The sequence below is a fragment of the Psittacula echo genome (assembly GCF_963264785.1).
Source record: "Psittacula echo genome assembly, chromosome: 6".
Classification (NCBI taxonomy): domain Eukaryota; kingdom Metazoa; phylum Chordata; class Aves; order Psittaciformes; family Psittacidae; genus Psittacula; species Psittacula echo.
Window position 1 is genome coordinate 35,853,885 of NC_137743.1, and position 1,153,433 is coordinate 37,007,317.

Consider the following 1,153,433-nt stretch of genomic DNA (forward strand, 5'->3'; position numbering starts at 1 on the left):
ATAAATAGAAAACAGAAGGTAGCAGCAGTGAAAGAATTCAATCACTCACATTGCTCAATCACATTTTTCTAATGTTTAGTCTCATTGGGAAATGCGCTGTTGCTACCACGTGGGTCCTTTGTGCTACTTCCAGTAGGTGTGAACATTGTTTATTGTCTGACAATGCATATTGCCAGCTTAATGCACAAGATGGAGAATTTGCTATTAAATCATATGCTATAGTCTGATATTCATGGCATTTTATTTGGAAATTATTGTATCCCCACTGACTGTTCAGTGTTTTCCATAGCTGCCAGCACTTCTTTTCTTTGACTTGTCAAGTTTGATTATTTTGTGTTTGCTTGTTTAAGTGAGGATATTGTGAATAATCTGATAACGGTGTAATACACAAGGCTGTAAACATTCCATGCAAATCACTGTGAGGAATATTTCATCTCAAAGCATAAACAAAGCCATTAAAAGTATTTTGCAGTACAGCCAAGGAGTTTCAAATGTTGTTCATTTGGCATAACTACATCCCTTGAGGAGTTATACCACTGGATTCCTTGAGGAACATTTAGGTTATTTAAGAAGAAACTTCTGAAACTTTTTTCTTGATTTTGATTTTGGGTTTTGATGTTGTAAAATCACTTCTTTTAGTAGTCTCATTAGATTAGCTGTTTCACAGGCCTGACTTGTAGCCCTTTGAGAGTCTCTGGGAGTCTTTCCATTGATTTTACTGATGTTTAGATTATATTCTTTCAAAATCATTAAGACTCAAAGCCCAGTATTTCTGATATATTTTTTTTCCTAAGAGATCTCCATCCGTTTCTTGAGTACAAATGTATGACAAATGACAAAATTCCAGTTTATTTTAAACAGGACACAATTTCTGCCTTTGCATGGCTTTCTCAGTTAATGCTTGAATTTATTTGTGGCAGTATCTACACACTGATAGGGGCTTAGTCTTCTTTGACTCTTGAGTTTTAGCCTAAAAGGCGTAGTTTTAATGTTTAACGTAAAGAAGACTGAAATCTGCTGTGGCAGATCTTTACCAAAATATTGGCAACCAAAGCCAATATATAATATAGCAAGAGAACTTTCCACAAACAATCCAGCTTTGTTGGTCTTTTGGATACTGAAAGCGTAAGTAACCAGGCAAAAATATGTAAGTGGAAAGTGTTTAGGGCAACAGGAGAATAGGGACAATTTTGTAGATTTGCTTATCCCCTTACCTATTGCCTCTCTAAGAAGGTTGTAATCAGTGGAAGCTTTTGAAGGTGGTTACTGCTGGTAAAGATAAAATGAAGCTTCCTATTGTTAGCGTCGGGACATACACATAACCATCAGAATGGTTATATGAGGTGCTTTATTAAGGCGCCGAGAACCAGGGGTACGCACCCAAATCTGGTTCTAACCCCGTCACATCACGTTCGCAATTTATACACTAAAAGTTTCGTAATTAATGCATATTCAACATTGATTGCTTCATTAGTTAATACATATGTATCAGGGATTGCTTCATCAGTCCATTACGACATCAGCCTCTTCTGCGCTTGCGCAGCCACCTCTGGTGGTCGTCCTGATGAAGTAAGGAGTCTTCCTCAGATGAAGTAAAAAGTTTTCCTCACTCTGTCCTTTTCACCTTTCTGTTCTTTGGACAAATCCCAGCCATTATGTGGACGCAGCATTCTCTTATCTTCACTTGGCTGCCTCTGGTATGCTTTGGTTCTACTTGGGTAGAGCTCCACAGTACATTCTTTCCTCTACTCCCTTTGCCATACATGGTCATGTTAGTTTCTACTACTAAGGCTACCATTGTGATGTTCTGTTATAGAGTAACTAGGATATAACCTAACACAATTGCAACATTGAATATATGAAACTTTCATATTGACTTATGATTTCTAAACACAATTGCCTATTGAAACAGCTATAGAGTAACTGAAATACAAAACTACAAAGTTAGTTATAAAGTAAGTAAAACACAAAATAACAAAATTACAAATTTTGATATAAGTATAAAGGTATAAGGCTTTCTATTGATTGACAAACTTTTAAATAAAATCACTTCTATCACTCTTATATGATTATGACAAACAAAATTTCACCATTCTCTAACACTATCACCTCAGCCAAAGAGTTTCCGTGGGCTGCAAATGGCTCCCTTCATATTGAGAGGACAAACAGATCCAGGTCAGAGAACAAGGTGCAAATATTCTCCATTTCTTGATATTCCCCCAGCCTAAGGCAAGACCTTACTGATGTCAGAAAAACAGTGAACAATACCTTCTCCCTCCAAACATTAATCTAAAAAATCATGAGAAATTAAACCCATGTAGAACCTGCATAAAAATGCTGGAAAATACTCTCACAGTTTTCACACCATTAACCTCAGTATAAGGAGAACCTGACACTCCCTCAAAATTCAATGTAGTCAAGTGTGGCTAGTGAACACTTTAAACAATTAGCTTCACTGTACAAAAAGACAACACAGCACTGAAGGCCTGACACCAGTCCATCTTGTATTAAATTAATTTTCAATGGTAGGGATGGATATGGTGGGCCAAAATAAGTCAAAAGGCAACAGCTGGAAGTTGGCAGCAGCATTTCAGACTTGGCAAAAAATTGTCTAATGGATATGCGTGTTAGGTGTTCAGAGCTCTTCAATTTATAAGAAACAGTGTTTGCCTGAAATATCCTTCTTGGCAAATTGGTGCTGCAATGCTGGGGATGAGCTGCAGAAGCTGTGCTGACTTGGGGCGAAGAATAATGGGCAACCCAGAGGGAAGTAAGCAGGTGTAGGAGGAAGGCTGTAAGAAGAGTATTAACAATAACAATCTTTGCTTTTTACTTCAGATGCAGAACCAAACCTCAGGATGAGACTGTGTGATAACATGATGATGAAAATGCAAGTACCTTGAAGGCCTCCAAAGGCTTGACTTTTTGACATTTTGTTCCAAGTATGAAATGCTCAGGCTTCTGAGTCAGTGTGGGTGGTTTAAAAGTTGCATGCAGAAGTCCTGGGATATAGTGAAGTTTTGAGGGATGAATCCATTACTCAGGTATCTTCTAAAGGTAATGTGGAAGTGTCCATCTACCTCAATGTCCCCAGGAAGGAGAAAGGATGGACAGGGGCAGAGCAGTTGACATCATCTACCTAGATTAGTGCAAAGCGTTCGACACTGTCCCACACGACATCCTTGTCTCTAAATTGGAGAGACATCAATTTGATGGGTGGACCACTAAGTGGATAAAGAACTGGCTGGATGGCCGCACGCAAATAGTGGTGGTCCATGGCTCGATGTCCGGCTGGAAACTGGTAATGAGTGGTGGCCATCAGGGATTGGTGTTGGGACCGGTCTTGTTCAACATCTTTGTCGGTGACATGGACAGTGGGATTGAGTGCACCCTCAGGAAAGTTTGCCGATGACACCAAGCTGTGTGGTTCGGTTGATACGCTGGAGGGAAGGGATGACATCCAGAGGGACCTCGAAACGCTTGTGAGGTGGGCTGATGCCAACCTTATGAAGTTTAACCATGCCAAGTGCAAGGTCGTACCCCTGGGTCGGAGCAATCCCAGGCACAGCTACAGGTTGGGCAGAGAAGAGATTCAGAGCAGTCCTGCGGAGGAGGACTTGGGGGTGTTGGTCGATGAGAAAATGAACATGAGCTGGCTTCAGTGTGTGCTCGCAGCCCAGAAAGCCAACCGTATCCTGGGCTGCATCAAAAGGAGAGTGACCAGCAGGTCGAAGGAGGTGATCCTGCCCCTCTACTCTGTTCTTGTAAGACCTCACATGGAGTATTGTGTGCAGTTCTGGTGTCCTCAACATAACAAGGACATGGAACTGTTGGAACAAGTCCAGAGGAGGGCCACCAGGATGATCAGGGGACTGGAGCACCTCCTGTATGGAGACAGGCTGAGAAAGTTGGGGCTGTTCAGCCTGAAGAACAGAAGGCTGCGTGGAGACCTCCTAGCAGCCTTCCAGTATCTGAAGGGGGACTATAGTGATGCTGGGGATGGACTATTCATCAGGGACTGTAGTGACAGGACAAGGGGTAACGGGTTCAAACTTAAAGAGGGGAAGTTTAGATTGGATATAAGGAAGAAATTCTTTAGTGTGAGGGTGGTGAGGCACTGGAATGGGTTGCCCAGGGAGGTTGTGAATGCTCCATCCGTGGCGGTGTTCAAGGCCAGGTTGGATGAGGCCTTGGGTGACAAAGTTTAGTGTGAGGTGTCCCTTTCCATGGCAGGGGGGTTGGAACTAGATGATCTTAAGGTCCTTTCCAACCCTAACTATTCTATGATTCTATGATTCTATGTTCCTCTTCTTTCCTTTTGCATTTGAGCCAGCAAGAAGTTGTACAATCCTTTCAAGCTCTGACACACTCATTAGAAACTGATCTAAAAATGACAGTCCAGGTTTATTTCCTTCTGCTTCCTCTGAGGAATATCCTTGATATGAAGTTGTCCCTTGGAGTGGCTTTCTAAATAGAGAAGAGATTTATTATTCACGGGTGACATGGAGAGCATGACCCTGCCTGTACACACATTTTCCTAGTAGTACAGAGTCCTTCAGAGGGAAAAGAGGTCTTCACTAAATAATATAAAATTTTAAGTGTCTGAGTTTACACATTTACATGTGCCAAAACCCTCCTCTGTGCTTTTTTTTTTTTCCCTTGTTTTATCTGATCGAAAATAACTTGCCAAGTCCAGTGACAAGGAATAAACGTGCCGTGCTTCCAGGGCAATCCCTTCTCTGCTGATATGGAGTAGTTGTGTCCACATCTAACAATACTTTCTGCAGATTCCGAGAAGGTGGGAAGGTTGGTATAATGGATTTTAGCTGAGTCCAAGGCATCTCACATGAGGATTTTCTTAAAAGGGTTGAGAAGGAGTTCAGGCCTGGGATTCTTTCTCTTGGCTGTTGGCTTGTATTTTTTTAAAGTCATCTCTGTCCACATATTTTAGAGACATGCCAAACACACTTACTATAATCAAAGTGTGTTTATATTCATACACTTTGTTAGCCCAAACAACTACTCTATTTTACAACTCTCATTTCAAGACTACTCAGGTGAGTGACATTAAATGGGAAGAACTTCATCTCAGTTTATGCCTAGTTTGGGGAAATAAACAGTGATCACATGGTTATTAGAGTTTGTTTTTTTCCTCTGTTTTTGTCTTCTAGTGTACAGAACACAGCATTTCTGTTTCTTCTTAAAATAATATGAGAAGTACACATGCCTGCAGGGCTATGAACTTATTGGCATCATGGAGACATGGTGGGATGGCTCCTGTGACTGGAGTGATGGAACGCAAGGATACATGCTCTTCAGGAAGGACAGGCAAGGAAGACAAAGAGGGAGTGTGTCTCTCTATGTCAGTGACCATCTAGAGTGCATGGAGCTTTACCTGGGGATGGATGAGGAACCGACTGAGAGCTTATGAGTCTACTACAGTGTCACCTGTCCCTGCCCTCCCTTTAATCCTGACTCATTTCATATACAAAAGCATAGTCACCCCAGCTCTGAGAGAAAGGAGAGTGATTTGTACATCCAATCATTCGGTGTGTTTATTTTTCAGGTTTTAATTCCTTTGTGGGAGAACTGTGATGGCTTTCAGTGTATCAGCTCTCATTAACCAGTGAGCCTAACAACAGGCTTTCAAACTCTGAAGCAGAGATTAAGTGAAGAAACCTATTCATTATCTCCAGGTTTTTTAAGGGTATACAGTGCTTTGCTCTGAGACAGTCTTGGTGAACCTACTAGTGAAATTAGATCAGTTCCTTGTAATTATGCTGTCCTTGGTATAGCTCAAAGCTGGATGTGACCCCAGACATGATGTGGTGCACCCACATCTCTGGGTGCGCAGGGGAATGAATGTTTGTTTTGCTCTCCTGACTGTTTTGCCGTGTGTGTTGCCCTGCCCATCTGAACTTTAGCTGTGTGCAGCGTGCCTTACTAAATTTGCAGCATGCACCATCTGTGCCGTTCTCAGGTGGAAACCTCTGTCAAGGTAGGTGAGCTATACGTGAGCCAAGCACCCTGTGATACTCATGTGTGCTGGTGCACGGTCATGACGGACGTGTACATTCTTCATAAAAGTTCCTTTCTTTACTGGAAAACAGCAAACTATTGCAGAGATGTCGATATAAATCACATCTGTAATTCACTTCTTCTCCAGAGTGCCCCAAGACATATTTAAAAGAATGGTTGTCATTGCTCAGCAGCTCAACCCCCAAAATTACTTTTCTATGTGAAAAGAGTGGCAATTAGCAAACACTAATAAAAAGATGACACCTATGTCCGAACAGTGTATACTGGAACTGGCTGGGGATTTCTCATCAGAATCCATTTTTAGAAAAGTGTGATTTCCACAAAATCAGCAGGAAGGAGATAAATTTTTTAGAAATCTTTTTTGTGCATTCTGAGGTCATGGTTCTGTGTTTCACAAGAAACTGCTTCAGCTTCTCTGAACATACTTTATTGTACAACCTGGGTGAAATGGACTACTTGATTTTAAAAAAAGCCTTGCATTTTGACTGTTCTTCTGCAAAATTAATATTAGTAAATATGAAAATATCAAAATGCTCTAACGAAGTGGAAAGTGTCAAAACAGTTTCACATTGGTGCATTAGTCCAATAACAGAGGATAGGGAAAAGGGAATGGACTTTTTCTGAAAAACTTCTTTGCTTGTTCTCCCTAAGTCTTGACTTATCTTGACTGGATAGTAAAAGGAAAGAATAAGAAATCATAGCCTTGACTTTGGACACATAACACCAATATAAAAATCACTATTGCTAAGAAAAAATGCAGACTGAATTTTTTCATTGAGTGAACTTTCTATTTAGGAAGCAATTTCCTTTGAAATGACAGCAAAAAGGTATTTCACAGGAGTATTAGGAGTGGAAAGGCAAGGAGTGGAAAGGCAAGAAGTGGAAAGGTGTTGCTCCTACTTTGAATCATTCATTCAGTGTTTTTCAGGAACTTTTCTTTTTGAAGAAATGAAAATTGTAAAGGGCAATCAGTGCAATGTCAATTCTTGCCCTGATCTTCCAGTCAGCAGTAATAATAAAAATCAAAACAAAGCCACCAAGTTTAGTGACAAAAGGTGAGAATTTGGCTTGGATTAAAAACAGTGTACAACCAGCATTAAAACTGACTATCCATGTGTCTGACATTTCTTCTTTCAGCCTCCTTCTCCTTCTTGTCCATTACAATTTGATCTTGCAAGAAAGTCTATGTGAGCAGGTATTGTGGTCAAAGAAAGCTGTATTACTGCAAGTGGCCTAGGCAGGGCACTCTTGAATGAACCTCATAGCTGCTTCTATTTCTTTAACACAGATATAGCCTCTTCAAGGCTTTTGGGTTGCTGAACAAGCAAGGGATGCTAGAAGTAAATAAAAAAAACATAATAGCTGTACCAAAAATCTGATATAAATGGTATCAAAATGTAAAATATGGCTAAATAGTGAATGAACTAAAATAAGTGGGAGACAAACGTGAGTGATACAGCATAGGTCACTCCCTTAATTTGATTCACTTGCCTTTCTGCATTCATTCAAGAAAGAACAATATTACAAATATTATTTCTTTTCAGAGACAATAGGTTAATCTAAGATTAATGCGGCATTTATAACTGTCAGATTAACTCTAAAGATCAGTCTTAAGAGACAGACATTCCTGCAGATTTAATAAGGACAGTTAGATTGCTCCATAGGATGCTCCCCATAGTATATAATTTTAGGGTCTCTATAAATTCCCTGGAGAAACCTCACTGCATCACTGTAAAGGAATTCAAGGCAAAAAAAACCTTTTCTTTTTCTTTTTAATTTTAAAATTTCGCCTTTCCTTTCAGCCATCAGTCTCATACACAAATAGGAAACGAGTTTTAACAGTTTTGTTAAAATATTTGCAATGGATCAAATAAGAATTTTATTTCAAGTTCCCAGTAACATATGTTTCACTCTATAACCTTATCACAGAGTAGGTTGCTTTGAAGCAGACAGAGATTTATTCTGAAACATTTTTCTTTCATCTCTTTACAGTTCTGTTGATGATTTTAAATGTTTGTGCTATTGGTACTTACATACAGTAAATGATAAACGATATATTACAACAACACCACCATGAAGCTGAATTGCTTCTTTTAGTGAATTTAGAGAATTTACTGCCTTGAAAGGTAACAGATTGATAGTACTAGTGAATTAAATCCTCTTTATCCCCAGAACAAGTATAATATGGGCGTAGCAAGTATTTTCCAGACCTATAAATCAGCCATGGCACCTCAACTATCATCCACAGGGACCTGCTGTTCCCTATGTTTCTCTTTTGCTTTTTTATTTTTCCCTAAAATTATTCCTCTAGGGATACAGATTACATAAATTTCAAGAACAGAAGAGTAGTGGTACATCACATGAGCTTCTCTTTTCTGTATTAAACAATAATTATCACTTATTTTTACTAGAAAATGCATGCGGAAATATCATGTGTTGGTGGTTAGTGGTACCTTGGACAGTAGAACAGGAGCTGCTGAAATACAGGTCATAAACAGTGAGCTTCCAGCCATGGATGGGACGCTTTACCTCTAAGAGAAACTCTTTTTTCAAAATCTCAGCTTTTTTACTGCTAATATTGTCATAAACCCTCTAAGTGCCTGCTGGCTTTAGCCCACCATAAAAATAACTGAAACTAGAGAAATGTTGGAAATACGGAGCTGGATTATCTCAGATATATTTACTCACTTCTCTCAGTGGATTTATACACATCACCCTGTGGGAAAAGCAAGTTTCCAGGAGAGCTCAGAAAGACCTCATAGGAGGTACAGGCTAATTTATAGCCAGTCCAGTAATTTATTTTCCACAAGGCTTTCTCCATTCAGTATTCTCAACCAGACATTTTGCAAATTCTAGGTTTTCATCTTCTGAGATGGGTAAAAATCAAGTAATTACTGAATTTTTCTGAAGAACAATAGAGGAAAAAGCAGGTGTGAAATAAAACCAGAAGCATTTCAAACACATTATTTCAGCTCTTATAAATAACAGTTGTCTCATAAATTCATCCCTTGTGAAAAGATCTCATGGAATACTAGCCTTTGAAAACCTACTAATATAAAATTAATAGAATACTACTTATTGCTACAGACCAGTAACATTTTAGAAGTAGTGAAGGTTCTAGAATAGGTATTATTTTGTGCAGGGTTTTTTTTTCACATAAACTGGAATCATAACTCTGCAAGCCTGTTTAGCTTTCTGGGAAGTAGGTAGTGGGATGCTCCTTTATATCCATAATCTATAAATAAACTTCTCAGGCTATTTTTTTAATGCTTCTTTTCTTTTGGCCCAACTTTTCTGTTGTCATCCATTTCAAGAAGCATGGACATTTTTAAGACCTTACTTTGGATTAGTTGTTCTTAGACACTTTTTAAAGGGACATTTCACCTTGAGTAGAACAGCCCTTGACTTCTGATATTCATAAAATTCAGATCTTGCCTGCAGTCAGTTATTCTCATTGTTCCCTTCTACTGTTGCTTTTTTATCCTTTCAATTTTGCTGGCAACCTGAGATCTGCTGTTAAACACCCAACAATTCTGCAATCACTGCTTCTTCAGGTTTTTGAAAACAATACAAGTGCAGCAGAGAAAATATTTCGTTTTTTAGGGTTTTTTTTAACTTGACACAAACTGATGCAATGCAGGTATTCTAAATAACAGCAAATCTCATACAAGCGTTATTATATCTATTTATATAAACCCCAGAAAAACATGTTTGCTTTGTTAGGGACTTTAATCACATTTACCTGTTTGGGTTTTAGAGCATCAGTGTCACATGATAGGTTTTACACAGCTGACTGCCTATTAATTGAATACTCTAATGCAACCTCTAATTCTACCTTTTAATGGTTGAAAGCCCATTAAAGCTGTTATTTCTCTAATAGCTGTGTAGAAAAGGTGATGTTGTTTCATCCTGAATAATTCTTCTTCTCATCCTCTGACTAATCAGCCTGATGGTCTTGCCAGGCTCTTTCAGTTTGAGTTCAGTGCCAGAGCAGCACAAAGCTTTTTTTCAGAAGTATGCTTGCAATGAAAGTAAGACAGATTTGCTCTGTGTACATTATCCACAATAAAACCCTCCTCTGTTTTCTGTTAGCATATACAATTAGCCTAATACTATTAATTAGCCTAAATAATAGGCTACAAGTCTCTCATCAACATTCAATATACTTTCAGAAAATTTGTGCCAAACCTTTTGCCTACCCATGTGGGCAGACTGGATGAAGCTAAATGAGTTTGCACAGGAGCAAAGAAAGATTTTTTTTTCTCCCCATCATGCAGATAGCTTTGTAAAACTCTTGTCCAAGTTGAAACACACTAGGTTACAGGATGCTTTTCTTCTTCAGCTATAAAAAAAGAAGCAGGCATTTGCACCTGCCAAATTTGCTTTCGACTTCCATGCTGTGAACCTGTAGTCACTGCAGGAAATGGCATTTTAGTGAAGAGTTAACTCAGTGAGTAGCATTAAGGGACATGTTGCTTATGATTAATTTTGTTATGCACATAGTAGAACTGAATAAATATCAGTGGCTAAATTATGACCAAATACCAGTGGCTAAGTTTTCAAGGTACCTGATTTTATAACTCTATCTAAATGTTCTTTGCTCTATTTCAGGCTCTCTAGCATATTAGAAATTGTCCATTTTTAAAAATTATTCAGTAATATGTCAGCTTACATTGTTGCTTGGCTTAAAGTCAAATGCAACAAATGCTTTGTTAAACAGTTATCTAAGACTAGAGAACAAAGTCATCCGTCGTCAAGTAGCAGGTTTTGTTTGTTTCCAAAATTGTTTGCCCTAGTTCTGTCTAGGATAGAGTTAGTTTTCTTCTGAGTAGCTGGTACAGCGCTGTGTTTTGGGTTTAGTATGAGGATAATGTTGATAACACACCAGTGTTTTTAGTTGTTGCTAAGCAATGCTTATTCTGATCAAGGACTTTTCAGTCTCTCCTGCTCTGCCAGTGAGGAGGGGCACAAGAAACCAGGAGGGAGCAGAGACAGGACACCTGACCCAAACTAGCCAAAGGGGTATTCTATAACACAGAATGTCGTGCTCAGTATAGAAAATGGGGGGGAGTTGGCTGGGAGCTGCCTGTTGCTGCTTGGGGATGGGCTGGGCATTAGCAGATGGTGAGCAATTGTATTGTGCATCACCTGGGACTCTTGTGTTTTATTCCTATCTCTCTTCTTCATTTATTATTATTATTTCAATTATGAAATTGTTATTTTAACCTTCATGTTTTACCTTTTTTAATTCTCCTCTCTGTCCCACCAGGAGGGGTAGGGGAGCAAGGGAGCAGCTCCATGGTATTTAGTTGCTGGCTGGGGTTAAATCACAACATTGGTCCAGTGCAATTTCCTTTGGTGATACATTTTAAATCTGTGGACATTCAATAGCATTACACAGCGCTAAATCTACTATATGTGTTTAAATGTAGACTAAATACCTGTATGAAAACCAAGATCTTATACAGACCTTTTACAGCATTTTTAAGTGTATAATGGACATAAATTATTTAAGACATAAGCCAACTGCTGTTCAGTTGAAGAAACTTCTGTTATTCCCTCAGTGCTCATTATCAAGTTTGCTGAACTTTCCTCAGGAGCAGCTGGTGCTGGGCAGTGCTCGACAAAATGAGTAACAATCTGGCTTGTTGCATTGCAAGTAAATCTCTCAAGTTTAGAGTGGGTCAAAGAGGAGAAATTGGTTGTTTCATGGTGTAGGAACTGTTGCATTAGCCGTATTTTCAGCCTTTGGATAAAAAAAACCACAAAACCCATTACTGCCCCTGACTAAGGATCCTGGCCCTAAAGAGCTGTGCACTAGGTGCTGGGGGTGAACAAATGAGGAATAAGGCAAATCAGTGATATAAAGAAAATTCAGCAGCCGTTTTGGAATGGCACAGCCCATTTTGTAGCATGACTCAGTAAATCTACAAATCCAATTCCCGTTATATTACCCTTAAAAAAAAAAAAAAAAAGAAAAAAGAAAAAAAAATAATTACTTAATTTTTTTGGAAGGTGAATTGATTTGTAGAGGGTTCAGTTTCACAAGCTGACAGACACATGAGAGTCCCTGTGGTTCAATAAATTAAACAAAAAAATGGAAATACCTTCTGGTATGTTCTGGGTTTCTCTACATTTTAAGATTGAGGTGAGTCAAATGGTACCAAAGACACTGAAATTTTGCAGGTTTTTTTGTCAAAATTCTTGAGAATTTTCCAGATTCTATAAGCTTTTTCAGGTGAAATATGAAGACCATTTTAAAACAATTTTTTTTCTGAGACTGCTTTGTCAAAACTGAGTCCAGGTATAACTGGGAAAATACTTCAGATTTTGTCCTTAAAGAGCAGTATGGATCCATGTTCTCTTGCCCAAATCCCACTAACAGTGCTACCAGGATGTGATAAAGCAGAGATATGACTCCAGAGAAATACATGACTGTCAGCTCCATGGATGTGTGTACAGATAGCTTCAAGTCTTTCATGAGATTTACTAGTATTTCGTAAGGTGAAGACAAGATATACATGACATCTGATACAGTAACAGAAAATCCAACAGCATGTCAAGAGCAGTGAGTAAAGCCATTGGCCACTCAAAAAACTCATCAGGAATTTCTGGAACACCAGCTGCTTTTCAGCAATGCTTACAAATCACAAATGTCACATTGTGATAGACTTCAAATAATTAAAAATGGCTAAATATGCTGCTTGTAAATGGGCTTGTTGAAAACTTTGATCACAGACAGAAAGGAATTCTTTTAAAAACCTACTGTTAACAGTAGGTAAAAAGTTAATGAGAAACATGTAAATAATTAATTCTTCCTCTAGAGCCAGGAAAGATTTGTTGTTGCTGCTAATGGACTCACAATATAGGTTGTGTTGTCTTTTCTGAAGTAAGCAGAAAATAATTTATTGCACCAGTAACTTTATTAGTGTTTGTATTCCCAGTAAAGAGTATTTCCTGGGTTAACTAAAGCATCTTACCTTGATGATATACACAGGATGGCAGGGCTAAATTGACACTTCAAAATAAACAGCATACTTCAGATCAAAAAAACACTGAAGGAAAATATTCAGAAAAAGTCTGGCACTTTGTATTTGCAAGAAAGCAACTGCAAAGCACACAGAACTAGTTGAGATGATCCAATTGTAATACTGCATTAAAGCATGTCGCCTTCATCCATGTGATGTGCTTTGAAGCAGTATCGTCAGGAGAAGTAATACCCTTCCTTTACTTACACATGTAGCGTATGCAGAGTCATCACAGCTTGATGTCACTCAGGTCAAAAATACTTGCATGATCCCAGGTGTTCAGACATGTTTATTTCACAGCTGAACTGAAAATATACTCTCCCTGTATTATTTGATAAATATTTTGGCAACATTACAATAATCTCTCATTTGACATTATGATAGCAAGTAATGTGATAGCTCTCAGCTGTCCTATTGAAAATAATTCCTACTTAGTTCTGCTGAACTTACAAATTTTTTTCAAGTTTGCTGAATACATTCTCTGCGTAGTATTAGAAGCTGTACTGTCTCAGGGACAATAAACCAGCAGATAGCTTGGGGATAGGTAACTAGTTTAAAAAATGTGTAAAAATCATCTTCCCAGTTCTTTCCATATAAGATAGACAATCAGTTCTTGGCATGGCTTCATTCAAGTGTGACAGACACTGATAATATTTAATTATAATTAATGCACAATTTCTATTGTTGCTTCTGCTACTGATAGAGAAAATGCACCATGGCTATCTGACGCTATTAATTTGTAAATATAAGTGAATGAATATATTAGAAGGAAGGATTTTTTTTTTTTTTTTTTTTTTTTTTTGAGGGGTAAAGTTGGTTTCTGAGGCAGGGATTTACCACCATTCAGCTGTAAAAATATACATTAACATTAAACAGAATCTAATCTAAAAGCCACCCAGAAAAAATCCCTTAAGTGAAAAAATCCCCAGTGAGTCTTTTCAGCTGTGCTTGCACTGATCTTTACAGATCTGGCCTCTGGCAAAGCCCCAGCAGGGATGCTGCAGCCACACCTATGCCCATGATGCTATAGGACCTGACCTAACCTTGCACCTATCCTCAGCCTTGCATTAATGAGCTTTCCCCCAGTCTTCATATATCCTGTACCAAAATGGCAAAGTTCTTCATTCAAACTCACGATCCCCATCCAGCAGCATGTTGCTGTGTGTGGCACTGTCCAGGCAAATCTTTGCTGCTCAGGTAACAGATTGCATCTGTTCTGGATATTTCTTCCTGAAGCATTTTAAAATTCAGTAGCACCCAGCAGGAGCACGTGAAGCTGAATGACTCCATCCTTTTCTATTTTTGACCCCGTAGAGTTCTGAAATAGCTACAGGCATTGATAGTTTTTATAACTTCATAAAAACTCAAGGGGATGATGGAGTTGAGGGGGTCTTGAATAGCTCCAGCAAGTCTTTCTCTGCAGAAGAAGGAAATCTCACAGTGTTTCATGTGAGGGCTGTTCCTCTTCTTCATTTAAGGGACAGTAACATATTGTCTCCCCACATCAATGGATGCATGTTTAGCCTTGTTTCTGACTCCTTTGAAAGCTATTCTCTACTGATCCGATTGTTAGCAAGTCTGGTCATTTGAAGGGTGGAGGGCAGCAAAAATGCTCCATGCAATACCAGCCATATCATCCTTATTTGTGCCTTAGGCCACAGAAAACAATGTGCCTTAACCGTGTTTAGCTGAGTTGATCGGCTTGCGGCTTTTCAGCTCCTTTTTTTGCAGAATACCATCTATGTATCACAGATACATTGTTACTGGAAATGATTTGTATCAGAAATAAGCATGGAAGGAGGCTACAATAAGTCTAATACACCCAACAGCAAGAAATTCTGCAGCATTTATACTTCCTGCAAGAAAAATTTCTGCTTTTTTGTCACATACTGTTTCCCACATCTGGCCATGGCATGCATCTCAACTTGTCAGTGGACGTTGCTATTTCTAGGTTTCTGCTTTGCAGGCTTGATGTGGAACTGCGTGTGACCTTGCAACAGATCTGTAAGAGCAAATAATATCAATCCTGATGAGAATAAAATTAATACATCCTTTACAGGGCACAGCTGCTATACTTGTGCTGCTCCCTGCACAGAAGTGTTATGAAAAATGTTCCCTTTTTCCCTATTCATGCCACGCAAGGCAGTAATTTTTTATTATGTATCTATCTATCTATCTATTACATAGAAAGCAGCCTGGAAAAGCATCAGTCAACATTAATAATAAAAATAATGAACAATTACGTGGTGAGGGCTTACCAAGCATGTTCTAGTATGCACAAAAGAAGCTGTAGCTGGGAGTCACACCTGCTTTCGTCTGTGCAACCTCTGTGATCACTGTATTAAACAACTGCCCAGTAGATGGTGGTGTTATTTCAACTACTTTGCTCTGCACTCTGGGAAAGCAGTCAGACTGCACAAAACAGCTGTGGGAAAAGCTGCTTCAGGATTTTGCAGCTCCTAGGATGGCACTTACAGGTTGTTTCCTGCAGCTTCCCGATATTCCTTCTTGTAGAAATAAATGTTACTGATATCTATACTAAATTAAATGTTCTTATTATAGGTTTGATGAAGATGCCAGTGACAGGAGGAAGGGTGCCATCTCACAAACAGGAAGAAATATTTTTTTGAAGAATCTCTTTTCCAGAAATTTCAGTCTGCTACAAGCTGCACTCCAGCCCTGCTCTGGTAGTGTAATTACCTCCTTTTGGGATTTCCAGTCTTCTCCAGAGCTTATGTGGGATAACTTAATTATTCATGCTCCTTTCCAGCAATACCCTGTCCTTTCTTTCTCAGTTCTTGTAACATTTTTATTCTTTGCTCCTGTCCCCTCCTGAGCAGATACTTCATTAGATTTTGTCACTTTTGTGTCCCTTTTTGCAGTCTATACTGTGTCCTTTTCCTTGTCTAGCTGCTGGCCACATATAGATACATAATACTTCAGCTCCCGGTTGTTTGGCTGTCATGGAATAAGATCTCATGAAAGAGCAGTAAATCCCATCACAGATTTGATGGTGTTTCCCCTTTGGATGGGAGCCTGAGGGCTGAAATAGCATTTTAGGGTGGAGTCTCTCTCTACAAGCACTAGATCAAGTTGTATTAATCTTTTTGCTTACTTTAAAAACTCTCATAGCTGTTTGCAGCATGACAAGGTCAGTCATCAGCTGGAAGTGATCATCCAAAGGCAGTTTGGTATATTTGTGTGCTCAGTGGATGATATTCAGTCAATTGCAGTCTGACACAATATCTGGAGACTAGCTTGTATTTGCGGTTTGGCATAACTCATGCATTCAGTGCATACTTTTTGAGTTGTTCTGTGTGTTTAGCTAGCTGGCGTGCATCTTCATGAATAGTTGATATGAGCTCAAAGTCTGAAACATGATGCAAGTAATTTTCTGATACCAGCACGAGTGTATATTTTTAATACTTGTTTAGGTCTCAGTGTTTCCATATTGTAATGCCAAAAAAAGCAATAACTGATTGCAAATATTATATACTATCTAGAAAACTCAGGACCAAACCTGATTCTTGGATATGGCAACACTTTTAGGAAGACCTAGGAATCCAAGCAACTTTTGACACTAGTGCCTTTAATGACCTACAGTAAAATAGAGTTCAAAAAACCATATATCTATGTCAACATACTTTTGCTCAAACTCTTTAATCATGAATTGAGCTGCTGCACTTCTTACACCAGCACTAGCCCAGGCAGACCTGTGGCTGGGTGCAAGGGGAGGCTGGCAAAGGTTGTCTGCCCTCCAGCCAGCTGGTCTGCTGCTGCTGCTGTATCCTGCATCTCCTGGGAACTGCGGAGACATGCTGCACACCAGGCTGTTTGTATGACAGACCAGCATCTCCTCAGTGTCACATACCGCAAACAGCAGCTGATCTCTCCAACATAGCATGGCTGTTGCTGTGTGGCTACAAACCTGTCCACCATTGGGCTGTTTCCTCCGAACGGTGCCAAAGGCAGGAGTCAGCATCCTCTCATCATCCTTTAGGGTCTGACAGCTTCCATGGAGGAGTGCTCCTCCAGTTGCACTGCCTCATAGAGCTTCCACAAGCCTTTATTCCCATTCCCTGCCCCTTCCCAGGGAGTGAAGAGATGGCTCCAAGTCAGCAGCTCACTTGCAGCGTGCTTTGCCTAAGGCTGAATTTGTTCCCTTCAGCCAGGTTGCATGGAGATGGCAGTGGTCTTGCCGCCTCTGGCCCCTCTGGCCCTAGTGGGAGCTCTTAGAAATCTCAGAGTTTTGGGGCGCCTGCAGTGCGGACACAGCTTAAATCTGTGGGCAGGACCCCAACTTCTGTTTCCAGTGTGTTTCCTCAACCCCCACAGCCCACACACAGTCAATGGGCAGTTGTTAGTGTAGTGCTGTAGCCTGGGTTGCAGTTATCCCAAGGAGATAGCCATTCACATCCACTTATCCATGCAGAGTAAGGTATAAAGATGTAGAACACATGAGAATGAGACTGCTTGAGAAGAATAGAATATATATATATTTTATTATAAGGTATTTTATATGTAAAGTATTGGTAATAAAAAAAAGCCTTAAATACAATATTCAAATTTTAGCAATAAAAATCCTGTATCTGACAATGATAAATCAGAGCATTAAAAACATGTCAGTCAGAGAGCAGATGGTTTTTGCAGGGGAAACACTTTCTGTAATGTGGAGTTAAAATAGTGGTGACATCAACAGGATCAGTCATGTACAGCTGGTAGGTGTCCCCAGCAGTGCCAGGATGGGAGCTGTGGAGGTGCAGAAATATTTCACGCTGCAGTGTGTTGCTATGGACACAAAGACTTCACCAGGGCTGCCAGGATTGTGTGTTTACAGGTTCGGATGCCGTACTGCCCTTAAAATTATGGGAGCTACTTGTTGGTCAAGTGGTAAATTCTATTGAATTGACTCTAATAGGAATATTCTAAGTATTTCTTTCTTTTTTGTGTTCCCAGACCCAAATTACTCCATTTCCAAATAGTCTAAAATAATTCATAAACTAAAGAAGTCTTACGTAATTACCTCAATGTACCCCCATATGGAAATAGCCTTTGGATCACATGTGTCCCTGGTCTTCTGGATGGCCTTCTACTGCACTTGATTTCTACATGTAGCTTTTCATGTAACCCGAGGAAAAAGAAATGAAGGAGATCTCAAGTGAAATGAAGGAGATCTCAACATAAGCAGTTCCAATGCTTGTAGAAAAAGTACCCAAAAAAATCACTAAAGAGAGTGGAATCAGTGTATACCGTACAGCCACAATCTCAACCTGAAATGAACTTTTGACAGCTGTATAGGAATTGGGAAATTTCACTCATATAATGCAAAGAGCAGGGTCAGAAGCTAAATTTCATGGGAATTAGACTTTTAAGTATTTTAAGTTATGCTTGCTTAGAACACTGAGCTAAAATGCAAAAGGTTTTGTAGTTTTGTGGGGTTTGGTTTTTTTCTTTCTATATTTAGTTAAGTCTATTTCTAAAGCAGTGATTTGGAGGGTTTAGATGCTGGAAACCAGCTATGCCATCAAGCAGCCTCAGACACAGAAGACTTAAACATGTAATACACTGTGCAATTTAACAGGATTATCAGAAAGTAATAATTAAGGTTTTGTTCTACTAAATGTTCACCCATCCTTTGTCAAGTATTTCTAATTACCAGGATTTTAATGGTAATGTTTAACAGCCCCAGAACTCCAGGGTCTTTTAATATCTGCCACAACAGAGTTTTCAATTATCATAATTCTGTCCTTAAATTCTGTCATCATAATTATCTTAAATCTGACTCATCAAAGCAAATTTTTAACTTTATTCGCTCGACTTGCAGCTCAAACTGGGATTTAACCTCCTAAACAGTCATTTCACCCTATAGTTTCAATGAATGAAAACCTCCTACTTCCCTGGTTTATCACACATGAATGAGAATTGCTGTATCAGTATAAGAGACACACTCTGCTTTTTGTCAAAACTAAGAGTCAAAGGTCGAGCATTTATACAATTCTTATAATAATAACAGTAACAGTACAGGATAGAAATCACTAATACTTGAAACAGTCACTCATACCACAGCATGGCTGACCTTCAGAAAACCTAACATGTTACAAAAAAGGTATTTGTAGAAGATAACAGCCATCTCTCTGGTAATTCACCTGTGTTAGAAGAGCAATCCATTTGATATGCTATTAATTACATATAAAATACTGGAATACCAATAAGCTACAGATCTTAATTTATTTAAATTGCTTATATGCAATTAACTTTCAAAGTGCCTCAACATTTGCACTTGAAAAATGTGATCAGCCTACAAAAAATGTTTCCAGTGTCAGATGTTCTAGCCTCCACTGGCTCTGACTGACCTTAGTTTGATGGCAAGCCAAGATAGAGTCTGTCTTCCTCAAAAAATTGCTTTCAAACCCACTGAAGTAGGATCACTGTAACCAGCAGTGCACTGCTGTATTGAGTTATACCCTACCTCATCCTGGAATTACTGAAGTCAATTTTATTGCTGGTTTTGTGGGAACAAACTCCAGACCTCTGTGTCTTTGCCAGTGTGGTTCCATAGTCCCTTCTGCAGTGCTTTATCCAAATCAAGAATCCAATTTAACACTTTTAGTCCAGGAAGACTACAAACTGAAACAAGCAGGTCATGGTAAAGGGTTACCTACATTATATTGCTTCAAGTACTTGTATGGTATTTCCTCTCTTAAGTCTGTGCAGCAGCCTCAGCATAGGAAGTGTGTAAATTAAAATTAGAATATAAGAAATACTACATCATGAGGCTTTAAAATAACTGGCAATCTCACTGTCATCTTCTGTCACTGCCCTGTGGGAGGATGTGTGGTGTAAGGAGATTGTGTGGCATAATAGTTGAAGCAAGCCCTGGTAGTCAACCGAGACTTGGAGTGGCTATATAATTTCAGACAAGTCCCTTGACCTTCTTTTGCTTCACTCAAGCCAGCTGAAGAATTGGAGGTAACATAGAGCCAGAGTGAAAACTGGGCATTGCTTATAGCAATGAAAAGTAAATTGAAAAAACATAATTTCATAACAATATTTTTTTCAGTTCTGTTGTGTCTGTAGTACATGCAACCAATTCTATATATGCAATAGAACTGTATATAGTGTATATATAGAGTGCAATAGAAATTTATGAGGTTTATAAATGCATGCCCTCAGATTTTAGCTATGTGTTATATACTAAAGAGATTTTGCAACTGCCTAAAATCTACAGATAATAAAAAAGTAGTCCATACTCAATTGCTAATTAATCTAAGACCTTCTCTTTAAATTTTTATTAATTTTAATGTAGTTGGTTAATGGGCAAAAGACATGATTTATATAAATGCTGCAGGTAGCTCATTGCAAGAGGCTGTCAGCTATAACATAACAGCAAAAGAGGCTTGGAAACCTATCATCTGTATGCTTGCTCTCATTAATCCAGTGTCAACTGCACAGTCATGCCAGGAGGGGACAGTTATTCCTGTTTGACTACAGGTAATATACTGGTCAGGCTCTGTTGAGAGATCCTGACTGGAAGGTGTAAAACATTTTAGCCTGAAGTGAGCATTAAAGCCATTTCTTCATGCTTTGCTGACAAACCTGAAGCTGTTTGGCCACTTTGTGCATGTTCTCATGTTATTGTGGCTGATGGCCTCCAGTACCCACCTCTGTCTATCTCCTCTGAGGAAGTTCATCCACCTTCCTCTGCAGCAGAAGTGGGCTGCAGCTCCTCTTGCAGAGATTTTCCAATATTTTACCTTGGCTGATCTGGTCTGGTTTAAATGATCACCCTACTTCAAGCAGGCTGGAGTAGACAACCTCTAGATGTTCCTTCAGCTGGCGTGTCTAGGCTCCCCTGGTCCTGGCTGCTCAGTGATATAAAATCAGCTTAGGCACAATGGCATCTTCTATAAGCATGGGCAACAGCTGAGCCTTAGGTTCCTCATTAACCAATTTAAGAGGCTGTCTTGGAAATCCTCAAGAATTCACATTGATTTGCATTTTCCCGTGAATTCTTCTGGGTGTGCAAGCCTGGATTACTCGTAGTTCCTCTCAAATCATCAAATTGCCTTTGATCCAAAGTCTCCAACTGATGTAAACGGCAGATGGTAGATCATGTTTCTAAAAAGAATCGTGGATAATATAAAATGTATTGTCAATCTAAGAAGATAGCTGAGTTATAATAAACTTTTCTGTCTCAGATAATTGTTCCTAAGCAGCTGCTAATGCAAGAGTAGCAGCCTGAGAGTAGTTCTGTTCTTCCTTTTCAGTAAAACTCTTTCAGTTGTCACAATTGAAGGTGTAGGATAATATTAGCCCTTAGATCTACATTTATCAGAACAATATGATTTGATTTAAAGTCTATATGTAGATACTCCATTCATAACTATATAAATATATATTTTTTAAAACCAAGTATAGTAAAGAAATATGGCTGGCAATAACTAAAATAATATATGAAGATACCAGTAATACCACATGTATGCGTATGACAAAAGAAGGAAGTAATTACAAGGCATGGCTTATATAGTATTACTGTACTGGGAAATTAGAGCCCTTTTATTATATTGCAAAGCAAAGATGAGTACCTTTATTTCCTGATGGCATTTTGAGGACCACCCACCATACAATCTAGTGACCCTTAATATTGTTAATTACCATCAAGACTAATATAAATTTATGCACATGAAAGGATAAGCAAATATATGAGCTTGAATTTACATGGTTGTTTTCATTCAGTTCAAATTTAACTGCTTTTTGTGTCCATAATGTTAAGCAAGATCATGACTGACTGTTGCCCATTTAAAATCTTCAGAAACTATTAGCTACTTAGATGATGAGACAAAGAAATGTCATTTACATCTAGCTGGTCTTCGGACCCTGGTCTTTGGACCAGTTTTGTGCTGGAATTCTTGCAGTGTAGTGGAATGTATAATGAAAAATAATCTTATTAATGCTTTGAAAATATTTACTGAAAATATTTTTACTCACACGATGTTACCTATTACTTTTCAACTTGGATTGCTAGTGGTAACATGCTGAAATTCAGTGATGGTCAAGACAAGCAGCAGAAAACAGTGTCCCAAGTGCAAGTAAATTTATAAACAAGTTACATCTGTCCTTGATGAATTATCAACCCTTGCAAGGCATTGAACACACAATTCTGGGTATGGACCACCTACCATTTAGCATGTTCTACCCAATATCTTCTATATGATGAAAGCAAAAAAAAAATGCCAATCTTTGCTTAGCCTCTACTGAAACACAGTCAATGGCTCATAAAAGCTTACAACCCTGTTTGGGGAAGGAATCTGAACAGACACTTGGAGTCATCTGTGTTGGAAAATAGTTGCATTTTAGAGGTCTTTCACAGCTGGAATTTCTATTTCGTCTAGTGGAGCTGAATCAGTTCATTTCATCTGAGCAGTAATTCAAGCCCCCAGGTGAGCCAGGCAGGCACATTCCACCAGAGAATTGAAATTTGGCTGTGCAAAAAAGTTGACTTTGTCTGGGCTTGAGTTACCTTTACAAATAAAAGTGCATATTTCAAACTCTGCAAGCACATATGGAATTGGTTGGCAATTAGGCATCCTGTGACAAGGTTATTTGTCTTCAGAGTCAACAATCACAGTATGATTAACCTTTGTCTAGGTAAAGAACAAATATAGTAAATTTTCTTATTTAAAGTTATTTACTTTGTTTATCATTTACAGAAATCCAATCATGCCATCATTTCATCTAATAAAATAATATTGAAAAACTCGTGGCAGGTAGGTAAGAAGTAACAGCAAAAGCTCAACAAGATATTTTCTGTGTGCTTTGATTACAGTAACTTACTGGCCTGACATAAAAAACATTAAAGACTATGTAAAACATTCATCCTGTTCATTTTTATATTAGCACAACACTGCTCTGCCTTTTGTTTCCTCGGTGTCTTATCATAGAATCACAGAATCATAGAATCATAGAATAGATTGGGTTGGAAGGGACCTTCAAAGGTCATCTAGTCCAACCTCCCCTGCCTTAAGCAGGGACATCTTCAACTAGATCAGGTTGCCCAGAACCACATTCAGCCTGGCCTTGAATGTCTCTTGGAGTGACACATCAATCACCTCTTTAGGTAGCCTGTGCCAGTATTTCACTATTCTCATTGTAATTTTTTTTTTCCTCACATCTAGCCTGAATCTCTCATCTTTTAGTTTAAACCCATTAGCCCTCATCCTATCACAGCAAGCCCTGCTAAAGTCCAGTGTACTCTAGTCCCGAGTGCTTCTGACTAGGATAATTCTGAAACAATTTAGCTCCTACTAATAAAATCTCTTTGCTATGAATTGATATTTGCCAGGCATTTCATTCACTAACAAGAAGCAATAAACATAAAGCTTAACCACACCCTACTTCTCAAGGCATTTTTTTATTAAATACAATGAAAACACAAATGTATTTTAAAGTCATACTAAAGTTAGGATTTTGTTATGATAATGATTGATGATATTTAACTATTTGCATTTGCAACCTTTGAGCCAACACAAAGAGGAAGCCTACAGAGGGTGGAAGCAAAGACACGCAGCCTTGGAGGAATGCAAAGAAATTTTCTGAGCAGCCAGGTAATGCATTAGGAAAGCTAAATCCCTGATAGAATGGCCAGGATTTAAAGCTGGCCAGGAACATCAGGAGCACTTAGGAAAGCTTCTATAGGTATGTCAGTGATAGAAGGAAGACTAGGGAAAATGTGGTTCCTCTCTGGAAGGAAACGGGAGACCTTGATGATCTTACAGATCTTTTCCAGCCTAAGTGATTCTATGCTATGAGAGCTGGTAGATTTAAAACCAATGTTTTCAGTTGCTGGTCAGAATGTTTACTCTGACCAACGACTTTGCGAGTCTCATGCTCTGCCAGGGAGGAGGGGAAGCTGGGAGGAAGCAGTGACAGGACACCTGACCCAAACTAGCCACAGAGGTATTCCATACCACAGCACGTCATGCCATGCATCATGGATGTAACTGGGAGTTACCCGGAAGGGCTAGATCACTGCTCTGTTGGGCTCGTTTTCGGTGGGTGGTATTGTATTCTCTTTTGTTATTTCTCTTATCATTATTATTATTGGTCGTAGCAGCAGTGGTGTGTTATACCTTAGTTATTAAACTGTTCTTATCTCAACCCGTGGGAGTTACATTCTTTCGATTCTCCTCCCCATCCCTCCGGGGGAGTAGAAACTGCGTGGCTGACTCGCCGACTGGCTTAAACCACAACACCTATAATGTTAGCCATCAAATCTGTTATTCATAAGCATGTTTTCATGCTTATGAATGAAGCTGTAATAAACATTTTCAATGGCACTTTCTTTAACAAAATATTAATTGCATTTGTGCAAATTAAATAATGCATAAAGAAAATAATGTTAAAGGCAAATATGTCAAGTCACAGGCCAGCCAGTCTTGCCCTTGACTGGCTGAGGGAAAACTTTCTGCTTTGGTAAATATTAAGAGTAGAATTTGAAAAACACTAATTAGTGTGCACAGCCCCTATTGACTCTCAGAAAGACATGACTTTCAAGGTCACTTAGCTATTTTTAATTATTTCATCCTTAGCCTTAAACAGGAGACTCACATCACCATGGTATTCAAGAAAGAGAAAAAAAAAAAAAGATGTGCCATATCTTGGAAACTACTCTAATGACTGAAAAATCTAAATTCATTTTATTTAACTATTTAAAACCTCTCATTAGAAGAGATTTGTCTGGCATTTGGGCGGGGGATCCAAATATTCCTTGAATGCTCAAGTGTATAGTTCCCTCTGATAGCGAATGCAAAACAGCTAATCTTCCTCTGACAATGAAATACCTTTGCCTGGGCACAAGTGAGCTGTCATCAGGAAAAATATCATAAATAAAATATAATTTAACTATACACAGAAGATAACATATATAACATATATAATTTAGTAGCAGCATCAGACTGAATGACCGCTTGTAGAAAAGAAGTACTGTTGTTACGATCAGCATCAGAGTAAATATGGGTGTCCCAAAATGGGTTCCTTTTTGGCTTGTTATTGGATGTTAAAAACCACTACCTGTCCTTATCCAGGAATCAGTAGATTGTTTGTTTTTAACAGAAAAAGCCAAACGGCAATAAAGAGGAATCATACAGTCTGCCAGCAGTGCAAACAATGAAAGCTGGACATGTACATTGCATAATGCTTTGTAAGCTGACAGCTGATAATGGTAAATATCATCAGACCATACCTCTGTCCTCTCTCTCACTGCTCATCTTAATCTTGCCTTAAAAACATGGGAGTCTAGTTATAAGAACACAGAGATTCCTTTCCTTATAGAGTGGAGAGTCAGTGGTAGAGGGAAATTCTGAGCTAAAAGTAGGATTTCATGAAAAAGAATTTTTTTTATTATAATTGCCTAAAAAGAGAAACTTATGTGAGTATCAGTAGGGTTTTTTTAAGTGGAAACAATGAAATTCCAATTCATCCGTATGATGGAGCCTTATAAAATCTAATGTGGAAACACCTGTTTAAACTAACTGCCCTGTGTCTTGCTTTATAATCTAAACCAAAGGTCTATTTCAGCTTTGCGACTAGCACCACTGTGACTCGGGATGGGCCACACACCTCTCCTGTGTTTGTCTCCAGCTGTGAAAAATGGGTTAATAATGCCTATCTCACAGGAAAGTTGTGAGCTTGCATTTTTAAGCTAGGCTGGGGATGGTGAGAAAGCATGTTGAGGTAATTGACACTTGCAAAGTGTTTTGAATGCAAATATCAAGTAGGTTTCATTCAGGTTTTCTTATCTTTACTTTCCCATTTACAAACCAGTGCACATATGGCAAGATTCTCAGCTACAAAAGACATTTTTTTAAGAAAGCTTACAAGCCATAGTGTGTCAGAAGGTCTGAACAAGGTGGTTTTGTTTTGCTTCTTTCAGATTTACTGTTTACAGCTTTTACCATTGAAGTCTGAAAAGTACAAGAAAAGAATTCCAAATGCCTATTTGGCTTTAAAAGCATTTGGAAGACTATAGCATGACTGTTTTCTTTACACACTAAAGAACCTGGTCTCTTTTGGAGACTTTAGCTCTTTCTATTTCTGTCTTAATCTTGTGCTTTTGCTGATTTTAGTTTTCACCTTTTTTTGATTTCTTCCCTTGTAAGCACACACACCATTCATCTCGAACTTCCCTGTTTCCTCTCGAGGTATGAAATGCACTGTGACTGTCCAGTGCAACAGTTCTTATGTTGGCCAAGGTCAAAGTCTTGCAGTTCCCGTGACTTGCGTGTGTTTTATAATTCCTCTTGTGTCCCTGAAAATGCTAATGCTGCTGCTGCACTGGGGGGCCGTGAGCTGTGGGTGTGAAAGCTTCTGATGACCACAAAAGTGTCCCAGGTACCCCCAGAAAGAGGGCACAGGGTTGGACCCAGCAAAATCCACCAGCACCAACAACAGCTGTTACCCCACAGAAATTCTCCTAGGGAGCATCTGGTCTTCCTCGTTGATTTTCAGAGGTGGGAGCCTCCTCTACCTCCTCCCTTCCCCAAGAGACTGAGCTATCACCACTGCCCCAGTTCATACAGATCAATCTATGGATTTTGTAAAACAGAATGACCTGGCAGATCTGGCCTTTGGAGAGTTGAAATGACCACGGGCAAGTGTACTGAGGATCTTATGTGAACCCCATTAGCAGCAGCCTGCAGCCAGCACTGGAGGGAGCAACCCTGAAGTTCACAATGACTTTTATTTTAATTTGTTTTCTAATCTGCTAAACAGTTTTCAATATGACCTGGGTGATGCTCCTGAACTCTTGCAGCCATTTTTGTTATTAAAACAACTACAGGAATTATTGTACTGATTAGTCAAATATTGATTCACATGCTGTTCCTTGTGGATAAACATCGTACAGTCATAATTATATTTACAGAACAGGAGCAGAACATGTGGATCAAGTCCATTTCCATTCTACAGGCTGCTGTGTTTTCTGAAGGATATAATATTCTGTTTGGATGATCTAGGAAAAACTTTTAGGGGTTTAAACAAGAGGCCTTTATAGGTCTAGTAGTATAAAAGACCCTTTTAAATACCATACTTTTTTGTGGGCCTGATTAAAACTTGCAAGTAAAAACCTATCAGCTGTAATAACAGGCCTCACCATGCTGAGTCTTCATCAAAGCTCATAATTTCTACTGTATTTGCAAGCTCCTGAAATCTGAAATTCTGTCACTAGTTCCACAAATATTTAGCCTTTGATTTAAAATTGTGATGTTGCTTTTGCTAAATGGAAGTTGTTTTCAGACAATTGTGTTCCTACCTCAATAACCTCTGCAGTTGCTTGTTTCCACTGAACAACTTTCTCTGTGCTGGAGTGATTGAAATTTCTTCGAGTTCAGGAGCACTGATAGAGGTAGAGACTGGTTAAAACTAGATCTGACATGCATGAAATCCTGATTCTTTTTTTCTGTGTGTCACTAATCATCTTATTTGGTCTTTAAAACAAAGGTTCATTATGCAACATAGTTCCAGAAGGCTTCAAAGTCATTGATCAAGAAATATGAATCCATCACAGTGTGTAATTGGGTGTGAACTTTAATCATCCCACAACAGGCACTTTAGAAACATCAGAAAGGATGCACTTTTACTTAAATAGTCATAGCAGGATCTTGTCTCTTGGTAATACAGCTTTTACTAACTGAGAATGCAGAAGATAATTTTACATAGCTGCTGAAAAAAAGTTAGAAACAACCTTTGAGTGTATTTCACAGGCTCTCATGATACTGTAAGTCTTCTCCATTATTAATACAGATGAATACATGGTTGTAGTGTTGAATAGCCAAGTACTCGCCAAATCAAAATCACTGCAGAACAGTAACCAGAGCTGTCAGACTGTTTTCAGAAGGGTCTCAGTGAAGTCTCATCACAGTAGGTAAACAAGTATTTGAGCTGACCAGCTTCTGGGAGGACGAGAGCTGCTGTGACAGGGATATTAGGTGGGAATTTGAACTTGTTCCTTGAGAGAGGATTCTTCCTGGTTTTCTGCGAAATCCTGAAACACTGTCCTTTCTGCTATATATATTTTAATTCATGGTTTGACCTTCTTAGGTACACACTAAAAGTCAGATGCTTTCCCACACTGAACTCCCTCTTATGGGCTCTATTCTGCTGTGTTGTGTACAGTGAATGAAGGCAACCGATACGTAAACTCATATTATTCCTTCTTTATATTCCCTCTCTTTATCCTTCTTTGCCTATGAGATTTGCAGCTGAGAGAATGTATTTCTGAAGTGTTCAGAAACCATCACACTTGTAGGTAATGCTACTGAAAATTAAATAGAGTAAAAATGGAACAGAGATTATTTTCAAAACCAGCTTGGTATACTTTATTGGCTCCCAGCAATCAATAGGATGTTCATGAAGAAATCATGTGTGTACGTTATGCATACAGATGACATCAGAAATGGGAACATATAATTGCCTTCTAAACCAAAAGTGCATATAACTATTTGAAATTATAGTCAGCTAGCCTGTATCTTTTTAAATGTACCTCGAATTCTTTTGTAATGTGAGTCGGGTCAAATAAGCATAGAGACAACTACGTTCTCTGTTTTTATCATTATTTTCTGAACAAAGTATTACCAAAAAAGCTACGGCAATGCATGGCAAGCTTTATATAGTAGAGATTTACAATAGATTTTCTGATGGGCTCTTAGTGCAGCAGTAGCCAACAGAGCTATGATAAAGAGCTCTGTCTGGGATTAAAGCTTCCGGAATTACTCATTAATTGGATTAATGAACTGTAATTCATCATGCATGTCAATCCTCTTTAGTCTAACTACTTTTTCCACATGTAACATTCATCCAAGGAAGACCTCTGTTCTGGAAAAGTTCAAGAACAATATTGAGACTTCTGTGATTTCACATTCATTTTAAATCCTTAATGTGATCAAAATTCTTGTTATTCTTTCATTCTGTAGCACCTCTGTAATTTTTCTTGATATAATACTTAAAGTATTTTTTAAAAACCCTAATTTCAGAGCTCAGGTGTAAATGGATGGTTTTTTAGATATTTTTAGATTTCAAGGCCACAGAAATGTCTTCACTGATCTTTTTCTTCTTTTATTCTTTTCTGGAAATTAAAACTTTAATTAATTAAAATTAACTTTGATTGGGGTTTTTTGATTGAAATGCAGTACATTTTATTAAAACATTTACTTAAGTAGATTCAAAAGAGATACAGCTTAAAAATTCCAGTAGTTTGTGGTTAAAAGTTTTCTTCTTAAAATATGGTCTAGGTTTTATTTCCTCCCATTTTTTTTCCCATGTGCTGATAAATGATCTAAAATATTCAAATGGGTTTTTAGCTTTTTGCCTCAGATAAGGTATTCCATTTGCACTTTCAAATGGCACTTCTTCATTGAATATACAGAATATCGGTACTCAAGTGATGGCACTCTGAAACAGTAACATTTAGCCCTGCCTAGCTGTCAAAAGCTGAAAAAACAGATTTTACAGATACCACTCCTCTGGAATTGTTAATAAATTGCCTCAGAGTCTTGTTACAGAAGAATATATGCATGGCAGGAAGTCAGAATTTGATATGAAAATGTTTCTGAAGTTTGGAAGTTACCTAATCGCACGTCTTCCCGTTTGCTCTGTGTGTGTCAAAACCCCTTGGCTTGAAACTCAAAAGGGTGAGGAGTTCTCTTTTTTCATATCTTGGTGGAACAAAAGAGCTGTTTCATGTGCATATCTCAGCAATTCTCAGTTTTCTGCAGACAGAAGTTCCTGAGGGAAAGGAGCTATCTACTCCATTTATTTGTAGAGCGGAAGTCATAGTCACAGAGATGGTTTAATGCACATACACCTTCTATACAGAGCATTTGCAGTGAAACAGCAGGACTCACTCTGCCTAAAAGAAGTGCAGAATAGACTGAGGAGAGGAGCAAAAAGACCTTTTGCTATTTTATATCAAGGACCTTTCTCTCTGCTCCTAGCCCCTCTGTGTTGGTGGGAGGATGCTTTAATGGGAAGTGGTGAAAGCCTGCATCTCACTGAGATGCATTGTAAAGCCTTTCTGCAGGAGGGAATGGCAGAGATGAGCCAATGCCGGCAAGATCTCACCAGCTCCACCACTGAATATGAATCATGTCATTAGAGCTGGGTTAAGGTGCCTCAAGAGAGGGCCAGGCTCAGCAAATGGACTGGAAGATAGGTCAGGCTGGTTGCACACAAACTCTAATATTATAATATTCCCTGGCACCAAAGGAAGGACATAGCTTAGGCAAGGAAAAAGAGGGGGAAGTGATATCCAAAGTGACATTTTCCCACTTGCTTTTCACTTGGTCTGGGAGAATTGAGTTAATGAAATATTGACAATGTTTCTGTGAGTGAATGCATTACTTAACATTAAGAGAAATAACTTCTATGAGGAAAGGTAATGTCCCTTATTAAACCAACTAATTAGAAAACAGATAGACTTTCAAGCCAGAGTCCCTTTGTCAGTCTGACAAGAAGATCAAAATTCAAGCTAATGTAGGTCAGACACAGTAACTCATAATTCAATCTAATTGTGTTAATCACTTTGTGGCAGAGAACGGAGCTGGCATCTCAGAGCAGCAAGGGCTCTTAACAGGGGACAGGGACCATCACCGTAGTTTGGGGGAAATATGAAGGTGCTCAGTGTTGTGGAAAGGAAGATTGTAATGTAAAACAAGAGCTCTTACAGATTTGTATTAACCAGTTGGCTTCTAAACTTTTAGTTCCTGGCTTGTCTTCCTAAGGTATTTTCCTGGGTCTCGTGTGTCAGCTCTGAGATGGCTCAAGGATCTGTTCAGAGGAAATGCTCTTCCACTGGAAAATAGGAATCGTGATTCATATGGCATAGTTGTCTTCCTAATAGGTTTGTTCGCTCTTTTTTATTCCTAAGTTTCCCTTGTTCTGTACACAGACTCACCACTGAAATTTAGCTGCCTTGTATATGAGATAGCCATCACCCAGTTAAGGCAAAAACACTCCTTCAGGGAAAATTTCATGTAATTTGCCTTCAGGGAAGGCTGATACTGAATTAACTTAAAGCATTTGACAGAAAACATTGGCAATTCAATAGCTGTCACGTCATCTATAGCATCCTACAAAGGGGCAACGGCTCGTGGAAGCCCTAGCTGGGGGTGGAAACCATGGAGGTTATCCAGCCTAAATTATTATGGATAATTCAGATATATTTTACGATGGGTTGGATCAGCCTTTACAGGTAGTGAAACAGAGGGTATCAAGGTAGCTTTAACCAGCTGCCTTATCTGTGTAGCCATCCCAAGTTTAGAGCAATTATTTCACTGTTTGTAAGTAGGGCTTAGCAAATTACTATTAATCCAAGAAATTAACAGAGGCTGCTCAAGACAGAAGTAGTTTAGTTTTCTTTTAAAGATATTAGCTTGTTATTTGAATCTGGTCTTTGCTGCTAACAATAGGATTTGAAAGAGTAACTACAAAGTCAAGAAGACACGGAAAATATTTGCAATAAAAATTATGGTTTAGTTCTAGCTATTTGGTTTTGGTTTGCTTTTTGTTTTAGTTTTGGTGTTTTGTTTGTTTGTTTGTTTGTTTTTTAATTACAAGGATAAAAGCTAGTTGGGCTGTGTCCAGTTGAACCATCTTCTTTAAGGCAACATGGGAAACTTACCATTGCTCTGAAGTTTCTTGACGTGTGTAGAAGGCAGAAATGAGCACAGTGAACCAACAGGATCCATTAAATATAAAAGATTGTGCTTTCAGTATCAATTAAAGATATTTTGTCATGTTTTCTTCATCGCAGATGTAAACTGGGTTAGTGAGAGATAGACATTCCCATGTCACAGACAATAAAGGAGAGAGCCCAGGGCTCCTGGGAAAATCAGCCTCTTGTAATGCAGGTTTCATAGCCTTGCAAAGCAGGTTACAAGGTCTTGCAGTGAAGCACAAGAATGACTGCACTAAACCTAAGCACCTGCTGTCTGAGGCTTAGCTGCAACCAAACTTGGTCTCATGGCTAGCCTGTGCAGTTTAGGTCCCACAGATTGCCTAAATGTCCAAATTGAAAACAGTGAGTTTTTAGAGCTGCTACTAAAATCTTGATTTCCCTGTTTGTGAAGCAGAACACTGCAGTCAATAGATGTGTGGTTTGTTCTTATATATCCAGTACACAGGGTATTAGATATACAGATTTATGCCACTGGTTATGCCAACATCTTCATGTCAAGAGCCAACATTGATTTCATGCTAAGGTGAAGAAGCATTGTGTGGGCTGCAGTCAGAATATACGTCTGAGCTACTGAAGGCCCACAGAGATTAAAAGCTGTCTACAGTTACTGATAACAGTATCAGACATCCTCATTTACGAGCTGCCTGTTGGAATCTGCAGGCTCTAGGGTCTGTCTCTGATACCATACATGCCAGCAGTGACTTAGTATGTGTCCTTGAAGCAGCTGACTCAAAGTTAATGTCATCCAAGGCAAAACTGTCTACATCAACCTCAAAATGTGAGCAATTTATATGAAGTTTAACACACACCATTTAGCCTGTGAGTGTGACAATAAGCAAGCATTGCATGGAAACACTGCTGCGTATATTAATATGCCAGGAAAGCATTACACTGAATTGAAATTGTATTTCTGGCTATAATCACCTTAGGTGAAAATCAGGGTTGCACACCTCATGGGTCGACCCACAGTGCTAGCACATATCCATCCCGCTTATCAGTGTCCTCTCTTCTGAAAACCCCATACAGGCTAAGTAATTCTATGTTGAGATAAATCTCTGTAGCTTGTCTTTATTTGAAGCAGATTTGGGGGGCTTTTTAATAGCACAATATACAAGCAATATACTCTACATCTATTGCAATTGATCTCAGTGGCTTTGCTCTCCAAACCAAGTAAGCATTGATCTCATCCTGCTCCTGGATCGCCTCTCCTCTTAGTTCTGTTCTGTGCTTCAGAGAGCCCTAAATCTCCATCCTAGGCATTACTCCAGTCAAATGATAACACTTCAGTTTACTTGTATTTTAGGATGTAGTTTGAGGGCTAAGATTACTTCTCTGAAAAATCCCACCTCTTCCACCTTTGTGGAGATTTTCTTCAACATTGCTGGCACCAATTCAAATAGAATATTTTTAGATGACTACCACAAAAAACGTCAAACCCTTCTGTTGAGTGCAAAAGTCAATGTCTGAAGCCCAGGAAAAACTACTCAAATTGTCATTTAAAATGTCAGCACTGGCTATAATGAAAACTGAATTTTCATCTACTCCAAGAAGCACACTTACAAAGGGATTTTTCTAGAGTTTTGATAACTGTGATATATGAGGCAGGAATTATCATTATATATATAAAAATTAATTTCCAGAAGTACAGATTGTACTACGTTATTATTTTCTTAACACTTAATGACAACTGTGCTACCAGGAAGATGAGTTACTGCACCTTTGCAAAAAACATGTGAGCCTAGCATGTAAAATCTGGTTTTCTAATACTGCACAAGATAAATCACGATATGTAGTTTTACAGACTGGTGAATGCCACAATATTAAAGAAAAAGTTTATCACAGATAATTGCTTGCTCTGTTTATGCTGTTCCTGTAGAACTTGGATAAGCAATTTAAGTTATAGAGATTTATAACTGTTTTCATGAAGATGTATGAAACTAAAAAATTTGCAAGCCTTTTTAATCCACCTATAAATCATTTTATACATTTAATTTCTTCTTATAAATTTTATGGGTTCATATATAAAATAGAAGTTAAAATTGCTACATGCTTTCAGATGAACCAGCTTTTGCATTTATTTTCACCTTTTTATTATTACCTTATGTGCTCTCTTCAAGTAGAATACATTAAAATTCCCACAGGTTACTTAATATTAAATATTTAATGGCCGTTATAATTCTGCATTTAAAAATATTTTTGTAGGAATGTCAGTGGTGGGTACTTGCATATCTTTCATCTTAATATTACTAGTAATGTGTTCATTAGTTTGGAAACCAGAGTAATGATGAGTGAGCCCTTTTTGAAAACTAGCCAAGGCTGCTACAAAGTAATTGCTAAAGCAGGAAGAACCCAGTCCAGGAACAAGCAAGCCCCAGCAGCTCTGAGCCCCTGTGCTCTGGGGTCAGGCTAGTCTTCTACATTTCCCCTGGCTGACCCCTGACCTCGAGGCAAGTCCTGGGGAGGTGCCACTGAAAGATTTTCTTTTTTCAATCTCTCTTGGGAAGATACAGAAAAATTCCTCTTTTTCTAGCAAAGCTCAATGGATTTTGTGGCTCAGCACTGTGCACTTTCAGCCCAGAAAGCCAACCGTGTCCTGGGCTGCATCAAAAGGCGCGTGGCCAGCAGGTCAAGGGAGGTGATTCTCACCCTCTACTCCACTCTTGTGAGACCCCCTCCTGGACCTTCATCCAGCTCTGAGGCCCCCTCCTTCTCACGAACATGGACCTATTGGAGTGAGTCCAGAGAAGGACCACTAGGGTGCCCAGAGGGCTGGAGCACCTCTCCTATGAAGACAGGCTGAGAGAGGGAGTTGTTCATCCTGGAGAAGAGAAGACTACAGGGAGACCTTAGAGCAGCTTCCAGTGCCTAAAGGGGCCAACAAGAAATCTGGAGAGTGACTTTTTATAAGGGCATGTAGTGACAGGACAGGGAGAAATGGCTTTAAATTGAAAAAGGGTAGATTTAGATTAAATATTAAGAAGAAGTTCTTTACTATGAGGGTGGTGAGGCATTGGAACAAGTTGCCCAGAGAAGCTGTGGGTGCCCCATCCCTAGAAGTGTTCAAGGCCAGGCTGGAGGGGGCTTTGGTCAAGCTGGTCTAGTGGAAGGTGTCCCTGCATATGGAACTTCAAGGTCGCTTGCAATCCAAACCATTCTATGATTCTATGGTGTAATTGAAAGCAGGTGGCAGGCACCAAGGCTCTTTCTCCTCCCTGCCCTTGGTAGTTCACACTGTTTCTTGAGCTCCTCCCTTCTACTTGTCATACCCACTCTGCAGCTGGCATGAGGCCAGACCTGTTTCTGCAAAATTTATGGAGATTTTGCTGTAATTTCAGTGGAAACAGGACCTTAAATTGTGAAATCCCCTAAAGAGTTTTCTATTAGTCTGCAGCATGACCATATCACTTCTATGGCAACAACATGACATTGTTCACTCCTAATTGTTTTGATTGCTTATTCATATGAGTGGATTATTATGCACATTTGTGCTGTGTGAGAACTGTTTTCTGAAAAAGTACCATAGAGGAAAGTAGATTTAAAATGTCCATTTAGCATAACATTCTACAGATAGGCCAAACACATACAGAAAACTTTAAATTATGTTCTTTATGTGCATTTTATTTAACAATAACAGAAAAATTCTGACTCCAGAAATGGGGAGATCTGATCATCAAGGTTCCTTTTAAAGCATAATTAAAATTTTTTAAAGAATTAGGGACACAGTGGAGATAAAATGTCCATTTCCCACAAATGTTCTGTAGATGATATCCAAAGAACAAATTTCAGATAAGCAAATCTAGCACAATTTCTAAGTGTGAAAACAGTTGGGACATCCTTTTTATTATTTGTACAGAACTCTTGTTTTCACTAAAGAAGGGTACAAATTGATCTTGCTGTGGAAAACCCTAGTACTGTGACTACAGCCATGGTATCGAGGCAAACAGCACAATTTGTCTTTTACCACTTGACATCCAGCTGAAGTTCTATGAAGTGTCTGAGCATCTCCTTCACATTATACCTTCTCTTACAGTTGTCTCCTGATTATGTTACCTGATCTTTCCCCTTGCTCCTTTTGTAATTTTCCTTATTTTTTAATTGTGTGTATGCATGTGGTTTTGGTGGTGGTGGTGTGCATGCAGTATACAAACCAAATAAGGCAAGGTGTTCTTTATTTCTGTGAAGGAGCCCTCCAGTTCTCCCATTTGCTCTAGCACTTCATATTCCAGCTGGTCCACCACCAGTTTCCATTTTATTCTACCCTCCAGTGAACTCAGAGTCCTTATAGGTCATTTAATGATTTTTCAAATGACTTAGCAAGGTTATTGCCACTAATATGGCAGAGAACTGAGAAAAAGAAATATGCAATATAAGCCACAGAAGTGTACAAATTTTTTTGAGAAGAATTGTCCATGAATTTTGGCATCTGGAACATGTATCTTGATGATAGGCAACAATTATCTATGTGCTGCTACATATATTTCAAATATGATAGGATTTTAGTTATAAATTACTTGTTTCTGTATTGTTTTGCATGGCAGTTAAGAAGTTCAAAGTAATTTCATTACTACTGCAAAATTTATCTGTGGGGACATTAGAATAAAAAGTACTTATTTGCTTTGTGATTTGAATTGCATCATTGCGGGATATCAGCTTGCATTTTAAAGCTGTAAATTCGTAAAATTACATTATGTTTATAGTTGCATCAAAATATAAAAAAGAATATTAATCTTCTGAAATTTAATTTTGCCTGAATTTTAATTCCATTGCTTATTACCAGAGGGATTTATAGGCTTTTTTTTCTTAATATCTCTGACTTCACAAAGTTTATGTTTGAAAAAAATTATATGGTACAGTACTAAAGTAATTTTCTAATTTATAGCTTTAGTATTGCCCTCTTATTCTCTAATAATTTACATACAAGTATTACATTACTCCATTTTTGTCCCAGTTCAATAGAGATCTTATGCCTGCAATATTTCAGCCCTCAGCTGAAACGCAGTGCTTGGAACGTGGTCGGAATTTCCCAGGTTCTGCATCAACTGCTCACAGCTCTGCTCAGATTAAAGGTGAAACCAGACATCCTACTGACAAAAGATGCTCTGATACTTATTTTAACTGTCAAGTTGTTTTTTCTTTTTATCATTAGATTAAGGTTCCTTTTCCAGCAAACTTTACCTTTCTGGTATTAAGTCCTGTCCAGCATGGTCTGGGTGTTGCTGAGGTTTCATACATCCATATGTGATCATCCCTCTCAGTTACACAAATTAAATGAAAGAACAGAATGACCGAGTACACATCCTCCTTTGGAAAACCAACATTGTTCTGTATTGATGCAGTTCAGATTAAATATAATTTGTCAATACCATGTTAATACTTATCCTCTATGAGAAAAACTGGGAGATTATTTTTCCTTCATTTCTTTTCATAGGCAAATATTTTATTGAGCAGATGGGACTCTTGTACTCCAGTATCAGACAAAATATGTAAAATATAATATCCCTGGTTGCCTTGTTCGTGCTGATATGACGGGAGCTCATTTTGTCCCACAGTTTTGTGTGTCTTACATGAGATGTAAGATGGGAAAGGTGTGTAACATAGCAGATGAACATTTATTTGTCTCATGACTAGATGTGGGAAGAGTAGCTGAAGTAGTAAGAAGATGCTACAGGAAGATGCTTCAACAGTTTAAGCTTGTTCTAGTTTTAGGTTTCTTAATAAATAAAATAAACCAAGAAATTGAGAGAAATTACTTGCACTGCTCATTGTTTGCTGCATCACTGAGGAAAACTCCATAAGATACATTCCTTCTGGGGAGTCTGCCTCTATTTTCTGTGATTTCTGGGGTTGATCATTCTTTGCTGCTAGGCATCATGGCAAAGAGGTCAACAGTTGCTGGACTTCCCATTTGTGGCAAATTTCTGATACTGGAAATTACTACCATCATCTAAGTTCAGGAAAAAAAAAAAATTCTTTTACCTCTATTGAGAGAAAAGCAGCTCCTATATTATGAAACATTTCCACACAGGGAAGCTTAGCCCTTCGTGTATTTCCTTGTGGATTTTGCTTTTTCCGTTTTGCTCTACAAAATCAGGCAGCAGACCCAGTTTCCAAAAAGCATGGTTCCAATGTTTGCTAACGTGCTTTGAGACAGTCTTTTTGGAAGACAATGAATTACTTGCAGATATTAAAATCTCAAAAATTAGACTGAGATGTTAATTTAGTAAAAGTCAGAATTTATAAATATTCCATGTGCCTGGGATTGTATATTGAATTTCTGCAGTTTTCATACTGTTATTATTTATTTTTATTATGAGCTTTATTCTATCATCAGCTCTGATAAATTCATTATCTTATTTAACCTTATTTAAGAAAACAAATCCAAAAAGGTTTTCATTGTAGACAAAGTTAGTGGATTTTTAGACTGTCCATCATTCTTATTTCTAGTTGGGATTTATTGCCTGTTTGTCACTTGTAGTACACAGATTATACTTATCAGTAAACAAAGACCTATCTTTTATTATAGTTTGTGTATGTCAAGAATAATTTTTTACTTAGCTTCAACATCAGATAAGCCAATTTCTGAACATCCTGCACCTTTGGTTTGTCAGTTCATGGGATGACATGACACCCCTGTTGTCATGGTTGAGAGTCTAGCTGTATTAATTATTATAAGTTAGTATCTAATTCATGAATCTGTGATTGAAGGTATAAAAGTGAACAAATTGTGATGGGTGGCTTGGTTATCAGAGGTTCCTTAGGATTAATATGGCTTGGGGTTCAATTTAAACTCAAAATTAAGAAAAAAAGTGGTTGATTTCAGTTTCAAGAGTTCTTTTTCTATGATCAGTGTACAAGACTATGTGTTAGGGAGGGAAGCTAAACAGGGAGATAATTCAGCTGTCTAATAAAAAAACAACCCAGAATCTCTCTACTTACCTACCTACACTGGTTAGAGCAGTTACCCTCTGAGGAGGAGGCATTTGCATAGTGCCACATCCTTCATATGTGTTTCAGTCATATCAAATAAATAATACATCCATTACTAATGTCTAAGCAGGATGATCTTTCACTCTTTTGCTCTAGTCTTCGGGGAGCCATTGTAGTTACAGTTAAAGTCATGCTCTTCTAATTTTTGAAAAGGTTAACACAGTTTTATCTTTAATAGCTGCTTGATCACTGCAGAAGCTAACAAGTCATGTTGGAAACATTAGTCAGGGAGACAAGGGAATATATCTGGATATCTTACACAATTATACAGAGAGTTATTCTCTTGCTATTTTCACTACATTACCATGGCTGGTATTGAAATTGCATATTTATTAGGGAAGGGTATATGAGGTTCAAGAAGCTTTGGGTGCCAGCCAGCAGTGGAGTGTTTGACTCTCTCCTCCATCTGGTCATCTGCTTGTCCAAAACATCTTGTGAAAATAGTCAGTCTATTGTTGCTTCTTTTATGTTCAAGGATCCCACGTTAGCACTTCATTTAAAGGGTATCACCATGTTCACTGCCATAGTGATTTGATTAAATGGCAAGGCACTGTTAAGTAGATAGCCAAATGAAACATCTTTTTTTTTTTTTTTTTTTTTTTTAAAGAATGCACCTAACTAAGCATATGCACCTCTGTGTAAATTTTCTTTGATAAATGAATTCAAATTTTTTGTTAATTTTAAAAAAGTAATCTTGACATTTTTCCCATGCATTCTCTCTGACCATATCTAGGAAAGCTCTCTCTTTAGGAGGAACAAATAAAATCCCTCCATCTCTTGCTTTGGTTTTCATCTTCTCTAGATGGTCCGGTCAGTCGGGACCCATGCAATGACTTGGAAAATCAGAAGCTGTCATTTCTTTCCTGCTTCCCCAGCTCAGCATTCAAGGGCAGCTAACTAAATTTTAGCTGAATATAGGGTAGTATTGCAGCATCTTTGTTAACAATTTTCACTAAAAGTAGTATTTTAGTGGCAATATTTGTAGATAATTTCACATAAAACTACTATCATATTGTATTTAAAGTGTTTTAGTGGCTTAGCATTACTACTGGACAATGCTAGTTAACCACGGTAATTGCCTGAAGATTCCGTATTACATTTAAATGGGGAAAAAAGAGACTAATGAAGTTATAAAATTGGAGTAAACATAGATAATGGTTAAATAAGGATGTGAATTGCATCTATGGAGCTGTTCTGGGTTCTGTGATGCCCTGGATTTAATGACACTTAGCTGAATCTTAAGAGCAGAAGCTTAAGAGAAAGTAAATGTTCCCCATCTAGAACTGATGACCTGAGAATGTGCAAGAGCTTAAAAAGATTAAAATTCTAGCTGAAAGCCCAGCCTACATTTATTATAATACAGTTATTGCAATAACATTTTGATTTTTACTGTATTATCTGAAATGTAATTAGGAAAAATCTATAGAAAAAGTAAAAGAGGCAGAAACAAAATTCTTTAGCTTGCACAATTTCAGGAGAGGTTTCTGACCTGACCTGGGGATATGCAGCTGAAGCAAACCCGAAGATTCTGTCTTGTGCGCACCTCCTGGTATGCAGGGTGAGAACCTGGCAATCCCAAGCAGATCTACAGCATGGAAGGTGCCTGAAACATTGACAACATCTCAAAGATGTTAGAAGTATCTTCACTAAAACTTCCGAGGTCAATACCACTATCTGAGAGAGAAATGCTTTAGCTTGAGGTATCTAGAGGCAAGGCTATAATGATTCTGGGCAGTCTTTGCAGCAAAACTAATGGCCAAACCAGAGTCCTGAGGAAAGAAGGTACAAGTGATATTTTTGAACAAAAACAAAACAAACAAAAAGTGAGAACAAAATATGAAATTTTGAGTTAAGCTTAAATTTATGGAAGATACTATTTTTTTCTAGCAAAAGCACTCTCTTAATTTTGTTTATATAGACTGTTTGCACTCTCATATTTTGCAACGTTGCAATGCTGTTTAATGTAAACATGGGGCAATGTCTTGGTTATTTTATCAAGAGTGTCAGAGTAAAAATGAATGTGTCAACATGAATAAACCTAGAAGAAATCAAAATAATTGGACAAGTAGCTTCTATTGCAGTTTCCAGTTGACTGAACTACTAGTAAATGAGAATGCCATGATGGAAATATTTAGACGTACAATGCAGAAAACACATAAAAAGCTAAATGATTACTAGGTTTTTTAATTATGGGACTTGAAGGAGGTACAGCAAGCATTGCTTCTCACACAGGCTTGTGGGCCTTCATAGCAGACCTGTAAAAAATGTTTTTCCAGCTTTCAGAAGGCCCACTGAGGAGCCGCATGCTGGAGGTGGGTTTGTATCCCATGTACTTTTGGTACTGCCTTTTCAGAGAAGGCTCAGCTAGCACTCAGTTACTTTGATTTGGTTTTGAAAGGAGAACACACCCTCCAGCAGGATTATTTTTTTTTTTTTTATCTTCTCTAGGATGTTTTACCCATCACTGTAATGCTCAAGGACTTCAAAACACAAAAACTTCAAGCACCTTTTATGCTTTTTTACACTGATAATAATGCGACATTCTGGCAGATAATAATATATACAGAATTGATTGTATCAATGATCTTTAACTACAGTGTCTGTAACATCCATGGTATCCATGATCTTGTCATCATCGGTGAAGAATCAATGAAAATTTGACACCAAATTACAAAAATGGAACAAAACCCAGACCCAAAAGAAGGAAAATGGAATAATGCCAACTAAAACTGCCGCTGTAACTTGTGATAGGCTTTGGCCATAATACGCCACCTAAATCCGTATGTGTGTCCACTGAGTTTAACCCCAGTGTGGTAAGATACAAAGCCCAGCCTGCAGAGTCCAAAAGAACAACTAAGGAAGATTAAATAAGTGGCTGCTTCTGCCTTTCTCACCAGGGCTGCTGGTACAAAAGCTCTGGAGCCACCTGAAACTTCTACCAGAGAACAGAAACAGTGCTGAGCAGCTCACAGCCTGAGAAGAGAATCTCAAAAACTGTCTGCAGCTACCAAGACTGTCACTAAAATGACTCTTTCAACCTGTCAAGTTAAAAAAAAAAAAAGAAATAGGAACAAACTTCCAACAGATGTAGCTGTCATTTAAGATTAAAGCAAAAGCTGTTGATGCAAAACCTTCCGATGTGTGCAATCATGCTTGTTTCTACCAAAGCAAAAGTAGCAACATCTCTTAAAATATTTCAGTTAAAAATACAAGAACAAAGTGCACCAACAGTAAATATATCAAGACACTGGGTAGAAAAGCTCCACAATATGTCCACACATGCATCCTATAAGCACCTCAAAGCCCTGTCCTCAAGGACCAATAATCCCTCCAAGAAATCATCTGCTTTCCTTTTTACAAAGCATGCTGAAACATGAAGTCAAATTTTCCTTCTGACAAGAGGAAAACATACCTGCTGTAAAAGTGTGAAAAATATGGAACAGGAATGGTTAAAAAAACCCACATCATGAAGCGTCAAGTCTGGGCAGAGGAAAGCTGCCAGAGTCCTTGGCCCAGGATCAAGTGTTTAGAGAAGAAGCAGAGAAGACAGTTGTTTTAGAAAATAGCCCCAATTTCAAACCAAGCAGCCATCCTAACACAGATTAGTAGCGTTTCCAAAAACAAGCCTCCTGCTAACCTGGAAATAAAGTAATCTTCCTATATTATCTGTACTGTGTCCAAACACTCCACGTGTCCTCACAGCCAAATGTGTAAATGGTACAGATAGAGCCTCATGTCGCCAGGGCCTTTTTCATCTTCTCAGGACCAGGGCAAATTGAAGGAATATGCAATTGCATACACTAAATGGGGATAATTGCTTCCAGGTGAAAGAAGCTTACAGTCATATCCAAAATCCACTTCTACTCAAGTAGAGCCAAACTGTCTCTCTTTCTCTATTTATATGGGGATCGGGTGGAAGGGATTGGGGGATGCCAGGTGGGAGAAAGGTTTCATGGAAATGTGTCTAAACTCTTACGTATTTTCCTTAACTAATAAAGAAAAACCCCATAACTTTTTGCTCAGATTTATATTTCAGAAATATCTTTCCTCTTTCATGTGGCTTTGAGGTATCCTTCTTTAGAGAATTCTTCTATGCTGCTTCTGCCACACACATTAGAATTCCTTCCCAAGTAAGTGAAATATTAATTGTGAAGAGCCTATCTAATTATTTATATTTTAAAAATCATCTTGGCTAATCACTGACAACTGGACAGTTGAGTCCATATTTTTTAAAAGTACTATATAATCAAGCCATTTAACCAAGCATTTTATATGTCTCAGGACAAAACAAACCTCTGTCAATAAAATTACAAGGCATATCACAATCTACAACAGATGTTTTATTGAATTCTTTAAATATATTACTCCATTAGCATCAGTTCATGTCACTGTTACACTTCAGGTGAAATCTTCTTAAATGAATATCAGATAAAGGATGGACCTGTTGCAGCAATAGATTTACAGTTATGGATTTAAGAGGTCTCCACTGTATTCACATTACTTTATTATCATTTAGCACATTCTAATTAAAAATAAAAAAAATTTCTTCCCTTTGCTTTCTTCCCTTGTGCATTTTGAAGTGATTTAATTCTAAAGAGAAAGAGCAAATGACAGATCAAAAGAAAATGTTAGACTATAAATTACCTGCTTCCCTGGACATATGGACTATTCATTAAGTACAAGGTTGAATGCTACTTAAATTCCTTGCCTATCAGATATGCTAATTCACCCAAGCCACTTTACACATCGTGTAAGATATTCCCATGGTGTGATTTAGGGAATTGCTTCTCAAATGGAAGTTCCCAGAGACTCTCCAGCCACATTTATGCAGCTACAGCAAAGGCTGGCACAAGCCACTTGGAGGGGCCACTCCCACGTTTAACTTTTAAGAATGGAAAAAAAGTCTTTGTCCAGGAGCCCAGTGCCCAGATACGGCTGTATCACTCTGCCTTTCCAGCACAGCCCCACAGACCTGCAATGCAAGCACCACCTTACTGTTTTCGGGACAGTAAAGACAGTAAGACATCCTTCCAATGAAGGTTCTTGTAGAATGGCTCAAAGGAAGAGAGGTGCAACTGAGGGATCAAAAACACATCTGCCTAGGCTACAGCTGGGAGCCAGGGAAGCTGGCTGAGTCCAGACCCCCTAGGTGTGTGTGCAGATCAGGAAGGTAAGCCCAGGTAAGTGTCTGCTCTACCATTACCATTAAAAATCTCAAATTAACTTAATGAGCATTGCGTCACATCCCAAGAAGGTAAGTAATCTCAGCAGGAAAGACAACAAAAAATTCACTAGGAATAGAAATGAGAGGTGCATGGAATTGTCTTTCTCTTGGAAAGACTTGAGTCTACCTATATGGAAGTGGCACCAGTCAAATACGGGGCTCCCACATCTCTGAAAGTGTCCAAATATTTAAAGACAGCCTTTGTCCAGCAGTGCTCCTGTTTTCTACAGTTAGTTAAGGTAGGAAAATTGCATTCAAATAGAAATGGTATTGCAGAAAAACTGCTTTGCTGATAACCTAAATGCATATTAATGGGAGAGTGTGTAACCCATACCTTCTGGTTATTGGGAATGGTTTGTAGTTAAAAAAAAGCACATAACCTTGATGTACATACAAAGCTGTAAAGTATCTACATCAACATACATTTTATTATTTAATTTTTAAAAAGCCTATAGAATTTACAATATTTATGCAAAATTTGCAGTTTGGCAAAGTTGCATCTATTCATGGGTGAAAGTCCTGAATGCTCATAGTTTTATTCTGTTTTAAAATGTTGATGACTCTTAACATTCACAAAAATAAGAATCCAGTTTGCACTGGATAGATCCTAGCAAAACCCTGCCAGAATCAACATAGCCTTCTCAGCAGAGCAGAGTGAATGCAATTTAGAGTTCTTCAGCAATCCTTAGCACTTCCCAGGCTTCTTTTCATCACAGACTTGACAAAGTATTTTGAACCATTTGCTTTTTTCTGACTTAGATAAACATCTTGTAGGAAATTAGCTTAATACTAGTTCACAATGGCAAACCCCTATGATCCTGTTTTATTATTACTGCTCAGATCATCATTCACATCATAAATAAAGATATGGAGCATTGCTCCTGAAAATGCAGTATGCTGCTAAAAGATTGTGTTGTTCAAAGCTAGCTTTGTTTTGCTGGAAAGAAAGGAGTGGTGTTGAGGCAGCATGTCTCAAAAAGCTTTCTCTGTTACTAAAGTGAGACACAACAGTGAACTTCCAGAAAGGCGCATGACCTGGTGCTGGTGTCCAGCTTGCACTGATGGATCAGGTCCAGTGATGTCCTGTGCTTTGCTGGTGTTGAGCTCACTTTGGCAGGGCGTGCTTCACTCATCATGAAGTAGAGGATGAATAAATGTAACTAAAGGATATAAGAACAGGGACAAAGGCAGTCTCACTCCTCACCCTCTCTCCAGAAGTGCCAGCACTAAATGGCATAGTCTAAGGAACAGGAGATATTGCTTTAGACTAGATTTTTTTCTTTAAGGTCTTTAATAGCATACCAGACTCAGGTTAAATTTCTTCCTAGTCATTAGACAGAGACAGATTAACATTGTACTTCAACACATTTTTTGATGGGTGTGTTTCCAAACTGAAGAGCGAACTGTTAAAATTTATTTGGGTTGTTTTCCTACATAGCAAGTTTACCAAAAGGAAGCTCAGTTCTGTGACAGAAGAGAAATGTCTGTTAGAATTTTTCGCTTTAGTCATTTTAGTCATAATGAAAAATAAGTTATCCAGCTTCAACTGGATAGGCATATCAGAGAGTAGATTTTAACTATTAAGCAAGAATTTGGTTATAGAATTCAGTGTTCTCACTGTAATTTTTGTGAAAGACACCACTGATTAACCATGTTGTGTCAGGAGTCACCAGGCAATTTTGTTAACAACAGTCTTAAAATTTGCTGTTTTGGTTTTTTTTGTGGTGTTTTTGTGGTTTTTTTTGTTTGTTTGTTTGTTTTGTTGTTTTTTTGTTTGTTTGTTTGTTTTGTTTTTTTGGTTTGTTTTTTTTTTCTGAGAGAAGGTAAAGCAGAATTTTTGTCTGGAAAAAAACACAGTATTGTTGTTTGTTCTCCTAAAGAGCAGTCCTCCGAGAGAAATTGTCAGATAGTTGAGACAATTGTTTTTTCTCCATCTTTCAAGATTTTATTCTCCATCTTTCAAGTCAGCTCCCAGGGCAGAATAGCTTTCTTGGTACTGAGCCATGGTACATGAGTTAAAGTTTTCAAAAGAATAGATTGTGGATTGCCTGCATATGACTTTTCCTTATTATGACATTGTTGTGTATATATACAAAGTAAGTTAAACTCAGACTAGAGCCATACTCTGCTTCACTGATTTCTCCTCCCTGATTGCTATTCTCAGAGCCTCTAAGATCAATTCCAGCCCTCAAATATACACGGTTTATTAGAATGACATTGAAAGTCTGGCCAATTAGTGACAGAATAAATCTGAATTAAAATGTCCAGTTATGAGGATTTTTGGTTACTGACACTATTTGCAATCACTTTTGTTTTATCACACCTCAAGAAGGAAATCATGCGGTGGGTTTGCATGGCTTTATTTGTATATAATTGATATTGTGTCTTGTTGGCAGTGGGCACAGAAGATTTACAGTAGTTGGAAAGATAAGGGGAGGAGCCAGCAATTCACACTTCAGTAGTCAGAGCTGCTAAACTTAAAATTCAAGCTACATTCCCATTAAAATGAAATATAAGGATAAGGAAGGGATTTAAATTTATGAATAGGGAATTACGTTCTACCTCTCTAAACTCTCTTGTCATTTGCTGTAGCTAACGATGGAATGGTTTGCAAATTTACTTTGTGACTAAAATACAGATTTAACAAATTCTGAGCTTTTAGAATATCAGAGTTGGATGGCAATCACAATAAGATGTTATTGTCAATTATCACAATATATCCATAAAGACAAAGTCATTAAGCAGCAGTGAAACTGCAGATGGTTTGAAAGGTATCTAAATATTTCTAAATTTAGCCCAATTAAAATGAAAGACCAGTGCAAAAAATAGTGTTTTAAGGAGTCTGGGGGAGGGGAAAAAAGAGACTAGTGATCTAGTAGTCTGTGCTCTGTATAAATAAAGCTCTAAAGATTCAGAGACAAGAGACCTTAATTGAAGTCCATTAAAATCAATAAAGGAATAAAAACTAGACAGAAATAGAACAGGAAGGAAAACATGCCAAGGGAGTTTCAAAGTGCTGATTGTATCAAGTGAGTTTCAAAATACTGAGTTCCCACCTATAATTTCTACTGAATTAACAAGGGCTTTTCATGATCAAGAACTCAGGAAATCTGTCTGCTCTTGAATTTTGGCATTAAGTTATTCTCTAAGGATGGTGTTCCTCTGACCTCACTTGGGCTTTGATTTCACTCCTGCCCCTCCATTTTTCTTTTTTACAAGGTGTGGACTATAAATAAGTCTTCATGCTGAACCACACTCTTTCTGTACTGCAAAATTCACTGATCTGCTGCATTTGCTTCATCTGAAAGGGCAGAGAAAAATACTTGTGTCTGTCCCTAGGCTTGTAACTGGGTAACCAGTGAGCACCCAATATCTCTAAAAATGTAGCTGTCTTTCAGAGAATACTTGTTTCCACCCTGTCCTCCTGTTCCTTGTGGCTATGAGGATCCTGAAGACTCTTGACAAGGAATATATAACAGCAGTGCTAATCTTCATGATCTGAATTCATGAGTCAGGCTCCAGCAGCAAAAGATTTTAGTTTTATTTATGTTTTCCATCTGTTTATTCAGCTCGAAGTATCATTTACAAGAGTTTCTTCCCATCTATGAAGAATGCCACTTTTCCCATTCAGGGAGATCCATTTTTAAAGAATGGGATTCTAAGTGTTGAAGCTTTAAGAAAACGTTAACGAGCACGGGATTTATAAGATATAATTAAATGAGATTTTATTCATATACCTTAGGGGAAATCAACACTGATTTGCCTAACTCTTCTTTCTATTTAAATAACAAAAAAAACCCAACAAAAAAAAAAAAAAAAAAAACCCACCAAAACAAAACCAAAAACAAACAAACAAACAAAAAAAAAAAACCACAAAAAAAAACCCCAAAACCCATCAAACCAAACCAAACCAAAAAATCTGCAGCATGAGCATATAGTCTTCATCTGAATTTACAGTGCTTTGGTACCTAGATGACCCATTACTGATTACTGCTGCAGTCATAGAATCATAGAATCATAGAATATTGGGTTGGAAAAGGACCTTAAGATCATCTAGTTCCAACCCCCTTGTCATAGGCAAGGACACATCACATTAAACCATGTCACCCAAGGCCTCATCCAACCTGGCCTTGAACTCTGCCAAGGATGGAGCACTCACAACCTCCCTGGGCAACCTATTCCAGTGCCTCACCACCCTCTCAGTAAAGAATTTCTTCCTTATATCCAATCTAAACTTCCCCTCTTTAAGTTTTAAGCTGTTACCCCTTGTCCTGTCACTACAGTCCCTGATGAATAGTCCATCCCCAGCATCCTTGTAGGCCCCCTTCAGATACTGGAAGGCTGCTAGGAGGTCTCCACGCAGCCTTCTCTTCTCCAGGCTGAACAGCCCCAACTTTCTCAGCCTGTCTTCATACGGGAGGTGCTCCAGTCCCCTGATCATCCTCGTGGCTCTCCTCTGGACTTGTTCCAACAGTTCCATGTCCTTGTTATGTTGAGGACACCAGAACTGCACACAATACTCCAAGCGAGGTCTCACGAGAGCAGAGTAGAGGAGCAGGATCACCTCCTTCGACCTGCTGGTCACGCTCTTTTTGATGCAGCCCAGGATACAATTGGCTTTCTGGGCTGCGAACGCACACTGCCAGCTCATGTTAAGTTTCTCATTAACCAACAACCCCAAGCCCTTCTCTGCAGGGCTGCTCTGAATCTCTTCTTTACCCAACTGTAGCTGTGCTTGGGATTGCTCCAACCCAGGGGTACAACCTTGCACTTGGCATGGTTAAACTTCATAAGGTTGGCATCAGCCCACCTCACAAGCGTTTCGAGGTCCCTCTGGATGGCATCCCTTCCCTCCGGCGTATCAACCGAACCACACAGCTTGGTGTCATCGGCAAACTTGCTGAGGGCGCACTCAATCCCACTGTCCATGTCACCAACCAAGATGTTGAACAAGACTGGTCCCAACACCGATCCCTGAGGGACACCACTCGTTACTGGTCTCCAGCCAGACATCGAGCCATTGATCACAACTCTGCGTGCAGCCATTCAGCCAGTTCTTTATCCACTGAGTGGTCCACCTATCAAATTGATGTCTCTCCAATTTAGAGACAAGGACGTCATGCGGGACAGTGACGAACGCTTTTCACAAGTCCAGGTAGATGATGTTAACTGCTCTGCCCCTGTCCATCAGTTCCATACCCCATCATAGAAGGCCACCAAATTGGTCAGGCAGGATTTCCCCTTAGTGAAGCCATGCTGGCTGTCACCAAGCACCTCCTTGTTTTTCATGTGCCTTAGCATGCCTTCCAGGAGAATCTGCTCCAAGAGTTTGCCAGGCGCAGAGGTGAGACTGACTGGTCTGTAATTTCCTGGGTCATCCATTTTCCCCTTCTTGAAAATGGGGGTTATATTTCCCTTTTTCCAGTCATCGGGAACTTCACCTGACTGCCATGATTTTTCAAATATGATGGCCAGTGGCTTAGCAACTTCATTCGCCAGCTCCTTCAGGACTCGCGGATGGATTTCATCAGGTCCCATGGACTTGTGTACGTTCAGGTTCTTAAAATGGTCTCGAACCAGATCCTCTCCTACAGTGGGCCCAAGGTCTTCATTCTCACAGTCCCTGTGTCTGCCTTCCAAGACTTGGGTGGTGTGGTCAGAGCATTTGCCAGTGAAGATTGAGGCAAAGAAGTCATTAAGAACCTCAGCCTTCTTCAAATCCAGGGTAGCCAGTTCTCGCGATAGCTTCTGGAGGGGGCCCGCACTGTCCCTAGTCTTTCTTTTATTTGCAATGTACCTATAGAATCCCTTTCTGTTATCCTTAACAACCCTAGCCAAGTTTAATTCTAACTGGGCCTTAGCTTTCCTAACCTGGTCCTTAGCTTCCTGGACAACATCCCTGTATTCTTCCCAGGCTGCCTGTCCTTGCTCCCAACTTTTATAAGCCTCTTTTTTCCTTCGGATTTTCCTCAGCAGCTCTTTATCCATCCAAGGAGGTCTCCTGGCCCTCTTGCTGCACTTCCTTCTACTTGGGATGCAACACTCCTGAGCTTGTAGTAGGTGACCCTTGAATATCAACCAACAGTCTTGAACTCCCCTTGCCCTTAAGGGCTGTATCCCATGGAACCTTACTAAGCAGGCTCCCAAGGAGGCCAAAGTCTGCTCTCTTAGAGTCCAGGGCAGTGAGCTTGCTGCACGCTCTTCTCACTGTCCTGAGGATCTCGAATTCAACCATCTCATGATCGCTGTATCCAAGGCTGCCCTGGAGTGTCACATTTCCAACCAGCCCTTCCCTGTTGGTGAGCACGAGGTCAAGCATGGCACCTCTCCTTGTCAGTTCCTCTATTACTTGTAGAAGGAAGTTGTCTTCTGCACAATTGAGGAACCTCCTGGATTGCTTGTCACGGGCTGTACCATCGCTCCAACAGATATCAGGGTAATTGAAGTCCTCCATGAGAACAAGGGCCTGCAAGCATGAGGCTGTTCCTATCTGTCTATAGTGTGCCTCATCCACAGAGTTCTCTTGATCAGGTGGTCTGTAACAGATCCCCACAGTAATGTCTCCCATCGCTGTTCTCCCTTTAACCCTGACCCACAAACTCTCTATTGACTGTCCCCAGACAGAGTTCCATACTCTCCAGCCTATCCCTAACATAAATATCAACTCCCCCTCCCCATCTGCCAGGCCTGTCTTTTCTAAAGAGCCTGTAACCTTCCATTCCAACACTCCAGTCACAGGAGCCATCCCACCATGTTTCTGTGATGCCTATTATACCATACCCCTGTAGACGTGCACACATCTCTAATTCCTCTTGTCTGTTCCCCATGCTAGGGGTGTTTGTATAGAGGCATCCTAGCCGAGCTTCAAATGAAGTCGGCTCATTGGCTGGAGCAGCTGGAATACCTCTGAGCATTTATTATAGGTGCTGGCAACTGACTGGGTGTGTTGGGATGGAATGATGCCCCCTTCCCCCAACACATCTAGTTTAAAACATCCTTGACCAGCCTGGCAAGCCTCCTACCAAAACCTCTCTTCCCCTTCTTTATCAGACCAGCTCCACCAGCCCCCAGTAGACCTGGCCTACAAACTTGGGTCCCGTGTTCAAGCCACCCAAACCCCTGATTATGGCACCGCCCTTCTAAACATTTATTAACCTGGGCAATCCTCCTAGCCTTTTTACGGTCCTTCACTGTATCCTGGAGAATTGACAAAAAGACAATCTGAGCTCCAGAGCCCCTAACCACCTCTCCCAGGGCTCTGTATTCCTTCTTTATATTTTCAAGGCTACTGCTATCTATATCACTAGCACCCACATGGATCACTAGAAGTGGGTAATAGTCCATGGGACTCACTAGAGCAGGCAGCCTCTCTGCAACATCCCTGATCCGTGACCCAGGTAGGCAACACACCTCCCTTGAGACTGGGTCAGGCCGACAGATGGGTGCTTCTGTCTCTTTCAAAGTAGAGTCTCCAACTACCATGACCCACCGCTTTTTCCTGGCAGCAGCAGTAGAGATCTTTACCAGTGCATCAGCCAGTTGTTTCTGTTGCGAGTGTGTTTCCTCATCAGCTCCTTGAAGGATAGCAAAGCAGTTTAGAAGCCTAAGCCCCATGCTTTTAATTGTCCTCTTCCTCCTTTTTTGCTGGTTTTTTTTGTTACTGCTTTGCAGCTTCCTGGGTTGACAGCCTCCTTCTTTCCTCCATGAGCTACAGGGGACGCTTGAGGCCCCTGCACAGTTTGGGCCTTAAGCAAGCAGTCCTGCTTCCTTTCAGCTTCCCTGAAATCTTGCAGCCTATAAATAGCATCCCGCAGGACATCCACCTGCTGCAGGAAGACCTGCACCAGGGAGCACTGGGTGCAGCCATGCCCATTGTGCACCCTCCCCTCACAAGACCAGTGCAGGCACACTCTACACTCCAGCTCTGCACTTCAGCCTCCCCTCTCAACGTCTCTGTCTGGGTGCCTCCGCTGGCCACCGCCTGGGAAGCCAGAGCAGAGCTCCCAGACCAGGCTCTGGTCGTACGGCGAGCACTCACCATCCCACCCGAACTGCCGCGAAAACTGCCTCAACCCTCCCTGTTCTCCAAGCTCCTGGTGCTCCTGCTCTCTGGGGCAGGTTTTTAACCAGTCAGGGCTGCTGCCGCTCCTTCTGGCTCCGCCCCCTGTGAGTCAGCTGCTCGTGTCAGCTGAGCTGTTGGCTCCTGTGGAAGTCCTGTTGAGGACTTGAGGCTCCCTCGGTGGCTCTGACCGCTTTGAGTTGAGGCTCCTGGAAGCTGAGCTTCCCCCCACTCCTGTGTTCAAGGTGTCCTCTCTCAAGCTACTCACCTCAGCAATCAGCAACAACTGAAAACATCGGTGTTATCAGCGTTGTTCTCAGGCTGAAAGTCAAAAACACAGCACTGCACCAGCTACTAAGAAGGAGAAAAACTGACTGCTACTGCTGAACCCAGGACAGTATCCACCCCTTATTCCATATAATTCACGTCATGCTCAGATCCCACATTTTCAATATACCTTCACTCTTATCTCATATATATACACATCCACACATACACGAAGAGAGATATCATTCCTTAGTGCATGGACCAATCCCTATAAAGCTGCTGAGTTCATCCGGTCCCTGATGTCAGGCTCCATCTCTTGTAAAAGTCTTTCAGGGCAGGAGAGAGAGTGTGATGTAGTCAGTCTGCCAGGCCTCCCCATATTTGTACTTCAGCCATCGTCCTCCATATCAGAGAGGCTTTAACTGCTTGGCTTGCTTAACTGCAGCACGTTTCACACTCATGAATAACCTGGGCAATAGCATCCATTGTTAAGTCCACCCCTCGATCACGGGCCCATCTGTATGTTGCATCTCTGCCCTGATGACCTAAAGTGTCATGGGCCCACTGGGCCAAAATTAACCCACCTTTATGTTGCCAATCTGAGTCCATCTGAGCCACTTCAATCTTAGCAGCTTTATCCAATTGTTGGTTGTTCTGGTGTTCCTCAGTGGCCCGACTCTTGGGTACACCAGCATCTACATGGTGTACCTTCACCCCCAGGTTCTGCACCCGGGCAGCGATATCTTGCCACAGTGCAGCAGCCCAGATGGGTTTACCTCTGCATTGCCAGTTGCTCTGCTTCCATTGCTGCAACCACCCCCACAGGGCATTTGCTACCATCCATGAGTCAGTATAGAGACAAAGTACTGGCCACTTTTCTTGTTCAGCAATGTCCAGGGCCAGCTGAATGGCTTTCACCTCGGCAAACTGACTCGATTCACCCTCCCCTTCAGCAGTTTCTGCAACTTGTCGTTGAGGACTCCATACAGCTGCCTTCCATCTCTGATGCTTCCAAACCACTGGAGGGGCCCAGTGCACTAGATACTTGCCCATACTGTCCCCCACACCCTGCCACTCATGACTGTCCAGCCGTGGGGAAAATCTCTTGGTCCTCCTATATCGTCATCATATAGACAAGACCCAAACATGACTTTTCTTAACTTTCGTGATCAGACGAAATGGTTGTGGATAAAACACACTCTGTATGTGTGCCAACATGCTCATCGCCATCACAATCAGTAGGCAGGTCTCAGGTGTACCCAAAGGCCATTCAAAACCTTCAGGACTCTCAAATGATGCTGCTGTACTTGTCACTGGGGCTGGTGTAGCTGCTGTGCTTGGAGCTGGAGTAGCTGTGCTGTCTGCTGTGCTTGGAGCTGGAGTAGCTGCGCTGTCTGTTGCAATTGGAGTGTGAGTAGCTGCAGTACTTGTCGCTGTGGTTGGTGTAGCTGCTGTGCTTGGAGTTGGAGTAGCCACACTGTCTGCTGCGGTCAGAGTTTGAGTAGCTGCTGTACTTGTCACTAGGGTGTGTGGGAATGTCTCCCTCATAGGCTGACCACCCGAGGAGGGGAAAAAAGATGTGTAATTGTGAAACACTTCTATTATATACCTCCCAAAGTATAGAGGTGGTGACCACGCTGAGAATGCAAGTCAGATCAGTTTCATGATTGTAGGGATTGGTGCATGGACGGGAGGTTGCCAGGAGGGACAGGAACCAGCTGACCCTGGGGAGGTGCTTAGGCAGCAAATATAAGGAATTCTAACTGCGCAATAAATCGTTGATGACCCGCATTCCGTGAATGCTCTATGTCTCAGCCCTAGTTCGGAGGGAACTAGTGCTTCCGTCCCTCACCACACGAGTAGCGAGAAACTACAAGTGGTGACCCCGACGTGATAGCGATGGATGTGAGCCACGTGGTACAGGTACTGGAGGCCCTCGTGCAGCAAGCTGGGTTGCCGAAGGCGATAAACTCGGAGCCAGCGGGCCACTGCATCCAATGGTTGCGAGGCCGGGGGGCGGTGGAGGCCCTCGTGGACTTATTAGATACCTCCCGATGGGGACGGATCTGCCAAGAGCTTTTGGAAGCGGTCTTGGCTGGGGAAAAGAAAGCAGGAGATCTAGGGGAGACGTGGGGTGCCATCGAGAAAAGTTGTCTCCAGGAGAGGAGCTGCTGGAGCGGCTGCGGGACACGGAGGCGCTGCGAGTGGAGGAGCCGCGGGTGCAAGCGCGGCAGCTGTGGAGGAAGGTGCCGCGGGAGGCGCGGCCGGAGACCCCGGGCCGCGCAGCCTAGCGGGCAGCGCCGGAGCTGCAGCGCGACTGCCAGAAACCACGGCCGCGGCAACGGCAACAACGGCAGCAGCAAAAAACCGTGAAGTGGAGCGTTGTGAGCCCTGTCAACACTCCCCTTTGTGCGACAGGGCAGGGGACAGGGGGGTTCCCCACAACGAGCGACAGCAACCCTCAAAGTCTACCCTGGGGAAATCCTCCCTACTAACGACATTGTCTTTATCCTTGGCTACCAGGCCGGAGTGTTCAGTTTGGTCTTGATTTTCTAGAGAAAAAAAAAAAAAAAAAAAAAAAAAAAAAGGTACCCTTACAGCCTTTTGAACACGGTGTGTGAGTGCTGCGGTGGGCTGTGGACTTGAAACCCCATATACAACTCGTTTGATAGTCTCTCTGTGATCCACATGTACTAGAAGTTGGCAAATATATATCCATGTATACTCATGTTTCTATTAGCCCTTGGAGACTTTTTAAGGATATTGCTGACCACTTCTTCCCATGTAGGCTGGCCACCTGCATCGGAATGAGTGTGCATTTTCGTCAGTGTAAAAGCCCAAGGCTCATGCGATGTGGGGGAGGCAGATCCTCTGCGGGGACGCCCACTGAAGTTGAGCCTGCCACCTCACACTGCGATGATGCTGCTTGGAGCTGATTTTTGATTGTCTTCACAGGGTCCTTATGCTATGTTCTGTATGAGGGACTGTGTAGTGGGAATAATGATTGTCTAGGTTTTGTGTTTCAAATATTGTAATTGTATGGAATGTGCTTGTGGGATCCCATGCATGCATGTGTGTGTGTGTTGAGGGCTGACAGTGTTCTGTGTATTTTTTGTTGTTGGGTTTGTGTAAAATTTTTAATGGGTAGCAGATTAACATTTTGGACAAGAAAGGGTTAATGCAAAGTGCCGTTGCTGGCAGGTATTTACTGCTGCTGATAAGCAGGCAGGCAGCTGTAGCTTCACATTTCTTTCCCATCAGAATGCCTTTGAATCACTTTAACCGGCCTCCTTCTCAAGAGCTGATAACGTGGGAGAGGGGGTATGTTTGTGTTCTCCTACCTACAGGTCCATGGCAGCTGCCTGCAAAGTTTGCAAAGCCTTGCCATGAGCTGGACAGACAAGTGGAGGAACTCGATGCCTCAGCTACAGGAGCTGACAGTGAATACCCCGAGCAGAATGAGATAGAGGAGGAGAAAAATAAACGATTACAGGACATCACTTGGGGGCAACTGAAAAGTAACAACTTGAATATGTGTGATTGTAACGTAGCTATTATTAGAGGCTGTGATTTTGTGTATAAAAACACTTGTATTTACTAGCCAGTTGCTAATGAGAAACTGTACCCTGTGTTGTGTGGATTTGTTACTTGTAAAAGATGTTAGAGCATGCAAATTTGCAGCAGCTGCTAGAAAATGCTAAGACAAAAGCTAGAAAGATTCTAATACGATGGTAGTGTTATAAAGCAGGTAATGGAACAAATTAAGAGGGTGGGAGAACTCCACAGGTAAGAAAATTCTTTGGCTGGTTTCTCACTGCCATCAGCATTTTCAACATGCTGTTGTAACCTGTAATAGTTACTCTGGTAATGTAAATCTGTGTGTGCTTTGCCACAGTAGCAACTTGTTACTGGATGAAGCAGGTGAAACTCTGCATTGACAACGAGGTACAAGAACTGAGGTTGACCAAATGCCTGCTACCACAGTCAAGGGCAAGACTGGGTTGGCCTCTGTGTTTGCCACCAAGAAGAAGCTTTAGCTCCGCTGTTGGCTGCAACCCAGCAGGCGTGGAGCGATGGGGACACATGCCATGCCAGACCTTGATGTGAGGGGATGGCCGCCCCTGTTATCAGAGAGACATCCAGGAGAAAAAGGGCAGACCCAGCAGCCTGTGACTGACCTATGTTGAAGTAATATGGAAACATGCTAAGATCTTACACATAGTGTATGAGGATGGGCAAGCCTTTTGGCTGGACAATTTGTTAGGTGAATGGGGACTGACAGGTTGGCTGGTTGCTCTAGTGGAAGGTGAACTAATGGTGTTTATTGTCATCTTAACAATTTTGATTTTGTTGCTGTGTATCTTTAATGTATCCAAAGAATGATTATGAGTGCTACAAAGCATGTTTGGCTTGTATAAAAAGAAAAAGGCGGAGATGTGGATGACTTTCTGGCAAAGAACAGCCAGTACCCAGATCAGCAAGTGCCTACGTGGAGTCGGACATGAACCGAGGGACAACAAAAGCTGAAGGAATCACAGCAAGATAAGAAGGAAGTGACAAATGCTACTATGCTTGCACTAAGTGGGCTCTTGACTGATGTTGATAGTGTTCATCATGCCACCTTACAAATAGGGCAGCAATCGACTTTTTGTTGTTGGCGCAGGGGCATGGTTGTGCTGAATTTGAGGGGATGTGCTGCATGAATTTGTCAGATCATTTGGAATCAATTTATAAGAGTATACAACAATTCAAAGAGGGGGTTAAATGGCTAACAAAAGATGATGGATGGAGTAACTATGTTATGTGTGTTAGTTTTATTTGTATTAGTAGCAAGTTATATGTTGCGGTGTGTGATATATATGGTTAAGAAAAATGTAACATCCGTCTGGTTTGCTCAAAAACAAAAAGAGGGAATTGTGGAGTGGCTGAGGGACGGTGGACGTTTCGTAACCAACCCAGACATCTTAGCCTTAGTAGATGGTGAAACTGCAAGTTATGTGAGAAAGGTAGTGAATGGATAATTCTAGCTAGCTTGTTATCTGCTTCAAAAATGTGTGGACTGCACTTCTGAGCCAATCACAATCTATATTGGTTACATCTAGCCAATAGCAGTTCAATTTCGGGAAGCATATACTGTAGCTACTGTGCTACGACAGTGGTCTGCAGACCCCATTGGCCATTGAGGCTACGATGGAGTATGCGCAAGTCCTTTTTCAGGCTTTGTCTGAGCGAGCTGCTGAAATTTGCCCAAATCACTGTAATAGTCATTCGCACATCCCTGGACTCCTAACTGAAGGTAACAATAGTGCAGACCATGTTGCACAAGGTCTGCCAGTCCCTGACTGTTGCGCTCCAGTTTTTATGCGCTATTTACATGTCATGATTGATACCTGTAGCAGTGTCATCTTGGCTACGGCACAATGCAAGCAAGACGCTAAGGTGGCCATTTTGCATTGGCGCGATGTCATGGCGATTTTGGGAGTCCCTAGCCAGATCACGACCGACAACGGCCCAGCATATTCAAGTCAACTGGTGGCTTTGGTTTTACAACAGTGGGGCATTGAGCATAAGACTGGTTGTCCTCATAACAGCACTGGCCAAGCTATCGTCGAACGCACGCACCAGACTCTGAAAGCTCGCCTCGTGTGTCTTGAAGCGGGGGAGACCGTACCCAGAGGAGCTCCTGCAGTCTGTGTGCGCTGACTTTTACTTTCTGCTCTGACTAGTTTAAATCAATTCTCGCGTGGATCAAGTGCACAATCCCCGATGAGCTCACACTTTGCTCCACCTCTAGACAAACCCTCGTATCCACAAGTACGGGTGAAAGATCTGGAAAAGGGTAAGATAGGTCCATTTGCCCTACGTGCTCACGGGCGAGGCTATGCCTGTGTGGAGGGGGAGACTGGGCTATGCTGGGTACCGGCAAAATGGTTATTACCGTATTTGTAGTTGAGTCTGTAAGTTTGTATTTGAGCTATATTTCACAGGTGGTGATTGGCGCTCGTCTATATCTGGGAGAGAGTGATGGAAAGAGGTGTGAAATGACATCCATGGTCCTTGTGTGTCCAGATGACTTCACTCACGGATCCAGTCACGACGTGCCTTACGAACTTTGTAGCCAGCTGTTGAATACGACATCTCTCAGGCCGGAAACACCTGCGCCTAGGTCCCTTTAGGCTGACGCTCTGTGTTTATTAGTATTAGGATGTTTGTTTCCTTCTTGTTTGATTATGTAATACGCACTGTGTGTGAATACTTAGTGGCACAAACCTTTCTTACTTGGTTAATAAGAGTTATAAGTTGTTATCTGGAATAGCTGTTAAAACCCTGAGTTTTCTAGTCTTGAGGCGGGGGAGATGTAGGGATTGGTGCATGGACGGGAGGTTGCCAGGAGGGACAGGAACCAGCTGACCCTGGGGAGGTGCTTAGGCAGCAAATATAAGGAATTCTACCTGCGCAATAAATCGTTGATGACCCGCATTCCGTGAATGCTCTATGTCTCAGCCCTAGTTCGGAGGGAACTAGTGCTTCCGTCCCTCACCACCCGAGTAGCAAGAAACTACAATGATCAATGAGTGTAATGTATTACAAGTCATTACCACGAAGTACAGTGAAAAAACAAACTCAGCTGAGGCCTCACAGCCAATAAACACAAAAACAGCAAATGCCAGCTGTAAGTAAGGTATGACATGCTGAAACTCTGAGATCAAGAGCAATGACTTTGAGATCCAATAAATCAGCATTGTGACGAGTGGCTATTAATCTGAAACAATGAATGCTTATCACAGATACGGTTAGAAACACTTCAGTCAGATCTGCTTCCAGTCTCTGCTTCCTTCCGGCTTCCCCTCCTCCCTGGCAAAGCATGAGACTCAGAAAGTCCTTGGTCAGAGTAAACATTACTGAGCAGCAAATAAAAACATTGGTGTTATCAGTGCTGTTCTCAGGCTGAAAGTCAAAATCACACCACTGCATCAGCTACTAAGAAGGAGAAAAATGACTGCTACTGCTGAACCCAGGACAACCACAATAAGGCAATATGCTTTGTCATCTGCTAAACTATATTTTGTAGACACAAGTGTGTCTCACAGAGAGCCTAGGTACCAAAGTGATTTGCCACCAAAGCTCTGGCAACAAGGTAAAATAGGAAATTATGTAGGTGAAAAAATGGTTATATGTTAGCTGGGCTCTATTTGCTGGGACTGCGGACTCTGAAATGGAGCCTACATTTGTATCACCCTCATCAGGAATGGCATGCTGATGAGGAGTTGTCTAATAATATAAATAAGACCATATTTAACTACTTGCCAACGATTACAACCAAGCATTTCAATATTACCTGTACAGCATATAGCCCTACAATGAAAAGTCTGTGAAGCTTTAAGTCATTATTCATTAGAGTGTTTTAGTTTGTCATACTCTGCTTGACATTATATCTCTTCCTTTTTTTTTTTTTAAGGTACATATTTTTTCATTATAAAGAATTGAGAATGAAAACGCCTCATTAGAAAAAAACCCAAACAAATAAGGCAGAAATTGTTGGGGTTTTTATTGTCAGAACTTACCAAAACACCAAAATCACAAAAATACAAGAAACTTTAAAATCTCTTACCACTGCCCAATTCAGTTAAACAAAGCACAAACATAAGAAAACTGTGGATGGAAGCGGAAAAACTGCTGTTTTACAATTTAAAATGTAAAGAAACACATGCACATCTTTTTTTTTCTAAATGAATCATTAAATCATAGAATAATCCAGCTTGAATCTCCCCTCTTTTAGTTAAAAACCAGTACCCCTCGTCCTACCACTACAGGCCCTGCTAAAAAGTCTCCCCCCATCTTTCTCATAGGCTCCTTTTAAGAACTGAAAGGACTCAATAAGGTCCCTCGGAGCCTTCTCCAAGCTAAACAACCTCACTCTCTCAGCCTTTGCTTTGTGAAACAGCACATCTTGCTAGACATATTTTTATGTCATGTTACCCACAAAATTTTCTATAGAACACAGCCTAGACTGCTGCAACATTTTTACATTAAAATAGTTTCTGTTTCTCTGCTATTATCAGGGCAGATGAGCTTTTTGATACACACACTAGTTTCTAACATTGTTGATCTGGGTAACACTATAAGTAACTGTGAGGAAATATGAAGCCTCAAAAATTATTAATGCCCGCTGCATAATTTCCCTTTCAAGTGAAATCTGAGAAGTATTTTATAAAGCTGATACACTGAGCTTTTAAAAAGGCACTGCTGAAGACTAATTGTACTCTATCTTTCTCTTGTCTGTAGCTTCTAAGTCTTCCAAACTGTTCATTTTCATCAAGATATACATTAGAGAGAAAATGAAATTTTTTAGATTGAGTATAAAGATTGTCAGATTACAAATAATAAACCAAATGTGAGTGCCTGAATACACTAAATTATTGGGCTTTTTAGGCTCACCTACATAAGCATTCTTTTATTTCTTACCACTTCTAGTAATTGAAGATTTAACCAGAAGGAACATAAATCCGTTCCTTGAAAAAAACTCTTGTAAAACTATTTTTTAAATAAAACTTATATGTTTGTTTTTCAGCAAGATGCTTGGTATAACACATTTTTACTACAGAGTTGTCAGCCTGTATCTTCCTCCTTTGGGAAAAGACTTAAAAAAAATAATTATATTGCTTTAGTCTTTTCTCAGGCCGTAGGAAGCATCTTCATTTCCATTTCTTTTATGACATCTGAAGTCCCCAAAAGATAATCACTTATGACAGAAAAGGAGAAGAAAATTGGAAGATGTTTTCTTTTAGCTTCTGTGAGCTACACCTTAAGTAAGAGTTGCCTTCATTTTTCAACCAGGAATCATTTTCACTCTGTTATCAATACGGACAATTTCACTTATTTAGGAAAGACATGATTGGTTTTGACAGGTCATTGCAGAGGGTGCACCAAATTGTGTACAGCTTCCAAGCTCTCTGTCCTAATTCCCATCCCAGAACATTAAATTTCTGTTTTTCTAGCCAGTCTGATGCTTTCGTCTTCTCCTGAAGAGATCAATTTCCTCGATGCCAGTAAATGAATGAATGAAGACAGTGATGTGTCAAAAATCATTGTTGAATACTGGTAAGTCACACCAACAAGAGGAAAGAAGCCAGTGGGTGATTCCTACAGTTAACCTTCACACATACATGTATGGGCCTGAGCAAAGGAAAATGTCACATAGACCTAAGCTGTAAAAGCTTATCAGAAAGACAAACGTTCCTGATGGAAAACAACCTTTCACCTCCAGGCCATTGGTTCAAATCTATTAAAAAACTGTAAGAATAACAAAGGTTAAAGGATTGAAGTTACTGAAAGACAGAGGTTTAAAAGCATTTCCCTGTCTTTTCTGTGCATTTAAAAAGAAAAGACAAATAAACAGTAATACTTAAGAGTACCTAGTAAAAACTTCAATGAAACATGAAGAATGTCCTTTTAAAACTACAGAAAAACTAAAGTTAATACATCTCTTAAATGCTCAGGTAGCCTACTTCTAATGATAAACACGGCCACATTATCACAGGAAATAAGGGAGACAGATAGACAGATAAAATTTGAGTTAGAAAATGTACACTCCTTATAGTAACAATGTATGTTAACAAAGTAGTGTATAGAAAGTAGTGATAATATTAAGTAAAAGTAAGTCGTGATATTGATGTATGCTTCAGAAGATAATCCGAAAAGTGAACAGATAGAGAAGTGGTAGATGTAAATAAAATAAATATTCATGATATAAAACTAGTATATGCTGCAAGATCACCCAGCCAGCATATCAATTGCACCTTACACTTGAGCACACACTTGCCAAAACATTCAAATCCCATTGACGCTTAGACTGGAATAGAAAAAACTACTAGAGATTGTTTATGAAAAATATTAGTCTAAGAAATATGAACACCTTTAGATATGCCACTGAGAATACATATGAAAAAAACCTGCATGGGTATCCACTTAAAATGCTTTCTTTACAGGAAATTCCAGGAAGTTAAAATGAGGTGCTTTTTCAGGCTGTTTCTCTTCTACTCATTCAATGCTTACTATCCACAACATTCAAAATATCTTTAGTTATAGACTTAGTTATAATCTTGTCTTTTCAAAAGACTGGGATTGCTACATTTTCTGTACTTTTATGTCTGTCTTTTAGTAAGATTATTTCTGAAGCATCTGTACTAGAGAAATTTTCAGAATGTCCTAGACACGCTTAACCTGGGTAACACCTACAAACTGCGTCAATTTGGGTGGCACAGGTCATGGTATATATCTTAAAAAGGAAATAAGTTGTCTAATTGTAGTTACATATTTGAGTCTACATCACTGGGAAGCAGAAATCTCTACTTTTGTTTTGGTGCCTTTGGAGATTCTGAACTTTATGGCATTTTTAAATATTGCCAATTAATTTTTTTTTTGAAAACAAATGAGAAAGAATAAGCTTCCCATGTCAGATGTTAGTAAACTGATTAAGGTACTTCTGTAACACATGCAGTTGGTAGGAAATTAAGCCCATCCAGGGACCTTTGCATAACAATACTTCTTAAGCTCTTTTCCTAATGTTCAATAATATGTGCTGTCTGCACGCAATGATCTATTCCACTATTCACCATGTTGAAAAGTTATTAATTTATATATCTTTTTTTCAATTAGCATGAGGTTTTAATGTTGAATCCTGAGTTTTGATGCATGGCTTATTGGATAGATGACAAAACTCAGCATGGTAATTAGCAAAGACAAGTATAAGGGGGCAGAATTAAGCTTTCTTGGCAGCTCAATGAGTGCTATGCCCTGATGGATGCATTTTCTCTTTTGCTTGCAAAAAACAACTGTACTTTTTCCTCAGTTGAGCCCCAGTTAGAATTCAGGAGCAAATGTGAGGAAGCCATTGACAAGTTTCTTCCAGCACAGGAAGTTAATTTAATTTGCTAGTAGACTGGTTTTCATGCAACAGCACCATGACATCTGACACGATATGCTTTCTTCTGTGGCTTAAATTGTTTTCATGAATTCTTACACAACGGTTTGCTTCATTCTCCTTAATAGTTCAGTTACCTAGTGAGATAAAGGACTCTCATATCCCTTTAAAATATCCAGGAATAATTAACCTTGAAAATAAACTTTTGCCTTACTTTTGGAGGAATCATTAAACGTAAATAATAGATTTTTAAATTAAAATTAACTGGGGAGGCAATTCTGATATCTGCTGAGTTCATAGGATGCCTTGATAGCATTTCCTAGTTTTGCTGGCATTTTACTATTCTTTCTCCCTGACCCTCACTGAACTTTAGCTTTATTTTGGGAGTCGTGATGTTGACAAAGATGTTCCCAGCAAACTGAATTTTCCTCTCACTTGCAGATGTTTTCTGGCTGCTGGTGTCACCTTGTGCACTCCAAGCACTTGTTGCTTGGTGCCTTTATCTCAAAGTGGTGGATCAGGGAGCAGGGTGGGAAACATCCATCCTTTATTTTTTTCTTTGGTCATTGGCTCTCTGCTGTTATTTTCTCATGGACCTGACTTCTACAGGAGCAAGCCAGATTTCAGAAGGTATTTCCACTCTGTTTCAAAGGGATGATCCCTTGAAATTTGAACCACCATTACTGACCACCTTACTCTCTGTTCATGGAGTGACCGGTACAAAATAATGCTTTGATGGAACCAGCCTATAAAGGATCTGCTGGGGAAAGGACCAGTAGAAGAAACACCAACCCAGCAACTCTAGATTTTGTTTCCTTTTGAATAGTCTGTTCAAGAGCACAGAAAAAGCAGATCGATAGCGAAAAGTGGACCAAAGAGATAGAGCAGTAAATTAAGATGTCGGAAGCAGTGAAACATGATGGGTTTATGAAGTCTGTGTTAGACAAGTGTAATGCTTGAAATGTAGGAAAAAAAGGTGATACAGAAGGACACATACTAAAAGACTGGTCAGAGCTAGGCCTGTATTTAGAGCTTAGTGAGGGTCATAAAGTGTTCATAAGTTTTCGATATCTCAAAGAGGGAAAACTGAGTTTCAGGAGCTGAAACAGGAGAGCTCACACATACTCCCTAAAGGGAAAATAAAGAGGACTTCTCTTCCATAGTGCATTTCAGTGCAACAAAAAACCAAATATTCTGACAAACCATGTCATGTCCAACCATTTGCAAAGGCACAACAATGAAGGCACTAATAAAAGTAAGTATCTGTTAGTAGCATAGCTCTCCTGAAAATGCTACTGCTGATTTTTTGAAGTCTTGGATACGCGAGACCAGAGGCAAAGTCAGAAACAAGGGATACAGCTCAGGCATTGTGAAACAATAAGGCCTTCTTCCTCAGTCCAATAAAAGAGTAAAAAAAGACCACATAAACTCCATATGGGGAAATTCCAACCTGGGTTAGAAGATATGTTAAGATATCAATGGTAGAAGTATAAAAGGGAATGACTAAAAACTGTATTATGACATAATTATGAAAAGTGAGGTATGTATAATCTATAATTGTCTGGATATGCAGAAAACCTTGTCTGCAAAAATATCCAAATGAAACATTACTGTATTATGAAAACTACTTTCATAAAATCAATGCATATTTTAGCTGTCATACTTTTTTTTGTGGTCATCCAAAAATTTCAGTTTCAGCTTGTCCTTTGTACCTGTTGTGGTTTAAGCCCAGGCCGTAAATCAGAACCACGCAGTCTACTTCCCCCCGCCCCCTTTCTTCCCTCCTCTTCTGGAGGGACGGGGAGGAGAATCGAAAGAATGCAACTCCCATGGGTTGAGATAAGAACAGTTTAATAACAAAGGTATAACACAAATCACTATTGCTACCACCAACATTACTGATAAAGGAAATAACAAGGGAAGAGAATACAACCGCTCACCGAGCAGTACCTCGCCCCCACCCCACCATGATCCAGCCCTTCCAGGAACTCTCCGTTCTACATCCTGGGCATGACGTGCTGTGGTATGGAATACCTCTTTGGCTAGTTTGGGTCAGGTGTCCTGTCTCTGCTTCATCCCGGCTTCTCCTCCTCCTTGGCAGAGCATGAGACTCACGAAGTCCTTGGTCAGGGTAAACATTCTGACCAGCAATTGAAAACATCGGCTTTATCAGTATTATTCCCAGGCCAAAAGTCAAAACCACAGCGCTGCACCAGCTACTAAGAAGGAGAAAAAATGACTGCTGCTGCTGAACCCAGGACAGCACCTACAGTAATAATTAAAAATAAACTTGTGTTATTCTCTTTTACCATCTGCTTAAAGAGTGACATTCAGTTCTGATATAATAAATACAAAATATATAAATAATATGTTTGGGATTTTAATTTCACTTAAGAAAAAATATTTTGTTACTTGAAAATTGCAGTTTTCAAGCACCAGGGCCTTAAATCTCTGATCAGGTGATTTTAATGGGAATCACATTGGACTACTGCCTTGCATTATAGGAAAAATATTCTCCTAAGTGTCTTTATTAAAATTACAAAAAACCTGCAGTTCAGCTAAATCTAAAAAACTTAACCGTACGTAACCTTGCCATGACTTTTCATTATGGCATACTAGTTTAAAGCACATATTGAACCCAGGCCAAATCAATACTTGATTTAAAAAAGAAAAATAGTGAGTTGTGTGAAACTCTAGAGGTGTCAGGATGTGTACATGTCTTTTTTCCAAGAACCACCTGTTGCAATAATGGAATTTCTACCCTCAGCTATGTCATTGAGAAAACATTTGATTGGCATTTTCTACAGTCAGAAAAACAAGCCCATAAAGAATGCCTTAACATAAAGTCTGTTAACCCAGCTGAGAACCACAACTGTATTAATGTCATTTGAATAGCAGAATAAACAGGTGACCATTTTCTGACTGACCTGTTAATTTCTCAAGTCACATGATTTGATAAGGGATGAGTTTTCCCTTTCAAACCTTCCATCATCAAAACTGTGCCTTACAGAGACTGATCTAATCTTCCCAGGTGTGAATTTGCATTGAGTTCAGCAAAATGTTTTCTATTTTCGTCTTTTGTTTATAATATGAGCTTTTAGAATGGATTTCTAAGAATACAGCAGAAGTTTTTGCATTATGTGTTTTTGTAGCTTATTCTAACATCTCAAATATTTTATTTTAAAACTTTATTTTTATGTCTTTTCCAGTAACATTAATAAATATTATGTTAAGTAAAATATTAACATTAAATAAATGTTAAATATCTGGATGATTTCTAGTCTGAACTACACCTGCAGCCATCAGCACTATTGTCATGTAACAGCTATCAATACTTGGGAATTCTTGGAATAAAGTTCAATTTTTCTTCCTAATTTCTCCTTTACACATTTTTTACTCTCAGACTCACTCTGTGGCCCTTTGGGGGAACATTTTCCTTTCTGGACATACATGTTACAGTGCTGTGTCCATGGAAACTGTAGTCCCAAACGGGCAAGAAAAACAGAACAGCAGTTTTTGTCTCCTCCAAGACCCACCACTTCACCCCAAATAATCTTCTGCACTTTCCTTATCTTCCAGATAATTGTTTGGTTTAAACTACCTTTTTTTTTTTTTTTTTTTTTTCCCTGAAACGGTTTATTTTTTATCTTAGTTTTCAACTATTTTTAAAGGTATAAAGATTGATTACATTCTTCCTATTTCTTTTTTAGCTGCCATTTGTCACTGTTGTAAAAACATCAAAATGAAGGCTACTTCTATTAAATGGAAAACACTGTAATTCCCATGCAATTTGTCTTTGTATAAGAGAAAAGGAAGAAATAGCCTTTCCTCCGTGGCTAGATTTGATTTCCCCACATAAATCCACACCTTCACACACCCCACCCACACATCATTTCGTACTTGCTGCAAGGTTAGTGAAATGCCGCAGACTGCAAGCAAATATTTCAGAAACAATTGCATTTATCTTGTGAATGGCACCCTCTGATTAGCTTTCTCACAATCAATCAACATTGATATCTGATTCACAAAAGCTCAATTATGCCTCTGTACAAGAAATTAGATGGAGACCTTAAAAGAACAGATTAAAATGTTGAATACTTGGAGAGAGTAATTTAAAATTATTAAAAGGAAATTACATTTTAATATCATGTATTCATCTATTTGTAAGTTAATGAAATTAATGAGGCAAGATATGAAATGGAAATTCCACAACTTTGCATTTCCATAGTTAGCTTGTTTGCCAGCAGCAATCCCAGAAAAGCTATATTTACTACCAGTCTATTGCTAAAAGTGATAGTCTAATTGCAAGAGTATTTCTATTACACATTGTGCCTTTTTTCTCTCATATAATCTACAAATATCCCAAATGTCTCCCTGAAGGAATCTCGGCTGGCCAGCATGATGCTGGAACTCTACCGTAAAAGTTCGTAAAGTGACCCTGGAAAAATTGTGCATTGCTAGATTGTTTTTTTCCCTTCTGCAAACAATATCTGTTCAGCTTTCCGTGTCAACATAGCTTTGAAATGTATCATTTGAAGAACTGAAATATGTGGCCTAAGAACTGTGAAAAAAACCCAACCCTGTTTTCATAAGGTATCTGTGTACTTGAAGTGTTTTGGTTTTTTTCCTACTGCTACAGATGGGGAAAGATTTGTTCTTGTCTTTCATCTTAGCTTGGAAAAATCACTACAATCAAAATAAATATAAGAAATGGGCTGAAAATCAACCTGCAGTTCCGTTATAATCATTGAACATCTGTAAATTTTGATCAAGTACCCAAGCTAAGAATGAGTTCCAGTGACTGATTATACCAGGTATTCTAGTGAGATATCTGGCAGCATCCCCCGTTGCTGACATTTTCTTGATCCTTTTCAGTCTGTGGATGGTTCTTAGTAAGCTGTCATCCTCAACCCTTTTCCTTAAAGAAAAATTGTAATTCCCAATCCCAGATATGGGAAACACTAATACATACAAGAAATTAATATTTACAGTCTTAGAGACATAGGTTTGGTTATGTTGCTTATAGCTAGTTTTGCTGTAAGCAGGACCACTTATCTGAGTTAGGGTGGGCTATGCTAGAGCATAGGAGGCTTCAAACAGGCAGTACCAAAAAGTTTTTGCTTCTTTAGGTCTTAAAAACCATTGGCAGTGAGTGCAGACACAGATTGAGGGGATAAAAACTGACAGCACTGAAGTGAAGCAGAAATGGTAACCACTGCTCTTGAAAATTCTCCTCATAAATGTTAGGAAGGTTATTAAATAAAACCTTATTCAAATAGGTATTAATATTTGATTAAGATCTGAACCTCAAGATCTGATTTGGGGTGAATGGAATTAAGAAACTTGGGGTTTTGATAAGCAAAATATTACAATTCCTTTAACACCTCACATGTATCAGAGAACTACAAAGGCTGGCTGGGCAGAAATCATAGAATCATAGAATCATAGAATAGTTAGAGTTGGAAAGGACCTTGAGATCATCTAGTTCCAACCCCCCTGCCATGGGCAGGGACACCTCGCACTAAACCATGTCATCCAAGGCTCTGTCCAACCTGGCCTTGAACACCGCCAGGGATGGAACATTCATAGAATCATAGAATACCAGGTTGGAAGGGACTTCAAGAATCAATTTGGACTTTCTGCCTATGTCCTTAACCTCTAAACATGCCTCTAAAAACCTGGTCAGAGCCCTGGTGACTGTTAATGTCATTAATATTGAATGTATATGTTAGCAATTGTAGAATGTAATTTAGAAGTAAAGAAAGACTGGAATTTTCAAAATTCTTCAAGCTTCCAAGCTCATTTCCTGAAGAATTTGAAAGAAAAGCAAGTCTGATGCTACTGCTCATGAAACTTACGGGAATCACTTGATTGAATCCTAAGCTCCTTTGGGAACATCCTTAGAAGGAACAGGAAGGGGAATGTGCAAAGCATCAAAATCTGAATTATTATATCTAAAGTAAAAGGGATCCAGTACAATTTTTCAAAGAAAGTGACATCAGCAGCCTTTAGCACTTGTGACGAACAAAGTGAGATGAAAGTTTTGAGAAAAGTAGGAAAAAATACATCATCAGTGCTGGTGTCCCAAACTAATATAACACTAACTCAGAACGCATGGTGAAAAACATGAAATGTTTAATTAAAAAGATCCTGCTGTCAAGAAGTATTTTTGTTAGCTATATCTCATCACAAGCAATTACTGTAGTATTAAATGTATAACATAACTGTCCTGGGTTCAGCAGCAGCAGTAAGTTTTTCTTCTTCTTAGTAGCTGGTGCAGCGCTGTGGTTTTGACTTTTGGCCTGGGAATAATACTGAGAAAGCCGATGTTTTCAGTTGCTGGTCAGAATGTTTACCCTGACCAAGGACTTCGTGAGTCTCATGCTCTGCCAGGGAGGAGGAGAAGCTGGGATGAAGCAGAGACAGGACACCTGACCCAAACTAGCCAAAGAGGTATTCCATACCACAGCATGTCATGCCCAGGATGTAGAACGGAGAGTTCCTGGAAGGGCTGGAATGCTGCAGGGTGGGGGGGAGGTACTGCTCGGTGAGCGGTTGTATTCTCTTCCTTGTTATTTCCTTTATCATTATTATTATGGTGGTAGCAGTAGTGATTTGTGTTATACCTTAGTTATTAAACTGTTCTTATCTCAACCCATGGGAGTTGCATTCTTTTGATTCTCCTCCCCGTCCCTCCAGGAGCAGAGGGAAGAAAGGTGGGGGTGGGGAAGTAGACTGCGTGGTTCTGATTTACGGCCTGGGCTTAAACCACGACAATAACAAATATGTCATTTATTGTTATGAGAATCTAAGTAGTTTAAAGCTCTATTTAATAATACCAAAATGGTGATAATAACAATAATGAATAAGCACCAGCAGGAAGCTTGTGAGACCATTCTCCCTCTTGTCCTGCCTAGAAGAAATCCATCTGGCAATTCTGGATCTCAAAAGGCACCGCTAAGGCTCAGCCAGATAGACAGTCACTAAGTTGCATCAGTTGGGTCTCACCCCATCAAATATGAATGTTTTAAAGCTTCTCTGTATCAAAGTGGGGTGTGTGAGCAGCTCCTGCTGAACACTTGCTGTGAGTCCTCATCCCTGGAATCCAGGATGCAACATGGGCTGTTGAGCAGCTTGCTATAAAAGCATCTCTTCCAGGACCAGGTTTCTTCTCTGTTTTTAACAGCTTACGTAGTTGAAAAAAGGCTGTCCATGGTTAAAATAGCCCTTCTTTTTTCTCCTCCAATTTAAAGCTCTTTTTTTTTTTTTAAATGCCTCACATTTAAAAAAATGATTCTTATAAAAGGATCTTTCTTTTTATAATTTCAAGACCAATTTAAAAATAACACCAAAATCACTTCCAGCAGAGGAGTTAATTTTGCCTCAAAGCAGCATGGCTATGTTTCAGGTCTGATGGTTGTCTATGTGCTTGAATTGTCACCAAGCATTAACAACTTTCTATTATTTCTAGACAAAATTACACCAGTGGCAGACTGCATGGACTGTATATACCAAAGCATCTAATTAAGGGTCAATTTTAGACCTCTATCCAGAATTCATAAATTCTGCATAAACAGATTCCCTGGCCCATCACTGCTAATTCAGCTGTGAGTGTATGTGGGTAAGTGTAAGTGCTTATGTAAGTAAAATAAACAAATAAAGTAGCAGATGACATTATATCTTTATTAATACTAAAATAAACCTTCAAAATAAAATATGAATTCACTACATATTTATCTGTAGACAGAATTTGGCCTAAGATGTTAAAATAACTTTAAGCATATTGATAATGCACAGCAGTAAAATACTTAATTTTCCTATTTGCAGCAGCCCACTAGCCGGACCTGAAATTTCAGGCTCTGCTCTGCAATTAACTTGAATTTGAGAGGGTTTTGGAGCTTACTGGAGTCAGTTGCAAGATAAAAATATGCTACCAAAAGAAGTCTATTACGTATATTTTATTTTAGATTTGAAGGACATATCCTTTAAAAGTTTAAATTTAGACAAATTTTATACTTCCTTTATGATAATACTTTATATTATATTTATTAATTATATATTTATTAAATATATTTATAGGAAGTGATTTTGATGTCAGTGTCTTTAAACCGACACAGTATCTTGATTTATTCACCTACCCAAAATGCTATACATAAAGTCATGCAGTCTCCTTTGATGCTTTCTCATTGAAATTGGCATCAGTGATATATTTTATTGGCATCTACATGACTTAGGTGCCTTTGTGCGTCCTGAGGTATTTATTAGTTTTGTATTTGTTATTGCTATCTTGTGTTTTTCTTGGCAGCAGCTTTCCACCTTTGCTGACACCATTGTCTAATAAAATTAATCAACAGGAAATGCTGGTCTGTACAGTCACTGATATAAAAGCTCTGTCATTGCACCCTGACAATATCAAAATACTTATATAAGAATGTATTTCTATTAATCATGCAGTTACTTCTGTGGAACAACAAATACATCTTTTCTTCATGGGTAAAAAGGAAAAAAAGGACCTTTTTGGTAGAGTTTTATTTCCAGAGAAAGAATTCACTGCATCTCTCCAATTTTGCTTGTTCTTCATTTGCTTCATGGATAATTATATTCAGAATATGGATATTGTAATGAATGAGTCTTTATTTCAAACACAGTTTGAGATAGAACTATCTTGATCTGCTCAACAGAAAATAAATTCACAGTAAATAACAAATTACCTTTGTCTAACAAATTAAAATAAATAATTCAAAATTTATTGAATGCTTTCAAAATGTTAATTTTGAAAATTGGATCCTTACATTTATTTCATGCATTTCAGGCTGATCTGCAATTGGAATCAGTTGTTAACCAAAGCAGGACAGAGAAGTAATAAATTTGCAGAAATAGAGTAAACCTAAGCAACCCCCCCCATATTACTCTCTCAAAAAGTATTTAGTAATAATGGGAGGAATCCATCTCCATTTCCGCTTTTCTGTTTTCCACTACATTGTCATCTTTCCCAATGTGATCTCAACTGCACTGAAGTCCACAGTAAAAAACCAGAACTGGAGTAAAATCTAGCACTTTGTGAAAAAGGTGGCACTCTCAAAATTAAGACCTTGAAAACTGAAAACACTTTTTCCTTTGTCCTATTTTCTTATTATAGATCAGATATCTCGACAAATGCAAAAATGTCCCTGTTCCATCCAGGTCTCAAAGACATTTTCTCTGCATCTTTTTGCTTTACCTCTGAAGCTGGCAGATCCGACAAGTGTAAGACTACATCTCTGGTTTTTCTGTTTTCTGAAACTTTCTCTGTCCCAGAGTGCGTGTTCACAAATCTACAGTCTGATCCCATAAAATACTCTCCATCCTTAGCTTGTGGAAATCAAATATATGCATGTCTTAAAACCGTATTCCTTTCTTGATCACCTCAAGATGGTCCAGTTGAGGTTGCTGCCATGAACTCAGACTATTCTCGGATTATTCACCCTGACAATAGAGAAATTAAGCTTCATATCTAGGCTTACTATCATTGACTACAGCTAGGTTTTAAGACTGAGCTTTTCTTAATGCTTATATCAATGAATCATAATTACTCTTCTGAGACAAGCTGGGTTTTGCTATTCAGATCTTTCAATTGCAAAATCAGCTGGTTGCCCTTGACAGTCACATTTTCAAAAAGTTTGATAGATTTGCTTCATATATTTGTTAAATATTACCTTGATTCATATGTGACAGAGCAGAGTCCAGTATCGAACACAGGGCAATGTTACAGTTCACTTTTCTTTGCAAAGTGGTAATTTAGTTAATTATTGTCCTTAACTTCTGGAGTTTATTCCTGTTTTGACCTTGGCACAGTGTTTTCTCGCAAGAAAGTTATTTCCTACCCACATGAGATAAACGACTACAGAAGAAAGTTTCATTCAATCTTTTATTGCATATTGGCAGAAAAATCTGTCAGTCATAGTGCTCCTCACTAAGTTTTAATTACTCTTTCAGATATATGGGCTTAAGTTTTCCTGACTACCTTGAAAGGAAACTCTAAAGTTTTGAATTTATTTTTGTTTGCTTTTCACTGCAAAAATTTTCAGTAAGGGTGGACACATCTGAATTGTAGAGGAATCCTTGCACACCTGAGAATTTAATCATTTGTGCAGAAAATAATGGAATATTTTCTGAGTGCAAAAGCACTGCACATTTTTATCTTACTTGTTCAGGGGAATATAAATGAGTGGGTCAGATAGGAATCTTTATTCGTTCTTTTTAAATATCTACTATTAGAGCAATTGTCAGAAAGCTGATTCATAATGTAAATGTGTTTCTGACCAAGGGTCTGACTATTCCAGCACACTTCAGAGTATCCAAAGAAGTACATATAATCTGTATCCACTTCAGTTATTCAGCAGGCTCCTGTAATTCTCTCCAGAGCACTGTTGGAAAGAAAGAAGCAAATGGAGTTGGAGCAAATTTTGACCTAACTGAACTGAAGCTATTGCTTTTATTAAAGGAAGAAAGATTTTTACAGAGGCCAAAAAGCAAATACAGTAAAATATACTATAGTTTATTTTTGACATCAGAAAGATAACTAATGAGTATTTATTTTCAGCATAACAACTGACTTCTAAAAGGATACTTCAGTCTATCCTTCTTGATATACTGGAGAGGGAAAAGAGACACCAAAGGAGAGGTAAAAAATGAAGGAGAAAAGAGTGATATTAGTACAAAGGAGAACCAGGGCATTTGGATCAGATAGTTTAATAAGAACTAACACAATCAGAGCTGCAAATTATATTTGAAATTATTAATACAAAGAGAAATCATGCAAGACATATGGCAAGAAGATTTAGCATTACTCAGTTAAGTAGAAAATATGTCAAGAACTACAACGTCCATTCACCTAGAGAGTATGTATCATTAATAATTGTTACTCAAATTTAAAGGATTCCATATACTTTTCCATATACACTTTTTCTAGATGGGTGGATGAAAGAAGGTCAGAGGTCTAATAAGTACATAAGAGAACAGTTAGCAAACAGAAGGGACAGTTAGCAAACAAAAGGAGGAGATAGTGATGTTAAGATGTTAAACTAGTAAAAAGAGAGACTAGGATACTGAGTTGCTTTTCTCACCAATACAGAAATAGCTTGAAAAGAAGTTGAAGACCTTACATAAAAGCTTTTTTCAGAAGAAATGTATATTCACAATTTGATCAAATCCTGAAATCAATCTGTACTTTCCTGTAGGTCTACACTACTTTTAACAATTTCAAAAGGTATTAAAAAAAAAATCCTCAATATCTATTTCTTTAATGTTAACTGTTGTCAAAATCTCTGAACTGTTTGCATATTTATATGCAGACTCTCTGCTGGAAAGGAGCTGAAGCAGAAGGAAGATCTTTTCTAGACCAGACTGCTAGGACACAAGTGTTTGGCTGTGCAAACAAGCAGGCTTTGATTCTCAAGTAAGTATGTGCATGTGCTTGCACAGTGTTTCAAATATTTTTAGCTTTGGATTGCCACCAGCCTGTAAACTTTAATTAATGTGCACATTAATTCTTTTTCTTATTGTAAACTTGCTCACCTTTGGGCAAAAGAATGGCTTGATATTATATTAGAAGAGTAAACACAGTTAGCCCTAGGTTTAGGTCAAACATTGACTCAAAGAAACAATAATTGTGTCAGTAGATTATTTCTGGCATAATATCTGTCATCTGTTCCAAATAAGTTGAAGGCAAACATGCCCATTCCTCAGCTTAAACAAATCTGGCCTCCATGCTGCTGAGCTGGCAAGAGATAGTTACATTTCCTTTCTTCTTCTTTTTTTTTTTTTTTTTTCCCGTTTTAATCAAATTTTAAAAGATCCTTGTTGCCAGGTTTCAAAAGCAGCCATTTTAAGCCCCAATTTTGTTTGCTTGTTTTTTTTTTTTCCTGCCAAATTCTGGTTTCTCCTTTGTTTTCTGAGGTAGGAATTTGAGGGCTCTGAAGGTAATTGGACAGTCACTTCTCTTGTGCGCATAGCTGCCCTTCTGCTGGAAAGCAAATGTCTGGGAAGGACTTAGTACTTAGGGAATCTATAGTGACTAACAGTCAAAGTACTCAATACGAGTATTTGTGTAAACATTAGGAAATGAAAATCCTACATGTTACTAATACTGTTCTATAGGACAATTTTAATATTGAACAGATGTACCTTCACATCTGTTCTGGAGAGCTCACCTTAAAAACGTAGTTCAGGACTCAGTGAACGCAGTGACTTCTGTTGGTGCTTGTATTAGTTTGAAGCTTAACTGCAGTGTTATTATTATTAATTTTTCAGTTTGCTTCTTACTTTTCCATTTCTGAAGTTTTCTAGATCTTGTTATTTTCCAAACTAAATGAAGACAACCAGATGGACAAGATGGGTCACAGACAGCCTTGAAATTATGCTGTATTCCCCAAGGAAGAGATACAGTCCTGCAGTTTTATCATTTACAAGTGGCTGTTTACTTTTACTACTTCATAACTAGACCTTTGGATTTATTAATGAACAAAAATCAAAGAACCTATAGGAAGCATTTATATAAACCTTAGTGAGTAAGAAAAGAATCATATGCATCTTTCATATTATGGTGTAGGAGAATAATAATATCAAATAACCCAGAGTATGCTGCAATGTAAATATATCAGCTGCAAGTCTGCATAAAAATAAAAAGATGCATAAAACTTTTTAACCAATGTCTTTTTAATATTCTAAATTACCACATAAGTGTCAAAAATTACTTTGTCTATGCCTTGCTAGCCGAAGAGACCAGAGGTCTAATGTGTTATCTTATAAATTTGTTTTAAGAAATAAAAGAAACTGTCTTTGAAAAGTATACCGATGCAAAAATAATGATTACATGCAAAGCCCTTAGCATAAAATTAAATTAGAGAAGAAATAAGGGAAATGATACAATCCTATTTGAATGATTAAATCAATTTAGGCTGGAGTCATGCTGCATTAAGAAGAGACATTATATAGGCAGGGCTATATTTTCCCTTCCTTTAGAGAGGATTGAAGTTCATTTGGCTCCCACACCTTAGTAATACATGTAACACAGGGGAATGTTATTTTTCACTGCCATTTTAGTAGGAAATTAAAGCTGTTCTTCTTGAATGCAAACTTGCCACTATGACCCATGTATTCTTGAGTTTGGATTATTTTAAAGAGCTATACCACTAGTCACCTTAGTAAATGAAATTATCAAGGGCAATCGTATCTCACCCATTCAATGTTTTAGCAGAAACAAGTCTAATTTTGTGAACAAGCTTTCCTCATCTGCTGATCCACTACCCCTTCCCTGTACCTATTCCAGTCTGGATTCACCTTATCTGAAGATAGACAACAGGCAATGTGCGCAGCAACTCACTCCAGAGTCTTATTCAGTGTCGTGGCTTAAGCCCCGGCTGTAAATTAAAACCACACAGTCTACTTCCCCCTCCACCCCCCCCAGAGGGATGGGGAGGAGAATGGAAAGAATGTAACTCCCACGGGTTGAGATAAGAACAGTCCAGTAACTAAGGTATAACACAAATCACTACTGCTGCCACCAATAATAATAATGATAAGAGAAATAACAAGGGAAGAGAATACGATACCGCCCGCTGGAAAAGAGCCCGACAGAAAAGAGGACGTGCCCTTCCGGGTAGCTCCCAGTTACATCCCCCGGCATGACGTGCTGTGATATGGAATACCTCTTTGGCTAGTTTGGGTCAGGTGACCTGTCCCTGCTTCCTCCCGGCTTCTCCTCCTCCCTGGCACAGCATGAGTCTCACAAAGTCCTTGGTCAGTCTAAACATCGGTGTTATCAGCTCTGTTCCCAGGCCAAAAGTCAAAAACACAGTGCTGCAACAGTTACTAAGAAGGAAAAAAACTGACTGCTACTGCTGAACCCAGGACAGTATCCACCCCTTATTCCATACCATTCACGTCATGCTCAGATCCCACATTTTCCATATACCCTCATTCTCATCTCAGTGCACTGTTATCTTAGTGCACGGACCAATTCCTATAAAGCTACTGAGTCCATTTGGTCCATGATGTTGGGCTCCATCTCTTGTAACAGTCTTTCAGAGCAGGAGAGGCTGTGTGCAGTGTTGGATCGTTGCCTGCTGATGCTGATCGTTCCTTTACTGTAGAACTCGTCCGGTTCTATCAAAGTTCATTCTCTGTTGGGATGATGGTTAGAGGGAAGTCAGGGCCAGTCGCTGGTGCCCTGCAGACTTCTAGCTGATGGGCTATAGCAGGCAACAGCATACAATTGAGTTCATTGTCTGTTTTCCCCTAAAATCAAATCCCCTTGAGGTACGCATCGGACTTCCCCATCTTCCCGCATTACCCACCAAGTATATCCAGGTCCCTGAGCAAAAGCAATCCCACGAGTGGGTTTGCCTTTACCTGAAGCAGGAATAACCCAGACTGTCTTCCCCAGCAAATTCTTCATGTGCACCACAGGAACTTTGTCCCCCTCTACAATATGTAAAAGTTCCGACTGGGCTGGGCCAGCCCTGTTGGCAGATCCTCTGGTGTTGACCAACCAGGTGGCCTTTGGTAAGTGTGTATCCCAATGCTTGAAAGTTCCCCCACTCATTGCTCTCAATGTAGTTTTTAACAGCCCATTGTACCGTTCGATTTTCCCAGAGGCTGGTGCATGGTAGGGGATGTGATATACCCACTCAATGCCATGCTCTTTGGCCCAAGTGTCTATAAGGTTATTCCGGAAATGAGTCCCATTGTCTGATTCAATTCTTTCTGGGGTGCCATGTCGCCACAAAATCTGGTTCTGAAGGCCCAGGATAGTGTTCCGGGCAGTGGCGTGGGGCACAGCGTATGTTTCCAGCCATCCGGTGGTTGCTTCCACCATGGTAAGCACATGGCGCCTGCCTTGGCGGGTTGGTGGGAGTGTGATATAATCAATCTGCCAGGCCTCCCCATATTTATACTTCAGCCATCGTCCTCCATACCAAAGAGGCTTTAACCGTTTGGCTTGTTTAATTGCAGCACATGTTTCACACTCATGAATAACCTGGGCAATAGCATCCATTGTTAAGTCCAACCCTTGATCACGGGCCCATCTGTATGTTGCATCTCTGCCCTGATGACCTGAAGTGTCATGGGCCCATCGGGCCAAAAATAATTCACCTTTATGTTGCCAATCTAAGTCCATCTGAGCCACTTCAATCTTAGCAGCTTTATCCAATTGTTGGTTGTTCTGGTGTTCCTCAGTGGCCCGACTCTTGGGTACATGGGCGTCTACATGGCGTACCTTTACCCCCAGGTTCTGCACCCGGGCAGCGATATCTTGCCACAGTGCAGCAGCCCAGATGGGTTTACCTCTGCATTGCCAGTTGCTCTGCTTCCATTGCTGTAACCACCCCCACAGGGCACTTGCCACCATCCATGAGTCAGTATAGAGATAAAGTACTGGCCACTTTTCTTGTTCAGCAATGTCCAGGGCCAGCTGAATGGCTTTCACCTCGGCAAACTGACTCGATTCACCCTCTCCTCCAGCAGTTTCTGCAACTTGTCGTTGAGGACTCCATACAGCTGCCTTCCATCTCCGATGCTTTCCCACAATACGGCAGGACCCATCAGTAAACAAGGCATACTGCTTTTCACTTTCTGATAGTTTATTATATGGTGGGGCCTCTTCAGCACGCATCACCTCCTCCTCTGGTGACATTCCAAAATCTTTGCCCTCTGGCCAGTCCATGATGACTTCTAGAATGCCTGGATGACTGGGATTTCCTATTCGAGCTCGTTGTGTAATTAGTGCAGCCCATTTACTCCATGTCGCATCGGTTGCATGATGTGTAGAGGAGACCCTGCCTTTGAACATCCAGCCCAGAACGGGCAACCGGGGTGCCAGGAGGAGCTGTGCTTCAGTGCCAATCACCTCCGAAGCAGCTCGAACCCCTTCATAGGCTGCCAGTATCTCTTTCTCAGTTAGGGTATAGCTGGCCTCAGATCCTTTGTATCCCAGACTCCAAAAGCCGAGGGGTCGACCTCGAGTCTCCCCTGGAGCTTTCTGCCAGAGGCTCCAGGTAGGACCATTCTCCCCAGCTGCGGTGTACAGTACATTTTTTACATCTGGCCCAGTCTGGACTGGTCCAAGGGCTACTGCATGAACTATCTCACGTTTAATTTGCTCAAAGGCTTGTTGTTGCTCAGGGCCCCATTTAAAATCGTTCTTCTTCCGGGTCACATGATAGAAAGGGCTTACAATCAAGCTGTAATTTGGGATGTGCATTCTCCAGAACCCCACAGCACCCAAGAAAGCTTGTGTTTCTTTCTTATTAGTTGGTGGAGACATTGCTATTATTTTGTTGATCACATCTGTAGGGATCTGGCGACGTCCATCTTGCCATTTTATTCCCAAAAATTGAATCTCCTGTGCAGGTCCCTTGACCTTACTCTGGTTTATGGCAAAACCAGCTTTCAGCAGGATTTGGATTATTTCCCTCCCTTTCTCAAAGACTTCTTCAGCTGTATCACCCCACACAATAATGTCATCAATGTATTGCAGGTGTTCTGGAGGTTGCCCCTGTTCCAGTGCATTCTGGATCAGTCCATGGCAGATGGTAGGGCTGTGTTTCCACCCCTGGGGCAGTCGGTTCCAAGTGTACTGGACGCCCCTCCAAGTAAAAGCAAACTGTGGTCTGCATTCTGCTGCCAAAGGAATTGAGAAGAATGCATTGGCAATATCAGTCGTGGCATACCACTTGGCTGCCTTTGACTCCAGTTCATACTGAAGTTCTAGCATGTCCGGTATGGCAGCACTCAATGGTGGTGTGACTTCATTCAGGCCACAATAGTCTACTGTTAGTCTCCACTCTCCGTTAGACTTTCACACTGGCCATATATGGCTATTAAAGGGTGAGCGAGTCCTGCTGATCACCCCCTGACTCTCCAGACTACGGATCAGTTTATGGATGGGAATCAGGGAGTCTCGGTTGGTGCGATACTGCCGCTGGTGCACTGTTGTTGTCGCGATTGGCATTTGTTGTTCTTCGACCTTCAGCAACCCCACAACAGAAGGATCCTCTGAGAGACCAGGCAAGGTGGACAGCTGCTCATTTTCCTCAGTCTCCAAAGCAGCAATACCAAAAGCCCATCGGTACCCTTTTGGGTCTTTAAAGTACCCTCTCCTGAGGTAATCTATGCCGAGGATGCATGGAGCCTCTGGACCAGTCACAATGGGGTGCTTTTGCCATTTCCTTCCAGTCAGGCTAATCTCAGCCTCCAGTACAGTCAACTCTTGGGATCCTCCTGTCACTTCAGAGATATAGATGGGTTCCACCCCTTGACAGCTTGACGGCATCAGGGTACACTGTGCACCGGTATCTACGAGAGCTTTATACTTCTGTGGGACTGATGTGCCAGGCCATCTGACCCACACAGTCCAGTAAATCCGATTATCCCCTACCTCCACCTGGCTGGAGGCAGGGCCCCTCTAACAGTCATCATAACGTTGGACACCTAAGTCATGTTGAAAGGGATTATTCTTCGTTATCACAGGAGCTGGAGTAAAATCAGCTCTTCCGCTCCATCTGGGAACCTGCTCACCAGAGACTGAAGCCGCAGCTCTCATGGGATGATTAGTCTTGACCCTTGTTCCTATTTTCAATTCATGCACCCGTTCCTCCAAAGCTGAAGTAGGTTTTCCATCCCACTTCGTCATGTCTTCTCCATGATCCCACAGGTAAAACCATAGGGTGGCCCGTGGTGTTTGCCTTCTATATCTTCTGTCTCGAACAATAGGACGTCTTTTGTTAACAGCTGAGACGTGTGTTGGTACACGTGAGGAGCTGGACAAATCAGATAGATCGTCCCTCAATTGTTTGACATCCTGGGACAGTTTTTCCACAGCTGAGATGATGGAAGGGGTGAGATTGTCTTCGAACTCTCGGAGTTTATGAATCATTTCATCCACTGTTGGTGTTACTATGTCACCCCAGGTTACTGTTGCCAATGAATGGGCATATGATGACGGTGCATTCCGTGTAAGTTTTCGCCACATGGGTCGTGTACATTCGACTTCATCTGGGTCTATGGGTATATCTCCGTTATTCGGTTTGATGTGATAGATCATCTCTACGATGGCTGATTCCCTCAGAGACTGGATGCCTTTGTCTAAAGTAGTCCACTTGGCCGAACGACTCATAACATCGTCCTTGTATGGAAACCTTTCTTTCACAGCTGCCAAGAGCCGCCTCCAAAGACTGAGAGACTTTTTCTCTCTTGCAATTGCTTTGTCAATTCCCCCTTCTCTAGCAAGTGATCCCAGCTGCTTGGCTTCCGTACCTCCTAGTTCGTGACCATCAGCCCCATTGTCCCAGCATCAGAGCAACCAGGTGATGATGTGCTCCCCTGGTTGACGGGTAAAATCTTTTCGCATATTCCGTAGCTCGGTTGAGGTCCGAGGTCGAGAAGTCACCTCTTCTTCTTCTTCGTCATGTGATGATGACTCCTGATCAGATGGTGGCCCGGGTGGTGAATACATTGTTTCTTCATCTTGCTTCACCCTTCTTGCCTCTTTTTTGCTTTTTCTCTTGCGTACAGGGGCAATCGATATTGGTACGAATTGGTCCTCTGGTTTAGCTGCAGTCATTATCACTGTGGTTTGAGTAGTGACAGTACTTGTCGCTGGGGGTGGTGTAGCTGCTGTACTTGTCGCTGGGGTAGCTGCACTGTCTGTTGCTTCGCCCTCAGATCCAGGGACATTTTTTTCCTTTTGAAGGTGCTGGATAGTGTTGAACAAGGCCCGGTAAGCATAGGCCAAGCCCCAGCACGTTGACATGATTTGTCCCTCTCTGGTATGACCAGGATGACAACACACCTCATTTAAGTGTTTTACTAATTCGTCTGGATTTTGCACTTGTTCGGTGGTGAAATTCCAAAACACTGGAGGGGCTCACTGACCTAGATACTTGCCCATACTATCCCACACACCCTGCCACTCATGGCTGTCCAGCCTCGGGGAAAATGTCTCGGTCCCCCTATATTGTCGTCTAACCCCAGACAAGACCCAAACCCGACTCTGCTTAACTCTTGAGATCAGACGTAATGGTTGTGGACAAAACACACTCTGTATGCGTGCCAACACGGTGATCCCCATCACAATCAGCAAACAGGTCTCAACAATATTAAAAGGCCATTCAAAAACTTTAAAACTCTCAAACGATGCTGTAAATGGTCTGGGAGGGGCACTGGGAGGGTAAAAGAATGTCTCCTTCATAGGTTGACCACCCAGGAAGGAGAAAAAAGATGTATAGTTGCTAAGCACTTGTATTATATACTTCCCAAAGTATAAAGGTGGTGACCACACTGGGAACATAAGCCAGATCAGTTTCATGATCAATTTTTCTATTGTATTACAAGTCATTACCATAAAATACAATGAGACAATAACCTTAGCCCAAGCCCCACACTTGAAAAACACTAACACAACAAATACCGGCTCTAAGTAAGCTACGGCATATTGAGACTGTGAGATCAAAACCAACAACTTTGAGAGCCAATAAATCAGCATTGTGACGAGTGACTATTAATCCAAAACACTGAATGCTTATCACAAATACGATTAGACACAGTCCCGTCAGATCTGTCGTTATCTCAACCCTTCGTGCCCCACGTTGGGCGCCAAAAAAGAACTGTCGTGGTTTAAGCCCTGGCTGTAAATTAGAACCACGCAGTCTACTTCCCCCCCCACCCCCCCCAGAGGGATGGGGAGGAGAATGGAAAGAATGTAACTCCCACGGGTTGAGATAAGAACAGTCCAGTAACTAAGGTATAACACAAATCACTACTGCTGCCACCAATAATAATAATGATAAGAGAAATAACAAGGGAAGAGAATACGATACCGCCCGCTGGAAAAGAGCCCGACAGAAAAGAGGACGTGCCCTTCCGGGTAGCTCCCAGTTACATCCCCCGGCATGACGTGCTGTGGTATGGAATACCTCTTTGGCTAGTTTGGGTCAGGTGACCTGTCCCTGCTTCCTCCCGGCTAATCCTCCTCCCTGGCAGAGCATGAGTCTCACAAAGTCCTTGGTCAGTCTAAACATCGGTGTTATCAGCTCTGTTCCCAGGCCGAAAGTCAAAAACACAGTGCTGCAACAGTTACTAAGAAGGAGAAAAACTGACTGCTACTGCTGAATCCAGGACACTCAGTAATCTAAATATTTCATTATCCTCACTAGAGAGATGCTTCAGTGGCAGACTCATAGAGCAGCTTATATGCAGAATGCAGCTAAATATTGTACGTTATACTTTTATATGTGCCAAACTGTTGACTTCATCTCTATTTGAACTAAAAAATTTCCCTCTTGTACCAAACAAGATCTTTTGCTGAAAACTAAACCACAAGATATCCATTAACTTTTGCTTTTACTTTTTCAAAAATATATAATGTCTACAAATTCGTGTAGATTTAGGTATAGTAAATTCATAGAGCATTCTACTCAATTTCCTTATATTGATTTTTTCATTCCAAACGCAGATGGAGGTGAGCCTAGAAGAAATATGGCAGTGGTTTCACATTTTGCTTCAACCCTTTTTTTCTCCAGGCCTCCTTCTAGGAGTTGAAAAGTCTACATCAAAATGTCTAGACAATACTTGTGTGAAGTTGCATGTCAATAGATAACAATTTAAGAATTTAACTTATTGTTTTGTTACATGGCTGGCATCACTTTAACATGAAAAATGCAAACTAAAATTAGGCTAATGAAAGGACTGCATTTTAGACCATGCGTATACAATTTGTTGAACTCACTGCTGTCAAATATTATACAATTCAAATGAAGGATTCAAATGAATGATTAGCTGTTGCTACCAATGGAGTTAACGTTGACTGAACATCAAATAAGGACACAATGAAGGGCTATAAGCATTAGTGCTTTAGGCCATAACAGTTAATTGCAGTGTTTAGGAGGAAAATACTGGCATGACTGGGTCTTTCCATCACCAACAGGATTATCGTACTTTCTTCTGAAATATCAAGCAATGCCTAAAGGAGCAAAGGATGCTGCAGTAGATGAACTGTAGGACAGTTGTATTATAAGAAACAAACCCAGAAAAACAAAACTCATCATTTTAAACCTCTTAATCTATTCTATCATTTATTCTGCCTATTCTGCTTGTAAATTCCATTAAAGTGCATTAACAAACTATAATACTGAAGGCAGACAAGAAATCTAATTATCTTTTGTCGCAAAGCACCATGTGCTTCTTTTAACTTCAAATAATAGACTGAAGAATAGCCTGTATTTTAGGTGAATCTTCGATGAACGTGAACAAGAGAGATGACAAAAATAAGTAAACCAATATATTCCAAATACATTGTTTTTTACTAGATGGGTTTACCTTTTCACATACTTATTTTGCAGCATACCAATGGGTAAATGAAAACAGGTAAGATGGTTAGTCATTTTTATATCAGACATCATTTTGCTTCCAGCTGTGGCGCCTTGGAAGTTTTTGTTCAGGGTTTTTTTTATTATTATTTTTGGCATTCTCATCTAGTTGCAAAAGCACCAGATGTCTTCATTGACTTTTTGAATAAACAAGCAAACTAGAAAATACTTATAATTTTAAACCCTTCATAAATTGCACATATAAAGGACAGTCCTGTTCTTTGGGATTAATTTTTTACTCCAAAATGTTATCCGCAAAAAAATATAAAACAGACAGCATCCCAATCCATAAAATCAAAACAACCCCTCAAATCAGTACCTTCTTTTGGCTGAAGACAAGTGTGGACCCACTGAACTGAATATTAGTTATTTAAAAGTAGTTAAGCCAATGCATCCCCTCTCCACCCTGCTGGATCTCTGTGCGCGACAAGGAAATTTGGGCCATGTGGGTGCAAAGTGGGGCCATCAGCGCACCCTAAGCCAGGGTTCAGCCAGGCTCAGCCAGGAACTCACACGCTGAATTTTTGCTGTTGACAACATACAAGGGATTTCTCTAGCCCATATTTCAGAAGGAGACACATTGCCCAAAGAGCCTGAACAGAGGCACACAGAGATGCACAGAGCTCACCTTACTTTAATCCTTTTTCCTGTGGGAAGGTGAGTCTTGTCAAACGCACTGCCCATTTCCCCAGGAATGTCTGTAAGGAAGTGAATCTTGTTTTCAAATGGCAACCCTTCTGGTGATAAGAAGAACAGTATGGAAAAATAGTTGTTTAAAAATGTTCCTAATACCCATCTCTGAAATTCTCCTTTTCATCTTCCTTCTGTGTTCTCATGTTTTATATGAGAGTTTCTGAGGTAACCAATGGAGCTGCGTAGCTCTTTCTATAATTGACAGCTACCAAAAGTTTTTTTAAATGCATGACTCTTTCATTGAGTCCCCCATAATTAAACTTGAAAGATAAATAAATGTTTTTTCACAGTATTGAAGTCAGAAGAAAAAAAAAAACAACCCAGCTATTTTTGATACTTATCAAGACTAATGTACTTTGTTTCCAGCTAGAAAGCAAACAGAAACTATTTGGTATGCCTGCAAGGATAATGAAAGCATACACATAAAGCAGCACTGCTTCATGAACAAGTTGCATGCTCTTCCAGGTCATTAATATACGCATGAAAATTTAACAGTGCATTTGAAAGGAAAGTAAAAAAATTGTTTGGATATTTTGATGCCAGCCTTCTCTCCATTTCTCTATAGTTCCCAAAACATTGCTCAGTTTAAACTCATTTTATAACCCTTAGTTATGTGCTCTGAAATTACACTCCCATTTAGGAAAGTGGAGATTTGGTAGAAATTTCAGTGGGCTCATAGTTGCTCGGTTTTTACCCCTCTGCCTGTTTTTCACCAGAGTTAGAAGCCATGTGTCTTGCAGGATCTAAATTTTTTATATTTTAAACATATATTTCATCTTTATGTTAGTGCTGTGACATGATGTGTCTTTGCCTTGATGTACAACACAATCTACCTTTATACTTGAAATTTAGGGCAAAGAAGAAAATGGCTTTCATACATGCACAGACATTCTCTCTGTTTTGCTTTTTTTTTAAAGAATTACTCACATTCTTTCCAAAAGAAGTCAGCAATACTTTTTCTCAGAAAGGAAATTAATTGTAACAGCAATTTCTGCTTCCCTCAAATATATTAACACTTTAATATTTGATATTGGGTTAAGACCTGAAAAAAGAAATAAAAGCTGTTAAATCTTTAACACATCACTTCAATTTCCTCAGAAAGTCTGGGAAAGCAATTCCATCTATTCTATTTGTTACATAAAGCAAAAGAAGATTATTTTAAATGTGTTCAGAGACCTTAACTATGCAATATCCTGGTGGAATTCACATGTGATAAGTATTTTTGACCAAATTCTGTTTTCAGATAAAGCCATGCTGCAGGATGTATTTGACTGAAAGCAGAGATCTTGACCACAACCTGTTCTGTCAGGTTTTTGGGCAATATCTCCTTCCCTGCTCAGAGAACTGTTCATTTTGGTCAATTCTGCTCTGAATGGAGGCTCAGGTACTACCAGTCATCTGCAATATGGTCTCATTCTGACTGCAGAGTGAAGGAATTTGGAAACTAGATAAATAAATGTAATATTGGCTAGCTAAATAATTTTAATCAAAGCAATAATCCATAAATTAAAATGTTTTTAAACAGTCTTATGAATGCCCTCTTTCAGTTTCACCTACAGAAAAAGAGGCGCAGCTGGCTAATATAATTTCCAGACTGAAAAGAAATATTTCTAGTGAAGCATTTCATTTGGATCCTGACCATTCATTCAAATCCTTTGGGTTTTCATCTTTCCATTTCAAGTATATTATTCCAGATAATAGCTACAGTATTTACCACTTTTAGCTCCTCCTTTCTGTGGTTCTATAGAAGTGCTATTTGCATATATTGGTCTAAAGTGTTTCTTGCCGGGGTTTTGAGTGCACTGAGGGGCACTCCAGCCAGCTGTGGCTGGAAGTGGGTGCTTAAGACAGCTTTTTGCTACTGTTTTTTTTGTTGCATTTGTTGTTTTTTATTTGTTTGTTTATTTGCAGGGTTTTTTACCCTGTTATCAACTGCACTTTCATATACTAACCTTAAAATTAGTCCATCAATACTAGTCTTGATTGCACTTCTTTATAGGCTCTCTCCTTCATTCCCTATTTGGTGATTCCTTTGCAGCTGGCCTTGTTTTTTTGGGCTGCAGTTTCAATTTTCCTGGGATAATTAATCTTATATTAATTCGGAAATGAGGGATAGTGACTTCATCCTCAGCAAAAGCTGCTGAGAAAGACATGAATTTCATGCAACTTCTGGCTGAGAAGGTCTTTCAAATCTGTCTGAAGGCTACTAGTCTAATCTCAGCCTGCTACTAAAAAGCGCAAAACTACCCCTCTTCTAAAAGTTCTGTTCCACATTTATCCAGAGATGCTGTTCTTAAGTAAGTAAGCCTTCATCAGTTCCCCAAAAGAGAGTACATAGATACTTCTTTTCATTCAGTACTGTCAAGTGAGATACACATGGGTAACATCTCACATCTGAAGTCTCCAGTGAGAAACCTGTGCTGCAGTGGGGACAGCACGTAAGGGATTTTCCTCTTTTTATGTCTTCCACTTACTTATTTTAAGTGGATATCTCCTTAACTGTAAGGATGTGAATCCTGATAGTTGAGGATGTCTCCTCATTTCACACTTCTTGCTTCCTAGATCCCAGATAATTTAGAGAGAGAGTAGGATGCAAGTAACTGAAATCTACTTTTATTGCTATTATTATTTTCATTTTTTCTTTCAGTTGATGATCGTTGTAATGTCCCTTCCAACTGAAAATACTCTGTTCTCTTGTCCTGGGTTCAGCAGTAGCATTTTTCTCCTTCTTAATAGTTGGAGCATTGCTGTGGTTTTGACTTTCAGCCTGGGAACAGCGCTGATAAAACTGATGATTTTTAGTTGCTGCTCAGTAATGTTTACTCTGACCAAGGACTTTCTGAGTCTCATTCTCTGCCAGGGAGGAGGGGAAGCTGGGAGGAAGCAGAGACAGGACACCTGACCCAAACTAACCAAAGGGGTATTCCATACCACAGCACATCATGCCCACTATATAAACTGGGGGCAGTTACCCGGAAGGGCTAGATCACTGCTCGGGTCAGGTTGGGTGTTGGTCAGTGGGTGGTGAGAGCTTGTATTCTCTTCCCTTGTTATTTCCCTTATCATTATTACTATTGGTGGTAGCAGCAGTGGTTTGTGTTATACCTTAGTTACTGGACTGTTCTTATCTCAACCCGTGGGAGTTACATTCTTTCGATTCTCCTCCCCATCCCTCCAGGAGCAAGGGGAGGAAGAGGGGGGGAGGGAGTGAGCGAGCAGCTGCATGGTTCTGAGTTACCGGCTGGGCTTAAACCACGACATCTCTATTCTGTTCTTTTTAATGGTTTATCTTAAGCAACATTTACACTAGTATCTCCCCATCCTGTCTTCAGGCAACAGCTTTTCTAAGTTTCCTGTCTTCACTGCAGAGTGATTCTCTGGTCACCAGGAAAGAAAAGACAAATGGACAGTTTCTCCTGAGCCACCATAAATATTTCCTGCCAGGACCCTCATAATAAGACAGAACTAGTAATTTCCTTTTGCAGCTGCACCACAGATGGGAAAAAGTAATCATACGGTGTTACAACTTATAGAGCTCATAAAGCCCTAGCAAGACCTTTGTCACCACATGCCCACACTAAAGAACAGATATGATAAAGTTTGGATATCATCCAAACTCTGCTTTCTGTCTCCAGTTTACTGTTTTCAGCAGCCGAGCTTTTAAAATTTATACTAGAATAATGTGACCTCAGGAGATCTTTATTTAAACAAATAGAATTAGGTTGTATAGCTATGCTGCTAATGACAGTTCCCGAAACACACTGAACAGCAATTTGGTGTTGTTATTATTATGGCTAAGTAGTTTTCATAAGGCCACAGTTAAATATTTCTCCACTAACTCAAGACAAAGAGTTGACCTCAGCTTTCTCTCAGAGTGCATCAATACAGCTCCTTGGGAAGCAGAGGAGCCATTTAAATCAAAAACAAATCCAAGAACTTCCATCTCCTCCTCTTCCATATCAACTAAATACACTGAGCCTGCAGGGCTGCCCATCCCATGATGGCTCTCAAGAGCCATTTTTGTTCTACTTTTAATGGTAATATTCTTCACAAAGGGGAGCTGCTTGCTGGGTTCCTGATGGATTTAAGATTGTGATATTCAGATTATGGTAGAAGTAGCTACAAAGGAAGGAAAATACATTCTAGTCTTTTGCTGTTGTGTTCAAGAGAAGTCTAATCACATTATCAAATTTTTAAAAATTAGCATTATTTGTGTTTAGCCTTCATTATCACACTTTAGATTAAGCAGTCAGTTACGGTAAACCCTACACAAACTGGGACATGCTTTTTTTAAATGCAACGCCATAAAAATCTCTTAAGCATCTCTACAACAGGGGCCTAAGGGTTACGTATTTAAAGAGATGCATGAAAAGGATTAGAAAGGAAAAAACACACATGCTTTTTTGTGAATTTAATTTATATGAATAAGATGAAGCTATTAGCTGGAAGGAAAAAGATTCTGCCTACAAGGGAGAGTTGTTGCACTTTGTCAGCATAATGGAAACCTTTTGTTACTTGATATTTTCTTCAGAATGTGCATATTGCAAAGCTCACCACTCCTGACATTGCCTTAGAGTCTGGGCTCAGTGCCTCTCATATTCAGAGGCATATGTTCCTTACTGCTTTGTGCTCCTTTCAGTGTGGTGACCTTGGAAGAGCTCATTTGCCTGCCTTTCCTGCGAAGAAGAAGCTGAGAAAGGACACCAGAAACACAGAAAAATATTTCCTTCAAAGCACAGCTACAAGAGACCTGTATGAATTTTTGAGGATGTCATATATATTATTTGATGCTTGATGTCTCTGGTCTTAAAAAGCTCTCCCGAGCCTAGGGAAAGGTCTGGGCTGCCAGGTCCTCTGGTATCTCAGAGGTAGCCAACAAGTTCTAAGAAAGGTTTCTGGGTTACCTGAGGTTTGTATACTGCCAAGAAAAGTCCTTCTACCATGTGTCCTGCTGGCAGTAGCACTGCTGTTCACGTCAGCCTGGTAATGTGCCCTGTTATCCTGGATGTCCTTGTGTATGCGTTCTACTTGCCCTCTATACTTTTAAGCCTGAACTAATGTGAATGTACATTCCCCAGAATGTCAAGGCTCATTTCCTTCAATCTTCATGTGCATTAACTCCTAAACAGCATGGGATACATACGGTTTCCTGACTGGCACTCAGCTCTCTCTTCCAATTCCAGATAAAACTAACAGAGTGAGCTGTTCTTCCCTTTGTTCAAGGACAGACTTTTGCACCAAGCCCTTGCAGTCTGGAGATTAAAAAGCCATCAGATGCTTCTGGATGCAGTGCCTGGATGCTGGTGGTCCAACGACCTTGTCAAAGTCTGCCACAACCTCTTAAGCATATGGCAATGTATCAATAAGCAGAGCTGATGCAACAGCAGGATGAGTTAACCCAGCAGGACACTGGTGTGGGAATTTCCAGTTGCTCTCCATTGTCTAAAGAAATAACTACAGAAAAATAAAATACTTTAAAATTGATGGAGATATGCTTGAAACTGCTCTATGGAGAATTTGAAAGCAACCAAAGGATGATACCATGGCAGGGGGTTGGAACTAGAAGGTACTTTCCAACCCTAATCATTCTATGATTCTATACTGTGAGTTTATAAGCAGGTCACTGTGTACTGCCTAAGACTGAGTCCTTACAGCATCCACTGCAACCATGTACATATGTTGAAAAGTGAATAAGCAACATAATGTTTTTCCCTATTGGGGAAAAACTCTAAAAGTACTTTTTCCTCTTTAATATATTAAGTAAGTGGTATAAAAAATTTCATGCTACCTTCAGATGTCAGCATCAGATTAAGATGTGATGACAGAGGATATAAGGTATTGCTGGACAGTAAAATGCCTCTGGCCCAAAGGAACTCTGTCCTTGTTAATTTTATCTCAACCCTATCTCTCTGATTTGTCACTGGCTCTGAATTCTTCAATTCCTTCTCTCCATAAAAATGTCTAGCTGTCTCTTAAATTCATTTATGTCATTGCGTTTTATGACCTTACTTGATAACTTACCCTTTGTGTTTTCCATCCTGAGTAAAAAAACCCTGCATGAGCTAATTCCCTCATTGGCCTTAATTTTCTAATTTTTAGGTTGTGTGTGTGGATGTCCACTCTGGTTATTCAATTCCTCACCATTATGAGCACTATATTTATGGGTGTTTATTTTGTCTTACTAGCTAAAAATATTGTTTTGATTTGGTCCATTTTTAAATGACAGTTTATTTAGTAAAATACCTGTGGGCTTTTTTCACATTTTTATGCTAGCTGTAAGTTTGAAAAAAGTTTTAAGGAACCTTACTTTTACACTATACAAACATGTATTACAAATATAACAAGGACTCATTACCAGGGCTGGGTGTGGGCCAGATAAATACAGTCCTCAGTCAAGTTGCTAGCTTTGGCATATTTCTTTCCAACATACTAGTCTTTTCCCATTTCTGTAGGTTTTATATTTTAAACCATCCTCTCCTATTATGTTAACCATCAAAGAAATATGAGAACACAGCTTCTACAAAATCATTCCCCCAGGCTGTCTTAATAAATTTTTGCAATGCTTAGAATATTAATAAAATTTAAGAAACAGTATTAAGAATACTAATTTCACATGTATATCTTTACTCTTCACGCCTTAGCCTGCGTTATCTGTAAAACTCTCTTCTATGCATTTTCTATTTCGAGACTTTGTGCTCCAGTCCATCTCAGAAGGCACTAGTAAGACTTTTCCCATTTTATTTCTGTGCAGATTTCATTGTCTGTCATGGTCAATATATCTTCCCTTAATTTTGACAGAGTCCAGCCAGGTAGGTCATGACCGGATTCTTCTATAATCTTTTTATATATTTAGACACTGTAATGAGATCATCATCCAGCCTGCTTTTTCTTTCAGGCTAAATATGCTACGCTTTTTGAGTCTTTTTCTCATCGATGGCATAAATTTATCTCCTTAACTTTACCACACTGCTCTAAAGACTGACTAGTGTCAAAGCTGTAGGTGGTATTTCAATCTTTGTACTTTTGAGATAATAGATGATTTTTAAAATATGATGGGTCCAGTTTCGTTACAGTTCTTACATCTTTCTTAAGCATCTTTCTTAAGATCTGCTTCCATGACACTGCTGAATATTACAGAAACTGCTATTAAGAGCATTAGGAAAAATAAAAAAAAGTGGTTATCTTTTCTAGCATTCAGCCCACCTGAGAAAGGGAAGGATAAAGGCTCAAGGCATTCTTGTTCCTTTATCATAATCCATGCAGATGACAGAGATTTAGTAGGAAATGAAGTAAATCCTCAGCAACACAACACAAGGTCTGGTCTGGAACATATATAATACTCTCTTACAATAGCATTTTTTTGTTACAGGCGTATTAATGAGATGAAACTGTGAAACACTGAACCCACGGATTCAGTGCAGCATTAAATAATTATCTGTTATTCTAGTATTATAATGAAATGACTATGTCCTTCGTCTCAGTGTTTAGCAATATTAATTCTTATGTCCCTGAGTTATGTGGAAAGCATAAGTAGACAACTCAGAGGAAATGCTGCATTTATTTTTCAGCACTGTCTACAGGCTGGCATGGTTTGTACCAAGGAAAGATAATAGTTTGTTCTACTTTCAAGGAAGTAAAAAAAAAAATAATGAAGGAAGGAGGGTATTTACTGTAGTTGCAAAATCAGAATATTTTGGTGTTGATTTTGGAGGTAGATGTGATAGGAATTGTCAGATACATAAAAGAGTGCTGGAGCTGATGCTCAGTAGCTAGGACAGGCAACAGCTGCATGAAGGACAAGGTCACAGAAGCACAAGAAAGATAGTGGGATAATGTTTGTAATGCTATCATTTGCTGCAAGGCTAGCACAATAGACACACACTGTGTAGCACTTTAAAATATTTGTTTCTAGCTGTAATTTCATGTATGAGCTGCAGCTGCTTTGCTTGGCTGCTGTATGTCCTTCTTTGGTGCTTTTATAAAAATGGGAAAATTTTCTCAGCAGAAAAAGAGTATAGAATACATAAAGACCCACGAGAAAAATTTTTAATATTGGCCAAATTGAGCTATTCAAAGATGATAGTTATGAGGAAAAAAATGCTGTCATTGTCTTGATTTGCTCAAGTCTGGCTGCTCGTATATGTATAGAGCTACTCTTTCTCACATCCTCCAAAGAATTCCTGAGATCTCTTCCTGAAATTTCATCCAAGTGCTATTCAGTAACAGTTTTACCATGCATATTTATTTTGCACTGCAAATGATAATGTGTGAACAACACATTATGGAGGTGCAAGTAGCAGCTCTGTAGTTATGAGCAAGTTTATGTTTTCATTCAAAGCCACACAGCATTTTCTGCTCCAAAGATTTGTCTGCATGATGTGTTTGAGTAAAATAGCAGACAGAAAAATTGGTTCAGGAAATTTAAATCTGGATTAAAATAATTTCTATGCTAATTAATAAAACTTCATTTAAGTATCATCTTCTGCTGTGCTTTTAATACAGGCCTCCCACATTCAAGAAAATAGCCAAGGCAGAGGTAGACTTTAAGCCTTATCTGTCTCTACTCCAGGAGTCAAATGGCAAGAGATGTAATGTAAGCAGCTCCCCCTGGAGATGGCATAGCTGGCCAGATTTACTGAGATGATGTGTGTTCTGTCTTTGCATGCCTTACTTGAACAAAACTTTGGCACAAACCACTGTGCCAGGATTTGTATCAATAAGTATGGAAAGCCTTCGGGCCTCCATACAGCTGCCTTTTTTTTTTTTTTTTGCACCACATGCAATAACACTGATCTATCAGTTGAACTCCCTGGGTTTAGTAGCTCACAACTGCATGAAGAAAGGTGTGATTTTTTGAAGGAAATAAAAGCTATGCCCAGGGAAAGAAGACTATAATGGCTCTGAGACTAATATGAGAATATGAAGAGGCAGGAAAATGTTAATATCTTACCCTAAGATGGGTCTGAAACCCATTTTTAAGGAAGCAAAGATAACCAAAGAAAGTTACAATGCAGTTTTATGTAGCTAGCTATTTGTGTGAAAAAGGAGGCTGCTTATGTATTTGTTACACATTAAAAAGATGTACGCGCCTTGGGCATGCACAGGCTCCCTCAGTAATACAGCAGGAGCTGAGCTGTCCTGCCTTGAGACAAGAGCTGGTTGGTGTCACCCAGCCTTGAGGACTGATGGCACAAAGAAAGAAGAAGGCAGTGTCAGTACTAGCCACATTTGGGAATTTTTTTTGACAAAAGGAATTGCCATCAGTGAGAGAATAATTTATCATGGATGAACCTTTTTTTGGTAGAAAAAACTGGCTGAGCAAACCCTTTTGTCAGAAAATACTTTTTTAGCTGCAAGTTCTGCTCAGGATGAGAAATGCCTCTCCTGAAGTAACCAGCAAACTAACAACTATGACAACAGAGATGCACAAGATGAGATGCCCTTTTCTGGTGAATACACTTGTGAGGCTCAAAAAAAGAGACAAAAAGCCCCCTTTCTGTACAATGATCAATAATCCCATGGTGAGGGCTTGCTCTTGAGTTGGAGGAATAGTAGTGTAAGGACATCAGTGTGTGTTCTAAGCCTCTGAACACCAGATGTCAGATTTCCCTGGGAGAATTATTTGTATTTCTATATACCCTAGGAAGGGCAAATTCTTCCCATGAGGGAAATACTTCTTTTTAGGAAAGAAGTGCTTGTTCCTTCATGCTTTCTTAGCATTGCATTGCCACCTTTCAGCAGAACTTCTCAGGAGCCATTGAATACGATCACTTTTTTCTTGTACCATGTGCATTTGCAGACTTTCCTCACTCTAAAGATAATCCATGGTGTCTTAGAAACCCTAGGCACTGAGAAAAAGAATTCCAGGGGTTTGGTTTTTTTTTTTTAGATTTAGGAAATACTGCATTTTTCCTAATGATATAATAAATGAAGCACCTATTTAAACAAAAGGACAGCTTTCATTTTCTGTTTCTTCTCTCCAGCATGTTACAGCTCATTTTCAGACAGCAGGAATTAGCTGAAACCAAATGAATCAACTATCCACGATCACTGCAAACTTTGTGACAACTAGGCAAGAAATAGCTTCCTTGTCTCAACAGATTTTTTTGTCTTGGATGTTTGTGGCTGCCAGGTGTGGGTGATGAGACAAGGTCTCTCTCCCTGTTATAAGAGGGCTCTGAGGCTTGAGGGAGTTCTTGTGGTTCCAGTCAAAATTCTTATTTTCTCAGTTTCATCTCTGTTTTGATCTTCTAAAGTTTACTCTTCAATAAGGGGTAACAAAGTATGAAAACAGAACTCATTTCCAGCCTTCAGAAAGCAACAATGTTGGTTTAGAAAAATGTTGCAATGAAACACTCTAATCGCATGCATGCCTACCTCTCTGAAGAGTTCTATATCAGTGTCTTTGTGGAAACAAACATTTTCCTGATTTCAGCAGGCCAGTGTTTCTCCTTAAAATACCTTTCAAGGTTCTTTATAATTCAGACTATTGCACAGACCCCGACTCCTAGAAAACCTTCTTTAGGCTTTTCAAACCCTCCTGAGACAAAGCTATGATTTTCTGTTCAATTTTCTGAAATAGAAAGACCTATGAAAAGTTGTAATTGTTTAACACTCACTGGACTTTTGCAGCAAGTCCCAGACACAACAGTTTCTTCTCAGGTTATCCAAAACCCTACACTTTATTTTTTGGGGTCCAGAAGAGAACCAGAGACATTTCCTCAGTGTCCCCATCTGGCACTAGTAATGAGCACAGGCAAAAAGCTCCATGCAATTGGAATCATACTCTAAAAACCAATCACTTTTGTGCGAAACTGAACATGCATCATTCAAGCTTCACCAACAGAAGGAAGGCAGCTTATCCGTGAGCCAGCAGCTTCCTCATTTCACTCGCAGTGTATTCCTAAGAAGCCCAGTAGGTAACAGAATTTATTAGGTACTTTATTAGCACCCTTCTATGTATGGTTTAATACATTCACTACAGCCTTTTAGCAAGATGCCAAGAGCTCCCCTGCTCAAGTAATAGACTATAATATCTCTGACATTCACAAGGAATCAACAGAATACAATTAAAACCAGAACATGTAATATTCAGTGAAATAAAACAGATTTCCAATCAATTAAAGCAGACTCTCCTTCCAATAGCACTGGAAAAATAATAAATTTAAAAAACTAATCAGTTCTACACAAGCTCAGCTAATGAGTGTCATTTGGGTCACATCCTCAAATTGCAAATAAATGTTATCATTTATCAACCTAACACATTACTCAATAAATCTTCTGCACCATTGTTCATACTTATCAGCTGTGTCATTTAATATTCCTTTCTGGTTTAGAAAACTATTTCCTCTGGTGCCTGACCCCTTGTAATGGAAAACTACTGAAAACAGACAGTAGCTAGTTCAAGAATTGTACAATTTAGAGCTAAACAGAGCTGTGGACAATGTTGAAATGCTCTAAGATTCATTTTTTCAGTGAGTCTCCTCCCACCTTGAAAATATTACAGGCTGTTGAGATGAAAGCTTCCTTTAAATAAGGTCAGATTGCATGCAATGCAATAAAAGCTTTCATGGTGTGTAAAATCATGAAAATGATTACACTCTGCCCAGACAAGGAGATCTGTTTCCTCATTTATGCAACAGAGAAATGTGGACACTCCCAATTACAGATTTAAACCCTCCCCATCTCAGCCATCTATCTGGTGCTCTGCGCACTACCTTGAGTGTACACCAGTGATTTTGGTGATTTCTGCATTTCCCATTTCAAGATGAGAATGAGAAAGGAGGGAGCTCCCAAACATTACCTGCTCACCAATATCTCTCCTCTCCCGCTGAAAACCAGAAGCAAATAGGCCCCACAATTGATGCCTGGTGGGTCCTTTTCTTCATCCCAGACTGCTTCCCCATCAGTGGCATCCTTTCAAGGCTCAATACAGGCTTCTCTGTAGCACAAAGAAAGACCTTTTTCTGACATATCCATTCCAGAGCTGAATTACCCAGATTCATCTTCTTCATTGCAGGCACATAAAAGCAAAAGCATACAGCCACTGGGACACATCTAAGAGGGACATCTTGTGACTGACCTTCTTCAGAAGTTTGTTTCTGTGTCTCAAGAGCGTGTTTAGATTGACTGTTAAACAATAAACGAGTTATGAACTGCAGTGTCCTCTGTGCACTTGTTTTACAATGCACCACGCAGCTGTACACAGTATATAGGTGCAGGACTATGTTGTACCAGAAGGGCCCTTACTAGCAGTGAATTTTATTGTCAGCTTGAGCCTTGTTGTGACAGAAACCCCAAAACGCAAAAAGATATGACTGCTCCCACAGCTGGAGACATAACATGAGCAGGCTGAGTTACCCCTCAGTAGAAGAGGTGGGAGCATGGGCTGTGCATGCCAAATACAAAGCTTTGCAGCAACGTTTTGCCAAGCTGGGGCACACTGAGGTTTGCAAAGGTTTTCTTTTTGAGGAAGTCTGTATTAGAAAATCAGCAAAAAACACCTCTGATACAAGAGAATTCTGCCAAATAGCATGTTCTCATGGGTACAGCAGAAGAAATACAAAATACTCAGGCTTAAATTATGTAGCTAAAAGCAATCATAAGGGTGGAGACAGTAATAAGCAACTGAGGTTGATTGATTATGGGAACTGTTAGGAAACCTTAACTTAAACATTTATATATAATAAACATAAATATTTCTTCTAGATATGGATCCCATACTATTTATGATGAAGTCTAGATCTAATGAAATATTCCAACATAAACTATTTTGTAATCCACATGAACTGGACATAGCATATTAAGATCCATTTTATCTGATTTCACTGAGAATATATGACAACAAGCAAATTTGCCATTTCTGGTTTCCATACCAACAGAATTCAGACAAACACACCAACACTTCAACTGCTCATTAGACTTGTAGGTTTGATCTTATTGCTTTCAGTGAGTCTTCAACACTTAACAACACTGGAATATTCAAGCTGGTCTTTGCTGTGCAGATCTAAGACGGAACTTTACACTTGACTGTTACACTTACTTTAGTGTTTGTTTTTGTAATTTAAGAAACACAGAAGTACTATAGATGGAATCTAGCAATGTGTAAATACCTCAGAAATAGTATGCATAACATAGTCATAACACATCAACCACTATTAAAGAAACATTTACTTGAATTTTAGGGTTGCACTTGAGATGCAAAATGTCTTAGATATGTTTATCCAGCCATTTCTAATGTAACATGCAACATTAAAGTTAAAGTAAATGCATTTGCAGTGCCTGTTACCACTTTAACCAGTTTAATAAACCATTCATAGCAAGATACATATACAGAAGTGTTACATAAGTATTGGATAAATCATAATTATCAAGATGCTAAGCCCTCCAACTAAAATAAATGTTTTTGAATGATAATATGCTGAAATGCATCTGAGTTATAAAGTCTCTGCACTTTGAGCAAATATTTTGCTCTGTGAGCCTCGTCTGTGAGTCTTGTGTGTGTTTGAACATTTCAGATTAATATTTTCTGGCAGTATTCGCATTCCTATATGCACATCACCTGTAATGATAATTAACAGTTGTTAAGCATCTTGCAGAACTTCGTCTTTGCTCTGAATTTCCTCATGCACATAGACTGCTGCTTCCCTAACTAACTGTGTTTCAGCATTTAGAACGAACTCCAGGTTTCTAACCTGGAAATATTTTTATTCTGTCACATTATCTACTTCAGGCAGCTTTTAGTTAGTCTCACATAAGGTGAACACACAGGCTATTCCATGACAGTGTCTCTTTTCAAAAACATAGAGGCCACATCTGAAAGCATTCGCAAACCACATTTCTAGTATTTGCTATTGCACTCTAGTGCATATTTTTACATAGAAGTAGCAAGTAGATGTCCACAGGTGTGAACTTCACACAAATCCACTGCCTGTTTATTCCTTGAAGATATGTAATACATCTTTATTCTTTTGCTAAAACATTCTTCGTTTAATGACCTCTTTTTGCTACGCATTCATTACACCCATGCACAAGCAATATTCTCTTTGTGCTTTCCGTTTGTTCTTCTCCTATTCAGTAGAGTTCAGAGCCCCAGTGATTTTCTGTGCATATCAGTTCTCTTCCTACTGCAGTTTGAGTAAAACCTGGCTTGCAGGCTGAGGAAGAGCCAGTTTCAGAAAAAAAAAAAAAAAAAGAAAAAAAAAGAAAATTACCACCTATTTAACAAGACTTTGAGCACCAGTCATCTGGATTTACTCTGTGGGTGTTTAAACTGGTATTGATCTCGAAAAATAACTCTAAAATAGTAGGTTCTGGGCAAATAAATAAGAATAGCAGAGAGGTTTTTGTAACCCAAGCTTCCAAGTATCTAATGCTTCATTATGAAATTCACCCTGGTTATAATTCTTCTCCTATCCTAACTTCTTTCTACTGCTTGCTATTTTCAGTAAAACCTAATAAATAGTTTCTATAAGGTTTTGTTTTCAAAGAAACAGAATAATGGTTGTAACTTCCCTCAGGTGCCTGTTCACCAGGGTTATCACGTCATGTTTCTGAGAGCTTTGGACCACAAAGATGTGGGCTGAAGGAGTGAGCCCCTGTGAAGACAGGGAAGCAGATTGTGGTCACCTAAGGCAGCAAAATAAATTAGAAGGTATTTACCACTGTATAAGTGGTGACAATGATTATTTATTTTTAAAAAATATATGATACTGTAAGTTTTTATAAACCCCACCCTTGGAAAGCCAGTGATATTAACACAGATAGGTATGTAATATGTTTCATCCTACAGTTGGTGGTAGTTATTGTAAAACTTTTGAACATTTTCCCCCCAGATTTCAAAATTTTAACTCTGAGCTCTGCCATTTCTTAACTTTGTCTTTCTTAAACAATATTTATTAGATTTTAAAAAGACTTGCCCATTGCACTAAAAAGATATCATAGGATGGAGAGTGAACTTTAAATGTTGCATGCAAATTAGAGAGAAAAGAATGCATCAATATGCTACTGTTCTGAGAAATGACTGAAGTCTATTCTATCACCAGTTTTATGGTTGTAGAAGTCTGGCTTGTATGAAGGTACTATAGATTTATTTAATTATACCATAAAGCAGGATGTGCTTTATATAGTGTAGTGCCTGCTGGCTGAGTTTAAAAGATTAGTAAGTATTCTCTAAAGATAAGATTCTGAAAAACATCACCTCATCAGTGTGCTCTCTTGCTATGGATTTTATTACACATGCTAGTTGGCATTAGCAGTCTGTTTTACTTCAGGCTCTGAAACATTTGGACATCTTTTGAAGTAATTTCAATAAAGTTTTGGTAGAGAGCTCTGGGTGTTAAGCACATGTTTACCACTAACAATGTTGGGAGTCATACACATACTGCTGTCAGGACTATGCTAATTGCCTCCAAGGCTTTATATTCTAAACCAAATACATTAAATGCAGCATTTTCCAGAATGCCCTTGAGTTTCTTCCATTTATACCTCTGTCTCCAGACAGACCAAATATTCTGATCATGCCACTCTTTGATGTTAAACTGGATACAAATGTACTCAGATGATTAATCACACTCAGTACTTATTGTGCATCTTTTTTATTACTATGCAAGCAGATTTTACACAGCATGTAGTTTGTGATAAGTTTGCATGAAAACAGCTGATTACCTTTCCTCTCATATAATTATATTAACAGCAAAGCCAGTTTCCTATCTCCGTATATCTGTGACCATGGGAAATATTTCAGGAAAGGGTAATCAGGAAAAATAGAACAAGTGCAGTGAACCTGCAAAAGTTAAAAAAAAAAAAAAAAAAAAAAAATTGTTTGTGACCCTCCTTTGGGAATGTGTGTTCTTCTTCCAGCCACCTCACAGCTCCCTCCGTCCGTTTGGTGTTCCCACCCTTGCCTAGCCCCATGTGTTCTCTGAATAAGACGTAAATATTTATTTCTGGAGAATCTAAAATAGAGGTGGGCCTCATTTGGACTTACATGCTTGAGGTACAGCCACAGTTCAGCCTTTTAATGATGGGTAAATAGCCAAATAGCTTCACATAAATTTATTCTGCTGATGTATATTTTTCTAAATGAATTAGAAGTGTTACCTGGAGACTATTATTTTAATTTCATCTTGACAGAATGTGTAATTTTTTTTGTCTTATTAGATTGCATGAAAGTGAACATATAAGGTTTTAGCTTTCTTTTTGAGCTCCCATAGTAGATATTTTACTTTGTATTGAATCTTCATTGTATTATTAATAATTACCCTTTTTATCTGATAGATTCCAGGAAAAGGAAGAAGAGTGGCTTAAATTCTATAAAGAAATTAAGAGCTTTGCTGGCAAAAGATTAACACTGTATTGACCCATTTTACTGTTCTTTTCAAGACTAACATTAAAGGAGAATTAATCATCTAGCAATATTGAGCATTAGCCTGTCTCAGATATAGAAAAATATTGCTACTTTTCTTGAAAGTAATGGTAAACATAAACCAGAGAAAACTTTGTTCAAGATGTTCTAATTGGCTTGATCCATTGAAAATAAACATAAAACTGCTTTATCCAGAACAGCAGATAAAATCGCAATTCTTCTTGTGCAGCTTTTCTGACTTGTATGTACGGCTGATCAGGTGGATTTCATTCACTCAATATTTTGCTGGAAGGACTGCCAATCAAACATTCATTCCCAGGAGTTGATTAAATCTATGCTAGTAAGAGTTACTCAAAGGGTATGGTTTCTTCTAAGTCTTTATAAGAATCATAGTATGACAGAATGGTTTGGGTTGGAAGGGATCTTAAATATCATCTAGTTTCAAATCCTCTGCCATAGGCAGGGACACTTTCCACTAGACCAGGCTGCTCAAAGCCCTGTCCAGCCTGGCCTAGAACACTTCCAGGGATTTGGTATTAACAGCTTCTTTGGTCAACTTGTTCCAGTGTCTCACCACCCTCACAGTGAAAAGCTTCTTTCTACTATCTAATCTCAATCTACCTTCTCCCAGTATAAAGCCACTACCCCTTGTCCTGTCGTTACATGCCCTTGTAAAAAGTCCCTCTCCAGCTTTGCTGTCAGTCTCTTTAGGTACTGGAAGGTTGCTATAAGGTCTCCCCAAAGCCTTTTCTTCTCCAGGCTCAACAACCCCAGCTCTCTCAGCCTGTTTTCATAGCAGAGATGCTCCATACCTCTCATCATCTTGGTGGCCCTTCTCTGGACTTGCTTGAGCAGGTCCACATCCTTTTTATGTTGGGGGTCCAAAAGCTGAACACGGTACTCCAGGTACTCATGAGAGCAGAGTAGAGGGGGAGAATCATCTCCCTTGATCTGCTGGCCATGCTCCTTTTGATGCAGCCCAGCATATGGTTGGCTTCTGGGCTGCAGGTGCACATTGTTGGCTCATGTTGACCTTCTCCTCAACCAACACCCCCAAGTCCTTCTTCTCAGGACTACTCTCAATCCATCCTTCAGCCTGACTGTGTTTGTGCTTAGGATTGCCCCAGTCAATGTGCAGAACCTTGCGCTTAGTCTTGTTGAGCTTCATGAGGTTGGCATTGGCCCAACTCTTAATCCTATCAAGGTTCCTCTGGGTGGCATTCCTTCCCTCCAGCATCTCGACTGCACCACACAGCTTGGTGTCATCAGCAGATTTGCTGAGGGTGCACTCAATCCCACTGTCCATGTCACTAACAAAGACGTTAAACAGCACCAGTCCCAAAACAGACCCCTGAGAAACTCCACTTGTCACTGATCTTCATCAAGCCTTTGAGGGCAACCATTCAACCAATTCCTTATCCACTAAGTGATCCACCCTTCAAATCAATGCCTCTCTAGTTGTCCTGGGTTCAGCAGTAGCAGTAATTTTTTCTCCTCCTTAGTAGCAGGTGCAGTGCTGTGTTTTTGTCTTTCAGCCTGGGAATAGCACTGATAAACCAATGTTTTTAGTTACTGCTCAAATGTTTAGTCTGACCAAGGACTTGGCGAGTCCCATGCTCTGCCAGGGAGGAGGAGAAGCCGGGAGGAAGCAGACAGGACACCTGACCCAAACTAACCAAAGAGGTATTCCATACCACAGCACGTCATGCCCGGAATGTAACTGAGAGTTACCCAGAAGGGTTAGCTCACTGCAGGGTTGGACTAGGTATCAGTCAGTGCTCAGTCGGGCTGAGTATTATCGGTCGGTGGGTGGTATTATATTCTCTTCCCTTGTTATTTCCCTTATCATTATTATTATTGGTGCTAGCAGTAGTGGTTTGTGTTATACCTTAGTTATTAAACTGTTCTTATCTCAACCCGTGGGAGTTACATTCTTTTGATTCTCCTTCCCATCTCTCAGCCGCTGCTGCCATCTTGTGGGGTGCCTGTTGCCATCCGCCGCCATCTGCCGGCCCCACCACCACCCGCCCACAAGGACTGAGCGCGGCACCTCCGCCCTGCCATGAGAGCCAAGTGGTGCAAGAAGTGCATGTGCAGGCTGAAGCGCAAGAGGAGGAAGATGAGGCAGAAATCCAAGTAACGGGCGCCACCACTGGGGCTGTGGAGGAGGGCCTGGGCCTGTGGGGGGCGGGAGCTTGGTGCACTGGGTGCGTTTGGGGCCGTGTGGCTGCCATTGTGCTGTGAATAAAGCTGGTGGTGACAAATGTATTTATTTATTTATTTATTATGTTCCATCCTTGGCGGTGTTCAAGGCCAGGTTGGATGAGGCCTTGGGTGACATGGTTTAGTGTGGGGTGTCCCTGTCCATGGCAAGGGGGTTGGAACTAGATGATCTTAAGGTCCTTTCCAACCCTAACTATTCTATGATTCTAAGGGGGGGACTGAGCGAGTGAGACTGCATGGCTGACAGAGTTTAAACTGCGACACCAGTTTAGAGAAGGATGTCATGTGGGACAGTGTCACATGCTTTGCTCAAGTTCTGGTTGATGGTATCGGTTGCTCTTCCCTTATCCAGCAATGCTGTAGCCCCATCATAGAAGGCCACCAAAGTTTCCGGCACAGTTTGCTCTTAGTGAGTCCATGCTGGCTGTCACCAATCACCTCCTTATTTTCCATGTGTCTTAGCATATTTTCCAGAAGGATCTGCTCCCTGAACTCACCAGGCACTGAGATGAGACTGACTGCCCTTTAGTTCAGAGTTTTCTTTCATTTTCCTTTTTAGAAATGGGGGTTATATTTACCCTTTTGCAATCAGTGGGAACTTTACTGAACAGACACTATTTCTGAAATATGAATGATAGTGGCTTAACCACTTCATCTGCCAGTTCCCTCAGGACCTGTGAATGCACCTCATTGAGTTGCATGGACTTTTACACCTTCACATTCCTTAGATAGTCTTGTACCTGATGTTCTCCCACAGTGGGCAGTTCTTCACCTCCCAGTCCCTCCCTTTGTCTTCTGTGACTTGGGCAGTACGGCTGAAGCACTTGTCGGTGAAGAATAAGGTAAAAAAACAGTGTGTACCTTTGCATTCTCCGTATCCCAGGTGACCAGGTCTCCCGTTTTGTTCTGTAGAGGGCTCATGTTTTACCTAGTCTTCCTGTTATTTCTGAACAGCTTCTTCAATTCAGTTCTGTCCCACAGTACATTTATAAATTCTTGTTTCTTACCAGCCATCTTCTTTTGTTTGAAAAACAGAATGCTTGAGCAGCTAATATGCTTATTTGCATGTGGGCATTTTACAGCACACACAAACAACCCTGTTTCCTTATGTAATTATATCAGTTCAGCTTTTTCCTAAGGCTTTCTTGCTCTCATTATGCCTTCACCAGCACTAAACTTCCCTATGTATGCCTCTGTATTTTATCTTGGCCCAATCAATGTTTAGAGCCTTAATCAAAGTGAATTCAGACTCCGCACCCTTTCTCATTAGTTTGGTTACACTTAAGAAACTGCAGAGACAAATAACGTTCATTTCTATTATGTTTTAAATTGCTTCTGGGGTCAAATTATCTTTCACACCTGGATGAAGCTGTTGACTTCACTGGGATTGCATATGCAGATATGAAAATAGAATATGAGATCAGTAGATGCTTAATAAAATAACACTTTCAGAAAATTAGCTGCCCTTTCTGCTGAGATAAAGCAGTGGCATGAAATCAGCCATAAACACATATTTACAACTCAAATGCCTCACACATTTTCCAAAAAGGTTATCTTTATTTGTCTGTAAATTTACTGTAAGTGTAATTCCCTCTAGCAGCTCTTAGGAAAATTTTATAAACCTTTTATTTTCTTATTAATGACTTCCCTCTTAAATTAAAAAAAAACAATAAGTGAAGGTATGTCATGAATTTTGAACTACTTTGGTATGTCATATGTATGTTTAAATACTTCCTGCTTACACATATGTATTTCACCACTTGCAGCAAACAGGGAAGCAAAACTTTCAATTAGCTTCCACAGTACCAGGTTTTCTCACATCACTGCCTTTAGACTTCTGTGAGGAAAAGAAATTGGTCTTCACTGTTAATTTCACACATTAAGCAGGATAGCCTTTGAAATGTCTACATGATTTTTGTACATATTTGCTATGAACATGAATGTGTGTCATATTTTCACTGTTTAAATGTTGGAAGTTTTTCAGATGGCAAATTGACCACAGATTTACCCTTGCAAACAAGAGCATCATTGTTTTCTTTTCTTTTTTTTTTTTTTTTTTTTAAATTAGTATATGAAAAGAACTGAAATTTATGCCCTCAGATAATTACTCAAGTAAACTATTTTCATCTTATATCAAAAGCAAACCAATAACTATGTTGCAAGAAAAGACATAACCTAACATAAATAACAGGGTTTTTAATTACTCCTATGATTATATGAGATGAAGGTAAAACTACAGCTTCTGTTCTCTGATGGGCAGGAGTTATACCTTGTCTTCTACTTCTTGTTTGTGGAAATCCAGGATGTTTTCTGTTATGGTATTTTGGGTTATTATTTTAAATTTCAACCTTTACCTTTCTTTACCAGCTCCTATTTTACTAACAGCCAGAATTTATTTCTTTAGAAGCCCAGCTTAGAGCCGCTTACTCTATATATGTGTTTATACTTTGGGCCACTTCGAAAATATGAGATGAAATACTATTGTTCACTTCCAATACTTTCTGGGACACAACATTCTCTGACAAATACCTTTTCAAGCTCAAATTATGGTATTTGGATTAGCAGAGCTTGCTGCATCCCAGGAGAAAAAGTCAATCCGAAGGTATCGCAGACATGCCCTCCTCTTCTTGCTGTGTCAGAAGTAAAACCTGGATCAAACAGCCTCGAAACCAAACAAACACCCTTGTGATGGAAGAACAGATGGACATCTACAATTTAAAATCTCTCTGTAATTCCTCTGGAATACTTAGCAGTTTTTCTTCTGTTGTTGTTTTTGTTTTATTAAACAGAACTAGATTAAAAAGTATCATCTTACCGAAGAAACTGAAAATTGTAGTGAGTTTTGTGGACAGGCAGTAACTATATTAACTTTCACTAAAACTGGATACATTTAAACTCTCCTCTAATTACGTTTTCAAAATGAAGCAGAGGAGAGAAAGGTCATAGTATTATAGCCAACATATTTTGTTTTCCTCTGGAAATAGTACAAGAATAGTTTCAATGGAAACAGTTTGAGATTATGCTTGATAATTTGTAATTAAATCTCCAGGGTGCTGTGAGGCCTAATTAATTACTTATTGGAAAGCATTTGTAGATCTTTGGATGAAAGTTGCTATAGTAATGCCAAGAATTGTTGTTACTGTTATCTTTAGGTATTTTCCATCCCCAAATGCAGTTAGGTGGAAAATGTACCTTATTACCTTATAATATCTTACAACCAAGACTAAACTGATGAAAAGCAGTATTTAAAGTCTGACAATAATTCTTTCTGCAGGGGGAAGCTAAAGATGCTTAGTCTAAATTTGTGAATATATATATGAATAAGCCAGATAGTTAAATTGCCTTCACAAGTTCCACAGTAATAACACACTTTATATTCTCCATCTGCAGATAAGCAGGTGCATCTATTTGTAGAATTTGTCTTATGTTATGAAACTGTCTTCAGTGCTATGTAACTACTGTATCACAAACGCCTTCGTGTGCTTAGCATCCACTATTGGTTCTCAGTTCTATCTACAGGAATATGTCGCCCATGCAATTAACCCAAATAAATACAATAAAGAAGGGTCATGAAGATATTAGGACTTCTATTCAATTCAGGATGACAGTTTGGTGGAAAGCATTGAGAAACCAATCCGTTCTAATTTATTTTTTAAAGCACTCAGGTTTGCAGAGCAGAAGAGCCTGACATGTAAAAAAGAAGACAGGTGTTAACTCTTCACTCAGAACTTGCAGGAGGCTTGACTGGAGGAAGGAGCTTTTGCTTCTGCATTATAGACTCTGCTGTTCAGCTGAGCTCTGAGCTGCAGAAGAGGGAAACTGTGAGCAACAGAATGGAAGTTATGCCCAAGGAACTAAGAGCCTTTTTTCTCCAGACAGAACTCAAAAATTGTTCAGTCTTTGTGTAGAAACTGAGAAAGCTATAGAAAATTTTCTCAAAATTGCATAGAGACTTTCTTCTTACTCCCCCCTTCTTCCCCAGGTCTTGTTGTTTTATGGTAGCTAAATCTAAATAAATTGTTCAATTATGCTCTGTAACCCCCAACAATATCTATCAACCCCCCTTGAAAATACCTGCAGTTGTGAAAAATGATTTATTTGTGTTACACCAATGTCCTGGGTTCAGCAGCAGCAGTCACTTTTCCTCCTTCTTAGTAGCTGGCACAGCACTGTGGTTTTGACTTTCAGCCTGGGAATAATGCTGATAAAGCCGATGTTTTCAGTTGCTGGTCAGAATGTTTACCCTGACCAAGGACTTTGTGAGTCTCATGCTCTGCCAGGGAAGAGGGGAAGCTAGGGGGAAGCTAGGAGGAAGCAGACACAGGACACCTGACCCAAACTAGCCAAAGAGGTATTCCATACCACAGCATGTCATGCCCAGGAGGTAGAACTGAGAGTTGCCCGGAAGGGCTAGATCACTGCTGGGTGGGGGTGAGTTATTGGTCAACGGGTCGTGAGGTGTTGTATTCTCTTCCCTTTGTTATTTCCTTTATCATTATTATTATGGTGGTAGTAGTAGTGATTTGTGTTATACTTTAGTTACTAAACTGTTCTTACCTCAACCTGTGGGAGTTGCATTCTTTCGATTCTCCTCCCTGTCTCTCCAGGAGCAGAGGGAAGAAAGGGTGGGAGGGAAGTAGACTGCGTGGTTCTAATTTACGGCCTGGGCTTAAACCATGACAACCAAGGAGTCCAAGGGTTAAGAAATATTCATGAGGTTTCCTCACCGTGAAGAGCTAACAACTGGAGAGTCTAAGGTAAGATGCTTTGTTATACACTATTTAGGCAAAGAAAAGCTGAAGTTTGAAGCTAGTGTGTGTCTTCCAAATACAGACCTATCCTGGAGGAGCCCTGCTGTAAAAATGTGGGTAAAAATAGACAGATACGCATGCTGCCTTTGGCACACATAACTATCTACAGAAATACAGTTTACTGATAGCAACTCTTCAGACTTTCTTCAGAAGAAGATTTCAGAATTTATTGCTTTTAATATTTTCCCCAAGTTGTAATATATTTCTGAATAAATCTCAATGTGGGCACATGATAAATATATAAAACTATTTTTTATGGTTTTGAACTCGTGGTTCCCTCAAGCATTAGCTCTCTCTAACGAGCAGGTTGTGGTGGCTCTCCGTTTACCTTGTCAGCAGTATTCATTTCTGTTATCACTCTTCCTGAAGAACAAAGGTTCTAGCTGTGCCTCAGAGGTTAACATAATTAGGCTCTTTACACTGTTAATCCTACAGGGATCATAAAATATCACTTAGAACAATGTTTACAATCATCAATGAGGCAAAAATCAGTCTGTACATACCAGAAAGGCAGAAAACAATACTACGTGACTAATTTCAAAAGGGACTGTGTTGAATAAACATCCCTCGAATCACATATGATCTGGGAGCTGGATAGATTAGTAGCCTGAAGAGTCCAGTAATTACTCTGCCCATCAAATCCAAATTTCTCTAAAGTGTTTTCTTTTCACCAGGGTCCTGCAGATGATGTGACTTACCTATTTCTAACTTTGTTCTCAAAGTGACAAAATAAGCCAAATGAAGAATGTCTTAATGCACCAAATGCATCCTTCCTCAATGGCAAACTTTTCTTTTTTTTTTCTAGGGTCAACAGCAACATTGACTGAAGCTCATAGAAGAATTTCCTTTACCTTCAGTATCGTTTCTATCAGAAGATTGCAGTAGGGCTCACAAAACACAGTGCGGTAGAAATCCCACTGCAGTGGGATTCACACCGACGAAGCATGACTACTTGTCCTGCCCCCACCCTGTGAGCTGCCTTCCTCTGTGTGCATGTGTGCATTGAAAACAAAGCTACAGCAACACTTTTTAAAGTTACTTCTGTAAAATGTACAAGAAATACTGATTTAAGACAGCATAGCAAGAAAAATTTGTGCATTGCTCATAGATGACAACTCAGAAGCAGCTGGGTTTTAGCACAGAAATGGGTATTTTCCTTATTTCTTGATTGCTAATCACCAGTCAGTCTGTTCCATTCAACATAAAGTAACTGTGATGTGATCTTATATTCACAGTGCTCCTATTGTAATATTAAGCTTTTCTTTGCTGACACTTTACATTCATCATTTGGCAACTTGGTAGTCAAATATCCTTGCTGTTTGCTGGAGGAAGAGGACAGGAAAGATATCAGCTCCATCGCACATTCATGAGAACGTCAGCGACAGAAGTTCAAACTAATCAGCTAACACCATCAAGTATGAGTCATAACAACCCATAAGCTATCATTTTGGAGAGAAGAAAAATAGCAAAAGAACTACAGCATATGAAAAGCATCACGGATACAGCAAACCCAATTTTTGTGGGAATCACTGGACCTTGTCAACACAGCACCGTGTTTATGGAGGCAATTATGCTGCTATAAACATACTGCTTATATAAAAGTGCAGCTTTAGAAGCTAACCGCATGGAGAACACACCTTTATCCTGCTTAACCTGAACAGCATAAGGGTCTGGGGAGCACTATGGGACAGTTGTACCATGTTCTGGCCCAACATGGGCACTTGTTGGTCCCACTGAAACTGCAGCATCATACCATGGGGCTGGGGCTGAGGTGGGCAGAGCCCACGTACCAGATTGCCAGTACAAGGACTCTGAGGCACTATAGCTACATCTTGAGTACATAAACCATGCATTGGAAATTACTGTCCAGAAACCAAAAAGAATTTTGAGGGGTTTGCAGTCATTTACTTTTTTTTTTTTTTTTTTTTTTTTCAATCTGTCTATGGGAACTGGTGAAGTCATGGAACACATAACCATGCATGACACCAAGGTCAAGGTTTCCACTAAGCTGTGAAGCTTATTTTTAGTGCAGCACTTCCAGCTGCAAAACACGGGCCAAATTCAGGGTTACTGCTGTCACACATATTTAGGAGGTGATAATCACGAAAGAAAGGGCGCAAGAGTCCACCAGAGGTACAATACATACATTATCAATTTCACAACCCATCTGTTAAATCCTGGTCTCTTTGGACCTATTTTCAGCTTGACAAAATAAAGCTCTAAGAAGACAGAGGCATCTTCTAATCACTCAGAAGACTGAAATAAAACATTTCCACAATATGGTTTGCAGTAACTTTTTTGCCATTTATATGGCACGTTGCAGTTTCAGTTACTCTTTGATTTCTGCACTCACTCTATTTGAACTCAGACTGGAGCCAGTACCGGCTGCCTTTCTCTTTGCAGTTTCAAACTAAAGACTTGTCAGGTCTCAAATACTTCCATGTTGAATCTGTGTTCATATTTAATACAAACAGGTACTTTTGGTGTTCTTTTCTTTCCAGAACACTAGTCATATTATTCTTGCAAACGAGGAAATATTTAGGAGCCTGCATTATCTCTAAAGTATTGACAAAATTTCTGAATTTGTTGGTATATATGAATTTTTTAATTATTTATTATTTCATCTTAAGATCTAAATGGTCCAAGTTCAATAGTTAGTCACAGATAAGTCATCTCACTGATTGTGATGGACTTCCTTCTGCATCTCTTAGTAAGAGTGGATAAATGCTTCAAATTAATTATGTAATTAGCTATCCTCAATATCATTATATAGCTAGATTATAATTTTTTTTTGACATCCATATTAGTGTGATTTAGCAATTAAGATCCACAGATTGAAAACAACAACAGAAAAGGAAAGGAAAGAGAGGAACTGCACACAAACTTTCAGACACATGAAGAAAACATGGCTGGAAGCTGGGGGTAGCACAGACAGAAAGCTTCAGCCTGGTGCTTTCAGGTGTCCAATATGACTTGCCCCTTTCACTGGAGACTCTTACTGATTGGAATGACCCCTTTGTTATGGCCCTGACTGCCCCTCGAGCAGAGCCAGCAGTGCTGATTAACCTTCAAGACAAAATGAGCAGGAGCAATCAGCAGCTCTGCTCAAGTTTGTGGGGAGGCTTGTACATGGATCATGTCTGAGTGCCATGCTGATGTGAAGGGTCATGTCAACCCTGACATATGCTCATCCCAACAAGGTCATCACCTGAGATAACACCCTAATGGTACCTGTTTGAATGGCTTGTCCCCCAAAATGAAACAAAATACCTCATACATGCAGGTGTTTATAAACATGTGCCTTTTCAATCCCTGGATAATATTTCCATGTTAGTCATCTCTTAGTCATCTCTAAATCACCCCACACTTGTTTTCTCTGGTTTCCTTCTTCTCCGCCTTCGAAATGTTACCAAAATAATTGCACCCTTCTCATTGATTGTGTTTCCGCCTCTTTTTGCACACACCACTATTCCCTAATGACTCCTTTCTTTTTTTTTTTTTCTTTCTTTGAGACCAGAAGGGACTTTAGATCGATGGATCTGACCTTCCATAACCTGTATCGAACACCTGTCTTCCAGAAAGGCACTCATCCTTGATATAAACACATTAAAATGAAATTTGTCATATCCATTGCTGTTTTAGATTCTATCTTACTTTCCTGAGTAACACCCTAAATTTCTTTACTGCAATTGTATTTTAATTTGTATATTGATAAATTCATGCACAGTTTCTTAGGTGGACCAGGAAGACTAGAATATATTCAAGAAATCTGTTTCTAGGAAGCTCTAAATTACATTAGCAATATATTTTAGTAATAACAATCAAGCCTGGCTCATTTTCTTGGGATAAATGACTAGCTGGGAGGGCTGATGGCCCCAAGTACTAGTCATTATTTTATTAGAGATATATTTTTTTTGTTTTTAATTAGGCAAAGATCAGAAAAAAATCCTTTCTTCTCTGTGTGTAAGAGGAATGAGAGTATCACAGTAGAAAAAGTACAATCACTCAGAGGGAAAAGGTCTCTATAAAATGTTTGATAACATTTGGTAAGATCTCCAGGTTAATACTTTAACTCACCAGTATTTTCTGTGGGTTTCATCTGATCTCTTAGTGTTTGCATTTCTCTGCTCCCAGAGGGCTTTTTATTGATGTTTTGAAAAACAAAGCGTGTAGATTTTGAAGAATATTTGTAAATATATTGTGAACTTTTAGAAAATGTTTTACAACATAATATTTAATGATGTATAGCTCTGCCTGACTTCGAGTCTGTCACCTGGAATGCATAGAAAATAGGAGAGGAAAAGGAAGACTGGAAATGTCAAAGACCTTTAAAGCATAAATAACCCGAAATCCAAGGAAACAAACAAACAAACAAAAACCCCACAAAACCATAAAACAACAAAAGAAGAGCCAGAGGTTTACAAAATCAATTTAACCTCTTTTACCAGAAAAATATTGTAATAATTGAATTAACTAATTGCAAACACCCAGAAGACAGCAGGGAAGTAGTTAGCAGACAAGACAAGTTCATCAAGAACTGTGACACTGTTGTGACAAGATCCTTCATTGAGAATGTTGTCAACTATTTTCTTCTACCACACTGCAAGATGTTTGTGAGACTTCCATAAAATCTTCTTATGCTAACATGGCTTAGATGAGCTTGCTAGGGTATACAGTCAGAAACTGTCAGCAAATCCATACTGAAAAGGAAAGCAAGAGGGGCCTGAATATTAGAAGGTGAGGACCTGGCAAACAGCTACTGAGAATGCTGCTGCATCCTCAGCTTCCTGCAAATATGTCATGGTTTAACTCCAACTGGCAGCTAAGTACTATGTAGCTGCTTGTTCATTCTCCCCATTCTGTGTGTTAGGGGGGAGAATTGGGAAAATGGGGTAAAACTCATGGCTTGAGATAATAACAGTTTAATCATTGAAATAAAACAAAATATTATAATAAAAATAATAATGAAAGGTAAGAGAGAGAGAAATAAACCCCAAGAAACCCAAGCGATGCACAGTACAGTTGCTCACCACCTGCTAACCAATACCCAGCCCAACCCAAGCAGTGATCAGCCCCTCGAGGCCAATTCCCCCTGGTCTCTATCCTGAACATGACATTTTGTGGTATGGAATAGCCCTTTGGCTAATTTGGGTCAGCTGTCCTGGCTGTGCTCTCTCCCAGCTTCTTGTACCTCTCCTCTCTGGCACAGATGGGACACTGGAATGTCCTCAATCAGCGTAAACACTGCTTAGCAACAACTGAAACATTGGTGTGTTACTGGCATTATTCTCAGACTAAAGCCAAACAACAGCACTGTACCAACTACTAGGAAGAAAATTATCCCAGCTGAAACCAGGGCAAAATCCATATTTCACCAGTGAAGGTCAGAGCACAGACTTATAAAATTTACACTTAACATGAAGCAGAAGGGAACTGCAAGCACTCTAGAACATGAAAATACATTAAAAAAATAATCAAACTAGTCTTAATGAATTATATAGCTGATCTGGAAATAAAAATATAAGTGCTATTCAGTAGCAACAAATTTCAAGTTTAAACAGGAATAATCAGCTGCACAAATACAGGATGGTGAAAAGCACTTAGTTACAGGTGATGTTCAGAAGATATGGAGCTTAACCAACAGGGGCTGACAAGAGCAGAAAATGTGACCAGAGGTTACAAAAATGGACAGCTTATATAGGCATATACATGCATTTACCATCTTTGATTTGGGGGAAAGAAGAGGCATGGTACTAAATGACAAGGGGATACAGACAGTGATTCATAGGTAAAGACAAGAGTAAAAGTGTTTGGGATCATACTGATTCTGAGGACCAGTTTTTCTAACCATACCTGTCCAGGTTGCTCCTGGGTTTCTTTGCAGACTTTGCACTTATCAAAAAAAGTTTTCAAGAAAAGGGAAACAGAATAAGCCTTCTCAGTGCGTCTGATAAGCAAGAAATGCATATCTTGAATAAGAGAAACTTAACACACCATACAAAAATAAGTGTGTATATTTTGATCCTCATTTTCAAAACAGCTTATAAATTACCATCATCTTGTGGGTTGTCTCTCTCTTTAAATGTTGTAGCTAAAGAGAATTAGTGCCCACAACAATGTTGCTTTCAGTTCAAGTAGACTCGTGATGACTTCATCTTTGTTAACTTATTTGTCTTTGCTTTGTGAAATTAACTGCTGTTTACTCATCATGTTCTGTAAATCCTCTGCAGTAATAACTACATGCAACAGCCCTTCTGTCTAATCAGTTGAGATTTGACAGCCTCTGTTTGCTACACGTATCACGTCACTGAGACTTTGGAACACACTTTTCCTCTCTCTACATTCTCATTATCTAGCTAAGGTCCTCTTAACATATGGTCCTATTTTCCTAATTGCATTCACTGTTATACGTCAAATCAAGCTAATCTTACAAACCGTCAGGCTAATCAGTACAAAATGCATGGCCACCGTTTGCACACATGCTGGTAACAAGAGGGGAACAGGACCTACACAAATCAGAAAATGCCACTGAGCCCCAACTGGTTTATTCCTCCTTCATTTTCTAAGATTATCTGAAATGCTTCTACTTTCACATTTACATTTTCAAAGTAGTTTTCTTAACAGAGAGCTATTAGCACTGATGAGTGATGCCTTACCCATGCAGACCTTCACTATAAAGTTTGACTTTGGCTAGTAATTCCCATGGAATGGATCTTAAGGTGAAGAACCAGTATTTTATAGTATGTTCTTATTATTCACAAGAAAATGCAGCATATAATTTAACCACCTTCAAGGCAGCATAACTGTAGAGATAGTGTGGTAATTACCACTGAGTTGTAGGTTTCTTATTTGGTAAAAATAAAAGGTAACTTGCAGCCTGTAATCTCTGATAGAATCACACCAACCTGATCATTCCCCTAAAGCTGGTTAGCTGGGAACATACAGAGAGAGGTTAGGGGAGATATTGGTTTGTACATTTAAACATACAGCTGTAGATTATAAGAAACAAAGCCAAATAAAAGCTCTATGCTTGCATTTTAAAAACATTTTTGGTATCTGGGCCAACTGATACATCATAGACAATTCCATCAAAGCTGTATGAATTCAGTAGACCTGACCTAGCTTCTAAAGCATCTTCATTAAATGACTGAATTTTCTTTGATCTTGAATAAATGCATCAGAAACCTTAAGCCTGAGCCATCAGCACTCTCTTAAAAAACCTACATTAGCTAGATGCTTTGATTTAACCAAGAAAATTCCAACAGCTAAAAGCAGAATACGCACACACAGAAGAAAGGAATACTCATTGGGCCAATTAGCAATTTTCTGTTTACAAGCAATTTTTCCTAATTCACCTTTAAAAATCTTACAAGTTGCCCAATCCAGTAGCCCAGTGGAGGTGAGGCTGCTGCAATTCCTTGGGCTGAGTTCCAGCTGCCAGTGAGGCTGAGCATGTGTTCTCAACAGACACACCACAAACGCACATATACAGGTGAGCACAGTAACACTCATGTTAACTCAGGTGGTACCAATGGCCTCGTCCCATTTACCTCTCTGGCTGATCTGGATAATGGTCCATTTGTGAGAAGTATATACACACAAGCAGCGTGAATCCGTCCACCAGCTGGACTTAGACACATAGTCTACCCAGTAGCTAGCTCTAGATGATCTTATCTCATGCTACCCTTGCACACAGACACACACACATGCATACAAACAGGTCTTGCAGTCAGCCTCCAGACCTTATGATCTTCCCTGTGGCCAGTGTGAATCCCTGTCTCTTCAATAGCCGTCTCACAAATCTGCTGGTCCCCACAGCCAGACCTGAGATGACTTTCCACAACTTTGGTTCCATCCCTCAACATCGCACAATACATCTTATGCTCTGGGCCCCTTCAAGTGTGCATGGGGCTGAGCCTTTAACCACACACCCTAACAAAACCCATCAATTTTTTAAGTTCAGTCTGCAAGCACTGCATTCATGCTGCGAACAGCATTTGTCATGGTGTTGCTCCGCTGGGCTTACATACATGCCAGAGGAGCACCCTGAAAACATCTTCTCAGTGGGCTGCGTAAGAGATACAACCTACTTTAAATTAACATTTGGGTGCCAGGGGATGAATGGTTTATAAAATCAGATTATGAACAATCTTAAAGTGTAAGTACATATTTCAAATATAATTTGCATAAATCCTCAGAAGCCTTCTTTGAAAATTAGTACCTGTAAAAGCAATTTAGGAGGCACTCCCCCTTCCCACTCCATGGACAATCCTATAACTTGCTTCTAGTTACACAGATATGGAGTTAGGTGCTCTTGCAACAGCAAGGCATGTTGCCCAATCCATAATAATGAGCAGTGAACAACGGAAAGGATTGTATCTTCTCATATAAAGGAACAAATACAGAATTCAAGGGTCCTGCTCTCATACCTTGCATGTCTCAGACTTACTTGAAACAGGAGCTGTGGAACTGTCTTCTGTAAAAGAAACCAGAGTACTGCTCCATGGAAATGTATGTATTCACACTGGGTCCCTATTTAGTGCTTTAGTTTGATCTCTAGTCTAAAGTTATATCTGAAGTAACATCAAAGCCTGATTTTAGAACAGTTTTTCTTACATGTATTACATAGAGTTGACTTTATACAATTCAACTGACACAGCTCAGACTAGAAACCAAGTAGGCAGTTATTTAATGTGACACATGGTAGTGCTAGGAAAAGCATATAGAAGAAAGCTAAAGACTGTTAGATATAGGGAACAGACTCCATATGGGGAGAGATTAAATAAATTTGTATGTAATCTGTTTGGTAAAAAGGTGGCTGAGGTGGGATCTCACAGGGGAAAGTTATGAACAACATAGGAAAAGTTAATAGGGAGCAATTATTTGCTATTTCTTACAACAGAATAGTTTGGGATGGTGCACTGAATTAATTTATGCAATTTAAGGACAGGCAAAGGTCAGCTTTTTTTCATGCATTCACAATTAAACTGTGGAACTGATTATTATAGGGTGCTACAGATGTTAAATTATAAAAAGGTTCAATAGCAATTAAACTAATACAGGGAAGAAATGCACTTCTGGGACTAATCTACAGAAGAAGCTGATAAACCATCATTTCAAACCCCACAAAGCTACGAGGGTGAAAGCAGAAGTGCTAAACCGCAGGTGTACTCTTATTCCTTAGCATTTGCTAATAGTCACTGCCTGAGACGAAACACTGAACTGGATGGCTTTATAACCTAGTCCAGGAAAGCCGGTTTTATGTTTTACATTCTGAAATTTCCCTGTACACAGAAGCCTGTCAGTGAGCAGCTCTGACCCTGGCCTCTACAGAACCCCTGGGAGGAGAAGGCAGTCATGTCCCGCTAGCAAAAACCCCAGGGTTCAGTGCTGCACAGGCAGCAACCATCTAGCAATAATTAATACTGGTCAAGTAAACTATAAAATTACTTGCTTCTAAACACATTACTAAAGTTCAGTTAATGGCTGAGAGAAAGCAAACTGTAATTAAGAAAATTATGTACTTTTCTGTATTTTTGAGGCTCTCTGAAGATGAGGAGGAAAAGGACACTTAGGAGCTTGGATTTCCAGATTCAGATAGTGAAGTTCTGCATTAGAGGCTGATTAAAATATGTTGCCCAAGAGACCAGACAGAATGTAAAATGGCTGGGTACAAAACTCTCAAAGATAGAACAAAGCTGCAAGGCCCAAATGACCTTTTATTATTCCTGAATGTCTTATGATGTTTGAAAATGATGATTGTGAAACTGAGCTGTTAACAAGTTTAGGAAACTAGAAGACATATGCTCTGAAGAGCTTTAGGAAAAAGTCTGCAGTTTGTATGAAATGCTGTGGGTCAGTTAAGGTTTGTTATTAAAAGCCAGAAGATATAAAATCGTAGTTCCAAATCAGCTGCAACTCTTGTTCATCCAGATGATACTCCTCTACTGGCTCTGGTGGAACAGAACAGAACAGGCTGTGTATGTCTCAGAGCAAGGGAACTAAAGCTGGCAGGTGCATACTGGAGCTAACTGCAACGCCCTATGCCTAAATAAGTGAAATCAATCAAATTAATAAAAAATCTATGGATATTGTACCAGCAGTCAATCACTTCTTAAGAAAAAAGCACTAGAATTTCAGACTTCTCTTTGAAAACTGGGTGCCTATGCTCAGTGCAACCTTTGATGCATAGCTTCTATGAAGAAAATTCAGCAAAGTTTATCTCCTTCCTGTAGAGTACTAGAATGTGTTTAATTTCAGCTATTTACTACTCACTGGAAAACACAGCTTTCAGTATGAAAACTGATCTTAGACCCTTTTAATTTCATTCCAGACACCTGGATGAGCAATTTCCTACCTCTTGGAGCACAGTAGCTTGCTGCACAGAGGATTGCCCGAGTCGTTGATGTTACCCACTGCTGTTACAACGTGTCCTCTCTGGCAGTGCATTTATCTTTCTGAGCAACGCAGTTATCATGAGATCTGTGTCACTACAAAACTCACAGTTGCCCATTGTACTTGCATTTATGAGGAATTTGAGGAAACTGCTTACTTTTCAGGCTGGTCTAGCCCTGCAAAATGCATTTCTGGACAATACCACACAAAGTGGTAGCTTGCTTTCATGAGATGAAGCCACATACCTTATTGGCCTTCAATATACTGAGATGATCTTTTATTTTTTAATGTTAGCATTTGATTTTCTTGACTTTCTATGAGCCATTAGTGGCAATTTTATTAAGTACAAGATCGAGGGGATCAGGGATGGTAAATTATAAAGAGGCTGCTTTCACAGCCACTGAGGAGGAGGAAAACAGCATTCAGGATTGGTAACCAAGCCCCTTTGTGCAGTTAGGTTTATCTGCTACTAATCTCTTATTCAGTTGTTTGGTTTTTTTTTTTCAAACTTACCATTTCACTGGATTTTTTTTCCCCTGGCAAAGGTTCGTTTGGTTTAAACCGCTCAGCTTGTTTTCTGTGGTTGGAGAAAAACCCCCCAAAGGTTGAAGTAGTTTAAGGTCCCAGAAAAGTCTGGGTGAATGCTACTTTCATGTGTCTTAGGTATTGAACAGTCTGTGTCTCAACAAACTGCACCTGACAGAAAGGTTAGACAAACTTTCCATTACATTTCATACTCACCATACACAAAATATAAAGGTTAATAATTTATTAACATTTGTCATTAATATTGCAAAGTCAAGTATTCATAAACCAGGTTGTCTGGGCAATATAAATTTTTGTTTTTTCATGCACTATGGTGATGTAATCTGTAATTACACTGTGACATCCTATTATTTCCATGGAACCTCTGACTCATTTGGAGCATGGATCAACCAGGACTCCTTTAATGAGTACAGCTAGTCAATATATTATTTCAACCTCACTGTTAATCGTACAGATGTAACATTTTTAAGCACTGCTTAAGCATTGTGCAGAGGACAGATCTGCTAAACCCCTCACTGACTGTCAAACCACATTCATTATTTCCCAAGTTTTCTGTGGAGTGACCATTTGATCTTCCCATCCACATTACAATCACAGAATCACAGAATGGTTAGGGTTGGAAAGGACTTTGGGATCATCTACTTCCAACCCCCTGCCATGAGCAGAGATAGCTTCCACTAGACCAGGATGCTCAAGGCGCTGTCCAACCTGGCCTTGAACACTGCCAGGGGTGCAGCATTCACAGCTTCCCTGCGCAACCTGTTCCAGTGCCTCACCACCCTCACAGTAAAGAATTTCTTCCTTACATCAAAATTAAATCTTTCCTGTTCAAGTTGTAATCCATTCCCCCTTGTCCTATTTCTACAGTCCCTGACGAAAAGTCCCTCCCCAGCATCCTTGTAGGCCCCCTTCAGATACTGGAAGGCTGCTATGAGGTCTCCACGCAACCTTCTCTTCTCCAGGCTGAACAGCCCCAACTTTCTCAGCCTGTCTTCATACGGGAGGTGCTGCAGTCCCCTGATCATCCTCTTGGCCCTCCTCTGGACTTGTTCCAACAGTTCCATGTCCTTTTTCTGTTGAGGACACCAGAACTGCACACAATACTCCAAGTGAGGTCTCACAAGAGCAGAGTAGAGGAGCAGGATCACCTCCTTCAACCTGCTGGTCACGGTCCTTTTGATGCAGCCCAGAATACTGTTGGCTTTCTGGATTGTGAGTGCACACTGCCAGCTCATGTTCAATGAGTTTATAATGCTAATTTTATTGTAAGAAATCAAAGTACAGACGGATGAAGGTCAGAATAGTTTGCTTATTTTGGATGCCTAGTCTGGGACCTCTGGGATCTGAATTTTTAGAGTGCTCAGCATTATGTGATGTTATATATGTGCAGTGCACCCCTGTCCTGGGTTCAGCTTAAACTGCAACAACCCCTCCCATTGCCATCAGGTGTGTCTGCAAGTGCCCAACTTTTCTACATCTACAGATCACACAAGAGAGTGTTGAGCTGCATACCCAGAAAACATTGCTACTGAGTAGGGCCAGCAACTATAATGTCTTATGAATATTTTTGACTCATTTTCTACCTTTTTCTGGCAAAAAGACAGAAGAGCTACTTGAATTGTTTTCTCAGAGTCATAGAGTTTGGGGCAGAAGTGCCCTCAAATTTTCACTCAAGTTTGATTAGCTGGGATTTTTATTTTTTTTTAACCTAGTGGAGTATTTTAGAACTATTTAATTTCAATATTTCAAAAAGAAAAGGATTCTTTTGGACAAGACCCTGGTTTTCTTTCCAATCTAAAATGCAACCAAAAAAGTAAAAAATCATAACTTGAAAATGCTACAAGACTTACCACATTAGGTTGAATTAAACAATTCTGATTGCCCAAATTATGTTGTGTTCCATCTTGTTACTCTTTTGTGCTACTCAGACTTTCTTTCTCATCCTCTCATTGCTGGATCACCACAGAAAGCCAGAAATCTCACCTACTTCTGAAATTATCATCACTCGTGTTCAGGTTGGGTCAGGCTTGTCTGTTACAGGAGGATAAAATTCTGAGCACCTAAATGAAAGAAAGAAGAAAGGAAAAAAAAAAAATCAAACTCTTAGTGCACTAGTAAGTTTTGTTTTGTTTGTTTGGTGGGGTTTTCGTGTTTTGTTTGTTTGTTTTTCCAGTGTAAAACCACTCAGTACTCCAAGGCTTCTGGCCAAGCAGGAGCATGGCTGCAGCTCACAGGAGGTAGCTGGCAGTTTCTGCATCTCTTACTCCAACACAGTCCCATGCAATTATATCCTGATATTCCTTTCATAAAAATATACAGCAAACCTTTCAATGCTTTTAACAGAGCCAAGGTTGGCCTGAAAAGAGCAATATCTAATGCTTTGTTCAATTTGGTAAATAATCTTATGATACTGAAAACAGGGATGAACTGATCCATACAGTGACCTGTGTCCTTCTCCTTCTCTCATTCCCCTACCTTCTGCCATGCAACCAGGTTCAGAAAGGACAGTAAATAGTGTATTCTCTTCCAAATCCAAAATAATCTACCATTGTTGCAGAACACCACCAAGAGTCACTTTAATCTTTCCTTTCTTGAGGTATTTCTATAAATTCCATCCTGCCTCAGCTGAACAGCGTCCATTCCCATTGCATTTGAAAAATCCTTAGATGAGGGTTTTAGTAATTTGGTTTTTATGAGTAATTGTGCTCATTTTCAGCCGGAAGACCGTTAACCTTTTGAGACAGTCAATTTCCCTCCCTATGTACCTATCGCTGTTCTTACAGGTAGTGTAAGACTAAAGCTTAATAACCTAGAAAAGACGAAACATTAACTTTTCTCTGACAAAAGCTCATTCTGAGTTTTAAGAAATTTTCAAGGGAACCTGAAGGACTTGGTTCTCAGAGAACTATAGTTTGTAGAGTTGGCAACCTGAATATTTCCATACTTATTAAATCACAGTCTGAATGCCTCAGAATACATCCACAGTACTTTTTTTACATTTGATTGCAATAACTACTTCAGTTCTAAAAATATTACTGAAAGATATCATAAAATATAGGGAATGCATGGATGTCTATATCCCTTTTATCAGTTAGAAAATCTTGATTTGCTTTAGAGAAAGAATCCTATGTACTTAAATTAAATGATAGCAATCTTTAACAGACACACAAGGAGACTGTGATTATCTATAAGCATATTTAACTGTACACATCTTTGTAAAAATTCCATTAAAAGAATCATTATATGCATTACATGTGCAAAACAAATGTTGCAACATTACACTCTTAGAATACTACAATTGATAGTAACTTAATAAACTCCAAGTCATAAAAGACTGTGCAAACACAGCAAAGCCATATATTTTTAATAGTTTATATGCAAAACTCTATTCAGCTTTCTGGAAAGGCTCACAATTATCCAGAAAAAGCTCAAGGTTATATTTAAAGATGAGAGCTGTAAAAATAAAGGGAGGGGATAGGCTCTTTACCTAAGTTTTGTATTGTGAAATGGGCTTTAAGCACCTACATTTCCTTCTGTTTTCTCTCCTCTTTACCTTGGAGGACCAACAGCTGTGCAGACACCTGGGACAGAAAGAGACAGGAAGAGATCAGAGTGTGATTCAAGCCATCCAGCATTAGTGATGACAAGAGGGACAGGAGAGAACAAGAAAGATGTGAAAAGACCAAAGCCTGGCCTAGACAGTTACCTTGTGTTGGTCTTGGACTTCTAATACAGCATGAGCATAGTCAGAAATTCCAGGAGGCGGTTTTCAGGTGGAAGAGGTGGGAGAAAATGATGCTGTCTGTGAGATCTGGCAGGAGACACACTGGTAGAGTTCTCTGTCTGAAAGTAAAAGAGATAAAAATAATTAGTTTTGGTTTTGGGAACTGTGTTTTGCTTTTATTTCTGCCTGCTGTATGAAGAGGGCTCATGGCATTTCCTTTGGGTTTGGATGCAAAATGGTTCTATAAAATCATTCTTCACTTGACAGACTTGGTCTTCTGGGTGAGAATGATGAAAGCTTTAAGAGACGGTTTGCAAAAAATTCTTCACCCCGACCCCCCCCAAAAAAAAACCAACAAACCGAACACCAAAACCAAAACAATCTACAAAAACCCACACAAATCACAAGCAAAAGCTGCTTAAGATCTTGTTGAGTGTAAAATCTAAATAGCGCCATGTGAGGTGTGCTGAGATTCCACCCCTGGCCAAGTATGCTAATGATGATGTTGCTGTCTGAGAGAAGAGCAGGTGTAAGCTGCGTAGTGAGGTGATTCTGATTAACATACTTCATTATTCCACTGTGCATCATGAAAAAATCTGACACTAGGAGTATTATCTATGCCGTACAAAGCAGATGCCATCTTGCAGTTCCTCAGCTACTCTGGTCTTATCTCTGTGTCTTCTCACCCCCCATGGCATGGCCACCAAGCAGCCTGCGGCATGGACCTTGATTCCCTTCTTACTCCAACAGCAAGAGAACTGGTGTTTCCATGGCTCTTTCCTCATCTCCATTGGCAGGAAAAGATCTCATTTCTAGAAGAACTTTGTATGAGTTTGAACAATCAGAAATAAAACTAATCCTTTTTTATAGGCATTATAAAATCTTTATTCCTCATATGTTTAGTACATTTACTGCTGAGAAGTGTTTTGTAGAAAAAGTTTCTCACTTGAAATCCATCTGCCTGCTTAAAGGTGAAAAATTACATATATCTCTTAACAGCCCCAAAATGGATTGTTCTTCTGACAAGCCTATTTTCAGATGTTTTGTGTTTTGCTGCAATCAAAATTAGAAAACTTTAAAAAGTGGTAGCTCTGAAAGTTTTATTTTTGTGTCATTTTGTTCTTCCTTCAGCTGACTGCAGAGTCAAAAAGCTAAAACCCATTAATATTCTTTAAGCAGTCATTATCTGGAAATTTTTAAGCAATTTCCTTGCCAAAACTAGAAAGAAATATCCCTACAAAGGTACGTAAAAAGAGACAATACCTGCTTTGGTGATCCCTCCATTCACAGCCTTTGTGAGAACTGAATTTAAGAAGACATGCTTAAAGCTGAAAGTCTTTCTTTGTTCAAATAAGAGTGAGCTGACCTGAAAGAGCATTTTGGCTCTTTTTCAAACCCTCAGACAGTTAATGGTGTAGCTCAAGAAATGTGTTGTATGAAAAAATAAAATGGAAACTTCTACAATATTCAGTACTTTCTGCCGAAACACAGGACTTCAAGCTCGGTAAAAATTATAACCCACCTGCACATGTTGGAGCATATAAATTAGTCATGACCTGATCTCGCTGGCATAGCAATTCTGTGGAAACACTGAGTAAATGACAAAAATAAAAGGAAGAAGGATTTTTATCAGCCAGTGCCTTGCAGACGTAGTGTCTCATGCTGTGTGGTATGTGGCAGTGTCAGGTGAGTGCAAGGCCCTGTGGATAAGGGAGGAATACAGTCGTTCCCTCCCAGCCCTGGCTCCTGAGCAGCAGCGATACCAGGACACAGCCTTGCCCGAACTTCCCTGCTGTTTCAGCTGCTTTTTTTTCTGGATTGGAAGAGGTTGAGTGGACCCAAGCTCTGTCAAACAGTTACATGCTAATGTGTCTTGTAATGTTTTTATGGAAGTATTAGAGAATGATGTAAGATAAAATATCGTCAGCTTATCTACCATACACTTCTCCTGTCCACTTGAGGTAGGATTACACAACCAGAAAGGAGCTGGCAGTTAATCTTGATAAATGTTAACAAACATTATTTTGCTATTTGCAATTGAAAATTTAAAATTTCAACCTATTTGGCTGTTCTAAAACACTGCCTCCAAGAACTCTTGAATAATTGTTTTAATTATTTGATTCCATGAGAATTAGTTGATTATTTAACTTCGACCAATTCTAAAATTGTTTACTTAAAATGGTTTACTATATCAATAACAGTTCCTGCATCTTTACATGAAACTATTCTATACCTTTATAACCAGCTTCAGTTTTCTCTGTAACATCAGGGCAAGACACTCTGCAGCATAAGCCATTTTGGCCTTGTGTCTCCAAAGACATGTGCCCGGTCAAGCGCAGTGCACAGAAATTTGCAAACTTTGTCAAAATCTGTGCACTAAGATTCTTACAAAAGAGGTGGTAACTGATGCAATGTCTGCTCTGCTTCTTTTTTCTTCCCTATTGAAATAAAGATATGACTACATGGATTATGCTAAGGTGGATCAAAGAAACACAAGTGACCAAGGCACATTCCTGAACTTTAGATAAAGTGAGCATTAGGATGAAATCTACCACACTACTTGTGCATATAGTGACATGACCATTCTCATGAGTTGACCAAAGTAACGAAAAGGCTATGGTTATAATTTCATAATTCATATAGAAACCACTGGAAACATCTCAGGCTTTTCAGTGTTGGTCTGCATGAGGGAATTTGGCTTAGCTGGGAACATGCCTCGTAGCCACAGAAAAGGTTGTGTGGAGTACATCTGCTTTGAATGTCCATTGGATGAGCTCACAGATACAGCTGGGCACTGAGCTCGGTGCAAGCCAGGGTCTTTTCTTGGTCCAGGGTACAAGAAGTTGCTTGGAATGTAACAGCAGTGAAACTCAGTGCAAACAATCTGCACACAAACATTAGTTACACACTCTAAAATGAACAGAGATCAAGGTACCCTTTGCACACATACTTTGGCACAGCTGTGCAGAGGGTGTTCTTCAGCTCTGAGGACATGTGAAAGGAAAGTTGTAGGGGCTGTGTTCTCCTGTGCTTTCACAACCTGGGCATGTATGTCTTCTTGATGCTTTCATGTTTCAAATGTGGCAAATTTATTTTCCATTCAGCACATCATCACTCTTTGAAAACCAGTAAAAACACATATATGATTTCTTTATAATCAATAACTTGCTCTCTGCTTTCTTAGATACTAAGAGACTATGGCTTTCTATAGTGTCCTTGTGTTACGAGTCTCCAGTGTACTCACATTTTTTATCATTATCTGTTGGGGTTTTTCAGCTACTCCTCCTGACCCTGGAAATTGTCATTGCTCGACCACTCTCCATCATCTTTACCAAGTCTTGGGAAACGGGAGAGGTGCCTGAGGACTGGAGGAAAGCAAATGTCACTCCAGTCTTCAAAAAGGGCAAGAAGGAGGACCTGGGTAACTATAGACCGGTCAGCCTCACTTCCATCCCTGGGAAAGTGATGGAGCACCTTATCCTTGATGCCATCTTAAGGCATGTCAAGGATAAGAGGGTTATGAGAGGCAGTCAACATGGCTTTACCAAGGGCAAGTCATGCTTGACCAACCTCATAGCCTTTTATGAGGAAATAACACGGTGGATGGATGATGACAGAGCGGTGGATGTGGTCTACCTTGACTTCAGCAGGGCATTTGACACAGTCTCCCACAGCATCCTCATAGCTAAACTGAGGAAATGTGGTCTGGACGATCAGATAGTGAGGTGGACTGCAAACTGGCTGAAGGAGAGAAGCCAGAGAGTTGTAGTCTATGGGGCGGAGTCTAGTTGGAGGCCTGTGTCTAGTGGAGTGCCTCAAGGGTCAGTATTGGGACCAGTATTATTTAATATATTCATCAATGATTTAGATGAGGAAATTGAGTGTACTGTCAGCAAGTTTGCTGATGACACTAAGCTGGGAGGAGTGGCTGACACGCCAGAAGGCTGTGCTGCCATCCAGCGGGACCTGGACAGGCTGGAGAGTTGGGCAGGGAGTAACTTGATGAAATGTAACAAGGAAAAGTGTAGAGTCCTGCATCTGGGCAGGAACAACCCCAGGTTCCAGTATAGGTTGGGGAACGACCTGTTAGAGAGTAGTGTAGGGGAGAGGGACCTGGGGGTCCTAGTGGACAGCAGGATGACCATGAGCCAACACTGTGCCCTTGTGGCCAAGAAGGCCAATGGCATCCTTGGGTGTATTAGAAGGGGGGTGGTCAGTAGGTTGAGAGAGGTCCTCCTTCCCCTCTACTCTGCCCTGGTGAGACCGCATCTGGAATATTGTGTCCAGTTCTGGGCCCCTCAGTTCAAGAAGGACAGGGACCTGCTGGAGAGAGTCCAGCGCAGGGCAACTAAGATGATTAAGGGAGTGGAGCATCTCCCTTATGAGGAAAGGCTGAGGGAGCTGGGTCTCTATAGTTTGGAGAAGAGGAGACTGCGGGGTGACCTTATTAGTGTATATAAATATATAAAGGGGGAGTGTCACGAGGATGGAGCCAGGCTCTTCTCAGTGGCAAACAATGATAGGACAAGGGGTAATGGGTACAAACTGGAACACAAGAGGTTCCACTTAAACTTGAGAAGAAACTTCTTCTCAGTGAGGGTGACGGAACACTGGAACAGGCTGCCCAGGGAGGTTGTGGAGTCTCTCTCTCTGGAGACATTCAAAACCCGCCTGGACACATTCCTGTGTAACCTTATATAGGTGTTCCTGCTCCGGCAGGGGGATTGGACTAGATGATCTTTTGAGGTCCCTTCCAATCTCTAACATACTGTGATACTGTGAAATCCCTGCCTGGAAATTCAAGAAACATGAACATGCTTGATTCTCCTAAGATGCTTCAAATACTTTCCCAGATTCCCAGCAAACCAAGCAACAATTATTAGAAAATTTTCAAAAATTTTAGAATATTCCAGAAAATCTTCCTTTCTTAATATAGTCATGATCCAAGAGAACGTTATCACTGCCAAGCCTTATTTTAGGGCTGCAGCTTTAATGGACTGAGAGCACTGTGATTTTATTAATAATCAATAAAAGAAGCAATAGAAGCCTCCCCTTTAAGCAGCCTAGTCACTGTGAAGGAATCTTCTAGTTTAAGGAATAAATGTAATGCAGATGGATGATGACAACATAATTGGAAAAATCTACAAGCATTTACGTATTTTTCTGATTCCAAAACCCATTAGAGAAGTCAGGCATATTTTGCACTCACTTTTGAGCACTGTGAACACGATGAATTTAATAAGGAGAGTTCCAAGTCACTGCTAGTGTAGTGTTAAATGCAACCTGTATTTCTCATAGTTTTTTTTCCTAAGTGACAATCTCAGCAAGTCTAGACAGACTTTTTCTTCCACATGCTAACTGAATTCCTCCCATTTTACTACTGAAAATTTCCAGCAGCCACTGCAGTGAAACAATGCAGCCAAAACCAAACATATAACTGTGCTATAAACCTGGATAGTTGTAGGGAAATAGCTTTTTCTACAAAAATTGTATTTATAACTTGAGCATCTTGCTTTTCTATATTTAAGCAAAAATAAACTTATTCCCTGATGGTATCAGGCAATAGCTTGCAGCTGAATAGATACTGCTAACATTTTCCTGCTAAGACTATGATACTAGCATTGTAGTAGCTGTGATGGTCATACAGTATAAGATAGACAAGGTTTTCAATGGGAGAGGTAACACCTTTTATTAAACCAGTTGACATAGCTGGAAGAATGATGACTCTGTGCCCCTGGTAAAAGTTTTATGTCTGAAAATACATGTTGGGTTTTTGTTTAATTTTTTCTTTTTTTCTTCCACTGCAATTGGTCTTCTTCCTACACGTTACAATTCACACCAGCTGTGTGAGGGATTCCTCTAACCCTTGCCATCTCTAGCGCTGCCACAGATGGACAATAAAAATCTGACTATAAAGCAATACACAGAGCTTCTCCACAGCTTTTAGGGTGAAAATTGTCCAAAAAGATGAGGAGGAAAACAGGAATGCAGTTTTGTGTCCTAGCTTACCTACTTATGGAGGTAGGTGACACATAAAGAGAAATAAACCCAGACATAGGAGATGATAAAAAAAAAAAAAAAAAAAAAAAACCAAACCAAAACAAAACAAGAAAGACAATGCACTGTGCAATTTACATGTCAATGTGTAGACCTAGGTTGAGTGAAGAAGCAGTCATGGTTTTTCATAGAGGAATCACTGACATCTCCGGGTCCCTTGCATCAGCTATGTCCACAGCAAAGAGCAAGAAGCAGGCTCGGCATGGGGCTGTGAGCTGGGGAGCCAGCTCCTGAAAAAACAAAGCAAGGAGAAAGAGAGGATAACCCCACTTAAACCAGCAAAGCTTTCCGTAAAGGAGAGGTTAATATAAAAAAGACCAAGGAATTGGTTTAGTTGTCAAAAATGCCATCTTTTAATGAAAATGGCAAGCACAAAGTCACTTATTTTTCACGTATTATGTGGCAACACTTGTTTTGAAATCAGGTATCACAGACATGCTTTCAGCACTGGTGTTTTAATGAGGTGTTTGATCCTTATGTAAAATTGGCACCACAGCCCTTATCCAGCACAAACTAACAAGGAACTATAAACGTCCCAATTACCAGACTGAATTGTCATTCACACATTTGTTATCTCCCACACCAATAAGGAAAAATAATACAGAGAAGCAGTAGCTGAAGGCAAATTGCAATTACTGTCGATTGAACTAGAACTTGTGAAGTTCTTCATGTTATTCAAAGCTTTAAAATTTAATGTGAACTATATTTAGTTTCAAACATCAATTGGGCTCATTGATATCTTGTTTTAGGTTTGCCAAAAGTCACAATATCCTTATTAATAATATCAGCAGCTCTAAGTGTTACTTACATTTGTTACTTACATTTGTTACTTACATTACAATGATACTACATTGAGTTCTTAACTCTTTAGAGAAGTTATTTTGGGAACAGCAGCAACTGGGAGGGAAGATTTCTGTGATATGTGGTCCTGGATCTCAGATGCTCTTCCCCCAGATCACCAGCATTTCAGTGTAAGGCATGATACTTGAAGAAGATTTTGTGTGTCTGTATTCTAACTGAATTTTTTATCTCAAACCTTAATCATTCTGTTCCTAAATCATATGCTAGTAATCTTGGAAAAACAGATGCTAAGCCCATCTAATTTTTACATTTATATTAGCACTACTGCAATACTGAAGCACCAAAATAAAACCACTTTCCGAAAAAAAAAAGGCTTGCTCATAATATCATCATCTTTAATATTATAATAGCATTATAGTAATGTCAGCAAATAGTGAGAGTGCCATGATCATGGCATGACAACACTCAGTTCCTCTCAACTTTGCCCATTTCTCAGGCACATCGGCTGATCCAAGAACCTTGAAATAAAACTTCACTACTTATAACTAGCACAGGCAATTCCCAGTGAGTAGGCAGAATATAAACCCCTTGCCACTTTCAGAAAAATGTTTTTTTCTCTTTTCTTTTCTGTGAACTGCATTATTACTGTTAGATACCTGGATAGATATCAACAGGAGATGATGTGATCTACTATAAAACAATTTGGATGTAAAGATGAAACAAAGCTATGCAGCAGTGCACATGTTTAGATACCAGCACTGTCAAATTTAGAAAGCCTGCTAAGAGAAAGAGTGCTTTTATTCTTCCTGTTACCACAAAATGTAACAAATTTACTGTCAGCAGATTTTCTAATTGGGGCTGCAAAATTTCTCATTGCTGGTGTTATCTGAAAAGCAAACAAGAGATAACGATAAGGACAGGAGCGGATCAGGTGTTGAAATGGAGGATGCTGTTATGTGATTCACTCGACCCTAGACAGATCTTATACAGGTGTAAATCAAATGTTTGCAATATATTTCTATTGATATCCAGCCAAGAAATATCAAGCAGATCTCAACACATGTGCTTAAATCTGCTTGCAAGAGCATGCTTGCATTGCACTTTATATAAAGACTAATTATGGTAATATGTGTTGCTGAATGCAGAGAGCTATAAGCATTGAAAAGAATAAACATGTCATCTTCTCGCCCTTATGCGTGAAAAGACTTCAGGACTTAATAGTGAATAAACATTTTTAACCTTTGGTATAGCTTGTTCATTCACTGGATTTCACTGAATATTGATATACAGCATTTTTTGGTAAATCTCACTTTACCACCCATCTTCCAGAAAATGCTGAATTCTTTTATAGACAGATCATGTTATGGACTCTTTTGACTCCACAATGCATTATTTGCAAATTAAAATTTGGGGAGTGAGGGGGAAACCAAACCAAAAAACCTGGTTTCCATCAAGACCATACATAGCATGAGAATTTTTTCATGAGAATATTGCAATAAAATATAAGTAACTTTTATAATGCGATATAAAAAAATGCTCCTGAAATTTTGTTAATTTTGTTATTTTTGCTATTGTTCACAAGGAGCCACTTACTGCCATCTAGTAGGTCTTTCCTTTTTATCTTATGTTTTTACTTTTGTTCTGTTTTATTTTGGTGGTTGTTTTCTTGAGGCTTTTCAGGTTGGGGGGGATGTTGCCAGGGTTTGGGTTTTTTTTGTGTTGCAACTATTACAATGGAAGATCAAGATAAATTACATTTTCTACCCATCATTTTTCTCCTGGAGTATCCTTTGCATCAGCACTTCCATCAAACTAAACTCATGCTTTGCTAGTTTTTTAAGCACAACAAGCAATCTTGGAGTTGCCATCTCATAGCAGAGTCAATCCAGCTCACAGGAAAGGATATTGCATTATGATTTCTACCCTGCACACATCACTCTTTTGAAGTATATGCTCTTTTCTGCTGTTTAGGAAGCGAAGCTTTGGCCTTTGGATCAAATGCCACTTGCAATATCCGTTGGAATAGTAGTTTGTTTATTATGGATTTGCTACAAAATCCACTATATTATGGAAATTTTTCTTAGGAACACAGTGGTCAGTGGTTCCAGAAAAAAAGCAATAAACCAAAGACAAGCACATAGCAACCACTGGAGTGGACAAAGATACTTAATCTTATTGCATTTTTAATATCACCTGAATGAAGGTGCCTGGATTTGGCTTGGAGCAGCTGAACACTGTGATCAAGCCAGACTCAGCAGCTTCTTTCCTCTGTCATGTAATGTACTGGCAATGGAAAACTATAGCCAAACACTAATCCTGGCAGCACATGTTGCATGAACATCTGCTGTAAGTAGCTGCTATAATTTACTCTTCTGATTCATCATATAGTCAGGGCAGCAAGCCACCCCTCTCCTCCACTCCTCCTTCCCATGAAGCAAAGAAATAGGGTTGTCCAGCTTCCAAGGCTGTAAGTACGGCACAAAAAGAAGTTCCTTCTCTCCTCTGTTTTGGGGGTTTGATGGGTTTTTTATAATAAAAAAGTTTTGCCCATTGTCTAGCTTAGTTATAAACAAATGAGTAACAGTGTTTAAAATGCATCTCTACTGAACTCAAATGAGAACTTAATTGCTTTACAGAAGTGGTCCCTACATTATAGCTTTACTGGTACTACAGGACAAGAATTTTCAAAGGGAGTAGATAAATCTATGGATATTCAAGGCTGCAAAGAAGCTGGAAGGAAATTTAAACATTTATGTTTCAGATATTAGTAGGCTGGATTGTATTTTGTATCTTAGCATCCTGAGTTTAGGGGAAGAGCTTTGTTATTTTTTTTCAGGCATCTCACTGCCGACAGAGACAGATTACTGAAATATATGGTCCTCATTCAGTTCCTAATCACCGGATCCTGTGATGCAGTCAGCTAACATTTTTCTCTCCAAGCACATTACAATTTGTAAGCAAACTCAGTAACTTGTTTAATATTTCTAGTGTGGTTGTCAGCTGGCTTATAAAATGTTTACAGTGTTTTGCGTGTTCCTCTTGGTGAGTTTATTCTTTGGAAATTAAACCTATCCATGATCCTGTGCAAAGATAATGCCATTGCTGCTGACCAAAAAGAGTACTGAGTTTCTTGAGGCCACTTTATAATTGCATTTTGGAATACAAATACATTTACTGCCTGAAGAAGATATTTTATTTGAATTCTTCCCAACTTAATTCCTTTTTTAGATTTCATGATCCAGTGTTTGTGCAGTCTATCCACAAATTAAATAGTATTTTGTGACTGCTTAAAGTAGCTCTGGTGTGGAATTCTACCACAGAATTCTGACCCTGCTTTAGAATCTGCTCTCTGTGAAGATGAAGGCCAAATGAGGCAAAGTGGACACAACCCAAAGCCTGTGTCACATGCAAAGTTAAGTTGTGCATCACTCTGCAATGATACCAAAATTGCAAATTCAGAGTCCCTGACTTGCACAGCTGTGTGCCAAATAAAATGAAATAGGCAGCAAATTTCAAGCGGATACTGCCTCAGATCTCCCAGAGTCCCTCTGATGAAGTAATGCTGGAGTACTACTGTCGAGTTGTGACAGTTACTATTAAAGCTGCCCCACTGTGGGGATTTGCATCAAAAATCTCTAGAAATGCCAGACTGTTCCCTATTTTGTATTATTCTTTCATGATTCTGAAAGGCCTGAATGATAATCCCAACAGTTCAGAAGGGAGACTTCCACAGCCCAATATATGCCCTGCCAAAAAAAAAAAAAATATTGCCACAAATAAATGGTGATTCTCTCCTTCTTGTATTCATAAATTTTCTGTTGCTTTTTTGGTGATATTTTCCCCTCTGTAACTACTGAAACAGACACTTATGCATGTCACAAGAGCTCCTTTGGTCTTTCCCCCCAGCACTGTGGTATCCTGATCATGTCCAACTGGCGACCGTAATCATCTGAAGAGGCGTTTTCTACTTTTTCCCCACAAAAGCTGTGTCAGCACTTCATTATAGTTTTAACACACTGAATTCTTCCATTATCCATGTTTATATCCTTTAAAAATTTCTAATCATTATATTCCAGTCAGTCTAGACATTGATAGTTTACTTTATCTCTCTGCACAGCTCATGCTTTGCTGACCCGATAGCCATTTTTATAGCTTTTCTCTAAACTCTCTCCAAATTAGTCAACATCTTTCTGTTAATGATGCATTTGGAGTTAACATAAAGGTGAAAAAGCATCACTAAATGAGCTCCTTTCTACATTAGCAGTGGCTTACATGAAAGCAAGTTCAAGTGAAAAAGCTGACTTTAATGGTACTAGCAGTTGAGTAGAAGTCTGCTTAGACTTGAAGCCACTAGGCAGATGGACGGTTACATTAGTTTTAACAGATCAATATGCTAAGGTGGAGATGCCAATAAACAGAACCATTCAGATGAATATTTAATGGATTCAAGAAAGCTTCATGAGGATTTCATTAAAGAGGTCTTGGAAATTAGAGAAAGACAGAACTGTATTAAGAGTTTTAAACATGTATTCAGGAGAGTGTGTATAGGGAATATTTTCTTATGCATTTTGCATAAGAATGCATAAGCATTCTTTGAAAGACAGAGGTGGCTAACTCTAGCACCATACGTTTGTGGAAGCATTACTGCAGTCAATTATTTTATAGGAGAATCAGGAGGTGCTCTTGAAAGATACTTTTCCAAGCTGTACTGTACCTGATGCATGAAGTAAATTCAGGCGGTTGTAGCACTTGAGTACATCACCTTATTTCTGGAGAAGGGAAGGCTCCAAGGAGACCTTAGAGCAGCCTTCCAGTACCTAAAGGGTCTGACAAGAAATCTAGAGAGGAACTTTTTGCAAGGGCAAGTAGGGATAGGACAAGAGGGAATGGCTTTAAACTGAAAGAGGGTAGATTTAGATTAGATATTAGGAAGAAATTCTTCACTGTGAGGGTGATGAGGCCCTGCCACAGGTTGCCTAGAGAAGCTTTCTGCCCCATCCCTGGCAGTGTTGAAGGCCAGGTTGGACAGGGCTTTGAGCAGCCTGCTCTAGTGGAAGGTATCTCTGCCTGTAGGAGGGGGGTTGCAGAATAATCATCTTAAAGGTCCTTTCCAACCCAAACAATCCTGTGATTCTTTGTTGTCTTCATGCTGCTTAAAGGGAATTGTGGTGTGTTTTTTCAATCCAACAATACAAAATTTTTTAAGACAAGGAACAGTGAGTAAGCAGTCTCTGTACCTATAGAGGGCTTAAGAGAAACACTGAAATACTGATTCTGACTGCAGCAGAAGGGACATTTGAAGCAGGGGGCTTGAGGTAGAGAAGGAAGTTTTCCAAAATACTAGCAGGGAAAAAGAAGCATTGTGATGCGTGATAGCTACACGCTATTCCTCTGCATCCATAGATGACCATGCAACTTCTTTGGTGTTACAAGTGAGCAGCAACATGGAATTATATTGATTTGCTCAGGTTATTCTTGGTTGTGTAGACAGATTGGTTTTAAAGTTAAAATTGTAAATAGTTCTGTACATGCCTTGCACATAGCACAGTGCAGAAATATAAGAAATTAACTATCCAGTTCTTAAAACAGTCTGGTCAAGAAAAACAATAAATAGAATGATAAGCATTAGAAAATATTCCGTGCCAGAGTCTAGATCCACAATTGCTAAAGTAAATTTTGTACCTTAGTTACATGACTATTAATTAAATTACAAAGCATCTCTGGCTGAGCTAAAACAAAAATATGAGTAAAGCAACTTAGATTCAGTATCAAACCATGAGAAAACTCTGGATGCTTCCTGCAGCTGAGGTTTGAGCTCAAAACATTTATGGACATTCGTAAGAAAATATAACTTCTAATGAAAAGGAAAAGGATCTTTGTAAATTTTTAATATGAAATATACAGACAATTACATTAATAAGATTTAATTATACTATGAAATATTTAGTGTTTTTCTCTATGTTAAATATTATTGTGGACATAGTTCTAGAAAGATTTGGAAGTTTAATAGATACCTGGAAACAAACCAGGAACAAGCATTTAAAAAATAATTTTGACAATGTATTGACAGTATAGAGCAGTGTCTGTCTTTCCTTGGAAAAATTTAAATATTTTGGTCATCTATTGCCTTTTGTTCTTTTTATGAATAGAGGCATAACATAATAAATACTTTGTGCAATATGTTTAATTAAGAGAAAAACAGGTGACGTATTATAGATTTCATTTTAACAACTATATCACATCATCTACAATTAACAGAAAAGTTTTGGCAGAAATGCATAACTATTTATTAATGTCTACATTTACTTTGCATTACGCCAAAACTAACCAGCCATATGTTTGCTATCATGCACATTGTGACTAGCTAATTAATCCACTTGTGAAATGCTATTTCCTAAACTGTATGCTACTGCTATCTTTTTATATGGCTCTTTGGTCTAACATTACTTCATAATTAACAGATGTCAAGTTTCCTGCAGGAAATACACTGGTTTCTCTTCATTCTAGTCCTCAGCACTGATCCTGTTTTAGTATAGGCTACATTCACACTGACCCACTGGCTGGGGCCCTGTTCCCACCAGAACGCCTGCCTTGGTTGCCCAAACGCCTGCCTGTGGGTGCTGGGACTTAAAGCTGTAATTTAAGCTCCACCAAAAGCAATAGATACCCCTAGAACCAGCTGTAATTGGATAAGCAGGTGGTTATTCTTTAAAATGAACATTTCTAATGCCATGACAGTCTCCCCTGAAGTATCTGAAGCACTGTACAACACATTTTTGTCTCATGCCCACTGATTTCACTGAGATTCATCAGAATAAGGTGTTAGAACACCATCAGGTAAGGTTTTTCACATTAGCATGAGCAAAATACTTCGTGTATCCAATATAGCCAATGTTCAATACCCAGAAAGAAGGGATTCTGATGGTTTACCTGGCTTCCAGGTGAGCATTGGGCAGGCAGAGCTTCCAGGGCAGTGCGCTGGAGGGCTGCCATCTCATCCTTGGGAATGAGTGTTGTGGAGCAGACCCTGAAAGAAATAGGCATTTTTTTTTTTTGAAAATGGGAGTTCTGCCTTTACATTTAATACTGTTAATCCATGTACTGGATCATATCTGTACAAATTTTTAATATGCATATGCATAGCATATATAATTGCATATGCACACATATCTCTCTCTATATGTGTGCACACACACAATCTGTACAGAAGCAAAGCCTCCAGTCTCTGCTCCCCCACACCCTCCAATTCAGAAATACAGATTATTCTTATTCCTGTAGGGAATGATCACAATTTGTGGAGTAAAGAGGAGAGGATTTTGCACCACTGATTGGCACAGAAGGTGTCAGTGCAAAGATGATCTCTGCTCTACACAGGCGTCTCCACCTCAAGGGCACTGTGATTTAACGGAAGTGTTTTCAGCCTGCTCCCCTGCACCGATGAGGGTTTGACATATGGAAGCAGGAAGTGGTACTCAGCCCCAGCAGTTCTTAATGTTTTATTTAATAATTTGTCACAGGATGAGGTGATACTGTTAATTTTCAATACAAAATGCACGTGCCTTTTCACTGCACAAAGCTCTTTAAAAGTTCTGCTCATAGCACACACAAGCTGTGATTTCCCACTTATCACAACCTGCCTGCCTATCTGGTCTCACAACAGCTGGGTCACCACAAATTCTTCAAAACTTGCTTTTCTATTCTGTTTTATGGATTTTCTTTGTACTTTTCCACCACTTTCTCATGCCTCCCCTTTTTTCTTTTTTTTTTTTTTTTTTTTTTTTTTAATTCTCTCATTTTTATCTTTTTCCTTTTGCCCACAACACCTCATTAGCTTTAATTATCTGAATGTCCTTCTGATGGGCTGCAGTTTTGATTTGTTTCTTTTCCATTTTATTTGGAGGCCAATGAAAGAGGGAGTAGAGCAAGCGGACCCACATGCAGAGAGGGAGCACAAGGGCTGACACATTTGAGCCGCCTGCCTCACACGCCTCGTGGTGGAGAGGCAGGAAAGAGAAAAATTACAGACAAGGAGCCTGTAGCTCAAGGAGAGAAGCAGCATTGAAGCACAGGGAGCCAACAGCCTGGCCTAGGAGGAAATCAGCAAATAAACCTGCCCACAGATGAGAGAGGTGACTGCACAGTTTGATGCAGCTCAGAAACTCTGAAGTAACCAAAACAAATCCCACAAGCCAGCATGAACCTGCAAATGCATGGCAGGGAAGCGAGGAGATGCTCAGAAACCCTTTTTTTGCTGTTGTTCTGTCTCAGCTCAGTTCTTTGAGGGTTTTTTGTTTTGTTTAGAAGGTAACTTGGTGAATTTGAACTTCGGGGAAAAAAGATTTTTTGTGGGTTTTTGGGGTTTTGTTTTGGTTTTTTGGTTTTTTTGTGTGTTTTTTTTTTTTTTTTTTTTTTTTTTTTTTCAATTTTGAGCACTCTGCTCTTTCTTGGAAACTCACAAACAGGAAGAGGCAAGTGCAGATCCCTCTCAGACTGAGCTGCTTTGGGATACCTGGGAGACAGAGACAAGTATGTGCAGAGCTGGTTCCCTGGACAGTGCACAGGACAGTGGAAGACATCCAATTTTGTCAGATCAGAAAATAAGTGAAAACCTCTCTATAAGAGAATATAACCCTATGAGGGTTATGCTATAAATTCCTCAAACTTTCACATACTCAGGCAGCTTGTGGGGCACTGTGTCACACCTTATATTTAGTGAAAGCTATGGCTTAGCTTTAAAATACACTCCCCACTTCTATTTCCAGTCTTCCAAGCAGTAAACCAAGCACAGTAGACCTCACCTTTTCTTTATAACTTGTGACACAATCTTCCATGCATCTCTCCCCACTGTCATGCAGCAAAGTTGTCCCCTTTGGACGAGCAGTCTGTGGAAAGAAAATTGGTCACCTGCTGTTTGCCATAGTCTCCGTCAGGCTTTGCAACAAATTTCACAATATTTGGCATGCCTAAAGCTTGAATCTTCGCACCTCAGACATCACCACGCACATGCAAGCCTTTTCTAGAATGCTAACTCCTGATATAAATAAATCGAGTAGATGTGTCTGTGTAACTTTTCTGTTCCTTAAAGGAGCTTCCATGGCACTAAATATCCCTCACATTTTGGGAGATTATTCTCATTGCAAACCTACCTAATCCTTAAAATGGGAACTGTTCTCTCTCAGTGCCTGGACAGCCATTTTATGGTGACCTAAGCTTCCAAGTGCTGTCTCCAAATACTAATACACATGGTTGTGTTTCTATTTATTTCACATTCTATCCTTAAAAGCCATCATCACTGCATTACAGGCTGATGTTTCTCCATCTCAGTCAGAAAAGATAATCCTATAGCTATGCCTCAGCTACATCTTCTCTGGCTGCTCTTAGTTGCATGGGGATTTTTACATGTAAAAAAATTAAGCAAAACAAAGCTGCAGCAGAGAAAAGCAAAGAGAAAACAGAGTAGCCTGCTGACAGCTTAGAGTGTATCCACCCAGAAGGCCATGATAGTCTACAATTTGCTGGGTTCTAACAGCAGCTAGATAATTTTTGTCATTAATAAAAACATTTGTAGCCACACCATGGAAACAAAGATAATAAAGGCAATGCAAACCCATGCTCCAGACAGCGCAGAAAGCTATGGGTGCCTCCCACCCACCCATGGATCTCTGCCAGGGAGGACACCTGGAAGGCGTGGGAGGCTCTGTGGAAGGCCAGGGTCTGACCAAGCACAGCACATTTTGTGTTCTGAAAATAGAGGAAAATGAAAGTCAGTCAAGTGCAAGAAGAATTAAAACCAGGATAATTTTGCAACTATCAGAGGATAAACAAAAATAAGATATGGCTAGAGATCAGCTTTAACTCTGAGGCAAATCCATCAAGCGCTAGCAATAGCATTTAGCTATTATCCCTAGAGTGACAGAGAAAAACATCAAAATAGATCATTTCCTTTGTGTCTGAAATAGGCTTTTGTCCTAGTTCCACACACGTACAACCTGGACTGGATAATACAAGCACCCTTATCATAGCACTGATGCTCTGAAAAGGAGCTTTGTGGGTAAAGCAAAGGAAGGTTTATCACCGCAGACTTCGTTATTTGTCCTAAGAATACTTTCCATTTTTGTCTGGTCATTAAGATGGATTCACTCTGAAATTTTTCCTTAATACCAGGCTAAAAATATGTTGATGTTTTCCCTTCACCCACACCATTTCTGTTCTTTGCATACACTTTTCAATAGCATACAAAATAGTTTTGATGCACAAACATATATACAAAATGGCATTTTCACACACAAAAATTAAAGAAATCTTGGTTCTTTACAGCAACACCTGAGAAGCCCAAGATAAATATGCTGCTTGAATTTAAAATTATTTTTGCCATAATAAAAAATTTCCAGGGACAGACACTCAGATAAATCAGCACAGCTCCACTGAACTGAGCCATGACTGTGTGTACTCCAGCTACAGATTTTGTCCATAGCAGATACCTCTGCAGACTGATCCTGATCCCAGCAAAGTCAGCCATCAAATCCCATATATTTTCAGCAGGGCAAGATTGGTCCCAGTGTATAAATACAGTTGAGTTGCCAAAAAGTTGAAGGAAAAAGAAGAGATCTTAAAGTTCCTCGTTTGCTCAGCAGATGGGAGAAAGAAGGCAAATCATAGCATAAAGCATCATTTCACTGAAAGAAGTGTGAGTGCTGGAAGAGCTCGCAACAGAGCGGATTTTGCTTTGCAATGTGTAGTCTCTGGGAAACAAAAGTAAGGGCGTGGCTGAAATGAAGACAGGCAGAGTGCAATGTTTTCCTTTGATGTGTAAACAGATTTAATGCAACAAAAATCAATGAGGAAACTCTCCAAAGGAGAGTATTTTAATGTGTTATCATATTTCACAAAGATTTCATAAAAATTCAATTTCAATTATAGCACAGTTTACAAACAGAGGAAAGCGCTGTGCCTCCCTGGAAAACATATGGCCATCAAAACTTCAAACAAAATACTGCCAAATTTGCTCATAAAAATAAATAGCCATAAGCCAGCGTGTTGTTGTCCTTTTAATGTTTGTTGAATGCCTATAATTCTTCTTGTGTCCGCCTCAGCTGTCAGATTTCTGACACTCAGGTCTCCCATTTGTACACTTCCCCTTGAAGATGTCTTGGAGCAGGAGCTATATTATGAGCAGTGCTTAATTATTTTGGATATTATCTTACGTCTCCAGCTGCGTTGCTGCAGAAAAAGAAATCAAATAACCACACACAGCCCCAAAATAGTGGCGTAACAGCAGCAGGGAGAGGCTGAGCGGAGACACGGGCCAGCGCAGCAGCAGATGCTGGAAAAGGAGAAACAGGCTCTACCCTAGACAGCAGCAAATGGTTTTCTGAGAACTTTGGACTCCATCCACCAGCTCCTGCTCTGAGAAATTAATAACCTGCTCCACGGGTTGTTTTGCCCTAGTCAGGTGAGGAGGCTTGGTGTGGAGCACCTCATCTCCAGCTCTGCTGCAAGAGGCAGGACAGAGCTGGGCTTTGGCCCTGTGCAAGATCAAAGAAAGCATTATGCACACAGGTAGGGACCTATTTTTTCACTTTTCTCAAAGGAGTAGATCAAAGGCAATTTTTAGCTTTTGCAGTGCTTGGTGCTGCTTAACACTAATTTTGAGCTTTTGCAGTGCTCAGTTGCTGCGTTGTGCAACAAAAGGACATTTACATCTTACACAGAAGTTGTTGAAAATAGACCAAAATGTTCAGCATTGTCCTCACAGCTGGCTCTTTCACTTGACGGCAGCACAACCTGTACTGTGATGCTCACTGCTCAGACATGTGTGTGACAAACCCCTTCTCATGCAACTGGGATATAGGTACAATTTTATGGAAAAGAAGCAACCCTTTTTTTCTCACCTTTAACTTGAAGAAGAAGTCGCTGCTTTTCTGTGCACTTCCCAACTGAGCTTCTTCCATTAACAAATCCTGCCCTTTTCTCAACAGAGATAGTTTCTCTTTTGTTCTGTAGGAGCTTCTTGCTGTTGGATGGAGACCAGTATGGACAAGTGAAAGGACACCAAGGCTGCAGGAGAAGGTGCCCCATCCCTCACTGAGCTTTTATGCCTGCACAGTTCCTACAGAGGGTGCAAGGGAGGGCTAGGGGGAAGCAGGACGAAGGCAGCATTCAGGGAAGAGCCACCCTCCAGGGCAACACAAACTATCACCCTTAGGTCCAAGATGCATTTGGGAATGTGGTGGGGAGCTGCTGCTTATAAAGGTTTTGCAGTGTGCTGGGGCCAGAGAAGGAAACTCAGGGTGAAGGGAGGTGAATATAGAGCGCATGCTGATAAAGTACCAGAAATGCAGCAGAAGAAATGAAAGAAAAAAAAAAAAGTAACATATGGAAGAGGCAGGGCATTATTGATAGCATTAGTAAAGTGTAAGCATGGGAGAAGAAAACATGATGTATGCTGGCAATGGAGGAAGAGCTCCCAAAACCAATGTATTCTAGCTGTGACAGAGAGGACAGTGTTCAGAGCTATTACTTTTCCTCAGTACACACCTGTCTAGCGAAGACTGTGTGATGTGATGGCAGGCAGCAGTGCCAGCTGCACTTCTGCAAGGATGTTACAGCTGGTACCCACAAATTTTGCTCTGCTTTCACTGGAACAGAGAACAGACATTCTACATAAGTATAAAGAAGAAGAAAATAATTTCTCCTTGTCAGGAAGAGAAGGGTTTGGGTCTGTGTGCCACACAATACAACATGTATTGATCTAGTGCGTATACAGGAAATATATACATATACAACATACAATGATCTAGTGCACATACAGGAAATCATCTGGCTGGTATGTAAGTGCTCTTAAGTATTTAACTAAGAGTTGTGAAGAGGAAATTTGTCACCTTGTCAACCTATAAGCAGCCAGGCTGTGTTAGCTAACAAATAACAGTGAGTGTCTAAAATGCTAACAGGAAGGGAAAAATAAAGAAAAACAAACATGGACGTAATGGAGGCATGAAAGCATCTTTGTTAGAAGATAAATCAGTGGCCTTGTTTTGTGTGGGAGGTGGGACTGGAGCACTCCAAGGGACTGTACCATGAGCTGTGAAGAGCAATGGTGTTTAGAGGGCTCCTCAGAGAGCACTGCCTGTCCTCAGGACAAGGCTGGGGGATAGCAGCTCAGATATGTCACCTCCAGTTTTCTAGCTGCTTCTGTCTAAAGCAACAGAGAAATATATCCTTTTTCCTTCCAAAAACTCTCCAAGGATCCACAACAGTAAAATTAGAAAGCTCTAACCTCACATTTATAAAGAGGAATACAAAATACTCTGCTGGTGGGTAAGCAGCTGGATAAATCAGGCTGAAAAGCCAGAAAAATTACATCCCGTGTGACGAAGCACAGCCAGGAGGTCATACCAGTGGGTGAAAAGAGTGTAAAGCCCCAGAGTGGTGTGGAGGGAAAACCCACTGGTCACCTGGAATGCTCTGGCAGCCTGCATGCTTGAACAATACACCTGTGCCTTGAATATGCAAGGAGGGAAGAGAAAAAGGAGCAGAGGACGCAGCTGTGGACCTCCAGGCAAGGCAAGGTGGAAAGAGCGGCTTTGCAAGACCAAGACAAACTTGAAAGAACCTGCAAGCTCTCAGGCACGCCCAGGGTTGACATTGCACTACCCTCATGGGAATTACTGGGGTTGTCTCCCTGGCATGAGACAGCTTTCAGGGAGCTGCAGTAACATCAGAAGAAGGCATGATCCCCAGGAGTGGAGCAAACAAGTCTGGGCCAGAGCTTTCCCACCTCAGCTGAGGAGGTGGGAGAAATCACCATCTAAGAAAGCTCTGATGGACTTTGGTGAGGCTGCCTAGGAGCAAATGTGAAACAAATAAAAGACAGTTGATGGAAACAAATTATTACTTAAAAGACTTCAGTACAGATGTGTTTAAGACACAGTTATGAAAGATGGGATTTAACATCTATTCCAAAAAAACCTGTATCGAATGACAACCAAGCCCAACACAGTTAATTGAAGCGTGGTGTTGAGACACTCATGTATAGAAAGCAATAGAGAGGTTCTGCAGTTGATTAAACTGCAAAAAAGGCAAAGACTGGGGTTTTTAAATTAGCACAGGAGATATCTGCTGTAGGTACACCTCAAAGTCACAGGTATTACTGCTCCAAACAGGAAGGTTTGTTCAGCTTACCTTCCCCAAACCAGCAGCAGCAATTGTGTGGGCACAGGCAAATAAATTATCATCTCACTGAGGCCTTGGTGAGGGTTGCAATAGTCATAACAAGTTTGGGAAGTGTTGATGCATGGAGAAGAGAAGAACTGGGCCTCTAAAAGCTGCTAGAAGTCTTTGAAAACAAGCACTTGTTTCACTGCAGTTGTTCGACTTTCCCTTTTTCATTTCACAAATGCTCCTGTTGTTTTTTAGACAGAGAAAAACTGTGCCAGATCTGAAAATTACTTTGGGATCACAGAGGCTCATTCTTAGAGTGCCTGGCTTCCATAGCTCATAACTTTCACCCACTGCCGTCAGCAACAGCCAGTTGTGCTGTATGATAGTCAGGCTACCCATATACAATAGCAAAGTGCCTTACCTCAACTTATTTTTACATTAAAAAAAGGAAAAAAAGAAAAGCAAGAGGAGCTTTATACGCATTTCACAATGCCATTAACAACAACCTCCTACAGCCTTTAATCCTCAGCAAATAGTTTTACTGAAAAATTTACTGGGGCCACAGAGAACTGAAATGGGGAACGGGTGAACCTTACGGGGTTCACTAAGCATAATTAATCCTGTACACGAGAGTGCCACCAGCTGTGCCTTTACACTGCTCTATCATCTGTGTTGCCACCGGTAGCCCAAGATTTGTGAGCATAGCTCATATTACTCATTGAGAGTCCCACACTTACAGAATATACACATGGATAGGATATAGACATCCCAGACGAAAAACGGTAAGGTGATAACGTAAAATTTCTGTTATGCATTTTCTTCCTTTGTCAAGTGACAACGCCACATTTCCAATGGAATAGAACAGAACAGAACAGAAGAAAACAGAATAGAATAAATATAATGCAATGATGCAGTGCAGCGAAATGCAGTGCAATGCAATGATGCATATTGTTTTGACAGCAAAGGCAAAAGAAGGTGCTGGATACAGGGCTCACCAACAAGCTAATGATTCCTCATGAATGGATCTACCTATAAAACATTATTATTTGTATAGGATCTGGATTGCTGAAGGAGGAGAAAAGCCATCTGGTTATGTCAGGAGAAGGGAAGGGCAGGGTGGGTGCAAAAGAAGGACACAGTTTTAATGACCTTGTGATGCTTTCAGCTAACAGCTCAAGTCGTCCAGGCTTGCGAACCAAACAGGACTCCCTGTCAAATCTCTACTGAACTTCAAAGCAGCAGAGAAAAGCAGCAACTCAAAATCAGTTTTAGTAATGAAGCTGCACTTTACTTTTCATAACAATGGATATTTTAAAAGGTATGTCAAAGATACTTGAATTTGCACCCATGAATACAGCAGTAAACAATGCAACTCAAGTTAATTAAATTCTCTATCCCAAAACCTACATTTTTCCTTCTTCTAGCAGCTATACTGTGTATATTGTAGTTTTAGTTAAATCTAAGCATCCACTTCCAATGTCCAAAAGGGGCCTACAGGGTTTCTGGAGAAGGACTCTAGCAAAGACTACGGTGATAGGACAAGGGGTAATGGGTTTAAACTTGAACAGGGGAAGTTTAGGTTAGATATAAGGGAGAAGTTCTTTACTGGGGGTGGCGAGGAACTGGAACAGGTTGCCCAAGGAAGTTGTGAATGCTTCATCCCTGGCAGTGTTCAAGGCAGGGGGTTTGAAACTAGATGATCTTAAGGTTCTTTCCAACACTAACCATTCTATGATTCTATGATCCTATGATTAACATGTTTTTCTAGTGAAAATATTCTGAATATGCTTTGAATATTTAAATATTCTCATGAGCAAACGCTCCTGAGAATTAAGATGATGGGAAAGCAGATACCATGTGAATCACTTTAAATTCTTTTCTGTTAAATTTTGGCCTATGTATTGGAGTGCTCCTTGCCAAGACCAGCCTGTCTTGGTTGTGTCCCAGGAGGTAGGGTATTGCCAGTCTCTCCCCTTTGGGCAATACTAATTATGAGACAGCAAAAAGCTCCAGCAATGCACACAAGTGTCCATGGGACCAGTAAAAAGCCAAACTCTTACTTGTAGCTTTAAATCACAGAGAGTTTTGAAGTGTATATGGGATAAATAAGATTTTCTCCAGGCTTTGTATAGAAGATGGTGCCGCTCTGACAAGCAGCTCTCTTTTTTGGCCTATGGCCTGTGAGTATCACTTCACATCCAGATGCCCATCAGCAGTGTTCAAACAATGTTCATTACAGTGACATTATTATTATTGTTGTTGAAAAATGAAAGTAAACAAGATGCATGTGTGTATCAGCAAACCACAGGGCAACAGGGGTTTACAAGCACTTTAAAATACATAATGTTTCTTTTTTTTCACTTGAGTACTCTCAATAGCAATATTGTATGTATGTTCTTACAAGGGTTTCAGATGGCAGATTTATGCTTTAGTGCAAACTGCACTGCTACCTTCGGCAGTAAACTTGGTTCAGGAAAAAGAAATCTCACATGCCCCAACTGCACAGTAAACCTAAAAAAAACCAAAACAAAACAACCCAAACAAAAAAACCCAAAACAAATAAACAAAAAAAATTATAACATTAGGACCAGGTTTGCTACACGGAAATCTGATCAGTCTTTGATTTGTGCTGTGCGCTCTCACACACACTGAATGGTGAACTCCAAGCTCATACATGAAACATCCAGAGACAGGATTTTAAATCCTAGAGCACAAAGAAGCTGATTTAATCAGCTGAAAGCATGTTGATAAAATAGTTAAGTAGGTTAGATGAAAATTTCACAGTTGCAATGTTTCACAAGTAAAGCTGTTTAGTCCTACAGGTGTCATTTTTCTTTGCCACAGTATGAGTGAAGCACCATAACTGCAAGGCTGCTATAGGTTAGGTCAGATAGCATTTTCACTGGAAAAAAACAATTTCTATAAAGTCATAGCAATGAAAACTAAAATGCAAGATGCCTTGATTTTCTTTAACTTCTATGTATTCTATGTAACCCTACGTATTCTTTAGAAACTTCTCAGAAATTCTACTGCCTTATAAGTTTATCATGATCTCCTGATCATCTTTGAGCAAATATGTATGTATATTCGCACAAAAAGCATGGGCAGTCTGTTCCTCATAAAGGAAGTGAGCCAGACAAGCCAGCCATCCTTTGTAGCTTGTAGGTCTGATCCCTGGAGGAGGTCAGCATGAAGTGGAGTTGAGAGTGAGCGCAAGAGACATCAGGAGGAAACATGGCAGAATTTAAATTCCTTGGGGCCAGGAAACGGGCAAGAGTCAGGGTGAGGGTGAAGAAAGAAGAGGGAACTGGAGTGTAACTTAAGGGCTGCCAGAACTAGCTGAAGAGAAACAGACCTAATGCTTTATACAACAACAGCATTCACACAGACGCATTTTTCTCCCCTTCATGAAGGAAATGTGTGGTTGAGCCCTTCCTGGGGTTGCGCTGTATACTGGCATTAACTTCTCTTGCCTTTTCTGATCTCTGAAATCCTCTTTTTAGCAGTGAGTGACAGGGTGGGTGAGGGGAACGTCTCCGAAAACCAACAAAAAACCCCACTTCACTAGAAGACCTAGGAAAATGACAAGACACCAGCTATTTGAACCATCATCCTAGAGAAAGCCTCTGTTTTATTCCAGCTACGTTATGGCCTGACTTTTTGAACCAAATGAAAAATTGGGTCATTAGCAGTTATATAGGAAGAGTAATACAAATGGTTTCTGTTTGGGTTTTTTTTTTTCTTTTTTTCTGGGTACTTTTTATTTTTCTTGAAGGTTAACATTATTCAACCAATTCCTAAACATCTCCCCTCTCCTCCCCCCTCTCCAAGCACAGTTCAGTGGTGCACCAAACTCCTGGTATATTTGCTGATTTTCCACTGCCAGCAGCCCAGTATGCTCAGTAAATATCACAGGTTGCTCTCCCTTAGCCTTCTTTTCTGCAGACGGAGGAATTGAAGTTTTACTTCTCACAGTCAGTTGTTAGTGCTAAACTGTTAATGGACTCCCTCATCCCAGGAACTACAAATGGAGCACATCATTGCTTTCTTGCTGATGCTGTGAGTATCATCAGACAACTTAATCACACATGTACGTGTGGCTCTGCATTTAAAATTTAGTTGAATACTGTGCCCATTAAGTGCAGCCTGCTACATGGGTAAAATATGTGACTTGTAGCTAATCACCATAACTTTTATGCTAGAAAATGAAATGGTACTGGTTTAAAACGAAACATGAAAATGAATATTACTGGTGTTTGGTGAGTGGGTTTTGTGGTGAATTTTGCACATCTCCAGAGATTTTCAACTGCTTAGGAACTGCTTTTGTAATGAGCCCACAGAACGATAGTCCCTGTGGCCTGAACATCATGAACATTTAGATTGACTCCTTGAATAACGTAAGAACCACTTGAATTAAATCTTGGCTGAATTACAGCCTTATCTGCTTAGAAAAACATTTAGTTTTTATTTCAAGAATTGCAGTGGTGGGGATTACAACAATGAACATTTGCAATTTGATTGTGTGATAAACATCCTCACTGATAGAAAACAAAATGTCAGAACTAAACAAAACCACACTTCTACACCAAACATCGTCAAATTTCACTCATCAGATTCTAAATTAATCCCATCTAAACTCCTCTATCCTGACTCATAGAGGGCTCTGTAGACTCTGATTAAATGACCCATTAAGCTGTTCCTGGTGGTAAAAAGTTTGCAAAGCCGTGGGTATTTTTTTAATCAATCACCCATTCCAGTCCCACAATTAGATATGCCCTTCCTTCAACAACCCTGTTCAAGATAATTTCATAGAGTTAGTATTTCAGTTTATTACACTTAGATGTTTGGTTGCACTATTGGCTTTCCTAGTTCATTATCTGCATTACTGACCTAGTAGATACAGCCTGCTGCTGCGAAATAAGGCAGCGCGGGCCAGTCAGCAAAGAACTTCCTTCTAGCTAATGAAGCTCAGCAGTTTCTCTGGCAGACATGATTAGGAATTCTTCATAGGACCAGGTCTTGTTCTTATAGGTATAGACCTAATGAAACTAGATACATTGTCAGATACATTAGATACTGTCTGAGTGATTCTCTATTCAGAGCTTTTCAGAGAAATTATCTCTTGCTTTTTCTAGAAATGAATATATCCTTGGGTTTGTTTTTTTTTCTGCTGAAATATGAAGATATTTTCTTGCTGTGCCACTTCAGTTTGAGGATTGCTTTCTTACAGATTCTGCCTGGCAGACTTTAGATAAACATAGACACTCTCTAAAATACCTGAAAACAAGAATAATCTGATTCTTTTAATACATATAACATATAATGTGATTTACTGGCTAGATTCCATTTCTTGTTTAAATAGTCCAAGAAACTTGAAACAGAATACCCAGTTAGCCAAAATTGCTCAGTAAATAGGCAAGCACTGCATGGAGTGCCTGGTTGTTATCTTGTTCCTTGACCTCCCTCTAAGCTAACAGAAAATCTGAACAGAAGTATTTTTTCATAACACCAGCATTCAAAATAGACCACATAGTTACAAACAAACCCAAAAATCATAGTCTCATTGTTTCTTCTACATTGTAAATTTTAGTTAGCTTGCATGTAGCATTCCACACACCTCCTGGAGTCTCCATCTTCCTGCATACCTCTGAAGTGGCATCTTTGGAGACAGTCCCTTCCAGCACACAACACTTGCTCGTGTATTTCTCAAGTTCCCCAAAGGCTCATCCCAGATTTAAAAATCTGAAACTTGCTATTATAAGACAGTGTATGTAGGTGGTGTTCTTAATTAAGAAGCACATCGTTTCACTTCCTCTGAGACACAACTGTTACTTTATTAGGTCAAGAGCCATCTCCTTTCCCAGTGGACTAATAAAGTGCTCCTTGTCCCAGTGACTGGTAATGCTTCCTACACTCTCCCCTTTGGAGAATTACTGAGCACATCTCATAATGAAGTGTCCTTTCCAGTGAACTTTCCTATTTTACATCACACTGTACGAATAAACACACTTGTTGCAGCATCTAAGTGGAGTTTCAGTGTTCAAGGGTTATTGCTTGTTCCTGGCTGCCGTGGCAGCAATTAACCACAATGGAGTGACAATGAGTGACCTCAACATTCTTCTCTTTGGTGGACTGTAACTATTGTTCATAAAAAATAGGACCTGGTACAGTGATACGTTACAAGATTCAGGCTGTCATACTGTATTTATTTGATATGACTATTTAAACAGACAATATAATTGCTGCTTTTTGATAACATTTTCATTATGGTTAATGTTTTGCTCTTTCATTAAGTGTTAATGTACTTGTTAACATATATTGTTTTAGTCCTTCGTTAAAATATTAATTTTTCAAATAATATATATTTAAAAGCGTGTTTTATGAGGTATGAGAGAAGAGGATTCTAAGTTATTTTCAATTATTGAAATTCTTGAATATATTCAATTATTCAATTTTAAAATACTTACAGATAAAATACTTACAGATAAAATACTTAAAAATGCTAATGGATGTAAGAACTTCTTAGTACAAAAAAAATGGGTTTGCCTTACTGTTTCTTTAGATATTACAATCATAGAATCATAGAATAGTTAGGGTTGGAATGGACCTTAAGACCATCAAGTTCCAACCCCCCTGCTACGAGCAGGGACACCTCACACTAAACCATGTCACCCAAGGCTCTGTCCAACCTGGTCTTGAACACCACCAGAGATGGAGCATTCACAGCTTCCTTGGGCAACCCATTCCAAACTTGCTGAGGGTGCACTCAATCCCACTGTCCATGTCACCAACAAAGATGTTGAACAAGACCGGTCCCAACAGCGATCCCTGAGGGACACCACTCGTTACTGGTCTCCAGCTGGACACTGAGCCATTGACCACAACTCTTTGTGTGCAGCCATCCATCCAGTTCTTTATCCACCGAGTGGTCCACCCATCAAATTGATGTCTCTCCAATTTAGAGACAAGGATGTCATGCGGGACAGTGTCGAACACTTTACACAAGTCCAGGTAGATGATGTTAACTGCTCTGCCCCTGTCCATCAGTTCCATACCCCATCATAGAAGGCCACCAAATTGGTCAGGCAGGATTTCCCCTTAGTGAAGCCATGCTGGCTGTCACCAAGCACCTCCTTGTTTTTCATGTGCCTTAGCATGCCTTCCAGGAGAATCTGCTCCAAGAGTTTGCCAGGCACAGAGGTGAGACTGACTGGTCTGTAATTTCCTGGGTCATCCATTTTCCCCTTCTTGAAAATGGGGGTTATATTTCCCTTTTTCCAGTCATCGGGAACTTCACCTGACTGCCATGATTTTTCAAATATGATGGCCAGTGGCTTAGCAACTTCATTCGCCAGCTCCTTCAGGACTCGCGGATGGATTTCATCAGGTCCCATGGACTTGTGTACGTTCAGGTTCTTAAAATGGTCTCGAACCAGATCCTCTCCTACAGTGGGCCCAAGGTCTTCATTCTCACAGTCCCTGTGTCTGCCTTCCAAGACTTGGGTGGTGTGGTCAGAGCATTTGCCAGTGAAGATTGAGGCAAAGAAGTCATTAAGAACCTCAGCCTTCTCCAAATCCAGGGTAGCCAGTTCTCGCGATAGCTTCTGGAGGGGGCCCGCGCTGTCCCTAGTCTTTCTTTTATTTGCAATGTACCTATAGAATCCCTTTCTGTTATCCTTAACAACCCTAGCCAAGTTTAATTCTAACTGGGCCTTAGCTTTCCTAACCTGGTCCTTAGCTTCCTGGACAACATCCCTGTATTCTTCCCAGGCCACCTGTCCTTGCTCCGAACTTTTATAAGCCTCTTTTTTCCTTCGGATTTTCCTCAGCAGCTCTTTATCCATCCAAGGAGGTCTCCTGGCCCTCCTGCTGCACTTCCTTCTACTTGGGATGCAACACTCCTGAGCATGTAGTAGGTGACCCTTGAATATCAACCTACAGTCTTGGGCCCCCCTACCCTCTAGGGCTATATCCCATGGAACCTTACTAAGCAGGCTCCCGAGGAGGCCAAAGTCTGCTCCCTTAAAGTCCAGGGCAGTGAGCTTGCTGCACGCTCTTCTCACTGTCCCAAGGATCTCGAATTCGACCATCTCGTGGTCGCTGCATCCAAGGCTGCCCTGGAGTGTCACATTTCCAACCAGCCCTTCCCTGTTGGTGAGCACGAGGTCAAGCATGGCACCTCTCCTTGTCAGTTCCTCTATTACTTGTAGAAGGAGGTTGTGTTCTGCACAATCGAGGAACCTCCTGGATTGCTTGTCCCGGGCTGTACCGTCCCTCCAACAGATATCAGGGTAGTTGAAGTCCTCCATGAGAACAAGGGCCTGCAAGCGTGAGGCTGTTCCTATCTGTCTATAGCGTGCTTCATCCACAGAGTCCCTCTTGATCAGGTGGTCTGTAACAGATCCCCACAGTAATGTCCTCCATCGCTGTTCTCCCTTTAACCCTGACCCACAAACTCTCTATTGACTGCTCACCCATCCCCAGACAGAGTTCCATACTCTCCAGCCTATCCCTAACATAAATAGCAACTCCCCCTCCCCGCCTGCTGGACCTGTCTTTTCTAAACAGCCTGTAACCTTCCATTCCAACACTCCAGTCATAGGAGCCATCCCACCATGTTTCTGTGATGACTATTATACCATACCCCTGTAGACGTGCACACATCTCTAATTCCTCTTGTCTGTTCCCCATGCTAGGGGTGTTTGTATAGAGGCATCCTAGCCAAGCTCCAAATGAAGCTGGCTCATTGGCTGGAGCAGCTGGAATATCTCTACATTGCTCCGAGCATTTATTATAGGTGCTGGCAACTGACTGGGTGTGTTGGGATGGAATGATGCCCCCCTCCCCCAACACATCTAGTTTAAAGCTTCCCCGACCAGCCTGGCAAGCCTCCTACCAAAACCGCTCTTCCCCTTCATTGTCAGATCAGCTCCACCAGCCCCCAGTAGACCTGGCCTATTAACTTGGGTCCCATGTTCTAGATACCGAAACCCCTTTGTTCTAGATACCCCATATAGATATCTAAACCCCATGTTCTAGATACCGAAACTGTTTTCTTAAGAAGTATATTGATACTCCTTAACAAAGGGCACTGTTGTCCAATCAGATGTCACTAATTAGGACTTTTCAGTGACAAGTGATGCTGCTCAATCCTTTAATATTTATTAATTTTATATCAAAATGTGTGACAAGAGCAGTCATATAGTTTGACAGATATTCTTAAAACTGCATAGACAAATATTTTGTTTAGGTCTATGGACAACTATAACTGTCCAGTGTGATTCAGTTTTGCAAATAACAAATTAAGCATTTTGCTGGTCCATAGAAGTAGGATCAAAACAACTGGTGTTAATGGTGTTGCTTCCTATCAGTCCTTCCCTTAGCACAGTGGGACGTGATGACGGAATCCGTATTTCTTGCACAGTCCTTTTGTGCATGATATTACTTTTTAACTGTTGCCACAGTACTAGGGGATTACTTTCAGCTCTTCCACTTGCTGTGTCCCACTGACCTTGCATATTTAATCATAATTGGAAGTCAAGTGACTTTTACGAGACATGAATGTTTATTAGTTTTCAAATTGTTGGAGAGGGTACTTTGTCTGGAGTTCCTCTGATTGTGATAATTAATTAGTTTTGCGAGGTCAGCCTCCTGTCTTGCACAGTTCATTGAACAGCATCTTTTCAAATATTTATAAAGATGTTCTAGTACCTATCACTGAAAGCTACATTAATGTTTCAATTTTAAGCAGAAAAAAGGACAACCTTATACTCTCAGACACGACTTTGGTAGTATAGGTGAGAGCAATCTCAAATTAGCCATTTTATTATGTTTTATTTTATTCATGTCCATTAAGAATAGGTGAATAAGATTTCTGATTCTGCAAAATAGAGAACAAACTGAAAAAAAATAATTAAAGCAACAATTGTAGAATAATTTATATTAAAATACTGTGCAGGGCAATGAACTATTGGGACTTCAGCAATTTCAAGATTATTAAAATAACTAACTATATTCAGAAAATCATCATGCATCTTTCACAATGGCTTAACATCTTCTGAAAAAGGTCAGGTAAGACACATCAGAACAGTACAATGTTTGAACCCAATCACACACTCACACAGACAAAACCTGAAGAAGGTCAATGTCTTATTAAAATGGACCTATTTTGAGACTGCTTATTGAACTACAAAACCCACCAGGGTAAATATGATTTTTTTGAACAACATTAGCTCATTACAGACAGTTGAAATGCCAGCAAAAGACCATGGGATCTCCAGCCTGGGGAAGAACAGGCTGCACACTAGCCATGGGGAGCTCACATGAAGCATGGCTTTTACTGAACAGCTACTCTGATTAATGCTGTACAAAATATCCTGGTATAGTGTTATTAGATAAAAGAAGTTCAAATTACTATCAAGGATCTATAACTGGAATATTGTGACTCCTGTGGTAAAGACAGTGGTGCAGCTTTCCATACTTTCATATCTTAATGATATTTCAACAAATGATCAGTGGAGGGATGCACTGGTCACCTTAAAACTACTCAGATGCTACAATCTTCCAATGAAAAGCGGCAAGTATGATCAGGCTTTTAAAGTAGAGCATTTATAAGCATACATGCTTACAGGTGCAGGATATGAACACATTATGGTTTTTAGGTGGTGTAGGAGGAGAAGAAAGATGTTAGGGTCTACAGACATGCCTGGAGAAGGGCAACCTTAACTTGATACTCAAGACAGACCTCCCATCCTACCTCATTCGCATGAGTCTATTCTTCCTTAAGGACAGCTCTTCCAACATGTTGTTATAAAATGTTGCAGACCCCCTCGCTGTAACTGGGAATGTTACTTGAGCATTGCCTCCTTTGCCTTTTAAAAATAAAATTGGTTAAGGACCTCTATCAGCTCAAAATAATAACATCATTCTAGCTACAACACTTACACTTCTGGAAGCTCAGGGTTCCTGATTTACAAAATACTTATTTTCATATAATATTTCACCAAATGTGCAGAATTTCTGTTGGGCAACTCTCAAACTGACATCGAGCTTCTCTCTTCAACTATTTTCAAGGCTTCCAGGATATTTATCAATTTCTTGTAGCCTATGGGAGCTAGCTCCCACAGGAGATGAGGTTTGCTAACTACGTGGCAGCAAGTTCTGAACAAGGGTATCAGCTACACAACTCACACCAAAACTCTTAACAAGATCTGGCCTTCAGAATCAACAGACCAAAATCTTTTTTTTTTTTTTTTTTTTTCTCTCTATTTTAAGCTCACAGTGGCAGTAATTCCAGCAAAGGTCTATTTGCCAACATCAAGAACTACCATTTGAAATTCAGGACTCATGTGAGTCACCAGGAATGATGTATCTCAGTAAAAAGGGCCACCTACAACCTCTGCAATGCCACTTGCTGACCTTAGAGGACACCTAAACTGTGTTATCAGCATGCTGCTGTCAGACACTGTGCAAGAGTCATCACTGTGGTATCTCAGTGAAAACTCTCTCCATTAAATTATCACGATCCCCTCAGATACACAGGCAGAAAACCATTTTAGAGACTTTCTCCAGCAAAACACAGTGGGAAACAGACTTATTTCATCTAACAAAAACATAATTTCCTGCTGGAAAGGTCACTTACCTGGCACTGCTCCTCTTCAAGATGTTTTGCCTGTATGTATACTCACACTGGAAGCATATCTATATACAAACACTGCAGGCACAGTATTCATAAGGTCATGTCTAAGCCTTCACTGCATTTATTTTTAAGATTTCATGAAAAGAAAAGGGGAGCAAACCTTCTCTTTTACTCTCAAATGAAGTCACAATGTTTTCTGTATCCTGTTTCTTGGCAGTGAAAAATAGAAGGACGGGTCTGTGAACTACGTACAGATAACACGGTCCAGATGAAAACCAGAGAGTTTATCCATACCAGTTTCTCAGGGAATGGTGCAGGCTGCTTACCTAAATAAAGGGCAAGAGCAGCCTCCTGGTTGAAGTAAGACCTGAAATAAGTGTGAATGGTGCTCCAAACAGCTGCTCTAGCCATCATGGGAGCTGACGTATTTGAGTCTGACATGCCAGGCCAGATACAGTCAGTTACCCACAGAAACGGTCTCTGAGCTGACAGTGCACCCCCCAACCCCTCAGTTGTAGGTACGGATGCTTAGTTATACTTTCTGAACAACATGAAAGAAAGGCACTGCATAGTAATGTCCATCAGTAGGGCATGATGTCTGGGACAGAATACAGAAAGCTGTCTAGAATCACAGAATCTAACAGGTTGTGAAAGATGTTAAAGATCATCACACATGCTCTCTGCTATGACTTTCTTATCAGTTCTGACTGCTCTCACACCCAGCAATGATGTACTCTTGGATAGTTAATTCCTGTCATTCTAATAGACCAGGACTCCACCACCCTTAGACTGGGATATCCTATTAACCATATGGGTGATGCCCAGACCTTACAGTCATCAATGGAATTAAAACTTTGTATCTTCACATTGTCTCCTGCTCTTTGGACAGAGCAAGGATTCTGGCCCGATTTAGATGGTGGCCCGTTACACAGCTCAGTGGACAGCACAAACATGGGTCACCAGATTTAGACATCAGCACACCCAGGCACATTGGTGCTGCTGGAAACCCATTCCCTGAGGCTCAAGGGTGATCCCTTCACAACCTCATGAGCTATTCAAGTGGCTGAACACTGATCTGTTGAGTATATCATCACTTCAGCTAGAGCTGTCATGAATCTACACATGCTTATGTTATTCTGTTTATCTCTAATGAATCATCAAACGCCTACTTCTGTGACACAATATCACTGCTTGTGCATTACTGACATGAAACAAAAGTGAGAGACTGTTTGACTAGACAGCTTTTTTTCTGAAATCTTTTGAGATGCCAACTTTGGTAACGTTCAAAGTTGTTTGCTTAATATTCAGAAAAATGCAGTGACCAGCTTGTATAGTCCTTTTTTTATCCCCTCCAAGTTGAACACTCACTTTTAAAAAACTAAACAATAATAGTAAATTAATATAATCCCTTGTATTTCAATGTCAATTTCAGACTTTCTTTTCTACTCACCTCTGAAAATGGAGTTTTTACTCAGAGTATTCATATACTGAGTTATTCTCAAGACTATAATTATGAATCCCACACATCACTTTGATACTATATGTATTTTGTATATGTACATACCTTGATATTTAAAAATAACCTTTTTTTTTTTTTTTTTTTTTTTTTGACAAAATTGGCTTATTATTACGTGTAATAGAAGTAGTGGACGTGGTAGTATCATTATCTGCTTTCCAGGAAAAACTCATTCAATATGCTCTTGAGGCCAGCAGACAGTTTCTTCTATTCAAGTTCTGCTTTGAAGACCACTGTCAGTGGTCATGGGAGTCACAATATGTACTAAGTGATGTGCAGCTAGCATAGGGAAGCAAAAATATTTTTTTCAATATTTTCGTAGCGATGCCCCAGGCTAGACAGACAAGATTCACTGTTGATCTCCTTGTTCTACATGAAAAATGTCTTTATTTTTATGGCTTGAGGACTTTTTCTTAACACTGACATTTCCTTCCTTTCTCATCTTCTCATCCTCCAAAGACAGGGATACAGGAGAAGATACTTGGTTTTATTCTGATATATTATGCACTGAAACAAATTTTCTGAAAAGTTTTTACACAAAATTTTATTAGATATGTGGCTACTCTGATTCTGTTCACTAAGAGCTTGATAAAAATATTATATTATATTAATTATATATTATATTATTATATTATTCTGTTATTGATAATAAACGTGGGTAGAAGATTTAAAGGCATTCTAGAACTTTCCTTCTAGAAACATCAAATGCCATGACTGTCTTGGAAATGAAAGACCAATTAAAAAATGCACATCAAAAGAAATATTCTCAAATGCACTTCCTACTGTGTTTATCAACAGGATTGTTTTCACATTGTCAATCTATCTTAGTTGTGCAAAATGACTAACCAAAGTAGCAAAAGCATCAATCAGAATGACAAATCAAAGTAGCAAAACCATTATCCATCTCAATCTGCTGTTTTGAGCTTCTGTTGTCATAATTTAGAGTTTATGCAAACTCTGGCATAGAACAAGAGGCCTACCGCAAGGCAGAGACTCCAACGCACTGTTGTTATGTGTGAATAGTATAACCTCTGAGGAAGAAAAAAAATTAATTAGACACAATTACATAAAGTTTGACACAAATGCGTTTTTTCGTATGTTATGCATAAAGATTCTCCATTCAGCAAAGAATTTAGTAACCTAGTTTGTGGCAGAGCACATCATGTCACCCTTCAAGGTTACACGTTTTTGGCTTTTTTTAATATAAGTATGGGCAATGAAAATAAGAGACATAGAGCTGTATGGTGGCCATTCATGAACGTGGAAATATTCCTTAGCCTGAAAGTAAAAAGTAAATGAACAGTGTATTTGAGGGTTAGATTTATTGGAAGTTCTATTTTCCTGAATAATTTTAATACCTGATATTTATGGAACCCACAAACTGCTTCACACTGCTAAGAAAAAATATTAGTACTGTGGAAGAAAAATTTTACCCTGATGAATTCAGTGAAATAGTACACTACCGGCATTTCACACGAAAAACCATTAGTATCTTCAAGAAAGCAACCAGAAAAAGCCTTGCAACTATACCCTAAGAGACAGATGTTTTAATCAGTGATACAGGCACATTTATCCATTTTTTTTTCTTCTAAGCTTATGTCAACTTAAGCCACACATGAATCATTGGCATTAGTATCAACAAGAAGGCAGTGAAAAGTTAAAAATTTTAGTTGCTCCTTGCAAAAGTTTATGAAATTCCTGCCCAAAATTATTTTACTGAGCTTATGAGGATGCACGTATAGGTTGGTGATCAGGTTCTCAGTCCTTCCCCCTGCCAGATCCTTGTGTGCACAGCTACAGAGCCTGAGGATTCTAAGGCTGATGAAGAAACAGTTCCTGCAGAGACCCTTGGTAAAGTAAAAACCAACCAACCAAACAATTCCATTGGGGATTATTACACCAATGTGTGATTTAAAGATCTTTAAGGCATGGCAGTGGTAGAGCTCAATATTAAAACTCTGCCTATAAAAAGACTAGGTTCTGATCTAATATCCAGTATCTGATAGTTCTACTGATATCAACTGTGTATTTGTAAGAAAATAAATTAATTTCCTGTTTTAAAAAGTAATTTAAACTTAAGCAAGTGTGAAGTAAATAAAAATGTCTCACTGAAAGGGAACATGAGACATCACAATAAATAAATTCCATTTGGTCAGTATAAGAGCTCATGATTCAAACTCAGGTTACTTGTATAGCCACCAATTAAAGTTTATATATCAATACCTGAGTATTAAAAGTATGAGATTCTCTGCCACAAAACAAACTGTAATATTTCTGAAAAGCTGAACGACTTACACTTCATAAAACCTGGAATTATGCAAAAATTGAAGGCCAAATCCATCTCTGATGGTCAGCAGAATAAAGGCAGATCCTGTGGAATCATACCTGCATGGTATGAAACTATTTAATACAGTATTTTTATAAAAAATGAAATTGTTTTAAAATTCGATTTACATAATATACAGCCATATAGCTAAGTTACCCAAATATGCAGAACTGCAAAACCATTTAAATAGAAGTTGTATAAAAGGCAAAAATTGTCATTAAAAAAAAAAAAAAGAAATTTAGGCATTTGTACAAAGTAATGTCCTTTCTCTTCAATCTGCTTTTCTTTAGTTTTCGTTTTATAAGTCAAATTTAAAAATTAGTCAACACACTGAATTAAGTATGTAGATCTTCATTTAAATAAATCAGTCAACAATTTTTTTATAAAGTATTTAACACTTCATTGTAGAAACATAGGCAAAATTACTATTATAACCAAAATGAAAAATACTGTTCAATTTAAAAAATGTACTTAAACAAGAACCTGAAAAAGTTTATGATATGCATAACATTGTTCAAGAAGAATTGCACTAGTATTACATAAATCAAGAGTTTTATAAAGGCCCCAATATGGCAAAGTTTAGAAATAGGTAGTATGCATGCACAATAGTACAACAAAAATCTTTTATAAAACAGAAGTTATTTTTTGTAATGTTTGTACAAAGGGAATAAAGAGCAACCACAAACATATTTAATCTGTTAGATTAATATATTATGATAGCTAAAAGTCAGTCATGTCTAGCAGAGGAAAGGAAGAGTCCTCCACTGTATATACGTGAATACGTCTTTTGTGCCTTTAAAGTTATGTATAAAATATTTTGATTAGGTTCAAACCCGAAAGAAATTGTATTCTTTATTTCCATTAAAATTAAAAACGGTGAATCAGATTTTTTTTCTTAGCAATAACAGAAAGCAGACCAGGTCAGAGCAAGTGCTGGGAATTGTTACCGATGCTTTTCACTTTTGATAATTGGATTTTAATATTTAACCCAGAATATTGAAACTTGGTCTTAGGTAAGGTTTCCCTAATATGCAATTTAGTTATGTTTTACCTCTGCAGTATCACAGTTTATCTTCATTTAAAGAAACTGCTGTGTTTTTTTATTCTTTAATATCGCGAGTATGACTTTTTTGTGATTGTCAAAACTGAATGCTGTGATCATCTGTGTGTGCTTAATATTTGGGGTTTGGTTTGTTCCCTACTGCTTGGTATGTGTTGGTGAATTATTAATCCATAAGTAATGAGTATGATTAAGTGAATAAACATATAATACATGTGTAGGCAATGCCCTCTTGTGCTCTAAGGTGTCTACTGTCCTACAGGACTGTTGGTGTTCATATGCTTTGTCCCACAGCAAGTAAGGTTTCAGCTTCCAAGATATACCGTTACTATGTTCTATAAGGTTTTAATAAATACAAAGCTTGTTTACATGGTATATATGTTTAGTATATCATGTACAGTCACTGAATTTCTGAAACATAATCATTGTGTTCATGCAGATCATTAGATGTTTCATTTCTATAGTCGTGCTTACTTCTTGGCAACCTAAACCTAATTTAAAAGCAAGTTATGTTTGTTTGTGAAAAGTTATCTAGCTTTACCAGGATCTGAAGAGAAATTCTAACGGGCACAAAGAAGAGAGTAGACTATTCAATCATTCTTTCACCATTTAAAGTAAACAAAATTACACACTGTACTACAGTTTCCAGACTACATAATGAAAAAGTGCAGATATCATCTTCATCAATTAAGTAGAACCAAAAAAGTTCATAGAAAATAGATTGCTCATTTTCACGCTACAAACAAATATGTTGTTTGCAATTTTAACAAATTCAAAGGTGTGTTATTTCAGCAGCATTGTTGTAAATTGTACCGTAGTGCAGTTTCTTTTTCATAAAAATACCTTACAAATGGTCAGTCAAAAGTCATCAGCAAAAGAAAAACCCAGAAAACAATCAACCAAACAAAAAACAGAGGTAATGCTGATGCTGAAACAATTATAATACTGTTGGTACATAGAAAAGTAATCCTTACATTTTATACATTTATACAGAGTATAAAAGGTAACAGCAGATTATGCCACAGTCTCCCTTATCCCAATATCTATTTTCTTTGGAAGGAGTTCTCTTCTTTCATCAACACTTGCTAAGGAGTTTCGACAGTTTTGTCCATCCATATATAACTTTGCATATACTGGATTGGCATAATTTGGTGGCTGCAGGGAAATTAAGCATAAATTAGAGCAGTCAGATTAAACCAAAATAAAAATTTATGGAAATGGAAATGGGTTTGTTAAAGCAAGACCAAGTACATGTAAAATATAATTGACCATATTTAATAGATACCTGGACTGCTGAAAACCTGATGAGTTAATTATTTAGTTAAAAACTAAATTCAGGATGAGACATGCTATTAAAAGAATCAATGACATGACATGCAGAATATTATGATATTCAAACCATAAAAAACAATGACGAAAATTAAGACAAAAACCTTGAAAAATGTCTCTGATGTTGACTTGTCCACCTTATTACACGGGAAGATTTCAGAATAGGTATGAAGAAGTTTATAGAGAAGGTGCACTGTGAGACTATGTGAAAAGTTTAACAGCAGAAAACTGCAAATGACAGTTTCCATATATTACCTGTTCTAAGACATCAGCATCCCATCAATAGCTGACCATGTTTTCGAATTCTGTGGCCCAAATATACAACATGATTTGACCAAAAATTAAATACTTCCATAATGTAAATTTAACTTTAATAATAAACCAGCATAATTGTTAATATATCATAGTAGTTACAGATTGAGAAATATTTTCTCAACCATTTTGGTAGTTTGGACTTTTACAAAAAAATCTATTGAAATTAACGTAACTTCAGTACAGGACAAGTCCATTTTTAATTCTGCAAAGTACTTCAGTATATGAGAAATCTCCTGAGTATGACAGCACAGAAGGATGTATATAACATGAATGAAATCTTACTCTCCTGTCACTCATGCTAATTTCTTCATCCTTTGTGCCTTTATAGTCTCCTAGAAGACGTTTGCTATCCAACTAGATGTTCAGCTTTTTACTTATAATAACTGGAAAAGACATCCTGTATTCAAAATCTTCCTTTCTTCCAACTAACAAAACAGCACAGCTTTGTTCACACACATACTGAGTGGAACACAAGCTACAAAGTGGGTAAATTAGTTTGGTGTACATAAGAAGTGGCTAAACTTTAAAGTACCCAAACCAAAAATGGGTAGGTTTTCTTGACTTGCAAATATTCTCAGTACATCCTGGGCAACAAGGAATGAATGATGTCTAGAATCTAGTTCTTCCTTTCTCTGTTGATCAATAATGTTTCTGGGCCCAGGATTCAGATATTCCTTAGGTTTGCTACCTACAGCAGCTACTCAGTTAGTTACAAGTTAGTTTCATACCTCCCTGGAATGGAGGCAGGAAAAAAGGAAAAGATGAGTCACATTTAAAAAAATAATCTTTTGTATTAATGAAACATTAAATATTCAATCAACTGCTGTAGTAATTTATGAGAGCAAACACTCAGTGATACCTGTCTGTCCCAACTGAATTAGAGATCGTTAGATTTGTTGTAATGATTATAATCAGAAATTCAGGAAAACAGAAATTTAGTTTTATTTCAATTGATAGGACTTCTTATTTCATTGACAATCATTATTAAGGATAATAACCACAACAGAAGAGAGACACTTGGCATCTATATAGTGCCTTATAGAGTTATTAAAATTATATGTAATAGTAGGCTCTGTCTCATGATACCTCTTTCAGTGGGTAATAACAGTATATTGCAGGAGCTACAGAAAGTAACTTAAGTGACTTCTAATAACAGAAAGAGTTAATGCTAGAAATGGGCATATATTCTAACTTTCATACCCTATACAAATTGTTAAACTTTCAAATACAGCATATTTCAACCATGCAAGAATGCAAATGGCACAAAAGATGAATATATATATATTGAAGCACATGAAAAGAAATGTCATATTGATGCCCCTTTTTAATACTTTAAATTTCAATGTTTGCAAACATCTGTGATCATGCTAAATTGTAGTCAAAATGTGATGTTTTAAAGTAAATAATAAAAATTGATTGAAGACTCAACAATCAAAAAAATGCACTGCAAATATTAAAGGAAATTGTTCATTTTAGTTTGTATCAAGTTTCTTTAAAATAAAAGCACTTGCTTTCATTTATTTGGGAATTTCTTCCACTTTGACAAACTTTACTAAATGCCTGTAATTACATATAAATTACAAATGTATCAATATACATGGCCGTGAATGTTATGGTAAACTTAAATAATGCCATGGAAAAGCACCACATTGGTTACAGATTTTGCATTCATTTGCAGCGACTAATTTGCAGCTTTAGATCATGCTACAATCATGATTACAGGTGAAATTCTGGATGCAGAGAGGAACCCTTTATTTCAAAGAGAAAGAGTATTAATGACTGTCATTCTTCTCTCCATTAAAAGAAGAAAACCAAAACTAAAACCACACAGAAAATGCCTCTTATTTAAAAAACTAAAGACAAACTTTCTTTAGAAAGGGGCTGTGGTGGAATGAAATGGATTTGATTCATCATTTCTCACCCCTGTTGACAGTGGTCCTTTCAAGTCAGAGTTTAAGTAGATTGATGGAGCTGTGTGGGGAAGCTTGAATGCAGTGGGCCCTCCCCCTATGTATCTGGCCTGTATAAACAGAAAATTTTAGTTTCTGTGCTGATAAAGCATTTTTCCTGTGTACTTATCAACACTGTTAAACAAACAGTGCATTGATTAAAAACCTTATTTTAGAGTGATCAAGAATTAAAAAAAAAAAAAAAAAAGATCTAGTTACAGGTATTTTTCAGCATGAAAAATTCTTACATTTAATAGAAGAATAAATTTCAGCATTTTAAAATCATTTTCCAGTAAGGATTAGAGCCAGACTTCACAATAAGCATTGGTTCAGTTACTCTTCCTCCATTGAGTAACTCCATTTTCAGCTTACTTCTTGTATTCAGCACACTGACTGTGTGATTCAGCAATGCTATTCCTAGTGCTATCAGTAATCCGCTTATTGCTTTGTCAGAAATGCTACAGAATGATGGCTGCCCTTTGGTGTATGTCTGATTACAGAGCTCTAGGAAAGATATCGCAGCATTACTCTGTTCATCCCATGTCACATCACTCAGGGAGTTCAATCACTGAAGAGTGGTGCTGCAGAAGTGACAGCATCTTTTACAAGAAAATGATAATACTTACTAGCTTTGAGTAAACATTTAATTTATCTATCTATCCAGTCAGGACTCTGAATTCTTTATGCCTTTAGAAGTTTTCATATATGAAATAAGTTAGCCTCATACGTATGCATACACCCCTTCACACTTCAAACGGTAGACTGTACAATAACATATTTCCATTCAGTATTTGCAACTAGACTAAAACAATAGGTTGTAGTTTGGCAATTTAAGTCATTGTGCCTATGACAAAAACCACATTTCACCATTTAGCTCTAACTCTACTTTGGAAAAATACAGACACTGGGAAAAATGTCCATCAGGATGCATCAGACTGCAAAACAGCTGTTGATATACACGACATTTACTCTAATGAAATCTAACCCACCTTTATATTCATTAACTAAATCTAAATGTCTTTATTTTATGTTTCTACTAATTACATTAAAAAATGTCAAAACCTTTGCAAGACATAAAATAAGTAATGGTTTTGCGACCAGAAAAAGAAAAAAAAATTACCTTTTCAGCATTTAGAGTAAAATCTGAGGCTAAAAGACCACCTTCACTGTGATCATGGCCCACTTCATACATGTTGTATGATGGATTGCCAATTTCTACATTGATTCCTCCATTTATAATGGGTTGTCTTCTTATAGTTTTTGTCCTATAATGCATAAACACACACACACACAAAAGAAGCCAGTGACTTTTCAAGTTATTTCTTTGATTCTGATTCCAATGAAATACATTAATTCTGTTTACTAAGTTCACTAAGTCTCTGTTTAAAATTATTAACACTTATATAGCCTTGACAAGTTTGAACAAACTGGATAAGAACAAAACTACATTTTCTTATCTAGTGTATGTGGAATACAGGTATAAATAATAGACACAAAACATTACTAAGTCACTGCATCCACAAACAAGTTTGGGGCTGTTTGTTGCAATGTTTTTCAAAAATCTCTCCTCAACATACATGAAGTGAACTTTTTATAGTGAAAAGATGCACATACTTTAAAGATTTACTTTTTTAGTTCATATATCAATATAAAACTACTTACCTTCGTTTCCTTTTGCAAAGAAATAATCCAATTACCAGAGTAGTGATCAAAGTCACCAGTAAAACAAGAGGAACAATGATTGCAATGCTTCCTAAACCAGGAAAAAGAAATATCATTGAATACTCATGGCTATATGTAATAATTTCTTCACATGTGTAAAACGGTTAAATTATTATTAAAAAAAAAAATCCCCTTACCAACAAGTGCAATTTCATGTGATGAGCTTCACTGATTTGAAATTTTAATGTTTATGAATAGTAAAAAAGAAATCATTATAGATAATGGTGTACACACCAGTATTTTTATCAACAAATCAGGATCTTTCTCCTTCTGGATACCAATATACTTTGGACTAATAATAAAATAAGTAACATGCTGCTATCATTTGCAGTGATACCATACGAAGGTATGTGGAATTGCTGAGAAATCAGGAGTGGCATGGCCACTGACTTTAACTATCACCATCATCTTCAGTAATATATTTAAGTCACAGAACTATTAATTTAAAATATTCAGTAGGCATACCTGTGATTAAAGAATTCCATTATTAGCATTTATATGTATTTATCACTTTTATTTGTGGGAAAATGAAAAGTAATAAGCAATATACATTTCTAGATGGTTGGTGCATTCCTGCATTTTAGTGCATTGCACTCAGGAGCCAATAATTTTGTTATGATGATATAGGCAATCAAGGAAACTACAATAATGCTTAATGTAGCAGAAATACTGCACAGATCAGACAGTGATGCTAAAGGAGAAGAGGGAACAGGGAAGAAGAAAACAGGCTTAACATTTTGGCAGATAACTTCTGAAATTACACTACCTGCAAAAATAAGGTCAGCAATTGTACCCCTCTAAGAGTTTCTCAGCTTTAATGTAAGCATCTGGCAATAAAGAAATAAATGTAACAAATAATTTTATATTATAAAAAAAATGGCACTTATAAACTGCAGGTCTTCAGTATAAAGTCAATATGAAATGACCTGCCTTTCCTTAGATATCACAATCCTTCACTGGTGGTTTTCCACTATTTTTCACAGTTACTGACTTGTTAAAAAAATAAGCTGTTGGCAGTCTCTGTCCTACATTAAACACAGTCTAAATAAAGGATTGAAAAAGATGCCTTGAATTCTGCCTGAAGGCTTCTTGAAAGCCAAGTCAGGTTGTCGGTGGCCTGAAACAAAGTACTACTAAATAAAAACTTGAAGCATTACAAGTTCACTCCAGCTTATGAAGATTCAGTACGTAAATGACATTACAGCAATGCTATTTTAAGATAACATTTGGTAAATGAGTAGATGAAGTTCTAACTTAAAAGACAACCCTCCCTCCAAGGAAAAAAAAAAACAAAACAAAACCCAAAACCAAACCAACAAACCAAAACACCAAAAGAACACCAGTTCATTTTGTCTTGGCAGGTAAACATTCAAGAAAAAAAATGACCAACAGCCCATCATAGATTAATTGCCATCTAGTGCCCATGGTGTAGGCCGGTCCTGTAGGAGCAGGCACAAGATGAACACCTATTTCCCAAATCGTAGGAACGTAGGAGATATTCCCACAACATGAAATACTGACTAGGTTCTGGCTGCTTTTTTGCCCATCTCCAGCTTGTGTTCTTTCACTTATCTGGATCACTAGGAAAATTTCATCTAAGCATCAAGCTGGCCTGAATAGAAGGTGATTCATTTTATTGCTCCAGTTGGGTTAAATGCGACCAAGAGACATATAGGGTACCACCAGCATACTCTATGCACCACAGGAAACCTTGTCCACTTTAAACTGCCAATAGTGTAACAATACCATCCTTTAATGCTTACAGACATGTTTAAAAGAAAAATATGACTGAAGCTATTCTTACTTTCTGGATGATTTTCACAGTAGGTAAAATCCAAACCTTTGCAGACAGCCAATACAAAAGTTATGAACTACTTACAATTCTATTTTTGATGCTTTCAGTAGGACTAAAATGGTCAGAAATCCCATGCTAGGTCTCTGCACAGCAGTAATATCACCAAGCACTTGCCGCTTGATACACTTTCTTTAAGAAAAGTGCAGGTTATCCCTTGAACCAGTGAGTGTATAGTTTATGGCTTGCATCCAAACCACCTCATGAAACACTGAATGCCAATCAAAAAGTTGAGACACCCCTGCATTTACAGTTGTGGGGGGTTTGTGTTTGTTTTGGTTTTTTTTCTTTTTTTTTTTTTTTTAATAAATACAGGCAAACCAGCACATTTCATGACACAAACTCACATTCTAAACTATTATCAGATTGAAATTTCTAAACCAAGCCAAATTTGACAAGCAACTGCAGTTATTTGAAGTACTTACTTGTATTGATATTGTCAGACTTGCTGCTTTTGGGAGCTGGCCTCTCACACTGTGTGCCTGACCAGTTGGCTGAACATCTAGAAGGATCCAATAGAAGTCAGCTATTAACACGCTAAACTATTAAAAAGACCATCAGCATCTTCGCAAGGGCTATGAGAATGACAACAGTGATTCTACCAAATAAACAATAAGCTTCATGGAAGGAGTCAGCAGTACTCTGCCATGGCACTTACAACATTCTGAGTACATTTTTAGTTTGAAAGTACAGCTTTGTACAGTCACATCCATATCCACAAAGCATACCTGACTGGACATAAACTACTGCATGCATCTAGTAAACTGCAGCATCCATGCCAAATGGCTCCTTCCAAAGTTCTGCTGTCCCTCATTGCTCTGAATAAGGCTATAATTCCCCTTTGCTTTCAGATTAAAACACTTTCCTGAAAATTCTACATTTTGATGGCTTTATCTTTTTCAATTCTGAACTATATAACTAGGCTTGTATTTGAAAAAATACATATGTGTGTGTAAGTAGGTGAGAGAGTTAAAGCATAAAGAGCTGTCCTGAAGGGACAGGAGTATCTACTGGCTTCAGAGTGCCCTGAATACTGTTTATATTCTGAATGTACACTTCATGAACCAGATGCCTGGATGGGTACACAGTTATTCTGCTATAATTTCCTTGTAGGAATATCAATATTGGAATGTTTCTTCAATTGGGATTCAGAATGCTCTCCATGAATACAAGCAAACACAAGGAGTCCAAGTATGCAGACTCAGCAAATCTGTCAAAAAATGGAAACAAATATCTCAATGAAAATCAATCACTTATTCATCTTGCTGTAAATATGATTAAGTTTACCATAGAACCTCAAATTCTCCTTTTTGGAGCAGCAGGAAGTAGTCACTTTTCATCTCTCCTGTTGCATATTGTGCAATGAATCATATTTTTCTAAGTGTTTTTGAATTATTTATGAATTTCAACATGGGTTATCTTTAGGAAAATGAAATAGAGCAGCATACTGCATTGCAGCTCTAAGAACTACAGTTTCCTGATGCCTTTCTAAAGCTTTAACAAATTGCAGAGGTGGACATGCTTAACAACTGACATTGTTCCATAATACCAAAAGTTTTGGAAAGATGCAAAATATTCCAGACAAAATTGTGGAATTCCTACAGGAGAGCCCTATCCAACTTTGCTGGTGATGCTTTGGACTCTCTCTTGTCTTTGCAGATCACTGCAGAAGAATGGTTAGTTTCTCTTTTTGCTCCTAATCCTATGCCAGCACAATCCAATACTCTAATGGAAGGTGTCCCTGTCCATGGCAGGAGGGTTTGAGCTAGATGATCTTTAAGATCCCTTCCAACCCAAGCTATTCTATGATTCTATAATGATTCAGATAAAATTCTTTACTGGGTTTCATATTAAGTTTTAATTTTTCTGGGGGGGACTGATTTTATTTTTTGGTAAGTTATGTTATAAAGGTCATCAAAGTGAGACAGAGGTAGAGCACAGATGGTCTTTAAAAACATGTTAATTAATTGACAGTTAATTCATTATTTTTCATGCAATAGATAAGTTGTAGTATAACAGGCTCTTCATGTTTATTAAAATAAATTTGTTTACTTAAACATGGTAAATACACACTTAAATTTTCTCACTGCAAAGAAAACTACTTACTAGTTTCACACACTGATTGTATCTATATGATTTTATGTATTTCAAAACTGAATCCAATTGACATTTCCACTCCTGCTTTAGAAGATGCATCTGTTCCATTTTTTTTACAATCTCTTTTTAACAATTATATCAAATGAAAATGATTACACTGACAGCATACTTCACTGAGATACTCTTCAAGGAACTTATTTTTTCAAAGACCATTATTCAGCATATGGCTGCAAAATAAATATCTCCATTCTTATAGAGAAACACCATAGATCTTTATACTTAGAATATTCTACAGGGATCCAAACTCTTGGCATGTGGCAACCATGAAATAAAGTCTTTATATTTCTTTCTGGAAGTTCTGCGTGATTGCTGTGGGGATTCAGCTCATATGATTAAAGCTTGCTATGAGAGGCAATTTTCATCTAATACTACAGTATTGAAAGGGAAAGATTTCTTTGACTGCTACACATACCTTAGCTTTGTACCCAAATCCTTATATTGAAGGTTTCAAACACTTCTGCTGTGTAAGAGTACCATTACTATAAATCTGTCTTAAAACAGTTTAAAGAATATAGGATAGCATGACCAGCAAAAGAATCACTATGAAGCATGCAAACATAAGCTTATGAGAAAATTGTGTAAAATGTACAATTATGCTCTGCTAAATCTTACGGCAGATAATGACACCATAACAGCTGGTGAAGAAAGAAATCCTAGAGCTATACATGTAGTAAACGGAGGAGCAGATTAAGGTAAGAATATTCTAAGTTTTTTACCTATTTTGGCATTTTAAGTGTAAAAGTCAGCAATATTGAAAAACTTCAGAGGCATAAGTCTCAAAAATGTGATAGCTAGTTGCCACTTCATTTTTTCCAAATGCCTGCTGTCTCATATAAACACATGAGGGACTGAAGCTGACAGGATGGCAGTCATTTCCTTCTGTCCTTAAAGGTAAAATGATTGCCCTTTGATGGTTCAGCATGCTGGTAAAGATGTGTCTTGGGAAGACAGAACAGAACAAGAAATAAAGCCCAGGGGAAAGGTATGCTGTCTGCAAGGGAATTTGACACAGAAAATTAGCCATGAGCAGGCATATGAATGAGAGGCTTGGGACATGGACAACTAACTGTTCAAGAAGGAACACTGGAAATGAGCAAGACTTAACCAGTTTCAATTGTCTTCAGATACTGTAGACATAAAATCTTCTTAGTAATAACAGTACCTATCACGGGAATTGACTTTTGGTTCAATCTGATGCACAGCATTTTGTACCTTTCCAAATCATTTGGTAGCAGGAACTTTCATTCTGTACCTTTGCCAATAGTTGCATGGTCAGATACAAGAAATTTGCAGTACAAGCAAACAAATATGTGTTACTGAAGCAGAACCACAAAAAGACACTGGTTTTATTGAGGACATTCACACTGTCAAGAACTGTGAACAAGAAGAACCGTGATAATGCCTACTCTGAGCTACACATAAACAAATACAGATGGAAACAGATAGGGAGATTGACAGTGAAGGACAGGTTGGAGTCAGCTGAATGGTGCAAGGCACTACAGCAAACATGGTGAAAATCTCCAGTTCTCCAACAGGAACTGGTGAACAGATCAAAGAGCAACAATATCACAGAAAATGCCAAAAAAAAACCTGAAAATGAATGTAATAAATAAAGGTTGTATATTGTCTGCTGCCAAGGTCATTAATAAAACTATGCTACAGCTTTCTCTATTACAGTTTAGTTCCACATTTAGAAAGACATTGCTAGGGAAACATGTTCTGAGACGCCGAATGCCAGTGTGACAGGAATTATTTATTTGAGGAAACAATATTAAAAAGAGAGACATTTAAAATATTTGAAATCAAAATGAGAAAGGTGTCCCACTTGTAATGAGGAATACTTAGAATGAAGATGTTTACATTCCAGAGACTGATCATGCTGTTGTTACAGAACTTATTCATGAGAGAAAATGTCTCTCTCCTTTATTTTTGTACAACCCTTACATATCAGTGTACTGAAACACTCGAAACTCAATTACCTGGGCACTTGAACAAAAGGAACCAGTTGACTATGAAATGTCTGAACAAACAGAAAAAATAGTGAAGAAGCAGTGTGTAATTTTTTGATTTTTTAATTTTTTTTTCCTTTTTTCCTACATGCATTGTCATAAAAATATCATATAGGAGGCACAATAAGGAGTTAAAAGTGCTTTTGCAGACAACTCAATACACCAGTATGTATAAAAAAAATGACAGAAGGCAGCATTGCAAGATTAGTCTAGAAGTATAACAGAATCTGTGAAACAGCCGTTAGAAAATAGAGGTGGAAGGGGAATTGAAAATGTTTCTTACCTACAAATGATATTTCTTCATTATACAAAGTAATTTCCTAACTTTGCTTTTCTTTTTAGTCACAGCACAGACAGTAATACATAGAAAAACATCTTAATGAAAATATCCAGCCTCACTATTTTATGAACACTTACACCAAAATCTCACTGGAACACATCATTACCATTACAACTATTTGTAAGACAGGAGAAAAGAACATCTGGATTATAGTTATTTAGTATCTGTACTAATTTGCACTGAAAGACAGAAATCAACATAATCCCCTTTTCCTCAAAAAAATCTGTAGGATGACACAGAACGACAAAATCTTTGCGCTAAACCAAATCACTAAAATACTCCTTATATTAAATTTAGCAGTACTTTTGGAAACATGCTTTCTTCCTACAGGGAGCTGATATTATACAGTTATACCCACGGTAAAACTTCAAATATACAAAGAACTTTCATAACAATGGAAGTCCAAAAAAAACACCCTAACTTTGATCAATAGCACATCTAGTATCTTCTCCTACATGGTAGGGCCTATTTATTTTCAAATAATAACAATAACTTTTCCACAATTATTTTATACATAAACAGACCACATTTTAGTATTTTTTTCTAATGAGCATCACTTGCTATCTTTATAAGGAAAATGAAGTGAAAAAATTTGATTGAAACTTTACAACATTCCTTAAAAAAGAAATACAGATAACCTTGCAATCAACAAATAAAGAATAGGAAAACAGCATAATTCAAAACCAGGCAAAATGAAAATTACTTTTAAGGAACCCAAACAACCTTAAATTTAGTTACAACATAAATGAAAAAATAAAATGTGACTATAAACATGATTTTTAATTTTAGCATTACATTACTATATACAAGTCATCATCCACAACTCAATCTCTATTATCCCAAGGTGAGAAAAAGAAGTAATTGAGGGTCATTATACACCATGCTATCAGCAATATGTGTACAGTACATATGCTATACAAGTATTAATATTAACATAGAGTAAATATATATAAAATGAAACATGTCTGGATGACTGCTACTGTAGCTGAAAATACAGACAGCAACAAAGCAAAAGGAAAAGAAGAGACTGAAATGGTAAAAAAAAAAAAAAAGAGACATGGCTGGATCAATAGGTATATGACAAACTGCTTTTCTCTCCTTCTCAGAGGCAAAGTAAGCAGTGATGTACAATCGCAGCTAGTATGCAAGTTTTATCAAAACAATTTTAAACTCTTGATCAAAGGATATCTGCATTACAGCCTAGCTGGTAAATATTCAATGAAAAATTTTTATACTCCTCTTTTGTAGGGTTTTCTCATCTCTTTCTTTGACAAACATTCTTCAAAAGTATGTGCATTTAATTCTTGAACTATTCCTAGTTTGAGATACAAACTGAATGAGAGATCTTTATAATATAAAGTTAAAACCTGCTGACTATGTTCAAATTCAAGACATTTATAACAAAGGTATTTCTAGTTGAAAAAGAAAGCTCTCATAGAACTAACATAATATTGTGACACTCCTGTTGTAATAAAACTTGGGGAGCTCATTAAATACACCAGGAAATCATATGGAAAACATTTATGGCAAGATATATTGCCTGTCATGGTTACAATTGCCTTCTAGACAGTCTTCTCAATGCTCCAATTGCTCTATGCTGCAGTGGGTTTTTCTAATCAACCTTCAGCAAGTGCCAGTCAGGGGATTGCATGGTAAAATCTCTTTCTTGTTCACAGCTGTACCATGGATATACGTATATATATATATATATATATAAAACCTATGGAGGTTTGCTATGAGTTTTACATCCACTTATGAACTTGCATGTACTTACAGCATCTGTACAAGTCATACATGTACTTACATAGAAACTGTTCATATTTGAAGATATTCTCAACACAAAAGGAATGTCATGAGTAAGGTATAGCCTCACAGGAATATGAGCTGCAGGGAAGTTCCTCCATCAAGAAGAACATACTCTTTTCCTTAAAAAATCCCATGACAAACACGCACACATGCGTACATGCTTGTGTACCACACAGACACTGGAAATGAAGCTGGCAAGAAAATCTCTCTTACTTATTTCACTCCTGCAGGAATTATTGTTCCTAATTTATTCATGCCTCCACTTGCAAGTTAAAGATTCTTCTTACCACTTTTAGAGCAGTTCCATGACTTGTTCTCTCCCCATTTGTTCCCTACTGTCTTTAATCCTTATTACTCCACCAAAATTCTCAGTTTAGAAATGAAATAATTTATTTTTTCTGTATCCTTCACTTTTCAGTTTCCTCTGTTACCAAACTTACACTTTCTTTCAAGCTATTGTATTATGAGCCTTTTAATTAATCTGCAAGACCACTGATATCTGTCTAATCTGCTTTTGAAGTCATGCATCTGTTTACTGTGAGCAATTAACTATGCAGGATGACGTATTCTTCATTATAGAAGAACTGATGTAGAAATACAACACACACAACTTGAAGTCCTCTGAACAGTCAACACAGCTAGTCTCAGGCAACTAATTTAACACTGTACATTGTCCTCTGAATTTCTCTTTCTGGGGACACCTAGGAAACAGAGGCTCTGAACTGTAGACACACTGCACTGCACACAGCTCTATGCAGAAAATAACCTAAGAAGGAATAAATTACTATCCTCTTAATTAGCCATCACAATATAACCTTGTCTCACCTTAAAGTTCTCAGCCATAGTCATGCAGCATTGCTCAAAAGCTCACTGGAACATTTAAAAGCTCTCTATAAATTTAGTTGGCTTTAGATAAGATCAATATGATTTATATTTTCTACTGGTTTTGACTGTAAATTTGTAACAGAACTATTCTTCATTGTATTTCTAAAATGCCTAGTGTAAGGAGGTTATGACTTGATCACATTTATTTGCAGGTGCTGCTAATAATAATACACTAGACCACATCTATGAGCACATGCAAATAATCACAGGAATACAAATAAAAAGATGGAATTATGACAACCTGTACTTATGGTGAAGATATAAAAGAAGCAAAGGTGAGAAAGGGCGATATTTTGTAGTGAAGAAATTGATACAGCACTGCATATGTAACAATCAGTGACAATCTTGTGTACTTGAAGGTTTAAATTTTTTCCAACTTTCTTCATTGGTATCAAACAAGGTATAATCTATCCCTAAACCCTGGTTCTCTGGCATGAATGTATATGCAGTTAAGTAGTAAGTGAGAAGGAAACAGAGAGGCAAATGTAATTATTAAAGCAAATGACAGACTGATAGAATAGATGGAACTGACAGTTTGTGAAACAAAAAGCACTCAGATTATTTCCCATCTGAATCTGCTATCCTGTTCACTTTGTTTTCAATGGATTTGTTAAGTTACTGGAGCAATTCAGACATCTCTCATATGCTTCTAGTCTTATACACATCGCCCCCAGACCATTAGTGAGTAGTACTGAATATATCCTTAAAAAACTTTGTATGTGAATGCTTAAAAGACAGTAACTATCTGTAAAACAATATTTCTTTAAAAGATATGTTCAGTTGTACATTTTTCAGAAAAGGTCAGTACCTCAAATACTAACGTTCTGATATTAAATTGTCCCACAGCCTTTCTTACTGAGCAAGAAGGACAATAATGACGAGGGGGAGGAATGTTCTTTATATTACTAAAAATAATGCTAAGAATTAATAATCTATATTGTGTAGGACCTTATCTCCAAAGATGAATCACAGTATATTCTGTATCACAGTATATTCTGTATCTTTTAAAACCTGACAAAGCGTTCTTTGAAACTAGAGACCAACTTCACAAAACCTTCCTTTTTAGATGGCTTATAGACATAGAAAGACTGCAATTCATTCCTAAACTGGCTAGCTGAAAGGCACAAGTTCTATTTCTAATGTGCACCTAATATTTAGCACATTCAAGTTTAGAAAAAGTTCAAAATAAAACCCTTGAGATAGGAAGATAAAATAGAAGTGGAACCTAACAGTACAGGTTGATAAAAGGAGAGCATGTTCTTACAGGCTTATAGTTCCTCTGTGTAATTATGGCTTTAGGATTGCCCTTTAGAACAGATAAACCTTATTCTCTATTGTCTTTACTGAATAATAATAAGGACTTGATTATGTAAAAAGTTAGCATTCTCAACTGATTTGACTGTGAGAGAGACAGGAGCTCCTGCTGAATGACAATAAACTCAGCCATTTCCTATTTCTTCTAAAAATCAGCCACTGATGAATTAGAGACTGGTTAAAATATATGTTAGCCTTTACGTATGTGCCTCTTAGGGACTAAAGACAGACCTCATACATAGCATGGCCACATATGCAGGCTGGAAGGATAAAGCCTTTTTCCTAACACAGGAGCAGAACTTTTAGAAAAAAACCTTGAGTTTCCTGTTCCCTGACACGAGTCTCATGGAGAATGGGATTATTTCACTCCTTCCTGATGTCTTCTATTTACCAGTATCAGGTTGATAAAAATTATAAAATTATAAACAAGCTCCAGTTAAGAACTAATTTGGCACCAGAAAACCACAAGATATAGGGAACAACTGGACCTTGAACTGAGACTGGCAAGGAAAACTGAGACATACAGAGTTACACTTCTTCCTCTCTATCACTGTAACTGTCTTCAAATGCATCAAACAACTATTTGCTTCTCTTTCCTTTTCTCTAAGCCACCTTTGCTTTGTAAAGAAACAGTTTGGAAGATTCTCTTAACAAAAAGTGGTGGCCGTAATAACCTAACAATCAGCCTAAAGAGACAACAGAAACACTAGTTCTACCTGTGCTTATATTCTGCATGTGAAGAAATTAATTTTCTACTAAAGTTTCACTTCAACTTCTGTTCTCATTTTACCCCAAATGCTTCCTCACACTGAAGAGAAATTTGAATTTAATTTTTCTTTACCACCTTTTCTTCTGTTTCTTTTCCACCTTACAATAGATTTAATTAAAAAAATAAATAGAATCCCAAACTACATTCAAATAACTCTGCAAGATGAAAGCAAAAGGAAGATTCATTTCTGCTGAAAGGCATTATATTACTGATGTGCTTTGCTGCTTTTCTTTTTACTTGAGCTTGGACTATTCACTCTACTGTTTAGCACAAGTGTAATAAAAGCAGTATGGGGGATACTGTCAAAGTAACAACAAACAAGTAAATAAATAAGTTAATCACTATGTTCAAAATGTTGCAATTCCTTGTTCATCTTTTCTGTGGAAGACAACCTTCTCACAGGGAGGAACTACAGCTATCATCAACAAATAGTCTCCTTTGGGTATCAGCATTTCACTTTTTGAAAGGAAGAAATGGAGACTAATACTACTCCTGCACAAGGCCATCTTTTCCTTTTTGTTCTGTCTTCTTCAAGCCCTTTTCTTTCTTTTTCATTTTTGTGTAATTCTATCTTTCAGACAGAAAGGAAGAGTCTCACTTTGTCCTAGAAAGCTAATACACTTCCTTAGATTTTGGAAGCCTGTTTCATTACTTTCTACAGACGAGCCCAAACTTTGACCAATGCATGTCCTGGGCAGTGGCTTGAAATATGTCTGAAGGAAAAACATAACTTCATCTATCTGGAAGAAATGTTTAGCAGCACAGCCTTTCAGCACAGTTCCTATTCTAACAATCCACCTCCATGCTTCATTCAATTATGCAGTTAGAAAAGTAGGAAGAAAGGATCACTGGGCCTGGAAAACCTATGAATTCTTGCCATTGTTGGCATCTGGCCTCACACAGAAACTCTGAGGTTAAAATTCATGTCATCAATTCAAAGACTAAGTAAGAGATTCAAATAAGATTTTAAATCCTTCAGTTTAATACTTGTTTCATTTTGACAGTAAATATAGTTAATCCAGATCAAAAGATCACATGAGGACAGGCAATGCCACAAATCCAAATATCAATGCTACTGAGAAAATTCCTAATTCAATTCTGTGCTGAAATCTTACTGTCAGTATATGTCAGTCTTGGCTCCAGGTGAAACAGAAATTAAGCCTTATTGGCTAAAAATTTCTTATTGAGAAAAACCTCCACACAATTATTTTTATGTATTTTTATGTAAAAATCCATAAATATTAAAAAAATGTTTAAATGGTTAACACATACTTAGGAATTGTGCAAGTAAATTCAGAAGTGATTCTCTATGCTGTAGTTTTAGACTATTTTACCTATTAGAATGTATCACAAGAAATTCTGCACTCTTACCTTCTAGAGATCATGTTAGATAAAAAGGAGGAAAGTCACTTGCAATACATGACCTTATACGAAGCAACAAGTTGTTCGTTTCATTATTCTGAAAATCCCTGTATGATACACAGAGATAGACATTGTTCCAAACAACCATGTCCCATACAAACCCACTTCATACTCTTCAAAGTTTAAAAAGTAGTAGTCAGAACACTTATCTCGTTTCCAATGGATTTATAATAGCTCAAGTCATTGTTTCATTGCTTGAGAACGCTGACAAAGGAATTGTGATAACCTTTTTTTAAAAAATAGATGATTATTCACCATGCCTAGTCACTGCCATTGCTACCAACCAGACAACCACATCACACACACAGAGCATTTCATATTTTCATAAACCACACATTTAGATAAGATTAAAGCTCTTCAAGTTTTTTACCCCAAGTCTAGGTCCTTGGATCTTGATTCCACTTCTGACTTTTACATCACAATTGTTGAGTAAAGCTATGTTCATCAGACTGCTATTTCACATCTCTCATTTTCAAAGACTACACTTATTTCTTTCCCTGATGGGGATAAAATTTTCTCTTTAGGAAATAAGCCTAAAATCCTTTAGAGAAATATAGCCTACAAATAGATCTATTTCATACCATATTTTTATCAGAGAAGAAGTCAAAGTTATGGTGTAGCTCGCATTTTTTGTTAACAATTTCTATTTTACAGCATTATTTCTATAAAGATAACGAGACTTATGAATATAAGCTTAACTCCTGAAGTGGTACCTAAGTAGCTCTTCTGTTCCTTTTCCAGTACAGATAAGAAATAGGAAGTCAGGTTTGGACTACCAAACATGTTGCTAAACTCTATGCTATGTAGGATTAACTTGGTAAAATATCTTAAAATGTGAACAATAAAAACCAAGCGGCATTTTCAGTTTTTTCAATTCACTTATTAAAAGTAAAGCTCTTTATTTCTTCCTCCAATGATGCCAATACTCCAAAAGTATGTTTAAATATACTCATCAATGCAACTATCAAAGGGTAAGTGTGTATTATAGAAATGAGCCCCCAGATTAAGGATATATTGCGAAATGTATGCAAATGTGCATGACTTGAACCAATGAACTGTGGCCTGAAATGATGTCACAGAGTGTGCGGCATTAAGTGGAAGGTTAAACCTACTTGCATCTCGGTTCATTAAACGCGGTTAAAGTGCAAATTCCCTCATTCTGACAGTAGTAATCACAAGGGTTCACTTTCTGGTCACAGCGCTGATTTTTAAACCCCAAAGAGCATCTGCAGAATTTCAGTAAAATAGACCTATATAAATATTCTGCCTTTTGCTGAACATATTTTAAATGCATTATATATAATGGCAAGACACACACACATACACAGGCACACACCCACAGATAACAAAATTAACACTCTTTTTTACAGAAGGTTCAATCTGACTATACTGAAAAGTTCGCTCATCATTCATAAAACAATGTGCCTATACTAACTGAGGATTCAGGAATCTAATGTTCTTAATGAAGCATTATTGGTTAAATGTACTATACATTTGTATTGATTGATCCAGATTGCAAAAGACTTAAATATGTTCATGACCTTTTTCTTAGCATTGTTAAGAGTGTTTGTGTATGCTGCAACATTTATGTATTGTAAACCCACAAATTAAGGTATTAAACTTTTTTTTTACCTTGAGATCTATGGTGTTCCATATGACTTTGAAAAAGAATATGGCAGTTTTATAAAGAAAAAGGAAAAATCACAAGCTTCCAAAACAGCCATTCTAGATGTTTAAACAAATGAATCACCAGGCTTAGTCATCATCTTTGCACTTCATATATTATATCTGTGACATTCTCCTTTTGCTGAGATTTTTAAGTCCCTCTAGTCATCAACTAAAGACATTTAAGGAGATTCAAAGAACAGGTAAAAAGGGCTGGATCAAAATAATAATGAAAAAGAGACATAGGCGATGAAAGCATTTTCAGCTGTATAAGGACTACCATGCAGAACTGCATTCAACTGTCTCTAACCTCAAAGCTGCAAACATCTATTGACAACTTCTTTACAGTAGTATAGCTCCTACAGTTTTGCCCCTTTGCACATTCAGAAGTGCTTCAGCTCTCACAGGGAGGAAAAGTTGGTCCGACCTTACAGTGGTCATACTTTAAAATCTGTGCATTTCTCTAACTTCCCTAAGAGTGTGAATGCAACAAGCACTCTCTTTCAAAATCACCTACCTCATACACACCAACAAAATGAGGGATGGCTGTATCTGTATTTACAAAGTTGTAATGCCAGATCCCTTTGGACAATAACTTACTTATGTGACCCTGGAAATGAGACACTCGAGTCTAACTCTCTCTTCCAACACGTCAAGTCTTCCTGGAGGATGTTCTGATCTCCAGGTTTTTCTGAGAAGTGGAAGACTATTCAACAATGAAGCTTTTCAGCAGTGCAGAAAAGATCATAATGTTTATTAGGCAAAAGTAAAAAAAAACAAAAAAAACCAAAACAACAAGGATTATGACTAGGTAGCTCAGTGTAACTGAGAGCAGGAAAGAAATTAATTTCTTGCTACAATGGCTACTTCTGCATTTTATATTTAGCAGCTGGAAAAGAAGACACACCATAGCTCTCAAGAAAGGACTAGAATGTACACTTTTCTACCTCTTAAAATGGTATTTCAGTGTGTGTAGACTACAGAATCACATTTCCTTTGGTATTTGATGTCTGGGTTTAAGAAAAGCATCCTGAAATATTCTTTCAACCATGTTGCAAAAAGAGAGCAATCTTACTCCGGATCAGCCAAGCTACTGTGAGCAGTGTGAAGGTTAGGGCAGAAACACGAGATATGTAAGCATATCCTCAGACCCATAATGGAAATTAACACGGACATTATTCTTCCTATTTCCTAGCCATCAGGAGTGTATTGCCCCCTTCTCTGACCATCTTTATAGGAGAAAAGACAGGGAGGTTGTGAAAGCTCCATCCTTGGCGGTGTTCAATGCCAGGATGGATGAGGCCTTGGGTGGCATGCTTTAGCGTGACATGCCCCTGCCCATGGCAGGGGGGTTGGAACTAGATGATCTTAAAGTCCTTTCCAACCCTAACTATTCTATGATTCTATGAAAAGCAAGGCAATAAGCCATCCTGCACCTCCATATTCTATTCTGGAACAAATGCCTATATAGGCTTTAGATCTGGCCTGAAATTACGATAAGTCTTAAAAGATGTATCTTTGCATCTATATGCATCAAAATACATACCTTAGTTATATCTTTCAGTATACAACATATTGCAAAAAAGGTAAACGAATTATAGGTCATAGAACTATCTAGAAAAAATATAGTAAGTTATGACTACAATCAGCCCATTATACATCCTGGAGAGATAAAAAATACAGGCACATGCCTAATAATTTTGTTATTTTTTGGCACACAAATACTTTAACGATCAATTCAGGATACTCACAGACAGACAGGTATATTTGTCTCTGGATCCAGTTGACATGTACCGCCATTGTAACAGTAGCCATCACACAACTGACAGGTAGAAGCAATCTTTCCATTAGTGCAACTGCGATGGTTAAAAAACCCCAAACAAATAACAATCAGTATTTTATTAATCTGGTGAATTCCTTTATAATTATCTATATACTAAAACAGTGATTTTGTGATGTGTGTAAGATCTACTGATTGCAAGAATTCTAGGCTTCCACTTTGAAAAGCCAGCACAGACAACAAGCGTATTACAAAAAATATTTTTTCTCCTTCCTTTTATGAAAATGAATTATACAAAATAATCACTCAGCAATATAGAAGTACATCTTACTACACGTTTTCATTGTCATAAAATCTATCTCAATCACTATCATAGGCAATACAGAATGAATGAATTTCGAGAGTCTGGTAAAACTTGGCTGTTAACTTAAAAGATTTCAGTTTTTCCAAGTGAAGACCCATTCAGTACCTTGCTACATTATGCTTCCCCTAGTGAAAAGTGCTTCAAAAGTTGGTTCAAAACAGTAGGAACCAGAGGGTTTTGCATGGGGAGTCACCAAGAAAAGGAACTGTTCTGATGTGACCAGTTCAGGAGCTAGCCACTGTGTAAGAGATTGAAAGGATAATGCAATATAATTGCTATTAAATGTATGATTTTGAACACAATCACACACACACACCCTGACTTACTTGCATACTATGTCATTACTGTCCTTGTTTATTATGCAGTGTCCCCCATGACATCTGATACACTTATCCACTTCACATTTTGGACCTTCAAATCGTACTGGACAGACACATTCTACACTTCCATCATCAGAAATGGTACATGATTCAGAATTCACACAATAATGGTGGCAAACGTCTGCAAGCAACATGAAACCTAATTACTAAAAGACATTAAGGATTATCATAAAAAACCCCTCACTTTTCTGTTTTAAAAGGCACTTTAATAAAACCAAAATGATAAATTAAGCTGGTGGCTCACTGGCAACTACAATAATCGAGAATACTACATAAACAGACACATAATATATTAAATGATGTAGTCCTGTGAAGTTAAACAGAAGGATAAACTCATAAGAGATTTTTTTTTTCCTTCTAGATGTCTAACCATTTATGGCATCATCCCACATATTATAAAGACTACTGACAAGAAAAGCAGAGCAATGTTAACATATCTAAAGGGACACGGCTGAATAAGAACCTTCTGATTCATTCACATTACCATTAGCAGCACTATGCTAAACTGAAATGGAAACAGTATTTTGAAACAATTTTTGTATTAATTTATCCACATATTAAAATTTCATTAAGTTCTATTAATACATAAAAAAATAACCCATAATGTTTACAAAACCTACCCCCCTCCAAATTTAAATTTAAATTAATTTTTCAAATAAATAAATAAATAAAATTTTTGCAGGAGCATTCAAGTAGGAACAATTTTTTTGTTTGTTTTGGATAATCCTCAAGTAAATATTTTTTCTTAATCTGTGTGCCTCTGCATGATTTACGTACTATACTGTTTTCAAATGCCCAGTTGAGTCTGCAGACAGTTATTTGTGGATCTATGCAGTTTGTTTAATACCAAAAGAATCACAATTATGAGAGAATCATAATTATGGGTGGTTTTCCATTCAAAGGTGTCAATATATTTCACAGTCTCCCAACCTATACATTCAGTTTACTTCACTACAAATCCTATTTAAGATACACTAACCCTTTCCTTGTTTGACAGACAGACCACAAAACTAAATACTTTTTGCATCTTGTAGATAATTCTAAACCAGATATTTATATTAGCTGATTTTGTTTCTATTTTGCTAAAATCTAGCCTTCTTCATCATATTCACTGAATTACGTACAAAAGAGATGATGGCTTTTACATTTACTATTCTATTCTATAACAAGCAGCATGACAGAGTGTTATAGTCAAAGCAAAAACAGGAATAGCAAAAATAAGATTAAAATACAATTATGATCTCAGAAAAATATTCAGGTTTAGGTTAGGGTTGTGTCCTAGGTTCAGCAGTAGCAGTCATTTTTCTCCTTCTTAGTAGCTGGTGCAGTGCTGTGGTTTTGACTTTCAGCCTGGGAACAACACTGATAATACCAGTGTTTTTAGTTGTTGCTCAGTAATGTTTACTCCAACCAAGGGCTTTGTGAGTCTCAGGCTCTGCCAGGGAGGAGGGGAAGCCGGGAGGAAGCAGAGACAGGGCACCTGACACAAACTAGCCAAAGAGGCATTCCATACCACAGCACGTCATGCCCAGGATGTAGAACTGGGGGCAGTTAGCTGGAAGGGTTAGATTGCTGCTCAGGTCAGGCTGGGTATCGGTCAGCAGGTGGTGAGCGGTTGTATTCTCTTCCCTTGTTATTTCCCTTATCATTATTATTATTGGTGGTAGGAGTAGTGGTTTGTGTTACACCTTAGTTACTGGGCTGTTCTTATCTCAGCCTGTGGGAGTTAAATTCTTTCGATCTCCTCCCCATCCCTCTGAGAGTGGGGGAAGGAAGATTGGGGGGGGGGGGCAGGTAGCAAGCAGCTGTGTGGTTGCTAGTGAATCATCATATTGAAGAGATATGAGGAAGACAAACTGTAATTTTTAAATCAGTGGCCAAAAGAAGAAACTCAGGATTATGTTCAAACGTCTTGAATTACTGAAAAAAAATAATAGTGATCGACATGAAGAGAAAGCATGGAGAGAAAAGAAAGGTAAATGGCGTAAGAACAGAAGGCCTATTGGTTGATAATCTTCTTTTTCTCCTTCTCTGTAAAAGAAGTAAAAAATTAAAGAAAATTCTAAAAAGTGAGAAGAACTTTTCTGAAGGCATGGAAACTTTTGAATAACTATCTCAGTGAGAAGAGTGATGGGTCATTGTAATGAAGAACTAGGAGAACTTCAGCTGCAGAGGATAGAATCTTGAGAATGAAAGAAGAATACTACTAAGAAATCCTGACTTTCATTATCAGGATGGGGCAGAAACCATACTCAAGGTGATCACTGATGGAACAGGATGAAGAAATATAGAGGTGTGAAATTCAAAGTAGTTGTCAATATACTGCTTACTGGGGTTAGAAATAGAAGTGAAAGTAATAGACGTGTTGGTCTGCAAAGATAAGGGGTACTAGAGAAATTCTTTAACCAACTACATCAATTCACTATGTTTAGGTATTTCACCAACATAACAAATATGTTGAAGTAGAAAATTTTAACACAATTGTCTCATTTTTACTGACAAAGTCAGCTTTCTTGTACAGCTCCATTGTACACATGAAAATAATGAATAACTCCTAAAAATGCTCCTTCTTCACCTACACATGTAGATGGATATTGCAGAAATATATTCAAAGATCAGATTACACTCCTTTGTCAGTATGAATAATTTTGGAGCTAAGTTTAGCAATGTATGCCAAAAAAAAAAAAAAAAAGAAATTTAAAAAATCATTCTACTCATGTTGAACTTCCATTTTTTTAGAACTTTCATAAAAAAATCCAGATTTAATAGTTTGTGGAGATTACTTACAATACTGACATCTGTCTCCTGTGTACTCAGGCAAGCAGTTGCAAAGGGGTTGGTTCCCTGCAGTGACACTGCAGGTCCCTCCGTTTTGGCAAAAATGCTCACAGACCGTCTGATTGCAGTTTGGTCCTGTAAAACCCAGCGCGCAATTGCAGGTAGGCCTCCCTATTCAAAACAAAGAAAACCATTTTATGACAAAAAATCAATAAACATAACCCAAATAATCACTTTTTAAATGCTAACTTTTAAAGATATGGACACCTCTAAAACTGCATTTATGCATATTACACTTGTGCATGTATTGTCATTTACTCTATTTGGAAATTATTTTAAAAGACAGTCTTAAGTATCAAATTAAGATATGACTAAGTTCTTTATATCCTCCTGCCAGGTTGGGTTCCTCCAGTTGCAGGGGATAAGTGTTTGTGTAATCAACATTGATACTCTTCAGAATACATTCTGTTATTCTCAAACCTACAACCCTTTATATATCATCACATGAATATACAAATATTTACTAATGAGCCAGTTTTACATAACAGTTTTTACTAAAATGCAAATATCTGTGCCTGTTTTGCTATCCTATTCCCTCATCTAACACTTTAACACAAAAATTGCTGTCTTGCATAAAACCAAAATGCCTGTAACTTCAATATTGAATGTCTGAAAAGTGCTGAACGCTTAGGGATGGCCATTTGCACACAATGAACTCCTATCTTTTGCTTCTTTCCAAAGGGTTTTCAAAAAGTGTTTAAAACCTGATGCATTTTCCTATGATTATTGCCTGTTGTAATTTTCCTTTCTTTTTTTTTTTCCCCATGTCTAAAGGATTTATAGCTTTGTTACAATTCCACTGTTTATTAAACTCTTCCACTTTGCCCTGACCTTTTTCTTAACAGTTACATAGTCAAATGAATTAACATTTAAGAGTTACTTTTACATAAAAAATCTCTCTCATCTTCACACTGATTACCAGGAAATCCTAACCACTGCCTGATGTACTGATGGAATATGATTAGGTCATTCCTTGCTGTATTTTGTCTCATTGTTTCCTCATTTTAATACAATGTCTGGTGTAGGCATCCACAACCACATTCACATTTGCCTCCTGATGTCTGTTACCACAGCTGCATCTAAAACTCTGAAATGTGTAACCCCTCTGACCTATTTTTTTAATTACTTCTCTATTTAGTTGGCTGCCTCATTAAATTAATGTAGATGATACGAAATATTCCATAAACCCCACAAATTAATTTTCTTCTGGTCTGGTTTCTCTTCTTTGTTTTCATACAATACAATCATTTAATGTAAGAGAAGCACCTCAATTTTTCCTACTCTTTCCAATTCATGCTGAATGATTTATTCTTTTCCCTTCATTACTTCTTACTTGTCTTATATGAAACTCTTTACGTAATTCTTTTCCAGATTTTCTATTTTAAGCTATGCTAATTTAAAGTGTTTTGCAAATCATTCTAAAGGCCATGAGATCAGTTAGTCTCTTCCTCTAATGAGTACAGCAGGAACAAAACCATTGACTTAAAAATAGTTCCAACTAGTTTAATATGCATCAGCCTGGTTATTCATATCTGCCCCTTGTGATCTAAACATTAAATCAAAGATGTTGAACTCAGATGTTAGCTCAGATTCTTTTTGTTTTTCCCCATGTATACACTTATATTTAAATTTCTGCCTCCAAGCCATGGGGTTTCATATAATCCTTCATCTGAATCAGTGTTTCAATAAAGAAGATAAAATAAAACAGTGATAGAACATAGATCTGGAGGTCTAAAATCACTTTTTATTATTAATACTGCTCTATTTTTTAAAATGATGGGGAAATAATATTTTCCTCATTTGCAGAAAAGATTATTCTATTCTTTGCTAATGTAGGCTTATAAATATGCCAAAGTTATGACCGTTATATGAAAATTTAATACAGTACAGCCTAAACCTCATTTTTGTCACTCAAGTTAACATGACTTTTAGTAATGTTAGTAGTTCATTGCCTATTTATACACAGGCTGTTGGCATCTAAAAAAATTCTGTTACTGACATTTTAATCTGCCTTATTCTCATAAATTATTTTCGATACAAAATGGTCCCAGGAACAGTTTAATAAAACTGCAGTATTAAACAATGAGAAACAATGCCATGAGGTTTTGTATCATTAAATCAGAATGTAGATTTATGTTTGCAAAGGGAATAGTGATGTTAACCAAGATGTCGCATATCCTATCTAACTACTATTTGTAGTCTCAAGCACAACACCTTTCCTATGAAGAAAGGTTGAGAGAATTTGGCTTGTCTACCCTGGAGAAGAGATGACTCCAGGGAAACCTTAGACTAAGCCTTCCAGACTTCTCTAAAGGGGGCCTACAAGAAAACTACAAGAAGGACTTTTTACAAGGGCATGCAGGGATAGGACAAGGGGGAATGGCTTTAAATGTAAAGAGGGTAGATTTAGATTAGATATTAGGAAGAAGTTCTACACTGTGAGGGTGATGAGGCACTGGAACATGTTGCCTGGATGTGTGGATGCACTAGAAGCTGTGGATGTCCTATTTCTGGAAGTGTTCAAAGCTAGGTTGGATGGAGCTTTGAGCAACCTGGTCTAGCGGAAGGTGTCCCTGCCCATAGTAGGGGTTTGGAACTAGATGATCTTTAAGGTCCCTTCCAAACTCAAACATTGTATGATTCTATGATTTACACTGGTCATGAAGTTTGGGGATTAAAGCTATATAGGCACAGAAGTAAAATTGCCTAATTCCTGACCTTGACCACCAGAAAATGTTCACAACACATTACATTATAGAAAAATATTAATAAGGAAAGCAGTTTATGGAAAGCTAAAATGCTCCAAATTCAGCTGATCATCTTTTGGTGTACTTTATGCAAAAATAATTTTCTGCAAGAAAATACACCAAAAAATTCCAATTGAGCCCTTCCTTCTTAAGTGCAATCCTCAGCTGGATTTATGGTACAGTCTTGTTTTTCTCTGCCTATTATAGATTAGCATCCTACCTTTCACCTATCCTCCTCATTAGTTTCTTCCCTAATATAATAATCCCAATGAAAAAACTCTTGTTTTCATTACCTATGTTGAAAAATGTCGATTGCCAAAGCATCCAGGAGGACATGGTGCAGCACATTCTCAGCATCTCATGTGTAAATGTTCCATTTCAAAACCACAGTAATAATATCTAGACAGGAAGCAGCACACCTTTTTTTTCTGTTCAGGATTTCTCCACTTATTCATTTACAATGAATGTTCATGCATTTAGCTGTTTACTATCTCTAAGCCAATTCTCAGATACACTGAGTTTCTCACATTACATATATATGCAAGTGGAAATATAATGCATGTTGTCCCTTTATTGATGTCCCTATATTGAGTGGTTTGTATTTAAAAAAATTCTAAATAACAACTCTAAGAAGTGGCTTGCAGAGAATACATTAAAGGGTTCCTGATAAGACATATAAAACAAGTAGTAAAAATAATAATGAAAATTCTGCAGGGAAACTATGTACTTGAAAGTCACTATTATCTGATGATTTTCTGTGTAACCTCTCTCTTAAAAAAGTTAAAATTTAATCTTAATTCTAGAGCTGATACAAATTGAAAAAAAATTACAAGATTCACACATGTTTTCAAATGTTTTGCACAGAATTTAGTAAATTAAAGGCGAATACTTTATGGTGACCCTTCTGTGAAGTTATTTTGGCAATAGGCCATGAACAAAGTAAGTTTTTGGCATGAAGATGAAATGTAGTTCCCCCCTTTCTTACAAAACAAAATCATCCATAAGAAGATGACTGCATATGGTATTTTGCAATTAAAACAAAAAATAATAGGGAAAAAAGCACTATTTTTGTCAGCTTTCTGAAAGTTTTGAAAAGCAACATCATCCAGATGAATGCACCAAGACACAGATTACTTATTCTGGTCAATGGTAAATTAACTACCAGCAATGCGTGTGTTTAAGTTTTTGTGTGTGAATATACACATGTAACCAGCATATTTCCCTTGGTGTCACTGTTAAAGAAAATAGTGCGGCAGAGTAACAGCCTGCTATATGTAATATCATGTCTTCTGGAGTAGTTATCAGCAGCTTGTAGGAATCAGAATAATTAGTTTCTGTGAATCATAATTAGCTTTACCAAACCAACAATATCAAAGAAACATCATCATGGAATAGTTTGGGTTAGAAGGGACCTTAATTTCATCTAGTTGCAACTTCTCTGCCATGGACAGGGACACCTTCCACTAGACCAGGATGCTCAAGGCCCTGTCCAACCTGGCTTTGAACACTTCCAGGGATGGGACATCCACAGCTTCTTTGGGCAACCTGTGCCAGTGCCTCACCACCCTCACCTTCAGAAGTACAGAACTTCTTCCTAATATCTAATCTAAATCTTCCCTCTGTCAGTTTAAAGGCATTCCCCCTTGTCCTATCCCTACACGCTCTTGTAAAATGTCCCTCCCCAGCTTTCTTGTAGTCCCTCTTTAGGTACTGAAAGGCTGTTCCAAGGTCTCCCTGAAGCCTCTTCTCCAGGTTGAACAAGCTCAACTCTCTCAGACTTTTTTTACAGGTGAAGTGCTCCAACCATCTGATCATCATGGCCTCCTCTGGACTTGATCCATTAAGTGGAGAGAACCTGTATTACTGTACATAATTAGAAAGTGATCTGATTGAGATCAATCTCAATAGATATACATTGTCTCCATGTTGTGAAAAAAGTGAGAAAAGAACAATCTCTAAGTATACTAGAATAGTCTCAAAGGCCCCTCTTAGCAAGGCTGGTTGTGGTGGTTCTGTGGGTACCCTGAGATCAACTGTGCACTGGCCAGAGAGACCAGCCATCCTTCACAGCTGGCTAAATACCAGCTCTTGCCCCTCCCCACAGTCCCTGTCCTGGTAAGAAAATAATGTAGCATTCCCCTTTGAGACTACTGGGAATGATAAGACATTAGCAAAGCAGCAGTTCTTCACTGCCAGTGTCTTCATTATGCACCATCATGTCCCAAAATCAACTTGTTTTGCTTATAAAATATAATAGATATTAATATATAAAAACAAATATATATAAATTTTTTATATATAATATAAAATAATATCTACTTTACCTAGAATATTTTTTGAACATTTTATCAATTTTCATTTAGTAGAAAGAATGTTTTACTCATTTTGATACAAACATCACCAATTCGATACTGTTATACTCTTCATACTGTAACTATAGTACAAATATGTATTAATCTAATTTTGTAAACCAGTTAGATCTTGTTACTGTTTTCAAGACATTTTGCAAACTATTGCTCCAACATTTTTACTTTAGACCATAAGGAGAAAGTAAGTGCATTTTTATGGTAACATTTAATTTTTTTTCCAAATTCCCATAAATTTGGACTACTGGAAAGTGTTCATTATTATACCCCAAACTTTTAATTACATGTCTCAGATATGTACTTTTAATTAACTGATGACATTTTTCTCTGTCCAATTATTGTATTTCAATACAACTGTCACAAACTTACAAATTTTAATTAAAGTCGCCCCAATCTCTAGCTATATAATGTTCACATAGGAATTTGCCAAAAGGCTTAGCAGTGAATAAACCAACAGTGAATAATCCCTGAATTGCCAGTGAGATTTGTTTAACAAATTAACATTTATGTGCAGATAATGAGGTTCTGCAACTTAACACATCCAGTGAAGATTTAGCAGAATCCTGTTTTAAAAAATGAGTGATACTCTGCAATTTACTTAATTAGTTATCACACTACTATTATGTATTAGGCAGTGAAAGAGAACAGGATTTACACATTGACTAGAACACACACTCACTAGAAGAGTATTTCATACGGTGGATCATTTTATTGACATCAGAATATGATGAAAAGTTTGTTGTCAGGATATATCCTCCTTGGTTTTTAAGCCAGAAGCCAAGAGTAAGGCTTCTGACTCCTAGGAAAGCCTCCCAGGAGTGGAGACTCTCAGAAGCTCATCTCCTTAAATGCACTGGCAGTCCCCAAGCTTTCTGAAGGGCATATGTGTAGAATGACACTATGAATATATGAATATATGAATATGAATAGATGAATAACATATAGAATTAATGAGGGCAATCAGAGCTTCTAAGAAAGAGTCAAGCAAGCTGAAATTATCACATTTGTATCTTGCAGACAGGATTTGGATTGGCACTTGCACATATATAGCTTCTGCAACTTCAACAAAGAAAAACTCCATCATTTTGAACAAAAATGAATTAAAAAAAAAAAGAAAAAAGAGAAAGATATAAAATTTGGAAAACAGGTGCAACCTGATTGCACAGTTTAGCAGGACAGTTTGATGAGCCTACTGTATGATAGATCAAAAGTACAACTGCTGCTTTTTGAGGCTCTGGTTGCGAGCACCGTAGTACAGAAAGCGGTATGTGCTGATAGCGTTCTACAACCATTAAGGAAAAACCGAGCAATTGCTGGCAATAGAGAAACTTTTTATTCCCACATGTAGTGATGTGGATGAATAAAGTAGCATACATTAATGACTCTCATATGAACCTGACAAAGCAGAGCAACTATGCCTTGAAGGCTGAGACAACGAGAAGGATGTGAGTGAATGAGTTCTGCTCTGCTCCAGATTTCACACCCTCAGTCCAAACTGCGAAAGATTTGCACAGCTGCTGCAGCTAAACATGTACTCACTGAATGCAGTAAGTGAATGACATGCTTTGCACAGTGCTGTATTTGACTGGAAAGAGGAAACAGTTGTGGCAAAAACACTAGAGAAATTCAGCTTTGTTGACCTAATTACAGCTTCCAATGCTTTTGGGGAGTCCAGTTTAGCCTTCTTCTGTAAGATTTATAATGGCCTTAGTACATAATGGATTAGATGAAACTAGGATAAGGGGACATCTCACTGACATGCTAGTTTGCTTCAGTAACACATGATTTATGGCCTGATATAGATAAGAAACACAGTCTAATAAGAAATACAGATTTCTTCTTATTAGAATATTTATAGGGTCCAAGAGCTAGCCATGCAAGGAAGATGAGATGTGGATCAATTTGAAAATTTTATCTGGAATGCTGGATGGATTCACTTTGATTTAGAAAGATACACAGTCATTTTCCACAGCTCCAGCACATGAAAGTTACGGCAAAAGCTTCAAGGCATGGCTGCCTTCATGAGTTGGAAATGGCAGATAGGAAATCCGGTTATTTTGAAATAGGAGTTTTAAAAATTTGATGAAACTGCGAAAGAGAGCACAGCAGAAACATATTCCTATCTCCAGGTATGCGTAAGAGTCATCAGAACGAGTTCTGTGTTAGTCTTGGTTCATAATGGCTTGGCACACTTTGCCTATGTGTGGTACAGTAAACTTAGTTGCAGTTAAAGGTTTGTATTCCCCAAAATCAGACAATTGAACAATGAAACGTGCACTGTGGAGATATCCATACTGGCTCTCCTGCTGTGTTTTTGGTGCAGGCACCTTATCCTGCCTAAGACCAGTAAGGCTAATGGCTGCATCTCCAGACCCTCCGTAGCAGCTAGGCCATTATTAACTATTTAGAAGGAATAGTGAAAAAAAATTAGTACATTACTTATTTCAGCAAGGCTGAGAGATTTCAGAGCCTGGACTTAGCAGCATAAATAAAAAATAAAAATATCCAGGTGATAGCACAGCTGTGTAAGCAAGGCAAGTGCTAGCTGCCTGGTAAAGAAAAAAATGAGCTGCTGGAAGTGAGTGAACCCTATGGCTACTGCCAGAAGAAAAGGATTAAATAAACCCTTGGGGTCTCCGCAGGATTCAGACCGGAGCTAAGTTGTAGGAGTTAAGTTATTAATTTTATGAAGCCTTTTAACCCCACAAAAGAATCAATTAAGTGCCAGACATGTAAAGATGTGGGAGTAAACATCCTCTCTTCAGATGACAAGGAAGCAAGGAAGCTCTGCAAGTCATTTAAATCATCCAGGACTTACTTTCATACAATTGCATGTCTTCACTACGTGTGCATTGATTTCACTTACTGACAAAAATCTCTGCTCATCATTTGTGTCAATAGTTCCATCAGCTGCTAGAATCACTTTCAAGTATAATTAATGAACTTCAATACACGTAATTTTCATTTTCTAATATTGAGTTACTGTTACTGATGCTAACTATGAACATTATTAACCCTCAAATACTCAGAACTGAAAAATACTTTTTGGCATACAACAGGTTACTAGATTTGCATTCACTTAGATTTTTGCCACCGCATCTCAATAAATTAGAGGAGGTTCCAGAGAAGGCAGCAAGTGAAGCAAAATTACTAAATTACATAAGCTAAAGTTAATTAGTAAGCAGTGATGAGGAAAACATTTAAGATCTAAGCTCCCTCTGTCACAGAGACTAAGAAATATAACTCTTCCTTACAGGGAGCTCTCTCTGTGCTAAATAGTCACAAATTCCTCTTTTAAAAGTCAGGCGCTTGTACTTTTCTTTCAGAGATCAGTGTTGATCACTTCATCGCCCAGGACAAAAATGATTCACACCATATTCAGCAGCTGACAGGCTTCTGAGAAGATACTAGGCAGCAACCTCTGATTCAGCTCTTCTAATTTGAATCAATATTTAAATATTCCTTGCAACAGAAAACAGAATTCATCTCCTCCTTTCTCACAGAATTACTAAATTTTAGAGTACTTCTTATCACACTTTCCCTCTCTAGCCCGAACACTGATTGCATTATACATGCTACAACAGCTTATGTATTAGGGACAAAGATCAACTGTCAAATACCCACTTTTTGACAGCTAGGATAATCTCCCTGAAGATAAGAGATGTAATTTTAAATTCCTTCAGGAAAACAAAGGATCTGAGTTCTGATCAACCAAATCTCCCTGAGAATTAGATGAGTAAAATGCCTATTCCACGAATTCCAGTAAAACGAAGGTAAAAGACTGAGGTCACGCAACTCTGTAATTTAAGGAAATATCTCTGTGTACACACAAAACAGTTTAGAGAGAGAATTGAGATAAAGAGAAAACAAGATGTGTGGGATTGTTCCATACATAGTTTGACTGGATCTTATGCTTTACAATTCCATTACTACACCTCAAGGTTTGCATCTTTATACTGAATACTTACTTATATGCTCACTTTCTGGAATTCAGCTTTATTCTTCTAAAACACCGAAACACATGAATGAAAAGTACTAATGATTATAAAGTACATATACGGTCTATACTGCTATTTCGCACATGGTTTAAGTACAAGCAAATAAGTTACAGAGAGAAAAAATATCACAAACAAGGCACAAATTGAAACATTTTCATTAAGGCAAGTATAATAGTAAGATACAGTTGCTCAGAAATATTTACCTAGGAGAGAGGCTCCACAGGTTCCTCCATTCTGGCAGTAATTGTAGCAATGATTAGTTTCACACTTTTCACCAGAGTAACTTGGCCAGCAGTGACATCGGGGATCCCCCTTCTCATTTATAATGCACTTTCCTCCATTTTCACAGGTTAATTTACAGCTATCATCTGCAGTAAGAACACATACATAGTGGTGTTTTCAACAATCCAATTTCATGTAACGGACAAAACAGAACCTTGCATCTTAAATGATCTCTACCAATGGAGCTGGGGGAATCACTTTTCAAAATGGAGAAAGTAAACTATCACTTCTGTTTCTACTATGCTAGAAAAAAATTATACACTTAGGAGACCATAAGCACTGGAAAGGCTTTCAAGAGCTACAGGCAGTGGGGGCTGTGCTACCTTGTACAGCAGGGCTGGGAGCTTGCACCCTACCAAAGTGGGGGCCTCTGCATGGTAGTTATGCTTCACAGAATCGTGGAATGGTTTGGGTTGAAGGAACCTTAAAGATTCCAACCCCCCTGCCATGGGCAGGGACACCTTCCACTAGACCACGTTGCTCAAAGCCCTATCCAACCTGGCCTTCATCCAAATGATGCCCCAGAACCTTAGAATGTAAGTCATAGAATCACAGAATCATAGAATAGCCAGGGTTGGAAAGGACCTTAAGATCATCTAGTTCCAACCTCCCTGCCATGGGCAGGGACAAGTCAGTAATGACTGTATGAATTCTGGTTTGAAATTGTCATTCTTAGTTAAAGAAATGAAAAAATGAATCTCCCAACTAATTTTCTGGTGACCTCAACCTTTTTCTATTTTATTTTTTTGATCCCTCTTCCAGTGTCTCTATTAAGTAACACCCTTCCTAACTAAATCCTAACCAAAATAGTTTTTAAAAAATTATTCAGCCTTTAAACCCTCCTCAAAAAATATAGTTCCTAACTTGTTGCTTCTAAATTATATTTTCTGATTTATTTTTCTCATTTGCTCAGCCTGCAAAATCACTGAGATGCTGCCTGCTGCTCTGCATTCACCGAGTGTTTATGACAGCAGTGCCACTGTCTTAGCTGTGAGGTATGAGGTGACACAAATTCTGATTAGGCCAGATTCAATCTTTCTATGAAACTATTTTGCAGTTAGAATTGTGCCTGTCTTGGAAACACTTTGAAAAATAAGTCTCTACTCATTTCAGTGAACAAGATATAAAATTATTCAATGACACCAACAAGAAATTAATTATAGACTAGCACACGCACAATGCTCAAACATCCAAATAACTGTAATCCTAAGGAAAAGTCAAGCATCTTTCAAGCCCAAAACATATTTTTGGCAATAAGACCTTTCATTTATCACACAGCAAAACAAATCCTGCAAAGCCAGACTGCTTCCTAACTAATTCAGCATTTGAGCATACATGGCTTTCAACAAAAGGGATATCACAAACACTAAACTCTTCAGTAATATATCCACCAGTGGCAGATGTTTTGCTAAATTACCCTGTTTTAGTTAAACGGCTAATTGAAAAGAGCCAGCATTCCCATTTGTCCCATACTTGTTGAGCTCTAACATTGACTGGCACAGGCACACCAACTCCTTGATCTTTAAAGAAATACATTGAATTGTAAATGCAAAATTTAGGAACATCAGATATAGTTTCTCTTTCCTGCCTGTGTAATATCCCTTGTTGTCGGAGTCTGGCTGCCTCCATTCACAGCCAGCTCCGAGATGCAGACATGTAACCTGGGATCAAACCTATTTAAACAAAACCTCTGGGAAGTGGTCATCATCTTTCAGCTAATTGCACCTCTCTTAAATTAAGCTGAAAGTAAAAAAGAAATCTAAAATTTCTTGGAGGGGACTGACTGGCACATGACTATTTCAAGTGTTTTACAATGAAAAAATGAAATACTGTATGTGTTTAATTTTTTGATATCCACCCTGCATATATATACTTGTGCTGTAACAAAGCTACTTTGTATTCGGGAGTTTGCCTCCATGTTTTATTTATTTGGGTGGTTCATTAAATCCTTTGATGTTCCATGAACCATTCTTCAGTTACTCATTATAGAAGTTGTTTAAATAGATAATGTAGCACATCTTATTGGAGAGAAGGTTTATTTTTGTTTTACTTATCTGTTTTACTTTTAGTCATGAGTTTATAGAGCGGAACCTGGTAAAGATGGGATAAATAATACTGAAGTATTGACAAGTGCTCATTTTTATGAATTTTTATGAACCTTTCTGATAGCACATCAGAAATGTGGTATTTCTTCTCTAGATCAATTCTGCAGACTTAAGAGATGAAATTAAAAAGAAGAAATTATGAAATTATGACAGACTCTGAATTCAAGAGAAAAACAGAGTAATCAAAAAGCATATTTAGAACTATAAAACACGAACTACAAACTTGAAAGTTACCCTAACCACACCAAGAAATATATGATTTCATATTTTCAGGAAAATATACTGAGGCAAAAAAATGGCCCACAGTAGCAATTTGCTAATCAAATTGGCTTTCAAAGATTGGGACACTCATGTCACACTTTTAAAATGCAATATATGTTACAACTTAACATAATGGTCAACTGAGAAGGTTCCTGAAAAAAACATAAATGTTTGTAATATTTTCTGTCATAATAAGATTATTAAAAATTGTCTTTGATTTTGTTCTCTGTAAAACATATTAAATTCAAGAGTTTCAACACAAATCTAATGTGAAACAGAGAAAAGTTACCACAACAATTTTGGACTCTAAATAAGCTAAGAAGTAGGATTGAAAGATTTAATAGACAAGCCATTTTTAAAATACTATGGTAAACTTTTAACAATATAGGGGTTTTAATGCTGCTGCTTTGTTGTCTGAAAGTAAATACAATCTTGCTGATTCACATCAACTAAGTACAAAAAAGGATCAGACGCTTTTTTATGGGAGACACGAGCAGAATGGTTCCATAGGAAGAAGGAGAAAACCACAGAAGAATTGTTACAAAAAGATGAATACTCTTAATGTGAATTACTGAATAAAGTCCTCTCCAAGAAGAGCTCAGAACAGCTCTAGTAAGTACCCAATCTTGGAACAAAGTTTAAAAATAAATAAATTGAGAGTTTCAATCTGGACTCAATTCAATACTGCTTTGAGCTTGCTGGAACTTGGACTCAAAGACCCCTCAGCTACTCTTTATTTCTGAAATTACAGCAGTAAATCACTTCACTTGTTATCCCACTCCTAGTCTATTGGATCTAGACTCCTAGTCTACTCCTAGCTACTCGATAGCGTTAACATGAAAGGAAAAATAGGGCATAGGTCATGTATTCTCTCCTACCCTGGCTATGTAGTCTTCAGCTGCCTTGATTTGCCTATTTTGATCTTAATATATCTTCAGTAAAGAATCAAATAGCTTTGATTTGCAGTTTTTCTTCTTGATATGACTGTTCGACACAATCATTAATGGACTTCTGCTCGACCTCTGACTCCTTCCTTTAACTGAAAGTACAGGGAAATCTTACACAGAAGAATGCTTTGTAAGCTCTACTGTGTTTTTTTTTCTTCACTCATTCAATTTTTTGATATTCCATCCCTATCCCTCCAGTCATACAAACACACATCTTTTATTGGCATTTCTGTAACAACCCTTTCTTTCTTGAGAAAAATGAATCTTACTTTTTGATACTTTTTTCGCTTTGAAATATCCACTGATTTCTGGACTATGCAGTTAAATAGAGATGACATTATAGAGCATGAGGATCATGAAGTACATTCTTTGGGACAAGAACAGTTTCCCTTCCAACAGTGGAAAATACTCAACTCATGGGGCATAAAGACATTTGTTCTTGCCTATGCTTCAGACTAGGGTGTAGGTCATCCTTCCAAATGCAGAGCTCTAATGTTACATTAAGGTTGCATAAACATTCTGGTCCCTCCAGATGAGGGTCTTACTATCTGCCAGTTTTCCATATGCTGAGAATTATTAGAACAAGGTGTAATCCCAAATATTGCCTGAAAGCTGCAAGATCATCTTCTTTGTTCTCCCTTCACATCTGTTTTCTTTTAAAAATGTTTGCTTTACAAAGTCAGATAGAAGAGAAGGGCTAAGTAAAGGATGCACAGTGAGAAAAACTAACCAACACCTGCTGCAATGTAACCCATTTTCTTCTGTTCTGGGAAATATCAGTCCCAATGGTAACCCTTTTGTAAATACAGAAGATACTACTGTAAAAAAAAGTTTTTTTCCAACCCAGAAGCAGATTTTTGTGTGAAGCCTGTTCTATTTGATGTCTAAAAAGACTGAAAGCAGGACAAAACCCAAGAAGATGGCTTCGATTGAACTGCCATAGCTTCTGCTAGTACAGCTCCCCGAGGCAGACTTTGTGGGTGAAAAAGAAGGTATACAAGGATTGATCTCTACATCCCCAGCTAAAGCACCTGGTCTGCCATCTAAGTGTGCAGTGGGAAAGTCGCCATAGAAATGTGCTGTAGGAAACACCATGATAAATTAAATGTTTCTTCTCTTTTCATAAGCAACATCAGATCTGAGTCTTTGGAATTTTTCTCAGGCTTTTCATTCAGCCAAGAGAGCACAAATATTCCCTCTTAAAATGAAAGTGATAAACATGCAGCTCTGGAATATGGAACTCTTCAAAGTGTTCATTATTTTTGCTCACTCAGCTGTGGCACACAGTGTCTTCCTCCAGTACATGTCTATTTTCATCCTCTTGGTACATCTTGAACTTCACTGTGCTACAGACAATTAGATGCAATAACCCTATCGGATGCAAATCCAGTGGTCTCTCTTAGGAAAATGAAGTGGTACTCTACCCATTTGAAAGCTAAAAGGCATCTTCTAAACTGAGAAAGTCAGGGCTGCTGTAGTCAATAAATAAAACACAAATGAACTATGCTTTGTCAATCATAATCATCTAAGGAGAAATGAGATGTAAGTTTATATAAGAACACACAGGAACTTGCTTTAATTTTATTATAAAAACATTCTGAATGATACAACAGGCATGTTGTGATAAGTTTTGCTGGAAAAATCCAAATCAAACCAAAAAGCTGTTTCTCAGCAGTTGAGTGAGGTGCTGGTGAAACAGCTGTTCAGAGCAATCTGAATTGAGTCTTACAGAAAGCCCCTGAGGAGTCAATATTTAGAATTCCTCATCTAGGACTTACGAAGAAAAATCAGCTCAATGGATCAAGCCAGTAGTACTATTTTATGCAGAATTTCAAGACTTGGCTCAGTATTCTTTCTTTAACTGCCATCTTACCCCGACCTCCCCCACAGTCCAATGAACAAGACTGAGTAATTTTGTGGGATACAGTCTAAAGAAAAAGAGCAAGACTGGGATTACCTCCCCGTCACCAACCTTAAGGTAAACAGAGTAATAAAAAACTGTACGAAGCGTGCAAGGTGTCTTTACAATAGTCACGCCAAAACCTACCAAAACGAAGAATGTCGTGATTATGTTGAAAATAATCATTACTTGTTTGAAGGCATTTTTCAAAAGGATAGAGACATATGCATTGTCAAAAGAGAATCTTCAAACATAGACTCTCCTGGGGGCACTACTGAAGATGAATGGGAAGTGGAGATGGATGGATGTCCCATTTTGACTCTGTCAAGTCATGGAAATCTACTACTAGCTTCCTTACTACATTTTAAGACCCAAACCATTTAAAAGACGCTAAAAAGTATTACAAATGTTCAATATACTATTGTTGACTATTGTAACTTGAATTATATATCATTCAGAAAGTACAATTTAGTCACACTAGTTCTTGATATCCACAATTATTACTCAAGAACTGGCTGGATGGCCGCACGCCAAGAGTTGTGGTCAACGGCTCAATGTCTGGCTGGAGAGCGGTAATGAGTAGTGTCCCTCAGGGACTGGTGTTGGGACCAGTCTTGTTCAACATCTTGGTCGGTGACATGGACAGTGGGATTGAGTGCGCCCTCAGCAAGTTTGCCGATGACACCAAGCTGTGTGGTTTGGTTGATATGCCGGAGGAAAGGTATGCCATCCAGAGGGACCTTGACACGCTTGCAAGGTGGGCTGATGTCAACCTTATGAAGTTTAACCATGCCAAGTGCAAGGTCTTACACCTGGGTTGGAGCAATCCCAGGCACAGCTACAGGTTGGGCTACAGGTTCAGAGCAGCCCTGCGGAGAAGGACTTGGGGGTGTTAGTCGATGAAGAAAATGAACATGAGCTGGCAGTGTGTGCTCGCAGCCCAGAAAGCCAACCGTATCCTGGGCTGCATCAAAAGGAGCGTGACCAGCAGGTTGAAGGAGGTGATCCTGCCCCTCTACTCTGCTCTTGTGAGACCTCGCTTGGAGTATTGTGTGCAGTTCTGGTGTCCTCAACATAAAAAGGACATGGAACTGTTGGAACAAGTCCAGAGGAGGGCCACGAGGATGATCAGGGGACTGGAGCACCTCCCATATGAAGACAGGCTGAGAAAGTTGGGGCTGTTCAGCCTGGAGAAGAGAAGGCTGTGTGGAGACCTCCTAGCAGCCTTCCAGTATCCGAAGGGGGCCTACAAGGATGCTGGGGATGGATCATTCATCAGGGACTGTAGTGACAGGACAAGGGGTAATGGGTTCAAACTTAAATAGGGGAAGTTTAGATTGGATATAAGGAAGAAATTCTTTACTGTGAGGGTGGTGAGGCACTGGAATGGGTTGCCCAGGGAGGTTGTGAATGCTCCATCCTTGGCGGTGTTCAAGGTCAGGTTGGATGAGGCCTTGGGTGACATGGTTTAGTGGGAGGTGTCCCTGCCCACGGCAGGGGGGTTGTAACTAGATGATCTTAAGGTCCTTTCCAACCCTAACTATTCTATGATTCTATGATCTAGGCACTTTCTGTCTATCCATAAAAATTTATAACCCTCTGTGAAAATAATTTAAAAGCTTCTTCAGATATTTAATGGAAACATAATTTCCTCAAAACTATACAATGACATAATCCTTTGCCTCACTAGTAAAACTGTAGCATGACTGAAATAATGGGTTCAAATCACTACCAATCACCAGTGAAAAACAATATCCTTCTATTTGTGCTTTCTTCAACATCAAAGTAGTACCTATGGGCCATCTGAAATATTTTTTAAGTGGTACTGTATCCACAGAAAATCTTGACAAGAATTCATCTCAGATGAACCAAGAGTTGACACATGGGAGGGCTGGGAGGCGGGTTGTTCTTTGAAGACAGAAAGCATTGAGACTGATTTGTCTCATTAGAAACCTTGTTAGAAATGCATACTAATGTTTTCTATTACGTCTACTTCAGCGGCATCGCTTCCACCCTAACAGTGGAAATTGTTGTAAACCAGCTGTAAACTACTTTATATACTTGTATAACTATTATATATATGTGCATTGATAGGTATTCAGTGAAGGATGCACAGTAATAAAGATTTATTTCCTCTATTTTGACAGAGCATGGTGTAGTACATATAAAAGTTGGGTTAGTACTATAAATACATTCCATACAATGTACTCCTACATAAGCAAAAACCATGAGTGGGTTTGTTATCTAATACAAGTTTTCTAGTATCGCATTACTCTCTAAAATATTCTTAAATTTCTTGGGAAGAAGGAATGCTGCTGGACAGGATAGTTTTATTTCATTAATACTACATCATAAACCACTAAACCAGAGTTGAGTTAATTAAAGACTTAAAGAGTAGGCAGTATAAATAGGTGAGATTTTCTCCAAAGAATAATGACATTTCAAGTAAATTAAATTAATCACTAAATTGAGCATTTTTAAGACTGAGGAGCTCATAAAAAAATGTATTACTTATACTTCTGAGCCTGAAATTAAATATTAGAAAAACATGCTACTACATTCTGACTTCTCATACACTTAAGAAGTCCTACTGTATGATTTCTAGAACCTTTTAAAATTCAAGCTCACTAAGAATCCTTTCCAGCAGTCTGAATACCTTAGGTTTGGCCTCAATTAGAGTGGAATAGTTTTAGACTATTTAATAATCTCCTTGGAAAAGAAGATTCCTCCTCACCCCCTCTGTGTGCCCTCAAATTTAACAAGAACTTAATACCTTTTTTACAATGAAGTCTGCTTTCATGTGTCTTGATATTAGTCATTATAAATGCTATTGAAAGATACAATTTTAGATAAAAATATTTCAGTTGTTTTTTTCTTTTTTTGCCAGTTACATAAAAGTCGTCATTATTTGCTATGTTCCTGTTACTGCCTTTTGACTATTGCTGCAGTCTAAGCAGAGGTGTTTCTTGATGGTCTTTAAGGTTATTCTTTTCTTCTGAATGGCTAAAGTGTAGTTTGGAATCCAAAACACTTCAGAGTTTTATAAATTTCTTTTGATCCATATATAATCATATTCACTTTAAATTTCATCTTGTATCAGATAACTCTTGACTTGCTGACAGCCTAGTCTTTTGCAGTGAGAATAAATGACCATTTGTTTATTTTTTGGTTCTCACACAGTTTCCAGTACCTACCTAAGAGGCTCTGAGCAATGCATGTTCCATTCACCAGTGATTTTCCTTCTGGACAAGCACATGTTGCACCAGAAGGGTTGAGTAAACAAATGAATTCACATGTAAGGTCCAAGCATGGATTTGGCACTGTTTAAAAACACAAAATATTAAAAATACTTAATTTTCTTTTAGAATTACACTGTGTTCTAAAAGTAGGAAAAAATAAATAATCAGATTCAGACATTCTGATACACTTCTAGTTACCAGGATATCAAGAGCCTGAAGTAAGTGAGCACATTCATTTAACTGGCAGCACAAGACTCATACCAGGATAGAAGTTATTCCAGTAACAAAAAATGTATTGGTAATAAGTAACTAAAAAACCTCATCTGATTGTGGCTAGAAGTACCTCTATTCTGCAAACATTTGTCCAATGTCCTTTCAAATGAGAGAAAATGCATCAAAAAATCTAAATCAAATTTATATAAAGAAATATGACTAAATCTATTTCCACTTTGTACAATGAAGTTCTGTTTCATATTTATACAACTTGGCTACTTCCTGCCGCTCCCACCTCCCAAAGGTGAACTTGTTCAATATTGAGTTTAAATTATGTTTACTCACAGTCCATTTGTTTGTAGCGGTGAAAAATCAAGGCACTTTTTGCTTTGTCAACATCCACACTTAGATATTCTACAAGGCTCCTGCCAAATTTGTGTACTCTAAATGCACCATTTTTAGGACCTGCTCCATATATGTAATCCTCAAAAATGTCAATTCTATGTGGATGCAGTAAACCTTAAATAAAAATTAATAATAAATACAAATATATATTCAAATTATAAACAACTTGGGTTTAATAATAACAGCTTCAATTGCATTACTGCAATTACCACCCAAAAGACATCATTATTCAGACAACTTGTTTTGTACCCACAGAGATTGCCTTTAAAAAAACAATCTGCTTAAAAGAAACACTTCCCATACTACAAGCAAAATCTAAAGCTTTGTATCAGCTTTCCACACAATTCAGCCTCAGAAACCAGTTGATTATTGAAAAGCAGGGAAAATCCACAGTAAAAACTAGCTAATGAGAATGTACACTTGAACTAGAAGTACGTGTGGAAGAAACATTATTTTGCTGTACATAAAGAAACTATTCTGATAAAACATTTCTTAAGCTGCTTCTTACTATATTTCAAAGGTTAGCTTTCATGCTATGCCTATTTTAATCATAATGATTGTAAATTAATGCAAAATAAAATGTTAAGACTCTACCAGTTCCTCATTTTTGAGAGCTACAAGCTACAAGACTACATAGTTGGATTTGCCATGCACAACTGGCAGCGGAAATTCACACGTTTACCCACATAGCAAGGCAATGGCTTCTGACTAAAATGTCTTTGCCAGAGACATATCTTTTCTTGATTTGAAGCTATAAAGTAACAGAATCTATCATTCCCTGTAATACTTTGTTTCTACTATTATCCCCATTTACTGTAAAAATGGTTTTATATTTCACTTGTATTTATTCAGTTTCAATTATCAGCCTTTATTTGTTCCTATTGTTTTCCACTTATCAATACTTGTACTCAATGAGAAAATATTTATGAATTCTAGTTCATTATTTTATGCTTGTTTAATCAAATGGGTTGCAGTGTTTAGTCTCATTGCTAAGCAAGGTCTAAACTCCCCAATTTTGCTTTTGTCCTGTTTCTCTATTTTTTCCATAGTTACTACAAATGTCAACAGGAGACTTTGCTTTAGTTATCCTGTATTTCAGTATTAAATACTAGGTATGGAAGCAACAAAGTCTCTACATTCCATTTTCCCTTTTATAAACCCCAAATTTGCTGTGTTTGGCAGCCCTTCATGCTAAAAAAATGAAAAAAACCCCAACAAAACAACAAAATTCCTTCATGCTATAAAATATTTTGAAAGTCATCAACTTAAATGCCTTCTATTCTGTAGCACTGCTGCGTGGTTGGGTTTTTTTTTCTCTCTTGAAGAATAACCTCCCACTTATTCTTAAAATAAAAATAACTACTGAAACACATTAAAACACAATCTAGGATACTCTGTCATTCTTTGTACCAGCCACAAACAGTGAACACGAGTATGAAATGTGTGTTTTGTGTGTCCTGGGTTCAGCAGCAGCAGTCACTTTCTCTTCTTCTTAGTAGCTGGTGCAGCGCTGTGGTTTTGACTTTCGGCCTTGGGATAGTACTGATAAAACCAATGTTTTCAGTTGCTGGTCAGAATGTTTACTCTGACCAAGGGCTTTGTGAGTCTCATGCTCTGCCAGGGAGGAGGAGAAGCTGGGAGGAAGCAGGGACAGGATACCTGACCCAAACTAGCCAAAGAGGTATTCCATACCACAGCACGTCATGCGCAGGGATGTAACTGGGAGTTACCCGGAAGGGCACGCTCTGCTCAGTCGGACTAATTTTCGGTGAGTGGTATCGTATTCTCTTCCTTTGTTATTTCCCTTATCATTATTATTGGTGGTAGCAGCAGTGATTTGTGTTATACCTTAGTTACTGGACTGTTTTTATCTCAACCTGTGGGAGTTACATCTTTCGATTCTCCTCCCCATCCCTGCGGGGGGGGGGGGGGGGGGGTAGGAGTAGAAACTGTGTGGCTGACTTGCCGACTGGCTTAAACCACGACATGTGACAGATTACAGTCAAGCCACAATGAAATACTAGAACCAAAGGAAGTGCAAGAAAAGTTATGAGGAGGAGTTATTCTCTTCTACAATCTCTTGTCAGTCATCTGTAAAGAATGGTTCAGTGTTACAGGAGGTTTTAGTCCAATCCCTGCACCCAGAGTGATCTTCTTGAGATGACTACTTCCATGTATATTGATTCAAGTTGTGAAATAAAATGGCATTAAACTGGAGTAAGATGATTTGAATCTCGTCCTGCTCAGTTTGGATTATGGCAGATTTTTTCCTAGTATCTTCCAGACCCCCCTGGTGAATTCCAGATGATTAGTTAACAGACTCAGTAGCACTAAATGTAATATCATCCTGATTAAACTCCGTACCAACTGCCCACAAAGCAATCCTCATAAAAAAAGTCTGCTTTTAAATTTATTTTTTTAATATTTCCTCTCTTTTCATCTCAAATTTCATAAATTATTATATATATATTATCAAATAGTTGAAAAGTCAACATGCAATTCTATAAAAGACAAAGTTCGCTTAACCAGAATCTCTTTTCTTATGAAAAGAACTTTCCTCATTCACATTCTGTTAGCAGAATTCTGTGATTACTTACTGACCTGAAAGCCAAACCCATTATTTTTCCCAGAACTTATTCAGGTCCACTTTCTATAAACTATACAAGTCCTGCACAATGCAGACAGCTCTAATTTCTAACTAGTCAAAGTGCTCCTGTCGCTATATAAGTCCAAGTGAGGCCAAGTTTAAATATTAATCACAATGTTATTTGATAATACATAAAATATCAGATTAGATAACAAACTTTTCACTTATTACTGAATCTTTGTTCCTCTAAAGGAAATTTGTCAGATTATTTTAAAGCTAAAATTATCCTACCTTACATATCTATTTGATTAGATAATATCTGAAGTATTATCTAACAAAAGCAATGAATATTACTTAATCACTGCTTTTTGTTTATAGTTCCTCCGAATAGTGAAATTTCATCAAAATAAAATAAAGTAGAAACCATGTTATATAAAAGCTATCCATACCTTGTTTAGTGGTCACAGACACAACTGAATCAGAACCATCAAAAAGAACGCTGCCAATAACAGATAATTCAAAATCAGCCCAGAACAAACGCTGACTGAACTGATCAACTACAAGACCTACAAAGAAAAAAAGTTCAAATCAGTATATAAAACCTGAAAAGCAAATAATATTTTTATATAACTGTACATTTTTATGCTGTTCATATTCTTATGAACACAAAATACGGTGACAATGAAAAGACATTACTGGAAAATAAGAGCAACAAAATTTTACACCTGCTTCTTTAACCTTCCAAGGTCAGTACCTTTTCAGACCCATCATCCTCATGCGGTAGAGATATATACCAGGTGAAAAGGAAACATAGACTCTAATCTGGTGATTTGCTCTACCAACAACAAAAAAATCTATTACGACAATAGAGTGCTAAGCAGTAGCACCATTTTGACCAAGTAGTAGCACCAGTTTGACTGTGTGTTAAAAGCAAGTCATTCAGATTTCATAGAGCCTTCCTAACCTATCCTGTTTCCACAAGTATATAATTGTGGGGTTTCTAATAATCAATACTTCACAAGCAGTAATTAGTATGGAATTAAAAATCAAACTATTTTAATTACATTAATACTTCAAGACTTAAACAGCAGTGTTGACAGATGTATATATTCACATATATATGAGAAGAAAGCACAAAGGTGACAGAGCTGAAATGAAAATAGCAGATAATATGACTACTCAGCCTCCAGACAGTAACTAAATAGTTAAATCAAGCAGTCTGTGTTTCATAGCAGATGATTACAAGATTAATATGCCATTTTAGGTCATCTCAAAAGTTTCAGCCTGAAAAAACATTGACTCCATAAAATAATTTAATTCTGAGCTTTTGAAGTCATAGTGTATTTTTAATAAGAATGGGAAAAAGGATCTTCTTTCTATTTATGTAAGTAGGTAAGTCAGAAAAACTACATCAAAAGAAATTATACATAATAGCAAAAATATTCCTCTTAAGGTCATAAATTAATCAGTCACAGAGAGATGACGTACAGACCAGTGAAATATGCTTACATTTGCAACTCCAGTAAAAACCAACCAACCAACCAACCAACCAACCAAACATCCTCTTTAAAAGAGACACTGGTATTCAGGCATATAGCTAAAGAGAATAATTTCTGGTAAAAGATAATCACAAGGTATCAACTCTGTGTGATACATGGTACCAATAAAGGAGAGTATTTTAGAAGCAGTCCCTACTCTCCAGGTTTGAATTATTCTTTTCATTTCAATAAGAATAGTTAGATCTTAAATAACAAATAAGTAACATTCTCAATGCATCTTTCACAGGATCAGAGACAACATAATGTAAAAAAGTAGCTATATTTTGGTTTTTATGTATAGCAGTCCTATCATAGCTGTTATAATGTAAATCCTGTGAAATCAAGCCCAAATGCTCAAACTCTCACCCTCCCTTACTTGAAATAGGAAAGACATATTTAGTAATATATTCAAAAGCAGCGGAACACTGGTTAGTAAAATCTTAAACTTCATCTAAACAACAGTAGTAAAGTCTCATTTGGGAGGAAATATTAAAGGCTTGGGCTCTTTCTTTGCATTCAGTTTACAAAGAAATGGACCTGTGTGAAATATAAGAAAAAAACCCAACAACTCCATAAATGTCTGCTTTCTACCATGAGGAAACAGAAGAAAAACACAGAATTATGCCACAATTGTGTTTTCAGGCAGAAGGCACAGGAAAACCCAATACTGTGGCAAGGTGTTTCTGAAATTCCCTCTTTGCAAAGCCTGCTCACTTTTGGTAACTCTGTTAATTTTCTAAATCTTCATTTTGTTCATCCTTGTAAAGAGGCAGAGGTCTGGCTAAATGCTTATATGAAACTTTGCTATGTAAAATATATGAAAGAAAATTCTATGAAGAAAAGCTTTTCATTTCTGCTTCTGGTAAGATAAGAAGTAAATACCTGCATTTTCAGCTAAGGTTGATACCATTATTACCTACAAAATTCAGTAAATTCACTAACTCAATACTGATAGCCAAAAAAAAAAAAAAAAAAAGGTGGGGGAAAATGTTTAAATGTCCTTTTATGTTCAAGAAAGTGATGGCTGGCTCTGTAGGACATAACCTTGGCAATAAACTATACTAAGAGACAAAAAAAACCCAAAAAACAATCCCACCAATTAGAACCAAATCTCATGATTTGTATATCTGATATGTTCAGAATGTTTTATATAAAAACTTCAGCAAAAAATATGTAACAACTCTGGTCAACATAAATTTCTGTTGCCTTTCAATTTGAATAATCAGAAGTGTCTAACTGAATTTACTATTATGTATTTTTTATTATTATTACTATTGTGCTTCTTACTTACCTAAGGAGCATAAGTTTCCTATCCTCAGAGCTTTCTTTATCACATATGTAATTTCTTAAATTCCTATATTTCAATCTAATCCTGTCAATAATCCTCTTTAAGGGATGAGGATAAATTTACATACACAACACCTTAAGCCCACTGTACCATGGAACTTGACCGATGTTAAAATATTATACTTGTTGCTGTGACAGTGGCAGTTTCTGAGACACTGAGATATTCAGTCAGCATCCTCCTGAAAGAAGCCTATGTTTCAACAAATATGCGTACCGAAGTTGGACAACCTCTAATTTGCAATGCAGTAACAAATTATCATTGTTAGCCTGAAGAGCCATCAAATACTGCATGAGAAAACGGGTCAGGACCAAATCAGTCGCAGTTTCAAGGCAGGATGCTGCTATTTAAAAGAGAGGCATTTCATTCTCAATTTATCATTTCCTTTGTCATATAAATTACTTTTATCCTGCCAATGAAGTCTTAGTGGTAATTTACGAGATCTTAACATGCATTGTCAAGCTTCAAAATAGTTTGGTAAAACACGGAGATAACTGAGTTGTTGCTTCTGTGAATACCTAAACCTTGTTTTATACCATTTTTCAGTGTATTCAGGAAAGTAACTAGAATAGGCTGTGAGATTTCAAATAAAATCTTAAAAAATGTGTCTCACCACTAACTGGTGTTCCTTTAATTGATTTCGCTTGTTCAGTGTTTTTGAGCAAATCATATTTTAACTGATTACATGTAGTCCTTTGGTATCACTTTGTAAAATCATCACATTAAACTTTGTATGAAAGTTCAAGTCATATTAACGTGTATCATTTGAAAACAGAGGTAAGAATTTGATTAGTAACTGCCTCTGAATAACCAGAATACATATTTTTAAAAGTTTTTGGTTTTTGTGTTTTATTTTTTTTGTTTTTTTTTTTTTTTGCAAATGGAGACACTGGAATTCAGCCAACAAATCCACACGAGTTAGGAAGTGCCATGTAATTAGGAAAAATGGATAAGCTGTATACCTGTAGGTCTTTGTAAATTCTTTTGAACCAATATCCTTCTCAGAGTACCATCCATGGATGATTCCTCTATGTGAGAGCGATCTCCAATAACTGTCCAGTACATCATCCTGAAAGTATTAAACATAAAAAATAAGCAGGATGTCTATGGAGAACCTCAAAACACTTCACTGATAGTAAATTATCATGAGCCTTTAAACCTACCCGAAAGATGGCAGAGAACTGATCCTGATTTACATACAGGTAAATTGAGCAGAAAAGTTAAGTAAATGACTTGAAAAAGTTTAGACATTTGTTGACATAATTTTATTTGTCTTACTCTGCATTTTTGTTTGAATTGCCAAAAGAGATTAATGTTGACACATACATACCCCTTTTTAGGATTTACAGCAATTGCATATGGTTCTCCTGCCATGCTTGTAAGGAGTCTTGTACAGTTTGGTCCATTCAATTGACCTACGTTGATGGAGTATCTCAGACTAGTCCAATGAGTTGTATAATAGCTGAACCAATGCATTCTGGAATGATCAGTCCAGTAAATATTTCCAGCAATCCAGTCAACAGCAATACCCCTGGGTCTTTTGAATTCTGGACACTAAAAGGAAGAGATGTGTAAGCTAGATTTATGGAAATGATCTTTCACAGCAGCTGCAAAGTTACACATTTATGTAACTTTTTACAGTTAAGTAACTTTTACCTTTAGTGTGATGAAATATCTTAAAATGCTGCATCGGAAATACATATATTCTATCTGTAGGAGATAAGCTCTAAGTGATCTGCTGACAGTTCCATTCAATGCAGAAAAAGAAGTTACTGTTTTAAAACAGTTTCCTTGAGTCTAAGGCTACCTACATTAAGAAAAAGGCACTTAGGCATGAACTATTTGAACTACTGATAATGAAGCAAATAAATGTTACATACTGTAGCTCAAAAGGAAAATCAAGAATTAAGGTTCTACAGCTATTATACTCCAAGCAGAACGATGCTATAATGTCCCATCCCAAAGCCTTAAGTAAAAATGATGCTTGAGATCATCCTGAGGTACAGCTGCTCAGTGTGCCAAGGATAAATAAAACTACTGCATTTAGAAAACTGCAGTGAAGTACCTCTGTATTCTGACCAATACTAGTATGCAATTATAAGGACTTTTTTACTTGTTTCTCTTCCCTTGCTGCTAACTGTTCCCGTGTTCCACCACTGATTGAATCTAGTTAGTGTAATATTCTGCTTCACATGTAAAAGAGGCTTCACTGATTGTAACTTCAAAATTATAAACTGTGGTATCTCTGTCTTTATCCCCAAAAAATGTTCCTATGGATAGAAGTTCATATTGCAAATAGGAAATATATATAAACAGGTTTCTCAAGTCTAGCAGAATTCCTGCAGAGGAGTAAATTCCGTAAAATAGGACTACCCAACTATTTCTAACATGAATGCAGAATAACAAAAAATTCAAGACCTGCATGAACTAAATACATATGCAATTGTTTGCCTGTTTACCTAGAATGACATCAAGTTAAATTATGAACAAAAATGTCTATTACTTGGCAAATGCAGTAATGTAATGCTACTAAGTTATGTTACTAAAAATCAGGGAAGAAATCCTAAAATAACTTGTTTTCCTCAGGTGCCAGAGTTCCCTAATACTGCAAGATATTTGTACACTATTTTAATCATAATATAAAGGTCACTTCATTCTCTAGGTGAAATAATAGAACTGCAAAGGGGAATTTAGATACGCTGTTGTTCATAAACCTTTACTCTGCAAAAATGTCACAGAATGCATACTCTAAAGACATACAGAACCCTGACTTTCTGTTTAGATGAGTATTAAAGAACCAAAATCAATCACTGCATTTACAAAACAGTGGGGTTTTTTATAAACATAGTCACTTTTTAATCAAAATAACATATCGTAATTCTTTGTTATGATATTTGCAGTATATGGTATATGGCACAGATGCCACAAACATTTATTTTTTTTTTTACATAATCCAAGCAACATTCATGTAAAGGACAAGATATCGAAAAATGTGGGTATTTGCAGATAAGCAGAATTGTATTTTTAATCCAAACTCCTTTTAATTCTGGGTAATATTCAGGCACTTGTGTCAAGAAGACTCTCATACCTGGAGACTAAAAAGGTAAATGACACTGGCCTACAAGGAGAAATCAAACATTATTCTAAAAGGAAAGCAGCTATCATGGATAGCATAGTCCCTTGTCTTTCTGTGGACTGTTAAAGAACCACTGTTGACAGTGCAACTACATTTTCTGGTATCGGACAGATGGGAGTTACCATACAGAGTGAGAGACAGTTCCCCAAAAGCTGGTCTACAAACAAATAAGACAAAGGAATGTCCTAAAAAGAATCCAGAACAAGGTTGGGTTGCTTATTAACACTGAGCCTTTTTCATTCTTCTCAACAATACAGAAGCGAAATTCCAGTAATGCTGTGGTGCATATTAAAGATCAAATGAACAAGGATATAACCAGAACAACTGTAAAGGAGCCATCTGGTGTAAGACATAAAAAAAAGAGAATAAAAACTACTAGCTGATGCTATGGCTGTGTAATTCTCAGTTGTGTTCATTAAATTTCAGCCTAGCTACATCATATTTCTGATGTGTTATGCATCTTCTCATACTGTCTAGGAAAATTACTTACTGTAAATGAGATTTTACCTAATGGCTTATTTGGATTATGCTAATTTTGAAGAATGAATTTGCATACGGAATAAGGATGAAAATACATTAACAAAATGACATTATTATTTTCTACAGTTATTTTAGCCCACTTTGATGCTGGATAAAATGCACTATAACTTACCAGAAAAATAAGGGTTTGAAGCCTAATTGCCTTTTACAGTATGGCATATTATAGTCTAACTACAGACTGTGTCAGCCTGATGACTTTTGATCAGAATTGCTACCTATTGTAAAACCTGTTTTAAAGATAAAGAATTTTTTTTTTTTTTTTTTAAAAAGGATTATTATAATTGAAAAAAAGAGGAAATTTAAAAAAAAAACCCAACAAAAAGCTTGAAACTGGGAACCATGCAGATGTAACAGTAGATTACAAAAATATTTTCAACCCCAAAAGTTGAGTTTGAATGAAGAAAATATTCACACATGCAGCAGGAACCCATCATCTTGATGCTTAGCATTTTAACACAGTAAGATTAAATTACAAATCTAATTTATGCCATAAGCAGGTGCTAAGCAACATTTTGTCTATTTACATTATTAATATTTTTGGTATGGCATTGCATATGCCATTTGGTATAGCATTAGTAAACTAATGATTTTTTGTTGCTTAAAATACCCTCATTAAAAAATTGAATTATCTAATGACATATTATTAGAACAATAAAAAAAAAAAGAGAAACAATAATACTAGAAAACTTAGAGGCTTTTACTTGCTGAAACAGAAAATTTTCCTCAAGAGATGAGGAGCCCAGTGGATGCAATGGTTCATCAAACCATCATTTTTATTACATTATTAGGATCATTTTAAAATCCCAAGCAGCTGATTCTAGAAAGAGATGGTTTCCTAAGTACATAAAATCAATCCATACAGAGCTATAGCTTTAAAATAAATCTTTAGTGATATTTAGAGAAAGCAGTCTAGAAATTGTTTCCATTCACAGTGATGCACTGAATTTCACTGGGCCCTGGGACAAATGTGAATATACTTATGAATATATCACAGGACTGGTTAAGGGTCCTTGTTAAGCTCTCAGAATACTGGGACTGGAGGAAGCTGCTAACACATTGACTGGATACATTACAAAACCTATGTTTTTCTTCCTATTATATGATACAATTATTTTAAAGTTCAGCTTTATGTCCTCTTCCACGAAAAACAGCACTTGAGTTCAAGTAGCAAGTCACTCTGTTTTGAATATTCACCTCAGGTAATTTATATATCTCCTCCAAGGATTATTCCAGCAAACAACTTCACCAGTTATCAGCAATTTATTTCTACCGTCTTAAATAGAATGCATTCCTCTTCTGTCTCTGTCAATAAACTCTGAAGAGTTCATATTTACTATTTCCTTTAATACTTCAATTTATACCAAAGCTAAAACCCTTTTTTGCAGAAAAATACAAGAGATACTTAAAGCTATTCTTTGAGGAAGGCTCTTGATATGCTAATTCCATGGAGCAATTTCAGTTGAGATGGATTTTTGCATTAATGTAATTACCTGAAAATGCAGGTGACTTTGCTCAAGTTTGCTGTTCTGATTTACATATCAAAGTCTAGATATAAAAGTTATAATGTAATCTTTGAAAACTTATCCATTAAAAAACTTGGGTTAAAACTAAGGAATTCTTAAGCTTTTCAAAACCAAATCTAAGTGACTGTATTAAAGCAACACTATAAAACCAATTAACCCACTGATCGGTTATATATATAAGGTAATAATATTTGAGTATGAATAACAGAATGCTGAGAAAATACCCTGAATAGTTTAACACAATGAGAAATAAATACTTCACAAATATAAATCTATCAAAGACATATTCGGATACAGTCTGTGCATTTTCCACACACAGATTTGTAAAAAAGGTTTGTATGGCTTGGATCAAGAATCTTCATGAGCAACTACCTGCATTGATAAAATAAAAATAGTTTATAAAGAAAACCATTATTTTTCCAATAATTTTGAATTAAGAGGAAGTGACTAGAAAGTATTCTTGCATAATACTGAAACAAGGATACAAAAAGCAGAAAGTATTTCAGTACTTCAGAAAAATAACAGTAATTCAAAGAACATTTTATTAGTTTAAACAGGGAGACATTGTCACATCCTTATCCTTGCATAAGACATCTGCATATTAACCAAAAAGAAATGAAATAAATAATAACCCCCCCCAAAAAAGTTTAATTTCACAAGACTTTACAAGTTCATTACTTTCTAATAATGAACTTGACAGAGATGTGTCTATCAGGATTTCCTAGGCGCAGGTACATTTCAGTGAGAAAGGTCACAGTAAACTTCAATACATACTAAAGAATCCTTCCCCAAAACTCAAATTACATACCTGACCTACCAGACATGCTAGGAACAATTTTCTTAGAATCGTAGAATAGTTAGGGTTGGAAAGGACCTTAAGATCATCTAGTTCCAACCCCCCTGCCATGGGCAGGGACACCTCACACCAAACCATGTCCTCAACGCTCTGTCCAACCCGGCCTTGAACACCGTCAGGGATGGAGCATTCACACCTTCCTTGGGCAATCCATTCCAGTGTCTCACTTTGTACTTTAGATTTACTTCCATACACTTTCTACCACGAAAACCTGGACCATCTTGTGCTGGGCAGGTGGAAGTGCTGGTTTTTAACCTGTCTTCCCATACATATGCCATCACAGACACAAGATATCTTCACTCCATTGCTGTCTACATCCTCAGGGTTTTTGCCGTGCTGCCATTGAAGGTCAGGAATGTCAGCTGTTTGTAAAGGAAATATCTCTGGATGAAAGGTACTTAGAAGTGGCTTCAGGTGTGTAAGAGCTGAATGACAGATGAAAGATTAGTCTACTGTTGCTACTGCTGTTTATTCTGCTGGGTATATAAAAGTATTCATGTGATATAAGGTCATCACTGCTACCTCACTGCTACCTCTCCTAAATTTAAGGAAACAACCAGAAAGGTGTTATTTCTAACCTGATTTATTACTGGCCAAGAAAAACTTAAAAACTCTCCTACGCCACCACATCTAAGTAAAAAAACCCAAACCTGAATTTACAGCATTATAGAAACATGAATTTAAAGAATGATCATATGGTTATCTTCACTACACACATTAACACTTTCTTGAGAGCTTTGTAGAAATATATTAGACAAAATGACTATCAGCCTGCATCTATTTTCAAGTAAAGTCCACTTAAAAATACCCTAGGTTATAAAAACCCTAATTTCTGTTGTAAAGTGCAAAATTACATCTATGTTTATTGAAAAGAAGATACTATACAGTTCAACATATAAAGGAATAAATACATATTGTTATAATTTTTATATGTTTGTCAGAGCTTTGTTAATATTATTGTTTATATCGTCACTATAGAAACCAAGCTTGCCTTTGGCCTATCTACATTTTCTGTCTTCCAAGCATTTTGCAACTCATGCCTTTCTTTAAACCATGTGTTGCTTACATACATCTATAATAGCATCTCTTGATGGTATAACCTTTTCAAGCTTCTCACATACGAGCTATTTATCTGTAGAAAACTTTTTTAAATACTACAGTTGTGTTCTCTCAGAGACTCAACCAAGCCAGTCAGTCTTGAAAGGAAATGCCTTAGAAGACATATACACCATTTGAATAAAACTGTTCTCAGGTAGACATTTTAATAAGCACATGTTATAGACAATTAGAAAAGAAAAATATAATAAATTTGTATTATGTAATCTTTGATTTTGACTTACTATCAAGCCGCTGTTACTTTGCCTTCTCTCCCGGTCATGAAGTTTTCTGTAGAAAATCCCTCCTGGATTAAACTGAGTACTCCAAACAATCATGTCCCCTTGAAAATATGCATCTATTCCAGTTATCCTTGAATTATGTTCAATATGTGATATTTGCTGACGAACATCACTGTAGTTGAATGGATATGCAAAACCCACGATGTCAGTGTCATTAGCAACATAGAGAACTTGATCTTCAGAGCCTAGGGATTATTGTAATGAAACAAAAATAACGTAAATATCAAGCAATGCAAAAATCAGTCGTTTTCACTCCAGTAGCTATTTGGTGTTTATCTTATATAATTTCTGTTATAATTTCTTATGTTGAAATTATTTTCTGATTGTTGAAGACAGCAAAACCACTCACACTCTGGACAATAAATACAACTCTTCATACTATGTGTATTACTTCAGTGCTCTGCAAGTTCACACTGTGACACTTAAGACTATGTTTTAAGGAATATATAATAATTTGATCACCTTAAGCAGTATATAAAAATTGGGGATGTTATGCATTAAGCCCAATATGAATAGCTATATATTTTTATATGCATGTTGTGTCTAGAGGGTCCAAAATACATATCTATTAAGAAAACACAAAGTTGCCAATGAGCATTGTTTGAAATTGCTTAATTGGAAATCAGAATTTGAATGATCCTGTATTTAGTGAAGGCAGTGAAATTTTGAAATTGACTGCAATATCAGCAAACTGGATGAAAGTTGCTACAGAACACACACAGTTGTGTCTTACATCTCCTTATATTGCAGATTGTGAACATTTATGGATACATGTGAATGGGTGGTACTAGTGGATAACTAGCTACCATCTTCATTCAGATGTTGTAAAGTATGTTATTAAGAAAAAAATTCTATCCAGTAACTATTCATTAAGTTTTGAGAAAGTTTCAAATCTGATGTAACCGTTAAAATGCACTTGCAATTTTGTAATTTTCCAATTTATATCACATTTATCTATAGATAATCAACTTATAGTAATGTCTGTCCAACACATTTCCTCCTTAGGAGTATGAAATATCAAAAATAATTTGTTCCCTCACTCCTGCTAAATACAAGAAAAAAAAGGAGTTCATTAAAGCAAATATCAACAAGGGAAAGAGGGAAACATTAGCTGTATTGCAATGGAAATGAAGTTGTGAAAAATTCAGATGTAGGATAATTATTCCCAGATTTTTAAATTATAACCCCTCAGAATAATGTCTGTATTTCTATAATAACAAGCCACTATCTACAAAGCTTGTTTGTTCCCATGTCATAATCTGACTGCTTTTGCGGCAATACGCAATGATGCTAAATCCTGATAAAGTCCACATTATATAGAAGAAATTACTAATGATCCACTGATATAATCTTCCCATGGTAAGTTTGATTCAAGAGAATGTAAACAATTCATGTTAGAAACCTGTCACCATCTAACTACCCAGCATGGCCATACCTACATTACTGACTGGTGTGCTAAAAGAAGGAAGAACTGGATTTAACATGATACAATCTATTATGGTTCTAGGATGCATGTCCACAATATGTGCTTACTGACCATAAGGTTCAGATCCTGTATTGCTCATGGTGGTGCACCAGTTATGCACAGAGACATATGAGGAGCCACACCTTCTAACTTCAACACTCGTTCTGCACTGAAGACTTCAAGTGTAGGTATAAGTCAAATTCACACCAAAATCTCGCTCAATTACAGGTGAGACATTATGATCATATTTACAGTCATTCAGATACAGATCCATAAAGATTATTTTAACTTTACTCAGGCAGCTGGATTATTGCTTGTTTCATTATGATTAGCAAGTTACCTAATACCCAGTCTTAATACCTCTAATATCTCTTAATACCAGTCTTAATACCTCTACTTAATGCAATACCTCTGTTTTATGAAAGGCAGAAGTAACTTCCATGTGTGTCTACTGCTTTACCTTCACTAGACTGTGATCTAGGCAGCTGATTTATATGAGGAGTATATTCTTAGGTGACTGTACTTAGAAAAACTCTACTTAAATGACTTCTATATGATTTCTCAACAAGACAAAGCAAAATATATTAACTCCAAATACTACTTATTTCTAAAGTCCTAAAACATTTCTATGAAAGAGTTAATTCTTCTTCTCAAGCTTCTGAAACTTCACCAAAATGCTTACATGCTTGCCCATATAAAATCTCTGTTTTTCTTATCTGTGTTTATCTTTTTGTAAATAGAGATGTAGTAGAGATGGAGTTGGAAATGGACTTTCATATTACATATGCTCATTTACATGGAAGCGGTAAGAACTTACTGCTTACCGAAATGAAAGGTAAATCTGAGTGGTTTTGGGAATTATTTCTGTGCACTATTCAATAAATATTTATATAAAAATAAACTATATATGCAACACATCAGTGTTACCAACCATGTTCATAACAATTATTTAGAACTATCTCTCCATTTTGATTTCTATAGCCTTACCTTTTGCTATGCAACTGTTATTCCTCTCCTTATAATTTTTCTCACATGCACATTTGTATGACCCCTTAATATTATTGCAGTGTTGGGAGCAGGCACCAAATACCATACACTCATTGATATCTATGAGGAAAAGAATAAAAATTTTACACCTATAGTTTAATAAACTATTATTTAACATGTTCTGAAAAATCACGGAACAAAGCAGATGAACAAAAGGAATCTCATAAGCATTGGTGTTATCTTGCAACAGTATGAACAAGCCTTCTGCAATTATTACTAATGTTACTTCCACTGCAATCAAAGTATCTCAAAGATTTTTTATATTATTTCTCCATCTTTCCTACATCAACCTATTATCATCAGACCTTGAAATCAACTTTGAGAATGAAAATATCTGCCACAATTATCTCCAACATAGCTATCTCTGGTACTGTCAAAGCTACATTATTAGCCCTTACTGGAAAAAGCCCCAGTGTATACCCTTTTGCTTAAGAGCCAAAGATGGAAATTTTTGTCTGCAAGTATACGTTCACTTTGATAGTCCCACTAAAGTGATCTCAACATTTTTTGCAAGTTGTTGCTCACCAGTAAAGAAAATAAATTCACAACCCATTCTTTGGGAGAGTAGATTTATCTTACTTTTCTGAAAAACTCTTTCATTATAACAACTGTGCCTCTTTTTCCTGCCCAGTGTGCCATCATATATATTAAGACCACATTTTCTAAGGAATTTTACTTTCAATATGTTTATTTTTATTTCAGTTTTCGTTTATGCATCTTCATTATTTTAAACATCTCAAAATAGTCTCATATACCAATTTAAACATCCCAATTTCTCAGTTAAATAATCCACTAGATTTTAAACCACCCATTAACCCCTTAAATCATAAAATCACTTTATAGTCTACCAAACACCTTTAGACATTCTCAACCAATGTTAATATTTGATAACCTTTCATGATAAAATGAGTAAATCTACGTCCTGTAAATCCTTTCTGCTTCTTTTCTTAATGGGATTTCTTAATCCCATAGCTATGAGTTTTTACTCTATACAGAAAAACTATGTGATATGTATCCCTTTCTCCAGCATAGAAAATTGACAATGCAGATGATTTTTAATACTGTACAGCAGGGGATGATGGAAAAGACCTGTACCTTCACACTGTCTGTTCCTCTTGTTTCTCTGAAATCCAGGTTTACACTGACACAGAAGGGATGTTTTTGTTTGATTACAGTATGCATCATCTCCACAAGGGTTCACATTATCTTCACATGTATATTCAGCGACACCTAAGCATAAACAAAATGTCTAAAAAACTGCTACACATTTGTTTAAACTGGTAAAAATGAGACCTAAGATAACAATGACAAATAACAAATTTAACTATCTATTAAAAGAGTATCAGGTAAATTTTACATAAATCTATGACGTTACAGTATATACCTACATATGTACATAAACTGACTGTATTTAATTGAGATACTTCATTTCTCATCAAGAATTCACTACTAAAATTGATCTTGTTTCTAATATGAAATAAAATGCCATCAACTTACAGCTAAGATATTTCAAAAATGCAAGAACTACTTTAAAAACTACTACAACCTAAATTGCTATAAAATTTGCCCTCCTCTTGTGGCAGGTCAAATAGAATGAACTCTTTCTTTAACTAAAACCCCCACAACTTTAACTGCTGTGTTGAGTAAATTTTGCATGGATGAAAGTATCAGTTAATTATTTATTTTCTGCTACAATCACAAAAACATATCTTGTCAAACTCACTTATTTTGCAGTCTTGCTCATCTGAACCGTCTCCACAGTCATCAAACCAATCGCACTGTAACTCCATTGGAATACATTTCTTATCATTACAAGCAAACTCATCTTTTTTACATGGTCTTGCTTTATATGTGATTTTATCTATATAATTGCAAATTAATGAGAGAAAAATAATCAATATTTAAAATTCTTAGATTACTTTAGACACGTACAAATGGGAATGACCATGAAGCATTAAGGAACTGAAAATTATTTCAAGCTTAATTTCTTTCGATTTCAAATTCTGATCTACTAACCTCCAGTTAAACTTTACTGAAGGACAAGCAGATCTCTGTAACACAGTTTGCCTTCAAGTTGTTTTCTTTGATCTGAATGCCTTGAAAGGTAATGTCACCTACCGCAGTGATCTTCATCCGAGTTATCACCACAGTCATCAACCTCATTGCAAATCTGCTCAGGTCGTAGACAAACCCTGTTGTTTCTACATCTGTATGGCCTTGTTGGAGGACATGGAAACTTTACTGTACATTAAAAAAAAAGAATCAGCTATTAAAAAGCTAGCATTCTTGACACTTTTATAATGTCTCCTTATCAAAGCAATATGTAGATACGGGAACACGGCTGTACATGGCATATGAATGGTACTTGATTTTAACTTCTAGTACCTGATGTAATAACACTTTAACAATGTTTACAGTATAAGTTCTTCATTTAGGAAATGAAATTATTTTGTGTGATAAGCCTAATTACACTTCTTTTTGAAAATCAGTAGTATGACAGAAATAAAACAAAGGAAGTAGGAAGCTTAATGATGTTCAGTATTTCAATGTAGAAGCAACTTTTTCTCATCTGTGCACTTTCTACAAAAAGATTAATTTCTCACAAAATACCTTATGTGAAATTACTTGAACTGCAACAACAGAAAGCTATATCTCACATTTCAAGCTAATCTTCTAAAAGAAAACAAACTTAGACACTGATGTCCTTATACATTTATGTACATTGAATGTAATTTCTTGCTTAACCACATAAAAACACTGAAAAACATAATGTCATACCACACATTTCAGCAACTTCATCAGAGTTATCTCCACAGTCATCCTCGCCATCACAAACCCAAAAATGTAGTTTGCAGAGGGAATTGTTGCACAAAAATTCATCAGCTCTACATATATTTCCCCCTGGGAGGATGAAAAAACAGAAAAAAAAAATTAAAAAAAAAAACAACCAAAACCAAGAGAACAACCAAACAAAAATAAAACCAGAAAAATGAAAGACAAAAGAAAGAATGTTAATTCTTGATAAAACCAGTACAATCACTTATCATATACTATCTGCAGAGAATGACACACATTTAGCACAACTAAATGTACAAATATCAAACGAAAGGGTTTGAAAGGCAGAGAGAAGTTTTAATTTAAAAATCTCTTTCTTGACCATACATTTCTTTCGCTTTCTTTTCATGACTATCAGCTAGGAATTACTATTTGGCATGACTACAAAAAGCAGTTATCAAAGAAAAACACTCAAAACTCAGTTACAAAAAACAAAACAAAACAAAACAAACCCCACCCAAAAATGCCATTAATTTGTGCTATTAAACAATGGTACAAATCAGAAGACATAATGTTGTGGTTTAAGACCAGCCGGTAACTCAGAACCACACAGCCACTTGCTCGCTCCCCCCACTTCTTCCTTCTCCGCTCCTGGAGGGATGGGGAGGAGATCGAAAGAATTTAACTCCCACAGGCTGAGATAAGAACAGCCCAGTAAGTAAGGTGTAACACAAACCACTACTCCTACCACCAATAATAATAATGATAAGGGAAATAACAAGGGAAGAGAATACAACTGCTCACCACCTGCTGACCGATACCCAGCCTGACCTGAGCAGCAATCTAGCCCTTCCAGCTAACTGCCCCCAGTTCTACATCCTGGGCATGACGTGCTGTGGTATGGAATGCCTCTTTGGCTAGTTTGTGTCAGGTGCCCTGTCTCTGCTTCCTCCCGGCTTCCCCTCCTCCCTGGCAGAGCATGAGACTCACAAAGCCCTTGGTTGGAGTAAACATTACTGAGCAACAACTAAAAACACTGGTATTATCAGTGTTGTTCCCAGGCTGAAAGTCAAAACCACAGCACTGCACCAGCTACTAAGAAGGAGAAAAATGACTGCTATAGTTGAACTCAGGGCACAGAAATATGGTTAATCTTGTGAAAGGCCACTTCAGTCCAGGTTTGTTTCATATGAATGTCTGATCTTCCAACTCCACCTCTCTAAGCAACACATTGTGCTCAGAAGAGATGAAGTGATTGCAGTCCCTTAGACATGGGGTAGCATCTTTTTCTTCTGAGGAGTAATAGGGTTGGTCAGGCTTATAACACCCCCATCAACTATAAATTCTGCAATTAGGGAAGATCTAGCCATATACGTACAGAACAGATAAAAACTAGGTGACCTCTAACATTCTCTTTCTTTTTGTAACTTCTGAAATTTCTCATTAGGATATTTACTTAACAGAGATTGATTTAATCATCTAACAAAATGAAACAGAGGGTGAGAGAAAATATTTTAAGCTGGAGTGCTCAAGCTTTAAAAATTGGTTCAAGATGGATTCAGTTTTAATACGTGAAGCAGTAAGAAGGCATTTTGTTTCAAAATTATGACTAAATTTTACCATTACCAATCAACAAAGTTATGGAAACTTCTTGAAATAGATTTTCTGTATTACATATTTTCATGGTAACTGAATTCTCAGTTTCCTGAGACTAGTGTAAAAAAAAAAAAAAAAAAAAAAAAAGCTGTGTACCTGCAGAGGAGGAAACAATGAAATTTTATGAGATAACACCAAACCTCTAGTTGTGGCTTACCTCAGTGTATTACATCCACCCCAATATTTACATCAGGCTCCAGTGGCTTTTTACTTATTCATTCAGTGCCCTGTTCACACCCCATTAAAATCAAAAAAGTCACTTGTTTTGCTATACAGAGTTCAGAATGTTTTAAATTCCACACCCCCTCCGAATACTGATTTGCATAAAATACCCGCTGTGTAAGAGAATGTTGGGAACTCTCACTCTGTGTTACCAAATATAATTAACTCCCATTGCAAATACAACTTAGGAACATTAACAGAAATATTCTTCATTATTATCCAAGAAAAATATATAAAATTCAAGTATTCTTCATTATGAAAGACGTGAATACAAATAACTGTATGTGTGTAATGACAATATAACCATAATTCTAGTTGTATGATAAGATTGAAAAGAGCTAAGTTTATAAATATGAACATTGGGCTACAGATAAATATCATGGAGATTGTTTTAGAATGCTGTAGAATGAAACTACATTTGTGTTTGCTGTATTTCCAAAGAGGAAAAAATTAGTTATCAGTGAGATAAACTGGCATTTGTTTCTTGTGATTGCTCTGCCTGTCATAATTCCTTTAGAAAACAGATTTCTGTACCAGAAATCATAATTGTGACATAAATACAAAGTATTACAGCAATAACCAACTAGGCAAAAGACTTCTTATTGCATTATGAGCAATTTGCAGTTCAAGAAACTCCATTATGCAAGCCAAAGAATAATGTGGGCTTCAGATAAAATGAGCACTTTCCTATTTACTTACACTTCATTGTTTTTTAAAGAAATACAGTCCAGATATTTTTAAAGCAGTTTTAAACTCCAGGATAACTTTTTTAAAAACTTTATCTCAGTCTTCTTAAAATAATTAATTCTTAAACACTTCAACACATGATTTCTCTTTGCATCTAAACATATCTGGAATATTCTTCCTATTTTCTTCATTTTCTGATCTGTTTCAAAATTAATCATCCCATATAACTTCTTTTTTTCCTAGTGGTAAGTGTTGCTTAACAAACTTACAACAAAATAAGCAAAGGAAATTTTACTTGGTAATTGTTGCTTCATCTCTGATTATTATTCTTACTCATTATTGCACTGTGCAATGCTTATGAAGTTACATACATATGTGACTGTAGGTGACTAACAGAGAGAACTACTCACTCACTTAAAAGAAAAGGAAATGAAAAATCTGGAAAAAACTAAGCAGCTGACAAAACACTGAGTCAAATTTTGCTTTTAAAAAAATCTGACTAAGAATTTCTGTTTGTCACAATTATCGAACTACGAAAATTAGATCAAGAGATGTATTTCTCAAACACATATTTGGAATCTTAATCACAAGCACAAAGGTTTGAGCATAGTGTTTAATGTCCTATGAACGAACTTATTGTTGTCTCTAAAGAGAGTGAGAATTCAAAATGCAGTTTAATAGGTTATTATTAGTTGCACCCTTTCATCTCCATAGAGAAACAAAATAATACCCTAATGTCTGCTGGGGGGACAACACAGCAGGGCATAAACAAGCCAGAAGGTTCCTGGAATGTGTTGGTACCACCATCTTTCTCCAAGTGACAGAAGAGCCAAAAAGCAAAGGTGCCATGCTAGACCTTGTTCTCAGCAACAGGGAGGAGCTGGTGAGAGATGTGGAACTCAAGGGCAGCCTTGGCTGAAGTGACCATGAAATGATGGAGCTCAAGATCCATAGGGAAGCAAGGAGGTTGAAGAGCAAGCCCACTACCCTGGACTTCGGAAGAGCAGACTTTGGCACTTTCAGGCACCTGCTTGGTGAGTATCATGGGATAAAGCCCTGGAGGAAAGAGGAACCCAAGAAAGCTTGTTAATATTCAAGGATTCCCTCTTGCGAGCTCAGAAGCGATGCATCCCAACACAAAAGAAGTCAGGCAAAAAGGCCAAGAGGCCTGCATGAATGAACAATTTGCTCCTGGACAAAATCAAACACAAAAAGGAAGCCTACAGAGGGTGGAAGCAAGAAAAGGCAGCCTGTGAGGAATACAGAGAAATCGTCTGAGCAGCCAGGGATGAGGTCAGCAAAGCTAAAGCCCTCATAGAATTAAGTCTGGCTGGGGACATCAAGGGCAACAAGAAAAGCTTCTATGGGTATGTCAGTGATAGAAGGAAAACCAGGGAAAACATGGGCCCTCTCCAGAAGGAAACAGGTAACCTGGTTACCTGGGACATGGAGGAACCTGAGATACTCAGCATTCTTTTTCTGCTTTGGTCTTCACTGGCAAGTGCGCCAGCCACACTGCCCAAGTCACACAAGGCAACAGCAGGGACTAGGAGAATGGAGAACTGCCCTCAGTGGGAGAACATCTAAGGAACCTGAAGGTGCAGCAGACCACAGGACCTGAACAGATGCATCTGTGGGTCCTGAGGGAACTGGGAGAAGTGAGTAAGCCACTTTCCATTCTATTTGACAAATGGCAGTCCAGTGAAGTTCCCACTGACTGGAAAAATGGAAACATAATCCCCGTTATTTTAAAAGGGAAACAATGGAAAAAAGGAAGACCTGGGAAACTACAGGCCAGTCAGCCTCATCTCAGCATTTAGCAAGATAATGGAGCATTTCCTTCTGGAAACTATGCTAAGGCACATAGAAAATAAGAAGGTGGTTGGCAACAGCCAACATGGCTTCACAAAAGGAAAACCGTGCCTGGCAAATTTGGTGCCCTTCTATGACAGGGTTACAGTACTGGTGGACAATACTGGAAAAAAAGTGATGTCATCTACCTGGACTTATGCAAAGCATCTGACACTATCCCACATGACATCCTTGTCTCTAAACTGGAGATACATGGATTTCACAGAAGAACCATTTGGTGGGTAAGCAATTGCCTGGATGGTCACACTCAAAGAGCTGCAGTCAACAGTCTGATATCCAAGCAGAGACTGGTGACAAACACTGCTCCTCAGGGATTGGTACTGGGACCAGCACTGTTTAACATCTTTGTCAGTGACATGGATGGTAAGATTGGGTGCACTCTCAGCAAGTTTGCTGAGGATATTAAATGGTTGACACGCTGGACGGAAGGGATGTCATCCAGAGGAACCTTGACTTCAGAAGTTGGCCCATGCAAATATCATGAAGTCCAGCAAGTCCAAGTGAAAGGTCCTGCATGTGGGTTGGCACAATCCCAAGCACAAATACAAGAAGGGCAGAGAATGGCTTGAGAGCAACCCTGAGGAGAAGGATTTGGGGGTGTTCGCTGATAAGCTCAACATGACCCAGCAATGTGCGCCTGCAGCTCAGAAAGCCAACTGTGTCCTGGGCTCCATCAAAAGAAGCATGACCAGCAGGTTGAGAGATGTGATTCTTCCCCTCTACTCTTCTCTCTTGATACCCCACTTCGAGTACTTCGTGCAGCTCTGGGGCCCCCAAAATCACAAGAATGAGGTCAAAATAGGTCACAGAGCTTTCATTTCATCACCCAGAATGGCCAAGGCACCACTAAATTACAACGTGTGTTAATAAAAAAACCGACAAAGTAAGCCCTTTAAAGAAAAGTATCTCTTGCCTTGGTCACAATTTTCTTCATCACTGCCATCCACACAGTCATGGATCCCATCACAAAGCCATCTTACAGGTATACAGTAAGCCTTATTTTTGCATCGAAACTTATCTTCTTTACATTCTGTTACACAATCCATCTGTGTGAATACAGATACGAATGACGTATTAATGAACAAGAGCTGCAACATACTTAAGACAAACTGAACAAAATTTACCAATGCTGGCTTTTATTGCATTGTGTACTTAATACAATAAAGTTGTCCCTGACAATACAATGTACAATTTAAATAGTTACTGAAGTCACACCTTATATGTGTTCTGGTATTCTTTACCTTGCTTTATATTAGCAATGGGAACAATGGCTACATTTACAGTTCTGAAGTCAACTGTCCTACAAGAAATGATCCTTTATACTCTAACTGGCACCTTTATGGTTCTGAGAAATAACAGAACTGGTATTTTTTCCTGGAGTTGTTCATGAAAGTGATAATTTTTAAAAACATATCAACAGTGCAACAGTAGGAAGAGCATGGCATGAAGGCCCATGCAGTCTGAGGTGCCAGCTAGGACTGTATGAAAAGAATCTAGAGAACAGAGGGAGGCAATTGTGACACAAGCGTCTCCACGCTGCCAGTACAAAGCATTCCCTGAAGTAAACCCCCCAAGAACCATGCTCAGGTTTTGACCTAAGAGACACAATTTTCTTTATTATAACAAACATAATGCAGTGTAACTACCAAGGAGCAAAAATCATGGGACTGTTATCTGACAGTGTTCAATGGATGCAAAAAACCACCCCAAAACATTTGCCGTTTTAATTATTTTCAGATCTAAAACTGTTAACAAATTCCATGTCAGAGAGTAGGTGAGGATAAAAAAAAATCAACAGAAATTTGTCACCTACCTCATCAGATCCATCAGTACAGTCATACTCTCCATTGCATTTCAAAGATGCTGAAATACAGCCTCCACTTGCACACATGTACTCACTTGAAGAGCATGTTGGAGATGCTGATTACAAACACATATTTTAGCATTAAGAAAAAGACAATTTATAAATAAGTTGGCTTATAATCTGTTTTCATCTGGTTAACATACTGAGTAAACATATATTTGTAGATGACCAGAGCCTTCCTAAACTACTTCGTAAACCACTACATATTTGACAAAACTGGACTGTTGCATCATAAGTGAATTATATAATGATAGTGAAAGGATATTTGCATTTTATCACTAAGAATTGTTTTTGCACTCCTTGCTACTTCTAGTGCCTAAGAAACTTTGATTTGTTGATTTATTTTATCCTTATTTAATTCTGATTTAGTCCTTACTTAATTTTATTTCTCAGCATTATTGAAAACAATACCTGGTTCACAATTTTTCTCATCCTCCCCAAGTTTGCAGTCTTCATGACCATCACATTTCCACTTTGCAGATATGCACTGACCATTGGAACACTGGAACTGATCTCTAGAACAGCTTGTTTCACAATACCTCTGGTACAATTAAAAAAAAAGGTATATACAATATAAGGAGTTTAATATAAACATGGGTAAATATACAGTTTATCACAGAAGTTACAGTCAATATTCCTCCACACTATGAAATACAGTCAGCCTTATAAAAAAATATGTATTTGTAGATACGATTTATGAAAGGTAGCTTGCACCCTCTAAGTACATGTGAAGCAGCTGAGCAAGAAAGAAGGGACAAAAGTGACATGAATGAACAGAAAAATAGCAAAGTCTTATCTAGTGAGTTTATGCTAAACAACAGTCTACATTGTTTTCTCAAAAAAACCAAAACAAACCCCAAACAAATCACAAACCAAACCAAAACACTGCTATGTGTAGAAAGAACAGCTCCCCAGCCAGGACACAAAATATTCCCAGGATGGGAAGAGGTCCAAATTATTGCTAGGATAAAAAGATGTAGACTATTGTTAAATGACTTGATTTTATTTGTACGCTCTCTTTTTAGGATAACTATTTCAATAGGTTTAGGTTTAATAAATTAAAGATATTTGTATATATGGATCATGTAGAATCATCATTGCTGCTTTTTAAAATATTTATGTGTGGGAATCCATTCTCCAAAAATATAAACCTACATATATCCTAAAGAAGTATTTTTCCTGGAAGAAGCCTACCTCATCTGAGCCATCTGCACAGTCATAGTCCCCATCACACCAGAATCTTGCTGAAACACAGTCTCCATTTGCACAAAGAAAGTCTTTCAAAGTGCAGGTTTGAGGCTCTGAATAAAGAGAAGTAACAACCCTAGGTTTATTAGCATTTCTATAAAATATTTTACACATAAACCCCCGAATTACTTAATGAATGACTACGTCAAAGTCAAAACTTGCAAACTGTGAGGGTTTTTGGTTGTTTTTTTTTTTTTTTTTCCTGTAGGATGGAGTTTCAAATAAGAATCTGTTTTCCAGAAATCAAGTATGGGAGGAAGCATGACAATATTCTCCTGACTTAAATACTGACAAAATTGTTAGAGAGATTTAACAGAATGAGAATTTGTAAAAGTCAGTGGATAGTATAAAAGAAACCACTGCTGTCAATTTGTCAGAAAAAAGAAAAGGAGGAAAAGAAAAGAAAAAAGGTAAGGATAAGGATGGAATTTTCAAATAATTTTAGGGAAACAGAAGGCAGATGTTAGATTGAAAACAAACAAACAAACAAACAACACAAAACAACAAAAAAACCCCAACAAAACCAAAAACAAACCCAAAAAACCCACCAAAAAACCCCACAACAACAACAAAAAACACACCAAAAAAACCAACCAACCAAACCAACAAAATAAAAAAAAACCAAAACACTAAGGAGTTTACAGATGGATAGGAGACAGTAAAGATTGGAAGGTACATAGGATATTTTGTAATAAGTGGGTATGTTGTTCTACTCCCTAGGAAGAAACAAAACACAGGGAGGTCTGAAGTCATTATAAAAGGCAGATGCAATAAATGGGAAGAGTAGGCACAAAATTAATTCAAGATACAGACAAAGAAAACAGGAGAAGCAGGCTGCAGGGAGTAATCCTGAGAAGGTGAGATTGTCTGTTTCAGCCTATTTACTTCACTGCACACACTGCACTGCACAGCTGTGCAATTTTGGTACTTCTGCCATAAAAACACTGGCAAAGGGACCAGTGTGGAAGATTCCCCAGCCGAATAATATGTGCTTTCCTCCTGAAAATTAGGACAGCTACTGAAGACACTGGAAAAAATTAAGTTGATGTCTGGACTTTGGACCATTAGATTAAACAAAGGCAGAGAAGTAGTGCTGACTGAGGAGAACTTATAGAAGTCTCTGCATGCAATTCAAACTTTGCCAGTCACAGACCTTTGAGAAAGCAGGACTGAAAAAGCAAACAAGGATTATTTGTGGTATTATTTCCATTACAGTAAATCTTGCATTATGTAAATAATGTATGTCCTGAGTTCAGCAGTAGCAGTCATTTTTTCTCCTTCTTAGTAGCTGGTGCAGCACTGTGTTTTTGACTTTTGGCCTGGGAACAGAGCTGATAACACCGATGTTTAGACTGACCAAGGACTTTGTGAGTCTCATGCTCTGCCAGGGAGCAGGAGAAGCCGGGAGGAAGCAGGGACAGGACACCTGACCCAAACTAGCCAAAGAGGTATTCCATACCACAGCACGTCATGCCCAGGATGTAGAACTGAGAGTTCCCGGCAGGGCTGGATCACTGCGGGGTGGGGGTGAGGTACCGGTTGGTGAGTGGTTGTATTCTCTTCCTTGTTATTTCCTTTATCATTATTATTATTGGTGATAGCAGTAGTGGTTTATGTTATACCTTAGTTACTAAACTGTTCTTATCTCAACCCGTGGGAGTTGCATTCTTTCGATTCTCCTCCCCGTCCCTCCAGGAGCGGGGGGAAGAAAGGTGGGGGGGAAGTAGACTGTGTGGTTCTAATTTACGGCCTGGGCTTAAACCACGACAATGTAAAATCAAAAATAAGGATTATTTAGTAAGACCTTTTCAACAGAGAGATGGGAAAAGAGTCAGGCATATGGCAAATGGCAGTGACTAAATCAGTGGAGCAAGGGTGAAAAACAAAGAGCAAATACTTGAAAGGAGACAGTACCAATGAACAGTAATGGACTAGGCAATGCTAAAGGGTCCTATAGCTTTATGGATGGTGTAAGCATGAATGCTTTTGAAAAACGTACCATTAGTGATCAAGGAAAGCAAACATAACATTAAAAGCTTCCAGTTGAGATTTAAGTACCAGTATGAGAATATACTAGACATGAGTTGCACAGATCTAAAGTAAAGTTGAACTTAGTGTTTTTCCTGCATTTACAAAAAACAAAAACTGTTTCTAGAAAGGAACCATTTTAAAGAACCTTTCAGTCATTTTTCTTTTCTCTTGAAAAACGTCAAAATGACCCTGTTTGAAAGTTATTGGGAGAAATTTCATTTTTTTTGGGTAGGAACAACTTTTCATGTTGAAGCTGTAGGAAAGTCATAATAAAGCAGATCTATAGCAATTGCATCAGTTCACCAGCAATATCATATTTAAGCAAATCAAAGGCTGCCATTTATACAGATTCCTAGATTATACACATACTACTTCAAATTATTTTCAAAGCAAAAGCTAATTGTATAAACATTAGCAAATCACTGACATTTGATTCTTTTTTTTTTGTCAACAGGCCAGGAAGAGAAAGTTCACAATATGATGTATTATGTAAAAGAAATAATTTGTGGGGAAAGTAATTCACATGCAAATACATTTGTTATGTTTCTATACTGATTTGCAAAATATAAGCAAACACATTTTCTACACTGCTCATGAATTATTTATAAACAGATCTGATTCTGGAAGAATGTACACAATGAGCTAACTTCTCAATTCTTTGTTTGCAAGAAGTATTTCTCTGTGGCTGAAATACTTCTCTGTGATTTACATATGAACACAGAAGAGCACTTTCCCATCATTGCTCAAACTGAAAGGAATGAGTATTAATAGACTTCTGTATAACCGATGAAGGACAGCATCATTCAGCTTTTGCTTTATAAAAACACTGAATCTCCCTCCTGAAAAAAAACATTTTTTGAATTATTAGAAAGAATTTCATTTGAAACACAGCACATAAGATGATCGACTTCTTTCACATTGTAAAGTCTGAAAATAATCTGCAGCCAATAGACATTTCTCATAAACTTAAATGGCAGCAAGAAAAGGATCTCATGGGAAACATTCAAAATTATTTCGTATTTGGGGTTCAGTTTCCCATTTAATAGACATAGATACTGCACAAAGTCATGAACTGAAAGCAGTTTTTAGGAGACTGATGTACTGATATACAAGTCTAATGGGAAAAAAACATAACTTTTTTTCTTAAAACATGAAGTTTGAAGTTATAGTGTAATTTTTACCTACATTTGTACAGGATAAATATGTTTGCTTCTTGTGAGAATTCTATGTCTTGTAACAGCAAACTTTTAGAGAAATAATTTGTATAATAGGAAAGGTACATAGAAAAAGTAACAGCAATACAAACATGGGATATAAGCACCTCAAACAAAATGTACATTGTACATTGACCTCCTGATTAATCCTTGCATTTGGCAGGAGATCACAATCATTTATAGAAATTGGGGGACATACATATGCCGCACTTTCTTGCAATGAATGAGCATTCATCAGATTTACTACTAGATAGTTGTGCTGGCTTTGAAACCTTTCAGTAAACTAAGCCAGAGTATCCAATATGATAAACATAACAGCAAAACGGTAATATCATGAGTTAAGCCTACAGGGCAGCTAAGCCACATACAGCTACTCAGAAGGGTAAAGGTTTGAAAACTTGTGAGATGAGATAGTTTAATAGGTAAAGCAAAAGTTGTGTGCACAAGCAAAGCAAAATAGTCATTCATTCACTACTTCCCATCAGCAAGCTGGTGTTTATCTGCTTCCAGAAAAGCAGGGCTTCATCATGTATTATGGCTGGGAAGATGAATGACATCATTCATCATAGTTCTGAACATCTCCCCTTCTTCCTTCTGTTCCCCAGCTTTTCATTGCCGAGTGTGACATCCTCTGACATGAAATATCCCTTTGGTCTGTTGGGGTCAGTTGTCCTGGCTGTGTCCCTTCCAACTTCTTGTGCACTCCCAGCCTACTCACTGGTGGGGTGGGGTGAGGAGCAGAAAAGGCCCTGACTGTATAATAAGTGCTGCTCAGCAATAACTAAAACATCAGTTTGTCACCAACACTGCTTTGGTTACAAATACAAAACAGAGCACCACACAAGATACTATGAAGAAAATTAAAACTATCCCAGCCAAAACTAGTACATATGACAAAATAGTAGAGGAGGAAAAAATAAACCCACTCTTCCTTACTGGAATTACAAATCCAATAGTCTATTACAATACTGCTAAGAACTCTAACATGGACAATCCTGCAACATGAATGCCTGTAAAGACAATTAAAGTGGTCATAGAGGTTTTTTTCCCCACACACTTAATGTGGCATTCAGTAAAGATTTTCTTTACTTCTTTTAAGTAACTTGTATTTAGCATTGTATTTCACCAAAACAAAGACAACACTTGTTCTTTGTTAATCTAGACATTAGACTGGTAGGTGTAGATAAAAGAAAAAACCTTTGGTACACATCACTTTATGATGTGAAAGTGACACATTTGCTTTTGGCAAGGTGACCTTATGAAACATTCCAAGTTAGTTTCTTTCAATATGCTGGTTTAAAACATTTTCTATTAAACATTAAATAATTGCTAGTTTTCATTGCATTTTGGGATACAAACTTATTCCAGGACAAAATTAACTAATTTGTTTTCCTGAGAACTTGTAGGAGCAACACAACAATGTTGAGAAGATTCTAGAGCAACAGTAATATTTATACAATGATTGAATTAATGTCTGTCTACAGCATTATTACATTTGCTTTGCTTCAAGGTTTACAGTATTAAATTTTCTTTAATTATGTTCAATAAAATATTACTGCTGCTTTCTTTTCAGCAGCAATAAGATAGTCATTACTATGGAATTTTCCTTTTTTCAGGTTCCCTGAATGCTATTTTTGCTCTTATTTTATATCAAAAAATCCAAATAAACTCTGAAAGCAAATTTCCCCTCCAAAAAGATACTACCTCAGAAGAGTTAAAAATTCATCTACTTTGCTTAGCACTAACTCAGTATGGACCTATAGCTTCTCTTACTTATTTGGGAGGGTCCAAATAGAGTTAAAGAACAACATACTGTAAGACAACTACACTTAAATAACAAAGTCATAACAGGCACAACTATTTGCATTACATCACTAATATTTTTTCGTACCTATACGTGATATTTTTTAACATGCATTCTGTTTCATTTCTGATAACATCACCAGGAATCTGTGTGTGCATATAAAGAAACTGTGTAGAGAAATATAAATACTTGCACTGAATTTCTGTAATTCAATGAATTCAGTCTGCGTTATTGAGAAACGACTCATTTTCTGATACAGTTGCCTGACAACCTTTGTATATTCATGTATGCTATGAACAACTTACCATAATGCACAACATATTTTGTCAAATGCTTTTGAAATTCTAATTTTGTTTCATTACACTTTATTATATAAGTGGCTTGACAGCCTATAAAGAATTTTATACATCTATTTCAAACAACTGAACAGTATTATGTATTTTCACAATCCTTCCAAGATTTTAGATTTTACAGTTGCGTCAATAAACACCTCCTGTATTTACTCTAAACAGCAGAATATCGAATATTAACAAAAGTTAAGTGAATCATGCATTTGACAAGCAAAAGAAAATAAAGTAAAAGTAAAATTAAAAAATAATTCTGGAGTTCACCACTCTGGCCTTTAGTTTGATGCACCAGCTGTGTCTGCGTACTCTCAACTCACTAATTCCATCCATTGTAATTAACTACAGATGTCTTTATCTCGAAGTCTAGAGAACAGCCAAGAACTGAATATATAACTTAATTATTGATGTGAATAAAAAGATGGCAAGCTTAATATTTTTTTTAAAAAAGGAAACCAGTCAGACGATTGCTCCTTTATTATCTTTTTTTTTTTTTTTTAATTCACTTTCTACTATGATAATCTGAACTTTAAGGAAGAAAATCATTAACACTGGGTGATAAATAAATCCCATGTCACATATGACAAATTTCAAATAAGATGTGTGACACTTGTCCCTGCCTAGGGGGTTAGAACTAGATGATCTTAAGGTCCTTCTCAACCCTAACTATTCTATGATTCTATGATTCTATAAGTTGCATTTTGGTATGACTTTTTTCTTCAAATTTTCAAAACATTTTCTAGTCATGTACATTAACACAGCTGCAGCTAAATAATATGTCTATTTTACTTTTATGCAAGAATAAAAGAATATGAAATAATTTCTCAGTATTTTAATATATATGAAAATTGAAAGAATACCACTAGCAAAAATAACAAATTCTTAAGCAAAATCTCTCACAAAGTTAAGAAATCTTTTGTGTGCCGACCCTACCCCTGGGTGTATAACCATAAAAGGTTCTGAGTGATTACTGAATCAGATGACATTTTCCCCTTTAGATGACTTGTATGTGAAAACTACAGCACTATTGCTTGCAGTAACTCACAACATTTTCAAATGTAAATAGTAATTAAAAGTGTCATGGTTTAAGTGAGTCAGTAACTCAGAATCATGCAGCCACTTGCTCACCTCCCCTCCTTCTCCACTTCTGGGCGGGATGGGGAAGAGAATCGAAAGAATGTAAACACCAGGGGTTGAGGTAAGAGCAGTCCAATAACTAAAACATAATATAAAACTACTACTGCTACTAAATAAGGGAAATAACAAGGGGAGAGAATATAAAACTGATAGGGGTAAGGAGAAAAAAGAACAACAACAAACGCAGGTGATGCACAATACAATTGCTCACCACTCACTGACCAATGCCCATCCTGACCTGAGCGGCGATCTGCCCCTTCTGGGTAACTTCCCCCACCTTACATACTGGGCATGATGTGCTGTGGTATGGAATACCCCTTTGGCTAGTTTGGGTCAGGAGTCCTGTCTCTGCTTCTTCACGACTTCCTGTGCCCCTTCTCACTGGCAGAGCATGAGACTTAAAAGTCCTTGACTGGAGTAAGCATTACTTTAGCAACAACTAAAAACACTGGTGTGTTATCAGCATTGTTCTCAGACTAAAGTTGAAAACACAGCACTGCCCTAGCTACTAAGAAGGAGAAAAATAACTGTTGCAGCTGAACCCAGGACATGTCTTTTCCTCACTGGAAGGGCATAAGAGACTGATCAGGGTAAGGGCTGTATAAGCAACAACTAAAACATCGGTATTTTATCAGCACTGTTCGCAGACTAAAGCCAGAACTCAACCCTACACCAGCTACTAGGAAGGAAAAATAACTGTTACAGCTGAAACTAGGAGAAAAAGGCAGACAAATCCTCTTTAACATTTCAAGCAGAACAAGATAGTCTTCAGACATCTTGTATTTATAGATACTGGATCTCAAATTGGAGAAAGGGACAGACAGCACATACTCAGCATTAGAATGCCTAATTATTAAGATTTCTAGGTCATTACCTTCGAGACACTAAATACACATTCATGATATACAATCAGGAATATACATTCAAGATTATCTACACAAGAAGATATTAATTTATTGTATTTCTAAGTACAAAAGTAATAAAGAAAAGAAATGATCAACTGAAGACACTTGAGAAGTATTTTTAAAATTTCTCTCTTGAAATATTTTATAAAGGCAACAATAATGAGATAAAACCATGAAGAATCTGCCATTTCTTCCTGAGAAGCAGATCTAAATTAAATCACTGAAAGTGGTATTATAGAGATTTATTAGGCATTCAGGTTCTCCATTGTCAGGAGAGGACTAGGCTAACAGAGGTACACTGAATAACAACTATTTCTTAATGTAATTAAGTATTATAGAAATGAACGTCTCATGATACAAAACAAGGCAAACCATCTAGGAATATCATGAATGTAGGCCAAGGGGTAATGGCTTTAAACTGAAAGACAGTAGATTTAAATTAGATACGAGGACGGAATTCTTCACTGTGAGAGTGGTGAGGCACTGGCAGATTGCCCAGAGAAGCTCTGGCTGCCTAACCCCTAGAAGCGTTCAAAGCTAGGTTGGATGGGGCTTTGAGCATCCTGGTCTAGTGGAAGGTGTCCCTGTCTGTGGCAGGGGTGTTGGAAGTAAATGATTGTTAAGGTCCCTTCCAATCCAAACCATCCTATGAATCTATGAATGTAAAGGGCAAACAGAGTTTGATAAAACTTCATGGTTAACAAACGTTTATCACTTTATCACTGAGCAGTTTTTTATGATTCTTATCCAGAGATCAGAAATGTGGCACATAACTTACTGACAAAAGTAAACTACTTGTAATACTTACTTTGAATTCATTAGATTATTGAGAAATCATAGGTCAGGTGTTTTTCACAGCTAATACAGAATAACAGCCCTTTATAAGAATGAATAAAATTGGAGAATTTCAGCAATGGACATTTTCTATTCTGGTCAACTGATTTTCAACAGATGACATATGAACAGATACAAGTGTGGTTTAGCAAAATTGAAAAGCTCCCTCTTACACGTTGCTAAACAGACTCCACTCCTTATAACATGCACTTTGGTAAAAGGTACTTACTACAGTTTTCTTCATCAGAATTATCACCACAATCATTTTGGCTGTCACATCTCCAATGATCTGGAATACAGTTGTTATTTTTGCACTGGAATTCATGAGGCCCACAAGTTTTTTTATCTGCAATTAAGATTAATATTATTTACATTCCTGAGGACAAAGAATCAAATTGGAAAGACTGCTACTAAAGTGTGACATGACAATATTGCTAAACACACTTAAGGAGCAACCGTTATCCTTTAAATGTTACTTGCAGAAATAATTTACTTCTCATACCACATTCTTTAAGATTCTATTTATTTATTCATACCAAAAGAGGCAAAATTTGATGATAAAATTAAAATATAGACTGTATATACACTGTCATTTTAAGTAAAAAAATTAAGAAGTGATTTCAAATTATTTTGGAGAGGGTATTATTTCATTGAAACGTAAAAATTGCATTGACTTTTCCTTGGATTTATCTGTAAGACTGTTTTACAAAGGATCAGATCACATTAAACCACAAGAATATTTATTGCAATACACACAAAATATATATTTCTAAAATGTTATGTTTAATCATACCTGACAGTATTTGATTTACATTTTCACCTTCTGATGTCTCGGACTGTAAGTCTATTTATACAAAGTAAAACATTATAAAGCATATAATGCTGAACAGATTAATTTTCGCAATGCAGTCAATTTTCAATTAGCTTTCCTGTTTATAGAGTAGCATTGTAGCAAAGCCTCTTGGAGATACATGAACATCCTGAACTCCTCCAGTAGGAGGAGTGTGGTGCCTCTGCGTTTTATTTACATTATGTCTTGAGTAATTCATTCAGGTTCTAAGGACTGAGATGAAATTAAGTAAATTAAAAAGTTATCAGTGGCATTTCCTTTGAAGAAAAAAAGAAAGCTTGCTTTGTAAAAGCCTCAATGGCATATTTAAAATTATGTGTCACTGTGATGAAATTTCAATAGAAATTTTTTAAATTTCTGTTAGGCTATCTCACAACATGTCATTTCAGATTTCATACTGTTATCATGAGAACTCAATGACTTCTAATGACTGACAGAATGAAGGAGGAATGAAACACTAACTTCAATCAGCCTGCATTTTCAGCCTGTGAAATGGAAAGGACCACAAACTACAGGTATTAGATTTGATACTATGGCCCAAACTGCTGCTTACTGCGCTTTGTTCTAGGTTTGGTTCTAAAACTAGAGTGTTAAAACTACATTTGAATATCAAGAAGATGGAAGTAAATGGTGTTGCAGCTCAGCTGTGTGCACTCAAAGATTTGGTCATTATAATGTTTTTTGCATTTATTCCTTATTCTCTGCCAATACTGTGAGTGTAAGTAGTTTTCACTCATAGTACTTTTTCCTATGATGTTTCTCAAGATGACAGCCTAACATTTCAATCATGACATTGCAACTACTTACATTGGCAAGAACTTATAAAAATATCTAACGTTACAAACCATGAAAAAAGAAAAGACACTGGTAGTTTTTTTCTGTAGCTTTGTAAAAGATCAAGTTTCAAACCAGAAATCCATCCTACAGTGATTAAAGTACTTCTAGTAAAGTCTACAATCTCCCATAAACATATCTGCCCACAAAATGAATTCTACAGACTAATGGCAGATTATATTCTTTTTATTTTTTTATACATTCAATGGAAATACCAACACCTAATCAGTAATATACAGAAGCCAGTGATGGCTTCTTTTGAATGAAGGATCCCTTTATTTCAACTACCTGCTAGGATGAAGAGAACATGAAGTATATGTTTTCTTATTCTTCATGAAGTATTATCTCAAGGATGCATTTTCGAGCATTGCATTTTTACACTTATGAAGGAAGGCTGAATTTTACTTATTTATCTTTTAGTTTATCCAAGTGCAGTCTAAACTTATGATTACCACTTTAGCATTCATCTTTCTTTTTTTTTTTACTCTATTTTTATTAAACACCAAGAAATATTTACTTTTTTTCTATACAAAATATTTTGCATGTTTGCAAGGCTCTCTCTTCATTTTACAAATCTGAAAGCTTCTTTTGGGTTGACTGATTTCTCATAGCAGCTTACACTTGACAATGCCTTATGAACCAGATTTGCTTGTCTTTTATTTCCTTCTTTATGTTAATGAGAGCCAAGGAAAAAACTAGAATGCTGGAACTAAGATATAACAAAGCTGAAGATTTGGGAACTTGTGTAACAAATATCTAGTCTTTGAGAAAGACCAATTTACTCATCTCAAAGGAACTAGAGTAAAAATTTTATTTCTTTTTTTTTTTTTTTATTGTGGAACCCTGAAAAGCATGCACAGGCCCACACACATTTTCATTGCTGTCTTCAATACAAAACTGCTTTCCATTTTTCTTAAAATGAGACCACCTTAAAACATGAAAGTTCAGATAAGAATGTTACAAAGGCAAAGAATTTAAGTACTGATAACTCAATTTTCATATTTCTGTCCCCAAACTGTTATTAAGAGATTCATTGATCTATTGGAATAGACAAAGGCCCCTTCTCAGGAATTTGTATGACTGCCTGAGGCAGCTGTTGAGTGATTGGTGTTTGTCTTTCCTGCATACTGAACTGGGATTGTACTTTAGATAGTACAATCAAGATTCTGACTGAGCATGAAGAAAATGGGATGAAGGCTTAAAATGGAAAACAAAACAAACCGCCAAAATTATATATGCATCCTGAAAGCATTTTGGTTCAAACATCAATAGCTATGAATTAAAATATTATTTTGTCATTAATTGCACTGCATTGCTGTTTGGGAGTTTTGATTCCATACACATGCACGCTTGTGCATTTGTCTGTGTGTGTGCCTGAGAAGGATAAAATCCAAAATGAGAAGAAACTCGTTTTTGATCAAGGATCAGCTAGCTATTCTAGAGCTTGGCAGATTGTCACTGATGGCTGATACAGGAAATTATAGGTCTGCTGAAGAAAGTTTAAGTTTATATAGCATCCTCCATCACCAGAAAAAAAACCTGCTTTGGCTCTTTAGGTTACAAGTAAAATTATTTTTTAAAAAGTAACGAAGCAGGATGCAGTCATACTAATGTTGAAAATTATGCTAATAAAGACCTGAAATACACGTAACTTTTAAAGCAGATTATAATCACTTTCTATGACCACACACAGCTTTTTTCAGCTGCTGACTCAAACAGCCTTTTCTGATGTAAAGTATTAAAAGTTGTGAGTGAAGAATACCATAATATAAGGGTTTCTCTTAATTACCTAGACAGAAATCATGAATTAACTCTACCTACTATTTTTTGAAAACCATCATACACTAATTAATAAACATACATTTCCTAATTCTATTACAGTTGTCTGAGTTGGAAAGTAACCATGGAATACTGAATAAGTTCAGACTACTTCTAACAAATTTACTCAACATAGTATCTCCAATAATATACAGCAGCAGATGTTGACTAAGCAAAGTACATGTGACTATGTAGCACTAAAGCATGAAAGATTATCCTTTATACAAGTTTTGCATTGTAAGCATTTTAGAAATTAACTAGAGATGATGGCTAGTACTACATCAACATATGCAGATCTTTATTATGCTCAGCTTGCAGCTTCAGAATTTAATTCGATCAAAATTGTTCATAAAAATAGCCATCTGAAAAAAAAACCCAAAACAATGCTGAAGTCCAAACAGTGCTGAAACTACTGCTATAAGCAGGTCATTTAAATAAATGCTAAAATTATGGGAAACTTTAAAATGTGATTAAACCCATCCTGTTCTTGTGAAGATATGTGCATGTAATTGTGTGAGGCAAAGAGATTGTGAATATGGATAAATTGTTCTGTCTCCTATCAACACAAAAACTAAAAGCATTATATGCAGCTAGCAGATTCAAAATAAAAATTAAGGTGTTTTTTCAGGGAGGTGTGTAATTAAGGTGCAGAACTCCTTGTTGAAGCATGCTGTAAAACTTTACAAAGGTTAAGAGAGACTAAAATCCATAAGGGTAGTTGCATACAGGGCCATATTTAACTCACACTATCCAGATTCTCAGATTGTTAGAGGGTGGAATAGTATCTCAGAGAAGTTTAAGTAAAAGCCTGCATGGCTCGCATATTCTTCCCTAGATACTAGCTTTCAGTCACTGCTAGAGACAGAACAAAAGGCAAGACAAGCCTTAGATATGAACCAGCAAAACTAGTTGCATATATTGCGATTGAAAAAGTCTGTTTAACTTGAGATTGCATGTATTGCACCTCTATACCATTTTACTGTTTGAGTAGTTTGGAAGTTATTCTTCATGTTGGCTGAAATGATGAATAACAGTGAACTATTACAAATACATTTTTTCCTCTTCAGCATTACCTTTGTTTTTCTAATTCTTTGCTTTTAAACTTTGTGTCTTGATGATATTATTGGCTGAATTATTTTAAGACCCTTTGTGCTATATCAGTTGGGCTTGCATGGGTTACTCAAAATACTAGTTCACAGTTTGGAAGATTGGAATGCTGTCCAAATTAGAAGAAAAAATACGCTGGGCATCAAGGTGATGAGAGACAGTGCAGGAGAAAGCACCTATGAAGTAGATCAGAAGGTGAACAGTGCAAGGCTGGTTCTATAATAGCCAAGAAGAGGATATCAAGTGTATCTACGGCAAAGGTTCATCTCTCTTTCACACACTGTTTTCTCAAGCCAAATGATTTCCTGGATTATAACTTCTCTCCAGTTGATATGATTAACTAGTTTCCCCTTCTTGACAATTCAAATGATGGTCTTCTGATTTTCAGTGTTGTGGAAGAGTTCAGTTTCCTAGGAATATTTACCAGCTCCAACATTTTCATATATGTGCTTGTGTCAATTGCTTGAAACATATCCATCGAAATTTGGCGCTATCAGCACTTTATTCATGAACACAGCCTGCCCATCTCAGAACATTTTCTTCACCTTTTTCCTTGTGTCCTGAATTTCCACAAATTTTTCTGCACTTGGTGGTATGTGTCTTGCACTGACATCCATATTCAGTGATTTTTCCAACAACACTGATCCACTTACTCCAACTGATTATCTGTAATCCATTCCCCAGGTGGATATTTATATTTATTATTTTATTTACTGCAAAAGTTGACTCAGTACTTTCCAACAACACAAGCAATGAATGACAGAACAGCTACTGCTACTATACAGTGTAATACTTCTTTTTTTTCCAAGTGATGATAAATAGCATACTAGGTGCATACAATAAAATATCATGTACAACTTTGTGAGTAGTCTTAGTAATTTTAGTTGTTTCTGCAGAAATATAATCAACTCACCTGTTTTGTCAATGAGAAACATACTAAAAGCTGTAGAGTTGTATTTGTGATCCAACAATGAACCTTCAAAAAAGCAATGAAGGAAATTCTTGTATTCAAAGCCAGTACTTATGTTCTAAAAAATCTGTGCCAGTGGGGTAGAACACTGTGGTTCTGGATATTGTGCAAAATCTGACTGACATTAGGGCTTGGTTTGGTAATGGTGCAATTCTGTCCTTGATCTTCTCTGTAGAGAATCTGCCTCCTTAAACTATCAAATTTAAGTACAGAAGTTTCATACCAGTTTCATCAGCGGATCTTGGAGAATCCCTATGGGCATGCTAAGTTTGTGTGGTGCTGTGTTAGGGCATGTAACCACCTAGAGCTCACAGAGAAAAGCAGAAGTTGGTCATGTCAAGTTGTAATCTGCTCTGGACCCTTCTGTACAGCTAGTCTTAAATAACATCGTTTGCAAATTACGACATTTTTCACTATTTATGAACTCCAGCAGCAACAAATTATGCAGAATAAATTGACAGTAGCTGAGTAATACTGTGAGAAAAATCAAGAATGTCATCATATTCCAAATGAGATACTAATTTACAGCTCCTGCCAATAACATAATAGTATAATATGAAGTTTGACGAGACTATATGAGACTACTTTTATAAAGTTTCCCATTCAATAAGAACTGCATGAGCCAGACAGAGCTATCACATCAGATAGGTATTACCATACATTGAAAGAGGACATATTGAGGGAGTTGATTATATCCTTTAGTTACTTTTTGTCAAAAATGCCAAGCTACAGCAATACATTCTAAACAACTGGCATACTCACCACAATTAGCTTCATCTGATCCATCAGCACAGTCTGGGTCTTCATCACATACCCACAGTTTAGAAATGCAGTGTTTCGTTGTTTTGCACTGGAAATGGTCTGGAGAACAACTGTTTTCAGCTTTAAATAAAAGCATCCCAAATTAAAAATAGAAATTTCTGCTAATAGAAAAAAATATTTGTTTTAAAGAAAAAACTATTAAGGATTCAAAATTCAGGTAGCGTCACTTAGGTAACATCTGTGAGAAAACAGCATTCAGGTTTATATTGTTTATAATTTTCTCTTTTTTTAATGTATTATAATATATATTACAGTAAGGTCAAATGAATCTCATAAGCAAAGTGTCTGTTGTGATTTTTTTTTTTCAACAAGCTACTTTAGTAAAAAGCAGCCAGACTTTTTTTTTTTTTTTTTTTCCCTAACTTCCTAAAACACTAGTTATCAATTCTGAAAGTCAGTTTAGCAGAAAAATGTTGTGGATAAATCCTAGAGCAAGTTAAAGATGCAAAGATGCAGCTAACATTCATCCTATTCTTTCAGGATGCTCTAAGTTCAAGCTTTAACTGCATTAATTTTAGAAACAGCCACTTGGCAACAAAAAAGATCCTCAGTTCTCTAGATTGTCTCCCTCACAAGATTATATGTGGGATCTTACTATTTCTTCAACTCTCACAACTGAAAATATAGAGGCAAAATGAATACTGGACTAGACTTTGAGCAAGCTATTTGTGATCAAATGCATAGAGATATGCATAGGTACTAAAAACTTGAAATTTTTCTAAGCTGAATTGTACCTATGTGGAAAACATTATGATCTATTCTCTGATAATGTTTTCCCACATGAACGCTTGTCCCACTTTTACCAAAGGAACTCCATGAAGTTTTTAAGGAATTTTTCTATCCCTTTTGAAGTGATTGCTTCTTGGTACTATCACTCTTGTTTCTTGTGTTTGGCAAGATGAAAAAGTCATTGTATTATTTCATTACGCGTCACATTTCCATACATAAATTTACAGTGCTGGAATTAAACAGCATTTAGACTTGGCGATGCTGCTGACTACACTTATTAAAAAGTAATACTGACTCTCAGCTAGGACACCTCACAAGGGGATTTCAAAGTGCTTTACAGGGAAGACCAGCATAATTACCTCAATTTCACATATGGAAAGCCTTAAGTATGAAATGTAACTTTTTCAAGGTCACTTGATACATAAAATCATTGGTAGGGCTGAAAAAAAAAAGGTCTGTATCTTATGAATCCTAATCCAGTGAAATTAGAATAAAATAGATAATCTCCTCTGTTATCTGTCTTGTGACAGGAGCACAAGTCAATATGAACTTTCTGGCAGACTTACTTAAAACCTCTCCTTTTCATAATCTCCTCAAAGGCATCTGAAGAGTTTTCAGAAGCCACAAGTGAGGTTATATTAAAATATAAACTAGCATACTTAACTTTCTTAGAAGAGAAGCTAATAAAGTCTAGGTAAAACAGAACAGAAACAAAAAATTAACCTCCACCACTCCCCACCGTGTCTTTGCAGGTGGGCTGATGGCTGAGTTTCAGACAATTATGTCTGAATGTTTCAGACAATTATGTCCTTTATGTCACAGCAGACTCTCCTATCCCCAGTAATCCCTAGGAAGTTTTCAACTCCATCACCACTGATCCTGACCCCATTCCCCCATCATAGTCCCTAAGTACTGCTGTGCTGTAGACTCTACTACTCTGATTTTTCATTTGTCAGCTACACCTCAAGCTTTTGGGAACCTTCCACATCATGTGCAGTTCTTTATAACGAAAAAGGCAGTCTCCTTTATCTTTCACAGGAGTTTCTTAGACCCCACTTAAAGTACTTAGAGAAACATTACATGCAAACCAGCATTTGATACTATCTAAGGCTACAGTTCTGCCAAGATGTTTAGAAGATGGCCATTAAACATAACCATCAACAAAGCTTTTGTGTCCTCAGCAATCCCTTGAAGAAGACCATGTTCTTTGCAGAAATGCAGCATATACAAACCTTGAGAAAGCTAATTCAGGAAACAGGGATAACCACATTAGATTAGCAGATCTGAATAACTGAGCGAATGACAGAGATGTAATTCAAGACAACACCATCATTCTAATTACAAAATTATCAAAGCCACAAGCAACTCAATACATTTCCTTCTTAATCTGAAAATATTTTCTCTACTTATATCTAAGAAATAAGCAGTGAAAATGAATTTATGAGAAGATGTATTAACAGCTAAGTAAATGGAAATCAAGCTATATTGGCAAATTAATGTAGAAGTCCCCAGAAGAGAGGGAATAGAAAAGGTGGAAAATTCCATCAAAGGATATAAAAGCAGCTATGGATCTACATCTTTTCCAAAAAAAGACACACAAAAATATCTTCCATTCAAATATGTTGCTGCAAGGCATGGCAGATGAAAGCCTCAAGAAGATGAGTCATTTGTGAGTTGGTTAAGAGTAAAATGGATGTTTCAGCCTAAGTCAGAAACCCAATTAAACGCTTGAAATTAACTGTTTACACACCTCTCTTTTTTGCAGTGATTTTAAAAAGTGAAGTTAATACATGACATTTTAGTTTGTTCTGTTCTATATGAAGCACTGTACATCAATCCATATTACTTACGACAGTCTCTTTCATCTTCTTCATCACCACAGTCATTCTGTCCATTGCATCTCAGATTTATTGGAATACACTTCTGATTCTTTGTGCACTTGAATTGACCTGACAGACACACATGTGTCTCTAAAAGTTAAAAGAATAAGAGTTAAAAAAAGTTAAAGGTTAAAAGATTAAAAAATTAAAAAGTAAAAAAAATATAATACAGTTTCTTGACAGAATTTAAAGGGTGGTATTTCAATCTGTTCACTGTTTTTCTGAAGTCTACAATATCTATAATGGCCTACCACAGTTCAGTTCATCAGAATTGTCCCCACAATCATTCTCTCCATCGCAGATGAAGGCTGGAAGAGCACAAAGCCCAGTGCCGCACTGAAAACGTCCTGGCTGACATCTGAATTCAGCTAAGAAAAACAAAAACATGAACACTACCAGAGGAATGGTTAAGGTATCAATAGTGTTGTTCTTCCTCTATGGACTAATCAAAAGAATTTATAAACTTTTGTATCTGATTCTATAATCTCAATCTAAGTAGATAATAGTAACTGAATGTACATGTGCTATTGCAAAATTCATTTAAAATTCTGAGATGTTAAATTTGCATAACTATAGTTACACCTTACTAATGATACAGAGTACAACCCTCTCCAGGTTGAGGCTTACTATTAGCGCAACAGAGACTTGCAACTTAGGATCTAAACACTCGAGTTCAAGTCTGCCTTTAAGAAACCCACTATCCCACTCTATTTTCCATGAAAAATCTAACACTGTTTCTTCTCACAGCCACTGCTATTTGAGTGAATGAGCAGTTATACACCTCTATGCTAATATAATATATAAACATAGTGTAGCTTAAAATATAATTTTATGTAGAGTGATTACATATGTTAAAGCTTTCTTCAAAGACCTCTGCAGCAGAAAAAGAGAACTAATTATTAAATTGTAAAAATACAGATGAGAGATTTCAAAGCAAAAAAAAAATCAAATTAACTGTTACTTAACTGGAAGACTGTACAACACATAGTAGAGCATCTTATGTGTATCAGCTTAAGGGAAGAAGGGAAGAATCTTTTATGTAATTAATATAATAGTATTAAAGTAGTCAGGGACTGGGACTGAAAATTAGCATCATCAACAGATATTACCATTACATTAGAAAGGTACTTTTCTAAGTAAACCTGCAGTCAGTTGCCATTACAGCAACTATCCTTTAGGATGCTAAAAATGCAATTATAACTGACTTCCAATTGTCTACAATTCAATGGGGAAATACTACAGTAACCTAACTATTTGGACTACGTGTGGGTCTCGACAAATATGCTGTATCTGCACCACCCTCAGGTTAGTGTGTCAAAGTTACATAGGATGCACAAAAAATGTTCATCACATAAAACTGTTCATACTGGAGGGGTGTGATTAAACTCTCCAAACTTTTCTTTGTCAATATTTATAAAAATAAAATATTTATATAAAACATACTGTGCAAAACACAAAAACGCTTAGTAGGAACCATATGGAAAACACTGCTGTTTAGAAAACTGCACTAAATAAGAATGTGTAGCTAAACTTGTATAATTGCAATGAAAGGTAAGCAAGTGAGATTAGAATTCCACATTCCTATTATATACAAAAATAAACCTGGCAGAATTTTGTATTTATATATATAAAATAAGCAACCTCAGAACAGAGCTTTGAAATAAAGATCTTTAGCAAAAACATAAATGGGATAAAGTACAGGTTAAAAACATGAAAAAAATGTTCTTATGATTTTCCAAAGACCTTAAAAGACCCTTAGTAGACATGAGTTAATGAAAATCTTTTACAGGCTGAAAAACAACAGCCTGTACCCTTGGTAAATTTGATGGAGATCAAGAACAGAAAACAGCACTGCAAATAAAAGCATCAAAAAAATTCATCTTCCTAACATCTATAAAGCATTATATTTTAGACTTTGACCATACTGACAAAATTGGGTTCCGAATTCTGAATGAACTTACGGCATTCCTCTGGCTCATCAGAGCCATCTCCACAGTCATCCACAGTGTCACATTTCCACCAAAATGGAATGCATTTGTCAGTTTTGCAACGGAACTGTAAAAGGAAGGAAAGAAGGAAGAAAAGCTTTGATGTGAATATTTATTTATTTATAGTTAAACAGAAAGTTTATGAAAGAGAAGACTGACTGCTTAAGTCATTGTTCCGTTAATCAACTCTGGATGTTAACATTATAAAACTTTTTTTAAAAACTTTTTTTTTTTTTTTTTTTTTTTTTTTTTGGAGATATTTAGCACTGAGAATTCCATGGATACAAATTATTGTCATTTCACTAACATTGTTATACTGACTTACAGTGCCCCTGATATGAACCACTTATTGGATTTTGCTGCATTCCATGATTTGATTCTTTACGATATTATTCAAAACAACCACTTCAATTCTTAAACAGTCTTTGTAGGATCTTGAAGCAGATTTGATATAATTTTCCAGATACACCAAAAAGCCCACACTTACAGAAAATGGCCTTAATGTGCAGTGTTGTATACAGTATCACTTATATTTTTTGAATTAAATGAGAAAAACAGAAGCTAGGCCTTCCAATGTTTCAAAAGAAAAACCCTTTGTAAGACCTTGGCAGTTCCTTTACTCTGAACTCAGGCAACACTGTACCTTCGTTCTGACTGAAAGAGGAATGCAAATCAGAAAAGGAGTAGAAATTACTTGATACAATCTTTTATGGCTAAACCTAAAAACAGAGTTCAATATGTTGCTAATGCAAGGGAGAAAAATGCTGGATAGATTATTAGAACCTTTTAAGAAATGTTGTATTCTCCTACCTGGTAGGAATACGAGCCCAGAAAGAAAAAAAAAAAACAACAAGTTTCAAAGTGCAAGACATTTTATTTTCTGGGACAAGGCCTAATTTTTTTATTCTTCACATTTTTAAAATCATAGATTATTCAATAAAGCTGTATTTGAAAGCTAAATTAAATTTGGTGCAGTAGGTCAATTTTATCTTTTCTGCCAAGAAAATTTAGGGTTTCACGGCCATTTATTTAGCAAGACCTATAGTTGGAGCTATGTTCTTCTACCATGGTGAGGGACAGGCTGCGTTTGGAAGGCAGCTGTTCTAAACTGTTCCACAAAAGTATGCACAACAGAGTAGCTCAGCAGAAGGCCTCCAAACATAGGAGGCAAACAAACTCAGACAATTCCCATTCTTGGTATTTTCTACTTGCTAGTAAAGCCTTCCTGCTGCTTAATTGTTTTAAGGTACCAGCCTCACTCTGCTCACCACAAGGGACTTGATGCTGTTAAAATCACATTATGAGTTTAGTTACAGGAAATGGATACTAACTTTTAGATGCTATTATGCTCTGCATGAAATGCATTCCCTTCTAAACTGGGGAGCCAGATATTTTGCAAAACCAGGGGTCAGAGTTATATGAGTGTGCCTGGGATGGCCTAAGTTTTTGGTGTTCTACAGTCTCTTGTCTCATACTAAACAATTTCTTACATCAGATTGGCCATCAAGGACACCTGAAAAGTCTGTAGATATGCAACACCAGCATATCAGCCATCCAACTCGTTTTCCTCAGAAATAGCTAACAGTGTGTATGTCAAGACTACATCACAGAAACAGCTCTGATTTTACAGCATTATCTGAAAATCTCCAGAAACAAAGTATGTTTTTGCCACTGATCTCTGCATCTGATGCCATCAGACTGATGAATTCTTAAACAGTAAACAGATCTCAAAATTGGAAGAAAATTACTAAGAACCAATGTCAACTTGTAACTGTCTGAAGCAGCTTCTTCTATTTAACTCTACTTTCCCTCATATGAAATCCACAACTGATAAAATATTGCTCCTTGAGGATCCAAGATATAATGCTACCCTTCAATTCAGACTAACAGTAAATTATTTAGAAAAGAATAGAGTCATTTAGTCAACCGGTAGCATATAAATTCATTGTGGAATAAGTTTCCAATGCCATTTAAAGAAAAAAAACCAAAATCACAAAATAAACAACAAAAGAAAACAAAATAATAAAAAAACCCCAACAAAACCAAGTGTTTCTTTTTTTTTTTTTTTTTTTTAACCAAACAATTTTGAGAAGCTAGATATGGGAGGAAAACAAGTAAGACATGCATTTTGCAAGTGTTTTACGCTTTCTTTGTGTTCATCACTTAAGGGGAAGTAGCAAACAGACAATCTAAACAGAAAATAGACAATGAATACAATAAAATCACACCAAAAACTACCGTAAGGGATCAGAAGAAGAAACTGGGAAAGTTTCTTAAGTAACAATATTACTTGAATGAAACTGTACATAATTTATTAATATGATCACTGTTCTCTAAAAATTAAGAATAAAACCGTCTCCTTGATGAGTACAGACATCATGATGTAGAATTTTGTAAGAGGTAATAAGCATCATATAATAAAAGTGAACTACTAGTAAAGCATAAATATTCCCAAATCATTGTTATATATACTTTATATTTTTATATTTCGTATTTCATACAGATGCTTTTTCCAAAGCAATTTTTATGGATTTAGTAGCAGTATTTGTTCTAGTGACTAGCAGAAACATCCACATTTGAAAGGGAACAAGTTCTGCATTCTCTGCAAAAAAGGCATTTGTAAGCCTATTTTCAACTTACAGCCTTGAAGACAAAATGCTTTAAAGGCACCCATGAGTTACCTAGTCTTCAGCTCCTTTAACTGATGCTTCCACATTCTGTAAACACCAGCATTCCCTATTTAAAAGCAGGTGGGAACACAGTAAAATACTATCTCCACTCCCACTTCCCCCATATCTATGCACTTACCTGACTGGCAGTGCAGTTTGATAAGCATGTCTTGTTGTCCGCAGCAAGGTAAAAGTTTGTGGGACAGGCACATGTATACATCTTGTCAGGGGCTAGAAGGCATAAATGACTGCAACCACCATTGTTTAGTGTACACAGATGTTTAGACACTGTGGACAGAATAGGAAAAGTATATCAGAGCCCATTATTTCAGTATATTTCAGGGTATCTGCTTTATAGAGGAACAAAATGTATTACCCATACTGTTTTTACAATGAAACATCTCAAATAAAAACCCATAAGAGGCAATCTTTTCCTTTTGACTTTTAGCTATTCTCTGTTGCATGCAAAATTATTACTATGAATATTTTTTCTTTTTTTTTTTATTTTTCGTAACATGCTGTTCCTACCTTGAATGGTAACTTTTACTCTAATGCAGTCAGATCTGCACCTCCAGTCAGTATTTGGGTTAATTTTTAAGCACCAAAACTGGTATCAAGCCACTGAACAAGATATATCACATTTATTTAACCAGCTATACTTAGACCTTCAATCATAGATTAGGTTTAAATATGGTAATTAGAAAACTTACAAAATTGGAAACAGAACAGAAATAAAAATAAATCACTGAAGATAAATGAACTTCCATTAAGTCAGCAACTGGCTACTAAGTGAAATACATGAACGTGCTCTATGGAAAGCATAGACAGAATAATTACCATCAGGTTGCCTATAAGAGTGATACACCTGGATGTCTGTTATGGTATGCCATGAGTTTATCAGTGATAGTCTGTCTGATCCAGAGGTTTTGTGGGCACGGCTGAGTGATTTGGTTTTCCCATCTGTCCAGTAGATGTAGTCTTCAAACAATGTTAGTGCAATCACCCCTGGAATATCTTGATTAGGTACTGTAAGAAGAGATGCTAAGATTAATGCTTACTCTTGGAAGACTGCCAGTTAAAATATTCCATACTGCACGGGTTGACAGATAGAACTACTATATAATGTCTTGAGAATAATTGTCATGACAATATGTCAAGCCTAGATGGTTCTTTATTACCAGTTATGATAAAGATGGATGGGCTACGAGCTCTGCTTGCTTAGAATTAGTTGGGCCAATCAATGTTAAGTAAATGAAAGAATTTCAGTTAACAAAAATCACCTATTCTATTAAACTAATGATGTGTTAAGCTTTAAAGCAGTATGCAACATAGATATAACTTAACCTGCTGTTTATGGAAGGCCAATATTCATTTGACAGTTTAGGGGAATAAAAGTTACTAGAAAATATCCGAAACATACGCATCTCCAGATGCAGTGTGTTTAACACCCTTTAAGACAACAGTATTTTATTTCAGCAAAATATACTGACAAGAGAGATGGGCGGAGGGGGGAGCTTTGCATTAAAATAAACATAGCAACAAAAGGGCTTACTGCTTATTCTTAGCATAACTAACAATGTAATTTAAAAATATAAACAAAGTGACAATGATAACTCATTGTTACAATATCACAAAACTAGGAACCAACATAATTTTAAAAAGGATGGAAGGACAAAAGGAAGAAAAAGCTTTGGAACGTTCTCTGTCTTACTCTATACTCTTTAACCTAGAACTATTTGTTCTTGGTAAAAGTAAACTGAACTCTTTTTTCTTCTTTTAACATATATAGCTGTTATAAAAAATGTCACAGGAGAATATCTGACTACAGTGATCAATTTGTATGTGCTAATTGTCACTGAATCACTCTAATTACTCAGAAAGCTGAAAAGGCAGATCAGAGCAGCTGACTGTGCATTTTTAACCAGGAGATCCTTTACATCTTTACCTTGTTTTCTTACACGAAAATAGCTTCATCTTTTCACCTGGAATGTGTTTAAGTAGAGTAGGAAAATCTCAGATTCCAGTTGGAACATTTCGTAGTTCACTAACAACTGATGACTGATACTGAGTATATGGAATGACAACTTAGCAAATTCTATTTTGTATACAATAGCCTAGCCTTGTGACGCTTAATTTCAGTGGATGGTAAGCTGCCATCTGGTCAAGAAAACCTTGCATCTCAGACCTGAAATTTTCCCTTCTTGTATGTTAACATATACCATAGCCCATCATACTGAAATAACAGTATGATATTGTTTTAAAAAGCGTCATAACATTCCCAAGAAATTAGTCAAAGTGCAAAGAAATCATAATTTCGGGACTTACTACATAGGCAGCTTTTGCATGGCTCCTTACATAGTATAGTACCCCCAAGAAGAGCTTTTATAATTTCCCTTATTTGTAGAATCACATTATGAAAAGAAGACCTACAAACTACAAGGGAATCACATCCCATGGCAATTGTTTCTATCCTGTTCATCTGAGCAAGGAAGAGAAGTACTATTTTAAATTTGCTGCCAAACTAACATATCAAGTACAACAAAATAAGAATACAGAAACTATAAGTACAGTTATTTCCATTATATTGGCTTTTTTAACTACCTTTTTTCTTTATTTTCTCACCACCAGATTTATCAGAATAAATTGCAAGAAAAACTTCCTAGATTAAGGAAAACACCCAAAGGTTAGAGCAGGATTAATTGCTCTCCTTTTCTTTGGCAAGCAGTATAAAAATGGACTACTTTCTGTAAATTCAAAGTGAAGCCAGGTTAGTCATAACTGATAAGTACCTCTGCTTCTCCCATGTTACCTGTTTGAAAACATTTAATCAAGATGTGTACTTGACAAAAATTACATCATACCAACAGAAGGGTCAGATCTCGATCAGCAAATTCATGGAGAATTTAAATAGTCCTATTTTAACACAGAGCCATGAGAATTGCACTTAGTATTAATTTCTTTCTAGAATTATCTATGTATTCATTAGATTTATTCCCTTCTTAAGGTTTCTCATAACAGTGTCACCCTATGGCCTCTATGAAAGCTTCCAAAGTTGGGTTAAGTAAGCTGAAGCACTATTGGTATTTCAAAACACTCAGTAAAAATAACTACAAGAACACCTCACCTGCAGACCAAAAACCTACTGGATACAGCTCTAGCAGTTTCTAAATGTTCTGGTAGACCAATAGCTACTACAAGTGCTTTTCTCCTCTCATTGTTACATCAAATCCTCAAACAATCCCTTGTAACCCATGCATATTACTTTCCTTTCATATGGAAAAATCTCAACAAATACAGCTGCAGTGCAGTTCAATCAGAAAAGGAATAACTGTCCAGCTGCCACAGGACCCAGGGACAGGCACACTGGATAGCTTAAAGGAAGAGGTGGGAAGTGCCTTCAGCCTCTTTCATAAGTCCTTTCCTGAGCCATGTTAATCAGCTGGCTGCTTCTACTGAGTTCCAAATAGCTATGTCAGTGACTCAAGTTTCTTACAGCTTAGACATAGTAGATCTCAGAACATAGCTTTCATATACTGCAACATAGACTATGTATTACACAAGTAAAAAAATGCTGTACTTTGTGCCAGCAACAGAATTGTATTGATTCAAACTGATACTTCCTTTGATTTTCAAGACTCATTTGCGTAATAAAATGCATTATGGGAGTATATTCAACAAGTTACTTAACAGTTCTGAAGGACAAAATCCATGGAATGCAAAATCACTACCCTAAGCAATTTCTGAAGAACAACTGAATCTGAAATTTGCTTTCATGAGTCTTCTTCCTACCAAAGATAAGTGAATCCCTTGAAATCCCTCCTTTTCTAATAGGCCTTCTACTGCTACCTCTAGTTTTCTACCAGTGTTTCATTTTATACATAAACCATGGGTTCTCTCACATTGAACGCTAATCCCAAACAGGGATTGACCAAACAATAAGACGACAGATGTGATGGGAAAGAGAAGGTAGAAAAGAGAAGGAATGCACAGGCCTATCAGAAAGCCTATCGTAAAGGAGGAATAAATACAGGTAGGTGGTGAAAGGGAAAAAAGAGAAGGCTTGCAACAGATCAGAAGGAGTGGAAAATAAAAATTATTAGATACTTTAACAATAATAAAATGACAATAGACAACATAATTTAGGAAGATAAAGTGCTGCAAAACTTAAGGGAAGAGCCACACATCTCCATAAGAGGGAACACCATTATGCAGACATATGAGAAACATGCAGAGATTTAAGATGTACATCCATCTCTCTCTTGCACTTTGTACTTGTTTGGATCTCATATGCTGTAAGTCATATCTGCCAACTTTTCTCTTGTGTGAACTTTTTTTCCGTTATATTTTCTGAGTACATCTACTTAAGCATAAAAAAAAAAAAGTTCATTTTTATTTTCAGGGGTGAAAATCCTGCCATCTAGGATTTCTTAACTACAAAATATCTTCAGAAGCCATACAGAAGTGAAGCCCAGTCTCACTTGGCTCTTACTGAAACACAAGTATTTCTAAAAGTAAAATCAAATAGTCTAACTAATATTAAGAAAAAAATGAAAAAGTCTCATTGTCAGCTGGTAAAATTCATGTGCCAATAAGTACTCTTAAAAAATCCCAAATGCTAACATCTTCTAACCAATAAACACTACAAAAATATCCATGCTGTATCATGTCCATGAAGGTTAGATCTTATTTGGTTTTCAGCTCCTGTTCAAGCTGAAGCTGACTGATCACTTCTGAGCTAGAAAGACACCTGCCCCTTTCCAAAATGAAGGGACTACAATCTTGCTATGCCCTTGTGCAAAGTCTACAAGAAGAGAAGGGGTGGAAAGATTCCTGTCATGCTCTTCCCAAAAATACATTCACAAAGCCAGAGTTCCAGTCCTGGCAAGTAACTGCTAAAGGTAATTAATGGTTGCTAAGCATCATTTCAAATGGCCACCTTTCCCCTCTCTGGCAGTAGAGCAGTTTTTGTTTAAGAATTATGGCACCCAAGGACAGAAAATTTACATTGGTGATCAAACCTTAAAAACCAGGCTACATTATTTTGCATTCCACTCTCTGAAACTCTAAATTGTCTGAACTGCAATACAATAAAAACATAAAGCCTATTGACATCATGACCCAAATGGAGCCCGTGATAAGCTCTTTCTTAACAATTAAGTACCCCTCCAACAACAAACAGCATCAAGGAAGCAAAACACTTAAAATAGTCGTTATACCTACAAAACCAAATGAACTTGGAAATTGCTCATCTTCTCTTGTGTGGCAATTACTTGCCCACACTGTCCTCTTTCCATTTGAATTCCCTTGTAATAATTTTTATCCATTTCACATTCAGCTTGTAATCTCTTTGAGATACAGTCAATCCCCTCTCTGCAGGGCTACTCTGAATCTCCGCCCAACCTGTATCTCTGCCTGGGATTGCCCTGGCCCGGGTGTCGGACCTTGCACTTGGCACGGTTGAACATCATGAGGTTGGAACTGGCCCACTTCTCAAGTGTGTCCACGTCCCTCTGGACCCCATCCCTGCCCTCCAACGTATCAACCAAAACACGTAACTTAATGTCGTTGGCAAACTTGCTGAGGGCACATCAATCCCACAGTCCATGTCACCGACAAAGATGTTGAACAGGATCTGTTCCAACACTGAGCCCTGAGGGACACCACTCATTACTGGTCTCTGCCATCGACCACAACTCTTTGTGTGTGGCCATCCAGCCAGTTCTTTAAACACTGAGTGGTCCATCCGTCGAATTGATGTCTCTCCAATTTAGAGACAAGGAAATCATGCAGGACAGTATCAAACGCTTTGCACAGTCCAGGTAGATGACGTTAACTGCTCTACCCCTATCCATCATTCTGTAGCCCCACCACAGAAGGCCACCAAATTGGTAAGACAGGACTTCCCCTTAGTGAAGTCATGCTGGCTGTCAGCAACCACCTCCTTGTTTTTCATGTGCCTTAGCTTGATTTCCAGGAGAATCTGCTCCAAGATTTTGCCAGGCACAGAGGTGAGACTGACTGGCCTGTAGTTCCCCAGGTCTTCCATTTCCCCCTTCTTGAAAATGGGGCTTATATTTCCTTTTTTCCAGTCATTGGGAACATACCTGACTGCCATGATTTTTCAAATATGATGGACAGTGGCATTAATATGTATTTCTTTCTGCAAAGGTAATATATACATCACACATTCATATGATAAGTATGGACAATACAAGTCCTAGCACTGAAGTGGCAGGACATGTTACAAATCAAAGAATGCAACTGAAATAGCAAAAAACTGAAAATATTTCAGTATAATGAAACCACACAGAAATTGTTATATATCCCAAAACTATTATTACAAAAGAAGTAGGAAATTTAGACTTAATTCTAAACATTTTAAGGTACAAATGTATCTGTGGAATTAAAGCTATTACATATGACTTATAATGATACCCCAAGAAGAAGTGGATAAAGTTTAAAAAATCTACCTTTAAAATCAGCTGATCAAACCTAGGACTGAAATATTTTACTATCCCACTTTAAAATGCTATATTGACTTTTGAATTTCAGTGTGAGCAGTTGTTTATATGCCAGTTACTCTGGGGCTGTAGACAGCAGCATGCTCTCACACAAGCAATTACTCTCAAATATATACAAATCATCATTTGAGTAGAATGACTCAACAGTTTGCTAATGAGTTTCAAAGATGCTTTAATCATTTTTCAGACTTACAGATACCATTTACCTGCCCATCAGCCCCTACACCTTGGACTCATGTCCTGCTGCTAGTTTCAGTATTCATTCACCCTCAGTCTGTCCTGAAGCAATTGCTTCCTTCATCTTTGCCTCTCCATGCTCCTGCCTGTATTGTTGCCTGCCATCATCCAGCTATGAGCACATGAACTGCTAAGCCCCTTTGGTTTATCTCATTTATCATCTACTTCAGTCACAGGAGCTGTTCAATACTATGCAACTTTCTTCATCAAAAACCTCCTGGTTTTGACTGTGTTGATATAAACCAGGGGAGACCTTGTGACATAAGAAACACTGTATTGTATGTTCTCTTTTCTGATTACTTTCTGACAGGAACAACTGCATGGAAAGTAATGCCCATCCTTTAAAATTTTTGATGGCACATGTCCAGCTCATATGGAAATATGCATGAATGTCAGCTAAGTTTTTCATGAGTATGTAGAAAAATTATTTTCAGAAGTTTATAATCTAATCAAATTTGGGCATATTATCACAAGAATAGCGGAAGACACAAAAACCAACCTGTTGGAAATCTTCATAAACTGGGCTCCATAAACTGGAGACTGTGGAAGCTTAGAGTAATGTAACTGTGTGAATAGCCTTTAATATAGGTATTTTTCCTGAATATTATCCTTTAAAAGAGATAGAATACAATAAAATAAAATAATCAGATTTAGGAAGACATATGAATTGGAGAATTTTATCTGAACAATTATAAAAACTGAATCTAGAAAGCAATAGTGGAATGAAGCAATTATCTGTTTGTGTTATCAGATGTAGCTACAATGAGTAATTCTATAGACTCCTCAAAAGTTGGGAAAAAATGTTTCAATATCGGAACTACTGTTTATTCCTCATCTGCTGTGAGAAATCTTCTTTTCAGGTTTCTCTAATTTTTGAGCTGTGAAAAACACAGTATAAATCTGGAAGGAACTGGTTTCCGTAATCTCTTATATTTAGGATGATTCCATTAATAATTGTATTTACTCTTTTATAAAACTCTGGTGGCAAAGTTCAGAATTAGACACAAATACCCACTTTTCACCTACAAAACCCATATGAATAGAAATTTTTGAAAAAAGATCATAATCTCCAAAAATCTTATACTCAATACTTTCAAACTTGCATATACGTACACCAATTCTTAGGTTTGTAAAGACTCTGGCAGAAGCCAGTTATGAAGAAAAGTGTTTTTCAAATTGAGATGCTATAGGGAAGTTTCTCTCTGCTAACCATATTACAACTAAAGAAGTAATTTATGAATACTTAATTAATTAATGGTACAACACCTTTTCATTGCTTAATTTTCCCACAGCAGTAAAATGAAGCAACAAAGTTCTCAACTTTTGTTCTTACAGTATAAACATCAAAGAACTCGGCATAGTTAAGGACTAAGGTCAGAGAACCTTCTTTATTTCTTAAACTGGACTATCAGAATGCACTTTTATGGTTTAATTGTACTTCAATTCTCATCTTCAAAGAGTGAAATGGGAAAGTGGCAGGCACCTCTGGGTTTTAAGATCTCTGAAGGATAGAAAAACATGCATGATCCAATCAGATACCTAGGGAACTGTGAAACTTACATCTCCTCTGGGCACTGGGAACCAAAACTAGCTGTAAAGTTTGATAAACACTTAAATGTTGGGTTGGTTTGGGTTTTTTTTGAACACTCACAGAAGCAAACCAGCTTAGTGCTTAACCAGATTAGTGCTTCAATGCTTGCTCAATCATTTACTGTGCATAACATTTGTGAATGCTGCAGTGCTAAACTGGCTAAGCTCTTAAAAGAGTTTACATAATCAAGAATTAAACTTCAAATAGATAAGCAAGGTCTTGATGTTGCCCCTAGCATCAAGAAGAGCTCCCAAATACTGTAAGATTTCTGGCTTAGTTAGCATGTTAACAAAGTTCTTACTAGGACTCTCTTGATAAAAAAGCCCATTTCTCTACTGAAATGCAGAAACTTTACAAGAGAAAAGCAGCAGATCTTCTCTTTTCCTGAAAAATTCTGTAAGTTTTATAAGGAAAAAAAAAAAACAAACAAACAAAAAACCCCCAAAACCAGAAAAAAACCACCTTGTTGCAAAAAGTGTTAATGCTAAGATCTGAATACATGTAAACTCTCATTGCATGGAAAAAGTGGTCCTTGGTTTAACATACAGGATGGCAATAATTAGCACAAATTTGTTCTGTTTGTCCTCAAGAATTATTTAGTGCAGAGAACAGCACACTGTAGTCTCAGACAACAATATCTCTTTATGATATGAGATCAACCCATTCTGACAAGATAAGTTATTTGATGGGTCTTGTGACATCTCTGTGACATTCTCAGATACATTCCGTAGCAGATAACTTAAGATCACAGAAGCATGTTCTCAGAAAAATTTGCCTTACCCTCAAAGGTCATAGAAACAGATGGAAAATACTTCACTGACAATAACTAGCAATTCAGATTGCATCACTCACATGATTACCATTTATACTTTTTTTTTCTGCTCTGTATGTATTTTATGGTCAGCATATCTGTGCCTTTATGCTTCTCCATTTGAAAACACAAAGGACAGAATAAACTCAACCATCCTTTAGTTAACCTTGACAATAGAGTGTATCTCAAAATGGGCCATGAAATCCACGTGAACAATGTCTTCAAGAAACACATTTATCACAACATATAAACCTGATCTTTCTCATTTAACAGCTTATCAACATGAATTACAATTTCTTGTATCAGAAACCTAAAAGGGACCACAGTTTCACCTCCTGTAAACCCCAAGCACTGCTGAACTTCCCTAAGTTTCCCTTATTAAGGCAATTAGTTTGCAATGGCTAAATTGCATCTTCCAGAAATATTTCGAGTCTTGTGTAGAAACATGAAGACATGCAAAATTCATTTGGTAACTTGCTCCAGGAGAAGCAAGGAAAAATTCTGATTAAAGACAAACTGATATAGGAACTTTGCAAAATTTGCAAAGCAGCCTTTGGAGCACCTACAGGCATGTTCCATCCATTTCAGACACCAAGAATACTACTGCTTTTACTGTAGAAACTTTTATAAAACTTGATTTTCTTTTTGATAACTACATTTTGGGTGCAGATCCTGACAACAGAAAGTGACAAACAGTATTAGCTAAGGAGAAAATCTTCCTCCTACGTCATTAAAATACTTCAGGATCTCTCCCTCAAAGAGCATTTCTTATTGCTTGAATATTCACAGATCATATTTACTCAAAAGTAGTATGATAGCAGGCTTACACAAAGTCACCGTCACTTTTGGAGCTTGCCTGAGATATTTAACTGGTACCAAATATTAATAAATTTTCATTCACAAGTGGAAATGGTAAAACTATCAGGTGTCAAAGCCTACAGAACTTCCAGTAATACCTGACTTTTAACACTTTGAGTGTAATACCTGGAGAGTTAGACATGCTCTTTAAACAGTCATGAATGCAGTCAGCTGTCTAAAACTAGCAGTAGTGCTCCTATCCTGAAGGAGAAAGAGAATTTGTTGTATGAAACATTGCTCTTCACTGGTACCAGCTGTGGCTTTGTGACAAATATTCTTCTTCTCTAGGTTCACATATCCTCAGGGGGAGACACTAACTCCATGAATATAGAAGAATTTTAAGCTAATTTTACCACCTCAGGCAAAAGAAATCCATAGGCTGGAGATACAGGCAATGGACACCAAAGACAACATGACTGGAATTCTACAGATATCTTCTGAAATTTAGTGATAGGAGAACATTTTCTGAGAAAGAAAAAATCTGAAACTTTGAGGTTGAAAGAGGAAAACCGAGAAAGGTTTGACCACTGTGGTCCGGTTGGGGCTAAGAGAGACACAGTGGCTATTCTTTCCTAAAAAAGATCCAGAAAGAAGAGTAAGAGGATAATTGCATGAGAACAAGATAGCAGGATAGCAGCAGTGTGAATAACATGAAGAGAAGTACAGAGCTTTGCTTCATCTGTCAGAAAAATAGACAGTCAGGAGGAATCCAGCTGACACTTGGGGGTATGTCTGGGCAAGTACTGCTTAGGTGAGCAGGTTACAACTGTCCTGTGTTCGTTTAAAAACCATGGAAGTTAATTTTGAGATAAACGGGAATGTTTACAGCACTCATAGCTATTGCTGGAGTATCTCCAATCTACCATCTCAAATAACTGTCCTTGAACTGTTCATTATGTATTTATAACTTACTATTCAAGAATAAAAGGGCTAGAACTTTTTTTCCCCTTTATTTCACAGAGAAGCTTCAATCTGAAAATAAAGTAGTTATTTCATGGACTCTGGTTTTGAGAAAACCTGGAGGCAGCCAGCAGGAAAAAAAAAAGCCTAAAATAAAGCCCAAAAGTAAGTTTTACCAGGACAGCCACAGCCCTGATGTGTTGGTAAAGATTGTAGAAGGGAGTTCCAGTAAGAGTTCCATTGCAAAGAAAAAAAGCACAAACAAAACAAAAAACCCACAAAATGAGCACACTGATATCGAGTATTTCATATATTTAAATTAAAGATCTTTTATTATACCGTTTGGAATATGAGAGCTATTCATCATAGTGTAAAACTTTTTTTAAACACTTTATAGATAAAATATACCAGCTTTTTAATTATCTGTCACGTGAGAAGCAGAAAACAGGGATAAAGATTACTTCACTACGTAAGTATTTCAAAAGTTATTATTTTTCCATCTAAAACCCCCAAAAGGAAAGCCCCAAATTACATTTGCAATACTGATCTCCTTATTGACTCGTGCTGAGCAGACTAATGGGCATTTCCAGGCCTTCTCAGGCTGGACAAAAGGTTATTATTAGCCACATTCTGGCATAACGTACACAGGGTTTACCCCTTCCCTTTTAACAGCCAGGTTTCACTGGCTTTGTAACTTGGTTGAGAACATGTGTTGTGAATATACACTAGAGTACAGAACTGACAGGTAGCCTCCGACTGCTCAGTCTGTTCCTAGAGTTTCTATTTTCATTTGACAATTTTTCCATAGGCATGTATTACTGCATGTTTAAAAATTATCCATAGTCATAACAGAGAAGGAATAGGAAGAGCAACTTTTAAAATATTAATAAAAAAGAAACTGTATCAAGCCTGCAAAACTATTGTAAAGTATCTGTTTCATAATTACACTTAACCTGCACATCATCTTCAATTTAAATATTATGAAAAATAAACGTAAATAAAAAAGCTGTTGACTAACCTTTATGTCTGTGAGATCCATCCATGTCAGAAAACTCAATATGATTTTCATCAGCCCAATACAGTCTGTGGTTGACATAATCTATTGTAAGAGCCATAGGTTTAGATATCTGTGTTTCTATGACAACTGTTTGACCAGAGCCATCCATACCAACACGGCCAATGTGAGGATACTCACAGCAATCAATCCAGTATAAATATCTATAAACCAAAACACAACCGGTATTTTGTTGACAGATGCAAAAATAATAGCAATACAAAAATCAACTAAGTAAATTAATCTCAAGAACAAATCAGTAATTATTCTATAATGTTTTCATCTTCCATATAGATTTTGTGATTTTTCTAGACCCATGTTTAAGCATATGTGCTAAACAAGAAGGATTTGAATAGGAGTGTCTTTACACTAGATACAATTTCATCAAATTAATTATGAACTAGTACAAAGTACATTTAAATTGCTTAGTCTCGATACCTTAGAATGTGAAGTACAGCCAGACTGAATTTCACAAATCTCATATCCTGCAAAAATGGCATCAGTACTAAACTTATTACAAATACTGTATTTCAGTTACTATTTTTTATACATATTACAAACCCTCATTTTGTCATTAACAGTAATATAATGCAAATTGTATTACTTCAAGAAGTACTAGTTCCAAAACATTAGAACCGTTTCTCACATAAAGGGCTTAAAAATGGACAAATCGCTGAGAAATAGCAATTTCTCCTCTATGCTATTTAGCCACAATACAGAGCATGTTTTTCATAAGGAAGAGAAAGTCCTATTATATGGTATACAGATGCATGTTGCTATTGTTGTATACATCATTACACTAGAACCCCAGGACAGATCTTTCCAGCTGGGAAGCTGATATGCATATGCTTCTACTCTACAGGTTTTGGACAGGCTATCAAAAACCCCGATGCAGCTTATAGTCTTAACAGCCACCTGGAATACTGTTTATGTGAAGGAGAAAATAGTGGCCCTAAGAACAGATACAGGTATCCTACAAAATGCAGGTGCAACATGTTGGCACTTAGCCTGCTTCACATAAGCAGTAGAGAAAGGGAACCTCTCCCAATGACTCCAACAGAAAACTTTTTATTTGAAACATATCATTACTATTGAATGGCATCAGCAGAAGAGTTGATTTAGCATTTCTCATTTGCAAAGAGATAAAAAAAAAAAAGAGACAATATTATTCCAAATGGCTGGAGCAGCAGGTGCACTTAACTGTGCTCTGTGTGTGTGTCTGGGTGCTGAGAACTTCTGGGGACTAATTATAAACCTGAGATTATTTAGAAACCCGTAAGCTATATCAACATTTTGCAGGCATGATTTACTCACTGTGTTGCTGCTATTGATACTCAATGTATAGTTCACTGATTTCCAATTAGTTATCTTGCATTAATAAATCAACAACCTCCTTTGATCCTGATTTGGTTTAAACTGCATGAACAAAGCAGGTTTTCCCTACAACAGCCTACTGTTGCAAAGTGCTCCTTTCAAAACACCAGGTAGTTTACAGAAGTAAAAAACAAACGGAGTTTGCTAGGAGAGTTGTGCTTGTTCCTTTCTTTCTTCAAGGATCCAGAAGTCCATGCTGGCAAGTGGTGTGGCACAGTAAGAAACAGTAGACTGAAATAGCAAGTAATGAGAACCCACTATCCACACTAGATGTATTTCAGGATTTTACTTCATAGAATGATAGAATGGTTTTGGTTTCAAGGGACCTTCAAGATCAGCTAGTTCCAACCCCTGCCACGGTAAAGGGATACCTTCCATGAGATCAGGTTGTTCAAAGTCTTATCCAACCTGGTCTTGCGGCAGGGACAGCTACCTCTTCTCTGGGTAACTTTTGCCAGTATCTCACTATCCTCATAGTAAAGAATTTCTTCCTTATATTTAATTTAAATCTCTCATCTTTCATTTTAAAGCCATTCCCCCTTGTCCTATCACTACATGCCCTTGCAAAAAGTTTCTCTCCAGATTTCCTCTAGGCCGCCTTTAGGTATGAGAAGGCTGCTCTAAGGTGTCCCTTGAGCCTTGTCTCTTCCATGGTCAACAACTCCAGGGGTTTAACTGTCACATAACCAGGAAATACCTCATATTTTCATTCATTGTCTGTTTTAAGAATATAAAATCTTTCTTCTTCTATCAATTATATGAGATGCTGGCATGAAATGGTTAGATGGTTTATTTGAGTCTCTCTAATGCTGATATGGTTTTACTCAAATAGAAATAACTAAACCAGTTCTGCTAGAAGAAAGCCAACACAAACAAAAAACCACCAACCACCACAAAAAAAACCCAAACCTCAGAACCAAAACCAAACCATATAAATAAATAATAATAATAATAATAAAAAACCTAACAGGAAAAAGTTAAAAGAGCTTATATCTCTTGGGTTGAACAAGATGACCTTTAGTGGTCTATTACAACCTCAAACATTCTGTGATTCTGTGAAAATCAAATATTAATTAAGTCCATTAATGGAAAGATAACTTATTTTTTTTCTTTTAAAACATATAGTATTAGGTTAAATTACTCATGCACATAAATTTTATTGGGAAAATTATAATCTTTTAAAATTATAATATAAATGTGGAAAAAGTGGTTCCTATAGCTCCCACGCCAGTTAAGAAATCAAAAATAGCGGTGGTGCCCAAAACTGCAGTCAGAATAACTGCACAGACTTATATTAAAAAATAAATAAATTATAAGTCATGCAATAATTAACAAAATTAGCAATTAAAAGTATTAGTTAAACTAATTAAACAAACTACCTAGGCATTTCTCACTTCTTATCACTGTGGTTGCAATAGATTTGTTCAAACATATTGATCATTTCATATTTCTGGAAACTAAAGTTATAAATTAAGTCTCCTAAAAAAAAAACAACAACCTTGTATTATAATAATTAATCAGTCCAGTTGTTAGATCTGTGTAAAACCCAAAACTTTGATTTTATAGACTAAAAAAGGTAAAAGCTATCTTCAAATTACATGGGACAAAACATTTTCACTCTGATTATGATGAAAAATTATCAAAGTTTTCAAGTATGTGGTAGTTTAATGGCCTAAATTATTCTGGAAATCAGTAAACACAGAGAAGAGTACTAACAAGATAATTCACTTCAGTGAACAAACAAAGCAAGACGTAAGAATTGTCTTCCATGTAACATGAATTTTTTTATATTTACTAACACATTTATTAAAACAGATCGGGATATATTTTTAAATATCTGCTTTCCTCCGACCAAAATAAAACATTTGCAGAGTAGTAAATATAACAAAATGTGGTTTAGTACCTGCATTCATCTTTCTATTACACCAATTTTATATCTAATGATGAGATAGTAAGCATCAGTAATGCATTTTAGACTACTGACATCCAGTGTAGCTGAAAGTTAGATAATAAAAAACTAATTAGTATTTCCTATCTTCTGGTTTTAAATATAAAATTAGGATTAAATATGAATTAGTGCAAAATGGCTGCTTCATACCCAGCTTGAGGATCTAAGGACAGATCTCTAGGAAACTTCACTCTTTTGCTCACAAGGACGGTAGGGTACAAGCCACTGAGTTTAGACACCTCAATTATTCTCTTCTCAGTATCAGACCAATAGAGATTCTTTCCAATCCAATCAACAGCCAGCGCATTAGGAACAGCTGTATTGTGGACAACCTAAGAAAACAAAATTTATATAAATTATTGATCTAAATACTGGGAAAAGGAAAAACAATTCAGGAGTTACTAATACCAGAATATTGAGATGTTGGATATATGATACAGTGACATACAACATAAAAAAAAAAAGAAAAAGGTATTATTTCCTGATAAACAATGATACTTCCAAAGTAATGACAATTCTTGTGTGACTGAGACAATGTGACACTTTGCTTATAGTAAAGGAGAATGGAGAATACTGTGATGTAGTAAATACCAACTTTTGAAATTCCCTGCATTATGCTCTATCTTTCATTTTATATCTAAAAAGAAAAAAAAAACACAAAACTTTTTTGTTTACTATTCTGTTTCTTTTTCTAAGAACCAAATGGACACAAGGCTTCTCTCGTCATAGCATGCTCTTGAACACATGTGTTTATTATTAGCTTACCATTTCTCTCATGAGTCCACATCAGCAATATCCTTCATTTTAATATCATAGTAGTGCCATGTCATCATGACAGATATTAGGGGCTGTAGTGACAGGACAAGGGGTAACGGGTTCAAACTTAAACAGGGGAAGTTTAGATGGGATATAAGGAAGAAATTCTTTACTGTGAGGGTGGTGAGGCACTGGAATGGGTTGCCCAGGGAGGTTGTGAATGCTCCATCTTTGGCGGTGTTCAAGGCCAGGTTGGATGAGGCCTTGGGTGGCATGGTTTAGTGGGAGGTGCCCCTGCTCATGGCAGGGGGGTTGGAAGTAGATGATCTTAAGGTCCTTTCCAACCTTAACTATTCTATGATTCTATGATTCTATACCATAAGGGCACTCAACTCAGGCAAACAGAAAAAAGATTACCTAGTTGGAAAGTAAATACTACACTCTTATTTCCAGCATTCATGTGGCAGAAGAAAGATGAACTTTCTAAGAATTAGTTAGGTTTCAAAAGGACCACAATATTAAGGAGCGAACTATGATACAGAAGCAATTTAGTGACCTACTGGAAAGCTTGTGCTGTACTGACAAGGATGTGTTAATCTCAAGGTTTTTGATGACTTCAGTAACTCTGACACTTAAACACCTCTAGATATACATGATTACAAATCTCATCATGATTGTATGACTCAGTCTTGCTTGGCTGGGAGTATTTCATGTTAAGTGTTGAGTAACATTTGAATATTCTAAATCATCAGAATCTTAAGTATTAATAATGGATTCATTACTGTAGTGTACATTCTAATTTATTGTCATTAATATATTATTAATTAATCATAATTAAATAATCATTAATAGCATGTGCAATAAAGTATAAACTTTACTGGTAAACCTGATTATGTACAACTGTGCTATTTCTAATTTTATTTACCATATGAAGATACTGAAAAGCCTTCAAGATAAGAAGGGATACTGTGAGATACTTTAAATCAATTTTATAGTTATGAATATGTAAAAGTACCCTTTCAGGTTATTACATTATTTATCACCTTATAAAATCTTTTAAAAAATCCAGGCACACACCAACTTCTTAATATGAATAAAGCACTTTATTTTCTAATACTTCAGCACTACCAGCTTCACTGTTTTACAAACTTGTAATTACAGTAAACATTGCACTGTAATATGGGATGTTTCATGTAGAAATGGACAGCTCTCCAAACTTAGTGGTTTAGCTACATGACCTAGAAGCATCAACCAAAGTAATCAGTCTCTGATGGCTTTTCCTTTGAAGAGTCACTTCAAACTTATGCCAGTAACTGAGATCACTAGTGTGACATTTAATGTACACAATCCAGCTTACTACAGCATTTTCCAATAACAGATTTTAACTGAATACAATACTATACACGAAACATTGTGCTAATATTTGAACACATTATATGAACACATTAAGTGGAAAAGTTGTTGCTTCAATGGTGTAAATATCTCCTACATGATCAGATACAGAAGAAAAATGAGATGCTGTCAGGTTTCCCAGAGCAAGAAATCTTGGGCTGGTATGCAAAAAAGATGTTATCTCCTAAAAGGGAATTCCTAGGTAATATATCAAATATTATAATTTAAGCAGGTTTGCTGGGAAACTAATTATTTGAAACACTGATTATTAAATATGTGCCCATTAAAATTTCAGAGAGATGTAAAGTTATTTGGCACCAAATAAAAGATTACTGACAATATATCAGATAACTACAATATATATAATTCTTGATAAATTTTTGCACTTATTTTTAGCTTTCAGAAGCTAAACCTGAAACAAGCTTTTCAGTGAAACAAACCAAATATTCATATGAAAATTATATGCATTCCCCCCCCCAAACTTTTGCTTTGAATTTGGCATCTTATTTGAATAAAATCTCCATCAACATGACACTAGTTTTGTAAATTGCAAAATATTAATGAAGGAAAAAAGAAATACCTGCTATGCCCCCCAATCTAAATTTCTTCTAATGTTTGTTCATGAAAAAATAGATTAATATTATTACATCATTACAAAGCAATACCTGGCAATTGCAACTTTCTGACTGGGAAAACCATTCAAGGATTTAATGGATTATGGATTTTGAACCTCACGCTTGCCTCTCTTCTATTTTTTTAGGCTTTAGTTTTACCTCAGTGGAATCAGAGTGCCATAAGTTATGCTCGTCACATGTTTTTAAAGCTGAGAACAATTACTTCCATGTGAAGGACGTAAGCAAGGTTCACTGATGGCAGTCAATTTCAAACCTAAACCCTTAAAAAGACTGAAGTTGGTGTGCACTGAGTATGTGCCAGCTCATGCACTAAACTGCAAACAAAAAATAGAAATCTTTTCTCTCTCTGCAGAATTTGCTGGTGTACAACGAGGGTACAAAACTCCCAGGTTACGTTTCTGCTTATTTGTTCCATGTTTAAGAAGGTCAGGCATAAGTGAATAAACAAAGAAGAATTCCTTACTGCTTCTCACAAATTCAGAGAAGATGTTTTGTGAACCTATTCCACTACAAAAAAAAAAAAAAAAAAAAAAAAAAAAACCCAAACAAAAAAACCCCCACACAAACAAACAAACAAAAAAGCAAACAAAACAACAAACCAGGCTGTGCAGAAATGGGAGCACAAATTTGCTCTGGATTATTCACAGCAAAGACATTGAGTTATTTTCATTATCAGCCTAGTGGAGATGAGACAAACTGAAGACCATGGAAAATTGTATACAAAGAAATAATACATATTTAGACAGCTTATACCTAATTATACCTCTTTTTTCTTTGGCATCTGGTAAACCACGCTGAACTGCCAATTCACTCAACTGTCATGTCATAAGGAATTTAGCTTATAAATACAGTCCTCTTAATCCTTATCTGTACTTCAAATAAGATACAAATGCGATTAAATTAACTTTTACTAGTACTTGCTAGCTTATGCTGTGTTTGTATGTATATACAAAACTTTATAATCTGAGTTAAAAGCATGAAGGAGCATTTCCTCAAATTTGTAAAAAAAAATCATTTTAGTGGTGACATTATTAATCCCCATTTACCTTGATCTCACTTCCATTTAAACACATTCTGTTTATGCGACTGCCATTTGGTCTGCTGGAATCAATCCAATAGATGAACTCTTCTCTATAGTCAAAATCTATTGAAATCACATTGTTCAGCCCCTAAAACCAGAAAAAAGAAAGAAAAGACCATTTATTCAAATGTTTGAATACCAACTGTTGGATAGCATTCAGAATACAAGATACATTGCATATAATATTCAAAATGCTTTATTTTACTGACTGCCTATATTTGAAGTACGTCTCCCATTTTTCCATATGTTACCTGTAAACAATCAGAATATGATAAAAATGTGTAACAGAAATATGGTGATGAAGAACTATCTCACTTCAAAAATGCAGATGACACGAAACTAAAGAAGCTTCTCCATTTTTCCTTCTTATTATTAAATTGAACTTCAGCAGTAAATGCTTTAACTTTTGCAGCATTACTGTTAATTACTACTTTGGTATTACTTTGGCATTACTTTGGCAAACTAGGAAATATTCATATTATAACAAGAAACTTGGAAATTTATGAACTTTGCCTAATGACATTTAATTGTTAATATAAATTAATCAGGAATTCCAAACCGTGATGTTCAAAAAAAAAAAAAAAAAGATTTTTATTCCTTATTTTAAATTTAGTCTCAAATTTTTAGATGCTATATTACAGGTACTGTGTACATATATATGCGTATATACACACACAGAGGTAGCATATACATAAAGCGTGAAAGTTAAGAGATCCAGGCATCTCAAAGTCTCCTATGGCTCCAGTTACTAAGCCAATTCATTGCATAAAAGAGCAGTGATCATATTTGAGGTATTCCTACAGGTCAGAAAAAGCAGTCATATAATAATGGGTTTTTTCATCCCAAATGGCAGATAAGAAAGGAAGGGATTGAATTCAGTCAATGGTTCTTACTTCCTTATCTGAAAATAGGAAAGCCTTGCTCCACAATCTGCTTAACATTCTGTTATGTAGTGAAATCTACATTTAATGTAAAAAGATGTGGTTATCAATGAAAGATGGAGCAACAGTGGTAAAAAGAAGTGATACAGTTTGCACTCCTATTAAAACAGCAAACTCAGTTAATCAATACCCTTATCAACTCAATGACATTCTACTCGTGCATTCTACTCCCTTGTTAATGCAATTCATAGCTGTACGGGGGACTGTAGAGTACTGGACTAGCCAACTCTAAAATAAACAACTAAGAACAACAACATTTAATTGTACAGAAAGTGATACACGGCTTATCTGCTGACTACTACAGTGTAATAATGTATATCTATCTTTTGATCAAAATACAGAGGAAAAAGAGTGATTAGGATGCATAAATTATTATTAAAGAAAGGCTGAAACAATACAGTGTTGAAGGACCACTCTCATTTTCAAAACTCACATAGGATCATAGAATGGTTATGGTTGGAAAGGACTTCAAGATCATCCACTTCCAACTCCCCTGCCATGGGCACAGATGCCTCGCACTAGACCAGGTTGCTCAAGGCCCTGCGCAACCTGGCCTTGAACATTGCCAGGTGCAGTATTCAAGGTGCGAATGGAGCATTCACAACTTCCTTGGGCAGCCTGTCCCAGTGCCTCAGAACTCTGACAGTAAAGAACTTCTTCCTTATATCTAACCTAAATCTCTCCTTTTTAAATTTGAACCCATTGCCCTTTGTCTTATCACTATAGTCCATGGTAAGAGTCCGTCTCTGGCATCCTTGCATACCATGTTTTAACAAAATCAACTGCAGCTCTGTCAGTCAAAACTGTGCTCCAAAATACTTTTTCTGTCTCTTTTTCTATTGTTAGCATAAATACGCCTACAGATATACCCTAACCCCAAATTCTTAACAAAGGAGACAACAGGGGAATGAATAGAGAAGACTATAACAAATTTATAACATACTAGAAAACAAAGTCAGTAATTTGTGAAAAATTAGCTTTATATCTATATACAACACTGTAAAAGTTTTTTAAATATTGATACTTAAGAAAGAGAACTGACTGCCTGCAAGTCTTTCAAGTATTTTATTTTAGTTCATTTTTGTTCCAATATTTATCAGGACATCAACTGTGGGTAAAATTATTTCTGTATATCTGCAATTGAGCTCTTTGTCCAGCCATCTCTTTGTGACCTACATGACACTTTTAAGTCCTCCTAGTATAAGTGTCATTTCTCATGTAATATCCTTGTTTTCAAACATCATCAGCTGCATTATTCTCTCATCTTAAACCTGTGGTTTTATTTCTGTTACAAATGGCATATGGTATCCCAAGCCACAATTTGTGTTGCCCTGGTGCCCCAATTAAAAAATGGAGGTAAAAATACAGCTAATGAGGATGAAGATTCTATCCATCTATTCTGTGGAAATCCTAAGGATTTTGATAATTAGGAGTGAAGGAAATGGAAAGCAAAGAACACACATGGGGCACAACTCAAACACTTGTACTGTTCATGTATATTTGGAAGAAAAAAAAAAAAAAAAAAAAAAAAAAAAAACCAAAATGAAAAGGCTGGCACATAACAACTCAGCAACGCCTGAATGTTCATTTCTTTTCAGCTCCTATACTCTGAGTTTATATACACAACTGCTAGAATGGCAAAGCACAGATCAAATACACAGAGAAGGGTGGGTCTACTCCTTTGTCAGAGCAGCTCTGTTATTTGCCTCATTTGTTTGACTTCTAAAAAAGAGCTGATCCATCACAACATTACAAGGACAAAAAGATGTCCTTATGACGAAGACAGCCCACCTGTTCTGCTGGTATAGCTCCCTCTTTTGCTTTCAAATCTGGATGCTTTCAAAAATGCCATAGCAGGATCAAAGGCCAGTAGGTTCAATAGCAGAGGTATTTATTAGACTCATGAATAAATATGATATGGAAAACACAGATTTTCTTCCATGGCTGGAGCTACATGGCCTCTAACATACTGAAGAGGAGTCCATTAAATTCAAGACTAATGAAGCTCTGAGTCAATCTGTCAGCACCAATCATAAAGAAAAATTATTTTTGCTCCCCTCTTTTCACAGGCTTCTATCAATAGATATACCAGCAAAAGAGGAGAGGCAGTGAGGTGTAAAAATGAGAGGTAGTCAGAAGGATTTCAGAAGAACAAACAGACTTTACCATAATGCTTGCTATGCTTAAATAAAGTCAATGTTTAATGCAAGATGGTTAATTTTGTAATTATTGTTGTGGAGACCTAAGCGTCTTTATTGTGACATTAAGATGCACAACTTACTGACACAAAAGTCACAAAAAGCCTAACGATATTCATTGGCAATAACTGATTTTTCTAGTATTTCTACAATTGATTAATTAGTACTCAAGGAAATAGATGCTTTTATTAAACATATTTTGGAACTTTTATCTATGGTAAGTAACTACACTTAGGTGAAGCATAGAAGCAGAGCAGAAACTGCTAAAATGACAGCTCTGTATTTACTGGATGACCTTGTAATTTTTGTCAGTTTTTTTCACATTGTTTTTCCTGTCATAATAATTTAGAGTAATGATTGAAAAATAACCAAAACATTAAGATACAAATTCAAGTATTGCAATACTGTAAATCTTGTTATTGTCTATCTAAATAAAAAAAATAGATTTGAATTATGACAGTAAGTAGCCCAAATACAAGGCCGAATAGGGGGTTTTCTGGCCTTTTTTTTTTTTTTTTTAAATGAAATACACAAATTCCACAAAACATATTGTGACAGAAGAGTATCACAAATAATGTAAGGTTTTTAGTACATCAGAATGACTGATTAAACAACTGCCTGAGCTTTCACCACATCAAATTCAGATAAAATATTACAAAAACTCTGAAGATACTGCAGTTGTTCTGTCGTGCATACAAAGCCAATTATAGGATGATGTTTCTGTCAGCTGCATACTTTAGAAAAGAATAAAAGTACTGAGTTAAACTTAGAGCATGGTACTATGATTATACCTGTTTCAACAAAGTGTAGTTGGATCCATCAGTGCTAATTTTTCTGATTTCATGATGATCAGCCAGAATTAAGAAAGGTTCCTCATCTAAACCCCGGGAGAAAGAATACATTAGACTAGCTTTCACGTTAATTTATGGAAAATCAGGAATACAATGCTGAAATACAGATGGTTTGAAAAATAAATGTTACATGCTCTGATCAATGTTATGGATGAAAAGAATATTTAAAACATTCAAATGTTCCAAGAAAGATCAATGATGCAGTATAAAAATGAACAAAGCAATCAATTAGTATATCTTTCAATGTAAGGTTGTTTTTTTTTTTTTTTCTTTGTAAGATGGGAACCATACTGTATTTTATCCTAACTTGATGTCAGAGATTGAATTTGAAATATATTTCATATCACTTGTTTTAATTTCAACATTTACTTTCAAATTTCCACTAAGGCTATTATTTATATTTATTTATATTTATATTTATATTTATTTATATTTATATTTATATTATTTATAGTTTTTTTTTTTTTTTTTTTTTTAAATTTCAATACCCTAAAAACATAGGCAGAAGGAAACAACTGTTTGGACAAACCTTGATTCTCTAATTCTGAACTGAAGCCAGATCCGGCTTTTTTTACCCCTAGTTTTCTAGCTTAAAAAAATATTTCTTTGGATTCTTATTCATGCCATCAGTTACTTTGAAACAGCTTTGACACTGATATATGTAATAGTAAAAAGAATAAAAAAAGCTGTCTTTATTTGAGCTCTATTAACAGAGACCTCAGCTAAAATTAATTAAAAAAAATACCAGTAATAATTAAAAATGAGTTAAAGGTTTGTACCTACTGCTCATACATCCAGCAATGTAATGTGTTGTCCAGCCTACTCTGCTCTTATACTGAATACATTGTACTACCTTGCTTGCATTTTATGTGCAACTCTTAAGACATCCAGTTCTTAAAAGATCCGAGACATCATCCTCAGCACTGACTTAGTGTTTTGCAGAGGATGGCTATAACACTGTGCTGTGTTGTAAGGAGTTCAAAGCAATTTATGGCAGAAATCAGCATCAGGCCAAAGACCCACATGTTGGCATCTCCTTGCAGCATAACCACAGCATGGACTACTTTGTCACGGTCATTTCTGAAATCTACTATATTACAACTCCAATAAACTCTACTATGATGTGTTTCAGCTCCCCTTCACGTTTGAGTGATCTATGGCTTCTAAACATATAAGTGGCTTACAAGGCATGACACAGGAGCAAAGCAAAAACCAGACACTATATTTCTGTCCTCTCCTGTGTTTCCTCTGGTTACATGGGGAAGCACCTGAGATAGAAATATAAGGTGGACAGAGGTTCCAGTTTTGTCATTTAGAAAGAAAATATAAGGGGTTTTATATTTAAAAAAAACACCAAACAACTTTGTGCAAGGCTAGAATAAGTAGGAGTCTTCTCAAGCCAAAGATTGCCTGCAATATGAAGGAAATCCAGCAGAACACAGATATGGGGTTTTTGTTACTTTCCTGTTGACATTTTGCTCTTCCTTTCACTGATCTAGCAAATCTCACTCCCTGAAGCACATAAAAATAACATCAGTGGTATAGACAGAGGGGTGAAGAAGTAACCAACATTCTTACGTATCTTGAACTTCACTGTGTATTATATGTCAGTCTAGAGGATTTAATATGCTGTAGGAATAACAGATTTTTCAATTTCTATTATTTTTTCCTGTTTCTCCTTTTCATACTAGGAAGTCTGAAAGTACAGTCTAATTTCTAAAGTTGATGAAATAAAACAGCACAAGTATTTTAAACACTTATCATAAACATACTATAATCATGTGACCCATTTAGTGATGTATTTTAACTTTCCTAATACTTTTTCCTAATCAAGTTACTTAGACTTTCACAATACACTGTAACCATCCACTGCAAGTGATTTGAGCAGAATATGTACTAAAAGCAGAACTTATTACTACATTCAGCCGTTGAATCACATTCCTATTGTTTACTGAAGTAGTGTGCTTCAAAGTAGCCTTTTATCCTGCATAAAAGGGTTACACAGACCGTGGGGCTATAGTATTTCACAAATACCTGAAAGGGACTTGCAGCCATTTAGGTTATCAGGTTGTATTTCATACCCATCTGCACACAAGCATTTGTAGGTTCCATATGTATTGATGCATTGCTGGCTGCAGGGAAATCCAGATGAACATTCATCAATATCTACACATGTTCTGCCATCATCCTTCAGCAGAAATCCAGGCCAGCATTTGCACTGGGAAAGAAAACCAAATACATACAATTTTAATTAATCATTGATTCTATTTGTTATCTTACGTACTTTCTTCTGAATATGCTACAATCATAAACTTTTTCATCTAATCTCAGTTTTTCAAGTGTCATCTTAATTACTTTGCTGTTTACACTGTTTACAGGCAGACTCAGTAATTAAGAATTAAGAATTTGCATTATATTACACCACACTTTTTAATTATTCACCTTGTATCCAACAGGAAGATCCTGACAGTCTTGAGAACAGCCGCTAACTTTCTTACTGAGGCATTCATTAATGTGGCAGCTTTTCTCATCAGATCCATCACTACAATCTTCTTTGTTATCACAAACGTCACTTTGAGGAATACATTTACCATTTTTGCACATGAAAAAAGAACTGTTACATGAGTGCTCTGGAAAACAAAAAAGACAACACAACTTGGTGTGGTCTATTACTATTTGAAATAAATTTTCTCCTGGAACAGCTGCAATGTGTGCATGTGAGATGAAACAACTGTGTAAATTATATTATTATAATACCATTTTACTTTGCAGTATCTTTAAAGGTTATCTCCCTCCTAGAGAATGTGTGAGCACGTCCAACTTATTACACCCTCCTGCACATTTGTTCTCATATAATCGAGATTCCTCTACCTTATCTCTGCACAAAATATAATTCTACAGTTTACAAAACTTAAAAAGCATGACTTCTGGCCCCTGTGGATACTGAGGGGTTCAGTGACATGTCTGAGGACCACGCATACATGTTTTTTTCCCTGTTTGGCAAAACTTGAATGTGTCATTTCAGCTACATTCAGGTTCTTCAAATTAGAATTAGAATCCTTAAATATAAGGCAGGCATGTTATTTTTCCTCAAAGCAAATGAGTGTTTTCCATCAAAATTAGTGTAAAGGACTGGGTTACTGTCCTTTATCCTTCTTGTCATAAGATTTAGAGAAACATCTAAATCTTTTGTAATAGTAGGTCTTTCAAAAGCTACAGAATAGAGTATTATTTACCTCTCAAAAACCAGTCAGACCGCAGCAAACTTATTCATGTCATTAGCAAATACCAATAAAACCAATCATGTTTGGCCAGTAATTCACTAATAAAAATAAACCAGTGTTTATCATTTATAGGAAGAACAACTTCATGCCCCCTTTTATACGATCTCCTTTTGTCTGATGAGTATATCAAATATAGAAAACATTCCCAGGGCAAGCTAGAAACTCTGGCAATTATTACACTAATATCATCGTATTTTAGTACTAACAAAATTAATGCATTAAGGAAACAGCAGTCATCTTACGCCACAGGAAATGGTGGCTTGACCTTTGTGAACTGAGGTTTTGGATGCTCTAGGTCTAACAACACACTCTTGTTGCAAGACATAAGGAATATCACCATGAAAGCACTGGAGAGTTAAGATACAAGGTTTTACACATGCTTGTCTACAATTCTAAACCACAGTTTTTCAAAAAATTATTCAAAAAATTAAATACAAACCTGAACTTCTGCATTTTATGTTTATAGGTCCTTCATCGGAATGGTCTGGACAGTCGAAATCACCATCACACTGCCACTGAGAATTCAGGAGGCATCTTCCATCAGCACACGTGAACTCTCCAGGACGACAGTGACGATACCCTAGAAATACAGCAATCCACAACTTCATGCTTTGCTTCATACTTTCGACATGAAGTTTTGCACATACTAGGCAATATAAGTAAAAGTATCTTTTGTCCCATAAAGAGATACATATATGCTTATATATGTCTTTCGGGGAGAGAAATCAAGTGTCTCATGCAGCACAGCATAGTCATGAAGCAATACCCACATACATAAAATGTGTTCATGATGCTGTCAATCATACATACATTTTCTTTTAGGTGTAATTTAACTTTCTGCTGTTACTAAGACATTCTAAATTATTACAGCAAACATTTGCCAGTATAATTTACTATATGATTTCCCTTCAAAACATGCAGAACCTTAGTAACTTTAACCACGCTATACATGAATTTTCCAAGATGGTCACAAAATCGGTATATATAAAATGCATACATTTTAAAAATTAAAGTGGATTTTTAACAGAAAATCATAATATATAATGAAATACAGAAATCACAGAGAAGTATTTGCTTCTTAGAACACAACTGTGTAGCCTAAAGTTAAAAAACAAAGCAGTAGAAAAATTTAGAAAAGATAGCACAGGTTTTTTTGTGGGGTTTGGTTTTTTTTTTTTTTTTTTTTTTTAATTCAGTTTTGAAACATGAAAGTTGAAAAATTCCCAGAGGGAAAATCACCTTCTATTTGTAAAATATTTACTTGTAAAATTCATTACACTAGACCAACTACTAAAAAAACTATGTTCCTGTTTGGGAAAGAAAAGTATAGCTTTTCCTGTATTCCACGTATACAAATCCTGCTTCAAAAAAACCTGTAGTCCTTTAGACAATTCTTGAAAGGAAACCTTGATTTAGTTTAAAACTCAAGATAATATCTCTTGTAGCTCAGTATTCTGTCTCTGACAGCAGCAAGGGGGATGAAATTTATGGATAACGTATTTTGCTCTCATGTTCACCCTAGCTTGAATAATTGCTTTTTTTTTTTGTTTTTTGTTTACATGTAATTATTAAGATTTCATTTAAAAGATAGGATTATACAATAGAAGCAAAACTTGTATCAAAGAAATTTTGGAGGATTAGAATGATTGTGAACTTTAAAAATCTGTTTAGCTACAAATTCTGATAAAAGTAAAAATATTACTCTAATCACCAGTCCCAATTTTATATTATATCTGAATAATATAATAATAATATAACTTTAATGATATAAATTGAAACAAACAAACAAACTAGATTTGAAAATTAATTCCCTTAATTCAGCTTTTAGGAATGTATTTCAAACCAAATTTCATCCCATTCAATAAACTGGCTGCTGAAGGGTATCTTTTTTTTTTTTTTTGGATATCAAGATGCAAAGGTCTAGCTCTAGAATCTCACAGAGCTATGATCAGTTTGCATAGTTTGCAGTCAAATCAGAAATCACAAGTTTAAAATCTTGGTGATTTTATTCTTGTTTGGTTTTACATCCTGACACCTTGAAAAGTGTATTTTGGAATTTGATTCCTACTCTTTACAAGTAGTTCCCTTTCCCATAAAAATGTATGACGAGTTTACCACACTAGTCACACACTAAGCTGTGTATTTGATTACCAGCTAACAGAAAATTGCATTGGAGCCATGCAACACGTAACAAATGTTGCTGTAGATTTCAGTTTGCTCAGTGGAAATTAAATAGAGCCAGTGCCTGAAGACAGGTCTATACCACAATTTGATCAGAGATTTGTACATCCTCTGCTTCTGTTTCTGTTTCCCCCTTTTGTCTCTTTTCAGAAGTATGTCAAACTATCACTATTTATTTGTCAGTATTTTAAGGGACCATGCATGTATATGATGCTGCAGTAAACAAATGAAATATACCCATCAAGAAACTGAAAAAAAAACCCAACCAAAAAAATTATCTATATAAAGATTGTGACTGTTTCACTTAAATACTTATTTAAGAATTACAGCCTGCTTCCGAGAAAAATCTCATCAGAAAGGTTCTCCTACTCCCCCACCACTCAACGGGATCACATTGTACTAAACAGATGAACAAACCCATAACGAGTCACTTTCTGAAAAGGGTTCTGGCTCGTATAAACTATCACTAATGGAGGAAATAGTTTACAGTTTCATTATTCTGTGGATCCACACTCAGATCTTACTTTTGGCAAAAGGGCCTGGAGAACCACATCTGTTAACATAGCAAAGTATAACAACATGTGCCTTGAACCTGTCAGGATGTGTACCTCGAGTTGCCTATATAAGCTCATGGAGAGCTACAGCCTTCTGAGGATTAGTGGGCACACGTGCTAGGAATCCTGTGTCCTGGGCTGGGGCAGCAGGTGCACTTAACTGTGCTCTGTGTGTGTGTCTGGGTGCTGAGAACTTCTGGGGACTAATTATAAACCTGAGATTATTTAGAAACCCGTAAGCTATATCAACATTTTGCAGGCATGATTTACTCACTGTGTTGCTGCTATTGATACTCAATGTATAGTTCACTGATTTCCAATTAGTTATCTTGCATTAATAAATCAACAACCTCCTTTGATCCTGATTTGGTTTAAACTGCATGAACAAAGCAGGTTTTCCCTACAACAGCCTACTGTTGCAAAGTGCTCCTTTCAAAACACCAGGTAGTTTACAGAAGTAAAAAACAAACGGAGTTTGCTAGGAGAGTTGTGCTTGTTCCTTTCTTTCTTCAAGGATCCAGAAGTCCATGCTGGCAAGTGGTGTGGCACAGTAAGAAACAGTAGACTGAAATAGCAAGTAATGAGAACCCACTATCCACACTAGATGTATTTCAGGATTTTACTTCATAGAATGATAGAATGGTTTTGGTTTCAAGGGACCTTCAAGATCAGCTAGATCCAACCTCTTGCGTCAAGAAGGGACACCTTCCACGAGATCAGGTTTTTCAAAGTCTCATTTAACCTGGCCTTGAATATCTCCAGGGTTAGGACAGCTACATCTTCTCTGGGTAACTTTTGCCAGTGTCTCAGCATCCTCACAGTAAAGAATTTCTTCCTTGTATCTAATCTAAATCTCTCATCTTTCATTTTAAAGCCATTCCCCCTTGTCCTGTCACTACATGCTATTGTAAAAAGTCCCTCTCCAGATTTCCTGTATACCCATTTAGGAGGAAGGTTGCTCTAAGATCTCCCTAAGCCTTCTGTTCTTCTCTAGGCTCAACAACCCATGCTCTCTCAGCCTGTACTGATAAGAGATCACCTTTGCGGCCCTCCCCTGGACTTGCTCCAAAAGGTCCACATCTTTCTTATGCTGGGTGCCTCAGAGCTGAATGCAGTTCTGTGGGGTCTCACGAGAACAGAGTAGAGGGGGAGAGTCACCTCCCTCGACCTGCTGGACACGCTCCTTTTGAGGAAGCCCAGCATACAGTTGGCTTCCTGGGCTGCAAGTGCACACTTGCTGGCTCGTGTTGAGCTTCTCATCAACCAACACCTTCTTCAACAACCCCAAGTACTTCTCCTCAGGCCTGCTCTCAATCAGTTCTGCACCTTGCCTGTATCTGTGCTTTGGATTGCCCCAAACCATGTTCACATCAGGCTTCCTCTATTCTTGTGGATTTGCTGCCCACTACTGGCTGAAGTGTTTTAATTGGCTCAGCTTCAGAGGTTTTTCGAGGTTTGCGGGGTATTTTTTCCACAGCAGTTCACTTGGCTTGACACTGCTTATTATTAGAATCAACCATAAGTCATAACTATAGCAAATAATTTGTCACTGTTAGCTCTAGCTCTGTGTTAATACCATAATGAATTCGGTAATGCATAATTTAAAGTTGACTTTAAAACAATTTTAAAAAGCAAAGAGCCTTCTTTTTCAGTAGCAGAAGGTCTCACAGTTAACAGTCTGAGATTTGTTGATTTACTCTACTTTTGTTATACTTGCCACATTCCAGAGATTCATCTGATCCATCTCCACAGTCATCATCATGGTCACATACAAACTGTTTGGGAATGCAGACTTTGTTATGGCACATGAAAGCATTCTCGTCACAAGTGTTATTAGGAGCTAAGGAAAATACAGTACATAAAGATAAATGAAATTGAGAAAAGTAAGATACACTCATTTTCTTACAGAAAGCTGAAATGAGAAGTAATTAGTCTGAGTGGATTCAATGGAAATAAACGTAACTTTTGATTCATACAAAGAGCACCACAGAATTGAATAGCAGACAAATCTACTCATCGCCACAAAGATAGCTAAAAAGTAAGATCTCATGTAATGCAAGACAGAGGTGTCAGAAGTTTATGCTGTCCATAAATAACCTAAAGTCTGCCTTCGAAGAAAATAACACTTGGGAATTACAGATGTCCTTACTATGTTCCTCTGCTCCTGAAAAAAAGCTCTTTAAAATCCATAAATACTCAAAATATAACTCAGCCTAGAAATGCTAAGTGATAGAATATGCATTCAGTGGTGAGAACATATTTCAGTATTTTTAACCTATACCATTTTTATACACATTAATAAAATAAATCCCTAATGAAACTATTACTGAACTCCAGACGCTTTAAATAGGAACATATCTCAGAAGACTGGAAGTAATAGCTTATAGGGCAAGAGATGTCAAGTTTCTAACAATTAGCCAGAGTAAATTGGAGACAGAACTGTGTCTCCCTTTTTGATGCACAACCCCCCTGACATGCAGCAGCATTTTCATCGAGAAAAGCAATATAACTGCATGGTCAATAATGAGCTAACTTCCATTAGTAACCATGTTGTATAATGTCTGTGTTGTGGCATACATACTGATCTTCAGATGATGTGCCTCAGTATATATTAGCAAAATGAGAAGTTAGGTTGATTAAAATATTGAAGAATCACGGTATGCATGCCCACATGTGGTCCATCAGTCTTTACTAACAGTCTTAACAGTATAAGAGTAAGATGGCACAAACACAAACAGTATCTGGCTATTCAGAAGTACCAAGAAAATAAATACCAAAACTTTTTAACATGCATACCACAGCCTGCTGTTGACAGCTCATCGCTTCCATTAGGACAGTCTCTTTCACCGTCACAAAGCCAGTGTTGGGGAACACAGGCATGCGAGCCCAAGCAACTGAATGTATCTGCTGCACAGGTCACTGAACCTGAAAAAGCATTACATGTGAGTCTTGAACAGGTTCTGATTATTTTTTTTTTTAAGGTAATGAGCAATGCCTAAAGTTTTTTTATTTTAAAATAAAACTGAAAGAAGATTTTGTTCTGCACAGTATGATAAACATACTGTCTGAGAATGTATGTTATAGTAAAATTTTGGCAATCTGCTATTTTTTCCATTCTTTTCATTTATTCAGTCTCTTAAATTTCTGCAAGGAAAATGTATTTACCATACTTCATGGAAACTATCCAGCTGTGTAACTTTTCAAAACAACTTTGGCCTTTACATTTGACTGCATGTTTGAACCGACTGAAGGAAGTAACTATCCTTTAAATCAAGTAACCCTCGCACCACTGTACTATGCCAGGACCTGAGAGGTATCCAAAACCCACATAAGTCAGCCTCGTAGCAAGTACAATAGTAGTTGGAGTAAGAAAATATCTGACAGTTCTAATGCAAGTAACTCAATGTACTGTTTGTTTAGCTATTTTTTTTTTTTTAATAGGCTTTTCTGCAGATAAGAAAATTATGTCCTAGGATTAGTTTTAGTTTGAAGTAAATTTTTGTGAAATCAGTCATTTAATGTATTCTCTTAGATAAGTTACATATACTTCACTGGAAAGGAAACAGTGTATTTTTTACCAATTTTAACTAGAAATTAATAAAATAATAAAGCAAATTAAAAATTGATTTTTTGTGCTATTCATGCAAGAGGGACAATTTTTGCTTGCTTATACTCATTTGCCTTTTTTTGACACTTCTGAAGTTAAACTTTACGTTAAATAAATACTGATTTTTTAGGACTGAAAAAATCTGAAGTCATCTTGATCTCTTTTTTCTTCTTGAAATTCAGATTTGCCCCTGTTCCTAAGGAGAGATAGAGCCTTAACTCTCCCCTCCTCACAACTGGTGTGGAGTTTTCCCTCTTTGAGAGATAGACTACAGTTTCATTGGTGGGCTTTCTTCTTATAAGAGATCTTCAGTGTATTGCAAGACAAGATAACAAAAGCAGTAATTCCGAACAACCTTAGAAAAAATAAATTATTGTGTTGTATTGACACTTTGCAATTTGGTTGTCTTGATTTTCCTCTCCCTTTTTCTATTTCTTGCTCTAAGATTAAGCTTTGGGCCTTAATGTTTCTTAGGGCTTCAGGTTGTTATAGAACAACATGAACAACAGTCACAGATGACGTGCATGTCTTCTCAATTCACACCTTCTTATTTTCCTAGGGGACAGAGGCAGAGAAAAAAATCTTCCTTTTCAAACAGATACTGCCTCCAATACCCCAGTCATCAGCATGACTTCAATATCATGAAAAAAATTGCACAAAAGTATTGTAGATGGATGTCAACTTGAAGTTAACTTAGTAATCAATTCATACTTTGCAATATTAGAACAATGTAATTTCCAGGCTCATCCTTTTCTTGTGCTGACATTTCTACATCTGTGTTTGATTAAGAAACTACTTTAACAAACCACAGTTCTGAACATAAGCTAAAGAGATTTCTTCTCTATCTACTCAACACTTCTAGTAAAGCTATCAACAATATTTTTATTGTGGTATCACATATGAAATATGGAATAAAATACTCTTTGTGGGATGAACTTTAAGTAAGAGGTTTTTTGAAAAGAAAAAGCATTTAAAAGTGAAAAGTTGTCATTTTACAAAGAAAATCCTAAAATACAATATAAATAAGGATGGAAACAATATTGAAACTATCATGAAATTGACAGTGTGACTTGACACAATGTGATTTTCTTTTGAAAAGAATTCATTAACACTTTTCCAGTCAGCTGAGCCCCAAAATGAAAGTAAAATCTTAAATTCGTTATGCAATTTGAAGTTTTGGGGAATTTGAGATGAATATTATGCTATAATATGCTTATGGCTCAATGTACAAAAAAATTAAATGGAATAAGAGAAAGAACTGGAGAAAATAAGTAACTTTAGAGTCTTCAAGCACATACTACTGAAATGCAAAACTCAAATAGTGATACAGGGGTTTTGCCTCAAGGATGGGAATTGAACAAAAGTTTGGTTCTTTTGCCCATGCTGATGTGCCATTCGTACCTTCACTGACAGACTACACAGAAATCATATAGTCCCCATAAAAAGGTATCTTTAAAGTATGTGCTCTTTAGAGATATTTTACTTTCCACAACCCTTTTGGATCACTTGATCTCTTTCAGAATGTATGATCGGACAATATAGAACTAAAATTCTTCTACTTACCACAAATTGCATCACTTTCATCTAAACCATCTCCACAGTCATCCTCACCGTCACAAGTCCACTGCTTGGAAATGCATTTGTTTGCAGAGCAAGCAAACTGATTCCATGAACAAGACGAATCTAGGAATAACACCAGCCACTACATTTGTTAGTTTCACAAAAGTACTGCATTACATGTATTTTCTAGCATAGTTTAGGAATCTCCAAACTGTTCCTATCTGTCCTCCAAATTTTAGTGTATGAAAACACTCAAACACAGTATAATCCTATTTAGGATTTACCAGTTTGTCTAAGAGTTTGCATTCACATTTATAAAAATAAATACGTAAATATCAAAACATTCAAAACACATTCACCTATTTATAAACATTTTGCTAATGGGATGGGGATATTTTAAAAGCAGAAGTCAGGTTTGTATATTTCACATGGATACTGTAACTATAGTGGCTTATTGTGGCTGCTTTATTTTGGTAGTAGGTCCAAATTTTCAAACACAGCCTTCCTCTTGGTATTGCAGCATTTAACTCCATCTTTAAAAGATGTTGTTTTCTCTCACAAGAAAAATTACTGTGTGTTTGCATCTCTCCCATAAAAACTGGCTAATGGGTTTTACAATACTGCACATAAGTATACATATGTTATTAAACCTGGAAACATAAACACTGAGTTACACTTGCATCATACACTGCATGCAACGTACACTTTTGTATACATTGAAAATAATGGCATGCTTCTGCATTTCAAAAGCAGTCTGCACAACTGTTTTAAATAAATGCTATTATTATGACCTTTACTGAAAACTTCAAATTGTCCACTTCTTCAAGATTTTCTTTGAGAATAAAATTTATTTATTTTTAACTGATGTTAACAATTTTATATATTAAAAATAAAAAGAATTTTAGTTAATGCAATCTGAATTTATGAGTATTGTAACAACTGCGTTAAAATGGGTAAGAGCAATAAATAGGCAAAAACTGATTAAACTCGCTTCCCTTTCTCCCACAAAAATTGGCTAATAGGTTTCATAGAAATATGCATGTGTAATAGAACTTGGAAACATGCCAAGTTACAATTGATGAATGCTGTCAACAGAAAACCTTCTGATTTTCCTAGTGTACAGTTGCTAATTTTGAAGTTAAGATATATATACACAATGTAAACTGCAAACTAAATGTGTAAGCATGTTAGTAGAAAACTCGGTCATGAAGAGAGTGCCACGTAACTTCCAGTCATGTTAAGCAGTGAAGCATGGGAAAAAAAAAAAAAAAGAAAAATAAAAGAATAGACAAGTTTAGGATTTTATTTTCAGGTTTGATTTAAATAGGGAATCGGAAGACTGGATACTGCTTTTTGCTGTTCTGATAAAATTTAATTATAGCAATAATCCATTCAGTTAATCCATACAAATTTAAAAGACTAGCTCTCCCTATGAGCAAAACCGCAAAACCAACCAGCACTGCTCCTCAGTTGGGTGGAGTTCAAGAATCTTGAAATTCCCTTGACCCTTAATATAGTTCACAGAGTTTATGCTGTATTTTATTCACATCACTTTTGTTATTTTAACTATACCTGTATGGCCCCTGATGCAAAGAAATACCTATTTTCATGTCATAAAAGTATATTCTGGTTATTTCCTGTTGAGGTTAAGATACTGATACAAACTGATTATATCTACATAACTGTCCTCATGAGGAGTTATAAAGAATTAGTGAAATTGTTAAATATTAAAACAATAGCAAAGTCTGCATACAAACAAATCTTTAGGAGAAAAAAAGAAAGAGCTTTTATTCTGGCATGAAATAGGGTTTAAGATATTGGCAGCATTAAGCATTAGAGAGCTGAATCTGAAAATAAAGTATTAAAGCCTGTTTTATATAGCTCTATATTCAATCTATGAGATATAAACACACCTTTCTCTTTTCAAAGTGCATTACTAATTACAGAAATACAAATAAGATAAAATGCTCACCACAGTGCAATTCATCTACTCCATCGTCACAGTCTTTCTGTCCATCACAAAGCCAGGTGGTCAGAATACATCTTCCACTAGGACAACCAAAATAATTTTCTTCACATGTGGGTTTGTTTTGAACTGTGATAAAATAAAGAATGTAATGTAAAATGGTCTCTACTAGTATGATTAGGAGCCTAATACATTTCTGCTAAATTGCTGAATACTAATGGACAACAAAGTATTTGTGTCTAAAAATGAAAACAAAAAAACCCACAACTATTTATATTATTTGTATTTATACAAATTAGAAAATTGTGATAGCTAAGTAGTTTAGGGAACTATGAGAGTTCATTTATTCAGATAAGAATCAAAGAACAGCTTCAAGCTAAATTAAAAGGACCTATAGGGAAAAGTAGTTCAGTTTACAGGTTTTGAGCTCAGGTAGAACAACATTGTTGGTTTACACCAGCTTAAGAAATTGTCCTTCTGGTCTATCTGCCATCATCTACAAGATAAACTAATTGTGGTAGCATTTTTGTCACATTCACTGTGATGAGCTACATATCTGATGCACATACTGACTAACTGAAGCCATACCACTGATGTTGGAGACAGAGATTTAGGCTTCATCACAAATTCAAAAGAAGTTTTTCCTTGCCTTTTTACTTTGTAAAGCGTGAAAGTCATTAAAGATTGTACTTCTGTGAATGCTTAGAAAACAGATGTGAGGAAAATAAATATACCATATATTAGTTTCATAACAGAAGCACAAATATTAGTCTAATGAGTGACACAGGTTATTTTCAAAACCTTCAGCAAAGCATTTGCCTGGGAATACCCAGACAATATACTCCATAAAGTAGCGCTGGAGATCATTGAAGCTCTCTGCCAAGGTTTCTATTATTCCTTTAATGCACAGGGCTACTGACACTGGTTTTTTCCCCTTCTCTCCCTCTCATTCTTAAAAAGAAAGTAAGTTATATTTACAGCTTTTAGAGCTCTATGAATAGAAAAAAAAAAAAAAATAGGGAAAGAAGTGGAATGTCTATGATGACTGGGTAGATATTCGAGGTTGTCTGAGTATAGCTACCATTAAATAAGTATTTTGCCTTAATTTTCTGTAAGAACAATGACACTGAACAAAGACTGTTAATGGGAATTATATTCACAATAGAAACACAACTCCAAAACTTAATGTGCCAAAGTTGGTCAGTTTTGAATGAAATGGCAAAGGAAATTACATGTAGGTTGAATGGGAACGGTATTGCTTCAAAGTAAAGGGAGGAATGATCCAGGCAATTAGTTACACATTAAAACGATGGAACATTTTGGCACACATTTGAAAGACAGAATAAAGTAATACAAATAAATGAACGATGGAATAAAATGCAACATTAATTTACTTATGTAACATTAGCTTACTGAAGCAATAGCACACTGCCCTCAAGAAATCCGAGAGGTTTGGGGTTTTTTTGGTCTATAGATAAAGGAAATACAGTAAATCTAAGCTATTCTGAGCTCAATGAAACATTATATACAGCTAATTCAAAAGAATTAATAGATAATCTGGAGAATATGGAGATTAGAATGGGAATCATAATTTAATATGCATCTGCCCTATCGGACAGATGGAAGTTCTCAATATCAGGTTCATTGACGTTAGAGCTGAAGTCCTAGGTTCCTTCTGGATCTTGGTAATATTTTCACCAATAAAGTTGCCACAAAATATATGAGAATAGTAATAGAAGGTCCTGGTGACGCAATGGGATTATCACACAATAAAACCAGGATACTAAATGGGAATAATCATAGAATCATAGAATGGTTAGGGTTGGAATTAGATGGTATTAGTTACTTGGCAAAAATTGGATGGTATTCAAGAACATAAAAAGGAAAGTTTTATTTTACAAATTAGTAACATTTATTAATTAGTAAATATTTATTTTTACAAATACTAATCCTTAGAAAAAAGAGACGTACTGGTCACAGGAGGACACTTAGAAACTAGCATGAGTCAATTTAGCGTGAAGTGTCCCTGCCCATGGAGGGGCATTGGAACTAGATGATCTTAAAGTCCTTTCCAACCCTAACTATTCTATGATAATTACAAAAAAAAAAAAAACATAAAAAAATAAAATGTATTTGCACAGACAGAAAGCAAAAATAAGACTTCATCTGCTATACTGGGTACTAGTCTGGATATTCAAGAGAGATGCACATTGACATGATTAAGATGATGCAGACTGATAGCCCTATATTGAAAGCAGGAATTCTAAAATGCTTTGGCTTATTTGCCAATGCAAATAAAGATTATGGATATGATTACTGAAGGACTACAAGATCCTCCTCAGCCTAAGAACAGGTATAATCCAGGAGATATGTAGACTAGAAATTAATGAAGGAGGTTCTGGAAGATGATAGTAACAGGAATATTCTGAACAAAAATTAATACCGATTTATTTTACAAATTTTTCTTTAAAAGTTCAAGGTGCAGTAGAGGAGGTACAGGCTTGATGTCCCCAGAGTTTCTTTATTAGTGCACTGTCTTCAGTTTGATGAGAATTTACTAGGATGGGCCTAATCCTACAAATATATATCAAGAAACCTGTGTTCATTAAATTATTCTCACTCTAAATACAATTTATTGTTTATTTTTTAATAGGTATGTTTACATACTGCATTTAACATTCTCAAATGAGAGGTTCTGGATAATAAAGGAGCAATCCTATGCCATCCTTCACTGCTTAATATGAAATACAACATAAATCACCTTACTGCTGGGAATGGGACTCAAATGTATCACAATTGCTTTGTACTGGCTGAAGACAAGAACAAGCACAAAAGCAATAACCCTGGATTCTACCCTGGCAGCCTATCCCAAGTACCTCAACAAATTAAAAGAGAAAGTACAAAGGTAAGCAAGAAAGCTACTGAAGCAGCAGCTAATAAAAGTTCTTGAGTGATTGTGCTGATGCTTGATGAGCTTGATATTATAATGACTAATGTTTTATTTAAATAAAAATGGTTAATGACAGACCTAACCTGGATGAAATAGAAAGCTAGACATAGCTTGCCTCAGAGAAATGCAGTAGTAATTTGTACTGATTTGCATAATCGAATGAAATGAAAAATAAAGATTGGTCAAAAAAAACCTGCATTCAGCATTATACTGATCTCTGTATTAAGTAAAACAGTATTGACTTAATAAACATTGTGCACCAGAATTATAAAAAAAACCCCAGAAATATAGCAATATATTAAAAAAAAACCCAAAACGTAAATTCATTTTTTCTTATTTTTTTTTTTCACAATTACCTGGGCATTTTAGTTCATCTGTATAATCTCCACAGTCATTAGATCCATCACATATCCATTCTGGGAGTATACAAAGTGATGTTGAATTACAGCTAATAAATCCTGAAGATCTTATTCCAAGTTTATAGAAGTAAGCACAGCTTGTATTATCTGGAAAGAGAAGTAAATTACTTTATCACATGTAATACAGATCGAGAGCGTCATAGTTTGGTTTTCAGGTTTAACCTAAGTTTGTGCAAAACATGACGCTGCTGGTACCCAACTAGTAATGACTGAATTAGCTGCTCTATAACAAGGAATAATCAAGAACCAGATGCTCTGATGAAGCTCAAACACAAACTTACTACAGTTCTTTTCATCTGAAGCATCTGCACAGTCAATGATCTGGTTGCACTGTGCTGATTTTCCAATGCAAACCCCATCTGCACAACGGAATTCTGTTGAAGCACACGTTGAATCTGCAACATATGGTTAGAAAAGATGTAAATTTGTGTACTAAACATGTATCACAGTATCACAGTATCACAGTATGTTAGAGATTGGAAGGGACCTCAAAAGATCATCTAGTCCAATCCCCCTGCCAGAGCAGGAACACCTAGATAAGGTTACACAGGAATGTGTTCAGGCGGGTTTTGAATGTCTCCAGAGAAGGAGACTCCACAACCTCCCTGGGCAGCCTGTTCCAGTGTTCCGTCACCCTCACTGAGAAGAAGTTTCTTCTCAAGTTTAAGTGGAACCTCTTGTGTTCCAGTTTGTGCCCATTACCCCTTGTCCTATCATTGTTTGCCACTGAGAAGAGCCTGGCTCCATCCTCATGACACTCCCCCTTTATATATTTATATACACTAATAAGGTCCCCCCGCAGTCTCCTCTTCTCCAAACTATAGAGACCCAGCTCCCTCAGCCTTTCCTCATAAGGGAGATGCTCCACTCCCTTAATCATCTTAGTCGCCCTGCGCTGGACTCTCTCCAGCAGGTCCCTGTCCTTCTTGAACTGAGGGGCCCAGAACTGGACACAATATTCCAGATGCGGTCTCACCAGGGCAGAGTAGAGGGGAAGGAGGACCTCTCTCGACCTACTGACCACCCCCCTTCTAATACACCCTAGGATGCCATTGGCCTTCTTGGCCACAAGGGCACAGTGTTGGCTCATGGTCATCCTGCCATCCACTAGGACCCCCAGGTCCCTCTCCCCTACACTGCTCTCTAACAGGTCGTTCCCCAACCTATATTGGAACCTGGGGTTGTTCCTGCCCAGATGCAGGACTCTACACTTTCCCTTGTTATATTTCATCAAGTTTCTCCCTGCCCAACTCTCCAGCCTGTCCAGGTCTCGCTGGATGGCAGCACAGCCTTCTGGCGTGTCAGCCACTCCTCCCAGCTTAGTGTCATCAGCGAACTTGCTGACAGTACACTCAATTCCCTCATCTAAATCATTGATGAATATATTAAATAATACTGGTCCCAGTACTGACCCTTGAGGCACTCCACTAGATACAGGCCTCCAACTAGACTCCGCCCCATAGACTACAACTCTCTGGCTTCTCTCCTTCAGCCAGGTCGCAGTCCACCTCACTACCTGATCATCCAGACCACACTTCCTCAATTTAGCTATGAGGATGCTGTGGGAGACTGTGTCAAATGCTATGCTAAAGTCAAGGTAGACCACATCCACCGCTCTGCCATCATCCATCCACAATGTTATTTCCTCATAAAAGGCTATGAGGTTGGTCAAGCATGACTTCCCCTTGGTAAAGCCATGTTGACTGCCCCTCATAACCCTCTTATCCTTGACATGCCTTAAGATGGCATCAAGGATAAGGTGCTCCATCACTTTCCCAGGGATGGAGGTGAGGCTGACCGGTCTATAGTTACCCGGGTCCTCCTTCTTGCCCTTTTTGAAGACTGGAGTGACATTTGCTTTCTTCCAGTCCTCAGGCACCTCTCCCGTTTCCCAAGACTTGGTAAAGATGATGGAGAGTGGTCTAGCAATGACTTCCGCCAGTTCCCTCAGCACCCGCGGGTGCATCCCATCTGGACCCATGGATTTATGGATGTCCAGATTGCTCAACTGGTCCCTAACCCATTCCTCGTTGACTAAGGCAAACTGCTCCGTTGACCTGACTTCATCTGAGGTCTCAGGAGTACAGGGCTCTTCAGGACTGCCTCCGGCAGAGTAGACTGAGACAAAGAAGGCACTCAATAACTCTGCCATCTCTGTATCTTCTGTCACCAGGGCACCCACCCCATTCACCAGTGGGCCAACCTTGCCTCTGGTGTTAGTTTTATCAGCTATGTATTTGAAAAAGCTCTTTCTGTTGTCCTTGACCCCTCTGGCCAGATTTAATTCTAAGAAGGCCTTAGCCATCCTAGCTGCCTTCCTACATCCTCTAGCAGCAGCCTTATATTCCTCCCGAGTGGCCAGCCCCTCCTTCCATGACCTATGAACTCTCCTCTTCCACTTGAGCATACCCAGCAGTTCCTTATTTAGCCACGCAGGTCTCCTGGCCCTCTTCCTTGACTTCCTACGTGTCGGGATGCTCTGCTCTTGAGCTCGGAATAAGCAATTCTTGAATGTCAACCAACTATCTTGGGCCCCTTTACCTTCAAGCAGCCTTGCCCATGGGATTTCCCCTAGCAATTGCTTGAAAAGGCCAAAGTTTGCCCTGCTAAAGTCCAGGGTTGCAATTCTACTTGCTATTCTACTGGTCCTACCACACAAGATCCTGAATTCCACCATCTCGTGGTCGCTGCAACCAAGGCAGCCCTCAAACTTTACTGCTTCAACCAGACCCTCCTTGTTAGTGAGGATGAGATCCAGCAGCGCTCCTCTCCTGGTTGGCTCATCCACCATTTGGATGAGGAAGTTATCATCCATACACTGGAGGAACCTCCTGGACTGTGGCTGGGTTGCTGAGTAGTCCTTCCAGCAAACATCAGGGAAGTTAAAATCCCCCACGACGACCACGTCCTGTGACTGTGAGGCCGCTCTCAGCTGCCTGTAGAAGGCCTCGTCAACTTCCTCACCCTGATCTGGTGGCCTGTAACAGACACCCACAACAGTATCGCCCCTGCCAGCCTGCCCCTTAATTCTCACCCACAGACTCTCAACTCGCTCGTCCCCTGTCCCTGGACAGAACTCAGTACATTGCAGCTGCTCTCGCACATAAAGAGCAACCCCACCACCCCGCCTGGCTGGCCTGTCTTTCCTGAAAAGGACATAGCCCACCATGAGTATATTCCAGTCATGTGAGCTGTCCCACCACGTCTCTGTAATTGCCACCAGATCATAATCTCCTGACTTAACACAGGTCTCCAACTCCTCCTGCTTATTTCCCAATGTACCTCAGATGCGTAGTATCTGTACTATTTTTAAACTTTCTACCTTTGCATGAGGAATTCAGAATACACTGTACGTGCCGTAGCTAAAAAATCAGCAGTAATATAAGGTCTAATAAACTTGAAAGCATAAGTTTCTGACCTTTTTTATTGTTTTCATTCTTTCTTTTTTTTTTTTTTTTCACCTAAATGTCTTTCTTTTGTGTCCTGGGTTCAGCAGTAGCAGTCAGTTTTTCTCCTTTTTAGTAGCTGTTGCAGCACTGTGTTTTTGACTTTCAGCCTCGGAACAAAGCTGATAACAGTGATGTTTAGACTGACCAAAGACTTTGTGAGTCTCATGCTCTGCCAGGGAGGAGGAGGGGCCGGGAGGAAGCAGGGACAGGACGCCTGACCCAAACTAGCCAAAGAGGTATTCCATACCACAGCACGTCATGCCCGGGGATGTAACTGGGAGCTACCCGGAAGGGCACGTCCTCTTTTTGGTTGGGCTCTTTTCCGGCGAGCGGTATCATATTTTCTTCCCTTGTTATTTCTCTTATCATTATTATTATTGGTGGCAGCAGTAGTGATTTGTGTTATACCTTAGTTACTGGACTGTTCTTATCTCAACCCGTGGGAGTTACATTCTTTCGATTCTCCTCCCCATCCCTCTGGGGAGTGGGGGGGGGGAAGTAGACTGCGTGGTTCTAATTTACGGCCTGGGCTTAAACCACGACAGTTCTTTTTGGCGCCCAACGTGGGGCCCGAACCCACGAAGGGTTGAGATAACGATCTATCTGATTTATCCAGCTCCTCACGTGTACCAACACACGTCTCAGCTGTTAACAAAAGACGTCCTATTGTTCGAGACAGAAGATATAGAAGGCAAACACCACGGGCCACCCTATGGTTTTACCTGCGGGATCATGGAGAAGACATGACGAAGTGGGATGGAAAACCTACTTCAGCTTTGGAGGAACGGGTGCATGAATTGAAAATAGGAACAAGGGTCAAGACTAATCATCCCATGAGAGCTGCGGCTTCAGTCTCTGGTGAGCAGGTTCCCAGATGGAGCGGAAGAGCTGATTTTACTCCAGCTCCTATGATAACGAAGAATAATCCCTTTCAATACGACTTAGGTGTCCAACGTTGTGATGACTGTTAGAGGGACCCTGCCTCCAGCCAGGTGGAGGTAGGGGATAATCGGATTTACTGGACTGTGTGGGTCAGATGGCCTGGCACATCAGTCCCACAGAAGTATAAAGCTCTCGTAGATACCGGTGCACAGTGTACCCTGATGCCGTCAAGCTGTCAAGGGGTGGAACCCATCTATATCTCTGGAGTGACAGGAGGTTCCCAAGAGTTGACTGTACTGGAGGCTGAGATCAGCCTGACTGGAAGGAAATGGCAAAAGCACCCCATTGTGACTGGTCCAGAGGCTCCATGCATCCTCGGCATAGATTACCTCAGGAGAGGGTACTTCAAAGACCCAAAAGGGTACCGATGGGCTTTTGGTATTGCTGCTTTGGAGACTGAGGAAAATGAGCAGCTGTCCACCTTGCCTGGTCTCTCAGAGGATCCTTCTGTTGTGGGGTTGCTGAAGGTCGAAGAACAACAAGTGCCAATCGCGACCACAACAGTGCACCGGCGGCAATATCGCACCAATCGAGACTCCCTGATTCCCATCCATAAGCTGATCCGCAGTCTGGAGAGTCAGGGGGTGATCAGCAGGACCCGCTCACCCTTTAATAGCCCCATATGGCCAGTGCGAAAGTCTAACGGAGAGTGGAGACTAACAGTAGACTATCGTGGCCTGAATGAAGTCACACCACCATTGAGTGCTGCTGTACCGGACATGCTAGACCTTCAGTATGAACTGGAGTCAAAGGCAGCCAAGTGGTATGCCACGATTGATATTGCCAATGCATTCTTCTCAATTCCTTTGGCAGCAGAGTGTAGGCCACAGTTTGCTTTTACTTGGAGGGGCGTCCAGTACACTTGGAACCGACTGCCCCAGGGGTGGAAACACAGCCCTACCATTTGCCATGGACTGATCCAGAATGCACTGGAACAGGGGCAAGCTCCAGAACACCTGCAATACATTGATGACATTATTGTGTGGGGTGATACAGCGGAAGAAGTCTTTGAGAAAGGGAGGGAAATAATCCAAATCCTGCTGAAAGCTGGTTTTGCCATAAAACGGAGTAAGGTCAAGGGACCTGCACAGGAGATTCAGTTTTTGGGAATAAAATGGCAAGATGGACGTCGCCAGATCCCTACAGATGTGATCAACAAAATAACAGCAATGTCTCCACCAACTAATAAGAAAGAAACACAAGCTTTCTTGGGTGCTGTGGGGTTCTGGAGAATGCACATCCCAAATTACAGTTCGATTGTAAGCCCTCTCTATCATGTGACCCGGAAGAAGAACGATTTTAAATGGGGCCCTGAGCAACAACAAGCCTTTGAGCAAATTAAACGTGAGATAGTTCATGCAGTAGCCCTTGGACCAGTCCGGAACGGGCCAGATGTAAAAAATGTACTCTACACCGCAGCCGGGGAGAATGGTCCTACCTGGAGTCTCTGGCAGAAAGCTCCAGGGGAGACTCGAGGTCGACCCCTCGGCTTTTGGAGTCGGGGATACAAAGGATCTGAGGCCAGCTATACCCCAACTGAGAAAGAGATACTGGTAGCCTATGAAGGGGTTCGAGCTGCTTCGGAGGTGATTGGCACTGAAGCACAGCTCCTCCTGGCACCCCGGTTGCCCGTTCTGGGCTGGATGTTCAAAGGCAGGGTCTCCTCTACACATCATGCAACCGATGCGACATGGAGTAAATGGGCTGCACTAATTACACAACGAGCTCGAATAGGAAATCCCAGTCGTCCAGGCATTCTAGAAGTCATCATGGACTGGCCAGAGGGCAAAGATTTTGGAATGTCACCAGAGGAGGAGGTGATGCGTGCTGAAGAGGCCCCACCATATAATAAACTGTCAGAAAGTGAAAAGCAGTATGCCTTGTTTACTGATGGGTCCTGCCGTATTGTGGGAAAACATCGGAGATGGAAGGCAGCTGTATGGAGTCCTCAACGACAAGTTGCAGAAACTGCTGAAGGGGAGGGTGAATCGAGTCAGTTTGCCGAGGTGAAAGCCATCCAGCTGGCCTTGGACATTGCTGAACGAGAAAAGTGGCCAGTACTTTATCTCTATACTGACTCATGGATGGTGGCAAATGCCCTGTGGGGGTGGTTGCAGCAATGGAAGCAGAGCAACTGGCAACGCAGAGGTAAACCCATCTGGGCTGCTGCACTGCGGCAAGATATCGCTGCCCGGGTGCAGAACCTGGTGGTGAAGGTACGCCATGTAGACGCCCATGTACCCAAGAGTCGGGCCACTGAGGAACACCAGAACAACCAACAAGTGGATAAAGCTGCTAAGATTGAAGTGGCTCAGATGGACTTAGATTGGCAACATAAAGGTGAATTATTTTTGGCTCGGTGGGCCCATGACACTTCAGGCCATCAGGGCAGAGATGCAACATACAGATGGGCCCGTGATCGAGGGGTGGACTTAACAATGGACACTATTGCCCAGGTTATTCATGAGTGTGAAACATGTGCTGCAATTAAACAAGCCAAACGGTTAAAGCCTCTTTGGTATGGAGGACGATGGCTGAAGTACAAATATGGGGAGGCCTGGCAGATTGATTATATCACACTCCCACCAACCCGCCACGGCAAGCGCCATGTGCTTACCATGGTGGAAGCAACCACCGGATGGCTGGAAACATACGCTGTGCCCCATGCCACTGCCCGGAACACTATCCTGGGCCTTGAGAACCAGATTTTGTGGCGACATGGCACCCCAGAAAGAATTGAATCAGACAATGGGACTCATTTCCGGAATAACCTTATAGACACTTGGGCCAAAGAGCATGGCACTGAGTGGGTATATCACATCCCCTACCATGCACCAGCCTCTGGGAAAATCGAACGGTATAATGGGCTGTTAAAAACTACACTGAGAGCAATGGGTGGGGGAACTTTCAAGCATTGGGATACACACTTACCAAAGGCCACCTGGTTGGTCAACACCAGAGGATCTGCCAACAGGGCTGGCCCAGCCCAGTCGGAACTTTTACATATTGTAGAGGGGGACAAAGTTCCTGTGGTGCACGTGAAGAATTTGCTGGGGAAGACAGTCTGGGTTATTCCTGCTTCAGGTAAAGGCAAACCCACTCGTGGGATTGCTTTTGCTCAGGGACCTGGATATACTTGGTGGGTAATGCAGGAAGATGGGGAAGTCCGATGCGTACCTCAAGGGGATTTGATTTTAGGGGAAAACAGACAATGAACTCAATTGTACGCTGTTGCCTGCTATAGCCATCAACTAGAAGTCTGCAGGGCACCAGCGACTGGCCCTGACTTCCCTCCAACCATCATCCCAACAGAGAATGAACTTTGATAGAACCGGATGAGTTCTACAGTGAAGGAACGATCAGCATCAGCAGACAACGATCCAACACTGCACACAGCCTCTCCTGCCCTGAAAGACTGTTACAAGAGATGGAGCCCAACATCATGAACCGAACGGACTCAGTAGCTTTATAGGAATTGGTCCGTGCACTAAGATAACAGTGCACTGAAATGAGAGTGAGGGTATATGGAAAATGTGGGATCTGAGCATGACGTGAATGGTATGGAATAAGGGGTGGATACTGTCCTGGGTTCAGCAGTAGCAGTCAGTTTTTCTCCTTTTTAGTAGCTGTTGCAGCACTGTGTTTTTGACTTTCAGCCTCGGAACAAAGCTGATAACAACTGATGTTTAGACTGACCAAAGACTTTGTGAGTCTCATGCTCTGCCAGGGAGGAGGAGGGGCCGGGAGGAAGCAGGAACAGGACGCCTGACCCAAACTAGCCAAAGAGGTATTCCATACCACAGCACGTCATGCCCGGGGATGTAACTGGGAGCTACCCAGAAGGGCACGTCCTCTTTTCGGTCGGGCTCTTTTCCGGCGAGCGGTATCATATTTTCTTCCCTTGTTATTTCTCTTATCATTATTATTATTGGTGGCAGCAGTAGTGATTTGTGTTATACCTTAGTTACTGGACTGTTCTTATCTCAACCCGTGGGAGTTACATTCTTTCGATTCTCCTCCCCATCCCTCTGGGGAGTGGGGGGGGGGAAGTAGACTGCGTGGTTCTAATTTACGGCCTGGGCTTAAACCACGACAGTTCTTTTTGGCGCCCAACGTGGGGCCCGAACCCACGAAGGGTTGAGATAACGATCTATCTGATTTATCCAGCTCCTCACGTGTACCAACACACGTCTCAGCTGTTAACAAAAGACGTCCTATTGTTCGAGACAGAAGATATAGAAGGCAAACACCACGGGCCACCCTATGGTTTTACCTGCGGGATCATGGAGAAGACATGACGAAGTGGGATGGAAAACCTACTTCAGCTTTGGAGGAACGGGTGCATGAATTGAAAATAGGAACAAGGGTCAAGACTAATCATCCCATGAGAGCTGCGGCTTCAGTCTCTGGTGAGCAGGTTCCCAGATGGAGCGGAAGAGCTGATTTTACTCCAGCTCCTATGATAACGAAGAATAATCCCTTTCAATACGACTTAGGTGTCCAACGTTGTGATGACTGTTAGAGGGACCCTGCCTCCAGCCAGGTGGAGGTAGGGGATAATCGGATTTACTGGACTGTGTGGGTCAGATGGCCTGGCACATCAGTCCCACAGAAGTATAAAGCTCTCGTAGATACCGGTGCACAGTGTACCCTGATGCCGTCAAGCTGTCAAGGGGTGGAACCCATCTATATCTCTGGAGTGACAGGAGGTTCCCAAGAGTTGACTGTACTGGAGGCTGAGATCAGCCTGACTGGAAGGAAATGGCAAAAGCACCCCATTGTGACTGGTCCAGAGGCTCCATGCATCCTCGGCATAGATTACCTCAGGAGAGGGTACTTCAAAGACCCAAAAGGGTACCGATGGGCTTTTGGTATTGCTGCTTTGGAGACTGAGGAAAATGAGCAGCTGTCCACCTTGCCTGGTCTCTCAGAGGATCCTTCTGTTGTGGGGTTGCTGAAGGTCGAAGAACAACAAGTGCCAATCGCGACCACAACAGTGCACCGGCGGCAATATCGCACCAATCGAGACTCCCTGATTCCCATCCATAAGCTGATCCGCAGTCTGGAGAGTCAGGGGGTGATCAGCAGGACCCGCTCACCCTTTAATAGCCCCATATGGCCAGTGCGAAAGTCTAACGGAGAGTGGAGACTAACAGTAGACTATCGTGGCCTGAATGAAGTCACACCACCATTGAGTGCTGCTGTACCGGACATGCTAGACCTTCAGTATGAACTGGAGTCAAAGGCAGCCAAGTGGTATGCCACGATTGATATTGCCAATGCATTCTTCTCAATTCCTTTGGCAGCAGAGTGTAGGCCACAGTTTGCTTTTACTTGGAGGGGCGTCCAGTACACTTGGAACCGACTGCCCCAGGGGTGGAAACACAGCCCTACCATTTGCCATGGACTGATCCAGAATGCACTGGAACAGGGGCAAGCTCCAGAACACCTGCAATACATTGATGACATTATTGTGTGGGGTGATACAGCGGAAGAAGTCTTTGAGAAAGGGAGGGAAATAATCCAAATCCTGCTGAAAGCTGGTTTTGCCATAAAACGGAGTAAGGTCAAGGGACCTGCACAGGAGATTCAGTTTTTGGGAATAAAATGGCAAGATGGACGTCGCCAGATCCCTACAGATGTGATCAACAAAATAACAGCAATGTCTCCACCAACTAATAAGAAAGAAACACAAGCTTTCTTGGGTGCTGTGGGGTTCTGGAGAATGCACATCCCAAATTACAGTTCGATTGTAAGCCCTCTCTATCATGTGACCCGGAAGAAGAACGATTTTAAATGGGGCCCTGAGCAACAACAAGCCTTTGAGCAAATTAAACGTGAGATAGTTCATGCAGTAGCCCTTGGACCAGTCCGGAACGGGCCAGATGTAAAAAATGTACTCTACACCGCAGCCGGGGAGAATGGTCCTACCTGGAGTCTCTGGCAGAAAGCTCCAGGGGAGACTCGAGGTCGACCCCTCGGCTTTTGGAGTCGGGGATACAAAGGATCTGAGGCCAGCTATACCCCAACTGAGAAAGAGATACTGGTAGCCTATGAAGGGGTTCAAGCTGCTTCGGAGGTGATTGGCACTGAAGCACAGCTCCTCCTGGCACCCCGGTTGCCCGTTCTGGGCTGGATGTTCAAAGGCAGGGTCTCCTCTACACATCATGCAACCGATGCGACATGGAGTAAATGGGCTGCACTAATTACACAACGAGCTCGAATAGGAAATCCCAGTCGTCCAGGCATTCTAGAAGTCATCATGGACTGGCCAGAGGGCAAAGATTTTGGAATGTCACCAGAGGAGGAGGTGATGCGTGCTGAAGAGGCCCCACCATATAATAAACTGTCAGAAAGTGAAAAGCAGTATGCCTTGTTTACTGATGGGTCCTGCCGTATTGTGGGAAAACATCGGAGATGGAAGGCAGCTGTATGGAGTCCTCAACGACAAGTTGCAGAAACTGCTGAAGGGGAGGGTGAATCGAGTCAGTTTGCCGAGGTGAAAGCCATCCAGCTGGCCTTGGACATTGCTGAACGAGAAAAGTGGCCAGTACTTTATCTCTATACTGACTCATGGATGGTGGCAAATGCCCTGTGGGGGTGGTTGCAGCAATGGAAGCAGAGCAACTGGCAACGCAGAGGTAAACCCATCTGGGCTGCTGCACTGCGGCAAGATATCGCTGCCCGGGTGCAGAACCTGGTGGTGAAGGTACGCCATGTAGACGCCCATGTACCCAAGAGTCGGGCCACTGAGGAACACCAGAACAACCAACAAGTGGATAAAGCTGCTAAGATTGAAGTGGCTCAGATGGACTTAGATTGGCAACATAAAGGTGAATTATTTTTGGCTCGGTGGGCCCATGACACTTCAGGCCATCAGGGCAGAGATGCAACATACAGATGGGCCCGTGATCGAGGGGTGGACTTAACAATGGACACTATTGCCCAGGTTATTCATGAGTGTGAAACATGTGCTGCAATTAAACAAGCCAAACGGTTAAAGCCTCTTTGGTATGGAGGACGATGGCTGAAGTACAAATATGGGGAGGCCTGGCAGATTGATTATATCACACTCCCACCAACCCGCCACGGCAAGCGCCATGTGCTTACCATGGTGGAAGCAACCACCGGATGGCTGGAAACATACGCTGTGCCCCATGCCACTGCCCGGAACACTATCCTGGGCCTTGAGAACCAGATTTTGTGGCGACATGGCACCCCAGAAAGAATTGAATCAGACAATGGGACTCATTTCCGGAATAACCTTATAGACACTTGGGCCAAAGAGCATGGCACTGAGTGGGTATATCACATCCCCTACCATGCACCAGCCTCTGGGAAAATCGAACGGTATAATGGGCTGTTAAAAACTACACTGAGAGCAATGGGTGGGGGAACTTTCAAGCATTGGGATACACACTTACCAAAGGCCACCTGGTTGGTCAACACCAGAGGATCTGCCAACAGGGCTGGCCCAGCCCAGTCGGAACTTTTACATATTGTAGAGGGGGACAAAGTTCCTGTGGTGCACGTGAAGAATTTGCTGGGGAAGACAGTCTGGGTTATTCCTGCTTCAGGTAAAGGCAAACCCACTCGTGGGATTGCTTTTGCTCAGGGACCTGGATATACTTGGTGGGTAATGCAGGAAGATGGGGAAGTCCGATGCGTACCTCAAGGGGATTTGATTTTAGGGGAAAACAGACAATGAACTCAATTGTACGCTGTTGCCTGCTATAGCCATCAACTAGAAGTCTGCAGGGCACCAGCGACTGGCCCTGACTTCCCTCCAACCATCATCCCAACAGAGAATGAACTTTGATAGAACCGGATGAGTTCTACAGTGAAGGAACGATCAGCATCAGCAGACAACGATCCAACACTGCACACAGCCTCTCCTGCCCTGAAAGACTGTTACAAGAGATGGAGCCCAACATCATGAACCGAACGGACTCAGTAGCTTTATAGGAATTGGTCCGTGCACTAAGATAACAGTGCACTGAAATGAGAGTGAGGGTATATGGAAAATGTGGGATCTGAGCATGACGTGAATGGTATGGAATAAGGGGTGGATACTGTCCTGGGTTCAGCAGTAGCAGTCAGTTTTTCTCCTTTTTAGTAGCTGTTGCAGCACTGTGTTTTTGACTTTCAGCCTCGGAACAAAGCTGATAACAACTGATGTTTAGACTGACCAAAGACTTTGTGAGTCTCATGCTCTGCCAGGGAGGAGGAGGGGCCGGGAGGAAGCAGGAACAGGACGCCTGACCCAAACTAGCCAAAGAGGTATTCCATACCACAGCACGTCATGCCCGGGGATGTAACTGGGAGCTACCCAGAAGGGCACGTCCTCTTTTCGGTCGGGCTCTTTTCCGGCGAGCGGTATCATATTTTCTTCCCTTGTTATTTCTCTTATCATTATTATTATTGGTGGCAGCAGTAGTGATTTGTGTTATACCTTAGTTACTGGACTGTTCTTATCTCAACCCGTGGGAGTTACATTCTTTCGATTCTCCTCCCCATCCCTCTGGGGAGTGGGGGGGGGGAAGTAGACTGCGTGGTTCTAATTTACGGCCTGGGCTTAAACCATGACATTTTGATATTTCAAATCAATTTGAGATAGTCCTCATGTTAGGAAGAAGCACTATCAGGACCATCTATGAATTAGATCTCTTTCATGTAACATCAGGTTGAAGTTTTTGCCTGTACGCTTTTCCCTCTACTCATATTCAGCTAAATGATTAAAATCCATGAGGTGCTTTCAAAAAAATGCTAGTTACTACAGCTACATAGGTTTCATCTATATATTGTGGAACACTTTCCCCTCCAATCCTTCTGAACTGTAACTAAGGGTTTGTATTGTCTGCTAGCTAGCTTTTATTCATTGGCTGATGAACAGATACGCTCATGTTTTAAGACATAAAAAGCAAAAACAATTCTGATATAAAATGAGAAACAATTCTAGTAAGTTTTGCAAAGGACACAGATGTTGTCACATATCTGAGAAGCAAAGAAATAGAACACTGGTTACTTTAAAGAAACAATGCAGTAGACAGAGAAGAAATCACCCATCTTTCAATTCTTCTGTCTGTAGTAAAGATATTCTTCTCATTTATTACTTCATAAAACAAGCAGCAACTCTATTTCCATAGCCAAATCTACTCTTTTTCTGGAAGACTGCAGGCGTAAACCAAAATCAATCTTCCTATCAATCCCAACATAAGCTTTTCCAAACATAATAGTGTGCACCTGCTTGTTTCTGAATTATAACAAAACAAATCCCTGTAATATCAACGAAGTTCTATGCATTTTCTATCTACTTCCATTTACATATTAAGTATTTACAGAACAATATTCTGAAATCACTTTGGAAGTTAACTGTCATTTACCTTTACAGTCAAATTCATCAGAATTGTCACCACAATCATTTACACCATCACATACTTTGTTACTTGATACACAGCGACGATTAGAACATGGCTTGAAACCCTTCCGACAGCCTCTATTTTCTGTTAAATACAAGCACATAATTTCATTTAGATACTTGACCTCTAATAAAAATAGCCTTACATTACAACCAGACAAACATTCCAGAAAACATTTTATATGAAAATGCATTTGAAGATACAGGAAAAACCCCAGATATTGTTCACTTACTGTCCAGCAGAATTTGAATGATAAACAGATAAAGAATAATAAATAAAAGCACAAAAATGACAATAAAAAGGGAAGCCTAATTCTCAGTTTTCATCATCTTGTGGTATAAAAAGTCCATGTGCTTTAAATACATTTGTTTTGACATACTTTCATCAGGCATGTGACAATGCTTGAATATAGCACCAGCAATACTATCACATACGATGAAACATAGCAAATTTGCCCAAATTAGGAATAAATGGAGAGTAAAATAACAAAATATTAGCAGAAAAGTTTCTGGGTTTCTGAATACCAACACTGCAAGCTATCTGCTCAAGTAGGGACACTACTGAGGAATATTGAATGTTACAAATACAGATATGCTGAAAATTTAGGAGTGATTTACTAAACCTCTAACGATTGTAGAAATGATGTCACAATAATGAATAAATAATGTTCACTGAACTAGTTAATAATGAGTCCACCATCCTGTACTTTATCAGATTCAGAAAAAGAGGCACTGTATATGACCTAGTGCATGACAGAACCATAGCTCTTTCTACTTTTGGAGGTTTGGAACTAGATGATCTTTAAGGTTCCTTCCAATCCAAACCATTCTATGATTCTATGAAAATGTACACTGTCACTCTACAAATTAATATAAAGTCCTTCATAAACTTATGTGGCAAATCCACAGAAAAACAAATGCTGGATCTCATGTTTTTCCATATTGTAGAATAAGGCATAAAAAAGTTATATTTAGCTCAGTTAACCTCTGACTACTGACATATAAGACAGCTTCTCCAGAATGACAAAAAAAGAGTATTGTGAGATTCCTCGTCAGCTAGAACTTTCTTATTTGTTCCTAGGTGACTTTCTCTCTATTCCTTCAAACTACTCCCTCCTAACAAAATAAACGAAACTATATGAAACCTTAATCCTTTTTCCGTTGACTGTGAATGAAATAAATAACTAAAATTAGAGACAAAGAGGCTTAAGCCATATAAAAAAATAACTGATTGATCTTTTTGCTGGCGTTGGTTTTTGTGTGGGTTTTTTTTTGATGTGCATGCTTGGATTCTTTTTAATCACTTCTTATGTCTAAGAAATATGCATACATAAATACAAATACATCAACACATCCTTAGTAAGAAAACCTTATAAGGAATTCACAGACCTAAGTCATTTACTTTTCAGTGTTTTGAAGCTGTCACTTGCAATTCAAGGGCCACCTCCCTACCAAGTTAACTAGCAATGTTTTGTATTATCCAGATTCTTATTTCCTTGTCTGGTTTTTTTTTTTCAGATTCAAACAAACAAATCTCCTTAGTTTCCTACATGTAGATGATCTGATGGAATGCTAGTTAGTTTTATATGACACGATCAAAGCAATTATTACAAAGAAGTCTGACATAGGACACAGGTCATAGTATCAGCTGCTATGCTCAAATTGGTGGTGTTTCTTTTTTTTTAAGGGGAAAAAATACCCAAAATAAGCAAAACAAAGAAGAAAGCTATTCTGCTTCTTTTTCCACTACCAACCTCCTACTAAAATGTCAGAGGTGATGTTCAGGAATTAAAGCAGATATTTTCATAAAACTACAGAGGTGTCAGGTATAAACATATTGGGTGGGTTTGAAATTATATGAAATTGTTCATATGGGAAACAGAAGAGATAGGAAAATTATTAGGAAAATTATTTCAACAGTAGTGTTTTAAACCCTGAGACAGGCAAAATCAGTTGGACACAAAAAAGCCTGGAAGTGATTAGTATGAAATAAAGAACCCCGAAACCAGATGAGGACATGAGTCCTTGTGAAATTTACGAAAATAATGAGAAAGACAAACTTGTGTCAAACTTGTTGCAAGATGCAAACTGATTGGTATAAGGAATAATGATACTATAAACTTAAACAGAAAATTGGTTGGAAGATTACACAGGTATTTTTTGTATTTACAATACTTTTATTTTAGTGCTTTCAATTCCCAGAGAAAATTTCTTTAAATACAGAAAAATTATTTGAAGATGCTATATTAAAATTGAAAATACTCTCATTTTCATCCTTGAAGAAGCAGATAGCTGTGTTTTTCCTTATTTTTGGTTTTAGAGACAGAAATATGAGGACATTTTAGATGCTTTTTACTCAATGTAAGTCATCTAGTGCATGAAGTCTGCAAGAAAACTATGTTCAGATATAAGTAATTCTAGCCATATAACATGAAGGGTTTTCTTAATGTGCGAGCTGGCATTTTCTTCTTGTGAATCTTGGTGAGCAGTAGGCATGAATAAGAAGATAAGTCACAGAGTAACTAATGTAAGCATGTGTAACAAAATAAGAATGCGAAGGTGAAACATCTGGAAATACTTACCACAGTAGAAAAGTTTCTCATCAGACTTGTCCTTACAATGAGCAATGCCATCACAAGTCAACTGATAATCAATGCATTCACCATTTCCACATTCAAACTCTGAATAAATGTTGCATGTAGAATTTTTTGCTAAAAATAAAACACAGTAAAATGCAATTTTTAGTAGCTTTTACACTTAGTGAAAACAAGAAAAAATGTTGGCTACAGTTAAAATATCTCCTACAAAGTTTTTGATAACCTAAGTACAAAAAAACCCCACCATGGCATCAGAACTTAAACGCATCTACACAGTGGTGGTCTGCAAGACTGCTATACTTCTCTGTAAATTGATCGATATTATATAGGATTGAGGATAGATATGTAAGTAGGAAACTGCTTTCAGAAATTTTATGTTGGAGTGAATTCCAAATCAAGGTAAGAGAGAGTCTTAGAGACTTAGAAACAAACCAAGGTAAGAGAGAGTAAAAGAAAAATACATAGTCAAATATCCATGAAGGAACATGTAGTAAAGCAACTTGAAGGCACTGATTCCGATAAGATGACTTTCATAGAACCATAGAATGGTTTGGGTTTGAAGCGACGTTCTAGATCATATATACATACAACCCCCCTGCCATCAGCAGGGACAGCTTCCACTAGACCAAGCTGCTCAAAGCCCCGTCCAACCCAGCCTTGAACACTTCTAGGGATGGGGCAGCCACAGTTTCTCTGGGCAACCTGTGCCAGTGTCTCACCACCCTCACAGTGAAGAATTCCTTCCATCTAATCTAAATCGACTCTCTTTCAGTTTAAAGCCATTACCCCTTGTCCTATCCCTACCTGCCCTTGTAAAAAATCCCTCTCCAGCTTTCTTGTAAGCCCCTTTAGGTGCTGGATGTTTGCTCTAAGTTATCTCTGCAGCTTTCTCTTCTCCAGGCGGAATGAATGACTTTGTAACTACTGTGCTCAGCTACCCTCTGCCCACACATGCTTCTCCACAACCCCAGCTTCTATGCAACTGTCTCTTAACAGGTGTCTAAAAATAATCTCTTCAACCAGCACATCCAAAAGGAAGAACCAAACACCATTACATAGCAGTTAATTTGAACTCTCAACTTTGCTCTGTGGCACTGTGCAGATACTCCATATGTACACACCTACTGGCATTACTGTAGTACATCCAATGTTGAAGATACAGCCTAATACCCAATGAAGAAAACCTGCTGTTTCTACTTTATTTATTTCCTTATACATAAAAAAAAAAAAAAAAAAAAACAAAAAAAACCAAATTGAATTGGTAATTTTTGTGTTCTCTCCTTCTCGGGCTTAATGTTATACCTATTATTTTAGAAGAGAATAAGATGTACATTTAAAAATTTTAACTTCTGCTTTTTCTTGCATGTGGATTTTCTTTTAGTTCAGTTAGAAACTAGAAAAGTATCACAAAATTGACACATAATAGTAGGGACATTTGTTTCATGTGTATGGTTCTAAACAAAATATCAAACTTGAGAGAAAGGACAAGTATATGTAAGTCAAGAGAAAGAATAGGGAAATGATATGTAATAATTATGCTTTTTTTCTTGTTTCCATTATAATTACTTCAGCACAAATTCAGGAAGAACCAATGTCCACTATATGCAACAAGCCAATATAAACTGAAAACACTTCTCAATTTGATGAAGTAAAATATAAAGGAAGTGCTGAAAGTATAGATTCTGGACAAGGTGAGGTCTGATCTTGTATACGATTTATACAGCCCTTTAAATTTTAATCTAGTTTATCACAGCAATAACTCTTTCCCCCCATTTTTTATGCATTTTAAGAACTTAGATCTTGGGAAAAGTCATTCTCAATTACTGTTTTAGTTTATCTAGCTCAGCATCTTAGATTGCAATCTTTAGAGTAAGCTGGGAGGAAAAAAAAAAGTATGTATAGTATAATCTTTCCTCAGTTAAAGTCTAACTGGAAACCATTGTAAGATTGCTTCAAATCCCAACTTTCAATGTAAAAAAAAAAAAAGGTGAGATAAAGCTCTTTAATTGAGGTTCCATTTCAGTCACTCATCTGATATAGCCCTAACCAGACTCGATGAATGCATGTAGATACTTTTATCTATCTCAGTAGTAATTATGATAGATATGCAGAGATTGTAACTGTCACTAAGAAAGCAGTATCCTGCTATCATAATAGCAGTTATGTTTTCAATCTTGGCTGTTTTTTCAAACTCTTTTGGGATGCCAGCAGCCATCTTTCCCACCTTCAAACAAACCAGGACATGGCATTCATGAAACAATTTTAAATCATTGCATGAAATTGACAATGTCCATTACATTTAATGAAGGTAAAATGAGGATCAGTGAAAGATTTGTCTTCTTACTACTCCAGATATTAAGAATTCTAACTCTTCTTTTTATTTCTCCAATTCTAATTAATCTAGGGAACTGAAATTTCCATGATGCAAATACCTGAATCAAGCACCGAAAAACTTTTAACCTGCTACAATTTGATCTCTTCTTTATCAGCAAATGAGGTTTCTGCCCTCCTGTGAGGCAGTAAAAAAACACCAAAACGATTAAGCTCTTGCCACCATAGCAATGAAGGAAAACTTCCTTGCCAGATTCAGAGAAGTTGGCAGCAGCTACTTTAAGTCTTTAGCAATCCCTGTACTTTATCATACTAAATCTCACAGGTAAAGGGATGGGAGAATGCTAGCTGATCCCACAGGATCAAGTGCAAACTGGTAGGCAATGGAACTTAAGAAATTATCTAGCTCCATCTGAATGATCAAAATCAATAAAACTTAGCAATATGGCAGGTGAAATAAGGTGATTATATAATTCCATCTGCAGGAAGCAGAAACATTTGGCTCTAGATGAAAATATCTTTTTGAGATGTTGTGAAGTCTTAATTATCTTTAAACCATTAACAATCAGATTCCTGTCCATACAAGCTCAATTGATCACTGGATTCTGTTACTAGACTAAAAGTCTGCTACTCTGAAAGTGCTGTAGTTTAAATTGAAATCTTTATCACTGCAAATAATTTTTAAAATTCATTGTGTCTCAATTAGACAACGAGATAAAGCAGTTGCTGAATAAGAGCTGTAAATGTAATACAGGTTAGTTATACATTACTACTGCGTCTTGAGTCTAGATCACCTGCATATTCCCTGGTCCTGAAGGATAAGAGTTTTAACTCTCATACTTCCATATATTCAATTACAGAACGAGGTCTGAAATCTCAGTGGCCTTATAATGCACTATGTAAATACTTAACAAATAAGAACAACATGTATGGGTGAGTCAAAGGTAAAGTTGGAGGGGGAACTCTGAAGTGTGTGAAATCATAGAATAGAACCTTGGCAATTCACATATTTGTTTAGGACATGTTGGTAGCTTCTGCATGATTACACTGATTATGCATATGAATGTGATACATATGCATATATGATATGATATATGAAATACATTATGAATATGCATAATTAATGTATGCATCTAGTTTCACTTAATATCAATATTTTAGGAAACTGAGTAAAAGACAAAGCTATTGATCAAAATAAACATGGCAAAGAAATTTTAGGATTATAATCTTATACACGATAACCAAGCAATTAGCCTGGTACAGTATAAAACTAATTACAGGCTCCTCAGAGCTGCATAGCTGAGATGCCAAGCCTAAGAATCAGATTCTGAAGGACTGGGGTCCAGTCCTAAGGATGCCTAGAGCCAATTTAAAATAATGACAGTACTTAAGGTGTATTTCTGCCCTTTACCTCATCGCAGTCTTCTCATTAGTTCTCTGTAACTGGCTCTACTGATCTTAGAATCATAGAATCATAGAATAGTTAGAGTTGGAAAGGGCCTTAAGATCATCTAGTTCCAACCCCTCTGCCATGGGCAGGGACACCTCACACTAAAGCATGCCACCCAAGGCTCTGTCCAACCTGGCCTTGAACACCTCCAGGGATGGACGATTCACAACTTCCCTGGGCAAAATCTTGCAGCATCAAGTTGAATAAGCTCTGCTCACTGATCCAACCAAAACTGGGTCTAAAGGCCCCCAAAATCTAATTCCCAGTCAAAAAAATCTGTAATGTCATCTTTCAGTTGCACAACTGCTACTGCTGATAAAAGGCATATGATGGGAGGAAGAATAAGACAGAAGCACATTTCTTGCTCTTCTTCAACTGATCATTAAACAACAGTATTTTGTCCTGTTATGAAAATACTGATATGAAAATACTATTGACTCAGATATACCAGGAAATCCTAATAACATTCTAGCACAAAAAATATCAGTGGCATGATCAAAATAAAATCCATTACAAAGAAGCAGACTAGCAAAATAACCAGCATGTCAATGAAGAAATACATCTCTTCATATCCCACATCAACACAGGTCTGCATACACAGACCAGAGTTTTAAAAGCAGCTCTGTACTGGTAGAAGAGAAGCCACTTGTTAGGCTGTGCAGGAGCAACAGACTGCCACAGAAGAGTCTGAAGCAGGTAAACTGTCTACGCTTCCTGCTAAATCATATCCAAAACTTAAATGTAATTTTTGTCGAATAGTATAGTGTCTCTCTACTGTTATGACAAAAATATTGATTTAGAGAAAGCAGGTGAATCAAAGCTATGAAAATGAAGCAGCAGAACAGGCATACTTGGCAAATAAATACTGAAGTTGAAAACTTGATCCAAGAGTTTGGATTTCTGCCTCACAGAGTGTCCTGGGTTCAGCAGTAGCAGTCATTTTTTCTACTGGTGCAGTGCTGTGTTTTGACTTTCAACCTGGGAATAATACTGATAAAGCCGATGTTTTCAGTTGCTGGTCAGAATGTTTACTCTGACCAAGGACTTTGTGGGTCTCATGCTCTGCCAGGGAGGAGGAGAAGCCAGGAGGAGGCAGGGACAGGACACCTGACCCAAACTAGCCAAAGAGGTATTCCACACCATAGCACGTCATGCCCAGGATGTAGAACTGAGAGTTCCCGGAAGGGCTGGATCATGGCAGGGTGGGGGTGAGGTACCGGTTGGTGAGCGGTTGTATTCTCTTCCTTGTTATTTCCCTTATCATTATTATTATTATTGGTGATAGCAGTAGTGATTTGTGTTATACCTTAGTTATTAAACTGTTCTTATCTCAACCCGTGGGAGTTGCATTCTTTTGATTCTCCTCCCCGTCCCTCCAGAAGCGGAGGGAAGAAAGGTGGGGGGAGGGAAGTGGACTGCGTGGTTCTGATTTACGGCCTGGGCTTAAACCACGACACAGAGGTAAAGGTCCAATTAACCCCTGGAATTTGGAAGGGGTCTCTAACTTTGACAGAAGAGCTATAACACAGTGACATTAACCAAGACATAAGGAACCATGTTTCCTTCCCCCTCCCCCCCCCCAAGCTTTTTCTTCATTACAAATCCAGCCAGCTACACTTTTTGAGGGGAGAAGCACAGTCATATTCCACGACATGAATGTGGGTTACGTGTGGGGAAACTGCACAAAGCTTTCCAATGAATTGATCCCTGCTAAGGCACAGCATTAGCATAGTGACAGAGACTTTTTCCAAACTATTAGAGAAGCTGGAAGAGTGCAGCGTGTGTACATATATTGCACCCTTCCAAATTATTAGCACACACTTCGTGTTCATAAACTTCAGTTCTGCACAAAGACAGTGTGATCTAAGGAAGCTGAAATGGATGACCACGTATTCTTATTTTCTTCATCAGGTACTAAGACACTGGTTCAGAAGAAGCCTGGGAAGACGTGAGGAGAACTTGAAACAGTGTAATACAGAACATTCTCCAACACCAGTCTCAAGGAGTCTGCTAACTTAAAGTGATACATTTCCCAATTACTAACTCACAATTCTACATGATTAAATACAACAGCTGGTTAATAAGTTAAAATACTTTCACATGTCTAAGGACAAGAAATGAAAATAATTGTACTCAACAGAAACAAACTGCAAAAAGGAAATGGTGAGCAGAACACAACTACCCAAACTAGAATTTCAAATTATTAACATATTTACCCTCAAATAAGAATTTATAATAAGTAGATAAGTGTTACTGTATTTTTACTTTCAAAGTAAATTTAAGTATTAATGCTTTTTACCCCAAAAGCCTTGTAAGACATAAAACAGTAAAAAGCCTTGTACATGCTGAATTGCCAGATCAATTTTTACAGTACATAGCTCAAAAAAAATAATGGCTTGGGCCAACTGTCTTTGCTTATGATAGCCGACTGTACCACACCATAGAAAAACATTGTGTCAGCTAGTATTACTTACTCACACATCTGTTATCATCTATCAGTATTCTATCCCCTCTACATGAGCAGTTTACTCGTCTATCAGGAGTCAGAAGGCATAAATCATGACATCCTCCATTCATTAGTGCACAAGGAGATAACTCACCTGAAAAACAAATGATAAAAGATGAAGTCTGTTTTATTAAATTTCCTTCAGTGGCCAATGTCTTTGAGAAAGCAAAGATAGACATAGCTCAAGTTCATGGGCAACTGATTCAAGTTTTATCAGTCAGACGAAAATGCTTGATACTAGCATACTAAAGATAGACAATGGAGTTACTTTAATCTAATAATTTAAACCCCCCAAAACATTCAAAACTGCTGATATTTGACATGAAATGATTTGACTCCTATCAAATGAGAGCAATGTCCACAGCAGAAAATGGTCATTCAATAACATTTACTTGGGAAAGAGGTTATAGCCAATCTTTTGTTAACAGTTCCTACAACAAAAAGAATTTATGAAACACCATGAAATGTGTTAATTTCCTTAAAATTAAGTAAAATTCTTGAAACAAATTACACTGGAATTAACAAAATAACATCTTGCTTTGTAACTTACAACTGTTAGTATCATTGGCAACAGCAATAATGCCCATTGGCTGATGTGGGATATCAGAACGAAGAACTTTTGTATCTCCTCCTGTATATTTACTGGAACGGAGAATAGCTCTCCTCACTCCATCTGACCAGAAGATATAATCATCATATACAGCCAGGCTGAGAAAGGTCCCTGGTCCAGATTTAACAATTACCTAAAATACATAAGTACAGAAGAGAAACATGAGAAGGAACGTTGTTGCTGAGTAAGAAGTTTTAAAAATGCAAACTGACTCAAATAATTTCATAGTTCTAGACAAAACACTTAATTCTTCTGTACTTACAGCACCTGAAAAAATGAAATAGGTGCACTTAAAGAGCGTCAAAAGGATGCTACAAGAGTCCAAATATCAGAAATCCAGGTAGCTGTCTCTTAAATAAAAAAAAAAAAAAAATCACAGTTTATCTAAATGTGCCTGTAAAAAATACCCACTCAACACACTACCTGCTGTCGTGGTTTAAGCCCAGCCGGCAACTCAGAACCACGCAGCCGCTCGCTCGCTCACTCACCCCACTTCTTCTTCCCCCTGCTCCTGGAGGGACAGGAAGGAGAATCGAAAGAATGTAACTCCCATGGGTTGAGAAAAGAACAGTCCAGTAACTAAGGTATAACACAAAACCACTGCTGCTACCACCAATAATAATAATGACAAGGGAAATAACAAGAGAAGAGAATACAACTGCTCACCATCTGCCAACCGATACCCAGCCCGATCTGAGCAGAAATCTGGCCCTTCCAGGCTATTCCCTCCTAAAATCAAATCCCCTTGAGGTACACATCGGACTACCCCATCTTCCTGCATTACCCACATCCGGGTCCCTGAGCAAAAGCAATACCAAGAGTGGATTTGCCTTTACCTGAAGCAGGAATAACCCAGACTGTCTTCCCCAGCAAAATCTTTATGTTCACCACAGGAACTTTACCCCGTTCTACAGTATGCAGAAGTTCAGATTGGGCTGAGCCAGCCCAGTTGGCAGATCCTCTGGTGTTGACCAATCAGGTGACTTTGGTGTGTATTCCAGTGCTTGAAAGTTCCCCCACCCATTGCTCTCAGTGTAGTTTTTAACAGCCCATTGTACCATTCAATTTTCCCAGAGGCTGGTGCATGGTAGGGGATGTGATATACCCACTCAATGCCATGCTCTTTGGCCCAAATGTCTATAAGGTTGTTTCAGAAATGAGTCCCATTGTCTGAATCATTTCTCTCTGGGGTGCTGTGTTGCCACAAAATCTGTTTCTCAAGGCCCAGGATAGTGTTCTGGGCAGTGGCATGGGGCACAGCGTATGTTTCCAGCCATCCGGTGGTTGCTTCCACCATGATAAGCACATGGCGCTTGCCTTGGCGGGTTGGTGGGAGTGTGATATAATCAGTCTGCCAGGCCTCCCCATATTTGTACTTCAGCCATCGTCCTCCATATCAGAGAGGCTTTAACTGTTTGGCTTGCTTAACTGCAGCACATGTTCACAGTCATGAATAACCTGGGCAATAGCGTCCATTGTTAAGTCCAACCCTCCATCACGAGCCCATCTGTATGTTGCATCTCTGCCCTGATAGCCTGAAGTGTCATGGGCCCACCAGGCCAAAAATAATTCACCTTTATGTTGCCAATCTAAGTCCATCTGAGCCACTTCAATCTTAGCAGCTTTATCCACTTGTTGGTTGTTCTGGTGTTCCTCAGTGGCCCAACTCTTGGGTACATGGGCGTCTACATGGCGTACCTTCACCACCAGGTTCTGCACCCGGGCAGCGATATCTTGCCGCAGTGCAGCAGCCCAGATGGGTTTACCTCTGCGTTGCCAGTTGCTCTGCTTCCATTGCTGCAACCACACACACAGGATTGCACCATCCATGAGTCAGTATAGAGATAAAGTACTGGCCACTTTTCTTGTTCAGCAATGTCCAGGGCCACCTGGATGGCTTTCACCTCGGCAAACTGACTCGATTCACCCTCTCCTCCAGCAGTTTCTGCAACTTGTCGCTGGGGACTCCATACAGCTGCCTTCCATCTCTGACACTTCCAAAGCACTGGAGGGGCTCACTGGACTAGATACTTGCCCATACTGTCCCATGCAACCTGCCACTCATGACTGTCCAGCCTTGGGGAAAACCTATTGGTGGTCCTCCTATATCGTTGTCTAAACCTAGGCAAGACCCAAACCTCAATTTGCTTAACTTTTGAGATAAGACCATTCCCAGGGTGGTATGGCCATGGGTAAATACACTCTGTATGTGTGCCAACATGCTGATCCCCATCACAATCAGCAGGCAGGTCTCAAGGGTATTCAAAGGCCATCCAAAACCTTCAGAACTCTCAAATGCTGCTGTAAATAGTCTGGTGGGGGGGGCTGGGAATGTAAGGGAATGTCTCCTTCATAGGTTTTATGTCTCCTTCTGTAATTTTTAACCCGTTACCTCTTGTCCTATCACTACAGTCCCTAATGAGTAGTCCATCCCCAGCATCCCTATAGCCCCCCTTCAGATACTGGAAGGCTGCTATGAGGTCTCGCTAAGGACCTTTATAACAACGTGAGTTACTTGAAATATAAAGGATAATTATCTGCATATACACTGAACATCTGATGAATCTGAGCTATTGATGCTGTCTGCACACATGCACGTAGGTTGCACTGCGCATGCAGAGCGAACTGGTACACTGTTTAGCCTACCTGCAAGTGGATGCTGTGTACTATTTTTTTTAAATGAAGAAATGAAAAAGAAGGAGTAACGGTCAATCCTATATTTAATAAATAAATAAGGGGGGGTGGGGGGAAGACTTTCTCTTCATATAAATAATTCACCTAATACATAGGACACCCAAGTTCAATTTTGTGGAATAACGTCCCTCCCCCTGCTTCTTTTTCCCTTATAACTATGCTTTGGAGATATAGATGCCTTAACTCTTCAGTATTCAATAGCAAGTAATGCATCAGTGGGAGTTTGTTCACACCTATGCCAATTCACTGCCCAGGGTATTTCAACAATGCTAACATAAAAAATTGTAGTCCAGTGCATGGGAGTGTTTCTGGCCATGTTTAAATTCACTTATACAGCTAAAACGTCAAAATTACTTATATTAATCAGATAATTATAACAAATTATGTATGACTATACATAATATATATTTTTGCATATATGAAAAAAGGTCTGACCAGCATATTCCTTTTTTCAGCAAAGACTTTTTCCACTGATAAATGTACCAAGAGGACATTTTCTCTAACCAACCTTTTTCCAAAATTAAAAGTATTAAAAGATTAATGAGAATGTATCAATAACAAAAAGGTCTTTTCCATAACTGTGCACATTTACTGTAAGACACTTCCTGTACTAAACTTTAAAGCCTACGCTATTCACATTCAGACACATTTCTGGGGGAAAAGGAATAAAGATGATCATAGAATCATAGAATAGTTAGGGTTGGAAAGGACCTTAAGATCATCTAGTTACAACCCCCCTGCCGTGGGTAGGGACACCTCACACTAAACCATGCCACCCAAGGCCTCATCCAACCTGCCCTTCAACACCGCCAAAGATGGAGCATTTACAACCTCCCTGGGCAACCCATTCCAGTGCCTCACCACCCTCACAGTAAAGAATTTCTTCCTTATATCCAATCTAAACTTCCCCTGTTTAAATTTTAACCCATTACCCCTTGTCCTGTCACTACAGTCCCTGATGAATGATCCATCCCCAGCATCCTTGTAGGCCTCCTTCGGATACTGGAAGGCTGCTATGAGGTCTCCACGCAGCCTTCTCTTCTCCAGTCTGAACAGCCCCAACTTTCTCAGCCTGTCTTCATATGGGAGGTGCTCCACTCCCCTGACCATCCTGGTGGCCTTCCTCTGGACTTGTTCCAACACTTCCATGTCCTTTTTCTGTTGAGGACACCAGAACTGCACACAATACTCCAAGCGAGGTCTCACAAGAGCAAAGCACAGGGGCAGGATCACCTCCTTCGACCTGCTGGTCACGCTCCTTTTGATGCAGCCCAGGATACGGTTGGCTTTGTGGGCTGCGAGTGCTCACTGCTGGCTCATGTTCATTTTCTCATTGACCAACTCTCCTAAGTCCTTCTCTGCAGGGCTGCTCTGAATCTCTTCTTTGCCCAACCTGTAGCTGTGCCTGGGATTGCTCCGACCCAGGTGTAGGACTTTGCACTTGGCATGGTTAAACTTCATAAGGTTGGCATCAGCCCACCTTACAAGCATGTCAAGGTCTCTCTGGATGGCATCCCTTCCCTCCAGCATATCAACCGAACCACACAGCTTGGTGTCATTGGCAAACTTGCTGAGGGCACACTCAATCCCACTGTCCATGTCACTGACAAAGATGTCGAACAAGACCGGTCCCAACATCAGTCTCTGAGGGACACCACTTGTTACTGGTCTCCAGCCAGACATCGAGCCATTGACTTCACCTCTTTGCGGGTGGCCATCCAGCTGAGTGGTCCACACATCAAATTGATGTCTCTCCAATTTAGAGACTAGGATGTCATGTGGGACAGTGTCAAAGGCTTTGCACAAGTCCAGGTAGATGATGTCAACTGCTCTACCCCTGTCCATCAGTTCCGTAGCCCCATCATAGAAGGCCACCAAATTGGTCAGGCAGGATTTCCCCTTAGTGAAGCCATGCTGGCTGTCACCAGCCACCTCCTTGTTTTTCATGTGCCTTAGCATGCTTTCCAGGAGAATCTGCTCCAAGATTTTGCCAGGCACAGAGGTGAGACTGACTGGTCTGTAATTCCCTGGGTCATCCATTTTCCCCTTCTTGAAAATGGGGGTTATATTATCCTTTTTCCAGTCATCATCTATGATTCTGAAAGCTCTGTAGAAAATCTGGCCATGAAGATTAGGCAACCCCACGTTTTTTTTCTCCATGATAGTGTGAAATTGCACCAGTTTGAAGGACTTCGTTGTCACAGCCGATGCTAAAGATATCACTATGTTCAGCTTTCTGTGTTCTGTAGCAATGTCGTATTTTTTCCTCCAGAAATTCCTTGTTAAAAGAATTTTTTGTTAAAAGAATGTAAATTCATTACAGAACTATCATTATTTAACCTTGGGAGATTTGAGATCCAAGTAAAGGGTCACAAAAGCTAACATCCAGGAACATTTGTTCACTAGTGCTTCATTCACTGAAGTCTCCTCAATTAAGTTACAGATTAACGTCACTGGCTTTATTCAAGCTTCCAAAAGAACGTGTTCCTTTTTCTACTAGCTTTTGGTCACGTTTACAGCCCTTTTCACTTTCTAGATTTTTTGTTTGTTTGTTTTTGGGGTTTTTTTAAATCTTGATGGTACAACTTGATGAGCAGAATTAACTGAAACTGAAAGACGATTTCTTTGAAAATCTGTTCATCCTTCAGTTACCTGCCAAATCATGTGGAAGTCCCAAGGATTCAGTGTCAACCAAATTTGCTATGTATCAGACCTGTTCGAAGTCATCTATGTTTCTAAATTTTGCAGTCTGTACAGTGTGCATGTCCATTTTCCCAGCAGTGTCTGCAGCTCTGTTCAGAGGTAACTGTAGATTCACCAGCAGTATCAAGTAACAAAAATTCAGGTTCTTACACTGTGACCCTACTGAAATCCTCCCTGGGTGACATCATCTGGCTGGCCCAGGATGGGTATGAAGCACAGAAGTTGCATTAAATTATCAGTAAGAATTAGGTTCATGACAATTCTTACCATGACAATGTCTAACTTATAAAAAGACATTTTTTAAAGATGAGTTTATAAAGTTAATGCACCAGCTTAAAATATAAAGTTGCTGCTCTGGTTTCAGCTGAGAGTTAACTGTCTTCTTAGTAGCTGGTACAGTGCTCTGTTTTGGCTTTAGTCTGAGAACAATGCTGGTAACACAACGATGTTTTAGTCATTGCTAAGTAGCACTTATGCTGATCAAGGACTTTTCAGTCTCTCATGTTCTGCAGTGACGAGGGGCACGAGAAGCTGGGAAGAAGCAGAGACAGGACATCTGACCCAAACTAGCCAAAGGGGTATTCCAGACCACAGCACGTCATGCTCAGTATATAAACTGGGGGAAGTTACCTGGAAGGAACTGATCACAGCTCGGGTCAGGCTGGGTGTCAGTTAGCGGGTGGTGAGAAATTGTATGTGCATCACTTGTGTTTATGGGTTTTTTCCTTTCCCCTTTTAGTTCATATTCTCTCCCCTTGTTATTTCCCTTATCTCTATTATTATTATATAGTATGGTATTAGTATTATATTGCATTTTAGTTATTAAGCAGTTCTTATCTCAACCCACAGGTTTTACACTCCTTTGATTCTTCTCACTATCCCACCCATGGAGGTGAAATTGGGGGTTAAGCAAGCGTTTGTGTGGTACTGAGTTACTTGCTGGGTTTAAACTGCAAAAGTTGCTTCTCATTAATTTAGCTCTAACAAATGGCTTATTGATAACACTTCTCTTTCAAAATGCTTAATAAATGGGCAGTGGCATCTAATAAAGCTTTTAAATGTTTTTAAAGGGTTCAAATACAAGCAGGTGTCTGCAAAAGAATGACAAATCTAGTATAGAAAACTATACTTAAAAAAGGTTTAAATTAATGGCAATCTAAAGCGAATTCCATAATAAATTATACAAGTATAAAGCAATACCAGTAATCTAAAAATAACATTTCGGATGAAAATCAGAAATTTTAGTCTGATAGAACCTTCTTATACACAACACCACATTAATCAAAATTAGCTAATGGATTTTATTGCTTCAAATAGAAGACACAGAATAGCATAACATTTATTATTCAGTTATGAATACTGTTTTTAAAAGATTATAGACAAAGCAACTATTAAAAAAAAAAAAAAAAAAAAAAAAAAAAGAAACTGTGATACATGGAATCAGCTGCATAGCCGGGAAAAAAAAAAAATCAAATAACCTAAGTTGTAACTTTTATGTATTCGATTTACCCGCCTAAAGAAATACACTTAAATCACACTCCATGTTTTGCCTTTTATTGATGTTATTTCTTTAATAAAAAGCAAAAATGCTATCTCTTCCTAGATAAACAAATCTATCAGCCTTGATCTGGAGTACTCAAATTCTGATCTTCCAACACTGTGAAGTTATTAGGAAAAAAATGTTATGTTAACCAGAGGAAAAAAAAAAAAAAGTTTTCCAGTGCCTAAAGGAGTTGACAAGAAAGCTGGAAAGCGACTTTTTACAAGGGCATGTAGGGACAGGAAGGGGAAATGGCTTTAAACTGAAAGAGAGAAGATTTAGATTATGTATTAGGAAGAAATATGTCACCGTGAGGGTGATAAGACACTGGAACAGATTGCCCAGAGACGCTGTGGCTGCCCCATCCCTGGCAGTGTTCAAGGCTGGTTGGAAGTGGCTGTGAGCAACCTGATCTAGTGGAAGGTGTCCCTGTCCATGGCAGGGGGTTGGAACTGGATGATTGTGAGGGTCCCTTCCAACCCAAACCATTCTGTGATTTTATGAATAAAATAAATATTTGGGGTGGTGGGTGTGGGTGGGAATTGGAAAGGGAGGTTATAGACGGATCTGAGGCCAGCTATACCCCAACTGAGAAAGAGATACTTGCAGCCTATGAAGGGGTTTGAGCTGCTTCAGAAGTGATTGGCACTGAAGCACAGCTCCTCCTGGCACCCCGGTTGCCCATGCTGGGCTGGATGTTCAAAGGCAGGGTCTCCTCTACACATCATGCAACCGATGCTACATGGAGTAAATGAGCTGCACTAATTACACAACGAGCTCGAATAGGAAATCCCAGTCGTCCAGGCATTCTAGAAGTCACCGTGGACTGGCCAGAGGGCAAAGATTTTGGAATGTCACCAGAGGAGGAGGTGATGCGTGCTGAAGAGGCCCCACCATATAATAAACTGTCAGAAAGTGAAAAGCAGTATGCCTTGTTTACTGATGGGTCCTGCCGTATTGTGGGGTTGCTGAAGGTCAAAGAATAAGTGCCAATTGCGACCACAACAGTGCACCAGCTGCAATATCCACCAACCGAGACTCCCTGATTCCCATCCATAAGCTGATCCGTAGACTGGAGAGTCAGGGAGTGATCAGCAGGACCCGCTCACCCTTTAATAGCCCCATATGGTCAGTGCAAAAGTCTAACGGAGAGTGGAGACTAACAGTAGATTATCGTGGCCTGAATGAAGTCACACCACCATTGAGTGCTGCCGTACCGGACATGCTAGAACTAGATGGAAGAAGAAATTGTAATTGGTGAACTTGTGAGTTTACCAATTACCCATTCCTTTTGCCACAAAAGAAATTAGAATTTATAGTCAACATTTGTGTTTCGGATTTTGTGGCAGAACAGTGCCAACATCCTATTAAAAATAATCATGCTTTTTCTTGATTGGTCTGAATAAAGACTGTATTTTCATCATTATCATACCTTTGATGAACGGATTTTCATTTATTATCTCTTTCAAAAATACGTAATTGGATTTGCAATCACATAGCAATGGATACAAGGGACATACCACATTTACCAAGAATGGTAAAATCCTGTTTCAAGGGAAATGTCCAAGTGCAATGTAACAAAATCAGAAGTGCTTCCTCTTCAACAATTTTTTTTTGTTTCTCCCTGCTAGAAACGAATTCTATATTTCTAATTGTTAATATTTTGCATTACTTATCTCTGTTCTGGCTACTTTTGCTGATGCCTTGGTGAGTTATTCAGCCACTTCTCAAGGTCACCATGAATACTTTCCAAGAAGTGACCAAAATTACTCTTCTGATCTCAATCATACATGTACTAAAAATAAATATAATGCTAGGTCTGAAAAGTAATTTTAGATGTCAATCACAAAGTCATGTTTTTCGTAAATGCACAGCCAAACCTTTAACTTGCATTTCTGAAGAGCAGATCTGATAAAATGCTACTGAAGATAACAGAAGTTGAAAATCAAGTTTTGAATTTGTTTAATTGCTTAAATATAGAATTCCAACAAAATAAAACCATATATTCTAGAAATTGAAAGTTATAATTACTGGAAGGTTGCAATTACACAAAGGTTATAATTATTGGAGACACCTCCAAAACCATATTGATTTTTAAAATCACACCTGCAGGTCCACAAAACCATAACTGAGACCAAAACATTTCAGCCTGAATGTTAGAAAATAACCAGACTTCTATTTGTAGGTTCTCAGTACACAAAATGTTACAGAATACTCAACACTGAAGAAGAAAAAAATCCAAGCCAAAACAAAAACAAAACTAAAAAACCCAAACAAAAAAAAAAAAAGACGCAAACCAACAAGACACAAAAGAAAAAAAACAAGCAACCCAAAACCAAACCACCAAAAAAACAACATAGAAAACAAAACAAAAAAAACCAAACCCAAACAAAATAGGTTATGATTTATTGGAAAAATAAGTCCAAACATTAAATCGGGTTTATCTGCTGTTGACTCACTCTGTGTTCAGGAACAAAATGTTATAGTTAAAGCATTAAGCAGCTAAAACCAAGTGTGGCCACAATATTAAGTCCAACTAAGTGCAGGAGAAAAACTGAAAGAAAAAGGGAAGGGACTGTGAAAAAAATAATTACCACTTGTGTTTTTTAAACAGCAAGATCTGACAGAGGAGAACAAGAAACACAAAACCAAAACTTCAAAATCAAACAACAACAAAACTGTCTATCTTCTAAGTAATAAAAAAGAACACAACCCCAAAAAATTCTTTCAAACTTGAAAGATTACTCCAGCAACCAAATATCAGTATTAAAATACCAGCTTAACACAAAATCAATAAAATCTTACAATCTACTTAAAAAAGTCAATTCAATACTGCTGAATTATTTTCTACCCATTCAATGTACTAGATTATTGTGGTGAATGAAACGAAGGAAGAAGCTGCTACCTGGAAGAAAATTCATTACATTACCATTAGCATTTCATGTTCTACTATACAATTTCTACCTTTGTTAACCTAACTGAAACTAGAAGCAATAAAGCAGATACAGTGAGGAAAAGATTAATCTGTTTAAACTGTTTTTGAGGGGTGTTTGATGGCAGGACCTTGCTGAAACACCCTAAAGAATCTCAGCTCACCAAAACAGTAGAATGACTGTTGCTTGTATTCTCCTAATGTATCTTGTCAATCTGGACAGCATATGAATGAAGAAAAACAACTGCCATGGAAATATTATTTCACTAGATCAAGAATACAATTTCCTGGTTGGATTCTAGCATTTTTGTATTAGTAAGCATGCATCTCCACGGTGATGAGCAACACTGCTGAAGACCTGCTAGTACAGCCAGTACAGTTTCAGTACAAATTTGAATAAAACAGCTTGATGGGTTTTTTTCCTGGTATGACAATCCCCATCTAACTAATGCAGAAAAAGTGTCTTCAAAACCGAGAAAGTGCACACAACTCTGTTTTAAAGCTCATAGCACGTGATAACTCAGATCAGTATTTTTGACTTCTCCCAAAATATAAGTTGGTGTAAGACAACCAACCATAGTACAGCTAAAGCTCCTCAAAAGCCTTCAGAAGATCATGCTGTACTAAGCTTACTGCTTTCAGGAACGCCTTTGTTACTGTAATGGGGAAGAAATAGTAGCAACAGAGAAATAACTTTGTAGGTACTGACGGTAATGTAGGTAATGTATTTCAGAAAAGAAAATCACTGGAATAAAACTGCATGTATGTAATAATTTACGTTCAAGCTCAAGCTCCAGGACATAAGAGTGTCTGAACTTGCTTTTAACTTGCAGGCAAACACAACGAAGTACCAGCCCAAGATCCTACTTGTAAAGAAATAAAAGTTGCATATGTCTTTAATATAGGCATTTCTAATTGACCAATGGACCTTAAATCAATACAGCGGATTGTCGTTTGCAATTATAATAATAAAGATGAATACATCAAGTGATGAAATTTAAAAAAAAAAAATAAAAAATCCTCTAATATACTGTCAATCTTCAAAAATGACAATAAAATAGAAGACAAAGGACAGAAAATCAAGAGAATGATGCCATTATATATTAGAACTTTCAAATTGTGATCAAAATCCTATAAAGGCAATAGTTAAGAAAGCTGACAAGTATGAGAAAAACAGATAATTTCCTCTTCCCAAATCTCCTGTACTCATATTTTAAGATGGCGACAAGCCTCTCAAGAGTCCACTTGAAAAATACTTTAATGTGGTAGACAGAAAACCAAGGCACTTTCCAGACACATGATTATTCAAATCAGTCACGAATAAACACACATAAGACACATAAGAGAACTGATGAATGAAGCAGGATGTAGAAAAATTTCAAATGGCAGAAATTTAAGTTTTTCATTTGAATTAACTATATCCTTTTGTAATTTAATTAGGAACTCCAACTTCATTGCATGCGATCCAGTTAAAACTTTTGATCATTTTATTTAGTAACATAAGAGACAATTCTGCAAACACTGTTGAGCTGTTATATGGTTCAATATGGCTCCGTCACATGTACATCTAGAACACCATGTGCTGTTATGTTACATTTTCTAACAAAAAAAATGCAACAGTAACTGAATGACATACAGATCTAAATGGTATGAATCATCTGTGAAAGTATGACCTGAATTTAATACTAGTAAATACAGATTTTGTACAGCATTTCAAATCAAGATATAATTAACAGATAAAAAAAAAGGGAATTTATGAAAGAAGCAAAAGTAGTTTTTCTGTCGTCCAACTGACAAAACAAAACCCCAAAGAAAACCATCAAAGGGCCTTCTGTATGTTATTCTCAGATACACAGGTGGATTTACTGAGCAAAAATCTCAGAAAATTTATCAATTTTGACAGTGTATATAGCCAGAAATTGTATACGTTAGAATCCATATAGGTGTGGTTTGCTCAGTTTCTGATACAGTTACTGCATCTAAAAACACTGGTGAGCTGTGGTTAATTTATACAAAAGAAAACAAAAGGCCAAAGAAATGACGCAAACTATATGCATTGTCATGCTGGTTTTACTTCTGCTGTTCTGTTGTTACAAGCTTGGCTCTCTTATTTTGTTCTGATAAGGAAATTTTGCCTAAACAAAGTACGTGGAACTTCTCATGGATAATGCCATTTTCATTTCAGATGCAAATATAAAGTGTATGAAGTATTTATTAAAAATTAATAGATGTGAAAGTGAGCTGATATACCAGATATTACCTTGTAGACCTGGGAATTGAAAATATGACCCAGAACATGCCCTTCATTCTTTTTATCATGGACTTTGGGAGGTACAAAATCCCTAAAAGACTTCATGAGATATGAGAAAAGCAGAGCTAAACATGCAACAGAACCATGAGCAAAGATCATCTGCCTTCAGCATGTTCCAAGCAAAAGGTCGACTTGAGCTAAAACTAATAGAGCACTTAAGTATTTTGTACTCAAGTAGAGTACAAAAACGTATTATAAGGAAAGATCAATGGAGTTGAATTTATCTAAACGGCTGAATACATCTGAAAATGTACAGTTAGAAAAGAAAAAAACTTGTAGAGTAACACAGAAGCATTACACAAAAGAAATTCCAGTTTATTCAGATGAGTTGGGCACTGGAAGGAAAATTATATTCCTCCCATGTAAAGCTGAATATTTCTCTATCAAGACTCATAGAATAGTTAGGGTTGGAAAGGACCTTAAGATCATCTAGTTACAACCCCCCTGCCATGGGCAGGGACACCTCACACTAAACTATGCCACCCAAGGCCTCATCCAACTTGGCCTTGAACACCGCCAAGGATGGAGCATTCACAACCCCCCTGGGCAACCTGTTCCAGTGCCTCACCACCCTCACAGTAAAAAATTTCTTCCTTATATCCAATCTAAACTTCCCCTGTTTAAATTTTAACCCATTACCCCTTGTCCTGTCACTACAGTCCCTGATGAAGAGTCCATCCCCAGCATCCTTGTAGGCCTCCTTCAGATACTGGAAGGCTGCTATGAGGTCTCCACGCAGTCTTCTCTTCTCCAGTCTGAACAGCCCCAACTTTCTCAGCCTATCTTCATATGGGAGGTGCTCCACTCCCCTGACCATCCTCGTGGCCCTCCTCTGGACTTGTTCCAACAGTTCCATGTCCTTTTTATGTTGAGGACACCAGAACTGCACACAATACTCCAAGCGAGGTCTCACGAGAGCAGAGTAGAGGGGCAGGATCACCTCCCTCAACCTGCTGGTCACGCTCCTTTTGATGCAGCCCAGGATACGGTTGGCTTTCTGGGCTGCGAGCGCTCACTGCTGGCTCATGTTCATTTTCTCATTGACCAACTCTCCTAAGTCCTTCTCTGCAGGGCTGCTCTGAATCTCTTCTTTGCCCAACCTGTAGCTGTGCCTGGGATTGCTCCGACCGAGGGGTACGACCTTGCACTTGGCATGGTTAAACTTCATAAGGTTGGCATCGGCCCACCTTACAAGCATGTCAAGGTCTCTCTGGATGGCATCCCTTCCCTCCAGCATATCAACCGAACCACACAGCTTGGTGTCATCAGCGAACTTGCTGAGGGCACACTCAATCCCACTGTCCATGTCACCGACAAAGATGTAGAACAAGACCGGTCCCAACACCAATCCCTGAGGGACACCACTCGTTACCGGTCTCCAGCCAGACATCGAGCCATTGACTTCACCTCTTTGCGTGCAGCCATCCACTTTGCGTGCGTACCTCTTCCACTGAAGTTAGCTCTATATTTTTTCCAGCTGATATTATTGAACATTTAGGACAGTGATGCTTCAGGAGCAATACTAATGCAAACAGATTTCACAATAAGGGTCTGCATCTCCAGAAGGTCATACAGAATCTGGAGTGTGTTGAGCATTACTTGTACTTCAGAAGTGTTTCAGTTTTAAATCTCATATAGAACTAATAGTATGAGAAACTTAGCAACTAATAATCTTTCTGTAACATTTTCAGTTTAAAGATGCTAAAAAAAGCAAACAGATTTACTATGAATATGTTCAGGATTTTTGTTTTACTTACATATCTTTGTGATCCATCATATTCACACCTCTCAATTTTTCCCAAGCTGCCATCTGAAAAGTAAAGTTTCTCCGCCCTATGATCAATGGTAAGTCCATTTGGTGTCAGAATATCTGTACTAATGATAACCTGTGCATTTTTGCCTGAGAGTGTAGATCTCATGACGCTTGGAAGCTGCTCATTCCAGTTGGTCCAAAACATCAAGCTGTATTAAAATCAAAACAACAAACAAAAACATGAGATACATTTTATTATTTAATTCTCTACGAAATGAGCAACAAAAAAACCCCACATGCCTTTACGGACAATTATAAATGGCACCTATAAGTAATTGTGATAATCAATGACGAAAATGTAATAGCCCAACATCCTAGAAATTATAGCTGTTTACATTAACTTGTATACAAGTACACTTTTTTTTTTTTTTCTCTTCACAGGTCTGTTCAATTATGATCATACCACTAGAGAGAGATACAAACTGTGTAATGATATAAACTTAATTGTGGTAATGTGTATATTAGTAATTTCTAACAGTGAAATTAATCTGCAGCTTGTCCTGTATTAGAAATGTGATATAGACCAAAGGACTGGCAATGCAGAAGGTTGGTAATGGGGAATCAAATCACCTTAATATGCTTTACAGGAGGCTAAATTGGCCCCTCGCTACTGTTAAATAATAGTGGACAAAATGTTACAGAATGAGCTGTGGCTGACATTTATAAACTAATCAGAACCTGCCCATTCTCTCACTGCAATCTCCATCAGTATTGACTTGATTTATTTATGATACCTAGATAAATATATTTTACAATAGAGCATAACCTCTTAACTTACATGAACTGCACATGAAGTCACACGTGGAAATAACCTACTTGACTACTACAACATTGTACGTTCAACAGTCACATCTTGAAAATAGAGCTTCTAAGTCAGAAATGCAGACTAGCCTCCCCAAATGTGGAGAGCTATAAGAAGCAGAAAAATCAGTTTGCCTTGCCTTTTTTCCAGAACTAATAGAGAAGATTAAAGTAACTCAGATTTGTAAGGCACTTATTAGCAAGAGGCTGAAGTAAAAATATAAGCCCTTCTATTATCTTACTAGGAAACAGTTTGATTGAGAGTGACAGGAAGGGTACTAAATAAGACTTCTTTCCAGGATGTTGTTTACAAGCACTGTAAGTGGAGATCTTGCTATATAATTTTATACAACACTGATATTTGTGGTAAACACCAGGACCTATCAATTTGCCACACAAGAAACTCAAGATTCCTTTTAGTAAATGCTTAAATTAATTTTGTTTTTATTTAAGCAGTAAATAGCATGTCTGACAAAAGAAATTAGTAAAATGATCACTTGATAGCTTGCATTTAGCTCACTTTTCTCAAAACCAGCTTGGTTTTTTTAACATTACATGAAAATCAAGTGATTATTTCATCTGAAATGTAAGAAAAACATATAAGATGATGTATCTTAATTCTGCAATTGCTTTAAAAACATTAATACTAAGATTTGTCTTCTAAATATTAAGAAATATGCTTAACCCTTGTAGGGTCCAGCAGTATTACTTGACTGAAATAAAGAAGTGCTGCTGTATCCTTGACATTAGGCAAAAATTAGAATCTGATAAGAAAGATGCAACACATACTTTTGACATTCGTCTAGAGCTAGCACATGTGGATGATCATCTTCAGACATCGTTATCACTGCTTCCCGGTTAAATGCTCCGTGATGTCTCTGGTCAACAGAGTGTCTTGTGATTGAGGATGTGGTTGAACTGGTCCAATAGAGAGCATCCCAAGCTCTGTGATAAGCAAGTCCCTCCACTGACCCAACATCTGGAAGACATGGTTACAGAGCAATTAAAACTCCTTTTAACAAGATGTCTGTTTTTCTTTTTCCTCAAAGTTGATCCTGCAGAATCACAGAGTTCAGCTATTTCAGCCTGTTGACTCTGCCAATTATTTTCTTGTTTCACTTGTTTATTATTTTTATTGGAATCAGTGTCTTATTATTTTTTAATAAATTTAAACAACAAAAAAAGAGATCACTATTAATATCCCTGTACTATATTTGTCAATTCTAACACTCATTAAGATAATATTTTTACTACAGGGTCCCCAGATAATACATTAGAAATAATAAGCTTTTATTCAAAACAACAATAATTTAATCAACTTCAAACATAATTTAAGCCAAGTCTTGGGCATTTTTTCACTAATTGCTTGTATTACATAGCATTATCTTTCAATGCACTTTCTAACACAAATACACATTACATTAATAGGGATCAAAGTGTTCAGTTATTATTAACAGAATAGGCTTCTTCAAACACCTGAAAAATACTGAAAAAAAAACCCCAAACTCTGAAGGTCTCTGCATCAATACATCACTTTAATAAGCCAAAACCCACACTCTTTCATTCTACATAAAACATTGTGAGCCAGAAACCAAAGCAAATATTAATAAGAAGCTAAAGCATATACTTAACATCCAGAAAAGATAAATTGTTTCTGATTCTAATATATAAAAGTGACAGGGTGAGAAATAGGAGTAATTATTTCCTAACATTATTTTTGAATTACTACAGAAATGTACGTTGATTTCTTCACTTATTATTTTGTTAGAAACAAATAATTTTAGACCAGAAGGTTCACGCAGCTTATTAATGAGCTACAGAAAAAAAAAAATCTAGAAATATAGTAAGGATTACATTACCCTGGTTATTGTAATTTATATTCAGCTTGCTGGAATTTTACCATGCAATTCATATACACAGAACAGAAAGTCCCAAAATAAGTTTGATCACATTGAAAGTGCTAATAGTAAATCAAAACTATGAGGCAAATAAATCAAAATTATGAGACAAGTGATTATTTATCAGGTTTTTATATTTCTAAAGCATTTGGATATCTTCTGACTACATTTTCATGGCATATATGTAAAGACAACTCAATGACTTGTCCTAAAGAAGAAGGAATACAAATAATGAGATGACACTTCCTAAAGGGAGCTAAATATACATAGAAGGGATTTTCCTGCTTATGAAGGAGAATTTATGCAAAAAAGATATCTTTACCACACTTACAAGTAACTCAAAAAAGCAACTAAATTTAACTTCAAAAATGGCATTGAAGGCAACTTGAAAATTTTAAAAACTTCTGAGAATTGCAAAGATAACTCTTTTGATAGGATTTTTTTTTTTTCCCCCAAAAGATTAATGGATTACATATATTCTCTCTTCAAACACAATATTTTGTTGCCTTTTACTTTACTCTGAATTTCAAGCATCAAAACCATACTGAGATATGGTGAAGGTTTTAAAGGAAACTTGGACTGCACAAATCATCTTAGGGGCACCAGGCCAAGCACTGCATATATGAACCACACTGCTTCTGGCCCAGGCATTGCTCCTAGGGGCAGAAGTCTGTACAGTTTAGATATAGGCTCTGATACACTTCTTAGTTACTTCTTGCAAATCTCATACTAAATGTGAAATTAAAAGAAATCTTAGTAAGTGTGATACATGATAAAGAGCAAAAATACAATTTTAACTTAATCTACTAAATTCCATTAAAACTATATACTGAATCCCAATTCACCACAGCTTATAATTCTCTAATCTAAAATCAGTGCTCTCAGATGTAATTTGAAATATGCTCTTAGACACATGGTTTAACTCTCAGGTCTCCCTGCGTGGAGTCAGGAGTTGGCCTCAATGATCCTTATGGGTTCCTCCCAAGTCAGAATATTCTGTGACTTATGACAGAAGAAAATGTCTGACCAATTCTGCACTTTATTTACAAGAAACAAAACATCAGAACATTTTTACTGTCTAGTTTACTGTCCAGAACATTAGTACTGATTTTGCCTTTCATATCCGTGAATATTGAATGTTTCTTCATCTTTTTTAGGGAAGTTTTCAGGAAAATTTAATCAAGTCTTTGCTTTGTGGTTAAAGACATAACCCTTAGGAGGTGAGGATATAACTAAGATTTGTTGCAAATCATGCCCTTCATTTGAAAGACAACAATCAGCAAAAAAAAAGCCACATCCCTCATGTAACCTCTTGAATATATATCAATTTCAGCTTTCTTTCTTTTGTTTCTTGTCTGAATCTGTCAAGGTATTTGAAAGCAAATTGTTTATACAACATAGCCCCAAACTCTTCTGTAGTAGACAAAAGATAATATTTTTAAAATTATAAAGATTATTATAAAAATAGTTAATTATTATTAAAAAAGCAATATTGCTGTTAACAATATTAATGGGAATTTCAGTGAGTAAGATTGTGACTGAAAAGAAAAAAAAATCTGAAAATCACACTGCAACAGAATCAGGCTGTGAAAGCTGCCTGAAATGAAATAACAGATATACAATTCAGGAAATGTTTTATTACAAGTAAAACTTCAGGAATTGCTTGATGTATGCATGCTTTTTAAATAAGAGAGGGTTTCTTATAATATGAGCAAATTAAATCTGATAGCATCAAAAGGTTCAGGGAACAAGCATGTGGATGACAATGGTTTCATAAAGACCACAAACACAAAAATTCAGAGCAAAAAAAAATACGCTTTTCATTTAAAAATAAAAATCAGTGTAATTCAATTGCCTTGATGTTAGAAAAGAACAACAACAACAAAAAAAAAAACACCCCAAAACAAAAAACCAAACCACAACGCAATCACTAATTAAATAGAAAACTGTCTGCTGCAAACACATGCCAAGTGCACTTGCTTAGCTCCATCAAAAGTATAAATCCTGGAGTATTTATACCGAGCACACTCTTTTATTTTCCAAGAAACTTTTAGCTTTATCATATTACTTACTTATGGAGTTGAGAACTCCACCAACACAGACAAGACTCATTTAATACTGGTAGAAATCTAAGTAATATGGTTTTAAAATCAATAGTGTTAAGACTTGGAGAGTAGGTGTTGGAGTGATCCAACATTTAGATAAATTCTTACAACAGAAAATACAACTAACTTTCTTCTTATTAGCTTTAGTTATCAGTGCTAATAGGTTTTGTTAGTTTATGTCGTTTCTAAGTTAAAATAAACTTTTTGTTCCAGAGGATAGTAAAGAATCACAAAATTCATATAAGCCCTTTTATCAATGATAAAATAGGTGCCAACTGAGGACAGAAATGGTCCCAGAATGACCGTCTAGCCACTTGCAGGTGATTCTTAAAAGCAAAATCTTCAAGCAACTTCATATTGTCAAAGACAGGACACTGGAGAAGATTCCAAAGCAACTGCATTCTACTGTTATATCATTACCAGTTTGCATTGATATTTTATATTTTCTTATTTCATACCTCCTTATGAAATACTGTAAAGAGCTTTTTTTTTTTTTTTTTTTAATTAATTTATCATTAGCTATTCAGTTACTTTAAAAAATATCAGAAATATGTACTCATCCTCTCTGGTGTTATAATTGGGGGATTCAGTCCCAGAGTCTACTGACAGGATAAAACTTAGCAATTTGTCTACTCTCAGCTTCATATTTTCACAGCATCATAGGATATTTTGAATTAGTAAAGCATAAAGAAACTGGAAATGGAAAGAAACACATTTGTTTCACTGACATATTGAATTAAAACACTGATGGCATTAGATGCCTACAGCACTGATTAAATTTATTCTAGCCATGAAGAAACAGTTTATGATTTTCACAAGAATAGCATACTTAAATGAAAGGAACATTAATACAATAAGATATTAATATACAAATACTCACATTATTCACCTGCCACTGACATTCTGAATTAAATCAGTAATGGGGTGTATAACTGATTAAATATCTACACAAGAGAACGCAACAGCTTATGATTTACAAAGGCAATGGTAGAGTGATCACATCATTATGTTGCCAAATGCTATCTCACTTTTACTGAACTTAACGAAGATGGATTGCATTCCACAGATGAGATGCAGCCTATAAATATTGTCATGCTGATCTTCATCTGACTTTCCCAGGGAACAGACAAGCAACAAATCAATAACTGAAGAACTAAGATTAGAGCTCCCTCATTACTGCAAACAGAAAATAAAAATCCTACAGGACATAAAAGTTTAAATTACCTAATAGCTGTAGCCACTGAGTTTTGGTGATGTATATACTATTTCTGTTTCCTACTTTTTTATCTCCTCTTCCATCAAAACTATTCCAGTTGCACCAGTTAAATTACAATTTTTCTTTAATTTAATGTTTTTTTTTCCAACTTCTTTTCTTTAGCAAAGTTGTAAAGCAAGAACTGTCAATATAATTTTTTTTTTTTAATACTGAAAAGCCATCAAATTAATACATTTACCATAAACAGCACTTCGATATAAGAATTTTGAAGACTTTGATGTTCAGTACTTAACATTAGACACCTGTTTGATCTTTGTTCATTCTCTCCATCAGTTTTCACAGTTTACCTTTCAGGATACAAGCCTGGCAATTGTTATACAAGACTGGTCACAAGAGATGATACTGCTTTCTGTCAATCTGGTTTTGTAAGATTATGGTGATAGATAACAGGTGGTCACCATTACATCTGAGGTGAAAAGAATTCCTCGCAAGTAATAAAGCACCAGAAAAAAAGGGTTTATGTCTACAAATCTGACTGCACAATTACAACTTTAAATTATCATTTACCCTTCTACTTTGCTCCACAAGCACTATAAAGCAGCAAGCCACTTGCCAAACAAAAATTTTAAGACAATAACAAGTTGTAATTAAAAGGAAAAAAAAAAAAGATGAGTTCCATTTGTCTCAAAAATTAGGAGATTTAATTTTTTTTAATTGCTTCTGTCACTCACATGTTAAAAAAAAAAGCTACCATATATTCTACCATAACAGAAATCTTAACTATCAAGTATGGCATAAACAACTCTGAACTGTAATAACCATTTATTTCATTGACCTATTTAGACTATTATTTTATTTCATAGTACATGTAAAGTTTGCTAAAGTGGGCAGATTTTTGCATAATTTTTCTTCCTCTTCAAAATATAAACCCATGCTGTGCACTATTACAAATTAAATATCATTAATAAGATAGTATAAACAAAGACTTTGGGTTCTTCTAGGCAATAACTGACTTAACTTCAAGATACTGCGAACATCTCATGTATGTAATCTTTTTATTCCTTCAAACTTTCTTTAGCCACCACTGGAAAGAATAAACATTTGTTGAGAATAGTCTAAATAGAAGTAAAATAATTTTAGAAAAGCAAAGATCCAAAAATATGTTTTTAGAATCCAGAAAAAAATAACCCTTTTTTTCTTAGAAAGTATTTCACATCTCACAAAATGTATGGTTTCTTCCTAATGACAATTAAAAAATCAGTCTGCATGCAAATAAAAATGAAAATAGAAATACTGAATAATTGCTCAAGAAATACTTCTAGCACATTCAGAAAATACGAGGCAAATAGCTCTCTGGCTTTATAACATTACTTTAGTCCACACCAATGAAGATACATAAAATATTGCACATAATTTCTGCATTTGTGAAACAAGTACAGTGTTGAAGACAGACAGGTGCCTAAGTAGCAGGATATTTATAGTCCAACAGTGAACTTATGAAAGTCTATACAAAACACCTGATGAATTGTATTATATTGCAGAACGGCTCAAGTTAGAACGGACCTTACAGGAAAGGCTAATTTGCAGTTCTCTCCAAATACAAAAGCTTGAGTTCATATCATAGAATGGTTTGGGTTGGAAGGGAGCATAAAGACCATCTAGTTCCAACCCCTCTGCCATGGGCAGGGACACCTTCCACTAGACCAGATTGCTCAAAGCCCCATCCACTTGAACACTTCCAGGGATGAGGCATCCACAGCTTCTCCAGGCAACTTGTTCCAGTGTCTTACCTCCCTCAAGGGAAATAACTTCTTCCCAATATTGAATCTAAATCTTTCTTCTTCCAGTTTTAAAGACATTATCCCTTGTACTATCACCACTTGCTCTTAGCACGAAAAAGAGTATAAACCTAACCTGCAGTTGATGACTTTAATGAAACATGAACTAACCAACCAAGTGAATAGTATGGAAAAGACGGATGGTATTTCTCTGCAATGAGGTGCATTAGATATTGATTCAACATACCTGTGGTACAAGAGTGGTGATGCCCAGTTTTGAGCTAGACAAGATAGGCCTACATTTCTGGGCAAATCTGGATCTTTGAAAGCAGGTGACCTATCAATGCTTTGTGAATACCCACATGCTCACTACGTTGGGGTTATAATTTAGGGAGTCCTGGTGATGCAAATAGAAGAGAGATACCAGAAGGAAAAGTTGATCCTGAAAGGATCAATCAGCAGGTCATTTAGTGTTTCTGGAAAACTTAATTTGTAATTTCATTTTTGAGACTCACAGAAATACATTATTCACTCTTACAACTTCACAGATATTCAGGCAGAGACCTGAACAAGGTGCACACCAAGAAATTGATAATTCATAGCAGGATTTTGATTTTAGACTACCTGAATTTAATTTTTTTTTGTCCCCTACCAGCACTGGTGGTTTTTCTACATTTTGCTATACAATTTAACTTACTTCTGGATCAAACAGATGAGCTCAGAAACTCATGAGAGAACAGAAAATATGCCACTGCTTTTTTGGTCATTTTTACCTGAACATACTCTTTAAAATATGGAAAATAGTGACTTTGGAAAGGCCTGTTGCAGATCTATGTCTATTTAAGCATAAATGCTGGGTTTCTTTTTAGCTTCCAAGTAACAGCATTCAAAAACCACATTAGTTAAGTCACAGTAGATAGTATCATCTTAATTTGCCTTGATAATCAGCTTTTAAAAATCAAGTCGTGTTTCTGTTGCTAAATATAATTATGCATTTAAGTCTATTGTCTTCATTCTTGTGGACTATAATATATTCCTTCAAAGAATGATTTATCCCTTTTTAGCATGGGGGAAAAAAATAACCAACAGCTTTTTATGTGGAAATCTTTACCTACCTCAAATTACTTTTTTTCCCAACAAAGGATATAACCCTTCTGTAGCTGTTGCCTGACAGCTTGTTGAAGAAAACCACAGAAATGTAAACTTGCAATATACTGTCCTCTGTTACCTTAAATAGAGCTTACTCTCTGATTACTTTTAGGGTCAGTGTGGAATAATGTGGCAAAGGAATAATGATACATCATATATTTCAGGAAATACAGGGAACTCAACAACTTAGAAAAAGACTAGTATTTTGGATAAATATAACCTGTAACCCTCTCAGTATAGTTCAGAGTATCATTACCAGTTAACAAGTGTTATAATACCATAACTTCAATACATTTAAAATATCCATGCACAAGAGACTTTTAAAGCAGAAAGCCTTTTAGAATGAATAGCTAACATACAGAAACGGAAGTGTTTTACTAGATTTTTTTAAATATCAACAATTTCCATGGAAGATTTTTTTTCTAATTACAGGAGCCCACATTATCTTTTTATCTACTACACGTAGACTAAAATAAAGAGTCTAACCCTAACCCTTACCAGCTTTAAAATTTTGCCATTTGAATGACTACCCTGACTACCCTAAGATGAATAAGCTTTCTAACAAATACATATAATCACACTTTTTTCTGTTACTGTTGAAGTACAATCAAACACTCTAGAGATATTAGAAGCATTAATGGCAGACTACCTTCATAAACTAATAATATTTGCTGGAACACATTATTCTTCATAATAATAAAAATGTAAAATACATTAAGTCAAGAGATGCTCTTCTGTATAGCTTTGAGAATTCACCAAATATAGTTTAGCATTTCATGCAACTAAGCCACGGCTGCTGATGTAAAAATTTTCAGTAGCAAATACTTACATCAATAAAAATTTAGGGGCAACATGTAAAGTTGAAGCTGTCACAAACAGTATTAATTCTTCATGTAAAATCTTAAGTTTAGAAGGGAGACGCACCTTTCCTTAATACTGATGTTGGGAATGCTCAGGAAATACTGAATGGAAATGTAAGTGCAAGTCAGCTCTCATCAGGAGCACATTTCACGGTTTCAAACCCAGGAACAGCTAAACAAAGCATGAAATATTCTAGAAATATGTATTTCTGCAAAATAATTGCTTAATAAAGTTAGCAAACTTTATCCATATACAGCAACAGCTCATAAATTTTATCCTGTAATCATAATATGCAGCCACATTGAGAAAAAATATAGTGATAAACTAGATACTTTGCTTTTCACTAACAAAGCTGCACTTGTAATAAATTTTAGTTTTTACTTCTTAAATGTCCTAGGGCTTAACCATAGCCTTTCACTTTCTCTCCTTTGAAAAGTGAAAAATCACTGGATCTATATTCCTATATATAGAATTATAATGAATCCAATTCATTTATGAAATGAAAAGCACCAATATTATTTATTTTTAACAGACTAAAAATTTCTTTCTTGGAGGAGAAAGCTCCAAAACTAAGAGGGTTTCATACAATGTACCAAATTTAATGCTCTGTAAGAGAAATGGGAACATAAATGCCTTTTTGACAGTAAAATTGGATCCATTTAGTTAGAAAGAATAGTAAGCACACATTGGAACACCTTTGAAAGATTCAGATTTACAATACATCACAGGATGTGATATTTGAAGTTAGCAGTAAAAAGATTTTTACCTTCTATAGACATGAATGCCTAAGCTTCAAAACAGAAGAGGCATTTTCTCATGCAACACCCTCCTTTTGTGTTGTGAAAGACCTTACACTGGCAGAATGTCAGTGCCATTATTTACAGACAGAGAAAAAAAAACAGCTCATTGAAACTATCTCATGTTAGTACTTTTTCCTCCCTTGCATTTGCATTCATTTGGCTTTCCTCTCCCTTTTTTTCTCCTCTCATTTCTTTAGTTTCTAACTCCCTCATTGGTCTTCTGTCTAATGTTGTGCCACTACATTAAACTTACTTCAGCGCTGCACTGTTTTTTCTGCAGATGCACCGTGGCAGGCTTTGGCTAATGAAAAAATTACCTCAAACTTTTACCTATGATAAAAGAAAGAGAGAAAAAAAAAAGGAGACTGCACTATTAGCTTAGAAACTGAGGCTTATTAAAAAAAAAAAAAAAAAAAAAATCCTTGTATAAACATAAGTTTTGACACAACTTTGGACAACAAAAAGCAGTCTCCAGAAATTAAATGCTATGAGGCAACTTCTTGTTACCCACTGCAAATTAGCTATCCACTAGCACGTCATCCACTGTCTAAAGCTACTCTTAATTTACATTTTTACTGGGATCGGAGATAGCTCACAAAGATGGTTTATCGCAGAGATGGCTTAAGATGGTATTTTCTCCATTCTCAGCCAATAGAAATTTTAGACTTTTTCAGAGCTGCTGATACACAATGTCATGTTCACCAGGGAAGGAAGAATGAAAGCAATACTTCTCTGGCCCTCTGCTTCTAGTCAGGCAGAGAAGGAAGGATACCAAAATAAAGAAGAGAAGTTTGTCAAGTGATTTGCAAATTAGGCCTCAATCTTGGGTACTGGAAAAGAAAAAATGTATACTTTTATCCCATCAAATGTACTGCATTTTTTAGCTTAATGGGTAAAGCCACAGTGGTAATCATCTTATGTGTAACATGAAACGAGAAATTTAGCATACTGGTCTTCATGACAATAATTTAATGAAGGCTCTCATTAGTTCTTTGCTCCATCAAAATCACAATGAATCTACTATTTGAACAACATATTATTTTTTACAGACTTTCTCTGAGACAATTTGAAACCTCTAATCCCAGGTGGAAGAAATCTCTGTTCAGATCATCACAACATTAAAAATAAAGTTAACTTGTCATTTACCAGTTGACATAACAAATAACAGTCAGTGGGAGATGCAATATGAGAGGGTATAAGCATATAATACCAAAAAATCTCATATATCAAATAGATGCTGGCTTCTGTTGAAACATTTTCATTTTCAGGTGTTTCAACCTCCTTTAAAATTACTTACAGAGGGAAGATAGGTCTATTTAGAGCTATAAAGTTTTTTAAAGTACATCACATGTGCTTATCACAGTGCCTCTGAAATGGTTTCCAGTTTAAATATTATACAAACTGGTTCAGAAGTTTGAAGTAAGTGTTGGTCTGGCTAAAAGTGACTAAAAGTAAACGACAAAGGAAACAAGAGCAAAATTCTCCCCGGATTCCCTTTCAGAGAAGAATAGACCCTATTGTTCCAAATGAAACTGATAACCTGTAGCAAGTTTGAAGAAGTCAGATTTCAAAATAGCTCCTTACATAACTCTGTGCCTTTAACTGCTACTGATTTCTGTTCTTTCTTTCTGTATACTGATCCATTACCTCTCTTTAGCCTAGGTTTTCAGTAAAAAATTCTCCCAGAGAGCCTGGGAACAGTTAGATGGTCTAGTCCTGGTAAGGCTGCACAGAAATTGTAAAGCTTATTCAGAGATGGCCACCCCGACATATTGATTTAAGCTCAGTGTCACTTCCATGTAAATTTGTTACCTTGTGTACCTCTTTTCGTATTTAATGCCTTCTTTCAATTTTCAACAAAACTTACAGTCCACTGGGGGCTACAGTTAAATATAAAACAAGTTCCAAAGTACATGCAATCTTCCCAGATCTCCTGTAGACTACCAAATAAATTAGGATTTGATTTGTTGGCTCTCACTATCAAAAGTTCCGGAAAGCTTATGTGAAATAAAAAAAAAAAAAAAACAACCTAAAACCCAACCCCTTTTTGCAGTTTGAATCCTGCACGATTCCTAAAACTGGAAGAAAAAAGGATGTATATATATATATATATATATATATATATAATGAATTTTCCAACTATAATCACTGTGACTGTGTTCTATTTTACAAAGGGCTGCCATTGACAATGAAAAATAGAAACGTCATGAAGGTTCTTGCACGTTTTGCCTTAGCTTCATGAAGCTTTTGCAACACAAGAGGACACAACAGCACACATATAGCTAGCTTAGGTTATAGGTTAGAAGCAGAAGCTGTCTAGTCTGTGTAAAGAGTGTTTGTATAGATGCAAAATGAAATAGCAGAAGGTTACAAAGAAATTAGTGGGTGTGGACTCCACAGTAAGTACCTCATTCCTTCAGTCTAGTATTCCTCAAAGCATGTACTTAAAGCAAGAAAGGTGATAAAATGTAACCTCTCACACTCTTTTTGGAAGGAAAGACTGAAAGACTGTGACCATACATGGTAGTCATGTCACAACATATTTAAATAGGTTGCTCCATCAGTATGATGCACGGGTAGGCTCCACAACTTGTTAAAGTTGTAAAGTAGGTATGCTTTATTCAGTGCTGAGGTGTATGGGGGATCGCTCCTCCAAAGGCATGCGCACCTCCGCGTTGTTCTCCTCTACATTTATCCTCTAGACTATTACATAAGCAGTAGATCACAATTAGATCACACAACACACTTATATGTATTCATGACCTATCCTCTCTCGTATTATGATGAGGTAAGAGGTCCTTGCTTGCGTAGTGTCTCCCAGTGGTCGTGGGCGAGGGTCTCAAGATGAAGTAAAGAGTCTTCCTTGAACTTTTCACCTCTGGTCGTCACGCATGTTCCCTGGTGATTTAGTCACTGTCCAAACTGCAATGCTGATTTCAGCTGGTTTAGGGGTCCGGAGAACAGGAACCGAGTTACTGTTCCTTCCTCTTATCAATAGCCTTGGTCCTCCCACCCTGTTCCAGCAAGCACGGTAAGTGTTGAGCACGCATTTGTCGAATAAGCATGAGTAAACAGTAACATGTTAAGCAAGCAGCTTAACGTTACCCCCCCTGTACATTGGTTAACCCTTCACATCAAGTAAGTTAATTTTAAAAATGTCTACAGACTGGATTAAGCTGTATATGCTGCTACAGTAATGAAATGGTAAGTGATACTGAATTCACCACCCAAAAAGCTATTTGTGGGAAATCAAACAAGAACAAGGTGATTTTTTTTTTTTTTTTAAATTGGCAATCACAAAAGATTGACCCTATGAAGTTACCTGTAAGAAAGAAGACCCTACTGACCAAAGGAAATAATGCTCATTTTAACAGCAGAGTTCAGAGATAAAAAAAGAATCCACTCCAAAAAACCTACTCTGCACAAAAAATAAATGTGTTAGGGTATGGCATACTATGCACATGCTACGTGCTGTTGTTGTTTTTCCTTCCTGCTCAAGAAAGAACCCTATCAGGTACTGGGTTCTGAAGTTTGAATCTGATTTCAGTGAACTGGAACAAGTTAGATAAAGTTGTTGATATGCTGTAAATCTACTTTCTCTAAGCCTAAAATGAGCTAGCTAATAGGTTGTTTATGAGTTGCAAATCTGTTCAGTGAGGTGAAAATTTGTCAGATAATGGGTTGTTTATGAATTCTAAATCAATATTCAGTGAGTCGGAACTATGTTAGAAAATAGCTTGGGTATGGGTTGTAAATCTGTTTTCAGCAAACTGGAAACATGTTAGATAATGGGTTGTTTCTTAGTAGTAAATCTGTTCTCAGTGAGCTAAAAACATGTTAGATAATGGTTTGCTTGTGAGTTGTAAATCTGTTTTTAGTGTACTGGAAACGTTTAACAAAGGGCTCTATATATCAACTGTTTTTAGAGTGCAGAAAAGTTCACAAATGTGTTAGATTTGAGTGGGCTATATCTGATCTCAGTGAAATCAGCTGATGGATTTTTACATGCAGATCTACATTCAGAGAAGTAAAAATCTGGGATAACTATCTTGTATACAATGTGCTCTATTTTCTCTGAGTCAAATAACGAGTAAAGGTTTGCATGATTTCTAGACTTCAACTTAATGAGGTAGGAAGTGAGTGTAAAATTGCTAGAACCACACTAAATACTTGCAATGTGGTTTTGAACCTCTTCCCAATAAAGTAAAACTTTATACAGATGCATACTAATAAGTTTGAGGGAAAAAAAAAACAGCAAAATGAACACTGAAGATGTTATTTTTTAATCTCTCAGCTGGATTTCATTTAGTTTCTATGTAACACATATAGTTAAGATGGAAATCAGAAAATTTTATGTATTCTGATGAATGGAATCACTGGTGTTAACCAGTCTTATCACTGCTTTTTCCTTTAGGTATCACTGTTGGTCAAATATTTCTACTATATCAAGCAGTCTCAAGCTGCCTCCTATTTACAGTGAGAAAAAATCATGTGCAGACTGTGGAAAGGAACAATATGTAGTACAAAAATACCAGTTTAAAATTAATGACTCAACATAAAGAAAAGGGATTTAAAACACATGAAGGAGAACAATAAGCTAACATATACTGGGATGTGTTATCCCTTGCAATTTACAGTGAAAAACAACTGAACCATTTCTAGAAAACAAAGACCATAGTTCACAAATACATCCCAAGAATCTATACAGCAAATTTTTTAAAGGATTCAAAATTTCATCTGACATTCAATTATTCAGAGTGCCGGGTCTGCTAATGAAAAATGAAATCAGGCATATTAAGATTATAAGTAGAAACAACTTCCTAACAGTTTCTTAAAATTCTAATTCTCAACTACGTGTTATGGAATGTCTTCAGCTCTTGTACAACCACCTATTATACAGTAACGAGGAACACTTTATTGTTCTTTTAAAAAACAATTTGTATCTGCATTGGTGCTTCTCCAGTACCTTCTTTCTTCTCTTTGCCTACTTCCAATGGCTTTTCATGTAATACTTTCAATCTCTTCCTACTACACAAGGATTAAGAATAATTGTTGTACATTAGCACTGCACATTTGTGAGCTGTTAGTGTCTTTTGCACAGCTAACCACAAGTCTGAATCCCTAGGTTTTGATGCTTCCCTGGGAGTAATGAGAACATTTTGACAACATTGTTTAGTTTCTTTTTACCATATCTTAATAGAGAGAACATTAATGCCTCTAAAATATGCACAAAAACTCAAAGTAAAAAAAAAGGATCTTTTATCATATCTGAAAAATGCTTTTCTGTTCATTACTGTCAACAGTTTTTCATGACCACGAATACCTTCCCAGAACCACAGTGCTGAGCTACATAATGATATAATTATCCAGTGTCAGTGGCAGAATAATATTTTGTCAGTTTGCAGCTGTTTAACTTCTTTCTTTTCTAAAAATATTTTATTAACATGCAACAGCAAAGGGTGGTATGTTCCACATCAAATGTAACTTCCATTATTCCTAATCACTTTGTTTAGCCTTGTTATTATACTGTTTGACCCAAATAAATAGCTAAATGTAGCAATGCCATAGGCAACGTATGACATTAGAAATTCAGATGAGAACCATCCACACACATAACGAGCAAAAACTAGACAACACTTCTATTTTGGAAAACAGTTACTGAAATTAACTCCAGCCTCCAAAAAACACACACAGCAGTCAAAAATTACGTGGAAAAGAAGAAACACAGTAAATACATGCATCTGATAACTTACTACAGATGAATGAGGTTTACTGCATGTTTTACAACAATTAAATTGGAACAGAAATAAGAGACAACAGAAGTTTTTAGAACTTAGATATCTGTAGCACAGATTTTTGAATGTTTAGCATTAAGGATACATTTCTTACACATCCACATTTTCCTTGAATTCTAATCTTATGAAGATTAACCATGATAACTATTACTTACACCTTGTATTAAAGTTACATTAGACTTTGTTGATTAAGATTTCAGTGCCAGATCCTCAGAAGATTTTACTGAGGCCTCAGCTGCAAAATCATTTGTGTCTTGTCCTCAAGACTTGGGTCAAGTTTCATAGAACTCCTCCTACTAGTCTGGTGAATTAAGGCATATTAAATATGCAAAACTACTGTAAGCCTCTACTGAAGACTTTGTCTCTAATTATCAATGCGCACAAGTGACTTTTCTTGGGCTCACTATGAGAAGGGTGAGTCAACTGGACAACTGACCAAGGTCCTAACATTTTATACTGAGGAATGGTTATGTCAGCAGAGGTATCTTACAGTACTTCACCCTGCTAACTTGAAAAATAAACAACCAATTAGTTCATGGAGTAAGGGGACTTTTTCATGTCCAAGCATTGCAGATTGAAGTTTTGTTTCAACAGTAAAGCTCCTTAAAAATCACAGTAATATAAATTAAGATTGTCATTATCACTTCTGTTTTCCAGTAACAGGCATCATGTATCACAAAATTATTACAAAATAGTTTTGAAGTTGTAATTTTAAAAATAAAGTTTAACTGTATCTTATAGAGATAAGACACAATAATTGTGTTATACACTTAGGTAAGATAAAATTTTATTGACTTTTTTACTCTACAAAATCAAGGGATTATCAACACTTAATAAAGTTTATTGAAATAAAATATATATCTGGGTGAATATTTTCTTTACTTACTTTCAATAAGCACTTTTCTGCCAGTCCAGTTGTCTTTAATGACTTGTATATTTCCAAAGTGTGCATCACTGAAGAATATGCGATTTGTACCTCTTCCTTTCAGACTGTAGTCAAAAGCAAGAGCTATCACATTTTTGAAGTACTCTGGATTTTCATATGGTCTCACTGGTGAATTTAAGTTGTTTTCATCTGAAATATGTATACTTTTTAATATTGTCCTTCCTGAGTACAACAGGTACCCTTCATGTCTCAGGCAAGTAATTCCATCTTCTGCAAGATAGCCATGTGCACAAGCACACGTTCTCCCCGCATTTCCCCGATAAAGGCAAAGTTGATGACATCCACCATTATTCTTGGAACAAATATTAGTACCTGTAAATCAAAATAAAATTAAAAGAAAAATCTTTTATGATATTACACTTAGCTAACTTGAATCAAAACCTAATTTTATGTATTCTGAGAATTCTCATAAAATCGTTCCTATTAAATATTCAGAAGTAAAACAATGTAAATAGTAAATAATGTAAAATAGCAAAGAATGCAACTTTAACCACAATGTAAAGACAATTTTAAATACAGTTAATGTGCAAAAATAATTAATGTCTTTTCCAATTCATAAGAGTATGCATTTTATGAGTAGAAAATAATAAAATGGGTTAGTCCTTAATAATGAGCTTAAAGTTTAGAGACTGTTTCAAGTGCTTTGAAAGATTTAGTTTTTTTTAAAACACCTGTTACTGGCAAAATATCAAATTTAGATAACATCAGAATATAGCACTGGGTTTAGACAATTTCTAGCAAAATGAAAACATACATACTGACAGGTACAAAATTGTGTCAGTTCAGTTCCCAGTTTCTGATAAAGACATTTCCTAACATTTTGTTCTAATTTCCTTAAACCACGTCTTTAAAAACTTACTCCCTGACAAATGCATACCATTAAGAAATCATTGTCAAATTAATAACTTCAATGACTTAAACTACACTTCTTGCAAGCAATATTTAAAATTACAGTAATTGTCAATAATTAGGAGCTATTTTCCTATTTCTGTTTTGGACTATGTATGAAGTATTATCATAGTTAGTTTAAATAATTTAGTTTCTGTTCCTGACAGCACTTTCTGTACAATTCAGCTCTTTCAATGTGGTAATTTTCCCATTTCTGAAAGTTTTTCACATTGTGAAGAAGAATAAAACATTTTAAATAGACTGTTTTCAGCTAGAAAACCGAAATACTTTAGAGAATATGTAGTGTCTGAAAGTACTGTTGATTGTTTTTCCTAACTGCTACATTTGAAACTAAAGAACCTTTTAAGAAAAAAATAATGGAGGATGAGAGATAACTTGCTCTTAAAATTAAATGTGTTTTCTGTTCCTAGGCAACATTACATGAGACATTCCTCTACAGTTATGCAAAAAAATTTGGAGATTTCACTGTATACATTTTTACATTTGCTTTGTTTTATTTTTTTTAAAGTTTTATTAGGCTAGAAACGTTAATATCTGTTTGGAAGGATGAGATATTGAGAAGAGAAAGGAAAATATGTGAAAAAGATCCTCAAGCTTTTAAAATCGACCTTTGAAGACTTCAATGCTTCCACAGTTCACCAGTTGTAAATATCTTTGAAAATGGCCAATTCCAAAACCAGTATAGTTAGGGCATGTCCATGTGCACATAGAAAATAGCACTGAAGGATAGGAATCTGCTTGGGAATAGCACTGCAGGACTGGCTCATCAGGAAGGGTAAAACATATGTTTGAAAAAAAAAAGCATTACTTACAATCAGCAAAAGTTGTTTGGTTTCTGGGGATCTTTTAGGGGGAGGTTGTGTTTGTCTGATGGTTTGTTTAGGGTTTTTTTTTTTTGTTAATAATAATAGAAGTTCAGGAAGCTAGCTAATTACATTTTCTTTTAAAACAGCATTAACTACTAGTTCAATGAACTTAAAAAAAAATAAGTATGTATATATATATAAAAAATAGTGTAATATAGAAAAACATTCCAAAAAAACATTTTTTCACCTGTTTTTTTCCCTTTTGTCCTTCTGGCTCACTGACATCCCCTCCCAAAGACATTAACCATTTGTACCCTAGTAAAATTTGAAAAACGTATTAAAAAATCATTCAGTTATGTTTTTCAAACTAACATAGAAAGATTTTTAGCCTCAGTAACTGCTTCTCCTACTCCTAATGCAATAAAGTCTTTAAAGCTATCAATAAAAATAATTACATGTAAAGAAGCACTGTTTTAACTCACTGGTCTGTTTTCTTAATTCTAGAATATAAAGCCTTTCCAAGAAAGCAGACATTAACTATTTCTAGCCTAGTTGAAAAAAACAGTACATTTTTGAGTAGATTTTATTTTTATCCACAAAATACGATGCCCACAGTACTCTGAAATTGCATGCAGAAATTCTTAGTAAAATCAATACGCATATGTTTTTAAAGCTTTGGGGTTTTTTGTTTTTTTTTTTTTTAAGCATTTAATTAAAAAACTTTAATAAAAAATGAAGATAGGTTTTTTTACTGATCGTTACATATGTTTTCTTTAAAAAGCGTATTTATTTTATATGTCATTTAATGCTGCTATTTAGGAAAGATGTACAAAAGAAGCAGAATCGTTTGGTATGTAATGCTGTGATGAAATCAACTTTTGACCACTACCAAGACGAGAGATGTATTTATGTTAAAAAGCTAATTTTGTGTTACGGTAACATTTTTTTCCCCTCTCCTTTTGAATGTATTTATAGAAAATCTGTCTGTATGGCCTGGTAACAGTTTGTTCTGAGGAAATCATCATCATTTTTGGTATACTTTTATCAACCTTTGCTCACTGAAACAAGTTTTTTAAGGTCTTTTCAAAACCAGAATTTTAAGAGGAAAAAGAGTTAAAAGCAAGATTATTCTTAGTAAGGTAGCAGAGAATAAAATTTTACCATTAATATCATAAATCACAGAGAGTATATGCTAACTTTTGTCTTTTGAATTTGCTAAATAAATAGAATATAAAGGAAATCTGATAATTTACAATGTCTTTCCCACACAAAAAAAAATTGAACTCAAACCCAAGTAATCTCAGGAAACAAATATTCGAGACAGAGGCCAAGAATTCCTAGCTGTGTGAAAAAAAAAAAAAACAAAACAAAACTGGTTTGCTTTCAAATAGAAAGAAACACAAACCTGAGATTACTGCTTTTTAAAACATAGTTCAAGGCCCTTCTGAAACCTAAGACTGTTTTTTGCTTCCCTTTCCCCCTTTTAATTTTCTTAAAAAAAATCCAAAACTCACCAAACCTGGAATAATACGAAGTGGTTTTGTTTTCTATTTTCTCCTTAAAACACTCAGAATAAATATTACTAAAATTCTTCCATGTGTTTTCTTTAGTACACTAATTTTAGCTAAGAAAAATACTTCAGGAGTAAAAAATGTAGACAAAATCAGTGATTACTTAACTTCTGGTATGATTTAACATATATAAGAAAGTAGCAGATGATATCAAAACAATTAATAGCATCCTTAAGAACAGCCAACCTTTCTCTCGTGCTCTATTAAAGACTTTCACTTCCTTCAGGTTTATTCCAAGGCCAGTCCTCATGGTCACAGCATCCGTGGCCTCATTCTTGTGGCCTCTTCTAATAGAGCCATTTGCATGTGCTCTGCCAAAAAAGTTGAAGATGTCTCATCAACAATCCTCAACTAATTCACACCAAATAAATGACTGAAGGGCAGTGGAGAGTTCACCAAACAGAAGGTGAAGAAACCTGTTCTCATCTATGACACTGAAACACTTCAGCTTTCAGCATCAGAAATGCCCTTTCTTTGGACATTGCATAGGTTTCTGTGATCCATTCTGTGACCTTGCTAAGGAATGGCTAATCCTACAAAGGTGAAGCACTTGGCACTGAGGTAACATTTTGAGACTCAAATACTTATGAAAAATAAATTACCTGTCAGACCAGTAGATGTAAGCTCCAAACACCGCAACTGAAAACATATCCACATTGCTCCCTGACAGCACAATCTCCCGATTCCCTCCACTCTCAAGGTCAATTCTTTCTATCTTGTCGGTACGAGCATCACACCAATATAATTTATTTTCCTAAAGATTAATTTTAAAGAAAACGTCAACAGTCTTGTCTAAGTATTTAATTAAGAGCTGTCAAGATTATATCAAAGTGGAAGTCCAGCTGGCTTAAATGAAACATAACAAATACTACACACGTCAACATATACTGGAAGACAGAGGAACGAACCTCATAATCAATGGAAATCCCATTAGGCCACGCAATCCCCAGGCTCACAAGCACAACCTTCTCAGATCCATCTAAGTGTGCCTTGCCTATGCAAGGAGTCTGTCCCCACTCTGTCCAAAATAAATACCTAAAATGTTGTAGAAATTACCAATTAAAATATAGCATCAAAGTAAGAACTGAAAATATGTAATACTGTTCTCCAATTGCAAACAAAACACATCATAACCATTACATAGGTATTTAGAAAACAAGGTAAGGCTCATGTATCTAAATTAATCTTAAAAGATTAAACGTATAATAATGCTTGTCTCATAGAAACTTTGTTGAGAGATGCATTGCAAATGATATATATGCAGTAATTCTTAAAACAGTATTTGATCAATAAATAAGCAATTCTATTTCTTAAAGAATTAAGCTTTGAGTTTGGAAACATAAAAGCAAATTACAAAAAAAAACCCCCAACAAACCTGGAACAGAAGCTCCAGCAACTAATAAATAACAAATGTAGGCTAATACAAGAGACGCATGTCTAAATTAAAAACAATTTAAATATGAAGCAGTGAAGAGCACTGCAGGAAATGGTAGAGCAAAGGGATTTTATTTGTGAAGAAAATATTTTTCCAATTCTCCTGAATGCTTATGGAAAGAATCTGCATCTTATCGAATTTTATGTCACTGCATACTTGCTAGGACAGTAACATCACTAACTATTTCAGGATAAGGTGCTAGGTCAAACTTCTGCTTTGAGCAAAATCAGGCCAGTCAATCTACACAGAGCACTTCCTTTACTGAACAGTAACCTACAAATAGCATAAGTAAATGTGTATGTGTCTACAAATCTATATATGTATGTATATTTGTATTAAAATATATTATAAACACACTCATAAACGCATATATTCTGAGCAAGAAATCTTTAAGATAATTGAGGTCTAGCATGTTACTGATTTCCTGAAGAGAATTATTTTCATTGTAGATATTCATAAGAACACACTAAAAACCAGTTTACTAATACACTGTACACAAAGTGAACAGAACATACAAAACAGTTGTCCATTGTTTTTTTTTTTTGGAATGCACATATTGGTCTGTATTTAAGCAGTACCAGTCTTCCGTACGTTACTAAACAGTTCTACCCTTAAGACTGGTGATGGTGATATACTCATCTATTTTTAAATAGCTATATTTGATTGGATTACTGCAAATACATGAAATTAGGCTTTCTGGCTTTAATAAAAACTAATCTGTTCTCACACTTCTTGACATAAACTATAAAACTTGTACTACATTAGGAAATTGAACTGCTACATTAGATAAATGAAAAATATATCTTAGAAACTTTAAAATAGACAATATTAATCAGCTGGATATCAACAATCACTGCTTAAGTTTAATACAACTTTAACCAGATAACTAACAGCGGCTCTAAACAAAACTGAACTTGCTTTCAGACACCTAGTCAGATACACGTTGTTAACATCGGACACCAACTAAATCTTGACTACAGAAATGTAAGCATTCAATATACTTGAATTAAACATTCTGTGCTCTTTCTTTGGACTAGTTACTCAGAGGAAAAAAAGAAAAAGAAAAATCAAAACCATTACTAGCAGTTTAAATGAATCTAGAACCCTCCAGGGAAAATCCTGAAGAGCTGACAAAATGCAAAGTTATTTAATACTGTCCTAAAGCATTACTGATTATAAGTATTTTGATATATAAACTCACATAAACTACTAATATAGAAAAACTTGGTCTTCCTGTATCTTCTCAAAAGATCTGCGAAGCACCATCTAAAATACTTGTTTCCTGGACCTTTGTAGGTAGCAATATGCTACCAAAACATTTGCTGCATGTACTGAAATAATAGCATAACTATGACTCAACTTATTTTGGAGCTATGCCATATAGAATTTATGTATCTGAAATGGAGATGCAAATGGTGCAAATTTGATGCTGGCTTAGAATCTTTAAAAAACCTTCTTTGGAAAAAATTAAACTGGAGTTTAAGCTTGCAGCCCGCTGCTCCCCCCTTAAACACAGATTAAATTTCTGAAATGTTTTTGAAGAAGGTATCTTCAAAGCCTAAGAATTATTTCAGTATGAGCTTAACCCCATATTTCAATCACATTTAATTGGGGGCAGCAGTGGGGGGAATCAGCCAACTGTATGTTAACGTGAACAAGCATACCCGATGAGGGACAAAGATACTCCTTTATAGTACTGCACATTCTTAACTTTTTCCTATTTAACAATAAATGATGTTACAAGCCAGCTGAATGCTGGCTGCTCCACAAATTGGTATAACTGGCAGATTCAATGAGATCTAATAACTGCTATTTTTCTCTCTATTTTTCTGTCTGTCAACCCAAGCTTCAGAAGAAATAAAGACTGTGAAGTGAGGGCAAGGGGAGGGAAGAATACCTTTGAAAGTTTTACCTCGTAAAGGGAAAGAGATATGACAATAACACAGAGGGTAAAAAGGCCATAATCTTCCCAAAGAAAGGTATACTTGCACTTCCCTAGCAAGCCATTCCTTCTCCTAAAGAAACTTGGAGACATCTCATGACATAATTTCGTGGCACAGTATATAAAAAAAAGATCAAGCTTAACTACCTTCAGAGGTAGGTGATACACTGTTCTACAAGACATAAAACAATTATTTATCTGTGATCCTCTCATCCCTCTATGTTTTCTTAAGTATTTCGAACACACCCAAAACCTATAAACCTCCACATAATCAAAACATCTAAGGAATGTTGCACTACCAAATTCAGTTCTACATTTGACATTTCTTCTCTTTACTGTTCAGTTGTAGCTCTGCCAGTGATAGTTTTGGAGCTGGAATGGGACAGAACATTCTCGAGTTCTGTTAATGCTGCAGTGTAATCTCTACTTTCAAACAGCTGGATGAATACAGGTGCAATTTCTGACAACCCTTACTCTCTTACCCACATGCTTCATCTCACATTATTTTCAGCTACCCTGGGCAATCTCCTTGGTTGTTTATTATAAATTCTAGTATCATGATTATACATGATACTAGAATTTATAACTACCAAGGATTATAGTGTTCTACAATTTCATTATGACATCGAGGTCACCATTAGCTAACGTGACTTCCCTGGATTTGCTGGAAACTTGAGAACAGATTCAAGTACACTTCCAAGCAATGTCTAAACTTCAGCTGAAATGGCTGCCTTAGAAAATGAAAACTGTTTTGCAAATAAAGTATAGTATGCCATGCATACAGAGACCAATGAAAAAAAATCAGCTTATGGTAAGAATAGCATTTCCTTCCACCTGAGCTTAGTTACAACATAATAGTTTCCAACACAATCCTTTCGGATTTCATTAAATGCTTATCTGTTATAACAAATCCCTTGATTTTCTTACGCAAAATCTTCAGTGCTAGCATGCAAACTTTATAAGAAATGCAAGTAGCCATAGTCATGTTACCCTTTTTCTGGGTGTACCGCAATAGATCTTGGCTGGTCCAAACCCTGGGATAGAATTACATATCGGAATGAGCCATTGAGCCGGGCAACTTCAATTAAGTTGAAGCCATGATCCGTCCAATATATGTTGCCTAGGAAAAATACCTTCAAGTTACTGGAAAAAGAAAAGACTACATGAAAAGTGTTAAAATCTTCAGTGTGACAGTTAGGATCATAAACTAATGGCTGTATTTTAACTTATATGTATCTTTTACTTGCAATTTCTAGTCACGGTCAGCCTTCTGTTTTAAAGAATAAGCTTGTATTAATGGTTGTCACTTGTTAACTAATGCTTGAGACTGGTTATCTAAGAAATAGTGTCCAAGATATTTAAATAATTTTTCTATCTGTAATAAAACTGCAAAAACAGTGGTGGTATCTTCAAAGAGAATTTATAGACATTTGGAATAATAGAAATTAGAGCAGAAAGCAAAGCAAGTTATTTAGTCTTGAGCTGAAGATGCAAGAACGTACTGTCAGAAATCATGACAAGTCTTGAAGCAGGTTAAGACCTACCTGCTATCCAGTCCACTGCAATGCCTTCAACTCTTCCCAAACCATTTGTAACAATGTCTTCTTTCCATGTTTGGTCTCGTTTAGATCTGCAAATTTTGTTGAAACCCATGTCTGTCCAATAGATTGTATCATTTCCTAAAAAATACATGGCAACATTTCTTAAATTAATTCAGTTACTCCAAGTTTCTACATCAGTAAATGTAAAACCTGACAATTATAACTTTACCAGTACGTCTCAGAGTAAAGAATGGTATCAAAACCATCATCTTTAATCTCTCATTCATTTTCCTTTTATTTATTTAAAGTAATTAAATTAGAATTCTAGGTTTTCTTCTGGTTATTTAGTACTGCACATATTACACAATAGGGTCATGTCAACGTATGGAAGCTACTACCCTTGCTAAAATGACAATAACTGTTGTCTTCGTTTTTTAAATGGGATGTTTGAAAAACATTGTTTTGTTTATTAATCACCATTCCAAAATATCTACTAGTCTGAAACACTACCTTTTGAAACTACAGTCTTTTTCTTCAGTAATGGACTGAAGAAACTGGACTAGCACTATTAATATTATAATTACAAGAACCTACCTATTTTATTTTCACAGTTGGATTCTTCACTAGGGACTGTAGTGGTAGGACAAGTGGTAATGGGTTCAAACTTAAACAGGGGAAGTTTAGACTGGATATAAGGAGGAAGTTCTTTACTGTGAGGGTGGGGAGGCACTGGAATGGGTTGCCCAAATAAGTAAGTTGTGAATGCTCCATCCCTGGCGGTGTTCAAGGCTGGGCTGGACAGAGCCTTGGGTGACATGGTTTAGTGCAAGGTATCCCTGCCCATGGCAGGGAGGTTGGAACTAGATGATCTTAAGGTCCTTTTCAACCCCAATAATTCTATGATTCTAATAATTCAGATTGAATTTTGGCAGTATAGAAAAATTTAGAAAAAAAAAAGTGTGACATTTGAGAGTGATATACTGATAAAAGCATAGAAAATTGACTCTATCCACAATTCATCTTTCATTTTGAATGTCCTGTCAAGCTTTCACTAAGAGTCTTTTTGGGGGTTTTAAGGGATTTCAGCTGTCTTCTCTGTCAGTCTGCTGCTGCTGCCTCTCCAAAGGTGGAAGAGAGGGACCACTATGTTGTCTGACAGTATAAACTTATTTTCACTGATCATTTAAAGTCTTAAGCCAGGCTGAGTATCTGGAAAGGCAGAAGCACAGATATGCACTCCCCTCTGTTGCCACAAAGTCCCCTTGGTAAGGAGATGGGGCAAAAAAAGGATGATGTCCCTCTAACAGAGTTCTGAGTTAACACAGATATGCAGCAACCCACATTCTAGTTTCAAACTCATGCACTGTGGACATCCCAAGTGAGATATTTTGTTTGGGAAAAACACTGCTCACAGATTAGTATCTGTTCCTTCTTTATTTTTTCATACTTTAGATACATATCTACTTTTAATTCCATAAAAGATAGTATGTGCATATGTATTTCTATAATACATATATTTCTACATGTATAGAAATATTACAGATAGTATATATATTTATATGTCTACACACATATATGTGTGCATGTGTAAATATATACATATATATATGTGAGAGAAAACAAAACTTACACAGATAATTGCGAATTCCAATAAAAAAAAATCTATTATGTTTACCATCTGGATAAGACATTCTACAAGTGACTTTTTTGTATTTCATACTCCAGTTTAATTCATCTCCATAAAAATAAACCACTCTGTAGTCATACTATGACTATTTAAGGCAGCCATGTGTGCAAGAATCCACACAACGGCTTAGAAACTGTTTTAAGAATGCAGAGCTCTCAGTGGATTCACTTCCATGTAATCTTACTGTATATAGCACAACTAGCTTTGTAGTACTGTTTTCTTAAAATACTGATTTTCAGTAATTAAAAAATTCAAACAACTGAACTACCTGGATTTGCTTCCACATAAACACGTTAAAGAAATAAAGCCAATCTAAAAAAAATAATATTGCTCTTTAAAATATATTATCATACACAGCCACCATTAAAAGTCTACGTAAATTACTAATTTACTCTCTGTAAAATGCAATGGTTTATGACACAGTTTTGTTTTAGCAATGATCAAAACTTTTCCTTAATACACAATATACATGACCCAAATATGAACATGTAGGAAGCAACTGATGGTTATGTACATGTACAAAAAAAGATGTTGATAGTATACAAAATCATGGACATGTGCTGCTGTAACTTCAGAGATACAAAGATACTTCCCAATAATAAAGGAAAACACATTTTCAAGATAAATATTACAGGGAATACTATTTTAACATCAGTCAAATTGAATTATTTAGATGGTAGTGTTCCTGTAAAATTACCAGAGTTTTTAAGCAGAATGTTTCTGTTCTACAAACAACAAAAAAAAAATGTAAGTAGTTTTGGGACTGTAACTAGTCAGGGAAACTGAAGCAATATTTACTGTGTTGGAGGAAGTTCACAAAGCACATGGAGTCCACTGCTTCTAGAAAGTATCCTCAAAAGTAAATGATAACAGCTTGCGTACGTAGAGATAAAAATTATCCAACTGTACATTGATACTAAACCTCAGCTAACACATCATTTTCTTAAAATTCTCATATTCTTTTACAACCCAATGCCTTACTTGTCTATATTTTGTATCCTGAAATAAATATTTATTAAGCCTAACTATAAAATGCATGGATTATGACATTTAGAGATAATTATTCAAAGATGCTTTTTTTTTTTTTTTTTTTTTTTTATTTGAAGTACTGGTAAAAGTTATTTAATCAATTTATTCACAGCAATACAAAAATTTTCAGTAACTATGTTCTATACATTACATTGGAGAATGTTTTTTGATTTTCTAGGTACTTCATACTAGTAAGAAAAGAAAAAAGCCTATCCTCTTTTGCTGTACGGTGTGAAAATACCTAAGTAAGTAGTTGACACCAAACTAATAAAGATCTCTGTCAGTTTCAAATACAGATAATAGTACAGCATTTGATCCATTTCAGTTTGCACTTGGATACAGATGGTATGATCCAAATGACAGACCTCTCTCATTTTATAGACACAGCAATCATTATGGATTCCTGTTTGTTAATAATCAAAGTCCTCCATATCTCAATAAAATATTTAGTAACATTCTCACAGTAGGGCTCAACCATTGTAGATCCATGCCATGCAGAACAAGCTGATAGGAATTCAGATTAAGCAATTAGGTTTTAATCTGTTGAAGCTGTTAACTTTGAAAAGTGGACACTCTTTTCACAGATCTGTGCGTCAAGGCTGTCTCTGTCAGGTAGCACTATTAATATTATTATTACACAAACCTGTTTTATTTTCCAAATTACTCTGAAAATTAGAGACATGGAGATTAAAACTCCCCTTAGCATCTAGTTCTTGAAGACAGTTCTGGCTTCAGGCAGACGAAAAGAAGGCCTATATTCAATTTGGAGCCTTCAGTATTTTTTTACTTATTCTACTGTTAGAATCTGAAGAAAAGAGAATTACTATTTGGAAATTATAGTTGCCACAAAATGGGGAAATAACAGTCTAACTTTGTACAGCTCCTGCAAGCATTTTGCTAAGTGGTAAGCATTAGTAACCATGGCTTCACATTGACTCTTACAGTACACAGGGTGTTTATCAGCAAACACTGCAAATTAATTCCATTTAATGCATTAGTATTTTGCCAATAAAATCCTGTAAATCAAAACTCCACATGCAAAGTATTTGCTGAACATTACCCCTTCTGTCAGCCTCTGTCAGCTTAGTCTGTAAATGTTCAAAACACCTATTTCTACAAAGAAAGTAAAATCTATTCTCTTCCCACCTATACACGCCTGCATGTATACCACAGATAAAAATGCCTGAAGGCACAATGATAGCATGAGTAACAGGGTGAGAGAAAATGGAGACAGAAGTATGGAAAAATATGTCATAGAACACCCCTGGATTCCCAGCTCCCACTAAGTTCAGCAAAAATCAGTGAGGGACTGGGAAGACTTCACTTTTCACAAAGGGAAAATCCTAAATTGTTTCTGAGATTAATTACTGCAGAAGTGAAAGGGGCTCAGCAATAACATTGTATGATTTCAGATCTACCAACAAATCTATTACTCCACCTTTATGAAGGCTTTCTGACACATATGCAAACATTCATGTAACTGCACTTCATTTTTGTAATTTAAATAAGAAAAGAAATGCTACTAATCATTAAGTAGCTTGTGCCCTCTAAGTCAGTAAGACTTAACAGATAGCATCTCCTGATGAACAGGATCACTTTTTCTTGGACACATAGCTCTACCCATCAATTTGATGCAAATAATCACAATGAAACACAATGTTCTTGTTTCTTCAATACTTAGAATGCCCTAGATGCCCTCAGTAGTGTTTCTTTGCCATGCAGATTCTCCTCCAACCACACCAAGCTTAAACAGATTACCTCCCAATGTGTGAAACAATTATTTCAACAAATGCAAACCACATACTAATTTAAAAAGTATGGTGAGCCTCCTGGGACAATGTTGAGAGGAAAACAACAATGGGCAATTGCCTGAGATACTGTGAAGAAGTCTGCAGCAGCAGGAAAGAATCAACACCATTGTTCTTAACAAAACAGAAATGAAAGGCTACTAGGATGACACCCAATTTTATAAACCTATGTCTTAAACAACACTGGTAACCCCTCTTCCCACCGACCTCTAAAAGAAGTCCAAAGGTCAAAACTACTCTTGTAGTTCTTTAATGAGAATACAGCTATATGGCGTGGAAGGGAAAAGGTGCATTTATCTTCTAGCATGTCTGCAAAAAATCTTGTTGTCTTTTAGCTGCTATTCACTAGCATATGTTAATGTATTTTAACCACTTTGCATACTTAAACATTACTGCAAGTAGTTAAGAATTAGGGAATGTTACACGATTAAGAATGAAATGCAAGCAATAGTCATTTTATTTAAAAAAACCCCAAAACCAACAGCCAACAAAAAACAACCAAAAAACAAACCCAAAATAAAACAAACAAACAAACAAACAAAACCAACAAGATGAAATCTGAAAGTACCTCCACTTGTCTTCTCAATCAGATTTGATGAACAAAGGTTTTAGGAATGAATTAATAAAATTCAAGGTACCAAAATGAGAAAAATAATTGCTTTTTAAGCTGAAATACAGTTGAAACCTGTACTGTAACTTTTTATAACACAGTATCCTCTTGTGATTTCACTGCTGCAGAAAATTTACATTCATATTTAGCAATGCATTTGCCACTGTCAAACATATTCACGTTCCCAGTGCTGTAACTGATCATCGCACAACTTGGCGAACCCTACTGAATTTCATCCTTCCTCAATTCTCATTTTTAAAAGTTAAACGTAAGTACCTGCATCTTATTCTCAAAAACCACTTATTTGATATTTTCTACTGGCGTCCAAAGCTCTGTAAAGTAGGAGCTATCATGTAAGTAAGCCATGCCAAAACCAAAGCAAACCAAACAAAAAAAAAAAAAAATCCCAAACCCAAAGAAAATAAAAGATGCAAAATCCCCAGTACAATCCTAGTATCAGTATTTGAGAACTAAAGGTCAAATTTCAGACTTCTGTATTGCATATCATAATCCTATAAAGCTTGCAAGACTTGAGTTCAAACACAGTATTTTTTAAGTATACTATAATAAAAACTACAATCCCTGGAAAACCCCATTACATAGTCTTGGTACTTTGTCATGAATATGTGTACCTACCACTTCTCTATCATCCTATGGCTTTCAAGGAATAGATGAAATCAGCTGCATCATAGTTTTTCCCATCTAAGATATGTGTATAAAGCACTGGCTTTTAAGTAATTTTTAAGTCTCAGTAGACCGTGACTGAACTTTGCCTGTGATATAACAAAAACTCTGAACATTAGCTGTTACTGATTTTGAAAGCAAAATATACCAGTTTGAGGGCATTGTAAAATGTTGGGTGAATTTGGAATTTTACTAGGCAGAGTAGAGGTACAAGAGTGTCACTGTAAAAGGCAAGCCAAAAAAAAAAAAAAAGACTTTAATGAATTTAACTCCTGACCTGTTAATAAAAGTTTATAGAGATATTTGTGCAATCAAGTAGTCAAACAGAACAAACAGGAAAAGGTCTGCTTTTAATATGAAGCCATATGTTAACCTATAGTTAAGCAAAAAAACATAGGATCTCTTGGTGCTGAATTCCCAGGCAGAACTTATTTCAAAATTAAATACAATGGAGTATGACAAAATAATCACACATTTCAGTAAGTCAATGTCCTTATGTATTTAACATAGGTAACTTACAATTTTATGTCTAAACTACTAGCTTGTAAACTCTATGGGCAAAAAAACCCCCAAAACAGCTCATGTAAGAATCAGCTTAGAAGGAAGGCCAGTCAAAGAGCTAATGGCTCAAAAATAAGGAGATACAAGGTGTTTTCAGGTCACTACTTGGTCACAATTTCTTACTTTCTGTAAGCTAACCAAAAATTCCTGATGTTTTTGAAGTTATTCAGGCGCACTTTAGTTCCAGCGGGAGATGTATCAAATCATTTTTCAGGACATGAAGCTTAATTTTTTCCACCTTCTTTCACATGCATGCAAGACAAAAACCTAATTTCATAGGACATTTGTGGAGGCTATGTGAACTAAAATCTGTTTCCTATTTATACACTACAGTGGAAAAGTAAGTAGTGTACTTGAGATAGACATGCCTGTTCTTCAGGCTGTTAGAGCTCCCACTTTTGAAGGGAAGAAACAGATACAAAATTGGCTTGTACACTGCAGCGAAGAGGCTGAGCTTTACTGGACAGAAAGAAAACTATGCCACTCAGCTGTCAAATCCACCTGTTAGGTTAGAAAATTCTGGGGAAAAAATGTCATGACAGAAACAAGCTTTTTTCTATAAGAAAGGAACTAATAAAACCTGTTTTTCTACAGATTTGAGCACTTTCTGTAATATCACGTTTCCTATTCAAGTTCTTAGTGATGTCTCCATTGAAAAACAGCAGTTAGTGCTGCTAATGCAGTCTACATATACATAACAAGTTTTTCTATTTACTGTAACTAATAAATAGCTACAGGTTAACACTGTAGCGCACAACTTCCAATTCCCTTAAATATAGTTGCAGTTACTTAGAAGGTTTGATAACCTTCATTTCATTTGATAACCTTATTTCATTTAAAAGAAAAGTATACAATATTTACCATACATACAATAAACTATACATGACATTTACCTGCATGGAAGTCTATGCCCACAGCAAATGAAGCTCCAGATATAGGCATTAAAGCATCCATTTTATCATTTGGATCAAGAGGAATTCCTCTAATTCCTTCATGAACAGAATACATAAGAAATGATTCAATACCTATGGGAAAAATAAAATAGCTGATGGGAGCAAAGTGAAGACTTTCCCAATTAAAAAGACCTGAGGAAGTAACAAGTACTAGACACAGTTTTCCAGTAAGGCTTCATAGTTTTCCAAAATGATAAAGCCATCCCTTTGAAAAAATAATCGTGAATTTATATGGTGTAGTTCTAATTAAATGATAAATGCAGTCTCATAAAGAAAAGGGAATAGCTGCCCATTTCAAGCATCACCTTCCAATTAAGTAATGAGCAGTAATGGAAATTAGAACTTAAGAAATTGGGTTTGAATTATGAGAAATTTAAGAATATGTTCAGTGCACATCTGCACTTCCTGTATATATTTAGCAAGTGACAATTTTAAAGAAGTTGTGGAAAGCAGGACTCAAGACTGAAAATAGCCTTTTGAGGCACAGGATTCATCTCACCTCATTTAGTCATGCACACTTCCTTTATAGACAATAGAAAGAAATACACAGTTTTAGTGAACAATGCAGTTGATGTATTTGAAATGCCTACTTTTGTGTTAGATTAATCATATTCCAGGTGCATTCTATTTCTATTAAGTAGGAAGAATTTCTATTTCTATTAAGTAGGAAGAAACTCTGTGTAGAGGTCTTATTTTATCATTGCCAGTTGAGATGAATCACACCTAATTGTTCACAACCAAGATTAGAACAAATACTTTGTTGCCCTAATCTGTTCATATATTAGAAAACCTTTAAGAGAAATTATGCAGGGCAACAATACCTAACTCATTATTGAAGAATTTTAACTACCATACACAAAAAGTCATATATTTTAAATACAGGAGTAATATATTTTAAATACACACTGTACACCAATTTTACCTTAATTAACAACTGAAAGTTATAAACATCCAAAGAAATAAATGTAAAAGTAAAAATTACTATTTTAAAAAAGAAATAAAAAATGTTAAGAACATGCTATTGTCACATATGAAAAACACTGAAAAAATAGGAAAGCCACATTTATGTTGTATTAAAGAAAGTTTATATACCCATTACAGCAATAAAATTTAAGTTAGTGAAAATAAATACTGAACATCATTTTACCTTTGCATGACATGCGGTTTTTTTGAAGGTTGTAGCCTACTGTACACACACATGTCCTGGTGGTTTCTGATGTTGGTAAACAAAGCTGGGAGCATCCACCATTGTTTAACTGACAAGAATTGCTACCTATGACATGATGGGAGAAGAGACAAGAAAAAACCAAAATTTGAACAGTGCAATCCTAACTAAAAATGAGTGCTGGCATCAATTTATTATTATTATCAAATCTAAATTTTGTTCAGCTAACATCTTTAAAAAATTTAGATATGCATGTAACATTTCAGGTTTTGCTACTTTTCAATGCTTCTCTTGCAGCATTTATCCGTGCACTTAGAATATTTTTTTTTCCTTAGATTTTTTTTAATACCTCAATTTTCTGAAGATGAATCTGCCTATTTTCAAGTAAAAGTATATGATAAAACTGAAAATACCACACTGTTTTGAGTAGCAATGATGAAATCTCACTGACATTAGTCTAGAAGGTATTTTATTCTAAACAATGAGGAAGTCATGCATTGATCATACTGTATTCATTCATCAAATGTTATACCAACCTCATTATCTTCATGAACCAGCATTTGTTTAGTATATCTAAGATACACTTCAATGTGACCTCACAGATCCATACACCTGTATCTCAACTAGAACAATATTTACTTTTAAGTAACAGATAAACACTTTTTAGGAAGATTTATATGTGTAAATCTACTAAAACATTTGAAGAATTATTGATTACAAGTTACCAAGCCCATATGAATCAGAGCACTACATATCACATTTAGTTTTGCATTCCTAATTTTGAAGTAGAAAGCATTTCTTAATCTAAAATTATAGACATTTTTTAAATGATACAACCATACAAATGGAAAAGGCAGTTGAGCTTTCTAAGTCTCAAGTATCCTTAGAAAATTAGAGAAATTGTAAGGTAAAAATTAATCTAGAATGCCAAATTTGTATACAGAGAAATCTGTAAGTGCCCTCATCTTATACTTGCTGTCATATCACTTTGATTTATAAAAATGCAAGATGCAAATGAAATATGCAAAGATTCTTCAAAAAAAGGTGTAAATCCAATCTCTAGTGTTTGACTTCTATAACCAAAACCCTGACATCGCTCTCTGTCAAAATATAGATCAGCAAAGTGACATTTCACTATAGTGAAATCACAGTTAAAGTTCAGTAGGACAAAAACCTGTTAATTTTCTTCACTTTTGTACAATGGAAGACACATCTTAAAGCTACAGACACCAGATACTGTTAATATTTGGGCACTCATGAGGTTATCTGTATACCTCCATGATAGGAAGTTCAAACATTTTAAAATGACAGACACATGAGTGAATGCCTGAATTATTATTACTTGCTGCTCCATCACATTTAAAAGTAAGGGCCAGGCTGGCAAAGCATCTCCAGTGTTTCCTAGATTATGTAAAATGGCAAGTTTTCCCTAGAGCAGTTACTATAGAACTAAATTAATGTACTCCATATACAGACTTTTTGCTACTGTTTTATTGTGGTAAAACATCCTGTGTTCTTTGGGAAGCTTCTCCGCAAAATGAAATAATTTGATTCACTTGGTACAGTAGCTGGAATCAGAAATAATATCTTTCTAAAGAATCACCCAAATGTTTTTATCTCTGATCTCCAAATTCATAAAACTGTGAGCATGATCCCAAATTACACTTTTTCATGTTATCTTAGTTCCACTTTGCCAACTAAACTTTGGCAGCATGTTTTTGCTTTTTTGTACTTTTGATTTTTACTACTGTCACTTCTCTCAATTTAGATGAATTAAACTGTTATAAAACACATATATAGTGAAGAATCTTAATGAACTCCTTTATAATACTTCTCTTAAGATTTAAATAATTTGAGATGAGATCACACACTCATTTTTTTTTTCTAAAAACTTTAAATTCAATTAAAATACATTGGGCATATATGGTAAAGCAATTATTCTGTTACATTCAATAATAAAAAAGTTTATTGTAGTATATCACTGAATTACAATGAAATACATATTGTTCTATTCACATTTGGAGAATAATATGGGAAAAAGATATTACATACTCTTGAAGTTGGTTAAACATGCCTACAGTTTAACATACCTTGCTGTGCTGCTTTATCATACACTTTCATATGTACAACACCTGAAGTTTTATTTCTCAGGACAGTTGGGTTTCTTCCATCTCTTTTGTTACAGGTGCCAATCTGAGCTAAGTTCTGGTCTGCCCACCAAAGCTTTTTATCTGTAAAATTTTAAAGTTTTAAAAATTAAGAAGATCACTATCAAGTTACATATGTTTGAAACCTAAGGTGGGAAAAGCATTTGAGGTTAATTCTCAGATTGATTTAAAGGAAAATTGCTCAAACATAAATAAATTAGGTTCGATTTTAATTCTAAACCCACAAAATTTAGGTTTATAAATTTACTTTCTTTTCTTTAGGTGACAGGCTTACATACATTTTTAAGTGGAAAAACTGTATTATGCACAACTCATAACTAAAAGTTAGAAAACCTTATTCACAGATCATGTACTACAACATAAGGTTTGCTCTTGAACTTTGCTATATCCATTCATTATGTATGTAGAGATGACAGGAACTCTGGCTCCAGGTTTTCATTACTTGAGTGTTCAAATTAAGCAGCATGACAATTACCATAAAAATAATTAAGAATTTTTCTACTGTCTTCAAGAAATTTGTGAAATTCCCAACTTACATTGAAAGTAACTTTTAATCATAATTTACACAAGATTTTAAAATAACAGAAAAAGTGAGCCATGCTATGCACACACAAGCATAACATTTCAAACCATCCTTGTCAATTCATGCATGCAGAGTACTTGAATCATAGTATGAAGGACTTGCCAAAAAGTTGAGAAAAATAATTCTCACTTGATACGCAATTCCAGTATATGCAACATTATTTTGCTGCAGCTAGATTTCAGGTGACTTTAGTCATAAATATTTCACTTAAATCCAGATGGGAGTCTAAGTGCTATGAGGACAGAAACACTAAGTTTGATCATATTGCTATGACTGTATTGGTTACTGTGGAACGTAAATGTTCATTAAAAAGAAATTAAGATACAAATGTCAGTATTAATGTAAAGATAATCTTCATGACAATTTAAACAACCGTATATGAAGATAAAGAAACCTAATTTAATGATTTCAAGAAGCTGAAAGAAGGTGTATGTGACTCGTATATTCTCTACTTCATTTCACTTGCATCACTTCAGGAAAAAGTTATTTTTTAAGCCCCACTAACGATTTGAATATCAACAATAGGGATCACTTTAATTTTATTCAGAAATATACAACACTTATTAGCGTTATCAGTTTGTCATTTTCAGACTTTGATTCATTACCTGCTGAAATTAATGAAAAAGCTTCTTCAGTTAAAGTATTTGCTACTCTCTCATTCATGAAATGAAAGATAACAAAATGCCTAGGTGTCAGTGGATTATGATTTCTTTAAGGTAATAATCTTTACTACTTTTCCTCAAATCAGTATTTCTACCAAGTTTTGCATATTCCATGTTTCATCACTTGATATTGTACAAATGGACTACAAAGTAAGTCGTAATAACTGCAAGACAAAAAAGAAAAAAGATGACTTATCTGGAAACACAACAAGAGGAAATAATGCAAACAGAATAAAAGAGTATGAAATATACACTCTTAAAATCCTTCTCAGCAGCCTTCATGGAAAATTTTTATTCCTTATTGCTAAAGCTTGGATGGCAGAATAGAGTAAAATAAGAGGTAAGCATATAATAATATGGTAAAATAAGAGGGAAGCAATAACAGCATCAGAAGAACGCTGGAAATGCCCCTTACTCTCTTGTTATTTCATATACCCCTACACATATAAAAGAACATTGTAATTGTCTTTACTGTAGCTCTGAAGGATGATATCAAGATCATAGGGCTGCTTTCTACAACAGCTACACCCTGTTCCAATGAAGATGCTGTGGTGGCAGTGGAAAAGCTCTGTAGTATGGCACTGCTACTTGTAATGCCCATACTGCCAGGTACCACAGCCAAGTGTCATCAATCGGGGGCACCCAATGACTGTTCACCCTTATGTCTCACCTGAGACTGTCAAGACTTGAGAATTGGGTCCTGCCATGACATGATTTTGTGACTTGATGTGTGCCAGATTTCACACATACAAGCACCAACATTGCACGCTCAAGGTGGAATCATTTGTTTAATGACAACTAATGTATTCTACATAAACATATTCCATGAGAACACGGTGATGGTTCAGTTTAGAGGAAGCTAAAGAATACAATGAAACTGCAAAAGTGTATTTCTGAAAGGCAAGCAAACTTTTGTCAGATCCAAAATAATAAACATAGTAATGATGCTTACTGCCTAATTCTAACAGACTGAACACTTGAGAATTTAAACTTGCTTCTGAAACAAGGACTAGGCTAACTCACAGTGACTGAATGTTCACAGTGAAGAGCTCCTTACCTAACCAATGTCAAGCCCTTCAGCTGTTTCCCTTATACATAATCTTTTCATATTTATCATAATTAATGTCAGCCAGCTTGTTCCCCTTATTCATCAATCTAAATGGTTGCTGGAAGCAAAGCAAATCAGTCCTTTCCTGTCTGCGTGAGACTGAAACACAGACCATACCAAACATACAGAAAACAGCCAATGCTAATTCTTACTGTTATCCTTCAGATAAAGCATAAAAGCATTAATTCAGTGAAGAACTTCCTGATGTTTCTAGCCGTAGATAAACAAATCCAACACAAAGCACTGCCAGCTATTTCTATTAAGTGTAACGGGAACAACATCCTGCCGTATTCTACTTTTCACAGTAAAGTCATAAGATACTTCTGTTACCATAGGAAAAATCAACACACAGAGCTAACACTAACTTTGTCTAAAGATTTCTTTTTGAAGTGTAACTAAGAACATGCATATGCCATACATCCTTGACAAACTCAAAAGCCAACCCATACAAAATCTCATCTGACTGAGCCTCAGTAATTCTGGAAAAGAGCAGCATGATGGGCTGTCTGAATTCTTCCCTTTGTCGGTAGCCAGCTGGCCACACAACATGCCCTAGCCAGCATATTGCTTCATGTGTAGCTCCAGAGTGGCAACAGCCTCTGCTTTGTTTTGACACGAAGATGGGGAATGGAGTGGAGAGAAAAAAAGTGGACAAATTTAAGGAATATGTAAGGAAAATGGGATATTGTGCTAGTAAATTGTAGAATTGTGAATACAACAAAGCTCTAAAAGTGCTTGCAGTTGAGACATCTGTTGTGAAGAGCAGGAGAGAAACTGCACTGAGATCTCAGGATTAAGGATGTAGGGTATTGCACTGGAGATATTATGGACAGAAAGTTATAGAACAAAGATGAAGATACTGTGTTATTAAGATTCAGGAGACATAAAAGCAGTCTGTACCAATTCCACTTTTTCTGAAACAACCGCTGGTTTGAGGCTACTTCCATAGAAAATCCTAAATTAAAATGCCTACTTATAGACAGAAATTCAACGGACTTTAATTAGAAAGAAATTAATTTTCACAAGTGAACAAAATTGTTTGCAATGCTAAATATTAAAACCAAACTATAATCAAGAACTAAGAAATCATGAGAAGAAAAGGAGGGGATGGGAGAGGAAGCAAAGCAGGCTCTACCTCAAATGCATCAGATTGGATTTCAAACTCAAACTGCAGTAAACTAATAACCAAACACTGACATAGAAACCACAGTCATCTGATTTCAAGTCCTTAACATGTCAGTCCACATTGTCTCTAGAGCACACACGGATGAATAATGAATGTGATGGCCTCAATGTCCCAGGTAGACAAGTTCCATAGTCCATAATACGTTTCACAGTGTCCGTTTCTTTCTTCCTTGAATGCCAGAACACCAAAGTTCTTACTCCCTTCACAAGACTTAAGCAGTATGAAATCTCCTTCCAACTCATTGTGGCTTATCAGTTTTTCTTGGCTTAGTCAATAACCAAATGGATCAAATCAATCAATCAAATGAAATATAGTTCTGGTACTAGCCTTGCAGGAAGTCTCAGTAAAGAAACAAGGTTTCAATAGCCCATCTCTGTTGTAGTCTCCAAGTTAACAAAATTGTATAAAAACAAGCACAAGCGACTCCCTTCTGCTCTCAGCCTTTTGGAAAAGTAATTATTTTAAACAAACTGAACTAGCTAACGTTTCAACACCATATCATCTCAGATTTCACCAACAGTCTCAAAGGCAACACAATGTAAGCTTTGGGTGAATGTTAAAGTTAACCATGAAAAGGAAAGCAATAGAAAAAAGGAAAAGAAATTATAGCAGCAATTTCAATTCAACTTTATCTTCAGTTTGTCACATGTATTTTTAAACTGGAACAATGTAAATGGCAATATATGGACAATAAAAAAAGCTTTGCAGTGAGTTAAAATTTCACTCATGACTACATTAAAAGTATTAATTACTGTGAAATACAATCTCGCAGCCGTGTTCTACATGAGAAAAAAGTATGAACCTCTCTCTTTTTTTATCCACTTACATATCTTTTAATTATCTTAAATGAAATAACTAAATGGTGCAAGTCTATATAATTGTAGTTTAACATCATTAGCATTTTCATTTCAGACAGAAAACTGTAGATGAACCAAAAATAAAACCCCAGAATGAAAAAAATTAAAAATCCTTGTTGAGCATAACATGTGGATAAACATTTAATTAAAACTGTAAGTTATAAAATCTTACTGAAGTCATATTTATTATTCATTTACATCGAGGCTTTATATTCTGTTTTAGAAAGCTATATGGGTAGAGTATGGAGAGTTAAACAACAAAGCCCATGCAAATCCTGACATTTCAGGTATATTAAAAAAGACAACAAACAATCAAAGCCAAAACCCAATTAAAAAAAAAAAAAAAAAAAAACAAAAACAAACACAACAAAACAAAACAAAAACCCAAAACCCCAACAACAACAGCAAAAACCAAAAAAGCCCCAAAACCCCACAACAAACAAAACCAAAAAACCCCACAGAAAAACCCCAAACCAACAAACCTAGCAAAAACCTCCACCACAACCAAAACCAAACCAACCTGAAACAACTCACAAATTCTGAAGTACAGACATCTTAAGCTGGCCAGTTACGACTTAAGACCTAAAGAATACAACTTTTAATTGTTCAGAAACTGCTGGGTGGCCTCTATATGCCACAACACAGTCCCATACCAAAGCAACTCAAATGTATTACACAGCTATTTTTGACAATAATTCTAAGCAGAGTCTTGGACTATTTCTCTGTGTTATTAACATATTCCTCTCAGTAGATAAGTCACCTATGACTTATAGTATCAGGACGAATCAATCTACTTTAATATTAATTTTAAAATATTACAGATTATTAAAAAAAAACAGTTGACTTTAGAATAAAGACAATTTGCTTTCATGAACTAGGGAAGAAATAATGCTATTTAAAACCTTTAAATATCAAACTGAAGTTAAATTATTTATTTGCTTTATTATGCTAAGAAGAGTTGTTTGATCAGTAATTACAGTTTTGTTGCTGAAACTAGGTCATAACATATATTAAAACTGTTGCATTTATCCATTTGTTGTGCAATTAGCACTAAGCACAGCAACATATAGGGAAACAGCAATTTGAAATGCCAAAAATTGCTACACTAGCATTGTGGACAGTCCTTTGGAGGTTTTAAGCAGTACTCTGAATGCAAATTTTGATGGGCCATTAGTTTTCATTAATGGTGGCTTGAGTATTTATGAAAGCCAACTATGTACTATACTTAGAACTGGGCAAATTGCCTAAATATATTTCATATATTAATGCTAGCGTAATGAATGGTGTTATAGCAATTAGAAGACTGATGACTTGGAAAATTAAGGTGCATGTATGTGAAGCTTTCTGATCTAAGCAACCCCTTTCACTTTGCAATTACATCCAGCAAAGTCACAGCTCCCACCATCTGAATTACTAGAAATGCATTCTGCTGTTACTTTTGGAACTTTATTTCAAAATTTGTTTTAAAACATTTAACTGCATGATGAAAATAAATGGCAGCATGAATATATTTTATTAACACGAATTCATGTTTTCTGTCTAAAATGAAATACTATCAATGTTACTGTCTGTTTAGATTGTTTGATAATACACCTTGATGGCTGTATTATATACAGTTTGTGCTCAAAAAACATTGCTCTAATATCTGCACTCCCATTGAAAAGCTATCGTATACATCTGAGTTCATTGTTATTGCTGACTGAATTTTTTTATATTAATTTCAACAGAAATAGCACTTACACATAGAATTATTCACTACATGACGTTAACTCTATTTTATACTAGTAAAAAACAACTAGAAAAAGTCTACTTCTTAGTATCATGGAATACTTCCTTTGAGGTTTCTACCACAAGTATTTAAAAAAAATAATCACCAATGCACAACTAATTACAAACCTATTATACAACCTACACAATCTACATCATATTGCTATTTTGTATTTGACCTGATACAAAATCCAATCAAATACCTCCACCAAAACTGCTGACAGAAGACTTCAATATCTGTTTTAATTCTCAGCTACAAACTTACAGTAACTAATCAATACTTTTCTAACAATGCTGTTTATGATTCATAGCCATATATCATTCAAGAAAATATACCAGTTTGGAAATGCAACAGATATTGCTGCAAGTCCCTTTGTAATTCAAATCTTATAATATAATGACTCTTCATCAAACCAGTAATACATATAGTTCCCAACAAAAATGTAAATTTCCAACTAGTTTCAGTTACAGTCAAATCATTTTCATTAAGTAACTTGGAAGATAGGAAATGAGACTTCATGCAAAATGCCTAAAACATAGATATAATTTGATCACACTCAGACACCGGCAAACAGGAAAATGGCTAAAATCAGATACTGAATATGATACATTAAACTCAAACCTTAACACAATATAGGAAGGATTTTCTTAATGTTGAAAAGAGTATCACTGTACTGTATAAGAAAATCAGGGATTCTTTCCCATGGAACATCCTGAGTTTCCAAAACAGTGGATATATTTGTTATGAACTTGTGTGAAATGGTGCCAGTAGAAGATGTCAAAAATTATGCAAGGCGTAGCATGCCATGAAATAGGCAAGTTTCTGAAAGACTAGGAGAAACTTCAGAGGTTTTTGAACAAAATGGAAAGTTAATATAATAGCAGAAGAAAGTTACTGTTGACCAAATGCAAGACAACAAACAATGGCCGGTAATAAACAAATTCACATTTTTGAATGGTAAGTGAACTAAGAATGGCTGATGTTGCGTACACTGACACTTTACACAGTGAATGTGGATATAAAAGTAAGAAAATGTTAAACAGAGCCTGGAAAGGACTAAACAACGATAAACATCTGAAACTATAGTGGTAACTTCCAGTTTACAAAGGCTAAACTGCAACAATAAAATAGAGGCATAGAAAGCAATGATGTACAGTGAAGAAACTGAGGAATAGGACTAAATTGCCTGATGAAGCTCTGAATTACTCCAGAAAATGTATTACAAAGCAAAACAAAACTTTACTGGCTTTGTAGCATTGTTTATTGAGTTCATACTACAGTTGATAGCCATGGAGTGCCAACTGCTTCTCATGCCTTTTCTCTTTTTGAAATTAACAGAAACAAAGATCAAGGTAATACAGAGATATTAGAACAGCAGAGAGATTACTAAAGCAAGAAAGAAGTCAGTCTTGGGCCTAGCTTCTGTCAGCCATTAGTTATTTAAAGTTTTGAAAAATATTCTGGAACCTAGACTATAAGATATAGCAAAACCCACTGGAAACCGCTAGAAGATCTGTTAGTTTTCTGTGCAAAGACTGTCCAGATAAAGGACAAAAGACACTAGCTCTTCACGCACACTACTGGACTATCCTTGGGTGTCTCCACTTGCAAGAGACAAGCTTGTGCTTTGCGACAAGGAGACGCCGATGGCTGCTTCCTCCCTGCTTCCCGTGCACCTCCTCACTGGCAAAGCATGAGACTTTGAAAAGTCCTTGATCAGAGTAAACATTACTTAGCAACAACTAAAAATATCATTGTGTTATCACCATTAATCCCACGCTAAAGCTGAAAACACAGCATTGCACCAGCTACTAAGAAGGAGAAAAATGACTGCTATTGCTGAACCCAGGACACACAAAGACCTAAAAAAACCCCTCAGAAGCAAGAACAACTGAGGTCTAAAAGAGATCACTGGTGTAGTAAATTTATTAGAAATTCAGCAATTTTTCAGAGAATCCTTTCTACCCCAACGCCCCTAACCGTGGCAGGGGAAAGGGTGCATGGGAACCAGGGCTATCCCAGATCATATAATCTCATCCCTTCAATCCATGGAGGTTGCCGTCACTGCTTCCTTGGTTTTGCTCTCCAGTCCAATAAATGTTCTGATGATCGACAACAACAGCCCAGTGTATGACCCGGTGAGACTACAGTACAAAGGCAGTCTCGAAACACCACACTCTATCTCTTCTTTCTGCTTCAGTGGGAACATAACCAAACCAACAATATGATAAAATCATATACTAAAAAAAAAAAAAAAAAAAAAAAAAGAAACAAAAAAAAAATAAGCTAAAACATTGCTTTCACCTGGGGAGACACTTACTGCAAAAGATGCAAAAACGCAAAAGACAGCAGAAGCCTAAAGGACTGCGGCACTGAGATGAATCTAAATGCCACAAACCAGGTATGTGTTTGGGCACAGATATCATGTCTGGGTTTTTTCCAGTCACTGATGAATTCAAATGGTAAAAATGTTAGCTTAGCATATACACAGCGAAGAAACATTCCAGCTCATGTTAGGTTTTATGTGTTTACTGTGGTTTTAGATAAAAACAGTCCAGAAAATTTATGATATGGACTAAAAATTATGCAGTAAACATTGTAATTACTGTGATTCACCTGCTAAAACTTCCTGTTAAACTTGTAGGCACACAGATCAATAGAGGTACTAAGTTTTCATATATTATCATGTTAAATCTTACATTAGAACAAATTATTCATTGTTCTTTATCTATGTATTATTAGCTATGATCATTCATCAATTACAAATCTCTTATCTTGCTTCATATCACACTGGATTTTCTGTTCTGATCCATTTTACGTGCACGAAAGCCTGACTACAAATACATGAGCATTTCAGGAAATCAGATAGCACTTATGTTGCCCCAGGATGTTGCACAATATAAAAATATACACAAAAATGAATCCAGAAATTTCTCATGTTTTCAATCAGCACATGCAGAGCTGTTAATAAAACTGTATTTGTTTGGACTTTTCTCCAACAGATTTATATACAGAATTATACTGCAATGCCATACTGCAGTTTATCACAACTATTGCTCCAAAACAAAGACAAACCCCAAAAGAAAAACCCAAACACATTGTAAGTCCTGTTTATTAATTCTGAATAGGAAGAGTTGCTATCACCTATAAAACCAAAGCATTCCAAAATTAGGAGTATTAGACGTATAGATGTTTAAAAATTATACAGCAGAAATTCTCACATCTCCACACCTGAAAAAATTCAACTACTTTCATGCAAAGAAGCACGAAACACTCTTCCATTAAATGATAGCTATAAATCCATCATTCAATATCCCAGATGGATCATCACAGTTGTAGCTTCTGTGAATCACAGATGAAGACTTGACACAACAGAAATCACAGTGACAGTATGAACAAATACTCTTTACAACATCTGATATTAAAAACTTAAAATAGCTCCCTAAAGTAAAGGTCATCTATTCATCCTATTTCTAGTCACAATGAAATCAGCAAAAGACAATTTGACTATACTACTATTCATGACTCCTTTGGGCACAAAACGTGCTTTTGATGAATGCATATGTAAAAGCATTCCCTCTCCAACAAACCTGGACAGCAATTTAGAGTTCAAAACTGGTCAAATATGTGTATAATAAAACTATTTTAGCAGCTATCACTTCAAAATATGACTTAATTTACACCATGTGCATGAAGTCTGTGGAGTTCATTTAGCATAACTTCCACAAGCACACCATTATCTGTATATTTTATCAGACAAATTACTTTAAAAAAAAGTACACAAGTCCATGGGACCTGAAGAAATCCACCTGCGGGTCCTGAAGGAGCTGGCAAATGAAGTTGCTAAGCCACTAGCTATCATATTTGAGAAATCATGGCAGTCAGGTGAAGTTCTCGATGACTGGAAAAAGAGAAATATAACCCCCACTTTCAAGAAGGGGAAAATGGATGACCCAGGGAATTACAGACCAGTCAGTCTCACCTCTGTGCCTGGCAAAATCTTGGAGCAGATTCTCCTGGAAGGCAAGCTAAGGCACATGAAAAACAAGGAGGTGGCTGGTGACAGCCAGCATGGCTTCACTAAGGGGAAATCCTGCCTGGCCAATTTGGTGGCCTTCTATGATGGGGCTACAGAACTGATGGACAGGGGCAGAGCAGTTGACATCATCTACCTAGATTTGTGCAAAGCCTTCAACACTGTCCCACATGACATCTTTGTCTCTAAATTGGAGAGACATCAATTTGATGAGCGGACCACTCGGTGGATAAAGAACTGGCCGGATGGCCGCACGCAAAGAGTTGTGGTCAATGGCTCGATGTCCGGCTGGAGACCAGTAACGAGTGGTGTCCCTCAGGGATTGGTGTTGGGACTGGTCTTCTTCAACATCTTTGTCGGTGACATGGACAGTGGGATTGAGTGCGCCCTCAGCAAGTTTGCCGATGACACCAAGCTGTGTGGTTCAGTTGATATGCTGGAGGGAAGGAATGCCATCCAGAGGGACCTCGACACGCTTGTGAGGTGGGCTGATGCCAACTTATGAAGTTTAACCATGCCAAGTGCAAGGTCTTACACCTGGGTTGGAGCAATCCCAGGCACAGCTACAGGTTGGGCAAAGAAGAGATTCAGAGCAGCCTTGTGGAGCAGGGCTTGGGGCTGTTGGTCGATGAGAAAATGAACATGAGGTGGCTTCAGTGTGCGCTCGCAGCCCAGAAAGCCAACCGCATCCTGGGCTGCATCAAAAGGAGCGTGACCAGCAGGTCAAAGGTGATCTTACTCTGCTCTTGTGAGACCTCACTTGGAGTATTGTGTGCAGTTCTGGTGTCCTCAACATAAAAAGGACATGGAACTGTTTGAACAAGTCTAGAAGAGGGCCATGAGGATGATCAGGGGACTGGAGCACCTCCCGTATGAAGACAGGCTGAGAAAGTTGGGGCTGTTCAGACTGGAGAAGAGAAGGCTGTGTGGAGACCTCATAGCAGCCTTCCAGTATGTCCTGGTTTAAGCCCAGGCCGTAAATTAGAACCACGCAGTCTACTTCCCTCCCACCTTTCTTCCCTCCACTCCTGGAGGGACAGGGAAGGGAATTGAAAGAATTCAACTCCCACGGGTTAAGATAAGAACAGTTTAGTAACTAAGGTATAACACAAATCACTACTGCTACCACCAATAATAATAATGATAAAGGAAATAACAAGGGAAGAGAATACAATACCACTCACTAACCGGTAACTCACCCCCACCCCGCAGTGATCTAGCCCTTCTGGGGACTCTCAGTTACATCCTGGGCATAACCTGCTGTGGTATGGAATACCTCTTTGGCTAGTTTGGGTCAGGTGTCCTGTCCCTGCTTCCTCCCACCTTCTCCTCCTCCCTGGCACGGCATGAGACTCACAAAGTCCTTGGTCAGGCTAAACATTCTGACCAGCAACTGAAAACATCGGCTTTATCAGTATTATCCCCAGGCCGAAAGTCAAAACCACAGCGCTGCACCAGCTACTAAGAATAGAAAAACTGACTGCTGCTGCTGAACCCAGGACACAGTATCAGAAGGGGCCTACAAGGATGCTCGGGAGGGACTATTCACCAGGGACTGTAGTGACAGGAAAAGGGGTAATGGGTTAAAACTCAAACAGGGGAAGTTTAGATTGGATATAAGGAAGAAATTCTTTACTGTGAGGGTGGTGAGGCACTGGAACAGGTTGCCCAAGGAGGCTGTGAATGCTCCATCCCTGATGGTGTTCAAGGCCAGGCTGGATGAGGCCTTGGGTGGCATGGTTTAGTGTGAGGTGTCCCTGCCCATGGCAGGGGGGTTGTAACTAGATGATCTTAAGGTCCTTTCTGACCCTAACTATTTTATGATTCTATGATTCTAAGATTCTGGCAGTTGATGAGTCAACTATCACAACAAAACTCTACTTATCAATTGAACTGCTTTTTTGTAACATCCAAGGTAAACATAAATAATGTTTAATTGAACCAGAACCAAGGTCAGCAAAGTACTGGGGGGAAATATGGAAAGCTATGAAGTCATCTCTAGAATAATATAAATACCAATTCTGAGACAGACTGGAATTTCTTCAACACACTCTATCCTAGCTCCAGCAAGGGCCAAGAGCTGAAGATGCATACAAGAAAATGAGAATTCAAACCAGTATTTTCATAATATTCAGCAATCTGCAACTTAAAGACTTCTTGATTTTTTTATTTTTTTCTTATCTTACTTTTATAATTCATAAGTTTTTGAACATTCTAAAGATTTCTAACATGCAAAGTATAACAAATAACTTATTTCTTCAACCAATTTAATGCACAGAATATTAGCAGACATCTGAAAATCCAAATAATTTATTTATCCAAATCATCCACCAGCAATTCATAACCAAAAGAAGTCTTCACAAAGTGCAAGCCAATCCAACAAACTCAGGCTATTCTGAATGAAGATAATAGAAGTGAGCAGCGGAAGAAAAGTCATAGATAATTCTGTGTAATGAAGAGTATAGCATATCTCCTTCCAATATGCTTTACAAATAACTATAGTCATCAGTCTGTTACCTTAGTACTGTGTATATGCATGTCAAACTGTATTTTGAAACATATAATTGTAATAGAGATTTTAAACTGTTCAATAAAAGATAAAAAACATTTTTCCACAAACAAAAAAGTACCACTAGTGAACGTACTCTATATATTATCTACACAAAAACAATAGCACCTCCCAGCTTTTGATATTTCATTATCAATTAGCTTCCAATCATATAAAATCTATGTTATTACCACTGGACTTACCCATAATGGTTAAAGCTGTGGCTTTTGTTAAGTCTTCTTTCATTGATTCAATTATTTCCAAATTTCCACCGTCCAGGTTGCATCTACTTATTGTTCCATTTCCTGAACTGATCCAGTAAAGTTTGCTCTCTCCATAATCTATTGATAAACCTGTAATTAATACACACAACTTTAACAACTTTGGCTTGAATGGACAATATTTAACATCACACTGTTTTCATAATATATGCACATTTAAAAATATAGACACACACAATGTGCTTTAAGTTAAGCTTTACAAAACAAACAAACAATTAAAACCAAACTTGGCCATTAACAGTAAAACCCCTATGATTTTCAAAAGATTCCTGCCTTTTATTTCTTCCAACATCTACAGAAATCAATTGGTGACTAACTGATAAAAGAGCATTATCTGGCAAAGAACAAGTACTTGAGTGAACTGAGGTCCTTAGCAAAGTCACTGATAAATGCAAACCAGAAGCCATAATTTATATTCTAACATTAAGAATACATAAAGACTTAGAAAACAAGCTAATTTTTGTGATTCAAAACTAGGAAAAGTCTGTTCTTTCCCTATATACACAGCCCTCTGCTTAGAATGCTGAAATACCAAAACCTAATACTAATTCTCAATAAATTCATAGTATTCATTTTCATTTTGCTTCATAGTGAGCTGACCTCATGATCAGTTCTTTGGAGTTACAAGCAAAAGAACCGTAGAAATAAAAATACTTGCAAAATAACCTACTAAATGAACATAGCATACAATTTTCTGGAATTAAGAACAAAGAACTAAGCGATCATGTATTTCAGACTTGTACAATCTTAAAAATGTTCAAGTAATTGTAGCAGGAGATTTTCCACAGTAAATATTAGCTGGCGAATGAAGTTACTAAGCCACTGCTCATTATACTTGAAAAATCATGGCAGTCAGGTCAAGCTTGTGACAACTGGAAAAAGGGTAAGATAATCCCCATTTTCAAGAAGGAGAAAATGGATGACCCAGGGAATTACAGACCAGTCAGTCTCACCTCTGTGCCTGGCAAAATCTTGGAGCAGATTCTCCTGGAAGGCATGCTAGGGCACATGAAAAACAAGGAGGTGGCTGGTGACAGCCAGCATGGCTTCACTAAGGGGAAATCCTGCCTGGCCAATTTGGTGGCCTTCTATGATGGGGTAGAGCAGGTGACGTCACCTACCTGGACTTGTGCAAAGCCTTCGACACTGTCCCACATGACATCTTTGTCTCTAAATTGGAGGGACATCAATTTGATGAGCGGACCACTCGGTGGATAAAGAACTGGCTGGATGGCCACACTCAAAGAGTGGTGGTCAATGGCTCGATGTCCGGCTGGAGACCGGTAACAAGTGGTGTCCCTCAGGGATCGCTGTTGGGACCGGTCTTGTTTAACATCTTTGTCAGTGACATGGACAGTGGGATTGAGTGCGCCCTCAGCAAGTTTGCCGATGACACCAAGCTGTGTGGTTCGGTTGATACGCCGGAGGGAAGGGATGCCATCCAGAGGGACCTTGACACCCTTGTAAGGTGGGCTGATGCCAACCTCATGAAGTTTAACCATGCCAAGTGCAAGGTCTTACACCTGGGTTGGAGCAATCCCAGGCACAGCTACAGGTTGGGCAAAGAAGAGATTCAGAGCAGCCTTGTGGAGCAGGGCTTGGGGCTGTTGGTCGATGAGAAAATGAACATGAGGTGGCTTCAGTGTGCGCTCGCAGCCCAGAAAGCCAACCATATCCTGGGCTGCATCAAAAGAAGCGTGACCAGCAGGTCGAAGGAGGTGATCCTGCCCCTGTGCTTTGCTCTCGTGAGACCTCACTTGGAGTATTGTGTGCAGTTCTGGTGTCCTCAACAGAAAAAGGACATGGAATTGTTGGAACAAGTCCAGAGAAGGGCCACCAGGATGATCAGGTGACTGGAGCACCTCCCGTATGAAGATAGGCTGAGAAAGTTGGGGCTGTTTAGACTGGAGAAGAGAAGGCTGCATGGAGACCTCATAGCAGCCTTCCAGTATCTGAAGGGGGCCTACAAGGATGCTGGGGATGGACTCTTCATCAGGGACCATAGTGACAGGACAAGGGGTAACGGGTTCAAACTTAAACAGGGAAAGTTTAGATTGGATATAAAGAAGAAATTCTTTACTGTGAGGGTGGTGAGGCACTGGAATGGGTTGCCCATGGAGGTTGTGAATGCTCCATCCTTGGCAGTGTTCAAGGCCAGGTTGGACAAAGCCTTGGGTGGCATGGTTTAGTGTAAGGTGTCCCTGCCCATGGCAGGGGGGTTGTAACTAGATGATCTTAATGTCCTTTCCAACCCTAACTATTCTATGATTCTATGATTCTAAGGTATACAGCAACAAGTTGCCAAAAAATACTGTTTCACTCTATAGGTCAACCTCTAGATATTACACAGTATTCTTCTTCCATCCTGTAAACTGCTTCTCTGTGAAAAGCTTGACATATTTTCAATATCCTGACAGGAGAAAGCGGTGCCATAGGCTGCAGAACTTAAAGATGCCGTCATGCCACCACGACTTTAAGCACATTTGTCATATTAGGCCAAAAGCTATCTGCTTTCTAAGCTTTTGGGAAACAGCTTTCCAGTTCCTTTAGTTACTGATATTTTCTCCCTTTCTGCAAGTGTATCACCCAGAAGAATGCAACACATACTTGCAGTGCTTATGCCTAGAAAAGGAAACTTTCCTGAGAATATGGATGAACCTTGCCATGGGTTACAGAGGTAATATGCAAGTATAAAAGTTTCCTTACTCTGAGATGAATAGCATTTGCTGTTCTCTAACTCCTGACTGCTACCAGTCAGCTGCTCACTTATTTCACCTAGACAAATCTATTCATGGGGTTGCTGTGAATGCAATCTACACAGCAATTGCAATGTAATCTTGTCAGGTTTTCTACTTCTTCAGATATTAAACTGGTGTTTCTACCTGCGGATATTCCAATTACACAGCAGCACCTGACAAGAAATAACACTCCTATTTCCTTCTACCCAAGTCCACCATATTTTTCTTCCCGAAGGATTTTCCCATTGTGTTATGCTACCTTTACCAACCTTTGTAAAAACATACTATTTCTAACATAGGCAGAGCATGTTCATTTAGATTTTTCCAGGAATTGTCCTATTTTTGCTAGTAAAAATAGATGACTTATTAGCCATAAGCATCACAGATACTCATGATGCATTCCAGCAGGCGTGACTGGCATTCCAGCATGCGTGACTGACGTTATGTCCTAGCTGCCGAAGTCAACCTGAACATGTGGATTGTAAAATAATAGTCTTGGAGAAGTCTGTTGTGTTTTAAAAGCATTATTACCATGATTTAGGCTATCACTGTTTTCACATGCATTTTCCAATTCCTTTACCCAATTTTCCAGAAATATGCTACAATTTAAACAGTATATCACAAAGGTTATTCCAGCAATTCATACACTGAGGTTCCAATATTGAAGTTACAAATGCAATGAGATTTTAGCTTTCACTACCAGATAATTGAGTTTGATATTTTAATCTGGTGCATCTCTGAAATTCAGGGAAATTACTTTTGATAGCATTTTTTGTATACTTATTGATTAAATGATGTATGTTCCTCTAACTTTATTTTTACCTGTGAAAATGTTCTATAAAAAGCAGTGGAAGCTTAAGGAAACAGTATGTTCCCAGAACATTAAAGATGGAATTCATTCTTACTACCTAAATCAATTAAATGTTGGACACTGCTATTACAGCTCAGATGAGTTATAGGAATAATATGTTGAAATTTTTTTCACGTTTCCTACCTTAGTGACTTAAGAAAGGGATTTTTAAGTGGTTATGGCTAATTACATTTCAAGCTTGTTAAGAAGAAAGGATTGAACTCTGTATTTTTTTAAAAAACAGGGGCAAACAAATAAAAAAACAACCCCCCAAAAAAAACCCCAACAAATCCAAAGAACACCATCCCTAACTATAATTATGGAGTCCTCTGAATGTAGCTGAGACAGTAATTCACTATGTTTTTAAAAGTTATTTATCTAAGCTATTTCAAAACCTACTATAGCCATTTCCTTAAAAAGAAAAAAAAGAAAAAAAGAACAAAAACAAAAAACAAACCAACCAAACAAACAAAAAACCACCTAAGTATGCAGCTTAATGGAACTACAGTGACTAGTTTCTTTTTTACGCGATCTATATGTGTTGGTATTTGAGCCTTTTAGAACACTTCTACAAAATTCTTTGAATTTTGCATCTAAAATGCACGCTGCGTTCCTGTTCTGTCAGATTTATTGAATTAAGTCACTTTTGCTTCTGCTTGCTTAACACATTCAGTTATGAAATCCTGTAAATACTTTGAAATGTAATCGCTTTATTGATGGGATATTAATAAGGCAGGAACAATTGACGTAGCCACTTTAACCCTCTAAAAAATGAAATTACAAAGAGACCTGAACCAAAAATAAATAAACAGTATATAAGTACATACAGAGCTGTTCTGGTTTTGTGTTTTCTTTTTCCCCAGAAAGTGCCATGATTTATCATCTATTCCCAAGTATACTAAAACTGAGGCTAAGTTATCATACATTTCAACTACTGCTTTTTTCTGTATGTGAAAAGTTAAGAGCCAAACTACCTTTGATCATGCAGCTGGGATCCTGGTGAGGAAGGCTCTACATTTCCAGTCAAAGTATTCTCTCACACATACTCAGAACTTATTAAACCCTCTACATTATTTTACCCATGATCTAAAGATTGAGAAATACAGACAGGTTCTCCTTCACTTTCAGTCTACTGTAATCCTAGAAGTTAATGATGTTAGACTTAACCCACTACAGTAGATAAGAATAAGAATGGGCAAAAGATATCTTAAATTTTGAAACTGAAATGTACATTAAGTGTTTTTCATGTCTTTATGCCTGTTCTTCTCACTGTTGTATAGTATGCGAAAAACATCATAATATACTTAAGTAGCATTGCAAGATAATGACCATAATAAAGCACTATCAAATAAAAAAACAACAGCAAAAAAGGTATTTACCGACAGGATCTTTTTGGTTCTGAAAAAGTATTTTGCTGTTGCTGCCATCCATGTTTGCCATGTTAATTGTGTTACCATCTGTCCAGTATAGTTTCCTGAAGAAGAAAATGAACATATTTAAGATGTTGCTCTGTGTACAGTTTTTTTAATGCATCAGTAGTGAAAACATTTGTAAGTTTAGAAGTAGGCAAAATATTCAACTAATTATTACATGATTTAATCAACAGTAACGTTTGGTAGGGAAAGGACTTAGGAACTTCTCAGAAAAATCTTCCAAACACATGCATTTACTTTAAGTTTGAAAGAAAAAAGAATGGGCAAACTCAAAATCTGAAAAGAAATCTTCTAATGAGCTTTAGTGTAGTTTATTTATTAAAACCGCAATTATCTTACCCTTTTACTGGGTGAACTGCAAGACACTGGGGTTTATCGATCCCATGGATGATTGAAGTTTTCAAGGAACCATCTAAATGTGCCACATTAATTTGTGTTTCATCAAATTCTGAGCTAATCCAATATAAATTACGTGATATCCAATCCACTGCAAGACCTCTGATATTCTGAATATCTGCAAAAAATGAAAGCAGTTCTTTTGATTTTCTTACTGGATTATTCCCAATTTTCAGGAAAAAAAGTAAAGAATTTATTTTACAGTTTGTAACAATATTGCATAATATTCTGCTTAGATGTGCTTATAAACTGGTTGTCAAGATTAATAATAATTCTTTTTCTCTTGGGGCTGATACTCTTGAAATAAGAACATAAAAACTTCACTGAAGATTCAGAAAATCATCCATAAATACTTTGTTAAAAATTAGAATAAAACCTATTTCCAAAAAATAACAATCAGACACCGACTGCAGTGTATTTTTATACTTTGGAAAGAATTTGTTACTCAGTGCACTATTAAAAAGTGTGGTTTGTGGTGTTTTAAGGGTTGATAACGAATTTGCTACCTGAAATAGCAAAACATGAGTAAGGTATGATTAATTTGGTAGCTTCACAGGTGTCTTCATATGTGATAGCCTTCCTTAGCAAGATATTGATTAAAAAATGTTAATGTATATTAATATCTGCCTTAATCCTGGGTATAAAGTCACTGCTCAAGATCTATATACCAACACGCCACTCTGCCTTGGTGTAGCTGTGGTTCATATTGGCCAGCATCTTTGTAGACAAGGAAACAGGCCAAGGGTATTTAATGATTTCATTCTAGTTCATATTTTTTACACTGTCACTTTGTCAACTTAATGTGGCTACTTTGACAAAATTATTGTCATTGACAAGCTATCATGGAAGTAGCTAAGGCCTGACTTGCACATACATAAGGTCAAATGGTGACTGGGCATTAGGAAGTTAGGATGTCAACTTTAGAGAATGCAACAAAGGACACTGAATACACACCCTTGACCCACTTTAAACCAATACCCTGCTTTTGGGGGGATTTTGGTTGCAGTAACTAGAAAACAAGAATTTCACACTCATAAAAAGATTACAGGATGACTGGCATCTTTATGACACTGGCATAAGACTTCATACAAGGAGAATCCTGCTAATACATACTTTCAAAGCTTCTTATGTTCTTATAAAGAAGTATAAAAATATAACTAAGCAAATGAGATAATTTATGCATAAGTAGTCTTTATAATGTTTTGATGTGCCAGAAGATCATAATTTTGCAAATTTTATATTTAGTAAGTTACAACTGGCACAAACTTCCCCACCAAACCTCCACAACTGTAGCTACCATAATAAAATGAATATGAATGCTGATAAACAGAAACAGCCACACATAGTATGTTTGTTCATGCTTCATTAAGTTTCTTGACAAGTTTTATGATTTTACACCCCATATTTTATATAGCAAAAAAAGCTTTTATACTCTTACCATTCTAAAACCCAACAACTTTTTCTCTTTAGGGCATCTTGATGTAAAGAGATTGTTTAAGAGGAACTCTAGACCTTTGTTGTAGTTTAAGTGCACTCAGTAACTCAGAACCACGTAGCCACTCACTCACTCCCTCCCCTTCCTCCCCCCACACACCCGGAGGGATGAGGAGGAGAATAGAAAGAATGTAACTCCCATGGGTTGAGATAAGAACAGTCCAGTAACTGAGGTATAGCACAAACCACTACTGCTGCCACCAATAATAATAATGATAAGGAAAATAACAAGGGAAGAGAATTTAACCACTCACCACTCACCGACCGATACCCAGCCCGACCGAGCAGTGACCTAACCCTTCCAGGTAACTGCCCCCAGTTTATATGGTGGGCATAACGCGCTGTGGTATGGAATACCTCTTTGGTTAGTTTGGGTCATGTGTCCTGTCTCTGCTTCCTCGCGGCTTTCCCTCCTCCCTGGCAGAGCATGAGACTCAGAAAGTCCTTGGTCAGAGTAAACATTACTGAGCAGCAACTAAAAACATCGGTGTTATCAGTGCTGCTCCCAGGCCAAAAGTCAAAACCACAGTACTGCACCAGCTACTTAGAAGGAGAAAAAATGACTGCTACTGCTGAACCCACGACAACCTTGTTCTTGTTACTGGTATTAAAAAATGTTTCCAATTCTTAATAAAGTTGTCTCTGAGTTAGCAGGCAAAAAGATAAAAAAAGATACCCAAAGAAATAAATTCATCAATCTACATAGCCATGTGGGGATACTGGCCATATTTGTCCAATGATTTCCCAAAGTATGCTGATACAGAACAAATTCTTCTAAAGCAGCAGCAGGGGCAGAGCTTCAATAATTTTCTGAAGTTCCCAAATAATCAACTACAGAAGTATTTTTTTTTTAATTTGTCCCCAAATTCAGAAAAGGTCCGATCTTACAGAACTGAATTATTTTTTTTCTCCTCTTTCCATTAAAATATACATTTAGCAGTTGAGGAACCAGCATTTGCAAACCCTGCTTCTCTATAGTCCCTGTCAGACAGGACTTTTCCTATTTTCAAGCAGGTAAGTATATCGCAAAATAGAAGAACATCATGTTCCGCCAGGAGAGGAACTGTCAGAGGCTGGAAACAAACAAGAATTCACCAGTAGCAAGGACAAGAAAGGGTTTCACTTTTAATATGTGACATAGGGCTGAAGTAATCAGGTATAGACTTTGCAATCCATTCAGTTTCAGTAGTCAAAGTATGGAGCAAAAGTGTTGGAACAATGAATATGTTAACTGCAAAAATATTTTAAGTTATTGCAATATTTTAATAATAAAACCTTAATATTTCAAATCCCTTTTATTGCTCTATACCTACCTATAATAAAAAAGCTCAGCAAAAAAGCAAAACCTGAATTATTGTATTACGAGTAATTAAAGCAACAATGTCGAACGCATTCATGGTTCAAAGACAACAGATTCAAAAGGCTGAACTTCCTCATGGGACTCAAGTACTGCAAACAGTTTGTACATGACACATATTGCAAGAAGAAAACAGGTAAATTCATAACACCAGTATCACCAAAATGATAAAACTACCATATTGTGTTTCACCAATGGTGACAAAGCCAAAAGATCTACAAGGACTGGAGAAAAATAACTCTAATGGAGCTCATTTCTTTGCTATGTCAGCACAGATAGCCAAAGGGTGTAAGAAATCCATATGAAATTCTTCAGTGCAAAGCTACATCAGGATATTGTTATTTTTCTGGTTTTAATCTTTTTTTGTTTCTACCTACCCCAGAAGACATTATTTTCATTGTTTACTACATATCTCAATGTTGCATAAAAACAACGTTACAATTACCTCCAAATGTATTTAAATAAAAATGGATTATGAATCAATAAGAGGAACTAGAATCTTCAGTAAAGTCGTGCTTTCTTATTGTTTAGATCAATTATGCAATACCAGTGAAAGGTACACCTAACAAGAACTTACATGCTCATATTTTAGCATGCTTATAAACACACATTTACCTATAATGGATGATTTTTATTTAAATGTTAAGCTACTTACCTCTTGAAATAACGGTTTGTAAGCCAGTCCCATTAATGAAGGCACGTTTGATGGTCTGTGTTTTCACATCAGTCCAATATAAGCGTTCCTCAAAAGCATCAAAATCTATGACTGTCACATCATCAATGTCAGGAACAGTGAAGGCTGTGATGAAGTTGAAGTATGGGTTTTCTATGTCGACCCCTCTTATTTCTGAATGCCTTGCATAGAGAAGAAATTTCTTCCTTTCTGTTAGAAAAAGGTAAACATCACTCCTCATCCTCTTCACAACACTGCTAACAGAAGTCTAAGTTATTAATTAGAAATCACTTGACAAATGCGTAAATAAATTTTATATAAATGATTTAACATTTCTGGAAAACCTAAAGCTTTGTGACACTTGAGAAATAAAGTATGATACAGAGCATAAAAATCACAGGAAAATACATTTATTCTGGATGCTGGGCATGTTACTATACCACTTAATCCATATGGTCTTGTGAACGCGTACAGAAAAGTGTAAAAAGTTGTATTCTAAAAATTTTACCCCACTTATCTCAATCAAAAAAAAATTACTGTTTAACTTGCACATCATAACGGATATTAATATATGGTATCTCAGGGGAACAAAGTATCACTAGAACACAGAAGTTTTGCAAACAACAAAAATGAGGAGAAATGTCCTAACATATGTGTAAGCAGTGAAATGCACACGGGCTGGAAGGAAAAGAACACACTGTTTGTCCTGATTTAGACATCCCCTAATGTTTTGGGTTGGAAGGGATCATAAAGATCACCTAGTCCCAACTCTCTGCCATGGGCAGGGACACTTTACACTAGACCAGGCTGCTTAAAGCCCCATCTGTGATACATTGAAGACAAAACAGAATACCTTTTTTTTATTTATTTTTATTTTCGAAAGCCTGAACTATTGGAGCAAATGTCTTTGAGCGAACAGGAGAGAACTTTTTTCCCTACAATAGCCTTGATACAGCTTTTTTTTTTTTTTTTTTTTTTTTTTTTTTATTTCCTAAACATTATTAATCAACATTGAAAAGAGTTATGTAGTACAAGGTTTTATAGATAACAGACCATTATTTGACAGTTCAAGGGCTTTTATAACTTAAAAACTGTTTATTGAAATTTTTCATAAAACTCCCTTGCAAGGCTGCATGTCTAATATTTACTCTTTATTTCATTTTCTTAATCCTTGAAAATGAAACTAAGACAACTTTAGAAGAATAGGTAGAGATCTAAGCTAGTAAGTACCTTATTGTTATTCATCTTACCTGACTTATCATTGTCTGATGACGTACTTTAAAGTATAAATCTTTCTGTTTTACAGAGATAAGTTTTACTAACATATCATACACATAAACAAGAGAAAGAAATGGTTGCAGTAATAAATACCAAAGTCCACACACCTCATATTACAGTAAGTTATCAATTCTCAAGTGGATGTCCCTCTAAAATATATCATTAAAATACACTGTATAGATTGTTTTTAAGATTATGTATTTTAATTTGTCCAGTTCAAAATTCTAAAATCAATACAATTGTCAGGCTTTAGGAGAAAAACTTACCGTAACAGGTTTTCTTGTCTAAAGATAGTTTCATCAGATGTGGACAGGCACATGCAGCACTTCTGTTGTAATTGATTAGACACATGTGAGAACATGGACCTCTGCCCTCATTAGCAGCACATGGATTGGAAGCTAAAATTGAATAACAAAACACACAAAATATAAAAACACCTTTCTGAAACTAGGGTTTGTCAAACTAGCATACACTACATGGGTGAGAAAGGAGTGAAAATTCTGTTTGACAAATCCAACCTTACTGATTAATTGAGCTCGTGCTCTATAATCACTTTCTCTAGGCTAATATTCAACTGTTGTCCAAGTATTTTCTGTTATTCTTTTTTTTGGTTAGGATGGCCACAAAATGTATCATTGTAACTTCCTGAAGCCTCTAGATAAAATTTCCCAGCACGATATTAATTTTGAAGTATTTTTATAACATTTAAATGTAAAGAACTGTACACACCTAACCAGGACACGGGGAAAAATGTTAATATGGAACATTTCTAATTTTTGCAAAAAAAAAATTCTAAGTGTAGCTTTGTTCACGTAGCTTCCCGTAGTTCACTGATTGAACAGTATGTGCTAAAACTGCTTTAAAGAGCAGAAAGCAAGCTGACCAGAGAAGACTTTTTAGTCTTACAAAACCTAGAAACCATTATCATTTTTCATTATACACACAGTTCCGGAGAATGCTGAAGAGACATTCCGGGCATAAACAGAAAGTAATGTTGATTTTTCCATTTAGTAAAAGAAAACTTAGGAAATTAACAGTGATGAAAAGGGAAGTGGGAATGACTGACTCATAAAGAGAAACTTATAATCAACAAAATCAATTAGTTTAGAATATATTCCTCCAACACTGTGCTAGCCTGAAATATAAGTAATTAGATAACTAGAGAAATCCAATGTATGAATGTGTTTGCCAAATAAATTTAGCTCAAACTCAAGCATTAAAATATTAAGACAAAATCAGGGTTTGCCTTATTGAACCATTTCTTTTTCATCAATGCATGTCTCCTTAAATTTATCCAACAACTCCTGAATCACAGAATCCCAAGGTTTGGAAGGGACCTCACAAGATCATCTATTCCAACTCCCCTGCAAGAGCAGGGTAACCTAAAGAACATAACACAGAAACTTGTCCAGCCGGGCCTTGAATATCTCCAACGTAGGAGACTCCACAACCCCCCTGGGCAACCTGTTCCAGTGCTCTGTCACTCTCACAGTAAAGTTTTTCCTGATGTTCACATAGAACCTCTTATGCTCCAGTTTACACCCATTACCCCTTGTCCTATCACTGGACATCACTGAGAAAAACCTAGCTCCATCATCCTGACACTCACCCTTTACATATTTGCAAACATTGATGAGGTCACCCCTCAGTCTCCTCTTCTCCAAGCTAAAGAGACCCAGCTCCCTCAGCCTCTCCTCATAAGAGAGATGTTCCACTCCCTTAATCATCTTTGTGGCTCTGCGCTGGACTCTTTCAAGCAATTCCCTGTCCTTCTTGAACTGAGGGGCCCAGAACTGGACACAATATTCCAGATGTGACCTCACCAAGGCAGAGTAGAGGGGGAGGAGAACCTCTCTTGACCTACTAACCACACCCTTTTTAATGCACCCTAGGATGCCACTGGCCTTTTTGGCCACAAGGGCACATTGCTGGCTCATGGTCATCCTCCTATCCAGCAGGACCCCCAGGTCCCTTTCCCCTTCACTCCTTTCCAGCAGGTCAACCCCCAACCTGTACTGGTACATGGGGTTCTTCCCCAGATGCAAAACTCTACACTTGCCCTTGTTGAATTTCATCAAGTTTCTCCCCGCCAACTCTCCAGCCTATCCAGGTCTCGTTGAATGGCAACACAGCCTTCTGGTGTGTCAGCCGCTCCTCCCAGTTTAGTGTCATCAGCGAACTTGCTGAGGGTACACTGAGTTCCCTCATCCAGGTCGCTGATGAAAATATTAAACAGCACTGGTCCCAGCACCGACCCCTGAGGGACTCCACTAGTCACTGACCTCCAGCTAGATTCTGCCCCACTGACCACAACTCTCTGCCTTCTTCCTTTCAACCAGTTCTTGATCCACTTCACTACCTGATCATCAAGCCCACACTTCCTTAGCTTATCTATGAGGATGATGTGGGAGACAGTATCAAATGCCTTACTGAAATCAAGAAAAACCACATCTACCGATCTACCGTCATCGATCCACCTAGTTACTTCCTCATAGAAGGCTATAAGGTTGGTCAAACATGACTTCCCCTTGGTAAAGACATGTTGGCTACTCTTAATGACCCCCTCATCCTTGATATGTCTAGAGATGGTGTCAAGAATAAGTTGTTCCATCACCTTTCCAGGGATGGAGGTAAGGCTGACCGGTTTATAATTACCCAGGTCCTCCTTCTTGCCCTTCTTATAGACTGGTGTGACATTTGCCATCCTCCAGTCCTCAGGCACCTCTCCTGTTTCCCACGACTTACCAAAGATGATGGAGAGTGGCCTAGCAATGACCTCCGCCAGCTCCCTCAGCACCCGTGGGTGTATTCCATCCGGACCCATCAATTTATAGATGTCCAGATTGCTTAACTGATCCCTAACCCAATCCTCATCTACCAAAGCAAACTCCTCCTTCATCCTGACTCCTTCTGGGGCTATAGGAATCTGGGGCCCCCGGGGAGAGTCTGCAGGAGTAAAGACAGAGGCAAAGAAGGCATTCAGCACCTCTGCCTTCTTTATATCCTCTGTCTCCAGGGCACCCACCTCGTTCAGCAGTGGGCCTGTATTGCCTCTTGTCCTTTAACTACTTCCTGGTCTGACCGGTGCAACAGGAATAATGAAACTTTCAAAACCTTGGATAAACAGATTAATGAAATTCTATCCAGCATCTTCCATCATTCTATCAAAAATTCAAAGTCTTTTACAGATTTTTGTAAATTCATCCCATTTGTCCCTTTCAAACACTTGCAGCACTGGAGGCCATGCTACACTCTTGCAGCCTTTGCGGTCTCTCCTGTTATTCAAACATTTATTACAAAGAAGCATCCCATACCCTCTCTGTCAGCTCTTCTAAACCTCTGACAAAAAAAAAAAAAAAAAAGAAAATCAGCTGGGCCAAGAAGCTTAGAAATATTTATTCTTGGTTAATGACTCAGCAACTTTTTTGACTGCTCATGGACTGTGAGTACCTTTATTATTCTTATGTGATGCCTATATTTGATTTTGTCTTTCCCAAAATTTACAATAGAGAAATACTTCCTGAACATCATCACTTTTCTTGTATATGTAGTAACAATGTGGAAAAAATCTGGGGTGATATCTTTTAATATGTTCACAACTATCCCTATGAACTACACATAAAAAAGGAACATAATTTAGGGTTTTAACAATATTGTGAAGGGGATCATAGAATCATTTAGGTTGTAAGGGATCTTAGATCATCTAGTGATTCAACCTCCTGCATTATTCAGCATTCTCAACACTGGTGTCAAGCGATTTAAAATTTAGTCATACATTTTGTGAAACTGCATTTCCTTCAATTTATTTACCAATACAAAACAGTAATTTCAGTGGAACCTCAACCTTTTTATATGCATTCAACCATCTGTGGCAAGGATCTACTTAGGGCCTGTCGTGGTTTAAGCCCCGGCTGTAAATTAGAACCACACAGTCTACTTCCCCCCCCCCCCCACTCCCCAGAGGGATGGGGAGGAGAATTGAAAGAATGTAACTCCCACGGGTTGAGATAAGAACAGCCCAGTAACTAAGGTATAACACAAATCACTACTGCTGCCACCAATAATAATAATGATAAGAGAAATAACAAGGGAAGAGAATATGATACGGCTCGCCGGAAAAGAGAGCCCGACCGAAAAGAGGACGTGCCCTTCCGGGTAGCTCCCAGTTACATCCCCGGGCATGACGTGCTGTGGTATGGAATACCTCTTTGGCTAGTTTGGGTCAGGTGTCCTGTCCCTGCTTCCTCCCGGCCCCTCCTCCTCCCTGGCAGAGCATGAGACTCACAAAGTCCTTGGTCAGTCTAAACATCGGTGTTATCAGCTCCGTTCCCAGGCCGAAAGTCAAAAACACAGTGCTGCAACAGCTACTAAGAAGGAGAAAAACTGACTGCTACTGCTGAACCCAGGACAGGGCCTAAGAATAATAATCCCCTGTCTTCCTGTGCTAAGACTGCATAATGTTCTTCTCTACAGAAGCTGCTATTTCAAATAGCATTCAAATAGAAGTACAAACAGAAAAAATGCTGGTTAATGATCGTGTCAAAGAAAGAGTTGTGGTTAAAGCTTGCTACAAGCATCATCAAGAGGAGACAGTAAAATATGTCTATTCTCTGTTCACATCACGATTCCTTTCATATATCACAGAATACAAAACTAGTGGAAAAAAAAGTGTTATAAATCAGATGCATTTGTTTCCACACACATGCACAATTTGAGAAGTAAACTATTATAATCTAAAAATTACTTATACCAGCACGTATGTATATTCATATATTCCATATTCATACCGCTTTCACTGAGTAACAGCTAAGCCCATCCTTTACTTTCTAATAAAAATCCTCTTGAAAGAAAATAGATATGTCATTGCTTTGACTCTCAAAAAAATCAGCTATTTTTCCTTGTGCAAGATCTCACAGTTCCTTCTATTTCTATTGTGAATAACCACATAACCATTCCTTATTCACCTTCTCCATGCCATTTGTGATTTCACAGACTGCCATCATAGAGAAGCCTGTCTATAAGCTGTATTTCAAGAAGCATCAGCTTACCTGTCCTCATACAAAAACCTTTCCCATACTCTTGATCAGCCTGTCAAGCTTTTTCAGTATCTTTTATATGATCTGTATACAGCACTCAAGATATGAGAGCAATACAGATTTTTACAGCACCACAGTTCACTATCTGTGGTTCTCTACTCCTTTCTTAATAATTTCCACTAATCTATGTTCCTTTTGATCATGGGAACCCACAGAACTGGCATTTTTACCAACTGGCTAGCCTTTTGCATTATTTATTTTTTTTTCCACTGCTGATTGCTTTTCAATTCATTTCTCTTACAATACCATGCACAGATAGGCATATGACACTCTTTGTCATCGTGTCTCCTCATGACTGTTCTCTGAAGGATTATCTAAACAAAATGTTTATTTTTCTTGACCATTAACCCTTTGTCGTGGTTTAAGTGCAGTCAGTAACTCAGAACCACAAAGCCCGTTTGCTCACTCCCCCTTTTCCTCCCCCCCGTGGCTCCCAGAGGGATGGGGAGGAGAATCGAAAGGATGTAACTCCCATGGGTTGAGATAAGAACAGTCCAGTAAATAAGGTATAACACAAATCACTACTGCTGCCACCAATAATAATAATGGAAATAACAAAGGAAAAGAATACAATCGCTCACCATCCGCAGACCAATACCCAGCCCGGTCGAGCAGTGATCTAGCCCTTCCAGGTAACTGTCCCCAGTTTATGCACTGGGCATGACGTGCTGTGGTATGGAATGCCTCTGGCTAGTTTGGGTCAGGTGTCCTGTCTCTGCTTCCTCGCGGCTTTCCCTCCTCCCTGGCAGAGCATGAGACTCAGAAAGTCCTTGGTCAGAGTAAACATTACTGAGCAGCAACTAAAAACATCGGTGTTATCAGTGCTGCTCCCAGGCCAAAAGTCAAAACCACAGTACTGCACCAGCTACTTAGAAGGAGAAAAAATGACTGCTACTGCTGAACCCACGACAGTATTCACTCCTTACTCCATACCATTCACATCATGCTCAGATCCCACATTTTCAATATACCATCACTCTTATCTCAGTGCACTCTTAGTGCATGGACCAATCCTTAAAAAGCTGCTGAGTCCATCCGGTCCATGATGTTGGCCTCCATCTTTCAGAGCAGGAGAGGCTGTGTGTAGTGTTCACACTCATGAATAACCTGGGCAATAGTGTCCATTACTAAGTCCACTCCTCGATCATGAGTCCATCTCTGTGTTGCGTCTCTCCCCTGATGGCCTGAAGTGTCATGAGCCCATCAGGCTCAAAATAATTCACCCTCCCCTTCAGCAGTTTCTGCAACTTGTCGTTCGGGACTTCATACAACTGCTTTCCATCTCCGATGCTTCCAAAGCACTGGAGGGCCCAGTGCACTAGATACTCACCCATACTGTCCCACACACCCTGCCACTCACGACTGTCCAGCCTTGGAGAAAACCTCTTGGTCCTCCTATATCGTCATCTAACCCTAGACAAGATCCAAACCTGACTCCGCTTAACTTTCGAGATCAGACAAAATGGTGGTGGGTAAAACACACTCTGTGTGCCAATATGGTGATTCCCATCACAATCAGCATGCAGGTCTCAAGGGTACCCAAAGGCCATTCAAAACCTCCAGAACTTTCAAATGATGCTGCTGTACTTGTCATCGGGGCTGGTGAAGCTGCTGTGTTTGGAGCTGGAGTAGCTGCATTATCTGTTGCAGTCAGAGTTTGAGTAGCTTCTGTACTTGCAGCTGGGGTGTGTGGGAATGTCTCCATCGTAGGCTGACCACCCGAGGAGGGGGAAAAAGATGTGTAATTGCCATACACTTCTATTATATATCTCCCAAAGTATAGAGGTGGTGACCACACTGAGAATGCAAGCCAGATCAGTTCCATGATCAATGAGTATACTGAATTACAAGTCATTACCATAAAGTACAATGAAACAAGAACCTTAGCCCAAGGCACCCAGCCAATAAACACTAACACAGGAAATACTGGCTGTAAGTTAGGTACAACATGCTGAAACTCCAAGATCAAGAGCAACAACTTTAAGAGCCAATAAATCAGCATTGTGACGAGTGACTACTAACCCGAAACAATGAATGCTTATCACAAATACGATAAGACACACTCCAGTCAGATCTGTTGGTATCCCAACCTTTCGGGCCCCACGTTGGGTGCCAAAAAAAACCTGTTGTGGTTTAAGCCCAGCCGTAAATCAGAACCACACAGTCTCTGTCTCACTCCCCGCCTTCCCTCCACCACCACCCCCCCCGCTCCCAGAGGGATGGGGAGGAGAATCACAAGAATGTAACTCCCATGGGTTGAGATAAGAACAGTCCAGTAACTAAGGTATAACACAAACCACTACTGCTACCACCAATAATAATAATTGTAAGGGAAATAACAAGGGAAGAGAATACACCCGCTCACCACCTGCCGACTGATACCCAGCCTGACCCGAGCAGTGATCTAGCCCTTCTGGGTAACTGCTCCCAGTTTATGCACTGGGCATGGCGTGCTCTGGTATGGAATACCTGTTTGGCTAGTTTGGGTCAGGTGTCCTGTCTCTGCTTCCTCACGGCTTTCCCTCCTCCCTGGCAGAGCATGAGACTCAGAAAGTCCTTGGTCAGAGTAAACATTACTCCAGCAACTAGAAACATTGGTGTTATCAGCGCTGTTCCCAGGCCAAGAGTCAAACACACAGCACAGCACCAGCTACTAAGAAGGAGAAAAAATGACTGCTACTGCTGTACCCAGGGCACCCTTAAAAAACCTCTACAGACATTCTATCACCAGTTAAATGAACAGATATTCTGAGAACCTCTGAATATGCATCCACTGTGAACCATTTCATCCTCCGTATTAACACTGAACCTGTCTCTTCTTGGCATCAGATTTTAGCTAGGCAATTTTTTAATCTTACACTGTAGTGGTGCACAACATGATTAAATTCAGCCTACACCTTCAAATATATGCACTACAGCTACATCAATATAATACTTTTAAGTTGTTGACAATCTATTCCTACTCATATTTAAAACCAGTTACAGATCTTATCCTCTGCTCCCTGTCAACACTTTTACAGGGCAAAAGATCCTTCTGCTGTACTCACTCAAAATCTTTATATGACCTGATTACATCTGATTATTTTAGCATCAGTCTTTGGAATCTGCAAGTTAGGTCTGATCAGAGAACACATTAGTTCTACAATACATATTTATTTCCTATATTCATTATTTCTATTTCATTTCTTAACCATTCACTTGAAGAATTAGTGAGTCTACCATCTAACAAAAAATTACATATTCAGCATGACCCAAAATAAACAAGAATATTGTTCGGTCAAAGTGAGCACAATTCTTCACGATACTCTATTGTATATATGATGGCTTTATGGTAATTCTGATGCTCTTGATAATGAATCTCTCAGTTTCCCACCCATCCCCAGTGTACAGTTTGAGCTACTGCAAAAAACAAACAGAAAAAGGTAATTAATCACATAAGTTACAAAATAAGACAGGACTGCCCGGAGTGGCTGACCTAAAAAAATCATATTGGCATACTAGGCAGATAAGAAAGGCAGATGTAAAAGAACAAGTGCTGTAATGCTACGATATTCCCATAGGGAAAGGCCAAATGCAATGGTACTTTTAGGAGCAGGTATTATGCTTTATAGAAAGCTTTCAAAAAAATCAGAAATTCACCAGTCAAGTAAGCAAAAAAAAAAAAAAGTGAGTAACAAAGGATTAAATTAAATCCAAGTGTGAAAAGCTATGCAAGAGTTAAATGACAGTGACCGAGAAATAAAACATCTGATAAAATTCAATACATGTATAAAATACACAAGGGAAAAAAAACAAACAAAAACCCCCAAAAAACCAACACCAAAACCAATCTCAAGTTACACACATGTGAATGAGCACTGAAATAGCATCCATACCTACAAGATCCTTTTCTGAAGCAACGGATTAATTTATATTTATGAAACTGCTGTCCAATACCCTTCTTATTACAAGAGGTAGAACACACTGAAAAGAATTATCAGCGTTATGGTTAAAACAAGAAAGACTAGGTCCTCTCTCACATAGTGCAGCTACCCACCAAAGCCACCTGCCCAAAAAGTTACAGACATCAAGAGTTTGTGTAAATTCAAAAGTCAACCAGAAAAGTTCATGCAAGAAGAATCAGTCAAAGGCTTTAAAGCACATAGATATCACTTTAGGTTTAAAAATTACTGAGCTTGAGGTTACTGTAAGCTGGCAAGGAGGACATGGGAGGAACATGGCTGTTACCTTTCAGAGGTCCATACTTCTGTAGGTGCTAATAAGCCCTCATCAAAGACAGAATGCTGAGTTAAGACAAAGGTATTAAAGAATGCTCTTAAAATTTCTAAAACAAAAATGGAACTTTCAAAAGCCACAAAGGAATCTAATTTAAAGTTCAGAAAATTTACATATATTTTGCATGACCTATAATACATATACCAAGCTTGCTGCTAGCTTTGAAATAAAAATAGTATATACAAGTAAGCTGTGATAAAATCTGAAAGCAATAATTTTTTTAAATACACCCCTTCCCCCCCAAAAAAAACCCAGCCAACACTTTGCTCATGTGCATCTTAAACTATCTTTCTGTAAACAAGTTATTTTAAACAGCTGGCAATTCATGCCTCAAGAGAATATGGTAACAAAACAGTGCTATCACATTAGATGCTTTTCATGTTTTAATTACTTTTTTTTTCATGTTTTAAATTACTCCAATTTAATTAATTGGAGCCCAATGGCACCAATACACTTTATATTCAGCAGTTATTGTACTACTTGTCCTGATTTTTAGACTATAAAAATCGATCTGCAAAAAGAAAAATAATGCCATGGCCATGGCTGATTTTGTAGAATCCTGCCAATTTACTCCTCTCATCACTATCCCCAGTAGTACAACTCTTGGTACAACTCCTAGTGCCTGAAATAGAAGACCTTGTTCTTTGCAGCAGGTATTTTTTTAAAAATACAATGTTAGCTGGGAAAATACTCTTCCCAGAAAACTTGTGTTTGCTATGTTAATAGTATTCCTGATACAGATCTTTGATTCTGTGAAGATGAGTAGATCTCAAACTCATATTTCTGAGATGTGACACCATTCTGCATTAGGTCACAAAGCCTTCCACAATCCCCTGTGGTTTACTGACAGAGGAACCTATCATCCATGCAAATATCTCACTATAACTTCATTACCTTAAATTAGCATCTGTGATAGAATAAGTGAAATAACATTGCTTTAAGCTACAGGAATTTATTTAGTGCTGCTCTATTTTATTTTGATCAAGCTAAGCTGAATATTATATTTTAAAAGCTAATAATCTTTCATGTACAAAGGTGACCTAGATATATACCTATGGAGTTGAGAGTACAAAATGTCTTTCAGTGCTATATTCATATTGACATTTTGCAATGTAAATCTACTGTTAATTTTATTTTGGAATTATAAACTGAATGCTATCTTATTTCATTTATTGCAAAATTGCTACAGATTTGGAAGAAAAAGTAAGAGCTAATCACACAGTATCACCATTTTTCCCTAGTTCCAACAAAGCTAGGTACTGGGAATTTATAGAAATAAATTGCTTCCATTGAAAGACAATAATTTAGAGCCCAAAAGGCCAACATAAATTGGAATCAGATGTTGTCTACATCATAAAATAAAAGCTGCAATTACACAACTTGATATTTGATCTTCTTGATTCTGGCAAATAAGAGCTGAAAACTCTTCTACAGATTATACCTTGCCTTGAGGCCAAGGTATCTGTGACTATGGAATACTGACTCATCCCAGGCTGTAGTTTCTCCCTGAAGACATTGCCTGGCCCCAGTCCAAATAGAAAATAGTTGGTTGCTTGCTTTTTTTCCGACAGCAAAAAATGGCTAATGGGAACTCTACTGCAACTGTGAAAACACTAACTACGGAAAACAGCTTCCTCAAATCCCAAAGCTGAGGAAGGGATTAATTATAAAAATAGCAAAAATCATTGCTTGAAGGGGGCGTGCAGAGATGCGTATTTACTCCACCCATATTTTAAGACCCTGGGCCTATACACTCTTTTATCCAGAAGTGAGACAGCTTTGTTAGGATGGTGCCCTAGCCTAAAAAGTAAATTCTCCTAAGAGGAGAAGCAATAAAGCCCAAGAACTTGACATCCACTGAAAAACTTCAACATTCTTCTTTGATGTAAGTTCATTATTATTTTAAAATAAAACCATCTCAAAAGGTAACCTGACATCACATATTGCAAGGTAGATTAGTTGTTCACTGAGAGTCCTTATTACAGTAGTTGGTGAGTCTAAGCATGATGACAAACAGTGAGTTGCATTCATTGCTCTCTTTTTTCCTGATGCATGCTATCAGAGAGCACTCTTCAAATCTTTTGATTACAAATGTGCAGGGAGAATTTTACTTGCTGGTAGCCATTTACATTAGAGCTATATCCATTTTTGTATGTATAAATAGTGCAGAACTTGGTTCTAAGACATTTACGAAACCAAACAAAACAGTCAGGATTTAATGTTTTCAAATTAAGATTGCCCAGAACTGACTAACAAAACAGTCTGAATAGCTTACTGAAACTACAAACCCTGAGTGACAAGAAAAACAATACGTGATACAAATTTTAAAGTAGTTTCTCTTACCATGATCTCTTATCCAGAAATCACAGAACATTCTGTAACTAACTGGTGGTCATCCTCCAGTAGCATTTTTTCCTTTCCTATATTTACATACAAATTAAGTCACTGTCTTTTCTTATATATCAAAATAAGAACATTCAGTTTTTTCACCATCTGTATTTTGTAGGGCACGTCTCAAGACCTTCTATATCTCAAAGCTATATCTTTATAGCTAGATATGGCCCTGATGTGTCCTTGTCCTGGTTTCAGCTGGGATAATTTTCTTCCTCGTAGCTGGTACAGTGCACTGTGCAAACTTCTGTCACATGAGTCGTGGACATCTGACTCCATCTGGATCTTTGCATAACTGCCGAGGCCATCAAAAACCACCTCCAGCATATCTAATTCCCTCAGGTATTGGATACCTTTGTCCATGGCCGTCCACTTGCCTGGGTGACATTAACATCATTCCCTTCTATAGCGTGTAAAAGTCTGATTGAGTAGGGCCAGCTTGACTGGATCTTTAAGGAGTTGAGGCTTTCTCCAATAGGACTGCTGTTGTTTAACCTGGCAGGCAGCTAAACACTATTATAGAATCATAGAATAGTTAAGGTTGGAAAGGACCTTAAGATCATCTAGTTACAACCCCCCTGCCATGGGCAGGAACACCTCACACTAAACCATGCCACCCAAGGCCTCATCCAACCTGCCCTTCAACACCGCCAAAGATGGAGCATTTACAACCTCCCTGGGCAACCTGTTCCAGTGCCTCACCACCCTCACAGAAAAGAATTTCTTCCTTATATCCAATCTAAACTTCCCCTGTTTAAGTTTGAACCCGTTACCCCTTGTCCTGTCACTATGGTCCCTGATGAAGAGTCCATCCCCAGCATCCTTGTAGGCCCCCTTCAGATACTGGAAGGCTGCTATGAGGTCTCCATGCAGCCTTCTCTTCTCCAGGCTGAACAGCCCCAACTTTCTCAGCCTGTCTCCATACGGGAGGTGCTCCAGTCCCCTGATCATCCTGGTGGCCCTCCTCTGGACTTGTTCCAACAGTTCCATGTCCTTTTTCTGTTGAGGACACCAGAACTGCACACAATACTCCAAGCGAGGTCTCACGAGAGCAGAGCAGGGGGGCAGGATCACCTCCTTCGACCTGCTGGTCACACTCCTCTTGATGCAGCCCAGGATGCGGTTGGCTTTCTGGGCTGCGAGCGCACACTGAAGCCGCCTCATGTTCATTTTCTCATCGACCAACAGCCCCAAGCCCTGCTCCACAAGGCTGCTCTGAATCTCTTCTTTGCCCAACCTGTAGCTGTGCCTGGGATTGCTCCAACCCAGGTGTAAGACCTTGCACTTGGCATGGTTAAACTTCATAAGTTGGCATCAGCCCACCTTACAAGAGTGTCAAGGTCCCTCTGGATGGCATCCCTTCCCTCCAGCAAATCAACCGAACCACACAGCTTGGTGTCATCAGCAAACTTGCTGAGGGCGCACTCAATCCCACTGTCCATGTCACCGACAAAGATGTTGAACAAGACCGGTCCCAACACCAGTCCCTGAGGGACAGCACTCGTTACTGGTCTCCAGCCAGACATTGAGCCATTGACCACAACTCTTTGCGTGTGGCCGTCTGGCCAGTTCTTTTTCCACCGAGTGGTCCACCTATCAAATTGATGTCTCTCCAATTTAGAGACAAGGATGTCATGTGGGACAGTGACGAACGCTTTGCACAAATCTAGGTAGATGACATCAACTGCTCTGCCCCTGTCCATCAGTTTCGTAGCCCCATCATTGAAGGCCAACAAACTGGTCAGGCAGGATTTCCCCTTAGTGAAGCCATGCTGGCTGTCACCAACCACCTCCTTGTTTTTCATGTGCCTTAGCATGCTTTCCAGGAGAATCTGCTCCAAGAGTTTGCCAGGCACAGAAGTGAGACTGACTGACCTGTAATTCCCCGGGTCATCCATTTTCTCCTTCTAGAAAATGGGGGTTATATTTCCCTTCTTCCAGTCGTCGGGAACTTCACCTGACTGCCATGATTTTTCAAATATGATGGCCAGTGGCTTAGCAACTTCATTTGCCAGCTCCTTCAGGACCCGCGGATGGATTTCATCAGGTCCCATGGACTTGTGTACGTTTAGGTTTTTAAGATGGTCTCGAACCAGATCCTCTCCTACAGTGGGCCTAGGGTCTTCATTCTCACAGTCCCTGCCTTCGCCTTCCAAGACTTGGGTGGTGCGGTCAGAGACTTTGCCAGTGAAGACTGAGGCAAAGAAGTCATTAAGAACCTCAGCCTTCTCCAAATCCAGGGTAGTCAGTTCTCCCCATATCTTCCGAAGGGGGCTTACGTTGTCCCTAGTCTGTCTTTTACTCTCAATGTACCTATAGAATCCCTTCCTGTTATCCTTAATATCCCTAGCCAAGTTCAATTCTAGCTGGGCCTTAACCTTCCTGACCTGGTCCCTAGCTTCCCGGACACTGTTGGTGGTATATATATGGTATATAACCAATAGGAGGGCAACTCACCTCATTCACTAATCATTACATGTTCTGTTTTGGATGATCTGTTTTCTTGTTTACAGATAACCTATGAGTTATTGATATAAAAATACAAAACGCCTGCAGAGACCTAATTCTTCCCTCCAATGGCTGATACAAGTAATTAAATATTTGCTACATGTGTACAGAAAAGCTATATTGAAGAACTGGACTATCTTGAAAAAACTGGCGTTTCAGCCATGGTTGAGATCAATAATCTAAAGCATGCATTTCAAAGAATGGGTTTTGAAATTGTCACCAATCTCATGGTAATGTCACCCTGTGCTATACTTGGTTTTGTAATTTTAAATTTATTTTCAACATCAGTGTAGCTATAGTCTTATCAAAAAATGTCACTTCATTCAGTTCTTCATTTTACATGGGGATCCACTGCGAGAACTGATCTCCAAGTATCCTTCCAACAAAATCAGAAGTATAATCAGGACCATTTTCTTCTACTCAGCATCCTACCTTACTCTGTCGTTATTACTTAAACAACAACCTCATTCTCATTATTTCACATTGAATAAAATAAAAAATCTGACTCAGAAGCTCAAGGATGCCTAGTAAATGACTATGTACCAATGCTTTCCAGCTATTTCCCTTAACCTTTACGATTCCCAAGCCAGGGGTACAGGGACTTTGAAGGGGTCAACGTTTAAGAAGTCAGAAAATAAGGAACTATAAAGCCCTATATATTAAAAGTCTATAAATTAAAAGTCTCTTTTTTATGATAGTAGAAGTGGAGATAACTGCAAGGAAGAATAATATTGCCAGTTGTCTGCATTATATAAGTATCTTGAACTCATCTCTCCTCAACTGGACAGCAGTTGGGGAAAAAAGGAAGCATGATGGGAGGTAGGAAGATGTGTTTGGACCAGTAGCAGTGGGTACTACCAGCAGGTAGGTATCAGAATGAAATCACAGAAAATTTGCCAAGTCCCTCTAGAATTCCTTTGGATTTAATTATTACTTATGGTATTAGCAACATGCTTAGATACAGTCTATATATTGCCATAACAAGACAGAAAATATAGAGTGGAAAATAATTTTACATCAGTTAAAGAAAATCTCTGTATTTGCAATCCTCATAATCCTCAGAGAAGTAACAAATACAGTTATACTCTAGAAAAATACTAGATGTGCAACTAACTGGATACTCTGATTTCTTTCTTGGTCCTTATGAATCTGCACACATAGGATTACTTAAATCAGTAACTTTCTTGACCAAATATTTACTATCTGAATGAGCGACTCACTGTTCAGTGACAAAAATCATATAAAGCTTCAGCTGAAGTTATAACAAAATCATTAGTCTTTTTACTTATGTGACAGACACTGTAAATCTGTCTCAAGGAGCTAAGCTTTATCAAGTTCCTGCATTTTTCATTAAGAATTAAATAGAATATTTTATTAAATCAGATAGATAAAATCTAGTCAGTTTTCAAGATTGATATGGTTTTATCTTAAATTATAGTAGATGAAGATGACTAAATACACAACCACTGTTGTACTATCTGCCTAATGACAAAGCCTATTGGGTTTTTGTATTGCTGTACAACTTACCATAGTTGTACAGCAGTACTCTGGTACAAACAGATGTTACGCTATAAAAGCTGGAAAAAAATTGAAATTGAAATATATACACGTTAAGAGGTAAGCTTTACACAGATGAAAATGTGATATTAAAAGTTACAAAATAACGCAACAAGAAATAATTACAGAATTTCCTATTACTCAATCAATGTATATACTGTGAACTTCCTTTCAGTTTTGACTGTTACCCACTCCAAAAATAAGTTTTGATGCTTCTTGAAATTTTAAGCTCCAAACTCATGCCTCCAGCAGACCTAGTTCATTCTCCATGAAAGACATACTGTGTTAATTTGAAATTGAAAATCGGAAATGTTATTTAAGATAAAAGTTGTTAAGGGAATAGGATATGCTTTGTAAAAGTGTCAGTTTATGGACAACACCCAGTTGGGGCTATTTAGGTAGAAAAGTAGATTCTGCCACTGCGATCAGCTAAGCTATGCAGTCCTAAGAGTGAACAAGAAGACTGAAAAGCAAATAGTCAAGTGAATGAAAAAATTAAGGCATATTATAGCACAGAGTTAATATTTACAACTAAAAATTGTATCCACAGTTTATTCCACAGAAAAGTTGTCATCCTCTGCAGAGAAGCAAGAGAGAGTGAACACTGCATTTTTCCTTCTGTTAGACTAGTTACTAGTTTATTTTTTTAAAGTTAAAAAAATAAGTTGGACCTTTTAAATAAATGTGGTTCTGCACTAGCTTTGTAGTAGATTAAGATCAAGAGACCAAATGGGCAATATTCACAGGCACTGATCCGGTAAAGCTTCTGGTTTGAATATTCTATTATCACACATTGAACAGTAGTGCTGAACAAAACAATTAAGAATTGACAGTTCAAGGCAAATTCATATACAGATATTTGTATATTAAATTAATATACTAAATTCCCTCCCCTCCACATAATAATTAATTATTCTACAAATAGTTACCTTGTGGTTGACGACTTGGATGATATATCTGAAGATCAAATGGCTGAGCACTTGTCTTTTGTATTACAGTGACATTTTGGCCAGTCCATTTATTGGCTTTTGCAAGTGTATTGGTCCGCCAATCTGTCCAATAAACTTCACTCCCATACAAAGAAACGGCAAACGGGTGAGAAAGGTATTCATGACCCCGTATAATCTCTATCATGCTGGTTCCATCATATAATGCAGAATAAATGGCATCTGACCTGCAAGATAATCCCAGATTTCAGATTACGTAAAAATTAAATGAAAATCAACACAACCCTTATGTTATTACGCAAAATGCATAAAAACCTTACTCTTACATACTGATAAGACCAAAGAATGATTAAAGTGCAATCATTAACTTCAGAGATGATTTAGTTCACCTTATTTAACTGGGAATATGAAATACTGGTTTGCTTGTATACTGTTTTTAAACTCAAATTTGCCTCCATGTTGTGAAAATACAGCAGAAAAATAAGTTTCCATTCAAATGAACTTAGAGAAAAAACAGTGAAATAGCTTGGGTCTTCCACATGTGTCAGAGAAGACACATGTACAAATGCTCTCTAAGGCCAGGAGCCATGGACGATACTGCAGCTTGCAGGGCAGAAGCTTCGCTGTTGAGGGGCACATCCCACTGACCCTGGGCAAGGTGAGCAGAGCAAGCCACAGCAGTGGCAGCGTGGTTCAACCAATAGTCAAAATCACCAGAAAAGTTTATGATGACAAGACAGGACTGGACCAGGAAGGCTCATTGCCACCCAGCGCTGTGGCCAGGCAGGAGACCGGTGGTGTCACCTGGACAGGGGATGAGGTCCAGGGATGAGCTGAAATGGTCTCTTGAGACCACAGGCTGGATGTGCAGTGGAAGGTGCCTGAGAAGCCTGCTCAGGGCCATAAAAGTCTGCTGGTACAGACTATGAAGAAATTATGCATACTAGTAACACAATTAAAGAAATGTACATACTGTATATTTGCTCACCAGACTCTTTACATATATACTGTATATTCCACTTCCATACATAATAACTTACATTCCTACACTGTAAGCATACATTTACAGTGTAGGTCACATTTCTGTACGTAAAAATAAGGATATATAAACAGATAACAAGAATACTGTTATCACTTTACCTGGCATCTGTCCACACTATTCTTTTTTCAAAGTGATCTACAGTAAGGCCATTAGGCCAGGCTCCAGTATCCATATCTTTGTATATGATCTTTCTTTCTGCTCCACTCATGGAAGCAGATTCAATGCGAGGAAAATTTGCATCCCAGTCTGTCCAAAACAGGATTCTAGTGAGAGCAAAATGAAAATGAAAAGAGATACAAGAAAATACTAAAGCACGAAGAATAAATTGAAATTATTATTTAAGACAAAGAAAAAAGTTTCAGTCAAACATTTCAAATGAAAGGAATAAATAGATTAATCTGGGCAACTATATAAATTCCTTGAAGTAACAGGGTAACATGGAGGTAGTATTTCTTATTAGTGTCAGAACAATCGTTAAGTTTCAAAAAGTTTTTTAAAAACTTGATGTTTAATTGTGTTCCATTTTCATGACCATTCATACACATAACAGCTTTTCTTGTCTTCTATAATTAGAAACCCATTTCATTAAAAAAACAATAAAAAATGACAGCAATCCACAGATGCAGAGGGGAGAAAGGAAGAAAAGTGTTTTGAGGTAGCAGGGATTAAACAACAGGCCAACTAGAGATTTCCACTTAGTCTTAAGAGTGTTTCAGTCAAGACCACAAGATTTTGGTATGTAACTAGCAGATTTTATACAGATTAGTCTTGCTAAGAAAACTGAAAAGATATGCTGTACAGTAGCCTAAGTTGTGTACTATCTGCAACTTTTTTTCCAGTAAGGTAAGCTTTCACTAGTACAGCCAAAGAAGTTACTTAAGTAACAGAAGCAGCGTCACCAAAAGGCCCAAAATACACTCTTAACTGTTCTTACCTTATTAAATTTTACATATTATTTATTTTATTTTTTGAAGGAAAAGAATGCCTTTGATATGAAAACTTTTGATTAGTTGTAAAGAGTTAACTGCAGAGTCAGACTGCAACAAAACTTTTGACAAGCAACATTGGCCAGAATTAGTCCTTAACATATATTATATAATAAGGACTCTCCATTTAGTGCCTATGAACAGTAGCACAATCTATATTTAAATAATAAGGGATAAGGGTATAAAAAGGCCTATCTTTCTATCAAATTCAATTTCTCTCTCCCTGGGTGAGGATCTCTTCTCTGTGTGCACGCTGTGTGAACAGACAGCTATGTGCCAGCAGCTGGAGCCAGACAACAGGTCACAGCACAGGGTGGGAGTGACCTGTGATGACAGATCACACATTTGGGCGCATGAAAACAGAGCAACTGAGACTGCGCACATCAGCATGTGATCACTGTCAAAGGGGAAAGCTAGACTTAATTGGTGTGTTAAGTGGCTTGGCAGCCAGATGTATGCATGCATCTCTGTAAGCAAGGCACATGGGAGCGTTGGATACCAGAGGGACCAAGGGGGCAGGCAAACTGGCGCAGAGACTGTGAGGTCTGGGGCCTGAGGCACCCATTTGTATGTGTGTGTGTTGTATGTAAATCTTTGTGGAAGGCAGCTGGGAACAGCAAGGATCGAGGGCTAGCTACTGGATAGACTGGGTGCCTATGCCCAGCTACAGCAGAATGTGTAATGGATCATTAACAGCTAGTGCGGGGCAGAAGCACTGTGAGCTCGTACATGCAGCTGGGCAGCCCAGCCATATGAACGCCAGCCACTGGCTACAATGATTGCCTAAACTCAGTTACTGGAGGAAACCACATTACACATATATATTTCCCATTAAAAGACCTTCATCCTTAACAGCCAGAGCGGATCGCAGGATGGTATCATTGGCGCTGCTGCTCGTTTGTGTTGAGAGTTTCATAGAATCATAGAATAGTTAGGGTTGGAAAGAACCTTAAGATCATCTAGTTACAACCCCCCTGCCATGGGCAGGAACACCTCACACTAAACCATGCCACCCAAGGCCTCATCCAACCTGCCCTTCAACACCGCCAAAGATGGAGCATTTACAACCTCCCTGGGCAACCCATTCCAGTGCCTCACCACCCTCAGTAAAGAATTTCTTCCTTATATCCAATCTAAACTTCCCCTGTTTAAGTTTGAACCCGTTACCCCTTGTCCTGTCACTATGGTCCCTGATGAAGAGTGTCCCAACACCAGTCCCTGAGGGACAGCACTCGTTACTGGTCTCCAGCCGGACATCAAGCCACTGACCACCACTCTTTGCATGCGGCCATCCAGCCAGTTCTTTTTCCACCGAATGGTCCACCTATCAAATTGATGTCTCTCCAACTTAGAGACAAGGATGTCATGTGGGACAGTGTCGAACACTTTGCATATGTCCAGGTAGATGATATCAAGTGCTCTACCGCTCTCCATCAGTTCTGTAGCCCCATCATAGAAGGCCACCAAATTGGTGAGGCAGGATTTCCCCTTAGTGAAGCCATGCTGGCTGTCACCAACCACCTCCTTGTTTTTCATGTGCCTTAGCATGCCTTCCAGGAGAATCTGCCCCAAGATTTTGCCAGGCACAGAGGTGAGACTGACTGACCTGTAATTCCCCGGGTCATCCATTTTCTCCTTCTAGAAAATGGGGGTTGTATTTCCCTTCTTCCAGTCGTCGGGAACTTCACCTGACTGCCATGATTTTTCAAATATGATGGCCAGTGGCTTAGCAACTTCATTTGCCAGCTCCTTCAGGACCCGCGGATGGATTTCATCAGGTCCCATGGACTTGTGTACGTTTAGGTTTTTAAGATGGTCTCGAACTAGATCCTCTCCTACAGTGGGCCTAAGGTCTTCATTCTCAGTCTCTGTGTCTGCCTTCCAAGACTTGGGTGGTGCAGTCAGAGACTTTGCCAGTGAAGACTGAGGCAAAGAAGTCATTAAGAACCTCAGCCTTCTCCAAATCCTGGGTAGCCAGTTCTCCCCCTATCTTCCGAAGGGGGCCTGCGCTGTCCCTAGTCTGTCTTTTACTTGCAACGTACCTATAGAATCCCTTCCTGTTATCCTTAATATCCCTAGCCAAGTCCAATTCTAACTGGGCCTTAGCCTTCCTAACCTGGTCCCTAGCTTCACAGACAACATCTCTGTATTCTTGCCAGGCCGCCTGTCCTTGCTTCCACCTTCTATAAGCCTCTTTTTCCCTTTGAATTTTCCTTAGCAGCTCCTTATCCATCCAAGGAGGTCTCCTGGCCCTCCTGCTGCACTTTCTTCTAGTTGGGATGCAACACTCCTGAGCTTGTAGCAGGTGATCCTTGAATAACATCCAACCTGCGTAGACCTATGTGGCCACATGTATTTACATTTATGTTTATTTATACTTACGTCTGTGTGTGTGTGAACTGAGAATACATGCTCGGGCTCACTGCAGGTTGGAATGCAGCTTCAGCAGCTGTGCCTCCATTAAGACTGCACAAATCTGTTATCTCAAACCAACCATCCACTCTGAATCATCAGTGTTTGTTCATGTTTATTTGTGAGATGATTGAGGAGCTGTTCCCATCTGCATTCAAAGATTTTATTCTTCTCTCACTTCTAACAAAATGTAGCATGCAATTGCTTCTAGCTTTTCAGAAGGCAGATTAAGATTTCAGTTTCAGGAAGAGTGGTGATTTGATTTTTTTTCCCCTTCCCAACCATTTAATTTGAGCAACTTATCTGCCATGCCTTCTGCCAACAAGATGCCTCTTTTTAAAGATCCCTACAGATAAGTAATGCACTCTGTAAGTAAGCTTCCTAGCATCTGAATTGAGAGGCCAGCATACTTACTTGCTAAAGCACATAGCTCATAATTCAGAATTTAGGTCCAGGAAGGACCTCAGGTTCCAGAATCTGGGGCCTTTATCCACTTTTATTTTTATGTCTAAAGCTGTGTTTCTGAAATAAGTATTCAAGGATGTCGTGGTTTAAGCCCAGGCCGTAAATCAGAACCACGCAGTCCACTTCTCCCCCCCCACCTTAGTCAATCTGGTGTGCCCCAGCTCCCCGAGGCTCAAAAGGAAGACAGATAATAGATCATAGCAGGTTCTTGAGCAAAGCTAAATATCATAACTGCTCTTTGTAATTTATATTATTGATGGCAATTTTTTTTTTTCCCCTCTCAAAGAACCATAATTGTAAGAAGAGGATGTAGCTCCTGACCAATACCTTCTAGCCCCCCTAAGAGGATCCACCTATACACAATATTGTATAATGAGCTTTCTGTAATGAGTTTGCAATTTCATATAGCCTCAAAACACTGCTCTAACTCTAAGAATCATAACATTTTTGCAGTGGTAAACTGAATTTCAATGCAGAATCAGAACTGAAACCTGGCTCCATGAACAACCGGGTTCCAAGAACAGTTTCACTTCTATACCAGAACTTAAGTCAATTGACTTAAATTTGAATATAAATGGTTTATATGGCTCATTTTTGCCCTGTCAAAATATGAGGCTAATTTTACAAGAAAGAAAAAATACTCTAAGCAAAGTTTTAATGTTGGTGCTTTGTTTTACTGTGAAGATTTTCAAATGGAATTGTGAAATACTTTCACACATTTGATGACTGTTAAAATTATTCTTTATGCTAACACAATAAAAAATGTTTTCCTGTATTATCAAAATCAGACAATATTTTAGTTCAAGCATACTTTTCTGAAACACCCAATTTTGACCTGTTTTAATTAATATCTTGTTTGATATTATGAAAATATTCTAATTTTTATTAGAAACATTTAATTATGGCAACACTAGATAAAATACATATTTATAGTAGTAGGCCGAATCTACTACACTCAGTTGCTTATGATGAAAAATATTGTAGTTTATAGACTATCCCTTATGAATAGGTAGAAAAAAATACTGACAGAAGTTGGCAAGTACTGTCTTCGCTTTAAAGATGGAAAACCAAACACAAAAGGTGGGATTTACCTCACTCAACTTTTAGTGTTCCATTAACCTCTACACTATACTTTTATAACCCCACCAAAAACAAAACCCAGTCTCAATCTTTAAATGAGATGAATCACCTTGGCAATACCTAAATCTGTCCATTAATTGCACAGGAAGGTTAGACCTAGTTACTATCATCCACATCATGATATAGAGCCTTACTATCATCCAAGGCTCCAGTTACATCCACAGTAAAAAATTAAACAATCACATAGCAAGAGAAGTAATCTGCCAACAAACAGATCCCTGTATTCCGCAACTTAGCTTTTCTTGACCCTTTTCATTGGTGCAAAACACAGTAGCAATGCATTGTATTTCATTCAAAATATTCTTTCAAGAGCCATTAAAAGTAAGTTAAGAACTATAACTCACAGTAAAAAAAAGAAAAAGAAATAAAACCATCTCATATTTAAACCTCTATCTTTAAAATACTTTGCAACACAAAAAACCACAATCTTTTATAATTACCCATATCTGGGATCCAAAGCAATAGCCCTTGGATGCTCCATAGCTCCTGCTATTAATGTTGTTCTTAAAGTGCCATCTAGTTTCGCTACTTCAATTTGGTCCAAATTACTGTCTATCCAGTATATGTTTCCCGCAATCCAATCTACAGTGAGACCTTCAGGTGTGGCCAGGCCATGTTGAACTACCACCTCGATGGCACTAACACCTTAAAAAAAAAAAAAAAACAACAAAGATGGTGGCGGGTAAGTCCTAAAGAACTAATGTAGAATCTGATACAGTGAACATGGACATACAAGTCTATCACACGCTCTTGGAGAGAACTGCTGATTAATTTGATGGATGGTAGTATTTGTTCCATGTGACTTTTTTTTTTTTTTACAAATGTGTAAAGTACAATTTCAGTAGTGTACAAATAAACATCCACAGTAATCAAATGTTTGTTCGATGCTTTAATAAGTAAAGTTCTTAAACTTTCAATAAAGGTCAGAGATCACACACATAGTAACACAGGAAGATGTACATTTGCCTTATTACCAGTGACCTCTTTTGCAGCAACTGGAAAGTACGTGCTCATGCTTCACTTCCCAGTGACCAATTAGACAGAACTCCTTCAGCTCTATTTCAGTTTTTTCTCAATCAGAAAAAGTGAAAACCTACAGATTGTGATGAAAATATAAATCACAGGGAGAACCCTGTTTGGACTACATATTGTGAAACACTCAAACAAATAGCCTTGCTTAGTCACTATCTACTAACAGCTCTTCCCTACCAATACTGTCTCTGGAGGCTTTCAAAATTTTTCACATAAAGGGCAAGTACAGAAGCACTCTAGCAGCCCTCAGGACCTTCAGGAAGGCACAGTGCTTCTTGCAGATGCAACTCTTGACAGTTCTTGACAGCCGCAAGACTGAGGGAGTAAATTTTATTTTATTTTTTTAATACAGCACAGAAATTACTTGGGTTCTGGTACAGTGTGATTATGTTACAGCGTGACAGTAACACATAAACACCACAGCCATTAAAGAAAAGTAGCAAGTCTTCAGCTGTCTTTATATACTTAATATTGTAGGATATTTCTTTCTTGGGCTGGATCTGGATCTAATACCATCTATTAAGGAGAAGAAAAACCCAGAAAAAAAACCCTAATGGTACTGGAGAACATATGCATAAATGAACACATGAACTTTTCCAGAAGCTGGTTAAACATGCTTATCCTGTTAGTTCATGCAGGAATGAAAACACCTGAATATACACTTCAACAAAGAACATTTTCTAGAAACACTTTGTAAATATTATGAGATTATTTCAAGTTATAGGCCATAATTATGTCACCAGGGCAAAGAACAAGTCTATCTGAATGCTATAAAATTATGAAACAAAATCTTTCACCTACTAAGAGCAGATAAATTATCAGACATCTGGTAAACTCTAAAACATTTTTAAGAAGGTGAAGGTAAATTACAAAAAAAAAAAAAAAAGTAAAAAAAAAAAATCAATATTGCACTCATTAGAAAAGGAAGAAGTATCAGCCCTTTGCATTTGCCATTTTCTGTTCTCTATACACTATTCCAAGAGGAAACTTTTATACCTTTATAATGTTTATAGAGCTATTTTCTAGCTCTAAATTCAAGCAGAATTTAGATATACACCTTTTTAAAGGCAGAATGTCATCACAAAATCTGTTTCTGTGAATGGTAGCTCAGTTACGAATTATCAGGTCTAACACCCTGCACTTGCAGTTGTTCTTACTATTGAGAAATTAAAGATTAAATTCATACCTCCAGAGAGTTTGCCTCTGTAAATTTTGTCCTCTACCACATCTGTCCAGTACAGTAAACTCTGACTGAAATGAAAATCAAGTGCTATTGTGTTTCTTAAACCAGGAACTAAGAGGCTGTAGTCACGTTTGTGAAGATCAATTTTTCTGATCTCATGTCGAATAGAAAAAATTATGAAAGCTTCAAATGGATCTGGAAGCAGAAGATTATACATTTCAAATGAATAATAAGAAAATATATAGTTACATATTGATATAGATGACAACTGGAATAAGAACAAAACCAGGATACTTTGTCAGGACAAACAGATGATTAAACCAATCATCTTTTGATAACGATTCTTTCAAATATATTGTCAGTCCCACAGACTTCTCACTTCTCCCTTTTAGTTGGGATCAAAGATAATGCTAAAGATGTTAAACATTAAATTCAGCAATATTGAACTCAACTATTGACCCATGCGTTGTAGCTCTACCACGAGTCCATAATTAGAGCCTTAAAAAGTCACGTTACCAAAAAAATCAAAATGTTTTCTTAAAAGTTTCAGAAAAAACAATCCATTAAATTGTACATAGTTTCAAATGCCTGTTAATTGAAACAATTTACTAAATATAAATAATTTACCTTTTAAATATAATATACCTTGTGTTTCCAATTGAAGTGCTTAAAAAAAAGTCACCCCAAACTACCAAGCAAGGAAATGAATATTTTATACACTTATTGATACACCCCATCACAAATACAACTACCACTAAAGTTCTCCTTCGTTACGCAATTAATGCTAGACTATTTGTACCTGTGAGTTTATATAAAATAATATCTGTGAACATTCTCTTCACAGGCCAACCATACTATAAAATTGCCTTTTTATTATAGTTCTTACATATTTTAGATTAGGAAAAGTTTTTCAAATCAGTAGCTGCAATAATAATAAAAAGAAAAATTCGATTCTGCAAACTGTGGAATCAAATAATTAACTTGGTACATCCAGTTTAATAAACAAAGTTTTTCACACAATCCTTCTATGTGGGAAAGTACCTTTCTTTCCTTCCCTCCCCGCCTCCAGTTCCCCACTCTCTCAAACACTCCCTCCCCCCCTTCTTTCTCCTACAGTGAAACACAAATTACACTGGAGTTTATGTTTTTCCATAGAATAAAACTTCCATTTTATACCAAAGACAGATTATTGGCAGTTTATAGCAACAGTCAATAATGCATTGTTCTAAAATATTAAAATAAAGAGTTGCACAAAAGGACGCATATATACCTCTTTTCAGAAGGATTAATTTCCTGTTCTTCTCTTGATAACCACTGCACACACAGATTAAATTATCTATGATGTTTTAAATTAATCAGGTACCTCAGCAGAGCTATATTTCTACTCTTGACATACTTGTTCACATTCTGGCTTGGACTTTCCAAATGATACCCCTATTTGTTAAAGCAAAGAATGACTTTCTGTAAAGCCAATTTTTCAAAGCTCTGCAGTAGTTAAATAACTTAATGATGAACAGGATTACTGATACCAGTAGCTATTTCACAAGTACCAGTTATCTGAACCTGAGAAACACTTTAATAGCACTTTCCAATTTCTGATAAATTGGCAGCTGTTAAGCAGGAGATCACAGGCTACTGACATACATTGGCAATCCCAATGTATAAGAACACACAGGATGGACATTACCAGTAGTTTCTTTTATGTTTCTCTGTAATTAACAACACAACGGAAAAAAGAAACCCAATAAATCTGTGCTATGTTGGATGGGTTTTTTCCATTTAAGGTAGAGGAAGTCTTATTTAAGCTCTACATCAAGTAGATGTACCTACAGTGCAAATTATTAAGTATACCAATGAAAAGAACTAGAGTTCAATTGGATCTTGACAAATTTAAGGTAAAATACTTAAGAATGTAAACCAATGATAAGAAATGGGTAAGAAAATGTGTAGGCCAACTAACACTTTGTAAACATTTTGTTTATTTGGACATTTTGGTTTAATAAGAAGGTCATATGGTGCTTTTTTCACTTTCTTTCCCTTCCCATAACAATGCAAATATTCAGATTCTTGGTTATTGTGTCTGATATACAGTGATGTCATAGATGTGATACCACATAAAAGAATAACTGATAAACAAAAGACACTGCATTGCAGTGCAAAATTTCTCTGGAAAGAATTCAGAAAGACAACAGAAACCAGTTTATATAGGTTCCTCTATGATAAAGCTATTTAAATGTAGCCACATGGATAGCAGCAATTATTGCCTAGCTGGTAAGCTGTGATCCAGAGTTCAGCCACCACTTTGTGTTACATACTGTAGCAATCAATCACCACAGTCTGGCCAACTGGAGCTTAGAATTTTCACTTATTACTGCCCAACTCTCCCTATTCTTGCATGTGTAATAAGTATCACATGTCAAGTGTAATAAGCTGCATAAAATTGAGTATATAACTAATGGGAGACCAGATCTGTAGGAAAGAATTTAGAAAATTAGATCAACAATGGCATGGCACTGTAAATAAGGTCAATTAAAGGTTTGCACCTGAAACAAATATGACATAATCCCTCTACTCCTTTCCCCTAAACTTTGGTAGAGATAGTCTACAATAATGTCCTCTGTCCTGAGTATGGCTCAAAGAAGAATGTGAATCAACTACAGGGATGCAAGAGGATATCAGCAAGTGTTGTAAGAGGTCTAGAAAGCATGGCCTGTAAGGAAAGAATGAATAATTTGGAATTATTTAATCTAAAAAACAATGAAATAAGATGATGAGTGCAAGCACACAAAATTCTCCAAAGACATACAAGGCTGATGAATTGAAAACAGGAAAATCTTGTTTTCTATATAAATAACAAGTAAGCCAAGGATTAAAGGCTTAAACTGGAGCAGGAAGACTCAGACTAGTGGGGAACAGAGAGGGGAATCTTTAGGAGTGTGAAGTACTACAACATCTCACCCCTGAGAAACTTGGAGCTCACCACTGAAAGTGTCTTGAAGATCTTTGAAAGCAGATAAACAACAGCAGTATTAGCCTTTGATCTTCCTTCCACCTTATCATTCAACGACTCTATAAAATGAGCTATATTAAAGTGATTTAGAATTTTCAGACTGAATTGAAACAGTTTTATTCAACATTACGCTTCAATCACCCTATAAAAGAAAATAAAGTATCAAATGGGCATAAGAAAAACTAAGAAACTGTAGTCTCACTTTTCTTACTTTCCAGCACATATGAATGTCACTGTGGGTTGATTTTTTTTTCCCTCTTAGATTCCAAATACTGGTCATCTCTATTTGCTTCAACTTAAAGTTTGTTTCAACTTTGTTTCCTCCACGAAGTTACTAACTCCATCTTAAACACTTTTAATTCTTTCATCTCTGTAACCCAGTAAGAATGCACTTTTTGAATTACTGTAGATGTCCATAAGAAAACAAATCAGACCGGTCCATAAGAAAACAGACTGGTCAAAAGTCACTAAGAGTAAGAAAAAAGCAATGTCATAAAATAAGAACTTTAACAGCAATGAATTAAAGTTCAGATATACAGAACTGCAGCAATATACCAGTAAAGGACGATTTGAGAGTCTACTATCTACAGGGCTCCGTAATGTCTGAACAACATATGTTCCTGATCTCATACTGTATTAGTAACTATTTACATATGATAGTAACAATTATGGAGACACAAAGACTCAATTTAGAGATCATTCTGGAAATTACAACAACAGTCATTCCAGCCTGATGAATGTAAATCACATTCTTAATGAATTAAAAAATAGCTCTAAGGCATAACTTGTAATTCAGGAGCATTTGCTAAAAAGCTCTTTAAAAGAAAAAGAACATCCATGATATAAACATAAATTTTAATTACTGATATTTTTGCAGAAGAGAAATATTTTTCTTGCATCCAATACGTATTTTGGCCATAAGTAATTTACAGCCTTCATTACTACTGTAATGAAGTTCTAAAATGTTTTATAAAATAGCTCATTGTCAAAGCAGATTGATTAGAATTTGCCTTTTCTGAAATAAGGATCATTAAGTTGGTTGTGAACTACTAAATTTCAGGTGACTACCAACAGGAAACTTGGGAGTTTATTTCTAGCTTTCATAGAATCATAGAATTATAGAATAGTTAGGGTTGGAAAGGACCTTAAGATCACCTAGTTCCAACCCCGCTGCCACGAGCAGGGACACCTCACACTAAACCATGTCACCCAAGGCTCTGTCCAACCTGGCCTTGAAAGACTTAGCCTTACAGACTCAGATTTTTTTCATGTAAATCATCTGAGGAAATGCTGAGTATCTGGAATAAATCAAGATGATCTTATTTGTGGTATCTACTGAACTATGAACAATCAGAATAAGTGACAGACAGTTTGGGAGACATTTCTACTCCGAATTGATGAGATACTTATCAAAGAATAAAATTAATAAAGAATAAGAATATAAAAAACCCCCTTAACTAAAATTTTGAAAATTTAGAGAGCAAAATCAATGCTATTTGTAACTGCCTACAAGGAGGTAAAGATATGGTGGCAGTTTATATTGCACATACATGTTTGTATTTTATAAACAACACTGCACTTGAAAAATACACCCCTAACATAGTTTCTAAATAATTTCGGAATCATTCACAGCAGTGAAAAATGAGGGGAATGCATTCCCCTCTCCTGTTTTGGTTTATGTTGGTTTCCTTCTTGATTAGTGAGCTGAAAGGCCTTACTGATGTCCAAAAACAAGAACCAGAATGTCACAGGTGAAAAACCAGGTTAAACTCCGAATGCTAACAGGAAGCGGATAATTGACTATATGTGTGTGCATGAATGTTTAAAATTAAACTTCTGAACCCTCAAGTAACACTGATCAATACCATGATGTCACAGGCTGATCCACTTCTTCAAAATACATAGTAAATCCACCATATTATACACACACACATTACACACACACAGTACACACACTTATGTATACATATCCCCTGTAAATTAAATATACATGAAAAACTATAAAACTCAAACAACTTAGGAATTATGTGATATTAACATTCTTAGAAAGGCTTATATTACAATACCCCTTCATCCCGCATCAAGAATAGGGACAGCTTTATTGAGTTCTTCATATTGCTGTCAGCCATGCATTTGGGCAATCCAAGCCTATATTTCTTTCAAAATTGAAATAGCCTCTCACTAAAGGGACATAACAGCTATTAACATCTGGAATATTAAAAAATACATTAAATTTTAACTCACCAGTACTAACACAGTTTTCTCCATCCTTACTGAGCTTCCAGCCTTCATAACAGGAGCACTTGACAGTATTTTTATGCTGTTCGCATACTTGACTACACTTAAGGTGCCTGGTACAGTAATCCATGATCTCACAAGTTTTGTTGTCTATACTAAGACTGAATCCTGCAGGGCAGGAGCACACAATTCTTCCTCCAGGAATCACAGAACATTGATGGCTACATCCCCCATTGTTAAGTGAACATTCATCTGAAATAACATGGAAAAAATTTCCCAAACATTAAAGGCTGCAGGGCTGACAGGCATCTAAGTAGCAGAAAACTAATTTTACATTTGTTAAACAGCTTTCTGGATTTAGTTTTTTTATATTATCTAATTTATAAGTATTTGGCATGGTAGCTTTACTGCAACCTTCCAAGCTTGTAGCATGGTGGATGTACAATGTACATACATTTTCAAGCTTGCATGCATATTATTTTATTCATTAATAATTAAAAAGTGTCCACACAGAGTCAGTTCAAAGACCATTACAGCTCAATCATCTTCAACGCTGATCAAAACCTGATGCCCAGGGAAACAAGTGTACTTTCACAAATACATCCCTACCTCCAGCCACTTGAGCTTTCAGGGAGAAGGCTCCAACTCTTAGTCCTACACACCCATATCACAAGCAACTTGTCAAAGAAATATGCACAAATTAGAAGTAAAAATCAGGATTTCTTTCTCCTCATTTTCCAGTAAGATCAACTACATAATACTACTGCTTCAATCTCTGTGCCAGCACTCTCACGCTATATTCTGCAGGTATTTGATGATTTACAAAGCTCTGCTAAGCAAATTGAAGTTGATTTAGGAAACCTTTAAAACACCTGAATTAAAAGCATGAAAATTGGGCCTGTAAGAAAGTCTGGGACCTTTGAAGCAAAGCAAACAAAAAAAACACCAAAAAAAACCCAACCAACCTATAGAACTATTCCTTACCTCATGGTACTACTGGTGTCCAGGGTATCAATGGGAAGACCAAACTGACCTACTGTCGCTGGAAACTAGGCTTTTTTTTTGTTTGTTTGTTTGTTTTTTTTTGCATCTTTTAGTTATTTTGTTAGATTCTAACAAGCTCCTGAAAGCCTTGCTCACTTATGGCAAGATGTTTAGTGTGGGGTGTCCCTGCCCATGGCAGGGGGGTTGGAACTAGATGATCTTAAGGTCCTTTCCAACCCTAACTATTCTATGATTCTATGTATAAAATCCAGCAGATTTCTACAGAAGAAATATTTCCTTACCATCTAAAAAAACCCACAAAAACCAACAAAACAAACAAACAAACCAAACCAAAATAAAAAATAAACCAATAAGAATAATAAACCCCTTCTTCTAACAGTCCTTTGTTCAGATTTCAAGTTTGGTCTTTTGTAGCTTTTTTTATCATAAAGGATTCAAGTTCCTTTATATGACTAATGGCAAATGTGTTGTCCAACATCCCATATTTGTCCTTCAGTTTAGGGTTAGGTATGTTTTAAAGCTAGCTAATTAAAAACCACTGAAATACCTGCTGACTAATAACACACCATCTAAAAGTTGAAACAACTATTAAAATCCAAGCTTGGCCCTACATAGTAGCCAGTAGGATAAAGGTGTCATAATGGGCTGCTACTAGTAGGAAGATAATTGTCCAATCACAGAAATAGCACAGAAATAATATAAATTATCTTACACTGTAATTTTTTTCACCTGGAGTCTAGACAGCATGAGATTCATATGTAGCTCTCAGAGGATTTAGGTCTACAACATAACATATTCCAGAGGAGCACCGAATTTCAGGTCCTCTCCTGCAGCACCGTCTGCAAGACTGACCAGCAGAACAGGACAGTGTGAAGATCTCTCTGACATACCCTGCAGCTGCTGTTGCCCAGCCAGTGAACTCTGCCTCCTGTGCTAAGCAACTGTGCTTAGTCCAGTGCAGGATCACCTACAAATGACAGATCCTACAAGGTAAAAATGCTTGTAAATATCTCCAAATGCTTTGCAATGGAATGCTGGAGCTTGGAAAACATCTTATGCAAAGCAAGGTCAGTGGCAAGAGGCAAACTGTTGATATAATAATAAAAAAATAATTATAAAATCACCAAATTTTTTCCTAAAGCTGGGTAATGTTCAAGGATCACCTCCTCAAAGCTCAGGAGTGGTGCATCCCAACATAGACGAAGTCAGGCAAAAAGACCAGGTGGCTTGCATGGATGAAGAAGAAGCTCCTGGACAAATGCAGACACAAAAAGGAAGCCTAAAGAGGGTGGAAGCAAGGACAGGCAGCCTGGGAGGAATACAGAGAAATTGTTCAAGCAGCCAGGGATCAGGTCAGCAAAGCTAAAGCCCTCATAGAATTAAAGCTGACCAGAGATGTCAAGGGCAATAAGAAAAGCTTCCATAGGTATATCAGTGATGGAAGGAAAACTAGGGAAAATATGGGCCCCCTCCTGAAGGAAATGGGAGACCTGGTTACCTGGGACATGGAGAATGCTAAGGTATTCAATGACTTTTTTGCCTCAGTCTTCACTGCCAAGAGCTCCAACCACACTCCTCAAGCCATAGAAGGCAAAATCAGGGACTAGGAGAATGAAGAACTGCTCACTGTAGGTGAAGATCAAATTCAAAACCATCTAAGGAAGCTGAAAGTACACAAGTCCATGTGACCTGATGAGATGCATCTGTGGGATGAGAGAACTGGCAGATGAAGGGGCTAAGCCACTGCCTATCATATTCGAGAGGTTGTGGCAGTCTGATGAAGTTCCCACTAACTGGAAAAGGGGAAAAATAAACCCCATTTTTAAAAAGGGGAAAAAGGAAGACCAAAGAAACTATCAGCTGATCAGTCTCACCTCAGTGCCCAGCAAGATCATAGAGCAGATCCTCCTGGACACTATGCTAAGGCACATGGAAAATAAGGAGGCAATAGGTGGCAGCCAACACAGCTTCACTAAGGGTGAATTGTGCTTGACAAATGTGGTGACCTTCTATGCCAGGTTACAGCACTGACATCCACCAAACCACAGCACTGGTGGATCAGGAAAGAGCAACTGATGTCATCTACCTGGACTTGTGCAAAATATTTGACACTGTCCAGCATCACATCCTTGTCTAAAAAGGAGAAGCATGGATTTGATGGATGGACCACTCAGTGGATAAGGAATTGCCTGGATGGTTGTGCTGAACAGTTGTGGTCAACAGCTTGATGTTCAAGTGAAGACCTGAGACGAGTGGCATTCCTCAGGGGTCAGTACTGGGATTAGCGTCATTTAACATCTTTGTCAGCGACATGGACAGTGGGACTCGGTGGACCCTCAGCAAGCTTTCTGATGGTACCAGTTTGTGTGGTGCATTTGACACACTGGAGAGAAGGGATGCCATCCAGAGGGACCTTGACATGGTTGAGAATTGGGCCTGTGCAAACCTCAGGAAGCTCAACAAGAGCCTTTTAAATTATTTTTCTCCAGGAGTATTTTAAGGGGTTAGGAAATAAAGGAATTACCTAAGAATTATGTTTTCCCTTATTTGAAGAAAACTAATACTTCAAGCACAAACCCAGTATGATTGAAGTAAAAAATCATCCTATTAAGCTACTATAATAAAATTTCAGTAAGATAAACATGAGATCTGTTTTTTAGGTAAAAAGTATTATGACAAACAATAATAACAATAAAACAAGTATAATCAGGAAAATGTGTCTAAAAGAAGTACCACAAAGGTCGCCTTCATCAGATCCATCAGGACAATCTCTTCTCCCATTGCAAAGCTTCTCAGGCTGTAGGCAGATGGAGGTATCATTAGCACAAGGGTATTTTGGTGGTCCACACATATAGCCCTCGCAATTATCCTCATCAGACTGATCCTCACAATCAATATCGCCATCACATAGCCACGCTTTGCTAATGCATCTCCCTTGGAGAAAAGAGACAATAAACACAGGAAATTAGACTGGAAGCAAACTTTAGAAAAAAACTTCAGTAGCATTACATAGATATTTGGTTTTATTATGCTTGCTATTAATAGTACTTTCCTCTTAGATGAAGAGAAGTCAACTTTTACGTATACTCTGAAGCATCATCCAGATCAATGTTGACAGTAATTTTCCAAGCAACATCAATCCTAGCTATTCTATGCTGAACATAACAGGCAGGACACAGCCTCATAATCTGTTAAATATTACAATTATAATAAAAAGCTTTACATTTTGTTTCTTTTTAATTCTGCTTTTCTTCATCTCTCTTCCTTTATTTTCTAGTCCTGCCATAGGAGCTACGTTTCAATGTAAGTCTATTAGCATAGGTTTCAGAAACAAAATCTTTCCAGGAAGTATACACAATACATTCCCAGATTATGACAGGTGAATGATCATCTTTTAGACAAATTAACTACAGCAGATGAAACTTCCTATATGATTTCAGTTTTATCAAATCAAGGTTCAGATCCTTTCTTTCACTCCTCCAGAGGTAGGGGGAGGGAGAACTTTTCTGCTGACCATCAATGTCTAGAGGCAGCTTCTTGATTAGGTATTAGATTAGCATCACCCAAACCAGGGATTTTATTAGGTGCAAAATAACTGAGATTAAGAATGCTACCACTTCCAGGTGTGCATCTGTGAGTGCTCTCGTTCCAAACTGGTTTTCAGTTCTCAAGCATAAACTTGTTACTTACTAGCTACAACCAGTATGGGCTAGCTGTAAATTTTGATAACACCTAGACTTGAAGTGGAATGTACTTTATTCTTTAAGCAATAAAGAGACAACAGGAAGAACCACAGGTTAGGAAGCCTGGGCTGTGCTTCTGCCTATAAACTATTTAGGTAGAGAAAAATCAGTCTGGAATGGGAAAGAAGATCCTGGAAATGTCTAGATCCATTGACGACAATGCTGGTGGATGCCCAAGAGTGGTAACTGCAAACTGTTGCACAGCATGAAATGACACAGCTTTTGGCCCCTTCTTCCCAGTTTAGCAACAATCCTCCAAATAGGAAGCTGAGATTGATCATGACTTTGTGGGAGGAGCAAGCAAGTCATTATGTGAAATAATCAATTGGAACAAAACACTGTTTGCCCTTTAATGTACCTCAGTGTCACATCTGCTACAGGCAGCCTTTTACTTCTGTACTGACTATGACACAGTTCAACATAAAGCTACCTCAAAAGGGATTCTTTATTGCTGTCCACACAGTGTAGCAACTGTCCCTAACTGTAACTCTACTATCTGCCATAATACAGTAGCAGATTTCAGTTTTCTTTAAAGGAAATATTTGCTTGAGAGTAACAAAGATTTTCATTTTATATTTTAGTCATCTTTTAGTGGGGAGGGTGCTAATATCCTCAAAGAGTGACAACAGGGCAAACTATAGCAAAACAAGAACAATGAAAAATTTGTTTCTGCGCACTCACAAAGCATATGTGAGACTGTTTTCACTTTTGATGAAGAAAAGCAAGAAGTGAAACTTTAGGATCAAACTACAATGAGTGTGGTTTCAAGCAACAGAACATCATTTTGCCAGTGCAATCACCTGGAAAACTGAAAAAGTGTCAATGAGAATGAAAATAAAAGGTGTCAATTAGAATGAAAAGCTTTCACAGTTTTTTTATAATGGCCAAAGTCCCAAATATCCTACAATGAAAAAAACAGAATTGCACAGACACAAGAAAACAAAGTTGCATGCATGATATGTTTGTGGTTTATCATTACATGGAATCACAAGTGTTTAAAAAAAAGTGCCTATATTCTTTATTATTTTGAGATGATCATTGATTTTTATATATTATTATAACACAGCAGTAGAATGAAAGCTAATGGAAAATACCATCATCAAGCAAACTAACCAGATCCCAAAGTAAACTGACATTGCTTCCAGTAGAGCTCCAAATCTGTTTTTTAATCTTTTACACATACAAATGTTTACAGAGCAAATCAGTTTTACTGCCTTCCTCTGACTTTAATGAAGATATGTTTTATAATGAAAGATTAATCTTCCACTACAATAGCTATGACATGTTCTTAAGTAGAATATATATTCAAGGAAATAATCTTTGCCAAAATTCTAAAGAGATGGACTTAATGAAGTATTATGACCGTCTTGAAATAATTCCTTAATACTCGCTGAAGTATTTTTACTTTACTGACTGTTCTTGAAATTTACATTTTTGGTTTCCAGGAATATTTTAGTAAAATTCCATCATATATTAACCGTCTCAATGGACCTATCTGTTCTTTCCATGGCTTTTTTGTGTAACACAAAAATATACATAAAGTAATGAATCAAAATTCCTGAAGCAAATAGTATGTGGGAAAGCCAGATCAAAATGCTTTCCCAACATTTTTTATTTCCTACAAATATTAGCAAGTATGACAATTAACTTTTTATATACTGTTCAGTCTTTGTTGGGATACTGAGCCCAGCAAGTTTTTTAACTGATTATATATTTTACTGTAGGAAAACTACTTTGATGGAGCGTTATTGCATTCAGCTTCATCGTACTGTTAATTCTTGCTGCCTACAGCTGTAATGCCTTCCTAACTTATAGAATGGACTCAAGCTCATTTCCATCAAAATGAAAGAATGTTCTGACACATTTAACTAAATGTTGTGATGATAAATTGACGATCTTGCTTGTCCTGCAGAACACACCTGAGACTTAGACTGAACTACATTCTTTCAAGAAATAATTAATTTCTGTAATTGGTAATTTCTGTGTTTCAAAAGCTATTAGTAGACAGCAGATGTTTATGCATGTCTCCTGGATGAGACGGAAGAAAAAAACTCAAGGCCTAAACAAAACAGCTGTTGCCACAGAAAACAAAGGAACTATGAACTGAGAATAAAACCAGTACTGGAGCAACATGTACAATTTTGTTTACTTGCTATGGTGTTTTCTTTTAATTTTTTAATGTCAACTAAATCCACCGCTCAAGTTAGAAATTTCATCATTTTGAACAAGCATTATGTTCAAAAGGGTTATTAAAGTATTTGTTCAAGATATACAGCTGTAAGGATCTAATGGTGAGAGAGGAGGCAGAGCAGGCAGGGAACAAGTGGAAGCAACACAACGGGGTAAACACACCTTATGAGCAATACTCTTTCCTCTCTTTGAACTCCTTCATGCATCCCGTTCTGATGTTCTTACTTAATCTTCTCTTCCTTAAAAACTCCTCTCATGCCATATCTCTCCACAGTAACCTTTTCCTCCTCATGAGCCCCGACAATATGTAGCGCAGCCCTACCAATTTCTTTATCAGTTTCGTTTCAGTATCGACTTCTTCCCATTCTTCTCTACTTGTCACATACTTGTATCTTGACTCTTACACTTCCATCCATCCAGTACAATTGCTATTTCTCTCCTCTTCCAGTATCAATGTGATGACCACCCACCCCTTGACTTCCTCTCTATGTACTTCCCTTATGTTCCACACCAAAGAAATCTTACTTCTTCCCTCATCTTCCCTGCTCCCCACTCCAGTATGTTATTAACATATGAGAACACGTGAGGAAAAGAAGGGTAAAATAATAGCCCACAGGGTAGCAATAAAAATGCTAAGATACAAAATTAACTGTTTCTTGAAATAAATACAAAAAGCAGCAAGTATGACAAATACACATTACAGTTCAGATCAACTGCTTACTAAACTAAAGTATATCTGGCTCTTGCATTCATCTTAAAAAAGTACTTGATTATGATCATTAGAGTAATTAGATAACTTTCTAACTGAGACTGCACAGATTCTGCTCCTGGTCCAGTAATGCAAACTTTAAAATAGTGAGATGGAAAAAAAATTATGGATTTATGTAGTACATAAAACTGAGCCTATAATTTCTGGAGGACAGAATCAGAATTTAAAATAGGAAGTTAGCTCTTGGTCTAATCTAATAATATCTAGTCTAATGCAAAAGAATACTAATCTAATTTAAAAGTAGAAAATAACTGGCTAGAAGCAGCCCAACAGTAGTCAATCTCAATCAGGTATTTATTGCATCTCATATCCTCATATCTCATCTCATATCCTACTGCTGTGCAAACTCTAGTATATTTTTCATCACACTTCATCATAACCAACCATGTAATGTTCCTGAAAAAATTAGAAACGTCACTCTGAAATCTGTTCACTCAAGTGCCCTGCAGCATTTTGGTTGACTTTGGACATCACAGTTCAAGAGCTGCACAGGTCAGAAAGTTCCAGTGAGACCAACAAAAGTACTAAAGGTTTAAAAAAAATAAAGTAAAACCAGAAGATATGCAAGGGGGAAAAAAGTATTTGTTTATTCAGTAAATAATGTGGTTAAGGAGACACATGACACATATTCAAAAGATTTTTATACCGGTGAAAAAATGAAGACAATGAACTAGCAGTAAAGATTCAGATGACTTATTAGGAAAAAATGTTCAACTATTAGAGGCAAGTTACAAGAAGGCTATCTATATAAGTTATAAAATATCCACTGTTGGATATTCTTAATCATGTATCAGAAAAAGGGCTAGATATGATGGGTTCTCAAAGCAATCATTAATCTAAAGCAGATAAATCTTCAGCTGAAGGCTGACAAATGCTGAAATTGCAATATGACACTCACGTCTGTGGCATTGTGACAGATTAACCACAGCCAACAAAAACTACAGTAAGAAAAGAACCTGTAGCTACTATTTACAGCCATAAACCTAAAAAGAAGTAAGCAAAAAAGTAGGCAGTAACATTTCACTATTGCTGTTCTCACCAACTGTCACTGCCCTCAAAATGTACTAGATCTTCTCCCTCCCCACCCATACACACGTTCCTACCCAGACCCATAATATTCTTTATTAGGAAACCAGATGACACTACCAAGCAGTCTCTAATCGAAGAATTAGCCAATTTCTCCTCGTGTGAGCAATTCTCTTAAGTGTGGAAGACAGACAGCATTATTTCTTTAAATAATCCACAGAGAAAATTATGTGTATTCTAAAACCTGACAGAATCATGACAGAAACTGTTTCTCAGAAACCCATTACTCCTTTAATCTACTATATGGATACTACTGAAAAGTGGCTAAACAAGAATTTGCTTTTGCTGTTTTCTCTTCCAATGCATTACTAACATGCCTGCTCCAGAAGAGTGATTTTGCTCCTTCCCTGACTGATGGAAGAAAAATAGTGAGAGGGAAAAAAAAAAAAAAGGATTAAACTATTACAACTGATTTCTAAAGTGATGCTTTCACACAACCAATAAGCTTAATTTCATCTTCCTCTCAATCAAAGCCAAATACCCTTGAATTTAGCAAATGCTTGATGACAATTTTTTTGCTGTTTTTATATGTGGCAGCTAGAGAAGTCACATTTCATGCCTCTTCCTGTAAAACAACTGAGGTATTGCTGTCCTTGTGCACAACTAAACATAGGTAGGTGCATAATGAAGCAATGCAAGTTTGAGACCTTTTCCCCATTTAAGCACCAGGAAAGAGATAGTACCAAGGAAAAAGTGTATTTCCCCTGTGTCAGGGTTCCTATTAGCCTATTTCAGGAAAACAGACCTATTAAAAGTGAATAAACTTTTTACTTATTGAAGCTGCTCCATTTAACAGCTTCTTGTTGCATTCATCTTTATGGAAACTGTAAGAACACAAAAGGAAGTGTTTTCTTTAGACAAGATTCAGTATTCCATATTTATTTACCCCTACATTATGATTTCTAGAATTTAAAAATCCAAGTAGCACCAAACCTCCAAGCATTTCTAAGACTTCCCAAAATAATTCACATATTAAAAATTAATTCTGTTCACACTGTAGATCTGAATAAAGCATCTTACATCCACACATATTCACACACACATCCAAATACTTTTGGACAGAGCTCACATAACCAGCCTGCAACATCTATCATGCTTAGCTGTAATACAGGCATTAGAATGGGTTCTTCTCTCCTGTAATAATTATAGTTGCCTAATGGCAACAATAAGTACTGCTTATTATATTTTGAATTAAATTTTGCTTTGAAAGTTATTTTACCCCTAATACTTCATTAAGCTGTGAAATAAATTATTAAAAGATTAATACATTGCTGACATGCATTAATTTCTTCCTAACTGGACTGCCCCTTCAGAAAATGTTCCATCAAAGCATTACTTTGCAAAATATCTTCATGTAAAGATTGTCACATCCTTTTCACAACTTTTAATGCAGCACACTTATCAAAATTTTATTTTAAACATACACTGTGTATTTTTCTTTCAACATGAAAGTTCTAATTTCCAGTGCTGCAGTTCTAATTCTTTGAAGTCTTCTAGTTAATTACTTTATACCATTTAAATCAACTTATTTCTAGGGCCAAAGTTGTAAAATAGAAGAAAATACCTGGACTTTTAAGTACCGGTAAATGCTATATTTAAATATTTGGCTTGATGTATTATCATACAGAACAGTTTCAGCTTTAAGTAATCTCAAACTCCATCCATTTTATATCGCAAATCATTAAACAGGTTAGGAGAAGTATGTTAATGGTATTTTTCTGGTATGACTGCAATAAGTAACATCACCTTACTAGTATTAAGCAGTATTCAAATAGTATTCACACAGACAATGCATACAGAGTGAATGACTGCAAAACATACATCCAAGCTCATACCTGTACTCCTGCAAGAAAACTTTGTTTTTTCATCACACAGTCGTATAGTTCCATTACAGCCTTTTTCATCACTACCATCTTCACAGTCCTTTTCTCCATCACACCGCCACAACTCAGGAACACAGCTCCCATCAGGACTGCACTGAAACTCCTTCCCACTGCATCTTCCAGTAGAGGGAGTTTCTTAGAAAAATAAGAAATTACATTGAAGAATTTGCTCATATAAGTTTCTTCCATGCCAAGCCTACAATAACTTAGAATCCCCCTTCCTAACCAAAGCCAAAATCAAAAGTACCCAAGCATAATCCTCAAAACTCACTATTCCTTCTTAACTCATTACTCCAACACAAGCTTCCAGATGAGCTCTTATTCTTATTCTGCTCATTCTCTTCACTGCCATTCCACCACAGATTCAAGGTAAACACCAATTTGTTTTTTTTTGCACTGCTGTCAGACAAGAATGAATTTAGAGATGTAAGGAGGACCAAGGCTGATAAAAGTTTTCCTGGTGCTTTGTAAGCCCATCCTCACACCACATTCCCTCCTCCTTCATTCTACTCTTTCCCAAGAAGGTCTATGTCCTAGTGGACCAATAAAATTATGTGCAATTATTTTCCTGTGGAAAAAATCACTATGAGAAAAATAAGAGAAAAATATTCCTCCATTCTTATCTGATTATTTCTTATGCTTTGCTACAAGCATCCTCCCCTTCTCTCCCCATCAAAATGAATACAGTGCATGGCACTGAAATGGAACTGCAGTCTTGTTACAACATTTTTATGCTTCAGTAAGACCATTGGAAAAACAAAACAACAAAACCACCTCACACACAACAGAAAAATACAGATCAACAATAAGAGTGTTACTGCATAAAAGCCCCAGAAAATATAAACAGTAACTTCAGGAATGCTGCTTACTCTCTCTTTGCCTAGGCAGTACGCATCTCTGACAAGACAAACATCATGTTTAGCACAATTCAGTGAAGTAAAACTACAAAACTTCTCAGTACAATACCAAGTCCGCTTTCAAATGTATTCTTCTTCTATGATACACTTCTGTATTACCACTTACACTTGACATATTTTCCATACCAACCTTTACCAAGGCTAAAAGCATTTTCTCTTTTTCATTGACTGAAGATGGGTCCTTTGTATTTATAATAAAGTATTCTCTGTGCTTGTATGTATTAAAATGTAAGAAGAGAAAAAGCAACTAACCTTCCTTGCTGCAGTTTGTTTTGGTTTCATCACTGAAATCTCCACAGTCATTGTCACCATCACATGCCCAATGACTTGGAATACATCTACCATTATAACATCTGAACTGATCAGCAGAACATGAGTGAACACAGCCTAGTTCATCACTTCCATCACCACAGTCATCATCTGAAAATATTATTATTTTAAATACAACAATGCTAAAAAGACAAAGATTCTCAATAAAAGATACGAGGAGAAAGAAATATTTCCAAGAAGGCAAGACAAAAAATAACATACAGTAAATAATGTACATGCTTACTGCCTGCAGGGATAGGGTAAAATCATTTCTAACGCAAGCAATTCTTTAATTTACAGACAGTATTTCACTCTGCCACTTTGGATAATTTAAAATCTTACTTACTCACAGTTATTCAGTTACAGACACTAGCAAGCACGAAAAGGCTGTGGATTTTCTTAATTTCTTTACTTGTGTTTAACTACCCAGGCTTCCAAACAGTATTCTCAGTGATTCATTAAGTTAACTTGGACAGTTAAGCACACTCAAAAAGAACTTCAAATAAACCAAAGTGAAAATATGATGTCAGAACTTCTTTTCAATAGTATTACAAATGTTATTTCCATGTACTTGGAAGAGTGCAAGGTGTAGAGAGATGGCAGCATATAGATAATGCTGGAATGTAGTTTCCAATTACTCTATGTTTTAGCTATTACAAAAATCTTAAAGAAAATTCCCACAATTTGATTGTGATTGCCAAGACAGGGAAAGACAAATATGTCAGGTAAATGCTAGAGGATCTCCTTGCAGAGAATTTGAGCAAGCACACTGTGATAATTTGGAGAATCTGTCCCTTTACAACTATGAATTCCTGTCAGTCATATAAAATCTTAATAATAAGAAATGCTATGGTGGATGAAGAACCAACCCAATGTTATCAGGACTGGCATGACATCACTCCCCCATCACAAGCTCTGAGAGAAGGTTCATTTTAAGGTTCATTTTAACAGCTGTCATTCAAATACGTAATCTTTCAGACAAAAGAACTACATTTTCTTAGCCACCCCTCTCGAGCTATAGTATTTATTAAATTGAACTCACAACAGAAAACCTCAGATACTTCCATGATTGGAACTATTTTGTTTTCTAAAACTAGAAAATACTTTCATAAGCAACAGCTTTCTTTTTTTTTTTTTAACCAATCAAAGTTTAAATCACACTTTATGCTACAGAACATACTGTTTGTAACTATTACCGTATCATCCACTGCATCATTCTTTCTGTGAAGCTTCAATATTGCTGCTTTCTAGGTCAGGTCAGTAATTTAAAAATACTGTATTTATTCTCTGACCACTTACAAAACAAACTAGCAATATCAGCCTCAAAAGAAGAGAGGGTATCAAAGCAATATTTAAGCAGGATCTACCATATCCATTGCAGATGTACTTGATAACTTGCCTGAATCACAGAGCCATTTGCTGCTAATGCATCTTCCATTTTTGCATATAAATTGACTCAGCAGCTCACATGTTGGGAATTCTGTGGAAGTGTTAAAAAAGAAATAAAAACTATTAAATGTAGATTCTGCTTAATAATATTCTTCCACCTTCCTACATGCATAAATTACACAAGCATATTGTACGAAATATTTTCACCTGACAAATATATATCTAGAGAGGAGAAAAGTGTGTAACAGATTGGATAAAAAGGTTTTTAACTGTAAATGCTAGTCCAAATGCTATCCTTTTTCAACACAGACCACTGAAATGCATTATTCTTTGTCATATAATATGGTCCTACATTCCCATCAGACCAGGGCTGTCTTTGCCACTAAGCGTGCTAATATTTATGAATAATGACTATAGCTTGATGACTGGTACAGACTGTACTTTCAATGTATGTATTTACATAAAAAAGTTCTCCAACTGCAATAGTACTGCCATTATAAGATGGAAAATGGAAGACTATAAAATGAGAAAGTTAAGTTCCAAGCAAAAGAACATTCAAGAAAAAGTTATTGTACACAGACATTAAAAAATTCTAAAATTATGGTGTCAGCATTTACAATTATTTCCTCCAAGGATTCCAGTAAAAGTAGTAGAAAACTGAGATAATATAATTCATAGGGACTCATAAAAACACATCTCTGTGTAACACAGATATGTATTTAATATGCTTCTGCATAGAACAAAATTTTTTCAGCTTCTTTTTCTTCTAAGACCTATCATACAGCTCATACAATTAACATGTTAAAGAGTGCTTGCATTCATTCAGTTTGGAAAACACACCAGCTTTACAAAACCTGGCAATTTGTAAGAAACAATCTGAAAGTCTAACTGATTCATAAGGAATAAGGAGGAGCCTAAATTCTCTATAATGACCATCAGAACAGTCAGACACCTCTCAGCAACTGACACTAATGCAAACCAAAGATGACAACATGGACAATCTGCCTGAACTGCTACTTCAAGGCAACTTTGTCCTTCACTGAAGGATTTCAGGTTGGAAGTTCTTACACAATATAATCGAAATGCAACGGAAATGTCCAAAATGGTGCACAGTCCTGTCAGCCGCACCAAAACTGCCCAAGCTGAGAACAAATCTCCAAGTGTATTCCTCAGTAGGTTGCTCTAGCTACACTGGGTTGTTCTAGTATTGCTACAACTGAAACAACAAAGATTTTGAGAATTATGCCATGTAATTAGCACTCAAGGTTTTCTAAACTTTTAAACCATGCTACATAAATGTAAAGCTTTCTTAGGACAAGAAATGAATTAGTCTCCAAAGTTAATAAATTCCTGTTTGCTGTCTTTGGTGCAGAAAATGTTTTAAAGTTAACTGAAAAGATGGCTTGGTTTTGTTTTTCGTTGTGGTTTGTTTTTTTTTTTTTTTTCTTTTTTTTTTTTAAAGTCCAGAGGGAGTTCTGGCTTACATTCATGCCTGAAGTACCAAACCAAATCAGCTGTATCAAATAGTAAAATTTAGAGATCACCAAAACCATTGAAAGACTGAAGTGATTAGTCTGCTTCAACACAGAAAAGGGTGAGAAGTTGATAGTGATGACAATTACACTCTGTCAATTACTCCCGGAAAGTTTTATAGGGTTTTTTGGGGGAAAAAAAAAAAAAAAAAACCAACCCAAAAACCAAACCAAACAAATAAAACCAAAAAACACCATTTTTTGCTGTCTTGGGGGACAACAAAAATCTGTTCTGAGACAAAAAAGGGAAATGTGCAATTACGATGGTACTTAGCTACAATATGTGCTTTATGTGGTTCAAGCAAAGCTTGCAGCCATTTTTAATTTCACCTTTTAGCTGTTGAATAATATTTCCAGAAATTTAACTCATACATTAAATGTAGTATTCCTGTCTGCCATACATGAATGCCTTCATGAATGACTACATGAATGACTTTCGGTTCATCTGTCTAACCAAGACCTGTACAAAAGAGACAGAAACTAATTCAAATTAATTGTAACTATCCTGGACACCACCCATGTCAGGATTCTCAGCCCATCACAATCTTTCTAAGGAAGTTCTGCAGTATCTCCAGTGTTTGCTTCTCACCGCCCCAGCCTCCACCATCATCTGCAGCTTTATCTCATACTCTAGAGAACCAGCACAATAATTTTCTCTTGTTGTCCCTATGGTCTCCTCAGTACTCTTTTTCTTTTCAATGTTACAGAAAAGAGATGCACATTTTGTAGCTGATTTACAGCCATCTCTGTGCCAACTGTCCAGAAAACAGAGAAAGCAAGAAAGGAGCCTCTTAAGCTCACAGAATACCCTCTCCACAGTGTAGGAATCAATCTCATTTCTCTCTGCTATCCAGCTGTATTGTAAAAGCTCAGGTTTTTGGTACTTCTTTCACCCTTCTATTACTGAGTGCAAATGTTATAATAATGAACTGATAAACATATGGACAGAAAAAATGACCATGTCTTGTTTCCTTTAGGAAAGCAATAATAAAATAAGGAGGGTCTCTTCAAACTTTCTTCAGGAATGCCATGCTTCTTCACAAATCTGGCTGTATCTTTAGAAAAAGTTTATGCATTTCATCTTTGCAGTCCTGCTCACCCCAGCTATATGCCAATATAAGCACACTTAACTTATTGAATCAATAGGAGCCTAAAGTTTACATAGTTAAAGACTTGTGCAGTTAAAAATCAACACTTTGCAATGGTAATAAAAAGCAAACCATTATTTTACTTTTAATATCAAAACTTGTGAATACAAGAGTTTTAAACTGTTTCATAGAAGAAAATAGGTATCACTAAATAAAATAGCTAAATAAATGCCATTAGCAGGCCCATTAGCCATCAAATCAAAAGGGAGAAGGAAAAATGAAGTATATGACACATTTGCACAGTCACAGTATTTGAAGAAAAAGAGACAAGATTCTAAAACATGAAACATATGCAAACTTTGGCCAAACTGAAAAACAGCAGCCCTGAGAAAAAAGGTTTGCACATGTTGGTTGATGAGAAGCTCAACATGACCAGGCAATCATAGAACAGTTAGGGTTGGAAAGGACATTAAGATCATCTAGTTCCAACCCCCCTGCCATGGGCAGGAACACCTCACACTAAACCCTGCCACCCAAGGCTTTGTCCAACCTGGCCTTGAACACCGACAGGGATGGAGCATTCACAACTTCCCTGGGCAACCCGTTCCAGTGCCTCACCACCCTCACAGTAAAGAATTTCTTCCTTATATCCAATCTAAACTTCCCCTGTTTAAGTTTGAGCCCGTTACCCCTTGTCCTGTCACTACAGTCCCTGATGAAGAGTCCATCCCCAGCATCCTTGTAGGCTCCCTTCAGATACTGGAAGGCTGCTATGAGGTCTCCACGCAGCCTTCTCTTCTCCAGGCTGAACAGCCCCAACTTTCTCAGCCTGTCTTCATATGGAAGGTGCTCCAGTCCCCTGATCATCCTCGTGGCCCTTCTCTAGACTTATTCCAACACTTCCATGTCCTTTTTATGTTGAGGACACCAGAACTGCACACAATACTCCAAGCGAGGTCTCACGAGAGCAGAGTAGAGGGGCAGGATCACCTCCCTCAACCTGCTGGTCACGCTCCTTTTGATGCAGCCCAGGATATGGTTGGCTTTCTGGGCTGCGAGCGCACACTGAAGCCGCCTCATGTTAAGTTTCTCATTGACCAACACCCACAAGTCCTTCTCCGCAGGGGTCCTCTGAATCTCTTCTTTGCCTAACCTGTAGCTGTGCCTGGGATTGCTCCAACCCAAGTGTAGGACCTTGCACTTGGCATGGTTAAACTTCATAAGGTTGGCATCAGCCCACCTCACAAGCGTGTCGAGATCCCTCTGGATGGCATCCCTTCCCTCCGGCGTATCAACTGAACCACACAGCTTGGTGTCATCGCAAACTTGCTGAGGGCGCACTCAATCCCACTGTCCATGTCACCAACAAAGATGTTGAAGAAGACCGGTTCTAACACCGATCCCTGAGGGATACCACTCGTTACTGGTCTCCAGCCGGACACTGAGCCATCGACCACAGCTCTTTGCATGCAGCCATCCAGCCAGTTCTTTATCCACCGAGTGGTCCACCCATCAAATTGATGTCTCTCCAATTTATAGACAAGGCAATGTGCACTCACAGCTCAGAAATCCAAAGGTATCCCGGGCTTCATCAAAAATAGCATGACCAGCAGGTCAAGGGAGGTGATTCTCCCCATCTACTCTGCTCTCAGGAGACCACACCTGCAGTACTGCAGCTCTGAGGCCCCCAGCACTAGAGGGACGTGAACCTGCTTGAGTGAGTCCAGAGTACAACCAGAAAGATGCTCGGAGGGCTGGAGCACCTCCCCTAAGAGGACAGGCTGAGAGAGTTGGGGTTGTTCAGCCTGAAGAAGAGAAGGCTGCGTGGAGACTTTAGAGCAGCTTTCAGTACCTAAAGGGGCTGACAAGAAAGCTGGAGAGGAGCTTTTAGAAGGGTGGGTAGGGACAGGACAAGGGGGAATGGCATTAAACTGAAAGAGGGTAGATTTAGATTACATATAAGGAAGAAGTTCTTTATTGTGTGGATGGTGAGACACTGGAACAGGTTGCTCTGGGAAGCTGCGGCTGCCCCATCTCTGGAAATATTCAAGCCCAGGTTGGATGGGCTTTGAGCAACCTGGTCTAGCGGAATGTGTCCCTGCCTGTAGAAGGGAAGTTTTAACTAGATGATCTTTAAGGTTCAACTAAACTGGTTTTTGATTCTATGAAGCAACTACTGATTAAATGATCTGAAGAAATATTCTGTATCAGCTGACAGAATGCCAAACAAAACACATAGGAGAAATTACAAAGACGAAATTAACATCTTTGTACTAATAAGACGCCTGAGAACAAGGGGTAAAGCTAATCAGATAAACTATTATAGTACCCACTGCTGCAATGTACCATTGCATAGAATGCTATAATTTTAGAGATTGCAAAATACATGTTCACTGGGATCACTTATTCTACTTCTGTACATAACAGAACTTACTTGATTTAAAACATGGCAATTACACGTCTACCTTAATAATATCATCACTGTTACTATCTTAATAATTTTATTTTTATTTAGATTTTATCAAATATGTAATCTATTTTGAAGTAACTGATCAGACACCTGTTACTGTCAATATAAAATTAGTTTGCTTTTTTCTGGTTATATCACTACTAAGGAAAAGGAGGTCAGTAATAAAAAATAAGCCAAGAGAAAGCAGGCAAATGTTCCAGGAAACATAACTTTTTAAATGTAAAAATTCTGAAAAATCCTGAATGCAATTAGACAAGAAGGAGATGCAGAGTATTACTCATATGGAGATAAAAAGTAACAATTTAAACTCAACTAAAAAGTATCAGCTGGTTGCCAGTCATGAATAATTGGTAATTAAACGGATTTAAGGGATTATGGATGTACAGAATTTATTGATTGGATCCTACATGTTGCCTTCCATAGATTCTCAGGTAACTGAGGTACTGGAGATTTATATTTATGGAACACAGGGCATCATGGAATCAGCCTATGACTTTCATCTATGCATTTAGTTTGTATTTTTTTCTTGCTCTTCACTGCCAGTGATTCATAGGTATTGAGATTTTTGAAGAAAAATTGTTACTAGTAATAGAACTCTAGTAACTCTACTGAAAAGGTTTACAGCAGTAAGAAGCTTCAAAAAAGCGAAGTAAGACCATGCTTTTCCAACTACACTGCTTTCATAATTTCTCCCTGATTAAGAAACAGCCTCTTGTTATATCTGAGTAAAATACAAATTTAACTACTAAGCATCCTAAGAAGTACACTTTAGATTTTTCTGTGCACAACCTGTCACTTCACTTCTACAGGACTGGTGCTACTAAAATAATCAGTCTGTATTCTTTCTTGAAAACTCTCGAAAATTCATTTCAAACCACATCCTACTGTATTGTGACGCACTTACTAATTCATATTAGTAAGTGCAGGAATATCACAAATATTACCTCATAAACAGGGAACACACCATGATACAGTATTTTGCAGACAGCTCATTGACCCTTTTGCTCTCAGACTCACAGCACTTACCTGTGCTGCCAAACAGATGAAGGCAGTCATGCTGACTTACAAAAACCTGAATTGTTTGGAAGCAGCTGACTAGAGAGAATCAACCTCTTCTTGCAATATCTCAGTAAAGCAGTAATTAGCAGAGCTGCTGATACTCACGTTATAAAAAATAAAAGACTATTTTTTTCTGCAAAATACATCAAAATAGCCTTCTGATCAGACTTCAAAAAGTCTGACTTTATTGACATCTAGAATATGTTTAGGGGCCCATATGAAGTGGCATGTGGCTGACATACAGATAATTTTTTGAGGCTACAGTATTTGATAGGTGCTGTAAATTAGAAGAGTGTTAAGTTGATCGCTCTGCATATTTGGCATTGTAGTTAAAAACTTATTAATATAAAATGCAGCCTTTGGTTTGGGTTTATTTATTAGTCAAATAAACTGTATTTGTCACTTCAGAAAAAAATATTATCAGTTCATCTAAAACCAAAAAGGCTCCTTGTATTTTTTCTACCTGGCAATTCATGTGAGAGATCCTTAGATGTTTAATTTTTTAATAGAATAATTTTACTTTTTTCCCTGAAAAAAAATACCAAACAAAAAAACAACCACAAAACACTCACCACAGGATGTCATTTCATCAGTTTCATCTCCACAGTCATCCTCTCTGTCACACAGCCACGACACTGGAATACAGCGCCCATTCCCACAAGAAAATTGGTCAACCTGACACGTTCTTGCTGTCAAGAAAAAACACTCCAAAAATACAAGGGAAATGGACTCAATCTGTTAGGGCTCTGTATGTAGAAGTTATGTGACTAGATAAGGAAGTTGCAAGTCTGGAGGACATCTCTTGGCCTACTGCATGTTTTACCTGATCTGACTACACATAATTAATCTCCTTTGAGAAAATTGAGGTCATCTGCAGGACTGCATTCTACCTATGTTAGGTAGATTTCTTAGTGGTTTCTCCAACATATGAGAACATGAATTTTTATACATAATTATACAAAACTAAGCGGTAGAAGAGCACCAATGTTTGCTAAAATATAATTAGTTGTAAAGTTGAAGTAAACAACAACCGGCATACAGAAGTCCAGCAATTGAAATATTAATAAACTGTATTTCCTAAATAATGATAGTAAAATTATTATTTACACAGAAAAAACGTAATATACAAAAAGTGTGTGATGTGCCTGGCCTCACCGTTCTTATAATCATAGAATCATAATCTTTGCCTTTGCAAATATGCAACTGTAATGATCCACTAAACAAAATTAGGTATGTCTTTCTTCTGAAGAAATAAAGATTGCTAAAAGAAACCATGCTATGTAACTACATAAATTACTTTGAAGGCTAATGAACAGTAAAACTTCAATAAAAATAACATATAAAGCTGACATTACTTGTAATTCATCTTCAAAATGTGAACCCATAACTATAATGTCAGTGACAGCAACACAGATTTGGATTCCAAATTTAAGCTTTTAAAGTTCATCTATATGTGGTTCCACACTTTGAAGAAAAAAAAAAAAAAAAAGAAAAAAAGAAGACTGACACATCAGAAACCGCAATAGCCAACAGAATATATCTTCATTTGTTATTAACATTTATCAGTTTCATTTTTCTTTACAGAAGTAGCACAAAATACAATAGAAGAATGTAAGTTTCAAGTATTTTAAAGAAGTATTTTTTAAAACATGAATAGCGTTTGCCACTGCTGGAACAAAAGGGAAAAACAACAATACAAAATTCAAACCATAGCCAACTAAAACTGGGATAAAAAGTATGGTCTTAAATCCAACTCTTACCTTATAAGAAAACAGTTGAATATCAAAGGATATCAAGATGTATGACAATCCACAATAATACCATAGAGGTGATATGGACACTCTAGGTCTGCGATTTTGCTAGTGTGCTTTTACCTAAATTGCACAACTAACAACTAGACTGGTTTTTATATGCATGAAAATTTAAATCAAGGAGAATGAGTTCACAGAATATTTTAAAACACAACGTATGCTGTCTACCACTGCATTTCAGTTTAAAATAGTCATCAGCTTATTGATGCATATTTTGTGTAGCAGATATTTAATGATTTTTTAGTGTACTCTACCAACAAGCACTAAACATCACTTCCATACAAGAAATGGACTGATTTGGAGCTCCATGATTTACTGCAGTGGAATCCATAAGCAATCTTCATCTTGGCATTTCCTTAAACATCCACTAAACAGTTAATAACTTAGAAATTAAAACAATTTCAAGGTAACAAGGGAAACTTAACAACTAATTATGCTTTTGTCAGCATAAAATTAAATTTACTAGTGACATGGCACTCATCATAGCATATTAACAAAAAAAATTCTAACTGCCAAAAAAGGACTGAGCAGGGAAAATTTTGTACCTAAGCAGTGCTTTGACAGTCAACCCATATGGACAGACTAAGTGCTGAATTACTTTGGAAAGCACAGTCAAGAATAAAGATTAAGAAAATACAATTTAATTTCCAGCCTTAGTGGTATAAAAATTTGAATTAATTTAAAATGCCAATAATCAGATTACTAGTAGCAGACTGAGGTGTTTATAGAACTGGAGTTTGAGAACTTGTTTACACAAGTAAAATTTTTACCTGCACAGGTTTTATTGGTTTCATCTTCATTATTACCACAATCATTAGCTCCATCACAAAGCCACCTCTTGGGAATGCAGCGATTATTTTGGCACTTAAAATGATCATCAGGACAACTATGATTGGCTGGGAAGAAAAAAAAAAAAAAATATTTCCTCCTAAAAGAATGATTAGAGAAAAAACTGCTGAAAATAATACATTAAAGGGTATTCCCTGGTGATGCGGTTAGTATGGTTACCCTGTATATACAGTCGCTATGATATACAGATTGTTGCAAACCAGTCAATTAAAAAATACTGTAGTATTTCAATCAAAATTAAACAATATATAGTAAAGATTCTCCTATCATACTAGCATCAATATGGAGATTCTCTTCTGCTAGCTACTAAGTGATAAAAGGTAGCAGCATTTTACAGTGTTGCTATTTATTTAAAGAAAAATGTCCTCAATACCATTTTATCAATGTGATGAGGTTGGCAAACTGACGTGCATATAAAAAAAAAACAACACACTGAAGGAACAGGTGCAAGTTCTGTGCACATCCAAAATATTATACTACAGTGAGCAGGGATTTAGACAGGTTATAAAAAGCTTCTAAAATGATGCACATTACTGTCAATGGCCACATAGAGATCTGTTATTTACTTACCACGAAATTAGTGTCAGAAAGGGAAATATGCAACACAGTTTAAAACTGCTGAAAAATCTGGTATTCAGGAGTGAGCAAGCATCTCACAAACATGTTTTTGCTAGTCCAGCATCACGGTAAGGATGAAGACCGAGTGCATGGAAATTATCTAAATAGTACTGGCCTCTTCTTGCAGCTGTAGTAAGTATACATGTTCTGCTTCTTTTAGGCCAATAACAAGATCTATTATTAGTGGATCTTGCTAATTTTGATCTACACAAGAACAGTAAACTATACACTTTCAAATGCTGGGTTGAAAATAATCTTGAACTATTTTCCACCTACTGGGCCATCCAGTCTCTTTTTTAAAATTTAAGATGTATCTGAAAACACACAGTATTTAAAATGAAAGGATGTCTTGCAGGTTTATCCTTGATATTTCAGTAGCTTTTATCTTTGACCTTTCTACCCATTCTTCATACTGAAAACAGCACAGAGCAAATGTGGTATCAACAGCACACGAACCCTTCATGAGTATTTTCTGTGGAGGGTGCAAGAACATTGGAAGCAAAGATTTAATAATCTGAGCAGAAAGGTGTTCCAAGTCTTTAATACTTATGAAGCAACCTAGCTGGCAATGTGACTGGAGAATAAAACTTATCCATGTAATAAAATTATAAATTTCAGACTTCTTCACATCTGACTTTAATACCAGACATAGATATTGTTTTAAATGGTACTTTTGCTTACATACATTTATTAACATGTGTGTATTCTAGTCATAATTGCAAATATTTCCAACTAAAAAAAGAACTATTGAAGTTACTATAGCAACTGCTGAAAAGAGATTAATGTTATCATACTGGCCACCTAAACTATATATCACACAGATTTGGGACCAGATTATGATTTAATTTATATTTATACAAATTCTCTGAGAATTACAAGCTTTGATCAATGAATTAGTCCACATTACATTAATTCACATAAGAATCAAGTCAACTCTGCCAAAAGATTTTCTTGTCAGTGTCATTATTAGTTAAGCTCCTTATTTAAGTGTAACAACCCCGATACTAAAATAAAAATGTTAGTAAATACTACATTTCAGAATTGAGCAAATGTTTTGAAAAAAATTAGAACTGAAATCAGTAAAGACTACTACACAGAGTTATAAAAATACATAAATGCAAAGAAAAATTCCCACATTGGCCATGTAACAGCCATACAGAAAAAGACCTAGGTATTACAGAGAATCATCAGCTCAGTATTTATCAGCAACATCAGGCCAGTGTGAAGAAGGGAAGATTCACCCATGGATGTCTAAAAAGGACTATCAAAGCACACAGACACATTCTCTCCACCTAAGCAGCTTCACAAAAGCCTCAGCAGAAATAAATACGTCCAGTTTTGGACATCCAACCCCTAGGATCACTTAGCAAAGTTCAGAAAAGAGCAATGACTGGGGAAAAAAAAAACAACCAACAAACAAACAAACAAAAACCCAAACCAAACCCCAAAACCAAACCAAACCAACATAATCTACTGGGGGGGGGGGGGAACGAAAAAAGATTAGAGTTGCTTTGCCTCAAAGAGGCAAGTCTGAGGAAATAGAGAAGTTTTCAGACACATAGAACAATGCTGCACAGTAGAAGAGCATATCAGTTCATGTCTACAATTGATAGGGAAATAATGTATTTTCATTTCAGTAAAGCAGATGTGGTTTAGAGAAATGATTTAATGTTGGAAATAGGAAGCATTGTTGCAAACAAAGCAAGGAAAGGAATTTTGACTGCTGCAATTCTGATTTTATAGCAGGCTATCTAAGTATCTTCCAGGAGTGACAGAGATACATAACTGATGTATTTTCTATTATTTTTAATTTCAACAGCAAGAAACAATTATAGCAGGTTCCCCAGGACCATGTCCATGTAAGTTTTGAGTATCTCTATAGACAGAAACTCTACAACCCCTCTGGGCAATCTATTCCAGTGTTTGACTATGCTCATCATAAAAAAAAAAAGTGTCTTCTTATGCTCAGATAAAATCTCATGCTTTTCAGATTGTGTTCATTACCTCTTGTTCTGCAAGTGGGCACTACTAAGAGCCTGATTCCCTGTTCTTCAGCTCCTCCCATCAGGTACTTATACACATTGGTAAGATCTCTCCTGAGCATTCCCTGTCCCCAGGCTGAACAATCCCAGCTCTTCCAACTTCTGGGACAAATGCACCAATCCATCATCTTAGCAGTTTTTTCCTGGACTTGGTCCATAAGTCCCTGCCTTTCTCCTATTGGGGAGCTCAGAACTAGGCAGCTCTCCAGGGGTGACCTAAATCCATTTCACTGTCCACATACTTAACTCATTCTTTGTCAGCTTGTTTTTTGGATGTTAAAGAAGTGTCAAAAGCCATGCTAAAGTTAAGGTAAACAATATCTGCTGCTTTCCCATCATCCACCAAGCTAGTCATAGCATTGGCAAAAGCTATGAGGTTGGGCAAGTGCAATTTTTCCATCATAAACCCATGCTGACTACTCCAAATCACTTTCTTGTCCTTGACGTCTTCGGAAATGGTTGCCAAGACTAATTGAAACTTCACCTTCCTACAGGGTGAGGTGAGGCTGGCTTTGCTTTGTAAATGTTGGACTTGAAATATTCCGAGACCCCTTCCAACCCGAGTTATCCTGTGACTCATATGAAAAAGTGCAAAAAATGCAAACATCTAAAGAATCGTTCATGACAATGTCAAACCCAAAAGATGAATGCTCTTTTAGTATGCTATGAAATGAGTACACCAGTGCCATTTGAAAGAAGTACTATTACTACATGCAGGAAAAGAAGAAAATGAAAAATTTACATTAAGTACTCCAGAATTATCACTTTGGTTTGACTCCCATCAGATTTACATTTTGTTTCCAACTGCCAAAATAAAGTAGGAATTTTGGGGTAAAACATAAAAGCATACATACAGCAAATTTCAGAATGCTCATCACTGCCATCCAGACAGTCATCATCTCCATCACAGCGCCAGTGATCCTGGATACAACGTCTATTGTTACACTGAAACTGTTCAGCTTTGCATAACTGTGGTAGCACTTCTCCATGCTTAACTAGGAAAAATATTCAAGAAGTACATCAATTTTATCAGCTTGATACATACAGAATGCAATACTACCCTCACATAAATAGATATAGATTCCTGTTAGTACTTTTCAGAGCAGGGTTTTTTTTAGTAAACTTCCCATATTTGAGGAAATTCCCTATGAAGCCTGTAGCAGCACACATATCTGAGTGTACGGTTGAGGTAATACACTTGTAATAAGTAGAACTTTGAACGGAATGGCACTCAAACTAGGTTTGTTTTTTTTTTTAAATTGATACTTAGATAATAGCATAAAAATACCAGTTTAAAATATTGCAATGCCTCATCAACAGTCAAAGGAAAATATTCTTACAGACACAGAACAAACTCTGGCGCATGTTAAAGGGCTAGCAAGTGATTATTGAAAAGCTGATTCTTGTTTCCAAGCAACAACTCAAACACTTGCATTAGGCACTGGTACAGACTCAGCAAAGAAGAGAGGATAAAATTCTGCCGAGGTAGAATTAAGTAGCAAGCTACAAGCTTATTGATAAAGCCAGACAGATGAATTTCTCAACATAAGGTTTAGAATGCTTAATGTGTAAATACCACACATCACTCCAGGACCCTATAAGGAACACCGAAGTCCTTGGAAAGATCTGGGCAATGACGTGTGTTGGGGAAAAAGCAGGAATCCTGCTTCCTTCAGATCTGGAAGTGTCTAACGTCTCTTCCTAATGCTTACATTTCATTTTACCAGTGAGAAGCCCACTTCCCAGTATTTTCTGCTAAAAGAAAAATAGTTTTCTTTAGCAACAGTGATGGCTCTGCAGCCATGCATATGGGTCAAATTCAAGGTAATTGCAAGCTCAATACTGTTCATCCTGTTATGAAATAATCCTTATACTTTACTTATCTCTATGAGGCTTATTGCTGGAGACCTGTACACAGTTGTACATAATGCACTTGAAGAAATAGATCAATGAAGAAACAGGAGAATTTTGAGTAACTTACAAATATCAGGTCTAAACATTTTAAAAATACCTGCATTATCTGAGTTATTAATTTTAATTAAAAAAAATCCACATTTTAGTAACAACATTTTTTTTTGTATGTTGTCATGAAGATATCCAAGGGAGATATGCAAAAAAAACACCACCCCCCCAAAAGAAAAAAAAACAACCCAAAAAAACAAACCCAGAAACCCCCCACAAACCCACCAAACAAGACTGCAAAATTTACATAGTCTGTGTTAGGACCTATCATGCAAAAATATATCTGCTTGACATTTTATTAACAGTTCCAGCATGAATATTTTTAATGCCATGTTTCAACATAAGATACTTAGTCAATATTATAATCCAAAACCAGTTTATATGGATTTAATATAATTATATAGATTAATTTCTGGTATTTCGGATATTCTTTAAAACAGGATGGTAAAATATTCAGTGCTTTATCATATCAGCCATTCTGAAATATTTTCCAATGCGTAGGATAAATCATAAAATACTGTGTAGTTAATATTTTGTCTTCTTTGAAAAATCTTTAGTAAACTGTTTTAAATTAGAATCTTTATTCAAGGAATATTCCTTTGTCTTACAGAACTGCAACAAGCCTTTAGGAAACTACAGTTTCTTGGTTTATTTTTAGATTCGACTTGATCCCTTAAGAGTAGTATCAACTCAGATATTCTTTAAAAATAATCTTACTCTTGCAGGTTGTATTGTTTTCTTCCAAAAGCTGATTATCAGCACAGGCACAAACTCTGCCTCCAGGAACAGCTAAACAAAGAGTGCTGCAGCCTCCGTTATTAACACGACATGCATTATCACCTGTGAAAATGAAAAAAAAGCAACTTGAACAGCTGTGCTAGAACTAGAAGATTTTTTTATTTTGTTTTTAGAACCTAAGCACATGAAGAATTTTTTACGATTATTTTCCTCGCATTTTAGGGAAACTTTATACTCATAGTTTGGTTATTACAGCTGATAATATTCAAACTATTTTAGTTACAGTTTGCAATAATCTATAAGAAGAAAAAAACAACTATACCATAAGCTCACAATATTCCATATTCCTTTTTATTAGGAGAATAAATAATCCAAAATATTTAATATGACACAGCTACATCCACATAGTAGTTTTAAGAAATTACACAGCATATAAAGGAATGTTCTGAAGTACAATGGCATCTGCACATGTTAAAACAATGTGACTACAAACACAGACCAAGAAAAAGAAAGGAAACAGAAATTAAAAATACAATGAGACCGACAATAGACAGTACAAGGCAGATATATTCCACTACTCTTTTCTGAACACATTTGCTATTTCTCTGCGTCCTTTTTCTGTGTTATTGTTTCTTCATAAAGGCTGTACGCTGTTCACATAAAGATATTGACAGCTGTCAGGTTGTTTTAATTATCTGCCAAGGACTGCTTCATCCTTACTACCTCATTCTTTAGTCAAGGAGACTTGAAACCAAAGCCCTCTAAAGCAAATGCTACTAATTCTGTTTGTGTCACTTTGGTGACCTAATTGCTTAGATAAGCACTGCTGAGGACATTCAACTTTTCATGATCAAAGCCCTGTTAATTTCAAGTGCTGGTGATAACTGACTATGAACAGGCAAGCTATAAAACTTCACATGAAATGTGAGGGCTGGATCATGATTTTAAGATGGAGCAGTTTCAAAATATTTTGTTGGATCTTGCTTTCATGTTTCTAACTATGACGTAAAACACTGAACAAAAATAGACTCCTTTATTACATCTATGCTCACCAAAACCCAATCAGTATGAACAAAACACCAGAAGAGTAAGCGATATATTTACATCTAAGTCTTGGGAAACCTAAGGTACACCACCACCTCAGAAAAAGTAGCCTCGAAACTCTCTGCATCTTTACAGGGCCACCTATTATACAAACCAAAGAATGTCAGTAACACAAAGATTAAGAAGGTATTAGAAGCTGCCAAAACAAACCAATCTAAATATGATCTTCAAAAGTAAATCCAAAATTATAGAGCACAAGCCAAGTTAACTAAGGAATATAAATTAGTTCATCAGATCACTAAAAAATACCTTTTATTCTATAGCTTTATTCTTTAAGACAAATACAGAAAGCACTTTGAAAACACACGATGAATCTAAAAGCCCAATGGAAACTTAGAATAAAATCATAATTAAAACACTAGATCAAAGTCAAATGGTCCACCTTGAAGATTAAAAGTTCCTACTTAGCCTCAGAATTGAAATGACAAACTACAGCACAGTAGGTTACTTGCTAAGTAAGAGATAAAAGAGAGGATGACGACAAGGAAAATACAAGTACCAAGAGTTAAGCAACAAGATCCTAGATAAAAAGGTTTATAAAGTGAGCTTTAAGGAAGTTTTCGACCTGAAGGTGCAATGAGACCTTCAGCCCCATCAGTGTCACTGAAGACATTCCTAGGCTAAAATGTCTCCTAAAATTCAGTGCAAAGAAACACGTTAAATCTCTTTATTGAGCTGTGGAACTCATTTAGCTACCAAGTATTTATAAAATTAAATTTCCTCAACTGCTGCTCCTAACAGCTATTTTATATGGGTGTTCTTAAAACATTCTCAAAATTTTAAAACTCCTTTCAAATCTATTACCATATTTTTCATATTTTACCAGCTTTTAAAACAGTTGCTGTCCTGCCACTGCATACATTTCAATCAGGCTATTTACTGCATCTCAGAAATCATTTTCAGAAAAAATAAAAACCTTTGGCAAGCATATACATTTGTTTAATCTTCTCATTTAAAAGACACACTGAAGTATTTATTGCTGCTTAGCAGTCATCATACTTCTATGCTTTCATGAGTATTCATATACACTCACAGCTTCCCATAATCTAACCTCAAGTATTGCTAAAGTTGTCTAAGCCTACTTTTAGGATATGAAAGACAGCAGCCTGGGGCTCAAACAGCTCTTCTTTGCAATCTGAGTTAAAATATCAATTTCAAAAGAGGCTATTTTAACCACTGTAAATGGACTTAGATAGGAACTACCTACATATGAATAGCAATCTGCCCCTTCATGGCAATAAAAACACCCACAGGCCTTGGCAGGTTCATATACTGGCAGTAAATCCAACTCTTAGGATAATTATGCTCCCCACCACCTCCCCATTTTTTAACATATTCCTGACACAGAGACCCAAAGACTAAGCCTAAGAAAGTAAAATGAATTCTAATCTCCGAAAGCAAGAAAAAAAGTATTCCTCTGCAAGAGGATCATGTCTCATGAGATACAAAGGCAGTGAAAAACACCTCTGCTTAAGAAGACACCAAAAGCAGCTTAATGTTACTACCAGAAGCACGAAGCAAAGCAGGATTGGCACAGTCCACTATCCTGTGAAGACCTCCTGATGAAAATACCAGTCTCAATTCAACCATTCCAAATTGAATTGACACGGTTTCTGCTTGTGTAGACAGTGACAATAATAGCAGCATCAAATAGGAACTTCAACATACCAGAACCAAATGTTTCTAAAGTACGTGCACATAAACTATAAAATATAACTCATACCATAAAATGAACTACCATGGTTTTCTCTATGCCAGATAATTCAACTTTGATCTTGCTCTTTTATAAGAAAACCACATAAATTAGCTTCACTTTAAAATAAATGTTTCAGCTCCTTTAGTAATAATGTAAGGTCAACCTCACTGAGCATGACGGAAAGGGAAGCTCCTAACGGCTGCAGTTAGGCTTACAAAATTCCAATATAAATTTCAAACAAAGAATGCATTAATGAGCCAAATTCTCTTTCTTAAGATTTCAAAATTTACACTCGTTCAGCTAAAAGTGTCTAAAGAAGTAGTATTTTAGTCTTCTATCTCTGGTGTTAGCTTATTTGGAAAATAACAGCAATCTCATTAATTTTTAAATTAATGAAATTTTACCAACTGATCAACTTTTGGGTTTTGGGGCAGATTTTGCCTAGAAAAAGAAAAATAAACAAACCTGCATCATTACATTGACATAGCACAGTACTGCACATACTGCAGTTTGACTTAGATACTGAACATTTAGATGTTACAAAATCAGAAAGGCAAAGCTTTCAGCACTGCCTCCATACTCATAACACCAATTACAAGTTGGTTGTCTGCACCTCAGCATTCAATACTTAAGTATTACTCTCAATGGCTTTCACTGAGAAAGTCTAGCTGGACATATAAAACTGCTATTCAGCAGGAAACGGAAAATTTCATATCAACCTGTTGTAAAGAAAATCACTAAGCTTTTGAGTAGGGCCACAAATGGTTAAGTCAGACGTTATAAAAAGCGTGTTTCCCAAGGAAAACTAAACTTGAAGACCTATTTTTAGACAGAAAAGTAGTCTTTCCCAAAGAATATTAACTACATATCTGAATCTCTGAATACAGTAAATTTTAAAATAAAGCAAACTTAAACAACACTATACGTGCAGATACTACATGCCAATTAAGTGCCTATACACATATTCACTTCACATTTTATACTTAAGTATAATTTTGAAAACTAAACTTTCTTTCCTTTGTAATTCACCAGTTGCTAGATTAAAAAAAAAAAAAAAAGAAAGGAAAAAAAAAAGGCAATTCTAGACAGAAGAAAAAATTTTAAAAAATTAGTATGTATATGACACTTCTGAACTGTTGAACTGTAACTGTTCTACATGTCCAAAGTCATGATCTATAGAGATTAATGAGCTCTAGATAGACATTAATATTTAATATGGTCATTTTAAAAAAGTATTTTATTTATACTAACTCCTGAAGTTCAGTGTTCTGTTTAGTAGCATGCATTAACCAGAAATTAATTTTCATTAAAGAGAGCAAATATTCCACAACTCATCGGAACACTACATGGGGTAAATGGATTTCAAAGTTTTATTCAGTAAAATACATTTGGAAATTTTCCTGCAGAGTAGCAATTGCATTTACTACCACGCAAACCCTATGGCCTTTATCTCACTTTTCTACTGATGTAAGTAGCAACAATTTTGGATATTTCCACTGCTCTCAATTCTGATTACTCTGATTCTGTGTAACAGCACCAAATACTTTCAGGAGATTAAGTTGGATGGTGCTAATATAGACCAAGATGGAGGAGAAAATCACAAAAGGGAAAAGACAGGTTCTATGATCTTATTTAAGAAAAGTTAAATGCAATAACACATTTTATGCCCATGAGCCAATGTGTATGTTACCCATTCTATTTTGTACTTTCACAGTATTTCTTTGACACACACGAAAAATGGCAATAAATGGCAATAAATACACAGATCAAAATTTACACAGGAATAATACCATTATTTGTTCTTTAGTAAGTATGAGATGGATCAATTTCAACATTAGTGGACTGAAACACTGTAAAGTATGTTATGCCAGAAGTCATATTCTTTTTTTATATTGTTGTTTATCTAGTCACCTCAAAACACTAAAGAGACTGTAAGGGAAGATACCCTTTTATAACAGACCTTTGGAGAAATCGTGTTATACATACCTTGCTGTTTACGTGGATCATAAATCTGGAGTCCAAACAAAGGTGGTCTCTCACTTCTTAACAGCGTCACATTCCTTGTAACCAAATCCAACTGGAAAATTGACCCATTCATATAATCTGTCCAGTAAATATAATTTCCATGATGTGACAGTCCAAAAGGATGATTCAAATCTTTTCCATTGTAGACTACCTGCAAGTAATTAGTAGAAAGTGAGTACTGGCAAGGTTAAAACAATTTTTTTTAGCAAACACTGGAAAGAACATAAAACAGGAAACAGTAAAACTGAGATAAGTAGTGTGCCCAAACATAACCATTTCAGGCAGTAAAACCAAATAAAGAGTGTAAAGCCATTCTATGCATTTAGCATTCATTATCTAACTTTAAAACTTCGTAGAAATTCACTGTAAGTGTCCCATGTCAGGTAACACAGAGGTATTGTATGTGAACATGTAATCATTATATCCAGTAAATACCCACCTCCTTCCCTAGCAAGGAAGCATGGCTCTTACAGCTTCGAGTATTTGTCAATATCTGAGAAATCTGACAAATATCTGCTTCTTTTAAAGCAAAGAATAGCGTGTATCAGTAGCTAATTTTGTTTCAGTGTAAAGAAATTGCAGAGATTGCTTATTTGTTTCTGTGAACTTCCTCCCCAGTTTGGGTTGTGAGAACTTAAGAAAAGCACATCACGGTTTGTTCCCAAAGTAAGACAAGCTTTCTTGAATGCACCTTCTACTTCTCATTTCTTAACTCATATATAAAGCTAAATTACATCCCAAATCTTGTCTTTGTTTTATTAGCTGTAAAATGTTCTAAAACCCACGTCACTTGCGACACCTCCAGTCTCAGACTCCTTCACAAGAACTGCAACTACCTCTACACGAGCTGTCTAATAAAAATTTTAAAAATGTTAAATCCCTGTAGAATGAAAACATTTTAAAAAAAGTCTAAAGTCACCATCAAGTAAATTACAAGAATTAGAATTATTTACTTCACAAAGACACAGAAGACTGCAGAACTCTAAAACATCTACTTTTGGGATCCCAGCATCACAGCAGCTGCAGTTTGGAATGACTGAATTCCAGTTGTCTTCTGCTGGCTGGGGCCCTTGCTTAAGCTAACACCCAACACTGCATTTCTGCCTTGTCTCTAGAAAAAAGGAAACAGTTCATCAGATGCCCAACCTTGTGCCTATTTAGAGACGTGAACCCAAAAGAACAAGGAGATAAAGCCACCCAAAATACAACTACTTTGAGGTGACGAACATCATCCTCTTTTGCTCTTCAAATTTTCTCTTTGGGCTTGGAATTCTTTTGGTCAAAACTCCTCATTCTCAATAAGCTGCTTCTGATCAAAATTCATCTATCATTCAATTACCCACCCGACTACTGGTGGAATTCCTGTAGGGACTTTCCCACTCCCCAAAATCTTCCCTGCACTGACACAGAATTAAAGATGCTACTGACCCAGTTATATTTTGACCAAAATATCCTAAGATTAGCAACAAATGATTCAGGATCAAAAGTATCTTCTACTTATTTTTGGCTATATGCATTTTATTAAAGTAGTTCTGCATTTTATTAAAATCACAGGATTATGGAAAAACACTTTAAAAAAAACACCAGAACCATTCCATGTCACATTTCAAAATAACACCCGTAAAGATAGGTGCTTATTATTTACTAGTTCTAGTAAGAAGCAAAACAAGCAAACCCAGCATTTTTCACTAGTAATCCACATGTAATCCATATCAGCTGCATTTAACCTTCCTTGACCTGTTCTGTCTCCACGAAGCCTAGCACTGTTAGTTGACAAGGATCTCTAATTAAAAACTGTCTTTCTGCCAATGAGCTTAGCCCCATCCCCGCTCCATTACAGGAGCATAATGGATGTGGAGCAAAAGTAGAAGCACCAAATGTAAATCCTAACCCAGCCATTATGACAACTGAAACACTACAGCATTAGTACAGGCTTAACAACAGATCACTCAATATAAAGGATTTTAAAAGTAATATTAAAGCAATATAAGCTTGTACAAGAATGAGCTCCAGGAAGCACTCTGTCTACAGTTACTACTTTGAGTACTAGAAATCTGCATATTGTCCTATTAAGGCCATCATGCAGAGAGAATCATGAGTTGAGGATAAATGAAAAGTCACTAGACATACACATTTCGTGACAAAATCCCGTCACAGAACTTAATGCCTGCCATTCTCAGTTAACAGTAACTTTTCAGTTGTCAGGGTACTAATTTTCTGGAGCAGATGGCAAACCCTCCCAAATTATCAGACTCCAGTCTAAGCATTAACTGTTTTCCAGATGTCTGTTCTGTGCTTGTTACTTCTACAAAGCAAGACAGAACTTCTACAGAGACTTGCATCTAGCTAGCACAGCCATCAGTAACAACTAAAACAATCTCTCTCTGCCTCTGACTGAACTGTTGAGTGCTTCCACTCCCTATATTACCAGAAATGCTCAACTGGGACATTGAGATTCACTGAAAACGGCTTATCCAGTGAAGTTAAATAAAAGCCTTTTGGTTCTGCCTGAGAGTGAAGGTTTATTTCTACTGAAAAGCTCTTTGTAGATTTGTGGCTCAAACAAAATTTAGCTCATTGACATATGAGAAAAATAGATTAAAAAGAAATAAATAAACTTTTGTGTCACTTTCCAAAAATTAAAATTTTAAGCTGCATGATAGTCTTCTACAGGAGTCTGCCAACATTGCTTGTTTCAGAGATGACACTGGACATGTCACAGGGTTATGCAGACTTTGAAAAGCTTGAAAAGTATTTTTAATGTAACATAATAAAATCCAGAGAAATAGAATGCCTGTGGCAAAACAGCAGTATTTTTCTTTTACCTTTCTGTCAGTTCCATTCAAAAATATCCTTTCAATGTGATCATAATAGGCATCACACCAGTATAACACATTGGCATGATAGTCCAGAGTTAAACCATTTGGCCATAGCATCTTTGATGTCACAAAAATCTGCCGACTGTAGCCATCCATCCATGCCTTCTCAATTCTTCCCACGTTGTCATCTATTTCATCTTCTTCCCAGTCTGTCCAATACATCCAGCTATGAAATTATAAAAATGAGCATTCAGATACCACTTAGTCATGTGAATTAGCAGACTTTCAGCAGCAGTTTGCAACAGCAGATCCACAAGATAAAGCCATTTTGACTTTCGCATGTTTCTTTCCACAACTGTATTTACTTTCCCTGTGTACTGGATGCTCCTGAAATGACACATTGTTTTGCCCTTACTGTAATGAATTACATGAATACCAAATGGGCTGACAAGAAAAGTGAAAGAATTGTTTAAGACCTTATTTAATCACACAAGAATGCTGATTTGATTTTTTTTTTTTAACCAGCAATTTTATTGACTTTCACAGAATCACAGAATCCTGAGGGTTGGAAGGGACCTCAAAAGATCATCTAGTCCAATCCCCCTGCAAGAGCAGGGTAACCTAGAGTACATCACACAGGAACTTGTCCAGCCGGGCCTTGAATATCTCCAACGTAGGAGACTCCACAACCCCCCTGGGCAACCTGTTCCAGTGCTCTGTCACTCTCACAGTAAAGAAGTTTTTCCTGATGTTCACATGGAACCTGTTATGCTCCAGTTTACACCCATTACCCCTTGTCCTATCACTGGACATCATTGAGAAAAACCTAGCTGTGGGTTTTTTTTTTTTGTCCAAGTCCAATTTGCCTTTATGATGCAAATCTGATTCTTATTATGGTTAATACTATCACAAAAGCTGCAATACATGAATTAATTGTACTCTGACTTAATAGCTAAGGATAACCTTGACATTCTGTGAACTTCAGATCCCACCTGAAAGCAGACAAATTAGTCAAAAAACATAGTACGAGCACTCTGTCCCTCACAAAAAATGTTTAGAAAGATTGGCTATAAAAATTATTTGAAAAATAGCCAGAAGGTAATTTTAGCATGGCTTTATGGTTTATAGTGTAGCAATGCAGATAAGAAGCACCTCTGAAAAATGCTATTTGGAAAGGTTAAGCAAACACTGTAGTAAGTCATCTAAAAGTATTAGCTCAGATGAGTTCTCAAGAGTTTTTCTCTACTGGACACTACATGCCACAGGGTTTTCTTCAGTTGCCTTTTTTTCCTTCTTGAATTAATCTGGTTATCATATTTTATTACAGAATTTGCTTGTGACAACTTTAATTTCAACTATTTAAAATACACACCTTAAATTTCAGCAAAAGCAGAGGGTAGAAAATACGCTAAGAAAAAAAACATTTTTCTTACTTTTTTCCCCCACAAAGCAAAAACAGATTGATGATAAGAAACACAGAGAGTCTTGTATTTAACCTATGAAGCAACTAAAAAGCATTTCTGCTTATATGATACACAGCGATACCAATATGCTGAAACCATTTACTAGCAAGTAAATGCTTACTTTTAGGATTTCAATTATTAAGCATTAACTAGAGGCAAAAAAATCTCATACCGATCTTAAATAGATACTACTTCTTGAAGATGTCATGATTTAATTGATATTTATGTGCCTTGGCCTTTGATTTTACCGGGTTTATGTTTCTGAAATAACTTGTATGATCCTAACCTACTCAACCTGTCAGTACTTTGAAGAATAAAGCCCTGGAATTTAAATTCTTAATTTTCAAAAGAATGAAACATTGAAGTGAAAAATAGTTTTGTTATCAGATCTGTGTAAATCATGCCAAATCTACTGGTTAAAAAAAATATATATATATCAAATACACTTACATGTATAAGCATAATTTGATCCACTTTGATTTTATGTAAGAAAATGGAAAAGATACAGAAAAAATGCATCATTATTACACAGGTTTGCACATATGTATATGTATCATCTTTGTTTCTTTTCTCTCTCCTCCAAGTCACTCACTAGAAAGTAGTTTTGGGTTATTATTTTTGTAAATATATGTTAAGAACATCAACCAATTTTTGATCCAGGAGGCTCACACACTTCAGTTCATGTTTGACTAAAACAGTAGGTTTAATCACGGAATTATAAAACCTGCGTATGCCCTACAGCTCAGGCAAACAGGTGCGTACGGTATTTATTTTATTGGAAGATAAAAATATGTTTCACAAATACTTACATGACTGCTCAACAGCAATAACTGAGCTTTTCTCCATTAACTTTTTGTCTGTACTTATTATAGTTATCATGTCATAAGCTAAAACATGCTTACAGTAACAGACATTTATATTAATGTGCTTTAATTGTATCTCAAAACACAGCTAATGCTTCCACAGTGGTTAAATCAAGACTAATATTTTCTAAACATAATTAAAATGCCATAATAAATGTTATCCCTCATGAAAAGCTCCCATGAGAAGTATGATCATGAAGGGCACACTTTTATTAGAAAAGTGTTTTATATAATAGCCCTTTTCAGACAATACATCTTCATATGCTATTTCCTGTGGCATGCATTTACCGAGCTGGAAAATTTAACAAAGTAATTGTAGGTATGGTTATGGTTTGTGGTCTGATTTTACGTCCTTACTATGTGACCTCAATTAATTGTAGCCTTTCCACAGTTACTTCCATTCCTCAAAGAACAAGCTCAGAAGTGAGAACCTGGTAGCGTAAATACATTCTAGCACCAGGAAAACAGCAATCAATCCAGCCACACTAGAATTACCCACTACATCATTCTCCAGTGACAATTCCCTGAATAAATGTAACAGGGAATTTTTAGGTAAACCACAACTACACCACACTAATATAATGTTCTTTTTATTATGCAGCCTATCACAATTAATTATGCTATTAAGTAATGAAAAATACCTTTCTCATTTAATTTTGCAAACCAATCTGTACAAGCACATGCTTATAATTATCTTCAGAAATTGAAACTTACAAAGAGAAAAATAAAGGAGAGCATTATAAAGTTCACTTAGTATTAAAAATACATACAGTTTGATACACTCAATTTGAGAAAAAGGTGAGCCATATCCAGATTAACTGGACATAGATTCAGCAGTGTCTGGGCATTCTGCTGAAGGCTTCAGGCAAGAATGCTGGAAAGGATTTACAGATATTATAGACCACTGTAGAATTACAGACTACTATATGACTCTATGAACCCCATCCTAAGCGAAATTCAGTCCCATATTTATACTAAAAGACAAGCGTTAAACCACATAAATTAGTCTACTTCATACCCATTGACAGGATCAACCACAATTCCTCTGGGGTGGGACATGTCTCCCTCCAACAAAGTTCTTCTGCTCTGAGCAGCTTTTTCCAGCCTGGCTACAGCAATCGTTTTCCTGTGGCCATCATTTGTCCAATAAAGATTATTTCCAATCCAGTCCACTGCTATGCCTTCTACATTATCAAGGTCTGTGGAGAGAAAAAGGTAGTGAGAAATTAATAGGTTATGTTTACGTTCTAATATTATCCATTAGTACAAACAATGAAGAATATATGGTCCATATAGCTAAATTATACTATTTCCTTGAATCTGAGTAACATTTACTGTGCCATTCAGAATTAGTTTCTGCTGAAAGCACCCCATAAAAGACAAAGGCTGGTCATAAAACTTGGTTATTAAACATAAGCTTTCATATGTTAACCATAGCTGGCCCTGAGCAAATCACTATTTAACAAAACCCTACATAATTTAAAACCAAAATAGAAATATTATTCAAGTCAAAAGCTTCTAGGATCAGTTCTAGTACCCTAAATCATCTTGCTTTTACCCAAATCACAAGATCCACTCTTATTAAAAATAAACAAAATGGACCTTTATTTCATTGTCCTTTGGCCTTACAAAACATACAAGAAAAACATCACAAAAGTCCAAGTTACTCTCCATGGCTAAGCAAATATACGAGCAAACTACTCACCAAAAGGGTGGTGAGGCACTGGCACATGTTACCCATAGAAGCTTTGGCTGCCCCATCCCTGGCAGTGTTCAAGGACAGGTTGGATGGGGCTTTGAGCAACCTGGTCTAGTGGAAGATGTCCCTGCTCATGGCAGGTGGCTGGAACTAGATGGTCTTTAAGGGCCCTTCCAATCCAAACCATTCTATGATTCCATGAAACTACTGACACTGTAGAGCAATCATAGAATCACAGACCAGTTACTGTTGCAAAGGACCTAAAGATCATCTAGTTCCAACCCCCCTGCAATGGTACCACTGGAGGTACCAGTAAGCTCAGGAGTCTGACAGGATCAGAGCTCTATCCAGAACTGAAATGAGTCAACAATGTTTGCTGCACTCAGCATGGAGGTTTTGCCATTTGAGAAGCAGTAAAACAATTCTCCAAGCAGCAACTTCTGCATCAAGCTTCCCCAACACCCTGTAACAATAACTGAGCTCTGCCTCCTCCCACATGATCCCAATTCCTTAGCTGACAATGTAAGATCCTTAAACAGTTTCTCTTTAAACATCTCTCTTCCATCAAACCCTTTTTTTTTTTTTTTTTCCTCCTTTCAAGAAGAGCTCAAATTCCAAGCATGTGGGTTGAAACACAGAGAATTTCCAGTCATTTTCTCTTGGCCTTTGTAACATTGTGAGTATTGAGGCAATCCAAGTTCAGGTATCACCCCTTGTCACGCAGCTGATCTTACACCAGCCCTCTGGCACAGGTGTATTCACTCTTCATGAGACGAGCATCCTACCTTTTGCCAGGTGACACAAAATGGTAGGATTACCAGAGGTGCTGTAACAACAAGGGGAGCAATGGAGCTTGAGCTGTAGCATGAGTGGCCACAACCTTCTTTACTCCTTCTCCCTCACCTTTAAACAGGCTCCAGAAGCACAAACGCCAGGCACTTGCTCCATCCTTTTCCTCAGTCCCTCCATGGTATATTTCGCTGGGCTGGACAGAGCCGCTGCTCCATGCGCTCCTCCACCAGCCAGAACCAAAGCCCTCCTGAGCTCAGCTGGGTTGTGCTCACAACCAGCACAACCCAACCCCCCCACCGGCAGCAGCTCGGCCCGCAGCCTGTTACAGGCCCAGCTCCAACCTCGAAGGGAGAGCTCAGAGCACTAACAGCCCTATCCGCAGGGCAGCTCAGCCCGGCGGCTCCAGCCCCTCCCGAACAGCTCAATTCGGCGCACACAGCGCGACGACACCCCACTTCGCTTCCCATGCACCCCTCGTCCTCTTGGCGCCCATTCAAAAGCCCTGTCAGAAGCACCGGCCCCTTCACCATTCTCTTCCTCAGAAGCGGCTGGGAGTCAGTGCACAGTGCTCAAGAGAGAGCCGGGAATGGGGGGGCGCTACCGGCTGCTGCCTCCCGGCGCCTTCCGGAGGCTGAGGGAACCGCATTGGCTCGCTTTGGTATCCTTCTTGAGGGCAAACTGGGGATGGAACCGCTCCTTTCACTGTTACCTTGTCTGATATCTTGTCACTTGGATTAAAAACCGATAATGGGGTAACAGCTGTGACTGCAGTGCTTCCACCGAGCCTGAGAGTTCACAGCACCGAATGGATGCAAAAATGAAGGTCGATATGGCTGGAGAGGTAAAAAGGAAAGAACCCCAAAACCAGCCAAACAAAAAAATGCATTAGGGAAAAAAAAATAAATCAAAAAACCTTTACTAGGATGCTTCTTGACAATATGGATGTTATTACTTATTTGTCATACTCAGACATACAATCCTACAGTACAACTTCCATGATAGAAATCATCAAGACGTGAAAAAAAGGAATGTAAATTGCTTTTTCTGTTCACATCTATGCCAGTAATATCACTTAGACACAAGCTTTCATCAGTTTCATTCTTCTTCCCCAGCGCTGATGTCACTTGCTGATCAACACTGGAGGTTTTTTTTTTAATTATTTTTTAAAGATTTTCTCAGAACAAGTACAATGCAGAGATTTTCACTGTAATATACAAAAAGAAAAAAAAAAAGTATTACAATTTCTTAGGAAATGCTGATGTGACAAAAGTCACTGCTCATACTTAAATCCTCCTTGTACCAGATAGGCGTGTGAAAATCTGCTAAATTGAAGACAACTTTGTAGCGTTTGAACTGCGCTGCCAGACCTTTGTAACTTAACTGTCAGCTTCCCAGACAACAACTCCATGTGAACTCCTGAAGTGCCGGTTTGGGACATCAAGTTGTTACCAGCCATTTTAACTGCAGCAGATTTGTGCAGTGGTGCCGTGTTGCCATCATTTAAACCTTCCTTCCCTCAGATTTCTCCACCAAAATGCCTCCCCATAATACAATCAGTAAGTACTAATGGAAAGGTCTTACTAACATTCCTAACTTCAACAAACCTACAAATTTTCTTTTGCAACGTCAGACATATTTTCCTTGGTACAAGCTCTTCACCAGTAATATTTTATAGACCCCAAACACCTTTACTGACTATCCCTCAAATAAACTATCTCATTCTCTACAAGAAGTCAGTAAAATTCTTAGTGGTGGGGGGGAATGCAAAGCTCTCACTGAGTCACAGTCCACATAACTTATTTAGTGCAGTACAGAAAAGTTTCTGCTTACTGTAACCCACAGATAACATATGGTAGGTCATCAACAATACACTAAGAAAAAAAATGAGGGAGTTTTACCAAAAAAATGAAATATTGGGCTCTTTATACCTTTTGATGCAATAATAACATCTATAAAAGGCGCTGTTAAAATCTCAGTAGCATTGGAACATGATAAATTACTTCACAGTGTATTTCTTGAACAATGATTTTAGGGATTGTAATACCATCATATTCCCTATCAAGTTGGCAGAGCTATACTGTTTTCAAGTACCTTGTCATTGCAAAATGTTTCATGTTTTGTTAGTTTTATAACTATTTCTTTTTAAAAAAGCAGAATGCATTTCAATGTTGAAGTGTATGATGATATAAATTTGCACTGTATACTAAAATTTAAAAATAACAAGGATACTTCAGTCAGTATGCTTTCAATGTTTAAAAATAGTATATTAAAAGAATGTAATAGCTACTGAAATTCATACATGACATCCATGCAATATTTTTTAAACTGCTTTTTCCCTCAGTATCCTCTGTCTGTGCACAAGGGCAATGAACAATCAGGAAAGATGAATAATGCAAATGAGATAAATGTTTTAAACATATCAGGAAGGAAATTCTTGACAATAACACAGAAAGTAATCAAGAAATGAGTTTACTTGTCTTGAAGAAATCAACAAGGTCTAGAGTAGTTCAGGATTCTTTCTAACTTTAATGCTGTCTACAATTCCAAGTGTGTAATCATCCTATTGCATGCATATTGCTTATGTTAAATTAAACACTCATGGAGACATATGTATATATGTATGTATATGAAACTGTGATGAATTTTACACTTGCTAGGTTTTCTTTGGGTTGGTTTTTTTTGGGGGTTTTTTTCTTTTTTTTTTTTTTAACACTTTAACTGCAAACTATAATCTACCACCTGCACTGAACAGTAACATAACATATCCAGCTGCCATTTTTAAATGTATAGCTCTTTGAACATGGGAGGAATTGAAGTCTGACTACTTATATATTCACATGTTTCTTTGGTTTTTGACTACTTAGCTGAAGAACAGTGATTTTTTTTTTCTTCCATTGTAATTCCATTTCACAATTTCTGTGTTTACATTGCTATGCCCAGCTACAGAAAACAATAAAATAAGAGTGAACTTGCAAATCATCAGTCCTTGATATCTCCTCTCCCTATTTTTACAAAATTACAAGATTTCAATTATAGTTGGACCTCTGCCCTATATATCAAATTAACTTGAAATCATTCTGCAGGTCTCAAAGATACTACAGAGAGACAAAGGTGCCATCTTAAGTATCAACTAAACTCTGTTCACATAAGAAACTAGACCTAAATTAAATAAATCAGTCATGGGTGTAAAGATGACACTACATGCTGTGAGACACAATATGAGAAAGTTAGGGGAAAAAAGTGTCATCTGCTGAGGGGTTTTCCAAAACGTGGTTAACATTTTTATTCGTATTTCTGATACAGCTAAGCAGCACTATATTTTGGGGAACTATTTTTCCTTGTGATCTAAGAAGCTTGAAGGAAACAATGGTGTCAAAATTCACTTTCCAGGTGGAGGATATGAAACAACAATACAAGACATACCTAACCCAGCAACCACCCAGTCTGACAAGATTCAGCCGTTCAAGTATAAAACAACTGTGGATTAGCCAGAGTGGGTGAGATCGGTGCCAGCAGCACATCTAGGTTTCCCAGGCTGATGGACTGTCAGTTTTATTTGATGTCTCTCAATCTGAGTACCTTTGCTACATTCTTTTAAAAAGGCAGTGCCAGAGTCAGCTGGAACTTGCTGAAAGTAGGTCTTGGAGTGATCAAGTATGTTGAGAAGAGAGAAGTTCAAAGTATGGTAGAAGGGAAGAGGGCATCTCACCAAGGACCTGGGAGCCCAAGGCTCGCAGAGAAAGTCTGCTGAACAGAACAGACAACCAAGACAAGCTTCAGGAGGAAAGAAAAGTCCTTTAGGGATCAGAGGGGTTTCAGCAGATTCTATTCAACTGAAGAAAACACTGACATGACTGAAATCAAGCTTTAGAACAACGAGTGATTTTTTCAAAGCCCGTTTTATTTCTACCCTGCCGACCTAGACATTTTGGGTTAAATTAAGTTTTTATACTAATAAGTTCAGCTTTTTAATGAAAATGTTTTGTTGGTTTTTTTTTTCTTCTTTGGGACACAAAGCAGTCCAAATATGTATCAACAGCAAAGCTAAGTATTAAATTAGAATGCTAGATACCACCTAAAATTTACAAGCATATTATCATAGAATCATAGAATAGTTAGGGTTGGAAAGGACCTTAAGATCATCTAATTCCAACCCCCCTGCCAGGGGCAGGAATACCTCACACTAAACCATGTCACTCAAGGCTCTGTCCAGTCCAGCCTTGACCACCACCAGGGATAGAGCATTCACAACCTCCCTGGGCAACCCATTCCAGTGCCTCACCACCCTCTCAGTAAAGAATTTCTTCCTTATATCCAATCTAAACTTCCCTTGTTTAAGTTTGAACCCGTTACCCCTTGTCCTATCACTATAGTCCATCCCCAGCATCCTTGTAGGCCCCCTTCAGATACTGGAAGGCTGCTATGAGGTCCCCACGTGGCCTTCTCTTCTCCAGGCTGAACAGCCCCAACTTTCTCCAAATTTCCTCCAATATTGCTCCAAGTTTATCCAGTTTCATAAAATAGCTACTGTATGTCACCTACTATGCTTTCTGTGGGAATTTTGGAGGATCTGTTTCTAAGCCAAATACAATCTAAATCAAAAAACTTCATGGTAATTAGATAGTAAATATATGATAAAGTTTTAAAATAAAGGAAAATTCTACAGCACAATCCTATAGAGACAATTTACATTCTTTTTGTGAAGTTATGGTTTAAAGTTCACTTTAACTATCTAAAAACTTGAACTACATTCCTTACTTTTTGGGTGGGTTTCATACCAAGTAAAAGAAACAAAATAATAGCCATTCTGATTAAAGAGAGCTGATTTTACTACAGCCAGACTTTCTACATTTAAGCCCTTTCAACATGAAAAGTATGAGGTGAATAAAATATCATTTTTATCATTTTTCACTTGATGATTGAAAAAGTAAGATTTGTAATTCTGGAAATACTACTGGAATTTTATAATCAACAGTATGATGTGGGCTCCAAACCCTCATATTTCTAGAGGCAAAAAATTGCCACATTGCTTTTAAATATGCAAGAGTGTGTAATTTGGTACAGAATGGCCTAGCTCATCAATGTCAGTTAGATCATGTAGACTAATAGTGCCTAATATACTACATTAACATGAAAAGCAGCGAAAAAAATATTTCTTCTATACACCAACCAGCTAAACAGCTTCCAAAGATCTTTACAGACTTACTTTGACCTTTTTTAAGCAAAAAAGTTAGCCCTTGATCATCTTTGCTAATATTTACAAATTAATAATATAATACCTTAAGTCTCACAGCAACCCAAAATAGACAAAAAGAAAAAAATCCCAGTAGAGTTTGTGTTTATGTTACTTCAACTGAACAATATTTAAATTCCTTTAAAAATGTCTGGTTTGTTCCACTGTTTGGTTTTTAAAAAAAAAAATAAATTTACACGCAAGTTTGAAAGATTAATTATGATAATTTCTGTTGCTGGAAAAAGTACACTACAATCGCAGTTGTGCCACCAACTCTAGGATAGGCAGTGCTGTGGGCTGTCAAATAGTTATCAATATTACACAGCAGTTTGTTTCCTGAAGTGAAGAATAAGAAATCACAGCTAAACTATATGGGAAATCAAACTCCAGCAGTGTTAGGTGCGCAGCATTCTCAATTCCCAGTCAACAGCTTGTAGGATGAGGCTCTCATGTAGGCAAACTGTAATTGTCAGAGTTACAGTGTTGTTTGAGCTAGCATATCTGTTCTTGCAAAACCTGATAGTCACAAAAACCGACAACTTCTAATCTAAGAAGTGACACCTACCACAGATGTGAGTTCCTTAGCAGCATGCTGTTCAGAGCGAATATTAAGCCACCTCCTGACACACCTGATTTTCTCTAGTAGCCTTCCACCAAGGAATGATTTAATCTATCCCTGCTGAGTTCTTGAGAGCTGACAAGAATAAAAGCTGAGGTGGTATGACTGGAGGACATATTAATTTTTTAAATCATGAAAAATACATTAACAAGTGTTCTCTAAACATACTTCAAAGTTATGAAACTACACCAAGTTCTAACAAACAATGTAAGCTCCCAGGGAAGGAGTGGGTGGGGAAGGAGTGACAGTGACATTTTTTGATCTTTGTAAATATTAGGACTACCAATCAGGTAGTCCATAATTCTTTTGGTATGGCACTGGTATTTTTGCTATATTGCACTTAGAGCAGAAAGTCCAATTAAACATTGTTTAAAAGAGTCTCTTCAATTCACTGGTTTGGTATACAAAGTTCATTCATGTCTGCATGTTTGATTAGACTAACCCAAACCTCTCTGACACCTTTCAGCAGGGATACTCCTTGGTGCTACCTTAAAATATTTAAACTGACATCCTTGTCTGCTCCTTCCTCTAATTACTTTGTTGTAAAATGCAATGTGTGTTGTTTAGTAAGAGGAAGTCAGCAATGGAAGTTCTGTGATGTATATTATCCATTTCCATGTTTGCAGTGAAATGAAGATTTGTGAGATTGACAGCTGAGTATTTATTATTTGCTCAGACAGCTGACTTCTATTAAGCAACCACCAACAGAGGGTAAAAAGCCATCTATTCCTTGTAACTACTGCTGAAGTGATTTTTGTGCGGACTCTGAGAAACCTCATTCCAAACCACCACCATATCACTGCAAACTGGAGATAACTTCTCTGAGACAGGTGGATTAAAACATAGGTTATGAATGCCAGGGAATGAAAATCCCTGTGATATAGCAATAGTATTTTAGTTAAAAGTCAAGATTAATATTCATCCTGCTTATTTTCTTGAGTATTAGAAAATAATTACTGTAGAATGGATTTCAACTGAGGCACTTGTTATTTCCTACTGAAGCAGTCTTTCATAAAAAGAGTCCATAAAAGAAAAAGAAATATGTGTTGACAAACTGGAGGTTTTATCACTGAAACAGAATTTTGTATGAGATATGATTTAGACCAAGGAGATTCTGGGAAGTGTGGTGGGAGAGGAGCAAACTAGAGAACTGCTGCTATTTTCTCTCATTGCTATAATAAATAGTACAAATATCTTAATTAAACTTCTGAAAAATGTTTCCGTCTTCCTGTTGCTTCCACATATACAATGGAAAACACATCAGGAAAGACAAAGCTGCTTTTTCAAATGAGTTTGCAAGAACTACAGGAAGTCTCACTCTGCCAAACTACTGGCACAAGCTCCAGAATCAACACTGTGACACAATGAAGTCATAACATCCAGAAGGGTATGGGATGGATCAGAGAATGATTAAAAAGAATTGCATTATGGATCCATTGTATCTTCCTACTGAAAGAATGCAGTGAAAATGCAGGAGTTACTCACTGGTGGGTATAAGCTTAAATGGACAAAGTAAGAATTCACAACAGAGCAACTTAACTTTAATTTCTGCACTCAGGAAGAATAAACAGCAAGTTATAAAGGAACAGAAGTATCTCCAACTCTGTTCGAGGCCTAGTTTGGGTCTGGTTTCCTTGGGAGAATTAAATAAAGCCTTAAATTATCTATAAATGTCAGTTCAACTTCTCCTTAGTGAGATTCTGTGAATGTCACTATCAGCATTGCTCACCATCTTTGAGGATTGTTTCTCGCTCTGTGCCATCAATTTTCTGTCGTCCAATTAGGAAACTGGTAGTATCGGCAAAGTAAATGTAACTGGTTTCAGCATGGAAGTCCAGAGCACGAGGATTGACCAAGTCTTCTATAGGGATCATGTATTCATCAGATACTTTGGTATTCAGGTCCATTCCCCGTATTATTCCTGGACGTCCCTTCCCATAAAAAAGAAACAATTCATTCTTTGGTCCTGCAAAAGAAAGATTACAAACATAAACCGATGCTGCCTAATCTTTTTGCAGTGCATAATGTCACTGTTTAATTAACCAGCACAATTAGTGGGGGAGCAGGAGTATTATTCAATTCCAAAAATTTAACTTTAATTTATTTTATTTCATTTCTGCCCTGGATTCAGAGAAGGCTGAGGTTCTTAATGACTTCTTTGCCTCAGTCTTCACTGGCAAAGTCTCTGACCGCACCACCCAAGTCTTGGAAGGCAGACACAGAGACTGAGAATGAAGACCTTAGGCCCACTGTAGGAGAGGATCTAGTTCGAGACCATCTTAAGAACCTGAATGTACACAAGTCCATGGGACCTGATGAAATCCATCCGCGGGTCCTGAAGGAGCTGGCAAATGAAGTTGCTAAGCCACTGGCCATCATATTTGAAAAATCATGGCAGTCAGGTGAAGTTCCCGATGACTGGAAAAAGGGAAATACAACCCCCATTTTCTAGAAGGGGAAAATGGATGACCCAGGGAATTACAGACCAGTCAGTCTCACCTCTGTGCCTGGCAAAATCTTGGGGCAGATTCTCCTGGAAGGCATGCTAAGGCACATGAAAAACAAGGAGGTGGTTGGTGACAGCCAGCATGGCTTCACTAAGGGGAAATCCTGCCTCACCAATTTGGTGGCCTTCTATGATGGGGCTACGGAACTGATGGACAGCGGTAGAGCACTTGATGTCATCTACCTGGACATATGCAAAGCGTTCGACACTGTCCCACATGACATCCTTGTCTCTAAATTGGAGAGACATCAATTTGATAGGTGGACCACTCAGTGGATAAAGAACTGGCTGGATGGCCACACTCAAAGAGTGGTGATCAATGGCTCAGTGTCCAGCCGGAGACCAGTAATGAGTGGTGTCCCTCAGGGATCGCTGTTGGGATCGATCTTGTTCAACATCTTTGTCGGTGACATGGACAGTGGGATTGAGTGCACCCTCAGAAGTTTGCCGATGACACCAAGCTGTGTCGTTCGGCTGATACGCCGGAGGGAAGGGATGCCATCCAGAGGGAACTTGACAAGCTTGTGAGGTGGGCTGATGCCAGCCTGATGAAGTTTAACCATGCCAAGTGCAAGGTCTTACACCTGGGTTGGAGCAATCCCAGGCACAGCTACAGGTTGGGCAGAGAAGAGATTCAAAGCAGCCCTGCGGAGAAGGACTTGGGGCTGTTGGTCAATGAGAAACTTAACATGAGCTGGCTTCAGTGTGTGCACTCGCAGCCCAGAAAGCCAACCGTATCCTGGGCTGCATCAAAAGCAGCGTGACAAGCTGGTCGAAGGAGGTGATCCTGCCCCTCTACTCTGATCTCGTGAGACCTCACTTGGAGTGTTGTGTGCAGTTCTGGTGTCCTCAACATAAAAAGGACATGGAACTGTTGGAGCAAGTCCAGAGGAGGCCACAAGGATGATCACGGGACTGGAGCACCTCTCGTAGCAGCCTTCCAGTATCTGAAGGGGTCCTATAAGGATGCTGGGGAGGGACTCTTCTTTAGGGACTATAGTGACAGGACAAGGAGTAACGGGTTAAAACTTAAACAAGGGAAGTTTAGATTGGATATAAGTAGGAAGTTCTTTACTGTTAGGGTGGTGAGGCACTGGAATGGGTTGCCCAGGGAGGTTGTGAATGCTCTATCCCTGGTGGTGTTCAAGGCTGGATTGGACAGAGCCTTGGGTGGCATGGTTTAGTGTGAGGTGTCCCTGCCCATGGCAGTGGGGTTGGAACTTTATGATCTTAAGGTCCTTTCCAACCCTAACTATTCTATGATTCTGTGATTCATTCTGAAGGTATCTAAACTAAAAAAATCTAGCTAATTATATTACCTTAATTAAAATGCAGATTACTTCAGTGAGCTGCATATATCTAATTTTTTTTTTTCTGTAAAAGTTCAACTGAAAAGCAATTCTAGGTCATAGAATAACTTTGCATCTACTGTGAAATGGACATATACAGCTTTATAGATTTTTAATTTTACAATTCATTAAGATCTATCCGGGTAATGTATACCATGACTGAAGCAATCATTATATCTAACAAGATCATAAACTCCAGCAAACACAAAATACCTTTTTTTTTCACTTAAAGTTTCTCAGACACAAACAAGACAAAAGATTACAGTAAATATTTTTCAAATGGAAGGGAATTCTACAAATCAATACATGCTGTTCTTTCATACTGAGATACGAAACATGGATACCAATATTTCCTATTTCTCAGGAGATTTTTACTATTCAGTTACATAAGTTAATTACAAATAATTGAAGCTTAGTAAATTTCTTTCCTTAGAGGTACTTAGAAATATCCTTAGATGCTTAATACTATCAATATACCTATTAAAAATCTCCAAAATATATACTTCTTTTTTAATTGTTTGGGTTTTTTTGTTGGAATGGTGAGTGAAAACCATATGAGGTTTGACTGAGATCAATTATCTATCTACCATCTATCCATCAAAGTTATCTAATTGCATGCCTTTCATCTGAACTAGATCAATGCAATTTGATCAAGAAACCAGACAAAACTAGGTGCTCCTCATGACTTTCATGATTGTCCTTTTGGCTGTAGGTTATTGCGTATACTTAACATTAGGTATGACTATAGTTACACAACTCAAGCTTGCTATCACAAAGCATTATGAGAAAAGCCTTGCTTGACTTATTCACATGAATGATCAGCCTCTGAGTTACAAGTTGATTGTATGGGTAAATACTGGATGTGACAAACTATTTAGAAGCTTTTCAGTACCTATATGCTGTGAGAATGCATAGTATATATAAAGAAAGACTAAGACTGACTAACATAAAACATGATAATTTTTAGAATTCTTTAACCAGCATTCCAGGTTTAATTTGTCACTTCTATGAACTAAGCCAAATCAAATCATTTTGAGGGAATGAAGGGATATATGAACAAGGTGTCAGGTACACATTTTACTTAAAAGCAGCCTGAGTGATTTCTACTGTTATTGATAAACATGTTAAATAAAACCCAGAACTATACCCAGGAATATTTGCGGCTGGCAGGCTATTTGAGTTAAATAACATACTTTTGCATGACCTGCCATCACTCCCCGAGATGAAGCCAGTCTTGCAGCGACAAGTTCGTGCCTTGTAGTTGCTGCTGAGCAGACAGATGTGCGAACATCCTCCCGGCATTCCATATGGGTCCACTTCACATGCATGGCTTCTGACTATGGCAAGTGAGAAACAGCACAATTCAGATCCATTTAAAGCAAGATAATTATATGCATCAGCATGTAGAAAGTTTAGACACCAAAAAAGGGAATTTGTGTCATAATAAATCTTTCCTTAGAATGCAGCTATAAAGTTTCTTGCAGCTATATGTTTTTTAAAGATGATATCCAAACCAGACAAGTAATCCAAAGGGCCGTATTGTGGCTCTCAGGCTATACCTATCAGTGTGTGTGATCAACCTTTTTGAATAAGTTTCTGCACAGCATTTATCAGGAAGCACTCCCTTGGGGTAGCTGACACTTTTCCCCTTTTTTATTTATTGCTTTGGTTCATTTATTTGGTTGGGTTTTTTTTTTGAGAATAGAGTGAATCCCATGCCAATGCAGTTTGCTATTTATTCAACACCATTAGATAGCAACATTCTGGGGCAGATACCTGGGCAAAAACTAAAGAATAGAACAAACCTTGTAGCGTTTTTCCATATGTGTACAGCTAGGATATAAATCCAGCAGAAGAAGCCAAATAATTCCTTTCTCTGGATTTCATATTTTCAAATTCAAAGTTCTAAATTAGCAGACCAATATATCAAATCCATTTTTTAAACACTTTAAGGTAAATCCGATGAAAAAAAAAATATCAACCTTGCTATGTTATATTTACCAAACTGGCTTACAATAGGGCAACAGTACCAACAGTATTTTAGCTCAAAAAATGTTTGTATCTTCTTTCTCCTTTACCTCAAACTTCTTAATTGTTTAAAAAAAAAATATCAAGTGGTTTAAGATCGATATTGTTCAAGGCGTACAGAAACTCTACTAAGCTGAGACAGCCTTTACAGCAAATCCTGACAAGCAACAAACATGCCCATTCAAAACAAAAGAAGTAGCAGAGTGAACAAAGGGCAAGAGGAACAGAGTAATCAAAGGATGTAATAAAAGATTACACTGTGCTCATGCCTGTCCTCTACTCAACCTCTCTGACTCCCCCAGGGGTACAAGATAGAGGGCCTACAGCAAGGGAAGAGTCTTTGCAGCCTCCTCCAGACACTGATATCTGCAAATCAATGCTCTCAGCTAGAGGATGAAATTTAGTTTGTTCACTCTATGCAAATTTAGAGTTTGTTCCCACTTCAGAAATGGCTCTAACAGCAGTCAGTCTGTTTAATAACAACAGAATTGATGCATTAGCTTTTCTGGCTAAGCAGTCAGGACAATGATTTATTGTTATCAGTCATACAAAAAAGAATCTCATAAAATACCTCTGTAAACATTTTGGATCTTGCTATCTTTGCACAGAGTTCCCACAAATCACAGTGCTGTTGCAAATGTAGAGAGTATGCATCAGAGCCATGATTAGAGCCATAGGACTATGTACAGGACTATGGACCTCAGAAATTGCTATTTTACCAAAAATTCTGAGATTATAGGAAGCTTTTCATTCTAGACAAAAATGAAGATTTTTTTCTACAGAAGGCAAAGATGATATTTATACAATCCAAGGAAAACTTATCAGCAATTTCCTATTTTACCAGTTGCTGTGCTGGCAGTTAGGCAGGTTAGCTGCCTATGTCTCTGCTTTTTTGGCAGCCCTGAAGATGGAGGCTCACTCGAGGTTTGTAGTCTGTTTGAAAAGCAGGCCCAGAGAAACCAGGGATCTCTGAGGTCTGAGACCCAAGTGTATGGATGGTACTGGACATCTAACAGTTTTGAAGGTGTTAAATTCTGAAAGCGGTAAGTGTGTGGAGCCAGAAAACTTGCAGACCAGGGCTCTCTGGCCGATCTCCAAGATGAATGCTTAGGAAGCCAAGCTTAAACATGCAAGAAAACTAGCAGTAAGCACAAAGAAAACTGGGCAGATGAAGAAGCAACAGTTTTGTCACAGTGAGAAATTTTCACTGCATATTCTGATAGGTTTTTCTGGAAGAACCTTTTTAACACACCCACCTACCACCTGTGTTAACGTTTTCTAAGAATGAATGTTGATCTTACCTGCTGTTTGAGATCTTTTCTGGTACACATGGATCTCTTTAGCATTGTCAAGTCTGGCAAGAGACTGAATATCGGTGCCATTATATCTGTTTATTTGTAAAATGCTGAGGTTATCTAAATCAACTGTATATAAATAGTTTTCAAATACTGCCAAGCCACAGAGATGCCTAATCTGGAAAAGGAAAAAAAAAAAAATCATCATTATTTTAGCTGACTGTGTTAGGTTAATCTATGATTTCTAAACATTAAACATTACTGTGAATTGTACAAAAGGATTTCTGAATATATCCATAAATATTTGTAAATAATAAACACAAGCTATGCCATAAGTATAGTTCACATTCTTGTAGTCTGAAGCTTATAATTAGAAAAGCTTTGTACAAGAAAGGCAGAAAATTCAAAATATTTAACAATCCAAATTAATTTATCCTCTAAATTTCCCAGTTTCTCTCTCGTTTAAATTAAAATGTTCTGCATATGTTTTGTGCAACTTATTTTAGTCTTAAATAATATTAATTAAACAATTATTATAAAGATTGATTAACTTCTACTAACTAGCATTAACTAATAAATACAGCGAATATAGATATTTAAAAGTATTCATGGGATGAATTGATGTATTTTTTTTATAATGTTATAATCATAGCAAGGAAAATAGGGCAATATGCGCCTACCAGATATTTTCTTAAGTAAATAAATGATTAAATAAACAACTTCCCTTAGCTATGCTTGTATTCCTTTTTTGTCAGTATCTCTGAATTTGGTTGTGTCCACACAGTACTGCTTGTTTCTCAAAAAGTGAATTCTAAAGTTGTAATAGTCCATGATGTGTCTAAGTACATTAAAACCTACCTAACGTTAGTTACTCAGCCAGCCAATCACAGCTCAAACATGAGGTGTTCAATAATCTAGTGGTTGTGCTTGATTTATAGATTCAGGAAATGTAAAATATTTCATTTGCAGTTTTGAAAGCTGAACAAATTTGTTGGCAGATGTTCAGATATTCATGGACTGAATATCTTACTAGTTTAATCAATAAATTGCTCACTGCAAAGCATTTACTCATCTCATTTATCACAAATTCAGACATGTGTCACCAAAACCAACCAACCAACCAAACAACCCCCCCTGTTCTCCATCAAATATTTCAGTCCTTTCTGGAAATTACCCCCCAGTTGGCCAAATCTTGCCATTGTATTCAGCCTTTTCCCAGAAAAATAATAATTAAAAAAAAAATAAAATCAATGGAAGTGTTTGATTAAGACCCAATAGAAATTCAATCCAATTACTGTAAGATGGAAAAGAAAACAGCCTTGAAAATAATGATGTATCTGTACATGGTATCATGTACATGATTGTCTGATGTATCCGCAATTTGGTATCTGTACCAAATTGTTGCATTAATCCTTTCTGCCCTATTTCCATTTGCACTCAGTTTAAATCTTTATTATTTAACTTCCAAGAGAGCTTTTCTGTATTTACACTATGAAAACTATATGTGAGTCTTTTTACAATGAATTTTATAAAGACTTTTTTTTTTTTATTTAATTTATGCATTTGTTTGTTTGTATATTTCATGAAGCTTGCCAGCTATCTTATGCATGAATGGAAATGTTCCTTGCTACAAAGAATAGTTGTTTGAAAGCCTATCAACCTAAAAAGCCCGTATCATTTGGAAAGCATGTCCTTTGATATGCTTGTACTTATGAAATAGACTTTAATCCCTAAGATTTCTTGAGAATAGTTTTCTGGTTTGCTATTACCTTAGACTAATGAGAAGTAACTTGGAGTTGCAGTCATTCTAAATCCTGACAAATGCAGACACAGAACCTAGTGAAATTACCAATTTTTCATCTGAGTGGAAAGACAACCAATATGCTTCTCCTTTTGCAGTAACAATGACTAACTGAGAGGCCAAACTTTTTAACACCGTTCATTCATATTGAAAAAAACAGGTATCTTTCTAATTTCTTACCTAGAGAAGAACATTATAAATAATAAACTCTTTTGCATGAAAGTTTAAGAAAGAAGAAACAAGCATCTCTCCTATGACACTAATACAACCCAGTTACAAGTCTGTAAAATCATTTGTTAGTTGCTTCTGAAAATGGCTTTCTTTTTTTAGGTATCTATGAAAAAATGTTACCTGAAGTTGTTTACAAGACCTGTTATTCCAGAACAAGTGACTAAAGACTGGCAGGAATTTGGTAAAAAGTAGGAAGGTATTTGCCCTTTATCCAGGTGACCTAGATTGTTTTTTGTCACATCTTCTGCCTATTTTAAAATGGCAGTTATGCTAGCCAGTTGTCTCTTACTAAAAAGTGATTACCTGGAAGCAAAGCAAAGAATGACAGCAGAACAGGTAAAGTGTTTATTCTGTCTGCACATTTTTACACACTCTGTTTAACGTCAAGCAGAAGCAGATGTAAACACGGTACCCACAAAAGATCTGGCAGTTCAAGTAGCAACAAGAAATAGTTTGGTCTTTGCTAATTTTCCCTCTTTTTACACAATCTTCACAACTGCCGGGGAACCCTTCCTTTCCCTCCATTTTACCTCACTCTCCAAGCTGAAGCAACAATAACAGATTGATATTCTCCAGCTCAAAGACTCAGTCTCTGCATTTGTATTTATGACTCCAGACATCCGGATCAACTGGGAAAAGCATCACTGCCATCAACAAAATATGATTTAAAGGAATCTAGATGAGTCTGAACAGGTGAATAGTTCTAGCTATTCTGTTTCTTTCACATTGTTGTGCCTGTTAGTCTCTCCTTCCTGAACTGGCAAGGACATCTTCTTGTCATTAATAATTTATCCCGTAGTGTCTGTCTATCACCCCATATTTTCCCTCCTGAAGTCTTTTACAATAGGGAGTGTAACTCACATGGTGTATAGTTAATGAGACACTGAATGGAAGCTTGTTCATATGTTGCAAAATGGGCTAAATTGCAAATATAACAAAACATGCAGATGGATCTTTTAACTTCTAACACATTTGAACTAAAAAGAGAAAACAATCTGAAATCACCGCAAATGTTAGCATTATGTATGTTCATATATTTATAGCATTACTTTTAACTAATGCTCGAAGAAATACCTACTTGTCTGCCTTTAATTATCGTGTGTCTCTTTCTCCCTTGATAGTCAACAACTTCCACACTATCCAGATATATGTCAACCCAGTACACATATTTATTGATGAGGTCTAGTGCAAGAGCAGTTGGCTGTTCAATTTTAGAGTCTACTATCCACGTCCTGTTCATTCCATCCATGTCACATCTCTCAACCTTGGCAGTATTCCCGTAGTCTGTAAAGAAAAGCTTTCTGTTGAAAGAAAATAAGACGTAAGTTTTAAAGGGTGTGAGCAGAGTGCAAAGCTCCTTGTGGCTCTGTACAAAGTAAGTTTCTGTTCTTCATCATGTCAGAGGGTTTATCCACCAATAACCCATATAGCCCATATTGATCATCATATAATTACAAAAAATTCACCATATTGTCTAACAAATTCACAATTACACAGAATTTTCTTTCAAATGACACACGCAGAAGTTCTAAATGCATATGCTTACACTACAGATGCACCATATACTAGTTGCCTTTTAAATGGATGATATTCTTACGCAGAGACTACAATTGTAAATATCTCTTTAACCGTTGCCTATAAAAACAGCAAGATAGTTATAAGCAACAAAGTTTGGGAAGACCACAAGAGACTTACATGGTCTGGAGAACAATTCATTGTATGTAAGGTATAACAAATACAGTGATCCAAACTGTCAGGTTTTGAAAATACATTTCTAAAGAAGATGCTTTAGTCTGTAGTGCATTTGCATCCTGCCTTGGAAAGATGTTCAGGTTTTAATATGTTTCTGCAAATCCAATGAGTCATTCCATCATGAATAATGGGAAACTATCAAAGACTTAAAATTACTACAAAAGCTTCCTAACCCGATACTTGATTAGCAGTCACTGGGTTTAGTACACACAAATCAATTTTGATTAACCTGACAATATTTTAACAAGTTCACCTATTTGCAAGACTAAATTACACTTGAAAGATGACAACCACTTTGTCATGACTTTAACATGCAACAAAGAGTAATCTGATGTGAATGTTACTATCAGAATGACTGTTACTAAAATGACTTTGAGAATCAGGATTCCATTTTCCAAATGAAGTTAGTTATCTGCAAGTTATTACCACTAATGGGAATAACACTGGATCAACAGCTAATAAACCTTGAGTTATCCTTATGTTAAAAAGTAGTAACTTACAGCCTTGTAATTTCTCAGAGAAATTCAGCATTACAGGTTGTTTTAGGCTGGAAAGAATATGTTTGCCAAACAGCCAAATGAGACCCATATCCTTTATTATGACCATCTTCTGATAGACAAGATTACATTTTAAAAGTAGTTAAAGTGTTTCAAGTGCAAAATATGGGAATTAAAAGAAAAAGCATTAAAAGTATTAAAGGTAGTAGAATTACCTACAGTATATTTACAGCACCTGTCAAATGCAGAAATGAATTGATCACAGAATCATAAAACAGGGCTTGAGGAGAATATGAAAGGTCATGTAGTCCATCATCAGGCCATAAGGCAGAATAAACTTTATCTATAACATTCCTGAGAGGTAACTCCATTCCTGACAGGGTTTTCTATTTATCAGAATAATTTTGAATTCCTGTCTTGTTCTTCATAGCAATTCTGTATCCCAGCTGTACTTTAAGAACATTTTAAAAAACACATACTTAACATTCAGGTCCATATAAATCAAAATGTGCATACTACAGAATATGTGCAAAGTAAAAAATATGTCTGCAAAGCATATATTTAAACTGGAACAAAAACTAAGTACTGTGTGTATACAGCTGTATATATACATATACATATATATATGTAGGTAATTCATCAGTAATAACAAGGCCAACACCTATTAAATTTAAAGTCAGTTGTTAAAACATTACATGTATTCTAGTCTATAATCTGTCCTGGGGATTTGATTTAGGTTACTTACTGGAACTTTGTGTTTCAAGATTCAATAATTCAAACAAAGCTCCTTTTGCAATCATAGAACCAAATGGGTTTGCTGCGATCAGGCACATGTGCACATACATCCATGTGTGCATATAAATACCTATACATATACATAGCAACTCCAAAGGCCTGGAGCTTGACGTCAGACTGAGTCTTTACTTCATTCCTTAGTGCACAGCATTCTTATACAAGACTTAGCATTTCTATGTGGTATCACAAAACAGGCTAAAATACAAGACAGAGATAATAATTATTTGTTTTTTACAAGTATATTCTCTTTTCAGGTCAGATAAGAAATAAAATATTTGACAATAACAAATAGATAAAGAGTATCTAATTTAGGATGCTTCTCCAGCTTTCAGGGATGGAGCCTCATTTCTGTTTTCTAAATATCTCTTTTATATTAACATCATCTGTGCTAAGGAAGGTAGCGTGACTCCACATGTAAATGACATTATTTTCATTTTAAAAATCATTACTTTTCTGGAGACTGGCAATATTTATCTTTTAATGTAAAGGAAAAAGACAGAGCAAGAAAGTAGTTGCCTAACTGATGCTGTATGATCAAAGCATTCTGAAAATTAAATTAAGAAAATGAAATGCTTTACCATGTAATCTTGAAGTGCAATTCTCTATTTAAAGACTAGTGCAGAATTTTTAAAATGTGGAATTGCAATTGTACATATGAAGCTGACCTGCAATTACACTGTACTTCTTTTGCCTTGGGTGTTCTCAAGAACACACTGTAGCATTATTTATATCAGCTCAAGTCTAATTTTTCTGCTCACAAACAGTGCTGGATTTGCCTATCGATTTTCAGCAGAGGGCGGTGAAATCTTTTATCAATTCAGAGCAATTTCAAGCAGGAATACTGACCACATGCATTTATTTCTTTGTACAGCCCAAGCACTGTACATTAGTACTGACCTTGAAGGACCAGCTCTGACAGGGACAGGGGGAGAGCTGGGTTTGTTATAGCCTTTTTTCCTGAGACTGCCAGTGAGGATGCTAATTGAGGTTGCTATGAAACAGTACAGATTTTGACACTAAATTGAAACGTGAATTTTCTTCCTAGTAGCTGGTGCAGTGCTGTGTTTTGGCTTTAGTCTGAGAACAATGCTGATAAGACACCGATGTTTCAATTGTTGCTAAGTAGCACTTATCCTGATCAAGGACTTTTAAGTCTCTCATGCTCTGCCAGTGAGGAGGGGCATGGGAAGCTGGGAAGAAGCAGAGACAGGACACCTGGCCCAAACTAACCAAAGAGGTATTCCATACCACAGCACGTCATGCCCAGTATATAAACTGAGGGGAGTTACCCGGAAGAGACTGATAGCTGTTTGGGTCAGGTTAAGCATTGATTAGTGCGTGGTAAGCAATTGTACTGTGCATCACTTGGGTTTCTTGGGTTTGATTCCTCTCCCTCTTTTTGTTGTCTCCCTTTTCCTTACAAGTATATTATTATTATATTTTTTTATTTGAGTTATTAAATTGTTCTTAACCTACAAGTTTTACCTTTTTGCTGATCCTCCCCACATTCCCACTGGGTAGGGAGGTGAGCAAGCAGCTGTGTGGTACTTAGTTGCTGTATGGGGTTAAAATATGACAGAAAGCCATAAGACTTCTTCACGCATAGAAATTCTGAATATTCCTAACTCTATGAAACTGTACAAACCCGATGTACTGCCTATTGTGAATCAAGAACAAAAAAGGCTATCTTCTTCAACAAGTCCAGGTGCTTTGCAGACATTCTGTACCAGTCTTTTTCAAACTTCTTAAACTCATAAAAGTGCTTAGTTGTTTTGACCCAATGTTCTATTCAGATGTTCTTCCAGGATGTTTTCATTGTTGTTCCAACAGTTAGGAATCTAAATCTAATAACTAATGATGATATCTTCAAGGCTAACTTGATTTCTACTGATTTCTGCAGCCCACTTATGTGGCTGAAACAGTTCTTTTCACCTGTCTTGCCCTCCAAATGTATTTCTAGATAGCAATCAAATCCTTTCATTCTCTACCCAGCAGCTAGAGATAACCAGAGAAAGTCAGTCTTTCTCATCTCCTAAGACAGGCTCTTCACGCTGGTCTTCTGTGCAGTTATCCCAATTTCAGGTCATGTAATCAAACAAGTATGGTCAGCACTGATGCGCTATTCCAGAGAGTTCACCGGTGTCTGTGCAATGGCACTGTAACTTCCCTACATCAGCTGGAGATTCAGCCATTACTGGGTGAAATTCACTATCTTCACACCTCTATTAACATTGCTGATTTACAGGCATCCTCTCACCAGCTACTACATATATCCTCCTCCTTCTGCTGATTTCCCAGGGTTTAGCTGACTTTCTCCAGTCCATGAAATACAACCTGTTTCATAACTTAACAACTTAGTCTTAAGAAATTATGGTTGGAATATTTCCAACAAGAGTTTGGTTTCAACTAGGAAAACACAGAGAATATTCCCTCCACATATGACCAATGAAATCTCTATATAACATTTTAAATACCCTCACTGACAAACCCACTGACTACAAATAGCCATCAAGTCATATTCGCAAATGAAACTAATTCCAGAGGAGAAGAATGCCATCAGAAGATAAAAGTGAACTTGCCAGTCCCTGTTCTCGTACCAGTGGTCAAAGATTCATCTTTCCTTCACTATCAGGCACTGAAAACATGTAAGCAGGACCCCAAAAGTCCTGCTGTTCTTCTGACAAGCATCTGTCCTCAACAGAAACTTTCTTTCAGACCTGAATAGCTACTGTGTTAGTCACATGCCTCCCTTATCACCGTTGCTTTTGTCCAGCAACTTCTCTCTTGTCACTTCCTTTTGTTTTCCAAGATTTCAGTCATTTCATTCGTAATCCACCTATTTAATTAGTCAAGAAACAAACATGTTTTCCTTGTAAAGCTACATTTAGGCATTTGGATGACTGAAAGCTCTTAATTTCTAATGCATCTAAGATGCCAAATACTGTATATACCACAATCAGATGTTTGGGGCAAAATTTCACCATTCTGCAACTCTTTGGCAAAAATCCCACCACCCATGTATGGAACAATATTACTAAGTTATCATTAAGTAGGTTTTGATTTTTTTCCCTGACACATACAACTGTGCTTCACAGTTGAGTGCATTCATATTATTATTTTTTATTCTTTATTTCCCTCCTCCATCTCTCAGTAATCTCTGTAATAGTGAAGAAGTACACTTGTCACCATGTTCAGAAGCCCAGCTATTCAGCTGCCAGGCCTCATTCTCTAAACTGTTCCCTGCGTAACTCACAAACCAACCTATTCCTGGTTCTTATTGCTCCTTTAATTCCAGGCTGGCTTTTAAACCTCAAGTGCTCCTTCAGTGGACCTATGAAAGAGCAATATGCTATTGCACACTATCCTCAATCCCTTATGAGAAGCAAAACATAATTTAAGGCAGGACAGAGGTACAGAAAATAAGCCAACATACACCTGGTAGCATGGTGTGGATTGAGAGCAAATACAAGAGTGGAAGCTAAATGGACTCAGGTAGCAAAACACTTTAATCACAGACTTATCCAAATTACACACCCTTCCCAGTCTGCAGGAGGGAAGATGTGGTAGCCTATAGAGTTACCTAAAGCTAATATGTTAGCACTACTGTCAAGGTGACCCAACCTGTGCCAGCTGTCACGTAGCAGTTGAATGGCAGTGCTAGGGAAAATACCATTTTTATCTTTCCAGCACTACTTGGTAGGAAAAGGATAAAGATTACAGATAACACACATATTTAATGGGTAGCACCTACTTAAGCTGAAGAACCAGAAATTGTGTTCTTCTGAATTACAGGTCCACTAACTTAATCTGAAGAAGGTGAGAATTGCTGAGGTGGATTTTGAAGGGAAGAATGACAGACAGCTTGGCAGTTCACAGGGTCAGAGTCAACAGCAATGCACTATTATTATAAATATAATATAAATAGAAATAATAATATAGCTTCCTATAGAAAGAAGGCAATTAGACAATGTTACTGCCGTGGACCAGACCTATCTAAAGTGAAATAGTTGATGGCGTACCTCAAAAGGAGCTAAAAGTAGAAAGAGAAGTATTTAATTTTCAGAAATTACACTGAAAGGATCATTACTAAGGAAGCCACTAAAGACATTCTGTTGATCTTGGGAAAATGAATGTAAACAAGTTTGAGGCTTTCTTTTTAATTGGATACAACTTAATCTGTTTAAAACCTATTGAGAAGACTGTTGGCATTGAGTGGCACAAGCCACATATACTGTAAGACAAATTATAAACACAGAAAGATATACTGTAGGATAACTAAAACTATGGGAACTTTGGTGAATAGGGAACCTTCTTCAGAGCATGTGATCAAAACACCTAATTAAAAGGACTGTGTGAAAACATCTGTGGGATTCTCCACTTGTAAATTAAAGTTTATGGTATCAGGTGATCTACTTTATGGATTCTCAGAAGGGGACTGCCATGCAGTCCTGTATCTGATTTCTACTGCACTTAATCAAAATTTTTGATTTAATTTACATTGCATTTAATTAATAGTATGCTTTATATAGATGTATGTTCCTGGGCCATATATACCTACATGGCCCAGGAGTATTTTCCCCTTTCTTGATGTTAGGGTTGATATCTGGGTTCGGTAGTTTTCTTTATCCTCTAAAGCAAAAGAAAACAGCCACACTCAGATTTAGCCCGTATTTGGTAGTAAATGAGCCATCGCTCATTGTACCAAACAAATCTTAGGTACTCAGGAGTAATCAAGGTACTCAGGGTAATCAAAAGTACTAGTTGCTAAAACACCCATATTTAAAGCAATTGCCAGGTTTAGGACAAAGGCAATTTTTTCCCCAGGGCAGGAATGTAAAAGCCATTGCATTTGGGCATTTGGGTTCCTCCCACCACCTTTCTTTCTAGGGCAATGAAACATCTATCATCTTGAGGAGAATTTCCTCTTGCATATCTACGCTATTTTCAGGGGGCTTAGAAACTACCAGGCTCTCCAGCAACATGCCTTAGTTTTCGTAACTGATTTTGGAAGGAAACACTGGGTGGATGTTTTCTGTGCTACATAGAAGTGAAATTCTATTAAAGCTCCTCTGTGATTTCTGCAACACGAGGAAGGATGTATGTTCCAAATGTTCCTTTTATTTTGGAATCCTATCATTGAGTGCCTAAGAGTAAAATAATAATGGTTTCTTCTCAGAGACAGCTGTAGATTTAGTGCCATGTAGCACAGAGCCGAGCTGCAGATAAAAGTAAAACCCAGTTAGACAGCTCATTCTCACTGCAAAAAGCCAAGTTCCAGTCACTTTTTGTGAATATACAGAATATAGGCAAAATCAGCAAAATTTCAACTAGCTGCCTTGGCGGGGGGTGGATACTTGTAATTAAATACCTTTCTCTTTCCTGGAAATCACCAGTTCAAACAAAGGCTTGTAAATGCAGTAACAGAGATAGCAGTCTGAGCAGCAAATGGTGAGTAGCTGTGGGTTTGGGAACAGGTTAAAAAAATAGCGAGTATGGTTCACTTGCCAAAGTAGCTACACATTGCATAATCTGTGGAGTTCATACTGCATACAGCGGTGCAAGATGGAGGAAAAGAGAAAAATCCTGCAAATATTTTTCTTTTCCCCTTTCCTTGCTATGAGACATACTCTTTAGAATGCATCTTTAGAATATATCAATTTTATACTTGCTTAATCTGCTTTATGTATAAATACAATTCAATATCCTTTCATTAGACCCATGTAATTACTGTGAGTAACTTTGTGCACCAGTGGTGCGTTTTCAGTGTATTCCTCTTTCTTCTGAACAAAAGGATGTTTTCTGAGTCAATCAAATTTTACCTTTTATGTCATTTCTTTCATAAATATATGCGAAGTTTTAGTAACTGTCATTTTTAACTGAAAGACACATTGCAGATGTAATTATGGATTCATTAGGGGCCCTGAACATTAATATTTATTTTGTCAAGTTACTGCTATTCATCTGAAAATGTATGGATTTCGATTTAAATTAGATGCAGAAATCTGGAAATAGATGTAATGTGTAGAGTTTGTTCATCAAAAGGTTTAAAGGAGGATATTGTTTGTTACATTTTGGGCAGCTCTCTGTGACTGTCACTTTGTGTAGAAACATGTTTTCTTTTGTTTTGTAGCCGTTGTATTTCTGCATTACGACTTCTGTATTGGGAGGGAGAAGTCAGTTGTGTTACTGCAGGGGATTGTGAGAGGGAAAAAGGGGAGGGTTGAGTAGTTTGAGGTAGTGTCTTGTTACAGCATATGGGGGATGGAGGTTGCTATGACAACTGAGCTGGGGGCGGGAGCTCCTTGAAACTTCCAGCAGACTTCTCGAAACTTCTGGGAGCTTCGCGAGGCTTCTGGAAACATCTCGAAGTTTCTCGACGGTGAGACCCCAGCGGTGGGGAGAACCAGTGGAAAAGAGCCACGTCAGGATGTCCGGGTGGGGGGGACCACAGGATTGGCTGAAGTCCCGAGCCGAAAAGGTATAAGGGACAGCCTCCAAAAAGACCCGGTGTGCGTTTTGAGGGGGGCGGAGCAGAGCCTCCCGGCACACCCAGCGCTGTTTTTTATCTGCTATCGCTTGCTCAAATTAATAAATTTATATTTTAAAACGAGATTGGCTTACTCGTCAATAACATAGAGACCTTTCAGATTGTATGTGTACTTCTCCAGGTGCTACTACAAGCTCATCAATTAGAATAAGAATGAAAAAACATTGATTAGTCTCAGTTTATCACAAACCAGCTGTGCCAAATTGCTGTGTTGATCCACTGAGAAAATTATTTTTTTAAACACACTCAAATTGTCATGTAACACAGTTTTATATTGTCACTTAAGTAGACTTTTAATGGCAGCCAAATAGTACTAAAACCTCTTCATAATATTTTAAATATAGTATATATAAACCAAAACCTATTTCACAAACATATATAGTTATAAAAGGTGGTTTTACATCCAAATCATACACACACTACAATGAAATATACTTAAATCTGTATCTCTGAGTCTGGAGAGAAGTTGCAGCCTGATGAAACTCTGGCTAACGGGAAAGCTGTCTGGAACTTGGTAGATTTAAGTTTTCTCCTAGAGCTAAGTTCAGCTATGGAGCAAATCAGGACAGCATTAGCAGTAACTCCCTTTTTAAAAATGACTGTCTAGACACAGAAGGCTATTATTTCCTAAACACAATGCCACTTCCGCAGTGGCTTTTCTTTCCCAGAATTTCAGACACAGTTCTTTCAACCCAGTTTGAGAAATGATAACTATATGGACCGTTCTGCACTATGAAATGCAAAAAAAAAAATGGACCCATTCAGTTTGTCAGAAAATTGAAATCATGTTTTCTGCATCATCTCCATCTATCACAATATCTTTTTTAAAATAAAAATGCTTTGTCTTCAGGTATGTGTTTTCTGTCAACCAACTTTTTCTATTCGGTTACAGAGAATGAAAAAGCATTTTTACAATATTAATTTATTTAAAATTCATTATTAATGTGAAAATATATTGAAACTGTTCTTCCACCTTGGTATTTTATGACCTATACCAGATTAAATGTCAGTAATAGCTGGCATTTGAGAACCTGTCCCATCCATCTTACTCAGAAAATGCTACAATAATTATCATTACATTGGATTATATTATATTAATAAAAAATCCACAGTTTGCATGCTTTAGGACTCTCAGGGCTCCTCATTCACCAACAGACCTGAAGAAAGGCTAGGATTATATTTAGAGGTGTACTTTTTAAATCTCAAATGCTTCAGATCCCAGTTTTGAAAACTGATTATTTAAGGTCATGATGAAGTAGCAGTCAACAGCAAGGATTGGGAGTTCTGCAACACATTCATGGAAGAAGAAGGTATCAGTCGCTATTAAATGCAATGATGTTCCTAACTTTGAAAATCACAGTAGTGTACAAGGCTGGAAGATGACAGGTTTCCTATGGGAACTATTCCTGTATGCTTGTTTTATACTTTTTCATCTAAGCATTTAATTCTGCTGTGGTTAAGAAAAGTCACAGTTATGATGCTATGCTAAGGAACTGTGCTAGTATGTTCTTCAATACCACTGTTCGCAAAGCTCTTGGCTTTGTTTTAAGTCAGTAGAAAATATTTAATGACAACAAAGCTGAAGGTGATCTTGGATGAAGACATAGGCTATGCTGTAGAATAGCTAATTTGACAAAAAATACATTTTATATTTTAAATATATATACAAAATTCTAATTGTTTATAAAACGTACTGTAAAGCAATCTTTACACATGATAATAATGTCACCTTACACCAAAGGGGAGCAAATATATTTCATATTTGATCTATGCAAGCAAACACTTCTTATACATTGAATCCTTACGTTACTTTAAATTTAGCACATTGTAGAATAGAAAATACAGAGCCTGCATTTGACTGCAACAGACAGAGCTGATTTTTATCTCAACATGCAGCTTTCCTTTGGGATGAAGCAGTAAACTTTGCAAGTCAGGGAACTATTTCAATCTAAGTGATGATTCCAGGTGTGAACAGCAATGAGGAGGTGCTCAGGACTCACCAAGAAAAAATTAATTTACCCAAACTATAACAACTGTATGAAATTAAATAAAATTCTCATCCCACTTCCATGTTCACATTTAGAAATCCTCTTTCTTTAATGTTTTTTGTAAGGTAATAAATTCTGAAGTGAATGTTAGAACTTGCCCTACATCTTGGGTTTCTGATCAAGTATCTTCTGCTGTAGAGATTGGTTTTGACACTGCCACAAACAAGGCAAGGCTTGTTTATGGCACATCTTTCTGCAGGTCTGCAGAGCCTGTGATTTCCCCATGAGAGATTCCTAGCTGGAGCAGTATTTAATGTCGGCAACCACCAAATTATTTGAATGCATACCCCACCTTAGCATTTGACAGCAGGTAAAGAAAAAGAGGCAGTTTTGATTCTTTGTTAACTGACAACTAAACAAGTCATTTTCTCCCCAAAATTGCATTTGCAGGCTCAAAAAAAGTAAAGATTTTTTAAAAAACCAACAAAACAACAAAAAAGTCAGGTCTGAAACAAAGATCCCAGATAACAAATTATCAAGTTAATAGAAAGTAAAAGCAAAGCATAATTTATACAGAATTATAATATTTGAAATTAGATTGGAAGCACTGTATTTGCATTATTTTCTCTCTTCTGAGATCAAAGACTCTTTAAATCTTCATAATTTTTTTTTTCTTAAGGCTTTACAAAACAGGACTCAGTTTTACAAAATTGGTTGTATTCCACCATGGAGAAGGCTGTAGTGTTTTTGCTGTTGTTACTCCAGTCTTGATCTCTTAACCTTTAATTTTCAGCAGCTAGTCTTAGTGGGATGCAGAATTATTCATACTACTAATAATAATTAGTGCCTAAGCACTAGAACAAATATGAAACTGCTAGAAAACTGTCTGTATATGCAGGATTTAAAGCCAGTGAATGCGGATTTGAATAACACATATACAAACAACGAAAGGGTTTCAATTTTGACTTCCAAAGGCTGCTACAGTTGCCCACTGATGATCTGTGACATTACTTGTTAGATTTCCACTAAGTTACACAAGTAATAATCTTCATAGAATGCTCATGTATGATGCTCTAGTTAGCAAATATTTTCATAAACTTTTCCTCAAATTTTCACTGAATGCTGTGAAGAATATGAAGACAAAAAATATGAAGACAAAAAAAAGTTCCTATATGTGGCACTATCTAATAATAAGCAGACACTGACAGAAGTGTAAGAGTTGGTTGATGGAGGCTGTGTATTTTGATGGTCAAAGTTTATTTATTTATTTACTTATTTGAGTTAATGACTTGAAATTTCCCATTTCATTTGAGTGGATCATTCTAATCCTTACCTACTGAATCATCTCTCACTATGTTCCACATGAAGCTTGTCTCATTTCAAGAGCAGTGAAAACCTGTGCTGGCATGACAAAGTTCTTTATAGAAAAGCCATATCGGCAATACTGTTGCCATACTTGTTGCAGAATTTTGAACATAAGGAATGAATGAAACAAAAGACTGCTGGAAGCAACCTGAGAATCATGGGTTTAAGGAGGCTGCCAGCTGATCCAGAGGCACAGCATCCATTTCTGCTCCAAACAGACCTTTTTTTTTTTTTTTTTTTTTAAGATGTTGGTAAAATGCATTAACACAGAATTAGGCATTATCTTCGTTTACGGAACTTATTAAAGAGAGTAGCTGAAATAATAATAATTAGAAAAAACTAAATAGCCATCACACTGTCCAAACAACCCACTAAACAACCAGCCATGGGAAAACTTAACCAAGTTATGTGACAACAAAATAAAGGACTATTTCAGGGGAATACTGGGCAACCTTTAGATAGATAGATAGACAGACAGACAGACATACATCTAAGGATGCTGGAGAGGGACTCTTCATTAGGGACTCGGACAATCAGACAAGGGGTAATGGGTTCAAACTTAAACAGGGAAAGTTCAGCTTAGATACAAGGAAGAAGTTCTTTACTGTGAGGGTGGTAAGGCACTGGAACAGGTTGCCCAAAGAAGTGACAAATGCTCCATCCCTGGCGGTGTTCAAGGCCAGGTTGGACAAAGCCTTGGGTGGCATGCTTTAGTGTGAGGTGTCCCTGCCCATGGTAGGGGGGTTGGAACTTGATGATCTTAAGGTCCTTTCCAACCTGAACCATTCTATGATTCTATGACACCCTCAGCTATTGGATTGTGATTTCTTCTCCACACCTACTTATCTTTGGGGGAAAAACACAGTGTGACAGCACATTCAGCATAGGAAGAGCTTCAGGAAATCAGAAACAATTACCGAATTAATAAAACAGAAAACTAAAGGCCACTTACTACTTCCCCTCCTGCCCTATTCCACGCATGGGCCTGGCACCTGCCCACACCCAGAAGGTCTCATGGAGAAGGGAGGACCTGCCTCAAGGAAGGAAACCTCCATCTGCAAAGCAGCTCTAACATGTGGCCATAGGTTAAAATCATCCACCCGCATGGTCCTGCACTGGGCTGTGCACATTACTGACGAACATTTCTGGTCGAAGCAGTAAGGGTTGAGGGCTGCCTTGGTTGCAGCGACCACGAGATGGTGGAATTCAGGATCTTGTGTGGTAGGACCAGTACAATAGCAAGTAGAATTGCAACCCTGGACTTCAGCAGGGCAAACTTTGGCCTTTTCAAGCAATTGCTAGGGGAAGTCCCATGGGCAAGGCTGCTTGAAGGTAAAGGGGCCCAAGATAGTTGGTTGACATTCAAGAATTGCTTATTCCAAGCTCAAGAGCTGAGCATCCCGACACGTAGGAAGTCAAGGAAGAGGGCCAGGAGACCTGCGTGGCTGAATAAGGAACTGCTGGGTATGCTCAAGTGGAAGAGGAGAGTTTATAGGTCATGGAAGGAGGGGCTGGCCACTTGGGAGGAATATAAGGCTGCTGCTAGAGGATGTAGGAAGGCAGCTAGGATGGCTAAGGCCTCCTTAGAATTAAATCTGGCCAGAGGGGTCAAGGACAACAGAAAGAGCTTTTTCAAATACATAGCTGATAAAACTAACACCAGAGGCAAGGTTGGCCCACTGGTGAATGGGGTGGGTGCCCTGGTGACAGAAGATACAGAGATGGCAGAGTTATTGAGTGCCTTCTTTGTCTCAGTCTACTCTGCCGGAGGCAGTCCTGAAGAGCCCTGTACTCCTGAGACCTCAGATGAAGTCAGGTCACTGGAGCGGTTTGCCTTAGTCCATGAGGAATGGGTTAGGGACCAGTTGAGCAATCTGGACATCCATAAATCCATGGGTCCAGATGGGATGCACCCGCGGGTGCTGAGGGAACTGGCGGAAGTCATTGCTAGACCACTCTCCATCATCTTTACCAAGTCTTGGGAAACGGGAGAGGTGCCTGAGGACTGGAGGAAAGCAAATGTCACTCCAGTCTTCAAAAAGGGCAAGAAGGAGGACCTGGGTAACTATAGACCGGTCAGCCTCACCTCCATCCCTGGGAAAGTGATGGAACACCTTATCCTTGATGCCATCTTAAGGCATGTCAAGGATAAGAGGGTTATGAGGGGCAGTCAACATGGCTTTACCAAGGGGAAGTCATGCTTGACCAACCTCCTAGCCTTTTATGAGGAAATAACATTGTGGATGGATGATGGCAGAGCGGTGGATGTGGTCTACCTTGACTTCAGCAAAGCATTTGACACAGTCTCCCACAGCATCCTCATAGCTAAATTGAGGAAGTGTGGCCTGGATGATCAGGTAGTGAGGTGGACTGCGAACTGGCTGAAGGACAGAAGCCAGAGAGTTGTAGTCTATGGGGCGGAGTCCAGTTGGAGGCCTGTATCTAGTGGAGTGCCTCAAGGGTCAGTACTGGGACCAGTATTATTTAATATATTCATCAATGATTTAGATGAGGGAATTGAGTGTACTGTCAGCAAGTTTGCTGATGACACTAAGCTGGGAGGAGTGGCTGACACGCCAGAAGGCTGTGCTGCCATCCAGCGAGACCTGGACAGGCTGGAGAGTTGGGCAGGGAGAAACTTGATGAAATATAACAAGGGAAAGTGTAGAGTCCTGCATCTGGGCAGGAACAACCCCAGGTTCCAGTATAGGTTGGGGAACGACCCGTTAGAGAGTAGTGTAGGGGAGAGGGACCTGGGGGTCCTAGTGGACAGCAGGATGACCATGAGCCAACACTGTGCCCTTGTGGCCAAGAAGGCCAATGGCATCCTGGGGTGTATTAGAAGGGGGGTGGTCAGTAGGTCGAGAGAGGTCCTCCTTCCCCTCTACTCGGCCCTGGTGAGACCGCATCTGGAATATTGTGTCCAGTTCTGGGCCCCTCAGTTCAAGAAGGACAGGGACCTGCTGGAGAGAGTCCAGCGCAGGGCAACTAAGATGATTAAGGGAGTGGAGCATCTCCTTTATGAGGAAAGGCTGAGGGAGCTGGGTCTTTATAGTTTGGAGAAGAGGAGACTGCGGGGGGACCTTATTAGTGTATATAAATATATAAAGGGGGAGTGTCATGAGGATGGAGCCAGGCTCTTCTCAATGGCAAACTATGATAAGACAAGGGGTAATGGGTATAAACTGGAACACAAGAGGTTCCACTTAAACTTGAGAAGAAACTTCTTCTCAGTGAGGGTGACAGAACACTGGAACAGGCTGCCCAGGGCGGTTGTGGAGTCTCCTTCTCTGGAGACATTCAAAACCCGCCTGGACACATTCCTGTGTAACCTTATCTAGGTGTTCCTGCTCTGGCAGGGGGATTGGACTAGATGATCTTTTGAGGTCCCTTCCAATCTCTAACATACTGTGATACTGTGATACTGTGAACAAGACCACATTGTACCATCTCAGCCCCATTTCACTTCACCACCTGCAATGATCCCGTTCCTGGATTACCAAGTCAAGCAAGAAATTTCATTAGCTATTTCAAAGCAAGTGCACAAATCTACTTCCTGCTTATTCTTCTGAAACACCTAAAAAGCAGTTAGCTGCACAGACTCCTGAGCACCATGAGGAGAAAGCGACAGCAGATTTGGAGGGGAGGGGGAAATTGGTATACCCTGGTGAATACCTGCATATACCATTTCTGCAATAATTTTTCAAATACCCACCTACCCTCTGTAGAATTAGGTAAGACGACAGATTTCTGAAAATGCCTTAACTGGAAAAAAAATGAAGATAGAATTGCAGAAAAATAAAATAAAAATACTTTCCTGGCCAAGTACAGGATTATACTAATGTGAAAAATAATTCAATTATGCCAGCATGAGCTGATACATTGATAGCTGAGCTCTCCAAGCTACTTCACAAATTTTAATACGAACTCTAAGACGATTTTCACACTCAAAGTAGTGACAGTTATGGCTCCTATCATTAAAGCTATATGAAAAATGGAATTCCAATGTATTTGCAACTGCCCTGTCTCACAGGCATTTTTAAGCCAAATATATGTAAGCTGTCACTAAATCACGGTCCCTCTGGTCCAAGTAGTACTGCTCCCCCAGGTTCTCAGGCCATCAGGCACACAGCAATGTATACAGTTGCATTTTAGAGCTGACTAATTAATTTCAATTAAACTATTTAATTTTAGGAAAATAATAAACACTATAAACCCCAATAGCAATGTATAATATCACTGTATAATATGAATGTATAATGTGCTGTGGGGACAACAGAAATGGAGGTGCACACCTACTCTAACACCGTGCAGGGCTACACATACCAGACCAAGATTTATCAGTGGAGATATCTTTTATTAAAACAACTGATACAGTTTGAAGAGAAGATTCCCTTTCTGGTAGACAACCCTTCAAGTCTAAAATCATATCATGGTGTGCTTACACATCAAGAAGGTTTAATTTCTTTATTTTAGAACAAAGTTGATACACCCTGATGTGAGTTGAGACTGGATCTGAAAACAGCCTTATGGGTTTTGGAAGAGGGGACAGGGGACTGATTCCTTGCTTACTTTAAAAAATGAAGCAATAGTCTACAGACATAATTAACAAAATACACCTCAAGATTATTTTTGTTACATTTGTACATTATTTTATGTCAGAAAAATAATGAATATCTACTTTACATATTACTTGCAATAGCAGTTAATTTACTCTAATCAGCCTGAGGTGAAGGGAGTACAGATTAACTTGAGGCTTTTTTCCCCCAATTTGTTTCAACGTAATTGTCCTCCTCTGATTTAATCTTGCAATCTCCAGCACTCTTTTAATCATTCAAATTCCTTGCTGCTTTCTGTGACAAGGTGGAAGATAGCCTTGGTTGGGACGTACAAGACACCACCTGCTGCAGAAGAGTTATTTCCTTTCTTACCTTATTAAAAGATGTGATCCTGGTCTTTTCACTTGAAATTCCAGGAGATAGAAAAGAGAAGAGCAGTAAAGATACTACTTTATATTCTTTAAAGGCGTCCTTGTTTTCAGCAACTAGTAATTGCTTGACATAGCCTGCTTCTTGATGGTACCTAGCAAGGGATGTGCTTACTTGTCAAACTGTAATGGAGAGAGTTCAGTGGTGACAGTCAGCATGGCAGATCATATGCTGGCCAAATCCCAGTGAAACCCATGGCAATTTAAGGATAAACCCCTGGGAATTAGTTGCACAGATGCTTTTGAAAATCCTGACTGCTTTCTCCCCATGTCTAAACATCCCTGAAATCTAGTCTTCATTCCTGTTAGATTCAAACAAGAATTCATAGCACAAATTATGAACCCTCAGTCCCTGCACAGCAACCAGAAGGAGCGAAGCACTTTGAACTAGGATTCATGGTAGCACAACTCAATTATTATGCAAAACTACATCATTTCTGTTATTGTTGGCTTTCTCTTTTTTTCTCTCCTTTTTTTTTTTTTTTTAAAGTTTTTTTATATTTTGATTAAACTGGTAATTGAGGCTGTCCCATGTGCTGAACTCAATTAAATATGTCAAGGTATGTTCAAAACATGCTCTTGAAACCCTGCCACTCAAAGTTCAGGGTGGAACATCTAATCTTCAAGTATCTGACAGCTGTAAACAGGAAATAAATTACCATCACAGCATCATGCTATTAAATATGGCTTGAAAAAGGCAGCACTTATCTCAGTATCTACATAACAGCTGAAAATCTAAGGTGAATTTCAATGGGATGAAAAATTCAAAGTGAAGAAATTGCACATTGGGGAAGGCGGGGCATTTCTTTTGTTTATTGGTGACATTGTTCCTCATTAGGAAATCTGGTTGAATCTTTTATCAAGCAGTGATCTTGGCATTGCATGAAATTTTCTGTTAAAAGGGCAGTATAGTGTAAGAGATACCCCTGGCTGGATTAAATCTGTTCCTGACTAGATGAATTTTTCAAATCTGCATGCACCTATTTCAACATCAGAAAACCTGTTGAAGTATTTCCTTTTGAAGCCTTTGTGCTTTCTATTACTAATTGAACATGCAAGACAGAAGTGTCCCTGCCCATGGCAGGGGGTTTGGAACTAGATGATCTTAAGGTCCTTTCTAACCCGAACTTTTCTATGATTCTATGATAATGGGAGCATGTATGACAGACAGAGAAAAAAACCCAACAAACTCATTTCTACTGTGATAAAAATTATTTATTTATATATGTATAAAAAATTTCACTGAGAAAATATCTGGTGGATAAACTCTCCTCTGTTGTATTGGAGAAGTGGAGACATCTGAAACTAGAAGTCCCATACATTATATGAGGATCTCCTAAGGCCATGGCTTTCCCAGGATGTTTCCTGTTTCACAGTAAGTCTGAAAATTCATAGCAACCTTCCAGTATCTGAAGGGGGCCTACAAGGATGCTGGGGAGGGGCTATTCATCAGGGACTGTAGTGACAGGACAAGGGGTAACGGGTTAAAACTTAAACAGGGGAAGTTTAGATTGGATATAAGGAAGAAATTCTTTACTGAGAGGGTGGTGAGGCACTGGAATGGGTTGCCCAGGGAGTGCTCCATCCTTGGCGGTGTTCAAGGCCAGGTTGGATGAGGCCTTGGGTGACATGGTTTAGTGTGAGGTGTCCCTGCCCATGGCAGGGGGGTTGGAACTAGATGATCTCAAGGTCCTTTCCAACCCTAACTATTCTATGATTCTATGATTCCCAGGTTCACCTCATCTAGAACACAAAATCTTTTGCAGGACCCAAAAAGTTTTCCTCAGCAGCTCTACTTTTGAAACACTTAAACATAAAAATCATTAGACTTTCTTTGCAAACAAACAAAAATGCCCATTTTGATGCTAGAAATCCTAGATATCAAGTTATTCTTTATTCTTAAATGCTTTCTTTGGATCATACTTAGGCGTAGCCTAAACTGAAGAAACTGAAGAAAGCAGCCCAGAAGGGCAGCTGTTGTGCTGTTTGTCATGTTTTGTGTTTCCCTAATCCGTTAGGGATATCCAGCTATTCTCATATTCAGGAACAGAATAGCTGTTTCAAATCAATGCTCAGTATTTTTTTAAACAGCACACTGCCATCACATATTTATGAAAACAGTAGCTATTTATAGAAAAAAATAATTGGACATAAAGCTGTTCAATGCTCATAACAGATCACTGGACATTACTGAGACATTCATTAGTCTTCGCTTTGATTTGAACGGGAATGCATTCTGTTTGAAGGACAGAAATGGAAGCAATAAGAGCAGAATATGCATGTGCTTTATTAGCAGTTGTTTTTAGAATGCATTCTCTAATGTTACATAATGAAATCAGTGATCCAAGAAAGCTATGAAAATCACAGGGTAAAAGGACTGAAAAGGATGATATTTATTAAGCCTCTTTTCAAGTTTTCCTAATAAAAATACTGTCACTAATCACTCATTCATAACAAATACTCATTAATTTTCATCCTTCTCAAAGCATCCAGAAAAATAAGGTATTTGTAGAGGTGGCAAGGTGAAGGTGTGGAGCAGTGCACTCATAAAATTAGCAAATAATAAAATGGGAAAAAGACAGGATTTTGGTTTTATCTGTCTGTTTATAGTTGGGTCTTTACTAAACACCAGTCAGGCAGCATGCCTAGAGCTTAAATACATCATCAAGTGACAGAGATGTACTCACATCTGTTTGCTAGCTGTAGCAAGTATTTGCTTTCATTTCCCAATCCCTGCATTGATGTAAAATATTCATAAATCTATTGAGTATAAAACCTCAAAATTGTATAATTTGGCTCATGCAAAATTAATTTGATGTGCTACAGAAGGAGGACTATACATGGCTGTGACACACACCAAAATATAAAGAAACTAAGTGATCGATTCTGCCTTCTCCTGCACACACAGCTACAAAACTTGATAACAAATCAGTTTTGGTAAGGTTTCATTAAGACATTCTTTACCTTTCTGGTAAAGGTTTCAGGCCTTTGCCACAGGCAACACTGCATAGCCAAATAATGGCAACTGCTGGAATTAAGAGAAGATGCTCAATTTTATCAACACAGTGCACATACATTCTTTGGCTTCGCCTGCTTCTCTGACAAATTTCCCAGACATATTTTGTGAAGAGGATTCACTTCAAGGGATTTAGATTTTGCAACTACAATAAATATTCTGATCTGAGTATTTAGGTGTACCGCAGTTTCCCCATGAGCCCTGAACACTTGTGGGATTAAGTTACAGACTGAGATTGTGCCATCTACCCAAGGTTTCTTTTTGAAACATTGGAGATTCTTTACATTTTTTCTTTCTATCTACTCCAGGGTAAAATGAGACTTGCTACATTTTGTATTTAGCCTAAATTCCTGCCTCTTTCTAGGCATCTATTTTTTCACACTGAATTACTTAGTTCCTTAACTGGATGTTTAGCCTTACCCAAGTCACTCACCTCACTGTTTTAAAGCACTGCCCCTTGACTGAAAGCCACAATGGTTAAGCAGTGTCAGCTGTCTCCACTTGGGAGATAAAAGGTTCAATTCTTTCAGTTTGCTTTTGAGATTTTGAGTTTGGCATTCAATAGAGAAATAGCATATTCTTGAAAAGAACTCATGTTGCACATAGATAAATTCACTGTATTTTAAACACACATAGAATTTTAAACTGCATATAATAATTAGGAATATTTCTTAATTTATGTCAAAAAGCTGCTTAATTTAATTTTTTTTTAATCTATCATGACCAGAGTTATAAATCCACTGATGGAAAATAAGCATTTTTATTTGATTAAGCATTTTTAAGCAGCACTGAGTTTGGGGAACACTGGCTTGAAGCACAAAACAAAAAATGAAATGACACAAGAAAAGGTAAATGTCACCAATCTTATGATTTAAAATACAATTAGGGATTATTTCAATCTTATAACAAATTCTGTGTATGAATTTTTACTATAAACTGTAACATATATGCAAATAGGAATGCTGCATAGACAATTTCACCTACAGAGGCCAGGGCATGATCAGTAAATGACCTCTGACAAGTACACTGCAAAATTCCTACTGCTAATAGCCCTGCAGTCTGACCTTTCCCTTAGGTATATTATTTGGGAGAATGGTGGTAGAAACAGAATACTGGATTAAAAAAATCACATAAACCAGAATTGGAGCAACCTTCTAAGCCATGTCTAGACTCAGCAGTAACACAGCAAGTGCACTCCACAGTGATTTTTTTCAGGTTTCTTTAAGTCTACTTTTTGCTATAAACAAATGAAGTAATAGGGCTATGCACAGATGTTTAAAGTTTCATGAGATTTCCTAATTAGGAAAATAATTCATAGCCATAGACCAGATAAAATGTTTGTCTGCAGGAAATCAGAACAGCTAGTGAGAACCACCTCCAAGATAAAACTTTAGCATCTTACTTTTTTCCCCTGGTTTTATAGCATAATTCCTGTCAAAGTAGCTTCCAAGAACACCTAATCGTACAGAGAATCTGAAATTTAAAGTACAGTTTGCCTGACAATTAGATTAGGGAAATGGAGGAAGCAGAAAATATGGTCCATCAATATCTCTTGAAGCTCAAGGGTTAGCTCTAACATGCACAACGCCAGTCTGTTTAGCACTTCAATAGATTGGACTTGACGGTACTGAGTTTAAAATGATACTATTTACATTCACAGAGAGGTAAACAAAATATGGAAACTATCAGACTGAGTACAGTGATGTATACATAATGCCATTAGAGCGAGCCTAAGTGCCAGTACTACCCAGGCTAAAGGGGCTGCTGAACACCAGAAGAGCTAATTTACCTTTCCTCCTCTTCCATAATTCACAGTGGCTGGCATTACCCTGCTTGCAGCTTCCCAGAAAAAAAAATCTATTCCATGATGGTACCAGTTCCAGGTGTCAGGTAAAGCATTTTATTGTTATAAAAAGTGCTTGAGCAGCACTCATTTTATTTATTTTGGTTGCAAACAAGTAGTGCTGAGAAGTGTTATGTACATTTCTTTTCTCCCCAATCTTTCCCAGCCCAAATAGAAACATCATTCCCCAGACATTTGACACCAACAGTGATAGTCATTACCTTTAATACTGAAATACAGTGTCATCTCCAATACCCATAAGATCTCTACTTAGAAAACGAAGTCTCCACAATCTTCATCTTGAGGTTTTCTTACCATTTGTAGAAATCTATACCCCACTGCTGTAGCAAAAGCTTCCTATCAACACCTGTGGATTTCAAATCGCAAATTAGGGGCTGTATTTCTCTGAAGTGCTACAGCAGCAAAATAAAATACAGCAGGGCACCAGATGTGAAAAACCAAGGATTTGGGTCATCAAGAAAGATTTGGGTCCTATCCAAAGGTAAGGGAAAATTGAAGCTTCTACAATTTTTTCCACTGTTTTACATGAAATGGCCCATTCATTGCTCTTATTTTCTCTTTACCTAAACAAAAGTCAGTTACTTAAATTTATATGTAGTTCAAAGACAGTTTAACAAATGGAGATTTGTGTCACAGCACTAGAGGAGATATTCCCTCCCCACCCCCCCAAAAAAAAAAAAGAAATATATATTCCCTTCGTTTTCCTTTCAGTGTTTGGATAGGCACACATTTAGGAACATACAGATTGTGTGACTGTATCTTGGAAGACGTTGAGTAAACATGCCATTTACATAGGACCATAGTTGCTTTATAGCTGCTTGGAAGACTGAAAATGTTACCAAGGACTATTTAATACATGCACATTTTTTAACTGCACATAATTATTTACATGACAGTAAGAAAGAAACTAAAGCTTCATAAACATATGAAAGCTACTGCTACAGCTTTTCTATCTACCATATTCTCTTTCAGCAGACAGAAAATGGCTAAATTACCTTTCTCATCCATAGCAAACTGTTAATATGAGTTCTCAAACCCACCCCACGCTGAGAAGAAAATACAGTCCAGGCATCCCTTGTTATATACTAGCTGTCATTTTTTTTATTATTATTTTTTATTCTAAGAGGCCTGTAAAACTTCATTAGCTGATTTTACAGTGGTGCTTTACTGGTAACAAATAAAAGAAAGCACAGAGAAACGAAATTGTATGTGCTGCGAGGTGGTCATTTGGCCATCCTGAGAGCAGGATTCTCCACAGCAGACAGTCTGGCACAGAACTGTGGCCAACTCGTCTTAAAAACTGCAAATCAAAACAAAACCTGTGCCCTGGGAACAATCTACAAATTGCATGAATTTCTATGAATGTCTGGGATCACATCTTTTCTTTTTCATAATAGCTATCCATCCACAACCTCCTAGTAGTATTCATCCTGAAGCTTTCTTCAGTTTTAGCCTTCTTTCCCTTGACTGTTCACCTTATTTTCTTTGTCCCACCTCACCCAATTTGCTCCTTCTGCATTTTCACCTGTATCTGCTTGTCTAACCTCAGATTATTTTTACTGCACTGTCTACAACCTGGCATTTCATGTTGTCTTTTCCACATCTGTCCATACTGATTTTAAGCACTAAAGTGTACTTTCTTTCTACAATGAAGGATAAAAGAGAGGAATTGAAGCTTTCCAAAGTGATGATTCAAAACTGAAGAAGCAACAGCCTAGAGCCACTAAAAAATAACCATTTAAACTGAAGCATAAGAGAAGACTGTAATTGTGAAGTTCTCATCTTTATTATGGTCCCTGTTTCCCTCTGAAACTTCTCTGCAAAGAAATAACATGATAGAATAGAGTACCCATCATTAAGTCCCAGTATGTGTGGATATGGAGGTAAGCCAAAACAGAAATAGATAGTTTATTTGGCTGTTGACAAGACAGTATTATGCATTTAATACATGAAGTGGTAATCCGCACTGTATTTATTCAGTTGAGCATTTAAGGTGCATTTAAATGTGCAAATGTTAAACAGAAAGGAGCTACACAAACTGCAACCAAACTATCATATTCTAGGCCTAGGAATTATTAAAATGAGATTGAATACAGAGTGAGGTGTGTGAGGGGTGTTATTATGAAGGATACTAATCGTAATACCTCTAAGGATTTACTTGTAGGTGCAATTTTTTTTTCTCCCAGTGGAAGACCAGACCTCTAAGGCAGCTGTCTTGCACAATCTCATCTATGTATGGTACAACAGTCTATGTATGAGCTTGCTTTTCTCATTTACCTTTTTTACAAACCCTCAGATGCAATTCAAAAAAATTCTGCAGATTGCTGGTTAAAAGCCAGTGGAACAAACACAAACCCCTAGACCAGGCACTGACTCAGAATAAACTCTCATGATTGTACCACATTTATATTTTTGGGAGTAATTTTTTGAGTTTTATGCTGTCATGTATCTGTGGTCCAGCTCCAGTAACTCAATTTCAGATTTGTTTCACCCCCACCTGTGATTCTAGGTATATTAATTGCCAGATATTTATACATTGTTTGTCATGTGCTTATATCATTATCTTCAGGGGACAGATGCTGAACAGCTGCAGAGGTGTATAATCTTTTGTATGTGTAAGCACTTAAGTTTGTATTTTTGTCTGGGATTCCAATCCTTCTCTGTAGGATACCCAAATTTATTTATCTTTTGGCAAGACAACATTTGCCATTTAATATATTAGAGGATAACCCATGTTGTATTTGTTTAGTTGTGCTATTCGGAACATTATAATCCAGGAACGTTTATTCTCAATTGGTTGCAGAAGCTGATAGCAGAATTTTCTGGGGATTTTAACTGCAACTGTTTCTATGTTTTGCTTTATGTACTTATTATGCATTACAGTCAGTGCTACAGCTCCGTTATCCATACGTTTACGTGAATGCAAATGCCCAAACTTGTTTGTGTGCAGTTTTCTAACTAGATGATGTTGAGCCAGCTGAGGCAAAAGGAAAAGAAGTGTCAACATACACCCAGTATTACATTTCTCTAACAAGCAAGAAAGAAAACTGTCAGCCTATTGAAATCCCAGTTTGACCCTGCTCATGCAGGGTACCTAGACTTTGTGGAATTCAGATCTTGACTTTGCTGGAGCCTGAAGGTCAGATCTGTTGCTGAAAAAATGGAGCAGAACGCATACTGCTTATTAGGGTATGGTATATGTATAAAATCAGGCAGCCAAAACACAGCACTTTTGTCCAGAAGACATATTTGTGGTCTCCATGACAATGTTAGCCCCACAAGACCACTGCTATAACATCAGTGACTTGAATACAGCTGCAGTACTTCAGCTACTGACTTCAGGTCTTACACCCTCCTGCAGCCCTATTACCTAATGAGTTTGTTAGGGAAAAGCAGTATGTCTTAAACTGAATACCACAACACGTACTCACTCCATATTTAAAGTGATGATAATGATTGTGCGTAGTTTTACAATGAAATGAAGAAAAGACCATGCTTAAGAGCAGTGAGTACAGTTAATGATGTTTTAATTGTCTTGCTATCCCAGAATAGCAGCAAAACTTTACAGTAAAATATTAACATTTCATATACAGTGTCACCTGCCTCCCTCATTTGTTAGAGCCTTCAAGGTGATTTAGCTAGTTGGGTCTTTGCACAATAAAAAAAATCCAAAATATTTTGTAATAATGATCTCATGGAAAACAAAAGCACCATCTGACAGGCAGCAGAGAAAGCACCAGAGGCACAGGAGGCACCAAGAGCCCCATCTGGTGTAACTTGTATTGTCAGCAAGCACAGAGCACTCACTCGTTGATACGTTACTGCTTATGCCTTGTAACTGGTCGATGATGTTAATTACAATTAGATGTTCATTGCAGAACTTTATAGCTTGTATGGACAGATGAACATAGAGTTGATTAACTAGCTACAGACTAAATAGAAATATTTCTGAGGCTAATGTTTCTGAAAACTATTAACAGAATTTAGTCAAGTAGTATTTCCTGTTGCTAACTGGCAACAGGGAAACAGATCATATAGCCATATCTCTAAGGAGTACATTAGATGAAGGATAGTAATATCCTTATGCAGTCATGTGGTCTGTGTGTGGATATTCACAGTAATAAATCTCCTGTCAAAAAGCTTTTGCATTGTATCTTTTAGCATCTGTACTCCTCCTAAAACGAGTATTATTCTGTATATGTTTTTTTTTTTCCCTTTTATAAAGGGTCAAAACCTAGCTCACACACTTTTGTGCTGATCGGCAACTGCTGCCAGCTTCAGTCTCCTGTAAGCAGTGTAACATTAAGGTGATGACAAGCAGGAGTTTGCACTCCCCACACTCTAGCAGCTGTACCTCTCTGTACTTTCCAATGTCACTTAAAAAAAATGGAAGTGAAAAGACTGTAGAAATAAGTTCTGATGGGCAGAAAAAAAAATATCTTTAAGAATAATGAGCAATAGATAACAGAAGGCATCTCACTTTGAAACACAGCACCAAAAATTAAGGGATGACAATCAATATTGAGAAGAGACTTAGACATCATACTGTTCCAACTGAAATAAGGTACAGTTGAGTAACGATGCATAGGAAAAGCTATATGTCCACTTTTGATTTCAATAGAAGCTGAACGAACCCATAGGCTCACCCCGGTGTAAAATTCCCCCTGACCCTCTTTTCAATGATTAGTGAATCATCAACACAGCTACAAGACAGGGAGAACCTGGCTCAGGAGGTCCTCAGGAAAGGATCTAAAGGGTGGGAGGATCTCAAAAGCAAACATAAAGGTCCCAATCCTGTTAGTCTTCTCTTGACTGCAGCAGATGTAGCTTGAAGTTGGTTTTATTCTCACAGAGTCCATGGCATCTCCTCTAGCAGATGCTTACCCATTCTGTTTTGCCAAGTCACTGTCTGCTGTGACCAAGTTCAAGCACAGGTTTAAAACTGGGTTTTGTTTATCTTGCATTCTTTTATGGGTCTGGTTTAGTGTGTGGCAACACAAACCACTCTCTGTTAACTTCCCTCAGTTGAGGGACTGACAGCTGGAATGGCACAGAAAAAACAGGTAAGAGCAGAAAAATGTAACTGGAAGAGGAAATCAGAATGACTATATCACTTTTTCCAGGGTAACACCTATCCCAGAATCTAGCCCCAAGTCAGTGCTAAGGAAGAACTCCAGAAAGTTAGCAAGTAATACACGGAAATATTTACAACAGGACAAAACCAAACAACCTTTCCTATTTGCCATAGCTTCCTAGGAAAATGGAGACCAAACAGAGACTATACAAAGCACAGCCACTAAATAATCAGAAGTTTGGATGAAGGAGGTGCTGGTGGTGGGGAATATATAGGAAAATGCTCCAAGAAGTTAGTTTTCTTAGTCTAGATTAAAGAAAGTCTGCTGGTTGTCCTGAAGTATCTAAAAAGTTACTACAAGAGGAGGGAAATAAGGTATTTTTCATGCCAAGTTGCAGCATGAAGACAATAACCTTAAGCTGTAAGAGGTAAGGAACATATAGGTTCATGGAATCTCTCCTCTGACTATTATGAAACCGTTAGACAAAACCTCCTTGAGCAATGTGCAGTTTGTTCTGCCTTCAGACAAGACGATAAAATGCATGACCCCTAAACTTCTAACTCTAATCTCTGCTCTTTTTCCATATAAATAGGAAAACATACAGCAGATGTGGATGTATGTAACTTATCTCTACACTGTGAGATAAGTCAAAACAAATAAAAGCTTGCATCAAAGGTGTTACAGGTGCAAATTCAAGCATTCACTTGTTACCAAGGACTACAATTCCTCTGTTGTCATAAATTATCCCATGATATGACCAATCAAAATTCTTTGATTACATCCATGCTTATTATTATTTCAAAACACACTGTCTCATGCCCTGAAGAGTGACTGTTGTGTTCTTACATTATGTGAATCCTCATGCCCTTCAACAGAAATGCATTTTGTTCAAATCCTGCTCTGAATACAAAGCTGTTCATTTCCAAACGGGCAATTTACCAGTGTTGGCATCATTTTCTCCTACTGCTTCTCATATATTAATGAATTCTTCTTCACAAAATCCTCCCAAGCTTAAATGAAGTAATCTCCCATAGAACTTAAACCCAGAATTTCAAACCTACCCAGTAATTATGACTTCTCAGCTTAAAATATGTTAAGCCTGATACTGCACAGCCTGATTTTGCCTTTGACACTGAGACATAAATTTTTCAAAACCTTATTTTAAATCATAGACAGTTGAACACAGTTAAAACTTCTGCATACCAAGGACACATGGCTCAGGCTGGCTATTCAAATAGCATAAAATACATACACAGTAGAGTAGTGTCTTATAGAACATTTTTCTAAAATAATTAACTGGCAAGAGACAGGAAGCCTCTCTTTAAATCTTGGACAAAATCCTAAGTAGAATTAGGTTTTTTTTTTTTCTCCAAGAAAGTATTTATCCTTTTCACGATCCCCATCTCAGTCCTTGCCACCACATGGAGACAACAGATGAGGAAAGCTTCATCAAGCCTGAGAGTCACTAATGACCTACAATGTGCAAGCTAGCTGTGGTGAGAGACTTGAACGTTTGTGAATGTGTATTTTATGTGTACATCATACACATGAACCCACATACTATATAAGCTGTCAAACAACTCTGAGCAGTCTCAGCTGTTAGCTGAATTGGGTATGACTTTTGGGCATTCAAATCTTTCAAAATAAAGCTTCCAGTATATTGAATGTTTAAATATGCATTTAAGTGCCGATATCAAGGTTTTGCTTTTGAAAATGTTAGAAATAGATCTTTTTTTTTTTAAATGTGAGCTGCAGACACAAGAATATTTAGATACACTAAAATCTTACTATGTTCAGAAAACTCTCCATATGACAAAATACAAAACAATAATTTAACAGGGAGACTGAAAAAAAAAAAAAAAAAAAAAAAAAAACCAAACAAAAAATTCCTTGAAATTTCAGAAGACACAACACATCAGTAAACTATGACATACACTCAGGAATGCAAGCAAGAGCTTGGCTTGGTGTACTCAACCAATTTTTGTTCCAATTTAAATATTTTGGTTAGAAGTCTGATTTTCTGCTGAAGTCAGTGTAATCCCTGTTGGAAAGCAGGGATTCTCCTTTCTTTATGCTCAGACAAATGAGCTGTGCCAGCAGAAGGCATCACGTATTATCATTCTGCTGGATAAGATCAGCCAAGAGGTGGTGCCTTAAGATTTTTGTGTCTGAAGAAGTCTGTAAGCTAAATTGTACATTTGTAAAACTTGCCAAACTGTAACCTTGTACGTGGTTATTTTTCAGCAGGTAAAAAAGGCAGTGAGTTTCAAACATCCTACTATTAATATAATGTTCTCATTTAAAATCTGTTAAATAGAAATCCCTGAGGATTATTTTAGTCTAGGTTTTGTAGATTTGCTGTCAAATCTTAATGAATAAAACCAATCTAAATCACAGTGAATCAGTCAATGAGACCACTTTTTTTCTTTGTGGCCTCCTACTATGCTAAAAGTTTGTCTCTTCAATTAGCTAATTATCCATTGATTCAAGGCAAACATGTTTTCAAGTGCCAGTCTGGATAATATCCAAACTCATAAATTCTGTAGCTTAGAAACACTAAGGCCACTGCAAACTTGGAGCAAATTTAGTGTCTCTGTGCATGTGTTTGTGTGTGTGTTATGCCTGGAAATGAGTTAACTAGCTCAAAGTACCTGGTGATGAGCAAACTGATGAGTAAAAAAAAAGTTTCTAGCAGCTCATCATACTCATTTCAAAAATTAAAGAGAGCAAGCGCTCCCACATGTTCAGTTATTTTGCTGTAGTTTTCAATATGGTAAAGCAGCAATTGATTCTCTTCCCACTGCGGGTTGACATAGTTCTGTATTTTGATAGATAACTTTAGACAACTTATTTAACAGCTGTGTAACTGACCAAACAGGAGAAATTTTGTCAGTAAGTTGGAAACAGTTATCTCTAAAGAAAAACCACTCATCACCCACAAAGTACAAAACCTGCTATCCAACACATTATTAGCCTTCTCAACCACAACAGAAGAAAGCTGCTCATACTGTGTTCTGGAAGCCAAACTAAATATGACTTTTAAGCTTACAATTCAATCACACTGTCTGTTAAAATCAAGGCAATTCTTAAAAGGAAAGGATGTGGCCTGTGTATAGGAACTTTTACAGATCTTCCACTGTATTTTTTCTTTGCTATCAAAATCTTTTTAAAACCTAGTTTTCAATTTCATTTGCAGCAAATGCTACCACATCTGAAAGAAAAGAAAAAAAAAAAAAAAAACACCCTAAAATTTATTTTTTGACCCCTTTTCCTTACAATTTCTCCAATCCCTTCAAGTGGAGAAAGAAAGCATATCATTACTTTGGTAATGTTTCAGCCATACCTTTTTAACAGCAACACTGAAATGTTAGTAAAATTATTCTTATTCATATTTATTTTCCTAGTATCCCATTCTTTGCCATTATAAGCTTACAGATACATAAACATATACAGCCTTTCACACTGAGGAAGTGCAACACAAGCCTAGAACACCCTAGAACACCCCTGCCAGACAGACATAGTCCTAAACATCCCTAATGACAAAGATTACAGTTTTTATATAAGTCATATACTAATGCCTCCTCAGCCTTGTAAATTTTTTCCATATCTATCAAAGTCTCTGCTAATTAAAATTACTTTTTCCCTGTCCTTTCTTTAACAAGAAGAATAATAAACCACCTTTCCATTTAACCAGACTTTTATAGAAAATAATTATTTTCTCAACCTTCTCTTTTCTATATTAGATTGCAATGGTTCCTGCAAGTTTTACAAAGGCCATGGATTTCTTACATCTTTTATTTCTTATTATTACCTCCAGCTTTCCTCCAGCTAGTGCTCACATTGCAGCTGAGCTTTAGCAAGGCATGTTCATGCTGCTGAGCATAACAATGAGGGTACCAACATGCAAGAAACCTCAGGACAACAAAAACTGGAAAAACAATGTGAAAACTGGTTTACCCATATAACCAGCTCTGAGAGAACAGCAGTTTCTCTCAGGATGATATCATTGTTCTGCTGATGAATTAACTGACTGGGTTTTATCATTTTTCGTGAGTGTGGGTGTTTCTTGTTAATCCAGAACAAGAGCAATCCCAGTATTTTTATACTTCAAACACTGCCTCTACACAGGCAGTGATTTATCATCAGCATAGAAGGAAATGAACAGCATGACAATAGCTTATTAGAAAACTGTGGTTTGCACAATTTTGTACTGCTACAATACAAAGACTGATGTAAAAACAACTCAAGAAATGTGTGGTCATCACTAGGAAAACTGATTTGGGAAGCTTCAAAACATCGTAATATAGTATTTGTGTTGAACATGAACTTTTAGTTACTATTTTCATTTTGTTCATTTTATAAGGAAAAAAAACCCTTCCTTAAAAGTCTCTCTCACCACACATACACTCCCTGATAATGCAAGTACATCTTAAAACCTATGGGTCCTAAACAGATATTTTTGAAGTCAGTTTTCTTTGCTTCCATGCATACAGTGCTCTAATTCATATCAGAACCTGTCCTCAACATGAATGACCTTACAGAAGCTGGTTAGATAATAAGCCAATAAGGTAATAAAAAAAATAAAAGGAGAATTCAAATGGATATGAACATAATGTATGTGCATTATAAAGCCTTAAATTCCCATTTATATTCTCATTCAGAAACAAAGTGGCCTCAATTCTCTCTAGATTAATTGCTTTCAACTTGGAGAAAATCAGTGATAGGGTGATTTAAGTCATGTAGCTTTTGCTTGGACATTTCAGCTATTAAATAAAGAAAAAGAAAAAAAATACTTTGAGACTTCCCTACTAGGCAGAATAACAAGCCATTTTCCATCTCCTTCACAAATAACACATTCTAACTCATGGTAATTTCAGTAAGAGATGAGCATTTTGATCGAAGCTTAATTAGCTGAAGACTGAAGGACAGGGATCTGAGAGGCATAAGAATAACTACACTAATGACACAGATATTTTAAAATAGAAGTGAGTGTTGTATCAGCTGCAAATTACCTCAAGCCATCAAACTCACAGATTTTTATCAGTGTTGTTGCTGTTCATGTGTTCAGCATGGTTTGTTGGGATGGTTCAAATGGTTAGTGACCAAAAGCACTGGGGACACCCCATAAAAGAGCAAGTTGGGGAAATGAAGATGCTGTAGTAAGATGACAGCTGAATCCTTGAGGTGGGTTCAGGAGAACCTGAGCAAGTGAGAGGAGTGATGCTGTATCCAAGGTCCTCCAGATCCACTAGCTAAAAGGTAACTTTTGATAAGTGAAAAGAGCTTTACCGACTTACAATCTGTTTTATATTTTCACAATTTTTGTAAAAAACTGTGGGTTTTTTTTTTTCCCATTATTATTGACATTACTCAAATATTGTTCCAACTAGTAGCAACACAGCTATGAAATCCATTATAAGGCACATGCTGCATAAGAAAAAAAGCTCACTTAAGTTCCTGTTGCAGTGGATGATTCATCAGTATCACACTAGCTTTATTCTCCAGACAGTAGTACTGATTATTAGATAATAATTAGACAATTAGATAATTACATCAGTTAGCTATTCTTATTAACCCTGACAGTGTCCACCTTGCCAACTTTTTCACAAAGTTTTATAATTACTAAGAGACTATCACTGCTATTAGTACCTGTTTTTTCTTTGAATAAAATGTGTTCTGAGTTCCAGGTACAGTGCACCTTCAAGTATATACAGAAGATTGGATATTAATGCTAGTCATCAATGATTAATTCAATATTCGATTGATAAAAAGGTATGACTAACAGCAAATACACTTACATAGTTACTTGAAAACATGCACGCCTATACTACTTTTATTATCTTAATTATAGTATTTTCTTTGACACAAACTATAACCTGATGTTGTTAACAAGTTTTCTTTTAACACAGCTACCTAATGTGCTGGAAATTTTAATTCCTTCAGTTTTGTCAGTGACTGTGAATACTTCTTACCTTTATTTGCCAACATTTTCATACCAGCCAGATTTCTCAGTGAGCAGAAATGTAATGCTGCACAAGAAACTAAGTTTCAAAGAAGATGAGGTCCAGGGGAAATGTAAAGGTAGCAGGGTTTTATGCCTCAGTTTAGTTAGTGGCAATTAAAACCAGAAAGACAGAATAGCGCAGAACTGGAAGCAGTTTCCTGAAAACCTGAGATCAGTCCAAAAAAAAAAAAAAATTTTTTCCTAAATGTTTATCCATTATTTGAGCCAAGAGATGACAACACGGGTAAACACAATTTGAAAAGATTATTTTTTTGTCTGATTAAGTGTCTTTTCTCCTCTCAGTTGTTTTGGCTCCACTATTACACCATTTCTAACTGTTCAGAGCCTGAAAGTGATTGCGGAGGGGGAGGAGGAGCAGCAAAATCTGAATTCTTAATGAAAATTTTCCTATTGTGATTAGCTATTGCAAAGTTTTGGTTTCTTTTTATTTGGTTGGTTGGTTTGCTTTGTTTTTTAGATGAAGGAGATTCTTTTTCAGGTCACCTTTAGAACCTTCTAGAACTTAAGTGTGTCATATATGTATCTTACACTCTTTGAAACTGCTTTGTGACAAGAGAAGAAACAGCTTTTTTAATAATGGCATGTTATTAAAATAGTAATGATTTTGCTGTTTAAAAGTGAGCCTAATACTCCTGTTTGATCAGCAGAAAATGGTGACTAATCTGAGATAGTCAAAAAAAAAATAATAATTAAGACTCAGAGATCTCTCCCAAGCCTTGCAGCTGCTATAAAAGCTCAGAGACAACAGAGTAAAAAGAAATTAAAAATGCAGCAGACAGTAAGTGTAGATATTTTATTTTTACCCTGAAAGACTCCCCTGTCTAAACAACAATGAAGCAAATAAAGAAAAATATATACTGGTCTGACCTCCTTAGCTTTTTGAATTTCTGCTTTCTTCCTCCCCTGCCAGAAACCGATCTCTTCACTGATAATAAATTCCTTGACTTTGTCTCCCTTTTCCTTTTTTGGGAAATCACTCAAAATCCGACTGCAATTTATCGCACTGTCAGGGCATTCTGCCAAGTCAGGCCAAAGACTTTCTCTCTGCCTACCCGAGCAAGCCTGCGGGCATCACATTGTCTCCAGCTACTGTCTGAGAACAGGCATGAAGCAGGAGGCTGTGCCTGTCTGCAGTCCAGACAGGGGGCCACTCGTCAAGCTAAATAGGAGAAATTATTCAAACATTTCTAATTAAAAAAGAAAGAAAAAACAATAACAAAAAATAAAAACCCACAAAAAACTAGGGGTTTAAAATAGAGATACTTTTAATCCTCTCACTGAGATCCAAACTGTTGAAATGCATGCACAGCCCAGTCTGTGGCTACTTCCCTAAGTGCCAGCAGTGCTACCCAGTACCTGGGTGCCAGCTGTCCTACTCATTGGATCCAAGTATGGCACCTGCTGTCTCACCCTCTGAATGCAGAGGGGGATCTGTGGGAAACCCAAAATGCCTCCTGGTGCAGCCCAGGAACACACTTTACTCTGCAAATGTGTTTTGTTACCAATACATGTACCTTACATAGTGCTTAACTCAAGCTACAGGTTGGGCAGAGAAGAGATTCAAAGCAGCCCTGCAGAGAAGGACTTGGGGCTGTTGGTCGATGAGAAAATGAACATGAGCCGGCTTCAGTGTGTGCTCGCAGCCCAGAAAGCCAACCGCATCCTGGGCTGCATCAAAAGCAGCGTGACCAGCAGGTCGAAGGAGGTGATCCTGCCCCTCTACTCTGCTCTCGTGAGACCTCACTTGGGGTATTGTGTGCAGTTCTGGTGTCCTCAACATAAAAAGGACATGGAGCTGTTGGAACAAGTCCAGAGGAGGGCCACCAGGATGATCAGGTTACTGGAGCACCTCCCGTATGGAGACAGGCTGAGAAAGTTGGGGCTGTTCAGCCTGGAGAAGAGAAGGCTGTGTGGAGACCTCATAGCAGCCTTCCAGTATCTGAAGGGGGCCTACAAGGATGCTGGGGATGGACTCTTCATCAGGGACTGTAGTGACAGGACAAGGGGTAACGGGTTCAAACTTAAACAGGAGAAGTTTAGATTGGATATAAGGAAGAAATTCTTTACTGTGAGGGTGGTGAGGCACTGGAATGAGTTGCCCAGGGAGGTTGTGAATGCTCCATCCTTGGCGGTGTTCAAGGCCAGGTTGGATGAGGCCTTGGGTGACATGGTTTAGTGTGGGGTGTCCCTGCCCATGGCAGGGGGGTTGGAACTAGATGATCTTAAGGTCCTTTCCAACCCTAACTATTCTATGGTCCTATGAAAATAAAAGGTAAATGCAAACTCTATCCATTATGTCTGTACTTATGATTTCTTTACAGATACAGAAAATAAGAAAAAATATAATTACTTTCAGAAAAGTTGATTTGGAAGGGTCTGTCTCTACCTCCTCATCAGCCCAAACATCACTCTATTTCCTTCACAGGTTAAAAAAAAAATGAAAGCAAATCTCTTTGACCTCTTAAGGATTGTTTTCCATCCTCTGGGATGGCTTTTCCATACCCAGGCACTATTTCCTGTGCAATACCTCTTTGGCAAGGAAAAGTTATAATTCAATGATGTGTAAAAACTTTCCCATTCCCTTCACTTTTTAGTGTAAACTGCTCAGTGGACCTTACATTACATTTTGATCTGTCCAATAAATGCAAACATCCCAGAAGTACAGTTATACACAGCTTGATTAAGAAGATATGCAGCTAATAGCTCTGCATAACAGGGTTCACATGACCAACCTCCGACTTCTTCCTCTTACACCTACAAGAATTATGCCAGAATAAATTTACAAGTAAAAAGAAAAACATTAAAAGGCTAGAAAAACCTCTTTGTATGATTTTTCCATATCTTCTCCCAAATATGATATTTTAAAGATGCTGCTTAACTCCGTCCTTATACAGAAGGCTGCAATTCAAAATGTCATCTTACTCCTGCCTTTCTCTTATTTTCCAAAAGTTTAGACTGTGTTTCAAAAATATCATGATGTATTTTTAATTGTTATTTTCATACTGTGGCTTTGATTTTAGCCACAGAAAAAAACTGTGCTTAGAATACTTACAATTGTTAGGGTTGGAAATCATAGAATCATAGAATAGTTTGGGTTGGAAAGGACCTTAAGATCATCTAGTTCCAACCCCCCTGCCATGGGCAGGGACACCTCACCCTAGACCATGTCACCCAAGGCTCTGTTCAGTCTGGCCTTGAACAGCGCCAGGGATGGAGCATTTACCACTTCTTTGGGCAGCCTGACCCAGTGCCACCACTGTCACAGTAAAAAACTTCTTCCTTGTCAGGAAGATATCAACTGATTGCTATGAGGAACTTAAAATGCTACATATTTTTTTTAATTTTTTTTTTTTTTTTCTGTTGGAAATGGTACATAACACCGTAACACATTAATAGTTGCTGTTCTTCTAACATCGCCATATCACAATCTCTCCCTGTATGCATTTACAAATGTTGTGTGAAAGAAGTAAGCAGAGCTTGTGGGTTTTTTCATTTTTATAACATAGCAGAAGGAAAAGCCGATTAAAAGATTTATTCAAATATTTACATGACACACACTGTTGCAGTATTAAAGTGTGAGCTGCTCCTTTTGCAAATCTTTTTAGCAGTACATCTTTTATCCTCATTGTTACTACTACCTTTTAAATAGTAGTTACAAATTTCAATGACTTCAGCCTCTAATTGGTCTCTCCAGTTCTTCTCTCCCTCCTCCTTTTCTCCTCCTCCGTTACGCCTTGTCTTTATAGTAATTCATGTGGGAGGTGCCTAAACCATTTCCTGGCTCCCCATACTTCTCTGCACTGCTCCATACATCCTCCTACATGCCAGCTTTGCTCTGCACATCCTCTTTGTAATCTCACCCCATGCACCCTTTTTCTACACATCTCCTTATGTTTGGAACAGTTTTGTAAGTGGGTGCTAGATCAATACCCTCCACATATCAAATGCTCTCATTAAAATTTATCTTTTCCCAGAAGCCTATGAAATATAGTAGAAAATTATGATTGGCATCCTAAATAGTATCTGACCCACTGTTACAAGCTGCACATTTCTGGAACCAGTAGTACACCTGAATCAACAGCCCTATCTGCAGTTCCTGCCTTTCCCTATTTCCTGGCATTCCTAAAGAAAACAGAAAATGAGTCCTAGTTGAAATTAAGACACTCTGATATTTATATGACTCCACATTGATGTCTAAGCAGTATGATCACGACTGAACATTTTGAGTGCTCCTGTTGGGAGGGAACTGCAGTATCTCCCTCCCCCAGTGCATTTTTCTGTATAAAATGTCACTACACATTCTCCACTGCCACTGTGATGCAGTGGAAGGCAACAATTTACCTTAAGCACTGGAGATAATTAAGTATGTATATTTAGAGCATAAATATGCAGATGTACACTGTTAGCAGTGCATTCTACAAAATTAATTCCTAATGCTCCTGAATGCATCCAAATATCAGATAATTGAAGCAATATGCATTTTATGCTCTCTAGTAAATACAAGGGATGCAGAGACATAAAGAAAATAAAATGCTTTGTCTATAGACATTTAGCTGGTTCGTGGCAGAGCTGGGAGAGAACCTAAATCTTATCTATGCTATTGTGAGTTTTAAATGTATTACCTTCCCTATCATATACATGGTGATGAAAGTCTCATGAATATGCACGCTGATTGCCAGACTACCTGGAGTCCTATAAAAAGTCATTCCCCATGCGTACAGCAGACCTAGACTGAAGCCCTCAGCTAGAGATAAAATTGTTCTAACTCAGCTCATATTTGTTTCATGGTCATTGTATTTGTTGACAGTCATCAGCACCATCATCAATTTTACACCAGTTTCAGGGACCAGTAAAAGTAATAGCTTCTGTTTCTTGACCACTGAAAAAAAGAAGCCCTATATTAATAGTTATCAAAACTATGAACTGCAGGCATCTTACTTCAAAGGCATTTGATAGATGATATATTATTGCAAAACAATTTATTCTCCATTTCTTTTTCTGATCTCCACTTTCTTTCCTACTAGCCTTGTTCTAGCTTTTCCTTCAATACAATGAGTCTGGAGTCTGGAAGACTCATAGTGATGTGGGCAGACACAGCCATTCCCTCTGGTGACAGACTCACTAACACAGGTCTGATACTTGCACTGTGCTACTCTTAACAGAAAATTAGTTGGTGTAACAGATTCGTATTAATACTGCAAAATCTCTAACTGGGCAAATTATTAGTTCCTTGTTTGGGGTGGAGGCGATTTGGCATCCATTAGACATAGTCTGGAATAACCAAAAAATGAAACACAGTTCAGGCTGAGAAAAATACTGAAATCCTAAGGCAAAGTAACATGCTTACCTTAGAAACATAACAATCTTGCTTGATCAAGAGCTTTTTGAAAAGCAGAATCTTTCTTTTCTCAATTTAAAGTTCAGTTATAGAAGAATAACAAAAGTTCTTTCATTCATTGTATTTTAAGAAATAAGCCTAGTAGCTCAGGTTCCATTGTAAGCTTATAGAAGAATATATAAAAGCTTCACCCCTAAACATCTAACAAAACTTGCAGGCATAGAGATGTAAAATTAATCACACCCAAAACACATTCATGAGTGCAGAGAGGGGACCCATTCAGAATTAGGAAGTTTTCCACTAGTGCTTGAGTTGTTTTATTGATAAATGCAAAATTTCTGGATCATGAAACAACTAAATGCGTAACAGCACAGATGTGAACATGCAAGAATAGGAGGGCTTCACCTCCTGCTGCTTTACGAAGTTTATCATTGGCATAAAGGCTTGTGGATAAGCTCTGTATTCCTTAGCATAGTAAATGGTCTTCTCTGTGTAAGTGTAGCTTTGGCTTGTAGAAGAATGATGGGGCCAATAAGCATACCATGATAGCACTACATGTTACAGGAGCAAATGCAATGTACTAACATTTAACACATTAATATGTTATTCTTAGAGGAGAGCAAACCTCCCAGAACAGCCTGGGCTTCATATTTAAAAACCAAAATAAAATCCAAAATGTGATTTATAATCACATGCTTAAATTGTATAAACATGACTGCCTTAAGAAGCTATTGAATGCACAGATGTATGCAACTCACTCATTTACTGCTCAACTTGGAACAATTTTTTAGTATCGAAAAACATTCAGATGTTTTTGTGATTCTTTCGATGAATTCAAACCAGTGAGTTACCTAGACAGCAATATCATGCTAATATTTTGACACACAAATGTGTCTCTACTATCAGCATGAAAGAGTAAAATGAAAAAGTAAAATGAAAGAAAAACAACAAAAAAAAAAACAAGAAAAAAAAAGAACAAAACATTTTTAAATAGCCAGAATGCTTTTCGATTACCTTTTTGCATTCTGTACGAAAACCCAGCCACAAATGAATATATAAGTTGGGGCTTATCAGTTAAAATGTATGTCAGATAGCCAATTAACAGAACAACATATGTCAGATAATTAAGGAAACTGCCAATAAAACCAGTAAAGAAATAGCTGCTGAAATGCAAAACATGTATTCAGAGAAAATTTTCCACCCAGTGTTTTTAGGGTGAAATAAACTGGTATTGCTACATGAAGAATCACACTGTGAAACATGATAATCACTTTTGGTCTTTCTTACAGGTCAGAGCTTAGATATATGCTACAACAGACACTATTACTCTTGCATGTGGCCCTGAAAAAAGCAGCTATCTGGATAAGAATGGTTTATAGCTAGCAGATAACAAATGAAGGAAAAGGTCTCTCTTCTTCTGTTCCACCCTTCCTCACAGAACCCAAAGGGTTGGGTAAAAATTCTTACATCCCTGACAGGTAAGATGAGTTAACACCAAACTTGGGATTCACCTAGTAAATCCAGCAAAGTATACAGAAGCAAACATATAGAAAAGGACTGCTGATGGTAAGTTTGAAAGCTTCAAGTTCTTTCAGATCAGAACTTGCGGAAAATCAATTTATACATGAATTTTTATTTTTCTGTTAAAACAACTCTGGAGTCAGATCAAGTCAAGATCACCATCTGCTGCAGACAGAAATACAGCTATATTCAGGAAGTACATTATAAAACTTCTTTGTAAACTTTACATGCAAGCTGGTCTTGTCAGAATTAAAGCCATGCAATAATGCATCTTAATATTCAATCAAGCTTTAAATAGTGACAAAAGTCCACATATGGATGACAAGCTGTTCTACAGTAAATATTTTTGTATTTACTGAGAAGGGGCTTATGGCAGTTTAGGACATATTCCACCAGATATTTCAATCTAAACCACTTACAGCCTAATAAATCCAAGATAAAATCCTTGTTCTAAAATCCTCACCTAATTTAGTTTCTAAATTAACTTGATTCTATTTCGATTTAGTTATGGTTTTGCTTCATCATTCACTTGAAAACTTTTCTCAGCTGGTAGCTGTTATAGAATGGAAGACTTTTAGTACCCTGTATTTTAAGCAAGGCTTTATTCCCAGATGACACTGAATGTATCTATAGAAAAGGAAAAGCAAGTACAGTTTAATTTTACCTTTAGAGCTGACCCTCTAAAGCAGAGTGAAAATTCTTCTTCTTTTTTTTTTTTTTTTTTTTTTTAATGCAATTAAAGTTGTTAAAAACATTTCCAATACTCCTGCAACTGAGGGGATACAGAACAAAAAACCCACAGAAGTTCTTTTCCATGTACTCTAGCTAGAAATACAATTTACAGAAAAACAGAGGTAAAAGAAATTCTTATGACAAGCAAGGATAAAACTATTTCTTCGTTTTCGAGTCCGTTTCAACAAGATGCAAGGAACGTGTTGGAATTAATACCGTTAACTACTTGCTATGATTCATTAGACATCACTGTTTGGTTAGAGCAACTTTGCAAGTAACTCAATAAAGCAATGAAAAAGTAGTTTATAAAACACCTAAATGAAACAGATACACTACACGCAGTCACAGACAAGCGCACATCATATAAAATAAATCCTAATGCAGATAAATAATCTTACCCTGATGTTGGATCAACAGCTATGGCCTTAGGGTTATTAAGGTCAAGCTCGATGAGGGTAATACACACTGATCCATTCTGGTTGCAAACGAAGATCCTGTCACTGACATGATCCAAAAAGTAAAAATTTCCAGTGATCCAGTCAATTGCTATTTGCTGTACATCTGCCAGAAAAAAGGAAGAAAAAAAAAAAAAGCTCAGTAGTGCAATTGTAATGCAAATAACTGAACTACTAGCAGCTTCACCAAGCAGATGCTCTTCTCAGTTAGGGAGTTCATGCTGTTTTCACATGTATTATGTGTTATATAACAAGGAATCCAATTCTCAACACACAAATATTGCTGGAGAGAATTTTTCCTTTGAAAGTACAAAAGTCTGATTGCAACTTCAAGGGCATGAAAGGTACAGATTTGTCTGTAGCTCTCTTAAATGTTTTAAAGTTTGTCATGGTGAATTTTTTTATGGCATATTCAGAAGCAACATCACTGAATGATGGTGGATCTGTGAAACAGGGGTACGCAACGCAGACTGTGGTGGGAAGGTAGCCTCTGAAGCCACTCAGGTTTTGAAGTTAGTGTTTAGGGTTGTCTGTTAACCATGGGGATGCTACACTGATAAAGCTTATAAATGTTTGTTTGTTATGATTAAAGAGGACTAAAACCAGATAGCTAATACTTCAGAGAAAATCTAAAAAAGCTGTGGGTAGATAGGCATGTCAAAGACCATTGCATGTAATAGCTACATGCATGTGCAAGTGTTCATTCTCATTTAAATGACTTTTTTTTTTTTTTTTGTAGTTCTAAGAAATCTCAGTGCTGCCAGATTTCTGATTCTACTGCCACAGTGAGTAACATGAAAGTAACTGCCTGCGTGATACTTGTATAAAGATATTTCTTAATGATGCTGGGAGATCTCCTTCCCTTCTTGAGATGTTTTGGCAGCTTCACAACTACCTAACACAGATGTTTTAAAACAGTCAGTTATTTTTCTTGTGGGATCCTGGAACCACTTTTCATAAATGTCTTCTAAATCCTGCATTTTCCTTGTAAGTCAAGCTACCTGCCCAAAGATAGCCTTACCGTTACAGTAAGCAACATATAAAGAAGCACAAACAACATAACATTATCAACATAAATAAGATTTCTTTACTTTCGATTGTTGTTGACAGCACTGTATTAATACCTGTTAGCCTTTTAGACAGTATTAGTTAATCTTAAATGAAGAAAAACTCAAATACCATAGCAACATAACAATATAACAAACAACTATAACAACATTTCTGTTAAATGTTTTCAATGTTAAATAGTAGTGAAGTTTTTTTAAATTTAAAATATATATATATTATATTACAGTAGCTTCAAAATACTGCCAACATAAGTTGCAATTCTTTCATGATGAGAGAAGCCAGATGTGATAAAATATAATTTCACATAGTAGGTTTTGTTTGTTTTGGTTTTTTTTTTTGTGTGAGTTGTTTTTGTGGGATTTTTTGTTTTGTTCTGTTAATTTCAATTTTCTTCATTTCTACCATCTGTCAGAAGTCTAATTTTTAGGCTGTTTTTCTGCACTCCAGCTGTTGCTGTGATCACATACATGCTGCATTGGAGAATGTAAAGTAAACTTGAGTCAGAAAAATATTGTAGTCATTAAGTTTTTGACAATAACTGAGTGCTTATGAGTCATGCATTTGCTAAATATTTAACACAGACATGAAGATTCATGTACTGTCCTTCAAAGTGCAGGTAACATAAACAAGATTTACTCAATAAAATACCAGGAATAGTGGCTGTATTCCATCTCAGCTGTCCCATTACACAGTTCACTGCTGTCTCTTCTAGATCAGATTTCTTCCCTTGCGCTATCCATTTTCCTTTTAATCCAAAGCGAATATTATGACTCTTCCCTTTTGATAGTCCTATTACAAAGATATGCTGAGCCAGAATAAATAAATGCTCCATTTAGTCCAGTATCCAACCTCCAGAGGAGGCCAATGTCAGGTGCACTATGAAACATAATGTGAGCACTAATCCATTTTAGACAATAGGGAGGAAAAGTGTGGGATTTTTTTTCCTTGTCCAAATAAAATATAGGATATGCTCTAAAAAACACAAGAAAAAAACTCTGTCCCACTAGAAATCAGTAATAGTTATGCATTTTCAGTATGTCTGCTTGTTCATTTTCGGGAGTTGGATTCATGGAATTAAAGGTTTATGGCTCACTGATTCAATCAGACTTTTGAAAATTGAAGATAGGCTTTCATGTAGCAGAAGCATTTCTGAAAATATTATTTATAAATTGGGATCAAAGGGATTAAATTTTAAATATTTGTAGGGATAAATATTTGTAGGGATATTTACTAGTTGCAAATAAACTCTTGCAGTAAGAGCTCTGGGAGACTGCTATATATCTGGAAACGGATGAAAAGGAGAAAGCTGCAGCAGCAGGCAACTGGAGGAGGGTATTGTTGTCTTCTTAATATGAGGGAAAAGTACCTATTTATACATAAATCTGATATATACATGAAAAGCATGTCACACACAGATTATTAGATCTGTTAACATAAAAATACTCACATTTATAAAATGCTGGCTCTATTCTTCCCTTATTTATTTGTTAACACAAGAAATGGCACTAAGCAGGTTTCTTATATGGAAAACAAAGGTTCTTAATTGAAGGTCATACTAGGGCTAACTATTTGCATCAATAAGTTAAAACTGAGGTTGCTTATCAAACCCAGGAAAGAGAGACATCCAGAAGGAATGGATACACCATAATATTTGTGTGTAAGGCTTCAGAAGGCATTGGTAGCTCTTAACACCTATTTACCCAGTTTCCCCTCCCCAGGAGATTGCCTTTGGGAAAGGCATGGAGGTACCAAACGTGCAGGCTATTACAGAGACTTAGACTCATTACAACTCCATTCCTTATAAAGCTGTTCCCTTATAAAGCATGCTATGCTTAAAGACTTACTCTTAGAGTTTTCAGAAAAAGTGACACATTAATTCACATTTTTCTTCACAAGTCTACTGCCTGAAATGGAGATCTCCCACTACATGAAGACTAAAAATAGACCTTCTGGGGCAATACATCACTGTAATCAAGTAATTAATCTACACATTCAATGCATGTGCATTTAACAGTTACAAACATGTTGTGTACTGCAGATACCATTGATCTGGCTTGGGTTTTGACTTCTTTGTATCATGTACTCTGCAGCGAACTGGACACATCCAGTTTCTCACAAGAAAAGTTTACAAAGAATTGTTCAAGGCCACTCCCCCATAAAATTATATTCTACATGAAAAATCCACTTAGCCACCACATAACAGTCTTTATGAATCAGACTTTTAATCTCTATGGTTTTGCTAGCAGCTATACATTAAGCTGTTTGAATGGCTCTCCTGTTATCACACAAGTTGAATGTGCTGTATACCATAGAGATAAAATTTGGGCTGCACTGAGGACTTTTAAAATACATATAACTTCTTATACTCAAAAAGTTACTGGATTAATTTCATGCCTATTTCTGGATTCATATTTTAAACCCTGATATGTACAGATGTCTAGTCCACTCACATCTTTAAAGTAATTATCTTTTTTTTCTTTCATTTATGAAGTTTTGATCTACTAAAAGAAGGATGCTCCCTGGAAAGCACACATATTTATTCTGAGCAATCTTGGTTTTGAGGGTTTTTTCCTATATAAATAACAGTTTCCTTGGAACATTTCTGCTAAATGTGATCATTCTTCCTTTATTACTTTCTAAAAACTAGGATTTCTTCTGAAGGACTTCATAAAGAATAGTTAAGACATCATATAGTCTAAATTCTACTCTAGTTAATGACATTATGTAGACCCTGGGTACTAGCAAAAGCGTAACTAGTATTATACTTTTTCTATCTTTTAAACACAGAAATATTATTACACCTTTAGAGAAAATAGCAATTTTATATGAGAGTGCCTAAATCTTCAAAGGGTACTGGAAATATGTCTTACGGCCAAACTATACTTTATGAAAATGAGAGACACGTTGAATGTCTGTCTTCTTTCACTTTAATTTCCAAGCATATATCTTGCACGGTATGCATTACTACATTTATTTCAGTTTCAAATCAAGACTTGCACAAGAAGACTTCAGTTAACAGGAAAGGGAAAAGCTGCACCATATTCTTGCATTTCTGCTACAGTTGTAACCAAGGATTCATCACACATACTGCCTCCTAAAATCAATATTATGTTAACAGATTTCATTTTAAAGATGTTGAAGAAAGGCTAGGAATAGAAAAATTAGTAAGCTTTCTCCATTTATAAACTTCAGTAAAAGCAATCCTTTTTTTTAATGAGAGAAATGACCTAAGTAAACTACTCAGTGGAACTTCATAGAAGTTAGAGTCTTTCTTAGAAACTTCTGCATAAACTGGGTAATGGTTTTGGATGAAATATAATTAAAATTAAAAATATTCATTGCACTCTCCATATGCTTCTGGTTAATAATGAAAAACATAGACAACTTCTCTCCATTTTAAGGAAAAGAGCTTAGCTTCTACTGCCTTACATACTCAAAATTTTCCTTGCTCTGAACATGACTGCAATGAGGACTGCCTAAAGGAACTTGGAAATCTACTCAAGACTCAAGGTGTGACAATTTCATTGACATTTACTATAGGAAATTAGAATAATGATTCATTCTTTCACTTTGAGCATGGTTTTGGGCTGCTATATGTGTGTGCGTGTGTGTATATATACACATATATACGTATATATACATTTGTATATATATACATTCTCTCTCTGTGTGTATATATATACACATCAAGAGAGAGAACAATTCAGTATCTATTGCTTTTCTCAAATTTAATGTATATATTTGAAAATGCTTAAAAAAAAGTGTTTGGTTTTTGGGTTTTTTTTTTTAATTGCAAAGTGATTTTTTGTTTTGCTTTTGCAAAAGTTGATCTTAAAGGAAGAACTATTTTGATTTACCTAAAAAGCTAAAAAAAAAAAAAAAAAAAAAAGCTACAAACTCATATTCGTACCTTCTGAATTAAATGTAACATCCAAACTTCCACATAGGAATTTCATTCTGTTTTCTGGGCTCGCTTGAGGAAGATGAGAGAAGAGGAAGTGGTTTAAAAAACACTGGTTGCATCTTCAGTGAAAGAGCACATGTAGGCAGGTACACTGACTCCCCATGAAGGCAGCCTTGAAACCACAGTTGTGGGAGGGAAGAATGTGTCTCTCTGGCTGCGTCAAAACATCACGTGTTTATTTTACAGAAAACTTTCCATTTTACAAAGAGCAGCTCAGTGTTGTCACAAGTAGTCAGGTCGGCTATGCATCACTTGTTTAATTGATTCTGTTATACAAGCACGGTGGTTTTGAGGATTGCGCAAAAGTTGTTTGGATGGTTTGCCATATGCTAGGGGAATAAATGTTTCGGAGAAACAAGAGAGGATCATTGCAATAAAAGTTTCAGGAGCTTAACATTTCTGTAATGAGCATCCCAACACATGGAAGATGTCAGTATAGTTCCCAATGGAAGTGCAATGTAGGAGTGGAAGGGTGGTAGTGCTTAAGTGCCTTGTGCCAGGAAGAGTCACCTTCTGGTCCACTGTCCCCCAAAGGCCAGGACAACAGATCTGCAGATCTCCTAGGCATGTCCACACCCACTTACTCTACAACCCGCTATGTCAGTAACTGTTTGCCTCTGGGACTCACTTTCATAAACCCGTGTGGAGTAAGTAAGAGTTTGCTTCACTGTAGTTTGACTAAGGAAGTGTCTCCTGCTTCCTGCCAAGTTAAACCAGACAGAAACAAAGGTAAGAAACAAAACAAAACAAAACAACACACCTAATCTGGAAGCCAAACCCATGAAAAATGTGATCACATAAAAAATAAGTAAAAATGGACAACATATTTGACACATATTTTAACTTTCCCTGTTTTCTCAGTCTTCAGGGTGGGGTTTTTTTCCCCATGTATATGCATTTTACTTCTCCACAGCTAGAAAGCTGCTTTAATTTTTTGATTGAAAGCTGAGATTTTAGCAGGAGAGGGTTTGTAAACTGTGTAAGGTAGACAAATGATAAAAGTGCCAGGCATGGCCAGAGTTGCTTAGTTTAATTTACTATCTTTAAAAAATTCTATATAAAATTATATGTTTATAAAGGAACAAATTTTATTCCAAAGAACAATAGCAAGTAAGATGGAGATAGGCATTTTCCCTCCACCTGAGTAAAAAGACAAGCTTTGAATAACAAGACAAACAGCAGCAAACCTTTCTTTCTCTAAAATAGTCAGTAATGGTGAGATCAGGTAAACAGTAGTTAAAACATGCCTAAATGACAGGCCGCGAAATCTTGCAGAAGCACTGCCTTTGCTATGCCTCTGTTCTGAGAGCAATGTTCCTAATTAGTATCCCAGACAACCTTATACTGACACCATGACTTAGGGAAGTTAAGCTTGCATGGATTTTTCTGTGCCCCCTCTACTGACAGCAATTTGAGATAATTATGTCTGCAATGCCATTTACAAAATATGATTTTTATTAAAAATGTCACCATTCAATAAGTTAGGCACACTAATGTCCAAACTTTTAACAGCCATGTTCTGACTGATTATTGCATGTGTTTAAAAATGAAAAATCAAATGAAAAATATCTATTTTTTCAAATGACTCATCCTCAGATATCTAATTCCTTTGAATTAAATCAGCCTTCTTAGATACTGTTTGCAAAGCTTATAAAGTAAAACCTAAATCATGCTAAATTTAAATAAGCACTTTAAAGCACCAAGACTTCAAGTTCCTCAAAAAAAAAAAAAAAAAAAAAAAAGCCTTTACTCTTAGTTGCTGAGTAACATAATTTAAATTTTAATACATTGAGTCAGTTTTGAAAATACAATTCTTATTCTTCCAACCCTACAGGATATTAGAAGATACCGCTTTAAAAATCTATAAATGTGAATGAACATTTAGACAATAGCAGTTTCCCCAAGCTGAAGAGTTTTCAAAAATATGTGCTTAATCTAAATATTATGAATATTTAATGAAAGCATCCTGATAGCTCACAAAGACACCTAGTTTCAGAGATGCAGTCTATCCAGTCACTCAGAGATTCAAACATTCAGCCTTCAACTAGGCACAGAAGTGACCAACATATTTAGGAATTTATTTTATATGGGAATTTCTCTCTCTATTTAGAATTAGTCTTTTATCCTAATGGATGCAGCCATTTGTCAAGAAGAGAAGATCTAACCCCTGAAAGTTCCCACAACTTAGGAGTTAAAATTAGCATTTCCATACAATTCAAAGGAGTCCATGAAGACTATGACACTTCAGCATACAAAATCCCTGTCAATCCTCACATCTATGAATTATTATCTGGGCACTGATGATAAGATATGGTCAATAGAAGCCAGTTTTGAAGCATATTAAGCAGTTCAGCAGATCGCTGTGTATGTCTGCTGCTTAGCTCAAGATGCCATTTTAGCCCACCTGGTGGCCCTGTTCTACCTACACCTTCCTTCCAATAGTCCTGTTACACACTTGTATTTCTACAAAAGCTAGACATTTTCAAGTTTTTATAGCTTAGTTCCTTAGGCTGCTATGAGGCATGCTACTACAGATGTAAGTCAGGCAACAAAGTTTTATTAAGATAGACAAGCTCTGGTATATTGACTGCGGTTGAACACTGAGCAGGTACTGAGAGAGAAATGTAGGTTTAATGATAAAACTTCTTCCTCACATTGGGAGCCCTGGGATCTACAGACAGTAAGAACAAGAAAGGGTATCTTCCTCTTCTAACAAATCCCTTGGTTTACAGAGTATTCTGAAGAAATGTGATGATGGTGGACCCCAGGTATGCTTGGGCCTATGCCCTTGCCAGGAATTTCAAACCAGGGTTGCAAAACCTGGTTCTGAATTCTCTAGCATATTTGTAATTCTACTCATGTTATAGAATGATCTACCACACGATTCATCGAGTTCTGGAATGACTAAAACGAGGGAAATTTTCTATTGCTGGGTCTTCAGTCACATATTTGGCTGTGATGCCAACAGATGAAACAAGTAAGGAAAAAACGGTGGAAAAATGAAATAAGGGCCTTATGAATGGCCCTATCTTTTAATCCTGAGTTTCAAGATTTTTACAAGAAGCGAAATTTCTGACATCAATCTCATGTCAGAAACAAGCAAGAATAGTTGAAAACCATATAGTTTCTAATTTCTGCATTACTGAGTTTCAAACACATTGCCCAGCAACTGTAAACTTGTAATGGGGTCCCAGTAGCCTGCATACATGCTGAACAATAAAGACAGATTTATAGAGGTACATAGCTGTAACAGTCTGTCTTTTTTTTTCTTTTTTAACTACACAGTCAAAAGCTTCTTATAAATCTGCTGAGACTGTAAATCAAACCCAGTTATTTACTTCAAAGCAGCTAAGAAATCCACTGTTAAAATTAAAGCATAATTCAGCGACAATAGGCATCCCAGGAAGCATGTGGACTAAAAGAACTGCTGTTGGGAAAATTATGTGGCTGAATTAGGCTGTACTACTTGCCTCATTTAACCAACTTCCAAAGGCAAAAGCATACAACCTTTCACCTTCCTAGGACTGCCTGATGCACGTATTATGAACTTCATAAACCATTATCACACAAAAATATGGTCACTTAAACATTTTCCCATATAGAGATGCCAAGCTGTAGATTATTGCAATTTTATAGATATGCCAATAAAATATGGAGTTACATTTGCAATACAAAGTATTTAAGGAAAATAAGCGTTCGGTATTGGGATCGATCCTGTTCAACATTTTTGTCAGTGACACAGACAGTGGGATCGAGTGCACTCTCAGCAAGTTTGCCAGCACCACCAAGCTGTGTGGTGTGGTCAGCATGTGGGAAGGAATGCCATCCAGAGGGATCTTTACACGCTTGAGAGGTGGGCCAGTGCCAACCCCATGAAGTTCGACAAGGCCAAGTGCAAGGTCCTGCACATGGGTTGAGGCAATCCCAAGCACAACTACAGGCAGGACATAGATTGGATTGAGAGAAGCCCTGTGGAGAAGGACTTGAGGGTGTTGCTTGATGAGAAACTCAACATGAGCCAGCAGGGTGCTCTCACAGCCCAGAAAGCAACTGCGTCCTGGGCTGCAATAAAAGGAGCATGTTCAGCAGACCAAGGGAGGTGATTCTGCCCCTCTGCTCTGGCGAGACCCTCACCTGCAGTACTGAGTTCAGCTCTGGGGGTCCCAACACAAGAGGGACGTGGAGCTTGAGTGAGTCCAGAGGAGGCCATGAAGATGATTAGAGGGCTGGAGCACCTCTCCAATGACAAGGAGGCTGGAACTGAATGATCTTTAAGGTCCCTTCCAACCCAAACCATTCTATGATTCTATGAAAATAACTTCCAGAACATTTTAATACCAGAGATAGGCAATGGTGCTTTAAGGAATATTTTTGAGGGAATAATGTAGAAGTAGTTATCTTTGCCAGCTCTTAAAGAAAGGGTTAAGGAACAAAGGAAACTAATATTGCACATATCTGACAGAAGGTAACATTTGTCAGACAACACAGGTTCACAGGATCTGCAGCATGCTGCAGTTTCTTGCAGGTAAATGGTAGATTATAAATTTGTAGGGCAATTTAATTTTCAGGTCGATACAGTTGCTATTAGTAATATATGGTTTAGACAATATGAATATACATTACATGACATGACTTAGTGCTATAAACAATCTGTTTCTTTTCCCCAAAGGGCACTATTATATTAAATTTTAATCAGATGGTAATACTGACCATAGAGTATTTGATTCAGATACATAGATATATTCATATTGGGCACAAAAGTTTTTCTCTTCATCTCAAACATATTAGGGGAGGAGGAGAAGACATTACACTTAAACAAAAAAGCTAAAATAATTTTATTACATAATTTGTTTAAAATAATATTAAAATCTGTATATGGAGTCCAATTTAAATCCAGATTCAGAATTATGACTTATAGAATGTTAGAAAATAAAATAAAAATCTTCAATTATAAAAAACATAACCTGCACAGTTAGCAAATATATAGAATCATATAATAGTTAGGGTTGGATAGGACCTTAAGATCATATACCTCATGATGTCTCTGAAAAAACTATCATGTACCTTCCTAGATGAGATAGCCTCTTTTTTTAGGGTTGCTAAGGAAAGAAAAAGAATAACTGCTTCATATATTAAAGGATATTATGCTGTTTTCTTGATTTTTTCCCTCCCTCTAACAGAGGTATCACCTCATGCCATCAGCATGCTTGTACTTCTTCAAAACACTCCAATCCACTGTAGAGCACCCAGTAATGTTGCCTGCCTCAGATTTTAGTTTGAGCAAAACAAACAAAACCCTTCATGTTAACTGACTGTAACAAATGCATGCACATGTAATCATTGCCTCATCCTCCCTTTCTTCCAATCTGTCCTTTTTTTCCCATCCATTTATTGCATCTTTTCAATATCAAAATAGTAATCTTTGAGAAGACTGACATATTAATTATAATCATATAATATATAATATATTATAATATATTAATATATATTATTTTAGATATTAAAATATAAATATATTATATTAATTATAATTAATTACGTATACATGACCTGACCAACATACAGACAACAGCCCAGACTTAAAATACAGACATTGTTGATGCACTAAAAAAAAAAAAAAAAGGAAAAAGAAGAAAAAAGAAAAATTATTATTTTTCTTCCTAACTTATTTCAGTAATGCAAGAAATAAGAATAACTCATGGGTTTAGTTATGCATTCATTATTTTTCTATCCATATTCAACCAGACATCAGGACACTGTGTTTTTTCTTTGTCTGATTCTATCACTGTAGTGGTGGGATCCAAGTGTTGGTCTACCTGAGCATTAACTTAAAATGATACACCATTATGGATCCCATTAAAAATTTCATGAAACACTCACATAGCTATTGCTTCCAGCAGTATGGTTCAAACTCAGTGCTCTTATGTTTGCAGAACTTGAACTTTTCTTTCAGAAAGCTTCCAGCCCTTTCCAAAACTAGCCACTTTAGAAAGATATAAGACCATAATCCCACCTCTCCTCAGCCACAAAAGTCTTGTGTACTTTGTGCTAACCACTCCTACATCGTGCATCCCCTATCATTTTAGCATTTCAGTTGTTAAACCTCACAGCATCCCTATGCCATGTGGAAATACTGTTATTCTCATTTTACATTTAGAGGCAAAAAGACAAGATTACTTGCTAAATGTCACCCTGTAGGTCTCAGGGAAAAACAGTGGTCTCTTGACTACCAGCATATTGCCTTTTTTCCTAAATAATTCCTCCTTTCACGTAAACAGTAGAAAAGGTTTCTCCCAACATCTGCAAAGAAATACAGAGGGAAGACATGAATATGCATTGCATCTCTCCTCCAGGTCCCCTCTGCAAGGTATGCTCTTGTTTTCCTTGTAGTAATTTTTTTTTTTTTTTGCCTTCCCTAATGTTAAATTACTTCTGCGATGCGTGATCCCACAGCAAAATACATGGTGTTAATGTTCTCTGTGTTCAACAGCAGAGCAGGAGCACAGTGCCAGGTGCTGCCCTCGCTCTGCCTTCACCATACCCAGCATCCATACATCCAGCAGCTGTATCTGCCTTTCACAAGGCTCTCCAAACAATTTGATGGTTCTTGATGGCTAAAACTATCCTCAAATACCGTTTTTGCTCACTCTACTTTATGAAAGAATAATTATCCATCCAAGTATCTTTGTAAAGGAAAAACAATGAAAAACTCAAAATGTGACCAATTATTTTGGAAGACACAGATGACTACAGTGCATTCACAGACTGCTATATGTTTTCGCACTACATCTTACTTGAGTTGCTTTTTCCCAATGGGTTCATTTCTGAAGCTAATGCAATGATTATGACTATTCAAAACAAATCTGAACCTTGCAACTAGTTGAACAGGCTCAATGAATCCTCCAAAAAGACTTAAACTGAAAATACTTAATTTCAATGTATTCAAAACTGGAATAGAAACAGTACTGGTCTTTTTAAACACATTATACTTATCTGCTTATATATAAATATAAAAATATTCCCCTATATTATATGGTGAGGGTGGTGAGGCACTGGAAAAGGTTGCCCCAAGAAATTGTGGATGCCCCATCTCTGCAAGTGTTTGAGGCCAGGCTGGATGGGGTTTTGAGCAACCTAGTCTAGTGGAAGGTGTCCCCGGCTGTGGCAGGGGGCTGGAACTAGATGATCTCTAAGGTCCCTTCCAACCCAAATCATTCTGTGAATTATGATTCTATGATATTAAAAGAATGGAATTATATACTTCAGTAAAATAGCAACAAATGACATAAAGCAAGTCCAAAAATGCCAAAAAGAGCGAGAGCCTCTGAAACTACACATTGTGGAAGGTATCCCCACACATTCCTCAATCAGCTCATTATTTTTGTTTATAGAGTGTGACAGAGATTTTATGCAATTACACATGCAAAGACTACCCAAACTTTAGCATCAGCTTGAGAACTGTCATGGTGAATGCCTAACCCAACTCATCAAACTGCAGTTTCTTTGTGACATGTTGATAAAATGCTGTGCTTCAGCTTTGCCAAAACAGACCAACCCTTCTGCATATTTTGTCCTTCTCATTTAATTACTTGCCCTAAAAATGCTTTTTTTTCCCTAAAAATAAGAAATTTATATAGCTTAAGCCTGACTTTAGCAAAAGTGATTTACTCCGCTTAAAAGATTTGTTACATGTATTTTTCAATTTCAGAATAAGTGTTTCACTAAAACCACCATTAAAATTTTAAACCAAACACAAACTTTTCTTTTATTCAACCTAACTGACAAATAGTGAGAAGGATAGGATTTGTTCTTTCTAATTATTCTCATTATTTCCTGATGCTGACATGATCCATAAGGTTCTCAGCATTTCAAGTTCTACTCTGAAGCTGAAGCCAAAAGAAAGTTTTAAATCAAATTCACTTGATTCAAAGTAGAAATACACAATGTTAGTTTTGTGGACTGAGAAGACAAAAATATTTCTGTGAACTCGAGATAGTACTTTTTTGAGCTAGTCATTGCTTCTATCATTCAAAGTAGTTAAAAACTGAAAAAAGCAATCATATATTAAACCCCTAAATCAGATGGTTGTTTTCATCTGTCATGCCCACCACAGTGTAAATAATAATCACAGTTTTATCAACTTTTGCAAACATGCAATTCCTCTTTATGCAAGAGCTGCTGATAAAGCACTGAGTAAAGACAGAGCCCTTTATCTTATTCTGATGTGTGCAAACTCTTTGGCATGTCTGTCAGACTATAGCACAGCACAAAAATACCCAGGCTACAGTGAGTACAGAAAGCAGACTAGTCTATAATTTCTTAAAAAGCAGTGATAAAGATGCTGCAACTGTTTTCTATTTTATCAGATTTGTAGTTTCTGATTTCAGATTTATGTGGATTAATGCAATTTCTTATTCATTTATGAAACATGTGATCTTTATTTATCCTTTTCTGTGTAGCACTACAAAGCATTAAATCTAAATATGAGTTACAAACCACAGCAACTAGTAGGGGCCGCCAGATAGCCCACAACTCACACTGCTTGTGGTTTTATTCTCATACTCTTTTCACTGCACAAGACACGTAAGAAGATATTTTTTCTTCCTGCTGTTTCCCCCCAAAATTATAGCAGGTGGAGGTTTGTTTTTCAGTTGACTTTTGGTGACTTCAAGGTTGTTTTTTTTATGAAGTCTGAATAAAATATTTGCATTAATAAGTTAGTATCTTAACGTATGTGGCAAATTTGCTTTCAATTAGTCTAAGTGATGCAAACATGATTATCATTCTATGTGACATGAATTTACAAATAAATATCTCCACTTAAGAAGAAAAACACAGCAATATCATGAAAAATGTGAAATTTATAAATGAAGTAATAAAGTACCAGTAGAAAATTAAAGAAGCTGATACATATACAATTAGTTGAAGATATCTAATACCACAATATAATCAGATGTTCTATTGCCACTGAAGACAGTTTCTAAGAGCGTGTACCTGAAGCCCCAAGTTCAATAACCAATTCTATTGAAATGGGTAGGTTATAACTGTATGTCTCATATATATCCTATACATATCTTTCTTACAAGAAAGGCAGAAAACAAGGTTATGTGAATGCTGAGGACATCTGAACAGTCTGAAGGCATAAACAGCAGAGGACTCTTAACAACTGCTATAGATAGACAGTTACTTAGGTCCTGCATTGGATCAGAAAAGAGTAGACATTTGGGTTGTAAAGTTGTAAAAGACAACACGAGTTTGTTCTTGTTTCATTTGCAGCATGCTACCAAAAAAAAAAAAAAAAAAAAAAAAGGACTTCCTGGTTTCAGCAGACAGCAAAAAAAACTGCTTAAACAGTACTGCAATCAGAGGAATAAAAGAGCGTCTTCGCTGATCTCCGAGAAGGTGGCACTATGTCTGTGTGTCCCTGAACATCCACCCATTACTGAAATCCACAGTGGATTTACAGAAGCACAGCAAGTTCAGTCTTGTGAAAATCATATCAGAAAGAATAGTTCCAGTGGATACCAAGTAAAATCAAAAATGAATCCAACATGGTGCATATGGATGTCTAGTCCAACAAAATATCCATTATTAGTTGTGTTTTGTTTCTTTGGGGTTTTTTTTGTTTTGTTTTGCTTTGGGGTTTTATGAGTGTTGTGTTTTGTTGTTTTGTTTTTTTTTTTTTTTTTCTTTGGTTTGGTTTTGGGTTTTTTTGGTTTTGGTTTGGTTTGGTTTTACTGATATTTCATTATTCTTATATCTGGGGATACAAATGTATTTTTAAAATATTCACTACAAAATTGTGCATTTTATATTTGCAGCAACCTAAGTATCTATAAATTAGATCTTTATAGCCCCCTCAGTTATTTTATTCTATCTTCAAAATCTTGTTAAAAATACCAATGTTGCTGTTTTACAAGCAGAATAATACTTCAGTTTGACAGAGAGGAACAGTCCCCCAGAATAATGCCTGATAAAGATAAATTTACATAGTTACTGACACCATGACAAAGTGTCCATATTTTGTTTACAAAATCCTTCTGCTACTGTGGGAGATGGCTTGCTTGCTCTTGGATTTCCTCCGTGGTGAAGAGCCTTTCTATCAAGGAGGGGTTGGGATGTAAAGAAGGCACAAATGATACAGTTGTGCCCCACTGTTAGGACAAAAATGAAGCTAATTAAGACAGAAGTCCAAAAAATGATCAGCTAGGAAGCTGGAAAATTGGTAAAAAGGGTGTGTGACAATGCAGCACTGAGAATATGGACATGAAGAGAGGTAGTCTTTGCAGAGACAGCATTTAGGAGACTGTCCCAGGCACAGCCTAGGAGTTTAAAGGAGGGGAGAGGTGGAGCAGGGAACAACACAACAATCAAAAATTTGTACTGAGAAATGCCATTGATACAAGACATTTTGCTTTCTCTACTCAGTCTAAGTACAGGTATTACTACTGAATATATATGTATTGATATACTGAAAAGTATATAAAAAAGAAAATAGACAGCAAGCCAGCTTTGCTAAGAACAGAATTTTGAGCTGATGTAAATGAAAGATTAATCTTGGAAGTCTGGTAAGTAACAACACTTGAAATAGTAAAGAGGAACTGCAGGACCTCGGGAGACTGAGTGACTAAGCAATAAAAGCACGTGGGGAATTCAAGCTGAATAAACATGAAATTGATGAGAAAAATATCCTAGTTTTGTGTATTTAATGGTGGCTCTGTCTAGAGCACTTAAGAAAGATATTGATGCTAGAAATTTAAAACAAACAAACAAACAAAAAGAAAAAAACAAAACCCAACCCCAAACCAACCCAAAACCAGCTTTGGACAAAATAAGAAAGGTCACTATCCCAGAAAAATCATTTGTTCAGTCTTCCCAGAAATGCAAGAACAGCAATACAGTATCAGCCAGGGTTCTGGGAGTGCTGAGTGGATGCCATATACCAGACAAGTATGCTGTGGTATTTCTCTAGTATACTCACACCCTATTCTGCCTCCCATTACCGTATCAGATGCTCTGAGCACTACTGAAGTGCCATGTGAGGTATAACTGATCTTTGACATGAAGCCTTCTCATTTCTGCTCATCTTTTAAGAGGTTTGTAAGCATGGGCTGCCTATCACAGAAGAAAAAGAAAACCACATTCTACAACTATATAATGGCTTATAATGTTTGTCTGTGAACAAGTTTGGGGCAGACTCTGTGTAAGAATAGACACCTCCCACAGATCTTCACAGTTGTTCTCCTCTTGAGTAAGCCAAGCCTTGATTTCTCACAAATATTCGCAGAAACTTCACAGGAAAGTTGCTGACAGAAGCACCATCTCTAGGTCCTAGAGTTCCCTTCAATGACTGAGCCTCATCAATGCCAAGCTAAATAACTGTAGCTCTTCTGAACAGAGCACTAGTAGTTGTGGATAATCAGTACTAGGGAGGGGGTTAGGTCAGGGGGTGGTGGGGCAACTAGGAGGACCAAAACCAGGGAAGAAAACAGGAATGTAAATAAAAGATACTGTTGGATCCTGGTCAAAACATCTGGGCTCCCTGTTAGATGGTGCTCACAGCAACCACACCCAAAAAGTGGGAGAGCCAATAAGTCAGCTTTGGCTTGTGATGATGAGGGCAAATCAAAGGTGCTTAGTTTCACAAGCAGAGGCAAATACTATCAGTAGGAAACTGGCGACACTCAATGTCCATCACTTGTTTCCAACCTTGGAGTGATTTTTCCCTTGTGTTGTGGTATGGCAGACTAGGGAAGGCAGCTAGACTAAAACTGAATTAGCACAGAAGAAACAAGATGTTTCTTTTCATCCAGGTCAGTCCTGCACAAGCACATCTGCAAACAGAAAAGCCTGTGTGCCTTCCAAGGCAAGGTATGATCAACTGTCTGGAGGTATAAAACACCACAAGGTGGAAAAGTTAAACACAGGCATTGCAGGATTTGTACTGGTGTGCTGTGATAACTAAATGCCAAAGAAAACCTGAATCAAGTATCAGCCAAGCAGAAAATATCCTCTGAAGCATTGTCCCTGAAGAGATTTTGTTATATTCTGCAGAAGAATAGTGGCTGCCCGGTGCTTGTTTGGAGAGCATGTAAGGTGCTTGGCACTTGTAATGAAGATGCAAAATGACTATTAAATGAGGAAGAAGGAGATCCTGTCATCCCTTCTGTCTTGCCACCCCCACTCCAACCCATAAAAGCATTAATATAAGATACACATCACAGCTTTGGAAGGGAAGAAAATTGTAAGAGATTTTCTATATTCTTGCCATTAAAAAGAATTTTTGCTAGTTTGGTCCTAGAGGTAGCACTTTACATAAATGATTGTTCCTGAGAGTCTTGCTGTATTAACTGGAAGTGGACTATGAGCTAGTGTAAAGTGTCAAGAAGCATAACCAATATTATGAGCAGTGGTTGCATAAGCCTCCCTCATGGGAGAATCTTCCCTGAAATCCTATTTGGCTCTGACACTGCCTGCATAAATCTTTCCAAAAGGAAATTTTCCAGCTTCCACTCCAAAAACTTCTAGGCCTTAAAAAGATGACACAAAATGCCAGTGCCTGGCCTTGGCTAAGACAAGAATGGTTGTGCTGACAGTACCATGCCTACAGAAATGTATCCTTATTTAAAATGATAAACCTGTCAAATAAAACCTATCCATGATACAATAAATCTTGCAAGGCTGAAACCACCTTAATAATTCAGCACATGGAATACCATCACTTCACCCTGCTCTCCTGCAGCAAGTAGCACCTGAGTGCAGGATCACAATCTCCACCTTCTTTACCTTCGTGCAGAATAAGGTACAGATATAGGCCAAGGTAACACTGCTCTTCAATCTGCTTGTGTCCATCTGTGACGCACACTGAAACAAAGTTGTATTGCACCACCTTTTGAGGGAGAATGTTAAAGTACTGTAATTTCTTCTGTGAGTCCAAAGCTTATGATCACTACCTGGAGCTGGTACTTTATTACCTATCATGAAAACAAAGTAATTTTCACAGTCCTTCCTTTCCTAAACGTACTTTCTCATCTTAAAACATGATCTACATTGTCTGTTCCTAAGTACAAGACTTAGTTGCCTCCACTAAAAAACCCACTTTGAATAAGACCAACTCAAGCAATTCCAATCACTTTGTAAAGTGATTTATACAAAGTGATTGGGACTGCTTGAGTTGGTCTTATTCAAAGTGAGTTTTTTCAGTGGAGACAAGTAACTCTTGTAGCATCATATGTCCCACTCTGTGTCATATGCAGGTAAGATGTTTTCTTCTACTAACAAAATGAACAGATTAGAAGCCTGGGATTACAAAAAAATGTTAAAAAATCAAAAATCCACAAACACTGAGAGGAACACCTTTTTGTTTTTATCCCCCCCCCAACCCCCTTTTTCCTAATACCTTCAGGAATATCCTCTTTCTAGTTATACACAAACACAGAGAAAAAAGTCTCTTATGAAGAACAGACCTTCCTTTTTTATGTGAATAACTCGATGGACATGACCATTTAGTTCGCTTGAGCTGTCAGAGAACATAATTATACTTGAAAATGCTCAAGATGAAATTCTTGACAGTTAAAATTATATATATGTATATGTGTATATATATATGATGAGAAATAACAGAAGTCATCTGATGAGTAACAGGAGGTGCAGGGAAGAGAACAAAGAATTAAAAACTAAAACTCAGTTTTGGAGTAGCTACAAAATGACCCATGCATGTGTGCAGGCAAATATAATAGGTACAGTAACATGAGACTCCTGCCATGTCCTTGCATGCATAACTCAAAGATCTTTGTCTGGAAGAGAACATACTAAGCGAGTGGATAATTTCTACATTGAGTACTAGTGGAAAAAAACCCCACCAACAAATCTTCAGCAGATGAGTTCTGATTGAACCTTTGGAAGTTGCTATTCCCATAAGGAGCAGCATGTTCATCTGAGTATCATGCCTCAGATGCCTCAGTGGACCAGTCTGTTGAGACCGTTCACTTCAGAGCTGTGAGCAGGAGGACAAAAGAAGCTTTCACACTACTTGCCCCTCTCAGAAGTCATGTTGAGACCAAGGGATTTGATGCAGCTCCACTGCAGCAACCTGCACATCTGTGGATGCACGTGCCTGGGAAAAACACCATCACAGCTAAATTTGCTAGATTTTGTCAGTTAGAACTCTAAATGTGATTCCGAGCAATGTTTCTCTAAGTCTCCAAGCACTATTTCCCAAATCAAAATTAAACAAGAAGTTGGAACAAGTCTCTGCAGTCGATCCATATACATAGAAATTTCTGTTCTTCATTCAAACAAGACTGAACAATTGCAGTGAAGTTTCAGAAGAATATTAGAGACCACAGGCTGATGTGTGTTACCACTATGAAAAATTATTAACTCATTAATTCCAGGCACTGTATTCATTTCGAACCCATCATACAGACTTAATTTTGCAAACAGATGCACTATTGCAGATCTGAACACCATAGAGATTAGCAATTCTCTTCACATGCAGAGAACAGAGAGAGAGGAACCCAGGAAAGAATTACAAAACATAGTGCTAAGGCCCACTCTGATGATGACGGTAAGTGACAAAACAAACACACATACAGTTCAATGCAAAACCAATTTTGCTAAGGACTGTAGTTAATTTGATTGTCCTTACTAAAAGGAAAAGAAAATAACAATAACAGAATGAAATAAAAAAATCACAAATACTACCACCAAGAATTTTAGGTCTTTTAGATATCTGAAGTGTGAAAAGCCCTCTAAAATTCAATAGTAAAAACCCCTCATCTGAATAAAATAGGAAGAAGGCAAAAAAACCCCACCAACCAACAAATCAAAAAGCTATACATCCAAGATAAAACCAAACACAATGAAACGCAAACTCTGGTTTGATTTTTGGTTTTTTTTCCCCTTTTTTAAAATTTAATTTTCTAATCTAGTAAATATTTAATATATATAATTAGGAAAATAGGTGTAAAAGAACCTTAATCTGCAGAAAGGGCTAAACCTCACAACAGTTATCTTGCGAGTCTAAAATTCAGTATCTATGAAGAATTTATCACATTGATATACACCTCTAAGAGTTATAATCAGATTTGTTATTTCCATATTCCTGATCTGTACGGTCAGACTGCAGGATCTGTTCAGAGCTATTCTTTGATGTCCATCTGTCCTTAAAAAGATTTTTTCAAAATCATAGGTCCAATCTCAGGTTCAAGTCTTTTAGAAGCCTGTTATTAACACCACCATTGCATTCCTCAGTGCTGTGGTTTATAAGCCAATCTATGGACATCTCTTCTGTGAAAGATGAAGCAAATTGTACTTTTTTGAGTGCAAGCTTTTCTACAGTCTGTTCACATGAGAATGCTTAAGTGGATGAACACCTCCTTTACAAGATAAGAACATTCCACAAATTTAAAAGCTGATTGAGAAACAATGCTGTAATGCCGAAGACTAAATTCAGTATGATGAGTTTAGGTCTTTTTAATTTATTTTTCCGTAATTGCAAAAAAGGGCAGCAATTTATTTCCAGTAAGTCAGGAAACATTTTGTTATTTTCAAGAACTAAGATACCTATGATATTGACAGCAAATGTAATAAGCATGTGTCTCTTTACTCTATTGTTAATATTGTCCCAGTAGAAAAGAATCATTTTAAAGCTTCATGTGGCACTACTTTGCCAGACAAAAGGAAGTATTTTACATTACTTTTTCTGTTGCACTGCTGGTTTTGTAAATTCCACACATTATATTTAGTCTATAAAACTGTACATCATTAAAAACTCTGCACAGGTATAAATATAGATCATAAAATCTTAGAATGGTTCAGGCTGGAAAGGACCTTAAGGTCATCTAGTTCCAACCCCCTGCCCAGGCCAGGGACACCTCACCCTAGACCATGTTGCCCAAGGCTCTGTCCAACTTGGCCTTGACACTGCCAGGGATTGGAGCGTTTACCACCACATTTCTCCGTTTGGGCATAATCCACAGTTAGGGGCCCATCACTGATCCCCAGGAAGAGTTCCATACTCTCCAGCCTATCATTGACATAAATAGTTACACCCCCTCCCCATCTGCCTGGCCTGTCTTTCCTGAAGATTCTATAAGTTTCCATTCCGACACTCCAGTCATAGAAGACACCCCACCATGTTTCCATGATGCCAGTGTTATCATATTCCTCTAGATGTGTGCACATCTACGGGCGTTTGTATAGAGACGTCTGAGCTGAGCTCTGAAGAAAGCTGACTCATTGGCTGGAGCGGCTGGAGAATCTCTGCATAACTCCTAGCATTTGTTACAGGTGCTGGCAACTGACTGGTAGTTTTGGGATGGATCAGTGTCCCCCTCCCCCAACACATCCAGTTTAAAGCTGCCTTGACCAGCTTGGCAAGTCTCCTACCAAAGCAGCTCTTCTGCTTCTTTGTCAGACTGGCCTCATCAGCCTCCAGTAGATCTAGCTTTCCAAAGCAAATTCCATGGTCTAAGTAACCAAACCCCTGACTATGGCACCACCTCTCTAAGCATTTGTTAACCTGACAGATTTGTCTAGTCTAGTTGATATATACTGGATATATATATATGTACACGTATATAGGAGTGAAAAACATAAAAGTGCTTCAGAATATTTCTGAAGGCTCCTGCGATAGTTCACCAGGACAGACACTATTTTGCTAAAACTGTCAAATACTTACTGTGAAGATACTGAGCAATGTTTATTATCCATTCATCTGTTAACTTCCCAGCTTTTGTTATCTTTGCACACTTCAGCTGACTTGAAAGATCTCTTGATTCAATCCAACAAATGGTGTCCTCTTTGTAGCTATAGTCTAGTGTCAAAACTGCAGATCCTTTTACAGGTGTTCGGGCAGACATTTTGCTTCCATTAAGGTGCAATACCTCAATTGTTTCTGAGCTTGCAATCAGAAGAAGAGATGGTCTATCAGCAGGCTCTAAAAACAAAGTAAAAAGAATTTAAAGGGTTAATGGACTGTGTTTACCGTACTTTTTCAATGTAATTTTTAATGTTCTTACCTGCATGTTTTAAGAGATATAATAAATTGGTTTTGTTTTTATTTTCATAACTATCATATATTCCAAATTACTAGTCTATTTAATCCTGTTGTTCTAATGGCTCACATCATTAAAGAAAATTAATTACCCTAGCCCCACAGCTTTTGTTTAATTCCAAGTACCATTATTGCAACATTTTTCATGCCTATGTCATAAAATGAAATACAATTCATGCAAATTACTTCTATCCAGACTGCTAGCTTTTCTAAAGAATGAAGAACAGGAAAAGCTGCAGAACATATCAGTACACATGAAATGGCAAGGTACTTTCCATATTAGAGTCTATATAATAAAATAAAAACTGAGGACCAGATGCTGCTGAAAAAATTAAACCCAATCTTACAAAATCCCAATGCAATGAAACCTGGCTACATCATAGAGATGATGGGCCTACTACCATGCATTATTAAGGGGAAAGCACCACGCAGTGGAGTTTTCCGACAGCAGAAAGGGAACAGAGGATGTGTCTTTCCACTAGGTTACTATTAATGTTGCAATAAACAAACAAACAAAAATATGAAGAAGCAACTCATATTAAGAGATTACGTACAATATAAGTGTCACATTCACTTGACTCATTCTGCCTAGAAATCCTGCTAGTAATTTATAAAAATATTTGAGCAATGTGTGAATAATGAAAGAAACAATAATACCCCAATAGTGAAGAATATGCATCTTAAAATACAGAATGTTCCAGTTTAAGTTAAAACTTAAAAGAGTTACATTATCCACACATAGGAACAAACAACTCTCATTGAGACAAAATATTTTTTAGCACTATGACAAGTGCTATTTGGCACAAAAGCAGCCATTCTTGTTTTAGGTGTATCTTTAACTGCGTTTAAGACACAGGATAGAGAAATTGCTTCTTGAAAAATCTCCTTCCCATTAGATGTTGCTCAGCATTCAAAGCTCTGCTCCAACCAAGAAACTTATGAAAAGATTCCCTGTGAGAGAAAGATATTGTGACCCTAAAAACTGTTTCATGTTTAACTGGAAGAACAGGTTGCCTAATATTGCAATGAGGTATGTTCATGTGAATCACTTAATGGAAAGCTGGCCTTTGCAACAGGGTCAACATCACTACAACATGTCTATTTGTCCCATTCATTCGTTAAATGAAATAACGTTGTCAAGTGGGCAAACTTTTGGATGTTGTGTTGTAGAAAATTACCCTAAGCCATAGAAACTCACACTGCCGTTGCAAGCATATGTGAAAAATATTTCTGTTCCCAAGTCAAGAGCTCTCACCTTAGTGGAATCTGCTTGTATTCAGAGGAACAAGTCAGTCTTTAAATGCTGCATTGACATGTAGTACTTTCAATCAACATTCTACCTAATGAAGTTTTCAGAATTTTACTAAGCAATTACAGCTGTCTAAATGGAGAAAAAAAAAATGCATAAATACAAGGATTTGACAAATAATACTTCATTAGCAAGTCTGATTAAAAAGAAGAAAATGCTTCTGTGAAGTAAGTGCTCAGTGGTCTCACTCAAATCCACACAAGCGGCATTAAATTCTGTTCTTTGGTTCTATCTGCTTTTATTGAAACACCTTGTTTGCTGATTTTTTTTTTATTTGTCTTGTAAATAACTTTTTTTTTTCTGTAAGGGATCATCATGTATTCCTTCTAAAGTGGATTTCATTTAATCTTTTCCTATTGTTCCTCATTCCATGATGCATATTCTACCTTGTATAATATAACAAAAATATACAAAAAAATATTAAGTTTCTTACAAAAAATAAATATTAAAAGCACCTTACTGCTTTGGAAAATTCATATGAAAAACAAAAAAGAAGACGAATAACAAAATCAAAATCATGTCTTCTCCCTCACAAAAACTGCTTGTCTATTTCTCAAGAACAGAATCTGCAAAGCTTAAAGTTTAGTGGGCAGATCTAAGATGAGTTATCATGAGCTGACAACAGTTTTTCGAATAACTGGACTTCATGTGTTATTTTTTCACAAGGTTTGTTTTTTTTTTTTGTGGCGGTTTTCTTTTGGGGAGTTTTTTTTTGGTTGCTTTTTTGTTTTGTTTTGGTTTGTTTTTTTTTTTTTTTTTTTTTTTTTTGATAGGAAAGATAAGCATTGAATAGCTCTGTAATCCAGGGAAGTTTTATGATTCATCCCTCTTGACTAAAATGAAAACATCTTCCTTTGAATTATGTTTAAGATAGAGTAGTGGAAAGGATGAAAGACTTGCATTTCCCTCCTACCCGATCTTGTCTAAAGTACAGATCAATAAGTGATGTCACAATAAATCAGAAACTAAGGTGTTTTCCTCTGCCAGAAGCCCTACTTCTCTCAGGCAGAAAAGATTCACAAATACCTCCTTTTTTTTTTTCTGTTTGCCTTTTTTTTTTTTCCCACTGCAGTGATATGAAATAGATAAAACTCAGAATTCAGTACTTACAAGCAGCTTAAAACCCCTTCATCCTGAGGTATGCGTTGTAAATGGTAAGTACTTTGCCTTTACCAATGCAAGCATTGTATAAAAATATGAAAAATGTTTTTATAGTGTTAAATAAAATGACGTGGACCTGTTGGAGTGAATCCAGAGGAGGCTACAAAGATGGTCAGAGGGCTGGAGCACCTCTCCTATGAAGACAGGCTGACAGCTGGGCTTGTTCAGCCTGGAGAAGGCTCCAGGGAGACTGTACAGCAGCTTCCAGTACCTAAACAAGCCTATGAGAAAGCTGGAGAGGGAATTTTTACAAGGGCAGGTAGGGATAGGAAAAGGGGGAATAAGCTTTAAACTGGAAGAGGGCAGATTTAGATTAGATATTAAAATTCTTCACTATGAAGGTGGTGAGGCACAGGTTGCCCAGAGAAGCTGTTGCTGCCCCATCCATGGAAATATTCACGGCCCGGTTGGATGGTGCTTTCAACAACCTGGTCTAGTGGAAGTGTCCCTGCCCATTGCAGGGGGATTGGAACTGGATGATCTTTAAGATCCCGTCCAAGTCAAACCATTCTGTGATTCTATGAAAATGCAGTCCAATTTAATTTTGACATTAATATTTGCCGTTTATCCACAGTGCACCAAACATTTGGTACAAACTTAGTTCTGTGAGATTTTAGAAAACTCTGTTGTGAAATAAGTTTCAAAGTGATGGAATATTTTGTATAATATCAGAAAAAGCTTTTTGCTTAAGCCATTATCAGTTTATCCAGCTTTATCTACATGACAAATGTTTCTTACCACATGGAATTTCTCTCTAGATAGGCTATACAGATATAAAACATACCAGGAACTTTTGGAAGAAAGATTTCTCAGTGAAATTCTTCTCAGCAAAGAATTTCTAGTTGTGTCTTTTTGTTTCCTTAAACACTGTTTTCATCAAATGCAGGCCTTGCAAACTAGGCATACAAACTTGGTAAACAAAGAGGTTCTAAAACTCTGTTCAGCAGAACTTTATTTTGCTTAATTTTCACCCCAGAAGAAGTAATTAACTGTTTCTTTAATCATAAGAGAACGTGTGGTTAAAAAGTCTGGGAAAAAACATGGTGTGCCCCCAGCTGTTTTGACAACTTTTTTAACATGCTTCCCAAAGGTACTGTGCAGCTAAAGTTTTCGGCTCCAAAGTTATTTAAATGTGCTGAGGAAGAAAATGCAATATTTAATGAGGGAAAGACCTTACCACCTTCCCAGCCAAGCATTTGCCTGCCTGAAGGGTATGAAAAAAGTAGCTTCTCTGAAGTTCTTTGCTAATTGTACCATACCACGTGCAGAAAGACGGTTATGTAGACATGGGCTCTGAGGCTGTGCTAAAGCTGCTGGGGGGTGTTGGAAGTACTATTCAACAAGAATACTAAGAACAAGAACAAAGAACTGTTCAACAATTCTGTAAGTCAGGACCAGTGAAGCAACACAAGCTGCTACAAGTCACTGCAGCTCTTTCAGAGCTCTGTGATAGAAGTACCTTCATTACTGTACCAGGCATTTTTTTGACCTCTGTGCCCTAGGAAGTATTGGACCCAAATATTCATCATATTGATAATTTAATCCAGCAGTTATTCAAAGAAAAGTTGTGTTTACACAAAAAAGAATAATGCAATGAGCAACACTCATTTCTTTGCAGCACCATCATCTTGATTTGTACTGTCCTGCAGTGATTTCTCTGATTAATGAGGAGTGACTCTTCTTTGAAATTGTAAGAGAAGGTGAAAACTACTGTAAAATAAACATGATGAAGTATTAAGAAATACAGAAGAGTCATTCTTCTTTGTTAATCTGATTCATTTCATGAAGACCATCCAGCCACTGACAGCTCACTACAACACTTAGTTGTTACACATACTGCTGGATCTAAGAAGGGAAACTGAAAGGCTCATCTCAAGCCCAGTACTGGTACCATGAAGATTTCCTGAGCTAGAATTGCACTACTGATTTTCATGTAGTGGAGGAAAAAGAATATTAAAATATTTTTACTTTGTGTGGACTTTCTTATCCCACAATGCTTCGCTGTGGATTTTAAAAAAACTTCTTAGCTATTTTGTGTGGATCAATATAAAAATTGGTACAAGCAGTAAAAAATCTGTAACTTATACTGTTGCTCAAGTCAGAACAATCTATTTAGCAATGCTCTTTATGTGAGGAAGTCTCAAAAAAAAACAGGAGACCTTTACTTTCTGACGGCAAAACATCTACAAAAAGGAAGACTTAAAAAATATATAGCAAACACAGGTTTACACTTGGGTGTTGAATCATTGTGGATGTTGACTAATTTCTTAAGGAAATTTTGGGGCTTTTTAATATAAAAGTATCGTAAATTTAGTATGCTGAATAACAACATATTGTGTACAATATCACTTCCTTAAACATAATTCATTGATTTCCTCAAATACCTAATTCACTATTACTAATGAAAATATGCAGTAAGCAGAAAAAAGACTAGTATGAATATGTATATCACAAAATTCACCTCTTGGGATATTGAAGAACAAAGCAATCTCCTGTCTTTTTTATCCTAAGAGTACAATTACCTCACAATCATTTCCTCTGTCTTCTCACTATGTCTGCTGTCTTCTGAGCATAAACAGCTTATTTTGTTTGTGTGAGGAAAAAAAGCTTTGCTTTATATATGAACAGGGAAACTGGGAACTCTTCTAATCTTGGCTGAATTGAGTCTTTCACTTTAATTAATAATAATCATATAATAACTTCTAACATTTCCCTTGGAGTACTGTTGTAATATATGAAAAGTTTTCCAAAAGTTGTTGTGTGGCTCTTTGTAGTAGAGTGAAGGAAAGTCCACCTCTTACATGTTGGTCTGTCTAATTTTTCATATGTATCCTCTAGATAGGACAAAATCACAAAATATTTTAATTAAGGTAAAAGGATGTTAAAACTTACTATTTTTGGCCTTGCAGGATTTGTTATCAGGCTGAAGCACATAACCCTCCACACAGCTGCAAGAGTATGATCCGTCTGTATTTATACACATCTGGCTACAGCTTCCATATGTGTTACATTCATTCAAATCTGAAGGGACATTAACGAGATGTCATTTATGATTGGAAAAAAAAAATAATTCAACAATAAATCAGAATCCTAAGAGAAAAGTTTAAGTCATTAAGTCACCACAGTATGATGCTCTATGTTCTCCACTTCTCAGGCCATGACTTTATCGCAGATGTTGGCTGTTGAAATCACTCCAGTAACCAAACAGAAGGCTAAGAGTTTTCAAGTTCAATAGACATTAATTTTCAAAGATAAAACCTTCATTTTTTTCAAGTAGTATCCAATGTCTACATCATGTTAGGGTTCTTGTTAGTATTAGAGACCACTGGTTATCAGGACTGATGAATGAAGCAACATTTCAAGAATGGGAATTTTTTATTATCTTTCTCAACCTATTTATGCTGGCAATGTCTTATATTTCCTTAAATGAACTCTCACAGCTTCTACATTAAACCATCATCCACTACATCAAAACCTATATATTTCTCTAATAAATATAAAGAGCAATTTTCTCAACTAGGGTCCATGGGCACACCATAAAATCAAGATACGCTATTTAACAGTGGTTGAGGGTTTAAGCTGACATTTTAAAAAAACCACTGTTGAAATTATTTCCTCAGATATATTTTTAATCACAAAACATGACACCCATAGCACAAAAAAACTTATAATAAATTACATTTATGAAGAATCTGGCTTAGCACCATTACTTAGAGAAAGGAGTGATTGGTAGTGAGCACACACATAAGGCAACAGAACTTCAATATGATTATAAAAAGAGAAAAAATAAAACAAGAAACAAATACCTGGATAGAGAATTAAGAAGTCATACATTTAAACAATGGAAAAGAACACCAATTTCAGTTTGCAATTATTTACACAAAGTAACATTCCCAGTTAAGTTGTATGATCTGAGAGTGTTCATTTATCAAATTCTAATCTAGGTGTGACTTTATGGGCATGAGGTGAAACACTACAAGTTTTACAGCATTTCCTGGTAGCCCGATCTGGAGAGCAGCTCATGTGAAAGAGCTGTAAGCTTGTCTGAGCAGGCGGAAATGCTCCTCACCTCCTTCAGCCTGGCTGAGGATGCTTTCCTTCCAGTAACTTAAGAATACCTGCTACTGGGGCACAGGAGCACCAAAGAGTCAGGAGTGGGGCCTGACTCTCATTTTTGAGAGACACCCCTTCCCTCTGCCTGCCCTACAAGCCCATGGTCATTCCTGACAAACACCTTTGAAGACAGGTGAGGAAGTGGCTGTGCTGGACAGCCTGCTCATGGACAGAGCCCAGAGTCAGCCCACTGTGCCTGACAGCTGCTATTAGGATACCTGAGTGTTAATGTCACAGTGTATTTCTTGTTTACCTGTGCAGCTTCTTCCATCACTGCTTGTTTCATATCCATCGGCACAGTAGCACCTGGTGCCACTCCTGGTGATGGCACATTTGTATTGGCAATTCATCTGTTGGCATTTAGGGAGCAATTCTGTAAATAATATCAGTTACAGCAAAATGTTACTAAACATTTTATTACTGCTAAATTGTAAATTTTATAAAATTTTTGCTATATAATATATGAACTTGCTATATGTAAGTTCATGCCTCAGGAAGGAAGCAGCACCACTATTTGTATTAGCTGTTTCTGGAAAAATGACACATACATTACAAAAACCTTGGTTTGAAAATTGCATATCAGCAAGTTAATAAATAGAAATCAGTATTTTATTGCTATCAAAAGTTGCTCAGAGGTTTATTATTGAGGTCTACTGTTACTCTGCTTAGACATCCATTTTTTGCAAATCAGTCATTTTCAGTCAAAGCAATGATTTGGAAAAAAACCAAACCAACCAACCAACCAAGCAAAAACCCCAGCAAAGATAAAACAGTGAGATTATAACTATAAAAACAAGCCAAGGTTATGAGAAAGGTTTCAACATCTATGTTTTTCCTATTTCTCATATCAATTGATTTTCTATCTTTTTAAAGCTTGTTTTCATTTACTGATATACATATAACCTTCACAGCAATCAATGGGAATACATTCTGTCTTAATACTTAACACTGGACACATAAAGCTGGATAAACAGTGGCCATTATATATGTCATTGCTACTGAAGTACTTCCTAGAATCTATTGCTTAAATACGTACCATCAGCATGACACTAAAAACCAGAAGAAATATTGTAGAAATATACACTGTCATGTTTTCAAGCATGAAACCCACCAAGCATAAACACACCACTCCCCCAAATCTCAAACACTTCTCAGTGCCAAGCTGTATGACGTGTATCAGTAATTTTACGATAAATACAAAAAAAAAAAAAAAAAGATTTTTTTTTTTTGCGTTGATTTTAAATCATTGCAGAGTGGCTTTTAACAACAAAACAGTTGCATTTTCCTTACAGTAAATATAACTGAAGTGCTGTGAATACACCAATTCTGCCAAAAACGTTTCTTGTCATGCATCTCAACCTTCATTCTTTCTGCACTTTTTTATTCTTCACACAGTCTCTCACAACTTCATTGATGCCCTCATCCCTTCTGCTACACTTTTAGAAAGGGCTTCATTTGAAGAGGTAATCTGCTTACATTTCTTTCCCTTATATAAGTCTTTCCATTCACTTTACTGTGAATACTGTCTGATCCTATCAATCCATTAATGAATTAATTTCAAATTTGTTTTCCCAAAATATATGCTTCAAGGTCCATTGTCAATAATGGTTTCAGACTGTTAAAACTGGCCCAGTGAGAAAAACAAAATATTTCTCTCCTTTTAACCAGCTAGGAAAAGAAGCAAACTTATCACTTGCCTCAAGTTTCACACTACAACTACTTTTACCTAGAGGATAAAAGCAGCCAGGGGAATTTTTCAAAGAAACCAGACTTCCCCACAAATCCACTAAGAAGCATTGTGGACCATGCTTCTGACTTCGAACTAACACTCCCACCCTCCCCCCTAAATTATCCATCAGATATTAAAACTGTAATTTGTCACTATCCACAGCTCCAGTGAAGAGCTTTCTTATTGCTTGTGTGAGAGACACCTTCGTGCTCCAGATTTTTGCTCTACTATTGATCTGCTAAACCTGCTAGGTGAATCCACAAGGTGAAAAGCACAAAATACAATGGCATCGAAGGTAAGCAAATGGAATGGCATGGAATGGAATGGAATCTGGACCTACAGTGATCATTTAGTACAACTTCCTGATCATTTCAGGACCGACCAAAGTTAAGACATGTTATTCAGGGCATTGTCAGATGTCCTTAATACATAGAAAAATATAAAAATAAATAGTTTGATTTTTAGTTTATACTAGCTATTTTGTCTTCTTTATTTTAAGTAACTTATCCTGAAATCTTGTGGACAAAGACATAGTTTGCTACCCTCTGCAAATATCTGAAATATTGAAGGATATGGAACACAGTGTATATATTCATAGTTTGGTCAGATTTGTAACAGGTTTCTTAGGAAGAGGTGAGGAGGCAAAGAAAAATCATGGAGCAGAACTTCATGATTTTTAATGCTACAGATAGGAATTAAGCAGATATAAGCAGGGACACTCATTTCTTGTCCTTCTTACCTTGCTTTCAGATCCAAGCAAAATTCTGCACCTACGTTGGTTTCCTTTTCTCGACATTAAATGGTTTACAAAGCATGTATACAGTGGAGAACGAGCAACACTGAGCTTTCCACTTTTATCACAGCTACAGAAACGCCTGAATTTGTCAAAGCATGGTATTTCTGCTGCAAGATTTAAAGTAAGAAGCAAGTAAGAAGCTTTTGGAAAGCAACAGGAGAGAGCTTTACAGCTCACAAGAAGACCCACAGTTCAAGAGTTGGAGCTGCATAGCAAGCCATGAGATTTGCAGAGATACAGCCTAGCAGAAGTAGTTCTGAGTATCTTTAGGATGACATATTTTCTCCCAGCCTAGGGCATACTTTAATTCATCCACCTCAGGTTTAGGTCATTTTGTTCAGTGTTTTATTTTTCCACAGGAGATATTAAGGACAGCTTTTTTTTTCTTCCCTACATTCCCATGAATGAGCCTCCCTAAAGTGCTCCAGGTCCAACTGGAAAAGCACCCCTCCTTTCTCAAAGACATCCACGTCAATCTTATGCTTCCTGACTTTCATATTCCTCTAACTCCCAGGTATCTGGACCCAAAGAAGAGTGGTCAACCCAGCAAAGATGCTGCTGATCTCATTTCCCAAAAATTATATACCTTTGACCGTGACTCAGAGAAGCTGTAAATTTCTTGTTCACACCGCTCCCACAGCACTTCATCCTAATAAAATCCCGGCTTCATTTACTCCTTCTATATTCAAGGAAATACACTGCTTATGATAATTCATCCAAGATGAATGACATGAAGAACTATCTTCTCTTGAATGGCTTTATAATGAGAGGATTAACCAATTGATCTGACTACCCTTTTTGTCAGTTCCTACTGACCTGACATGGAGCTCATACCACATTCTTCAGCTTAGATGTTTTGTCTGTTTCTGCTAACAAGAAAAGGAGTTCAGCTTGCAATTTCTCAATACTGAAAACTTTTTTGGCTCTTGGGACTGTAAAGCAATAGAGGAATTTATGAAGATATCTCAGGTAGCTTTGTCTTTCCTGGCAGGATGAAAGAGGACTAGATTCACACCCAGCAAAATGCATGTGGGTGCCATTATTTCTGAGCCATCTGGATGATAATAAGGCCTTTTGGCTGTAGTAGGTTACCAATTATGCTTTACAAGTACATCTGTAATGTATAAGTCCTGTACTGCTCTTTTTGTAATGTGCTGGAGAGTATAGACAAATTTAGAGCACTCTGTAAATTATAATTTACTGATTACGTAATGTTGATAATCATCAATGATACAGAGCTGGAGTAAATAAAAGAAATTGACTGAAATGTACCAGTTCGACGTGCAAGATTAATATGCCTAGGGAATAAGAGCGGAGCTTCTGCTGTCAGTTCAGGACTTCACAATTTAATACCACAAAGGATCCTTGTCAAACAGTTCATCAGAGAATGACTATTGGCTACCAGTGCAATATTGCCTGGGAAAAATGTAAATGGATCACTGAGAGCACTGGGATAAGTCTTTTCCATAGAGAAAGTGTTAATATCAAGGCCCAGGATGCTCATGAGTCTTCTTCCAAGAGGCAGCTGTTCGTGGCTGCACCTATCCCAATAGATACCTGGAAGATAAACTCAGATTTTAGCAGGATCAGAGAATGGCCTCAGAGATTAGCAGGAGAACAGAGAGCTACAATCTGAGGGGAGACTGAAAGGTTTTGTGTTGATTAGTGCTAGGAGACAAAAAAGTAGAGGATTTATGACTGCTGTCTATGAATGTATCAGAGGATCAACAGCAGGGAAAGAGACAATTTAAACTAAAGGGCTATTGGCAGAAGTACAAATGGTATAAATTGCCCATTAATAAATTCTGGCTCAATATGAGAAGGTTCTTAGTGATTACCGTAATCAGGTTCTTGAACTCCTCTTTGAATTGGAACAGCAGGGCCAGAAAATAAATAAATGCTTTCGACATGGATCATGATAGATTCATGAAAGACAGCATATGGAAAGGCCCCTGAAAAAACAGAAGCTGTGTTTGTGACCCATGAGGTTCCTTCTAATACTATATTCCTCAAGTAACAACATATCTTATGCTAAAACATCATTGTTCATTATGGAACTAAGATTAATCCTTTTTTCCTTGTCTCTGGAACACACCCAAAGGAAAACTTACGGGAGCTTGTTACTGAAGTAGGCTCCTGATTGTACTCCACTCATATTCTTTTTTCTCTTAAATATTCACATTCTTTGTGGCAGCTTTGTGTTTCATGAATTTACTTGATCTTATCACTGTGTTATTCATTCAGTTTTTGTGATTCAATATTCATACACTGATGTCTAGACTATTCTTATCACACATACGCTGTAAGCCTTATTTTTCTTTTCTAGTTCATTTTCTGAGTTTTGAAGTACAATTCTTTTACAGATTAGGTTCTTTAATGTAATCTACCTGAAGTTTTTTGTTTGTTTGTTATTGTTGACGTTATATACGCAATATACAGTTGGCTTCTCCAGGAGAAAAAGCTTGATTGATAGAATTCAGTCGCTGCACTGAAATAATACAGCATGTTTTTATCTTACATTTGTTGGTTATTTTATTAGTTTTGACTACCGTACTATTAAAAAAAAAAAAAAGGACAAAAATATAATGAAATTTGTCATACACCTCAGCCCATAACTCTGTTATGGTAGATATACTACTGAAAAAGAGATATGGAAATCAGAAATCAGATTCATAACCTTACAGTCCCGCTGTGTGTGACCTCAGTCAAAGTTCAGCAGAGAAGCAGGAGCCAAATTTCGGAAAACTTGCAGTATGTGGCTGATGTGCTCCATTATACTCAAACTGGGGGGGAAAGAAAGGGAACACCTTAAGCTAGCAAAAGAGATTCCTGTTTGCCCTTAGACAAGTGCTTAGATGAACATGTCCACCTGTTTTGAGTTCCCCCATGGCTGGTCCAGGTCAAGCTGCAGCCTCTGTGTTCAAGCATTATCCAAGTCACAGCTGCTACTCAACTCATGGTAAGGAGGCTTGGAAAAATACATAAATAAAATTGGTATTTACTAGTTCCTAAAATAAATCATCCATTCAGAAAAACTGTCTAAAATTCAGATGTGGTAAAGACAGACATTTACGGTTAGGGTCTGCAAGCCAGTCTCCAGCTGTCTAGCCTCAGAGATCCATTAAGCAGCTGTTCCTGAATTTTCCCTAAAATAGTTAATGGATGAAACACACTGGCAGCCTTTGCAAATACTATGACCATCAGACAACAGAGTCATACTCAAATGTGCATTCTCTGAGCTCACAGAACTCCCTTTTTTCTCACAGTATTAATTCAACATGATAACAACCTATATTGCATAAGATGTAGTGACTTGTGCATCTTACAAGGAAATGCATGAGGTGTGAATATCCCTGAGGCTGAAGGCACACACCTGAGTAATGCAGACTCCCATCTCCTAAGCAAGTGCTAAACGGACAACACTGTCACGTAGAAGCTGAGCAACAGCTTTTGTCATATTAGTTACGATTTATAATGAAATTTGTCTTAACTGTACTGTATCAGAGCTCACTCCCATCAGTACTGCCACATTGGGAAATCCTGGTCCATTATACCAAGTGATGCAGCGTTTTGCTTGAACTAAGGTAGGTGTCTACTCAGGATAAGCATTTCTGAGCATGATGGCATATGGACTGTACTTCATAAATTCTATCTCACATACCTCAATTCTCTGTTTGATCTTTCTATACATCACTGTCTACATGTTGCCAATCAGTTGCTGAGCAACTTATTATTTTAAATAAAAATCCTTTCCAACCCTAACTATTCTATGATTCTATGAGTCTATGATTATAGAACCATAAACGGGTTGGGTTGGAAGGAACCTTAAAGCTCATCTAGTTCCAATCCCCCTGCAATGGGCAAGGACACCTTCCACTAGACCAGGTTGCTCAAAGCCCTGTCAAACCTGGGCTTGAATATTTCCATGAATGGGGCAGCCACAGCTTCTCCAGGCAACCTGTGCCAGTGCCTCAACACCGTCACAGTGAAGAATTTCTTCCTCATATCTAATCTAAATATTCCCTTTTCCAGTTTAACCAAATCAAATCTTCCAAATCCACACCCCAGTCAGTATTCCCTTTTCAGATGTGAGTATATTCTTCTTCAAAATTTTGCCTAATGGTATCTCCCTAATAGGTTCATGGATAAATTTATTTTTCAAGGATGTACTACTGAAATTTCTTCCTGCCTAAATCTTGACCTACAATATTTGGATGAGGTTCAAAACAATTTGTTTTATGTGGTGTTCTTCAACCACAGCATCACAAAGCACTTTAAAAGATGAGATCAGCAGGTAGTAGGCATGTAGTAAAATATTCGCTTCACCAGTGGAAATGCCTTATTATTTTGACCTTTTATTGTTTTAGTTATACCTTGGCTGCCATACACAAGCATAAGCATAAGCTAAAAAGAAGTTCACATGGGAAAATTTAAACTGGTTAAGTGATTTCATGACTAAAGAGAAAAGAATAATTTATCTAATTATTAACCTAGATACAATATATATATTTAAAATAACAGATATCCTTCATATAAGAAGAATACATCTTTGCTTAATTTTATATAAACAAGTTTACAGTTTTAGGTATTTTCACAGTATTGAATGCATACTGAAGCAGGTTCACTGAGTTACAGAGAATCATGATTAAACTGAGTATGTGTAATGGGATATAAAGCCTGACAGTACTGAACGTATTCATTAATAATCCCGAAATTAAAGTAATGAATATTAAAATTTGTGAATTGCCTTAAAGACTGGCAGATAAACTACAAAAAGAACCCTGTAATCAACAGGAGCAGATCATGTGGTCTTCTTAGTAGTCTAGACCTAGTCTTATAAAATGCATTTACAGAGTTAGCTCATGATTTCTCTGCCTTATAAGTAAATTGCCTTTCAGTGCCTGAAGAATGCTTGGAGAGAAAAAGTGTAACTTGGTGGCAGAAGCAGACCAGGCTCTGGTGTAAAAAAACATCAGTAATGTTTTGGGGAGGCAACGGATGTTAGGAAGGAAGCCTCTCAAGGGGAGCTCTGGAAATCTAAATATGTTAGAGGAGTCTGTTCTTGACGAGGCAGGTCTCCTCTCCTGGGCTGTCCCTACACTAAGACTTATCCTTTATTATTCACATTCCAGAAGTATGAATCCTATTGCCCTGCTATGAAAAAAATCTTTACAGGATTTCCATGTGAGCATAAGAAAACACTTTTCCACTATGAGGGTGGTAGAACATTGGAACAGGTTACCCAGAGAGGTTGTAGAACCTTCATCCATGGAGATAATCAAAACCTGACTGGAAACGGTGCCAAGAAATTTGTTTAAGGTAACCCTGCTTTCAACACAGGGCTCATCAGCTAGACAGTCTCCAAAGGTCCCTGCCAACCTCAAGGCCCATGTGAACCCTACAGGCTGTCCCCTCCTTGCAAAGACCTGCTATCACCACTTCAACCTGCAGCACTCTGAACCATATAACAGGGAAGGGGAACAATTAACTACCATCTGCAGAGGGTAGGCAGCAATGGCAAGAGAATAAGGCCAAGATGGAGAGCTGGGGAAGAGATCTCTCTCTTCCCCCTTCTCCTGCAGACAAGATGGCAGTGGGAAGGAATATTGGGCAGTGACTCCTCCCTCTAGAAGCTGCTATCGCCTCTCTCTCCCAAATCTTTTCTAACCCCTAATTTCCCTCCAGCATTGACAGCTACACAGAGCTGGCAGAACACAGCAGGCTATTCATCCTTGCTCAGAAAATCACTGTTTCTTCAGGCAAAGCATACAGCATGTCACCTTCTAGACTTTTGCACTACTCAGCTATCTATAGAGCAAGCTCTTGTATCTTAATTCAACAACGAGCAAAGTCACACACTAGGGAATAGGAAATGCTATGTTCACCAAATGAAGGAAAAAAGGAGGTAAAATTTCATAATCATCAGGCACACAAATGTAACCTCCTATATGATGCTGTTCTATGCTGTTGTACATGTGCTGTTGTTAACCTTTGGATGTGAAAAGTAGCAAGCAGCTGTGGAGGAGAAATAACATTGACAGGACCAATTTGGCATACCATACAGCCCTTGCATTGGTTATTTTTTAAAACTGAAAGCAACTGGAAGGTCTGGACCCCGTAATGTACAAGTGCTCACTGTGCTTTGCTGTGAGATCAACCAAATTAAGTTACAGAGACTTGATGTCTGAAAAGGTAATGTTATATATTTTAGAAGATGTGTTGCATAAGCTTTCTCTGTGATGAAGCAAGATCTTCTACTGCTTCTTAAATATAACTTACTTCAACCATCAAGTATTTCAATGATCGTGTTAATTCTCATGGTTAAATACTCAGCCTTATTTCACATTCTGCTAATAATTTTAAACATTCTTAAACATACTGCTATTCAGTTCTCACAACATTCATTATTTAATAATGCTTTAGACTTCTGGCTTCTTTGTTTGTTAAAATACATACACATGTGCAATCATACCTGAAGTTAGTAACTTCAAACATTCACTGAATGCTTTTTAAGAAGTTATGTCAGAAGTAATAGTTTTAAGAATTTTTTGAATACAACAACCTCCAACTAAAGACTACTGAGTCTCAGAGTCCTCTGGAAACATCATTAATCAGTAACTGAAGGCCTACAGTCTTGTGTTGTAATACACGCACACTCCTGTATATGATTCCATTTAGCTCATCTAGCCACTGGAAAACAAGGACTTCTAAGTGGAAGAAGTGTGTCTGTTACTGTTTTATACACGTTTTCCATCTCTATTTAATGCTCACAGTATGTCATCATCATTGCTCAATGTTTCTCTTTAAAGAGCCTCTTGTGGATGACTGAAATACCTGACTTCCTCATACATACCTTCTCATTCAAAAATTATTCCATTAAAGGTCATTTATATTAAGCAACATAAAGTTCATGTGAACTTGTTGTATAGCATCATGTAACATATGAATTAATAAAAATTTCCTTTGTTAAAATATACTTTGGTAGCAAAGCAATACTACATACTCCAGACAGCAATCCTGATGAGTTTCCCATAAACTGAAAGCAAATATTTGTTTTTAAACATTATTGATTGGGAAGCCACAGTATAGAATGAAACCCTTTTTATTAAGGCACTAAACTAAAAATGTCTAACATCTGAACCATGAAGACTCAGGACTGACACCATCGTTGCCAAATTAATGTCTGTTTCAATTTTACACTGATTAGAGTTTAACAATAAAATAGACCAGGATACGACTCTGAAGGTTTTAATTGATGTTTTATTTACAGTGAAATTACAAAAGGCCCTCCACACCAGTAACCTTTCTCCCTGCTTTGTGAACCCAAAGCAGCAGCTACACAACCAGCACCTCCACATGTCTCAGAAAGAAGTGATCTCTGCAGTAGCTCTGAACAACTTGGTGTAAACAGCAGCACTTGCACCAGTCCAAGACTGATTTAGATTGATACTATGTGCTACACCACAGGGCCAGATCATCACAAGAGTTTTCAGTTAACCAATCTCAGCCAATTTTCTTGTACAAAAAGCTCCCACTGAAGTTAATACTGAAATTTTAATCACTGCTATCTATACCTAACAAAATCAATAAAAAGAAGAATCATAGAGTCATTGAATTGTTTTGGTTAGAAAAGACCTTTAAGATCATCAAGTCTAAATGTTAACCTAGAACTGCCAAGTCCACCACTAAACCATGCGCCTAAATGCCACATCTACTTGTCTTTCAAATAATTCTACGGATGGTGACTCAACCACTTCCCTGGGCAGCTGTTTCAGTGCTTGACAGGCCTTTCATAGAATCATAGAATAGTTAGGGTTGGAAAGGACCTTAAGATCATAAATTTCCAATCCCCCCGCCATGGGCAGGAACACCACACACTAAACCATGCCACCCAAGAGTCGATCCAACCTAGCCTTCACACTGCCAGGGATAGAGCATTCTCAGCTTCCTTGGGCAACTCATTCCAGTGCCTCACCACCCTCACAACAAAAACTTCTTCCTTATATCCAACTAAACTTCCCCTGTTTAAGTTTGCACCTGTTATCCCTTGTCCCATCACGACAGTCCCTAATAAGAGAGTTCTAATGGAAAGTTCCTCTCCAGCACTCTTGTAGTGCCCCTTCGGAATTTTTCCTAATATCCAGTCTAAACCTTCTCTTGCAGCTGTTTCCTCTTGTCTTATCTCTTGTTACCTGGGAGAAGAAACTGACCCCCACCTCACTACAACCTCCTTTCCGGTAGCTGTCGAGAGTGATAAGGTCTCCCCTGAGCCTCCTATTCTCTAGACTAACAACCCCAGTTCCCTCAGCTGCTCCTCATAAGACTTGTGCTCTAGATTCTTCACCAGCTTTGTTGCCCTTCTCTGGACATGTGCCAGCACCTGAGTGTCCTTCTTCTAGTGAGGGGCCTAAAACTGAACGCAGTATTCGAGGGGCAGCCTCACCAGTGCTGAGTGCAGGGGAACAATCACTGCCCTAGTCCTGCTGGCTATACTATTTCTGATACCAGCTAGGATGCTATTGGCTTTCTTGGACATCTGGGCATACTGCTGGCTCATATCCAGCTGTCTGTCAACCAACATCCCCCAGTTCCTTTTCCACCAGGCAGGTTTCCAGACACTCTTCCCTAAGCCTGTAGCATTGCATGGGGTTGTTGTGGCCCAAGTACAGGACCCGGCAGTGAGCCTTGCTGAACCTCATACAGTTGGTCTTGCCCCATCAATCCAGCCTGCCCAGATTCCTCTGTCAAGCCTTCCTATCCCCCAGCAGACCAACACTCCCACCCAGCTTGGTGTTGTCTCTGAACTTACCGAGGGTACACTCGATCCCCTCATCCAGATCACTGATAAAGGTACAAAACAACTGTCCTTAATACAGAGCCCTGGGGAACAGCACCTGTGACTGGCCACCAATAGGATGTAACTCCACTCACCACCACCTTTTGGGCTTGGCCCAAGGTATTGAGTACCTCAAACTTTTCCTCATCCTTTGTCACTGTGTTTCCCCTGCACCCAATGAAGGATGGGGATTCCCCTTAGCTCTCCTTTTATTGTTAATATATTTATAGAAACATTATTTTTCCTTTATAGCAATAGCCAGGTAAAGTTCTAGTTGGGCTTCAGTCATTCTAATTGCTGTACACCTTACCCCTGTCTCAGCCTTGTGGAAATGAGATGTCCTGAAAGTCAGTAGCATAGGTTAGAAAAAACTCAGCACAGCTGGTTTGGAAAGATAATTTAGAAATGGAAAAAATGCCACTGTTTAGGATTGATAATATCCCAGGTTATTCTGCATACATGCACCTTTGAATAGTGGAGACCAAGAGTTCTGGGCTCAGGTATCACAAACATATGACCAGTTCACATTTTATCATGCACTAAATCCATCTAGACACGAGCAGATATTCTGCCCTAGCTCCTGCATCTCAGTTCTGTCCTCATAGTAAATTGCTGCTTAGTTTTTCATTATATCATGAATCAGAATCAACATATTTTTAAAATCAAGCCTCTATTAAAAACAAAATCAGTAAGACTGTTACAGAACACAGACTGCTGTGAAACTGTGGCATTTACAAGTGTTCCCTCTCACTAAGAGTCCCAGATTAGGGAGAAGGTGCATGTAAGGAGTAAAGTGCTATTATGTGCCACTTCAATTTGCTACTCCAAGTAAACAGGATGGCAATGTTGCCGGACTGACTTTTACATGAGCAAAGTAGGATCCAAAGGGCATTTCACACAAAATTTAATAATGCTGGGGAGTACTATGCATGGTCACAAGTGTGCTATGGAGTGTAGAAGCTGTCATGCATAGAAGCCCCTAGGCAATCTGACAATGTAAAGCAAGGAGTTTGTGTGTTTTTATATATTGATACATGCCAAGTGTCCAGTCAGATGGCCTGGTATGTTCAATTTATGATTTCTATTGTGCCTCAAGCAGATACAACCTGGCAGTTGCAATGCCATGTTCCACTTATGTGGCACACCAAGATCCCTTTCTGGAATGACAGTTTGCACAAATAAATGTCTTTGTTCTGTTGTCTCAACTAGTGCTGCAGATATAATGGTGCAATGGAGCTGGGAAGGGCATAGGAGTTTTAAAACATTCCAGAGAGGCCGAGAGAATATTACTTTTTTTATCTTGATACTGCAGTAGGGGAGGGGGAAACAAAAACAAAAAGGGAGGGCAAAAAAATAAAGCTAGTATTCTTATTTACTTGGCTCTGCTCTCAGTTATGTGAAATAACATAATTAAATAATTTTGAAGTCATAAAAGACATCTATAATAGCTTTTTCCAAAGTCCAATTTCATGCCTCTTCATGGAAGTAGTACCTCAGAAATTGCTTCTCTTCATGAATACAACTTCACTTGACAGATAAAATCCTCAAAAAATTGCCAAGCAGAAACCTCAGATTCACAAGGCAGTCCTTTCCTGGAAACTCAGCCAAGAACTTGGAATCAATTACATAAAAGGATTGAATAACAACAGACCCCAGAGAATGGAACATGTGATTCGGTAACTGAGCTTCTTTTTTATGTGCACAACTAAACCCAGCCAAGGATAAGAGAAAGGACTTTAAGCTAGAAGAATATTTAAAATTGTTAGCAAGGAAATATTATACTGGAGAAATAAAATTCTTATTCAGTTGTCATTTTTTTTTATTTATTCTTCCTGGGAGACAGATATGCACTTCTGAACTGTGGCAGGGGTTGGAATAAGTGATACATTTTTCAGAAGCAGCATTTACGGTGTCTGCCATTTAAAGAGGCTGAACGTTTAAATTTTTTCTCTGCAGTAAGTAGGGTTGGCTTGAAAGTTGGCTTCTGGAGTGTATTTGCCCCACTGGAGGTGTGCAATTCATGACAAATTCCACTTAAGAGTTGTATATTGCTGCTTGTGTCTGAAAAGACTCACAATTGCCAATTCTCAAAATACTGTTGCAAGTGGTTTTCTTAATGGTTCAGTTATCGGACTGTTACAAATCTGAGTCTTGTCTCATACGTGTATGTTACTGTGCATAAATACAGACTTTCAGAGAAGCTAGAAACTATGAACCTTCAAATCCCAAAACTTAGAAAATCACTGTGAATGAAACCCACTGTCCTGATGTCTGGGAGGAAACGCACCATATATGTTTTGGTGATTTGTCATCATCTCACCATGCATCCAGCTAGGATTGTTTAACAGTAATTTTTCTGGAAGAACTAAATACACACAGAGCACCAGTTGAAAACATGATCAGCAATAAAACCATGAAGTATGGTGACATTTGCTGCCATTTTACCATGACTCCTCTTTCTTCATTGCTTTTCTTCTATTTTACCCAGCTAACGGGACTTTAGCCTTTGGCAATGTGCAATTGATTCAGTATTGCTGAATTTGAGTTGCAACAAAAGCAAAAGTATTTCTTTTCATTCATTGCTTCATTTAGGTATAAGTCAGTGATCCACTCAGTGCAGCAGCTGCACTGCTGAAAACTGCATCATTATTGCCCATACATTCTCTTGTGATAGGCACAAATAATACCTAGGAATTATTTTACTTTTTACTGAATATTTTCCATAGGACAACATTTGTTATTTTCTCATTGTGTTTCACCACCTTTTTCAAAGCATTTCAAACATTTAGAGCCCAAAATAAAACTCTTCCTTTAATCCATTCGATAAATCAGACAATCAATAAGTGGCATGATCCAATAATGAATTTTTTCAGCCACATGCAGTTTTTATCGTTAGATAAAAATTATATTTTTGTATAGCTGTATGTCCCATTTCATCTACAGGAAATGTAAAATGCAGTATTTCACAGCAGATGTCATTGACACATTTTATTAGTGGGAATAGTGTAATAAATGTAATTTATTTTTAAATTAATTAAATTAAATTAAATTTATTTAAATTAAATTTAAATAAATTTAATTTATTTAAAAAAAAAAAAAAGTGTAAATAAATGTCATTCGTGTATCCTGCCCCTTTAGCTTCATTCTCTAAGGTGTAAGCTGAAAAGGCTGATAAATAAGTTAATAAAACATGATGTAAAAATTCTCAGCATCCCAGAGTCTGAGATTATTACAGGCACAGCTGCAAAGGATAACACCAAAAATTAACAAATCAGGTGATACGCTTTAGAGGTTAAACTGTACTACAAAGATCAGCCCTATTTCTAGCTACTGACAATAAATAAGGAATCACTATGGTATTTACACAAAGGCTTCATGTACTACTTAAACATTTGGCTACTATATTCTGGCACATTAAAAGTTAACCTGGCTCTTCCCTGGCTTCTAGAGGGAGAAAAAGATGGGGGGGGGGGGGGGGGGGGGAACTACCTGTTTCTTTTCTTCTCCAGTTTCCATTTTTAAAGTTTCTGATATTTTTGAGAACAGTCCAACTGTGCCAAGTGCTTGGCTTAAGACAATGAAGACTGTGCAGGTTTCTCGGGGGCTGCTGCTTCTCTCAAACTCTATTTTGATATATCCTTTCCACAAAGTATAGAAAAATACTAGCATCTCTCAGTCTAGCTTTTCACTACTTCTTCAAGTAGAAACATAGGATATGGATGTAACTCTAGTTGCTCTTGGCTCATTCCAAGCTTGGCAGAGAGCCTGCTCCTTAGAGAACTATCATGCTTCAACTATGTAGAATTCAGTAAGCAGAACCCCCAACATCCACATTAGGAAGGTAACAAAGAAATGTATCACCTTAGTTTACATTTGTAACTGTTTTTTGCATCTCAGCATCACAATGGCAGGTGGGTAGACCTAGATGATCTTGAAGATCCTTTCCAGCCAAAACCATTCTAGCATTCTATGATCATCAGAAGCTACACATCAGAAGATAAACTTGGTTATAGGTCTTATAACTTGGAAAAATCAAGACTGTATTTACCTGTCTGTAAACCGTTCTTACAGAAGACTGTTTTCAGCATAGTATAAATTTTGCATGTCATTTGAATACTTTCATAAAGCGCTGTGTGTTTTGCCCTCATAAAATATGGTTATAAAATTGGGCAAAATTATATAGTCATTATGTAGTCTTCACCAGCTCAAAGAGCATGAAGCAAACCTTTCTCCTGAACCATGTTTGTTGGTAGTTTACTAGTTATGCAGTCAAAGAAATCTATAGCAGCTTTTATCACTGTCAAGAGTAACAAAATCTTTCAGTGGAAGAGCTCTCTGAAGGCAGGAAGCCTTTTACAAATGTGGAACATCTTTAGTTGGGATTAGATGTCCTTTTTCCTTGACTTAGTAGCAGAACTTTTTAAAGGATGCTTAGACTTCAAAGAAAATTTCGCTCCTCAGAGATAAATATTCCCACAATTTCTATAACTTTCAGTCATGCTAGGAGTTTGAACAGCAATTACAAGAAATTCACAGTTATAGTATCACCTTTTTTTTCTTGAAAATCCATAATAGAATAAAAACAGGATACAAGCATCTTTCCAGCAGTATATTTGTATTACTAATGTGCTTGTGCCTGAAAAATTATACTGTTTATATATTGATGATAGCTAAGTAAGTGCATAAGTCCTTATGCACTCATGAGAAGAGACATGCACAAATATATTTATAAAACATCAGTGAAACAAATGGATCTATGACTGTTAGTTATCTTCTTGCCATTCCCTGTTTCCAAGCCTAGTGGAAAAGCTGTGTATGCCCAAAGTTAAAGATGAGATTGGAACAGCTGAGAAAAAAAAATCCTTTATTTATTTAATGACTTTTAATAAAAACCATTAAGTACATGAATTTCAGTACATCTTTACAGTAGAAAATCTGAATAGATGATTACTGTGAAAATAAAAAGTCAATTAAAGACTCAATAATTTAAAACAGTTGCAGTGTAATTAGATTTTTCATGAAGAAAAAAAATTGAAAATTAAATTGGGAAAGCATTTTCAGCAGCAGCTAAATTTAAGTGTGTACAGTTCACCTTCACTTTTTCTAACAACTAGGATATAATTCTATTTAAATTTAGAAAAGGCCTTGCTTTATTTTGTAAAGCCTATCAGCACAAACTAATTTCCCCTTTCTCGCCCCTGCCAAGTGCAAGGCTACCTTGAGACTATACAGAAAGTATTAGAATTGATTGGTCACAGCTGCCAGGTAACTGAAGGGATGGTCTACGTCAAAAGCAAAGCAGTATTTCTGCACTTGCCTTTTTACTAAAGGAAGCCAACACACACACACACTTCTTCAGGTAAATTATTTCTAGCAACTTAACTCTGTAATACTACTTCTGAGTAGAAGATTGACTCTTAAGCAGTTTGGGTTTTAACCCTGCTCCTTGAATTCATTACTTCTGCTGCACATTTTGTACCTCCTGCACTCTTGCTCACAGTTTCTTTTGGCTGAAGATCAAATTTTCCTTCATCTCTCCACAACAGCTGCCAAAGACATGCTGGTAATTGATATATTATGGCTTCATTATATTCCCATATTTACAGTATATAACATGATAATATAATATGTTGATTATAATATTATATACAACATATATATGATATTATATGTAAAATGTTACATATTATATATCTTGATCTTCAAGAACATTACCTGGACCTCTATTTTTCTGCATGTGCTTCAATAGATAGGTCTTGTCTTCAGCCCAGGATTGGAGATGGAGTCTGAAAACTTGTAAGTACAACTTCTAATACAGAATCAGCTATATATTGTTTTCAACAACAATCTGTGAGTTGCCAAACAAGATTCAAAGCAACACTTACAGGCCTGAGGGGTTTCAATTAAAAAAAAAAAAATAATAATTTTTTTTTTTTACTAAATCTTTCATTTGGTCTAGTTCCTAAATCAAGTGGTTGAATTTCAGAAGCACTGGGCATTTTTTAACTCCAGCTGCTAGAAGGAATTATCTCAATGGGAACTACAGCTGTACACCATATCTCAGGAAAATATTTAATTTGTGTATCTAAATCTGAATTTAACTGATTAATTTGGCTACCATCTCTATAAACAAATAAGTGCTGCTGAAATAAGCAAAGTGCCTGTTTCTTCAGTGTTTTTTTGCAGCCAGATTGACTTTCAATGATGTTTGGGTTGAAGAAATTCTGACATTCCTGTCTAGGGGAGGTTTTTTCTTTTCCTTACTTTCTTTTCCTTTCTGGGTCTTGCCCCTGCACTAAGGAAATCTCGACATCTTTTTGATCTCTCTCAAGTTTTTAATTGTGCTACATGTTCCTCATTTTCTCTCCCTCCAGCACACTACCAAAAGTTCTCCATTCTGAACACGCTCAGTTATTCCCCAAAAAGAATCATTCCACACTGTTTTACTGTCCTCAGCCCAGCATACAGAACAAAGAACTGTAGAAACAAAAAGCTTTTCTTTCTACCTGCTTCTACCAGACACAGTCTCTCCAACTAAAAAAAAAATAACATGCAATACTTACAGAACTGTGAAAAATAATTCTAATATCACATTTTAAAAAAGAGGAGTTTCAGAAGACAAAAATATATTATTTTGCAGCATTTTCCCTTTCTTGTTTCTGTTAATGAGGTTTGATGGCAAGTCAGAATAGAAAATTCATTATTACAAGCTCCTCACTGTTGCCCAATTACAACTGCATTATTACATAAAGCACTGTAATATACATTAAGCCTATGATCTATTCTTTTCTTCTTTTTTCATGCTTTTATAGCTACTATGAATGAACATCCTTACCTCTAACCATAGCTACTGTTTGCCTCTTTCTAGCAGCTATGGCCACCACCTCCCCTCAAAGAAGTTTACCACCAAACTCTTCCATCCTGCCATCATCTGAAGCATTGCAAATGCAAATGAACTTAATGAGATTTTTTTGTGTGTGACAGCAACATTTCAGAGCTTTCAGGAAGCAGTAATTATGACCTCCTGCAACAGCTCTTTCACAGTCCTTCCATGTCTCTCTCTGTAACTCTTACCAAACTCAGGCGAAGAAGGAAATTCAGCAGCCTTCAGTGGTTATACTTCAGTTCACAAGCAGTTTTGACGATTTATTTGGTGCAGCATTGCTAGTTCTTGTATGTGTCTTTCATTTAATATAAGAACATTTGTTCTATGGATGGCAACAAAAAAATTGCTGGATTCTTACTCCAATTCTGGTGCTAAACTACTTCTTTGTCATGTTTCCCTTCCCTAAGCCAATCTTTCCATCCTGTTTTTCCCCACAGTTGTAGAAAACCACATATGAGCTGATCCTATAATTCAGGCACATACCATTTTCAGAACCATACGATAAGAATCAACTGATAACAGACACAAATTTTAAGAGAATACGGTACATCACAAGATGAATCTGCAGTAGGAGGATAGCAACAGAGGGTTGTTTGGTTGTCTTTTTTTCTTTCTAGAATTAACTTCATTATTGCATCATATGGCTTTTGTATTTGCAATAATACTTAAATATCAGGAAAAAATATTCCATCTCTGTATACCATAAAACTATACTCTAATGATCTCAGTTACAAAATTATGCCATTTACTTAGTTGTACACTATACTACATAGACTAACTTCAGAACTATGTTTCAACATATGGTATGGTTGTATGTGTGAAAACAGCAGTTTAAACACAGTTTAATTATGTGAATATTTGAATATACATAAATATGTGCATACATATTTAACATAGCTTCAGAACTCCTTTCCAAGTTTTACTATCTAATGCAAAGTCAGCCTTACATTTGCCTGATGTAACCTGCAACATCCATTGAAAACCTAAGCCAGAACACAATCTAAGCAAGGAGACAGTACACCTTAACAGTCACAACCAGTTTCAAGTTATGTCCTTCAAGTAGCTGATGAATGGACATTTATGTCTGTAAGACAGGTCTATCAGAGGAGCTCTGAATAAAATAAAAACTTCAAATACCATTAAAATTAATGAATCAGGTCAAGTCAGGTAATTTATCACCTGCCTAAATTGGAATCCAATCTGAGGCATCCTTTAAAAAAAGACACATTCAAATGAGGTAACATTCACAGGGAAGTTCATAGTGAAGATAATAATTTAAATGAGAAAATGCCTGCATAGTTTTAGTGAAGTCTGACAGAGATTCTGTGCAAAAGCAGCATGGTAAGCAAAAGCAAATTTCCACAAATTAATTTGACCTTGATGAAAGGCACATATTTTTATCAATCAGACTTAACAAATATTGACTTAAGGCATTAACCAAAGGCATACATAAACATTCAGGTTGTTAAAACAGTTGTCAAGTTCACTTTCCTTCTAAATACACAGTTTGCTAATAAAGATCTAGCTGAACTTAACCTCTTAAAAAAACCCCACAACAACCCATATTGCCTCATAAAGCAGAAGTCAGTTGGATTAGTCTTCTATGCCTATCAATTGCTAAAAAAGGATGTGTCACGCAGGCAGACTGAAATCTAGAGCCAGAGTGCTGGCTAGGATGGATGTATAAATAAATAAACCTGGTATAATTATAACCGCAACAGGCTTCATGGCCATAGCCCATCCTCCTACAGCAGCACCAGCCAGGAAGCTGGGGGTGGGGGGGAGCAGAGAGGACATACTATTCCTCGTGACTACCATTTATCACAGTGGTTTTATTTCCAGTGGAAGGCCAGCAGGGCAGCATACTTCAAGGAGCATGTTACGGGTCACCAAGTAGAGGACTTTCTTAGGAAAAGAGTAACAGGCAGTAACTGACTCATTTTCAAAAATATGAAAGATGAAAAGACACTTTAATGGTACTTTCTACTCTCCATATTTAGTGAAGTATTGGCCTTTGCCAAAAAGGGAGGCTAGCAGCTTGTGTAAAATGGTGACGTCTTATTTCAAGCCAGCAGCAGAGTGAAGAATCAACAACCATCACTTTGAGAAAAACAAGATTTCCAATAAATTTCCCAAGCAAAGTGTGCCACTAGCACTCACTGAGAAGGGATAAGATCTGTACTGCCAGGCAAGGCAGGAGGTCCAAGCTAATGCTGGGCATCCCTGCAGGAAAGGCTCCCCACTTGCAAGAATGGAGCGCTGTTGAATTTCTCTCTCCCCCAGGATCAAACCCTTCTCTGAACTGTCAGATTCTGTGGAAGCAGGGAAGAGAAGGGACCTCAGCAGAAGTCAGGCTTCAGCCAAGCACTTTCAAACATTCAGTAACGTGAGTGCAAGATTAGATTTGAGAAGTACACAAAGGCTTATTCTGTACCATGATATTCAGACATCTATTTTGTGTCACATCCAGCCTTCACCAAAGAAACACCTTGAGGCATTTCATGACTATGTTGACATTTCAATTATGCTGCATTAAAATAGATTTGGTTGTGCTGAGTCTGATTTCTTGCTAAAATACTTCCCATTCTAAATATAGATTTTAAGAGTTATTTACTAAGTCAAATTCTGACAGGAAGCATACCAAGGAAGCAGTAAAGCAGAATGTCACAGTATTTGCTTCCTCTTTTGAAAAATTCTTTCTGTCTTTTTTCATCTGCTGCATGACTGGAGGCTGTGCACAGACAGCACTGCAATGACAGAGCTCTGTGAGGAATCCTTACAACGGATTCAGCATGAGGAAAGGCAAAAGGTTTCTTTTCTCTGCAGCCTCCTAGAACTGGCTGTCAAATGAGCTGGAGATCAGCCTACCTGCTGGCCTGGCCAAAAAGAGTGCAGGCCAACATAAGGAATCTGTGAACAGCCTAGAAATGAACGCTGTAAGTAACTCAGGAGCCACTTCACCAGCCAAGTACACCAACACTTTTTCCTCAAATGTCCTCAAAGTTTATAGGAAGCAATAGTGGCAAAGAACTGCAAGATCAAAATTGGTTCCATAATTAGCAGCCTCTCTCTAATGACTGACTTCTCTACAAGCCATGAAAATGTCAAAGCCTCTGCTAGCAGAGTTTGCAGAGGTCCGGCAAACAGCTCACACACAGCAAGCTTGTAGGTTACAAAAACATAAGACAGTTTCATACTCTTTAAAGAAAGAAGAAAAACTAAGAGTCAGTTAAGTTTCATAAATGTCTCCTCTTCTGCCTATTTGTGGCTAAGTAAGACTCTCTAGGTATAAAAGGTTTACATTAACATTTTTCTAGTACAAATGGTGACTCTTTGCTGCTTTAGTTGTTCTGCAAGTGACAAGTGTTATAAAGCCTGAATATTTTTCTACATGTATATTTAAGATTTGTACTAACTTCTGCTTATCCAAAGAAAGTAATAGCTTTGAATACTGCTGAAAAGTATACCATAATATTGACAAAGTTTTTACTGAATCTGTCTTTATGAGAAAGACTAAAACAAGGGTACATAGCTATTCAGCAATATCTACTACTCACTTTTTTAATACACCTGGAAATATTTGAAGGAATGTGAAGGTGATCTCTTGAGAGTATGACCAGTACTCACTGTTACCCTTAAAATCCCCTGCTGAAACATCATTGCCAAAAATAGCCTCCTAAAGGTGACACTTCTATGAAAGATGTCACAAGTTGCAGCAAAAGCCGCGTGGATATATAAGCAATACCTACGGTGCTACTTATTACAAGTTGCACATTTATTTCATGTACTCCTTTTACTATTTGATATTCCTTTCCCTACTTTACATGAAGTATTTTGGTTTGGAGATTATTCTTTAAAAAAATTTGAGATAAGATCTTGAAAAATCTCATTAGATGAGAATGTAAAACTATACAACTATACAACAAATAAAAAACTACAAAACAGTGGATTTGATCCAAAAACAGAGTTTGGAAACCAAAAAGCAAGAGACCCCTGCTGTACACTACACTGTTATCCCATAAGAAAAAATTCTGCAAGGCAAAGAAAGCAAATTTTTGAACCAAAATATTATTTAATAAAAGAGGGGAAAATATAACTACTTCACCCATGGCTTGACATGAATCAGGTGATAAACAGATGGTAGCACACGTACTTAGGCATAGGCTTTGTATGTACTTTTTTACAGGTCAACAATATGTAGAACTATCTACATATATCTTGATATGCATACATCTTGGATCATCAGTGCAGAAATGATTTCTCACCAGCTGCCTGCCTGCCCCCAGATCATTCATGCACCAACTGAAACAGAGGGTACAGTGAGAGCAGACTAGAACAAATTCCTTTGGAAATTCCCTCAAGGCTGCCTGTGCTCAGCCTGGACTGGTTATTTCAGGCAATACCCATCTCTAACCTAGCTGTATGGCAGCTCTTGACAGCACCAAAGCCTGCCAAGAAAATCCTGGGAGTGATAACTCCCAGCTTCTAAGATCTTCTTCTGGTCCAGGCACATACAGATCAGCATATTAGTGAGCTAATCTGAAGCCACCTTACATTTTAACAGTCAAAACCCCACCACAAGACTTTACTGCAGTATCTCCTGAAAATAGGCTTTTCATTACAGACACCATTTGTTGCTGCACTGTCTTGTACACTTAGCATGGCTGAGGCTCCAGATTCAGATTTTGGGGTACCATGTCTGGCTACCAGTAAAAAAGTAAACTCCTACAGAATATTTACATACAGAATGATTATTCAGGTAACATAGAGGTTATATTGTTCTGTTCCAGGTGGCACCTGGAAGTGAGGCTAATTTTAGGTCATATTGTGAACTGTAGTGAATAGCTTCTTTATTTTCTACTTTTTATCACTTCCATTTGCTCTACTTGTCACTGCAGTAGGTGATTCAGCTACAGTATGTAGATGAGCTGCAGGATGGTAGGTATAAGAAATATTTCCATGGTATTGCTATGATGCTTCGGACTCATTTCAGAGCTATAACTATGAAACACAGGCAAACTCTGAATTGTTAAATTAATAACAAAGGAGTTGTGTAAATTAAGTAGTATGAGCATATCCCACCCCCTACATTTTTGTGGGGAGAAAAATGCAATTTTTTAATAGTTTTAGTACAACCAAGGAAAATTCACATTTTAAAAAGAAGTTTCAAGAAAATACTAAAGAAACAGAAAATCTAGTTTTCCTTCAAAAGCAATTTGCTGTATTAGTAAAACACAACTGTTATGCTCCTAGAAGTTGTCGTTCCCCTCCCCTCCCAAATACAAAGCTCTTTTCATTTGAGATAATGGGAACATTTATTAAAAACATCAAACCTAGCAGCTTTTTTCCTTCTACACTGATTTAAGCAGCTACCTTCTAGAAAAAAAAAAAAAAATTGCAACCTAAGACAAACATATCCTCTTGACTCTGATGTTAAAGGTGATTAAAATTACAGATGACCAAGTTCTTTGGTTTCTCATGGTTGGTATAAAAACAAAATGTATAGATTATTCTGAGGGGACACAAGCACCACAGTGATGAAGGAGGAACATCCCACTGATTGAGCAAACAAATACATCCTTATACTCTGCTGATATGCTATGATATTAAAATCATGTCTGTTTAATCTGAGGTTAGATTGCAAAGGTTTATGTGCTTTATATACCTGGGGATTTGGTGCTGTTGGTTATTCTCTGTCTCAAAATATATATATTTTGAGAGGAAGCAGACTACTGCTTCCTCTTCATCAGTTTACTAAAGCATGGGTAAAGGACATGTAAGGTGTGGGCTCTCACCATTTTCAGTGAAAAGGCACAGATTCATAACTGCTCTTTTCTCTTGGTAGAGCTCTTCTTGTCTCTAATAAGCATCACAAGCTGCATGATAGCTACACATGCCTGAAAACTGGGACTGTAAAGAACTACATCCTTACTACCATTTGTTCTGTGCTCTGACCCACTAAATTGATACGGCAAGACACCTTGACTGACATCTAGGATTCACTTTAATATATTTAAACAAATTGCTAATCATTAAAATAATATTGGCTTCTTGAAGTAATGATAAATTGGAAAGGAAAGTCAATTTCCTCATGAGAATGAGGCACAGTATCAAGCAGAGCTGTGCCAAAATTCAGAGTTCATCTTTTAAAGGCAACACCAGATCTTTATTTAAATCCAAAGAGAATAAAACAGGGATTATACTCAGATGTAAGGACTACTAACAAGTCTCCCAATTAAAATTATACCACCAAAATCCAGCGACATATCAACTAGTAAGAAATCCAATTGTTCTGCAGACCTGGGCTGCCTACCAGGCTGAGCTATCAGAAAAATACAACTATATCCAAAACCATTTCCAAAAATTTGTATAGAGAACTTTTAAGGGAACAGTCTTATTTTTACTGACTTTTTCAATGTATAATGGTCTCTGAAGTGCCTTTATTAGTTCATTCCGGGTTTTAATAAATTGAGAGACCATCCAGGATCAGAGATTTACTTTCTTTCAAGCAGCACCTCCAAAAACCCTTCCAATGTTCAGAAGTTCAAACCGAATGCTGACTACCACAGTGTGCTCTTCCTGACCTGAATATTTCAAATTCAGAGTTTCCTAATGAAAATCTCCCATCAAACACTTTTTTATTGACAATGGTCTGCTCTTCAGAACAAAGGGAACTACACCTTGAGAATAAGAAATGTATATCTGTAACCCTCCATATTTTATTGGCTACAAAGCTCTCTGACTTCATGCTTTCTCCATATATATAAAAAAAAAATAATACAGAGAAAGCTGTGCCATTAAAATCATAAGAGAATCAAGACTGCACTAAGAGCCCATTATCGCTGCTAATGAGGCTGATACCGCTGTGTTGAGTTGCTCTTTTGCTACTGCTGCTCCCCAATTCAGGCAGTCTGATGAACTTGGATCTGCATTGTCAAACATCAAGAAGGCAGCGCAGGAAGGTCACAAAGTTTATGTAGCATTGAGCACATTGGAAAAGACATATGAACAAAGATTGTTTAGAAAACAGTGAGCATGCAGATGACCTTTTTTATTAGCAGAACATATCTCTCGCATAGAAAACTGCTGCTATTAAAAAAAAAAAAAAAAAAAAGAATGCTCCTGTGCTCCACCCAGGTAATTGCAGCTCCAATATATCACAACTTCCCACAGCTACTGCAATGTAACAGAAAGATGACTTAAAGAAGCTTTCAGAGCAAAGTGTCACTGCTTTCTGTCAGCAAACTGAGATATGGTGCACGCATGCATCCCATCCACACTATTTGTACAGCTTCCAACTCAGAGTAAAAGCATGCAGTTTAAAATATGACAATCACAACTTCACATTTTCAGATGGTACCATTTGTTACAGCATCGTTGTCTGCCGTGTGTTTTATCTTCTACATATGAAAAATTTATATTCACTCTTTAAAACGTTTCTGAAACATTCAAGGAACTCACAACCAGCTTTCTCTATAAAACAGCTCATATGAAAAATTTCTTTCTAGTGACACTAACACATCAGTGCTATGTCAGAAAGCAGGACTCCCAGAAGCAGTATAATCATATGGGAAAGGTTATACTGAACTCAGTATCCCTGTTCTCACTGAAAAAGTAAGACAGGGGGCACAACATTCCAAATACTGTTGTGTTGGGCATGTCAATAGACTAATATAATAGACTATCAGACCATATGGACAATACAAATACGGCTATTTATACCCAAAACATGATTCGAAACTAAAAAAAAACCCAAACAAAAACCACCAAAAAAAAAAACACCAAAAAAAAACCCCAAAAAAACCACACCAAAAAAACAAAAAACAATCAAACCAAAAACCCAGACAGAAATGTATTAAATCGATACTTAAGATACTGATGTCTTCCACACTTTCAGCAGTCACTTGACATTTGGTTGTAATTTCCACAACTACATGGACATGTGCTACACTTACCACGTAATTCCATATTTAACTGATTTAAGTTCAGATAAAATTATTGAATTTCATTCTTCAAAGATGGAGATAACATATATAAAAGATAGATGTTGACACAAATCTGTTGAAAAACAACTGAAAACTGGGGGGAAAAAAGGAAAAAAAGTAGAACACCACAAATCCCGAGTTAAGAGACCTGGTAAGATGACAATTACAACTGAAAACTAAAAAGCTAATGTATTTTCCTGATCTTCTATCTCTTACAAGAATGAATATATCCCCAGATAAAATTTAAATTAAATGACATTCAGAAAGCCCTTCAAGAAGAACAAGTGGCAGCAGCTGCAATATTCGTCTTTAGATTTTTAGAAAGAGAGAAGATGACCTGACTGCAATATGCTGTTCAGCAACAACAGCTTTGTCACATCTTTTTTCTTTTTTTCCAAAGAAGAGAAGTGCTCCCTTACTGAGAAGAGTGGGTAGGAAGCATGTTCACCTAATCACTCTCAGGCAACAAGCGTTCATTTTTTTTCAAAGGGAAGTAGACCTCATTTAGATAATTTAGAAGTTGGACGCTTTTCTTCTTTTTTACCTTGTGAACAGAAAAGGCTGCAAAATTGGCCGACTAATGCTGCAGAAGCTCTTCATAGCCATGAATATGGTTTTATTTTGCAAAAGGAGATGTTGATACCTTTTCTGTGAGAAACAAACACTTGTGGACACCCCCAGACTCTTCTCAAACTGGCCAGTATTCCTAATTCTACAGTATTAATACGTCTGTATTCTGATCTGTTTGAAGCTGTCTATAAAGACTCATCAAAGCATTTCAGAACAGATTAGAGATAACAGTTCAATCCTTCTTTTAAATTGCAAGATCTGCAGAGCAAAAAAAAAAAAAGAAAAAAAAAAAGAAAAAGGGTGGGGACTGGGTGGAAAGCCAATGGCATAATTTGGGCTGCTTTCCCTTGGCCCTGACAAGGAATGACACAGAATGGAGGACCTGGGGTTAATTTGGGTTTCATAATTTAATGAATGGAGCCTGTCAGTCACAGAGGAAATGTGTTAATATAATCAAGTCAGATACCAGGGGGCATTAGAATTCTCTTGTTGACATAGGACTGCAGTGTCCAAAGGCTATCATTCAGAATATTAAAACTAAAAGATGCTGATAAAACAGCTTAGCATGTTTAGTAGCTGGTGCACAAACACAATAATCATTTCCACACTGAGCGCAGAATCAATACAGCGGATTACTTCAAAATGCCTAACAGAGTGTTTTCAATGTCACCAAGAAGTGTTCTGACTCGAATCTCAAAGTCTTTATCTCTTGCCAATATATTTCCCACTCACTTCCCTCTGTGACATTTTTTTCTAGCTCTGAACATCTTCTGCCTTGTCTTTGACATCCTGCTCTTCCTCAGCTATACAACTTTTTCAAGTTTCATCTGCTCTGTTGCATCCTCGCCATCCTCACGCACTTTGAACACTAGAGGAGCCAGCAGACACTTCATTCTTAAGTTCCTTCACCTTAAAAAGAGAGGAAAATTTTGCCTAGAAGACTTTCTGTTTCTTATTAGTTACCTAACTTTTTTAATTTTCTTTTCCACCTCCAATTTAATAAAAAAAATAAATCTGTGGCCAGTTTCTATCTTCTCTCTCTCCAGCTTTGTAATTCACTTTCATAATGTCGTCTTCCAGTAAATAATTTTATTTTTCTTTTAACCTTCAGTGCTTTGCAGTTACTAACATAATTTCTACATCCATTTGTTATTTTGACTTTCTGTAAGTATTTTATTTTTGGGTCTTTCTAGCTGCTATATCTTCAGAGGTTTAAAAGAATTTCTATTATGTTTTTTTCATAAATCTTTTTTAAACTGTATATGACAAATCTACAACCCAGTGTTTTGTGTATCCCAAAGCAAAAAGCACCAAAAAAAAACCCCAAAAAAACTCAACAGGTCAAGCACGTAAGAACTGTAATAACTGAAGAATTAATCTATTTTTTGTTTTGATGAACTAAACTAAAGAAGAATTAATGTGGTAAAGATTTCCACCGAAATGTTACATGAACACAATCCACTTAAGTAAGACCAAAAATTAACAAAATGAGACATTGAAACAGAATGGGAGATTGAGTGGACAACACCACTAAATATCTATAAAAAGAAAAGCAAGTAGAGACAACAAACAGGAATGAATACCAGACTTAGTAAGGTCTTAGAAAGCACACGAAGAGTTGGAAAGGCCTAGAGGCTCTGAACAATGGACTTGGAATAGAAAAACGTAGAAGAAAGCAGTTTTATGCTCTACTGTTCTTTTCAGTATCATGAATTATTTTCTGCTGTCTGCTGTGCATGCCCTTTCCTTTAATATCCTCTGCTTTTTCATATTTTTTTGTGGCAAATAATCTATACTTTTCTTTTTCTTTTTTTTTTTCCCCCCTGCTACAACCCAGTTTTCATCTATTTCAAAATCTTTGCTTCTATGTAAACGGTGATACTTCTAAAATGTACTCTTCAGTTCCCGGGGCATCTGAAAAAACAGCAGCCCTCAGATCATTTAACTACCGAACTGACTGATGGAGCCCTATGGTTCAGCGACAAGTCAGTTTCATCTACTCAGAGTAGGATCTTACTTTATGGATATTGCTACTTGGTTACACAAACTCTAACTGTAAAATACTTCTTCTTCATAAAAGCAATGTTTTATATTAAAATGGCATGATTAAATTTAATCCCTGATCTTTGGTATTAAATGTTTTAAAAGGGGATATATTATCTGGGCATGGGTGAGGTGTTGACACTTGTTACTTATATCCAGTACTTAGATAGCAGAACTACCATGATCCATATTTCATCCTTAAAGAAAAAAAATACAATAAACCAAGAAACAAGCCCCTGCACCTCTTCCAGGCTATGCTTCAATATTTAATTGCCAACTCCTAATTATTTGCAACAACTTATTCCTTGACCACAAAGGAAAGGTAAAACGGAAAATAAATAAATAAATAACATTAAACACATACTATTGGGTTGCAAGACTAAAATTATTTTTAAAAATTAGATCTAATTTCAGATAAAAATCTTTCAGTTCATTGGATATCTCTCAGGAACTCTCTTCATACAACTACATATTTTAGCTCCTTAAGAATTTATGTTCTCTTACACTGAATCATGCTGCAAACAATACACACACAATTTTGTGTGAGTAGCAATCAGGGAAAGAATATACAGAAAATCAATGTTTTCTGTATGAAAACCAAAGAACACTGCAGAAATAATAGAAGTTCTGATATCTATATTTGAATTTACTTTTTAAAGATGAAGCATGTGTCTGCATTTGGTAAAACAGCTTCTAAATCAGAGAAAACTTCTAAGTAAATGGAATATATTTGTCCAGCTCATGTATTATAGTCTAACTAGGACTAGTAACAACCAATCGCCCTTCAGTTAAACATGTAAGACTCTGCAGAAGGGGAACTCCAAATTCTTTGGAATATGGAGGCACATTCACAGTAAATAGCTAGTACAGAAAATAATAGGTGGCTGTAACTATTTCACTTATCTGTTATTGCTCTCTGTGGAGTCAGTCAAATGTGCAAGCACTGCTCAACTGCTTCAGAGCAAAGCCAGGCTGGTAGAAACGCTTTTTAACTCAAAAGAGCTGTTCACCTCTGTGTATCTGTTCATGGCCACATGTTCAAAAACCATCCGGTTAAAATTAAAATCACTCCCCGCATATATAACAATTTGTGTACGTGTGCTGGATCATGTGCTCACTGTCTTTGATCTTCCAGATTTTTCTTTAGATTGTCCTTTTCTTGCTTTAACATCATTTATTGAAACCTAACCAAGATCACATTGATAACAGCTATTTAATACTGCAGAGTAGTAATTATTGAGACAACAGTAGTTGTGGCACAGGAGTAGACATGAAGGAAGGAAGAGACTAGGGGAGATCTAGTACACAATTTGAGTTCTAGTATGAAAAATTCTGTTTCAGTGATTCTTCAGCCATTTACTATGCAAAGTTATTGTTAAATCTGTGTTTATTATTGGTATAAACCTACTTCTCTACAACTGTGTGCAATTAAGCTTTTAAATCAGAAGCATAAAAAGTATGATTTCACACCCAGGAGCTTCCCCCTGTTAGGAAGTTTGCAGGCTCCTAAGCTTCTTCTGTAACCCCAGAAATCTTGAAGGTTCCGCACTGCAAACTGTCTCATGATGCAAGGCAGACAGCTCACGCATTTTCAAAACAGCTGTAATTTCAATGTTACACAGAATCACAGAATGATTTAGGTTGGAAGGGTCCTTAAAGATCATCTAGTTCCAACTCCCCTGCAGTGGGCAGAGACACCTTCCACTAGACCAGTTTGCTCCAAGCCCCATCAACCTGGCCTTGAACACTGCCAGGGATGGGGCAGCCACAGCTTCTCTGGGCAACCTGTTCCAAAGTCTCACCAGCCTCATAATGAAGAACTATGAGATTAAGGTTGCAATATGGGGTTTGTTCTCTATCAGAATACCTTGCCTTTTGTGGCTGGAATTAAAAATGGCATATGCCATCTAGCAGCAGGAATATTGTGACAACTATACAACAACAAGAACCTGGATTAGGTAGATTAGGACAGGAAGAACAGAAAGGACAACTTGAACAGTCAGAATAAAAATCAGCTGGTAAAGGATGCATTTCATATACACACCTACTGGCTGTGTACCTGATGATGTACTGATACTTGCCTCAGTGTCTCTTGCTGACACTAGCATATTGTAAGGAATCCTCACAGCAATCTCCATTCTTTGAATTTTCAGGTTTGGGACAGTAGAAATGCTTTGTATGAAAGCTTTGTTCCTCTGGGAGCTATGCAAAAGGAAAACCTTGATAGAGCAGCAAACTCACAAGGACAGGAGCTGGTGCTTAGCCCACCTGCAAAGCCACAGAGGTTGCATAACGCAAATTAAACTAAACCCCAAAATTCCTGCAGAGTGGCTCTCTTCTGTATTTTGGTGATGATTGCCATTCATCTTGATGTGAACTGCTATGCTCCTCATTGCAAGCTGTTACTGTTTTTTCCCTATGTATTTCAGGCATGCTGAATGCCAAGTCTTTTACTGCCGAGCTACTGTTCTAAGGATCTTATCCTAACTTCATGTTTTTCTGCACATTTCAGTGTTTCTTCATTTGGCTCATGTTGCAGTTGGCTCTAGCCTAGATCATGCCCTGTTTTTCTAACAGCTTGCTTAGTTTTGATTTGGTTCCTTTTATGCAGAGTGAGATTTTTTTAAAAAATTAACATTTGTATTTTACATTTGATACTTGAAATCTTGGAACAAATAAAAATATCTGCTTTACTTGAGAAGCACCAGGCAGCCCTACATTGACCACATCTATTATTTCTAAGTTGTTCAAAATGTATATTTTGATCCAGGGAAGAGGGGAAATGGTTCCTTTCAAGTCTGATTTTGAAATACTATAGAAAATTAGAGGAAAATAAAACTAGGAAATATATTCCCAGATTATTTTATTCTGTTTCTACAATTAGAGGGATTTAGAAATTAGTTTAGGATTTAAGAGCAGTAAATCAAAATGCCTACAGCACAGTGCTAACATTGGGCCCATACATGAATTCTCAAGAGAGCAGCTCAGGATGTGTAGTAGACTTCTCCACAAGAATGAGATGTGTTTGCAGTCACACTCAAACTCTTTTTCTGAGCAAAAGGGACAATGCCATACACATGAAACAAAGAATTTATTGTTAGCCCAATTCTTGCTTATAAAATAAAAGTCCACTAGTCCAAATTATACAACTAATGCCGAAAAGCCTCAATAATAATAGGGTACATCAAAGCTGAGACAGGTCAGGCGATACTCACTTGTTCACTGTGCAATTGCTGCAATGAAGTACAACCAGCTCAAGCGCAGGAAAGCTCAGATGCGTGCTGAGACCTGGCTTTTACCAGGTAAAGCGCTACCTACCTGGTCTACTCCCAGTCAGTTGATTCCAAACCAAGAAGGATAAATCCCTAAATACTATTAATGATAATTTTATTATTTTATTTGAAATATTCTTATGATAGCTTTATTTTACAGCCCAGTTTAATTGGTATTTGAGCTTAAAAACCAAAAAAAATGAAAAAAAAATTTAAAACCATTCTTTAAAACACTATGACATATGTAAGGGCTCTTTCTACTATAAAATATTTTGCTAGGGTCACTAGAATAATTATCTTCTATTAAGAATGCTGGGTTTTGTTATGAGATGGTATTCTGGTTTGAGATTCAATAATTAATAAAATGTGAGATAGGCTGGTCACATAGTTTAAGGTCCTTGCATTAAGGTCTTATATACTGTGGTGGTGAAGTGTAGGAACCACACCAGCACAAAATATAGTTTCCTACAAAAAAGTATTATAACTCATTATCTACATTTCTCTAAATTTTAGTTTGTACTTTGACTCCAATGAACACTTTCAAAAAATAATTCTGTACAGCAAATATTTTAAAGTGCATAATTTAATGTGTGCTACCCTGTGACTACTCAACATAAATATAACCTTATTATATAATTATTTTTTTTTTGACAGTTATTGAGGGCAGAATTCCCTGTAACTGTAATTTATCCATTTTCTTGGTGATGCATGACTAGCTCAACTTCTCTTACTGGCTCATACTGAAAAAATAGTAGAGATGTGCCTCTATTAAAAAAAAGCAGCAGGTACTTTTCCTTGACTGCATTGAATACAGGTAGGGGGCAGATTTAACATGCAATCAGATTCCACCTTTACAGACCTGGGTTTCAGAACAAACCCTCTTTTTAAGTCGGTACTAGCTGATGATGCATATTGGATTTACCAAAAAATTAAGTATAAAGTGTTAATTAACAAAGGTGATGTTAAAGAAATATAAATGTTCTGGTGGCTTAGTGATAAAGAAAATTACTTTCAGATCACTTTTGGATTATTCTTGACAGTATTACACACAATGGAGCTACCTTTTTTACCACTTGCCTAGACATCTGATACTGGTTTTATTAGTAGCTTACATCCAGCGAGAAACCTTCATTTCTTACACTTTTACTAGATTTTTAAAAACATAACTTACATTTAAAGTTCCTTTTTAATTTGGTGTTTGGACCCTGGAAACTGAAAATTTTGGCCAAAGCCCCAGATGGTTAGGACTAAAGATGAATGAGAAAACAGAAGAAAACCTAGTAGGAAAGGAGACAACATGCATATTTTTTTTCTCTTTCCTTCTTTCTTCCCATGCACACGAAGAAGCATTAAGACATAGAAATCATAACAACAAAGAAAAGACTACTCATTACTCTTGAGTAATGACACTATCTAAAGTTGGCACAAGTAAGCAACTGTATGGCATTTCAATTTCATTTCATTGTACCAGAAGAGGACTGCTTAATGACACTCTTTAGGAAGGTCTTGTATTAAAACAAAACAAACCTTTGCTAAAGTTTATAGCAATGTGTGTATCTTCTTGCTTTTTTGCTTTGGCCCAGAATAACCAGTGGGAAGTGAAATCACTTCACCAAGTTCACTTTTCCAACTGCTAAAACTCTTGCCCGTATTTTACAATCCAAAGAAAAAGTGGTTTTTTAATATATGGTTAATGGTTACTTCATTTTCAAATGGAAATGGTGGAATGCTCATCAAAATCATACTACAGGGAGCAATTTCAAACTAAAACAGGGATGGCCAGAAGATATAACATAAATATTTCATCTCAGATTTCTTAGGCTCACTGATAACTCTGTGAACTGATCACAGTAATTGTTAAGAGCATTTTATAAATGAGAAATAGACTGCTCAGTAGAACTGTGCCCATAATATAATAGTAGAAAATTTTCTGCCCTTAGTTCAAAACCTAGAAACTGGTTTCTGCTTAACAGCAATTAACAGGGAGAGCTACAGAATCACACCTTACTTGTTCAAAACTCATCATTACCACTTTAACTGTTCCAGTGAATACTTACTTCTGTACTGGTTCCAGTAGATTACTGGATGAAAAAAAAAAAAAAAAAGTATTTGATCAATTTCATTTTTTAATTGAACATTCATTTTGCATTTTGTCTGACTCTTTGATGGATACACTAATTCGAAATTCATACTGGAGTTCTACTGAGTGTGCCTAATTGATAATACCGCCTAATTAAATTTACAACTACGCATATTAATTCTCCACTTTTATTTTGGCACTCTGAAATTCCATCAAGCTCCAACTAATAAAGAATGCAAACATTAATATATAACCAGTTCTGTTGCTTAGTATTACATCTGGAGTTTCAACACACAGGACCTACTACTTCTAGCAAAAAGTCACCTTTTGAACTAACTTGGAATATGAAAGACTCTTCTGAACCTATGAAGATCAAAGTTGTGGTTTACTCAGAAAAGATAGCTATTTGAAATTTCTTAGCTCAGTATACATATCATCATAAATTAAAAGCCTTACAGATCTGTTTTAATGCACAATATCAACTTAGTTTCCTTCCCCTACATAATTCATAAGAAAATATAATGCCCAGTTTTCACTATCAGTTAATGATGGATGCTCTTTGGACTGATCTAACCAAAATCAAAACATTTTGTGAATTGGCTCTCCAAAGCGTGTCCCTATGTGACTTTTACTCTAACTTTGTATATCATGTGATTTGGAAAATCCTCCCAATCTGTGGATTTGGTTTTTAGAAAGGATGCACAGTTAGAACAGTATTTTTCCGTACTAACAAACATGATGCTTTTTATGCACACAGGAATTCAGTGAAGAGGGCCATATCTGTAATGCTGTAATTGTTACAATCAGTCCCATTTTGCCACCATTTTCATAGCTCTGACTGTTTCTCTTGGATAAAAATAAAACATTTACTCTTTCAAAAGCTCATGCTTATTCGGTATCAGCATCACCTCAAACCACCTTAAAGGAAAGGAAAACAACAAAGACCAGAAAGAGACAACAACCTCCTGGGTTCAGAGCAGGAGCAGGACTCCCACTGGGACTGTACATCTGTCCAATCCCCAGCATATTCCAAATCTGGGATTATATTACTCACATGAGTGGCTGACACATTTGACAGCAGATGAGGAAAAAAATTCTGAGTTTTAGGGTGAGTGGGAGGTTAAATTTTCCTCAGAATATTTTGTTCATAGAGTCATCCTTCTATTTCAACAGAAAGTTATTTTCTGTGTAATTTGAAATTGAAAAAAAAAATTATAAGTATTACAGCACCATAAAGCAAAGGGATATTTTCAAAACTAACTTAGACTACTTAATTCAATAAACTACTTTATCTGAAGTCAGAGAAAAGTGGTTTTGACAACCAATAATAAAACTTGGATGTTTCAGACTGTTGTGTTAATAAGACTTGAATTTGATGGATGAATTTCTCTGACCTCACCATAAACCTTCTACATTACACAGATGTCATAAACAGCACTCAGTAAGAGTAAATGTGGTTGTTGGAACCAATTTGGATCCATTGGCAGTTATTAGTACATTGTTGTTTGCTTAGATTACACTTTTATTTTTGAAACTGTCATAGAATTCAGGTCATTGATAATAACCACCATTCACTCCTGAAGGATTTTGTACAGTGTCACCCCAGTGAACTTATACTGCTATCTGTAGCACACTCCAGATGTGTGCCACTAAATAAGCTGGAATTTACAGCCTTCAGGAGAAATTAGTAAGTAGAAAATGAAAATTAATAAACTATGTTTTTTTCCATATGATAAATGATAGTTAATTGTAAGAAGATTTTCATTATTTCTAAGAATCTCAAGGAATATAGCAAAATATATGACTGTCAGAACAGCTGAATTAGACAGCAGTAATAAGTTATGATAGCAATCCTTCTGAGGGTTGCTAAAATCCACTCCTTCACAAGTGACAACAAGACTAGGCTAATGGAGGAGGAGGTTTTTCACCAAGGCTCAGACAAAACTGCTGCCAGCTCCTCTGGGGCCTTCCACAAATCCTCCCCACCCTCAGGGATTGACACGATTGTAGATCACAAGGTGTCCCTGCCCATGGCAGGGGGGTTGGAACTAGATGATCTTAAGGTCCTTTCCAACCCTAGCCATTCTATGATTCTATGATTCTAAGTGGTAAAGCTACTACTTCTGTACTTCTGAAGTTACACTTGAGAATAGAAGGCCTGGGAGAAGTTTGCCTTGATCCCTAGGGGGAGAAAAGGCTTATTTATAAAGAGTATTAGGTGTAGCTAGATGAAAAGAAGCCAACCATGCCAGCTTAAGGAGCATAATACTGCATTCAGCAAAAACTGATACTTGCAATATGTGAACATGGCATTAGAATACTTCTGAATTTTTCATATTAAGAAATGCATTTATTAATAAGTAAAATGAGTTATTTCGGAAAAAAAATCTTAAAATTATGATTTTTCAGAGAATCATGAACATGGAAAGCTTCTCTAGTTTTAGCAATAAAAGGTTTTTTTATAAGAGCATGTAGGGATAGGACAAGCAGAAATGGCTTTAAACTGAAAGAGAGTAGAGTTAGATTAGATATTAGGAAAAAGTTCTTTACTGTGAGGTTGGTGAGACATTGGAACAGGTTGCCCAGAGAAGCTGTAGCTGCCCCATCCCTGTCAATGTTCAAGGCCAAGTTGGACAGGGCTTGGATCAAACTGGTCTAGTGGAAGGCGCTCCTGCCCATGGCAGGGGGGTTGGAACCAGATGATATTTAAGGACCCTTCCAACTCAAACCATTCTGCAATTCTATGATGATTAAATATGGGGTATTTTTAGTCTTTTATTGTAATTTTTATATTCACTAAATGAACCTCAGATGTCATACTGGGAATTTGAAAATGGTTATTCCTAGATGATCTTAAGGTCCCTTCTAGCCTTAGCTAGTCTACAATTCTATGATTCTAAATAATTTGCTCTAGTAGGTCAAGTTAGTGCAAGCAATTCGCTATTGTGCCCTTACAATGTATGTACAAGAAGAATTTAGGCTGAATTGAAATTATTGGGAAGACAACAGAATGATACACGAAGGAAAAATAGTTGCCACTCCTGCTCTCTGTGTGAATTTACAGCCTGATCCAGAAAGACAGTTATATCTGCACAGGACTATACAACTACCATTGGATGGTAGTACACTTTCTTACAAGAGCACTGTGGCTTATAAACCTCAACAAATGAGGTATATTTTAATTCTTTCATCTAAAAGCAATTCTCCTGGGTGGCTTATAAAAACCAAGATAGCTTATATTTGTGTGACAGAGAAGCAGAAAGAAAGCGTAGTATTTTATTGATGATTTTAAAAAGTTATCAGCATTCTGCAATTTGCATTCTAACAAACATGCTGTCCTGAACTGTATTGCCACCGACTTTTAAGAATGTTTATTACCCAGCCAAAATTATCATAACTTTGGTTTCTTCAATTCTACCACAGATTCATTTTATGTAGAGCTCAACAGGACTAATCTAACACTTCTTTTGCTAATAATCCAGCAAGTAATACAAACCTAACTCATGGCAATATCAACACAGACTGTGCTGGTGGAAATTCACAGTGCTAAGGATTAAAACAGAATGCAATGATTACCATAGGTATGTGTTTTGTATTTGCAAATTGCTTGTTAAATTTATCTCCTTATAGGAATAATTAAGCTTTACCTTAGAAAGACTGAATAAAAGCCTAAAAAAGGACAGAGACAAAAATACATAAACAGCTGTGGGTTGCAATTAGTAGGAACATAACAGATATGTTACTTAATTCTTATAAACAGAAACATGTTGTGTAGCAACAGAAGGTGGTAATATGAAATGCAGGACCAGAGAGTTGAGAAAAAGCCTCTTTCATTGCTTATTCCAAGATGTTCAAGTGCAGCAAATGTTACCTATTCTGTCCTTAGTGAAACTAAAAATCCATTTGCCTCCATCTAAAATCAATATGCCTTTCAACAGTACTGGCTGGAAGGGGTGGGATTTTAAAGGGTTTTGTTTTTTTTTTGTGAAATTTCACAGAGTAGTAATGTCACTATAAGTCTCCAGCTTCCCGTTCAGCTTTGGTCCTGTGTGAGTACTAATGATAATGACCTTCAAAAGTAAAGAAACAAGCAAGATCTTGGCTGAAGCCATGACCACTCTGAGCCTCTTTGCACAAAAGGGTCCCAAGGATATTATTAGCACAAGGTTTATGTTTGTGTGTATAACAGTTACTCAGAATTTAGTATTTTTCTTCTGCATATTGGCAATTAAGAATTTATCTAGGTGCTGGAGGTTATTTTCTTCTAGTGCAAACAAAATAAAGAGTACAATATCAATGTATCAACATCTACACCCAAGGGAATAATACCTTCAGCAGAAAACCCCAGGCCCATCCATTTTCTGTAACAGCTGAATGGGAATGACTACTTAAACTAATAGGTTTTGAAATGCTTTCTGAGATAAAACAGCAGTACTCCAACACTTTTTTTTTTTTTTTCCCCACTGTGATTCTGTTAGAGAACAGGTAGGCAGCAATAATTCAGTCTGTAATTCCATTTACACGTAACTCCGAATGCAGACTTGAGACTCCTTTGTATAATTCAGGGCTCTGGAATTGTCACATTCAGTGCATCTTGCTAAAGCCTTGTATTAAAGATTGCAAGTGCAAAACAGTTGTAAAGTTTCCCATCCCTTGAGAAAGTGCATGCACTGCAGATTCAGAGCATTATGTCTGCAAGCAGGAGCCAGCCAGAAGCTCCGTGTATCAGCTTTTCTCTCGGCCAAGTTAAAAGTGACCTTATTCCCTGTCCTTCTTAGCTGGTTTGAAAGACAAGGAAGAAACTGCATGAAATGTAATTATCAACAGAGATGAGGAAGTAGTTGTATTATACTTTTGGGCTTTAATGCAAATAAGCTCTGTAAGACTGTAAATATATGCGGGACTATCTTTATGCTTTTTTTTTTTATTATTATTATTTTTTCACATTCACCTTCTCTCTTCTGCCTTTCCTCTTAGGCAGGCTGTTATGTCTATCACCTTCCCATGGGACCAGGTGGCACTGACATGTAGAAGAAAGCAGCAGCAGCACTGATAAAGGATGCAGGAGCCACACAGATAATTACATGCAGTGCTTGAGAGGAGGAGCAGTAAAACAATTACCAGTCAACCCCTCTGTGTCTGTTAGCAGGTGCTGCAAGTATCCATGAAGCTAAACTGTGCTGTGGGAATACAGGAGGTGGTTTAAAAATAATCTGCCAATAGACATAAAGTCTGCAGACTTCAATGCACTTATCTGCTCCAGTTGTGCTGTTCAGCTGGGCAAGCTTCTGTGTAGTACTGAATTAATATATATTAATATACACCTATACATATACCCAGGTGTATATATGAGTGTGATATATATCTTGCACTGATCTCTATTGGATGTAAAGTCAGCATCATTTGTGGTGCAGGTCATCCTCCTCCTATTTTGAAGTCCCACAGTGATGCTCTTGTCTTCTCTAATAACATATCTATCAAAGGAAATGTTATATTTCATATTATAATCTCATGATCTTCAAAATCAGAAGTCCTATATAAAAGTATTCAAGAGAAATGTTGGGACTTGACGTGACATCTTTTCATGGCAAAGTCAACAGACATTCATTTTCGTTCATGTGTAATTCAGAGTGGGAATTCAACCTGAAAGGAACGTATTGTATGTGCAGTTACACACTCACAGTAATGAAGAATTTAGGAATAATGTTTAAAAAAGGACAGAATTCCTCTTTAAAACACAGCTGTATTTTTAAAGTGCTTTTTCCACTTAAACAGTCAGTTTATAATTTTTTAAGCTGTTGGCCTAGTTCAACCAAACTGAAGGTACTAAATTCTGACAAGATTTGTGCAAATCAGTCACTTGACAGGTGAGAAACTAATTCCTTGCCTCTGCTAATAGGGAATCTGTGAAAAAACTCCCTTCCTGGCTTGTCCCAGAGAGCTTGGTGATCACCTTGCCTATTCTGCCTTGCAATGAGCACAAGAATGGCATAGAAGAGGTACAGAGGAGGTACAGCACCCAAGGCTACAAGCTTCCTGCCTATTATGGTGAACAGTGAGGGGACAAGCAGGGCTTTGGGAGCATTCAGGGAGGCAGGCAGGGATCTGGAAAGCACATATGGGGAAAAGCAGACTGAGGCAGGAAGGACAGCAGCAGAGGCAGGTCTGGAAGGAAAGCCTGGCTTAGCACAAGAAGGGTAAAGGGTTTCAGGGAAGATGACAGCAACCTGGCATTTTTTTGTAGGATGGATGAAGACGAAAGATACTACTCCATTCTTTAATATAATTTATGCTTATGAAACAGCTCTTTTTCTCTTGGTCCTTGGTGAATAAGGATCTTTTAACTTCCTGACTTGCTACTTCTTCTTTGCACTGATTCCCATAGTTGAACCCTGTGTTTCTCCGTTTCCAGGAGGGTGCTGCATTCTTGCCTTACTTTGAGAATTCAACAGCAGCAGCTCTTCTCACTGATTCCTGCCCTTAATCCCTCCAATCCTTCAACAGTGTTTTCATTAACATCTTATAGTCATTCCTTTCTCTGTTTTGCTGAGTACTAGCCCCACATCTTCCCACAAAACAGGTGTTTTCCTATCTACTGCAAAATACAGACATACAGCTCTTCTGCCTCTTCCCTCCAACTTATTTCTATCTTTCCACTCTACAGCAGGACATGAAAGGCAGGACCAACATGGTGTCCCTGGTCTCTTTGTCTAACAGCAGTTTACAGCCATCTCTAGGACTTTGATGATGATCAAACTTCTTGAATGGCCTGCAGCTGTTTTTCAACTGCTTTTACAAACGTCTTGAGGTGTTAAAGTGAATACAATTTCCTGCAGCTTTAACAGCTTGGAATCAGTTATTTCTCTCCTATACCAAGAGTCAAGTGTGTATTTGGTGCAACTGACTGCTGTCTTTGTTCAGGGATTTATACCTGTCTGTTTGTAGAGTGTTGTGGCATGATAAAAACCTAAGAAGCATTAAAAATATTGGTTGTATTCAACTGACAGCACATATTTCTTAGTATTAACTATGAGCATATAAAGAGAATCTGTTTGTTTTATGAACAGGCTCTGCTGCAATTGCAGTAATAGACCTGGTGTTATTAAAGAGTGACAGTTTGTTGTGTTTGCATTACAACTGTCAAGTTTCAGAATTGTACAGACCTTTACATGATTGCCTCTAGTACCATGCCATGCCTACGATGAGCATGAGAAGCAGAGCAGAAAGATTAACTGCAAATCAAACCGAATGAACTACACAGGTGAGGAAAAGTTTATAAAAGGGTAATGGCTCTGTGCTTCTGAGCAAGATACAAGCTGTGAAGGGGAAAGTCTGTTTTCCAAGTCCAAGAGATTAACTGCAGTCACGGGATATCTGCTCATGCAATCTATTAACTTGCAGATACTCCAGCAGGATGTTGTGCAGTGCTCCATTAATATACGTAAAATGTTTTAAAATTAAATGCTAAGAATTAACCTTGCTATCATGAAAATCAGTGAGAATTATGCCAAAATCCTGGTTTTCAGCTACTCATAATTTCTCCCATAGATTCTCTTTTATAAAAGTTACGATTGCTTGTTTGTGATTTTCCAGCTCCCATTTAATAAAAACTTCTCAGTAAATGCTTCTGCTTTCCCTATTTAAAACTGTAAATTCTTATCTCTCTCTTATGCTGTATTGCACAAATCCCAATCCCAATTAAAAGAAAAACAGTAATTGTGTTGAAAGAGTATTATCAATATTTTTCAAGGAAAAAAAAAACAACACAGAAACGACTACAAAGCACAAATATTTTTTACAATCAAAATGTAAATTCTTGGCCTTTAAGCTGAAACTCAATATGTAAATTCTGTGTGACATAAGCTGGTCAAAATCAATATTACATTCTGTTTATCACTTCACATAAACAGACAAGAAGAAATCTGGTCATTAAGTCTTTCTCAGATGTATGAAGTATTCTGCTGAGATCAGACACCCATCAGGATGCCCTGTGAAAACTTACTGTACTGATAAGAGTGATTTATAGTGTTTCACATGGTGAGGTCTTGTTAGAATGCTGTTGTATTAAGAGGAAGTACCATCACCTTCTAAACTTAGCTGTGATAATATATAAAACCTATCTTGGTGGCCATCTAGCTTCAGCATTGCCATCCATAACAGTATCTTTCATCTCCAAGGAGCTTTTCATAACACAGCACCTTTCCTCACAGCTGACAATTTCTGATCAATCCCAAGCAGCCAAAACCACATTAAGGAAAGATATCTCATGCTTTCATCATTAAACAGAACCATCCCCTTGCCCTACCAGGTAAACCAGTGTGTTTATTCTTAGTCTGATTCTTGTTTAAATAGTTCTGGTTTTACAGTTGGTGGCATTCCAGGGACTTAAGCATGAAGAATACCCAATTTTAGTGTTGGGACTCTGCAATGGTTTCCCATTTACTAATTAATTTTTTATTTACACACAGAGCCTTAACTGTAGAAAACTGCTCCTGTGGCAGCTAAAACTGCACAGCATAGCATTTTGGTTAATTTGTCTCTGAACTGTATTTTCATGATGGTTTAAACACCATATAGTAAGAATATGTAACAGCAGAATAACAAACTCTCTATAGTAAAATATTACATTTTACAATAATGGCACCATCCAACCAAATTTCCCTTCTTCAATTACATGCATCTCTGGTATTCCATAAACAACCAAAACCTAACATAAATATTCCTCTGATGCACACAGGGCAATTATAGATTTCAGCCTCATTGCATAGCAGACATCAGAATGCAGATCAGCAAAAACTTGCTGAACTAAATCAAGAAAGAGTGAATTTTATTCCCAAGAGAGATGTTCTCTAGGGGCTGAGCATAGGCCCAAATCTTTGTCTAGTGGATGTACAGGCTTATATCTTAGCCATGGAAACTTTCTGAAAAAGCTTATAGAGAAGAGAGAAATAGAGAAGCAGTCAAGGTACTGCTTACGTCCATTAGTATGTTAATGAAGGAGTGGGATAATAAGCTTTTTGTTTTGTTGAATTTAGCAATCAGACTACTACATCTTATGTATGAGCATTATATATAGCAAAATTATCAAACAAAGTTAGCAATCAAGTAGCTGAAAGAGATCACCCCATGCATCCAATGAGGCATGAAGGTTTATACGTGAAGATGTTCGAGACAGGGTCTTCGGGTCTGTCTGCATTGCAGTAAAAAGGCCGCTGCAGGGATAGAAGCACTGATCACCCAAGTCTGGAGTGGCCAGCTGATCTGGATAATTGATAGGGAAGTTATTTGGGTAATTATGATTTGGTTGCTAAGATCTTACACATTTTTATTTAAATCTCTGCCTTGACAGATGGCTAGTATTCTGGTATATCTTGAAGCTGAAAGGGTTGTTAACTGAGTATCTAATTGGGGGTTATAGGAGTGAGGAAATAATGTTAACATCTGAAGCTCTCATTACACAATGCAAGCATTAAGTATCTAGTATCTCTGATACAGAGCAGGGTCAAGATTAATTTTTCATATGGATGAGCTATTATTGGATGAACTATTTAGCAATATTTCCAAACTCCCATGATTTGATGAAAATGAGTTTGACTCTACTATTAGTACCCTTTAAAGTATCTGATGAAAATGCCTTATAGCCAAAGTAAAGTAGGGAATAAAGATATCAATATATGATTGGTTCTACCAAAGAAGAAAAGTTTGCAGTCAGTTGATCTTCCAGTCACAGGGAAAATCAGACACAGCTGAATACTTTCACTACTAATTTAAAACCTGGTATGCTACATACTGACTACTGAAACTGCACAGTCATCTTGAAAAAAAAAAAAAAAAAACACACAAAAATCATGATTACAGGTAGATTTTTAGCAAAATGAAAGGAAATTCTGAATAAGAGAGATCCTCCATATGATTTTTATTAGACTGCTAGCAGTTAAAGTTGGAAAGACTGAAGGGATATTTTTCTGTGCACTGGTTGTTAGAATGAGGGGATTTCTCTTGAATGTAGGGAAAAATAGTGGACCTTTGCTGAATTTACCAGAAAAGAAAGACCTATGTTCTAACTATTTCCCTTTTTTATTGAGGAGCCCCTTATTCAGACAGCTTTACTCTATCACAGCTCCTTTGAAAGGCAGCACATCCTTAGAATTCACTGAAGTTCCCTTTTGCCCTTCCAGTTGCTTTCAGTGGAAGTAACAACTACTGTTGTGCAGGATTTGACCCACTGTGACTTGCACTACTTGGGGAAATTACCAATATTCCTCTGTAAAAGCTTTTAAAGCCTCAATCTCCTTCAGTTTTGATGCTATAATAAATAATGCAGTAGCAGAAAACTTCACAAAAAGATGCTATGAAATGCGAAGTGCAAAGAAAAACCAAGCCAATGACTTTACTTGCGTTGGAATTTTGATCCATTGAATAATTATCATGATTTGAACTGAAAGTGTTAACTAACTCCTACATATAAACTATTTTCCTAGCCAAAAGTGGACTTAACCAAATTGCAGAAAGGAGAAGGAAATTACAGTAGTTTTTACAGTCAACAAAAATGTTAAAAAGGTTGTTTTAGGAGAAGCTATAGTAGGGAACACTATCATTTGTTTTCTCTATTCTTACCTTCAGCAGATAACTATAGGTGTTAAAGAATAACATTTAGTGACAAGTGCTCCACAGATACATATCCAATGTTTTCTGTATGTATTTGCTAAAAGAAATGTGCAAGGTAGACTATGATCTTTTCTCAGATGCAGCAGATCTTATTGCATTGTTTCTACAAGGCCACGTAGCTAATACAGCTTCAATTTATGGCCACAACAAACTAAATAAATCGCTATTGTCAGTTAACTATAATCTTTTATTTACTTGGATTTGACACTAACTATAGTAGAGCTTTCATAGTGATAAATATCTTCTAATACATTTATCAAGGACAAAATAACAAATTCTGTAATAAGACAGGGACTTTGGGTCAAATTCTCTTAATTTACATTGATAGAAAACAAGATTAATTCTTTGGATTTACACCATAATGCAGAAAAAAAAAAAAAAGAGAGAAAAAAGGTTTATGCTTTATATTTTGATTTTGTCAGTTTAGACTCCATTGTATATGTCAAAGTCTTTATAATTCCAACACAAAACACTTCCATGAAACAATAAGGAAATCAAGGTCCTCATTGTTTGTTGCTCAGTGCTTCAAAATGTCTTCTGAAATGGAATTGTTAAGTACAGCTTATAGATCTGTAACAAAAATAGCTTATGCAATTGTATGCAGCACTCAGATTTTTAGCTGAATGTGCTCATAGCAATCTGGTGGTGTTCAGTCCTCTGCCAGAACTCTTCTCATCAGATGTTCACCAGGTGTATGAGATACACAAGCAGACAGCATTTGGGGCAGATGCCTTCCATAGCAAATAGTCTGATACTTGACTGTGTCATAAGAGGTCTTCTAATTTCTTTCTAATTTCTTACATCTGTCAGCTCCCAACACAAATGAAATCTAAACCTCTGGAGTGAGATTTGCATGCACCCTTGAAATGCTGTGTGTGGGTGTTTAAACCAGAGATTTTGCACCAGGATGTGTTTTGTTCCACTATAATTTAAATCATCATGTTACAAATGCAAAGATGGTTTTATTATTATTGCTATCAGTATGTTGAAAATTTGCTGAAGACAGCTATAGCTGGGGGAAAGAGGAGACATGCTGCTCTCATTGATTCTAATTTCAATGCAGCTCATGGTGCAGGAAACCACTCTCTGCTCCAAAACCAGTACTTTTCATAAAGGTGGTGAATCTGATCCACCTTCAAGCTGAATTTTGGGCAGGTACACAGGATAGCTGATAACAGGCAGGCAGCAGCGAGCAGGCAGCAGATGGGCAGGTTAGTGGGAAGGTAAGCCCAGGCTATCAGTAGATGGCCAGGACATAGAGGGCAGCCCTGTGAAATAAGCAAGTGGATCAAACAGCAGAAAAACTTCACCTCTTGGTTCACAACAAGTCATTAATCACACCCGTTGGGTTTTGTGAAAGTCTATTTTTAAGATGTATTAGGGGCATGGCCAGCCCTTCCTCCTCACTTCAGTTTGCAGGATTAAACTGACATGTCACAACTTGAATACTGCATATTTCAACAATGCCATTTGTCATTTGAAAGGGGGGGGAGATTTTATTGACCCCTAGTGTTTGATCTGTCTATCAGCACCTCAGGAAAGCTGAGACCTTTGTGCCTAACCAGTCTGTCAGCATCTCATTATAGGGACCCTTCACTGAACAGTCCTGCTGGATCAGAAGGTGATTGAACTGACTTGTTGAAACACTCCAACAGCATAAGGGGGACCCCTCATCAGGTCTTACCACTTTGTGTTACCCTCTGCTGGCAGCTGCTAGTGCCCATGCAGGACCAACGCTAACAGTTTACGGACTAACACTCTTTATTAATATAAAATCATGACAAAATAATGTTCGTGATTGCCGGAGATAGGGACCATCTGCAAAATCAAGCTTGAAGTGATACACGACCACACTATAATCACTAATAACAGCTAGCGTAACTTAGCACACATAAAGTTCTTACCCAACAGGCATCCCTATGGGGAGAAGACAGGTTCAGCCTTAACTGATCCCAGAAGTTAAGACACAGTCTTCCCTGCTTTCCCTTTCCTAATTTCACATATGTATACAGTTTGATTCAGGTTAGTAACTCCCTGTAACCCTCCCACCATGTATGGAGTGGTCAATTAATTTGCATCAGGTTACATCATTTTCACTGAAAGGAAATCCTAAAGTTTTGCTGATGCGTGAAGCCATATGTTGACAATGTCCGTGTGCTTCCAAGATGTACTGGGCTTCAAGGATAGTCTTTCCTGATTAAAGACTTGTTAGTTCTGTTTCTTAATCCACCTACAAAGGACAAAGCCTCCTCTCCCACTGTCAGTTCTTTGTTAGTGTTGTTCATCCTGACCTTATAGGAGGCCCTTGGATCTGTCCAGGCTTCTCCATATTAACACAGGTTTCAATTTTTTAACTCTGTACATATGAAGCTTGAATGACTCTGCTCATACAGACTTTGTTATTGATGGGTGTAAAATCCTCTTGCTTTGCTTTTAAAAATACAAATCTAGTTTGCTTGTTTGGTAGCTGCTGTATGGTTTATCAGTACATGATGCCTTCAAGTTCCCGCTCCTGCAAGGTGTATAACAGAGCCTGTCTGTGAGGCCTTTGCTCCACTCCACCCTTTGTTCAGCTTCTCTTAGCATGTGCCAAAGTTGCAAGGTTGCCTGGGGAAACGATCACTGGGTAGATTCCCTGCATGCCAACCGCATCCCATCCTGGGAGTAACGGCTGCGTTTTACTGTAAGTTTTCCTTAGTTCTTAATAAAACTTTGGGGGACTGGGAGGAGGTGGTCTCTAATTTCAACCATTTTCCCACATAGTTTTAGAAATGTGTATCTTACTTTTGTTGGGTTACATGAGTATCTGAGTTTAATGCCTATCTGATATAAAGATGTGGTTACAGTACAAACTTGAAATAGAAAAGAGCTGTTGAAGACTGTGTAGTCACTGTGGCTGTAATGGTCATTGAAACATGGAGCTATAAGAGCTGAAGACAAGGAAAGCAATGGAAGAAGGTAAAGAAAACACACAGGCAACATTCCCCTATCAAATATCACTTGTGAGACATACACTGCAAAATATTAATGACATGAGGCCCTTAAAGTTGTTGAGTTGGTTGGTTTTTAAATTCATTAAAGTAACACTATTTTATTGCAATGAAAATCATACAAATGCTATAAAAGAGTAAATTAATCTGAGGCACTTCAAATCCTCATTGCTTGTTGTTGTGGTTTTTTTTCCCCTCTGGCACAGCATGCAGATAATCTGTACTGGCTCAAAGCACTGCAACTTTGTTTGTTTGTGTTTTTTTTGTTTGGTTTTTTTTTTTTTTTTTTTTTTTTAGAAATGCACTCGTGCTCAGAATTGCACAAATTATTAAATTTAGTTCTGGTGTTTGCTTGTTTTTGGTTTTTTTTACTTACTGATAATTTGGAAAACTGAATAGCACAATAGCACACACTAATGGCAACTTGTCTGTTTGGACACCAGCCACTAATACAAATAGTAAGTATCCAATTTGCATTTCTATAAAAATAGAAAAAGGCAAGAACACTGTCACCGATTTAGCACCTCCTCCTGCTCCCAACTTTCTTTTTCTGTCCCGCTGCCCTTACAGACCTTTCCTGAGTGCAGCTGAAATTAGCCCATCTGCATATACAACACTGACAGACATATTCAGAGATTCTTCTAGTTTGATTTTTATAAACTCAGCAGGAAAAATGTGAATCCTCACCATATCTCACTTGGGACCAACCAATTACACTCACTTGAACTCCCAAGCAGAGATGGATAAACAATTCACAATTTACTAGATTATTTAAGATCCAATTTTTACTCATAAAAAGATTGTGATTTTTTTCTCAATTTTTTTTATTATTGCCTTTGGAAATGCCCTGTGAACTATTTCTGTAAATAATTCTGGGTCTCTAGTTTCCAGTTCTGCTAGGGTTTCTCTGGGACATTTGTTACTCACCAAAAGCATGTTCATTTAAAATATTAAAATTATGTGTGTAATCATGGTTTGCAATCTTTCTGCAGTGTTACTGAAAAGTAAGGTATGAAATAGACAGATGGTTGCATTCGCTGAGGCTTTATTCTATCCTGGTACTCTTCCAGCCTCAGGGGCAAGAGAGTCAAACACCAGTTTCAGATCTAGAGTCTAAACGAAGTAAATGGGGATAAATCTCAATAGGCATGTAACCAAGAGCTAGCATCGGTAGGGAGGAACAAGTAACTATGTTAAGAACAGAAAAAGATATGGAACCAAAAAGAAATGAAAGCAAGCATCCTCTGATAACAATGTATAGAATATTTAATGGTTTAGTTCCAAAAACTAAACAGCTCTCCACATGAATAAAACAGGCGCCTCTCTGTTTCAGACATTATTCTTCCTGCTTTTAATATTTATCACATCTTTAGTCTGTCCAGAAAGCAAGGAAAATAAGAAGGAAATAAAGATATGGATATGCAGGCATGTATAGGTTAGAAAATATGCACATATATAAATTCAGAGAGCTGTCAACTTGAAAGGCAAAAAACTATCACTGAATGGATTTAACCCATACTTAATTGACTCTATAGTTAATTATTAAAACACGACAATATAGCAGTTTAAAAAATAGCTGCCTGGAGACTAGCCTTCTTTCCAAACTGTATAATTACAAATTCCACAGCATTGAATTCATCCTAATACTACCAAAAAATATATTTACCTACTAACAGAGCATGTTATGAATATCGCTAGATAACTGAAATTGTGCAAAATTCTTCACTAATCAAAAGCATTACAAAAATATTCACATACACATTTCCTGTTAAAGAAATGTGGAGGCATACATTTTTTTCATAGGGGAAAAATATCAAGTTATAAAAAGATATACTAACACATCAAAGAAAACCCAATGAAATCCTTCAGGAGAATAAACAGTGTTAAGAAAGGAAGCCTCAGCTAAACAGTCCTTTTTTTTAAGACAAGCTTTTTCCCCCCATTTCTATAGCTAAAATTTGAGGGAGAAAAAAATCTGTGGTAAATATACATTAAGAATGAGCTCAACAATTATTCTGGCAATTATATCAGTATTCATTGTATCTATATTCAATAACAATTATATCTATATTCAAAAATATCTTGTGTTTTATATCACTCTAATTTCTTTAAACAATTCGTCTGAAGCCTATTTATAGCAGTGCTAAATACTCAATAATCCAAAAGTGAGCTGCTTTGATTATAACCTTGCTATGTTCTGCTTCTCGAGTTCATGATAGGTCTTAGAATTAGCTGTTTGTATGAATTCATTAAGATACTGGTAAAAAGCCAGTAAGCTCCTTTGTGGAACCAGGTAGCTGAAACAGTTTGAGACTTCCTTAAAATTCTGGCAACAGTCACTATTCAGCCTGATGGCATATGCACAGGACATCTGGGAATAGGATTTTCACTGAGTATTATTTCATGACCATTTTTCTATTAATGAGAAAGTAGTATAAAAACTAGGGAAGCAGAGGAAAAAAACTACAAATAAGCCTGGGGCACAGCCAAAGAAGCTCTGGAAGCTCTGTCCTTAAACCAAACTAAGAAGAAAAGCTCCTGGACTGAACACTGGAGAGCTGCAGACATCATCTTTGTTGCAGTTTCTGGCTGAGGGAAAAGAGCTTTGGATGTTCTTTGTGACTAAATAGGATTGTGTAAAAAAAATAAAATAAAGAAATTACTTAAAGCTTTTTTTTTTTTTTCATTCCTATCTCAAACAGACTCCAAGAGCATTAAGTTGGTTAACTGCTTTGAAGAAAAAGGTGCAATGTAAAGGTTGCACATAGAATTCAGTTTACCAGGAAAGAAGGTAGGAATTGGTCCTCTCAGTGATCCATGATGAAACAAACAGTCTAGGTACTTTCATAGCTCATTGATGTCTCAGAAAATGAAAAATCTGATTTAAAACAAGGCTAAACACATAAAAATGAATTAAAGTGGTGTCTGAAAGGTTTTTAGAAAACAGCTAAGGGATATCTTGCTTTTGGAGATCAAACATCTGTTAAAGTAACAACCAGACCATATAGACAGATTATGAAGTCCATTTGTCTCACAGTGGTAAGACAAATCAGGATGAAGTGACTAGTAATGCAATTATTACTGACAAAAATATTTTTAATGGAAAAATCATAGAAAAGTTAAAGGAAACTTGCAATTTCTTAATAGAAAAGAACCACATATTAAGAAAATCTTAATAAAAAAGAACCACACCAAGAACTTAAGCACCCAAGACGGGACTGGAAAGACTGCAGAGTGCTTATTTGGTAATATTTGGAATATTGATGGAAAAAAAGTCCAACCCCATTTCCAGCAACCAACAAATGGTGCTAAAGAACTTAGAACTTCTATCACTAATATGACTCAGTTATTTCAGTTTAGTGTTTAGTCTTTTCGCAAGGCTTCCTTCCAACCATTTATCAGAGATGGGTAAGGCATAGGTGAAACCTAAAAGGCAGGTGAAACCTAAAAGGCAGGTGAAACCTAAAAGGCAATATAAAGAAGAAACTCTAGTGAAACTGATAGAGGACCCTGGGAGATTTGCCTTACTGGCATAACAGATTAACGGCTTCTAGGATAAACCAGAAATGGCTTAGTTTATAGCTCCTGTGAAATTTGTCATGGAACATGAAATGAAAAGCAGAAGAGGAAGGATCCTACCAGAGCAGGGAAAGAAAGCTGTTTGAAACAGTCCCCAATACATCCTGATGTCTAAGATGTCCATGGGACAGAGGGTTCTTGTGGTTTAAGCCCAGCCAGTAACTCAGAACCACGCAGCTGCTCGCTCACTCACCTCTGTTCTTCTCCCCCACCCCGCTCCCAGAGGGATGGGGAGGGGGATCGAAAGAATGTAACTCCCACAGGTTGAGGTAAGAACAGTCCAGTAACTAAGGTATAACACAAACCACTACTGCTACCACCAATAATAATAATGATAAGGGAAATAACAAGGGAAGAGAATACAACCGCTCACCACCTGCCAACTGATACCCAGCCTGACCTGAACAGCAATCTAGCCCTTCTGGGTAGCTTCCCTCAGTTTATATAGTGGTATGGTGCTGTGGTATGGAATAACCCTTTGGCTAGTTTGGGTCAGGTGTCCTGTCTCTGCTTCCTCCTGGCTTCCCCTCCTCCCTGGCAGAGCATGAGACTGAAAAGTCCTTTATCACAGTAAACATTACTTAGCAACAACTAAAAGCATCAGTGTGTTACCAGCATTGTTCTCAGGCTAAAGTTGAAAACAGCTCAGCACCAGCTACTAAGAAGGACAAAAATGACAGCTGATGCTGAACCCAGGACTGTTCTCATCTGCTCCACGACATTCCTGAACAAATATGATCAGTCTGTCAAATAAGAAAAACAAAAATTAGTGAAAAAAAGGAGGAAAGTAGCTCAAGGGGATATATGTAATACCGTATCGGCTCAGTTACAAAATCCATCAGCTCAGTGTCCTGTTTCTGAAAATTGCCAGAAGCAAATGCTTGAGGAAATACGCTATCAACAAGCCATGTGCAGAATCACCTTTTCTCTGGTTTATCTTCCCAGGTACTGACAACCAGCAGCCACTGAATGTCTCGAGCTGACAGTGCTAACAGATACACTAGGTACTGATCAATATTACTACCAGGAATGTGTCTAATCCCTTTTCTGCACCTACATTTTTTTGACTCATAGGGATAATTTAACTATATCCTGACTAAAAAAGATTTTAAGAGAATGCCCACAAAAAACAATGTAGACATGCAGAAGTCTGGTTATACCGCAGACCAAGCACCAAACATGCACCAAACATAAACCAAACATTAGTTGAAAGTCACTTTCCTGTTGCAAGAAAAAGAGGCAACACAACTTGGAGGCATCAGTCTGTGAGTGCTGTTTACCTCTGGACCTCTCTTTGTTTTTGCTTACTACCAAGTAAAAATAATGTTAATACTACAATTATGTATGGGAATAGTAGGTGTTTGCTGAAACTTAATAGTTATCAGATCAGACATGCTGAGACAGCCTGGGGGAATATCTGCTGCTAAAGGAGAAATGTCGTACCTATCATTGCCTGATGAACACTTTAACTGTCAGAAAACGGTAAAGAAAGAAACACTGGAGCAAACCTGAAGTAGAAACCTTACTAAGTAGTGAGATACAAGAAATTACAAGAAGGCGGCACATCCCATCAAATGGCCAAGTCAATTTTTAAGACACTTTCCAGTTTGAAACAGCACAGGCAGTACGGAGTAAAGACAAACTTAACTGGTCCAGCCAAAACCTGAAATTGGGAAAAAAAAGAAAGAAATATTTCTATGAGGATCTACTTGAGGATTTAGCAAAGAAGGAAGAAACTTTCCAGGCCATCTGGTCATCTATAAAGTCTCTGAAATGTATGAAAGATGAATAATTTTGCATAAACCTAGCCTAGACTGTGAACATAAGACACAAGTGAGAATCTCCTCAATAAATGAAAACACAGACACTGTAGAACTATCTTTGGCCAGACACTGCTGCAGTGTTGACTCTGCTCTTTGATAACAAAACTTTATTAATTTATTGATTTCTTGGTTAAGGAAAAAGAATACATATTTATATTATATACTGAAAATAACTGCATTTTAAAGTTTACAAAGTTTTGGCATTCAAAAAAAATCTGCCGTAAAACTGTTAAAAGCCGCTGTCAGAATCTTAATTTCCAGTGGAGTAAAGCACAACAGTAGTGCAAAGTTTTAAAACTGCATAGTTAAGACAGATTCTGTAGACCTCTACAGTGAAAGATGAAGTCCACTGAACTATATCTTTTAGCTAAGACCTAATTATCATCTCATAAATCTCACATTAACATCTTAAATATAAACTTGCATGGGGACCAATGCTTTTCTTTGAGCTGGCCATGAGCCAGTTCCCTCCCGTACAGTGTACAGGCAGGGTAGTACAGCTCCTGCACAAGTTAAGAAATGCTGCTGAGACCCTGGGCCACATCAAAATACTTCGTGTGGGACTAGTGGAGAATGTAAGTAGAGAAGCTGTAAGAGTTGTAGAGATTCCTAATGATATGAGAGTTCATCTTCACATGTTTTACGTGTGTTTAGTAATACACAGTGTTCATTACAACTGTTTTCATGAGTTATTCAGCAAGGTTGTAAACTCCAAACTTCTGTCTTCCAAAGAAGTCCATATTGGATACTTTAAGAAATACACGGCACTGAAACCCCCAGTGCTACCAGGACAATAAGCAGTATCTCACCTACCAAACAAAACACAGACAAAAACAGACAAAACACAATGAAAAGGTCAATTAAGAAATGCTGGGATCTTAAAAAAAAATAGAGAAAGGTGCAGTATTTGAAAAGCAAATAAAAGGAGAGATGAAAAAATAATCAAAAACAGGGCTGATGGAAATTTCTTACTTTTACCTTGGAGTGGACCCTGTTAGAATTGGAAGCCAGTGAGCATTTGCAATTCATATTTAATTCAGCAGGTAAGGTCCTAACTGTTGGAAGCATTAAGCTCAGAAGTTGCATGCTCCGTTGGCATAAATGAAACAGAATGCTTAAAAACATACACATATACTCCCAAAGTTTAGTTGTATTTGGCCTATAATATGTAGTTAATATAGCAATGCTCTCAAGAGAGTTCTGGTGACTAAATACTATTTTGTAAAGGAGATCACGTTTCATTTATACTGTGCACTCCTGAAAAATTATGTGTGTCTCTTACAAAACATGAAGGTCAAATTATTAGCATGGAAAACTTCTGCATTCAGAGTCAGAGAGAAGAGCTGTCTGAAGCTTTCTAATTCAATGCCTGTTCAAAGGTTTGGCTGCGCACTTCATAGGATATCTCAGATATCTTCAGATTGGTAATATGCACTGTTCAACTGTAGTCATACAGTGCTTTCTAGAATGCAATGTATTTGATTCTCATTTTGTTTGCTGTAAGAAGTTTCAGGTTAAGCATAGTTTCTCTGTTCTAGCACTATGAACATGTCTTTCTGTATTGCTTCTATTGATATATTATCTATGTACAATGATTTTAATGCCAACATCAATTATGTGCAGGGTCACTGATTACTCGTATGTTTTCTTCTCTTAAGAGCCATACAATTTTGACCTACCAACAAACTTTCCACTCTTATTTCCACTGAATCGCTTCAGCAAGAGAAGAGAAAAACAATCTGGCTGAATGGGTTCTGTCAGTTCTTTAAAATATTACATCACTCTCAGAAGTGATTTATGTGGCACATCAGATGAATGGGAGCGTATCTCAATTGTGTAATCTAGGATGCATGTGCATCATGTATTGTGACAAAAAAATTGGTGGAACAATAAAATGCAATAGGTGCAGTTAACAACAGACCAATATTTTTGTTAAATGTTAAAAGGAATACCACAGAGCAAAATATTTCATATATTTTAAAATTTACCAAATTGAAAAAAAGTGAACATGTGGGAAAAAGATGTACAGGAAAACTTGCTTCCACTTAACTCTCTTGATGTTTTAACATATTTAGGTATGACTTCCTTCATTTTACATGCTTTGCATTTTTCAGCGTGGAGTGAGAATGACTACCACTGCAAGAAATTGTCATTCTTTATCTAACAAAATCGGAAGCCAGACAAGGTACATACATTCAACTAGATGACCTTAAGGTCCTTTCCAACCCTAACTATTCTATGATTCTAAGTCATTCAGATAGCTAGTACCAGCACCTGGTATTCAATTTCTTTAGGTTCCTGCCTTCTTAGGAAAAGAAATAGTACGTATATATTTAAGTGGGGATGTTTAATCTTACATAAATCATGGAATAACATAAATATAAAAGCATTTTGTCAAATAAATTAGCCACACAGTAATCTGTGGGTTAATGGACATCGGTATCCCACAGAGACTAGCTACAGATCAACAGAGATAAAGCACTATCAGCCCCTTATAGTAAATGATTCCTGTAATAAAAATATATGTCCAAAACAAATTACTGTCCTTGCATTAGGCAGGAACACCTGACAAAGGACCTGTGGGAGACTTGCTTGTGTGGAGTAACAGCGCAAGAGTGGGTATCCTACAGCATATAAAAGCTATTCGATATTTACATTTATTCTTTGAATCTCTCCATGGTGTATGGATTCTGTGGCAGCCTACAGAATGTATACAGTGTATGCACATAAAATGATACAGATTTTCCCATTTAATGAAGTGCTCCAAAACTCCACTCTTTCATAACTTTAACAAAGGGGCAACCTCCCTCGTATACACAAATCTACACTGCAAAACCAATATTTATTTATTGCAATTTATACAAGGAAACAGGTACTTTCTACAGCTACCTGAAAGGAGAATGAAGAGAGTAGGTGGCTGGTCTCTTTTCCAAAGTAACAAGTGTTAGGACAAGAGGCAATGACCTCCATCTGCACCAGAGAAGGATTATGCTGGATAGCAGGAAAAAATTATTCACCAAAAGAGTGGTCAGGCATTGGAACATGCTTTCCAGGGAAGTGGTGGAGTCGCCATCCCTGGAAGTGTTCAAAAACCATGTAGATGAGGCCCTTAGTGACATGGTTTAGTGGAGGACTTGGTAGTCCAGGAGTAATGGTTGGACTTGATGATCTTCAAGGTCTTTTCCAATCTAAAAACTTATAGCTATGATTCTATGATTATTTTTAGTGGAATTTGTTTTTATCTGATATCTGAATTTCCATAAAATAAAAATAAAAATAAAAAAAAAAAAACAAAACAAACTCTGACTTCAGATATTATGTAAGATCTCATAAAGATCTTTCATGATCAAAAGCAAAGTAAATAAAAGGGGACAAAACTATGTTAGAAGATGTCTTCTCACTTATCTTACCATTTTTCCTAATGCTTTAAAAATCCTATTCTAGAATTCCTACACTTACCCATAGGAATACACAAATAGCTAAAAAGTAAGAAATTGTCTGTGACCTCAGTTCCTTCCTAGCTCATGCTTTGACACAGAGCTTTTATTTTTATCTAGTTTCCTTAGCACTGATGACTCAGTTCCTACACTGTCATTTCCATCAGTGTGGTTGACACGTAAACTGGGGTTGATACTTGGGCTGGGGTTGCTACTCAAGCTCAGGGTGATACACTCCAGCAGTAGCTCAAAAGAGCAAAGGAGCACACACTCTTGGCACAAAGGAACATCAAACCTCTCAGAATTGGAGAAGCGCCTGCAAGGTCTCAGTCTTTGGCCTCTCTGTCCCAGTATTCAAAATATCTGAGATTGCTAGGTTTCTAAAGTGGTGTGTGGAAGAAGAAAGAAGTTACCTAGTCATTCAAGCTCACAAATTTGATGCTACAGAATGTACATATTTATAGGATGACTTTACAATGTTGCTATAGTTCGACTATTGTTTCATTTTCAGAATTAATTTTCTTCTATATCTTGATTACATCTCTGTGTATTCCCTTAATTTCGCTGTGTAATTTGGAACATTATAATTTCCTTTGAACTGACTTCTCCCAACTGTTTAGTGTCATTAGCAAACTTGATCATCTCATTGCTTTGTTCTTTTCAGAAATAAAATGCAGAAGAGAAAACTTCCTTGTCTGAAGACACTCATTATCTTGCCTCAGAAGACCCATCTGCCATCAATATCTTTATTCACTGAAGTCTCTCCCAGTTCTACTCTTGATACGTTCACCAATTAGTGTTTTGCAGGATATTTTATCAGAGCTTTCCATCAGGTAAGTACATTTACATAAATGTTACTGCCTGGAAAGCACACTCTCTATTGTCCAACTCATATACCTTTTCATGACCTTTAAGGGCCCTTCCAACCTAAACAATTCTATAATTCTATAATTGCATGTTATGTGCTGTTTTCTATCTTCTTAATAAGAGTCCCATGGAATCCACTCAATAGTTACATGCTCAGTAAAGATAGGCTTCTGCTTGACTGAATAAGAAGGAAAAATGTGTAATTGCTGAAATTATGGTCCCAGTGCTCTAGTTTGGGATAAAATACACAACAACATTATAATGAGAAAATTTAAACTGACTACTGAGTTCAGCACTAATTCTGTAAATAACACCGTAATTGCAGGAAATATAGAAAACTGAGTAATGCATATGTCTCATGTTTGACACGTGTTTAAGAGCTTCCCTAATGGCAGTCAGGATGACAAAACAACCAGTGACAGCTGTGCAGCTGGCCGGGTGGGACTGGACATACCCACACAACATGAGCCCACCTCAGCTGCTTCTAAACCACATTTCTGAAGGTCTCCTGTTAAGGAGATTACATGCCTGTGTGCAAACGAGTCTGTCCTCAACATGAGAGCAGAGGATCCTTGAAGGTACACTGGGAGGATCCTGCCCTTTTCACTTCTCTTTCCTTCACACACTTGCAGAGCAACTCTGTAGGCAAAACAATGTGCAATGTTCATTGCTACTCCTTCCTCATGTACGCTGAACTAAATGATTCCCTAGGTTTGTTTTTATGTTTGAATGTAACTTACTCCACAATATAAAGCAGTGTCACCATTTAAAATCACTGATAGGTGGCTTCACACATTTAAATTTTTTCATTAATCTATTTGAAGGAAAGTTTGACCAATATGAAGCATTTTAATAGGTGGGTTTTTTTCTGTTATATTTTAATAAGCTAGAAAACACTGTATTTTCTGTAGTAGGATTTCTAACAGCTGAGATCTTAAGTGCCAAACGTATTTATAATGAAAATGCTTATACCCATTAAATTGTTGCATTGCTAGTTGTGCTAATATGATAAAAGCAGCTTCATCTATCCTGTGAATTTGCCTTGATTGTTCACGTCAGTTAGTCGTTAAAACAAGGATGGGCACAGCGTGCTCTCCTGGTCTCTAAATGGCAACATGAATCGTGGTCATTAGAGCATTCATGATCTGTGTACAAAATAAGGTATCAGTGTTAGCACAAACTGAAGGATCCTCTGGGACACAGATAATTGCTCCTACTGGTATGGTATCAAATGCTGTCTTCACTTCATGGGTTTATACATTTCAAAGATGAGACAGACATCTTTTCACTTTGAGGTTTAGGAATGATATATGGTAAAGTATACTCTATTTTCTTTCCAGAAATGAGACTTAGTGCTAAGTCAAGGATAAAATAAGGATGATGCCAAAAAGAAAAACAAATGAACCCAAACAGAAATCTAGTAGTTGGAATAATGACTAGATCTGACAACACTTAAAACGAAATGCACATCAAATTGTCAAATTGATCAATATGTTATTTATTCATGAAATAACATCTGCACGTGGAACCAATAACACTACATGTAAGTTTAAATGATGCAACTGTGACTGCATCATGTTAATTATATCTCCTTCACCAAATCCCTTGAGCATATTAAAAAAAAACAAACCTAAAAAATGCCTGAGTCAGACAAAAATGTAAATGCTCTAGAACTGATTTATTTACTTTTAGCAGAACCACCTTTCCCCAGCTATTTTTTAATTCGGAATTAGTAAGGCATTTGGCCGGGGTGAATCCAACTCAGTGGCTAACAGTGACCATATCTGATGCCCACAGAAGAGTAAGAATAAGATGTGTATGTGACACTTCCCCCTTAGTAGTCTTTCAGACTCTAAATATATTCATGTCAGTGATTTTTCTAAGGGAACTGTATTTGTTATATATTTAATAATCCTCAATGGATTTTTCATCCCTATGCTTATCCAGTTTGTCCTCGTGCCCATGTAAACTCACACATTTACATTCTTTGGTGAAGAATTTCATAGGCTTCTTATCCAACATGTTGAAGAAATACTTTCTACCACTGATTGTTCTAAAATCTGCCACCCATCAGTTTTGTCTGATGACCTCAACTTTTGTTACAGAGGAGATACTGAACAAGCATCCCTATCCATATCATTTATGCTTTTATAAACCCCCAAAATATTCCAAACTTGTGGCCCTTCACTAATTTTTCTCCAGTTCTACAAAGTATTTTACTTATATCATGGGCATTTTTAATAAAGTTAGCTAATAAATTTTAAGATAAATTTAGACATTTATTATCAAAATAGACAGGAATAATCCATCTTTCATTCCCTATCTAGTCTCATTTATACCCAGTTTGTGGATGATGGAAACAGAGATCCCACTTGGCTGACATGAAATTACGTCCTCCCAGGAAAAATCTTGGTTAGGATGTTCCACTTCAAGAAATTAAATATATATTTTAACAAAACATTACATATTTTAACAAAAATATAAAAATATAATCACTCTAGAACTCAGTGTCATTCCCCAGAAATGTACACCTAGTCTCCATTTTTTCACTAAAGGCTATCTCAGTAATTTAATGAGAAATTGCTGTCAAAAGAGGCTGAGAACTGCCCACCCAAGTCTTGCAGCACCATGATCTAGCAAACTGTGTGAAGTGAGGCAGGAGGAAGTTCACATTGACCCAAGCAGCCAGAGTTTGAAATAATAACTTTGCTTTCTGATGAAATGATTCAAGCACAGACATTTTAGTTAAAGCAAGGGTGCCTCCTCCAAAATCTTGTGTATCTCAGGATAATATAGCATGAAGTTTTGATTAGAATTCACCATCACTTTCATATTGTTCATAAAGCCTTAAAATTTCAATTAAAAAGTCACCAAACCATTCACAGAGTTCTACTCTGTTGGAACACCCTTGGTTTCCAGGAAAAAAAGTAGTTTTCTTAAATTCCAATCATTCCAGTAGATTTCTTCCTTACAATGTGTTAGAACTTTACAAAACTCAGTAACATGCAGCATTTCTCTTCTCACACAGGAATACAATGTTTTCACCCAATGTATTTTGCAAGGCAGCAGCCAAGTGTAGTATGCAAACAAACACACTCCCACAATCTCTAGACCTGAACAATGCATGAAATCTGAAATTCAGAACAGAAGGAGTAAAATGTCAAAGTAGAGTTTTGAATAACGTGTGACAAAGAACTGATGGATGGAGTGAGAGGGATATGCAATAATTACTTAGTGATGAGTCAAGTGAAATAAGAAAATTAAGAAGTATCACTAGTAGAGATGTGAAAAGATGGGTTTGCATCAAGGCAAAAATACACCGTGAGGTCTCCCATTGCATGGGCCTGGTTTTCAATTTTTCGCTTTCCCTCTAATTAACAGCAAAATGACAAGTGCATCTTCGTAAGGTGGAAGACACATATATCACTTTTAAACTATTTGTAGGTTTTCTGTTTCTGGTTATTTACCTTTATCTACCCTACATGTCAAAGCTTCCTGCCTGCAAACGAATGCTGAAAGTCTCAGAGTTTAGCAGGTGTTCCATGTTTATCTGAGAAAGGTATTCCCCACCATCTCTGCAGTCAATGATCAGCTTCCTTATGTCATGATTGGTAAATGCTTGAGGACAACTCCCTAAACTACTTAATTTCCTTCTTTACTTTTCTGAAGGGAGAAGCATCCTTGCACTAATTTTGTAAGCATGAAGGAAGGACAACAGTCAATGGCCATCTTTTAATTTCTGCTCTTCCTAAACCATTTTCAAAATTTAAATTTACATGCAAATTAAAATTTTACATTAAATCAAATATATCTCTAATGGCTTGTTTTACTGCTAGTAGTTTCCAGGGATCTATAGGGAAATTCCCACAGCTCACATTTAGAGAGTCCCTGTCCTGAAACGTTTCAAATTTCAATCCACAAAACAGGCAAGGATTAAAAATATGCACTATGTATCCTGTCACTGGGGGGAAAACGGCATTGAAAATGTAAGTTTTACAATAAATCATAATATTAAAAATAGCAATTTGGATGAGAAAAGCAGGAAAACTGCCACAGTTCAGGTTCACCACTGGGCATGGGTGCATTGCCTGCAACCCTACCAGATTTCAAGGGAATATATGAGGTACTATAATAAGGTACTATTAATTGTGTTGATGTCTGGTTACCCAGAAATAATTGCATGTGACTTTCTACAGGCAGCTGTATAACTATAAAGTATTACATAGATATTATTTGCATTATGTTATCATTAAGAAGAAAATATGAGGCTTATGGATCAGCTTCTATTAGTTTTGGAAGCTTTAAAAGGAAGCCAAATACCAATCACAGAAGTCTCAGGTTTTCCCTAAGCCAAGTTTTCAACTGGTAACACTCAGTTGTTTGTGCAGTGCTTTCAGATCCTCGAAAGCAGATTTGAAATATCCTGCTGTTGTTATGGCAAAGGTCACCAGATGGCACTGTTAAACATTTAAAGATTTAACTGATAAACATTTTTTTAGATGAGTGAGGTTTTAGTCTTAACAGAAAATACTATTGTGTTGCTTTTTATATATAGAATCTTTGAGGAAGGTCTTTGAAAATTAATTCCTAAGTTTGTTGTCCATCTTGATTTCTCTAACTAGAATTAGTAATGGAGAAGGAGAGATCTCCTGAGGTCTCTGGTTTAAGTTCTCCAATGGGAGGCAATTGCCCATGCGAGCTGCTTCTGGTTTCTTTGTTTTGAAGACCACCATAGGTAGCGTAAACTAAACTAGTTACATAAAGTTCTGATTATGTAGTACTATTTTTGTTCATTTGGAAGCAAGCCACAAAATTTTGATATTCAGTACCACTTGTCAAGAAGGAGAAAATTATTATTTACCTTGGAAAGGGGAGGTGGGGAGGGTCCTGCCATCCCTTAATAAAGAATTCCTTCTATTTCTCTCCACAGATCCCATATTTTTTTCTAGAACATTCAGGAAATCTTTTGTAATAACAGAAGAACATACTTTGACAGAAAATTCTCGGCAATGCTTTATACTAATTGACACTTCTTAGTCAAGGAAAAGAAACTATACTGATAATCTGTCAGTATTAGTCTGTTCTCAAGGGAAACACATAATATAACAAACAATGAAGATTTCTTCTTCCCAAAGATCAGTGGAGTTCCATAAATTTGTTAACCTGAAATCTTTATTTTCAAGCACTGGTAGATATATGGATCATTACTTTTTCACAGGATATATATATCATATTTGTCCACTTAGATCTAATAGTTGTGGAAGGACTGAGAATGTGCACAAAATGGCACATAAAATGATAAACAGCATAGTCATGTTTGACATGAATTTTATCACCTGGCTTGATGCTGAAGAGATTTATGAAGACAAGTTGTCTAACTGGACCTGAAACAATACATAAAATCTCACTAGCTGGTCACTCAGGCAGGGAAAGCTCTGAGGAATTTAGGACCATGCTTTTATATTTAGCGAATTTCCTTATCACTTAACATGTTAGTATAAATAATACTGTGTTTTAAAAACTTCATCCTCAAGAGTATAAAACCATCGGCATATATAAATTGTTGTAATAATGTATGACAGCATAGTTTGAGTGAGTCAGCAAAACTGTATTTAGAATTAACCCAGTGATTAATTTCATTGGCACCAATTAAAGAGAAAGTCAGCAAATACACTACTTTTAGTGCCATGATAATAGAACGGACCTATAAGCACATGTTTTAGGTGCTCTGAAATTTCATTTTATTTCACAGTGAAGAAAGAGACTTCCCGATAAGTCACTTATTTAAACTCTTTTGGTTTTCCTCTTTATCTATGAAATGGAAATAACAATTCTGATTTTTTTTTTTTTTCCTACATTTCTTTTAAAACACGATTAATTCTGGCATTCGGCCATGTCAGGGTGTTGCTATTTTCCTGGTTTGTGGCGAGGAAAACCTGAGAGTCTCGAAATCATTCTAACATAAAGCAAAACCTTTCTGAAATCTAAGAAAGTATCATCAGAATACCAACATAACCTTTTGCACTGTCGATGCATCTAGACTGCATAATTAGTAAATAAATAACATTATCCTAATCACTTCCGTATTCTGGAACTTGCTGTCTCTTTTTATATTAAATGCAGATGTGCCTTAGGAAAAGCACATAAACTTAAATTTGCTATGATATCTGGAATTTAAATAAAAATGGCAAATTCAATCAACTGAATATTACAGTACATTTGGCCATACAACAAAACTCCAGAAATCAGTTCAAAAGGAGAACACGTAAGTCCAGCTCTTTCAACTAAAATTCCCGGTCTTTTATACACTTTATTTTTCTTTTTTTTTTTAATATTTAGACATTTATTTTCCAAGTGCGTAAAGCTACTGTTCACGCAGTGGAACAGATGGGAAAGGCTCTGTATCTCCCTTTGCATGAACAAGGACAGAAGTATGTATGTTTGGTTGCATTTTATTAGAACTTATCTAAGCAAGGCTTGTTTGGTTACGTTCAGAAGCCAGTTCTGACAACTAAAATTCAAATAATTTCACTGAAATCAATTGAATTACACTGATTCAAAGTTCCAAGAATATGAATTTAAATTCTGATAAAATTTCAGGATTATTGAGACTGTTACAGATAAAGTTTTTATCCCACTGATTCCTCCTGTGTATAGTTTCTCTTAATCAATGCATGAATAACTATAAAACCTAAGGAAATAAAATAAGGAAGACATAATGCTATTTTAATCTACTGATTCAGAGGAGATGTCTGTATTATTTTCCTACACATCTTTAATCAGTAAAATGACATTAAAATGACTAAAATGCACAGACTTCTGGCTGGGGAATACTCATAATAAGTGTAACACCTGTTAAAGCTATGGAAGTGAACTAAGTTTAGTTTATATACTGGCAAATAGCATTCATGGAAGCAGGGGAAAGACAACCCTCCCCCCAACCTAAACACCGAGAATCTAAAATAAAAATCATACAGGATTTTTTTTTGTTTGCTTGTTTTGCTCTTGTTCAGTCAATTTCCTTCCTGTCATGTGTGGCATTTATTTATTACACACAAACAGGAATGAAAATAGAATTTCAATAGAGATCTCATCTCCATTTGGAGTAGGCATCTCAGCCTTTGTTCTACAACCAAAGTATAAAAACTCGATCTGATTTTTTAACATTAATATCTGCATCAAATAGGAAGGGCTAGAACGCTGCTGGGTGGGGGAGTTATCAGTCGGCGGGTGGTGAGGTGGTGTATTCTCTTCCTTTGTTATTTCCTTTATCATTATTATTATTGGTGGTAGCAGTAGTGGTTTGTGCTATACCTTACTTGCTGGACTGTTCTTATCTCAACCCGTGGGAGTTGCATTCTTTCGATTCTCCTCCCCATCCCTCCACGAGCGGGGGGAAGAAAGGGGGGGGGGGGAAGTAGACTGCGTGGTTCTAATTTTACGGCCTGGGCTTAAACCACGACACAGTCTACATCCTCAGAACTCAGTCAACTCAAGAAAAGCCATTTGCAAACAGACCATTGAATAGCACCTGGAGGAAAAACAGAAAATACAATTCTCAATGCCACCTTTACATCTTCATTCAGCAAGTCTCATGTACGAATGAATGAAGCAGAGCAGACAAAGGTAAAAGACTTTAGAAATTGCCTTGAAGTGAAAGGGCAGTTTACAGGTAGAATTATGCTGGTTTTAGTAGTAGCTATTGAGAGACTACTGGGAATGAACTAAGAACAACGAAAAATCTGAAGATGATTAAGTGGAGAGGGAGGTATATAAATTAACCATCAGTGGATTACAGTACGGAATATGCTGAGCTGTGAAAAATTAGAGCTCAGAGAGAGACAAGACAACTTGAAATGTGGTAAGAGGAAAGGACGATCCACTTAAAAAAGAGGAGAAAGTAAACAAAACATGTTTGCAGATATTTTGGTTGGGACAATCTCTAGAAAACATGACAATTCATGTAATTGCAGTACTAGCCTGAACACAGTGCAAGGGACATACAATGGACATTTGCTTGTGATTTCAGTACACAAATCTGCTTTGTAATCAAATGGAAAACTTAAGCCATAAGATATTACAAGGTATTTTTCCCCTTGAAGAAACATATTATTTGCTATGGGCCACGAGGATGATCAGGGGACTGGAGCACCTCCCGTATGAAGACACGCTGAGAAAACTGGGGCTGTTCAGCCTGGAGAAGAGAAGGCCACGTGGAGACCTCATAGCAGCCTTCCAGTATCTGAAGTGGGCCTATAAGGATGCTGGGGAGGGAGTCTTCATTAGGGACTGTAGTGATAGGACAAGGGGTAATGGGTTCAAACTTGAACAAGGGAAGTTTAGATTGGATATAAGGAAGAAGTTCTTTAGTGTGACGGTGGTGAGGCACTGGAATGGGTTGCCCAAGGAACTTGTGAATACTACATCGCTGGTGGTGTTCAAGGCCAAGTTGGACAAAGCCTTGGGTGGCAGGGTTTAGTGTGAGGTGTCTCTGCCCATGCCAGGGGAGTTGGAACTTGATTATCTTAAGGTCCTTTCCAACCCTAAGCATTCTTTGATTCTATTATTCTATATACATGGAATCATGTCCAGTTTGAGATTAGAGATCATGGACTGGAAAAAAATATCAAAAAAAAACCCAAACCAAAACCCAAACCAAAAAAATGAACCCAGCATATATATCCTAGTAACAGATCTGTTCTCTCTTCAAGAAGACAGGTGTAACCCAGTGAATGCTCTTGACAGTATACTTTATACTGTGCCCCTTGCTTCCATGAGTTTCCCTTAGCATGAGCAGCAGATTGCAATTCTTCACATGTAGGAGGAATATCAGTAGTGAAACCATTTTTGTTCTTCTTCTGGAGTTCCAGCATTATAGAAAAGGAATATCAGTAGTGAAACCATTTTTGTTCTCCTTCTGGAGTTTCAGCATTATAGAAAAAAATCTGTTAGAATTTTTAACATTTCTTTGTAGCAGAAAAGACCCTGCAGCTTGTCCTTTAAGAAAGTACATCTGATATGAGTAAGTGTTGGAGTGGACATGAGAAAAATGGAATATCATTAAAATAGTTTCTAATTTTGTGCAGTATGGAATATTAGAGCAGCACATTCCCCATTTGTTCTTGCCTTCGTGTTAGAGGGATCACTCTCAAGGTTAACACTCCTGCACAGGACGGACAATAGCCTACTTTCCGTTTCACCATGTCGTGTGTAGACTGCACAATTATTTTATTCATTCAGGGGCAATGAAGGGTTACTCAGTGTGAAATACTGAATTGTGAATCCTTTTCTTGAAAGCAGACAGTAAGGAAGATTGACAAAATCAACATCAAGATTCTCAGTTGTTTAACTGCTTTTCCTGTGGCACATGCCTTTGGGAAAACAAAATGTGCTTACGGGGTTGTCATATCACCTTAAATTTTGGTGACTCAAGCAACATAAATGACTTCCCTGAAGTACATAAAAAAACAGCAGGAACAGTAGAAGTAGCTAGTGAATACCTCTGGATATTCAGCACAATTTAGACTATATGAAAAACAGATTTTTTCAGTACAACTTATCCACAGCAATAACATGCTGATACTTACAACAATACATTTGATTATTTCTGAGTATTGTGTTAAAAAAGGGATAAAAAAAATCACGAAATCTGACAGCAGAGTGCATGGTGGCTGCTTTTCATGCCTTGGCTGCTCTCCACTACCTTCATTATTTAGCTCAATGGGGTGCAAGATCAAGAAAGTCTGCTTCCACCTCTAGGCCAGGGCAGCATAACTTTAGCAGGGTGCAGTGCTCCTACGGAAGCATGTGAATTGTAAGAATAAATTACAACCCCCTCTTCCACATAATAGCACTATTCTTCCAGAAGTCAATACCAAGGAGGAGGTAGAGAACACAGAAGAAGGGACAAAAACATGGACAGTGCAGTAATGAATAACAATTTTGTTTAAAAACTGTGTAAAACCAGCCTACTTTCATTTATTGTCTTCTTAACATGCACAGTTGGACCTCTCTCATATTCATGCACTTTTGCCAATATCAACTTATTTCCACTGAAACAGTACATACCTTTATTGTACTGCTTCTAATGTGTAATTTATTTTGGTGAGAATAATCCTGTGCATTACGTTCCGTCAGAGAACAAATAAAACCAACATAATAAAAGCAATTTATTTTCTATTTGATTTCCATGCAGCAGATTGAAATGTGTTTGGGGGAAAAAGCATGAGGACTGAACAGATGCTGTTGTGGAGAAACTGTTCAAGGAAAAGTTGCAGCAACCTCAGAGACCTGCATGCTGAACTTTGCCACTCCTACACATGCCAAGGGCAGCCATGAGGACAGCATCTTCCAAGCCACACAAATCCTAGGGCTGGGTGCAGGTACAATAAGCACTCCTGAAATAAAAAGTATAAGCAGGACACTAGGATTTCATAACTGTTTCTTACAATCACTTCATACCATAGCTCCTTGGTGTGGAAGGTTATGCTTTTATTCCTCAATTTTGTTTCAAAGTGTGAAGCACTTTTACTCACATATAAGCAAATATTGAGATCCATGCTGAATAGTAATAATCTTCCATGAAAAAGAATCATGAAGCAATTGCAGTTACCTAAGAGTCATCCTCAAACTGAAAGGCGTTCCTGTCTGGGATGGAAGGCAGGGCATTTATTACAGCAGCCTTAGTCCTAATAACAATAACTCAGGATAAAATAAAATGCAGCATCTATTGAAAGTTAAGCCTGTATTAAACTCACAGAACAAATATGGTCAAAATAATGAATGCAGGACACCTGGACTTTGGAATAAAATACTAGAGGAACCAAGAGCTTTCCTAACTGGAGACCTGGAGGTCTGGTTCTATTTCTGACACATTCAGAGTACACGCAAAGGAGGAGGAGAGGTGACAGGCTCATCACTTTTTTATTCCTGAGACCTTTGGCACGACCATTCTTCTCCGGTTTTACTCACCAACCCAGTGAACTGCATTTTCACCATTAGCTCATAGCCATTTATGAACACATGCATTTTTGGTGCCCTTCCTACAACCAAGGGCATTGATGCAAGTTACACATAGGTTAAAACTGGATTCAAGCCAAATTGTGCTCCATGCTACACAAACCACTCTATTTATTAATTTATTTTAGAAAAAAAATGTTTAAAATGAACTGAACCTGACTTGAGTGTCCACTGTATGAATTGGTAAATGGTTCCTAGACTAAGTACTTAAGGATCTGCACTGGCTTATCAACATTCATACTTTTGCCATAACATGAAGGAAATAAAGCAAAAGCAAGCTCTGAGAAAAAAAAAGATGAAAGAAAAGCTGTTAAAAGCAAACATTCTTCATCCATTCCGCTGTTAATTTTCTCTTTAGCAGATCACATTCCCAATCCACCCTGAGCCAGGCAACAGTCTCAGTGGTGGTGTATTTTGCAGATCTCTCAACAGTAGCATACATAAAACCATACCTATATTGGACACAGCTGCTTGAAATTTCCAGGCAGCCATCAGATTTGCTTTTGCCTGGGAGGATATCCCTTCAATTGACGCACAGATGGAGAAGGCAGTTAACTAGCAACAATAATAATCATCCTCCATGACAGGCTTAGAGCTGAATACAAATCTAAGGTGAGGAGCTGCAGGAGATTTTAAGGCATAGTGTCCATGCCCTGATCATTACGGAGAACTCTAGCACAGAGTGTAAGAAAGGCACAAACTCTCTGTTTCAGTTGGGTATGGACTCTTCTGTTTAAGCCTTTAAACCTAGATAGAGTTATTAGAACCATTTATTAACACACCTGCTGCAGTAGAGGATGCAAACCAAAGAGAAGCCACTGTTTCAAACAGCTATTAACCTTGGTGAACAGGTGGATTCTGTAATCATAAAAATACATTATCTTGGAAGCTGTCAGGGCAGGGATGGACAATGTCTCTCATCTCCTAATCTCTCACCTGATTCCAATTTAAACGATATAAAATCCTTCAGAAGTTAAAGGTTTTTTGTTGTTTTTTTTTTTTTTTTCTTTTTTCTACACAATCCCATTATCCCTACGAAACATTCATTACACAAATCTTAGATCCATTATCTTATTAGTTATCATTATCATAATATTACTTACGGGAAGAAAGATTGATTAATTTGTCCTGGGTTTAGATACACATGCTAATATATGAATGCTTAGGAAATTAAATTCACAACCTAAGATGAAGTCCTCTGAGGCAGGCTTTCCGGTCCTTCTGGCTCCACACTGGTGTAAAATATGAACTGTGGGTGAAAATTATATCAATGCACCAGAGTAACTTTGAACTCCAGGGAAGATTAGAATTCAAACATTTTGGAGTACACCAAATTCTTGTTTTCAAAATGTCACATCAGCCTTTCCCTACATACTGGAAATTAGTGCATCAAAATGTCCCACTTTCTCATGAATAACTACTCTATTATGTTAGGGTTTTTAATGCATGGAATACTGTAAAAGAAAAGTAATCTTCTATTTTCAATCTATAGCACCAAATTAGAAAAGAAAGGGTGTTGCAGAAATTTTGCAGTTAAACAAAAGCCAATTCATTTTGCTGTAAATAACTTCCAAAGTAGTAAGTGGAATATAAAATATATATATACATATATATATATATACACACACACATATATATATACATATATATATACACATATATATATTGTATATATATATACACATATATACAACATACCTGGATTATTAGTTTTAAAACCATTCAAAATATGATTTTAACAGTCCCAAACTGCAGTTTATGGGAATTTCTGATGGAACAACAGACAACAGATCTGGTCTTGTGGAAGGTGTCCTTGCCCATGGCAGGGGAGTTGGAACTAGATTATCTTTAAGGTTGCTTCCAACCAAGACAATTCTATGATTCTATGATTCTAGAGATGTCTAGTTCACCATGCTCCTTGACTAACCAGGTAGGCTCCAGGCTGGACCATTTAATTGTGTTTGATCCTTTGCTAGCAGTCATGGCTGCAATCACAGCAGAAAACTAGCTGTACCTAACTAATATCAATACTTCATGAAGTTCCACTGCAAAGCAAAAGTTTGGTCTGTTTCTTATTTCATCCAGATGGTTTCAGCCAACCTTACATTGCAACTGTCTGAGCAAAGGACGAACAAGGTCAGAGAATAATGAAATTATAATTCAGTGACAAAATAACAAGCAACAAATGAATGCATTAGCAAATCAAGCCCAACAATGGAACATTAGTCAAACAACAACAAAGTGATTAATAGAGTTATGTATTCCTGTCAATGATTAAAACACTTAACTCTTGTACTTAGGAACTTCATCATTTTCTCCCCTGAATAACACCAGCAGTTACCAGCCATGTGGTAATTACTGCCTTCTTTCAGTCACCAGTGCAGATTTAATGTGCTCAAAGTAAAGCTATCACTGCTTTAAGTCATGCAAAATGATTGCCAGCTTTTTTGGCAGCTACCAATAAAAAATGGCTTTGTGGTGATATTAAAAGATGAAGACCACTTTCTTTTACTTACTGACATCTCCTTTTTGAAGTTAACTTTATGACTAAAAAGAGAACAGCCACCGTTTGTCACTGTTGAAAGATGGATGGATTAAAAGGAGCACATATCACCACTGCAAATGAGCTACGCACCTTCATCAATATAAATCCACAAAGCATTTGACTCTACCAGGGACACATATTCTAAGATTTTCATTCCACGAAGAGATTATGGGAACTTTAAAGGCATTGGTTCTTATTATACAAACTGTTAAAAGAAGGAGAAAAAGCAAACATTTAAACTATTCCTTTAAAACCTCTTCTTTAACTTGTGACTCTTCTTATTAAATGCTAAACACTGCTAGCAATTTTGTACAGTCTATCTTATGCTTTCTCCCCTCAAACTTTCTTTTAGTTTGTAAATCAATCACATTTCATAAAAATGCTTTTGTTTTTTCACTGAAGCAGAACTAGCAACATTTTCTCGACTCTTGTTAGAGAGGGCCTGTTGAGTGTTCTGAATATAGCAATCATGTTGTTTGTGGTTTATACTATAGTACCCTACAGGCTCATTGATCCTGACTCCACGTAATACCCAACTGGGTTTCCCCTATATGCATAGTTACGTATGTGATAATTGCCTGTGGAGTGACAAGCTATAATTATTATAAGGCAATAATTATTACCTTAGTACCTAGGAGTTCAAGCCACAGATCAGATTCCCTCTATCAAGTCAGTTTTCTCTTTGACAGAAAACTTCCAATCCTTGGCAAACCAGCTACATGGGGAAACTGAAAGGGAAATAATGCATGACACCAAATACGATGACAAGTAGGACAGGCAACAGCCCAATGTGCCATGGACATTTCATACAGACTAATTAGACCTTTTTGTGACCTTCCAGACCATCAACACATCTCTTGATTTTCTCAAAGATTTCAAATAGCCACACTTTTTAATACAATTTTTTTAAAAAAAACCCTTTTTGACAACAGATTTGAATATTATGAATTCTAATTAACTTCAAAAGAGTAATAAAAGCTTTATCCTGCAGTGGTTTGGATTATGTATCTCATTTTGCCTGAAAACATCCATCTTTATAAGACTCTCTGAGGAGACTAGAGAAACTTTATCACTATATTCTAAAAGTAAAATACATTGCAGCTGTGACAGACATCTCTTTAAAAGGAATATATATGGATTGAAGGAAAAAGAATTAGTGAGCTTCTTTACAATGGCACGGATCTTTATTTCAGGTAACATTAGATGTGCTTTCGAAGGTTCCTACCAGTCATACCCATATCTCAGCAACATTGGTTATTTCCTGGCCACTGAATGGTCTGTCCAGAGTAAACGAGTGGAGGACACCCCAGAAAGAATAACAATGCACCAGGAAGGAGATTCCCCACTGGGACTCTTATTTTAAGAAGCACAGTGCTCTTCTTCACCCTTGAGGGTTTTCTTGCCTGGTCTCATACATCTCAGCACCACCTTCACACCCTCCAAAGCCAGAATGTACTTAAGCAACTCTTACATTCTCCCAGGTTCATCAACTAATTGTGCTTTGCAAGTAGCATTGAAGAGAAGAGTTACCATGAAAATATGATAGAGACAAGGCATCTCTGATCCCAATACAGGGAATCTTAAAATAACTTTTAAAAAGCAATATTAATTTCCAATGATTATTTAAAAGCTTTATAACAATTAGTAAATTTTATTTTTCCAAAATTCTAGATTCTAATTCTATAATATATTGTCTGAATTTTCTTAAAACTAAACATCTCTATGTACAGCACGAATTTATTGGAGTTTTCTGCAACCCTCTCCTTAAAATGCATCAGTATGAGAAAAAACCAGGAAAGCCTATATTCTTCACATTTAATAAGGCAGGGTTTCTGTGACATTTTATTTAAAAGCTAATGCAAAATTGGTTTTAAAATTCATCTTTTATTTTTAATTTACAAATATTTGTCTTTTGTATGTAGCAAAATTTAAAACAATTTAATTAGCCTTTTCTTAAAACTCTGCAAGTTGTTTGTTAATGTCTATTAAGAAGGAAAAAATCAATTACCATGTTATTGTTTTCACACACACATTTTTGCACTCCAAAAATGTAATTTTTAACATTCAGATGCAAATGCCTTCCTCCACAAATTTGACAATAAAATGTCACCAATAAAAAATTTCCATATTTGTTATGTCCAGAAAAACCACTTACTGTGCCAAACAACCTATGTAAGAGTCTTGCTCACTGGTAGCTCACCTGAGAAAAATCTAAGTAAAAGTTGAGTAAATCCTTAGGCTGTGCCTCAGAACAACTGCTGAATTCCAGCATCTACTTGCACTAAGTCCATAAATTATCAGGTCTTTAGAAATACATATAGTATAACTGCAATAGAATCTATAATATCCTAATTATTACCTTACTACTAATGCTAAAGTTTGTTCTGATTAGTTTCCAAAAGAGTGGAATTACAAATATGCAAGCTTGATTTATGGTCAAACTTTGAGGTGTGACAGGACTTCCCAGAGTGAGAGGCAATGATCAGTAGCAGAACATCAGCATTGTCAGCTCCTTGGAAATCTCTGACATATTTTGCATAGCCCAAATTGACTTCCCATCTACAGTAATAATCCTTCCACACAGGAAGGCAAGCCCTTGAACAGAAATTCAAAATAAAGCATGTATTACAGCTAAAAAAGATTGCAGCACAGTAACACCTCTGCACCTAAGCAGCATGGGATGGCTGAGTAGAGTCCACCTCTCCATCAGGCAAACACTAGTACCAAGGATGAGAACATAAGCGAAACTTAGTGAGTCTCTGGCTGCATACCTTTTCCCTTGTTTGGGAGTAGCATATGAGAAAAATCTAGCAGGTATGTGTTCAAACTAGGAAAGAATAAGCAAAGTTAAAGGCTGTTCTTTTTCTCTTGTTTAGATCTCTCACAGCTGTCATTCAGCTAGTCCCAAAAATGTGTCCCACAGGAAGCAGCAGTGACAATCCAAAAGCAGTACAACTTGTAGCAATGAATAAGAAATGGCAAAACAAACAAACAAACAAAAAACAAACCAAAAAAAACCACCAAAAAAAAAAAAACCACAAAAAACCCAAAACAACCAAAATCCAAGAAACTCCAGTAATCTCTATTTGAACTAAATGTTTTCAGATTTTATGGAAGTCTGTGACTTGCTCTTCCAGACCTCAAGATTCAAATCAAATTGAAACACCATATAAATGCTGGAAGACACAAGGTTTCACTAAGCTGCTACAATTTTTCCATGCTTCTACCACCAAAAATGCCCCAAAAAATCTCATCAAGAATTAGTCGCTAACAACAACCCTTTTTGAAGGCAGCTAAATTATTTTGGAAGTCTAGAATTCTTAATCACACTCTTTGTCAAGTCCCTAAATGCACAGCTGTGCCTTCGTTAGGGGAAAAAGAAAGATATGAGAAGCACTTTCACAGCTGAAATCAGAAGTAAAGGCCTGCAGATGTATTTGTTAACAAGAATTGTATTTCATTCACATTATTTTTTACTTGGAAGATGATTGTAACTAGTGCTAACACGAGCCAACAGCAATTTCTACTTTCATTTATACTCCATATATTGAACAGGGCTTCCTGGATCCTCTGGTGAACACTAATAGCAGCTTTATTAAAACCAAGAGACTTTCCTTACACAATTACTGAAGGGCTAAATACTTCAAAAGCACTGTGGTTCCTTTTATATGTGTATCAGGGTAGACACAAACTTCTATAGAACTGGGGTCCAACATAGCCCAGTTGCTGGCCAGCTCTATGTGAATTCTGATTACACACAGCTTCTCTCTCTTGCTGCATACTGGGATCTTGCGTATGGTTTATGTACATCCTTAAGGTTGTATCATATATATTACAGATATCCTTAGGTATGCAGCATGGGTTCTTTCTGACTTTGTTATGAGTCTTAGCCTCCCAGTACCTAAAGAGGCCTACAAGAACACTGGAGAGGGACCTTTTACAAGGGCAGGTAGGGACTGGACAAGGGGAAATGGCTTTAAACTGAGAGTAGATTTACATTACATATAAGGAAGTTCTTTACTGTGAGAGTGGTGAGACACTGGCACAGGTTGCCCAGAGAAGCTGTGGGTGCCCCATCCTTGGATGGGGTGTTCGAGGCCAGACTGGATGGGTCCTTGAGCAACCTGGTCTACTGGAAGCTGTCCTTGCCCATGTCAGGGGATTTGGGGCTAGATGATCTTGAAGGTCCCTTCCATCCCAAACCTGTGTAGGATTCTATGAAAATATGAGGCATTTTGCAAATGGCTCTTCCCAGCTGCGGATTGTTTTGTCATCAGGAGGGAAAAATTTCCTGGATTGGCAGAATGTTAAACGTAATGTATGAATTTTTTAAGGGATGTAAATAATGAGATTGTGAATCTCTCCATTTAAAAGGAAATATTCACTAGTTTTTACATCCCACAAATTTAGCAGCATTAGTACTAGAATGATTCATGTTTTTACAACAGTTTCAACATATCATCAACTACCTGGCACATAATGGTGGACTTCAAAACAAAAAGTTTTCAGATAATACAAAGCCTGATTTTCTGTGGGGATCATGTAAGGGTATCTTTTTATCTTTCATCTAGTTGTCCTTTGTAACCCTCCAAACAGTACGCATACATAGAAACCAGCAACCTTTTCAGTAGTAGAGGAAGCATCCATGATCCCCATTTTACTTCATCTAAAAAATAATACACATCGTGTCACTAAAAGGTATGTTGCTATTTAAAGCATTTTTCCATTAAGCTCAAGAGGGGGAAATTACAGTTTGAAGATCACTGTGTTTTATCCGTCCCTCTAATATCAGACATTATGAGCGACATGAGTTCAGTTTGGGTTTGTTCTTTTATCTCTCTAAAAATCAAAACATCCAGCTCCCATGTTAAGGGCAGGAAGCAAACCTTGGTTTTCCTGGAGGACTAGTATAGTACATTACATTTTTATACATCATAAGACATTCAAGTTATCAGAAAGCAGGAGTATGGGCTTCACACTATGTCCATTTAAATTTGTGAGTAATTCTCGGATTATTCTTAATGTAAATTATGAACATCAATTCATGGCAGAAAGCAAAACAGCTGCATTTCACAAAAGTATTTTTAATTACAATGTACTTTAAATGCCAGTACTCAGGATGTCTGAACAGTTTTGGTTTTATGTAACTGCACATTTTATAGAAAAAATTGTAGAACAGAACTTATTCCCATCCTGGTTTATCCTCTTGATGCCCCAGTGTGCAGTTAGTTTGAAAATTTAAAATTATATTGATGCTCTTCCTGTAGAAACCTAAGAAAAACCTGCACATAAATGTTTTCTGCTATTCCTCTACCACTTTGTTGTCTTTCAATGAAGTAAAAAAGCTCAAATTTCCTAAAAGACAACTGTTTTCCTACTTCTGAATTGTGAATTCTCTTTTTAATCTGTCAATCTATGTCTTCTGAATTGTGAATTCTCTTTTTAATCTGTCAATCTATGTCGCTTTCTACAATGACTTGATCCTAGATAGAACTGTTTTACCATAAAAATTTCAAAATACAAAATAAATGTGACCTCACGTTGGTTTTCACCAATTCACATTTTTGTTCAAGAATTTAGTTTGGCAAGTAAATCAAAATTTGAATGCTCATTAAATGAACAAGTTTGGTTTTAATAAATAAATTATACAAGTCAATATCAAAGAATATAACTAAACAAATGTTTATGGAAATTAAGACACAACCAGCCCAGGGAACAAGCTATTCTTTTGGGGCAGTTGCTGAAACTGTCTTAGAGTAACACTGAGGCAGCATGCCATGGCAGCACCTTATTAGCATGTTCAAATTTAATAAAAAGATTGAGGTTATTCCTTCAATACCAGAGCTTTACCTTAAGAGCAGGAAATACAATCTGAAAGGAATAGTTTCTGACTACGCAGAGATCCCACAAAAAGGAGGCAGAGCCACTAACAGCTCCTGTCCTTCAGCAGAGGATACTTCCTCTCATACACATCTGCTTCGACAAAAGTATACAGATCACAGCTCCAGTGTCCCTACTCTGAGAAGATGCTCTGGGAGTCAGCAGGCTTTGGCTGGGATCCCATCACCTTTATACATCATCTGATACAAAAAGCTGCCTTTTCCATATGTAGCTGGATTCACTTGTGCCGAAATTCTAGGAGATGCACATCATTAAAAGAGGGAAAAAAGTCAGTTAAACAAGTGGTAGTTCCTATATCTGATGCATAATTTTAAAGAAGCATCAAAGACCATTAAAAAATAAAAAGTACCCCAGACAGCTACAAATTGAATTGCCTGCTGATAATTAAAAAGTGCATTTGTTTAAAAGACCATATATAGTTCTTAATAAGAGAGTATATTGAGCTTCCATATACAAGGCAAAGAGATGTGTTTGAGGCTTAAACTACTACAACTGAGTCTTTTATTTTAAAATACAGACATTTTCTCTTTGGTTGATTTTGTTCTGGGAACAAGACATCATCTCACGTAAGTGTGGGAAACAAGCTGCATCATGATGAGGGCAGAAAAGTGCCACTGTGCATTGGATAAACCTACGTTTGGAATCATAACCTGTTCTGCTGTTAATTCCTCCTCTTTTTAATCTCTGTGGTCATCACTTCCTTTGAAAAATGGGAGGGCTGACAATGGTTCATTTTCCCATAATCTTCCAAACAGCATTTTTAATACTTTGGTACCTTTAAATGGATTTTTAGAAGGACTGGATAGACATAAAATATTTTAGAAATATGCTAAACATAGTCTCAGATAGTTTGACTTCATAGGATATGTTCTGCCACAATATTCCAGAGTTCAAAAGGGACGCTAGAGAGCAGCCAATACAACTATAGCAGCCTTATTCAACAGTTCTATGCCAGAAAACACTATTGCTTTGCACAGAACGGGTCACATTCCCATCCTGATCTTTAAATAGGCTTCATCCTTCTCCAGATGTAGCATTTAAAAAAAAAAAAACAACAAAAAAAAACAAACCTAAAAAATAAATCCTTTTGCATATGTAAATGCTTAAACAGCTCCTGAATATACGTGATTAAAAAAAAAAAAGTAAGCTCATTTTTTGGTTTGGATATGCCCAGTACAGAAGCCTAAGATTATGGAAATGTTGCCATTAATTCCAGTAGGATTCAGGTCTCATCCTAGTTTATTTTTTGATTATTGCACATTGCTTTTTCAATATTTTTTTAACAAGAGTTTTCATGCTTGAAGAGGTTGTTAATGAACTTAACTAGAGAGAACATTATCTACACAGAGAGCAGTAAATTAGGTCTATATTTTCTTGGCATAATGTGTTGGGTTTAAAAAATAGTATTACTAGAAATTATTAATCTGTCTATTCTCTATGCAAACAGTATAGATTATATGTGATTCACATTCATTACAACTCTATTATATTTATTTAGGAACAGGACTGAAGCATATGTCAGTATCATATTATGTCACCCAAAAATTTTCTAAACTTTACAGTCTCGAATTCCGGTGAATTTTTCTCTCTCCAAAGTTCAAGGAATGGAACTTGGTAGAATGTAATATGGAAGTAAGTAGTTTCTTCCATTCAATACCTGCAAGAACATGATGACAAATCATAACTTTTGACTATTTAAAACATATGTTGTGCACTATATGCTAGAGAAGTGGTGTGTGAAGCAACTGTGGTAAGATCTATGATGTTCTAAAGGACAAGTACCAATAATCAGGGACACATAGGCAAGATGGAGTAACAACCACAAAGAAACGCTGCTGAGCCATAGATTGATACTGCTGCATATGCACAGGAAGATAAAATATTCTTAGGTTAGAGGTCTCCTGGCAAAGTCTTATTTTCTTATGTGAGTCAGTGCAGTGGGAACATGTTCCTACTCTTTGATGCATGTATTTCCAAACAGAGAATATTGACAAAATAGGTCTGTTTTACTAGTACTCACATAAATGATTTTACTAAACCTTGTTATTGACTGGTCCCAGTATTGTCCCCAGTTGGTTTTTTTTCATAGAATCATAGAACAGTTAAGGTTGGAAAGCACCTTAAGAACATCTAGTTTCAACCCCCCTGCCAAGGGGAGGGATGCCTCGCACTAGACCATGTCAACCAGGGCCATCCAACCTTGGTATCCAACCAGGGTACCCAACCTGGCCTTGAACACTGTTAGGGACAGAGAATCTACCACTTTGGGTAACCTGTTCTTACTTGTTTCCAGTGATTCTTTTTACTTGCCTTTTACTTCCTGTACTTTCCCATGGTAACACTTTTTATTTTCTTTCTCCCACAACTTTTAACTCTTTCCATCTCACATCACAGTATTTTAATGTGTACATTTCACAGATACCTCAAATTTTAGGCATTACTCCTGTGATTTAAAGAATAAGTTACATTTTCTTGACACAGATTTTTGTGGAGAAAAGATTACTGAAATCTTCCAGAAAGGATATAATGAATTCTGAAAACCAGTTTTTGTATGCTCCGTGCATACTCTTCCTTCCTAGTGGAAGACCAAGAGTTATTTCTCACACTGTCAATGTGAACTTCTTCACACCACTGAATATTATCAATCTTACTTAAAACTGGTGACATCTTGTTTATCGCAGTCTCAGAAATTCTGGCAACTTTAATTTTTAAACTGTATTAAACAATTTGAAAAGTACTAAGACTTTTTGATTATACAGTTTCATGAGCTCAAAATTGCAAACTGCAAGAAGTCTGATGCAGTAAGAAATCAAAGTTCTGTCTAAAGGAAAAATTGTGAGTTCTTTTCAGTTCTGTACTGTGTGAAAAGGCAAAATACAATGTATGTAAGTGGCCGGGTGTCCCGGGTTCAGCAGCAGCAGTCACTTTTTCTCCTTCTTAGTAGCTGGTGCAGCGCTGTGGTTTTGGCTTTCGGCCTGGGAATAATACTGATAAAGCCGATGTTTTCAGTTGCTGGTCAGAATGTTTACCCTGACCAAGGACTTTGTGAGTCTCATGCTCTGCCAGGGAGGAGGAGAAGCCAGGAGGAAGCAGGGACAGGACACCTGACCCAAACTAGCCAAAGAGGTATTCCATACCACAGCACGTCATGCCCGGGGATGTAAATGGGAGTTACCCGGAAGGGCACATCCTCTTGTTTGTCAGGCTCATTTCCGGCAGGTGGTATCGTATTCTCTTTCCTTGCTATTTCTCTTATCATTATTATTATTGGTGGCAGCAGTAGTGATTTGTGTTATACCTTAGTTACTGGACTGTTTTTATCTCAACCCGTGGGAGTTACATTCTTTCGATTCTCCTCCCCATCCCTTGGGGGTGGGGTGGGGGGGGGGCAGAGTAGAAACTGTGTGGCTGACTTGCCGACTGGCTTAAACCACGACACCGGGCAAGTGGATGCTGTATAAAGGCATATGTGTTCCAGGTGGGTCTCCCAGAATTAACCCTCTTTGATTAACAATGCCAACTAATTGCTGAGATGGAAACAAGTGAGAGACCAGAAATGACTCTTTGCCATGAGAATTCAAATGAACACACTGGAACTTCAAGTATTTGCTACAATAAATGTTTAACTGTTCATTCCACAAAGAGTGCCATGAGGAACAAAAGCACCCCCCACATAGAACATCTTGTAGTTTGCTCATTTGTTTATCCACCTTGGGAAGATAAGGAGCTGGGAAGTCAAGTCCCCTGAGGCAGAGAGTGAAAGAACTTGAAACTGAGTTTCATAATTTAGCGTGGCTGAGGACTCCTGAGGCAGAAAACTGACAACTGCATTTCTGACAAATTATGTGACGCTAGCCCCAGAATTTGCTCTTTTCTGTCTTCAATTTGATCCCGTTCTGTAAATTTAGGTAAACTTTATAAACACCTTTAGAAGAACCAACACCACGTTTTTCAGCATGTGAGTTTCACTTAATTTTCTTCCTCACTTCAAACATCAGGTTGCCCAGTTATTTTAAAACTCTGTTGATATGAGCAATGAATAGGCAAATAATGTCACTGGAGTAAGAGACCATGGAAATTTAATAATCACATATTTTACTGACAGGTGCCTCAGATACATTTTTTCCTCATCAGATGTAATCTTACTATTAGCTAATGTAAAAAGTATTAATTGTTACTCTATAGATGTAAAGTTCCTGTATATTCTGAAAAAAAAAAAATACTTAAAAGGAAACTGAAAAAGAACCCCATTACTTCTTCTAAATAAGATATCAGTATGTCTAATGTATCCCCTGCACTCCAAATATTGGTGACAATAGCTAGATAAAAATAAAAATATAAACTGTATGCTATTATTCTCCCTATGCCTCAAGGTCACTAATGTTTTATAAACATTGGTGTCAGCCCCTGGTATCTCCTCCCTGAAAAGCTGTCTCTGACACCTATATACTGAAAATGCAGGTAAGATATACTCTGTGATGTGAACTAATGGCAGCCAGCCAGCAGATACAACTCCTGCTTGTGGGCTGAGTTTACGAGTGCTGGTTTTTTTGTCATGTGACTGGAACTCCTGATTATGCCCAGAGTATTTATCTTCAAAAAAATATCATATCATACAAAATATCATATCATACAAAAAGTATCTTACATTTCTCATGTAAGACAATTTGCTAAAGAGTTTGATTAGCTCCAACAGGGAAAAATAATAATATAACTATACACAACATAAAGATAACAAAAAATATTGAATAAAACAGAAAAGGGGATGCTCATAGTAAGAATTTAAATGTTTGTTTTCTTCTTTCAATAGAGGGCAGCCTCAAAACAGTAAGAGCAGGAAACAGCAGCAGGAAACAATAAATACCATTTAACCAAAATCCCTGGAAAGTAGAACAAAGCTTTCTCAGATCATTCCATCACATATCCCTCAACACTGACTGCAGCTGTTTTCATCAGGTTTATATAGCCCTAAACCTGAGCCAGTTAACTACTGTCATCACTAACTGGCCCTCTTAACTACCATGATCATGTTTAAAATATGACATGTTAATGTTCTACTACATTTTGTGCATTTTATGAGGCAAGAGGATCACAGAAAAGCTGAAATATCTGACTTATAATATTTAATCCTCTCTCCCATAAGGAAGATTAAAAAGAACTACACAGTGCCACCATTCAACACTGCATGTAAATATGGTATTCCTGTTGCAAACATGTTTTCCATGACATTGAAGAAAGTATATGTATTTAAAACATGTATGCTAAATAGGAAGACTTATCAGTACTTGTATTCGGGAGGCCATACCTGACCAACACTTAGTTCTGCAAGTAAGGAACAGTATCCAACATTTTCTCCCAAGAAAATGAATACTGCAACTTGAAATGGAAATACTTATTGGGAGGAGACAAGACACACATCACACCTTCAGTGGACAAAAGCACATTATATATGCTACATAATACATAATGATGTGTTATTTTATATTATTATCAATATGGTCAAACATTTAAATCCTACACTTGCTTTGCCATGTAGGCAATACTAATACCTTAACAACAGTGTTCATTTGTGTATTGTGCCCTAAAAAATCTCTTTAGCAACAGCCCACAAAAGGTGGGATGAAATCAAATCACTCTTAATGTCTTCTCCGGCTCTGTCACTGTGCTAGCCACCCTTAATTTGCTTTGCTGCAATAAGATTTTCTGACAGAAAGTTATTAAATCACCATGTCCATGACTTCTTTGTTTTGACAGCGGAATAGATTAAATGACCTTGGCTAATTTCAATGATCCACATCATGTTCTATTAAGGCAAAAAGATGGGAGAGTATTACACAAGAAATTGGATATTTGGACAGTGAAATAAAAAGGAGATGCAATAAAATGGAAAAATGCAAAAAAAGCCTTTGCCCAGACAAATGTAGTTACTTACTAGCATCTCTATTCCAAAGCAAAAATGCCTACAATCATCTTATTTTAGTGCCTACACTTTTTTTCTCTATTCTGTCTTATAACAACGAGTAGAAGAGTTGATGCAGAACGCAGAGCAGTTGCAAAGGGAATAATTTTGAATGTTACCTGATGGTTTTTATCAGCCCCACTGGTACATCAGGAGCATGGTGAGATTTCCTGGAGGTTCAAGGATTCAGCAACCTGACATGATGCTTTGTATATCACAGTCTTAAAGGATGACTGAATTTAAAGCTTGTCAGAATAAACCAAATGAGTTTACAGGGAAATCTTTTGCACTACTTCTAGAAACAGTTTCATGAGAAAATGGTGGGAACATTTATAATTCTAGACTAATTTAGCTTTTCTTTGTTACCTTCTTACACAACTCCATAAGAAAGAAAAAAAAATAAAATCCATATGAAGCTCCATAACTTTGCTTTATAATTTTGCTTCATTCTTGAAAGGCCTGAATTTTCCATAAAATTCTGAAATTTGTATTTTCCCCTCTGGTAAACACCACTTAAAATTTCCCAGTGTAGAGATTTCCAGCTGTAGAAATGCCAGAATGAAAACATGATTCAGTAATAGCAGCATTTATTGTTGTCTTATGATAACAATTCATTCAAAAAGCCTAAACAGAAAAATAATACTCTGATTGTAAGCTCCTACAAATATTATTTTCAGTCAGATCTTCTGCATGTCTGTTCTGCAGTTTCCTAATACTAATTGATCCAGAGTTCGCCTTTGTATATTTTATTGACTAGAGATTATGGTTCAGATCACAGTATAAAAATATCCAAATAATATGAAGGCATGGAAGGATTCGATGAGATCTGTTATGTTCAGTCAAAAATTAAGTTTTAATTAAAAAAGAAAGTATCTTAACCTTTGTGATCTCTCCTAGATTTTCTTAATTAACCTATTAAGTTATGTTGGGTTACATTCAGTTAATACGTCAAACAAAAAAAATTAACTTGTTTTCATAAGACATTTGGTCTTAAGGTAATGCAAATTTCTCCTGTATGCCCAGGTTCATCTTGTCCATGGGACTAGGTAGGCAGACAGATAGACATGCAGGCGATTACTTTACGTATGGTGACTTTCCAAATAGCAAGGGGCTTTATCGGGTGCTGCAGTGCTGCTATTGCAATGACTTTCAATATGAGTTGGCAAAAGCTATCTGAATAATCAGTATTTCAGATGGGAATAGATACAGCCACATTTTCATACAACCCCATCTTCAGTGGGGAGCTGCTGAGATGCAGAGCCAGGAAGAGCAATACCCTGAGCTCTGACAAGCCCTGGTCCAGTGACTCCTGCATGTCACAGAGCTAGGATACTGGTCAGATACTATTGGCAGCTAATCAGTAACAGTGACTAGAATGACAGAAAGCATCCTCAAGAACCTGCTCAACTCTGCACTTCAGGATTTTAGTGCAAATAGACTTCTAGGGAATCCCTACAACATTCCTGCTTTCCCCTTCTCAAAGCCTTGGCTTGTCTATCCTCAAACCAAAGAAGTACAGAGCATAGTCCATGTCAGGGCTATGACAGTAAACTAATAAGATCCCAATGTACTTTATGGCGAATATGTGTACTGGAAATGTGCACATGCAGACTGCTAACGATATTACTATTTTTTTGTCAAATAGGATGGATGAATTTGCCACAGTATTCCCACTGTCCATAGAAATGCAATGGGTACTGCAGTATAATGCAAAATATACTTAAATTTAAAGTCACAGCATAGGTGTGTGATTCACGCCTTCACTGGGCTCTTACCTTGGCCTCTTAATTCTTTGTCAGTTTTGTTCTCTATAATGGTTCCATTGATAAATTGGCATAAGCCAAAGATACGCAGAGTATTTGCTCTAGCATTTTTTGGTTTTTTTTTCACTATTTAGTATTTTTATGGCTGGAGTATCCTGAATTAGTATAACCATTCCTGCAGCTATTAATAATTACTTATCCCTCAAGTTGTTTAGAAGAAGGAAGTCTCTATATTCTGTGAAAGTTTTAGTTTTCAATAGCTCTAACTCAGAGACAGACCAAAACCTAATTTTGGCATGTTACCTTCTTTTTTTTTTTTTTTTTTTTGCCATATATATAGAGAGATATATAAAGTACTTATTTATAAAATTGTACAAATCACCTCTGCAGCCTTATAAAAAACATTTTCTAAGATTCATGGGAACGTGACTGTCATTCTCATGAAGTGATCGTAAGTATGTTATCTAATCCTTCACATAACGCAAGGCCAGGTTACTCCCTCTAACCTGTGATGGATATCTGTCTAAGTTGTTCCTAAAACCTTTAGAATAAATAAAAATAGGTATTTTAACCTTCAAAAGACCACAAAATCAGAGGCTGCAGCAAGCTGTAGCACATGATGTGCTTTACCTGACCTAGTCCCGGTCCCATATTGATGATGCCCCTGGTGAGCTCACAGAGGGCTTACCAATACAGGACTGGGATGAACTGCGGGAAGGAAAAACTTGGGGCTAAGTAGTTCGGCTTGCAATAATTTGATGACTCTCTGTGAAAGAAGACTTCTTAGTTTATTGCATGGCTGAGCTTTAAAAGTGGCTGAAAATGTAACTGAAATAAAGACCTGACTCTCAACAGAAACCTGAAGAACAGTGTTAAAGAAAGAAGCTTAACTATCAAGAGCAACTACAGATCTGTCTTCTACTAGAACTACTCAAACTTTAGCCTAATTTTGGCACTGGTAAATTTTACCTGAGCCTTATTAATACTCCAAATACCAGTGGGTACTAACTCCTCCATTCAGCAGTATTGGATCCTAGTGAAAGAATCTGATGAATCTCTCGGAAAGCTGACCAGCCCCAGCCAATTCTTTTTAGGAGGGGTTAGTATATACTATATATATATAGATATAGATATAGATATAGATATATTGATCCCTTGCTTATTCAGCCTCTTTAAAGTTTTCATTAAGTAGTCAAAATAATAGTAAAGAATACAAAATGACCAAATACAGATGTCTTATCACTATTATATGCTGTGAGTTTCAGTTTCCATGAACTACACACCCCTTCTCTTCTGAAGGACATTGAAACACGTAATGTGAAATATCTATACATAATAAAACATTTTTTATTTCATATTGCCACAACCCCTCCTGAATTTATGCATTACATTCACCAGGAAAAATGCTTATGTGCCTGAAATAAAAGATGATGAGACAGGAATGTCATTGTATTTACCACTATTTCCTTGAAATTTCACATAGATTACCATTTCACACTGAAGATATGATCGCACTTTTACTTGCCAGGGAAAGGTGCAAGCCTGAATATATCTCTAAAAGATCATAATGCAATGAACCAACGTAAGCATTAAATTTAGAGAAAAAAATTAGTCTAGTTCCAGTTACTGAATGCATATAGTCCATTAGTTCTTCAGTGTTATTAGAAGCTTTCACCCCTGTGGAGTTGTGACCTGTACACTGAAATAGTCTTTGCCATGGACACGCCCCTTCCTCCACTTCCCTTCATATTATAACTTATTTCCCTGGTGTACAGACCATGACTTATTTACACAGCACCATCAGTGACGCTAGTGATAGCTTGTTTTAATATAGTCAGCTCTGTAATCAATCGACATGTTTGCTATTAAATATTTAAAACCCTTATTATCGTCAATCAAAAATTTCATATGAACAATGCTAATTAAAGAGGTACATACTTAAAATGTTAGTTTTGTTACTAATATCAAGAAAAAGCTAACTATTTGGCTAGGTTTCTGAAGCAACTTTGCAGCTTTTGGCCATGCAGATATCTAAACATGACTCGTGTATTCAGGACATAGAAAGTACAACAGAATGACTCAACAGTTACCCATGCATTGTTCTGATATATAAACATACAGAGAGAGAATAATTACAACTGTACTGCATTCATATCAAATGTCTAATACATAGGAATGTATCATAATAGAACATCAGTGGCAAGTGTTAATATCAAACTACATGAACATAATGAAAAAATTCCTAATACATAGGAATCTATCATAATAGAACATCAGTGGCAAGTGTTACTATCAAACTACATGAACATAATGAAAAAATGTTGTTTCCTATATTCTTTGGCTTTGTTGATAGAAATGTTTCCATTAGTGATTTCAAGAACTGCCTCTTATAAGCAAGTCAAAATACATAATTACTACAAAACCTAATATTACCAAGTTGTTAACCACTTACTAGATGAGTTGTTTGGAGACAACCTTAAATTCTTAATAAAATATAATAAAAGAATTTCATTTTCTATGTGTCCTGTGTGGTTTAGACCAAATGTTTGTTTAGTATATTTTACTAAATTCTATGGTAATTTATTAGAGCAGACATTAATTTTACCATTGGGAAGTTTTCATATTCACGTATGATTGTAAAGGAGTGAGAATCAACATGAACTTTACATTTGACCATAAACTGAAAGGGCATGAATAATGATTAGGAATTATACTGTGCTATCATGTTCCAGAGTACAGGCTACATATACAAAATGCTACATGTGAAAACCAAACACAACTATTTTACACTAATATAGGATTTCATTTTTAGTGTATTTTTTCTGATTCAATTAATCTCTTAGTTCAAAGGGTTAAAATGCAGTAAACATATGAGAGAGTTATAATGCAATAATTATTCAGCACTGGAAGTTCTTAATCCTCTGCCATTTAATCTAGAGCAATTCATACAAATATGTGACTGTTGAGGAATACACATATAAATAGCACTTAATGAATCAATGCTGCTCTCTAAAATACACTCATCTGCCATTTCAGAAAACTTCAGTACGGGCCAACTTCTACTTTGGCCAATTTAACTTTTTTTAGGTTTTGCATGCTGGGTCCTGTGCCAAAATCAATGTCCTGACACAAATTCTGATTTTGTGTAATGCTCATTGAACAAGGACTAAAAAGTAGAGCCTTCAAGAAAAGGTATGATTTCTATCTCTATAAATAAGTATTGTCATATATTTTATGACTGCCTGTATTCTCACCTGGTTATATAAAAAAAACCTATTTGTGGTTTTGGGAAGTCAGCAGTATTACACTGATTAATTCCAGCCTGAAAATAACTAATGTTAGTAACTCATGGTATGACAGATTTGGACTTAATATGGCAGCCTTATAAGTATCCCCAAGGCAAACCTTACTAAGTCTTCTGAGTAGCAGAGCTAAGATATTAAAAAAACAGTTGGCCTGCACCAATTTCTATTTAAGATTTCTCATTGCCAAAATTAGGTAACAGCACTCTTACATAGTAGATTATTGGAATAAAATCCCCCCAAAGCAAGTCCTCAACAAAAAATAATGCTCACAGCAAACCTGATGCATTTTTGAGTGAGTTTCTTTGGCTTTTTTGTTTAAACAAAGAGAAAAAAAAAAATATTCTGGCAAACAGTGTGCTGACCAGCACTTGCTCCTGAATAAAAAAAACTTCCTCATCCTTCTTTCAGTATAACTATTTCCATCATACATGCTTAGTAACTTAAAGTCTGAAAACCCTTATGAGCTTTTTTTGCATTTTCTTCACACAGAATAGTTGTAAAATAAACTTGAAATATGGATTAAAATACGCCTCCATCAATTCACTTTTGTGTTTGCTTTTTTTTTTTTTATATATATATACATCTGTATATGCATTCCCAAAAAGAAGAAAGTGCTGGTTCTCTTTGAACGCGAAAAGAAAACAGAGTAGAAGATTTTGGGTTAAAGCATTTTTTCCTCAGCAAGTTTACTTACCCCGGCAATGTACTCCTTCATCATACCCATCAGAACAGTCATAAACACCATTGCAGAGCTGGGAGAAGTGAATACATTTGTTTGTACCGATGCAGCTAATGTAATTCAGGGCACACTTAAAATCTGCTTCCTCAGGACCTAAAAAAGAGATAGAAAATTTCTTATACATATTTTTATATCCACAAAAAGGCAAAGAAAGTTCAATATTGCATTTCCATTTAAAAGCTAAGCGCAACACTCTATCCGTTTTGCAGATTTTAGTGCATTATCATAACTTCATTTAGGAGAATTAAAATAATCAGAAATTATTAGTCCAATTAAAAGGAAATCAATGGGCCGGAAGATAATTTCCCAAACTACAAGTGTTTTGCAGAGGCTAAACTTAAGCTTTTATTTTTATTTTTTTTAATGTTAAAAAATATCATAAGATTGCCTTGTGAATTTCATATTACATCAAGAGTCACTTCAAGAGTAACAGTTACCACTATTTTCAATCATTGTTGTTCTGTAGACATAATTGTAGCTATTTATGAAATTACATATAAATGTTACATATTTATGTCTGCATTAGGTCAGAGAAACTATTCCTCCAGGCCAGGAATCTGCCTCTGAAACTGTGCAGTACAGAGTGGTAGGGAGAAGATAAGGATGCTGAGATTGCTCCCTTTGGGATACCACTCTGCCTGCAACCATCTGTGTCCCCTTATCTCTGTACAGGAGTATTTTAGGTACTCTTTTATCTTTAGAAAGGGCTCTGACTGATAAAAACCCCACAACATAATTTCACATGATAAAGACTGAGACTTTTAGCACACTGCAAAGATCATATAGAAGTCTGAAGGGTTTAGGTTATTCAGAGGATGAATCATAATTTATACACACTGTATGATTAGCTAAACAGAGACTGAAGGAGTTGAAATTTTTCAGGAAACAACTTAGAGCTCCTTGACTGCTCTTGTTGGAGCCTTGGATCTGTGCTTAGCTCTAACAGATTGTAACAGTTCTCAAGGGAAATACATCTTAGGATGCACTGTACTCAAGTGCAATATGCTTTCACCTTCTTAGAAGTACTAACTCTAAGGCAAAGGACAGAAATCATAAGCAGTAGCTAGAAGTTCCCTGATAAGTGGGGAAAACTCAGCTTTGACAGATCTTGTCTCTTGATGTCAGCAGGACAAAGCAAAGGAGAGCTCTGAGGGGAGTTTATGTTTTCTATAATGAATACAGATAGCTTTTAGCACAGCCCATTAAATAAAAATCCTAGCTTACAATACTTGTCCTAATTAAAAAAACTTAAATTAAAAATTCCCCCTGCTGTCAAGAAGCTGTCCACCATTTCAAGTGGGCACAACAAAATACTAATTTTTCATGGCTTACAGTGATTTCTCATGGTTTTCATGGTTTACAATGTGTTTGCCTGTATTCTTTTAGTCAACTCCCATTGGCACAGGGTAGGTTTCCCTTCCCCAAGCAGACCATGTGCCCTGAAAACTATGCACCTGCTGTGCAGGAAGACATGAACAAAATGCAGCTTCTTCCTTTCACCTCTGACCTTTCCAGCTTCACATGTTGCATCGATGGAGTGACACCAGATACATCCTTGATGTACCACTGATTAACAGAAACAGGGCACACTGATACTAGGGATAAAAAAGGCAATGTATATGGGGATGAATGCACTCTGCCTCAACACTTTGTGTACTTCCAGGCGGAAAAAAACCCCAAACAAACATATTTTTTATTGTGGTCTTGTGCTACATATCATTTTTCAAGAAAACTGCATTTCCAAGCTAAGGGTAAGGGTTTAAATATCTTTTGAACACAAAGAAAATAAACAATTTTCTGAATGCACTGTAGGTTAAATAATTGCTAAGTGAATGTAGAGGTATTAAAACACTTCACAAATAATACATTTTTCCTGTTTTCCAGTAAAATGTAGGAGAATATTAACAACAGAAATTTGAGCGATGATTAAAACCTAACCTACATGTTTGATATGAAGACCACAGTAAGAAAGGAGACAGGTGTGACCTCCTAGTTTTGGCAAAGACCGCTGCATCATGGGGGCAGTTGTGGCTCCACGCCCTTCCCAGGCTGTGAGGCCACTGGGATGGGTGTTGAGGGTTGTTTTTTTTTTTCCTCAGGCTTCAGGTATTCTACTCCCCTTTTTGTTACCTGGATGTAGGACACTTTATCCCATGAAGCATTCTGTGCATATGTGCACATGAAGCTCCCTGCAATATCAACAACCTCTGGCAGTGCCTAGCATTCCTCTAGAGCTGGTTTAACTCCACTGAGCTTTCAAAGAATATAAATAAAGCAGCTTCGGAGAGCCAATGGCAGGTAGGTTTAATCTGATTTCCATTTCAGTTGCATCAGGACTCAAAGACACCTAACACTTTACTAAACCAAATTAATTTTCTGATTTGCTATTTATAGCTTGGCTTGTTCACTGCATTAGAGCAACTGTGAATAGAGCATGTGGAATGAAAAAAACAATCTTTTCTTCTACAGTAGAGAACATTCATTAAAAAAACTTGGGTCTGTGAAGCACGTAAACCTGTATTACTTACATATAAACCCAAGATTGCTAGAGGGATTTCAGCATTCATTTCTTATCAAACAGAAAACTGAGATTTGTGACCAAAAAATATCTAAGCACAAATATATAAGCATAAATATTTATCCTCTAAACTTAATGAGTGAAAAGAATGAATCTCTTAACTAACATCTAAAATCTCAGTAGGACTACTGAGTCTGATATTCTCCTGTCTACAGATTTTGGGATTTAATTTTGATTTCATGCTTCCTGTTTTGAAAATAAAAGATTCCTTCAGGACACAAACATCCTGCAATTTTTAACATATTCTCTAAATTAAAATACTAGTAGGGAGCTTCCTAAATTAGATTTCTTTGATTGCGAACTGCATATGGGGGAAAACTGAAATATGCTCCAAGAAGTATTATTCACATTGTTTTGTTTTCAAGAGAAATGCTATGCAATACTTGTGAAAACAGAAAGGTTAAGATTAAAAGAGTTTAACTGATTCATGTGATTAAGATAAATTCATACATACTTTCTGTTTTCTTACTAGCATGATACTTTGGAAGTTAACTTGATTTATTAATGAAGATGAACCTCAGTCAAAAAAAGCCTTATAGAAGACTTGTGACCTATTTTGTCTGCAAAATGACTCTAAAAGGTCTCAACCATCCATAGGCAGTGGAACTAGGCAGCATGTCCGAAGCCCTCCCTGCCCACAATTCCTACACCCCTTCATTGAACAAAAAATTAAACTAAACAAAGCTTCATGTTCTGATACCCTTGAAGCAGCTTTTCCCACTGAATCCTACCCAGCAACTGCACTTTCTGAAATGTCTAATGCAAATAAAGATGAGTGGCTTTTTATCTTGTTTACTCCTCTTCCCTCTTCCTTTAACAGACAGCCACTTCTGGCAGCGTTATCAAGTGAACTTTGGGAAAAGGAATTTAAAAGTGTTCTTCTTCAAAATAATCTCAGTGTATTTTACATCAGTGCAAGAATGCTAAGAATATAAAAGACAGATGGTGTCTTTTCTTCCCTTAGAAAGACACAATAATTCCCAGCCTTGCCAGTTGGTGGAAAAATTGTCAAAACTACTGGCTGTAATTATGGTAATACAACATCTCGATGTTTCAAACACTCATACCAGGACACCACTTGGAGGGTGGAGAGGATGGAAGCAGCATTGCTTATGCAGTGCTGTGCAGCTCAAGAGATTCTGGCTCAGGAAGTAGAATATCTAACTGTCTCCTTGGTGTAACTGACGGCTAAACAAGAAATGGTAAAAAAGCCTAACTGCAGAAAGATGAATCAGGGTCAGCGGGAGTCCCCTAGGCTTGGCAGCTAAGGACATCCTACCCCAGCTGGTGGGTGGCTGGGGTAGCCCCAGCCTGTGGTGTTGGGCACCTCCATAGGGATGATCCACCATGTCTGCCCCAGTGGGGGGGGTCAGGATCAGGATGGCCATTTCTGATGTGGTCACACTGTATCAAGGCTCACTGCACCTTCCCAGCATGTAAGAAAACATGGAAGAAAACTGCACCATGAAAACATGTACATATACCTGTGCAGTGTACAGTGAATCTATCTGCAGTCCCTTCAATGAAAGTGCCCTTAGTTCAATGGGAGTTGAGAAAAGTTAAGAGACTTCTTATAACATCCTTCAGCAGGAGACAATGGGATCCATCAAGCACAACCTGTGGTTTCCCACTGAAGAAGCATCATGAGAAAGTATTAAAGGCCTCTATCAAAATTAGCAGAGAGATTTTACCATGCACTTTTGCCATGGTATCTGTCTTGAGTTTGTGCTTAATCAAAAATCTACATGTCCCACTTCAGGATCATGCTACACTTAATTTCAAACAAGAGAGTGCAAGTAGAATCTACAAGCTGATTATTTCCATTAGCTTTTGTTATCACAAGCAATATACAAGTGCTTATTAGCAAAAAATTATCGATGAACATTATTTCATTATGTACATTTCCTTCTTCTAGAAACATTCCCCTAAATTTAATGTAAATTAAGGTATAAATTTGTGTGCTAAGACTACTGAGGAGTTACAAAGTATGAATAAAAGTTATTTGCAAAGACTGCAGAGATAGCCAGACAAAAGAAGACAGATTGGAATGCTCAGCACAAATTCAAGGTCCACAAAAAGTTACTAAATTACAGTAAAACATGCCCCTCACACTTCTTGCAAATTTATCTAGAGCTGCTCATATTTGACAACTGTTTATAAAAAGCATCAAAGCTGCTACTTCTGAATATATTTTTTCACCATTGTCTTTCTCAACCAAGTTTTTAAAAAGTGCTTTATCTTGCAACATCTCAGGTAAGTAGTCAGACTTTTAAATAAGAGATTAGGCAGCCAAATGTAGTAGATCCCTTTTAAATCACTGCAGCAAATTTACTTTAAGACCAGCAATTTTCCAGCAGCTCTAATCCTGCACTGTCCTCAGCCACAAGAAACAATTAAAGCAAAGTATGGGATGCCTTCAAAATTCCCATTTGTGTTGTACATCAGTGACTTACAGATCCATTTTGCTCTCTTAAGTGTCTTTATGGAATGAACCTTCTCCACAGTGAGCAGTTACCCTGAACAAAACCTTATTCCACTGATTCAGCAGCCTTTGAATTCAACTCTCTTTGCGTGCATAGGTGGGAACACTTGAAAGGTATTTTGTACCTTTCCAGCTACTAAAGCAGCAACATGCAGTGGATGGAATCTGGCTGAAAGACAAAATTGGTAATTTTTAAGAAAATACCAGAGTTGTCAAGAAACGTCTTTTACTGTTCTGATTGCAGCACATGTTCCTCTAGAGAAGTTTTGGTATAGCAACTATCATGGTCTTCTCTGTGGTATTATCAAATGAAGATGATGAATGACATAAAATAAGTAAACGTAAATAAGACGAAAAAGCCCAAAGCTAAGAAAGAATAATCCACAGAACTTGTAGGAACTCTCTGGATGAATGTTGGCTTAAGTGAAAATACTCCACTGTGGTGCAATACAGTACATGTGCAATACAGATTGTGAGACCTGTTTCTCCCCGTTAGCTTGCCTCCTATGCACTGCCATACCCCATTTCTACTATGGACTCAGACTGCAGTATAGGATATTTAATCTTGCAGAACTAATTAAAAAACTTAGTATTTATTCTCTAATGTAGCTCTTGGCAACAAGAAGCAACATGCCACATTCAGACAAGACCAACATAAAATATCTGATATAGTTTTAAAAGTGTGAGAAATCATCCTCACAAATGGTTTTTACATTTATTATGTTAAATGTATGAAAAGTTTCAAAGAGGCTGGATGCTATATATTAATTTCTGTAGTTAGAGGTTAACGTGTAAAGTGTAAACTAAATACACATGGTATCCCATGGCATCAGAATTGCTTTAAAAAGTAATTTTTCACACAGACTAGATGTACACTTTTAATATCAGGACTTTGAAAGATGGGGATAAATTTATGGAAATTACCTAAAATCTTTGCTCTTTGATATTTATATATATGCAAAGAAATTATGTCATATTTAATAAGGATTTATGTATCATAAGTAACCTCTTATTCATTGCTACTTTTATTCATATGCATTATTCAACCATGTAGACTACTAATGGATATAAATTTGAAGTCACCTTCAATTAAATCAGGTATTCACTGGTCCATGAAAGAAGGAGAATAATAAACACATACAGTAGGATGTGGACAACTGAAAAAAGAAGGAAAGCAGGCGAAATATTGTACTGTCTGCAGCAGAACAGTAGCTGCAACCTCTGATCTCACAGATACTATGACAACATACTTATTGTCACCAAAATAATATTTCACAATAAAGAATAAAACCTGCAGCAGCCAGTAGGTTTGTGAGCGTACAAAAGAATGAGTATAGTTAGAGTGCAGCCTCATAACTTCTGACCAAACGTAAGAGATGAGCTAAAGAGTGTAGAAAGCAACACTGAAACAAACAGAAACAACAGAGAAAATTAAGAACTTGAGAAATCAAAAGATGGCTTTGAGTAATCACAATCTAAAAATCAGTCATCAGTGCTGATTCACAGTCCTCACATGTCTAGCACCAAGTGTCTCATCTCTCCTCTCCCTCTATAAACAGAGGAGTGTTGACATAAACAACCCTCTGGTATCTACTTCCTTTTTCAAGAACAGGCTTTGGTTCATTGTGCTTTGTATAGGAAGAAGAAACACAGCTCTTCAGAGTTTCCCAAGTTCAGTCAAAGATTTGAACTGATCTCAGTCTGTGCTTAGAGTGCTGCACCCTCTGTATGTCTGTTAAACAACACTAAGTTGGGTGAGAGTGTTGACCTGCTGGAGGGTAGGAAGGCTCAACAGAGGGATCTGGAGAGGCTGGACTGACAGGTCAAGGCCAGCTGTATGAGGTTCAACAAGGATCAGCGCCGCGTCCTGCCCCTGGGTCACTCCCTGCTGTGCAATGCTACAGGCTTAGGGAAGAGTGGCTGGAAAGCTGCCGGGTGGAAAAGGAACTGGGGGTGTTGGTCAGCAGTGGCTGAACATGAACCAGTTTGTGCCCAGGCAGCCAAGAAGGCCAGGAGCATTCTGGCTTGTGTCAGAAATAGCACAGCCAGCAGGACTAGGGAAGTGATTATCCCCTGTACATAGCACTGGTGAGGCTGTGCCTTGAATACTGTGTTCACTTTTGGGCCACTCACTACAAGACAGAAACTGAGGCGCTGGAAGACACACAGAAAAGGGCAATGAAGGTGGTGAAGGGTTTGAAACATGACTTAAAAGGAGTGGCTGAGGTAACTGGGGTTGTTAGGCCTAAAGAAAAAGAGGCTGAGGAGAAGAGGCTTTATCGCTCTCAACAACTAACTGAAAGGTGCAGTGAGGTGGGGGGTGGTCTCTTCTCCCAAGTAACAAGTGATAGGACAAAAGGAAAAGGCCTCAAGTTGACCCAGGGGAGGTTTATACTGGGTATTTCTTCACAGAAAGGGTTGTCAAGCATTGGAACAGGCTGACCAGGAAGTAATAGAGTCACCATCTCTGGAGGTATTTAAAAGACGTGTAGATGTGGCACTTAGACACATGGTTTAGTGGTGGTCTTCGCAGTACTAAGTTAACAGTTAGACTTGATGACCTTAAAGGCCTTTTGCCAACCTAAACAATTCTATGATATATAATTCAGCCAATGAAAACCTCATAATAAACAAACAAACAATAACAACAAACAAACATTCTGAAAATCACTTCAAAGGATGTTTTTCAATTTTGTGTGTTACTGTAGACAGAATAGACAAAATAGTTCAAAAGGTTATCTACTTCTACAACTTTTATACTCCTATGATAGGCTTTTAGCACTAGCACTGATACTATATACAAATGAATTCACAGGTGCAAGATATTGGGTTTAGGATGCTCTACAGTTGCTTGCCTTTTTCTCTTTGTGTGTTTTTGTGAGTACTAGACAAAAGCAAACAGCAGAGAGTCTAAATATAATATTATATAACAACTTTAATTGTTTAAATACTTCTTTTTTGTTTAAAAACATGAACACTGTTTGCATACTGCCTAATGCATAATGACTGTCAGGAACTCTATTTGAGATGGCTCTCCAGCAAACACTTTCCCTTTGGCTATCTTTTTCCTGATCGCTGCTTTCCATGTGTCAGACACTTGCTCATCTTCACTACACAGCTCTAAATAATTAACAAAGCCACAGGACTCACCTTTTCTGTTGTAATGGAGCTGTCACTGGAGAGAAGTAGAAAAGCTATGCTGAAGGTTGCACAACGGCTGATGAAGAGGAAAAAAGAGGTAGAGAGAATTTTTTCTAAAACAGCTCAGGTTTGGATCATTCTCCAAACATCCCTCTGGGAAGACATGGGCTGGGATGGGTCTGGAGTCAGAATACAGCTCTTTAGGTGATCAGGCCAAGAGCACCCACCAGAATTGGGACTTGAACTAAAATTAGGTTTTGCCTAACATGAATCTACCTCCTAAAGCTATAAAAGACGTAGAGGTAATATGACTGATAATACTAAAATTAGATCATAACAGCAAAATCCACCTAGATTCTTAAATGCAGTTGGATATTTTGCATCCAAAAATTACCTCAAATAGAAAACTTACCAGGCTAAAGGGAGAAAAGACCACATCCTCAGCCCAAACCCATCTAATATAACAGTTCTACAAGACTGGGGTTATTTTTCACTGAACAGCTCTAAACTTAACCATTTCTGGGTTGAACAGCATGAAAATGTGTTTGTATTTTTTTTCTTAATTTCTTTTTTTTAAACAAGGTTAAAGGTGGTCAGATAAATCAGTGGCCACAAAGGGAACAGCAAACCTTACTTGCCCCCCAAGTTTTCTGCAGCCTTTCTAGTTATTAAAAAAACCCAAAGGACAAATGATGAGAGAGGCAAAAAGAAGTGGAGAGTAAACGATACTGGATTTGCCTTGAGTGTTCCAATATTTTTCCCACTGTCTCAGAAGATTAATGTAATTAATCAGTTAATAAAGACTGCCACACTGCATGAGAATAAAAATTAGTTTGGAGAAGAGTGTAATGCAGACACATAACTTTGTAGAACTGACAAGAACCTAAAGACCAAAAGAGGAATATGTCTTAATGTGATTTTTTTTTTTTTTTTTCCTTTAAGCTTTCATATTTTGGGATGTCAGTGAAAATATCTTTACTGATACCACCAGCAGGGCTCCATCTTTATGCAATAAGGCAACAGAGTATACTTTGCATATCACACATTTCGAAGACACTTCCATCCCTACAGACCAGATTATAAAATTCTGGCCTTTAGTGAAGTTAAGATAAATAGATTAATTTTTGCCTATTGCTTAAATCGAAACCTTCTGTTCTCTCTACTGTTTCATTAGATGCTGGCAAACTCATCTTTTCTGTACACATTACCTGACTTTCACGGTCCAAGACTTAACAACTATCTTTGTTTTATGAATTCTATAAATACAGGCCTATGAACATATATAGAGTGTCTAAAAAAAGGAATCTATAACTTACTATCATGTTAAAACAGTAAATCACACTTTGTCATTCCTATACTAGAATACCCTAGAGTTGTGAATATAAATACATTAGGAATTGGTCTTGCACAGTGTTTAAATCTCTTTAATTTAACTGGTTAAATTTCTTAAATACTTGTAGATTTCACCCTTAAAATTTTTATTTGGATTTGGCATAAATATAAAAATGTAACCTTGAAAAATTACTTCCTATGGAAGAAAATGCATTATGCTACACGATGTATAAAAAACCCACAAAAACCAACTCTTTGAGGTCAGAAAATGCCAACAAAAGTATCTAGCTGTAGAGAAAACGGATTGATGTTTGGTAGTAAGAAGAATGAAGAACTCAGAAAATGACAGGTAACATGAACACTTTGCAAAAATCAAGTATCTTGTCTTGCAAAACTGAGTGTGCCAGTGGCTTCTGGTTAAAAACAACAATAAAACAATTCTCACCATTATAATCTTCCATCAAAACTGCCCAGCATAATACAGTTATGCATCAATGAGGTTTAGTATTTTTATATACTTGCTCAATGACAGTAGCTTCAACTTGTGCAGTAAAAGTTACCACATAAGCAACAAGAAAGAGAAAATTTCTCTTCTTTGTTGCAGCCCCTGAAAATTAAAAAAATCCCCTAAACTACACTTTTACTAAGCTTTTGCAGGTAGGATGTATCAGAATGTAAAAGAAGATTGTTCTATGTATCTATACATAAACAAAACCCCTTGCAAATTTATATTCTATGCTTATTTCTGAAGAAGCCCTGGTTATTTTTGGGGAATGGATTTGCAAACATTGTCAATGAAGACTGTAGAAAGAGGAGGAAAAAAAAGCCACTGTTTTCAGGAAGCCACAATAAGTAAATATTCTTTGTACTTGCAGAGACAGACAAGCTTTGTTAGTGGATTTTTTTGTTGTTGTTGTTGTTATTTACTACAACACGCTAATGCAATACTTTATGATCAATGAAGCAAAAAATTAATATTGTTTCATGTAGATGGTCATTCCTCATTAGGTATAAGGAAGCTATTTTGAATTTGGAGATTTTTACTTAATTACTGTCACACATCTCAAGGCTGTCTTGTGTCAACTGTTGTAACAACTTCATGTCTCTGCTCAATACAGAATGGGCTGCTAATAGAGCCTCAGTTTGAGAAAAACAATAATGAGGCAAACAAAAGAACTGTTAACTACTTCCACAATTAAAGTACCTAATACCAGCAATATCAGAACACATCAACACTTACGTTACAGGTATGTGCATATCCAAAGTGTATAAATGTCAGTGGATAAATGCATGTAGGTGTTCTTTATAGAACAATATAGTGGCGTAATTGAATGGCTGGATATGGCACAGAAGTGCTACTGAATCTCTGCAGTACACTGTTTAACATTATAAAAATGTGTTTGACTATATTTACACACATCATCCCTCTCTGCATATTCCATTCTACTGTGTTACTCAGCTCTTCGTTAAAGTACAGAATTCTACTAAAATAAAAGGAGTTATTTACTGGATCCTATCTGTAACAAGCTCTGAAATTTTGATGGAAATCCTTCTATGACCCACATCTTAGGAACATTTATGCACCCACACAGAACCTCAGAGCTGAGAGAGAACTTACTAAGCTCAGGCTCACATCAGCAGAACTGGAATTCAAATGCATAAACAGTTCTCAAGTCCAAAATAACATGAATTTTCACAGATCTGATGAGATTTCTAACCTAAGACACAGTGTTTTTAAAAAACGAAAGGAGAATAACATGCACTGATACCTGAACTTATTTTAAACAGCAAAATAAAATGAAGTTTCCATCTCATTTGCAATACATTAAGGTTTTTTAGCAGATGATATTAGTATCAACACATGTTTTATTTATGATTTTGGGGGTAGCAATTTACCATTAAAATGTGTGACTATGTTCTATAACCACAGGAAAATTTAGCTTAGAGGGCTGACATTTTCTAAATATTTCTTCTTTTTTCTTTTTTTTAAAAAAGTTATTAAATCTGCATTACTTATTCACTTTAAAGATTTTATATTTTTAATTCAGCCTTACTGCAGTAACTTAGAAATACATATCCTACATTTTTAAACTGAGCTAAGTACTTTTCAATCATAAATTTATTAATTTTTATTTTGTACACACATAAATTACATCTAATTAAAATAAACTGTGTGATTTCTTTCTTATACAAACACTGAAATGACAAAAATAAATTTCAATTATTCTAAGTAGAAAATTTAACATGATAAACGATTTAATCAGCATTGTTGAAGTATATACTGTTTCATAAAGGTTAAAATTACAGGGCTTTATATTGTATAGACACTGAAAGTCTTATTTGATTCAGTATTAGCTTATAACCATAAACTGACCTGGAATACTTTCAATTTCAAAGAAAACGTAACATATTGTAGTGTGCATCAAAGTAAAACTTTCCTTCTCTCTCCACATATCCACATTTTAACTTCCTTAGAAACAAATACATGTGAACCAAAACTCGTATGAACAAAAAATTAGAACAGCTGGTAAAGAATCCTATATTGCTTATAGGAAATGTTAAATGAGTAATTTTCAGAGATTTCTAACAGGCTTTGCCGTGTGATAGGTACCACAATTCAGAGAGAAAATTAGTTTCGTATGTTTCCCAGCTACAAAATAAAATAACATTTTCTCCCCATTTCTGTACTCATAGAATAATTCTAAAGCAACATTTTTTAACATGATTCAGCCCTGGCTGAATCTTTTTCACAATACAAAACCCAAAGTGCCTTTAGATAACAGTACAGTGGAAGCAGACAAAGAACCCATGTAAGACACAAATACAGTAAACCTTAGAAAGCATGCCACCACTCTTAGCCCTTTCAAGACAGATCTGCCCCCATTATTGGACATGTACTAATGAAATTCATGGGAAAGTTCCAGCTCATTCACCTCCATTTCCTCTGAAACAAGATTTTGCTGAACTCAAGGCCAGGCTCCCTCAACTGCGATTGAATACAAACACCTAGAGACATGAGCCTTATCCACCAGAGGCTTCTACTGGCATATACACAAGACTGCAAAGAGCTGAAGTGCTCATGATATATCTGAAGTAATGCTTTAAAATGTCAGTTTCAGTGTAATTCTATGTAATAATGTTTTTTGAAGCAAAAATTGGTAGTTCACCATCAAAATAATAGTTCAGCACACTGGAATTTCCAGCAGCCTCTGCCTGGCTCTTAGAATCCTCACCAACAGCAGAGACATAAGCATTATAGTCTGGTCAGTCTGAGGAAGCAAGGACAATTTCATATGAAATATAGAGGAAAAACAGTGGGAAAAATATAATTTGCCTGCAAGTTCCAGTCCCTGAGAAGAGCTACACTTTCTTCCTCATCAGCCAATAATACAGTTTTTCAGAGTGGAACATTCAGGCTTTTCATTTCTTATAATGTATTCTAAGCTTCCCACTATGTCCTAGAAGTGATGAACACTTCAGAGGACTCAGAGGAAATGTAGTCCAGAAGTGCAGGGGCTTCAGCAGAGGCAAAGGGAAGTGAATGGCAATACCTGAATGTTAATAACTCCAATAACCCAAAATACATTCACCTTTTATCACATCTGGCACCATTACTTCTAAAAGCAAGAATGCCATAAAACTGAGGAAGCAACACAGTTACATTGTTATGATCTGACCAAAACCTGCTACACCTAAATGTGAATGATCACTACAATGTGAGTAAAAGCAACTCATGCAAGTCTCAGGTGCGACTTTTTAAAGGCCTACCTGGCAAGGCATGCTGTGAGAAGGTAATGTAGTAAGAAAAGAAAGGCACCTACTCCCAAGAAGGAACTTAAATGAGGAAAGAGAAGTAGTTGGGTTTTGTACTTCATCTTGTACTTCATAATGACAGACGCCCCATCCCCGGAAACATTCAAGTTCAGTTTGGATGGGGGGGGCTATGAGCAACATGATCTAGTTGAGTATGTCCCCACTTATTGCAGGGAATTGGACCAGATGACCTTCAAAGGTTCCTTCCAACACAAAACTATGCTATGATCCTGTAATGTTCTCAATCTCTTCTCCTTTCTTTTCCTCTATAAGGTAGCATTATTAAGCTATAGGATTCTTCATCTGTGACGAGGGAAATCACTTCCATTCAGGGGAGCTTGAAACAGTGCTTCCTAAATAATCCAACCTTTACTGGTACTCATCAAGGTCTATCAGAAGGGTGTGTGTCATGTAAAACTCTTGGTATTTTCAACTCCAATTCTATACTCAGTTTTACATGTACAGGCACAGAATCCTGCCCTTCAAGAACAGTGGTGACACTAATAACATCAAACTGATTATTATTATACATTAAAAAGCAAACAAACAACAAGCCTTTTAAGACATGGTTCCTAAATACTACTAGTGAATCAGTGTTCAGTAATTCTTCCTGAAAATGAGCAGTACCTATAAAATGGATAGACTTACTGCAGCTCAGAATAAGTGCTGCAATTTAAACATCTTTTGAGTAAGGACATTTACTGTTCATTTTAAATAAAAAGTGGAAATTTTTCAGGAAAGTGATAGTATGTAAAAGATACTGTTGGGATACTGGTGTTTTTTTTAAAAAAAGTCTACAATGCTTGATTAAATCATGACAGAAAGTATATATCTGATAACTGCAGAATATGCATGGGAAAGTTTGAATGCTGTCAGAATTCTTTACACTCCTTACCATCAGATTATAGGAGAAGTAGTTCATTTACTTGAATCTAATTTCAAGAAAATCTTTTTGTGGTTACTGAACCTATCTGCTTTGCTCTGGCATTTGGTGAAGCACAAAAGTCACTTTATTCTGCTGAAAGCAGCTCAGAAAAAAAGATCGTAATATTCGTATTTTACCTGAATACATTTCTAAGGACTTTTAGGACATATATATTTAAAGGATTCCATTTACAGACTGCTGCATTGACAATTTTATCCTATTAATCTCAACAGTTTGCCTTTGTGCTGTATATTTCTGGGTTAGGACCTAAAAAGTAACATAATTACATTCCTTTTCTTAGGACTGCTTGGCTTTCATCCATGCTCAGCTCCTATTAACCTTAAGCAACGTCCACAAGAGCAGGATGCAGTTATCATGCATTCAGATTTGTTTAATGTTCAGTTTTTCACACCTCAACATCTCATATTTCTTTCCCAAGTAAAACAATCAATGGGGTCCACAGATATTTTGCTTTAAAAACATTTGCAAACATTTAATTTTGTGTCTGGTCACTACCTCCTACACCTTCAGAAGTTCTGGGTCTGATCCGGAGCATGTAACGCATGTGAAGTGAAATCAGCTGAAATTAGGGCAATTAAATGAAATACTGAGAGTGGAGAAGTCTTCTAAGCTCACCATTTCCACTTCCAAGCAGCACTATGCAGAAACACCTGAGAGAGCTCAAAACACAGCTGTTTGCACAGCACACTAAAGCATCATGGTAGGGATGCTAGCTCAGCTGCAACAAACAAACTTTAAATTATATTAATTTACCTTGACCATTAACTCCAGCTGGGATCAACCTGGGCTTTCAATGCTGCAACTATATGAATGCTGGTTCTTACAGCCCTGAGGTGAAGAGGAAACTGAATATTGTTTCTTATTTCTCAGCCAAAGAACTGGACTGAAGGTTAAAAGGATGGAAGTTGCTAATAGACTGAAGAATTTGTATTGCCTTTTTTGTGTTTTACTGGAAAAAGATAGGCTGTCTTTTTGAGAGCTGTTTGCTTGCTGCACAAATAGTATGCTGTTTGAACATGCACAATATTTTAGTACAAAGCCTTTAGGGATCCAATATTGTGCCAAACTACCCAATTTTGCCTTGCTAGTCTTGCTTAAAAAAGAAAAAAAATAAATTGAAACCTCTCCCTAGTGAAACCTGCATTTGTTGTCTGACTAAAAACAGAGACCAAAATTGATAACGTTTGTTTTACTAGAATTTGTGGCAGATCATTTGCCCATTTGGTGTGAGAATTTTTCAATACCCTTCTAAATCCAAAATCAGTTAAGAAGATCAGTAGCTGAGATGACATTTTATCCCCATTTTGCTGTTTCAAAACTGATGGTTCATTCTCATGCTATTGAAATTTGTTTCCATTTTAACAGAATGAGGGATTTTTTTTCTTTCCTGGTCTTTGATTTCTGTGTCTCAATTACAAAAGAGTACAATTCAATAATAGAGTTGGAGGGAAGTATTTTAAATGTAAGTTTCATTCTTGCTCTTTTCTCACAGAAGCTTTTCACCTTTTCCATGTGAGAAATTATTAAAAAAGAAAAACCCACGCCATGAAGAACAGTCTCAGCCTCTGGACCTCTTAACTACCATGAATATTTCAAGAGTGATGTTTCCCTTTCTCTGTGCTGTTGTCCTGTAGACGCTTCTACGGAAAAAAATAAAAAATAAAAAAAAAATTCAATATGCTGTTTGGGAGACCTTCCTCCCATCTTTTGTTATCTCTGCCTCCTGGTGGTCTTTGCTTTTTAAGTTTTTATTTCTTAAAAAAAATACCACTTTTAAGTGCTTCTTTAGTCCTAACTCATTTTCTGCTGTTCACATTCCTTTCTCTGACAGCCACTGGTTTCACCCTGGTGCATGTACTTTACAAATTAAAGGAACAAATAATCAGCCTGCCTTGTCCTACTCCCCCCCCCCCCACCCAAGGGATGGGGAGGAGAATCAAAAGAATGTAACTCCCACGGGGTTGAGATAAAAACAGTCCAGTAACTAAGGTATAACACAAATCACTGCTGCTAGCACCAATAATAATAATGATGAGGGAAATAACAAGGGAAGAGAATACGATATCACCCACTGGAAATAAGCCTGACAGAGAAGAGGACGTGCCCTTCCGGGTAACTCCCAGTTACATCCCTGGGCATGACGTGCTGTGGTATGGAATACCTCTTTGGCTAGTTTGGGTCAGGTGTCCTGTCCCTGCTTCCTCTCGGCTTCTCCTCCTCCCTGGCAGAGCATGAGACTCACAAAGTCCTTGGTCAGAGTAAACATTCTGACCAGCAACTGAAAACATTGGCTTTATCAGTATTATTCCCAGGCCGAAAGTCAAAACCACAGCACTGCACCAGCTACTAAGGAGAAAAAGTGACTGCTGCTGCTGAACCCAGGACAGTAATTGAAGCTGCAATCACAATAAAAATATTGACCCCATTTTTCCTTGCAAATGTTACCACCTAATTTTCAGATCTGTTCTTTGGAAATGTACTCCTAAACTTTGCTTGTATCAGGTTTGCTTCAAGGTAATTCTCTTTCATCAGAACAGGAACAAATAAACCTCCCAGCCTACGAACTAGTATCCAAATAAATTTCAAGGACTTTATTTTATAGCTAAACAGAAATGCTTTTCCTATTTACTTTCATAAAACAACAGTTGTGAGGCTCCTTGCCACAGGCAGTGGGTTATGTTAATATTAGTTTAAAAAGTTTCTCCCCCTCGCACTGCCTACACAGTAGCCACAGAAGCTATCACTGAGTATAGATATCAGACATAAGATAAAAATATAAGGACAAAAAGAAATGGTATTACTACAAACCTATCTGCACAGCCAAAGTAACATTGGAAGTATAGCCTAGAATCAGAGACAATAAATTAGCAGCAAATGGGGGAAAGAAAAAAGAATAAAAATCCCTGAAGAGCTACATTTGCTGTAAGATTTTTGTGCATTTCTTAAAGACCTAAAATGTTTGCTGAAAAGCTTCGGTTGACGAGTAAGAAAATAGCTTCATCCTTAATTTAAATTAGTTGGAAAAAAAAGGTCCTATATATCTATATATTCAAGAAATTTATTTGTATGTCTACCAACAGATATTTTATTCACTGCCACGAAGGCATCTTTATATGCAGAAAGATAAACAAAAGAAAGATTTGTAGAGCTCCATAAAAATTCCAAACCCTCATCAATAATCACATTGTTTCCCTGATATATTTACTGGTGTGCAGACATAAGCAAGTGTTACTTGAAAGATCCTTTAATCAGAGGTCTACTTTAACTTCTTTAGTTCCCAGTTAAGCTCTTAGAGAAACTGCTATGGCTTTTGAGCAAAGAAGCTCATAGACTTAGGTGTCTAAAAGCAAAACCTTATTTTTTAGGTACTTCAAATCTGAAAGATTCTGAGTTTCCAGAAGCTCAGTTTTCCATGTTTTCCATGAATTATTAAAATTTCCCATCCACAAAATCTGTTTATCAAACTAGCAAAATGCTCTACATTTGCTACCAGGATTTTAATTGGTGTAACAACTGGATTTCAAGACAAGTTCAAGGCACAGCACTTTGTTCATCATCCAGCTTATATTATTTGATGACTTATTGCTGTACTGAACATCTTCTTTCCTGTTACACAGTTTGACTTTTTCACAGTTTCTGGGTAGCATACAGCGAGCTTTGCTTCCAGAGCAACAGTGCCATAGTGTTAATGGAATTCATGCTTGGCCTATTATGCAGAACTACTAATTTTGCTAGCGCATGGCTATTTCATAGCATGACTTTTAGTTCACAGCAGATCTCTTTCCTTTCTGAACAGGGACTGCACATTATACAATTAGTGTCCTTTTATATCTGAAGAAAGAAATCTAAACGTTAACTAAATACATTTTTTCCTCATGATGTGCATTTACAATGTCACCTCAATCTTCTTAGTCCACCAACCACACACTGCTAATAGATATTTTTCTTTTCCTTCAGACTTCCTATTTCATCTCACTTTTAAAACACTACCACCAAGATTCCAGTTTTCTGAAAACTTTTGCATCTTTGCTTTCATCAGCTTCAGTTAGCCCCTGTGCCATAGCAATTCCAGGGAGACTGTACGTTTTACCATCTTTCATCTTCTAGAGAAGTAGATTTCCCAACAGATCTCAGTAAAAGCAAAGATTTTTTTTTTTTTTTTTTTTTTTTTTAACAAAATGCAGGCAGACTTTAGAATAACCCTTTTTGTCATTTATAGAGCTTTAGGCCCTTTTTTAATTTGTTCTTTTTTATAATTGAGAATTTTCCTAGGTTTTCTGTTGCTAATTTGCTACAGATTACTTTTTTGTTTCCAAACAGAATAAATTAAATGGGAAGAAGAAATACATTTTGGTTTTGTGAAAATGGTCCCTCAAATGGTATAATATGGTTGCGATTTCTCAACTGGAGCAGAAGAAAGACACTAACTTGAATTTTCCACATATTTGATGAATACCCACTGAAACTCAGATATCATAACTTTGTCAATATCATTTAATTAAAACTAAGACTGTCCATGCATTTGCTTCAACATTCAGCCTCTCCTGCTCACCAACAAAGTCCATATATTCCACTGGAACCACATAACTCTTAGCATAAGAGTGAATCTGTCTTACACCAGTTCATATTTTTGAGACTATAACTTACGTGTCTGTGCTGTCCATTACTGTAGCTCTTAGACAATATCAGTAACCTCAGGAAGCAAAATAATTTTGTTTTGCTTTGGGTTTAATGTGCAAACTGAGACTTCTTCAGGCTGTAGCTGAAATTGTTCAGCATTTCAGACACCATCTGGTTTGTGCTGGACACATGCCATAGACAGAAAAACACAGAAAGAGACTGGGCTGTTATTGCCACATTCATCCTTTGGCTCTGGTTTGTTGGGAGTTTTTTTATACTGCAAGTTTTTCCTGGTTCATAACCATATTTGCTTTCATTTGCAGAAATTCATCCTTTTTTAACCGACTATTTTACCTTTTTGTTTGTTCTAATACAGCGTGTATGTGAACTGAAGAAAACAAATCATCAATTTTCAAAAGGGCTCAGAACCTTCTGCTACCCCCCATCACTTCTCATATGAACTGTTGGCAGTATCATCAGGTAGGCAACTTTTAGACCAAAAACAAGTGATGCAGCAAGAGTTTCATTTCAGCCATGACAGACAACTCCACCCCCCAAGCAGTCATGCACATGTTACAAGTCATTGAAATGAAAACAGTTTTCAGTTGGGAGAAATTGATTTTATGCCTGCAATGAACTTTGCAAAACTGCCTCATAAGAAGAGGAGTATTTATGATTTTTCTTCCAAGTTTGGAAAATGAGTTAAAATAAAAAAGTTTTTTTCTGCCACCTTCCTCTGGGTTTTATGAAAGGATGGTTCTCCCTATCAAAGACTGTTTGAAATTTAGAGGCACAGTCACATGTACGCATTCACAGAGCTGACAATCAAATACCTTAATTCTCACTACATCTTCTAAGAGCTTTCCAGTAGAAAGTTGCTGGTAATTAAACCCCTTCTCACTCCAGTATACAATTTTGCAAGCACTATGCTGTTTTGCTTTATCTTACAGGAACTTGGTAGGACCAAAATCCAGTAGTGTGGTGATGCTGGGAAGTCAGTGCAATCTCAGACGTCCCTTGAGCACAGAAAAATTTGATCATGTTCATCCCGGAATGCAACAGTGCACTGCATGTTACAGAAATGGATTATCACTTTTGATTCTTCCAAGAGTCTTCCTTTTATTCAGCCAAGCATGTCATCCTTCAAACCCACACCTTTTTTCTGGTTGCAATGCTGTAACCACTAGTTCAATCCCTCAGATGAAAATTTCTAAAGCCATACTACTTGTTTGAAGGCCAAATTGTCACAAGCAGCTGCATTAATTAAAGTAGAAAAACCAAATGCCTTTATAGATACTGATGCTTTGAAGAAATTAACCTTTTACAAGCTGCTTTTCCAGCTGTTACCTCACTTTCTTACCTAACTCTGCCTGTGCCTTCCCACAAGTGATGAGACCTAAAGCGATTTACAACTTATCTATTTTCAACGACTGGGAAGACTGCTTGAGTGACTTGACAGCGCTTCCATACAGGAAGAAACCTCTCTGACGCCCTTAATCTGAGGACAGTTGTTGACATGCACAGAGATTCAAAAGATCATCAGATCTGACTGTAATTGGGCTCTTGTAAAGCTCCAGTGAGCTGCTGAATAGAATCTCAGAATATGAATATAATCTCAGAAGTTTAAGTCCCTCAGTGCACATGACCTCACTGACATTTATTCTTAGGCATAACAATCAGGCTTTGAACATGTTTTGGTGCTTAATACAAAAACAACTTTAAAATAAAAGGAAAAGGGGAAAAATACTTACCACCCTCACCAACACCCTCAGCAAAAAAACAACCTACATGCTAACCAACAAACCAACAACAAAGATAAATGACAGTAAACTAAAAAACCCACAAATGAACTCTATAGGTAAGTCCAAAATTTACCAAACTTTTTAGTAAGTCAAAATTATCCCAAATTCTCCCAGAACTATAAGATGGGATTCTTATTGAGCTCATTGACCTAATTTTATCAAAATCCCTCTCTGTCCCCTAAGAATGAGCAAAATGTTAAACCTTGCAAACTGTAAGATGCAAGCTAAGGCCAGGATATCAATACTCATCTTCAGAACATGGAATGAATCTTGTCCATTCTGGTATGGAGGAAGATAAACTGGTAGGCAGGTAGGTAGGTAGATGGGCTATTTCACTTATTTGTTACATTATCTGAATTTGTCAGAAAAACTGACATTATGGAAGGTAGGGAGAGTGCAGAGTGAAGAGAGAAGTATACCCAGCATTGATTTTTCTCTCTCTGCATTGGATGAGGCATTCAGAAAGCATGCAAAAACACCATTTGACAATGACACAGAGAGATTTCAAAAAGAGAAAGGCAAATGCCACTAAAAAGATACAAAATAATGTATGTGAAATCATTTTAAGAAGATGATGAACATTAAGAATAGGCAGGATGAAGAACAATCACTACATTTACACCAGAAAAAAAGCTTTGAGAGCAGGTGGCTTGATATGTCTTTCAGTGGATACATCTTCAAGAACAACACCTGATTTTATGTTGCTGACCTGTTAAGGAAGTGCTACCAACTTTTAGCCAGAGACAAAGTCACCAAGCAGAAACCATTCCTCCTGTATTTGTAACTGATTTTTTTTTTTTTCTTCCATCCTTTGTATAGACACACCTGATCTGGGTATTCATTAGTAAGCAAAATCTTTCCTCTGAGCAAGCAGATAATGTAATCAAATACCAGAAGTCAACAGCTGGGAAAAACAATGATAAAAATCAGATGAAACATCCAAAAAAGGCATAGTGGGAGAGAGTAGACAACACAGCGACAAAATACAGAAAACACCCGCATGAGAATCTGATGCAGGTCTAATGCAAGGATCTAGGGTTTCACAAACTAGATGACGATGTGCTTGTCAGTAACACTCTGTCCAAGATAGGTAATTATTTCAGTAAATGCAAAAGTATGAAGGTTCACACACAGTTCTCAGCAATGCCACTACATTAAGAAGATCACACATTATGTGTTAGGTGTGACACTGATTATTCATGCCAAAGAAGCACTTTAACATATTAGCTCAGGCTCAATACAGGGAGACAGACTGGAAAGCCACTAGAAAGTAAAGTTCTGTCTGGGAATCCTGAACACATCACCTGCACGATGGCCTGCTTTAATATTCTATTTATTCAGAATTGCTTAAAATAAGTGAGAAATGGCAAATTCCCAATTTGAAACAACATACACAATTACCAGACAAATCATTCACATGCATATATGGAACACACAGCCTAGAACTGAATATTAGCAGAACCACAGCTCATGTGCCTTTCAATTAAACGTTGCTACTAATTGTAGAGTACGTAAGTGCAACTGACAGGTATCCTGTCATGATCTCTGCAACATAACATCTACACTAACCTCACACATGAAACAAAAACAATGTGGTTTAAAACAATTATGATCTTCACAGTCACCATTTGCTTCAAATAAAAAAAGTTTACTGTACTATGGCACCCTGTATTTCCCTAGAAATGTATATATTTATAAAGTCATCAATAAATATTAATGGAAAATTGTGAAAGTTTAATTTAAATAAAATCTTTAAACAAGGTTCAGATCAAAAATTTCAAGATTATTTTCATTCCTGTCCCTGAGTTCCAGGAAAAGATGTCAATATTTATATGTCTTTCTCATTTTTCTGTAATATATATTTAGCTCCATTTAACATACCAAAAAGGCTTTAATTTGAAAAACATCAGATCAGGGTCTCAAGGGTATGTTGATGGAAAGACACGAAGCAAATTATCAAATTCAAGTAAGGGAATATGCAGAAAAAGCAGAAAATGTATGGAAGATCATGCATAATTGACTACATACTATCTGCATGCACAACACATTTTTGGCCAATTTATTAGACTATAATTGATTTTTTTCTTCTATTAGGTCTATATTACTATTCTCTAACCATAGTATCTCTGTCTTCCTTGTTTCCATTCCTTCCTCCCAAATTTTCTGAAACCTGATACAGATGACAATCAAAAATAGAATTAACTTAAGGAACTAAGAGAATTTGCACCACTTCAACATGGTCTCTCTCTGTTTAAACAAACGCATGCAACAAAGATACAAATTTGCCAGAACAGAAAAAACTGGTTTTGAAAAATGTCTAATATTTAATTAATGAAGTTTGTTTAGAGGACTGGAAGATCTCCTTTATTCACTTCAGCAGTGCACATCCCTGAGCTGAACTAAATGATTAGTGCAGACACAGCATGGTAGTGAGGCAGAATCATTTCAGTCTCCAGTGAGTAAAGTGCAGAAAAACAACAGGGTACACAAAATATGTGAAGACGCATTCTTACCCTAGCCACAGCAAGAGTGTCAGCTCCCCGAGAGGTCAAGTAAGAGTGAACACCAGCATAGGGATGGTGGGGCATTTAAGGGGAATCACTTCAGTACCACATTGGATAAGCTAAAATCTTGACTGAACTTGTGCATATGACTTGTCACACTGTTCTCCACAATTTCAGTGGCAGGACACTTTGCAGTCAGAGCAAATGCTGCAGAATACTTTCAAAGTATGCAAATTCAAGCCTAGGAGAACCAATGCTGAGATTCAACCAGATAGTCTTTGGGGACAATTTGGTGAACATTGTTAGTTTGAGGCATCAGTGAACTAGGCAGAAATAAAAAATAAACTTTTTTTTTTTTTCTTAAGATTTTAAGCTCTATTTTGAAATGTGATTCGAAATAAAAATAGAGGGGAGGTTTTTAAATGATATTTTAAAGTCAATGTTAATTTTAAATGTGTACTCTCACACATTTAAATTTTTAACCTCCTTTAGTTATACTAAACTATACTTTAGTTATACTTTAGTATAACTTTAGTTATACTTAACCTCCTTTAGTTCATACTACTGAAATCTAAGTAACTTCTCTGTGGACTATCCAGAAAGTAACAGATAACTCAAATCTATATCCATATAGAAGAAGATATTCATATAGAGAAGATTCATGTTGCTTATTTTTTTAACCCAAAATATAGACATTAAGATAGGAAGCTTTTTCTGACATTGGTATCTGTCAAAGAACTTACCTAAAACTTCGGAGACTGTGCTGCATATTAATTTCCATCTGATATCAAAACAGGATATTTTTCTGGCCTACAGGCAAATTACTTCAGAACATGATGGTGTAAATGTGCCATTGTTGCAGTCTGAGAATCAGCTACTTTTTCCACTCTTGCACTTAAAATACACTGGCTTTAGTCTTTAGCTCCTGCTGCTTTTGCTAATACTCCACTGAATGCTACCTTACTAATTATTTACATATTCCTGTTATGGTCATCTACTCTTAGATTTTATGGGGTTTTTTTCCACCTCCATTATTGGTTATCCTCTTTTTTCTTTAATATATAAATTAGCAAACAGGCTATCTCCCATAGTTCATAGTAGCTTCTTAATTTGTTCTCTTAGCTTCCAATAGCATCTTTAATACAAGTCATCAGTGGTAGCTTGCTCACTCAGCTGAAATGTCATCAAGGTATGAGACTATTATTGCCCAATTACAAGGTCCTTTTACAGATGATGTTCCATCTCAGAGAACCTTCATTGCTGGTTTCTTCTGAGTTGATAAAGAAGTGAGTTGGTGACACACTCCATGGCTTGAACACAGACAGTTAATCTAAAATTGTTATAAACTCTTTGATTATTTGTTACACAGGTACAGGGAAAATATGCAATATGTAGTTTCTATCTGATGTATCAATTAATGTTTTAAAGTAGCTTGAACATAGTAAGAGTTAAATGAAAAATTCCTCACAGAACAGGGTAGGCCCTTACATGTAGGTCTTGACTTCTACAGATAATCTTTTACTATATGATTCTAGATGAATAAACTAAAAAACGATTCAAAAAACTTGTCTAAAAGAAACTCTACACGTTTGGTATGTCAGTATTTACCTCTCATTTTACTGTAGAGTTTTGTTTTTTTTTTCCATTAAGCATGGGGTTTCCACAAGTGTTTGCAGAAAAACTTTTGCATCTTTTGAAAACACTGAAACAAAGAAAACACTTGTCACAAAGAACTGTCGCTGTTTATGCCCAGCCAGCAACTCAGAACCATGCAGCTGCTCGCTCACTCCCCTCACTTTCTTCCTCCCCCCACTCCTGGAGGGATGGGGAGGAAAATGGAAAGAATGTAACTCCCACATTTTGAGATAAGAACAGTCCAGTAACTAAGGTATAACACAAATCACTACTGCTACCACCAATAATAATAATGGTAAGGGAAATAACAAGGGGAGAGAATACCACTCGCCGATCGATACCCATCCCAACCCAAGCAGTGATCTAGCCATTCCGGGTGACTGCCCCCAGTTTATATACTGGGCATGACATGCTGTGGTATGGAACACCCCTTTGAAGTACACATCAGACTTCCCCATCTTCCCAGATTACCCACCAAGTATATCCAGATCCCTGAGCAAAAGCAATTCCATGAGTGGGTTTGCCTTTACCTGAAGCAGGAGTAATCCTGTCTTTCCTAGCAAATTCTTTATGTGTTCAACAATTTAAAGATGTTCTTTATCTCTCTCCATTTGTAAAAATGCAGAATTTCACAGGAATTAACAAACTATTCACAGCTCATTACTCTGCAGACTAACAGCTTTAACTGGTCAAATAATTATTTGCTAAGAAATTTTCAGCCAATTATCTTGAAGCATGCTGTTGGTGAAGAGGAAGGATCATTCTCTTTCCCAGAATGGGAAAGCATTCCATGTTCTCATAAGATAACCTGACTGTGTCTGCATAGGCCGAAGAACATTTATTTTTATTATTCCTTTTCGCTAAAGGGATGTGGAAGAATCCCTATGCCAGCTCTCCTTTTAATCCAAATCCCTCAATAACTTTTAATCTTTCAAAACCAAATAAACCAGAAAGTGCTCTATGGGGATTCTGTCCCCTTTCACAAGAAAGCATTGGAAATTCCATTAGAGCAGCTGTAGTTCCATGTGAAAGGCACTTGCATATCACCGTAGAAAAGGTAGGAGAAAATATCCATTTACCGCATGTGTCCTGCAATGCTAACCAGCATAAATTATACTGGAGCTCTAGTAACTGTATACAGGACAACAAAGAAATTCAGCAGTCAGTTACAACCAAAATTCAATTTCTTTAGAATAGGATCCTTCTACACCTGAGAACATGACCTTATCACTGCAGCTTTGTTTACTTCTCCCACTGATTTAAATCCAGAAGATAGAACTTATTTCAGTGATAAACTTCTGAACACTATAGATGCAGTATTTATCTTCTTTCATGTGATCATCTTAAAAACTCATAAAGCTTTTTTATTACAATCACACCTTCAAAATATTACTGATTTCCTGAGGTGTGCCCCTTGCAGTGGATGTGCCTCACTTTATGAGACACGCAGAATAGGAAAGTTAAGTTTTTAAGAAAAATATGCATCTCCTCAACTTCAAAAATATTAAGATCTTGTCAAAGAATAATAGCAGAAAATCAATCACAATAGTATATAATAATTTTTAAAGACAATTTGCCAATCATTTGCTCTAGTCTGAGCCTCTGTTGGGGAAGTTCTAAACGACAACAATTTGACTGGCAAATTGTAGAGCTGCAAAAACTCATCTTTGGTATCTCCATTAAAAGGCTTTCAGCTATTCCTTAGGTTGCTGAATGTAGTTTTATTTTGTTTACTTGTTTGGATGCAATTGCATGCAATTTGTAATTGTGCCTTCCCCTATAATTACATATGCCACTTTTCATGGTGAAAAAATGATGCGGCAATCATCGAAGCATGGCAGTAGAAAGATATCTGTGGTGAAAATCGACAGATTTTCACTACTACCTATGTTTTAAATGTGTATAGGTATCATGTAAAAGACTGAAGACCTACTAATTTCTGTTGTGCATGCATTTCAAAGCCGCGTCAATTTTTCAATGGAAATCTAAACATACGTTAAAATTCTGTTCATCTTATTGACCAGAGTGCAATAAATACTTTGCTAAATGAAAATCCTTTTGTTGTTTCAAATCTTTTTTTGAGATAACTATGTAGACTCACAACACTATAATTAACTGAAATAGCAGTATTTCACAAATGGTGTCTAGTGATCCATAAGTGTTATATAGTGCAGCATTTCACATGCTGTATTTCATTCATCTCTAAAATTAGGTCTAAAATACAGAAGCCTTTCAGTCACTAAATGGATGCTTTTGATAATCCCTTCAGACATTAACTGAAGAACAAATTGTTTATAGAAAAATGGGGACAAGGTATATAGCAGAATTGTACAGTAACAGAAGCAGATGTAAATGCAGTTCACTGAAATTAAATTCTAATCCAGAGTTTAAGAATCTAAACAATTCAGAATCCAGCCCAGAACCGAGTAAGAATGTTGCAACCATGGATGAGAAATTATGAGAAAGTAGAGAAGAAATTCTCATTGTCCTTCTCACCACTGGTCATGATATGAAGAGGAGACGATACCCTGAGAGTCAGCTCATGCTGGCCCTTTCTCTCTCATAAAAGCTATGCTTAATCACTGCTTCATTTTTAACCATTAGTTTCCTTTTCCTTCTAACAAATCTTAGAACTAACAGTGGTGTAGCATTCACAATCAAGAATTAAGCACTGAAGTCTCTCCATCATACAGAAAATGTGACACTCCCAAAGGATCTTCTGAACACGTGTATATGGAGTAAAGAGGCACAGGGAAATATTGGCTACATATCAGACATCTTTTAATTGGAAACTAAGAATGAAACAAAACTGAATACTCTAGTCCATAGCCTGTTGGGTAGGCATACATATGAATCCTTCAAAAAGAAAAGGGTGCCATGATCTCTAAGCTCTTACAGCAAGTGGAATGGCAGGAATAACATGAGTTCTTTTCCCTCAAGCACGTAGTTAATAAAAGTGTCCCTGAAGTTTTAATTATCAGTATGCCTTACTTGTGGACTAGGTCTGAACTTAGATGAGACTTTGTCCCTAATTTCTCTAGCTAAGATGGATTTTGGATGCACAGAAAAGCAAAGTTTTTCCTGGTACACCTTCCTGTTAAAAAGAGAACTGTTGAGAAAGTTTCAAGAGCTTCCCCCTTCAGTTACCCACTGAATGAGAGCAAATGGGACCACACACAGAGGTAAGTCACTGAGGGAATGATGAACTTTGCTTTAGTTAGGAAAAAGGCAACTTTTCTCCCAGTGCTTCAAATATACACCCCCCAAACTTCTGGACCACATATAGGAATTTATTGCCCAAAAGTATGGGAAAGTGCATTGAACCAGTTTACCAATTTTTTTTTGCACTATTGACAGAACACTAGCAAAGTATTTTTATTCCTTTAGGTTCACTTTTAAAAAAGCAAACTGAAGCAGTAAAATATCTCCATCAACTGGCCACAATGAAAATATTTTAGTCACTTAGACAAATGGCTAAAATTTTAGCATCACTAACACTGCATAAAACCTATGTGCATAAAACCTGCTAACTAACAACAGTGTATGTGTGCTCTAGCCTAAATGTTCTCCTCTGGCACAAGAACATCCGCATATGGTGTGTGTCTGTGTCTTTAGAAAACATGAATTACAAAGCTGGTGAGGAATGCTACAGCTCTGCATATAAACCATTGGTCACATTCATGTTATGACAGTTAAATTATAGTTATCTGTCAAGCAACAGTCATTAACTCTGTGTGTGTGTGTGAATCGCAGTGTGTATGCAAAATACACTCCATTTCCTAAGTATAATGCACATGGGTTAAGCTATCACATTTTACTTTGAAACAAGATGGAATATTCATCCATGTTTTGCTGCTACTTTGATAAGCAATAACTTTCTGAATCACTTCAATTTGTCTATGTGACCATATTATGACCAATCCACCAAACAAGCACCCTATTATCATCATCTTACAGATAAGATTGCTGTGACATTATATTGAAACAGGAAAATGGTGACAGTCAAACTTCTGAGTCTTCATTCCTAATCTGCCCTTTTTGTTTCCACACTGTCTTCAGGATACAGCCAGTAGTCTTCCATATTTTGCCTTTTATTTCTTTATAATCTTTTTGTTACTGCAACAGGTGCTATATATGTATGTGTAGATCTTCTGTAGGTAACAAAACTATTAACTAACTTAAGAAACTTTACTAAAGTACTTAAGAAATTTTACTAAAAGGAAGCATGTCAGGTACTACAGAAGCTTCACTGATGAGATGACTGTTTTCCAATTTTATTCATACATTTTGCGCCTCCCAACCCTTATTCTTTTTCAGGGCACATTTTTGTAATGCTATGTTCAACCTTGTACTATCTTCATCAGGAGCTGGAAAGACTCAGAATGGATAAATACAGAAATACAAATGAATTTGTAGCTAGTGGAACTTCAGCAGTCTCTCTATACTTTCCATTGGCCAGTTATTTCCGGCAGCTGCAGACTCTAGAAAAGACAGCCCTGGCAGATGAGGAGGGGGAGTTGCTATTTATGTTAGGGATAGGCTGGAGAGTATGGAACTCTGTCTGGGGACGGGTGAGCAGTCGACAGAGAGTTTGTGGGTCAGGGTTAAAGGGAGAACAGCGACGGGGGACATTACTGTGGGGATCTGTTACAGACCGCCTGATCAAGAGGAATCTGTGGATGAAGTGCTCTATAGGCAGACAGGAACAGCATCATGCTCACAGGCCCTTGTTCTCATGGGGGACTTCAACCACCCTGACATCTGTTGGAGTGATGGTACGGCCCGGCACAAGCAGTCCAGGAGGTTCCTCAATTGTGTGGAAGACAACTTCCTTCTGCAAGTAATAGAGGAGCCGACAAGGAGAGGTGCCATGCTTGACCTCGTGCTCACCAACAGGGAAGGGCTGGTTGGAAATGTGACGCTCCAGGGTAGCATTGGTTGCAGTGACCACGAGATGGCCGAATTTGAGATCCTCAGGACAGTGAGAACAGCGTGCAGCAAGCTCACTGCCCTGGACTTCAAGAGAGCAGACTTTGGCCTCTTCAGTAAGGTTCCATGGGATACATCCCTAGAGGGCAGAGGGGCCCAAGACTGTTGGTTGATATTCAAGGATCACCTGCTACAAGCTCAGGAGTGTTGCATCCCAACAAAAAGGAAGTGCAGCAGGAGGGCCAGGAGACCTCCTTGGATGGATAAGGAGCTGCTGAGGAAAATTCAAAGGAAAAAAGAGACTTATAAAAGGTGGAACCAAGGACAGGCAGCATGGGAAGAATACAGAGATGTTGTCCAGGAAGCTAGGGACCATGTTAGGAAAGCTAAGGCCCAGTTAGAATTAAATTTGCCTAGGGATGTTAAGGATAACAGGAAGGGATTCTATAGGTATGCAGCGAATAAAAGACAGACTAGGGACAACGTAGGCCCCCTCTGGAAGCTATTGGGAGAACTGGCTACCCTGGGTTTGGAGAAGGCTGAGGTTCTTAATGACTTCTTTGCCTCAGCCTTCACTGGCAAAAGATCTGACCACACCACCCAAGTCTTGGAAGGCAGACACAGGGACTGTGAGAATGAAGACCTTAGGCCCACTGTAGGAGAGGATCTGGTTCGAGACCATCTTAAAAACCTAAACGTACACAAGTCCATGGGACCTAACAAAATCCATCCGCGGGTCCTGAAGGAGCTGGCAAATGAAGTTGCTAAGCCACTGGCCATCATATTTGAAAAATCATGGCAGTCAGGTGAAGTTCCCGATGACTGGAAAAAGGGAAATATAACCCCCATTTTAAAGAAGGGGAAAATGGATGACCCAGGAAATTACAGACCAGTCAGTCTCACCTCTGTGCCTGACAAAATCTTGGGGCAGATTCTCCTGGAAGGCATGCTAAGGCACATGAAAAACAAGGAGGTGGTTGGTGACAGCCAGCATGGCTTCACTAAGGAGAAATCCTGCCTCACCAATTTGGTGGCCTTCTATGATGGGGCTACAGAACTGACGGACGGTGGTAGAGCAGGTGACATCATCTACCTGGACTTGTGTAAAGCATTTGATACTGTCCCGCATGACATCCTTGTCTCTAAATTGGAGAGACATCAATTTGATGGGTGGACCACTCGGTGGATAAAGAACTGGCTGGATGGCCGCACGCAAAGTGGTCAATGGCTCGATGTCCGGCTGGAGACCGGTAACGAGTGGTGTCCCTCAAGGATCGGTGTTGGGACCGATCCTGTTCAACATCTTTGTCGGTGACATGGACAGTGGGATTGAGTGCGCCCTCAGCAAGTTTGCCGATGACACCAAGCTGTGTGGTTTGGTTGATATGCTGCAGGGAAGGGATGCCATCCAGAGGGACCTTGACATGCTTGTGAGGTGAGCTGATGCCAACCTGATGAAGTTTAACCATACCAAGTGCAAGGTCCTACACCTGGGTCGGAGCAATCTGAGGCGCAGCTACAGGTTGGGCAGAGAAGAGATTCAAAGCAGCCCTGCAGAGAAGGACTTGGGGGTGTTGGTCGATGAGAAAATGAACATGAGGCGGCTTCAGTGTGCGTTCGCAGCACAGAAAGCCAACCGTATCCTGGGCTGCATCAAAAGCAGCGTGACCAGCAGGTCGAAGGAGCTGATCCTGCCCCTCTACTCTGCTCTCGTGAGACCTCACTTGGTGTATTGTGTGCAGTTCTGGTGTCCTCAACATAAAAAGGACATGGAACTGTTGGAACAAGTCCAGAGGAGGGCCACGAGGATGATCAGGGGACTGGAGCACCTCCCGCATGAAGATAGGCTGAGAAAGTTGGGGCTGTTCAGCCTGGAGAAGAGAAGGCTGCATGGAGACATCAGAGCAGCCTTCCAGTATCTGAAGGGGGGCTACAGGGATGCTGGGGATGGACTATTCATCAGGGACTGTAGTAATAAGACAAGGGGTAACGGGTTAAAACTTAAACAGGGGAAGTTTAGATTGGATATAAGGAAGAAATTCTTTAGTGTGAGGGTGGTGAGGCACTGGAATGGGTTGCCCAGGGAGGTTATGAATGCTCCATCCTTGGCGGTGTTCAAGGCCAGGTTGGATGAGGCCTTGGGTGGCATGGTTTAGTGTGAGTTGTCCCTGCCCATGGCAGAGGGTTTGGAACTAGATGATCTTCAGGTCATTTCCAACCCTAACTATTCTATAATTCTATGATTGTAGGGAAGGGAAGAATGAAAAAGGAAAGCCTTTTCAAAAGCCTTAGAAAATTTCCTCAAAAACTCAATCTCACTATATTTCTCCATCAGCATTCCAACTGACCCCAAAGGAACAAACCCACTTCTTATTCCTCCATCATCAAACAAGCATCAAAAGGAGAATGAAAACAACAGACACAACCGACAACGAACATTTCTCAGGCAGGGAAAGGAGAACAGATGTCTTCTGATAATCTGCTCTGCTTCATCCCCACTTCTCACCCTCTCCCTTTACAATGCAAAAGCTGTTTGTGAACTGGGCACAGCTACAATTGCAATACTCATGCTCTGTAATTCAGGTAGCAATTTAGTGATAAGCTGTTGCAGAGAGGATACTAAGAGAGGCTTCTGCAATGAAGTAGGTAGTGATGCCAGCAGTGAGTTTTCACTACATTTTTCCCAGTTTGATACACTTTTCCCTGTACCTGGCTCAAATTCCTTGACAGTAGTTACCACTTCTGCTGCTGTTACTGCCTACTGGGGAGTGCTTGTTCAGGGGCAACCGTGGTGTGATGATTAATGACTACATCTCTGTACACATGCATTACTTAACAGACATTTAAATGACTGCTATTTGCTTCATTATGTGCAAAGTTTTGTTTTCCACTAATGAAAAACAGAGAGCAGAAAGTAAGGGCTAGGAAACAGTTACGAAAGGAGGCAAAATGATTCTCACCCCAGCAGCAGTTGCTTCCCATGAGAACCCACCACAGGTTTGCATGTGGAATACCACAGGAATGTCAGCATGAAACCACAGCTTAACAACAGCAAGGTGCATTACTGCCATGGGATCCTAGAAAACATAGCTGCAGCAGCTACACAAGAGGTTACCCACCTAAAAGCAAAAGGCAGTCTGGAGAACTGCAAAGGCCTGTAGCTACACAACAGGGAAGGCACCTATGGGACCACACATACCCCTTTAACTGTGCATGTTGGAGTCAATGTTTGTATTACTGTCAGAACACTGTTAACTCCATAGAGACCTTTTCAACATGGTACGTCCACAGCAGAAATACTCCCCTCCCTCCTTAGTTTGTATTATCTTATCTTGAAGCCTTTTGAGTCACATTTGTGCTTATTCTTCATTCTGTACTTTGTCCTCAAAATGAATAACTAGTCACCTGCATTCTAAAAACTGACATTATTAAAACAAAAAACCACCAAAACATATAGGAAGCTACTGTTCCAATATATCCAATTTTATTCGATGCACTAGGAGCTAACCTGCCATTCAAAGAGACCTTGACAGGCTTCAGAAGCTCACCCATGCAAATCTCTTGAAATTTAACAATGCCAAGTGCAAGGTGCTGCACCTGGCTTGGGGCAATCCACAGCACAAATACAGGCTCGGCAGGGAATGAGTTGAGAGCAGCCCTGAGGAGAAGGATGTGGGGGTACTCACTGCCAAGAAGCTCAACATGAGTCAGCATTGTGCGCTTGCAGCCCGGAAAGCCAACTGTGTCATGAATTGTGACAAAAGAAAAGTGACCAGAAGGCTGAAGGAGGTGATTCTGCCCCTCTACTCTGCTCTGGTGAGACCTCACCTGGAGTACTGCATCCAGCTCTGGGGCCTCAAACACAAGAAAAATGTGGACCTGTTGGAGTGAATCCAGAGGAGGCCACAAAGATGCTCCAAGGGCTGAAACACCTGTCCTATGAAGACAGGCTGAGAGCGCTGGGGTGGTTCAGCCTGGAAAAGACTCTGGGGAGACCTTAAAGCAGGCTTTCAGTACCTAAAGAGGCCCACAATAAAGCTGGAAACAGACTTTTTACATGGGCATGGAGTGATAGGACAAGGGGGATTGGTTTTAAACTGACAGAGGAGAGATTCTGATTACATTTTAGGAAGGAAGAAGTTCTTTACTGTGAGGGTGGTGAGGCACTAGAACAGATCGTTCAGAGAAGCTGTGGCTGCTCCACCCCTGGCAGGTTGGATGGGGCTTTGAGCAACCTGGTCTAGTGGAAGGTGACCTGTTCATGGCAGGGGGGGTAGAACTAGGTGAGCTTTAAGGTCACTTCCAACCCAAATCATTCTATGATTCTATGAGACTATGACAATCTAGTGAACCTATAAGCAAAAGAAACCTTTAAAGATTTCAAAAATCAAGCTAACACCAATAATGCCCTGTCTTTGAAATCAGTATATGCTCAGGTTACGTTCACAATACTATCTACTAACCATAGATAAATTTGCATCAAGGTCATGGGTATTTGGCATTCTAACCTGATCAGCATCGACTGTGGTGTCTTTGTCAAACTACTCTGGGATAAATTGTGGTTTTGCAGCTATCAGATTCTCAAATGAAGACATGCTTTGCGAGTCACTTCTCTTCCACAGCAGCAAATCTATTCTGGGATGAACTAGCACTTCTGAACACTATGCACAGTCATACTGCTGCAGATTTTCATAACCTATTAAAGATGCCTATTAAAAAAACCTAAAAAACAAACAAGCAAACAAAACGTTTGCAGCAGCAATAGCTCATGGTGTAAGCCATGACAGTTTCTTCCATGTACAGATACATGGAACAGTAGTTGCAAGCCTAACACTGGAAACCAGGGTTGCAACTACCGTATGTATATTTCATTTAAACTCAGTAATTCTTTAGAAGGCTTATGACATCAAAATAAAATTGCTGGTATCATTTATATCTTTCTGAGAAATATATTACCTATATATAGAAAACTAATTAGAGCCAAGAACATTTTTTTTTGTTTTCTGAATTGTACACAGCCTTTTTATTGGCTCAGTGAATTGTCCCTGGTTGAAAGTAATGATTCCTTCAGAGCTAAACACTTAAATCTTTATTTAATAGAGGAGCAAGCCCTGAAGAAACAATATTCCCATGTGTCAAAGTAGTATATTTTTGAAAATACAGCCTTCTGCAGAAACAGATTTCAATTACAGTTCTTAATGCTTAAAATACAGTGACCTCAATGACTAATTTTCCCATCTAGTTTATACCTATGGAATATATAACAATATAACAACTTCAATATAACTGCAGCTGGCCATAACCAACAATAAAAATATTTACTTGAGAAATCAGACACTACATAGTAAATCATTGCATAAATTGACTTTCTACACTCACAAATGTCACTAGCTCCAACCATGCCACAGCAATGACAAGTTACTATGGAAACTAATGTATTAATTATGTTTTAGAATAATTAAAGCGTGCATTTACTTCAGCGTTATGGTATTAGAGCTATGTGGAAAACAAACTATCTTGCACAAAAGGCACCTACCATTCCAGAACTGACTCCTGAACCTCATGGAACTGAGACAGAATGCATCTTTCTGTCAACAAAATACATGATAGTTTATCTAACACTTGTCCTCTTTGAGAGGAACCATTATCTGTGGTTTGTCTCTCTGTCAGGTACCAAACTAAATGTAGAAATCAAAAGCTGTGTACTCAGTCGTTATTTGTTAGGGAGAGGAGGGCAAAGCAGACCTTGAAGGAAGAAGAGACAATCACTTTGAATGCTCTGAATATTAGCAATGGAAAATATTTCTCAAGTTGCTGTATATCTTCTGACCTGTGTCTTCAAAGAATGCAGCAACGTAACTAATCATACTCCCTTACATGGTAACACAGGGATAAGTAAATGGAAAAACAAACATGAAAACCAATCAGACAAACAACAAACAAACAAAAAAAGTCAGCATCTTAGTTCCAAAAGGTCAAATCCTTTGTTCTCTAGAGAATGTCAGTGTATCTATAGAAGAACCTGTGAGAGGGATGGGGTTAATTGCTTTGTGAGTCCAACACACTGTTAATAGAAATTTTATCTGAATAAATACTGTGAAAATAGGAGGATTAGATAGTTCATGATTTTCTGATTTACCTTAATTTGCATTCATTTTGAATTGCCAGAGCTGAATGTTTTCTGCTTCTCAGCTAATGAAGTATAGAAAACCTTCCCTCACCCTGGAAACCCAGGGGAGCTGAGGGGCAGAACACAAGCTCCCAGCTATCAGTGATAAATACCTGCTGTGACTGTAAGCATGTGTGCAGCCTGGTTTGCAGTTTCCCGCTGCCATCAGAGATCAAGTATTCCTGAGGATGTGAGTAAGGGGTTCCCATAGAGCAGAGGTGTAAAGTCTAATGGATTCCTAGATCCCGTCACAAAACTAAGTCAGTTCTGGCTGATTTCTCACCTCACAGCTTGTCCTGGGGGAAAATTGTAAAAGGCCATATTTTGTGGTGGTGACTCCCATAAAAACACCTTTAGTGGGACTTGATTCTCCACTATTTTAGGCAGTGCCATCTCTTCTTCCAAGTGACAAATGTCTTCCATGCCTGCCCCTTCTCTTTGCCACTTCTTGTAACAAAAAAATATGTGCACATTCAAATAAAATAAAATAATAATTCAAAATATTTTATAATTCAGATTTATTTTTGCTTTTAAGAAGAAGCATCTTATGCTGTGAACTACACATCTGTGGTTTTTGGGTTTTTTTTTCTGTTTTGACTAATCAAAATCTTATTCAGTAATAAAGCTCTGGAGAAATAAAATAAAAAAATAAAAAATAAAGTACAGCTAAAGTAAATAAAATAAAATTAGAAGACCCCAAACCCTACCTCTTTGTTCACATTCAAAGTCTGGCTGTCTGCAAGGGCAGCTGGGAAACAGAGACCTGTTTATGTACTGGAACAGCAAAGTTTCAGCAAGGCCCAATCTCCTCAACAGTCCCCTTTTCTATTAGTGTGATAACCTCACCTCTGTCGGTACTTCATTGTGCTTTGCCTCTTTGTGTCCATCACACACACCTCACCTCAGTGCCACTGAAGTAACATTCTGGTACAAAGAAAATCCCTACCTCCATCAAGGTTTTACTCACATTTACTCACTCTTCCCCTACGTTTAGCTAATTGAAGTTAACTGAATAGCAATTTGAGTGAAGTTTTAGCTGGTTTAATGTGGTTTGGTTTTAATGAAGTATTTGTGTCCAGTGATTAAGAGAGGGCCTGAAACTCAGGATTGCTTGGTTCTACCCTCACCTTGGTCTTCTAGTTCATGATGTGAACTAGGGACAAAATACTGGTTTTGCTAACTTTTGTTTTTCCTTAATACTACTTACATGCTTATAATAATAATCTTCTAAAGCATAATTAATTATGTGTATATAACATCTGAACTCTCCCACTTAAATTTGCTATATAAGTGTTATTTAATCTTGAGTTTATTATCACTATTTATTATTACAAGTCTTATAATCAGAACCACTGAATAATCTTATTCCTACTAAGTCATCATCTAAATATCAATCATTAAGAAGGTTAGAAACATTATTAATACCAAATGTATTTTTTTGGCTTTACTTTGGAACTTACATAAGAAAAAATGGATGGGGGAGCGGCAGACGCAGACAGATTACATCTTTTCAAGAGCAGCCCAGGTTACTAATTCCTCCACCTCACATCTGCCCAGGAACAACTCAAAAATACACACTGTCTTAATGGCACTACACAGTAGAATTCCAGACAGCTTTGTGCCATGAGAGCTGCTGTTTTAGTACATATTTCAGTGACAGAGAATCACCATTTGACACTAATCTCTAATTTCTCACTGCTGGGAACTCATTTGAGAAAGACAATGCATCAAAACATCTTTTTTACCTTATACTGAGTAAGCTTTCTAGCAGTAATAAAAGAAAACATCAAATTCTGCTCTTCAAAACACAGTACTACTCCACTGGTGGAAATTCACTTTGAAGATTAGCTTCTAGACAATGGAAAACATTCTTCAAAGGAAAGCTTAGCAGGACTTTCTTCTTTCTAGTGTCTTGGGGTATGCACAGTGTCATATTTTAACTGTTTAATATTGAATTTTCTTAATTTTCTTTCCCCCCATATAAGTTGATTATGGAAAGTTCATTAAGAGATGGATTGAGATTTTCTAAGTAAGTTGAAACTCAGTTTCACTCTATTGTTAAATTTAATCATGAAGGCTAAATTTATACAGAACAATCCTTCAGAGGCAAGTCATTTTCATAATGTGAGCTTAGTAAACATCCAGATTAAAAAATTTGCTAAGGGAATTTTTTTTTTTCTCCCGCTCATGTAAATAAAACCGCATAATCATAAAAAAATCCAGGTTTGTACACATATTCTTACAGAACCAGCTCAGACATACATAATTGTCTTAGTTTTCTGCTTAAAAGTAATTATCACCTTGATCATTATGGGTTAAAAAAAAGGGGGGGAGGGGGTGGCAAAGAGAACTGTTCAGATATTCCCATTCTGTGCTACTATTAATCTGTCCTTAACTGTGTTTTTAATATGCCTCTATGCCTGCATTCCAGCATTTCTGGTGACCTCCATTTTCAGCATTTTGTGCCATCAATATGAGTCTAACCCAGATCAGAAACTGTGGGTGGCTCTTCAAGGTAAGAGGAGTCCCCACATCCCTTTGAGCATAATGAAGTGTTGTTAACAATTGAGGTTTATTTGTCTGGTTGACCTTGGCTCTCCCCAGCAGAAACGTGAGTTCTGTGCTTATGTAAACACAAATATAAACTGCACTAATCCCTCTTAAGAAATTACACCCCCCAAAGCAAATCAACTCACTACAAGAAAATAAAGTATTTCCCTTGATTTATTTTTTTTTTTTTAGGACTAATGAACAACCTACACGTGACAGATCATACCCATGTCCCCTTAAGTATTACTAGTTGGTGCAGTATTACAGCAATTAGTATCTTATTAGTATCTATATAAGAGAACCGGTATAGATACAAAAGGAAAAGACTTCTAATCTTAAAAAACAGATGGAAATTGTACCAAAAAAAAAAAACCAGAACAGACATACAAGATAAGAGAATTATTAGGATACATAAAGAAATGTATCTTAATATAAAGAAATACTGTTTAAATGCCTCTTAAGACTAGATGAGCCCATTGAAAAGGCAAGAAGGTTCTGCAAATGAATAAGCTAAGTCTATATGATAAACGTTTTTGCTAGTGTCCCTTACATAAGTATCTTAAAATAGTTGAATCATTATGAATTAAGAGAGAGGGTCATCTTGTGAATTAAAAAGCCCCTCAAAGATAAAAAGGATATGGTACAATTACTTTTTTTCTTATTATTCTTCATAGTATGAAAGGAGATGCAGGTTATTTGAAGGATCAGCACTCAGATCCATGATATTCAACATTTAAGTAAATCATATGGCAAGTCTGAACATCAGTACATAAGTTTGATTGAAAAGACCCAGACAATACAGAATGTCTGGTGATGAAACACCAGATACAGCTCAATGGCAATGAGCTGCATGCAAGTAAAAATAACCCTAGCTAGTGCGGTAATAGGCTGTACAATAATAGATAATACATTGCCACACATAGAAGACATCTGGTGTCATAACGGACAGTTCTTTAAAAGTGTCAGCTTAATGCTCAGTAGCACTCAAAAAGGCAAACAGAAAACTATTAAGAGTATCTCAAAAACATCATTATGCCATTGTATAAATTCCTGGTGTGCGATGTCTGGAAATCTCCATGCAATCCTAAACATCTTACCTCAAGAAAGACTTAGAGCAGAACTATTGAAAAGTAGAAAAAAAAAAGATACACTGTAAAGAAGTTTCTAAATAGGAAAGAAAAAATAAAATATAACAAAAAGGAAATAAACTCCACAAGCAGAGAACAATCTGATAAAGAAAGAGGAACAAGACCAGAGAATATAAAAACATAGATAATGAATCATATGATGAAGTTGAAAAAAAACATTATTATTCCATGTTTTTTCATACAAATAGGAGGATAAACTTAGGAAGAATCAATCTTGTAAACCCTCAATTTAAACCCACAGGTTTGCAACACACTGTTGTAGGATTTGACGGAAGTCAGTGGGTTCAAAGACAGGTCGGGGCAGAGTCTGTCACTGCCTATCAGTTATGATGGCACAGACACAAATTCCCAGCTAAGTAGCCTTTCCTCTCTTCCTAAGTCACCGTTAAAACCTGTGAGGTATCCCAAGGTTCAGGAAGTCTCCATTTGTCCTGCATCTTTTATGTTTCCCTAGTGGCCACTTTCCAAAAGACTTTATTCAATTGGTTGGACTCAATATCACTAGCTTAGATGTTTTTATGCTTCTGAACTATGTTTCTGAAACCTTAAGCTTATTTTTCTTAAGTTTATTTTTATTGGTGTATACACCAACACAACTGATACAACTGAACTTTGATATGGCTATTATTTTATTTATTATTGGATAAGAGTTACTTAGTTAAAAAAGTTAGGACATTTCTCTCCTTCCCTCTTTTTTTTTTTTTTTTTTTAATCCCCTCCATTTATTCTTTGATTTTGCATTCTCATAGCTTCCCAAAGAAGTTATTTAAACTCAGTTTTACATGATGGGACAGAAGGAAGGTGTTCCTTACCTTACTCTCAAAAATTTGCATCTCTGCAAAGGGGAGGTTAAGAGCACTCTGTGCAAGGTCAGCAGTAGGATAACATTTAAACCAGAATGAACCTACTCATGCAGAACTATCAGACAACTCAGAACTGAAAATCTGTTGAAAATTTGCTGTACTGCAAAATTTGAAAGACAGTATAATGGCAAAGGTCAAGAACTGAAATCAACAGAAAGATATTCTACCTGAGGCACTGGACATTATTATCCTGTATTTTCCTCTAAAACAACTACTTACCCAGCCGACTGCTAAATTCCTCTCATTCAAGTCACACATCAGTCAGACAACTATTCTATGATTCTATGATTCCATGGCACTTTCAGTCAGACAACTATTCTATGATTCTATGATTCCATGGCACTTTAAAACATCTGCCCCTTATCTTCCTCTACAGCCCAGGCTTGGCTGTCCTCCTCTTGTGTGTCAACACCACCACTTGCACAATCCAAGTCTGATTACAGAGCTTGAACATGCACAAACTAACCCTACTGGGCAAAAAAATGAACAGTTTGTACACATATTACCTCCCAACACAGCTCACTGAACTAATGAACCGGCTTTAAGTGGCAGCAAAGACGGAAACAACAGAAACACTGCTCCTAGGGGAACCATATGCAAATAGTCTCATTCACTCTTATTTTTTATCGTCACCATTATTATTATTAAGTGTAAAACAAGAGCTTATACTTCCATAACATCTTATTTCCATGAAAAAAGTCCTTACTAAAGAGGAAAAAGTAGGAGTTTTCCTCATCTTTTCAGAGCACTATTCACTTCTCTCTAAACAGATATTATTCTAATGACACTTAAAATGATTTCCGTCCCACAGATAACTAACGACCTCCTTGTAGTACAAGGAGATTCTAATTGACTAGTAGTAGCAACTACACAAAAATAACTGAACTGGTCAATGAGGAATTGTCTCTGCTACTTGTGCAGTGCATTACAAGGGCATAGGAGACCCGGAAGAGTATGCTACTGCTAAGGTCTCATGGCAGGTTTATGTCTTGTTAAAGAATGTTGCAGCTGTCAGGCAGCTAAATATAATGCAACAGCTAAATATAATGTAACACTGTTGGTCATTATGCATATCATCTTTGGTATGTTTTTGTGGGGTGGGATTCAGACTCAGCCAGCAATCTGAGTTTGAGCTACAGAGCTCCATCCTGAAATGGAAGAGATGACTCTTCCACCAAAACTCATGACAAGCCATGAGATATCACAGTTAACAATAACATCCTAAATCGATTCACTTAACAGTTACTGTTAGACAGAAAGCCACAAACAGGCAGGGAATTACATCCTGCACAACTGTGGCAATACCCTATCACAGCAGTTTCAGTATTTCAAAACCTATAGTTGTTTTAAATTGAGAAAAATAAAGTGTCCTGAATGGTTACCCAGTTATGGCATGCTGAAATGTCTTGATTCAAACTCCTACTTGCACTCCTTGGTTTCAGGAACTGTAAATGTAAGATGGTGTTTGGGACTATAAAGACCATCACAGGCCACACTCAAGGTTCTCCCGATTCAGAGAACCCAAACACAGACGTTTTAGAGATTTTCAGCATAGTTCTTACCAACATACTATTTTGGGATGTCCTTCTTTCCCTTCCCCTTTTCACCCAATATATCAAACTGAGGGATCCCTGCAAAACATTTTGGTTTCTCCGGCACCCTGTCATTATCAAGGAAACAGATATGGTTTTTTGCTTCTCTTCTGACATGTTTGTATATTGCAGAGGAACAAGGCGGCAAACCTAGATCCTCCCGTTTTGCACCTATTAGATTGTCAGTCATAAGTACAATGCATTTAATCAAATCTAAACAAACATCCCGGACACTAGCTAGGCTGAGAAAAAGCAAGAATGCTTCAAAAGGGGGTGCAATTCTTTCAAAATGACTTTTGTTAAGCATTGCATTTCAATAGCTCAGATTTGGGATTTTTTTGCCAGTTCACTAGATGTCCAAGGTTTCCTCTCACATCTACTCAGAGCTGGATATCTTACATCTAGTGAATTTTACTCAGCTTCTCCAAAGGGAATTTATGTAATAATTTAATTAAGGCTTCCTTTTGTGCAGCTAGCCAGCCTGATCAGGGAATTAGAGGGATCCCAGGCCCAGGCAGGATGAGTATGTATTCATATTTAAGCTGTACTGGTGATGAATTACACCACAAGGACAGGGGAAAAGGAAATTAATCTAAGGACCATTTGATATCACCAGGAACTTTCTGTACTTTCTTGAATCTCTTTCAGTAAGAATGGCGAAAAATTTCAAAATACTTTTGTTGTCAACAAAACAGTTCTTCAATACCAGTAAGAGACAAAGTTAATTGAGCCTGAGGCTCAGTTATGAGGAGGCCTTTGGTGTTTCAGATGTTTGACAGAATTTCCTATTAATACAGAAGATTTTGAAACTCAGAAGCCTGCCTGCAAAGACTTATAGCATTCTGCACACTTCCAAGCATTTCAAAAGGAAAGCTTGCCTTAGATTATTCTCAGCAATTTCTCTCTCACTCCAAAACCAGGTCATGCATCAAAAGGATGCAGGTCTTTAAAACCAAAATCTATTATTGCTATGTTAAGTATATTGGTCTTTAGGACCATTTAACTACATTTGCTTGAGGCTTACTTGAAATTGTAGTCTGGGGTTTACTAATGTTGTTTTATTTTCCTGTCTGCTCTCCAGACAATCAGAATTTATCTAGCTTGATAGAGTAATGCACACTAAACAATAAGATAATGAAAAAAATACATAACAAAAGCATGACTGTCCTGAGGATGTGCACTACACACAAGGGCACATACCTGAACACAGATTTATAACACTTACTATTTAAGCATATGAACAGTGAGTGAACTCTATTCATTTTTATGTGGTCACAAAGGTAGCAGCAGAGATGAAAAGCAATTTTAAGCGTGCTGAAAAACTAGACTTGAAACAATGTGTAGGATACTTTCAGAGACATATTTTAGTAAATCCCTTAAAACAAAAATTTGACATAGAAATACTAAGCCAATTCTATATTCAAAATTTGTACTTACTTTCCTAATGCCAGTTCCTCCTCTTTTCCCAACATGACCAACTGTTACTTCTCTCCTTTCCCTAAAATGACCTCTTTTAATTCTACACCAAAACTTAAGATAATAATAATGATTTTAAAAACCTTTCTTTGAAAATCATTCTCCCTTTCATCTCTTCTAGATGTAAAATTCTAAATCTAGTTCCCATCAGGATGTTTACAACAATCAGAAGTAGGAATCTAGGATTTTTTTTATTGAAGCATTTAGTCTCTCTTTTGATTTAAGAAATGAAAAGATGTAGACCACTTCCTTAAGGAAGATAAACTGTAATGGCTTCTTTTCATTTGCATTATGGAATGCTGATGAAATTTCAGCTTTCCCTGTCCTATTTCATTATCCTTCCACAGATTTTAACAATATATATATGTTTTGTCAGCACTCTTCTTTTATAGCATATTGCTCTATTCTCTGCAACTGTTTTATCTCATTAAAAATAAAATTGGGAATTTGTCTTGCATAACTTGGATATAGGGCTGGTTCCATCTATCTCCTATTTTTTTCTCACCTTCCAAAAACGTACTTACTGTCATTTTTGTCTTAAAGCTTCTCAAAATAAAATACAGCAGTAGCGGATATATTGCTCTTCCTTGACAACTGACAATGCCTTAGTTTGATAGAGATTTTTCATGATCTTAAAGACAGCACTAGCACAGACAAAATTCACCCGCTCTTCAGTTTGTGCATGGAATTTTGTAATTATTTAGTTTGTGCATGGAATTTTGGCTATCAGAAATTTCCACTTATAGAATCATAGAATAGTTAGGGTTGGAAAGAACCTCAAAACATATCTACTCAGTGATGCCAAAATTATTTTAAATATAATTGTGTTTAAATATACCAGTCACTTATTTTTAGTCTACTGCACTGTGTTGTTTTAACTGCTGTTCTTAAGGTATCACATGCTACAGACATTTTTTCCAAGGCATATGACTAATCTCAACGTCTTTGTTTTATCAATCAAACTTGTAATCTCATCAAAACCAATATCAAGATAGCTTGGTAAGATCCATTTTCCCTCAGCCATTGCTGTTAGGCATTAATTACATTACCTTCCTTGTATTAACCACTGCATTATTTTGCTCCAGATCAATATCAGGCTAACAGGCCAGCATTTATTCTTTTTAAATAGTGGCACAACATTATCCTTCTGTCTGGCATCTGTACCTTTCCCAGATGAGTTATTTTAGTTATTTATACAAACAACAAAAATGCCATTGCCAAAGTAGCTTTACTTTGATATTTTTGGTATAAAACTCTAGAATATATTTTCAAAAAGCCTTAGGTACCTAAATCTATACATATTAACAGCATATATCCCACTTTCTAGCGCTTATGGGTACCCGGAGCTCCTCTTACAGAGCAGGCACAAAAATGATATTTGAAAATATTCAGATTTATGGTCAAGACCCATCAGAGCAAGACTACATTCAGGTCTTTCACTTGCCAGGCTCATCATGCAGATGAACTCTGATTATATCAGAAAAAAATGAGAAAAAAATGGTGCTCTCCTGCCTACTGCCTACCCTGCTGACAAAACACTCCCCAGGGGAGATCCTGGTCCACATCCTCCTCTGGCTGAGAAGACTTTAATCCCTATTACACATCTCCATGGAGGGTTCCCAACTGTTATCCTGTCAGGTATTATGCAACTCCATCTGTTTCTACTATCACGTTTTATATGTACTATGTATGTAGTCACTGAGCTAAAAAGAGGGAAAAAGTAAACCTGACTCTACACTGTAGGTGGAGAGAGGAGCTACACCTCCAGATCCTGCTTCTACCACTTTTCAGTATTTTAGTGGCATGCTCTAGGCAATGAGTTAGTGGCTGAGAAGAGACTTTTAAAGAGCAATGTAGCTAACTGACTGAAGAACACAGTGTGGGATATGGCCAAAAATTATTGCAGAGCAGATAGTAACAGAAAGCTAGTGATTAAAAACATCTGGAAAGAAACTGTTCCTCCAATTTCTTAAATTATGTTTGCACAGCTATATTCATATATAGATATATATGAATGTATTCTTCTACTTATACACACACACATATATTTATAAATTTAAAAAAACACAATGAAATTAAAATTGGCATCCCTACAGGACATGAATTGCATTGGAAGTTCTAAAACAAACAAAATGTCATTTTATTTTCCTTCTACTTCTGGATATTATACTGCACTGTGTTACACAGAATAAGCACCCATGTATCTTACTGAAAAAAAAGTAATGCTGTTACAATACAGATATAACATAGTTTATATATCTAGATCAATGAAAAAAAATTATTAAGAAAAATAAATTTTGCAGATGTCAAGACGAAACGTTTTGACGCTATCAACCCAAAATGTATTATGTAAACCTGCTGTCACTGAAGACAGCAGCGATACAGATGGGAGGCAGTAAGAGTCTTAAACCTTGAGCAAAGTTCATATTCTGGTCAAAAACATGACTGGGGTAACAGCTTTACTATTCATACCTTTTTTAGGACTTACTTAAAAAAAAATAAAAAACAAAACAAAACAAAAACAAAAAAAAAAAAAACAAACAAAAAACCCAAACAAACTACTTTTTGGGAATTAAGGTGTCTTCCTCAAACAAATCAATGAAAATTATTTAACTGTTTTCCCCTGAAATTGCGGTATCAGTGACATAATTGCAATTTTTATTTAGCTAATTTTTCAAATTGTGGAATTATTAGTTGGTTATGACATTCAATTGCACAGTGCTCAGCAGATTTCCTTTTTCTCTTTACAAAGCTTTTGAAGCAGCAATACTAATAAACCAAAGTACTGCTCCCACCAGGAGCAGTTTCTGTTCACTTCCTTTCTAACTTTACCACTAAAAGTAACCATATCCTTAGTAACTGCTAATCTGTGCCTCCTTTCTTTTTATTATTTCTTTTATTGACAGTTCAGTGAAAATAGCAGCAAAAGTGTATAACACCTGTAAATCACATCAAATAATGTTCTGCACTGACACAAAAATTACAGCATCTTTGAAACTTGTACTTGTTTTCTAACTCTTCCTCAGAATACCTCAAAGAAAGATCAGGTGAGTTGGAAGTATCCCTGACATGTCTCTCAAAATAACAAAACTCTGCTCATTTTCTAAGAAATGCTCTGTAATATATCAAAGAGGAAAGTTTTTGTCTCCAGCCCTTTCATTCACCCTATATAATGACGAGCTGTTTGCATTTAAGTGAGCGTGCAGCACAGAAGCACTCCACGTATGAATCCTTTTCTACCTGAGTGTGCTCTATGAAGTGTTAAAATGCCAAATGCTTATCCATTTCACTCACCACTATAACAAATATACATAAATAATGCATAACAAAAGTACAATATCAAGATCCTCCAAAGAAGCCCTATGTTAGCTAGTTTTATCTATTCTTAATGAATAAGGGAATGGCTAGTTTCTCGCTGAGTACTCTGCTGGACCACAGCAGCTGATCTAAATAAAACGAAAGTGATGTCCTGAATAGAATCACAGAATGGTCTGGCTTAGAAGGGACCTTAAAGATCACCTAGTTCCAACTCCCTGCCAGGGGCAGGGACAACTTCCAATAAACCAGGTTGCTCAAAGCCCTGTTCAACCTGGCCTTGAACACTTCCAGGAATGGGGCAGCCACAGTTTCTCTGAGCAACCTGTGCCAATGCCTCACCACTCTCATAGTGCAGATGAATTTCCACATGCCAACATAGAGATGAATAAGATAAATAGCTGGTTTTGAGTGATATCAAACCTCATACAAATACTTACTAAGTTTTAAGAAACTCCGTCCTTCCTCCGAATTAAAATACCAGTGGAAGCCATGTCTAGGCCACACCATTCTCATATAAATAAGAAAAAAAAAAAAAAAAAAAAAAAAAAAGGTATATAATTTAAGATTAGAAAGTAGGTTTGAGGGGGAGGGAAGACATACAAGAAACTCCACCAACAAAAACTGAAAAAAAATAAGTCTTCTAGTTAACTGATTTTTAGCCACAACAACATCTAGACAACAAGAGAGAAAGAAAAATGAAGAAAACCACTTATTCCAGAAATGTTTGGGAACCTCTTATCAAATCCATATAAAAACAAAAAAGGTATAAAACATTTCTTACAAAGCTTGTGTAGCTTAAGTTAGTCAAACCTAGTTATCCTAATTCTATACATAAATTATATAAAAAGTCCCATAACCTTTTAAAAAGAATGTATTATTACAACAGCTGCCTGGAAGCGTACTGCTAATTATGATCAGTTACGACTTTAACAAACTTAGGGAATCAATATGGTTTAAGAAAAAAAGCACAAATACAGATTAAATATGCTGCAAAACTCTCAAATCCATTATGCTTTGATACAGACATTTTGTACGCTGCTCATATCAGATGAACAGTTTATATTGCCAACCCTTAGCTGTTACCCTACTGCGTTCATAATGCTTATATTTGAATTTTCATCAGGTTGAGTCTAGTCAGGAAGCTGCCATGTTTCATTATGGTCCAAAGCAAACAGTTACTTGTGGACTCATTATTGCCTGGCTTTAACTAGCATAATGAGTTTGGAACAGACTTTCAGAGCACAAGCTTTTAAAAGTAAGTAGTGTGTGCCAGACACAAGGTTTGAAGTTCCTGCTGTGAATACCAGATCTCTTTGTGCCCTCGTTCTTCATTTTCAAATGCTGGCTCACATACATTCACATTCTGAAAGTAAGAGACATTACCACCCTGCATGCAGCTAACATGCAGGAAATAAAATGGAATAGATATTTGCCATCTTTGACTAACCAGTCTTCTACCATTTTTAAAGAAGTGTGGCCTCTCTTGATCAAACTCAGTTTGGGTAACTAATATAATTGCTTTAAGTGCTCTTTTGTTGCCAGTTAGCAAAAAAAAAAAATCTACTTTCAAATTTATTGCAATGATTTAACCTCACGACCTGTCCCAGGTATGTTATGCAACTTGGGAATAGTCATATTTTGTCATTTCCCCTTTTCTGGTGACCTATCCTTGTTGTAAACAGAACAGGACAAAAGCAAAGATAGGGATGATGCTGAGAGGAAGAGAGACGATTTGTCTCATTTGCTGCGTATCTGGAAACAAAAAAGTTCAAGAGGGTAGATACGTAGATTTTAAGAAAAATAACCACGTTATCTCCCTTGTGAAAGGATGCTCTGGGAAACATAATCCCATTGCAAGCAAAGAGCAAAGAGGAGGTGGGGAAGAAAAAAACCCAATCATCTTACACACTAAGTATACTTCAGTGGAAGAAAATCACAGAAAATTAACATGCCTTTTACCTGAATAAGTCCTGTATAGAGGAAAAGCCTGTAATCTGAATTATTTACCTAATAATTATATACAATTTTAACAAGAAAAAGAAATAAGACTGAGATCAAGTTTTCTGCTTTCTTGTCTCAGCCACTTTTTCTTTCAAAGAGAGAAAGTCTGAAGAGTCCTACATGCAGCCTTGGTAGCAGCTCTATGTGCCTCAATTTAACTTAAAATGGAGCAGTAAACAACACAAAAGGAAGTACATGCAAATTTTAGCCCACAATTAGTGGAGTTTATGAGCTCACCCAGAATGTTATTCTGTGAATTGGTAGAAAAAACCTGTTATTTCTTTCATGAGCATTTGACATTTGTGAACAAGGCACCAGATCATCAGGTGGCTAATTTAAGCATTAACAGTCCTTGGCAGGAAAGACAGCCAGACTGCATGCAGGCATTTATGACAGCATTTCTAAATGTAGGTTTTAGTCTGTAATCCTATAAATGAACATTCTTTTGTGCAATATTTTGACAAATCAAGGGAAAAAATGCCAGGAAATATCCAGCAGATAGTATGAGTCACACCTTTCCTAAGCCATTTCAGGCATCTGTTACTATGGGACCATATGGATAAAACAGAAGATGCAGGTACCTTTTCCAGTCGCAAGCATTCTAAAGATACACATATGGGTAGGATAATGTTAAAAAAGAGACCCTGATGTCATTGTCTGTTAATACTATGTGTTATGCTTACAACAGCTTTTCTCTTATCACTGTTGCAGTTAATTTTTATTCACTGTTGCTCTTTACACTCTCTCAAACAAGTGCCAAACCAAAAGTCAAACTTTTCACTGTAAAAGTTGTTGGATTTTTTTTAATTGTGGGTGGGGGTTGGGGTTGTTGTGTGTCCAACAGTAAGCTCCTCATTCCTCACCTATGATTAAAATTTTGCTATTTTATTACAAGCTTATTATACTGATAGCAAATGAGCTGGTTCAGCAGAATAGGCTGGAGTTGTGTTTATTTTCCCCATATTTTTTAGAAGGTCACTGAATGATGAATGTGAAAATAGCTGTGATACCATGGGTTAATGGATCATTACCTATATTTGCATAAAACAGATAATAAAATTAATCTCCATTGGTCTTGCATTTGATAGCCAAAGAAAACCAAAGAAATATCACCATTAAAGAAAAAAGACAATAAAAAACCTCACACATATTAAATGCTATAAATAGCATTTGCTTACCTCATGTATTTCTATATATGGGTTCCAAAGTGTTAGCAGACCTATAAAGAATCAAAAACTTGGAGGCAGAATAGCCCCTGCTGGTACTACATATGTCCAACTGCACTTAGGAGAGAGACACCAGGACTAAAATCCCAGTTTTTAAGACAGATATGTGAATCAAGGCACAAATCTGGGGAGGGTTATTCATCTTCCACATAAAGATCCTATAATTAAATAACCAAATTACAGTATATGAACTGCTTAATATTATGGTGCTTGCACTTTAATCATAGCATGAAGTATCAGCTTAAGAGTTCTAAAAGTATATGCCTGGTTTACTGCCTTTTCCCATCTTGGGCATTTCAGGAATGTAGTGGTAAGAATTCTTCTGCTCTCAAGGTGTGGATGAACTTGAGCAAGGGTAAAACCAGGAGAATTAAAAAATTAGAGAAAAGTGCCATTTTCAGGCACCTCAAAACCTATCAAAACCAGAGAGCAAAGTCTAAAATAATATGCCTTTTGAAACGCAAAATCACATATGATTATACATAGATTTGTGTGTCAAATTTTCAACCCAGTTGGGCTAAACCGGCTGCAGAAGGTAAATTAGTGACATTAAAGGAATTTGTCACAGTATTTTGAGAAATATCCAAGCCTTGTAATTATTTACCACTACGTTGTTTGTTGTTGTTTTTTAATATGCATTTTTTTTCTCTTTTTTTGAAGCCTTTTGAAGGTTTTGAAGTGTTCTTTTGTTTTTCTTTGACCTGTTTTTCTTGGATTTGCATGCATTTTTTTGGCCCTGATGCAGGACTCTGCTGGTTTAGATCCAGTAGAAATATTCACACTGTCAGAGCTTTTTCATTTTTTCCTTCTTCTCTTCCTTCCATCCTGAAAGTTTTAAAATATATTATTTCCTCTCCAACTTTCTTATCAGTAAACCATATGCAGTGCTCATGATGAAAGCTGTGTTATCACCTCCAGTCTTACAGTGACAGTTATACGAGAAATCAGCTTTAAATCAATTACAGCATCAATCAACCTCCGTGTACTTCAAATTCAACAGGACCTTGTGTTTGAAAATATCCACTGGAAAGATGGTCTGAAAACATACACAGACGACTATCTTCTTTCTCTCAGTTGCAATGTCTTTTTATCATAATGAGAAGGAATGACACTCGAAATAAAAATCTGAATCTCGCAGGCTGAACAAAGTTATTGTCTCAGGACATTTAAAAGAAAAAAAAAAAAAAGAAAATGAGAACCTATTGCTGCCTGCTTTATCCCCGGTGCTTCTTCCTGTCATGTGAAATAAAAGTGCAAATCCACAGAATATACAAGAAGTATAAAATGTTCTTTCATTGCCTGTACATCCCTTGCTGTTCCACACTGAAGGTAATTGCTCTTTAGCCAGGTGTTGCTGAAAAATTAGAGAAGAAGCTGCAATAGATAAGTGCAACTGTAGGCATAACACAGAAGTGACAAGGGTCCAACTTTGGAATGTGTTCTATTGCAAGACAGCATCCTCTCATTTGTCCTTGCAAATCTAGCTAGAAAAATGTTATTTTTCTGTTAGAAATAATTTCCATATCTAGTATATAAATAAAGATTATATATATTGACATGCATATTTATTATCTGTCCTTTAAGACCATATTTCACCGGAATTCTAGTTCTGCATTTTTTCACTAGTAAAATGTATCAAGTAATTTTGACTTGCATAACCCTAAACATCCCACCAGACTAGTGATAGCACTATGCTGTCTTCACTTATGATCCAAGTGCTGCTGAGAACATTGCTAGAGCTGATCATACTTAATATGACCATAGGAATCTTTCAGTCATCCTTTGCAAACTATGCCAAAGGCAAAAAAGAAACAAAACCAACAAAACAACGTTCCTCTTGAGAAACCATTAAGTTACATTATTTAATGACAAAAGACTGCAGGCCATCTGCCCATGTGTATAAACACAAAAGATGAAGTATTTCTTAGTGGGGAAAAGAAAGGAGGCAAAAACAAATGTTCAAATCTTGGTTTCAGTTTTACAATAAGAGCATTTAAGAATGTTTGCTTTGATAAGAACAGGCTAACTTTACATGTGCAAGCATTTGTAAACAAAGTTGTTAAACAAACTAAGCAAGCTACTATGGGTAGCAGCCTACTATACCTCTTTCTCACTAGGTAAGAGACACTAGATTCTGCCTTAGCATTCCTGTGGTTGGAATTTTCGTTCTACTTCAAAACAAACTGTCAGAAAACACTAGAGGAATTTGGGTTAATTTTTCTTCAGCATCCAGGGGTTAGCACAATTTATTCATTTTCATCTGTATTCATGTGTATGTATGCATATATTGTAATAGCAAGAGAGCTAAGCAGGAATAGAGATAATAGAGGGGGGTTTAGAGTAAAAGGCTTATTTAACTCCCATCTTCTCTTCTTCCTTTCAGTACAAAAGGAGGTCAAGGTTGAGCTAAAACAGTAATACTTTCAACTATAAAGTCATATAATAAAAAAAATAATGGCATTCCAAGGTAACTGCAAAACAAAGTCTTTTTTTTTCCATTTTATTAGCTACTCTGAGAGAATGAGAGATCACACTCTGAGGAGAAGTACTAACTTCAGTTGTTAACATCTTTTATTAAGAAATAAGAATGTGAAGTGAGGCGTGATTAGGGTCAGGATACACAGCTCGGCTGTCCTGGTATCCAAGTGCAGGACCAACACCGGTGCTCTCATAGCTCACATTCCCAGTGTCTACATTCCTCTTAGCTGCAGGGTGTTAGGGTAGGATTCATCAGAAAGCAACCTCTCCTCCGCAAGTGTTCTTAAAAGGGTCAAATAGCAGCAAGGGAGGAAGGCAAAGCTCAGGAGATGATTTGGCAGGGTGGTTTAATAGATTGGCCTCAGCTGATTTAAACTCCTTGGAAATTTGTTTCTGAAGAAAACCACAGTTATTAGATATTCCACAATGGACAGAAAAGGACTAACCGAGTAGTTTCACTCTGAAAGAACAGACAGGACAGACAAATGCACGTAATACAGAAACCTTTAAGAGCAAGGTGTTTCTGAATTTCAGATAGATCATAAAGCAGCTACGGCATGAGAAAGGAGACCATCTTTGCTGCTTACGGTGCTAGTAACAGTGGACAAGCGTTGCTCATATTATAGATAAAACATCAGCCTGATAATGCTAACTGCACTTCACAGCTGGACATGGAAAAGTTATAGAACACCTGCCACAGTGATTTATCTCCAAATAGCTCTCATATAGGTACTCAACAGTTCAAGGGAAAATTCTGTCTCATGGCCAGTCTCTGCTATTGAGGCCAAGTTTTATAATCATATAAGTTATAGAATAAGCTGATGAGGGTGGCTCTACCTTAGAATTAGCTGGGGCTTTTCTACCTGTGTTTCTATCAAAGGCAGTTCAAGAACCTAACTTCTAAGGTGGTTAGAAACCTTATTTTGCTTTTAGAAATAAGAAAATACTTGTATGAAAAGAGGATCCAGTGTGAGTCTTTGACCAAAACCAATTCCCAAACTGAACTGAAGGTTTTGTAAATGTTCTCCAACATTTTATTATAGCTATTTCACGTATCTTTCATAATTTTGTTTCATTCCAGGGTGATTTTTAAGTATCAAAATAGAAAGAATAGAATAGAGTCAAAACCAGTCAAATAGTTCATTTGGAAGGGGTCTACAATGATCACTGAATCCAACTGTCTGAGCACTTCAGGGATGATTAGAAGTTAAAGCATATTATTAAGGGCATAGTCTGAATGCCTCTTAAGATCTGTCAGGCATGGGACAAACCCTCAGCAAATATTACAGCGATGCTTACAAAGAAAGTCAACCCTCCTTCTAGCAGGAATATCCAACCATATCAATTTTCTGCTTTGGGGGATATAGCAAACAAATACTAATGTCTCTCATTAAAGCTTGAAAACTGATGGCTAGTGTGGGATTTTTTAATTTGGGATAAGAAATCATACTTTATTACATGGAATAACTTGATTTTTTGAGTTTACATGTTCCTCTAGACAGATCACAAACTTCAGGAATCATTTTTTATTCATTTAACAATGCAGACTTTCTCCCTCATTTTACCTCTGTGTAAATACACTGCATCTTTAGGCACATGTTCCACTTAAGTCAGAGGCAATGATAAGTGTACTATAATAAGCAAAAACATATATATATATCTATACAGATGCATTAAAAGACTTATAAAATATGCTGCGAAGGGCAGCATTTATGGTTCATTATCCCAGCAATCTTTCCTTATTACCAAGTAATATTTACCAATGCAGTGTATTTAGAGCAAAACAGCAAAGCACGTAACAGTGTGCTTATATTTAAGGATGTGCCCAAATCCTTCTCTACTCAGCATAGGCCACTGACCTGCATTCAGCAAAGCACTCACATGAAAGCACACATACATTTGAGAAACTGCAATGTGCATTACCATCAGTTTTGCTTAAAAGCAAGGAAATTGCCTACAAAATACTTAAATCATTGCCGTGCTTGTAAAATACTCTTCTTCCTGTGCAACATTATAAACTCTTTTCTCAGGAGTTAATAGTTTTGCTATATTCAAAGCTAAAGAAGTGCACAGAAGTAAAGTATGAGATATTCTATACTGACAATGAATGTTACAATCTTCCTGTATACCTGCAGCCCATCCAACAATGCAATCCTCACTGGAATATAGTTAAACATTTAACAGTTAAATGTGTTTGTCACTCACAGTCTTGGCTCTGCAAACACTGAAGCGAAATAGATTGGCAACTCATAAGATAGACTCTACTTCACGTGTTTGTGTGCATGTTAGAGAATTAGTTTGGACTAGAAAAAAAGATTTGCTGCCTGCCACTAAAGACACTGACATTGATGTGATGTTATCCTATTAACCTTAATTCTCTCAATAAGTACAACCTTTACAACAATATACACAGAAGAGAGGAAAACAGGCACAAGATCTGGCTTACAGTTTGGAAATGTACCCTGTAAATATCAGAATGATAGTTTTGATGTTTTGGAATCTGCTGAAAGACAGAGACTTCTGCAAAATCTGTACTTTGGTTTGGCTTTTTTTACATAATTTTCTATAAGGAAAAGAATCAGAAACTGATTGTATACACCTAAATTAAATTATGCTTGGCTCAAAGCTCCTAAGCCTACAAATGTTACTGCAATTCAAAGTGCATTTACCAGACTTTGTTCTATTCCTACTCATTTTTTAATACTTTGGTTTGTTTTTTGGTTTTGGGTGGGTTTTTTTTGTTTTGTTTTGTTTTTTTTTTCCTGAAGTTGTTTTTTGGTAAATCAATAGATCTCAAAAATGAAAAAGTTTTAAGGAATTTGCTTTGAAGAATTATATCAGTAAGTTACAAAACACAAATAAAACTAACTTCAAGCACAGAACCTTCCAAAGCCACTTCTGGGAACTAAAAACTGTACTTCGTATCTGAGGTTATTGTATAGAAAGCCCTGGAGAAATACACATTTGCAAATCAGACAGCATTTGCATGCCATTTTATGAAGGCTGGCTTCTGAAAGGCAGTTGTCACCTAGAGGCTCTCTGATATTAACAGCAAATCGCTTCTGATAGTGTGTTTTTCATCAGAAGCAAGAACATGGTTATAACATTTTGATCTTATGCTAAATATTCATGTAATGGCCACAGGGGTGAGTAATAACTATTCTCCAATGAAATTATTTGTTGTATATAGGTGTCAATGTCACAGGAGCCAAAGATTAATCTTTCCCTTTGGTTGGTACAGAAGTGCATGGACAGGATAGATGTGTTCATAACACTGCCAACCCAGATTCCCAGGTTTTGCCCAATTGTTCGTATTGTCCTATCATGAAGCAGAAATCAATCTCAGCTTTACTGAATGCTAAAAAGCTGCACTGCTATTCCATTTTTGTCCAATTTTTTCCTCAACTACAGTGACCTAGCACCATCTACTTTTTGAAACTTTTAGACTTTTTAATATTGAACTAACATGACATTAGGTAGAAGACAGTGATTTAAGGAAGCTATGGCAAATGATTCCATCATTTCTATTTTTTTTCCTCCCCTTCATCTTGCTTTAACTCCCATTTAAACATATGTTTAAACCAAACAGATCCAGACTTTGCCTAATCAGCCACTAGAATCAAAAAGTCTTCACCCTGCTTACCTAATATAGCTGTTTTGAAGAGCTAACGGCTGCTAACATGGAAAATATTATACTAGATGTATGCTAGTCTTGGATAGAAATATCTTAGATATGAGATTATTACAATACACAATTATTGAAATTGTAATTCATACCAGGATTTAAGGTGTTGTGAAATAATGTATGACTAACTATGAATCTACTAACACCAGACAGAAAGCAGACTGTAAATTCTTTATTTCTCTGTAACTGGAACATATCATCTCTTTTAATGACCTGGCAGAGGTATATCCACTATGACACGGTGGTTTGAGTCCTTACCCTGTACAACTGGAGAGAAAGGGGCTGATCTATCAAGCCTGTTCTGCTATTATCTTTTTACTGTTTATTTTCCTTGATAAGCATTTTGATCACAACCAGTGTCAGTCCAGCACATTAATATAGCATAGAAAAGTGAAATGGTGAAAGACAAGTGGCTGGTTTTTGGATTAAGGTTAGTTTTATCCAAAGTCTTTTGGCAGGTCCTGTCACCATGCTGCAGTGAGCAGAGATCAGATACCAAATGGCAAAACATACTGCAGGGATGGAGACACAGCATACACAGAGGAAAAGGATCAGTCAAGATGGCTGATCTTTGAGCTGTCAGCTAACAACTTCTTAAAAGAACAGTCACCAAGGTCCCTAAAAATACCTGAGCAAGACTAAAAGGAATCGTTAAATATCTTCTAAGGTGATGTTAAAAAGAATTAAATACACAATTCAGCTCTTGGAACAGCTCAAGCTAGCTTGCTTCTATTTCATGCCAAATAATAGCTGTATGAATCACATAATAAAATGTTATGGCTGCTGGCACAATTAATTAGAGATGGAGGAGAGCACGACTTTCACCTCAAACAGAAATGTCATATTAGAAGAAAAGCTGTTAAAATATTGTGACCATTTCTAACTGAGTCTGTACAGAAATTAAGAGATGCTAAGAAAATATTAACTTACAGGAAGTAATGAGAGTATGTATCATGGTAGCATTCCTACTACATGGCAATGTTTGCAAAACAACTTCTGGAGATCATATTGTGATGATGGTGGATCAGCACATCAGATGGAGAGATCTCACTTTACTGCTACTTATGGTAATAAGAACTGCAGCAGTATCTTCATGGGCCAATTAAGTCCATATATACTTTTAGGGACAACAAACTTTCACAATTGACACAGTAAGAAATAAGGTCCACCTCTGCACTCGGAAGTCTGAGCCTTCCTTCTACACTTCATTCAGATAGTTTTATTCCGAGCATTTCAGGAACCAAAACTAGTTCAAGAATTAATCAGGATTACTCAAGAATGATTACCCAGTTGAAGAACTACTCAGGATTTCTACTGCAACGTAAATCCTATTGTGTACTTTATTTATAGCTGGGTTCATGAAGCACTGTTTTCATGTAATTTGAGCATATATAAGTCCATATACTACATGCTATGCTGACCTACACTGCAGAAAAAGCCAGGGAATCCCATAATAATACAGTGAAGCAACACTTTTGAATTAATGAGAATAAATGTGACATTTTTCAAGGCATATTCCTATTTCAAGCACAGGTAATACCATGTGTGCCTATTAAGTACACCTCCAGTTCCATTTGAATTGACAGTTACTGGTAAAACCTCTTAACCTGAACGAAAAACTTGCACTTCTTGCCATACATTCTACTTCTCTGAAGTCATATGGATAGTTGGTAAAAATAATAGTATCAAAGAGTCACAAAAACAAAAAAAGTGAACAATGGTCAACACATTCTTTCTATTCACCAAATACCGCTGCGATCAGCTATTATTATCAAAAAAGACATGGATGTAGGGCCCAAGTTTTGTCAAGGAAGGATTACTCTATTCACGTCCCACTCATTTTAAACAAAATGATCAGTCAGCCTAAGCAGTATGTCACTGTGTGACTTGACGGATGACAGCCAATATATCAGTTGTAACCACTGATGCCTCATTCTGTCAATTAGCACAAACGCTATTTTAGAAAAACTTACATACATAATGCAATTCAGAAGAGTTTGGGGATCCAGTTTTGACAAAACCAGACAATGGTCACACAATCAGCTGCATGTGTCAGTTCTAACTTCCAATCATGCCCACTTAGAAGACCTATAGATTACATATCCCTATTTCAACTGTATGTAATTACCATATTTATGTATGTAATCGTATGTAATTACTAAATTCAAAGTTTGTTTTGTTTTGGTCTTTTTAAGGTTTCTCTAAAGACAGTTGCTGTTTGCTACACAATCCAGGGAAGTTTCTGCAAAACAAGCTTTAATAAATAAGACTTCTCATAGTCTTACATCCTGATATTATGATTTGTATGTTTTGTTAGACAAGAGCTATGCTCGACTGACTTGATGTAAATCGCAACACTACACTGATACACATACTGACACACTTCTGCCTCCACCAAACCTGATTAACAATGATTGACAAGCAGCTCTGTGTCTTAGAAATGAAACTTAACTAGGTTTTCTTCTGTGATGTTTACCCACAGCGAATGAGGAAAAATACATACTCCTAGTTGGACTTTTTCCTCCTTGTATGTAAGAGCAACCAAGTTTCCGCTAGGTATATATCTTTATGTCTATGAACAGATGTAGGAAGGAAGCATAGTTTATACTACACCAGTTTTAATTTGATTCATTTCTGATTTCATTAAAATGAAGGATAACTTTGATATCCCCAGGCAATATTTCCCCAGAATTCTTTAAGTCAAGATTTTCTATTTCTCTAAAAAGAAAAATAGATTTTCTAAAGGCTTGCTGATTCTATGTATCATTAAAACTGCTGTTGAAGAAGTGAGGGAGAAAAGAACAAATTTTGTTTCTCAGTATTCTTCCTTATTTGTTAAAACAGTGTATGTTTCATGAACCTGTGAATACCTCTTAAATTCTATGATCAACAAAAAAAGTCTCTGTAGTTTAACATACTACATTCTATACAAAATTTAATCTTACAAGCTCCTTCGACAATGAACAATAAACTTTGATTAAGAATATAAAGCATTAATGTACTTCTGGTTAAATATTTATTAGGCCCAGATATTTTTTATCTTTCATGAAATTCCTATTAATGCTACTGTAAGCTATCCTTGGACAATTATTGAGCTAATGCTTGAAAATCTGGCATGTACGGTATGCATCTGAAATGCCAAGATTAAAAATCATTTCAAAATCTTGTCATGAGAGATTTATTCCCAACCAATTATACTGAGTTTTTACACAGGCAGTAAAATAGAACCCCAGACCTGTGCTACAGGTGATCAAGAGATATTATTATTATTTGCAAAATATCCATTTCTTCAGTTGCAATCATGGTAATCAGCTGACGTAGTGACACACACATACTCTTGATTTTGGACTCCCGTTATTAACTACTTCTGGCTTACTCTTTCTTACACAGTACAATGTACTCAACTATTGAATACATAGATTTTACTACTAATTGGTAACTCTGTCAAATTAATAGTTGGACTTATCGTTCAGAACCAGGAATTGCTTACCAAAGGTAAGAGCTGCTGCTTACATAGGAGACATTCTATGTAGGTCATCAGAATAATGTTTTCTGGTCTGTAAAGCCACAGGGCAAACACTATAATACAGTAAGTTCACTCCCCAATTAATTTGATCCACTGGGAGTCTTGAACTTTTCTAAAAATTGGAATTCAGAAGGAAACACATAGCATGACCTAACTATCTGTGACTGGCCTGATTGAGACTGCAAGAGCTGTGGGGACAAACTAGACAAATACTCTTCTCTCCTGTATAACACAGGAAAGAATTAATGTAAAAGAAGGCAGCATTTCCCAAGTGGCTACCACAAGGTAAGTGTTGCAGCCGAGGTTTTTATTAATGCTGTCTTAACTGCTTATCTTCTGAAAAGCCATTTCACTTTCAAAGAGGTGAACAGTTCATTGCAAAGTTAGCTAGCGAGGTAAGTGTATGGACCCACTGGGAACCTGAGGTTGGAAATAGAAGTCAACATTACTAAGTATTTAATAAGCCCTATTTACCACATTGGGGCTTTGCTTTCAGTTTGGTGTTGTGTTGAAAAACTGTGAAAGAAGGAAAAAGCCAATCTCCAAAAACTTTAATTTACAAATAGCCCTGTGCTCTAGCCAGAGAGAATTGGGAAAAAAAAAAAACAAAACAACAAAACAAAACACAAAAAAGAAGTATTCTACTTGATTAGGTTGGAACCGCTCTATTTAGAATTGTTCACTTCCAGATCACATACAGCTAATTGAAGATGTGTTACCTTTCCAAGGTTTCAGCTGTGATTAGTTACACTCAAAGGCATATGTGAAGGCGAAATATCTATAGGTAGAATCTACCTATCTAATAAGCAAATTGATGCATACCAATTTGGATGAAGAATCCTGGTTTATCACGTGACTTTCCTTGGTATAACATGTAAGACTATGCTTGTGCCCTGGTTTTGGTTGGGATAAGGTTAATTGTCTCTCTAATAGCTGGTGCAGTGCTGTGTTTTGGATTTAGTCTGGGAATAATGCTGACAGCAACAACTAAAACATGAGTGTGTTAAGTAATGCTTACCCTGATCAAGGACTTTTCAGTCCCTCATGCTGTGCCAGTGAGGAGGGGCACAAGAAGCGAGGAGGGCACAGAGACAGAATATGTGACCCAAACTTGCCAAAAGGATATTTCCACACCACAGCACATCATATCCAGTATATAAGCTAAGGGGAATCACCTGGAAGGGACTGACAGATGCTCAGGTTGGGCTGGGTATCAGTCAGTGGGTGACTGATGGTATTGTATTGTGCATCACTTGTGTTTTCTGAGCTTTCATTTCTTCTCTTGTTGTTTCCTATTATTGTAATTATTGTTATGGTTGGTATTCTACTATCACTGTATGCACTTTAGTTATTAAACTGTTCTTAACTCACGGTTTTACATTCTTTCGATTTTCCTCCCCATCTTGCCCAGAGAGAGAGGAAGGGGAGAGGTGGGTGAGCAAGCAGCTGCATGGTACTTAGCTGCCAGCTGGGTTTAAACCACAAGGGCTTCTATTCCTCACTATTCTCTTGCCTACATTGGATCTCTCATCTCTGCTACTGAACCAGGAAACAACTACTTTCCTTGGCTCAGATCACCGAAAAAAGCAAAAGGAAGGCTTTAGAGGACGGACCATATGGGAGAATCTGTTTGGCCACAAGCAGCTTCACCTTTTATACTGCGCCTACATGCAAGAGGAGAAAGAAGGAGCTTATGGTTGGCTTCTTTTTAGTGCAGAGATTACACCTATTTGGTGCTGTTGAGGCAATGGCAAACAAAAAGGAAAGAGGGGGGGAATAACACTGCAAATTATACCCATTTGCATGGGCGTATGGAACACGCTCTGTGCGAAAACAAAGAACCTTTAAAGAAAGTAGATGCTAAAATGCAAGAAAATATCTAGTAAATATGCATGAATTTTTAGATTTATACGTAAGAGTCAGCCAAACAATGTGTTTTCCTTTAATTTCTCTTTCTCTTAAATACTGGACATATTTCATAGACTGAAATATCCTAGTATTTAGCTTAGCCCATATAATTGACATCGAAATTTCTGCCACTATATTTAAAGCTCAGCAGAAGATACACAACTGATATGGGAAGGCAGTAAACAACCTCACCTATAACCCCTGTTGCAAGTTCTTCCAGTAACAGATATGAAGCAGTTTTTCCCATAAGCCTCCAAAGATGTTAGATACTTTTCAAGTCAAACCAACAGAAGTAGTAGTCTCCCACCAAATTATGAACCTGTCTGTGACTGATCTGCTGATTTGCTACATCTTACGTGGTAGAGCAGACATCTCTTCCAGACAGCTTGCAGGAGCAGCGCACAAGAGACTTCTGACATCTCTAATATTTGCTTAGAGGAGTAACAGAAAAATTGGTCTGCCTGAACAGTATTCAATCCAAAAAGCAATTTACATAACAAAACAAAGTACATCATTGAATGCACTTTTAAAACAGAAAGGGCACTTGCAAACAAAATATTCAGCAGCCTGTCTATTTTAATTATAACTATATATACAAAACATACACCGTAGGATAGAAATGGATGGCAATTCTTTCTCATTTTCCATCCTTGACCTGATTTCAAAACATTAAATAAGATGTCAGGAAACCATTTTGAAGGATAGTGAACATTTTCACTTCAAGACTTATATAATATTATTTTTTCAATATTTCATCTCCCTGTCCTATGCCTTCTTAGATGGAATGTTCTTTATTAGCCTTCACATAGCAAGACTGAGTGCCAAAAATGCAAGCACTCTAAATGCTCAGGATATTTCTCTTTTTAAACTGGTAAGTATAATTGAATATAATTGAATACTACTTGCCTGAGGAGATTAGAGTTGCAATATGTCTTATATATCCTAGCTGATTGGATAATATACTTAATGGAACGTACCTGGGAAGATGAACTGCTTATCTAGTCATAGCATATGTCTCCGGGAAAGATAAGACACTTGACTTTTTCTCCTTCCTAACTGATAGTTCTTGATAATTCACTTGTTTGTTCATTTGCATATACAAACTATTTTACGGAGCTCTGTACATCCACTAATCAAGAATAAAATGTGGAGAGGAGCAGTGAGCAAGCGTTAGCTCTCTGTCAGTTCTGAGCTCTACAGACCCCCTTCACCAGCAGGTCTCCATGGATAAAAGAGCAAATCAGAAGACCTTCCATACATCCTGTGCTCTGCAGAAGGGTTGGAGCAGGAAAAGCTGCAGCCAAGTAAGATCAGCCTTACAAGGGGTCTGGCCTGAACTATAAGCCCTTAACCCAATGATTATCCATCCTGGCATAAAGTTAATTGTATAGATCCTTCCTTCACCCCACAGCCCTCTACTACTGTCAGCCATTGTAAGAAAGCCACCTCATACATGCACCCTCCAACTATGACTTTTTATTAATCACCAATAATACCCAGAGTTCATGTCTACAAGAACCTGCTTCACAGGCATAAATAGAAAAGTAGGCCGCAAAACACTCAGCATACCAGCAACCTTCTGCCTATGGCCAGAAGACAAAGTGCAGGTAAAAACAGTTGAGATACCCAGCAATTCGTTTTCCTGCAAGCTTTCCTTTGATGATGTTTTGCTATCTCAGGAAGAACATTGGCAAAGAACACCAGGCATAAGCATTTGACTTTATGATCCTTCTTTTCAGCAAACCCTTTTCTTTAATGAACAGAGATGAGAGCTACTGTTCCATTTTTCCATGAAAGGATGCAGTCAGCCTCCTGTGCAGCTACACTTTGAGTCACTGCGTCCCAGGGCCTTACTGAAAAGGTAGGAACAAACTCAGCATTGGGAACAACAGATAAGGTAGAAACAGGGTAGACTTTGCTTGGAGAAGGGGATTTTAATCAGAGGAATCAGAGTGAGGTCCTGCTCTTAATAAAAGCTTCTCTCTGGTGGATTTGTGTGCGAGCTCATGGAGCTGCTGAGTAACGGCTGTGTCCTGTTTGGCTCCGGAAGGTAGGCAGGTGGGTATACATTAATAGCATGGCTCTTTCCCAGGCAATAAAGATAACATTGGAGTGAACTGAGGTAGGAAACTTGCTGACACAATAAACACCATTTCTGAAGCTACTTGGCAGAGTCATGGCCAAAGTCAAGAAAACAGTCATACAAAAAAAGGGTTTACAAAACTTTGAAAATCCTGAAGATTCTTTGGTGCATTTTGCTGCACCACACACAAATCATGAAGTAGCTACACCTCTAAGGATCAGAGAAGGAGACAGACCTTTTCCTTGAAGGGGTCAGAGTTCTACTGAAAGTTCTACTTTGGGAAAGAAAAAAAAAAAAAAAGAGGAAGGCAAAAGGAAAGATGTTGAAATGGTTAGAGAAAGAAATTGGGTTTTGGCAAACTCCTTTTTACTTACATTACTAAGGACAGAGAACACAGTTTTTACTGCCAACAACCTTGCTAGCCAGTAGTTCACAAGGAGATGACTTAATAGATTTAATAGGTGAATCATTTCTCATATTAAGTTACCAAGAACTAGAAATATAGTTATGACAGCTGACGTTCTATAGTCTTGGTAGCAGGTCACCCTAAGGCCACATTTTCTCACACTAGCTGGTTCCTGATTTAAAGATCAGGTTTAACAGCTCAACTTTAAGAACTCACTGAGTTACCACACAAATGGTAGAAACAGTTCATGGCTCAAAGACATGACATCACTTAAAATTTCTGACATTGCTTACAACTTGGCGGTGGGAGGGACTGTGGGAGGGCACAACGAAACCAAAAAAACAGCCCAACAAGGAGTAGTGTAAGCTTACCTGTAGCCCTGTATTTACTCAGTATAAATGCTATTGAAGGCTGAAGACTCACTCTAGTAAAGAATGGGTATAAATCACCATAATCCCACATGAAATTGAACTGTATTCCCATTAGGTTTGGTGAGAATGGTATTGGAATTTGATTTGTATCACACAGAAACATTTCCATACTGAAGACATTCCTATGCGATCAAGGAATGCACTCTTGATACTTAAAATACACTCCCCTTTGAACACTTAGAAAGATTTTCTTTCCTTTTGCTGCAAGCTATCAAATGTTGTGAACAAAATAGTTGTGATATGCAGACTACAAGATTTAAAATGTAATGTCTTCCTACTTTTAGTACAGGTCAGTCTTTCAGAGCAAGATACAGCCTAGGAAAGAAAATCTTTCTGTGTTCCTTTTCTTACTCTCTGTTGTTGTTTTTCTCTTCTTTGTAATGGTATTTCATATAAAAATCTAACAAAGGAATTGTTAAGTTTTACAGTGTACATCTAAAAATGGCTTTCAATAAACTAAACGTGTAGGTGCAAAGCTCTGAAGAGAGAATCTCTTCCAACTTGGACAAAATGATACAATTTTATCAGCACCAACAATAAAGAACAAAATCAAAAAATTGTGAAAAGGAAGTAAAACACTCATATGGCCATACTTTAAACCAGGTAATTATGGAACAGTAAAAGAGAGAAGAAACAGTAAACGAGTGAAGGAGAAATTTACCCTACTATGATATACCCCATTTAGACTGATATTTGAGAAATTATTCCAGGCATTCTGAAAACAGGGAGTTGACTGGACTACTTTCTTGGAAGACTGCTCTTAAAAACATGGAGGTTATTTTTAGCTTGTTTGTTTTTTGGTTTGTTTTTTTGTTTGTTTGTTTGCTGTCTAGTAACAGCACTAAAAATGGAAGAACCAATTCACTAATTCACATGAACATCTTCCTCAGAGTACAGCAGAAGGTAATAAGTAGTTTAATGTTAATTGCATTATGCAATGAAAATGAAAATGCTTCAAAAGCAGTCAAATTGATACATAGCACTGATACTCCTGAACATTTAATGCTAGCATAAAATGGATACCACCACACTAATCCATACTAAAACATACAGCAAAGGTTCACTGTGGGAACATGGAGGAGAGCCTCCATCTAAATATGAAGCCTAATTAAAACATAAATCTTAAATGAAACATCCATGTGGCACAATAAATAATAAAATAATTCTAAAGTTTGAAGTCATTTTGATCTGTGGGTTTGTTTAGAATGGTCAGCCGCATAAGCAACACAAGTCAACGCTTGCCAATAAAGCAGTCAGAATATGAAGTGCAATACGCATGAATGCTTTCAGTGTTGACATATACATTTCTCTGGGACTAAACTACACAACTGATTTATATTTTCATTCCTTTGTTTTCCACAATAAACCCTTAAAAATGTCTTAAGGACAAAAGTTCAAGGTCCAGCTGCTCTCACAATCAAATTCATCTTTCAGAACAGTTGAAACAAATTAGGATAAAATTATTGTCTTGAATTCTACTGTGGTTGGGGGATATGCTGTTTCTAAGCATTCCAATTAATTATGCCCCTTTGAACTTTCCTTGGCCATGCTGTGGTACAAGTAACCCACATGTTCTAAGCAAGTGTACTTTTATAAGGAGAAATATGCTAAGCTAGGGGAAAAAAATTACACCTGAAAGGGTGAAAATAAAAGGTAAATAAACTTAAATAACAAAAAATCTTCTGCTCCGTTGATGGTGAAGCATGTTCTCTGTTTGGCTTCACATCTTTCAGTGACTACAGAGAGAAACTGAGGTTTCTGTTCTGATCTTTAAGAGAAGGTTTAGAAAGACTTAGGAGTTGCAGGTTTTATTTTCATCTAGATTCTCCCTTTCTGATTAAAAACAGTGGGATCACATGCATTCATGTGTCTTGAGAGAGCTTTTCAAACAATTAAAATCCTCAAGCCACAAAATATTTCATTTTGATGGACAGAAAAGATAACACAAAGCTGTGCAGGAGAATAAATCTGAGCATGTTACTGAGCTGACAAGAAGCTTTCCACCATCAGTCTTTTTTGATAAATGTGCTCAGGATGTAACTTCTATGTTTGCCTAGATATGAATTATTATATATTGCCCCTCCCTAATTCAGTAGCACACAGTAACGATAAGACACTTCCCAAAAAGTTGCCATCGATCAATTTTTCAGTGGTCTACCTTTAGTTACATAGTAAAATCAAAGGATTTTTTAGAAACTCTCAGCACTGACCTAACTGAACTTGACAAGAAAATTTGACTTCAGATGAGAGAGCAGTAGGCCAGCCTCTGAAATCCCATATATATTCGGGTATAGTATGTGGCAACTCCCATATACTGATAGTGAGAAAAAACATAAGTTATCTTAATAACAATATTTTAAAATCAGTTTTGAGTTACTACTTTTAGTGATTACCTAATCTGAAATGCTAGCATGTAGCATGTTTCAAGATCTTCTATCCATTTAGCATGCACATTCACATATCACTGACATTCACACACAATTTATGAAACATTCCTGCACAGTATCAGATTAAAAATGTGTTTCTGCTTTTGTTTTCAAAACACTACAGTAAGAAACATTGAAGCACTTGAGAGACAGCCAAGGCAAAATCACAGAATAGTATTTGCGACTTTAACCAAATCCTACCTGCAAAATCCATCTATTTGTTTTTTTGCTACTAACTTGACTAGATAAACCACATGGTAATAGATCATGACTCCATAAATCTTCTCATCACTTGTCAGCTTCATACAAAGATCAAAGATTCACAGCAACACAAAGTTTAGGAAAATTATTGGAGGCTATCTAAAGTTACAGCAGTTTATACAGCAATGCCTATAGGAGCACCGGAATGATTTAAGAACCTACACCTTTGCTCTTTATCACAGAATCATAGAATGATTTGGGTTGGAAGGGACCTTTAAGAGATCATCTAGCTCCAAACCCCTGCCATAAGCACGGACATCTGCCACTAGACCAAGTTGCTCAAAGCCCCATCCAACCTGGCCTTGAACAGTGCCAGGAATGGGACATCCACAGCTTCACTGGGCAACTGTGCCAGTGCCACACCACCCTTACAGGGAAGAATTTCTTGCTAATATCTTAACTAAAACAGCCCTCTTTAAACTGAACTGTTCTTTCAGTTTAAAGCATGATGCATGCAGTTATATTTTCAGTGCTGAGGTGCTTTTGGAACACTGTCCCCTTAATGGTACGTACTCACATCCTTGATGAAGTGCTATAATCATCACATTGTTTAAGTTTGCTTGCACCACCTTCTCACAACTAGATTTTGGCATATGACAAACTCCAAGCACATCTGTGTTCACTAAGTAACTTCCAAGGGATTACTGTTACGGTAATTATCAACTATAATTTCTAGTAACAGAGATGTAAAGGGGCAGATAACAAGAGGGTATCTTTAGGACATCCATTGGAAATGTTTCCACAGTTTGAAAACACAGAAAATTTGAAGTTTTGGCTTTTCAAAGAAGCATGATATATATTTGCTGTAATTTTAGCTGTAGGAATGACTAAGGTTGCTCTCTGTCTTGTTTGTTAAATCACAAGAATGAGAATAAAGAGAATGAGAATATTTACACAAGTACGCTCATTAGAACAAAGTCACTGTTCTTTGCAAACTTTCACCCTCCTGTGAAACACTAATAGCTCAAAAACCAAGGTTAACCTGATTATACACAGGACAACAAACACATTATTTTAAGCATCAGCACTGCATTGCTCCCAGCAGGCAGCTCCAGGCAGAGAGTATGGATCAAGTCTGCACCATCCAGCGTTAAAGGAAGGAGGAAATGTAAATTAAAACCAACATGTGAACTAACCTTTAGTGAAAAAGGGGGTGGCTGTGATACTGCAATGCATGCTAAAAGCATACCACTCCTTGGCTTTTCTGTGACCATGCAAAGAGGGACAATCTGTGTTCACTGTAATGTGTGCAAGAATGATTTGTGTTTGCTTTCCTTTTCTTTGGAAGAAAGGCAACAAAAGGGGAAAGATGGGCGTATGCTCCCTTTTTTGCCACAGCATCTCAACACACTTGATATCAACTTGCTCGAAAGACAGACTGCACATCCCTTGTGAACAACAGGCAGCTCCAAGAGGGTGTACAACTCAGCAACATAATTTTTCACATATGCCTTTTGAATTATGGGCACTTTGGGACAACTACATCTTTCAGCTTTTACGCTGCTTGCAAAGCATCTATCTGACCTCCTACTGCTGTAAGAAACACCTGCATACAAACCTCATCAATAAACAGTCTCACATGCCGCTGTTATTTCTGGTTTGAATTTTACACAACAAATTACTAATGTAAGATATAAGCTGTTTTTGCAATAATGTGCTTTTAACCTGTCTTTTGAGCAGGGGTTCCTTGATTAATGATAAGTTGCTGTGAATATTCGATGTCTTTTAGTAGTCTACCTCTCCATATTAACAACATGATAATTACAGGTAATTCATTAAAAAAAAAACAAAAAACTTTCACATATGTAACTTTCAGCCCCAAAATAATTTGCATTTATCCAAAAAAGTCTACAGATCATGGAAAGGTGCCAGTTCTTTCCCGACTGCCAGCTTATGCCTGGAGTTCTAATGGGATCTTATTTTTTTCATTCTGAAGTCCTTTTATTCAACTTCCGCACTAGCGCAACATCTCAAGCTTTTGAAATTAAGCTCAAAATCAACATGAGATTTCTGTTTCAGTGAGGCAGTCCGTATCTGACAATCAGCAAATGCCCTCGCTAGACTCTTAAAGGGAATGGAGGGGCTTATAAAGTTGCTTGAGCTTGCCACACTGATTTGCAAATGAGCTGGCACCGGTTGCTTAAGTGACTACTTCAGCTTCCTGTAAGACCTTCTTTAATAAGATGTATATTGGAAGAAAGCCATACCCTGGTTTTCCACCTTAAGTTTCTTTGATGTTTGCCATTCAGCATGAAGCCCTAACCTTGCCATTATTTTTTTGCACAGCACTTCCCCACTGATTTCAGGTGGATCAATGAAGAAGGCTGATGATTGGAAAACACAGGGATGACTGCCAAGCCAGCGCCATACCGGTGGAAAGGAGCATCTGGGAGACAGCCAGTAATTTAAGGGGACACCCAGAGTCCCCCATATTTCCCACGACATTTTAATTGACTTGCCAAAAGTCTCCACCACCCCATCTTCCTCTCTGTGGAAGAAATACATCAAGGAAATCAGTCATATAAAATATATGGTGAATAAAAGTTGCTTCTAAGGAGAGACTTGGCAGAAAACAATCCTTTACTTCCACCAGATATTTTTATTTTTACCATGTCATTCAGACTCATATATTCCTATCCTGGATTACCTAGGCAGAAACACATACCCACCTGCCTACATCACATCCAGTGTACCTTACTTGTTTGAGCTTACTGTGGAGCACAAGTGCTGATCTGTTGACCTGCTGTGGTTCAAGAGCAGACCTGGATTTTTCCAGTCTAACCAAGGCACTGGCTACGATGACACTACAGGATGTCTGGTCTGAAGTTTTCCTGTTCAGCCAAAAAGGATATTCATGGAAAGGAAACACATTCAGGGAAATACGGACATACAGTTGTCCTACTTCTGCCAAATTAGAACACAGGAAAAAAAACACCTTCAAATGTATTTATGTTGGGTAATGTCAGATTGCACTACATAATTTTCAGGAAGCAAACCAAATAATCAAAACCCAAACTGAAAATTAGAAATAGCTGAAGAGTACAAACCACAATCGATTCAAACCTGATTTATGAAAAAAAAATGTATACGTTAAATAAAACTCTGCCAGAAGATATAACTGAGACAGGATGCTCAGTAAAATACAGAATCAGTTTAGATATCTATATGAATGCCTAGAAGTTATCATGATTAAGAGTGGTAAATTTGACAGAACAATATAAAAATATCCATAATCAGTAAATTACTACTTCTTTGTACACATTGGTCTCAGCAAAACAGTTGAGACTTCTTTACAGCCATCACAATGTTCTTCAACTATCAATTAGAAAATTATTTATTTCATCATAAACAGTTGTCAAGAGACCACTCCTTCTTTATGACCCTCCAATTCAGATGGATTGAATTATGGGTCAATATTTCACACAATTTCTGAGTAATGTGTATTTTCGTTGTCTCTAGATGCAGCAACTGTCTTTAATTCTTATGGAGTCATCGAATCATAGAACCATTTAGGTTGGAGAAGACCTTTAAGCTCATCAAGTCCAACCATTAAGCTAGCACTGTCAAGTCCACTTCAAAATCATGTCCCTAAGTACTACATCTACACATCTTTTAAATCTCTCCAGGGATGGGGTGACTCCATCACTTCCTTGGGGAGCCTGTTCCAATGCTTGACAACCCATTTTTTTTTTCCAATATCCAGTCTAAACATTCCCAGCTGCAACTTGAGGCCATTTCTTCTTGTCCTATTACTTGTCACTTGGGAGACTGACCCCCACCTTGCTACAACCTCCTTTCTGGTAGCTGTAGAGAGCATTAATATCTCCCCTGAGCCTTCTTTCTCTGCCCTTCTCTGGACCCACTCCAGCACCTCAATGTCTTCCTTGTAGTGAGGGGCCCAACGCTGAACACAGTATTTGAAGTGCGACCTCACTAGAGCCAAGTAGAGGGGGACAATCACTTCTCCAGTCCTGCTGGCCCCACTTATTTCTGATACAACCCATGCTCCACTGTGACAGCGTAATCAGTCAATACTGTATGCTCATGCCATGACCATCTCTGGTTACGTAATGTTCTGGTGCAATACCAAGTTTGACCTTACTAATCATTTCTAACTGATGCTATTGATTCATTTGGAAAGAAAAGACACAAGCTTCCACGGGAAGTCTAAGCCTTGCTAAACAGATTATTTGTGAAAGAATCTAAGAAAAAAGAAGTTAAACCCATTGTTTGGAAGCATTAAAACACAATGTAACAAAATCCATTTTAAATATATCACCTGGAACATTATTGCCCTGCAGGGAAGATTAACTTCTCTGTCTTCTCTCCAGCGAGCCTAAGCTTATTTACTATGTATTGAGCTTTGCTTCATGTGCTATTCAAAGCAGCTTTGAGACAAATCACTTATCACTAATTGCTATCTGTTCACTGTGGTATGAATATGTACACATCAGTTTTTAGGGCACTTCTTCCTTATTTCATTTGTAATTTAAATTGACTCTCAAGTGAATTGGAAACATCCCTCAGTGACACACTCTTAATTATTTTTGTAGTTATAAAAGTCATAAAAAAAGAAATCAATGTCATTATTAAGACAAATACATTTTCTGTAAGTCACAAAATACTACTACAAGGTAGCCCCCCTTTAAATATGTGGTTTACTTTCTCAGTATTATAAAAAACCCTTCTATTGAAAGCACAATTCAGTCCATTCATCGATCACAAGCTATCTAGAAAGTTTTATTAGTGAACTAACTACACTTTGAGAAAACCTGCAAAATCAGGCAACAGAAAAGTAAACTTTTCAAGTGCAGGAAGGCCATGATTTTTTTGCTAAAGCAGAATTTAACTACACAAGTTTTACTAACACACGAGTTGTTTAAGAACCAAGAGATGATCCTCACAAAGCACGTTTCTCAATCAAACCCCCACCACACTCATCAACTGCCTAAGCATAAGTTAACTACAAAAAAAGCACCATTTCTATTTCTAAATATTTCTTCCATGTCACATGGACATGGCTGCAGAAAAATCACTATCACTCCATTAACTATTAGGAGTTGACTTAATCTACTGTGGTTCTGTGGACCAGAGGAAAAGTTAGATATAGTCTACCCTATATTTACATGCCACTTCTACACCAATATAGCCACAGTCTCAAGGAAAACAGGCCACACTGTAGTGATTCATAGAATCTGAAGAAATAACATTCTGGGGAAGAGAATGAGACATATTGTGTGATGGTCATAGATGGGAAAGTGAAAGAGAGAGAGGTAAACTTAAATAAAATAAAATTAAAAAAAAATTAAATGAATAATAGAAAACTACAACAAGCAAAGAGGAAGAGCATAGGAGACACGGACTGTCACAGCAGTAAGCCACCAGGACCTGCCCTCACCCTCGTCCATGCTGCAGACAGTTTATGCAATATATTTATTTCTTAGCAAAGCGTGACTCAAAATGAAGTTCCTAACTTCCTCACTAACTGAAGACTGAAATAAGAAGCTGATGCATACCGGGGTTTGCTTTCCTGTTCTGTTGCCTCGTGATATTGTGTCCCTTGTTCTGCTACAATTTAAATGTAAATCTATCTGGGGTGTTTTATGCTAGTAACTCTAGTGTTGTAATACATAGAGTCCATTTCAAGTGCTAAGTGCTCCCAAAAGGTATTTGTCATACTGCCACGTTTTATTATGCTCAAACATCAGTGAGAGAAGGGAGAGGACGAATGCTTGCACATTATGAAGTTTTACATCGAGGTTGTTTCCCTGGTTGTTCAGGAAATTGCAGAGCTGTGTGGTTTTGCATAAGCTCTCGATTATATTGATATAAATGCTCATAAAGAAAAAGTAATTTTACTTTTAGGGTCATTAATACTGAAATGTAAGGAATTTGATTCAAGCTACATGCTATTAAAGAAATCGAAGTTATTTAAATAGATTTCTTTACGCACTGCTTTCATCTCACAAAAATCTCCCTAACAACATACCAAACTTCGTAATGTTCCAGCAGTGCATTTTACAGATAGCTGATATACTGAGGCAGTGCAGCTTGCCTTGAAAGGGTCAGGTAATTCCCCACTGGCCAAGAACTCCTACCATCACAACCAGCTCTTTATTAGTGATTTTAAAACATCATCATCCATCAAGGTCATCAGATAATGTTCAGAGTATCCATTTCATTGATAGGAGGCACAGGGAGATTTCAACAATATCTCCTTTTGTTGTGACAGAATATGCATGATGCAGATTTTGTTATTTAATACCAAGTATCATGTAAGTATTAACATGTAAATAGCGAAGCATTTATCTCACTTGACATGAACATAAAGTTCTTAGGAATAAAACACTCAGTAGAAATTTATAGTTCACAGGAATGTGAGTTCTGAAATTTCTCTTTATAACTGAAAATTTAATTGATAATCTGTTTGATCCACATTAAGCAAACATTGTGGGGAAAAAGTGTTTCTGTCGTCAATATGCAATCACAAAGCAAGTTCATACAAAAGCTTCTGAGAACACTGAACATACACCACAGATTGGTATATAGTAGGGTGATAGTGAAGGAAATCTTGGGATATTTATACATCTACTTTTAAAAACATAGAATAGCAAAATAATTCAGTTTATGGTATTATGACTTCTTTATATGGTACATTTTTCCTATATCTGAGTGACAATCCCCTAAAGCTAAGTATATTTTGTAATATAAAATGCCTGTGATCACATGCTGTGCTAAATTGTATGGGATGATTAAGATCTGCAGCATTACTACTGTAAAGTAGTTCAGTTTGTATGCCTTTTACTATTTACAGGATGGCAGGTAAACAGATATTTTTCTCCCATACAAATATTGTTGATAAGATGATTATTAAAATAAATTTGGAATTCTGAATTCTTTCCTTCCAACCCAGAGATTCATGCCTTCAAGAAATACTCAGTAAAACATAAAACAGATTTCTGCAGCTCCCCAGTCCATGTCTCACATGCTGGGTTGAGTTTCCAGCTCACTTTTGTTTAAGGTGGATTTCTGTGTCTCAGTGCTCACACAGCTCTAAGCAATATCTTCTCATTTGTAAGTGTCTGACCTAATTTGATTCCATTTTTTTCCTTAGCCTTAGAGGTAAGATATAAATGTCAATACAAATTAAACTCTGGACAATGTAAATCTCTTTAGTCTTTTATATCTTTTTAAAAGAAAAAAAAAAAAAAGAAACAAAGAGAAAAGCCTTCTGCTGGAAAATAACCAGGCAATTTAAAATAAGTATTATCCTGAGTTTAAACATCTATACTGCCTTCGACTAATTCGTAAATGTGAAAATGATTCCTAATGGTATGATGTGCACGACTGAAAATTCTACCTGTTTTGGAAATACTCAGTCTAGCTTCCAGTTTAATGTTTTTGCAAGATATCTGAATTCAAAAAATCTGTGGAAGACATTAGCAAAACTTAAATTTTACAATAAACAGAGCTCCAAAACCTTTAATTCTATTAACAGTTATTAAAACAAATAAAAATCTAGATTTTCTATGCAGCTAGAAGAGCAATATGTGGCATTTATACAGTATCTGTGTAGCATTTCAGCCTTCTCATAATTTGAAGGCAATATGAAGTCAGAACAGTCAAGTATAAACAGAAGCAGACAGAGTGTATGACTTCTCATTTTGAGCAACAAAAAACTTATCCACATCTTTTGCCCATGGCAGGGGGATTGAAACTAGATAATTTTAAGGTCCTTTCCAACCCTAACTATTCTATGATTCCATGATCTTTCTTACCACAGTAGTCCTTAGCTCCAATTTGTATTTAATGCATATTGAAACAGGGGTATTTTTTATATCATCATAGGATCATGGAATGGTTTGGGTTGGAAGAAAACTTAGAAAGATCATCTATTTCCAGCTCCTCTGCCACCAGCAGGGACACCTTCTACTAGATCAGGTTGCTGAAAGCCCCATCCAGCCTGGCCTTGAACACTTCCAGGGATGGGGCACCCAAAGCTTCTCTGGGCAGTCTCACCATCCTCACAGGAAACAACTTCTTCATAATATCTAATCTAAATCTACTTCTTCAAAGTTTTGTTCAATTAAAAAAAAAAACAAAAAAAACAAAAAAACCACCAACCAACCAACCAAATAAACAAAAAACCAACAACAAACAAAAAAAACCAAACAACTTTGTAAAACAGTCAGATTGTGAATGTGTGAAATTTACTTCCTCTCTCTTCCACTTGGATCTACTATGTTAACTCCCACCACACTGTTTTGCTCACAACGGAAACCAGGCACATCTAGTCTTCAGCATTTATTTCTAATGCTTTTTAACATCTCCTTGCTGTAACTTTTCTTTTTCTCCAAGAATTTAATCACACTTCAGCAGACATTCAGCAAACGTCAGCTGCCACATTAGAAGTGAAGGATATATTGTAGGGGGTTTATCCTTATAAAATTCTGTAAAAGCCACATGCAAGATTGCTGTCTGCCTTTTCCATCAATGCTGATAAATAGAGGGGTATAAAACAACTGCTGTCTGCTTTCTAGCTTACAGCTTCTGAATTTCTTAATGAATGAAAATGAAATAGCCCTGCTGGCAAAGGGCACAAGCTTTATTTCTGATTCTCCCTAGTTTCAATGATGAGATTAAACCTCTTCCACATCAGCCCAGCAGTGTACACCCTGCTTAGAGGTACAGAATTCCCCAGCTCTGCACTCCTGAAAGCTCTTAATCCTCCTGCTTTCCCCTTCTCCTCCCAGCTACCTCTTAGGTGGCATTACTTTCATAAATAGTTACATCTTAACAATAATCGCCAGGGCATATCGAGAATCCCACACAGTTAAATGCCAAGGTTGTTCTTAGTTCCAGATTTACTCACGACTTAATTTTTATTTCTTGGCATTGGGAGAGGAGGAAAGAAAGGAAAACAATGAAAATACACTTTTAGCAAGAGATTTTTCAAAAATACGTAAGTAACATTTACTGCTCAGAACACATTAAAGAAATTACATTCTAGAGCAGACTGCTAGCAGGAGCTTGAAACAAATGCTGCTGATTGTACTTCTCAGTAAAAAAAAACTCCAGTTATGATAACTAATCAGCTGGGAATATTATAATCTGGCAAAGAAAGCTGTCAATTGAAGGGGGAATTTTTAGCATGACTTATGAGCCAGAATTAGGACAGCTACAAATGTCTCATAGTATTTGGCAATATTTGAGGAAAGGCTAAGTTTTAACTAGGTTAAAAAAATGAAATAAATTCAACTTAAACCCAACACCAACAAAATGGGACAGTTGGGGAAAGATAATATATATAAAAAATATTTTTAGCATTAAGTATATGCATATAAGCACTATATTTTGACCTGCACCTGCACTGGAGAGGACAAAACCATTTTCACATACAGACTACACAAAAAGACAGAAGGGATGAACATCTGAGAGTAATCAGAAAAATATAGAAAAGTGTTATCAAAACTTCCAATCACCTCAGTTTTCAAATGACAATCTCCATACAGAAGTATCGTCATCAAAACAACACACTTTCAAATTTATAATTTTTATATAATACATAGTTATGTCTTATTATCTGTCATCATAGATCAATAAAGAAAAAGTTTCCTGGGACCACATTTGGCCTTTACTAAAACAGCACTGGAAAAAATACTGTAAGTCTTACAGTCTAAAGACTTGAAAGAGATACAATTTGTACAGAAATACAGTACTTTTCACAGGACTAAATACAATTTTGGGAAGAAAAAAACAACAAATAAATAAGCTTTTTCAGTGTGTATGTACAACACTTGCATGTGTTTCCCATCTACAGCAAATAGTAGATATTGCCCATCCCTACAAAATAAGATAGCCTTCAGCCTTACAACAGTAAAATTAGTGCAGATTATGTTATCTAGTGACAACATCACTTCACTTTACTTCCTCCAAAGGAAAAAAAAAAAAAAGAAAAGACTGAAAGTATCTTTGGATATCCGTGCTTATTTAAGGAGTACCAAAGACTTTTAGTTATTCAGTGGGATATATGGAGTATTTGTGCTCAAGGCTAATAGGATCACCAGGAGAATAACCACTAACGATTAGAAGTCAGAAAACACAATTTACAGCAGTGAATGGCACTCAGGCTGAAGTGATCTGGCACATTTAGGAAAGATCACATACCAATTAACCAGCATATTTAAAGAGTTTATGGAAATGTGTAGTTCTGTTTCTTAAAAGGTAATAAATTCCATATGATTAACAACTGGTGTATTTGCCTGTGCACATTTTACATTATCTTTTCTTTTCTCTTTCTTTTTTTTTTTTTTTTAAGAATCACTATAGAATCTATAGTAAACCTAGAGATTCTAAATTAAAAAAAAAAAAAAAAAAAAAGGATAATAGATGAAAGGCAACTAATGGGTTGCATTAAGTAGAAGATTCACGTTGGTACAGGCATAAATCAAAGGAAAAAATTTACTTCCAATTTACTTCAATCTAAAAGCAGTAATGCAGATCCATAGAAACAAAAATTACTGACTGGTGCTAGGACAGTGCCAAGCAGGAGTCAGGGAAATGCTGATCAGAGAAAGTCTATGAATGTCGCGTTCTAATTGAAGAGCAATTGATCTCAGTCCACTGGAATCAATGAACGCTTTACCATGGACTTCAGCGACAGCAAACTGCAAAATGCATCTGGTGTAGCTTCTGCTCTCAGGTCAAATACCAAATCTCCAGGCCTGCAATGGTTGCTTCTTACAGCTGAAGCAATGAGCGATGGCAGTCGTAGACAGCCAACCCTAAATAATACACTCATCGTGTATCCAGTATGTATTCCTTTAGGCTTGATAGTTTGACTTAGTAAAAATCACAGAAATGTGAGGTGCAAACTTCCTGTCAAATCTGGGATATGGCATTCATGTTGCAGTTATACATGAAAAAGCTACAAAATATCTTAAAAAAAGCCCAACAATTTATATGCTGCCATAAACAACAAACAAGGAGATACAGTACATAAGAAACAATTCATTGGTCTGACACACACACAAATTTGGAATTTCTTTGATGTCAGATAGGCCATTACAGTAAGTGCCTTTTAAATAATAGATTTTTATTTTGGATCACCCATATAGCAGCATGCTCTTGAAAGACTTAGTTTAGGACTGCTCATAAAGAAACCCTCAGTCACTTGTAGTCCTCCTACCCAAACTCTTACACATTTTTCTCCAGAATAGTCACTACATGATGCACCTCTTGCCTCTCCTTTTACAAGTGTTGATTTGACTGGGACTTGAAGTCAGTTATTTTCTGAACACATGGTTGCCACTGAAATGAAGTCACTCTGTACAGATGAGTTTGTTGCTTTAATTGCCTCAGTGAGTCCTCTATTTTCTTCATTCCTGGTGACAGTCTGTGGTGCCAACTGGCACCCAATGCACTTCTAAAGAATACCACCTTCAGATTTCAGACTCCAAAGGGCAACAAATGGAACACAGACATTTAGGAAGTGCCCACAGACAATAAAGTTAACAATGCTTTGGGCAAGAAATGTATTTCACATTCCACACAGTGATAGTGGAAGCACTTTCATCATTACATGGACGGTGGGACTGAGTGCGCCCTCAGCAAGTTTGCTGATGACACCACGCTGTGTGATTCCGTTGATACACTGGAGGGAAGGGATGCCATCCTTCCATCATGGAAGGATGAAAGCATGAAATGCCATCACGCTTGTGAGGTGGGCAGACGCCAAACTTATGAAGTTTAACCATGACAAGTGCAAGGTCCTACACCTGCGTCAGAGCAATCCCAGGCACAGCTACAGGTTAGGCAGAGTAGAGATTCAGAGCAGCCCTGTGCAGAAGAACTTTGGGGTGTTGGTCAATGAGCAAATGAACATGAGGCAGCTTCAGTGTGCGCTCACAGCCCAGAAAGCCAACCGTATCCTGGGCTGCATCAAAAGCAGCATGACCAGCAGGTCAAAGGAGATGATCCTGCCCCTCTACTCTCCTCTCGTGAGACCTCTCTTGGCGTATTGTGTACAGTTCTGGTGTCCCCAACATAAAAAGGACATGGAACTGTTGGAACAAGTCCAGAGGAGGGCCACGAGGATGATCAGGGGACTGGAGCACCTCCCCTATGAAGATAGGCTGAGAAAGTTGGGGCTGTTCAGCCTGGAAAAGAGAAGGCTGCATGGAGACCTCATAGCAGCCTTCCAGTATCCGAAGGGGGGCTATAAGGATGCTGAGGAGGGACTCTTCGTTGGGGACTTTTCATTAGAGACTGTAGTGATAGGACAAGGGGTAATGGGTTAAAACTGAAACAGGGGAAGTTTAGATTGGATATAAGGAAGAAGTTCTTTACTGTAACTGTAAGGGTGGTGCGGCACTGGAATGGGTTGCCCAAGGAAGTTATGAATGCTCCATCCCTGCTAGGTTGGACAAAGCCTTGGGTGACATGGTTTAGTGTGAGGTGTCCCTGCCCATGGTAGGGGGGTTGGAACTAGAGGATCTTAAGGTCCTTTCCAACCCCAACTATTCTATGATTCTATGGTTCTATTACAGGAGTGTTCTGTGTCTATTAGGGCTCCATCTATTGGTGGGGAATATTTTTACTCTATCACTGTGTTTTATCTGTTTCTGTTTTTCTGAGCCTGCAAAAAGAAGTTGCAGTAAAGACTATTTCAGATCCAAACTCAGAACAGGGAAAAGAAAAAACAAACAGCAAAACCCCACCACTGCACAACAGCCATCCCAAGCGGAATTACTCCCACTCATAGATAGCCTTCAGCCTCATCCCAAAAGTGCAGTCCACTGCAAGGAGTTTTGAACTACTAGACACTTTGCGGGTAAAGTCACATGAAGAGGATCACCATGCAGAGACCCGCCAAGTCAGATCAAGCATGGAGCAGAGTAACTGTGGTCAGGGTGCTGTGCCCACCACAGCAGTCTCTGCACACCAGTGGGAGTTGGCTCCCCTGTGGAAATCACATATCTTTCTCCATTCAGACTCCCATTTCTGTTATCCCCAGGATAAAGGAAACAAAACCAGTTGGTGGTCTCTGTTCCCACAGTGTGATTCAGTGTTCCCACAAAGTGATCCAGTGTGGAATTGAACCAACTAACTTGCAAGCCCCATAAGTAAATATCAATTTAAAAAAAAGCAATAACCAAAAGAAAAAAAACCACACAAAACCCCACCTCAAAACAAACAAACAAAAAAACCCAATACACCAAACAAAACAAAATCTCCCATTTCAGCAAGTTACTTTTTTCATTGAGAAGTTTGTTGAGCACCAGGATGTGTTCAAAATAATTGGTGAGTGCATGGCCAGTGTCCTGGGAAGGAGAGGGCCAGGATGGGAGAGCAGTAGAGGCTGCAGGCCCCCATATCCCATGCTACATTCTCCCACAAACTGATGTGCTATTGACAACACTACAGCACAAAGAACATTTCCCTGTGTTTCATAAGGTATTGGCAATAGCATTCAATTTTTCCATGGAAACATGGAATCCACATCTCAGGACCATAACTGGAAGTTAACGGGAATCCATGCAAAAGCATTATGTTGGTGAGTATGAACACATATCAATCAATTGTCTAAGGTAGATCCTGCATATCTTATTCAGTTAGCCACTACATCATATTAAAAAGTTTAACATTTTGGCATATAGTTTTTTAATATCCTGTAAATAAAACACTACATATATACCAATGCTACAGGTAAATATCAGTGCATTCAGTAACACTACTGTCTATTTAGGTTCTAAAACACTAGGGCATTTTATTTCTGTATTTGCTTCCTTTTTTTCTGTCTCTATTGATTCTTGGACAATTACAACCACTTCTATTCCCTTCTTACAGTTACTATCCTTACACTGAGACACTGAGACAATGAAACCACCTCCAAAATGTAACAATCATAAGAAAAAAAAAAAAAAAAAGTGATTTACCACTAATTCAATGTGAAAACAAGAACGTATATTCGAAGTCTTTTTAACAGTAACATCTCAGTTCCATCAGAATTGGTAGTTTTGAGGCTCAGCATACACAAGATGCAAAGTTCTGTGTCCATGTTTTCAAGATATATAGCACAGTCCTTGGCGCCGTAGGTTTACTGGAAAAGGCTGAAGTGCCCCATGGTTCCGGTGGAACAGAACTGGTTGAAACAACAGTAAGAAACTTATGAAGGACTTGGAAAACAAGAAGAATAATCAACCTCAGGCACAATTGAATAAACTTTCAGGAAACTCTCTTAAAATTAACACGACTGCAAAGCATCTGTTCTGGGCTGCTAAGAAACAATCAAAAGCAGCAGGATGGTTGGAAGTAGATGATCCTTAAGGTTCTTTCCAACCCAAACCATTCTACAATTCTATGATATCAAAAACCATGGAGATAGTGTTTATAAAGAATGCACTGCTCACCTTCCAAGAGTACAATCATTTCTGGAGGGACCAGGGCATGCAAATGTATGAGTGCTGATTCCAAAACCATAGCCAGATGTTGTAGACTTCTCATTAAAATCACATGGAGAGGCACTGTTTGCAAAACAATTTCATTCCAAAATCTCTTGACTGATGCTTGAATGAAAGCCCAATTTGCAACTGGCAGCACGTTGGGAAGCTTTTGAGCAAACCAGCACATTGCTAGCCTTCACTAATGCAGCTCATTCTCCAGTGAATCACAAATCTTGAATACGTTACAGAACATGAGGACGGCTTTTCCTAATGTGCAGTGTACCAAATCTCTGTATTTGAAAGCAGCCTCAGCTTTCCAACTGCTATTACACAGCTTTCCCTGGTTTACTTTGCCTTTTCACAGCCAGTATTTTCAAGCAGCATTAAAGCTTTCCCTGGCCTCTGTGGAGAGCAGCTAAGAAAGATCAGGGAGTGGAACCTGCTATACTTTATCATGTTCTTTATTTGAGGGTAAGCTTTTTCAATTTTATACACTAGATGGACTGTTAAAACTTCTTTCTGCAAGAGTTTATAATTTCTTTTACACAGCAGTGTCTACGTTCACGTCCCATAGGTTAAAGGAATTCTTGTGTGCCCTTTCCAGTTTGGTGAGGTATTTTAAAACTACTTTTGTTTTCTTTTCCACAAGCTTCAAGCAACAACAATACACAAAGTAAGACCTCTTCTTTTGAAAAGCTACTGCCTTGAATAAAGTCACTAGACTCCATTGTTTTGTAACAAACTATAGGATCTACTCCCACACAGGATTTTCTTTTTTAAATCAATGTCCTTTCCATTTTACTAAATGACAGCTGTAAGTGATAGGAGTATGGCAAAGCCACCTAGAGTATAGTTCCCCCACAGATAAAGCATTCAAACTATGACGTTAAAAATGAAGGACATTAGCTGCATTGGAATATTAAGTTTTCTCTGATTCTAGTACAATTCCCATTAAAACAGATTTCCTGAACTGAAAATTGCATAGTTGAGCACTGCTCTACTTCAAAACCTTTGGAAGCAATTTTGCAAAAGGAATCCCTCCATAAACCACATTCCTGCTCAAATAACCCTCATATAGTCACAAAAAATTGTAACATAATGATTAATTTTTACAAAGATATTTTACTACAGAGATCCTATAAAGTGTAGTATGATTCTTAATATCTTTTCATTCAGTAGGTTCAATTCCTTTTCAAAGATTTAATCTCTGTGACACAGATACTATATTACAGGAAACAAATACACTAAAAAGAAACAGGAAGGGAAAAGCCAGAAGTTGAAAATACTACAATTAATCTCATAGTTTACACCCTAACTCTTTTTGTTCCCACATTACATTGAGAAAAGCTGTTTTTACTGAACTGCAGCACAGCTGCCTCTATGGGGCTTTACCTTGCCAGCCCATGCAGCAGCTTGGCTGTCCAAGCTACTCTTGGGAAACTGAATTTCAAATCTCTCTTTGGTCCATTCCCATTCCCTTACCCTGGCAGGGCAGGATCAAGGGGAAGGCAGGGTCAAGAGAGGCCTTAGTTTAGCTTAAAAGATGCTAAGTCTGTCATAGCCTAAAAGAATAGCAGCAAATGAACTGAAATGATGAAGCAGGGTGAAAGGCCATTTATGAGTAATAAGATCTTGCATTTTTCATCTTTCCATAACCGTGATTAAAGCACAAAAATATATGAAATATAGACCTTTACTCTGTGAGATTAAGACGAAAGTGTATTACTACTCTCATTCACAATTCAGTGCCCTAATAGCACACCTCTGCAATAATTTGTCTTTCAAAAACTGTCCAAGACCACATCAGAAAGGTCTAAGTGCACATCTCCTGTTTCTCCTACTCCACACACTGCCCTGCTCAGCCTCTTTCAGCAAGATGCAGCAGGCAACCTTATTCTGCTTGATGGCATTGCACCGTTTTACATATAGAATATTCACTGGGTCAGTGTCAAAAAAGCATTTTGATTCAAAATAACATTCAAGAACCAGTCAATGAGGACGTTCAGATAATGACAACTGCCTCACTTGCAGTCCTGCTCCAATGAATGCCAAATACTTAACCTACAGCTGCCACAGTATTTCCAACATAACCCAATCCATCACACACACTCTGCATAGTGGAGCATGATTTCTTGGAAAGCATAAGCCACTGGTGGAAACTGCCAGATTGAGTGGCAGCTGAGCTGCTTGTTGAAGATCTAAAGCCTTGACTTACATTCCTTAAGTGACAGGTATCTGTCTTAACTCTGTGGATGTAGCCTTTAATTGTTCCTGTGCCTGGCAGCCTAAGCAGACAAAATAATGGCCGTGTAAATGTCCTGCTCAACTACAGTGTATTTCCACCAAACTCATGCTGTACATGAGGAGTCTGTGCTGTGGATGACATTGTGAAGCACAGCATGCCAAACATGAAATAGGGAATTGCACTGCCAGTTTGAATTGTTAACACATACACAGCATAAAAAGTGAATTCTGGATACTTGGGCCTTTCCTTGGGAGGTGTGGCGGTGTGCTCCCCTCCACCCTCCCCAACCTGACCTTCAATTCCCAGCTCTACTCAGGTGATAACACCAGTAGTGGTGGTAATGGATGCATCTGAGTTGTGATAGGCCACATCTGGCTCAAAGTGGATTCAGGGGAGAGAGGTAACAGCACAATAGTCAGTAGCTAATCTCAGACATGTGAACACCACTCCACAATAGTCCTGGTCAAGATCCAACTCAAGCCAAGCTTGGAAAAAAAACCCTAACTTCTGTAGTTAGCATGCAAACATGACTATGAGTCAATTATGTTACTCCATAAATAGTGGTCAAGCCCAGGGCACACCAAGATCTCCTACACAGCAGTGGGCTGCATGCCAGGTCACTCCTTGAGTAGAGATGCCTCTCAAGGCTACTTCTTGAGGTTGAGAGATTCCTTGATGCAACAGATTCGTGGTAAGTGATTAATAGCTTGCAAAACTTTGAAATGCTAGCTAAGTGATATAAAGGATTAATTGTGCCCATACAATCCTTTAGAAATGAACCACTGACCAAGTCTGAGACTAAGTCTGGATCTAGCCACACCAAGATTCCTCTCTGAGGTGGAGTTTAGTAAGCAAGAGGGTCCCTTCTGAACTTCATGAGTCAATAGGAGGGTCTCTTTGACAGTTTTGTCTGACCCTGTACTCTAGGCAGTAAACACTCAAGTATACCTTGCCACTGAATCGTGTTAAATCACTACCACATTTACTATCAAACTTTGTTAAACCCTTACTACAGAAGGCAAACCTGTAAAAACACTTAGATCCTATGACCCGCTATGGCCTAGCGCTGGAAGCAAAACTTTGCTTTTCCTATTTCCATCTACTATTACTTCTGGAGCCAGGACACCAGTTTGTGAGATAAAGCAATTTTTGCAATAACCTTCTTTTTAATTACATTAGCCTTTGCATTTTTCAATATAAAAAGAATGAGTGCCTTGATGATTCAGGAGAATTTCTTTTGTGAACCTAAGGTTTCTTCATTGTACTTTGAACACTGACACCTAGGAGATCTGGGTAAGAAGTGAAGGAAAACCACAGTCTCTCAAGGGAATTTAGACTGCAAATTATGGATGTGCTAACAAGATGCATTATGTACAACAGGAAGAAAGAAAAAGAAAAAAAGAATAGAGGTAATTTCTGTAGGATACATACATATAAACAAAATTAAATAATGCTGTGGGAGTAATCCTCTGTAAAAAGAAAACATGCTTTGGGGCATTTTATTCTCTCCACTTAGTTAAACAAATTAATTGACTAATAGAAAATTATAATTATGCCCTTTTTTTAATTTAACTAATGCTTCATTTCTTTAATTGCTTTAAGAGTCTAATTATTCCAAAAGTACCTATACAATCAAATCTGCTGTAGCTACAAAAACTCAGCCTAGTACTCTACAAAGGTCTGCAGACATAAGAGCTAAAATTTGAACGATAAAAATATGGAAAAAAGGGAGGAAATGCTGCTTTTAATTCCACTGAAGCTTGCTATATGTCTGGAGTTACTCAAGGTACTGAAACCCTGAAAAAAATTCAAAAGAATGTACCTGTCCTTTTCTACTCTTGATTTCTTAGCTCTGATTTTTCATTTTAGTTTATTGAACTTGCTCACAATTAGTTTTGGCTTTGTATTAAGAATATCTACTCCCATAATAGCACATGGGCTCAGGATACTGACCACATAACACTCATTTTCAGGTTTTGTGGCATAAGGCAGACACTTATTTCCACCCATAAGCAGCAGCACAAATCCTGCAAATACTTGGTCTTCTGACAAATATAATGCTGGGATAGAAATAATGAGATTTTGATAACTGAGCCTAAAAAAAAAATAATATATATATTTGGAATAACGAACAATTACACCAGAGAGAATCTGATGCACAAATTTAAGGGGTGAAGGCCTCCCAATACTAAAAAAAAAAACCTGAGATGTTTCATCTTGCTGTATCCAAAGTGTTCTACTTTTTCTACTTTTAAGTAACATCAAGCATTTTTCTGCATTAAATATTAAAAAAATGACAAAAGTTAAAAAGCCGAGAATGGGAGGGAGGCAGTTAATCAACACAAATGATTTAGGTTTTCTGTAAAAAAAAAAAAAAAAAATTATTTACAGTGCTACTCTTATGACAATTTGTTATTTTAATTTCTTTACAGAATCACAAGAACATTAAACCAGAAATGATGGGAAAGTCGATGACACATTTCAAATCTACAGAGAAGTTTTAATTTCTGAACTGATGTTTCAGTCACTGGCTGTTACATAAAATCCAAGTTCCTAATTCTAAGAGCAGTAAGAAGTCTCTCTTTTAAAAAAGAGAGACTTCTCTCTATGATTTCAATTTTTTCTGTATGATTTCAGTATTTTCCTCCTTGGAACAGTGTAACAATGAGTCAGACTATTTATTTGGAATTTTAAAAACAATTGATACATTTTATATGTTAGATAAATCAGAGAAAGAGATTAGAGCTCTTCTCCACAATATTTTTTTTTTCCCCAATTTCCAAGGGACTGAAAAGATGGAGTTTTCTAATACATAAAGGTTGTGAGAAACCATCTGACTTTGTCAAATAATTACTTTTTTTTTTTTTTTTTTTTTAATCTTGGGAAATTTAGAAGACAAATAACTTCTAATAATGTAAGAAAGTTAGCATACCACAGCACACTAAACCAAAGGCGTACAGTCTTTCATAGCTTTTTGTAAATAATTGCACCTTATGTATTGTTGCAAGTATAGTGCATAGAATTAAGTGCATACTTACCTTTTTGTGGCCTGTTTTTTGCGTCTTAATCTATTAATTGACCTCAAAATCCAAATTCTCTGATGACAACCACTCTCCTTCTCAGTCCTCCCTTTTCACATACAGATTTGGGTACTTTATATAAAGATGCTTTACAAGTCTTGCTTCTTACAAACATGCTGCACTTTGTTGTTCTTCCCTGTATACTCAGGGCTGATGCATGAGAATCATCAGGAATCTTCCTTCAACTCATTGCTCAAAAAAAAGATTGTGTTTTTTTCCCCCTTTTTATACCAAAACAAAATATTTAAAATAAATCCTGCTAATTATGATTAAGCACCTGCTATTATTTTTCTAACTATTTTCCACAAGTCTTCAACAATTTCACAGAACAGTCTGGGTTGGAAAGGACCTTCAAAGATCACCTAGTTCCAATCCCCCTGCCATGGGCAGGGACACCTTCCACGGGGAGGGACACCTTCCACACTGTTGAACCTGGCCTTGAACACTTCCAGGAACATGTGGGTAGCCACAGTTTCTCTGGGCAACCTGTGCCAGTGTCTCATCACCCGCACAGTGGAAAATCTGTAGCCTCATACCACTGTTATTGACAAGTCATAATATCAACTTAAAAAATCTGTATATAAAAGCTATTGCCTTTACATAACCAAAACTGCCAGCTAACTAGAAGTTACCCACAGCATTTCCCACAAAATACATATTTTTGTTCCTCAACTAAATACTGCAAATCCAGCTTGTGCTTTTTCTTTCTAATAAATAGCAATTATCTTGGTACAAGAAAGGCATCTTTGGTAGGAAAAGGACTTAAAAGGCTTGGAAACATCAGTTTTCTGAATTCACTGCCCTAACAATGCTGAAGACTTTTTCTTTCAACTGCCTCCCACAGCCAGGTTCCTTTTTTCTCTCTTCTAGTCTCTGGAGTATCCTCTCATTTCAGCATCCTCTTCGTTTTATATTTTTATTTTTTGGAGGAAAAAAAAAAAAATGTTATGCAGCAGCAGAACTTCAACAGCTACTAAGCACTTCAAAGAAAAGCAATAGAAAGCAACAAGCCAAAATTGGAAGAGTTTTAGTATTTAGCTCCCCATCTACTCATGACCAACTACTGTCACCACTGGTTGGAAGAGCAAGAATTTGCCAGAACAGAGAGCTGCAATAGGGAGCCCAAAGCTGCCCACTGCTTTAGAGATGATCAACAGCCGCAGGGAGCTCACCAACATGAAATCTTGGCAGAAGCTCAGGACTCCAGTACAAGCTACACAACTGCTCATCTGCCTCCCTTGTCTGAGCTCAATATCCCTCTCCCAGTGCTGTATTACTCTTGTCTATGGGAGTGCTGAGAAATTCAACTGTTCAAAGGCAGTGATCAACAGGAAGGTCAGCTTCTTATCTAACACACCCTTATTCTTACAATGAAACTTAGTGTTCACTTTCTCTGACTTTTCATGGGACTGACAGGGACTTTATACATTATTTAATAGGAATTTCAGAATGAGAAACAGTAACTCCCCAAGGCTCATACAAAAAAGTAATGGAGATTAAGGAAAGAGAAGACTAAAGCTGGAGGTGCTAAAAGTGCCTTTTATGAAAACCAGCATGTCTGTCTGCAAGTTTTTTAGAGAAACATTTTTTTTATATATATTTTCCATTCCACTACATAGCTTTTGTGTGCAATTTGCTACATAATTAAGAGATCCAAAAGCATCGTGTCACTGGTTTCAATAGAACTTTGTTCAAATTCCAATTTAGTTCTTGGACAAAGTACCCATTATGCCTCCTAAAAATATTCTGCCTTCTATGCTACAACGTGCTGTAAACAATGAGCAACTATAATTAGCAGCTGAATGTCTAGACATGAGTTAAAATTAATGTTTGGTTAACAAGGCATTGTAGCTGTAGATGATGTACCACTTCACGTCTTATAGTAACTACTATTACAAAAATTCTGTACTGATCAATTTAAGTAACCTTGTAAATTTAATTGCTATCCAACATGAATAATGAATTGAACAAATGTCAGATCCTCGTAACTGTCTTTTATCATAAATCAGTATTTCACATACAATAATTATCCCATTAATGCTAAATTAATGCTTATTGGGTGTATTTAGCATGCACTTTAAGTAGTTGAAATGACCAAGTATACGTAATAATTTCCTGACATAGTTAAAGAAAAATTCAAAATCACTTTGAAATGCAAATTATTCTTGTTAAAGGTACTATAGAGAAGATAACTTAGGACGCTATAGAGAAAATAACTTAGGACACTATGTCTTTGCCACTACTAAAAGTTTTCCTTAACAGTTTCTGAGTTGAATAAATAAAAAAGGACAGAAGTAACCTCCAGTATCTTCCTAAAGCAAGAAGGCTCTATACCTCATTTGGGTTTAGTTCTGCTTTGTAAGATAAAGAATGAAGTATGAGTAGTTGCCAATTTATCTAATTTAACAAATGCCAGACTTGCCAAGTGTGTTGTGATAAATGTTTTAACTATCTTCTGCTCCTTTTTTTATTATAGGATGTTTATTTGTAATAATTTATAGTAGAAAGCTGAAAAGTGTACTTAGTAGGTTTAGTGGAAAAAACAAGATTAAAAGGGTAAATAAACAGCAAAACTCTATTTTACATTATCCAAGATATCTTAAGATCCTAAAATTATCTAAGGTTTTAGAAAAGCCTTTGGAGAAAGCTCAGTGTTATGATCACTGAGAAACACCTTAAATAATTACAATCTTCTTGCTTTCTTTCTGAAGTATGTTTTTATGGATTCTGTCTACTTGAAAAACACGTGTAAATACCCTACTGTCTCAACCTGGTACACTGAGGAAAGAAGTCCTTTGCTGTCATATGTAAGAGGAAATTAAGATAAAGTACAACTGTACCAATAAGCCAATTCAATATGCTCTGCATCACCCTGCTCTAACACTCCTAATGCTCAGAGATTCCCACAGTTAAAGGGACACCATCAAGGCTTTGCTCTCCCCTTTCTGTCCCTATGCTCAACTCCATCACATACTTTTCTTGTGAACGTTTCAAAATAAGAACTCATCTTCAAATTTTTCTCTTTTTGAAAATCACTCTGGCATAAGTCTTGTACCTTTTTGAATCAGGCTGCCTGCAGGCAACCACAAATATTTCAACAAATTAATAATTTTATGCTGCTCTGATCACATGCATCTATATTTGCTACCTTGCAAATAAAAGGCTTAGGAAAGCTTAGGAGTTCATTAGTAATTTATGTGCACTGGTACTAACCATTATCATCAAATCATTATCATTAATCATTATCATTAAATGATCCTTGTCCCCATCCTCCATACCACATTAACCAATCATGTATCATAACCTAGTTTTTTTCAACTCTTTTGATATATTTTGCACAATATATCACATAGGTCACCTCATGTTGTGAGAAACCTTTCGCCTGATACCAAGAGTAAGGAGTTATCCAAATTAGTGGGTAGATTAATTTACTATTTACGTGTTACAAACTGCAACTCTTTTCTAACCATCTCATTAAAGCAGTGGTTCCTATCTGACAGCTTTAACCCCATATCCCAAAATGATGACTCTTGAAATACATGAGTACAAGACAGAAAGAATGATCAATAGTTTAATTATCATATCATTTTGCAATGAACATGACTGAAGCCTGGCAGTTATTACAGCCATCATCTAACAAATTGCTGTTCCAGAATCAACACAGATATGAAACTGAAGATTTACAATTCTTTTTTAAATCTACAAACAAGTATAGATGGGATAGGTACCTGCCAAATATGAAGTCACCATACGCTCTACTTCTGCTTACTGTTTCTGACATTCAATATGCTTTGTTCTTGTCCTGTGTGTGTTTGGAACATTTTGAATACTGTTTTATTGGCCATTTTATAAAGCAAATATCCTCATAACTGTCTTTTATCATAAATCATAAAGTGTGAAATAAAATTACTTATTGGAAAAATATTGGCCAACCATTTCACTGATTCAGGGAGGGGTGACCAAAACGAAAACTTGCCTTAAAGAGCAGTACCGCTTATAGCAACAATACAGGAGCAAGGTACATCTGTACTAGGATCCTGTGCAACGGATGGAAACAGCCCCTGTTTGTATAGCCAAGCGTGAATTTTCACTGCTGCTTTTCCCTGCCTTGTTCCATAGACTTCAGTGCTTTTGATAGTTACCCTGCTAACTCAGGCTATGGGCACAGACAATCAAATACTACCTTATTTTAAATCCTCAAATATTGAATTTCTTCAAACAATTAAGCAATTGTGAGATACTTGCAAAATAAACCAGTCACCAAGAGATACAGCCGTTCCCAAAGCTATTAGTCTGCCAATTCAAGCTCAGAAACTTGTTTCAACTTCAGTAGCAGCTCAGCTTCTCTAACTCCCCCATACAGCAATATCCCAGGTTTCACACCATGCACTTGTTGGTGTTCCATGAGAACTGTGCTAACAAAATAACCTACCACTACAAGAGATTTTTTTTGTATGCATGTATGACTCTGTCCTCATGTGTATATATATATTTCATCTTCATGCGAATTATCACCTTTAGAAAGAAGTTAAAATGCTTTCTCTTTTAGCTAAATCTACCATGTGATATCTGTGACATCTATTGGCAGAACTCTACATAAGTTATATAGCTATTTTTTTATTTAATGAGATTCTTTTCATATAGGTAGATAGATCTTTTCCTGATAAACTAATTATACCACTACTCACCACAAAAGCTGATGATATTCTTTATTTTACCTTACTGTTAAAAAAAAAAAAAAAAAAAAAGGAAAAATGAAAGGAAAAACCCCACTTTTTTCCTCTCACTATTCAACAGACACAATCCTAGAAATAATGAAATATCACATGTATTTTTTTCTCTTAAAATTTTCTCTTCTAGATAAACCTATATTCTTTATGTGCCATTTTGCATTTTAAAATTAAGCAAAGGTTATTTTATTGCACCTATTTATGTTTCTCACTTCTACTCATGTTACAACACGCTTCACTGACTAAAGCTGGAAATCCTTATTAAAGATGGGGCTAAAACATTTTTATTATCTCACAATTCCTGGCACTTCTCAGAGCAGTCTGTGTATTTAAAAAAAGTCTCTAGGAAGAGCAGCTGTTATTTTATGCCAGAGCTGATGCTGCAATAGACTGGCCACACCCAACCAACCTTTCTTCAGACCCTTCCTGACTGATTAAAGAATAACATTTGTAAGGCGGCTGAAATAAAGCCCATTACAGGCTATGCTGTCTTTCAAAACAAGGGGTGAAAATTCTGTTAAAACAGCAAAAAAATTTTCAGTTGATTTCCATTAGTAAAACAAGCTACGAAACTGAAGGACCATTTCATTCTGCGTCAATATGGAAAAACAGTGAGATATATTTCTCCTGTGTTACAGGGTTTGAAAAGAAAGTAGAAACATAAAAGATATTCAAGGTAACACAAGACTGAAATGAGGAGCCACACTCCGCATGAGTGAAATGGACCTTAAATAAATATATAACATTCTGCACAAGCTAAAGATGCAAAATGAGATATATACCTGCAATAAAGCTGGAGAGGGACTTCTTTCAAGAGCCAGTTGTGATAGAACAAGGGGGAATGGCTTTCAACTGAAAAATGACAGATTTAGCTTATATATTAGGAAGCAGCTCTTTACTGTGAGGCACCGGAACAGGTTGCTCAGAGAAGCTGTGGCTGCCCCATCCCTGGAAGTGCTCAAGGCCAGGCTGGCGGCTTTGAGCAACCTGATTTAGTGGAAGGTGTCCCTTTCATTGCAGGGGGGTTAGAACCAGGTAAGCTTAAGGTCTTTTCCAACCCAAACCATTCTGTGGCTATATAGAGATGTGTGTATCTATCTATACAGATATATGTAAAACCCAAGCAAAAATGAACAGAAAAAAAATGCCAAACTTCAGGACTATAATTTTTACATGGACAGGCAGCATTGATTAACATGTTGGAGGTAGCATACTATTAATCAAGCTATGCTGAGTATAAGGCAAAGCCTGTGCACCCCCAAGCTTATACCTGAGAATATAACCCAGGGATACAGTCATTCTTCATCTCGAAACAACCTCCATTTGAGTGGGGCTCCAGGCAGCAGCACCAGCAACAATTCCTCCAGAGCCAGTCTGGGTTTTACCATGTTTCCACCATTCAAAGCAATGCTCAGGGGCGAGTAGTTGCCTCAGCATGAAGAGGCACTCTGGCAATCAGGATAAATCCATGACAAGGCACAGCTGAGGCTAGGTCTGGCATTTGCCAAAAAAAACCCCAGAGATGAAAAAAACTGAAATCATTTTGTAAGAGTTTATATGGCGTAACAATAATCACTGAATCACCTCCTCAGAAGATAAATTCTTCACAGAAGTAACAGGTGATAACACAGCATAGAATGAACTGACTATTAGCCTTCAGCAAATGGGGTAGTTATTGTTTTTAAATTGTACATTAGTGCTCAAGCAACAACGATATTTATACTGCACATCAAACTGTAAGAATAAGAAAGTAGTGAGCTAAAACTGAGGACTTGGATTAGTCATCTTGTATGCCCTGAGGGAGTATGAGAACTAAGCAGATGCACACATAAAGTAAATAAGATAAAATGATACTGGAGGAATAATGCCTACTGAGTCAGCAACATGAAAAAGCTATTGTCCAGAAATGTCCAATGGGTATCACATTCCCATTTCAAGACAGTTTGGAAACTGAAGGGATTTAATGGTAGATGGGAATAATCCTGAAACAAGAGTAAGCACCAAGCTAAGAATATCTCCAGGAAAAGCACTGAACAATCCTTTCACAGCACCATGGCCAGAAAGCAGCATATGTACACAGCACTCAAAACAAGCTGGCATACACCAGAATGCTATATCATTATTTTATGGGTTTGTCTTTAAAAGTTTTCCTCAGAGAGTAAGCTGAAATATCAACACATCAGTATTAAAAATTCCTGTTTCCTCCCGCAGCTTTTAAGTTATAGATACTAATGAAGATTAAATGCTCTTCTATTTCAAATAGAAAGGCTTTTTTGACCTTAGTCTATTCATGTAGAAACAAAATGTGGTGTTGTAATATTTACAAGGTTCCAGAATTAGCTGCACATCACAATCGGCCTCATGCTAGCGTCGCTAAAACAGCCTTGCAAATGCCCCGGGGTGGGGGGGTAATAACTGATCCCACAGTTACTAAAGTGTTACTAAACAGTTTACAAACTGAACTTCAAATCTGTGGTAGGATGGTGAGACACTGGCACAGGTTGCCCAAAGAAGCTGTGGCTGCCCCATCCTTGGCAGTGTTCAAGGCCAGGTTGGACGGAGCTTTGAGCAACATGGTCTAGCGGAAAGTGTCAGTGCCTGCAGCAGTGGGGTTAGAACTAGATCATTTTTAAGGTCCCTTCCAACCCAACCCATTCTAGGCTTTTATGATTCAAAAACACTGAATTGAACACTTGAGCTCTGTAGACAAAGGATTCACAAAGTCCTAACTGGAAGAAGACTACATATCTGTAAAATCTTCTCCAAGACCAGCTAAAAGGCTCTCCCCTCTTACTGATGGCCAGAGCTGCTGTGGAGGATGAAATCTGCTGTCTAGGTGGCAATGGAGGGTGCCATGTAGATCACTGAGAAATCATTAGTTCACACAAGCCACGTGCCAACTGTTTTGTCATACATCATTACATATGTCTGGTGAAATTTGAAAGATTATTATTTTGAGATGTTCTGGCCATGTACAACTGCTGTTACACAGTTTACTAGTGAGCCACACTGAGCACTCAAAGTTCAAGCACTGAGCAAAGCACAGATGCAAAAGAGACTGGTCTGAATTTAGGTCTGAGTAGTCAATAATAACAAGCAATGGCAACACAATAAGCACTGCAGTAGCATCAGTGACTGGCTGTGCTGTGGGTGGCTGGAGGAGGTCCTAACAGCTACTAGGAAAACCATCTACACTGGTTCTGAATTTTTATCTTAATAATCTTCTCTCAGTAATACACCAGTGCATGGTCCTGTATAGCCTTCAAGGACTTCTAATTTTTAATTTATTCATTCCTTATTTCAATAGCATCATAAAATGGTTAGGGTTGGAAAGGACATTAAGATCACCTGGTTCCAACCCCCCTGCCATGGGCAAGGGAGACCTTCCACTAGACCAGGTTGCTCAAGGTCCTGTTCAGTCTGGCCTTGAATACTGCCAGGTACAACTTCTTGGGCAACCTGTTCCAGTGCCTCACCACTCTCACAATCCTGCCTGGCTTTGGAGGAATATTAATGATGCAGAAGATACAACCCTGAACCCTGTGAAAGCCATTACCATTCACCAAGAGTAACTGGCCTGATGCCAGACAAGTTTATTATATCACTTTTGTTTGTTTCCCTAAAAACATGATGCTACAGTGAACCAGGGAATGTTAATGTATTTCCATGCCATGCTGCATTTGGTTTTATTGTCAGAACTCCATACTTAATATAGCCGATACCTTCTAAGAGGGTAAGACATCTTCATGACCTCAGCACAACCATGCACAGAGGCTACACCAAAGATCACTGCTTCATGAGCAGTTTACTGGGGTGGGTATGGATCACTCTCCAAATATTATTGCTAGCTGCAGACTATCTAATGCAGTTTTAACAAGCCAAAAACATCTTGCTGAAGGAATTTGTCATTATAAATAAGTGACAGTAAACTGGGCATATGTTGCAATATGTTTACCAAGGCCATCACATGGTGGTAGGAATTAGCTTTGGTACCTGGCACGATTCTGTGCTGATAATGGCTGGGGGCTTTGCACATAATTTTTATTCTAGCAATTTCAGTTGCTAAAAAAGTATGTAACTGCCAACTTGATGCATACATTTGGTATAAGACAAAACCCCTTCAACATCCCAGTATCATTAAATTGTACCACTAATAAGCCTGTGCCTGAGAAGGAATCCTGCCTACCCCTGTGCACCAAAACAGCATTATTCTGGGCAAACCCTCATATCTCAGTCTTTAAAAGCATATGCAGTCCCTTACTAGAGTAATACCAGCTTAGTACTACTCTGCTGATCTGCTGTTTTACTGATGGTTCATGTACATGTGCAGCTTAAATCAAGACAGTAAGATGCATTTCCTGAGAGATGGGATTCAGTCTCAGCATTGCAGCAGAGTAGCACAAGATCTGCTTTCAGGCTTAAGCTGAATTTGAGGATGTATCTGTGCATTGACAAGTACAGGGCCATTTACCTGCTATACACAAGTAAAAGTAGCATTGTTGTAAAAACATAGAAATACACACTTATGAGAAGGTTCTTTTGCAGTGCTCCAAGAATAAAAAGAAATCTTTAAATTCAAAGATAAATAAAAGTGCGTCTGACACAGTGCTCCCCTACATAGACAGAAAAATGTAAGCAGAGCTCCAGAGCAGACAGTCATATAGAAGCACCTTAAAATCAACACCTCATTCAGCTTTGAGTAACTTTTTACACTGATTTTCCAAGCATTAGGAGGGTTTTTTTAGTAAGTTACCAACTGCTTCCAAGGAGAGTCATACATGCAAGGAGTCCAAATCTGGATTTTTTTTTTTTAAAAAAAAAAAAAAAAAGGAAGTCTGAGGTAATTACAGGTGCTGCATCACTGCTTTTTCTACACAATTGACTCTCCAGTTGCAACTTTATACATCTCTCTTTATACATTCTCCTCCACAAATGGAAAAGGAACACTTCAGCTACTTACTGTCACACCAAAAAAAAAAAAAAAAAAAAAAATCAGACTGAGAGAAGTAAAATTCTCTTAAAGAATCTTAGTCATATTTATGCACTGAAAATTGTAATACTGCTGGCAACTGAAATGTGGCCACAAATACAGCTGAGTCATGGAAAAACAGAATAAAAGCACACCATGATTTATGGTTTTATGATATACCACAGAAAAGAAACTGAGCTGTCTGGATCACTGCAATTTTCCTTCCTAGGCTTGGATCACTCCCAATTAGAGCAAAGTATTTCATTTATTTCAGTTACTGTGAATATCAATCCCTTAAAAAAAAATGTACACTGCAGACTGGACCACAAGATAAAGCTGTTTTTAAGAAAGGGAGCTGACAAGCACTTGATAGTACTTTAAGTGTCTGGAATATCTGGTAGGGGCAGGTGAATCACGAGTGCAAGACTGTATATGTCACTATTTGGCAGCAGTGGTTCATAATTTGGGTAAAGACGCAACGGTTGCCTGGTTTGCAAGACCTGAGGACTGACTAGATCCTGTTGCTTCTCCATCTACAGCTTCTCTTTGCAAGGCCAAGCGCTTTTCCTCAGCCATTTCTCCCACACAGCCTTCTGAGATTTTTCCAATGGGCAGCTGCAGCAGATTATCACGCTGGCATTAGCTGTGCTTCCTATGTTACTAAACTGTGGCTGCATTAGAGATGCTGGGTGTGTAACTACTGTGTGCTCTCATCTTCCTGGGTACTATTTCTGACAGCGGCAAGCCAAAAAAAACAGAGAGACCATGTCTTAAAGGTCAAGGAATATTATTTGCATCATTTCAGCCTATCATCAGCTCAAAAAAGTGCCAACCACCAAAACTCTTTTTCTTTAGGCTTAGCTTAGTCAAAGTTAACCTTGTTCTAGCTTATTAAGAACCATCTATCTATTTCACATTTTTCCAGTACTTCTAGGGAAAAATAGAAGAATGTTGAAGAAAATATTCAAATCCACAGCACATACTTCATAGAAACAGTAAATTAGCCATGTCCTTTCCTCCAATATCCTTTGCTGTGGCGGACTAAGGAACAGTGCTATGAAATGGCTTCTTTTAATATTCTTGTTTATCTGTACCATTACTGTGAACAGTGTTCATGAACAACTGAAGGGACACTTGGAGGTCAGCCCCATGTCCAAGCCCAGCACCAGGTCTGTGCTTTCTACTTCACAAGCAGAAAGGGACATTATTTCATGGATTTCACAGAAGGGATCTTAAAGATCACCTGGCTCCCAGCCCCTGCCATTGGTAGGGACACCTTCCACTAGACCAGGTTGTTCAAAGTCCTATCCAACCTGGCCTTGAACACTTCCAGGGATGGGACAGCCACATCTTCTCTAGGCAGCGCCTCGCTACCTTCACCCTCAGAAGTAAAGAACTTCCCCCTTGTATCTAATCTAAATCTACCTCTTTCAGTTTCAAGCCATTATCCCTAGTCCTGTCACTACATGTCCTTGTGAAAAGTCCCTCTCCAGACTCTGGATGATCCTTGGACTGATCTTCTGCACAAATATGCATTCTACCTTGCTTATATATGAACTCATGCTACCTCTGAGCCATCTCCCATCTTTCCTGCTTTGGTGGCTTACTCCTGATTAACCAAGATGAAGATTGCAGGAGAAATTCCTGTTCATCTTCAAAAGAAAGGGAAAAAAAAAAAAAAGAAGCAAAACACGAAAAAACAAAAAACCCATAACCAAAAAAACCCAAACAATCATATCAGTGGGAATTTTCCAATTTGGGGCTCAATATTCAGAAGTGTAGAAAGTGTACTCCATAATACTTTCTGTCAACAATACCAGATGCATTTCTAATAGAAATAACTTGTGGGATATTTATTCATCGACTTTTCAGATAGGCAAACATTTATACATCTTGATCTTTATTACTTTTTGTACAATTTGGTATCTGAGCAAAGGTTAAGGACTGCACCTGCCCTCTTTATTAAAGCTGCCAGCAGGGTTTCTTCATAGATTAGAATCCTGAGGTGGAACACGAAACTTAAGCTGAATTCTTATGACACAACTTCAACTAAATAGTAGCACAAGACTCTGGGTTAGGTCAGTAGAAAAAAGCTTGCAGAGAGGGAAAAAGCATATAGTTAATCTATACCAAAATACAAATTGATGATACTTAAACCCCAAATATATAATTTAATCCTGAAGAATACCGTCCTAAAGTTCAGCTCCAGTCCCTAACAAATGCTTCTGTGAATGCAGGATTTTTCTCTGTCACATAACCTATGGACAGTTTTGGACAGGCAATTCACAACAGCCTGTTCCTGTGGCCTGGACACAGGAAGCACAGCTAAAGGGCCAGAGACTCTTCAAGGACCAAACCTTAATGCACATGGACAGAGAAGGAACAATTCATCACCTAAACGGTTTCAAAGCCACTCCTGGAGACAGTGGCTTGCCCAGAGAGAGCAAATGTAAATATCAGGGTTTCTGATGTAGTAGATTAGGCTCTTTCACGCATTTTGCTTGCTGTGTAAATCGATCATTAAGAATCTTTGTGCCAGTTCTAGATAAACATGTCCTTAATGTCAGGAGAGAAAATACTGCCTTTAAAAGAATTTTAAAACTTTTCAGGTTATTTATTTGTTTTAATCACAAAAAAATTCTTGTTACCAGTACTAGTAATATATTATTTAACTGAAATAAATGAATCTGTTAATGTGTTTAATTAAGCATACAAAGCTTTTTATTTGATGTTATTTGTATTTAAGATTTCTTGTTTTCCCTGAAGCATTTATTATCCAAGGCGTGATTCTTCTAATCTTAGACATACTCTGGGACTGAAGTACTATTTTGTATCAGCATCTCTTAGCTGCTTTTATCATTAATAGATATATTACAAACCATGTTAATGAGCTGTTTAGTATTCATATATTAGACTTTTCCCCATTTTATATGGAAATAATACTATAAAAATTCTAAGAATACTAGTTTTATGTGCACAATAATGATAAGATTCAAAGCAAATAAGAAGGAGGAAATCTGTACTGGCAGTGAATATGAAATGGATTAGTACATCAATGTACTTTACATTGGTATAAAATTATTAAGCATGTAATTAAGTAGTATCAATTGCACTGTTTGTTTTTGGGGAAATGTTTTAGCTATTTTAGATGTTTCATCTTTAAGAATTTAATTTCACACTTTAATGATCTTGTAATTTCCTCCTCCTGCTATGAAGCCACATAGTCAGGATATGCATGAAATCTACTACATATCAAGAAGTGACTAGGGTGGAAGGCCAGGCCAAAGGCACTGCAAAGTAAGATCAGAACAAGGCAAATTAACTAATTTTGTAAATACAAAAATAGTTCATTTCAACCTACCTTATTCATCAGACACATTCAAATCTCCAGGATTGTTATCAGGAAAGAAGTTATGCAGTTATTCACAGCAACTGCAGCTTTGACCTTGTTGACCTCAGAAACATCTCCAGCGCAGCCCAAGTGAAAAGAGATTTTACATTACAGGCGCCTACGGGGTAAAACCGCCAGCCTTCAGTACGCTTACATCTGCATGCAGGTCACCCAAATAAATAAAAAAGCCTAAAGAAACCCTAAACCCCCAGCTCTGAGTAAGGTGGAAAAACAGAAGGCTATCTCTGTCATGGGTGGAGAACTTAGTGCTGTGTTACTGAATAAAAGCCCAACTGTGAAAATAAGTCTGCTATTAAACAAAATAGTCTCATTTTGAACAGGGAATTACACATCAGTGAAACAAAGTATTTAGTATTATGGAAAATCAGATGTCTGAGTAGGCTCCCTTATTAATTTATATGCTGGAAAAAAAGTGCTGCTCCTGCAGCCCCAGCTCGATGTAGATTCCCCTGTACGTGGCTTCCTAGGGATGCAAAGCAGAGCTATGGACACCAGCAACTTCCTGGGATGAAGGGGGTGAAAGAGGGTGGAGACAAATTCATTGAAAGGCAAAACAACAGGTGCTATATATTTTACTTAAAAAAAAAAAAAAAAAAAAAAAAAAGGAAGATAGATTTCTGTAAGAATAATGTATTTTTATTTTATTATTGTACTGAGCGGGTACTCTACTATAACTTCTCTCTTAATAGTAGAGCAGATATCTATTATTTATACTATCCATTATTTGTACCTGGGTTTTGTACTTGAACTTGGCTCTGGCTTTAGGTTATGAAGCACACAGGAGAACTAAATTACCTCTTGTAACAAGAAGGTAGAAAACCAAAGTCAGCAGCACGTTACAGATCTACATTAGACAGCTTCAGATTAAATAATTTTTAAAATTATCTAAAATATCAAATAGCCTGGTACAGATATAGAGCAGAAAAGGTCAGAAACAACTTTTGCTTCCACCAACATTTTGTTTCAACACTGAAATAATGAAAAATAAGTTTGCCACATCTTTACTTTGAAGCAACTCAAGTTATTGGCAAATACACTATTAACAGCTATATTTTTTAAGAAACTGTACCCTTAATACTAAAGGGCAGATGATAAAATTTAATTTAGCATTCTCTGTGAGGAAATACACACACAGACTTGGGTCCAATCCTCTAAATGCCTATTCTCATGAATAGAACTAACACAGAACTGTTTCATATTGGGCATATCCAAGTTTTTACATACAATTTAAGACCTATTTCTGAGGGCACAGTTCACAGTCCTACAAAGTAGATACACACAGAAGTTGATGCATCTTTGAATTATGCAAGATGAAGGGCATTAAGCAATGCAGACTTCAAGGTGTTTCATTTGGCACAGTTAAGTTTCACCCAGAAGCACTGGGGCTAAAATAATGGCCCTTCTGTTTAGGCCTGTATATCCATAAGCATAAAGAACTAAATCCTGAAGGATGCTATTTGAAATGAAATCTTCTCCACGATTTCCTTTTCTGCTTTATTAAAAAGCTAAAATGTAGCACAGCTGAATCTAGACTGCTGGCAACTGTGAGTTACACTTCTTTGTCATAGTTACGCATTAATCTTTGTGACCAGAGGTTTTTGTCTTGCATCATTTCTTTGTCCATAGCAAAGTGCCCTCTTTGCTGACTAAAACTACTGTGCATTTTATCGCTAATAACACATCTAAATTCTTATTTTAAATCACAGCCCTATTTTCAGAAAGAGCAATTTTACTTTTCTTCTAGAAAACCATCTGCTTGCTAATGAGAGTTATTTTCATCAGTAATTTTGAGAAGAAAAATGGTTATTACACTTTAGCACTTTTTAAGTGACAAATAAAGAATACCATTCAGCCCACTATTTAAACACACTACACTTCTCCCAGCACAGGATCTACAGGCCAGATGTATCATTGTAATTATAAACATTTGTAATGAGTCTCAGCGCAATTGGGGCCCACAGTGAAGTGGCACCACCTCAGATGAAAAACTTTCAACAAGAAATTTCATACATAAGATTGCTGTAATTTATAAATCCCTGCATTATCAAAACCTACCTTCTAACACCAGCAAATCCAAAAAGGATTTTGATGATGCTATGCCGTTACAGGGGTTTTTTCTAAATGTGTTTTTAAATTTTATCAATGCCTAATCAATAGACAATGCTGTGAGACGGTAATTTCTCTACATCCCTTTCATCAAAGCTATCCCTGGTAGAGAGCGCAATGACAGCCTAACAATCAACACTCTCACAATCATCTTGACATTGGCCTGAATTATCCTGTGTAAGGTGCATTTCCCATTTCCCAAAATATTATCTTTTCCTGATCTTTTCCAGTCTTTTGCTGACTATTGAGCAGCAGTAGCATGACAAGACAGCAAGAGACAAATGACTGTTAATGGGAAGATAAAAACTGAGATAGAAGTGAAAGGATAAGAATTAGGACATCAGTGAAAAGGATGAGACCTATGACAGAGGAAAGGGTTAGGGTTTCTGTTTAGAATGATGACAGAGGAGAAATAAAGGAACACAGTTTTCATAGTAGTTTTAGCAATTCTGTCAGCAGAACTAAAAAAAAAAAAAAAAAAAAGAAGAGGGAAGAAAAGTGGGAAAATAGTGAATGAAGCAATAATGAGGATTAGGGAGGATTAGGGCTAAACAGAAAAATTGTGTGAAAGCACAGAGCTGGAAGGAAAGAGATACCTGAAGTACAGAACACCCTGAAAGAGTTTCAGTGACACAGATATGAAACAAGTAATAAAGTTAAGTTGAAAAAGAGAATGCAAATTGAATGGACAAATGCACATGGAAATAGGAACAAAAATGTAATGGAAATAAGTTCAAATCAGTACACATCAAACTAAATAAAGAGCTTTAAAAAAAAAAAAACAAAAACAAAACCCAAAAAAACCCTACACTAGGCTTAGCAGCAAGCACAACCCCATGAAAGAGAAAGTCTGCCATCGCTTCTCGCACACATGGACCTTTTTTTGGATATAATTCATAGCTTAGCTGTGAAAATAAAATTGCTCTTGGATAAAAACTTGAAAACAAAGCCTTGGTCAAAGTATGAATTACTTTTATAGTTTTTTCAAAAGACCAATCTTTTCATTTTCTTGTCTTGTGAGTACATATCCCATTAGATCTGCTTCTGTGTAAGAAATGCAATTTTAGCAAGCAATTAATCCACAAATGAGCTGTTTCTGAGTGTTAAGTATTGGGCATCATCCTTCAAAGGCTCTATCCTGGCCTTGTATTACACCTACATGTTTCCAAAGACCGTAAAAGAGGCTCATTTTGGCAGCAATCATTTAATTGAATTCCTTGTGAATCACTTGTGGAAAATCATGCACAAGATAATCAACCACAGAAAAAAAAAAAAAAAAGTCACATTTCTAATGACCATGTCACTGAAACACTCAATGACCTTTAAGTCCTTCAGTACTGACCTTCCTGTTGCAGAATTTGTTCCAAAAGAAAATACACAGCAGAGAACTACAGAAATTGTATCTATTTGAACATGGAACTCTTGCCAGGGATGCTAAGTTTCTGAGCAATAACTCCCTGTATAGTTCTTTCTATATTCTTTCAGATAGACTGAAGATTGAGTGACTTTGACACCACACACCCTCCTCCAAATTCATAAACAAACACTTTGAAAAAATTGCCTCATTGTGAAAACTCAAAATGAAATCTTATGCTGCATTTTATGTACTCAGATGGTCACAAACTCTAGCACTTTAGACAACATTTTCCCTTGTACTCAGGAAAGATCTTTTCATATTATGTGCTCAAACATTTAAAAAAAAAAGGAATCCTTCTTTCTTAACCTGTACATTTGCAAGGGATGAGTCACTGCTAGTAAACCAGAAATGACCTACCCTTACAAACACCTACTGGCCTATAATAGAAGTTAATGTAACTATATTGGCAAATTGTAAATAATTGTTCAAATTTCTGCACATAATAACACACTACAGATAATCAAAATCTATTGCAAAATCTTCAACTACCTTTCAAGACAACTGTGGCTGAAACAGGACTGGGTGTATGCACTATGTCAAGGTCAATGTCAAAGAACATTGAACAGACTGGAAACTAGAGTGGAAATTAATAGATGGAATTATATATATATATATATATATGCATATAAAGAGAGTTACTGAATGCTTCTAGTCTTTAAAGTTATTACAAAAAAAAAAAAAAGGGAAATAATTATATTCCCTGCCAAATTCCAACATTGACCTGAGTGTAGCATGTCACTTTCAAAATAATCACTTAAGAAAAAATATTTTGTGTTCACAAAACTGAAACTGCAGCCCCCTCCGAAACAAAAGCCAAGCCCCTGTTGCTAACCCTAAATGGATACTGCAGCAGTGCCTGACAAGTCAGCAGGAACGAGACTTGCTATGCTTCAGATACCAGCTGGACAGACTTACACCTTGCTCTTGCAAAATCCTTGTGTTTGCTACAGTGTATCAGTTCCTGCAGTGTTACCTGGCTGACAGGTATAACATAGATATGTGTTCCATATAGCATGGCATTCCTCAAGCACTTTGTTATTTAACCTTTCAAACATTCCCCCTGGTAGATCTGATCTTCCTATTCTAATCCAGTTCCCATAGTTACATGGACACATAGAGCCACTCTTCACAGTCAAAAAAAAAAAAAAAAAGAAGAAAAACTATTAAAAAAAAAATTTAAAAGCAGGCACGAGCTTAGTCATTCCATATTTCAGACAGCAGAATGTAATGTAGTGCTAAGCAAAAGCCATGCAACGTCCTTCTGATGGGACTCATCAGCTCATGTTGAGCACTGCACCAGTATTGAGCTCTACGCCAGCACTTTTGCTTGGCTTCCATTCACTGCAAGTTTATGTCTATACATGGGCTGTATAGACACAGACCATATAATACTGGGAACAGAGACAGTCCTGTGGCAGGTTGACCGTGGCCAGTTGCCAGACACCCACCCAGCCGTCCACTTGCTTCCCCCTTTAACAGGATGTGGAAGAAAGTAAGATGGCAACTCTCTTAGTTCGAGGTAAAGCCAACGAGCACTCACCAGTTACTCTCAGAGGCAAAACATACTCGAGTTTGGGAAGACTGATTTAGTTCAGAGCAGTACTATAGTCCTTTCAGGTCTGCTCCAGCAGTCCTCTTCACAGGCCTTAGTTTCTTCATGAAATATCCACTTGCTTCTCCATGGTCTCCCCACAGGCTGCAGGGCAATCTGCTTGACACCCACTGCACCTCCTTGGGCCTGGGTGTTAACAAGGCTCTTCATTTCCTCACTCCTTTTGCCCTTTCTTTAACACATTGTCTCAGAGCTGCCGCCAGCATTGCTGACAGACCCAACCAGAATCAGAATCAGTGTAGAACCAGCTGGAACTGGCTGCGTCTGGCACAGGGCAGCTCTGCCTTTCCTCACAGAGGCCCCCACAGCCCTGGCAGCCAACACCCAGTCACACATACCCGGTAGAAATCTAGATCATAATAAGCTCCACAGTACAGCCACAGACATATATTTAATCACACAAAGTATCCAAAGTCACTCACGCAAAATGAACTAGTTTTATTTAGAGAAGGATAACGCACGTATTCCAGTAATTTGACAATGTGCTTACGTCTAAGAAGTACTACTAGTGCCCACTGGGAAATTATAAAAAGGAAATGTCTCTAAATGTTCTCTAGGGCCACAATACCATTGCTTATAAGTTGGCTGTGACAGAAAGTAAGTGAAAAAACATAAATGTTATTCCCTGGCCCAAGACGAGTACCACCCCCTGCACTCAACAACAGGGCATTCTAGAGGGACAAGGAGCAGAATTAGTGGTGAGAAATTCAGGAACATCCCAAAGTACAAACCCCTTCAGGAAGACAACTTGGCCTCATCACCACCAGTCCCAAACAACACAGTGGAACAATCTGAACTTCTCCAGACCGGCAGCAATGCAGGATTTGTCTCAACGGGGTATTTCTCTATAACCTTTCCAAAAGGCTTAGAGGGTATGAGCACCATCGACATTCATCCTTTCCAGACTGTTTGCTCTAATATTCTGTTAACTACCAGAACATCAGCAATCCCATCTCACCAGCAAAATGACATTTCCTAGAGGGGCTGAGGATGGCAGATTTCCCAAATGACAGAGTAAGGAGAAAGCAGAGGTCGGAAGTTGGAACCCAGGTAGCAGCCACACAGACGTTGACCACTGGGAAAGGGAACAGACAACAGCAAACTATCTAACAGGATCAAGCACAACAAACCTGAGAGGCTATGTGCCAGAAAGTAGGATGGCAAAAACACCAGCCATAAAAGATACATCTTTATAAATCTCTTCTTGACCAGTGTTTACTAACTACAGTAACTTTGCCAGGGTGAACTGCCAGGAGATCCTCAGCGGGAAGAGTGTTTTCTTCTAGTCTGTAAAAATGGTATCAGGAAAGCTAATCCTATTTCAAAACACTTATTCTGTCAGAAGCACTTGCTTTCACTAGCTAAAATAAAAGCACAGGAATATTGTATTGCTACATTAATCATTTAATTTTATGTAAACTAGCAGTAGTTTCATAAAATTTGTTGACATTTGTCATTTTGTTGCAGTGCATTTCCTACAAGAGCTTTAGAGTTGTTTTATGCTACTGATATGAAACATTCTGATTCAGAGAGAAAAAAGCAAGTATACATTCACCACTTCAAAGCAGTTTAAATTAATATGACCAGTAACAGCAATTTTATGATCAGACTCCTTGTTCAATACAGACAGTAAAATTATAAAGAGCGAAAACACAAAACCATATTTTTCCCTCATGTCCAGTATTTTCTTCATTTACTTTCAGTAGCCTCATGGCAGCTCAGCTTCGATGCATGCAAGTTATATATTGAGCTGGGATTTTCCAAAGCTACGCAAGAGTGGTTTGTGAACCTGGTCTCTGTTGAATTTCAATGAATCTACTTATAAAAGAATTAGGAGCTTTAGGAAATTTTATCTTTATCGTTCATACCACAGGAGCAACATGGAATCCAATTATCTTATACTTTGCTGGTTGAAGAGCTACTATTGAGGTACTCAATTAATAATTTTCAAACTTGTGAAACTAGTCTCACATTATTACCATCCAGAGAATGAAAGAAGCTGTTTTAGCAAACAGACTCAAGCTTTTAAAAAGGTATTTCTGGCTGCTGCCTTTCTTTTGCTCCTCCAACTTCAGTTTAACCATGATTATAGAAGATGATATTCCCCCAAAATCCCAGAGAAGGATTAATATCAGAGATAATTTCGACATGTTATGATAAGGCTACCTCTACTCAAACTTCTAGAGGCAGGGACATTTCTAATTTGATGATTTGTTAACAGAAACTGGGGCTCTTTCAATTCAGGACTAGTTAGCTGCAAATAAATTGTGTGTGTGGCGTGTATGCAGACAGTCATTTGGATACCATTTAAGAAGGCGCATATACAAGAACAACAGTGTCAAGATTACAGAGAATGCAGTTGCAGACAATGTGAGAGACAAAGTTGCAGCCTAGCGGCATACAGGGAATAGTTTACAGAATTTCTATGCTGCCAAAAGTGTCTGATACTTTCACAACTTGGTAGGAAATATCATATTCTACTGTGTTTTGTTGGGTTTTTTTTCCTCTCATAAGATATTCGTGATATTCATGCAATAGTTAGAGTCATAGATGGTTCAAATAGACAACTGGGCAGGAGCAAAGCACTGCTGCCTGCAGCACGCCACAGAATGATATGAAAAGTGTCCAGGGTATACTTGCATCAGACTTCAAGTCTCTGTTCATGGGCAAGTATCAGAGGGTGTTATTAGCACCTTCCTCTTCCAATCACATGACTTATGCAGAGATTAGCGTGTTACTCAGAGGTACAACTGCAGAACGTAACACATACTGGTATCCCAAAAATGACAGTGTTGTAAACTGGATCTTTGAGATACAGCTAGTGAACTTCCCTACCTAAAGGTCCTATAAAAGTTGCTGAGATAGGCAAATACTTACAACTTAAGACCGATACTAATGGCAAGAATGGAAAAATTAAGAAAAAAGATAAAAAACCCCAAACACACAGATACAAAATAATAAGAAAAACAGTATTAAACAAGTGATTCCAACTACTGAGTGCCTAAAGCAGGCAATGGTGATACAAAAGGCTGTCATTATTTTCATGGGTTTGGTTTGGTTTTTGCTTGGTTGGGTTTTTTGTTTTGTTTTGTTTTTATTTTGTTTGTTTGGGTTTTTTTTAAATTCTATGTGTTTTAACTATATATTTTACTTTTGTAATTCTCCTATCAAAATATTCTGGCAGATGAGTCTACATTCCACAATTTTATTTTTTTAACACATTGAGGAAGTCCTCTAAACATTTCCATCAACCTCCAGACCAACAGCTATCTGTAGAAGTCAAACATGTCTGGCCAGATTCTGGGGCATCTGACAGAGTTCTATTGATTTCCAGCGCACTTGCTGATTTAGCCTACTAAAGACCCTAGGATCATCCATCTAGGTTTAGTAAATTGATTTTTAAATCCTGACTATTTGCAAATAAACTTATGAACAACCTAGAGACCTACCACCCAAGAAAGGTAGAAATTACTTGGTCAAAAGCTTTATTAATACTTTTTTTTTTTAATCAATTTTCTCATTAACAGCTTACAAACAGAACAGCAACCAAATTTGTTCCCTAAATTATTAATTACAACTTACAGAACCAGGTTCTTTGCCTCTATAAAAAGCAGCAGCTCCACTGAGAGCAGAAAGAATTACAGGTGCTAAGAAACAGAGGAAAACACAAGTACAGGTGCTGCAGGAATTCACTTCTGGTTTTATAGTTATTTGTAAGACCATTTAGTGAAATGTAAGAAGTAGAAGAGGAACAAACACAGGAAATGACGGGACACCTTCTTCACGCTTGCTGAAAGCCCATGGAAGCTGTGCCTGCACAAAGCCCTGCCCCAAGGTAGAGCCTGAATTAAATAATAACAAGGAACACTACCTTTTTCTCCTTTCTGTCCATTCCTACAGCTCTTTACTAATGCTGCTGAAGTGACTAGATCATATGATTTCAAGGGGATTCCTGAGGAAATGGAGCTGATACAGTTGTACCATGGTTTTGGCCAGCCTAACAACTTTGAGGCTCCGTTGCAAAACCTGGTTAAAATGCCACATGGAGACAGGTCATAAAGATATTTAGTGCCTAGAAGGTTTCTGCAAATGGATGGTTGAATAATGAGACTAATAAGACTTCTCATATTCTTACCATGAGAAAAGCTGCAGCATGAAATTTTCTCTCCTTTTATGCACCTTGAAATCCCCACAGGATAGAAGTTAAGAACTTCCACTTGAAGAAAAACCTTTGATCAATGCTTGCACATTATTAGAACCCAGAAAGTTCCATTACTAGGCACAAATCCACAGAAAATCAATCAAATTCCATTTATTTATGGCTATAGGAACAACTAGCAATATCTGTCAGGCTACACCAAATATTTTATTGTACGTAAGTCAGTAAAGAGCTGACAAATAGAGGCAGCATTCATCTATAAACAGACACATGACTCAATGCAGTAAAACTGGAAGGTACTGAATCCCTGACATTAACACCACAGAGTCTGCAAATATTTCATATTTTTAATGTCATTTATAAATCCTTACTGAAACTATGATACAGGAAAATTCAGGAACATATTCATCTCTAACAAGAAACAGCTTACCTGATGAAGCTAGAGTACATATACACATTTTAAGAAATACTACATTTGTCAGCAAATTATTCTAATTTAACAAATAAAGAAGAACCATCAAGACCAAAACACAATTGTAATAAAAGTGTAAGTAAATATGAAAGAAAGTTTTACCCAGCATCCTAGTGCTGTTGCTTGGTTCCCACGCAGAGTCCTGGGCTGAGTTGAATTCGAAGGGTGAGACAGGGCACCAGACCTGACATGATTACCATCTCAGCCCATACAGTCAAGTGTTGCCCAGGCACCTCATTAATCTGCAGCTTCTCAGCAAAGGGCTATGTAAGCTGTGCATGAACCTTCCTGCTCTACAACCAGAAAGGCAACAATGCTAACTCCTACCTTTGACTTAGGACAGTCTATGTAACACATCCTACAGAAACCGTCAGCGTTTACAAAGGGGAAGGTGTTTCCAAGAGGACCAGGTTGGCTGATGTCAGGAAGAGAACAGGCTTGCTTTCCCACCCCCATCTTCCCTTCTTCAAGCCATTAGTAAACTTCAAAGGTTATATTTCAATAAGCTCTGGCTTTCAATGGCATTACTGAACACAGATCGTATGGTCCAGTACAATAAACATGGAAAGTTCTTGAGAGGAAAATATCTAGCCATCCACTGGATTTGGAACTACATGCTAAGTATCAGGAGGCAAATTAAAAACTGCATGTGTGACCGGTTTTGTGTCCTTATCACAATATTCATTAGTTAGCAGAAAAACTCTTAACTGCAGGTACCATGTTTGAAAATACTGTATTAGAGAAGACAGTAATCAATCATCAGTGCAGTAATAAAACCTTAACTGCACCTACTGCTTCCAGCACAAGTATGCAGTTTTTTAAGAATTCTAAAGTGTTTCAAAGGTGGATAATCAGAGCACCTTAACCATAGCCCCAGAGGCAATTTTCCTGTCTGCTCCAGAGAACAAACAGTGGAGCAGGAAGCTTGCAATCATAAGTTCAATGTTTGTCCAGGCAACAATGGTTTCCAGACACCTCAAATTTCTGTCCCTCATTTTAAAGATTAGACTCCAAAATACTGTCTAATGTTTGATATTTTCTTTTCTTTTCATAGTAAACCACATTTCTAGCCTTTCTGATATTCAGTGTTGCTTTGATACAAAATGCATGTCTCTTCTCTTACATTAACTGATTATCCTGGGAATAAAAATCAGGAAGTTCCTTCATTTTTCTCAGAATGGAGGAAACAAGGGAACATTAAGATTTAATATCACCTCATCAGTAGTCTACAAGGCTGATAAAAAAGTCTGCAAGGTTGCTATGCCAGTCTTCAGAAGCTCTTAGCCATATTAAAAACACAAGGTCTTTTACCATAATTAAATATGTTGTATTAAAGCTTTCTCTCATTTTCCTTTCTCTGTTTCTTTTCTCCTCCTAGTTTTTTCCATCTTCATTCATTCCTCCCTTTGATGTTTGCATGCTTTTCATACTTTCATTGAAAGCATCTTGCACTGATCATTTCCACCCCATCTCTGCCTAAACGCATTTAGAGGAACACGTCTGACTTCGCCTCTGCCCTCTACAGCTCAGTAAGAGCATAGGGAACATACGCTCTGGCGAGAGTGCTCATTACATGGCAGCAGATGAACAAAACACCTTCCATGTCTTCCATTTCTATTGTCTCTCACCTACACAGTAAATGTAACCTGTTTGTCTTGATATGTGGATTTATTCAGGATTTATTAAAAAAAAAAAAAAAAAAAAAAAGAATCTTTCCTTGCATTTTTATAGTTAGTGCAACTATAAAGGTTACTGTTGAAAGGAAGATAAAATGAGAGTGGCTCCTTCTTTACTTACGTATGTCTAAAGACTCATCTGAATCATCAGGACAATTAGGCTTTCCATTACACAGACAGTGCTGGGAGACACAACTCACGCAATCACAACACAGAAACCATCCTACGTCACATAACCGATGTTCTGCTGAAAATCAGAATTATCTAGAATGCAGTGATTTAGAATGAAGGAAAATAAAAGTGGCACAATGAAAAGTGAAAATAAAATTATTCTGAAATCACAGAACAAAGCAAAAAATTGAAACTATGTGAAGTAATAATTTAATGGTATCTGCAGTGCATTAGTGGGAGCATCCCATAACTGCTCTGACCAGACACAAATTGCATTAGCGTAAACTACCTTACAAAACAGATCTTTAAACAATTCTATTTCTTTCTAACTATTTCACTAGGAAGTAAATTTGCTCACTAGATAGAAATCAAAAAGCCTTAATTTCATATTATCAGCAGGGAGGTACCCATTCTCCTCTCCTGCCCCAGAAAATAATTTCAAATTGTTATTTCAAGTGGTCAGATTTTCAAGGAAGTATTTTTATAAGCAGTCAGGAGCATTTTAAAGCAAACAAATTTTTGCTGTTTCTTTGGGTATCTATTTTAATGACCAAATCCTAACACAGTTTTATACAAAAACTATTTTATATTTCATGTCACAAATGTGCAAACAAAGGATTCAGTTATTTAAGGTCAACACTAGGCACCTTGAAAACAAAGGCCTGAAAAAGCGGGGAATTTTGGAAGGCTGGCACACCCAAACTATCTGCTGGATTCAACCACCAAAGTCAATGTCCTTGAGATCTAGAATTAATTAACTCAAGACTATTCCACCATTAATTAATGTAAAATGATTCTAACATTAACTAAACCTCACAAAGTCTCTGTGCAATATATTACATTCATTTTATTAATATATAAATTACAGTAGTGCTTTCCACAAGGTTATATTGCAGATCACTGAGAAAAGGTTCTGTTATTATTCTTACACCAGGAAAAGTGAGAAATTACTTCACTGGAGCCAATGCTATTACAAAGATATACAACTGGGTATAAGTAAGGAGAAAATTAACCCAAACTCCACTTGTAGATCTGTCCATCGGTTTAGATCACTCCAAAAGGCCATGGATATTGTTACTTTTTTCTTAGCACATGTAAGTCAGCGCTGCTGAACAGAGTTGTGCTCTGGAAAGCCCTTCCTTGCTGCAACTTGTGCTTAAGTGCTTTGACATTTCAAGAAGTGTTACAATACTCATTTCTTAGTCTGATATGTCAACCAGCAACCAGCATGGTAATAAAAAACCTCATGACTTAACTGGCCTTCTGAACAAAATATCTATTTTGCAGACACTACAACTACAATCTGTTGTCTAATCACTGTACGACATGTTTCTAAACACACTTGCAAACCTGATGCAACTTCAAAGGAAAACCCTTATGTCACAGTTTTAATGATACATTTAAGTATCATTACTCTCTGAAATAACAAAGGAAGCACTTTGTTAAAATTAACCTATCATTGCATATGTGCAGACCTCATTTTGAAGATCAGTCTGTACAGTTCCAAATGAGTCAAAGTTGCAACTGTTCAGTAGATATGTTTCATATTGCTTAACTAGCTGTATCAGGGCTTCTATAATTCCATAGGAATCGAAGCATTTTTGTTATACTTTCATTCCTTGCATATACTGAACAACAAACAGCTCTCAGCCATTTAAATTGTTTAAATTTAAAAATGAATGACTATAAATAAAAGGGTAAGTTTTATGCATATGAAAGTGGTTTTGCTTAAATCATTCAGGGTGACGATTAAAGGTCCTGCTTTAATAGCATTTCCTGAAAAAATATCTTGGAAGTCAGGAAGTGAGAGGGAGTTTGGCAAGTTTCAGCATTTCAAAGGTATGCAGTAGTATGAGCAAAATCTGTACGACGAACTGTTTAATATTTGGTTTTATAATATTCTTGAAATCCACAACAGATTTCTGTTTCTCTATGGAAATCTTGTACAGTGTGACCTGACATTTTCTGTGTATTACACATCTGTTTGTAACAGACCTGGGAACATTAAAACTAGCACAAAACAAGTTATTTATCATGTCCACTTGCTTATACTACTCAAGAACAATTACTTCTCAGAGCAAAAAGTAACTGAAATGGCTAACTTCATGAACTAAGATTTGCAAGATCAAATTATTTCAAATTAGATTTTTCTAAATGTTATTTTTTATAGATTTCTGAACTGACAGCTAAGTGAGAAAAATGATAACAAATAAATATAAACTGCAAAACTGTAAAAACACTAACATAGTAAAGTTTCACAAGTAACTGGTTCTACATGAACCTTCTCAATTTCCTACGTGCACAACACCTACAGACTTGTTTTTGTCCTAACTCCTAACTGACAATAATTGAGTAAAAGAAGAAATCAATGCTGCCATTTATGCCAAAATGAGATTCCAAGTCTAATTATATACAACAGCAAGCAGAGCCCAGCGTAAAAAAAAATTACATTTGAAGCTGATGAAGAATTTCAGTCTGGTTATTCACGTTTGTAAACAAACCTTGCAGTGATGCCAACGAAGTCACTGTGAACTGCTCTTCTGTAGCTTCTCAGTTCAACGTCTATAATAAACCCTATTTGTTAGCCCTGTGGCTGTCACCAAAGAAATCCCAGCAGTAAGGAAGAGAATATGCAAGGAAAAGATCCCTGCTCCACATAGTCCTTAACATTGTTCCCTTGGAAATGCCAAATTTAAAGCAATTTAAAGCACAGCGTAAGACAATCAGTAGAGCCACACTACCATTAATTTAAAGATCTTTCTCCTCTGCAACATTCCCTTATGTTTTTATACTTCTGTCCCTAATAAAATCCCTTTTCACTAATTAGTGTCAACTGCCAGTCAAAACACATACAAACAGTGCTACTGCCACTCATAATGAACAGGAAACCAGCGGGAACCTCTGAAAAAATACCATAAATGTCTGAGTAAACAGCATTCAAACAAGGAAGCTATCTGGAACAGGGGAGTATCCTATCACCATGCGCAAGGGCAATGACAGTCTGACACAAAAAACTGGCGGGTTTCTGATGGGAAACAAAATATCCAGCTTTTTCTTTCCCTTTTTTTTTGGAAGGAAGACAGATACACGTGTTAGTAGGCACTATTGTAGGTGATTATCTCCTGCCTATTAGTGCAGCAGGTTCTTCTAAATCTGCATCTGGTCACATATGTCTACAAAAATAAATCTTGCATTTTCTCTTATTTTGGGCAAAGATTACAAAAATAGCCTAACTAACTAGACATAAATAAGTTCTAAACACCTATTTTACATATAGCTCAGTTCTGAGTCTATGTGCTTGGGGAAAAAAGGCTTGTTTTCCACTATTTTTTTTTTTTTTTTTAATAATTTAGCTATTTCCAAAAATAAAATTCTTGGTTTGTATTTTATGCAACAGTTCAGAAATTATGAAGATATAAGTTTTTTTATATTCTGTCTTGAGAAAACTCTAGCAGAATGGGGGAAGGAAAATCTAAGCCATTAACTTACAAAACACCTTGAAAAACTTATCTTGTTTAGAATAAAGCAGCTTAATATTAGCTAGGGGGTTTATGGGCTTTGAAAGTGCTTTTTCAAACTGTTTTCTTTTGCATATCTACAGAATTATCTTTATTTTCAGCTGCCACCTTTACAACATGAACTGTCTGTTAATCATAAATATGCATTAATTAGTGAGAGCCTTTTTTTTTTCACATCACTTCCTAAAAAATGGCCATCTACAATCCTTTTATTGTTGAAGAAAACAATTATTTGGTGACACCTCCCCACACATTGTTTCCTTGTGTATTATATGAGCTGCACAGGCAGGCTTCCCAGTGGGTGAGAAAATTCACGTTTTTAACATACAAATTCTTTGAGATACAGAGCAGATGGTACGAAATCATCTCTCTTTGGGTAAATTAAAGATCTGCTTCCCTAAGGACAGTACCCCTATCCTATGCTGCAAACACCTGGCAATGCTTCTTAGAAGGAAAGGTTGGTTTGGTTTTTTTCATAAAAAGCTAGTGCCTTTGTTTTAAAGAAAATGTTTCTAAAGCCCAAAATTATGGAGGGGAGGGGGGTGGAGGGGAGGGACGAGGAGGGGTGTGGGTGGTGTGTGGAGGCTCGGGGGGGGGCGTGTTATTAGTTACTTTAAAGATGGACATATTTTTAAGAGTACAAAGCTAAAAGTTTCCATTAGAAAAGCAACTACAATCATAATTTGTGTAACTACACTGAAGTTGGAAAACAAAAAATCCATTATACTGTTAACAGACAGGGGGGGAGCAAGGGAGGGAAAGACAAACAACCTCCACACATACATTGACCAGTGTCTCTTTACCACAGGAATACTCCTATTTTTATAAGGAAGCTGCCTTTGTAAATATGCGTCCATCTGCTATATGATGAGGGTCAAAGATCACTCTCCATGATCACATCGACTGGTAGAGGTCAAAATTATCTGGATCCTTCTTATTTGAGGGAATGCAATTACGAAAAGCAGGTCAACAGGGCTCCTGGAAAGAACTATATAGGAGATAACATTTATATAATTTTATATAATTGAATGCTTCTTCACTGAGTGCTTCTTCTATCATGAGAATTTAAATGATTCCCTAATTAACGTCTGCCTTTGTCAAAGAATCTGATGAGCACATAAATGCTTTATTTCTAGAATTGTTTCTGCAGACATTAGCACTGTCTCCACTTCCAGAATTCCATTGTTTGGGCGCTCTACAGATCTGTCAGGCTTCTGCTATAGTCTAGGTGACCCCACCACTCTGCTTGGATGGCAGTTGCTTGGTTTGTTACCTTCTGAGCATTTCAATCTCCATCTGCTAAGAGCACCTGAGAACCCAGAAAAACCAACCTCCCATATGGCAACACTCTTCAAAATGAAGAAAACTCAGCCTAATAAAGTCTTGATCTATTATAGCAGGGAGCCTGCTCATTAAGCTTTCACTAAATATTCTTAAAAACCACACGAGCAAACTAATTCAAAACCTACATTCACACAGAAGGTTTAAAATGGTATGATACAGCACTATATGAATGAATGTTTAGGGATAACAGATCATCCTAACAATTTTTAAAACCTTTTATAAAAATAGCTTTAGATTAACTTGAAGAAAGAATGTTTCATGGATTTAATTTCACTCATTAAAAAATGAAAGACACTTTTACCATGGTTCAAACAAAACTTTGGCACACACAGAATAGGAGGATATGCATGTATATATTCTTTCCTTTTCAATTTAGGAATAGTGAGATCAAGGAAAGAACCATGAAAACCATGAATAAAAAAGGTAAACTCATAGAAGTTCTCATCTGATTTGTCCCCAGCTGCATACCCAGACAAAGCTACCAAAAGGCAAGGGCTATTGCCTGCCAAAATACTATTTTTTTTTTTTTCAGAAGCAAAAAAGCAGAAAAACTAAGAGCAATTGGAAAGGTCAAGAAGAGTGGTCAGAAAACTGTAAACCTTTTGTACATTTTCACTCAGATCCACTGTATCAGTGACTGTATCACCTGTCCGCATGACCAGGAACTTCTACCAATGATAACAAGCCCATTCTGCCATATTTCAGGGATACTAAGCAATGAAAACCTTGCACTTTTAAGTTCTTAATTAGTTTTGCTTTGATTTTAATTAAGTTATCTTCATTACAAGTGCATAAAGAATTCACAATGTTTTCTCCCCCCTCTCAAAAGTATGTTTTCAATTTGGGATTTTCTTTGATCTCTCACTAAACCATGGAATGGTTTGCAGATTAATTTCTGGAAAATTTACTCAAAAGTTGAAAAGTATATTCAGGTAGTAATTTATGCTAGAATTCATCATATGCTAAAACCTAAATTACTGTAACTGAAAGGGAGATGGGAAGAAAGAGCATGCATAGCACTTTCCACTTATGAATTTTCAGACTTTTATGTAATACTCTTCCAACCTGTTATACCTTTCAAGTTAAATCTCCATTTTCAGAGCCCAGCAGTCAGTAAAGCAGTTAGGTTTTGGCTGCACTAAACTTCAGACAAAAACCTTGGAATGAGTCTTGTGAAACAGTAAACAGAGTTTTACATTCAGAGAATTAAGAAAGTTATCATGCATTTATGGTTTCTGGTTGCCCAGGTCAGTAAAATGCTGTGTTCAAAGTCAGAAAGTAAAGTTTTATTCACAGGATCCAAAAATCTCTCTTAAGATCTAACAGACACTGATTTGTGCTTTCACAGTGCAAAGCGGCTTTAACCAGCTCTGGGTAAGTTCACACATATAAAGCATTCCTAAACAGCAATATATGTGTTTTATGTGTATTTTTTCAGTTCTTGCCATATTAGTTATCACTTACCATTTACTAATCAACTAATTGTTTCATCCATATGCAAAAGCACATGCACAGGTACCAGTCACTAAAAGCACCATATGTTCAGTCTATGTATCTTCACATCCTCATGCAAGCTTTTCTCAGTCTGCTCATCTTCCCCCCAGCAAGGTCACAGATGTCTTGTATAAAGCCTGGTCAGTCTTTTGACTGACATCAGACATCCTAGTTCTCAGCCCATAAACTAGTCCATACATATTAATGCTCAAATTTCTTACTTAGATCACACAGCTGCAATATTTCTTCATATTTCAGACTTGCTCAGTTCTACTATAAGTTATGGACCAGGTTAAGCAAATATTGTTAGAGACAGAATCATAGAAACATAGAATAGTTAGGGTTGGAAAGGACCTTAAGATCATCTAGTTCCAACCCCCCTGCCATGGGCAGGGACACCCCACACTAAACCATGCCACCCAAGGCCTCATCCAACCTGCCCTTGAGCACTGCCACGGATGGAGTATTCACAACTTCCCTGGGCAACCCATTCCAGCGCCTCACCACCCTTACATTAAAGAACTTCTTCCTTACATCCAACCTAAACTTCCCCTGTTTAAGTTTGAACCCATTATCCCTTGCCTTATCACTACAGTCCCTAATGAAGAGTCCCTCCCCAGCATCCCTATAGCCCCCCTTCAGATACTGGAAGGCTGCTATGAGGTCTCCATGCAGCCTTCTCTTCTCCAGGCTGAACAGCAACAACTTTCTCAGCCTCTCTTCATATGGGAGGTGCTCCACTCTCCCGATCATACTCGTGGCCCTCCTCTGGACTTGTTCCAACAGTTCCATGTCCTTTTTATGTTGAGGACACCAGAACTGCACACAATACACCAAGTGAGGTCTCACGAGAGCAGAGTAGAGGGGCAGGATCACCTCCTTTGACCTGCTGGTCCCACTCCTTTTGATGCAGCCCAGGATACAGTTGGCTTTCTGGGCTGCGAGCACACACTGAAGCCGCCTCATGTTAAGTTTCTCATCGACCAACACCCCCAAGTCCTTCTCTGCAGGGCTGCTCCGAATCTCTTCTCTGCCCAACCTGTAGCTGCGCCTCAGATTGCTTTGACCCAGGTGTAGGACCTTGCACTTGGCATGGTTAAACTTCATAAGGTTGGCATCAGCCCACCTCACAAGTGTGTCAAGGCCCCTCTGGATGGCATCCCTTCCCTCCGGCGTATCAACCGAACCACACAGCTTGGTGGCATCAGCAAACTTGCTGAGGGCGCACTCAATCCCACTGTCCATATCACTGACAAAGATGTTGAACAAGACCGGTCCCAACACTGATCCCTGAGGGACACCACTCGTTACTGGTCTCCAGCTGGACATTGAGCCATTGACCACAACTCTTTGTGTGCGGCCATCCAGCCAGTTCTTTATCCACTGAGTGGTCCACCTATCAAATTTATGTCTCTCCAATTTAGAGACAAGGATGTCATGTGGGACAGCATCAAATGCTTTACACAAGTCCAGGTAGATGACGTCAACTGCTCTACCCCTGTCCATCAGTTCTGTAGCCCCATCATTGAAGGCCACCAGATTGGTCAGGCAGGATTTCCCCTTAGTGAAGCCATGCTGGCTGTCACCAACCACCTCCTTGTTTTTCATGTGCCTTAGCATGCCTTCCAGGAGAATCTGCTTCAAGAGTTTGCCAGGCACGGAAGTGAGACTGACTGGTCTGTAATTCCCCGGGTCATCCATTTTCCCCTTCTTTAAAATGGGGGTTATATTTCCCTTTTTCCAGTCATCAGGAACTTCACCTGACTGCCATGATTTTTCAAATATGATGGACAGTGGCTTAGCAACTTCATTTGCCAGCTCCTTAAGGACCTGCAGATGGATTTCATCAGGTCCCATGGACTTGTGTACATTCAAGGTCTTAAGATGGTCTCGAACCAGATCCTCTCCTACAGTGGGCCCAAGGTCTTCATTCTCACAGTCCCTGTGTCTGCCTTCCAAGACTTGGGTGGTGTGGTCAGAGCATTTGCCAGTGAAGACCGAGGCAAAGAAGTCATTAAGAACCTCAGCCTTCTCCAAACCCAGGGTAGCCAGTTCTCCCAATAGCTTCCGGAGAGGGCACACGTTGTCCCTAGTCTGTCTTTTATTTGCAATGTAACTATAGAACCCTTTCTGTTATCTTTCACATCCCTAGCCAAGTTTAATTCTAACTGGGCCTCAGCTTTCCTAACATGGTCCCTAGCTTCCTGGACAACATCCCTGTATTCTTCCCAGACCACCTGTCCTTGCTTCTACCTTTTATAAGCCTCTTTTTTTCCCTCGAAGTTTCCTCAGCAGCTCCTTATCCATGCAAGGTGGTCCCCTGGCCCTCCTGCTGCACATCCTTCTAGCTGGGACGCAACACTCCTGAGCTTGTAGCAGGTGATCCTTGAATATCAACCAACAGTCTTGGGCCCCCCTGCCCTCTAGAGCTATATCCCATGGAACCTTACTGAGCAGGTTCCTGAAGAGGCCAAAGTCTGCTCTCTTGAAGTCCAGGGCAGTGAGCTTGCTGCACGCTGTTCTCACTGTCCTGAGGATCTCGAATTCGACCAAATCGTGATCGCTACAACCAAGGCTGCCCTGGAGCATCACATTTCCAACCAGCCCCTCCCTGTTGGTGAGCACAAGGTCAGTTTTAACAAGAAACACCCACTGTTTCGTACAAATACTGAAGGCTTTTTGTAGGTGATAAGTCTAGGGGTAGTCTTGCTCCTCCCATTTTTGTTCTTCCTTGACAAAAACCTGTTTCCATTAAGGGGGCTGATCCTGAGTTCCCCTCCGGTGGACTTAAACCAGAGAAGGTTATTATTCAGCCTTAGTTTAACATATTTTATGGACAAAGAATTCTAAGAAATATTCAGATAATAAGACCCAAATATTCCCAAGAGAATTTTTACCTAATCAGCAATGGATCACACAGTAATACATATCTCAGCAAACTACAAAATGACATGATAGTGATGTTCTCTAATGACACAAAAATACTACAGGATAGCCAGGTGCTTCTTTAATACAATAGAGATATACTAATAAAAAACATTACCTGTAATCTTGTCATTTGTCAATCCCTACTCCAAGTAGCCCTACATAGAAAGGAAGTTGAATTCTCAACAAGCTCATTATGAACCAGTTCCTTCCAATTACCTTTTGCCTCCTTGAAAACTGGAGGAAACATGCAAACATGTTCCCCAGGGTGAAGATGTCTTTTCTGAACAGATGGACTTAGGCTGAATGTTAATGTCAGGATGGAGGGTCAAAGTGGCCACCAGTTATCCCTCTATGTAGGAAGAATGACAAGACCCATAACAGAGTCAACAATGTGCACTTTCAGCTGTTGACAGCTAGACAGTGCCAAGGTGAACATGAGTGAAAATGCTCTCATTTGAGGAAAGCCCTCAAAGGTTTCCACTGACATAAGTCATCTTTCTCTGCCATGTCACAGAACAGTATGTCTTTGAAGAAACTATTTATATAGAATGTAAGTCTCTAGACCTCTCTACTTTGGACTGTATTATCATATGTGTTTATAAATAGAATCATAGAAACATAGAATAGTTAAGGTTGGAAAGGACTTTAAGATCATCTAGTTCCAACCCCCCTGCCATGGGCAGGGACACCTCACACTAAACCATGCCACTCAAGGCCTCATCCAACCTGGCCTTGAACACCGCCAAGGATGGAGCATTCACAACCTCCCTGGGCAACTCATTCCAGTGCCTCACCACCCTTACAGTTACAGTAAAGAACTTCTTCCTTATATCCAATCTAAACTTCCCGTTTTAACTCGTTACCCCTTGTCCTGTCACTACAGTCCCTGACGAATAGCCCATCCCCAGCATCCTTGTAGGCCCCCTTCAGATACTGGAAGGCTGCTATGAGGTCTCCACGCAGCCTTCTCTTCTCCACGCTGAACAGCCCCAACTTTCTCAGCCTGTCTCCATATGGGAGGTGCTCCAGTCCCCTGATCATCCTCGTGGCCCTCCTCTGGACTTGTTCCAACAGTTCCATGTTCTTTTTATGTTGAGGACACCAGAACCGCACACAATACTCCAAGTGAGGTCTCACGAGAGCAGAGTAGAGAGGCAGGATCAGCTCCTTCGACCTGCTGGTCCCACTCCTTTTGATGCAGCCCAGGATACGGTTGGCTTTCTGGGCTGCGAGCACCCTGAAGCTGCCTGAAGTTAAGTTCCTCATCGACCAACACCCCCAAGTCCTTCTCCGCAGGGCTGGTCTGAATATCTTCTCTGCCCAACCTGTAGCCATGCCTGGGATTGCTCCGACAATAATATTATTATAATATTATAATATTTATAATATTATCATTTAATTTGCTCTGATGAAAGCTCCTCATCAGGTGCAAATGTGTTTGTTTTGTTTTGTTTTTAAATTACATAAATAAAATTAGTCTTTATGAAGAATTTTGAGGATCTTGGCAGAAACTTTTAAAGGACACCCAAGAGCTCAAATAAGAGGACACTACATACTTCCTAGTCCAAGGAAGTCCACTACACAATTCCTTGATAAGCAACACAAATTTTCACATGCAAAAAAATTCTAGAAGAGATGACTTGCATACTACATTTTTTGTACACATACATACTTGCTGCTTCTTCAGGAAGCTCAATGGAGAAAAGACAAAGGCTTTCAGCTACTCCCAGGATCAAATCTCAAAAAGGTCTAAAAGACAAACTGCTGAAAAGCAGAGGAAATGAGCAGAAGGATTGGGACTGAGAACAAGTCACTGAGCCGATTTCAAACCCAATTCGACGCAGTGTGCCACTTGCTGTGCCTCCAAGCAGGACTTCAAATGGATCTATTTTATCTATCTGTGTTAGCAGTTTTAACTCAGCTATTTCCAAGTTAAAACTGTAACTCTGCTAGTTGTAAAGCTTCCAAATAAAACTTTAATGTTTTCATGACAAAATTGCTTCTTAAAGCAGGATGGAAATCCAGACTCGAGACAAATTATTTAAATAAATGCCATACAGTATTTTCTCTTTTGAAAGCTGCAAAACATTACATAGCTTATTACAATACCTTTGATAAGTCCTCTCTTGAGCAGCTGTTCTACCATTGTGAATTTTCACATACTAACATTTAGCAAATACTGAAAGATAATTAGTTTAGATAAATTCCATCTATCAAAGGGTAATCAATTATGTCATTGTTTTAATTCAGCAGTGTTATCACAAGTAAAACATAAGCCCATTTCCTTTGAATTTTTCAAACTCGTAGAACAACAACTGCCCAAGCAAGGAAGGAAATCACATAATAAACCATTGCAGTATTTTAAGGTACTGTGAACACTGTGGGAACAAAAAAATCTGCTCTGTTTAGACAAGAGGACCAGAAAACCCAAAGCAGTATGGAAGGAACTATGAAGTGCCTGAACTAAACTGAACCATCTTCTTTGCTTTCTTTTTTATTTCCCTGGAGGACACTGAGGCTGTGTTATCATTGGTAGCTAATATGTTCCTTTTGCCAAAAATTATATTTTCAATACTGTACCAGCTAGTTTAATCCTGAAACTGTACAGTCTTCCTGAAGCTAAATGGTTTGTTCAAGAAAAAGAGCTCATATAATGTATCATTTCTTAGGGATTCAGTGGGCCTTTCTCCCTTCCCTCCCACTTCTGTGAGTCAGGAACAACCAGGAGTCACTAGCCTTTGGAGAATTTTGAAGAACCTCAAAATGCACAGGACTAGCAGTGACTTCATGAGGTTACACAGTCCAGCTCCTTCAGAGTAAATCACAGCTTTGTTTCCTAAGTTCTACGTAGCACTGTTATCGACAAAGTTCTTAAATCCTGCAGCGAAATTTCTGTCCTTCGTAGCTCATCTATTCCAGTTCTTACGGGGAGAACATTTGCTATAACGAGCAGCTTAGCTGTCATTACAGCAATCAGACAGTATTTACCGAGCTCTGAATTGCTGCTTACAGCTCACACTTCAGCACAGCAGCATGTGGCTATCCATCTTTTCTGCCTACTCTTTTGTCGTTCCATTGCCAGTCATTTAATACTAACTGCTCTGCTAACCATGATCAGTGTCAGGAAGATAGTGGCCAAGCTTGATGGATAGCAAGATATCCCACAGCGATTAATGTAATGGGCTGGGGGAGATGTAGGGAAGAACTTCCAACTTGCACACAATCAGAGTACACAAATTGAGCCCATAATGACACGGAAGATGGCAAAGCAGAAGAAGAGAACCAAACTCTTGGAGAAAACCTTAGCAGAAGGCAATAAACATTAAGGTATTTTTACACCTAGACAGGAAGCCCTGCCCTATCATAATCTCATAGTCAGGAGTGGCAAGCCTGCTGTCACCAAAAATGATTCCACTTAAAATAACATGAAATAATGATAAACAGATTTTGATAGCAGATGGAAACCCACTATATAATTAAATTTTAATGACCAGAGAAGTCTTATATATGAAGGTTTTGCTTCGTATAACAAATGAAAATGAAATATGAATATATGAAATGAAAGGCCAGAACTGCTACCGTAAGCAACTACATATGCTTAATGCATGTTCATTTTATACTGGAATAATTAATCTACATGGAAATGGGTTTAAAACTGCAAGATATGGTCATGTTGCAACCCCAGCCAGCAACTAAGTACCATGCAGCTGCTCATTCATTGCCCCCTACCCCGGTGGGATGGGGAGGAGAAAAATCAGAAAAAGGTAAAACCTGCGGATTGAGATAAGAACAGATTAATAAAAACAATTAGTAGACAACCAAGCCAAAACTCCTTTCTAAATACAGTCTACATAAACAACTAAAAGGAGAGTCTTCTTAGCAAGGTTAAATACTGAATTCAAATTGGATCCTGCACGACTTTAATATCAAAAAAGCTCAGAAAAAATATTAAAGATGTGTTAGTAACATTAGGAACTCACAACAAAAAAAATTAATCTATTTTTCATATAAATATTTTTAAAATTTACTCCAGTCCTACAAATGGATCCATATTTATGTTTTGCCCTACTGAAGTCATAGTCGTTATTTTAAATAACTCAACAGTTCTAAGTAAAATTGTAAGAATAAAGTCAGTGGCACATGAGTCACCTAATACAGGCTTAATTGTAATTTAACAGTCAGAAAAGTAGTTAAAATTGTGATCTTCTGTAGTTCAGGTCTGACTTTTTTGATAGCATGATCCAAGAGTGATAATTTAAGGTTTAATTTAGGAATGTATTCACTGATTAATAATTTTCACTAGACAACAATGCATTGTAATTTTAGCTGCTGCTGTCAGCATGCCTTGAATGTGACTGAGTAGGCAAACATATTATTTAGAGGTAAAAAGATGTAATATTTAGTAAATCGTTACTATTGGGAAATTTTAAATGGTATTTACATGGGCAGCTTGTATTCTAAACCAGCACTGTTACAAGAAAGGCTCACATCACTAAGGAGAAGACCACCACAGGCCTCAAGTATGGATGGAGAACAAAAGCTTTCAGTTTTAAAGGAAGCTAAGAATCATCCACCTCTGATGACAACATTCTTGCAGGAAGGAGCTCTTGTCTTAGGTTCCATTCTAGGATCATTGTTAGTTCATTACACAAGGAAAACCAAGTACTATCACTCTAAATTATTTAATTTTATAAAAAAAACCCAAAACCCTAAACAAACCACCAAAAATACGAACTCAGGCTCTTCTTTGTCCCAACTCTCTTCTGTCCAAAAATCCTTAAGGTACTTTTGAGACTATCCACATGTGGGGAACAATAATCAAAATGCAAATGATGGCTGAGGAGGCAAGAGAGGAAACTGAGAGCTTCATATTCAGGAAAAATTGTCCACCTTTAAATAAAAAACAAAAGACATCATCAGGTAGTAAGCTCAGGATAAAACCTGCAGATACCATCACTTTAGCAGGTCAAACTGATGATCAATATTCAACTTTTGGTAGCAATAACCAGACCTGACTTCAGGAAGAAGGGTGTTAGGGATTTTTTTGCCAGCTTTGCTAGATGTTGAGAGTAGGCTAAGAAAATCATGCCTTAGTTTTTACTACACATAAAGAGGAAAAGAGATGTTGTGGCTCAAAATACTTCTTACTGCTTGCCCTTAAGTGACTTCATGCATATTAAAGGTGAGCCATGCCATATACTGTAAAAGACTTAAAATCTTGTAAACTGTCACTTTTTTGACAGCGTTGCCACAGTCATTCCAAACTACCTCCAGATGATGTGAAAACATATGCTTGAATGATCTCTGCTGGGACTTATTAAACAAACACTATGTTCTGTAGATTAAACCATAATTAGGTACGATGCCAGTATTGTAAAAAAGCACACTAATTATGCCCCATTTGTTCTACTAATTTCCGTAGCACTAAAAATGTAAATTCTCACAAGGCTAGCATAAAACTTGTAGTTTGCAGTTCAGAAGTCTTCTCTCTTCCGATGGGTAAAAAGACTTCTGTAAAACTAACAAAGCCAACAGGTTATTCTGAATATATATATTTATTTTTAATTTAAATGCTTCATGGGACTTTGGATCAGGCCATAAATAAGGTTCTCTCATCTCTCTGTGTAGTGTGGACCACTAATAGAGTTAAGTGGCATTCATCCTTATACCATCTCCTCCCTTGAGAGTAGAGTAATAGCAGATGCCTACACAGAAGAAAAGAAAACCAATATTAGGAAGCATGTATTTTTAGCTACTTTAATTATATTCTAGCAGCAGGAAAGAAAGAGATGCAGAACCGCACAACCAAGCAATTCTCCCCAGAAGACAGACTCAACTCTGGAGCTCTGCAGCAGAATGATTTCACTTGCGAATACTTTCAAGTCAGAGTATTACCAATAAGGCTGTTTCTTTGGCTCTGTGCTAGTTACTCTTTGCAGCTGCTCTATAGAATCTCAGTGACTAGGCTAAATCACTGAAGCAGACACAATCATTATGATTCCTCGGAAACAATTCCATGTGCACACACTCCAGAAAGAGGTGTTTGGCCTGATCCATGATTGCAGTAATACGGTGATATAAAAAGTATTAATATAAAAGTAATTTGATGTAAAAGCATAAAAGTAATACTTTTAGGGTTTGAGGAGGTGTGGGGCGCATTTGTGGTGTTTGGGATTGGTTTCGGGGGGGGTTTGTTTGTTTAGGTTTTGGGGTTTTGTTTTGTTTTTGCTTTTGTTGTGTTTTGGTTGGTTGTTTTTCTTTTCATGATGCGATATTTTTAAGTTTCCCTTTTTCACTAAAAGCAGTCCACTCTATTTTAGGACACAGGCAAAAGCAGTTTTACCTCTAAAAATCTACTGTTATTGAAAAGATGCAGACCTGAATGCCAGCCTAGATTATTCATCCTAAGAAACTGATATTCCAGACATATAATGGTCAAAATAACACAAGGATATCCAGACAAACCGGGTTTTGAAATAACTAACTCAGTTGATGAACTCAAGAAACTTCTTTCAATACATTAACAAAGCGGTTTTTCTGGGCAGTTACCTGAAGGAAAGGTACAGGACAAAACATTTAAATCATTACTACTACTGATTACATGCAGTATTTTTTTCACTATTCTCATTACTTTTGCTGTATGCAAGGCACGATATATAAATTTGGATTTCAGTTAAGATGCAAGTAAAAAAAAGAGCCTCACCCCATTCATAAACATCAGATATTCCTGCTGCAAAATCTGTAGCTCTCACGAAGCAGCACAAAGACCTTTATGATCTGATAGAAGCTCAGCTTAGGAAATACACCACAAAGCTATATGTTTAGCTTGGTGGTTTAGTGCTTTATTAGTTTAGGGGAAAATAAAGCCTCATCTGTTGACAGTGAAAGGAGGCATTTGAGGAATAGATGAGGGCCCCTGCTTCGCTCTGTATAAGCCCACAACGCCATCATTCGGACAGAGCCCATTCTCTGTCATCAGCGGCTCCTGCCCAGAGACTGATATCTGGTTTTTAAGACATCACAGATTTTAAACCTGTAATAGGAAATTAGTATTGTACCAAGCGATAGAGCATCCAGTGCATGTTCTCTTTTCAGGGTAGATGTTATCAGCATAGACAAAATTATACCTGCACTAGGGACTTCGTACTGTAGAAATAAATAACTGATGAAAGAAACCCTTGCTCAGGATATCAGCACTTTTCAGAACAGCATTTCAAAGCATGAGATTTACAACCCCTATTAAAATAAGTGTTAATAAAACCCACAAACTTAAAGCATATGAATATACACTCTTGTGGATGTATCTATTACAGTTTTAACCAGGATCAGAAGTAAATACTCTCCAAGCGCACAGCCCACTTACGGCATAACACCCCCAAAGAAGGGGATGCAGGAGGTGCTTGCTGCAGCACATCTTTGTAGTCTCACTCCCTCCCAGGTACCACGGTGGCATGGTACCAAGCACTTCAATGGCCATTGCAATTTGGGGTTCTTTTAAGAGGAAGTATCCACAGAAATTTCTTATCACTCAGAAAAATGTTTTAAGTGAAAGGCAATGGATTAGGAAGACTGGGGTTGTTCAGCCTGGAGAATAGGAGGCTCCAGGGAGACCTTAGAGCAGCTTTCCAGTACCTAAAGGGGCATACAAGAAAGGTAGAGAGGAGATTTTTACTAGGGCATGGAGTGATAGACAAGAGAGAATGGCTTTAAACTGAAAGAGAGGAGATTTATGTTAGATAGCAGGGAAAGTTCTTCACTGTGTGGGTAGTGAGGCACTGGCACGGGTTGCCCAAAAAAGCTGTAGCTGCCCCAACCCTGGAAGTGTTCAAGGCCAGGTTGGACAGGGCTTTGAGCAACATTTTCTAGTAGAAGGTGGGTTGGAACTAGATGGTCTTGAAAGGTCCCTTCTAACCCAAACCATTCTATGAATCTGTGAATTTAAAGCCTGAGAATTGATAACCTAGGCAGAAGTCTCTTACACGATAGGGCTTAACATTTTAAGGCACCATTAACACATCTTTGCATACTTCAACACTTCAAGACTGAACCTTGATGTATTCTTCAGTAATCCAGGAGGATTATAATGCTGCCTGTAAGTCCTTAGCAAATGAAGTTGACACACTCAAGAATACTTTTTGTCTAAAACTCTGCCAGGCACATGCTCCATTATATTCAATATGATACCCTTTGCACATTACTGCTGGGACCAGTTCAAGTACCAGCTGTTCTAAACCAACTCTTACAAAATATCAAATTAGTATTTATTTTATGCTAACAAAATCATGTATGGTATTAACTGTTTAAATCATAATTTGGAAGCTTGTGTCATAAATATTTAAAACGTTTCATTTCTTAAAAAATATGTATTTCTTAAAAATAATTGCAGTATTACGGTGTGATAATCAAAACCTAGCAACTTTAGTTTCCATTACTGTATTTGCAGATCAAGCCTGAATTAGGGTTCATGGAATGGCATATTTAGTTTATATAATCTAACTATATTTCCCAGGGAAAAACAATTAATTATCTTTGTTACTGCCACTACTGCTGAGAACAGCTGCAATTCCTCGCTTGCCAAGTTCACATCACGGAAGGTTATTCCTATTAATATCAATTAAGATCCAAACTGTTTGAGTTTCTTCAATAATGATGCTCAAATAGATTTAAAGTGCCATTTCACAGAAAGCACACCTGTAGCAAAATGGTGGCACCTATTCTTCTCTATCTAAAGACTAAAACCTATAGATATGGGTCACTGAAACATGTTCAAGCACCAGTAACTAAGGCACACTAATTCCTAAGATAGCTCCAAAGACCTGTGTATGTACTTCCAGTTAAAGAATGCAGTAAAAACCTTGTTCCTTAATTGAATAAGAGATGTTATTACACCATCACTTATGGACTGCAATTAAATCAGCCTGTGAAGTTGTGTTTAAGTGGTATCAAGCATATCACATGACTTCACTGCTGAGTGTACTTAGAGACCATCAAGAATAGAAGAAACTCCTCCCTTGCCTTTCATCTACCTAAGCTACAAGATCAGCAGAGAAATTAATCTTCTCACCCTGAGAGAAGTCTATGCCTTCCCTCACACAGCTTTTGACTTTCTTTCTCATGACTATTTTAACTTATTCAAACATATTTCTCATTGAGCCATTGGGGGCTTACAAAAAACAATTATCACCTTCCAACAAGTTTCTTTAAACAACAAGCAAAGAAGTTCAGATACCAGAAGAGTGATACCGACTGAACCAAGTCAAACTAAACTGAGACTTAGAAATGAACAAATTAATGATTTTTCATCATTTCACTTCTACTTGACTGATAACAATACAGGACACATATTTCCCCATCCAATCCTCCTCCATAGATAAAGAACACATTTTTAAACAACTTTTTCTTAGATTCATTTTATGCAGTGATATTAAAAAAAAAAAACAACAAAACAACAAAACAAAACAAAAAAAACCCCACACCAATGGTTTCAAAGATAATTCTAGAGACTGCATTGTGAGACTAATGTAACTTATGATGGATTCAGAGGAAATAGTAAGAACAGTAAAATCCAGCAGCATACACAGGATGTTTTGAAAGCTGCTTTCTGCACAAAGAAAATATTTTCTTCTGTTATTTGCTACCTAGTAATGATCTCTATCATAAATATAAAGAAAGTTTAAATAACAGCAAGTGTTCAAATCCTGGAAGATATAAATACCAAGAAAAATCCAAGAGATTGTAAGGGCAATTTGACAAGAAAAATAAAACATATGTTTCATTTTCAAGAAAATCATATTATCACTAGGGACAAGAAAAAGTATTGCAGACTGAAGGCATGAATATTAAAGAACACCTAAGCTGATGAATGTGCTGAATACACAAGGGAATACATTTTTTAAACTAACACCACCTGTATAAAGATATTTTGATGATGTCTTGAGCCATGCTTTAGAATTACTGAATATTTGAAAGTATTCTGGAAATCCATCTTTTGAGGAACTAGAAAGAAGATGACATTGTGACACATCAAACAGTTGATCCAAACTTCCATATAGTTGAAGCCCAAGGTAGAATTCAGAATAAAAATAGGATAAGATGCTCTAGTCAACCAATATTTTGTTCAGTCCTTTGCTAAATGAACCAAGGACTTTTTAAATCAGTATTATTAGAATTTAACACAGAAGATGGCAAGTCAAATACATGTGGTCATGACTTTTCCAAACCTCCAGCTGGGAACACTAATGTGCTTTAAGCAGTCACTGGAGGTGGCCAAGCAAGGACATGTCAGGTCAGCAGTATTGCATTGGCCCAAGCAGCTGAAGATTCAAGGCTCTGCTGAAATCTCTGCACACCATTCAAGTCATTCCCAGGGACCAAGGCAGAAACATGCAAATTATTTATGTTAGGCTTCACAAAGGAAATACTTTTTTAACCATCTTGGCTTACATTAGCCCATCGGATCCATTTTTCTCTTTCCTGCTGTGTTGATGAAATCCACATCAGAACAGCATTCTACCCTAGCCTGGACCTTGGGCAGCGCTTTGCCTGGCCTTTGTTCAATCAAAAATATCACACTGTGAATCAATTTTAGCTAAAATAGGCACGACACAATGTAGCCTGAAGAGAGAGGACGTAGAACCAGTTCCTCTCTTTTGGCAGACGTGTGACTGGTTTAACCTCCCGTGGAGATTTATCTGCCATTCCAAATGAATTTCACCTTCTGCAGAAGAAAAACGTGTATATGTGAGCACTAGGGAGGAAAAGTACAACCTCTCATGCTTTACAGAGATGAATGACTTTGAAATCCATGTTTCCACAGAACTCTTCCTAATGCCACTGATTTCACCCCAGAAAAATCAGGTCTTTAAGGCTTTTACTGGACACTGGCAAGAGAACCCCTTTTCATTGTTTCACTCTCCTACTGTGCCTGACCTCAACAAGGACAATAAATATGTTGTTTGGTCCTCATGGTTTTCTACGCTGGCCCCAAAACATCAAGGGGCACCATCTCCCTTCTGATTCCTTCCAAGTGACATTACTTAATGATGCTCCCAAAAAGCTGCCAGGAAGAAAGAAAGCTGTCTCATTTGAAGAGGGAAAAGGCCAACAGCACCATGGGACTGTTGTTGAGGAAGCTAGAACAAGATGAAATTAGACTGAAGGTAAGACAAGAAAGAGATGAAAATAGAGACAACTAAAACAAAAATTATCAAGCCGAAGGACTTATTAGTTTGTGTGAAACATTTTGTAAACTTAAACTGGACCTCTGCACATGCAAAATCTGTAGAGAAACCAGGTGAATCCGAAGGAACTTGTCAATGCTACAGTAAGTCTGCATCAAGTAGACAGAGAAAATAACCTTTGAAACTGAAGTCTATTCATCATTCAAAACCAAATGCAGTATCGCTCCTGTTTAACTCAATGCTGCTTCTAATAAAGTGGTTTAGACTCACTTTATTAGCTTACAAGTTCATTTTTATTCTGGCCAGATTCACTGATAGACACTGTTGTGCTTCCTCATCTTGTCATAAGAACAGAGGACCAAGACAATTTCAAGGTTGGTATTTCAGTACATAATAGTACATTTATCATTCAAAAGCAAGCATTTTATTTAAAAAATATCCCAACTAGCATCCCGTACCAGGTGAAAACTTTCTAAATTCTTTCACCATTTGGTCCAACACCGCAAACATAAAAGAGACCACATAATGAAAAATTCCTATTTTTTTCCAAAACCCTGAAGGTAACTGCTTTAAGCACTGCACGAATTAAAATTCAGCCAAAGCTGAAATTAACCCAGACAGTTCCTTTACATAATATAGAAGTGACAACAGAAATCTGCAGAACTACACAGATTTTAGGAAAGGCATTTTATGAGTGCTCTAAAAGTAACTATTTCTTTGAATAAACTCAAATAGTGTTCTTTTTTGCATTACCAGATACAAGCCAGCATTTCCCACTCTGCATTTTCTAGCTTTCTTCAGATAGTTCATGAGAAATCCTGTTACCATTTTTCATCATTTTTGGTCAGGCTTTTCCTCCTCTAGTCATGCGGTTATATCATTAACTCAGAGAGACATGCCTTCCCTGAATTTTCTTGTGTACTTTCCACAGAAGGACATAAGAGCACAAAGCTCTATTTCTCCTTACAGTAATGCTACACTGGTATCACACAACTGTATTTGTATATGCAAAACCAATCCATGTACAACCTGGAGTATAATTTCCTCCTTCAGTATTAGTACACCCATGTAAACAATGATGGATTCCAGCTTGCTGAAATATGATCTGAGGAATAAAGATCACCAAGAGAAGACATTAAGTGAAATTTATTCATTTAGCAGAATGAAAAAAAGGCTGAATGGAATATCTTCACCATGTAAGATGACATTGGAAGAGACATAGGAAAAAGGAATGTTTATACAGGTGTCTTTGTGCATGAGTACCTGGACTGATCATGATTAAATGTAAAGGTGGTTTGAAAAGCTAGGTTTTGAGAGACTTTCTCTAATGACCAATAAAGGCATAAGCTAAAATTAAAAAATTTCAGTGGAGCTTAAAGTTATGAATGGAATATACAGCTGTTATATAAAATATATTCCACCCATTCTTGATCCATAAAGGACAGGCAGTATGACAGATCTTTCCACAGTCTGTTTATACTTTAATATGTTTACTCAGAGCTAATATCAATAGCATTTTTTCAGTGTGTTACAAAGACCAGAAGCTGGTATCAGCCAACTTGCATTTAAAAACAGCAGCCAAAAGGATCGCATAATGTAACTGTGCCATATCACTTTTAAAATCTCTGTCCTCCACTTAATTGCAATGACCCTAGAGTAAAAAGAATTTCCTGGAACACACAAAGGTGCTTTTTTTTTTTTTTTTTTTGACAAGGACAGAATATATTTGTTTCCCAAATTAGGTGGAATCCTACAGATGTTGGCATTAAAGGTACTGATGGGAATCATGATCATCTGTCACAAAAACATATAAATCCTTTGGGCTCTATAACAAGTTGATGGCATTCATGTGAAATATTAACTAGGCATAATGCAGACATTGACATTTAACTCTGTATTTCCACTGGATTTTTTTCCCTAGCTCATCACTGCTCTCCCCAGTTTTCTCAGGCTCCGTATTTTATAGAAATGACTATATGTTTAGATTTGTATTTGATGACATAATTGCAAAACTGCAGTGAGCAAGTAGATAGATCTCTGCATGTTATGTGTTGTGTCCACAGAGCTGAAGAAACCACCTGCAATGCAGTGAGAGCCACATGAACAACTAACTTCCAATTCTTAGCAATCAGATGGGTATTTACATTGTCAGCTATAGCAGAAGCATGAAACCATGCACCCTGTAATATAAACTAGGACCCTCCATTACTTTTACAGACAAAATAGAGGAAACGGTAAATTTGAACCTAAGTTTCTGGTCTCTGTGGAAAAGAGGAGTTGGCCTTTCCACCAATCTATCATCATTTACAATACAGCAATATGGTACAACAAAAAACTTCATGAATCTTTTATGAAGTTGTAGGTGGTAGAAAACTGCTTCTTGCTCAAAAGAGCAAAATCAGACTTATGATCTTTTTCTCACCAAGAGTTCTTTCACAAACCCAAGAACCCTCTTCTTCTTAACAAGTTTCACTAGAAGTGGGATGCTTTCCACACATGTGCAAGATGTTGACAAACAGGCTTTTTTCTGATTAAGTCTACTTCACTAAAAAAATTTCCAACAGCAACTTCTGAAACACTCAGAAGAGAACATGCTCAAAGTAGAGCAGCATGAGATGGGCACGGGGAGAAAGGATGTCACAATAATCCCAACTATCTGTCCTGCTGTCTCATGTATAACTCACTAGATCATCCCTTCAGAAATCTTCAGAAGATAACAAGTCATCAAATGCAGGACAGTATTTCACTCTCGAATCACAACACAGCTTAAGTCTTTCTGTTCCTGAGAATCTAAGCTGAGGATGTAATATGTGTTTTCAAGGCACTGAAGAAGCCCTGAGCACTTTTGCCCTCTTCAGGTTGAACTCCAGACTATGAAAGCAGAAGGAAGTAACTGAAATTGAGACAATAACTGAAACCCCCTTCTGCAGTTTCACATTGCCTCTTACCAACTTCAAGGTTTCATTCACTCACCTGTATAGCAGCACTGTTCATATCTATCTTGTGTTGCACAAGTGCGATCCTTACCTAAAAGAAGAATCCCACTGAACAGAACCATTCCATATAAAAATGAAGCACCTCTGTAAATGTGCAGTATTTACTTGGACACAACTCCCATCTTTTGTCAGCCTAAGATCCATAGCCTACCTTGGTACCAAACCCTTTTTGTAACGACAAGTCATACATGCTTGGAAGTCACATAAGAAGTAAACATCATATGGGCAATAAACAAAGCAGAGGTGGCCAGAGAAGTAAGTGGAGCATATTTCCTCACAATATACAGTGCTGTGACCAAGGAAATGTTCTCCAGAGTCAGAAAAGTGGCACTGGATGGGTCTGTGGACACAGCATGCCAGTTTGCCAGCCCCTGGGAAGCTGAGTACCCTCAGTCATCCCAGAGCTGTGCTAGCAGTACAGGTTTGCCCACTGGTGTGCCCCACAGACAGGATCGCTCCATGTGGTACTTGGAGCACTCGTAACCTTTTTCTCAAATTGGTTCTCTTTTTCCTGGATTTTTAATTTTTAAAGCTGTAAATAGGTTTTAAGATTACAACTAAAATCAATGGTAAGCATTTAGCTTTACTAGTGCTTTTAAAAATTTCTTTATAAAAATGTTTATATTTTAATGTGTTTACTCAAAGCTATTATCAATAGCATTTAAACTAGGAAATGCCTGATTTTCTTCAAATGCTACAGAAAGCCAAACTTTCAAACCTCACATGGAACAAAACTTCAGACCTCTGCATTCTTCTATCAGAATATCAAAAATAATTAAAACTCATCCAATGGAGCTAATTATCTTTTCAACAGAGGCACAGTCAAGATTCAAGAAGGGAAGTTCTCTGAAAAAACAAACAAAAACCGAACAAACAAAACAGAAAACACCTAACAAAAACCATACATACAATCAACACAACCTTGTACTCTCTAGAAAAACATAATTGGTCTAACATGACATAGATGTACATTAGTTCTTGGATAGAAAAAGCAAAGCTTGATTACAGGAGTAGAGAAAGCTATCATGATTATCCTAATTAAAAATTTGCCATATTTATAGTATAATACAAGTTAATGACATTCATTACCCTGTAAAATATCCGACAAACCATTAAACACTAATAAAATCAATTTGCAAAAAGAGGTGCAATTATATTTGTATTTATATATAAACTCCTTAGTGAACTAAAACCAAAGCACCACTCAGTTCCTGCGTTCTTTATACAAGCAGTGCAAAGGTGTTTGAGAGATAGAAATATATAAAGTATCTCTTAATTAGCATACTAACAGTTATTTAATCAGTTAACTTCAAATTTAGTAGCCAACTGCACATCAGGTTTGCAGAACACTGAGTTCATAAGAAAAAGAAATCTAAAAAAGCACTTACTGCTCAACAAAACATAAATACAAGCCTAAAACTATTTTACCACATTTTCAAATGTGTTGATTTATTCTTAATTAACTGATGAAGCAGCATTCTGAAGTCTATCACTACACACACAATTAACTCATAAGCAATCAAGGAAATTAGAAGAAAATTAGAAACAGGATTGTCATAAAGCGTTGTTGATCATGTACACCTGCAATGCACATCTGCTGGAACTAACTCACATCATTAAACAACTGGGCCAGCCTTTTTTTATTTTATTTTTTTTAAAATATATATGTATTTTAAGCACAACACTTCCACAATCTGGACTGCTTGAGCTAAAGAAAATAATTGCCCAATAGGTCAAACTTCCCTATTCATCACAACAATAAGAACCAATTTAGATGAACTGGAATACACTGCACACAAGTAGAAGTGAATATGCCATAATTCACCAATACCTTTTCAGTGCCGATCCTACTGAAGTCCATTTATAAGGCATTACACTACTATCCTATTAGTTCTATTTCCCTACTAATATCTCAAGGTGGAGAATAAAAGTTCATCACCCTTATCTCTATCAGCATATCCTACACCAGCTCCCACACTAAGCCCAGGACTGACCACTGGCTACACTTACAGAAAGCTACTACCTGCCAGGGTTTCTTTCATATCAGCTAAGCTGGACAGTAACCTCTTAGCAATCCATTTGGCACAAAGAGTAATAAAATAATTTAATTTTTTTTTTTTTAAATTCAAAGTTTGGATAAGCACCTGCAAAACCAAAATTAATTTCTGTGGGTTTGCCAACATAGATGCATTTTGGAGAAGCAATTAATGTCTTTGAGGTAGCATGTTAGTGCAAGAAGAACTTTGCTTTGATCTTGTTAGTGGGAATGAATCCCAACTAGAATCCACCAAGATAAATAAAACCAGGAGACTAAGCTCACATCCATCTCTCTGCCGCTTTTCTGCAGTAGGAGATGACTTCTTCACAATAACATACATTATTCTGCAGACTGATCTTTTCATCTCAAAATGAGAAATAAAACAAAAATATAGCTATATTTTATTATTTCTAAGTAGCTTTTACACTCTTCCTTCATTCCAAGAGATCTTTGACAACTCTGATTTCCATGAGCACGCATACAAAATGTTTGTACCATATCTTACGCCTGCTTAGTTCTCTGAATCAGAGATGCAAATTAGTTGCACTTAACATTAAAACCCCCATGCTTCTTACACATATTTGCTAGATATTGTGCGTGCTTGCAGCCCAGAAAGCCAATTGTATCCTGGGCTGCATCAAAAGGAGTGGGACCAGCAGGTCAAGGGAGGTGATCCTGCCCCTCTACTCTGCTCTCATGAGACCTCACTTGGAGTATTGTGTGCAGTTCTGATGTCCTCAACATAACAAGGACATGGAACTGTTGGAACAAGTGCAGAGGAGGGCCACGAGGATGATCAGGGGACTGGAGCACCTCCCATATGAAGATAGGCTGAGAAAGTTGGGGCTGTTCAGCCTGGAGAAGAGAAAGCCGCGTGGAGACCTCATAGCAGCCTTCCAGTATCTGAAGGGGGGCTATAGGGATGCTGGGGAGGGACTCTTCATCAAGGACTGTAGTGATAAGACAAGGGGCAACTGGTTAAAACTTAAACAGGGGAAGTTTAGACTGGATATAAGGAAGAAATTCTTTACTGTGAGGGTGGTGAGGCACTGGAATGGGTTGCCCAAGGAAGTTGTGAATGCTCCATCCCTGGCAGTGTTCAAGGCCAGGCTGGACAGAGCCTTGGGTGACAAGGTTTAGTGTGAGGTGTCCCTGCCCATGGCAGGGGGGTTGGAACTAGATGATCTTAAGATCCTTTCCAACCCTAACTATTCTATGATTCTGTGATTCTATATTTCGACTCTTATGCCTATCTGCAAGAGACTGAAGTGTTATGTTCTATTTATAAAATCCATCAGTTACACAAATAAATCTTATGCCCTGTATTGAGGCTATAACGCACCCACAAAGGCCAGCTCTCCCCACCTTCTGCTATGTCCTTTTGCACGTACCACGCACTGTATGAGCTGCTGGCGTTTGCTGGCAGCAAGGAAATCTGTAGTTGAAGCTTGTGGAAACAGCTGTTTTCTCTCTGCTAATGTAGAAACTATGTTTCACATCACTTGCTCTCTCATGAGAAATATAAGCAATGAAATATCCAGTTTGTCCCTCTGTTTTTGGTCTCCAGCTGAGAAAAGGCACATCTGTTTGGGCTGAACACCCCCTGCCAGCTGACAGCCTTAAAAACAGAGAAGCAAACATCAAATAGCAAATTTTGATGTTTTCTTTCTCTGTTATTAATACTTTTTTCACTTCCAATAAGGTGTTTGCGTTTGTTTTTATTATTATTCCCAGTGCACAGTGAAGAATGAAGAATTTACATCCACATAGTACAAGGGGAAAAAAGAAAAAAAGGAAGAAAATCTAAGAGCAACATGTCTTCCCACATAGTTGTGATATCCTCCAGGTTTACAACGTAAGCAGTGATGCATGTTAAATGTTAGCAGAACATTAATTAGAAGGGAGAACCATAAGATATAAGCAACTCAGGCACCAGATTTAGAAGCAGGTTCACAAGCAAAACCAGCAGACAGCTTCAAAGCCACCTGAAACCCCTCAGTGAAGTACCTGCTATCCAGCTGCAGTAGTGGTTCCACACTTCCTCAGTGCCCTTCCTGAGGGACCCAGTTAAAAATCAGTTTCCTTTCCACAGAAGTTATAGATTTTTCCACTAGGAATTCCTGAGCAAGTTCTTATATTCACAGACACACATTTACATTACAGCTGAGAGTTGGTAACCTGGAATATTTCAGCTGGAAAGGACCCACAATGATTATCTACTCCAGCTGCAGTAAAACATGACCATGATCAGCTGGTCTTAAATTGCCATCACACACAACCAGCAATAGACTCGAAGGAACAGGATTTGGCCCTTCAGAGTGAATCAGTGAGGCTTTGCGTTTCTTGTCATGTGTTTTCCTGCCTGTATCTCTGCTTCATGACATCTTATGTGCTGACAGCACTATTAAACTCAGCTGTAGAAGTACAAGGCAATTAAAATATTAGCTTCTTCCTTAAGCCTTCTAGAAATTTTGAGCAGTGCCATTTCAGAAAGAAGGGGAGAAAAGTTCAACCTCACTCACTCTTCTTCCCAGTGAATGTAAGTTAATTTAATGGCTTTGTTGGACTACATTTTACAGGGCAGATACTATGCAATGTGGCAAAATAATAAGGTCACAAATGAAGTTTAAACAAACAGAAACAGAATTAAATCTGTTTATTACCCTGCTTTTCCAAATGTACGCAGAGTTACACAGCCTGGAATTTGCAGAACCATTTGACCAGTCCCTTGGCTGTTGAGGCAGCCAGGGTTAGCAGCACTCAGCAGCAATAGGTGCCATCAACACAGATCTTGGAACTGCTGAGCAAAGAGAATGCATCTGGGGAAGACAGCTAGGAAAAGCCAGATTGCCTAAGGTTTTGATAATACAGGGAAACTTAAGGAACCATAAAGAAAGGAAACAAGTCCTCCATGAAACTAAACCACATTTCTTGTTTCAGTAAAATGTTAGAATGGTAGGAAACATTTTTAGTTCTAAGAAATGTTGATGGTGTTTTGTTTAATATCATTGGGAGAAAAGATGAAGGGGAGGATGAAGAAGAAGAATGTCGTACACGATAAATTCAACGTGAGAACACATTCAGAGTGAAAAACCTCACTTTCCTCTGAATTCAAATGTCACAATGCAGCAGATACTTGCTATTTTTGCCCCACACAAACTTCACATCTTGGTCCTAAACAACTGATGACCTGTTTGTGATTGCAGCTGTTTGTCATGAGCCACCAAAGAGATCACATAATCTAAAATTTTCTCAAACTAGACTTAGGAAAGAATGCTTACAAACTCTAAAAACAGGATTAAGCACTCCCAATGCAGATAGCACACATTCTTCCTGTTTAGCAAATGCAAGCCTGTTGCCCCTTTTTAATTACTCAAGCAAAAACTATTTTCTTCTCTCTTCTATAATCCTACTGGAGGGGTTACTTCTCTTGTCCTATATATTCCATTTCTGCTGAATATTATTCCCTTTTGCTTTTCCTATTCTTAGGTTATTTCAACTTTTATTTAAATAGAAGCACTGCTTTCCTCCTCTCTTCCTGCCCATCCCCCCAAAGAAGCCAGCTCTTGTCAGACATCCCTGTGAAGTGACCACATTTCTCCCAGGGCTTGGTTTGGTAACGGCAACAGCAAGGGGCTGAAGTTCTTCAAACACATAGACCCCAAATTACCTGCTGCTGTCTCTAAGCCCTCTAAAGAGATAAAGAAAATGAAGACAGGGAAAACATCTGATCTTTCATGCTGTCTCCTGGTAGAAATTCCTTCCTATCTTTTAAACACATTTAAGGCAAGTCCTGCAGCAAAAGCATACACACAGGTGAAAGTAATTGTATGATACTGCAGAAGATTTGGCTTTGAAGAAAACTGGAATTCTTCAACACGTAAATAGTACAAGTGCTGCGTTTGCCTGGTTTAAATGTTCTGTAAAACTTGTGTGTGTGTAGTGAGGTTTAATTAAAGTCAAGGGAAAAGTTTATTTACTTTTACTGTCTTGTTGATACATAAAAGATTTACAGGCTGAACGAGTCAATGGCATTTTGCCACTAACTTCAAAAGATTTGGGATCTTCCCCATAGCAAAATTACATAAAAAAGAACCACAGAGTTGTTACTTCTACAGTACTTTCATAAGATTAGCATAAAATAAGCAAAGAGCTTTGCTCAACAGGACACTAACACTTGCCAGCTTTCAATGCAAGAGCAACAATATCCTGTTTCTAGTGGGTTTATTTATAAAGAATAGAATGCACCTGAGAAAACCATGGTGAACAGAGCAAATGGATCTATCCTTTACTGTGTACAGTTACTGAGCTGCCTACATCATTGCCCCCTTCACAAATAGAATGGCACTGTATCATTACAGTTAGGTGAAACTGCAAACTGACTTTCTTATTTCATTTTAGTACATTTACAGAAAAACATTTTCAAAACGGAGATGAAAAATAAATGCCTTATGCTTTCCAAACTAAGATGCAGGATTAGCAGCATCTGAATTTTAGAGAAATCAGTCACCAGAAGTGATAAAATAAAAAGAAAAAAAAATATATGGCCACTCAAACTAATTGCTACAAGCTTCATGAAACTAATGATGTGAGCAGGGCATACACACTCAGTGAAGTGTCATAGCTTCTGGCTCATGCTGCCAGCACTGCTCATACTCTTCTAGAGAAACAAAAACATGCTGAACCAATAACAATGCTGTGCCCAAGCCAGAAGATGCATCATTACACAGACTCAGTCTCTGCTAGTGATATCAGGGATACCACAAAATGCATCCAGAGCACTAGAGACAGAAATTCCCAGCTATGGAAATAGGTCTCCGCACAGCAGGTCTCTGTTCAGAGACACCTGAACAATTCCAACACTGGTGCTCCAAACGATGGCACTGTGGAGAGACTGGCCTACAATTAAGTTAATGAAAAATGTCACCCATATGGGCTTGAAGCCTTGCTTGTTCTGGAGCAGATACTTCTGATTTAATACACTGGTGTGTGTCTCAATCCACACGTATCACAGACTGGAGCTTTCTCCTTGAGGCTGGTATCAATACCCGTTAGATAAACAAGAAATGTCTCTCCGATTTCCTTTCATGCCATGCTGGAGGGCTATTTCTATAGCAGTCAAGTGGTTAGAGTGTGTATGTCAATGCAGATGACACACCTCAAATTCCTCAGCTAAGGAAGAAAGACAATTCACCCAAAATCTCCAACAGGACCAACCAAACTAGGGCTTTGGCTAAGGACCCCACACTCTTCCTCTGAAGGCATGTCACCATATAAGCTTCCTAGGATGCAAAAGAGCATTTGTACCAAGGAGTCCAGCAGACCATGTGTTAGAACTGGACTCTGGCCTCCACTTCTAGAATGGCTCAGACCACTGTTCATTGAACAATTACTGAACAACAGTAAAAACAACCCAATAATTAACTTGACAGGGCTCTTTTCCAATGATCTCTCTTTATCATCTTTCCAAGAGGATGCTCAAACTTTCCTGAGAAAAAGTTTAATAAACCTGTGAAATCTATCTTGAGAAATCAACAGGAATTAATTGCCAAACAAAACAATCTTCTGTTAAAGAAACAATGCCATGCCCAAAGGAACAAACCACTTGGGCACGGCATTTATGGACTTTTTGTAAAAAATTAGTCCTTTCAGACGTTCAGGAAATTATCTCCCACATATTAGAGCAGCACATTGCTGACCTGTCTCCTACAGCTTATGATTACCAGGAAGCACATGCAACACTTAACACTTCAGAACAATGTCCAGATTATGCAATAACATCAGGACTGCTGTAATCAGCAAACAGAAACACAGTCCCTTGCACTATGTTACATTCCCCAAGGAGTAGACAATGAAAAGATGCTGGCAGCTGCTGAAAGGAGAAAAGCTCAATGAATTATACAAGCTGCATTAAAGCAGCTTTCACATTAGCTCAGCAACCAAGGGACAAAGGTTTTGATGTGGGAAACATAATCTTAAAACTCAGTATTATCACAAAGTCGAATATATAGGGAGGTCAGGACTATTCCCCATCCCCAAGCTCTTGCTACATTAACTCTGCAGCTGAAACCTCAGCATCTGAAATCTTGGCATTTCCCACTTGTTAATAGGCTCCTACCAAACTCAAACATCAACTACGTGAAAAGAAGAAACAACTCCAAGAAAAGCAAAGACCAAGAAACAAACATTACATATGATCTGCAACCATTTCATCCATTCAGGTTGCTTTTTAAAAACACATTTCACCTGCTCTTTTCATACCTATCTTTGAGAAAGTTACTTTAAAAAATGCTTTTGCCAGTGTAGCTATATGGCAACAGCTGACAGGAAATCTCGTTACAGTTTTCTAACAACAGAATTACACACGCTTCATGTTATCATCTTGTTTGGAAATGCCACTGGATATAGGCCAGATAATCAGGATTTTAATTAATAGCTAATTAGAGACAGGGGCGTTCTCCTGGAGACTTCCAATAATCTCTAGATATCTCCAAGGTGGTTATCACATCCCTTACAACAACTCTTTTGCACAAATTGGAGTGATCCTTCTTCACTTTTAAAACTCCACCTTGGCTTTCATAAGCATACTGCTGTCATTAATTGCAACACATAAGTATGATCAGAAGTAGGAAAAAAAAAAAAAAAAACCCACAAAAACAACAAACCAAGTTTCTTTAAATTAAAGTACATTGAAAAATTTGGTTTGGTGGGGGTTTTTGTTGGGTTTTGGGTTTTACCCCCCTCCCCCATAATTTTAAATAACATTTTTTATTCCATTTATTGAAAACTGGCATTTCAAAGTTTGATAAACTTCCACTTTTTCAAATATATAAATATATTACTACATTTGAGGGATGTCCCTTGTCAACTGCACAAAACAGGAACTTCTTACAAGTTTTCAGATATTTTGGGGAAGGAATTCCCCTAGTACTTCTGTTTAAATTCATATATGTATATATGAACATTATATATGTGAATATCATATATATAAACATATATGTACATACATGAACCTTGGAGAGATATACATGTATCTACATATATTTCAGTCAATTGAATTTCCTTAAAAGGAAGGAAGTACTTGATTACAAAATTCACCTTCTCCTTTACACACACATACTTTTGATTAGCCCCAGCCTACAAAACTCAGTGCTGAATACGTAGAAAAAGAGAAGAGCAATTTAGATTGTTCTGGGACTCAAGAGAACACAATATCCTGAGACGTAACCCTGGGATTTTGAATTGCATAGTAGCATTGCAGCTGCCAGTCAGCCTTAAACACCAGATAGATATTTCTCAATTCACATTAAGAAGGGATCCACTGTGTGATGCTGATTAGACTGATGTGTTTCGATGACACTGACAGAAACATTTATTTTTAATATAATGGAATAGGTAGCTGAGGCAAATTTAAATATGACCTTGAAAAAAAAACATTACACAACAGATAGGCTCAGTATGCAGGGATGCATACAGACATGGAAGGAAATGAAAGCAGTTCACCTGTCAACCAAGCCATGTGAATCAACAAAATTTACCCTTATCTAACCACATTCAGGACTGGGCCCCATGAATGTTCCAGATTGACTAAATTATGCTATTTCAGCATCAACTTTGCCTTCTCCCTTTCCGTCTTTTCCAAAATAGAAGAAAACATGAGTGAGATCTTTGCTGGAAATCTGCATATTTATTATCCAGGCGTATGGATACAGCGTGCTGTCCCTGAAACTAAGAAAGACATGGTCTTTGCTTTTCAAAGTGGCTGCATCAAGCCTCAAGACACAGAACTGACACAACCCAGACACACAAATCACTTTCAAGTAGACAGTCAATCCTATTTATCTGTTTATTTCCAAGAATCAAAATGATTTTCCTCTTCTTTGACCAAGGATACAGTCCTGGCTTGACAAAACTCTCTGACACAGGAGAACAACATACACAGGTATTTTTCAATCCAAATTGTTCTAAGAGTTATGTATGTTTGATAGAATTTGTTCTAAAGGATAGAAAGACAGTATTTTTGTCATGAGGAGCCTTATCAATACACAACTAGACTTCAGAACCAGTTCCATGTCATACAGAATCCACCATGCTTTAACAGCCAACTTCAAAGAAACCATCGAGCAACATTTCTGAGGTTACAAACCTCATCAGTCCTGCATGGCTTTTTAAACCACTTCCACAAGCCATGGTCAACACCAGCTCTAGTCCAAATTCCCCCAACGACACCTGGTCAGTCTTTTTCTTTTTCCTCTTGCATACTGAGATGTCTCCTGTTATTACAGTGTCACTGCTTCTATAGAGCACTCAGAAGTCACAGCTCAACTATTGCTAATAGTACACAATTTGAATGTGTCTCCGTTTTGCATTTAAACTCGCACAGGTCTATAAAATTCCCCTTATATCCTCACCCCATCTCACCCCCCACATTCATCTTCTCTCCAACACACAAATAGCAAAATAAGCAGATAGCAAATTTCTCCTGTTAAACCTTTGCTCTTCCCCAAAATTCAACCTGAGACACATTTTCAAGAATAATTCATAACCCAGGCAGTATCAGCACATTAAATTCTCAGCAGAACAACTCTCACACCTCAGAGCACTGCAGCCCCCTTGGTTTTTGGTCCTAGGGCATGAATACTGCAGAGATACCCCAGAGACAGTATCTCCTGCCTTACCTTTCTTGTCTTCACAAAATTTGCTGTTCTTTCAGTGTAATCACTGCCCCAAGGCTTCTGTAAATAAGTGTCCTTTTCCATTTCATTTCCCAGACCCTTAACCAGCCTCACCGCCTCCAGACATAAAAATCCAACACTGTTTCCAGACCCTAAGCCACCCTTAGTTCAAATACCCCTCTCCTGTCACCCCCAAAACTGTACGTTTTATCTAAATACCATTAAGCTACTACCACTCATCCTGATCATGAACTATTTCTGATTATCCATTCTTCCCACATTATATCCCAGAAGCTGTTTTTTCTTGCAGCACCATAAAAGCTGCTACTTTTCTTTTTCTATCCCTGCCTTCTGAATTCTTACAAGGTCCAGGTGTTTTCCACCAAGCCGAAACAAGGAGGCAACTGATTAATCACAGATGACCTGAACTCCTCTTCTCTTTAATCACACCTGACCTGAACTTTTACCATCTTTAAAATAAAAAAAAAAAAAAAAAAAAAAAATCCTGCAGGATACTATGTAGCTTTATCTATGGCCTTGTAAAAACTGTAGGATAGCACATAAATACACTTGAAATAAAAAAAATTGAACTAGTTTGCCCTACTGCAGTGGTACGTATTTCTAGATTATGGGACTGTTAGAAGAAATCACTGCTTTCTGCAGTGTTTTTCTCAGAATGTGCAGTGCCTCCTCACCCCAGCACTCCAGCTACGTGCTTGGAGTTTTCTGGCAGGAGAAGGGGCAAATAAACTAGGTGCAGGCATGATCCCAGTACCCATGTGTTTTATACTGGTGTGACCCCTAGTACCTGCATATTTTGTAATGGTGGGGGAGGCTCAAAGCCCCTTTGAGCCAGCACCTCTTTCAAGAATAGTGAGGAGTTCTACAGATCTTTAGAAGTCTCAGTAATGTTAAGCCAAAAAATCAGCAGATGAAGGGTCGTCATTGGATCTCAGTTCTAAAGCAAGTACTTAAATACTTCATAAATCTCACATTAGTGTCTAGGTCTTGCAGGGAGGACCCAGTGATGGAGTTTATAAAGTTATAATCACTGCCATCAGACAAAGCTCTGAAGAAAATGACAGATATGTTCAGGCTCACCAGCCAGTGGAGCTACTAAAGGAAAAAAAAAAACAAAACAAACAAAATGCAAACAGAACTGGGAATTCTATTAATATATGGTTTTAAAATAAAAACTAGTCTAAGTTCAAGAAATCTTCTGGTAGTGTTACTTAATGCACTGGCTTTCTGGCCTTGTTTTTCTTACCCAAGAAGAACATTTGAAACAACCTCTCAAAGTTACACGTCGTCAGGATGGGGTATCATGGCTCTGAAAATTTGAAAAGCAGGAGGTTGCTGGAACCCTGGGTTAAAGACTGATCTTCCAGTGCCGCTTTTGACATCAGTTTTTCTTACTGCCTACTGCTATTTCCAACAAATTACTTTTACACCACAGTCTGTGGGATGCATAGAGCCCAGGGATGGACATCTCAAACTAACAGTTGGCAACACTGTTTTCTTATTTTTGTATTTTTTCTGGTTTTTTTACACACACTAGTTCTGTGACAGCTGCCCTTATTCTGACCATATCCTGTGCAGTTTTCTTAAAATTCCCTTTACCTGATATTAAATTAGCATTTATCTGAGTATTTTGAGTTTGATACTTATTGAGAAGTTAAAGTTTACAAATGAATACAAATATCATAACAACTCATGTACGTATTACTGCTGAAGCAAAATAGACTGTTACTTTAAGAAATGATTCTATGTAACTATATTGCAAAATGGTACAACAGAGTAAATCAAACAAAAGCACAAATTTGAGCGTCAATATGATAATAAACTAAGCCCTTCCAGCAACATCATTGATACATTTCAGTTGTCTGCAGAGGACACCTGCCCACGGCTGACCCAGAGATCTAATTCTTTTTTCCAATATTCATTTTTCCTTTTGCTCCTTTCTTTTGTCACGGTTATGGTGAAAAATGATGTGGGTCATCATTATTTTTTTTTCATATACTTTGTATTTTTCCAGAAGAACAGCTGATATCATACACAAAGTAGAATATAGTGAATAGGCCTATAATGTGACATCATAATTTCATATTGTATTTGCATATTAATGGCACTGATGGGAAGAACAAATTGAAAGCAGTTATTAGAACATGTAAGCTGAATTTTCTTGCATAAGCCATTTTCATATCATGTCACTATATAAAAAATTGCGATGAATGTTCCCCCTGAAGCTGACAAGTTACAAGGGCTTGTACTGAGGGAATAACTCCAAGATTCATAAAAACAGTAATTACTTTATCAACCTTCTAGTCACATTGCAGACACATATACTGAATCACTCCAAAATAACAATGACATAACAATTAGACTATATGTTGATATTACACTTCTTACCTGAGGTTTCCTTTTAAAAAACAATAGGTCAAATATATTACTAATTACCTCAAAACCAAAAAATCAGGTTTATGTCATATATCTTTAAACACCAAGGTAAGGCTGGATGGAATAGTGAGAAAAAGGAGTTGACATCAGGAGGAAAGGATTCAAGTTTAAAGATGACCTTACCAAGGAGTAAGTTACTATATGTTTGGTCTAGGAATAGCAAAGATTAAGAAGTTGACAGCTCATGAAACACCATCTTCTTGAACAGCCTCCCGGGAAGGACACCAAAGACAAAAGTACACCATGAACCAAATTATCTTAAAATGGAATTTTATTAATTACTATAAGAGATTACGTGGCCATGCCCCAATCCAGGAAGACCTCCCTGTCCCATATCCCTCTTGGCTTCATCTATTCCACACCAGCTGTGAATGAAAACTGGTTCAAACAAATCCTAAACCCATCATATGAAATGGCCCAAAATACAACTGTGCAGGTATAGAAAATACCAGAAATAGCTACATACATTGATATGTATGTAACTAGTACGTAAGTATTGATATATACAAAAAAAAAATATGTTCTTGTCTCCAGAATGTCTCTGGAACCTACAGAGAAGGCAGTTGAGAATAGTGCTATCTCAGTAAAGACAAAATACTAATTGTGATCAGTTTATTACTGCGCAAGGTGAGGATCCCTGCACTCTGTTACTGAGCCCCGTTTAGCTGTAAAACATCTGCAAAGTGGCAGAGTCCTGCTGACACCTTTGCCTTTACATGACAATTTACTACTTGGACGAGAGCAGCACGGCCCCTCACTGCAGGCAGCAGTGCCGCCGACTCCATTTCCAGTACTTAACTCTCCTTGGGAGATCAATAAGGACAACAAGCATTTCCATGGGACTGTGGATACTAAAAGATGGTAGGGTGCTTTGCTAACACCGTGCTGAGTTGTACAGCACTCAGGTCCTTTCCAAAGACCTAAGAGTTAGCGCTTTGCACTGTTCAATGTCTTCATCGGCATCCCTGTGAGATAAACAATATTACCATCAAAGACAGGTGGTAAAAGCACTTAATTTGCTTTCTTAGAGTTGAGTGGATAAGTAGCATTTGTGCTGCGTTTCAGTAGCAGCGTGCAACTGTAAAAAAGAGGTGCTTGTGACTTCTTACTCATTACTTGTAGCTTACTACAGGCTGCTGTAGCAACCTGGAGGGTTAATAATGTCACTAGGCTGGAAATGAAGGGATGGTGTTCTTCTCCCTTTCATTTATATATAATTTTTTTATTATTAATTTAACATGTAACTTGTCTCATCCAGAAAACCAGAGTTTACATTTTTCTAAATTATTAGATTTGTGTTCTAATAAAACACCTCTTTAGAGATTGGAAGATTCATGATTCTCAAAGCACTGGTCAATTCTCCCTCAGAATCATTGGGCCCTGAAGCCCCCTGTCTAGGGAGGAGAGAGTGGAATTAAATGCATTTCAGTGCATAATGTCCATTGAAATGCATGGGATTACAAATATATAGGATTAGAAATGTATAAAATTAGAAATGTAAATAAAATTACAATTTTTTAAAGGCTACTTACAAGACTGAGGCAGAAAACCATCCTCAAAATACTGCTGCATTTTTTGTGTTTTATGTATAAAGTTATCTTGCTTGTTCTCACTGTGTGAGCTTGAACTACTTTTTTTTAAGCCATTCCTCACATAATTTCTAATCACTCCTTATATCAGGGCATAAGTATGGGTGGACATTTTAGCCCTTTAGGAAGAGTGTCTTGAGGATGGAAATCTCACTACAGAGTGACTGTATCCTCACTGTGAGTTTCCAGGCTCAATTTAGTCTGAAAAGAAGCAATAGCTCAGCCTTTGTTCTAGTCCAGTCCTTGACCTCCCTTTTTACAGCACTAATGGGGACAGCAGTTACTCAAGAGTCAAGAAGGCATTTTTGAGATGTGAATAATCACGCAAGAAAATAGACTGAAACAGTCAGTACATTCAGATCGCCTGCCTAACTCAGCTATTTGCTAGCTATGATGTTCAGCTACTACTACTTGTCTATATAGGAACAGAGACAGTGACATATAGGAAATATAATCTGTATCCCATTACCAACTCCAGGACACATTTTTTCCTTCTAAAAACCAAGTTTTTCAATGACATCCTCTAAAAAGACCCTCTTTAATGTCACTTTTATCATTCTGACCTTGTTCTAGTGGCAATTTCAATTCTGTCCTTTGAGACATGCAAGTGATGCAAAATTTCACTCTTCTCTTGCTGCACAAAGATCCAAAGAGTAAAACTCCAGCTCATGATGTGAACTGTCTCCCCGGGCACAACATGTGCTCCTGGTCACAATGCCCAGGCTGCCCATTCACTGCTGCTGAGTGTCCCTGCAGCACCAGCTGTACAGCCCAGAAACTGTAGTATAGGAAGGTTTGATATATTAAATAGACACCATATACAAACTGTAGAGAACTAGTTTTGAGAATGCAACATTCAAGACATTAACTGTCTCTGTTCTGTTTTGCAAACAAAGTCACAGATTACAATCCTAGAGATTTTAATCATAGAATCATAGAATAGATAGGGTTGGAAAGGACCTTAAGATCATCTACCTTCAAAACCCCTGCCGTGGGCAGGGACACCTCACACTAAACCATGCCACCCAAGGCTTCATCCAACCTGGCCTTGAACACCGCCAAGGATGGAGCATTCACAACCTCCCTGGGCAACCCATTCCAGTGCCAAACCACCCTCTCAGTAAAGAATTTCTTCCTTATATCCAATCTAAACTTCCCCTCTTTAAGTTTTAACCTATTATCCCTTGTCTTATCACTACAGTCCCTGACGAATAGCCCATCCCCAGCATCCTTACAGCCCCCCTTCAGATACTGGAAGGCTGCTATGAGGTCTCCACGCAGCCTTCTCTTCTCCACGCTGAACAGCCCCAACTTTCTCAGCCTGTCTCCATACGGGAGGTGCTCCAGTCCCCTGATCATCCTCGTGGCCCTCCTCTGCACTTGTTCCAACAGTTCCATGTCCTTGTTATGTTGAGGACACCAGAACTGCACACAATACTCCATGTGAGGTCTCACAAGAGCAGAGTAGAGGGGCAGGATCATCTCCTTTGACCTGCTGGTCACACTCCTTTTGACGCAGCCCAGGATACAGTTGGCTTTCTGGGCTGCGAGCACACACTGAAGCCACCTCATGTCAAGTTTCTCATCGACCAACACCCCCAAGTCCTTCTCCACAGGGCTGCTCTGAATCTCTTCTCTGCCCAACCTGTAGCTGCGCCTCAGATTGCTTTGACCCAGGTGTAGGACCTTGCACTTGGCATGGTTAAACTTCATAAGGTTGGCATCAGCCCACCTCACAAGTGTGTCAAGGTCCCTCTGGATGGCATCCCTTCCCTCCGGCGTATCAACCGAACCACACAGCTTGGTGTCATCGGCAAACTTGCTGAGGGCGCACTCAATCCCACTGTCCATGTCACTGACAAAGATGTTGAAGAAGACCGGTTCCAACACCAATCCCTGAGGGATACCACTCGTTACCGGTCTCCAGCTGGACATCGAGCTATTGACCACAACTCTTTGCGTGCGGCCATCCAGCCAGTTCTTTATCCACCAAGTGGTCCACCCATCAAATTGATGTCTCTCCAATTTAGAGACAAGGATGTTGTGTAATAATATACCTCTTCAACATTTCCCTGTAATGCTACTTGAGTGGGCACAAAACACTCTACACTGAATCACTGTGGTCTAGATTTCCTTAATTATACTGGAATAAGATGAAGATTTCCCCAAAGCATGGCTGTGACTCAAATGTAGTCAGGTTTTCCCAGCTAATGGGGTCAAAACCTCTGCGAACACCAGGTTCACAGGTACCATGCCCCAAGGGGTGTGCCCTTTAGCACAGTGCACTCAACAGAGTTGTAATTATAACACTTAAAACTATTAAGATGACCAAAACCATTCATTAAGGAAAGCCTACAAGTATACAGACAGAAGATTATTGTCTGCCAGAGCTCATAGTTTTAAGCTTCCTAATTCATAACATACATCTCTTATTCTTATACTTTGCACCCGACTTTTACAAGAAGACTGGTTCTTTTTTGTATCCTGGTGCCAGCAACACACAAAACAGAAGAGTATCTGAGATTATCAAGGTTGTATTACTCTAAATTTCTGATGCCACACTTCTTACTATTCTTTACTATAGCTCTGAAAAGCAAGATCCTTGATTAGCGGATTTATTTGTGGGATTCTACACAATGACTGGAGTGTAAAAAGCATAATTATTTTTTCTACTTTGTTTTTTGGAGCTTTGATCTATAAGCAGTAATCTTTCCTACAAACCTCAGAAACCACTTCTCTATGCTGGTGGAATCACAGTCCTTTCTAACTTGATTCACAGTCTTAATAAGTTCAGTCACCTGTTCTTCCAAGTCTCACCAGTAAGTGAGAGTAGTTGGCTAAGTAAGCCAAGTCTGTAAAGCAATCAAGAAATTCTGATGTAGGTAGCTGGAATAGTGTCATACATGATCTCCAAGTCTCCAAAACAAAGATTTCCAGCAATGTATGAAGGAGGGAAGCTTTGGCATTCAGCATATCTGATAGATATAATCTATTCTGGTGGAATCAACGTACTTAGATGTTAAAACAAAATGGGAAAGATGTAAACATATATTTGAAAATACATTAAAAACTCCCCTAAAAAGCCATTTCTGATCAGAGGAGGTTGAAATAAAATAATATTTCAAACTGTCAACTAATTTTCAATGATTCATCTATTTTTCCTTCACTTAATAGTATTATGATAGCTGCTACAGAAATGCTAATTTAAGCAAGTAATAGTGATTACACCAGTAATTTGAAGGGGCCTGATCAAATAAATTCTTGCACCTATTTGGGTGAGCCAGATCCAGGAGTGACATGTGATCTGGCCAGCCCATTTTGCTCACAAGACAAAGATAATACACATGGATTATTTTCTGCAGAATTCACTTTGGGAAGCCCATAAGTACATTGCACTGTGTATACCTCGGCATGTAAAATTTCACATAACTGTTTTAAATCAGCTATCTGTAAACTAAATGGGTGATCTAACATTTTATCCTCTGAGTCTATTGGCTGCTCTTGGAAGATTTCTGGATATCAGTGTACAATCAGCATAATCAGACCTTTTCCTGAGAAATAAAAGTATTTTTCCTTGTCTCCTTCTGGTTAGAATGTATCAGACCAGGGATTCAGTGTTATTTTATTGTCTGGCAGCTTTAAAATAGAATTGAGATATTACATATCTGTTTTCTTGATAGCCTTTGCAAAAATTTGTCTTTGAGAGTGTACAAAGCTGCATCTCCCTTGGATCTCTCACCATAAAGTGCTCTGACCTTTCTCTGCACCAGTGTCTCTGCCCGATGCCTTGAAAGGAGGCCGTGGCACAGCATCCCGCAGATCAGCCTGCAGGGTGCTCGAGGCCAGACCTGCAGGGAAAATTACGTTGCAGGTTTAGGACCCTCCCCACAGAATTGGGGCTAGAATGCTAAAATAGAGAGCCGAGAGATGGGCTAGGAAGAAATTTAAACAGCAGGCTGTTTCTGGGTGAAGTGAACTGGAAAGAGCTTTTGTTTCTGTAACAGTTGGCAGAGTCACAGCTTGCTGGCAGAAAAACCCCAAAGCAGGAGATGAGATTTCAGATGGAGGCAAAGCTCACACAGAACTCTTGTTTTCTACAAAAGAAAGAGGGGTAAAGGGAATCATCCTCCAAAGAGACCCTAGCATACCCACTCCTGCAGTTTTGCCATGTACTGTTTACTCTGAAATACTACTGTCTCGTTTTCTGTATTATGTTAGGAAGGTGTAAAAATTAGGTAAGAACCCGGAGTACTTATTTCTGGACTACACCCCAGTTGCTATCATCTCCTCCGCTTTACATGTAGCTGAAGTCCAGCACATACATCACATCACAATACTACAGTTCCATAAACACACTGTGCAATGGCATGTGAGAGGCAAACCCCTTCAATTTCAAAAACAGTGTAATGTTACCAGTATCATTTTCTTTCGATGGGCAATCAAAGGACAAATCAGTTTTAAATGAATCTTTCATGCCATCAAAGGAATCCTCATGCCGTTAGCTATTTGCTGGGACAAAAGATATCTCTATATTTCTTGAGAGGAGCTTTTCTGGTCTTTTACCATATCTGTAATAGCAATTACTTCCAAAAGTTCAGAGAAATAAAAACTTAGGAGAGCTTGTGGCAGGTATGACATACACACCTTTTACAAAAGGATCAGCACAGGTTCTTCATTGCTCTTTACCCCTAAAATTGTTTTCAACTGGCTTGCTGGGACCAAACTGATTTTCCCCAAACTGTGCCTCCAGTTCTGTTGTGACTTTGGAGATGAGATACCTGGCAAACATTATAAAATACCTGCTGTGTCCACAGGCTTTCTGGAAGGCTTGAAGCTGACTTCACTGCTAGAAACCCCACCTCTCAAGGGCTTCCTTAGGTATCATATTTTGATTACTGAAAAAACATTCCCACATATGCTCCGTGTAAGAAATCACTGGTGCAGGAGGCTCATTAGGGTAGTCAGGGGTACAGAAAGGTGTGCACACCTCCCCGTGCCTCCCTGTGCCCAACTACTCCTAAGAGGCAGAGTCTTTCAGGGAAGAGGCTGGGATAATTGCAAAATAGTGGCTTCCCATCCCTGGCAGTGTTCAAGGCCAGGCTGGATGGGGCTTGGATCAACCTGGTCTACTGGAAGGTGTCCCTGCCTGTAGCAGTGGGGCAGGAATTAAACGAAAAAAAAAAAACGATTAAGGTCCCTTCCAACCTAAACCATTCTATGATTCTGTGATATTTGTCACACCTTCACCGTTCCCCAAGGTATCCAGGGAAGGGAAGCTCACATGCAAAGACCACCAGTGTGTGGCCTTAACCTTAAACTGCCTGTCACGCTGCATACGTACTGTTACAATTACTTGCATCTCTTGACATGAAACTATCATATGCTGATGCTCATTGCTGCAGAAGGATTTCCTTAACTTCCCCTTAAGTTTTTCTTCAAGGAAGAATATTACACTTTCCTTTTAAATACCCTGATTCTAGATGCAGCTCATACAAGTTTGGTTGGTTGGCTGGTTTTTTAAATTACCTCCACTTCCTCTTTACATTTCAGTTATACAACCACTCCCAAGCCCTCCATTTTTTGCACTGAAACACTTTCACCAATAATAGGTGCAAAATGAGCTCTGTACTGATACAATCTCAATAAATCTGCAAAGGAGGATTTTCTTATTAAACAGCAGCTTTATTTGATGACCTGGAGGGTATAACAGCATGCAAATAATTTCCCTACCAAACACACCTACTAGCACACAGGATAAAGGCAATGGTTCTCCTCACAGAAAATTCACTAACGATCAGGAAAGTATGAGAAGCACAAGTAATTGTATCAGTAAGAAACTAAATTACTTATACAATGTCACCAACATCTCATTTAAAAATGAGAAAACTTGAATCAATAATAAATTAACACCAGAAGAAATAGCAAGAGAATAATGATGCTACACTTGAGTGAAGCTGGTCACCAACAGAAATGTTAGCAGAAAATGTGTATGCACAGCTACAGAAAGTATGAGATTTCTTAGTGTGATAAATAGATGATGGATGATTTTTTTTGTTTTAAGACCACTAAATAGAGCTAAGTATTGAAAAGCCTACTAAAACCACCAAAGTGATAAACTAAATGTGAGATTCCAAGAAGCACTTATGCTTAAGCAGTTTGCCTTAGTCGACGAGGAATGGGTTACGGACCAGTTGAGCAATCTGGACATCCATAAATCCATGGGTCCAGATGGGATGCACCCACGGGTGCTGAGGGAACTGGCAGAAGTCATTGCTAGACCACTCTCCATCATCTTTACCAAGTCTTGGGAAATGGGAGAGGTGCCTGAGGACTGGAGGAAAGCAAATGTCACTCCAGTCTTCAAAAAGGGCAAGAAGGAGGACCCGGGTAACTATAGACCGGTCAGCCTCACCTCCATCCCTGGGAAAGTGATGGAGCACCTTATCCTTGATGCCATCTTAAGGCATGTCAAGGATAAGAGAGTTATGAGGGGCAGTCAACATGGCTTTACCAAGGGGAAGTCATGCTTGACCAACCTCATAGCCTTTTATGAGGAAATAACACGGTGGATGGATGATGGCAGAGCTGTGGATGTGGTCTACCTTGACTTCAGCAAAGCATTTGACACAGTCTCCCACAGCATCCTCACAGCTAAATTGAGGAAGTGTGGCCTGGATGATCAGATAGTGAGGTTGACTGCAAACTGGCTGAAGGAGAGAAGCCAGAGAGTTGTAGTCTATGGGGCGGAGTCCAGTTGGAGGCCTGTGTCTAGTGGAGTGCCTCAAGGGTCAGTACTGGGACCAGTATTATTTAATATATTCATCAATGATTTAGATGAGGGAATTGAGTGTACTATCAGCAAGTTTGCTGATGACACTAAGCTGGGAGGAGTGGCTGACATGCCAGAAGGCTGTGCTGCCATGCAGCGGGACCTGGACAGGCTGGAGAGTTGGGCAGGGAGAAACTTGATGAAATATAACAAGGGAAAGTGTAGAGTCCTGCATCTGGGCAGGAACAACCCCAGGTTCCAATATAGGTTGGGGAACGACCTGTTAGAGAGTAGTGTAGGGGAGAGGGACCTGGGGGTCCTAGTGGATGGCAGGATGACCATGAGCCAACACTGTGCCCTTGTGGCCAAGAAGGCCAATGGCATCCTGGGGTGTATTAGAAGGGGGGTGGTCAGTAGGTCGAGAGAGGTCCTCCTTCCCCTCTACTCTGCCCTGGTGAGACCGCATCTGGAATATTGGGTCCAGTTCTGGGCCCCTCAGTTCAAGAAGGACAGGGACCTGCTGGAGAGAGTCCAGCGCAGGGCAACTAAGATGATTAAGGGAGTGGAGCATCTCCCTTATGAGGAAAGGCTGAGGGAGCTGGGTCTCTATAGTTTGGAGAAGAGGAGACTGCGGGGGGACCTTATTAGTGTATATAAATATATAAAGGGGGAGTGTCATGAGGATGGAGCCAGGCTCTTCTCAATGGCAAACAATGATAGGACAAGGGGTAATGGGTATAAACTGGAACACAAGAGGTTCCACTTAAACTTGAGAAGAAACTTCTTCTCAGTGAGGGTGACAGAACACTGGAACAGGCTGCCCAGGGAGGTTGTGGAGTCTCCTTCTCTGGAGACATTCAAAACCCGCTTGGACACATTCCTGTGTAATCTCATCTAGGTATTCCTGCTCTGGCAGGGGGATTGGACTAGATGATCTTTTGAGGTCCCTTCCAATCTCTAACATACTGTGATACTGTGATACTGTGATACCCATAGATATCGCACATAAGAAACAAAAGGCTACTGAAAGATGTGGCTGATGCCTGTAACCTTGGAAAAAAGAACTTATTAACAAGTAGAAATAGTAAGTAATATTAAAAAAAAAGTCAGATCCTGAATCAGTCTTCTAAGTTTTGACGTAAGATGCAAAAAACTTAACTCTCATATGCATCATTAAATAGAAAGTTGAAATTCTTTTTAAATACAAGCTTTTAAAGTTGTGACTTCAATACAGTTTTAGTTTTTATTTATTATACTGTCAGTAGTTAATGACAATGTACAAGACTCTCTAAACATAATCCCGCCATCACAATATGGGGGATGATTAAGGAGAATTTCTGATTTAGATGTTCTGCTTGTTTGGTTTTATTTCCAAGTAAGAGCACAGAAACACATGAGAAAGGGACCTGGTTGGAAGCACAGGGCACCTGAACAGATTATTGTGAATGTCTACCATGATTTCATCTAGCACTGAGATTTCCTGTAATGAAAGGAAGCTTCACTAAACAAGAAGCAACACATTTGGATACTTTTTTGTTACAAGCTGGCAATGCAAAAACTTCATTATCATCTGTAGTGAAAAGCTCTATCCTGTGATGATATGCTCTCTGTCTAGAAAAGTAAACCATGATCTATCAGGACATTCAGCTCTTGCTCCTGAAGCAAACTGTAAAAATGGCAGCAAGGCATTTCAAACAGAGGGACTTCACCTGATGAAGCTGCTTTTCTATTTTGCTGGAATCAAATGTGACTTTGGAATGCAGGGCAGGTACATTTGTTCTGGCAGCCTTTTAATTGAAATCTCTTCTCTGGCAAAGAGGCAGTTCTTGTGTGTGACAGTGTTGTGGTTTAACCCAGTAGGCAGCTAAACACCACACAGCTGCTCACTCACTCCCCTCTGAAGTGGAATGGGGGAGAGAATTGGGAAAAATACAGTAAAATACAGAAAACAAGGGATGCACAATGCAATTGTTCACCAACTGCTGATCGATGCCCAACCAGTTCCCAAGAAGTGGCCCCTGGCCAGCTTTGTTTCCAGTTTCTATACCAAGCATGAGGCTATGGTCTGTAATACCCCTTTGGTCAGTTGGGGTCAGCTGGTGGGGTGGGGTGAGAAGCTGGAAAGCCTCACTTAGTGTAAGCACTGCTCAGCAATAAATAAAACATCAGTGTGTCATCAACATTATTCTCATCCTAAATCCAAAACATGGCACTGTACCAGCAAATAGGAAGAAAATTAACTCTATCCCAGCCAAAATCAGGACAGAGAGTAATGCAGACTTATGGCAAATAATAAGGTGATCAGTTGCCCTGCAGAGTTATTATTTTAATTCAAAAAAATAAGATATTAAGGCTAAACTGATGGGTTAATGTATGCAATAACATGAGGTGCCTGTTTCATAGTTCAATGAAATCAGTGGAAAAACTCACATTGCCTTCACTTACGGATCAATCAGCAAGTTTGAAAACAAGGCAAAACTAAAACTAGAAAGAAAAAAACCTAGTGCTATATAAGTACCAGAACAGTAACTGGTTTATAAATATCCAGATTGCTAAAAGAATTTGACTGCATTCTTGTCCCTTTGTGTTGCCTGGGTTTCAATAGTCTACGAAATTTGTTTATGGTAGGATTAATCACCAAAGCAGTGAATTTAAGATGAATATCCCAGAATATTATCAGAATATCATTAGGACATGAATTTTAAATTTATAATCATGTTTATGAAAAAACAACTATTTTTTTCACTCGTCTACCTCTTGATAATAATCTCATCCTAATAATAAACTCTGTTAGATCAATAAAAGTTCTTTCTTTGACTTCACTGGGCACGGGAGCAGGCACTTAATCAAAGAATACAACATACTACATGATCCCATGCGTTCAAGTAAAGCTGCTCATGTTTCAAGTATCCATCTACAAAAACACTCTTCTATTCTGAATGTCCTTTGCAAAAATTCCCTGGAAAAAGACTCTCTCTCTCTCTCTCTCTCTCTCTCTATATATATATATATATATATAGTATATGTATACTAATGAAAAAACTTGTACAGCAGAAATTAAAGATGACGCAGTTACACATACAGATTCTCATATTTTCTGTTAGTGTACAAGGAAATATCCAAGTTAGTAAAGCAAAATCCAGCTTGCTTCACAAATATAAACCTGTGGTTTTCACCAGAGTATCAGCTGAAAAATATCCTTCATTTAGCCGCAAGCAAAATATCACAGTCACAAAAGCGAAGTTGAAAAGAATATACTTTTCCACCAGGATACAGACTAGCCAGTATTAACATGAAACGAGATCTCTCAGCTAAGCCCTGCTCCATTTGAATCTCATTTTGCAACCAGAGTCCCTCAGAAGAAGCATTTCCATTGCTCCTTTTTAAATACAATAGCTCAATCCTGAACTGTTCCATCACTGCATGATCTAATAACAGGCATGAGCTTTTAAATGGAGACGGTGTAACTGAACTCTCTGAGACACCGCTTAGGAGTAGAGAACATATGTTGAGGTTTCAGATTTCACTCTAATAGGGCTCACATGCATCCTTGCAAAACTCTGCCCTGCCATCAGCTCCAATGCAGACCCATTGCACAGGCTGCGCATACTTGAACCAGCGCAAAAAATACCCAAAGCAATCTCTGGTGAAATATATGCTACAGTAGCTGCTTTTTCTACTGAACTGTTTTTTCTGTATGGAATGACGATGTCGAGTCCTTTGAAACCAAAAAGCCCACCACCTTCTGAGCCTTTTCATAGATAGGAAACTTTCTAACTCAAGTGAAAGCAATCTTATCTGTTCCCCATCTGATACTTCAGCTTGATTGCAAAGCTTTTGGTGGGCTTTTTTCTTGGTTTGTTTGGTGGGGTTTTTTTCCCCTTAGAAAATACATACAGCACATTTACTGTGAGTTCCAGCACTGTTATTTTACCATAATGTTGGTTAATCTTTGTAGACTTAATTGGGGTAAAGATAGGAAAGTAAATGAAATAGAAAGGTATGGCTAATGGTGCTCATGATCCCACTGTTCAAGTTGTACCAATTTACCTCTTGAGGTTTTGTTCCAGGTCTTATGCAACAGCCCTATTTGATGAATGGGGAGAGTAACAACAGACAAGAACACAACTGCAGCACCCCAAGACTGCACGAGTGCTAGCTACATTAAAATGGAAGAGCCATCCTTTTTTTATTCACCTTTCTCCTCAACATCAGTACATACCTTTGTCATTAAAAAATCCAGCTGAAAACACCTAAAATTGCTACCTGCTCCTTTTAACTGACTGTGCAGCTGAAACTTCTTACGGCGATGCCGATGGACAGTTACCAACAAGGATGAGCAATTCCCCCAAGTGCACTGTGACATGAAATATTTTTCCCCTTTTCTTTGCAAATGTAAATGGCAGTAAATATTTGGGATTAAACTGTGCCACTTTAACTTATTCCATGAAACCTTCATATAGTCTCTAGCATCAGCAAAATTCGGATGCTGATACTTAAATACTTTCCTTCATGCAGCAAATCATAGGACACAAATGTAAAGTTTCTCATATTCCTCATGGCAACAATATTTGGAGTAGCAGAGGTTTTTCTGTCCCTCTTCATTAGGCTTTTGAGTCCAATCCTGCCATTGATTAGCTCACCAACCTCGGAGTGACTTCAACATCAGTTCATATATAGCTTACTGGAAAAGTGGGATTTATTAACACACTGCTGAAGCTCACTGACTGCTGCTGCTACCTTATTGATCAGATCCTGTGAAATGGCATGTCTACCAAGGGACATTATGGATATAAACAAGAAAGTGGCATCAGACTAACTTTGTAAAGATACCAGACTGATATCTTTACAAATTTCATATTGCTTGTTATTTTCCTGGTGCTGCGTGTGGGGAAACAGAGGTACTAACAATGCAGGAGGGAAATCATCCCTAAGAAGTGAATATAAAATGAATTTACAGAAGCCAAGTGGCGTTTACCCAAGGCAAGGAAGGATTTCATATGCCTTAGCAACTGTGAATTTCAAAGTATGAATTCTTCACAATAGAATTTCTTGGGTTTGTTTGTTTGGGTTTTTTTTCCTCACATATTTAACCTTTTCAGCCAATCTAGCCCTGCGAATTCTTTCTCTGTTAAAAAATCCCAGCCAACACAGGTTTGGGGTCTATCTAACCATTTTAGGATTTAGAAACCAAGTTTGTTTTCCCATTCAACAAGAAGTTCTTTACTGTGAGGGTGGTGAGGCACTGGAACAGGTTGCCCAACAAAATGGCAAATGCTCCATCCCTGGCAGTGTTCAAGGCCAGGCTGGACAGAGCCTTGGGCGACATGGTCTAGTGTGAGGCATCCCTGCCCATGGCAGGGGGGTTGGAACTTGACAGTCTTAAGGTCCTTTCCAACACAAACAATTCTTTGATTCTATGATTCTGTGATTCTATGCCTGGGCTCAAGATTTCAAGTGGACTTTAATCAAAGCCACATTGCCTTTTGCTTAATCTGAACAATCAGCTCAGAAAATTTCTCATTATGGCTTTTGTAAGAAGAAATAATAGCCTGTCTTCTTGCGAGCAAAAGCAATTTGAATGAACAAAATTCATGGCCATTTCTCTTAAACTTTTCCTCCTACTAATGTGATAGTTTATATATGAGGTGTAATTACAATAACAAAGTTGCTGTTGAAAGAGTTAATCCACTAGGAACAATTCCCACTGGAAAAAAAAAAAAAATCCATGGTATGTAGATGAACTGTTTGCTTGGTAGCTCTTCTGTGATCAAAATAGAACTAAGCTGAACTGCTGAAACAATAAAAGTAAATTGTTACTTGGGGTTTGGAAACCTCAATTAAATACTATGCAGTAAACAACATTCTGGATTTTAATTAGGGTAAAACAACAGAAAAAGGAGTTACCAACCATTTGTGTTTATCTCATAGTAACCTTCATCAAATACTTCTTACAAGATAATATATAACAAAGAGGTTTAGTTTAAAAAAACACACACAAGAAAACTCAAGTTCTACTTTCATCAGCATCAAAAAGTCATCTTAATATATATCTCCCCTCCTGAAAAGTTTATTTAAAACTTTAAATTAGATAAATGTGGGTATTGATGGCGGGTTTCTGGTCCCAGTGTTTCAATTACTTTTAAGAAAGCAAAGCATTTTGAAAATAATGTGATCAATTTGTTGCACTTGCTTTAATAAGACAGAATAGCCATCTAATTATCCAGCCAAACAAAAATGAATGCTAACTGGGGGGTAACTAATTTTAAAAGGCAGGAACCAGGATGGAAAATCATGCCTCATTTTGCATTGTTTCTGGTAGGTATAGTCATGCAATGCAATACAGTACTTTCATTATCCATTTGGGTTTTTTTGTAATGCTGTGAATTTTATAACAGAGTTGAATTCCTTGCTGAGTTACCAGATTCCAGTATGTCTTTTGCAATGGAGGTAAAGCAGATTTCTAAAGAAAATGAAGACACGATCCACACTTTCATCTCTGACCAGCCTGTCCCAGCTCTGCACTGGGCTCCTACAGCAAACCGTAGCTCTCGTTTCATCACAGAGTGCAGTATGTAAGAGGAGTGCAAACTATAACTTGCATTACTATGGCTTAAAGGAGAGTAAAATGTCTTGGGTCACCTAATTACTTCCACAAGAACAGTGACACATACATCACATGCGCATCCATGGGGCCATAGAAGCACAGCCTGACTGGCAGCACTGGGGCACTTAAGAGCACTAAGTGCTGCATTACTCATGGATGCCACCAGATCTGTGCTCCCCTACCCTGACCATTATGTTTTAAAGGGACTGTCTGAGAACAGCTAAAGGAAAAAGAATATTGCCTGTGTCTAACAAAAGGGTGAACCCTTGTCACCTTGGGGAATATGCCGTGTGTGAGCTCTCTGAAAAAAGCCCACGGCTGCAAGCTGTCTTGCTCTTCAGCAGCCCCAGAAGTGGCTGAAAGCTGATGGCTGAAGGCCTATCAACAAGGTGCCAGCCACGTCTATGAGGACAGATGAAGCACCAAAGCCTACAGGATCTTCTGTTTCAAGTGGGAGCTGTGGCAGTAGGAGATGGTACGCAAACCTCTCCCCTACCTCCAGCAGGGCTGAGAACATCACCTTCACAAAAAAAACCCGTTTATAATCAGGGACTGTTTAAGTGTCAATTAACATCAACAAGACTGTCTTCAAAATGCTGAAATTTTATCCTTCTTATAAATTTAGTTCCATTATTTAGCAGCAAGACATTAAATTAGATATTAGGAAGAAATTCTTCCCTGTAAGGGTGGTGAGGCACTGGCACAGGTTGCCCAGAGAAGCTGTGGATGCCCCATTCCTGGAAGTGTTCACAGCCAGGTTGGACGGGGCTTTGAGCAACCTGGTCTAGTGGAAGGTGTCCCTGCCCACGGCAGGGGTTTGTAACTTAGGTGACCTTTAATGTCCCTTCCAACACAAACCATTCTGTGATTCTGAGATTCTATGAAGACAGCACATTTTCACTGGACACAAAATTACTAGTCTAAAAATGAGAAGTTAATAAAGAAATAGCAATGACATTTCTAGGGGCTGACATTTCTGTACAACTGTCCTGGGTTCAGCAGTAGCAGTCAGTTTTTCTCCTTTTTAGTAGCTGGTGCAGTGCTGTGTTTTTTGACTTTCAGCCCGGGAATAACACTGATAACACCGATGTTTTTAGTTGCTGCTCAGTAATGTTTACTCTGACCAAGGACTTTCTGAGTCTCATGCTCTGCCAGGGAGGAAGGGAAGCCGGGAGGAAGCAGAGACAGGACACCTGACCCAAACTAACCAAAGGGGTATTCCATACCACAGCACGTCATGCCCACTAGATAAACTGGGGGCAGTTACCTGGAAGGGCTAGATCACTGTTCAGGTCAGGCTGGGTATCAGTCGGCGAGTGGTGAGCGGTTGTATTCTCTTCCCTTGTTATTTCCCTTATCATTATTATTATTGGTGGCAGCAGTAGTGGTTTGTGTTATACCTTAGTTACTGGACTGTTCTTAGCCTGTGGGAGTTACCTTCTTTCGATTCTCCTCCCCATCCCTCTGGGAGCAGGGGGGAGTAAGGGGGGAAAGTGAGTGAGCAGCTGCGTGGCTGAGTTGCCAACTGGGCTTAAACCACAACAACAAGATAGTGATCTATCAATTTTCCAAATTTCACGTAACACTATTTATTTCAAGCAACAAATTGAACTCAACCTAAACATTAAAAAACTTGGCATAAAGCTTTGGATCTCTCTTTTTTTTTTTTTTAGAGATTTTACACTACAATCTCTAAAGTAAATTAGCAGGTTCCATTTTTATGTGGCTCGCTCAAGAGGAGAGGTGAGAACCCCAGTGGTCTGACCCTGCACTGCCTTGGAGCAACAGTCACAACTGCCATACAGTCTCCTCTATGCTAGCAGAATTCATATATTTTTACTAACTTTTGTATTCTCAAGAATGTGTCCAGAAACACTTTTTTTTTTTTTTTTCCCCATTTCTCTCTCCCTACTTTTTAGCATGCTGTTGAAACACCTGCATTCAGACCTGGAATAAGGCACTTGCTAGGGTGCTCTAAGACCTCTGCTGTACGAGGAGCTTGAGAAGAGATCACACTTGTAGGTGTCAATACCATCTGCTGCAGCTTCTTTAAGTGATGATTCCCTAAATCAGTTTTTAATTCCCCTTTATTAAAGAGCCAATGCTTTGAGAAATGTCATTACATTACAGCAGACCTCTGCTGCCAGGTAATTTTCATCAAACCAACATCCTGATAGGGAGAATTTGGGTAGAAAAATATTTTTTTTTTTTCCCCCTAGCAGTCTGGAAGTGAAGAAATTCTTTTCCCCCAAGAAAATGATCAAATGGCCTGTACACAGCAGTCCAAAGCGCCAAGTCAGATTTCTTATGTGATCTCCAGCTTTTCCTCAGCCAAAACTCACATAACCATCTCCAATGAGTCAAGTCAACCCTACAGTCAAGCCTTCAGCTGTTGGCAGTCCTTTTGGCTCTCTTTTCATTCCCTCTTACCTGCTCCCTTCCCTCTTATCCCCCCGTCTCCTTGCTAGCTTTTTTCCCCTGCTTAGAGAAAGACAGGTCCCTAAAATAGGGTTCTTATCCCTCTTTCAGAGATCTTAGCAGAGGCAAAGGCCTTGTCCATCCCCAAGACCTCAGAAGTTTTGTTCTGCGCTATCAAGTGGAGAACTGCTGAAGGTCAAAAGGAAAAATTTCCACTGCCTTTACATACATATGGCCTTCACTTCCATATGACTGACAGCTTCCAGGTTCACAGAAGAAAGATTAACAGTTCTGTGATGTGGAACATCAAGCTAAATTCAGCCTAATTAATTTAGAAGAAAATCCATTTTTTAACGCTTCAGTTGGTTGATTTTTTTTATCAGCATTACACAATGCCCATAGCATAGCTAAATTCAGAAGTGACACTGGGGCTATTTCTTTCTCTCCTCTCATTCCCAGTTTCACTACATTTTTTTGGCTAATGTGCATATAAAAGAAATGAAGAAAACAGCAAGGGGAAATTAGGCAGCTCAAAGTTACCTGGCAGTATACTACATTGCACACGCTCTGGAAATCAGCTCTTCTCAAGTTCTCCAATGGTACCGAGCATTAGAAGAGGAAAATCCAAGTATGGATGATTTAGAGCTCTTTAATTATTAAATTCCTATTTCTGTATGTCACTTGAGGAATGCCATTTCCTGTGTAAATTATTTTTCTCCACCTGCAGCCACCTCCCATGCCCTAGGGAGCCTCACACCAGCCTTCAGCCAGCTACAGGCTCCTCCAAGCCTCCTGCAAACAGATGCACAGGTATCCCCGTGCCACCATGCAGGCAGAAAGCAATCAGTCATCTTCAAATGGATGGGTTAAAGAGCCATATTTGACCAATCTCCCTAGCTATATTCCTTAATGGAAAGCTTATCTAAGTGTATATAGATGCATATATGTGTGAGTGTATAATCTACTTATTATAACGTCCACACAGAGAAGTTTAAGAAGCTTTCTTATACTCATCCCCAGCCTCATTGCCTGCATTTTCTTTCTATAGATACATGTTTAGGGTACATTAGAGAATGAGATGCATGTAACTAAAACCTCCTCTGTTCAAGCTATATTCATATGGTCTAGCATGCCTCTAGTGCTGTAAATTCTAGTCTAAACAGAAGTCTTTCATAAGGTACCAGAAAGCTGTGATGTAGCAAGCTGCTATTAGATGGCTGATGTCTTTTCCTCAGACTTCTTTGTTGCAGCCAAACAGAAGCTCACAAAAAGACGTGTCAGCCAAAACCTCCCTGTTCAGAGTCCTGGAAGGCTGCAAGTAATAGAGCATCCTCTGCAGAGGAGGATGCACAAACCTTGCTTATGGAGATGAAGAGGCAAGTTTCACATGAAATGCATATAAACAGACTGCTAGGTCAAACAATGTGTTTACAAAATCTAACCTACGAAAAATTAATGTTTAAGAAAAACACTGTGGCCTAATATTTGAAACAGGAAGGTTGGGTGCCTATGGCCATTGAGAACCAGGAATGATGAGTTTGAATCTGGAAGAGTGCCAATACAAATTTATAGGAAATCACTGAAAGCTCACAAGGCTGCAAGTAAAAATTGACTTTTCTCCCTCAGTCTCTCAGTAGATCTTGCAGTGGCTAAGTGAACAAAGAAGCCCTGAATATATGGTTAAATCACACACAATAGCAAACATTAATTAGTTGATATTTGAATAGTGTCGTGAGAGTGTAATAGTTGTACAAGTGGGATTTGGGGAGCATTCACTCAAATTTGACATGTCTGCTATTCTCAGTTCTCTTTTCAGCTCCCTGGTGCACTGAGAGCTGGGATTTACCAATACACAATGCCTGATGTACTGGTTCCTGTAGCTGGGAGATTGGGGTAGGGATGGCAGTAGCTTTCTTTTCCTTGTCACTGCTAGAAGTACTTGTGCTCTCTGTGCACAATACATAGAGGATACACCTGTGAGGACGCAAGTGATCTTTTACTGTTAAAAGTCTCAAGACATGTATATTTTTATTCATTTTTTCTGAAAGGCCAGTACCATTCAGATCACTTATCAACAATACTTCCTTGCCTATGTATCATTTTTATACTGTGGCATCAGTTTTCCTGGTTCCACAGTCAGCTTCTACTAAAAGAGGATGACATATATTAGAAGTAAAGAAAAATAGCTGTAATAACAGCACTCCAGTCCTACTTACTTCTCTCTCTTAACCTCTTTCTTTCAAAGGTTCCCATTCTGCAGTGCTCAGAAGAAAGTTACCATCGAATTATCTACCTGAAATCTATTCACATCTATTACTGCTTTGGTGCAGCAGTGTATGAGCAACAATAACAGGTAAGTATTCTTAGATCCCTGCACCTCTTCCACCTCAAAGTATGGGTCTAGAAATAGAACCCATTGCAGACGCCAAATATTTATTAAAGTCACCGTTTCTAACAGATATCAGCTCTGACTGACAACTGGGCCCCCCAGGACCTTGGCACTCGCTAACTGCCTCCCTGCTCAAGACAAGACGCGTTCTGGGGAAGCAGTTCTACAAAATTCTCACTGATCATGAAAGGCAAATAAAGTAAATCCCAGAAGCAAAGGCAAAAGCATCAATACAGTTTTCTCTAGCAGCCCACTGCTATTTATACAGGTGACTGTGAACATTCGTACATCAAAAAAGTGGTATTTTGGCATATCTTCCAGGAGCAATTGTCTCCCTAATGGATAGCACAGTAAATATACTGTCCCTGATGAGCAAAAGATGCTCAAATCATTACAGCAATAGTCTGTAATGAAAAGGATGCAGGTTCAGTTCCCTGTCAGATGTAAGATTTTTTAGAAATCTCACAGGTACCTTTGGATTTCACTGCAAGGATCTAGGTGGCTTTTAATGTCACAATTAAAATTTCTGTGCTTTTCTTAACTTCACAGAGGAATTATCAAGATTGATACATTAAAGAAAGAGGAGGTCATTAGGGAGCTGGCAGAACACAGCTTTGCTATCTAAAGTGGATGGAAATGGGCACTGGGTGAACAAAGCCTCCAACCTAAAACTGAATCAGTTCCACAAATGATTGGTTTAAGAGGGCAGAGGAATGGCTGTGGACTGCTCCCTTCATAAAACACAGGAGCTATATAATTGTGGAGTTATACCTCTGTCCCCAAACTCCCTTTGAGAGTGGCCCAGAAAACTTCCCCGCAGATTACAGCTGGGTCTCTCTCCCTGCATGGCATGATGGCAGGGCTTCCCTCATTCTCGCTCTCTTTGCAACAGAGGTGGGGCAAATATATTCATCCAGTGTTTTTCATGGGCAGGCTAGACAATTTCACATATGTATTTTTTTAAAGTAAGTCTCGTGCTGATCTTGCATCTGAGGCATTTGCACTGAAATCTGTGCTCTCATTTCCAAAATTAAGCAGTTAAATAGTCTTGGCCTGTATCTTCTTAATCACACTAACACCACTTTTACAATGATCTGGGCTGAAAGGTTTAGTACTAAGGACAATTGCCCTCTTCCTTTATTACCAGTTAATGCTAAGCCAGTTCATTCAATAGGAAAATCATCATAGGCTTCAGAAAGAATAAGATCAAGGGTAGACTCCTGTTGAAATAGAAATACTCAGAAAAGTCTATCAAGAAGTGTCCCAAGCACTAAAGCTCTCGCATTATGCACTAATGTCTTAACAAAGACACTGCCACAAGTCAGAATTTGGAGCTTGTCTTCCTGTTGAATTACAGTGCAGAGAATAAATAAGAATTAAGATCAATTAGAGTCATTTTGGCACTAAAAAAGCTAATGTACTACAAGTACTTGATAGTGCTCCCCCAAGTATCAGACAGGAATAGCTGCAAGGACTGGAGAAGCAGTAACTTTTGGAAAGTACTATATATGCTATACAGAATCATCACACTAAGTAGACCATTTCCAATGAATCCCAAATGCTTATGTTCATTAGGTTCCTGTGAAAGCAGAATACCATGCAAAATGTACATTGCACAGCATGACTTATACTAGTGCCCTGAATGGGGAAAGAAGTCAAACTACACCACCAGAGTAAACATTCACAGAAAAAAAACCACTATCTTAGCAAAAGAAACATTGTTCTGTGGAATTGCAATTGAATAGAACTGGGCAGACTGTGACTTTTTTACACAAGAGCATGAAGCACATGTATTTTAAAACCAGTTAATGTCTGCTTTACAGACCTTTAAAACAGAAAATAATGTATTTTGCTATTACTTTAGATAAACAGCGCATGATGAGTCTTTGTTCAGCATGGAATAAACAGCAAATGTATCAGTTATTGACTCAAAGTCACAACCTTTATATATTAGCTTCCTTTTTTTTTTATTAACATGAAAGCACCTTATATAAACAACATCCTCCATAAGTAAGGGGCTATAGGAGCTGATTCTGAAAGAGCAGGTGGAATCTCAAAGGCTTTGCTTAGATGCAGGAACCTGATAATGGTTCCCAGTTTCTGTGACGGATGTGGCAGGATGAGGTCAAAAGGCAGCCTCCCCTATCCCCCTCCCCCATGCATCCTCTGAGTTGCAGCTAAAGAAACACTCAGTGTGGCCCAAAAGACCTCCAACTTGGAAACTTGCTGGGAAAACTTGTTCTTTGGTAAATGTTAGGCATTTCTGCTTTTTACACAGACAAATCAATGTGTCAGACATCAAGGACTTCACAAACAACACTTCGAACCAGTAGAGAAATTGAGTTCACTAAACAGGGTATAACAAATGTCATTGTTGACTGGAACAATTACTGGCTTTCCTCATACGTTTATAAAAAGTGCCATCTATCTCATAGCTAGAAGATGTATTTTTTGGCATGTAGGTGAGCTGGATTGAAGTAAAGAATGGGTTTAAATTGGAATATTCACTTGTTTTTACTACTGCGAACACTATAAATTTTTCATGTGGTGAGCATCAGGATTCTCTTGACAACCATGTGCTTATTGCTGGGGTTTTTTTTGTCCACTTATATAAAAGTAAAAAATGAACAAAAATATTATCTAACTCACCAGAGAGTTATGAACTGTCACTGTTATTTATAACAACAGGAAATGAGATCTGCACCCGTTCCCCTTGCTCAGCACTGATGTGGTAAAACCATAAAGCAACTGGAAAATGCAGAGCCTGTGTTTTTAAATGCAAGGCAAGGGACCAGTTTTAGCACCATGCCACCCCAGTGTGACATCTCTGTGACTCCAATAATTCCAACTGAATCATAGTTCAGCCGTGAATCAGACCCTTGCGGCAACTCCTTCATTTTCCAGTTCACCAAAGAACTTTGTCTATGGCAGTTCAGCAATTCATTTTTACATGTCTTTGACTTTAATAAAATGCTTCTGTGTCTGCTGAGCTGTGGACCAGATGCATCACTATATAGTAAAGAAGATGTAAGTGATCTACTTAATCAACTCTGAGGCCACAACCAAGATGTTACACTTGATGTACAGGGGAAATGCTTCATTAGAAAGTTCACTTTGCAAAAGCACATTTAAATTTTATTTTAGATAAGAAGCCATGCTTTTGCCATGGAAATCTTTGACAAATTTAACTACAAAGATATTTTTTATTAGCATTTTTTAAAGAGCTATGAATCTTTCCTAGCAGAAGCCCAGCAGTGTGATTCTTTGTAGAGGGGAGATAGTGCTACCAGCATGGCCCATTGGCTTTTCCTATCTGGACATCTCAAGGTTAAAAGACAGCCCCCTGTCCTACCAGTAGCCACCAGCATAACAGATGTGGAGCACATCTTGCACATTCCTGCTATGGTCCTCCAGGCATCTGTTTGCAACATCTCCTTGGACCCTGGAAAGCACTGCAGACTCATCCTGAACTCCAGTGGGTTCACATCCTGGTACACACCAGGGACAGAGCAAGAAGAGCATGACAGGAAAAGGACAGTGGGGAAAAAATACGAATTTGAGAAGAGAAGGAAGCCAGCACAGATGAAGAGAAAAGATCCCTTTTGAGTCACTGGGTGACACAACTTATCAACATGAAGAGCAGACAGCAGCAGCTGCTTCCCAGGTCTAGACACTCCACCTACACAGGGGTATTGGCCAAAGAAAAGTCCTCAAAACAGCCTTTAAAGGCAGAAATTCCAGGGCCTCAACGCCCTCTTGTCCTTCAGAATTTACAGAAAGCAAAGAGCTGAAGTAACTCTATTAACTTGTCCTGGACTGCTGGAAAAACCTGACAAATAGCCAGGACTATGTCACCAGGACCCAGAGAAAGAAGCTTAACAGGAGATGCAAAAGCTTAAGACAGCATTTAATGTTTAGTCCCTTTAAGCCCTCCATGCTCTTGCAGCAAACACTTGCACGTGAACAAAAAAGGTCAAAAAAGTCTAAAGACAAAGCAGTGCCCAGCAAAACCTTCCCTAACCAGCCAGCCCTTTCCCTCATTACTTCCTTGGCTCATTTGCTCCATGACCCTTGATCAAGCTTCAGGCTCGCCATGGCAAAAGACACTTTACTTCCAGGCAGAGCTCCAACTGTTCCTATCAAGCTTATATACGCTGACCATGAAAAAAGTCACAATTACCCCAAATCCTGCCAGATGACTCCAGCCTGCAGCTTCATTTGAGAAGGTTCCTCATGAATCTCTCAAACTGTTCTTAAGACCACCACCTGGATACCTCTATAAGGATGATACAGCGCTGGCACAAGCCTGGATGTGTGCTTCAAGAAACATTAAAATCAAAACCAAACTTGGAAAGCTGCCTTATGAGCACAGCTTTTATGCTTCAGGTAAGTACAGAAACTTCTGCTGCTGAAGAAATGAATCAAGAAAAATGGATTAAATGGAACAAGCAATAGCGCTTGAGGATGTTCTCAAGTGTCATCTGGTTCTTATGTGCAGCCACTCCAGCAAGCACACAGGTACTGAGTTGGGCTGTTTTCAATTAGCAGGGTCCTCACATCATAACTACCAGCATCATCTCAAACTAATTGCTGAAAATGGCTTAATGTGGCCTAAGTGTAGCTGTTTCACCCTTTGTAAACCTTCTGGCATCCGCATATTGCTTCATATTCAAAAAGGAAAGAGGAAAAGGTGAGGGGAAAGCTGCAGGGGCAGCGAGTGCTGGTGCTGCCCTGGTGCCCTGTCCCAGTGCTGGGGCTGCAGCACGTTCTCCTGCAGCATTCCTGACAGCCTCTGCTGTGGCCAAGCTGTTGTGTCCTCTGATAACTTAAGCAGCACAAGACTCTCAGAGGATGACATCCTGGAACTTAATAGCTTGCTGTTCTACAAACACATAGCCATGTCATCGGCCTGAAAGAAGAACATTGGTGCTGCTTCTATCTGTACTTCTGCCTTTTGAAATAAAATATTGGCTTTTTTCTTTCAAATCCAAATCCCATCAATGAGTCCTCAGGTTTTCATTTCCCGTCAAAATCACAACGTGCACAGTGACTCATGCATAAAAGATTGGTAGCAAGCTCACGCAATGCTTGTGCAGGTATACTTGATGAATGAGGCTAGAGATTTCCAATTTGTAAAGTTATTATTCTATTAGTGCAGTTTGCCATGTAGCAACTGTAAAATTCAGAAATATTTATTCAGGTAAGATCTGATACTGATCTTCATCTCATTTCCATTTTGGCAGAGATTTTTTAAGGACCTTACCTGTTGTCTTCTCCCAATTACACTACCAGACCTCCATCTGTAACGAAGCAAATCCATACTATCTTTGCAAAAGCACAACATATGAATCCCACTTCCACATGAATTCTTGATAAAATGGATACAGCCTATGCAGCGCTAATAAGGCAATTATCAGGCAAGCAGTGCATTTTTTCTGTGATTTCCTAATTAACGTGACTATCAACTGCTCATTAATAAAGCAGTTTCCTATGCTTTGACTTGCAGCATATTGTAAACAAATTTAAGATGCCACATCCTGTTCTGCCATTTATATCACACTGTTAATTCACACTTGTATTTGTTTTTCCTATTTGTTAGTGCATTTCAGAGAAAACTGTAGATCATGATGGGGGAGAAAAGCATTAGAAACAAAGCCACAAAAAGTAGACTGGTGATTATTTGCTATTAAATTATGCACTCCAGAATTTTACTCACAGTACGTGAAACTACATGCCGGTATTCTGTACAAACTACCCCCTTCCACATCAGTATTTTATTTGCCTTTCTTCAACAGATTCTACCGACAGTTTCCTAAATGGTGCACTGCTTAATAATGTATTAGAGGCAAAAGAACATTTGTTTTCATATGAATTAGATCATGCATGAACCTACATTACTGCCGTGTTTAAGGCTTTGGTCCAGTAAATGAGTATGAAAAGAGGATTCCTACTCTTTCTGATGTTAACACCAAGTGACTTCCAGCACGACACATTCTTCTGATTTGCTGTTTCCTGTAAATGCCATCCCATGCTAAATTTTCCAGAGCCAGCAATTTAAATATCCAGCGCTTTGAAATAACATCTCCTCAGTTGTGCAGCTGTCTGCGACTAAGCACAATATGACTTTGATACATTCAGTGTTATAAAAAGTGGTGGTTTTTAAAGAAAAACAACACACCTTTGCACATTCCTTTCTGACTGACTGTTTAATACAGAAAACATTTACCATTGAACTTCTGTTGAAGGTTGTACAAGCATTTAAAGGCTGGGGAAATAGTTTCCTGTAGTATATAACCTGCACCACCACAGGCTGACTAATGAGTCAGAGAGTGCTGAAACCCTCAGGTCCCATAAACATCCACTAATGAGATGAAACAACATCTAAAGTGCTCAAATGTTGATAAGTACAGAATGTAGCTCACAATGTACTCTTCACAAATTAGTCAAGGGTTGCTATGGCTCCTTAATGAAATGTTATTACGTTTTAAAACTGAAACCAGACATCTGGGGGGTTGGGGGGGAGGAAATGGAGACGAGTGTTTGAACACCATTGTCTAGGATTCCTTTCATCAGCCAGCTGAATTTGCTTACTTGTCCCGAATGAGTGGATCCATTTCTTCAGCTGTTGCAGAGCCTTGCAATAAAGCCAAGCAGTGTGTGCCGTCTTCCGTTCCCTGGGAAGCAGAAATCTCTGGTATGGGAGAGGAGGCTTCTGTAGGAAATACTACACAAGCTGCTCTTTCCTGGCTGCAAAAGTCTCCTGCCCTCCCTCAACAATAAAAGAGCACCCAAAGGATTTGACGATCAACAAGGAGCCAATATATTCAGCATATTCGCAAAACAACCAGTCAGATCTTAGAATATTTAAGCACTAAAGTGTTGGGAATCACTTGTGCCATACTAAACATGGATGTGAAAATATTTTAAAGTTCTTTATATGACACCATATACGACAGGCAGGCAGGCAGGCAGATAAGTAGGTAGGTAGGCAGGTAGGTAGATAGATAAATAAAATTGACAACACAGGCATACATAGATATACATACACACACAAACATATATACAAAATTTGAGTGAAACACAAGGATGGGTCTAGCTCCAACTACAGAAAGCCCTAAGATTTCCTACCTCCTGGTAAACACTGACTTTCTAAACAGTGCCCAGCACACACAGCTGTTTCCCTCATGACTTACAGAGCAATCACTGTATTACAAGCTTCAATAAGAACTAAATATTCCACCTCTGGCATTAGGAGTGACTCTGAAATCATTTGTCTGGAGAACAACAAGTTAAACTAAAGCCAGAAGATACCGAGAAGCACACTTTCTTGAGTGAGTCTTGGAAACACTTCTCTAAATGCATCCTTTTAAACTTTCTTTTCAGAGCATAAAGTGAGGGAGGATCACGCTGACAAAGATTAAATGAGTTGACATTCACTCTCCAGCACTCTGGGATGCAGAAGCCTGCTGCTGGCACTGCATATCAACACCACACATGGGCAGCAGGCGCAGCCCCCAAGGATGGCTTTGAGAACCGATCCCATCTTTCTTAAAAAACAAGCACAAAAATATGTATCAATTTTACATTTGATACAACTTAAATCAGTTCTACTGAATCAATTTAATTCTCCTGCTCATCTCTTCTGCCTTACCTGTGGCACCACCTCCAGCCTGAGCCCCCTCTCCCTCATGGGGACATGACTTCAGATCCTGCATCACTATTTCCTTTTGAGGGTCCCTGTTTTCCAAACTGGGGATAGTTTTAATATATCACACTACCTTCTGCTGGCAACTCTGGCAACAGTTCTCAAGGGGAAAATTTTAAAAATGGAGAATAGAGCCATACAGTTCATATGCCTGACAGCTACTCCCAGGCTTGCCAAGCCTACAAATGGCACACTGGGGCCTGTGTGCGCAGCTAATGACCATCAGCCCAAACTGCAGGAAGGGGTTTGAATACCTTCATATCAATCTTTCTGGCTGCTGAATCAATTGAACCAATACATCAAAGCAGAGGCCCAACCCACTTTTTATTAGAGTCAGTGAGATATTTCTTACATTAATGACTATACTTCCCCTAAAAATACTTGAGCTGGACATAAAACAAGCAGATGACTTACTGCGGTCCACATTTTCCTGGACATCATTTTAGGGTACACTGGTGACTTCTTCCAACCTTAAAAACTTGCATATAACTTCAGCATTTAAATGTAAATGTGAAATTGTAAAACATATCGTTCAACCTATTCAGCAGGACACAGCTCTCAAGTGATGAGCAGCAACCCACCATCCTCAGCAAATGTGATAACACAACATTTGCAAGAAGAATAACACAACAGCATCTGATTAGACTTGAACATACCAGCTTCCTGGGGGAAAAGTTCTTCATGAAAACAAGCAATACAGTATGCAGAGTGAGGAATCAATTTTGCCACTCAAAACTCATGGTAAACAAAGTAGATTGGATTAAAATCAGCATTACTTTATTAACGTTACTATTTATTTCCTCTAATTACAGAGTTTACATCATATAATGCTATGCATGGATTTGAAACTTTTTAAAAGTATGAAGAAAATAAGGTTTGTGCATGTATGTGTATATATATACACACGCTGTAATTATCTTTAAGTCATTCAAATATTGATCTCAACAACCTAGTACTAGAAAACTGAGGTTGATACTACAATTCTGTAACCAATAGTTCCAGAGTAATTTACATTTCTATGAGGAAAAAAAAAGGGGGGGGGGAGGGAAACCCACACTGGAAGACTCAAAGTGATTGCAAAGTAAGTGATTCAGATATTATGGGATTTCTGTTTATTACACCCCACTCTTTCTGATTTTTAATATCAACATAGAGGTCTCAGGACAAAGTTTCAAACCAATTTGGTCTTCTTCCATTTAGCAAACACTGTGTCTAATGAAGCTTGAAATTAAACCAGCTTTTTTGGTTACTTTCTGCTTTGCAAAATCCCAGGAAAGATGATGGGCTCTCCTGTTCACAGGCTGCAGCAAAGGATGCCCAAAAGAAAAAAGCATATTACTGTTGCTCTCATACATATGGATAAACCAGCCTGTGAGGTTCAAAACCATGCATGAGGTCAGTAGGAGCTATGACTTTAAAAATGGATAAAACATAATAGTATACAGTATTTTGATTTTTGCTGTAAGTAGAAATGATTGTGATTTTGACCACCTGAGCTGGGACAAATGCAAGTGCTGATCAGTCACTACAAATGGCAAAGCAGGAGATGTTGTTACCACCTCACTTGGAATCTGACAATATCATCTTGGACAAATCCCTGTCTCACTAGATTAGAAGCGCGTGTAACTTAATTAAAGAGACTTCTTCAACCCTTATTGAGTGTTTCAGTAAGCCAAATAAATGCACTTATAGATGTGCTCAAGTCTGTCTTTTCCTTCTTGAGGGTATTTGAGTTTTTCCTGCATCCCAGAATCTTTTTGGACAATCTAATCTGCTCAGAGAAGAGCAGTTACACAAGCTATGTTTTGAAACTTCTAAGAAACACCTGACAGCCACAACCTGGATTTTTTTCTTGTCCATTTGGTAAACCACATAGGTATTTAAGTTGGAAGTTACTTATGATGAGAACTTAACAAACTAGTGTTCACCCAGGCATTTTGGGTTCACCCCCAAAGTAACAGTAATATCTGCATATATATTACAGCTACAAAGGATATTTTAATTTGATTTACAGTCTGGCACTAATAAAAGTATTTTGATAATTTTTCCATTTGTTTACTCTGTGCTGTCTGTTAATTCTGCATGAATATTTCATTCCACTGTTTCCTACACTACAAATGTCTCTCCCTTTTTCCAGTATACCCACAGTTAGGCATTCCAAAGGGGCTGGGTTTTGCCCAAGCCATCCCTCATGGAACACATTCAAAGTCACTGAATTGACCAGCTGTGCTCTTTCAAACCATACAAATCTGCTGTAGGGCAGTGACAGACTGACATTGTCCAAGATTTATGTTCTATTTTCCAAACATTTCATGGGAGATCATGACCTTGTTGTGGATTTCCTGGGGGGAAAACTTAGAATTATTAACTTCACATGATACGTAAATACACAGATCAATGCTCCTCTCAGCAGAGGATTGCCAGTCTATACAATGACTGCTTTTTTTGTACAAAAGAGACCATCAACTCTCTCCTTTCTTCAAAATCTCCTCATAAATGTCTCTGCTGGCAGATCATTAAATGCTGAGCTGTGGCATTTCCCTGAAGATATAATTATGAAGCAGCAGGAGGAAAAGAGACAACTCTTTAGACCACACTCTTCTTTCTTTTATGGTCATGTAGTTCAGTGGCTAATGTGTATACTGAATTTAATTTAATCACTTCTGTTATTTCTACTAGCTAGACAGCAGTCATTTCATTCAGGCATATTATTAAATTATTTATATGGGACCTTCTACTAGCTCAACTTCATTAAGATGGAGGTAAAAGTTTGTAAGCTCAAAAATAGCATGAATGTCTGAGATCATGGCAAGAAAGCTGCAGTAGAAAATTAAATTTCCATGCCAGTATGCATATGCCTTTATATGAGCCAGATGCCTAAAATCCCATCACCACTGGAGATCTAGTGCATGCAGGCAGAGGAATTTGCAGAGCAACAAGATGGGGAGCCTGAGTCCAGACACTCCCCAGGGTTCATTGTCTTTATAGATCCAAGTCTCCGCTGGCACAACAGATGAGACACATGGGTTGCATGTAGATACGGACATGTAAGTTAGTTTAGTACTGAATCTCACACAAACAGCCTGGAGTTGTGTTTAAAAAGGTGTGGGTTTTTTTTCTGGAAAAGAGTGTACTCTTTTCACTGAAGCTTTCTGAACTTTTTTTTCCTTAACACTAGATTGAATAGTGTTTGAATGTAGGAGGAGTGTTTGAGTAATACCATTGTATTAATTTTTGCTAGGGGCATCACAGCTTTGTTTTAGAAGCTCAAAAACAAGATAGGGATGGTACCCCAGGAAGGGTATCCATCTCACTCACCTATACTGCACAATCAATGTAACACAGGATTAGCAATCTTACTCATTCAGCCTTCTATGATGATTTTCCCACACTTTACCTACATAATCTATGTTTTTCATAGAACAATAAAACGGTTTGGGTTGGAACAATCTTAGAGATCTAGTTCCAAACCCCTGCCACAGGCATGGACACCTTCCACTAGACTAAATTGCTCAAAGCCCCGTCCAACCTGGCCTTGAACACTGCCAGGGACGGAGCAACCACAACCAGTGGTTCCCTGAGCAACCTGTGCCAGTGCCTCACCACTCTCACAGTAAAGAACTTCTTCCTAATATCTAGTCTAAATCTCCCCTCTGTCAGTTTGAAGCCATTCCCTTGTCAAAAGCCCCTCCCTCTCTTTCTTGTCGGCCCCTTTAGGTATTGGAAGCTGCTCTAAGGTCTTCCTGGAGCTTTCTCTTCTCCAGGCTGAACAACAACTCTCTCAGCCTGTCTTCCTAGGAGGCGTGCTCCCACCCCCTGATTATCTTTTGCCTGCTTTAATTCCACTGTTCCCAGACACAGTACAGTACCTATCCCAACCCCCCTGCAACATGAGCCTAGCTGGCTGACATCACAGCATGCTGCAGGCTGGACTGCTGTGCTGTGATAGACAGACCCCATCCTTGGCACTTCTGGCTCTGCTAAACGAAAGCCAAGCAGAGAATGATCAGCTCTCTTCAGCACTGATACCACTATATGCAACCACCTGGAGTTAAGACTTCTTCCAAAATTACCTTTTTTTGATATGATAAACTAGAAATTAGCTAGGTTCAACTGACAACGATTTTGTAGCCCTCTATTTATTTTCACAATATGAGCAGTTATTTAGTAATTACTGCCCCATGGCCACATTCTTCCCATCACACATGCTTGATAAAATCCATGTGCTAATATCCTCAGAAACTTTGCAAACTTTTTATACCAAGTTTCCATCCTCAGAACATGTGAGTTGTGCAGCAACATTAGGATGGAGCCAACCTTTCCTTCCCAAATGTGGTATTACTGAAGTCAATCCAGTTACACCCAGTTACCCAAGCAAGAATGAAAGTTAGAGCAATGTGGTTTGGATTTCAAAGACTGAGGTGCTTCCTAGCCATTTAGCTGACTGGGCATGTGGTTGATTTCCATGATCTTTAGGCACTATAGTAAGCACTATTTTTACAACAGCAAGCTGCAACTATCTTCTTTCAAAAACGTGGCCACCACCCACAGCTGCTGGGGAAAGAGCTCAAAAGTTCTTGTTGTTAAATTATATCAAACCATGTCATGTAATATACACAGTCATAAGAGATTATAAGAACAAAGAACATGTGAAAGAGAAAACCAGGCAAAGAATAAGGGCTTATCTACCCCAAGCTGTTCTTTGACTTAGCATGTTTTTAAATTAATCTAGCCAAACAAGTGAAAAGGCTTTGTAAACCTCATAAACCACTTTTACCATTGTTTAAATCAATATAAAAAACAGACTAAAGTCTTGGACACAGGAGCTTGTTACCATGAGTAACAGATTTCTGTACCACAGGCAATCTGCGGTAAAGTGGAATATGTCATATAAACCGAAATAACGCTGTCTGTACAGACGCTTGTTTTAATTTATCTGAATCACCTAAGCTTGTATGAAATGAAGACCTCCTGCAAAAAAAGACCAGGAAAGGTGAAGCGACAAATGTTCGAGAAAAGAAGATGGATAGTGTTTCCAATTATACACTACATGCATAGAGGTCTGATGATAAACATTCATGTAACACAAATTTATAGTTCTGCTGAGGGCTCTTCATAATGTCAGAATACCAGAAGAACAAAGCTAGAGTGTTTTCTTGCCAAAATGGGATTTTCTGGCACTTTGCAGATTGCTTGTTTTTATAGAGCTATCAGTTTATTGGACTAGTTCGTCTTTCTGCATTGCAGCTTGTGAACTTAACCTGCAAGAACAGCAGTGTTCAAAAACTTAGTTAAATATTGCAAACCACATCAAAGATCACTGCAGTCGGCTGAAAAATCACTATTAACCTCAGTGATCTTTTGCATATGCACTTTCTGTGTTCCAATGTCTGACATGCAAAGATGGCACTTTATGATGTGGAAGGTTATTGAAAAGAGGTGTGAGAACTGAGCTGCTCTCCATTCCAAAGTTAGCATCTTCATGTTCAGGAAACATTTACCATTAGAGGTGGACAAAAGTAATCAGTGAGTCACATATTTAATGATCACATCTTCTGCAATTCTTTGTGAAGTGTCACTAATATCACTAAGTGATTAAAATAATACAATACACATAAATTTAATATAAAGTATATATAATAGTCTTAAGAACTGAGCAATTCAGTTCAGAAGAAACTCAACATACACTGCTTGCACAAACATATTTAACTTCTGGTTGTTTGCCATTTATTTCTTCTGTTATTTATACTCGTAATGTATAAATAATATTGATTTACAAAATTAATCAGCTCAGGTGGCAAGTGTTCCTTCTGCTTTCAAATTGCTTAATGAGTTGGACGAATTAGGAACAATTCCATGACATAACAGAGCAATGCCAACATGTGCCACTAAAGTTTTTCTAAGCAACCTCTTTCCCTCTTTTGCCATGGAACTGCATACAAAAAATAATCACTAGGAATCCCATCAGAGTGGGTTATGTCATGAAAGTCTGCAGATATTTTTCCCAGCATCCTCCTAAATATACCTCCAACCCTGACCCCAATTCTCCAGACAGTTCAGTTGGACTTCTTTGAAAAAAGCATTACATATAATATTTTTAAAAGCAAGTGAAATGCTATGGTCTGGCTTCCCACCACAAAAGCAGGGACATTGAAAATCAAAAATTGCATTCCTGGCTTTTATATACACTACCAGTTTCTTTCTTGATCTTATGCAGCAGACGTGCTTTGTCACTGACCTTTGTGGTGCTGCAACAAGAAAGAAAGGCTTGACACAATAAATCATAATGTCATATTTGGTGTAATTGTATAATACCAGAGGGGTTTTTTTTCTTTAATCAAGGTGAAATATAGGGCTACCCTCTCTTTAGTGGGTTCAAGTAACCCCTAAATCCCAGGAAAAATTAATTTTCTTGTCCTAATGGAATCCCCAGTTGGTCATGAACAATCTGGGCTTGTGTTATCGTGCCAAACTGGCACAGTAACACGCAGAAAATTGGGTGCCGGGTACATCAGAAAATGGGCTAAAAATTTGCATTACTCAAGCCCAGCTCATGTTTACCTGCAGTAAAATGCATTCTTAAATAAACCCCTTACGCATTTAGGGCTAAATTACAAGCAACTTCATACTCAGCATGCAACCCATTTTGAAGCTCATTAGCTTATTTCTGAGTCATAGCTTTAAGTTAACTCCCAGCAGAATTTCACCTTTATGGGGTTAAATGAACTGGTGGAAGGACTGGGACCAAGACTAAAAGTTTTATGTCCTTTAACATTTTTGTGGCTTATTCTATGAATATTTCATATTGAAGGAAAGCCTTATTTGTGCCTACCAGAAAATAAAGTTCTCAAGGATCTGCCATCTAGCCAAGAAAAGAAGTAAATCTATCAGAACTCCTCACTAGGGAGAAAAGAGGAAAATGCAGCCCCAGGAGCAAGAGTCAGACACTTTAAACTGCTTCATCCTCCCAAATTTACATCCTCACCCAGAAGAAGAGCATGTTGCTGCTGCTGTATCACCACCAAAGCCTGAGGAGATCAATACTTAATGTGTAATTGATAACAAAGTTGTGTTTAAGGGACTTTCATTGATTGTTTGCAGGCAAGTTTTCCAAATCAGGTCTCTGTATTTAAATCTTGTGGTTTATTTATGCAAAGATGAGCATTAAGAGGTGAACTCCCCATATCAGCTGTCCACAGAATTTCTATAAATACTGTGATTAAACTCTTGGAAACCAGGGCAAGAAGACAATCCTAAAAAAAACCAAAGACAGGAGCAGCTAGAAAGAGGAGCAGCCCTAACAACTGACTTTCAACACAGTCACAGACAGCTTTCAACAAACCCACTCAAGAGGGTCCAGTTTATAACCCATTTTGAACAGATTATTTCGGCTTTACTTTCTTCAGTTTATTGAATTGAATTGGTTTATTTTCCAACCTGTGAACAGATGGAAGATTGTACTGAAATTCAGACTCTGTCTTGCATGGTTTTACTCAAAGTCCATCTTCTGATGGTTTGTTTGATGCAGACGGATCCTTAGTATTTACACTTCACTGTCATTTAACAAAATTTTAACTGATTAACTTTCATTTAAAGAATATTTCTAATGGCACCAAACACAAACATAATTTCAAGGTCAATGGAGGTTTTGTTAGGTTTAATTTCAAAGAAGAAGTAGATAATAGTGAAAGGATATAGATGTCAAGTTGCCTTCATCCTAGGTTCAAATTATATATTAACGCAAACTTCTTACACACCTTCTTCAGGACTGAAATCAGCTCTATGCATGGGAAAGGGTGTTTAGTACTGAAAAGTGATTCCAGGTCTCATTAATTTAATCCTGCTGCAATACTTAAATACTACCACAGTATTCTCACATCCTCTTCCTAATAAGCATAAAATATATATATTTATACTCATTAGAAGGGCATGTGAACATATATTACACATTTTTGGAAAGCTATTTATATATTTGCAAACCAGCAACCCCCACCTTTTTTCTTTTTTTTTCTTTTTTTTTTTCAATTAATAATGTGTGGCAAAGCCTTCATATTTATAGGTACAGGTTTTTCACAAGAAAATGTTAATTATATTCACCAGTCATGAGCAGAATATATAAGAAGCATTTTATAAACTAAACACGGTAGTTTGTGCTTTGCAGAAATCAGAGCTAAACTAAAATTATGTTTAGGTTCACGGATCAGAAATAGGTATGGATTCACTACAGTATATCAAAACATAATCAACAGTTGGCAGAGCGCTACTGGGGTTTGGATTTTTTTTTCTGTTGGGTTTTTTCGTGGTTTTTTTTTCCTCAACACACATTTATCTACATTAGATTTATGAGACAACAGTGTTAGAGCTTAACAAGGCTTTGGGAATAAATGTGTGGTTTTGAAACGTGGCAAACAGAACACAGAAGAAAGAAGAAAGAGTTTAACCCATGCACCTGGTGAGTGGAAAAAGAAAACTCCTTATTTAGATATTAGGGTAACTCAGTCCTAGAAGGCAGAAAGGTTCAGAAGAGGGCAAATTGCAATATCAGACTGACTTTTAAATTAAAAAACTGGCACATGAGCAGGGAAAAACCTGAAGCCAAGCCTAATCATTGTCCATACTTCCCTATTCAGGGAAATATAGCAGAAGTGTACAACAAAAACATCTTTTGAAGAAAACTCTGCACTGGTGCTTAAGCTCGTAATTCTCCTAGGAGCGGTTGAGAGTACTTCTCCATGCTGGTCCGTGAACCTACATTTCTCATGTGACACTACTCAATTAGCATCTAGCAGATTTTCTGCCTTCAACACTGTCATGTTAGTAAGTTAGCTAAAATCTCACAAGTAAATACACATGCACATGCACACACCCATATTTTTATAAGTAGTGATAGAACAAGGGAGAATGGCTTTAAAATGAAAGAGGGAGATTTAGATCAGGTATTAGGAAGAAGTTCTTCACCTGAAGGGTGGTGAGACACTGGCAAAGGTTGTCCATAGAAGCTTTGGCTGCCCCATCCCTGGAAGTGTTCAAGGCCAGGCTGGATGGGGCTTTGAGCAACCTGCTCTAGTGGAAGATGTCCCTGCCCATGCAGGTGGGTTGGAAATGGATGATCTTAAAGGACCCTTCCAACTCAAACTGTTGCATGATACTATGATTTTATGATATACACATCTGTGCTCTCAACTGCCTATATGAAATACACCACTGCCATCACTGGAAATATCTTAAGACATAAAACAAAGCATGTTCTTGGATTCAGTGGCTGAATTATTCTATATTTAGGAATAAACACCTGTGAGATTCATAGCAAATACATGGCACTATAAAACAGAAATGCTTAACATGATGAAAACTGAAGTTGAGTGCTTTGCTGCAGCAGCTCATACCAGGTCATTGTGGCTTTTTATTCATCTCCTAAGCCCTAAATTGAGACTTTTGGCCATGCCACTGAGATGGGTAATGGTGGCCCTGGTTGTGGGAAAATAAGGGAAATTAGAGACCACCTCCCCACAAAGCTATATTACAACACTAAGGAAAACTTCAGGTAAAACGCAGCTGTTACTCCCAGGATGGGATGCGGTTGGCATGCAGGGAATCTACCCGTGCTCATTCCCCAGGCAACCTTGCAACTTTGGCACATGCTAAGAGAAGCTGAATGAAGGGTAGAGTGGAGCAAAGGCCCCACAGACAGGCTCTGTCATACACCTTGCAGGAGCGGGAACTTGAAGGCATCATGTACTGATAAACCATACAGCAGCTACCAAACAAGCAAATTAGATTTGTATTTTTAAAAGCAAAGCAAGAGGATTTTACACCCATCAATAACAAAGTCTGTATGAGCAGAGTCATTCAAGCTTCATATGCACAGAGTTAAAAAATTGAAACCTGTGTTAATATGGAGAAGCCTGGACAGATCCAAGGGCCTCCTATAAGGTCAGGATGAACAACACTAACAAAGAACTGACAGTGGGAGAGGAGGCTTTGTCCTTTGTAGGTGGATTAAGAAACAGAGCTAACAAGTCTTTAATCAGGAAACACTATCCTTGAAGCCCAGTACATCTTGGAAGCACACGGACATTGTCAACATATGGCTTCACGCATCAGCAAAACTTTAGGATTTCCTTTCAGTGAAAATGATGCAACCTGATGCAAATTAATTGACCACTCCATACATGGTGGGAGGGTTACAGGGAGTTACGAACCTGAATCAAACTGTATACATATGTGAAATTAGGAAAGGGAAAGCAGGGAAGACTGTGTCTTAACTTCTGGGATCAGTTAAGGCTGAACCTGTCTTCTCCCCCATAGGGATGCCTGTTGGGTAAGAACTTTATGTGTGCTAACTCACCTAGCGGTTATTAGTGATTATAGTGTGGTCGTGTATCACTTCAAGCTTGATTTTGCAGACAGTCCCTATCTCCGGCAATCACGAACATTATTTTGTCACTATTTTATATTAATAAAGAGTGTTAGTCCGTAAACTGTTAGCGTTGGTCCTGCATGGGCACTAGCAGCTGCCAGCAGAGGGTAACACAAAGTGGTAAGACCTGATGAGGGGTCCCCCTTATGCTGTTGGAGTGTTTCCCTCAACAGGTCAGTTGAATTGCCCTCCAGACTGTTCAGTGAAGGGTCCCTATTCAGTGAAGGGTCCCTATAATGAGATGCTGACAGACTGGTCACGCACAAGGGTCTCAGCTTTCCTGGGGTGCTGGTAGACAGATCAAACACTAGAGCTTGAGAAAATCTCCTCCCCTTCACATGACACTGGTGTAATCCCAGGCATTCTGGAGGCCTGCTGCAGGACCCAGGGGCTGCAGGGCTCCCCTGTCTTGAGGAGACACATCCTTAGGGTCCTGGACCTTGCACAGATAATTTTCTGGTGTTTAGAAGATGACAACTGCCATACTTCAGCAAAGTAAGCACAATTCTTCCCATCACAGATACACTGTCTTGATAACATACATGTGCTAATGTCCTCAGAAACTTCGCAAACTTTTTGTACCCAGTTTCAGTCCACAGAACATGAGTTGCGCAGCAACATTAGGACGGAGTCAACATTCTTTCCTTCCCAAATGTGGTATTACTGAAGTCAATAGAGTTACACCCAGTTACCCAAGCAAGAATGAAAGTCAGGGCAACTTGGTTTGGATTTCAGAGACTGAGGTGTTTCCTAGCCATTTAGCTGACAGGGCATGTGGTTAGTTTCCATAATCTTCAGGCACTATACTAAGTACTACTTTTACAACAGCAAGCTGCAGGTTTCAAAAACCTGGCCAAAAAGAAAATAATCTTCAGCTGCTCAAGTTCAGAATAGCATCATGAACCCACGGAAAACAAACCACGGCACTTGGGAAAGCACTCGGAAGAGCTAAATAATACTATATAATATTATATAGTATTATATAATATTATAATATTTATTGGGTGGGGAGAGAGAGGGAGAAAGAGAGAGGGAGACCCACTTGGAACAAACTTGCTACCAAGACAGAACTGCAGGTAAATTGACCTGCTCAGCAGGAATAAATCAGAGAAGTTAATGAAGAAAAACACTTTTTGTCTCCATCTATCGGTCAAAAGTCAATTTAGCTGCTGTTTGGGTATATATTTTGCAATACTATTCCAGAAAGGACATATGCGTACCGAATACCCTAATATCCCCATCTTTTCTATCTTGTGATGAGCCTTTCTGATGCCCTAGAGCACATTCTCCATCTGCTTGATAAAAGCCTTTTTGTACAGAATGCAGGTGTCCAACTTCATTATTTGCTTGTAGGGCTGCAATAATGCAGCAGTCTCTAACAAAATGCGTTCCTCCCTGAAAAATAAAGTATGTGCCATTACAAAAGGAGAATATTACAGATAGTATCATAAACTGAAGAGGTAATTTGGGTTGTTAACTAAGAACAAGAGTCAGAATAGCATACCACAGGATGATCTTGATTTCTGGTGACCTGGAAATTGGAATCATTGGGGTCTTTTGTATAATAAACATAAGTGTAAGAATCTGGACCAAAAAGAACTGTTTTGGGAATTCTTCAGTCAGGAAAGACCATCAGCACTTCAACAGAGAAGGTGCAAAGTGAATAAGCAGCTATTTAAATCTCAGCAGCATCCCTCTTTTTTCCTTATTTTTAACATTAGCATTCACAACAAAACAACCTGTATGTAAGTTAATATTGGCATACTGTCCCTGCTCAGAAAGCATTCCTGCTGCATTACAGAAGGCAGCTGGGTGGCACAGTAAATGTGTCATTTGCTATTTCACATCTCTGTGACCTGGATTTAAATTCAGAGTCTCACAAAATGAGACTTCAGTTCTCTCAGAAGGCCATTAAGACACACACAGAAAGACTTGTAAGGCGTCCAAAGCCAGAGGGAACGCGCTCCCTGTGCTCGCCCCTGTGGACACACACCCTCGGGGGCCGCAAGGGAAGGGGGAGCTGGATAATTTTTATTAAAAGGATGCCTTCAGTTTGGAAGAAAGGCACCCAACTACTGTGAATAAACCTTCTGTTTATTTAAAAGTTTACCCACAATGCTTTAACCTCCCCATGAGAAAAGGCATTTGATATGTTGCTGCCCATCTTAGTGCCTCACCACAGAGCTTTACCGGTCTAATTGTTTTCCTATCCACAAAAAGTAAAAAGGAGAGCTGTGAAAAATTCAACAATCCTATATTCTCTCCCTTAAAGCATCATTATCCACCATCTACTGTATAATATTCCCAGCCTTGCTGGTGCACCTGCATATGAGAATGAATTGCCTGCCTTATCTTTAAGAGGCAGGATAAGTGCTTATTATGAGGCTTATCTTTATATTAAGCTCAAAACTTTCTTTTTTATTAGTTTTACATGCACCACCTCAAAAGTATTAAAAATTCAGCTTCAGCATGAGTCAATCTTTCATTATTTGATCCAGTTATTACCTTTCTGAGAATTGGCCCAGCAAGACCTAGGTACCAACAGACAGGTGTGCTGAAATCTCTTTACCATCACATACCACAAGTGATATGAGCCCAGCTCCTCTCCCCAAATTTTTGTGCCCTCTATCCCACTCCCAGTGTGAGGACATGCTTTAACCCTCATCACATGCCAGCCTAAATCCCTGCAGCTGCTGCAGTGATCCTGCCCTGACCCTGCCTCCAAGCTCCCGTCCCCTGCAATCAGCTGTATCCAGCAACTATCCCAGCTGAACTTGAAATCTTCTCCTTTTTCATATATACTTTTTTTTTTTTTTTGTTTAATGAATTCAGATTGATTCCTTGGTTCCCTGACTACCAGGTGAGAGCCCATAGTGGTGCTGGCATAGAGAAGGAAGTACAAAGGTATCATCTATGTACAGGCTTCAATTAATTCTGAGCAAACCCTAGACACGAACCCCAGAAACTCAGCTGAAAGCAGAGGTACTTTTAACATATCCAGGTAAATAAATTTTACATAGAATTTGATTTTGCCAAATTTCCTTGAAAAATTGAAACAAATAATTTTGTTTCAGATAGCAGAAATTTAACCAAAATATCTCAATTGTCAACCTGAATCAAATCATTCAGTAGTAATGAACACCTGTCTGAACTGCCACAGGGTCTTTTCATTTTTATTTAAAAAGTTATTGTGAAGCATTTCTAAATACAACAAAGAATGAGCTGAGTTGTGAGTAATGCTGAGAGGTTCTTGAGAAAGCAGCAATCAGAACCACAGCTATATTTTTCAGGACACTTTTATTGGTCTTTTTACTTTTCTATCTGGAAGGTAGGATCAAAATTAACTCTCAAAAAACCCCTTGGACCCACTGATGTCTGTGTCTATATCTCACGAAGTACCAGTGGCCTGGCCAGCTTTTGCTCCCTTCCTCACTGCTGCCCTGCCCTGCTGCAGGGGCCAGTAACTTGTCCATTTTCAGCACGAACTTCCTTCCCCAAAGCACCTTATTACTATTTTTCTTATTATATGAAGTGTCGTCTTCAGCACAGACAGGTCCCAGAGCAATCTGAGGTCTGAGGGCACTAGACCACACTGTGCTGGGGTTGTCCCTGCTCCCCACATCCAGGTCTGAAGGTGCTACCTGTTCCCTCAGTCTCACGTTCTCCCGCCCTTTTCCTATTCTATTGCATTAACCATTCCAGTATGCTATGCAAAAGAACAACTCTCAGCAGGAGACCTAGTCTTCAAGCTTTGGCCATGCCAGGCATTTTCTGCTGGTAGCTAGCATAAGGAGATCCCACACCCTGTGGACCTCATGTTGACCCAACTGAGACTCCTTGCATCTCTCCATAGTTTGAGTGTACGCACATACAGAGTTAAACCCACATACTTGTCTATTGACATCCTCAATTTTATCTGTATTTTGTCACTGTCACCAAGAGGTATATGTGTTAAAACACCAACAAGCCCCAGGTTTCATCACAGATCTCTTTCTTATAGAGTTTCTTTTATTTATTTTATTTTCCTGCAGAAAACTCTCATTGGGATGATATGCACTCTTTGGGACTGGGGAGAACTATAAATCATGTGCTTCAGAATAAATCAAAGCATAAAATTACATTGTCTCTGGCAAGAAAAAGGTTTGATTATCTACATTTCCATACAAAGAATTTACAGGAGAACTTGTATTTGAGTTTCAAGGCCTGACTTGTTCTCAGTTGAAATGTAGCAAGCAGACAGATATGTCCCTCCAATCTTATCCTGCAAGGAATCAGTTTGAACTGATTTGTCCTCTCCCTGGTGACAGGGAGTAAATGCACAGCACCTGCAATTGCAGATGTAGGCTATTTCGTTCCGTGTGGCAAATCAGTGGGGATTTTATGTGTAGCAGGAATTGAATTGTGCATCTCTCCCAAATGATGGGAAAATCACTCCCCATGAAGGTAAGGCTGTAGAAGGAATCAAAGTACAGTACAAAGAACACTCTAAATAAAGGTCAGCCTCTCTATATAATTTTCTCCAGAGAAAGAATAAACTTGGAGACATGTTGAAAACAGATAATTGCATTGTCTGATGCACATTTGCAGTCTATTAAAACTTGTATTTCAAAAATATCATCAAAGCTAAAAATGGGCTATATAAGGATTAGCTATAAAAGTCAGTAGTTAATGATTCACCATAATGCATGATTTAGCTGTAAGCTAGAAAAACATAAAAATAGCTCAAGAAACTAATTTCTTATACTGTTTCAGGCATACAGATGATTTAAATTCAGGCATTCCATATTTTTCAGATCCCTGAGCAATGGCATCTGATAAGAAACCGATCTGTTTAGACTTTCTCTTTCTAGGGTAAATAACAACACTTCATGACATCCTGGAAAAGATTGTGTAGTTCTGTAATTGGTAATTTTGTACAGCTTGCATGAGGTCTGTATCATCTCACAAGTTTCACAAAGCAACTGCTCTGACGAGGGTGCTATAATTGATTAAACAAAATTGCCAGAGTAGAGAAACAAGCACACTATCAATTACATTGATAGAAAATTGGTGGGACCAAAAAGCAATTTATAGCAACCACAACTGAACTCCTAATGGCAGGGAGAGGTATAATACTCACGTCTTAGGCTCACTGTTAAGTTACAAATCACGTAAGAAGTGATTCTGGATATATTGTCTGTGCCAGTGGATCAGCCTGGGGTAATTTCCAATGGGACAGCACAGCTTTCTAGTGCGTATCACAGGGAAAAGCCAGAGCTCAGCATTTAAATGCTGGCGTTTCGTTCCATGAAGCTGAATCCCAAGCTATTTCCCTTGATCTCTGTAAGTGATGCCAGCCTGATACCAGCTTTGTTATTGGCATCTTTACTCTCCTGTTCACCTCATTCAGGAAGCTCAGCCCTCAGTCAGAGGGCAAACCTCTGCAAACGCAGTGTCTGCTTTTGAATTCCCTAACATTTCTCTCTGTGAGTGAATGAGATTTTTAGCCATTGGGTTCAGCTCTTGACAGATTTATCTCTAACTGAGCAGAGAGTTTGTGATTTCATAGGCTCAGGTGACAAGGCTCAAATGAGCTCAAATGATTTTCTGTATGTTACAGTGAAAGAGGGTCTATCCTGCCCTTATTTCATCACAGCAGCTCAAGTCCTGTAAGGAGCCTTTCTGCTTCTCAGCTACTGGAAAGAGAAGACTAGACGGACAATATAGCAGCAAACCTTCTGTCCTCCTCATGTATTTTGGATGAAGTCTGCATCTAGATCCACTATTTTCGGCACAGAAAATAACAAGCTTGTTACATGATCTTCTGAAATTTCATCATCTATTATTGTTAGTGGTACAAGAACAGAAGATTTCTTATACAAATGAAAATGTACAGCTAATTCATGTTTAACCTTTCAGTGTTTCTCAGAGAGACACACTACTACGTATGTCATACCACAGTCCCAGACGCCTTTCCTCAACACTGCTGGGAGCCCTAAGTGTTAATTGAAACCTTGCTATCGCAGAAGCTGTGAGACAATTAATAAGCAGAACTCTGCTGATAAACTAGTGAAAAAAAAAAAGAAGAAAATTCTCACACTTAAGATATATACATAAAGTGAACATATATTATAAAATATATATACATACATACTACACTTCTTCCATATATATGTGTATACTTTATACTGCTGCATCTCAGACTGGCAGGAGCCATGCCAGTTCTTGAATTCAGACTTCAGTGTTTTTGTAAACACCACAAAATAACTGAAAGTGCTTGTTATATCAAATTCCTAAACCAAAATCTTTTATGTAGCTTCAGAGCTTCCCATAAAGACATTAAGCACAGTTATGAAAAACAACAGTCTTCCAGGAACTGCACTACAATGACTCTTTTCCGACAACAGTCATCAGAGAATCTCTTTAAGATGTTCAATGTGGTAAAATATGTAAATGACATACAGTTGCTAGGAGATAAAAAACTATGTGAATTTGTGAAAATATTCCAATCTGCTGCTTTGAATCTGCAAGGTCAGCCGTATTTTTCATGAGGATAACTTATTTATTTTGTGTCCATGCTAAAAATGAGGTTCTGTGCAGGTTACCTCTTTACTTAATACTAGCTGACCAACTATACCTATAAATTGATATTTATTACAAGGTTGGTTAACTTCCTCAAAGAGTTTACAGCCCTTTAATTATGTTTTGCCAGACTAATTAATAAATACACTGCACACTACTCCTTTCTGCTGAAACATGCAAAGGGTCTACAGTCAATACATCTGTATCCATTTATTTAAGCATTTCATTAAATGTTAAATATGTCTCTTCTTAATGAAAAACACTGGAACATGAGAATGAAAGTGTGGCTTACTGTCCAATTAACAAATCTAGTAGCTTACTCTATCACTCAGTAAATGATGATGCATTGCTCATAAATCAGAGAGAGAACTACTTAGGCATAGACCTTGCAATCAATGCTACAACTATTGGCTGCTCTCCACATAATCCAGTGCTAAATGTGCAGCATGATTTTATTCCAGTAACACATTAACAGAATGTAAAACTATTTTAACTTTTGTAAATGGTCTAACGGCGTCACAGCAAAAAGCATTTGACCATTTTTTAAAATAAATGTATCCTGATGACGGATGTGTTTAGCAATTTTAGTGATGATCCAGCAACATGAACTAACTATAGCCTTTTAGTGCTTTTTCATCCCTATGTTTCAGATGGGCTTTCCACCACCTTAGGCGCACTGGCTAGGATTCAATTTTCTTATGGATATTAATTGTTCTGTGTTTTCATGGATATTCATAGACTCACAGAATGGTTTGGGTTGGAAGGGGCCTTAAAGACTATCTAGTTCCTGCCTCCAAACCCTGGGCAGGGACACCTTCCACTAGATCATGTTACTCAAAGCCTCGTCCAACATGGCCTTGAATACTTCCAGGAATGGGGCAGGCACAGTTTCTCTGGCCAATCTGTGCCAGTGCCTCACCACCCTCACAGTAAAGAATATTCCTGGGATTCCTTTACTGTTGCATCTGCAGATGAAGACACTGCTTTTATGGGCAGCATCAGTTGCACTCTTTGAACACAGAAAGGGTGCCATAAAGCTGTAGGTTGTTGGGGCAATGGTCATAGGCTTTAGAATATCATTGTGTCAGTAAGCTCGAAATAAAAGCAGCAGTTTTCCCACTAACATTGCCACTAAAGACTTCCAGGCATTATCCTGGTGTGAGGATTTTCCACTCCGCTGTGGAAAGATGGCAACATTTCACTTCTTGGACTTCATTCTATAAACCTTTTCTGATGTAAAGCCGCTGTGCTCTGAAAGCTTAGAGGGTATTAAACAGGGTAAGTGCTAAAAGCATCTCATGGGAAATAAAACAGAAATGTGCTAAAAGACTATAGATATATTGATAGAAAGCAGAGAGCAAGATACATAGTTTATGTCACTTTTTGTTTGACAACCTATTTCTGCTGACGCTGATGCAGACGCTAAGAAGAAGTGAAGGAAGCGGAGACCCCAGTAAAATATGTGGTACTGATATGTCAAACGTAAAAGCCTGGTAAATCCAGCAATTTTTTTTTTTTCTAAAGTGAGCTCACTTCTTTGCTAAGCAGCTTTGCTTGAGCTTTCACGGCTAGAGCTGCAGAGGAACAGTAACTGAATTACGAAAGATCTCCCTGGGATATTTGAACAGGTGAGAAGGTTCCAGAGTAGTGGAAGAATAAATCCTAATTCTTACCCAAAAGAGAGAGAATGGGATAATCATGAAAATATTAGCAGAATAAGCGTGCCAGAGGATCTTTACCAAAGTCATCCAAAGTAGGATTGAGGAAACACTTAAATTAATAATATGTGGATTAGTACAGTTTCAGGATAAAGTGGTGTTTATGTATCAAATCTTTCTGATGGCACAAAATGAAGAAATAGAGGGGTTTTGTGTAACTTTTTTGCAGAAGTTTCTTCACTAAAAGAAATTATCTAGATGCACAATAAAAGAAAATTTTTGAAACAAGAGAAAACAAGCTTGACTGTTCTGCTGTACTGTCTACACATGTATTGAAGCAGGTAATTTAGATTGATTTAGAAATATAATGAAAATATGTCTTTCCTATTTTCTTCTTTTCCTGGAAGAAGCAGCGCATTTCCTAAGGGAAATAGCTGATGTACTGCCAGGGTGATGTCAGCACTACCAGTAAAGAAAAATCAACACATGTTATTGTGAGAGCTAATGGGAAATGGAAGGGTGGAGAAAAAGAAATGTCTCTGAAACTTATCTGAATGAAAGGAAATACTAACAAAGAAAATAGATAATCTGTTACCAAAAGAAAAAAAAAAAAAGATGAATAATGTCACACCCTGCCCCTCTACTCTGCTCTTGTGAGACCCCTCTTGGAGTACTGTGTGCAGTTCTGTTGTCCTCAACATAAGGACACATAGAGCTGTCAGAGCAAGTCCAGGAGGGCCACAAGGACGATCAGGGGTCTGGAACACCTCCTGAATGAAGACAGGCTGAGAAATCTGGGGCTGTTCAGCCTGGAGAAGAGAAGGCTGCGTGGAGACGTCATAGCAGCCTTCCAGTATCTAAAGGGGGCCTACAAGGATGCTGGACAGGGACTCTTCATCAGGGACTGTAGCAATAGGACAAGGGGGAATGGGTTGTCCTGGGTTCAGCCATTCTATGATTCCATGAAATGGAATGCAAGAAATTTCTCAACAAAGTCTGTCACCGACTGATGAAGAAGGACTGAACCTTCCCTTCTGCAGCAGTGGAGCTGTCACTCAGACAGAAAAACTTACCACACTACAGACAAACTGGAGCTTTCACATTTGTTCAAGCTATACTCAAACAAGATTTTAGTCAGTCATTAAGGCACAACTTAATTGAGATTTATCATGCCAGATGTGTCTTGTGAAAACTACCATCTCTCCCTAGCAGCAGGCAGTATAATAAGTAAATATAAACATAAAAGAATTATGCAAAGACCAATAGTTCAGTGAAGCAGGAGAATGATTACTTATCATCAGTCACCAAACAGGCATGAGATGAAACACAAACTTTCTGAAGTGTTTTAACAGTGCCAGTGTTGCTTGAGTGTTGGGGAATGATCTTAACGCCGACAGGCATGTATCTGGCCCCATCTAATCTCAGGCTGCATTACAAGCTCTGTCTGGCAAGACACTGTCATCATGACTTGCAATGGAATAGCCCATCCAGTATATTTTTCCAGAAAGCTCAATAATTCTCGGGAATGAGATGAGCTCTCATTTGTCTTCTCCAGACTCCACCATCTTCCCTTGCCTTAATCCTGTGAAGGTATCGTCTCACTGCCTTTTAAAGTGTCTTTGCTCTCCAGTTGCCATATTTGATGGACGTATGTATAGGCTGAAGGTGTGGTGTTACCTTTCTTCCTCAGAAGTGCTTCTTAATCAAGATACGTAAGCAATATACCTCAAGGGTAGGTGTTTCTTTCAGGCACTGGTGTCAACCGCCTGCAGTTTTCAGTCTTGTGGCTCTGTCCCTGTGAGAGGAATATGCTGGAACTGAACATATTTGGAACTAGTTGCTTTAACGGGAGAGCCAAGACAGATTAGGCAAAATGGTAAAACTGGAACAAAACAAAAAAATCTGCAAAATCCATTTTAATGCTTTCTACTGATAATATGAACATCAAAACCAGTGATACCACATGGTTATCATTTGTGTCAATAGCTTTCAGCAAGTTCTAGTTGGAAGCATCTTCTCCAGCAGACAATCTAAGGAAGCCAGTTCACAAATGCTGTAGTGTCCAATGCTCGTAACTGATTGTACTAAGGTTTCTGGCACACAGATGCAAGTTCGAAGAATAAACAAGAAAAGACTCCTTGGACTTTCTGGACTTGTCTACCTTAATGACCACTAAACTAACCGTTAAGATTTGTGACCTCACTTGATTTTACAAAACCACCTCTATCTCAGTTTGCAAATTTGTGCAAAATACAAATGTGTAATTTTTGTTTCCCCCCATTTTTTCCACTTAATAATTTCACTTCTGAGATTGAAATGGTCATTATGTTTAGAACTAAAAAGCCTGGCAACGTTTTAAATAATTATTGTACTTTTCAAATTAGGTCATTCACTGCAGTGAAGTTTTTCCCTCAGTGCACCTACCTTTCAGAGCAAGCCTGTTTTCTCTTTTCCTATTTTTAAGCAAAAGGCAGATTTAATACTTTACCTAAACAGACTAATTAGTTGGTTAGATGCTTGTAGGCTGACTGCTGATGGAATAAGTAGATTGCATTTCATTAATCAAAATCAGCTTTAAAACTCTATTACTCATAAAACATTTACATTTTACAAATCAGCTGATATATTCGCAGACTATCCATTAGAGGTTTGCTTGTGCCTATCTAGGATTCAACTTCTTACCAAGGTTGCTGTGTATTTAATGAGTACAATGTGTTCCAGTGACCTCCACAATGTAAAAATGCTGCCCTTGTTTAGACACAAATTGCTTTTCTCCATTTTACTCGGTGAACATGAAAGTAGTTAACATGCTATTGTGCCATGCATAATTTAACGTGATATTTATTATTCTCCTGTTCTGCTTATATGGACTTGGGGTGGAAAACTTCCAATATTTATGTACTGAACTCAAAGATACCACTAGAACAGAAGCCACAAACAATACTCCCCCCCCAAAAAAAAAAAAACAAAAAAAAAACAAAAAAAAAAAAAAAAACACAAAAAGCAAACATATTAAGTAAGAGAAGGCTGTCTGTGAACAGTGGTTATGGGCTAATATATGAGGAACTTTGCAATCATGAGAAAAAAATTGTCAAAGGACTTAAACAGAAGTTTTTCATTAGTTGAACTGTAACACCGAGTATTTCCAAAAAGCAAAGGCAGAAAAGGTACAGCTTAAAAAACTACAATAGTTAAACTGCAGCCAACAAAGCATTGACTGGATTTCTGCTTTGCTTACTAACAGCAGAGCAATGCTCTGCCTTAGACTTCTCAGGAGCCATTTCCCAAATTGCTTAATCTCTCTAAATCTCTAAAATGAGAATAATAACAATTCTTGTCTCCTACTTTAAAATGCTGTGAAGATCTCGTCAAGTGTTTCTACAAAGACTTCCACGGCAGTTCTGAGCAAAATTGAAATCTCTGGACACCACTAAAATTTAAATAAAATTTTTACTAGTGACTATTACTGATGATCAGCATCTCGCAAAACTTAACCATCAGCTGCCATTTGAATGGTCGCTTTGAACATGGCGATTGTAATTCACCCTATTCCAGAACTGATTTCTATCTCTAATTTATATAGCCATAAAATTTAAATGGCTCAGCCTTTCCTCCTCTGAGTTTGCAATACCTGAATGAAGACATGGCATGCCCAACACTGAAAAGATGTTACAGACTTCTATAGATGTAACAGACTTCTTTCTTTCTCTCCTTCCTTTCAGGGTACAGTTTCACAAGAATTTGATTCTACTCCCAAGGAGGTATGCCTCTGCTTTCAAAAGATGAAGGAGGAAGCAGCATGGACTTTATTCACAATAGTAGAGGCTAGACTAACTGGTTGAATGTTATATCCCACTGTTATCTGATATATGCACAACTTCTCCCTCAAAGCCAAGCAAACCCTGAATTCGTTATAATATCATGAGCTTTAAATAAATTAACACCCAGCTTGTGTCAGGACTCGCTGCATGCTGATCAGTTTGCATTCTGTACTTCCATGGATGTTTTTTTCTCCTTTACAACTTTCCTGTTGGCAGAAATCAAATCAGGACATGAAGGATTTCACCTAATGCCAATTATTTACATCTTCTATTTGAACATTGCTTAAAACTGGCATGAAAATTGTAAATTGAAGTTTTAATAAAAGTTTATATTAAGTAAGGCAGAAATTAATAAATCAAGTGTGACAGAACACCTGTCAGACTGGACTGAATTTGGCTGTCCTAATGGCCTGGGTTAATTATCGATCCCTTCTCCCCAGGCAGTCTGCCTCATGCACTGAGAATCACAGAGTTTGTGCCTCGCCAACAGCATGGAAATCACAAAAATTCAACACAGTGATGAATGCTGGAGTATCAGCATAATTGCAGACTCCTGGACCCTTTCTGTAGCATACCTTGGTGCAGCCTCAATACATGAAGTATATTATCCTCTTTCAACTGGTTCTATTTTCTCACAAAGCAGCCCCAGCATTCTCCAGATGTAATTTAGAACTGAACATGTCTTATATTACTTGCTGCAGAGTTTTTATATTTATTACACTCAGGTTTTCCCCATTTCAAATGCTTTTTACTTGCCTCACTGCTCACTGCATTAACTTGGTGCAGTCTTGCAGAGAGGAAGGAAAAACACATGAAGGGTTTTTTTCCTGCAGGTACCCCATATGTACCCTCACACACTGCACACATGCACAAGCATACCAATCTTGTCTGCCCTTCATGATTCTTAAACAAAGAACTTTACAGTTCTTATGAACTTTTTAAATTATGTTACTGAAGAAAATTATTTCCTAATTATGCAGAATGAAAATTGACAAGGCAATAATACAAATAAAAGAAATTAATGGTTATTCTTTCAGGTAATGTAGGGCCTAGCCTGCATTTTGGTAACAAAACCTCAAAAATAATAAAATAATTCTTTCCTAACTTTAAAAATAAATGCAATTCTCCTAGCGTACAACCAAATGTCTGAAGTACAAAGTCATACAGGTCATCTCAGTGTTCTTCTGATGACTCATCTGGTAAAGCGTGTCCAGCACAATACCAATGAAAGAACCATAACTTTGCAAAAAGAAAGAGATGTCCTCAATTATTAACAATTTTAGGGATGAAAAAAGTGAAAACCTTCCTTGAACATTGAAGTAACAGAACTATTCAGTGTGATGACTCGTTTCACAGCCAGCCCTGTTTCTCATTCCATCATGACGCCTGTGTGCAAAGAGCCTCCTGCCACTCTGGTTTCTACCTGTCAAAGGTAAATTAAGAAAGGAGGCAGTATTTGGAGTCCCCTTTCCAAACAGTCACTAAATAGGAGAACTGCCAGGTTCTGCTAACATTCTGCTACTATTTTCCCATGGCACTAAGATACCTTCATGACCGCAAGTCTTGAGGTTTTGAGGAAATATTTTCTGATTTATCTTGGTTTAAATTTAATTGAATTCAGTTATTTATAAACTCTGTTAGCCTCAACCCTTCTCATACTACTGTACCACAGTTCTGTTGATTAAAGATCCATCTATTCCACAGCAAGGTCAACTCACTCATGAAAGCTATTTATGTATGGGATGCAAGCTCAGGACATATTGATCCATAGGATGGAGACAGATCATAGGGCAAAATGCCCTGACTATTTTTAGTTGTGTTAATTGTTTTCCTCCCCTATCAGATAGAAGGAAATGACTGCTTTAATGCATTGTGCTGGATCCCTTATTTTTCAAAGGAAAAGCCATATATGTCTGTATGTGCTGCAGTTTCACCATCAGCTTTATTATACTACAGGCTTTACATTAGAGACATCAAGACAGGATCTGAATGCTGGCCATTAAGGTCAGATTGATGGTCTACGCTCAGCATGCTCAAAGCAGCTCTGAAATCACCAGGGTGCCAACATGACTTCAGGATGGAGAATGCCAACATGCAAAACACCTGATCCATCCGGCACTGCTTCTCTTGTGCTTCTTTTGTGAGCCACTGGTATGGGGCTTTGTGGCTTTGAAGGCCAGTGCTGTGGTAAAACAGAGGTGAGCAGTTCTACCCCTAACCACTTTCACCCCTGGACGTTCAGAGGTGGCTCATGATGTTTAAAAGGTATCTGAAAACTATTTGCAAAAGCTGCCAAACCATAGGGTGAAGTCGCCTAATAGAAAAAATATATTTAGTAAAAAGCTTCAGTTCTCCCATTTACCTTCTGTTTGCAAATAAAAAACACTTCAATTTATTTGCTGAAGCATTTCCATAAAATATTAAAGCAAACACCAGCATCAATTTTCCTCCTATTGCATAAAAAAAATTGCAACTCTATACAACTCCAGTTAGAAAGCTTTTATTGCATTTATTTCCATAAGATAAAATCAGAATCTGTTCTCTTTTACAAATCTGATTGCTTTTGCCTTCTGGTTTGCTTTATCTCTTTAATGTTTATCCTTCCAGTCAGCACTTTGCAGCACTGATTGCTTCAGCTTTTTTCCCCATTAGACAAAACTTTTTCACAAGTCACAAGCTCAGAGCTGGGTTGGGTGCTACTGCTAATTCTTACCTGCATCATGCAGGGCTGCACCACCTTCCGCTCACAAGTCATGTATTTCTTAAATAATTCGTCATATTCGGCATTCATATTTACAACAACCTTCTCACTTTTCTCTCTCATACGCTTAAATATCACTTAGTTTGGATGGACAACAGAGAGGTTGATCCCACAGCCACTCTGCAACAGGAGCAGGAGTGGAGGGCTCCGCAGGTCCAGTGTGCCAGGACACAAGGCACTGGCTTTGGGACAGGGTGGTTCTTAAGAAAAGGACTGTCAGACATAGCATGATTGAACACTTTGGGTGAGGAATACCATCTCGTGCCATCATCTCCTACTTCTCTCTGTCTGATTACCTGCCTGTTTGGGGTTAAGTCTTTGCTCCCTGAATGCCTGTGCTGTTTCTTATGAAGCCGTCAGCTGACATGAGATGAAAATTAACCTGAAAAAGCAATCCTCAGGAGCAGCTCTGCCACAAAACAGTCAGAAGGAAGAGATACAGAGAAATTTTCAGGCAAGAGGAATGGAGAGAGATTGTATTGTTAGCCCCAGGGCCAACTTGTTTCCAGGCTTTCAGGCAGGTAACGCTAAAGAAGTTTGTTGCAGGTATTGTTTTATGCTCTGCAGAAAAAGTAGCAGAGGTCTAGATTTCCTACAAGCACCTTGTATTAGAGAAGCAGGAAAGACTGTTTGAACCTGCACACAGAAAGAAGTAAAAGAGAAACCACTATGAACAATGCTGCACCTCAGTATTTCAATCTGGGGATGGGCGACACGTAACTGAAAATATTGCCTTCTTACTAGAATCTGCATGCAGATGCTCTGTGCCTTGCAATAATAATAATCCCACCACTTTCCCACAACTTACACCCATCTAGAGACCTGGGGACATAACAAAATATGGCAATTGCACTCAGCTCAGATATGCACAAGTTTTGGCCTAAAAGAGGTGAAGCAGATTTCCTTTTCCTGTTTATCCTGAACTTTATGTGTAGTGCAGCTGTTTAGGGAAACTCTTCATGATGGAAGGTTAATTGTCTTTTCTATCATTAGCCCAAAATAAATTAAAAATAAAAATTCTTGAGATGTTAAGAACTAAACCATCTGTGCTCTTCATGCTTATGGCAACCCATTGCTCTCTCTACTCCCAGGAAAGATGCAGGAGCTGCTGTCTGATCTCTGTAGAGCTTGTGGAAAAAACCATGGAGATGGATGGAGTGGCTGGTGCCCACTCAGCAGCTGCACAAGAGACTTATGGAACTCGATGCAAATCAGAGCAGTCCCCAAGTTGTGATAACCATGGTTCATCTAGGAATGGGCTAAGACAAAAGTAAGAAATATGAAACTTTCTGTCACGCTGCATGTCTCTTACACAACAAAGCAACAGCTACTACACAACAGATCCTTTTGGTTTGTGAGTATAAAAATGCCTGACATTAAGCAGCTGAGCATCCACAAAGGGAAAGCCAAAGAGCATTGCAAATGCTCTGCTGTGTATAACAGAGCCTTCTACATTCATTACAGGATACCTTTCCCCATGTATCTGTTTTGCTTATTACTATAATCAATCCTTAATTTAAAAAAAAGCACAGAACAATCTAAGTACATGGCTTCTTTCACACTCGCGGAGTTAAAATCATCATAGCCCGCGTACGTTTGGCATCAAAGCTCTCGTGCTTCTCTGTGAATATATTTCAGAAATCATTCCTTGCATCACACAGACAGTGATCCTGCTGCAGAAGAAATACCGTCTTTGAAGGATGCTTTCATTTCCTCCTTTGTGTGTGAAAGAGCTACTGCTTATAGATGGCATACACCAAGTCATGTTTGACTTTCTGTAGTGTTGACTTTAAAGCTCCCATTCATACAACAGTGTCACAGAGCAAAAAACTCACTTTGCGAAAATTAAGCACAAGCAAATCAAAACAAATAAATGAATGTGGCAAATTGTACCTCACAGCCCATGATTCTGTCAGAATCAAACTTACATATATATCCTGTTGTTCAGAAAAGCTCCACTAATATTTATTTCTGCTTTCCAGAACAATTTTGAACTAGAAGGGATTAAATGACAGCATCAGTCTCACTGCACAGTATTTCAGTGTGCAGCTGGATCAGGGTGCAGTATGTGTAGAAGGCAGGTGAGTTAAATATCAGAGGCAGAGAAGTGTCCAGGACTTGTGAAAGAACTTAAGAGTGAGACACAAAAATACTTTGAGCTACATGCTGCTGGTCCTTCTTGGTAGGGAAGGTCCTACTGTTGCTGTGAATCTGGATGAGGCTGCTCACTGAGCACAGGGCTGTCATGAGAAGCATGTAAATGCATGCAATTTATAAAACCACTTAGGGATTAGCTTCTGAACAACTCTTCCAAATTTCCCCAGCAAAATCTACAAAAATAGGAACTGCTGATATTTCTCATAATTGCAAAATGAAAAATAGACATGTTTTCTGCTACAGATTGTGCCAGAACTTGCAATCTGTTCGTAGGAAACATGAAGTTATAGGATGGAAAGTTCTTGTTATTGTATCTGCATTGCCCTCTTTCTGTCGTAACATTTCCAAACCGCTATGAATTTACTAAACTTTAAATTTTTGCTCCTCTATTACCGGCCATAAAGGTCTTAGCTTCATTATGAAACTGCAATTTTGCTTAATTTTTTGAGAATTCAACATCATTTTCTTCATGCAGAAAAAGAAAAGTTATTGAAAATTACAACTTTTAATTGGGTTGAATGAACATCTCTCCATCACTCTGCTAGAGTTATAATTTTTGCTGCCTAATACAGAAACCTACCTGGTTTTTGTCTAAATTCAAAAGGAAGGTACATTTACTTTTATTTTTACACATATATTTTAGGTAAAACAACATGAAGCATTCTAGGAGTAGTCAGATCTTTTCGAAGTTAACTTGCATTTGAGCTTGTTTACTGTATAGCAAAAAAAAGTATAAGCAAAAATAACTTTACATACATCATCTAGCAACTTTTAAGAAAACCTTTTAAGAAAGAAAAACTTTTAAGAAAACCTTGGAGAAAAAAAATCTCCAATGTTTAAAAAAATAACTATTATAATAGGCTTTGTTATTTATGGGGACACTTAAATTTCAGGTAAGCCTGGGACCCACCCAGCTTGTTTAAGGAAGGTGGTCTGGGTACACAGGGCACAATGAGAACCACAAAACTGTCTTGATCCATCCTTTGGCTAGTTCTGCAAGAGCCACAATTTAGTATGCCTTGGTCTGCAGGATGCTTTTAAGGTCTTTTATGAATGTTCCATGCCACAGTTAAGAACAGCTCCTCTATCACAGCACAAGGTGCAGATATGGCCACAAAAATGACTGTGGTCTATATTTTGACTGAAACTTTGCCTTGAATCTTGAGCCTTCAGCTATTGACAAGCTTCTCATAAAGATGAGCATGAGCTGATTAACACAGACACCTCTTCTGATGTCAGCCAAGTGATTTTCGTGGGTGAAAGCTTGCCATGAGCAATGCTGCACAAGCATCCTCCAAGCCTGTACATCTTCCCAAAGTCTTGGTGCAGTGTTATTAAACGCTCCCATTGCACAAGAGCAATCCGGCAGCAGAGAATATTTGTCAGTGAGGGATCAGCTTCAGCCAAACAAGTCACCATTCAAACTGGAAAACTTTTACTGAGCTGTGCTGGGGACACTACAGCCAATTCCTCAACAACTTGCAGTGTATCCACAAGGACCACCTCAGCCTCCCACTGCTGGCACCCCAAAACCACAGCAAGTCATTTCAGTAATAACCAACTGAACCAACCCACACAGTTATGGGGAACTGAAACCTAAGGGAAAAGTAAGGTTTTAATGTAATGCACTTTAATTATTAATTTCTCCTTTATTTTCCGTTGCTAATGACATATGCAGGAAAATGGAATTATGTTTCTTAAAACCTCAAAGTTCCTGATACTTTCCACCATGTCCTTTAATTAGAAGCTATGATTGCTCAATCTTTATAATTTCCACAGCACAGGGCTACAAGTAAATATAAACTTTTTGGAACACACACATCGACAATGCCCTAACGCTTCTCAGTGAATAAAAGGAAATGCTGGAAATGCATTTCATAAACAGAATATTCCCCAAAGTCTTAATGGCTGCTGATTTAGTTTTAGCAGCTCTTGAACACTTAAACACACCTGAGGCTTCATATGTCACAAAAAAAAAAAAAAAAAAAAACCGACTCAAAAAAAACCCCAACCAAACCAAAACCAAAAAATAAACCTGACAACAATCCTTTAAAGACAAAAAGTTGAAACATTTTGAGCTGGGAAAAAGGAAGGCAAAAGAGACATGTTATAATGTGCCATCCTATCCTTTCCATTTCTGCATATTCACCTTGTTTATATAGGTAAGACAACACATGCTTCAGGGTAAAAGGAAAGAGCAAGAAAGGATAAAGGTAGGCCATGATGCACAAAGCAAGAAAAACCACCTCAGTTTAATGAAGACTGTCAAAAAGCTTGGAAACTATCTTACAAAAAGGAGGCAAATGAAGCCAAACTTTGCTCTTGCACACTCCCTGTGCTAGGCATGCCTTTCCCCACTTCTTCTCCCAATATTTTTTGATCTATTGGACTACATAAGCAATGCTTCCCTGTTTTTAATATATCTTTTACTTTTTCTTCTGAAAAAGACAGACAATATATTTTCAGTAGGTGAAATCTAAAATATTAACTCCATTTGTCTGCTGTGGTTTTCGAACGAATGTATTTTGTGTAAGTATCGTCTATGACTACACTGTTAAATTGAGACAAATTACTTCAACAGCCAGCAGAAGGGCTGGGATATTGGACCTTCTTTGTCTATACCCTGCATCCTTGCAGAGCGACTCTGAAGATGTGGCAAGAGCTAATTTAAGTGTACATAACACTCTAGGTAAGTTGTATTTATATTTTTTACAATTATTTTATTATTACTATTGATTCAAAAGCTTTTGTTGTTTTTTGGGGGTTGATTTGATAATGTATCATTTGTATGATCTTGTGTTTGTATAAATCACAGAACCATAGATTAGTTAGGGTTGGAAAGGACCTTAAGATCATCTAGTTCCAACCCCCTGCCATGGGAAGAGACACCTCGCACTAAACCATGTCACCCAAGCCTCTGTCCAACCTGGCCTTGAACACCGCCAGGGATGGAGCATTCACAGCTTCCCTGGGCAACCCATTCCAGTGCCTCACCACCCTTACAGTGAAGAACTTCCTCCTTATATCCAATCTAAACTTCACCTGTTTAAGTTTTAACCCGTTACCCCTTATCCTATCACTACAGTACCTAATGAAGAGTCCATCCCCAGCATCCCTATAGCCCCCCTTCAGATACTGGAAGGCTGCTATGAGGTCTCCACGCAGCCTTCTCTTCTCCAGGCTGAACAGCCCCAACTTTCTCAGCCTATCTTCATATGGGAGGTGCCCCAGTCCCCTGATCATCCTCATGGCTCTCCTCTGGACTTGTTCCAACAGTTCCATGTCCTTTTTCTGTTGAGGACACCAGAACTGCACACAATACTCCAAGTGAGGTCTCAAATGTTACACAGGCTTTAATTTTAATGAAAGAAAAAGATTCTTAACATGAATCCTCTTACCCTCCAAAAAAAAAATGTAAAACACAGGCTATACTGGAACTATTTTAAGTCATTGTATGAAAATAAGCATGAAAGCTCAGTTATATGTCTCAAAATAGCAAGCCAGTACTGTGACAGCTGGAGCCAGTTTTCCTTAGTGTATCCATCTGGCAGAAAGCGTCAGTCTATCTTCTTCACTTGAACTCTGGGAGGTCAGGATTCCAAATACTAAAACCTTCCAAGAATTTGACACTTTTTTCACCCCACCATGTGCCGACATGGAAATTCACACTTTCAAAACCTGCACATGTAGGTGTTAATGACTGCCAGGTACCAAGCATGAATGACGCCTGTTGTGGTGGTATTATGCCCTTGCACAGGTCTGAAAAACACTCACTGCAAGGTGAGGACTAGGAGAAAACAAAGCCTTTGACCTCGTGCAGAACCAGCCATTTCTCCAGCTGCAAGTCTTCTGTTTCTGGTTTTCAAGACCACCACAGAAATAACTGCTACACCTCTCCCACTCTTCTTCTGGTTGCCCTTGGATGAAGGCTGCTCTTCCTGCAGATCTCCACAACAGGTGGGCAGAAACATTTAGATGGCCTCTGCAATTATTCTGACAGCATTATAAAAAATTGCTACATTGCAGGAATGCAAGTTTGGCCTCTCAAGTCCATTATGCTTTGACTGTGTAAGAGTTGCCAGCAGTCAGCATTTGCAAGCAATTAATATAAAGCACTGTGAGATTCAAGATACCATTACTCTTCCCTCATTAGCCTTACATACTTGCCTTTGACAAGTCTGTGGTTGGCAAAATCTGACTTTTAAGAGCTTCTACAGTACAGTTTTACCTTCTAGCATGTTGAAATTTCCAGAGTGCATATTGAAAAAACAATACATCAATAACAAGGAGCACCCTGTCTATCCTGAAAGGATTACTGAGCATGGAGGGGCTCACAGGCTGCATAGCAAAACCTGACACAAACAATTAGGACAGTCCTTGAATACTTTGCTGATAGGAAATACAGAAATGCTAACTTTCAGAGAGATGGATGGTTCTTAAGACAGTAGATGAAACCTTTAAAGGTAACAACTCAAGATGCTCCTACCAGCATTTCCCATACATATTTCCTATATATATATATATAGTCCTATATATAAAGCCAAGTTTCATAAGTGAACACATACACAAGTCCACTATTAGTGACATGCAAAATGTCTTTGGGAAGAAAGAGACACACAGCAGGAAAGGACAGAGAGTAAACACTTGTCCATTATTCTACCCCATCCAAAGTACTGGCCACAGCAGATAAAAGAGGAAAAAGATGCAAATATTATCATGCCATGTTCATCCAAAGCTGGCAATTCTAGGAATACTATACTTGTAAATTCTTCTAGAACCAGTATGTCATAATTATTAATGAAAATTGGTTGAAATATGTCCTTCAGAGACAACAAATACTCAAAAAACTCTATTCTACTCAACACACCCATTCTTTAAAGTACACAATTATTTAAGATGAGAATTTATGGTACAATTTACAGGCCCCTTGCAAATGGATATAGTAGATTTTATTAGTTTATTTTCATTAAGTAATGAAGTCACTGGTTTCAGCAGGTAACACAAGTAGCATTGTAGCAATGGGCAGTCATTATTTCCATGTCGATATTTATCAAGTGTCGTGTTCCACAGAAAGGTGCTGCAGATCCACCAGGAAAACAAATTAATAACAGCTAGTTTAGGAATCTGCATTTATTCCCCAGTGTTTTACTTAAAGGCAACTCTTTCTAAAAACAAAAGCATAACACTCAAAGATCAGCAAATCAGAAGAACTCAAAGTCCTATTTATGTTTTGAACCACTAAATCCTTTAAGTAAAAGGCACTAAGGCTGCAAAGGCTGACCCTGTGCACAGGGATCCAGAATGGAGTATCAGGCAGAGTGAGGAGGAATGAGCAAGGTGCTGATTCTTTGATTGACAGCAGGGGTAACAGTGTTGTCTTGACCTTGAAATAATGTCCAGAAAGCTTAAACTGCCGAAAGGGTAAAGCACAGCCTCTGAACGTAAACAGTGAGTCTCTGCACTACTTCATATGCAGTTATTGACATGTAAAAGCATTTTTACATACAAAGTTACTCTTTCCTTTTCTCCCTCAAAAGGTTGATGAGAATCAGTGCTACTTCTCTAAAACTTATCTGCATCCATCCTGCTACCATCTGCCCCCATAGCTGCTTCTGTCTGGTCTTTTTCTTTGCAACAAGCTTTTTCCTGAAAATACATATTTATTTATTTGTTCAAATTAACCCAGAGATGGTCTAACAGGGGCTTATCATTACTGAGTAACATCTTATCATAATTCTTCATTTCATTTTTGAAAGGTGCTTAAGTGCTTCACTAATTTCACAAACAGGGATCACATTGCTAGAATACGGCCCCTGTGGTGAGCTCCTTGGCAGCCTCTTCACTGGCATGGCAACACCGTGCAACGCTGACAACAGCAACCACAACTGTCTGTGCACACTCTTGATGGCTTTATGCAGGCAGAACAGTAGGAGTTATTTTTGGCTTATTCCTGCAAATATGTTTGTATTATTATGTTCTCCTTTGAGGCACAGATAGATCATGATCAAAGATAGTGTTGGGCAATTTCTCCCTTTTTACAGCTTTCCATTTCATCACTTATAATAGAGATGTCCATTTGCCCACAGTTGAACAGGGTTTTGTTGAATCACACTAAGGCTGATCAAACTTAGTTTGAAGAGAAGTATTACGGATAACAGATCACTGCCTCTTTCTCCATCCCATAGAACTTGATGTTTGAGATAAGAGATTCTCCTTATCTCATCTTAATAATACTTAGCACTTTACAAGCTCTGCTTCAAAGTGTTATACAGACATGAACTGCCAAAAAGCTGCAGCGAGATAGCAAGGTATTATCATCATATAAAAGATTTTATAAATAAATAAATAGACTTAGTGAGCTTCAGTGACATCTCATGATGGACAGAAACTCTGGGTCACAGCTGGAATTAGATCATGGAAGTTCTTTGCTGCCAGTTTAATCTCTAAATATCATTTTACCCCATCTGCCTCCTCTGGATATTAACTATTTATAGAAGTAATGTCTCCTCCTCCCTCTACCCAGATTCTTCATTTTCAATGTTACTAGCATGATAATTACACAAAATTGAACTATTAGCACCAATTTTTATTCAAATCTATAAACTGTGAAGCATAGCCTCAGTGTCACATTGTCTACACGAGAAAAAGGGCATGATTTAATTGAATATGACTTTTCATCTTTACCTAATTCATTTCTTAACAACCTCATGGCACTTGTAATATTTCTCCTCTTTTAAGGAGGGGAAAAAGTGCCAATTCCTCTGACTCGGTCCCTGCTGTGCTCTCTTCTTACAGCAATAACTTGTATGCGACTGGGACTATCCAGCCCACTCACACAGGCAGTCCCCAGAGAATGGCAACAGACCAGAGGATCTTGAGACAGCTCCCACAGTTGGCCCTATTTGCAGCATCTTGCATCTGGTGCCCTGCCTTGGCCACCAAATTTATTGGCAGTAGGGAAGAGAGCAACAGGATGATACAATTCCCCAGCCATCTGTCTATGGTGCTGGTTTTCTTAACCTTGTATATGCTAAATAGTAAAATAAATTTTGAAATAAGACTTTGAGATGGCTCAAGGGATCCTTTATTATGACAGGATGAGTCTGCTATGAACAAACATTGCCAGTGATATCTTATGCATCTCTGAGTGTACCTGCACCCTGTTATTTCAGTTTTAGGTTTTCTAGGCAAGTATCTCTCTTTGTAAACTACTTTTTGTTGTGTAACCCTGCTCTGTGCACTCAGAGCTATGGCTGTGAAATAAATACATCAGTTGGGGAACTGTAACCACATGATATACAGAGAGCAACCTTCTTGGGGAGTTGGGAAACTTGAAAGTAATTTTTGCTTTCCCCACTGATCTGACCCTATTACTTCAGCAGATGAGAAAGCAAGCAAAATGAATTCCCCTGCACGGTGAGACTCTTGTTTCGGGCCAAGGTAAGTAGGGAGGCTGTGCCATGAATTGCTCCTGCTCATCAGTGCCAGAGATGGCTAAGCAGAGGCTCTGCAGCATACCCAGAGGTATGACAGCGATGCAGCGGTCCTGGTTTTCAGGCCACCAGGTAGGGGCTTCCACTGAACAGTGGTTCAAGTGGCTCAGCGGCTCAGACGCTGTGATCATGGTAGACAAGAGGCAGAGAGAATGATGAAAGAGGTAACAACACACTAATATGAAGAGAGTGGGTTCTGGGTTTGTTTTTAATTCTGCCACTGACATTGGCCTTGAAGAAATCACTTAATCTTCTACCAGCTCCATCCCCTACCTTGCATACTGGTGAACTGCTTGGGTTAGAAACTGTTTCCTAACAGTTGTGCACAAGTTTTGGTTCGAGCTTCTTAGTGGCACCTTAAAGCTAATAAAACAATAGTCTCTTCAGAGCACTAAACTGGAAAGAGAAGATGGAAAAAGTGATCCCAGTCTCCTGCACTGACTATCCCAGTCCTGTTTCCGTACTCCACAAAACACACTCTCCTGAGAAACCACTGAAACCAGTCAGTTAATTTTCCAAGAAGATTCTTCTTCTAGAGCAACTGAAAGCAGAAAAAAGAGACTTTTATTCTTTTTACTACTGATCAATATCTATTTTAATCTAAATAGAAATGGCCACAAATCAGGGGATATACTCATTTAAAATCACCCTTTTTTTGTGAAGTGCTTGGGTAAAGTCTTGCTTGTTGAGTCCTTTACAGAATTGCCAGTCTTAACTTTGCTAATGAAAATACTTTATTCTTTCCAAGACGCTGCACAGCTCCTTAATTAATTCTCTGCTGTAATTATATTTGTAAATTGTCTGAGTTATATTTGCAAAGTGAACCTACCAAGAGGAAAGGAAAAAGCACATCTGCAAGCTCAGGATTGTTCCATAAGGGTTTTTCCTTGTTTCTTCCTACTTTTTTTCAGGTTTTTTTGTTTTCATTATCAAATTCAAAGGTACTGTTCATTGCTACAGTACTTCACAATTAATTGCAATTAATTAACCTTTGAGAAAACCTGTAAGTTGCTGTTACAAACTCCTTTTTTCCTAGTCTGCTTTTCTCACAAGGCTGTTCTGGGGAGATGTTAGGCGAAGGAAGGATTAAAAAATCCCTGATACCAAGACTGAGTGCTAATTCACTTGAGGTTTCATCTGAATTTCCCAGCTTAAGCTACTGTCCCTCCTCTTTCTGAACACTCAGAAAACACAATCATGAAGAAAAATAAAGGAAATAATTTCTTTGTGTTGATTTCTTCACTTTACCTTTCTGTAACTAACATATGCTGTAACTGCTCTTTTCTAGAGAAAGCCTCATCAGCAAATACAGACTTAATGGAAACCTGGCTAGGAGCAGAGATTTGAGGAAATTGGTGCCATTTACACATTACAGAGCCCATGGGGAGAAATCCTGCTCAACACAGAACCCTCTGAAAGTGGGACACGGTGACCTTTCATCGCGTATCCGTAATGCTGTGTACTAACGCTGCTCCTCTTCAGCAGAATTGCCTGCAGATCCTCAGAACCAACACCTTCCTACAAAACGTCCATTCTGCCCACAGGAGCTGCCTGATGAGCTCCCCAGAGCTAACCTGTGTGCACAGCCCCAGTGCAGTGCTCCCACACGGACACATGCTGAGTGAAAACACATTGAGTTTAAGGTAGGCAGAGTTCTTCACAGCACAGAGGAGAAGCGTGATTAATCCCATAGTGGGTGTTCTACAAATCCTAATCACGATTGGCATTAGCTGGCATCATTACTTACTTCTGCTATCTACAATAATCCTCCAGGGAAAAAGTCTCCGATGCTTTTCCCTAAGGGCTCAAACCTGGATGTGTTGTGCCCACCAGTGACCACACACATCACAGGGTGACCAGGATTTTATATGGTACCAATGGGATGTATACAGTGTATCTGGACTCAAATAAACCCAAGCATCCTCTGCAATGGTCTGTTAACAGACTAAGCTTAGGAAAATAATTTAATTAGAATAGGGGACACAGGAAAATGGTCAGTTTTCTATGTTAAAATTGCAAGCAGGGACACTTCTCATTTGTCTTTCTGAAAGAGACCCTGGCTTGCTGCAGAACAATGAGAGCTTAAGGGTTCCCAGACATGTTTTTTATGTAAATCAGACTTCACGCATTATTTGAAGACACATTTTGGAATGTAATTTATTAGTGGATCATTTTTTCCTAAAAGCTGAGATTTTATTTCATAGAAGACTAGCTTCTGTCAAAGCCTTTCTCTGTATCTCAACTTCCACTACTGTTTTACCTCCTTAATATGAACAGAAGGAGACGAAGGCTCATTAGCAAGCATAAAGAAATTACATGAGACAATGCTATCAGTTTTAAATTCACCAGCCATTTCATCTAACCTTTTCAATTATGGTAGCCTGCAAAGTATGCTTCAAAACCCTGGGGAAAACAGTTGCTAGGCACTCACAGATGGACAAAGGAAAAGGAGTCCTTTACCCATGACTGCTGGCATGAGGACCATCCATCATCACAACTGTGCCTGTAGATGACATCTCCATGGGGTTTGCCAAATGTGTGGAATAGGTAGGACAAGGACCCCAAAGCAGTGCCCAAGGAGTCTCCCAAGCAAAGTGGGAACCAACCCACATCTCAGCCATCCTCTCTGGCTTGGAGACATCATTGAACAATATATGGCACCAGAAATATACTAAAAGATTAACTTAAATAGGAGAGAGAAGTGAGTAAAAGCCCACAGAACTGAAGCCCTGGAGATACATGGAGGGCAAGTGAGGGCACATAAATAGTGTTTCTCTCTGTAACTGAAGGATACTCACATAGAGAAATTCAGTCAAAAGGTAGCTGTCCTGGTTTAGCAGTAGCAGTCATTTTTTCTACTGGTGCAGTGCTGTGTTTTGACTTTTGGCCTGGGAATAATACTGATAAAGCCGATGTTTTCAGTTGCTGGTCAGAATGTTTACCCTGACCAAGGACTTTGTGAGTCTCATGCTCTGCCAGGGAGGAGGGGGGGCCGGGAGGAAGCGGGGACAGGACACCTGACCCAGGCTACCCAAAGAGGTATTCCATACCACAGCACGTCATGCCCAGGAGGTAGAACTGAGAGTTCCCGGAAGGGCTGGATCACTGCAGGGTGGGGGTGAGGTACCGGTCGGTGAGCGATTGTATTCTTTTCCTTGTTATTTCCTTTATCATTATTACTATTAGTGGTAGCAGTAGTGATTTGTGTTATACCTTAGTTATTAAACTGTTCTTATCTCAACCCGTGGGAGTTGCATTCTTTTGATTCTCCTCCCTGTCCCTCCAGAAGCAGAGGGAAGAAAGGTGGGGGGGGGGAGTGGACTTCATGGTTCTGATTTATGGCCTGGGCTTAAACCACGACAGTTCTTTTTGGCGCCCAACGTGGGGCTTGAAGGGCTGAGATAACAACAGATCTGACCGAGGCACAATGCTGATTTTATTGGCTCTCAAAGTTGTTTCTCTTGATGTCACAGTTTCAGTATGCTGTAGCTTACTTAGAGCCGATATTTGCTGTGTTAGTGTTTATCAAGTGTGGGCCTTGGGCTAAGGTTCTTGTTTCACTGTACTTTATGGTAATGGCTTGCGATACGGGGGGGCTCCGGCAGCAGGGCGGGATGGACGTGGCTGTGGACTTGTACCTGGCCGTCCCGCTGCTCTTCACCGTCCTGGCCCTCGTCCTCGCCTCCGTCTTCGTGAGGCTGCGGGGAGCCGAGGGGGAGCGGCCCCGGGGACCAAGCGGCGGCGGGAGTGGGGCCGGAGGCCGGGAAGGAGGCGGCTGCTGAGCAGCGGGAGGAGGCGGCAGAGGAGCTGAGCCCCACGGCTGAGCCCAGCCCCGCGGTGGCCGAGAGCATCCCCCAGCAACCGTCCAGCGAGCCCAGCGAGCCTGAGCCGCAGGAGGATGCAGGAGACCCCGCAGCACTTTCCAGCAAGGCAGAGGAGGAAGATCTGGACTCAGAAAAAGGGAAGGTGGTGGTGAGAGAGCCAGCAAGCATAGCAGCATCATTTGAGAGTTCTGAAGGTTTTGAATAGCCTTTGGGTACCCTTGGGACCTGCCTGCTGATTGTGATGGGGATCACCATGTTGGCACACACACAGAGTGTGTTTTACCCACAGCCATTTTGTCTGATCCCGAGAGTTAAGCAGAGTCAGGTTTGGGTCTTGTCTGGGTTTAGACAATACAGAGGGACCGAGAGGTTTTCCCCAAGGCTGGACAGTCATGAGTGTCACGGTGTGTGGGACAGTATGGGCGACTATCTAATCCACTGGGCCCCTCCAGTGCTTTGGAAGCGTCGGAGATGGAAGGCAGCTGTGTGGAGTCCCTGACGACAAGTTGCAGAGACTGCTGCAGGGGAGGGTGAATTATTTTGAGCCTGATGGGTCCATGACACTTCAGGCCATCATGGACTCATGATCGAGGGGTGGACTTTGCAATAGACAGTATTGCCCACGTTATTCAAGAGTGTGAACACTGCCCACAGCCTCTCCTGCTCTGAAAGACTGTTACAAGAGATGGAGCCAAACATCATGGACCAAATGGACTCAGCAGCATTATAGGGATTGGTCCATGCACTAAGATAACAGTGCACTGAGATGAGAGTGAGGGTATATTGAAAATATGGGATCTGAGCATGACGTGAATGGTATGGAATAAGGGGTGGATATTGTCCTGGTTTAGCAGTAGCAGTCATTTTTTCTACTGGTGCAGTGCTGTGTTTTGACTTTTGGCCTGGGAATCACAGTATCACATAATGTTAGAGATTGGAAGGGACCTCAAAAGATCATCTAGTCCAATCCCCCTGCCAGAGCAGGAATACCTAGATAAGGTTACATAGGAATGTGTCCAGGTGGGTTTTGAATGTCTCCAGAGAAGGAGACTCCACAACCTCCCTGGGCAGCCTGTTCCAGTGTTCTGTCACCCTCACTGAGAAGAAGTTTCTTCTCAAGTTTAAGTGGAACCTCTTGTGTTCCAGTTTATACCCATTACCCCTTGTCTTATCATTGTTTGCCACTGAGAAGAGCCTGGCTCCATCCTCGTGACGCTCCCCCTTTATATATTTATATACACTAATAAGGTCCCCCCGCAGTCTCCTCTTCTCCAAACTATAGAGACCCAGCTCCCTCAGCCTTTCCTCATAAGGGAGATGCTCCACTCCCTTAATCATCTTAGTTGCCCTGCGCTGGACTCTCTCCAGCAGGTCCCTGTCCTTCTTGAACTGAGGGGCCCAGAACTGGACCCAATATTCCAGATGCGGTCTCACCAGGGCAGAGTAGAGGGGAAGGAGGACCTCTCTCGACCTACTGACCACCCCCCTTCTAATACACCCCAGGATGCCATTGGCCTTCTTGGCCACAAGGGCACAGTGTTGGCTCATGGTCATCCTGCCATCCACTAGGGCCCCCAGGTCCCTCTCCCCTACACTACTCTCTAACAGGTCGTTCCCCAACCTATATTGGAACCTGGGGTTGTTCCTGCCCAGATGCAGGACTCTACACTTTCCCTTGTTATATTTCATCAAGTTTCTCCCTGCCCAACTCTCCAGCCTGTCCAGGTCTCGCTGGATGGCAGCACAGCCTTCTGGCGTGAATAATACTGATAAAGCCGATGTTTTCAGTTGCTGGTCAGAATGTTTACCCTGACCAAGGACTTTGTGAGTCTCATGCTCTGCCAGGGAGGAGGGGGGGCCGGGAGGAAGCGGGGACAGGACACCTGACCCAGGCTACCCAAAGAGGTATTCCATACCACAGCACGTCATGCCCAGGAGGTAGAACGGAGAGTTCCCGGAAGGGCTGGATCACTGCAGGATGGGGGTGAGGTACCGTTCGGTGAGCGGTTGTATTCTTTTCCTTGTTATTTCCTTTATCATTATTATTATTAGTGGTAGCAGTAGTGATTTGTGTTATACCTTAGTTATTAAACTGTTCTTATCTCAACCCATGGGAGTTGCATTCTTTCGATTCTCCTCCCCATCCCTCCAGAAGCGGAGGGAAGAAAGGTTGGGGGGGGGGGGAGTGGACTTCGTGGTTCTGATTTACGGCCTGGGCTTAAACCATGACAGTAGCTTTAGTTTTCATAACAGCAGGCCTGACCTTGTCAATGTATTTGTGTCACAGCAACAATTAAAAGCTTTGGATTGTGATCAGGACTGGAGCATTCTAAATGCTATATAATAGCAATCTCAGACAGACAATCCCTACAATCATAACAAAGCATAAGGTGAGGTAGAAACAACAGATGGGTACAACAAGAGGTTAAAGCCACACACCATGACAGTGAAATGGTGATCATCAGTAACACAGTTAGCTTCTACACCACACAAATGCACAGCTGTTATTCAGGATGCTGTAAATACCACACCAGGAGCAAGTGTAAGGAAAGGAGCCGAGTGTGCATGTCTAATTGTGGCAGCATCTCTACAGAGCAGCCAACAGTGGAGAATTGCTTTAAAAAAAATTGAATAAACCTTGTAGACAATGATATATAACTAAAGACATAGCTGGTAGCAAAGAGACAATGACAGCATACAGGTAGTAGGAGAACCCCTTAAAGATTAATAGTTGGTATTTGGTGACCCCATTTTCCTCCAGCAGTGGGATGTCTTCTTCCAGACACACCAGCCCCTGATATCTGATGTTTTTTATCCATGAAGTTTTCAATGGAAAACATATTCAGGATAAAGTTACAACTAATTACAGAAAAAAACCCTAACTGCTTTAGTATATTGGTTGTCATTCTTTGAGACTCACATAACACCTGACTAAAAAAAATCCATCTAATAGAGACGCATTTTAGTCCAAAGGAGAATGCACTTCCATATAATCAGTGTAACTGCTTAGAACACAGCCTGTCAATATGGTCTTTCAAAAAAATGTATTTCTGAAGGCTGCTTTCAGACTGAGGGCTTTGGCACTTAATGCATATACGCTCTTCTGTAGATTTTGTCCAAGTGTAATTTCACAATGAAGCCTTCAGATATATAAATCACACAATCAGCTACACACATCTGTGGGGAGCTGATTCCAGCTTGCCTGTTGAGAGGAATTGCAGTTATGATGTTGGGGGGGAAAAAATCTACATTTTACTGTTTTGAAATAAATTATATAATCTTTAACAGCTGTTCTGTTACCCTGCACACATAAAAATCTCACACACACTGCAGAAAAACGGAATCACTTATCAAGTGAAACCAGTTGGGTAGCCTCTGGGGCTAGTTTGGAAGAAGGTGATTTCCATCTCTTACATACCTCACCTTCATGCATGTATTCTTACAGGAAACTTTCAAACTGCCTTTGCTCAACCAACACCTAATCCCCTGCATGTTTCCCTACCACTCTTCTAACATCCATTTATAGCAAATGGTACAGCATCTAATGTCTTCAAATGTCATATTTTCTGCATATTATGAAACAGCAGGTACCCCTGCATAGATAACCTCTCACAAACCCTGGGGAAGAAGCCCAACGTGCCATCTAATGATGGGTGGGAAAACCATACTGACATCCACAGACATCTCCAACCTCTCCAGGAGCCCATCATTAAGAGCACAAGGAACATCTAAAGAACAGAACTTTTCTGTCAATAACCTGAGAGGTGGCAGAGAAAGTGCTATTTTCAACCTGAAAAATCCACCAGCTCTTTTCAGGTGTGATTCCACCAAGGTGTACATTCCCAAAACTGGCTTGATTATCCTATATGAATTTCACACTTCTTAAATGTCTGGCTTGTGGATTTTTGTGATTAATTTTTGTGGATTTTTGTGATTAACTTTATCCAAATAGAAATCCACTGGTTCAGAAAGCACCCTCACTTGTATCTTCTGGTCAGCTAGTGAACTGTGATTTCATGATAAAGAGTGGATTCAATTTCTTCATAACATCTACTACAAAAGAATTACAGTGAAGTGGCTGCTTTCAGATCATTTAAGACAAGAGTTAAAGCCGACTGAAATTAGTGAGCATCCTTCCACACTGGGCACAGCAGAGAGGATGGGGAAGACACAGCTCACTGTAATAATGGCGTCCATCCAGGCAGAGAGGAAACCCTGGTTTGATGTTGAAAATGTCTCTGCTCCCAACAGTGGACAGATCAGGAGCGCAATCCATTGAGAAGTATTGGTCCAATATAGAATGCTAAAGGCTTAGATTTCATTTCTGACAAAGTATTTAACTTTTGTTAACAAAAATAAAATTTCACAAGTCTTTTCTACCTGCAAGAGTGGGAATGCAAAGGAGCGTTTCACCTAGTGCCAGTCTCTAAGAAAGAGAAGAATAATCTTATTCATTCAGCAGAATAACACTACCTTTTTATTCAGTCACCTACTGTCACCAGTCCATGGGTGATCTTGTGGCTGTCCACAGTAAGGTTTCCTCCATCCCTGTGTTCTGATGTGTCCCCCCACCCAGCCTAGCTCACATGGGCAGGCAATCATGCCTTCCCACAGCCAAGCCCAACCTGTCACAGACAATGTACCAACTCACTCTTTCTACTTTAGAGGTCAGTTATTTGAACCCTCATCTTAACCAGAATGGAGACCCAGGAAGATGCATGGCCAGAGGTTAAAGCACAAAGCTAGAAGTCTGAAGACACTTACCTATAGACCTGCTATGTGTCCTGAATAAGTGTCACAAATTCTGTAGCTCTGCAACATGCTTCTGCAGAAACTGATAAAATTCCACGTGTTTTCTCCAAGCCACTTACCACAATACCCTCCCCTTCGGCACAAAGACCACTAAGGTCCAGGCAAAGGGACTGAGAGGTATTATGTCAGCTCTTCCTCTGACTGCCTGTAGTATTTCCCTGATCTTTATAATTCCTAATAACCAAGGTCCCCAGTCCTTGCCAAAGGACAGATAACTGTCATTTACCAGACGTATAGCTAAGGTGACAGAGATTGAGCAGGTCATGGCAGGCAGACCTGGGAACAGATCCTACACTGCTGCTAGCCAGACTCGCCTCTTACCCTTTTGGTCTTTCAGAAGCAGAGGGAAAATTATAAGATCACTGAATGGCCATCTAGCTGGCTGCCAAGTCACCTAAGGATCACAAAATGAGACCACAGAAGGACATTTATGAGTCTGGTTTTTTGCATTTCTAATATTATGCACTGTACTTGACACTCAAGATTTTAATATTTATTCACAAATATTTGTATAATTTGCAACACCATAAATGACAAGTTTCATTGCACTGGATGATAATCATAGAACCATAGAATAGTTAGGGTTGGAAAGGACCTTAAGATTATCAAGTTCCAACCCCCCTGCCATGGGAAGGGACATCTCACATCAAACCATATCACCCAAGGCTCTGTCCAGCCCAGCCTTGAACACTGCCAGGGATGGAGCATTCACAATTTCCTTGAGCAACCCATTCCAATGCCTCACCTCCCTCACAGTAAAGAACTTCTTCCTTATACCTAATATAAACTTCCCCTGTTTAAGTTTTAACCTGTTACCCCTTGTCCTATCACTACAGTTCCTAATGAAGAATCCTTCCCCAGTATCCTTACAATCCCAGCAGACAAAAGAAGGACTACAGTGAATTGTGGTTAACCACCCAATTGGCAAAAAATAGTATTTAAATTAATTTGATAAACCAGGTGAGGTGTCAAAAGGAGAGTAAACTGCAAAATGAGCAACACGTAGGTGAAACTAGAAGCTTACAGATCTTAGCATGTGCTTAAGAACTTGTCTTACATCATGGTTGATGAAACTGGGAAGGACAGCACATGAGGTTTTATTCTGTTTATAGCAAGTGGAAGCCTGCTTAGGATGTCTTTAGGGTAGTTACGATTCAACATAAAAATGGCATCATTACGGTAGAGGTGCCTCTTTCTTGAGCAGACCACAATAAAACTAGTTAGAGAAATCAGGGTCCTCAGAAATTTTTGCATGTTTCACTGCAAAGACTTAAGTTCAACCCAAGCAACTAGGCACTAACAAGCATTGCCATCAAACAGATAATTCCTGACCCTGATAAGACATAAGTGTTTTTGAAACTAACTTGTGAGTACATTTTCTTATTTGCAGAATTTAGTAATAGATAACTCATGAAGGTAAGCCTTAAGCAGAGACAAGACTGACACATGAAGCATTAGCAGGATGTGATGCAGAATACTGCAAACTATTCTACATACCTGGGTTTGAAAAAGTACAACTAAGTCCTGGCAGGATGATTAAAGAGGAGGAAATTAAAAGGAGCTTGGTCTGTTTAGCTTAGCAAAATGAAGTCTGAGAGGGGATACAATTATTCTTTATAGGTACATTTGGAAGTAAACGGCAGGGAGGGAGAAGAATTATTTAACTTTAAAGGCTGATACTCATACAAGACTAAGGGGCTATAAATTGATCATGAATAAATTTAGACTGGAATTTAGGAGATTCCTGACAATTTGCAGACCTCCCAAAGAAATGGGTATAGGCAAACTGATTTGAAAAGAAGCTTGATATGTTTTTGGAAAAAAATAAGACAGAGCAGATATGATCTTGGAGGCAGAAATTAAAGTTTTCAATACAGGATTCAGGAGTTTGATTTGCTATGATTGTTCAGATTTGACTAAAGCAGACTTGGTAGCCTTGTGTGACCTTTTCAGTGGAAGTCCCTGATAGTTTGACCTCGTTGACCATATAAGACAGCTGGACTGAGTGTCAAATGCTTAAGATCAAAAAATAGCTTTAGAACCACAGAAGAGTTAGGGTTGGAAAGGATTTTAAGATCATCTAGTTGGACGTCCCTGCCATGGGCAGGGACACCTCGCACAAGATGAAATGCTTCTTCTTGGAAGAAAGTAGCAAGTCAGTTTGGGGAGCAATGTTTGCAAGGCTTTGGTATCTTTGTAAAGACATTATTTTCTCTACTGCATATGAAATTCTCCTGGGTTTAGTGATCAAGGCAAACTGGACAGTTGGTCATTTGTGGATCAAATGCAAAGATTATTTTTTTATGGTTATGTATGTATTTTCCACAAACGTGTTCATTAATATATGAAGCCAAATATTGGCGAATGTTACATTTGCCACCAACATACTGCATGAACTAAAAGTTCATTTACTTTGATCCTGTGCTTTGTTCCTTTCTCAGTTTTAGATACAAATTTTCCTTCTACAAAACCATCTGCATGCACAACGTTCACTATAAGTACTACTAAGAAACTCCACATTTTAAATTTACTGACAAGCCCTTTGACTACCTCCTGTGAAGGCTTTTGTGTGTTAGACAGCACTGAAGTTTTCCCAAAGACTGTCTACAACACACTGCATTTTTTATTACAAATTACAAAAATTGAAACTATAAGAGGTGCATATGCAAAAATGTCATTTTTTTCAAGCTCGGTAAACAACTTTTAATTTTACAATTTACACATTTGTTCAAAATATGCTTCTTTCTGCTATTGCCACATCACTTCTAAATCCAGCACATTTCACCAAAACACCTTTAAATATTCTTGCATGTCTCTGCACTGAAGCTGTTTACTTTTCCAATGCATTTTCAAATGGGCCACTGCCACAGCGAGAATTTTAGTGCTATCCATCAATCTCACTCCATTATGAACATCAGTAATGACAGAAAAACCTTCCTGGGATTTTTCTTGCTTATTTAGGGAGAGGATCCGATGAATATCATGATATGTTAGAGCACTGCATTCAGGAATTGGTTAAGGCAACTAGACAGTGAAGGCTGACTCAGGTTTGCAATACTACACAGTAACCTCTGGAAGGGCTTGAGGAATGATCCTCAGCTGGTGCAGATCCTCGTAGTGCTACTGAAGTTGATGGATTTTTCTAATTTATCCAACACAAGATCCTTCCATGACTAACCCTGAAAGGGAGAAAAAATGTAAAAAACCTTAGGAAGAGGGGGAGCAACTCTGACTTTGCGCTGTTCTCCTTTCCTCCAGCAACAGCGTGGGTCACATTGGTCTGAAGGAGCCTCCCACATGAGGGTATGGGAAGTAACACCCATTCGTCTTCCCAGGTTTACACAGTAATCCTCTAGAAACTTGTTCGTGCATTTCTTCCCTCTTTGCTTTCTTCAGTTTATTTAAGGAATGCGGAGGCACGTAACGATAGAAATAATTTTGCTGTAACCTCTATAGCACATTGGTAGCTATCAATGTCAGCCTGTGTGTTCAAGGTCTGCAGTGCAGCAACTGAATAATATGTCTGATAACATGATCTAAATATGAAATTATCTATCTATCTACCTAAAAAGTTAAGTGTTAACATAGTAATAGCAGAATCTGACTTTTACACCTATTAATATATGGTAACATTATACACTGCAACTTAAAATGTAGGCATGCCTGCATGTTTTATTTACTGACATCTAGAAAATGCACAGACATATTATTTTTAGCACTATAAACGAGATACTGTAGCCTATGAATTTAGAATACAGCAGAAGAAAAGGAAAAAAAAGTTACACCTCTAACTTTCACTTCAAACCAGGTACAGATGGATGTCATCTCTCATCAGGGATACAGAAGAAAATACATTCAATATAATTTATAATATACTGTCTCTACAGAAAGAGAACCAAACTAAATGCAGCACTAACAACATTAACACTGCAACAGTTTGAAGGACTTATTACAGAAAATGCATCCCTTTCAAGTGTCAGCCCTCCAGCACTCCAGGTCCTTATATCACAGTGCTATTACTAACTTCTATTATTATCCTGGATTCAGCTGCACAATAAAGAAAGCCAATTAAGTAACAAAGGATCCATACATCTTTTTCTGCCATCATGTTAAAGATGTGACCATGCCATCATTGTTTAAACATGTAAGATGAACAGCCTGATCTCCTTTGTTCACTTTGCTAAATGGAGAGCAAAGAGACTCCTCCAAAGGCCCATCTCCGGGCCTTCTCTAGAGAGAACGAGGGGGAGGTAGAAAACACAAGCATTGTTCTGCCAGCCTAAGTAGCAGCAGACATACTGGGTTTTATTTTTCTACCTGATTCCATTTCACCTTTTTACTACCATTAATATTAAATACCTATTAAGCCAAAAGGTAGGAGGTGAGACTCATTTACTTTAAAATAACCACTTAAACAGTTTTGCTCATTCTCTGTATTAATTATTCTCGTAGAGCTGTATTTGAAACTGTTGTGATTATGAAGCTTACACAAAGCCATATATCTGCAACAGGGTGCACGGCCTTTACGTAGTCTGTAAGTTTAAGGCCTGTGGCCACTGTTCCTGCTAACAGGAGGCTCTCGCCAGGACAATCATTGCCAGGGCATAGGCACTCATCAAGGAAAGGACATTCACATGGAGGATGCAGGGAGTACTGGAAGATACCCAGCTGTCTCCCTTAGCTGCAGGAAAAAATAAAGTACAAGTGTGATAAACATGGACTTTTTAAATTGTCATCCCTTATTTTGCAACTAACACCCTGGAAGGAAATGCACTGGGCAATGAACCCCCAGCATCAGAATGCAAAGCCCTTCTCCTTATGCTGATTTTATCTTAAAAGCGCATCCCTACGCACCACATAGGGATCATCTCTGTGTCATCAGTAGAAAACACTAGTTGTGAAAAATTCTACTCAGAGCAAACACATTTCACTACATTTTGAGAAACAAATAGGTAAAAATAAAAAGTAAAAATTAAAATAAAAAATAGTAAATAAATAGTAAATAGTAAAATAAAGTAAAAAATAAAAGTAAAAATTAAAGCAGGATCAGGATTTGTCAATGCGACACAGATGATGTTAGCAAAAGCTACACAGCTAACTGCTGCAAACCGCTGATGACATTTACCACATGGTGCTTAGAGAAATACTGAAATAAACTAATTGAATTGAACAAGAAAATGACTGGTTAAATGCATAGTTGCCATACAGAAAAAATATCCACCTTGGTATAATGGGATCTCTTCTGCAGACTTAAGAGGAGAGGCCAGAGATGAAGCTTCTTCCACAAAACACTAAAGAACACAGAACACTAAAGAAGAAAACTTCTTTGTTTGTGGCATGTACAGGAAGTCCTGAATGCGGCTAGAAGGGAATAACATTGTTTCGGAGAGGGCTCAGAAGCAAAAACACAGGGACCTTCTGCTACACCCGTCTGTGTCCTGCTCTGGCCAGCATCCACTCACCAAGTATAGGCAAAACGTTTCTGTCCCATGTTATCACCCATGTGTAACTACTCAGTAGCAGGTAATACGTGCTCAGAAGTTGGCTCTGTTCCCAGGATACTAGTTCTTGGGAGACTGCTTCTTGAAAAAGCGCTGGCTATCAGAATCAGAGCAATTAATCAGTTATTGCAGTACTACAAACTCCCTTCCATCACTAAATGCTGCTGTGACACACCACTAGAAATTGCATGCTTTTCAGTAGACTATTAATATCATATCACAGGCAAAAAAGCATTAATCTAGAAATGGTTTCAAATGGGTAGGACTATAGGATCTGAACTAATGATTCATAAAATCATTTGCAGCTATTAGTCTACAAGGATAAGTGCTGCTAGTGCTTTTATTTCAGTGCTTGGTATGGTACCATCAATTTAAAATCTATCTCATACAGTGTGATGGATTTATGTATGCTGTGGAACCCATAGCAGCCCTGTCAGGATTTTGAAGTCTAGATTGCTATATACAATTACAAGTGTGACAAAACAAAATAACCAACGAAGACACTTGGAGGAAAACTCTGAAAATTCATGTGCATACCATGCAGGAAGACAGTAGGTTTAATATTCCTCTATCATACTATGATTATTTCACTTGATGGAAGTGATATATTTTTACATAACTTAATCTAAGGTTACATCTCTCACGAAAATGATTTTCAGTCTTGAAATCCCCAAGGACAAGGAAAAGTAAGAGGGAGATTTTTAATGGGCAGATGTCATTTCTATGAACGTTTTGCCAGCTGCCAATACAAAATCTGTGAGCTGGACTCTACCTTGAAAAATCAGTAGAAAAGACCTTAGTTGGCATACATTTTCATTCTTAACCTTTTTCTTGATTAGCAAAAAAGGCAGAAATATGCACTGCCAGGCATATCTAGAAACATTCATTTTATGTAGGTGAAAACAGTCATCTAGCCAAAAGGAGTGAGCTGCTTTAAGGATAAACCTCTCGAAGGATGTGCTGTGATCCCTCTGGATGGAGGTTGGGTCTCCAAGACCTCATAGCACACAGGAGCACATTTGTTCCAACTCCCCAGTGCAATCTGACTGCAGTACTTCATTTCTATTTGTGTAATAAATTAGGTAAAATAGTTGAGGTGTTGGGGGACTCATGAGCACAAGGGACTGCTAACTTGATGAAGACTTTATTTTTAAGTCACTAATCGACATCCAATCATGGGGAGAGTAATGAAGAAATCATAGCTGTCTGGAGACCACATAGGGCTAACAGACGCTCAACCAATCATTTTCTGTAGGACAGCCACGTGAAACGCAACACAGTATTACAATATACACTGTTATACAGGGCAAGGGCAATCTTTCCAGGAGGGGGACTGAATGGGCACAGAGACATGAATCATTTCAGCCTTTCAATGCAATGGCCATCTAGGGGAATAGCATGTCTTACAATAAGAGCATTTGACCCCTTCTTACCAGTGCAATGGGTCTTTATGGGGTTTTGGGTTTTTTCTGGACTGTTCCTATTCCCTGCACTTCCTTGTGCTGACTACACTGAAAAAATAATCTCTAGTGAAGACCTAGTTTGGCAGTGTAAAAATGATAAAACTGCTTTCTGAGGACTTTAATTTACCAATGCTTAAACTTAATTAAGTTATTGGTATTGTACAATTAATTATGCTAAGCTGCCTAAGCCTTGAATGAATGTACTTTGCTTTTTAATCTAAATAAAACACACACATAGCAAACCAGCAACAATGAAGAAGTCCACAGCTGGTACCAAGATGAGCAGAATTTGAGACTCAACTGCCCTTTCACAAACAATGCTGAAAAAACCCAAACTGGGGGTGGTGGGGTGTGGAACAAACAAACAAATAAACAAAAAAAAAAAAAAAAAAAAAAAAAAAACCCAGAAAAAACAAACAAACAAAAAAAAAACCAAAACAAAAAAAAAAAAACCAAAAAAACCACACAAACCACCAAACCAAACCCAAAGTACCAAGAAACCAGAAAATGCATAAGACATTTTCTTAGAATATAGAGCATCTTGTTATTTGGTCACCAGGAGAAGTAACTGGACTGTACTGGATACTTCACACTGCCTGGAAAGTTCTTTCCACTGACAAGTGCAAGGTCCTACACCTGGGTCGGAGCAATCCGAGGCACAGCTACAGGTTGGGCAGAGAAGAGATTTGGAGCAGCCCTGCAGAGAAGGACTTGGGGGTGTTGGTCGATGAGAAAAATGAACATGAGCCGGCAGAGTGAGCTTGGAGCCCAGAAAGCCAACCATATCCTGGGCTGCATCAAAAGGAGTGGGACCAACAGGTCAAAGGAGGTGATCCTGCCCCTCTACTCTGCTCTCGTGAGACCTCACTTGGAGTATTGTGTGCAGTTCTGGTGTCCTCAACATAAAAAGGACATGGAACTGTTGGAACAAGTCCAGAGGAGGGCCACGAGGATGATCAGGGGACTGGAGCACCTCCTGTATGGAGACAGGCTGAGAAAGTTGTTGCTGTTCAGCCTGGAGAAGAAAAGGCTGCATGGAGACCTCATAGCAGCCTTCCAGTATCTGAAGGGGGGCTATAGGGATACTGGGGATGGGCTATTCATCAAGGACTGTAGTGACAGGACAAGGGGTAACAGTTAAAACTTAAACAGGGGAAGTTTAGATTGGATCTAAGGAAGAAATTCTTTACTGTGAGGGTGGTGAGGCACTGGAATGGGTTGCCCAGGGAAGTTGTGAATGCTCCATCCCTAGCAGTGTTCAAGGCCAGGATGAAGCCTTGGGTGGCATGGTTTAGTGTGAAGTGTCCCTTCCCACAGCAGGGGTTTAGAACTAGATGATCTTAAGGTCCTTTCCAACTCTAATTATTCTATGATTCTATAACTTTTCCAGTTAAAGAAGCAGTAAGGAAACCAAAGCTGCTTTTGAGGTTCATCATCATTGCTCCTTACAGCTTACCCAGTGAAGGAAACCCAGAAGGACAGAGCTCTTGAGCTGCCTACTTAAACTAGCTGGTTTGCTGGGAATGAGCTACCAGTGATTCAGAGTTTGGCTGCATTATATAACAAAGGACTCAATGTTTACCTTAGGGCATATGAAAGATTTTGCAAGTCTCCTATTTTTTTGAGTAGGAGGAATGAATCAGTATGTGCAGGTCTGTATCTGATTTTAAATTACAGAAGAGTTATATACACATACAACCTCATTAGCCTTTTACAAGAGTAACTGTCATTTTTATTCTAATATTATGACTGTAATTCTGTGGCTGATACTTAATCACAGAGTACAAACCATAATTGTCCCACATCTAATATGTCTCTGACCTCTATCCTCCAGATGATAAACTATCTGGTTTCCAAAATACATAAATGTCTGTAGATTTTCACATCCATTTACTTACAACAAATAGTGAAAATATTTTAAGATCTTACATTAAGCACTTCTATTAAGACAAAAATTCTGCAAGATTTGAGCTACACATGAAGACATTATCTCAAAATTTTTAAGACTATTGGTTAAGAAATAAAAATGCTATTTGCATACTGAGTTGTCCATTTCTATATAGGCAGTTAGGGCATGGAATTAAAAATGCCCTCAGGTTGCTCTAAAACAGACATAAGTAGGTTTAATCAAAAATGCTAAGATCCAGTATAGTCTTTCATTTTCCTAGGCACACTTGGATCTTGTAACCAGTATTGATTCACTGAGTAAAAAACATCTCTAATGTCTAATTCATTTGATAGGTCCTTTGGGGCATAATATTGTTCCTTCTGCTATCATGGGCCATTGCCCTCAAATACAGCAACATCTGTGGTACATGATTACCAGCTTCTCGGGCCAAATTAATCCCTGGTGTAGCTTCACCACAAATGATCAAATCATGCTAGGGTGAGTCTGATTCTTTGCCTTTTCCACATTCCTCTCTTCACATTTATAGTCCAAATGGTACAATCCTTCACCTAAACTTTCTTTCCTAAACAAATAACCTAAAAAAATTTAAGTGGCCTGGAAAGAATAAAATAATAACATTATTGTTATCCTTTTTATATCATTCCAAGTTTTACATATGGCAGAGGTCATTATGAATTCTCCAAATCTCAGAACATGAAGCTGAAAAAAAAAACCAAACCATGAAGTTTAAGACTAATTTGAACTTGATGTTTCTTTAACACTTTGGAAAGAAGCCTAATACCCCAGCTGTGCTTTCAAGTGTGGATTCTTTGGGAGACAAAATGAAGCACAGAAATCCAGATGGGGAAGAAGACAAGATACTTCTTGCATCTTTAGGGAGTCTTACTTGTCTCTTTAAAGATTTGGGGGGCGGAGGGGGGGCGGGCAGGAGGGAGAGGAGGAGGGAAAAGGCTGTAGTTGGAACCATACAATAATTTAGGTTGTAAAAAACAAGGATTGACTTTAATGTTAGATCAGGTGGTAGATCTTTATCCCACTATTCAATCCCATCCTGGGGTTAGCACTACAGACAGCCAAAGTAAAGAAGGAATCCTCAGTGGGGTTGTAATAGTCATTAATTACAATAGCTGGCTCATCAGGAGGGGTATTTTCCACAGCTGGAAAGTGACAGAAGTGTGAGTTACTGCAAAGCTGACATGCAAAATCTGTGCCATGGCTGCAATGAGAATGGACCGTATTGGAGAGCAGAATAAAAGGAATAATGCCCAGGGCCAGGCACAGCCTTGAGTTGTACACAACCAGAGAAAATATGAGATGCTGAAGAAGGCAGCATTTATCCAGACCAGGAAGGAAAAATGAGAGAAATAAAATATAGCAGAGTGGAGAAATTTGATAGAAATGGCAAAGAAGCATCACAGAGGAAGCAGAAAAGAGGTGAGATACAGATTCTCTGCCACACAGCATGCACTGACTCCAAGTTTCTCATCAGTCCTGTCTTCTAGATTTACAACATCAAAGAAGAAAAGAGAAAGATACAAATCTAGAACATAATTCATAGGATTCATCTAAATATATGTATATGGCAAAGTATGCCAGACTAAAGTGATATCACAATCATGAATCCACCCAATACAAAACAGACCCAACGGGATCTTTTTAAGAAGTCACCAGAGACGTGTGCAAGCAAAGATGTCAAAAGAAATACAAAAATCTTTGCAGAGGAAAAGTATGAAGGTGAGTAAACAGGATGGAAGGAAGTGGATTCAGATTGGTCATGACTTTGCACAGAAACCACCAAGCTGCCACCAGAGCACTGTGACTCAGAGAAGAGAGTTCTGTCTGCAGATAAATTGTCTTAATTGCCATAGGCACTGAAAAACTGTCCCTTCTCCTTTCACCAACCAATTTCGAATAGAGCTAGAAATGAGCTGCACTGATGACAAAATCAGACTGATAATCAATAAGACTTTCTTACTGGGCACATGAGAAAGGCTTATAAAATTCACTCATACTGAAGTTTATATAATGATTTTTCAAGTAAATACATACTAAACATTGCAAACCATGCAATATTTGAGAAACACATTTTTCCAGCAAATATCCCCCACCTTATTTCCAGTAGATACAATTCGGAATCTCTATTACTGCTGCAAGATTCAGGGGTCTCTCTTTCAGCCAACATGATATTTTAAGTGCTATTATCATAAATGATGGTTGCTCACAATCACTAAAAAGACACCAGCTCCTCATTTCTTAAGTATGCCTCTGTTCTACCTATATTATTTAATTGTCAGATACTTTCATAAAGGCCTAATAATTATTGCACGCTTGTAATGATGGATAAAAGTAATCTATGATTTACTAGGAATTACACTGTTATTGATTAAATAAGGCTACCAAAATCCCATGAATAATTTTTTTTTCACAGTATGCAGAAAATAATCTATCAGTCGCACAATCTTGTCTTTTTATATCTCTAGCGTAATTTAACTTTCATTGCTAGGAAGAATCTTCAAGAGCAGTTTATGACCTTGGCTAGTTACATCTAGAAATAAAACCACTCAATAATTTGTTAGAATTTACATACTTTTTCTAAAAATAGAATATATGCTATATAATACGCAGATAATACATACTGAACAAGATTAAGCAACTTTCAGAGAAGAAAGGAGAATAAAAGAGAAGAGACTTTCATTTAAATAATAATAATAAAAAAATTAACTTCTTAAAGATCTGGGACGCAGAACAGCAATTCACAACTTCCTCGTGACTTTTTTTAACTGATGCTTCCGTTTAAAAGGCATATGGAAAGGAGCAGGGATACAGAGGAAATGAGACAAAACTGGTTTGCTGAAAACTCAAGTCTTCCCAACAGCAACAGCACTTCCACTTGCTTTAGCAGATGCTCGTGATTTTTTTGTTGATTACTCTGAAATGATCAAACCTTTTGACACTGTTTTTAAGCCTAATTTCATTGGCAGCAAGTAAGGGTTAACAGAACAATTTTTATTAAACATTATGCATTTGCTTAAAATACAAAACTTTTTCATGACAAATAGTTTGTCATACTTTTGGCAAGGTCATACATGACTGCCTTTTTAGTTTTGGCTGTTAGGCTAATGGCATAATAAAATCTTCTTTCATGTACAAACTAATTGTGTCCTTTTGCAATTCATATTAGCCTGCCTTACTTTCCATTTTGTGGCTTTTAAAAGGCTTATATGGAACCAATGGATGTTCTCATTTATTGTGCACACCACTTCAATTACCCACTTTCCACAAGTTGAAAGCAGAAAGACAATAAATGCTGGATACAGCCCAATGTCAACATGTGGCAATGTGGCAGCAAAATTTACCAAAAAAGTTCTCTTCAAAACAAAGGAAAAAAAATTAAACTCTCAGAAAGCTTTGGAGATCGTTGGCAAATTATTTTCATATTTAGGAACTACAAAGACATGTATGCTTCTGAATGATGGAATTGCATGTAAGCAATTTGCAAAGCCACGAGTTTCAACCCTGTTTCTCAGAAATATGTATCATCTGCTCTTCTCTCACCATTAGCTGAAGTTCAGTGTTTTCCTTTCTGCACACCATTTTTTGCAAAAGGGAAAGGATTTTCTTTGACACATTAAAAAGCCTATGTCAAGGTGGTGCCTTGTTAAGCACAGCAGAACAGCACTTGTTGAACATACTGTGGTGGGCACAAACATCACATTGGTGGCACAGACAAGCGTGGCCACTCACAATGTTCAGCTGAGAGATCTCATGGACATGTTGAGCTCATATTGCTGTGTTTGGGCTTGGTATACAGAAAAATTTTTTATGAGCTTGAGATTTATGGAAGAGCTTATGGTATTCCAATGAGTACAGAGCAAGCAGGATAGCATGAAATAGGACAATGAACAAGTTTGCTACCACAAGCAGTTTTGAAACTCTGAAAACTGATAATACACCTCAACATGGCCCATTTAAACACCTCCAGAAACATGCAGTCCTTAAACCTGTCCCCAGAGCTGGAGTCTCTGCAGGCTCACCTCCAGCACTGCCTAGCACTAAGCTTTTACCAAGCAAAGTGAAACCACCCTTTAATTTATGCTGGTCACTGAAATATTGCACTGCTGTAAACACAGCTAGAAAAGCAAAGAAAAAAAAAAATCTATGCTTAAAAGGCATTTATTTTCTTTGGATTCAAAATGCAAATTCTTCAGGCATACACTGACTACAGTAAAAAGAAACGTAAGTATTTTTTTTTTCCTTTCCCTTTTTCCTAAATAATATCTTACCTGTTCTAAATAATATCATCAGTTTCTCAGCACACTTTCTCATGTGTTCCATAGTACCAAGTAGACTAAGTTGCAGAGATGAAGAAGTTGCCTTCCACCCAGCTGTGACTGCTGCAGATGCATCAGCAGGAAATTTTGGAAACTGGATTCATATGTGTAGAAGGAGCCATTGCCCATCAACCTTGGTAGTTACGTGTCAGGGTATGAGATCCTGAGTAACAGGTAAGTGTGATTTCGAGCACTGTTATATTATTAGCAGCTAGCACTGGGTTGTCTCATTTTCTGTTCTCTGGAGATTTGAAAAAAGAAAAAAAAAAAAAAAAGTACTCCAAACGTGTATAGTTCCACATTTCACTTTCTTCTCATTTTTACCTTCATGAAAAATTTTTTAAAAAGTACAAAAATGTTGACAGTTTTAAGGAAGAAAGGAAGAAAAAAGAAAATGTTTCTTTTCCTCTTAGCATTTCATGCTTTGTGTCATTTGATAATATACATGACCAGGTTTAATACTCAATCATTTCCCAAATCCAATTTGACTATCTCACAGGGTTTAATTTACATGATGATACAATTTCTCACACCAGAAAGCATAATAACAGTTCTTCTTTGGAGGTTAATGGTGACCTAGCTTAAAGCCTGAAAGATAATTACAAGAAATGTGCTTCAGGTGACAAAGTACTTTTGACAATCCCAGACTGTTGATAGCTTTTTAATTATACTTCTTCCCACCATAGGAAACAGTATGCTTTCTCCTAAATAGTTTGAAGGGATTTGGGGTTTATTTATTTATTTCTCAGTAAACTGCTATGCACTGTAATCAATATTTTAACTGATTGTTACCCCAGGCTCAGCTCTCTCTTTATTTGGAGGAGAGATTAATCTTGGGGTTGATTTTTTTTTTTTTTTTCCATATAAAATGAAATACAAAAGAGCATCAAGAGAAGAATACAAACATTTATTGACTTGCTTCTTATCTTCTGCACCCATTTGATATTTTGTGACATTTAGAAATTGAAACTTTGCAGGATTTTTAGGTGCGAGCTCTGCTAACAGAGAAGGTCAGGTTCTTAAGCAACAAGGCAGTTTATGATTATTAAATATGACCGACTAAGAAGCCAAAAAAAGGAAAATCCCATAGCTCCTTTTGCATATTACTGTGCTTTCTGAATATTTTTCTGCCCCTGCTTTACTCTGTTGATTAAAAAAAGCCTGTTTTGGTCAAGAGAAGAAAGTAATTGTTGTAAATGAATGCAGTGCATAGCAGAGCTGTATCATGCAGAAGTACCCTTTTTCCATTTACTTCATATGCAAGAGTTGATTGGTTTTTATGCCACTGAAATTAGTTTACCACTAGTATTTATGTGTCTTTCAACAAATTGCTTGCTGCTTCCCCTGATTAAGTGTGCTCTTAATAACATCAAACTTTCAAAAGTCTTTTCAATTTGGAGCCTACAGTTCAATCATGATGCCTGCCCCTCCCAGTACCTCTTACTTGCCCTTAAATAAACATCTCTATTATTTAGAAAGAACAGCAGAAAAGTAAAAAAATAGACCTAGATGCAAGTGTTTCTAAAAAAAAAAAAAAAAAAAAAAAAAGTCTTAGAATAAAACCAAAAATGCAGGAAAACAATGATTTCTGTACAAATTAATTCAAAGAGTGACACCACCTGCTCCCTCAAACACTCACTGCATTTTATTAGTCTCCCTGCATGATATTATTAATATGCACAGAGAAAATGAAGTCTTCTGTCGGGCTGATAGGAAGTGAATGAAACCAAGCACAAAACAAATCTTTGAATGGTCAGATTTAGGACAAGCATTTTCTTACTTTTGGTGTATGCTTTTCTTAGTGCCATCTCTTGTTTAGCTCAGATTCACAGGAATTTCCAAGCCCTTGAGGAAATACATAATTTTAAGGTAATGGCATGGATTCTTAAATCTGGAACAGTAAAGCTGAATCTAGTTTTGTCCCATTAATTTGCAATCCATGTACTTAATCCCTGGGGTACCACTGAGTATCTGACAGCAGCGGGTGGGACGGACCTGTGGGCAAGTTTCCACAGCTTCACAAAGCAAGCGTCCGTGCCCTTGCTCCCATGCTAGGCCAGCTTCACACTGAGGACTCTTGTCAGCAGCAATTACAGCAGCACAGTTCTGCTAGCAAAGCCTCTAACCATCACTTTAAGTACCCTAGCTTTTCTGATCATTTTTAATTTTTTCCCCTCCAGATATAGCTTATATTAGCTGAGTAAAATTAGTGTTCCTGAAAAAAAAAAAAAAAAAACCCAAAAAATTAAAATTAAAAACCTCAGCCTACCCCCAGAAAAACCATCTAGCTGGACCAGCTCCCCTTATGATAGGGACTGAATAGGATCATCTTCTTAAAGAAGTCACAGTGTATTTTTTTCCATGAAATTTATGAAGTATAGTATTTGTTGATAAACAAACAGTTTAAGACACTCTACCCTTATGAAAGCTAGGCTGGAATGAACTCCCTCAAAAAACTTCTAGGCATATCTATGCTAAGGATCTACCATATACTTACATTCTTGTCATAAATGACCTTTGTATTTTATTGTGCGATGTTCGCTCTTATTAAAGCCCAGTGACAGTGGAGGGTAGTATTCTAAAAGCATGTCACAATTCAAAATATTCAGCATGTCTATTTCTAAAAACAAAAGGAGCTTTGCATACAGCACTGATCGTACCTCAAAAGACATTTTATTGCCTAGAGTATAGGTACAAGGAAGTGCATTAGCACTAATGCTACATTTTAATCTGAAAATAATAAGGAACACCTCCATAAATATATTGCAATTACTGCACTGAGTGCTTTGATACCTAACTGCCTGTGAAACCTTGCTGTGTGTGGTGCTTTTAGAAATCACAGTGGTCTTACTCTGTCTGATTTATTAAAAGTTTCAAGGACAGACTGAAATAGGAAATGGCATCTTAGATTTCCACTCCTTTTCCAAGTATTGACATATATAGGTTAATAGATAGAGAAATTGGGACTGAAACACATTATGTAAGTTTAAAATGTACTGAGTATGTGATTTTTTTGGGGCCTCAACAGAAAGCACTGTACAGACGGCAGATACTGGAGTTCACGTTTCCCTCCTGACTCTGTAGATACAGTAGCATCTCTGCAGTAAGTAAGGATAAAATTAATTTCCACTAATTTGCAATTACTAGAGTAAATGAGATGAAGTTTAGGCCAGGACACTGTATCACTTTTTGGTTTGGTTTTGGGTTTTTTTTGACTCCTTCTTCTAGGTAGTCCTTGGATCCTCTATCAAGCTTTTGCATCACTGGTGAATCTCAAAACACAGTAAATGCACTACATGAACTACAGGAGTCCTAAGTTTGGATTTGGTTTTGCTTTTCCTTAATCAGTCTAACCTAAAAGCAAAACATCAGAATTGTACATATTTTTTAAAATCCTTCCAGTTTTTCCTATCATCTGCCCTTTCTCCAAATTTTGTTTCCTCTTCCTTGTCAAACGCTCTGATGCGGTCATCACAAGGCATTACATCTGATTTACTTCCCTTCAACAGTTTATTTGCTACACAGGTCAACATTTTCACATTTATTTTTTCTGTCATATTATCATCATGTTTTCAAATAGCTTAAAGACAGTATATTCAATGTATGATTTTTCTGCAACAAAAACCCCTTCTAAAAGAAATTTCAAATATAATGGCTTTCAATGTCACTTCTTCTGACACCAGACGTTTGTGAAATCTGCATGAGATGTTTTTATTCTCTCTAGACAGCTCTACAGTTAAGAAGCTAAGAAGCTACATAAACAGTTTGGGTCAAAGTAGCATGTGGTGAAATTGTAAGAATAATAAATTTCTAAACAAAATAGTGGTTTTAATTTAAGGTATTTGTATAGCTGCTTTGTATTATTTACACCAAAAAAAAAAAAAAAATTGCTTTATCTGAGCTGTGCTTATGAAAAGATTCTTAAATTTTAGATGTTTACTCAAGGTCCCTCTGCAAGGTCCAGCACAGATTTCCCTTTAGAGACCAACTCTTCCCAAGACCATCACCAACTTAAAGCTTTGCTTTCCAAAGATTCAGACAGGCAACAAGATGCTCAGTACAGGCAACAAGATGCTCAGTAAAGTGTTCTCTAGGTATGCCTATTTAATTTGTGAAGGTTAGGACTAGGAGCTGTCTAACTGTGAGACATAGATGTGGTCTTATTAAAAATCACAGAATGATAGAATCGCACAACGGTTTGGGTTTCAAGAGACTTTAAAGATCATCCAGTTCCAACCCCTCTGCCACGAGCGGGGACACCTTTCACTAGATCAGGTTGCTCCAACCCAGCCTTGAACACTTCCAGGGATGGGGCAGACACAACTCTGGGCAACCTGTACCAATGTCTCATCACCCTCACAGTGAACAATTTAGAAAGCTTGAAAATAAAGAAGCTTGTTTGGCAGGTGACCGAATAGCAAATGGCATCAGAAAGCGAGTAAGATCCATGTAAGAAAGTAAGTTCATGTAAGAAAGCTGAAGAAACAGAATCCCTCTTCACTTACACATCAGTAATAAGAGGCAGCCATGTAAACTTTAATAAAGGCTGATTCGTATTTTCATTCCTATCTCAAACATAAGGATCACATCTGTTGAGTCATGATCCTTATGTCTGCACAAATCCATGTTTGAGTCAAATTGTATCTTTTCTGTTTTGGTTTTTTTTTTTTTTTTTTGTTTCTCTGCCATATGCATAATGAAATGGTGACAGCTAAAAAAAGGATGGGCTGACATGTTCATCACTGTGACGGATGGCCTCCTGTCATCTCAGCTGTGACAGAACGGTCACAGCCTGAAAGTGTCTAACGAATAAGGAAGGATGTCTTTTGTCCTTCTTTCGTGAAAAGTTGCAACAGTGCCTTTTTCCAATTAATGCAGCTATGCAATATTACAACAAGCAATATTGCACAAATCTGTTTCCTTCAGATATTCATTATCTATTTTTATGAAACTAGAGTTTAGTAAAACGCAAGCAGCAAACTTCAGGCTCCTACTTATCACAAGAGAAAACATACAGGATAAATATGGCAAATGTCAATTTTTACCCATGTTACCCAAAGAGGTCAAGCAAAACATGCAATGCTCCCCCATTCAAATGGCAAATGTAAACACCCACTTGTTTTCAAGGATACCCTTCCTGGAGCTATTAAAGCCAGGAAAAGGTCATTTGTCAAGGTACAATCCAATAATAAATCTTATCCTTCTAATAAGAAGGATTTCTTTTCTCCCGTGACAGTGAAAGAGAAACAGAAGTACTGAGCTAAAATTTCTCAAATTGACAGTAACTATGACATTTATGGGTGCTCTAAGAATATGATCTATACACTTGGAGTAGCTAGAAAATATTTTGTATTTCATTTGGTACGACAGAAGGTCATCCTTTTCCAGATGGAGTGGATTCACTTTGTCTTTATGAATACATGATTATAGCCGTGCATTTGTATACATATATATGCATTTTGGTTTATGCTTTACATCTATAGTGTATACATACTACACATAATGGAATATATTATGTCACTGTTAATGACTCACCATATGTAGTTCCACATATAAGTCATGATTAATTTGGGACAGTATGAGCTGGAAGGATGGTAGAAATTAAAACTCTCTATTGCCTGATAAAGTAATTGATTCACTCTTCAAATACACAAAGATTATGAAATGCTAGATGTAGAATCAGTTTTGCTTTTTCAATTAAGTTATCAATGCAGTCTAAATGTTACAATGAGAGCAGATGAAAGTCAGACATGACCAATGATTTTTCTTCTTCTTGATTAAGAAAACTCCATTTACATAGCTTATTTAGTAAAATGTTACAAATATACAATGGTGAAAGCAGTTTATTAAATTGGTTGAGGGGGCTTGGTATCGTATGCATTCGGCATACTATAATTTTAGTCAAATCAGACATGAAGCACAGAACTAGTATCCCATACGACATAGATACGTCAAGTCTTATTTTTGTTCTAAATCTGGACGAGGCCTAATCTTCAAAATGTGCATGAATGAACATTCTGGGGAGAAAAAAAAAAATAGTAAGTGCGTCCAAATAATTTTTTTTAAAATCAGGCCTGTCCTTCATGCACTTCTATCACCTTGCAAATGCAAAATAAGCCACTTAATAAGGAAAACGTCAAACTGAAAACCTGAAATACTTAAACAAAATCAAATGGGATGTTTCAGCATCGTCTCTTAGGAAAAACTTTTCAGGACTTCCCTTTGAAATAGTCTCCCAACACAGGATAAATTCACACTAAGCCGGCAGAGACAACAACGCCTGGAAGCAATGAAAGTCATTTGGTGGCTTCTCTGTGTGGTGCCCAGTGAAATCGGACATGGATGTCCCCTTGGCATTTCTGCTTCTCCCTGTGCAGTTTTGGCATTCCAGGAACTCAAGCCCTGTAATCCTCTCTCCTGGAGCTACAGCCCCAGGTTCAGCATAGACACTCTGTTCATATTTTCTTGGGCATTGCAAAACTAGTTCAAGTTTAGCTTGTCCTACTTGCTGCAGCAGTGTGATTTCCAGCTGCTATTTCTGAGAGAAGGCTACACTAGCTCTTTATGTGGAACACATGACAACTCCTCTAGGCTGTGGAAGAGCCTCCTAAACCTCTCTCTGTAGCTTCCAACATGTTAACGATGTGCAAGCATCTTTCCTAAAGTCTTGCTGAGGCAACCCAAGAGGACTGAACTGAGCACTGCAAGTCTCCACAAACCTAGTAACACCTTGCACAGCCATGTGCCAAATGCACCTATGAGTAACAAGGTTTTTTTCAAAATTGACCTAGTTAAAACACTGCTGTTGTAAAACTGAACTCCCAGTCTCTGCTTGTGAAATTGTGAAAGTTTGCAGATGTTCAAGGTTAGATGAAGAGAGACTGAACCCAAACTGCTGTGCAGGTGGAGGACCCAGGATCAAGCCCAAATTGCAGGTCTCCAGATGTGAGCCTGAGCTGCTTCAGTGCACAGTATAAGGGGAATTGTAGAAATTAATGCAATTGCTTCATTCCTACTATCTATTAAAACTGCTTTTGGATCCATAAAAAGTGCTTTTGGAGTAGCTTTCAGCACTGGAGTGATATTAAATAGAATTAAGTCTACCAATTAGTTGGGATACGATGAGTTTAACATTTTTTTACAGTCCTTATACATACTAGTTTTTCCACATTTAACATATTTCAGGGCATTAAGTGTGGATGGCAAGTTCTTTACCAAGCAAACAGTCCTATAAATGTACATTGTGCTTTAAAATCAGAAGCATTACCTGATGCTTTAAAGACCTGAAAATCCAGGCCCTGTCTTGCAGCTGTTTCCAGGGGCTAAGACCTCTTACCTGCACCAAAAGCAAGGAATTTCCATGGGAACATGGGTGGATCACTATGATGCACTATGCACTGCAGTGCACATAGAATCATAGAATAGTTAGGGTTGGAAAGGGCCTGAAGAACATTCAGTTCCAACCCCCTTGCCATGGGCACGGACACCTCATCACTGCTTTGAAAGCATGAAAAAGCAGTAGCCAACTAAAGGGATGAAATAAAATTTTATTTTGCAACAACTCCTGGAAAACATAAGGATTTTGCCTATAAAGAAGTTACTTGCAGATGTTGTTTTTAAAAAGGGAATTAAAACCAGAGGATGTGGGCAATATACTGCTCAATGTGTAAATTACTTATGTGTACTTTAGTAACTTGCTATATACATAGAATGTGTAATTAAAGACTTACATAGGCTATTTATATATAAGCTTGGAAGCAATGTATCCACTGTGTTGAAAATGCCAGGGATTACACAAAATAGAAATGTGTTAACTTACATCTGCACACTAATTCTACCTAGAAGTGCTGCATGCAGGAGCTAGGCTGGATGCTACTACAGCACAGCACCGCAGGCTGCTCAAGTTCCTCAACCTGTAAGGGGCTGTTTTGCAACCCCCTAGTGTGGCAATTTGAAAGGAGCTTTAGGAAAACTGACAGGTTGGCAAGTCATTAATTTTTGCTGGAAGACAAACCATGATATTTAATCACCCTGTTGTCTAAATCTGAGGAATTATTCCCTTCCCTACACATCTCCTATGCGGAGGAAATTGAAGTAAGAGAAAGAAGTTGATGCTGGGGGACTGCCCAGGCTCCTGGTAGCCAGCAGCTCTTCTGCTGATCGACAAGGAACTCTGTGGCTGAGTAAAATGGCAGAGAACAATTAATTCTGTCTCAATTGCATCTCCATTTTGTTGAAATCAAATTACTGCTGCTAAATGTTTCCATTCTGACAATTCAGTCATCTTTTGCTTTTACAAAACACCCGAAGCAAGTAAATTTCCAGCTGCATTTTGCCACCACTTAGAAACCTGTATGACTTGGCAGCCACCTTTTTGGATTACACTGCTGTTGTTTTAGCATGATAATTAATTTAAAGTAACGAACAGGTTCAACAACAAGTGTTAGGTATTAAGAATAACTACTGCTGGCCATCAGGCTTGTGATAGCAGAGATTCATTAGGTAGAATACTGTGAAAGACACAGGACAGCGTTCTCATGCTGAGACCCTCTGCACATATACTGCAATACGGAATTTGTCCATACTACCTCAGTCAAATGATTTGGTATTTTTTCAAATACCAATTAACAATCTAATTGAAGTCCAAGACTCAGTTCTGTTCATAGATTCCTTTTTCAAAGGAGAATGCAATTTTGTCTCCATCATTGTTAATTTCTAGCTTCCCTAATCATTCTTGGTGGATGAAATTATTTTTTTTTCCACCATTATCTCCAACCCATTGGTAAACAATCCAACTGTACAGAAAAAAAAGATAAATTACCTTTAAACAGGACATGTGCACTGTCAAAAAAAAGTTACTTTGCATGAAAAATCACGCTGCAAACATAGTATGATTTGGTACACAAAGGTCACACACAAGGGAAAGTTTGTAAAACAGCAAATCAGAACATTCTTAGTGTGCGCATTTTCATGTACAACAGAAATTAATGTCTTGTATTTCACCTTTTTTTTTTTATATGGTTCTAAAAATTAACAAAGGCAACAGATGACCATGATTTTCAATGTACTTAAAATCTTAGAAAATTTTTAAAAACTTGGGTTTCATAAAATTATATCCCAAATTTTGATAATATTATGTGATATATGAAAGTCTGGTACACATCAGACTGGAATCTTCAGATTTAGAAAGTCACAGGTTTAACAGCATTCGGAATTAGTGTTATTACATTTACACCTGCAGGTGCCTGAGGCCGTCAGGCAGCTGAGATAAGGTCATTTTTCAATTTGATTAAGAGCAAAACATGTGGAAGTCAACAGCAAATACAATGGAGACACAGTGGTACAAAAGCAGCAATACCCATTACTTTTACGAGGTTTGTAGGAGCAAAACAAAACTCTCTTGTCTTCCCACACTCCCTACAAAGGTTTGTGAAGAACCTTTGGCATACCACTGCAAATTAAGTCTGTTAACAAGTATGTATCTTAGCTCTTCTTTCTAATTAAATGGAAAAAGTTTTTCTCAGGAAGCAAAGAGCACAGAAATGCAAATGGAAAGAACTGACAAATAAAGCTAACACCCTGCTTCCACAAACATCAAAGAGTTTCCTAAGTGACATTTTGTACACTACTGCGATTTTGTACTGAGAGTTTTACTACTCTTTCTTGCTCTGGGTTAGGTACAAATCTGACACTACCTAGAACGAAGAGCAGAAAGTCAACAGACCTAACGTGTAACCAACATGTCTCAGCCATTTATCAGACCTTTGACAAAGGGAGTAAAAGTTTTCAATTAGTAGAATAATCTTGAGGTTCTATTACAGAGCATTTTATTCCCTATTTATAGTAATGCTCATTCTTACAGGTATTTAATTGTTATTTTCTCACCAATGGAACAACAATTCTGTCCATTTCAGATTTATACTCTTAATTTGGAAGCTTCTGGTTCGTATCTGAAAGAAAAAAAAAAAAAAAAAAAAAAAGCAAAACAACCTTCCTTCCCCTCCTCCCCTCCCCCAAAAAAAGACCCAAAAAAACCCAACCTTCTCTTAAAAGTTGACTACATCATGTCAATACCTAGACTACCTAGTCTTTAGAACGTGGGGAGGGGGGTTTATGGTTAAACATTAAATAATGGAATTTTAAAACTATGACTACAAAATACTATTTAAAATACACTGTGTGCTTTGAGGTGTTCTTCATCGTTCTGTTAACAACTAGTGTCATATTTGATCTCCACCCTGCACACAAGCAAAATGGACTAAAGCATTTCAGCCTTCAGTGAATTCTGCTCTACATGCAGCATACCACAACCACTGCATACTAATAATCAGCTTTGATTGACAGTTCTTTAAATTAATGGCATTTGGACAGCAGTAGTAAAGATGATCAAGTTTAAAAACAACATAAAAATTAACTGGCAGAAAGTTCAGCCTGCTGTAAAAACCCCTAAGTGCCTCATAATGGCCAATATAAGCTTCTTTGCTTCTGCTGGTGTTTGAGTTAACTAGCATGTTAATTTATAGACCATTTTGCAGCATGGTATTTTGGTCAAGATCTCTCTCTTTATGGCTTTCCTTCCATAGCTTCTCTTATTTACCATTATTTCATTTACTATTCTCAAGCGTCTATAATGTCTGATGATATAAGAGGCCACTGAGATCTTTCCTACTGCCACCAAAAATTCCCTTGGGAGAATCACCTTTGACACAAAGGTAGAGAAGAAAGGGGAGAGCAAGACTTTTCTCACCACAGCAGACCACCACCAGCTGAGATAACCCAACAGCCCTATTACTACTAACAGCATAGCAGCTGCAACACGCACAAAAGTAGGTTTAACATTACCTTAGCTCTGCTGGGAGAGCTGAGTTTGCAAGACTTCGCATCCAGCATCCTTTCCCCCCCCCACCCCCCGTTTATCTAGACTTGAATTCTATACAGAAAACAGGTAAACACCAACAAGCCCAAGCACCCAAATCTCTCCTATGCTCAACAGGATGGATTTACTTCTGTAACCCAGTTTCAACCTATGGTTTGCAAGAAATTCTTCTGTTGTGTAAGTGCCGGTTTACATCTGTCCTTCCTCACTGGCACATTGCCAGTCCATCCTGCTGACAGCATCAATTGCAGTCATAGGAGATACTTAGTTCATCACTCCAAGCTGAGCTACTGTGTGAGTTGTTTGCTAAAGCTGCTGGGGTCTGATCATAAATAGGATAAGAAGCAAACTGGAAGAAACAACATCCACAGATAGTTTGGTGAGAAGTCAGGCATTTCTTCAAGCCCTTTGGACAGACAGAGAGGAACAGCCTGTACTTTGTTTTTTACTTAAGTTTTTATCTAGTTCATCTCTATTCCTAACTAATTCAGCCTTCAGAATTTCATAAGCAATTTAAGCTCTGCAAGGTCACTATTTCCTAAAGGGATTTTAATTTTTAAAAGTTTACAGATGGTTATTCAATTCAGACATGAGTTCATAAACAATTTTTGAAATACATGGTTTACAGTTGTATTCTAATTGTAGCAAGATGAAAGAGGAACAGGCCTGACTTTTTTTCCTAGCTTCAGGCAGAGTATTTTTCCTTTGAGCTATACATTTCAGACTTCGTAAAAGCATCTGAAAGGTAGGAGAGCCAATATAAATAAGATTTTCTTCCTGCAACTCAATAGCAAGTCTTTCCACCTGACACCATGTGTCATATTAAAGTTTATAGGTATTTGGAAAATATCTCTTTTCCTTGACACCAATGCATACCTGGATTCATTATTTAATTACAGGTGCTTTCAGTCAAAGTGTCAGTGTGTAGGTGTGAATGGTGATCAAGAGCACTAGCACTGCACCTCTCCTAGGGAAGTGCACAACCACATTTATTCCAGTTAAACTTCACATCTCTGCCATTTTTATTGTATTTGAAAGTAATGCTGACCAGAAGACAAATGATCAATCAAAGAATGAATCCATTAAAACATACTAATTGTATCTACATTTGTTCCATTTTTTAATGTTTTTATTATTTTTGCTGAACTGGTAACATCTTCATTAACTGGGATTATTTAAAAAATTCTCCTTGGGTTCAATTTGTCCTAACCGGAATGCCATTACTCAGTTATTGCTCACCAGGGATGACATCCAACCAGCTGAGGCACTATTCCCTTCTAAAGTGATCTGATCACAGTAATTTATGGCATTTAATGACAATCTTTCACTTCTACCCTTCTTGGCCAATTGCACCCAGGTTCTTACATATGATGCCATTTAATTTCGATTAAATGGAAATGTGTTATCCTTTTGCCAGATACAGATCTATCTCCTGTTTCACATAGAGCCTAATAACACAGAATTTGGTATTTTCACTGTGAAATATACATATTTATGAGCATAACGTTCTTTTCTGTAATAAACACTACAAAGAAAGTATCTCCTTATAGAGCACTTAAAAAAGGGCTTCCCCCAAAATTATCTTTCTCTACCCCAGCCCAGCAGCTTCCCTCAGTCTTGTACTCAAAATGACTAGTCTAGTACATCCAAAATTTCTCTTTTTCTGCCCCCTGCCCCCCTCCACTACATTTTTGCAGCCATTTCCAACTCTACAATCTCAACAGCTTAAACAAGAACTAGTGGTGCAACCTACTTAATTTGCCTTCTAGGACTTAAAAGAACTTGATTTTTTCCTAGAGAAATTCTGTGCTCCATAATTAGGGCACTTTCTTTTAATGGCAATCCAATATTCTGTATTTTTAATTCTATTTTATACATGTATTACTGTGCATTTTAAAATACATGCATAATAAGATACTGTCAGCACTTTTTGCAGTGAGTCACCAGCTTCACAGTTGCTGTTCTGAAATAGTATTTTTAAGCTTCAGTTTCTCCAGCTATGCCCAACAGACCACTGCTCCTACGCTGAAATCCCTTCACTTTAATGCACATATTCCCATCAGGGGCAGACTGCAAAATAAAGTCTCAGACTGCCTGCCTTTCGTAAGTGTCAGGCTCTCACAGAGCTGTAGAGGTGAAAATTGAGAGAATTAGAAAAAATGATGTTGTTGACACCCTGGGCACAGATATAACCTCTTAAAGTATGAGTGGAGGACTGTAAAAATAATTAATTAATTAATTGGATTGCAGGCTGATCATGTGTCCTAAAATAGTCAGATCATCTCCTTCTCTACCAACAGCAAGTGGCTGTCCTGATTTCCTTTCCAACAAACTCCCTTCCCTGCAATTAAGTACAAGCTGAATGCGAAGACTGTGTTTGCCCACTGTCTTCTTCCTGCAGAGGGTGAAATACATTAGACAATAAAAGTCAATGAGCCTGCGCAACACAAGGCCAATTCTAGTGCTATCTCAGAGGAGTTATGACAGACTGCAGCAATCTGAGATGCTGATGGTATAAACTTATACAGCCCACTAAGAATATTTACTCTTCATTTCATATCTGCCACAAAGCCTTAAAACCTGTTTGCTGAATGTCACTGTTTCAGTTCATCAACACCCAACACAATGATCAAACTCTATTCAGTGGGGACCTGGTATTTCCTATGCCTTTTCTCTGCTGAGAAGCATGGGTTAATAAACAGTGAAATGAGTAATGACATCCTTTCTATGAATAATAATCTCTCTGCTGTTTAAAATTTTTAGTTTCAAAAATGAGCACAATTATTTAAATAGATCAACATTCACTTGGAGGCACAGTATTTCCAGCCAGGTTTAATTATTCCTTATTTTTCAGTTCCCTTCTAAGTCATCAAGCTTATTAGAAACTACCTAAAGCAGAATGTTTCAATAGCTGCTGCCTTAAAAATAACTATTCTCTCTCCATTTCTACAATATAAAAAAAAAAATAACAATAAAAAAAAAAAGATTTAGACTACAAATAAGCTAAACAGAACTGTCAAAATATCTTCTCACCTTTAGGAAGTTTCATGATACCAACGATTAAAAATAAAAAAGAATTTAGAAGATCAGGTATTGCTGGTTTACTTACAGAGTTTTCTTTATTATCTGCAGTGATTTGTTAGGGAAATCTGAAATTAAAAATAAGTATACTTGAATGTCTACTGAAAATACAGTGGCACGGCCAAGAGGGCTTGTTGCACCAAGTGAAGGCTGCCCTTGTGAAAGCTTTGGCTATGTTTTATTCACCCAACCCCTACGTCACTCCTTCCCATGCTTTAGCAAAACAATGATATTAATAACATCTCACTTGTGCTGCTGCTGCATTTGTTTCTATTTTGGGATTGGGCAGCTATCAGCACATGCTGCTGTCAACATTCCTTGTTCTCAGTACATCCTGGTGCCAGTTCAGTATCTTAATGCCAGAAGAAAAGCATAGGGTTCACTGCCCATTATGTGCCTTTCTGCTTTGTGCTCTCCTGGACTGGAAGGATTCCTACCAATAACCATATGCAGGCAGATAAATGAGAATACAATTTAAAAAAAAAAAAAAAACAAAAAAACAAAACACAAACAAACAAAAAAAAAACCAAACAAAAGAAAACCCACCCAAACTTATTTATCGCCATGTAACAAGCATATATGGACTGCTTTGTAAATCTGGGCCAATTCAGGAATAGTCACCAGCACAAAAAGTGCTAGAGGCTTTAAGAGAAACTCCTGAAAGGATATATATGCCTGCTTCAAAACAGGCCCAGAGAGGCCCAGTAAACAGCTTAGAAGCTCTGGCACTTGGCTGCTTCTACTCCAAGGAGAACCAGACCTGGAACCACCACAGATGGCCCTGACTGTGCTGAATTGGCAGCAAATGAGAGATGCGCCCAGAGCCTCCATCTCTGCATGCATGCTCTGCTATTCCAGCACAAACCTCGCCAGTACATAAAGGACATCCATTTCTTAACAAAAGGAGAAGGGGAGGGGGGTGGGGATGGTTTCAGGGAACCCACACCACGTAAAAACCAGTTACAAGTGCTCATACAGCACAAGCTGGAACTAAGCCTTTTTTGAGCCACCCAAATAAAACAATGATGCTTCCCTTTACATTATCTTCTCCCTCAGTACCCGAGGCAGGTAGTTATTAATGCTAGTCTTAAGAGTAAGCTTAAAGTCCCTTAAGTCTTACTCCCCAGCCCTTACCCTGCTCCGACACACTGACTTGGCACCTGCCTGTACCATGGGAGCCCCTGCGAAGCACAGGACCTCGTGGGTGCCAAAATCACACTGCGGCAGTACCTCTCCTGATGAGAATCCTTGAAGAAAACAGGCAAGGAAACCCCAGAAGCCTCACTAATTGATTTTCCATATAAACAAATAAGTTATTAAATAAACAGCTCAGTGGTTTTACTTGCATGAAGCTAACAGCTAAAGGCTCAAAAGGAAGCACACCAAAGATCTGGTTAATTCTTAAATCTATATATGCTGCAAACTAACATATGCAAGTCAGGAATAACTACAGCAAATAAAAATATTTATTTCCTGTATTTATGTGAAACAAAAACAAATGGAGCTATTTGTCATAACAAAACTAGATGTTTCAGAATAAACAAAGACAACTGCTTATATTTTAGAGTTATTGGGGGAGGCATTTCAATAAAAGACACACTGCTTTTATATACACTACGTGTATATATTTTTACGTGTGCAGAAATTTACAAATTAAGTGAAATGTAGTCTACCAAAAAGGAGCTAAGTGCGTGCCTGAGCCAAGGGTCTCTAACACCAAAGAGATTTCTGGAGTGCAGAGGTATTCTGATTTTACTCTCAGGCAAACCTCAAGCACTGGGGAGCCTTCACCAATGCACTAGCTTAATCTATGCACTGCAAACACGGTAACATCAAACCACTTTTACTCCAAATCCCTCCTTTCAGTCTTTTTCATCCCAAGAATTTTCTAGACTCTCAATATCCACAATTCTAATTTTCTATGTTCTCAGCATCCAAGTTCCTCTTGGATCAACTACCAACTCACAAGCTATTAAATCCATTGCTCAGCACAGTGTTTTCCTACTAAATGCTTTTCTTCTCCAGGTCTTTGGCTTGCTTTCAGTTGCCTATTTCAGTTTGCAGCACCACCTATTTTAGTTTGCAACAGCCCTTTCTATCCACCAACCAGTCCCTCCCTACAGCAACAGCTCGTGCTCTTACCACTATAAGCATCCTCTTCTAGACCAGCTTTACTGTATTTATTTCACTAGCAGTATTTTTTTTAAGTCCACGTTTTTTTAAGTCCACATCATGGTAACATTCTGTTTCTCAGACTCTTTCAAATGAGCAACAGTTTTGCTCTTCAGTTGTAGCTTATGGTAGCCAATGTTACATGTAGTTTTGAAAGTAAGTCTTGTAACTCTTACCAACAAGAAAGGAAACAAAACCACAGAGTATAAAAGCTCATAAACATATCTATTTATTTAATACATATGAAATTTTATGGAATAGCTACAACCTTCTCATATATGTTATAGTTTAAGGCATGGTCTGTGCCCATACTGGGAAGTGGTATGATGCCACAGGTAAGTGCCACTGCAAACCTGGACTAACACCTACCACAGACACATCCCAGCCCTGCTGTCAAACACTGGAAAAATACTGCCTCTTTCACTTACATTAAAAAAACAATAAAGGAACAAACAGAAGACAAATATGCAAATATTAATAATTCACATAGGTAACACTTTGCTGAGATGCCATATTCCACCAACTCCCCAGTACCACTAAAATTCCACAATTTGTTCCCACATCATCACAATTTGGAAGACAAACATATTTCAAAACTGCAAGAGACATGCACAAAAAATATGAAAAGTAAAACACTTCTTCATTTCAATGTTAATATTTCTAATAAATGTTTTCATTCTAAGTATCTTGAAATATTGACTTTTTTACAAAATTCATTAATTTTATGAATTATACATTAATGCAGCAACTTCCAAACAACTACCTCTGCTAATTTCTACTGTATTAGCAATTCTGCACTACTTGAATAATTTTTTTCATTGACTGCAACAGCAACAGGCTAGGATTATAAATTTTTTAAGTACTGGGGTATTGGGTTTTGAAGAATTAAAACTAAATGAGGTATCTTGGGAATAGTGATAAGACTGGCACTTCGTAAAGATACTCTGTTTTCACAGCAGGCAGACTGAGGATGCTTTTCAATTTGAATCACTAAAATGTAGGGTCAAATAGAACTAAAACATGTCTGTTCTCAAAATTCAATGCAAATTCTTGCAACTCCAAAGACAGAGTAGAACATGAAAACTTAAACTCCCTCAAGCTTGGCATGGATTAGTTTGGTCCTCAAACATAATTCAGAGTCTAAGAGATGACAAACCATTGTCAGTAGTCAAAAGCCTAAGGTTTTTAGATACAGAAGGTGTTAAGAAATAAATTGCATCTTAGCCCCAGAAGACTTCCCTCTGCTGTGAAAATCTGCCAGGACTGGCCTGGCAGCAGAGTACCATCTGTTTCCAGCACAGAACAGTCCCAGATCCCAACAACCCGCATCAGAGGTGATCCTCAATGGCACCTGGCTAAGAATTTCAGAAGACAGCTACTTATTGCAAGATTTCTTAGAGGCTTGCTAGCCTGGAGCCATTTTCAGTAGAATAAGTAAATTCATATAAGAACACTTATTTAAGCAGAATATGAATTTGTGGTTACCTATAGAGGTTAATCTACCACTGATCTCAACACTTTTCAAGGATGATACTCTTAAGCAATCAGTCTTTAATTTGACATTTGTTACTAAATGCCATAATTCACAGATCTTCATATTCCTAGCAAAAAAATGTTGCACAAACCCCGAATAGACCTTTTCTTTTTTTAGTCACATAGTGCAAAAAATGGGGCAAATACATATTTTCTACTTGAAAACTTGTATTACAGGACCAGCACTAAAGCAAGAATGGTGATAGTACATATATAGTACAACTATATAGTACAACTATAGTATGTCAACAACAAAATCCGAATTCTGTTCTTCTTCAAAGTCCTGCAGTGCCTAACTGACTTGAATGGCAGATTAAGATCCGTGAAGAGAAGTATTAAAAATAGGGGTTTAAATTACAGTTTAATTTATTAGAAATTCTATTTTATTTAACAGTCTATAAACGCTGGCAAAAATTCTACAACTTTGGTTTTATTCATTTTTTTAATTAGTTTTTAGAAAGATTACATTACATAGAAATTCTAATGAAATATTTCTCGGTTGATGTCCTCCTCTGTTACCTATCCCGGATTTTCTGGTCATTAGGTATTTCTCATGCATGTTGGGCCTCTCATTTTTAATGCTCAGAATGATCAAGAAGCCTGATGTTTTGTCATTTATTTTAAAATTAAGACGACCCTGAAAACTAGCTCAGTTAGTCATTTCTGTATGGTAGTCCCTTATCATTAAAGCAGCAACATTTTCCCAACCTCCATAATTAACCTTTTAGTACAACCAAAAGCAATAGCAAGCTATCCTTCGAAAGCCCTTCTGGATCTACTTAGCACATTCTCTAACAGCTAAACAGAAATAAGCCAGCAAAAATGGATTAAAAAAAAAAAAAAAGCAGAACCACCCTGCCTAGAATAAAATTATCTACTTTGTTCTGTATCAGTCATAAAAATATCACAAAACAGAATTAAAACCTCATTTAACTTTTTTTTTGTCCACCTCCCCCCCCAGTCATAAATGCCCTGCTTTATTTTTTATCTCTATACACTCATGGGATCCTGGTTAAATTTGTATTATCAAATTGTTTTTAGCATAAGATTATTTCCCCTTTTATGCAATTGTTTGCTTCTACTCACTATTTAAAAATCAATCTCTATTGATCCAGACAGTGGTTTGTACATGGTTTCCAACAAAAAGGAAAACTATGTCATGCAAATTCAAGACACTATAGAGGAGCAAGGTCCACAATGGTATCTGCCCTTCTTTTTCAGAAAAGACCCTTATAGGTTTTCTGTTTCAGACAGGGAGAGAAGATGATAATAGACATAAGCTTACTTCATAAAACTGGATGCAATATTAAAAAGAAAGATAACTGCAAGAGAACTTTGGCTTATGTTGACAGGCATTAAAGTAACAGTGCTGATTTACCCCAAGAGCTTGCCTCTCGCATATAGAGACAGGACAATAATGCTGGCAAAGTTTTATTTATCATTTTAGAGCTACCTGGCGTTTGGGATTGCAGAGGTACTCATAAATGACAAAGCTGAGATTCACACCGGGCAGCCCATGCTCACATCGATTAGCCATTCCAGCACCATCACATACACCACAGAAAGCCTCTCCTTTGAGAGACTGCAATATTATTTAAATTATCAGAATAATTTAAAGTTTTCCTCTTGGAAAGCAAAAAACTGCACATAAAATACAGAAAATTATACTTCCCTGTTATATCAGAAGACCACTATTTTAAAGTTAGTATTTGAAGACCTACCCATTTCTCATTGTTTGGCTGAAATCCTCTATTTCTGTAGTTACAGTGAAAGGGAACATCAGCTATATAAATTTGCCAGAGTAGCAGAGATGCAAGTCAAGTTTGTAGGAGTTAAAGGAATCAAGGTCTTCGCAGATGGGGTTTTGTTTGTTTGTTGTTTGCAGTTTTCATTTTTTCTGGCAGCTATCTGAAGCAGTTGAAGAGTTTTGAATGATGGCATAAATCTCAGTAGAGATATAGTGAGCAAAAGCAGGTGAAGTGAACAAAGCTGAAATTTAATCACATTTCTATTATAATCAAATATGTATTCACAGTTGTGTACAACATATTATAAAAACACACAATGAGCTAAACTGTGATTTCAGCAGTGTAAATAGCAGAGAAAATGCATTGATCTCAGGAGAGTACTTCTGGCTTCTCACTGGTATAACCAAGCAGAATTTTGAACAACATATGCTAATTATATACAATATAATCTAGCAATCTGTACAGCCAGTGCTGAAACTCAACTTTGATCATCCTGCCAGAAGGCTCATTGTTCTGAAACTTTGCTGCAGAAAGAAATATAACCTTGGTTTTGTCAGACAGCAAGTCAAACTTTGAATCAGATTAAAACACAAGACATCAATGCACATGTAGCAAAATATCTACATACTAGTTTGCCTTCCCAACTCAGTTTGTGGATAAAGTATGATTTTGTAACATAATGACTCACCAAAACCACAAAAAAAAACACCCTGCAAATATACCTTTCCATTCTCAATCTTACATAATTTGTTATTTGATTAGTAGGAGCATATAATTAAAAACAAAGCCTAGGTAATTAAATTAGGAACTGATTCATTTCTAAGTTGTATTCATTATGGTTAGGAAGCGAGCAACAAAACTCAGCCTATATTTAGAGAGAATGTCTGTAAGAAAACACACCCATTAAAAAGCCCTGGAAAAAATGCAGGCTAGTGAAGGCAGGCAACATCCTTTTTTTTAACTTTTTCTATAGAAGTTGTAGGGTTTATCTTAGTTATAATACGCATGTAGTCACAGTTTATTGATTGCTTTTCTTTAACAGACAGAAACAGCCCCAAAATATTGATATTGTACCCACTGTCTTTATCTCCTTGTCCCCAAACTGGCTTTTAACAGGCTTAGTAGAATTGAGTATCTTGTCTCACTTTCATCTGCTCTAACTGGAATCACTGTAGTTTCACTGACATATGAAGTACTTTAATCCTAATTACTCTTACCTCTAGCAAGGAGCAGGGATGCCTTTGCCTCATCACGGGGACTGCTCTTCAAGCCCATGGAAACCCTTCACAGGCACGTGCCTGCAGCTTGGTGAAGACCCAGCAAACAACATGGAAAACTGTCCTACTGCTTTTCAAATGCACTGGACTGGGTTCTTCCTGCTTAATTGATATATGAATATTGACCACAATTTTCATGTTCCTGGATGCTATCCAAGAACAGTGTGGAAAACTGTCTTGCAAACATTTTGATTTAACACTTGTAGACTCTGATGAGTATGCGTATTTCCCTTACAGGTAGGTATGCAACAAGTACCTTTCCTGTATGCATTTTAACATCTACCCAATGAACTCTTCTTCCAAATCATCTGGCTTAAACCTGAGGTTACAAGTAAACCATAGTACATATGATCATTTGTTGCTCCTGACACCATCCCTTTTTTTCTCACTTGAAAAACTGGTCATCTTACTACCAAAGAAAGTTTGTATTAACATAAATCTATTCCACTTAAGCACTGGCTTAGAAATCGAATTATTAACTCTTGACAAAAAAATATTTACGAGATACAGAAGAGCCTTTTGACATGGAGAAATCAATATCTTTTTCCCTCAGAATTCTCAGACTCATCAAAAAGATAGTATTTATATAGAGAAAAAACACTAAGGCAATGACAAGCATGGTAGTCAGTGCAATAAAATAAACAAGAGAAGAAATTAAATCTAATGAAAGATCCTATAGTATGTCACAAGGACATATTAGTTTATATACTAGGGAAAAACGAGAGTTCTCACAGCTCCAGAGGACATGCTGCCACTAGCATGTGGAGTTGCACCCACACCCACAATTTAAAAATTATACCGTAAAGGGGCACGCAAAGCTTCTCTTTCAGAAGTTATATTACTGTGTATTCACACTCAACACCAGCATAAACCCATGCTGTTAACATGTATACAAAATAACCTAAAACCCCATCTCATTACCAGCAAAGCCTCCATTAAAATGCATTGCCTTAAGTGCAGCTCACTACCTAAGAGCTGGTCTTGCATCAAACATGGGAAAGTCTAGGCACTGCTTCAGCACCCATCTACAACTCACACCACTGTTGTGCTAGGTGTGGGTGGGAGCGCCAGCTGCCTTTATTGATGATTCAAGGTTTCCTAGAGATGACTTACACACAAACTTGCACCCCAGGATTTGAGGACTTGCCCTTCCTTCAACTGGATCCTTGCAATTTCTTAAAACTCCAGCCATGCTTATCCTTCTATATTCTAGTTATCACAAGCTTGAAACAGAAACAGTATTGCTTTTTTCATACTTATTTTTAAAGGTTAATTAATGTTTGTACACTACTTGTTACATGTTTTGATGGCTAAATTCCATTATTATTGCTTTTCTCATACATGAGTGCACAAGACAGCATGATTGGCATTTTTTGCTTCAAACTGATGCACTGCTGCAATGGTATTGATGGTCATGGTTGAGATGCTGTAGAAGACCCTGTTAAGAACTGCACATATTACCTTCCTAAAGTAAAGCTGACCCTATCCAGCACTACTGATCCTTCATTAAATTCACCTCTTAAAATTCAGAGGTAAAAAAAAACTAGTTTCCTCACTTCTAATTCATGCTGCTCTTATTTTCTTCTGCCTATTATATGGCTTAACGATTTTAAAAAGTACAAGCACTCATATAGCCATTTTTCAGACTCAATGATTTATATATTCAGGTGGATTTACATACAAGTTTTCTCTGGGAGCTTTAGGCTCCTGAAAAATGCAGACCACCCCCAGGCAGGAAAGGGCAGAAGAGCAGCCCACTGCAAGCACTCACCTACCATGAAGGGAAGCATCCATGTTAGGAAATTATAAGATGAATCTAAGATCAGACAGCCTGTGATATTTGTAGTGTTTGAACTTGGAAGGGAAAGAAAGTTAATTTCTCCTGTTTTCACATACCAGAGTTAAAACGTTCCATTGTTCTACTTATGACACTGTGATTCTATTCCTAGATTTACCATTCACTGTATCTCTAACCTGGGATAAATGAGGACAGAACCCTGTTTCTAGCACTTATAAAGGGACATAATCAAGCCTCCCTTAATGGGATATTAAAATTAGTTGCAATGTGTAATTGTTAAAGAAAAACACCTGGAGATCTTCCTAGTGAAAGGCATTAAATACCAGAAAGCATTATTATTTTTACAGCATTTGAGTGCATTCATCTGCCATTGCCTTTCCTTTTAGAAAAGAAAAGCTCAGAGGAGCTCAGCTGACCTAAGTGTTACATATTTCCCTCTTATGCTCTGTGGCTCTGTTCAGGTCCATTATATAATTTAAATGGTAGTTCTTATTGTTCAAAAGAAACTATACTTCTGAGATGTTTCTGATAGAAGATTATTTTCATTTCATTTTGTGGTAGTTTGAATTCTCGTCAATCTTTTGTGTCTTTTCTGTTCAGTGCCAGCTGCTTTGTATGTTAGCTGGTAGTGAGTTTTACATTCCAGTGTTATGGGAAGGGACTGTAGGAAAAGATCATCTTCCTTTTGTACTGCAAAAGGAACCGTATTTCATTTGAGACAAAAAGAATACATGTTACAGTCAAATATCAGTTGATACTGTAGCATAACATCCACTTTTTTTAGACATGTACAAGCCAAACCTCTGGGAACATGCAGTACTTGGCATAAGAGGGCAGTAAATAATTTGGCACTGGTTTATGCTAGGCCAAATTAATGCCATGCTATTAATAGAAAAAAAATATTGTGATGGCATTCATCAAGAGACTGAGAAAAATAACAAAAGCAGGGTCTAAAAGCCATTCATTAAAAAAAAAAAAAAAAAGAAAAGAAAAAGAAGCAATTAAAATTGTTTCCTTTTAACTGGATGTGGAGCTGGAGAAAGAACAGCATCATGACAATGCACATGTATGGGATGTTAGAGAAAAGAAGGGTTTTTTTTTTATTTTAACCTGTGCCTGCTCACTCTTTGAAGAAGGTGGATTTATGCATCTATGACACAGATAAAGGTTTACAATTATCGCATGTTTGTAATTTCAAATATGCTCAACAACTTCAAAAGTATTATTCTGGCCACAACATTAAAAAATACATTAGCTGACAAGCCAGGCTCCTACCCAGGGTAGCAGGTTACCTGAGCAGGGTCTTCTCCATTCACTTCATAAACTTTCCTGAAGTTGATAAAGGGTACACCTGTCCCATGCCTGTTTGGGTCTTTAAAAATCTTCCCCTTGAGACTATTCACAGTTGCTACATACTGAACAGTTTTCAAAATCCAGCCATCTATCTATGGAAAAAAAAAAAAACAACCTCATAATGCACAGAAGAGGTCTATGGAGAGACACGTCTATGAAATCTTGATCTTCGGATTTCATCTTCAAACCTAGATTTGGATGATAGCAACAACATCAAAGTAAGAACTTGATTGATAATACCCTGAAAGCCAAATTTATGTTCTTTAAACTGTTTGATGGAGTCACAAAACAAGTCTCTTTGCCTCCTCTTCCAGAATTTCCTACAATACCTTGTGAAGAAGTTCTGGGTTTATCATAATTTTATGCAAAGAAGAAAACAAAACAAAACAAAACAAAACAAAACAAAACAAAACAAACAAAAAAAAAACACCACACTTTTGGGTCTGTGATTTTGAAGCTATGATTAAATAGTAAGACGCACCTTCTGGAGTATGTAAAATGCTGCCTTTCATACCATAGTCCTTATTTTTTAGACGTCCATACTTTCAAACATTAGTCACACAAAGCTTGACATTAAAGCACAGCTCAGAGGAAGAAGTAAGAGGACCTCTGTGGCCCTAGCAAATTCATCCATGTCATCCAAATCAACCAAGACCCCCTTCTCTGCCTAATATCCCATGGGTAAGAAGAGGTTCTGTTTACTTGGAAAGACCATTTTAATCAGTATAACAAACATACAGGGGTGTGAAAAACATGTATTTATAAATTGCCTTTTCCCATCTAATTTGCTTTGCCTTAAGGCACTGTTGTAATGAGGTTTAACCACACTGGCCTCTAAAATCAATACATGGGAGGCAGCACTAGTATGTTTAGACGTTTTTACAGTCAAGCATTTTTTGCTTGGGCCATAGATGCTGTAGATGAAACCAATATCCAAAGAATAAAATCCCACCATTCATCTACATACACTTAACCCCAGCTATCTTATTCAGGCAAAAAACATGATGCAAGTACAAAAGTAGAAAGCTGCGTACCGAGTTTACTTTGCATTAGAAATGATGCTTCTGCAGCACAGATTCTGACTGGCAGGGTGGAGATCTGTACATTTCAGACACAGAAGCCTCCCAGATGTTCAGGGGTTGCAGCTACTCTTGGTATCACCCAGCACCCCTTCTTGGATCCATCTGTTACTGAACAATAACCAAGATTACACAATACAGGCACTTGAAAGGAAGAAGCCTTTCTTGAAAGGCTTTCTAAAAATGGTAAGAAAAAATGTTTTCTGTTCTCTCATGTAATGCATCCTTTCCGTGGTGATTAACATAACTACTCCAAGCATGGTCAGCAGAGCTGGTCTAAGGGCACCAGACTGTGATCATTTCTATTTCAGGAATCTGAAGGAGTGAATATTGCTACATGAAAAATTTTACTAAAACTGTGAACTTTGAAGATTTCAGGAAAAGAAGCACTCACTTTGCATCAGTGAAACCCTGCAGCTTCCTTCCTAATTTACACATAGGGAACTGAAGGAAGAAGCAGGATTCACTCTGCAGAAACAGTCTTGGCTCTCAGATCTGAAGCAGAAGAATGTACAAGATTCATGCTACCCCCAGCCCTAACATCCCCAACCGCACAGGTCAAACCTTGTGCCCTCAAGCTACCTGCTTCTGCTTTCCAGACTGAAAGTTTGACTTTTATTCAGTGCCTGGAAATAACAGTTAAATGAGAGCTTTCATTTACATCAGCCCCACACAATGCAACTGCCCTAAAGCAAAAACATCTCAATGCTAGTCACAAAGTACTGACAGATTTTTGTCACATAATAATCATCACATTTTTATATGCCATTCTGGAAGTCATATGTTAATAGGCAGATGCATATACGATGTGTCTGATTTGAAGGTAAAACCAACAAACATTTCAATAACATGCAATAAACATTCTACATTCATACTGAACTGACCACAGGAAAGTTGTAAGACTTCCTAACACTAAGCCACTCTTCCTCATGAATGTTCTTAAAGGATTGGCATAATGATAATAAAATAAGAAATAAAAGTACTCCTCATTCATTCCACAACAAGCCTGCAGCCATGGCAGCTTCTGATTATTCTAGTTACAACACATCACACAAATCCTCGTCCGTTAGTTGTTTTATTACAATACTGAGTATGGTTGCAATGACACAGCATCCCATTTTCTCCCAACCCCTCCTGAATGCTGATGGCAAGGCTGTTTCTTATAAACACTTCCCAATTATTTACCTCAGCCTGGATAAGACACACACTGATGAGCACTTAAAAGTTCAGCATCTTCTCCAAGATCTGAAACGAGTGCCTATTGAAAGATCTCTCTGCAGGGCACAGTGGATTTGAAACACAGATTCCTCAGCTCCCTGCAGGATCTCACAAATATATCTCCCCAAGGAACTTGGCTCTCCACAAATAGACAAGGTTTACATTTTCCTACAAGGTCCTTCAAGTGCCCAAACACTGGTGGAAGGTCACATAAAGAAGAAACCTTCAACTATCTAATTACTATGCCGAAGCGTACATTTCCCTAAGAGCTCTCTGCAAATACTCTACACCTTGTATTTTAGTAACAATCATCTGGTGCAATGAATAATAATATCATGTTATGTGGACAATGATGTTTAAGAGATAATAGTCCTTTGAATTTCTATGACACCCTGTATTCACTCCATCCATACTAAAGGAAACAATAAGCACACCCCATGTAGGTATTTCAGCAATACCACTCCATCTAAGCTTGACATACCTAAAAGAAAAATTGGATCTGGGAAAACACTGCATACCACAGAGCAAAAAAGAAATGCTGAGATGAGTCTCATTTTGTGCCAGTAATTTACATTCTGGTTCTGCACTGCAAGGTGATTTGATGAGCCAAAATTAAGTACTTTAGTAAGTCTTCTAATGGAAGTTAAAACCAGTGAAATCAATTTTTTTCTTTCACAACCCACGTACTCCAAGAGCAGTCACAGACCCATCTGAGAGCTAAGTGTCCCTGATGCTCCATTCAGACATCTCTGGTTAATTGAAAGAAGTGCTAAAACTATATACTGTCAAGACTTAATAAGAAAATGTCAGGGAACTAGGGAAATCCTTACAAGCACCCAGGCAGGTCTTTCAAAACTGCTGTTTTGAAAGGTTATATACATCTTGCTAAAAGAAGTGATTTGCAACAAAACAGACCATTTCTTCAGTAAAAAAAAAAAAAAAAAAAAAAAAAAGTGTCATAGAAAAATCCTTGAAAAATCCTACCAAATTGTAATGTGTATCCTTATCTCCAGGAAAATCATGTGCCAGATGAAAAGAAGGATCTAAACATGGAGATCTCTGTTAGAGCACCTGAGTTTGCTACAGCAAAGAGATCAGAGGTATTGCTATATCCCATTTTGGGACTCATTTTTTGTCTTGCTAATTATCCTGAAGCATTCAGTAGTCAGAGTTCAACCCTTTTGATTCTTGCGGAAATGAGCTGCAATTGTACATTCAGAGCAAGTACAACATATGCACAAATTTATCTTCATTATCAGTCTGTTTTCAATGACAAGAACAGTTGAAACACGACAGTTTGGTCTTATTTATGATACTCATGAGAGTCCAGATATGCATCTAAATATTCACATCCATATCACTAAGACATCGCTAACTTCATTTCTTCAATTGTAAAATGGGAATAATAATGCTTAACAGTCCACATTGCTCATTTAATGAAATAATTAACTAGAGACAATTTATGTTCCAATTTAGATACCCCTTATAACTACAGAATAATAAGAGAATTTCAGAGCAAGTAAGTCATGGCACAGTGCCTTCAAGGAAATTAAGTGCCACCAGCACCTGCTGAGGCACACTGCCACAATGGAGGGGCCACTGCTCAGGTTGTGACTTGGAATCTGTGCATTAAAAAAAAAATAAAATGCAAAGCCACGTGAGTTAGCACGGAAAGCTTTTCCATCAGTGAGAGCATTTCAGTGTGTTCAAATCAGCAGGGGCTAAAAATTGACTAGCCACCTTCATGCAGATTAGAAAGCTTCATGTAGACTCATCTTATTTTGCAAGGTCAACAAAGCTCAGCCTAAATATCTAAGTTATTGCACATAGAAATGTTTCACATTAATCAACAATGTTATCAGTAATCAATTACCTTTCCATACGTCTCTATGGAGTTCCACATCTATACAAATGTAGCTTCTGCCTGGAGAGACTTTTTTTTCCTTTTAATGCCTAGTTTGCTAAGGAGAGGAACATCAGAGGCAGGAGAGGCTGCAGACCCCAGGAAGAACTTTGCGTGACTGCAGGTGGGCTACCACAAGAGTCAGGGTACATTTACCCTAATATCAACCCATGAAAACACAGTACTGACTGGATGAAGGATACCGTTCAATGCTACTTTCGCTTCAGCTTTCAAGATCACCATAACATACACTGAAGAACATATCCATGCACATTTTCTTTGTGCTGTCAGTAGAGTACTTTGCCAAGGGTAAAGTAGAATTCAGTAGAACTCAGTCATTTAATGATTTATGCTTCAGATTCTTTGTGAGCCATTTACAGACATGAACTTTAACACAGGAGTTTAGGGGTACCTTCAGGAATTATTAGCATAAAGATCCTTTGTTAAGGATCCTTAAATGCTAGAATTCTCAAATGACCTTTTTCAATTGTAAGGTCAGAACAAACATGCAATCAAATTGCTAAATCTGTCATGCACAGGAGCCAAACATCTGTGTTCCTATGGAAACTGCTTCAATTATGTTTGGGGTTGACATTTATTAATCTTTCTATTATTTTACCATCTCTCAAAACTCACCTGTTTATCCAAAAATTTCAACTTCTGAAAGCTGATCTCAGTACTGGGAACACTTTTCTTTGACGCAAACTTCAGAATAAAATGGTTCTTCATTCATGAATATTGAATGAATGGTGGTTTGGTTGGGATTAATATGTATGTCACAATCTGAAAAGAAACTGAATGCCTAAAGTTTGCAATTTATAAAATCTCAGCTGAGCCACTCTTGTCCTTCACACTTCCTCTCCACACCTTCAAAAAGGATACTACCATATTTCTGCAACTAATTTACACACACTTAACTTTTTTTACTTTTATTGTCAGTTGACTGCTTAGCCAGGATTTTTCCCCTGGATGTATCCATCTTATCTGATTTTCCTTGCTGCATTTATAAAAAAAGTCCATACACATGTTCTGCTTCACAAAGTTTTTTTATATGTGCAGAAGTCTGTAGTAGTGTAGCTTGGGAAGACTGAAGCAATTTAGCTAAGAACAGAAATTGACCCAAAATCCTGTCAAAACCTTAAAACCTGAGTTTCTTTTATCTTTTAGATGAACATACCAATTTAATAAAAAGTGGCATTCTTCTGAACTTCCGTATTATATTCATAGCTAAAAAGCAAGTAAAAACTTATTCATAGGAGATTACAGACCCAAAGTGAAGAAACCAGAGAAACAGTAGTTACTATACAGGTAGGGTAAGGCAATCGCTCATTAAACAGCAAAATTTTATACAATTATTTTTGGTTAATTGGAGACATTATCAAGATATATTTTTGCTGGTTGCATTTATTATTATGATAGCCATGAAAAAAAAAAAAAGGAAAAAAAAAACCCCTATGATAGGGAGTTCTAAACAAGAGACCAAACACTTTCAAATAGGCAAACTGTGTAATTAGACATTCATTGTGAGATATGTTAAAAATAAGTTGGAAATTAATTTAAGAAGAAAACAAGAAACCAAAACAAGGTCACTGCTAAAGCCAGACTATTCCAGAAGAATATAAAAGCTGATATTTCTTACCCTCTACAGACTTTCAGAGAAACATTTATTAAAATTTGCCCCTCTCACTAGCTCTCTTGCCCTAGGGTGGAGTGTTACTATTACAGACATTTTTTAACATTACTGTCTATTCCCAGAGAAGCATTTCCTGCTCTTGCTCCCTGTGGTCCCTAACAGAACCCCTGCAATTGTGCAGAACTGTCATGTATAAACTTTTGAGCATGTTACAGCCATTTGTGGAACCTACCAAGCACTATGTCAGAAGACTCTGGGTTTTTTATCAAATGGCTCTTTTTATTTCCAAACATACCACCACCCATTACATGTCAAGTAATACCACTGCTCCAACTAGAAACCTGGACAGAACACCTTTATTTATTCCTTCCACTCCTGCCTTCTCAATATACAATTCACTTTTTCTACATTTTCTGAAGGTACTCCTGCATCTGCCAGCAATACAGACTGGGTGTACTTCTGCAGCTCTAAGACACTTTTTTTTTTTTTTTTTTTACCAATTTCTGATTATTGCTATAGTAACAAAAACAGATTTGTCCTTCACGCACAAAACATGTTTCCTCTTGAACAGGCAGAACTTGCCATGGGCAGGGAGGGACACCTAGCACCCAATGTCACCCAAGACTCTGCCCAGCCTGGCCCTGAACACTGCCAGGAATGAAGCATTCAAAATTTCCCTGGGCAACCTGTTCAGTGCCTCACCACCCTCACAGTAAAGAACTTCTTCCTTATATCTAACTTAAACTTCCCCTATTTAAGTTTAAACCCATTCCCCCTTGCCCTATCACTACAGTTCCTGATGAAGAGTCCCTCTTTAGCACCCTTGTAGGCCCTCTTCAGATATTAGAAGGCTGCTATGAAGTCTCCACACTTCTCCAAGCTGAACAGCCAAAAGTTTCATGGTCTTACAGAATCATAGAATAGTTAGGGTTGGAAAGGACCTTAAGATCATCAAGTTCCAAACCCCCTGCCATGGTAAGGGACAACTCACACTAAACCATGCCACCCAAGGCTCTGTCCAACCTGGCCTTGAACACCGACAGCGATGGAGCATTCACAACTTCCTTGGGCAACCCATTCCAGTGCCTCACCACCCCCACAGTAAAGAAATTCCTCCTTATATCCAATCTAAACTTCCCCTGTTTAAGTTTGAATCTGTTACCCCTTATCCTATCACTACAGTCCCTGATGAAGAGTCCCTCCCCAGCATCCTTATAGCCCCCCTTCAGATACTGGAAGGCTGCTATGAGGTCTCCACGCAGCCTTCTCTTCTCCACGCTGAACAGCCCCAACTTTCTCAGCCTATCTTCATATGGGAGGTGCTCCAGTCCCCTGATCATCCTCGTGGCCCTCCTCTGGACTTGTTCCAACAGTTCCATGTCCTTTTTATGTTGAGGACACCAGAACTGCACACAATACTCCATGTGAGGTCTCAGGAGAGCAGAGTAGAGGGGCAGGATCACCTCCTTTCGACCTGCTGGTCCCACTCCTTTTGATGCAGCCCAGGATACAGTTAGCTTTCTGGGCTGCGAGCACACACTGAAGCTGCCTCATGTTAAGTTTCTCATTGACCAACACCCCCAAGTCATTCTCTGCAGGGGTCCTCTGAATCTCTTCTCTGCCCAACCTGTAGCTGTGCCTACATCTGCTTTGACCCAGATGTAGGACCTTGCACTTGGCATGGTTAAACTTCATAAGGTTGGCATCAGCCCACCACACAAGCATGTCGAGGTCCCTCTGGATGGCATCCCTTCCCTCCAGCATATCAACCGAACCACACAGCCTGGTGTCATTGGCAAACTTGCTGAGGGTGCACTCAATCCCACTGTCCATATCACCGACAAAGATGTTGAACAAGACCGGTCCCAACACTGATCCCTGAGGGATACCACTCGCTACTGGTTTCCAGCTGGACATTAAGCCATTGACCACAACTCTTTGCGTGCAGCCATCCAGCCAGTTCTTTATCCACCGAGTGGTCCACCTATCAAATTGATGTCTGTCGTGGTTTAAGCCCCGGCTGTAAATTAGAACCACGCAGTCTACTTCCCCCCCCCACTCCCCAGAGGGATGGGGAGGAGAATCGAAAGAATGTAACTCCCACGGGTTGAGATAAGAACAGTCCAGTAACTAAGGTATAACACAAACCACTACTGCTGCCACCAATAATAATAATGATAAGAGAAATAACAAGGGAAGAAAATATGATACCGCTCGCCGGAAAAGAGCCCGACCGAAAAGAGGACGTGCCCTTCCGGGTAGCTCCCAGTTACATCCCCGGGCATGACGTGCTGTGGTATGGAATACCTCTTTGGCTAGTTTGGGTCAGGCGTCCTGTCCCTGCTTCCTCCCAGCCCCTCCTCCTCCCTGGCAGAGCATGAGACTCACAAAGTCTTTGGTCAGTCTAAACATCAGTTGTTATCAGCTTTGTTCCGAGGCTGAAAGTCAAAAACACAGTGCTGCAACAGCTACTAAAAAGGAGAAAAACTGACTGCTACTGCTGAACCCAGGACAATGTCTCTCCAATTTAGAGACAAGGATGTGGTGTGGGACAGTGTTGAACACTTTGCATAAGCCCAGGTAGATGATGTTAACTGCTCTATCCCTGTCCATCAGTTCCATAGCCCCAAGGTAGAAGGCCAGCAGATCAGTCAGGCAGGATTCCCCCTTAGTGAAGCCATGCTGGCTGTCACCAACCACCTCTTTGTTTTTCATGTGCCTTAGCATGCCTTCCAGGAGAATCTGCTCCAAGATTTTGCCAGGCACGGAAGTGAGACTGACTGGTCTGTAATCCCCAGGTCATCCATTTTCCACTTCTTGAAAATGGGGGTTATATTTCCCTTTTTCCAGTCGTCAGGAACTTCACCTGACTGCCATGATTTTTCAAATATGATGGACAGTGGCTTAGCAACTTCATTCGCCAGCTCCTTCAGGACCCGCGGATGGATTTCATCAGGTCCTATCCTGGGTTCAGCAGCAGCAGTCACTTTTTCTACTTCTTAGTAGCTGGTGCAGCGCTGTGGTTTTGACTTTCAGCCTAGGGCCAGTACTGACAAAACTGATGTTTTCAGTTGCTGGTCAGAATGTTTACCCTGACCAAGGACTTTGTGAGTCTCCTGCTCTGTCAGGGAGGAGGGGAAGCCGGGAGGAAGCAGGGACAGGACACCTGACCCAAACTAGCCAAAGAGGTATTCCATACCACAGCACGTCATGCCCGGGGATGTAACTGGGAGCTACCCGGAAGGGCACTCTCTGCTCGGTTGGGCTCGTTTTCGGCAGGTGGTATCATATTCTCTGCCCTTGTTATTTCCCTTATCATTATTATTATTGGTGGCAGCAGTAGTGATTTGTGTTATACCTTAGTTATTAAACTGTTCTTATCTCAACCCGTGGGAGTTACATTCTTTCGATTCTCCTCACCATCCCTAGGGGGGAGGGGGGGGGGGTGGTGCGCAGAGAGTAGAAACTGCATGGCTGACTTGCCGACTGGCTTAAACCATGACAGGTCCCACGGACTTGTGTACACTCAGGTTCTTAAAATGGTCTCGAACCAGATCCTCTCCTACAGGGGGCCCAAGGTCTTCATTCTCACAGTCCCTGTGTCTGCCTTCCAAGACTTGGGTGGTGCGGTCAGAGCATTTGCCAGTGAAGACTGAGGCAAAAAAGTCATTAAGAACCTCAGCCTTCTCCAAACCCAGGGTAGCCAGTTCTCCCAACAGCTTCCGGAGAGGGCCCACGCTGTCCCTAGTCTTTCTTTTATTTGCAATGTACCTATAGAATCCCTTCCTGTTATCTTTCACATACCTAGCCAAGTTTAATTCTAACTGGGCCTTAGCTTTCCTAACCTCGTCCCTAGCTTCCTGGACAACATCCCTTTATTCTTCCCCAGGCTGCCTGTCCCTGCTTGCACTTCCACCTTTTATAAGCCTCTTTTTTCCTTCCCAGTTTCCTTAGCAGCTCCTTATCCATCCAAGGAGGTCTCCTGGCCCTCCTGCTGCACTTCCTTCTAGTTGGGATGCAACACTCCTGAGCTTGGAGCAGGTGATCCTTGAATATCAACCAACAGTCTTGAACCCCCCTGCCCTCTAGGGCTGTGTCCCATGGAACCTTACTGAGCAGGTTCCTGAAGAGGCCAAAGTCTGCTCTCTTGAAGTCCAGGGCAGTGAGCTTGCTGTACGCTCTTCTCACTGTCCTGAGGATCTCGAATTCGACCATCTCGTGATCGCTGCAACCAAGGCTGCCCTGGAGCATCACATTTCCAACCAGCCCTGCCCTGTTTGTGAGCACGAAGTCAAGCAAGGCACCTCTCCTTGTCGGCTCTTCTATTACTTGCAGAAGTCCTGACAAGTCAATGTCAAGGCTACCTTTACCTGATCATCATCACCACTTTTGACTAGCCCAGGCTGAACTTTACTGTTTAGCAGCTTTGATTTTCCCAGCTGTTTTGTATCAGCAAAGCTCAGAGATCTCTGTAAAATTCCCAAGTCTGATCAATGTCATGGTGCAAAGCAAACCCTCTATTTCTCCACTTTACCAAGCTGCTCATTGTGTGTACCTTAACCTGTTTTTCAACCCAAAAGTTGGTTTTCAGTGAAAAACCACTTCTGAGGTTGACATTACATTACAGTGTCATCACTGTATTATCAGCTACCCTCCATATGTCCTGTGGCAGTTACTGCACTGGTTAGAAACACTTTCACAGACTGAAAAGCTTTCCCAAAGAAAGGAAATTTTCCTTTGCAGATTTACATAGTGGCTCCTTCCTGAACTTTTGATATTTTGTGTTATCTAACAATAATGGTTTGCTCAAATACCATCACTTTCACAAATCTTTTTGAAATAAACCATGATTTAAGCTGACTAGAAATACATGTACATCTGGCCTCAACTATGGGACTGCCTCTTCAAGGCGCCTACTATTTTGGTGCAATTTTCAAATAAGTTTCAAAGGCTTCTTTCTCAGACCCTGCCTTTCTCAGTGGCTGACAAATGTACCTTTTCTTTTTTTAAGTACTTCACTGGGAAAGTGGTCCAAAATCTTTTAAGACTATAATACTGTTTGAACCTTCCTGTTTTGGAAATCATACACTACCTTAAGTCGGAACAGACCTCCAAAGGTCCCTGTCCAACTCCGTTGCTCAGAAAGGAATTAAATATAGAATTAAATCAGCTTGTCATGGTGCCAGCTGGGATAGAGTTAATTTTCTTCCTAGTAACTGGTACAGTGCTGTGGTTTGGATTTAGTATGAGAATAATGCTGGTAACACAGCGATGTTTTATTTGTTGCTAAGTAGCACTTACACTGAGCAAGGACTTTTCAGCTTCTCATGCTCTGCCAGTGAGGAGGGGCAAAAGAAGCCGGGAGGGAGCAGAGACAGGACACCTGATCCAAACTAGCCAAAGCGGTATTCCATACCAGAGAACATTATGCTCAGTATACAAACCAGGGGGACTTGGCCAGGAGCCACCAATCACTGCTCAGGGACAGACCTGCATTACTTGGGTTTCTTGGGGTTTATTTCTCTCTCTCTTTTTGTTATTTATCTTTTCATTACAATTATTATTATATCATTATTACTATATTTTATTTCAATTATCTCAACCAATGAAGTTAACCTTTTTTTCTGATTCTCCTCCCCATTCCACTGTGGGATGGCGGGAGTGAGTGAGTGGCTGCATGGTGTTTAATTACCAGCTGGGGTTAAACCACAACAATATTGTTGAATATTTCTAAGGACGGAGATATCACAGTCCCTCTGGGCATGAGTGCCACAACTAAGCAGCCTCTCACAGTGAAAATTTGTTTTCTTTGGTTGGAGTTTACCTTGCTGCAATTCATGGCCATTTCCTAATGTTGTTTCACTGTGCACTGTCAAAAACAGAGAAAGTCTTTCCCCCGCTACCAGGTAGAACCACTGGGCTCAAACCACAACAAACCACTACTCCTCTCTACCCAGTCCCTAACTGCTCAGGGGCAGTGCTCAAACCACTGTACTTAATTTTTCAGACACACATGCACATTACCTATAAGGGGATTAACACATGATTACTGCCTTTTGTTGGTTTTCTTGGTCGGCTGCTCTCATTAAAATAGCCAGGCACCAACTACCAACCACACTGGTGATACCAGCTCTGGGATGAACTATCTCCACTTTGCTGCTATCTCTGAGAAGGCTCAGAAAGCCTTTTGCACAATTAATACTTCCTCCCCTCAAAATGAGCATTTTGCTGATTATTACACCGATATTCAGAACTTTTAAAGACAACTGGGGCATGTTGGCATGCAGTGGTAGACTGTTAATACTGCCAACATAAAATAATAGACTTTGCAGGTTTGCTAGTACATAATGCCAGCAGTGTGTTCCACAATATATCAAAGCTCAACACCAAGCACTGAAACATCATCTGATACTGCAGGTACCTTCCAAGACAGGCAGGCAGACGGACGACCTAACTCTATTGGCCAGGCAAAAGTAAGAACCTGGACAAACATTTCAAAACCAGACACACATACACGTACTCAGTCTACTAAATTCAAGCTCCCTGAATAAAATGCCTAACTTTGTAGAAAACATAGGAAACTTGCGATTCTGACAATCAAATTACTTATTCTGGTACATAAGCATGAATTCATATACTTAGCTTCAGAGCAGATTTCTGAAAATCCAGGCTCTAGATTCAGGCAAATCTGGTAGTAAATCAAGTAATCTATATTACTGCTGGAATAGTCACCCTGGCTTGGGGTGTAAAGACAAAGCACTGCTTTGTTTTTATTTCCTAGACAGTATGAAGCTAAAAAAAATAAAAATTAAAAAAATTGATATGCATAACTCCATGAAATGAGCAATAGAACAGCAAAGGGGATAACTTTGTAATTAGCATAAAAGAGAACAATGACTCTGAAAGCTATCTGACATGAAAACAGACACATAAGCAACATTAAAAAAAACACACAATTATGCTCAAAGCAACATAACTTTCCAGAGTAACATATATATGGATATGTGTTTCCTTAGGATTTAAAATTAACTTGTTGATAGATTGAGCAGAATAACAATCTGTCATAAAGAGACCTTTCAAACAAGGTACATATCCACCGTACTACTTTAGTTGTACATCTCTGTACTTTAGAAACACACCTGACCTTCTGCATACTAAGAAGTCACTGATTTTCAATAATTCTTAGTGCTCAGCAGGATCTTCGATTCTCAGAGCAAGCCAACAGTGACTATTTGTAAATCTGTCTGTTAAATTGTAGAGTGCCTTAACAAAAGGTGTCTGAGCTATTTTTTAGCAAATTGATCTTTTGAAAATTTAAAAAAAGTTACATGTACATCTGTCACTGTAGTGCTCAATCCTTGTGAGTATAGTTTTATAAAAATAACAGCTAGGTTGCTACTCAGTTTCTTTAAATACTAAAAAATATTTTTATCATTTTACAAGCAAGAAACGACTTTAACACAAATGTCACGAAGTTTCTTGAATTATACTGAAATAGTCCTCAGTGGTTTTGGGCCTGGGCATCACATTGCCATGCACATAACAAAGGAAAAATAACATGTAAAAAGTTCTCCCTTTTGTCCTTGTCAGCTATGATCCAGCTAGCAGAGACGTGTCAGCAGGATCAGCTTTTGCCTACACGTTCCTGTTTTTCCAACCCTGGGTCTTGCCCAAGTTAAACAGGCAGCACACTACAACTGCAGGACCACTCTTACAGATGCTAGGATGACTGGAAAGAGATTTCCTTCAGATCAAGATGTCAAAATACTCCCCTTATTTTTCTCATTTTGCTTACTGTTCCCTTGACTGCTTTTGTCTATCTATTGTCTGTCTTCCCCTTGGTTTAATTTGCTTCCCATCACATTTTCCCTTAGTTTTCAGTCTTCTAAAGAAAGTCTTATAAAGAATGTCAGAGATGTCATTTTCACACAAATTTTTTGTTGGATTTAAAGACTGGCTATTTTGACTTTTGAATAACGCTCAGCTCAACTTCACATATTCTCTTTGAAAAGTTACATCAGTTTCTGAGGTTTGTAGGGGATGTTTGGGGTTTGTTTTTTTGGTTGGGGGAGGAGAGGAGGAAAGAGGGTGTCAGGGGTGGTCTTTTTTTAGTTTTAATAACTTGCAGGGTTTTTTAAAAGTTACCTAACAGTCTTTTCCTGTAATCATAGATTCACAATGTTGCAGCAAGTACTCCATCCACAGTGAACATCACAGACTGTATGCCTTCCAAACAAAATCAAATGAGGTAAGAAATGCCAGGACTGGGGTAGAAGCTAAATAACAGGTACATGCTTCAACATATAAATTTCCAGTGGGCTGCAGCACAAGCTGCTGTCTCATCAGTAAACACAACCTGGCAGTCACTTTTACTTCATTAGTAAAATACCACACTTTTCCAGTGCATTGTTATGCATTTCTTTTTTAAGCAGCATTTATCTAGTGGGACAAAGAAAAAGCATGAACATTCTCATACTGAAAAACGTTGCTTTAAAAAAAAATTAGGAATAAAAGCAAGATGTGCTAGTATAAAAGGACATTATCTCCCCTTGGCTAAAATGACCTTTTTAAAACCAAGCAAAAACTTTTAATTAAATCTGAGTTGCTTCTACGACTGTGTTAAAACTAGGAACTTTTCATTAAATTGAGGTAACTATGAAGTACCAAATGCATCACAGTTAAAAGGAGGTTACATATATCACATTGATTCATATATGATATATAAATTTTTATAACAAGCAGATTGATGTAAGAATAGTTATTAAAAAAAATGAGACATTAAATCTACGCCCTTGTTACAGACTGGTTTACGAACATATATTGTAGCATGTCTATTTTACTTGTATACAAAATAGTGGTTCATTTATAACAAACTGATTAATGTATACATTGGCTTGCTGTTGCAGAATATTAAATATAGCAGAATGGCTTTTTGGTTTTTAAGGCATTAATTTGTTGACAGCCATACAAGTTGGAATTAAACACATAAGCATTTGCCTTGTTTAACTTTGAGAACAATCACTAGAGTTGATAGGACTTATATAGCTAGACTCTCAATACTTTAAAAAAATATTCTTATGCTTACATGAATTAAAGGCAGCTGTACCAGAACTGGATTATCAACCTACTACTTATATGAGATTTGCGATAGCTGAGCAGCCAAATGTGGAAAAAATAGTTCTGTTCACATGATATACATAAGTAAAACAACATTTATGTAAAAACAGGTATGTGTTGCACATCTTATTCACAGGTATTAGATGTTTATATATACAGAGAGAGAGCAGAAGAAAGAGAGACATCTGCTTTCATAAAAATGCTGTGGCTGGCCTTAATGACAACTTTAAGCAATCTTTGAACCTCATGCCATTTTCTTTATACTCTGGACACAGATTTACTGCAAGAGGGGTACTTGGCAGGAAGAAAGGAGCAAAAGGAGGGCTTCTCTGCCATCCTCAATGTGGCCAGACAGCAGAGACTGCAGCAGTTCACAGCCACATCACAGATTATTCTTTTACAGAAGTAATAGAGGGCCAGGAGACCTGCGTGGCTAAATAAGGAACTGCTGGGTATGCTCAAGTGGAAGAGGAGAGTTTATAGGTCATGGAAGGAGGGGCTGGCCACTCGGGAGGAATATAAGGCTTCTGCTAGAGGATGTAGGAAGGCAGCTAGGATGGCTAAGGCCTCCTTAGAATTAAATCTGGCCAGAGGGGTCAAGGACAACAGAAAGAGCTTTTTCAAATACATAGCTGATAAAACTAACACCAGAGGCAAGGCTGGCCCACTGGTGAACGGGATGGGTGCCCTGGTGACAGAAGATACAGAGATGGCAGAGTTATTGAATGCCTTCTTTGTCTCAGTCTACTCTGCCGGAGGCAGTCCTGAAGAGCCCTGTACTCCTGAGACCTCAGATGAAGTCAGGTCACTGGAGCAGTTTGCCTTAGTCGATGAGGAATGGGTTAGAGACCAGTTGAGCAATCTGGACATCCATAAATCCATGGGTCCAGATGGGATGCACCCACGGGTGCTGAGGGAACTGGCAGAAGTCATTGCTAGACCACTCTCCATCATCTTTACCAAGTCTTGGGAAACAGGAGAGGTGCCTGAGGACTGGAGGAAAGCAAATGTCACTCCAGTCTTCAGAAAGGGCAAGAAGGAGGACCCGGGTAACTATAGACCGGTCAGCCTCACCTCCATCACTGGGAAAGTGATGGAGCACCTTATCCTTGATGCCATCTTAAGGCATGTCAAGGATAAGAGAGTTATGAGAGGCAGTCAACATGGCTTTACCAAGGGGAAGTCATGCTTGACCAACCTCATAGCCTTTTATGAGGAAATAACACGGTGGATGGATGATGGCAGAGCGGTGGATGTGGTCTACCTTGACTTCAGCAAAGCATTTGACACAGTCTCCCACAGCATCCTCATAGCTAAATTGAGGAAGTGTGGCCTGGATGATCAGGTAGTGAGGTGGACTGCAAACTGGCTGAAGGAGAGAAGCCAGAGAGTTGTAGTCTATGGGGCGGAGTCTAGTTGGAGGCCTGTATCTAGTGGAGTGCCTCAAGGGTCAGTACTGGGACCAGTATTATTTAATATATTCATCAATGATTTAGATGAGGGAATTGAGTGTACTATCAGCAAGTTTGCTGATGACACTAAGCTGGGAGGAGTGGCTGACACGCCAGAAGGCTGTGCTGCCATCCAGCGGGACCTGGACAGGCTGGAGAGTTGGGCAGGGAGTAACTTGATGAAATATAACAAGGGAAAGTGTAGAGTCCTGCATCTGGGCAGGAACAACCCCAGGTTCCAATATAGGTTGGGGAACGACCTGTTAGAGAGTAGTGTAGGGGAGAGGGACCTGGGGGCCCTAGTGGATGGCAGGATGACCATGAGCCAACACTGTGCCCTTGTGGCCAAGAAGGCCAATGGCATCCTGGGGTGTATTAGAAGGGGGGTGGTCAGTAGGTCGAGAGAGGTCCTCCTTCCCCTCTACTCTGCCCTGGTGAGACCGCATCTGGAATATTGGGTCCAGTTCTGGGCCCCTCAGTTCAAGAAGGACAGGGACCTGCTGGAGAGAGTCCAGCGCAGGGCAACTAAGATGATTAAGGGAGTGGAGCATCTCCTTTATGAGGAAAGGCTGAGGGCGCTGGGTCTCTATAGTTTGGAGAAGAGGAGACTGCGGGGGGACCTTATTAGTGTATATAAATATATAAAGGGGGAGTGTCATGAGGATGGAGCCAGGCTCTTCTCAATGGCAAACAATGATAGGACAAGGGGTAATGGGTATAAACTGGAACACAAGAGGTTCCACTTAAACTTGAGAAGAAACTTCTTCTCAGTGAGGGTGACAGAACACTGGAACAGGCTGCCCAGGGAGGTTGTGGAGTCTCCTTCTCTGGAGACATTCAAAACCCACCTGGACACATTCCTATGTAACCTTATCTAGGTGTTCCTGCTCTGGCAGGGGGATTGGACTAGATGATCTTTTGAGGTCCCTTCCAATCTCTAACATACTGTGTGATACTGTGTGAATGGCTTACAAAGCCATTTCTACCATAGCCCGCTTGCTCCATCTGTGTCATAGCTTGTCACATCCATTGTGGAAAAGACCACCACCAAAAATACAAGTCATGCATTTCACTTCTGAACCCAGGACCAGACTGCCAGGAGTCAAGCAACAACTGTGCTGCCAGTCAGTGAGGCAGTTTCAGCTTTGGCAATGCAGCGGAGGTCCACTGGAGCTCCATCTGCTGATGCAGACAACAAACTCAGCCAGAGCTCATTGAAATTATCACATCCATAATTTCCCCAGATCTTTCTTTCCTGGCACAAACCTGTCAAAAATCTGAATTAGTGACTAAATCACGGAGAAGGGAGCAAGACCAACTTTTTCCTGTTGGTGATAACTGGTGGAGAATTACAAGAGGGGGGAAAAAAAAAATCCAAAACAAGGTGGGGGAAGACACTCCCCACAAAACAAATGCAGACTTCCTCTGCCAAAACCTTTTCCATGGACTTCAATGTGGGAAGTGAAAGTAAAGGTCTATGTATGTGGGTTTATTTATATATATATATGTATATTATATGTATATTAAAACACATATATATGCTAAGGACCACAGAGAAGGGTTTGCATAACAAGCTGAACACAAGAAACAGCAATTTGATGAAAAAAACTATAGAGTCACTAGCTTGAGCTTCAGTACTGGGTCTTGATCCTGGTTCAAATGTGGTAGTTTCTTATGCAAGGGTACTTGTTTCCAGTGAACTTCACTCTATACTAATGACAAAGTTTCAGACTCTTGATAGCACCACAAGGCTCTGTAAGTTTATAGTACTTTTCAAACATTATAATTTATTCTTTGCTATGTGAGATGGGAAAGTATTTCCATTTTACATGCAGAAAAGGAGACACAGAGAAAACAGTAACTTTAGATTAGCAGAGACTCCAAAGAGGGGTTACAGCACACTTGGCAGAAGTGGTGGAAATCAGTGTCAAATCAATAGGTACAACTGATTACCTGCTATCACAGATAATGTTGATAACACTGCTTCAGACCAGAAACTTGAAGGCTCTTGTTTGATGATAGGTTAAACACATCTCACTTCAATTACATTGCAGAGGTAAGAGAAATTAAATAGGCATTAGTCAGCCAACCTTATCTCAAGTGAAGACAGAGACAGAAATCACTAATATAAACACATTTCAGTAAAGCAAACACCACATTACACAAAACATTTACAATTACATACATCAAAATAGGATTAATAGAGTAAGACTATGTCGTGGTTTAAGCCCAGGCCGTAAATTAGAACCACGCAGTCTACTTCCCCCCACCTTTCTTACCTCCGCTCCTGGAGGGACGGGGAGGAGAATCGAAAGAATGCAACTCCCATGGGTTGAGATAAGAACAGTTTAATAACTAAGGTATAACACAAATCACTACTGCTACCACCAATAATAATAATGATAAAGGAAATAACAAGGAAAAGAATACAACCGGTACCTCACCCCCACCCTGCAGTGATCCAGCCCTTCCGGGAACTCTCAGTTCTACCTCTACGCCCAACGTGGGGCTTGAAGGGCTGAGATAACAACAGATCTGACCGAGGCACAATGCTGATTTATTGGCTCTCAAAGTTGTTTCTCTTGATGTCACAGTTTCAGTATGCTGTAGCTTACTTAGAGCCGGTATTTGCTGTGTTAGTGTTTATCAAGTGTGGGCCTTGGGCTAAGGTTCTTGTTTCATTGTATTTTATGGTAATGGCTTGTAATACAGGCGGGCTCCGGCAGCAGGGCGGGATGGACGTGGCCGTGGACTTGTACCTGGCCGTCCCGCTGCTCTTCACTGTCCTGGCCCTCGTCCTCGCCTCCGTCTTCGTGAGGCTGCGGGGAGCTGAGGGGGAGCGGCCCCGGGAGCCGGTGGCAGCCGAAGCGGCCTCGGAGAGGGGCCCCGGGGACCAAGCGGCGGCGGGAGCGGGGCCGGAGGCCGGGAAGGAGGCAGCTGCCGAGCAGCGGGAGGAGGCGGTGGAGGATGCAGGAGACCACGCAGCGCTTTCCAGAAAGGCAGAGGAGGAAGATCTGGACTCAGAAAAAGGGAAGCTGGTGGTGAGAGAGCCGGCAAGCACAGCAGCTACACCAGCCCCAGTGACAAGTACAGCAGCATCATTTGAGAGTTCTGAAGGTTTTGAATGGCTTTTGGGTACCCTTGGGACCTGCCTGCTGATTGTGATGGGGATCACCATGTTGGAACACACACACAGAGTGTGTTTTACCCACAGCCATTTTGTCTGATCCCGAGAGTTAAGCAGAGTCAGGTTTGGGTCTTGTCTGGGTTTAGACAATACAGAGGGACCGAGAGGTTTTCCCCAAGGCTGGACAGTCATGAGTGTCACGGTGTGTGGGACAGTATGGGCGAGTATCTAATCCCCTGGGCCCCTCCAGTGCTTTGGAAGCGTCGGAGATGGAAGGCAGCTGTGTGGAGTCCCCGACGACAAGTTGCAGAGACTGCTGCAGGGGAGGGTGAATTATTTTGAGCCTGATGGGCCCATGACACTTCAGGCCATCAGGACAGAGATGCAGCATAGAGATGGACTCATGATCGAGGGGTGGACTTTGCAATGGGCCTCTCCTGCTCTGAAAGACTGTTACAAGAGATGGAGCCCACCATCATGGACCGAATGGACTCAGCAGCTTTATGGGGATTGGTCCGTGCACTAAGATAAGAGTGCACTGAGATGAGAGTGAGGGTATATGGAAAATGTGGGATCTGAGAATGACGTGAATGGTATGGAATAAGGGGTGGATACTGTCCTGGGTTCAGCAGTAGCAGTCAGTTTTTCTCCTTCTTAGTAGCTGGTGCAGCGCTGTGGTTTTGACTTTTGGCCTGGGAACAGAGCTGATAACACCGATGTTTACTCTGACCAAAGACTTTGTGACTCTCATGCTCTGCCAGGGAGGAGGGGAAGCCAGGAGGAAGCAGAGACATGACACCTGACCCAAACTAGCCAAAGAGGTATTCCATACCACAGCACGTCATGCCCAGGAGGTAGAACTGAGAGTTCCCAGAAGGGCTGGATCACTGCAGGGTGGGGGTGAGGTACCGGTTGTATTCTTTTCCTTGTTATTTCCTTTATCATTATTATTATTGGTGGTAGCAGTAGTGATTTGTGTCATACCTTAGTTATTAAACTGTTCTTATCTCAACCCATGGGAGTTGCATTCTTTCGATTCTCCTCCCCGTCCCTCCAGGAGCGGAGGTAAGAAAGGTGGGGGGGAAGTAGACTGCGTGGTTCTAATTTACGGCCTGGGCTTAAACCACGACAGACCAGAAAGCATTCTTTCAAGCACCAACGTTTTACATGTTAGACAGAATGGCATGTTTGAAAATATGATGCCTGACTGATTAATGTCTATTTAATCTTCTCAAATGTTACATTTGCTTTTAAATGGAAACTTATTTGCTGAAACACAAGAGCTCTACTGACTTCACTGCCCTCCTAACCAAAACAAATGCATCCACCCAGAAGGCCAAATATTTCAGCCACAAAAATCAATGCATTTTAACACAGCCAATAAAATTATATTTGAGATGAAACACCCTTATTAAGACTAATACATTTCCCCTTGAATGTATGTAACATTACAGAAACCATCCTGGAGTCACTGGAACCCTTAAGTTAAAACTGGTTAACAGGAGAGGAAAAAAAAAACCAGACCAAAAAAAAAAACAAAAACCAAAAACAAAAACAAAACCAAGCCAAAACTAATACCAGTGCTCCAAACCTTGCTAAGTATCAGAAAACATGGAATATTTCTCTTCCTTCATCACCACTCTAACCTCATTCACCTTGCACAGTTTAATGCAGTGTCAACAGCTAATGGAAAAACATATATTTTAGGTCGCAGAAATCTCAGTTTAGTTAGGCAATAGCTTTCCTTAATAATACAGTAAGTGTACAGAACATCATAATACTTCCTCTCCCTCCCTTCCCAGGCCTTTTTATTTACCTATGTGTTTTAGAAATTTCCTTTAAAAATCTCCCAATTCATATGTGTATTGCATGGATGCTATGGTTTTGGGGGGTTTCCTGTGATGGGACACCTGTGGGAAACAATGGCTCAGCAGAAGAGAAGGCAAAAGTTGGTATTACCTCCCTTTCACATCTAACCATGCAGCAGTGTTGACTGAAAAACAGTATATGCCTGAAATCTGCCTATACCGCCTTGTCACTTGGTGCCTCATTTGTATTTTAAACTATGCTGGAGAAAACACAGCGCCACTTCTGCATCTGAGAAAACGTGAGAAATTTTATTATTTTTTAGAGAAGGTTTTTCAAAAAATGTTCTGTCTTTTCATGTCTTCCTCTTGAAAAGTGACCCGAGTATACAAACTTTAGTAGTAATATCATATATATGTATAGCTATATATTGTTGCCTGATTAGATCATCCTAGTTTGACAAGACTAAAATTTCCAAGTTCTTGAAACAATATGTACTCCCTCTAGTGTCCACAAAAATCCACTCCAAATGGCAAATGCAGAGAATCAGAGCTAAGTCATATTCAATCTGAAAATAAAGGCGTATAAAAAGTCATACATGGCTTGAGAATTAATAGACACCAAATTAAATCTTACCAACTCACATTTCAAGCAGGGGCTAAAATTTTATGAAGAGAGTTAAGGCTGAATACCAACCTGGTCAGGAAAAGACCCATGTAATTGTGAAGAGAGGAGTGTTTCACTGTTTGGCTAAAAATGTATCTGCTAAATTTCTATTTGGTCACAAATCAGTACATTTAAACTGACACACCAGTCAAGCAATTTGTCTCCAAGAAAACAGCTAACACTATAAATTCATAATAAGATTAAAATCAATTATTTAAATTGAAGTTTTCCTTTGCTGGTTTAAATCAGCTAAATCACTTTGATTTAAGTCAATTCACCTCATTGAACCCTGCAATCTTTAAGCCAATGACAAAACTGCCACTGACATCAAGAGGATGGTTTAGGAGGATTCCCTTAGGCTATGCAAACCAAACTCTCACCTGTTTTTGCCAGAATCACATTTAAGCAATTACTAGCCACATTTGATAAATCTGTTTTATAGACTGACATAGGAAAGCATCAAGAACTACACAACCTCACGCTGTAAGACTAAGGAAATATACAGTCAGAAAGCTTTCGCCATGTTGTACCCCACATGTTTATCTTATAATTGGCCCTGGTTGAAAGCTAACTTTATGTCTTCTCCAAGAGCATTAAAACCTGGATCCAGCAGCATGTACATAGAGCTGCCTGAACCAGTGCAAAACTCTGTTTACATCAAATCAGGCAACATCTGTCCACTCACACAGAGTATGTAGGCAAATCAGAGTCTAAGAGTCTTCTGCACTTGAGTTGTTCTTTTCTGGGGCATATTACAAGTAACAGCATTTTTAATAAAAAGCTGGCTAATGTTTTACTGCCATTGCCGTGCAAGAGAAAGATCCCACATTCATTATTCACGACTCTCTCCGAAGTCACAGCTGGACTTTGCCAACACATTAATTCTCACTATTTTTCTGAGGAAAAAGAAAAGATCTTTGGAGGAGAACCAACATAGTAAGCATACACAACAAGCACCCATATGAATCCAAATCAGAAAATGTTTTCAGTTAAAAAATGGTTGCATATATAAACAGAAAGGCAATTAAAACAATCAAACTAAACAGCAAACTAATTTATGTATTCCCTTGGGTGTCTTGATGAGCTCTAATTGTAGGACTAAGTTAACTTAAATAGGACTATTAATGTAACACAACAACATAATGATTTTGTGTCCCCCTTGCCCCAAAATGGCTGTTTTCCTAGATATCCCATCTTTGTATTTGAACTATTCCTTTCTTAAAAGCTATTTCTGAGCATCCAAAGGGCTTTTGTGACTGGTTAATTTTTTTCTGGGAACCACACGTAGTTTTGATAAACACTGATGCAATAAAATCAGAATCTACCACCCATAATGAAGCAATTATCTTGCAAGCTAAGAATAAATATGAAAAATCCAATTAAAATACTTTACTCTCACTAATACTGACCAGTTGTTCTTTTCCTGAAACTTTTCCTCTGAAAACATACACAAGTTATTATGTATTTGCACCTAGAAACATGCTTGCGCTGCTGTATAAATACATTTGGAACCTAATTTCACACCTTATGGAGAGACCTTTAAGAAAAATTGAACCCTAATTCAATAAGTTTTACATTTTCTTCAACTCTTCTGGGAAGCATCATCAACAGCAGCATTACCATATCACCAAAGCAGTCAAGAAATTGCTAGCTTACTACCCATGATGATATCAAACTGCAAATGACTTGTGTAACTTGTCTTTACAGGTCCATTACGGTGACTACACTTGCATTGTCTCCATAGTTACACCTGGATCAATTCCTGCATTATTTGTAGAACTTTAGCACAAGCAGCTCCTGGACAGAAACCCCATGTAAACAACATACCCTATTTACCTGGGATATCCTATTGAATTATCTTTTATTGTACCACCAGAAGGCTATTAATAGTGACACCTATTAATAGTTATTCTCAATAAACTGGATTTTTGAAAGTGTACTAGAAATCAACACAGTAGGAAGGCATTTAGAAGTCATTGCTATACCACTGAAGAAATACAAATAGTTATTAAATGTATTTTTAAAGGGAGAATTTTTTACTATATATTTTCTACAACTGCACTCACAGTTTTAGCTCTGAAGTCGATGCCTGAGCAAAACAAGGGTGATGCTAACTTTGCAAGGAAATTCTAAACTGATGACAACAAGTACAGCATATTCAATACATACTAGTAGGACTTTAAAGACTAACAGGAAATAAATGTCTAACCACAGAGAACCACATGGGGTAGAAGAGGTGCATCAGCCCAGTGTGATGGCAGACTAGTCCAGGTGCAACTGCACAGCAATAAAAAAGGAATAAGGTTGTGTTCACACAGTTTTCCAGTCATAAAACTATGGGTGTTGCATTGGAAAGGGAAACTTCTTTTAAGCTGGTTTAAGATCTAAAGATAGGGCTCACAAGAGACACCAATATTGTCACCCAAACCACATAAAACACAATTTAGGGGAAAGGGAGAGAAGGAGGGAGGGCAGGCAGAGACAAAATAAGCAGATTAAAATAAATAGAGTAAATCTGGTGGATGCCCTTCTAGATTTTCAGATTTTGCCCTGCATCTATGCAGAAACAGACACATGGATTTGGGCCAAGAAACACACAGTTATGATTTTATTGAACAATCTTTATTGGAGGAAAGGGGTTGTTAAACTTTCATTTAGAGCTTTTTTTAAAGGTAGTTTAGTAAAAGGGTTGAAGCTCTGGGGATGGTTATTCTAAGATAAGCTTGAGAGTTTTACAAACCCAGAGTAAGCCTGCTCATGTAGAACAAGGGAAGAAAAAAAAAACATTCTCAAAAAATTAAGGTCATCCCATTTTTCACTTGTCCTTTTCTTCCCCAAAGAAATCTTTCTTTTACATCAAAATTTAAGAACTCTTCTGGCCACTTTACCCCCTCAGAGCACGTGAGTCAGAGCTCCCACCCTTTCTCATGCTAACAGAGCCTTTTGTTTGTTTGTTTGTTTTAAACATCTACTTAAGCTGTTTTCCAGTGGGTTCACCTTTGCATCACCCTTCCCTACCTGACCACTTAATAGCTGACATTTGAAGCCTGGAAATTACTCATGTTCACAGAGGGGGTGTCCTGACAGACCTCTTTTGAAGAGAAACTTTATCTGCCTTCTCTCTTCCTAAATGCATCCTTTTCCCTACACAAAACAACCCGACTCACTATACATCCAATATGAAATTCATAATTTTTTGGTAACTGATCCTTTACTTAAGAAGGAACTCAGCTTTGAAGGTTCAAGAAAAATTAAATTCCAGAAACAAATGAAATGAAAACCATGTTATTCTTGAGAATGCAATTGTTGTATAACCCCCTCATTTATAAGATTATTCACTGAATAATGACTTTGGGAATATCTTGGGAAGATCAGTTTTACATATCTATTAGTTGCCAGTTCTGAACCTTAATACTTAGCCTGTTCTTTCAAAGATGAGCACCGTAATATCAGGTTTGTCTTTTGGTTTTGTTAGTCCAAGCCTACAACACATGAGAAAAAGGAAACAGTTCTTAATCTGCTCTATCTAGCTAAGAACAAAAGGAAATAATACACTAGAGGCACAAGTGAACTTGCTGTAGAGCCCCAGCTACCCACTTGTGTTAAGTAGACCAGACAATTAGGAGACCATGGAGAAGATCAGCTTTCAAGCAGGTTGCAGAAAACAGTATTCTAGGTGGTAAGATGGCATGTTTTCACCGGAGAGCAGAACTTCACATTTGTTACTAAAGACAGTTTAAAGACTCACAAGGGAAAGACAAGAGCTCCCCCAGGAGCCTGGATGGATCAGCTGGCACAGGCTATTCTTGAGAGGGCTCTGCCTGGCCAAGTAACACAGCTCAGAAACACCACCTCACCTTGAAAAAGTGGTGGAGCTTGGATATTTTTCAGATTTATCCTGGTCTTGTAAGGAACTAAACTGAATACAGGTTTTATGCAGGCAGGCAGACTGCTTCTCCTGGTGGCAGTGGCCAGTTTTCTTGCCTGAAAACAAGTTATAAATAGCAGTATTATTCATACATCAACAGCAGATACTCAAACATGTCTCAAAGACAGAGTGACTGTAAACCAAGCCAAAGCAATACATACAAATCCATACCATTCCCAAAATAACTTCTTTTTTGTAGCTCTTGGCCAAAGAGCAGCTGCATCCTCCCGGTACAGCAAAAATGTCAAAGGCATCTTCCTCTTTATACATTTGGATGAACTTGCTAAGAGAAGCTGTGCTGCTGGAGCAAATCAGGTACAGTTTCAAACAGAGATTAAGTGATTCTCACAAGCTAGAAAAAGCACTGGAATAAGGGGAATGAAAGGGAAGAAAGATTAAAAGAAAGGTGAAGAGGTGACCTTCTTTGATGAAAAAATGAACAGGTTTTAAAAAAAAAAATAAAATTAAAAAAGCACATCCGAAACCCAAAAGCTCAAGCCTTTCCAATGGTATCCACACAAACCCCAAATAGGAGCAGATTGTTAAGATTTCTGAAATCAAGAGACATGATTTTTGTTAAATAGTGTGTGGCAATAGTTAATAGTTTACCTATATTTGGGGCAAAGTTTTTTTCCTTTCAGATTTCAGGAAAGGAAATTAGGTTATTTTTAAAAACCTATTTATTAGCACACACTTTGTACAAAGTGAGACATTAATGAAGATTATTTTTTAATGAAAAAAAATAACAGATGGCAGTCTATAGGCAAGTCTCTATTTTTTCCATTTAATATGAGCTTTGAATAAAGCATCGTGTATTATCCGAAGAGTTTGTGATTGAACATGACTCCCCAAAAAAAGTTGTGTGAAACACATTTAAATTATACTAACAATTTCTCATCTGGCATTAATAAGATAGATATATACAAGTCAAAAGATCTGAATGAACCGATTTCAGAGGTACAAAGCACTGTATGTTATTCCATTCAGCAATTAAGAATTCTCTAATATTTTACATAACAAGTTTTCAGCCACTAGGACTGTATTACCTTCTTTGACTTCAACTGATCACTGAATTCAAGCCCCCTACCCCCAAAGACTTCCTGGCTGCAGTTACATGTGTAACTTTGCAGAGAGAATCATAGGATTATTACTTCACAGGTGTGAAATGTTGTAACTCCATTCGCTTAATTCTCTGTATGGTGTCTTAAAAAGCAAACCAGTAAACTAAACTGCACAGATTGTATCTCAATGACAAAAAGCAAGAGGGAGTTTTCCTTACCACACTCCTAATGCATTTCTTACACAAGGACAACCTTCATCTAGCTACTTCACCTTCCACAGGCCTTGGCTGGAAAACAAGGTTGACAGGGTCTGACTTCTGAAATATACCGCTCAGACACAGAGGGATTTTTGTTCTGTACTATGTAGAAGACATGATTTCAGCAGTGTTTTCTAGCTAAGGGACAGAGAGAGGCAGCTTCAGCCACCACAGCACTAGCATAACCCCTTCAGTGCAGCTCCTTCTGGTTGACACCCTCCCCCCCAAAAAAAAAAAAAAAAATTCAGGCCTTACTTTGACCCAAGTGGGATTTTTTAACTAGTACTAAACTCCCACACACGCACCTTCTCCCCTACTTTGGGGGGGGGGGGGGGGGAATAATTCATACAGTAACACAACAATAGGCATTTAGTTGGTTATCACAGATTAAAGATGACTACACTGCAATTCAGAAGAACAGCCTGCTATCTAATTGCATGGTTTTTGTCCTTGTGCAAATAAGGCACAGTTTCCTGAAGGCTGATTTTATGTGTAATAGCTGGATTAGCAATTAACATTTTAATTAAAGATGGATTAACCAGTATTAGGAAAACTATGCCCGGAACTGTTCAATTTAAAATCCACCATACATACACAGATAAACACATCTAAGCACAAGTCATTTTCTGGTCTGTGTAAAAATGACACAATTTATAACAGAGACAGCATAATAATTATTATACATGGAGATAGCTACTGTACAAATATAATACATAGGGAAATATTTTTTTTAGAAGCTGTAAAATTACCATTAAATTGTTAGATGTTCATTTAGTGAAAGTTCTGACTGCAGTTCAATGAGCTCTGCCTATAGACTAGTTCCATTATGCTCTGTTTAAGCAGACCATAACGGCAAAGGAGGACACACTGTTCTAAATGTAACTTGTATTAGCAACAACGTATGGAGATTTTTGTACTTGTTCCATTTGCAGTTTTTTGCCACAAGAATAAATCACAGCGTGTTTTCTGTTCTTGTAGCAATCTTTGCAGGTAGAAGCCAGAATCTATACCATGTGCCTTTCACTCGACATCTGGTCTCCTTTCGCCAATGCATCCTGGGTGCTGGATTTACTTTTCCTGTTTTGTTTTGGGGGGCTTTTTGGGGTGGTTTGTTTTTCTTTCTTTTTTTGGGTGGGGGGAAGGGGAAGGGACACAGATGCTAATCCCCATCTCACCTTCTTTCCAAACATGAAAAAATTATGATCAGGGAGTAAGTGACACTAATGGCCAAGCAAGTCAAACAGCAAGAAAAAGAATATAACGTGTGGAATATCTGAACCTATTTACTGTTCATTAAAATTATATAATTGCACTTTCAGTTCAGTCATAGAAAGAAACTGGGACAAGCATGCTTGCAGCAAACAGTATTACCAGAACCTGCAAAGACCTTAAATGTTCTCATCAGCATCTTCTGAACCAATCTGGATATAGCTGAATGATTCTGCATTTATAAAAATTTAGTATACTTGGAGGCCTAGTAAATAGCTCAATAAATACAATGAAGCATTGATTTATATAGCCAGCCTTTTGACTTTTTAGTACCAAGGTTTTTTTGCTTACAATAAAATACTCAAAAAAATAAAACCAGATTTTTATAGTGCACTGTTTCTAAAGCAACAGGGAAGGGGAAAAAAAAAAAAATAGTTCTTATAAGCCAATTAATTTCAAAGAGGCAAAGCTTTCTGGGGCTGAATACATAGCTCCTGAACATCTATCTCCCTAGGTTTAATTTCACTGACACAAGCAGTGATAAAAGAGTTTGTTTCCAAAATGTAGTGAGGTGGCAGAGCACCCACTGGTGGGTGAGGCACATGTCAGATGAGAAGTGACTGCAGCAATTCACAACTAAGCAGGCAAGAAAACTGAACATCTTATAGAAAGGGAATAAACCTTTTCATCCAACCCTATGTTTAAGGCAGTATTTATATAGGTCATGTCAAATTTGAGTACAATTCCTTTCTGTACGTCAAAGTCATATATATAAAACTCACTTTTAAAGCTTAGAAGGAAAAGGAGACTGAAAACTGAAGTTACTCATGTCTACAGAGCAACTGGAAAACACTGAGACAGCAGAAATACATTTTAGAGCTGCTTATTTAAGTTTAAACAGGACGTTAACGAGTGGTGTTCCTCAGGGATTGGTATCAGAACCAGCACTTTTCAACATATTCTTGTCAGCAACACAGACAGTGGTGTTGAGTGCACCCTCAGCAAGTTTGCTGATAACACCAAGCTATTGGGTGCAGTCGACACTGCACTGGAGGGAAGGGATGCAATCCAGAGGGACCTGGACAGGCTGGAGAGATGGACTGGTGCCAACCACATGAATTTCAACAAGGCCAAGTGTAAGGTCCTGCATCTGGGTCAGGGCAATTCCAAGCACAACTACAGGCTGGGTAAAGACTGCACTGAAAGCAGTCCTGAGAAGGATTTGGGGGTATTGGTTGACGAGAAGCTCAACATGACTGAGAAATGTGTGCTCACAGCCCAGAATGCCAACAATATGCTGGGGTGCATCAAAAGAAGGTGATCCTGCCCCTCTACCATGCTCTTTCAAGACCCCACCTTAAGTACTGTGTTCAGCTTTGAGGCCCTCAATATAAGAAGGGCAGAGCTGTTGGACTGAGTCCAGAGGAGGACTACAAAGATGCTCAGATGGCTGGAGCACCTCTCCTATGGAAACAGGCTGAGATAATTGGGGTTGTTCAGGCTGGAGAAGAGAAGGCTCTCAGGAGGCTGTAGAGCAGCTTCCAGTACCTAAAGTGGCCACTAAGAAAGCTGGAGAGGGACTTTTTACGACAGTGTGTAGGGATAGGACAACGGGGTATGGCTTTAAAATGACAAAGGGCAGATTTAGACATTGGGAAGAAGTTCCTTACTGTGAAGGTGGTGAAGCACACTGTTAAATTCAGGTATTTGCTACTGTCCTGGGTTCAGCAGTAGCAGCTATTTTTTTCTCCTTCTTAGTAGCTGGTGCAGCACTGTCGTTTTGACTTTTGGCCTGGGAACAGCAGTGATAACACTGATGTTTTTAATTTCTGCTTCATAATGTTTAGTCTGACCAAGGACTTTCTGAGTCTCATTGCTCTGCCAGGGAGGAGTGGAAGCTGGAAGGAAGCAGAGATAGGACACCTGACCCAAACTAACAAAAGAGGTATTCCATACCACAGCACATCATGCCCAGTGTATGAACTGGGGGCAGTTACCCAGAAGGGCTAGATCACTGCTCGGTTGGGCTGGGTATCGGTCGGCAGGTGGTGAGCAGTTGTATTCTCTTCCCTTGTTATTTCCCTTATCATTACTATTATTGGTGGTAGCAGCAGTGATTTGTGTTATACCTTAGTTACTGGACTGTTCTTATCTCAACCCACGGGAGTTACATTCTTTTGATTCTCCTCCCCATCCCTCTGGGAGCTGAGGGAGGAAGGGGTAGGAGTAAGCAAATGGGCTGCGTGGCTGAGTCGCCGACTGGGCTTAAAGCACGACAGTTATTTTTGGTGCCCAACGTGGGGCATGAAGGGTTGAGATAACAACAGATCTAACCAGTGTGTGTGTGTTGTATTTGTGATAACCATTCATTGTTTCAGATTAATAGTCACTCGTCACAATGCTGATTTACTGGCTCTCAAAGTTGTTGCTCCTGATCTCATAGTTTCAGTATGTCGTGTCGTGCCTTACAGCCAGTATTTGCTGTGTTAGTGTTTATCGGCTGGGTGCCTTGGGCTAAGGTTCTTGTTTCATTGTACTTTATGGTAATGACTTGTAACACAATAGATTCATTGATCATGAAACTGACCTAGCTTGCGCTCCCAGTGTTGTCACCACCTCTATACTTTGGGAGGTATATAATAGAAGTGTATAACAATTACACATGGTTTTTTTTCCCCTCCTCGGGTGATCAGCCTCTGAGGGAGACATTCTCACACACCCTAGTGACAAGTACAGCAGTGACTCAAACTCCAGCCGCAGCAGACAGCACAGCTACTCCAGCTCCAAGCACAGCAGCTACACCAACTCAAGCAACAAGTACAGCAGCATCATTTCAGAGTTCTGAAGGTTTTGAATGGCTTTTGGGTACCCTTCAGACCTGCATGCTGATTGTGATGGGGATCACCATGTTGGCACGCATACAGGGTGTGTGTTATCCACTACCATTTTGTCTGATCTCAAAAGTTAAGTGGAGTCAGGTTTGGGTCTCGTCTAGGATTAAACAACAATATAAGAGTACCAAGAGATTTTCCCTGAGGCTGAACAGTCATGAGTGGCAAGGTGTGTGGGACAGTATGGGTGAGTATCTAATCCACTGGGCCCCTACAGTGCTTTGGAAGCGTCGGAGATGGAAGACAGCTGTGTGGAGTCCCCAGCAAGTTGCAGAAACTGCTGAAGGGGAGGGTGAACTATTTTGAGCCTGGTGGGCCCATGACACTTCAGGCCATAAGGGCAGAGACGAAACACAGAGATGGACTCATGATTGAGGGGTGGACTTAACAACGGACACTATTGCACAGGTTATGCACGAGTGTGAACACTGCACACCACCTCTCCTGCTCTGAAAGACTGTTACAAGAGATTGAGCCCAACATCATGGACCAGATGGACTCAGCAGCTTTATAGGAATTGGCCCATGCAGTAAGGAATGACCTGTGTGTGTGTGTGTGTATACATATATATATATATGTATATATATAAGAGTGATGGTATATTGAAAATGTGGGATCTGAGAATGACGTGAATGGTATGGAATAAGGGGTGGATACTGTCCTGGGTTCAGCAGTAGCAGTCATTTTTCTCCTTCTTAGTAGCTGGTGCAGTGCTGTGGTTTTGACTTTCGGCCTGGGAACAGCGCTGATAGCAACAACTAAAAACATTGGTGTTAAGTCATATTTACTCTGACCAAAGACTTTGTGACTCTCATGCTCTGCCAGGGAGGAGGGGAAGCCAGGAGGAAGCAGAGACAGGACACCTGACCCAAACTAGCCAAAGAGGTATTCCATACCACAGCACGTCATGCCCAGGATGTAGAACTGGAGGCAGTTACTATACTGAGATTTTCTTCCATATTAACCTCTCAGACTCAATGAATGCCTTTCTGAAAGATATAATTGCACAATTTAACATCTTTGAGATACCGATACACATTATACACAGCACAGCCACAGACAACAGCCAGCTGTTCTGAAAAGGCACATCATTGTGCCCACCTACATGGTGGCATTGTAATGTGAATGCCTGTAATCCTGTGTGTATGTGCCTGTTCTTTAAATCTTCTTAGTCCTTAGAGCATCATTCAAAATTGCCACTGATTTAACACCTTGTTGTTTCTTTAACTTGTCAAACCATGAATTATTAACATTTCAGAAATAAAAGCAGAAATAAACAGTGTAGACTGACAAAACCTCAGCTGCATTACTGGGAGAATAGAAATACAGAGGGCTGGATGTAAATTCTACTAAAAGGAAAGTTTTAAAAATGCACTCACAGAAGTTGCTGTAATATGTGAGATGACAGAGGGTATTTTGAAGTGGCATGTGTGCTGCCTGAAGCTGATCTGTCATAGCAACAGCCTCATTAAAGCAACCCTCTTGGGAGTGTTAACCTGTATTCTGACCATTGGAAAGATGCCATTTATAATAGAACTTAATTCAGTTAAGAGTCAAAGTACAGTAGACTTGCCGAAAGGTGAAACTGTTAATTTAAGGAATCACAAAGGAGCACGAACACTGTACCAAACCCCTGTGAAAAATTTGGCTTTTACGCTTGTAATCTTTCATTCCTTGAAACCACCACCAGATTTCAGTCTGTTAGGCATATGGTTTGCAAGCTACTGGCAATTCCTTTTCTCCTTATGACCCCCCCTAACTAGTGCTCAGGATGCGGCTCTTCTTATCTGCTATTACCCCTACAAACAAGGGGTCACCATGTCACCTGCTCACCCTGATTTTCTCCAGGTCTTACACTGAGCTCCTACTGCAGCAATTCACAACCCACAGCCAATACTGCAGCTGGATCTGCTCCATTCCCCTACTCCACTATTCTTAAGGCTCTTCCTTTGGTGCCCATCTTTCCCCTAGAATCCCCACAAAATGGTTATTCATGCAAACGTTTTGATCTTTAGAAAGAAACATCTGTCAGTGTTCAGAGCTGCCTTGATACAGTACTTGTCACTTCTATAACAGAGCAGCTAAGCAGCAATCAAATATATTAATACATATTTGAATGCACTTTTTAAAGCTCTGTGATTTAATAACTTTAATTGACAACAACAATGCCTAAGTACAGTATATTTTGGAAAACCCTTTCAGTTTTTAAAAGAGTACAGAAAACAGTAAATGAAAAATGAAAGAAAATTGCACCGCTTAGTAAATGAGTCATTAACCTTTCAACCTGAGCACTACCGCTGGAAGCCTGAACAGAGGGACTGCAAGAGCTCCAGCAGTTGTGAGAGGTATCTAAGTTAATTCAGTAGGTTTAGGTTTCTTTTAGTTGCCTTTTAAACTCTTCTAAACTTGGTCTCAATCTCCCAAAAACACAGAATGTTTTGATGTGCATGTGATGATGATGCATGTGACCTGTCATTGATGTGTCACCAGGCATGCTTAGATTTTTTTGGTACATCTTACCGAAAACATGAGCGTTACATAATCTACGCCCATAAAATGCTGTTGGCAGCACAATAACCTAAAACCTGAGCTATTCATTTGATATCAGCAATGTGACCTTGAGCGACAAATACTGAATTTCTCTTTTATGCTAGCAGCTCCCAAACAGCTGCAGCAGCCTGGGAGCCCATGGGTCAGCGCTCCCAAGGGAATCAGGGAGAAGGACCACCTCCAGTAAAGCACAGAAATTTCTAGTTTAAACTTCTAGCCATCCCAGAAACAGCCAGGGCTCACAGTTTACACTGTTCTAACTCAAGATTGCTTGACAAATTATATGAAAGTCTAAATTTAAATTAGTTCTTCAAAAAGACAGGACACTATTTTTTTTCTTCATTAAATCATGTAAGGCTTTAATCCACAAACTTGATTCAAACTCTTGTAAAATTTTTAAGACTTGCAGCTCCTGTATTTTGATCACAGCTTACAGTGTCACTTTGAATAACAACAGAGGGAATAAGTAATAAAAGTGTCTGTGCAGTGCAACTTGCATAAAATAAGTTACCTACATTGGGCTGGCAATATGTCTTAACTTTAAAAGAAAACAACTGCTCATATTTTCACTAATCTCGTAGCTGTCCCACACAGACACACTTACCAGAAGATATTCCTGCTATGCTTATAAAATAAGTACTAATTTTTTTCTAATCACTTCCTTTTAATTACAAAATGTAGTTATTATATTCTGGTTTATTACAAGAAACCACCTCCACAGTTCAAGGTATGATTTTATCAGGTACATGCGAAGCTGTGCAGGCTTTCTGTATTTTAATGTACTTATTTGCTGTTGGCAGAATTGTACAAGAGTGTGCTCGAAGCCAGTTGCAACTTACAGATTTTTCAATTAAAAGGGAGAAATATTGGCCAAATAGTTAATTAAATGGCACAGGGACATTTGTTTTTCCCCTTTCACAAATTCCAGTTAGTATTCCAAAGTTGTATTAGGTGGACCAACGACACCAAAACCAATAAATTTTCATTTATTGGCAGTAGATTTCTAACCTGGTTGTTTTAAACAGCATGATGAACACATTTTAGCACAGTGTATTAGCTGTGCCAATTTAATAAGAGGGATATTGACGGAACTTTTCCTTTTGTTCCTTCAGACAGGGCAGAGCCCAGCTCCGAGCACTCAGGGAAGGAAATCCCTTGGGGTTTCCTTTTTCAGCAATATTTCTGCTTTTCCTGAGACACACTTTCTCCTGCCTGGGCTATTACTAGCCAGTCTTTTTCAAATCTCTGCAACAAAAACTTAAGGGTGATCTCAAGATTTACCATTACCCACCTGATGGGAGCATGGAAAAAAAGAGCAACCTCAGCTCCAAGGGCTGTATTACCATGCCCAAGGTCTGCTCACCCTTCTCCTCCCTGTTTTACTCTTCATTTGGTTCAAAGTCAATATTAAGATGGTCACCTGGCAGGTGACAAGAAAAGAGGTCTGAAGAGTGGGCACCTACCCCAGGCAAGAGCCAGAATATGGCACAGCTGGGCACATCACAGAGGTGCACCCTGACTGCAGGAACAGCATTACCAGCATATCACTTTGGCACAGAATGCATTCCTGCGTATCAGATTATTTGTCAATCATAGGGTTGCTAAGGACCAAGAAAGAAGGAAGAAAAGGTGCTTTCTTCCCCCCTCTATAACCCTTAAAATTGGCCTAAAATATGCCTTTTTTTTTTTTTTTTTTCTTAAGAAGGCATTTAAACACACTTATCTTTGTTCAAAGAACTAACCCTGTTGCAGATGCCTACCTCACTCATACAATAAAATGAAGAACATACCCATGAGCAACCCTGTTCTACCACCAGCACAGGCAGAAGCCCAACTCTAATGTTTCCTGCTATGCTTTACTTAATCCCAGCTGTTCATGTATTTTCCTTTAAAAAGTATATTGCCCCAGCCACTTCCACAGAAAAGCCTGCAACAGGAAGGCAGAAGGCTTAAACTTGGAAAGCATAGGAGCCCTGATGATCTAATGGCAAGTACATGTTTTAAGTGGTGCTTTTTCCTCCAGATATGGGTATTCATATTGTTCCCAGGTAATTAAATTCATACACATACCTCCTACTCACTGCTTTTGAAGGATACCCTTTTGGATGATTTGTGTTCCATCAGACTTTGACATCCAAGAACATATTAATCTGCTTTTAATTCCCTCTTCTAATTAGAACCAACGTTCATGTTATCAAGAGAATTAAGATCAATATCAATGAGCTTTTGGACTATGTTATTATACAATCTCAGCCCACAGCTGTAAAGTTCTCTGGCTTAGTTCACCAGGGTTTTGGTTTTGTCTGTTGGTTTTAAACACTAACCGATTTCTCTTTAAAAATGCTACATCTAACTATGCATTAAAATTGACCAATTTTCAAAACACAATTTGTACCAGTAGCTACACACACCTGCCCCTAAAAAGCAAGAGTTATAAAGATTAGAGTACTATACAAAATATAGTTTTGAGGGATGTGCTTATGTTAAATATAACCAATTGCTTTAAAGGGCAACAATTTCTACAGCACAAAGTTCACAGATTTACCCACAAGTCCCAAATGCAAACATTATCTGCAAAGTCCATACACTTTGTATTTCACAAAAGCTTTGCAGAATATATTTAACGTAAGAGAAAACAGACTTAGGTTTTATTCTTCATCTTTTTGACAGAAAGGTGTCAATAGAAAGATGGCAACAAGAAAGCTAACTGCAGCTCACGCAACTTTATTACTGAAGTACAAGGGGATTACTTTGTGTTATTAAAACATCACTGCACTACTACTGATTTTTTTTTTTCCTTACAGTGGCAGCAATTCCTAGTGGGATGAGCTGCTCTAAACCTTCAGTTATTTATCAGTGAGGGGGAGGTGAAAAAAAAAAAAAGGCAAACTAAAAGTTGAAGTCAAGAATCAGGCATGTGAATGTAAAATACACCCATGCAGACCTGAAGTCCCAAAGTGTGTTACCATTCATTTCTATAAAAATTAGATCTTTGTCACCTATGAATTCTTCACTAATACATTCACCCCTAAAAGCATGTGCTTCAAGGAGGCTCCTGTATCTTCAGGAAAGATGAAAGGAGGTTGATTTCCCCATGGCTTATAAAAGACAGTACTTGCACAAGCCAAATGTTACTGTTCATCTCTTCACCTATTCAGCAATACAAGCTTTTTCTGGTTCAGAAGCACTGTGGAAACTGTTAGGGTTTCTTTGTACTGGACACGGCTTTTCTTGCTCTTTACTAAATAAAATAACCTTATAATTTAACCAGCAATCCTCCCCATATCCACTTCTGGTCTGTTCCTCTGAGACTGCAATCCCAAATTAAAGCAGCATTCATGAGGCACCTGTATCCTCAAATGCTGTTACTATCTGATAAACTCTGCAGCACCTGGTCACCTGAAGCTATTTTGAAGAATCTTTCCCAGGCATGAGCTTTTGTAAATTTGATAGAAGAAAAAAAATATTCCTCTTCAAAGTGCCAATGTGAAATCAGAAGCAAACAAGTAAAATTCCAACTCCGCTTGCCCACAGTAAGAGCACTAAGCCCATGGCCAGGGTATGCTTCCTGGGTGTCACATGAAAGACAAACATTCAAAGACTTTCACTTAGGTGGGGCAACTTCCCCACTCAACACAAAACAGAACAGCAAACAGAATGATACATAAAGGGATTATTTTTATTTTTATTTTTTTTTTAAGAAAATGTATACACAGTCAGGCAGTGGTTACCACTCTAGGATGACCATCCTTAGCAGAGAGGTATTTCTGCCCCAAAAAAATCAGAAAAAGAGTCATTGGCTGGCTTCAAGATCAAGCACTCTGCAGTGTTAATTTATTCCTAGGGCTACCAAGGATATGCTGTGCTATCTTTAGAAAACAAAAAAGAAGTAAAACTGGCTACTGTGGGGCTAAACAGACTGTTGATCCATTAAGTTCTGACATTTTTCATTAAGATACATAAACTTGTAGAAGACACTCTCAAATTTGCGTATTTGTACCACACTTTTCATAGACACAGCCTTTTACAATGCACTTAAATTACTTTGAGTGGCTGAATTAGCAAATGTGATGCAGAATCCAAGTTTTGCCATACCCACTAGCTCTTTAGTGCTTATTTTATGCAAATGCTTTTAGTTATATTCCTAAGATTCACAGCCATTTAAGGTTCTCCTGAATTCCAGTCTTTTACTGGTTGTCTTTGGAGCACCAGTCAACAACAGAATGGCAATCATCAAGTTTAGCTGTATTACAACTTCTTGCAAGGCATTTTTGACACAGCATGATACTACTATGAGAAGACAGGCCACTGTAAATCAGTGCAGCTTCACTGAGGAGCATTTAACAATTCTGACAAAATCATAACATGGTTCATAGTGTTTTACTCATTACTGAATACTGCTAGCTGGTTAGAGGTTCAGCTGTTTTCAGTAAAAGAAACAAATGTTATCATGGAATGTATGAATTGTAGAAAGAATATTCCACAGCAAAGGTAGCAATGGCATTAGAAATTTAAGCAGGTTTTATATGCTCAAGTGTGCCTTAAATACTAAGCCTCACAGTTTGTACTGAAGCAGTATTTCAGAATTTTGTCATCATTTGTTGACAACCATCTGCTTTAAACTTCTTACCACCCTAAGAGTGTCCAAAATTGGGCATTGACAGGCAGCACTTCTACACAGAAAGGAAACTATTCACAAGACAAAGAAAGTGAGAAAGGCTGGAAACATGGGCATACATGCCTACAAATCCGGGAGAAATAAGAAAATTACAGAAACCTAGATCTGACACTCTCCTGCGACATTACTGGAGATGCGGTTTGCAGGTCTCTGAAAACATAAGTGGCAGATTAGCTGACACCAATTCTCCAGAGAAGTATAATCTACAGAGTAAATAGGTAATATTTGTGTACTGTCAACTCTGTTCAAGTCACAGCCATGTGAAACCCAGAGAAAGAAATGTAATGTAGTGAGTGCAAGCTGAGGAATTCATTCAGATGGATCTGGACAAACACACTGACCTGAATAGCTTGTTCCAATTTGAAGAAATGTGATAATGGGCCACTTGAGTCAGGGCATAACATTTTGTACTTATTTGCTGTACTTAGCAATAGTACCTTTCACAGCTCTCCCTATATATCCAAAGTTTTATATACACATATATATACACACCTGCAGCACATTTTCATAAAAGTGGCTAACAGCAGCCCCATATCATTGACTGCTGCAGCTCAGGTTAGACCCCAAGACACTGACTGCAAAATACCTTCTTGCTAAAACATGGTCATGCTCTGATTCTATCAAAGGCATAAAGGCAATTCAACCCACCAAGATGCGAGCTGGGGACAGTGCTTTAGTTTTCACACTTCTGTAGTCTCAGCTTGCTCTATCTCCCTGTATATGGTTTAATATCGCAGCTTCGAGTGTTTTACCTAAGACTACTATATTAAGACACTACCATGAAGAAAGTATTCACTGTTCACCATTCTTTCTATAATCTGAATGTAAGAATAAACCACTTGCTTATAACATGGGACCTAAAAGGAATTAATTCAGTTTTGCAGCCTCTTTCCCTTGCTTCCAGTCCCTAACTCCACTGTCCACAAACATCCCTAAGAAAATAACTTTGATACAGTTACGTAAGAGCATTTTAAACAAAATGTTTCTGATGAACCTGGAAGACAGGCCAGCTCCCCTCCAGGCAGTACATGATTATCACCACTTGAGAGCACACAGGTTTGACCCATCCCTAGTTACGCTTTACGAAATACTGCTAGAAAAAAAAAGCTACTTTAAGATAGGACTCAGAAGGAAGTCAAGTGTTCTCATCCCTGGACAAGCCTGCAAAGGTTCATAGAGAACTGACATGTTGCATGAAAAAGTATCACCTTGTCATTCTTTTGACATCACCACAACCAAGACAAATTTTTCATGATGAAAAGTGTAGCACTTCACCTGGTAGCTCTGTCTGTATTACACAGAACCAGGTTTAACTAACCTAATGACTTTCAAGGAGTAGACCATACACACCTTTGCATATTGATAGGTCTAGCATTTCCTCTGGTTTTCAGATCTCATGGTCTCTTGCAAAAAGTGGTTTTACATAAGAAATTATCAAATTTTTAATTTATTAAAAATAAATAGATTATGTACTTACATCTTCTAGAGGATTATTACAATCTGAGAAACGAAAAGTAATAACAACTTTGATCCACATACATTAAAATTAGATATGGGAAAAATAAAAGTGGGTTCAGTTTAAGGAACCCAGGTAAAACTGAAACAAAAAGCTTGCAAGAAATATGTACTTCCTGCAGGAAAATCATAGGACAATGTAGACAATATAATTTAATTAAAGGTCCTCTAAGACTTTAATGTTTTTAGACCATTTTAATAAAATTGTCCAAAGTTCCCACATACTTCCATGTACCCTGATCCTACCACCACCAAGGACACAAAGAATCCACTGACTTCAGTGGTGTTGATTCAGGTGTGTAATCTGTTTGTTAGCACAGTAAAACATAAATAAAAACTGTTCTTCTCCAGAGAAGAAAAGAGTCTCACTGGCAAATGACATACTTTCATTCCATAAGCACACAGTTTTACACAAATATCAATATACTTTGGGTAAATCAGTGTGTGTTTGCATATGCAAAAAATGCATCCAACTAGCTATGATCTCTCCTCTTATCTTCACAGTATTTGCAAGCAAAAAGAGGCAGGCATTTTGGGGAAACCTACCTTTCATCTAGAAAATTACTGTGACTTTTCATTATCTTTCTGTATTAGTGTAACTTCTTTTTACTTGTATTTTTATAACTAAAAAAAACTACAGTATTTCTCTGAAAAGGTTCATTGGAACAAGGATGTATCAGAACTTGTAGCACTGTGGTACTTCCAGTACCTTAGAATTATTCAGAAGAGCTATGAGGAAAAATACTTCCATGCATGTTAAAGGAGATGGAAACCCATGTGCTCTTCAGCATGTCACAGCCTCTGAGAATAGTGTGCTATTAGAATAATCAGCTAATAAAATAATTAGTGCTAATAGAATAATTAGCAGCCCAAATTCTTTGACAATATCAGAATTGTATTTTTAAAACTGCTGATGAGTATTTTTGATAGTTTGCACATAGGCAAATTAAAATCATAAAGCATTATATGAAAGTCACAGGGGTATTTTTGTGGGAGTACGTATGTTAACGGAACAGTGTCTCCTTGACAGGACACTTCCTCTTATTTCTTCAGTGAAACCGAGTTTCAACAGTTTGGCTTCTCTGGAAGGCCACATCATTTCGTGGGATGCAGCACATGAGGTGTTCAGGAATATCCAGCAGGTATTGAATGCACATTTTGAATTCAATGTACCATATGTAGAACTTGTAATACTGTCATCTATTTTTCCACCTCATAGAATTAGACTGTATTTCTAGCTGAACAGAAATAAAAATCTCAAACTTTACCTTACTTCCAGACTGGCATTAAATCATCTTTAAAAAGATCTATTACTTATTAGTAGATTTTATGTACTGCGATGTTCTTTTTTTAATACACCAATGCAATTTATTGCAAAACAGTCAATAAAAACATGGTTGCTAATGACATACCACCTTCTTTTGAGCATCCAACTCTATCCTTGGATTGGTAGGGTTCATAAACACCACATAGAGCCTAATTCTAATGCTGTATTTACATACTGCTTGGGATGCAAAGATATATATAATAAAAAAAAAAAACATAATACACCCACATAACACTTTCCAGGTACATATAAAGATCTTACTCCTGCTATGAGGATCTCACAGATTCAATCAGATTAATAATATAGTGAACATATTACTGGCAAAAGCATGTGTTTGCCTCTCTAATGATCATTCCCAGTTCTCATTAAATCTAATTAAAAGGCACTGAATGAGTTTTATTGGAATTCCATTACTGAGGTCCAATCCTGCTTGCTCACAGCCCGTAATCTACGGGAAAAGGCCCTTGCCCAGCCCACAGAGGCTCCGAAGTGTCCTCACATGCACAAAGAAAAGGCACCCTTTTCAGCAGGATCACAGCTGCATTGGATGGCTGATTTTACAGTAAAAAGTCCTGGTTATTTCATTTTACCAACTACCTAAAAATGAAAATTCTGCTTCACAGCACTAGGAAGCTCTGATGCTTCTTGGAAATTTTCTGCATTATGGTCAACTGACTAGCTAGCTGGAATACAGCTAAATTTACAAATATTTTACAAATCTCTTTTCAATAGATGCGTCTTTTCCCTTAAATTTTAACTAATTTAAATGAAAACGAAACTAGTGGGCTGGCCAGAAGGTGCACAGTCATTTGACTAATTTTTTAAATCCAATTAGACCTTAATTGATTTACAAATTTAGAACCTAGTTCTACAATATCTACACTTAGCCCAAACTCACACTAAATATAGACTCAATAGTCTGTATGGCTTGCATAAAAATAGTCAAGTTCTGATATTTTCTTCTTCATCATTAAGAATGTTTTAGCTAAGTGCAATTAAAAAGAATTCTCAAAACAATTTAATTTTTAATTGCATTTGAAGGAACAAGACTATTAAAGAAGAGATTAATACATATGAACCAGGCAAAAGCAACAACATCCTGGGATTCAAAGTATGCTATTTCAACAAAACCGATGTCCTACTATCTAAATTACTAGCATTTCTACAGATAGCCAGAATTCTAAATTCACAAATTATAATTACATACATCCTTTAGAGTCAATATGATAAAGAAAAACCTATTTTCTTTCACTGCAAACAACAGATAAAAGGACTTGTAATGCGGCACTAGAGGAACCGCACTTCCAAGCTGCAGACTGAAGTCAGTGTGAGTTTTGCCACTTTTTTTAAATGCAGAACGATTTGGGTCCATATGAACCTCAAAGGTATGACATATGCTCAAATTTACGTAGCAGCAGTCATGTAACACTTCAATAGAACCACTGTGTGAAGCAAGAGCTTTTCTCTAAGTCTTCGGAGTACAACTACTGCAACCTGCAGGAATATCAGCAGAAACTCCAGGAGAACTTAGTAAAAAGGTCTGCTACAAAATAAGTCTACAAATCTTTTTACATCAAACACCTAGTTTTTAAAATGCATTTTACCCTTTTAAATAGTTTGTATGTTTCTACACCACTTTTCATTATACTAAAGCTCCCCAAAACCACTGAACTTAAAGTAACAATCTGGATAAGAAAAAATGTGCAAGTCAGTTCATAGAAAACCACACATACATTTTGCTCAGATTCCAGAAGCATCAGGATTTTGTGCATGTAACCACATACTCAGAGGACATCTATGCATCACCAATTGCCTGTAAAACCAGTCACTGAAATTGCATCTGTGGACATCTCCCCACAATTTCTGTCTTTAATTACTTCTTATCAACATCCTTCTAAGTATTGTCCTAAATTCCTCATTATATTTTCACCCTCCTCCATAGTCTTACCTCTCCAATGATAGCTTAAGTAATATTATTCTTTTGAATAAATAAATGGCAATGTCACTGTGACCTTGTAAGCATCTTTGCAGGTAAGATACTAATACTTATTATGTAGGTTCAAGACATAATTTAAGTACAAGAACATATACTTTCGTAAGTATAGCACTGAAACAGCTTTTTTCAGATTACTTTCCAACAGATGGCCAAGCTGGAGCTCAGCCTGGTGAAGTAGAGCAGTACTCGGTACACCCAGTTTCAAGCACTAAACTACAATAACAAGATAGTTGTAAAGCCTTATAGTGGAGTCACTGTTGCCTGCTGTGACACCTTACCAGGGACTGAAGGCCATCAGCAGTCATCACAAAGATTTATTTCACCTGGTTTGTGTTTCTGCTACCAGGGTACTCACATTAGCTGACCCTTAAACCTGAAAATTCCATTTAAACATAATTTGCTTCCAGCCTTCACTTAAATATGGTCAAGGGACATGGTGAAAACAATAAATTCACTGCTAAGTAGAAAAAAGACAGAACTTTTGGAAGCGTTTGTAACTCTAGAGAGGAGTAATGTTCATGAAAGAAAGAAAAAATATATTTCCTTCTTTACAACAGCTTAAAAATTAAAAAAAAAATAAATTAATATGCGATTCCATTGTTCAGGGAACTGGAGTTCCGCATTACCTGCAAAACTTGGGGTTTTTTCCCCATTCAGTATAATGGGAAAAACTTTTTCCCATTCAGTATAAAGTCTACCTTATAGGAAGATGCCTTGCAAGACTTTGCTGGCTACCTGCTTCACCGCACCAGCACCTAAACAACAGATCCAGAACACTAAAACCACACATTAGCAAGTTAGCATTTCAGTGCTGCCAACACCAGTGATCTGCCACCAAACCCAAACAAACCCACAGCTTTACCACAGACCATAAGTCAATTAATAACAAGCAATGCACTCAAGAGCACTGTGGTGCACATTTCACTGACACCACCACACATTTGTAAATATTATCTAAATCAAGATCTGTTATCTGGGGCACCTATGCAAATTTGGACAATCCCTAGGCAATCATGCCAGTCAGCATACAGGATTCATGTAATTCTGTTCTGCAGCAGCAGAAACACAAAAGCCAAACAAAAAAAAAAAAAAAAAATGAAGAGAGAAAAAAAGGGGGTGGAGGAGCCTAGGGCCTAGGCATGGAGCCAAGGTGAAGCTCCAAGGGTGGAGAGAGCTGTGGGAAGGAAATTCGCCCACCAGAGCTACAGAGCACCTTCAGCTCAAGAGCACCCAGGAGGCGGAAATGGGACCTGTGAGGTTCCCTGCATGCCTTTAAGGAGAGCAGGTAACAAGTGCAGTCTTCTCAGCTTCATAAGCTGTCAGCAAGGTCTTTCTCAGGCTTCTAAAATTCATTTATTCCAACAGTTGCAACTCCTTCACAGGATAACTGCAAGAGAATCTGGGTGCATGAGATACTTCAGAAAGAGATCGAGCAAAGCATAAGGAAATCATATCTCTCTATGGCTTAAATTGTACAACCTCAACAGCAGAACTTCTCCCTTACCTATCAACTTCCTGTCTGGATTTCCTTCTCCTCACTTCTTCTTTCCATTCATTTCCAACACCCTAGCTCCATATCATTTTCTCCTCCCAATTATATATGTATATACAATATAATTAAGAGTTGTAACCTGGCTCAGGACAGACCTGAGAGACTGGAGGATTCTCTCTGTATTTCAAACCTAGAAAAATGGTATAGGTAAGAGGTGCCCCCCAATCTTTCGGTTTTTTTCCCCCCCTGATGTTATCCACTGGTCTAATAGAAGGTGTTACCTCTCCCTACAGCACCTCACTAATATTTTATACTACCATGGCTACCACAACACTGCTATTAACACAACCCATGACATTTTCCCATTCTATTATTACCAATGGTGAGCCTCAGTGCATTCCAAATTTCAGTGCTTTTCACATACATTAAACTGAGCATGCTCCAGTGACTCAGAATTTCCTCCTGTACAGGAAAATCAGCTTGGTATGGTCAATAATTTTTGAAGTGCATCATAAAGTTTATCTGATGTCCAAATGTAATTCTCTTGCTGGCTGCCTCATCCTGAATCCCTTTCAGGTTGAAACCACTTGACATTTTTTAAACAAAATGCCTTTTAAGTCCTAATTTGTACTCCACTCAGTTTTGATAAGACATGACATTATGATATGATGAGCTAGTTGATTCTAAGTAAATTTGATTTATCCCACTTTTTGGTCTGGTACGATTTACAAGGATGTCGCCTTTTAAGATGGGATTGATTTTAATGTAAGCTGACAGCCCCTTTTTTTTTTTTTTTTTTTTTAATTCAGTGAAACACTAAATCAGAGCATAGGTAACTATGAAAACAAAATAAAGGGAAAATAAAGCAAAATTTAAATACCAGAAATAAATATTCATGAATAATTGGCACCTGCTTATCTCCATCAAGAAAGACTGAGTGACAAATCAGTTTCCAGAACATTTCCACTAATCGTTTGAAAGTTTGATTTTTATTCATAAGATCAGATGCATGCTACAGCTGCTGTAATGTAATCTATTTTGTGAACACAGTGGAAAGTTCTTGAAATATTTTCCATCAAACAAGCACTAGCACAAACACGAATCTTCATGTACCAAAGTAAAAGCATATGTACCCTTCATAAAACTGAAAGATTTTCTAAGACCCTTTCCTATCTGGTTGTTCAGTTGCTATTATATGGAATACTACCCTCATTTCTTTGCAATATCCTTGTACCTTACGATGCAGCATTTTAAACGCGCAAGTTTGTGATGCTGCAGCTATACTTCTCTTTGCTAAGCAGTTATTTCTCATTTTTAAAGCATGGATCTCTTACGTAATTTTGACAGCTAGGTGGGAAAGCAACCAGAGAGGTTTGGTAGTTCGACTGAAGCAAAGATCTATACCCAAGACCGACTGACTACCTAGAAGCATCCACACTCGCCCAAACGAGTTGTAGGCAGTTAGTAAACAATTTAGTAGGTAGTGTGTACGTGATGGAGAGGAGCTGGATGCATAAAGGTGAGAAATCAATGCTTGACAGAGTTTTATTTCTACTTAAACCTAGCTAAATCCTCGCAAACTGGGTATTATAATATTCAGAGCAGTCTCATTCATGAGACCAGGCAGTTTTAAAACTGAAGGGCTGCAAACAAGCCGACAGACTATTTTCTGGTTAGCAGCGTTTTCTGCCGTTACAGCGGTAGGAAAGCTTGAGTCAGAGCGGCACGCTGCCGTGCCTGCACCTGAGCTGAGCAGAAGCACAGCTTAGTCTGTACTTAGGAAATCTTCGGTTTAAACACGTCCACGGAAAACGAGAAAGGACTAGGAAGCGTACAAAATGCGACAAGAAACCTTGAGACTAAGACCGGCAGGAGGACCACTAGCTACCCCCTGACCACAGACGACTTCCGAGAACAAGAAAAAAAAAGACGAAAAAGAAAAAAAAAAAAAAAAAGAGAGAGTTGCAACTTCGGAAATTTCCCGCACCTGAGCTAAGGGCTCCTGAGCTCTTTCTTCCTCACAGCTGCCCCCGAGCCCGGCAGGGACCCGCTGCCTAAATACAAGCCCAGGTATCAAGCTCGCAGCAACTTCGCAAGATTAAAAGAAGGAACTTTCAGCGCTCGGGAGGGCTGCGGGCGCCGGCTGTGCCCGCGGTACCCACCCCCGGGAGCTGGCATCGCTCCCGCTAGCAACGGAGACCCCACGGACGGGCCGGACCCTGCAACTAATTAACTCCTCGCAGCGAAGCGCTATGTAGGAGCCCGTGCCTTCAAGCCGATCACCGCAAGGCACACCCCTCCGCCAAAAACCTGTCCCCGTTCACTTGTCGCCGCTTTGGGGCTCGCCCCGTCCTTGTTCCACCGGCGCTGCCGGCACCGAAGTTTGCACGAAGAGCTCCGCAGCCGCGCAGCGCGGAGGGGCAGGGAGGCGCGCAAAGAGCCGCGGGGGAAAAACTTCCCGGGGAGAAGCCGACACCGGCGGAAAGTTCAGCGGGCGGCGTGCAATGGTGAGCCTCGGCGCCCTGCTGCACGCCTCACCACGGAAGCGCCTTACCTCCGCGGGCTCCCGCTGCAAGCGCCTCGGAGACGGGTGGTAATCCCCAGAGCATCGCCAGGGCCAAGAGGAGAGCGGACATCGCGGCGACCGCGGCGCGGCAAGACCAAACCTGCCCGCCCTTCGACCGGGCGCGGAACCTCTGCGGGAGCCGCCACTGCGCCGTCACTTTTCAACGCGGAGTGCGGCTGGGCTCGCTTCACGCAGCGAGCGGGCAGCGCGGGGCGCCGGCGGCCCGCAGAGCCGCGCTCCGCCCCGCCCCGCCCAGCGCCCCGCCCCCCCCCGCCGCCGGCCCGCCCCCCGCACCGCGCCCGCGGAGCGCCAGGCGCGAAGCCGTTGTGTGCGCGCAGGAGCCGGGGCCGCGTGCTGATGCCATCTGTCCCGCGTCGCTGGGGTTGTTTTTTAGCAGGTTTTAAGGTATTTTTTCTAAATTCCCAAAGACAAACGGCCAGAAGGTGTGGGTGGCACAGCGGTGAGTCAGCAGAAATTAAAATAGCTTTAAAAAGCACCACCACAAACCCTCGTGCTTCATTAAACTGCAGGGATTAAAGTGCCGTGAGGCTGCTACGGACGTCTGTAAACACAAAGTTGACATCCAAAGCAGCTCAGGAACGCTTGGCCTCAGTTAATTGTGCTTCCTGAGGTGCTTCTATGCAGGCCACGAGCTCACACCTCACGTTTGGTCCCTGCTTTGTGCTGCCAAATTGTAAGTTTAATTTTATGTAAGAGTATTACCTTGTATGTGTCACAGAACACAGAAAGGGTTTGCTTATCACATTTTCACATACATGGGTTTTTTTTAAAACTAGGCGCTTTAACAGATGAAGGGTGACAAAGCTGTTACATCATCCTCAGATACGACTTTCCTGCAAAGACAGCAAGGTGCTAAAATCAGTTGCTGAGACCTCTACTTTCCAAGGGTAAAGCCTCAGTCCTTCTAACTTCATGTTTATATCCCCCAGCACAGAACCTAAATGCCTGTTAGATGAAGCAGTACAGCCAAGAGGCTTGCGGGGCAGAAAGACCAGGCAATGCTGAAGGGCAGAGTAACGCACAGCCTAGGAGAAATATGAAATATTTAACTATTTCTGCTGAAAAGGGGGAAGGACCCCAGAATACACTTTCCCAAGAGCTCAATAGTCCATTCCTGGTCCCAGGGCCTGGCAGAACTCAGGGGATTGCTGTTAACTTCATTACTGCATACAGTTTACAGCTGAAGATTAAAATCCAGTTGGATCCAATTCTGCATCTACTCCCTTTAAAGGCTATGTAATTCCCCTACACTAAATTAGTATTTATGCAGCTGTAACTGAGCAGAATTATAGATCCCAGTGTAGAAAACTTTTGCTGATACCGAAATGAGCAGGTCTGAATTCAGGTGAAAAAATCTGGCAGTGACCATGGTCTTGGAAATCAGTTCCTTTCATAACCAAAATGAAGTCATGCAGGTGTCACACTGAAGTGTTATTCCACTGCATATACTGATGAGATCGCTTTGCTTCCTTCTGTTAACCACCAGAGCCACCTATATGGCTCTTGCATATTAATTACGATTTTATTTAAGCAACCTTTTACATTTCAGATATGGAAGTATGTAGATACTAGAGCCAGATGAGATCATGTGGGAAGGAAAACCAGGGAATACCAAGTTGTGAGGAACTCCAGCTCAAATCAGTGATATTTCCCACATGCCAATATTGTCACATGGCATAGAGAAACACATATTTGCAAGTGAACATGCTGTCCTTGTATTCCTGGGATATGGAGCTGTCTTTTACAAAATAGCCTTCTTTCATCTTGACTTCTTGCATCTCCTACAAAAGCCGCAAGGTCTGCAAGGTTACAGGTGGTTATGCTTTTCCCCCAAACATTATCTCTTAATTGGCATGCTGGCCTTTCGTGCCTTTTCACAAAAGCACCTCAACTAACATCCTTCTTTTCAACCATCTGATGCTTTATTTCTAATTTGCTCCCTTTTCTCATTCCATACTTATTTAACAACTGCCCTTCTATTCTTCTTGAATAATTGCCTTTAATGATACGGTGCAATTTACTGTCCATTTTAAACATTAACATTTATGAGAGTCTTTGAAGAATTAATTGATCTTGCTTTCAATACTGCAGATCACATATGCACATGCACTTATTAAAATATTTAAATAATATTCATAATAAAAGTCAATGGCCTCCTTGTTTACAGGACAGAAAGTGTCAATACAGAGTATACAGTCAGAATTATGACTAAAAATGCAATTACCTGTAAGTATTCATTTGTCAAATTACTGCCTAAAAATGTAGCTTGCTTTAAGATAGTGCTATGAAGCAATAATTATCCTAGAAGCCTGGTTTTAAAATACAGGCTGTTGAACAAATAAAAGTTGACCTTTGATAAATCACTCTCGGCTTCATTTCCATTAAACATCACTCACTATCAAGTGACGGGATGGTAGGACATCTCTATATGATGGGATGGAACGGCTTCAACAGTACAATAAAAATACATAGGAGTAACTGGCATTCTCATATTTCCTTTACACCTCAAAATAAAATAAAGCAGCATGGAGATCTGTATGAAAGTTTTAATGTCTATCTTCTATGAATAAACCTAAAAACATTTGCTGAAGGGACCAGAGAGAAAATTCAAGCCAGTATGTATGCATATAATTCAAACACTTAAAGAAATCACCTGCTGTATAACATGCTCTTCCTATACCTCAAACCTGAGAAAAACATAAAGAAAATGGAGATTTTAGCTGTATACAGTTTCTGTGATTCCAGCTTCCCTGCTGTTGTTTGTCTACACACAACTTCATTTAGATTTCTGCATGATAGGTGAACACAGAGACTAATGCAGGACTAGTGGCAGATACACAGATCGGGAAACAGATCAGTTTTCAAATATTTATTGAAGTCTCCAGCCACTTCCATTTGAAAAAAATGAACCAGGAACACTGGGGAGTTGAACTGAGAACAAATACAGAGGAGAGAGACAGAAAGGAATTGAGCGTGTAGAAACGTCTTTTCCTTGCTACAGCCAAAAAAGTTAATTATATAGGAGACTAGAGTGAAGAACATGCTGGACAGAAAAATCAAAGTTAAAACTGATGTTAGAGATCTGTTGCTCCTACAGTGCTTTATAACTTCTTCCTCCTAATCAGAGTTATTAACACTGACAGGTTAAATAAATGAATTCATCAAGCTATAGAATATTATGAAATCTCTTATTGAGATAAATTAAACAAAGTAGAACCAATCATTTGTACTTGCTGATGTAGCACAACACAGGAATGTTAATTATCAGCCAAAGGTAATTCTGACTTTAGTCACTATGAAACTACTTCCATCGCCTCACTGAAAATTGAGTTATGCCATTACTTATTTACTCTATACCAGCCATGCCCTTTGAGAAGGTGCATGGGCAGGTAGGGACGGTGGCATCAATGATTCTGATGCTGCAGATGCAGGGCGGTAGGTATAGATGTTGCTGGCGATGTGTGCAGTCGTTTGGAGAGCATCGTGGGCGCCTAGCCGAGTTGCTAGGGAATGGTGCTGGCAGCCTGTCTGAAGGCAGTCAGGGTGCCCTGCCCTGTCCCATCAGACAGAGAAAAGTTACCAGGCAGCAGCTGACACAGGAGCAGAAAGAAGGAATAAAGTATTTGAGAGGAGCGAGAAGGGAAGAAAGACCAAAGATTAAAAAAAGAACCCATCCTACCAGAATTCAGGGTTTTGCATTACAAGCTGTCCCTACTGGAGAAAACATCCCTAAAGGAATTTTTCATTGCTGCAGTGCAACAGTGGCTTCATTATTAAAGACTTTCTGAATGTACATCTTCAACAGCTGCTGGGGAAGTTCTTCTTGTGTGAGCTGTAATGTGTATATTTGCATACCAAGTGCCATGGGTGGAAATTGTTGCCTGGCATTTGAGATGTTTTGGCGTGGTTTTAATATATAAATTGGATGGAATTAGAAAACACATGAAAATGAATCAGTGGGAAGACCTGCTGCACAAGTGCAACAATAAATGGAACAAGAAAAACCCAAAGTCCTAAACCTGGAAAGCATCAGCTTGATCTGTTCCTAATCTCCGTCTTCCAACTGTTGTAAAGAAATTCCATTATATCATTTTGCTTGCAAATGCTTGAGAGATGGTACTGGACCATATGCCAAATCAAGCGAAATGCAACGAACTGATGAGAGTCTGTTAAAGACAAGGCAGCCGAACACCGGCTTCTGGTATCCAGACATCTGCTTGGGAGAAGTAACATTTCATAGTTAACTGGATATTCTTTAGCAAAGACATAAATGGGAGATCTTAATGCTGATTGCAAGGTTTGTTTTTCATAAAAATAGGCTCGTAAAGGTTATTAGAACTGAAAAGAACTTATCACCTTTTGAAGTCTGTTTAAAGGACAATTTTGAGGAAAAAGTTAAAAAAAAAAAATCCCTTTCAAAAGAAACTTTCAAATCATTGTATTACCCAATAAATTAAGTTGCTTATATAAAACAGGCCAACCTCCTTACCTGACATTCTTGTGTACTCAGAGGTGCTGCACCAGTGTGCAGCAACATATTAAATTCATTTCCAGTAAGTGAAGTAGAAACTCGTCCAAAAAAATAATGTTTATGGCCAATGCTAAGAAAAGGTAGAAAAAAGAGAGAAAAATATGTTTGAATCTATTTCAACCTCCCATGGTAAAGTTTGTGTCCAGACCATGTGACATATTAACCAGTTTGAAGTACTTCTTCCCCCAGTTTATCCCAAAATAAATATACTCTGTAGCTGCAAGTACCATGAAAAAATTACCTTTGTTTAATAAAGCGCATCCTTAAAGGTAAATACAAATGTGTTCTACATCACTAGTCCTGAAGGTCCAATTACTGAAATGATTCGGATTTGAACACCTGAGTACCTCTACAGTACTACCAAGGGCTGGCAGAAGTAACCAGTCCTACCAGTAATAACTTTTTGTTAATTCCATAGATTATAACATTCACACATTTTAGATCCCAATGCAACTAATTTATAAAATTTTCAATTTCATTTTGCAAGTATTGTGAAGTAAAGCATACAGATTCATCTACCCCCCCCCCCCTTTTTTTTTTCTTTTTTTCCTAGATATGGCATCAGGAAAAATGTAGTGAGATCTTCCTCATTGATAGCAAATTATTAAAATAATAATACATAATGCATAATGTAATTTGACATAAGTCTTTATCCATTTTCACAATCTCCTGTTAGGTCTACATATTTGACTCCTGTGAAGGAACACATATTTGCCATTTGCCAGAAGCTCAGAAACTGGAAGAAATACTTAAAAGATATATATATATATATATAATTTTTTTTTAAGACTTACATCTGGCATTACTGAAATCGTAGAGAATTTGTGACAAGTATTGTAATAGATCTTGCTATGGCATATTTCAATCATGTATTCACAATCATGCAACACATCATGAAGAAAAAGAGGGTATATTGCACAAGTAGGTGCGACAAACCTGGGAAGCTTGTGGTTATCTAACATGCCCTGGAAATACGTAAATCACTTCTCCTTATGACAATAAAATAAATTAAATGATAATAAACTTACTTATTATGAAAAGAAATAAAGTTGCTAGTATAAAGTTGCTAGTATCTCTTTTATATCAGCTCCACATGCATAAAAAACTCATTTTGGAGCAAAGCAGGGATATCACTTCACATTTCTTGATGTGGTGTTACATTATAGATGTTTTTCCGAAGGGAAGTTCTTCCTTTCCATCCCAAAGATACCGCAACATTGCTTGATCCATCAGTGTTATAAACTTAAAAAATTTACCCTTCTTGATAAATGTCGGAAACATGCATTATAGAAGTCTGTATGAATGCTTTCCTTCTGGAACAACCTTTTCTTCTCCAGAGAAGCTGAATTTTAGTACTTAGATGGGGTTTAGCCCTACAGCTACCAGTGCATCATACTAACCTCTGTCCCAGCCCTATTGCATTGCAGCGGCATCAATGCTGCTGGCCAGGCATGAGAGCTCCTGTTTACTATTCAAACTTCTTTTAACATTTCCTTTAGGAGAAATTAGTAGTATTTACCAGTTTGAGATGTTTGGAAAATTATCCTGCCAGCAGCTATTATATTCAATTTTACAGTCTTTTCCTCCAAAATCTGTTGGAATGAAAACTTATGGTTCTGCACAACAGCACTTTAAAGATTAAATGAGCCTTCCCCCCCACTTCAAAGCAAATTACTGTGTTATGGCAGCCAGGTGCTATAGCAGGATTTTCATTCTGGTTTTCAGTTAAATCTGATTAATCATAAAAACCAGATCAAATAAGGGAACACCTGGTATAAGGTTTTTGTCATCGGATAAAGGCTTTACAGTAGCAGTCCCGATGACTGCTGTGGCAAACAGCCATGACTACAACAGTAGGCAATATTTTTCTTCGGGGGTTGTGGGGGGGTGGGAATTGAAATAATTTGAATAAATAATTGTTTCACTCTATAAAATCAGTAACAGAACATGTGAATGTCATTAAGTTTAAAATAACCCCAAAAACTCAGCAGGCGAATAATAATTTTGTCTACCATTGAAACATAATGGACAAGGTACCTTGTTTAGGATTTAAAAAATGCAGACAAGCTCCACAGTCTGTGCAATGCTTTCACGCTTTTAGCATAATCAGGCTGTGAATGTCATTTAAATTCACCTTTTAATATCACTTTGTCTTTCATCGGGGAATAGTAAGGCTGCGACAGAAAATGTTTTAGTTTATTTTACCCACTTTTGTTCTCTGTATAAAAGGTAATGTGAAAATGTGCCCCAGGGTCTGCCCCATTCCGTCGCAGCAAAATCCTACTAGCTCGAGAGGAGAAGGTTCTGTTTGCAGTACTTGAGTGCCCCCCATAGGCTACTGCTCAAATAATTGTTTTAAACTAGGCATAAACTAAAAAAAAACCTTTCAATCTTGGGGAAAAGGAGAGTAAAACCTTAAAAATAAACAGCTTCCCCCAGTCAAGATACAGCTCACAAAGGAAAACTACAGTCGTTGACATAATTCTAGTGCCAATCACTATTGACATTAAATTTTATTTTTTGAAAGCTATGTGTGTTTAGTAGGGTTAAATTGATACATTGTCTTCCCTCATAGATACAAGTATTATAAAAAGTGGAATAGTTGCTTTTCCAAGAGAATTAAAGAATTCAAGGTTTATAGGCATAGAAACTATAAATATATAAAGGGGGAGTGTCATGAGGATGGAGCCAGGCTCTTCTCAATGGCTAACAATGATAAGACAAGGGGTAATGGGTATAAACTGGAACACAAGAGGTTCCACTTAAACTTGAGAAGAAACTTCTTCTCAGTGAGGGTGACAGAACACTGGAACAGGCTGCCCAGGGAGGTTGTGGAGTCTCCTTCTCTGGAGACATTCAAAACCCGCCTGGACACATTCCTGTGTAACCTTATCTAGGTGTTCCTGCTCTGGCAGGGGGATTGGACTAGATGATCTTTTGAGGTCCCTTCCAATCTCTAACATACTGTGATACTGTGATACTGTGAAACTGCAAAAGGATAATGTAACTTGAAATTATGCAGTTCCCAAAATAAAAGAATTGACACAAATTCATGAATTTTATTAGAAAAAAAAAAAAAAAAAAAAACAAAAAACAAACCAACAAACCAACCAAACAAACAAACAAAAAAAACCCCAAACAAACAACAAACCAAACCTCTGAGTTAATTATGGTGCATACTTTAAAAGCAGGAATTTTAAAGTTAGATTAATATCTCTTTTCATAACTGCCTTCCACTTATCTTTGGCAGGACATTAAAATATATTGTCCTTTTATCTGCTGGTTGATGTTAAACATTGTGCTTTGGAGCTAATGAAACTTCATGGGTATGACCTTGGGGGTGTCAAATACCTCCTTGTCGAAATCCTGCATATCTTTGGAGCATCTTATGTCTGCATAAATACCCTTATGGATCATGAAGAAGGAAGGTGGTAGAAGGGTCAAAGGAAAGTACTGGGGGAAAAAAATCAACTATGATATGAGAAAATAGTTCAAGAGGTGCAGTCAGTGTGAAACATGTTACTGCCTTCTTCACAATGGAACAGAAAACTTCCAAGGGGTTAATTCCCCCAGGCTGATTCCACTAATGCTGTTAGGGAATCACAGCATTTGCCCTTTCATGTCAGTAGATGGAATTGCTACATGAAGGAGAAGAGCTAGAAATGAGAAAACACAGTGCATGATGCTGTGTAAAACAACAAGGTATTGAAAAATTAAATCTACTTCTAAACAAAGATCACATTCATCTTTATATAACTCTTCTTCCTTATAGCTGAAGTGGATAGATCTGCTATCTGTGCAGGTGCACAAATGAAGATAGCATGGGTACATTAAATTTAATCCCTGTCTTAACACTGCAGAATAACTCTTCCCATAGAATGACTTTGACTCTTCTCAGTTTGAAGTCCAGCTCATCTGCTGTTGGCCTTCCCACTCAGGGAGGACTTTTGCTAACTTGGGTATAGTTGATCTAGTGGGACACTAAGAAGCCTGTTTCTCTTTCCAAGCTCTGCAGTGTACACGGAGTAGAGGTGGAAGATGCTTCCTTAAGCAATTTGCTAGATAGGTCTTCACTGATAATAGTTTTGCAATCACTGCCTGGGCTTTAGATAGATTTGTCTTGAAAAATGCAATTCTAATTCAAAATGCTGATTTGCTCCTTTTCCCCTCTCCCTCCCTCCTCTCCTCTGGGCAGTACAAATTCTGCCTTGTTCTTTACCTGGGATGAGGATATAAGCAGTGGAGGAAAAGAATAAGAGTAGAGAGATGAAAGACCTTTATGACAAACAAATCCCTTGTTCCAGTGATCTTGGTTCATATGGGTACTCACTTCAATAACCTAAGAAACTCTTTCATGACTGTGTGCTACATGCCCATCTAAAGAGAAAGCAGCAGCAGGCTGTGCACTCATACTGAAATAAAAGGATACTCAATATTAGGTGATATCCAATAACAGTTACATGTGCAAAATAACTTTAAGGGCCTTAAAATTTCTGTTCAATACTGGAACTGCAGCAAAAGAGGGCAAATGATATCAAAACTCATGATATACCCCCTATGGCTATGAGGGACCTGACCTGAGATACTGAGACTTCACTTTTGGGTCTGATCACAAGGATATGAATATGGACCTGTGGTTTTGCAGCCCTTTTTCCTTGATGACAGCATGACAGCTGCTCTCCCCACACATAGAAAAATAGAGCTCAGCTGCTCTTCTCCATGCAAGAGGGACACAGTTCAACATCTGTGTGTACAAAAGGCTTTCAAGGATTCCTGTCAAAAAAGTCTTAAAAGAAAATTGCAGCAGGATGAGAGAGGAAATTCTTTCATGGATAGATAACTAACAGATAAGAAACAAAGAGTAGCAGTGAATTATTATTATTTTCTCAGTGGAGAAAGCGGAAGTCACTGCTAGAGTCCCCAAGGAGTCCAAATATTTCTGCAATATCACATGCAAGCCAAGAAGATACCCTCTTTATGGTTTACACTTTGTCTATCTTAATGCATGCAGAAGCCTTCTGTAAGCCAGTAACCCAGTGCCCTTCCTCTGAATAAGAATGCAGGAGATAGATTGAAGAAGACTGAGCAAATGGTACAGGGAGTGAGAAAAGACAGAAAGGGTAACCCAAGAAATTAACTTCCTGGCAGCTGGACCAGTTGGGAACACTGGTCCTGGTGGAAGTCTTTTCCATCTGATCTTAAAAACTTACTGAAATAATGAAAAAAAAGGAAGGAGAGGCAGTAATGGGAATTACTTATCTGACCAAAAGAAGTGTTAGATAGCCAGTGACCCACAGGAAGATTATTGAATGGAGGGGTCCTGCAACTTTCAAAATCAGAACTGACATATTTCTTTATCAGTAAGGCTTTTTCTTTCTAGTGATGTATATCCTGAAGCTGGCATTTAGCCAATACTTTCAGGTAATGAAAATAAAATTACAGTAACAGATTCCCCCCATGAACTTGTACTGAGCACCATTTCTTCGGGGTACATGTATGTGCGAAAAAACCAAAACCAAACCAACCAAAACAAAACAACACCCCACCCCCCCCAAAAAAAAGAAAACAAATAAAAAACCCAACAAACAAACAAAAAAAAACCCACACAAAACAAAAACCACCCCAAAAAACCACCAGATTCTGGGGACTGTATTTGTCTTTTCTCAAAGTGAACAGAAGCATCTCTGCAAACTCATAAACAAGGAAGGAGGCAAAACCATTTAATAAATGCTCATAGTAAGTGCATTTTGATAGAAAGCTTAATTTCTTTTTTCTTAAAAAAATCTACAAGGATAACACTATAGCAGGACAAGTGGCTGGGATTATTTAAAATGAAGGCAGGAAGGTCTTGTAGTGCCCTATGGCAATCCATCTGGGAAAGATTTCAGAAATATCCAACACTTACTTTAATATAGCATGTCTCAAAGGCAAAACTATTTGCTTTTCACAAGCATTTTTATGAGCTACATCTTAAAAGTAATCACTGGCAGAGATAATTTATTGTTAGCCAGAGAGGATATTGAAAGGCAGGGAAGCTATTAATCATCTATGCAGATATGGGTGAGATCCTGGCCCTATGGAAGTCAATAGTAAAATTCCCATTGACATCTGTGAAGCCAGGCTATTACTCTGTGTGCTGGAGGTTTAAGTATTTGCTCTATCTATTAGGTCAAGTTTCTCACTTGCACAATGCTGCTGATCTACAAAGAGTTACATCACAGTTTGTCTGGGGAAATATCTTCAGTATACTGAAATAAATGCTTTTCTGCAAGAGTCGATACTTCCAACATTAATAATAGAGGTTGTTTCTGTATTAAAGTAAGATGCAGGTATGCTGTAAGAGGCTACATGTAGAGGTATGGTTGCTCTTTGTAAAGAGTTGCAAGGAGGCTATGGTTCAGATCTTGATGAGACACTGTCACACTGTCTACCTGACAAGTCCATCTCTATTTAATTCTGCTTCCCTTGATAGAAGTTCACAACAGAGCTGTCAACCATCACAAACCAACAGCAAGGTCAATACAATTTAAACAATTTCAGAAATACCCACTCTTGAAATGCTTACATGCAAGTACATGTCCTTTAGAATAACCTATGCCTTTTATGTAAAATGGTTACGTGAGTCGCGAAAGTTAATTGCAGCAGAAAAAAGTAAGCCAGAAAAGAATATACAGTGTTAATCAAGCTTTCTGAATATACAAGGTTAATCAAGCAAATCACTGTTCTGTTGGAGATGATACGTTTTGTAGCAGATCACTTGGTGATATTACACCACTTAGATATTATGATCAACACACACTCACTTCTACTCAGTATTTAGTTCCTCTGTGAAACGTGTTGCCGATACTTCATACAGCTCCATCTCCTCTGCAGCAGTAAAGGATGTGATCAAATTTTTGCTACTTGCTTGTAGACAAAGTGGTCTGGAGATGTCATTTTTAGTCTCAGCCCAGGGGAACAGAAGTGATTAAACAATTGCTGTTTAAAAATAGCATCACACATCACCAACAGTCCATCTCGGAGTGAACTGCAAACTACCAGCAGCAAGGATGTTTGGTTTTACCCCCTTCTGGGCTGCCATGGTGGCCAAAATATTCCCTTTCTTTGAACTGATTTGTTTTGAACACCCAAGTATATCTGTTTTCCTGAGCAAATCTTCATGATTAATAATAGTAGGTAAGAGTTATTTTGTGTGCTTTATTTTAATGAATAAAACCCAAAGCATGGGAAAGTTTGCGTTCAAGCAGAACTTGAACAACATTCAGTGATGTATTTTAGTTTTTCTTTTGTCTTTTGTTTGGTGTTCAGGATTGAAACCTGTAGTAGCACACTGTAAATCCCTGTATGGGAAAAGAAGGGTCTGACCCCAGCAGTGGATTAAATCACACTACCTAAAATATTTGGAACTGCTATGTTTTGTTCAGAAGCACAGGGTGGATATGAGGAATGATAACTTTGTCTATATATTTGGTTTTATGTATGTTCAAAACAGTCTGAAAAGCCCGAGCTTAATTAAATCATGCATAAATATGAGATTTCCTTCCTTTAAAGCCCAGCCTGCTGCCTGAGCTCAGACTTTGCATACCAGGCAAGGTTTTATCCTGTAGATTCAGCTTGCTGAACCCTGTTGTCAGCATCTTGAGTGATATGTTCAAAGTGCAAGATCTGGTCTGGTGCATAGAGAATGAGATTTAGCAAAATACTGGCAGCCTAAAGCCTTAAATTCAGATTCAAGAGACACACTGGCTTCCTTCCCAGGGCTGTGGGATGTCAGTCCTGGCATTCAGCACTGTGATCCCACTTCCTGGGACCTGCATTCCTTATTACTGCCTCAGGAAGAAGCATATGATCCTCTCCAAGGAGATGGCAGTACAAGGTGAAACCCCCGGCTTCATGCTTGTCTGAGTTTCCTGAAAGTGCAGCCCCATCGCATTTTTTGCTGGGGGAGTGAATGCATAGAGCAGCAAAGAAGCTGGGTCAGCAAGTCTGGCTCAGCATCAAGATCCGCTAGGAGCATGCCCAGACCTCAGAGGTTTTGGCATCCATTGTCTTCCCTACCCTTAGGTCCTACGCATGAGATGTGTTCTGTCTGTTGCCTGTCATGCTGTGGCTTGCCATCCATCCATCCATCCCAGATTTTGCATGGGAGATGCTCCTGATTATGGAGCATATGTTGCCCTTCCCTGCACAGGTGCAGAAGGCAGCCAGCACAAGCAGAGGTGGGTGGGGGATGGCACGGGAAGAAGCAGGGGGATGATCCAGGAAAAGTGATCTGTGTTCGGTTCGCAGAAAGGCATCAGATGCAAAAAGCATCTTTAATTATGGCAATTCAACACAGAAGTATAACTGCTTTCCTAATTTTGCAGAACACAGACAGGAAATACACAACTCAGTGAGGCACAGATGGAGCCAGACTGCAAGTGATAAGGTCATTCAAGGGGGAATGTGGACAGGGCAAAACCTATGGGGCAGGGTCGTGCTCTTCCACCTGTTGCTGGCTTTGTGTTAAATTTCGCAGGCATTGCCTTTGTTTGCCCCACTTGTTTACCAGTTCTCCAGGAGAGGAATTTGTGAAAATCATGCATCACAAGATCAAATATTCTCCATTTGTCTGGGGTTTTTTAAAGAGCAGCTGATTTCAGTGTCTGCATGGGTCTGTAAAATAGCTGTGGAAGGAAAGGGTAGTGATAGGGTGTTCCTCTGGCATTTCCATGCAGTGCAGAAACACCTTTTCCACTTTACCAAATATCCCCAGAAAGGTTTCAGAAGCCAATATTCATATAGACTTCCAGTGCATGGCAGTTTCCTCGGAGGGGACCGGGTTTTCCTAAAGGAAGTGACTAACCATGATTTTCTAATCAAACATCAGAGTTGTAAAGCAAATAGAGATTCAGATGCCAGCTTCACATCCCTCTCCCTGGTGTGTTAACTCTTACTAACACCTCACCCATCCATGTGCTGCAGAAAGAAGGGCAAGAAGAGCTATGCTCTTTCTTGCTTGTTTTCCTGCTTGCTTGCTTGCTTGCTTGCTTGCTCGCCTGCCTGCCTTGCCCTCAGCTGTCGAAGACAATGCTCATCCTGCTGGGTGGTAGAAAGATGATTTGTGAGCTTGCCAGGAGTGTATAAATGCCAGTACCTGAGCAAGAACACCAGAACAGATTGAAGAAGACATGATGACAACCTGAAGAAAAGGGCTGAATAAGGATAGTAGCTCCCTTTTCGAAGTGAGTTAATGCAGAGTGCATGAAGAATAGGTAAGATTTTGAAGTTGGACCATTAAACCTATGCTCTGACACATGCTATACCAATTCCAGGCACCTAAAAAGATGTTGTGGAATAAGTGTACATATGATGAAGTGTGAGCATGCATCTGTACAAATGCAATGTTTAGTAGAAATGAAGGCAGGGTATGGGGAACTAGCTAAACATAGTTTTATGCTACACTGAAACACTCAAAACAGGGAAATCAAGGTCACATTTTTTGTGTCCATTCTTCAAGTCTGGGCGACATTTAAGAACTGAATTTTGACTTATTTTCTCCCTCATGGTTCCGGGTTGGAAACCTCTCAGACTTCTTGTAGCAGATTATGTAATGGCTTTATTTTCACGTAGACAGAATCACCTCAGTACTTTGAACACTGCTCCAAACCAATGTCTCACTGTCAGGGGTTTGATACAGCATGTGTCACTTTACATGCTGTCATGGTATTTTGTACATTAATTAGGCCAATCCAAGACACTCACTGTCAGCAACACAGCACAAATTTCAAATAAACTTTCTAAGTAATCATCAATTTATCATTTATTTATGCATCTTTTTTATACCTAGCTTAACATTTAAGCATTAATGTAAAAAAGTCTTTGAGTTTACTATCGCATTTTACTCTGCATAATTGAAAGCATGAATCTTTTTTTTTGATATATAAAGCGCTTGTGATGGGTGTAATTCATAGAATCATACAATCATGGAATAGTTAGGGTTGGAAAGGACCTTATGATGATTTAGTTCCAACCCCACTGCCATGGGCAGGGACACCTCACACTAAACCATGCCACCCAAGGCCTCATCCAACCTGGCCTTGAACAATGCCAGGGATGGAACATTCACAACTTCCTTGGGCAGCTCATTCCAGTAGTTCACCAGCCTTAAAGAACTTCCTCTTTATGTCCAATTTAAACTTCCCCCGTTTAAGTTTGAACCTGTTACCCCTTGTCCTGTCACTTCAGTCCCTAATGAAGAGTCCCTCCCCAGCATCCTTATGGGCCCCCTTCAGATACTGAAAAGCTGCTATGAGGTCTCCACACAGCCTTCTCTTCTCCACGCTGAACAGCCCCAACTTTCTCAGCCTATCTTCATATGGGAGGTGCTCCAATCCCCTGATCATCCTCGTGGCCCTCCTCTGGACTTGTTCCAACAGTTCCATGTCCTTTTTCTGTTGAGGACACCAGAACTGCACACAATGCTCCAAGTGAGGTCTCACGAGAGCAGAGTAGAGGGGCAGGATCACCTCCTTCAACCTGCTGGTCACGCTGCTTTTGATGCAGCCCAGGATATGGTTGGCTTTCTGGGCTGCGAGCGCACACTGAAGCCACCTCATGTTAAGTTTCTCATCAACCAACACCCCCAAGTCCTTCTCTGCAGGGCTGCTCCGAATCTCTTCTCTGCCCAACCTGTAGCTGTGCCTGGGATTGCTCCAACCCAGGTGTAGGACCTTGCACTTGTCAGGGTTAAACTTCATCAGGTTGGCATCAGCCCTCCTCACAAGCGTGTCGAGGTCCCTCTGGATGGCATCCCTTCCCTCCAGCGTATCAACTGAACCACACAGCTTGGCGTCATCAGCAAACTTGCTAAGAACGCGCTCAGTCCCACTGTCCATGTCACCGACAAAGATGTTGAACAAGACCAGTCCCAACACTGATCCCTGAGGGACAGCACTCATTACCGGTCTCCAGCCAGACATCGAGCCATTGACCGCACCTCTTTGTGTGCGGCCATCCAGCCAGTTCTTTATCCACCGAGTGGTCCGCTCATCAAATTGATGTCTCTCCAATTTAGAGACAAGGATGTTGTGTGGGACAGTGTCAAACGCTTTGCATAAGTCCAGGTCGATGACTTCAACTGCTCTACCCCTGTCCAGTTGACATTCAGCTAACGTCTGCTTTTAGCGCATCTTTATTCCAGTATTTCACTAAAGGGACTGGAAAAAACATAGATGTGTTTTTAAATTTTGGAATTCATAATCCCCATAGGACAATAGCATAAATGATGCATCATCAAGTTATGCATCATCTGTGGCACATACCTGACACTGACAGAAAAACAGCTTTCCTGAGTAGTACTTTTACATGGTCAGATTGAAAGAGCCCTGCTGTCCTAGGCAAAACTACCAGTCACCTTTACAAACAGGTACTGCTGGTTTTGCAAGAGCAACTCTCAAGACTTTTAAGTTCACCCTTTTCCTGTGACCCACGTTACATCCACTTTTCAGAAACAAGGGTGCCGCCATGGCTATATTGTCTGAAAATGGAAAATAACATCAGTTCTGTGCTTTGCCACATTTTTTTTTTTTCATTTTTTTATGTATTTTAAGCTTTTCCTGCCTCCCTCCACTTCCCATTCCTAGTCTCATCCTGGCTCCTAAAGGAGCCAGCAGAGGCTAACAGCATACCTGCTGCTATGGGAGAAAGATGCAAAGACTTGCCATCTGGCATTAATCAGTCCACCTGAAAATGTCAGGCAACCAAAGCTGGTCCTTGTCACCTACACCAGGAATCATGAACTACCTAGCAGTCACCTAAAATGCAGTCTTCATGACACAGCAAAAACAAAACAAGAGGGGGTTGCTGTATATATTGGTGGCTGTTTCTTGACAATGGAGGAATTACATTAAATTCAGAAATTTTGAAGCTAGAAAGTGTCTGGGGAGAAAAGAAAACCTTGAACCTTTTACAGGTTAAAGAATGAAAAAAAAAGAGATTATGGAGAACAATATCCAAAACAAACACCTAGGAATACTGGGTATTAGAGAGTTATTTGGTGATGGAGAAGAAAGCTTATTACAGTTTCAGTAATAGCTTTCTATAGCAACCGTAGAAATATGAGATCTAGACAAAGGAAATAGAGAAAAAAAATTCTTTTGCCTCTGCTGATGAAGACAACATTTTTTCCTTGAATGAGGCTGGAGAAATCTGTCAAAAGCCATTATTCATAATATGCTCAACAGGGGAATATAAAAATATCTTACAATGTAATAAGCAGGTGCATTCTTGCCCAGTATTCTTTCCCACCTAATGATTGTGAGACAAAAATTGGTTTAATTATTAGTTTTACTTCTTTACTGAATGAAAAATGGCCTACTGAGAGGGATTTGCATTTTGGACCATGTTAAGAAGCCAGTACACACTTGTACAATCAGATACTGAAGTTCTTAGATGGGAGGATTAAACTGTGCAACAATTTCAAGATAGAATTTGTATATTCCTATCCTTAAGTTGTGAAGATACAGCCATAGCTATGGCAATTATATACTTCTTATTTCCCAAACTAAAAAATGAAGAATGCAAAAAAAAGTGGTTACAGAAGAGTAAAACCTGATCTCAAGCCTCACCCAGATTAAACAGGAAAGCATTTTTCTAATGCCTGAATCTAAAGATACTTAAATACTAAGTCCGTTTTGAAATATCTTTTATATTCAGAGATACACTTGGTTTATTTTTGTGCTTCTGACAGACAAAATTTATTTAGTTTGGTTCTAATAATTATTAGTTAACTTACAGTCCCCTCGCTTCAAAAGTATTTTAAATTTCAATGAAATTTATATAAGGGATGAACAGAAAAATGAGGAAAAGGAAATCCTTAGTCCCAAACTTGAGCCTGCCACTTGCTAAATTCTTTGACCTAGTTGCTCATCGGTCAGAGAGACAAAATTTCTGTTGATCTTGTCCTACAATGGAAGGATCCTGCCAGCTTCTTTCATCCTCTTCACCTTAGCACCTATTATCATACCTTCTCATCACTGCCTTAGCCTGTCCCCATTACTCACTTAATTCAACCTTTACTCAAGCCTGGAGAAAATAGATCGCAGTCCTAGCAGATTTGCTGCTATCATCCTCAGTCCTGTCTGCCACGACCTTGTGTAAATTCTTGTTCTCCCTATTTGTGCCATGGTTCATATCTTGTTCAGGTCTTGAGATGCCACTAATGATAGATATGAATACTGACAGTAATAAAAAACAACACTTTACAGGAAAGAACAAGAGTTTTTCTTGTTTTCCTAGCCATTTGAATCTCTGCTTTAGCCAGAAGCACCAACAGCTTCAGTTTCCCATTGCAAATGTACCTGTCTCAGCTGAAAGGTAGCATTATGTAAGATTTATATGTTGCAATTATGAAGTATTATTTTAGACTTTTCTCCAGCATTACAACATTTCAGCCAAAATCTAAAGTTGTGTAAAACAGCACTCAAAATGTAAACCTTAAAATGCAATTTTAATAGTGTCCGCAGCTTGGCAGCAACCGAGCGTAGTATTGCTCCACTCCCATACCAGTAAAAGCAATAAACTATGTAAAGGCTATGGACGGGGAACACAGTCAGGAAGCACCCATACATAAATACTGGTTTCTCCTCTACCCACCAGAAATGCCAAGAACATTCCATTCACCGCTTCTACAGTCAGAGCTTTGATCCTGTGAATAAGGCTTTAATCCACACCCCAGTATTGGGGTGCATCTGTATATGTGTCAAAACTGCACCTGTCTCTCACCTGAGAAATGCCAGAAACTAGAGTCACCACATCATTGTCTCGCTCCTCCTCTAGACACAACTTGTCCTCACAAAGAAGTTACTGAAAGAGAAAAAGGAAAAAAACCTTTTAGTTCAAATCTGAATTCCTTACAATTTTATCCAGTTTATTCTGTGCTGCAGAATGTGCTCAGGTATCAATTATCCCATTCGTGCAGAAGTAATAAACTTGCCTTGCAGTACCCAAGTATTCATGAAGAAAAACAGACTTGCATGTCTCAAAACACCATCTTTCTTTCTTTCTTTTTTCTTTTTTTTTTTTCTTGTCTCATGGTTGTGCTCTTTCTTCTTGTGTCTGACAACACTCTGTTAATCAGTTATTTCCATGTATATCTGATAACTATTTACAGTATGAAGAATTAGGTGTACAGAAGCGAGACATGGAACCAGAGCTCCTTTCTACCAACTGAAAGCCCTAAATGTTAAACTCAGAAAGTCACGTTCCACCCCATTTCTGGTCCTCTGGCAAGTTAAGATAGGAGACCTGGGGGGTGTCTCTCTGACCAGAAACTCCCCATCACAAAAGAAGAGGAGTTCATATCTACTGAGAGTGGGTCTAGAAATGGGTCTTTTCTTCAGAAGCTCTTACACTGTGTATGGTCAGTAGTAGCTCATCATCCATCTGAGTTTTAAAAGAAAATAGCCTCACCTGGAAGGGCAGTGATGGGCCTTTACAAAATGCCTCTGGGGTTCCTTCCAGGCAACATAGGTATACTGTGCTGTCAGCCTCAGCTCAGGCAACTGAGTTCAGGACAGCAACTGAGTTTTAGGCTTACTTCTGTCATTGGTATTTCTTGTTGCAAATCAGAGTGTATCCCTGCTTAGTGCATGTATTGGGTCTGTGCGGCAAGATTTTGGTAGCAGGGGAGCTACAGGTGTGGCTTCTGTGAGAAGCTGATGGAAGCTTCCCCTATGTCAAATGGAGCCAATGCCAGACAGCTTTAAAATAGACCTGCCACTGGCCAAGGGTGAGCCAACACCAACAGTGATAGTGCCTCTGGGATAACACATTTAAGAAGGGGAAAGAGTTACTGCAGAGGAGCAACTGCAGTCAGAGAGATGAGTGAGAATAAGCAAGAAACAGCTTTTGCAGCAAACACCAAGATCAGTGAGGAAGGAGGTGATGAGATGCTCCAGCCTGTGGTGCAGCCCATGGTGAGGCAGGCTGTGCCTCTGCAGCCCATGGAGGTTTACAGTGCGGAAGATCTTCACCTGCAGCTTAGGGATGACCCTCTGCTGGAGCAGGGGGATGCCTGAAGCAGGCTGTGACCCTGTGACAAGCCTGCACTGGAGTAGGATCCTGGCAGCACCTGTGGCCCCATGAAGAGAGGAGCCTCCTCCGGAGCATGTTTGCTGCAGAAGTTGTGACCCCGCGGGGCATCCACCCTGGAGCAGTTAATGAAAAACCACAGCTTGTGGGAAGTCCATGGAAGACTGTGTCCTGTGGGAAGGACCTCACGCTGGAGCAAGTGAAGAGTGTGAGTAGTACACCCCTGAGGAGGGAGGAGTGGCAGAGACAAGCCATGATGAACTGACACGGGGGGAAAGTGTTTTTAAGATTTGGATTTATTTTTCATTATCCCACTCTGATTTGACTGCTAATAAATTTAACTAATTTCCCCAAGTTAAGTCTGTTTTGCCCATGATGGTAAGTGGTGAGTGATCTCTCCCTATCCTTATTTTAACTCACAAGCCTTTTGTTTCATTCACTCTCCCCTTTCCATTTGAGGAGTGGAGTGATAGAGCAGCTTTAGTGGGCACCTGACATCAAACCACCAGAGTGCCTTGGTGATTTTAGTTCATACTTCTGAAGCATTCAACTTTTTGTCCGAGTTCCTAATAACTAGAGCTTTGGGTCCTGCTATTTCTCACCATTTTTAATTCTAGACTTCAGTGACTTGTGGCTGTTTAGCAAGATGTATTTGCATTTCTGCAGGAGAGGTGTCCTCCTCCTGAGCCATCCTCCCGCATCATCTCAGAAAGACAGGCCTTTGCATTGTAGCAGCACTCGAGCACTCACAGATCCCATGTGTTTCCATATGAAACCAGTTTCTCTGAATTTCATTCTGCTCCTACATAATGGCTGCTCTGCCTACTGCAGTATAAAATTAACTCCAAGGTGAGAGCTTAAACTGAAACTGTGTGCATCGGCACAAAAAGAACCCACCACAAAGTTATCAGCAAGAATATATTGTAAGAGATTATGCTGCAGAAAAATAGCTGCTGCTGCTCCTTCCATCCTGTTTCTGGTGCAATCCCATCTTGACTCATGTAGCTCAAATTTATTTAAAGGAATAAAATGAAATTATATTACAATAGCTATATGCAGTCATGATTCAAGTTGCACCTTTATTTTCTGCTCGTAATAAGAACCTGAAAATGTTAGAAAATTATTACTTCATTAGCATGGGTTCAATTTTATTGACATTTTTTAATTTATGCAAGGTCTTGCTACTATGGACTTTATAGATGTCATCCATTAATAGCATTAAATTTATCTAAGTCTGAATCTCAGATTAGAACTATGGGATTCTATTGGTAAAACAATGTTAAATTTAGAAGCAGGGAAAACGGACCCATGGTAGTTGCACATATTTTTAGTGATTTCCTGGACAGGATGAGTATGCACGGATGAAGGAAGTAGTTTTGGTAACAGTGATTTTGAAAAAACACAACTGTAGTTTTATAGAATTATAAAACTGTACTGAGTGATGTCTCATATAGCTCCCTACACAAAAGGCTGGTTTGTCTTGTCCGTCTGATGATGCATGTACACTACTCTATTTGGCATTTGAGGGAAGCTGTGGGTGTCTTGCTGGAATAATAGAGCCACAAATGAATATGCTAGCAATTTTAGAATTATTTGGTTTATTCTCTTTCTCTTTAAAGCTCTCTATAAAAGTTTTATGTTTCTTTGAACTTTTACAAAGTTGACTGTTAGGGCAATAGAGGTTTTACTCTACCATCAGCTACATCGTTCTCTCTCTTCCCCTTCTTCTCTTTTTATCTTTTTTTCCTGTCTATTAAACAAAGATTTCAGGATATTTTCTTTTACTGTTCTGATTTTAGAAGGAACTCCAAATCTGAATAATCTTACCAGCTAGGCTAATTCACACTGCAATGGGCATCAAATTTGTTTGCAATTACCGGTGATCTCCTGTAAAACTCCCCAGATTTGAAAGAGAATACCAGGTTATTTTACAACGGAGGTAATAAAAACCCAGATGCAAAACAATCATTTGATTTTAGAGCCATTAGGAATATACAGAGATTGATTCCTTAGTTTTTATTTTAAAAGCCTTTCTATTTTTAGCTCAAAATATAATTCACACAGTTTAAGAGTTATTATAATATAAATGGTTAATAGCTTTTTATTTTCCTTTCATTTAGTGTGAATTAGACAGCTGTGGGCTTAGTCCCTTAAGCCATAATATCTGCTACATGAAAACTACAAATATTCTGAAGTTTCCAAAACAAACAAAACCAAACCTAAAAATTACCCCAACTCAGAAATCAGCCTGAGGGAAGCTCAAGGAAATAAATAAAAATATCCAGAAGGAATTAGAATCAACACTGAAGAGACAGTAATTGAGTTGACTTTAGGCTAACTAATTCACACACTGAAAGTCTCATGATCTGAGGGGTTGGGGGTTTTCTTTAGTGTGCTTGGACTTGTCTTCAGTCTTGTTCTTGTCCTTTACTAGAGAGGTGCCACTTATGCATATTTCCTACACTGCTTTTTTCTTATTGCCTTAATATATACACATGCATATATGTGTGTATGTATGTGGTATAGATACATGTATATTTCCAGATTTATATGGAAAAGTATTTATTTTAAATTAACTACACCACAAGTGAACTACTGCAAGCCAGGAAAGTAATTACTGCAGGATGCAGTCCTGTGCTCATATGTGACATTTCCCTGGCAATTGTGTGACACAAGGGCTTAAACTTCCAGTCCAAATATTGTGCTAATGCCTCCGTCTTCACCATTAAAATGTAAGTTACAATATTCTTCCTTTTTAGTAGGGAAAAAGACATACTAGTGCAGTGTGGCAAAATTCTGAGCCTTTAGCCCAAGGTAACACAAAAATAAATTCACTTACTTCAATAAAGTGATTTTAAATCTACACTGGAGTAACTGTAAATAAGCATTTTTCACTTGAACTCAAAGTTTCTTCGTAACTGAAGTGTTCAAAAAGAACCCATATTTTCACCCGACACCATGTAGAGAGAGCTTTTCCCCCCCCTTTGAAAAAAGTGAAACCTTCCCTTTCTGTATTAACTATCTAGATATTCATACAGTCAGCACAAATTACTGGGATGATTCTGCCGAGGAGAGATATATTTACAGTCAGCAATCTCTTCTCCTCAGATGTCAGTGGTCATATGAAGGAAGCAAACAAAATTAGAAATCAGACTGAGAAGAAAAATAACAGCAAAAAACTTTCGCTTGCTACTTCCAGTAATGTAAAAGCTCCCCTTCCTGAGAAACTTTCTGGGCTATTTGTATAGCTTCTACATGACCACAGAACCTGACACCATAATATATATGTATGTGCAGCTCCTCATGCAGCCAGTGCTTTGCAGAAAAAAGCATATTGGTGCAGCCTTAAATAAAAAACAAGCCTTAAATAAAAACCCAGCTAGAAATTTTGACCAAATTGTCCAAACTAATGTAAGAAGTTGGAGGCAGGAAAAGGATCAGTACCTCAATTTTCTTAGTGTTGCACTGCTCTTCCAGAAAGCAGTGATGAAGGGGCACTTTGTAGGACATCTGGAAATCTGTAAGGAGAAAAGGAAAAGGCAATGTTTAGAAAACCAAGCTGGGATTCATCCTTTGCAATTAGAGAGAGTGTTTGTCCCTCAGACTGGCTCATAGAGCTACAACTTCCAGTTTACACTCCTGGATTTTCTGAAGAAAATAGATTCAATGAAAGCCTTCACCTGAACTCCTATTGTCAAATCACTACTTTTCTTCAGGTTCTTCTGTGGAGCAATATTGTACCAATGCAGAGTAATACAGTTTGGCCTCTGGATTGCTCCAGGAGCTTTCAGAATGATTATGAGCCAGTATTCCTACTTCTAAGGTCTGTGAAAGTCAGGATACTTATCAGCTTAGGTGATTCTATGATTGCAAAAGAACAAAAAAGCCCACTAAGTTTGCACCTTTTAACCAGAAAGTACCTTTTTAAAGCATTGCAGTTGCTGGTAAAAATAAATATGTCTATTTTAATCTATCCTCTCAGATTTTTTGAGTTATGTAGTGGAATGTATAACACTATATCTGGCCATAATGGTAGAATGAAAAGCAAACAAAATACTGGGATATTTTTCTGCTGCATTTTTTACTATTGGAGAGGTTATAGTATTAATAAACCATCTCAATGGCATGGTCTCACTTGTAATTAGGCCTTCAATTTTGGTTATTTCTTCAAATGTGTGACACTAATAAAGGGATATACTGAGCAAAGAGGCAAACTGTAAAAATATAAACCTTTGGATAATTTTGGTCTTATATGTGGATAGATAGGAAAGAATAAAATGGTTTAACTTGTGCAGCAATGATAGAAAAGAAAGCAGTAAATAAAATCCTAAGTGCTGTATATTACTTACCAGGAGGTAAACTCTGAGATCATATAAACTTTCCTAATGTAAGAGGGATAAAACATTCAATAAAACTGAAAGCACTCTCTTTTCAAACACATAAGAAAACATAAAATTATACATCTTACCTCCAACATCCTTCTCACACTATTAACCTCTGGAACTCAATGTTAGTCATTGTTGGGACTCTAAAGAATAAAGGTTTGTATAGACAGTAAGAGCATCTACAATCAAATGTATAGTGACAGCTTCATATGATGCTCACATTTCATGGAATTAGCCAGCCACATACTGAACTTACTTAGATAAAACTCTGTGACACATTGTCTCTTCTGAGATGTCTTTGTGTTCTTTCTTGAAAGTGCTAGAGACAAACACTTCCTATTTTTTTGACCATGCCAAGCACTGTTTTTTGATTATGCCAAGGTCTGTAGTGAGGTTACAACATCTGAAACATAATAAAATTAAGTTTGATTTTTTTCTGCATTCAAAGTAATTAGCAACATTGCACAGGATCTCTGCACCCCTAGGAATATGAATAATTTCCTATTTCATGGAATTCAGGTCTTCTGTTAAAAAATTAATTTTTCCCAGCATTTTCCTCTCTAGCACTGCCTTTCACTGGAGGTTATATTTGCAGATGGAAGGAAACCCATACATGAAGAGATAAGGGGCAATGTTTGAGTTTAGTCTTGCCACTGTATTAATACAGTCTCTTTGGCTTGCACATAAGTAGATAGGTCCTTCAGTACTCTCCAAAATACATCATGCTATATTCCCCGCAAATAATCTCATATGAAATCATGATCAGGTGAAATTATTCTCCTTCTTGCTGCTGGTTTTGCTGTCAAATTTAATGTATGCAACAAGCAGGGGCCTGGGGAATGAACATCCTATGAACAGTTCCAAAAGGCATGGCAGGGAGGAGGAGGATAGTTCATATTGTAGTTAAAGAGTACTTGCTATTGAATCATTTAAAGATTTCCCAGTTTTCAGAAGCTTTTAGTTACCGTGGTTCAATATGACATGATATATACATAGTTGTACACCAGGTCACGTCAGCTAAAGAAATGTTGTGTCAGTACTTGCAATATCTGAATGGAGGATAATTTGCTAATGTCATGTAATGAGGTGTTAGGTCGCTGGTGCAGCATAAGGAGGCCTGTGCCACAATGACGTTGACTTTACCTTTTCCTGCCGTTGAGGGAAGAGGAGCAGTGGCAGCCATCGGGTTGCAGGTTTCCCCTCCATCTTCCTGCCAACCCTGAGGGACTCTTGCTTGGCAGGAGTGACTGCCAAAGCAGCTGCCTGCTCCGCACCAGGGAGATGGCAGATGCAGGAATGTCTGCAGAAATGCATAAATTTCCTGGAGTGAATGCCAAGGGGCAGTCCTCTTTGCTGGAGAGGGCTGCATATAATTTATTTTCATTCACACTCTTTTCACTTCGTGCTAGCCGATAAGTAATTTTCCTCTTCTCAACTACATCCTTAATTATAGTAGTCAGAAGATTATTTACCACATTGCAATTTCTTTCAGAAATTCAGTTTGCTCAATGTACAGCTAACCATGGCATTCCTTTCCTTTGACAGTGTTATTGTGAAAGGGTTTGCTAATACGCAAAAGCACCATGTCAGGGTAATAATGCTCAAACCGTAGCATCTACCCTAACCATGTTTTAAAGGGTTAGGGAGGTGTAATAACAATATACTTTGAATTTCAACTATCCACCCCACAGGACCATCAGAAGACTTTAATAAGAATAGTTGATACAGTAATCTTGGAAAGCAGTTTTGAAATGGGACTATATTAAGTTTATTATCATATAACAGAACCATATAACAGGTCAAGTCATTAACTGGAACGTTGTTATAGATTGAAGAGAGAACCTGATTAAAAAAATATTCCATTATTTTTACTTTTATTATTATTTCAATAGTCAAATGTGTGTTATAAAATGTGCCTTGAAATATTTGAAGATGGATTTTATAATCCATTCAAAATAGACACCTTCAGCACCAATAAGCTGGTTACTTTAATATATTTCTATGCTCTTATCTGTAGCTTTGATGGTTGAAAAAATATGTTTTGCTCTCTTTTTCCATTTTAAAATGAATGCTTTCCACATGATTCCTGAAAGTGGGGCTTTTAAGTCAGCAACTTTAGAGTTCACATCAATCCATATCAAACAAGAAAAGATGTATATAGTGAACAGGGAGTACCCAGGTAGTGCACAGAGGTAAACAAACTATTTCAAAAGGCCACAGCAGAGCAGAGAAAGAGGAGGTGGATGAGAAGGAGTGAGAGTTGAGCAGTTGGCCATGTTATATGGTGAATAAAGAAGTGAGAAAGACAGTGGCTCCTTAAGTTCTGCTTGTGCCATACCATGCTGCCAACCAGTCAGACCATTGTTTTGTCGCCTGGTTGTTTTTATATTTTCAAGACATCTTATAAATGTGTTAAAAAATAAAAAATGTCCTGCTAAGAACTCAAATAAACCCTCAAAACGTACCAGTAAGATCCTCTCATCTTATACCCTTTAAAATGACAAAAAGGAAGCTGAAACCATATTTTGCAACCGCAGGAGCCTGTTTTCCAGGCAGGATTCCTTTCTGGTGCCCCCAGACATCTCACAAGATTCTTCCCTAGCTTTGGAAGAGGATTAAGCTTTTTTCATGTAACTGTGCACTAGTGTTGAGTTTTTCCCTTAGGAGAAACAGTACAAGCCATTAATCTTTCACCTCCCAGCTGAACTGTGGGAACACTCTCCTGTGTTTCTCTACCTCAAGCAATCCCCTCCATCCTATGTCCTTACTATCAGCAGAGGACTTGCTGCCTGTGAAAGAAGGTTTTTTGTCTCTGGGAAGCACATGCAGGCATCCTTAGAAGGCGAACATATCCCTGTGATGTGTTATGGTGTGCTGCAGTGCAAGGCACATTGTAAAATCCTGAGGCTTTTCCTAATATCGGTGTTAACTCTCCCTCATTACTTTTTTGTTTTTTTTTTTTTTTTTTTTTTCCTTCACAATACTGAAAGAAATATTTCTGCAAATTGCAATTTTCTTTCTTTCCTTCCCTGTTTGTTTTTTTTTTTGTTTTTTTTTTTTTTTTTTTTTTTTTTAATAGACCTAGTAATAAGCACCTATTTTTAAACACTGGTTTTGATCTTGTGTGTGGAAGTATTTCAGGTTTTAGATTAGTTACTGGGGTAGTGAAATTAATGAAATCTCTGCTGCTTAGACTGAGAATAATAGGAATATGGACAAAGGGGAAGTGAAATTTGAATGGAAAAAAAGAACAACATTCAGTTACAGAAACAATTGTGTTACATATTTTTGCATTGATTTGAAATTCACTGTTTCTTTAGCTCCCCACTCATTCAGTTCTCTGCCTGCTGTTACCCCAGGGTCTGGGATTTAACAAGCCTTTCAGATGAATTCTACATTCCTGCTTTTCACAAACATTATTTCAGACTTGGAAAACTCAGGGATATGTTCTTATAGTTTTACCGTCAGCTGCCTTTTTCAAGCTCCTCTTTGTAACCAGCATGACTAGCAGCAAAGCATTTAAAAACCATAACCTGAGACTCCAGAAGATGATTTCATAGTAAAGAACAGGTTTCCATGCAAATTCTGGTGTAGAGCACAGTCAGGCTTTGTGATATTCTATTCAATGTTTTTATTTGCAGCTTGCTAAAGTCCGTAAGGTGACTTTGGCAGACTGTGTCTCAAGCCCATATATATTAGCTGTCTGTATGAGAGGCCAACTTGTTACTCATGTTAGTCCTAGATCCCCTGATCATATGCAGTATTTTATAATTACTGACTCATTGATTAAGTTAAATCTAAGTTTAAACTTAGTTTTTCTAACATCTTAATTGAAAAAGTAAAAAGCTGTTTGAAGCAACAGCTGCTATTATAACTTTAAGGGTAACTTTCAAACAGGGTTTTAAAAAAATATATCTTTGTGTGATATGTGACTTCTGATTTTTCTTCCTTTTTCAAAATATAGCTGACTTTTCAAACACGTCTTTCTCTGATAGTCCTTAGAGCACTACTGTTAGCAGACATTCTGAATCAACATAGCTGTCTGTTTTGTTTTGCTTTGTTGTTTTTTTTTTTTTTTTTTTAAATGAAGCAAATAAATTAAAGATCAAAACGAGTATTGGAATAATGCAACACATTTCTTCACATGAGGGAGTGACCTCGTTTGCCACTCTGTTTTACAGGAGCAATGTGCCAGCAATGCTAACAAAGTGCTATCAATTCATCTGCTTTCTCAGTTAAATACTTTTGACTTCAAGAAGTGACACATCTTAAATTCTGTAGTACTGTTTGATACACAATACACACACACACACAAAAGCACGTGTGATATAGTGCTTGCCTACTTAACACAGTATTGACCAAGGAGTGGGATAGAACATGGTGCTGGGACTATGGCTCTTAGCTGAGTGGTGCTTCAGCTTTGGGTTCCTATATGCAGAAATGTAAGGATCAAAATATTGTATTATGACTCATGAAAGGAAAGCTCATTCCCATCATACTCAGTCTCCCATCACCCAGACAAGATAATGCAAGGCTACAAAACATGCATAAATGCAAATTTCCCTTGGTTTTTGTCTGACACATGAATGTGGAACAGGGGAGCTGGGGGCAAATGACAGCATGTGTTTTGGTATGAGCTGGGAGTTTCAGGCTCCCAGTTACTAATCCACACTAGATTGTTTGTCTTTACTCCCAGTGTTACCAGTGACTGCTAGAGTTAACCTGGGTACACCTTCTTTGCTGAAATCCTGACTCAGTTTTTCTATGTAAACACCCATTTAGTATCTATATCTCACTCCCACCTTGCAAAGTAAAATAATAATATTCCCTTGCCTCATCTGGTATAATGAAGTTTAATACATTAAAGATAGCGAGGCACTAGTTGCTATAGTAATGTACTATTTAAATAACTAAGGGGAAAAAACTCCAACCAGAGAAGTATTTCAACAAATGCAGTTTATTGAGGGCTACTTGTTTTTTTGCAAAATATCTTTAGGATGGTGAATACACAATGTGGAAAGTCTCCAAGAGGCTATTCTGCAAAGGAGCCTGACAAGGGTGGTGAGGTGTCCGGTGATAGTGAACACTGAGCATGTAGAATGCTTTCCCATCCTGTCCACATCCAGGCTTAGCTGTCTGTTGGTGAGGTGACAGCCATGGAGGGTGAATTGTCCATCTGAAACAATCAGCCTGGGAGAGGTACCTCTGACCATCCCTTCACAGACCAAATGAGGTTCATGGTTTGTTTTAGGAAGGGTCAGCAGTCACATCTATTTCCTGTGAAACAGCCAACTGGTTTGATCGTTTGTAAGACACAGAAGCCTGGAGTGCAGCTCCCTTCCTGGTCGTGAGCAATTAAAATCTCTGCTGCAAGATTAAACTGTCTTTAGAAAATACCTCTGATCCTGAAATCAGAAACCCACCAGTAGCTTGTAGTGCAATGGTTTAGGAGCTATACTGTGGAACTAGAAATGTGGGCTTGAAATTTCCTGGCAGAAGGTGAAATTAAATATATATTCTCCATTTCTTGAGTGAATGCTGTGAGAAATAGCTAGCATATATATAACATGCAAGCACTACTACCAGTCATGCTCTTGAGGGCCAAGTTTTAAAAATAAAGTGACTTCATCTGTGTTCTTCACATGTTTGTTGGCTGTGATCTCTGAACCACTATTAGATCAAATTCCTCAAGAGATATAGGGAAAAGAATGCTGATTTCTAAGAGTCTTGATTAGCCTGGTGGGTGAAGTAGGCACTGCCTTACTGAGAGGGGTGAAGCTGTGGACAGCAGAGGAGGATAAACCCTAGATGCCCAGGGAGGTACTTAGCAGCCAGGACATTTTGAGCAACACCTTTACTTAAATGCTTCATTTTCACCTAAATCACACTTTAGGCACTTGCGTCATTTTTAGATCTTCTCCACATTAACACTGAGTAATTTCCTAAGTCAGGCCATAGGTGGAAGAAGAAAATTAGAAACCTATCCCATTCTATAAAGATGCTCCTCCATTATGAAAGCAAGGATAATTATTTTAATTCTATTTCTGAACATGATACAGAAAGGATGAATATAACAAAAAAAATGACAGATTTTTAGGAACATTTTAAAAGTTGTATATTCTCTAATTTGCTTTTAAAAAGAAGCATTTTTTTTTTTTATAATTAGATGCTCTTTTCCTTTGTAAGATTTTGTTTGGATTAAAATGTATGGATAGAAATAGAGAAAATTGGTAAAAATGTATCTTGGTAACAGGTCAAATGCAAAATCTATAACTTACAAACCAAACCTTAAAGCAAATGAGTCTCTGTTGAAATCAATAGGAGCTGAGATGGCTGATTGAGCCGAAAGTGGGAAAAATAATAGTTTGTTGCTTCTCTGCAGAGAAGATAAGTCAAGTCAGTTCACTGTGACCTGCCTATATAGCAGACTTTGTACTTCAGTGGGTTATTTTACATATAGGCAATGGTCTTCTAACTTTGAATCCAGCATGCTGTAGATTCCACTAACAGCATTACTGATGGAAGATAAAGCTAGTAAATTTTTTAAGCAGATGTCGTGGTTCAAGCCCAGGCCGTAAATTAGAACCACGCAGTTTCTACTCCAATGCCCCCCCCAGAGGGATGGGGAGGAGAATCGAAAGAATGTAACTCCCACGGGTTGAGATAAAAACAGTCCAGTAACTAAGGTATAACACAAATCACTACTGCTGCCAACAATAATAATAATGATAAGAGAAATAACAAGGAAAGAGAATACGATACCGCCCGCCAGAAAAGAGAGCCCGACAGAAAAGAGAATGTGCCCTTCCGGGTAACTCCCAGTTACATCCCCTGGCATGACGTGCCATGGTATGGAATACCTCTTTGGCTAGTTTGGGTCAGGTGACCTGTCCCTGCTTCCTCCCGGCTTCTCCTCCTCCCTGGCAAGCATGAGACTCACAAAGTCCTTGATCAGGGTAAACATTCTGACCAGTAACAGAAAACATCGGCTTTATCAGTACTATTCCCAGGCTGAAAGTCAAAACCACAGCACTGCACCAGTTACTAAGAAGGAGAAAATTGTGACTGCTGCTGCTGAACCCAGGACAGCAGAATATTTTAATCAGAAAATTGTGACTCACTGTAGTTGAGTGAAGTGCTCCATGAGAAAATTTTGCCTCAAATGGTTTACAAACTGAGGCTGAAAATCCTGATTATAATAATATAAAGAAAAACCTGTCTCTAAAAATATGTGATCGTTTTTAACTGGTGCAAACAATCCCAACCTTCCCCAAATATCTTATGAGCATGTATCCCCACTGGGCTATAGTCTCATTCTTTCTTCTACTCAGTAGCATTTATACAAAGGGAAACTGCTGTAATAAAGACTTTTGAACAATTTATTATGGTCCCCACCTGGGAAAAGGATCATACCATTGTTTTGAGTCAAGTAGTCAGGGTCTTTTCCTCATCCTTATACCTCTGCTTTCTCAAGACTGTTTGTTTATGTGTGAAAAGTAGACTCAGCCAAGAGAAGCACAGGAATATGTAAAAGGCTGGCAGGCACCAGTCTCCAGGAGGAGCCCCAGACTGGAGTCCCTGAATGAGACCAGTGGAGAGCTAAACTTAGCTCAGCACACCTCAGGTGAATGTTTCCAACAATGAGTTTTTGTCACTTCACTTTGTGCTGAAAACTTTTGAAACCTCTTGGTTATACCTCCCCTCAGAACAGGACTTTTGTAATCTGAAAATGTTTTATGGGATGACGAAATTGCTTCCTGTCTTGGGCTACTTTGCAAATTGGACCCAAAGTACCATTATTGAATAGTTTTTAAGTTGTTCTGGCTGGTAACTGCATTGACTCCATTGTGATAAAGCTTTTATACCTTTAAAAAAAGAAAAAAAAAAAAAAAGAATTGACAGTAATTGCCTGAATAAACTGAAGGGAATTTCAGGCCTTGAATGCTCTTATACTCAGCAAATTGTAGGACTTTTTTTAGCCTTCTGCTGGTATTAATTAGTTAGGAAAGAACATTAACACTTCATTCACACTCTCAAATATCTGCTCATGCTAATCAATATCTGCTCACGCAAATCATCATATTGATCTCCTTTTTAGCACCTTAAATAAACAGTTAACAAAACAGCTTTAATGATTTCATGTCAAGCAAGTGTTCTCCCTGTTTCAGGGGAAAGTGTTTGAAACATCATGGGGTAAAATTAAATTATTTGACCAAGACCACAGAAAGGCACTTTCAAAGGTGAAATCATAAAGCAGTAGACCTTACTTAAATCACCTCTGCAGAGGTTTAAGCTAAAGTGTTATGGTTGTCATTGTATAAAGAAGCCCAAACTACGTACAAAGTCAGCAGCAGTCACTCAGCTAGTAAGTGTAATCTGTTAAACTGTTATAACTCAGATGTATTTGATTATGTGCACAGCAGCAGTGGCTCTAATGCTTGTCAACTGGTGGAGTTCTCAGCAAACCTTGCAGTTGACGTGTGCCTGTGCATGTGTGTGCGTGCAGCAGAGGTTTGAAAGACTGCTATTGTACAAAACAAAACCAGGATTAATTTTCAAGATAATTTGAGCAGGACAAGAAAATTTAGCTCTATTTGGGAGAACAGGATACATTTCTTCATAAATGTCATTGCAATCTCTTTCTCTGCAGCACTTTTTGTAGGTAGCTGGAGTTGCCACATGCACCTTTGCAAGGTTGGGGCAGAAATCACTTCTGAGAGCTGGTGCTTGATTTCACCAGAATCCACTAATACAGTCACTGAACTTGTTTTCCAACACAAAACTTCAGCATTAAAAAGAGAGTTAAAGAGCACAATTGCACAATTAGTTTGTACATCTGTCCTGGGTTCAGCAGTAGCAGTCAGTTTTTCTCCTTCTTAGTAGCTGTTGCAGCACTGTGTTTTTGACTTTCAGCCTCGGAACAGAGCTGATAACAGTGATGTTTAGACTGACCAAGGACTTTGTGAGTCTCATGCTCTGCCAGGGAGGAGGAGAAGCCGGGAGGAAGCAGGGACAGGACACCTGACCCAAACTAGCCAAAGAGGTATTCCATACCACAGCACATCATGCCCAGGAGGTAGAATGGAGAGGCCCCGGAAGGGCTGGATCATGGCAGGGTGGGGGTGAGGTACCGGTTGGTGAGCGGTTGTATTCTCTTGCTTGTTATTTCCTTTATCATTATTACTATTAGTGGTAGCAGTAGTGATTTGTGTTATACCTTAGTTATTAAACTGTTCTTATCTCAACCCGTGGGAGCTGCATTCTTTTGATTCTCCTCCCCTTCCCTCCAGGAGCGGAGGGAAGAAAGGTGGGGGGGGGAAGTGGACTTCGTGGTTCTGATTTACGGCCTGGGCTTAAACCACGACAACATCTGACCCCACAAATAAATGCAGGATATGGAGGGAAGGACCCCTCTCTCTCTCCCCCCGAGAGAGCTCAGGCTGCTGCACAGCACCTGAATTCAATGCCCCTCTCTCTAACTCATGCTCTCAGAAATCCTATCAAGCTATGTTTTTTCATGAAGCAAGGAAGACAGCACGAGATAGTAAACTGCTTGAGTCTGCCCCAGTTTTACCAGGGGTGAAATGATTTAACTAACATACTTGCAGAAAATGAAGGTGCATGAGGTCAGATTTTAAAAATTTCAGAAACATTTGAGAGCTAATTTTAGGTGCAATTGGTAACTTCAAACCATAACAATCACTGTACATAGAAGAAGACGAAAATTTCTTAAAAATTAGACTAATAATTGACCTTTCTGGGATGCATATGTCAAAGGCAAGAAATTGCAAATGCTAGTTCATGAGCTTGGTGAATAGCTATGTGAATGACAACCTGTCTGGTTACAAACTGGAAAAACCCATACAGACCTTCAAAATTTCATGATATATAATTATTATTCAAAAAAAACCCTAAATACTGAGAATGTATGAGATTCCTTTTTATTTTGGGTAATGCACTTCAAAGATATGGGAAGTATACATCTACTGTCATCGCTCATGCCTCCCAACTGCAAGGGGAGGAAGGTAGGAGCTGGCATGATAACACAGAAGAGACTAACAGCTATTTTTCTCCTTCCCAGTAGCTGGTGCAGTGCTGTGTTTCAGCTTTAGTAGGAAAACAATGCTGATAACACACCAATGTTTTAGTTGTTGCTAAGTAATGCTTACCCTGATCAAGGATTTTTCAGTCTCTCATGCTCTGCCAGTGAGGAAGGGCACAAGAAGCTGGGAAGGAGCAGAGGCAGGACATCTGTCCCAAACTAGCCAAAGTGGTATTCCACGCCACAGCACATCATGGCCAGTATGTAAACTGGGGGAAAGGGACTGATCGCTGCTTGGCTTGGACTGGGTATCAGTAGGTGGGTGGTGAGCAGCTGTATTGTGCATCACTTGTGTCTATTGTTTTTTGTGGTTTTCTTTTTCTGTTTCCCTTTTTAGTTTTATATTCTCTCCCCATGTAATTTTCTTTATAATTATTATTAGTAGTATTAGTTAAAGTAGTTTAATATTGCTCTTTAGTAATTGGACTGTTCTCAGCTCAACCAGTGGGGTTTACATATCTTCAATTCTCCTCCCCATCCTGCCTGGAGGTGGGGGAGAAGGGAGAATTGAGGAATGAGCGAACAGCTGTGTGGTTCTGAGTTACCGTCTGGGCTTAAATCACAACATTAATCTGCATACTTTTATGGCCAAAATGCAATCTTCTTCCTTCTGGAATAATGTGGATCAATTTTATGCTGAATTTAAATATCTGCAGAATTGTAGGTTTAATATAGATAATGTATTTTGTAAGTTTTTCTGATTTAATTTCTTGGCATTATTTCTCTGTGCACTATAGGCTTTGTTATATAACAGCCTCTAGATGATAGATAAAAATATTATAATGAAATGTGAATTAACACTAATTCAATTTGTTGGATTTTGGAGATGATATCGATACATGGATTTTCTGGTTCTAAAGGAATATACAGTCAATAGCATTAAAATTGGGATTGTCAAATGAATTTTCTTATTGATGCATGTAACTGCTTTCACAACTATAATTTTCTTAAAGATTCATAAAATTTTAAGGATAACAGTTATCATAATAAGTTAATGTCAGTCTACATTATTATGGCTGTACTAGACCCAACAGTTTAGCTCATACCTTATCATGGTTTCCAGTGAGCACCAAAAGTTATCTGAGGAAGTGCAGAAGTGCACAGATGGGGATGGAGAAGTACATGAGAAACAGTGAATGCAGGGAACAGCAAACACTTATTTGCAGCTACTGTGGTCACCCACTGCCAGCCACTGAGCTGGTTGGCTCAGCCCTGTGTCGTGTTGATTGCTACTTTGCCAATATGTAAAATGTGATTTCCTGCATAATGTGGACCAAAGATCAAATAAACGTGGAACATCAAATACATGCGATAGCATGAGTCTAGCTCTTTTGTTGAATTTCCTTGACATGCATGGTTACAAATTTATCTCTTTAATATATCAGAAATAGTAGCTAAGCCAATGCAAAAAAATACCCCAACCAACCAAAACCACAAAACCAAACAAAACCATGAGCTTTCAGTAGCTGATTTGTAAATAGCTTTACCATATTTGTTATCACTGACACTGGAAAATAAACATAATTCTCAGTTTAGTGTGCACATGAAAGGAAAACTTTGAAAAGATGATCTCGAACCAGATCCTCTCCTACAGTGGGCCTAGGGTCCTCATTCTCACAGTCCCTGCGTTCGCCTTCCAAGACTTGGGTGATGCGGTCAGAGACTTTGCCAGTGAAGGCTGAGGCAAAGAAGTCATTAAGAACCTCAGCCTTCTCCAAATCCTGGGTAGCCAGTTCTCCCCATATCTTCCGAAGGGGGCCTACGTTGTTCCTAGTCTGTCTTTTACTCGCTACGTACCTATAGAATCCCTTCCTGTTATCCTTAACATCCCTAGCTAAGTTCAATTCTAACTGGGCCTTAGCCTTCCTCATCTGGTCCCTAGCTTCCCGGATGGCATCCCTGTATTCTTCCCAGGCCGCCTGTCCCTCCTTCCACCTTCTATAAGCCTCTTTTTCCCTTTGAATTTTCCTGAGCAGCTCTTTATCCATCCAAGGAGGTCTCCTGGCCCTCCTGCTGCACTTCCTTCTAGTTGAGATGCAACACTCCTGAGCTTGTAGCAGGTGATCCTTGAATAACAACCAAGAGTCTTGGGGCCCCTGCCCTCTAGGGCTGTGTCCCATGGAACCTTACTAAGCAGGCTCCAGAAATGATTAATATGGTTAATAATTAATATCCAGAAATGATTAATATGGTTCAATCAATGCACTATATTGCATTCAGCTCCTGAGGTTCAGTGTTGTGCTGTCAGTAGCAGTGCTGGCCTTGTTCAGGGCTCTCAGTCTGTGTGCCCCACTTGGCTTGCTCTTTTTGACTGACAGGAGTCAGGGAACGGCTACTGGGAAAAGAAAATGAGCTGAACTCAGCTCCCCTTGCCCACTGTGGCTCATTGCTCAGCAGTAAGCTGCAGATGTTGCAACATCTGCCCCAGGAGTGGGTGTATGAGGCAGCACAGCCACAGTGCTGAAGTGTGGGAACTGCGAGCTCTGGGCAGAAAGACTACACAAGTGATAGTCTTCATTTAGCTCTATTTCTTCAGTTTTCCCAATGGATGGGGCCAGAGAGCTAACCGTCTTCTGAAAATGAGGCAGTTCTGCTTCTGGCTTACCAGCATAAGGTTGAAAAAGAGGGGGAAGATGGAGCTTACATACGCTTTTCATGTTTAAAGATACACTTTTTCGTGTCTCTCCTCCTCCAAATAGTTTTCTGGTTTTTTGATTATTTCTTCAGGTTGTCATGGCAGAGGAAAGGCTTTTAAAGGGGATTTAAATTAGGAAGATTTTTTAGCAGACAATACAGGGCTGCCATTCAGTATGTAAGGGGAAAAGTGCAAGTATGAAGCACTTGTGAGGGAACTGGGCAGGCAGTTAATAGCTGAGGGGATAAGTAACAGGTTAAAGAATTATTTGATCTTGTAACATATGTTCTCATATTTTTATTTACAATGGACTATATCCTAAAATGTAAGAAATCTGCTAAATTAATAGCTAAGAGAAAAACTTCAACTTGAGTGACATACAAGAAGAAAGGCAAAATTCTGGTTCCTCCAACACCTGTCTTTTTTTTATTTTTTATTTTTTTAATTTTTCCTTCCTTAATGTAAATTAATATCAGCCCAGAATGGATATCCACATTCAATCGTATATAGGTACAATTCGCCTGAGCTCTTCTTTAAATCCTGTCACCTCTGTTGCTGAGAGGAGACTGTTATTACCTTACCTCCATTGATCCACCATGCTCTCTGCTGATGTTCACAGCCTGTGTTATGATGCAGCAGTGTTCGTACTGAATAATCATCGGTGGCTAGCCTTGCAGAAAGGGAAAAGGCAAGAATTTCATAGCTAAAATTACTTTCTCTCTCTTTGAGATGGATCCCATCAAATCAATGTTGTGAGAGGTAAAAGAGTTTGGGTGGCCTTTCAGTGTCACCGAACAAATTGTTGCTATTCTTTGTGGTAAAATGACAATGCCATTTCCAGAGCTCTCAGTCAAGGCAACATTGTTCCCAGTCACTGAATCCTAATTGTTAGATTTCTTTATTTTATTTTGAGGTAAGTTGACAGCAAGTAGAAAACAGACAAAATATGGTAAATTGAATTTGGCTAGTAAAGAATGTATGTTAAAACTGTAACATTTCCTCAAGTGGGGAAAATAATACATCATGAATTTATCAGACTATCATGATTATCAGACTATCACAATATTTTTTATGATCTGGCTATGGGAAACGACCATCTAGTTCCTCCTACTCTCTCCAAATGAAAAGAAACAGGCTACAAAGAATCATAGAATCATAGAATAGTTAGGGTTGGAAAGGACCTTAAGATCATCTAGTTCCAACACCCCTGCCATGGGCAGGGACACCTCACACTAAACCATGCCACCCAAGGCTTCGTCCAACCTGGCCTTGAGCACCGCCACGGATGGAGCATTCACAACCTCCCTGGGCAACTCATTCCAGTGCCTCACCACTCTCTCAGTAAAGAATTTCTTCCTTAGATCCAATCTAAATTTCCCCTGTTTAAGTTTGAACCCGTTACCCCTTGTCCTGTCACTACAGTCCCTGATGAATAGTCCCTCTCCAGCATCCTTGTAGGCCCCCTTCAGATACTGGAAGGCTGCTATGAGGTCTCCACGCAGCCTTCTCTTCTCCAGGCTGAACAGCCCCAACTTTCTCAGCCTGTCTTCATACGGGAGGTGCTCCAGTCCCCTGATCATCCTCGTGGCCCTCCTCTGGACTTGTTCCAACAGTTCCATGTCCTTTTTCTGTTGAGGACACCAGAACTGCACACAATACTCCAAGTGAGGTCTCACAAGAGCAGAGTAGAGGGACAGGATCACCTCCTTTCGACCTGCTGGTCACGCTCCTTTTGATGCAGCCCAGAATACACTTGACTTTCTGGGCTGCAAGCTCACACTGCTGCCTCATGTTAAGTTTCTCATCGACCAACACTCCCAAGTCATTTTCTGTGGGGCTGCTCCGAATCTCTTCTCTACCCAACCTGTAGCTGTGCCTGGGATTGCTCCGACCCAGCTGTAGGACCTTGCACTTGTCAGGGTTAAACTTCATAAGGTTGGCATCAGCCCACCTCACAAGCATGTCAAGGTCCCTCTGGATGCCATTCCTTTCCTTCAGCATATCAACTGAACCACACAGCTTGGTGGCATCGGCAAACTTGCTGAGGGCGCACTCAATCCCACTGTCCATGTCACTAACATACCTGGTGTTAACACAGAATGCATTGTAAATATAAACAGTGTGCTGTATTGGTGGCTATAGTGGCTGTATCTGAATTAGCCTGCTATGATGACCATGAGCAGATCTTCATAGTAGAGCAGTTGGTGCAGAAGTCAATCTCAATTAAAGGGAGGGTTTATTGCAGAATGAGGCTGGAATAGAGGAGGTTGATTCTTAGTGCCTGTTGAAGGCTCTGCAGCCAGCCCTGGCCAGGCAGCACACCCAGAATCCCAAGTGTGCTCATTCATTTTGGGTCCCACTTGAACGTGCAGCTAGAGACACTCTTGAGATCAAATTTTAAATTAGCTGAATACTTGTTCAGTGAAACTGATTATGAGCAGAAGCTGATTATAGTAATTTCTACGTGTCTGAGGAAGTTTTAGATGTCTTTGATGAGTACATATCCCTTCTCATGCAAAATGGAGGCACTAGAAATCAGTGAACACTTAGCAGTATTGAAAATCTTCTCTTCTGTAGTGAGTTTTTTAAACAAAGGCTTTAATGCACGTTTGTTTCACACAGATGTTGAAAGGATTAAGCACAAACAAGGCCTGGACCGAAGCAACACACCAAATCGGGTTGCAAAGACAACTTTGATGTGACTTGGGGTAGATGGTCAATCAAGATCATGTCCAGCCACTGAGATTTTAGGAGGATATTCATATTCAGAAGGTCTTCAGCTCCCTAAATAGCTGTAATCTGTGTCTCAGAAAAATGTCCTTCCTAAGTACTGATGTTTTTTTATAGAAAAAGAAATATTTGAGAAAAAAAAAACAAAAACAAACCCACAATAGAACACCATTTTAAGCCTTGGTCCAGATCCATCACAATCCTAAATTTACCGAAATAATATGACATTAGAAGAATAACTGACATTGTTTCACTATTGATTTTTATGTCCAATAGACTTTGACCAGGAAGATAAATCATAGTATCATTTACACTGTGCAAAAATATTCTGTAGGGAAATAAATAACATATTCATACCCTGTGTCCTGGGTTCAGCAGTAGCAGTCAGTTTTTCTCCTTCTTAGTAGCTGTTGCAGCACTGTGTTTTTGACTTTCGGCCTGGGAACAGAGCTGATAACACGGATGTTTAGCCTGACCAAGGACTTTGTGAGTCTCATGCTCTGCCAGGGAGGAGGAGAAGCCGGGAGGAAGCAGGGACAGGACACCTGACCTAAACTAGCCAAAGAGGTATTCCATACCACAGCACGTCATGCCAGGGGATGTAGAACTGAGAGCCCCCGGAAGGGCTCGATCACTGCGGGGTGGGGGCGAGGTATCGGTTGGTGAGGTGTTGTATTCTCTTCCCTTGTTATTTCTTTATCATTATTATTATTGGTGGTAGCAGTAGTGATTTGTGTTATACCTTAGTTATTAAACTGTTCTTATCTCAACCCATGGGAGTTACATTCTTTCGATTCTCCTCCCCATTCCTCCAGGATCGGGGGGAAGAAAGGGTGGGGGCGGAAGTAGACTGTGTGGCTCTAATTTACGGCCTGGGCTTAAACCACGACACCCTGAAAACATCAATGCAAGTTACTATACATCAAAACCTGGTTGTCAGTCAAGCAGACCTTACCTTCTACCTCCTCATAGGCACAGAAAATTCTCCAAAAACTTCCTGTCTGCAATCTGTTATGGCATCTTGCTGAAAAATGTAAGCAGTTGTTCAGGTGAGAATAAGATGTGTATCCACTACTTAAATCAAGGGTTTACAAAATAAACTTAGCAAATCCTGTAGAAGTTCAAGATTTAGAATTGCTTTAAAATTTTAAAGTGGTTCTATGTTTTATGCTGGATTATTGAAGAAAGTTATGGTGCAGCATGACAGGTTTCAGAAAGCAAAGAGATATCCTTTTTATTAATCTAGGTCTATCTAAGTCCAAGTATTGACTGCTGATTCGCCATGTTCCCTGAAAAGATCTCTAGAGGCTGAAAATATAACAATGGACTACATAATTTGTAATCATCTAGGACTGGTCGTGTCCCTGATTAATGAGAAGTCAACACAATGACTTCTAAGCACAAGAAATCAATTCTCTATATTTTCCCTTTCCCTTGCCCCAAAAGGAAAGAAAAATTATGTACATGACAATACTCAGCTTTAATAAGTTTTGCAGACATATAATATATGCACAATGGAAATGAATGTCCAGAAATCCCAAATATATCCACCTGTAAACTTAGTCAACTTCACCAAAAAATCAGAAAGTGGTTTTCATGCACAGTTTGGAAATGTTTTCTATTGTTTCTTTTATTTTGTTTTTCTTTTTTGTCTGTATAGCTTTTGAGAATGATTCTTAGAGATTCATATTACATACCTTATTAAACTCTATTTAGACCAGATGTAAAATTAGGTGCATTATATGTGGTAATTAAAGTTACTTTTTTAATAGTTTGGGTATAAGAAGTAAACATGAATTTCAGCAATACAAAACCAACCTTTTTATCCCTTGTACTGCTGCCTTTCTTTTAAGTCATGTAATTATATCTACAGAATTGATGAAAACAATCTCTTTACCTTCCATTTTTCCAAATACATCTGTTCATACAGAATCATGAACCACATTTTGCAGAAATTATCACAACATTTCAAATAGCTGGGTTTGCTTTTTCCACCCAAATTAAATTTGCTAGATTTATTTATTTATGTATTTATTTATTTCCTATTCTTGCACTATGTTCTACTCTGGAGATTATAACACTTTATCTTGCTTATCAAAAGCTCACTGACATTTATTGAGCTGGAAATACTGTTTGCTATTCACTGTCAATCAAAATCTTGACTCCTACTTCTAGCTATCCATTCTACTTTATGGTCTTGATTAATATTGGAAAAATATCATTTCTGGAGGAAGCTTAACACAGAAGTAACTAGTGGATATGGCACTGTGTTGAAGAGGCAGCATCTGTACACCCACCTACAGTCAGTATTTAGAAAAGTCACCCAAAAGCAAACTGGCTGTGTTACTTAAGCCTTTCTGCTTTCGGTTAAGAAGATTTAATGAAAACTTAATGCTAGGAGAGACTCAAGGCAAAAAAGCAAACAACAAAAAAAACCTCAACCAACCAACCAGCCAACCAGTACAAATTGGACAAATTCACCTACTCATTATGAGACTTCTATGGTCTCAGTGAAGCATCCTTTGACTTCAGTATGAACAGCATCAACCTTTTTGTTTGTTAAGATTTCACGTATGAGAATGACAGAGTAGGTAAGGAATAGTTCAGAAGTGTTACAAAGGGACAACAGTGACAAAGTGGAGGAAAAGCACAGTCCTTTCCAAAGTTAGAGAAATTGGGTGTAATGAGTAGCCTATACCGTTAACATCCTACGAATCTAACAGGGTATATCATACGAATGCTCACATCACTGACAACATGGTCAGTTCCTCAGAGATGTTATTTCGTGTTTTAATGTGGTCTAGGAACACACTGAGGAAAGCAACTTTAGAGCGACAGTGTCACAAACATGCTGAAGAGAGGGCTGAGAGTGCCCATGACTCTAGGGAAACAAGAGTCACCATACCAGCACCTCATTCCTCTCCATTTAGGCACTTAGGATAACCAGTTAAATTACTTTGTTTCCTTAAGCTTCACTGGACAGAAGCAGGGACCTTAGAAGATGATGTCTGCGCTTGGACACAGTCTTCACTGTAACTCCTGTGCTAGATATGGTCTCGGGCTTTACAATGAGGTGGCTTTAATCTTTACTTAGTTGATCAGATATTGAACCAAAATAATTTCCCTAGCGAGTTCTTCCTTTCATGTCATCTTAGTCCCACACTCCTCTACTTAGCATACAAGTTGGTTCCTATATAAGGTTTTCTTTGGGATGAACTCAAGGGTTCCTTCTTTGGGAACTCTGAGCTCTCTCCAATTAGGAAAGGATTATCCCATATAGGCTCACTAAGTGTCTGAGCTGAGCTGCATATTTTGTCACTCCCATGCCTTGAGATAATAGATTGGAATGACTTAGGTGATACTTCCATGTTCTTTCATAAAAGGTAGAATTAAAAAGGAGCACTGACAATATCCTTGCAAGAATATAGCCACCTTCCTATCACCATCATTCTGCATAAATCTTAAGTCCAGCATTGTTAGATCAATGGAGCACATTTCAGAGAGCAGGCAAACTAGATAAACTGAATTGTGTCGTGCACATACATGATAGATTCAAATCTTCTTAGCTCCCCCTTTAAGTCTCATGGACAGAGGGAGCAGGAACTTCACCACAATGGTCAATGTATAGGACCAGCGCTGACTCGCCTGGCTTGGAGGAGACAGCATACATTAGGTTCACTAAACATGGTAGATCAAGATGTATTTCTCTTTTCTATAACCACAAATCAAGAAAACAGTAGTGCTTTCTGTGACATGTATTCTATGGCATATATTCAGTTGGAGGCAGTCAATTTAAATTTAACAATATTTTAAATTTAACAAATCATCAGCCTGTGAAGGGTTCCTTTGCAGTGTAAAACTAGCACCTCAATTTTTTTTTTCAAATCAATCAGCTTTGTTTATGCAGCTCAATTTCATTACCACTGAGGTGACTTTCAGGGTCACTGTGAGAAAAAAAACAGCAATTATATTAAATAGGAGAATAAAATAAAAACCTGACTGTTCTGTTTACTTGAATCCTGCCATTCTGTCATTCCAACATGAAAACTGTCCTTGAAGTCTAGTACAACCTACAAAGGCAAACGGTGGAGCTAGTTTATATAAATCAAATTGGTGTCATATGATCCTCAAGTTCTGATGTGTTCCTATAAAGTTAGAAGCAAACTCTATTTTAAGCAACAGAGGACTCTGTGCCATCTCTTTTTTTGTTTTGTCATTTGCCAGGGCACGCGTCTAAATAAAAAAATATCTTTATCAATAAAGGCACTCTCCCTATGGTGATGTACAGCCCAAGCTAAACTCCAGTAAATGACCTGCTCATAAGTTGTAAGCAATTGCAAAGCCCAAGTCATTCAGTTGTCACACCTGACTCTTACACTGAGTGATACTTCCAACCTAGAGAAAAACAACCCATGCATACAGTCTGCAAAAATATGAATCCTAAAAACTCAGCAGTGAAACTTGTAATGTCATTACGGGAAATGGGCTTGGACCGCGGCTTGTATTGCTTCTGCTTTGTATGCAGAAAAATCCCCACAAACAAACAACCTAAAATGGGTACACTTTTTTATCCAAGGGAAAAGCACATAGTGAGAATGAAGCAACAAAGGGTTGCTTTGAAAGGGCAAAGACATCTATTCTGAGGTGAATATTTCTTCCAATATTTTAAGAACCTAAGGTTAAGGTGGAAGAATTAGTAACAGCAAAAATAAAAGAAGAAGACAAAAAAAGTATTTTTATGGTAAGCTTCAGTTTTCTATCACCCTCTCCTGCTCTCTTTCATTCTTTCTCCTTCCCTCTAAACCTTTTTTTAGACATAAAAATATTATTTTTAGGTTGCAATTAAAAAAAAAGCATTAAGAAATCAAAGTGACTACTACTTCTGACTCAAGTTATGTCTTTAAATATAGATTGAGAAGAAAGCCTTCCTATGGAAAAATAAATATGTCTTTTTCTGTCAAAATGTATCAAATAAAATATCCAGTTTCCTGGCAAGAGAATTGAAACCGCAATATTTAAGTTTTTCTGGAAAACAAACATTCTGAGCCTATTATCTGCTTGGCACTAGTTTCATTATCTATAAAATTATGTGACCTTAGCTATAAAAACCTCTGTAATCTGGACTACATAAAAAAATCCCCTTCCCTTAAACAGGTTTTGTATGGTTTTTCCAGTAGCTCGTACATTTGTACTTTCTATTTCAACATCTCTCTAATAACTCCTTTGAGACAACAGTATCTTGTATACTGAGTGCACTAGTTAAAATTCACATTTGTTTCAGAAATACTTAGAATTAAAATACATACACACATTTATAATTTTTTAAAATTACTTTTTCTTTCCTTCAGGTAGCATCAGGTTCTGTCTCAGCTCTAGTATAAATAGTCTTTGCTGGTGACCTTTCAGTAACAAAGAATTCAGCATTCAAACCTATCAATCTTTCAAGGCAGAGCTGCCAAATCTCATAACAAAGGAGTTATTTTGTTTGAAGGGCAGACCAAATTGACTTGCATTGCCAACAACTGTAATGTCCAGGTTATTATCATTATTAATAAGAAAATGCAAATTGCATTTACATCAAGAAAATGAAAAAAAATTGAAATGAGCGGTACAAGCAGTAAATTGCTTACAATATGCTATTATATTCAAATTCTTACTTTCAGCCGTACAACAGTTTACTTTAGGTGAACAAAAAGAGCAACTAAAGAAAAAAAAAAAGGCCAAATTGCTCCAAATCTGAATTCTAAATATGAGCAAACAAAAGAACATAATGGATTATTGTACCAGAAACAATAAAATGTGTCAATACATAAAGCATAAACAGGTTAACAATTATTCTGTTTATTGAGATTTTTATTTAAAATAAAACCAAAGCTACTATTAAATATGCAAGAGTTTAGAAATTCTGAAATACTCTTCGAAAGTTATCAACATTTAGTGAGTCAATTTTCTGTCTGCCTGTGAAATCAACTTCTGCTTTATTGCTGTATGAAAGCAAAATTAAAGTGAAAGCTTATAAAAGCTATTAAAAGAGAGCATTTGTTGCCCCCTCTGACTAAATTATATCATTCTGTTTCTCACTTGATTACCTGATATTATTCAGAAAGTGATGGGCTTAGTAATTTTTTGGTTGTTCAAATTAAATATCTGGTAGATTAAAATTCAGCTTTTTCTCTAATGTGTTTGAAATGACAAGAATTCACAATGCATCAAGATTGTGTATAAGGGTCAAATACGGTCAAAATGTAACTTTCACTAATGTATGACAGGAACCTGAGGATGTGTAATCAAAGGACAGGTTAGAGGTTAGATTTAAAAAGTTTATTCTTTCAGAGAATAGATAGTGTTAAATAAAATGTTCAATCTATTACTTGTTTACCTTCTTTTCAGGGTAACCTGCAATTTAAGTTCCATTAGGCACAACTACCCTGGTTTGCAAAGTAAGGACAGAATGAAACAAAACTGAAATATCTTTCTGGTATTAACATTACTTACCTTGGCAAATATAAACCAATTAAGGGGATCAGTGTTAGACCATGCTTTCTCTTACCTGTGAAAAATAATATGGCTATGTTAAATGTTCATAAACATGGAAATCATTAGAAAGTTCTTATTTGAATGGAATACTTATTTTGAAGTATTTTGAATAAATATAATAATACGGAATAAATATAATAATGGAATACTTATTTTGAAGCTTTTGAAGGGGTTACTGTGCTCAAGAAGATACTGCTCAGGAAGTGATGCATTCCTTCCAAGAGGCAGATCAGGTGGCATTCAGGAATTAATAGATGACAAATTTCCACCCCAGATCCAAACCAGAAGACATTAGAAAAACTTGTACAACACTGGTATCTACTTACCAAGTAGACTGAAGGCACATTTGCATTAGGAGCACTTTGCAAGAATCTAATCTCAAAATGACTGAGGCAGAGAAGTTGGAAACTTGAATTGTACTATTAGTGAGATGCACATGTGAAAAAACAAATTCAGACCAGAGAGACCACCTGGTAATGTAAGGGCAATTTAAATCATGAATCAGACAAATTCACTATTTAAATTCTTCTCAAGCTGTGGTATAAACTATTCAAAATTCCCGTGTATTGCAGACACTTCAAAGGAGACTTGACACGTGCTGTCATCTTTTGCCATGAGTAGAAGAACAGAATGAAAGGAAATTTTGGCCAGATTACAGGTGGTATCCCATTTTGCTGATCTCCATTGATTAGAGCTCTTCCATTCTTCTCTGCCTTTGTCTATTCATTAAGGTTGTGCAGGTACCATGGATCTGTGCAATGACACAACATTGTGGTATATGTTTTGTCTCAGAAGGATAGAGAGCTCATCCCTCCATCTGAAACATCTGACATATGTTTGCACTCATAAGTTGAAAAGGACCTTGACTTTGTATGAATAAATTAAAAGTGCTTGTAACGAACTCACATTTTCCTTAATTGAATAAAATGGCATGTGTTGTCAAAAATACTTCTTTGAAACTGGAATCTCCAATCATATGTGAATTAGATTATTTTTACTCTGCTGGTTTTGCTTGGGTTTTTTTTTTTTTTTTTTTTTTTTTGTTTTGTTTTGTTTTGTTTTGTTTTGTTTCTGAATTATATCTATAAGGAATAAACTCTAGAAATTCATGCTGATTCAAAGTAGAAGCAAACAGTTTAATCTTGTCCTAATTCCATCTGTAAGTGCAGGTAAGAAATGTTGTCAGACTTCTATAAATTTGTGAGCCCCCACCCTTATCCTGTTCATCTACTGGCCAATTTTTATGAGTATCTAATTCACTTAGGTAAATTAAACCTCTAAAATTCACTCTGATGGAGCCTGGCCTTGCCTCAGAAAATGAACACAGATGTAAAGCTTGGGAAACACTCTGAAACTAAAAGTTTGTGTAATTGAATAGCTGAATTTGAATTAATTTGTCTTTCACTCAGTTTTTAATTCCTAGAATTTGTAAGAATATAGTTGAAATCTTTGAAGTCAGTGAATTTAAGTGTGTTGAGGATTTTATTTATGTCAAAATAGCCTAACGTTAGCTAAAGTGATTAAGAGAGTATCAGATAATTATAAATAGTTTAGCTAGACCAGCTTTTTAATTCCCTATATCCTTTGTGTTAAAGCTGATTTTAATGAAGAAAATATTGTCACATTTCCTCATCTCTTGTATATTGACTTTTAAATGTTCAGATAATTCATTTTTCAGTAAGCAAAAAGCCCATGAAAATGTCAATAGAATTATTCAAATTTCCTGTAAAATTTCAAAAGACTTTCCGTAGTAAATGCCAAAACTAATGGCAGCACTTCACAAGAAGAGGCTAATCACAGTTCATTGTTTTGTTATTCACTGCAACGGCGATCCTCATTATAAATGCATTTGGTATATATGCAGATGTAATATGCAATTTTCTTAGATCCACTACTCAAGTATTACAGCAAGACATTTGCAATTCTTTCTGTTGACTGCTGTTTCCAGAAGAACCAGGTACTTAATGAGTCTGCTCGAAATCATAGCTACAATGCGTCTCTGCACTGACTGAAATAATTTTTGAAGGCTAATTCCTGCAAAGCCAAGCAATGTAAAGTGTTAAGCATGACTGAGGAAGGGACAAAAATTCTCAATTCCATTTGAAAACTGAACTTCATTCTTTGGAGGACTGGAGATGGCTTTTTTTCGTCGCGCACGGAGGGAACACATGCATAATCAATATGATTGATAAAAGTGATCTGTTTATTGTGCTCAAATAATGGGTATATATAGTGTCAAACTGCCACATACACACAGCTTCCCGTAGTGATTGGTTGGCATATACAGCATTGGGTACATTCCAGGTGCATTTCGGTGATTTCCCCTGCTCATATACACATCCTCCTCTCAAGGCCTCTGTTCCTAGTTCACAGACAATTTTTAGCTACAAGGTTGGCCAGCTGGTCTATCTCTATTGGTTAACTTCCAGGGTTTTTCCACTGCTGGCAACTGTACACAACTGGTGTTTTTTCTCACTTTCACAGAATCTGTGCTTAATTAAGCTCAGACATGGGAACAGGACCTTTGCTTGCTAACCATGTCTCCACAGCTTTTGAGAAGTATGTGAACTGTTGTGGAATCTTGTGTTTGTGAACTTGTCAATACACTGACTGCTTTGAATGGTTATACATAGATGAATGTCTGGGATTAAAAGGAAATTTGTCTTATTCTTTAAAGGTAAAATTCTCTCTATTATGGCCCCCACAAAAATATTTACATTATTTGCATCACTTATTATGTGAGTAATAAGCCCTGTGTTCTCTCAACATTGCAAAAAAATTTCTCCTTAGCAAACCTAACAGATTTGGTTGCTCTCTTGATTCACCAAATGCACAAAAATCCTCACCTCATAGTGATTAAATCTGTTCACAATATATTAAAAAGTGTGGTCCATTAGGACTATTGAGTGTGCTTGTTCACACCTCAGAAATCTAGTTCTCTACAGCCTTGAGAATAAATTGAATTTTAATTTCAGATTTCATGTCTGGTCCCCTAGTTCTTGTTTATAAGAATCATAGATTATATTGGCCAAAATATTTTCTGCATGCAATTAATTCCATTGATGGTATCTCATGATATGCATTGCAGTCACTTCATCCATGCTCAGAAAGAAAAGATGAAAGATATTGTTTATCTTACAAAAGGCTAATGTGTAACCTGCAGCTTTAGGTCAGATTTTCTAGAAGAACTCTTTGTCACAGGGCACATAATTTAGCACAAGATTGTGAGTCAGGCCAGGTAAGATTACCATGTATCACAGCTACAGAGTGATTCTTTTATCCAGTCTTTCTCATGAAAATAGTGGGTAGATACAGCTGAGCATTGCTTTGACTGTTGGTGATCTTTGTAAAGGAGACTCAATGTCTCAGAAGGAAACAGCACAGATGCTTGTTAAGAAAAACCTAGATAATTCTAGTACAGCTCTCCACAGTTTTCATTCTGCTTATGTGCTGTGCAGTTCAAAAGGACATGTCACCTTCTTTAGTGTCTTTCCTACTTCTGCCAAAATTCCCCTGTCAGCATAAATAGCAGTATTGTCAGCATAAACAGATATGACTATCCTGGTGACCAAGGGGAAGTGACTGATCATTCACAGAGAGAACAACATTAGGCACTGGCCACAGATATCTGTTTCCCTATATATTGCACGGTAAAGGAAAGAGAATGTGCTCTTGACAGACAGGAGCTTCTCTGCAAAAACTCCTAAGAAATAAGCCTCCTTGGTACTGACAATTTTTTTACACGGTTGTCTTCCAGAAAAAGTCTCAGTTGTCCTCAAATATTAATGCCTGTAATGAAATGCTCAGGTTAGCAATTGCATAAATCCTTTCCTCAAATGAAAGTTTCAGTCTGTAGGACCACAGCCTATTAAAAAGATTGTTTCAGCCACAGTCACCTCTACTTAAGCTGAGCCAGGTGCTATCATTCAAGTTAGAAGTCAACACAGTAGGCAAAATGTGCTTCTCTGAGGGACGAAATCTGACTCATATTATTCTTTGCATACCAGTGTGGTGGGTGTGAAATATGACACTGTGGGACTAGAGAATAAGGGCAAATTGTGGCAGGGAGGATAAAAGGGCTTCATGAAATCTTTTAATATGTTTTAAATAAGAGACTTCGGTCTGTATCTTGTTCTCAATTTTGTAGTAACCTTTATGGGGTTTTAAAAGAGAGCAGATTTTCCCTGTTCTTAATTTATGCCACTTATCAAAGATCTCTGGGGTCAAATCTGTGCTAATTTACACAATACAAATCCTCTAAAATCAATGGGCTGCATTGTAAATCAGACCATAGGTCAGAGTTCGGTCCCTGACAAAGAGCCAATGAAAAGATGTTGCTTTAAATGATTCAAAACAAGCAGCTAAACCTGTTGATTTTTATTTAAATTAATTGTTTGGATTAGATCTCAAAATGTTATTAAAAATTGAAACAGAATTATCTTTATTCTAGAAGATGAAAGTATTTAGCATAGCTACTTGCTTAGGACCTAAGAGAGAACCTGTAGTACTGATAGCTAGAACTGATTCCTAAACAGTCCCCGAATATTAAAATATTCCATGAGTGACAGAATCAAAATTTGGTACTAAATATCTAGATAAATTTGAAATACCTAAGCAATGGAGGGATAAAGAACAACTTTTTTTTTTTTTTTTTTAATGTTAAGATCTTCATGATTTACTACAGCATTTGTTCCAAGGCCCTGCATATCTTTGCTATCTCTACATATTCATAATATATCATTTTGGACCAAATTAATGGCTCCTTCTCATAGGTACAGTCACCTTGTTTTCACACCTCTGAATTTAGCTCTTTGCTGTGTATCTGGAGACCATTAATCAATATTTTCTGAAAACTGGCTTGCTCCCTTCTTAACAAATAACCATACCAGCCTCTCATATTTTCAGCTAGAACAAATTCCACTTGGTAGCTTCCATTTCTATATGTATATTGTTCTAAATACAGGAAATATTCTAGCAGATGGAAAGCAGGGTGTATATGAGTTTCTATAAATTGGTTTTGTGAGAAGTCCTTCTCAGCTGGTTATTACATCAATAAATCAAGAAGTATCAAATCTGTGAACATTAATCAGATTTTGATAACATCTTCTAGAGTCATTTAGAACAGCTGACATAAAATAGCTATAATTACACATTGTGGTATTGTATTATGTGTTTCATATTTCATAACATTTATTCTTAGTGAATGTCTCAACAGTCTTCTATTAGTGGAAGACTGTTATCCTTTCACAATGGCCTACTTTTTTTATTCTTCTGACATTAACCCTTAATTATCTTTTTTTTTTTTTTTTTAACAATAATGAATTAAAGTCAATGAAGATTATGGAAATCTCTCTGACTAATACCCTGTGACTGTTATCTTAAATGCTTAGGGCTACAAAATGAAATTTAGTGTATATGAGCTCAAAAAAGCTATTTATACTTTAACATTTTACAAGTCATACATTAACATTTAGCAAGTCATAAAAAATTTACATCTTTAAGTGATTTGTACTTAATAAGTTAGTATATGCATTTTATTCAGGTTGCTGGGGAAAGAATCCATAAAATAAAGGCATTTTGCATTGTCTGCAAATCATCTGTATCGCTGGTGGGTGTACCATCAAACCCCAGAAAGAGACTGATTTTCTCCTGTTTAGTTAGAAGCTATTCTCCATGGGAATAATATCCCCCAGTAACAAACTGATACAAACTATCTTAAAGTTATTCAGCTACTAGTAAAACAGTTGCAATTTAAGGAAAAAGGCTTAAATTAACAAGTGGTAGACTTGGGTTATTGTGATTACATTGGAATAAATATTGCTATATAATGGCTGTGAATTTCTGCCCTATTTCTTTTCAGAAGGTGACTGCGGTCATTTTTGGTTACTTTCTATATACACTGAAAAGATCAATCATTGAAAACATAAATTCCATCTCATAATCATAGTAACCAAACTCTGGACGGCTCTGCAATTAAGTTAAACAAGTTGGTGCCACTAGGTGGTACTCAAGAGTATGATGCACAGGCAGCCACTTTCAAAGTATTTCTCATGTTTTGCGAGGGAAGAGGTTTCCATTGTGTTTCTGAAAAAGACTGTGATATTCCCATCATCTTTCAGGTGGATATTAGAGACACAGAGAAATTAAAGCCAAATCTCTCATAGATGTAATCCTGTTCTTCCAGTTCCCATGCAGCAGCGCTGAGCATGAACACAGCTTTCTTTTCAGACATAGATTATTAAAACCTAACAAAGAGGAATTCAAGGTAAAAATGAAAGCTAAAAATTCTCCCTACAAAACTAGAATATAAATTAATTCATGTAAATTCTGAATTATTTTCAAATGTACTTTTAATAAAAAAAAAAAAAAAAAAAAAAAAAAAGGTTTTCCAGATACATGGCTCCTATTAAATTATTTACTCTGCTCTACTCGTTGTCATACAAGCTAATTTGGACATTCCACTATTTTGCTTTGGCACTGAAACCTGAAAAATTAATATGATGACGTAACAGAACAGGATGTTTAGACAGCAAATTACTGCAACAATAACTGATAGAGTGGCTCATTCAAAATACCTATATAAAATATTGCAGTTTGTTTTAAAATAATTAATTTCAGACATGGCTCCTACTTCCATGACATTTCTCTGTTTTATGATACAATTGTGCATTACTTTATCCTTTAAATAGAACACATTTTAAACTCATGGAAAGTCTTGAATTGAAATCCACAGGATAGTTTGGCTTTTCCTTTGGGAGATCTCCCAGGAAGCAGGTTGGTGTTGCAATATCTCTTCAGTGGAGTTTCTATTGCATTGCACTGCTGCGGAGTGATCTGCATGGCATATGTGGCATTTAAAAAGTGTAAAGTTACTGTGATAACAGGGAATATGTGCTTCAATCCTGATGCTGTCTCAGGAGAGGCATTAAGAAAAGTTCCTGAAAGAATTAATATCTTCATGTGACTAAGAAAAATTTTGTCATTGTGTGGTAATTAACAGTAATGCTTTTGAACAGTATTTTTTTTTCAGTTAATCTTTAAAACAAAAATATTGGTTAGATAATCCCATATTTCCTCCAAAATAAGGCACTTTTTAATGCACTTTGATAAAATCTGTCCTTGTTCCTCATAACTTGCTTTTCATCTGAGTCGTTCTCTTCTGTCTAGCTTATATTTGGAGAGGAAAGGTAAAAAGTTATTATAAACACTGTCAGATTTTTCTTGTGCTTTTGCATTCTAGATTAAAAAGTACCCAGTTCCATGAACATACAAACACAGAAGTATTTCTTAGGTCTTGAAGGCAAACAGTACTGCAGATGCTTCTGCATCAACTTTGTGTCCCTCTCATCTCCTCTCCAATCTTGCCTGCCTTTCATGGAACAAAATCATAGAATCGTTTAGGTTGGAAAAGACCTTTAAGATCATAGAGTCCAACCGCAAACCCAGCACTGCCAAGTCCACCACAAAACCGTGTCCCTAAGCACCACATCTACACATCTTTTAAATCCCTTCAGAGATAGTGACTCCACAACTTTTGGGGGCAGCCTGTTCCAATGTTTGACAACCCTTTTGATGAAGAATTTTTTTCTAATATAAAAGGCTGTTTCCTTTTGTCCTATTGCTTATTACCTGGGAGAAGAGTTCAGTCTCAGCCCCACCTCACTACAACCTCCTGTCAGATAATTGTAGACAGCTATAATGTCTCCCATCAGCCTCCTTTTCTCAAGGCTGAACAATCCCAGTACCCTTAGCTGCTCCTCACAGAACTTGTGCTCCAGACCCTTCACCCTTCATTGCCCTGCTTTGGACATGCATGTCAGGAAGCATGAAATGCAGCATTTTTAAAACTATTCCTTTTATTAGATGGGCAGTACTGCTATTTCAATGCACAATATAACATAAACAAATATTGTTCTAAAATGTTTGAAAAGAAACTTTTTTTCCCCTACCAGTTACAGAACAAGTAAACATTTACATGCTTTGATCCTGAGCTAGCTTTCTAACTGTTGAGTCAATACATATATATATATATATACACACACACATATATATATACAAGCAATAGTTGCATTTTCCTTTGGGGTTAGAAACATTTTTTTCTCAGCTGATCATTTTGAGCATGTCCTAAAGCTCACAAAACCCCAGAAAAAAATAATACAACATCCTATTGCAACTAGTGCTGCTGGTAGCACACAGTGACACGCGGTTGCTTCTCAGGTTTGCTTTTTTCCTCAGGGAGCTGTACTCTCCGCCTCCCAAGAGGATGACAGAGTTAAGACCCATCACTCCTTCATCTTCCATAGGTAATTCAGCACCTCTAACTTCCAAGTTAAAAGACCGTGGGGAATTTGAGCAGCTCACAGGGGAAGGAGAAGTATCACAGTTAACGTTCCAGCTGATTTCAAAGCACAGTAGGTTAAACCTGCTCATATGGGTAATGAAGCAGCTTAAAGACAGGTCAATGGAGGTTTAGAAAATTGAGAGCTGTACTGTTTGCTGGGTTTTTTACTACAGAAACTATTATCACAGAGACCTTAGACACCCTTCATTCATCCCTGCTGGCACAGTGAGTTTTCTAATTAAATGCTCAACACATGTGCTCTATTTTCACTTAAAATCCAAGAAGAAAAACAGAAGACAAATTAATATGAAATGCTCATGCTACAATTCATAGTTTTGTTGATTTTTTTTTAATGCATTTAATAAATTGAATATAATATGAAATATCAGAATAGTTCCTCTGGCACTCGGTGCTAACAACATTTCTCATGTCTTTGTGCAAAATACTACAGGAAAAGAGAGCACAATGACATTGTATTTTGCTTATTTTTACTAGTAGGTTTTAGGGTATCTTTATTGTACAGTTTGAAAAGATCTTAGCTGGGGAGAGGTCATATGAAAACTCAGGCCTGAGGAGATAGCTATAACTACCCTGCATATCTATCTCAATTTAATAACTGTAGTTGAAGAGAGGAAAGAGACAAAATTATTTTCAATAGACTTTACACATAACTTGACATCCAATTGAGTGCATCAACATTAACAATCGATTAGTAACTCAACACATAGTTTTGAGTAGCTGTAAATTACTATATACACTAACAGGTCTTAAGCAAACCTCCAGAGCAGGTTCATTTTTTTCATGAATAAAGGAGCTAAAACCATAAAGCTACAACTGGGGAAAAATGTTCAAATTAACTTAATCTATTGTAATTTAAAAATACACAAATCTTACTTTGAGTGAAAATAGCAACAAAAGCAACACAATTCTTTCCAAATCTCTCCAGACAATTTAAAATAATTCTCATTTATATTATAGAGCAGAAAATCCTTCTCTCCATCTCTTTCTCTCTTTTCATCTGAAATGTCTGTCACTCCAGTTGTGCTTGGAGACTTCTATGGATTTTTTTCTGTTTGATTCTGTTTTCCCTTTGCACTACAACTATAGCGTATTTAAGTGATAGTAATTCCCTTATTTCTCCATCCCCATAAATTTGTGTCACTCTCATTGAAGTCCTTAAGAAAATAAAGTCCCTAAGAAAATACACTATGAAAAAAATGACATTAAGCATTTTTCTTTATTGCCTTTCAGCAACTCTGAGGCACATATGTTTTTGACTCAAGTATATATCTGACAGATTCCCGGTCATTATCAGGATCAGATCTGCTAAGTAAGAGAATGCGATTTTAAGCTTCTTCTCTTAGCTTTATATCATTAATGGTACATACTTCACTGGAATTTTCTTTAGAAGCATTATGTCAAATGATGACTTCATTGTATATATGTCACACACTGATATCATCATTATTACTCAAGTCTTACTGGAAAGAAGTTGGGGCCAAAGTATTTAATTTACTTAATTAATTGCTAACTCTTTGACCAAGTATGTCTTCCACAGAGAAGATGGGAGTACAATGAAGTGAGTAAAATTTCAGAGGGCTTTAGATCAGGCATTAAGTAAAGCAGTTATACCTTTTGGAAAAATGAATCATCTAATACAAAACTTCTTTCTTTTACTCAGAAAATTTGTTAATATACTTGCTTATGCTGAAATACAAGTGAAAGAGCATCACAAAGGCACACAGCATTCCTTTTCCCTCCATTTCGAGTATGCATAATTCACCTTTAAAATCAGGTTGTTTAGAAAAACATCATTATATAGATGAAAATTCTACTAACTTGTACACTGGGATAGTGAAATCAGAATGAGTGTCCCTTGCTATGGTCCTGAAGAAATATCAGATGGCTGATATCTTTCTTCTGCAGGTATTTACAGAGAAAGTAATTCTACTAAGAAGAAAAGTCTCATTAAATGCTTGCATTTATTCAAGCAGTTTTACCAAAGAATTTACTAAAGAATGAACTGATTATGAATGGGGCCTTAGTAAATATACATGTTTATGTCTATTTCATCTCTCTAAGTAGCCATTATATCCATCTATCAGAGTCAATATTAGTTTACTCATATCTTCCTTAGTTAAAATTAGGAAGTGGAAGAGAATGTTAGTCTTCATTATTGTGATTTACAACGCTTACTTAAAAATATAAAACTGTGGAAAGACAGAACATCCTCTTTTTCTGAATGCACATCCTACCTTTTCTTACAGATTAAGAGCACAATGGTGTGCATTCACTTAGACTTCATTCCAAAAATGCAACTGCTAAGGCACATTGGTTTGCTTATTTAGAAACTTGTGGAGGATCACGAGGGCAACAGGGTTTCATGTAGGTAATTTACACATCTAAAATGCATTGGGAGACAGTTCTACTTCTCGAGGCAGCAACAAAACTTTCTCTGCCCTTTAGCACATATCAATATGCAAAAATATGGAGTTGAGCCATTGAGTGAGTTTATCCTGGGAATTTATTTTGGCTTCTCTAGCGGCTGCTTGTCTGTGTGCTGCCTGGGAAGCCTAAGGCATTGGTGGTTTGGGGTGCTCCTCGACCACCTGCCAGCCTCTCCATGTTGTTTCTCACTACTTGCTTACAGTTATTCTGCAGGAGATAAAGCTGTATGAAAGCTGTATTTACCAAAAATCTCCCATTCTTTTGTAGTTAAAGGATAGGAAGTTCACTCATATCGTACAGCCCATTTTAACTCCTCCAACCTGAACTATGAAAAGGAAATTTAATTAAGAGCTGAGTCAGTCAGAATTATACATTTCATTCACAGAATGTATAATAAAATGTATAACTCTATATTACATTAAAACACATAGTAGTAATGTTAAGTTAGCAAAATCAAACACTTAGAAGCTTGGAAATGCCAAAAAAACATTGCTACTTCATGCCACACCTAACTAAGCCTCCTTCTGCATATGAAATATAATACTGTCTTTAATAATAATTAGCTTTTCATAATAATAATAATAAAAAAGTTTTTCATGCCTTTTTCCACGAAACTTCTCCCTCACTTCTTCACAGTATTAGTCTCCATTTGATTTATCTCACCTGTCCTTAAATCTTACTTCTTCATTCACCCTTACTTTTCTCCTGATTTTTTCTACATCTCTGAAACCATTGAAATCTCCTCTCTGGTCAGTTCTCAGAAGAATTAATTCTTGTTAAATATCAGGTGATATGAAGTACGTGATGAAGGGTGGGCTTTAACCCACAGGGACTCAGAGAGGATGCAATGTCAGGCAAGGGATGCATGCAATAATGAATTTAACTCTGCCTCTTGCAGATTTTTTTCAACTGACAGTACTGAAAGTTTGTGCTATAGTTTATCCTGTATTTGAACTAGCGGCAGATTATTACCTCGACAGGTGTTCACTTAGGGAAAAAAAAATCTATTTAAAGCTAGAGCAGTTACACTGCAGCCCAAGTCCCACTTGGAGACATCAATGCATCTCATTGCAGGATCTGGCCTAGGTGAGTTAGGAAGAAAACCAGTAAAATGGATAATACCCAAAATACTGTCAAAGGAGATATTTTCTCATGACTGCCTTTCAAGTGTACAACCTTAGGGCCTACTCCTAACAACAGAAGGTAAAAGATTTTTGAACAGACATGCAGTTTTAAAATTGACAGTGTCCCTTTAACAACTTCAACAGTTGGAGAGTTTTATGTAGTTGGGTGAATCTGATGTTAAATAGTTAAACTTGTTTTAACTAAGAACTTGTGATTTCCAAAAAAAAATCTTGTTTGTAGAAGAAAGCAACAGCAATTGGGAACAAAGCACAAAGGAATAGGACTGATATAATTTATTCACATTTAAGAAGGCTTTTCTACAGGCTTGATTTTTCTTCTTTTTTAAAAATGTAAAGCATTAAGTCAAGATTTTGGTATGTGTCTCTGTCAGAACAAAATGTTTCAACTACAGTTACACAGTGAGTTCGGAGATGTTGGGAAACATGCACTGAGAACATAGTGCTTGGGAAGTACATAGCAAGTGTATAGGAAAGTCTATTGTATTATAACAGTATATGTAATTTTAATATCAAATTCATGCCACTTCTCCTACCATCTTGTTCTCATTCATGATTTTTATGGATGAACAGGTGTTGTAACTGTTCATAGGGCTGTTCTTGTATGCTGCCTGCACAGGGTATTTCAGCCTTCTCCATTGTACAAATCCTCTTCTTCACCTTCCAAGGCTGCAACTTCTATCTGCTAAACATAGACTCATAGAAATATAAAATGGTTTGGGTTGGAAGGGACCTTAAAGATCATCTAGTTCTAACTCACCTACCAAAAAACACTAAACCACGTTGCTCAAAGCCCTGTCCATCCTGGCCTTGAGCACTGCCAGGGATGGGTGTCAGGGGTCTCATCATGAATATGGTGAACAGCATTGCACCAGCTACTAAGGAGAAAAACAACTGCTACAGCTGAACTCAGGACAATGGGGCAGCCACAGCTTCTTTGGGCAACCTGTGCCAGAGCCCTACAGGGAAGAACTTCTTCCTAATATTTAATCTAAATCTCCCCTCTTTCAGTTTAAAACCATTTCCTCCTTGTCCTGTCTCTCCTGCCTTTGTAAAAATCCCTCCTCAGCTTTCTTGTAGGCCCCATCAGGTACTAGAAGGCTGCTCATGTGTTTGACACCGCTAAGTTCTCCAGATGGCAGAAGTGCAACGCATCTCAATAATGCCTGTTATAGTACCTAAGACATGGAACTGATCTGCAATCAGTGTAAGGAGGTCTGGGGCCTTCAGTACTAGGTGCCTAACCATGTGCATTGACCAGTGCATACTGTGCTTCACTGGCACATCTGTGTGCACTGTGTAAAGCCACTGTGGGCTGTTTCTGGGCTTGCAAAAACTTATAGATAGCACATGCAAATGTATTCCCATTAATTAGAATAAATGACCACATAGTTGAATGGTTAACTAAGTTCCCAAACTCCCAGAGAAGAAAGAACTTGCACTGTCAAGCATTGCAGAACTTTCATCTAAGGGAAACCTTTTAGGTTTCTATATTTTACCAACAATTAAAGATTTGAGCTGGTGCTTTCCTTGCACATTTGCAATTTAAATCTAAAATTTTGGACCACCACAACATACTTTGGTTTTCATCATGTACAGTGATTCACAGGAATGGAGAGAGTGACCTTGGGTGTGATGATGGCAGAATTTAGAACAAGAATTAGCTACATCACCTCACAGAAATTGTTTGGCTAGTAAGAATAATTTTTTGGGCAGCCTCTGCCACTGTACGGCATAAGGCAATATTAGATGTGACTCTGTGTGTAACCAGAGGGGAGTGAGGCAAAGGAACCAGGCCAACAAAACCGAATGAGGAAGCCGTGAGGCTTGGATTCAACAGTCCACATTCATCTCCTCCAAAGGAGAGTGCAATTAAAACTTGGACTGCATTTTTACGTATCACCCTGTAGTTAAGCAGCCAAGGAAAGCTGGTAGCACAAACAGCCTTCTCTGCTGGGCAGCACTGCCAGAGAGGCACTGTTCCTTCTGGGTCAAAACCAAACCACTGCCTAAAATAATAAAAAAAAATAAATCAGTGATCACCATAATCCAGAATTACAACAGCCAGTTCCACTTCCTCTTCTTCTGTGTCCAGAAAGGAGCCCCTACTATTGTTCAGCCCTGCTGTGTGTTCTTGAAGAACAACCACTGGCCATGGGGGAAAGCCAAGAGAATACACAGCCACAGAGTACAGTCACATTCATAAAACTGAAGAACAATCATCCCAGGAATGGATTTGGGAAAAACTTCAACAAAAGGGAACTTCTCTAAGTCATTCTCTCCTCACAAGCCACTGTGCTGAAGGAGGGTTCATCTCCTGGTCACAGGCTGCTGTGTGCTTCTGTGGTACGGATGCTCTCTGACAAAGCAATAAGCCCTTAGAATGAACTGTATTTAATATATTTAATAGATTGACCATATATTTATGTCCAACATTTTAATCTGCTTCACCTCTGTGAAAGTATGGTATCAAGTGCTCTCACACCCATGCTGTTGCGGGTATACCTGTAGTACCCTGTTATCACATATTTTAAAAGCTTTTGACTAGACTACATAGAAGATTATGCATTAGAAACAGTTTACACTTAAGAACATTAAGGATTATTTATTGTGATTTTTGCTGTCCCTTGATAAAGCACACGAACTGTAGGTGGTAGATCTGTGAAAATACATAATTAAAAATATGAAGGAAATAAATTATGTAAATTGAAATATTAAGGGTTTCACCATGACTGTTTTGAATCTACAACATACCAACAGTTTTCATGTGGCTGAGACGGTATGATTTTTAATTTTCCACTCAGACTAAATTTAATTTCTGCATTTCTCAAGCTTTTCTCAAGTCAGGCTGGCCACCAAATCACTCCCTTTTCTTGGAAGTCTCATAGTGACAAAAGTCTACTACATTTTAAACAAATCAGATATGTAGAATCAGGATTTGCAAAAATTATGCTCCTCGTTAATAATATTTTGGAATATAGCATTACTCTTTCAATGTAATGAAATCTTTGTTACTCATTGCATCGTGTGCTGCACAAAATTTTGGTGAAAGTGATATGAGATAGCCATCTGAAGAAGAGGAACGCTGTTGTTGGTTTAGCTTTGTGGCTGTTACAATAATTTAATACCAACTTGAACAACCAACAACACCTTGTTGTGGATACCTTTGTGGATATAATGAAAACGATATCCCCTCAAAAGAAATTAAAAGCTAGTAGCCCTAATCCTGCTGACTGCTTCAGAGGAACAGGATTGTTACTGTACCATTTTCACAGAGATACTCCACTCCAACCGAGGATAAATCTGCTCAGAGCAGCTTGGCAGGATCAGACTTAAAGTTTTCAAAAACAATTCCATGACAGATAATAAAATACTGAGTTATAAGTCATATAACAATAAAAAATATGATAGGAAGAGAAAACAACTCATGAGACACCTATTATCCAAAGATATTTCCAATTACAAATTGCTGCACAGCTTTAGCACCTGGGCTATTCATGTACAGTATCCCAGAAGCCGATTGCAACATCATGATATGAGTGATACAATGGCTAGCACAGTATCAGCACCACCATCTCTCACTCTATTCTTTCAGTATCATGTAAGTGGGAAGTGTTTAATTAGAAAGCTTTCAGTATTCATTTTATAGCTTTATAGGCTTTTCTAGTTGATAACAACCTTATTATATGTTGAGAATAGATGCTTAGCCAATCAAAAAATATCTTTTTCCCCCTTCTTGTCTTTTAAGAAAAACAAGCACATATATTTCACATCCATTTAAATACTGTTATTAGATTGTATAAATTTTAATAAAGCTGTGTCAATTCAGTTAGTGTAAGGGCAAGAGTTCTTAAATTATATTCTAATTTTGTGAATGCAATATCATGGTTAAAACAGGGCAACTACAGGTTACAGATGCAATTTTTGCTGGTGCTTTCGTGTCACTCTGAGCAAATGTGTGAGCAGCAAAACTTCTTGTGTACAGCAATGCTTAATCAAATTATTAGCATTTCATCCAAATGAAGTTCTTGCATTAATATTCAACATATGTACTCATTTCTTGCAGCTTCAGCAAAGTCACTGGTTCCCTACCTGGTACCTCTTGAATAAGTTAAAAGTATTGCAGTAAGTTTCATGCCAGAATTCCTCTTTTTTCTTTCTTTGACATGAGAGTTGAAAAGAATTACACCACATAGAAAGTGAAGTACTCATCAAACATAAAGCTTTCGTTTTCGTTTCAAGGAAACTTGTAGTGTAGGTGATGGTGTTTTGTATCCTTTATGTTCCAAAAATCTTTCCCTTGCCTTTCTTAATAGCTATGGGGAAGTAAGAGAATTTACCTAAAAGGGACTCCTGGACTCCCTAAAGTATTAATCAGCTTTTTCCTCAGACTATCTATTCAAGGTATGGGCTTATTTTTGAAAATTAAAATCTGGAGCTTGCTTTGGGTTATCCTTATAGGTAAGGACAGACAAAAATATTTTAAATGCTATCACCCTTGTTTTAGAGGAAAATTTTACATAGTAGATTTTTTAATATATTATGAGGGGTTTCAGTATTAGGGAGGTTTTTTTACGTAATACCTGAAAAAGGTTTATTTGATTTAGTTTTATAAAGTTCTAACATGCTGGAATGTGTAACTTTAGCTGGAAATCTGATCCCTGCCAAGTGTTATCACTGCTATGCTGAATTTTTACTGTATAATGTGCTTTAGGATGGCCACCCGGCAGATATGATCCCACAATTGATACCTAGGAGTATATGGTAAGTCTCAAAACATAACAGCTTTGAATTTTACCTCTCCTTTGTCTGAGGATAATTAACCTCAAATTTGCACTGAAATGGTAAAAGATAAAAAGAAAAATAATAATAAAAAAAAAATAAAGCCCATTCATTTTCTTAAAGCAACATAGGGCCTTAAAAGTGTCAGGAACAGATGGGTGCTACATGGAATTTTTTGCAACTTTTTCACATTAAAACAAAATTATTATTCTTTCGTCCATAGGGTTCTGGAGGAGCATGTGTATTGGAGGAGGGTCAGTTCTTGTCTGCACTCCTGCGTTGCCTCCCCCTTTCTCATCCTCAGACATTACCTTTTCTCCCACAGTGGGTTCTGCCAGCCACTGTTATTAATCCCAGTATCTTTGAGACTCCTCTTTCAGAGCTGCTAGTGCCTATTTTCCTCATTATCAGCTTCTGCTCTGTGTTTTTCAGGGAAGTTTAGTGTAGCTGCAGCTCTGAAAAGGAGTTTTTTGGTTGTGGTTAAAATGTTAAAATGTAACTATGTTACAATGTGGTATGTTCAGCCATAACTCTGGGGGGTAAAAAAATCCTTTACAAAAGCTTAAAGCATTCCTGCCAGTGCAGTGAAAGCAAGTACAGTCATGAGTTTTTTGTGTGCAGGTTAACTCATAGGAGTACTTTGCTCATAAGAAATCAAGGGCAGTAGTGATGAAATGTTTAATATACAATCTACAGCCATAAAAATAGAATGCATAAAAATATTTCTTAGGGTTTATTTCTAGAACTACTTTTATGTTCTGTTTTCATCATCATTATAAAGAAGGTAAAAATAGAAATAAGAGCCAGCATTTTTAATGTTGCTGTTACCTGACATGAGGAAAACTGGTCCTTAAATTTTTAGAGTTACTTGATCCTTTAATTTCAATATTAATTTCCAGTAGGTCAAAGTCCTACTGCCTTTCCTCATAAAAAGATTTATATTTTTATATAACCTGAAGCATGCGGTAGTAAATATAATTAATTGTGTATTAAGGTGTTCTGTTTGCAATGCACACTGACTTGTTAAACATGAGGTACTGCATACATTCAAAGTCTGAAACTGTCTTGCTTCTGCTGGTTTGGTTGTCAAGTAAATAATCTTTGTGAACAGCAGATAATATGACTAGATAGTTATGGTTTCTTCAGTATGAAGTTCACTTTGTACTAATATGCAAAGATATAATATTGTTGTGTGTCTCCTTAAGACCATACTTGATAAATGATGTCTTGCAAACTCCATGTTGCTGATTCTTGCCTGTTTATTGTAAATCTTATCTCAGTTACTATTCCCCTTAAATCTCCTTTATGACCTATGGTTACTTATGAAAATTGAGTTTTTCAAAAGGGAAGAGAATAAGAAAGGAAAACGAAAAAAATCTAATTTTAAGTTTTGGTGGATAAAAGAGATATGTCTGTGATCCTAAAGGTTTAACAGCAGAAGTCATTTGTGAGAACTCTCATTTTTTCAGGAGGCTAATTTAATGATCAGGCCTGGCTTACCATTTTAACACCTGCATCTTTCCTGACACCCATAGTATTATTCATAAGGCTGATGTCAGGCTATTCCAAAATAAGTAACATTGGTGGGATTAGGCCTTTATGAGCCAATCTCATGGCTACTGGAAACACAATTTTGCTATTAGCCGGAAAGGTATACAGATAGGCCTTTTGATTGCATTTAAAATATTTTGGTTTATATTTATAATTTGGTTTGTTTATATTCTACTCTGTGTATATCAGACAATTTTGTAGTGTCTATTCCTATGACTGTGAATATGCCTGTATAAATGAAACATAAGTTGTTTTGAATGCATAATGGAAGCTTGAACGTTGTTCTATAAGTTTTAGATTTATGCAAGTCACATTGACTTTTCTTATTAATTATTTGAATATATTTAACATATTTTATTTTGTATAAGAATCCTAATTTTCCCAAATGCTTTTGTTTGTTTTTTTCTTCTTGTTTTCATCTGTATTGCTCTCTACTTCTCTTTGCTATTTGACTGATATCTGCAGGCTCTCTCTGAAAGCAAATAAACAGCCCTGATGCACTGCACTGGAAGGTTACAGATGAATAGCAAGAGACATGTATAAGACATAGGTAGCATTACAATAGAGAAAAAAATCTGATGCATTACTATTGTCTGCATGACCTCCCTCTGAAGCAATGCGAGCACCAACTTTGATATAATTATTCCTGGATGTGCCAAAGCAGTACTTTCTGAAATAGCCCCAGTGTCAAACATGATGAATGACCAATTCTGTAATGTCAGTCCCAGTGGTAATTCCAACAATGGCACAACCTACCCAACCCCAGGTTGTCTGCAAATCTAGCTGGGGAGAGGGGCTGAGAGGCACTATGGGCATCAGCTGTTGTCTGCATAACACAGGACGTCGATTTTCTCCGCTTCTGTCCTGCTTCAGTTCAAAGCAGAAGCATTTTGAGCAAGTAATTCAAAATAAGTAATTAATGAAGTAGATTATATATGTATTTTTTCAAACTAACCACCAAAATACAAACAGGCTTTAACACAATTACAAAATTTCTGTTAGTTATATTGTTTTATGGTATTTTTAAGAGAAGTACATGAGTATTTTATAATAAATTCACTTTTGTGAATAAGTTTGCATGAAGTTAAAAATTCTTCATGCCTGGGGGTGGTAGTCAGTAATTTGTCTGGGCTGTAAAGACACTTTCCTTAAACAGTAACAGTTTCCATTTCTGCCACTAAACACCTATTTCTGCAGGGTCCCGTCACCAGACTTGCTGCATCCCAGGAGCTAAATCTTGCAAGAATATCGCCTCAGTGCTACAAAGGCAATTCCTGATGGAGCAAACTAGTGCAGTGCAGCACTTTGCCTCTCAATATGCATCTATCTGGACTGACTATGCTGCTGCTCATCAAAGAGGAGTCCCATAGGGTTTAAAAGATATGGTATTCATCTTATGTTGATGACTCACCTTTATCATTTCAGTCTCTATGGTGTCACAAAATTCCTTTGTTTAATCTATTCTAAGCTTCTGTTTACAGGTTTCCATTCCAGTAATACCTCATTTCGCTTTTAGTTCACCTAAAAAAACTCTGCTTACTTCCAGAAAAATGCAAAGAATATGTGGAATGTAAGGAGCCTATCAGGTTTTAAATAAAATAGTGATTTCTCAGACTTATCTCGGTATTTACTTTGTAAATGTCCACTTTCAGTTATTTTTATAATAAAAATCAAGCTTGGTCATAAAAATTCTTCTTCTTATGCTGTCTTATGCAAATTCTTCTAGCTTCAGATTTCATATGAATTGCCCATAAAGCATACAATCAATGATAAATGACATATTTAATACAGATATGTTTTTTGGAAAGTTGTTTTTCTTTCACTAATTAACTCTTCCGAAGCTCCAGCTGAAGATGTATTAACAAAGGTATTAGCATTGGAGATCAATTATTATAATAAAGCTTTATTTGGGGTTTAAAAACTAAAACTTTTCTGTTCTTCAGATTTAAATTAGGAATTATTCCTCTTCTTTTGCTTGCATGCCCTGTTTGTAAATCTCAGACTGAAAAATGGCTGTTCTCTCTGCTGTTCTCCTTCCACACTAACCAGAGTCTGAGGACGATTTTTAAGCCTCTAGGTTCTTATATAGAGATTTTATTCAGAAAATGAAAGCATTTCAAGGATTACTTTTTCCACAGCCAGTGGTAAATATAAAATTTGAAGCATGCCAGTCAGATTTAAGATCTAATATAATATTTCAACCTTAAGCCATCGTTGTTTCAAAGAACAATGTAATTGATTAGAGTAACAAACCAGGCTATAATGGACTCAAATCAATATAATACAATTAAACCACATAAAATATGCAGAGCACAATGGCATTTTGGCTCTTCTAACTATTTTATTCTTATGCTCATACTCAGTGCTGTCTCAAAGCGTGGACCCAGGGGGACCATCTCACAGTCCCCTGATTTGAAAGGGATCCTGCAAGCACTGCTCACTACATATGCACATGCATTGATGCCCATCTCACTTCTCTTGATATTCAGTGAACAAGGTGTGGAGTCTGCACAAGAGTTCAAAATGCCCAAGATAGCTATGTTTGTTCATATAAACAGGAGATTTTAATACATCGTTCTTTGGAATAAATGAATTAAGAGTAGTTTGGTAGGAAGAGAAATTACCAAAAAATACAAAACCATTTGCAAATGATACAAAAGCAGTTTTAAAGGCTTAAAATAAATAAATAAAATAAAGCTAATTATTTAAAATAATTCATAACACTTCCCACTATCAAAATCCTGCATAAAGCAAATGGTTCATACACAGTAGTGGAATGCAGAATACACTTATCTGAATACAAAAGGCATTTGAAGCATCTAATGCTTTTAGGCTGTGGTCTGGCAAAGTGCATACCACCCGCGTTTGCTAATAACATATCAACATTGAGGATTGGTCTTTTAATGAGTTTTCCCTCAAAATTTTTCTTTAATTCCCTTCTGATCATAAGACTTCTTTCAGTATGCATATTAGCCCTGGAGTAGATAACTACACTGTGGGTTTTTCCAGTATGAATAGCTTTAATTCTGCCAGTTGAGTTTTATTCTGATGATGCACTAAAGCCAAAGATACAGTATTCTGTTATAAACTCTTTTAAAATATCTGACAGATTTCAGCTTTTGGAAATTCTTTAAAGTTTCTGGGAATAAAGCAACCTCTCACCAACTTAATTTTGCAACAGATAGTTGCTATCAATTTTAAGTGCTTCATAAATGTATTGCTTTCTATACTGATACAAAGCATGTCTGGACATTTTAAAATGAGAAGCTACAAAAAAATTGTGCCTGAGCTTTCCCTGAGAATCTAGACTGTTATATAAATTTTTCATCATGGCTTCTAGTGGTGATCCAAAGGTCGGAAGACTGTGTTATGTTTAATGACAAATGTACAATGGAAGGATTGTGGCCCTTAAATATGAAGGACCAGAAAGTATGTGCTACCCAAATAACTTATATAGACTTGAAAAGAAAGAGCTGGTTTAGAGATGAGAGTCTCAATCCAAGTATCATGTTTCCATGAGTTTCTAAAGGAAAAAATAAATGTCTCTTGAACTGAGCCTTATCTTCAGCTGCTGTAAAGACCCATCCACTCTGTGCAACACGGCTGAGCCACGGTAGCTGAACTTATAGTTGTGCATACAAATTCCCAATGTATCTAATACCACAACTGAGCATAGAACACAGGCCCCAAAGCGTTATATTTTGGGGTTGGTTGTTTTTTTTATTTTTTTATAAGATTGAAATGTTTTTTGGAGATTGTATCCTTTTCTTCAAAATATGTGATTCTCAGAACTATGAAGAATGCCTTGGTCTGCTTGGGTTTTGTTTATGTATTTAGTTTACTTGCAATAGAGCTTTCTTATTTATTTTACTTGAAATGGAACTTTGTTATTTCACCTTTTCATTACTTTGAGACAGTAGATGTGGTCTGGCTTTGTTTCAGAGATGTCTGACAGGCTCAGACAGTGGAAAAATTAGGAAATATGCTATTGAGGAGAAATCTTTAACAGTAAATTAAAAATTGCAAAATTGTGAACTGAAATGTATGTATACTCCTTTCCTAGCTCCTTTTATGTCAGTGTCTCGCTAAGATAACCCCAATCCAATGGTTCAGGCAGTCAAAATAGGCTTTTACCCAAAACTCTGATACTTTTTCTCAGCACATGATGGGGATTTGGTGCTAGGCAGTTTGGAGCCCTTATGCCAGCAAACCTGATTTTTATGTTTGCTGCAGTGTTTGGTTTGTTGGAAGGCACCTTTGAATAGGATAGGTCTACACTGCATAAATTCAGTACCATAACGCTTGGGCCAGAAGAGGGCCTCTGTTAGGGAATTTCGTGATGCATTGACACTCCAGCTAGGCCTTATGTGACTTTGTTTTGCCATGGGGTTGAACAGTAGTCTCTGTAGGTGCTTAACCCCTTGTGAGCTTTATTTTCCAGTGTCAATATACCTTTCAAACTGGGACAGGTAAAGGTGACTTAGCCGTGAATCTCTCCTTTTCTATAAATGTTTTTGCAACAGCAAATTGCTTCAGAACAACCTTTGCAGAGCTGAGGGCTTTTTAAGTCTATAAATGTAATTTGTTTATTCATCGGATTTCTTGTCACGCATGTATGCAAAGTCGCTTTTACTACAGGCTCAAATATTTGTTTCTTTCCAGTGATTGCTTTTGTGAAATCTCTCATTACTTTGAGACCTCTGGCTAAAATGCCTTTGTCTGGGATGGAGCTAACTAACCCCTCACAGACACCTGCTTTTTGTTGTTGAACAGAGTCATGGAATTTGTGCTTTGCTTCAACTATATAAGATAAATTTCAGTCCCTCGGGTTATTTCTTTCATCTGTGCTATTTGGTTTTGGGAAAGGACGAAGCGGGGAGGGCTGCGCATGTATTGGTCTTTTGTCAGCTTTCTTGGTGGGAAGGAAAGCAAACAGAGAAAAAGAAAAGGATTTAGGAAGTTTTCAAGAAATCTGTAAAACAAGACCTTTCCAAGAAGTTCTCAATTTTTAGAAGTCTTATTTTTGTGGCACTAAGTGGAGGGATGCTTGATTTTTAATCTCCTCATGTTTTTAATTGTTTGTTTACATCTGTTTATTATTATATTAAGTGGTGTCTATCTGCTGTCAAGAACCTTTGCATCTTGTTAACACTTTTCTGTCTTAATCCAAAATACACCCACCATCTTGATGGTGATCCTAACTGTTGATCAGCTGATTGTTCACGATCCTATTAACAGTTCTGGAATTACTTGATTTCACATTATAGCTTAAATTCTAAGAAAGAAATAAGCAAACCCAATATAAATATATTTTATTTTACCAAGTTAACAATTAGAATTACATTCTGCTTATGCTAAAATAACATATGTTAGCTAATATATAAACCCAAATATTTTCCCCTGGCCTGGATCTGATTGTCAGATTCTTTTGAAGCAGCAGAGGGTTTTCACACCCAACAGCCTTGTTGCCGTTAGGCCACTAGAAGTGGTCAGCTGCTTCTCACTTTGTGCAGAAGCTCACACTTCTGGATGTTGCAGATTAACTTCTGGGTAGACTTGCTGAACAGTTTGACTGTATGCAATTCCTATGGAAATGGAAAAAAATCAATAGTGAATGACAAAACAGTATCAGCTAGGCAGAGAAGGTTTATGCTGATAGTACCCATCTCTGTGTACCCTGAGTACTCAGTGAAAATTAATTAGACTGAATAGATAGATACACAAGGCAGCTAAGGCAAATTATTCCCAGTTGATAGATGTGGAATTTGAGACAAAGTAAATATTAAAAAATCTGCACCAGGGCACAAAAATAAATCTGGGAAATGATAGTCAAGCAAATGTGGCCTTGACCTTTTGCTTTACCAACATTAACTTTACTCCTTCCAGCACTTGAGTTATGCTTGTGCCATAGGAGTTGCTGCTTGAGACAGTCCTCCCTTTTATTTTTGCAAGATCAGTTCTCAGAGACAAAGTATTGGTGAACTTTGTTGGCTTTGCTTTAAGCACTGTTGTAACCACAGTTTACTTAAGGGTGATGTGACAATAATTTTTCTCATTTCTCTTAAATACAAAAAAAAAATATTGATGAGACTTTATAAAATAATTATTTATATTTGTCTTCTTCTAGTTTCCAGTGTTTCAAGGCATTTCTTCTTTGAGTGGAGTATTTCAAATCTCACTTCTCTTTCCACAGAGAAAACTAAATGCCGTTGAGATAGCAGTATTGAGGTTAACATCAGAGGTTTCTTATAGTGTTGTAGCCAAGTAGCACTCGTTTCATTAAACAGTCTCTCCTGGGTTTAGCTTATAATTTTTGGACAATACAGAAACTTGCCCAATCTGCCCCACTACATATTATTAGATTTGGAGATATGACATGCTCAGAAAAAGATTTATTTTTTTCTTTCTCTTTTCCTTACATTGAAATGGCTTGTTGAAATATGCAATCAGCTGGACTCTGGCCAAAAGCACTTTGAGGCCATATATTTATAATGGTTTTGTTATGAAGAATAGCTTTTGGCTAATGGACCCATACAACTGCTAGAAGAATATTGATATACATTCAAACCACAGGTCATATACAAGAGGATAAAGCCATTAAAATCTTACAGAGGTTAACTTTCTGTGTTTAGGAATTTTCTTGCAATATTTCTGTTTATTATGTTTGCTGCTTTAAGCTGAGTTCAGTGACATACCAGGCATGTACTATATTTTCTGAGATCTTTTCTGTTCACTCTTTTGGTACAAGATACACTTCTTACAGTTCTGTCATCCAGTTCAGGCTTTCATTAAAATGCATTAAACCTTTTCAATGAACTCACTTATTCTGCCAAGGATGCTTCTGTGAAGTACATTTTTCATGCTTTTTCAACTATGGCTCTTCGCAAAGATTAGGTCATTTGTGTCAACTTGTAAACAGTCTTTTGGCTTATGATTTTTTTCTGTTATTATTATAGATTAAAGTGGTCTTAGCAGCACAGTACTGTAATGCTGAAAGATAATTAGAATGTCCCAGTTTCAGGAGGATAGGAATTATTATAAGCCAAAGCAATGCTTAAAGTAGGGTTTTGACAATAACCCATACCAGATGCTTCAGAGAAAAGTGGAAAACTCTATACAGTGCAACAATATAACAGCTAAATGGGAAGCTTCTTGTTATACCTAATGGCTAGGAGCTTGAATGCCCTAAAATATAATACATGAAATGTTTCAATTCTTATTTTATCTACAGTTGTTCTTATATATATTTTAAACCAGGTATGAATCTTTACCTTGCCTGTGTATTACAGTAAGCCAACTTTTCTTGAAAGACTCTTAGTGCTCTCCCAAAATCACAAATAACTCTGAAATACTAACTACTCACAAATCTCCTTTGATTATTCGAAAGGTTCTTCCTTCTATGTGATTGGGAACTACTACTTACTTTTAGCTTGCACACAGAGGATATAGGACATAACATCAATGTGTATTTTGGAAAAGTATCCTGCAATGGAGGTTTAGTGTGGTTAGAGATGAAACTTTAATGTTATATTTTGAAATCCCAATATGTGTCATGAGGCTGTTTTGCCAAGGCACCTTGTTTATGTACATGAAAGTGCTGTTCATCATTATTAGTTCAGGAGATATACCATATAACTCAGTGCAGATGCCAATAAAAATTGTTACCTGAATGAACTACTTCAAAATTTCACTGCTTTATCTGCTTTATTAGGGCATGTACTCTGCCTGGATACCTAACTAAAGCCCCAGCAGTCTGATACAAATGTCTCCAATCACAGGATTTTTTCTTGTCCAAGTGCATTTAGTTTATTTTCCTGATAGATTGCTTCCAGTTCTTTCTAACTTTTTGTAAGTGGTACTTCGAGAGAAAATAAGAAAAGGAATGTTTGGAAAATATTTCAGCAAGTTGGTTTCTGTGCTCATGGATAGAATATTTGGTGATGAGGTAAACACACAGGCAGATACTTATGATGAGTATATACATTACATAAAGTTACATGAAAGGCAAAAAAAGTGTGCAATGACTGACCAAAACAATGTAACAAGCGATATTTGTAACAAGTACAATGTAGGAGAAAAGGTCGTTAGACATTTGAAAGCAGTATTTGCAATTATTCTCAAATAATTTAATTCCAGTTATACTGGACAGCAAGTATCAATATAATCCCAGAAGCAACATGAAGAAATACGGCCAAGTAGTACTGATGTGTAGTAAAATATTCTGAGACTAGTGAGAAAGCTGAGAGTACCTGGAAAAATCCAGCAAGTGTAATATACACTGCTTATCTGAACTCTTGTTAGCCTGAAGTAGAGGCACAAGACTAGAGGCTGCTCGACAGTACAGCAATAGATCAGTGTAAGCTGTGGGTTTACTGAATACACCATGCAGTGCTCAGTGTAAGAGAAAAGTCACCCTTTCCTGAGCCTACTGAAAGTACACACTGATTTCAGGGACTCCTGGAGAACAAGCAAGACTTACTTAGAAACAAAAAACTTCTCTCCACAGTTGCCTTCCCAAGAGTGACTTGAAATACAACTAAAATATGGACTTTAAACAATTCTAGTAAAATCCAACAGGAGCAAAGTTGGAAACATGCAAGAAAAGGCAAAATATGTCTACTGAAGGTATTGCAAACCAGATTGTTTTCTGGGTAGGCTGGTTTTGAATTCATCCATTATCACTGAACAAAGAGCAAACAGAAATATCTATTAATTATCAGTTTTGGTGTTCAGACTGTCTGACCTATGCAGAACAAATATATTTGTTCTGTGTAACTTCTGACCTATTGATCTTCTGGGGTAATGGAACCACTTGACAGCATCTTGCAAGATGCCTCTTTCGGCATATGTGCTTATGGGGTCAGGGAGCTCTTGCAGAAGCTCTGTGCTTGGAAGACTTCTATTTCCCTTGTAGTTCAAGCTATAGTTAGTGTCATTTTGACTGCAAGGAGAACAGAGTGCAATACAGGAATAGAATAACAAATTCCTTTGATTCTTAAAGGGGTCTCCTATGCAGGACATTTGCTGACTTCTGAAGGGCTGTGCTGACAGTCCAGAAAACAGAGACAAAAGATGAAAGGAGTCCAGTTCCAGTTCCTTGCTACTCTCCAGGTGGATATGGTGCAAATGCAATTATATGCACATAATGATGCAACCTGAAAAAGGTCAGAGATACAAAAGTAAATTTTCAAGAGTGAAGAAACTAATAGTTTTAGACACAAGTGTCCCTTCTGTCACTTGGGAGGTGAGTGGCTTTAAAAAATGAATCTTCATTGAGTTCTGAAAGTTCTGTTCCCAGCAGACATTTGTGTTAGATAGAAATAACAAATCTTGGAAAGGAATTTGTATCAGCCAACAAAGAACTTAAGCAAGAGTATTGGTTAGCAGAAAAAAGAGGTTCAGGGGTAATCAGAAAGTCAGTGTATAGTATGTGGAGGGTGCAGCTTTTCTGTAAGTAGTCATCATAATTAAAAAAACCCTCCACAACAGTTTAGTTTTAGAAACAGAGTCCTTTCAAGTTATTATTCAATGTGTAATATGTGAAAGAGAATCTTCAGAGCAAATTATAGCATAATATTTGAATTTGGTTTTGAAATCCCATTCATATGGATATATTCTTACCTCCAAAATGCAGTGAATCTCTATAAACTCATCTGAAATGTGACATCTTCTTGTTCTTGTTGAGATAATGGAAGAATGCTTAAAAAAAAGAATAAAGATGGAAATGCTTTTTTTTTCTGTATATGGCTTTCACAAGCAAGCAAATTAATAAAAAAATCCCTCAGCAGCAGCATAAGTCTGGGTTTGCTGTGAGGCTTAGCCTGAAAATTCATAGATGGACTTGAAAAGATAGCTGAATGATTTCTAAATATGAAGGATTGTGGTTATACCACTTCCAGCAAGTTTCTGATTCATAATCCTTTCTTTTTAATTCTTTTTCTTTTCCCAAATCTTTAAGAACATAAGAAAATCCATTGGTAGTTTAGTTTTGTGACTGACAAGTCCCCCGACTAATTAGGCATGCAATATAAATGAGTACAACACAAAAGTAAACGTGTGGGAGGCTGACGAGGTCATAGTTCTAATGCAGCTAGTTTATTGAATTCTCAGTGAATCTGAAGTCTGTGGAGCTGTCAAACATTTTTTTTATCAGGTTGAGAAAAATAAATTGCTGGGTTTCATACAGAAGAACTGTGTAATCGAAGTCTATCTACTTCTGCTATACACTATTTGTAACATCCAAACTGATACTAAAGTGATAGGGCAATGGGCAATGGGTTTAAACCAAAACGAGGGAAGTTCAGCTTAGATAAGGAACAAATTCTTTACTGTAAGGGTGGTGAGGCACTGGAACATGCTTCCCAAAGAAGTGGTAAATGCTCCATCCCTGGCAGTGTTCAAGGCCAGGTTGGACAGAGCCTTGGGTGACATGGTCTAAGGTGAAGTGTCCCTGCCTGTGGCAGGGGGGGTTGGAACTAGATGATCTTAAGGTCCTTTCCAACACTAACTATTCTATGATTCTATGACACTATGGGCATTGGGGGTTCATCTTCCAGAGAAGAAATGGATCATGGACACTGGATGTGAGAAGAACTCTTGCTGTAGCTGCCAGGCTGTCTCCAGGTAGGAAGGAAATAAAATGACTGGTGCAGATGCCACTGCTCATTCTGATCTGTCTTATTTCTGCTGTAGAAAACACACTGGTGGCCCAGGATAGGGAATGAAGTCCATCAGCCTAAGAAGCTAGAAAGACCCTAAGAAAGGAAACATCTTTGCCACATATCAATGCTAAAGTGAAGTTCTGCTCTGTCATTTACTTCTGTGGTACCTAATGTGAACCTCAACAGTAATCTCAACAAAATCAATAGACTAATTGCAGAGAAAAGTGTTACCCAATGGGAATAATGATTGGCAGAATTTTACCTTTAGAATTCAATTAGAGTTATTTACCAGATTGCTGTTTTCAGCATCTTTCTTATGAACTAATTTCAAGAAACAATAGCAATTACATATCTGTCAAAAAGTGTGATTTTCAGAACAGTAAATAGCAACAGTTCATGTGCTGTCCTTTACACACCTTTACATATGCCCCTGCCATGACTGCCAGAGATGTGCAATGCTCGCCTGTGTGCTCCCTAATACTTAGCAAAATTTTTATAATTTATAAGCTACCTTGTAAAAGTTGCCTTTACTTGCCCTGGCTGAATAATTCCTACCTCCGCACCAAAAGCCTCTGTCAGCTAATTAGAGCAGTTTCTTGAGAAAAATTTCCTGCTCGTTTGATCACATTCATTCAATACAACACGCAAATTGAAAATTCATTTAAGTAACACATGATCACGGAATCTGGGTGAAATCATTGAAAATGAGTATGTGTTTAAAGAAGTGATTAAATACCGAAATTGTTCAATGAAAATTCCATATACCAAATGGTGAGATATAATAGCTATCTGATCTGTTAAAAGGAAAAACCTTTTAAACTGATCGATCTTCTGCACAACAATTTATGTCAGTCCCTTTTAAGATGATCTGTTCTTAAATGGGTAGCTGACAAAGAAATATATCTGATACAACTGCTAAATTAATAGATTTGCAATGTGCTAAGGCAATACATTTAAGATGTCTTTCATGTATTTTAAGAAGAGGTTAGAAATCCTGGCAGCTCTTATAAAGCAGATTCTTAAGTGGTGTACTTTTTGTGCAATAACAATATGACTGAACATGATGACACCGTTACAGCAAAACATGGTTTCTCTCTTTCTTATGCTCAAGTGCTTATTTTCAAATGAACTAGGTAAAAATGTTGGGCTTTGTTTTAACTCTGGGGAAAAAAAAAAACAAACAAAAAAAAAAAAAAAAACAAACAAAAAAAAAAACCAAAAAAACCCAAACCAGAAATTCTAAGCACATTTTAAAAAGGGGCAGACTGTCTACCGCAGTTTTGCAAAGCCTGGAAGCAATACCTCATTCCCACACATTCATCCACCCATCACGGCCTTGTCTAAATTATCTAGTCTCTGGCTGGCCTCCAGCACAGGCTGATGAAGGTTTTGTTTGCATGATTTTCTTTGGCATTCCATCATTTGTACATGTAAAAAAGTATTAAAAAATATTGGAACTTACTGCTTTTTTTGTCATTAAGAGAAAAAAGAGGCTTTATCATCACCATCTCAACAAGTGCATTTTAGTCAATAATATATTATAAAGTTTTGTCTCTAAAAAGTATTACAGTGATGCATCCTGTGTCTCCTGTCATACCTCTCCTATGTTAATTATTATGAAGAACAGTGTAAGACAGGAAAAACAACTACAATTTTTCATTATGATGGTTGCAGATAGTGACTGATAAAAGGTAGGGAGTCTTGTATTACTTGTTTAATACTGCATATTCAAGTACATATGCTCCACTGTATGTGGTAATGAACCAGGAAACATCTGTCCTGAGGAAGAGGAGAAAAAAACATTTCCAGAATTTGTTTCCTTATCTGTTTCCAGAAATAAGTGCTAAAGTATGACCCCTTAATGGGAGTGGAATGTGAAACCCTGGTCTCATGGCAACTGGCAGGCATATTTACCTAGAGGTAAATCCTAGCAAGGATCAATACTTTTCTCCTGTAAAACTGAGCTAAGGCATGACTATAACTCAAAGTATATCTTTGTACTTAATGAGAAACCACATGCTGCTCACCAGTAGGTCTTCATCCAAGTCTAGGTGCATCATCTTTCTAAAATCGAAGAACAGTTGAGATTTAATGTTCACCAGTAAATTTCCACTCTGCTTCCTTTAGGAGAATGCTTCCAATTCACAGACATCTTTATATGCCTATAACTCTTTATTTTTAGTGTCAGTATATTACCTATGAGGCCTCATTGTAGGGGTGGGCAGCTATCTAAATAAGGTGAACATGCAGGAATAAAAGATGATTTTCTGATCTCAGAGTAAGACAGGCAAGAATGTAGAAATAAATAAAAGAGAATGGGTGAATATGAGAAAGCAATGAGGTAATATTGGTCAACATTGTATGCAGTACATCTCAGTGTGCCCATAGCGGACGAAAAACAGTAATTTCAAGAAAAGAGAGGTTTGAAGGGACATTCTGGAGGAGTAGTAGTTATTTTTTCTTATGTTTATAGGGAGCTCCTGCAAAGAGGGAGTGATCATATGGAAGAAAGCACTAAAGTGCCAACTTGAAAAATGAATATTTTAAAAATGGAGTTTTGTAGTATGATTTGATTGGAGATGGGGATGCATTCAACATGGCTTTGGAGGAGTGAAGTAGAAGTTTGTTTGACACAGCAGAGGAAACACGAGGAGCAATAGGAACAAGACAGAGGATTAAGACCAGTATTCTGCTTGAGGCAGGCATGTATTGATAATGACGAAGAGTATGCAGAAGCTGAAATTCATGATGAAAAGGTTCTGGGTTAATTTCTAGCTGTTTTGATATTTATAAAAGTTATGCATACTAGATGTGCTGAGTAGAAAATAGCTGCAAGATTTCATTAGAGGAAAACTTAGAAACTGATGAAACGACTGTGTGATGGCTTTGTCCACAGTACTCACAGAGAAGAAAGCTTTTTATTCAAATGAAGCGTCATCTGAGACCAGAAAATGTTATGTGTTAACAGAAGTGATGGGACATTCTGTGTTGCTAATGTGTTTTATACCAAAAGGAATTGTCAGCAACCAACATGAGAAGAGCATGTTTTTTCTGAGGTGTACCCTAACAAATGGATGATGCATTTGTCAGCTGCTGAGTGGGTTATCATTTAAAGTGGCATTTAGAGGCTCAGGTTTTGCTGCTTATCATATGATTTGTCATAAGATCACTGCAGAGGTTGCTACTTGGCCAAACCTCCTCCATGGGCAGAGGAGGAGGCACCTTCTCCATGCAAACAGCCAGAGGAGCTGAACCTGGGGGGCAGGTGCTTATCTCTCACCTGCCCTGCTGTGGTCCCAAAGAGTCAGGATGTAACTGTGGCCCAGCAACACTGCCCCATGCCTCGCCCTCTGCATTGTTATGTTTCGGCCAAAAGTAGCAATGCAGGTGATTTTATTTAAATCCATGGATAGGACAGATGATGCAACACTTTGAAGAGCTAGAAGGACCTGGGCAAGGTTGCAAGGACTTAGAGGCTTCGGGAAGGTGCATAGATATTCCAGAAAATATGGAGCACACATGAAATTCAGATAACCTGAAGGACAGAGTTGTGAGTGCAAAGAAGATGCTCAGCGACAGCAAATTAATAGAGAGGTTAAAGATGGCTTCTCTGGTTACTCTATATATTGCTAATATACTAGAGAGAGGCATTATAGAAATCGAGATACAAGATAGACTGCCCTCAAGTGAAGAGCAAATAACATTCTTCAAAGTAAAAATAGGTGATAAAATTTCTAACTTTATGCTATACATCCCATTTTCCAATAGACTACTGTGCACAGGATACCTGTCTAAAAGATTTTCCAAGTAGAGAACATGAAATAGGATCCTTCCTTAGTGGAAACCCAAGGTTTAATTAGTCATTTGTATTTATCACTTTTTTATGGATGCAAAGTGTTCCAAGACCTTAGTCAAGACTTAAAGCCCAGTTTTGGCACAGGAACAGGTTGGCCAGAGAAGCAGTGGCTGCGCCATCCCTGGAAGTGTTCAAGATCAGGTTAGATGAGGCTCTGAGCAACCCGGTCTAGTGAAAGGTGTCCCTGTCTATGGCAAGGGGATTACACTACATGGCCTTTAAGGTCGCCCCCAACCCAGATCAGTCAGTGATTCTGATTCTTTTTGACAGGTACAGAAGAAAATAATCTGCCATTTACTTTAATCTGTGACAAATCATGTAATGCACAGGATAAACTAATTTCATTATTGTAGTTTTTATCATGTAATTTTCATACTCATATGCCATGGGCCAGCCTCCTGAGTAGCCTACTGATATACATGTATGTGTGTTCTGATGTGGGGCAGCCACCAGGGCCTTGTGGGAAGGAGGGCAGCATATTCACCTGTGGCTGTCACCTTGTTGAGCCATGGATTGCATCTCTGAGCAGACTGAGCAGGAGCTCCCAGGTTCTGTTTCTTTTCAAAAGAGTCAGGCTCAAAAACTCACATATGAATATTTAAACAGAAGGCATTAACAAACCTGCCTGGGAAATGCAATAAGAACATCTTTTAGAAGAAAATATGCTACCAAAATGACAGACAGCCACATTTTTCACCTCTTCAGTTCCAAGTGCTCTTAGTGCTAATTTGTGAATTATGGTTTCTAATGAAAGTAGTACTTTCTGCAGTAAGGATGGTATTATATTTTCTTAATCTATTTTACAGAATCTATTTTGTTGTTCAGGTTGTTCTTATTTAAACGCTAAGTCTTGTTTTGTATTTCACTGCCTGTCGCCAGCTTGCTGACAAAAATAAAGGCTATGAATTTGTTAGACCCTACTTTATAATATATTCTGTTTATCATAATTTGTTTTTCATTATGGTGGTGTTATTTTCACCACTGTACTGATGGTACTGTCAAAATTTCCAGTATAAAAACTGTTTTTGAGGAGTTTGTAAGTAGAAGAGTTCCATATTAAAATTCTCTGATTGAAATTTGTCATGCAAGTCTCAGTAAAGAAATGTTTTCTTTACATGCAGCTTAAATTGGCTTAGTCATCTTTTTAAAAGAAATTTGCATGTAAGTATCAGGAGCCGCACTTATAGTACAGTCTCATATATTTAAATAACAACAAAATAAACATCTGTTTATACAAAATATTTCTGAATTTCAATGGGTATCAGTCAGATTCTTTCAAGTTCTCTCTCCTTCAAAATCCTTTCTATATTGACATATTTTGCAAAAAAGCAAATTCGCTCACTTTTCGAAACTACACTGTAGTACTGAGTTTCAGTGAAGAACCTTGAAGTATAAATAGAATGGTAATGTTGCTTTTTGAGAAACAATTTATTTATTCTTTGAAAGATATTTCGTGCAGAAATATAAGAAGAGAAAAAAAAAAAAGAGAGAACAAATATGCAAATCTAACAGTAAAATCCAGGTGGGTGAGTGGGGCTACACTTAGTTCTCTAAGAAAACAGCAGGCACATGGGACTGACACCATGTCAATATAACATTTCTATGAGTCATTTTTTCATTTTCTGTTTCAAGAAAGGAATGAAACAACCTGGATAAATACTGCAAGGTCTTCTCTGGGAATAAGATTCTGCTGATATGTGGACCTATATCTAAAGATGTTTCCATAACTTGACTCCTGTAATGGTTAAAAACCTTCCAATTTCCAGTTCTATTTATTAATGCATGTTTTATTCTTTTTGTTTTACTCTTCTGCCAATATAGCCTTTAAGTTAAGCAGTTCTTCCTCCTTCCCAGTGTGGATCTCCATGCTGTGTTCAGAAAGGAGATCATGTCCCTTCACAGCCTTTCAGCAGTGCAAAATTGCTCCATTCAGTTATCTGCAGGCATGCTTTGAACAGAAGTACACTGAACTTGTCCCTTCTCTCCAAACGCTAGCTTAAAAGTTGGCTTCCTGGCACTTGTCACTCAAAAAACAAATGCAAGAATTGTTGAAATTGCACAAATGTCTCTATTATGGCTCAACTTGTTTTAGCTATACCTCTGGTGACCAGAGCTAAGCAATAATTCCTGATGCAGCTGGCAAAGACCTGCAGTACACAGGAAAAAACTGACCAGACCTAGCATTCAGGTACACTTGTGTCAACCTTAGCAACCACAGCGATTTTTATAAAAAATATTTTCACAATTTCTACTATTAATCAAGGTAGATGTCGTGGTTTAAGCCCAGCTGCCACGCAGCCCGCTCTCTTACTTCACCACCAACAGGGATGGGGAGGATAATCGAAAGACTGTAAATCCCACGGGTTTTACAGTACAGTCCAGAAACTAAGGTATAACACAAACCCACTACTGCTACCGCCAGTAATAATAATGGTAAGGGAAATAACAAGGGAAGAGAATACAACCGCTCACCAACCGCCGACAGATACCCAGCCTGACCCCGGCAGTGATCTAGCCCTTCCGGGTAACTGCCCTCAGTTCTACATCCTGGGCATGACGTGCTGTGGTATGGAATACCTCTTTGGTTAGTTTGGGTCAGGTGTCCTGTCTCTGCTTCCTCCTGGTTTCCCTCCTCCCTGGCACAGCATGAGACTCGGAAAGTCCTTGGTCACAGTAAACATTACTGAGCAACAACTAAAAACATTGGCGTTATCAGTGCTGTTCTCAGGCTGAAAGTCAAAAACGCAGCACTGCACCAGCTACTAAGAAGGAGAAAAATGACTGCTACTGCTGAACCCAGGACAGTAGAATTGTGCCCAAAGACTAATTCTTTTTTTTTTTTTTTTTTTTTTTTTTTATTACCTTCAGTTTCTTATAGAAAGCCAGGGTTTCCATTTGGATGTTTCTTCAGGAGTGATGTCCAATATGCTTCAGTATTGAAGGACTCCATGGAGGGTGCAGCAATAATTGTTCTAGCTTACTACAGGACAAACATCAATAACTTTGTTTTTGTGTCCAGATTGCTATTTCCTTCATATGACATTTTGTGTAGGTTGCATTAGTCATTCCAACAAAGACACAGGTACAGTGGGTTCAGTGCCAGTGAGCTTAATGCGGCGTGATAAAGTCAAGATAAAGCAACTAATCAATTTTGGATGAAACACACAAACCCATCCAAGAAAAATAAAACCTTAAGTTAATTTACTCAGTCATCATCATATCAATTATATATATACAGCATGTTTAATATTAATTGCTGCTGTGAAAATACTAGGCTCGTCTTTCTTTATAAAATACTCTATACTCCCTAAATACAAAAAAGATGCAATCCAAAGTTGTTCTGCTCTATGTACAGATGCTGCATGTCTTTAGTGGACCAAAAATCAAGGATCTAGATCTTTCAGCTGGAATTTTGAAATTCAAATCCAAAAGAAACTTTTCCCATATTTCAATGCTCTTGCTTGCTAGAGGGATGCTTTGGTAGCACAAGCCTAGATTGAAAGCTTGAGTTTAGGTCCAGGCTTTTGGCTTGAGGCCATCTCTTAACAGTAAAAATCAAGCAACCTCTAAATATACAACCTCTGCTTCTGTCACATGAGTTAGAGCAAGAAAGAATCCTTTCTTAATGACCCAGAATAGCTGTGAGCCTGCTTAAAACTCTGCTTTACCATTTAGGAAAATTTATGACACTGTAAGTACTGAACAGTTGGTCACAGCACTTTCACTATAGGTCTGCCTAATGAGTCTGCAATCATCATCTTTTTGTTGAGGATTTTTATCCCAACAGGTTTAGTCTGACATTCACCGAGGCGCTCACATTTGTTAGAAGGAAGAACCCTGCAGCGAAGAGGCACTGGCAACAGCAATTAGGAAATGCTGGCAGGAGTGGCGGTTGGTGGGAGGGCAGCCACTGCACAGGGGGTCTGCAGCTGGGTCCGAGCACAGAGCTGGGACCCTCTGGAAGGGGAAAGCAGGCTGGCATGAAATACCCCTATGCCACTACCACTCTCATTGCTCACACTGTGCATTGTGAAACTGGGTTTAATGTCTAATTTGAAAACTGTAGAAGTTTAGTGATAAATATACCCCATTCAAAGTGCATGTGCATATTCAATTGGGCAGAAAAAAAGAATATTTATTCTGCGATGTTCAAAAGCATTATGGGTGTCTCACTTGTTTTTTCAGAGTCCTGACTCCCCTGAACTGCTACAAATATGTTTCGAATACTTTGAAAACAGCATAAAGTTATTGAAAGTACATTTTGTAGAAAGGTGACCTGAAAATTAAACCATTGCCACAGGCAAAAGCATGCTATTAGGAACTCCTCAGAGACAGGGGTCTAATTCTTCCCTTCCTTAGGTGGGTTTTACACCCAAGCATCTCTTTGCATCCTGCTGGAGCTACGATTTACACCAGAGAATGAGGGCAGAGCCAGTGTCCATCAATAAGAAGGATGTTTATAAAATACCCAGGACAAATAGTATAAATGTGTGTATCTACCTTCAAGCACTGGGTGCCATTTCCAGCAGTGGGCAGGAAGCACAGACAGTGAAGAAAGCACTCCCGCCGTGTAGGGTGGAGGCTCTAAAAAGGCGGCAGTGTGCTCATGAAGTAGGGAGAAATGATGCCACTGATATCTCCTCTCCCACTAATTTTTAAAGAAAAACAATTGTCTTCAGCCTGAACTGCAGCTCACTCTAGCCCTTAATGATGGCAAATATTTTGACACTAGAATATTGTTAAAAAAGCATTCTTCTACAAGGGGATGACTGCTGTAGGAAACAAAGGTTTTTCTAAATCTAGGTTTAGTGTCATTAAAGTGTCTTTTCACTAAATATCTTTTGGCCACATGCACTTCCATTGCACAATAGTAGTGCTCATAAAGATGTCATGATATTATTTTCACATTGTAAAGTACAACGCAAATCTAGTTATTTTTTTATGAAATTTGTTCAGCACAAGCTTCTCAGAGAGACCAAAGCAAATTTGTTGAATGTTTCATAGTCATCAAATTTCATTTTTCTCCCCCCCAAAAAACCCCTTCCTGTCAAAGAATTATCACCCAGCTGTCAACAGATATCACATTTCTTGTAGGAAAGCAAGAACTCAACCTGCAAAAAAACCTACCACAAATTCACATCAGCTTGAATCTTAGAGGAAGTAGATGAAAAAATACAGTAACAGCTTTGCCCTTTTTTCCTTCTGTTTCGGCTCTTGGCAGTGGGATGGTGGCGACAGATGCACTCTGTCTCTGGGTGCATTTATGGACATGGGAGATTGTTGGAGTGTAAATATGCCGCAAGGAGAATGGTATTACCAGTTCTCATAGGTTATATAAATGTTATTGTAGAAATAGCGTGGAAAAAAATAAATCTAATTAAAGACTTCTGACAAGAATTTTGATTGTAAGCTAAACCTGAAAGCAAGTACTTGTGTTTGACACAGACTTAAATATTCCTGAATGCATACCTAAACTTATTGACTTTGAGACAGTATTTCTTTTCATGTTGGTGTGTGCATCTGGAAAATAAAGGCTGGATAAGTTGCCTTCAAGGTTGGATGACTTTATGTTATTTAGGCACCTTGGGGATGGCAAAGAAAAGTTAAAAGTTTCCTTTAAAATAAAGCATCCATTCCTTTTGGGTGTGTGGGAGAAGGCTATGATGCTCTGTGTCACACAGAGATGTAAGAAGCAGTAGCTGGAGACGAATGATACCTAAAGAAGTTGTTTTTGCTGCATTTCGGGACAGAAGCCACCTCTTACTTTGCTATTTTGGAAGCTCTTTCTTTAAATGCATATGAATTACATTGGCGCTCGATGAAATTCACAGCTGTGCAGATAGCAAACATAAGAGATACTTATGTTCAACTTAAGACCTACTTGAAATTACAGGAATAGAAATAAACCTTCTTAAAGTGCTGCTAACAGCATTGCATATCTCAGTTGTCAGCTGGCACGAGACCCATGTGTATTATGTCCTCTGCCTCAGGGTTTATAACATCTCTCTTAAATATAACTTGTGGCAATGTATGCTCAATTATTAAACTTCTTGTTCATACTCTCATTCTCTGTTTACCTATCAATCAGCCATGTACCACCAGCACAGCATTCTGGTGTAAAGGCAGAGTGTACTGGAAAATATCTCATCATCCTGAAGAAAATATGAAAGCTGATTTAGAAAACACATTCTAATTTGTCATAAAAGCAACATTATCACTGTTGACATGGATATTAATATTTGGATAATAATTAGTTAAAATTCTTTCTGACTACATTGGCATAGAAATACTGTGTCTTCAACAGCAACCTTATCTGTGGAAAGCTGCCAAGCCTTTGAAAGAAAATTCAAACAAGGCAAATAAGGAGGTTCAGGGAATGACAAATCCATCTTAAAACAGGTCCATAGCAATGGCAGAAGGAACAGGAAGGACAATTTAACAGACTCAGAGAGAAGTAAGTAGTCATGCAAAAGGTCACGAAGCTTGCATTATGTATAGACTGCAGAGGCAGGCAACTGTTTTAGGATGCATTTGTATCCAAGCTCAAGCACAATATCCCAGCAATACCACATCATGCAGATGATTGAGCAAAAACTGCAGAGAATCATTTAGTCTCTAACTTTGCAAGCCCTTACTGAGCTAATTAACCATACCAAAGGCAAACTGGATTGCTCCTGCCCAACAAATATGTTGATATGTTGAGCTGCATTGTTCCTGGTTTTGTTAAACTGATGTGCAATATAACAATTCTTTTGTTCTTATATAAAATACCTCGTAGGAGAACAGCTACTGCTGTCACCATACCATTGATTTAACTCCTAACAAGGTCAAAACCAAACATAGTTTCAAATATGTCAATGCTACTGAAGTCACATCATCAACGTGAAAAACAATAAAACATTTCTTCCCTTATTTCATCAAGATATTTTCCAGAGGCAGCTTTGCTAGCTGGTCATGACGTGTCACATCATCTGGCTGCCCTTCTTGTTGTCTGGGCATTACTTTCTCCCTTGATTTTTAAGAAATGTGGACTATAATATAACTTATTGTACAACACTGAGAATGATAGGAGCTTTTGAGTTTTTCCCTTCATTATGCATTCAAATCTGAAGCAACCCTCAGTTGTCGCATGTGTTGAGTCTAAGGCAAAAAGGCCTATTTCACAATGTACAAATGTTCACTAAAAAGTGCTGGTTTTGGATGGGATAGAATTAATTTTGTTCACTGTACATCGTATGGGGTGATGTTTTAGATTTGTGCTGAAAATAGTGTTGATGACACACTGATGTTTTAGTTGCTGCTCAGCAATGTTTCAAACAGTCAAGGCTTTTTCTGCTCCTCACCCGACCCCACCAGTGAGTAGGCTGGGGTGCACAAGAAGCTGGGGGGGGACATAGGCAGGACGGCTGACCCCGACTGACCAAAGGGATATTTCATGCCATAGGACATCATGCTCAGCACTGAAAAGCTGGGGCAAGAAGAAGGAAGGGGGCGTGTTTGAAGTGATGGTGCTTGTCTTCCCAAGTAACTGCTATGCATGATGGAGCCCTGCTTTCCTGGACATGGCTGAATATCTGCCTGCAGGTTGGAAGTGGTGAATGAATTCCTTGTTTTGTTTTACTTTGCTTTGCTTGTGTGCACAGCTTTTGCTTTACCTGTTAAACTGTCTTTATCTCACTTCTACACTTTATAGTACACTTTTTAGTAAACTTTTATTTTACACTTTTTTTCTACTTTTTCTCACTTTTACACTTCCAATTCTCTCTTCACATCCCACCTTGTGGAGAGTGACTGAGCAGCCATGTGGGCTTAGTTGCCACCTGGGGTTACACCATGACAGAAGCAAAACAGAGAAGAGAAGCAAAGACCAAGCTGAATGTCTCAGAGTAGCAATCAGAAGGAAGTCTGAGAAGCAAAAATGCCCTTGCTGATTGCAGAAAACAGCCTTCAGTTGACAAAGACCTTGCCAATATGGATCTTTTTTTTCAATCTAGAGTAGTCAGGGACAGCCCTTTCCTATTGATAGGCCTTTCTCTTTATCTGCTTTGTAATACAAGGAATGCGTACATTATCTACGGTTTGACACCTTTACAGGTGTAAGATTCTCAGTATTGCTGCACACTGACAATCTTTTTATAATCTGGCACTGTAGGCTTACAAGTGTCCATAGCAACAGTCCATACAGTTGACCCACCAACACTAAATTAACTGTGCAGTATCAGCCATTGGAAGTGATAGACTTTAATTGAAGGTCCAGTAATGATAGCAAGTTGGTGACTGGCCACATGCTTCTCCGTGTTTTGGCCAGGTGGGTAGATTGTCTATAAAATTAATCGAGCAATCTTCTGCTGAGTGATTCTTCTACTCAAATCTTCTGTTGAGATTGGCACAACAGCACACTACCACACTCTGGTATCATCAGCTCTGCTTTGTCATTGCAAGTCCTGAATTGCAATCCAAATATTTCCTCTTTGCAGTATAGAAAACTGCTGTAAACCACTTGTTCCAGGTGCTAAGCTCAATGCACATGAGGCATTTTGGCAAGGGATGCTTATGATCTGAAATTTTCAGTCAGTAAGCATAGCAATACAGTGATACTTCTGACTAAAGACATTTTAATTACAATTGAAAAGTTCTTTAATAGGCAACCTAGCTCTGTCAGACTATGGAAAAAAGCCCAGTCAGTTTACAGGACTACCAAAGTTCCCACAGTGTTACGCATCTGATACCAATTTGATCCTCTATTTCTTGTCGTTAGCTTTCCCCGGCTTAAGAAATAGAAGAGAAAGAAATGCATCATTTTTACAGTTCTGCCTTTTTGTACCACTGCGTATGACAGGAAATGGATTCTAAAAAGCTGCCAAGAAAACTGTAAAAATGAAGTTCAGAAGTACTTCTATAAAATTCTGATTACACTTTACATCTGGAGAAAAGACTTGAAGGCTTCACTGCTATAAGAACAATCCATCAGCTTTTACTCTGCATAATTATTCCTTGTGAAGGTGCTCAGGGAAGAGGGCTGGAAAATGTCCTTAAATTTGCCTGACCTCCAGATGTGGCAAGAGTTACTATTAGCGTTAATATTGCTAGCAACTACTTGTATGAAATCTTGGTTATAATGGGATTAATTGCAATGCCTTATGGACTTCATTAAGGACAAGATTTCCCCTGATATATTTGTTTTTAAATGAGATTTAGATTATACTTTCTTTTATTCCTATAATGTGCTGTTTGCTAAAGATGAAGTCAGGCACCACTGGTTAATTTTTAGTACACTTGCAATATTCATCTTTGAGTATATCATATCCATCTTTGAGTTCACCAGCATTTGTTAGGATGTGCTGTCTGAGGGGGAAAATAAATCTTTCCAGAAACTGCATATTCAGTATGAATGAAGCTCATTACGCAACTGATTACCTACAGCTCATGTCCTGGACGTCATAGTGGCTACTGAAATGTGAAGCCTATACCTTCCATGCTGGCTGAAGCTCTGCTCCAGACAGAAAGAGAAGCTGTGTAAAAACAGCAGCATCAGGCTCCATGGATATTGTCGGAGGCTGGATTGTGCATTCCAGCAGCTCCCTCTGCTTTTGCTTCATGTTGGCTAGGTGTACATCAACTCAATCCATAGCACAGGGTTACGAGGTGCATCTTGGCTCAGCACATAGACAAAGGTGGTGCTTCTCTCTCTGGGGTGGGAGCAGATCCTGGTGGCATCTCTGTGCAGTCCTGCCTAGACGTGCATGGCTGGTTGTGTGTAGAAAGTGCCTGAATGCAAGGATGCTCTTTCTAAACTTCAGGTCAGTAAACTCAACTGCAGGAGGGATTTTTTGTGTTTTAATAACATTTTTCAGGGTTTTCATACCACCATGGACTTCATTTCATGTTCTAGAAGTCTTAATTTTGTTTCAGTTTGATCAAGTGACATTTAACTCATCATCCCACTGAGGGGCCCAGTCCACTATGTAGCTTTTCGTTTTCCCTGCTCTGGTTGTGGAGGTTCTGCTAGGAAATAAGATGCCCTGCAGTCATCATTTTGGAGCCTGCTTGAATGCAATAAAGAGAGGTGGTGAGAAAGAAGTTTCCTTTCAGAGTAGTTTCCACATTCAAGCTACATTTTACATACACATGGACACACACACGTGTTTATATATACATATTAACTACAGCACTTAGTACCCTTCACCATTCATCATCTACCACTGTTCCACAGATTGAAGATAGCTCATGACAGCAGTGATGGCATCCTTTAACAAACTCAGTATAAAGAGAATACATGTATATGCTGGAAAAGACCTACCAGATTGTGGAGGCCATTTCATGTTGACTGGTGGAAGAACTGTGCTTTTTAGGTTTTCTGGGAAACTGCAAGTTTCTAGGTTTTATTCAATCTATTAAAAAAAAAAAAAAAAAACCTTTTATGAAATTTCCAGCGTTCCTTTTTGGAAAAATATATAAATATGCAACCTGGCAAGTATGCTTAAAGTCTTATTGTAATGTTTATTTTATTTATTTTATAATGTGATTAAGCTGCACTTTATATGTAAGCTACTGCTGATGAATCAGCACATCCTGGGTTCTGGCACTTTTCTTAACTTGGTCAGTTTGTCGATACCCTGTTGGTAACACAACACTGTACAGTGAGGATCTATTTGAAAGCTTTTTTGAAGCTCAGAGCATTTCACAAGTGGGCACACATTACATAAGCAGTAGATCTTTCTTCAGTTTATTATTTCTACTTTTTTTATTGATATCAGAAGCAAACAGGTGATCTTCCCTTTAAAGTCAGGAGCTTTTTCCCTTCCAAGATGTCTCAGACACTTACTAGGTATTTCAAGTATCAGGTGTAGCATCCATCCACATTCTATTATTTTAATTTTTTTTTTTTTTTTTGCTTTGTGAGAGGAGACATCTATTTGTAAATTTCATCCCTACACATTTACAATGTATAAGATAGGGAAGGAATCCATGTGATTTGGACCAAACTACAATGGTTTTGACAACTCTAAATCTGTAGTATTGCTGAAACTGTTGCTATGTTACATAAAGACATTTTTTGGCTCCATAAATTATTGAAGAGATTGAAGATCTATGCCAGGTGAAACACATGAAATTCTAGTATGTCCTTTTCATTATTTTTTTTTTCCTCCCAAAAAATTGGAAAGGTTAGTACTGAAGTTTCCTCCAAAGTAGAGAAAAATCCTTTGCCTGGAGCTTAATTGTGAGAAATATAAATTCCAGCATATTCTCCAAGGGTTATTTTTCAGTTGTTTGGGTTTTTTATTAAAAAAAACCAAACCTTGAAATACTCTTCTTTTAAATACTTCTGTTTAAAAGCCATGTAAACACAATTTACTACATACTTAATAATGCTATAAAGGTAGAGAATGATTATACTTACATGGATTTTCAGTTTCCCATTTCATTCGTTTTGTATGTAAAAGCCTATAGGATAGGTCCCTGCTTTGTTTCTTGAGTCAGGATATCTCAGGAAGCAGACAACACTATTAAATTCATTGGGTTTTTTATTGTAGAATACAAATCTTGAAGACTTAAAAGGTACATTTCCATAACAGAAATAGTTATACCAACTCAAAACACACAAAATAACGATGACCTTCCATTCCTTCTGTGTCTGCCGATGGAAGTGCTTGCGAGTTCCATTTGAACATGATGTTGTCTTTAGGGTGAACAGAACAAACACTTTTTCCTTCTCACTTGCAGAGACTGAATAGAAAGTTCCTACCCTGCAAGGTCTCTCAGAAGTGACAGCAATATCTAAGTGATAATTCTCTTACTTGTTGGTGTTTGGGTTTGTTTCGTGTGAAAACCAGCATAGGACAAAGTTGCTATTGTGGAGAGAAAAAGCAGAAAAGCTTTTTCTTTTCTACTTAGCAATAGTGAGCCTATTGTCTAAAAAGTCATGTAATGAGAACAGCAATGCAGAAAGTGATTTCTCTATAGATTTTATTAGAGTGGGATCCAGTAAGCCTGTCAAAAATCCATTGTGTAGTAGCTTTTAGGTTTTCAGCAAGACTGCAGTTTTGCTAGTATAACAGATTATTTAGCAAATAATTTTAGTAAGGATTGGGTTTAGGCTGTTATTTGTAAACCATGCTAAGTAAAGAGTAGCCTGTAACGCATGACCTGAAAACAGGGTAAAAGTCAAAATGAAAGAATAGAAAAATCACAGTTCCTGCTTCATTCTGTTTGGAAGTACCAGTGCATGAGTTCACATATTCTCACAGGGCAGCATGATGGGTACACTGAGCTCAGTTAATTTTTCTGAGTCCTTGCCTGGAGCCTTCTGTCCTCATTCTTCTCCCTCAACATTGCTCACCTCTCCTTTCTTGTCTCATTCTTACTACCTAAGCACAATCTCCTAAACATAAGAGGTTAAATAAGAGCTGTGACAGTGACTAGCAGAAAAACACTCAGCAATTAAAAGGAAAAGGATGTACATCACAGGACCTGATTTAACACTTATCACAGTATTAACAATTTGGTGCTATGCCAGTCACCAAATGCTCAAGGCACCATAGTCATTAAGCTTCTTCCTGTTCATCCCTGAGATGGCTGTTGCATTTCCCTGTAGCAAAGTGGTTGCAGGTAAATACAACAGGGGGTTAAAATGCTAAATATAAGGAAATTCAGCTTCTGCAAAACCCCCAGTGTAAGAAACTATCCTACAGAACACTTCAATTTCCATATGAATTTCAAATGATATGAGGAAGGGATTAAATTCTAACAATTCAGATTGTCAAATAATTGGGACAGATGTACATATTTGTTCTAGTCTCCACAAGATGTCCATAAATTATATATTTTGATTTAGAAGGAACACGTGAGTGTTCCAGCAGTACTGATGAAATGCTATGAGCCTCATATTAATATCAGCAAGTTTTGGAACTGCCCAAGAGACCAACTTTAAACAAGAACCTGAAAACTTTCTCTCTTTTACTCCCATCACCAATGATAAATTGTTTCCAAACACAGAACAAGCATCTTTGGTGGTTGGTTTTGGTTAATTTTTGGTGGTGGTTTTTTTTTTTTTTTTTTGTTTCGGTTTGTTTTTTTTTTTTTTTTTTTTTGGGGGGGGGGGTGGGGTAGGGTGTGGTTTTTTGGTTTAATTGGTTTTGGCTTTTTTTTTCAGCTCCACAGAAACATTCAGAATTCAATTCATGTTCCTGTGTCAGTAGTAATAAAGACTTTTCCCCTCACAGAAAACAAATGACTGCAATTCACAGCAACAGAAATAGGGTGAGGAGAAGAGTGATGTCAGTCTGTATGGATTCTTATAGCCTCTCAAGAGGTGCAGAAAGTGTAAAACAAAATTTGTATGTATGTATAAAGAAAAAAGCCTTTGTGGGCCAGCAATTTTGTCTTTGATGTTGTTTAGATTTACAGGGCTTCTTCTGGGTTTTCTTTTTTGTGTGCTGTATTTCTTAATGATCGACTTGCTGCAGTAAATAATTCAGGAAATCATCCTGTAGTCCATTGTTCTTCAGGCATATGGATTTTTTTTCTCTTGGGTTTCTACTGCATGTTGAAAATTTCAAAGCTCTCTGAGGAACTGAATACAGGTTTTGTAATTATAACAATTTCTAGCCTACACCTGTATATCTGCTGTACCCTTTAAGGAATAGAGCAAAACAAAATGTATCAATTCCCTCTGGATAAAGTGTGACAGGATTTCCATTTTCTGTTTTTCCAGACCACCTAAGCTTATTATTTTTAGAACATTATGGATTGTTATTAAGCAATAATAGTGGATTGTTTTAAAAAAACAGACAAGATGCATAACACAGAACTTCTAAACAAAGCTGCACAAGTACAACTCCTTCTGCAGCTGTGCAACTGGATTTTCATAGACTATGGCAGAAAAGATATACGGGACTTTACAGTACCAGCCTTTTACAAAAAGATAGCTTGAGGTCTTCAACAACAAACTGCTATTAACTGCTTTTGGTCACATGGAAACACATTTCAAAAGAAACCTTTTAAGAGTGTTCTAGTCTATAAGTGTAACAAATTCTGCAAATTTACACTTTTTTTTTCCTGAAATAAAACTTACACTGTGTATGCACATATGCATAGGCAGTATAAGCCATTATGTGCAATTGAACTTTGTGAAATATGTTTTATAATAATTTTCTGTATCATCGGGTTGCATACATATTATTTCATGTAACAGGTAATTCTGAAATAGTGCACTGAGCTATCAAATTCATATTAAGCTCTAAAATGAGAATATTATTTTTCTAGGGGACAACTTTCAATTTAATTTTTTAAAAAATATAAAACAATGAAAATAATCTCCCTGATTTTCATCTGTGTAGCTCCTAATAACTACAAAAATTAGGTTGGACACCCAGGAAGGTGTTACATTTGTGAGGGAAGCCTAGCCCTAGTTAAATTAATGGCAAAAATCCCATTTCACCTTGGTCTTTTCACAAATCACCTTTGAAGACTTGTTAACTTTCTGCCTCTGTTATCATTTTAATTATGCTGCTACTGGTTTTTAATTACATGCGCACATTGAGTTGTGTCTCTTGTACAGCTTCTACATATTTCCCGTTCAGGATTTGAAAGCTAGAGAGGGACACCTGGTCGAAAACAATATCTGAGTATTGCCTTCACTGATCCTGCTCTGGTTTCTTGAACATTTCCGTGTGAGTGTGCACCAAGAGCATCACATCTTGCTCTAGTTTGTGCTGCACTGGCGCTTTGCTGTTGGTTGAGCAAGAACAGCAAGAACACGAGCACCACTGTAGCCCTGCTCCCCTGTTTCATCTGTGGCAAACAGAGCACTCTTCAACATAAGTCAGCCCAAGACGAGGCAAGATTAAATCAAGCTTGATACATTCATGATATTTTGTGGGGGCAAAATTATAGGGCTTTATTATTATTATCATAATAATCATTATTGTTATTATTAAGTATTATTGCTGCAGAATAAATTAGTAGGGCTCCAAGGTGCTGAAGTGTGTACATGCTTGGGATGTGACCAGCAAAACAGAGGACCCAGTCTAACCTGTGAGCAGCTCCTGTGGGCACCAAGTTATGTGGACCAGCAGATTAAGCCCTTCTATAACCCACCACAGTGATAACAAGGAATTCTGTGTGATTTGCAATAAAATATTTTGAAAGAATTTCCGATTCATGGAAAACTGATTAAGGGTAAATGGGGCTATAGCCAGATTTAAGATGGAACTCTGAATCTGAATTCCAGGCTGAATATATGTGAAATATTAAGCCTATTTCAGATAGACCCACAATGTTGTAGATTTTTCTTAAAGAAAATATGATTGAGGCTGAATTAATACAAAAATGAGCCAGAAGTTAGAAAGAAAAGTGTCAATCTAATCCTTACAATTGTTACCAAGACAGCTGTTAATAATTTTCACCGTAACACCAGCCTATTCGCAGCTGCTATCCTTCTCCAGGAGCTACTCTCTCTGTCTTTGAGCAAACAGATGGCATTTTTCAACACTGAATCAGGCTCAGATGTCACCTGCCCATATAGAGGGACAGGAGGATGAAGAGCAGCTGCAGTTATGTCCAGCTGTATTACCACTTTTTCAAGGTCCTGCTCCTCCCTTTCTGCCAAGTCCCCTGGTCCTGCCCTCTGACACTCCATTTTTTAACAATCATATTTTTTTCTTGAACACCAAGGAATTGGCCTGAGCTGTTCCTGAGCTTGGATGGTGGATTGAATGACAGAGTCAGAAAGAAACAAGAAGATAAGAACAAGTAAAAGCTAAGAAGTGTCAAGGACAGCTTTTTAAATCTCTCCTCGGCTGTAGATGGCATGACAGTAAAAGGCTGTTCCTGATTCAACCCTGTTTAGTTTAAATGACTGCTGGTGCATGGTTTAAACTGCCTTGCTCACCTTTGAACTCAGCTGGACTAATATCACTTACACAGTCAATCACTGAGTTGCAGCTAGAAACATTGGGAGGTCAGAGCTCCTGTGTGATGTACTCTAGGTCACCCTGCTCTTGCAGGGGGGTTGGACTAGATGATCTTTTGAGGTCCCTTCCAACCCTTGGGATTCTGTGATTCTGTGATTCAGGGCACAGCCCAAACTGAGACAGCTCTAGAGCTGCCATAGTCTCTCCACGCAAGAACATACAGAGCAGCTGGGTTCCCACCTCCTGATAATCCAGTCCAATGTCTTTATTTTCACACAAGCCATATTTTAGGAATTGTTTGCTTCCTAATCCACTGCAAAGCCTTGGGCTCTTGATTGCCCACCCTGCATGTATGCTGCTTTTCTCCTATGATCTCTTTCCAAGTTTAGGTTGTTGAGCTGTGTGGACATGCACACAGTGAGCTCAAGTACTGACTTGAACACAATACAACCTGGTAGTTGCACTTGTATGGACATGCCTTGGCTAAATTTACTCAATGAATGCAAACTCTTTGGTTACTTTAATCATTCCCTTCAATGAACAAGAGTTATAGACACTACATCCTCCTGTAACACATGAACTCCTTTTGAAGTTCAGTGAAAGCCATTTGTAACAAAGTGTTGCCAAGCAGCACCTATAAAAGAGAAGTGATCAGTATTGTTTGGTGTTCCCAAATTACTAGGACTCTGAGGGAAGGATTGCTGCAAAATCTTGTATTGAGAAAATGCTGTAAAGAACTGGTTGGTGTTTTTATATGCATTTAAAATTCATCATACGGCTATGCAAAATATAGTTTTTAATGCTTTCTCCAAAAAAGTTCCACCAATTTGTAAAAGGTCTTTTTTTCTGTTTGTTTTTAATTTCAAAGTAGTATAAAACATTGCACATCAGTGCCCATTTTCTTGCATAAATAGTGATCCCAGATACCAGGTCAAGTTTTACACAGACCCATGGTGTAAAGGAAGGTTTATGAAAATAGCCATTCTCCTTCAAAGAGGATTGAAGCCTACACTGTCTTGTTTCACACTTTGCTCCAAAGCCCTGCTCTCTGGACAGTCCATGTTGCGTGCATCCTAGTTTCTTCCCCTGATCCCTGCTTAGCCATGAGATATATGCAAACCATGGGAATGTAAACCAAGTGTTCTGCAGTTTAGACCTGGCCAGTCTGCTCCAAGGAGCTCACACTAAGGGAGTGATGTTACATACCTCCATTGGACTTGAAGGTCCTTGACATGGTCTGCCAAGACAGAAGTGATTTTCGCTTTCCTCCATTGAAGGGAACTCCAGGAACTAGTGCAGTTGGCATAGCATAGGCAGCGATTGCTGATTAATGCAAGTAGAAACTTAGGGAAATCCTGGGTTTTAACAATATTGCTGTAGTAAGCTGGCTTGCAATCTGGAGTATGAAAGGACTGTTATATTCCCTCCATCCAAAGCTTCATAATGCAACTCTCTACCTCAGACGACATTGTGCAATTGCTTTCTAACCTATGTTTTTCATATCATTCCTGTCACTTTGACATTTGCAATGCAAGCCCAGGATGATGTAAACAGACCTTTTAGCTAAAAGGGATGGCTAAAAGGGATTGATAGTATCAAAAATGGATCCTGCAGCAATGCTCTTTATCTTTTCCCTTCTTCTGCCTTATAGCCTTATAGTTTCTGCTATCTACATTAAAGGTCTTTCAGCAGTTAGTTAAACATAAGGAAAAATGGATCTTTTGTGTGGTTCAGTAAAGCTCTCATTTTGTTAACTATTAATACAGCACTCACAATACACTGTTATTTAGGGGTTTCTCATACGGAATCACAACGTCTAAAGGCATAGCAACCACAGCACCAGAGGAAGAATGAAAAACATGACCTCAGAAAACCGGTTGGGGAGGGGAATTTTTGAGAAAGTGCAGAATGTTTGAACACACACTTGAAGGAGATGATTTTAACCTTTTCATACATTTTGAAAAGTTTATCATAGATATGTTGTCCTTGACAATAAACAGAAAGGCAATGCTTTGGAGAAATGCATCAGATCAAAATCAGGGCTAATTGCATTGACAAGTTAGTGATGAAAGCTTGTGTTCTTTTCAGAAATAAAAGATGCCTTAGATAACATTTGCTATGTTCTACTAATTGAAAATATTGAATGCCTTCTAAAAATAAAAGTGGAAAATAATATTGTTATTTTCTATCTTAAGAGTTAAACCTGAAAAAAAAGTTTGTTTAAAAGGAGGAGGAAAGAACCATCAGAAATTTGATTTAATGTAGGGTATCAAGGGTTAGGTAACAGCACTCTGAACAGAGATGATCTGCAGATTAATTGTTGACATATTTTTAAGGTTTTCCTACCCAATTTTTATTCCTCTTCCTGTCTTGTCAGTGGACACAAAATAAACAGTTAGAGTAATATAGGAGAACAGCCTCAGGATCTTCACCAAGAAAAAAATTAAAATCGCATGGCATTTCTATGTCCATAAAGAAGAGAGGGCAAATAATTCCTTTCCTGGATTGTATTGTCAGCAAGTTGATGGCAATTGCTCTCCTTTTCTGTACAGGATGATGGATCTTAATCTGCAGTTCAGAAGTTCTCAGATAGTTTTAAACTAATTTTCTCATTCTGAATGCTCACAATGTTCTGAGTATAAAGCACATCTTACGCAGCTTAGTGGTTGAGCATGCACGCTAATGTTTAATCAGTGCTGGTGCTTCATTTCTTACTAATAATTTTCTCAGTATATTTTCAAAATGATACCCTTTTTAAGAAATAGAAGAGTCTATAACTCTCCTACAGGGGTTTTAAAATGAAAAGGACTACATGGATAGTGTTTTTAACTAGTAATAGAGAAAAGAAAAAGCAGGGTATTATGCTGAACTCCTATTTCTTTGGGTTTAAGACTGAATAGGGAAAAATACCACAGCCAGGCAGGAAATAACAGGAAAAATCTGTTTTAACTCTACACAAAACAGAAAAAAAAAAAAAGAGATTTTGATTTAATAATAATCTTACATAATTTTAGTTTGAGCATGGTAAATGTGATTCCAATTACTTTTACTTAGCAAGTGCAGATGGAGCTAAAATCAGATTGATACATCAGAAGATAAAACTCGTATTTTATTCTAGGTGAAATAATAGTGAGATTGCCTTGCCATGTTTGATAAAGTCAGAGTGAACAATCTATAGTACAGATGCTAATTTCAGACTGCTTGGATTTGGGTGCTCAAACCTGAGGCGAAAAAGAACATTCAACATTGTCACTACTACACACCAGATTAAGAAGATGAACACTTAATGAATAAATTCTTAGCATTCCCAATTTCTTTTAAAAGCCCAGTGGAATATATTAATTGAAGTTTTTAACAAGAGTCAAGCAATTGAGTTAAGGGATTATGTAAATTCCATTAATATTTGTGTATGTATTTTAGGCTATTGAATAACTCCACAATCTGACCACAGGTCATTTAGAAAACTTGAGCTGGAACCAAGATGATGTGGAAATATCTAGGTGCTTTTAAAAATCCACTTGGATTCTTCTGTATATGTTTAGTTAGTTGAATAACTTAATGGATTTGATCACTAGGCATTTTTACAGAATTTAGCTTGGTTTTTTTTCTGTAAATCAAATTATTTGTCTCATTCACATTGATGGTCCAAGCTGAGTTACAAATCCATTGGATCATATGTGTGTTTAAGATTATTAAATCACACTGGGGATCACACTCAAAATATCTTGTGCTTTCTGCCTTTTCCTCTGTTGCTCATTGGCTGTTTGCTGAACTGTGAAAATGTTTCTTCTCTAGTATTGAATATTTAGCCTTCATTGACTTCTTAGAGCAAATACTCCCATGTGCTTGCTATCTTTTTTTGTTCTCCCTGCTCTAAACATGTTTTTCTTACACAAACAGCCTGTATTGCTCCAAATCCTTTGATCTGGAGATAAAAATTCCCACACCAATGATTCTTCTGATTTTCCTTCTGATTTTCAGGGGCACATTTCTCCCCTTGATATTAGATATTGGTAAACATTTTTTTCCTGTCTGTAGTTTCTGTCTCTAGGAACCATAATTTTACGGTCTGCAAAAGAGCTTAACATATCTTTGTCTGTACAGGCCATGCCAAGTCTCACTCACTTTGAAGGAGAGACATGTTCATTCTGATTTTAAAATTGCCTTAAAATTAAATGGCTCCACTTTTGTGGCAGATGATTTTGCATCGTGTTTCAATAAGACATTCAGAACAGTGTTCTTAATCTTCTGAAATTTCATATATTTAAATTGTCATATCTTGAGTCTTGCACCAGGCTCCCCACATTTTGAGCTCTTGCCAGTGAGAAACCACTGTCTTATCATTTAACCATCTTCTGTGTTTGCTGTTTTTTGTAAAGAAGAGATATGAAAAAACCTGCACTGGTACTGTCTCATTGTGTTCTGCAGCATGGATAATTCTTGGTATTCCATACCTCATCCTTCATGGTTTAAAGTGTACTCAGAATTACACCATAAAATCTGAAGTGAAAGCCATGTACTTTTCATTGTCTGTCCTCAATGTGGAAAGAAAAAAATAAAAATTAAAAAAAAAAAAAAAAAAAGAAGGAAAAGAATAAAAAACCCCTTGGAGTAGAAGTTGGCTCTATTTTGTTCCTTTTTATACAGCAATTATTATGTGATCATAATCTATATATCAATAATGTTTTTTACTGTGAATTCCTAACAATGTAACTGAACTCAACACCTTGTATTTTACTACTAATATATACTCTGCTCCTTCCATACTCTACTGCATCCTCTGAAGAAGGAGGTACACTGTATTGCCAAGGTCTGAAAAAGATTAAGCAGGATCAAGAAAAACTTAAACCTCATGTATCGATCCCCTGCAAAGTTGTCATAACAAGAGCTCCCTTCTATCTACCTCACCAACTTCAAACTTCAGCTAACTCCCAGACTTTCACCATTCTATTAACAACTCTAGGTGAAGTAAAATGCAGCTTTGGATTCAAGAGCAGTTGACCTAAATAAAAGGAAATTGGTGGCACAGAAGGCACAAGATCAGCAGAACATTTAAGATTTCTTGCCTTTCTTGTGGCAGACCAATGACAGTCATCACAGTTAACAGCTGATGTCACCAGCCTTTTTTTGTTTGTTTGTTTTCAAAGTTTAAACTATGAAAAATTCCCATAAGGCTCTAGATCAGAGGTCAATATTTCAGCAGTGGATGCCTTTTTTTTTTTTTTTTCCCTATATCATAAGGATGTGCTGAATAGCAAGGCTGATAACTTTGACTATCTCATGCTGCCAGAATAAACTACCGCAATGCTAATTATAGGATTAAAACCTAGACATGATTAACCCAGAGAGATGGTTCTCTCTCTCTCTTTCTGTTTTTTGTTTGTTTGGTTGACTTTTTTTCCCCCAAGGAAAGTAATTCAATTAAGTGCTAACTGCTCTAGAATATTGTTGTGTACAACTAGACAGTGATATGCAGAGTTCCTGCTGGCTATCTATGGGCTTAAGTTATTTCAGCTCTTGAATTGCATTAAAAGGCCACACGTCCAGTACCTTCCTTAGGTAGTTTTTTTATTAATGAGATTAATTTTCATATCAGGATAACAGTTCTCACATAATTGAAAAGAAAGTATATTATGATTAGATGACATTCTCAAAAGCTTTTTGTTATTTTTTTAAAAGTAGCTTTTCAGTGAAAGTCTAAATTTAAAAAAAAAATCAGGTACAAATGCAGAACAGCAGCAAATATATAGACATATGGATCTTGGATGAATTTTGTTCATGTCTGAAAGATCATGAAGGATGCAAAAGAGAATTGTGACATATGGAGGAAGCAGATTAATTAATTTGAAAACAACCTTTGTACAAGGAACAGTTTCAGCTAAAGTAATTAAATTTAAAATGTTGTATAGTTGTCAAGGTTTATGTAAGGAGATGGACTCCAAACTTATCAGGTTCTGAGAGAGTGCTGTAAAACCTCATAATCTAATCAGGTAAGAAACATTGATGTGCAATACTTAACAGCCCATTTTACTTGCAGAAATATTGCATATAACCAAGAATAAACACATAATTCTGCCTGTAACATATGCACTGATTATTATTTATTGTTTCTTCTCTTTGCCTTGCTGCAAGTTCAGCTTTGGGAAACTTGCATCACTTTCTCTATCATCATAGTCATTCTCCCTCTTCATGTCTGACAGGATTTCTCTGTTTCTGCTTTCTGCTGCTGTCAGACTGAAACTATGTTCTTTCTACTAGGTACCACATCTGTCACAGCTGGTGATGTACTTGCCCAGCTAACTCTCGTCAGACACCTTGCTTGACACTGACAACGTTATAATCACCTCTTTGCATATTCTGCAGTTTCATGGCTTAGTCATGGGTCTGTAAATAATGGTAGAGTAAAAAGCTATTATTTTAGATCTTCTTGACCATTATTTGTTTTGAGGACAATACCCTTAAGCCATCTAGTGAGGAGATAAAATATTAAGAACAATTTTGTCAATGTAAACTATGAAATATTGAAAGGGTTATGATGTGGTTTGGTTGTTTTTTTTTTCCTTTGTGAATCTCAGATGCCAAGCAACCCTTGCCTTGAGCAAAGAAAGTTTGTTGCCTAAGCAGAAATGTAGCCTGGGCATGGCTCTTATCTTATTAATAGCACTCTATCTCAGCAAAGTGAGATCTGATTTTTGCCTTAGGTTTTCAGGGAAATTTCAATGCCCCATTAAGCAAATATTGATAGATCCTCCTTGAACACATCTAGGAAAGAATTTTGAATTATCTTAAAGAGTAGCATAATTTAGTCTTCTGGGGGGGGAAGGCAAAAGAGAGAATAATTTGTATGGCTTACCTTGCTCAGCAAAAACAATGTTTAAGATACAAGGCTCATAAACCATTCAGGTTTTGTGTTTGGCATGTATTTGGGACTTCTTGAGATTAGCCAAGCAATCCAAAATGAAAAAAGAATTTCAAAAAAACAGTATCTGAATGCTTTAAGTATATATCCTCTGAATTCCCTGCCAAAGTCACTTCGGTTATCAAACTCACACAGAAATGATATGCATGCATTCTTACAAGCAATTGCCTTTTTCTTTCAAATATCTCTGAAGAAAAAAGGTAAAGTTTAATTATGATGAGATAACCAGAGGTGTTACCCTCAGAATTTAATTATTATTTGATTACATTTCAAAAAACACAACTAAGCTATGACAGGGGCAGAAAGTATAGTAAAATGGTAATTATGAAACAGGAGATATGAATTAAGATAAGTTAGGAAACATTATGTAAGTGTATGCCTGTGGGAAGAGGAATAAAATAAGTGAATATTTTCTCATTCTTATAAAACATTAACATTTTGAGTTAGAAGATGGATTAATTGATGCCATCTGCTGAAAGGATACGGAAACCATGCTACACTTTATCTTCTGGAATACCTTTCTGTGAAAGAAGTGGGGTGTTAAAGTTATAACGTGAACTTGACTTTAAAAGCTGCATGCAGTGTTTCTTTGGAGGGGTATTCTACTAACAAGAGAAGGGAAAACTGTATCTGGATTGTGTCAGTGCAGTTCAACTTCTCTGAAGACAGCAGCTTCTTCAGGAACTGGTCTTGTACTTTGAAATACACAAAGTTTGATAATAAAAATCAAACAATTATGGTGGCATGCACCAATCATGAACCAAAGATAAAAGACTGAGAGTGAACTTTGCACCACAGAAGCAGGCTGATGTGGCTTCTACAATTTACTCTTATAGCCCTGCAGTTGCAGTTAATGCTAACATATTTTGAGCAGCTGGAATTTTGATCTGGTTTCCTGAAGACAACAAAATTAAACATGCTTTCAAAGCTCATATTAATGATGGATGGTCTCATGCTTATTTCAATTGTCAAGCTGTTTCTTAGCATAGAGAACTGCCTGCTTGCAGTGGAGAGAGCAGAGAGCTGAGAATTGGTATTAGTGCTTAGCCTTCCTGCTCTTGAACACATCTGCTTAGGAGGCAGCTAAGTGAAGGACAGGCTGAACTGGAAGCGGTGCTGAGCTCTGGGAGCAGGATGTCCGTGCCCATGGCAGGGTGGTTGGAACTAGATGATCTTTAATGTCCCTTCCAACCCAAACTGTTCTACGGTTCTATGATGGAACAGCAGCCCAGCGTCTGTGCTGGGGGTTTGCAGTCCTCGCTATCCCTTCCTTGCTCCCCCAGAAAGGGCAATCCAAACCTTCCTCTCAGTCCATCTGCCCATCCCACCTTCCTAGTTACATAAATGCCCAGTGAGGGCTCTTCTGAAATGACAGCAACTCAATATTTACCTTCCAAGACTTGATTCAAAGGTAATGACCCAGGGATGTATGCTAGGAGGTCAGTTTTGCAAATCTTTACACAAGCAAAAATCCATACACACAGAATATTCCCTCTAAAACTGGCATTAATTTCACATTAAGGCAAGTCTTGCTTCCTCAGATATAATTTATAGTAAAACTAATTAGTTTTGTTAGATTTTACTCCCTAAAGAGGTCAAGCCCCCCAGATAATCACTTATCTTTGCTTCTCAAATCTTTAGCACCTGAACTCCTTTGGAGTTTGCATTCTGGTATTACATTAATTTTATTGCCACATCGTGAAGACACATCTGAGGAATGCATCTAATCCTGAAGCTAATTAATCACAGAATCATAGAATGGTTTGGGTTGGAAAGGACCTTAAGATCACCTAGTTCCAACCGCCCTGCCATGGGGAGGGATGCCTCCCACTAGACCATGTTGCCCGAGGCTCTTTCCAACCTGGCCTTGAACACTGTTAAGGATATAGTATTTTAAATTTCTTTTGGCAACCTGTTCCAGTGCCTCACCACCCTCACAGTAAAGAACTTCTTCCTTATATCTAACCTGAACTTCCCCTGTTGAAGTTTAAACCCATTGTCCCTTGCCCTATCACTATAGTCCCTGACGAAGAGTCCCTCTCCAGTATCCTTGTAGGCCCTCTCCATCCCACCAACAATCTTACTAGAACTGTAGAAAGGACAAATACCTTGTATGTGTGTCTGCTGAGATCCCTTTGTACTGTCCTTTAATTAAGAACGTAATGTCTTACAACTATCCAACTGTCTTTTACTTGAGTTAACTAGTTTTCTTACTGCTCTTAGGAAAATATCAGGTTTTTCCTCCTAGCACACCCAGTGAGAGGTTTGCTTGAGTGCACAACCAAATCTGCCATTGAGGCTCCATTTTTATTTTTCTGGAAGGATGCACAAGTGCTGCAGTCTTTTGGTACAATTTTAATTCAAATCACAGATGATTTCTACAGATACTTTGCTTTTCAGTGGAAACATGCTGCTTTTTTGCTAATGACACTTTATTTTCTAGGCACTGTGCCTAATTTTTAAAGGAATAGTCTGGAAGGTAGAAGAAATAATGGAAATGGTACATTTATTTGTTTGTGGTCTTATTTCAGTTTCACATATAAAAAATGTATAAGGAGGACATTCCACTGTCAAATTTTCTGATCATATCAGACAGGAACTCAAACATATATTTACATGTAGATTCTGGAACAGTGGACATTAATTGCAAATACAGTTGTTCTATGTGCACAACAACAACAAAAAAAGAGTATTGCCTTACTTTTTTCACTCTTCTTAATTTTTGCAGTACCTAGAAGGGTACAGAATATGTACCAAAAATCTCTAAAATTTAACCTGGCATCCTTTAAGAAATATTTTAACCAAGTAATTATTGCAAATTTTAAGTCCAATTCCTAGAATTTTAAGAAATTTCTTACTTTTCTTATTTTCATCATGTCTACAGAAGCTTCCCTAATCCAGTGCCTAATCTCAGGAACATATATGTGAGAAATGCCTGTATGCTATAGACCTCTGTGCACATTCATGAATGGGAAAGTAAGAATCCTAATACTTGACACCACGCAAAAATGCAAAGCTGTTTCTCCTATGGCAAAGTACTTGTGGTCTCCCTTTGTCTGTTGCTAGGAAACCTATTAAAGAATTAGTCAGGCAAACATCAAAATGCTGCTAAATCATGCGCCACACTACAGATTGAGCTGTTCCAAAGAGATGAGAAAAAACTTGCTTTTTCTGTTAACCCAGCACAGACTGGTATGCAGCACGATTTCCTTCAGTAAGTAAACTGCTGTACAAGTGCAAAATATTTACACTCTGTCTCCAGCAAAGTTGACAGTTATGTCTAGCCAAGAACTACTTGTACAACAAGGACAAACATAGGCATATTAGAAACTGAAGATGGAAGAATATGCTCAGCCAGCTTCAGGGCATGCTTGAAGTTCAAAGTTGGATTATTGATTACATTTATTCTAAAAAGACTTGGAGAGTATAACAGAGGACTGGTAGGCTCTGTCTACCCAGCCTTGAGACCCTGGCATGAGGACTGAAAGATGCTAAATGTGACAAAAGCAGAGATTGAGTTGTCATGACAAAGAGTAATGCTACAAACTTGGAGAAAAGCACTGGGAGCTCCAGGAGCTTGCACCACTTTACATCTGTTGGCATAGATCCAATTATTCCAGTGTAACCTTGCTTTTTCAGACCATTCCAGCTCCTGGGTGAAAAGGCAAATAAGCCACTCCTGTACCAGGCACTTTCAAATCAGTCTGGCATGTTCCCATAAAGGAATTGTGCAGAAAAGTGTACACACACCCTTCAACTAGACGCTTAAACCATTGCCAAAACCATATTTAGAACAGACATGAGATTGGGACTGGCACAGAAAGGAGGTGAAAGCCGGCACCTCGTGCACAAACTGGGACCTGAGGGCTCAGAAAAGGATGCCAGGGAGCAAAAGGCTCAAAAATGATGGAGTGGAGGGTCAAATACTCTGTGCTGCATTTTACGGCGTATGTTTCATAGCTGCTCAGCCTCAAATTGCAGAAAACAGATCTAAGATTCCTGCCATCAAAAGGCAAAGTTTTACAAAAATAGCTTTTCTCGTGGGAATGTAAGCATGTCTTAACTGAGGAATAGGTCCATTGTGGTTTGGACCTAGCAGCAGGTTCGTGTTCTGATCCAAGGGATTTACACTTCAGCCTTAGGTTCCAGTTTTATGATATACTTAGCTGGGATTTCATTTTATTCACAAAAATTTAAATATTATACAGGCTGGAACTTTGACAGGGGCTGAAATTTTCCCAAGTATCTTTTGGATAACAAAAAAGAGGCCTTGGAGTAAGGTCTGGGCATAGACTCCATGGAAAGAAGAGCAGGCTATTTTGCTTTTAAAGGTTTGCACTACATTCTGGGGCGTTTCTTATGCCAAATGAAAGATAAAGAACATTTTTTAGAAACAGACGGGAAATTTCAGAGCACTGGTAATGGAACTGAGAAAATCTCAACTTTTCATTTAGTCCTTGGAGGTTACTGCTTGAAGTCAGCATGTGGGACTGCAACTGCTGCTCTACTCATGGTCTTGGCCAAGTTGCCATTGGGCAGATGTCTGTCTTGCAAACCCACTACTGTAGCTGGTAACCTAGTTGTAGATTTCTGATATTCATAAGCTGGTTTTGTTGTGTTAGTTAAAGGTGCCATTAAATACAAAGAAGAAGGATCAGTCTTAATGAAGGAGCCAAAAAATGAAGTGGTGTGGAAAGCAAGTTAGTTGCACTTCTTAGTATGTAGCCTCCCCCCTTCAGGATGAGGACATGTTGGTAGAATGAACAAGCAGAATTGCTGCTGCAGCTCATACTCTCAATCTGAAAAAAAAATTGTTTTCTGGGTCTTGACGCCTGACCTCTGAAGTCACTGAGTACATTTTCAACTGAACAGAAACAAAAAGCTATTCCAAATCAATCTTCTTCCCAGCCCCCAAGTGCAGCACACCTTATGTTAGCTCCCTTCTGTCAAAGTGTTCTTTTGGGGGGCATTTAATAATTAGAATGGAGCAGAGTAGAGTAGAGTAAAATAGAAGAGAATAGTATAATTGTAAAATCAGAGAATGGTTAAGGTTGGAAAGGTCCTTAAGATCATCTAGTTCCAACCCCCCGCCATGAGCATGGACATCTTCCACTAGACCATGTCGCCCAAGGCTCTGTCCAACCTGGCCTTGAATACTGACAGAAATGCTCCAGGGATGGAGCATTTACCACTACATTGGGAAACCCATCCCAATACCTCACCACCCTCACAGTAAAGAACTTCTGCCTTACATCTAACCTGAACTTCCCCTGTTTAAATTTTAACCCGTTACCCCGGTCCCTCCCCAGCATCCTTGTAGGCTCCTTTCAGATACTTGGAAGTCTGCTATGAGGTTTCCACGCAGCCTTCTCTTCTCCGGGCTGAACAGCCCCATCTTTCTCAATCTGTCTTCATACGGGAGGTGCTCCAGCTCCCTGACCATTCTTGTGGCCTTCCTCTAGACACGCTCCAAGAGCTCCATGTCCTTCTTAGGTTTAGGACACCAGAACTGCATGCAGTACTCCAAGTGGGGTCTCACAAGAGCAGAGTAGAGGGGCAGGATCACCTCCTCCAACGCCCAGGATATGGTTGGCTTTCTGGGCTGCGAGCGCACACTGAAGCCACCTCATGTTAAGTTTCTCATTGACCAGCATCCCCAAGTACTTTTTTGCAGGGGTCCTCTGAATCTCTTCTCTGCCCAACCTGTAGCTGTGCCAGGGATTGCCGTGACGCAGGTGTAGGACCTTGCACTTGGCTTTGTTGAACTTCATGAAGTTAGCATTGGCCCACCTCTCAAGTGTGTCAAGGTCCCTGTGGAAGGCATCCTTTCCCTCCAGCATATCAACCAAACCACACAGCTTGGTGTCATCGGCAGACTTGCTTAGGGCGCATCAATCCCACTGTCCATGTCTCTGACAAAGATGTTGAACAGGATCAGTTTCAACACTGACCCCTGAGGGACACCACTCATTACCCATCTACAGTTAGACATTGAGCTGTTGACCTCAACTCTCTGCATGCAGCCATCCAGCCAATTCTTTATCCACTGTGCGGTTCATCCAGCAAATTTATGTCCCTCCAGTATAGAGACAAGGATGCCATGAGGGACAGTTGTCAGTGACATACCTATAGAAGCCCTTCCTGTTATCTTTGACATCTCTGGCCTGACTCAATTCTGACAGGGCCTTAGCCTTTCTGAACTGATCCCTAGCTTCCCAGACACCGTCTCTGTATTCCTCCCAGGCCACCTGTCCTCACTTCCATTTTCAATAAGCTTATATTTCCCTTGTAAGTTTTTTCAGATGCTCCTTATCTATCCATGGAGGCCTCCTGGCCTTGCCCCATTTCCTTCTCATAGGGACACACATCTCTTGAGTTTGCGGGTCATCCTTGAATATCAGCCAGCATTCTTGGGCTCCCTTGCCTTCTAGGAGTTTATCCCATGGAACCTTACTGAGCAGGTTCCTGAGGAGGCCAAAGTCTGCTCTCTTAAAGTCCTGGGCAGTGAGCTTGCTGCATGCTCTTCTCACTGTCCCGAGGATCTCGAATTCGACCATCTCACTATCACTACAGCCAAGGCTGCCCTGGAGCATCACATTTCCAACCAGCCTCCCTCTGTTGGTGAGCATGAGGTCAAGCATGGCACCTCTTCTTGTTGGTTCCTCTATTGCAAGAGGAAGTTGTCTTCCACGCAATCGAGGAACCTCCTGGATTGCTTGTGCCGGGCTGTACCATGCCTCCAACAGATACCAGGATGGTTGAAGTCCCCTATGAGTACAAGGGCCTGTGAACGTGAGGCTGCTCCTATCAGTCTGTAGAGCGCTTCATAGAGAGTCTTCCTGACTGGGTGGCCTGTAGCAGACCCCCACAGTAATATCCCCCATTGCTGTTCTTCCTTTGACCCTAACCCACAAACTCTGAATTGGCTCATCACTCATCCCCAGGTAGAGTTCCATACTCTGCAGCCTAACACTGACATAATAGCTATACCCCCTCCGTGTCTGCCAGACCTGTCTCCTAAAGAGCTTATAACCTTAAATTCCAACACTCCAGTCATAGGAGCCATCCCACCACGTTTCTGTGATGCCAATGATATCGTATCCCTGTAGACATGTACATATCCCTAATTCCTCTTGTTTACTCCTCATGCTATGGGCCTTTGTATAGAAGCATCTGAGCTGAATAGAATTGAATCAAACCAAACTGGACAGAACAGAATATTATATTTTCAGTTAGAAGGAGCCTACATAACATTTACTGTTTTTTCTGGCAAAGTTGCCAAAGGACAAGAAAATGAAGTTCCATTTTGCTTTCATGTGCTAGAGAAAGCCTTCCCCCCCCAGGCAGTGCAGGGGGTCCCCTTGCTGCGTCAGTTCTTTAACCGCTTTAACTAGTGGGTAAGTGGGAAGACAAGCATGCCACACCAAACACAAGCGGGTATAAGAAGCAAGCAGTTCTTTAAAGGATATTTGGAGCTACAGCAAACCCTTTCCTCATCTGTGCCCACAGTTTGTCAGCCCACTGTCTCAGAGAGGCTACAGCAGGCACTCAGTTCTTGCTTGCAAGCATTGTGCTCACCTCAGACTACATGGCTTTAATCACAACTTCATTGCACCTAGCATAAAGCCGTAAAAATCCACACCTGCAGAAACACCTCTTCTTCCCACACACGACACCAGCAGCAGTCTCCCTGATGTCAATGAGAGCAGGATAAGATGTCTGTGCTCCAGGTTTTCAGAGCAGTATGCCTGGCTTTACAGCATCTTTGTCAATGCATCCTTTAATCATCCTCACTGAGCTACAGTGACACCAGTTCAGCCTTACATGTAATAGTGGGGAAGCTTACTAAAATTTAAAAATTATTAGAAAAATACATTTGAAATATGGGAGAAGTGCCTGAGGACTGGAGGAAAGCAAATGTCACTCCAGTCTTCAAAAAGGGCAAGAAGGAGGACCCGGGTAACTATAGACCGGTCAGCCTCACCTCCATCCCTGGGAAAGTGATGGAGCACCTTATCCTTGATGCCATCTTAAGGCATGTCAAGGATAAGAGGGTTATGAGGGGCAGTCAACATGGCTTTACCAAGGGGAAGTCATGCTTGACCAACCTCATAGCCTTTTATGAGGAAATAACACGGTGGATGGATGATGGCAGAGCGGTGGATGTGGTCTACCTTGACTTCGGCAAAGCATTTGACACAGTCTCCCACAACATCCTCATAGCTAAATTGAGGAAGTGTGGTCTGGATGATCAGGTAGTGAGGTGGACTGCAAACTGGCTGAAGGACAGAAGCCAGAGAGTTGTAGTCTATGGGGCGGAGTCTAGTTGGAGGCCTGTATCTAGTGGAGTGCCTCAAGGGTCAGTACTGGGACCAGTATTATTTAGTATATTCATCAATGATTTAGATGAGGGAATTGAGTGTACTGTCAGCAAGTTTGCTGATGACACTAAGCTGGGAGGAGTGGCTGACACGCCAGAAGGCTGTGCTGCCATCCAGCGAGACCTGGACAGGCTGGAGAGTTGGGCAGGGAGTAACTTGATGAAATATAACAAGGGAAAGTGTAGAGTCCTGTATCTGGGCAGGAACAACCCCCGGTTCCAGTATAGGTTGGGGAACGACCTGTTAGAGAGCAGTGTAGGGGAGAGGGACCTGGGGGTCCTAGTGGATGGCAGGATGACCATGAGCCAACACTGTGCCCTTGTGGCCAAGAAGGCCAATGGCATCCTGGGGTGTATTAGAAGGGGGGTGGTCAGTAGGTCGAGAGAGGTCCTCCTTCCCCTCTACTCTGCCCTGGTGAGACCGCATCTGGAATATTGTGTCCAGTTCTGGGCCCCTCAGTTCAAGAAGGACAGGGACCTGCTGGAGAGAGTCCAGCGCAGGGCAACTAAGATGATTAAGGGAGTGGAGCATCTCCCTTATGAGGAAAGGCTGAGGGAGCTGGGTCTCTATAGTTTGGAGAAGAGGAGACTGAGGGGTGACCTTATTAGTGTATATAAATATATAAAGGGGGAGTGTCACGAGGATGGAGCCAGGCTCTTCTCAGTGGCAAACAATGATAGGACAAGGGGTAATGGGTACAAACTGGAACACAAGAGGTTCCACTTAAACTTGAGAAGAAACTTCTTTTCAGTGAGGGTGATGGAACACTGGAACAGGCTGCCCAGGGAGGTTGTGGAGTCTCTTTCTCTGGAGACATTCAAAACCCGCCTGGACACATTCCTATGTAACCTTATCTAGGTGTTCCTGCTCCAGCAGAGGGATTGGACTAGATGATCTTTTGAGGTCCCTTCCAATCTCTAACATACTGTGATACTGTGATACTGTGAAATATCACAAAAATATCCCATTAAAATGTCTGCAGTTACATTGAGAGAATAGAAATATATGAGGGTCATAAGTTTTTGCACACCACGAGAGAAGTTATCTGACCGCTTAGGGTCAGGTTGAGCAGCTGTTATAGACATGTCCAAGAACTATTTGAGCAGCAACAGATTTTGATATTAGACACTGTTGATAGATGGATCCTGCGTTAGATTAATCTGATCTGGCAGGGTGAATCTGAGATTCCTAATATGCATAAAATATATATTGGCTTTTCATGTACATGACCTACAAAACTAAAACTAACTCCACCAGGTTTCAGTAACAAATCTATTCATTTCCATTGGTTAAACCCTAAATCGCTTCTGAAAACAGAGTGCTAAAACTGGAAAAATGTCTCTGGTCATACATAGCTAAGGAAATCCCCTTTCTTTGATCAGGAAATCCAGTCACTGCTCCATCAGCATTCCATCCCTCTCCAAGACATGCTCCATTCCCTGCAATGGGCTTTGCTATGTGCCTTTGAGGAGAATTACCTGGTAATTTTTGGTTGAAGCTCTTGATTTTCCTTTTCCTCTTGCGTGCTGATCCAGGCAAACAGATGTCTGAACACCTTGAAATATGCCCATTCTCACTCCCAGTCCTTCTTTCCAAACAGTAATTGTTCCAGCATCAGAAGAGATAAAAGGCATTAAAAGTAATGACCCTTGTTCTGATTTCACGTACGGCTGGGCCTTACCCAACAAAATCCTAATGCCTGTTTTACAGATAATTATGTATCAGAAGTGATAAATGTTCTGTGACAACAATGTATTACCCAGAGAATACTAAAATACTTGTATATAAAAATAATATAAATGTGTATAAAAATAAAGTATCTGTGTGTGTGTTTTGCATGTGGTGTTTTGACAAACACACATCTAATACAATGTTTGTAGAAACATTTCAGGTTTTGGAAACTGGATAATAATTTTGTGCAACATTCAACTGAAATTTTGAAGGCAATTCTGTGTGTATTCAGCACTATTGCTTTTCTGCAGTTAAATTTTATAATGGTAGATTAGCCTTTAATATCTTTTAAAAGGAATTCATAATCAGTTTGATAAAAGATGGCTACAAAGATGGTGCAATGCTGCTTTAAATTATTGATTAGATCAGTAAAAACATATTAAAAGTAAGCATGAATAGAAAGCTTATTAAATAATATTGCCATGTCTCCTTCAGCAACAGCTCCTGAAGTAACTTTAACCAACGGAAAGTATATTAACACAATACTAAGTTAAAAGAAGAAAAGACAGCACACTAAATCCAGAATGAAAGCTGATCAACATTAGCAGGCTCTGGAGGTCAGGAACCAAAGGATTTTAAATGTGAAAGCAGAGGAAAACAAAGAAAAAAGTGTCAGCTATTTAATTATTTTAGCTTTTAAAGCTCTTTAATAAAGCAGAGTCCAATCTGAGAAATTATTATTGTTCCAGAAAAATAATTGACAGCTACAACTTCAGCATATTTAAAACAGTTTGAAACCAATTAGCTTCTCACCTAGACTTGAAGGAAGGCCAATGCTACTTCTGTAGTATAATGTAATCAAATTCACATTGAAGTATAACAGAAACTATCCTGATGCAAGTTGGATTTTTTCAAGTTTAGAAACAAAATTAATTGGGCAAATGCAGAGAGTCACCATACACTCACCATAAATTCATCAGTGGAAAAATCTTTTGTGCAGCAATTCAATCTCCATCCTTCAGCCAACACAAAGCAACTTTTTAATAGGTTTAACTTACTATTCAGTAATGCACAGATATGGGAACAGAATGGCAAATATCCAAATAAACTTTAAGTGCTGGATTAAAACACATTAAAAATTACTAAGATTTCATATGTAATTCTATATTTGGGTATGTGACTGTTTGGCTTTGGGAAAAGTTGTGCACTCCAATTCTCTAGTTTTGTGTGCTGACAATGACTTCACCTCCATGATAGACCTGTACTTGTGCATTTATGCTTTGGTCTTCAGAGGATCTGTAGTTCTAAAAATCATATCAGCTCTTATTCTTGGGTTTTGGCCATTGGATCTCCCTAGTGCTTAGGCTTGTTAGATCCAGGTCTAATACTGCCTCAACGCCCTTTCATTCTGATGTGAATGAGAATAATGTCTGCAGACTAAGAAAGGCTAAGACCATGAATATGACAGACCACGAATATGACAGACCACAGAGTACCCAGGATCTCCACTCAGTCATCATCTGGCAGGGCTTCTGCTACCAGGTTAGAGCCACTGTGGTCAGATGATACAGAGTACTAGCTTGGCCTGAACTCACTCAGCTGATTCAAATGTGTTCAGGAATTTTTTCATGGGTTAACTTTGTATGAGAAGATGCTATGCACATCATTATCATCATTATCATTGGATGCTGAGACTTTTCTTCCTTCAGTGTCATAACCCTGACACAAAATCCATGTTTTTTGTACTAGTCACTTTGAAAGAAATGGAGACACCACATCAGATCTGTTGTAAAGATCTGGTATTAAAAATATATGGTCTATGCTTGACAGGACCCAGAGTCCTTCATCGCTTAAAGGATGTATCTGACCCATGACATCCAGTGTCAGATCTTTGGGGCCATCTTAGGTTATGAGATTCTCCTAGATGCTGCACAGGCTGCAGTATTTAACATTCTTTTTTTTTTTTTTTTTTCCTGAAACATTTGCAACTCTTTTTCACTTGGTACAAACTTAGCTAGTTACACATGCATTTTCACTCCAGCTCAGACTACCTTTCTGTGCACAATGACATATGTCTTGAGACTGTTGATGGGAACGCAGGACTGGAAGGGAACACCTGCTTCCTACAGGCCAGGCCCCACTGCTAAAATCATATCGTGTCTTCCACATAGTGACAAAGAAAATCTTAAAGAAAGTTAAACTTGTGAAAAATAAACTTTTTGCCAAGTGAGCCCATTGAAGAGCAGTTCTTTGCAGAGAGCTCACATTGCAGCTGCCAACCCACTTATGAAGTGCACTACCTTTTACTGAAAAACTAGTGTGGACATGGTGGATTTGGGAGTGCTGGTGCAGCCAGGCAGGTAGCTTCTGTCCATTCCAAAGCAGCTTTAATCAATGTTACTCCAGATTTTGTGCCAGTGGGTCTGAGGACATGAGATGCTCCCACTGTGCTGTGAAATACTGCTCCTGCTGAGGCTGTGGACTTGTACCTTTGCAGGCATTCGGGCAGGCAGGCAGACGAGCTAGAGCTAGATCTGATGCAAAAACAAGCCTGAAGACAATAACATATAAACAAAGAGCAATTGTAATGTTTCCTAGATGGTGGGGATGCCCATGAGGGCTGAACAGAGCAACTCCTGTAGGCTGTAGGCTCTAGTAGGCTCTATGTGCACCTACTGCTCCAGTACCATTGTGGGGTTATGTCCTCCGCCCTGGGAGAAATGAGGCTTGGAAAGATTTTATTAATAGGAATAAGGTTGGTGGGGATGGACCTCATTATCCCCAAGGAAAGAGTTGCCTCTGCTACAGACCACATTTAATTTAAATGGTGTTAGTGTATTACATATATACTATATCATAACTTGGTGCTATGTATAAATATGAAGACATAAACAACATCATTTACGTGAAGCCAAGAGCAATATTCCTGCTGGATAAAGACACATGCAAAAGCAGAAAATAGAACTTTTAAGTGCAGTTACTTGAGGATGTTGCTAATGAAGAAATGAAACATATTTTCTTTTCCAGTATTGTCACTGATGCTTTAATTTCTGATATCTTAAACATATCTTCCCCTCAATAATATTTTCACTTCCAGAAAACAATTTGTTATCCAGAAAACATTAAGCACTAGCAAAATCAAGCTGTACTGACTTTGATAGATCATCTACAGTTACAAGAAGTATGGATACTCAGTAAAAAAAAAGATGAACCTTCATACAAAAAGAATAAAGCTACTTTTTTAAAAAATGTGACATTGGATTGATAAAAATAGAAAAACAAAGAAGACCAACTGGAATGAGACACAAAGCTTCCTGCTAGGAGTTGCGTGCCAGTTTGACAATTAATTGATTCAGACTGATTGGTGACTTGGCAGGTACCATCAACACAGTTTCCTGCAATCTGCCAGTCCAACCATTCAAAGGATGTTACTGGATTCTGCCCCACTCTGTTCTCTCTCCCATCTGCTGTGTTATGTAAGATGAGATACAGCAGTCCTGGAGAATTTAGAAAGTATTACTGAGAAAAGAAAAAACACCTTCCACCTTCCACTCAACGTAACACTGTAGAATGACGATACATTGAAAATGAAGATACAGTAAGGGAAATTCCTGTCCATTTTCTGAAAACTTGAGAAGCTTTTACTGCCCAGAAACTGGAGGGGAACAGCTGCACTTTTTCAGTGCAATAATCATACAATAACGCAATAATCAATTTTAGCAGGTTCTTTACGTCCTCAACAGAAAAAGGACATGGAACTGTTGGAACAAGTCCAGAGGAGGGCCACGAGGATGATCAGGGGACTGGAGCACCTCCCGTATGAAGACAGGCTGAGAAAGTTGGGGCTGTTCAGCCTGGAGAAGAGAAGGCTGCGTGGAGACCTCATAGCAGCCTTCCAGTATCTGAAGGGGGCCTACAAGGATGCTGGGGAGGGACTATTCATCAGGGACTGTAGTGATAGGACAAGGGGTAACGGGTTCAAACTTAAACAGGGGAAGTTTAGATTGGATATAAGGAAGAAATTCTTTACTGAGAGGGTGGTGAGGCACTGGAATGGGTTGCCCAAGGAGGTTGTGAATGCTCCATCCTTGGCAGTGTTCAAGGCCAGGTTGGATGAGGCCTTGGGTGACATGGTTTAGTGTGAGGTGTCCCTGCCCATGGCAGGGGGTTTGGAACTAGATGATCTTAAGGTCCTTTCCAACCCTAACTATTCTATGATTCTATGATTCTATGATTATAGTTTCCTATGCTTTCCTAGTGGAAACTGTATGTTTTATTTTTAAAGCTCACTAATACACTGGCTTTCCTAATATAAATAACTCATCTCTGCAGTTCTTAAACAATCACATTCTTTTTTAACACCGTTAAGATGAAGTACTTTTTCCTGACTTGTGAGAGTGTCCATGGTGTTGGTAAAAATTATTTACTTTTTTAGCAAGGGGAGCACCTCTGGAACAGACATGAAGGCATGTCAGTAGATGTACCTGTTGAGTTCTCCTAAAATAGTCAATATGAAGTGCCTCAAGCCTGCCAGAAAATTCAATGGGAGACCTATGTCTTCCTAGACCCATCTTTGTCAGCCACACAACCTCCCAGGAAATCTTCTGAAAGAGTCCCAGCAAGTGCCTGAATGCCTCTGCCAGGTTCAAATGCTCAACACACAGGACACGTATGCACTAGCAGGACCTGTTAAAAATAATGCTGTGTATGTGAATAAAAAATACCTGACAAAATGGGTAAATCAAGGTCCAGTAGGCTAGGGACAATCCTGCCCAGTTGTGGTGTGGCTGCCCCAGCAGTCATTGAATCTGCAGTTTCAGATGCATTTACTTGCCTCATGGAGAAGACACATGGCTTCCTGTGTGGTTTCTTTCTGCAGTGCTATAGAGATATGTTGGTTCTGTGCACTGAGATTTCATTTAATGCTGAGGCTCATAACAGAGAGGGTGCTAATGTCATGTCTTTTCAGGAAAGGTGGTGATGCAGCTTGCAAGATCTTCATGGAACAAAAAGATCCTGTGCAGCAGAAAGGCTAGAAAGATCTAGAGGAGCACGTGCCAAACTGTTGCATGATACCTGCAGCATTACACAGTCTCAGTGCAGTGCAGAAGGGAATGGTATGCTCCAGAAGTGACCTTAGCCTATGGTGTGCAGGAATGTTTGATGTTGCATCCTATCCTGCTGAATGATGCACCTGGGGGTGCCCTGGGGGAGTTACCTTACCCAGTAAGACTTTCCATCAACTCTTATAGATTTGTACTGTTCAAACATTTTTAATATCTGCACTGGAAGACTTCCTAAGGGTCTAGAAAAGAGACTGTAACCGTGAGTAGCAGACTGGTATTCTGGTTTTACAAATAATGTTGCTGAGGAAGGAAGAAATTAATTTGGCATTTTATTTTGGCTAAAATTTTATGCAGTATAAAATAAAGATCAGTTTATAACAAAATTCAACCTGCTGATTTTCATTATTTCTTTCCTGTTTTTGTTGGCATTTATCTGGAAAGTATTTTCCCCAGACAATATGTCTAAATATTGTCTTTGCAAAAGTGAAACACTAATGTTTTAAATTGTCTATGAAAGAGCTGAAAAGGTAAAAAGGGAGAAATTGCTCTTTACATAACGGATGGATTGAATGAAAACAAAAAAACCCTACAGGCACTCACAAGAGATGCATATGGGTGGATGGGCAGAACTTGTATAACCACTGGAAGACAGAACAGAGATCTAGGATGATTTCCACTGAAGGGGAGAGAGATGGCTTCTCTTAGAAGTCCTGTTTTTATTCATTCATTCCTTGTTTTCAGGAGATTTTGTAGCATCTTCAAGAAATTTATTGATGCAGAAAGGAACAAATGAGGCTACTGACGTGCCACTTTCCCAACCATGTGCTGAAGCAGCCCTTTCAGCTTCACAAGGGACACATCTGTTAAAACACAAATTTATTTAGCAGATTATGCATAAGATGCAGGCAACTCTTAGCATAATTACTTAAACAATTACCCTCACAGATGAACACAGGATCACAGATGAACTTCAGGGAGCTGCATCTTCTTATAAAGATTTTTAGCTGGTAATTCTGTACTTCTGGCTCTTCCAGTACAATTTCACATGTGTGTGATTCTCTTTAGTTATTTGGTTGTTAAACTTGTTTGTTGGTTTTGCTAAATATATAATGAGGCACTATAATCTGCAGCAATCTTGCAGGATAGAATAGGATATGGAATTAAAGCTTGTTGTTCTATATTGTACATCCTAACAGACAAATCCAACATTTAAATGACTATATTTTTAATTATCTTTTTTTTAATTTTGTACAGAATTTTCAATCTCCATATGCACAAGAAGCAAACATTTCATCCTGTAAAGCCACATCAGCCATATAGGCCCAAAGCTTGATTAAATATTTTACTAGATAACTGAGCATCTTTTGAGCTTGTCCATTTATCCAAAGAGCTTCTGTGCCAATGACAAAGTGGGAAACAAGTATCTTAAAAGTTACAAAACTTTCATACTCATATTAATGACTGCAAATTTAATAAGTCTTGCCAGTTGTGAGAAATAGTAAATAAGAATAGAATTTTCTACCCTAGACCTGAAGACATGAGGTGTAGAGAAAATCATGGCTAAAATCTGTAGTAGAAAAAAAGAAGGAGCAGGAGATTCAGGCAGAAACTAAAAGGAATTTAAAAGAGTCTCACAGGAAGATTTTAAAGTTCCCCCATGGTATTAGTGGAGCTCTGCTCTAAGAAGAATTATTTAATTTTTTCAGCCGTAAATGAGGAGCACTTATATGTCTGTATGTCCAGTGTTCAATTATATGCAAGGATAAGCTTAAAGATTCAGTCTAATTGAACGTTTTCTAAGTATTTCCTCCCTAGTCTGAGCATGAAGCTGTCTGGTGATGTTAATATTATTTCTGTGGAGTAATTTATTTCCCAATGAAAGTTAAGTTGATGTAATACCTAAATGCCATTAAAAATTTCTTTTTACTTATTATTTTTGTGGTGTTCGTTCATTCTAGTTGGAATTAGATAAAATTTCCAGTTTGCTTCATTGAAGAAGATTTTCTCACATAGATGAAATCTGTCATCTTTCTTCTTTTCAAGTAACTGAAAATCTACCAAGGGAGGGAGATCATCATGCCAAAAATTAAATCAAGTAACACATTGCATAAAAATCTTCTATGCCAATTCCAAAAAGCCCAGAGAATTGTTCCTGGTGAAGTATTTCACTTTATCAGACAGGTGATGCCTAACAAGATCAGAGATTGATTCACTGGGAGATATGGAAAATGTAGCTACATTTCCATTAATTTTCGCTTTTTGCAGCCTTAGATAATTATTCTTACAATGTTCTCTCTAATGGCAGTCTAGCACTGTACCATCCATTTCCAATTTAATGAAAACAGTGCCTTTCACTTGTGCAGCTCCAAGATCTGTTACAGGAATTGCAGCACACAGGAGAGTACAGTTACAGTAGAGGTACATTTTGTGTTTGAAAAATCTGTGTCATTGGTAACAGAAATTACTTGAAAAATAGTTGTTGTCTTACAATCTTATCATGCTACCACTAGAAATTTGCCTTTAAATGGTCTGAATTTTAGGCTGCACTTAAGGAACACAAAGAAAAATGCAACCTACATTAATATCCGTGAAAATCCAGTTCTTCAAAGGTGTTTTTATCTCTAGCCTGTCACTGAGTGGGAAACAAATACAATTGTTATGAATACATTGAAATTGAACCATACTAAAAATATTGAGGGACCACTGAAAACAAGCTTCTTACTAAATCTTCAGTCTTCTGATAGATCTTCAAAGCTGCTCAGCTGAGTTCTGATTCTCTTCCCTTTCCAAAAAAAATGAGTGTCATATAGTTAAATAAGACATTCTAAAGTAAAAAGCCAAACCAAACCAAGCCAACAAAATCCAAAAAACCCACCATACTTTTATGTATCATTTCCAGATTAAAATCCCTCACACACACACCCTCCTTTTTTTCCTTCCTTGTAGAATGAAGTACAGTATAAAAGGTTTGCATGTGCCAAGGAACAAATTTGGTTTATTGGGAAAGGAGCTGTAGCAGTGGCCTCAGGAGATGCTGCCAACCAAGACTCCATTGAGTCTGGCCCTATGGGACCTGCTGAGCACCAGTTGTTTTCTGGCCCCAGCATGGCCAGGGCACAGCTCACCTAGGTAGAACCTCTTCCTTAGCTACCGCTGTCTAATCATGGACCTCAACTCAGGTTTCCTGCTCCTTGACAGGTAGACTATCCACTACAGCTTGAGTTTTGCATCCCACCTTGCTGATTCTAAGTCCTGAACTCCTGCATCGTGTGCCATACGGTGAGCCCACAGCTGTGTAAGTGCTGCCTATCTGTAGTGAAGAATGCGTGTTTCATTTGGGGTGAAAAATACGTGTTTTATCTGCTTACCCAGAGGACGGAATTAAGTCTTGGCACTTATGCCAGGCTTTTTCACTGAAGTTGGGACTTTTGCAAAGTTAAACTTTTTAAACTTTTGATTTAAACACTCGGGAATACATTGCAGACTGTGCAGCCTGGAGGAATGGGTGTGCTTTTTTTCCAACCTGATTCAGCCTAGCATTTAATCTCCAGAGACGACTGAGACTTCCAATGCAGTTATGTGTTTAGCATTTCCTAATAGCTATCTCCTGGTAATGCTCCACACAATGCAAAAGTTTTCTAGATTGCTCTTAGGGGCTTTAGCTATCGAAACTCTAAGTTTAGATTCTGATTTGAGTTTTAAATTCTGCTTTCAATTAGTTTGTTTTTTTTTTTTTTTTTTTTTTTTTAACTTAGGTCTTATGGTATCTAACATCTGAATCCTTGTTTGGAAACAGACCCTGGTCTGCTCTGGTGCAAAGGCAGATCTCAAACTGAAATAATGGTTTTTCAGAAAGTTTAACCTTTCGCTTAGTCCAGGTCAATCTTGACTGATTACTCTTCCAACTTCTGTTCTATATGTATTCGAAGAAAGAATTTTTGAACATTTCTGGGTAAAACCAGTGGTCCAGCTCAGTTACCTTCCACTGTTGTGTTAAGAGCTTGTGCTCTTAAAAAAAATGTCTGGGTAAAATGTATTTGGATTTCAGGTTGTCATGCTTCTTCTGAGCACAATATTTCCAGCTTGCACCACTGGAATTCTGAATATAAGGTCTGAGTAAAAGAAAAAAATTCAACTCCTTCTCCACAATCTGCACAGAGACAGTTGAAGAGATATTTTGTGTTGTAACAAAGCTATTCTTCCAGTGTCTCAGAGGATCAGATATCACTGAGAGTACTATACTCCTAATTACTTAATAATAACTTCATTTTTAGGGGTTTAAACGGTGATTTAGCACTTCAAATTACTGAACAGAAAACATATCAAGCAATCAAAGCTGGAGTTGTTAATGAAGTACCTGAATGCAACAGCTTTACAAAAACTGCTGCAGCCATTTCAGCAAGATATTTGCTCCAGAACACCCTGTGGGAATGTACAACCTTTACAGCCTTTTCCCTTTCTCCTTTTACACCAGGACTGGATGCAGAAAGCTCTTTAATCTCAGCTGAGCTATAACTTCCCTTGTGTCCATTTTTCCCTTATATCGACAGCAATGCTGTGTGGAAAACTGAGCTTCATATGAAATACAACTACATTCTCTGTTGTCTTTTGGAATAGGTGGTACTATGCCCCTCTTATTCATTCGTTATCATGGAGAGCACTTGCTTAAGGTGAAAGCAACATGCTGAATTCCCAAATTTGTCTGGTAAGACCTGAATCTGCCTCTTTGTGCAGCGTGCACCAGACACCAGCCTACAGACTATGCAGGCTGAAGGCATCCATCATCTCTCTTTCTCAAGCTGCCTCACTCTGCATCAAGTACTTTAAAGTATACTAGGAGAAAGATAAAAACCACAAAAGAAGCTTATCTAGGCTTGTGGTTTGGGTGCTAAGGAGCAATGGACCTTGGAGTGTAGCCCTTGTCTCAAAGGCCAGCTACTTATTCAGTGGAGTTTCATGCAAACTGTATAATCATTCCCCTGAAGCAGAGATTCATGTTCAGGACTAGACTAGGACATGGAGCTGTAACACTAGGACATGGAGCTGTAACAACTAAGTGGGAGCCAGGCTGTATGCTGCCAAGCAGGTGATTAAAATGATTGAATGGTATCAGGACTGGGATGCTTCTTGCACATTTTGGAGAAGTGCTATAGCTACAACTTTCTTTAGGAAGATGTGTCATTCTAGCCTCAGTCTGTGGTTTTAGTGAAAACAATAATGTGAGCTTTTGCTACATTCCCTGTCCTGGTTTCAGCAGTAGCAGTCAGTTTTTTCTCCTTCTTAGTAGCTGTTGCAGCACTGTGTTTTTGACTTTTGGCCTGGGAACAAAAACTGATAACACCGATGTTTAGACTGACCAAGGACTTTGTGAGTCTCATGCTCTGCCAGGGAGGAGGAGGGGCCGGGAGGAAGCAGGGACAGGACACCTGACCCAGACTGGCCAAAGAGGTATTCCATACCACAGCACGTCATGCCAGGGGATGGAACTGGGAGCTACCCGGAAGGGCACGTCCCCTTTTTCGGTCGGGCTGTCTTTTCCGGCGGGCGGTATCGTATTCTCTTCCCTTGTTATTTCTCTTGTCGTTGTTATTATTGGTGGCAGCAGTAGTGATTTGTGTTATACCTTAGTTACTGGACTAACCCGTGGGAGCTGCATTCTTTTGATTCTCCTCCCCGTCCCTCCAGAAGCAGAGGGAAGAAAGGTGGTGGTGGTGGTGGGGGGGGCAGTAGACTGCGTGGTTCTGATTTACAGCTTGGGCTTAAACCACGACAGTTCTATTTTGGCGCCCAACGTGGGGCCCGAAGGGTTGAGATAACGACAGATCTGACCGGAGTGTGTCTAATCGTATTTGTGATAAGCATTCAGTGTTTTGGATTAATAGTCACTCGTCACAATGCTGATTTATTGGCTCTCAAAGTTGTTGTTTTTGATCTCACAGTCTCAATATGCCGTAGGTTACTTAGAGCCGGTATTTGCTGTGTTAGTGTTTTTTCAAGTGTGGGTCTTGGGCTAAGGTTATTGTCTCATTGTATTTTATGGTAATGACTTGTAATACAATAGAAAAATTGATCATGAAACTGGTCTGGCTTATGTTCCCAGTGTGGTCACCACCTTTATACTTTGGGAGGTATATAATACAAATGCTTAGCAACTATACATCTTTTTTCTCCTTCCTGGGTGGTCAACCTATGAAGGAGACATTCTTTTACCCTCCCAGTGCCCCTTCCAGACCGTTTACAGCATCGTTTGAGAGTTTTGAAGTTTTTGAGTGGCCTTTTAATATTGTTGAGACCTGTTTGCTGATTGTGATGGGGATCACCATGTTGGCACGCATACAGAGTGTGTTTTGTCCACAACCATTACGTCTGATCTCAAGAATTAAACAGAGTCGGGTTTGGGTCTTGTCTGGGGTTAGATGACAATATAGGGGGACCGAGAGATTTTCCCCGAGGCTGGACAGCCATGAGTGGCAGGGTGTGTGGGATAGTATGGGCAAGTATCTAGGTCAGTGGGCCCCTCCAGTGTTTTGGAATTTCACCACCGAACAAGTGCAAAATCCAGAAGAATTAGTAAAACACTTAAATGAGGTGTGCTGTCATCCTGGTCATACCAGAGAGGGACAAATCATGTCAACGTGCTGGGGCTTGGCCTATGCTTACCGGGCCTTGTTCAACACTATCCAGCACCTTCAAAAGGAAAGAAATGTCCCTGGATCTGAGGGCGAAGCAACAGACAGCGCAGCTACTCCAGCTCCGAGCACAGCAGCTACGCCACCCCCAGCGACAAGTACAGCCACTACTCAAACTTTGACTGCAGCAGACAGTGCAGCTACCCCAGCGACAAGCACAGCCACTACTCAAACTTCAACTGCAACAGACAGCGAAGCTACCCCAGCCCCAACCACAGCAGCTACACCACCCCCAGCAACAAGTACTGTCACTACTCAAAGCACAGTGATAATGACTGCAGCTAAACCAGAGGACCAATTCGTACCAATATCGATTGCCCCTGTACGCAAGAGAAAAAGCAAAAGAGAGGCAAGAAGGGTGAAGCAAGATGAAGAAACAATGTATTCACCACCCGGGCCACCATCTGATCAGGAGTCATCATCACATGACGAAGAAGAAGAAGAGGTGACTTCTTGACCTCGGACCTCAACCGAGCTACGGAATATGTGAAAAGATTTTACCCGTCAACCAGGGGAGCACATCATCACCTGGTTGCTACGATGCTGGGACAATGGGGCCGATGGTCACGAACTAGGAGGTATGGAAGCCAAGCAGCTGGGATCACTTGCTAGAGAAGGGGGAATTGACAAAGCAATTGCAAGAGAGAAAAAGTCCCTCAGTCTTTGGAGGCGGCTCTTGGCAGCTGTGAAAGAAAGGTTTCCATACAAGGACGATGTTACGAGTCGTTCGGCCAAGTGGACTACTTTAGACAAAGGCATCCAGTCTCTGAGGGAATCAGCCATCGTAGAGATGATCTATCACATCAAACCGAATAACGGAGATATACCCATAGACCCAGATGAAGTCGAAAGTACACGACCCATGTGGCGAAAACTTACACGGAATGCACCGTCATCATATGCCCATTCATTGGCAACAGTAACCTGGGGTGACATAGTAACACCAACAGTGGATGAAATGATTCACAAACTCCGAGAGTTCGAAGACAATCTCACCCCTTCCATCATCTCAGCTGTGGAAAAACTGTCCCAGGATGTCAAACAATTGAGGGACGATCTATCTGATTTATCCAGCTCCTCACGTGTACCAACATACGTCTCAGCTGTTAACAAAATACGTTCTATTGTTCGAGACAGAAGATGTAGAAGGCAAACACCACGGGCCACCCTGTGGTTTTACCTGGGGGATCATGGAGAAGACATGACGAAGTGGGATGGAAAACCTACTTCAGCTTTGGAGGAACGGGTGCATGAATTGAAAATAGGAACAAGGGTCAAGACTAATCATCCCATGAGAGCTGCGGCTTCAGTCTCTGGTGAGCAGGTTCCCAGATGGAGCGGAAGAGCTGATTTTACTCCAGCTCCTGTGATAACGAAGAATAATCCCTTTCAATACGACTTAGGTGTCCAACGTTGTGATGACTGTTAGAGGGGCCCTGCTTCCAGCCAGGTGGAGGTAGGGGACAATCGGATTTACTGGACTGTGTGGGTCAAATGGCCTGGCACATCAGTCCCGCAGAAGTATAAAGCTCTCGTAGATACCGGTGCACAGTGTACCCTGATGCCGTCAAGCTGTCAAGGGGTGGAACCCATCTATATCTCTGGAGTGACAGGAGGATCCCAAGAGTTGACTGTACTGGAGGCTGAGATCAGCCTGACTGGAAGGAAATGGCAAAAGCACCCCATTGTGACTGGTCCAGAGGCTCCATGCATCCTCGGCATAGATTACCTCAGGAGAGGGTACTTCAAAGACCCAAAAGGGTACCGATGGGCTTTTGGTATTGCTGCTTTGGAGACTGAGGAAAATGAGCAGCTGTCCACCTTGCCTGGTCTCTCAGAGGATCCCTCTGTTGTGGGGTTGCTGAAGGTCGAAGAACAACAAATGCCAATCGCAATCACAACAGTGCACCGGCGGCAGTATCGCACCAACCGAGACTCCCTGATTCCCATCCATAAACTGATCCGTAGTCTGGAGAGTCAGGGGGTGATCAGCAGGACCCGCTCACCCTTTAATAGCCCCATATGGCCAGTGCGAAAGTCTAATGGAGAGTGGAGACTAACAGTAGACTATCGTGGCCTGAATGAAGTCACACCACCATTGAGTGCTGCTGTACCGGACATGCTAGAACTTCAGTATGAACTGGAGTCAAAGGCAGCCAAGTGGTATGCCATGATTGATATTGCCAATGCATTCTTCTCAATTCCTTTGGCAGCAGAGTGCAGGGCACAGTTTGCTTTTACTTGGAGGGGCGTCCAGTACACTTGGAACCGACTGCCCCAGGGGTGGAAACACAGCCCTACCATCTGCCATGGACTGATCCAGAATGCACTGGAACAGGGGCAAGCTCCAGAACACCTGCAGTACATTGATGACATTATTGTGTGGGGTGATACAGCGGAAGAAGTCTTTGAGAAAGGGAGGAAAATAATCCAACTCCTGCTGAAAGCTGGTTTTGCCATAAAACGGAGTAAGGTCAAGGGACCTGCACAGGAGATTCAGTTTTTGGGAATAAAATGGCAAGATGGACGTCGCCAGATCCCTACAGATGTGATCAACAAAATAATAGCAATGTCTCCACCAACTAATAAGAAAGAAACACAAGCTTTCTTGGGTGCTGTGGGGTTCTGGAGAATGCACATCCCAAATTACAGTTCGATTGTAAGCCCTCTCTATCATGTAACCCGGAAGAAGAACGATTTTAAATGGGGCCCTGAGCAACAACAAGCCTTTGAGCAAATTAAACGTGAGATAGTTCATGCAGTAGCCCTTGGACCAGTCCGGACTGGGCCAGATGTAAAAAATGTACCGTACACCGCAGCCGGGGAGAATGGTCCTACCTGGAGCCTCTGGCAGAAAGCTCCAGGGGAGACTCGAGGTCGACCCCTCGGCTTTTGGAGTCGGGGATACAAAGGATCTGAGGCCAGCTATACCCTAACTGAGAAAGAGATACTGGCAGCCTATGAAGGGGTTCGAGCTGCTTCAGAAGTGATTGGCACTGAAGCACAGCTCCTCCTGGCACCCCGGTTGCCCGTTCTGGGCTGGATGTTCAAAGGCAGGGTCTCCTCTACACATCATGCAACCGATGCGACATGGAGTAAATGGGCTGCACTAATTACACAACGAGCTCGAATAGGAAATCCCAGTCGTCCAGGCATTCTAGAAGTCATCATGGACTGGCCAGAGGGTAAAGATTTTGGAATGTCACCAGAGGAGGAGGTGATGCGTGCTGAAGAGGCCCCACCATATAATGAACTATCAGAAAGTGAAAAGCAGTATGCCTTGTTTACTGATGGGTCCTGCCGTATTGTGGGAAAGCATCGGAGATGGAAGGCAGCCGTATGGAGTCCTCAATGACAAGTTGCAGAAACTGCTGAAGGAGAGGGTGAATCGAGTCAGTTTGCCGAGGTGAAAGCCATCCAGCTGGCCCTGGACATTGCTGAACGAGAAAAGTGGCCAGTACTTTATCTCTATACTGACTCATGGATGGTGACAAATGCCCTGTGGGGGTGGTTGCAGCAATGGAAGCAGAGCAACTGGCAACGCAGAGGTAAACCCATCTGGGCTGCTGCACTGTGGCAAGATATCGCTGCCCGGGTACAGAACCAGGTGGTGAAGGTACGCCATATAGACGCCCATGTACCCAAGAGTCGGGCCACTGAGGAACACCAGAACAACCAACAAGTGGATAAAGCTGCTAAGATTGAAGTGGCTCAGATGGACTTAGATTGGCAACATAAAGGTGAATTATTTTTGGCCCGGTGGGCCCATGACACTTCAGGTCATCAGGGCAGAGATGCAACATACAGATGGGCCCGTGATCGAGGGGTGGACTTAACAATGGACACTATTGCCCAGGTTATTCATGAGTGTGAAACATGTGCTGCAATTAAACAAGCCAAACGGTTAAAGCCTCTTTGGTATGGAGGACGATGGCTGAAGTATAAATATGGGGAGGCCTGGCAGATTGATTATATCACATGCCCACCAACCCGCCATGGCAAGCGCCATGTGCTTACCATGGTGGAAGCAACCACCGGATGGCTGGAAACATACGCTGTGCCCCACGCCACTGCCAGGAACGCTATGCTGGGCCTTGAGAACCAGATTTTGTGGCGACATGGCACCCCAGAAAGAATTGAATCAGACAATGGGACTCATTTCCGGAATAACCTTATAGACACTTGGGCCAAAGAGCATGGCATTGAGTGGGTATATCACATCCCCTACCATGCACCAGCCTCTGGGAAAATCGAACGGTACAATGGGCTGTTAAAAACTACACTGAGAGCAATGGGTGGGGGAACTTTCAAGCATTGGGACACACACTTACCAAAGGCCACCTGGTTGGTCAACACCAGAGGATCTGCCAACAGGGCTGGCCCAGCCCAGTCAGAACTTTTACATATTGTAGAGGGGGACAAAGTTCCTGTGGTGCACATGAAGAATTTGCTGGGGAAGACAGTCTGGGTTATTCCTGCTTCAGGTAAAGGCAAACCCACTCATGGGATTGCTTTTGCTCAGGGACCTGGATATACTTGGTGGGTAATGCAGGAAGATGGGGAAGTCCGATGCGTACCTCAAGGGGATTTGATTTTAGGGGAAAACAGACAATGAACTCAATTGTATGCTGTTGCCTGCTATAGCCATCAACTAGAAGTCTGCAGGGCACCAGCGACTGGCTCTGACTTCCCTCTGACCATCATCCCAACAGAGAATGAACTTTGATAGAACCGGACGAGTTCTACAGTAAAGGAATGATCAGCATCAGCAGGCAACGATCCAACACTGCACACAGCTTCTTCTGCCCTGAAAGACTGTTCCAAGAGATGGAGCCCAACATCATGAACCGAATGGACTCAGTAGCTTTATAGGAATTGGTCCATGCACTAAACTAACAGTGCACCGAGATGAGAGTGAGGGTATATGGAAAATGTGGGATCTGAACATGACGTGAATGGTATGGAACAAGGGGTGGATACTGTCCTGGTTTCAGCAGTAGCAGTCAGTTTTTTCTCCTTCTTAGTAGCTGTTGCAGCACTGTGTTTTTGACTTTTGGCCTGGGAACAAAAACTGATAACACCGATGTTTAGACTGACCAAGGACTTTGTGAGTCTCATGCTCTGCCAGGGAGGAGGAGGGGCCGGGAGGAAGCAGGGACAGGACACCTGACCCAGACTGGCCAAGGAGGTATTCCATACCACAGCACGTCATGCCAGGGGATGGAACTGGGAGCTACCCGGAAGGGCACGTCCCCTTTTTCGGTCGGGCTGTCTTTTCCGGCGGGCGGTATCGTATTCTCTTCCCTTGTTATTTCTCTTGTCGTTGTTATTATTGGTGGCAGCAGTAGTGATTTGTGTTATACCTTAGTTACTGGACTGTCTTTATCTCAACCCGTGGGAGCTGCATTCTTTTGATTCTCCTCCCCGTCCCTCCAGAAGCGGAGGGAAGAAAGGTGTGGGGGGGGGGCAGTAGACTGCGTGGTTCTGATTTACAGCTTGGGCTTAAACCACGACATTCCCCTAGGAATCCAGCTGAGGTATCTGCAGAAGGGTATGTGACGTTAATAATACCACACTGGTGACTCTTGCTGAACACAGCCCTGAGTGGCTGTGCTCAGGATATGCTGGTTTTCCCTCTTGACAGCTTCAGTCTAAGAGTATCAATTTTAGCTTACTCTCTTGTGCTGGCTGTTTTAGCCCTGACAAAACACTGCTTTAGAGAGGAGTAGACTGAGAGATATTACAGCAATTAAATGCCGGCGGGTGCATTTCCACAAGGAGGTGAGCTGACATAAGAACTTATTGCTGCTCGAAATGGGAGACCTCACTCTTCCCGTCCTCTGTTCCCTGTTACATCTTCCAGCTGCATATTTTGCACCAGTTTTGCTGCCCGTCAAGCCCTCCATGAGCTAATTCAACTACATAAGCTGGTGGAAAATGCACCCAGCAAAAAAATATGTTCCTGCTAGGTGATACAGACGACTGGGTTCACAGGCAAGCCCAGCAAGAGCAGAGCTACCAGGAGACAGCAGGGACTACAGGGGTGACCAAGGCAGAGGAGACAAGACCTCCAACCTAGGAGCAATAAAACATCACAGTACATTAGCTTGTGTGCAGTCACAGCCCTTAATTTCTTTTTTAAATAACACAGGATCGCATAAACAGTCATTCAAAGCACTGAGTTAAAATACCGGAAAGTAGGAAAGAGAAAAACCTGACAGGCCAGCACCAGCTGGCCTTGATGTACATACAGCTGTGTAAAGACAGCAACAGAAAGCAAAGGTGAGTGACAAAACAACTGCCAGGAGTCAAACAGCCACTGTATCTACTTCTGTTAGAGATCTTACTGGATTTTACTAGAATGCTTATGGTCTGGGAGGGCTCAGCTCAGGCTTGGGCAGTCTGGACTTGCTTGCCTAAATCAAAGTGGCACTTCTGAGCTCACAGGAATGCAAGCATCAGCAAGGATTTTGTTAAGAAAGTGAATCATGCAATCATCTGGATGTTCAAGAAACTACTTCTAAAAGGCTTTTCATTTTTTATCTTTCTTTCAACATTTAGTTAGCTTCGTCCGTTGTTGTCCTGAAGCTGCCTGGTTTATCCCATACTGAAATTTTATACCTTACACTTTAAAATTAAAAGTTCTTTCTGTGGGAAAAGCAAAGCTATTCTGCTGAGTTGAATGACTGTCACCAAATTAGAGGACCTATCCTTGATAGGTTTTATTTAGAGATGATCTTATTCTATAAGACTATATTCTATAAGACTATCTTGAGGCAAGTCATTGGCTCAGTTTTAGATCATTTCTTCATTCAACAATTAGCAACCAAATGTGTGATTGCTGTCATATCACTTTCTGACTCTCTATTAAACTTTTTCTGAAGTCTGTTGTAGTGAATGGGAAGATGGACACAAGCAGTTGCTGGATCAGACATTGCAATGAAACGGTTGTGGCTTCACAAAATAATCCAAGAAACTGAGCACCAGTTTAGTGATACATTAACTATCCTATTGCTAAAGAAGCATCAAGACAAAACCAAGGCCATTCAGGACATCAGGCTGACTGGAATGAGACTGAGATACTGAACCTCATAAAATTCCTTCCCTCCAGTATACTTCTAAGTATAACCTAAAGGCAGATGGCTTGCAAGTAACTTCACAGTTTAGTGCAAATAAAAAAGATAAAGGTAGGTGGGTTACAACCACTCTGTCACTGCGTTGTATTAAACTATACTAATTTTCATATTGAAAATAATAATAGTAAAATTCCAATTTCATCTCAAGTTGAGCTCAGTTACAGGTATTCCAAATAGTATCTATGGCAAAATAGGAAATACTGACTGCTGTAAGACTGGCCAAAGAAGCCAAATATCCTATGTGTGAGTCACACCAATATAATATAGTGCATGTAGCATTAAATTTAAAGATGCATACATTTTCTTCTAAAAAGTGAATTCTACAGAGTCCTTCTCAGAAACTCTACTTTCTCACTATTTTTGTTCTTTTTTTTCTGGAAGTATTGCTAAAAGGTAGGTTAGCTAGGAAAATGTTTGGAACTGGAATGACTGCTAATGCTTGGATCCTGAATATACCAACGTATTGTCAGAACTGAGGTATAGTATTTTATTTGCTGATTGCATGAATGTTATAAATGGCTTAGTGTGTCTTGACAATTGCTGACAGTAGAGATAACAATTCCTTAGTTGTGAATCCATGTTAATATAAAGCCCGTAAGAGTAAGTACCTCAACAGAAATGCTGTTTGTTCATAGAGATACCATTGCCGTATCACCAACACATCTGTAATCACAGAACTTAATAATATTTCGATAGCGTTTCCAGAGGCAAGGAGGTGATAAGAAGACCATTAATGAACATATATAAAACCAGACTCATAAATCACCTACATAATATTTTAAATAGCTCCTTCAGAATTTGATCCTCTACCACTAAAGTCAATGGAATTTTTTACTTTATTTTCATTCAGGTAAGATCAAATTCAAAGCTTTAATGTCCCACTGTGTCACTTTGGGGAAAATCTCTCCTTATTATAAGAGAGTCTTGTAATTTGGTTTCCAGCTGCAGAAGATTACTTCTTTACTTTTCCTTTGTTTGCATTTTATGACAGAAATAAAACACTGCACAATCACAGTGCAAAACAGAAGCCCCAAGGGCATCTTACAGACAGTAGTGGCTCCTTAGGAAATCTGTAAAATCTCCAAAGCCACTGTGATTGCTTTGTACTACTTACTAAAGAACACAACTGCTAAATAATACGATATTCTGAAGTGTATTGAAAATGCTCATAGTAGATCAGCCGCATACACTCACTCAGAATCAGTCTTGTTATACCACATGAGATATAGTGGAAATTTTACACCTTTAATGGCCAATACTTTATGGGGAGATGACAAATGTATGTGCTGTCCCAGTGCCTGGCTCAAAATTTTATTATTTTTTTAAAATTTTTTTTTTTTGCATCTGTTTTCCTTTGTTTTAATCTTTAGCAGAAGCCCATCTGGAGAAAAAAAAAAAAAAAAAAAGCTCAGGAAAAAGTTTAAAACAAAGCAGACCAAAACACAGAGGCCTTATCCTCCCTTCTCTGGGGCAGCAGGGAGCTGTATATATTCTCCATGAAGCCGTGGCAGGGCTACAGCTGCAGGGCACTGTTGCTTTCCAACCTGTGAGTTGGCAGCAGTGGCACAAGAGCAGGAGCTGTGTCAAGCCAGGTAAATCATGCATAAAACTGACATCTGCAGGAACAGATTGGCTAAATCCTATGGATATCACAGAGTCTGCACAGAACCACCATGTCCTGACAGCAGTTCCTCCCTCCTCTTAGTGCTGGCACCAAGGCTGGCACCACTGCTGTACATTTTCCTTTTCTGCTCTGCCCCACCATGCAAGTCAATAAAAAAAAAAAGGACAAAACCAACATTGTAGAGACAAACTTGGCTGTCTCCACGGCTCACTTTCCTTCAGACACTTTTTGTTACCCCTGTTTAGTCCCGATAACAGAATACGCTGCGTAGTACTTCTATTTTTCTTCTCATAAAGATTTCACATGCAAAGCTCATTCTCAGAATATTCCAGCCTTTAAAAATCAAATGTTTGTTGTACATTGTTCTAACAAGCAGTGTACATAAAGCATATGCATTTGACAAGAAAAATAATCTATTCTTCCCAATCAGAGACAATTTGCACATCTTATGTTGTATGACAACTCAGTAAAATGCATCTGTTCCTTTATTGCATTCATTCCATCAAGATGGGAGGCACATATAGCATATGATATTAACAATTTAAGATAGGCTCACACTGAGGTATATGCATATGCTGAACTCTGAAACATATATAAAAATTAAGGCTCAGAACACAGAGAGATAGAAATAAGAAAGAAATTACAAAAAGGATAAGGAAGAGAAATTATCATTCAGGTAGTTCTGAGGATAATCTTCACTTTGCAGGATGAAAATGCAGAGTCAAGGCATTCAAGCTGCTTCCAGTAAGGGCACAATTTAAGTTTGGTCTGAAAACTTTGTACAAATTTTATGTGGAGCAGTAAAACATACTACAGTGGAACTGTGAATATTGTTTCCCTGGATATCACCTATAATAACTTGGGAGTTTCACTGAAGGAAGGAGAATAAAAAAGGGGATTAACTGATCAGTCAGTGGGCAAGAAATACTGATCTTGGTAGGAAATAGATTATATTGATATTTAGGTTCAACCTCTCCAGTGTTCACACTCATCAACTCTTTCTTTTTCTGGTCTTGTTTCTGTTTTTTGTCAAACCTAGTCTATACAGTTCTGCTCTGCAGAGTCAGGCATCCAGAAATTGGTCAGTGGTGCACTCAGCTTCTGAAGACTGTCAGGCTGTCACTGGAAGCAGGAGTGGGGACTTCCCTTGACTATGACCTGCAAGATGCTCTCAAAGGTGACTGCTTGCAGAAAGCAAACTCTTACTTCATCTCCAAGAGCACATTGAATGTCCAAGAGTCACTCAAGACTCTTGCCAGGGTTTGACAATGTAAATAGCATTGATGACTTGCAGCTCACTTCAAAATTGCCCCTGGTGAGCACAGAGGTGACAGGCTGCTCCTCCAGATCCCTATGAGATGCTGCTGTGACAGATGGCAGTGCAGAAGACTCTGAGGACGTTCATCATTAGGAGCCCAAGATCCTCTGACACACCACTTGCAGCACTGGGGTTTCCCCTAGTGTGTGGATGCTGTTTTCAAAATCACCAGATTCAGATGTTGCGTGGCAAACAGCAAGGAATTATGTGATTTGGCTGAATTCTCAGTTCATTGAATGGACACAAAAATGTGTCTGCTGGGCTAAATCTAGTTACTGCTTCATGGAACTAGCTCTCCTCTGCTAATGAGGTGCTGGAGTCTGTATACCTATCCTTGATCCATAAAGGTCCCAGGCTAGAAAGCTTGTCTTCTTCACTTGGGTGGATTTACAAAATTAATGCAACATTGAAATTTCTAGTATTTGTTTTCTTTTCCCCATAAACTTTATTCTTAGAACAGGTCCAAGACTCTAGCCAGTATTTGATACTTATGCTTGAAAATACTTAGGACTTTCATTTGGTCTATCTCATCTTTCCAGCCTGCATCCAGTTTGCAACCAGTAGCAGCCCGAAATAGATGTCATCCTTCTGCAGCATAGAATCATAGAATAGTTAGGGTTGGAAAGGACCTTAAGATCATCTAGTTCCAAACCCCCTGCCATGGTCAGGGACACCGCACACTAAACCATGTCACCCAAGGCTCTGTCCAACCTGGCCTTGAACACCGCCAAGGATGGCGCATTCACAGCTTCCCTGGGCAACCCATTCAAGTGCCTCACTACCCTCACAGTAAAGAATTTCTTCCTTATATCCAATCTAAACTTCCCCTGTTTAAGTTTGAACCCGTTACCCCTTGTCCTGTCACTACAGTCCCTGATGAATAGTCCATCTCCAGCATCCTTATAGGCCCCCTTCAGATACTGGAAGGCTGCTATGAGGTCTCCACACAGCCTTCTCTTCTCCAGGCTGAACAGCCCCAACTTTCTCAGCCTGTCTTCATACGGGAGGTGCTCCAGTCCCCTGATTATCCTCGTGGCCCTCCTCTGGACTTGTTCCAACAGTTCCATGTCCTTTTTCTGTTGAGGACACCAGAACTGCACACAATACTCCAAGTGAGGTCTCAGCAGAGCAGAATAGAGGGGCAGGATCAGCTCCTTTGACCTGCTGGTCACACTCGTCTTGATGCAGCCCAGGATACGGTTGGCTTTCTGGGCTGCGAGCGCACACTGAAGCCGCCTCATGTTCAGTTTCTCATCGACCAACACTCACAAGTGCTCTTCTGCAGGGCTGCTCTGAATCTCTTCTCTGCCCAACCTGTAGCCGTGCCTGGGATTGTTCCGACCCAGATGTAGGACCTTGCACTTGGCATGGTTAAACTTCATAAGGTTGGCATCAGCCCACCTCACAAGCGTGTCGAGGTCCCTCTGAATGGCATCCCTTCCCTCCGGCGTATCAACCGAACCACACAGCTTGGTGTCATTGGCAAACTTGCTGAGGGCGCACTCAATCCCCCTGTCCATGTCACCGACAAAGATGTTAAACAAGACCGGTCCCAACACCGATCCCTGAGGGACACCACTTGTTACTGGTCTCCAGCCAGACATCGAGCCATTGACCACAACTCTGCGTGCGGCCATCCAGCCAGTTCTTTAGCATACCATATATTGGTGTTATGGGCCTTTAAAGAGGAGGGTAGGCAGGCTGCCCTGTAGCACAGGTGGGAGGAATTACATAGAATCATAGAATAGTTAGGGTTGGAAAGGACCTTAAGATCATCTAGTTCCAACCCCCCTGCCATGGGCAGGGACACCTCACACTAAACCCATGTCACCCAAGGTTTTGAATTTCAAAGAAGAGCATTTAAAAGCAATGGAGCAGGTTGAGATTGTTGTGAGGGAGGGTGGCAGCAAGCAAGGGGCTAGCAGTGAGGCAGGTATGTGGCTGGGTTGGGGGTGTTTGGGTTCCCCTGCAAGAGCTATTGTTTTTGTTTTACCTTAGAAAAGCTGGCAGCACAGTTCTGTTGGTGTTTTTTGCCCTTGCTGGAAGATAGGCACTCCTCCAATTTGTGGATGCCAAAGGGCATTATGGTCAAGGTTGTGTTCACTTTCATGATGTCCTGGGGTGTAAATGGGGCTCAGTGGTCTGTCACACAGGCATTAGCTGTATATAGATGCTTGATTACTTGGGTCTGCTGTGCCTTTGCACTCTACTTTTTGCCAGAAGTGTTTTTAAGAAAGAGTCTTACAAAGAAGCTGCATCAACTAGGTATGCTTAAATAAGAAATTCTAAAGGATAAATTTTTTCCTGAACAAAGTGCTCAGTTTGCCAAGTGATAATGATTCATCCAAGCAAGCCTCTGCAGGTACTGCCTTACTGATGCTTTGTGTTGCCTCCCACTGATCCTGATGTTATGTTTAAAGATGCTCTAATAAAAAAAAAGGAAAATAACTTTCAAACAGTTCACTTACATATTTTGTCATATTTTTATTTAGGATGGAAATGGTGGTGGCTTATATCTTATAAAATTGGTCTAGCTAAATCAATGTAATAAAGGTAGTTTGAATGAATGAATTGTTCCACAAAGTATCCAGGCTTAAGAATTGCTTAGTTTATCTGTATATCTTAAAGTTAATTCCCCCAGAATGAATGCTTAACATTAACTGAAATCTACAGCCACTTGCAGTCTGTCTAGCTGAACTTGAGCTTGTTTCAGAGTGATAAGGATAAGGTTTGCTTCCTCTGTGGAGGTAGGTATATGGAATATATTTCATTATTTTCCAGTGATCAAAAGTACAGAGAAGAGCTAATTATTGATTTCCTGTGGTGCTGGAAAAATGTTTAAGCCCTTTAAAAGCACTTAGAAATTCCTGATTAACCCCTAAAAAAACCCCAAAAAACTCCAAACCCCCTGATTAATCCTAATTCCAGTTTTCTTGCCCTTGTATAGGCAAGAACTTGCTGACTGTAACATGAGTATTTCTAGCTGTTTTTCCTGCTGGTCCATTTAGTTACAGGTCCACGACCCAGAAGACCTGCTGCATTTTAAGATCATTTGGTGTAGAATTTATTCTAAACTCTTGTAAACTGTGACACCTCACCTAAGGCAAGGTTGAAGAAGAAGTGGAGTCTCTCTCCGTGGAGAGTCTTCCAGGATGTCCTTGGTCACACTTGCGTGTCTTCTGTGGGCATTAATGGCTTGTGGCTGCACATATTATTTGTACTGGTTTCTTTTTAAATGCTGTAGTTAATTATAATTATATTATATATAATTAATATATTATTATAATATTTTTAATATATTTTAATTTTTTAATAATTTTTTTAAATAATTTTTAATATATTATATATAATTAATAGTTAAACCATGAGACTGAAGAGCCCAGATTTCTGGAGTTCTATCACCTGCATCAAATGAAGCTATGAGGTATTAACTTTCTAAGATATGTTCTCTTCTTGTAGACACCTGGCTCAGGCAGGAAGGCAGAGCACCGCAGAAAATATGAAATAGCACAAGCATAATTACTGAGTAATGTTTTCCAGATGCATACTATAAAAAGATAGAAATATTATAAGCTTTCCCTGTTTTTCAGAAAGTTGTATTTTCCTATGAATGTTATTGGCAGAACCAATGTCTGGTCACATTAAAAATTATATACGGAAGTTTTATGTTGTGAAGTTTTAAAAATACTAGTAAGGATGGTATCCTGAGAGGCTTGGTACTGTTTTAGGATATATGCCAGTTTTTCATACTCTCCATGGGAGATATTTTTGATATTCTTGATATTCTTTTTTTGTTTAAAAATTGTTGGATAACTTGCATTACCAAACATTGTATTTACAGACTTAAATCTTGAAGTTTTGTTGCTTTATAGTAATTCTGTGCCTATAAGTAATAATACTTTAGAAGGGCTGCTTAGTTTGGGACATGTGTGAGAGAAGTCAGCTCCCTAAAGCACAAGGGGAAGCAGAGGCTGCTCCAAATAGTAAAGATTTTTGGGACAGAGTTGCAAACCACCTTTTCCTCAGACCAACCTGTTCATATTTTCCTCATCACTTGTCAGATGAGTCAGAACGCTGAGGCTTTCTTTTCCTTTCTATAAAGAAAACCTTGAATAAGGTGCAATAATTTAATTTAAGAGTGAGAACGTTCTTTATGTAATTCTGCCTTTATTATCACAATTCAGTGTCAGCTATTGACACATATTTAGTTATGGCGTGATTATGAACAGACAGAAAATCTTGTCTCAACATTTGTAGCTTAGCACAGTGAAAATCTCACTCTAAATATACACATGAATATGGCATAAACTAAATAAGTGGAAAAGCAGGCTGGTTACATGAGGAGTAACTTCTGCAGCTTTAAGAGAGTCATGTTGTATGTCTCTCTTGCAGCATCACTGTAATTGCTGCTTGTGACTAAAAGTTAATTAATTAATTTCAGATCCTCTGGTTACTCAATATCTTTCCAGATATAGAGCACCTTAGGGGGGCTAAAACCAGCCACTTAAATTCTACTTTCCTTCATTCAACCTAGGTGTCCCAGATAGTACTTCCTTGCATTTTTTCCTTTCATTGTTTATCTTGTTTAAAGTAGAGTTGCTCCCCTACTCTCCCCCCCCCATCACCCCTCTTCGTGCATTGCTCTCCCCATTTCTAAGATTCTGGTGTTTTTTCGCTGATGAAATCAAGTTGCGTGTCATGCTGTTAACATGCTTGAGGGAAGAGATACCACCCAGAGGGATGCTGAGACATGGGCCCATGCAGATCTCATGAAGATCAGCAAGGCTGAGCACAAGTACCTGGGGTAAGTGCAACCCACCTGGGCTGGGGCAATCCCAAGCACAAATAAAAGAAGGGCAGAGAATGGACTGAGAGCAGCCCTGAAGAGAAAGACTTCGGGATGTTGATTGACAAGAAGCTCAACATGACCAAGCAATGTGTGCTTGTAGCCCAGAAAGCCAACAGGATGCTGGGCTGCATTAAAATAAATGTGATGAGAAGGTTGAGAAAAGTGATTCTGCCCCTCCACTCCAAGCAACATCCCACTTGGTGTATTGCATTTAGGTCTTTGGACCCCAATATAAGAAGGACATAGAGCTGGAGGAGGTCCACAAAGATGGTCAGAGGGTTGGAGCACCTCTTCTATGAAGTCGATCTGAAAGACTTGGCCTTGTTCAGCCTGGAGAAGAGAAGGCTCCAGTGCCACCTCAGAGCAGTCTTCCAGTACCTAAAGTGAGCCTATAGGAAAGCTGGAAAAGGGTGTTTTACCAGAGCATGTAGTGATAGGACAAGGGGCTTACAAGGGGCTGTAGGCTTTAAACTGAAAGAGGGTAGATAGAGGTTAGACATTAGAAAGAAGCTCTTCACTGTGAGGGTGGTGAGAAAATGGCACAGGTTCCCCAGAGAAGCTGTGGCTGTCCCATCCCTGGCAATGTTCAAGGCCAGGTTGGACAGGGCTTTGAACAACCTGGTCTAGTGAAAGGTGTCCCTGCCCATGGCAAGGGAGTTGGAACTGGATGATCTTTAAGGTCACTTCCAACCCAAACCATTCCAGGATTCTATGGCAGTGAATTACTACTTTTTATTACATTTGAATCACTGCACACATAGTATTGCATGAAAAAGGGTTTGGGAATGAGCTCTGAGGCCTTGGTGTTTGACAAGCCCTGGGGCAATGAGTTGTAATGGAAGGTAAACAAGCAAGCCTTGGGAGGATGGGCCAGGATGTTGTTGTGGCGGGAATCTCAGTTGGAGGCCAGAGGATGTGGGGGTTGTGAGAGGGTCTGCAACATTGTAATTGGACTGTTTACCTGGAGAGTTTCACAGTGGCCAGTGAGATTGAACGTTGTATGTATGTGCAGGTTGGGAAAGTATTGAACAAGGGGATAAAAAGGGCTTGATTGTAATAAACGAGGATTTGAGTCTCTGCATTAACTTGAGTCTGTGTTGTGAAATGCCACAAGAAGTAATCAACTCTAGGCTTAACCAGAGTATCCAAGGTCTTCTTCCATGGTAATGTTGAGTCTAGTGTGTTTTCATAGAATTGTTTGGGTTGGAAAGGGCCTTAATGATTGTTTAGTTCCACCCCCCCTGCCATGGGCAGGGGAAATAGTTTCTCTGTTTCTTTAGGTTTGTTTTTAATCCATCTATTGAAAAGGCTATGCAGAATCATTTTTAGATGGAGGGATAATAAATACAAGAAACTAACCAAGATGTTAATGTTTTCCAGGAGTAAAAAAAAAAAAAAAATAAAAATTGGTGGTGTTTTAATGAGTGTGATTCCAGACAGTGTAATGGTAGGAAGGTGTCCTGGGTTCAGCAGCAGCAGTCAGTTTTTCTCCTTCTTAGTAGCTGTTGCAGCACTGTGTTTCTGACTTTTGGCCTGGGAACAGCTGATAACAGCGATGTTTAGACTGACCAAGGACTTTGTGAGTCTCATGCTCTGCCAGGGAGGAGGAGAAGCCGGGAGGAAGCAGGGACAGGACACCTGACCCAAACTAGCCAAAGAGGTATTCCATACCACAGCACGTCATGCCCAGGAGGTAGAACGGAGAGTCGCCCGGAAGGGCTGGATCACTGCGGGGTGGGGGTGAGGTACTGGTTGGTGAGCGGTTGTATTCTCTTGCTTGTTATTTCCTTTATCATTATTACTATTGGTGGTAGCAGTAGTGATTTGTGTTATACCTTAGTTATTAAACTGTTCTTATCTCAACCCGTGGGAGTTGCATTCTTTTGATTCTCCTCCCCATCCCTCCAGAAGCGGAGGGAAGAAAGGTGGGGGGGGAAGTGGACTTCGTGGCTCTGATTTACGGCCTGGGCTTAAACCACGACAGAAGGATTGCGGTGATGTAAAGTACACTTTTGCTGAGTATCCAAATATGTATTAGTCAGTGCTGGTTTCAATATATCGGCATGTGAACTTGTAGGTTGCAAGAGGTGATGCTTCTTGTCTTTGCTTTCAACTGGCTGAGAACAAAAAATGCCTCACTTTCACGTTCACTTTGGAAAATCATTGTACCTGGTTTTTATCAGTATATGGCTTCTTGAGGAGATGGACTTAACTTCAGCTGGTGTGTCCACAGAAAGGCACACAAGATTCACAGAACAACCTCCACCATCATTTTCATAGAACCATAGAGTCCTAGAATACTTAGGGCTGGAAAGGACCTTAAGATCATCAAGTTCCATACCCCCTGCCATGGTCAGGGACACCGCACACTAAACCATGTCACCCAAGGCTCTGTCCAACCTGGCCTTGAACATCGCCAGGGATGGCGCATTCACAGCTTCCCTGGGCAACCCATTCAAGTGCCTCACCACCCTCACAGTAAAAAATTTCTTCCTTATATCCAATCTAAACTTCCCCTGTTTAAGTTTGAACCCGTTACCCCTTGTCCTGTCACTACAGTCCCTGATGAATAGTCCATCTCCAGCATCCTTATAGGCCCCCTTCAGATACTGGAAGGCTGCTATGAGGTCTCCACACAGCCTTCTCTTCTCCAGGCTGAACAGCCCCAACTTTCTCAGCCTGTCTTCATACGGGAGGTGCTCCAGTCCCCTGATTATCCTCGTGGCCCTCCTCTGGACTTGTTCCAACAGTTCCATGTCCTTTTTCTGTTGAGGACACCAGAACTGCACACAATACTCCAAGTGAGGTCTCAGCAGAGCAGAATAGAGGGGCAGGATCAGCTCCTTTGACCTGCTGGTCACACTCGTCTTGATGCAGCCCAGGATACGGTTGGCTTTCTGGGCTGCGAGCGCACACTGAAGCCGCCTCATGTTCAGTTTCTCATCGACCAACACTCTCAAGTGCTCCTCCGCAGGGCTGCTCTGAATCTCTTCTCTGCCCAACCTGTAGTAGTGCCAGGGATTGCTCCGACCCAGATGTAGGACCTTGCACTTGGCATGGTTAAACTTCATAAGGTTGGCATCAGCCCTCCTCACAAGCGTGTCGAGGTCCCTCTGGATGGCATCTCTTCCCTCCAGCGTATCAACCGAACCACACAGCTTGGTGTCATCAGCAAACTTGCTGAGGGTGCACTCAATCCCCCTGTCCATGTCACCGACAAAGATGTTGAACAAGACCGGTCCCAACACCAATCCCTGAGGGACACCAGGATATTGAGCTACTGACCACAACTGTTTGTGTGTGGCCATCCAGCTAGTTCTTTATCCACCGAGTTGTCCATCTATTAAATTGATGTCTCTCCAATTCAGAGACAAGGATGTAATCTGGGACAGTGTCAAATGCTTTGCACAAGTCCAGGTAGATGATGTCAACCGCTCTACCCCTCTCCATCAGTTCCGTAGCCCCATTGTAGAAGGCCACCGAATGGGTGAGGCAGGATTTCCCCTTAGTGAAGCCATGCTGGCTGTCACCAACCACCTCCTTGTTTTCCGTGTGCCTTAGCATGCCTTCCAGGAGAATCTGCTCCAATATTTTGCCAGGCACAGAGGTGAGACTGACTGGTCTGTAATTCCCTGGGTCATCCATTTTCCCCTTCTTGAAAACTGGGGTTATGTTTCCCTTTTTCCAGTCATTGGGAACTTCACCTGACTGCCATGATTTTTCAAATATGATGATGTCATGGTTTAAGCCCAACTGGCAACCCAGAACCATGCAGCTGCTTGCTCACTTCTCCCCCTTGCTCACTTCTCCCCCTTCCTCCCTCGCTCGTGGAGGGATGGGGTGGAGAATTGAAACAATGTACTCCCACGGGTTGAGATAAGAACAGTCCAGTAACTAAGGTATAACACAAATCACTGCTGCTACCACAATAATAATAATGATAAGGGAAATAACAAGGGAAGAGAATACAACCGCTCACCACACGCCGACTGATACCCAGCCTGACAACCCAGCAGTGATCACCACTGTGGTTGGAGTGGCTGCAGTATCTGTTGTCGGGATTTGGGTAGCTGCTGTACTTGTCGCTGGGGTTGATGTAGTTGCTGTGCTTCGAGCTGGAGTAGCTGCGCTATCTGTTGCAGTCGGAGTTTGAGTAGCTGCTGTACTTGTCGCTGGAACTCCATACAGCTGCTTTGCATCTCCGATGCTTTCCCACAATATGGCAGGACCCATCAGTAAACAAGGCATACTACTTTTCACTTTCTGACAGTTTATTATATGATGGGGCCTCTTCATCACCTTCTCCTCTGGTAACATTCCAAAATCTTTGCCTTCTGGCCAGTCCATGATGACTTCTAGAATTCCTGGACGACTGGGATTTCCTATTCGAGCTCGTTGTGTAATTAGTGCAGTCCACTTACTCCATGTAGCATCAGTTTCATGATGTGTAGAGGAGACCCTGCCTTTGAACATCCAGCCCAGCACGGGGAACCTGGGTGCCAGGAGGAGCTGTGCTTCAGTGCCAATCACTTCTGAAGCAGCTCAAACCCCTTCATAGGCTGCCAGTATCTCTTTTTCAGTTGGGGTATAGCTGGCCTTAGATCCTCTGTATCCCCGACTCTTGGGTACATGGGCATCTATCTACATGGTGTATCTTCACCACCAGGTTCTGCACCCAGGTAGCGATATCTTGCCGCAGTGCAGCAGCCCAGATGGGTTTACCTCTGCGTTGCCAGCTGCTCTGCTTCCATTGCTGCTGAGTCCATCTGGTCCATGATGTCGGGCTCCATCTCTTGTAACAGTCTTTCAGAGCAGGAGAAGCTGTGTGCAGTGTTGTATTGTTGCCTGCTGATGCTGATTGTTCCTTTACCACAGAACTCTTCTGGTTTCATCAAAGTTAATTCTTTGTTGAGATGATGGTGGGAGGGATGTCAGGGCCAGTCACTGGTGACCTGAAGACATCTAGTTGGTGGGCTGTAAAAGTGCTACGTAGAAGGCAACAGCATACAATTGAGTTTATTGCTGTTTTCCCCTAAAATCAAATCCCCTTGAGGTACACATCAGACTTAGCCATCTTCCCACATTACCCACCAAATATATCCAGGTCCCTGAGCAAAAGCAATCCCATGAGTGGGTTTGCCTTTACCTGAAACAGCAATAACCCAGACCGTCTTTCTCGACAAATTCTTTATGTGCACCACAAGAACTTTATCCCCTTTTACAGTATGCAAAAGTTCTGACAGTGGCTTAGCAACTTCATTCGCCAGCTCCTTCAGGACCTGCAGATGGATTTCATCAGGTCCCATGGACTTGTGTACGTTCAGGTTCTTAAGATGGTCTCGAACCAGAACCTCTCCTACAGAGCGCCCAAGGTCTTCATTCTCACCGTCCCTGTGTCTGCCTTCCAAGAGTTGGGTGGTGTGGTCAGAGCATTTGCCAGTGAAGATTGAGGCAAAGAAAGCATTAAGAACCTCAGCCTTCTCCAAATCCAGAGTAGCCAGCTCTCCCGATAGCTTCCGGAGAGGGCCCACGCTGTCCCTAGTCTGTCTTTTATTTGCAGTGTAACTATAGAATCCCTTCCTGTTATCTTTCACATCCCTAGCCAAGTCTAACTCTAACTGAGCCTTAGCTTTCTTAACCTGGTCCCTAGCTTCCCGGACCACATCCCTGTATACTTCCCAGGCCACCTGTCCTTGCTTCCACCTTTTATAAACCTTTTTTTCCCTTGAATTTTCCTTAGCAGCTCCTTTTCCATCCAAGGAGGTCTCCTGGCCCTCCTGCTGCACTTCCTTCTAGCTGGGACGCAACACTCCTGAGCTTGTAGCAGGTGATCCTTGAATATCAAACAACAGTCCTGGGCCCCCTATCCTCTAGGGTTATATCCCATGGAACCTTACTAAGCAGGTTCCTGAAGAGGCCAAAGTCTGCTCTCTTGAAGTCCAGGGCAGTGAGCTTGCTGCACGCTCTTCTCACTGTCCTGAGGATCTTGAACTCGACCATCTCATGATTGTGTTTTCTTCTATTGTACCTCTTCTAGGCTAGCCTAGGTCACTGAAACAAAAAAATACCACCTGATTATTTTGGGGTGATTTGTTTTGACTGATCTATCTTGTCAGTCTTGTTGACTATGTAGCAACTTGGATTAATGACAGCACTGAATCTATCTGGTGAGAAGATCTGGACTAGCCTGCACAGCTGTGAAAGAGCATGGTCAGAAATGTATTCTTCCATGTGTTGATTTTTTTCCTGGCCTTTATTACTGTCCACACAAGTCTAAACTTGAAAGATTCATAAGCTGCACTTGCTGAAAACACTCTGTTATGAGGTATAAAAAAAATGGAACAAGGAGTTGAATTCTTTTATCAGTGCATTTGGAGTAGTTCTATTCCTTGTTTCTTTTACACTTAATGAAGGGCCTCTTAAAGAAAAAGAAATCAATGAAGTATGAATCTTCCTTGGCAGCATTTTATATGGACAACTCCTAATGTTATCAGAAAAGATAACTGATTGCAGCTGTCATTTCCAAAAGTGTAGAAAAAAAAAGGCAAAAATATATGAGGTTAAGAGTTACTCCTTATATTTGAAAAGCTACAGTATAATAATATGGTGAGACAGTTTGAAAGCAGTGTTTACAAGGATGCTCTTTGGTCCCACAACACTTCACAGTAATGGTGTATTGGGAGCTTAGTGCAGATCCCTTAATGCTAGCTCTCAGTTTCTTTTCCATGTAGGCTTTTAAATTTAAGGGATTTCTTTTGAACCAGAAACTATGCAATATCCACTGAAGTATAACACATTACCTGTTTGTACATGCAAATACAATAATGGAGGGAGGATGCTGGGCAAGAGATAACAATTCCTATTCAGTATCATTGGAACCCTCTAAAAGATTAGCTTACTAGAAAGGTCCACTAGAAGATAAGTTACCTCTGAAGGGTCAAACAGTTTATCAGGAGTAGTATTATATAGTTTGACTCTAAGAAAATACAGTAAGGGTAAATTTGCCGGAGAGACAGCGACAAGCTGAGAGAGTACTTGTGAAACAGCAGAGGGAAAACTATTCACTTATAATCAGTCTCTAATAAAGGCATCACTTTTTCAGAAGAACATGCTGAGTAACAAAACTGATTGATAAGGGTCTATTAGCTTCTCATTAGCATAACTTTATAAAATGTAGGTCCTTGTAAAAATGTATGCAGCATGGCAAATGGAAAAGAAAGCATTGACCTGACTTGGTGACACAGATGTGTATTTTCAATACCTGTTCTCTGTGGAGAAGAGTTTATTGATTACACCAAGATAGGCTTGAAATGCCCCCATAAGGCAACAATTGTATGCCACTAGGATGCTCAGTGGACTAAGCCTGGATGTTTGACTAGTAACTTGAATACAAGCATTAAGTGTTTGTCTTGAGAAAGTTTGGATAGTCAAACTAACCCTGTGATTCAGAAAATGCTGACTTAGAACAAATGTATTTGCATATGCCTAATTACTTAGTTGTGACAGCTACAGTACATGAGCATAAAAAACAAATAAATTAGACCAGCCAGTTGATGAATTAGCTCTTCTAGTAGAAATTCATGTCTATAAAAGCAGTGTAGATCTGCACGTTTCACAATAACTGGCCTTAGCCAATGAAAATGCACACACTTTACTTTTCATAAAGTGCACATTTAGCATTAGAGCTAGACAGTGAAATGGTTTTCTTAAAATCTGAGCCACCTATTTATGATCACTGGAGTCTTTAGAAATGAGCTCAACTTCCTACATAAATCAATTTTGTATCAAGGATGGCTATCTTGTACATATACTTGAAGTCTGTACTACTTCATGATGCATCTATATGAATATACAAATGCATAAAGTCAGGAATTCTTGGTTTGTATAGAATACCCTAATAACATTCCAGAGTTTGCTTAAGGTTTTCTTCCTTTTCTCCTCTGTGGTTTTATTCCTGATGTGTTTAGAGTGTTACTAGACTATGATCTGTATATGTACTTTTGTCTAGAATTCCGTTTTGTTCTACCCCGAGTGCTATTGGCATTAAAAGATCCCTAGAACCCATTAGTGTGGCTCATGGTGTGTAAATTAGCAAACGTTAAGTGTTTGCTAAAAGGGTTTTGACAGAACTCTTAATATCTTATCATTGTGAACATTATTACACATGCTATGTTTCTTCAAACAATTAAAATCTTTGGTTTGGCAACATTCAAAGACAAGGGTTATGCACCAGCCATTTTCCCCAAAGTGAGTAATCAAGAATTATTAAATAAATCGGTTTAAAGATTATAAATTTCTTAAGTATAATTGTCTGTTTACATATAAATGTTCTATGCACCTGGCTGACTGGAAAAATTCAGCACTTAGGTCTGTGCATGGTGTGAACAAGTTAGAAAGCCTTTTATGGCTCAATGAGCTTACAGTCACTCAAATAAAAAAAAAAAAAAATGAACTGCCAAAGTGAAATTTGTATTTCCAAATAGGTGAAGTTTCGAAGGAAAAAATATTTCTTTGAACAGATGAAGTATGAGCAAATCAGCAAATCTAGCTCAGAGTTTAGGGGGTCCCCCTATCTAGAAATTGTGCCTGTGAAAACAATTGTGGGGATAGAGGTGTGAATTAGAACTTTTAACTTTATTTTTCAAATATTTAACGTAACCCAAGTCTACCTACTTAGGTTAAATAGGAGTTTAAATCTTGGCTGCTAGGTTCAGAACAGAAAGGTCTTTTATGCTTAACCTTGGAGTAAGAGGATTAAATGAGACTCGCTATTCCCTGCTTGCATCCTTCTAAGGCTTTGTTCTTGTTTGGACTTTGAAGAAGTGTCTTTCTTTATCCAAGCCTTGTTAAGGTAGAAACAGATTTTGTAATTTTCAACTATTTTGAAAATAAAGAACAAAATATGAGGCCATAGCCTGTATGTAGCTATAGGGCTTGTCGGAGATACTCTTCAATGTGACAGTGCTTTAGGAGCTGGTATCAAACATAAGAGTGGAAGAAGCACTTCTCAGTGACTGGTGTAAAGCCATTTACACTTAACAGCATCAGGGTAGTAGTGAAAATGTTTGAGCTCTGAGCTTCCCAAGGGGCTTCAGAAAACCTTCTTCAGTTCCTGAGCTAATTGCTGGCAAACATGCCACACAGCCAGTCTTCGAGAGTCATTAATAATTTACGTAATCTACTTAGAAAAATAATTTTGAGGATTTTGTCAGGGTTGACTGTAGAGTTTTGTTTTCAGCTATAACATGTTCAGAGTTGCTGCAGGCATTTCTGCTTGCAACAAAATTTTTAGATTAAATTTTTATATGTCTCTTTCAGCTTAGGTAACATAACTGAGATGCAACTTTAAGGCTGGACTTTAAGTCATCTATTGAGCTACGCAAGAGATGCTTATGCTAGAGCCTATCGATGTATTATTGTAATACAGTATGCCTTGGCTGGTGTTATCTTGGTATTCATCATCTTGGAGGTAGGAGCAGAGGATACCAGTATGCTTGGAGGGAAAAATTCTTTTTTATTTTAGTGGTACAATGTGTTGGGGGGGTTGCAAGTAAAAAGCATAAGTAATTTGGGCTTGAACCTTACAATGGCAGCTTTCATTGTATGACTAATCTTTTAGAATAAGCACAACTCACTATTCAGTCTGGAATTTGCTTTATAACCATTGTTCTCCTTAAGGCAATTCATTATTATTTCTCCATGGTTTGTTGCTCAAAACTCATAGAATTGATTTGATGTAACAGTAAACCATATCTGTAATTTATGTATACCTTTCACGCAGAAGGAGAAACAATGGATGTAGTATTCAGCAGGTGACTGCAGCATGACTGAAGAAAAATAAGATATCCTTGACAGCTTCTTGCTGAATAGATGTATGCCACCATGCACTGAGTGCTGGTGTCTGAACAATTGTTACTGACTTAGGTATTGTGGAAAGGCTTATGATTGGAAGTTTTCATGTGTCCATCTTAAAACCTTTTTGACCTTGCTTTTCTTTGGTATAACTTTAAGAAAATATCCTGACAGCATATGGTACCTTTCGAAGTATGATCAGCTAAAGAGTCAAAGAAAAAGATGATAAATGAATCATGTGAAAAATGTTTCTGTAGACTTGCAATGTTCTCATTTAAATTGGGTCAGCCCATTATGACTAGTAAATTCAAAGCAACCCACAAGCTTTGATTTCTTAGGAAACAAAAACTTGAACTGAAACAAATTATTCAGTGTGCATCCTATGCTTATCTTTATGTACATAATTTACCTGTCCAAATAACTTAACAATGTAAAGGCCATGCTTGTGATGCTGTTTTTAGGACATCATCATTTTTTTTCACTGGGTATACCAGTTAACCTGCTGTGCTTTTGATGAGTTTATCCCAATAATTTATATGCATGTCTATAAAAATGGATTTAGCTATGTTTACTGCTGTGTGTTTACCACTCAGGTAGCTATTATAAAATTGGAGTTAGTTCAGCATTTTTGTGATCCTGCCAAATATTACCATTGTTATAAACTTGTCTAGAGTTTCTATGACCTTATAGAAGACATTTTACAAACACAGATGCCCTCAAAAATCTGGCTACTGTTCCAGAGTGTTTCACAGCAGTTGAAATATAAAGAGTTTTGAAGAGGAATAATGAAGTACCTTTACAGGTACTGCAAGAAGGTGCTTGTTTGAAAAACCTGAGTGATGAAAGCTGGTATTGTAAATGGGGAAAGGCTGAGCTCTTTGTATGTCAAGAAGTGTGTTAGAGCAGATGTTATTTTGCTAAGGGCTGTAAAAGCAGATAAACAATTTGTTTGACCCTTTTAGGGAGTGTCGTGGTTTAAGCCCCGGCCGTAAATCAGAATCACGCAGTCTACTTCCCCCCCCCCCCCCCCCCAACTTTCTTCCCTCCGCTCCTGGAGAGATGGGGAGGAGAATCGAAAGAATGCAACTCCCATGGGTTGAGATAAGAACAGTTTAGTAACTAAGGTATAACAGAAATCACTACTGCTACCACCAATAGTAATAATGATAAAGGAAATAACAAGGAAGAGAATACAACCGCTCACCAACCGGTACCTCGCCCCCACCCTGCAGTGATCCAGCCCTTCCGGGAACTCTCAGTTCTACCTCCTGGGCATGACGTGCTGTGGTATGGAATACCTCTTTGGCTAGTTTGGGTCAGGTGTCCTGTCCCTACTTCCTCCCGGCTTCTCCTCCTCCCTGGCAGAGCATGAGGCTCACAAAGTCCTTGGTCAGTCTAAACATCGGTGTTATCAGCTCTGTTCCCAGGCTGAAAATCAAAAACACAGTTCTGCAACAGCTACTAAGAAGGAGAAAAACTGACTGCTACTGCTGAACCCAGGACAGTATCCACCCCTTATTCCATACCATTCACGTCATGCTCAGATCCCACATTTTCAATATACCATCACTTTCATCTCAGTGCACTCTTATCTTAGTGCACGGACCAATCCCCATAAAGCTGCTGAGTCCATTCGGTCCATGATGGTGGGCTCCATCTCTTGTAACAGTCTTTCAGAGCAGGAGAGGCCCATTGCAAAGTCCACCCCTCGATTATGAGTCCATCTCTATGTTGCATCTCTGCCCTGATGGCCTGAAGTGTCATGGGCCCATCAGGCTCAAAATAATTCACCCTCCCCTGCAGCAGTCTCTGCAACTTGTCGTCAGGGACTCCACACAGCTGCCTTCCATCTCCGACGCTTCCAAAGCACTGGAGGGGCCCAGTGGATTAGATATTCGCCCATACTGTCCCACACACCTTGACACTCATGACTGTCCAGCCTTGGGGAAAACCTCTCAGTCCCCCTGTATTGTCTAAACCCAGAAAAGACCCAAACCTGACTCTGCTTAACTCTTGGGATCAGACAAAATGGCCGTGAGTAAAACACACTCTGTGTGTGTGCCAACATGGTGATCCCCATCACAATCAGCAGGCAGGTCCCAAGGGTACCCAAAGGCCATTCAAAACCTTCAGAACTCTCAAATGATGCTGTTATGCTTGCGGCTCTCTCACCACCAGCTTCGCTTTTTCTGAGTCCAGATCTTCCTCCTCTGCCTTGCTGGAAAGTGCTGCGTGGTCTCCTGCATCCTCCTGCGGCTCAGGCTCACGGGGCTCGGCGGATGGCTGCTGGGGGATGCTCTCGGCCACCGCGGGGCTGGGCTCGGCCATGGGGCTCTGCTCCTCTGCTGCCTCCTCCCACTGCTCGGCAGCCGCCTCCTTCCGCTCCTCGGCAGCCGCTCCCTGCCAGCCTCCGGCCCCGCTCCCGCCGCCGCTTGGTCCCCGGGGCCGCTCTCCCGGGCCACTTCGGCCGCCGCCGGCTCCCGGGGCCGCTCCCCCTCAGCTCCCCGCAGCCTCACAAAGACGGAGGCGAGGACGAGGGCCAGGACGGTGAAGAGCAGCGGGACGGCCAGGTACAAGTCCACAGCCACGTCCATCCCGCCCTGCTGCCGGAGCCCGCCCGCATTACAAGCCATTACCATAAAGTACAGTGAAACAAGAACCTTAGCCCAAGACCCACACTTGATAAACACTAACACAGCAAATACCGGCTCTAAGTAAGCTACAGCATACTGAAACTGTGACATGAAGAAAAACAACTTTGAGAGCCAATAAATCAGCCTTGTGCCTTGGTCAGATCTGTTGTTATCTCAACCCTTCAAGCCCCACGTTGGGCGTCAAAAAGAACTGTCGTGGTTTAAGCCCCGGCCGTAAATCAGAATCACGCAGTCTACTTCCCCCCCCCCCCCCCCCCAACTTTCTTCCCCCCGCTCCTGGAGAGATGGGGAGGAGAATCGAAAGAATGCAACTCCCACGGGTTGAGATAAGAACAGTCCAGTAACTAAGGTATAACACAAATCACTACTGCTACCACCAATAGTAATAATGATAAAGAAAATAACAAGGAAGAGAATACAACCGCTCACCAACCAGTACCTCACCCCCACCCCGCAGTGCTCCAGCCCTTCCGGGAACTCTCAGTTCTACCTCCTGGGCATGACGTGCTGTGGTATGGAATACCTCTTTGGCTAGTTTGGGTCAGGTGTCCTGTCCCCGCTTCCTCCCAGCTTCTCCTCCTCCCTGGCAGAGCATGAAGCTCACAAAGTCCTTGGTCAGTCTAAACATCGGTGTTATCAGCTTTGTTCTCAGGCTGAAAGTCAAAAACACAGTTCTGCAACAGCTACTAAGAAGGAGAAAAACTGACTGCTACTGCTGAACCCAGGACAGGGAGCGGTGCATGAAAAGGAGCTGTGTAGTCAGCATGATGGGTTAGTAAAATGCTCTTTACATCATCAGGGCTATGAATGTAGATCACTAAAGCAGAATTGCTTCTGTTGGGGCTTAATGAGAGAGGTGCTGTAACTGAGGCTTAACATTTGGGAGCATGGCCTTAAGGCAAGACGAAGAGCAGTATTGCTGAAATATCTTGTGGGTAAGTTCTGCGTAACTTTAAATTCGAAGTTATTTATAGCTGCTTTTCTTTATTTTCCCAACCATCTTTTGAGAATTAAAGTTTGAAAAGAGTCCTAACATGTAAAGTGGCCTCTCTGCCTCTGTGTAGGTGTGGTTTACATACAATATCATTGCTCACCAGTTAGTATTTCTGCCAAGCAGCCCTGCCATCTGTAATGGACAGTAAAAAATTGGTTATGCCTCTTAAATCACCTTTTTTTTCCTCTTTAGAACTGTTTTTAATCATTTTTTTCTGATACCGCTAGTGAATGAAACTATAATCAGCAAAGTAAACTATACAAAGTGGTACCTTCGCACTTACCCTACATTCTATTGAGAAACAATGTTATGAAGTCACCTCTTTATATGCATGACAAATAAGAATTCAGATATTCAGATTTATGACCTAGCTTGGGTGTTTATAATAAATGTACTATTATTATTAATAGGTAATGCTTTATACTGTGTTTACACAGGATTTCTTAAGAAATAAGAAAACTGATGCAAGTAAAATGAGCTAAAAATGAGAAGTTGGAAACAGCACTGGTGGCTGGTATAGAGAAAAGGACTATGGCTACAGCCCAACTTGAATAGTAGGGGTTTTATTTTGTGTATGGTTTGTGATTTTTTGTGTGTGTGCGTGTGTGTGTGGTTTTTGGTTTTTGATTTTGTTTTGTTGTTGTTTTTTTTTTTAAAAGGACTTTCTGAATTAAAATACAAAGATCTGAGACCAAGGGTAGAGTTCTCAGGGTGATTCAATACTGATGTTTTTAATAGTTGACAAACTTCAGAAAATACCCAGTGCTGGTTCTGTAGGGGAGGAAAGTATATTTGTCCAATAACTATAACATGTTTTTCCCTTGTAATTCCTAAATGTGGTATCACTACAGGAATACTGTGGGTGTAGAAATCAAAGGATGACTCCTATTCCTCCTTGAGATATCCTTGAGGAATAGGATGGCTTGATATCTCAGCTAATTCTAGATATTTTCAAACAGTATTTAACAGCTAGTTATCGAAGTCTACTGATTCAGAATACATAAAAGAAAACACTTAACATCCAAAAGAAATGCTTACAAAACAACAACAAAAAATAATTCCAGCAGTAAATTAATCGAAGATGATATCTTTCTATTTTAGAGCAAGAGTAAGAAAATCAGTTTAATGGAATACTACAACTAGAGTGCTCAAAAGTACCCTTACTTAGAATCAATGTTTTCTGTCTGTAACCCCCACTGACACTTCAGTTGTAAACACTTTTCAAAGTGGGTAAGGAGCTGATTAACAGTACAGGTTTATAGAGACAAACTCGTGTCAATTAAGCCCCAGGAGGGACCATCAATTAGTGCCAGTCAGGAAACCCTTTTACCACTTAAATTAGCATAATGAAAAATGGTACTTAGTCATTCGAGGTTCAAGAAACTTTTGTCATCCAAAAATATGTTCTATTGCAATAAAAATGGTGCAGCCACAAAAAAAAAATATTGCAAAATAATAATATGAAGAATTGTCTCTGCCCATTTTTTTAAACTATTGTTTTAGTAAATTATTTCGTTTTTATTAATGACTTAAGACAGCGTTCAAGAAACCTTGGCCATGCTCTTTTAGGTTTTTTTACTTGGTTTACAATGTACAATTCGGTTGTAGAAGTTGCTGTGGTGACAGGATTAAAGCAAATAACGGCAAGATGAAAACAGAGCAATTAGACCAAACGCTTAGGACCTGCATTTAACAATTCTGTACTTTAAGGCTCCTCAGTATAAACAATATCAACTAAACAAAAAAAGGCAGTGTTTCTGTACTTTGTCATCCTTTCAGTTTCTGGCTTTTGGCAATTGGTCAGAATAATGAAGATTGGGTTTGGATAGGAAGATACTTGATAAGGAGTTGGTCTGATGCAACAAGTCCAGTCTATTTAAAATTTTTGAGGAGTCCATGATACATTTTTATATGCAATATTGAGACATGGCTGTCAAATTCAGATTCCCCCTACAACTTGCACTGGGAGATTGCTTTAAAAATCAGATGATTGCCAAATAGACAGAGAGGATTTTTGTTTTCTTTCTATACAGCAATCAGGTGAAACATTGACAGTGTTGCATGAGATTAATCCCATGCTGATAGTGAAGAGAGGTGAGAAACATGGGAGGAACAAGGAGCTTTCACCTTTTGGAAATGGAAATTTTACTTTTTAAAGTGTTGATTTTTGCTTTACACTTGCACTGTTTACTCTCGGAAGATACTGTGCTATGACGAAGGCATTGTTCCACTCTGAAAGCTCAAGGCCACAATGCAGAAACCCATAGGACTCTGTTCAGATCTGTCCTCTCCTCCCTGTGGCTTTTGACTGTGGGAGGTTACAAAGCTTTCTGGCTTATACAGCCCCCTATACATCTCCATGCAAGCATTACTGATCATCACCTTCTAGTGAGCAGTTCTGGGGTGCCTGGTCTATCTGTAGGACATTATAATAAATAACATATGATATATAATATATAATATCATACATCATATATCATATATATAAGAAACTTCACTTTTTTTTCAAAAAGGCCTTTTTGTTACAAAGTTAACTTTGAAGGCATATCATTGTATACAAATCACTGAGGCTGCAAGGATTTTTTTTTGTTTTAGGGCAGATACTGTTTTCTGTTTCTCTGAGGACACTGTTCTTAGAATATCTATCTTATTGAACTGTGTTGCATTGAAAATATTTACATTATGTATATTGCAGTCCATGCTGTAGCCTGTGGTTAAGGCACATTAGTAAGCATATTGCTATTGATTTTTTTGCCCCTTTTTCCATGTGCATATGAATTTTAAATATTTGTGTGCAATCTGTCCTTTAGAGTCACCTGTTTGACTTCTGTGGTTTGTGAAAACTGATTGTGCTGTTGAGGCATGGAAAGTGGGTGGTGTTCATTCATGACTTTAGTGAACTGCAGAGTCCCATTAACTGCTGGGAGGTGATGAGTTGGTATATCAGAAAATGGCTAAATCTGGGGTAATGAGCTAGTTTGGATAAGAAAATGGTCATATATATATTGTATCCTCTACCTGTTAATTCCTGGCCCTAGAATGGAATTTAGAGATCATCAGCGTTGCACTGAGGTCCCCTATAACTTTTGCACCCAAGATGTCCAAGTCTAAGTTCACCATAAGGTAACTATATGTACATTGTTATATTGTTATATACAATATGTAAATATTCAGCCTGGAGAAGAGAAAGCTCTGGGGAGACCTTATAATACTCTAGGAGTACCTAAAGTGAGCCTATAAGAGGATCTGGAGAAGGACTTTTTACAAGGGCATGTAGTGACAAGACAAGGGGGAATGGCTTTAAACTGACAGAGGGGAGATTTAGATTAGACATTAGGAAGAAGTTCTTCACTATGAGGGTGGTGAAGTGCTGTCACAGATTGCCTAGAGAAGCTGTGGTTGCCCCATCTGTGGAAGTGTTTAAGGCCAGGCTGAATGAGGCTTTGAGCAACCTCGTCTAGTGGAAGGTATCCCTGCTCATGGTAGGGGGTTAGAGCTAGATGTTCTTTAAAGTCACTTCCAGTCCAACTGATTCTGTGATTGTGCATTTAAAATAATGTTTCACCAGTGGTATCAACAGTTAGAGAAGGCAGTGGTGCAGAGGAGTGTTTGCCTGTGGCCAGGTCCTGGGGATGGGTTAGGTGACACCTAGCCCCTGTGATTTGCCCAAAAGCCACCTGAGATAATGTCTGTCTCCCTTGGTCCTTAATGCCTGCAGTCATGTAAACACAGTATTAATGTAACACCGCAAAAAATGATAACAAATTTACTATTTCCTGCACAGCTGTTCCACTATGAAGATTACTAAGTATAATGCCGCCACCAAAAGATTTTTTTGATTAGCTTCAACAGTGTATTTAATTACAAGCACTTAGCCACAGGGAATGTTTACATCTTGTAACCTTGGAGAGTGCACAAGCTATAACATGACACAGGAATTTACATGTGTGAAAAGACATGGAAGGCTAAAAGTTTTCTCACTTAGAGAGCTGTGTTAATGTCATACATCCTGAGCCAAGACCTGAAGAAACATGACTGAAGAACTTCTGATGCAATGTGCCTGAGCTCCACATATGGTTGAATTTCAGCATATATTTGTCTCAAAATATTTTCAGGAAACCATAAGAAATAGTAGGCTAACTTTAAGATTCCTACTTATTGCAAGGTAACAATTATATTAATGATGGAGAATTAATTTTTTATTATTTCTCTCACTAATTTAAGCATATTTTTTGTCCAAATAGTGTGATAGATCATAACACTTTAACTTCTGTGGTACAAAAATTAAGCAGTTCTTCATCACCTTCATCATCTTTGAAGTTTCAATGGATAGTTAGTAACAAAATCTGGCAGGCATTATCTCAATAAACAAGCTGTGGATAATGTTCCGTGTATGGTACTAACCACACAATATAATATGACAATTTCTCCTTCCAAGCTATATAGGAGAATCTATTGTCTTTTAGAATGTGTGTCTCAGGTCTCCCTGCTCCAGTGTGGCTTTGAGATCAGTGAATAAGAAATGTAAGTATATAGGTGTGCGCACCAATGATTAAGGTATGTAATGTTTTTCCCCATATGAGAGGGAGAATGCGAAAGCAAATTTTTACCTTTTCTCCTTTAGCTAAGTGTTTCTTCCCCTTGACTTTTGCAAGTTTCCTGAAAGCTTAAGAACAGTATTGTCCATAATTTGAGTCTCTTTTTACCAAGATACTGTCTGTTTAATGGTAGGAGGTAAATATGCTTAAAAAATGTCATAAAAACCACACTGACTATTTCTCAGTTTGAAACTTCCAATTTTAACTGGTGGTTGCAGAGGAGATTTCAGAAATGTATATCTTTTGAGAGGGCTCCTGGGCAACAGCCAGGTATAGCCCTGATTATGCAGGAGTCTGAAATATATTGGCTAGACAAATAAAGCAGGAGTTTTTTCATTTTGTTCATGGCTTAAGATCTGCAGTGTTGTATTGGAGTCATTAATCACAATTCAGTGAGATGGGGTGAAAAAGTGGAAAGTGTTCAGGTTGTATTTCCCAAAGCCAGCACTCAGGGGGCCACATGTGTCTTGCATTGTGGGGGGAGAGGTGGGGGTGGTGGGAGGAAAAGCACTTCAACAGAAGTGATTTCATATCCCCGGAAAGCATTTTCACCTACACTGACAGCTATTATGCAGAGTGTCTCTGAAGCTGCAGAAACAAGAAATCTCCTCAGCTGTCCTATTTGTCTATAGAAAAGTGTGTGATCTCTGCTTCTCCGAAGCCCTCAGCACCATGCTGTGGAAGGAAATGTCCTTATTCTCCTAGACCCTGTTTCAGGCTTTTTCAAAACAAATAGTTTTGTTCATGAAGCCTTAACACTTAGACTTCATTTTCAAGGCAAAAAGCCTCAAATGGATTTCTGGCATATATGTGTATCTTCAGAGATATTTGTGAAAGATGTTTTACCAGCATTCATAAAGCTTTGCTCCCAAATTCCCCCAAATAAAGTAGTTTACTCTTGTTTGCATCCAAACCTAACAACAATGGACACAATTCAAGCACTTACCAAACCATTAGCCAAGTTCATTGCGCTGGATTCATTTGATGTGTTTCAATGCCACTTGAACTTGTCAGCTACTCAGAGGACCAGCTTCTTTTATTGAGATGGAAAGTGTCCTTAGATGCAGCCGTTTAACCTGTTACCGTTGTTTGCCATACTAAACCACCTAAAAAAAAAAAAATACCCCCAAAAATTGAGCTCTGTTTGTCTCCTTCGAAGGATGATGCTGTTGCTCATTCTTCAGTGCCTGTACACAAATGAACATATTTTGCACACTTTCCTGCAATGACTATTGGGTGTATCGCACTCTTAGTTCTTTCCATCCTCTAATGAAGAGAGTTTTGGAGTCTGTTTTCCTTTTAACTGCTGATAGCTTGCTTTTCTCTTTGTGTTCCCTAGTCAAAAAAACAAAAAAACAAAAAAACAAAAAAAAAAAACCAAACAAACAAACAAACAAACAAACAAAAAACATCAAAAAACAAAACAAACAAAAAAACCCACAAAAAACCCCCACAAAACACTTATTTCTGTGGTATGCAGTAATTTTCAGAAGTTACTAATAGTTACTTTTGCTTAGCTGGCTTCCACTGCGATAATTTATTCAGTGACAAATTAAATACTTTTATTGAGTTAAACTATCAGATGTGAGGTATTTTGGATGACATTACTGATCTCTGCTACCTATAGTAAACGAAACACAATGAACTTCTGGCTCTTAGGTCAAGAAGTTGCCTTACTGTGGTGTTAACAATCTCCCGTCTTCCAGGGTGTGAATGGGCTTGTACATACTGTTTTATTGTTTTGTGGCTTCTTTTAGCAAAAGCATTGAAATCTGTTCATCATGAGCTTGGTTGGTTGTTGTTCCTTCTGCATTGGACAATATAACTATTAAATATTTGCTACTGCCCTATGTGTCACTTGGATGTTGGGATAGTTGTTACATATAAGTATATTGAATGAATATCTGAGAGAAGTGCTTTTTCAGTCCTGGCCATTTTCCAGCAGCATTTTCTTTTCTTTTGTTTTCCACTTTCTCCCTACCTTCTCTATTAGTTTTGCTTTGCCTCTTAGCTCCACTGGAGAGCCTTAGGAATTGAGCAGCATTGAGCATGCAAAGCTGGCTCTGCTGGATGATTACATGCAGGTAAAGCAAATTTGCAGTAGGTATAGCCTCTTTCTCTTAGCAGCTTTTTCATATTTCACTTTTGGAAGTAGCCAGATGAGACCTAAACCAGATGAAAACTGAGTTCTTTGTTTAGCCACCAAGTGGAGTGGATGTTGCACCTGACAAAATGAAGTTTTCTTGTGCACCTCTGATTGGGGTGGAAACTCTGTATACTCAGTGTACTTTCATTGAATTGTGCTAAAGGTGGTTGTCAGGGGAGTCTGACAGGCAGCAATATCAGTTTTAATTAAGGTAACGAGGCATAACAGGAGAGCCTGAGTAAGTCTGGAAAAGTAGAATTACCAGAGAAGTCAAAGCAGATGTGGTTCATCTGAGTACAGGCACATAGACCTCAGCATTGACCTTGAATGCTGCTGAAGAGTAGAGCTCAATTAAAGTCCTTCAAATGCAGCAGAAACCAATGACGTTATTAAAAGCAGTACTGTAGAGGTTTCTCCATTGAATCTTTGACAGTGTAAATTTGACAGCCTGCATGTTTTAATATAGTTATTTCATAATTCTAATAAATCAACTTCAATAAAAATAATACTTTCAGTTTTCAATTAAAATGTAAAAGCTTTTGACTTATAATTTTCTTCGGTTTTAAATCTCAAAAAAAAAAAAACCAAGCCCTCAAATATGTTTGTCAAAAGAGTATTTCAATGAAGCTGAAATTATTTTTTAAAACGTTAACCTTTTATTTCAAATCAGAACTTAGTTAGAACTTTCAGTGACTAATCTTGCTTCCTTGCTTAAGGACCATTTAATATCCATACTGTTTCAGTTCTTCACCAAACTTGCTGAGTAATCAATTTTCCATTAGAAGGATCACCTGTTTAGCCTGTTGCCGTGGATTAATAGTTTAGAACAAAGTTCACCCTTAAACCACCAGCAATAATCAAAAAGTTGAACTGCATTGCAGAAGAAAGGTGACTGGAAAGTTGAGTCTTGCTCTCTCATGCATCAACCCAAGCAGAATTGCAAACAGGCTAGTTTTCAATTCTAGTAGAGACAGTCTGCTGTTTCTACCAGAATTTGTTTCAGTAAATTCTTTATTTCTCTTTTGAAGTAAATGAGTGATTCTGAGGCTCCAGAACCCTTTCTGCCTGCCCACTGACCCCTAAAAAGCCATTTGTGATGTTGGGAGCCTGCAAATACATGGGACTTGTATGCCCTGACACACAGGTATGGTTTAACCTTTTCTGCAAGAGCCATGGGACAGGTGTTCCTTTTGAGTGAATGGGGATGGTGATAGAGGCCAGTACATCTGAGCGAAAAAGGAGGGTGAATTAAGTACAGTATTTAAAACACCTTATTTCACTTGTTTCTTCACTGTTTGCTTTCCTGTGCAGTGTTTTGCTCTACCTAGAGGTGTAAGTGATGTATTGAATTCTGATGAGAAAGGCTGAAACCCCAGGTGTGGCATTGCTGTTTTTGGAAGATGTTTTTCAGTGGAAAGCACTTGTCCATATTTGACTTGCTGGGTCTAGTCACCTGCGGTCACACTTCTTCCTTTAGCAGTTGAGTACAGTGGGCTAATTTAGGATGAAATTCAAAACTACAGTGAACCAGCACTGCAGCTGCTCTACCTATAGGTGGCAAGAGCAAGACAGGTTCATTTGACTGGTAGCGGCTGCAGAAATTCAGGCAGGTCAGTTCTGCTGGCAGGAGTGTACTTGGGATGTATTTGTAGCAAGGTGAAGCTGTTGCATTTATTGTTCTCTATTTCTGGAAAGCAGCATGTGCTCAGATGTGTGGTGAGTCATGTGCAGTGTGTCCAATACATCTGTGGTGTAAATGTGCAATAAATTCTCTGCTGTCGGGGCTTTTATATTTGCTGAGATATTAAAATAAATTTTAAAACAGGCAAACAGTATCTTGGACACTTCTCAGTGGCAGTGAGCATGTGCTGAGGGGTTGATTGGTGTATGGTGGAGAACAAGCAAAGGGTTTCTGGGCACCCATGTCCAGACACCTCAGGTGAACCTGAAGAATCTATATTTCAAAAGGGCAGAAACCATCACCAGCCCTCCTCATGGCAGCTGTATAGTGAATAGCTCCCTGTGGTCATTTAAATAACTCCCTGGACTGAGACAAACCTCTCTGGTTACTGCATGAGCATCATCACCACCTGGTGTGTTTTAAATGATCTTCTACTTATAAATGTGCATTGGGTTAATTTTAGAAGTTATCTTTAAATGGCAGTGGTGTTGAAAATAAGGAGTTACAGTGTGTTAGGAATTTCTTGGGAGTTACTTGTTAGTCTAGATTAGGGGGGAAGATAAGGTTCCTAGTGATACCGTGGGAAGCTTCACTGATGGGCAATAGGTGACTAGCACAAGACTGTCCTTAGCATTTTGGAAATTCTTAGGCAGTTATGCATATGCAGCTTTTTCAAGGCAACTTAATCTGGCGATACTCAAATTGGAAATTATCCTCTAGGTAAAGAAATCAGGCACAGAGACAAAACAACACAAACAGGTCAGTGGGTAAGTAACACAGCTGGAAAAGAACTGGGGTTTCTCTAGAGCTAGTCCAGGAAATTATTTTTTTCCTTAATTAGGACAAATTACAATAAACTCTGAATTTTCTTCAAATTGCACTTGTTCCAGCCTATGCAATGAAATTGTGCAGGAAGTGGCATTGGTAAGAATTAGTTCATTACATAAAATGTAATGAATTAATGGGGATCTAGTTTTGATAAAGTAATTTCCTCACACAGAAACTCCAATGTAATCATATGCTTCTTCTCTATAAAGTAACTCCAGTGTGGTTTTTTCCATATTACTGTGAAGGAAAAATTGCCATTCTGATTAAATGCTCAGGCTGGTGCCTCAGCAGTGTTTGCCATCACTGGACCTTAAAGGTCTGTTAAAGAAGGATCAAAACCTGGCCTTGATGAGATCTGTAGTTTGGAGGCAAGAAGGGACACTTGAAAAAGTGCTTTTAAGAACAGCTTTGAATCTATGAAAAGCTACTAGTAAGAGTTCCTGGTCTGCCTCCTGGCCTTGTGGATGGAGGAAAGAAGTAGCTGTTAGCTGATTTTCATTTTCCTGTTTTCTAAGGTATATTTAATTATGACTATTGATTCTAATGAAAGCAAGAAAACACTTTGGGGAAAAAGAAATACCAAAATAGCTTGGAAGCCTGCTGAAAATCTCCAGTCCTTGAATAAATGTCTAGATGAGTCCTCTACAGAAAGATGAGTACTGCAGACAGATTTTCAGCCAAGTAAACATATACAAGACAGGGAGGGAGATGCAGAAAGGGCTGATTTGGAACTGGATTTTAAATACCATTAGCACTTCTTAACTTTTAACATAGAGAGTAATGACAGCAGCAGAGGTGAGCATAGCACATTGCTGCAGCACTGCTGGAGTGAGAGAAGCAGATGCATCTCCATTAGGTTTTCAAGGTTTTCTTTTAGGTGTCAGACCTCTGTAGCTCTTCTTGGTTTGTAATTCAAGGCTATGCTCAGGAGGGAAGTGTATTCATCTCTTTCTTAATAGGTTTGCACAGCTCCCATAAGTGTTGGTGGGAATTATAAACAGACTTTGAAGGAAAATATACCTTTTAGTGCTGTATTGTAGTTTCAAGTCTCGGTGCACAGCAGGATCTGTGCATGTGTGTCTTTATACAATGCCTTCGGGATATAGCTTTGAAACACTGTATTACTTGGACAAAAAAGGATGGTGACCTGTCTTGATGCTTTGTATTAGAGTTGCAATATTTGTGCAGAAGTGGGGGAGAACTCTGCTTGTTTTATGATAGAAGTTGGTCTCATTGGGGTTGGATGATCCTGTAATGATGAAATCATTGGTGCAGGGAGTAATGCTGATCACATAAAAGTAGAGCATTTTAGGGAAATAACTTAATTGTTTTTCTGTAGAGTCAGAGGTCCAGTGAGTTTCTAGAAAATTTAGTTTATTAAAGTTTAACCTCTCAACCTACCAATCTTTTAAGAGCATTCATGCAAATACCCTTGTGTCCCCAAACATGGCTGATTGACTAACCTTAATTCCACATGGAGAAAAGAGCTTGCAGAAAATACTTTCAGAGAAGAAAAGCACAAGCCTCACTTTTCCCTTGCTGTTCTCTTTCTAAAATATCTTGTGTTTATACCTTCGTTGGCTTGCTGAGATGTCTGCAGGTAAATAAGTAATAGCCTTAATCTTACCCATTCTTTCTTTTGATTGTCTGTACTGTTGATTCTGTTCTGGTCATCAGGCCTTAGAGAGAGTGCATGTGGAAGAGCACAGACGAGGAAGAGCTCTTAGCACAGTTCTTAATGTCCCTCTATGTGAAACTAATTTAACTCAACATGCAAGACCTCAGTGATTTATTTTTCTTATTAATATGCAATTATCACATCAACAATTTAAATTTACTTTATCATGCTTAGTTGTATCTTCAGCTGTCCTGTGAAGGCATGTATTCCTTGAATTAATATGCTTCTGGGTCAAGCCATATTATACATAAAAATATCTGAGTCCCTTGGAAGGGGAAAGAGGTGTACAGTCCGCTTTTAACACTAGAGGCACAGGGAAAACTTTCTGTAGATCACATCTAATATTGAGCCATTCAAGTTCCTCAGTGTTTTTATTCCCCTTTTAAAAAAGGGACAGTTCCATAGAGGTGTTTTGCCCAAGACAGTACATCTTGTCTGCAGTACATTTTTCCTGTTACTGTGACTAGATGGTCTTCAATTACTTGTGACTTTCTTCCAAACTTGTTTAAGAATTTAAAGAGGCACCTTGATTTCATGAGGGAGAGCATGTTCCTTACATGTTTCTATAGGAAATAGTGAAGGAAATCTACCAAAAGGGATGAAATATTTTCTGATTTCCATAGTCTTGAGTAAGATATGCTTTGAAGTACCAAGAGCAATATTGCTGTACTAGATGAGCATACCATCTAGATAATATGGCTGGCTGAAAGAAAAGATATTTCTGTATAGGTAGCATTACACTGCTGGTTCAGTTATGGTGGGGACTATGAGCTTCTTGCATTCCTGAAGTCTGAAGTAAATCTGCTGCTGTTTCTTTATGACTATTACATTTTTTCCCTGAATGAGGTGTGAATACGACCGCATTGCTAGTGCTTAAATTGGGAGTGAACTGGAGCTGACAAATGCAGCATTCCCAGCAATTTGTAGCTAGCTTTTACCCCCTGGTCTAGAGGAGGAGGATATGCAATTGCTCAACCACAGTGACTGTAACTAATGAGGAAGCCAAAGCCACTTATCTCAGCTGATAAATCCTCATCTCCTTATATTTGTCTTCAGCACTGTCACTTGAGTGCTCGGCTCTGTTACAGGACTTTCAGAAGCAGTAGGTAAGCTTAGACTTGCATGAAGTGCTGTATGTAGTTACTGTGCCCAGCAAGGCAACCTTTACAGGAATGTCTTCAACTTAAAATAACTGTTCCCAGTCCCCCAGGAAAATGCTACTGTATTACCTATATTTCCTGTTTTGGGACCACACAAACAGTTGTATTTGTGAAAACAGGCATCTTTTGTTAAAGAACTGTTGTGGTTAATCCCAGACAGCAACTAAGTCTCACACAGCTGCTCACTCACCTTCAGTGAAATGGGAGAGAATTGGAAAGGTAGAAATTGCGAATTCCTTGTTTGAGGTAAAGACAATTTAATAAATAAAGCAAAAAATGCACACAAAGCAAAGCAAATTAAGAAACTAATTCATCAGTTCCCACCATCCAACAGCTGTTCAGCCATATCCAGGAAAGCAAGGCTTTATCATGTGTAATGGTTACTTGGGAAGACAAAATGCCATAATGCCAAATGTCCCCTGCTTCTTTTTCCCTTCTCTCCTTCTGCTCCCACCCCCTGCCCCCAGCTTTATATGCTGAGCATGACATCCTATGGTACACAATATCCTTTGGGCTACTCAGGATCAGCTGTTCCATCTGTGTGTCCTCTCCCCCTCAAACTCCTTGTGCACCCCCAGGTTACTCACCGGTGATGGGGTGTGAGGAGTAGAAAAGACCTTGATTCAAAGCACTGCTCAGCAACAGCTAAAACATCAGTGTGTCAACACTGCAGCACAGATCCAAAATATCATCCCATACCAGCTACTATGAAGAAAATGAACTCTATTCCAGCTGAAATCAGCACAAGGACACATGATTTCTCAGACCTGTGAAGTACAGTCGGTTCCATGTCCCAGGATGAAAATACAAACCAGAACAAAGTCCAGGGAAGACCTCCTCTGGCATGTCCCTGGAAGCATCTTCCCATTCTGTTGGACGATCAAAGCTAATAGTGTTAAGTGCTATTTTTCAAACTGTCTGTATACTTTGTAATAACTTAATTTAAGCCTTATTTCTTAAGTTTACTTATGAGAGCTAATCTAGCTATCAAAAGGTTTACTGGAGTTATGTCTGCAACTTTCCATGTACTCATCAGTGTCAGGAATACCTATATTTGGTGACTGAGTTAATTTGTTCTAAAGACATTCATACAGATTATGTTCACATTTTTGTCTCATCATTTTAAGTACTGTTCTAATACACTTCCAAGTACAAAATCAAGGTTGACTGATCTTTAAATCTTTGGACCTTCCTTTTGTCTTCTCTTCTAAGAGTTGATGTTCTCTTTACCCTTCTCTGGTCCCCCAGGATTTCCCTGTCCTCTGAGTTCTCAAAGATAATTGCTAATGGTTCTTAGATGATTCAAGTTAATTCCTTGAGTGCTTGAAAAATGCATTTCATTTGTCCCTAGAACTTGACTGTGTATAATTTAAATATTCTTCAACCTGTCCTTTTCATATTCCTGTCCTACGCTTTTATCTCCCAGTTAAAATTAATTGTTCAAGTATTTGGCTGTAATTAATATTAGTGAAAATGAAGAAAGGCAGAATTTGGACACTTGAGCTTTCTGCATTTGCCATTGTTTATTTGACTAAAATAAGAGAACAGGATGGCTCTTCATCTTTGATTAAATATGATTAATTTCCAGAACTTTTTTCTTGTTTTCATTTACATTAATAGCTGGTTATAACTTGCTTTGTGCCTCCACCTTTTAAATTCTACGCTTATATACTTGTCCTTAATTCTACTTTCAGCACAATTTCACTTTAAATAGAGTTTGCTTTTATCTGGATTGATAAAGAGGTCCTGAGTCTCTTTTTTATTTTATTTTCCCTGAATTGGTATTAATTTATATTGTGCCCTTAATAGGCTCTCCTTTAACAGCAGCTGTCCTGTACCTTATAGTGTTTTGTTTTAAACCCAGGGATTATTTTGACTATTCCTCCAAACTTGCTGATACTTCCTTTTAATGTACATTTTGCTTTTTCTATAGAGTTATGAACATAATTGTTCTGTGAAGGTCTGTATCTTCTACCCTTAGATTTACAGCCAACAATTCTTATTCTCATTCCTTCAATTTCCTGCTTCTCAGGATAGTTAAAGCAAAAAGACCTAGGGGCAGCAGTTCAAAGTGCAGAAGCTGAGAGTACTAATGGTGTTCTTTAAGGCCTGTTTTGATGGGCAAGTCCATCTACAGTTTGGTCATACCTCTCCATTGATATAAGCAAAGAAGCATTGTTTTAGATGTTTAAACTGGCTGCGTAAGAAGTACAATTGTCATGGATCAGCATATACAAAGCATGAAAAGCTGTCCTATGAGTTCAGCAAGCATGACATCCTGCTCGGTATCCTGCTATGGTATATAATTGTTCCATGAAGTGAGTAGATGTCTTGGGTTTGCTTCTTGTTTGCAAGATGTTATATGCAGGTAATATCCAGCTGACGTGGAGAAGACTGTGGATGGGTTAAACAGCAGGGCTGAACAGGGAGATGAACTTGTGTCAGTCTTGGCCCTGGTCTGAACAAGACTTCTTAATTCATTAAAGTATGAAACAGGAACACAATGAAATAAAGTCTCTGCTGATGCATATCACCTCCCCTTTTCCTGGAGTTTTCTGCTGATCTGAAGAATCCTTGTCCTTCTCATGCCTTTCCTATGTCTGTCCCCACCAGCTCCCCTGTGCTGCAGCTCTTTCTCTTCCCTTCCTTCCCGACCTTGGAGCCCACAGCTAGTCGAGCAAGAATTATTTCAATAACTGCAGCTTCCCACTAAATTGTAACTTTGAGATTTTTATTGCAAAAGTAAATTGAGATATGCCTAATGATCCCAGGAGGAGGATCTCCCAGCACAGCATAATCTAACAAATTTAGAGTGGCAATCTAGTGGGGACAGCAAATGAAGCAGTGCTGGAAATCCATGGTAGCAACAACAGCTCAAATTTAAAACATTTCTTGTTCCCTGTACGTGCGTTTCACACAGCTATCAGTATCAGCTTTTTTTGTAAGCTTAGCTAGCTCTTATCTTTCTCTTTAAAATTCCTCCCAGCTCCTTGCTGCAGCCCTATTTGCCAATTAACCTCCTGTTCCTGTTGTGTGCAGTGACATTCTAGGAAAATTCAGTACTTTTTTGTTCCATCTCTGGGAATGAGCTACCCTGCTTTTGTCATGCCTAAGCAGGGTCTTTGTCATGCCAGGACTACAGTTCTGTCTCCCATCCGCAACTGCATTGCAAGCAGTCTAGCAGAGGCAAAGCAGCCATTTCATCATGGGCCATTCAGTCCATTCTGTTATCCTACCAAAACAGGACTGCTGTGCCCCTGGAGATCTGGGAGAGATGTATAGACATGTTTTCATTCATATTGGCCCTTTGATGAAGATGTCTCTGGCCCAAAACAATAATGCTGCCTCATTTCTTTTTCTGCCTCCAGGAAAACAAAATAAAAAAGACCATTTACTTTCCCATTTGCACTGAGCTACAGAAGATGTAGGGAGGTGTAGATCCTCCTTTGAGGTAGTGCCACAGGCTGCATGGCTGTTCTTTGTCTTAGGACAAAACCATGGAGCTGGAAGTGGGAACTGTCGGTCTCATAGAAGAGAAATGTCTCTCTTCCATGACACCAAAAGTGGTAAAGAGTCTCATTACCATCTTTGGGGTTTCATAGAAGAGAAAGTGCTGCAGAGGGAAGTGATTTCCCCACTTTTTTGTGCACAAAAGTTTTTCCCCTTCTTGTGCAAGGCCACCTTCACATGGGTGGACTGAGAGCCAATGTGATCCAAATAACACATAGTCAATTCTACTGGCATACAGGGAGGAAATCACTGTGCAAGAGTTGGATTTATTCTTACAGATGAAATAAATGTAGTTGTGTCTATCTTTAGCTTTATAGACTGACCAGAAGGAAATAGTTTGACCAGATGGATGGGGAGAGGGAGTAATCTATAAATTACCAGAGAAAATGTGTTAATCTCTATAAACTGGTACAGAAATAAGAAAATAAGCAAGTTTTTTCATCCTGTAGAAGCTGAAAAAGATTGTCCATTCCCAAAGTATATTAAATTATAGAGATAACCGTATATTCTGTATTTTGCTATATGTTCCTTTTTCTTCTCTTTCAAATTCTTCAATCCAGTGCCCATTAGATCAGCTTCCCAACTGGGTTAGTGATAGGTAAATTTGTGGTTGTAATCAGCTGATGTTATCTTTTTTTCTTGCACCTGCATGTCATAGAGCCACATCTTTCAGTAGGCTGCTACAAGTAGGCTTGTATTTATAATTTGCATATTGGAAGACGAAATGGGAAGATGTTTAACGCTCCCTGTTAGTTTTTTAATTAGGAAATTAATGACAAGCCAAAAAAGATCTTGAATACTGCATCTGTGCTAAGTACAGGTATGGATAGAAATTATTTTTGAGTTCTTTTACCTGTCATCCTTGTCTCTTTTCCATTGTTATCAACCAGGAAGTCCTGGAAACACTAATGCACCTGAATGATTTTACTTAGGTGAATGGATTATATTGATTGGGATTGGTGTTAGATTAATTTTGAGGCTGTGGGGCACTCAGGAGTTCTTAGGAAATTAGGATTTTTTGCTTACACTGGGTTTGCTCTTTGGCAAGATATTTCCGAAACCCAGTATTAACTTTTCTGGCTCATTGCATTTTTTTCAAGCACAGTCACACAAGAACAGAGAGGATGGCTTGGTATTGTCTGTATCTTTTGTAGGGTTTTTATCATATGTTTGAGTAGCAAAAATAACTTTTAAAATCTAAATTGATTAATTTTTCTACAGTCTTTGTGTAGTTGTAAGCATGTAGGAGGAAATCTCATGAAATTGTACTTGGATTTGTCTGGAGGCTGATTTGGCTGGGCCATATCAAATGAATCAAAATAAATCTATTTAAATCAAATTTAAATCTTCTGATATCTGGTTACTGGTTTATGGTAGAACTCAAACTGCATGTGTTCACTATATCTGAGAAACAAAATCATTCAATTTAGTGTCTGCAAATGGAGCTATGACATGGATTTTTGGAGTATTAATATATAAGAGAACTACATGCATATCCAGTAACTGATTTTTCTAAGGAGGCTTTCTAAATAGGTGGTAATTGTCATTATGGATGAAAAAGTGACACATAGAACCACTTAAGCCCAGAGGTTGATATTTTTAGTATATTTAAATTATTAAAATCCTGTTACTTCTAACATTAACCTGCTGCCATGGCAATACAGCTACATATTAATAGTCCTCAGCGTGTGGCTGACTAATCAGCTGTGAAGTCTGCCCACAGCCTGTGGGGTTTTTGTTCAGCCAGCTCCTTACATTTTGCAAGAAACAAGTGGTGTGGAGACATCCAGTCCAGTTCAGCCAAGCAGTCACAGAAGTGTTTCCCCAAATTTGTAGAGGATAATTTCAAAATATAAATGTCTTAAATTCTCTGTGTATATAAAAGATGAAAAATTCTCCATTATGTACTTAAATCAGTTACTAATGCTTCTCATCTAAATGGGAATTACTTATACTTGCTCATGAATTGGGTAGCATCAGAAGAGACATTAGACTATTAGAAGACCTGGAACTCTGTCTATCCAACTTTTCAGCACTAGCTTCCTAGCAGAAAGCGAGTTATTGCTTTTTCCTCTGCTGAGTTACTCCTGGTAAAGCAGCAGCTCTTGCTTTGGCACAGTCAGTCCCTTCCTCTCAGATGGGCTCCAGCTCTTGCAAGGACTGGGGGATTTGTCTCAGTCTGTAAACCCGAGCTTTGCTGTTGTACTCAGCCACTGCTGCTCCTTACTAAACGGGTTACATGTAAAGGACATATGATTGATAGAAAATCAGACCTCTTCCTGACAAAGTATATTTTCAACAGGCTTTATCTTTGAGGGTAATATGTTGATTAGTATACAGAAATAGAGTCTTTATGATTAGATGTTGCATGTTTAACACCACGTAAACTGCAGAATTGCATGTTCTGCAGTCTATGTTTGCATGGCTGATGATAAAGAACTACTCAGAAATTAAAAATGCTTAGAGCTGAAGCTGAACTGCCCTATGCAGAACTGTAGAGAAGGAACTGGATACAAATAAGTTGTTTTCCACTCCTAGATTTTGTATTATCCCCATCCTGTGTCAGGATTTCACTTGGTACTGTATTTTAAATTGAGTGATGACCTGTGTATAATAGGCAACCTATATATTTGTGTGCCTCATTGCTGGGCTATGGGACCATCACTTAAACAGTTCTTAGTACCTGGAAATGCAGTACCCTGTATTTCATTCAATAACCTCGAAGGAATTTCCAATGGGTCTTGATTTTCATCAATTGGGTTATTAAAAAAATTCTCTTTCATTTTCTTCTCATGCACTAGCCATATTTTTTTTTATGGTCATACAACTTTTAAACAACCGCTGAGACTGCAATCTGCATGGAAGAAATTAATCTCATCCCTGACCTTTCTTTGTTTTGGAGCAAAGATTCTGCTGCAGCCCTGGCGTTCTACTACTAATTTACTTTCACAAGTTTCTGAAATACCAGTTTTTGCAAGTACAGTTAAATTTAATGTATCTGTCCACTAAATAAATATATGCCTTCTTGGCTATTTCTATTTCCATTATAATAATACCTGTAAGAATAATTGCCAGTGAAGCCCCAATTAGTGTTAATATCCCATCACCAGCTAAATATCTCTGAAGTCCCATGCTTCATAAGAAGCATACAACACATTCAGGAAAATCGTAGTCAAGACACTTGTCAATGAAAACCTGAGAAAATAGCTAAAACTAATGATTTTTTTCAAAAAGGAATAAACCCCCTCAGTTTCCTGAATTGAACAGTAAGTCAGTTGAAGTCAAAAGATTAAAAATAAACCTATAAAAGTCTTGACCCTGATAATTTAGGTCATTAGTTGAAAATTATTTATGCTGTACACCACCTTTTCTTTCCTCTTGTCAAAAATAACAGATCTAAAGGAGTGAACTGTACTTCTTAAAACAATCTTCCAGCAGTTTACCTAGGCCCATGAAAGCTTCTTATTCACAATACTCAAAAGCATTTGTTAAGTAGGTGGAACCAGGGGCTCTTCTTCCCAAAATTTTTAAATAATAATTACTGCAAAAGTGTCAGTTTAAAAGGGTTTTGGAATTTTTCCAGTAGTGATCAATATTTATGTACTCCTTACCAAAACTAAGGCGCTAAGCAATCTCATTAGTTCAGATTGTCCAGCATAGGTAAAAGGACAAAGTGAATCTGTATTAAGGAAAAACATTTAGGGCTGGTTTCCTGATGACACCCATGCCTTTGTCCCCAGGGAACTTTCAAACAGGCTGCTAGACTTCTTACCCAGTCTGGTCCTGCAACTTGAGTATATGAGAATATAGTCCTATTTGCTTTAATAGGACTTTCATACCAGCATGGATAAAAATTCATGAATCAAGGCATTAGCTGATATTTGTGGCTCCTCTGTGAATTGATTTCTTACAGACCACAGCCAGATCTGGATATGCTGGGAAATGTCAAGACAGCTTGATATTAAGACATTTCTCCTCTCTTGTTTGTTCCAGTGAATAGCTGCATGATTTTCTGACAACTTCTGACTCCTAACTGCATATTCATATGTTCAAACAGTGAGCTCTACATCTCAGATGAAAATCTTAAGACCATTATAAGGGTAATCCCCTCTGCCTAGCTAAGGGATGAGGTGACCTAGGTGTTCACAACACCTAAGTTAAGCAAACCTGAAAACATTTAGAAATGAAAATGCAGGTTCTGCCACTTGATGTTAAGGACCCCTTTGAGTACGTAACAGCAGTAGACTGCATGTCAGAAGACAGTCATGATGCTGAGTCACAGACATAAACAAAGGCCACTAGTCTGCCTTCACAGCCAGTACTTCCAATAACACCTGTAGGGACGCACTTGTGGCATGCATTTCAAAACTTCTGCAAAACAGTTCCTGTTTTTCTAGCATTTATTTTAGTTTTCAGATGAATACATTGATGTTTCTCTTCCACCTGCCTCTGAGCTTTCTATAACAGGTGGGTTTATTGATGATAATATTAACTGGAATAAAACCTTCGTAAATGCATAGCAATATATGCATGAGTTTCTGTTCTGCATTTGATATAGGAGCCTTAACTCTGAATGTCATCCCAGCAGAGCAAGGGAACAGACATTTCATGCTTTCTGCGTAAAGAAAAGGGCTGAACTCTGCAAGTGGGTCAAATTCTTGACTGTATGAAAAATAATTTAAGAAAACCTTTAAGGCTCTTTACTTGTACAGTATCAGTAATGTATCATCTATGTCAGTGAGAACAGTAGCTTTTGATTAAAAACTGCAAAGCCTTTGAACATAAACAGCCCAAAGACATTGTCTGGTCTCTATAGTAAATGCAGACCTATGGCTTACATTCCTCACTGAGCATTTGCTCTGCTGTTCTACAAGTTTGAAGACCAATAAAATGATCTTTTATTTTTTCTCTTCTATCCTGTTTCTGTGGGCTTTTTCTTTAATCTTCATCTTATGACACTGATGTTGAATGCAGATAAGTCATTGCTTTGTTCTTGATTTTTTTTTTTTTTTTTTTTTTTTTTTTTTTTTTTTTTTTTATAATTAACTAAAGTACCAAATAACCATTCTAGAATTTTGTGGATGTTTTGTGTGATGGGTCTATTCTTGCTTCAGTTCCTGACCACAAAGAAACATAAGATGCTATGCAGTTGATTCTGAACTGGCATCTTAGCTTCTTTTGACTGGAAAAAGATTCCATAACTAAAGAATTGAGAGTCATATTGTTCAAGCATCTGAATCTTGGTGCAGTACAATTGTTTGGTGTAATTATTACCTGTAAAGTATAGTAGCAAGCATAGGAGCAGCAGCAAATTCTGTTGAGGGATGTTTGACTCGGTATACAAAACACAGGTGGAAAAATGTTGCTAATTAATGCCTATGGAGTATTTACTTATATCTGTCTCCAAAGACTGCATTTTCATTTTGCTTCGCAGTCCTGGCTCTGACTCTAGAAAGGAAGGGAAAATGTGCTCTTTATGGCTAAAAGTGCTTTTCTAAAGTGGATATTTAGTGCTGCTCTTGACAGGAACTTACTCATCTAGAGAAAGTCAATAGGACAACCGCAGCAGACCCAGCAGGACGCTTACACTCTACTACTGGCAATGAGGCTTAGTTTGGAAAACCAACAGCACAAAGTATCCTCTAACATTAGAGGTTACATTTTATTTCTGAATTTTGCCTTTTGTCTCTTCTACATTCCACTGCACTGAATGTAATAAAAGGCAAAACCAAGGCGTGTGGAAAAGTAATGAGTGTAGAAAAAGTGGAAAAGTGTCAAAATTACTACTGCTGACAAGCACAGTGAATAGTTAAAGAGGCCCGTTCACTAGGGAGTTGATTATGTAGAATGTATTCCCTTTTCCCTAAAAATATCTACAAAATAAAACTTGAGGTGTTATTCAAATGCTGTTTTGCCAACTCCTATTGAAGAAAGCACTCTACTTTTGTTGACTTTCTTTCCTTACTGTTTCCCCTGAGCTTTCTGCAGGTAACAGCTTGGTTTACATTTTTGCCTTCTGGGTCTGGACATACTGGAAGAACATGGCAAAAGCCAAATTTCCCATTCTTTTTTTCTGTGCATATGTGGTCATGGAGCTGTACTCTGCATGGATTGCTCTCAGCTTTGAGAACATAACTCTAAATGTAAGCTGCTTCTGTGGTCTGCGTGTTGGCTGCATAATTTAAATATTAAAAGACTGGAAGGAAACAAAGGTTCAGAAATCAATTCTTCAGTCAAATGGCTCAAGGGACTTTATTTCTCTGAAAAAGGGAAGCAGCTCTTCATGTAGTAGGGCTGGCATGGAGGGGAATGCTCAGCAGAGAAGAGCAACTCAGCAGAGGAGAGCAACTCAGCAGAGGAGAGCAACTCAGCAGAGGAGAGTGAAAGGGCCTGGAGCTTTATTCCTTAGGAGAATAAAATAGTCAAGCACTCGTAAATCCGGCCCATCTTTGCTTTCTTCTATATATTTCTTCTTTCAGCTCCTGTAAGAAGAGCCTACAGCCGAGGTTTTACCTTTTTTTGTAATGGGTAAGAGCTCCTCCTCACTCTTGCAGCCCATTGGGATCAGCTTTTCTCTTGCTGCATTAAACATAATAGGCCTCTGCGAGGGTTGTCATACTTTAAATACCACAAATTCTGGTTGCAGTGACTTTTTGCATGTTTTGAGTGAGTTTGCACCCCAATGAAGGAGAGGGGAAGTAACTCGGCGCTCATAATATGGTGCCAAAGTTTTCCTGTGGAGCCAAGTTAAAATGGGGAGAGAGAAAAGGAGGGGGAGATGAAGTAAAGGAGGCGGCATAGCCACGCAGGAGGATAACAGAAAAGTGGTTTCCGTAGCAACAAAAGCACTTTGAATGGTTTCAGAGAAGAGTACAACTGGGTACAAAGTATCTGATTAAAATTTATTGCAGAGGATAGAAGCAGTGCAAGCCATCGCAGATCCAACATGTGTGCAGAATAGCAGGTGCTAGAGGCATAGTGGTTTGAATGATTTCTGTACTGTCTGGGCTGTCTTCTGCACACACTGAGAAGAAAAGAGGTTTGTGAAGTGGCAGGTGGGTGAAGGTGGCATGACCAAATTCTGAAGGCACAAAAAATCAAAATGAAATGCATGCCCTGGGCTCACAGTGTAGGGAAAACAAAGATTTTTTCACATAGAAAAAGAAGTCTTGAAGAATTTCCTGCTACAGAAAATTACAAAAGCTGTGTTTAATAAGGAGAGACACGTTTGCTTTCATCTATTGAGGTGGACCAATTTTTGGCAATAGTAGTTGCTAACTGCCCTACTGTGCTTCTATTTGTGAATTGAATTTTTTTTGATTCACCACGGTGATAAGTAAGCATCCCAGCCACACATTCCTAAGCCAAAAATAATTGCTTCTCTTTACGGTAATACTAGGTCCAGTGGCAAAAGAACTGCAATTAATATTTAGACTTCTGCTTTCCACCTAGGGTTGCTGTTTGAAAATTTACCAGGTAGTTGTTTTCTATTTATAAGTATTTTAATTAATCTAAGATGTTGACTAGGTTATTTTTAATATTTTATATATTTTATATTTGACAACTCCTGTGTTTTAGTTGGAAAAGATGCTCATTTCTCATTGTGAATATTTAAGCCATTATTTAGATGCCTGAAAGTCTATTTTAGATCTTGAAAGTCAATTGATGGTCATTTACTTTGCTCTGTACTTAAGTTTTTTCGTCTGTAAAATGATGCTGCTACATTTCTATCTCACAGGGTTGTTGCAAGATTTATTTTTATAGGAAAATATAAAACATTTTGAGTTTCTTGTATGGCTGTGTAAGTGTAAAATACTATTACAAGGAGAACTTCAAAACTTAAGATTTTTATCTGAACTCTTAAGTTTTTGATACTGGACTCAGACTTAAGACAGTGCCCTTTCATGCAGTACTCCCATTAGATTTGTCTTTTGTGAGCATGCTGTGGTGCTAAACACCTAACTTTTGGCATGAAAGGAAGGAGGTCTTGCAAAGACGTTGTTGTCCTAATGCAAAATTGTATGTGTGTAGATAAATACAAACCATTAGGAAGGTGTCATGAGTTACTGAAAGTCAGCAGGTGTATAAGCCTTGAGCAACAACCATCCTGATGAACACATTAGAATTTCCAGCCGAATGCAGTAAGAGGAAGGATGCACAGCCCAAAACACTTGGATAGGGCCATCCATGTAGCCCCTCTGTTCCACTTCAGACATTGTCTTAGAACAATTATCACTTTCCTTTGTGGTAGTGAAGTACAGAAACAGTCCCAGATGAGGGTCCAGTTTAATGGACCAAAGCCAATGCTGCATTTTACCAGTTGATGTAGAGGTAAGCTCCTGAATCCAAAAGTACCAGTAAGAAATACATCAGGCAGAAATGTATGCTAGTAACGAAATAGCCAGGTTATGAACTAATCAGTGAATACAGACCATGTCTGAATATTTTCAACATGTATATTTCTTTGAACAGGCTGGTTTTGTTTAAAAATAGATAAAAAAGTTCCTTAAAGTTACTTTTTCCATCTAATACCAACAGTTTTGAAAACAGCTGTTACTTTGATTTTTTCATTGCTTAAAAAGTGTCCATTAACATGCTCAAAAAAGTTAACAGAATTGCAATTTCCCAAATTAATATGGTGATAATAAGATAGAGTTCAAAATAGCTAGTATGTCAGCAGCAAAATAATAGAACTTTGTGCTTCACAATCTTGCTAAAAATAATAGTATGGGGATAACTAACAACTAAATGTTCCCTACATTTGAGGAAACATCCTGTTCCTTACACTCCTCAAAGCAACTGGAATGGGTTGATGCTATTTTTAGCACTGTCAGCCTCTGTACCATAATATGAATCTGAAATTCTTCACTTGGCTTTGTTATACTCCTTCTAGACTGACTGGACTACCCAGTCCACTGCCGTGTATTTAGGTATTTCTACTGGACTGCCCTTTGCAAGCACAGGGCTTAGAAACCTCGCCAGGGAGTGGAGAAGAGTATGGGAGAAGCTTTTGGCAAACACTGAAGGTGTGCAAGCTGCTACAAATGTTTTGTGTCACTTTTCACAATGCAATGCCAACATGAGTTCCCCCTTCCCACTTGTGCAGAAGTTGTGGCCCGTAATTCCTTTACATTCTCCTCTATAACTTCTCTCCCACTCCAAGCCACCAAGCTCTGAATGAAGACAAGATGACTTTCGTAAAGCTTTTAGTATTACTCCTCATTGTGTTGTGGTACCATGTATGATAGATTGATATGGCAGGATTAAGAAATAATTTATTATAATCTTCATCAATTTAAAGTCTCCATTTGATTTAATGAATTGAGAGTTTATCGGAAAAGCTTTTATCCATGGTCATTGACTCGAGCTCCCTTCGCCTGGCTTCTGGCAGAGATGCACTCTAACTGGTTTGAGATCAGGAGAAGTGGTAGGGGTCAATTCTTTGCATTTCTAACTAGGCGAAGTAGCAGGCAGGGCTGCTGTCTGACATGTCTACTATTTATCTTGTGGGTATTTTTTTCTAAGTGGTATGGGCTAGGAGATAACATGATCTGTTGGGAAAGTGTTGGTGTTAGAAGAGCTGTAAAATGCATATTCAGTCCCTGTCTTTACCTGTGAGTTCCTAGATACTCATCTAGACAGTCTCAGGCAAATTAGTTTTCTGTTAACCTCCTTCCTATCTATACAATGATTAAGAAAAAAGAGCATTTTGAAATAATTTCCTTGTCAACAGTCAGCTAATTTTTGAGGCTATGTCAGTAGAGCAACCTGCTATGGGGGCCACATATCAGTAGGTGCTTTGTCTATATGTTTTATAGGTTGTTTTAAATGAAAAGGTCTACTATACTGAAAGTCTATTTTAAATAAGACTAGCTCTAAAACTCAATGTAAACTAAACTTTTAAATTAAAATTCCATAGCTTTAACTTTTATAAAGTTGGCACAAAGTATATGAGAAAAATAATGTTAAAATGCAAAATAAATGTTTTATATTTAACTCTTCATTATATGTAAATGTTTTCATTTTGGGTAACCACCTAAACAAAATAAAAAGAAATTGAAGAGCAGAAGTTGAAAAAGATTAAGATATACCACAGAAGTTGATTCACTATGTGTGTATACATGTACAAAATTTAGAAGTAGAAGCTTACGTGCTACATTATTTAAGTTTCATTTTGGATGTAGATGTCGAGATACCCGATAGAAAAAAATGGGTGTTGTTTAAAATACACCTTAGGCTTTCCAATAGATTTTTATTAAATTTGATTCTTGGATGAGATCTGAGCTATATTACACTGTTAAAAAAGTAAACTCTAACTTAATGAATTCAACAACTTAAAAATTGTAGAGGTATTTCTCATACGCAATGTCCCACGGTTCTAATCAACTATTAGAACTGATTTTTGATTTTTTTAAAATGATTTTACTTTATTATTGGATTTTTTTTTTTTTTGAATAACAGCACTCTCCTTTCCGGAGGCATACCATGGAACTCTGTTTTCCTGCTTATGTGGTCCCAGGGGAGTAGATGAGAGAAATGTATTTTCCCCTCATCAAAGCAGGAATAAACTTATATCCTCCAGTTTGCACCACAGGTCTGTGTTGCATATTTTATGCATCTCTCTACCACAAATCAGTAGAGAATAGCAGAAGTGCAGAATGTACAGCAGAGATCTAAAGCATGCTTGAATGCGGATGAGAGAGAAGATTTATCCTCATCTACAGTGCTGTTAGTGACACCAAATTTAACAATGATTTCAGGATAGGCAATGCTGATTCCTCCTTCTCTCTAAGAACAAATAATACTTGGTATTAGCTTTCTTTGCCACTTCAAATTATATTGTTTTTTAACACACTAAGCAAATTTGGCTAGGTGTTTTTTTTGATGTGTAAGAGAGACGGTCCTATTTAAACTTGAACAAGAATTCTCATTTTTAATAGTTTGTGTAAAAATGTTGAACACATGGAAGGACTCAATTTCAAGCTAAAACATACCAGCCCTGAGTGTGGAGCAGAGACAGGTCCTCTCCACTGTTTGGGCACCATGGTTATTCAGGTGGCTTGCACAAGAATTGCTCTATATGAGCATTATGGAGGTGAATTGAAGAAAAAGTTACTCAAGCAAGGTGCGTTTTGGCAGGCGAGGAGGGGGATGAAGGTGAAAATTAAGAACTGGAAAGGAATGAAACCTGCCAAAATAGCAAAAGACAATGTTTTTCAGCAGAGCAGAAGAAATGCCTTGTTAGCAGAGGATATGCGGAACACCTGGCAGTGCAAATAGTGATCAGGGCTGGCAGGCAAAGGAAAAATCGTTGAGCCAGAAAGCAGGAGATGCCTGAGGTGCAGAAGGAGGGTAACTCGGCAGGAAGACAGGGAAAGGCATGGGGTATCTTGGATGGTTTAACTCCTGAACAGTCCAGTGACTGGGAGGGACTGGTTACACTGAAGGTCCTATTTGAATTTTTATCTTTATGTTTATTAATGTAATACAATATTCATAATTTTTATATGTGTGCCTGTGTATTAGACATATGCATATATATCTAATTTCTTAAAGAAAAAGATGTTTTCTCAATTTACAGGAGGAATTTATAGTTGTTCTTTAAAAGTTAACTTGAAAAATAAATGTGAAATCAATGTGTCTTCAGGCCATATCCCTTATGAATAAAAGAGAGCACATCCTTCCTGCACAGCTCCTAGTCTTGTGCAACACTGCAAAATTACTGTGCATTGGGGGAATCCAACTTTCAGGGTGTCACTTACCATCTATAGTTCTAAATATTGAGTGGTTTATTTATAATTCCAGCATTAATCCTCATATGAAGGCACCATTGTGTTGGACATCAAAATCCTAAGGGACGGAAATAAAAAAAAATCATGGAACTAGGAAGCATTTTATATGACAAATACTTCATAAAATTAGAAAAGCCTTATCATTTAAAAGATGAATCACACTGAGTTGTAACTGCCCTGCTATGCTTTGCATTCTGTCTGCTGATATCTAGTATTTCAAGTGCATATATCATCAACCTCCTTATTTATATTTTACAATCCTTTCTGGTTGTTTTGGGGTTTTTGTGTGTGTGTGTGTTGTTACAAAAGTTTTGCTGATCGCTCATCTTTAAATTTAGTTTTGAAAGCGTTCAATGGTTAATTTGAAGTATGCTTAAGGTAGCATTTAAACTCAAACTGCTGCTCTGGGATTTCTAGGACGGGAGGAGGAAAACTTTATTTTATATACTGTCTTTTGCTTCAAGAGCACCAGGGAAAACAGATCTCTGGTACAATCCACACATATGACAAGAAAAGATACTGGTTTTTCTCCGTAATTTATCATCTTCTGTATGATGTAAAGCCTAGTTTTCCAAAAGAAATATAAGGTAAGGAAAAAAAACAACCCTGAAATTCGTATTCCAATACAGGTGATAAACTTGGTGACTGAAAGACCAGCTTATTTTCTGTATTTCTGATGGACTTCGGCCTACTATTTACAAATTCTAATGGGGACACCAAGATATGACCCTGTTGCATAATGATTTTCTAGTTTGTGGTAGATTTTTGGGAAAGATGTTATTCCATGAAAAATCTGTTTAGACATTTCATAGCACATCTGAAATGAACACCATTTTCTAGTGTGTTTTCAACCAAGCAAAATGTGATATGTCATCACGACTGTAACAGAGAACCATATTTTTAAACAGATGTCATTTTTCTTATGATTACTGTATTCTATTATGAATCACTTCTGTTGGTGGGGAAAAATTAATCTCTAAATGTACAAACCCTTATACCTGAAATACACTGTGTTCTGGAAACTGTAATAATAGGACCCAGTAGTCCTCCTGTGCCAGCCTCAAATGCCATTCACTCTTTAAAGAAGAAATGCTCTGGTCTTGAAAGATATCACTAGAATTTTTATATCAAAACCAGCATGTTATGATACCAATGAAGCCTTTCAGTATAAACAAACATAACTGACAGTGTTTCGTATCAAACGATCTATAAAGTAATCTATTTCATACACGATGGCTGCAGAGATTTAATAGGCAGCAAAAAGTTGTTATAAAATGCCATGATGCTGCACATAAGAGAGCTGCTGATTAGAATTGTCAATCAGAGACTGATCACTAACTCATAAACCGCATAAGATGCTGCTGCATCCAAGCAATTGTGTTATCTTAAAGGTACAAGAAACCACACTATTCAGCTCCTAGCTGTCAGCAGGATTTCACAGAGCGAAGGCCTGTTCTATCATCACAGTCTGTTCAGCAGCTCTTCTGAGAACACCTAGAGCATTGTGAGCTTTGCAGGCTGCTGATAGAAAAGAATGCTGAGCTATAATGTTACATATATATCAGACTTCCTTTTTAATTTGGAAAAATAAATTGTATTATCATAAAATCATAGAATGGTTGGGTTCGGAGAGACATTAAAAATCATCTAGTTCCAACCCCCTCCATTAGGTTGCTCAAAGTCCCCTCCAACCTGTCTTTGAACACTTACAGGGATGGGGCAGCCAAAGCTTCTCTGGGCAACCTGTTCCCTCATAGTGAAGATTTTTTTTTTCCTAATCTCTAATCTAAATGTCTTCCCCCTTCCACTTTAAAGCCATTTTCCCTTGTCCTATTCGTATATGCCTTTGTAAAGAGCCCCTCTCTAGCTTTCTTGGAGCCCCTTTATACACTGGAAGTCTACTCTAAGGTCTCAGAGGAACCTTCTCTTCTCCAAGCTGAACAATCCCAACTCTCTCAGCCTGTCTTCATGGGAGAAGTGATCCAGCTCTCTCATCATCTTGGTGGCCCTCCTCTAGACTCGCCTGAGCAGGTCCATGTCCCTTTTGTATTTGGAGCCTCAGAGCTGGACGCAATACTCCCGGTGTGGTTTCAATGAGAGCTGAGTACAGGGGGAGAATCACCTCTCTCGACCTGCTAGCCACACTCCTTTTGATTCATCCCAGCATCTGGTTGGCTTTCTGGGCTGTGAGCACACACTGCTGGCTCATGTTGAGCTTCTTGTCAACCAGTACCCCCAAGTCCTTCTTCTCTCCCAGCCTGTCATTGTGCTTAGGACTGCCTAAACCGAGGTGTAGGACCTTGCACTTGGTCTTGTTGAACTTCATGAGGTTTGCACTGGTCCACCTCTCCATCCTGCCAAGGACCCCCTCCAGTGTGTCAACTGCATAACGCAGCTTGGTTTTGTCAGAAAGCTTGCTAAAGTTATACTCAGTCCCACTGTCCACATTGCTGGAAAAGATATTAAACAGCACTCATCCCAATACCAATCCCTGAGGAATACCACTTGTCACTGGTCTCCACTTGAACATTGAACTGTTGACCACAGCTGAGTTGTGTGTTCCTTATTCACCAAGTGGTGCACCCAAGAAATCCATACCTCTCCAGTTTAGGACAGGAATGTCATGTGGGACAGTGTCATGACCAGGTAGATTATGTCAGTTGCTCTTCCCTTGTCCACCAGTGCTGTGGTCCCATCATATTTGTCAGGCAAATATGTCATGTTCAGTTTTCTTGTTTTGTATAGTGACACAGAAAAGGAAGACCTCAATGGAGAGGCTCTTTCCACTCCATGTGGCCATTTCTTCCCTAAAGTTTACATGCTGCTTTCTCTTAGAATTGCTTTGGCCCTCATGTATTTTTGAATTTTCTCTTTTTTCTTTTTTTTTGTTAGTTTGTGCAGCATGTTGGGAAGGAATTGTGCCTTCTGCAGCTGCATTCCAATAGGTGAACACTATTGTTTGTAGATCATTCTCGTATCATGGAGGGTAAAAGAAATATATTGGAGAGCATACACATGTATTAAGTGTCTTAATAAAGATCTATAGGAAATACAGCATGAAGAGGGCTGGTGTCTGTTACTTTCAAAATAAACTGAAGAATAATTTTATTGTAAATTGACAGGGGTGTGATGTTATAATGTTCTTTCTCTTTGAATTTTCAGCATTGTCTGGTTCTCTCTCTGTAAATTATGTCCTCAGACTAGGAAAGTGTCTCCCCAGTCACTTGTAGATGTCCAAAAAGAGGCTGCTTACAGTTTGCTGAAAAGGTTCAGGATGGCAAAGCTACATAGTTATTGAAGGGCACAAAATTTGGAAATAATTATATCCAAAATATTTGTATTTTTCTATGTGACACTGTGCTATCAATCAAAATATCTGTAGAGTGTTTTGAAGGAAGGATTTCTAGGAAAGCAATATTTTCTCTCTTTAGAAAACCTGGTGTGGTAGACTACTCTCAGCTCTGCTGAAGAGGAAGGAGCAGAGATCAGGGTTGTAGTTAGTTTGGTGGGAACTGAAGCAATATAATGATTCTGCCTTAAACTTGTTTAGGACTTTTGGGGTATCTGAGATAAGGCAGGGTCAGCCTATGTCCTGGATTTAGCTGTAGCAGTCATTTTTATTCTTAGTAGCTGGTGCATCACTTAAACCATGGCATGTCTATAAATTGTAACTGTTGAATATTGTGTGTAGGTTGACTATTTTGGGATTCAGGTGTTGTAGAATAATTTAGGTGGGAAGGGGCCCCAGGAGGTCTCCTGTCAGACCTCCTGTCCCAGGGAGTCAGCTCTGGGGTCTGATCTGCTCACTTAGGGCTTCATCTGTTTGGATCCTGCAAACCTGTGTGGTTGGAGGTGTTGCGACATATTAGGGCAAGCTGTTCTCCTGCTTTACTGCCCTCATGGAGGAAAAAGATTTTCCTCATAACTGCTCTGTCACTCACTCTTCTTTAGTTTTCAAAGATTAGTGTAATAAATGCAAAGATAATGGTGAGTAATTTGTTACCAGAAATAGAATCACCTTAGAATATTGTCTTAAAGAAAGACAGTAAAACTCATCTAGATCCCAGCTTTATTTTATAGCAGCTGCAACTAGACATGGGAAACAACGCCTTGCACTCGAGGTTTGTCTGCAATGTTTTGCAAAGGAATTCTCAAAATGTAAGCATTGGGAAGGTTAATTTAATACAGCTTTAATGAAGAGTCTCATCCTCTCCAGTGTTAATAGTTCAAAACATCTTTACTTGATAACTGACCACTGTCAATTATCATATCTAAGATGCTGAATAGGTAATATCTTGTATACTGATTCCTGTCAGTATTTTATAAAATAGTCAGCATCTCATTCATAAAGCTTGAATTTGGACAGCACAAAAAACCCTCTTAGAACAGATGGTTTCTGTGATTGATGCCCTAATGCACAGTTTCAACTCAGTCTAGTCATTTTAACAAGAAAGTGTTTTAAGAATTCAACAGTTGGCTTGTCAAATTAACATCAAGGACCAGTTTGGGTGTAAAATTACAAGCATAAATCTTTTGGTGACCTGAGGGCAGGTGAAATATTAGCTAAAAGGAAACATTTGAAGAAAAGCCTTTTCTGTGCTCTAACAAACATCAAGCAGAGATGCTGACCAGTTGGACTTGAACTCTTTTTGTGTGGGGTATGTGTATTTCTACAATGAAGTCATGGAAGTACTATTGCTCTACCATGAAATAGGGATAGGACTAAGAAAGGATATTTGTGAGTCTTTAATGCCAGGGTCTGATGCCCCCATGATCTAACTACAGTTAAGATTCTGTTTCCAGACCATCCTTAATAGAGGGCTGTTCAGAAAGCCATGTTTAACTGAACTGACATGAGTGGTGGAATAACATTTTATAACCAAGTTCATTAAGTCTAACATCAGATCCTTTGCACTGCTTTTATTACTTTGTACTTAGAAAATTTGACTTCCATGTATTAGAAAAGTTTGGCTTAGATAATGTTCTGCTTAGGTCTTTTTATTGTATAGAAACTCTTTAGTAGGGAGGGAGGTAGTGGAAGATGTGGCAAATCAATTATTTCAGTTCACTGAAAAAAAACCCCAAAAAGTAGTTATTTATTCAATACAATTCTGCATTCTGAATAGTGCCACAAGACTCTTTTGAAAAGAATAAGACCTATGAGAAATCCTGCCTCTTAGGAGATGTGGTTTTCCAATTTCTCTTTAATTTTGCAGAGAATATTTCTATACCAGTAATACATGCCTGATGTAAGAAAGAGAGCTGGAGGGAAAAATAAAGGCAGGGGAGAAGAAGGAGGAAAGAGTAGGGATAAAGTGAAAAAGAAAGAGTAAATTACAAGGGAAAGGGAAAAGGGGAAAAAAAAGTTATTTCAAGTGGTTAAAGAGAGGGATGAGTAGGAGGTGGCAGGTTCAAAACAAAAAAGCTATAAAGCGTAGGGGTAAGCTCTGAAACTCCTGCCATAGGATGCTGGGAAAATATGTACTCTAGCAGACAATATTACTTCCATATGCTGCATGTTTAGCTTAGATGTCTTTAACAGAGAGGTGATAATAAAAAATGCATAGGAAAGAGACTTTAATTTCAGGTAAAATCTAGACACATTAATTGAAGAAAAGTCCCCTAACTATTTGGAAAGCACATCTGATGGGTGGTGGGATGGGCAGGGGAAGGCTTTGACTTTTGCTCGCTTTTGGAGATAGGACATGGGATCTGGCACTGCTGCTCTGGCCCTCTGGGGCTGTTCCTATGTCAGGAAAGACAACAGTGTTAGCAGAAAACTGTGATCAGTGCATGCTGCAAAGGAAAGTTTGTAAGCTCTAAAAAGAAGGGTGCAAACAGAGCCAGAAAATTTCCGAAGGGTTAATATCTGATTCTCTTTGCTCTTATGGCACTCCTCTTCCCTGGCTCTCATCCACTTTCCTTACTCCTGGTAAGGGGGCTTCCACTTGCCATTGTCTTTATGACATTGCTGAAATCCATCATTCTCCTTAAGTACACTTTTGTCCTTATGGTTCCCTAGGCAGGTATTATCTCTCACCACTCAGTATTTAGACTTATGCTGTGCTCAAGTATATTTTGTGGTAATCTCCTTTACTCTGAGGAATGCCTAATATTTATCTAGAGTATATGCAAAGCTTTCTTTGGAAAGATGAACATGAGATACATTTCTTTGAATTATATGCGTTGTTCAAAGGTGTTTCTGTACAATTTAGCTGTGTGAAACAAACATTTGAAATGAGAGGACCTTGTAAAACTGCAGCTTGCTTGATGCTGAGATGCCTTAAGGCTGTGCTGGTGGGACTTCCTACCAGCACCTCAGTACAGGTCCTGTGCCGCTGTTAGTAACACATCCTCAGCAGGATGAGCAGGAAACTGGATCCTGCTTAATTCCCTGTCAAATCTTGCTCAGTTGACACAATGCAGGGGTGTGAGGTGGAACAGGAGCATGGGTGGTACAGCCCTGGGTTAGATTGAAAAGGACCCAGTCTGTGACTTTTTGAATCATGACTTTTTCTTCTCTGTTAGTAGACCAGTTCCTTCCATGTACCCTTTACGTAGGATAGCATGGTGCTCCAAGGTTGGTTTTTTTTATTTTATTTTATTTTTTTTCTCTCTCATTTTTGGGTTTCTCTGGTATGCAATGTGTAGCCTTGCAAGTGATGGGCAGGCTTTCTTTTAAGCTGATTAAGTTTTTCTGTGGTGAACTATGGAAAATTAATGAGCACATCACATTTAAAATTTAAAAGTACTGTTATGGTGCACAAATGGTTTGCAAAAAGTCATCTCTGTTTAGTCTGAGAACAATTATTTGACTTTTGAGTCTGTGTAGGAAATACAGTGCTCCAAATACAATGAAATGTATTCCAAAGTTCCATATCTAACATGCAATCAAAATGGAGAGATTATATGTGCCTATAACACAGAAATACTTTTCTTTGCTCCTTTAAGATAATTTTACATAATTTAACATATATAGAATATAATTATAAGCTGGACATGTTTAATTTGAAATCTGGAGTTATAAAACCCCACACAGTTTGAAATGAATAGTTGGTGCAAGTTTGCAGTTTATAATTCCAACTACTTCTCTGTAACAGCATTGCATCACAGAGAACGCTTTATCATCCATTGCATAAGGCAATTAAGTCACTCTTCTTGAAAGAATAGGTGACTGTTTACCTCCGACAAAATTACAAGGTAATAACTACGAGTAATGTCAAAGTTTAACTACCCAAACCATTGTTGATTACCCATTTCTAGATGATTGTTAGGGGGAAAAAATGAAATAATAATAAAATACTGTTTCTCTGCATGAAATGCTTGTAAGAAACTTCAAATGAGAATAGTATAAGAGTGCCTCCAAGTGGCCCCTGTCTAAATTCCACTTCAAATAAAAAGTTGAAGCACGCTTAAAGAATTAGCTTGCAAAACCAAACTAAACAAATCCTGCTTTTTTTTTTTTTTTCCAGTTTTTTTCCCTTAGTCCATTTCATTCTTTACACAATTATAGACATTATTTTGTACTAGCTAATGGGACTTGCTATATGTTAAGAAACCACTGGAGAAAGGTATGTAACCTAATTCAGTGCTCTTAGAGAAATGCCTTTGCTTCCTATGTTTGCAATGGTCAATCTTACATTAATGGTAAAGATAAGCTTACTGACACTGCATGTCGCTGCATCACTGTTTCCTGGGAACTGTTGCTTTACAGAAGTTGTGTTTTCCTTTGCTTTTGTGGTGCTTCCCCACTTAAGGATCCCCAGCTGGCATCGGAGCAAGGGCAAAGTGACAACCCCTTTGTTGTGACCTCGAAGTGACAACAATCTGCACCATGCATGGCTTTGTGGGTCTCTGCCATGTGTTCAGGCTTCACTGCTGCCATTGATGTCTGAACAGGGAGTAAGGGTAGACTATGCAACATGGAGACTTTTTGCCCTACAGCTGAAGGAGTGGAGTGACCGACTCAAAGAGAAGATCTATGGATTCAGTCAGCTGTGATATGGTAGTGCTGAAAAGACTAGAAGAGCCCGTATGTTTGCCAACACAGGACAGTGAATTTTGCAGGTATGGTGTGTGCCAGAAAATCTTGCGAAAAGACTGAAGTGTGTTCTCCTGTACTCTCTGAGATCTGGGCTTTGGATAGACCAAAGGAGCATCTTAATGTCAAACCCTTCTTGGTTTTGAAACATAGTAGAACTAAAAGAAAATCAGTTAAAAACATACCTGAGAAAAATACTTTTTTCCCCACTGTGGAAGTGAAGTTCTGGAATTGACTATTTCAGGAGGTTGTGGAGACAGGCAGCATCAATCCACTCAAAACATGATTAGACAAATTAATGGATAATAAGTCCACACAAAACACTATACTGTTGGAAGGGGTCATGCATACATGTCTGCATGGAAATCCCTAATCCAAGAAAAATGGATGTTGGAGTGTTGGAGAAAACTGTGGACCATGGAATGTCATGCAGGCTCTGCCAGTTGGACTAGATGGATCAAGGGTCTCACCCACCAGGCAATTTCTTTTGCCATTAACAAAGTTTATACCCCAAATATTGGAGAGAATTGATTACAGAGTGGTTTATGTTTGGTTTTTTGCTTGGTCTTTTTTTAGTTTGGCTTTTTGTTTGTTTGGTTGGTTTTTTTTTTTTGATTGTTTGTTTGTTTGGGTTTTTTGTTGGTTTTGGTTTTGGTTTTGTTTGTTTTTTTTTTTCTGAAGTAGAAAATCTAGTCCTGAAGTTTTAATCACCAAAGATGGAAATCACTCATATAGAATTTAGGAATGACACAAAATTATACATGGAAACAAATCTTTAAGGTCCATGAGCTTCTTGTGGCTTTTTCATATAGGTGTCTGAAGTTGTAGTATCCTTTTTAAGAAGGAAATAACTTGCTATCTGGTAGAAAATAATTGTCTAAGAAACCTACTAATTTAAATAGTCTTCCATGATTGACAGGTTATAACACCCCAAACTAATACATAGTTATTTTATGGCAGACTTCACAGGTTACAGATAGATCAAAAGAAAGCAGGAAATCAGTTTTTACTTTGGAGTGAAATAGTATAGTATATACTCAGCATTCCCTTGAATAAGCAATCCATTTGTTAAGAGAGAAAATCAGCTGATATACATTAGATGAAAACAGAAAATACAAATAAATGTTGCACTTATATTAGTTTATGTTTTTGTAGAAGTCTTTATAAAGACAGTAGCATTTAGCACCTATTTTTACAAGTCTATCTACACATTAAAGAGGTGGGATTAAAGTTGAGACACAAAACAAATAACACCAACAGTACAGCATGGGAAAACACAAGTGCAGCTATCTGGTGTTTGTAACCTGCATCAAGATTTACATTTGCTCTAAAGGAATGGTTGCACTTTTTGCTGAATGTTTTCTTTGTCTATCTTAAAGCTGTTATTTTTTCATTTTTTAAAGATAAATCATGTTTTGCTTACTCCAAGTTTTATGGGAGAAACACTTTAATTTCTCTTCAATAGTGATTTGCGGTTTAGTAATCCTTGAAATGGCTTTCTCAGAGGAAAGATCTTTGTCAGAGATCAGTCTGCAGGAAAAAGAAAGGAGATTTAAGAAACTAGCTAAAATACTGGGGAAATTCAGGAAAACATATCTGAGCAACCTATCTGAGAACAAAAGAATGGTAAATGAGAAAAAGTATTGACAGAATTTTCTCAGATTATAATATGTAGTTTATGCAGCTGGCACATAATAGTACAGACCTTGATCCATAGGAAGCTCAAAACAAGTTGAAGATGGGTAGGCAAAACTGAGCTGTCTGAAGCTGAAGGTCCTCAGAAAGAATGTGTACTATTTACCACTGGTATGGAGAGTATTGTCACAGATGGCAAGCATTTTAAAATTTTCTTAGCAGAAATGTTGGTATGCTTTGGGTTTTGCCCATTAGCTCTCTCAGTTCTTTTAAACACTCCTCAAAAGTAATTTCCCTGTATTTAAAATTCTTTTTGTTTTTTTTCTTCTTTTTCTAATATGGGGCTTCTTACTTCTCCAGGAGAGCTAGTGACCTGTCAACAAATAAGAAATCATTACATCATATTATCAAAATACTATGTATTTTTCAGGAAGGTATAAGTATGTATGTTACATGTTAACTGCATTTTCTGTAATAAAGTGCCAGATTAACCAAAAAAAGTTCCATAGCTGGTGAGCTAAACCACCTTTTCAAAATCCATCCATTGAAAGCATAGGCACATGTCAGCAAATGAGTGCATAAAGGAGAACTCAAAAGTATGAGTAGGCATAAACATTCACTCCCTACTGAAGTAGGGATGAGACAGCTGCATCTCAGGCTTAGTGTGGTAGGTATTTTGCAAGCACAATACCATTTCACTTGTTAACTGTCAAATAATTTTTTATGGCTTTTCTTTCTTCTTCAGGTCCTCCTCTAGAAGTGTCTGCTGGTGTCATCATGTGTTCATCACACAGTGAGTACCCAGAGAATACACTGGAGCCAGAATGCTGATATAGCTGATGGCAGTGGCCATGGCAATGGACAGATATTTTGGTAAAAACCTTTAAGCACAATGAATCATAGAGCTTTGGGACAGATACAGCACAGCTGATTTAAGATGATATGATTTATGCCCCTTCCAGCTCTTGTCTCAGTATGTCTTGGAGGACAAGAATCTTCTGCTGAAGTATTGTCTAATTAAAATTACCTCAGAGAGAATCTGTTACTCAGTGGTTAGAAAACAGAGGGTATGCAGGTCACCCATGTTCAAGCATCTGTTTTGAAACAATCAGATATTTGCTCTCCAACCAGCTATTGTGGAAGAGGGAAGCTCCTACTGCTTTGCTGCCCACCAGTGCTGGACCTGTGAAGTAGCCACAGCCTCCTTATTCTGCTTTCTGCCAGCATCTCTGCATTGTATGAATTTGATCCTCAGTTTTGTTCTTTTTACCATCTTTCAAAGAAAAATTTGAAGAGACTTTTGTGATAGTTACACTCCATCTCTAGGTACAGAGAAGATTACTCTTCTGGCTTTTAAATCTCTTTATTTCGAAAGATTATCTGCTAACAACCTTTATCTCTATAATCTTATCAAAAAGCAATTGTTCAGAAATGCTTTAGAAGGCAATAATTTAGAATTAGATAACTCTTTAGAGAACGTACCAAACTCACAAGTATATAATGAGGTGGGATTTTTGTAGAAAATTAATCTTAGTTTGTAGCTTTCTGAAAGCAGTGTCTGTAGCTCTTCCACTAGAAAATTATTAAATATCATTGCCAGCATGATTCAGCATTAGTCAGGAGCATCGCCACTGCCAAAAAAATGTGAGTTGGGTTCTACCACGCATTATAGTTAGAGAGGATGGACCTATATACTAATCCTGAAGCACCATTTAAAAGTACAATAACCCAACATGTAATTGGGGTTAGAGCCACATTTTGTATCCAAGAAAAGTAGAAATGTAAGGATTTAGTCAAAGGCTAAAGAGATAGTTAGAAACATCCTTATAAACATGTAGTGGTCCCTTAATATTTTACATTTTTAGACACTAGTTTCACAGCCAGGCTGAAGGTTAACCTCAAAGTGTAGAAAATAGCAACAGGAGATTGCCTTTCCTCTTTGATTTTCTTTGGTTAGCTGTTCTCTCAAATGAAAGGAAATCAGTCTGGTGACCTGGCTCTTTCTCTTCCTGGATTATCCCCCTTCTTTCATGAAGGTGAGTGGGAGTTGCAAGCATGAGGTTTCTGCCCAGCAACATCCTCAGTAACGCTTGACTACATCTTTCCTTGGCTGTTCAGCCCTTCTGCATAATCTGTGCAATGGTTAGTGACTCGGAGGGTACCCAGAAAACTGATGCTTTCACTGCTTTTGCTCTCTGGAACCTCAAAGGAAGAAGCAGGTGGATATTTCCCCTGCAATGCCAGAAAGGAGGCACTGGAAAGGTCAGCTGTCATTTGTGCAGAGTTTTGGAGACATCCCGGAGAGCCAGACCAGTCAGTCACCTTCTCTCTTTTTGTAGGAATTACTGATATTTGAAGAAATGCTCAAACCATCTTTTCAGTTTTTATCCTAGGTTCCCAGGTCTGTAAAGGACAAAAGATTCAGAAGGCATCTTCCCAATGAGAGAAAATCCACTGTAGCAGTTCAGTTAGAAAACAGACAGCCCCACACATTCCATGCCTTCCCATATTATCTCTGGTTTACCTTAGGGTTCATGACCATCTGGTCATACTATTTGTCTATATTTATATGTGTGCAAACATACTGGTGAATGTATCTCACATAACCACCTTTTCCTTAAGTGACATCCCCCGAAACATGGCATAAGAAGCTTCACTTGTTAAGACAATTGTCACCTACCAGTGTAGAGGAAGATCTGGTCCTAGTCCGTTGCTATAGCAATTTTCAGAGGTGTGAATGTGGCTTAATAGTGTCATCTTGGAGCACAATAAATCAGAAGTAATGCCTGCCAAATTATTACATTCTGAGAATTCTATACTAAGGGAGTTAATGAAATTGATATGTGTGCAAATGGCATTTATAAGTTGCACATTATCAATAGTGTGCTCAGTCCCATTCCAATAAAAATCAGCTGCAAAACTCTGGATGACTTTATGATGTTGAAGATGAGGCCCAACATCCAGCTGTGATTAAGCATGCAGTCTTGACAATTCGATGAAGAAAAGATAAAAAGCAATGTTCCTATGGAGAACAAAGCTTCTTGTCTATTTATCAACAAATGCATTCAAAATCTTCCACCATTAAATTATACATCAATAACATTATAAAATGGAAAGGAAAAAAGCAAGTATCTAACTAAATCTTTGATGTAAAAACTTGTGCAAGATGATGAAAAGCGAAGCCCAATATCTAATAAAAATGTCTAATAAAATTGGCTGGGTGTATAGAATATAACCTTCTCTACCATACGAGTTTATATCTAAAGCTAAATCATTTGTTCTTATAGTTAGCAATGGTTAAATAATTATCTTTAGCAAAATTGTGAAATATACACTTACAACATTTTTGCAGTTTTTACATATTAGTGTTATGGACCAAAAGGTCAGTAAGGGTTTAAAAAAAACATTCAGCCCATGTCAGTTGTAAGGCAAATGCAAATTAATTTAATTGCTTATAAATCAATAATTTTACATTCTTCCCCTCCTCCCCCCCTTTCTCTTCTCCTTCTCTTTCTCTTCCTCCTCTTCCTCCTCCACCTCCTTTCCTTTTCCTTTCTTTTTCTTTTTTCTCCTTTTTTTTAATTTTTTTTTAATTTAATATGCTATCTCATTTATTCTGTGCTGCATCTTTAGTTTTTCTTCTTTATGAAGTTGCTGATACTCACCAGTCTGCTCTCCAATGCACTGCTGTCAAAGTGTTCCAGAGCATGCTAAGGCACTGTAGGTAGATAGAATTACTTACTAATTTCTAAACTGTAGCTTTATTGGTAGAAAAAGTTACATGTGTTAATTTGCAATGTGCTCAGCCACATGTTTCTGCACAGTAAATATTGGTATGTCACCAGCCAAATTTTATAAATACATGGCTAGTTATTTTATTTCAATAATCCAAGTAAATATAACTTTATCCCTTTCTATAAAGCAGTCTATCCCACACTGCAACTTACCTGCTAAGCTACCAGACAGTCAACACGTTTATTATGTATCAAGGTCATTCCTTATTGCAGTAATCAAAAGACTAAATAAAAAAAAAAAAAAAAATTAAAAATTGTGAGACTGAAATATTCTGAACAGATACTTTTTAATTATATGAACCTGGTCCTGTCTTTTAAAATTATGTATCAATGTGTCATGCTTTCTTTGCAGTTTTTGCTTTTAAGTGGGTAGACATTGAGGATGTGTTTCTTCTTGCAGTGGGAAAAGAATCCAGAAAAGAACAGGGGCAGAAATACTACAACCACCAGTCCTTCACCAGGGAGGTCCAAGGTCACCAGAGAGATGGTGTCTGCAGCAGAGTGACTAACTTAATCCCAGAAAACCTTAAAAGACTTTGCAACCATTTCAGCAGGAATTATGTGTCAGGTTGTATGGTTTATTTTATGTGATGAAGTCCATATAAACAGCACAGATTGACTTTCATCTCGTTTTTCCTTCTCATGCCTTTTTTTCCTCAGCAAAGCACGAACCTCAGCCTCCCTTTGTTTCTCAAGAAAAGGTTGGAGCTGGTTTCCAGCAATTATTCAGAAATAAAGCAGATCAGCATAGCAAAGTTAAAGTAATAAAAATAACAGTACAGACAGGAAAAATATTGCATGATGGATTCTGATCTCCTGTGTTTCAGCATTAATCACTGTATTGATTTTAGCAGGGACGACTTCTCAGCATAGTGACTGCAGCTGCTTTTTGTCCTTTTTATTTTACTGCAGCTGATTAGTATCTGTCCTTCCCTGTTCAGTGCAGAACCATCCTCTGGAGAGAATGCTTTAAGAGATACATTTTTTTTTTTTTTTCCTTAGTAAAACAATTACTTGAACAGATTAGACCTAATAACTGCAGTTAAATCATCTGGTGTTATTACTGGATCATTATGGAAAATCTAATGATATATATACACTGAATTTCCTAAGAGGCATGCTCATAAACTGTAGATTATTTCAGTTCAAAATATTCTGAAAAAATTCTTGCAGGAAAATATCAGGTTATGGCATAGGTACTCCACAAAAATGAGTAAGATGAACAAGAAAAACAAGGTACCAAGTAGTCTGAAGAAGAACAAATACCTGGAGCCAATTAACTGAATTAAAAAATTCTTTGTGATTAGCATGCTCCACAGTAAGAATAGTTGAGGTATGCTATTGTACTGGATATATAATTTATATTTCTGTGCAGTGAATTAAATCCTGTATTAGCAACATTGATATCCTTGTCTTCCTGTCACATGTAAATATGCAAATGTACATGTACAGCATGAACATGAGTATTTCCCAGCTTACCACATTTCTTCTATTTGGTGTCCTGTTAAACTGCTCCTATACAAGTATATCTTTGCACAGACTGTTTCCCATGAAAGGAATACTTTTCTTCCTCTCAGTAGCAATAGCAAAGTCACTTTTCTGTTTATTCATGACCCTTGTTAAGATTTCTTTTTTTCTTTAATTTTCTTTTTTATTTTGAAGCTCTTTCCAGGCAATGTCAGTCTCAATTATTACTGACTTCAGTGGTGTTAGTCAGAAATTAGATTGCTCAAACATTTTATAGTTGAGCTGTAGTTGAATAATCAGATACTGCTATCTGAAGGCTTAGTTGCATCTTTACCTCAACCCCTTGATACTCATATGTATTCTTCATTCCCTGTACATTCTTGATTTGGGACAGTACAGGTATTTTGCTGCCTCAGTTCAGTAGACCGTTTGGAGGTGGGTGTCACAAACTGGATGCCAAAGGTGCAGAGGATGCATGGCATAGTCGTTTCAATGGCAGCGCAAGCCTAACAGCTGTGCAAAGCTGTGGTATTGCAGGTATTTTTTTCTGTGAAAGCGTGACTCACTGATGTGAGTGAGGTAAGTTTGCATAAAAAAGCTCTTAAACCCCCAAAAGAACTGCAGAGTCTGTGTGTCAGTGGGAACTGGGAGAGCTGAGAGGGTATGTGCAGCTATGCTATGCCTAGCAGTGTAGTTCTGCTACAGCTGCCTCATCTTTTAATATTTACATCTCTATATTTAGCATAGAAGATGGCTATGAAAGTTATAGTTCTTCATACATAAGCTACTACAATTTCATGTTCTTTACTGTAACAATGACTGCAATTGACTTCAGTGCAGTGTTTTTTCATCATTATTAAGGCTGCCCATTTTTGTTAGTTCTTCTACTGCCTAATCACTGTCCTAAGTATTCCTGCAAATGTGTCTTGGCTTCTCTGGACTGGTACTTTAACCTCTGGAAAACTATTTTTCTTAAACTAATGTGCAATTCTCATTCAATCAGGGGTGGCTGGGCTTGACTTTGTAACCTTCTGAATGCAGTAAAATCACTAGAGTAATACTTAATGACATGCAGGGCTGAAAATATATTTTAAGATTTGCTGGGCTGTTATTTTCTCAATTTCAAATTTATCAGACAATTAAAATAATTAAATATTCAGTCTCTGTTTAACTTAAGACATGTTGGGCCTACTTAACAGACTTTATTAAGCTCATGGGTCAAAAATAATTTGTTAAAACTACTTAATGCAAGAGGTACTGTCCTGTATTACAACTATTTAATGCTAATCTACAAAGAAGCCACATACCAGATTTCTAATTCAACGCTTACCAGTCTTTAGAACATTGTTTCAATTCATTTTACTGAGTAAATTTGACTGTGGCAAAATCAAATAACAAAGACAAATTAGTTGCATCTTCTGTTAATCATTGATTATAAATTAGGCATGCTAGCTCAACTGAAATGTCTCGGAGGCTGTGAAAATTAGAGTTAATTGTTTAATTTAAAAAAGAGCTAGAAAGTTTGTTTCCATTTGTAGTGGTTGTAATCCTTTGAGATTAATATACTTGGACTGTCTCTTTACTTAATAAGTGACAGCGCCTTTCAAATGGATGGATGTCTTTCAAAATTAGGTGGACCAATGTTTAGAGAGTAGCTGATACCTGAACAGGCAATGTATTTCTTTCACTGTAATGTTGACTCTCATTTGTTGGTGTGTTTTCCATGATTGCACTTCTTGCATAAAAACATTACACAGCTTATCAATATTTGAAGACCTATTAAACAGGACCTGATTCAAGAAATAAGTATGAGCAGTAAGTCCAATCAAGTATAATATATTAAAATCAAGATTTTTGCGTAAGAAGTTTCTTAGGAAAGCAGAATGAATAATTCTTCAGCTGGCAGAAAAATGAGGACGCTTTAGATAGCATTTAAAGACATTCCAATAATTTATTTCAACCACCTTAACAGTTCTGCATAGGAAAATTATCCTGTAATTTTGTGTCAGTATAATGCCTAGCACAATGGAAATCAGGTTCTTGGCTTGTTAGACCTGGGTGCTACTTGTATTATAAAAAAAATTTGAAACCCTTTTATGACATGATTTCCTGTACTTCCATCTTCAAAGCCTTAGAGTCCAACTTGCTCCAATCTCCTCATTACTAATGGAAGGCAATGGGACTCTTAGAAACACTACCGGATACATGCTGAGTGTTAATCCTTAATATTTTAATGACAGGAATGGTAGTCAACTATGAAAAAAAAACAACCTAGTGAAGAGACTTTAATGCAAAGATATGGTAATGACTTTGTTGACTCAAGAGCTCAGTCAGGGGAAGCACAGATGTGTATCAAAATGAGCACTATCACCAATTAGGTGCAGAACTCTGGGAGCTTTTCCTTAGCACTTTATATGAGAAAATTCTCTGAGGAATTTTATTAAGAGCATTTAGCTCTGTGGATCCCAGAGGAACAGTGTAAAAAAAAAAAAAAAAAAAATTGTAGAGCTCTGAAAGGAGAACAAGCAGCAGTGAAAATCAAGAATATTGCTTAAATGAACTTTACTCCTTGATAAATAGCAAAGTCTTCCCCTTTCCCTCTACTATTTATGGCAGTGTTTAGATGGGTGTATGCTGTAGATTGACAGATTGACATGTCACCTGAGTGTGCTGGCCTGCCAAGAGGTTTAATTTCTAACTTTTAACAAGTTGCATCTCTAGAAATGCCATATTTGTATAATTACAAATTATACAAATAAATAAAAATAAAAACATCTGTATAATTAGGAAAAAGAACATTTGGAGCATCATTTGTTCTAATGTATAGCTGAAGGGACATGCCATCCATTAACCTGGGGAAGGGTCTCTGGTTTTCGTTTGCTTTGGTTTGGTTTGTTTTGTGAAATGCAACAAACTAGTGGACTTCACAAAAGCAACAAATTCTGCTCATTTGGTTGACATAATGTTTAAGATTTGTTCAATTACTTTTCTGTTTTGCAAAATACAGCTTCTGTTTTACAGGTGCATCTTAGACTCAGCCCTTAATATAAAGAAAGACATTGAAGCTAATGAAATACATTTTTGTCAAGTTATGAATGTTTTCTTAGTGCAAGGGGAACACAACCCAGGTGAGGGCAGGCTGTGTCAGGGAGCAGGCTACTCCATCAGTACCAGGGAGTCAGGAGCTGCAGGTGACAGCAAGGCCAGCTGCAATCAACAGCCTTCTATAAAAAATGCTGATATTGAGTTTTGTATGCAGAAGCCATTTAAGTGCATCATTTAAATGCTTTCATGCTTTCAGTAGATGCTTAAAATGAAAGTAAGTACATATTTAACACAAGGCACAGATCCTTTCCTGAGCTGGTGCCTAACTCTGAGGGGGTAAAAACAAAACAAAACAAAATAATGCTTCTAATGGCAAAAAATACTGTATCACTGAAATCAATATAAACATTGGAATAACCTCCTCAGGAAAGTGGTGGATTCTCAGCACTGGACACTTTTAAGATTCAGCTGGACAGAGCGCTGGGCCGTTTTGTCTAGACTGTGCTTTTGCCAAGGAAGGTTGTACCAGATGATCCTTTAGATTCCTTCCAGCCTGGTATTCTGATTCCATAATTTATCTTGCCATTTCAAATTAGTATAATGATCAGAATGAACAAGCAAGTTTAGAGAGTGTAACCTGTCAGTGGAATGATAAATTGGACAGGCTTCAGAATATCTGGTCAGCCTTCTTTGTGATTTATGAATGTCAAAGGCTTAATAACCGAAAAAAAATTGATTGAGTCTTTCCACCTTGCTGTTCATCTTTGCTGCGATTTGTGTTCGAAAATAATCTCTATGAGTATTTGTATCAGTATTATAAAGTATTAAACTAAATATAGAGATAAATCTGAATTGATGTAATCTACCTCCATTTCTGGCTCCTTCCCCCATAAGCTTTTCCACCTCGAAACCTCATAAAATCTTTCTACTAGAAAACATGCGTTTTCTTTTGTATTGCATTAATTTTTTTACACAATACTTCTTGAAATGTATATTTCTCTCATACTCTATGCACTTCTAACAACAGAAGTATATCTATCAAAAGGAGTATACATGATGAAAAAATAATGTAAAGGAGAAATGACACTGCAGCTAGCTGCATCTCCTCCAGTATATCTGCTACCAGTCTCAAACACAAAATTGGATAACCTGGATCTTACCCAAGCTATGAATGATATAAAATACAAAAATTCAGTGGAAGATATCTCTGCATTTCTGATTGTGAATATTGCCAAGATATCAGTTAAGATATATTAGTCAAGACTTAGCCAAAGAACCAAAGGTTTGATACTGCTGTTTTCTTACATGCAATTTTTTTCTTAACTTCTGGAAAAACCTTTCAATGGTAGTTATGCACTCCATCTTAATATTTTTTGCATATATGATGACTAATATGATGCTAAACCATGTGTAAATTATATTCAAGCAACCACACCATATATTGCAATAGAGTGCAAAATATTAGACACAGCACTTCAACTAGATTATCTCTTTATAAACCTTGACAAGGAGAATGTTTTTTAAATTATTTTAAATATAGCATCAGAGAAGGGTTAGCTGGGGTAATTTTCACCTGTTGTAAAATTGGACTAGTTAATAGTCATCTGTCTAAATTGGGAAATGTCAGTAGAAGAGTGCTGAATTCTGGAATGAAAAGTTACATAAGTACAGCTGTGAGACATTTTAGTCTTTGCAATGTAGACGTTGCAAAATCCAGACCAATATGGGAGTTAAATCTGGTGGTAGTGCACCTTCTTTCCTACTTCTTAAATGCTGAGGATTTTACAAAAAGTTTACATTTCTTTTTAGATATTCCTAGTAAGTTGATATGCTCTGCCACACAGGTACTTATCATGAAATGAGATTATTTCTGTAGCCTCACAAAGATTGGCCTCATATAGTCACGCCAAATGGTAACAGGTCTGCATAAGATGTTTCACTCTCATTTTTCTGCACAAAGTTTAAGCTGATCCCCTCTCTCTTCAGTAAATTAGACACTAAAGCCTTCAGGAATTCAAACATTTAATACATAGAATAATCAAACACTTAATACAAAATGCGTCATGTTGCATCAGCCTATGTTATCCACTTGGAAAAAAAGCAGTATAAAAATGCTCAGACAATAATGATTTTCATGAATATAAACTTCAACGCTAACTTCAATGTCATTGTACTTCTGAAATGTTTAAACCCTCTACCAGATTAGATTTTCTTCAAACCTTTTCGACAAATAGCACTTCAATAAAAAAATACACAAGTTGATAAATGATTATAAATGAGCAGATTATGAATATGGAGTGAAATTAGGTCATGTCAAAGATATCTGTACTGTACACATTTGTAAATATTTATCACAATCCCATCATTGTTACTGATAGGACCCACTGAACAAGGTGGCTCCAGATCTTCCAGCCCCAATTGCAATTCTTTGTTTTAAACCAGATTGTAGTTTCTCGCTACTTGTGTGGTGAGGGACGGAAGCACTAGTTCCCTCCGAACTAGGGCTGAGACATAGAGCATTCATGGAATGCGGGTCATCAACGATTTATTGCGCAGTTAGAATTCCTTATATTTGCCGCCTAAGCACCTCCCCAGAGTCAGCTGGTTCCTGTCCCTCCTGGCAACCTCCCGTCCATGCACCAATCCCTACATCTCCCCCGCCTCAAGACTAGAAAACTCAGGGTTTTAACAGCTATTCCAGATAACAACTTATAACTCTAATTAACTAAGTAAGAAAGGCTTGTGCCACTAAGTATTCAAACATGGTGCGTATGACATAATCAAACAAGAAGGAAACAAACATCCTAATACTAATAAACACAGAGCATCAGCCTAAAGGGACCTAGGCGCAGGTGTTTCCGGCCTGAGAGATGTCATATTCAACAGCCGGCTACAAAGTTCGTAAGGCACGTCGTGACTGGATCCGTGAGTGAAGTCATCTGGACACACAAGGGCCAGGGATGTCATTTCACACCTCTTTCCATCACTCTCTCCCAGATACAGCCGAGCGCCAATCACTACCTGTAAAACATAGCTCAAATACAAACTTACAAATACAAATATGGTAATAACCATTTTGCCGGTACCCACCATAGCCCAGTCTCACTCTCTACACAGGCATAGCCCCGCCCGTGAGCACGTAGGGCAAATGGACCTATCTTACCCTTTTCCAGATCTTTCACCCGTACCTGTGGATACGAGGGTTTGTCTAGCGGTGGAGCAAAGTGTGAGCTCATCGGGGATTGTTCACTTGATCCACGCAAGAATTGATTTAAACTAGTCAGAGCAGAAAGTAAAAGTCGGTGCACATGGACTGCAGGAGCTCCTCTGGGTACGGTCTCCCCCGCTTCAAGACACACGAGGCGAGCTTTCAGAGTCTGGTGCGCATTCGACGATAGCTTGGCCAGTGCTGTTATAAGGACAACCGGTCTTATGTTCAATGCCCCACTGTCGTAAAACCAAAGCCACCAGTTGACTTGAATATGCTGGACCATTGTCAGTCTTGATCTGGCTAGGGACTCCCAAAATCGCCATGATGTCGCGCCAATGCAAAACGGCCACCTTAGCGTCTTGCTTGCGTTGTGCTGTAGCCAAGATGACACTGCTACAGGTATCAACCGTGACATGTAAATAGCGCATAAAAACTGGAGCGCAACAGTCAGGGACTGGCAGACCTTGTGCAACATGGTCTGCACTATTGTTACCTTCAGTTAGGAGTCCAGGGATGTGCGAATGACTATTACAGTGATTTGGGCAAATTTCAGCAGCTCGCTCAGACAAAGCCTGAAAAAGGACTTGCGCACACTCCATCGTAGTCTCAATGGCCAATGGGGTCTGCAGACCACTGTCGTAGCACAGTAGCTACAGTATATGCTTCCAGAAATTGAACTGCTATTGGCTAGATGTAACCAATATAGATTGTGATTGGCTCAGAAGTGCAGTCCACACATTTTTGAAGCAGATAACAAGCTAGCTAAAATTATCCATTCGCTACCTTTCTCACATAACTTGCAGTTTCACCATCCCGCTCCCACATCTTGTTAGCCTTGAGCAAATGCCAAGTTCCTTATTCTACTGCACGTAACTGTCCTTTAGTAACCTAAGGCTAGGCCTCACAGCCTGAGTAACTTGAATTCAGGCCTTGCAACTTAACTCAGAGTTTGGCTAAGACCAAACAGCTGGGATTGCTCACATGTCCATTGTTCAGCTGTATTCTTCATAACCACCATCTCCTAAGGCTAAGACGTCTGGGTTGGTTACGAAACGTCCACCGTCCCTCAGCCACTCCACAATTCCCTCTTTTTGTTTTTGAGCAAACCAGACAGATGTTACATTTTTCTTAACCATATATATCACACACCGCAACATATAACTTGCTACTAATACAAATAAAACTAACACACATAATATAGTTACTCCATCCATCATCTTTCGTTAGCCGTTTAACCCCCTCTTTCAATTGTTGTATACTCTTATAAATTGATTCCAAATGACCTGACAAATTCATGCAGCACATCCCCTCAAATTCAGCACAACCATGCCCCTGCGCCAACAATAAAAAGTCGATTGCTGCCCTATTTGTAAGGTGGCATGATGAACACTATCAACATCAGTCGAGAGCCCACTCAGTGCAAGCATAGTAGCATTTGTCAGTTCCTTCTTATCTTGCTGTGATTCCTTCAGCTTTTGTTGTCCCTTGGTTCATGTCCGACTCCACGTAGGCATTTGCTGATCTGGGTACTGGCTGTTCTTTGCCAGAAAATCATCCACATCTCCGCCTTTTTTTTTTTATACAAGCCAAACACCCTTTGTAGCACTCATAATCATTCGTTGGATACATTAAAAATACACAGCAACAAAATCAAAATCGTTAAAATGACAATAAACACCATTAGTCCACCTTTTACTAGAGCAACCAGCCAACCTGTCAGTCCCCATTCACCTAACAAATTGTCCAGCCAAAAGGCTTGCCCATCCTCATACACTATGTGTAAGATCTTAGCATGTTTCCATATTACTTCAACATAGGTCAGTCACAGGCTGCTGGGTCTGCCCTTATTCTCCTGGATGTCTCTCTGATAACAGGGGAAGCCATCCCCTCACATCAAGGTCTGGCATGGCATGTGTCCCCACCGCTCCACGCCTGCTGGGTTGCAGCCAACAGCGGAGCTAAAGGTTCTTCTTGGTGGCAAACACAGAGGCCAACCCAGTCTTGCCCTTGACTGTGGTAGCAGGCATTTGGTCAACCTCAGTTCTTGTACCTCGTTGTCAATGCAGAGTTTCACCTGCTTCATCCAGTAACAAGTTGCTACTGTGGCAAAGCATACACAGATTTACATTACCAGAGTAACTATTACAGGTTACAACAGCATGTTGAAAATGCTGATGGCAGTGAGAAACCAGCCAAAGAATTTTCTTACCTGTGGAGTTCTCCCACCCTCTTAATTTGTTCTATTACCTGCTTTATAACACTACCATCATATTAGAATCTTTCTAGCTTTTGTCTTAGCATTTTCTAGCAGCTGCTGAAAATTTGCATGCTCTAACATCTTTTACAAGTAACAAATCCACACAACACAAGGTATAGTTTCTCATTAGCAACTGGCTAGTAAATACAAGTGTTTTTATACACAAAATCACAGCCTCTAATAATAGCTACGTTACAATCACACATATTCAAGTTGTTACTTTTCAGTTGCCCCCAAGTGATGTCCTGTAATCGCTTATTTTTCTCCTCCTCTATCTCATTCTGCTCAGGGTATTCACTGTCAGCTCCTGTAGCTGAGGCATCGGGTTCCTCCACTTGTCTGTCCAGCTCATGGCAAGGCTTTGCAAACTTTGCAGGCAGCTGCCATGAACCTGTAGGTAGGAGAACACAAACATACCTGCTCTCCCACGCTATCAGCTCCTGAGAAGGAGCTGGGTTAGAGTGATTCAAAGGCATCCTGATGGGAAAGAAATGTGAAGCTACAGCTGCCTGCCTGCTTATCAGCAGCAGTAAATACCTGCCAGCAACAGTACTTTGCATTAACCCTTTCTTGTCCAAAATGTTAATCTGCTACCCATTAAAAATTTTACACAAACCCAACAACAAAAAATATACAGAACACTGTCTGCCCTCAACACACACACGCATGCATGGGATCCCACAAGCACACTCCATACAATTACAATATTTGAAATACAAAAACCAGACAATCATTATTCCCACTACACAGTCCCTCATACAGAACGTGGCGTAAGGACCCTGTGAAGACAATCAAAAATCAGCTCCAAGCAGCATCATCACAGTGTGAGGTGGCAGGCTCAACTTCAGCGGGTGTCCCTGCAGAGGCTCTGCCTCTCCCACATCGCATGAGCCTTGGGCTTTTACACTGACGAAAATGCACACTCATTCCGATGCAGGTGGCCAGCCTACATGGGAAGAAGTGGTCAGCAATATCCTTAAAAAGTCTCCAAGGGCTCATAGAAACATGGGTATACATGGATATATATTTGCCAACTTCTAGTACATGTGGATCACAGAGAGACTATCAAACGAGTTGTATATGGGGTTTCAAGTCCACAGCCCACCACGGCACTCACACACCGTGTTCAAAAGGCTGTAAGGGTACCTTTTGTACTTTTTTCTTTTTTTTTTTTTTTTTTTCCCCCTAGAAAATCAAGACCAAACTGAACACTCCTGCCTGGTAGCCAAGGATAAAGACAATGTTGTTAGTAGGGAGGATTCCCCCAGGGTAGGCTTTGAGGGTTGTTGTCGCTCGTTGTGGGGAACCCCCCTGTCCCCTGCCCTGTCACACAAAGGGGAGTGTTGCCAGGGCTCACAACGCTCCACTTCCCATTTTTCTTGCTGCTGCCGTTGTTGCTGTTGCCGCGGTTTCTGGCAGTTGCGCTGCAGCTCCAGCGCTGCCCGCTCGGCCGCGCGGCCCGGGGGCTCCGGCCGGGCCTCCCGGGGCACCTTCCTCCACAGCTCCTGTGCAAAGGTCTGCACCCGCGGCTCCTCCACTCGCAGCGCCTCCGTGTCCCACAGCCGCTCCAGCAGCTCCTCTCCTGGAGACAACTTTCTCGATGGCACCCCACGTCTCCCCTAGATCTCCTGCTTTCTTTTCCCCAGCCAAGACCGCTTCCAAAAGCTCTTGGCAGATCCGTCCCCATCGGGAGGTATCTAATACGTCCACGGGGGCCTCCACTGCCCCCCGGCCTCGCAACCATTGGATGCAGTGGCCCGCTGGCTCCGAGTTTATCGCCTTCGGCAACCCAGCTTGCTGCATGAGGGCCTCCAGTACCTGTACCACGTGGCTCACATCCATCGCTATCACGTCGGGGTCACCACTTGTAGTTTCTCGCTACTCGTGTGGTGAGGGATGGAAGCACTAGTTCCCTCCGAACTAGGGCTGAGACATAGAGCATTCACGGAATGCGGGTCATCAACGATTTATTGCGCAGTTAGAATTCCTTATATTTGCCGCCTAAGCACCTCCCCAGGGTCAGCTGGTTCCTGTCCCTCCTGGCAACCTCTCGTCCGTTCACCAATCCCTACACCAGATAAAACAGCAAGACATAATCATGCAAAGACTTTAACCTTACTTTTCAGTAGAAGAGTCTTTCTGTATTTCTTCAGAATTGAAGAGGAGGTAAAGTATTTAGAGTTTTAGGTGCTGACTCACGAGGGGGAAAAGAAAATATCCTTGTCTATGAAAAATGTAATTTAAGTCATTCAAATGTGATACAGTGCTGTTTTCAATATAAGAAATTTCACAAATGTGAAATGTGAATAATTAATTGTTTACGTATATATTGTATGTATAAGAGTCTCCTTAAACTGTTTCTAGTATCAGCTTAAGATTTTTACTTCAGTTCCCATTATTTTGAGCTGTTTATGAAAGGACCACAATCTTATCTAGTATGTAGCGTATACCTATGTATATAATTTAGATATACATGGCATTTATAGCATTGAACTATACAGAACAATTGTATGAGCAATGACAAATTTCTCTTCATATTTGCAAAGTAGTTTTTGTGGTTTTATAATATTTGCTTGCTATGTAACACTTTATTGAAAAACAAGCAGTTTACTGTCCTTATCAGGAAATGGCTAACAATATTTCTAACAAAAGAAACCATGCTGATGATGCTTTGGGACAGTATGAGAAATTGCTATGGAATTAATACTTTTTATATTCTGTATATGACACTTATGTTCAGTCCATCCCATGGTGGGCCATGAAGATCCATGTATAAGGACAGTAACACGTAACAAAGCATTTTAATTTGCCTTTTTATTTCCAATTAAAAAAAAAAAAAGTAAACATTTATGACTCATATGCTGGAAGGTGATTTTCCTTTGTTAAGTTCAATTTTCCCATGTTTTGTCAATCCATTTTCTCAAAGATGTCCATGGAAGCTTACACCTAGTAAGGATCTAAGTTGCAATGATTGTTGCATTCAAGCTAATGCAAGACTGAATATATGTAATAATTATGTAATATATGTAATATTACATATATTCAGTCTTGCATTAACTTGAATGCAGTATTTTATAGTAAAGTTTTTTTTACAGTACATTATTTAGTTAATGAGATAAAACATTAGATTAATACTCTGCTCTTCAAAATTTATTTTACAGATTAGTTTGGTTGGTTTGTTTTGGGGTTTTTTTGTTTGTTTGTTTGTTGTGGTATTTTTTTAATAAATTTGCAGTGACAGAGTCATATGAAACTTGAAGTGCCTAGCTTGGCAAACACATTTAAGACACTCCAAGTGTTAGTTGCCATCAAGTGACTGGTAAATAACGCTGCTTTGAAAACACTTGTTTTACAAGGGAAAAGAAGAATACATGTGTAAAAAGTTACCTCATGTGCTATTTGTTGTACCTAGCAGCATTTTAAAATGCCTGTCAAACAACTTGTTGTAACAATAATACCAATGACATCTGAAGTGAACGGGTACACCATAAAAATACTAATAAATTTCCCCTGTATTCATTAATGTCCTTTGTAATAGACCAGTTAGAAGACAATTTGTTCTTTCTTTCATGCAAATAGTTCTATTAATGGAGCAAAGAGAATGATGAACATTTAAAAGTTACTAATACACTCGGGTGAATATATGGGCTGAGCAGCATTTCTGTGGCTGGGATATTGAGGGAAAATAGAACATTAATGTGTGCGGTATCACCATTGCTATGAATAAGTTCAGCCCTTGGTCTAGATTGGTTTACATACTTAAAAAAAAAAAAAAAAAAAGTTTACATTGCTAAAAAAGTTGTTTCCACTGTTATTATATGGCTAGACAACTGATTTGGGGATTAGTACAGAACCAAATACATCCATAGTATAAATGGGTATTAACTCCGTTGAGTGCAATAAGTCTGTAACAATGTGGACTAGTGTAGGGTTTGACATGATCTTTTGTTGTTGACTGAGGATGGGTTCACCACATATTTCTGATTCTTTAGACATATAACTTAGATATTAACCTACAAGGGTGCTCGAGAGAGACTCTTCATCAGGTACTCTAGTGATAGGACAAGGATTAAGGGGTTCAAACTTAAACAGGGGAGAATTAGATTAGATATAGGGAAGAAATTCTTTACTGTGAGGGTGGTGAGGCATTGGAACAGGTTCCCCAAAGGAGTGGCAAATGCTCCATCCCTGGCGGCATTCAAGGCCAGATTGGACAGAGTCTTGGGTGACATGGTTTAGTGTGAGGTGTTCCTGCTCATGGCAGGAGGGTTGGAACTAGATGATCTTAAGGTCCTTTCCAACCCTAACCGTTCTATGATTCTATATTTTTGCTATCTGAATCTAGGAGCCTGAGTAGGCTATACAGGCAAGACTGGTATCTGCAGTATTTATTCAAAATACATCCATGAGTTAAGAGAAGTTTAATTGTATGAAGAAAAGCCTATGAGATACCAGAAGTTAAACCATTTGAAGAACAGCCTGTGGTTACAGGTTTCTGAAGTATGATAATCAACATGGAATATTCCTGTCAGATCGTTGAAGCTTTTACTTATCTTTGAATATAATTTTGAAGTACTCATTCTGAGTCTTCCCATTGTGCAAAGGAAGCTTATTGGAGAAGTTATATCTGTGTTTTATAGATTAACATATACCTTAATCTGGGATGGGATTTGTATACATAATGTTAGACTCATCAGATTTCATAGAATTATTTGTACACTTAAAATTCAGCACTGGCTTTATTATCTAGCTAAACCAGGATTAAATGAATCAAAGTCTAAGTTCTTACTGACTGTAGGTAAGTTTGGATCAGGACCTACACTGCTGTCATCACTCAAACTTCTTGAAAGGTTTTAAGAATATCACTAAACAGAAATGAAATAACTTTGTGGTGCTCTTAGAGTTGTTACTGTTGCATATTTTGTGAGTCATCAGCTCATTGGAATACGCCATTACAGGATGAAACCGTACACAACAACCTAACCTGCTTTGTTCTGGGACTTCCTTCCAAGAGATAAATAGAGAAACACTGGTGACTCCATGAAAGAGCTGTAGTATCTGCTTATTTTCTGAAAGGGCTTGATGCAGCATGGTATCTCAGAAGTTGCTTTGGAAAATTGAAACTCAGAGATTTCAAGCTATCTGGAGAAATAAAACCCTCAAGATTCTAATATTTCACATAATTTTTATATTTCCCCTTTTGAAGCATGATGCACACTCTGGAAGTGTTCTTCTATGAATCCTTCAGGAAGGAACTCCTCTGAGGGCTGAGTTTTTCCTCTGCATTTACACTTCAAGGATATATTCAGAACTAAAGTGACACCTTGCCTTCAGCCCTTGTAGGTTATAAGACAATCTACAAGGAAAAAGCAAACAAGCTTTTTACCTTTTTTATAATTATTAGATTCTTTGCCCTAGAAAGAAAAGCCCTATGGAGATATTATCACTTTCTATTATATCTGATGGTTCTTGGAGTGATTTCTGTAGGCTCCTCTTACAATTTCATACTGTTCTATTGATTTTGTTTCTATTAAGGGCTTTCACTTGAAAAGATTGTATATAATAAAAAGGACAATAAAAGAAATTGCTAAGCATTAAGGATTATTATTCTCTGTGTTTACTATTGCACCAACTGTATTAAAAAAAAAAGAGAAAAGGCTGAGGCAGTGTACTTGTGACTACTGGGATTTGTAGTTTGTTCCATGTAAACAAGCATATGCTGACCTCCAAGTGTCTGAGATGGTAAAATCAGTAATAAGAAATCTACCCACCATTTATTATATTGAAATTGTTATGCGAGATATATATTAAGAGAGAAAGTTTCATTTACAGAGTGTACTGCATCATGTTACATATCTGTACTTTTTTCAAAGCACCTATCATATCTGTGTGGATATTATATTACTGTGGCATATTAACATGCACTTGCAATCCAAATTCAGACTTTTTTCCTTGCAAGCTGTATTTATGGGCAAAATAGCCACATTTTTCTTCACATAAAATATGAAGTGTAGTCTAATCTTTCTCTTTCTCATAGAAGAGTACTGTAATTCTACTCAGTCTTCAGCCGTTCTTTAAAAAGACTGATGATGGAATTTTGGATTAAATACAATAATTTATTTTAAAAATAAAACTGATTGATGTTTTCTCACTTATGACAGTAATTGTACTATTGTAACAAATATTACTGCCACTCCTTTAAACTTTTTTTAGTCACATACTGTCCTGGGTTCAGCAGTGGCAGTCAGTTTTTTTTTTTTTTTTTTCTCCTTCTTAGTAGCTGTTGCAGCACTGTGTTTTTGACTTTTGGCTTGGGAACAAAAAACTGATAACACCGATGTTTAGACTGACCAAGGATTTTGTGAGTCTCATGCTCTGCCAGGGAGGAGGAGGGGCCGGGAGGAAGCGGGGACAGGACACCTGACCCAGACTACCCAAAGAGGTATTCCATACCACAGCACGTCATGCCAGGGGATGTAACTGGGAGCTACCCGGAAGGGCACGTCCCCTGGTCGGTCGCGCTGTCTTTTCCGGCGGGCGGTATCGTATTCTCTTCCCTTGTTATTTCTCTTGTCGTTGTTATTGTTGGTGACGGCAGTGGTGATTTGTGTTATACCTTAGTTATTAAACTGTTCTTATCTCAACCCGTGGGAGCTGCATTCTTTTGATTCTCCTCCCCGTCCCTCCAGAAGCGGAGGGAAGAAAGGTGGGGGGGGGGCAGTAGACTGCGTGGTTCTGATTTACAGCTTGGGCTTAAACCACGACACATGATTAATTCTTACTCAAGTGAGGTACCTCACTGAATGTGGATTTGCATCAGTCCTTGTCACAATGAAGATTATTTTGTGTTTCTTCTGCAACAAAATCTGTTGGACAATAACTTCTTGAAAACTCTGTTGTTATATGGCATTGATGGTACTGATGAAACTTAAACTTTTCCAATGTCATGAGAATTTGCAGACTTGAATTGATTCATCAGTAGAACTCAGGTTGACATCAGTGATGCCAAGAAAGAAGTCTTATAGGAGTTTGTGTTCTGAAAACTGATGAACATCTGCAATTTTAAATAAGACCAGTGGTTGTCCTTTACAGATCCAGCATCTGTAGTTATCATACAATGACCAAATAAACCAAAATATGTAGATATTTTTGAAAATATTGTTCTTTGTATATAGCCAAAATTATGACAGCATTCCCTTTGGTATCGGATGAAAAAACTCATTAAGTATATTGTGAACCACCTGGCTTTGCAACTTTAGACAGCTAAGAAATTAAATGTACAATGCATCTAAATGCTAAAATGAAATGCTAGGATAAGCACAATATATTCTTTTAACACTAACTGCTACGTTTACTCACAAACTACAAAACTAAAACCTTTTTGGTTACTAACAACATGAAAATTGCCTTTTCAGTTTCTCAGGAAAGGAAGTACAGATAATTTAGTTTCAAACTTCAGTATCCAGGAAAAGAAAGAAAAAGATCAGAGTGGAGTAATAACAAAATGACCTCATTATTGAGATAGAAATGCACAGTTTACCTTTTGATGTAAAGAATCTCCTCCTCCTTTCAAATGAGGACATATTTTTTTATTTCCAGGTTTGTGAAGACAGAGAAGGAGTGAGCAGAAAATTCAGAGATTCGGTAACAGGAAAAAAAAATTAAAAGTTTAATTCAGTTTAGAATATTTTCTCAGAAAAGATTGTTGTATTATTAGTTTTTCAGGGCCTCATTGTAGCTTGTATGTAAGGCATAACTCAGTGCAAGAATCAGAGGCATCAAGATGATATTGCTATTATACTTTTCCTCATCTCTGTCTCTTTTTTATTTAATTGGGTAATTGAATATATGCTATAATCAAACTGGTATAAAAGGTCAGAGCGTGAATTAGTCTCCTCTTGGGACATTTTACTATGTGTCCTTGCAACTTTTAATGACATTTCCACTATGTTTAAAGAAATAGAGTGTAAACCTGGGCATCGACCATTTATTTTAGGTTGAATCTGCCTCCTCGGTTTGTCCTCCACAACACAACAGGAAACCCAGGCAGCCATTAGCCTACAAAGGAAACCTGATAAATAATGTTTGCTAAATTTGCTTGTTGTAAGCAAGCAATGTGTAATGAATCAACTGCACAGAAATGGAAACCTTTAGAAAAGAAGATTAAAAATATGGCCTAAGGTTAATGATGCATTATCCAAAGTTTCTCTTCTTCCACTAAGACATATCTTGGCTTTCATACTCTGTAGTTATTGAAATTACAATAGAAGAAAATATTTTGGTGAAGGAATTTTTGCCAATATTTAAATTCAGAGACAATGTGAAGTATAACATGCAATTTAAAACTCATTATAATTATCTTACTAGTAATTTCTTTTACAAAAGGATTTGGACTGGATTAATTATACCATGACCAAAAGTAGAGAGGCCAATGCAATATTTTGCTGATACTGTTCTTTATAGTTATATTGTAACTTTTTACTTTTGCTGTTCTGTATTCTTCCTCTCCTCAAATTTTACTTTAAATCTTTGTCTTAGTTTGTGTGTGTAAAAATGCCAGTAAGTAAGAACGGACTCATGATTGCTACGCTCTTTGTAGAAAAGAATTTCCTGAAAAAGGCAACACCTTTTTATTTAATGAGGTACTATTCACGACATGAATGAGTGCTTTTTCCCATATAAAAAACTACGTGTTTTAAAGAAATTTGTCCCATGACTTGCATCTGAGCCCCTTTCTGTGGACTAGGGTAACATGGGAAATTCTGTATCAGAAGGACTTTGCATCCTTGATAATGGGTTTTATTGTATTGACTCAGTTAAAAAAGAAATGCAAAAGAGAAGTACAAGCATGCAGCTTTGTAGTGTTGCTGTAAATGTTGGTTCTTGGGTGTAAGGAATACAAATATGCCTTGAGCTTGACGGTCAGCACAGGTTTCCGGAGAGGGGGGAGTCAAGGGTGAAGTCAGTATGTCTGCTGGCTCTTGCCTTACCAACTTAGAGCTGAAAAGTTTAAAAACTTCAATGTGTTAAAATCTTTTCATTCTGTTACCTATCTTGATATTCAAAAAGTATCGAAATCTATTTAAACCTAAGAATAAAACAGGGTAAAAATAGAATGGGGAAAAAAAGTCTGCTTTCACATACGACCCAGCCAACATATATGAGTCACTGTAGAACTCTTGCTATTTTCTGCTAAACAATAAATTATTACCTTAGCCTTCATTGGAAATGTAGAAAAAGTTAGCTAAGGGGTTTGAGAAAAATAATACTTCCTACTTTCTTGCTGCATAACAGTAGACACAGCTATCTTAAATAAGTCATGTTATGGTCAGTTATGGTGAGAACTGAATGCTGAAGAAGCAGCATTGCTTCAGTATTGAATTTAAAATAAAATGCTTCAATTATTCTAAATAAATATATGTTCTCCCCATTTTGGAATATTTTCAGATATTCTTTTAAAGGTAAGTATTTTACAAGGGATTCAAACTGCATGAATAAGTAATATATCATAATAACATATCATTAACTTTATATTTGACATCTGAAAGGAAAAGAGAAAATAGCACTGTTATTATTCAGACTTAAGTTTAGAAAAACAGAATTTAGGAAAATGAAATAATCTACCACTGGATGTGGTAATGTGTGTTTGGTTCAAAAACCCATGAAAACATTAAATACTAATGAATTACTTATTTGCTGCAAAAATAAGTATTTTTATATCATTACATTACGATACGACAGGCAAGGCTTTCTTTGCTGCCACTTTAAAGTTTTGCAAAAACTATATTTTTTTGTACAATTATACCATAATGGCTGAAGTCTTTTGATTAGTAATTTAATTTTCCCTTTTCAGTTTCTCCTCTTCCCTTTCTCTCCCTCTTCCTTTTATACATCTATTAAAAAAAAAAAAAAAAAAGGAAAAAGACCCACTACCAACAAAAGAGAAAATGGAAGAACCAATATCTCAAACTTCTCACCATAACTTATTTTAGTTTTCTGTTAAATTTAAGTATTTTAAGGTCAGTCAACCTTTTCAGAATTCCGGTTTCCCCTGGAAAGTGTATAGTTTTCCCAGCTCAAATCATGATACATCTAGTAAATATAAATCTGCATCACCAATCTCAAGTGTTCAAACTGGGGAGATACCGTTTACATGAACAGTTATTCTGAAGTTCTTATTTGCTGCTTTGTTTTTCAAAGTGGATGGATTTTTAAACCACTGGTATAATTTAATCCAGTTTCAGTAGAGGTGTTGAGCCTCAAGGGTAATAAATACTTCTCACAGGTTTTGTGAAATAGGCAGGTGGATAAAAATGAAAGAGATAGTAAAACACCTTATGAGACGCCTATGTCCACCATTCAGTTACAGTTTCTTCCCACCTGCATCCCCTGCTGACTTGCACTGATTTGTGTCTGTAAGGCAGCCTGATGTCTCTCCCATTGCAGACTCAGGCACAGAAAGAGGTGAACCACTGATGTAATTCAGTTAAAAAGCCAATGCCTTGCAAGACACAAATCGGTTTCTTCAGGTGCTCATGAACTTGTATTACAGACGATCTACCAGAGGCAGAGGAAGCTTTAGGAGCCTCATGTTGTAAAAGGGCTCTGTGGTACGGATGAAAGGACAGAGGAGAAGGGGTTGACTAGCTCTGAAAGTAACTTTATCAGTTTCCAATGAATTCAGTGAAAAAATATCAATATTTTTTAACATAGCTGAAGTCATCAACACTAAAAGTAATAAAAAAAAAAGAAAAAAAAAAGAAAAAAACCCCATTGACTCAATCTTGAAAAAAAATAAGCCTTTGATCTTAACTTCCATGCTCTTGATTCAAACTGCCATCAGATGCTAGATGCAGAGTCTCATCTCAACACTGAAGGCCCATCGAAGATCTGGCCTAAAATTTTTCAACACTAAGGAAAAGGGCATTGGGACTGTGACACTGAAAAGTTTAAAAGTGTTTAAAGAAGGTGCCAAACTGTATACTGCAGGTTTTAAATAATTTTTCCATTCTAGGTATATGCAATTGAACAACAAAATTCATAGAAGCTCAAAAATATCTTGGTTTATAATTTTTTGAAGTTATATTGAAAAAAAAAAATGTTTTATTATTAAGAAACTGATGATTATAAAGCACCTTAGTCTTTATACAAATTTTCGTATCACATGCAAGTTCAATTATTATTCAGCGCATTGACCAATCATTAAAAACAAACAAACAAACAACAACAACAACAAAAAAGGAAACTGCACTGAATATCTGTCTCAAAAATGTTTAAATCGATAGCAAAAAGAAACTTTATTTGACTTGTAGTCACAGTCTAATTCCATTCCGAGATTTTCCACAGGCTAAGTAATTACAATTAACGAGTGATTAATGCTTTGATTAATAAGAATTTTGTTGAGGAACTGAATATACCATACTCTCAAAAAATTATGGAGAAAAGCAGGTTAAAGGGGTATTTCATAGGTACAGCTGCAGGCATATCTATAGCAGAAAATGGATTATTTAATAGTTTCTGAAATTTGTCTTATGTTTGATTTATGACTTTATAGTTTACAATTTTATTTTATTAGGTTTTTATGCTCATAGATATAATTGAACATGAGCCAGCTTCAGTGTGTGCTTGCAGCTCAGAAAGCCAAACGTATTCTGGGCTGCATCAAAAGAAGTGTGACCAGCAGGTTGGAGGAGGTGATCCTGCTCCTCTGCTCTGCTCTCATGAGACCTCACTTGGAGTATTGTGTGCAGTTCTGGTGTCCTCAACATAAAAAGGACATGGAGTTGTCTGAGATAAGACTTTGGTCTTCCCTGTCCTCTTCCTTGCCTGTTTTCCTTTGCAGCCTGGCTTTCCTCTGCCAGACTTGGGCTTGCAGTTGACCAAAAGGATCCATTACATATGCACAGACTCAGACACCCATGAGGACAAAACAATGGAGTTGAGAGATTCTGATATTAGTGACTGAAATCAGTCTGCAATAAGTCCTTAGGAAATTTTCCGAAGAACATCAAGGATACAACTTTGTCCTTGATACAACATCACAGAATCATAGACTCATAGGATAGTTAGGGTTGGAAAGGACCTTAAAATCATCTAGTTCCAACTCCCCCGGCCATGGGTACAGATGCCTCACACTAAACCATGTCACCCAAGGCTCTGTCAAACCTGGCCTTGAACACTGCCAGGGATGGAGCATTCACAGATTCCTTGGGCAACCCATCCAGTGCCTCACCACCCTTACAGTAAAGAACTTCCTCCTTATATCCAACCTAAACTTCCCCTGTTTAAGTTTTAACCTGTTACCCCTTGTGCTATCACTACAGTCCCTAGTAAAGAGTCCCTCCATAGCATCCTTATAGGCCCTCTTCAGATACTGGAATCTCTTGGAAATCACACAGACACTGCAGCTTTATTAAAACTGGGATTTTTGTCAGACACATGTAATTGAGCTAAAAGAAAAAAATACATTCATTAAATGCTGCTGCCTTTGTTACACAAGAGATCAGACAAAATTAGACCCTGCATATTACATTGCATATTCACTGTACATTTGTGCAGGTATTGTATGTGGTAACAAATTAACAGCAATTTCTAGTAGCATGGAAAATTTTCCCTGTCCACGTACCAAACCTGTTGAGATTTTTATTATTTTAGAGCCTACTACTATTTCTGAAACAGTTAATAGATTTTACCTTTTAAGTCCAGTAGTTGCTTAATATTAACAATCTTTTTTTCTCTCTTTTTTTCTTTTAATTCTGTACATACTTTGAAAGTTTAAGCAGTATTCTAATGAGTTGCCAGGTTGCTGATTCCTCTGTTGCAGAATAACTGCACTGAAAAACTTGAAATTTTTTAATTTCTTTAATTTCTTTAATTAATTTCTTAATTTAATTTCTTTAGTTTCTGTTACTGTCAAAATCTGGGTAGGTCCAACATTTTACTTTGAAATTATGTTAGTCTTATGAACTGCTTATTAGGCAATTATATGTGCTGTTAAATCTAGAATTAGCTAGAAACTGAACTAAAATTATTTTTAAAAGACTCAGTGGTAGCTCTTGTTGAAAGGCAGTTATGACTGTGCAGCTGTCAGATAGGGTTTAGAATAATGAGACACACAGGTAATCAGCATGAACTGGCAGGAACATTTTTTCCGCGATTTAATTCCAAGGGGACCTGATTAGAAAAAATATTACTCTTATTACTGAACGAACATTTTAAGTAGGCTTGGTTAGAAAGAGAATTGCATATGGCATTACTGTTTCAGGCAAAAATAAAATATAAGTAAAAATAGGAAAATTACTATTTCAAGGATTGTCATTTTTGCAGGACAGTTAGCCAAATATTTTTTTACTACTTACAATTTAAATGTTCTACTCTAAAATTATGAAAAACATTCTAGGTGTGACGAAGCTCCATTATTTGAAAAAAGGTTCATACAAATTTAATACAAGACAAGGTATATGGTTGTAATTTCCATCTTGCCTGTACAGGCTGGTGCTTTTTTGTTTGTTCTAAAATGTTCATCCTACTCTTTGGTTATCATTTCTTATTTACAAGGCTCCCTTCATTTAAGTGGACCTCAAAACACTCTACAACCTACTTTGTGTGATAAACTCTACATCTCTGAC

General features: G+C 38.1%; 1 protein-coding gene across 1 annotated transcript; it reads right to left on the reverse strand.

Moving 5' to 3' along the window:
* Positions 1 to 161,995: 161,995 nt before the first annotated feature.
* On the reverse strand, positions 161,996 to 937,171 carry LRP1B (LDL receptor related protein 1B; the record flags this gene model as incomplete). Its single annotated transcript, XM_080621164.1, has 91 exons — positions 161,996 to 162,136; positions 164,547 to 164,645; positions 165,695 to 165,839; positions 166,237 to 166,327; positions 168,574 to 168,650; positions 182,267 to 182,371; positions 182,986 to 183,160; positions 185,827 to 185,988; positions 195,192 to 195,356; positions 203,678 to 203,803; positions 204,281 to 204,454; positions 207,377 to 207,493; positions 210,773 to 210,879; positions 211,141 to 211,364; positions 217,206 to 217,447; positions 219,715 to 219,834; positions 220,870 to 221,004; positions 221,498 to 221,635; positions 221,893 to 222,015; positions 222,553 to 222,675; positions 227,900 to 228,032; positions 228,800 to 228,906; positions 229,262 to 229,391; positions 230,045 to 230,151; positions 238,597 to 238,713; positions 244,709 to 244,828; positions 247,348 to 247,467; positions 247,629 to 247,745; positions 249,339 to 249,432; positions 252,174 to 252,322; positions 252,872 to 253,060; positions 263,971 to 264,170; positions 267,479 to 267,660; positions 271,158 to 271,280; positions 275,123 to 275,208; positions 277,217 to 277,400; positions 277,625 to 277,812; positions 278,906 to 279,046; positions 282,919 to 283,041; positions 283,998 to 284,126; positions 286,372 to 286,491; positions 288,341 to 288,463; positions 291,641 to 291,790; positions 291,985 to 292,098; positions 305,478 to 305,597; positions 308,095 to 308,223; positions 314,365 to 314,490; positions 314,947 to 315,139; positions 328,944 to 329,148; positions 330,590 to 330,779; positions 346,289 to 346,660; positions 349,821 to 349,945; positions 350,237 to 350,388; positions 350,543 to 350,669; positions 354,002 to 354,131; positions 354,556 to 354,690; positions 361,825 to 361,956; positions 363,032 to 363,157; positions 365,140 to 365,280; positions 378,169 to 378,318; positions 383,214 to 383,308; positions 383,607 to 383,781; positions 387,170 to 387,397; positions 388,732 to 388,863; positions 405,222 to 405,466; positions 406,380 to 406,544; positions 411,725 to 411,929; positions 413,503 to 413,694; positions 418,754 to 418,999; positions 422,486 to 422,686; positions 429,376 to 429,558; positions 430,593 to 430,760; positions 432,037 to 432,129; positions 438,760 to 438,876; positions 440,769 to 440,894; positions 444,362 to 444,502; positions 446,187 to 446,309; positions 450,994 to 451,183; positions 453,858 to 454,077; positions 457,196 to 457,376; positions 466,250 to 466,486; positions 469,569 to 469,712; positions 471,705 to 471,876; positions 474,809 to 475,031; positions 515,631 to 515,793; positions 537,404 to 537,661; positions 543,141 to 543,269; positions 544,615 to 544,734; positions 633,109 to 633,246; positions 744,926 to 745,051; positions 937,090 to 937,171. 91 exons carry the CDS (start codon positions 937,169 to 937,171, stop codon positions 161,996 to 161,998), a joined length of 13,806 nt encoding a protein of 4,601 aa, XP_080477290.1.
* Between the last annotated feature and the right edge of the window lie 216,262 nt (positions 937,172 to 1,153,433).